This window comes from Ursus arctos, unplaced genomic scaffold (genome assembly GCF_023065955.2).
Source record: "Ursus arctos isolate Adak ecotype North America unplaced genomic scaffold, UrsArc2.0 scaffold_36, whole genome shotgun sequence".
Lineage (NCBI taxonomy): Eukaryota > Metazoa > Chordata > Mammalia > Carnivora > Ursidae > Ursus > Ursus arctos.
The window spans coordinates 21281737-22316940 of NW_026623050.1; the positions used below are offsets into that span (position 1 = coordinate 21281737).

General features: G+C 39.5%; 3 protein-coding genes, 1 long non-coding RNA gene, 1 other non-coding gene and 2 pseudogenes across 29 annotated transcripts; 3 read left to right on the forward strand and 4 right to left on the reverse strand.

Annotated features, from left to right (window-relative positions):
- Positions 1–98977: 98977 nt before the first annotated feature.
- ZNF280D (zinc finger protein 280D) lies at positions 98978–395171 on the reverse strand. Of its 13 annotated transcripts, XM_026518551.4 has the most exons (22): positions 225639–225675; positions 207405–207450; positions 207224–207285; positions 203399–203545; positions 200754–200819; positions 200515–200654; positions 192883–193000; positions 182349–182519; positions 181921–182030; positions 170242–170465; positions 166974–167131; positions 166101–166201; positions 164714–164860; positions 159004–159138; positions 156868–157175; positions 156255–156395; positions 148921–148983; positions 142831–142949; positions 142644–142680; positions 124558–124603; positions 103948–104003; positions 98978–100933 (listed from the first exon to the last, which is right to left on the reverse strand). In XM_026518551.4, the coding sequence occupies exons 3-22, from the start codon at positions 207249–207251 to the stop codon at positions 100309–100311; spliced, it is 2940 nt and encodes a 979-aa protein (XP_026374336.1). In that variant the 5' UTR covers positions 207252–207285; positions 207405–207450; positions 225639–225675; the 3' UTR covers positions 98978–100308. The 13 variants fall into 13 exon arrangements, 11 of the variants coding, with proteins under 11 accessions (XP_026374336.1, XP_057162133.1, XP_026374334.2 ...); XM_057306150.1 differs by lacking the exons at positions 207224–207285; positions 207405–207450; positions 225639–225675 and adding exons at positions 324413–324484; positions 394358–395171; XM_026518549.4 differs by lacking the exon at positions 207224–207285 and having other exon boundaries at positions 225639–225822.
- Positions 395172–395324: 153 nt separating this feature from the next.
- On the forward strand, positions 395325–770111 carry TCF12 (transcription factor 12). 8 transcript variants are annotated; one of them, XM_057306207.1, is made up of 22 exons: positions 395325–395481; positions 395651–395959; positions 402982–403063; positions 418974–419070; positions 420164–420236; positions 564666–564739; positions 595725–595827; positions 660535–660599; positions 688366–688501; positions 692629–692681; positions 723818–723923; positions 724967–725106; positions 725394–725538; positions 725853–725917; positions 734703–734781; positions 741839–741912; positions 743733–743939; positions 752088–752202; positions 753454–753616; positions 758019–758251; positions 764768–764921; positions 767758–770111. In XM_057306207.1, exons 4-21 carry the CDS (start codon positions 418996–418998, stop codon positions 764908–764910), a joined length of 2049 nt encoding a protein of 682 aa, XP_057162190.1. In that variant the 5' UTR covers positions 395325–395481; positions 395651–395959; positions 402982–403063; positions 418974–418995; the 3' UTR covers positions 764911–764921; positions 767758–770111. The 8 variants fall into 8 exon arrangements, with proteins under 8 accessions (XP_057162190.1, XP_026374345.2, XP_048075554.1 ...); XM_026518560.4 differs by lacking the exons at positions 395325–395481; positions 395651–395959; positions 402982–403063 and adding an exon at positions 417749–418012; XM_048219597.2 differs by lacking the exons at positions 395325–395481; positions 395651–395959; positions 402982–403063 and adding an exon at positions 417749–418012 and having other exon boundaries at positions 758022–758251.
- On the reverse strand, positions 463238–463640 carry LOC113269669 (proteasome maturation protein-like; annotated as a pseudogene).
- On the reverse strand, positions 546557–546662 carry LOC113269752 (U6 spliceosomal RNA). The gene has a single exon (XR_003321562.2). It is a non-coding gene; the product is annotated as a U6 spliceosomal RNA (small nuclear RNA).
- Positions 642898–656627, forward strand: LOC130542499 (uncharacterized). Its single transcript, XR_008957098.1, has 2 exons — positions 642898–643108; positions 645322–656627. It is a non-coding gene; the product is annotated as an uncharacterized LOC130542499 (long non-coding RNA).
- A 72798-nt stretch (positions 770112–842909) lies between the features above and the next one.
- Positions 842910–996680, forward strand: CGNL1 (cingulin like 1). Of its 6 annotated transcripts, XM_044390986.3 has the most exons (20): positions 842931–842996; positions 893137–893271; positions 899631–901226; positions 902009–902103; positions 903920–904025; positions 906737–906838; positions 907309–907457; positions 908826–908961; positions 917864–918076; positions 965152–965358; positions 966230–966334; positions 971607–971759; positions 972677–972847; positions 976069–976230; positions 979073–979162; positions 990680–990763; positions 991415–991539; positions 992064–992172; positions 992472–992635; positions 993606–996680. In XM_044390986.3, exons 3-20 carry the CDS (start codon positions 899646–899648, stop codon positions 993739–993741), a joined length of 3888 nt encoding a protein of 1295 aa, XP_044246921.3. In that variant the 5' UTR covers positions 842931–842996; positions 893137–893271; positions 899631–899645; the 3' UTR covers positions 993742–996680. The 6 variants fall into 6 exon arrangements, with proteins under 6 accessions (XP_044246922.3, XP_057162313.1, XP_057162314.1 ...); XM_044390987.3 differs by lacking the exon at positions 893137–893271 and having other exon boundaries at positions 842910–842996; XM_057306330.1 differs by lacking the exon at positions 893137–893271 and having other exon boundaries at positions 842910–842996; positions 993609–996680.
- On the reverse strand, positions 874049–874736 carry LOC113269671 (sperm-associated antigen 7-like; annotated as a pseudogene).
- Positions 996681–1035204: the final 38524 nt, after the last annotated feature.

Here is a 1035204-nt window from a genome sequence, read left to right on the forward strand (position 1 = left end):
ATACATTATGGGGAATCCAGACTATAGATCCTTACATCTAACCTCTCTCCCTAGAGACCGTTGGTAAACTTACTGAATTTGCTTGGTCCTTCACTTGGGATTTCTGACCACGTATCAGTGTGGGGTTCAACACATTGAGTGTTGAACACACAGGTCTCGTCATACAAGATACTGCTGGGAGGAGGACAGAATAACCACGACAAGTCAGCTCTGGCCTAAAATGTTTCCTATAAGGAAACATCAGTTGTAAAAGTAGCAAAAAAAAGAAAAGGAAGAATGAGAGAGTAAATAGAGCCAGAAGCGACAAGAGCATGTATTCTTGTGTCCTGACTTTTTTTTTTTTTTTCAAGATTTATTTATTCATTTTGAGAGAGCACGTGTGAGCAGGGGGCAGGGCACAGGGAGAGAAGTAGACTCCCCACTGAGTGACAGCCCAACTTTGCGCTTGATCTCGTGACCCTGACATCATGACCCAAGCCAAAATCAAGAGTCGGATGCTTAAGCAACTCAGCCAAAAATGCCGCTGACATTTTTTTATGCCTCTTTGGACCTCTAGTTATTTCTATAGTGATGTGCACATACCAATAGCTATCCACAGTATACCTCTCCACCATATAATTCTGTTCCTTAGGATTTTCTTCCCTTTCCTACTAGGAAATAGCCAAATCATATCCCACAAAGGATAATCCAGCCCCTTAGCCCTTTAGGATCTATAATAGTACCTGGCATCTGGTGACCTGAATTGAGCTAATATTTCTTATTGAATCTATGACACCATCAGTGGTAGGATGCCTGAGTATTTTATTCATCAGTAAAGGGGAAAAAAAAAACACTTCAATTTAACTGTGGCACATTATCTATTTTAAGACCCATCCCAATTTCAGAAAGACGAAAATGAAAAAGAAAAGTATGTCTTGGAGTCTATGAAACATGGATTTTCCCCTGTGGAAGTAGATTTTACTACATTTACCCTAAGGCACGCCATCGTGAAGCAGCACAGCTGAGAAATTGTGCGAATGCTAACTACCCCAACCAACCAAACTATTGCTATTAACCTGCCCCTCAGCAAAGCAGGATCCTGATGGTGTTCTCAAGTAATTTTTTAATCCCTGCTTGACACCAACCAGGGCAACTGCTATCCTCTGCATCACCTAGCGTCTTCTGTGACACAGACGCCAAGACCAAACTGGCTGGTCAAGGGGTTCATTTGGGGAAAGGACTTTATAGGAGAAAGGGGGAGGGAGAAGTAGAGGTGGGCATGGAGAACCTTCAGAACGGACACGGGTCTGACCCCTTTAAAAGGAGAGAGGAAAAGAGGAAGAGCCCCAAACTGCACAACTGACGACGTCTCTGCCAGGCCGGTGGGGAGTCTCCAAGCAAAGCCTTCCCGTTAGACATGTCCCTTGTGGGGCCAAAAAGTCCCAGCCCCCTCCCCGGCCATGCTCAGGCATTGGCTGGGAGCGGCTTTGGCACGAACGCGGCCAAAGACCCCAACGTGCAGCAGCTGGAGGTCGGACCATGGCTTTCCTTGGAGCAGAGCACCCCCACGACTGCTACACTGACACGTGGAGTGCCACTCTGCTCCCCACAGTTACAGCGGCTGTCGCGTGGCCTCTGGTCTTCTCCTGGGTCATCTATGTCATCGTTGCTCTGCTGACATCTTCTCTAAACAGACTCCCCGTGCCCACTCCTTCTACTTACATCTTGGAATCAGGCACATCAACCCCTAAGAGAGGACATGGCCTGCATGGTACCACCAGCATTCAGCGTCACTCCCACCGCCCAGCTGGGATCCCTAGTTTTCCACAAGTCCACACAGAGCTGCTCCTCTGTTTCCAGAGCTCCCCTATTGAGTGTGCAGAAGAGGACACTGCCCCTCCCCACTCCCTCTTGGCTGCAGAATCATTATGGAACAGTCTCCAAATTTTAAAAACTTCAAGGCTTAGAAACCTTTGCAAGGAGACATTCATGAGATGAGTTCCCAGGTATTTTATGAAACAAGACAAACCTGTGTTCAAATATTTCATGATCCGATGCAAAGAAACTCTTAGAAGCTTAAAGGATGCAATTCTGAACCTATTTAGAGGATGCATTGGCAAAGACAGACAGTATCTTTGACCTTGAACAAGTTATTTGACCTCCCTGATGTCTGTTTCTTCCTCTATAAAATGAAGAGGGTGGGCTAGATAATCCTTGAGGCCTCTTCTAGCACTAACATTCTATGAAATAAAAGTCAACTTAGAGATTAATTGGGTTTCTGAGCCTCGAGCAATTAATTACACTGTCGCTGCCCTTCAACAGACCCGTCACAGAAGAAAATTAGATTCAACTGACAGATTTTAATCTTCACCAACTCATGTTGAATTGAAGTCCAACATTATTTTTTAAGATTTGCAAATTAATGCTTTCACAAAAGGTTCAATGGCTTTCTGGGCAAGGAATCTGACCTGATAGACATTATAATACCAAAGCCATTCTTTTCCATTTGAAAAATAGTCATTGTGCTGACTTTTTTCTATATTCAGAACCTCAGCAGGCACTCTACCAGCATTTTATAAAGTGATCAAGAGTGGTTTTGTGAAATTCTTTACCAATTTCTGAAGTGCTCGAGGACATCTGTGATCAGGGACTCTAGTTGTGCCCATACCTACTTCATCTAATTCCATCATGTTTTTCTTACTTTTGTTTTCCTGCTGCATCGCCTTTACCCTGGGTCAGCACAGAATTATTAGAAAAACATCTTGGTTAACTTTCTATCCCCCCCCCCCAAAAAATATCTGTTTTGATTTCCAGTTAATAAGGAAGTATTTTACTTTATCTTCTTTTTAATGCCTATTCATTTCAACAATGCTGATATTGTCCTATTCTTTCCTTAAATGTAACAGTTCATATCTAGTTTAGATTTTAAAAATTAAATCCCATAACTTTTGGTTTATTGGGCTTTGATTTCTGAGATCTATTTTCTACTTTAGTGTCATGTCCACTTGCTTTGGTTCGATCTCCTATATAAAGGTTTAGAGAATAATATGAACACCCATGTTTCCATAAGAAAACTGATCTAAGAAAAACTGTGGAAACTATTTTTGTGCACCACCACATATTCTGGTCTCATTTCTCCCCCTTGAGCTAAGACCGTTCTGTATTTAGTAGCATTTATCATTCCCGTGCTGGTCTTTATACTTTTAATACCTCTAAAAATGGGATGTTATTCTGCACGTTTAATAAGACTGAGCCATGCTTCCTAAACTGCTTTCCATCCACACGTGAGATCACAGCATGCTCTTACGTGTATACCTACTTTGTGTTCGCCAAGCTGTTTACTTTCCTAAAATGACCTTGAATGCATGGAATTTTAAAATCCAAATATTCTTTAGTCAAATTCATCAAATATTTCCTTTATGTCTAATGTGGGGTTTTTTGGCCTCATTTAAATACTCTTATAGTAATGTGAGGTCATAAAGCTTTTCATGATCCAACTATAATTCGCCTGGGATTTATAGATTCTGTCTAATGTGAAATAGGTGTATAATTTTATCATCCTTTTGTCCGTATGAATAATCATTGTCCCAGTACCATTATCTTTCCCTTTGATCTGTAATGCACCAATTTCAGTTTTAATTACTACATGTTTATAGTAATACTCACTACCTGGTAGAGTAAGGCTTTACCTGATTTATTGTTCTTCAGATTTTTCTTGGCTATTCTTTGCCCTCCATTCTTCTATATAAATTTAGATTACCATTGCCAAATTCCATGAGAAAAAAGTATTGGGAATTTGATTGGAATTTCATCAAATCTATGGATCAATTTGGAGAAAAAACAATGTCTGCATGTAATTGGTACATCTCAGTAGCTTTTTAAAAAATGTCCTTTAATTAAGCTTTAGAATTTTGTCTATAAAGATCTTGTGCCTCTTTTATTTCCAGTTAGAGTCTTTGTTTCTATCTTAAATAATATCTCTATCCTTGAAGGTTCCAGTAGGAAACGCACCCTCACAGGTGATTCACAAAGGTGTAGGCGGGGCTTAAGCAAACTACCAGGGATTATACAGTACCTAGGGGGCAATAATGTCAGAGAATCAGTACTACTCTTAAACTTAAAGGAATGGGAAGAAGGCGATTTCCCAGAACGCAAAGACAGAAATAGCGATGGAGAGAGCCCTCTGATGCGAGCTGTGACCTTTGAGAGAGGAATACAGCCAGCCAAGAACAGCCCCACAGGGAGAGAGAGGAGGTAATACGATCCCCATCCTCATTTCCTCCTCCTTTGGATCTCCTGCTGGTGTTACCACTTACTGAACCTAAGGAGAAGTGGGAGAGCAAGGGAGCCTGTTACTACCGGACAGTATCCCGAGGTACTACCAGTGTAGAGAGAGGTGAAGAGTGAATCTGGAGGGGCAAATAGATGTCCAACACTATGTCTTTTTCACAATTTTCTGTTTATTGCTGCTATATAGAAATGAAAACTATTTCTCCATATTGACTTTATATCCACTAGTCTTGCTGAATTCCATTCTAAATTTTAAATCACTTATCTGTAGATCCTCTTGAGTTTTCCATGTTCATAAACATCTTTTTCTTTCCTAATGTCATTTTTAAAAAGATTTGAAAGAGTGCACGAGCAAGAGACAGCATGGGCGGGGGGAGGGGTAGAAGGAAAGGAAGAAGCAGGCTCCCAGCTGAGCACTGAGCCTGCCATGAGGCTTGATCCCAGAACCCCAAGGTCATGACCTGAGCTGAAGGCAGACGCTAAACCCCCTGAGCACCCAGGTACCCCTCTTTCCTTATACCGTTTAAAAAAATTTCTTCCCTGGGGCGCCTGGGTGTCTCAGTTGGCCAAGCATCTGACTTCAGCTCGGGTCATAATCTCGGGGTCCTGAGTCAAGCCCCTTGTCGGGCTCTGTGCTTGGGGAGGACTCTGCTTCTCCCTCTCTCTGTGCCTCTCCTCCCACTCAGGAGTTTGCGTGCGCTCTCTCTCTCTCAAATAAATAAAATCATAAAAAATTTTTTTCTTCCCTTATTGAACTGATTATGTCTTCTAATAAAATAATAGAACTAATGGGGGCATCCTTGACTTATATGTTTGACATCTCACCTCTAAGCATGATGTTTGCTATAAATTTTTTTTGTTTTTACTTCCATTGCAAAATCAGTATGAGAATATATAGATAACTGAATATAAGATTATATTTCTATTAACAGAGCTTATGATTATTAACACCATAGTGAGCTACAAGAATAGACATGTATAGATTTTTAATGGGATGAGATTGCAATGTATAGGCATAGTATAAAGGTTACACCCTGTAAAGTACATTTCACACTATAGGTGTTTTATTCCCCTGTTTGTGAATTTTCATCCTGAATGGAAATATAAATTCTATCAATTTATTTCTACATTCAGAGAAAAACATTTTTCCCCTCATTAATCAGTTAATTTCCCTTACAATATTTCTAATAATATTCTTACTTGGTTGTTCTGTGGAAGTGGGCATGGGTGGGCCTGTAATCTGGACAGAAAGCTTTCTAGCTCAATTAATCTTGGGCACACTGATTCAAAGCACACTGTGTTAAAGTAGAAAATACTTGATCTTATTTTTCTTATTAAAGAAATAAAAGATGAAATTAAAATCCTAAGTTTAAACAAAATGTATTGTATTTGATAATTATATAAAGTATATTAGATTTTTCTGCCAACTCTCATGCTTGATGAGTATTTCCTTGCATATTTGTAATTTTGGATTGTGAGCTCATCTTTAAAGAAACTTCATTTGTGGGAATACTGTGGGGCCTGGGTTACAGATATGTCTCCCAATAGGAGGCTTAATTTTTCTTCCAGAGACGCAGCTATGTAACTAGCTCAGAACCATTTTTTAAATGCCCATTTCTAGGCTTGATTTGGGTAAGGGATGGGGTATCTGGAACAATAGATGTGAAAAAAGAAAAAAATAGGGAGATATCATTGTGGGTAACAGTCATTTCACATTTTAAATTACCCCAGGGGCGCCTGGGTGGCACAGCGGTTAAGCGTCTACCTTCGGCTCAGGGCGTGATCCCGGCGTTCTGGGATCAAGCCCCACATCAGGCTCCTCCGCTATGAGCCTGCTTCTTCCTCTCCCGCTCCCCCTGCTTGTGTTCCCTCTCTCACTGGCTGTCTCTATCTCTGTCAAATAAATAAATAAATAAATAAAATCTTTAAAAATAAATAAATAAATTACCCCAAATAGTAAGAATAATCTAGTTAGTGTATGTGATTTTGTACAAGTATTTGTGTCTGTGCTGGCCCTTTTAGGGGTTTTTTTTTTTTTTTTTGGCCACAAATGGATGACCTGATATTTAGAGAAGGGGTGAACTAGCTGGATATCACTGGTATAACACAGTGGTTCACAGACACCAGAAACATCCCTGGAACTTTACATACGGCTGCTACATGTCAAAGATTGAAGTCGTCTTCCTACCTTACATCATATAAACCATACACAAAAATTAATCCAAGATGAATCAAAGACCTAAGAGCTAAAACTGTAAATCTCAGAAAAAAACATAGGGGAAAAAAGTTCAAGATACTGGGTTTGACAATGATTTCTTGGAAAGGACACCAAAAGCCCAGGCTACAAAAGAAAAAAAGACATAAACTGGACTACATCAAAATAAAAATGTTCTGTGCACAGGACAAAAATCAACAGAATGAAAAGGCAACTTACAGAATGGGAGAGAATATTTGCAAATCGTATACCTGATAAGGATTTAATTCCTAGAATATATAAAGAGCTCCTACAATTTAACAAAAACCGAGCATCCAATTTTAAAAATGGGCAAAGGATTCGAATGGACATTTCTCCAAAGAAATACAAAAGGCCAACAAGCACTTGAAAAAATGCTCAACATCCCTAATTGTTAGAGAAATGCAAATGAAAACCACGATGAGAAACTACCTCAAAATAACTATGATAATGACTATTTAAAAAAAATCCAAACCAGAAAAACAAGTATGGGCAAAGACGTGTAGAAATCAGAACCATTGTGCACTCTTGATGCAAAGGTGAAATGGTACAACCACTGTGGAAGAGTTTGGTGCTTTCTTACAAATTAAAAATAGAATTACTGTATGACCCAGCAATCCCCTTCTAAGTATATACCCCAAATAATCAAAAGCAAGGGCTTCAAGAGATAGCTGTACACCCAAGTTCATAGCAGTATTCATAATAGCCAAAACGTAGAACTGTCCACTGATGAATGAATGGATAAACGAAATGTGGTATATACAGAGAATGGATATTAGTCTTAAAAAAGTAATGAAACTGACAAATGCCACAACATGGATGAACCTTGAGGACATTATGCTAAGGGAAATAAACCGGTCACAAAAGGACAAACACTGTATGATTCCACTTATATAAGGCACCTAGAGTAACCAAAATCAAAAAGACAAAGTAGAACGGTGGTGGCCAGGGGCTGGGGGGAGGTGGGAGGAGTGGGGAGCTGTCGCCTAGTAGGCACAGACCTTCAATCCCGCAAGATGAAAAGAGTTCTGAAGGTGGATGGTGGTGATGGTTACATAACAGTGTGAATATAGTAATGCCACTGAACTGTACACTTAAAAATGGTTAAGATGGTCTATTTTGTTATGTTTATTTTATTCATTTTTTAAAAATGTGTAGATGAATGAGCTCCACTCACCAGATGGTCTGACTCAGGAGGGCAGGGGTGGAACCCTGGCATTTCTCTCTCATAGCATTCACAGTAAAAGCCAAAATAAAAATACGAGATTCAATAAGTAAAAGGAAGTAGGATGGAAGAAGCAATAGAGGAAGGACATGTAAATGTTAAAATACCTAACTAAGCCTTGATTATTTTCAATTTCTACTGGATGCTAATCTTTCCTGATACCTTCAGTACAACTTTTATATTTTAGAAACTATCCTCACTTGTAGTAGACAAGATACCAAAGTTTTTATCAACATAGTTATAATTTCAGAGAGGTACTAATTTTCATTTTTACTTCTCTTTTCTGACTATTCCATCTTTCCTTTTTCTATTTCAGCTTGACTTCTTTGCATTTCATTTTATTTTTTTTTAATTTTTTTAAAGATTTTATTTATTTATTTGACAGAGACAGAGAGACAGCCAGTGAGAGAGGGAACACAAGCAGGGGGAGTGGGGGAGGAAGAAGCAGGCTCCCAGCTGAGGAGCCCGATGTGGGGCTCGATCCCAGGACCCTGGGATCACACCCTGAGCTGAAGGCAGACACTTAACAACTGAGCCACCCAGGTGCCCCTGCATATTATTTTATTTTATTTTATTATTATTTTTTAAAGATTTTATTTATTTATTCGACAGAGATAGAGACAGCCAGCGAGAGAGGGAACACAAGCAGGGGGAGTGGGAGAGGAAGAAGCAGGCTCACAGCAGAAGAGCCTGATATGGGGCTCGATCCCATCACGCCTGGATCACGCCCTGAGCCGAAGGCAGACGCTTAACCGCTTAACCACCCAGGCGCCCCTATTTTATTATTTTTTTTAATAATTTTTATTTTGTTATATTAGTCACCATACATTTCATTTTAAAGAAATAATGTCTAACTCCTCAAAATCTATTAAAGCTTGATGGCTGGGGGGAAAAAATCCACAAATTGTATCATTTATTCAGGCTGAGTTTATACCGGTTACTAACTTTCTTCAAATAAGAGAAACTACGTTACTGGGAATCACATTGCCCTTGGGGGTCATTGTCTCCATTACTGACTCTAACAGTCTTTTAGCATCAGTTAACTAATGTGTCAAGTGGATGCATGATACCATGTCAGAGATAGTGGAATTTTACTAAAACACTGTAGAGATGTGGTCCCAACTCTAAGGAAACAGAGTTGAGATCATTTGGACTCATGAATGCAAAGTTGAAAAAAATACACATATTTGATAGATTTTAAAGATATTTGCCTATTAACTTTTTTAAAAAGTCATCTGCCTTTTACCTCCTCTCAGAATATTCACCTACTTTATAGCTCATTCATAGTGAGCATTCGATCAATATTTGTTGAATCAATATGGAGCACAGTCAACTAGAAAAAGCAGTATGATATATAAGAAACTCCTCTCTGGTACATACATACATATATACACACAGACACAGACACAGAATCAGTAGGCATTCTAAACACAGAAGATTTCCAAATTAAATACCTGAAATATGGAAGAGGAGCGCTAGAAACAGTCCAGAGACACATTCTTTTTGACTAATTATTAATACCTTAGTGGAGCAGAGCCTAAGTTGGCTTCCAGATCAAAATCTGAAATGCTCTTTGTGATGGGGTGTTTTTTTTGACAAATAAGGGAATTATCGTTTACCTAATTAATACGTTCTTGTGAGAAAAGCAGGTTGTTGAGTTAGTTTGGTGAGCCCATATCTTGTTTGGCTTAGCCAGGGAAGGTTTTTGTGGTGTAGGGAAGTCCAATTCCTCGACTGACATGTATCTTCTGTGATTGACAGAAAGAGCGATTCCCGGACTTTCATGGACAGCAATAACCATTCCTACCTTAACATGTATCACCTTTGCCACACTAAGTCGTCTAATACAGCTCCCAGGGACATCTAACTTGAAAGAGGGAATCTATTGCATTGGTTTCAACTCTATGTGGAAACTATTCTTCTCTATTGCTATTTATTTAATTGCACATATTTAAAGAATTCTCAGCTCAACCTGGGCTAGCTGTCCCTCTCTTTGCTCCAGAAACATCCAATTCTTAACCTCATCTTATACCTGTGAACTTATTCCTAGCAAATACTAACACCTAGTATTGACTATTTTTTACTATGCACCATCAACACTTCACATGTACTAACGTAATGCTTTTAACAACTCCAGGAGTAGGCATTATGGTCTATGTTAATTTAGAGAGGAAGAACTGGAGGACTGGAGGACATAATTTGGGATGCCTAAGATAATAAAACCTAAATGATGAAGCCAGGATTTGAGAGTCACATGCCAAGACATTGGACCATATTCCTATCTGAATGAAACATTGAACACAGCCCCCTCGGCAATGAACTGAAGCTGCAGGGAGGCGGTGAACGTGCTTCATTATCCACACGTGCTGGAGGAAGTGCAGGGAGAAGCAGAGGAGCCTAAGGACCGACTGGCACCAACTCCGAGTCCCAACCACGATGTGGGAGCTCCAGACGAGTACATCATACCTGATAGGAATCTATTATTTGCTTAATGCTTGCTCAGACCTTAGCAGAATATGCTAAGTATAACCTCCTTGCTCTTTCATGTACACGTTTTTGCAGAGAGATGAATAAGGTCAGGTGTAATTGAGTCCTATTTCAGAGCCTAATCTTGCCAGCATGAAAGACCACCATAGAAAGAGGATTCTTTTGTTTGTATCTGCTGGCCAGCCCGGAGCAATAAAGCCTACAATCATGGATCTTATTGTCTCACTTACACAATAAAAAATCTTTTTTTTTTTCCTCTCGTGTGGGCCATTTCAGTTTTATTTCCCACCTCTGAGGCACAGAACACATTAATTCTCAATTATGCTTACTCAGGACCCCAATCCACAGTCCTTACATAGACAAAACTGTAATGAGAAGCCTGAGTAATTAGTTCCTTTGACATCATCCGGGCTGAGGGATTTATTTTGTTTGTTTATTTATCTTAAGGAAAACTCCTGGGACTTGGATTGAGTGGAGTATGCAGGATTAATGAGAGTGCAATTTTACCTTTCTAATCAGCCAGACTGGCCACTGCAGATGGCTAAGAAATAATCCCAGGACCCCGGTGCATCCTCTGAATGCTCTCAAGTGTTCAATAGAATGACACCCACAAACAACGACCTTATCTACGTATAATGTGGGTTAGGAACAGAAAAGTTAAAGTATTTCAGAAGCACCGCATTAACAAGAAAAGATTTCTCTGTAGTAAAGGCAACTGAGTAGAGACTCTCATATGTAATTTATCCAACTGTCTTTCAACAGATACTAAGAATAATGTTAGCAACCAAAACGTGACATCAACATGAAAGCACTAGCTGTAATGGATTCTGTGTGGTGTCGCCCAGGCCAGTCTTCCGGTAGTGCTGTCAGCGGGCAGCACTCAGTGGTCAGGCTGGTCCAGAAATTGCCCTTGGCTGCTGAGCACCCTCTCCACTCAGGATCAGCTTGTCTGGTTGATGTGGAAATATGAAAGCCTAGTCTCTTCACTGCAAGGGGAGTCAACTGTAAACGGCCATTTCAGCTCCTCTGAAGAGCTCCCCAAAGGCTGAGCTGAGGCCTTCATGGAGACTGCACTGAGCTCAGCTTTTCCCGCTACCCTGTCCTGCCTCCTTCCTTTCCAAAAATGTTGATCCCAAGGGTACCTACTTTCTAATGCATACTCTGCATGCTAATCTCGGTCTCTGAGTTTGCTTCTCAGAGAACCCAAATTTTAACACTAGGGGAGTCAAATTCTTTGTTTCTAACATGCTAATAAAATATAAGTATAATAAGGAAATAGGTTTTTAACCAGTATTTAAAAACATATTTTTAAGGTATTTTAAAATCCCCTGGTACAGAACTGGTTTCCTGTGGCTCTAGGTGGAACTGGTTGATTTACTGTGATAGGAATATAAATCAGATGGGAGAAGAGCTTTACAGGTAGACTACCAAAATGTCAAGTCCCCCCACTCAGGAAGTTACACTGGGGATTGGGAATGGAACTGGTCGTACACAGGGGAGAGAGAAATTAGGAGGTGGCTAGTCCCGACAGAATCCAACGGAAAGTTTCTTGTTAAGGCCGATAGCCATTCAGCTTTCTACAGGACCAATTCCCTCAAAGGGCTCTGTCAAAGGCATTTCGGCATGGTGAAGAAAATTTAGTATGACAATCATCTGCCTTCCCTTTGTTCTCAGTCCCCTCAGCTCTTGGTCTGGTCTCAGAAAAATCTTCCCTCCCTAATCTTTTATTAGTCAATAGACACAGGCTGAAAGTATTTGAATTTCAGTAGAGAATTCTATGGAAGGTGAAAACCTTTCAATTCAATGAATCTAAATTGTCAGTGGGAGAGTTTCAAACACTGTTGAGTAGAGGGAGAAAGGAAGTTTGAGGGGGTGGGGGACCGTCTGCCCAAAGGCTAAGCCAAATGCTCTCCTAAAACACCTTTAATAGTCTTGAATTCATCATGCCTTGTGCTGAGAATATTCACCCACGTGACAGTAACAATCTGGTGGTATATTCTGCTTCGCTATCAGTTTGAGTTTCAACTCTGGATTTAACAATTCATTCAACAGGTCACTATTGAAAACCTACCGAGGGCCAGAGAACCAGCAGACAGACAAGCCAGCAACAAAACAGACAAGGTCCCTACTTTCTATGGGGGGGGGGGGGATGTCAGAGAAATGAACACAAATATTTCAGCTAATAAGAGAATAAAGCAAGGTGAAGACAGGGGACCATGGTGATCCTTTTCTGCCTTGAGACACTAGGTCAGTAAAAACCTTTCCGAAGAGGTAACATATGAGCAGAGGCTTGAATGGTCATCATCGAACCATGTGAAAATTTCGGTGAAGAGCATCATAGGCAAAAGCTGTGTTCCACAAACAGCAGAGATAGTACGTAGCAGGGGCGGAGCAAACGAAGGGAGAATGAGAAACGGGTAAGGGTAGCAGGAAGGGAGCGGATCGTTAAGAACTCTGGAAGCCAAACTCAAGAGTTCGAATTTTGTTTTCAATGTGATAGGAAACCACAAGATACCTTTTTAAGGATGAAGAAATAGGGTATGTTCTTAATGTTCTTAAAGAGCCCTCCAAGGGCTGTATGAGGAAAAGACTAGGGAGCAAGTCTGAAATCGGGGAACAGCTGGGAAGCCACAGCAGTAGAGCAGGCGATGATGAGAAAGGGGGTGGGAAGTGGTTGGGTCCTGAACGTATTCTAGAAATAAAACAAGCAGGACTCAGTGGTGGATTAGATGTGGGGAGGGATGGAAAGATAGGAGCCAAAGATAGCTGCCAAGTTGTCTTTGCCAGCACAACTGGACAGCTGGTACTATCGACTGAGCTGGAGGATACTGGGGAGGAATAGATTTGGAAGTGAGGACAGAAGTCAAGATTTCCATTTCCACCTGTTAAATTTGAGATGTCTGTATCCCAGTGGAGATTTTGAATAGGCAGTTATATATGTGAGTTTATAGTTCAGAGGAGAAGATGGGGCTAGAAGTATAGGTCAACATAATAAGGGTGCTCTTGAAACCCATGGACTGAGGGGTATGGCCTAGGATGGGAAGAGATTTAAGACTAAGCTCCGTGGAACACTACTTGGAACAGCGGTTTACGACACTGGAATCATTAGGAGAGCTTTAAATAAATATCGAACCTGGACCCACCCCTCAAAGATTCTAATTGATCTGGGGTGCAGCTTGAGTATCAAGAGATTTTAAAAAGCTTCCCGTGGTTCTAATGTGCAGCTAAGGCTGAGACACATTGATTTAAAAATTGAGAATAGGAGGTTAAGCCACAAAGACTAGAATAAACTGAGCCATCAGCAAGATAGGAAGAAAACCAAGTCTTGGAAGCGAAGGGAATATTCCAAGAATGAAATGGTCAGCTTTGTCAAATCCTGATGAGAAATAAAACAAGAGAGGGGAGACAAGGGCAAGAAGGGTGGAAATGACACCAACACGATGAGGTTGTGAGGATGAGGGCCTGCCCAGCATGGGTTATGCCACCATTGCAACTAGCTACTCATAAAGCCAGTCAACATTTCCTGCACAAATGCATTTAAAACATGTTGAGGGGCGCCTGGGTGGCACAGCGGTTAAGCGTCTGCCTTCGGCTCAGGGTGTGATCCCGGCATTGTGGGATCGAGCCCCACATCAGGCTCCTCCGCTATGAGCCTGCTTCTTCCTCTCCCACTCCCCCTGCCTGTGTTCCCTCTCTCTTGCTGGCTGTCTCTATCTCTGTCGAATAAATAAATAAAATCTTAAAAAAAAAAAAAAAAAAAACATGTTGAGCGCTTGTAGATGCCAGCCATCGTTAGGCAGTGGGGATATAAAGCCCAGTAAGGTACGCTTCTTGCTTTCACAGGATTTTCAATCTACTGAGAACGGTCACAAATCATTACAGCAAAATAGTAATCTTAATTCAACATCCACGTGGTCCACCTACTTTCCATTCCCCTTTCCACTAACCTGGCGTAGGCCTGGAAAATGGTAATGGTGTTCTAGCCAGTCTTCCCATGTACGGTCTCTCCTTTCCGGCCACTTTAGTTTGAAACTTGCCGCCAAACTCCTCTTCCTAAAGCACAAGTATGTTCACGTCATTTGTTGGTTGAGGAAGCATTAATTGAGCACTTACTCAGCGTAAAAAGAAAGAGAGGCTTGTCTCCTAGAACACAGGGCCAGTTTCTGGTTCAAAAATGCTGAGTGGGTAAGGTGCATTCAAAGTGACCTTAGTAGTTATCCAGTCCATGCAGGAGTCCCCGTGCAGATCTACCCAGAAACCGTAAGTGGATGGCTGGGTACAAGCACACTGTATACTTCAACACTTTCGAGGATGGAGAGGTCACTTTTTAAAAAGGAGTTCAATACATGTTCAGAAGTTAGACATTTTTCTAAATTCTTCCTCAGCGGGCTTCCTGCTTACCCGTTAGAGGGCAAGCTTCCCGGCTGGCATTCGAGGCCCGCTGTCAGAGGACTCTGAGGCTTCCCAGTCAGCTTCTGATGTTCTTCCTGCTTCCCTCCCCAAATGTGCTTTCACAACACTATACATTTCACCTGTTCAAATCCTTCGAGACCAGGTTCAAGAGCTACATTCTCCCTAAAACCACCCTGAATCCCTCAGCGGACATACTACCTCCCACACCTGAGATCCCTCAGACTTCTCTCTAGCTCCCTTATGGTTTCCCCTTTGGGTGATGGGGGCACAGGTTGTTTTTCATGCCTCACTGACATGAGGTGGGCCCATCTGGTCGGCACCTCTGTCTCCTCCACAGCGCCTGGCAGGGGAGCTTAAAGGTTTGCATAGACACTTGTGGAATGAATGATGCATAGACACTTGTGGAATGAATGATGCATAGACACTTGTGGAATGAATGATGCAGCTAAGCGAAAGAAACCAGCAAAAAAGGACAAACACCATGTGATTTCACTCACATGTGGAATTGAAGAAAGCAAACGAACGAACAAAAAAAGAGACCAAAAAATAAACTCTTAAACACAGAGAACTGATGGTTGCGAGAAGGGCGGTGGGTCGGGGGGATGCATGAAAGAGGTGAAGGGGATTAAAGGTACACTTCTCTTGACGAGCACGGACTGGAGTATAGAACCGTTCAACCACTCTACACCTGAAGCTGATACAATGTTAACTATGCAGGATTTTTTGAAAAATAAATTTAAAAAGACAATTGTGATGGGGGGGCAGGGAAAACAATACACATGAAACAGTTATCTTATAAACTGAATATAATAAAATGTCAGTCGTAAGCAACAGAACATAACACCAGAGCTCATAGAGGGAGGAGAAGCACGTGACCACCAGTCACTGTGGAGGGGCAAAAGGAAGAGAACTAGGTGAACTGGGCCTTGAATCCTCATGTAATAGAGATGATAGGTCCCAGACATTTTAGGGCTGACACGAAGGTGGAGTCAGGGACACTAGAGGGAGCCAAGGCCTAAATCTGGAGAAAGCTTCCTGACTCAATCAGCCTCGGTTCACAGGCACTAGAACATTTGCTTAGTAGACTGAGAAGAATACGCTTTATCACAGATTCAAATGCTTCCACCGACCAGTTTTTAAAATTAAAACTATTTTGTGTCTATTTTCATTTTTTACTGGTGTTAAACCTGTTTAGAGGAGATAAATACGAAGTACTTGTCTGTGCATTTTGTGTCGTTTTTTGCCAGTGATTATCTCCTGAATCTTAACTCTGAGCTTATCTAAGACATTTCACAAGCCGTAAGGGGGTCTTGAAGGTGGAAGCAGTGAAGGATTCTGTGGAACTGCGTTCCAGGACCTCCCTGCCCACTCAGACTGGCCAGAGCCGGGTTGTCCTGGGACTACTGGTTCTCAGAGCTCTGGGCTGTCACGTTGTCAGAACGGGGGTCTAGAGGTTGCGGTAAACACTCTCAAATAGCAGGCCTCTGGGACCTATTACGGCCCTGAGGTCACCCCTCTAGCCTTTGCAGCCCGTCCAAATCCACTAAAAGTCCTTAGCAAGGCGTGTTTTGAAGTACGTGGAGCTCTTGGGGCAGCGGTGTGAGCTCAGCGTGGCCACGTCAGCACAGTTCATGCTTGCCTGGAGGACGGGCAGCTGACGCCAAGGCCCCAGCCACGGGCCCTTGACGAGAGTGAGTAGTCGGAAGATAGGAGAAAGTAAATCGGGCACAGCCCTGATATGCCGCCCTACCTCAAACAGGGACATTAAACGATATGAAATCGCCCATCTACCAAAGTGTTAGAACTGGACCATATATTTTGCTAGATATAAATGTTTAGCTGTACTAACTCTTGATACTGGAACTTAAGTGAAAAGGACGGAACAGCTCCAAAGCAATAGTGAATTAGAATTGGCCACGCCTAAGGAGAAGCCGCAGGGCCAAGAACGAGGGCGCTCTGGGAAACCCGGACTTGCAGGTTCCTCTCACATGCCTACCCCTGTGCCGTCAGACAGAAGTCTAAGGAAACAGAGGTATGAAGTCCTTACCAGCCGCTGGAACGTCCAAGAGGCTCCCTTTTCATCCAGATGCCACTTTCAGAATTCCTCTTGATGTGGCTTTCACCCAGTTTCCAGTTAAGGTGAGGGCAGGAGGCTGAAGACCCAGGTCTAGAGGGAAGAATGGAGAGGAAACTGGGGGGGGGGCGGGCAGGCTTTTATGCTGAGTTAAGAAGAGAGGTGTGTTATCCAGCATCTCCGTGTTACCTCTCTCCATGCTGCTGTCCTGGCATCCTGATGATTTTTCCCCTCCCCTAAATGCAAAGGGTATAAGGAAAGAGACAAAGGAAGCAAGCACAAATGGAGGGCGCAGAACTGCTTTCTTTGACCACAGGAGATGGCCGGCAAGGGGGACTGTGTGAGCAGAAGCAGGAAAGAGGCTGAAGCTCCTACTCCCTGAATGGGGGGCGGGGTAGGGCAGAGCCGAGTTGCAGGCAGGGTGAAGGAGAGTGAGCAACAGCATCCTGACTTGGGCAAAGAACACTTCAGAGCAGGCAGGTGAGCAGTGAAGAAGCACCTGAAGGAAGACTGGGGGGATGGGCAGGGGGCTGACTGGCAGAGAGGGTTCAGAAGATTCTTGCCTATGTGCTTAGCCTCCTGCAGCTTCTCCCAGAAATAGCCTGGCCTCCCTCTGTGGGAAATGCCAAATCCCGAGGCAGACAGAGAGACGGGCAGCACTCTGCTCTGTCTCCAGGCAAACCTTTTGAACCCTCTGATAATCAGGGCCAGGCCCAAGGCAGGTGCTCAATGCACAGCACGTGTGGGCGGCGGGGAGCTGGGCCCGCAGGAATGCCTTGGTCTATCATGCTGGGGTTGGGAAAAGACAAGGTCAGAGCCCGGGGCCAGCTGCCAAAGGTTAAGGGGGACTGTGAGCTTCCCTGCCCTTGGGGGAGGAGGAAAGTGAAACTGAGAAAGGAGAGCAAAGAGACAGCCCTCTTCACGAGCAAGGGCCCAGAGAGACGCTCACATCAAGAGGCGCTCCCATTCCGGTGGATGAAAGTGTCCCCTTCAGCAAACCCTCAAGGGGCTCAGCATGGATGGAAGCCACGACAGTGGTCTCCGCTGAGTCCTGTAGGCTGGTTTTGAGTTGGATGTAAAGCTTGGTGAAGGCCAAAGTACATTCACACTTGCATACCCCTCCCCGCTCCCACCCACCAATCCCTCATCAGGTTCAGGCGCGACCCTCTCCACAAACACCCTGTAGCTCCTCAGCTGACCGTAACCTGCCTCGCATGAGATCCCTCAGGCTCATTTGTGCCTTAGTGGATTCCACGTTTGGTAATTAGGCCACACGTCCTCTTTCTCACGCGTCACTGGCAGGTGCATGAGAACTGAGCCCTTCTCTGTCTCCTCCACAGCGCCCAAGCACGGTGACTCGAAAGTTTCATGAGACACTTGCGGAGTAAATAAAGCAGCAAGTCTCTAGCCCTGTTTCCTATCCTGTAGAGGAAGGGTTCTGCAAGCTCTTGTTTTCTGATTCCCAGCTTAGATGAAGTACGAGACACCTGCTGCCTGTCTGATACTGTGTATCTCCCATTTCAAAGACACAAAGGTGATCTCGTTGTGGTCACAACATACAAGGGATAATTACATTATGAGACTGAATGTAATAAAATGCTAGATTGTAAATCACAAGAGGAGCTCCGAGGAGGGGGAGACAGACACGTGAGGTCCAGTGGGGACTCAGAGGGCTAACAGAAGAGTAGTTAGTTGAACTAAGCTCGGAGGATGGTGGCTTTGCACAGGTCAGCAGCCTGTGGATGGTGCAGCCCTTGCCCTTGAGGTCCTGCCCGTGGAGCTCTTCACCGCTGGTTTTATCACTGAGTAAACTGGAGGCAAGGCAGGAGCTACGAGCGGCCTGTGGCAGAACAGGGCACCATCTGCCTGACGTCAGGTCTTCGTGCTGATCTGCAAGCCTCCCAGGCAGAAGCTGTAGTCAGAGGAGGGTCTTGGATCTCTGCTACCCAGACCTTAGGAAAACTGGGGTGTGCCGTGGGTGGGAGGCCTCCTTGACCTCATCCCCCTTCTCACCTAACAGGGAGTGAGCTTCCCTGTAATGTTTTCCGCATAGATCTTGCCCCGACGATTCAGGATGGAAGTTTCCACCTTCTTTGGGGGCTGTCCATCCCTTTACCCTTGCCACAATAATGTGGGGTGTCTTTTACATGGTTCCAGCATCTAAGTATTGGGGAGTGACTGCAGGGCTCAGCTGGTGGCCATACGAGCTCAAATGCCCTCAGCTCAGGAATTCAAGATGCCCCTAAACCCCCTGCCTGGGGTCTGACACTTGCCTTCTTCACAGTCCAGATCATGTTTAGTTTATCAGGCAGGAAGGCCCGTCGTGGCCCCCCCAGGAGTAGCTTGTTGCTTCATCTGTCAGCATGAATCAGGGTAGGAACAGAGTTGCCTAGAGACCAGTCGCAGGCCCCAGCGTTGCTTTTACGTCTAGCTATAACAATTGCTCTGGGACAGCGTGGCCTGTGAGTCCAACAAACGCATACACTAAGCTGAGCGCACGGGCTGGCGTCGTCATGGTGGCACGCTTTATGGCTTCCCAGGGAGCGTCACTACGGCTCCCACCACTGCCACCACTTTCCCTCCCTGTGGGTATCGGTAGGTCTCTAATGCCTAGCAGAGAGTCTGGCACACAGAAGACATCCTATAAATGGTGCTACATCCTGAGGGAGACACTTGGCAGTTGAATGACACTAGCTAACGCAGCCTTAAAGGTACGGTATTGCACAATGAAAAAAATCTTCGCTATCTCATTTTACAACAGTAAATCGGAAACGCCATCTTTCAGGAAACATTGTCTCCGCTGTGAAGCCCACGTCAATGATCCTGCTTATCAAATTCTGTCGAGCCAGTGTGGAAGGAGCAGCTCTCTGTAATCTATTTACCTTAAGGACCTCAGTCACGTGCTCAGCTCACAGCCCGTTTATCAGGATGAAGGATGCTCTCTGGAGAAAGCAGACAGCAGGACAGGCCGAGCTCAGATGACAGTCTGCCCTGTGGAGATTGACTTTAATGAAGCACGGAATAAACAGGAAGATAAAGAGGGTGCAAAAATCAGTGACAAGTTCTGAGTTCCCGTCTACGTAGGAAATGAAAGGTTCTCGGTACAGCTGTCTGTGGGTTATAGACGGGGGCATCTGTTTGGTCACTAATGATCTCGTGCTATCTGGATCAGCCTCGGTGCCAGAAAAGAAAAGTTTTCTCTTAACTTACAGACCCATCTCTGTGCAATTTAAATTTACCCACAGTGTGATGGGATTTTGAACGAGTAGAAAGATGGAGATATTAAAGGGTTTGAGAAATTATTTAATGGGCAAAAATGTTAGCCTGATAAACAGGGGCTAAATATTTTTAATATTGCTTTTTTTAAAAATACAGTCCCTTCACTGTGCGGGAAGAGACCATGCTAATTCAGAGGTTTAGGACTCAGAGGTGTGCTCAGTCCGTAGGGGTGGCTCACCTTATGGAAGGGCTAAGTTCTTGGAATAAAACAAAAACTAGTCTTCCTATAAAACAGTGCCATTTCCATAGGCCTGAACGGCATTCTGACATTGTACTGTATATTGTTATAGTCCCTCATTTCCTCTATGATTGTTTTCAATAAACAAAAAGCAAAGTTTACAAAACAGCCAGAGGACACAGCCTAGAATTCACACCCATTTTTTGGAGATGATGGTTTTATTATTTAGTGGATTCAAATGGGGATCTTTTCTTATTTCATTGCCATTCCTTCTTTGAAACCGTAGATGCACTAAGGGTGGGAGCAAAAAGTATTGCTTTGAGGTAGCACATTCCTTATTCTTTGATCCAACTGTGAGAACTGGTGTGTATCCCATGTACTGAATACGTTCACTGGGCAGAAGGTAATCGTGCTGATAGCATTGCACCATTTATACCAGTAGATGGCACTGTGGTTCAAATTGAAACTCGAACCTTCCAGTTGTCCTGCAGTAACACCTACTGGGCTCTGCGAAGACACCGTCCTAGTCAGCCAGGATGTGCCCAAGTGAAAATGTGTGGCAATACAAAAGTAACTCAAAATCATGTTTGCACACTACTTTAGGGAAGTGGACGTGTAACAAGGATATAGAGTGATCAGAATGGGAGTTAGAGGGATTAGTTGAGAATTCCTTTATGGAAGAGCTTCCTTAAGCAGAGGGTTTTGAATGGAGTGGAGGGGGCAGGAGGTAGCAAGCAGCAGATACGCCAGGTAGAAATGGCCTGGAGAAGTCCGAGAAGTGGTATGAGAAATAGAAGACCGTTTCGGTCTACTGTGAGGAAGTTATCTGATGCAGGCTTAAAGTCAATAGCGAATCTTCATAAAATGGGAAGAAAACGGTGAGGCACGGGCTGGGAGGAGGTTGCTGAGAGCAAGAGAAACACTGAGCTTTGCAAAAATAAAACAGGCAAATGAAACACAGCCAAAGTTATGGATTGTATTTGATTTTCATTGTTTTGATTGTTTTGATTGCTTTGAATTTTATTTACTGTGATAAACAGCCAACTGAGCCAATATCTTTAACTTCTGATTTTATGTAAATTAAGAACTTGTGCTTATATTTTATATTATGTAATTCTGGAGATGGTAGAACTTGTACTAGCCAACTGTAAATGCTGAGTTTTCCACCTAGATGCGGCGGAAGACTGTGTGTGTCTCTAGCACTTCCCAAAAGCCATCCTTCAGACGTCAATGTTTTCTTACCTTCATAATTTCCTAACCTTCCGGCTGTCTCTTTCTGCAAAGTTGTGTGTATCATTTCTGTATTTTTGCCTGAGCTTAGGATAACGGGAAGGTCAGGGTGTAAAGAGAGAAATGTATCTGTGGTTGGAATTTAGCTTGTATTTATTTTTAGAGCATCCGAGGCAATGGAGGACTCTTAATTGGCATTGTACTTTCTAATGCAAATTCAGAGTTAAAGCAGTAAGGAGGTGTTTTAAATAATTCAGCAGAAACTGCACCAAATGAACAGTGAGTTAAAATCTCTTTAAGGTCTCAAGTATAGAAAACCATCATTAATGGGAACTATGTTGCTTAATCTACAGAAAGTGTTTTCCTTTCACTGTATGTTGCCAGGACTGTAACTAAAATAGTAATTTATTATGAGATGAGTCTTTAAAAGGCTGCACTGAGGCCCTGGGTTCTTCAACCACTGGCTGGGTCAGCACTTTGTGGTTTTAAGCAGTGATACTCCTTCGGTGAGAGAACGAGAATGAGGTTCATTAATTCTTGATGTGCTTTAAACACAGAAACACTGTACTTTTTTTTTTCCCAGATGAGGAAAACCATCCTTAAACAAATAGGCTAACTACTCTGATTGGTTAGTTCTCCTCCAGATTAATAATAATGTCTCCCTCTCGACGTAAACGAATGGACGTTCCCGACAAGCTGTCATTGGGACAGGGCTTTGTAGTTGCTGAAGAGAGAGGCTTCCATGGGGTCTCTGCCACAGTCACCATTCTGATCAATAGCACCAGTCTGCAAGAGGACTAGGTGAAGTTCAGTGTGCAGTCTGGTGGAAAGGAGTGGAGGGAATGTAGCTGTCATGCTGGGGTCATGACCTAACCCTTGTTAGCTCGCTGTTCTCTCTAGCTCAGCCCGTCGGTCTCTGTCTGGCTGAGTTTCTCAGGGTGGCCGCCATTGCACGGCTCGTGTGCTGGCCTCGGGATTTGAAGATAGTCCTTAGGCCATATTCCTTGACAATAAAGGAATTACATGATGTCTCATTTGGCTTTACACATTTGCATACTTAAATGTTTGGATACTTCCCTGCTAAGTAAATTGAGCCTGATCAGACAAGATAGTAGTGGCTGAACACCTAGAATTTTCAGTTGGATTAATTCTTTCTGACTGCGGATTACCAATAATATTTTAAATTATTATACTCTATCAATGGTATATTGTTGAATGGATGAAGCAGGTTAACAAAGCTGTATGTTACCTGTGAGGGAAAAAATTATATACACGCCACATATTTTTTTTTTCTAGATACATGTGATATGGTAATATACACACAGACACACAGACACACACAGACACACACAGACACACACACACACATCTAAAAACCAGGATGTCACTATCCCTGAATACAAATTAAGTCATTTAAACATTTAAATGGCCAAACTACAATGGCCCTGAGCCCTTTTCCTGCTTGATGATCCAGTCTTTTAAAAAGTCCACTTCCCAAAATATTTCTAAGGGCCCCAGGGGAGTTCACATACATTAAAAAAATAATAGTCTCAGGCCTGATGACTCCATTAATGTGAAACCCCCAACTACATTTCTGGTAAATCTGAGATTTACTCACACAAATCAAGAACTATGAGAAAAAGTGATTCCAACAGAATTATTTATTCCTGCCAACCACAGCAGAGAGCTTTCTTGTTTTGTTTAGGAAGCAGCAGTTTGGAGGTGATAGTAAAGTCTTCTCTCTTCTTTGTGTTTTTCCACCATCCTGGATGTCCCAAGGCAAAGCAGTTTGGTGCCCAAGTGTTGAAATTCATGAAAGGTACACACACACACACACACACACACACACACGCTCTCACTTACACGTACATACACACATTACCTTTCTCTGGGTGATAGGCCATCCACTGGGCCTAAACTGGAGACATTTTCTTTAATTTTCCTTCCACTGCGAGGAGGCATTCAGCCAAACCGCAAGCATTTTCCTCCTTCATTCTCTGCTTCCACTCTTCTTACAACTGTAAATAAAATATGTCTCTATAAGTTATCAGCATAATATAGTCATACTGGATACAGAAGGAAAAAAATTCTCGTCCCCATCACCCAATTCATGCCCAATCTTCCTTTACTGACACTCACCCAACTCTGGATTAGGAGATTTTAAGTCCATATGGCCAACTTTTGTTCAGATTTTTAAAAAATCAAATATAAAGAAGATTTAAATAACAAAACTAAAAACTCGAGTCTATCTGCCCATCATGGACCCATGATCTTTATTCAAGCCCATATGAAACATATATACCAATCAACAATGTAATAGGACACAGAGGAAGTCATAAGAAATTCTAAAGAATCAAATGATACAATATTACCTGGCTGTATGCAAAAAAATTAGTATAGAAAGAGATCAGTAACAAGAAAAAAATTTCTCAAATGTACATGTCCGGGGCACCTGGGTGGCTCAGTTGGTTAAGCGACTGCCTTCGGCTCAGGTCATGATCCTGGGGTCCTGGGATCGAGTCCCACATTGGGCTTCCCCTGCTCAGTGGTGAGCCTGCTTCTCCCTCTCCCTCTGCCTGACACTCCCCCTGCTTGTGCTCTCTCTCTGTCTGTCAAATAAATAAATGCAATCTTAAAAATAAAATAAAATAAAATAAAATGTACATGTCTGAAAACTAAAAGATGTACCCAAACCCTTTGGTTAAAAAAGAAACTTAGGGGCTCCTGGCGGCTCAGTCAGAAAAGCATGTGACTTTTGATCTTTGGGTTGTGAGTTCAAGCCCCACAGTGGGTGTAGAGATTACTTAAATAAATAAACTTAAAAAGGAAACTTAATAAAAGAGAAAAAGAGGCAAACCATAAAATAGACTCTTAACAAAAGAGAACAAACTGAGGGTCGCTGGAAGGGAGGTGGGCAGGGGGATGGGCTAAATGAGTGATGGGGATTGAGAAGGGCACTTGTTGTGATGAGCACTGGGTGTTATATGTAAGTGACGAATCACTAAATTGTACACCTGAAACTAATATTACACTATATGTTGACTAACTGGAATTTAAATAAAAACTTGAAACAAAAAAAATAAACTTAAAATTAGATGGTATTAAAAATATACCAGTTAAAATCACTACTTAGAATGAAATTTGTAGATTTAATAAGCTTATATTTTATCAGAAAACAAGAAAGACTTAAAACTAATGAGTTAAGTGCTTACCTCAGCAAGCTGGAAATGAACAACAGAGAAAGCCCAAAGAAATATGAAGGAAGGAAGTCATAAACACGAGAAATCAATAAAATACTGAACAATAGCAACCCTCCAAAATAGAGAAATTTAGCTAACACAAGACTTGAAGTTTTTTAAGATCCATAAAATAGACAAGCTTCAGGCAAGAATGATAAAGAAGAAAAAAATGAGAGAGAGAAATTGCAAATAAGCAAAATACAGAAAGAAATTAGAAATTTAAAATTACATACACGCATATATACACATACCAATGTATTTGAAAACCTAGACAAAATGAATAAATGTCTATAAAAGTATACAAATGCCAAAATTGATGCAAGATGAAATCTAAAATGTGAATAGACTAAAACCACTACTCAAATCAGAAAAATAATAAAAGAATTCACCTTTGCATAAAAAGAATAAAAATCCTCCAACCCCAGACAATTATACAAGTAAATTCTACCAAATTCTTAGAAATATATGATTCCTACCATATGCAAGTTGTTATAGAAAGTACAAAAAGTGAGACAGTTACTCAACTCACTTTATGAAGTCAGTATAACCTGGATTCCAATACAAAATACAGTAGTAGGAGAAAATTATACCCATTTCATGTGTGAAAATAGATATAAAATCCTAAAAAAAAAATAGCTAACTGAACCTATCAGTGTTTTTCTTAAAAATAATATAATAAAATAAGATTTATCCTAGGAACAAAGAATGGTTTTATAACAGAAAATCTATCATATAAATCACCATATTGATGAACTAAAAAGGAAAAAATTATACAGCTATCTCATAGAAGCCTAAAAAGAATTCGAAACAATTCAATAATTATTTACTTTATTATGTTCAGTCAGCCACTGTATAATACATCATTAGTTTTTGATGTAGTGCTCAACGATTCACCAGTTGTTTGGAACACCTAGTGCCCATCACAACACGTGCCCTCCTTAATAGCCATCTCCCGGTAACCCCATCCCCCCACCCCCTTTCCCTCTGAAACCCTCAGATTGTTTCCCAAAGTCCAGAGTCTCTCATGGTTCATCTCCCTCTCTGATTTCTCCCCCTTCAGATTTCCCTCCCTTCCCCTATGATTCTCTGTACTATTGCTTATGTTCCACATATGAGTGAAACCATATGATAATTGTCTTTCTCTGCTTGACTTATTTCACTTAGCATAATCCCCTCCAGTTTCATCCATGTCAATGCAAATGGTGGGTGTTCATCCTTTCTGATGGCTGAGTAATATTCCATTGCATATATGGACCACATCTTGTTTATCCATTCATCCATTGAAGGGCTTCTCCCCTTCCACACTTTGGCTTCTCAACAACTATTTGTGATATAAAAATATAATCTCTCAGATAACTAAGAACAGAAGGGAACTTCTGGAATGTGTTAGAGGCTCTGCATTGCCACCTACAGCAAACACCATACTTACAAGAGAAACTTTAAATGCAGCCATTGTGAGATTTAAAAAACAAGGCTAGAAAATAGTTATCGCCACTATTGTTCAGTATAATACTGGAAGTTGTGGCCAGTTGTAATAACACAGAAAAAGAAAGTAGAAGTAAAAATATTGAAAGGGAAGAGACTTTATTGTATCATTATTTGCTGCAATATGATTATGTACGTGGAAAACCTTCAGAATCAACAACCTGTCAGAACAAGAGAGCTGGTATTTTCATTACACTAACAAAGAGAAAATATAATTTGCCAATGACACAACTCACAATAACAACAACAACTATATAAAGTCTAAGAATGAAATAATGAAGCATGCGTAAGACTTCTATGGAGAAAAATCTAAAGCTTTATACCTTTAAAAGAGTATTAAAAAGAATCTCAATAAACGTAGAGATTTTTTAGGTTAATGGCTGAAATGACTTACTTGTTTTAAAATAACAGTTCTCCCCAAGTTAATCCATAAATGCAAAGGGCATTTGCCGTGTTGGAAATAAGAGATATCCTAAAGCATTGTAGTAATGTAGAAATGGGCAAAGAGAACAATGAAACAAAATAGAGTCCTCCAAAATACACTTGCTGACATATGGGTACTTGATAAATGAAAAAGGTGACATCTCATGTCAGTGGGAAGAAACGGATTCTTTACTGGATAGAGTTGGGGTAACTTTCTTGATATTTGGAGAAAAACAAATGTAGATCCCTCCCTTACACAATAAAAGTGAACTTCAGATCAACAAGTCCTAAATAGAAAAGATTAAAATTACACAGCCGGGGCGCCTGGGTGGCTCAGTCATTAAGCGTCTGCCTTTGGCTCAGGGCGTGATCCCGGGGTTCTGGGATCGAGCCCCGCATCAGGCTCCTCCGCTGGGAGCCTGCTTCTTCCTCTCCCACTCCCCTGCTTGTGTTCCCTCTCTCGCTGGCTGTCTGTCAAATAAATAAAATCTTTAAAAAAATAAAAAAAAGAAAATGTGAATAGATTCTATGGGATATTATACAGGAGTAGGAAGCTATAAATTAAATATACATAGAACCACAAGATAGATCATAAAACATAGTGTTGAATGAAAAAAAGTTACATCACAATACTCTTTGTGTGAATTAATACATACACATACAAAAGAGCACAGCATAAGTTATAAGCCCACATAAATATCTGAGGACATCTGCCAAATCCATCAGAGTGGATTGTCTTCTGTGGGGAGGAAGGAATGGGTGTGAGGATCATGGTTGAAGGGGGACAATGAAATAAAATAAAAATAAAATACAATGAAATAAACAAGGGACTGTGCAAAGACCCATGTCAAAAGCTAGGGTGATATGAACCAGAAGTGTGATTAACTCAGCCCTTGGCACCTGAGGAGCAGAGGGTCCTAAAAAGGAAGAAAGGGAGAGTGCAGAGCACTGACTTGGCCTGAGACAGATCTCCATTGCTCCATAGTTGAAAAGTGTCAGGAATTCCTCAACCTCCCATAACTTATAAAATAAAACCCAAGTTCCTTAGCTATACATTGTAATCTTTTCACCATCTGACCCCTGCCTCTTTCAACCTCATTGAACTTTTCTATCCATTTGTCCCCTAAGAAGGCACTAGACTATTCTCCTGGGTCTTTGCACCTGCTACTGCCACTGCTTGGGTGTTTTTTTCCCCACTTATCTAGTTGCAAACTCCTCCTCATTCAATATGGCCCTTCTATGAACCTTCCTTGACCTTTCTCCTCCACCTGCTCTTGCCCCTTATATACATCTATCAGGGCACTCATCACATGGCATTGCAATTACTAGTCCACATATGTCTCTCCTGGATTAAATTACAAGCTCCTTGAGGACATGACTCCGTCTTATTTTGGCACCCAGAATATGCTTAGAATATACAACCTTCCCATAACTATTGATTGAATAAGTGAGAGCATGCTCAGTCATGAGAATTTGTAGAGATTTTTAGTAAATATCCACCTTTGTGTTCAGAGAACCTCTTATCCAAGAGGTGTTGGGAAAACACCACTGTGTCGTGTTGTGGAGACTGGAGCAGCGAGAGAGGATGGACTGTGAAGTTAAAGACGTAAGGAATTCCGAGTTATGCCAATGATCCTGCCGCCGCCCCCCTCCTTTTTGAAGATTCATTCCCACCACTATAAACAGCAGCGGGCCCTGCATCAGGACCTACGCATCCTTGCATCTCCGACCTGTTGATTTCCCCTTACTGGCCCGCTGTTGGGATTCCCATCAGCCTTTTTTTCACTGATGTGACAAGGACATAAGAACTTAATACTTAGGGCAAAACCAAGAGCATGACTAAGCCGTTTGAAGAACTGTGAGGTGGATGCAAGCTGGCTTGTGCACTGGGCATGTGAAAGCTGTGGCCCCACTCGCTCCTCATCTCAGACCTCATCCAGGACATGTGGGTTCAGAGAAGTCACCATTTTGAAAGATATTCACAGATTTTCTTAAGAACCAATCCTAATGTAAGTTCCTGCAGCTGCTTTCGGAATATACCCTCGCTGAGTTCCAGCCTAGAGTTTTGATTCACTCCCTATTTTGCAGGTTTGTGGGAGATTTACTTGGACAATATTGACAAAGCTTCTGTCCAGTTCCTGGTGCACAGTGAGTACTTGGCAAGTTAGTCTGTCCCCAGCCGCTGCCCATGAAAAAATAACTAATGGGAAAAGTTATTCGAAGCCCTGAGTGCATTTTAGATTCTGATCTTTTTTTTTTTTTTTTTTTTTACATGCTCACCACCTTTCCTCAGTCTCACTACTTAATCTTCCTCAAACTTGAACTTGACATTCTAATACACATGTTTTGAGCTGGCTCATTGCTTAGATTAAGCAGGTATGACTCGAGGGACTCTGGTCTCTCAGCGCAGCTTCCAGTCCATAATGATCTCCCCAAATGTCCTGCTTTCAAGACGGATGTTCTCTCCATTAGAATCAGTCAAGTGCCAGCTACCCAAACCCTCGTTTTAGACTTTAAAGACAGTGGCTTGTGGAGCCAACATATTTACACCCATTATGAGGGCATCACATTAGCAATACTGTCTCAGGCCAGGGATCCAGAAGTACAACCTAATGAGGATTAGGGGAATAGCAGACAGGAAGGGGAGGCTGAGGAAGGCGTCTCTGGGACAAACACAGAGAGCCAGGAGAGAACACAGAGTAGTAGAGGCAATGCTGAAGGGGCGTAGGATGGTACCAGAGATGCACTATCCATTTCTCCAATTTATTTCCTGTCTTCCACGGTTCCTCCATTCTTATTATGAAATTCTTACCTGGGCAATCTTCGTGGGTATGACTTTTTCTTCTCTTTGGTCTACTTCCTCATTTTCATAGACAAAGTATCTCCCCACAGACACATTCTCACCTCTCTGTATGAGTTTTCACCATGAAACTCACCTTTCTGTCCACCTTCATTATCCCCAGTAAGCTCTCCATGTAAAGTTCAACTGCTTGGGCCAAAGGTCAGTCACACTGTGTTTACATAAGCATGGGGAATGTCAAGAACATCCGGAAACACAGGGCAGATGTCTAGGGCTACACTTTGATAGGCCCGGCAGCTGCGGCCATTTGGACTCTCATGGCAAGTAAGAAACTAAAATCCAGAAACCGATCTTCAGGCAATAACATTGAGTTTGTCCACAGAGAATAGAAATCAGCGGAGTAAGACTCAGCATTAGTGAGCTTCGTACTGAATCTAATTATTTTCTGGTGTGAATTTGTTGTGGGGCTGTAACAACTGGTGCTGGCTTTCAGATAGTTCTGAACCTATTTAATATTTGACCTCATTTTTAAAAATTTTTCAGAAAGATTTTATTTATTCGGCAGAGAGAGAGAGAGTGAGAGAGCACAAGCAGGGGGAGCAGCAGAGGGAGAGAGAGAAGCAGGCTCCCCGCGGAGCAGCTCGATCTCAGGATCCTGGGATCATGACCCGAGTAAAGGCAGACGATTAACCGGCTGAGACACCCAGGTGCCCCATATTATTTGACTTCACTTAATAATGCATTTCCCGGTGTGTATTATTAAGAATGAAGCCAAAGGAACAGGGGGCAAATTTTTCTTGTCTGTTTGTTGCGAATGGGACCAATGGAACTAACCCTTAAAACTACTGAGTCGCTTATACCAATCTGAAAAACACTGTTTTCCTGACATGAACCGCAAGGTCGAAATGTCAGTTTGGTCGGTTAAAGTGGTATGTCCTACTGGTATGTTTATTCTTTGACGACCAAGAATTATGATTTTGAAAAGTGCAAAGTCCAAATAAATAAGTAGAAAGAAAGAAAAGGCAACTACGTGTAATTCTTCTTACAAACTGCACTTGGTATCCAGTACCAACCAGCCTCCCACTGCTTTCCTCTGTCGGAGGCCCCTGGAAGGAGTGAAGAAACAGTGTAAGGCAGCAGAGACTTGGTGGTCACTGTCCAGTACAATCCCACTGTGATTCAACTTACTAAAAACCCTTTATAAGAACACAGAGTTTACAAAACGGGGTTGCGAGTCTCCACTCATTGGACTGAATTAAAAACGTCGTAGACGTCTACTGATGATAGCTTTAGCTGTCCAGTGCCTTCGGTGAGCACGCTATGTATCGGGCCCTATTGTAGGCAGCTGGATTTACCTTACAGATTGAGCCTAATTTTAGAAATAAGGAACATGAGACTCAGAAACAGTAAGAGCTAGTCCATGATTTCATAGCAACGGAGAGGCAAAGTGGAGAAGGGAATGTGGGTCTGTGGGACCCTAAAGCCTAAGTTCTTCCCTTTACTCCTCACACCACAGCTCTGTCGGAGGTACCTCCGAGCCACCAGCATGTTTCATTGGGGCCCATCTGTTGGGTAAGGTGAGTGATCAGTTCTGATTTGAATAAAGGATTAGATGATGATTTAGGAATGCTTTTCTGGTGCACCGTAGGCAGGTGCTTCATTGTGCCTCTCCTTTCTCTTGCAACAGGGTAGTATTTAGAAAAACTATTCATGGGTTTTTCTTGTTTGCTTCGTGAATCCAAGACTTTCCCCTAGTCTTGTACTTCCGGCACTTAGGAGAGTTGACTTGTGACGGTGGCTCCAAAAGACATCTATAAAGAGAGCGGAGGAGTTAATGCTCAGCTTTGGATATTCAAAATAGAATTTTGCAGGAAAAGATGTTAATCCTCAAACAAGATTATTTTCTCAAGGTAACATTTTCAAAATTCCTTTGTTTCCCCTTGAACATATCAAGAAATAAGTCTAGAAGCATCAACTCAAAGAGTTCTCCCGTGCTCCAGAGAAGATATTCCTTCCACTACAGCAGCTAGACCATAAAGCTTATTGTTCTACGATAAGAGTAAGAATATGGTAGAGAAAGAATAAAGCTCAGGAGAAAAAACTGATCCTTCTGACTCTAAGGGATAGAGAGAAGAAGAGAACAGACACAGTAGCCTACAGAGTTCTTATTTTTTCTCTTTCTTCTTGGGGCAATGCTTTAAGGGAGGGTGGCTATGGAAACACCAGCTAACCTGAGGAGCAAACACAGTGCAGGGAGGGTTACCATAGAAAGAGACTAGAGCCTTTGTTCCCATGTGCCCTAGTTCTGAGCAGGGACCTTGAGGGCTTACCTTGGAATCACTGAGGTGACCTCATGGCAGAGGCTTGGAGTGGACCTCTCAGACCTGGGTTCCAGATGAGCCAGTTGGAGTCCTGCATGGTAAGGATGCAAGGGGGAGGGTCTACATGAGTGAGAGTGAGGGGAAGCCAAGTCAGCCAAGGAACCTCTAGGCTAGAAGTCAGCAAACTATTGTCCATGGGTCAAATACAACCCAGTGACCTGTGTTATAAATAGAATAAGCACCCATTTATTTACACACTGTCTATGGCTGCTTTTGACTGAGGAGTTGGATAACTGTAACAGAGACTGTAGGGTCCACAAAGCCTCAAACATTTACTACCTGGCCCTTTATTGCAAAGTTTGCCAACATCTGTCCTAGACCTTATGAAAGGCTGAAGGGCAAGCTGCAACAAGGCCAATGAGAGATGGTGCCTTGGAGCTCAGAGGAGCCAGAGGATACCAAGGAAATCCAGGGAGCTGGACTCCTTTCCTCAGTCATGAGATCACATAGCATAAGCCCCTTCTTCCATACACGCAGAAGCTATCCTGGTAAGAAGCTGGAAAAGGGACCGAAGACTGAACTAAGAATCCAGGAGGCTGAACTTTTTACCTAGAGAGACGGAGTATTATCTACAGGGATAGCTCTATTATTTCAGTAGACTGGCCTGAATATAGTTTCTCCAACATGAAAGGGTTGAGATTCATGAGGAAGTCTGTATCAGGAAATTGCATTTCCTCTGAACATTGCAAAATGTGAGTTTTACAACCCACCTACTGATTTATAGATTATGAGCCCTGATAAAAACTTTAGAGATACTTTAAACCTCTTCTCTCTTTGTACAGATAAAGAAAGAGTGTCCCTGAAAGACCATGTTCCTGTAGTTAGGTAGAGGATGACTGAGACTGGAATCTAAGTCCCCTGATCCAGTGGTTCCAAATACCAAATTTTTAAAGGGATTATTAGTGCTCTGTCTTCCTAGTCCTGGTAGGAGAGAGCACAGTCAAACATCAAAGAAACGAAAGGAGTTTGATAAGGAAACTGTTTGCAAAGGTGTGGTCAGGGTTTAGGTATCCCACAAGGCAGAGTGCAATATGCTGGGGTTAGCAGTAGAGGGGAACTTCCCGTCCAGGGATGGAGCAACAGAGGGGGCTACTCTGAGCGAGGGTAGCTTAGGAGACAAACACCAACAAGAGTGGAGGGATGCAGCTAGCTCCAGCTAACCTAATGGGAAAAAATCCAGGAAGGTAAGTTTCCTGACTTCACTTTTTTCCTACTCTTTCCTCTTCCTGTTATTCCACTAGCTGAATCCAGAAAATTAACCTCTCAAGATAAAAAGAAGGGTGGATGTAGTATCTAGAGGAGAAAATAGAAAAATTGGTACCAAGATATGAAATAATCATATAAAACAGTGCCTGAAAGCATTCCTGGCTTGTGGTAAGTGCTCAAATATTTTTTGAATGAATGAAATGACGAATTAATTTTACTGTTGATAAAGCCACGCATGTGAACTTTTAAGTGATTCTTACCAAGTACAGCATCCAGCCAACAGATCACCTATCCAAACAGGAAGTTCTAAAGAGAGACATCTCTTCCCACAACAGAATACGGAGCTCTCCTAGCTGTAAGGGTTATCAGAGGTAGGCTTCGGGTTTGTGATTAGAATAGTTGCATATCTATTGCTGCATAACGAACCATCACAAACCCAGCAGCTTAGAACGACATGAATGCATTATCTTACAGTTCCTATGGGTTAGGAGTCCAGGCATGGGTAAGCTGAGTTCTTTGCTCAGGATCTCATTGGACTGAAATCAAGGTGTTGAAGTCAGGGTCCTGAGATCAAGCCCTGTGCTGGGGCTCCTCACTCAGCGGGAGTCTGCTTCTCTCCTTCTCCCTCTGGCCCTGCCCCTTCTCTCCTGCACATTCTCTCTGTCTCTAAAATAAATAAATCTTTTTTTTTTTAAAGAAAGTCAATTTTTTTTTAAATTGGCATGAGTGGAAGTGTTGAATCACTATATTGTACACCTGAAACTAATACTACACTGCATGTCAACTAACTTGAATTTAAATAAAAAATTAAAGAAAAATAAAAACTGCACGGAGACGCTGTGATGAAAATGGGGTTCTGATAATATAAGACAGGGATCAGCAAACTCTCTGTAAAGCGCCATGTTTTCATCTTTTGGGTCTGAAGGTGTCTGTTTCACCAGCTCAGTTCTGTCCTTGCCACGTGCAAGCAGTCATAGGCAGTACATGGTGAGACTGCATTCCAATAAAACTTTATTATAAAAACAAGCAGCAAGCTGGATTTCACCTAAGGACTGCAATTTGCCCAATCGTGACATAGGAGAAAGATATTAGGTAAGAAACGAGCAAGGTCTCCCATTCTACCTGTCTGTTCTTAAGAATCACTCCCCAAACCCTTTTCCCACCCTGCATTCTAGGACTTGAACACATCAAGAAAGTAAGGGCATCGAACATGGCATTTCACATTTGGAAGGGGTTCTGCTTCTGGGCTGTTGCAAGACTTGGTTTCTAATCCTCTGCTGATACAGGTATCTGTGAGTCTATGCAACGTGGAGCCCAGCTACTCTGCTACCTTAGGCATATCGTCTATTCAAGTGCAAGAGCCCCACAGTGCCAGAGTCTAGAAATCACAAACAAAAGTGAAGAAGTGCCTGTCACAAGATGATGAATGGCTGCCCTCTGAAGTTTTGATTTGGCTCCTAAATGACGGAACTGGACCGACCAAGAAAACTTGGTAATTTTCTCTGCTGCAGAGCAGCCACCTGGTGAATATCACCAACACTTGGCAGAGGTTGCAACAGCAGCTATAATTATAAAGAGCAGGGAGGAGACTCTAAAAATCTCTTCTGAGTGGCAAAAATTCTGAAAATCAAGATAATTACAACACTAGCTCATCCTGATTTGCTTGGCTATTTATAGATGAGGAGAAGCTGATGCACTGAGAGCTTTTTCTTTTTTCTTTCTTTCTTTCTTTTTTTTTTTTCCTCTTTTCTATTTGCATTAAATCCTGTGTGGCTACTCTCTGAAATGTGTGCATATGCTGAGTCCATGTGAGATGCCACCACTGGCACTTGTCATAAGAATTAAATCCCTCTCAAGCTTGTTTACAGCTCAGCACTTGTCATACTGCTCCCTTGAGCTTCATGGCTGGTTGGGTTCTTTTTTTCCCCAGCTCTGCAGAAGATTTAATTTCTTTTTTTGTTTATGTGTGTACTTACCCTTGCAGGTGCAGGGAAAAAAAATTGCTGTGCCCAGATGTTTTGAAGCCACAGTAGCATACATACAACTCAGATTAAATAGAAAAATTGCATAAGATAAGGCAGGCACTTCAAGTACATTATTCTATAGGGTATTTAATAAACCTATCATGTTTTCTCGACAGTAAGATTCTTGAATCTAACTTGAGGAACAGAGGAATATTTTAAGGCATCACCGGCTCAATTCATTTATAGATGACTTTACAATGAGATTTGTCATTTTTGAGTGGGACCCATTACATTTACCCCATTTTCAACTTAGGAAATATCTTCCCAGAACAGAACAGTCTGGGAATTGGGTGGGAACATCGCCTATCAAGCTGTCTCAGTTCATTACTGGATTAATTAGACCCCAGGGATCTGAGGCCAGATTTCACCTTAGTTTTGAAACACAGCAAACATAAGCCAAGCACAAACAACCCTCTTGCTGCTCGTTGAGCTCTGTACTAATATGCAAAAGCCCTGCCCAAGTTGCAGATGGATAATGCTTCTGCGGACGCTCAGTTTGGATTTTCCTTTACCCAAGGCACTGGGTTAACCTGCTTTGTACATAGCAACTGTCAAATAGCGGGAAGGAGTTCAGCTCAGGAGAGGAGATAATACTCAGAATTCTCCAGACTCCACTTCACCAGCCTCCAACAATTGTTTCCCGTGGCTGCGTGAAGGTAACGCATCACCTTTGGCAACGGGTCTTTTAAAGTATTCCCTCACAGCCAAAGCCTAGCTCACGACACTTGTCACAAAGGCCTATACAATATACCCACCCCCACTTTGTGACATCCACCCCTGGGGGCCCTGGGAGCATGTTACTGTTTTTACCTCTCCCGAGGTGTGGAAGAGTTCCCAGATGACTCGCTTAGGATGTTGGTTTAAAAGAAAACCGTTATCTCCCTTGGCTCTTGAAGCTAAAGTCCCTCAGTAGAATTAGTAAGGGCTTTAGCTAGTAGAAAAGAGTGCTGTAGGCCTGTTTCCTTGTAGGCAAGAAAGAGGTCTTGCAAAAAAAAAAAAAAAGAGAGAGAGAGAGAAAGAGAGGAGCTTTCACATTTTAAATTAAGTGCCAGTGTTGGATCCCCAGTTGGCAAAAATCGTTTATAGTCCGTTTTTGGCCCAGCATTTTGCATCTGCAAGATCAGAGCTTATTACTATCATCTCTTACTTGTGCCTCCTAACACTGCCACCAGAGACCATAAAGGCCTTAGACTAGACACATTGCAGGGCGAATGGCTCTTTCTTACTACCACAATGCAGGTTTTTGCTTGCACCAAAAGACTTATATTCCCCTGGCCATACTGATACGATGAAACACTCTCTTCATCCCAGTATCTTCTAGAACCCCGACTTGGAACATGGGGACTATGTTGGAAATCAGTATCTCCTGTAATGGGCTGCGTGTGAAGGATAGAATAGTTGGCTGCAAGAAGCATCTGCAGTTTCATAGACAATGACTGTTTGTAGGTCATTGATCGTTTCTGGAAACAAAAACCATCATACAATTTATAGTCTTGTCTATTTATGTTTTCTCTCTTTAATTTGTTCAAAGCATCCCATTCAACACCAATTATTCTTACGGCAGGAAGCCTATGGACTCATCTAGATACGGACTTTATGAATGAAATTTGTTGTGGTGGTGGCTTTGCTGGTGTAAATAATTTATTACATCTCTAGCAGGTAATGATGAAAAATATTTTATACATATGAAGCTTGTACACTGAAGCTTAAATCAAACATAGCCGCCCACCACCAGGCTATGTGTGATAGAACCACAACCACACCAACCGATGAGATGAAAGTGGTTAGATATGGCCAGCTCCTCACTCTCAGTGAAGTGTGAATCCAGGTGACAACTTCAGCAGCCCCAAAACATCTGCTCCCCTGCTCCCCCAAAATCTTCATAAGCACAGACCTAAACACACATGCATGTACTTACAAGATCCAGAAATTAATTTGTGTCAAACCCTGATTGTTTCTGCTAAGAGTCAGGTATGTTGTGTTAAGAAGTAGCAGAGGGAAGCTGCTTTGTAATGTGTTTGTCAGGTTCATTGGAGCCTGGAGCAAAGCCTCGAGGAACGGAGTCTCTGGCTGGCAGTCTCTGTTAGATCACCAGAATAAAAGAAGCTAGAAAGAAGTCTGGAGGCAGAGGGTACTCTTGGGAAGGATGGAGGGGAAGTGGAAGCGAGACAGAGAGACATTGCCTATGTACTTTTCCTGCTTCAAAACTTTGTCTTAGAAATGACTGGGCTCATATACAACAGGCAGAAGCCAAGCAAAGCTCAACTAGCGCCAGTCCCATTATCTCTCCACTCACAAGCTCAGAGGGGCTAAAGCTCTAATGCAATGCGTTTCTTCCTCTTTTCTGTATAGCTGTCCCTGTCTATCTTTCCAGCTCATCTCCTGCCACTGTAATCCTCACCTAAAGCTGGTCACCTTTCTTGAACATTTCATGCAGCTCTGTGCCTCATATCTTGGTTCAGGTTATTTGCTCTTTTTGGAAACCTCGTTGCCACCCTTCTTTTGAAAACTCCTGCCCATTTTTTAGAACCTAGTTCAGAGGTGTCCAATACTGTGACATATCTCTTAGGCAGACCAGTCAGTTCCTCCACTGTGTTTCCAATGTATATTTTACACATTTATTGCCTCCTATGGGATTGTTTGGGTGCTGCCCTCCCATCAAGATTCAACTCCCAGAGAGCAGCGATGGCGTTTGATTATCTGTGTGTCCTTAATGTTTAGTCCCTGGTAGGCACTCAGTATATGTCTAATGAATGGATAGATGGATGGATGGATGGATGGATGCATGGATGGATAGACAGATGGATGGATGGATAGATAGATAGATAGATAGGGCATTGTAATTTTTAAGGGAAGAAGAAAAGAGCATGAAGAATTAGGTGAGAAAGTTCCAAAAGAGGTGTTAATCAAAACTTCAGCCACTTTCTCACAGAGGTTCTTCCTTCACCTCTGACCATTGGGCTTTCAACACTATCATCCTTTCCAAATGAGAGCGACAACCTAGGCAAGTATTAAGGCTTAGAGAAACCATGGGGAAAGTCGTGGGATCCTGCTAATTTGAAGATGGATTTGAACTTCAGTGAGGTACCAACATTGCCAGCTTGTGTTATTTTTTACGCATTTCATAGAGCACTTACCTCTCAAAACCCGGCTGCGGCTTGATCTCACATTTTCTTCCTACTTGCTTCAACACCTGTTAACCACAACACCAAGGCTGCCAGTCCTGGCTTCGTCTTGCTCTCCGACTGTTACTACGACGTTGTAACCACAGCTCTGCAGCTGCTGCACTGACAGCCGTTCCAGGGACTGGGGCTGGCCTCTGGGCCCTGCGGTGCTTCAACAGTCACACAGGTTCTTGGTGCAAGAGATGCCTCTCTCCCTCTGGCCCTCACAGCCCTTGCTTGTCCTGCCCTTGTAAAGCCCATTGCTTCCATGTCGTTAGCTTCCCCGTGTCTCTCACTCTCACTGGACTACAAGTTCTATGAGGGAAGGACTATGTCCTCCTCATTATTGTTTCTCTCAGACTTACCAGAGCCTGGCAATGGAAGGTGAGAGTGACGAATGAACGAATGAATGAATGAATGAATGAATGAAAATGTTCTCATTCAAATTCTTTGCTGCAATCTCAATTAAGTCACTCCTCACTCCTATCAGTTATTATTTCCCCCAAAATTATACTTGTGATTTAGTGTAATTGATTGCTTTTTTCCCTTCACTCCAGAAACGGGCAATCTTTCTTGATTATCAACAGCTATGCTGTAATACAAAAATAGAAAAGAAAATCTAGACATGGTATAAACCTGCTAATGGTTTCCTCTCAGAGCTATCTTTATACATCTCTAAATCACATTTAGTAATATTTGATTTCCTCGACCTCCCAGGCCAGTTGGATATGGTGTGCCCTGCTTAGGGAGCTAAGTGTATCTAATTCCATGAGCCCCAGAGACAGAGTGACTCTGCATTTTAACAATACAACTCATAATTTTTTCATCTAAAGAACTGAATGTTTCTGCTCTTTTGGGTCTTAAGAGATAAGTGTCTCTTTGGAATCTTTGGGAAATTAGGCAATATATTGAAGTTTTATCACACCTTGTAGTAATAATGATGTCAAACAGATGATTCCTCCCGCTTGACATATCTATCACGACTCAACTAAATTCAGTCTCTGTTTCCAAGTCAGAGGGCACTTCTGGGTGTGGTGAGGTAGAAAACGAGGGCCTGGGCTTCAGAGATGACTGAAGCTGACAGCCCAGCTTGGCCATACATTTCTCTTTATGTCTGTGAAACAGGGATCATAATGTTGACTACATGGGGTTCTTGTGAAAATTAAAAGAAAATAGGGTATGCATAACACTCTTAGCCAAATTTTGTGAAGCAGAGTTTCCTCTATTATATAGTATCCTCCCCCTTCGGACATTGCAGAGTGCACTGCGGTACTCATATACAGACACAACCCCCTGTGGCAGAGGGACATGGGGCGGGGTGGGGTAGGGGGTCGGTGGTGCTTCATAGAGGTAGACAGTTGGGGCAAATGGTAAGAAGAATTTTACAATGTTTTGATATAAAGCATCCTGAGACATTTTGCCTCTTCCCTAGTGATAGTGCCTTTTTTTTTTCCAGTCCAGAAATTCCTCTTCTAGGCCTTGGTCTTTGGGATCACTGATTTTCCTACTTCACCCTCCCAATCCTCTAAATCTCAGGAGCAAGGTCTTCGCTCCTCCACCAGCCATGCTGGCAGTTATCTTTGTTACCAGTTTAGCCAGAGTCGTCCGTCGGTCCTCACAGGGAAATACTCCAGCTTTCCGGGTCCAAACTCACTTCTCTGACCTGGGGTGTTCACGCCCTGGGTGCCATTCTCATCAGTGCAGCCCAAGCAAACAACCAGCCTTCAGACACTAAGGTTTTTCTGGACAGGGTATTCCTACAACTCTGCCACTGGATCATTTTGTTTCATTCTTCTGCGGACCCTCAGGGATCCTGGAAATGCATCTTAGCTCATCACAGTCACTCCCATTCACCATTTTAATCTTCTCAGACTCATGTAGAAAATTCCTGTCCTTCACAGGGGTATAGAGAGGACCACAGTCAAAGGCACATTTACAGCTAAAGAACACTTCTGGAAGTTGTTTGTCATCTTTCTTTAAAACTAGAAGTAACACAAGTTCAGAGTGTTAAATCTACTACTTCCACCTTCAACTAACTAGTTTCCTTTCAACTAATGTCAGTTTAGGAGGAGTAAGACTTTTAAATTTAAAATGTGAATTTTTCTTCTCTCTAAAAAATTTTTTTATTATCAAAAATATAAAACAGGGGCACCTGGGTGGCTCAGTCAGTTGAGACTCCAACTCTTGGTTTCAGCTCAGGTCACGATCTCAGGGTCGTGGGATCAGGCCCCGCGTCAGACTCCCTGCTTATCGTGGAGTCTGCTTGAGATTCTCTCCTCCTTCTTCTCCCTCCCACTCTGCTCTTCCCCCCCTTGCTCATGTTCTCTCGCTTTCTCTAAAATAAATAAATAAATTAATTAACTAATTAAAAATCTTAAAAAACAATAAAAAATTAAAAATGCAAAATATATAAGTAAACAAAAAGAAAACATAAGATACTACATAATCCCATAAACCAGACTTAACCACCGCCAACTGTTTTGTTTTGTATGTCTTTCATATATATCTATTCATCTATATCTGTGCTACAAAATCTCCATACGAATTTGTTGTTAAACATCTTTAAGATACTGAAAATGTTCTGCCTTATGTTCCACTAAGTTTATCACGTGATCACCACTTGTCACGATGATTTCAAGAGATTTCTTTAAATAATGTGCTAATGTACATATAGTAGTTGCTTAATAAATATAATCTCTTATTCATAAACTAGATTGGATTGTGTGACTTCATATAATTTTGATTATGTTAAAGGTGTGACATCAATGCAATAGGTTTGGAGAAATGTAAATTCTACTCTTTGTTTTTTGTTTTTTTTACTTTTTAAAAAATTAAATTCAATTAACCAACATATAGTACATCATTAGTTTCAGATACAGAGTGCAATAATTCATCAGTTGCATATAAAACCCAGTGCTCATCACATCACGTACCCTCCTTAATGCCCATCACCCAATTATCCCATCCCCCCACCCACCTGCCTTCCAGCAACCCTCAGTTTGTTTCCTATAGTTAAGATCTCTCATGGTTTGTTTCCCTCTCTGATTTCTTTCCATCCCATTTTCCCTCCCTTCTCCTATGATCCTCTGTGCTATTTCTTACATTCCACAAGAGTCCAGAGTCAATGGCTTCCCAGGGGAATTCTACCAAACATTTAAAGAACTAATACCTGTTCTTCTGAAGCTATTAAAAAGATAGAAATGGAGCACTGGGTGTTATACGCAAACAATGAATCATGGAACACTACATCAGAAACTAATGATGTACTGTATGGTGACTAACATAACATAATTATAAAAAATTAAAAAAAAATAGAAATGGAAGGAAAACTTCCAAACTTGTTCTATGAGGGCAGCATCACCTTGATCCCAAAACGAGACAAAGAACCCACCAAAAAGGAGAATTACAGACCAATATCCCTGATGAACATGGATGCTTAAATTCTCACCAAGATAATAGCTAATTGGATCCAACAGTACATTAAAAGGATGATTCACCATGACCGAGTGGGATTCATTCCTGGGATACAAGAGTGGTTCAACATTTGCAAATCAATCAACGTGATACATCACGTTAATAAAAGAAAGGACAGGAACCATGTGATCCTCTTAATTGATGCAGAAATTCTACTATTAAGAAGCACTTAACAAAAGGTTCACTCTTTCCACTCATAGTGTTTGTTTTCATAGCATTCTCTGAACTAGTTCATATTCATCAGTGATTAACACAGCAGCAAATTGTGTTAGTTTAACTATTTCAAGCTTGAGGTTATGAATATACTCAGCCTTTTTAAAAAATAAGAAAAAGAGCTTCCCCAAGGAAGTATCTATCCCATGTCCTTTATTGTCTCTTCAAGCACCCATCCTTCTCTTGTGGTCCTTTGTACTGACAAATACTAATAAAGATGGTCCCCATGAGCTGCCTTAACTTTCTTACTAATTCCCCATAATGCTGGACACTCTGGATTCCTCCCACATTACTTTACTGACACTGGGCTCCTGTATTTATTAGGACAGAGGGTTGGCTACTATTAATCAAACTGTTCCTTTTCTATTGAGTTGTATGAGTTCTTTATTATATTGGATATTAACCTCTTATCAGGTATATGATTTGCAAATATTTTCTCCCATTCTGTGGGTTGCCTTTTCATTTTGTTGTTGGTTTCCTTTGTTGTTGGTGCAGAAGCTTTTTAGTTTGATGTAGTCCTGCTTGTTTATTTTTGCTTTTGTTGCCTTTGCTTTGGTGCCAAATCCAAAAAAATCATTGTGAAGATCGATGTCAAGGAGCTTAGGCTCTATGTTTTTTTCTAGGAGTTTTATGGTGTCACGTCTTACATTCAAGTCTTTAATCCATTTTGAATTGACTTTTGTGTGTGGTGTATATATGTTCATTTTTAGATACGTGATTTGCAAATATTTTTCCCACCCTGTGGTTTGTCTTTTCATTTTTAAATGGTGCCGTTTGAAGAGAAAAAGGTATTAATTTTGGCAAAGACCAATATACCATTTGCTTTTAAAGATTTACTTATTTATTTTAGAGAGAGAGTGAGAGCATAAGCAGGAGGGGCAGAGGGAGAGAGAAAATCTCAAGCAGATTGTGCTGAGCACAGACCCAATGCAGGGCTTGATCTCAGGACCCCAAGACCATCACCTGAGCCAAAATCAAGAGTTGGAGGCTTAACCAACTGTGCTTCCAATATACCATTTTTAAAATGAATTATGTTTTTGATGCCACTTCTAAAAAAATCTTTGTCAAACCCATAGGCACAAAAAGGTTTGCCGACCTTTTCTTCTAGAAATAGTTTTAGGTTTTACCCTTATATCTATGACCCATTTTGAGTTAATTTTTGTGTATGGTGTGAGATGAGGGTCTATATTTGTTTATTTGTTTTAACGGATATACAATTATTCCAGCTCCATTTTTTTAAAAAAGAATATTCTTCGGGGAGCCTGGGTGGCTCAGTTTGTTGAACGTCTGACTCTTGGTTTTGGCTCAGGTTGTTGTCATCTCGGGGTTGTGGGATTGAGCCCCATAAAGGGCTCAGCATGGAGTCTGCTTGAGATTCTCACCCTCTCTCTCTCTTCTCCTCCCCCCACTCACGCACTCCCTCTCTCTCTCTAAAAAAAAGTTAATAAAGAAAATCTTTTAAAAAGAATTCTTCTCCCATTGAATTGTTTTGGAAATCTTTGCCAAAAATTGACAGACTGTAAATGTGTGCATTTATTCCTGGACCTGCTGCTCTTTTACATCGATTTTGACGTCTATCTTTGTACCAACACTACACTATATTAATTTCTGAAATTTTGTAGGAAGGTTTGAGATCGTCAGTATAAACCCTCCAGTTTTGTTCTTCTTTTCAACATTTGTTTGGCTATTCTAGGTGCTTTACATTTTTATATAAATTTTAGCATCAATTTGTCAATTTCTATGTCAACAATGTTTTATAGTTTTTAGTGTATAGGCCTTGCCCTTTAATGACTTTATTCCTAATAATTTTATTCTTTTGTATGCTATGGTAAAGGGAAATATTTTCTAAATTTCATTATTGGATTGCTGTACTGATCCTGCATCTTGTGGCCTCACTTCTCAGTTCTAGTATTTTGTTTTGCTTTTGTTTAGTTTTTACTAGATTCCCTAGAGTTCTTGCATGGTGGGAGGGAAGAAGTCTCAGGGTTCTCCCTGGTAGAAAAGTCCCTCCCTATTCCAATGTCTGCCATAACAGTTCTAGTTTTATCTTTTTGATATGGTGAGGTTCAGCTTTAGAATACCATTTGAATACAAATAATCTATTTTACTCTCATTGTGCAGATGAGGAAACTGATCTCAGAATCACTGAGTAATTCGATATACAGTTTAAAATTAAATAAGATATTACAAAGGCAAAATAAGGTATGACATGGACATACAAAAGAAGTAAGTGAATCAGGAAAATTGCAGCTAGTCTTGCTCCTAATGAAACATTTTATTCCTTCATTGTAACTATTAATTCACGGTGGATACAACTCTTCGGCTTTATGCAAATTTCATAGAAAAAAATATGTAGATTTGTCATTTTTCTTATCTAAAATTGAAGCTGCATTTGAAAAGGTTAGAAGGATGCATAATTACACTGTTATTAAATGTCATATGGACTGATATTGTGCAGGTTAGGCCAAGTGGCTCTGTAACTCGAGTGTTAATTATTTGCAAACTTGCATATGGGAGGCCCCCAAGGATATTATTACTGAAGTATTGGCCTTCTCCTGACTTCACTGCTGTTAGTGTCAGCAAAGCCAGTGAATCTGTCATGTCCTTCCTGTTTATTCATAGCGTGTAGTGGTATTTTAGCAATATTCTTGCTTTTCATGGATAATTGTTTCTACTTTTGAATTTATATCTCATGTAACATTTTAATAATTCTTTTCATATGCAGAGCTCACTTAAAATGTATAATAGCCAAACTTGGTATTAACTCTTTTTGACAGAGAGAAGTTAGTGAGAACTGAATATTAACGAGCAGAGAAAGAAAGCCACCAGGACTTTCAATTATTAATAGAAGTAGGAGTTATACCCAGAGACTTTTTGACACAAGATACCAGGTAGTGAACTGTCTTATTTTAAAATGGCATGGCAAAAATACTCTGAAAAGCCCAAGTAAAATGGTGGGAACAAGAAAAGAGAATAATATATATACACATATTTCTTTGAAATATTTGAAAATGTCTGGACTTAACCTTGGTAGGAAAAACTAATCATAATCATTACACAGTAATTAGAAGCCATTGAGTTTTTGTTATTTACTTAAGTATACTTGTATATTATAGACATTTAAGTGTCTTCAGTCAGGTAAGAACAGAATAGAATAGCTACTTCCTGAAGTATAAGATAAAGGTTGCTGCATTTAAATCTACCTTTTTCGTTGTTGTTCTATCAAGGAGGTATCAGGGAGCAGCTGAAAACAAGAAATTGGGTCATTGCTATACAAGGAGACACTAGAAATTTTAATACAGCATGAATATTTTCACTTAGAAATAGCTTTACTATTTTACGATTGGGGATTTGTGTGTGATAATGCATACAACTATACCCCTCCACTGTACCTTAAAATGGAAAACTTAGCTCCAAGATCCAAAGATATTTTTATAAACACATTGCTCATGTAGAGAATCATGAATTATAAATGTAACCCATGAGGAACCTAACATAACTAACGTATTTTATTTTTTATAACTAATATATTTTGAACTGATTTCAAAAAATAATTTTACCAGTTATTTTAGAATTTAGAAGCATTTTGGTAGCATTTTGGTGGACCAGGGATTATTTAAAATCTGTTAAGGGGCGCCTGGGTAGCGCAGTCGTTAAGCATCTGCCTTTGGCTCCGGGCGTGATCCCAGCGTTATGGGATCAAGCCCGACATCGGGCTCCTCTGCTGGGAAACTGCTTCTTCCTCTCCCACTCCCCTGCTGTGTTCCCTCTCTCGCTGGCTGTCTCTCTGTCACATAAATAAATAAAATCTTTTAAAAAAAATAAAATAAAATCTGTTAAGATCATGTGCACTGATCAACTTCCCTACAGCACGAAAAAGTATACAAGATGCTTCCCTTAACTCTAAAGCTGTCTATGTTCAAAATTTATTTTATGTCAGAGGTGCTCTTCCTTTTAATAACCATTTTTAAAAAATGTTTATCTTTCAGTGCCTGCCATGGGTGAAGGTCCCTGCCAAGCATTACACATTCAAAGTAGGGCCACCGCTGTATCTATGTCATGTATCAGGGAGGGCAGAGGTCTGGGACTGGGGATCAAATCCTGGCTCTGCTCCTTATAAACATGTGAAATTGGGCACCTAATGCAATCTCCCCTAAACTTAGTTTCACAACACCAACTTTATGGGATTGTTATGAGAATTAACATGGCTGTTTATAAACAAAGACCTGGCTACCAACAGGCACTAAATAAATGGTAGATATGTAGCAACAATGTTTTGTTCATCACTATCTCAGGATCGGGGGGTAAAACTTTTGGTAGGAAAAGTGAAAAAATGATGAAAACCATCTTCTTCTCTATTTCTTGCTTGCCCTCTGCCTTCTGTATTCCTCCACTGCCTTAAGTAGGAGTAAGCCGTGAAGGAGGCTCTCCAATGTTGAGGAGAGCCGCGGCCCAGCTCCAGACCTACCTCAGTGTTGGTTCCAGGATTTCAGTGAAAAGAATAAGACAATTCATTGAGTTTACGGTCCAGGCCAGCTCACTAGGGTTGTCAAGCAGACAAAGATGGAGTCACGGGGTGCCTGGGTGGCTCAGTTGGTTTCAGCTTGGGTCATGATCTCAGGTTTGTGAAATCAAGCCCCGTGAGGGGCTCCACTCTCAGCGGGGAGTCTGCTTCTCTCCCTCTCTCTCTGCCTCTCCCTCTGCCCCTCCCCCTGCTCATGCGCTCTTTCTCTAAAATAAATAAATACATCTTTTTTAAAAAGCTGGAGTCAGAAGCTTTCCTTAGGAGTACAGATTATGCACTGGACAGCAGAGTCATTTGTGTTATATTTCTTAAGGGGTCTGGGAAAAGCCATCTCTGACAAGATGGGCTGTAGGTCAAAAACCCTTAAATTAGACAACTCTTGTACCCATTAAATTAGTAAAGGTAATTTTCAAAAGTTCCCAAAACCATGTGTGGGTGGGCCATGGGGATACCTACGCTGCTGGTGATACTGTAAGTATCAGGACAGTAAATTGAATGAGATTTAAGGGGAAAAGAATCATAAAACTAATCATATTGGCCAAGACTTCCTTATTTAAGAAAATGCATTCTTCCATAACTTTGAAGGACTAGAATTGCTAACATTATTGAGGACTGAGCTGTGGACCACCCAAGATTTACATCCTACATCTCAAGATGTGCAAGAAAAAGTGGACTATCTTTTCCTTTCCAGCTTGGACACTGATTGAACAGACTTGGGTCATATATCTTCCCACCAGCAAAACAGTCACTGCCCAGTCACTGCTCTCCTCCTCATACGTTCTCCAAAGGAAGGGGGGTGAATGTACCAGACAATAGAGGATAGGAAAATATCCTAGATAAAATAACTGTCACCACAGTCCAATATTCTAATCATGCCTATTGCTGTGATATTATTATTCCTGAAAATATATTCCAAGAAGTAAATTGAAATGGTGATGGGGGAGGGTTTCTGTAATTACTGTGCCAACATAGCATAGCTGTGTACATTTTAACAGGAAAAGAAAAACAAAACAAAACCCAACCTGGCAATGGCCCAAATGCTCAAATGCTGAGGAATGGTAAAGGTACTTCAGCATATAATAATAATAATAATAATAATAATAATAAGCAACTTACATATTTCAATTTATTAAAGATTGAGAATGTATGTACTCTGTGTAACAGTTAGTGGGAATATAAGGATGGATAAGGCACCGTCCCTTCCTGCTCTTAAGTGGTCACTGTGTGGTGTTAGTGACAATGGTAATGGGCATTTTTGAGCACTTACTAGTTAATAGGTTGTGTGTCAAGTGCTGCATTATGACATTCAATCCTCTGAACAATATGGGACTTCATCCAAGGCCTTCCAACTCCAAAACTGACCCTGTAGTAGGCGTTTAAAACAAAAATCTGTAGGATTACAGAGAGAATGGTTATTTTTTTACCTCGAGTGATAATCTGACATGCAACACGCTGCACACATTTAAAGCATACAATTTAGTATACACTGAGATGTACCGGCGAAGCCATCTAATCCCTTTTCTGTGACTACAGATTAATATGCATATCTGGAATTTTATTTTTTTGACTCAGCCTAATTATATTGAGATTCATCCATGCTGCTGCATGTATCAAAAGTTCAGTTCTTTTTTTTGCCGAGTAATAGTCCTCTGTTCGAATATACCACACCATGTTTACCCATTCAACTGTTGAGGGACATTTAAGTTGTTCCCAGTTTTAGACTATTACAAATAAGGCTGTTATGAACAGTCCTGTACAAGTCTTTGTACGGTCAGTGTTTCATTTCTCTTGGGTGAATAACTAGGAGTGGAAAGGCTGAATCATATGATAAGTGTATACTTAACTTTTTTTTTAATTTAAACTTTTTATTTTGAGATAATTGAAGATTCAAATGCAGTTGCAAAAAACAGTACAGAGAGCCTCTGTACCCCTTTTTCCTCCAATAGTAACATCTTGCATTACCAATAATATCAAAACTGGGATATTGACACTAACAAGTGAAAATACAGAATATTTCTATCACCACAAGGATTCCTCATGTTGCCCTTCTATAGCTATATCTACTTCCTCCTATGCCTCTCCACCAAGAACCAAATACTAATTAGTTCTCCATTTATAAAATTCATTTCGAGAATATTATATAAATGGGGGCACCTGGGTGTCTCAGTCAGTTGGGCATTGGCCTTCGGCTCAGGTCATGATTGATCCTAGTGTTCCAGGATCAAGCCCCGCATTGGAAATCCCTGCTTAGCAGGGGGCCTGCTTCTCCTTCCTCTGCCGCCCCCCCTGCTTGTGCTCTCTCACTCTCTCTCTCTGTCAAATAAATAAATAAATCTTTTTTTTTAAAGATTTTGTTTATTTATTTGACAGAGATAGAGACAGCTAGCAAGAGAGGGAACACAAGCAGGGGGAGGGGGAGAAGAAGAAGCAGGCTCATAGCGGAGGAGCCTGATGTGGGGCTCGATCCCATAACGCCGGGATCACGCCCTGAGCCGAAGGCAGATGCTTAACCGCTGTGCCACCCAGGCGCCCCAAAATAAATAAATCTTGAAAAAAAAAGAATATTACATAAATGGAATCACTCAGTAGGTAACCTTTTAGGGATTATCTCATTTTTATTATTAAGTTATTAAATTTTAATTCCAGAATAGTTAACACACAGTGTTATATTGGTTTCAGGTATACAACATAGTGACTCAACAATTCTATACATTACTCAGTGCTCATCATGAGTGTGCTCTTAATCCCCTTTATCTATTTCACCTGTTCCCCTACCCCCAGCCCCTCTGGTAACCATGGGTTTGCTCTCTATAGTTAAGAGTCTGTTTCTTGGTTTGTCTCTCTCTCTTTTTTCTTTTGTTCGTTTGTTTTGTTTTTCAGATTCAACATGTAAGTGAAATTGTATGATATTTCTCTTTCTCTAACTTATTTCACTTAGCATTAGACCCTCTAGATCCATCCATGTTGTTGCAAACGGCAAGATTTCATTCTCTTTTATGGCTGTGTAATATTCTAGCGTCTATATATACACCTTTTTTTTTGGTAACTAAATTTGTTTATTTTTATCATGATTTGTTCCCTCAAAGATTTTTTGTGTTTGATTTTAGTTGACACATTGTATTACATTAGTTTCGGCTGTACAGCTTAGTGATTTGACAAGTTTATACATTATACTGTGTTTATCACAAGTGTGGCAACCGTCTATCCTGTACATTGCTATTACAATATCATCTACTGTGTTTCTTCTGATGTGCCTTTTATTCCCATGACTTGTTTATTCCATAACTTGGAAGCCTATATCTCCCCTTCCCCCATTTTGCCCAAGTCCCCCACTTCTCTCCCCTCTGGCAGCCGTCAGTTTATTCCGTTTTTATAGTTCTGATTCTGCTTTTTTTTTTTTTACTTTTTATTTTTTAGATTCTACTTATAAGTGGAATCATATGGTTTTTTCTCAGTCTGACTTATTTCACTTAACCTATCACCCTCTAGGTCCACCCATGTTGTTGCAAATGGCACAGTATTATCCTTTCTTACGGCTGCATGATATTCCTGTGTGTGTGTGTGTGTGTGTGTGTGTCACATTTTCCTTATTCGTTCATCTATTGATGGACAATTAGGTTGTTTACATATCTTAGCTAATGTAAATAATGCTGCAATAGACATAGGGGAGCACATAGCCTTTCAAATTAGTGTTTTCATTTCCTTTGGGTAAATACCCAATAGTGGAATTATTGGATCATACAGTATTTCTATTTTAAATTTTTTGAGGAACCTCTGTACTGTTTTCCACAGTATTTGTACCAATTTACATTCTTACCAACAGTCTTTGATCTCTTTCATCAGCATTATATACTTTTCAGCATTTCCACCTATTTCTCTCTCTCTCTCTCTCTCTCATGATTGCAAATAGAATTCTATTTTAAATTTCAGTGGTCATGTGTTCATTTTGGGGGTATAGAAGTACGATAAGTGTTTTAATGTTTATGTTGTATCCTGAAACCTTGCCAAATTCACTTTTTTTTTTAAAGATTCTATTTATTTATTTGAGAGAGAGAGAAAGAGAGAGCACTAGCAGTGGGGAGGGGCAGGGGGGAAGGAGACAAGCAGACTCCCCGCTGAGCAGGGAGCCTGACACATGGGTCAATCCCAGGACCCTGAAATCATGACCTGAGCCAAAGGCAGATGCTTAACCAGCTGAGCCACCCAAGCACCCCTGAATTCACTTATTACCACCTGAAGTTTTTGTAGATTCTTTGGGATTTTTTCAGCAAATAGATATTTTCTCCCTTTGAGATATGTATGCTTTTTATTTCTTCTTCTTGCATTATTGCACTGGTTAGAACTTCTAGCATTATGTTAAATAAGAGTAGAGAGAATAAATATATTTGCCTTATTCTCTATTTTAGGGAGAAAGCATTCACTTTTTCATCATTAATATACATATATAGAGACCACATTTTCTTTATCTACTCATCAGTCAGTGGACACTTGGGCTATTTACATAATTTGGCTTTTGCAGATAATGCTTAGATTTTTTCAGTATTGAACCAGCCATGCATCCTTGGAATAAACCCCACTTGATTATTGTGTGTAATTCTTTTTACAGATGGCGTGATTTTCTTTATTGCTATCAAGGCTTTATCCATCTATATTCATAAGAGATGTTGATTTTTCTATACCGTCTCTGGTTTTAGTGTCAGGTAAAAATGGCTTCAGAAAATGAGTTGAGGATTGTTATCTCAGACGGGAGAAATATTTGCATAATACATATTTGGTAAAGGGCTTAAATCTAGAATATATGAAGAACTCTTAAAATTCAATAAAAAAGAAGACAAACCGCTCAATAAAAGCATGAGCAAAAGATAATTTGATAATGATGAAAAGATAATTTACCAAGGAAGAGATATGGATGGCATATAAGCATGTAAAACAATTCTCAATATCATTGGCCATTATGCAAGTGAAATTTAAAACCACAATAAAGTACTACTATAGACCCACTCAAAAGGCTAAATTAAAAAGATTGACAATACTGAGAGTTCGTGAAGATACGAGTCACTGAAATGCTCTGAATATCTGGTATGAATGAAAAAATGGTAAGCCACTCTGGAAAGAATTATGGCAGTGCCTTATAAAAGTCCCACTTCTGGATTTCTACCAATGAAAAATGAAAATATATGTCCTAGTAATAATTGTCCATGTACACTTATAAAAAGCTTATTCATAGCAGCCCAAAACTGGAATTATGAATGATTTGGAATTATGCCCAAATCATGAATGAATAGACAAAGTGGCCCATACATACAATGGAATACTATTCAGCAATAGAAAGGAAGGAACTACTGATGCATACACCAACACTCAAAAGAATTATAAAAAATGAAAGACACCATATAGAAATGGTGATGATATTTTGCAAGAGGCAAACTGTATAGGGCCAGAAAACATACTGATGATTGCCAAAGGCTGGGAATGAAGGAAAAGGATTTACTTCAAGGAGGCAGGAGAAAACTTGTGGGGATGATGAGAATGAAAATTTTGATTGTAGTGATGGTTATATAACTGTACATGTTTGTCAAACTCATCAAATTATACACCGTAAAAGAATGCATTTTACTACATGTAAATTATACCTCAATAAATCTGACAAATTATTTATGTAGCCGAATTTCGCTATAGCAGTTACAACTAATTTACATTTGCATCCCCCGGTGTTGAGAGCGTCTGTACATCTACATCATGCCAATGAGTGATAGTCGACAAATTTTTTTTATCTTTGTTAAACTTATAGATAAAAAATAGTATACCATTATTTTTTACCTGCAACTTTTAAAGTATGCATTGGATGAGCATTTGTTTTATTCTTAGCACATTTTATATGTGAAATGACTTCTCGTATCATTTCCCACATTTCTATTAGTGGTGTTTATCTTTTCCAACTGAGTTGTAAATACTCGTGGATTTTTAAGCGGCACTTCATAATTAATATTCAAATGTTCTTGTCAACATGTTCTTTTTAACTTTAATACATATAATTTTCATTGGCAATGTTACTAATTTTTATGTAGTCAAATTTACTTTTTCTTTTCTTTAATGTAATCTTGGTCTTACATCACGTATCCCTACTCCAAGATTATATATATAGTAATCTGTGTTTTCTTCTAGTACCTTATGGAGTCATTTTTATTATCAAATTTTGCTTTGGGAAGAATTTATTTAGGTGTAAGTTGTATGAGCATGACTTTTTCAACGAATCTGGTTTTTTCCCCACTAATATCACCACTGTCATATGCTAAACATATCTATTATACTCTATCTATGAATTATGTTTTTCCCATTAATCTTTCTAGTCATATGTGATATTACTTTAAGTGTTGATAATATTCACAATCTTGCCTTAAGAAATGAGTGTGCCATCTATCTATCCTCTATCTGCATGTTATCATAAGAAAGATAATAAATAATTGCTCAACTTAGTATTTTAATAAGCTCAATGCAAAGTATCAATCTTTCAACTACATTATTTAATAGCTATTACTGGGTGTTATATTTAAAATAAATCAAAATAATAACAAATTCAAAAGCAAAATGTAATAAGATACTAGGAAAATCTTAATGTTTTAGCATCAGTGAACAAACTTACAGTACTATATTTAGTTACCCTATTTAAGACTGCTAACATAATAAAATCTTTTTGTAGTTTTATGGTCTCCTCCAAGGAATGATTGGTAATTATGTTTAGTGCAGCAAACAGTGAGTTTCTGATTGCACTGCAGCTCTAGTTCATTAGGACTGAGCTAGAATGAGCTTGCACATTTTGAATTAGACTGCAGAAGGGTGCAAGTAGTCAATAAACTTTGGCACCATTTCCAGATTGGCATGTGAAAACCCAAAAGGCACCCTTTGTCCATAGTCCTGTCTTCAAATACTGGAGAATTAATAACGCTTCTGTTCAAAATGAATGTGTTAAAATTGGAAGACTGAAGAACAAATCTTTTTAAATAACAAGGTCAGTAAACTTGAATCTTCATGTGTATACAGACCCAGCAGATTGTAAGAGTAGACTGAGTTTTCCAAGGCCTTCCCAGCCTGGGTATAAATGGGGTCATGGTCACGGCAACAGTTGCAAGTCCTCATCTTTTTCGTGTCATAGTATTTTAGATGAATTCTAGGTATAAAACAGATAGCTAGATTGTATTTCAAAATCTTATTTAACAATCTTGACCAGTTTAATCCATCTCATTTATCATAACCACTCACATATTTGGATTCATTCCTACCATATTTTATTGTTTTCTACTTTCTAGGCTTTTTATTTCTTCCTCCTTATCTTTGCTTGCTTGCTTGCTTATGTATTCATGCATTCATTCATTGGGTCGAATTTTCTTTTTCTTTCTTTTTTTTTTTCAGTGTAAAAAGGTGTTTTTATTAAAGCATGGGGATAGGACCCATGGGCAGAAAGAGGTTGGACTGAGTTTTCTTTACTCACTTCCCCCCCCTTTACTGATTTGGGGGTTACTGATTGTACTTGACTGAAAACCTAAAATTAGTCAATATCTCTTTCTTCGTAAAATGTGAGGACTCTAGGGGCGCCTGGGTGGCACAGCGGTTAAGCGTCTGCCTTCGGCTCAGGGCGTGATCCCGGCGTTCTGGGATCGAGCCCCACATCGGGCTCCGGCGTTATGGGATCGAGCCCCACATCAAGCTCCTCCGCTGGGAGCCTGCTTCTTCCTCTCCCACTCCCCCTGCTTGTGTTCCCTCTCTCGCTGGCTGTCTCTATCTCTGTCAAATAAATAAATAAAATCTTTAAAAAAAAAATGTGAGGACTCTAATTACAACATGCCCTTACCATCCCGCCTCTTCCATATTGATTTGGATTGTTTTTCAGCTTCACTTTATTTTTTCCAGTTCCATAATAGTGATTCTTCATTTTCTTTTTTTATATCATCAACTATTAATTTGATTTATCTACATTGTTTTGCCCATATTATTCTTACAGTCCACATCTCACTCTGGGTTAAATTTCCTGAAGTATATATTTTTATCTTTCTTCAGGTGTCTGAGTGCAATTAATTTATCCTTGGCTTGTTTAGAAGGGATTTTATTTTTCCTTCCTCTTGAAGACAATTCACTGGGCATAGGTTTATAGACTTGGAGTCATTTTCCTTCCATATTTTGAAATTATTATTCTATCATCATATGACTGTCTATAAAACAAGTCTATGGTCAGTCAGTTGAATTTTTTTCCATTATAAATACACTGTCTTTTCTTCTTTAGTGTCCTAAAATTTTCTTTCTGTCTTTGGTATTCTGTACATTGGTGACCATGTGTCTACTTCTGCATTTCATTTGATTTATCCAGTAGGGGACTTGGTATATATTCAGTCTGAAGATTCATGTCTTTTCTTTAGTTAGAAAATGTGCAGCCATTTTCTCTTCAAATATTGATGCTCCTCTATTTTTTCCTTGTAAAATTGTTTTGAGATATATGTTAGACCTGCAAATTATACCCGTTATATCTTATAACCTCTCTTTTGTGTTTTCCATACCTCTAATGTGCATTCTGTATAATATTCAATGATCTATCTTTCAGGTCACTAATTCTCTTTTTTACTATTTAAACATTCATTGAATTTTAAATTTCACTGTCTATAATGACTATATTCATTTATTAAAAAATATGCTTCTTTTTAAATTTTGCCTCCTTTTTTCCCCCACAGTAATTTATTTATCATTGTGATTGTTATTATTTCTTTCATCTCTGACCATTTAACAAATTTATTTTGTAGACTGTTTGAGATTATTCCATTACCTCAAGTTCTTAGCCTGTCAATTCTCCAGTTTGTTATGTCTGGTGACTCTTCTTCATGCTAGATCACCTCATGTTGTTTATATATTTTTATTTCTAGCTTAACTTCAATGGGGATTTGCTTCATATGAGTGAATGAATGCATCCTGGGGGTGTAGAAGGTCTCCATGAAGCAATTTTATAGTTTTTTTTCCCTGATGTGTGCCCTCAAATTTTTTCAATAGTCATGGATAATTTTTAAATTAATGTCTTACAGCATGGGATAATATAAATTCAGATACTGTACACCACACACAGTACTGGTGGAGTGGTCTCATGGCTAGTTTTCTTAAAGGAGACCCCATCCCCGTCCCTCTGAACTTCCCAAAATCAGGCAGATGACCAGCTACTTTGTATTTTCCAAAAACTTCATGGGTGAAGTTCATCTAGTCTCCTTTTCATAGAAATAGCATCCTTGGGAAGACCCTAGCTTTATTCAGGGACTCAGTTCCAGTTCCTTATTTAGGCTCAAGGTTATATCCCAAAGTTAGCCAAATCTCTATAAAGACATTAAAACTCCCATCCCTAACTATTAGACCTGATCAGGACTTTCCCTTCTAGTGATGGTGGATAGGTACTTTAGACCAATACGCCTATTGAAGAAAACTAAAAAAGGTTAGACTAGAACAATCATATTCTTAAAAGCATCAAAAAATGTTAATTATATGAAGGAAATAAATACTGGAGCTAAATCCAGAGTAGAGAATAACAATTCAGGGATTTGCTTTTGCTCAGGGGGCATTTGCTGACTCAGAACAAGTAGCTGAGTGGACACAGAGTTGTATAGCCCAAATTGGTCTTCAAGGAAATAATTGTTGACCCAGCTGCTAAGAATGCTGTCAGCAAAAAGCCTTCAGTTACTGTCCTTTTTCAAGGATTGTCTCAGCTGTAGGGAGACACCTGACCAAGATCATGCCATTCCTAGAATGGCCCACACCCAATAACTGATTGACATGGAGGTATAAGAGTTTGCCATTTTTTTCCTACTTAGGACAACACTAATGGGCTATTTCAACTCACCTGTTATTGGGCCTGTATCATAGCCTGACTTTTCCTTCTACCCAATTTCTGCTTCCTTTACCTCCCTTTCACAGTTGTTGATCTCAAGAACACTCCCAAATAAACACCTTAAACACTAAACTCCATCTAGCTCTGTAGAATTATCAAAAACACTTTTGTTGCAGGTTGGGTTTCCTGTGAAGCGAGCTTTTCATAGTTTTCAAAAGTCAGCGTGGAAGACTTAGAGTCCAGGGCTCAACTAAAGGTCATCTGTGGCCCAGAAAAATCTCAAGTCCTAAGATTGGAATATAGTAACTTGAGATGCCTGGAGCATTCATTCAAGCACTTGACAGTAGCAACACAATTCACTTGGAAAACTCCTGCAAGTCAGTAAGGAAAAAGAACAATAACCCAGTAGAAAAATGGACAAAGACTTGGATAGTTCTCAACTCAGTAATCTTAGGAAAATGCAAACTAAAACTGTAATAGATGCCACTGATCACCCAGTAGAATGGCTAAAATTTAATACTAATAAAACCAAGACTTGTCAAGAATGTGGAGGAACAGAAACTCTCATGCACTTCTATGTGGATTACGATTGGTACAACCACTTCAGAAAATAGTCTGGTATTATCCACTATATTTTAAGATATGCATACCTCGTGATCCAGCAATTTTACTGCCACATAAGTTCCTAGTCCACAGAATTCCATGAGTGTATGAAGAGACACATGCAAGGGTGTTCTTTGCAGCCAATGAACTGCTATACATAGAATTGTTATTTATAGAAGCAAAAACCTGGAAAATATTCAAATATCCATCACCAAAAAAAAATGTAGAAATTGTGTTCCTTAGCTGTAGAATGTAAAATGCTTTTATAACACAATGAAATAATAACAGTAATGAAAAGAAACAAACTATGAATACAATTCAGATACAAAAACATGGATAAACTAATATAATGTTGAATACAGGAAGCCAGACACAAAATAATATATTTTATATGATTCAATACCTTTGAAGTACAAAACCAGGTAAAACTAAATTATAGTGCTTAGACATACATGTTTTACGTGGTCAAGTATAAAGAAAAACAAGGACATGATTACTATAATTCAGTACAGGAGACCCTAAAGGTTACACACACACACACACACACACACACACACACACACATGAATGAATTCCACAAAGTTTCAGGATACAAAATCAACACAACAAAAATCAGTTGCGTTTCTATATGCTAACTGAACATTCAAAGTGAATTAAGAATAAGTGACAATTGTTGGTGAGGATATGGAGAAAAAGGAACTCTTGTGCACTGTTGGTGCCAATGCAAACTGGTGTAGCCACTGTGGGAAACAGTATGGAGGGTCCTCAAAAAATTAAAAATAGAGTTATCATATGATCCAGTAATTCCACCAGTGGGTATTTACCCAAAGAATACCAACACACTAATTTTATTTATTTTTTATTTTTAAAGCAAGCTCCACACCCAGTGTGGAGCTCAACATGGGCTTGAATTCAAGACCTTGAGATCAAGACCTGAGCTGAGATCAAGAGTCAGACACAACAAAGTGAGCCACCCAGGTGACCCCCAAAACACTAATTTTAAAATATACATGCACTCTTATGTTTAATGCAGCATTATTTACAATAGTCAAATAATGGAAGCACCGCAAGTGTCCATCCATAGATGAATGATAAAGAAGATGTGGTATATATATATATACAATGGAATATTACACAGCATAAAAAAGAATAAAATCTTGCCATTTGCAAAAACATGGATGGATCTAGATAGAGGGTATAATGGCAAGTGAAATAAGTCAGTCAGAGAAAGACAAATACCATATGATTTCACTCGTATGTGGAATTTAGTATATGTGCTGCCGAAGCGAGCACCGTATGTGGAATTTAAGAAACAGAACAAATGAACAAAGAAAAAAAAAAGAGACAAACAAAAAAGCAGACTCTTAAATATAGAGAACAAATTGATGATTACCAGAGGGGATGTGGCAGGGGGAGGGAAGGAAATAGTGGGGATTAAGGAGATTAAGATTACACCCGTCATGATGGGCACTGAGAAATGTAGAGAATTGTTGAATCACTATATTGTACACCTGATACTAATAGCACAAAAATAAATTAAAAAAATAGAATGACCATGTGATCCAGCAATTCCACATCTGGATATATACCCAAAATAATTAAAAGCAAGATTTTGAAGAGATATCCGTACACCCAAGTTCATAAAAACATTATTCACAATAGTCAAAAGATGGAAGCAACCCAAGTGTTCGTCAATGGATGAATGGATAAGCAAAATATGGTATATACATACAATGTAATATTATTTACCTTTTAAAAAGAATGCAACTCTGACACATGGTACAACATGGATGAACCTTGAGGACATTATGCTAAGTGAAATAAGCTAGTTACAAAAAGATAAATACTACATGATTCTACTTATATGAGGTACTTAGGTAGTCAAAATCAAGAGACATAAAATGGGATTGTAGTTGCCAGGGGCTGGAGGGAAGGGAGATTATGGAGTTAATGTTTAAAGGGTATAGTTTCAATTTTGCAAGATGAAAAGAGTTCTGGAGATGAATAGTGGTGATGGTTACACAGCAAGATGAATGTGCTTAATATGAACTCTATATTGAAAGATAGCTAAGATGGTAAATTTTATGTTATGTGTATTTTACCACAATAAAAAATTGGAAATAATTCATTGGTCATAGTTTATGAGTTATTTTGTACTCACAGTTCTGTTGATCTCTATGTCTGCTCATATGCCAGTAGCACACTGTTGTGATTATGTAGCTTTGTAGTAAGTTTTGATATCAGAAAGTGTGAGTCTTCCAACTTCGTTCTTCTTTTTCAAGATTGTTTTGTCTATTTGGGGCCCTTACAATTCCATATGAATTTGAAGATTGGCTTTTCCAATTCTGCAATTAAAAAAAAAAAAGGCCATTGGAGTTTTGCTAGGGATGAATCTGTAGACCACCTCGGGCAGTACTGCCATTTAAACAATATTATGTCTTTCAATCCAGGATATCATTCCAGTTATATAGGACCTCTGTATTAGTCTCTGTTCTCCAGATAGACAACAAGTAGGTTAGGAGAGAGAATGAGAGCGAGGAAAGGAGAGAGAGAGAGTGGGAGGGAGGTAGATTTACTATAAGTAATTGGTTCATGCAATTATGGAGGCTGAGAAGTTCAAGATCTGCAGTTGGCAAGATGGAGACCTGAGGAAGCTGGTGGTATTGTTCCAATCTGAGTCTGAATGACTGAGAACCAGGAGAGCCAATGGTGTAAATTCCAGTCTGACTTCAAGTCTGAGGGAAGGAGATATCAGTGTATCAGTTCTGAGACAGGCAGAGAGGAAGATTTCTTTCTTACTCACCCTTTTCTTCTACTCCAGACCTCAATGGATTGGATGAAGCCCATATACATTGGGGATGGCAATTTGCTCTACTCAATCTACCTATCAAATGTTAATCTTGTCTAGAAACATCCTCAAAGACACAGCAGAAATAATGTTTAACCAAATAACCTAGGCACCATGACCCAGTCAAGAAGACAAATAAAATTAACCATCACAACTGGTTCTTACCTGCAGCCAAAGTTGAGAACCATTGCTCTAGATACTAGAAAGAATGAAATCTAAAGCCTGCAACTGTCCCCAGAGAGTTAACAGTCATCTTAATGGTCAGGTGCCCCTCACAATAAGTAGAATTACAAGTTAAGAAAATGGCTAAATAGGTTGTCATGGGATGCAGAAATTGGATGGAATGATATCCTAACAAAAGTTTGCTTTATGTACATCTAGAAACATATTCACTTTTTTCCATATCTCCATACAAGAGAAGCAGATTCTAAACATGTAAACAGGGATTTTGATCTCTTTTAAGCAATGAACTACTAATGCAGGTTTGTTGCATTGAACAAGAAAAATGACTTTAATTTTCCAGCATCATTTGAAAACTTGCCATTCAATTACTAAATATTTTAAAACTTTTCAGTACGTTCCCTCTTGTGTTCTTATAAACCTTTTATGAGTTGGGGAAAATTAGTGTCACATTCATGAATAAGTAAGCACAAAGGCTGCATTGGTGCAAATTCAATGATCACCACTATTTTGTTTTGTCATTTGGCAGCAAGAATAGACTTAACATCTAAACATAATCAGCACTGAATTTGTGATGTTTCATTCTACAGCTCCAAATTCTAAAATACAGAATTTGAATCTGTTTATCCTCTGCTAGCATATTTAGGCACAAAAGGCAAACTTTTGCGTGTGAAACCAGTTTCCCACTGACCAAATATGGACCCTTTCTCCATTTAGCAAAGCGTCTTTGTCACAGCAACTGGTAAAAAGTGCATGAAGAAATGAGAAAGGCCAGTGATGCAAATCAAAAGCTGATTTCTGACTTCTTTTTGGTTATAATCAAGATAAACTCAGAGCTAACCACCTCTGGGAGGACAGAAAACAACCTCAGAACAGACTTCAGCTACCTGAGTTCTGAACTCTATTTTCATATTCTGTGTGATGTTGCTAACTTTGGGAATGTTCTCAAAAAGTTCTCTTTTTATTCATTTATACAAAAGGAAATGATAATATGTATCTCAGAGGGTTGTCATAAATATTAAATGACAACCTATTTAAAAACAATAGTGCAGCTTTAGAGATATATTCAGTAGGTGCTTTTTCCCTCCATCCCTCCCTTATAGTTTTCTACCATCTTTCCTCCTCTCCAGGCAGAATGTACCTGGACTTCACTTGTTGTCTGTCTAAACCTATACTTTGGATAACACCATGTAATAATCTGAGGCTGCGGTTGACCTAAAATGGACAGAAGAAAATAATCCTTGCCAGATCCATTCATTTGATGGAAATGAAGCTGAGGAGTTCAGAGAGCCCAGATAAAGTGGAAGCTCTTGAGAATCAGAATTGTGAGCCCGCTAAGACGGCTATGGTTTGAATTGGGTTGCTGGTATATTGTATCAGCTCTAGAGGCGCTGGAAGAGAAGGAAAGAGATTTCCTTGATAAATAATTGAAGCTAATTTTCTAATACTTAAGAGGCTATATGATCCAATCAGTTAATTCCTATCTATCCTAACTGCCCAACCCCTGTAGCTGGATGAACTCATTCTCATGAATTACACGAGGATGTTCCAATTTGACTATTAGAACTATTCCATATAAAATTCTCCTGCCATCAGATTTTTCTGATTTTTTAAAAATTTTAGGGGTGCCTGGGTGGCTAAGTTTGTTAAACGTCTGCCCTCGGTTCAGGCCCTGATCCCAGAGTCCTGGGATCAAGCCCCAGCATCCCTTGGGCTTCCTGCCAAGCGAGGAGCCTGCTTCTCCCTCTACCTCTGCTGCTCCCATGCTTGTGCTCTCTCTCTGTCAAATAAATAAATAAAATCTTTAGAGGCACCTGGATGGCTCAGTCGTTAAGCGTCTGCCTTCAGCTCAGGTCATGATCCCAGCGTTCTGGGATCGAGCCCCGCATCAGGCTCCCTGCTCAGCGGGAAGCCTGCTTCTCCCTCTCCCACTCTCCCTGCTTGTGTTCCCTCTCGCTACCTCTCTCCCTGTCAGATAAATATATAAAATCTTTTAAAAAATTTAATTCAATTAATTAACATAGAATATATTATTGATTTCAGAGGTACAGGTCTGTGATTCATCAGTCTTATATAATACCCAGTGCTCATTACATCACATGCCCTCCTTAATGTCCATCACCCAGTTACCCCATCCCTCCACCCCCCCACCCCTCCAGCACCCTCAGTTTATTTCCTGTGATGAAGAGTCTCTTATGGTTTGTCTCCCTCTCTGGTTTCATCTTGTTTTACTTTTTCCTCTCTTCCCCTATGATTTAACCTATGCTTTGCACATTGTTACTTGGTATTATCATCTCTTTAAAAAAAATGAACAAAAATCTGCACAACAGTTCAAATTTAAGATTTGACCTCCCTAACTCCCAAAATTCCACTAAAATCGTAGTAGAGGGGGACAATGACAGTAAAAGTGTATGCGTTTTCCTCATCAAAACCCCTTCCTACCTCTCCAAGGGTAACTACTGTACTGACTCTTAAACGTTATGGTAAAGTACCCATAACACAATTTATTATCTCTATCATTTTTAAGTGTAGAGTTCAGTGTTATTAAGCACATTCATATTGTGTAACCAATCTCCAGAATCTCTCATCTTTATAAAACTGAAACTCTGTACCCATTAAACATTAGCTCATTATTCCCTCTCCCTTGTCCTTGGCAACCACCTTTCTATTTTTCTCTATGATTTTAACTACTCTATGAACCTCATACAAGTGGAATCATATAGTATTTATATTTTTGTAACTACCATATTTCACTTAGCATAATGTCTTCAATGTTCATCCATATGGTAGCATGTGTCAGAGTTTCACTGCTTTTTAAGGGCAAATAATATTCCATTATATGTACATACCATATTTTGCTTACCCATTCATCCATTGTTGGACACCTGGGTTGCCTTCACCTTTTGACTACTGTAAATAATGCTGCTATGAACTTGGGCATACAGATCTCTCTTCAAAACCTGGCTTTGCCAACTTTCTGTGGTGCAGGGTTGGTTTTCAATTTTCCCATCCAATACAGACCAGTTCTTTTGTACAAATCCAATAAAAATAAATCACTAGAAAAATGAAATTTAAAAAACAAAAACAAAACAAAAAAAAACCTTGCTTTTAATTATTTTGGGTATATGTCCAGATGTGGAATTGCTAGATCATGCAATAATTCTATTAATTTTTAAAGGACGCATCAAACTGTTTTCCACAGTGGCTGCACCATTTTACCTTCCCTTTAACAATGCGCAAGGGATTTTAATTTCTCCACATTCTTCCCAACATTTGTTATTTTCTGTTTATTTGATACTAGGTATCCTAAAATGTGGTATCTCATTGTGGTTTAGGGTTGCATTTATCTAATGATTAGTGATGTTAAACATCTTTTCATGTGCTTCTTGGCCATTTTTTATCTTCTTTGGAGAAATGCCTACTCAAATCTTTTGCATCTTTTTGAGTTGAGTTGTTTGTTTTTTTGTTGCTGAGTTGTGGGAGTTTTTAAAATATATTCTTGATGTTTACCCTTTACCAGATACATGATTTGCAGATATTTTCCTCCAGTCTATGTGTTGCCTTTTTACTATGTTTCTAGTGTCTTTTGAGGAACAAAATTTTAAAATTTTGAGGTAGCTCACTTTTTTGTGTTTTCTTTTGCTGCCTGTGCCTTTGAGGTCATTCACTGATTTTTGACATGTGTGCCAGGACCATTTAAAGGTAAAATAAAAGTCCCTTTAACAAATGATATTGGGACAACTTGATATTATGTGCAAAAGAATAAAGGTGTACCCCTACCTTGCACCATACACAAAAATTAATTCAAAATGGATCAACGATCTAAATGTAGGAGCCCAAATCAGAAATTCTTGGAAGAAAACATAGTAGTAAATCTTCATAACCTTGGATTTGGCAGTGGATTCTTAGATATTACACCAAAAGCACAAGCCACAAAAGAAAAAAACAGATTAAGTAGACATCATCAAAATTTTAAATTTTGTACACCAAAGGACATAATCAAAATGTGACATGATAATGTACAAGATTAGGAAGAATATTTTCGAATGATATACTTGATAAGTGACTAGTATCTATGCTATGTAAAAATTTTTACAATTCGACAGCAACAAAAAAGACCAACAACACAATTTTTAAAATTGGTAAAGGAATGGTGCACTTGGGTGGCAGAGTTGGTTAAGCATCCAACTTTTGGTTTTGGCTTAGGTCGTGTTCTCAGGGTCGTGAGATGGAGCCCCGCGTCAGGCTTCTCGCTGAATGCAGAGTCTGCTTTTGAGATTCTCTCTTTTTTTCCCCTTTGCCCCTCCTGCTTGTGCTCTCTTTCTCTAAAATAAATAAATAAATCTTTTTAAAAAAATGATAAAGGACTTGCATAGATATCTCTTCAAAGAAGATACGCAAATAGTTAAGGAGCACATGAAGAGATGCTCACTATCCTTAATCAGTAATGAAATGCAAATCAAAACTACATGCGGTACCACTTCATACCCACTAGGCTGGCAACAACAAACAATAACAACAACAAAACAAGAACTACAGAATATAACAAATCCTGGTGAGAATGTGGAGAAACTGAAAACCTTGCGCATTGCCAGTAGTAAAGTAAAATGGTGGAGCCGCTGTGGAAAATAGCTCGGTGGTTCCCCAAAAAAGTTAAAAATAAAATTACCGTGAGCCCATAATTCCATTCTTACATGTATACCCAAAAGAACTGAAAACACATACTTTAAGTACACATACACACATGTTCACAGCAGCACCATTCACAAAAGCCGAAAGGTGGAAATAACCCATCAATGGATGGATGGATAAACAAATTATGGTATGTATCTATAATGGAATATTATTCAGCAATAAAAGGGAATGAAATACTGATATATGCTACAACATGGATGAACCTCAAAAATATTATAGTAGGGGTGCTGGGCTGGCTCAGTTGGTAGAACATGCGACTCTTGATCTCAGGGTTGTGAGTTCAAGCCCCATGTTGGGTATAGAGATTACTTAAATAAACAAATAAATCTTAAAACAAACATGGTAAATTAAAGAAGCCAGATACAAAAGCTCACATATTGTATAATTCTATGTCTGTGAACTATCCAGAATAGATACATCCATAAAGATAGAATATAAATCGGTGGTTGCTGGGAGCTGGTGGGGAGGGGAGAATAGGGAGAAACTGCTTAATGGGCAAGAGGGTTTTACCTTGGAGTGATGGAATGTTTTGTAATTAGAGAAAGGTATATTCACAACATTGTGAATATACTATATGCCATTGAAATGCCACTTTAGTTATTTTTATGTGATTTTTTTTAAAAAAATCAATTTTTTAAACAATTTTTTAAAAGAAGATTATATATTCACAGAATTGCCAGGAAAGCTGGAGAAGTAGGCTTGGAAATGGACCACACACAAAAAAAAAAAAAAAAAAAGAAAGAAAAGGAGGCCAGGCAGTCAGAATTACATGACATTCACACCATAGAATCAGTTTGGAGGACAAGTACCACTCTGAGATTGAGGCTATATTCCACAGCTTGCATAGAATTTTCCTCTATTCAGTTATGGATGGTGCCATGGGCAATATTACCCCTGGAAGAAGAATGTTGTGCCATTGTCAAAATATGAATTCTTCTTTGTTCTTCCATCTTTGCTTCTCAGAGTCCTAATGGGGCACATCTGACTAGCTGAGTCTAATTCAAGTGCCCACATCCTAGCTCAAGGGGGTTCAGAAAAGTATTTGGCTTTTTCTGTTCATATAGTTAGAGGCAAGCATTACCTGATTCACTGAGCACGATATTCCTCCCCCCCCAAAATGGTTCAAGTGTTTAGTAGCTTTTTTCCTTCAAGTGGTAAATGTCTACTGCATATTTAACCTTGATTTGGAGTTCTAGGTCATGCAAGAAGAAAATATCAGGAAAGGAGAAAAATATCTCTGTTTGCAGATGACATCCCAGTGAAAAACTGGAAATGCTAGTAAAAAACTCTAAAAATTACTGAGAAAATTTGTTAAAATGGCTGGATACAAGATGAATATACAAATGCCCATAGCTTTTCTAACCCATTAGAAATGGAAATTGAGTTTTCCCATTATCATAACATCAAAAATAGTAAATGTTTAAAAAAATGATGAAAAATTCTGTACAGTAGTCCCCCCTCATCCACAGTTTTGCTTTCTGTAGTTTCAGTTGTCCAGGGTCAACTGTGGTCCTGAAGCAGATGTCCTCCTGACACATTGTCAGGAGTTGCCTGATGCTACATCTTAATGCCTAGTTATTCACTTCACTTCATCTCATCATGTAGGCATTGTATCTCACAACATCACAAGAAGGGCAACTACAATAAGATACTTTGAGAGAGAGAGAGACCACAGTCATACTTTTATTGTAACATATTGTTTAAATTTTTATAATTTATTATTAATTATTAATCTCTTACTGTGTCTAATTGATAAATTAAATTTTATCATAAGTATGTATACAAAAAAATGTTGCATAAATATAGGGTTTGGTGGTATCTGTGGTTTCAAGCATCCTGTGGGGTCTTGGAACATATACCCTGCAGGTAAGGGGGGAATACTATAATCTTATGAAAAAATACAAAGCAAAACTTTAAAAAATGAACATACCATATCTATCCAGAATTGGAAGTTAATATTATAAAAGATTCAGTCCTCCCCAAATTAATACACAACATGAATAAAATCCAGATCAGAAGGATTATTCCTGAACTAGATAAAATTGTCCATATACAAAAATTCATATGGAAAAGTTCATGCGGATGAGGAAAAATCTCTAAGAATATCCAAAATACTGTGAAAAATAATACAGAATAGCTAAAATATTGTGAAGAACAATTGCCTTCAGATATTAAACTTACTATAAACCTACTGAAATCAAAATAGATTAGCATAAGCAGTAGATAATTGGCCTAGAAGGAACAAATAGAGAGGCAGACACTAACTTATAAAGATGACTTTCTGATTTAGTTATAAAATGATAGCTTAGTTGTGTTTTTTTTATAGTTGACTACTGAACCATGCATATAGTCTGATTCTGTTTGACTAAAACAAGTATGTGTGTGTCTGTGTAGGTATCTATCTATACTCGTAGCACACACACACACACACACAAAGCCTGGGAGCATTCATGTCAAATTTCAGCAGTGATTAATTCTAGGAATTAGGATTGAAAAGGGAATAGGGACAAAGGGGAGGGAGGAGCTTTCACTTCTTATTTGACACGCTTCTGTACGGTTAGGTTGTTTGGGTTTGTTTGCTTTTGTTGACAAAGAGAACAAAGGCACAGTTTGGTAGAATCGACAACATATTGAACAACAAGCATCGAGTTACTTTCACTGTTCTCTGTTGAAATGTGCACAGTGGGCCTACTTTTTTTTTTTAATGTCTACATTCTGAATATCGCTTCTTTAATAAAGGCTTTAGCTACTCTGGGACCTCTTTGGTACGTCTGCAATATAACCTTTTCATTGGGTCCGTATGCAATTTTAGGCTCATGCATTTCAGTATCTAACAATTTCAACTAATTTCAGACAGTCCATTGGTTTTAGATTCCTTGGCATAAGCAATGTATCATATTTTTAGCCACTGTTTTGTCTGTCACGTAAGCCTTAATAATATGACATATCTTCCCTAATAGGTCACCAAATGTTTCTATTTAGACTGGTTTCAACTGCTTAGGAAAGAACATTCATTTTGGATTTCAGCTTCAACTGTTCTGAGTTAGTCAACCTATGTAAGTCTTACTTTCCTCATCTCTGAGTGATTTTAAGACCTGCACTTCTAAAAAAAAAAGATTGTGAGACGCAATGGACATAAAATATTTCCTACGTTACTTGGTACTTAGTACATTGGTTGTGAATATTATAAGGGTCTTCTGTTCCCCAATATCCGACAAAAATATTTTTCTCTGGAATTCTCCCAAACAACAATCTGTTTATTAGAACGACAAAATGAGTTAAGTGTTTTGTACAAAATAGAAATATATAGGATGAGGTAAAAACAATGTGATAGGTTCCAACAATGCGTCTTCGCACCTCTGGCTATAGCCGGCACCATTTTGTGTAGGGGAGATACAGAGATAAAGTTACTTGACCAAACTTGTAAGCTGGCATGGTAGAAACTATCGATTATGCCCAACAACACCTCTGCACTTTCTTTCTGGTAGACACAGGGCAGCTGAGCTTAAAAATTACCTTTCCTGGTTCCTGATGCTCTATGTGTGGCCACACAGTCAAGTTGTGGGCAATGGGCCAAAAGGAGTGAATGTCCCTAAAAGGGGAGTGTCTTTCCTCATCTGGTCTTTTTTTTTTTTTAATTTATTTTTTTGGACCAGTTTTAGGTTCACAGCAAAATTTAGGAGAAGGTAGAGAGATTTCCCATATACTCCTTGTTGAAGAGCTGTTTTTTTAGCATGAATAATTAGATTAGGTAAAGGAAATTTTGATGACTAATACTCTACTTCTGAGATTATTCTTTTTAGTAGTTATATACGAAAGGCATAGAATCATTTGACTGAGCCACATTAACATATATCTGTTCAATCACATTACTGAATTTGAAATAGTAACTTTACAAATTTGTATTCATAGTTTTTATTGACCTAAACTGACCACATTTAAACTGGTAATGGTTCCTATATTTACCAGATAAAGCAAAGGATGGAAAAACATTTCACTGTGAAATGTGTCATCCTCCAGGAGTTCCATCAAATGTCTTTGCCCACTAGCTACAATAAAGCTAATGCATCTACTAACATAAAATAGGGCACTGGTTTTGTTGAGGTTTATTTACTAGTCTAATGATTATTTCGGTAGAGCCAGGACTCTAAATGACAGCCACATGGATAATTGCATTGTAATGTGTTTTCTTTTCAATTTAATCAGGTTAATTTCATATCTAGCACAACTAGTGCTTTTTAAATGCTATGATTGGTATAATATGAATGAAAAACAAATAATTTGTTTGTAAAATATTTGTTCTAATATTATCTATATACTATCTATTACATATTAGTTCTAATACTATCTATATACTATCTATTGTTTTTTTCAAAGTACATTTTAGTAATATTAATAAATACCAACAAGTCATTTATTTCTCACTTGATAAATTAACTTTTATATTTGAGAATGAGTATTATAAACTTATTATACATTCTTGCTACTAGGAAAGGTAAGATTGTTAGCTCTCTTTTCTGCAAACTTTGAGCTCTGTGACTGCTAGCCATTTGAAATGGAACTTACCTAAAGGGACACTTAATGGAGCTCTTGGTTGTCATGGAATTGGCCAGTTAAATTCTGGCTTACCTTATTATTTTGGTATCTTTTGATAATTAGAAGATCTTAACTACAATGTAGTCAAATTTATCAATCTTCCATTATGGTCAGTACTTTTTAGTTTGTTTTCTGTTTCTATAGAAAACTTTCTATATCAAAGTCACGAAGTCATTCTTCTATATTATATCAAAATTTTATTTTTTGATCTTTCACACTTAGATTTCTAATCCACCTTGAATGTTTCCGTGTATGACGTGAGGAAAGGGCAAGTTCACGTTTTTTCCAGTTAGATGGGGCTTTCTTTCCCCTCTGACCTGCAATACCATCTTTGTCATAAATCAAAGATCCATTGTAGCACAGCTGTAATGTCATTGCATAATAAATACAATGATATGCCATCTAATTTAACAATAAAATATTTCACACTCCACTGCACCTTAAGAAAATATGACATTTGGGGCCCACTTTTACTTGCCTTACTTTTTTATGACATTATGGGGATGTACTGGTAATAAAAACTAAAACAAAATGTTGCACTATGGTGGTACACATGACACTTGAAACACTGCTCAGTTATAATGGCATCATTGCAGTTTAGAGTGCCACCCCACAGCAGTGTGAAGTGATGACAGAGCTACACAAGATCTCTGTTTCAACTGCAGTTGGCCCTTGAACAATGTGGTGGTTAGAAGTGCTGATTGACCACAGCTGAGAATCCACATATAACTTTTGGCTCCCGCAAGATTTAACTACCAAGAGCCTATTATTAAATGGAAAACCTTACTGATAACATAGTCAATAACACATATTTTCTATGTGTGTATATATTGTCTATGTGTATATATTATACTATATTCTCACGCAAAGTAAGCTAGAGAAAAGAAAATGTTATTAAGAAAATCATAAGGAAGAGAAAATACATTTACAGTACCGTACTGTATTTATAGATAACGTAAGTTAACACCGTCTGTTTATAAGATAAATTTTCTGTCAGTACCTACATCAATATTGTCTGATATGATATAAAGCACTGTAAGTGTTACATATATGACTAACATTTGACATAAAAAATGAAAAGATAATGTGAAAAAGAAATTTATATTTATTTATTTGATAACAAAGAAGCAGCAATATAATTGCCTAACAGTAGCCTATTGTAATCAACACTATTGCTCCATGGAATCCTAACCTATATACTAATGGATGCGTTGTTATAAAATTTTTATGGCACAGTCATATTCATAATATAGTATTGGAAACACTGTTACATTTTTTAAAAAGGAAAAAAACACTTACCTGTTTGATAGGCTGATACACAGTTTCTCCAATTATGTGAGGTATACTGTAATTCTTGAAAGCAAAGTTTTAAAACAGAAAACTAACACATTGTTAATTTTATATTAGCTATCACTCACCGTATGCCTATGTGAGGATGGGCTGTCCATTTCCATACCAGTCTCATACTCTCTGTTCTATGTGATTAACACTTGGGTGATGCTGGTAATGGTGACACAGAAATGTCTCACACAGTTCTTGTCCTGCAGTTACTAGGTTTTCATATGAAGACACATATACAACAGATAAACTCGTTCACTGTGTGGCATAATGATTAGCACTATTCATTAAGTGAGAGTGAATCATCGTGAAGGTCTTCACTAATCAAGTGGGAGTGAATCATCGTGAAGGTCTTCACCCTCATCATCTTCACACTGAGTGGGCTGAGGAGAAGAAGGAAGAAGAAGGGCTGGTCTTGCTGTCTCAGGAGTGGCAGAGGTGGAAGACAGAGAAGGTAGGAGGGGAGGGGGGAGAGGCAGGCACACTCCGTGTGACTTTATGGAAATACATCGTAATTTCTGTCTGACTTTTTTTTTTCATTTCTCTAAAAATGTTTCTATATGGTACCAATTCTTCTTCCACCATCTGCTTTAGTTTCAGTGCCTGTATCATAGAAGGGTCCATGTTGTAGAAGTCCCAAGCAGTCTTGAATAATCAGAACCCTTCTGCCAGATTGTCTAATGTCAACTTCTTTTCTGGCACTGCTTCTTCTATGTCTCGTTCCTCCTCATCTGGCACTGGTTCTGAAGCACTCCTCTCCATCAAGTCATCTTCTGTTCATTCCTCTGATGCGATGTGTATTAACTCTTGAATTTCTCCAAGATCCATATCTTGAAACTTACCTTTATTGCCATATCCACAATATCCTTCATGATTTCCTTGATTGACTCTGTCATAAATCCTGTGACGTCATGCACAACATCTGGTCAGTTTTCTCCAGCAGGAGTTTATTCTTTTAGGCTCGATGACTTTCATGGCTTTTTCTATGACAATGATGGTATCTTCAGTGGTGTGATCCTTCCAGATTTTCATGATGTTCTCTGTATTGGGGTTCTCTTCCGTAGCACTGACAATCCTTTCTGTAGAGTTCCATGTGTAATGAGCCTTAAAAGTCCTTACATCCCTTAAACTAGAGGCCAAATTAGAGACATTGTGTTTGGAGGCAAGGAGACCGCTTTGGTGCTTTCGGTGTTGAACTCTGGGTAGCCAGGGGTGTTGTTCAATATCAAAAGAACTTTAAAATGCAGTCCCTTACTGGCAAGATACTTCGTGATGTCAACGACAAAGCATCAATGGAACCAAATCAGAAGAAGGGTTCTTGCTGTTCAGGCTTTCTTGTTATACAACCAAAAGACTGGCAACTAGCATTTATCTTTTTCTTTCAAGGCTCAGGGGTTAGCAGTTTTATAGATGAGGGCAGTCCTGGTCGTAATCTGACTGCATTTGCACAGAACAGTAAAATTAGCCTATCCCTTCCTGCCATAAATCCCAGTGCTCCCTTCCCTTCCTTACTAATAAATGTTCTTTGTGGCATTTTTTTTCTCCAGCATAGGACACTTTTGTCTGCATTAAAAATCTGTTCAGGCAGATATCCTTTCTTCTCAATGACTTTCTTAATGGTGTCTGGGAACTCATCTGTTGCCTCTTGGTTGGCAGAAGCTGCTTCTCCTGTTATCTTGACATTTTTAAAGCCAGACCTCTTTCTAAAATTATCAAACCAATCTTTGCTGGCATTAAATTCTCCAGTTTTAGGTCCTTCACCTTCCTTTTGCTTTGAGTCGTCATATAAGACTTTGCTTTTCCTTAAATCACATTAGAGTCTGTAGGTATGCCTTTCTTATAGCAAGGCTGCACCAATATAGAAGCTGCATTTTCAAAATGAGATAAAAAGGTATTTCACAAAAGTGCAAGGTTTTCATGTTTGCTGACAGGGATGGCTTCACAAGTTTCCTTTTCTTCTTTACAGTGGTCCCTAACAGTGGGTGAATTCATTTTGAAATTGTGGGCAACCATGGCTGCAGCTCTCAATTTATGGTACATATCAAGCAGCTCAACTTTTCCCTGCAATGTCATGACTTTTCTCTGCTTTTTTCGAGGACTTCCAGCTCCACTAGTGGCACTTTGAATGGGTCCCATGGTGTTCTTTATTCAAGGTTTATGAGATTCCACTAAAAATGATGAAAAATAGGCAAGAACTGCAAGAGATCACTTTTTACTGTGATACACAATTTACTGGAGAGACAGACTGTTCATGCGATGATTAGCATCACACAACATTTTAAGCAGATACTCCCAATACTTGGGCTCACCCCAATAGCAACAGGAGGTGGCTGCAAATTAATACAGAGTACAGTATGCACTACAGTTAATTTTATGTGCTTATGATTTAATGTTGCATCTTTATGTTTGTTTACCTTGCTCTCCACTGTGAACGGTGCATGTATTTACTGTGTTTTCGTGCACAAAATTCAATAAATTTTTAACCTTTTGTAATAGATTAGTGTATATTTATAGTACAAAATAGTAAAAGAGACTAGCATGTATATATATTTTGTGCATGTATGACATATCTAACTTTTTTATATATGTATTTCTGGGCTATGAGGTTTGTCTGAGAGTTTTTTCAAACTGTCATAGATCTCCAAAGAAATTTCCAACATATTTAGTGAAAAAAATATGCATATAAGTACACCTGCACAGCTCAAACCCATATTGTTTGAGGATCAACTGTATTCAACTCTGCCATTGTAGCGTAAAAGCAGCCATTGACAGTATGTGAGCCAATGACTGTGGTAATGTGCCAAAAAATGTTGTCCAGGTCACTGAAATGTAAATTTCATATAATTTTCAAGTCTCACAAAACATTATCCTTTTGACTTTTCCAACCATTAAAATGTATGAAAGTCATTCTTAGAGGCTATGCAAAAACAAGCAGCAAGATAGATTTGGACATTGGACAATAGTTTTTTCTCTTCACCTAGATGGTCACCCAGAATAGTATTCATTAAAAACATGTTTTGAAGAACTGTAATCCCAGGAAATTTTTCTAAAGTATAAAAAGTCAAATAGCTTTATAAAAGCCATATATTGGACTTTGGGAAAGATGGCAGAGTAGGAGGTCCTAAGCCTGATTCATCCCACAGAGACAACTGGATAACAGCCACATCAGTGTAAATAACCTAGAAAATGACCCAAAGACTGGCAGAACAGACTCTCCACAGTGGAATGTAAAGAAGAGGCTGCATTGAAGAGAATGGGTAGGGCAGAGATGGGTTCTGGAGCTAAAGGGATGCACAGACTGTCTGCGGGGGAAGGGGGGACAATATTGGTGTGTAGAGGGAAGAGAAACAGACTCTCACACCTGGGAGCTTGAATGGAGAATATGAATCCCCATAACATTTGGCTTTGAAAACTAGAGAGGCTAAAAATTGGGAGTTCTTAAAATTAGTGGGGCTTATTAACCCTGGAACTTCAAAAATTAACAGGCTCATGGGAGAGCCTGGAGGATGAGAGGAGACTGAATTCTTGCCCTTAAAGAGACAGCAAAACAAATAGCCCCCGGAAATACAGGATAGAAGCAGCAGTTAAAAAAATACCTGGGGTATACAGAAGGGTGTTTTTGTTTTTGTTTTGTTTTGTTTTGTTTTACTAATCTTTGACCATGTGCCTGAGGGGCAGGGACCCTGCAGGAACAAAGAAGCTGGCAGGCACCATTTCCCTATCCTGCTGCCCAGCCTAGACACTTGACCACCTGCAGGTACCAGTGCAGCACTGATACTCACTACCTGACTTGCTAACAGCACGCTCCACTCACTGTTTCCTTATTGATTTTCTGTTTGGATGATCTATCCATTTATGTTAAGTGTGGCGTTAAAGCCTCCTACTATTATTGTATTACTATCAATTACTTCCTTTATATTTGTTATTAGCTGCTTTATGTTTATAACATCAATTTACAGAAAGCCATTGCATTTCTATACACTAATAATGAGTCAGCAGAGAGATTAGGAAAACAATCCCATTTACAATTGCACCAAAAATAATAAGACACCTAGAAATAAACTTCACCAAAGAAGTGAAACACCCGTACTTTGAAAGCTATGAAGCTTTGATGAAATAAACTGAAGATGACACAAAGAAATGGAAGGACATTCAGTGCTCAAGGACTGAAAGAACAAATATTGTTAAAATGTCCACACTACCGAAAGCAATCTACGGATGTAATGCAATCCCTATCAAAATACCAACAGCATTTTTCAGAGAACGAGAACAAATCTTAAAATTTGTATGTAACTGAAAAGACCCGAATAGCCAAAGCAATCTTGAAAAAGAACAAAACTGGAGGTATGGCAATTCCAGACTTCGAGATATAGCACAAAGCTGTCATAATCAAAACAGTATGGTACTGGCACAAAGAGAGACAAGTAGATCAATGGTCCAAATTGAGAGCCCAGAAATAAACCCCTAATTATATGGTCAGTTAATCTTTGACAAAGAAGGAAGACTATGCAATGAAAAAATGACAGACTCTTCAACAAATAGTGCGGGAAAACTGGACAGCTACATGCAAAAGAACGAAACTGTACACCATACACAAAAATAAACTCAGAATGGCTTAAGGACCTAAATGTAAGACCTGAAACCATAAAAATCCTAGAAGAGAGCACAGACAATAATTTCACTGACACTGGCCATAGAAACATTTTTCTAGGTATGTCTCCTGAGGCAAAAGAAACAAAAGCAAAAATTAGCTATTGGCACTACATCAAAATAATAAGTTCTGCACAGTGAAGGAAACAATCAGCAAAACTAAAAGGCAACCTATGGAATGGGGGAAGATATTTGCAAATGACATATCCTATAAAGGGTTAGTATCCAAAATATATAAAGAACTTGTACAACTCAACACCCAAAAAACAAATAATCCAATGAAAAAATGGGGAGAAGACACAGACATTTCTCCAAAGGAGACATATGGATGGACAAGAGATCCATGAAAAGATGTTCGGTGTCACTCATCATCAGGGAAATGCAAATCAAAACTACAATGAGATATCACCTGTCAGAATAGATTAACTAAAAAACACAGGAAACAACAGGTGTTGGCAAGGATGCAGAGAAAGGGGAACACTCTTGCACTGTTGGTGGCAATGCAAACTTGTGCAGCCACTCTGGAAAACAATATGGAGGTTTCTCAAAATTTAAAAATAGAACTACACTAGTAATCACACTATTGGGTATTTACCCAAAAAATACAAAAATACAAATCAAAGGGACACATGTTCTCCTATGTTCATATAAGCATTATTTACAATAGCCAAACTGGGGAAGCAGTCCAAGTGTCTATCAATAGATGAATGGATAAAGAGGTGATACACACACACACTCACTCACACACACACATGAATATTATTCAGCCATAAAAAAGAATGAAATCTTGCCATTTGTAACAACATGGATGGATCTAGAGAGTATAACACTAAGCGAGATAAGTCAGTCAGAGAAAGACAAATACCATACGATTTCACTCATATGTGGAATTTAAGAAACAAAACAAATGAACAAAGAAAAAAGAGACAAAAACAGACTCTTTACTATAGAGAAGAAGCTGATAGTTATCAGAGGGGAGGGGAGTGGGGGATGGGTGAAATACGCGAAGGGGATTGAGAGTACACTTATCATGAGCACTGAGTAATGTATAGAATTGCTGAATCACTATATGGTACATCTGAAACTAATGGAACACTGTATGTTAACTATATTGGAATTAGAATTTTAAAAAGAATTTTTAAAAAGCCATATTCTATATATCCCAGTTGTAGATTCATGCTGTGCATATTAAATATTCTGAAAACTTCTGCAATGAAGAAACTTGTCTATCTTTGCCTAATCCAGCTGTGAAGAATTTTATGTTTGGCCAAGTGCTCTTAGTTACATAACACACCTGTTTACATGCCTTAGGACCAAGATATCATATACACTTTGAGAAATGTCGGTACGGTCTACTTATTTTACAAATGAGTAAAAGGAAGTAACGAAGTGCTGAGAATTTTAAAAATGTAATAGTAACAGCCAGAACCAGTTTAAAACCCATCCCGATCTTTCAATAACTTCACATCAGTTAATCAATCATCACCTCTTCCGTAGGTCAGCCAATCAACAACAGCCTTACTCGAGTACACACGCTTCTGAAAGTAGCCAGTCAGCAAGTCTCATTTAAGTAACTATACAAAAACAAATAAAGGTTAACCAATCCATAAACACTTCTTACAAGTCTTCAAGTTTATATATAATGAAACAAATATTGAGATCAGGTTTCTGGGGAAAGGTGTAAATAAATTCATTAGTTTGAAACAATTTTCCATTAGAATCTAGTGGTTTCTACTACACTTCCAGCTGAAAATTCTGTTCAAAACCTAAGGAGTTCTAGCTGAGAGTAAACTGCATACTCTTGAAACTCGGTAGCTGTGCTATAATTTGGGTATTTTGAGGAGAGATCACATCTTCCTCACTCTGAAGGTATTTTAGGCATTTAGAGTGAAAACAAGTTCCAGAGACAGCACATTTGGCTACAAAAGTTTAATCTCAGGGCTGAATCCAGAGATTCTTGGTCTTTATCTTTTATCTATTGGCTCTTTAAATCTGAGAGGAGCTTTAAAAGCCTAGCTATTATTCTGGAAATAAAATTTTGGTTGAATAAAAATGTTCTCATCCTCTGTTCTAGGAAAGTACTCATTGTTCTCTGCCAATAGCAGCATGTAGACTCCAGAATCAAGTTTTAAACCCACCTAAATCTATCAATGACAATGTTGCATCAGTAACTATGCTTCTGAAAGCCAGAACTTTCTTCAACAACTTGATACTTGAAACATGTTCTTAGTGACTTTCTCAAGTTACAAGTTAGTTAATCATTCAGCTCTTTACTGAATACCTTTTATGTGTTATGATGCTCTAGGTCCGTAGTTCTCAGCTTTGACCACATATAAACCAACTCTAAGGATTTAAAACCATGATGCCCAGGTCCTGTTCACAGAAATTTCTTTGTCTAGTATGTAGCCTGAGTAGTGAGTTTTTTATAAAGCTAGACCAGTTTTCACCTCTAACAGTTGAAACCCAGGGCCTTAAAGAGATATTTGTACACCTATGTTCATAGCAGCATATCCGGGACAGCTAAAACATGGAATCAACTCAAGTGTACATCTACATATGAATGGATAAATAAAATGTCACATATACATGTAACTTGAATATTATTCAGCCTTAAAAAGGAATAAAATTCTTATAAATGCTACAACATGGATCAACCTTGAGGAGATTATGCTAAGTGAAATAAGCTAATTGCAAAAGATAAATAGTGTATGATGTCATTTATGAGTAGTCAAAATCAAGAGACAGAAAGTAGAATAGTGGTTACCAAGCCTAAAGGGAAAGGAGAATAAGGAGTTATTGTTTAATGTACTCGCTTCGATTTTGCAAGATAAAAAGTTCTGGAGATGGATGGCGGTGATGGTTACACAACAATATGAATGTACTGGATACCACTGAACTCTACACTTAAAGATAGTTAAGGCAGTACATTCTGTTAAGTGTATTTTACTACAATGAAAGAATTGAAAAAAATTCATTGGTCATAGATATATGGTTTACTTCTGGACTCACAATTCTATTTCCTTGATCAATATGTCCCGTTCTTATGCCAATACTACTTGTCATAATTATGTAGTATTATAGTAAGTTTTGAAATCAGAAAGTGTGAGTCCTCCAACTTTGCTTTTCTTTTTCAAGATTCTTTCAGCTATTTGGGCCCTTGCAAATCCATATGAATTTGAGGATTGGCTTTTCCAGTTCTACAAAAAAAGACCATTGGAGTCTTGCTAGGGATTGCATTGAATCTGCAGATCACCTTGGGTAGTATCGTCAATTTAACAATATTAAACTTTCTAATCCAGAAGGATAGGATGTCTTGCCATATATATTAGGTCCTCTTTAATTTCTTTCAACAATGTTTTGTAGTTTTCAGTATACAAGTCTTTCACCTTGGTTTAAGTTATTCCTAGGTATTTTACTTTTTTGGATGCTATCGTAAGTGAAATTGTTTTCTTAACTTCCTTTTTGGATTATTCATTAGTAGTGTATAGAAACACAACTAATCTCTGAGTATTGATCTTGTACCCTGCAACTTTGTTGAATTTGTTTACTAGCTCTAGTATCGAAGTTACCACCTAATCACTGGTGAGGAAATGATTATTTCTCCCTCTGGTATCCCCCAGCCTGAATTTAGGCATCCTGAAATGAGGAAATGGTCATTGGTGTGGTGAGGGATTGGTTCCAGAGAAGCCTTCTAGCTCAGGCTCAAAGAGGAAGAGAGTCCTCTGGTAGCTACAGGATTCCACAAGCATCAAAAATGTTATCATGTTGAGGAAGTTCCCTTCCATTCTTAGTTTTGAGTTTTTATCATGAAAAGGTGTTGGATTTTGTCAAATGTTTTTTCCGCATCAGTTGCAATGATCACATGGTATTTTTTCTTCATTCTCTTAGTATAATATGGCACATCGATTTATTTTCTTTTTTTTTTTTTTTTTTAAAGATTTTATTTATTTATTTGACAGAGATAGAGACAGCCAGCGAGAGAGGGAACACAAGCAGGGGGAGCGGGAGAGGAAGAAGCAGGCTCATAGCTGAAGAGCCTGATGTGGGGCTCGATCCCACAACGCCGGGATCACGCCCTGAGCCGAAGGCAGGCGCCTAACCGCTGTGCCACCCAGGCGCCCCCTATTTTCTATGTTGAACTAACCTTACCCTCCTGGAATAAATTCCATTGGTCAAAATGTTTAATCTATTAATGTACTGCTGGATTCGGCTTACTAATATTTAGTTGAGGATTTTTGCATCTACATTCATAAAGGATATTGACCTCTAGTTTTCTTGTGATGTCTTTATGTGACTTTGATATCAGGGTAACGCTCGTCTCACAGAATGAGTTACAAAGTGTTCCCTCCTCTTTTATTTTTTGGAAGAGTTTGAAAAGGATCGGTGTTAATTCTTTAAAATTCTGTGGTAGAATTTACCAGGGAAGTCACCTGGCCCTGGACCTTTCTTCGTTGAGAGGTTGTTTAATTATTGATTAAATCTCTTGTGATCGCTCTGTTTAGGTTTTCTATTTCTATTTTGTTTGTTTCTAGGAATTTCTCTATGTTATTTGGGTTATTTAATTTTTTGGTGTACAACTGTTGATAGTATTCTCTTATAATCCTTTTTATTTCTCCAAGGTCAGTAGTAATGTGCCCATTTTCGTTTCTGATGTGGTTATTTTTGTCTTCTTATAATATTTATTTTGTAAGCTGTTCTTCATCTTAAATCAGCCAGAGTAGCTTTTCTGTGATCTGTAACTAAGAAGCCTGTGTAACACAGCAGACATCCCTGACTAGCTCTTGATTTAGTGAAATTTTAAAGTTGGCTTCTACCTGAAATTTTGCTTAGATTAAAATTCTATGGGTCAGTCAGGGAAAGACAAATACTATATGATCTTACCCATATGTGAAATCTAAGAAACAAAACAAACAAGCATAAGGAAAAAAAGAGGAACGTAAACTAAGAAACAGATTCTTAACTATAGAGAACAAACTGAAGGTTACCAGAGGGGATGTGGGGGGGGGTGACATAAGTGATAGGGATTAAGGAGGGCACTTATGATAAACACTGGGTATTGTACGGAAGTGTTGAATCACTAAATTGTACACCTGAAGCTAATACTACACTGTATGCTAACTAATTGGAATTTAAATAAAAACTTCAAAAAATTGCATGGAAACTTTTAGAGAAAGTTTGGCCTGGTCTTGCAAGTGCTAACACACCAAATTTGTTTGATTTTTAAAAAATGAATAAACACTCTCCCTTGCTATTTCTGTTTTTAATTACAAAATTATAAGGATTCCAATTTGGGGGTAAGATGGAGTAAGCACACTCCATTCTGATTTTCCTATTGAATGCAGCTATAAAACCTGGACGGAGTGAGTGTAACACAGTTTGAGAACTCTAAAGAGTAGATAGAAGTAGGTAGAGTTGAGGAAAAGGACAGAATTCAAAGTATCATTTAATCAGTGGTGAGGGAACCATTTTCTCCCTCTGGTAGCCCTCAGCCTGATTTTGGCAGCCTAAAATGAGGAAATGGGCATTGGTGTGGTAAAGAGGGAGGTGTCAGAGAAGGCTTCTTGCTCAGGCTCAAAGAGCAAGATAGGGGTCCTCAGGTAGCAAACACCAAAAACTGAGGGAGGCAAACTTTCCAATCAGGGGAGTTATAGTCTCAAAGGGTGAGGGGATCCCCATTGCTTTTTAAAACTCTTTCTGACTTCCCTCCACTTAGCCCTGGACATGGGGGCAGCGATGATGAGTGTTTGGCAGAAATGAAATAAATAAAGCCCCAGCATTCTAAGTGGAGGATCAAAAGGGAGTCCCATGGAATTATTAAGTACTGAGGAGAGTAAGAGGGAGAAGCTTTTGACAAGTACCTGATAAAATTGTTAATGAACCTGGTATCACTTCCGAGGAGTGCCTATGCGGTTCTGATCATAAACAGCATACCAAAGACTGAGAACTCAAGTAAGAGAGGGGCTACCACTCAGGACGCTGGCCACTGAACAGCATATGTGGGAGACAGATTTGAATAAAACTGTGAAGGCTTTGAAAATGGAACTGACATTGAAACCACAACCCACAGATGGCTGGTTGGAACTTGCAACCTGAACCCAACCAGGTTAATTGCCTGCTAAAACAAAAATATCAACATTCCCCATATGATTTAAACAAAACACAGAGTCTCATAATACTCAAAATGTCCAGGATACAATCCAGAATACGAAGCCTATGAAGAACCAGACAGATCTGAACTTACATGAGGAAGAGACAATCAACACATACCAATGCTGATTTGACACAGATGGTTGAATTATCTGTCAAAGCACTGGAGAAGATATTATAAAATTGTTCCTGGAATAAAGACAAATAATCTTAATATGAATATGAAGATATAAAGTCATAGTAAGGAAATGGAAGATAAAACAAAAAACCGAATGAAAATTTTACAATTAAAAAATACAATATCTAGGGGCGCCTGGGTGGCACAGTCGTTAAGCGTCTGCCTTCAGCTCAGGGCGTGATCCCGGCATTACGGGATCGAGCCCCACATCAGGCTCCTCCGCTGGGAGCCTGCTTCTTCCTCTCCCACTCCCCCTGCTTGTGTTCCCTCTCTCGCTGGCTGTCTCTGTTAAATAAATAAATAAAATCTTAAAAAAAAATACAATATTTAAAAAATCTGACTGGAATGAATGGATTCAATAGCAGGATTGAGAAAGCAAAATGACTAAGTTAATCAGCAGATAGATCAACAGAAATTATTTGGTCTGAAAACAGAAAAATATTTCTTAAAAAGTACAGAACCTGTGACACAATACCAAAAGGTCTAATGTTTGTGTTATCTGAGTCCCCGACAAAAAGAGAAATCAATTACAGCTGATACCATTCACTAAGATGACTATTATTAACAAACCCTGAAATTAACATATTTTGGTGAAGATGTAGAGAGTTAAGAACCCTCCCTCATTGCTATTGGGAATGTAAAATGGTGCAACCACTGTAGAAAAGTTTGACAGTTTCACAAAATTAGGAATTACGTTATGACTCAGCAATTCTACTCTGAGGTTATATACTCAAAAGAACAGAAAACAGGATTCAAACTCACAGGACTTGTACACAAATATTCATAGCAGCATTATTCACAATGGCTAAACAGTTAAATCAAGCCAAATATCCATCAATAGATGAATGGACAAACAAAATGTAGCATATACATGCAAGGGAATATTATTCAGTCATAAACAAGAATGAAGTTCTGATACATGCTGCAATATGGATGAACCTTGAAAACATTACACTAAATGAAAAAAATGCAGATTTAAAATAATACAGACAAATATGGTATGATTCCACTTATAGAAGGTATCTAGAAATCACAAATGCACAGAGACAGAAAGTAGAAGAAAAGTTATCAGGCACTAGGTGGTGGGGGAAAGAATTATACTGAATGGATACAGAGTTTCTGTTTGGGATGATGAAAATGGTCTGGAAATAGATAGCAGTGATGGTTGTACAACATTGTGAATGTACTGAATGCCACTGAATCGTACACTTAAAATAGTACACATCCTATGCTCATCACGAGTATTGAATTACCACATGATTGCATTACCAAGTGCTGATTTACCGTATCGTACCTCTGCAACTAATATTACACCGTGTGTTTACTAGCATTAAAATGAAAACTTTTAAAAATGCTAAAACAGTACATTTTATATTGTGTGTATTTTACCACAATAAAAAAAGGGGTTCCCTCTGGCTGAAAACGTCCCAAATTTGGCAAAAGACAGAAATGTACAGATTCAAGGAGTTCAGCAAATCCCAAATAAGATAATACCAAAGAAATCCAAACCTCAACCCACCATAATCAAACTGCTGAAAACTAAAGACAAAGAAAACAATGGGAAAGCAGTCAAAGAAAACCATCTTATTATAAAGGAACAATGATTCAAATAACTGCTGATTTTTACCAGAAACCATGGAGATCCAAACGAAGCAGCACAACACTTTTTAAAATGCAGAAAGAAAAAAAAAATCTGTCTACCTAAAATTCTATATCCAGTTAAAATATTATTTAGGAATCAAGGTGAAATAAAGACATTCTCAGATAAAAGGAAGCTAAGAGAATTGTTGTCATCAGACCTACTCTAAAAAAATTACTAAAGAAAGTTCTTCCGACAAAAGGAAAATGATACCAGAAGGAAACTTGGCATATCATTAATAAAGGATGAGCAAAAGAAATGGTTAGCTTCTGAGTAAATATAATAGATCATTCTCTCTTGAGTTCTTTAAAAAAAATATTTGATGGCTGAAAGCAAAAATTATAACATTATCTAATGGAGTGTTTAATGAATATAGGTGTAATAAATATACGACAAATCAAACATGAAACAAGTAGGATGAAGGGACATATGATGGTAAGTTTTCTACATTCCACTTTAAGAGGTAAAATATTTATTCTAAGTAAAATGTGAAAGCTAAGTATGCAAACTGTGCAGCTACTTTGGAAAACAGCATCTTATCAACTTAAACATATATTTACAATGTGACCGAGCTATCCTTCTCCTAGGTATTTACTTCATAGAAACAAAAACTTATGGTTACACAAAAATTATATCTATTTATTTTAGATATTTATTTATTTATTTATAATCTTCAAACTCTATTTATAATCATCAAACCATATTTATAATCTATTTATAATCACCAAACAGGAAACAATTCATATGTCCTTTAATGGGCTAATGGATAAACAAACTTGGTTTATAAATATAATGGATTACTACTCAGCAATAAAAAGGAATCAACTATTAATATATGCAACAGCTTGTATGAATCTCATAAGCATTACACTGAGTGAAAGAAGCCAGTCTCAAAGGTTACATAAGGTAATATTCTATTTATAGGACATTCTCAAAAAGACAAAACTATAGTAACAGACACCATATCAGTGATTGCAATATAGAAAACCCGAAGAACTGAAAGGAGTAACAGGTGAATCAGAGTGAGATTTTACCTCATATTACACCCACTAAGTGATAGAACAAGTAGACAAAATCAGTAGGATATAAGAGATTTGAATTATAAAATTAAGAAAATTGACCCAGTGGACATATAGCCAATATATACCTTTTAAGTACACATGAAACATTAACCAAAATTGACACTTACTCAGCCATAAAGACAATCTCAACACACTTGGAAGTTTGAAATCAGGCAGAGTATATTCTCTGATATCCCACTACAATACAGATACCATACATACCCCATGGAATGGATAAAATTAAAGAGATTGATCATACCAGGTGTTGGTGACAATTTGGAGCAACTGGAACCCTTGTATGATGCTGACGAGAATATAAAACAAGGTAGCCCCTCTGGAAAACAGTGCAACAGTTCCCTAAACAAGTAAACCTGCATTTGCCATGTGACCTAGTAATCCCACTCCTTAGTATTTACCAAAGGTAAATTTGTCCATTTAAAGACTTGTATGCAGTGTTCATAGCGGCTTATACCAGCTAAAAACCTGCACTCGTTTTCTGTGCTGCATACCAAATTACTACAAATTTAGTGGCTTAAAATTGGTATTTTTAAAATTTAGTTTTGGATAGGCAATTCACTAATAGTTCAAAATGCCAAAGGTATACAAGGGTATGAAGTGAAAAGTCTTCATCACTCCTGTCTCTCAGGCATCTACTTCCTTTCCTTACTCATGGAATCCTTGTTTAAAGAGCTCCTAAAGAGCTGTTTTGTGCATAGAAAAGCAAATCTGTATGTGTATATGTGCGTGCACACACATGTGGTACATTTGTGCAAGTACCAAGAATGGAATGATATCCATCAGGGTTATGAACACTGGTTCCTTTGGGTGTGTGGAGCAAAGGAAAAGGAGCTAAGAAACGAAGAAAATCTATTAACATTTTTTAAAAAAGATTTTATTTATTTATTCGACAGAGATAGAGACAGCCAGCGAGAGAGGCAACACAAGCAGGGGGAGTGGGAGAGGAAGAAGCAGGCTCATAGCGGAGGAGCCTGATGTGGGGCTCGATCCCAGAACGCCGGGATCACGCCCTGAGCCGAAGGCAGACGCTTAACCGCTGTGCCACCCAGGCGCCCCTATTAACATTTTTTATACATATTTGGATCATTTAACTGGTTGATCTAATTCTAGTCAAGAGCACAGGATTTTAAGCAGTAGACTACCAATCTGATTACCTTTGGCGAATTCCTTATTCTTTATGCCTCAATTTCCTCATTTACAAATGGAGGCACTGATAGTTTCTACCTCCTAAGATCTGGAGGCAAACTATAGCAAATAATTGATATAAAGGAATTTTAGCCTAGTGGCTGGCTTATAGTGAGTGGTTAGCAAATGTTAGCTATAAAAAAATAACAACCTTAAGCTCATTTTTACAAAACAAAATGATTCAAAAGGGCTAACCATCCAAATAAAGAAGCTAGAAAGAGGACAACAAAATACACTTAAAGAAATGTGAAGGGGACACTTCAGGTCAAGAGTGTTATAAACTCACACTTTAAACTCTCTTCTTGCTCTACATATGTGGATTATAGATTCAGTTAACAACAAGAAAAAGACACACCCATGCCCAAACATAAAATGAACATTTCTCTGGGTCAGAATCAGAAGGCAATAGTGAGATGTGGCTAAAGTTACAGCCCTGCAGATTTCTGGGTCCACAAAACAACTAGAAGCCAGTGGGATTTTTTTACTCTTTTGAAGTGATGAAAGCACTCTGTATGTGGCACGGAACCATGGTCTAACTGGGCTCTGAGAAAATGGTTGTGATCACTATCTGATGTTACTGCTTATGTAAACCTGTATAACTTCATTATTAGTAGGACCAACAGAGAAAACTACACAGAGACCTGAGTAAAGCTGCATCCTGCCCAAGATACTGGACCAGCTGCAGCCTCAAGCCACTTTCAGGCAGGAGTTCCTAGCCATGGAAACCTAGTTTTGGACGAGGGTCCTGGATGACTAGAGGGAGGAAACCACAAAACTGCCAAACAGGGAAGGGTGAGCACAGAGAGAGGCGAGTGGGGGGGAAACTCCCACTGAACATGAATCTGCAGATAAAAATCCAAAACTCTTAGTTTTTTTGACTGTTTCCTTGGCTGTGCAGAAGCTTTTTATCTTGATGAAATCCCACAAGTTCATTTTATCTTTTGTTTCTCTTGCCTTTGGAGATGTGTCATGAAAAAGGTTGCTGTGGCCGATGTCGTAGAGGTTGCTGCCTATGCTCTCCTCTAGGATTTTGATGGATTCCTGTCTCACATCGAGGTCTTTCATCCATTTGGAGTTTATCTTTGTGTATGGTGTGAGAGAGTGGTGAAGTTTCATTCTTTTGCATGTAGCTGTCCAATTTTCCCAGCACCATTTATTGAAGAGACTGTCTTTTTTCCACCGGATGTTTTCTCCTGCTTTATCAAAGATTAGTTGCCCAAAGAGCCGAGGGTCCATTTCTGGGTTCTTTATATTGTGTCATTGGTCTATGTGTCTGTTTTTGTGCCAGTACCATGCTGTCTTTGTGATCACAGCTTTGTAGTACAGCTCGAAATCCGGCATTGTGATGCCCCCCAGCATTGTTTTTCCTTTTCAACAATTCCTTGGCGATTCGGGGCCTTTTCTGGTTCCACACAAATTTAAGGGCTGTTTGTTCCAGTTCTTTGAAAAATGCCATTGGTATTTTGATCGGAATAGCATTGAAAGTGTAGATTGCTCTGGGTAGCATGGACATTTTAACTATGTTAATTCTTCTGATCCATGAGCATGGAATATTTTTCCATCTTTTTGTGTCTTCCTCAATGTCTTTCAGCAGTGATTTATAGTTTCTAGAATATAGGTCCTTTACATCTCTGGTTAAGTTAATTCCAAGGTAACGTATGGTTTTTGGTGCTATTGTAAATGGGACGGATTCCCTAATTTCTCTTTCTTCAGTCTCATTATTCGCGTATAGAAATGCAACTGATTTCTGAGCATTGATTTTGTATCCTGCCACATTACTGAATTGCTCTATAACTTCTAATAGTTTGGGAGTGGATTCTTTTGATAAAAAGCTTCTGCACAGCCAAGGAAACAATCAAAAAACTATGAGGCAGCCCACGGAATGGCAGAAGATATTTGCAGGTGATACTACAGATAAAAGACTGGTATCCAAGATCTACAAAGAACTTCTCAAACTCAATATACGAGAAACAAATAAATCACAAAATGGGCAGAAGATATGAACAGACACTTTTCCAATGAAGACATACAAATGGCTAACAGACACGTGAAAAAATGTTCAAAATCATTAGCCATCAGGGAAATTCAAATCAAAACCACACTAAGATACCACCTTATGCCAGTTAGATGGCAAAAATTGACAAGGCAAGAAACAACAATTGTTGGAGAGGATGTGGAGAAAGGGGATCCCTCCTACATTGTTGGTGGGAATGCACGTTGGTACAGCCACTCCGGAAAACAGTGTGGAGGTCCCTTAAAAAGTTAAAAATTGAGCTACCCTATGGACCAGCCATTGCACTACTGGGTATTTACCCCAAAGATACAGACATAGTGAAGAGAAGGGCCATATGCACCCCAATGTTCATAGCAGCTTTGTCCACAATAGCTAAATCATGGAAGGAGCCAAGATGCCCTTCAACAGATGACTGGATTAAGAAGCTGTGGTCCATATATACAATGGAATATTACTCAGCTATCAGAAAGAACGAGTTCTCAACATTTGCTGCAACATGGACGGCACTGGAGGAGATAATGCTAAGTGAAATAAGTCAAGCAGAGAAAGACAATTATCATATGATTTCTCTCATCTATGGAACATAAGAACTAGGAAGATCAGTAGGGGAAGAAAGGGATAAAGAAAGGGGGGGTAATCAGAAGGGGGAATGAAGCATGAGAAACTACGGACTCTGGGAAACAAACTGAGGGCTTCAGAGGGGAGGGGGGTGGGGGAATGGGATAGGCTGCTGATGGGTGGTAGGGAGGGCACGTATTGCATGGTGCACTGGGTGTTATACGCAACTAATGAATCATCGAACTTTACATCAAAAACCAGGGATGTACTGTATGGTGACTAACATAATATAATAAAAAATATTTTAAAAAATTAAAAGCACAATGCCAGGAATAATGTGGAAAAAAAATTCCAAACCATCTGATGGAAATTAACATTAAGAAAGAGAAGCAAAACCGAACAAGAAATAACCAAAAAGTTGGGACAAATATTTTTAAAATCTTCTTAAATATGTCGTAATCTAGAATGAGAGAAGGAAAACTCAGGAGGAGAAACTTATTGAAGGCACGAAACCCCGAGTTTGAGCACTGAAATGGACTTCTGCTTAGAGAGTACTTGCTGAGCTGGAGGAACGTGAGTTTTACAGCCTATCCCTGGAGAAGGAAAATAAAGCCTGTGTCTAATAGGAGACTGAGATGACAAAGGTCTACTCCTTAGTGTAAGTGTGAATTAGAAATACTTGCTTACTCCCTCAGTCACTGGTACACAAAAAACTGTCTCAAACTGTGGCCTGGTGGAAGTAGGGAGGACTTGCCCTGAGAATTTGTATTTATAAGCTATATAAGAAGATTTGTATATCTATTTCAAGCAAAATAACTTTAACAAAATAACAAAAACTTAAAGCATTACTCAATTTGATAAAGAGGGTCACTATATAATAAAGCTCAATTCACCAGGAAAATAAACGGAGCTTGTATGTACATTATATAATCTTCAAGCAAAAGTTGAAAAAATTATAGCTATAAATAGATAAATCCACCATCAGAGTCAGAGAGATTTTAAAACATGCCTGTTAGTAACTGATCAAGGGGAATAAAAAATCAGTAAGGCTATAGAAAATTAGAACACAGTTAAGTAATTTGATCTCAAGTGCATACCTTTTGCCCACAGGACTTCTTTTAGTGTTTCTTATACTGCAGGTCTCCTAATGATAAATTCAGAAAAAGTCTTTGCCTTTGTTTTTGAAAAGCATTTTTGCTAGAAATATAATTCTAGATTGACAAGTTTTTTTTTTTCTTTCAGCGCTTTTAAGGAAATCTGATGTCATCCTCATCTTTGTTCCTCTGTATGTCATGTCTTTTTTATCTGGTTACTTTAAATTAAAATTTTATCTGGCTGCTTAAAATTTTCTCTTTATTACTGGTTTTGAGCAATTTTATTATGCTGCCTTTGTGGGTTTTCTTCATGTATCATGTACTTAGGATTTGTTAAGCTTCTTGGATCTGCAGTAGTATAGTTTTCATGTTTTGGAAAATATCAGGCCTTGATGTCCTGCAGCTCACTGGCTTGTTTCTATTGCTGTCTTAAAACTCTCTGAACTTTTCTTCTGCTATGTCTGATCCTCCATTAATCCCGTCAGCATAATTTTTATCCCAGATGTAGTTTTTATCTCTAACGTTCAATTTGGATTTTTAAATATCTTCTTAATTTTTTGAAGATTATTCTATTAACTGTTCTAACGTCTTGTCCTAATTCTGACATCTGTATCAGTTCCGGGTCAGTTTTGACCAGTTATTTTCCTCATCATGACCAGGTTTTCCTGCCTCTCTGTATGCCTGGTAATCTTTTATTGGATGCCAGACATTGTGAATTTTACTTTTGTGGGTACTCAGTATTTTTGTGTTCCTTTATATCTTCTTGAGTTTTGTTCTGGGATATACTACACATACATGGAAATTACTTGACCCTTTCAGGTCTTGCTTTTATGATTTGTTAGTTGGGTACAGAGCAGTGCTCAGTCTGCTAATTATTATAAGTGCTAGTTATTCTCACGCTAATGAAGCAAGACTTTCCTGAGTTTTCTACCCAATGCTCCCTGAATTTTACATTTTTAAATTCTTATAGGAATATGCACTGTTTCTAGCCCTGGTTAAAATGCCAGCACTATTCCCCCTAATCCTTTCAGATTTTTCTTTCCCTAGCCCTGGTTAGTTTCTTTACACACAACATAGTAGTCTGTGCAGCTCTCTCCTCCCTGGGATTCAGTCCTATGAGCCTTTCCGGACTTTCAGCTCTATCTCCTCAGGGAATCTCTCCATTTATGCCTCACTTTCCTTTCTCTGTGCTATGGCTTGTGAGCTCTCAAGTCACTAGACTCAGGCAACCATAGGGCTCACCTCATTTGTTTTGTCTCGTGAGTCACTATCTTTCATTCTTGATGTCACTGTCTTGAAACTATTGTTTCATGTTTTTTGTTTGTTTATTTCATGGGGGGAGGTAAATCCAAACCTTATTACTCCAAATTGGCCAGAAGTGAATGTTCTAAAACTACTTTTTAAATTATGCAATAAAATGATTCTTAAAAATCCCAAGGGGGACTAATAAACTAGTATGCAAGACGATAGTAGTAAAAGATAGGAAATGCTGAGGTAGATCGAAAAAGGTTAGGAAACTCTGACATAGGTCTTTAGGTACTGTCATGAAAAGATTTTCATAATATTTTTAGTCAGGATAGGTTAGACTTATATTTTAGTAACCACCCCAAAATGTTAATTACTAAAAGCAACAAAAATTTATTTCTCACTCATTGTTAAAGTCCATTGCAAATTGGGAGGGTGATTTTTCTGTTCATTAGTTACTCAGATGACAGAGCAACCACCATCTCAAATGTTGCCAGTAAACAGGTCAGAGGAAAGACAAGAGTCTAGACGGTCTCAAATTGGCAATTCAGTCCCTGAGTTCAGAAGTTACACATCATAATTGCTCACAGTTCGCAAGCCAGATCCAGATAGACGGCCCCACTCACCCACAAGGGAAGGGTAATCCTGCTGTGTCTGGTTCCCTAGGGAGAACCTAACTATATGGTGAAAATCCCTAAGAACTATCAAAGACCATCCTTCTGGTCAATAGTCATTCAGGGCACCCTCCTTCTTACAGCCCAAACACATTTTTTCTTCTGAGGAGAGGTAACTCAAAAGTCCCATTAAATCAATGGCAGCAAGCTCAAAATTCAGTATCTTCTGCCAGTCTCTAAGTCAGGGGATGGTATGCACTGGTCTCCTCTTGAACTATTGACCTCTGAACTAAAAAGCTACCTGTCTCCTACACATACGAGGTTGAAATAGAATTAGAAAAACTTAATATATACAATGGAATATTACTCAGCTCTCAGAAAGAACGATTTCTCAACATTTGCTGCAACATGGACGGCACTGGAGGAGATAATGCTAAGTGAAATAAGTCAAGCAGAGTAAGACAATTATCATATGATTTCTCTCATCTATGGAACATAAGAACTGGGAAGATTGGTAGGGGAAGAAAGGGATAAAGAAAGGGGGGTTAATCAGAAGGGGGAATGAAGCATGAGAGACTATGGACTCTGAGAAACAAACTGAGGGCTTCAGAGGGGAGGGGGGTGGGGGAATGGGACAGGCTGCTGATGGGTAGTAAGGAGGGCACGTATTGCATGGTGCACTGGGTGTTATATGCAACTAATGAATCATCGAACTTTACATCAGAAACCAGGGATGTACTGTATGGTGACTAACATAATATAATAAAAAAAATTAAAGAAAAAAAAGAAGTAGGAAGATTGGTAGGAGAAGAAAGGGAAGAAGAAAGGGGGGGTAACAGAAGGGGGAATGAACCACGAGAGACTATGGACTCTTGGAAACAAACTGAAGGCTTCAGAGGGGAGGGAAGTGGGGGAATGGGACAGGCTGGTGATGGGTAGTAAGGAGGGCACGTATTGCATGGTGCACTGGGTGTTATACGCAAGTAATGAATCATGGAACATTACATCAAAAACTAGAGATGTACTGTATGGTGACTAACATAATAAAAAATATTATTATAAAAAAAGAGAAAAACTTAATAAACACTTCTATTCAGAAAGGGAAAGACAGGAGATACACAAAGTCACTAACCTAAAACAATTCTCTGCTACAAAAATGCCTTGAGGGGATCCTTAATCTGCTGTTTTCCACAGCTACTGATCCCACCATCTAGGAGGTCCCTCCTTTTTTCTTTATCCTTTTGACCACATCTGAGGTGACTACTGGAAAATAGGTTCTATTTGGGGACCAAGCAACTTTTTCCATCTGCTACCTCATGTAGAAAGTTGGGGGCCCAAAGGATACAAAAATACTAATTCAAAGGGATACATGCACCCTGATGTTTATAGCAACATTATCAACAACAGCCCAGATTATACAAAGAGCCCAGATGTCATCAACTGATGAATGGATAAAGATGTGGTATATATATATATATATATATATATATATATATATATATATATATATACACACACAGTGGAATATTAGCCATCAAAAAGAATGAAATCTTGCACGTTGCCTGGGTGGCTCAGTCAGTTAAGCGCCTGCCTTCAGCTCAGGTCGTGATCCCAGAGTCCTGGGGTGGAGCCCTGGATTGAGCTCCTTGCTCAGCAGGGAGCCTGCTTCTCCCTCTGCCTGCCACTCCCCCTGCTTGTGTGCTCGCTCTCTTTCTCTGACAAATAAATACAATCTTAAAAAAAAAAAAGAGAAATCTTGCTATTTGCAATGACATGGATGGATCTAGAGTGTATAATCCTAAGCAAAATTAGTGAGTCAGACGAAGATAAATACCATATGATTTCACCCATATATGGAATTTAAGAAACAAATGAACATTAAAAAAAGTAAAAAAGGGGGTAAAAAAAAAAAAAAGAGGAACCAAGAAACAGACTCTTAATGAACACACTGGTGGTTACCAGAGGGGAGGTGGGCAGGAGGATGGGTTAAATAGGTGATGGGGATTAAGAGTTTATATGTGCTGGGGACTAGGGGGTTAAGCCACTTGTGATGAGCACCAGGTGTTATATGGAAAAGTTGGGTCACTAGATTCTACACCTGAAACTGGTATTACACTGTATGTTAACTAATTGGAATTAAAATAAAAACTTGGAAAGAAAAAAAAGGAAAATTGGCAGCCTACGGGTTCACTTTAATTCTTGAACAATTATCAACTTTTAGTCCAGGTTCCTGGTTTCTTTGACAGTATAACTGTCTCAAAATATTTGCTTCTAATTTATATAATTTCAGTTAGCAATGAGTCAATAGTCATACCCACAATTTTAAAGACATGGTCTGCCTAACTTTTCCCCAAATTTAGCTGGAGTACCTTGAGTCCATCAGGCATTGGTAGACCACTGACACTTTATTACCAATTTCCTAAGCCATTTTGCCTATCTGGACAGATTTGCAGGCATTAGTATCTCCAATTCCTGACAGATATTAATATTCAGGATATGGAAATAAGGAAGCAAAATTTCTAAGAATTCTGAGGAATCCCAAAATTATACAGAATCATCATTCTGTATTTTTCACAATACTATACTTAATATATTTTAAAATAGTTACCAGTGACCATAATACATTCTGAATCATTTTTCTGTGATAATTATGCTAAGTGTTTCATATATTTTCTGTTAAAAAGACAATAATAAATACATGGTTTATTAATATGAGCCAATGTATTGTGATAAGATTATATATTTCAATACCACGGTTTCTGCCTGACAAAGATATTTGATAACAGAAAATATTAAATGGAGGAAACATTAGCATAATGCCAAATAAAAATCATTTTAGAAATTGAAAGTACTACAAATACTTGTTAAAAGTTTATCTTAAAATGAAACTTAAAAACACACAATACGTTAACTGTCCTATCTGATAGTTTTTAATCTTTATTTTATAATAAACATTTCAGACACAGAAACTTATCTTTCACTTTTATATTGGTATTAGTTGAGTTGCTAAGAATTACCCAAAAACATCTACAAGTTGGTTTTAGGTTACATGTTGATTTATAAAAGCTTTTTTCCCTTTCTGATGGTGAAAATATTTTGTCTGCATTCCCTGATTTTGGTCTTGCCATTGAAATTGATACTGCTTTTGCTAATTTAGAGTTTAGATCAGGTTCTGATTTCATTTCAAAATGTTCCAAAAACATTTACTTCTTTTCTTAGCATCTCTAGTTAAAGTGTTTGCAAAGAACAGCAGCCTTTGACAAATAATCATACAAACGAGGAAATGCCAACAAACTTATCTGGTATATTTGAATGTTACATTTGGATGTCCCATCCCGGGTAAGAGCACCACACAGAATCACAAGTCAGAATTGCCAATTTAAGGAATTAATGTACTTCCACGTGTTATTTCTTGGAATACCACTGATGGGATTTGCATAAAGTATACTTTATATAATCCTATTAATATTTATTTTACTTACAAGAATGACTCACCATCAGTAGCAGACAGGAACAGAAACATTCATTTATAACATCGCAATAGCTACAAGTAAGATTGTGTGATCAGATCGTGACTACTTCTCTTCTATGTCTTCCTCTTCTGATTTCTGGAAATGTTGACCTTACTCTTGGACTCTTGCTTTTGGGCTTGACTTCAGTGGATTCCTTCAATCCAATAATGACTCTAAATTCATTACTAAGCTTTAATTCTTGCTTGGTTGCAATACTTTTTCCTGTTTCACCACGAGATTCAGAAAAATACATAAATTTCCCAAGAAATGCTATGGAAGACTTCCCACATAGAAACACTATTGGGGGGTAGCACCTGGGTGGCTCAGACATTAAGCGTCTGCCTTTGGCTCAGGTCATGATCCCAGGTTCCCGGGATTGAGCCCTGCATTGGGCTCCCTGCTCTGCTGGAAGCTTGCTTCTTCCTCTCCCACTCCCCTTGCTTGTGTTCCCTCTCTTGCTGTCTCTGTCAAATAAATAAATAAAATCTTAAAAAAAAAAAAAAAAGAAAGAAAGAAACACTATTGGGGGGGGGGCCTCTCCTTAACTTAATTAGTAGTTTAAACAGTATGATGGCCATGTTCTTGATTTAATTAAGCTTTGTTGCTTAAAGGCTTTCTCCTTTTATTGATTGGGGATGAGAAGTTTTGCCTCTTTCAACCCTTCAATTATCTGAATTTCTGGACTTCTCCTATTCTCTTTTGTTTCCACTGGCAATCTTACCATTTCTCATCTGGGTTCACTTCTTTCTTAAAATACCTTGTCAAATGCAATTAATATAGTAAACAAAATTGTTATTCAAACCCTTCCAATAGAGATACTACTTCACTATATTATTTTTCTTCCAAGTATCACAGGCAAATTTACCAAATCTTTCACCACGGTAGAATGTGGATCACCTCATGCGACTTAACCATCTGTCCTCTAAACCAACGCAATATAGTTTAATTAGCAATTTTGTGTCTTTTATGACAGCACTCCACTTTCAGGACAAATCTTGTATCAGATGGGATATTCCCTAACTGCATTAATTTAAAATAAAAATGTTTATTTCTTCCTTATGCTGCATGTCCATCTAAATAAACAGGGAGGCTCTGTTCACCGTCCCTCAGGAACTCTGCCTGGTGTAGCAATCATCATCACGTCAGAGAGAAAAGAAGGTTCCGAAGAAGCTCACATCAACATTTAAATGATCCAAATCAGAAGTTACTTTTCACTTACAACTCGTTGGCAGGAAATAGTCATATGACCACACACTAGAAATATTTGGTGAGTAGCACGAATGAAAATCACATTACGTTAAAAAAAAAAAATGTCGACTTTGAAGAGTCAAAGAAAAAAAATCTAGATAAATAAACTCTTAACTCAGGAGTTCATGCTGGAACAAGAGGCTTTCCATAACCATTTTGGGAAGATAATTAAAGTATCAGTATTTTTCAACATAAAAACTGAATACTCTTCAATCTAATATTGCATTTAGAATTGTTGTAATAACAAATGTAGACCAAAATTTATGAACTGAGAGCTTCCCTGTAGTGTTTATAATAGAAAAAAATAAAAGAATGGTTATAAAATTATGATATATCTATATAAAAATATAGGGCAGGTGTTGGTAAACTTTTCCTTCAAGTGCTAGATTTCAGCTTTAGGCTTGTGAACTATATGGTCTCTGTTCTGTACAACTGTGCTGTTTCAGTGCAAAAGCTACAACAGACAATATGTAAACGAATGATATGGCTGTTCTCTAATACAACTTTGTTTATAAAAGCAAGTGGCCAACTGTGGGTCAGAGTTTGCTAGCCCCTGATACAGAACGATTAAAGTCATGGTTTTAAGGCAGTGGGTGAAGACTTGATATATTTAAAAAATTAAAACTATAGTTTAAATTCTCCCAAATTCTCCACAAATGGCAAGTTTTACTTTAATATTTGGGGGGGGGGGTGTTTCATTTTTAAAAAGTGGTTGGATTGGGTGAGTAATGCAGTCAATTTTTCTGTTCTGTTTTTGGAAAAGCCAAATGACCCCAGATATACCTGGGGTATTTTCTGGAAACTAAAATCCAAGGTAACTTCTGCTATCTGCAATTATCCAGGCCATGAACATTGTAGCTATGGCTTCATTTATAGCTTAGTTCAAGAATCTTCATAATGATGAAGTGTGTCATCATTCATTACACAGTGTGTCATCAAAGAAGACTAACTTATTCTTAGTATATTCTTTTAAATAATGAAAGTGATTTAATAAAACTTTTAACAAGCAATTAAAAGTTAACTTTACCTACCTGTAAAAGTAATTTCTCAGGATACCTTCTCATCATCCCTCTATGAATGTTACATTTGTTGCTACAGATGTGTTTAATTCTTTACACAACGATCCTAGTGAAGTATCTTTAAATTTATAACTTCTGAGCTGAAAATTAAACATTGCCTTTTTTAAAATCTACTTTTAAAAATCTACTTGACTATTCATTTTGTCTACGTGGACCTGCAGATATGTCTCATTTAAAAAATACTTTAAAAATAATTGTTTCTTTCTTTTAATACTTAGAAATAGCTAAGTCAAATGATTCATGTCTTAGCTGAAGAAACAAGTCTTAATCTAGTAAAAATGAAATATTTGCAATCCTTCTTTAATGTCTACACACATACAAAAGTCCTCCTTCATTGAAGTCAGCACAGGTGAGTAGTTTTGGAATAATAACTTTGATGGAACAAAAACGATCATGTCAACCATGAAGTAACAAAAAATGACATTACAGAAGTCTACAAATATTTAATGATGTTAAAACGTCTATAATTATTATATAAAGTATATCTTTAAATTATTTGCTACTTTTCATATTGATAATATATTCACTAACTCCTCCTCCTAAGGTAAAATTCCGATTAATAAAAGAGATCACTAGGTCCTTTTCCTTAGGTTAAGGAAATTATATGCATTCCAAATGCATATAATTACTGTATGAGTAAATAAAACTATAATTAGTACCATCAATGAGAGCGTCATTTGCAAAAAGATAATTTATTTTTAAAAACAGACATTCAATATAAATGCTGGGAACTATAGAAGTGATAGAAAACGCTAATTTCAGAATCAAATCAAATTTCATTCAAATCTTAGCTTTGTTACCTTAAGCAAATAATTGCTTAGATATTTGGTTTCCTCATCTTTTTACTTATAGCTAAAACAAGATGACTTGTATCTTGTCAGTTCCTTTTTAAAATGTTTAGAATAGTTCTTAAAATATTTTATGGGATGAAAAAAATTCCCATTTCCTCCCTAAAACTTTGGAGAGACACAAAGGGGAAGAAATAACACAATTAAGATGGCATTCAGATTTTCAATGTAAATTAAAAGTGTATCCCACAAAATGAATGTAATGCTTCTTATTGTCATTGAACTACACTTAGAATCATTCATAATTTTACTGTCAGGTAACAGGGAACTATAATACACTAAGGCACCTTGGTAGGTAGTTCTTAGGCAAACGGTCACTAGAGTGCATTACTGGCTCTCACTGTCATATTAAGGCAGTCTAAGCACTCTAAAGCAGGCACAGGCAAACCACAATCCATGGGCCAAACATTCTTGTTTTGTAAATAAAGTTTTATTGGAACACAAACAGGCTATCATTTACATTGCATCTACAGCTGCTTTCAAACTACAAGGAAGAGTTGAATAATTGTGACCGCATGGCCCACAATTATTTACTATCTGGCCCTACACAGAAAAAGTTTGCTGACCACTGTCCTAAAGCACTGTTACTCAAAGGTTTGGTGTGCACACCTGAACTGTTTGTTCCTGAACGGAAATGACAAGAGATGGTGTGAGAACATAAACCAATTACGTTAACCAAGTACAATGGTTATTTCATCTACACTTTTGTTTTCATTGCCCAGCTTTCTCAATGAAGGACTTACAGTCTGGTACAGGTTCCTTTCCTCATAGTGGATAGGTATCAACAGCTCATTAATTAGCTCCTTTGCATACCACTACTCTACAGGTATGTAGCCACAGCAGAAGGAACTCCCCAAAGCTCTAAGGGATAACAGTGTCCCTTAGGGACTTATCTTGGCACAGGGGTTTTGTAGCATTAGGTGGCAGGTTTGGTAACTAATTAAATAGGATTCAGAAAATGGTCTTTACATAGACTTTCCTCTACTCTTTGCTCTTCCTAAGATTGAAATTACTCCAAAAATCTTGTCTGCTATAGATTTATGTTTCAACAAGGTGAAGTATAACAGCTAACGTCCTTCTCTCCCTATCTTTTCTTGGTGGCAGGAAAGATGAAAATATTTGACCCTCCAAAAACAACTTTTCAAGAAAGCAAGTCAATAATATATTTTGCCTATTTAGCCTCTTTAATTTGCTGAACAGATAGAAAACTATAATAGTAAATTATATTTCTCTTGAAGTAAAAGAATTTTTTAAAGTAAATCTATTCTCTGCAAACATTAACAGTATTTCCCCCTGTACTTTAAGTTTAAAATAAATCATGCAACAATTAAAGAATACAGAATGAAATCCTACCGCTAACTTTAACATGAAATTTCCTTGAACAAGTACACAATTTCTAAAGGCGCCAAAGGTAATCCAACTCAAGCAGTTTTCTGAAAAATAAAATTATTCAGGGACAGATTTTTATTGCAAATATTTACTCAAAAACTACTATATACAGCAGAATTTTAATAGCCGTTTAAAACATTTAACATTCAGTGAAACAAAATTTAAGAATTCGAAGCACATTTTAAGAAGTAAAAATGTAGCCTTTTAAATAAATTTTTTAGTACTTTAAAGCAAACTACTGTTATTCGTACTATTTATTTCTATATCTATAATTTTCTAGATGATAAAAAAACAACTGAAAAAATCAATGTAGCAGCCATTTTATGGATAAAATAGGATATGGATAAATTAGGCTAAGTATCCCAAACCAATTTCTTACATCACTGCTTTAGGTCCCATTTGAAGTTCCTATTTTACAATTAAAGAAAAAGTCACGTAAACATGGCAATGCGCCAGGACATGTGTTCAGTTTACTGCTTTACAATATCTACATTATACCATACTTTGGTTTGGCTTCCAGACCATTTTTATGGGTCTATTTCTAAAGATCATTAAAACAATATTAAAAGCATAATAGCTACAGGAGTTTCAACAATGGGTTTCTATTTTATACAACTAGCACATCAAGGATTTCTGCACAGCTTACACACTGACAAAAAGCACAAATATAAATTTATATCTTAATAATTTCACTTTCACTGAAAGTTTAATTAAGGTAAGCTTACAGCCTGGCAGGCTAACACTTGTATGGTGGTACACAGATTCAAATATTCTGTTTACATGCTTCTGACAGTCTGGAATGTTATATTAAATCCAAAATTAATTTTATGTGCATCCAAATTCTCATTAGATCAATTAATTTAGCACTCTAAGCATGCTCCATTTACCAGCATCATACTCAAAATGAAGCCTTCATTAACAATGCCTATCAGTCATTATTTTAAATCAATTACTCCCAAAAGGTATGTGGTTTCCAAATCTCTTCCTTTAAGTTAACTGAAAAGGATACATAAGTAAGAAGAACTTTTAGCTTAGGACTGACAGAAGTTTCAAAAGCTTTATTGTTATAATTAATATTCTAATAATCAATTCATACTGGCCACCAAGTTCTCCTCACAAACTGTTAAATGAGACTTTTTCATTGCAACCTCAACTTTTGCTAAAATCCTGTTATGTTTTAAAGGCTTCTTGGAAATCCGTAGAAATCATGCTATTACCGGTGAACTGATTTCTTTAGGAACTTGGGTTGAACATACAGGTAAGGTGTATATGAATGACTTCCTTCACATTTTTCTCTTTCGGAACTCTACATAACAGCACCACTGAGCTCACCTGATAGCACTGTTCCAAATGTTCTTACGGCTGGTACACTAAACTTAGACTAATAAATTTCAACTTCTTTCTTTTTCATCTGCCAGGTCTACTGTTGTCTCTGTTGTGCTAGGGCTATTTTCTCCAGGAACACTGTCAGCTGGATCGGACACTATGTCATCAGTCTTGGCTGAAGGATCACCACTACCTTTCTGAAGGATCTCTGTGGCTTCATACTCAAGCACCTCTGATGGAGTCAAAGGTTCTAAATGAACACTGCCCTGCTCACTAACGTCAGAACTAACAGATTCAGATTCATCTCTTTTTCTCAAAAACTGATCAATGCTAACATCACCAGATGTTAACCGCAAATCCTTAATATTCTTCGAAGAAAACCTAGCTTCACTGGAGTTGGAATCTTCAATCTGATCACACGAAATTATGTTTCCTGAACTTGGACACATCTTCAACTCTGCTTTCTGACAAATGTGCTCTATTTGTTTTTCCTTTTCTACTTTATCTGCATCAATATTTGAATCATGACGGAAGATATTCTTTAACCCAGTTTTCTGGTCTTCGAGACAGGTATCATTTTCCTTATTTGAAACTGTTATGCTTTCTTCACTTTTTGTTGCTAATGAGCCTTCAGATGAATTTGTATCACATCCATTTTTTTCTTCCTCTGAAGAAGCTTTATCTTGTTTACTGAAAAAATAAAGCCATTTATTATCTATTTCTTCAGAACACAATGTATTTGAATGCTATCGAAATAAAGACATGCTCTTAAAAAAAGAAAAAAAAGGTCAAGGTACATTCACCAACAAGGAAAAAAATAATCCAGGTCCCAAGTCTTTGCCATGTACAATTTAGGAGTGGCCATTTTCTTAGGCAAGAGAGTGAGAAACTCCAGAGTCAGATGTTAAAAGGAGACCTGGGGAATCTATCCAAACTGGTTTTAGTCCTGGTAATCGTGACTTTGATCTGTTCACACCGTTGCCTGTCTTCAGTTGAAATTTAAGCATTCTTACTAATTTGTATAAGTACTTTAAGTAAGAAGTGAATATATTTGGGAAAAAAGTATTTTTAAATGATTTCTATATCCTCTTAGAATGTCTTACCCTATGCAAAATCAAATAAGCATTATTTCTCTAATTTTTAATAATTTAACTTAAAAAAATAAACACATGCCTGAAAACTATATGTAAATATATAACATGCATACATACATAAATATATGTTTGTATACACAAATGTTTATGTGTATATGAGTATGTCTGTGTATTTCCTATTACCCTGGCATGTTAACAGAAACTATACAGTGAATCATAAAACATTAGAAACAGAAGACTTTTTTAAAGAGGATCTCCAGCTCCTTATCTAGATGTTACAATACTTATTTTACCAAAAATATATTTAATGCTTATAGATATCTTATTTCTTCTATTAATCCACCTGGAATTTGGACTTTCTCTGAATGAACTGACAAAAATATCAAAGCAATATTATCAAATAATATCAATATTACCAAATGGTCATTTATTATTTACTAACTAATATAAGTTAAATAAGTCTGCTATTTACTTTGTTCTGATCTGTCTTTAGACTATTCTTGGGCCAATACCACCTAGTCTTACCAATTATAAATTAACACGTACTTTATTATTTAACAGAGGAAATCACCTACTATTCACTACTTTTTCCCCTAAGTTGAATAAATTAAAAATGTAAAAGACATTTGTACAAGGATGTTCATAAAAACAGGGTGCCTGGATGGCTCAGTTGGTTAAGCAGCTGCCTTCGGCTCAGGTTATTATCCCGGGGTCCTGGGATCAAGCCCTGCATCGGGCTCCCTGTTGAGTGGGGAGCCTGCTTCTCCCTCTCCCTCTGCCTTCCACTTCTCCTGCTTGTGCTTTCTCTCTCTCTGCCAAATAAATAAATAAAATATTTAAAAAAATAGCAAATACAGAAGGGCACCTGAGTGGCTCAGTCAAACATCTGCCTTGGTCTCAAGTCATGATCCCCAGGTCCTGGGATTGAGCCCCATGTCGGGCTCCCTGCTCAGCCGGGAGTCTGCCTCTCCCTCTGCCTGCCATTCTCCCCTACCTGTGCTCGCTCTCTTGCTTGCTCTCTCTCTCAATAAATAAAATCTTTAAAAAAATAATAAATAGTGAATACAAAAAGAACCTAATATCTAACAAGAGAGCAATGATTAAATAAATTATGGTAGTGAATAGAAAAATATGACTCTTCCTTTAAACATCACTGGTTTCCAAACCAAATCCCATTAGGATTTTTTAACTAAATATTCATTATTAAGCTATAAATTAATTTGGAAAATGGCCTATCATGCATTAGTTATTAATTATTTTCGATCACAGAAAGTTTTCATTTTTCTTCATTTAGACCCTGAACATTTCTCATTTTTGTTATTGTGAATCTACTCTTTTGTCCATTATATTTTGTAATCACACGTTATTGGTACACTGTAAGATTCATATTTTTATACCAAGCTACCTTAATTAATACTTTAATTAATTTCATTCTTAGCTTATTTTCTTGGATTTTATAGGTCAATTATACCATCTGCAAACAATTACAATATTTTCCTCATTTAAATTTATATAATTTTTAAAATTATTTTTGTTCAGACCTTATTGAACTACAATTTACAGAAAATGTTAAATTATAGAGAGGCGACTAGTCTGCTTTTCTAACTCCTCCATTGAATTTTTGTTAACCACTGCTCCGGTCCCGAAATTCTAAGTAAGAAAGGGCTAGATCATTTTTCTAGTAAAGTCTAAGGGATATCTTCATAAGGCATTATTCGATAATTTTCTTTTCAGGGGCAATAGATTAATTAATCTCATTCAGTTAACAAGCACCCTACACCTTATGCTGTGTAGCTGTATATAAGATACACGGCATAAAGACAGACATGGGGAAATTACTTAATTTAAAAGACAAAATAAAATCATCTTTATCTGGAATTAAGTTCTAATTAGAATGCTAATTTCTCTTTTGCTAAGATAAGGTAAAAACAGAGAGGGAGGCAAACCATAAGAGATTTTTAACTATAGGGAAAAAACTGAGGGTTGATAGAGGAAATTCGATGGGGAGATGGCATAAACAGGTGATGGGCATTAAGGAGGGCACTTGTTATGAACAGCATTGGGTGTTATATGCAAGTGATGAATTACTAAATTCTACCCATGAAACTAATACTATGCTATACGTTAACTAACTTGAATTTAAATAAAATCTTGAAAGAAAAAAAATGTCTTGTGGTCTTTAGCGTTGATCAGAGCACTAAATTTTTAAAAGCCAATCCCTGAAGTATGAAAGTTTTAGGTTAAGGTTCACCACAGAAGTAGCTTTATAAAGCTTTTGAAAACACTTTAAAAAAAAGATTTTAAGATTACCTGTTTGCAAAAATTCTCCCCATCTTGTAACTTGTAGGATCTGGTAATTGTTTTCATTTAATAGGGGCAATTAAAATCTGTTAACATTTTATTTACTAGTAAATACTTTTAAAAATTTAACAACTATAAGATGTTTAAAGAATGTTTAAAAGATTGAAAAACTAAGGATCTGCAGTATAGTTTTATCAAATTTTTCTTTTAATTAAAACTCAAATAACAAATAAAATAAAATAATGCAGCTCAAGTATCAGCTTTTTATATACTTGAATTTCAAGAGATTCAGTTTTTCCTTATATTTACCTTTCAGAATTTGATGTTTCTGTTTCTCCGTCATCCATATTAGGTCTTGCAATTTCCTGAAATGATTAAGAATATGTTTCTTTTATATTCATGGTTAAACTTCAACCACTTTAATTATACTAAACTTTCTGGATTAAAGGAACTGAAGTGTGCAACCTAATATAGCAAAGAAATAGAAAAACAATTTATTAATCTAAAGTATGTACGATAATAATTCTCATAATTAAAAGCAGTATTTTTAAAAAATCTTAAAAAAAATACCTGTAAGAATTTCAGTGTACTAGAAGTTTCTGAATCAAGGTCATGAAACAGTTATTCAATTGTAACAATACCTGCTTTTCTTAGACTCTGTGTAAAATGTGCACTATAATTACAATTATTTGAATAGAAAACTAGTAAAACACAATGTGAATTTGAATAACAAGTTGTATCCAAAGTATTTTATATACACATATTAAATATAAACACTTATATGCAACACATCTGAAATTATGGTTTCATATTTGGAGTCATGTTAACCCTTCCACTGTCAAACCAAGTAATATGAGATGATAGACAAATTAAATATTTTGCTTACTTGAAACGTTTTATAGGGAGAAAAGTATACAGTAAAACTTCAGTAAGCCAGAGGCCAGCCTAACAGTTTGTAACAATTACCAATTATTAAGCACATATGATGCATGAGGTACTATGTTAAGAGCTTTACATCATCTCATTTAATCCTCATATTACACATTCTCAACTCCATCTTTAGAATAGGAAATACAACTATGTAGATTAAATAGAAAACGCCAGGCAATAACCACAATAAGTGGTGAAGACTCAAATCCAGGTCTAGCTCTTAACTACTACAGTGATTGACTGAGGCCTGTGACATTGATAATGGTGTATTAATCACATACATTTCTTTTTTTTTTTTACTCTCCTAAAACCCTGCTAAAATGAGGCAAAGACATAAAACATTTTCATTCATAAAGACCAAGAAAGCACCAAAGCATGCTAATTGTCAATGAGATGTCGATAAATTTTTAGATGGAAAGTGGCTGGAGAAGTAGACCTTGCAACATGGAGGAAGTTACAACTCAATATCTGAGTAGGTAAGTGCAAGGAGAAGAGAATCAACTTGCCCAGAGAACTGAAGCAATCTGGTATTTGAAGGAATTCAGTACATGACCGAGTATGTAAAAAATAAAAATGAAGCACAAGGACTGCTGAGAAATCTAAATCCTCTTTCCCTAATTCACACAACAGACACCTAACCTTTCTCCTACCACAGAGGCTAAAGATTAACTTTCTGAACTAGAGACAATTTAGACTTGTGAACACCAGGAATGGCAAAGGGAAGCCATGAATTACTGGGAGAAAACAGAAAAATTTAGTCAAAGTCCACAAACTGAATAAAGGTCTCCATAGTTCTCCCTTCCTGGCGCCCAGAATGCCAGCAGCTGGAGGAATCATTCTTTACCACCAACAGCCGGCATCTAGAAGATTCTTCTTTGGAGAAAATTATCAGCCTCGACAGACAAGGTTTCCCATAATGACCCTGAAAGCATCCTCCTCACCAAAGAATCTGTCAGCTCAGCATCGGATTTTCCTATGGTGAAGTCTAAACAATTCCCATACAGGTTGTGCAGGTTGTCCAGAGTGCTAATCCAAGAGGACTGACTAACCTTCACATTATAATCCATGGCAGCTGTTCTCCAAGTGTGTTTCACAGACACCTCGAGCCTCCAAGACACTTTCAGGAGGCAGGTGAAATTAAAACTCTTGGTACAAAAGCAGTAGTGAGTAAACATGCTGGCATCTTAACATGAATCAAGGCAGTGGCATCAAACCAAAACTATACTAGTAATCACTGTATTCTTCACTGGCAAACACCAGCAGTAAAATTCACTTTATTAAATACCGATCTTGGCGTTTGTATCTTTTGCATATTCTGTGTGATAAAAAAGGAAGTATGCATAAAGCACTGTTGTTGTGTACTGAAACACTTGGGTCTATGACTGAGTTGCAAGCTGAACTTTGACACAATTTTCTCACAGAACATCATTTTTATTTTAAAGGATGGCTGTCAAACTATGAATATTTAGACTTGGTTATTTAGGAGATATTTTCTTGAAAACTGACAAAGTGAGCCTATCACATCAAAGAAAACAACTGATAGTGCTTATTGCCAGTAATAAAATTCAAACAAGTATTAAATTTTAAGAACACTTGTATTCACCATTGATTAGATTTATGCTAATATTAATGAATGACTTGGTATTATACATAAAACATGTCAAAACTTGCAAGATCTATGTAACTCAGTGAACCAATATTTTCCAATTGACTAATCGATGTTATAAAATCATACATGAATAAAAGATCCATCAGACAGACCAATAGATTTTAATGTATCAAAGCATAAAAAGTTCAGTGATATGGAATGAGATTCTATATTGCAAAAAACCTTTAAGAAAATTGCCACTTGTCTATTTTTGATGTGGTATCAAAAAAAATTACAATTATTTGAAAAGATTATTGAAGTACTAGGTAAGGCTAGATATTCTTCATATATTTTGACCACAATAACATATCACTATCACAACAGACTGAAGCAGAAACATGAGAAACCAGTTTTCTTCTGCTTAACTAGACATTACAAAGACACACAAAAGTATAAAATGATACCAGTGTTCTAAGTTTCTTGATTTGGAAAAGTTATTTTTCAGAAAAATATGCTATTTATGTAACTATATAGTAGGTTTATTAGTTTGATTTTTAACTTACGATTTTTTTAGATTTCATATTTTTAATTTCTAATATGGTAAATCTAGTACTTTTTGAGAGTATATATATAAATGATACCCATTGAAGTTCTACAGTGGACAACCTGTATGACTATATAAGGCAGCCCTGTCCCCATTCAACAACAAGTTTTCAATGAACACTGTAGTGCTTTACTCTTTCGTGTATGGGCAGCCAAGGATCACCACACCACTGAAGGCATCCTTTATTTTTTTAGAGGTTTTATTTATTATTTCTTTGAGAGTGAGAGAAAGAGCATGAACTGGAGGGAGAGGGAGAGAGAATCTGAGGCAGACTCTGTGCTGAGTACAGAGGCTGATGCAGGGCTCGATCTTATGACCATGAGATCATGACCTGAGCTGAAACCAACAGTCAGAGGCTTAACTGATTGAGCCACCCAGGCACCCCTGAAGACATCCTTTAACATCAGAAATAACAAAATATGAATAAAGAAAGGAACTAGGAGACATCAGAGACATTGCTGGGAACAAAAGGAAAAAATATAATAAACATTTAATATCCCCAAAGAAGTATAAGATGTATTACATCCATTAAACAAGAACAAAAATTATGAAGAGAAAAATTGAAATAAAAATACTAAAGAGGCTTCAAAATTAAATACATGACAACTAAAATAAGAAATTAAGTATAGAAAATCTTTTTAAAAAGATTGAATGAAAAAGACAAGATGGAAGGCAACAAAGAAAATACCATACACTTAGAGGAGTTAATGCAGGAAATACAGTGTCACATCAATAGGAGGAGAGACAGAGAGAGAATGAACAAAGAAAAGTGAAACTTTACCAAAGAAATAATACAAGAAAACTTGCCCCAAACATATATATATCCAAATTGTAAAGGCTTATTAAATGCCTACCATGATGAACGGAAAAAGGATGATTGGTGAACATATCATCATGAAATTTCAAAACACTAGAGATAGAGATAATCATTAAAGTTGCCAGAAAGAACAAAATAACCAAAATGCAAAGCAACTGGAGCAAGAATGGCATCAGACTTATCAAAAATAACTTCAAAATTGCATGGGAAAAATGATTTCTATGTACTTCAGCCAAACTATTTTTAAGTAAATATAGTTTAAAACATGCAAGGAGTGAGAAAAGATGCACCCCTTCTGAGGGAGCTGTTAGAGAACGTGTCTCATCAAAATAGGAAGTAAACCAAGAAAAAGGGAACTCCTAGTTCAGAAAATAGGACCTCCAACACAAGAAAGTAGCAAAGGAAAATCCTGATAGAACAAAGTATGCACCAGGGTTAAAGAGCAACTAGTTTAAACTGAAGGAGATCTGAGAGGAGAGATCCAGATTCTCCAACAACATCTTTTGATGTGTGCAAACATTTGGAAAAAATACTTCCAAATATTAGACAAATAAACTGCATTTGGAAAAAATACTTCCAAATATTAGACAAATAAATCGCTGTTTTAAAAAACAGCATTAGGTGTATAGAAAACTAAACAAATGAGTCAAGATATATATTGTTTAACTCCATAAAAATAAAATAAGACATAGTAAAGGAAAATAAATCATAGTAGTACTTCCTGGCTCACCACACATAAAGGTCTCAAAAACCAATGTAATCATGCTGAAATCAGTGCTATGTCAAGCCATATTAGAACCTGAGGTAAAAGGGGGCGCCTGGGTGGCACAGCGGTTAAGCGTCTGCCTTCGGCTCAGGGCGTGATCCCGGCGTTATGGGATCGAGCCCCACGTCAGGCTCTTCTGCTATGAGCCTGCTTCTTCCTCTCCCACTCCCCCTGCTTGTGTTCCCTCTCTCACTGGCTGTCTCTGTCTCTGTCAAATAAATAAATAAAATCTTTAAAAAAAAAAAAAAAAAAAAAAAAAGAACCTGAGGTAAAAGGAAAAACACATAACCCTAGATACATTTTTGTTTCTTTTTTTTTTATTGTGGTAAAATACACATAAAATTTACCATCATAACCACTTTTCAGTGTACAGTTCAGTGGTATTAAATACATTCACATTGCTGTGTGACCATCAACAACATCCATCCCCATAACTTTTTTCATCTTGTAAAACTAAACTCTATACTTTAATTAAACAATTAACTCCACCTTCTCCTCTTCCCCACAGCCCCTGACAACCACCACTATACTCTCCATTCTTTATGATTTGACTGTACCTCATATAAGGGGAATCATACAGTATGTCTTTTCGTGACTGACTTATATCTTATTTAGTGTAATGCATTCAAGGCTTATCCACATTGTAGCATACTGTAGAATTTCCTTCCTTTTCACAGCTGAATAGTATTCCATTCATTATATGTGTATACCACATCTTGCCTATTCATTCTTCTATAGACGGATACTTGGTTTACTTCCATGTCTCAGCTATTGTGAATAATGCTGCTACGAAAATGGGTGTACGAATATCTCCTTTAGTCTCTGCTTTCAATTTTTTTGGGTATATTCAGAAGTGGAATTGCTGGATCATATGTATTTTTTCTTTTGAGGAACTGCCATACTGTTTTCCACAGTGGCTGTATCATTTTACATTCCCATCAACAGCACACAAGGGTTCTGATTTCTCTACATCCTCATCAACACTTTTCTATTGTTTTAATAGTAGCATCCTAACAGGTATGAGGTGATATTTCATAGTTTTTATTTGCATTTCTCTAATAATTAGTGTTGTTGCATATCTTTTCATCTTAGTGCTTATTTATATATCTTCCTTGGAGAAAAGTCTGTTCAAGTCCTTTACCCATTAAAAAAAAATTGTATGGTGACTAACATAATATAATAAAAAATCATTATTAATAAAAAAAAAATAAAATAAAAAATAAAAAAAAATAAAAATAAATTTTTTTTTTTTTATATCATTGAGTTTCAGGAGTTCTCTAAATATTCTGGATATTAACCCCTTATCAGATATATGATTTACAAATATTTTTTTTTTGTGGGCTACCTTTCTATTCTGCAGATAGTGTATCTGATGTACAAAATTTTAAATTGTTCATGAATTGAATTAATCTTTTATTTCCTTACCTGTGCCTTTGGTGTGATAACCAAGAAATCATTGGCAAATTCAATATCATGAAGCTTCTATCCTGTTTTCTTCTAAGAATGTTATTGTTTTCAGTCTTATGTTAAGGTCCTTGATCCAATTTGAGTTAATGTTTGTATATAGTGTTAGGTAAGGTTCCAACTTCATTCTTTTGCATGTGGATATCCAGTTTTCCCATTACCATTTATTGAAAAGACTGTCCTTTCCCCATTGGTCTTAGTCACCTTGTCAAAAATAATTTCTGCCTATATTTGAGGCTTTATTTCTGGGCTCTTTATTCTATTCCACTGGTCTATGTGTCTGTTTTTATGCTAATACTACACTGTTTTGATTTCTGTAGCTTTGCAGTAAGTTCTGAAATCAGTGTGAGTCCTCCAGTTTTGCTCTTCTTTTTCAAAATTGTTTTAGCTATTTGAGGTTCCATGAGATTCTATATAAATTTTAGGATGTGATTTTCCATTTCTATAAAAGTTTAAAAAAATGCCTTTGGGATTTCTGTACAGATTGCAGTAAATCTGTAGATTGCTTTGGGTGGTATGAACATTTTAACAATATTGTCTTCTAATCTGTGAACATAAGTTTTGTTTCCATTTATTTATGTTTTAATTTCTTTCAGTAAGGTTTTACACTCTTATTTTACAAGTCTTTCATCCCCTTGGTAATTCCTATTTCATTCTTTTTGATGCTACTGTAAAAGGAATTATTTTTATAATTTCCTTTTCAGACTGTTCCTTGTGTATACAAATGCAACTTATTTTTTGTGTGTTGAATTTGTATCCTACTACTTTGCTGAATTCATTTATTAGTTCTAAGAGGGCTTTGTTTTGGTTTTGGGGTTTTTTTTTGGTGGACTCTTCTGGGTTTCTGCATAAACAGGGTAATTTTACTTTCTTTTTTTTCCAATTTGGTTGCCTTTTGTTTCTTTTTCTTGACTAATTGCTGTTTCTGGGTAGAGTTAAATCTAGCTCTAAATGTCTGCTAAATATAGTTGGCTTATTAAGTCCTCTAGTTCCTTATTTACATTTGATTGTTCTATACATTATTTTAAGTGGGGTATTGAAGACTCCAACTGTTATTGTAGAACAGTCAATTCTTCAATTCTCTGTTTTTGCTTCATATATTTAGGTGATTTGTCATTAGTTATATAAATATTTATAATTGTTATATCTTCTTGCTGTATTGAACGTTTTATTAATATATAATGTCCTTTTTCTCTTGTAATCTTTTTTCACTTAGTCTATTTTGTCTGATATTAGTAAAAACAACCATGTTCTCTTTTGATTATTATTTGCATGGAATATCTTTTTTATCCGTTCATTTTAACTTGTGTCTTTATTTTTTTAATTTTATTTTTTAAAAAAGATTTTATTTACTTTTTTGCCAGAGAAAGAGATAGACAGCACAAGCATGGGGAAGCAGCAGGCAGAGGGAGAAGCAGCCTCCCCACTGAGCAAGGAGCCCAATGCAGGACTCAATTCCAGGACCCTGCCGAAGGCAGAATATCAACTGAGCCACCCAGGCATCCCTAACTTGTGTCTTTAGATCTCAAGTGAGTCTCCTGTTGACTGCATGCAATTGGATCCTGTGTTTTATCCATTTTGCCAACATCTGTCTTACAATTGGGAGAGTTTAATCCATTTACATTTCAATTAATTACTGATAAGGAGGAACTTATATATGTCATTGTGTTATTTTTTATATGCCTTCTAACTTTTTTTGGCACTCATTTCCTCCACTATTGACTGTGTTTGTTTAGTTGATTGTGATGAAATGTTTAAATTCTTTTTTCATTTCCTTTGTGTATGGTTACTATGGGAATTACATTTAACATTCTAAGGTTGTCACCCTCTAATTTGATTTTATACCAGTTTAAATTCAATAACATACAAAAACTCTGCTCCTTTACAGCTCCATCCCCACCCCTTTAGGCCGTTGTCACAAAATTACATCTTTATAAACTGTGTACCCAGACATGAACTAATAATTATTTTAAGTGCATTGGTTTCCTCAATTATGTAGAAAACAATATTTGGAGTTAAAAATCAAAGTTAAAGTAATGCTAGCTTTTACACTAATATTTTTACTTTTAATGAATTTAATCTCTTAATTAATGTAGAAAACAAAAAATACTTACAAAGCATTCTTATAATACTAGTTTTTATAATTGCCCATGTACTTACCTTTATTGAGATATTTATTTCTCCATATATCTCTGAGTTACTGTGTACTGTTCTTCTATTTCACCATACAGGACTCCCTTGAGCATTTCTTGCAGGGCAGATCTAGTGGTCACAAACTCTTAGGTTTTAGGTCAGAATATCTCACTTTTGAAGGATAGTTTTTTTTTGTTTGTTTAATTTTTTAAAGATTTTATTCATTTATTTGTCAGAGAGAGAGACAGAGAGAGACAGTGAGCATAAGCAGGGGAAGTGGCAGGCAGAGGGAGAAGCAGAACCCCTGCTGAGCAGGGAGCCCAATGGGGGACTTGATCCCAGGACCCTGGGATCATGACCTGAGCCAAAGGCAGACGCTTAACTGACTGAGCCCCCCAGGCATCCCTTGAAGGATAGTTTTAACAGATATAAAATTGAGTTTTTTCTTTTAGCACTTTGAATATATTGGTCCACAGCCTTTGGGCCTCGAAAGTTTCTGATGAGAATTCTGTTGATAATCTTATTGAGGTTCCCTTGCATGTGATGATTTGTTTCTCTTGCTGCTTTCAAAGTTCTTTGTCCTTTGAGAGTTTGATTATAATGTATCTTACAGTGGGTCTCTTTGATCATCTTATTTGGAATTCACTGTGCTTCTTGATGTTTACATTCATGTGTTTCATCAAATTTGGGAAGTTTTCAGTCATTATTTCTTTATGTCTTTGTCTTTGTCTCTGTCAAATATTCTCTGGGCCTCCCTTAATACATATGTTGGACTGCTTAATGCTGGGCCCCAACTGCCTTAGGCTCTGCTCACTTTTCCTCAATCTGTTTCTTCTCTGTTCCTTAGACTCAATACTTTCCATTGTCCTGTCTTCCAAGTTTGCTGATTCTTTCTTCTGTCTGCTCAGATCTGTCTTTGACTCTGCCTAATGAATTTTTCATTTTTAGTTAATGTACATTTCAGGATGTCTTTTTGGTTTCTTTTCAGGTTTTCTCTCTCTTTAATATTTCCATTTTGTTAACATACTGTTTTCTTGACTTTCCCCACATATTCCTTTTTTTCATTGGGCATCTTTAAAATAGTTGTTTTAAAGTCTTTGTCTAGTATATCTGCCATTAGGTCTTTTTCAGGACCAGTTTCTATTGAGTGTTTTCCTTTGAATGGGTCATACTTGCCTGTTTCTTTGTATATCTTGTGATTTTTTTGTTGAACACTGGACATTTGAAACTAATAATGTAGTAACTTTGGAAGTCAGATTATTCCCCTTCCCAGTGTCTGCTGTTTTTGTTATTGTTTTTGTTTCTTTTGATTGTTGTAGGCTGTCTCTGTTCCTGGGTTCAACGGGAGATGTAAACCTCAGGTCTTCTCAGGTCTATTCTGAGCTTTTCTCTGGGCAAGTACAACCACTTTCTAATTTAACTCATATATGTGATTGTTTTTGAATGTCCTAATCTTTAATGTCAGGCTCCTGAAAGGGGAAAAAGCAAAAAATTAAGGGGAATAAAAGGGCACTGTACCTTTAAATCCCCTGGAAGTCACTTCAGTTATAAAGGGAGTGGCTTACAACAATGAGGAGAGGTGTAACTTCAATGTGCCCACTTCTGTGGAATGCTATGGTGAGAAGCATCAATTAGTGACAACGGCACAGATCCTCAATATTTGGAGGCCAGTATCCTTTCTGGCCACTCTGGTCCCATAAGCTGTGTGCACGCTGTTCCAGGAACATGTGCACAGCTGCCTGCCATGTGGCTGAGGGTAGGGGATGGGCAGCTGCTACTGTGCTGAATGCTTAAATTGACCGATATTAATTGCAACATACCGCCCAAGTCTTCCCCTGGAAGTTGCAGGCATTCAACAGACTCTAGAATTCCAAAATACAGGAATATTCCATTTTATTGCACGTCACAGATACTGCATTTTATTTTACAAGTTGAAGATATATGGCAACCCTGGCACCATCCAAGCCTGGATGACAGCTTATCTGTTTACTACATAGTTTACTGAATGTTTTCAGCCCACTGTTGAGACCCACTGCTCAGTGAAAAAAAAAAAAAAAAAAAAAAAAAAAGATTCCTTTCAAAATATTACCGCTCATTGACAATGTACCCAGTCACCCAAGAGCTCTAATGGAGATGTACAATAAGATTAATGAAGTTTTCATGCCTGCTAACACAGCATCCATCCTACAGCCCTGGCCCAAAGAGTAATTCCGACTTTCAAGTCTTATTATTTAAGAAATACATTTCATATGATTATGGCTGCTTATACATAGTGATTCTTCTGATGGATCTGTGCAAAGTCAACCGAAAACCTTCTGAAAAGGATTCATCATTCTAGATGCCGTTAAGAACATCCATGATTCATGGGAAGAGTTCAAAATATCAACATGAATGGGAGTTTGGAAGAAGTTGATTTCAACCCTTATGGATGACTGAGGGGTTCAAGACTTCAGTGGAAGAAGTAACTGCAGGTGTGGTGTAAATAGCAAGAGAACTAGAATTAGAAGTAGAGCCTGAAGAAGTGACTGAATTGCTGCAATCTCATAATAAAACTAATGGTTGAGGAGTTGCTTCTTATGGATGAACAAAAAAAGTGGTTTCTTGAGATGGAATCTACTCCTGGTGAAGATGCTGTAAAGACTGTTGAAATGACAACAAAAGATTCAGAATATTACATAAAGTTCATTGATAAAGCAGTGGCAGAGTTTAAGACGACTGACTCCAATTTTGAAAAAAGTTCTATTGATCAGCCAGTAGCCATCAACATGGAGGCAAGACCCTTTACCAGGAAAATATTATTACTTGCTAAAACCTCTGATGATGGTTAACATTTCTTGGCAACAGAATAATTTTAATAAAGGTTATGTACTTTGTTCTTTTAGATACAATGTTATTGCATACTTAATAGACGATAGTATAGTGTAAACATAACTTTTATATGCTCTGGGAAACCAAAAAATTCATTTGACTTGCTTTATTGCAGTATTTGCTTTGTTGTAGTGGTCTGGAACCAAACCTGCAACACCTGTGAGGTATGCCTGTAGTTACAGCAGACAGATTCTGCCACTACAACTGTTGCCTGGGTGGGAAAATAGATTCCTGGTGCTTTCTACTCTTTCATTTTCCCAGAATCCCAGATTTTTTTTCCCCCCCAACGCATCAGTTGAAAAGTAAAAAGTAGGTGTATTGAACTAATGAAAGTAATTTAAGTTTAAACATTTCTACCAAAACCAGAATTTATTATTTCACTTTACTGGCTTTAAGGGAAGCAAACACAGCAATATTTTCAAATCTAGCTCTTTTCCTGCCTTGCTTTCAAATAAGCAAATTGTCATGTTTACCCATTTCTCTTGACCAAGTGACGATTTTAAATAATTTAAAACTAACTTCAGCTTACTGAAACATCTTTCACAGGATGTTACTGTGGCTACTATTGTTTTAATATTTTGATTAACACCTTGCTCATCAGTTTTAGAGGACCCAAATACAATTCTTAATTTAATATGACAATTTGTAAATACTGTGATAACCTATTCTACATGAAATTTCTATGAACTTAACTTGTTAGGATATTTAAGAACGAGTCAGTGGCTGCTTCTTGTAAATCAATGTCAATATAGAAAATAACTTTTTTCTGGCTTAAAAATTCAAAATCTGAATACACTTCACTTAATTTTTCACATATATATTTCAAATATGAAGTTAGTACATTTATAATCTTAAAGTCTATTCAATAAGCACTTTCCCTATAATTATCAATACTCTCACACTCCCTGATTTATGCATTTCTAATTTCTTTTATTTTGTCTAATTTTGAAATTCATGTGAATATTTACATCTCTTGCTCAAGTTTTATATTCACTGAACACATTTTTAAAATTATTTTCTTTCTTTCATGCATTTCTAATTTCTTTTATTTTGTCTAATTTTGAAATTCATGTGAATATCTACATCTCTTGCTCAAGTTTTATATTCACTGAACACATTTTAAAAATTATTTTCTTTCTTTCTTTCTTTCTTTCTTTCTTTCTTTCTTTCTTTCTCTAAGCAAAGGGACAGGCCTTTTATTAAGCACACAGCTTTATTTATGGTCATTTTTCTGATTATAGAGTTTTATTAACTTTTGCCACTTTGTTCAAAATATCATCCCATACAGATAATTTGTGTAAAAATCTAATATATTTGTACCAAGATGCTTTTGAGTTCAACATAATTTTGACATTTGATATTATATCTTTTCATATTTGATAAACATCTTTAATTTGTATGCAAAGTGTCTCAAGTGCATTTAATCTTGATGCCTATATCTCTGATTTTAATTTGTTTCTAGAATAGACAAGACTATTCCATCTGCTTGTTGAATTACCCCACTCCCAAAATAGATATCCTTTCCCTAAGACTAAAAAAGACAATCATATTTAAATTCACAGGTGAGGCATTTTTTTTATATTAAATTATTATTATGAGCTGAGCAAAGCACAAATTTGGCATAATTATTTTTTGGGAGAAATACTGGCTTGTACACTCTTGTATACATCTGCCATATCTGCCTCATTATCATACCCTGGGCAAGACAATTTTTATGTAAATATAATCTCTTTCTAACTTATTAATAATTTCATAAGCTAGATCATATCTACTCATTCTTTAAAACAAAAACAGTTCTGAGATATAATTGTCCAGTTTTTTTCTTTCATTTCAATCAAGTCAAATAAAGCTCTCCCCTTACCATATTATTCTTAATGTAAATATAACTAATAATCAGACACATTTACTCATTCATAATGGACTATATCTGGTTTACAAAGAGTAAGGAAATATATTTTGCTTCTTTTATTCTCCGTAGTATTTCAGATTTAACATGATTTGCTAATAGGATTACACATTTAAAAAAAATTTTACTAGACAAATAAAACACAGAATCCTTTTAATGATTAGTTATATGATTATAAGTTCCTATAAGTTCAAGTGAATCCAGAAACATGCCAGCATTTGGCTCCCAATAGATTCCTATGATCCTCTGAGAGATATATAATTTTTGTATAAAACACACATTTAAAATCAGTGATACATATTTTATCACACTCTGTAAAGCATCATCTATTAAACTACCAGTTTGAATATATGTTTAAAAATACTTCCAATTTTAAAAAGCATCAAGGTGAAATATGGAATTTTTGTGATCACAAATTCTTTTCAAATTTTTCCAATCTTTGAAAGCACTTTGAGTTGCAAAAATTTAATTATTTTGTTATTATTGCTAAAAAGTATGCATGGGAAACAAAAATAAGGATTCTGTGGTATAAACAAGCTAGTCACAATGAATCAACTCAACATTAGACCTTTTTTTCCCCCAAAGACTCATCTTTTGAAAATTTTCGTCCATCATGTAAAATAGATACTCTAAAATCTGCATCTTGTCCTTGGATAGGCCCATACTCTATTAAAAGCATTTTTATTATATTAGAGATAGGTGGCCACAATGAAGAATTAAATTTATTTCAAAAGACATCTTATTTTTTTGCTCATGCTTATGTTCACTAGCTTCTGAGACTTTTAACATTACATTTTCTTTATCTTTTCCTCACAATTCAGACAGAAGTCTTTAACTCTGAATTTCATAGTAATTCTATTCTAATAGTGTCAATATTAAAGACTTCTAATTTTCAGTGGCTGAAAAATTGTGTTTTTCCAGCCTAACCTGTTACAGTGCCCTATAATTCTGATCAATTTTTGCATGTGTTTTTCATCTTCTGAACAATGAGCTACTTGACTTTTTAGATGCCATATTTTAAAAAAAATTTTTTTTGGTATACATTTTCTGTATATTTATTTTTAATTAAGACATACAGTTAAACATAATAAACATTTAACAATCAAATAGGTGTACATAAATATTTGTATGAAAAATATAAAACATCAATGATTACAAACAACAGAAAATTACATACCAGAAGAATTAGATAGATGTTAAGACTGAGGAATTTATCCCAAATCAAAGAACAAGATACGGCCACGGCCAAAGATCTAAGTAAAACAGATATAAGTAGCATGCCTGATGGAGGATTTAAAGCAACAATCATTAGGATACTCACTGGGCTTGACAAAAGAATAGAAGACATCAGGGAGACCCTTACCACACAGATAAAAGAATTAAAAAAAGAATCAATTGGAGATGAGAATAAAATAAATGAGATTGGAAACAGGCTTGATGCAAGGAACAGCAGGCTAGAAGAAGCAGAGGAATGAATTAGCGACAAAGAAGACAAAATATTGGAAAATAATGAAGCTGAACAAAAGAGAGAAAGAAGAATTATGGGACATGAGAATAGACACAGGGAACTCAACGATTCCATCAAACATAATAATATTAGCATTATAGGAGTCCCAAAAGAAGGAGAGAAAAAAAAGGGGGCAGAAAACGTATTTGAGGAAATAATAGCTGAAAACTTCCCAAATCTGGGAAAGAAAACACATCCACGTCCAGGAAGCACAGAGAACTCCCATCAAAATAAAGAAAAGCAGGCCAACACCAAGACATATAGTAATTAAATTTGCAAAAACATGGTGATAAAGAAAAAAATCTTAAAAGCAGCAAGACAAAAGTCCTTAACTTACAAGGGAAGACCCACAAGGCTAGCTGGAGATTTCTCAACAGAAACTTGGCAAGACAGAAGGGAGTGACATGATATACTCGAAATGCTGAATGCAAAAAATCTGCAGCCAAGAACACTCTGTCCATCAAAGCTATCATTTAAAATAGAAAGAGAAATAAAGAGACCCCAAGACAAACAAAAACTAAAGGAGATCGTGACCACTAATCCAGCCCTGAAAAACATACTAAATGGGACTGTTTGGGCAGAAAGCAAAGACCAAAGTGACAAAGGCAACAAAGGATCAGAGAAAGTTTCCAGAAACAATGACAAAAAAACTAATCAATCCTACTTACAACTGCACCAAAAATGGTAACATACCAAGGGATAAATCTAACCAAAGAGGTAAAAAAACCTGTCTCTGAAAACTATAAAACACCAATGAAAAAAATTGAAGATGACACAAAGAAATGGAAAGACATGCCATGCTCATGGATTAGAAGAACAAATATTTTTAAAATGTCTATACTACCCAAAGCAATCTACACTTTTAATGCAATCCCTATCAAAATACTGATAGCATTTTTCAGTATTTTAATGCACTTTAATGCACGCTTTTAATGCAATCCCTATCAAAATACTGATAGCATTTTTCAGAGCTAGAACAAACAATCCTAGAATTTGTATGCAACCACAAAAGACCCCGAACAGCCAAAGCTATCTTGAAAAAAAGAAGCAAAGCTGGAGGCATCACAATTCTGGACTTCAAGTTATATTACAAAGCTGTAATTATCAAAACAGTATGGTACTGGCACAAAAACAGACTTATAGACTAGAATAGAAAACCGAGAAATGAACCCCACAACTATATGGTCAATTCATCTCCAACAAAGAAGGAAAGAATATCCACTGGAAAAAAGACAGTCTCTTCAATAAACGGTGTTGGGAAAGCTGGACAGCAAGATGCAGAAAAATGAAACTGGACCACCTTACATTATACACAAAAATAAATTCAAAATGGATGAAAGACCTAAATGTGAGATAGGAAACCATTAAAATCCTAGAGAAGAACACAGGCAGCAACCCTTTGACATTGGCCGTAGCAACTTCTTTCTAGAGATGTCTCCTGAGGCAAGGGAAACAAAAACAAAAATAAACTATTGGGACCTCATCAAAATAAAACGCTTCTGCACAGCAAAGGAAACAATCAACAAAACTAAAAGGCAACCTATAGAATGGAAGAAGATATTTGCAAATGACATATCTGATAAAGCGTTATATCCAAAATACATAAAACACTTATAAAACTCAATACTCAAAAAATGAGTAATCCAATTCAGAAAGGGGCAGAAGACATGAATAGACTTTTTTCAGAGAAGACACACAGATGGCCAGCAGAAACATGAAGATACTCAACATCACTCATCATCAGGCAAATACAAATCAAAACTACAATGAGATATTATGTATGCCTATCAGAATGGCTAAAATCAACAACACAAGAAACAACAGCCAAGGCAAGGATATGGAGAAAGGGGAATCCTCTTGCACTGTCGGTGGGAATGCAAACTGGTGCAGCCACTCTGGAGAACAGTATGGAGGTTCCTTGTTAGGTTAAAAATAGAATTACCCTACGATCCAGCAACTGCCCTACTTGGTATCTACCCAAAGAATACAAGACATTAATTCAAAGGGATACATGTACCCTGATGTTTATAGCAGCATTATCTATAGTAGCCAAGTAATGGAAACAGCCAGTGTCACTGACTGATGAATGGATAAAGAAGATCTGTTTTATATATATATGGGGGAATGAAATCTTGCCATTTACAACAACATGGATGGAGCTAGAGAGTATTATGCTAAGCAAAATAAGTCAGTCTGAGAAAGACAAATACCATATGATTTCACTCATATGTAGAGTTTAGTCAAAAAAGAAATGACCAAAGCGGGGAGAAAGAGAGAGGGAAGCAAACCAAGAAACAGATTCTTAATGAGAGAGAACAAACTGATGGTTACCAGAGTGGATGTGGGTGGAGGGATGGGTAAAGTAGGTGATGGGGATTAGAAGTGCACTTGCTGTGATGAGTACCAGGTGTTACTTGGATGTGTTCAATCACTATCTTGTACACCTGAAACTAATATTACACTGTATATTAACTAACTGGAATTTAAATTAACACTTAAGAAAAAAAAAGAAAGAAAGAAAGAAAGAAAGAAAGAAAGAAAGAAAGAAAGAAAGGCATCCGTACCTGACTCCTCTCTCTCAGTCCCTACCTATGTTATAATGAAATTCCACTAACCCTGAAATCGGAGGGGAAGATTCATGGTATATATTTAGTTAGGGAACAATAGCAATAGATTGTTGTGGTGTATAGAATACACACAGTAGCAGAACAGAAGCTATGTTAGAAGCCACTAAATCATATGGATTCCAACTATAATCTAGTATTTGAAAGGAATTAGTTTTCAAAAGAGAAAATGTAAAACTATAGAAATGAAAAAGAGTGATACCAGGAAAATATTATCTGGGCATGATAACACTGATTCTAATACAATGCATCTGAACAAAATCTTGAAGACTAACTCAAGCTATCCATCCTATCAGAGGTGTACCTAAAATAAATACCTGCATCTATTCAAAGAACTATCCACATCAGAAACACCTGGACCAAGATTGTTCTATGTGGTCTTCCATTCAATATGGCTTTCTTTAACTCTGCTTGTGGCTTGTTCAATTTTTAGTGTAAGGTTTTTTCTTTTAACAAAAACTTAAGAAATTTGGTTTTTGTATGAAAGGTAGCTTCATTTGACACAGATGAAACAGGGCAATGAAAGGAAAGTAAGAGTTTGATAATTTATTCTTGTCAAGTATGAACGTATCAGAAAACAATCAGTAGATGATGTGATGAAATTATGGATTCATAAATTTTCTTAATGTTTGTGTCTTTACATATTTGGAAAGAAGAGAGGCAAACCCTGTTGTCCTTAGGGCACAGGGACTAACTGTGACTAGGGGATGGAAGAAAAGAATCCTACTCTCAAGACCCAAAACACAGAGCCAGCTTAAGAGTGAGGCTAAACCAGAACAGAAAACATCACCCACTCCCCACCACCTACCTCCAGGATAGCAAACACCAAATAATAAGCAACAACAGTACTGCTAGAAGAAAGGCAAGAGTATATATATAGAGAAAAAGACACACCCTCTAAGGCTCAGTCTCACAGGGAGAGATAAAGCTGAGTATGAAACAAGAACACTGAGGGAAAAATCCTCCAGCAACATAACTCCCACCCTCAGCACAAAGAAATACTACAGGAATTGAACCTGGTAGTGCGTTGAGGGTAACCATAACAAGAACACCAAAACTCAGATCAACTCACTAGTAGGTGAAACCAAATCCCATAGTAATGACCCGACATAAGAAACGGTATGCCCATTTTCAGATATAAATACTATTTATCTCAGTCCTACATGTAATTTCTTGCTTTCAACCAAACATTATATAATACAAAAAAGCAAAGGGGAAAATGGACTGTCAGGAGACAAAATAATCAGGTGAATCAGACTCAGATATGACCCCATTACTGGAACTATCAGACAGAAAATTTTAAATTACTATTATTAATACATTAAATGCTTTGATGAAAAAAGGAGGACAATATGCATGACCAGAGTGGCAATTTTAGCAGAGGATCAGAAACTGTGAGAATCAATGCAAATGCTAGAAAAAAAAAAACCACATACAATCACAATGACAGGGACAAAAAAAAATATCTTTGATGGGCTCATCAGCAGACGTGACACAAATGAAAAAATGAATCAGTAAAACCGAAGATAGGTCAACAGATAGAAATTACCCAAAATAAAACACAAAAGAAGTGTGTGTGGGGTAGGGTGGAGACTAAAGCAGGGCATCTAAGAACAGGGGCTAACATCAAATGGTATAGTATTTAGGAAATTGGAATCCCAGAAGTAGAAGGTACAGGACAGCTCAGAGAACACCAATCAGGATAAATATCCCAAATAAATAAATAAATAAATAAATAAATAAATAGATAAACATATAAGTAAACATTTGAACAAAACAGATTTAGATACATCTTGCTCAAACTGATGAGAACTATAGTTAAAGATAAAATCTTCAGGGCAACAAAAAAAATTAGACACATCATATATATATATATATATATATATACATATGTGTATATGTGTATGTATATATATATATGGATGAAACAAAGATCAAAATTACAGTAAGTTATTTTGTCAGAAAATATGCAAACCGAGAGACAATAAGATGACTTCTTTAAACTGCTGAAAGAAAATAAAACTGTCAACCCAGAATTCTATACCCACCAAAAAATATCTTTCAAAAGTGAAAAATAAAGGTATTTTTAAATGAAAAAAGCATAGAAGAATTAACTACCAGTAGATCTGCAACATAAAATATATCAAAGGAAGTTGTTTAGGCAAAAGGAATGTGATACTAGACAGAAATGGAGAGCTAACAAAGAAATGAGGAGCACTGGACATGGTAAAAACAAAGTTGAATATAAAATTATTTTTTAAAGTTTTTAACTGCTCTAAAAAATAACTATCTAAAGCAAAGCCAGTAATATTGTATTCTGTCTTTATAACCTATATAAAAGTAAAATATATGACAATAGGAAAAAAGAACCCACAAACATCAGGAATGAATGAGAGAATTATCACTACAGACCCTAAGACATTAAAGATTAAGGGAATAGTACAAACAAGTCTATACAGATAAATTCAATATTAAAAACCACAAACTATCAAAACTCATGCAAGAATAATCATATAACCGGGGCACCTGGTGGCTCAGTCAGTTAAGTATTTGCCTTCGGCTGGGGTCATGATCCCAGGGTCCTGGGATTGAGCCCCGCATCAAGTCCTGTGTCAGGCTCCCTGCTCAGTGAGGAGTCTTCTTCCCCTCTGCTTCTATCCCTCCCCTTCCCCCTGCTCGTGCTCTCACTCTTGCTCTCTAAGAAATAAATAAACTCTTTTAAAAAAGAACAATCATATAACCCAAAAATCCCATATCTATTAAACTTATTTGTAGTTAAAAAACTTTCAAACAAAAGAAAACTTTCTGTGGTGTAAGAGAAAGTTGCTTGGAAGAAGATGGCTAAGTTCTGCCTAGGTTTCACTTATTCACTGTTCAAAATGGAAATGCTGTTCAAAAGATAAATGCTTAACCTGCTTCACTTCAGTATACTCAGAAAGAGATATGGAATACTTTGTAATATTAAAAAACTTACATCAAGAAAACATGTACTTGAACAAAACTATTTCTACATACATCCATTAGACTGCCCAGTAAATAACATTATAGGATAATCCGAAGTATTTTATTCAGAGTGCCTGTTTAAGACAGCTAAAACACATTTAATATATATTCAAAATATTTTTTAAAAAAGATTTATTTATTTTAGAGAGAGAGAGTGCAAATAGGGGGAGGGGCAGAGGGAGAGAATCTCAAGCAGACTCCCTGCTGAGCGAGGAGCTCTACAAGGGGCTCAATCTCATGACTCATGAGATCATGACCTGAGCAGAAACCAAGAGTCAGATGCTTAACCAGTTGAGCCACCCGGTGCCCCCGAAATATTTCTATTTTAAGTATTAGTTAAATCTTTCTGAAAGTCCCAGAAAATAAAGTCATCTGGAAAGATTAATTTTCCAATGTGTCAACTGTTTGACATTTTATTGATTTCAGGATTTTTAAATCATAAATTTATCTCCATTAACTCACTAGATGAATAACAGGCAAGTGAAACATATGATGCTTTTGTAAAAACAAAAACACCTTACAATTTTCCTTATTAGGGTTAGATATTTTTATATCTAATGACAACAAAAAACAAATTCCAAGTTTTTTCCTGATAACATGCCAATAATTGTTATTGATGTATACACAATGAACTGAAATGTTTTAAAAATTAAACCAGTAATACTGTCAAATATATAAGCCTTTAAGGTACAAGTAAAACAAAATTTACCTCGGACACAGGTTGTTGTTCCTTGATGGGAGCTTCATTTTTTAATCTTGAAAACAAAATAAGTATTGAATACTTTATTTTATAACAGAAAAACATGAAACAGTTCTTTTCTGCATGCTTAAAATAATTAAAATGTAAATTTAAACTAATGTAGATTTGTAAATGACCTTTATAAATTAGGGAAAAATAAAATGCATGAAAATAAACAGTAGATTCAATAAATGTGCTAAAGAAATTAATATAGTAGATTAATTCAGTAATACAGTATTAATACAGTAGATTCAATAAATGTGCTAAAGAAATTAATATTTCCTTCTTTTCTAAAAACAAGAGCACTTAAATTTTCTCTATGTTAAATACAATTATAAATAAAAGACATAATATATTAGTAAAACCGTTTCAAAAAAAGAATTACTCTTTAAAAAATAAAAGCAGGTTATATGCTTAATATATATAATAAGTGTAAGTATTTACTATTATAGGGCTTAAAAAGTGAAAGAAGAGAAATTTTATCTATTGTGAAATTCAATATAATGCTATTTCAATATTTATTACAATTAAGATAGCAAAATCACAGAAATATTATATCTGAAGGATATAGTCTCTTAAGAGCCTTCATAAGCACAGCTCAAATATTAACTACAATTTTTTTAAAACTTGGTTTCTAAACAGAAAAACTCATTGTAACTTATTACAAAATTAAGAAAGGCATATGCCATCTATAAAATCTTTTAAAATAATTTCATATAAAAGCTAGCTTTCCCAAAAGATTTAAGAAACTGTTAACTAAATATTATTTGTTGATATTATATATTAAACTCAATTTTAAACTATATAAATCAAGAACCTACCTGTCTGAAATGTCATTAATAGTTAAGTGATTCATTCTTTATGAAGGCTTAGAGCTCTACTTAAAGATTAATATATTTAACATAAGCAACAACTATATTGACTTAAATTTCATGTACAAAAATGAAGACGTATAGTAGGATAGAAATGTCAACTATCCTAAAAGCTACTCTCATGGTTAGTCGATGAAATATGGAGTTGGCAATTTCCTTTATCCATTCTGAGGGCACACTGAAAAAAAACAGGTCTATAAATGCTAATGCTTTACTAGATATTGATAATAATTTGTGTAAAATTACTTATCTATATTTTAGTTATTACACAAAATTGCAAACAATTTAAAATAGAGTGTGTCATTTTTTGTTCTTTTATTATATTGGTAGTATATTACAATAATTAACAACTAACTAAACAATTTTAAATGAATAAAACTTGCAGAAATATTGACAAAATGCATAAATGTCAATCATTTTGGAGGTTAAGGATTTTGTAATTCTTTTGAATGTTTAATTGTGAACAACAATATTCATAAAGATGAAATTTCATGTTAGTCTTAATGATTTATACAGGAAAATGACAGTCTTAAGAATAACATGTATAAAGTCGTATGAAAACATGAAAAATTAGTGTGAAGAAACAAAAAGTAGATATTGGATTAATGAAGTTTTGAAATGAATTTGTATACTATAACTGATTTTTATTTCTAGGCAGTTAATAATTTTAAACTCAGTTTGAAAAGCTCGTTTAAACAAACTGGTCAAACAAGTTTAAGAATATTTTATAAAAGAATTTCCCTCTTAGTTTACTGTTGAAAATATTACCAAGATCAACCTTACATTCTTACAAAGGAAACATTACCATGCTAATCATTTTCACATACGGCTGTTCTAATAGACTGATTTTATGCAACAATTAAAATGAAAGCTATTAGGCATGTGTTACTATTACTGCTGATATTTCAATTGGAGAAATTAAGTCCTCTTACCATCTCTGCAAGAGAGGTTAGTGACAGAGTTTTTTATTACTCTTCATCTTACTAAGAAACTGGTAGATGAGAACAAAATTAGTTACTGAAATAATTAGCACTAAGATCCCAATCTTATTTTCGGGCTTTAACCACACTTGTATTGTGTTTATGGAAGAGAATTATAAGAACCAGGAAATATTTAAGAAAATAAATATTAAAAAATTTCAAAAAGTATCCTATATAAAATTTCACTGAGGACAAAAATTTACTGAGTTATCAATTCATCACTAAAATGTACACTACAGTTTTGTAAATACAAAAGCATACTTGAAGGTTAACAAATTAAAACAAAAAGATAAATTTTAACACAACTACTAACACAGCATTAACACTATTGGAAAAGAAAAAAGTGTTCTTACCTGTAATTCTTATTCATTAAAGATACCTGCTGAAATAGTCATCATTTGAGATACTCAATTGCTTGGTAGAAGACAGTGAAATTTGCTAAGCTCAAAGTTCTGAGCTAAAGACCTGCTATTAGATAATTACACTTTTCACCTGTGAATGTTGCAATAATTTTTTATAGAAAAATGTAGCACAACATTTAAAACAAACACTAAAATTTCAGTGTAAAGAGAACAGAAAGACTGGTGATCAGTTTCAACATGATTACAGATCAAGACTGCAAATAAATTTTTTTTCTTCTGTGTATGAACCTGCTGAAACAGATCTTTTGATAAAGGACAATCCTTTCCCTCTAAAGTTTAAAATAAAATAAATGTCCCTTCTTGCTTTTTTTTTTTTTCCAGGTCACATAACTAATCCAAGGCTATGTGTAAAATAAATATTCTGGGTCAATTACATTAGTATGTTCTTTCGAGGTTTCATTTATATATATACATATCATGGGGTAAAGGGAAAAGCTATAAAGGGAAAATTGTTCAGATTCATTTTAGCCATATTCTTTCCTTCTAATAACATTTAAAAGCCCAAAATTTCAATGCTGATTTTTAAAATGCAATCTCCAATTTAAGAATATTTGCAAGCATACTAAAAAAGCTGAAAAGAAGTTGTAAAAGCCAGTAGGAAAGCCAATCGGTTCTTAAGATCTTCCACTTAGACATTCAAGATTAAATTTAAGATAGTAATCATCAGACTAATAAATTATAGTAAAACATCTAGTGTACAATTTCCGATCATTTGTTCTGAGAGGTGTTAAGTGATATGTGGACAGGGTCACTGAGCTAAGTATTTACTGGGTTGCTCATACATCAGGTACGTGCTAAGAGTTCTAGTCCAAAATTAAGACACAATCCCGCCTATCGAGGAGTTCGTCATCAAGGAAACATATTGAAGCAAATGCTTATGGAATTGTGAAAAATGTTTTAAAAAAAGAGAGAGACATCTATATGATGGAATGGCTGTACAAAGGACTGAGCCACTACAAAAGGGAAAGACGCAAGAAAGCAGTGAAGATACTATAGTAAACCTGGTTTTGCAGCAAAAGCAGGAGTTAGCAAAGCAGGGGAAGGAGATCCAAGGCAGAGCAGAAATAAGAATTATGAAACAAGACAACAACGGTACAAGAACTTGAGTGGTCTAATATGACTGTCATGTAGGAAACAAAGGAGAGTAGTCAAAAATGCAATTGAAGAGATAGCAAGGGCAAGTTCAAGAAAGATCTTGATTGCCAAGATATGGTGTTTATGCTAAGAATTTTATTCTAAGGCTAACACGGAAGTATGACTTTGTGAATCTAAAAGAGAAAGGGGAGTAGTAGAAGAGGATAAGCTCCACTCAGGAAGCCCAGAGGAGAAACAGTTAATGACTATCTCAAGTAAGGCAGAAGCAGTGTCAATGGAGAAGACAAAGGTTTAGGGAGATGATAAACAAGGTAAAACCAACAGAATGTAAGTACCAACTGGACAAAGAACATTCAAATAGAAATATTTACCACTCGGACCTGCTCAGTCTTATTTATCTCATCCTTAAGGAAAAATTACAACCATCACTTCTGAACAGGTAACCCCAGAGTCATCATCCAGAGCTTTACCCCTCCATTTTTATTATTACTTATTTCCATCAATCGACAATTCAATTCAGAAATATCACAGTATATTAGAATTAGACTTGAGTCCTAAGAGATTGCCCCCATCTTGTAACTGAGAAAAATCTGAGGCATAAAAATGCTAAAGTAATTAATCTATTAAGCAACAGAACCAGGATTAAAAATGATGGCTCTACTTCAAATTTCCACTGCATTGCTTCACAGCCAATTCCTTTCCTGTGAATCAGGCTCCCTTTTAATCATGCCAGGAAAAGTGAAAAAGCTTAACTGATCTCTCTGCCTCTGGATGCTTTCCACTCTCAAACATGCTGAGTATCACTGCCAAATTAATCTTACTAATAGACCAATCCATGCCATTGTTTGCCGAAAATGTCCTATTGCCCATACATCATAGACCTCTTGCTCTAAGACTGGGAAGCTAGATTCTGGTCCCAATGCTACACGTGTGTCAGTTGCTGCCTATTGTCCTGTGAAAACACATTTAAGCTCCGTCCCACCTAGTTCCTCAGCCAATCATAACAAAGCAGGAAGTACATTTGTAAAACCAAAGTACAACCAGAGAAGCAATAGAGTACAGTATGTATTAGTTTGGTCTCTGAAGACAGACTGCTATAATTTAAATTGAGGCTCTCTACCTGAAAGCTATGTGATCATGAGCCAATTACTTATCTGTACCTCAGCTGACTTAATATCCATAAATTGGGACAATAACAGCATGTATCTCATTAGTTTGTAGGAATAAATGAATGAATAAATATAAAACACTTAGAAGAAGGTCTGACACACTGCATGTGCTCAATAAATGTTAGTTATTATTATTGACATGGGTAGAGTGGGGAGTCAACCTTACTGTCCAGAATTTACTGGAGAGGGTACCACACAGGGTCTTAAAGCCTATTACCACTTAAATATCTTCCATATTTTGAGATTTTCCTGCAATACTCCCCCCCCCAACTCCCAAACACAATCCATTAGACATTAATTTAGATTGCTGGTCCACTCCTGTTAGGACCAGCCCTATTTGCTCTCATATAAAATGATCTCCCATTTCTGAACACCTAGGTATGGTCTAAAGTTAGGCAAGATAGAGTAAAAAATCATTCCAGATAGATAGAAGAACCAATTAGAGACAAGGAATCAAGAGAAACAACATATTTATGTGTGAAAATGAGAAGCAGAAAAAAGACCATTAGTGGAGGCAGAAGATTTTGATGCCAGACTAGGGCTCTATTTTGTTATTTTGTTGGCAACGTTGAATCAGCCCTGGATATTTAATATATAATATACAAGCAATTACTATCAGGACCAAAGATGAAAAAATGGTAGTAACCTTAGAAACCCAGGCAGAAGTTGGTAAGGTATGCCCTAAGTGAAGGACTACACTAAAGTTTCATTTGTCTTTCTATTTTACTGGGTCTCCTATCATTCTCTGCTTAACAGGTATCAAAGCCACAAGTCCAAACTGCCAGAAACCACCATATTTTGACACGCAGCTTCTACCTACTGTCTTGCAATTATATACCAGGGGCAAATATGTTGCATCTACTTTGAAAAGGAAAAACTATTTTAGAATTGCTCAAGATTTGGTTTGAGATATTAATGTCTGGTAGGATGAGAGAAATCTAAGGACATGATCTCCCATTATCTCCAATCCCAGTTACATTTCAAAAGTTTAGAAAAGGGAACCACAAAAGACCCTGAAGAGCCAAAGCTATCTTGAGAAAAAAGAACAAAGCTGGAGGTAATCACAACTCCAGACGGCACGATATACTACAAAGTGTAGTAACCAAAATGGTATAGTACTGGCACGAAAACAGACACATAAATCAGTGGATCAGCAAAGACAGCCTAGAAATAAACCCATGCTTATAAGGTCAATTAATCTATAACAGAGGAGACAAGAAGATACAATGGTTTGGAAAAGACAGTCTCTTCAATAAATAGTGCTGGGAAAACTGGACAGCTATATGCAAAAGAATGAAACTGGACCACTTTCTTACACCATACAGAAAAATAAATTCAAAATGGATTAAAGACCTAACTGTGAGGGAAAAATAAAATAAGATGAAAATTGAGAGGGAGGCAAACCATAAGAGATACTGAATTCAAGGAAACAAACTGAGGGTTTCATGGGGGGTGCTTAGTGGGGGGAAGGCACAACTGGGTGATGGGCATTAAGGAGGGCACTTGATGTAATGAGCACTGGGTATTAGATGCAACTGATGAATCACTAAATTCTACCTATGAAATTAAAAAAAAAAAAAAAGACCTAACTGTGAGACCCCAAACCACATAAAACCGTTAAGAGAAAACAGGCAGTAATTTCTCTGAGATTGGCTGTTGCAATATATTCCTGGATAGGTCTCCTTTGGCAAGGGTAACAAAAGTAAAAATAAACAATTGGGACTATATTAAAATAAAAAGCTTTTTATGGAAGTGACAGAAACTATCAAGACAAAAAGGCAACCTACTGAATGGGAGAAAATATTTACAAATGATATATCTGGCAAAAGGTTAATATTAAAAATATATAAATAACACAACTCAACACAAACAAAATAATCCAATTAAAAAATGGGCAGATGACCTGAATAGACAGACATTTTTCCAAAGCAGACATACAGATGGCAAACAGTCACATAAAAAGATGCTCAATATTACTCATCATGAGGGCACTGCAAACCAAAACCACAATGAGATATCCACCTTAACACCTGTCATAATGGCTAAAATCAAAAAGAGAAGAAAGAATAAGTATTGATGTGCAGAAAAAGTATTGATGTGCAGAAAAAAAGGGACCGTTGTAAACTGCTGGTGGGAATGTATATTGGTACAGCCACTGCGGAAAACAGTATGGAGGTTTCTCAAAATATTAAAAATAGAATTACCACATAATCCAGTAATTTCACTACTGGCTATTTACCCAAAGAAAAGAAAAACATTATTGGAAAAGCTATATATATCCCTATGTTCATTGGGCTTAATTTACAATAGCCAAGATATGGAAGCAAACCAAGTATTCACTAATATAGAATGGATAATGAAGTTATATATACACACACGCAAATGGCAAAATCTCATCCTTCTTTATGGCTGTGTAGTATTCTGTTGTGTGTATAGAATACTACACAGCCATGAAGAAGGATGAGATTTTGCCATTTGTAACAATATGGAAGGACCTAAAGGGTATTATGCTAAGTGAAATAAGTCAGAGAAAGACAAATACTGTATTTCACTCATATGTGGAATCTAAAAAACAAATGAATAAACAAGCAAGCAAAAAGTAGAATCAGACCTATACAGAGAACAAACTAATGGTTGCCAGAGGGGAATGGGATGGGGGATAGACAAAATGGGTGAAGGGGAGTGGGAGATCCAGGCTTCCAGTTATGGAAGGAATAAGTCATACAAATAAAAGGCACAGCATGGAGTATACAGCTAATGATATTGCAATAGTGTTGTCTGGTGACAGATGGTAGCTACACTTGTGGTGAGCACAGCATAAAATACAGGGAAGTTGAATCACCATATGTTGTACACCTGAAATTAATATAACATTATGTGTCAACTATACTCAAATTAATTTTTTTAAGTTTAGAGAAGGAAACAAGCGCCAAATAAATTCTGCATATCTCATAGATGAGATCAGTTTTCTTTTTTTCTCCTAAATCAAATACATGAAATGAAGACCCTGACCATTTTGAATACTTAAGATTCTCCAGCTTAGATTATGTCCAGAATGAATAATTCCTTCAAATAATTTCAGAGTTTCACAGAGAAATAATAGAATGACTTCTTATATATTCTTCAATGGTCATAGTATTCAATGGAAGTAAACATTTTTAAAGAGAAATAGTATTCTTTTTTTTTTTAAAGATTTTATTTATTTATTCGACAGAGATAGAGACAGCCAGCGAGAGAGGGAACACAAGCAGGGGGAGTGGGAGAGGAAGAAGCAGGCTCATAGTGGAGGAGCCTGATGTGGGGCTTGATCCCATAACGCCGGGATCACGCCCTGAGCCGAAGGCAGACGCTTAACCGCTGTGCCACCCAGGCACCCCCCCCCCTTTTTTAAAAGATTTTATTTATTTGACAGAGATAGAGACAGCCAGCGAGAGAGGGAACACAAGCAGGGGGAGTGGGAGAGGAAGACATATTTTAGATCTTCTAAACAATAGTGTAAAGATTATTATTAGAGAGAGAGTGCGTGTGTGCGCATGCAAGTAGGTGGGGGAGGGGAAACGGGCAAGGGAGAGAAGGAAGCTTAAGCAGGCTCCATGCCCTGAGACCATCACCCGAGCCGAAATCAAGAGTCAGAGCTTAACTGACAGCCACCCAGGTGTCCCAGGATTATTTTTAATTTCATTTCACAAACGAAGAAACTGAAGTAATCTGAACATAAAGTTAGTGAGAGAGAGGAGTCCTGAACTGATATTTTAACGTCAGTCAGTGTCCTTCCATTGTACTCTGCTTAGAACAAACTTGAAGGTAACTGAGAGAACTAGATCAACTTTTAAAATCACTTCAAATTGCGTCTTTTAGGACATTTGATTCAATCAATGAGACAACTGGTTAAGTAGCCCAGTTTTCCAAGTTTGAGAGTTTATGGATTTACTATGGACTCATACTTTCAAGATATGTTAGAGGGAAATATCTTTCTAACCTGAACTTTCTGTTAAGAAAATTAACCCTGTGTAGGGACAGATGGAACATACCTCAACATCATAAAGGCCATATATGAAAGACCCACAGCTAATATCATCCTCAATGGGGAAAAACTGAAAGCCTTTCCCTTACAGTCAGGAACAAGACAAGGGTGTCCACTTTCACCATTACTATTCAACATAGTACTGTAAGTCTCAGCCTCAACAATCAGACAACAAAAAGAAACAGAAGGCATCCAAACTGGCAAGGAAGAAGTCAAACTTTTACTGTTTGCAGACGACATGATACTCAATGTAGAAAATCTGAAAGACCACCAAAAAATTGCTAGAACTTGATTCAATACATGAATTCTGCAAAGTTGCAGGATATAAAATCACCGTACAAAAACGTTGCATTTCTATACACCAATAACGAAGCAGAAAAAGAAATCGATCCCATTTGTAATTGCACCAAAAACAATAAGATACCTAGGAATAAACCTATTAAAGAGGTAAAAGATCTACACTCAGAAAACTATGAAACACTCATGAAAGAAACTGAAGAGGACATAAAGAAATAGAAAAACATTCCACGCTCATGGATTGGAAAAACAAACATTGTTAAAATGTCTATACTACCCAAAGCAATCTACACTTTTAATGCAATTCCTATCAAAATACTGATAGCATTTTTCAGAGAGCTAGTACAAACAATCCTAAAATTTGTATGGGACCACAAAAGACCCTGACTAGCTAAACCAATCTTGAAAAAGAAAACCAAAGCTGGAGGCATCACAATTCCAGATTTCAAGCTACATTATAAAGAAAGCTGTAGTCATCAAGACAGTACAGTACTGGCACAAAACCAGACACATAGATCAATGGAACAGAAGAGAAAACCCAGAAATGGACCCACAACTATATGGTCAATTCATCTTCAACAAAGCAAAAAAGAATATCCAATGGAAAAAAGTTTCTTCAACAAATGGTGTTGGGAAAACTGGACAGGAACATGCAGAAGACTGAAACTGGACCACTTTGTCACACCACACACAAAAATAAATTCAAAATGGATGAAAGACCTACATGTGAGACAGGAAACCATAAAAATTCTAGAGAACACAGAGAGCAACCTCTTTGACCCTGGCTGTAGCAACTTCTTACTAGAACACTGCCAGCAAGCAAGCAAAATGAACTATTGGGACTTCACCAAAATAAAAAACTTCTGCACAGTGAAGGAAACAACAAAACTAAAAGGCAGCCTACAAAATGGGAGAAGATATTTGTAGATAACATATCTGATAAAAGGTTAGTATCCAAATTCTAAAAGGAACCTATCAAACTCAACACCCAAAAAAACAAATAATCCAGTTGAGAAACGGGCAGAAGGCATGAACAGACATTTTTCCATCACTCATCATCAGGGAAATACAAATCAAAACCAAGATGAGCTATCACCTCATACCTGTCAGAATGCCTAAAATTAACAACACAAGAAACAACAGGTGTTGGCAAGGATGCAGAGAAAGGGAACAATCTTACCCTGTTGATGGGAATGCAAGCTGGTACAGCCACTCTGGAGAACAGTATGGAGGTTCCTCAAAAAGTTAAAAATAGAACTACCCTATGACCTAGCAATTGCAGTAATAGGTATTTACCCAAAGGATACAAAAATACAGATTCGCAGGGTACATGCACCCCAATGTTTATAACAGCATTATCAATAATAGCCAGACTATGGAGAGAGACCAAATGTCTATCAGCTGATGAATGGATAAAGAAGATGGACATATATACAATGGAATATTACTCATCCATCAAAAAGAATACAATCTTGCCATTTGCAATGATGTGGCCAGAGCTAGCGTGTCTTATGCCAAGTGAATGAGTCAGTCAAAGACAAATACCATATGATCTCACTCATATGTGGAATTTAAGAAAGAAAACATGAACATGTGGGAAGGGGGGAAAGAAAAAAAGGAGACAGGGAAATAAGCCGTAAGTGACTCTTAATGACAGAGAACAAACTCAGGGGTGATGGAGGGAGACGGGTGGGGGATGGGCTCGATGGATGATGGGTATTAAAGAGGGCACTTGTGATGAGCACGGGGGGTTGTACATAAGTGATGAATCACACAGGTCTACTCCTGAAACCAATATTGTACTGTATGTTAACTAAAATTTAAATAAATTTTTTAAAAAAGAGAAAGGAAAAGAAAATTAACCTTGCAAAACCTAAAATTTTACTTCTATTCTATGTTACAATTAAATACCCAGATAGATAATATACCCTCTATCTTCCCCAGATAGAGGAAGAAAATAGAAATAAGGGTGAAACAAACAGAAAAGTACAATTCCATGATTGAATTATGATCTAACATCTGAGAAAAGAAAATTTTTAAATCACCTCAAAGGTCTACAAAAGGAACAGCCACTTTGTTACTGCTAACTGGCACAGTTCCACATTTCCACAAGCCTGCTAATATTGACTAAGTAGCTAGGAAATGAATGCCTGGTAATAATTTTAAGTTTTCTTCAAAAAGGGGATTCTGTAAGCTCAAAAGGTATGTTTTCCTCCTCAACAGAGAGACTTCTGTACTAGTTTCCAACAAGGGTGTTGTTTCACAGTCTCCAGAACAGAAGAGCCAGAACTATACTCAACTCGACATTGGAGAGGTACACCAGACGCACGCGACTGAAGCACTGCAGTGAAAAGCCATCGACCCAGCAGTCCACAGCAATGTACTGCGTGACCTGGAAACTATACCCCACAATTACAAACACCTACAGTGCAGATGGCTTGCACTAAAAGGATGAGAAGATGCCACTGATAGGCAGTTCCCAGCGTCTTCTGTCATCAGTAGTAGCAGTAATTGCAATGCCAACAGCAGTAATAGCAGTAACGGCTGGAGCAGGAACGGGAAGCGCCATTACAGTAGTAGGGACAGCAGCGGTAGCTGGGGCAGCGATGGCAACAACATGCATTTATTAAGTACTTTTCATCAGGCCAGTGCTAAATAATTCTAATAGTTAAAAAACTTCAATTATTTAAATTAATAATTTAACCAATTTAGTTTCCATACCCAATCTCTATTTCTTACAACCACCCTGCAAGGACGTATTACAGACCTTTCACCGATGAGGAAGCCGAGGCTCAACAAGCTGGTTAGACACCCAACGAGGATTAAACCCAGGACTGCCTTCTTTCAAAGCTGCACTCCTTTCACAACGCCATACTTCATGGTGGTATGGACACAGATATTTTTCAGTGTGGAGGGTTAAAAACAGTAGGTTCCTATATTTCAAGAAATGACACAGAAAAGGAGATGCACAGTAGCTTCTCCAAGTTTGCAGATGAGAGTAAACTCTTTCAGGTAGTCAAATACCAAAATGACTACAGTGAGGCTGCAGAAGGATCTCAAAATCAGAGAGGTGGACTGAAAATATGAGATGAACCATAGTGTAGTCAGTTAGTATAAGGCAGTATAATAAGGGGAAAAATACAGTGATGACTAAAATGAACCTAGGAGCATTCACAGACATTCTCGAACAGCAGAAGTTTGGTGAGCTTTAGATACCAAAACTCTAATGGTATGACTAATGTTTGCTTCAACAGTAACTCCAAAGTTACTGAGTTAGAAATAGAAAGTTAACAGAAGTTAACTTCAACAGTAACTCCAAAGTTACTGAGTTAGAAATAGAAAGTTAACAGAACTTAACTTCAACAGTAACTCCAAAGTTACTGAGTTAGAAATAGAAAGTTAACAGAACTTAACTTCAACAGTAACTCCAAAGTTACTGAGTTAGAAAAAGAAAGTTAACAGAAGTGATCTGTGAAATGGTATGGGAAGCTCAGATTGAAAACTGGAGTTATTCTAATGAAGAAGCATAAAATACAGGCAGGAATAAAATTGTGAAGAGCAGTAATGTAACAGTAGTAACAATGATAATTACGTATGTGTATGGCACTTGTGTATAGCACTTCCTATGGGTCAAATACTTTCTAAGTACTATATGCAAATACTAACTCATTTAATTCCCTCAACACTTTACCAGCAAGTAGTGCTTTTATCTGTGTTTTACAAATGAGGAACAGGCACAGACGTCTGGTAACCTACCCAAAGTCACACACACCCTAGTAAACAGCAGGGTAGGAACTCCACACTAAGCAATCAACGGTAGAGCCTGTGCTGTTCAACCACTGTCCCTGTAGCAGCCTGAGAGGGTTTAATGTAGAGCTGGGTATGAAAACTCCTAATCCTAGTAGCAAGGAAGACCTCCTGACACTAACCAAGAAGGGTAACTTTACAATGTAAGAAACTCCTTAACAGATAATAAAAGGCTGGAAAAAGTAATAGTCTCAAGAAAAGCAAATAAGTGGGTATATTGATGAACTAAGCATAAGGAGTAACAAAGAGAAGCTACAAATAAATATGAGAGATTAATCTTAAACTTCTTAGTGTGAAATCATGAAAAGTAACCATACCCTTCCAAAAAAAAAAAAAAAGAAAAACCCAAAAAACTTGCGCTATAATCAGAGGCAGAATAAGCTAATAACTGGTCTGTCCTTGTCATGTATTTCTTAGATTTTATAAACATAATAGAGGATATCATTTTATTTCTGTAATTTCTAAAAATATATGCACATTGCTAGCATCCAGTTACAAACTACCTTACAAAGATTCATAAACAGGAATGCATGTCTAGGAGTCCATCTTAGTTAACACCTTACACAACTACTTTTTATTTCCCAATTCAGAGAATCCAAAGAATGATTCCTCTAGATCAGCAAATCTACATACTTATTTGTATGGAAATTAATGTCAGAAAGTTAATAAGTATTGAAGGAAAAAAATTCCAAAGTCAAATAAATATTCTTGTTGATATTCACAGGCCACATCTAACAGGAAAAATCCTATATTAAAGAATCTATTTAATTTTAACTTGCATTTCCTAAACTTATTTGACCATGGAAACTTTTCCCCCCAGACAGTTTATGAATTATGGACACACTAGTTCCACAATTCAGAGTTTGGGAAACAAAAACCTAGTTACTTTCTTTTGTAAAAATATAAGAGAATTACTTTTATAAGAGTATATGTAGGGAGTTAAAGGTGCTGAGGAATAACGTGGACGTTTAGTTTTCGTAAGATCAAAAGTTTTTGCTACCAGAGATAAGGATATGTGGCATTCTGTACTGACCTCCTAAGAACAAATTTTTACATGTAGGTATAACCAATATTGAATAAAGAATCCCAAAACTCTACAACATGTCTGCACTCATATTTTAGAAAAAGGATAACCAAGACTCCAAGGACACCACCACTCCCCCGGTTTTCCTTTTGTATCATTGGCCACTCCTGCTTAGTTTCCTCTGCCAATACCTTTCATCTTCCTAATCCTCTATTGTCAGATTCTCCAGAGCTCAATCTGTAGACCTTACCTTTTCTCTATCTCTACTGTGTCCCTTGGTAATCTCTTACAGTCCCACGACTTTCTTTAATTTAAATTTTGTTTTGGGACAATTTTATATTCCCATGTAGTTGTAAGAAATAATATAGAGACTCCACGCACCTTTAGTCCAGTTTCCCCCAATAACACCTTACAAAATTACCGTACAAAATCATAACCAAGATATTGACAGTGATATAATATACCAATTTTATTCGCATTTCTCTGGTTTTACTTGTATTCATTCCCATGACATTTAAAAATGTTCAGTGATATTTACAGCCTAGAACACTCCCCCAACTTCACACAGTGAATGACTATGGCATCTCCATTTGGATGTGTAACAGGCATCTCAAACTAAAACATGCCCCAAGCCAAAGTTTATTCTTTCAAGTTTATTCTTCCTAGTCTTCCCCATCTCGATTAATATCAATGCCATCTTCCCATTTGCTTAGATTAATAACTATGATGTCACCCTCAACATTTTCTCTTATTTCACATTCAAACTATCAACAAATTTAAAATATATCCAAAATCAAACCTCTTATCACCCACATGGCTAGATGCCTCGCATAATCCCCTGCCATCTCCCACCAGATTTTTACAATGCCCCCAACTAATCTCCCTGATTTTGCCCTTGTTCTTCTGTAGTTTATTCTCAAGACAGGGGCTAGAGTGATAGAAGCACTCTTCTCTAAGGTGTTTTGTTGATTGTAGTTTTCACTGAGGTATACAAGACTCCATTATTCAAAATCCTCTAGTGAATGGCTTCTTACCTCAGAGTAAAAGCCAAATTCATACGTGGCCCACATTACCTCACAGGCCCCATCTCCTACCATTCTCTCTTGCTCACTCATTTGTGGCCAACCCAGTCTCCTTGCAGTTTTCCTTTGGGTCTTTACTCAGATGCCATGTCTCAGTGAGGCCTTCTCTGACCACCAAGTTGTAAATGGAAGCCTCCCAACTCCCACCCTGTACTCCTTATCCCCCTTCGCTACTTTATTTTTCCCTACAGTATTGACCACAATCTAACATACTGTATGTTTTTATTGTCTTTTCATTGTCTGTCTTTCAGCACTAAGTAAAACATGAGCTCGAGGAGGGCAGAGATTTCAGTCCATTTTTCTAGCACCTACAATGGTGCTAGGCACAAAGTATATGTTCGAGAAATCACTGAATAAATAAATGAGGCCCCAAAGCAGCAAGGTGTTGGCCAAAATGTGACAAAAATATGGCAAGAATCCTAAGTCTCTATAATTTAGGAGTCATTTTTTTAAAGAATGGCAATGGATTCAAACTAAACCAACCTCACTTTTTATTTGGCGGTAACCAAAAACACACATGCATGAAATGACAATTTCTGATCAGCTGAATAAACTTGATAGTAAGGAAGGATGAGACCCAAACTAAAACTCATCAGCACCAAATTAAAATTCAACCAACCGCCTATAATGAGCAAATTTTGTACCAACTTACTTAAGTGTTTTATTTATACCAACTTTTTAAAAAGGAAGTTATATGTGATAGAATTTTAAGAGTTTAAAATTTAAGAAAATGAACTTGATAATACTATAAGATAGAGTCCTAGGAAAGAACACAAAACTGTGCTCCTACAGTGTGATATCAAGAATGTAGCTTATCGTATTTTTTAACTTAACCAAGGTAGAACAAGGATTTATAAATGAAAAAGAAACTTCTGTTATAAATGGAAAGAAGTTGTTGCTTCTCGGCAACATTACAAAATATTTTTTTAAATTGGGTAGAAAGAGGGTGAATGACAAAATATCTAGAGATAAGGAAAGAAAGACTAGTATATCGCCAAGTCCACTTACTAAGAAACAAGCCACTTTGGGAGCTTTGGAAAATCATTCATTTATATTACTAATTAGTTGGGAAATTTAACAGTAGTGGATTCAACTTTTTTTGATTATTATTTGCAAGGAGCACATAATATGCAGTCATCTAAATTGGCTTTAAATTTCTTTCAAAGTAAAATTAAAGAAGTTCTGATTTTAGAGTAAAAAACATAATTGAGTCATACTTTCAGAGCCTGCCTGTCCTCACAGCAGGTAAGATCATAAAAGGCGTTTTGCTTGTCTTTAAGATTCAAGAAATTAGTATAGTATAGTGACCTTTCAATTGTCCTGGAGGAAAAAATGTAAGATGCATTAAGTAGATATAGCTTTCAGTTTGTAGGCCAAATAATAATAAGGCCTCCATAAAACAATTAAAGCAATTCTCCTATTTATATGATAAATCTATAGCTTTCATATAAATTCTTTATTAGTAAATAATTCCTGAGGCACTTAAACAATACAATTTTTTATTAAGAGAAATTAATAGCATCAAAACTGTTTAGTAGATCTATATTTAATGTAACTAAAATAAACAAATGTCAAATTCTTGAAATATACATATGTATGAGGATATATATATATATACATACATATATATATACATATATATATATATATAAAATATAAACAACTGCATTATTGGCCCCCATAATTTTTAATGTTACCTTTACCCAAAGAGACTACATTAATGGTTAAGTGGATATTATATATTAGATGTATAAATATGTGACTTTAAAACTTGTTTTAACGTCTGCGAGAAGAGGTTTTGCCAATTCTTTACACTTTGAAATCCACAATTATTAAGATAATATTGATCATAATAATCCCAAAGTAAGACAGAGGATATAATAATGTCAAATGATCTGAACAACAGCCAAAATAAAAAGCTATAAATAGGCAGCTATAAGGAAATCCGTAGAGAATTCCAGAGAACCTCTTGGAGTTCTTAACAAAACAAAGCAAACACTAAACAACAGTTTTAAAGAAAAGAATATAAAAATAGACATCATAAAATAGACATCAGTAAATTTGGAGAACATAAAACCAAGTTACCAAAATTAAATTTTTTTAAATTAAAAAATCTGAGAATTGGTATTCTTAAAATACTAGGAAGTTAGTACTCGGTAATATATTTTAAATGATAGAAAAATAACTGCAATTTGGAATATAATTTTAGAGACCTGTTGTTCCAAGGACATGAAAATAACCACGGTTTCCTAACAACCAGAGAGCTTTTGTATTCCTTGGACTGAATTCATGCTAGATGAAGATTAAAAGGCAGCAGCCAAAATGACTATACTTCAACTTGGATGTGGAAGCACTGATCTGATGGGGTTTTCTTGGCCACAAGATACCCACAAGCTTAAGATCAAGAGCCAAAGCCCCCAGTGGGAAGTTGTGCTCAATTTGGTGGGCCTTGAAACCACCTCTGGCTAAATCATCATCAGCCTGACGGGAGGCCAGCCATGAAGGAAGGGAGTCTCCCCAAAATCTGATTTCTTGAGACCAAAACTTAGAGCAGGTCCCACAGTCAAATTATTCACATTCCTTGAAAAGAGAGAACAGGCATCAGTTGTGTCCATCGAAGGGGGACACTGTCCAGGTGTACCCTGGACATTTTTTGAAATCTCTGGGCTGCCTCTGCATCTGAAAAATAAGAAAAATAGCACAATGACAGACAACGGATGAGGAAAAAGACAATCATCTGGCCTAAAAACTTAAGACTTATAAGAAATTAAGAAAGCAGACAAAACAGACAAAAAGACAAACAGCCATATCATTTGGAATGTATTATTCTGAAAGCAAGTACAGCAGAGAAAAACACAAATTATTTTAAGCAAAGTAAGAAATGACCATAGCAACAAAAGTTATTTTTGGAGAGAGCCAACTGGAAAAAAAAAAAACCCAAAACATATGTTAAGATATGTCAACCTGACACAAAGATAAGGTGGAATAAGAATCTAGTCCCATTTGAAGCTGAAAATTGCTGAATAATGAGAGCTAGTGTCATGAACTTGGCTGCTTAACTGCCTTTGTGTAAGAAAACATCTCAGAACTTTGAACTTAGGAAATTCCAACTTGTCTTGCACCAGGTCACGAGCTCCAAAGAGCAGGAACCTATTTCAACAAGCAGCTTTAAAAAAAAAACAAAATACTTTAATATTTTTCATTTCTTTTAATGATACATTTAAAAATGCAATAGTGCTAAAATCCATCAAAGTAAAACGCACTGAATTAAAAATTAAACTTACTCAGAAAGATGTTCAGAAGTTGGGATACAAACAGAAACTGAAATTAGAAGAAAAGTTTTATATTTAAAACAGCACATGAAATATGATGAGTGAGACTAACGATTTAGTAAAGAGCTCATATTGTGGCTGACCAAAAATACTGGAATAAATATCAAAAATCCAAAGTAATACAATTATATATACGTACCTTTCTCTATTACAACTTGACATGTATGAGTTTCATGTTGACGTAAGTGTGTGGCCATATTATCTAAGCCAGAAACATCAGCTATGAAATCACAATTAAGGCACACTAGAGTAATGCCCCTATAAAAAAAAAAAAAGCAAATAGTTTAAAAGAAAAGGTTTTTTTCTTTTATAAAATTCCATACACAAGTTCAGTGGTTATTTGTATAATTTGCTTTTTATGCCAAAACTTTCACTCTCATTTTTGTTGTAAGACTTGATATAACTGAAATGATGCTCCAGAAAATGGAATAGCCAGATTCAAATTATGTCGCCATTTATTTACAGAAAGTATTTTTGTTTTATAAACTTTTATCGCTCATGCTAAAAACTAGGTGACAGGAGACCTACAGCCCAGACTTGGCCTCACTAACAACTCGTGTCCCTTCAACAAGTCACAATTTATCTGCGCCTTTGTTCACCTGCAAAGCAAAGATATAGTATTCATTCACTCAATATATATTTAGTGAGGCTGTCTTTATACATACAGTACTATTATACTATATTGTGATGACCAAAAAATATAGTCTGTGCTCTAACAGAGCTTATAATCTAATGTTCTATTTAGGTGATGAAAAAATTAGAAGAGAAACCTTAAGGCTTTAAAAACAGATGATGTTGTAGCTGCCATCAATTGTGTATCATGTGTTAAGGGTTTTCCCATATATTTTTAGTTTAATTCTCACCACGACCATCCAAGGTTGGCATTATTCTCATTATTAAATACTGAATTAATTAAAGTAGTTAATTCACTACAGAAGTCCAAAGCTTGGTCCTTAGCATATTAACACAGTGAACTGGTCCACTTGCTGGGGCCTAATTACTTGTTCCTTAACAAAACTTCACTGAGTGCTGTAGTTCCTAAATGAAATCTGTGATGATTATAAATTTTCAAAAGTATTTGGAAACAATTCCCAAAGTCATCAATACTTTTTGTTGAAATCAGGAATAGTTTTTATACTCACTGGATCAGACTGTGTTGCGCTGGCTATTTGAAATATTTAAACACAATTGGCATATATGATGTGAGACTGGACTTCGGATTCTAATTTAAATTGTGTTTAAACTTTTAATTTTTTGTTGAAAGGTATTTAAAAATATTATTAACCCTGCAAAAATACGGAAATATTTCAGAGAATTTAGAAAACCACCATATGTTTAATTTATTATATTTACTAGATTAAGCACTTTGGATCTTATGAGTCAAGCTTCTGAAATGCTGTCTAAAAGAAAATCAAATATATTAAACGTATAAATGATATTAAGGTGTTTGAGGAACTTGAATTGTAAATGTGACTGTTTAAAAAGTTTAGTCTATTCAACTTAAATGAACTTTATCAAATATTAATTAAAAGTCCTCTTGAAAGTGATTATTAAAATGTACTAGAGTAAAATTAAAATGTACTAGATTTCTAAATGTAATATTTTTAAGTTAAACTTAAAAGCTTAACTTTAATAACTAATTATATAGTCTTCTCTATTAACAAACTGCCCTTGCAGAAACCAAAAGTAGTCTCAATGGTGAGTAGTAGCTAAATTACTATTCCACTAGTCACAGTTACTTGCACCAGGGATGGAATGCCTAACACATGCCTTTACTAAACAAGGATTTGTAAAACTGGTATGTATAATCAAATTTCTTGATCTGGAAAGATGTGGGAGACTGGGACTAGTCTGTTTAAGTCACCAATAGAGAAAGCTGGTCTGCACTAAGGAAGGAAAATGGAAGTCAAGTCCAGAGAAAATAATAAAGACAAGATCATCCTGCCTCAGCAGGTCACACTAGAGAGAAGCCATGCCAGTAACTGATGGCTTTCTGTTTCCCTTATTTGTTCTGGTTGTACCTCCTCCTCCTTGGGGGTCCATGAGATTCTTTGGAATCCTGCTTATAAGTTATTTTTGCTTAGGTGAAAAAAAAATAGATCATGTAATGTGAACATTGTTACCGTCGACTTATTAACAAAGCATAAATATAGTTTTGAAGTTCACCACATCAAAATTTTCAGATTTGCCAATATGCAAAATACAAACGAGTAACATACCTTCGACTGACTTCTCCCCTGAAGCTCTAGTCTAACATCGTGCTGGGTATCTACACCTAGACGTCACATTAGCACATCAAAACTGACCTTCATTAAACTAAAATCATGTACTTCCTCCCCAAATCAACTTCTGACTGGTCTTTCTTATGATGTTTCCTCCAATAGTAAAGCTCAAACTATAGTCATCTGTCTCTTCTTCCTTAAAATAATCAGTATGGCAAGCATATTATAATATTTATCGAGAGTACTTATACTGTGCCAGTCTAACAATTTTAGACGTATCATCTTATCTAAATATTTTAACAACTTGGGGCAACTGGGTGGCTCATTTGTTTGTCCGGCTCTTGGTTTTGGCTGGGGTCGTGGTCTCATGGGTTGTGGGATGGAGCCCTGCGTGGGGCTCTGCACTCAGCAGGGAGTCTCCTTGGGCATTTAGCCCTCTGTTCCTCCCCCCACTCGCATTCTCTCTCTCTACTAAATAATCTTTAATAAATAAATAAATAAATATTTTAATGACCCCAAAAGGTAGTTGCTATAATTTATCACCTGTTTATAAAGTTAGCTTAGTAAACTACCAAGGACACATAGCTGATAAAGGTCAGGACTAGATTTGAAACTGAGCACTTTGACTCCAGAGCCCATATTCTTAAAGATGATGTAATACTGCCTCATCATTTTAGCTTAGTCCCTAACTAAATTGCTCATAACTACCACAATAGTTCTAATCTATAGGATTCATGCATCTCTAACTCACCCTACTATTGAACCTTCCTTCCGTATCACTTGATTCTTTTTTTTATAATAATTTTTATTTTGTTATGTTAGTCACCATACAGTATATCCTTAGTTTTTGATATAATGTTCCATGATTCATTATTTGTGTATAACACCCAGTGCACCACGCAATAAGTGCCCTCCTTAATACCCATCACTGGCCTATCCCAGTCCCCTATCCCCCTCCCCTCTGAAGCCCTCAGTTTGTTTCCCAGAGTCCACAGTCTCTCATGGTTCATTCCCCCTTCTGTTTACCCGCCCCTTCATTCTTCCCTTTCTTCTCCTATTGATTCTATATAAACTATCAAAGGTCCTCTAATGCTCTCCAAATTAAGTCCAAACTCCTTAACCTTGTTTTCAACACTCAGACAATCTAGCTCTAAGCTTAAAACTATTCCTCCAAGCTTCAATCTTATTATTATCTGAACTTAAGCTCCATCAATTTACTACTAGCCATACCCTCTGTAGGCCTTGTACTTTTTCATTTCTGCACCTTTATTCACGCTATTTCTTTTAACTCAAATGCTTCTGTGCATCTTCGATCAGTATAAACAATACTCATTCTTTAAAGCCAACTATACCTAACACCTATACAGATCATTCCAAGTTACCTCTCTCCCCTTTGGAAAAAAAGACCCTATTGCACTTACTAAAGGTCCTCCTTGCTTTATTATAGTTTTATACATTCACCCCTTATCTCCCACCCAACGAACTATACATTCCCTGAAGGTTGGTTCCAAGAATTATTCGTCACTGTCATCTTCACAGGACCTGCTATATTATATACCTGACAGATGTATAATAAATAGCCAAAGAATGAATATTCCATTCTGACAAAAGAGTAATCCCCAAAATTTGTTCTACAATTTTAAGTATGCTATGTCCATTCATAGAAACTGACCATTTTTTTATTTCAGACCTATTCCAGTTAAAAGAAAAGTATTCCAGACCTTTAAAATCATATAGTTCATTTAAAAAACACATAACTGAACTTGACAACAGTAAGGTAAAAATCAAACCAAAAATCTCGTTTTTTGGAAAAAACCCTTTTTTACTTTTGTAAAAATTTTCACTAAAGGCAACATCTAACATAATCTTAAATCTATTTCCTTGAATTCAGTAAATGTTTTAAAATTTATACTAATATATTTTAAAACTAAATCAAAATTTTCTCTCCCGGTGAGCTACTGATCCCTATGAGCTGTATCACAGATGGGACCTACTGTTCATATAAGTCATTTTCAACATATACATTAACTTATTCAACAAATATTTACTGAGTGCCTACCACGTGCCAGGCACTAGTCAATGCCTGGCAGAGACACAAATCCAAACTACACATATTCTAGTGAGAGGATACAGAAATTTTTAAAAAGTACACAGCATGTTAGATGATGAAAGATGATCTGGCTAAAAATGTAGAATAAAAAGGAGATAGGAAGTGCTGGGGTGAAGCATGGGGGAGAAGATACAATGTAAAATCAAGTGGTCAAGGAAAGGCTCACTCTGATCAGAGTAGCAGCCCAAAGTAGATAAACGAATACATACAGAAATCTGGGGAACAACACTAGTCACAGAGACTAATACGTACAAAGATCCTGAAATATAACATCATCCCTTTTTCCACATTTTCCACTAACTCAAAGCACCAAAACAAGTACTGGCTGAACTTATCTCTATACATTAGCCTGGTACAGCAAAGACACTGATATTTCAAGTAGCAATGGCAATGTGGACAAAATAAAGAAGAGTTCAAAGAATTCAGAATAATATTTAAAAAATGGTACTCAGTGGATTCTGAGTTAAGCGTGTGGTACAACCAAAGTTAATTATCAATATCTTTAGAAATAGTCATCAATAGTTCTTTCTGCACAGTAAACAAGTTATACACTTCTCTTTATTTGAGAAAGGAAAAATAAGAATTATTAAGCTACCTAATAATTTCAAGAATTCTAGTGGTTTGAAAATGTACTTTAAAACTAAAAAAAAGTGTTAGTCATTTTACTAGGTATCTTAGGTATCTTTTAAATATTCAAATATTGTTGGAGAGCCTTATTTTTGTCCTCATTTTACAATATAAATGCATAAAGATATCATCTTGACACCACTTGTCACCACTGAAACAAATTTAGCAAGAGAATATAGGTTGATCATACCTCTAGTCTAAGGATATTTATAATGAATAGAACTCTCTAGCATCCAGTAGCGATCATTTACATTTCCAAATTGGGCTTCCCAACATCAGGTTTTTAAAAAATTCGAACAAACCACAATAAGATACCACACCCTTTAGAATGGATGTAATCAAAAATAGATAGGGGCGCTTGGGTGGCTGTCAGTTAAGCGTCTGCCTTCGGCTCAGGTCATGATCCCAGGGTTCTGGAATCAGGCCACGCATCCCGCTCCCTGCTCAGCAGGGAGTCTGCTTCTCTCTCTCCCTCCGCAGCTAACCTGCTCTTGCGATCTCGCTCTCTCAAATAAATAAAATCTTTAAAAAAACCAAAAAACAGATAATAACAAGTGTTGGCAAAGATGTGAAGAAACTAGAACCTTACACACTGCTTGTGGGAATGCAGTGGAGATACTTTGTAATACAAACAGTTTGGCAGGTCCTCAAAGGCTCAACATAGAGTTACCATATAACCCAGAAATTCTAATCCTTACATATATACAAACGAGAAATGAAAAGACAGGTCCAGACAAAAACTTGTATACAATGTTTATAGCAGCAATGTTCATAATGGCTTCAAAGTTAAAATAACCTTAACAGATAAACAAACTATGATAGATCTATACAATGGGATATTATTTGGCAATAAAAAATGAAGTACTGATATGCAGCAACATGGATGAATCTTGAAAATATGCTAAGTGGAAGAAGCCAGTCACAAAGGATCACATATTGTATCATTCCATTTATATGAAATGTCCACAACACATAAATCTATACAAACAAAAATTAGATTAGTGGTTGCTTAGTGATGGGAGGAGTTGGAAGGAAATGGGGATGACCGTTAATGGGTACAAGAGTTTCTTTTTGGAGTGATGACAATGTACTAAAATTAACTGTGGTGATGGCTGCACAATTCTGTAAATACACTAAAAGCTATAATTGTATAATTTAAAGATGTGAATTAAATGGTATATGAACTATATCTCAATAAAGATGTCATATATACACAATTTAAGTGACATAATTTTTTAATAGAAAGAATTTAAAAAGATCAACTAGTTACCTGAGATCTTCTGAATGCCTCTTAAAAATACAAAACCTTTTACTTGGACGGTTACTATGAAAGCTGGAGAGACAAAACAGATTTTATTAATTTTATTATACAGTAAGTCTTATTAATTTACAGCTTTATTATCAAGTTTGTACTTAAAGTTTCTAGTTTTGCATAAAAAATCATGATATAAATAGTAATGCTTGCCATCCCTGTTTAATTCAATGTTTTATCTTAAATTCCACTTTATCCTTTTATTTTCTAATGACACATATTTCTCTAAGTATGTCCTTATAAGATCAGTACCTCATCATTACATAAAAAAGAAAATACTTAATATATTTTTTTTAAAAAGTAAAGTACCTCAAACTAATTTTTTCATCTGTTAAGGAAGAGTTGAAGACACTTTTAAATCTTTGCAAATAACATGAATCATTATCAATCATCAGTTTTTTAAAAATCATTTTCTAATCTTAACATGCCTGTCAGGGGAGGGGCTGTAAAATTCAAATGATCTTTTTTTTTTTTTTTTAAAGATTTTATTTATTTATTCGACAGAGATAGAGACAGCCAGTGAGAGAGGGAACACAAGCAGGGGGAGTGGGAGAGGAAGAAGCAGGCTTCCAGCAGGGGAGCCTGATGTGGGGCTCGATCCCAGGACTACGGGATCACGCCCTGAGCCGAAGGCAGACGCTTAACGACTGAGCCACCCAGGCGCCCCTCAAATGATCTTTGAAGTAAATAGTACTTCAGCTACTTGCCACTGTTTACCATTTGTAAAATCAAACATTGAGAGTTCTTTGCAATTACTAGTAGAGGTTCTATAAAAACAAAACAAAACAAAAAAACCCCCTAAAGTAATGCTTTCCCTAAACACAAGACAGAGAACCTCTAACCAAACTTTGTAGCCAATGATAATAGCTTTCATATACCCTCTTAAATCTGGTAAAGAAAGCTTTCCTGTATTTGAAACCCAGGATTAGCTTTACCACAGTATTACTCAAAGTGGAGTCATAGACTAATAGCATCAGCATCACCTAGGAGCTTATTTAGAAATGCAAAGTCTTGTGCCCCCCACAAACCTAACTGAATTAATCTCTGGCAGTGGGCCCACCAGAACCTGTTTTAACAAGCTTCTCCAGTAATTCTTATGCAAGCTAAAGATTGGGAAGCAGTAGTCCTAGTTGGCACTGACAGACGCAAAGTAGCCAACACAACAGGTCAAGGGTCACTCTCAGATACAAGGTAACCATCACCAGTACAGTATGTATGTATGGGAAAAGAAATACTGTGACTAGCTATAATCCCCAGAAAGTGTCCTCAGAAGGCTTCAGTCATTTCTATAGTTTCCAATCTATAAAAAAAACTTATAATGCCTCTTTATTTATATTTGTTACACAAATTCCATCCTTTATTATTATTCTTGTATTATAGGAATTTTGGAAAAGTGGCTCTATAGCTCACAAATAAGAAGGAAAAAAAATTATTTTTCCTATTAGATCTGCATAAATTAACAATATAGAAATAAATCTAAGAAAAGAGAAAAAAGTTATGATTTCAAAAACAATATAGCAGGGGCGGCTGGGTGCCTCAGCCCAACGTTGGGTGTCTGCCTTCGGCTCGGGTCGTGATCCCAGGGTCCTGGGATCGAGCCCCGCATCAGGCTCCCTGCTCAGCTCTGTCAAATAAATAAATAAAATCTTAAAAAAAAAAAACAATTTAGTAAAAACATATGTTAAAATCTACATTTCAAAGATTCACCACCTGGTTATATGACTGTATATAATTATCAAAACTCATTAAGCTATTCTCTAAACATAAGTTAATTTCATTGTGTATAAATTATACCTCAAGAAGACTAGAGGGAAAAAACTCCCTTTGACCATATCTTCTTAATAATCTTAATTCAGTAATTAACAACTTTGTTTCTGATGAAACACAAAAGAAACATCAACAATATTGATAGTATGCCTACTATTTAAGACATTACACTAGAGGTTGAAGATACAAAAAGAAAGAGGGCAAGCTGTCAAGGTCCAGGGATGAGTGGGGGGAGGGGAAAAAGTAAAACAGCAGCTGGCACAGAATAAATGCCTAATAAGTGCTTTTAAATGAATGAATACACATTCATAATTAATCGTAAGATAAACGTTAATGGTGACACATACAAAGTTTTGTGGCTGCATGAAGGAAAACTGCAGGTAAATGGAACAGAAGCCAACAATCGGGAGTTCATTTCAGTTAAGAAGGTCACTCTACTGCCTTGCTCTAGGCAAAGCAAAGAGCAAGATACAGAGGGATTTTCAAAAAAATAAGCACTAAAGGGGCTGAAAAAGTGGTTAGAAGTTAAATATTGCAAGGTCTTATACTCTCCAGAATACGTGAACTTCATGACTATTAACGTTAGGAAGGCAAAGGATTTTAGGCCAAATATGACCTGACCAGACACACCTACTATAGTAACTGAAGAAAGGAAGAACTGGAGATCCTAGGAGGGGTGGGGCGGACTGTGGGTAGGGCATCAGTTATGATGCTATCACAATAATCCAACTGTTCTTCTAATGACTATTCTTTAATGCCAATAAGTCTATACAAAATAAATAATGAACTCAACCATATCTTATAAAAATTAATTCAGTGCCCTGTCTTATCCATTGTATAGGAACAAATTGTTACACCAGCTTTCTTTTTCCTTGGCAAAATTTTAAATCATCCTTCAAAGCCTACGTTAAATGTCAATTATAAAATACCTCCCCTTATTTCCTCTTTAAAGAACTCATTCTTACCTTCTCTGTCCTCTCATAGTTATTTGTTTGCTACCCTAAGTTAGGCAAATATGATCTCTCCTACTTGTGAAAATTAGAGGGAAGGACTTTATCCACAATACCTAATAATGACAACTTAGAAATGATAACAGCTATAATTACTTGAATATCTCCTAAGTAAAAATCATTTTATTAAGAACTTTAAGTACATTTTTTGTAATTATCACAATGACTTTCTTTTTGAGGAAAGGAAACTGGGAGTCAGGTTAAGTAACTTGCCCAAAGTCACACAGGTAATAAATAAGTGGTGAAGCTTGGATTCAAATCCAGATTTGTCTGATTCTTCACCACCAGCTTGCCATACTTCTTAGCAAATAGTAAACTCTGCTAGAAAAAGAGATATTAAATACTTATGTCCGTTAACTTAATTCTATTACATGTAGAGAAAAACCTTTCTTACACATCATGTTGAGGAATAATAACAATATTATATGGTAATTTGTTTCCATTTTTTTCAGGTGACTTCTGCTACTTGAAGGCTATAAGCAAATAAGGTGCAGTAATTTAAACAACCAAACCCAAATAATACTACTCTTTTTTTAAAAATCACTTAAAATTATGTGTTTAATGATGCTCTTCTTCAAAAGAGTCTTATTCCAAAAAGGCTCCAAATGCATCAAGACTTTTTAATATCCTCTTTTCAGATTTTACTTAGAGCCTCTTTTAATTACAACAAATAATGACTTGCTATTTGTAATGTGCTAGGTGACATAGCGAATACAAACAGCCCCTTCTTCTCAAGGAAATAATACAGACACAAACAAATATAATAAAAGGCAAAATAAATGAGTGGTACACAGCTCAAAGTGAGGAATGACCCCTGTGAGTGGTTGTGGTGATCAGACACTCCAAAAAAAAAAAAAAAGAAGGTAAATGGAGAGGAGGAATAGGGACATTCCAGAGACTTAACAAAGAATACGGAAACACCACTGTCAAAAATGAGTTATGCAATAAACTTTATTCTGGGGAAGAGTAGTCAGTTTATGGGGATGGGGCATATATGAGACTAGAGGGAAAGAGACCAATTGAGAGTATGGAGGTGGTATAGGATAGAGATTAAAGGTACTCATCCTCTGGAGAAAATGAAGCTTTTATACATACAGAACTCAACCTATAATATGAATCCACACTGGGCAGAGGTAATGGCGGCCATTCAATGCGAGATACCTAAGACAGTGCAGGAGGCAAGTGTACCAGTAGATAAAAGGGAAAGAGACCTACCAAATCCTAAAAGTGGCAATGGAAGCTTTCAGTTCCATAAAAGGCTAACAATGAATAGGAGTTCAGTGTGTGAAGACAATGAAGTGCAGGGCTGGGGCTTGACGGGAATTGGAAAAAGGGTATGGGGGGAGGTGGGCTAATTGGCCATGTTTTGGAATAGAATGGATCTGGAGGTTCCATAGGACTTGTGGGAAGCCTATGATAAATGGGAGAGGGAAAGGTGAAATGACCCTTGGTTTAACAAAATGAAAACATTTTCCAATTTGACCCCCTAAAAATTAAGGGCAGAATTAAAGTCCCATTCGGGCAACCATGTATTTGTCACAGAAAGAAGAGACATTCCACACAGCAGTATACTGGGGGAAAGGATGCTTGGGGCTTTGTTTAGAGGAAATGGAATACAGGTGTAGACCAGTGCAGTAGTTGGGAAGCAGAGTAGCAGAATCCTAAAAGGGAGTTTCAGAAAACCATGATGCATAGTGGCTGATCAAGAGAAGTTCACAAGCTTCAGAAACTTGGGATAGTAAACTATTTCCAGCTGGTGTTCCACCAGAAATGATGCCCTGAAAGAGTATCTGGGTGGTTGCCATGTGAATTCTGGACAGATGATAACATTTGGCTCATTTGGGTTCTTTTTAGATGCTAGCGAGTCAAAGATAAAAATACATATAAAATAATTAGAAATACAGAGTTGGATCTCAGGAAGACTAAGCATTAAAATTGGAAGATTTAAATTTGAAAGGTAAAAGTGACAGTGGTTAAGTTACCAAAAGAGGAAATGTAAAGAAGCAAGATGAGTTAAAGAAAGAAAAGGCAATGAAACAGAGGAGTAGCCAGAAAGGAAGAAAAAGGATAGTGGTAACAGATTAACAGAGACTAAAGAGAATACTTTCAAAAGTGAGTGACAACAACTTCAAATACTCTAAAGAAGTCATGGAGTAGTAAGAGTGAAAAAAAGTGAATAAATATGGTGATAAATAATCCTTAAAGGGGCAGTATTGGTTGGTAGATGGGGATGATATTCAAAAGGTAGAGAAGTGATGGGGCACCTGCGTGGCTCAGTCGTTAAGCGTCTGGCCTTCAGCTCAGGTCACCATCCCAGCGTTCTGGGATCGAGCCCTGCATGGGCTCCCTGCTCAGCAGGAAGCCTGCTTCTCCCTCTCCCACTCCCCCTGCTTGTCTTCCCTCTCTCGCTGACTCTCTGACACATAAATAAAATCTTAAAAAAAAAAACAACAACAAAAAACGTAGAGAAGTGAATCACAAATAAGCTAGTGAACACTTTTTTTTTTTTTCTTTTTTAAAAGTAGGCTCCATGCCTAGCGTGGAGCCCAACACAGGGCTGAACTCATGAGCCTGAGGCCCTAAGATTGAGACCTGAGCTAACACCAAGAATCAGACACTTAACCACCTGAGCCACCCAGGTGCCCCGTTACAAATATTCATGGTAAAAGGAAGACAAAAAATAAGGATAGTAAGCAGTAGGGACAAATTTCCCTCATCTTAAAAAAATTACCTGAAAATGTTTATAAGTAGAAGGAACCTGGGAGAGAGAAGAGATGAAGTTGCAAGCTAACTAAACAAGATTGGTAAGAACTAGAGGAGACAAGGGACAGGGTTAGCTTTGGAGAAGTGGAACATATTTGGTTTTTGAGATCAATGCCAAGAATAAAAGTAACAAGAAAAACATTTGACGTTTTAAAGATTATTTAAAAGGATGACTTCCAATTGCGTACTTAATATCAGGCCAGGTTAACAGCTAAGAAACTAAATAAAATCTCCAGAGTACTGGAAAAAGTTTAAATGAACATTTTAGATAAAACACTACATCAAAAACTAATGATGTACTATATGTTGGCTAACTGAATATAATAATAAAAAAAAACTAAAGAAGTATTAAAAAAATTTAAAAAATAAATAAAGAAGTATTTTAAAATAAAGATAGGACCCAGTGAAAGTTAAATGCCACAAAGCCAGAGTTGATTGAATCAAACAGTGTTTGAGTAGTCTAGAACTGGGCATAAATTTCAGGAGAGGAAGATGTTCCAGTCTCATGTTGAGTTTTATGCTAAGGTAAGCATGACTAAAAATGTAAAGGATTCTAGAACAATAACAAAGCAGCAATCAAAACAGATGACCCTGAGGGTGAGGTTGACTGTAAAGTTAAACAGGTGCTGCTGGACTGGAAAAAGGAGTCAAAGTCCTAAAAACTCAAAAGGAGTTACCCCTATAAGGTAACGGGAATTGGAAAGCAATGAACAGTTGGTATGGTGAGATTAAAATGGTACTGTGGTATAAGAAAGGGGGTATAATAACTTAACAGTTGATATGAAGCACTGGCACTGAAGAAGTCCAGGTACCTGAGGTCAGGTTAATAAAGGGGAAGAACGTATGAGAGAGGTGCTAAAGCCATCAAGAAAGGTGGGCAAATCCTTGAAAACAGTAGCTGATAAGTGACCAGAAAGTAACACAGAGGTCATTTTATGATTTTTAAGAAAATCACTTTTATACTTCAATTCTAACTTTAAAAAAAAAAAAAAGGAACCTCACTTTGAATAATCAACCTAACTGCTCTATATCTAAACAATTTTTGATTATTTTTTAAAAAATAAAAATCCATCCTAAGGGACGCCTCTATTAATGAGATACAAATGAAAGCAAGGCTGTGAAGGCTTTCTCTGCATAGAGCAAATATTAGGTATTCAAATAACCTAAGTTGAATGAATTAATAAAAATTAATGAATTAATTAAAAATTAATAAAAAAGAATTCCAACAGTGGCCTCTGAATAGTCTTTCATTCCACTTAATGAATGCAAGGATAGATGGTTTGATGGATGGATGGACAGACAATGGATTATAGAGAAAGAGTGAAAAACAGACCGAATGAAGTTCCTAACATCACTAAAAATCCTAGAGTCTCTCAAAGTAACTGCTTTGAAAAGAATAATATTCATGAGATTACATGTATTTGGTAAATATATTTAAAACACTTGACTTTTTATATTTGAAAATGACAATTTAAAAAATTCTATAGGAAAAAAAAATATCCATAGAGAAACCATTTCCCTAACAAACCTATCCTAATTTCTTAGTCTAACTGTTCTTACAATTTTAGTTGCAGTAATTTTATGAGTTACAATGCTGGGAAAATAGTACCAGGCATTATCCCAAAAATTCCCTATTACTAGATATTTAGCTCCTTAAAGAGAAAACTTGGCTTCTAAAAGGATAACTGTTTTAAAGCAAACTTTCTGAACTATAATTTTAATTAGTAATTACAGATGTTTAACTCATCTTACCTCATCATATGATTTACATAGGCTTTGCTACAGCTAGTGTTGTATCTGCAAAAACTACAATGGACATACGTAGGAAAGTGATTTGCAAAATCTTTTATTTCGGAACAACACTCAATGCACTTGTGAACTCCCCGACGATACCTTATGGAGATATAAAGAAAATGATAAAAATATATTTTAAAACAAAAATAATAAGGAAGGGCCTTGTTAATATTCTGTTAATTAAGGCCAAGGTGTTAAAATGAACATGTTTAAACAGAAAGTTATAATTTGAAAAATCTGTTATGGAACAACAGCTAGAATAAGTGTAAACAATCTAACATAAGTCAGTGGTTTTCATTGGCATAAAAGGGACTAAATTAAGCAATACAAACATCACAAGATGTAAGCACAACATATAATAATACGAGTATAATAAATTAATATTATAAAAAATAATAATTCAAGTGCTGTTCAACAGTTGTAAAAAAATACCTTTTTATTATTTGCTTGGCCTTTATGTCATAGTGATAGCATATAAATGTACAAGAGAGCTGTGTAATAGGGTAAATTTATATTAAAGTTTTCATACTTAAGATTAAATTAGTGTTATATATGAGGAATAAAAGATTACCTTAAGTTCCTCAATGCTGTATTGACTTTACTTTTTTTATTGCTACTAGCCAATGTGCTTTGTTTCTTTTGCATATTAGAGATTTTTGATTTATATTTAGATTTACTTCCATTAGGCTTACTTGCATTAGGTTTACTTGTATTGGATTTAGTTGGATTAGGTTTGCTTGTGTTAGATTTTGTGGGATTTTTAGCAGTTATATTTTTAGTCCTTGGAGGTGAGAGCTGAAGGGTAGAAGTGCTTGCACTAATGGAAGGTGTAGTTGAAGATCCTGACTGAAGAGGTCCAACTGAAGCTCGAATAGTAACCTACAAAAATGGAGATAATGTTTGCTTTAGAAAATTAATCATGGCATTAGTATTAAAATATCACTGTATAACAAAAAGTTAAACATCAAGTATTTGGAAAGGGCAAGTATAAACTATAATTGGATAAGTCTTCCATTTATTCTAAATGTTCATACCAATTAAATTAAATTAAATTAAACTTGATATTTATTCGCTTGTAATACTACATTTTTTGTATTGATATCAGTCATGTTAACAGTTATTAATGTATAATTAGGAGTTAATGCAAATTATATGACTATTAAAAGAGCACATTCCATAGTCATTTTTATGCTCTGATATAACTCAATTCACAAACACAGAGATCAAAATTTAAATCTCAGAGCCCAAAAAATAATTCTAGAAAGGCCTCCATTACCCCTCAAAAACTATAAAACAAACAGATCTAGAGTAAACATGACCTCCTCTTTCCAGGGGCTCATTAGGCAATTTATGTATACAAAGGTTATGGGAGAGGTTACATCAATTCATTATACTGATGGAGAGCTTAATAATATTTAGAATTTCCTTAAGGAGAACTAATATAAAGCTTATCATTTAGTGTTCAGAAATTATATGTGTTGGATGGCAATGAAAAACAACTGCCTACCATCATTCTCATTAATCATTTAACTTCACTTCTCCCATGTATTTGAGGAACAGACTATGAGGAAGTCCTATGAAATACATGTTTTGGTATCACACAAAAGCACTGGACTAGGAATCAAAAGACCTGAGGTTAAATCTCATACCATGCCTTCCTAGCCATGTGACCTTGAATAAGTAACTTATCCTCTTCTTTATCTATAATATGGGGCAATAACTGACTTGTCTTCCGCACTGGATTGCTCTATGGATTAAATAATGGAATGTATGAAAAAGCATACCAAAAGCCTTATTCTAAGGTGCTATAAAAACATTTAGTATCATTATTAATATTATTACTATTATTAATAAGGGAAAATATGAGAGAGGACTGCACTGCTTACATTAGTGTTCTGCATGTCTAGTCCCAGCATGGAATGAATGGACTGCAGGGAAGGATGCTGGATAGCTTCTCTTGCTCTAGGTCTTCAGAGCATGGCTTTATATTGTTTTAGTTAATTCAAATAACAGACATACCCACATTCAAAGGTAAGTACCCAAAGCCAAATATAAATGTTTTGGGGATTATTTCACTTTGGATTATCCATGCCTCTGTTTCCCTCCACTGGAGCAAATATTCAAGAGCTGACTGTATATAAAGAAGTCAGAGAAAACAGAGGTATATAAGGCAAAAAGGGAAAAGTAAATTACAATCATCAGTATGCAGTCAGACATGTTGTTTGCTCACTGAAAACATAATGCTATCCAGCAGCAGAACTTGCTTTCTCTGACAGTAGACTCAGTAATAACAACTTCAATAAACATCTGAGAATCTATGGTACTCAAGACACTATACCAGATGCTGAGGACACAAAGATAAAACATGAGTCCTGATCTCAAGCATCTTAGAGTTTAGCAGATAAAGCCAACTGGAATAGCTCAAACACAGCCTATATAATATTGACACAACCCACTGACCCAGGGATTAGTTAATCTAGTTGCACTTTTTACAAAGGAATATCACTTTAGCACAGCACACACCACTGACCATAAAAGAACGGTCAGAAGGTTTTTTTCTAGACATAGGAATGATAAAACCTAAAATTAAAGGCTTAATAAAAATCAGACATCATTTTTTAAAGTAGTATATTCAATAGATAAAAGAAGGCAGGAGTTAATTTCTATTATCATACGAAATGTTCAAATACAACACATTCAAACTCACTTTTGTTCCAGGAGGCAATCCTTCCAGTTGTTTAGGTTTTATAAATGTTCTATGATGTTGAGTTTTGTGATCCATTTTCTCTTTACATGTCAAAAATTGCAGTCTGCATTTTGTACAACGATGTATTCCTTTTTTCTGTTTAAAAACAGAAAAGGGAGGAAAAATAATTTCTACAACCACAAATGTGTCCTTAAACCGCTCTGATTTAATTTTAATGATACCTAAATAATTTCGAAACTACTATTTTACATCACCGATATAAATAACAGCAAAATATTATTTCATTTTTTAAAACACTCTGCATTAGTATTTGGGTTTCAAAAATGTCTATTCCTATAGAGAAACTGAACGTAAGAGTTGTACCTGTAGGTTCTAATGAAAGTTCTCTCAACAGTGGTTGAGAGCTTATCTAATTACAATTTTAAAGTATTTAGACACATGATATGGTTAAAAAGAGCTAGACTATGTTTTTATCTTAGAAAAAGGTAAATTCTTTTAAATTTTTGCTATTTCCAGTTGGTTGACAAGTTGGTAAAATAAATTCAAATATTTAACCAGACATTTCAAAGAAGGCTGTTATAGAAATGGCTGTATAAAGTAGTGCTAATACAACTTTCTGCAGTGATGAAAATGTTCTACAGCTGCACTGTCCAATATGGTAGCCACTGGCCACATATGGTTTTGAGCACCTAAAATGTGCTAAGTGCAACAGAAGAACTGATTTTTTAATTTTATTTAACTTTAATTAATTTTAAGTTCAACAGCCGCATGAACATTGAACAGTGTTGGTATGGACACATAAATCAGAACAACTACTGCCAATCTATTTACTGATTAAGATCCCTTGAGTGAGTCCCTCTTTAACCCCAATCCTGTTATTCTACAGCTGGAAAACAAGACCCAGGAAAAATCTAAACCACTCCCCCATAATCAGTTACTGGCACTGCTAGACTCCTGATCCAGTGTTCTTTCTACTACATACTATCAACTACAGTCTTATCCATATGGTCTCATTAAGAAATGATATATGTATGTAGGTGTGTGTGTATATATATATATATATATATACTTAATACATAAATACAAAAAAATGTTTTCTCGAAAGTTACAATCTGCCAGATACATCACTATTTCCATTTAAATACACTCAATCATTTATAAAATTCGAACAAGGTAATATACTGAGAAGTACCTGGCACAGTTACTACTAGCATACAGCAGGCATCTCATAAATCAAAGCTCTTAACAAAATTCAAAGCAATGTATAAACATAATGTGTTTGTATTACTATTCTAGCTGCATCTTAAGACTATTTTAGAAGTGTGGTACATTGTATTATATCGTAGATACAGGCAATTTTTAAAAATTCACTTATATGTGCTGAAGGAAGGGGCAGAAAAAGAGAAAACTTGGCCAGGAAACAGATACTAAGACAACAGGACAGAAAGAAAGTTCTCCGGAATTCGATTCCCAGAAATCTTTTATCTATAATCACTCCCCAGGTTACCTCCTCCAGTTTCATGGCTTTAAATACTATCTATCCAACTGTCTACCTGACATCACTACCTGAGCGCTAATATGCATCTCAAATCAACATGGACAGAACCGAATTCTGGATTTTCTCCCTACCTCCCTGTCCCCCCAAATCTGTTTTCTCAATCTTCCCCCTATGACAGTGTACGAAAATTCCATTCTTGCAGCTGCTTCAGACAAAAACTTGGTAACTCACTCACACACCCCATATCCAACCTATTAATAAAACCTGTCAGCTCTACCTTCAAAAACTTTCATCATCTTTCCACTCCTTATTACCTCAAACTACAGCTGCCATACTGGTCCAAACCACTTACCTGGATTCCTATCTTCTTCCTGCTATGTTCTTTCCTACCTGTGGTCTATTCTCCCAATACCTGCCAATGATCTTGAAACATGGCAGATTGTTCACACACTTAAATGCTCCGATGGTTGTCCAAAGTCCTGTTTCCGGTTTACAAGGCTCTGCATGAACTGGCCTGCACTCTACTGCTACAAGCTTATCTGCTACTTGTTTTCCTCTTATTAGTTTACTCTGCTCTAGTCACAATTGGTCTCTTTGCTGTTCTCTGAGTGCCCCATGTATACATTCACTTCAATGCCTACGGAATATTTCCTTTCCCAGATTTCCACATGGCTTATTCCTTTATATCCTTCAGACAGGCTCATACTTCACCACACTACGTACATAACAGCAACCATTCCTTCATTCCCAACACCTCCCTAGCACTCTCTATCCTCCACATTTTTCTTCAAACATAAACATGCATGTATTTATCTTTCTCTAATTCAAATTCCAGAGGGCACAAACTTTGTTTTGTTCACTACTATATAATACCCAAAATAGCCCCTGGCACATAGTAAGACACTCAATAAATATTTCTTAAATAATTGGACTGTGAGGCAGAAAGCAAGAGACTGACAGAGAGAGTGCATATGAGAAGCAAGTACAATTTAACTAGTTCAAAACATCTGCCATTCCATTCAATAAACATTTGTCCAGAGTCATGAGATAGAATATATTAATCTATTATTCTCTTAGTTGGATGCAATCCTTGCACATTTCTCCTGTGTATAAATGCATTTCAAAGTAGTAAGAGTGATAAAGAAACAGTACCTTTTTAAATAACATCATGTTCAATCAATGAAACAGTGATCTATTCCAAGGGTAGAGAAATAATGATCTGTTTTGAACTTTTTTGATATGCATACTACACTTGGGAGACTTGAGGGATTTAAGAGTAATTCTGACTATATTTAATTTCTGCCCTTAGACTTAATGTCAATGTGAAATCTGGGTCTTTGGTAAAGCAGTAAAAGCCTGGGCTCTGAAGTCAAATTTTAATTCTGCCTTTTATTAGGTAGAAGGACACTGAGCAAGTTACTTTCTCTAAAAGTTTGTTTCCTCATCTAAAAGTTAGAAATATAATAATACACATACAGTGATTGTGAATATGATAATCCTTGTAAAGCACCTGCTGCTGCCGTAAGGTAAGTGACTACATATGTTAAATGTTTAACATTTTTATTAAAGATCTAATGACCATATTTGACACATCCGAAATCACTTTCATTATTTCTTAAAAGTCATACAAACTGGATTGTTAACTCTAAAACCACCCAAGACTTAATATATCTTCTTAAAAAAAAGTTACAACCACAGTCTTTGAAGACAATAAAATGAGCCATAGAATCAACAATTCTTATTGTCTAAAACCACACTAATGATGTCATCTCAATTACAAGTTTACAGTCCTACTCAGCTATGGTGTTCTGGTCTTGGTAAATAATTATGCAAATTGTAAATATCCTGAAGGTCGCTGATGATCCTTATCAGTAGATTCCCCTTTTTACTGATTAATAGAGTCCCCTTTTGCTGACTGCCTACCTCCTAAATATTCCATATAAACAAAAGAAAATTGGCAACAATGGCAAGACAAGACATTAAACTCAGTGTATAAAAACCTTATAAATCACATAGCCCACACAGTGGGCCCACACATCTCTTTCATAATTATCATTCTTCCCATATCTACATCTCACTCTGGAGCTTAGGAAAGCTGTGGGGGAAAATTATGTTAAAAGACCTATAATGAAATAGCACTACCGTTTTACATCTCATTCTCCCATTCAAATTTAAGGCCAAAGATGAAATAGAGTACCAAGAATGGTGTTTCCAAAACTCTAGTTCTCAAAAAATGTTATTACATATTGTGCAAATAATGGGCTCAATGACCAAAAAAAGTTTGGGAACTGATAAGTACTACACCCCTTGCTTGGAGATGCACAATATTCATTAGCATATTAGAAGCTCGGAGAAGTCCTGTTTTAAAAAACAGACAAGCAAACCTGTTTGATATTGTAGATCTAGGCATTTGCCCAATTTCTTTACTAGTAACAATTTGGGGGGAAACATCTCTTAACACCTGATGGAACAGTGTTGGGGAAACCTAGAATAGAAAGATTTTGCCAGAACTTCTCAAAGATGAGTATCATCCCAGTCACAACATAGGAGATACTAAATTCACTTGGATAAAGAAGGAGCTATATACACATAGATATATAGGTAGATAAGACAGAGACACATATTATACAGCACGTATATATATGTGACACATACACAATGGAATATTAGCAATAAAAGAAAGAATGAAATCCTGCCATTTGCAGTGACATGGCTAGAACTATAGAGTATTACGTTAAATGAAATAAGTCAGAGAAAAACAAATACTGTATGATTTCACTCATATGTAGAATTTAAGGAACAAAACAAGCGAACATGGGGGGAATAAAAAAGAGAGGCAAACCAAGAAACAGACTACTAACTGTAGAGAACAAACTGATGGTTACAGGGGGGGAAGTGCCCAGGAGGATGGGTTAGATGTGTAATGGGGATAAAGAGGGGCACTTGTGATGAGCACTGAGTGTTATATCTAAGTGCTGAATCACTAAATTCTACACCGAAAATTAATATTACACTGTATGTTAAATAACTGGAATTTAAATAAAAACATAAAAAAATTCACTTGGAAATTCTACTTTTATGATCTTTCCCAGTTAACAACCACAACTTGATTTCATGATTATCAAATGACTAGAACTGAAAGCAAAGTGAACACCAATCAGCATGCCAATTTCATTAAAAATTTTTAAAAATGTAATGAGCTGATTAGGTAGGTGGCAAAATTTGATTACATGATCAGATTCAGTAAATCCAGTGACTTCTGATTTTGGCAAACAGAATGTTGTTGCTCTTTCAAGCACTTAAGAACAGAATCAGTGTTACATAAAAGTTTTCAGCCCAAACAAAGGATGGTTTAATTACTTCAGGAAAAGAACCAGTAAGCATAACATCAGAATTGAAGAGAAGGGTATTAAGCGCTAATATTGGGTCGCAAAAATTTATGTAGCACAACTAGCAGAATTCATCCACAAAACAAGTGATGACCTAAATATAGTTCTTCGGCAGAGTTCATATACCAAGCAGTAAGTGTCATTACTGTTTCCTTTATCACTGGCAGCTACAAAAGACCACTTCTGGTCAATAATAACAACATATATTCTCATCCTAAGGGAGCTAAAAAGTGGAAATAAGGTTGGAAGAAAAAAGGAAAACAAGATTATGAGTCCTCAATCTTTTCTTTTTTTTTTTTTTTTCAAGAGCAAGTGCACAAGCAGGGGGAGGGGCAGAGGGAGAGGGAGAAGCAGGCTCCCGGCTGAGCAGGGAGCCTGATGTGGGGCTCGATCCCCGGACCCTGAGATCATGACCCAAGCTGAAGGCAGATGCTTAACAACTGAGCCACCCAGGTGCCCCCTTCAATCTTTTCTTAGTTCAAGCTCACCTTTACCCTGGTAACTACCTTCAAATTCATTCCCATACCCACTCCTGGACCCCGAAATATCCAATCTTGTGGATATTCCACTCATCTTCCCTTTTTTCCTTCAATCCTAAGTTTCTTATTTTTAGCTATCTTCCAGAATTTTCACTTATAAGCCACGACATCACCAGAAAGGAAGGAAAAAAAGTGGAAGTTTTACAAGTAATTCAGCATTAATTGCAAATTAATCATGTCATTTGGAAAATCTTGCTTCCCTTGCAGAACAAATCTAACCAATGTTCTAAGTAATAATCTTTTTGCTAAAACAACATGAGCAAATAAGAACTGGTAAGTCCCACCTGATGCTTCATATAATGATGCATGTAGGGTGTTGCAATTTTGATAACTTTGAGGCAAAATGGACATAGCAAGTTCTTAGTGTTTTCATGGCATGTTCTGAAATGAGTTTCTACATCAGAAAATGATGATGATCTATAATTGCAAACCTACAAATAAAAAAGGTTTAGTTTAACTTGAAATTGTATAATGATACGCAATTACAAAGTAACAATGATAGGTCATTTGTTTAAAAGAACACCAGCTACTACTCATTCAGCTCCGATACCTACACAACCCAGAATACCGTTAATGCAAGCACCAAAAGATAATCTCTGAGACAGAAAAGTTATGTATCAAAATTTAGGGATACTTCCCAAAACATAACTAGGTTCCCTTCTTTTTATCAGATCTTTTTATTTACCACCCCCATCTTGACTTGAATTTTCATGCTTTAACACCTCTTGTCCTATAAAGTTTTTTTCTGCTACATAAAACAGCATCTTCCTTTAGATTATAAATGGCCTTCAGGCTATGGCACTGGCAATATGTTCTTATCTTCTTTTTCTTTTTTTTAAAGATTTTATTTATTTATTTGACAGAGAGAGACAGCCAGTGAGAGAGGGAACACAGGCAGTGGGAGCAGGAGAGGAAGAAGCAGGCTCCCAGTGCATGAGCCTGATGTGGGGCTCGATCCCAGGACTCTGGGATCACGCCCTGAGCCAAAGGCAGACGCTTAACAACTGAGCCACCCAGGCGCCCCTTATCTTCTTTTTCTATTTCTTCTTCAAGTTCTGAAAAAATGCTAATCCCAAAGCATTTCGTAGGGTTCTCTGTAACTAAAAGCATTTCATACTTCCCTTGTATGCCTACATTCTTCCCTGTATGGTAAAATAAGTCCCTATGCTTGTCTTTCTGCCACAGGGCTTTTCTTTGTCCCATTGGGAGTAGGCATAAAACAGCCTGTGGACCAATTTCAACTCTCTGCCGACCCCCACATACAATGCATGAGTTATGCCAAAGTTTTTTTTTTTTTATTAATGAATAGTTTACAAGAGGAATTTTAATTTTAGTAACCAATTTTATCTAAATGGTTAGGAAAATAATATATTTCATGGCTCATGAAAATTATGTGAAATTCTGATTCCAGTATCCATAAATAAAGTTTAAATAAATAAACACAGAGCCAGATCACACTCATTTACTTGTTGTCCATGGCGGCTTCTGTGCTACCGTGGCGGGGCTGATTAGTTGCAACAGACTGGATGACCCTCAAAGGTGCTTTACATCCGGTGCTTTACAGAAAAAATCTGCTGACCCCTGGCCCAGTAGGTTTAAATCTTATAATCAAAACAACAGAAAACAAACAAACCAAACAAACACTAAATACACAATAAAATATGTGTATACCTGGCAAATATATGGCATTTCCCCAGGCTTATGATTGTCCTTCATATGTTGTAAAAGAATATGCTCTGTTTCAAATGATAATTCACAGATTTTGCAAATGGCTAAAAGTGGGGAGAAAAAAAGACATTATACCATTTTAAGATACAGATATACATACACACACACACACACACACACACACAAATATTGCCATTATGTTGTATAACTGAAACCATATGTCACTTATAGCTCAATAAAAAAAAAAATGTATCCTCACCAAACAAAAACAGATATATATGTGTAAAATTCATCTTATATATCTATATCAGCAAAAATAAAAATAGTATTGGTGGGAACGGACAGCAGTTACACAGTTTTTAACTGTGTGTCTAACACAGTTCTAAGTACTTTACTTACATTAGCTCATTTAACTCCCATAACAGCATTATGAAGCAGGTATTTCTATTATCCCCATTATTCAAATATTAAGTAACTTGCCTGAGATCACACAGTTGTATTAAGAGGCAGACCTGGAATTTGAACTCAAGCTATATAGCTCCAAAATCTGTGATTTTAACTACGATTGTAGTTACTTTTCTTATTCAAGTTTAAATGCACGGCATTAATTTCATATTTGAAAACTACGATCTGAGGTTTTTAATTTAGTTCCCCACATATAATGCACAGGTTATTTACTTTAATGAATTATTTGTAAGAGGGACTTTAATTTTAATAACTAGTTTTAACAATTTAGATAAGTTAAAACTTTTCCAGTTTTGTCCCCAAATTTTCAAAGTCTTTTTCTTAGTCTTATTTTTCTAACAAGCTTCTTTCTCAGAGTTTAACATTGTCAAAATTGATAATATCCAATACTTAAGTAGAACTGTAACTTACTAGAAAATTCATGGGGTGTATGTGTGCTTTCAATGTGACACTGCAGTTGAAATGGTGTGGGAAACTGACGATAGCAGTGCTGGCAGGTGGTGTGGTTTTCCCAGCTCTCACTGCTTTGCTTCTCAAGTTCCAAATGGTGTTTCATGTGGTTCATAAACCTATAAATGATTGTCAACAGGTGCAAAAATTCAGATTTAAAAACAAAAATCTAACATATAAGTATCTGAATCTAAATCTTAAAAATATATACTATTCAAAATAAAATTTCAAAAGCTTTAAAGTCCTCTAGAAAACTCTGTATTTTAAATAATCACTTTCATTAAGTGGCTAAATAAACATCTTTGCTTTAAAAGAATTCATCAATGTAATTAATCGGAAATATCACTAATTTGCTCAAATTCTTAATCATTTCAGATTATAAAAATGTTTTTTAAAGATAAAAAAGCAGGGTTTTTTCCCCATATATGAATACTATTTACATTTTTAAATAAAATACTTCAAAGGAAGGAAACCCAACCACCAAAAGCAGCTACAGTCATGAGAGAAATGTTTTAAGGCCATGAAGATATACAATAGATTCCAGCTGTTTAAAAGACAAATTACTGGTATTTTTACTTGTGTCTTGGTTTCTAAATGCATGTAATAGCAACTTTAATGCCTACAATTACAAGAACCTTTTGTTTTATTTAATGATACTGGTTCACTGTTAGCACAGACTGTTCATTTTAACTTGCAGACTGTGCCCTTTGTAGGCAACGTCCATTTTTCAGTTTTACATTCTGCTGTTTCAGCTTCCCTAAAAGGCTTCTTATGAGCAGGAACTATGACCTTCAACAGCAAAGGGTGCAATATAAATGGGAATACCTATTTAAAAGAGCTTACTGAAGCTTTTTGCTGAATTTGAAAGTAAAGTTATAACAATTTTTAGCCTGGGTCAACTATTAACAATTATTCACTTTGAGCCCGTAAAGAAAAGAATCTTGAAAGTAAGAGATAATGTCATTAATCCGGATAGCAGTCACCATGAAGGCTATAACATTTATCTCTCTTTCACAAGTCCACAATAGTACTTCTCTTGAACAGGTTATGGCACATTTTGAAATATCTTTTTGTCCTCCCTTGGTTTTAACACCAGCTCTACAAACACCTATAGAAAATCCTAGTCTTGGCTAAATATTTATATAGAGAGAAAAGGTCATGAGCCATTAAACTTTCAGCTCACAACTTTAAGCAATTAAAGTGTATCTGTATAAAATAATCTCTTAACTAGCAAGCTTTCTCACAATTATTATATGAGCCCCATTGGGAACGCAAGCTACTTAAACCAACAGATGGAAATGAGGGAAACGTAAAAGCAAACTTCTTACAAGGATGTTCACAGAATAAAATAAATCTAACTGTTTCTGGTGACACTCAGTGTAGGAGAAAAAAAATATACCACAATATGTTGACAAGGCAGAGAGTAAAAATCTATAGCTATCAGTTTCCTACCATTCTCTACAAACATCAGTTTGTCTTCCCAGTTTTTACTGTTAGCATAAAATATTATTTAACATATATAACTTCTTTGGTTACAAAGTATTTACTATTAAAGTTACATTTCCTAAACAATCAGTATTTCAAAAAATGCTCAATTCCAGGATGTTATAAATGCTATTTGCTTTAAATTTGAAATATTCAGGTACCCTAGAAATATGTAACTACTTTTATGAAATAATAACAAAAAAAGGAATTTAATTTTCATATGTTTAATATTAAGTGGGCTAATCTCAAAGGAAAACCAAAACCTATTGCTGTAATAACTTCTAATGTATACATATTTAAGTATAACAAGGAACTAAATCAGTGAAACATATTTCTACGCTTTCACCGTATTTACTAACATGATTTTTCTGGTGTACTTTACTATTAAAATGGTAAGAATATGGAAATAGGTGATCGAGTTCTACTGTAATATTATTTCAGTGTTCTATCACAAAGTACAACATCCCTTCTGTTAAACCATGAACTACTGATGGCTGTTAAAGTTTAATTAAAGGAGATAAAGAAATGTGAGGACTCATATGAAATAACGTATGTGAAACAATTTGGAAACTATAAACCACCACCATGAACAAAGCTTTAATAACTGTTATAGGAGTATATCACAATGTATTTCTGGGTTTTTCTATATGCTTCTTTTTGGACTTAAGAACTCACAGTAAAATGAAATAAATATTGGGTCCAGAAGTAACCTATAGGTACCTAAGAATGCTATTTACAAAGTTATCAAAGGTAAACATAAAAAGGCATACATTTGTACAAACACACACATACACGTGCTCATCTAAGGGAAGTACACTGATGTCTGCAACTTACTTGGAAATGCATAAGAAAAAAATAGTTTGAAGGAAGAATGAACAGATACATGATGAAACAAGTTCAGTAAAATGTTAATGGTAGAATCAAGGTGATAAGCATACAAGTATCTGCTGTACAATTTTAAAAACTTTGCTGAATGTCTGAACATTTATAATAAAATGGTGTAAAAACAACTTTACCTAATATAAATCTCAAGCTATATAACCACTGAAAAATATCAATCAGTATGTCTTATTATTTTGTTCTTGTTAAGTACTCATTTATAGGATGACAGCTACTAATATGCCATGTAACTCAAAGATCACAAAGTAAAGTTCCTAAAATTTAAAGCATACATGTATAAAATTCAAAATTCCACTGGAAATTAAAGTTCTAATTTTTAAAGGGGTTAAATTTTAAAATCAAAGTAGACATGCTTCCTAGAACTGGTACCTCTCTAAAGAAGATCACTTTTTCTGCAAGGTAAATGTTCTAAAAATTATAAATCTGAATTAAAAGACGTGAGCATTAAATAAGATTAGTATGGAGGAGGTCAAACTGGACATACTAAAGTGGTTCTTCTTGTGAAGAAAAATAAAATTCAAATGCAGGTAAAAATGAAAATGATCTCATGAGAATTCCTAAAATAGTGATAATATAGGGGAAAAAGTCAATTTCCTCTTATTTGAAATAAAGTTTGTCCTTTCTTAAGTTATCTTAAAGAAATACAACTAAGTGGATCCAGGAGTCAACTCTAAATTACAAGAAAGAACAAAAGCTTTTTAACAGGACAACCTGCCTCTGTCCTTAGTAGAAAGTATTAAAATTTCTTATCTAGAATGGCACAGAAAAATACAAGATAAAGATAAACATTTATATCTGGAGCATTCCAGTTTTCAGACAGAAATGAAAATAAGTATTTACATACCTAATATTATTTTTAAGAATTTTCAAGCAACTGAAGCATTTAAAAGTTGTATGAGTCTTCTGTTCTTCCTGGACATCTCCTTCATGTTTTCCGTAATAAAAGTCATTAACTAACATGATCAATTTTCCTTTCTCTGAATCAACAGTCTTATTTTTATTTGCTGTACTTGAAAATTCTGTTTTAGCCAGTCCTGAAAAGTTATTTATCATGTCTGGACAACAGTACTGAAAGAGAAAAAATAGAAGTCTTATTTATCCCTTAAAAAAATTAGATATCAAAAAACAATTCTATGTTTACAACTAAAGTCAGACCATGTAAAACTGTGTTTGGTAATATGTCTGGAAAAATATTAATCTACAAGTATGTGGTACATACACTCTAAATAACAATAAACACCTATTATCTTAATAAGCAACAACAAAATTTTTTAAAAGAATAACCCTAAAACTAGGACTTGGCTATTGACCTAACAGCTTTTTTCCTTGAAATTTATCTTTTCAGATATAAATACTGAATAATAACTTAAATGTTTAACTAAACTAAAACCTATTCATTTCATATCCATGTTAAGATAGAGTATAGAAAGGAAATGTAGTTTTACATGCCATAATGTGTATGTTCAATTATTAAGTGATATATGAAATTTCATAATACCTAGTTAGAACTAAAAATTGAGCACAACTAACTTGCATTGCCCAGACGCAAGGTGGTAGAAAATGTGTGAGAAAAAAAAAAAAAGATCTTGAACAATGCTTTAAAAATTAGTAACATCTTGAAAAATTCTAGTTACACCTTGAAATCTAGAATACTTAAATATTTGAAGGGGAAATTTTGTTCCTCATGAATAAAATCAAGATGTCACATAAAGGGTTCTAATGTGGAATACTTTCATATGTGAGCTTTTTTTCTCAACAAGATATAATTAATTCATTTATTGTACATCATTTGCAGTTGTGGAATTTCTCTAAGGCAGTTTTTCTCAAAGGCCAGTCCAAAGAAGACCTGCATTAGAAAAACCAGAATTACTTGTCAAAATTCTAATTCCTGGGCCCATTTCAGACCCAAAAACCACAATGTATCTAGATACAGGGCCCAGAAATCTCTTTTTCAACAAGCTACCCGGGTAATTCTTTTATAACATACACCAGCTGATTTAAACTCTTCCTAAATGTATTATTTAGTAAATTAATAACAACATCAAAAAGTTTGAAACTCTAACAGAATTCTATTCCTTTTTTTTAAATCCAATTAGCCAAGGTATAGTACATCATTAGGTTTTTTTTGTTTTGTTTTGTTTTGTTTTTGTTTTTGTTTTTTTATTTGACAGAGACAGCCAGCGAGAGAGGGAACACAAGCAGGGGGAGTGGGAGAGGAAGAAGCAGACTCCCAGCGGAAGAGCCTGATGTGGGGCTCGATCCCAGAACGCTGGGATCACGCCCTGAACCGAAGGCAGACGCTTAACGACTGCGCCACCCAGGCGCCCCACATCATTAGTTTTTGATACAATGTCCAATGATTCATTAGTTGAATATAACACCCAGTGCTCATCATATCATGTACCCTCTTTAATTTCCATCACGCAGTTACCACCCACCTCCCTTTCCCCAACCCTCAGTTTGTTTCCTGAAGTCAAGAGGCTCATAGGGTTTGTCTCCCCCAATTTCTAAGATAACATCCATTTCCTCTCCTGTCACAATGAAATGTTAGATCATTGGTAAAATGTTCTGTATCACACGAGAAGCTGGGTCTTTGATCCAACACAGACCTATAACATTTCAATTGCATTTATTTTGTTCACTTGTCAATTCTGAAACCTTTAGGGAAAAAACACCAAGAAAAAAATCTAAAATAGATCTAAAAGAAACGGGAAAAAATACTGAATACAACGAGCCCACAAATAGTGACACAATTAGTGTTTAGAAGTTAAGGTTGCATTCATAAGCTAAATAAGGATAAATACATTAGTTCCCTAATATACATGATCTTCTGAGGTCAACCACTCAGAATAAATACAGTTGAAATGAAACCACAACAAAAAAAGAGAAATGAGAAGTTTCTAGATACTTCTTGGGACACATGTAGTACTTCAGAGTTCAACCTTAGGGAAGTCAGACTATTTCTAAGGACTATTATAAGGCTAAGTTCCTTCCAAAACATGCTGGTTTTGAATTTAAGTGGAGAAAAGGATGGTTTAGAGTAAATCCATCAGCACTATCAGAAAAATAACTCAAAATACATTGTCTTACTACAAATGATATAAACCAGTAGTATCATTTTAATAGACAAAATCCCTGACCATATCTGCAATTTTACCATAGAAGCGATCTCAAACAACAGTGGGAAACATTATAATGCACAAAAGTGATATGATATAGAATAGTGTCCCTAATTAGAAATGTGGACAATCATATATATTGAAACATTAAATCTGGTTTTCAGACTGTAGAAGTTATTGAGTCATATTTAAGACTTGACTTTTTTCTGAAATCTACAAAACCACCTAAGTAGTCTATATTAGAGTGTACTGCAAGGTTGCATTTTTCAGAAACATCTAATTTGGTACATCTATAAAAGTTAAAGTTACCTTAAATGCTCATAAATTATACATAATGGATGATCGATTGCTAACTGTTTTTTCATTTTCTTTTTTTTACATAAAAAAGCTAGGAACAGGTTTTAAAAATAAATATACAAATCTCAACGTATCTTTTTTTTTTTTAGTATAGTTGACACACAATGCTACATTACTTTTATTCACAGTATCTTTTAAACAATATTTTGGATCCCTATTAAGACAGGTGAGTGATAAACCACTGAAAACCAAGAATGGACAATCTAGTTCAGGAAATTTGGTTATTGAGAAAAAAGCAAAGAACCCCAAAGAAAATACCCAAAAGGCAGGAAAGCAACTTAAGAAAGGAGAACTAGTCTTAGACTGAAGGTTTTATAGGAGAATAGAAAAAGCTACGGATGGCACATTGAGCTAAGGTCCAAGACCAACTGGTCATCTTTTATTCAGTCCTAAAACCCTTTTGGTTCTAGCCCTTCACTGTAGCCCTGGATTATCCCTTATTTTCTTGGGGATAAGATACTAAATACTTTAATGCCATATACTGTAATTTGACAAACAGCAGATACCACCTAAATACCATTCTCATCTTCACTCCTCACAGTAGAGAGACCATGTTCTATTGCTTTGTTAGTGCCTAAAAATTTAGGTTAGATTTTCAGAACAAAGACAGTGGGATGCTATTTTTAAATAGTAAAATAGAAGTTCCCATATGATCATCCAACATAAGTCAACATTTTCCCCTTCTGCTGGGATTCATCCAAAGCCACAACAACCAAATTCAAAAAATTTTTTTTCATTGAAACTAAGAGCCAGATAAAATCCACAGACTCTACAACATATGACAGCACTACCCAAAGCAGCCAAGCTCAGACAGAAGACATATAGTTGGAAGCAGTTCAGAGAAGTCAAAAGGACCCAATAGTAAGATATCTTAGAAAGTGTCAGCAAAAATTTGCATTCTAAAGGTGAAAGACACATCCTGAAGTGTAAAGCAACATACTTTGTTTACAAAAACAGGTGCAGAAGCTGGGGCAAGAAGAAGTCCCCCAGACTTCATCTGGTACAGAGAAGCAAATTAGGCAATGCTACATATAAAATCAGACACACAAGTCAGATTTGCAGAAAGCCTTCTGCCCAGAAAGAGGTGTATAAACCAGTTAGCAGGATGTGAGATTATCCTGGCAACCTACACTTCCCAAAAGGAGCCTTGTACAAAAGAGTTAGCCCAAGAAAATCCAACTTGTTCTTCACTTTGATTGAAACTTACATCTAAACAAAAACAAGATAAAAGGAGGAAAATGTAAAATTCTGACAAAAACACCATGGAGCAATTGCAGATGAAAACAGTGACCAAAGTTTCTGCTACAAATTTAAAAAACTTAATAAGTAATTGTCTCTAGTTGTAAAAGCACAAAGCAATAAGAGGTGGCAAGACAAAAAAAGACATAAAAAAGGAGTGGCAAAATCGAGGGAAAAGGAGAGAAATCAGAGAGATAAAGACAGAAAGGAAAACAGTGGTGAACAGGCATTGGAAAATAAAATGAAGGACACAAAGGCTGATAATGAGAAAAGGAAACTTAAAAAATTTAAGTGTTAAAAGGATTAGAAAGAAAATGTCAGATATGCCAGACAAAGGACATCAAATGAACGCATATTGGACAACATTCTCCCCTCCCCCCAAAAAGACAAAACAATTATACGGAATAAATATTTCAAAATATGAATCAAGAAAGCTACACTAAAATAAAGGAAGACACAAACAAACAAGCAGAAAGAGCATGTTATATATCACAGAAGACGGACCCAACCCCAACGCCAAGTCAGTCATTATAAAACTATCAGTCTTCCAAAATAAAGAATCCTATGGACAGCCAGGCAAAAAGATTAAATCACTTATAAGGAGCAAAATAATTCAGGCTTATCCCAGATTTCTCAACAGCAATATTAAATATTGCAAAACAGAAGCACCACAAACAAGATCCTCAAAGTAGGATCCAACTTACTTTATTTTTCTTAATTTTATTTTTTTAATTTAAATTCAATTAATTAACATACAATGTGTTATTGGTTTGAGGAAAAGGTCAGTGAATCATCAGTCTGTATAATACCCAGTGCTCATTACATCACATGCCCTCCTTAATGTCCATCACCCAGTTACCCATCCCCCTACTTGCCTCCCCTCCAGTAACCCTCAGCCTGAGGGTTGAGTCTCTTATGATTTGTCTCCCTCTCTGATTTAGTCCTTACTTTTTCCTCTTTTCCCCTATGAGTCTCTGCTCTGTTTCTTAAATTCCATATATAATTGAGATCATATAATAATTGTCTTTCTCTGATTGACTTATTTCGTTTAGCATATTACCCTCTAGTTCCATCCACATCCTTGCAAATGGCAAGATTTAATTTTTTTGATGGCTGGATAGTATTTGATTTTATACACACACACACACACACACACACACACCACATCTTCTTTATTCATTCATCTGTCAATGGATATCCAGGCTCTTTCCATAGTTTGGCTATTTTGGACACTGCTGCTATAAACTTTGGGGTGCAGGTGCCCCTTCAGATCACTACATTTTTATCTTTGGGGTAAATCCCTGGTAGTGCAATTGCTAGCTCTATTTTCAACTTTTTGAGGAACCTCCATACTGTTTTCCAGAGTGGCTACACCAGCTTGCATTCCCAACAGTGTAGGAGGGTTACCCTTTCTCCACATCCTCGCCAACAACTGTTGTTTCCTGACTTGTTAATTTTTTATATTCTGACTGGTGTGAGGTGGTATCTCATTGTGGTTTTGATTTGTATTTCCCTGATGCTGAGTGATGTGGAGCACTTTTTCGTGTGTCTTTTGGCCATTTGGATGTCTTCTTTGTAGAAATGTCTGTTCATGTCTTCTGCCCATTTCTTGATTGGATTATTTGTTCTTTGGGTGTTGAGTTTGGTAAGTTATTTCTAGATTTTGAATACTATCCCTTTATCTGATATGTCATTTGCAAATATCCGCTCCCATTCTGTCAGTTGTCTTTCACTTTTATCAACTGTTTCCTTTGCTGTGCAAAAGCTTTTTATCTTGATGAAGTCCCAATATTTCATTTTTGCCTTTGTTTCCCTTGCCTTTGGAGATGTGTCTAGCAAGAAGTTGCTGTGGCCGAGGTCGAAGAGGTTGCTGTCTGTGTTCTCCTCTCAAATTTTGATAGATTCCTGTCTCACATTTGGGTCTTTCATCAAGTCTATTTTGTGTATGGTGTAAGGAAATGGTCCAGTTTCATCCTTCTGCATGTGGCTGTCCAATTTTCCTATATTATCATAATTAAAGGGTCTCTCCAACAAGAAGATCTAACAATTGTAAATATTTATGCTCCTAACATGGGAGCAGCCAATTATATAAACCAAATAATAACAAAATTAAAGAAACATGTTGATAGTAGTACAATAACAGTAGGGGACGTTAACACCCTACTCACTGCAATGGACAGATCAGAGAAGCAGAAGATCAATAAGGAAATAAGGGCTTTGAATGACACACTTTACCAGATGTACTTCATAGATATATTCAGAACACTGCATCCTAAAGCAACAGAATACACATTTTTCTCAAGTTCACATGGAACATTCTCCAGAACAGATCACATATTGGGTCATAAATCAGGTCTCAACTGGTACCAAATGATTGGGATCATTCCCTGCATATTTATAAACCACAATGCTTTGAAACTTGAACTCAATCACAAGAGGAAATTTGAAAAGAACTCAAATACATGGAGGCTAAAGAGAATCCTACTAAAGAATGAATGGGTCAACCAGGAAATTAAATAAGAATTTTAAAAATTCATGGAAACAAGTGAAAATGAAAACACAACTATTCAAAACCTTTGGGATGCAGCAAAGGTGGAACGTACATAGCAATAAGCCTTAACATAACAAACCTTTCTAAAGAAACAAGAAAGGTCTCAAATACACAACCTAACCCCACACCTAAAGGAACTACAGAAAGAATAGCAAACGAAGCCTAAACCCAGCAGGAGAAGAGAAATAATAAAGATTAGAGCAGAAATCAATGAACCAGAAACCAAAGAACCACAGAACAGATCAACAAAACTAGGAGCTGGTTTTTTGAAAGAATTAATAAGATCGATAAATCCCTAGCCAGACTTATTAAAAAGAAAAGAGAAAGGACCCAAATTAATAAAATCATGAATGAAAGAGGAGAGATCAAAACCAACACTGAAGAAATACAAACAATTATAAGAACATAAATGAGCAACTATATTACAACAAATTAGGCAATCTGGAAGAAATGGATGTAGCCCTAGAGAGACATAAACTACCAAAACTGAAACAGGAAGAAACAGAAAACATGAACAGACCCATCACCAGCAAGGAAATTGAAGCAGTAATCAAAAATCTCCCAACAAACAAGGGCACAGAGCCAGATGGCTTCCCAGGGGAATTCTACCAAACATTTAAAGAAGAACTAATACCTATTCTTCTGACACTGTTTCAAAAAATCCAAATGGAAGGAAAACTTCCAAACTCTTTTTATGAGGCCAGCATTACCTTTATCCCAAAACCAGGCAAAGAGCCCACCAAAAAGTAGAATTACATACCAATATCCCTGATGAACATGGGTGCAAAAATTCTCACCAAAATACGAGCCAATAGGATCCAACAGTACATTAAAAGGATTCACCACAACTAAGTGGGATTAATTCCTGGGCTGCAAGGGTGGTTCAGCAACCACAAATCAATCAATGTGATATATAATACATAAATAAAAGAAAGGACAAAAACCATATGATCCTCTCAATAGATGCAGAAAAAGCATTTGACAAAGTACAGCATCCTTTCTCGATTAAAACTCTTCACAGTTTAGGGATAGAGGGAACATACCTCAATATAAAAGCCATATACAAAAAGCCCGCAGTGATCATTCTCAATGGGGAAAAACTGAGAGCTTTCCCCCTAAGGTCAGGAACATGGCACTATCACCACTGTTGTTCAACATAGTACTAGAAGTCCTAGCCTCAGCAATCAGACAACAAAAAGAAATAGAAGGCATCAGAATCAGCAAAGAAGTCAAACTCTCACCCTTTACAGATGACATGATACTCTATGTGGAAAACCCAAAAGACCCCACCCCAAAATTGCTAGAACTGATACAGGAATTTAGCAAAGCGGCAGGATATAAAATCAATGCACAGAAATCAGTTGCATTTCTATACACTAACAATGAGACAGAAGAAAGAAATTAAAGAGTCGATCCCATTTACTATTGAACCAAAAACCATAAGATACCTACGAATAAATCTAACAAAAGAGGCAAAGAATCTGTATTCAGAAAACTATGAAATATTCATGAAAGAAATTGAGGAAGATACAAAGAAATTGAAAAATGTTCCATGCTCATGGACTGGAAGAACAAATATTGTTAAAATGTCTATGCTACCTAGAGCAATCTACACATTCAATGCAATGCCTATCAAAATACCATCAACTTTTGCACAGAGCTGGACCAAATAATCCTAAAATTTGTATGGAACCAGAAAAGACCCTGAATAGCCTGAGGTATGCTGAAAAAGAAAATCAAAGCAGATGGCATCATAATTCCAGACTTCAAGCTCTATTACAAAGCTGTAATCATCAAGACAGTATGGTATTGGCACAAAAACAGACACAATACAGCTTCCCTAAAAACCTAAGCTACATATATACAAAGCAATCACATAGTGAAAGACTTAGAAAAAAAAAAAAAAAAGATAATAAAAAATTGTGATAGGGGCTCCTGAGAGTCTCAGTTGGTTAAGTGTCTGCCTTCAGCTCAGGTCATGATCCCAGGGTCCTGGAATGGAGCCTGGCATCGGGCTCCCTGCTCTGCGGGGAGCCTGCTTCTCCCTCTTCCTCTGCCTGCCGCTCCCCCTGCTTGTGCTCTCTCTCTCTGTGTCAAATAAATAAATAAAATCTTTAAAAATATAAATAAATAGATAATTGTGACAGAACTAGAAGTAAATCTATCATATCAATGAATACAAATAAGTTTAACTCAAGTGCCAAAACAAGAGATTTTCCTATAGGATCCCAAAGGAAAAATCAACTCTGCTGAAACCAAGGGGCATAACATGATTCAAAAAGGTTAAAAAGAAAAGGATACACAAATAATATACTAGGCAAATAGAAACCATAAGAAACCATGGGTTGTGAGCCTAAAAGTCGTTAAACATTAAGACAAAAAGAACATTTTATAAAAATGCTAAAGGATGCCTTTGGAATACAATTATAAGAGATTCATCTATACCACAAACAACAGCAACAATCTTAAAACAGAACTGTAACACATCCAAGAAAATAGTAATGAAAGATGTAGATTGAGACACAGTGTTGCTTAATCCGTGTAAGATCAAGCAGACAACAAAATAAATAAAAATACAGATACCTAAATAATGTTAGTAATATGCTAGATCTGGTTGATAAATATCAAATTTCAAAACTTAAGAAATTATTTACCTATTTTCAAGTTTCCATGTAACATCAAAAATCTACACACTAAAAAAGGAAACACTTGTTAGAATTTGGGTTTTTACCATTAAAAGTGTGAACGCCAGTTATGTCTTTAAATAAACTGGCTACAAAATATTGAGAAATATGTCGATCTCAAAGAATTCTTTAAGGATTAAATGAAATAACGTATTTATAGCTTAGTAGTCTGGCACATAGTCTCAGATAAATAAATTGTTCTTATTGTAGGATTTTGGTTTATGTTTTAGATATTCTTTATTGAAAGAAAACATTATTTCTGTGGTATAGTCATCTACTTATCTAGAATAACAGCAAAAATTCATTTATAAAGAATCTAAAAATCACACTTTTCCAAATTAGAAATGATTGTTAATACTGAAACTTCAACTGATACATAAAATGCATAAACTAGAATGCAAAGAGTCTACAGTTTTTTAAACTTCCTTGTCCTATCCCATCACATTTCTTTATGATATAAACACACATAAGTTATCCATATTATATTCAACTTAGTTCAAAATGTGTCTTGAGATCTTTTCATATCATAATCTATTATAGAGATTCCATTCTTTTAAAAGGTTGTGTGGTGTTCTATTATATGAATATTGTATGAAATTTTGGTTGTTTCTAATATGAGTAATCCCAAACAATGCTATAATACATTTTTGAAGTAAAGCTACATTTTGGAAAATGGCTGCCAGTTTCCCTAGTACAGAAGTACATATAATAAACTAAAAATTGTATACAAAATAGAAAAGAAAGAAAAACATTTCTGTTTACCTGTATATGCAGAAAGAATATTGGGGAAAATACAAAAATCAACGAATAAAAATTATTTTCTTTGAGAGTCATTCTGGGAACCAGGTACATAAGAGACAGAATTACGATTTTTCACTTGTAAACTTTTTTTATTTTGAATAATATCACTGTATTATCTACTCAAATAATTAAAGTTAATTAAAGAATTTAGTCCTTTTTCCAAATTCAAAACAAAAAAAATCAGGTATCTTATCAAAACATTACACAGATTAAAAAAAGTGAAAGCACTAGTACAGGTTAATTCTCATATAAGAAGAAAGCACAAAGTGCAATTATCAGGGACTATACTTTTTTTTTTTTTTAAAGATTTTATTTATTTATTCGACAGAGATAGAGACAGCCAGTGAGAGAGGGAACACAAGCAGGGGGAGTGGGAGAGGAAGAAGCAGGCTCATAGCGGAGGAGCCTGATGTGGGGCTCGATCCCAAAATCCCGGGATCACGCCCTGAGCCGAAGGCAGACGCTTAACCGCTGTGCCACCCAGGCGCCCCCAGGGACTATATTCTGGGAGCTAAAAGTAGTGATAGACCCAAAACAGCTTTATATATGAATAAAGAGATTGCATTTGAAATTCTAAAAAAGTTCCCTTATTTTTTCTACTTTTTCTGTCAAATGTTGTATTATTTTAAAGATCTATTTATTTTAGAGAGAGAGAAGAGAGAGAGAGAGAAAGCGAGTATGTGTTGGGGGAGCAAGGTGGAGAAAGAGGGAGAGAGAGTCCCAACCTGACTCCGTGCTGTTCTGAGCCACAAAGGCACCCCTCCTTCCTTTCGTGCTTCATATAATCTACATGGACTTTTTTCTTCCTCTTTCCCCCTTCCTGCCATTTATACTGGGCATGCAAAGAGAATACAGGCTATCCTCAGACCACAGCAGGATACTGTAAATACATACTAAAATACTTCAAGTGAAATGTTACCTACACCTCATATTTCATTTGTACTTTGAAAATATCTTTCTTTTTTCTTTTTTTAGAGAGAGGGGGCAGAGAATGAGGGAGAGAGACTCTTAAGCAGGCTCCTCCCCCAGCGTGGAACTCAGCCCTGGCTCTACGCCAGGCTGGATCTCATGACCCTGAGATCATGACCTGAAACCAAAATCAAGAGTCAGATGCTTAACTGACTGAGCCAGCCAGGTGCCCCTGAAAATTTCTTAAAATTTAATTTCAAGAGCTTCCTATTCTAACAAAAAACCTGAATTAATTTATAACAATTACAAAAATTATATTCTGAATGGAGTTAAAATAATTATTTCATATGAAATGCTCCATCATTTGGGGCTTAAGTCTGAGTGTTGAAAATTAAATGTAAAATTCAGATTTTCATTGTGTAATGTGACATGCACATATTACCATGGGCAAAAAAATAAGATAACTAAAGAAGCTATATAAAAAATGCCTTTTTAAAAAAAAAGTTTGAAGTATACCAAATCTACTAAATAAAATATTCTGATTAATACCTTATTTTCATTTAAAATTAGAATATAAAAAGCATATATTATAATGCATATAAATTTAATCTTAAAATTTGATGATTCAGAGGAAATTTTAAAATCCTATATGAATAAAATCTTTAAAAAAAATAAATAAAAAAATAAAATCCTATATGAAAATAATCACTATGAATATAAATCTTTGCCTAAATTATACGGAAACACCACTAGGAGAAGATGTTTTACTTAAATAACTCCACAAAACATTATTTACTATAAATCAATCAGTATTTTTAGGGATTTGCAAACTTTTTTAAAATTAAATTTTGAAAAAGTTTTACCTTCATGTGATTTTTCAAAGGATCCAAAAGATTAAAATGAATGTTGCACTTTGGACAAGCTCTTGGAAAAGGTGTTCCATTTTTAGATTGATTTGATGAGGTATTTGTACCTAAAATAAATTCAAAACATATAGAATACAAAATTCACCACTTCATAACCTTAAATAACCACTAATAACAGTTTGTAAATTTACTACAACTTCTAAAACTTATGTATAAATACTATAATTTCTTTTTTTTAAGGGGGGGAGGAGCAAAGGGACAAAGAGAATCTCAAGCAGGCTCCTTGCCCAGCAGAGTCCAATGTGGCTCAGTCTCAGAGCCCTGAGATCATGACCTGAGCCAAAATTAAGAGCCAGATGCTTAACCAACTGAGACACCCAGGAGACCCTATAATTTCTTTTTTATAGGCCACATTTCACGTTTACCTTTTGATGACGTAGCCTGAGGAGATGTCACTGAAAGAGACTTAACTGAAGGAAATACAGCTGAAGAATTTAATCCAGAAATACCATCACTGGGCTTTGGCTTTTTTGGATTAACGCTGTTTACTTCAGAAGTAGAAGGACGTTTTGATAAAAACGAACTTTCATTCATACCTACAATGAATTAAATAGTGGGAAATATATTTTTAAACACTTCAGCATATTACCTATAACAAAGTAAAATTTGGAGCTAAATTAAATGTAATACAACTGAATTACCCTATCATTCAAATGACAATAAATAATGATAAAAATTGATGTGATCAAAAGTCAGGGGGTGTGCCAAATATCAATCTTGAAAAAGAATAAAACTGGAGTATCACAATCTCAGATTTCAAGATATACTACAAAGCTATCAAAAGCGTATGGTACTGGACAAAAACACACACAGATCAATGCAATACAACAGAGAGCCCAGAAAAAAGCCCACGATTATATGGTCAATTAATCTACAACAAAGGAGGCAAGAGTATAAAACAGGAAGAAGTCACTTCAACAATGATGTTGGGAAAACTGGATAGCTGCATGCGAAAGAATGAAATTGGACCACTTCCTTATACCATCCGCACAAATAAACTCAAAATGGATTAAAGACCTAAATGTGAGATCTGAACCCATAAAGTTTCTAGAGGAAAACACAGGCAGTAATCTCTTTGAAATCAGCCATAGAAACATTTTTCTAGATATGTCTCCTTTGGCAAGGTAAACAAAAGCAAAACTAAACTATTGGGACTACACCAAAATTAAAGACTTTTGCATAGCAAAGGAAACTATCAACAAAACAAAAAGGCAATCTACAGAATGGGAAAAGATATTTCGAAATGATACATCCAAGAGGGAGTTAATATCCAAGATATAAAAGTAACTTATACAACTTAACACCAAAAAAGCAATTAATGCAATTAAAAATGGGTAGAACAGACATTTCTCCAAAGACAGACAGATGGCCAACAAACACATGAAAAGATGCTCAACATCACTCGTCATCAGTGAAATGCAAATCAAAAGCACAATGAGGTACCACTCACACCTGTCAGAATGGCTAAAATGAGAAAGACAAGAAATAACAAATGTTGATGAGGATGTAGGAAAAAAGGAACCCTCATGCATTGTTGGCAGGAATGCAAGCCAGTGCAGCCACTGTGGAGAACAATATAGAGGTTCCTCAAATAATTAAAAATAGAATTACCATATGATCTAGTAATTCTACTACTGGGTATTTACTCATAGAATACAAAAACACTAAAAGATATGTTTATTGAAGCATTATTTACAATAGCCAAGATATGGAAGTGACCTAAGTGTCCACCTATAGATGAATGGATAAAGATTTTGTACATAAATAAATGGAACAAAAAAGAATGAAATCTTGCCATCTGCAGTAACATGGATAGATCTAGAGGATATAATGCTAAAGTGAAATAAGTCAGAGCAAATACCATGATTTCATTCATATGTGGAACTGAAGAAGCAAAACAAATGAACAACAACAAAAAAAAAGGACAGAAAGAAAAAAACCAAACACTTAAATACAGAGAACAAACTGGTGGTTGTCAGAGGGAAGGTGGGTAGGGGGATGGGTGAAATAGGTGAAGAGGATTAAAAATAAACTTATTGTGATAAGCATCAAGTAATGTATGGAATTGTTGAATCATTATATTGTACGCCTGAAACAAATATAACACTGTTTAATTATACTTGGATTTTTAAATTTCTTCTTTTTTTTGTAGAGAAGGGGAGGGGGGAGGAGCAGAGGGAGAGGGAGAGAGAGAATCTTAAGCAGGCTTCACACTCAGAATGGAGCCCAATGCGGGGCTTGATCTTACAACCCTGAGATTATGACCTAAGCTGAGATCATGACCTGAGCCGAAATCAAGAGTTGGACACAACCAACTGAGCCACCCAAGTGCCCCTAAACTTGAATTTTTTTAAATTAATTTAATTTGGGGGGAAGAGCACCAACATGGTGGCACAGTAGGAGGACCCTAGGCTCCTCTTGTCCCTTGAACACAACTAGATAACTATCAAATCATTCTGACTACCCAAGAAATCGACCTCAGGACTGACAGAAGAAACTCCACAACTAGAGGGAGAGAAGAGGCCACATCTACAAAGGCAGGAAGTATGGAGACACGGTTTGGGAGAGAAACGGATCAGGGGTGCTGCAGAGGGGAGCGAGCCCTGGTGGCTGAGAGAGGCACAAGGAGAACAATTCCCCAAAGCTAATGGCTGGGAAAACGAGAAGGACTGATTTTCATGAGTTTTTGCAACCAGCAGGACTTGAAGACTGGAATTTTAAAGGTCTGTGGGCTTGGCTGGGATAGACCCCTGACGGCACTGCCCTGCTCCTGGAGAGAAAGCAGGCAAATAATCCCAGGGGAAGATGGCACCATCTGAGGAATGCCTAAGGCACACAGCAGGGAGATTGTTCACTCTTCTTGGAGTATATCTGTGAGAGGTGGTGTTTGCAGAGACACCTTTCCCGGGACAAAAGAGCCAGTAGGCACTATTCCCCTCCTGCACCCCTCAGCACAGGTGCAGAGCCGCCTGCTAAGGGAAGCTCAGCTGGACACTGGCTGCCTAGCCTGCTTGTTCAAAGTCCCACAACCCTTTCCTCTGGCTCAACCGCCTTTCTCAGTCAAACGTGCATTAGTCCCAGTGCAGCAAGACCCTCCACCAGAAGACCAATGCAGGTCCCCACCCACACCACATCTCTAAAGTTTGGAGTTTTAAAAGTCAGCAGGGTTGGCTGGGATAGAGCCCAAAGTGCACTGCGATGCTCCTGGCAGGCAAGCAACCCAGAGACAGAGAGCATGAAAACACCAATCTGAAAAATGAGAACAGACGTAGGGAACTCAGTGACTCTATCAAATGTAATAACATTCGTATTATAGGAATTTCACAAGAAGGACAGAGAAAAAGGGGCAGAAAACTTATTTAAGGAAATAATAGCTGAAAACTTCTCTAATCCAGGGAAGGAAACATCAAAAGGAAGCTGGAGTAGCAAAACTTGTATCAGACAAACTAGATTTTCACCAAAGACTGTAACAAGAGATGAAGAAGGGCACAGTATCATAATAAAGGGGTCTATCCAACAAGAAGATCTAACAAATGTAAATACTTATGTTCTCAACATGGAATCACCCAAATACACAAAGCAATTAATAACAAAATTAAAGAAACTCATGGATAATAATATAATAATAGTAGGGAACTTTAACACCCCACTTACATTAATGGACAGATCAGATCATCTCACCAGATAATCAACAAAGAAAGAATGACTCTGAATGACACACTGGAACATATACGACTTAAGAGATATATTCAGAACAATCCATCCTCAAGTAACAGAATACACGTTCTTTTCAAATGCGCTAGGGACATTCTCCAAACACAAATCAGGCCTCAACAAGTACAGAAAGACTGAGATCATACCATGCATATTTTCTGATCACAACGCTATGAAACTTGAAGATAACCAGAAGAAAAAATTTGGAAAGATCACAACACATGGAGGTTAAACAAAATGCTACCAAAAGTGAGTGGGTCAACCAGGAAATCAAAGAAGAAATTAAAAAATACATGGAAACAAATGAAAATGAAAACACAGTGGTCAGAAAGCTTTGGGATGCAGCAAAAGCAGTCATAAGAGGAAAGTATATAACAATACAGGCTTACCTTAAGAAGAAAGAAAAATCTCAAATAAACAACCTAACATTACAACTAAAGAAGCTAGAAAAAGAACAAGAAATTAAGTCTACAGTCAGCAGAAGAAGGGAAAGAATAAAGATTAGAACAGAAATAAATGATATAGAAACTAAAAAAACAACAGATTAATGAAACCAGGAGCTGGCTCTTTGAAAAAAAACAGTAAAATTGATAAGTTCCTAGCCACACTTATCAAAAAAAGGACCCAAATAAGCAAAATTGCAAATGAGAGAGGAGAAATGACAAACAGCACCACAGAAATATGAATAATAATAATAATAATAATAATGAATAATAATAAGAGAAATATGAATAATAATAAGAGAATATTATGAAAAACTATATGCCAACAAATCAGACAACCTGGAAGAAGTGGATAAATTCCTAGAAATATATAAACCACCAAAATTGAAAAAAGAGAAACAGAAAACTTGAACAGACTGATAACCCAGTAAAGAACCTGAATCAGTAATCAAAAAATTCCCAACAAACAAAAGTCTAGAGCCAGATGGCTTCACAGGAGAATTCTACCAAACATTTAAAGAAGAGTTAATACCTATTCTTCTCAAACTATTCCAAAAAATAGGGGTGCCTGGGTGGCTCAGTCGTTAAGCGTCTGGCTTAGGGCATGATCCCAGAGTCCTGGGATCGAGCCCTGCATTGGGCTCCCTGCTCCACTGGGAGCCTGCTTCTTCCTCTCCCACTTCCCCTGCTTGTGTTCCCTCTCTCGCTGGCTGTCTCTCTCTCTGCCAAATAAATAAATAAAATCTTTAAAAAACAAACAAACAAATAAATAAATAAATAAATAAACTATTCCAAAAAATAGAAATGGAAGGAAAACTTCCAAATTCATTCCATGAGGAAAAAGACTCCACTACCAAAGAACTCTAAGCCAATATCCCTGATGAACATGGATGCAAAAATTCTCAATAAAATACTAGCAAATCAAATCCAACAGTATATTAAAAGAATCATACACCACGATCAAGTGTGATGCACCACATTAAAAAAAAAGAAAGGATAAGAACCATATCATCCTCTGAATAGATGCAGAAAAAGCTTTTGACAAAGTACATCTATTCATGATAAAAACTCTCAACAAAGTAGGGATAGAGAGAACATACCTCAACATCATTAAGACCAAATATGAAAAACCCACAGCTAATATCATCCTCAATGGGGAAAAACTGAAAGCCTTTCCCTTACGTTCAGGAGCAAGACAAGGATGTCCACTCTCACCACTGTTATTTAACATAGTACTGGAACTCCTAGCCACAGCAACCAGATAACAAAAAGAAACAGGAGGCATCATGGAAGAAGTCAAATTTTCACTATTTGCAGAAGACATGATACTTTGTATAGAAAACCCAAAAGACTCCACCAAAAAATTGCTAGAGCTGATACATGAATTCAGTAAAGTCGCAGGATACAAAATCAATGTACAGAAATCTGTTGCATTTCTATACACCAATAATGAAGCAGCAGAAAGAGAAATGAAGGAATGAATCCCATTTACAATTGTACCCAAAACCATAAGATACTTTAGGAATAAACCTAACCAATGAGATAAAAGATCTGTACTCTGAAAACTATAAAACACTGATGAAATTGAAGAGGACACAAAGAAATGGAAAAATGTTCCATGCTCATGGATTAGAAGAACAAATATTGTTAAGATGTTATATTACCCAAAGCAATCTATACATTTAATGCAATTCCTATCAAAAGGATTTTCAGAGCGCTAGAACAAACAATCCTAAAATTTGTATGGAACCACAAAAGACCCTGTATAGCCAAACTAATCTTGAAAAAGAGAGCCAAAGCTGGATGCATCACAATTCTGGATTTCAAGCTATAGTAAAAAGCTGTAGTCATCAAGGCAGTATGGTACTGGCACAAAAACAGATACACAGATCAATGGAACAGAATAGAAAACCCAGAAATGAACCCACAGTTATATTGTCAATTCATCTCCGACAAAGCAGGGAAGAATACCCAATAGAAAAAAGACAGTCTGGGACACCTGGGTGGCTCAGTCATTAAGCATCTGCCTTCGGCTCAGGTCATGCATGATCCCAGGGTACTGGGATCGAGCCCCACATCAGGCTCCCTGCTCAGTGAGGAGACTGCTTCTCCCTCTCCCTCTGCCTGCTGCTCCTTCTACCTGTGCTCGCTCTCTGTCAAATAATACATAAAATATTTTTTAAAAATAAAAAAAGACAGTTTCTTCAACAAATGGTGTTGGGAAAACTGGACAGCAATATCCAAAGAATGAAACTAGACCATTTTGTTACATCACACACACACACACACAAAATCAAATTGGATGAAAGACCTAAATGTGAGATAGGAAACCATCAAAATCCTAGAGGAGAACACAGGCAGTAACCTCTCTGACACTGGCCATAGCAACTTCTTTCTAGATATGTCTCCTGTGAAGGGAAACAAAAACAAACTATTGAGACTCCATCAAAATAAAAGGCTTCTGCACTGCGAAGGGAACAATCCACAAAACTAAAAGGCAATCTTCGGAATGGGAGAAGAGATTTGTAAATGACCTATCTGATAAAGGGTTAGTACCCAAAATCTATAAAGAACTTATCAAACTCACCACCCAAAAAACAAATAATCCGTTTCAAAAATGGGCAGAAGACATGAACAGACATTTCTCCAAAGACATACAAATCACCAACACACACGTGAAAAGATGCTCAACATCACTCATCATCAGGGAAATGCAAATCAAAACTACAATGAGGTATCACCTCATACCAGTCAGAATGGGTAAAATTAAGAACACAGGAAACAACAGGTGTTGGCAAGAATACAGAGAAAGGGAAACTCTCTTACACTGTTGGTGGGAATGCAAACTGGGGCAGCCACTCTAGAAAACAATATGGAGGTTCCTCAAAAAGTTAAAAATAGAACTACCATACCATCCAGCAATTGCACTAATAGGTATTTACCCAAAGGATATAAAAATACTACTTCAAAGGGATACACGCACCCCTATGTTTATAGCAGCATTATCAACAATAGCTGAATTATGGAAAGAGTCCAAATATCTAATGACTGATGAGTGGGTAAAGATGTGGTATATATATATACAATAGAATATACATAAAAAAGAATGAAATCTTGCCATTTGCAATGACAGGGATGGAGCTAGAGAGTATTATGCTAAGTGAAATAAGTCTGCCAGAGAAAGACAAATAGCACATGATTTCACTCCTATGTGGAATTTAAGAAACAAAACAAATGAACATAGGGGAGAAAAAGAAAGAGAAAGTGCGGCAAACCAAGCAACAGACTCTTAAGGAAGAGAACAAACTGATGATTACCAGAGAGGAGGTAGATAAATGGATGGGTTAGGTTATGGGGATGAAGGAGGACGCTTGTGATGAGCACCAGGTGTTGTATGTAAGTGCCGAATCACTGAATTCTACACCTGAAACCAATACTACACTGTATGTTAACTGGAACTTAAATAAAAACTTGAGGATAATAAATATTAATTTTTAAGAAATAATTTTTTAAAAGTCAGGGTATAAAAAATCATACAAACATCTATTATGGACTATATATATTCAAATAATTCATGAAATAATCTCTTTATGCAAGAAAATACTAAATATGACTTCAAATAAAGGAATATATAAACAGCAGTTAAGAAAGAAGCCAGACCAAAATACTCCAAGCAAAAAAGAAAAGAAAAAATTAAAGCAGAGAATACTCCAAACTAAGTTTCTACAAATGAATCATGTTTCGATGTTTTAAGTGCACTGGAGTTAGTTTACAAAAGAAAAATTTTATTTTATTCTAAAAATCTAGAAAAGACCCATTTTATTTATTTAAAATGTCTAATGGAACGTTAGTTCTTTTTCCACCTAACAAAGAGGTGGTCAATTCATGGCTTCAGGTTATATTATCCATTTATTCAAAGTAGAAAAGTGGAAAAACTACAAAAGTTAGAAGTACAAAGTGGAAAAAATCTTGAAGGATAATACCTCATTCACTCATATGAAAGGGCTCATAATGGAAGGAGTTAGTACAATGGTTTTCAAATTATGTTCCTGGAGCCTAATGGGCTCATTTTAGGGAATATATTGGTTATAACTGACAGAGGAACTCTTTTATGTTTTATTTATTAGACTTTAGAATAAAATTTTGTTTGCATAGGAATTTTATTCATAAAAACAGTTTTTAGTTTGAAAACCATCACCTTGAAGCTAAAGGATTTTAGTCCTATTCAGAGCATTAGCAAGAGAAATAGCGATATTTAGGCTATAACCAGGCCAGGCAAAAGTTCTTTTTGAAAACAACACACAACTACTTGGTAATAAGGATTCTAAAACTGCACACCATATTTTAATGTTCTCAACTGTACACTAAAAGTAGAAGCAGTAAACATATTAGATTAAACCAGACAGTATAAGATGAAATTCAAGCTCTGCCACTGACTAGCTATGTATTCTTGGCTTATTTAATGAACTTCTCTGAGCCTCAGTTTCCTCTTTTGTAAAATAAGTTATAATGCCTTATTTTATATAACTGTTTTAAGATCAAATAAGATAATGTATTTGAAGCACTCAACACAATATCTGACACATAGAAAGCATTCAGTAATAAATGACAACTATCATCGTTACTAAAAACATATTTTGTATCTTAACTTACTTTTATTTTTTTATTTTTAATTTTTTTAAAGATTTTATTTATTTATTTGACAGAGAGAGAGACAGCCAGCGAGAGAGGGAACACAGGCAGGGGGAGTGGGAGAGGAAGAAGCAGGCTCCCAGCAGAGCAAGGCGCCTGACATGGGGCTCGATCCCAGGACTCTGGGATCACGCCCTGAGCCGAAGACAGACACTTAACGACTGAGCCAGCCAGGTGCCCCTTAACTTACTTTTAAAAAGCACCCACACAACATCTGGCACATAGAAAGCATTCAACAATAAATGACAGCTATTATCATTACTAACGAAATATTTTAGATCTTAACTTACTTTAGAGGAAAAAATTATTCTAATAGATTCACCTGTCAGCTTTTTAATAAGGGGAACCATGCCAGAAAAATAAAGAGTATTATACTAGTTGGTTCCTCTGTTTCATCCTGTGAAATAATATAAAAATGATTTTTTTTTCCAACTTCAAGACATGTGATTATTGATGGCTCTAACATGGGTACTTGGAAAAGATTTGTGTAATCACAGTAGCATTCTTGTGAGATGCTTAGGTCACTTGAAAAGCCAATGAATGTTGGTATTTTGATTAAGCACCTGCTTATATAACAGGCTGGACAGTAGAAACAGACAGTTTTACTATAAGAACTTTTTAACATAAGAAATAAAATCACTCTGAAGAGTTTTAATTATTTATTTTTAAAGATTTATTTATTTGAGAGAGAGAACACACACGAGTAGGGGGGAGGGGCAGAGGGAGAAGGAGAAGCAGACTCCCTGCTGAGCAGGGAGCCCACCCTGAGGCTCGATCCCAGGACCCCGGGGTCACGACCTGAGCCAAGGCAGCCGCTTAACCGACTGAGCCACTCAAGCGTCCACTCAAGTGCCCCCATTTAAGAGTTTTAAATTCTGACCCTTTATCCCTGTCATCTTTCGTTTGTGTTGTTTTCTACGCTGAACAGTGCTCTCTCTCTGCCAGGAAAATCCTTTCAAAAACAAGCTCAAATCCAGTCTTCTCCAAATATTTGTGATCACTGGACAGTGGTCAGTTAATCATACTACTGAACATAAAGCACATATTATCATTCATACCAACTGCTGTCAAGTCCTTTAAAGTTCACAATGCATTTTCACATTTAGTTATCTTATTTGTGCCTCAAAAAAGCCTTGACTAAAGTAGAGTGAGAATTAAAATTTTATCTCCCAATGGCTGACTCTAGGCCTGGAGAATGAATGCATTAAATAAGAAAAATAAAATCTCCATTTTAACTATATGAGAAGACTGAAGTGTAAAAACTTAATGAAGACTACAAAAATCTTAAGAATAGGGGCGCCTGGGTGGCTCAGTCATTAAGCATCTGCCTTCGGCTCAGGGCGTGATCCCAGCATTCTGGGATCGAGCCCCACATCAGGCTCCTCTGCTGGAAGCCTGCTTCTTCCTCTCCCACTCCCCCTGCTTGTGTTCCCTCTCTCGCTGGCTGTTTCTGTCAAATTAATAAATAAAATCTTTAAAAAAAAAGAAAAAAAGAAAGACACTAATCTAATTAGGAAATCATTTGTAACCATATACTTTTTCACACTAGTAGTCATAAAAACTAATAGTTCTTTTAACAGAGTATTTAGGATATCAAAGATTTCTGTAACTTACAGAAATTATTTTAAGATTTTTCAGTCCATTTTTAGCGCCAAGTGAGAACAAATTCAAAGCTGGTTAGCTTAATTAACAGGAAAAAATAAAACATATTATTTTTAAAAATATTTTTTTTAAATTCAATTAACATATAGAGTATTATTAGTTTCAGAAGTAGAGTTCATTGATTCATCAGTCTTATGTAACACCCAGTGCTTATTACATCACATGCCCTCCTTAAGGTCCATCTTATTATTAAATAAGATTTTATTTAAAATCATCCAAGTGGAAAAAAAAAGTCACCAAGAAAGTCATTCAAGAACTATTAGCATTATTCCACTTTACAATATATGAAAAACTTAACATAAAGGCATGAACTTGAAAACAGAAAGTCAATTCCATATACGTATTCATCAAGTTTCTTCTTATAATTTTTTTAAGTGTTAAAACCAACCTGGTATAGAAAGTGTTGGTCCCCCTTGGTAATGTGATGATCCTGTATCCTGGGTCAAGTCAAACAGTAGCTCTGAAGAATTATTAGACACAACTCGTGATGAGTTCGTTATATAACCCTGTTAAAATATTTCAAAGGAAGAATATTACATTTACTCAACATAGTTACAATTACTTTGTTTCATAAGTTTTATAAAGGTAAATTTAAGTGTATGTCAATATTATAAGAATAGCCTTTCACAACTCAGTAATTAATAAGTTATAAAACACAGCGGTAATCATTACTATCTGTCAAAATCATCATCTACTAAAACTGAAAGCAAGCTTTTAACTTAACAGCTGTTTTTTTCCTTACTAGCCAATTAAAACAGGGCAAATTGTAGTCCGTTTTTTTTTTTCAAGAGAAAGGAAACATATATATCCATTTTAAATCAACAGGATTAATACACTCTAGAGGACTACTAAAAATGCAGTATTCCCATCAAAGAGCAAACAGAAAAACTTTGCAAAATCTATGGGTAAAAGGAAAAATAGGAAAGCATACTGACATTAAGTACAAATTTAAAAGCTCTGTATCTCCATAAGCCCCCCAGACAAACTATCAGGGCAAACAAATTAGGAATCAATCTGCATCAGCGTTAGAGATGAATATAGCACATGGTTTGAATTTTAGAATCATCTTTATCGGAAAAATTAATAAGGCAAGGGTCAGGAATAGAACAGGTCCTCCCCCTACTATTCCTGCTATTCCATAGAAAGCCATGCGAGATTGGGGGAATATCCCATTTCACAGGACAAATATGAAAGCTGCTTGGGTCAACAGGGTAAACCCAAATAAGAAAGCCAGGCAAACGGGTTAGATGGAAGCTATTAATAGGAATAATCTGGGACAGCTGCTCTGCTCCTGGAAGCCTTAGGCTCAAGGGAAGGTTTAGCCTTTCCATCAGGAGAAAAGATGGCCCCAGCTAGTAGGACATCTCAGGAAGAGTGAAAAGTATGAGATGAATGATAATGTGCTCAAGAATTAGGCAGTATAAATTTGTGTTAGCACAAATAAATGTTTAGTATAATTATGAAAAGTGTGATCAATTTAGGGATGTATACGCCAGTACTATTATGTATTAAATATACTGATAGACACACTCATAAAATATATTCCAATTCTATTTTTTAAAGCCCATCATTGTAGAGTAAGCTCTCAGAGTGAATTCTGGACCATTCTATATGTCATAATATACAACAAGCAAAAGTTTTAGGATTAACAATGCTTAAAAATCAAAAGGGAAAAAGTCACCTTAAGAGAAAAATGGGCAAAAGCTATAAACTGAAACACTTCAAAAGTAAAATACTTTTTTCCAACTTACTAGTCAAAGAAATGCAAATAAAGACAATGGCAATTTTTAACTACTAAATTGGCATTGTATTAAAGATAATAATATGTAATACAAAATAACTGGCTACTCCTCTTAAAAGTATTCAAGTCATGAAAGAAAAAGAATGAGTAACTACAGAAAAATGTGAGACTAAGGAGAAAAAACTAACTGCAATGTGTGATCCTGAACACGATCCTGGGAATGAAAAATGACATTAATTGAAAAACTGGTAAAATTCAATTAAGGCTTGAAGTTTACTTAATGTTAATTACCTGATTATGATACATAAAATGTTAGCATTAGAGAAACTAGGTTAGGCATATATGAGAACTCTCTGTATTATTTTTCTTCTAAGTCTAAAATCGGCTGGAAGTAAAAATTTTAAAATTAAAAAGTAATGATAACATTCACTATTGGCAAAGTAGAAGTTATATTTTGGTACAGCATTTCTGCATGAATATGCTGGCAGCAGCTGTCAAAAGCTTTATGTAAGTTTGCATCATTTGGTCCAATTATTTCACTTTAAAAATTTACAAGGAAATAAAGATGTTTAATGAGAATTATTTTTAAAAACAAAAAATTAAAATCTGTATGTCCAACAAAAAAAATGGTTGAATGATTGACTATCATGCAAACACTAACACTATGTTTTTGAGAACTATCCAATGGCATAATCCTAGTAGAATGTTCACAGAAAAAAGAGGAATACATATTTGTATACATAATATGGTCCTGATTTATATACTCTATACTATGTCTGCACAGGGGAAAAAAGCCAAAATATAGTTATGTACCCTTCTCTCTTTCTCAACTTCTCTCCAAAATAAATATTAAAGATAGAAACATAAAGGTTTTATTTGGCTTGTGCTTGTTAACTGAGGGATAAGTTTTCAAAATTTTGGTGTGCTACTAACTTTTCTACTGACATCAGTTTGTTAAGTTATGGCAACAAAATGAATGAAGGGAGTCAAAAGGTATAAACTTTTGGTTGTGGGATAAATTAGTCATGGGGATGCACCGTACATGGTGACCATAGGTAATAATACTGTATTGCATATTTAAGAGCTGCTAAGAGTGTAGATCTTAAAATTTCTCATCACAAGAAAAAAAATTCTGTAACTATATATGGTGATAGATGTTAACCAGATTATGGTGAACATTTTGCAATATAAGTAAATATCAAATCATTATGTTATGTTGTGCACCTGAAATTAGCATAATGTTGAATGTCAATTATACCTCAATAATAAATTTTTAAATTTTTAAAAAGAGATGACCTTTCTACCACTCTGCACAAATTGCAGAATAAAAAAAATACCAAATAAGTAAATAAATAGTTGTTGTTTAAACAAAAAGGAAGTTATGGAAACAGGTATAGGAGTAACTCAAACCACTTCTAGAATATGAGGCCTAACAAGGCAAATTCTGCATTTGAACCTGAAATATAAAAACCATGTAATATAAACCATTTGAACCAGGTAATATAAAAAATGCATAATGCCATCTGACCTCACTGTAACCAAGCTCAATCTTAGTTCATAATAAATATTTTCTCCAAATATTTGCACTTAAAAAATGGAAAATACTCACTTGTATTTTCCAAAATAGTTCTTTAACAGAAATATAAAGTTAATACTCTTTAACACTTTATTAGGAGACCACTCTGGTTAACTAAGCTCCAGAATTTCAGAGAGCAGGCACACACTGTTCAACAGTAACTGGTTAAAATAATTCTCCAATAGGGAGAATATAAAAATTCAGAAAGATATCAAATACAATAGACACTAGACTGGGATTCAGAAGACCAGCACATTTAACTATATACCTTGGGCAAGTCACTTCGGAGCTTCAAGTTATTCACCTTTCAAACTGAAATATAGTCACAATTGTGTTTTAAATGTACTTGTACTTCATGATACATATATGTATTAAATCAAGTAGTTGTCATAACATTACTAATAAAAACCTAATATTATACCCTATTTTATAAACAGGTAAACTAAGGTTAGGTGTGGTTATATAAGGTTCCCAATATAGTCCTGCTTGTTATCGATGGAGCTGTAATTAGAGCCCAGAGCCTGATTCCAAAGCTATACCCTTAAGCTAGATCACACTAACTTTATTTTAAGTGACAATAATATATCCCTATCTGCAAGAGGTCTGAAAGGGATGTTTAAGTATAGAGATATTCCATGAAACACACACACACATGACATAAAATGAAAAATTATAATTATAATTTATTAAAAGCAGTGGCTTCCAAAATTCAGAGTAAATTCCCTTAAACAGGAGTCTCAATTCATTCCAGAATATATCTGTCATTCTTAACTTTGCACATTAGAGTGACTTGAAGAGTTTTTTTTTTTTACAATATACCATTTCCAGGACCCACCCAAGATTGAGAAACACCAACTGAGGTGTTTTGATTTTAAAACTATATACAACTAATGAATCGTTGAACACTACATCAAAAACTAATGATGTACTATATGTTGGCTAACTGAACATAATAATAAAAAAATAAAAATAAAAATAAGAATAAATAAATAAAACTATGCCCAGAGAAATAAACATCTCAGAAACAGCTCTAGTTTCTAACTTTTATAACACCAAAGATACAAATCTTCCCTTTGTTGTTGTTGTTTTTCCTCACTGGATCCAATGTTGGAAAGATTTTTATTTATCAAACTGAATTAAAGAGTAAAGTTTTTTTTCCAGTTTTCTATCCTGCAAAAGCCACAACTTATGAAAAGTGCACCAAGTTAATTTGATTCCAACTAATAGCAAAAAACCTTTACATTTTAAGTAGCTTTCCATCTTTTGAAATATTAGGAATAACCTGCACAACCCTAGGATCCAAGATTGAGAGTCAGTGGTCTGGGTAAAATCTCTCATTTTAGGAATGAAGAAAATGAGGCTCAGAGAGGCTTCAAAAATGCTTATTAACAGGCTGAATCAGGATTCAAGTCTCTGGCTTCAATCTAAGTTTTTTAAACTACTGGTCCAGGGCTTTTAACACTATTAGTTATTTTTCAGATTTATTATCTCAAGTAGCAGCAACTCAGGGAGAGAGAAACATTTGCCTAAACATATTCTTTTATGATACGTAACAACTTCCATGTAAGTGGGAGTTGAGTTTCCTTAGCCATAGATTTAAAAATCTGTAGCCATCTCCTTTTCATTGTTACATAAGTTACAATTAAAATAACTCTTCTATGAAAAATAACCTCAAAATATCAATTTTTAGTGCTAACAGATCTGCAGATTACCTAATAGTAATATGATATGAATTACAGGAAAAATGGATTATTCCTACTAAAAATATTTGGATTCAATTCTAGTTTGAAATTGAATATTTGCAAGAAAATTTACAGGTGCTTTGGTAGACAATAAGGGAATTACCATCAAAAGAACAAACAGTTTCATTAAAATTTATTATTTCTCTAAAGCCAGTGCCAAATAGCTTACGATAAGCATGACAAAACCACTGAGTTCATTCAATTCCAACTAATAGCAAAGAATCTTTACATTTGGGGTAACTTTTTGTTTGAGTAATCTAACTCCTTGGCTTCAGGACCCCTTTACATATTTAAAAATTATGGAGGACCCAAAAGAGTTTTTATTTATTTGGGTTATATCTATTGATATTTCCCGTATTAGAAATTAAAACAGAGAAAATTTTTAAAATATTTTATTTTAAGTAACAATAATAAACCCATTACAGATTAACATAAATAACATTTTCATGAAAAGTGACTATCTTGCAAACACACAAAAAAATTAGTGAAAAGAGTAGTACTGTTTTACATGTTGAAAATCTCTTTAATGTCTAGCTTAATCAAAAGCTGTTGTAGTTTCATACCTGCTTCTGCTTTCAATCTGTTAGGACATGTTTTGTTTGAAAAATATAGAGAAAATGTAGCTTCACAAAGATATATAGTTGAAAAAGGGAGTTGTATTTTAATAGCAATTTAAGATAACTATGGATATACTTCTCTGATACTACACCAAAATTCAACAGTTGGTATTTTCTTTAAGGTTTACTATAATGAGACATCTGACTTCCTAATTACTCAACTTTTCGTACTTTGTTACATTCAAATCTATTGGTCTATCTCACACTTTGAATGGACTTTTTATGATTTTGTAACACATGCACTGCTTATTTCAAAAATACTGGTTTTGTATGATTTTGTAACACATGCACTGCTTATTTCAAAAATACTGGTTTCTTTGGATTATGCTGATCCTCCAAATATTCACTATACAATATCAAAAAAATCATATTTATTAATTGCACCACAATTAGAGAGGAAAGTCTTTAAGTACTGGGAAGCTGTCAAGATCATAGTGGCAGATACAAGTTTTCCAAAATTCTAATTTGTGCTTGAAAGCTCAATTTTACCCAAGGAATGCTATCAGTTGTTTTGCTTTAAGTGTGCACTTTGTTCAGTTTTGAGGAAATGTCTGCCAGATAACGAAGACTGAATCCCTCACTATGTGTAGCAAACAGACGCTAAAGTAACCTCCATGATCCCCACCCCCTGGTGTTCATGTTCTGCACGATTCTCTCCCTTCTAGTGTAGGCAAGACATGTGACTTGCTTCTGACAGAATACAGCAAAGGTGACAGGATATATATGATTCTGTGTATGTGACTACACTGGATAAGATCATAATGCCCTTCTGCTAAGGATTTTCTCTCTTGTGGGCTTTGAGCAAGTAAGAAGCCATGTGGGAAAGATCCACTTGGCAAAGCCAGAGACTCTCAGTCTGACAACCCTTAAGAAATTGAATGTTGCCAATTACCATGAGAACTTGGAAGAAGATACTTCTCCAGTCAAGCTTCAGATGAGACTGCAACCTCGGAGTCCACACCTTGAATGTAGCCTCCTGAGACCCTGAAGCAGAGGATCCAGCTAAGCCATGACCTGACTCCTGACCCATAGAAACTATGAGATAATAAATGTGTGTGGTTTTAAACCACTGTTTGTGGTAATATTGATACACAAAAATAAGTTATACACCATGGTTTATCAGTCATTCTTTCAAGTAAAAGTAGTCTTCTATTTTTAAAAAGTAGTTAAGCTCACAATTTTATCACACAAGTGCTTTTCCTCTAGATAACCATTAAACTTCGGACACAGAAGTGCTTTTGCATACTATCCATTTCATCACATAAAATGTTTTTAAAGGACACATATTCAAAGGTAGATATTTAACAAAATAACATGTTAATACTTCATCAAGGAAATCAAGTATGAATATATTTTATTGGGAGTGCATGGTAGGGACAAATACAAAACTACTCATACTCGGTACCACTGTCTTGATTTCGACTAAGGCACCAACAGTTTACCCAATATTATTTTTGCATCACCAATGCCATGTCAACATGGTGGAAAAGGCAAATAGTGTCTTTGTATTATTATGACAATAGTATTGACTCCCAAGCCCAAGAAATAGTCTCAGGGGAGCCCCAGGGGACTGAAGACTACACACTGAAAACTGCTGCACTAAGGTAATGGTTCCATTTTAAGTATATACTTATATATTATAACATATATATATTTATGTATGTAAATACATATAAACTATGGGTTAGTCTGGACTGAAATCCCAGATCTATCATTTTGCCAGCTGTGTGACCTTGAATGAATAATTTAACCTCTGTGAGCCTCAATTTCCTCAACTATAAAACAGGAATAATAATAATAGTGCATACTTCACAGGAACGGTTAAGAATTAAATGATTCATTTACGTAGAGCGTTTAGAACAAAGTCTTACACATAAATATCAACTCAATAAATATTAACTATTACCATTAACTATTACTATTTGTTAAGAGTTTTTAAACTAAATTATGAAGATATATTTTCAGAATAAAAAGCTACAATGTACTCTCAAAAGTTTTTCCAATTAAGAACCAAGAACAACTGACCCAATTTACAATCTTAAATAATTTGCCATTATGCAATACTCACTATGCTTTTATATATGTTTTGATAACACAACTTTCAATACTTTAACTATTTAATTTAAGCATGTCACCTGATTTAGGAATGGGCTGGATGGGTAGTTCCTGCAGTTATCACTCTGGGTACTGGCTAAGCTACCATAAAGATGGTGACATTGTCTGATGCCAATTACGTTTCTATTGGATGATTACCCATGACAATCCAGAATTTTAATTGGTATTGCTTATACTGATAAGCAATATCCAATGTATCCCTGAGCTGTGTAGTTTCAGAAACACTTACAGGTTTAGACAAAGGCTGAACAATAACAGAACTATCTGAAGATCTAGATTCAGGATGAAAATTTACTGGTGAGGCAGCCACTGGATTTGATGTTGGGTTCGTGTAGTGTTGACCTGTAGGCTTGAATGCAGCAGTAATACCTGTATTTAAAATTACACAATACATTAAATATATTTTTATATAATCAATGATGTCAAAATACTTCACTTTAAAAGTAAAATAGTAAAGTAATACTGTACCTCGACTGAGTGCACCATTCTTTATTCCCCTTGAATATGAGCTGGGGTTTACTCTATTCAAAATATCTACAAAAAATTATATTTATTTTTAAATTCATTATTTGAATAAAATATATGTTAAGAAAATAGAAATCATGAATTGAAAACAAATAGATTACTGGAAGGAGTATATAAATTATCACTGACTTAAAATACAGTTAATTTTAAACATATATACCTTTATCTACTAAGGAAACAAGATTATTAGCCTTGTTTTATAGAATAAGAACCACCTTTCTAACTGTAACTCAAAATACAAAAGTCACAAGTAAAGATTGATAAATCTGACTACATATAAGTGAAACTTTCTGCAAAGTTTCTTTTATGGCAAATAAATAGTCCACATAATTAGTAAAAATCTTCCAAAAATATATGTATATATAACCTATAATTAACATATAGATCTTTCTTTGAGTGACGATAGGGCTATACACACACTCAGGTTCCTATCACTCAAAACCAAACCCCTATCCAACCTCCATATCCCATTCACACCTTCCTTGGAAGTATCATTATGAGGGACCTCACTGGATTATCTGCAGCATTAATCTTGAGTCCTGAAAGGGAAAAACTAGCAGAGATTGCACACAAAAATAATTTAGTTTATCAGAGTACCTTATAACTTAAGGGATTTCAAATCTACCAGTATACCAGAAGTCAATCTGAGCCTAATAGAACTTTCAGGATCACTTTAAAGGTCCTGATTCTGGCATGCACATGAACTTCTCCAACTTCTAGATTATTTGCTAGTCAAACTACAATTGGGAACAGTGGGGATTTGCCAAAAATTGCTGGTTACGAAAAGGCAAAAACACAAAGAGTACTAAACCTCATAAAAATGTCCTTTTTCCCTCACAGAAAAAAAAAACAGATCCCAAAAAATAACTCTATAAAGTACAGGGTCACACAAAAGTAGGGTTGACAATGGCAACGCAGTGCTCTATACCTAAGCATTACATATGTCTTATAGAATAAAAACCTGTTCAAACAACTTGACACCATTTTCACTCAGAAATTCGATTAATTATTACTCAGTCCATCAAAGAACTATTGGCTAAAGTACTTTTTAGTGGCTCTACTGTACAAAACACAAGTTGTTACCCTCCTTTCTAGCAGTTCTATACAAACACTTAACTCATATTCCATATATTAAACTATTTCATGGCTTACACAAAAACAACAATAAATTCATTTAAATTCTGCATAACAGTTCAGAAAATAATTTTTACTGGGGTCAGTCTCCTTTTTGACAGAATTATTTTAAAACTAACATACACTCTTTTAGTCGAATACTGTTAACAGTCTTCTACTTGGTACAATTCAACTCGATCTTAACCGTTATTTTTTAAATAAGATAATCTGAATAACTATTTTATAATATGGTAATTGTCCAGTATAAAATGATCACAATGACTAGAAATAGTAATTAATTAAGAGAATATATAAGCATGTTCCAGGATCATCAACAAGCATGCCATCAGGCCTAGTTCAATTTATAATTAAAGTGACACTCTACTTAGAACCTAAGAGATTATCATCTGCCACAGGAAATGGTATTGAGAATTTAATTGGTTAAGTGACTCTCCCTCTGAAAAAACTGAATAAAAGCCATTCCAAGTTTAGAGGCAATAGAAGAAAGAACCAGGCTTTCAGAAAATTTAAAAGTAGTGTCTTACTCATACTTTTAAGCACTGCCTTGATAAGAAAACTCTATCATGCTGGTCATATTCTTTGGTAAATTCACCTGGCTTCAACAAGCAAACAAATGAACATGTACCTGCAGTGGGAAATGACCTATTTGCTCTTTCTGCCCTAGAATTTGTATGTTATTTCTCTGTACTTTTTTACATTTTTGAGTGGACATTTTAATAAGTGTCATTGGTCTTTGCTTTAACATTCTAACAACATCAAATCCAACTACTCTAACTAAAATCTAATAATCCACAAAGGTACCAAAATACTCTGCTAGAGCCAGAAAAGATGTAAGTATTAACTAACTGCTACATCATCCAAGTACAGTGGCTGTGTACAGGGCTCTTCTCTTCCACAAATATAAATGCGAGTTGGTGGAAGATGAATATGGTCAGAAGCTGCAGCCCCTGTTGGCACACAGGCTAGAGACTGCAATTATTCCCTGCCTATGTATTTTGTAGCAATGTACGGATGACGTTGTAGCTGCCTGGATGTGAGAACCCCTATCTGAGACTAAAACTTAGTATACTACGACAAATGTAGAAAAGTATCCTAACCTCTTCCAGTTCTCTAATTCTGGGTTTAAGTGGGGAATAAAAAAAAGATAAAAGGATAAACAGGTTACTTGGCTCCACTAAAAATTAAGATTTCCGATTTCAAAAGACCGCCAATGTTACCAGCTAATCTTAGTCTACTTCTTTTCCTCACATGATATTTTAACCTCTTACCCCCCTCAAGTCCTCAATCACATCCTCAGCCTGATTTTATAATTCTCACTCACCTCTCACCAAATCTTTCATCTTTAACTCCTTACAGAGGAACAAGGACATAAGTACCTTATAAGGCAGTTCACAAATTTTTCCATTAGAAACAGTATTTTATAAAAATTGGCTCCACTAAAAGCAAATGCTTACTTGAAATGGCTGGTTTTGAACTTGATATCTCTCCAACAAAGATTGGCTCATCATCATCATCATCCTCAACCTCTTTTACTTTCTTCTGCCATGGTTCTAACTCTTCTTCTTCACATTCCATAAAGAGTTCTGCCATTTTTGAATTACCTAATTTCCAAAAGGAGAGAAGCAAACCTTATTTTCAAAAAGAGAAGCAAATACATTTTTTAAAATTCACAGTATATTTAAGATCTACTTTAATAGCCCTAATAGCAATTCATGACTTGATATTTGTAGTTAGTTCATGACAGCAACAGTGAGAAACTCAGAACTCACTCTCTAAGATATAAACTAATAAATTGAGATAAACAGATAATGGTTGACAGTAGTTATTTACATGAAACAGTCAAAATGAGTTCCAGTCATATGCCTGGAATATAATCTTATCTACAAAAAGGACTGTATCTAACCATTAGCTGGGGGGAAAAGTATTCACAAAGGGGAGATAAACTAAGAATAAGAGGCAACTCATAGGAGATATACTAGAAAAACTGAACCAAATTCAGGAATTCCAGGCACAAAGCAGGGATGAGGTGCTAGACTAAAATAAGGGAACAAAGTGAGACATTCCATTCAGTGCAAATTAGACATTTCTTACCTAAAGAAACAGATCAAAGAATGTGCAGTAAATATGAACATACACCACCCTAGAAGTTCTGACCAAGCACAGAGCTCCTAGGAAGAATTTTAGTATCTCTTCAATATTAATGGACAATTAATAAGTACCAGAAATTTCGGGAAAACCTCCTGTCTTTTAGGCCAAATCAATAAAAAAGATAAAGAATCCTAAGGAAAAGAATAATGCAGAGAGCAAGAAAAATATTAAAAATATATAATCAGCATCTTTAGAGATATTAGATAAGAATGTTATAAAAATATTCAAAAAACAAAAAACAGGATTAAAAATACGATAGCCAAAAATTTTTAATTCAGTTTTTAAGAAATTCAAAGTATGCCCAGAGGTGGAACTAAGAGAAAAAGAGAAAAATACACACACACAGACAAACACACACATACACACTAAATAGAGAAGAGGACACAAGGTTGTCAGAGAAAATCAATTTCAAAGTACAACATTATCTAATAAAATTTACAGAAGGAGAATAGAGAAAAAGCAGGGAGTAGATTGTCTGAGAAATAATACAGGAAAATTTCCTAGATTGGAAAACAAATCTCTGGGTTGTTAAGGCCCCACTAGGTATACACACAGCACAATGATCAAGAAAAAAGTTGCATCAAGACACATCATCATGAAATTTCAGAACAAAAGAGATAAAGAGAATATCTCAGATCTCTGGGGTGGGAAGAACCGTTCTTATACAAAAGGTCAATAAGAGTAAGAACTATAGAACAATACTTTGGAAGACAATAAGTAATACTTCAATAATTTCTTACCAAAATTATTTTTCAATCTAGAATTCTTTACCCAAACTTTTCATCAAGTGTGAGAATAAAGAACAGCAACATCACACAAGATTTATTTCCCATGTAACCCTTCTCAGGAAGTTACTACAGAATCCATAAAAATATGAGACTTAACCAAGAACGAAGACACAGCATGCAGAAAACACGGTATTCAATACAATACAAAGTCCCAGGACAATAGTTGTTGAGCAAACCCAGAAAACGACCAGTCCAGACTAGATTGGAACAGTACTTCAGGAGGAAATGTCTCTGGGACACCAAAGAAAGATGATTAAAATGTAAACTTTTAGATTACCTGGCAAGTTTTACTGTGTAGAAAACTGAATTGAGAGGCTACTGAAAGGCGTGGGAAGATGTGCCTACAGATTTTAATACAACTTAGCTAATGCAAAAACATGAAAAGCATTAATAGCTGGATACACGAGAAAAAAAGAAAGAAAGAAAAAGCGGGAGGGTGGGAGAGAAGGGTATGTATTCTATGTATAATAGCATATTAAAAGCATATTACCATGCTCATCAGTGAACAGCATTTATTACAGTCATCATAATGAAACATCAACTATGGATTAAACCAAATATTGAGATAATAATTACATTAGGAGCTACTTGGAGGAAAGGAAGAGGTAGCTCTAAGAAAGCAAAAATTCTCATGATAGATTACTAGAAAGTGGTTAAAACTGATTATACACATAAGCACTCTTCAAGAAACTGTGGTTAAGCCATTTAAAGCCTTTTCAGATGGTCTGACTTTTAAACTATGTGCATATATTGCTTTAAGCGGAGATGGAGAAAAAAAAGAAGGTGGAAGGGAGGAGGGGAAGAGAAACAGTATCGAGGACCTAAACTAAAGTAATAACAGTGGAGATGAATATAAGTGGATATAACTATATGGGGGGTGGTCTACCAAAAAAACCCCAAAACACAAAAAACAAAAAAACCTTCCAGCGTTCTGGTTTTGACAGTATCTTTCATTTATCATTTAAGTATAGTCATTTCTACTAAGGGTAGTTTTTTATTATATTAGAGGAATGACACTCCTACTTTTGACTCAAAATTAGGACAATGTTCTACCACCTCTTAAAAGATACTATGTGAAACAATGCTTTGGGGATTGCATACAAAGGAAATACCATATCAAATTAAGAACCACTTTTCTACAAATTTTAAAATTTTTTCCTTTCTATAAAAGTATGTCACAAATTATTTCCTGTCTTAATGTTATTTAAATGCTAATAGTCCACCTATCAAAACAAAAAAGGCCTTGCCATTTTCCCAAATGTCATGAACATCATGAACTGATCCCTTCCTTTTCTAAACTATACTGTTTTATTAATTATATAGAATTGTTCAAGTCAAATGATTAAAAATATTAGAGCCCCAAGACCAAACTGAGCTCTTTGAGTGTATTTCCTTCTACATACTAGATAGGCAGTAGGCACATAGTATATAATAATTTATGGACTAGGAAACTAAGTGGTCAGGCAATGTCTAATTTTTAAAAATTAAGGAAACTCATTGTATATGGATAATAAAAGTTTCCAATCAGTTTGTGTTATGGGCTGAACTGTGTTTTTCCAACATTCATATGTTGAAGTCCTTACCATCAGTACCTCACAATATTACTATATCTGGAGACAAGGTCTTTAAAGAGGTGATGAGGTTAAAATGAAGTTACTAGGGTGGGCGCTAATTCAATATGACTGGTGTCCTTAAAAGACGAGATCAGGACATGGATACATGCTTGGAGGTAAGACCATCTAAAGACATAGGAAGCATATGGGCATCAATAAGCCAAGGAGAGAGGCCTGGTATAGATACTTCCTTCATGGCCCTCAAAACAAACCAACCCTGCCAACACTTTGACCTCATACTTCTAGCCCCCAGAACTGTGAGAAATTATGAAATAAATTTCTATTGTTTAAGCCATCTAGTCTATGGTTCTCGGTTACGGAAGCCCGAGCAAACAATACAGAAGACAGAGGTCTTCCTCATTCTTCTTAACAGGGCACTGCCATTGTCAGTACACCCAGGATAGATTGTTGAGAAAAAGAAATTTAAAGACATGTAACAGCTTTATGGTTTTTAGGAATAATTATTTTTTTGTCTATGCATAAAAGAAACATAGGTAACTATGTACACCAAACTAATAGTTATCACTGGGCTTAAAAAGAAAAAAAACTTCATTTCTACTCTACTCACTTTTTAATTTACATTATTTGTTATGTGAGCATTTGTTACTCTAACAACTTTATGTTTTTTTGTCTTTAAGAAAATGTGCCTACCTCTCCTCCTTTCTACTGAAGCAAATTTATCAGTACAAAAGCCACGTATACCAGTATCAGTTGTGGCAGCAACACTTACTTTTTGGCTGAAAAGGGTTGTCGCCCATCAAGTTGCAGAGTTGACTTTCTGTAAATTGTCACCTAAGTACTGACACATGATATCAGTCAATTTTATGAGTTACTTTAAGTAATGCCAAATACTGAAACATGAAACTTGGGGTTCAGAAATTCTTGGATCTAATTTTGATCTCAAAACTCACCAGGTGACTCCAGACAAGAGAGCAATTTAAACCTCAGTATTCCTTCCTATAAAATAAAGATACCTAGTATTAGAGTGGATGTCATTAAATTAAATGTACACATACTTAAAACTTTTTTCCTATGAAAAGCTCAATTTTTAAGTTTGATATGTCTGACATATACTTGCAACTCAATTTATATAATTGGTTCATTCTTGAATGAACCCAAATTTAGTAAATAAAATGGTGATTCTATTAAGCTATTACTACTTGAAGAAGTCTGAATTATTAGCCTACAAATAATTTTTTAAAGTATCCTTTTATAAAAATGAGTAATCATTTCATGATGTATTGTTTTAGTAAGTCTGAATTTTTAAAAACTAAGGGATACTAATCTTTAACTGTAACCTATTCACATTTCAGATACAAATGTGATTATTTCCACAAGAAAACATAACTTTAAATAAACTTTAGTTTATATTTTTCTGATTTTTTATCAGAGATCTTAAAAGGGAAAGAAAATTAATTGGACACATTTCATCACAGATTAATTCATTAAAAAATAACTACTCATTGGGGTGCCTGGATGGCTCAGTCAGAAGAGCATATGACTCTTATTCTCAGGGTTGTGGGTTCTCAGGTCGTGGGTTTAGAGATTACTAAAAAATAAATAAATAAACCTAAAAAAAACCCCAATAACTACTCATTGCCTTCTAAATGAAAGATAATGTGCTAAGTTCTAGGGAAAAAACAAAAATAAGTAAGTCATAGTCCTTGCCTTCAGAAATTTATAATCTAGTATATTTATATTTCTTTGAGACTGAAAAACTACTGCTATTAGAATAAAAGTTATCAAAAAGAAATTTTAATTCATTTATTTAAAACAAGAATTATTCTGGATTCCCACACACACAACAGCATAAATTTTATAAAATTTACAAATTTTAAAATAGCTTTTAGTTATAAAGCAAAAAAAGATAAAAACTTAGATATCTAAAATACTAAAATGCACACTAATTCAACCTTTATTATTTCTCCTTATCCTCAGGCTGACACAAGCAAATTTTCCTGCTCTTTGTTTTCCAATTTATTTGGACTGCATTAATCCACAGGAAAAATAACTATTATTTTAACTTCAGAAGTTACTGTTATAAATGTTTTAACTACTATCACAAGAGACTCTAATGAATATTTTTTTAAAGATTTATTTGAGAGAGAGAGAGAACACGAGTAGAGGGAGGTGCAGAGAGAATCCTCACGCAGACTCCCCACTGAGCACAGAGCCCCACATGAGGCTCAATCCCAGGATCCCAAGATGACGACCCCAGCCAAAATCAAAAGTTGGACACTTAACTGAGTGAGCCACCCATGCGTCTAATGAATCTTGTGTTTAACTGAATTCACCAAGTCCTGAAGTCTATTTAAATCTGGTTAACTCAATTATTTGAATAGTTGTAGCTTATCTCTAAACTAACATCAGTGTTATGAATATGTCAAGGAGATAAATACATGACAATTTTTGCTCATGTTAAGGACCTACTTGTTACCAAGAATATAGAATATTTTTCAAGAGCCACAATTACACAGCTTATGAGACTCATATGGATTTTTTTTATTTGAGTAGTTATATTGGGTTATAATAATGGTTATATTGAATACTCTATAGTTGACATATATATAGTATTTTTTGCTAAGTGATCATATAAATATTTCTTACCAAAATTCTGAAATTAGTATTCAATGTACAAATATTCAATTAATTAATGACATCTATATGAACAGATATCTACTGCCTATTATGATAGAGCTGACTTCAAGATAACCTAGTTCAAAAGCTTAAGGATCATAGTAACCTACTTAGAAACCTCAACTGATACAGTCTCAAACACACTATAAAGTTGGTAATCCTCAGATGTAATCAGAACCATAATTTCAGCCTGAAGCTGCACTGTGTAATATAGTAGCCATTAGCCACATGAGACTATTCAAGTTTAAATTAATTAAAATTGAATAAAATTTAAAATTCAGTTCCTCAGTTTTGCTAGCCACATTTCAAAGGCTTGAAGCCATATGTAGTTGGTGGCTACTGTATTGGACAGTACAGCGATGGAACATTTCTACTGGGCAACACTAGACTAAAGAATCATTGCCATATTTTGTTCTGGTTAATAAACAAACACTTTCATGGATTCCTTCAGCATCTCAGCCACTGAAGCATGCCAAAATTACCACCATAAAAACCTCTCAGGTCACCACTTCAGAATTTTGGTGGTAAGGCATGGAATTCTATGAAGGATTAAATCAGCTGCCATTGAAGTGGACTATCCAGCAAAGATATACGGTGGGGATCTCAAAGTTCCAAAACGTCTCTGATAGCTTCTACAGCTCAGACTGAGCCCCAAAATTGCCAGAAAAAGAGCACTCTATTTCAGCTACTGACTCGTTTCATGACCATGTTTAATACCTTGTTTCTACGAAGAAAAAAATGAATTCCAATTAACTGACTTATCAAAGACTTCTTAGAAAATAATTCATTCACTGTTGGAGACTGCTCATATAATAATTTCAATTCCTATCTTAGTATTTTTTTGTTTCAGCTTTTATATATCTAAAACTAAATATCTTAAATAATTTCTTCTACAAAAATTTTAAAAATCAATGGAAATGTAGGTCTAAATTTTTGTTTGAAAAATTTACTTCTATCCATTGAGAGGTACCACCTGACACAATATCACTGTGTTAAATAAAGGTTATGCATTTGATCTGGTACATAAGCACACAGTATGCCACAGGTGTGCTCTGTACTAGATATAGTTCTATTTACTTTCTGATAAAAAATTAAGCAATTCCACAAACCCCAACATAAAAAAGAGCATTAGGCTAGAAGCCAGAAGAACCAAGTCATAGCCCCAGCGCTGCTACAACTTTCAATCAAATCACCTTACAATTCTGGGTCTCAGCTCTTACGTCAAGTAATAATCTCTACAGCTTAATTTAGCTCTATACTTTACTGTATACTGTATACTTTAAACATTTATTAACAATAAGCAGTAAAACATGGTGAAGAATGAATGCCACATTCAAATTCTGAGTCTACCATTTATTATCTGGATGACCTTGGGAAAGTTAACCTCTGTGCCTTGCTTTACTATATATATGTAACTTATTTCATACAGTTATAGTGAAGATTAAATTAGATAACACAAATAAAACACATAGCTCAGTGCCTGGTACACAGAAATCATCCAATATGCACAGAAAGGGGAACCCTCCTACACTGCTGGTGGAAATGCAAACTGGTGCAGCCACTCTGGAAAACAATATAGAGGTTCCTCAAAAAGTTGAAAATAGAGCTACCCTATGACCCAGCAATTGCACTACTGGGTATTTATTCCAAAGATAGAAATGTAGTCATCCGAAGGTGCACCTGCACCCCAATGTTCACAGCAGCAATGTCCACAACAGCCCAGCTATGGAAAGAACCCAGATGTCCATCAACAGATTAATGGAAATACACACACACACACACACACACACACACACACACACAGGAATATTATGCAGCCATCAAAAAATGAAATCTTACCATTTGCAACAACATGAATGGAACTAGAGGGTATTATACTAAGCGAAATAAGTCAATCAGGGAAAGACAATTGTCATATGATCTCAATGATATGTGGAATTTGAGAAACAAGGCAGAGGATCATAGGGGAGGAGAGGGAAAAAAATGAAACAAGAAGAAACCAGAGAGGGAGACAAACCATAAGAGACTCTTAATCTCAGGAAACAAACCGAGGGCTGCTGGAGTGGAGGGGGTGGGAGGGATAGGGTGGCTGGGTGATGGACATTGGGGAGGGTGTGTGTTGTGGTGAGCACTGTGTATTGTGTAAGACTAATGAATCACAGACCTGTACCCTGAAACAAATAATACATTATATGTTAATAATTTAAAAAAATAAAATTTAAAAATAATTAATTAAAAGAAGAAATCATCCAATAAATCTTAACAATTTTTAACTCTGTGCTTAATACCACTTTCAAGAACTCTAAGAAGAGATCATAATTTTGTTACTATACTAGAATTTACAAGCTATCAGCTGAGCATTTACAAATTATTTTGTGAGATCTTCATTACAGTAATATTTCATACGATGAAATGTTAGTTTTGTAAGTATACCTTCTAGAATGTAGCTGTCAAATCTATCCTATTTTCATCTTTTTAAGAAAGAAGCATTTATAAACTAGTGAAAACAAAAAATTTTAAACCTTCATATAAACATAACACACATACCTACAATTTATCAATACTGTACACACACCTACAATTTATCAATACTGTTAAATTATATACTACTAGTCTCACAGAATAAAACAAGTATCTAATTCAAAAATACCAACATACAAAAATTAACATTTGGATAAAGTGCCTTATACTTCCATTAAAAAACCCTTTCATTTTACATGTATCACTGTATTTTAATTTTTTAAAAAATTCTTTTTAAAAATGAGTAAACAGCAAGTAAAATAAAAAAGTGAATGTGAGGAACATGGTGAATGGTTAAATTCTCCATCTCCCCATACCCCAAAAGTTAGTTATGCAATGAAATAATCTGAGAACTACATTATAAGTTAATCTTTGTTTTTTTTTTTATCATAAAAATAATGTTTTAATTGGGGGTCTGCATTCCTAACCAAGAAATTAGCAACACCAAAAACCAGATTAACATAAAAGGGGAAATACAAAACCAAAATTAATAAAACCATTTTAAATACTAAAAATTGTTATTCAAAACAAGAATAGCATATACAAATAACGTTCAACTAACTCATAAATTTTGTCTAAGATTAACAAGCTAGCTGTAAGAAACACTAAACCTTTAACACTTTTACTTATATACTTAGAAGAGTTTTTCAGTGGAATGATCTGGATGACATAGGGTCACCAAAACACCGTCATTTTTTTCCTCTCACAAATTTCACAAGAAATCAGGTATTCAAATCCTTCCACTGACTTTAAAGCTTTGGTTTATGTTCTATTTCATTTTATAAGCAATTCTTCAGTCTTAGTGACTAATGGCATACTGAAATGGAGGTCTATAATTTTAGAATTCTAATCCCAAATGAATAGAGCTTTAAGGATTCAAAGTGGGTGCTTAACTATGAGTAACAATTTAATATTTCCAACCCCGGTTCTTTGATCTCTCAAGAATTTCCAACTATCTCAAGGTGATACTAGAAAATTCATTTTAATGTTCATTATCTTAAAAACATACACAGTCTCTTGAGGACAGAGAGTCATTTTAAAAATTCCACTTTTATATCACCTTAATATCCATCACCTATTGATTCCATCATGGAAATTAACTGTAACAGGGTTAGAACAACAGAGAATGATGATGTGTACCTTCGCATATAATCACACAAATACAAACCTTAAGGCATAAGCAATAAACTCAATATAACTGAAAAAGACAACTATTTCGTAAAATTCAGATGTTTAAAATATGAAATTTTATAAAGAAATTAACTTATTAAATTTATTTACAAACATTAAGCAGATGAAACCAAATTTCAAATCAGTACTTCCCACTTTTATGCCTCTTATTTTTTAAAATGCTTTATTGTTAGAAAACTCAGTACCTATCTTTTTTAAGAATCAGTCCAGTTAATCAGTTACTGTTAAAAAACACACATTCTTGAAAAGGGGCACATTTCAACCACACAAAATGTACAATTACAAACATCTGATCACTAGCAGCTAAAATACTACAGACAAAACACTGGGGGATCATAGATACTTCAGAAGATACCTCATCAAATCTTAACCAATTTCTGAAAGATTCTAATTTTTATTTTAAGCAGAATACTGCGTTCTGGAAAATGGTCACCCCAAGAATAGGAGAAAAGGTCCCCAAAAGAGGAGAATGTTGATATACAGTATTATTTTTTAAATAAACCAAACATTTCAAATGTCATTTTAAAAAAAGATCATACGTGCAGGAATCTTAACAGTGAACAGGCAAAGAAAGAAAGAAGGGAACGGATTGGAACTCAACCTTGATTGAAGTTAATAGGAAAAAAGACAGGACAGAATAGGAATGGAAAGGAAACATTCCATGCAGAAAGAACAGCATGTGCAAAAGATCTATGGCACAGCAAATACCAGAAACTAACCACCCCCCCAAAAAAACTAGTGTGAGTGGAAAAGAAAAGCAAGGGGGTATATGGTAGGAGATAAGACAGAAGTCAAACAACACAGCACCCCAGAGATCATGTTAGGAATTTTTCCCTTAACCTAAGAGCAATGGAAAGCCAATGAGGGGATTTTCAGAAAGAACTGATAGGATCAGATTTGTGTTACAGTGTCAAAATAACAGAATTTGAGTCTAAAATCAAAGAGACAGTGGTTTTATTCTATTCTGTCCTTATCAATCCCCACTTGGCATACTGTGTATTGGCTATGACTCTTTCAGCTATAAGAGGTAACAGAAAACCCAACTCAAACTGGCTTAAGCAAAAGAGAATTCCTTGGCTCATTTACAGAACTAAATACAGGTACAATTTAAACAACGATATGTAAATCTAGTTTTTCTATCTCCATTCCTGGGTTTCACTTTCTCTGTTGTTTCGACCCTCACAAGAGGCTCCCCACTGTGAATGACTATACCAGCTCCAACTAAACACCTTCCAAGATTCAAGTCTAGGACACTAATAAGAGGACTAGCTGTGATTGCAGTTGACTGGCTTGGCTTAAGTCATATGCCCTTCCCAAATCCAATCATTACTGCTAAGGACTTAAAATAGTTTAGTCCTGTATCACATGCTCCCCCTGGTACCAGAGATAGAGATCCAACCAACCAACCAACCAACCAACCAACAACTAAACAAAACAAAACAAAACAAAACAAAACAAAACAACCAGTAAGATAAAGATTTTCCCAAAGGAAAATCAAGATATTCTGTTACCAAAGTAGGAGGGAAAATGTTGAGTAGCAAAAACAGATATCCATGAATTAGAATTACAGCTCTGTCTAGGTCAAAAGACTAAAGATATTTAACCTAGGAAACATGAGACTGTGGGGTAGAGATGGTAGAAGTAAAAGCTATTTACAGATATTTTTACGTTTGTTATGAGAAAGAAGGAGAGAGGATAACTTATTCTTTGTGGCTCAAGTGATAAAAACAATAACAATATTAGTAATAATTAGTTGTTTTGAGTAAACTAGAGAATGTCATTACTAGTATTGAGCTTCAACACAACTACTTGATTCATTATATACTATTATGCTATCATAATTACAGATCATGCAATTTATAACAACTTTCATTACCATTGGCTAACATTAATTAAATGCATACACTACTTTGTCTAATCCTCAAAAACTCTGACATAGACGCTATTATCATCCTCACTCTACAGCTGCAGAAACTGAATTATAGAGGTTAAGTACCTTGCTCAAAGTAACACAAATAAGGGTAGAGCAAGGATTCAAATCTAGACACTTAAAAGGCCAGAGATTTCAGCCATATACTACTTGCCTCCATCAGGAACAAGGGAAGCAGATTTCACCTCAACATAAGAACAAACAATTAATAGTTAAAATACCAGGAAATGAGATTAACTCAAGACGTGATACATCATCAAAGAAAAATATGAAAAATTTAAGCATTATATAATTGAAAATGGTCACTTTCAACATCTCCAAGGGCCCTTACAACCCTAACACTATAAACATATCCATCTGTTATAGGGATGTAAATTTTTACCTAGACAGAGGGACAAAGGGGATTTATTATTTCAGTTAAAAAAAAAAAAACTGTTCTAATTGAGAAAATTGAGAATGTTGAATTATGAAATGCCATTTGGTATTATGAATAAAGTCTTTTGGTAATCAACCTACCATACCCAAATATTTTCTAGAAACCTTCAAGTTCAATGTAATGAATGAAGCAACTGGGTTGTGAAGTTCAACACTGAGGATAAAATTCTTGAGTTTATTCAAAGTAAGTAAACTCCTGAAGAAAAAATAATAGTTGATAATTTTAAACAATATAAATTGCATTTTAATAAACTGGTTTGATGTGAACTCCCAATGATCAAGATCTACTTCATTGACACTGATTCAGAGTAAAATCTGAAATCTCAAATCATCATGATAACCCAACTTTTTGAAATTTTAACATTTTTGATAACACAAAATTTTTTTAATGTAGTATCAGTAAGTAGGCCTGTGCTTCAGAAGACTGCTTACATCTACAAATCAATGTAAATCAGCAGAGTCGTTAAAAGCTTCTATGTAAAAGGAACCCTTCTTCATATAAGGATATGGGGAATCTCTCTTTGCACCACCTCCATTTCATCCAAGTAAAACCCCTGCTGACCCTGATCCAGGCTGCAGTCCATTTGCTCTAGTTATCACCACCCATCTGTCAGTCAAAACTAAGCTGAGCCCAGCAGTACAGCTCCCACATTTTCTACCGCACAGTATTCTGCTAAAGGTATCCATCTGAAAATCCCAATAACCGTCCCCTTGCCAAATCAAATTACCCTTTCTTCATTCACCTTTTCCTTATCTTACATCTGTTTTATCCCCATTTCTTGAAACATCCTCCTCAAAATTTTTTTATATAACAATAGACTGGTTCTTCACCCACCTCCTATTTAACTCTATACAGATTTTCCATATTCTCTTGCTCCTTAAGTAGTATAAAATCAGGGTTTTCATAGAGTTTAGTCCTCAGTCCTACACAAATTGTTCCCTAAATGACAGATCTAATAAATTCCACAGTCTTAGCTATCAGCTCTCAATAGCAGCCTATAAAATCATCAAATATTAATCTCCAACCCTGACTCCTCAACTAAGTTCCAGCCTGTCATCTCTTAACTGCTGAAAACTGCTACCTGGATATTAACACTCACTTCAAATTCAGTATTTCCAGAACTGAACGTAACTTCTCCATAAAAATTAGCCCTACAGCATTATTCATAATAGCCAAGAAATGAAAACAAGCCAAATGTTCATCAACTGATAAATGAATAAACAAAACGGTATATCCATACAATGGAATATTATTCAGCAGTAAAAAAAAATGAAGTACTGATACATGCTAAATGGATGAACCTTGAGAACATTATGCTAAGTGAAAGAAGTCAGTCACATAGTGTATGACTCCATCAATGTCAAACGTCCAGAATAGGCAAATCCATAGAAACAGAAAGTACATTGTGGTTGCTAAGGCCTGTGCCATGGGGAAAATGGGGAGAGACTGCTTACTGAGTAATGGATTTCCTTTTGAGAAGCTGAAACGACTATTCTGAGATTAGTGTTGATGCTTGTTTAACACTGTGAGTGTACTAAATGCCACTGAATTGTACACTTCAACATAATTGAAATGGTGAACTTAATGTTACGTTAACCTCACCTCAGTTTATAAAAATTAGTTCTACCTTTGCACTTCTCTTTTTCCACCAATGAAAACTGTCATCCTTCTGATCTTGAGTCCTCAAAATTTTTTTAATAATTTTTTTCTTAAGTAGGATCCACGCCCAGTGTAGAATTCAACACGGGGCTTGAACTCACAACCCCAAGATCAATATCTCAGCCAAGATTAAGAGTCAGATGCTTAACCAATGGGTAAGCCATCAAAGTGCCCCATCTTAAAAGTTCTTTTCAGTGTTTCCCTCTTTTACTTATCATATCTAATCAATTCCCCAGTCCTATAGTCTTCCTTCAGAATATTTCCTACAACCACCCTTCATTTTCCATTCACTATGTACTTGTTCAGGCCCTTAAAACCTCACACCCGTTGTAAGATTTACTTTGTAAAACTCACTTTATACTGGCCTCACAGCATCCAGATCTGATTTCATCCATTTAACACAGAACCACCAAATTAACAATGCCCTAACATAATGTTTTCATTGTGTCACTTATCAATTCCAAACTCCTCAGTAACTCTCCACCAATCCATGCAAAGCTGTGTTATCCTAGACCCAGAAGTTTCCAGAACGCAGTGAGGTACAGAACAGGCCAAATGTTCTAGGAACTGTCACTTCCACCAGTGGTTGGTGCTGCCAGGCTGCAAGGCTACTCCTATGATATCTAACCCAAGAAAAGAACATGCAATCCTGAGATTACAAGGCTGAGGTTGGACCGAGGGAAGACCAAGGCATCATATCCTACAAAATTAATATACAGCATCTGGCACCTAGTAAATATTATAGTGAATGAAATGAACTTTTTGAGACTCAATTCCCTGTAAAGGACAGATCATGATAATACCACCCATCTCAAAGAAGCATTTGTTTTGAGGATGAAATATGATCTAAGAATATACTTTTTAATTTCTAAAACACTACAATAAAAGATTAGAAAGACATCTCTTGTGTTACAACTTCTCAAGCATAAATACCAACAATGTAGTGTCAAAAAAGTAGGGCCAATTTTCTTATTTATTTTTTTCCTATTCAGTAAAGGTAAGAGGTCTATTACTATTTTTACCCATGGGGGGGGGAACCCATTTTGTTTATTAGGGCCTTTCTATCATTAGTCAGCAATCCTGTATAAAGTCAGATAATCTTAAATGTTGAATGGAAAAAGCAAAATGGGTAAACAAAGCAGGCCGGGATTACCTACATCTAAAACACTCAGACCCCTCCCAAGCCCTTCAGGTTTTGCTTCTCAAACTTACCAAAGGTAACAATACCCACAAAATAAGGAACACACAGGGGTAGAGCCTAGAAGCAAGGAGCAAATTATTTCATAGACTAATGATCTTTGCTTTGGTTAATAGCCCTCAAATCAAAGGCATTCAAGCAGTTGTCATGCTGAAGAAATCCCAAACCTAGCAAAAAAAAAAAAAAGAAGAAGAAGAAAAGTATGAAAAAGTATGTATTTGATTAACTTCTAAGGATGAAATCTTAGAAGTCCACAAACCCCAACTTGAGAAATTTAAGACATATTAATTTACTTAAAAATAACTATAATAAAACCATTACATATTAATATAAATATTTGTGTGAAAAATATTTTCCAAAACAAAAAATTTAGAGAAGTGGCATTGTTCTACATTTTTGCAAAACCCATTTATAGCTGTCTTAATAAAGACAGCTGTATTCTCTTATCTGCTTCTACATTTAATCTGTTGCACTACATTGTTCTGCTGAAATGAGGAAAACCCAGCCTCACAAGATAGGTAGGTAGTAAAGAGAGGATCTTGTAGAACCCTCGAAAGCGCCTCAAGTCCCCAAGACCACAGTCAGAGACTGCTACACTACATAAATCAATTCAAAGCCTTTGTTTAAAAAGGAGAGCTAAATTACTATCCTGGCTATATTGGCTGGTCAAAAATTTTGTATATACCAATCCAAAGAGTAAAATAATAACTTTAAATAGGGAGTATTCACATGATGAGCACAACTCTAAGAAAAAGCATTTATCAAGCAGGGTATAAGGCACTGTTTAAAAACAAAAAGATGCAAAACATATACCTTTCCAAAAAAAAAAAAAATCACACTGTGCTCATCATGATGTACTAAACCAGAAAAGCAGAAATGTTTGCAATGAAAAATAATTGGAATAAAAAATATTTTTGGTTTAATCCAGTTCACCAAAAAGCCTAAATACTACACCCTGATCCTACAGGGTTTCAGTTAATCGTTGTATACTGCAGAGGAGCTCTGAAGGTGAAGTTGGGAAGGGAAGAAAAACCGGGTAACAACAAAAATATTTTGGAACAGAAACCTCAAGGAATAACTTTCTAAGTACTACCTGCATTCATTAGAGATGGAGTGGAAACAGCTGAAAAAACTACCTTGGTTCTAGATGAAGAGGCAAGCAGGTTTAATATGTGTTTTGGAAAGGGGTGGAACTCTGTATATCTAACCATCCAAATTAACCATTAACCTTCAATATACTACCAGAATCCATAGAAACCATTTGTTTTTGATTTTCTTTCTCGAGTAGTTCTAGTTGTAAAGATTGACATTTTATGGCTTTGTTTCCTAGAAATCTTCAAACGACATCTTATTACTTTCAAACAGAATAAAATTCATCGTATTTTACAATTACTATGTGAGCCTATAAAATCCTTTTATAAATTTAAGATACATTATGTGATTTTAGTGATTTTATTTTTCCTACCTCTTGAAATATTTTGCTAATTCTATCATCCCAGGTATTATTTCACAATTGCTAAACAAATATTCCCAACTATGCTTACAAAAAACCAAAATATTAAGAAAACATAAGAATGATTTAATTGCCTAGAAGGATAATGCAACAATGAAATAAATCATCATTATGCATTATCTTTCACTTATCTTTCAGTATTCTTATTGTTTTGCACAAAACATTGCATCAACTTTCATAAAGATAGGTAAGATTGAAGACATCATATTTGCAGTCTGCGTCGAGAAGGAAAAACTTTACTTCTACCCTTTTATGTTGCAGTACCTGAGGACCTGTGGATTAAACTAACAAAAAACAGATTAACAGGATGAAAAGCACATAATTTTTATTAATATTTATTTCCACGGGAATTCACAAAAAAGGAGTAAAGCTCAAAGAAGAGGTTAGACTCAAGGTCTTACATACCATTTTAACAAAGGAAAGGGGATTAGGGCTTTGAGACAATAAATCATGGAGAAGTAACTAGAAGATACATGGGAGAACTAATGGAAAATAAGGGTTATTCTCATTAGGTCTGTTCATGCAAACTCATGTTGGTATTAACTCTCCATCTCAAGTAGTAAGAGTCACTGTTCCTTTCCTACTACAAGGGGGAAAACATCTTCACGAAGAGATACTTATGACTGGCTTTTAGGCAGATAACAGGAGGACAGAAAACAGTTTTTGTTTGTTAATTCTAAATTGCCGTCCACTCAAAATAATCCTTAGGTCAAAATGGCATATGTTAGCGCAGCATAACCTGATCTTCTTCATCTGTCTTCAGTTTTCTCTGAATATAGTTAAGAACTCAGAACTTTTATTTTCTGCCCATTATCGAACAGAAGAAAACTGGCAGAGGTCACATTTCACAATTATTAAATAAACCTAAAAATGAATGCAAAGATAGATAGCAAGCACCTTACAGTCTAATGAAGAAATTTGGGAAATCTCAGACTGAATCTTCGGGGGAGCGTAACTTGATACACTTCATAAGTGAACAAGTGTTGAATGCAGGTATATATGATGGTGACTAGAAAGAAATAGATGACGTAGAAAATTTTTTAATTCCTTGGATTGGTTATGCTAATTGGTATCTACAAATCTAGAACTGAAAATACCTTGCAATTACGAAGCAAAGAAGATGGCCAGCCTCCCTTCAACAAAATTAAGAACCCTTAAAAGTTTCAAAAAATTCTTTAAGTATGGCATTTAATGATGCACGTGCAAAAAATCAAAATCAAAATCAAACCCAGGAATGATTAGCTAGAACTTATTAGAAGTACTTTAAATGTCAAATCAGTATTTACAAGATGGATATGAACATTTCAGGTTCACATGACAGTTGCTAAGTAGTCACATTCAGACAACGTTGCCTATTTCAGATACAGATACCTTCAAAACCTGGAAAATATATATAAAAATCTGGGCTACACGGGACAGTGAAACATCCTAAACTTGAAAGATGTAGACCTACACAGAGCTTCAGAAAAGGAGTAAGAACAGAACGAAGATTAATACAAAAATTACAAGAATGGACAAAACAATTTAAAATTTCTGTCAGAAATACAACTTGTGACAAAATTTTTATAAGTGTAGAACTGGCTTAATATTACCCAGCAAGAAATTTTCTTGATTTGCCAATATCAGGAAGAATAGGGTTGAACTTCTATGGATTTTCAAAAATGGGAAGAAAAGTCAGTTGCACATAATCTGGACTTCATACATATTTGATGATTCTTACTGTCCTAAGAAAAATGAGTTTTTCTTCTCAGCTCAATGCACTCTCAAGCATAAATGAATTCAAAATCCCTTGCAGGAGCACCTGGGTGGCTCAGCCCGTTGAGCAACCAGCTCTTGATTTCTACTCAGGTGATGAGATAAGGGTCCTGGGATCAAGCCCCATGCTCAGCAGGGAGTCTGCTTGAGGATTCTTTCTCTCCCTCTCCCTCTGCCTCTCCCCCCACTCGCAGCACTCTCTCTCTAAAAATAAATAAATAAATCTTAAAAAAAAACCTTGCATAAATTTACATGAGAGCTGTACTATAAAAAAACTACAGGAGAAGTAGATACACTCATTAAGAAGGTAAGAACTTACACTTGCAAAGGAATGACTTGAAAATGATGACCTATGATTGGTAATAGCAGAGAGAATTCTTTCAGTGTATGGGAAAAGCTTCAATTACCAAGAAGAATCTTCCTCATGCAACTAGGAAAAGAACTTGCGGGAACTAGAAAGAGAATTTGTCTAACCCTTCAACCACAACGGTTGTTTTTTGCACAGATCCTCAAAGCGGGAAGAATAAAGGAAGATGTTCTTTCTGTGCATATAAAAACTAAAAGAGCGTGCATATTCATTGTAGGGGTGGAATGCAATTAGATGCATGATAAATGTTTTTCATGTCTCAAGATATATACAAAGAGACTATGTTTAAATTCTAATTAAAAGCTCTAATGAGTTTTTTACATTGTTCCTTTATTCTTCTATAAATTATATAATGAAAATTATACAAAATAATTTAAAACGTAAAAAAAAAAGAGAAAGAAACACTTCCTTTCAAACTGGATGGTGAATAGCGGTAGCTATTTTTCCCGGTATAATGATAGTTAAAAGATTGCTGGGGCGCCTGGGTGGCTCAGTCAGCTAAGCGTCTGCCTTCTGCTCAGGTCATGATTCCAGGGTCCTGGGATAGAGCCCTCTGTTGGGCTCCCTGCTCAGCAGGGAGCCTGCTTCTCCCTCTCCTTCTCCCTGCCCCTCTGCCTACTTGTGATCCCTCTCTCTCCCTCTGTCAAATAAATAAAATCTTTAAAAGAAAGAAAAAGAAAACTGCTTTGTAGAAATGAATAAAAATTCCAAACACGCGTTTGACACAAACTACCAAGTAAATCATTATTTATATCTTTAAAATAATCTGACTGAAAAATCAGATTTTTGGACTCCTCTGAAGCAGGAAAAGATAAACTAGTCAGGATTATATATTTAATTAGTGAACATGTCATAAATAAATATATCTCACCTTTCAAAAGTTATTTTTGAAATGTAACAAAATATATTGTCAATAATCTCCAATTTCCTGTAACCTAAAACTATAGTTTACTTTCTATTTGCCAGAATTTTTATTCCACAGATACATTCCCTGTTGAATTTGTGCAGAAAAAAACCCAAAAAACAAAAAAACTTGGTATGGTTCTAAGTGTTATCTTGAATAAATAAAGCAAGTATGGGAGAAGAGCGTACAAAAATTAAATATTTCCTTTCCTTTGCCTTCCTCTCCCCTACTAAAAAAGTCAATTCTGAGTAGTAAAACACTGGACTAAAGAAACAGGACTGGATTAGACAGCTTAACTGGTATGAATGGGTTGAAGTGGGGATGCTGAGATTTGTTCTCCAACATTTAACTACCTCAGAACTTTCCTATTAATCATAGCTCACCACCGCTACAAGGGCCCTAAGCAAACTTTCAAAGGAGGCAAAGTCTCTGACATCTACTTTCTAAGCCTCCTCTCCCCTAACAACCCTAGGCCCTAGGCTCTGATGCCAACAGGTAGCAGCAACTCTAAGTTCCCTAAACTAGGTAAATTGGTCCTATCCTTCAAAACTGCTCCTTTCCTTCACCCCCAAATACCCATTTCTAGAGGACTGCTCCCAATGACCTCATTATCAGATTACTGCTAATTGGTATGAATTTGCCATTCATACTAACACTAATTCATACCAATACTAATGCCAAAATATCACTCCCTACATTACTTGCTAATTGCAAAAGAAAAAACTTATCGTGGAAAAATAGTCTGTCACCATTTTATTGGAGAGATCAAATTTAGGATTACTAATAGGATTAACAGATAAGCCTCCTTTATGTGCCTTCAGATGTTGTATAATGTGAAGTACACTGCGTGACTTAAGTATTCTTGCCAAAAATATTCAGCCTGACCAACACAAGCCTTCAGATCTAAGTTCAAGTTTACAGAAAATACAGGGGATACAAGGTACAATTTAAACCTAATGAAGAGGAAACTGTCAGTAAAATACAGAATGTGGGTTATTCTACAAGACTACTGGTAGCCTGGTCTTTTCAAAAGGTCAATGTCATCAAAAAAAAAAAAAAAAAAAAAAAAAGAGAGAGAGAGAGGGAACTACACCGAGTTAAAAGAAACTAACACAAACAAACGTAATGAATGCATGATTGGATACTGGTTCCAAAATTAATGACTAAAAAGGACATTTTCAGGACAATGGGGAAAATGTTAATACATACTACATACCTATATTAGATTGTAGAGATTATTCTTAAGTATGATTACAGTACTGTACTTATACAGAAAATTGGTCTTATTCTTAAGACATCCATATAGACACATCGACAGGACTTCGGTGTGAATTATGTTATCGGCAATGTGCTCTGAAAATGTTCACCGAAAGACTGTAAGATAGGCAGATAAAGGAAATGTGGCAAAATGGCCACACTTTTAAAACTAGGTGGTACATGTGAATGTCCAAATGGGCTATTCTTCAACTTTTTGATGTTTGCGGGGAAAAATATAATGAAAACTTCAGTAATAAAAAAGTTGAAAAGCTAAAAATAAACTCTTAAAAACAAAAATGTAAAAGGAGCAGTTGAATAGTATTTCTTAAATTTTGTAGGTGGGCCTCCTTGCTTCTCCTCAGTCACCTTATTCCCACAAAAAAAATGAAACCTAATACAGTGAATTGCACTGAATGAGGAATCAGAAGACCTAAGGTTCTAGAAATGGTTCAATCACTTCCTAGCCATGACCTCATTAAAGATGTCTCCCTGAGGCTCTCTTCCCTCATCTTCGAAACAGTTCCATAAACACAGACCAAGGCAAAAGGGGTCCTGAGGTACAAATAAGGCATATCAATAACAGATACAAATGCAAGATACAGTTATAACGGTATTTGTACTGATGTTTTTAAAACGTCAAGAGCGTACATCCCTAACAATCCTCTAAGCAAACCAGTGCCTTCAATGGCACAGCCAAGTTTCCACTTAGAAAGCGTGAGTTGTCACTAATCCCCCCCCCCCAGGCAAGACTTGTCACAAATGCTGAGGTGGCTTTTGTGCTTTAAAACTCTCCTAGGTTTCCATTTTATGTCTAATGGCACTAAAAGACGTCAAGTTCTTAAGACCCAGTCCAAATCTGAAAACAATAACGTTTAAGTTCACAGAATTTTTAAAAAACAAATCTCTGCAAACAAAGAGAACCCCTTGGACCAAGGTCTTCCCGTGCTTGCAGAAGCGGGTTCACTTTGACGTTTCTCCTCTCTAGCAGATTTCTCCTTAAAAGCCTTCAAACTTGAGCTAAGTTGGGAGGAACTCCCTCCATCTCTAGAGCAGGATAAAACCTCAGAGTGAGCTCATTCTTTCCGTCTCGTTAAGGGAAACCTGAAAGGACGGTCAGTAAATCGTGTATCCAACTCCACGTTTCTCAGGGCCGTTCTGTAGACAATAACGGGACTTCTCGGGCAGAGCTGGGAAGTCCCTTTGACAAGAACGAGGCTGTGAGCGTGGGATGACTGGTCACCTGGGCGGGGGGACAGGGACCCTTGGGCCCCGGATGCCTGAAAGTTCGGAACCCCCTTCGGTCTCGGGCTACCATGAAGAGACTCCGGGGAGCGTTGTTGTTTGGGAAGCATGGGTCCCCGCCAAACACCGGCACAAAATGTACGGCGGACCAAAGGGAGTAGTAGAGAGAAAAGCCAAACCCAGGCTGGGGCAAACAGGCACAGGCCCTGGGAGGCGACGTGGAGGAGGCAGAGGAGGTGGAGGAGGCGGAGGAGGAGACGGAGGAAGACGCGGCGGAGGCCTGCGCGGCTCCGGCCTGCCGCACCGAGCCGTCTGCCGCGTCGCGCCGGGATCCCTCCCCCGCTGGGGCCGGCGCAAGATGGCGGTCCGGCCGCCGCCGCGCAGCCGGTCCCCTCCCCCGCGCCCTGGGCGCTCTCGGCAAACCGCGCCGGCCTCGACACCCCCGGCCCAGCGCCCCCGGAGTGAGGCGGCGCAGGCCGCGCGGGAGGGCCTCTGCCTGCTGCAGCGCGGGGCGGGCGGGGGCGGGGGGCGCTTACCGTGAGCGGAGCGGATCGGCCTGACTGGGGCCCTGAGGAGGAGGAGAAAGAGGAGGAGGAAAAGGAGGAGCACGAAAAACTACACAGCGGCGACGGCGGCGGCTCCCATTGCGGAGCAGCAGCTGAGCCGTGGGAAGGGGGGTTCTCGTGGAGCCGGCGCGCTGCCTCATGGGTAGGCTCCGGGTCAGCCTCCGCGCGTCCGGGCTCCCTTTCTTCTCGCCGACGCGGGAGGCGGGCGCGGGCATGTGCGTCGCGTCGCAGGCCCTCGAAGGCCGCGGCACCCCGCCACGCGCTGGCCGCGGGCGAGGGCCAGGGTCCGGGCCTGGCGAGACTGTGGGTGGCGATCCAGAAGTCGGGGCTTGCACCGCAGCTGAAGGCGTGGGAACATGAGTTCTGGGTCCTCCCTGTGTGTAACAGCTAGTTCTCCGCAGACTTGGAAAGTAAGGTGGTCTAGGAAGAGAGGCGCCATTACAAAGAAATACCGTGCCTGAGGAGCGAAGACATAAGCCAGATGAGACATAAAGTCGGGTTCTTTTAATAATTGGCTAATTTTCCCATATTTGTTTAAAACATACCGTTTCGCTTGTGTCTCCCTTAATTCCTAACTCTGCCCTATGGATCCGTATAATAACTTAAAAAAAAAAGTTAAATGCATTTATAAGAACACTTAGCAAGATACTGCTTGCATAAATACTTGTTACACCTTATATTCTGATGTGTAAGGGGAGTTTCCTCTCCCAGTTGTCCTCACAGGATCAGTCTTGCTTCCTTAGATCCTTAACACACACACCAATCACTGCATTAACCCATCACTGAATTGAACTAATTCTTCCTATTTGAATTAGTTTCTTCTTTCTCATCCAGACAGCCTCCAGCTTTTCTATGGTGTTTAGCGTTATAGTCACTTCCTTACTGATTGCCACCCCCAGATCAATCTTACCAAGGCCATTATCCCTAGACCTGGAATAGCTACAGGTAACCATGACCTGTTCTTCCCACAACTGTGCCTGAGATAGTCTATCCAACTTTCTCTTTCTTTCTGGCCCTGAAAGTAAGCTTTACAGGAAAAGAGAACAATCAAAACAAACTGGAAATCTAGAAGTTCAAAAATCTTGCCATATTCTTAAGTCATTATAATTCAAATCAAATTCTATTGGTTTGCAAAGCATGTTATGGTAATGAAAATAAACTGAAGATTTCACTCTGCGTTCTATAGTTTGGTCCCAGGTGTAGAGAAAGAAACTTAATGCTGTTAGACCCTAGAACTAATTTAAATCGAGGGGATGATTCATGCCAACCAAACTTCCTAGAGACTGATGTACAAACCAAAATTAAAATTTATTACTTTTTTTTTTTTTTTTCATGAAAAGCATAGCTGCCCTGAAGACCAGAAAACTCCGGTTGATACATTTTCACTCAAAGGAAACATTTACATGAGAAGCCAAATTATAAAAGATTTCCAATGAGTATGAAATCAACACACATGAAGTAATTTAGATGATTTTTTTTTTGATGACTCCATCCTTAAAACTCGTTCCTTGGCTTGTAGAACATGACTCTCTTGGTTCTCCTGACTTACTGTCCACACTTTCCTATCATTTGTTAAGAGTTTCTCTTCCTCTGACTTGTCAATTTTCCGTCTCTTAACATTCTGTACCTACTCTTTAAGTATCCTCAGTACTTATTCTTCTTACGTGAGGTCATGCTCCACACTCTTCCCTGACTATAATGGGTATAGGTGTTTGACCAGCTTCCATTTCACAGCTCCATTGTGTTCACCTAATTTGGGTGGACTAACCACTACCCACCCCCAATTCCAAGATTGGCCCAGCCAGCCTAAAACTGTTAGAATTATCCTTACCTCCCTTTGAAACAGTTTTTGTTTCAGAAACCAATCAGAGTGAAGCCCAGGATTTTTGTTTGACTATGGGAAAAAGAGAAGATCTTTCTTTCTCTGGATGATATGGCATTGGCATTAGAATGTGAAAACTGAAAGAGCTACAACTTTTTTCCTACTAAGGCAAGCCAACTGATAATAAAGCTAACAGGTGGAGGAGGAATGGCTCGGTGAATCAATCATAGGGAAAGGAAGTCACTCTCTGAGAGCATCATAAGCCTCCAAATCAAACCCAATCTGAACCCTGTGCTACCTCTAGATTTCTCTGTTATATGAGTGAATAAATTCCCTTTTCTGTTTAAGCTGAAGGGGTCCAGAATAAGCCTCTGTGACATAAAAATTATTTTTAGCTGAAGGCATTTGAGTTTCTGAAATCTCTTATCTGCCTAAAAGCAGAGCCTCCCAAAAGAACTCCATTGTCATAAATCTCCTCCCAGGGAGCACCAGTGAAGATTGGCTCTTATCACCAGAGACAATGAAGAATTGTCACCACACCTAAAGAGTCATTGTCACAAAACTATATATCTCCCATCTATTCTCCTAAGGGCCCATTTATCTTTCCTAAATGTCATTTGTTTTCCCATAAGTGCACTCTCTCCCCCACCCCCTTCCAAGAAATTATTTGTTTTCAAATAAGTGCCCTCTCTCCTCCCCTGCATCTATTAAAATGGTATATAAGCCCCAAATTCTAACCACTCCTTTGAGTCACATTTCTTGGTGAACACCCTTAGCTGGTATGTGATTAAAATCTGTCTTTTTTCTTGATAACCTGTCCTTTTGTCCGTTTAATTCACGAGCCCCCAAAAAGTAAATCTAAGAGGGTAGAGAAAAGTTCTCCTTCCTGACAAAGCCAATTTGAGTTGGGTTTTCTGTTACTTACATGTTAAAACATCCTAACTGTGGTGGAGACAATGATAAATAGTCTTACTTTACGCTTGCATACCCAGGAAACCCACATTTCCTAGTTCCCTTACTTCTTTACCAGGTCATGTGACTGTATTTGGCCAGGGCAATGTAGGCAGTGATTTCCCAATCTAAGCCTGACCCTTACTTAAAACCTCCAGTGATTTATAGTTCCTTTCTGTTTTTCACATTTCAGTCAGTTGGATACGGAAAATTCTGAGGAACTAGGGGATGGCAGTAACATTAGATGGAAGGACTACAGGTCTTAATAATTACACAAGAGCACATCCCCCCCCACAGATCCTCATTGTACTGAGTAGAGCAAAACATAAACCTATACTGGGTTATGACTGAGATTTGAGAGCTGTTACTAAATCACTAACCCTGATTAATAATGGAAATAGTGGTCTACTGTAACAAAAAATCCAAAATATGCGGTATTAGTTGAGCATAGCAGTCAGGTGGGAATTAAGGAACCGTGTAGTAGGCTGGATAACCAAAGATTCATATTAGGCAGTGGCTAAATTGTTGTCTTCAATACGTTAGAAGGAAGATCAGTACAAGTACAATTTTCTAGCTCTAAGGGAAGAGTTCAGAAAACAAAAATAATAGTAGCTGTTGGTGATTTTTTTTTAAAGATTTTTTATTTATTTATTCAACAGAGATAGAGACAGCCAGCGAGAGAGGGAACACAAGCAGGGGGAGTGGGAGAGGAAGAAGCAGGCTCATAGTGGAGGAGCCTGATGTGGGGCTCGATCCCATAACGCCGGGATCACGCCCTGAGCCAAAGGCAGATGCTTAACCGCTGTGCCACCCAGGCGCCCCTGTTGGTGATTTTTTATGTGATTTGTAAAATATTACCAGAAAGAGATTAGCATGGAACAGAATTAACAAGTTTACACAAAATGAAAGAAAATAGAACCCAGCATTTGGGCGGTCTTGCAGAGTTTGAAAACACAATACTTCTACTAGATTCCAAAGAGAAAAAGGTATATTTTAAAAGGCTTTGAGCAAGGAAACCTCAGTAGGATTTGAATGACTCAGCCCTTAGGAAAAGATCAGATTACACATGTTGTTTCAGGTAGTATCTATTGTTTCAGAAAGCCTCAAAGAAGCAGCTACTATTTTTTCCCCAGCTTTACTGAGGTACAACTGACAAAATTGTATATGAAGTGTACAGGATGATTTGATATACATATCCATTGTGAAATGATTACCACAAAGGTTAATTATAACACATCCGTCCCCTCATATAGTTACAGTCACTTTGCACGTATGTGGGAGAAAACTTAAAATCTACGCTTAGCAAATTTCAAGTATACAATACAGTATTAGGCTGTACGTTCGATCCCTAGAACATACTCATCTTACAATTGAAGAAGCAGCTATTAAATTGAGAGAGAGATTTGATTAAGAAAGTAGAGAAATAAGGCAGCTTTCAGAACCATGTCCCCAGGGGGAGTATTGTTGGTGCTTCAACCATTACTCTTGGATATTTATCCACCTTTTTGGGGTGCTCCCAAAAAAGGGAGCTGCAAGCTCCACTGTGCCTTTACATCCAACAGCCAGGATCTGCAGCTCTTTTTCAGGGGACTACCCTTAGGCTATTGGCGCCACTTTGCGTGCCTTCAAGAGACTGAAAGTACCCGGGAATTTATATGCCCATAAGACCAGCTCTTAACCAAGGACTGAGAAATGCAGGAGTCTGGAAGCCCTAACTCCCTTGTCTTGGGTGAGAACAACTTTGAGGCATGACTTACATTCCAGAATTCCCCTGTAGGACCAGGCTGAAGCTACCTTCTGTAGGATTCTGTGTAACGTACCCTTGCTGGAGTGCATGTTAAGCTTACGCCAGCTCCAAAGCCACCCTTCTTAACTCATCTTTATGGATTCTGGGGCCTGGGATTCTGCAAACCAATTTTGTGCTTTGCCAGCTGCTCCCGGTTACATTCTGCCAATAGACGACCCTAGAGGGAGACTGCAAGGCTGAAGGAGGAAGAAGGGCCTTGCTCCTTCCTGTTTACTTTGCTTTATGTTTCTGTCTTTATGAATCCAGCAACTCTTTATCAGTCCCAACAGTGACAATTCATTCCCGCAGCAAAGACTGAATCTACTTTACAGTTTTCCCAACACTTGCAGAACTTGTCTTATTGTACCCCCACAGAGATATCAACACCAGCTACCATCACCCCCTTCTCATGGTCTGGGTCCCAGCTCTATACCTCTGCTCCAAGCACAGAGACTCCAGCACCAGCTGAGCACTGCCCCTTTCTCAAAGGGCCGAGTTTCAGCTCCATGGGGCCATTTCCAAGCTTCTAAGTGTCTGCTATGGACTGCATATATGTGTCCCCACCCCCTTCAACCCCCCCCCCCCCCGCCCAATCCATATGTTGAAACCCTTAGCCCCCATGTGATGGTATCTGGAGACAGAACCTTTCAGAAGTAATCTTGAGATCTCTCTCTCATTCAATCTCTCTCTCATTCTCATTCTTTCTTGCTTTCTCTCTCTCCGTCTCCCACCCCCTCCCTTCCTGCCCCCGCACCCCCTCCGCCCAATACAGCAAGAAGTCTCCTGTCTACAAGCCAGGAAGCAGGTCCTCATCAGGCACTGAATCTGCCACAACTTGATCTTGGACCTCCCAGCCTCCAGACTGTGGAAAAGAAATGTTTGTTGTTTAAGCTGCCCAGTCTATGGTATTTTTGTTACAGCAGCTCGAACTAAGACACTGTTAGGGATTCAAACCTCTGTGCCCTCAGCGCTAGAGATGGTGACTGCTTCCTGCAGTCTCCACCTCCACAATATTTACTGTTATCTTTTTGCCATTAACAATTCTTTATTTGCCAATTCTCTTTGCTAAAATAACTAGTACGCTCCCGACTCCTAACTGTATCCTAGTGATAGACTTGGCTTCCTCTTCTTCCTTGTCCTCCTTTCCCCACTCTCATACAATTTTCTTAATAAGTCATTGTTCATAAATCCTCTTTATGAGGATTTGAGAGTAGCATTTGAATCAGTAGACTGAGTAAAGAAGATTGCCTTCACCAATGTGGGTGGGCATCATACAACCTGTTGAGGGTCGAAATGGAATAAAAAAGGCAGAGGGAGATGGATTTACTCCGTGCTTGAGCTAGGATGTCCACCTTCTCCTGCCCTCAGATACCAGCACTCTTGGTTCTTGGGCCTTTGGACTCAGACCAGGACTTACACTATCAGCTCTCCTCATTCTCAGTCTTCAGATTTGTATTGGCTTTTTGGTTCTCCAGTTAGGTATAGATACAGATACAGATATATAGAAATGAAGAGGGGCGCCTGGGTGGCTCAGTTGGTTAAGTGTCTGCCTTCAGCTCAGGTCATGATCCCAGGGTCATGAGATCAAGCCCTGAATCTGGGCTCCCCACTGAGCGGGGAGCCTGCTTCTTCCTCTCCCTCTGCCGCTCCCCCTGCTTGTGCTCTCTCTCTCTCTTTCTGTCAAATAAATAAACAAATAATGTTTTAATGAAGATATGTATCTATATCTATTTAATACCTATTGGTTGTTTCTCTGGAAAACCCTGTATAGAAAATATCTCACCAAAAAAAGAATTAGAGGTTTAACACCTAACCAAGGAAACTTCTTCACCCCTGGTATAAAAGGCCTTCAAAATGACTTGTAAGCAGGATTTCTGAATTGCTATGAAGCTGTGACTGCCATGTCTTGAGTTCTGCTCCTTTCCTAACAAGAGTGTCGTTTGCAGTTAACCTCTTTCACTTCTACCATCCTTTATTGGCTATAAGTCTAGGGGGAGGAGTGGATTGTTTGTCTTTTTAGTTCATAGGTCATCAGACCAAGAAAAGTCACATCCAGATCTGATGAAGAAATCTGTGCACCATCTGGGACTTTAAGCTAGATGCAATGACTTGATGGGACTTTGGGTTATCTCTCTTGGAAAGAGGTTAGTGTGAGGGAGGAAAAGATAAATGGATATTTGGGACTAGAAGGGTGGATTAAAGATGGAGATAATCACTTAATTTCCTCCTCTGAACATTTCCCATCCCTTTTAACATTCAAGTAGCTGCATGTACTAGTTCAGGACAGTGGAATGTCATCAGAAGCGATTTATACCAATGCTACTGAAGTGTGGTTCAGAGATCAGTATTGTTCCATGATTTGTTTGTTTCTGGTCCATAACAAGGTCAGTATAGCATATGAAAAATTTTAGAAACTTTTATAGAAATTAGACATTCTCACAACATCTTTATTGTCTTTTACAAAAGTAATAGTCTGCAACAGATTGGAAAATTTTTAAAAAGTGGTCCTTTGCTACAGATAGTTTGAGAAGCTGTAGGCTAGCAACACGTCTAGCCCAGCCTCTAAAACTTCTCTATGTTCTTCCCAGACCTTTTCTGTTGTTCAGTTGGTCATGTGCAGAGGATCTACCAGAGTCCTTGAAGCCCTGGAAAATAGTGAAGGCACTGGGTAGAAGTAACCTGGGGTTTCTGAATGATTGATGGAACAGAAACACCTCCCCCAACAAACACAGCAATATTCACTCGACTATCAGGTGAAAAATAAACTTTAATAAGTTAAGTTTCTGGGATTTGGGGTTTATTTTTTTGAGTACCTAGTATTAGTTATCCAAATAAATTGTTACTGAATTCTCCTATGACATTGACTTTTATTTCTATTTTCATGATTCCTGAATTTATTTCTTCAAAGCACACCCCTCTCCAAAGCATCAGAGCCTATATATACCTCATCATACTCTTGATAATCTCATTTGGACGGTCCCACAGGACCTAAAAACTCAACATTTCTAACACTTGATCCATTATGCTCTCTTCTTTTTCTCTATTTCATTTTGTTCAGCCATATTGCCATCCCTCCAGCTGTCCAACCCTGAAACCTAGGAGTAACCTTCCGCTTCTCCTTCTCTACTGCCCATCATAACCCATCAACCCTATACCAACTTCTCAAGATTCTACCTTCTTCACAGCTTTCCAACCCTTACCCTACTCTTGACTTCCAGTTTCTCTATCTCGCTTGAGTGAGAAAATCTTCTATTGTACCCTCCCGAAATTAATTCCTTCCAACATTACAAAACACCCTTCTAAAAAGAAAATCTAAGTATGTACCATCCATGCTTTAGAAATCCATCCATTTTTTACATTGTCCTTAAGACAAAACTCATGCTCCTTAACATGGCGTGCTAGATACTATGGATCAACTCCTTTAATCTCCGTTCCACTCTCCTTCTAACTGGAGATGATAGGAAGCTAAACAAAAGACCAAAAAACAACTATATTCCCCATACAGCCTTGCCACTAGAGTTCTAGATGTATTGGGTTCTGCCAATTTGATGCACTGCACTAAATCTGAAAGATGAAAATGAGATGGAAGCCATCTTCTGTTATTGTAGCTACTACTGGCAACCAAGGTGATTCAGATGTGACTGTTAGAGGCAATTGCGGCAGGTGAGTACTAGTGTTAGTTCTATTCACCAGTCTCATGGATGTGAGAGGTAACTGAGGCACCATCAATGGGGGGCAGCAGCTTCCTGAACCCTGGATCTCAGCTAGGAAATCACAGCAGCTTCTGATTTCTATTCCTCTAGCCCTTTTGCTAATATTGCAGTTCCCTGTATTTAATACCTTTCTATCTGAAATACCTAAAGTATTTTCTATTGCCTACACCACCACCTGACCAATTGACAGGACATACAAGGCTTTTCATGCTCAAGCCCCGATTTCTCTCACCAACCTAATCTCATGATGCTCTTTCCTGCTGTCACTTCATACATATCCATCCGCATACACTGCAGTTGAGCCATGCTGAACTACCTCCGATCCTCAAATGTACCATGTTTTCCTCATTCATGTTACTCCTCTTCAACTTTCTAACTCCTATTGATTCTTTAAGATTCAACTTGAACCTTACCTCCTCTGGGAATCCTTCCCTGATATCTCTGCCCTCACCTGCCAACTTAAAATAAAAAATTTCTCATTCTTTCTTTTGCCACCTAGCATGTGAGCCTCTACCTATGTCTGAGATATTCCCCATTCTTACAGGGCAGAGGCTTCCGCCTCTAATGAAATTGAAGATGCCAGCTGCTTGCTTTCCCACTTCACCTGTAGTTAGGGAATGTGCAATGATCTAGAATCCGTCGGTCAGCCATGCCTACCCCAGATTATGAATCAGAAGCTAATGGCATGGTTTTCTTGCAAATTCTGACAATGTGTAGTAGGAGAGAAGGCACCTAAAACCAGTTTCTAGAGGCAGTAGAGCCAGTAGTTCTAGCAACAGAGTTTGGGCAGCTTGAGCTGGAGTGTCTGCACTACTGGCAGTAAGAACAATGTCTTCTACAGCCTATTTATGTGTGATTTTCAAAGTTGCTCTTGGCTGCATGGTCCCTGAGACTGGTTTTTAAGGCTTCTCAGAGCCTATATCCTAATGAATAGCTCCTTAATAGATTCCTTTTATGCTTAAATAAGCCAGAGTCTGTTTCTATGGCTTAAAACCAAGAATTTTGATTTATATAATATCTTCCCTGCTCTCTCCTATTGCACTTCTATGTGTAAGTTTGAATTATTGCTCAGCAAATATTTCCTCCTGTATAATATTCCAGATATACTTTCCTGCTCTATTGGTATTGGGTTTGATCGTGTGTTTTGCTTTGGCCAATGAGATGTCAGCACTTACAATTCAAACAGGGGCTTAAAATATGCTCATGTGGGGCGCCTGGGTGGCACAGCGGTTAAGTGTCTGCCTTCAGCTCAGGGCGTGATCCTGGCGTTCTGGGATCAAGCCCCACATCAGGCTCCTCCGCTATGAGCCTACTTCTTCCTCTCCCACTCCCCCTGCTTGTGTTCCCTCTCTCGCTGGCTGTCTCTATCTCTGTCGAATAAATAAATAAAAAATCTTTTAAAAAAATATGCTCATGTGCTTGAGCTTTCCCTCCAGTACTCCAATGATGAGAAGAGCGTGTCCCAGGGGGCTGGTGATTATTCAGCCTGGGCTGCATAGTGAGACACATGGATAGACCACATACCTCAAGTAGTCAATGGTCAAAGATAAGGGACACAGGGAGCCTCCCTGAACCCTGTCATCATTGTTGAGCTCAGAACCTGAAGCCTGGAGTCTTAGCTAGCCATCCCACAGACTATAAGCAAGAGAATAAGATTACTATTTTAAGTCAATGAATTCTTTTTTTTCTTTCTGATTTCTTATTTTTTTAATTGAGGTATAATTGACATAACATTATATTAGTTCCCTGTATACAACATAATGATTCAATACTTGTATATATTGCAGAATGATCACAATAACTGTAGTTAATGTGTTACCACACATAGTCACAAAATACTTTTTCTTTTTTTTTTATGTTTTTTTGTTATATTATGTTAGTCACCATACAGTACATCCCTGGTTTTTGATGTAAAGTTCAATGATTCATTAGTTGCGTATAACACCCAGTGCACCATGCAATACGTGCCCTCCTTAATACTTTTTCTTGTAATGAGAACTTTTAAAATTTACTCTCTTAGCAACTTTCAAGTAATGATGTAGTATTGTTAATTATAGTCACCATGCTATACATTATAACCCCATGACTTATTTATTTTATAACTGCAAGTTTGTACATTTTGACTCCCTTCACCCATTTAGCTCAAGCCCCAATCTCTGCCACCACCAATCTGTTCTCTATATCTATGAATTTGATTCTTTGCTTGTTTGTTTAGACTTCACATATCAGTGAGGTCGTGCAGTATTTGTCTTTCTTTGTGTGACTTATTTCACTCAGCATGTTGACCTCGAGGTCCATTCATGTTGTCACAAATGACAAGATTTCATTCTTTTTTATGGTTGAATTACATTCCACTACACACACACACGCACACGCACACACACACACACACACACACGCACATTTTCTTTATCCATTCATCTGACAATGTACACTTAGATTGCTTCCATATCTCAGCTCTTGTAAACAATGCTGCAGTGAACATGGGGGTACATATATCTTTTCAAGTTAGTATTTTTGGGTTTTTTTTTTTTTTTGGATAGACACCCAAATTGCTGGGTCATATGGCAATTCTATTTTTAATTTTTTTGAGATATCTCCATACTATTTTCCATGATGGCTGCACCAATTTGCATTCCTACCAACAGTGCACAAAGGTTCCCTTTTCTCCATTTTCACCAACACTTGTCTTTTTTTATAATACCCATTGTAAAGATGTGAGGTGATATCTCATTGTGGTTTTTTGTTTGCATTTCCCTGGTGATTAGTGATGTTGAACATATTTTCATATACACATTGGCCATCTGTGTGTCTTCTTTGGAAAAATGTCTATTCAGATCCTCTGCCCATTTTTTAATCAGATTGGTTTTTGGGGGTTTTTTTTGCTATTGAATTGTATGAGTTCTTCATATATTTTGGATATTAACCCTTTATCAGATATATGATTTGCAAATATTTTCTCCTGTTCTAAGTGACTACATTCTTATATAACATTGCATTTATAGCTAATACAGTATGTAATTAGTATGAATAGCTATAGCGAAGTCTGCCTGTATTGTAATTATTGTCTACTGCTCTCTACTAAACTGTAAGCTTGTTGAGAGTGGAGACTGTGTGTCTTATTAGTCTTTACATTTTCAGTGATTATCGCAAAACCTATACCAAGCCTCAGTGAATGTATGATGAATTAATAGACAAGTAAACGAATGAATGACAAACACTCCAAGAAACTGCATTTTTTTGGTCTATTGTACCATTATAAGAAACTTACAGAACACTTCTTTATTAAATGATTTTTTTCTTCAGTCAAAATTGGTAAAATTTATTGGATTAAGCTGGATTGAATTACTATATGTATTGTATGTATGTACAACCACATTTTCCTGAGATTACTCCTTTTTTCTTTTACTTGGAATTTTGGGTACTCCTCAGTGAAGTAAAAACACAGGTCCAGCTCATAATAAATACGTTCAATGAATTTCATTTCAATTTTCTTCCCATAACTCCTTAGTTACTGATTTACACACAAACTTCTACTACTTCTGTAGGTAGTTGGTTACTTCCATTATGTATAAATTCTACTAGTTTCACTTTTAAATATTAAACAAATCTTAGTTTTCAAATTTGGGCATATTTGGTAGTGTCTCACTCTTTCATGCACCAAATACCTAATTGATAGCTGAGACTTTGTGAAATGAATTTGTTAAATGAATTTGGCATTTGTTATATTAATAGTTTCCTGAGTATGTAAAATTTTCACGTAATCATTTTGACCAGGGAACATTTTGGTTGAGACTAAAATAGAAACTCGTGCATGTTTTTTATTTTGACAAACAAAATTTTTTTCTCAACCCATTCCTAAATTTCATAAAATACATCTTCTTTTTTTTTGTTTTTGTTTTATTTATTTTTTTAATAATAATTTTTATTATGTTATGTTAGTCACCATACAGTACATCCCAAGTCTTTGATGTAAAGTTCCATGATTCATTACTTGCATATAATACCCAGTGCTCCATGCAATATGTGCCCTCCTTACTACCCATCACCGGCCTATCCCAATCCCCCCCTACCTCTAAAGCCCTCAGTTTCTTTCCCAGAGTCCATAGTCTCTCATGGTTCATTCCCCCTTCTTTCTATCCCCCTTCCTTCTTCCCTTTCTTCTCCTACTGATTTTCCTACTTCTTATGTTCCATAAATGAGTGAAACCATATAATAATTGTCTTTCTCTGCTTGACTTATTTCACTTAGCATTATCTCCTCCAGTCCCGTCCATGTTGCAGCAAATGTTGTGAAATTGTTCTTTTTGGTGGCTGAGTAATATTCCATTGTATATATGGACCACAACTTCTTAATCCAGTCATCTGTTGAAGGGCGTCTCGGCTCCTTCCACAATTTGGCTATTGTGGACAATGCTGCTATGAACATTGGGGTGCATATGGCCCTTCTCTTCACTACGTCTGTATCTTTGGGGTAGATACCCAGTAGCACAATTGCTAGATCATAGGGTAGCTCAATTTTTAACTTTTTAAGGGACCTCCACACTGTTTTCCAGAGTGGCTGTACCAACTTGCATTCCCACCAACAATGTAGGAGGGATCCCCTTTCTCCACATCCTCTCCAACAATTGTTGTTTCTTGCCTTGTTGATTTTTGCCATTCTAACTGGCGTAAGGTGGCACAGCCAAGGAAACAGTCAGAAAAACTAAGAGGCAGCCCACGGAATGGGAGAACATATTTCCAAATGACACTACAGATAACAGATTAGTATCCAAGATCTACAAAGAACTTCTCAAACTCAATACACATGAAACAAATGATCAAAAAAAAAAAATGGGCAGAAGATATGAACAGACACTTTTCCAATGAAGACATACAAATGGCTAACAGACACATGAAAAAATGTTCAAAATCATTAGCCATCAGGGAAATTCAAATCAAAACCACATAAAATACATCTTCAGTTGGAGTAAAAATCTAGAATGTGATGAGGCTTAGAGATCAAGCGAGTATAAGGAATGAGGTGCAAACCACAAAAGTGAGTTTATAATTTGTCATGATCTTGAACATTTTGATGAGTCTGTAACAACTGCGTCAAAGTGGCCATGTCAAGAAACAGAATTCGGAACTATGTATATGTCCTGTTTCCGTTTCTAAGTTTAAGCTCTAAAGCACTGCTAGGGTACTAGGTCATAAATAGGCAGATATATTTCTTTAATTATTATAAGTGATAATATTTGTAAGGGATAAGCAGGTGGAACAATGTAATATAATCTCTAAATATGTTCACTGAGTACAGAGGAACAGCATTTAGTCACGAAATAAAAATATAACACATTTCATCCAAAACATTTAATGATATACATAATCATAGTTATGCATCATAATGAAACATAGTTAACAATGAATTCACAAAAGTGATAATCAGTGATTTTTTCCAGATTATTGGCATATAATTGATACATAACATTGTATAAATTTAAGATGTATACCATAACAATTTGATATATGTATATATTTAAAATGATACCACAATAAGTTTAGTTAATATCCGTTAGCTCACATAGTTACATTTTTTTTCATGTGATGAGAACTTTTTAGATGTACTCTCTTAGCAGCTTTCCAATATTCAATACAGTATTGTTATAGTCACCTTATACATTACTGTATTTTATATCCCCAAAACTTATCTTATAACTGGGTTTGTACCTTTTGAATACCTTCACCCATTTCCTGCACTCCCCAGCCTCTGTCTCTGGCAACCACCAGTCTGATTCCTCTTTATATGAGTGGGTTTTTTAGAGTCCACATATAAGTAAGACCAGGCAGTGTTTGTCTTTCTCTGTTTGACTTATTTCACTTAGCATACAGACCTCGTTTCATCCATGTTGCAGCAAATGGCAGGATTTCTTTCTTTTTTTATGGCTGAGTAATATTTCCTTGCATATATAAGGAATATATATAATATTGTACATATGTATGTATAATATTTTTTTTTCACTTACCTAACAATGGACACTTAGGTTGTTTCCATGTCTTAGCTATTGCAAATAATGCTACAATAAACACGGGGTACAGATATCTCTTCAAGACAGTGATATCATTTCATTCAGATATATACCCAGAAGTGGAATTGCTGGATCATATGGTAGTTTTATTTTTAATTTTTTTGAGAAACCTCCATATTGTTTCCCATAGTGGCTGCACCAATTTACATTCCCATAAGGGCTACTTTTCTCTACATCTTTGTCAGCCCTTATAACTTTTTTGATAATAGCCATCCTAACAGGTGTGAAAAGATATCTCACTGTGGTTTTAATTTGCATTTCCCTGATGATTAGTGATGTTCAGTGCCCTTTCATATACCTGTTGGCCATTTGAATATCTTCTTTGGAAAAATGTCTATTCAGATCCTTTCCCCATCTTTTAATTGGATTATTTGGTTTGTTTTTTGGCAGCTTTTATTTATTTATTTATTTTATTTTTTGGTTTTGGGTCTTCTGTTCATCTGTTGGTTTTGCTATTGAGTTGTAGGAGTTCCTTACATATTTTGGATATTAATCCTTTATCAGATACGTGGTTTGCAAAATTTTCTCCCATTTCACAGACTGACCTTTCATTTCGTTGATCATTCCCTTTGCTGTGCAGAAGCTTTTAAGCTTCATGTAGTTCCACTTGTTTATTTTTGCTTTTGTTGCCAATGCTTTAGATGTCATATCCAAAAAAAATCACTGCCAGGGGCGCCTGGGTAGCGCAGTCGTTAAGCGTCTGCCTTCGGCTCAGGGCGTGATCCCGGCGTTCCGGGATCGAGTCCCCCATCGGCTCCTCGGCCGGGAGCCTGCTTCTTCCTCTCCCACTCCCCTGCTGTGTTCCCTCTCTCGCTGGCTGTCTGTCACATAAATAAATAAAATCTTAAAAAAAAAAAAATCACTGCCAAGACCAATACCCAGAAGCTTTTCCCTATGTTTTATTCTAGTATTTTTATGGTTTCAGGTCTTACATTTAAGTCTTTAATCAATTTTGAGTTAACTTTTGTTAAGTGGTGTAAGTTAGGGGCCTAGTTTCATTCTTTTGCATATGAATATCCAATTTTCTCAGCACCATTTACTGAAAAGACTATCTTTGTTCCATTGAGTATTCTTGGCTCTCTTGTTAGATACTAGTTGATCATACATGAACGGGTTTATTTCTGGGCTGTGATTTCTATTCCATCGGTCTATGTGTATATTTTTATGCCATTATACCATTCAGATTACTATAGCTTTGTAATATAGTTTGAAATCAGGTAGTATGGAGCCTCCAGCTTTGTTCTTTTTTCTCATGATTGCTTTCGATATTCAGGTTTGGGGGGGTGTTTGTTTGTTTTTGTGGTTCTGAACAAATTTTAGGTTTTTTTTAATTTCTATGAAAAATGCCATTGGAATCTTTAGATACTAAAGATTGCATTGAATCTATTGATGGCTTTGGGTCGTGGACATGGGATGTGAACTTGGAATATCTTTCCATTTATTTGTGTCTTCTTCAGTTTCTTTCAACATCTTATAGTTTTCAGTGTACAGATCTTTCACTTCCTTGGTTAAATGCTAAGTATTTTATTGTATTTGACGCCATTGTAAATGTGATTGTTTTACTTCCCTTTTCAGATAATTAATTATTAATGTATAGAAATGCTACTGATTTTTGTATGTTGATTTTATATTCTGCAACTTTTACTGAATTTGTTGATTAGATCTAACAACTTTTTCACAGAATCTTTAGGACTATATATATATATATATAATTATGTCATGTGCAAACAGAGATAATTTTATTTTTTTCTTTCCAGTTAGGATGTCTTTATTTCTTTTTCTGTCCAATTGCTCTAGCTAAGACTACTAGTACTATGTTGAATAGGAGTGGTGTGGGGTGGCACCCTTGTTTTATTCCTGATCTTAAGAAAAGCCTTCAATCTTTTACCATCGAGTATGATTTGTCATTCATAGCATTTATGATGTTGAGGTACATTCCTTCTATACCCAATTTGTTGAGAGGCTGGTTTTTTTTTTAATCATGAATTGATGTTGAATTTTGTTAAATGCTTTTTCTACATCTATTGAGATGATCATATGATTTTTATTCTTCATTCTACTAATATGGTACATTAAATTTATTGATTTGCATATATGGAACCATCCTAGTATCATCCCAGGGACAAATCCCACTTGATGATGGTGTATGATCCTTTTGTTGTGCTGGCGAATTCAGTTCACTAATGTTTTGTTGAGAAGTTTTACATCTATTCATAACGGATATAACACTATAGTTTTCTTTTATTTAGTGTCCTTATCTGGTTTGGAATTAGGGTAATGCTTGACCTGTGAAATGAGTCTGACAGTGTTCACACTTCCTTACTTTTTTTTTGGAAGAGTTTGAGGATTGCCATGAATTCTTCTTTTAATGTTTGGTAAAAGCCATCAGAAAAACCATGGCTTTTTTTTTTATTGGGAGGTTTTTGATTACTGATTCAATCTTCTTACTCTTCATTGGTCTATTCAGATTTTTTTTTCTTCCTGATTCAGTTTGGTGGGTTGTATGTTTCTAGGAATTTATTTATTTCTTCTAGGTTGTCAAATTTGTTGCCATATAATCATTCACAATAATCTCTTATGATTCTTTGTATTTTGGTATCAGTTGTAATGTCTCCTCTTTCATTTACAACTTTATTTTTGGGTCCTCTTTGGTTACTCTGGCTTAAGGTTTGTCAATTTTGTTTATCTTTTCAAAGAACCAACTCTTAGTTTTGCTGTTTCTATTGTTTTCCTGTTCTCTATTTCATTTATTTCTGCTCTATTCTTAATTATTTCCTTACTTCTGCTGCTTAGGGCTTAGTATTTTCTTCTTTTTCTAGTTCCTTGAGGTGTAAAGTTAGGGTGTTTAGTTGAGATATTTCTTTATTCTTGATGTGTGTGTTTATCACTATGAACTTCTTTCCTCTTAGAATTGCTTTTACTGTTCCCCACAAGTGTGGCAATGTTGTATTTCCATTTTTGTTCATCTCAAGACATTTTTTTTTATTTCTCTTTTGATTTCTTCTTTGGTTGATTAGTTGTTCAGGACTGTGTTGCTTAATTTTCATGTATTTGTGAATTTTCCAGATATTCTTTTGTGATCGATTTCTAGTTGTATACCATTGTGGTCATAAAGGTACTTAGTATTATTTCAGTCTTCTTAAATTTGTAAGTCTCCTTTTGTGACCTAACATATGATATATCCTGGAGAATGATCTGTGTGCACTTGAGAAAAATGTATATTCTGCTGCTATTGGATGGAATATTCTGTATATGTCTGTTAGGTCCATTTAGTCTATAGTACTGTTCATATCCATGGTTTCCTTATTGATTCTCTGTCTGATCTATTCATTGTTGAGAGTAGGGTATTGAAATCCTCAACTATTTTTTAATGCCCTCTTATTTTTTTTAATTTTTATTTAAATTCAATTTAGTTAACATATAGTGTATTATTAGGTTTCAGGGGTAGAATTTAGTGATTCATCAGTTGCATGTAACACCCAGTGCTCATTACAACAAGTGCGCTCCTTAATGCCCATCACCCAATTACCCCATCCCCCCATCCACCTCCCCTCCAGCAACCCTCAGTTTATTTCCTATAGTTAAGAGTCTTTTATGATTTGCTTCCCTCTTTCTTTTTATCTTATTTTATTTTTCCTTCTCTTCCCCTACACTTCATCTGTTTTGTTTCTTAAATTCCACTATAGGTGAAATTGTATGAAATTTTTCTTTCTCTAACTGACTTATTTCGTTCAGCATACTACTCTTTAGTTCCATCCACACTGTTGCAAATGGCAAGATTTCATTCCTTTTGATGGCTGAGTAATATTCCATTATACATATATACCACACTTTCTATATCCATTTACCTGTCCATGTCCATGGACACGGTGTTTTGGCTATTGTGGACATTGCTGTTACAAACATTGGGGTGCCTGTGCCCCTTTGAATGACTATGTTTGTATCCTTTGGATAAATACCTAGTAGTGCAACTGTTGGGTTATAGGGTAGTTCTATTTTTAACTTTTTGAGGAACCTCCATACTGTTTTCCAGAGTGGCTGCACCAGTTTGCATTCCCACCAACAGTGCAAGAGGGTTCCCCTTTCTCCACATCCTCACCAATATATTGTTTCCTAAGTAGTTCATTTGAGCCATTGTGTTAGCTTCATTGTGTTTTTGATTTGTATTTCCCTGATGATAAGTGATGTTGAGCATTTTTTCATGTGTCTGTTAATCATTTGTATGTCTTCTTTGGAGAAACATCTGTTCATGTCTTCTGCCCATTTCTTAACTGGGTTTTTTTCGGGGGGGGGGTGATAAGTTCTTTATAGATTTTGGACACTAGCCCTTTATCTGATATGCCATTTGCAAATATCTTCTCTCATTCCACAGGTTGCCTTTTAGTTTTGTTGATTGTTGTGCAAAAGCTTTTTATCCTGATGAAATCCCAATAGTTCAGTTTTTGCTCTTGTTTCCCTTGCCTTTGGAGACGTGTCTAGCAAGCAATTGCTATGGACAAGGTCAAAGTGTTTGCTGCCTGTGTTGTCCTCTTGGATTTTGATGGATTTCTATCTCACATTTAGGTCTTTCATCCAATTTGAATTTATTTTTGTGTATGGAGTAAGAAAGTGGTCCAGTTTCATTCTTCTGCATGTGGCTGTCCAATTTTCCCAACACCATTTGTTGAAGAGATTGTCTTTTTTCCATTGGATATTCTTTCCTTCTTTGTCAAAGATTAGTTGGCCATAGAGTTGAGGGTCCATTTCTGGGTTCTCTATTCTGTTCCATTGATCCATGTGTCTGTTTTTGTGCCAGTACCATCCCATCTTGATGATTACAGCTTTGTAATACAGCTTGAAGTCTGGAATTGAGATGCCATCAGCTCTGGATTTCTTTTTCAACATTACTTTGGCTATTTGGGATATTTTGTGGTTCCATACAAATTTTAGAATTGTTTGTTCCAGCTCTGTGAAAAATGCTGGTGGTATTTTGGTAGGGATTGCATTGAATGTGTAGAATGCTTTGGGTAGCATAGACATTTTAACAGTATTTGTTTTTCCAATCTATGAGCATGGAATGTTTTTCCATTTCTCTGTGCTTTCCTCAATTTCTTTCTAAGGTTTCAGAGTACAGATCTTTTATCTCTTTGGTTAGGTTTATTCCTAGGTATATTATGGTTTTTGGTACAATTGTGTATGGGTTCGATTCCTTGATTTCTCTTTCTCCTGCTTCATTGTTAGTTATTAGAAATGCAACAGACTTCTGTGCATTGATTTTATATCCTGCCACTTTGCTAAATTCCTGTATCAGTGCTAGCAATTTTTTGGTGGAGTCTTTCAGGTTTTCTAAATAGAATGTCATGTCGTCTGTAAAGACTGAAAGTTTGACTTCTTCTCTGCTGACTTGGCTGCCTTTTTTTGTTTGTTTGTTTTCTAATTGCTGAGGCTAGGACCTCTTTTTTTTTTTTTTTGAAGATTTTATTTATTTATCTGACAGAGAGAGAGACAGCGAGAGAGGGAACAAAAGCAGGGGAAGTGGGAGAGGAAGAAGCAGGCTCCTAGCGGAGAAGCCTGATGTGGGGCTCGATCCCAGAACGCTGGGATCACACCCTGAGCTGAAGGCAGACGCTTAAGGACTGTGCCACCCAGGTGCCCCGAGGCTAGGACTTCTAGTACTATGCTGAACAACAGTGGTGAGAATGGACATCCCTGTTATGTTCCTGACCTTAGGGGAAAAGCTCTCAGTTTTTCCTAGTTGAGGGTGATATTCTCTGTGGGTCTTTAGTATATAGCTTTTATGATATTTAGGTATCTCAATCCTCTATCCCTACATTGTGGAGGGTTTTTATCAAGAAAAGATGTTGTATTTTGTCCAATACTTTGTCTATATCTATTGAGAGGGTCCTATGGTTCTTATCCTTTCTTTTATGAATGTGGCATATCACATTGATTGATTTGCAGATGTTGAACTACCCCTTGCAGCCCAGGAATAAATCCTACTTGGTCATGTCGAATAATCCTTTTAATGTACTCTTGGATTCTATTAGCTAGTATCTTGGTGAGAATTTTTGCATCCATGTTCATCAGGGATACTGGTCTGTAATTCTCCTTTTTAATGGGGGTCTTTGTCTGGTTTTGGGATCAAGGTAATGCTGGCCTCATGGAATGAGTTTGGAAATTTCCCTTCCATTTCTATTTTTTGGAATAGTTTCAGAAGAATACGTATTAATTCTTCTTTAAATGTTTGGTAGAATTCCCCTGGGAAGCCATCAGGCCCTGGACTCTTGTTTGTTGGGAGATTTTTGATTACTGATTCAATTTCTTGGCTGGTTATGGGTCTAATCAAGATTTCCGTTTCTTCCTGTTTCAGTTTTGGTAGTTTATATGTTTCCAGGAATTTTTCCATTTCTTCCAGATTGCCTAATTTGCTGGCATATAATTTCTCGTAATAGTCTAATTGTTTGTATTTCATTAACTCCCCAGTCACAGCAATGGACAGATCATCTAAGCAGAAGATCAACAAAGAAATGAAGACCTTGAATGACACACTGGAGCAGAGGGACTTAACAGATATATACTGAGCATTTCATCCTAAAGCAGAATACACATTCTTTTCCAGTGCACATGGAACATTCTCCAGAGTAGATCACATACTGGATCACAACTCAGGACTCAACCAGTACAAAAAGATTGAGACCGTACCATGCATATTTTCAGACCGCAATGCTATGAAACTTAAAGTCAACCATAAGAAAAAAATTCGGAAGGACCACAAATACATGGAGGTTAAAGAACATCCTACTAAAGAATGAATGGGCCAACCAGGGAATTAAAGAAGAATTTAAAAAAATAGATGGAAGCAAATGAAAATGAAAGCAACGAAGGCAGTCCTATGAGGGAAGCATAGAGCAATACCCACCTTCCTCAAGAAGTAGGAAAAGTCTCAAATACACAAACTAAACTTACACCTAAAAGAGCTGAAAACAGAACAGAAAATAAAGCCTAAATCCAGGAGGAGAAGAGAAATAATAAAGATTAGAGCAAAAATCAATGATATAGAAATTAAAAAAAAAAACAGTAGAACAGGTCAATGACAGTAGGAGCTGGTTCTTTGAAGGAATTAACTAGATTGATAAACCCCTAGCCAGATTTATCAAAAAGAAAAGAGAAAGGACCCAAATAAATAAAATCATGAATGAAAGAGGAGAGATCACAACCAACACCGAAGAAACTCAACTATTATTATACTGTTGTTTATATGCATCCAGTTCTGTTAGTATTTGCTTTATATATTTAGGTGGTCTGATAAATAGGTGCATAAATATTTATGTAATTATTATTTGAATTGTATCTATACATGCTTTGTTTCAAAAAAGAAAATATATAAAAGATACAAACAATATGGAAAATCAAATAAATTAAAAATAAGAAACTCAAAAGGGAAGAAAGGTTAGAAAAGTTTCATATCATCCTAATGCAGAAAGCAAACCAATTTCTTAGGAAAGTAAAACTATGCTTGAATTCAAACCAGAAAATAATTTCTCCATTGGATCATTATAGGCAAGATTCATGTATGGTATGCCTTAATCTGGGAGTAGATTTCAGTGTAGCCAGAGAAACGGATGAATTACAAATCTTCAATATAGTCCTCCTTAGTGTTTCTTTCATCTGAGCTTTAAAAAAGAAGAGTGAACAGCTCTGAATTTGAAATTAACCCACCTGAGAAATACCTAGAATACAGCTATTCATTGTCACTAATTAAGTACAGAGCCTTATGTTTTAATAATCAGTAGAGCTGGGGGGTAGGTTTGACATTTTCTGGTGAATATTAAAACATGCAAAAAGCTGCCTGTATAAAAGTCACTCCACCTGGTACTTGAAGTTGTGCCAAAAAAAATAAAGTACTAGGAATAAGGATGAAATTGTCTTCAGAAAGTAATTTGTGTCCCTTCTAAACTACAGAGAAATGAGTAACTGATATTATAGAGTTCCACACCATAAAGCATGGCAGCAATAATTCTGGTCTGGAAATACTAAATACCACCACCACACTTTGCCATTAAAATTTGTTGTACTAAAATATCCACAGATCATCAATATGTAAGTACCATTAATTTGTTATTATGGAATAGCCCACCTGAAACTTGCCTGCTTTTTTAATATAATATTGGTCCAAGATGGCTAGAGTTGCAATTTATCAACTATGAAAGCGGCAGTTTAAATATCTGGTAAGCATAAAGAAAGGGGGGGTAATCAGAAGGGGGAATGAAGCATGAGAGACTATGGACTCTGAGAAACAAACTGAGGGCTTCAGAGGGGAGGGGGTGGGCGAATGGGATAGACCAGTGATGGGTAATAAGGAGGGCACGTATTGCATGGTGCACTGGGTGTTATACGCAACTAATGAATCATCGAACTTTACATCAGAAACCAGGGATGTACTGTATGGTGACTAACATAATATAATAAAAAAAATTAAAATAAAAAAAATATCTGGTAAGCAGCATGTAAGTGAAGCTTCTTATTTTCATTGCACAAAGGAAGCAGTTTATTTATTAACTTTTTAAGATTTTATTTATTTACTTGGGGGGAGGGGCAGAAGGAGAGGGGGAGGGAGTGAATTTCAAGCAGACACTGGGCTGAGCACAGAGCCTGCCCCAGGGCTCAATCTCATGACCCTGATCACAACTCCAGCTAAAACCAAGAGTCGGATGTTCAACCGACTGAGCCACCCAGGCACCCCTGGAAGCAGTATTTTTAAGAAGGCTCCACACCCAGCATGGAACTTGAACTCATCACCATGAGATCAAGACCTGAGCCGAGATCAAGAGTCAGACACTGAACCAACTGAGCCATCCAGGCACCCCAAGGAAGCAGTATTTATAACATGGAATAGCCGACGTTACAAATACTTAAGAGCTATCAGGAGATGGCCAAGTCATTTGAAGTAAGATTCTTCATCATTTTTAGAACATCCTTGCTCATTATCTCTTCAAGCATTGCCTCTGTTCCATTCTCTCCTTCTTCTCCTTTTGGAACTCTGATTAAATTGATCTCCTCTCCATGTCTCAATTTTTCTTCTATATTTCATAACTTTCTTGTCTATCTGTGCTGCATTCTAGATAATTTCTTCTAAAATATTTTCTAATTTGCTCTTTAAAATCTGCTCATTTTAAAATTTTATATATTGCATTAACTTATGCACAGTAGCATTGGTTCTTTTAAAAATCTTATCAGCTTTTAGACTATTCTCAATTTGTTTTTAATTTAAGTACAGTAAGTCATTTTTTTTTTATTAGAGAAGAGGAGGGGGAGGGACAAGGGAGAGAGAATCTTAAGCAGGCTCCACTTTCAGTGCAAAGCCCAATGTGGGGTTTGATCTCATGACCCTGAGATCATGACCTGAGCTGAAATCAAGAGTTGGATGCTTAACCGACTGAGCCACCCAGGTACCCCTAGTAATTCATGTTTTAAAAATAATCTCTAATAATTCCTACATATGCTATATTTTGTTTCTGTAATTTTTCTCATGGGATGCTTTCCTTGTGTGTGTTTGTCTGTGTCTGTGTGTTTTGCTGTGCACTGCTTATTGTCCCTAAAATATGTGAAAGGATTCTCTGAGGTCTAGGATAAATGTACCTTCTTTCAGAAAGGATTTTCTTCTACCAGTTCAGGACCAAATTATCCAAATTCATGGCTTCATGTGTCCTGGACTGTTCAAATCCAGGTCTGTAATTCTTGGGAAGAGCAAGCCCACAGTCACAATCTCTCAGGGAGGAGTTTTTCTCCTTTTCTTCTTATACCTGTTTTTCTCAGTGTCAAGGCAACATTCCCTTTGGTCCTCTGGCTGTGTGGATAGGTATATTTCAGGTTTTCTTTTGCTCTGAAAGTTGACACCACTTCTGTAGAAGAGGGGTCTTCTATTACGCTCCCCACCTTGAGAAGGACTTGGGTTTCAATTTCTGATTTCTCCATGTGTTATACTGCTAAAACCAGTCTCCAAACCTGCCCAGATCAACAAGTTCCTCAGAGTAAAAGCAGCCTCAGTGTATCAGTGCTCTGCTTCTCTCTCCAGAATCTAGTGTTTTCTTAGATTTTGTCATAATTTTGGCTCTACAACGCTTTAAAAAAAACTTGCTTTTTCCAATATTTTTAGGTTCCTTTGTCAGGAAGATTGAGAGTAAAAATAGAATATATAACTTTACAAAGAAGAGATTTTCTTTTCTTCCAATGTCTGTGTCTGGTTCTGGTGTTAGAGTACTGCTGGCCTCCCAGAGTTGGGAAGTGCTCATCCCTACTCTTCAATTTTTTGGAGTGGTATTATTTTCTTCCTTAAATGTTTGGTAGAATTCCCCAGGAAAGCCATCTGGGCCTGGATTTTTCTTTGCAGGAAAGTTTTTAATTACAAATTCAATTTGTTTAATGGACATACATATATTTAGGTCATCTATCTATTTCTTCTTCGATGAACTCTGGCAGTCTCTGTCTTTCAAGTAATCCATCCATGACATCTAAATTGTCAGATTTATTGACATAAAGTTGTTCACAATATTCTTTTTAACCTTTTAACATCTGAAGAATATATGTGATTCTTCTCTCATTCCAAATACTGTTAATTTGTGTCTTCACTCTCTTTTTCTAATCAATCCAGCTAGAGATTTATTAATTCTTTTTTCATTTTGCCAAAGGACCAACTTTTCATGGATTTCTTCTATTGTTTTTCTGTTTTCTATTTTATTAATTTCTGCTCTGATCTGTTTTAGTTCCTTTCTTCTGCTTATTTTGGGCTTGATTTTCATCTCTTTTTCCAGTTCCTTATGGTGAAAGCTGAGGTCACTGAATTGAGACCTTTCTTATTTTCTAACATAGGCATTTAGTGCTATAAATTTCTAAGTATAGATATAGCTGCATCTAACAAATTTGATTTGTTGTGTTTTCATTTTCATCCATTTCATTTCAGCAAAATACTTTGCTTCAATCCAAATCTATCCTGATATCTAGAAATATCTAGGTTATCTAGAAATGTGATATTTAGTTTACAAATACTTGAGGGTTTCCTAGATATTTTTTTGTTACTGATTTATAATTTTGGGGTTTTTTTTTTACATTAATAGACTTTATTTTTACAACAATTCTAGGTTTTCAGAAAAATTGGGCGGGAAGTACAAAGTTCCCCTTTACCCATTCTCCTTCCTGCCCCACTTCACCCCAATTTCCCGCATTATTAACATCTTGCATTAATGTGGTACATTTGTGGCAATTGTCTACAATTTACATTAGGGTGCATTCTGCTTTGTACTGTTCTATGAGTTTTGACAATGCATAATGTTATGTATCCACCACTGTAGTATTATACAGAATAGCTTTATTATCCTAAAAATCCCCTGTGCTCCACCTATTTATTATTTATGTCTCCCTCCCCCAAACCCTTAGCTATGACTGATCTTTTTATTGTCTCTATAGATTTTCCTTTTCCAGAATGTCATATACTTGGAATCATAGAGTATGTAGCCTTTTCAGACTGGCCCGTTTTGCTTAGCAATATGCATGTAGGTTTGTCCATGACTTTTCATGGCTTGATAGCTCATTTCTTTTTATTGGTGAATAATATTCCATTGTCCTAGATGTACCACAGTTTGTTTACTCATTCACTTATTAAAGGACATTTGGTTGCTTCTAGCTTTTGGCAACTATGATTGAAGTTGCTATTAACATTTATGTTCAGGCTTTTGTGTGGACACATTTTGAATCATTTGGATAAACATCTAGGACACTTGATTCCCTTGTCCAAGGCCATATAGTTAAGGAATAACACAGCAAGAATTTGAACTCAAGTAACCTGATCCAGAGTCTGTACCTTTAACCACTACCTTAAATCCCTTTCAACATGTGATACAAGTCAGATGAACATAGTAAGGGAAGATTCATCGATGATGGGAGTTGAATCCAATCTTTTTTAAAAAAGATTTTATTTATTTATTTGAGAGACAGAGAGAGAGAGAGAGCATGAGCAGGATGGAGGGGAAGAGGGAAAGGGAGAGGGAAACCAGACTCCCTGATGGGGCTCGATCCCAGGACCCTGAGATCATGACCTGAGCTGAAGGCAGACGCTTAACTGACTGAGCAACCCAGGTACCCCTGAATCCAATCTTAAAAGAGGACTAAGAGTTGGATAAATAGAAGTGGGAAAAAAACTGTCAATAAAGAGTATGGTGAAATGCTGCTTGGAAAAGTATAGTGTGGGAAAGTGATGATGGTTGCACAATAATGTGAATTCTTAATGCCACTAAATTGTAAACTTAAAAATAGTCAAAATAGTACATTTTATGTCATATGTATTTTATTGCAATTTTTAAAAAGGTATAGTGTACATGTTGATTTATGGGTGTGGTAGTAAATTAATCTGACGGAAGTTAAAGTTTTGTTGAGAGAATAAAAGGCAATGAAGTTGAATAAGTTAGTTTGGAACAAGATCAGCATGAACTTTTAGCGATAGTATAAGGTTTTGGGGAAATAGACATGAAATCTGCCACTTTCAAGTTTTAAGCTATGCTTTGTGAGAAATTTATTGAAATGGGGCAAGGCTGGAGGCAAGAAAACTAACACAACTCAGTCTAGGTGTGTTCACATGTACATTATCTCATTCCCTCCAACAGCACCTTTATAAGGTGGTTATTATTGCTCCCATTCTAAGTCAAGGAAGCTAAGGTTTATTCATACCCACAATACTAGTACAGAGTAAAAGCACAGTAATTTGAAACCAGATCTCTTAACTTCAAATCTAGTGGGTTCATAGATGGCAGAAATAATGTGGACTTAGGAATTATAAAGACCTTTGTTTGAATCCTGGCTCTGTCTTATTAGCTATATGACTTTAGGAAGATCATTTAGCTGGTCTGAACCTCAATTTTCTCACTTGTGAAATTGTGATAAAAATACCTATCTCCTACGGATTAAATTCTTTGTATAGAAAGTGATTACTGAGTACGTAGCATCCAAAAAGTGCTCAATAATTGTTCATTCACTTTCTTCCTCCTTAATTTCTGATGTTTCACATTTATTTGCAGCATGTTTAGGCATAATTAAATTATTTGTTGATTGCCTAATGATATTTAAAACTTATTTGTGAATTTAGGTTTTCTTGCACTGACAAATGATAAATTTTCACACATTAGTCTCTTTCTGGATAGTAGAAAAGCACATTTTACTAATTAAAGGCATAAAATTCTAAAGAAAAATTATGAACATGGTTTGGAAACTCATGTACATATTTATTTAACACCATTTCATATCTTTGAGAAGGCTTTTGGAAACTTATTTAGAAAGCTGAAAAGTCCTTGAATACCAAGTGGTTTAACAAGAATTTTTTAATGAGTTAAGTGTAAAGGAATCAAAAACATATGAATTCTATTTTCTGTAAATAACACATGGTTTTGAAAACTGAAAATGTACTTGGAAAAAATGTTTCCTGTGCACTATTGAATTAAAGCTCTTGAAAAATAACGTCCCCCCCCCCCCCCAAACTGAGGCAAGGTCCATTTAGATTCTAGAGTACTCTCTGTCCACAATGAAAATATTGACCACAGCATATCTTACATGTTTGATTTTGTTGAGATAAAATTATTTAGGATGGTGTCCAAAGTAGGAGAAGACTTCCTGGGTATTTCCACTTTCACGGTGGGTAGAATAAATCATTTTCTTTTTGGACAAAAGAGAAAGCAGTTGTTTTCGTCAACATAAATTGTTCATAGAAGAGCAATTCTAGGACCTCAGACATGAGAACAGTGGGATGAGAGTGAATGGAGTAATGTGGTGAAATGTGAAATCACAATTTCCCAAGAAGAATAATTTATTTCATGGGAAAGGCAGGAGAACTAATCAGCTAAATTTTCACTAAGATATTAAAACCTTTCACTGACAATGCCAAGTAATATAAATGTCTTCAAATATTTTCTTTATATTGTGCCTATAATTGCCTCTCTCTTTTCTTTTCTTTTCTTTTCTTTTCTTTTCTTTTCTTTTCCTTCTTGCCTCTCTATTTTCTAAGAAGGCGATAGCTACCATATACAAAATCCAGATGAGGCAATCATATTTTTAATATTACCATTCTTTTTGAAACTATCCAATTCCTAATTCCATCTTCGGGTATTCGGAAGAGTTTCCACTCATTTGAAGTAGTTCATTGCCTTTTATAATTTGCAGTCCTCCTCTCCCCTAAGATGGCAAAACTGACTACATTTTGTTAGTTATAGAATGAAAAACATACAGATAAAGTTGCTTTAGAACAAAGCATATGTTTGTGCAGAAATGGACAAATGGACATTGATTAAAAGGACCAGAAGCACTTGCAGAAGGAAAGACATAAATGGAATAGAATTGAGAGTCCAAAGATAAGCCCTCACATTTATAGTCAACTGATGTTCAACGAGTGTGCCAAGACAATTCGGTGGGGAAGGAACGGTCTTTCCAAAAAATTATGCTGGGAGAACTAGTCATCTTAATGCAAAAGGATGAAGTTGGACTCTTACCTTATACCACATACAAAGTTTAACTCAAAATAGATCAAAGACCTAACTGGGTCAAAGACCAACTCAAATTAATCAAAGCTAAACTAAAATTCTTAGCAGAAAACATATATTTAGGCATAAATAGGCCTAAATCTGCATCACCTTATATTTAGCAATGGTTTCTTAGATGTGACACCAAAAACACAAGCAACAAAAGAGAAAAAATACAGTGGATTTCCTCAATATTAAAAACTTCTGTGCTTAGGGGCACCTGGGTGGCTCAGTTTGTTGAGTATCAGACTTTTGATTTTGGCTCAGGTTGTAATCACCAGGTCGTGGGATTGAGCCCCGTATTGGGCTCCACACTGAGCCTGCTTGTCCCTCTCTCTCTGCTCCTCCCTCTACTTGTGCTCTCTGTCTCTCTCTCTCTCTCAAATAGATAAATAAAATCTTAAAAAAAAAACAAAAAAAAACACTTCTGTGCTTAAAAGGACACCATCAAGAAAGTAAAAAGACAACACAAAGAATAAGAAAAAAAATGCAAATCACATTTCTGAGGAGGTACTTCTAACTAAAATATTCAAACAATTATTACACTCAATAATAAAAAGACAAATAACCCATCTTAAAAACTGGCAAAATATCTAAACAGACATTTCTCCAAAGAAGATATACAAATAGTCAATAAGCACATGAAAAGGTGCTCAATATTAGGGAGATGCAAACCCAAACCACAGTGAGATACCACTCCAAATTATTAGGATGGTTATAATAAAAAATAGAGATAATAGCAAGTATTAGCAAGGATGTGGATACATTGGAACCCTTATACACTACTGGTGGAAATGCAAAATGGTTTGACTTCTTTGGAAAACAATCTGGTCATTCTTCAAAAGTTTAAACACAGAGTTATCATACGGCCATACAGTTCATTGATTCCACTACTGAATTATATCCAAGAAAAATGAAAACATATACCCACACAAACACTTGTACATGAATGTTTATAGCAGCATTATTATAACCAAAAAGTGGAAACAACCCAACGGATAAATAAAATGTGGTATATCTGTACAATGAAATATTATTTGGCAATAAAAAGAAATGAAGTTCTGATGCATGCTACAAAATATTACACTAAGTGAAAGAAGCAAGTCACAAAAGAACATATATTTTATTATTTCATTTATATGAAATGTCTAGAATAGGCAAACTCATAGAAACCGAAAGAATAGTGGTTGCCTAGATGTGGGAGAGTTGAGGAAACTAAAAATATTCTAAAATTGATTGTTGATGGATGCACAATTCTATGACTATATTAAAAACTACTGAAATGTATACTTCAAGTGAGAGAATTGTGTGATATATGAATTATTTCTTAATAAGGCTGTTCCCCTCGCCTGCAAAAAAAGAACCAGAAACAACTGATAAATAGAAATGTTGGGTGATTTTCACCTTAAAATATTTTTATATAACTTAGAGCTGAACTACATATGCATTGAATTTTAGGTTAAAGAGGTGAGAGAAGAAGGATAGATGGTCTCTAAAGTTCTGATTGTAATTGTCTTTTTTCTTTTTTTGTATTTCTTTTTGTATTTCCCAATGCACTGGTTAGAATATGAAACTAATTCCAACATTAATTCCAACTGTCTTTTTGGTGTTGGAGATCCCGGGAACGGGATCTGTCAGCTTACATTCTAGAAAGAGGGCTAGAGTGGGGGTGGCAGGAGGGAATGGCCTCTTCAAAGAAATAATATTTGAACAGAGATCTAGATAACGTAAACAATCTGGAGGAAGAGAATATTAGGTGGAGGATGCAGAAATAAAAGCCCTGAATTGGGAGGAAGATTAGTATATCAGAGCAGTGGTTCTACGACTTGAGCATGCACTGGAATCAACTGGAGATCTTGTTAAAACAGATTGCTGGCTCCATGCACAGACCACCTTATTCCGAAAGCCTGGGAAAGGGCCCAAGAATTTGCATATCTAGCAAGTTCCCTAGTGATGACGATGCTGTGTTCTATGGACCACACTTTAAGAACCACTGTGAGGGGAACAGCAAAGAAACTTATGTGGCTAGAGAAATTTGAGTCATTGGGAGAATGGTATGCAAGAGTGTGCTGAAGTCAGCTTATACTAGCTCACAAGAGCCAAAACTGTGCCTCTCTCCCCAACCTTATATTCAGTGATGTTCCATTGTTAGCTCGATAGCCATGGTAGAAGTATTTATACCTCAGAAACTGGCAAGTGCAACATATTAAGGATTCCATTACGAGTGATGGGAATGAGGTCATAAAGGTAGGCAGGTGTCAGAACTTAAAGGGTCTTGTACTCCACGACAAGGAATTTGGATTTAAGTATAAGGGCAATGGGAAGCCTTTGATGAGTTGTGACCAAAGGAGAGATGTGATCTGATTTGTTTCTTAAATGGAATACCCTGGCTGCTGATAGATGTGTAGATAGGGGTTATGGATATACCCTCCAAATTCAATTTGTCCTTTACTGCAATTAGCTGCTTAACTAAAGGCTACATTTCTCAGCCTTCCTTGCAGCTGCAGTGGGTATGTACTTAAGTATATGCCAATAGAATGTGAGTAAAATGATGTGTGACATTTTTGAACGACTGGATAAAGAAGAAATCCTTACCCTGAATGTCCACCCTTTTCCCTTTCTGGAAGCCACAACCCAGACATAGCAGTGACCGAGTTTGGACTATGCCAATTATGATAATAACCAAGGAGATGGAGAAACAATGATTTAGAAGCAACCCTGGTCTCTGAATCACTGCAAGAGCAAAGCTCCCCATCAACCTATGAGAGAGAGAAAAAAAGTTTTTCTTTAAGCAATAAGCCATGGCATTGTTGGGTCTCTGTTACAGTCATCTCATCTTAGCCTAACAGCAGGAGAAGTTAGAGTAGAAGCAGGGGGAAGACTTAGGAGACTACTGTTTTGTGTTGTTTTTTTAAAGATTTTATTTATTTATTTAAGGGGGGAGAGAAAGAGAGCACCAGCAGGGGGAGGAGCAGAGGGAGGAGAGGGACAAGTAGACTCCTCACTGAGCGGAAAGCCTGACCCAGGGCTGGATCCCAGGATCCTGAGATCATAACCTGAGCCAAGGTCAGATGCTCAACATCAACCAACTGAGCCAGTCAGGCGCCCCCAGGAGACTACTGTAATAGCTAGTTAAGAGATGATGATGGCTTGAAGAAGGGTATGTGCCAGCTGGGCTATTTGCTCTCATTGCTCTCCCTTCCATTCCTCTGCTGTCTGGTCCCTGAAGAATGACTCCCTAGCAGCTAACTTCTGGCTGGCTTTAGGCACTCTCTGGAGATGGGAGGGCAGGAATGGGGTAAGACAAGTCATTTCTCTCTCTCTCTGTCTCTCAAACTCTACCTCAGGCAGCATCTTTGGCAGGGATGGAATGGCTCTGGCTTCTACCAAATGATATCACCATGGATCCAGCTTCTTCTGGGGGATCATGACCGCTTCTCCTTCTGTCCTCCCAGCCTGGACATGGCAGCAGCTTCCAGGGTTGTCTCACCATCCCATTTGGCTTCTCACTTCTCACATCACTACTATAACCAATTTCCTGCATTAAATCCCCTCTGTTTTAAACGGTTTCTCTTCTCGTGGGTGAGCCTGGACTGATACAGGGACAGGTGGTAAGTGAGTGAGAAGTGTTGGAATCAGGGCCTATTTCTAAGTAAAACATGACAGGATTGGTGAGAGATTGGATATGGGGTATGAGGGAAGGGTTTAAAGATCAAAACAGAACACTTCCCAGCAACCTCCCCACCAAACTGCTTCTCAGTCTTCCCACTCTCAGAAAAGTAACACGATCATTTACTCAGTCTCAAAACAAAAATCTAGTCCTCATCCTTTATTTTTTGGATTCTTCATTTAGTCCTTCACTCCAGCTTCTGTGGCATGTGGGGACTTATCTGGAGTTATAAGTATCCAAATACACTTTATCATACCTGATCAAAAAACTTATACTGGAAACAGAGCCTAATTCAGACATTACTGCTAATTTCAAAAATTCAAGTGAACTTCACAAAGACTATCCTTTGAGAAATAAACCAGAAACTGTATCTGGATTAGACAGCCTGGCCCCTGGACCACTGCCAGGACAGCTTTGGGGAGTGTAAGGATGTGCAGCAGCCAGGGCTTTGCTGGGTCTGTTGGGAGACCAGCGCAGGTTTAGAGAGGCTGAACACAGGAGCTAAAGCATGCTTGGAAGATGTTAGGCAAGTAAAAAGTAATCACCAGTTACAAGGGGGCTCAGAAAAGTCTCGATTTTCCCTTGATTTGAGACTACTGAGGATAAACGCAATCTCTGGGAGGGAGAAAGCCTTCTGTATTTATTAGCTGTGTTATCTAGGATAATGTTGGTAACCTCTCTAAGCTTCAGTTTGCTAATGTGTCAAAAACAGGAAAAGCATTACCTACCCTGCAAGATTGTTGTATTAAATCATGTGGTGGGCCTTAGAACGTGGCACATAGCATGTCTTCTTACTCTTTTTTCTTCTCATCCCTTCCATTTATCCCATGCAGGTACCACTGCAGACTAGATTAACTATAACTATCTGTAACTTAATATATCCTCAGTTAATGACTATTGATCTTCTACATATATGGTCCCCAGATCAAATGTATGCCATGGTTTGATTCATAATTAAGATAAAATGTTTTCTTTGCAAAATTCATTGCCAACTTGTTTGCGAAGAGACTATCTGTGGGTAATGTTGTAATAGGGTGCAAAAGTTTTGGGAAGAAAGGCAAAACATTGTTATTATTTATGTTACATGCAAGACTAGCAGTTGCAAAGTAAGGACCATGGTCTCATAAGAAGCTCCTCCCTCATGAACACCACTGTTTTGTTTTTCTGGACCTACTGGATTGTACAAAAAAGTGGTAATGTGTACTATGGACAACTCATATTTACTGGCGTCATAAGTTTTCTTAAGACACTTCATAAATTTGACTTTAAAATATTCCTTATACAAAAACTTTAATTCTCCAATTTATGAAGACATCCTAGACAAAGACCAATTGAAAAAGAAAACTCAAAATGATGAGAACAGGGTGGTTTTGTTTTATTTCTTCTATTTTCTGACATTTAAAACAATTTATAGTAATAAGAAATCATTAATTTTTCTTTTGCAAAGAAATTAAGTTCTAAAACATCAAACATGCTGCTTGTATGATTACTGGATTCTCTCTACTCAACGCTGGCCAGTTCTTTCTGTTTACAGTTAAAATGAAATGAAAATATTGAAATGAGTTACTTTCCTACATAAGTGGGTGTAATGGTTAATTTTATGTGCCATCCTGGCTAGGCCATTGTACTCAGATATTTGGTCAAACTCCAGTTTAGATGTCCTTTGAAGAGATTTTTTAGATGAGATAAACATTTAAATCAGTTGACTTGGAGTTAACACAAATCACCCTCCAAAATGTGTGTGGGTCTTACCCAACCAATTGAAGACCTTATAACAAAAAGACTGAGGCCCCCCACAGAGAACGGAATTCTGCCTCCAGAATGCTTTCTCAGACAGCTTTCAGACTCCAGCGGCAACATCTACCCTTCTCTGGGTCTCCAGCTTGCTGGCCTGCCCGGCAGAGTTCAGACTTTCCAGGCCCACAGTCATATGAGATAATTCTTTAAAATAATAATTCAATCTCTTTCCCTCTCAATTTCTCTTTCTCTCTCTCCATGTGTGTGTGTAGGTATGTGTATATACATATATATATATGCAATATATATGTATGCATGTATATATAGCAATATATGTATTATATTGTATTGTATTATATATATTATATATGTATTCACTTTCTCTGGAAAACCCAATACAGCGGGAAACACTAAACCAAGCATCAAAGTAGCAAAAAGATAATGTTTTACCAGATACAGATAATGTTCACCAGATAAAACATTTTTAAAACTTGTAACAATTCTTATTTTATTCTTAATTTGCCTTTGATATCCTATATCAAAATGCCACCACATTTTTTTCCCACAAGGACGGTTATCTCAAAAATTGGACTAATGTGAAAATCTCCTCATCTTCCTTTTGCACTTTCTAATGGCTTAGTTGAGATACACTACCATACAAATCATCCATTTAGTATATAATTCACCCATGTATATAAGGTCAATTAATTTATGACAAAGGAACCACATACAATCTCCTCAATACATGGTGTGGGGAAAACCAGACAGCAACACGCAAAAAATGAAGCTGGACTTAACACCTTACACAAATAACTCAAAATAGATTAAAGATTTAAACATAAGACCTGAAACCATAAAATTACTAAAAGAAAACATAGGCAGTAAACTCCCTGGCATTGGTCTTGGTGATGATTTTTTGGATTCGACACTAAAAGCAAAGGTAACAAAAACAAAAAAGGGGGACTGCATAAAACTAAAAATCTTCTACACAGCAAAGGAAACCACCAACAGAATGAAAAGGTAATGAGCAAATGAGAGAGGATATTTGAAATATCTGATATCCGATAAGGGGTTAATACTCAGAATATTTAAAGAATTCATACAACTCAATAGCTAAAAAATAAACAATCTGACTTAAAAATGGGCAGAGGATCTGAATAGACATTTTCCCAAAGAAGACACACAGATGACCAACAGACACATGCAAAGATGCTCAACATCACTAATCATCAGGAAAATGCAAATCAAAACCATAATGATATCTCACCTCACATCTACTAGAATGGCTCTGATCACAAAAACAAGAAATAACAAGTGTTGGTGAGGATGTGAAGGAAAGGGAAACCTCATGTAATATAAATTGGTGCAACCACTAGGGAAAATAATATGGAGGCTCCTCAAAAAATTACAAATAGAAGTACCACACGATCCAGCAATTACACTTTCGGATATTTATCCGAAAACAAACAAACAAACAAAAAACTAATTTGAAAAGATATTAGTTCATTGCAGCATTACTTATAATAGCCAAGACATGCAAACAATCTAAATGTCCATCAACTAATAAATACAATTTCTCATCTATGTACATGAATATCATTCAGCTTTTTAAAAAACCAAATCTTGCCATTTGCAATAACATGGATGGAACTTGAGGGCATTATGCTAAGTGAATAAGTGAGACGGAAGAATATAAATACTGTATGATCTCACTTACACGTGGAATCCAAAAACAAAACAAAGGGGGCCTGGATGGCACAGTCAGTTAAGTGTCTGACTCTTGGTTTTGGCTCAGGCCATGATCTCAGGGTCATAAGATTGAGCCCCGCATTCAGCTCTGCGTCCAACAGGGAGTCTGCTTATGACTCTCCCTCTCTCTCTGCCCCTCCCCCAATCTCTCTCTCAATAAAATAAAATAAATAAATCTTAAAAAAATATAAAAATAAAACAAAAGACTGAGCTCATGGATAGAGAGAATGGATTGGTGGTTGTCTGAGGCAGGGGATGGGGTAGGCAAAACGGGTAAAGGGGCTCAAAAGGTACACATTTCTAGTTATAAAATGAATAAGTCATGGGAATGTAGTGTACAGCATGGTGATTATAGTTGATAATACTGTATTACATATCTGGAAGTAACCGGGAGAGTGGATCTGAAAGTTCTCGTCACAAGAAAACAAATTTATAATTATGTATGGTGACAGATATTAACTGCCTTTATCATTTTGCAATATATACAAGTACAGAATCATTACCATGTACACCCAAAATTAATCTAATGTTATGTCGATTTATGCCTTAATAAACATTTTTATAGTATGTAATCCAATTATTTTTAGCATATTCAGAGTTGTGCAGCCATCACCACAATCAATTTTAGAACATTTTCATTGCCCCAAAAGGAAATCTCATATCCTTTAGCAGTCATTCCCATCCTGCTTCCCAGTGCTCAGCCTTAGGTAAACATTAATCCACCTTTTGTCTGTATGGATTTGCCTATTCTGACATTCTGTATAAAAGGAAGCATACTGTATGTGGTCACTTGTGACTGGTTTCTTTCACTTAGCATAATGCTTTCAAGGTTCACCCATGGTGTAGCAGGTACCAGTGCTTCATTTCTTTTTATTCCTAAAGGACATTCTGTTGTGAGACTATACCACATTTTATTTATTCATTCCACTAGTTGATAGACATTGGGCTGTTTCCATTTTTTGGATATTATCATTTGTCTTTCTCTTGACCTTAGTACCACAATGTGAAATGACAAAACGATAAGAAGAAGAAAAGTATTCAATTCTGGAAATGTTCTCTATTAGATGACTGACCAGTGAATAAATGAGTTCTCAGAACACTGTATTCAGCATGTTCATGATTCCTATTAACTAATCATTTCCAAAGTCATAACTATTAATTAAATGTCCTTCAAAATATTTTCTTATTAGAAGTATTTGTGCCTAAGTGCTTCTGTTTATGGGACAAGAAATTGAAATGACTGTCTTGGCAGTGTAACTCCAGTTGTATAAGCCAAGGGATTAAGAGTACTTTTGAGAAGGAGTAACAATGTGTTCTCTGTGGCTTTGGAAATGATGTCAATTTATATACAATGTATGGATGATTTTATTATATATAGCCTTATGAGGGTGTCAGAGAATGTCAATCAAAACAGCATTTTTATGAGGAGATAGTTTCCAATTCACAATTTTTTAAAAAATTAGAATCCATGCTGGTCTTCAATGTTCACATTTCCCCATCAACTTAATTTTTAAAATCCATTTCTAAAAACGAAATGACTAATAATTCTGACTTTGAGCAACAACTATCCATGCCAGCCTGGTATAGGAAAGCTTAAATCTAATCCTAACATCACTCTTCATATAATATAAGTGCTGTTGATGTTGCAAAATCTCAAAGTGGTACTCTTTAATTACCCTTAAACTAGCTGCTATGTTCAGTATTGCTTCACAGGATATAAAAAGAACAGTAGCTAAGCTTGCATAGAGGAGAGGTATGCTCTAGAAAGAACAATAACGTCAACTGGACTTAGTGTGGAATGCAAGGCTTAAAAATTCCATAAAGTAGAGAAGGAAAGCAGGAATTTACTTATAGTCATCTTAAAAGAGTTTGTCTTCTCACCAGGATGTGCTCATATACTAAACTTTAGGTTTGATTTGCCTATAGGTAAGTTTATATAATTTTAACTATTAATAAAATGTGAGTAACAACGTGCATTCTTTTTTTGTTTTTTTTTACTTTTTTTTTTTAAGATTTATTTATTTACTTGAGAGGGACAGAGAGAGGGGAGTAGCAGAGGGAGAGAGAGAATCCCAAGCAGACTGCCGCTGAGCATGGAGCCCAACTCAGGGCTCAGTCCCATGACTCTGAGACTATGACCTGAGCTGAAATCAAGAGGCGGTTGCCCAAATGGCTGAGCCACCCAGGCGCCCCTTAACTTGCATTCTTCTTACACAAGCCCAGCTAGATGAAATTGTTAAATGGGCAGTGTTCATATTGGTGTTCAGCCTTTATCTTGGATGTTCCTTTATTTCTATTTCCTCTATTTCCTTTCTCAGCATTCCTTCCTCTAGAAACAACTTAAAAGTGATTTACACAAAGATGTCAATGATGACTTATTTTCAAAGAAAAACAGGCATTTGAAAAGAGCCCATAGCAGCACAAAGGAATAAATTGCTGCCAATGGAATTTCACATATACATGCAGATCAGAGAGGTATATTTCATGGGCTTCCTGAATCCACACTTTTTTCCCCCCACAGTAAAGCACTCCTGCTATAGACCCTAGACATAAAAAAATGACTTGCAAAACTGCATAATGAGTGCATTTAGCTGAAGGAAGGGGAGTTCTTAAATCACAATCCCAATATCAGCCAGGAACAGCTATTTTCATTCATACTTGAAGATTGTTGGAATGATTGGGTGATAGAAAAGACACTGATGGTTCTGATCATTGAATCAGAGGACATAAAGATAATTGCATGCAACATACAAAACTGTGAATGACCCATTTCAGATCCCTTCTCTGACATATTTTTTTGTGTTCTACTTTCTTATCATAATGCTCTTGATTGCAATTGTCAGCTGGGGCTCCTTGGTTTAAATATCCACAATATTACCTGAAAGGATTCTCTAACTTGGAGGTTTACAAAAACAATAAAACAACAACAAAACAAAACAAAACACCCAAGCAAAACAATAAAACATTTATTTGAGAATGACTTATCCTAAACTACAGAAGAAGAATTAGATATAGTTTTCCAGTTTGATAATAATGGAGTAAAACTGGCCTTTCCTCCTTCTCCTCTAGGAAATCACCCAAAAGAAGAATGAGGAAGAGAAATGCAAGGCAGGTTACATATGAAGCCTTAAGCCACAGACAGATAGAAGGGCTGCCAAAAGCAGTGAAGATCAAACAGGATGTGGGAGGAAGCTGAGGGAGGACTGTGAATGCAAATCCCTCAGAGAGCTGGCAATACCCCAGAAGAAGAGCATGCCCAAGATACAGAGCTAAAATCTTCAAGTGTCCTAACAGGGACAGGGAGCGTGGGGTAGTGATGAAGCATCCATACACTAGTTTGATTCTGGAGAAGCAGAGGTAATAGAACTGAACAAGGATATGACTGATAGGCCATTTTTTAAGAAAACGTTCTGTTGGTGAGGCAGAGGATTGAAAAGACTGAATGATGTGAGTCTTAAACCTGCCTCTCTCTCTTGGCCAGGGAGAGGTAAACAGTTAAATGGACTCTCACATTTAACTAAGGGCTCTAGGGAGAATGCTGCTAGCCTTGGACATAGCTTTAGCATCTCCAACATATGATCCATTAGCAAGTAGCTTGTCAAGGAAGCCCACTTATCAATTTGAAAAACTGAAAATAAACCATCCGGGGTCTATATAAAAATATCACAAGAAAAGAGGAGAAAAGGATCAAGAATACAAATGCAGATGAACATTGATCAAAGCAGTATTTCCATGAAATGGAAGAAAATGTTTGTCGAATGTTTTGTCATGGATTTAAACAGTTAATGAAACAATTCATCAGTAAACAAGAGCCCATACATACAAGCAATGTATTTAAAAGCCTTGAAAAAGGAAGGAGAGAAAATCAATGAAACCAAAAACTGGTTCTTTGAAAAGATTAATAAAAGTATAAATCCCCTAGCCAGCCTAACTAAGAAAAAAAGAGAGTTGATAAAAATTACTATCAGAAATGAGAGAGGAAACATTGCTACATATCCCACAGACATGAAGAAGATAATAAAGGAAGACTATAAACAAGTCTATTCCCACAAATTTGATAACCTAAATGAAATGGACACATTTCTTGAAAGACACAATCTGCAAAAACTGACAAAAGTAGAAATAAATTGTCTGAACAGGCCTATATCTATTAAAGAAATTGAATCAATAATTAATAACCTTCTAAAACAGAAAGCATGAGGCCCAAGTGGGTTCACTGGTGAATTCCACCAAACGTTTAAGGAAAATATCATACCAATTTTTGAAAATCTCCTTCAGGGGATAAAAACAGAAGGAATACTTCCTGACTCATTCTATGAGGCCACCAGTACCTCAATATCAAAACCAGACACAGACATCACAAGAAAATACAGAACAATATCTCTGATGAACATAGATGTGAAAATCCTCAACAAAATATTAGCAAATAAAATCCAACATTGTATAAAAAGAATTATATACCATAACCAAGTAGGATTTTTTCCAGGTATACAAGGCTGATTCTAATTTTGAAAGCCAATTAATGTGCTCCGTCACATCAACAAGCTAAAAAAGAAAAAGCACATGATTATAACAATAGATGCAGAAAAAGCATTTGACAAAACCCAGCACCCATTTGTGATAAAAATTCAGTAAAACAAGAGTAAAGGGGAACTTCCTCAACTTGGTAAAAAAATATCTACCAAAAAACCCACAGATAACATCATATTTCATGGTGAAAAACTAGCTTTCCCACTAAAATCTGGAACAAGGCAAGCAAGTCTCCTCTCACCACTCCTTTTCAATGTTATACTGGAAGTCTTAGTTAATGCAATAAGACAAGAAAAGGAAATTAAAAGTATACAAATTGGGAAGGAAGAAATAAAACTGTCTTTGTTTGCAGGTGACTATGATTGTCTATGTAGATAATCCAAAAGAATCAACAAAAACTCCTAGAACTAGTGAAAAATTATAGTGCAGTTTTAGGATATAACATTAATATACAAAAGTCGATTGTTTTCCTATAGACCAGCAATGAATAAGTGGAATTTGAAATTAAAAACACAGTACTGTTTACATTAGTAACCCTCCAAAATGAAATACTTAGGTATAAATCTAACAAAATGTGTACAAGATCTATTTAAGGAAAACTACAAAACTCTGATAAAAAAATCAAAGAAAAAGTAAGTAAACAGAGAAATAGTACCTATTCAATATTGAGGAAAACTCAACATTGTCAAGATGTCAGTTCTTCTCAACTTGACCTATAGATTCAATGCAATCTCAATCAAAATCCCAGCAAATTATATTTTGGATATTAACAAATTGATCCTAAAATTTATATGGAGAGACCAGACTCAGAATATTGAGTCAACACAATATTGAAAGAGAAGAACAAAGAGGACTGACGCTACCAAACTTCATTACTTACTGTAAAGCTATTGGTGAAAGAATACACCAAAAAAAAAAAAAAAGGAAAATCAATAGACAGCCCGGGAGTAGACCCACATGAATATAGTCAACTGATCTTTGATTAAGGACCAGAGGCAATAAATGAAGCAAAGACCATCTTTTCAACTAATGGTGCTGAGACAGCTGGACATCCATATGCAAAGCCATGAATCTAGACTTAAAAACTAGCAAAAATGAACTCAAAATGGGTCATATATCTATATGTGAAATGGAAAACTATGAAACGTATATACAAGTAGAAGAGAGTATAGGAGAAAACCTAGATGACCTTGGGTATGACAATGACTTTAGACACAACACCAAAGGCACAATATATGAAAGAAATAATTGATAAGCTGAACTTCATTAAAATTTAAAACTTCTGCTCCTCAAAACACCATGTCGAGAGAATGAGAAAACAAGCTACAGACTAAGAGAAAAATATTTGCAAAAGACATATTTGAGAGAGAACTATTCAAAATATATAAAGGACTTAAAACTCAACAAGGAGAAAACAACCAACCTGATTTTAAAATGTGCTAAAGACCTTAACAGAGACATCACCAAAAAAGTTATACAGATGGCAAATAAGCATATGAAAAGAGGCTCCACACCTTGTCATCAGAGAATGCAAATTAAAATAACAACGAGATGCCACTGCATACCTACCAGTGGCCAAAATCCTGACCACTGACAACACCAAATGTCTGCAAGGAAGGAGAGCAACAGGAAATCTCATTAATTGCTAGTAGAAATGCAAAATGGTACCCCGACTTTGGAAGACAGTTTGGCAGTTTCTTGCAAAACTAAACGTACTTTTATCATATGATCCAGCAATCATGTTCCTTGGTATTTACTCAAACAAGTTGAAAGCTTACATCCACACAAAAACCTGCACATGGATGTTTATAGCATCTTTATTTATAATTGCCCAAACTTGAAAGCAACCAAGATGTCTTTTAGAGGGTGAATGGTTAAATATACTGTGGTACATCCAGACAATGGAATTTTATTCAGCACTAAAAGGAAATGAGCTATCAAGCCACGAAAAGACATGCAGGAAATTTAAATGCATATTACTGAGTACAAGAAACCAATCTGAGAAGGCCACACACTATATGATTCCAAGCATATAACATTCTAAAAAAGGCAAAACTGTGAAGACAATAAAAAGATCCGTGTTTGCCAAGGGTTTGGGCAGAAAGAAGATGACTGGGTGGAGCACAGGGGATTTTTAGGGCAGTGAAAATACTGTGTAAGATACCATAATGATGGATACATGTCTTTATAGATTTTTCCAAACCCACAGGATGTAAACACCAAAAGTGAACCCAAATGTAAACTGGTGATTATGATGTGTCAATGTAGATGCATCAATTGTAACAAATGCACCACTGGGGGGGGATGTTGATAATGGGGGAGGCTATGCCTGTGTGGGGGGCGGGAGTTTATGGGAAAGCTCTGTACCTTCCTCTTAACTTTGCTGTGAACCTAAAACTGATCTAAAAATGAAAAAGTCATTAACAACAAAAAAAGAGGACATTCTGACATATGCGGCAACATGGGTGAAATTTGAAAACATTATGCTAAGCAAAATAAGCCAGTCACCAAAAGACAAATATTTTTTATTCCACTTATATGAGGTATTTAGAGTAGTCGAACTCATAGGGACAGAAAATAGAATGATGGTGGCCAGGGGCTGGTGGTTGAGGTTAGGAATCAGAAGTTAGTATTTATTTATTTATTTATTATTATTATTATTTAAATATTTTCATCAGCTTTATTAAACTTTAGACAGGCTTCTTCTTTTTTTTTTTTTTTACGATTTTATTTATTTACTTGACTGAGAGAAAGAGGGAGAGAGAGTAGCAGAAGGAGAGGGAGAAGCAGATTCCCTGTTGAGCAGGGAGCCCGATGTGGCGATCCATCTCAGGACCCCGGGATCACGACCTGAGCCAAAGACAGGCGCTCAACTGACTGAGCCACCCAGAAGTTAGTATTTAATAAGTACCTAGCTGGGAAAGACAAAAAAGTTCTGGGGTTGAATGGTGCTGATGGTAGCACAACCATGTAAATGCATGTAACACCACAGAAACATTCACTTAAAAGTGGTTAAAGTGGTAAATTTTGCACTATGTATATTTTATTACAATATATATATTTTTAATTAACGGAGAGCAAAAGGCAGGGGTATAAGGCTCAGGAAGCTAGAGACTAGTAAAGGAACAAAACACTAGCCAGTAGATCTCTTGGGGGAACCGTAGTTTAAAAAATAACAGAAATAGAGCAAAAACTGGAAGTAGCCCAGGGGAGACTAGATGCTGACAAGAATGCAAAAAGGAACATAAGAGGTGAGATATGAGAAAAGCAAACAAAATAAGCAAAAATAAATAGCATTTAAAACAATTACAGGTAAAATGATACCTAGGGAAGATAGGCAAGGGAGGTCGAACATACACTTACCTGAAATCCCTATACAATGGATCAGAACAAATATCTGAAATATAATTAAAGAAAACGTTCATTTTGAAAGGGCATTTCAGGCCTTGGGAAAAACTGACACATAATGGTCAACACAGATAGATCCTTATACCATTGCTGAATTTTGAATCTTTTGGGCCATCAGGCAAAAACAATGAGTCATCTATGAAGGATGAAAAACAAAATAGGTTGACATCAGTCTTCTCTAAAACAATATGCAGTTCTAGAAAACTGGAGAAATGCCTCTAAAAGCCTTAAGGAAAGAAAGTGTGACCCAAGAAGTTTATATCATCCAAGTTGTTATTCAAAGATAAAGGCAACAAATAATTTTTAGTATTCAGGAACTCCGTGGAAATATTGGAAAAAAATATTTGCAATTCATATCACAAAGTGCCAATTTTTTTTGTCTATAAAGAATCTTATTTTTAACTATAAATATAACAGCTATATGCTAACAATTTTGAAAACTTAGACAACATGAACAACGTATTGTATATGCTTCTTGAAAACATACATACACCATATGACATGTGACTGAAGACGAAGATAAACCTTGAATAGTCCCGCAACTCTTCAATATATTGAAGCAGTTGCTAAAAATCTTCCCACAAAGGTAAGATTAGGAAATACAGGTAGTTATAGGGATGTATTTTTCTGACGGTCAGGAGAAAGGTCAAGGCTAATACCCCTCAACACGTTATCAGAGAACATGTAAAACAGAAACACAACTATAAGAATTAATAAACATTTTTAAAATAAAATTAACAACAATACCCTGAACATGCGTATCAACAAAAACTGCTGCTGTTCTCAAAGGCCCAACTGGCAAATTACCCAACCCATCACATCACATGCTGATGTGCCAGGGCTGTTCTTTGAGGCAGATTGCCTCTGTCAGACCAATCATAAACCACTGCTTCTCACTTCTGCCAGGAAGGAAGAACGCCTTCCTTCACTGCATAGAGGCAGGGGGCATTTATGGAAATAAATGAATTGCGACATAGAAAATAAGGAAATGCAGTAGAAAGGAGACATTTGTAAAGTTTGGGGGCGTTGAAAGTACTATTACCAAACATTTCTAGATTTTTTTGGTTTATGGGAAAGGGAAATTATCCCACTTTCCCCATTTCGAGTATATATTACATATATTTTCAAAGCTCATCCCTCATCTTTATTTCTAATAGGGCTCAGTTATCAGCCATCATTTCTAGGATACAGGATGAAGTTTAGCGGCTGAACTAGCTGCACAAACAAAGGGAGCTCAAGCCTCTTTCTACAAGTGACTATCTCTTCCTTTAGAAGCAGCATTACAAAAAGTAACCTCACTGAATTACTTGAACAAACTTCAAAAGGAACTTCAACCACTCGTCAGAATATAAGCCAGAAGCTCTTTTGTCCGAATCAAATATCAACCAACTAAATACATTCTCTCACATGGACAGCAACTAGATTCATTTTGGCCTCAAGTAAAGAGAATTCAATAAGAAGAAAAAAATAAATTTAAAAGACCTAAAGGTAAACCAGTAACCTTCAGTAACCCTGAAGACAAATGGGCAAAGAATGTGAAGAGTTCACATAAAAGGAAATATAAATGGATCTAAAACGTATCTGAAAAATGTTCAATCTCATAATGAGAAAGGCGAATTAAAATTAAACTGAAATATCATAGGTAACCCATCAAATTGGAAAAGATCACAAAGCTTGGTAACACTGCATTAGTGAGAGTGTGTTAGAGGAGTTTTCATACATTGCTGATAGGAACATAAATTAGCACAACCTCTGTGTACGGTAAATCAGCGACATTTATCAAAATTATAAGCATACATACTCTCAGAGCCAGTAATTCTACCTCTAGGAATTTATGCTATGGATTTCTCACATATGTACAAAATGACTTACATACAGTACAAGTCACTACAGTATTATCCGTAATGGCGAAAGATGAGAAACAACTTAAATGTCCCTCAATGTGGAGCTGGTCAAACAAATTATGATGCATCCATTCAATGGAATACTCTGCTGCTGAAGAAAAATGAGTAAACCCTATTATCGACACAGAATTAGTTCCAAGACGTAAAGTGAAAAAAGCAAATTTCAGAGTATACAGAATGTTATCATTTGTGTGAAAATTGTATGTACATTTGCTCATATATGCACTGAAGGATGTATAAGATAGTGGTAATATTCGTTGCTTTTGAGGAGGGGGAATTAGTTGACTGGACAGGAGTTAAAGAGAACTTACTACATACTCTTGTACTTGGGTAATTTTGAAATGTGAACTCATTACAAAGAAAGAAAGAAGGGAGAGAGGCAGGGAAAATGAACAAATGAATGAAGGAAGGAAGGAAATGTGTGATTCTGTTTATGTCTGTATTTCCTGGGGAAGTTGTGATTCCTCTTAGCCAGGAGTGGCTAAGGGAAGTGTCCTGGGCCGCCTCTTCTTGTACCAACCTAATGTTGGGTTATTAACCACCTTTCTTCTGAGTCGTACTTTATTTATATTCCCATGATAGTCTGAGTCAGACGAGTATCTCCTTGCGTCAGGACTTTAAAGATTTCAAGTAGTTCTCATGCTTATTCATATGCAAACACCAAAAATTAATATTTTAAACAGAAGTCTTTATAAAGCTCTAACTATACCTGATTTTTAATTCCAAGAACTTAAAGAGGTTTCCTTCTATTTGTTGTAGAGTCTGCCTGCAGATTAGGAATACTTCCCTGCTCTGGGATAAGCCGTATTTTAATTCTTTTATAACAATGAGACAAATTCAGGACTCCAAAAAACAGAAACTGGTCAAAAGTGATTAACATACCCTTTTATTTTCTGTCAAATCCAATGTCCAAACAATAATTATATTTAGCCATACTCTTTCCAGTTGTTTGCTTAAAGGGGGAAAACTTTCATTGTCCAAGCACCCCTGAGCCCTGAGTTTATGTGGCTTGTTCATGACTGGAAGGGGACTATAGAGGGGGTATCAGAAGCCTACAGGTAATCCCCACACGATATTTCCAGGTTATTGCTCTAGCAAATTGGAGGGATATCCTGACCCTGTACATTTTTAAAAGTATAATCTTTCATAAGGTAGAGATTGTAGCCTTCTAATGAAATTTACTTAAAATCTCCTGATACCCTGTTCAGCCTCCACCAATGGCCAAGTCCCATTAGATCTGTCCATGCTAAAGCCTATTTGATATTAAAACAAGAAGAAAGGTCTCTGCCTAAGTAGATTAGGGAGACAAAAATCAAGCAAGCCAGATTTCTAAACAAGGGGACTTTAAGCATGGAATTTGCATATATTATCTATTCTTCCTCCATGCAAACATGCAGCTATTGCTCAGTGAACTTTGGCCTACCATGCTTAAAAACAATGGTTATAACATTAGTATCCCCCATTCCATGGCAGCTGCCAGAGGAATTTCAGGCTCCATTGGGATTTTCACATAATTCCCTCTCAACATTCTCCAGTATCCTTTCTCTAAAATGCCACTCAGAACTCTATAAGTGGAATGGTTTCTTTTCCTCTGAGCAAGTTTCTGCTCTGTATAATCCACATCTTACCCTGTTGGTACTTTCCCCCTCTTATCTTAGCTTCTGGCGAAAAGAGTAACTTACAGGTCAAATTTAATTTGATAAAGGATTAAACACTGTAAAGAAGTAACAGAATCCATGTCATACCCTGTGTAACAATAGTAAGGGCACTCTATTCCACTTTGCTGCAGCCATAGAGGGTTTTGTGATTAAACAGTGTGAAGTGTGTTTGTGTTCCGCAATTGGGATGCCTGTTCTTTGAGTCATATTGTTTACCACTTTGATTTAGTGCCTCTGTTCATCTACGTCCATGCCTGCATTTTACTTATGAGAAAGTGTAACTTATTATTGCCTCTTGTGGGCCTCAAAAATTTCCTCAGGGGGGTGAGATAGAGTGAGTGGTGTTCCTCTTTATTTTTTTAATTTAAATTCGATTTAGCTAACATTTACTGTATTATTAGTTTCAGGGGTAGAATTTAGTGATTCATCAGTTGCATATAATACCCAGGGCTTATTACATCAAGTACCCTCCTTAATGCCCATCACCCAGTTACCCCATCCCCCCACCCACCTCGTTTTCCTGATGAACACTTGGGAAAGCTTCATTCATCGCTTTTCTGACCACTCTAAGGTACTAGAAAGATGGGTGTCCTTTTAAATACATGTGTGATCTCAGGTCAGAAATTAGAATGTTCATATTCAGAAATAATCACAATTCTTAACTGTATTTAATATGAACACCTGCTTTTCTTAAGCTAGAAAAAGTAATATTTTATTTTATTATAGTTAAAATTAGTGATTTATTTTTTTAATAATAATATTTTTTTATTATATTACGTTAGTCACCATACAGTACATCCCTGGTTTTTGATGTAAAGTTCGATGATTCATCAGTTGCGTATAACACCCAGTGCACCATGCAATACGTGCCCTTCTTACTACCCATCATATTTTAATAGCCTTTTCATAAAATTGTGGATATTCTTTGATATTATGCCAAAACTCAACACTTAATAGTTTCATAATATTAGTTACAATATGGAATTTGAAACCATATAAATTCACATTCATACTGTTACATTGTAGTCCATTCATTTATTTTAAGTCTGAATGGATCTTTTACGCACACGTTGATCAGGTGGAGAATGTTAGAGCGCTGAGTTATGTAGATTTTCAAATGTTGACATTTTTCTTTATAAAATATCAAAAACCATATCAGTTACCAATATCACATCACCTCATTAGAAAAATCTTTAAATATAGGGAAGCTGCCAAGTTCATGGTGGTGGATACATTTTCCAAACTTCTAGTTTTTGGTTGAAGGTTCAAATTTTATTATTGGCAACAAATATTTTCAGTTATTTTCCTTACAATGACAGACTCACTTCATTCATATTTAAGGAAATATCACCCAAAATGCAAGTCTAACTAATCATAGGTTGTGTGTTTATCAGTTGTTCTTTCAAGTAAAAATGATGTTTGATTAAAAAACAAAACAAAAAAACAAAAAACCCTGCTAATTCAGATCACAACTCGAAAATTGCATAAGTGCTTTTCTTCAAAACAGGACAGCATCTTGAGGTGGAGAGCTCTCCCAAGATCATGGATCAAGACCTTTATCTCCAATATGAACTTTATTCCTTTTGCCTTTTCACTACTTGCTTTTTCTCCGTTAATGGATGGGAAGACAGTGCTCCTTAACTCTGGCAACTATCACTGAATCTACTGCTAAGGCCATAGCTGCAACACTAAGGGGGTTTTAGATAACAAAATCGCTTTAGACTATTAATTGAACAAGGAGGAGTCTGTGCCATGGAAAATACCTTCTGTTATACCTGAATCAATGCCCTGGTATTGTAGCAAATACAAGAAATTAATAAGCAACTCACCTGGCTAGAAGAGATTGGTACCCCATCAGGTACATTCTTTGATTTATTTGATACTAACTGGTTTGGTAATGGGGACCCTAGCTAAGGAGTATACTTCGGTCTCTTGGTATTACCTCCTAATGGCTAGCATAGTAGTCTCCCTGGTGCAATATGTCCTCTCAAAGGTCTTAAATGTATGTTCATAGCCATCAACAGTAGTTCACATGGTCCCATTGTGCTTGGAGAAACAGACACAAGATGAACAATGACAGGAACAGCAAGACCAATTCTTCTACAATCTGACATCATAATCTATGAGTTCCACAATGAAATGAGGAACTTAACTCTGATGGTGACTGAAGGTGGCACTAATACTTTTGGTCAATCTATCACATATGAGAGGATTACCAATAGGGGAAATTGCTAAGCTAAACAAGGAGGTCATTAGACTGATATGGCTCTAATGCCATGTAGGCCTACAAAAGCAAACCAAAGTCTAAGTTTGTAAATACCTCAAGGTTACAAAATCAAAATAAAAAGGACAACCAATCATTCACAAATAGCCAACTAAGCTATATCTATAGTCGATGAATTTGCTTACTTTGCTTCCTCCTGTCTACAAAGTCTCTCCTCGAGCTCCTGACGGTAAAACGCTCCTAACCGCTTCTGGTTTGGTGCTGCCCAATTCCAATTGATTTTTGCTCAAAAAAACTCTTAAAAAAACTTTTTTAAGAATGGAAAGCCCTCAGTTATGGAATGAGTAAGTCTCAGGAATAAAAAGCAAAGCATAAGGAATATAGTCAATGGTGTTGTAATAGCAATGTAATGGGACAGATGGTAGCTATACTTGTGATGAACATAGCATAATGTATAAACCTGTCCATCACCAGGTTGTGCAACTGGAACAATGTAACACTGTGTGTCAATTATACTAAAAAAAGGGGGATCCTAAGGGGAGAAGGAGCCCCTTACTCAGGGGACAGCTGAGGAAAATGAGGCAACTATATATATCCATATTCAGAAATAATCACAATTCTTTTTTTATTTTTTTGAGCAGGGGTGGAGGAGAGGCAGAGGAAGAAGGAAAGAGTGAGTGAGAATCTTAAGCAGGCTCCATACCCAGTGCAGAACCCGACATGGGCTTGATCTCACAACCCTGAGATTATGACCTGAGCTGAAATCAAGAGTCAGATGCTTAACTGACTGAGCCACCCAGGCATTCCTGAAATAATCACAATTCTTAATTTAATTTAATGCCCATACCTACCTTTAATGCAAGGACCACTACACATATGCTTTATTAGTTTCCTGTTGCTGCTATCAGAAATTAGCACAACTTAGTGGCTTAAAACAACACAAACTTATGATCTTACAGGTGCATAGGTCAGAAGTCCAACATACGTTTCAACTGGCTAAAATCAAGGTGTTGGCAGGGCTATGTTCTTCTCTGGAGACCCTACGGAAGAATCTCTTTCCTTGCTTTTTTCAAGTTTTAGATGGTGTCTTTATCCCTTGGCATATGGCCCCTTTCTCCCATCTTCAAAACCAGTAATATCACGTCTCACTGTCCATTCTTCCTTCATCACATCTCTCTCTCTCTGACCACAGCTGGGAAAGGTTCTCTAGTTGTAAGGACTTGTGATTAGATTGGGCCCACTTTAATAATCCAGGATAGTTACTCATCTCAAGGTCTGTAGCCTAATCATATATGCAAAGTCCCTCTACCACTTATTCAAGCCAGCATCATCTCTCTCCTGTTTCTCTCCTGGATTATTGCAATAGCTTTATAGCTGGTCTCCACTGTTATACTCTCGCCCACTATAGATAACTGTCCTTGCAGCAAAATCAAAATTGTGTTCTACACATTTCAAGTTTGATATACCTGTTAAGACAATCAAGAGGATTTGAAGTTGTTATCCAATAGATAGATGAGTCTTCAATTCTGGAGCTCAGGGAAAGGTTTTGACCAGGGATATAAACTTAGGAGACATCACCATAGAGATGGTCCTTAAAATCACAGGGCTGGAACAGATAACCAAAGGAGTGAGTGTAGCTAGAGAACAGTCTGAGAAATGAGTCCTAGGCCATTTCAGCAAGGAATGAATCAGCAAAGACTACTCGTCTACCAGTGAAAATAGGAGGAAAACTAGGAGCTTGTGGCTTTTTGGAAGTCAAGTGAGGAAAATATTTTAAGAAAAATAAAGTAACCAGCTGTGTCAAATGCTGATAAAAAAGTTGAACAATATAAAGACTGCCAACGGATCTGGCAAGACGAAAGTAGTGATTTTAACAAGATCAGTTTTAGAGGATGAGTAGGTACAAAAGCCTAATTGCAGTGTGTGGTAGCCATTGAGATATATGACTCAGATCTCCTGCTACAGGGAGCATCATTGACTGAGAGCCCCAGCTGCCACCCCTGTAGATTCACCACTGGATTTGTGCTGAGACCAAGCTTTCTCCAGACTGCTCCAAACCAGTGATTGAAACTCGTGAGGTATTAGTACAGGCACACCTTTGTGGGAGGCAAGACTCCTCTCACGGGCAATTTTTTGCCTTAAGGACTTCCCATCAACATCACCAAAACATTCTTGGAATTGTGCTGCACACTGAGATTCTTCACCCTAATCCTCCCTCTTCCCTTCCTCCCCTTTCACAGGCATCTGCCCCACATAATGGCCTAATGGCTCTTCCTAAACTTCTGCTCCACACCCCCTCCTCTTATCATTAATTAGCATTTCCCCCAATAAATCTCTTACACATCTAATCCCATCTGGGTATCAACTTATCAGAGTACTCAAACTAACACAGAGTAGTTTAGATAAAGAGTAGGGAGAGACAAATATGATACGGAGGAGCAGAAAAATTACACCTGGTGGGGAAAAATAAGGTCTAGGTTTATTGTTGTTGTTGTGATATTGTGTAGATAGGAGCTATTACAAATGTTTGTATATTCATCAGAATTATCCAAATAGACAAGGAGAAACTGATGATGTAGGAAACACAGAGAGAATGGAATCCAGTGCACAGAGAGGTTAGCCAGCTCTAGCATTTTCTCCTCTGTACCATCCCATAGTCAATTTAGCTCTTCAAAGCCTGAAAGACATCTTCCAGGGTAAAAGTACTTTATAAGGGACTTTAACACACATTATTTCATTTTATTCTCATAACTATACATGAATTGGTAGACACTAGCATCATATGCATAAAAGATAAGAAAACAGGGGAGCCTGGGTGGCTCAGTCAGTTAAGCATCCAACTCTTGGTTTCAGCTCAGGTCATAATCTCAGGGTTGTGAGATTGAGCCCCATGCTGGGCTCCACAGTCTCCCTTTGTCCCTCCCCATCCCCACCACTCACGCACTTGCGTGCACGCACTCTCTCTCTCTCTCCCTGTCTCAAAATAAATAAATAAATCTTTGGGGTGCCTGGATGACTTAGACAGTTAAGCATCTGCATTCCGCTCAAGTCATGATTTCAGAATCTTGGGATTGAGCCCCACGCCAGGCTCCCTGCTCTCCCTCTCCTTCTGCCCCTCCCCACTCACGCTCTCTCTCTAATAAATAATCTTTTAAAAATAAATAAAATAAATAAATAAATAATCTTTAAAAAAAAAGATAAGAAAACTAAAATTCAAAAAGCTTAAGTGAATTTCCAAAGTTTTGATGATTAGGAAAGAACAGAATTTAGGCTTAAAATTTTGCCTTCTGGGGCACCTGGGTGGCTCAGTCGGTTAAGTGTCTGCCTTCGGCTCAGGTCATGATCCCAGGGTCCTGGGATCAAGCCCCACATCTGGCTCCCTGCTCGGCCAGGAGTCTGCTTCTCCCTCTCCCTCTGCCACTCTCTCTGCTTGTGTTCTCTCACTCTGTCTCTCTCATTCTATGTCAAATAAATAAAATCTTTAAAAAAATTTTGCTTTCTGATTTCAAGTCCAGTATTAGACTGCTGCTCCTGAGAAAACAAGAGGTTGGACAGAGGCCATAAAGAGCAGGGTGGGCAGGGGGTGATCACACCAGGGTTGAGCATCAGTGTAGGGGAGAATTGGAGCTCATATTTAGGGACCCAAGGGCTGTTTAATAGACAATCAATAGGCAAAAATGAAATAGAATGCTAGGTAGTCCATCTAACTGACATATCATTTGAAAGCTACTAGCCAGCCAATACAGTATTCAAGTGTATGGCAGCAAGACAGATACGGGGATACTTCAGATCAGAACAAGAATAGTCAAAGCTGGGAATGGTAGAAAACATTCAGGAGAATTCCTGAGCCTCTAGAGCAGTGCTTCAAGCATTATTATAGAATGCCACTCTTAGGCTGTACAGATAAAACACAGAGATACCACAGGTTCAGTTCCAGACCACCACAATAAAGTCGATACCACAATAAAGCAATCAAATGAATTTTTTCATTTTCCAGCACACATGAAACTTATGTTTACACTATACTGTAATCTATTAAGTGTGCAATAGCACTGTATCTAAAAAAACAGGTACATATCTCAACTAAAAATAATTTCTTGCTAAAAAAATGTAAACCATCATCTGAGCTTTCAGCAAGTCATAATAGTTTTGCTGGTGGAGGGTCTTGCCTTGATGTTGATGGCTGCTGACTGATCAAGGGATGGTGGCTTAAGTTGGGGTGGCTCTGGCAATTTCTTAAAATAAGACAATGAAGTTTGCACATTGATTGACTCTTCATTTCACAAATGATTTCTCCATATCATGTGATGTTATTTAATAGCATTTATCCACAGTAGGACTCCTTTCAAAATAGGAGTCAATCCTTTGAAACTCTGCCACTGCTTTATCCACAAAGTTTATATCATATTCTAAATCCTTTGTTATCATTTTAACAATCTTCACAGCATCTTCACCAAAAGTAGATTCCATCTCAAGAAACCACTTTCTTTGCTCATCCATTAGAAGCAACTCCTCATCTATTACACTTTTATCATGAGATGACAGCCATTCAGTCACATCTTTTGGCTCCACTTCCAATTTCAGTTCTCTAGCTATTTCCACCACATCTGCAGTTACTTCCTCCACTAAAGTCTTGAAACCCCTCAAAGTCATCCATGAGGGTTGGAATCAACTTCTTTCAAACTCCTGTTCATGTTGGGGGTATAGCTCAGTGTTAGAGCATATGAGTGCAAACTCCTCTTCATGTTGATATTTTGACCTCTTCCCATGAATTACAAATGTTCTTAATAGCATTTAGAATGGTGAATCCTCTGCAGAGGATATTCAATTGACTTTGCACAGATCCATCAGAGGAATCATTATCTATGACTGCTCTAGCCTTATGAAATGAATTTTTTCAATAGTAAGACTTGAAAGTCAAAACTATTCCTTGATCCGTGGCTGCAGAATGGATGTGGTGGCAAGTAGGCACGAAAACAACATTACCCTCATTGTACATTTCCATCAGAATTCTTGGGTGACCAGATGTACTGTCAGTGAGTGATAATATCTTGAAAGGAATCTTTTTTTTCCCCCCTGAGCAGTAGGTCTGAACAGCATGCTCAAATATTCAGTAAACCATGTTGTAGACAGATAGGCTGTCATCCAGGCTTTGTCATTCCATTTATAGAGCACAGGCAGAGTAGATTGAGCATGATTCTTAAGGGCCCCTAGGATTTTCATAATGGTAAATGAGCATTGGCTTCAACTGAAAGTCACCAGCTGCATTAGCCCCTAACAAGAGAGTCAGCCTGTCCTTTAAAGATTTGAAGCCAGGCATTGACTTCTTTTCTGTAGCTAAGAAAGTCCTAGATGGCATCTTCCTCCAACAGAGGACCGTTTCATCTACATTGGAACTCTATTGTTTATTATAGTCACCTTCCTTAATTATCTTAGCCAGATCTTCTGGCTTGCTGCTTCATTTTGCACTTTTATGCTGTGGAGGTGGCTTCCTTCCTTAAACCCATGAGCCCATCTCTGCTAGCTTCAGGCTTTTCTTCTGCAGCCTCCTTAACTCTCTCAGCCTTCACAGAATTGAGAAGAGGAAGGGCCTTGCTCTGGCTTAGGCTTTGGCTTAAGGGAATGTTGTGGCTGGTTTGATCTTCTATCCAGAACACTTAAACTTTCTCCCTATCAGCAATAAGGCTGTTTCACTTTCTTATCTTCATGTATTCACTGGGGTAGCACTTATAAGTTCCTTTAAAAACTTTTCCTTTCATTCATAACTTGATTAACTTTTGGTGCAAGAGGCCTGGTTTTTAGCCTATCTCCACATTTGACATAACTTCCCCACTAAGTTTATTAATTTCTAGCTTTTGATTTAAAGTGAGATATGTGCAACTCTGCCTCCCACTTGTACACTTACAGGCCATTGTAGGGTTATTCATTGGCATAATTTCAATACTGTTGTGTCTCATGAATAGGAAGGCCTGAAGAGAGGGAGAGATATGGGGGAATGGACGGCATTTCTGTGGAGCAGTCAGACCACACACATTTACTAAGTTTGCTGTCTTATATGAGTGCAGTTCATGGCACTCCAAAATAATTATAATAGTAACATTAAAGATCACCACTAGAAATATAATAATAATGAAAAAGTTTGAAATATTGCAAGAATTTCTAAAATGTGACAAAGAAACACAAAGTGAGGGGCGCCTGGGTGGCTCAGTCCTTAAGCATCTGCCTTCAGCTCAGGGTGTGATCCTGGCATTCTGGGATCAGGCATGTTAGAAGTCAAAGATAACTTTAAGGTTCCTGTGTGGGGGAGACCACATGGATGCACTCAAGAATACTAAGAAAGGATGGAATGGGGGTGGGGGTTGTTACAGAGGTAGATGACTAATTCTTCTTGATACATCATGATGTTTCGGATGGAGGAGACTCCCCTCTGGATCTAAGGGGACCTATTAGATTCATTTAATGAAGAGGTAGAACTGGTATCATTTCAAAAAAAAGAAAACTAGTGTCATTTCTCTAAGTTCTTTAGTCAGGGGAAGGATGGAAAAGAGGAGGCTTAAGTAGGGCCTTGGGATCAGGAAGGAAGAGGTCTTTTATTTTTTCTTGAATTCCTTGATCATATTGGTGAATAATACAACTTTCCTGACTTGTTAAAGGTTTAGACTGTTTAATTTTCATGGTTTTTATCCCAAATATCCTCTTTTTTGAAAAAATAATTTTTGCTTTGTCCATTGTGGGAACATTAGTAGCAATAGTTCTCACTTCACATTACACAGCCTCCTATACATAAAAAGCTAATCAATTCTACCAACCCATCTCTCCCTCTCTACCTTTATTCCCTTCTCCTCCTCTTTCCTCTCCTCCTCTCATTCTCTTCCTCTGTCTCTGTCTCTGTCTTTGACTCTGCCTCTCTCTCTCCTATAAGCGTGCTCTAGAATGTGAACCTTGGTCCTATAATTTTTTTCATAAACTCTGTTTTCCTCATGAAAGGAGGATAAGTCGTCAAGGATGTATAGTGGAAGGAGACGGTAAAGAAATTTCAAGACCTCATAAAAGACCAAAGCCACACTAATATAGGCAGGAAACAACTGGGAGGAAGTTGAACTATGCAGGTTAGAAGTCTATAGCCATGGCTGGAGTTCCACTGGTGCTCCATCCTTCAGAACCCTGGGCAGGATGTATGGGATATGACCAAGTGTGAAGAGCCAAAGTCAATGGAATATATGTGCAAATAAATCTCCTTTAGTTCAGATTTTTCACTGACCATTTAAATATTTTCTCTCTCCCAGATCTGGTCTCTGCTCCCCAAATGTAATTGAAGCCCCCCTAATCTTGAACAGGAAGAAACTTCTAGTCATATAGACAATCTCTACTTTGCTATTGCATTCATCTTAGGCTTCTTCTAGTTTAGATTTTATGCAGTTTACATCCATTGTCTTAACTGGTTCAGTACTGAATTAATTATTTTCCATTCCAACCCCTGTGCTCTGGACTAGGCTCCTTTCTAGATTATGAGCTACATAAGGGCAGAGTATTATTTCTCTCTGTGACTTGCCACATGGATGATTCTCCCCCAAAATGTTGCATGGATGAATGGATAGATAGATGAGTGGATGAAAAGATGAATTAATTACTCCCCTCTTATCCTCCATTCTCCACCTATTAATGTACCTCAAATTATCCCTTTTTTATGAAGCCATTCTTTAGTTCATCCTCCAGACATTCACTCTCACATATTTGAACCCTTAAGGATTTTGTGTCCTGAGATGTTTACCTTATTCCATCTTATATTTTTGTTTCACCATCTTGTGTTTTGTGTTTGTTTTAGTCTTCCATAGGGAGGCACTTTGTCTCATTCATCTTTACTTCCTGTTGAACCTAACACAGGGTTTATACACATTATATAATCAATAAATATTTTTGAATATAACTTAATCTAGAGTAATTTCATTTTCATACTATCCTTGCAAGATAAACAGAATTGGTATTGTCCTTATTTTACTGGTTAAAAAACTGAGATTTAGATAAGTTAATGACAATCATCCACTGGCCATGGTTGCCCAAACGGGCAAAAGAGCTGGCTAGGAGAAGAGCACAGGGGTGGGAAAGGAGAATCAGCTTTCACCAGCACCATTTCCTGACTCAGTATGCATTTAACAGATCTGCTTTTAAACAGCCTTTAAAAGGAACATGCTGGGTCATAAAAACCAAACCTTCTGCATGTACGAAGAGGATAAGGACTTTAAAGATATTTTCCTGCTTTGATCTTTCCTTCAGTAGGGCATATGTTTTATTTTCCTTTTAACCATATACATCCATCACCATACACCATCTTACCCAGATGTCTTAATGTGTCTACAATCTGTTCTTACATTTAATGTCACCATTGCTCACCTACCTAGTCAAGGGCTCCACTGCCTTATGATCACACAATTATTGTAGCTCTTCAATTGCTCTTTCCACCATATGGATCCCTCCACCTTTCAGTCAACTCTCCACAACAATGCTAGTAAATCTTTCAAAGCTACCATTGTTTACATACCTGCCAACAGCACCCTACAATATTTTTTAATGGCTGTCTTTGATTTCAGAATAAGATCAAACTCTTCATCTTGAAATTCTATCCTCTCTCAGCCTTCTCACCAACCTCATTTCCAACCTTTTCTCATACTACTCCTTAAAGGAGCCTTCTATTCAAGCTCAGATTTCCCACATATTACACATGTTCCCTCCCCTTCCAGTCATGTCATTTCTCCTACTTAAAATGTTTTCCCCTTTCTTCACCTTTTATCTAAATGCTACACTATCTTCAAAGCACAGCTCAAAGGCTATCTCCGCTCTGAAGTTTTACTATATACATCATCCTTTGGTAATCATTCTTTCCTCTGCATTCCCTTAGCACTTTCCATATGCTACTTGACTATCTTTTAAGGTACATATACTCACTGACCCCAAATAAATCTTTAACTCATCCCAAAAGGAAACTCTGTACCCATTAAACAATAACTCCCCATTCTCCTCTCCCCCCAACCACTGCTTTTTTTTTTTTAAATCTCCTCTTGTGACTATAATGTGCACTATGGTTGAGAAACTGAATTTATAGGTTAGTCCACCCATCCTCAGCTCTAGCCCCATGTTACCACTGAGACTTAGAAATCATTGTTGACTGCACTGTGCAAAAGGTGATGGCATTCTGTGGTATTCTGGTAGCAACTTTTCCTAAAATTTTCAGTGGGGCAATTTTCTGTATATGTAGCACCTTTTCGCTCAAGTTTCCAGTGTTACCCACATCTGTCTGTCTCTCATTCTTTGAGTTCATAGCAGTGAGGGACTCAAGCTCTGTTTTCCAATTCACTTTCTGGGTCTTGTCCGCTATTTCTCAGTTTGGCACCCAATCTGCTTAGGTTTGATTTTTTTTTTTTTTAATTATGGAATGACCTGGATTTGCATCTTTGTAGTGACCCTCTCCAGTACATTCCTGCCTGAAGAGGTGGATGAAGCTTTTTCTTTGTGGTAGTCATTATACATCATTCATCACTCTCAGGGTGTCAAGTGGCCAGTATGAACTTAAAGAAAGGTGTGGAGCTGAGCATGCTAGAAGGCACTATATTGCTGATAGTGGGAAAACTGATAAATCTTAAGCTTTCTATTTCAGGATAATGACCTGATCCTTATTTTTTTTAGCTACTAAAATATTTAGAATGCATGATTTTATTCAATGCTCTTCTACCACAATACGAAACTTGATGAAGATGAAGAGAAATACAGAAGGGTGAAATGACATTTAAAAATTTGAAAGTATAATGCTGGAGTTGTAAGCCTACGTTCACTTATGTTCAAATTAAGGCAACAACATATGTGAATGAAAAATAGAATAGGGAACAAAAAGGAGTGCTGAGTAAGGTGCAATTATTTACACTTTTTATCATTCACTTACTTTTTGAGCACTTGCTACCATACTAGTTACTGAGAGGGGTTCAAAAATGAAAATGCATGGTCCTACCTTCTAAGAGTTTATAATTTAGTTTGGGGAGACAAAATAAGCAGTTTACAAAGTAAAATTAAATGCAAACAAGAGTGATATGAGTAGGGTATAGTCAAAGTAGAAAGAAAAAGGAAGATTCACTCTAATTGTATAAAATCAGAAGAAACTTGGTGGTAAAAACAGAATTTGAGTGACATCTCTGATGGCAGGTAAGATTTAAATATGTCAATGTTATAGGAAGGTCTGTTCTTGGTTTAGACTAGTTTCAACAAAAGAACAGAGTTTGGTGGGGACACAGTTGCCAGGATGAAATAGCCAGAAAGAAGTGCAGATTAGGCGTTTTTCTTACTTAACTATTGGGAACCATTATTGTTTCTGTCCAGAAGAATGTCATCATTAGAGCTGTGTTTCAGGTAGATGAGTTTGAGCACAATATGTTGGTTGAATTTGAATGGGGAAGGTTATAGCCAGAGATAATACAACACTAGATTCCATTTTAAAGTCTACATCCTGGGGGCATCTGGGTAGCTCAGTGGGTTGAGCTTCTGGCTCTTGATCTCAGTTCAGGTCATGATCTCAGATTTGTGAGATGGAGCCCTGCATCCAGCTCTGCACTCACTTCATGTTCACTCTCTCTTTTTCTCTCAAATAAATAAATCTTTTAAAAAAATAAAGTTTACACCCTAATTCTTACATGAGGGGCAACTTGATAGAATGGAAAAATCATTGGACCTAAAGTCTGAAAGCATTTTCTGGCTGTGTCTCTAATTAGCTGTGACCTTGGGCATATTACTTAATATGTGTACTCTATATTTCTTTTTCTTTTAAGTGGAGTTAATACCTATCTTATAGAATTGTTTTAGTAAATGAGAGAAGCCTCAGAACACAATGTCCTGCACAAAATAAGTGCTCATTGAATGTTTGTTTCCCTCCTTTCCTGCCTAATCCAGATTATAAAGGTATTTATTTCCATGACTATACAGCTTGAGTTAGTCAACACCCACATAGTTCATTTTGGTATTTTAGATGATGCTAAACTCTGTGACGTAGAAGGCAAAATTATAACACATTTGCATTTGAAAGAACAAATTTACAATCAAGAAATTAATAGGTACTGTGGGTTCTTAAGACAGTCTGAGTTTGGAGTGCCTGGGTGGCTCAGTTGGTTAAGTGTCTGCCTTTGGTTCAGGTCATGATCCCAGGGTCCTGAGATGGAGACTTGCATTGGCTCCCTGCTCAACAGGGAGTCTGCTTCTCCCTCTCCCTCTCCCTGTTCCCCTCTCCCTTGGCCCCTCTCCCCTGCTCGTGCTCTGTCTCTTGCTTTCTCTCTCTCTCAAATAAATAAAATCTTTTTAAAAATGTCTGAGTTTATTCAACATTCATTTAGCCAATATTTATTGAGCCCTGCATGGTTATGTGACAGCGCAAGCAAGCAGATGCAAAAGCAGGAACAACTCAGTCCTGCTCTGGAGAAGTTCAAAGTCAAGTAACAGAAATACATCAACACACAGATAATTAAAAAGGTTTATTATAGGTACTCCAGGAGAAGCTTATACAAAATGTTATGGGGAATATAGAGAATACACAACTAGCTGAATTTGCAGAGTAATGGAAAGCTTTCCAAAGAAGCAAACCCTTTAGATGAGTCTTGGAGTCTTGGAGTCATCTGCTACCCAGGTAGAGGAAGAACGTACCAGGCAGAGAAAATAGTATACAAAAATATAAAAAAGGGAAAGATTGCATTTGGCAACATGTAACTAAAAATAAAAATAACAGAGATTTAAACAAAGTTGGGGTTTATTTTTCCCACATCCTAGAAAATCTATAGGTAAGTAGTTGCTGGCATTGATTTAGTGACTCAAAGATGTCAAGTTGTAGGTGTTTGAGATTCTTTTGACTTATATTCTAAAGGAAGCTGGGAAATGAAGTTTTCTTTTATTTATTTATTTTATCCTCTTTAAGTTGGGCAAAAAATTACCTCAACAAAATAAAATTCTGTTAAAAAAAAAAAGAAAGCGAAGAATATATTTGGTATAGGCAACTAACAATCTTTGCTATAGTATTTTTAGAAGATTGCAAATAGTGTAGCTGGAAGATGGAATTTCAGAGGATGATAAAGGAGGCTGGAAATCCAAGCAGAACTGAGCTAAGGCAAGATCTAGAAGTTTATTTGTGCAATGTTTTCATGGAAAAATAGATTCGAAGATCCATGATGGGATGTCAGGTAAAACTGCCTGGTTACTGTGATAGTAGTAAGAAAGGAAGGTTCTTTATTCCCAACACATTTGGCCAATTGATCAGAAACCTCCCAAGTCTTAGAAATGTAAGGGGCAGGGTTCTAGCAGGAAACATTGGTTATTTGGCTAGGCTGCACAGGACCTGTTTTTATCCCATACCTTCTTAACGATAAAAGTCACCACAGCCAATCATGTATTTTTTCCTTTTGCCCCTCTATTCCTTTCTTCTTTTTTGCCTTGAATTTACAACGAAGTGTGGCCCAGTAACTCCATTTCTTCTCCCTCTTAATGAGTTTTCCGCAAGATTCTGTATCCCTGAATGAAAGCCAAACATGGTCATTTTTAGGCTCCAGGGTTTCTGAGACTTAATTTTGTTTTTATATTTTGCAAGTTTCCATCATTTTATTGTGATTCCTCTCCCTCTCATCCTGGGGGTTTTCAAGAGCTACCTTTCTAACATGCTCCCCTTCTCCCTTTTAACTCCTTCCTTTCCTGGGCACTCATTGCCTCTTGCATAAGGAAAGGTCAAAGAAGTGTTTAGTTACCTGGAGAATCAAGAGCTTTCTAATATCTGACTAAACCCCTCCTACTACCAAATTAAAATCATATCCAAATTGTTGATATAAGTATTAACATTTTGGTGATTCTTTTTCTCATCTCAAAAGTACTATCTGTTTATTGTAAAAAACTTGAAGAAAAAAAAACAAATCAAACAAAAAAAAAAGTACGACTCATCCATAATCTCGCCATTCCAAAATTTCCACCATTAACTTTTATTTTTAAGATTTTATTTATTTGACAGAAAGAGAGCAAGAGAGCACAGGCAGGGGAGCAGCAGAGACAGAGGGAGAAGAGAAGCAGGCTCTCTGTTTTTTTGTGTTTTTTTTTTTAAAGATTTTATTTATTTATGTGACAGAGAGACAGCCAGGGAGAGAGGGAACACAGCAGGGGAGTGGGAGAGGAAGAAGCAGGCTCCCAGCGGAGGAGCCCGATGTGGGACTCGATCCCAGGCCCATGGGATCATGACTTGAGCCAAAGGCAGATGATTAACCAACTGAGCGACTCAGGTGCCCCCACCATTACCATTTTGGTGTATGTTCTTTCCTTTCAGTCTTTTTAAATAATATAACTTTATGATCATTTATGGGTTTTAAATTTTAGACATTGGAAATGTGTCCCACAATGGAAGATAAGGACTAAGAACTCATGAATTCTTCCCTCAATACATACACGTATTTCCCTTCCTCTTGGAGTTTTACAACAATTTTTACTAAAGCATTACTTAAAATAATATCAACAATGTGAATGTACTTTTTTTAAAAAAAGATTTTATTTATTTGTCAGAGAGAGAGAGAGCACACAAGCAGGGACAGGAGCCAGCAGAGGGAGAAGCAGGCTCCCGGCCAAGCAAGGAGCCTGTTGTGGAACTTGATCCCAGGGCCCTGGGATTATGACCTGACCGGAAGGCAGATGCTTAACTGACTGAGCCACCCAGGTGTCCCAGTGTGAAGGTACTTAATGCCACTAAACTGTATACTTAAAAAATGGTTAAAGTGGTACACGTTTTTCTAAAACCTCAAGCTGCAGAAAGTAAATGATATCAACATTTACAGTCATTTATTTAGTATACAAAAGTACATTTCATTTCTACCACAATTTTTATTTTTCCAAGATTCAGTAATTGCCTGTTTTCCTTCTCTATTTGCTTAGTTTTTATGGAAATGATCCCAATCTTTCAGCAGAACTATAAACCTAAATCAGGTCAGCCAAATACATTAGCTCCTTTTTTTGGGGGGGGGGATAAAATATTCATTTTGGAGTCCTCCATAATCCTGCTCCTATCTCAACAGGGAACTTTCACCTTGAACCTAGATTATTTCCATCCTGGACAGTCCTTTTGCCTCTTTCCTATCTTGGATCTCTTGTTTCCTGAACCCCAATCTTTTGATTTCTTGCTTTATTGCCTCTGATGAAGCACATACTTGAGTAACTTCCTGAAAAACTCTGTATGGAAGGTAAATGTTTTGTGCTCATGGATGACTGAAAATGTCTTTACTATAAATTATCCTCACCTGATTGGTAGTTTGGCCAGGTATAGAATTCTACGCTGCAAAAAATTTTTCCTCAGAATTTTGTAGACCTTGTTCCACCATTTTTTTAGTATCCAGGATTGTTAATGACGTATCGGCCATTCTGATCCTTAAAACTTTGTATGTGATCTGGTTGGTTTGTGTGGGTTTTTTCCCTTAAAGACTATCTCTTTATGCCTGGGGATTTGAAGTTATACAATATGCTTTGCTGTGGGTCTTTTTTCATTTGGTATCCCAGTCACTTATCCTCTTTATGCTCTTTATGTAGAACCAATAGGACCCCAAAATCTCTCTTAGACCAATCAATTTTGCTAAAGGAAAATCCTCCATTCTCTTACTTAGGGGATAAAAGCCTAACTACTAGTCTACTACATAGCTGTATACATATGTTTTTATATACACATATTTTTCACGAATGAGATCACACCACACATAATGTTTTCTAAAATTTGCTTTTCATCCAGTAATATATCTAAAACATTTTCCTATGTCTGTATGCATAGGAATACATAAGAATGTAAAAAGGATGCCTAAAATTTCATATTATATATGAGCCATAATTTACTCAGTTTCTAATTGATGGGCCTTGGGGTTTTTTTTCTACAACAATATTGCATTTATGTCTATATCTTCCTGTACTTGAGCAAGAATATCTGTACAATAAATTTCTAGAAGTGGAATGGTCGTATTAAAAGATGTGCATATTTAGGGGCGCCTGGGTGGCACAGCGGTTAAGCATCTGCCTTTGGCTCAGGGCGTGATCCCAGCGTTCTGGGTTCGAGCCCCACATCAGGCTCCTCCGCTATGAGCCTGCTTCTTCCTCTCCCACTCCCCCTGCTTGTGTTCCCTCTCTCACTGGCTGTCTCTATCTCTGTCGAATAAATAAATAAAATCTTTAAAAAAAAAAGATGTGCATATTTAAAATTTTTATCAACATTGCTAAATTACACTTCCAAGAAGGTTGTACAAATTCATGTTACCTCCAATGTTGTGTAAGAGTGCCCACTTACTTATATGCTTGAGAATTCTGGGTATTGTCAAAAATTTTCAACTTTGCCATTTTGACAAAATTTAAAAAAAATATATCTAGTTCTCTTGAAGCTTGACATCTGAGGAAGATGGTGGAGTAGAAGGATGCTGGGCTCACCTCATCCCACAGATTCAACTGCATAACACCCACATCAGTGTAAATAAACCAGAAAATGACTGGCAGAACTGACTCTCCACAGCAAAATGTAGAGAAGAGGCCACATGGAAAAGGGTAGGAAGATTGGAGATGCAGTCTGAAGCCAAATGGACCCATGGGACTGTCCAAGGACAGGCACAGAATGGGGAGAGGAGATGACCCCACACTGGGAACCCCTGGCACAGGGTACCTGCACTAGGAAGAGGAATCCCAATAACATTTGGCTTTGAAGGCTAGAGGGGCTAGCCTTCACAAGTTTTCATATCAGTGGGGCCTAACATCTGGAACTTTAAAAATCAGTGGGCTAGGCTCTAGGAGAGCAGGCAGAGCAAGAGAAAAGTGAGTTCCTGCCCTTAAAGAGACAGCACAACAAACAGCCCCATGGAGATACAGCATAAAAGCAGCAGTTTGAAAAACACCTGGGTTATATGGGAGGGAGATTTGTTTACTAATCTCAGAGTGTGTGCTGGAGGGCAAAGAACTTAGGGAGACTTCTCCAAAAACAAAAGAACTGGTGGGCACCATTTCTCTCCCCAGTTATACAGCCTAGACATATGGACACCTGCAGGAACCAATGCAGCACCAACACTGTCTACCTAGCTTGCTAACAGTGAGTCCCGACCCCATACACTTCTGCAGATCCACTGCCTCCAACCCAGCCAACTCTGGCAAGAGTTTTACCAGGAGGCTGCAGATCCCACTCCCTCAACCAACCTCTCCAGATCTTGCTTATATCATGCATGCTGCCCCCACATTTTCCTGAAGACCAGACCCCTCCCATATATCCTTGGCTGGAGCTATTCCAAAGCAGTGCCACAAGCCCAACAGTGTGTAAGCAGCCCTGACAAGGGCAAGCACCACTTCAAAGTCACTCCAGCCCCAGGGAGAGGGGAAGATAACCATATGTACTAGTCCAACTGTGGCCCCAGCAATGGGCTGAGGGTAGACATCAGGTCTGACTGCACACTTGATCACCAAAAAAAGCTTCTCAAGAGACAACACAGGGAAAGCACCCTACAGTTCAGTGCTACCACAACTCTAGTAAAAGTGTGGTCTGACTCAACTCAAGCCCAAGGTAGCTCCAAACTGGCCCATTAACAATACCAGAACCAAACCCTGCCCACAACAGGCAAAGAGAACCATTGTAAACATGACTGAAAACATGGCTCAGCCACAACAGAAGAATTCACACAACAGACATAGGAGACATCCCTGAAGTGCCAGGTTCTGGTGGACAGGGGATATTGCACTGCAGGGCACTACATGTCATAAAGCCACTACTTCCAAGAGCAAGAGACATAGCTGACTTTCCTAACACTTAGAAACAGACATATAGAGTCAAAATGAGGAGACAGACTAATATGTTCCAAAAGAAAGAACAGGACAAAATGACAGCAAGAGAGCTAAATTAAATGGAGATAAGTAATATGCCTGATGGAGTATTTAAAATAATGATAATAAAGATACTCACTGGACTTGAGAAAGAGTGGAAGACCTCAGCAAGATCCTAAACAAAGACATAGAAAACATAAAACAGGACTGATCAGAAATGAAGAACTCAATAACTGAAGTTAAAAATACACTAGAGGGAATAAATACTAGACTACAGGAAGCAGAAGAATGGATCAGTGACCTGGATGACAGAGCAATGGAAAGCAAGCTAGCTGAACAGGAGAGAGAAAAATGAATAACAAAAAATGAAAATAGATTAAGGGAATTCAGTGACACCATCAAGTATAACATTCACATTCCGGGTATCCTGGAAGGAGAAGAGAGAGAAAATGGGGTAGAAAATTTATTCAAACAAATAATAGCTAAAAAACTTCCCCTATCTGGTGAAGAAAACAGAAACCCAGATCCAGGAGGCAGAGAGCCAACAACAAAATCAACCCAGAGAGGTCCAGAGGAAGACACACAGTAATTAAAATGGCAAAAAGTAGAGGTAAAGAGAGAATTTTAAAAGCAGAAAGAAGAAGAAAAAAAAAACCCCAGTAACATACAAGGGAATCCCCAGAAAGCTGCCTGCTGTTTTTTAAGCAGAAACTCTACAGGCCAGAAGAGTTGGCATGTTATATTCAAAGTGCTGAAAGCAAAAAAGCTGCAACCCAGAATACTATATCCAGCAAGACCATTCAGAATAGAAAGAGAGATAAAGATTTTCATAGACAAATAAAAGTTAAAGGAATTCATCACCATGAACCAGACTTACAAAGAATGTTAAAGGAGACTCCATGAGTGAAAAGGAAAGATCATAAACAGGAGTAAGAAAAGTAGGAAGCACAAAGTAGTAAAATTAAATATATCTAAAAAAATCAGTCAAGGAATTCACGAAATAAAAGGATATAAAGTATGATAACAAATACCTAAAAAATGGGAGGGAAAGGAGTAAAAATTTAGCACTTTTAGAATGGGTTCAAACTTCTGTGACAATCAACTTTACATAGATAGTTACATGCAGAAGATGTTAAATATAAACCTAATGGTATCACAAATCAAAAACCAGTAATAGATATGGAAAAATAAAGAAAAAGGAATTCAAGCATATCACTAATGAAAGCCAACAATGAGAGAAGAGAGCAAAAGAAGAAAGGAACAGAGAAGAACTGCAAAACAACATAAAGCAAGTCACAAAATAGCAATACGCACATATAAGCACATACCTGTCAACAAGGTGCAATAAGCAATGTAAGCACATACCTATCAATAAGTCGCAAAATAGCAATAAGCACATATAAGCATATACCTATCAATAACTACATTGAATGTAAATGGACTAAATGCCCTAATCCAAAGACACAGGGTAACAGGATGTATAAAAGAGCAAGACCCATCTATATGCTGCCTCTTAGACTCATTTCAGACTTAAAGAAAGACATACGCGTATTGTAAGTAAAGGGATAGAAAAGCATTTATCAAGCAAATGGAAGTGAAATGAAAGCCGAGGTAGTAATACCTTTATCAGACAAAATAGACTTTAAAATAAAGACTATAACAAGAGACAAAGAATGATACTATGTAATCATAAAGGGAACCATCCAAAAAGAAGATACAATAATTATAAATAACAGAGAGCACCCAAATACATAAAGTAGCCAGTAACAAACATAAAAAGTAATTCATAGTAATACAATAATAGTAGGGGACTTTAACACCACACCTACATCAATGGATGGATCATCCAACAAAAAAATCAACAAGAAAACAGTGGCTTTGAATGACACATCAAACCAGATTGATCTAACAGATATAATCAGAACATCTATCCTAAAACAGAAGAATACACATTCTTTTCAAGTACACATGGAACATTCTCCAGAATAGATCATATGTTAGGCCACAAAACCAGTTTCCACAAATTCAAAAAGACTGAAGTCATACCACGCATCTTTTCTGACCCCAATGTTATGAAACTAGAAATCAACCAAGGAACAAGAAAAAATCTGGAAAGAACACAAATACATGGAGGTTATATAACATGCTACTAAACAATGAATGGGTCCACAAAGAAATCAAAGAGGAAATCAAAAAATTCACAGAGACAAATAAAAATGAAAACACAATGGACCAAAATCCATAAGACACAGCAAAAGGGAAGTTTATAGCAATACCGTCCTACCTCCAGAAGCAAGAAAAATCTCAAATAAACAAGCTAATCTTAAACCTAAAGGAACTAGAAAAGAAGAACAAACAAAACCCAAAAGCAGTAGAAGGAAGGAAATAATAAAAAGTAAAGCAGAAATAAATGAAATAGACACAAAAAACACAATAGAACACATCAATGACACCAGGAGCTGGTTCTTTGAAAAGATCAACAAAACTGATAAACCTTTAGCTAACCCCATCAAAAAAGAAAGGTGACTCAAACAAAATCAGAAATGAAAGAGGAGAAATAACAACCAACACCACAGAAATACAAAGAATTATAAGAGAATATTATGAAAAATTACATGCCAACAAAGTGAACAACCTAGGAGAAATGAATACACTCCTAGAAACATATAACCTCCCAAAATCAAAACAGGAATAGAAATTTTGAACAAAATGATTTCCAGCAACGATTGAATCAGTGATAAAAAAATCTCCCAACAAACAAAAGTCCAGGACAAGACGTTTCATAGGTGAATTGTACCAAACATATAAAGAAGAGTTAATACCTATTCTTCCCAGACTATTCCAAAAAATAGAGGAGAAATGAAAGCTTCCAAATTCATTCTGTGAAGCCAGTATTACCCTGACACCAAAACCAGATAAAAACTCTACAAAAAAGGAGAACTATAGGCCAATATCTCTGATGAAAATGGCTGCACAAATCCTCAACAAAATATTAGCAAACCAAATCCAACAATACATTGAAAGAATTCATCACAATCAAGTGAGATGTATTCCCAGGATGCAAGATTTATTCCCAGGATGGTTCAATATTAGCAAATCAATCAGCTTACTACAGAGCATCAATAAGGGAAAGGATATAAACCATATGATCATTTCAATAGATGCATAAAAAGCAACTGACAAAGTACAACATCCATTCATGAAAAAAACCCTCAACAAAGTAGGTTTAGAGGAAACATACCTCAACATACGAAAGGCCATATACGAAAAACACACAGCTAACATCATACTCCATGGTGAAAAACTGAGAGATTTCCCCTAAAGTCAGGAATAAGACAAGGATGTCCATTCTCACCATTTTTATTCAACAACACAGTACTGGAAGTCCAGCCACAGTAATCAGAAAAAAAAAGGGGGGGGGGATAAAAGGCATCCAAATTGGTAAGGAAAGAGTAAAGCTTTCAGTATTTGCAGATGACATGATACTATATATAGAGAACTTGAAAGACTCCACCAAAAAACCACTGAAACTGATAAATGAATTCAGTACAGTTGCAGGATACAAAATCAACATATAGAAATGCATGGATTTCTGTATGTTGATTTTGTATCAATCAAGAGAAAGATAAATAGCACATGATTTCACTCATATATGGAATTTAAGAAACAAAACAAATGAACAAAGGAAAAAAGGGAAAAACCAAAATAACAGACTTGTAACTCTAGAGAACAAACTGACGGTTACCAGTGGGGAGGTGGGTGGGGCATGGATAAAATAGGTGAGGGAGATTAAGAGTAAACTAATCATGATGAGCATTGAGTAATGTTCAGAATTGTCAAATCACTATATTATACACCTGAAACTAATACAACACTGTATGTTAAATACACTGGAATCAAAATTTTTAAAATATCTAGTTCTAATTATAAAATACATTTCTTTAATCATTATTGAGGTAGGACAACTGTTATTTTTATTAGCCATTTGCATTTATTCTAATATAAACTTTTTCTTTTAATTCATTGCATATCTAATGGGTGATTTATCTTTAGTATGTTGAATTGTCCCATTCTTCTGTACATTTAAGAAGATAGGCCCTTCCCATTATTTATCTTTTTGAGGAAAATTTTAATTTATACATTTATTTTATGGCTTGGATTTTTTTGTGATTCTTAGTAGAGCCTTCCTTACTCCGAGATAATTTTTAAAAATTCAGTTTCATCAAGTGTTTCATGATGGTTTTTATGATACGGAGGCACCATAGTATTATTACACTTGTATGCTGTTCCCCATTTTCCAAAGGCCATATCCTCCTGTTTTGTCCTGAACGCCCCAAGAAATTGAAGAACAATAGGTGAATGTCTTCTCTATAAAGACTCTTCACAAATATGTAAGCATTTTTCTTCTCTGACTTCTCTAACTTTAGCCATATTGCATTTCATTTTTTATTTCTTTTTTGCTACTCTACTCTCAAATCCTCCTTGCCATTCACATGTGCATTAAAATGCCAGTGCCCAAACTTGGCCTGATACTTAATGGTGTGACCAATTCTAAGTTTAGCAGAGGGATACTTTCCTAGCTCTTGGATGTCACAGACCTATTAATATATTTCACTATCACAGTTAGCTTTATAAAAACAGCCACACTATACTGCTGACTCATTTTCAGCTGGTGGTCCCAGGCTATCAAATTCATAAAACTAGAAAAAGTGTCCAATGTGTTAGAGGAAAGAAAAAGAGAGTCAAAAGATCCTGGAATTTGGGGACATTGGGCCAAAAGATGAAACTTATCAGAAAGAAATGAAAAGTCTTGCATTTTATGCAAAAAACAAAACAAAACAAAACCCTACCTGAGTACAGAATAAGGGTGATTTCACTTAACACCTACACACTGAAATATTTTAGTTTACTGTAAACTTAATATCATCAACAATGCGAAACAGCTGCCAATACATTTAATGCATTTTTGACAGGAAAAAAAAATAGATGCCTGACTGTTCACAGCCTCACCCCTCCCTCTTCAGCCAAGGAAAGTTTATTTTCTTGGCAGGGTCAGTTCTGTTCTAAGAGAGTGGTAGGTTGGGTAAGAGGAAAGTTTTGATGGACCTACTGGAAAAGCTGGAGAGTTGCACAAGAAAAAAGGCAGATGCTAAAGAGGAGCAGAGACGCTCAGAAAGTCAAAAGCCAATAAGCACTGGCTAGGAGAGAGAGTTGGGGAAGTTTATAAAAGAGAGAAAAGAGAAAGAAATTTGGATTCCTTGCTGTGTTATGGCAAGGGAGGCTTTTGAGATGAGGAAAGAGGTTTTAAAGGAAGTGTTGTCATGTGTTATGAATATCGTGTCACTCTGTGTGTGTTCTAAGAGACTGAAGTAAAATTTAAACATTTTTTTCCAATTATTTTTGGATGTTGGAAATGTGTGTCTTTGGATGGAACTTTGGGCTAAGCAGCTGCCACAATGTCTGAACTGCATACAGGTTACAAAATCTTATGTTGCGTTAACAGAACTGTAATATTTGACCATAATAAAGTTGGCAATCATGTCATTTTGGCAGACATCTGTATTATTATCTTGAACCCCAAATGCCAAATATTTACAAGGTATATTAGTTTGCTAGGGCTGCCATGACTAACCACAGACTGGGGTGGCTTAAACAGCAGAAATTTATTTTCTCACAATTCTGAAGGCTGGAATTCCAAGATCAGGGTGTTGACAAGGTTATTTTCCTCTGAGGCCTCTCTCCTTGGTTTATAGATGGCCATCTTCTCTCAATGTCTTCTCATGGTCTTCCCTTTATGTGTGTCTCTATGTGTGATATCTCCTCTTTTTATAAGGACACCAGTCATATTGGATTAAGGCCCACCATAATGACCTTTCAATTTAATTACCTCATTAAAGACCCTGTCTCCCAATCCAGTCAAATTCTGAGATACTGGGGGTTAGGATTTCAACAAGGTACAATAATCAGACCGCAACACAAGGCTGCTGACAAATTTAATCTTTATTTTCATTTATAAAACTCTTTGAATTTTATTGCTGGTCTTTCAGGACTCTCACACAAGTTCTTATAATTGATAAACAACCAGAATAGTCTTAACTTCTTCATTAAATTATTGTAAAGTAGTGAATTAACCTGGCCGACATTGATGCACTTTATTTCTATTTCACTTAAAAGAATTTAAAATCTGGTAGTTTAAAGATATGTGCAAAATGGTATTATATAAGATGGTCCTTTGGAGTTTATTGATACACACACACACACACACACATACATACGTACACACACACACACACATATGTATATAAAGAAAAACAATTTCCTTTTCTGCAAAATGAAACAAGTGGATCAGATAACCCATCAGGTCTCTTCTAGTTCTAAAATCCCACAATTCTGGTTCTAGGACAATAAAAATATAGTATGTTGTTAAATTTAATTTTTAAATATTGGATATGTGTTATTAATGATGGGCATACAGGAAAAGCAGAGATCAAGTTAGGAATCATGGAGGTTTTTCTTAAAATTTGGGCAATCTAAAACATCCAGGAGGAAAGTCCTTTATGTCTGATTGCTAACCTAAAGTTAGACCTTCAGAATCATAACTCATACTGATGGCAATTCAGGCTCCCAGTCTCACATTGTATAACCAGCATCTTCTTTCATAGTGGTATATGCTTCAAACCTGACCTAGGAGAATTGACTATGTACACTTATGCCCTACTACAGATTTCATATCTCTTCACAGCTACATGAAAATACACTAAATTTCCCATTTCCTTTACTTTTATTTTATAATTTGTTCCAGAAATAATAGCATTTAATTAGCATTAACTGATTATCCATGTATTTAGGCAGAGAAGAATAGATAGTAAACTTCTGCAGTACACAGATAAATATCTGAGTTTGACAGTGTTTTACACATTATATTTATTCATATTTCCCAGGCTCATGTGGAAATCTATTCATATACTTTTCCACAAGCCAGGATTACACACTAGATCTGCCAATCCCTAAAATTAGTTTTTTAAAATACCTTGTATAAGTCAGAAAATATGGCTCATCTTTTTGAAGGTTGAAGACAGGCTAATATTTTACTTTTTCTTAAAAAAAAAAGATAAGGGCCAACTGTCAGGCAAAAGTTGTGAAAATGTAGCAGTAATACTTAGAGGTTGCTTTCTGCAGTGAATTAAATTATTATACTTTGAAAGACTTTCATATACTACCCAAGGCTCATTTCTGACATCAAGTTAAAATCACTTTAGCATGAATAATTGTTAAATGAAGCATTTTCTGAGGGTAGAAAAGATCCATATTGGATTTTATCTGGTTATTACACTCAAAGAGTACCTTGTATCAAGAAAGTGGATATTGCGCCCAGCATTAACATATTCTATTTAGAAGAATGACATTGTTATTCATATGAAAATGGATGTTGGTCTAGATAAAGTTAAACACCTCCAGAGGTCTCAAACATGTGTACATGAAATTACAAAAATTAATTATAGCTCAAGCAAGGACTTGACTACTATCCTATAAAAAAAAGTGTTTGAGTTATCTACTGCTGCATAACAAACCACCCTAAAATGTAATGGCTTAAAATAAAGGCTGGCAAACTTCTCCTGTAAAGGACTAAATAGTAGATATTTTTAGACTTTGAAGGCCATACAATCTCTGTCACAACTACCCAGGTTTGCAATTTTACCTCAAAAGTAATCATAACAGTTCATAAACAAATGGGTGTGGCTATGTTCCAATAAAACTTTATTTACAAAAAGAGGCAGTGAGCCAGATTTGACCCACAGGCCATAGTTTGTTGATTTAATTAATTAATTAATTTATGCTCATAATTCTATGGGTTGGTATTATGGGAAGGGCTCTCAATGGGGAAGACTTGTCTCTGCTCTCCATGGCTGAATGGTTTGATGCCTGTGTCTGTAGGCAGTTGGCAAGTTGGCTGGGGGGCAGAATGGTTCTGAATAGTCTCACTCACATGTCTCTCAGTTGACTGAGGCTGCTGGCTGGGTGCCTTGGTTTGTCTCCACATGGCCTCTGTAGTAGGCTAGCTCAGGGTCTATTTTATGGCAGCTGGATTCCAGGGTGGCAAAAGTAGAAGCTTCAATACCTTTTTGAGGCCTCAGCTAGTCACACAATGTCAGTTCCCCATGTTGTATTGGTCAAACACCCAAGGCTGGCCCAGATTCAAGTGTGGGAAAATAGACTCCACCTCTCCTTGGGATAGGCTGCAATGAATTGTAGCCATTTAAAATTCTGGGACTAAACTCTGTCAAAACAGAGTACTATCAATTCTTAAGACTTTTATCAACAATTTTCTTGCTCTGAAAAACGTGTCAAAACTTCATGTATTGTGGTCACAGTTTTCATTCTATATCACATAGCCACAACTCAAGCAAAAAAATAAGAATTAATCAAAACTTCCATTCAAAGGGTTTTGAAATTTTTGTGAAGAGAAAGAAACTATGAAAGTAGTTTCCCATTTTTGCTGCCACCTCTGCATGGGAACACTCCTCATTACATTCATGCTGACACCTTATTCCAGGCTGCCACTGCCACCTTCTCACCTGGATGTCCTCCTCATGATGGTCAGCCTCCAACACTACCTGCCATCCCACCACAACCACGGCCTCAACTGCTCACACAGACTTTTGGATTAAATCTTGAAGAAAGGAAATAATGAGCACATTTTCTTGACTTTTTCCTATTATATGAATTAGGTCCTATTAAAACATATTTGCATAACTGTAACACAGAGCTTCAAAAACAGTTTTTGTGTGCCTAAACTGACAAATAACTAAGAATTATCCCTACAAGCACATCACCAGAAACATTGTTGTTACCTTATTGCTGACATTAGTTAATTTACATCATTTTTTTTAATCGGTTCTGATGTTTGGATGCTAAGGTGTTTAGACTTACAGATAAATTATCTGCCATTGTAAGTACCTTCATATTTCCTCTCTCCTTGTACAAGACCTCTTAGTCAATAGCTCTTTCCATGCCCACAGCTCTCCTGAAAAAGCACCCTAATTGACAGTTCAATATCACATTAATACAATCCTTATAGGAGCCAATGCTGATTAGCCAATGCTGACCCAAAGGCTATCAAGCTATGATCTGGCTAGAATAGGGTTCTGCCTATAACAGATGCCATTGGTTCCCTGCCTACGTCCTCTCCATGCTTCCTGGTCCACTTCATACTGACAGTATCCGACTATAAGCACCTGCCACTTTCTACGTAAGGGAAATGGGGCAGGTTGCAAGTACATGGAAGTCAATGTCCCTTGAATTGGCCCTCAGCAAATGACAGATAGGAGTTGAAGGACAAATATCCAACTTCTTTGCCTCCAAATTAGGATAAATCTGAGGAATATTCTATACTGTCTCCCAGAGTTCCCCCATGGGACTGAAATCCACTTGTCCATAGCAGTAACCTACTCAATAATGAATCCTTTATTGGTTTCCTTCCCTTCCTTGTCCCAATTCTGTGCTTCCAGGAACCACCTCCAAGTTAACTACCAGCTCTCAAATCCTTGCCTCTAAGTCAGCTTCTGTGGCAACCCAACCCAAAAACTACTCAAATGCCATAATAGTTATTAATAAAGACAAACAGATGTTTTTTCTCAGGTATTTAAATTAGAAGTGTATATATATATATATATATATATATATATATATATATATATATATATACATACACACACACACACACACACACATATATATGCTTTTAGTTGGATAGAAGGAAAGAGATGTGTAAACACTATCTGAACCACATAAATGGCGGAGCACTAGAGAAAAGGTACAAAAATCCCTGCATCACCCTTTGGATCCAGAACCACCCGTCACCTGTAATCTGGATTAGACTTTGGCTTATTACAGCTCCTCTTGGATTGCCATGAGATTCTATCACTCTATAACTTTATATGTTTTCTAAGAATAGTGAACACTCACTCTTATCTCCATATACCTGAGTTTATACTGAGAACCTCTGTTTCTTGAAACTAAACTACAACATTGGAGCCATCGACTTTGACTTGTATTTTGGCTCCTGTATTGCAACTAAAATAAAATCCTGCATACAGCAGGGACTCAGTTACTTTTATCTAATGAACAAATGAGAAGAGTATTTAAAAGGTAAATATGGATGGATGTCCATAGGTTCAGAACTACTTTCTAAATCTTAGCTATGAAAAGTAACAAAAATTCTTTCTCTTTCCTTTTTCCCCTGGGGCAAACACTTGAACAAATCTTCATACCTTGTAACCGGAAGGAGCAATTCTTGTTTTTGTATGCTCGGCATCTCCTTCTGCTTTCTTTTGGTACCTGCCCCCCTTCCTCCATGCTCCCCTTTCCTTTAGTCAACTACCTGTCCCTCACTTCATGAGGTTCTGTCTCTTCCTGGGTGGCTCAGTTCATTAAGCATCCTGGGATCAAGCCCCACGTGGGGCTCCCTGCTCAGGGGGAAGTTTGCTTCTCCCTCTCCCCCTGCCCCTCCACCCTGCTTGCGCTCTCTCTCTTGTGCTCTCTGTCTCTGTCTCTGTCTCTCTCTCTAATAAATAAATAAAATCTTAAAAAAAAAAAAGAAGGTATATACCCTGCAACTGGTCATTCATAATCCCCTATATTTGTGTATGACTTAAACCAAATCAAACTCACACCCCATTCCCATCAATCCCCAAGAAGGGAAGTTCATCTTCAGTAGAAGTGGTTGAAACACATAAGGAAATACAGCCTAAGGCGGGGGTAGGGGAACTGAGGGATGAAGGGAGGGTGAGAGGGAGGGAGAGATGGAGATAGAGAGAAAGATCTAGCAATATTTCTGAGTGTCCAGAGTCCTAAAGCTAGCTTCACCTTGTATTTCTCTAAGAACTAATAAATTTCCTTTTACCTTTTTAGTTAGTTTGAGATGGGCTTTTATCACTTGCAACCAAATAAAAGACTATATATATATATATAGTCTTTTATATATATATATATATATATATATATATATATATATATATATATATATACACACACACACACACACACACACAAGTTGGAAAACTAACTCTCAAACTCTGATAGAAATACATTTCAAAGTATAAATTCCTCCCCCATGAGCACTCCACCTGCACCTCAGTCCTTAGAACATGAGAGAGTATCAATAGAAGTCCATGATTCTGTGTCTCCCATTACAATGTTTGCTGAATTCCTGGGAAACTACAGCAGGGGCCATTGTGTACCAGGGGATTCTTAGAAATTAGGGTGTATCCAGTGGAAGGAGATTTTAGAAAGAAAAGAGAAGATTCTGGGTTTTTTCTAGACAGATTTTTTTTATAGAGTTGACACAGAGTGTTACCTAAGTTTCAGGTGTACAAAACAGTGATTAACAAGTTTATACACTATGCTATGCTTAGTGCAAGTATAGCTACTATCTGTCACCATACAACACAATACAACACTATCACAGTACCATTGACTATATTCCTTATGCTGTACCTTTTAGTCCTGTGACTTATTCATTTCATAACCAGAAGCCTGTATTTCCACTCCCCTTCACTCATTTTGCCCACAGCATAACACCTTCTTAGTCCATCCATGTTGTCGCAAGTGGCAAGATCTCATTCTTTTTTATGGCTGAGTAATATTCCTGTGTGTGTGTGTGTGTGTGTGTGTGTGTGTGTGTGTGTGTGTATAAGAAAAAGATTCTTGTTTAATATGTAAAGGAAAGATTATGGGAGGGATGCTAATACTTATTTCGGGAAGGGGTTAGAAAGAGTGGGAAGCTATTTTTTTCTAATAGGAGGGGGCTTAGAGAAATTTAATCAAGTATGAAAGATGATTTGTCTCAAAGCCTTTAATAAATGTATCTAAGTATCCTCAGGCCAGTTCCACTCGGCTGTCTCAAAAGGAACTACAGTTAATCTGAATCTGAGACTGTATCCCTCAGAGCTGGTCTTCTTTTAATACCACTTACCAGTGTAATGTCACCATCACTTACGCAATTTATACGTAAGCCAGAAACCTGCGGGTTATCATTAATAACTTATTTTCCTTCACTTCCTCCGTGTGCATTTAATCACCAGGTTGCATTTATTTTACCTTCCAAATGTGTCTTGAATCTCTCTTCTTATTCCCTACTTTGTTGCCACTTCCTCTGTGCAAGCTATCATCATACTAGACTACTATTCTAACCTACTAATTGGTCTTCCCTGTTTGTGCTCTTGCTCAAAAGTATACTGCATATCTGGTGATTTCTGTCCAGAAAATTTCCACCTTCCTCAGGGTAATAACACCCTAAATTTCATTTAGGAAACCACTCCTCCCTCAACTGATTTGGGATTACCTCTACCTCCACCTCCAGAGTTATGGATGCCCTAACTGGTATACTTTTCCTTAGCCACAGAGATTGTTTGAGGGAAGGGCATTTAACTCATACCTAAACCACTTAAAATACTGCATTCCCCTAGTCAAAGGAATTAGTTCAATGTGAGCATGGGATTTAAGTACATCCAGTTCAGCAGCATTGACGGGTTCTTTTGACCATGATGGTACCAGAGTGAGGAATGAGCCAGCACAAGGGTGAGAGCAGAATCAAGGGATCCCAGAGAGCCAGAGCAGAGGCATGACGACATCAACTGTCTGTGCATAAAACTGCTTGGGGGGCAGCTGGGTGGCTAGCTCAGTTGAGCGGCCCACCCTTAGTTTTGGCTCATGAGTGGTAGGATCAAGCCCTGCATTGGGCTCTGCACTCCATGGGGAATCATCTTGAGGATTCTCTCCCTCTGCCCCTTCCCCCACTCATGGGCACTCTCTCCCTCTAAGTGAATAAATAAATCTTTAAAATAAACTGTGCTTGGGTGAGGTCCGAACTCTGAATTTCATCATTATGTAAGCCAATTACTTTTTTTTTTTTTTGGCTTAAGGCAAGTTCACTGGGTTTTCCATCACTTGCTGCTGAAAGATTCTTAGCTAATATCCACCCAAGCCAATGTACCATTGCACATAGAATAAAAGCAAAAAGCTGTAATACAACTTGATGCACATTTGCATTTGCTCCCAGGGTTCAAGCCACAAAGGCCTACCTTTAACCTCTTTTCATGCCATTCCCTCTTCCTGAAACCCTCTTGGCCTCTATATACCCAATATGATGCTTTTTATCCTACTTATCCTTTAATTCTCAGCTCAATTGCCTTTCATGAGTCCTCAAACATACCAGATCCTCATTATTTACTTTCCAAGCACTATACAGGTTCAGCTCTGCTACTTATAAGCATAGAACTTTTACCTTTATTTATGAGATTCTTTCATCAACAACTGTCGCTCTCACATAACTGTAAGCTACATGTAAGAAACTCTTTTTGCGTACTAATAAATTTCCTGACGCATAGTAAGTGCTTTGTTATTTCTTTTGTTGAATAAATTAAGGAATTAATGAAGTCAACAGGAGAGGCACCTGGGTGACACAGTTGGTTAAACATCTGACTCTTGAATTTGGCTCAGGTCATGATCTCAGGGTCATGAGATGGAGCCCGGCATCGGGCTCCACACTCAGCAGGGAGTCTGCTTGAGATTCTGTCCTTGTCCCTCTCCCTCTGCCCCTCCCCCCTTTTTCTCTCAAATAAATAAATAAACGTTTAAAAAAAAAGAAGTCAACAGAAGGAACACTCTCTTAGTATAATAAATTTCAGTTAATACCACACTTTATCAAATACAACTTGAATTGCATTTGAAAAGAAGCATAAAGTTACAGCGAGCATCACTGGTTCATCTACAAAATGAAAATGGGTTAGTAAAATGTATTAAATTTTTTGAAGACATGATGGGAGAAATTTTCCTGGTTATATCCAAGCAATTTATAAAAATGAAAATTTTAAAAGCATCTTTATCAGAAACACATACTATTTTATCTAGAGGATAAATTAAATAGATGAGTTAATATCTTTGTAGGGTAAAAGGTTGAAGGATAAATTGGTTTTAATGTAACTCAACCAAAGGGGGCAGAATATGACCAATGTATTGATTTAGATGTAGATGGAATAATTTGGGAAAAACATGATTTCTGGCAAAGTTCCTCCTCTAGCTTAAAGCTGCAACAACAACAACAAAAAAAAAACTGATAAATGTTCACAATTCCATTTCAATGCTGGATCAAATCTCAACACACAGATTTTCTCTCAGCTATTGGAAAAAGAGTTTAGATGATTTTGTTATACTACAAATTGCAAAGTACTTCTTCCTGGTTAAAAGACAATTTTAGATTAATTTTAACTTTAAGAGGCCATATTTCTGCATCAGTTTTTCTTTTCTGGTGTCCTATCCTCACCCCAGAGAAATAACAGTTGTGTAAGGGAAGGTTAAGCTGACAACATTGTTGCTCTAGTGAGAGTTCAACAATATAACAAAATGTATTTTATATTTAGTGAAACAATACTTTGTTGTTGTTTTCAATAATGGTTGAATGAAAATATACCATGAGTCAATTTGGATTTTATGAGCTATGATTCCATAATTAAGAACACCTAGAAAAGTAAGATCATAATGCTTATATCTCTAAATTTGTTTTTTCTTCAACCTGAAATGCCTTCCCTTCTCATTTCTGTCTAATCCAAATTTTTGTTTTTAACTACACACTGAAGTCATATCTAAAACCTTATTATTCTAGGGTTTTTTTTTTTAATTTCTAGACTAGTTGCTTATTGTGTGGGATCAGTTGTCAACCCAATTGTCAACCCAAGGAATATACTGTGTACATATGATACAATGTATCCAAAGCCACCTAGAAAACATTTTAAAATACAACTTCCAAATGCCCCACTCCTCCCAATTCTAAGATTTTGGCTCAGTAAATCAGAGAACGTAAGGAATCTGAAAATTTAAAGAACATTCTGCTTATATCCATGTTCATAGTAGCATTATTCCCAGTAGCTAAAAGGTGGAAGCAACCCAAGTATCCATCCAAGATAAACGGATAAACAAACGTGGCATTACATACAATGGAGTATTGTTCAACCTTAAAAAGTTAGGGAATTCTAATATAGGCTACCACATGGATGAATCTGAGAACATTATGCTAAGCAAAACAAACCAGTCACAAAAGGATAAACACTGCTTGATTCCACTTGTATGAGGTACTTAGTTAAATCCATAAAGAGAGAAAGTAGAGTGGTTGTAGCCAGTTGCTGAGGAGAGAGGAGAATGGAGACTTACTGTTTAATGGGTATAGAGCTTTTACCCATGAAGATGAGAAAAGTTGTGGAGATGGATGGTGGTAATGGATGTACAACAATGTGAATGTATTTAATATCACTGAACTGTACACTTAAAATAGTTAAGATGATAAATTTTATATTATACGTATTTTTACCACAGTTTTAAAAATGGTTAAATGGTAAATTTTATGTAATGTATAGTTAACCACAATTGAAAAATAGTAATTCTCTAGATGTGGGAAACAATTCTCAGTCATTTGTGTTGGTTCTCCATTCTTCCTTATCACAATATTTTATTCATATATTTCTTTATATATTTACCGAGTATCTGCCACGTACTAGACATGATTCTAGATGCTGGAGATATAGCCATGACTCAAGCAGACAAGGTCCCTGCTCTCAAATAGCCATAATTCTGTCTATGGCATTATATTTGTAAGAATTAGGTGGTGTAGCATGACAGAGAAAACCAATTTCACAGTGGCTTTAACCCTCAAGTTGTTATTCCCTAATATAAAGTGTCTATTTGGCAGGGACCAGGTTCCTTCTAGTTTTCTTCTTTATCAACACTAGGGTATGATCGTATAGGTATGGTCCATAGTGGTTGCTGGATAGCTGGTCATTGTATCTGCATTCCTACCAGCAAGAAGGAGAAAATCAAACCCAAAGGGCATAACCCTCACATCTGCCACATTGTCAGAAAGTGACATCTCATTGACAATTACTTAGTCATAATGGCCATGCCTAGCTGCAATGCAAGCTGGGAAATGCATTCTATTCTTGGCAGCCCTGTGACTACCTAAATTTCAACGGTTGTTTCATTGAAAAAGAGGAGTATGGATACTAGAGAACTATCAGACTCTGCCACAATTACTTTCCAAGCAGATCTTGAATCCTTTGAAGGCTGAGAGGTCTCTCAGAGTAGAATTAGTAAGAAGAGAACAAGGAGCAAGGTTAAGAGAGCATTTGGGATGTTATTCACCTGAAGGTTTCACCCCTTTTACATGCCACTTCCTATTGATAAGGATTGCCTTAGAGCAAGGGTCAGCAAGTATTTTTTGTAGAGGGCCGGAGAGTAAGCATTTTAGGCTTTGCAGGCAACAGGCTCTCTCCGTTTACCACACAACTCTGTTATGATTGCATGAAAATACCCAAAGAAAATGTGTAAGTGAATGAGTGTGGCTGTTCCCAATAAAACTTTATTTACAAAAATACATGGTAGGTAGAGTTTGACCGATAGGCCATAGATTGCCAACCATTACCTCATCTCAAAATATAAGCCCTTACGAGATTTTAGTATATTACCCATATATTTTGTCACCTTCATGGGTTAGTAATCAAAACCAAATGTGTGACTCAGATCTGTCAGGAATGTGAATTTTGTTCATACCATCAGGTTAGCCACTGAAACAAGTAGAGGTAATAGTTAAGCATTAGGAGAATTTAGAATGGATAGTAAAGGAGGTGTTGTGGAGGAAGGCCAATTGTGGCAAATATTTTCTCCCATTCTTTGAGTTGCCTTTTCACTTTCTTGATAATTTCCTATGAAGCATAAAAGTTTTTAATTCTGATGAACTCCAATTTTTCCTTTTTGCTTTGGTTGCTCATGATTTTTGGTGTCATATCAAGAAACCACTGTCTGCCAATGTCACAAGTACTTATACCTATGTTTTCTTTTAAGAGTTTTGTTAAGTCTTAACTTCTACATTTAAGTCTTCGGTCTATTTTGAGTTAATTTTTGTGTATAGTATGAGGCAGGAGTACAAATTCATTCTCTTGCATATGGAACCCAGATCTCTAAGTACCATTTCTTGAAGAGACTGTTCTTAGCCCCATTGAATTGTCTTGGTGCTCTTGTTAAAAATCAGTTGTCTAAGAATATATGGGTTTATTTCTAAAATCTTAAGTCTATGTACCTATCTTTATGCCAGTCCATAGTTACTTTTACTAACCAGAATGTCTATTTTTTCCAGTATAATGAATAACATGGTCTTTTATTCATGTAATCATTTACCAAATATTTTCTAAGCGTATGTCAAGCACTATATGGTGCTTAGAGGGGAAAGAAAAACATTAGATTAGATCTAGGTAGAGATATGCTTCCTTAGATGTGTTTCCTCAAATGTAGCTCCCTGGGAATAGTTCTTTTTGATCTGCAGACCTGCGAACTAAAGAGACAAAAATCTCTCTCTCACATACATTCCCAACATACAATGATGGGACAGGCACAAAATAACTGTCATAGGTACCGCCATCCACAAAGGGGAAAATTGAAGAGAAGTCACTGGTCTGAAGCAATACGAAAATCCAGCTGGACATACACGGGCAGTTCTTTGATCAGAGGATCAGTCCTACTGTCTGGGAATGATTCACTATTGCTCTTGGCTCTACCCTCTGTATTTTTGACCTTCTGATTTTCCATGGAAAATAGTCCACATTTGCAGCTGAACAATTTTCTCAGTCTGCTCTGCCCATAGAAATTTGGAGGTCCAAAGATCTCTTCTCATTTTGTATTATCTCTATATCTTTCGGTCTAAGTTGATATAATTCTTTTAAAATATTTGTGGGTTTTTTATGAATCAATTTACAGTCCACTCCATTAAACAAAATCTATACCCAAAAGTCTCTGAGATAAGCCCTTCTCTTACTTTGGTCTTCCTAGTAAGCTCCTGAGGGATAACACCTTTAAGATTCTTAGATGTCCTTTTTAGATACACTTTTAAGATCCTTAGAGGACTTTTTGTGTGACTAAATTGTTTTTTAAGGAACAACTTCAGATCTTTCTAAGATCATGAAAATGGATTTTATATTTCTTCCCTGGGTTTAATCTTTGCTATCAAGCTTTTCCTTAATTGGCAATTTTGGAGAGCCTGGAAATGATAGCTTTATTTTCAAATTCAGTTCTTTATTTGGCTTATTTTTTTCTTCCCACATTTTACTATAAGCAAGAAGAAGCCAGGTGGCACCTCTGATATTCTTCCAGGAAATCTCCTTAGCTAGATTACCCAGCTCATTAGGTATATTTTCTATTTTCTACTTTATCACAGGTTACAGTGTTGCAAAACTTTTTGTCCCTACATAATGAGGATCCTCTTTCTCCAATTTCCAGTAAGATTTCCCTTACTTTTCTTTAAGCTTTCTCTGAGAGTCCTCTTGAAGGCCATTAGACTCCTCCACCAGTTTCTTCAAGGCCCATTCACATTTCATCGACTGCCCCAAGTCCCACATTTTCAGGGTTTTGTTACAGCAATACCCTACTCGTAGGTCCTAAAACCTCTTCCAATTGCTATGAATGCATATAAATTACCCCAAAACTTGGCCTAAAGCAATTGTTTATCATGCTCATGGATTCTGTAGGTCAGGAACTTTTGGGGAGTAATTTTTGTCTGCTTCATAATATTTATGAGATTTGAAGGTTGAGGACTGGAATCATCTGAAGTCTCACCACTTACATGTCTGGCAGTTGATATATATAAACTATTCACTAGGGACCTCATTGAATGGGCTAATTTTAGTTTTCTCATAGCATGGTGGCTGGCTTCTAATGGACAGAATCTTGAAAAAGAGATAGCTAGATGATAGCTGAATTGATTTTCATGACCTAAACCTGGAAGTCCCCCAGTGTTGCTTCTGCCTTATTCTATTAGTTAAAATACTCACAAGATCCCCTCAAGTTCAAAGACTCCACTTCTTGATAGACTAGTGGCAATTTGAGAAGAAATACGAAAAGTATATGGGACCAGAAATAATGCTGTGGCCATTTTGGAAAACAGGAGAAACTTAGAAAGGTACTCTTTCAAAAGATCTCTCACACAAGAAATCTATCTCAGGCTCTGCTTCTAGGGAGCTTGATTATATTAGTTTCAAGGGTTGCTGTAACAAAGTACCAATGAATTGGGGGACAGAAATGAGATAAATTTATTGTTTCACAGTTCTGGAGGCTAGAAATTCAAGATCAAGGTCTTGGCTCCTTCTCAGGGCTGTGAGGAAGAATGCCCATGCCTTTTCCCTAGCTTCTGGTGGTTTGCTGGCAATCTTTAGTGTTCCTTGGCTTGTAGATGCAATCACTTCAATCTCTGCCTTCATCTCCACGTGGCATTCTCCCCGTGTGCATGTCTTTGTGTCCAAATTTCCTCTTTTTATAAAGACACCAGTATTGGATTAGGGCCCACTGTAAAGACATCATCTTAGTAATTATATCTGCAATGACCCTATTTCCAAATAAGGTCACATTCTGAGGTGCTAGGGTTCAGACCTCAATATATGAATTAAACAATTAAGCCCACTGAACAATTAAACCCATAAGACTGACCTAAGACATAAGAGTATGTATGTTACCGTATTTATTATAAAGAATATCTGAAATAATGCACAGAAAGTTCCTGGTATTGATTAAATGATTAATAAATGTTAATGAACATCATTTTTTATCTTTGGATCCAGAGAGACTAGCACAGAGCCTATCACCTAGTGAGAAAATAGTAAACATCTTTGGGTTTTGTCTGTTGGGCGTTCATTCCATCTTTTTCTGGTAAGAACACCTTGAAACAATTCCCTTGACAGTCTTGGTGAGGCAATCATTCAAAATGTCCTGCCCTTCCTTGAACAAGAAGTGAGTGGTTGGATGACCCAAGAATGCCATTCAGACTCTCTCCCAAACATTAAATCTCAAGTAGGATAACAAAGGGATGGAAAATGGCTATCATCACTTATCCTAACAATACTGCCACAAAAAAAGACTGACCATTAGTTCCTGTCACTTGGACACTTAGAGCTATTGTGATTCCTGTTCTTTCCACAGCCTGGTGCTTAGTTTTTCTTTTAACTCTTTGTGCTACTCCACATTTTTTAGCACATTTCTTGTTTTTGCTTAAGATAGCTAGAGTTTCTTTTGTTTATGAGAAATTGAAATAGAAATTGATTCCTGAAAGCACCTCTTACAACTGACACTTGGAATGACAATATGAAGTTGCAAGGGTCACAGTGAGGCAGGAAACAGTGTGGATTTCCCCTTCTCTGGCTGGGAAGACGGCTAGCTTCATGAGCACATTTTATCTGGAGACTCAGGCAAGGTGTCTACCCAGGCTAGAGATTTAGGAGAGTCAGTAGAAAAATGTCATCTGGTTAGATCAGTTTGGATATTTTTTCAGCCTGGGATGAGTTACTGTAAGTAACTACTGGCTCATCAGAAAGCAGAGAGAACAGAAACTGTTAAGGAAAGCCCCTTATATCTATGGCCTATGATCAAAGAGAGTTAGTAGCCAGATAATCTTGAGCTTTGCTCATTTGGCAAAGCTGAATTCTCTTCCCCAAGATAAAGTTAGTGGAAGCAAAGTCCAGGATACTGAAAACTTTAAAGGAAATAACAAGGGACCCATGGAAAGTGCTACTAAGCACCTTTTTCTGGGTCTTCATTGCCTGATGAAATCTCCACTTAGCCCCACTTTGGAACCCAACCACTGACATACATGGGATGAGGGAGCACAGTTTGGTTCTGTCTCTTCTAACTCCAGCTACTGCTTGTTATTGCCCCCAGGAAATGTCCAAAATAGAGGCATTATAGGTAAGGGCTAGAGATAAGGGCATAGATCTAAGGCCTGTTGCTATGAGAGAGGATATTCTCTCTGTTGGATATAGATGGAAAGCCTACTAGATTTCTAAATAAATTGTGTTCCTGGAAAAATGATGAGCAACCTAAAGCAGTCTCCTATATTCCCCACAGATGAGTCCTCCCCATTGTCTTTCTCAGATGTGACCACAGTGGACACTGCACATTGTCTCCACTACCAGAAGAGAAAGGCAGAGTTAGCCACTTTGGCTATCCACAGATTTCAGTCCATCACTGAAGCAGGGAGAGTTTTTTATTCCTGGAAAGCAGGATGTGATGATGCTGTTAGACAGTGACCATCCTAAGCTGATTCTTCTTCCCTTTTCTACATGGGACTTTTATTTTTTTAATTAAGGTATACCCTGACCTCTTTGCATCATAGTAGCTTAGGTTAAATTTGTCATTTGACAAAGCTGCCAATATGCAGGAGATATTCTGGACCAACCTGAGAGTAATGAACAGCATTAGTCAGGGTTCTACAGAGAAAGACAACCAGTAGGAGATATAGAGATATATAGAAAGAGATTATTATGAGACACTGGTTTATGTGACTATGGAGGCTAAGAAATCCCATGATCTGCTGTCTGCAAACTGGAGGCCCAGAAAGCCAGTGGTATAGTTTTAGTCCAAATTCAAAGGTCTGAGAACCAGAGGAGTCAATGGTATAAGTCCCAATCCAAGTCCAAAGGCCCAAGAATCAAGAGCACTGATGTCCAAGAACAGGAGATGATGGATGTCTCAGCTCAAGCAGAGAAAGCAAATTCACTCTTCCTCTGCCTTTTTATTTTAGTCAAGCCCTCAATATATTAGCTGATGCCCCTGTGCACTGATAAGGGAGATCTTCTTTACTCAGTCTGATTCAAATGTTAATCTCTTCTAGAAACACACTCACAGACACATCTAGAAATAAAGTTTTGCCAGCTATCTGGGGATTCCTCAGCCCAGACACATAACATTAACCATCAAATGCACATTGCTGAGAGCCCCTAGAGCTGGATGCAATAACTGGCAAAGAGTCCAGGAAGGGAGTTTGGGGATGTACATGGAAGAGTTGCACTATCATGAGTGGGAACACTTACGATGTTGTATGATGACAGGAAGAGTGGGTGTTTGTGGATATTGAACTATCAGGAAGAGTACAGGGAAAACTATTGTTTTTGCCTGCCCAGCATCCCAATTTTCCTTCATAAAACATTTCTTCCCCCAGGCTTGAGCCAAACAGTTCTAAAAGGGCTGAACCTATACTTCTCAGCTCAGCTGGCATGTAACCCAGACCTGATGTGTTAATTTATTCCATCTCTCTGGCTCAACAAATGATTTAGGAAAGCTATGCAATCCTAGTCAGATCAATAGAGTCAGCCACAGATTTTGATGGAATCATTGGGAAAGAGACACACTCTCTACAAAGGGACTGCTTGGCTGATAGGTAAATTTGCAGCTCTCAGGAACCAGCATGCCACCTTTGTGGGGAGAATTGTGCTTGAGCAGAGGAAAGCAGAGTGAGAAAAAGCTAATAAAAGTCTCCTTTGCTTAGCCATTTGGAGGAGGTGTTGTGGACATTTGTCTGGAGGCCAGCACTTTATGAACACTCTCCCTTTGGTTAGGGAGTTTCCTTCCTCCCCAAGTTAAAAGTCAGAAAAGTCAGAGAGCTTCCCTTGTAGCTGGCCACAAGCATGTGATCACACCAGACAGTCTTGTGAAACCCTCTCTGAGAAGAGACTGATGTGAGGAAGAAATGCCATGTGGAATTCATTTTTTGCCAATGAGAGTGGCAGTGCTGCCACTTGGCCTTCAGAGACAACACTGGTGAGTTTCCGGTAACAGAGCTCTCAATAGCACCTGCATCAGTGCTAGGAGGGGGTGGTGGGGGCAGTGGCCCCCCAGGCTAGCTCTGATGTCTGCTTCACGTGGTGTCCTGCAGGCTGCCTCTCTAGTCCTCTTGGCAATTCTGTGACCCACCAAATACCTTTGACAAAAATATTTTTTGACTTAACCAATCAATTAAGTTTGTCACTTCCAGCTAAAAAATCTTGATAATTATATAACAATCAATAAAAATCTGTTTATAGAGGTAGATAAATGAATGACAACTGTGAGGGGTAGGCATCATTACTCCTATTGCACAGATGAAAAATAGCCCTAGTAGTATTAAGTGCATCCTGCCCAAGTTCATACAGCCAGTAAGTCCCAAAGCAGAGATTTTCATTCTAGTCTCTCTCTTTTTTTAATCTCCAAAGTTTGTCTTTTTTTAGCATGGCATTTGAAACTTCCTTTCAGAAATAATCTTGTGACGGGGACTAGATTGGCTTGCTCAGAATTCATCCCAATCTCCTTCTACTAAGCCTTCCCGTACTACAGAGGCTGGAAAGCTAAAACTGACATTTCCCATTCTTATTTGCAACTGGGAATATGACTGAGCCTCCACCAATTAAACGTACTTACATGAAAACTGAATTTAGAACTGAGTCAAGTAGGAGGGAAAGCAGGCCTTCATCCTGATGGTGCAAATCAGGTACACAAGGTTTGGGGCCAACGACTGAGGCTGCAACTTTCTGATTTCTGAATCAGCAAAAGTAGTGAGATCTTGAAGCTGGCAGGTGGCAATGGGCATCTTGATTCCCCAGGTTCCTGAATGTTGTAGAGATAGTTCTCTAGACAGGTCAGCTCTGTGGTAGCCTTCTGGAAGTCATTTCTGGAAACCCAGCCTAGAGGCTATTCCTCTAATCCTTCTAATTGTGAGCATCCAATTCCTTGCATCCAATCCTTTTCTGTTTCACTATTAGACTGGCTTCTATTATCTGTTTCTGAATCTAATGCTGTCTAAAAAAGCACATGTAGAAGTCAAGTACAACATAACCAAGCAGCACTGCAAAGAGATTCTATCTTTTCTCAGAGTCACGACTACAGGGGGAAAATACGTATTCAAGGAGAACTGATATATTGAAAAAGCTCTATGGCCTTTCCAATCTTGCCATACTTGTACCTCAAAAAACTGAGTGTATCAATCAAGATACAGGAAGGCAATAGATGTTTCATTCAAACTTGAATAAAAACCAATTTTTAAAGATATGCACAGAGCATAGAGAACCACAGGGTTATGCACTGCCCCTAGACCTGAAGTAGCAAGAGGAAAGAGTCTGTTATAGACTGAATGTTTGTGTTTCCTCAAAGTTCATAGTGTTGAAATTCTAACGCCCCATATGATGATATTAGAGGATGGGGCCTTTGGGAAGTAATACGGTCATGAGGGTGGCATCCTCATGAATGGAATTGGTGCCCTTATAAAAGAGACCCCAGAGAGCTCTCTTGCCCTTTTTCCATCGCATGAGAGTACGGCAAGAAGTCAGCTGTCTACAACCAAGGAATGGGTTCTCACCAGACACCAAACCTGTCAGCACCCTGATCTTAGACTTCCAGCCCCCAGACCTGGAAGAAATAAGATTCTGTTGTTTATAAGCCACCTAGTCTATGGCATTTTGTTATTGCAGCCCAAACAGACTAAGAGTTACATAGCAAGGATCCTTCCAGGAGCTGTGACCTTCAGTTGAGGGATGAAGCCAGTTCACAGCAACCTCACAGGCAGGGAGCAGCAAGGGGGCAACCTCACACTCTGTCCTCCTTTCACTTTCCTGCCCATTCACTGAATCCACCTGGCAGTCAGAGGACAAGAGCCTGTGTTGTAGTCCTCACAGGACAACCTTCCATGGTGGAGAACAATGGGGAATCCATCTGAGGAGCAAATGAGAGATATCCAGCGCACCAAGTAAAAAATCAGCAAAACCCAGTGCAGCAAGAGATCATGAGGACTGTGGCTCAGAGTGTTTGGCTGCTACCGAATTTTTTAATGCTCACGGGTTGAGTGCATGCATTCTTTCTAAAGATGGTCAATATAATCTGTCCTATATGATTTGAGGGTGTTTTACTCCGGTCCACACAGAGTGTCATACAGTGTGAGAAGTGGAAGCACCTTAGAGATCTCGACGAACATCTCTCATTTCATAGATGAGGAAACTCAGGCTTAGAGAAATGAAATAAATTCCTCCGAAGTCACATATCCAGGAACTTGCAGAGCCAGGGGGCACAGCCAAATCTAATGATGCCCAGTGCAGGCTTCTTCCACATTCTGCAGCTAAAATCCTTGCTGGACACAAGTTAGGCTTCTGACAAAGTGTCCGGCCGTGATGTGGCTGAAGGCTCAGTCTTGAGCATCCCTCCGCCTTGGTTTTATTTTTCTCTTCATTTTGAACATTTACCTGAAAGGCTGAATTTCAAAGACACTTTTCCTAAAAATAACTAAAAGAGATGCAGGAGGAAATTAGCATAATGTATTTTATCTATAATTTACAGTGTGTAATCTAGAAATGCACAACAAAGCAATGCTAGTAGCGCAGAGAAAATTCCCCTGGGATATTTGGTTCCATTTAAAAACACCTCAGTATGGGGGGACGTGGGAGCTGCAGCCTGTGACACACTTCCATCAGGGCAAAATGTTATTCTAGTGATTCACAGCAAGAGGCCTGACAAACACTTTGAGTCGATATAAAGGTTCTTGCCATCAGGATAAAATGAGAATTGCAGTGGGTGGTCCCATTCTAGCTTCATGTCTCCTTCTACTTCTGTCCTGGCTTAGGTGGTTGCCCTGGAAACAGTAGGGTGGCAAACAAAACCATTTGGAACAACTTTTAGGAAGCTTTATGCATGAAGGCCTAATTTTTATTTGCTGCTGTCTTTTTTCCTCTTCTTCAAGGGTGACTTTTCCAAGGCTATCATTCCCTGAGAGGGTGTGCTCTTTGGACTACCTTGGAAGTTGATTCACTCTGAAGTCTTTGGCAAGGTCCAGTTGGAGGGCTGGCCAGAGTTTGGCAGATAGCACGGGAAGGGGGCTTTATTTCTCATTATTCAGCTTTGTATCCCAACACAGATGGTCCTGATCTCCTCCTCCCCCACCTAAGAATTTTTCTAAAATGACACCCAAGTTTTTCTTGGCAGAAGTTATAATTCCTGGCAAACAGTTCACTGCAGCTCTAATTATGATGACAGCTTTAATGGAGAAGATAATCATATTAAATGGTTCTTATTCAGTTCCATGTGATGAATTAGTGATTACCATGAAATGCGTTAAGCAGCCAAAAGTCAGGGGAAGGGATGATGTACTGAGCTACAAGTTGAGGTCTGAGGGATTCCGAAACTTGCGGGAGGTAGGACAAAATGACCTTTGAAGAGGAGATGCTGATTTTAATGTCTCTTGTGGCTCATATACTGAGTAAGAAACCCCCTTTTCCTAATGTGTCTGTTAAAGAAAAAATTATTCTGACACTTGTTAAAATGGTAAAGGAGACTTTATTCAAGACTATTGCAATAGGAGCTGACTCTATTGCAATAGGAGAGAGATCAGATTCAACTCCCAATACAACAAAGACAAGTGGGCATTTATTAGCCAATGTGCAGAGTGAGGGGTCAGTGGGTAGAAAACTACTAACAGGAGACATCAAGAGCACAGGAGTTCTTTTTTAAAAGGATTCTTGTAAAAGGCTGGTCATGGACTTACACATCAATGGTGAGGGATGAGGGACTTGACCAGACATGGGGGGTGATTAGATATCAATGCTGGAGATACTCTTGCTAAACTTACTTAGCAGGATTCTTGTTAAAACTGGACTAGGTATGCCAAAGAAGGACAGGGCGAAGACTGAGGCCTGAGAATCTTTGTCAGTCCCTCCTCCTGATCGAGGAAAAGACAGACATTCTTCTTTCCTCTGAACAATTTAAGTTCATTTCTTGCTCACTCTCCTTTTGTTATTAAGGACCAGCTGAACCATCTGTTGGGACTTGGGAGTAGAGGATATTTACTGGATGGTGCAAATAATCAGACATTTAATGAGGGAAATTTCTATGAAAATAAAAAGAAAAATAAAGATTAAGGTTGAAGCAGACTATAAGCCCAGTTTCTGAGTCCAGAGGGTGGCCAGTTGAGAAGATTTCTAGATGCTGGGCTTGAAGCATCTTTAGGTGGTGAAGTGGGGGTTAGCGGTGGTGATCTGGTAGATTTCTTAGGCTGCAGTTTGAATGTCTTCAGTGATAGTATAATATCAGGGTCATGGTTATTTACACAGCAGGAGCTCCAGGCTTAAAGGCTACCCATCATCCAGCGTCAGCTTGCAGGACAACCTAGGATCCCAGGAAGGATCCAGGCAGTCAGGTTTGAGTTCTCAGAGACACCAAGGTAGGCAGGTGGGAGAAAAATTGGAAACATTCATTCGGACAGTTGTATAGCCAGATATTGGAGAAAATTAGGAGAACTGAGTGTCTGGGAGGGACTGACCAAAAGCGCGCATTGGCAGGACTCAGTCCGGTCTGCACGTATACAACAAAATCTCAAAGACAGTGACCAGGGCTAGGGGCTGATAGTCCACAAAGGTGTGCTATGGTTTTTTTATTGCAGCATAAAATTTCTCTTTACACTCACCCTTTTCTTCACCAAAGTTAACCAAAGTAAGATTATTCTTGTTTACAAAATGAATCTGGTCACATTAGATTTTGCCTATTATTTACATGAGGGCAGCAAGAATAGTAACTGACCACAGAAACCTTTGAAATTTTGCTTTGCTGGAACTTTTCATAAGGAATTTCAAATCAGACTTTTAAAAGCCTCTCAAGGCTAGGAAGCCAAGCCAAGAATTCGCCACCAGATTTTACTTGCGGGATCTAAAGATTTGGGTGAATTTCTCTGTGTTCTAGGTCCCCAAAATATCCTAAGCTTCCTGGGCCTGCCAGGAAGTGACCTTCCTTACTCTCCTACAAGGCTGGGAACCCTGTCAGCCGTACCAGCCCAGTTTTCCCAAAAGGGCTTTGTAAGCCTTAGCTCCATAAAATCAACCTTAGTTCCTTGAAACTATTTGGTCATAACTGATTCTATGCACATCAGTCTTAAATATGACATTCCACTCAAAGCCTTGGTTATATAACCAGTGTTTCCAATTATGTCCTGTTTAAAGAGGACAGATTCTTATTGAACTTCTGCAAATAATTATATCATCATGAAAATAAGAATACTCAGTAAAAGTTTCTGAATTCTGGAGGAATCAGGCAGGGAGAAAAGATAAATGTTTCATTTCTGTTTATAAAAAGTATTACCTACTCAATTGTTGTGAGTTATAGCTTAAACGAAAAGGAAAAGGAATCCCTTAAATCCAGCAGCAATCTTCCAAACAAAAACCATAATCGTCCTTCATCAGTTCATTCAGTTTTATGTAATTAATTCCTTATTCTGCTTGGTCTTGGGTTAGCAGTTTTATGAACCCATCAGCTTCTCTACCAGAGTTCTAGGCTGCTTTCTCGGTCAAATAGTATGGTCTCAAAGTAATTTAAGCAATGCCATCAGTAGCCTATGTCCCAGAGACCTGTCCTAATCCTTTCCATGGGTCTCTTTCCATTCCTTTTTGTTGAAGATGAAGCACTCCGGCCTACAGCTGATTGTAAGTGCTTTGAGAGAAGAATCAGAATAAAACAAAAACTGTCTATTAATGACAAAAGATTTTAAATGGTTAAAGATCTGAGGAGATAAAAATGATGCAATTGACAAGGGAATTTAGTTATTTCTGTGTTGTAGAACATTTAAAATGATAAATAGAATGATGACTGGTAACATTATATCAGAACATATCATGGAATATAACTAGAGAAGGTTAAAGTATCTTTTATTTGACAATAGCTTTCATGCAACTGAACATATCAAATAAACCTAATTGTTTTTTGGCATCTCTCTTTTTCAAAATAAAAGAAAAAAATCCTTTAAGATTTTGAAAGAGCCATCTGAGAAATCTCAAGGTCAGTTCAAGATCAAGATTTCATTTAGGATTTGATTCTGGGAGGACGAAATTGTCCAAAAGTTCAAAAGGTTTGAATACTTGACTAAATACGACCCCAGGTTACTGTGAACAATCCTTAGTCACCTATTTAACCAAAGTGACAATAAAAGAACTCAGAAGTAAATATAGGACAGGACAAGACTGTAAAATTTTTAGAAAGTTAGTTCTTTTAGAAATGAGAAGACTTGGGGATGCCTGGGTGGCGCAGTCAGTTAAGCATCTAATTTTGGCTCAGGTCATGATCTCAGGGTCCTGTGGGCTCCGTGCTCGGTGGGGAGCCTACTTCTACCTCTGCCTCTGTCCCTCCCCCCTTTCTCTGCTGGGGCGCACTCTCTTTCTCTCAAATAAATAAATAAAATCTAAAAAAAAAAAAATGAAGTGAGAAGACTTGGTTCTCTTAAACAGTTAAGGATATGATAAAGGTTAACATAAAGCACAGGAAATTATTTTGATAAGACACAGAATTATAGGAATTCTAGGAGAATTACTTTAAAGATAAAGAAAAATCTTTTACAATCTCTTATTAAGAGCAGACCAATAAACCAAGAAAACTGTTATTTCAACAGAGAGAAAACCAAACTCTACTTCTGCATCAGTGTACTTTTAATATTAAAACGCATTTTCAGAAGCCTTATAAATAAACCTATTCAATCAGCCAGCTTTGACCACATGAGATAAGATTCCTTTCCCAAGATTCCTCTCCTGAAAACCTTCTACAGCTTTTTATATCCATTCCGTTTTTGTCCTATATTTTCCTTTCTCCCTTTTGGACAAAATTACATTCTTATTCCCTTAACAAAACCCATCCTACATACACTGTATACTTTTCTTTATCAAAAACACATTCTACTTTTCTTGCATACTTTTCCTGCAAAGTTGTTTTCACTTCACCTTTATTGTTTCTAGTAGCTTCATTTACAAATATTGATTGTACCTTTTAATCATTAATAACCCCTTTTAACAGAAAACTACAAAGTAGACTATTGCAAACTGTCTCTTCTATACCAGCATTCTGTAACAGTCTAGCAAATTTTATAAATATACCATCTCACAATTTTTTAAAGATTTTATTTATTTATTTATTTATTTATTTATTTATTTATTTAACACAGAGAGAGAGAGAGAGAGAGAGAGAGAGAGAGAGGGAACACAAGCAGGCAGAGCAGCAGGCAGAGGGAGAGGGGGAAGCAGGCCCCCCGCTGAGCAGGGAGACTGATGTGGAGCTCGATCCCCGGATCCTGGGATCATGACCCAAGCCAAAGGCAGAAGCTCAACCGACTGAGCCACCCAGGCGCCCCCCCCCATGTCACAATTTTTTAAGTCTATGCTTCCTGATAGTACTTATAAATGTGTCAAAAAGATGTTATTAACAGACTCAAATATAGTTAGCCTCTCTCTATCACACAAAAATAAGAGGCCAAAGGCATATAAACTTGAACTTGTGCTTAGTAATCTAATGTTTAATAGTTTCTCTTAGAAATGATCCCAATATCTAATGAATGTTTAACACAGTGTATCTCTAAGGTTAGAAGTTACAAAAAAGATTTTGGAAATTGTTTTTAGGCAGATATAACACTAAACAAAGCTAGCCCCCGTCTCGTTATTTCCTTGTTAACTATTTTTACAGCACAGGCATGTTAGGCAAGTATCAAAACAAACAAACAAACAAAAAACACAAAAGCAAAGATCTAAAAATGGTTAAATACCAAATGTATACTTGTATTATACTTAATACTGGTAACTCAGAAGACAGAGCTGTTCTTATTTTTTTTATTAGATTTTATTTATTTATTCGACAGAGATAGAGACAGCCAGCGAGAGAGGGAACACAAGCAGGGGGAGTGGGAGAGGAAGAAGCAGGCTCATAGTGGAGGAGCCTGATGTGGGGCTCGATCCCAGAACGCCGGGATCACGCCCTGAGCTGAAGGCAGACGCTTAACTGCTGTGCCACCCAGGCGCCCCTCAGAGCTGTTCTTATTGAACAGTATTAAATTAGTCTTATTTACCAAAGATTTTTCCAAACCACATAAACTTAAAAAGCATTTGGGTTAGTTTCTGTATTTCTGAGAGATTTAGGAATATTTAATTTATATAGCACTTATTCATCTCTAAACCAATTTATGAAACTCTTTCACAAGATTTTATACATTTTTTGGTAATACCATCTAGAAGTAAAAAATATCACATATACACAAACATAACTTTGTAAACATACAGACAGATACAAATAGAGACCTTGTCACTTTCATCCTAAAATTGTAGCCATGAGGGATGCCTAGGTAGCTTAGTCGGTTAAGCATCTACCTTCAGCTCAGGTCATGATCCTGGAGTCCCAGGATCAAATCCCACATAAGGCTCCTTGCTCAGGAGGGAGCCTGCTTCTCCCTCTGCCTGCCGCTACCCCTGCTTGTGCTCTGTCTCTGTCTCTCTCTCTGAGAAATAAATAAATAAAATCTTCAAAAAAATAAAATAAAATTGTAGCCATGAGTCAGGTAAACATAGCAATGAAAAACTCGGTGGTTTATATAAAATAATAGGCTCTTGTTTTTGCTCCATTTTTTTATTTTTATCCCAAACTGTGTCTCTGACAGATGGAACAAGTTAAGGTTACCTGCTCAATTGACAGTTAATGCTTTTTATCAATATTTGTGGAGGAAACTTTTAAGATTTTGTTTTGCCCTGCATGTAGTTTCTTTGGGTGGTCCCTGGGTCTCTTGAGAGGCTCCAGTGGAGAATGGGAGACCTAAAGTTCAGAGTTCAAGTGACTATAAGAAATTGAGGGGCTGGAATAGGAAAGAGAAAGTCTTGCACAAGTAGACAGAGAGATGGAGGAGGTAGGGGCTTGACGGCAATCTTATCAATGGATTCAAAGGAATGGAGGATTGAAGGTGGTAAAAGGAAGAAGGAGGAATGGAAACAATGCTGAGAGAGAAATCTTAGAGGGACAAGTTTGGGGAAGTCATTGAAGTTCCAAAATAGCCTTAGTAAAATTATTCCAATAAGAAAGGAAGTAGAGGGCGAGTGCCATGGTGGTGGGACATATAGTCAACAGGGGTATGAGAAGGGGGTTTCAGTCTACTGAGAAGCTCCCTTGTTCTTCACTCATGATACCTTGCTAACAAAGAAGGCTCAGACTCTAACCCAGCCTCCACTTGCCTGGGACTCTAACAGAGCTTCTAGAGTAAAGGCGTCCAAAAGAGTCTGGCATTTGCCACTTCAAGAGTCGGGGAGTAAATTCCCACTCAGAAAGATCCAATACGACATCCATCCAGAAAGATGCTTCTTAAACAGCCACTTTTCAACCAAAGAATCCTGGGACTCTAACTGACCTCAGAGAGTATACTCAGAATCTTAAGAATAAAAATCTGCCCTTACCATGCTTCAACAGTCTGTCATCCTGAGCACTAGCTCAAGAGTTGGACTCACCAATGGATCTCCAATCAGTCAGGAGTGAAACAAAGTCTTCAGAAGCATACCTTTGGGTCCTGGAGGAGAGTTTCCAGGGGTCCAATGATGAATTTAATTCTGTCCAAGTCATGGCACCATAACTGTTAAAGAAAAGAATTATTCAGGCACTTATTAAAATGGTAAGCAAAAGGGGTGGGTGGCTCAGTCAGTTGAGCATCTGACTCTTGATCTTGGCTCAGGTCTTGATCTCAGGTCGTGAGTTCAAGCCCCACATTGGGCTCCCCCTGGGCATGGAACCTACTTAAAGAATAAAAATTAATAAATAAAATGGCAATGAAGACATTATTCAGGACAACTGCAATAAGCACTGTAGTAGGGGAGAGATTACAGCAAAGACAGCAGGGGATTTATGGCCAATATGCAGAGTGAAGGGGTCAGCAGATGGAAAATTACTAAGAGGAGATTCAAGGGTAAGGGGATCCTTACTAAACCAACTTAATAGGATTCTTGCTAAAACTGGGATAGACAGGCCAAAGACAGGATAAGGGCCAAGGTGGAGACCCATAGAGAAGAGGGCTCAGAGAAGCCGACTGGACTACAGCCAGAGTATGCCATGTCCACTACTAATACACATAAGTTTACAAAGGTAAGAATGGAAAGGAAGGAAGGGAAGAAGGAAGAAAACGTTTATAAAATTGCCTTCTTAATTTAGACTATTTTGAGTGCTACCACATATTTGTTTGTGGGTGAGAAATTTGATCTTTCGCAATAGCCAAAAGATATTTAGGGCCAAGCCTTTAAAAATAAGGAGGGGATCAAATTGAGTAACAGAGTTACAGCTATAAAGCAATGAGCTGGCGCTTCTTGTGTGTGGTTTACAAATCGGATGACCAAACTTGACCCCTTTTGCCTGCCGCTCTCCCAGTTTGAGGACTGAAATCTCCCTCAGTTCCAGGTAACCCAGGAAAGTTGATCCAAGGCTACCCAGTTTTAAAACTCAAAGTCCCACATCCTGGGAAACCCTTCAGTTCCAGGCAAACTGAGACGGTTCATCACCCTGTGTGTAAAGAGAGCTCTGAAGGTACTTCAACGAGAAGTTCTGGAAGCATTTTGAGTCATGGCACATGACAAACTAGATGTTTGGCTTTCAATATAAGGAGTGGGTTTGTTTTTTTTTTAAGATTTTATTTATTTATTTGAGAGAGTGCGTGCATGAGAGAGCGGGAGCAGAGGGGAGGAGGAGAGGGAGAGGGAGAAGCAGGCTCCCTGCTGAGTAGGGAGCCCCACGCAGGGCTCAATCCCAGGACTCTGCTTAACTGACTGAGACACCCAGGTGCCCCAGGAGTGTTTAAAAAAAAAAAAAAAGCCTCATTTGTTTAGTCACATATTATGCAGAAAAATAAATATTCACCCTGACTTCTATTTAGTTAAAAGTATGTTTACTTAGTTACTTTAATGCAAATAAAAGCCCAAACACCTCTTCACAAATGTTTGGCTGAACAAAGCTTGTTTACCAAATTAAAATACCTGTGTACAATTATGCATGTTTTCTTTTTAAATTAATATATCTCTTTATGTTTTGCTGCAAAATTCCTACTAGAAAAAAAGACATTCAAATTTGCTATTCATTCATCCATAAGCTACAGTAACTGTAGTTGCTAGGTGTGGGAACCAAAGTGCGGGTACACGTGTGTGGTCTTCCATGGGGAAGCGACCCTCTTCACCCTCAGGTCTCCAAACTCTAATATATCTGTACCTTCGCTCATTTTCCCAACGGAGGGTGTATTGTTCCTTTAGAAGGTTTTTTTCTTTTTTTTTTTTTGGTGGGGGCAGGCTAGAGATGGATAAAGAGGATGAGATGATAGCAAAATCTTGCAGAAAGCTCTGTGGTTGCTGTTCTGCTCTGATTAGTCACAAACACCTTAGGATGACATTACTTTATCTTTTCAAAATCTATCTGATAGGCTTTTTATATGTTTTCCTGTTTATGTGAGGACCTTTCTCCCTAACAAGTGGGGGCCAGGAAAGCTGGGAGGGGATGTGGTAGCTGGGACCCTGGGACTTGTCTGAGGCTCCCTGGCGCTGAAGAGAAAGAGACTGGAGAGGAAGCAACCTAGAGAGAGGCTGAATTGAAAACCACTTAATGCCAAAGTATCTAAATATGAGGACAAACTGGGAAAACAACTGAAAATGAGGAGGTTAGAAATACAGTGTACAGCAGAAATGAAAATAAATTAAGGCAGCTGCCTGACGGCAATGGATGTTTTAACCAGAACTTGCACTCTGCACTCTACTAGACTCCGTCCAGTGTGGGTGGCTAAAAAGACCTGCCTGTTCAGGGTTCTGAGTGTGGGGGATGGAATTTCCTGTGTTTGGTTCTCTAACTTGCTTCCCTTCTCATGGTCAAAGTACCAGAGCTGGCTGTGGTACTGCTGGGAATCCAGAACCCTTCGTTAAGATTCTTGGGTCTCCCCACTTGGTTGTCAGGTAAATTGATGGAGTTCTGGGTTGAGGGCAGGGTGTGAGTGAGCTAGGCTAGTGGAGCTGGTGGAAAAAGACTTCATCTCTCCTTTTACTATGAAAGAAGCAAGCAGAGACAGCTATGACAATTTCACATCATCACAGTTATTAATTTTTGCCTCTTTCCTTCATGGAGGAAGAACTGTCCTGGAGTGTAGGTCCTCATAGACTTCACCTCACTTAAGCCCTGGACCCTCTCCAACCTATTCAAAGGCTTTGTTCTTCCCATCATCTACTCTCTTTAGGATTTCCACCTTTCCTCTGTCTATTAGAAACATTCCTGTCTGCATATAGAAATGTTAGAATCTCTCCCACCTTAAAATAACTCTGTCCTCCTGTGACTCTATGCCCTTCTCCACCTACCCCCTCCTGCTGCTCAGATCCACCTATATCATCATTCCTAAAATCAGTGGTCAACGCCGAATGTCTCCACCTGCTCACTTCAGAGTTTCGTTTCCGTCTTCTCCAATCATTTTCTCCATTTTCTTCTCTACAACTCTACTGAAGCCCTTCTTCTCAGGATCACTGACAAGCTCCACCTCTCTAAATCCACTGAACCATTCCCAGTCCTTCTCTTACTGGCTCTCACAGCACTGTTTGACTCAGTAGATCACTTGGCTTCTGAGTCAACATCTGTCTCAGCCTTCCTCCTACATTCCCGCTTGGCTGCTTCTTAGTCTGCTGGTTCCCTCCGCTTATTCCCGATTTTTAAATTTGTCTAAACCTCTTCTGTTCTTTAAATACATTCACTCGCTTTGGAGGAGATTCATCCAGTCCCATGGCTTTCATTTCCTTCTCCCTGTCAATAATTCCCAGATCTCTATATTCTCCAGTACTGACATCTCCCCTGAGCTCCAGACTTAACAAACATATCATGCTGCCTACTTGACATTTCCATTAGATGTCTAATTAGAATTTCAAGTTGAACATTTTTTTAAATAGAACCAGATTTTATCTCCCAAACCTGTTTCTCCCAGTTTCCTCCACTGCAGCTACTGGCTACCATTCATCCATGCTATGGTCTGAATGTGTCCTCCCCAAAACTCATATGTCAAATCCTAACCCCCAAAACTGACGGTATTAGTGGGTGTGGCCTTTAGGAGGTGCTTAAGAACAATCATGAATGGGATTAGTGCCTTTATAAAAGAGCTCCAGAGATATCCCCAATGCCTTCCACCATGTGAGGACACAGCGAGAACATGCTGGCTTTGAACCAGTCAGAGGGCCCTCACCAGAAGGTGACAATGCCGGGGCCATGATCCAGACTCCCAGGCTTCTGAACTGTGAGCAATAAATTCTTGTTGTGTAAAGATACCAGTTCCATGTTATTTTGTTATAGAACCCTGAATGGACTAAGAAAATCCAGTTATCTCAGAATGTAAACTTAAAGCCCATTCCTAACCACTTTATTCCTCTTACACCTAGATATCACACAAATCCAATTGTGTGGGCCCCTATATGTGCCTGATGGCTAGGACTGGATGTCCTCAGAGTTCCCAGCCAGATGATTTCCAGGATTAGTGTTGTAAGTCTTCACTCATGGTTCTATACTTTCCAGGATGGGTATGAAATGGTAAACCCAAAGTGTGTGAAAAAGATGACACTGATGCGAACCGAGTCTTTCCACTTATCTTAGCCACTCTATTCTCTATGACAAGTGATCTTTGTTCTCAAGAAGGATGAGCAATTGAATTTTTCCAAAAGCCAATTTCCCAGGGAAGGAACCCCAAAGGGTGGAGGCATGAGGGTTGGGTCCTCTTGGGGTCTAATGTTTCCAGTCTGAATGGTTGGAGACATTCGTATGGGTTGGGCTGGGTCAGGTAGGCTAGTGGAAGGTTGGAGGAATTAAGCAAGTCTAATTGGAAAGCTGCATCTGCATCTGAGAATGAAAAAAAGCCTCCTTCCCTTTTGAAAGTGTCAGTTATTCTAACAGCCAAGGAAAAGAAATGTGTAATGAATTTTGTAATAAATTCCAGGAATTGCTAAATATATGTAATGAACCATGTGGGCTCTTACTGTGGGTCCATGAACACTTGAAGTGCAATGCAGATGTCTTGACTGTACAGAATACAACCCAGAAATTCCTCCATTTTCTTGAACATGTACTGTTCAGGGTTGGCCTGCAGGTGGAGCTGTAGCCCACAGAGGGACTTCATGTTCTACAGCATGGCAGGGGACTGACGGGATGTTAGATCCAGATGAGTAATTACGATATTGCCCAAGTAGATCTTGCCTCCTTGATTCCAGATGTGATTCATTCAGCACTAGAAGATGACTAAGGTACTGCACAGGCAAAATGACACCATAATCTGACAGACTGAGCCTCTCCCATTGTTCTGAAAGCTCTCGGACCAGTACACGGAAGTATCTACAACCTCCTCCAGGTCCAGGTAGGTGATAAGAGAAGAACTGCTTTCTGGATAAGCCCCAATGAACTGCCCATGTGAAGTTGCTAGTGCCTTTGACGAAAGGACATCTATCTATGAGTAAAGTGGCCAAGTCTCTCATAATGCTTGTTCCTAGGCTCAAAACAGCAGGTTAGCATCCCCATTCCACCTCCTGCCACATATTCCACCTCTGCTAAAGCTTGTGAAAAGAACTGTTGCCCATAACTGGGTTGGCAGGAAGGCAAACATATTTGAAGTAGGGTCACAAGTTCATTCATTCTGCCCTTAGATGTGCAAAGAGAATGCAGCTTCTTTATTTCCCCGTAATACATCTGCTCATCCACAGGGAACAAGGAAAAAGAATCCTAAATTTATCCCATTCAGTTGAATTTAGTTCAGTTCTATAATTCAGATAACCCCTTTATGCAAATTCTCTTTCATTTCTTTACGTAAAATGGTAAATCTTTCAAATTTTCTCTTCACCTCTTTGTGTCCTTCAAGATAACATCTGTGTGTACTAGGGTTTATAAGGGTTTAGATGACCCATAGCGGCAGAGATAGTATCATCTGGATCTTCACTGGTGAATAGTGGAGTGGTTGGATTTTCTGTTCCCTGGACTGGTGACCACTAAAGTATAGTTCTTCTGGTGTGGCTGATTTATTTTTTCCCTTTCTTTCTTTCTTTCTTTCTTTCTTTCTTTCTTTCTTTCTTAGATTTCATTTATTTATCTGTCAGAGAGAGAGAGCACAAGCAGGGGGAGCAGCAGACAGAGGGAGAAGCAGGCTCCCCACTGAGCAAGGAGCCCGATGAGGGCCTTGATTTCAAGGCCCTGGGATCATGACCTGAGCTGAAGGCAGACGTTTAACCACTGACTGAGCCACCCAGGTGTCCCTCTGGTGTGGCTTTCTGAGATGAAGTACTACCTATCTCTGAAATCTGTAGTTCTGGCCTTCTCAAAGTTCCTATTCAGCTATCTTTTTGTTTTGTCCAGAGCCCTCTGATGTACTTCTGTGCTCTCAAAACACATGGAACTTACTGGGTCACTTGTACACCAGGTCATGAGGGCCCAGGAGGGATGGCTCAAGCTCATCTGTCAACTCACCTCCCACTGCACCTACTTACTATCACTCCTTGCCAAGACTCTGACCTTTGACCTTGCTTCTGCTTTGTCTTCCTTATTTCTTCCATAATCCTTTAGAACTGGAAAGGGCAGTCTTTAGGCAATTCATTCATCCATGTACTATTTCCCTTGTAGGCTACAGAAATGAGACTCATGGTTTAGCTTCCATAGGTAGAAAGAATATCTTCTCTACACTTAAGAAAAAACACTGTGATTTGAGTTCCCCTATCTAGTTCTAGATATGCCTTAAATCTGAATTTAAAAAATCCTTTCTGGACAAAGCCTAACTTTAAGTCTTGATGTAGAGTCAGTACAAAATATAATCAAAGTCTCAAAGGTCAGAAATTACTTTGTTCTGGGGCGCCTGGGTGGCACAGCGGTTAAGAGTCTGCCTTCGGCTCAGGGCGTGATCCCGGCGTTCTGGGATCGAGCCCCACATCAGGCTCCTCCGCTGGGAGCCTGCTTCTTCCTCTCCCACTCCCCTGCTGTGTTCCCTCTCTCGCTGGCTGTCTCTCTGTCACATAAATAAATAAAATCTTAAAAAAAAAAAAAAAAGAAATTACTTTGTTCTATAACTACACTGTCCAGTATGGTAGCCAGTAGCCCCATATGACTACTTAACTTTACATTTAAAACAATTAAAATTAATTAAAATTTAGAAATTCAGGTCCTCATATTAGCCACATTTCAAGTTCTCAGTAGCCACATGTGGCTAATGGCCACCATACTGGGCAGCAAGGGTATAGATAGAACATTAACATCATTGTTAATGTAATGAAAGTTCTATTGGATGGCTATTCTAGAGCTGTACCCACCTCCCCTTCCTGAAGCACTAAGATACTTTATGGAGAAGGAAGCTTCCCATAAGTTTTGCAGGATATGGCACTACATCTAAAAATATATTTTTAAATAATTACTCCTAATAGCTGTTGCCCAGGACTCCTAAGACGCTGGGTTAGTCAATAAGTCCCACCCACTTCTCCAAGAGTCAGTGATGTTCTCTCTCTCTTCTAAGGAGAGGGGACATAGTTTGTGGAGTCTAGTGCATAATCAAAAATTTTTTATTATATTCAAAAGTTATTTTAAAATGTCAAGATAGCAGTAGCAGAGTATGAATGCAATTACTGGCTTTTCCAAGTGAGGGGTCAGTATAACTGCATAGTCTCACACCTATGAAAGCTGGCTTTGTTCAAGATAATCGTACCTAAAAAAGAAATCAAGGCAGCCCTGTGGGCTCACTGGGGAATTTGCTCACGAGTGGCAATGCCAGGGACCACAGCTGGGCCAGCGCTGACCATGCTCAGACGTTAAGTCAGACAGCTGCCCAGGGAATGCCTGGACTGGGGGGAGCCCCCTAGCTAAAAAGAAGCAACAGGAAATAAGGGCCCCAACATGTTATATTGGAAAGCCCAATGCTGGAAGGTCTTGGCATGTCAACTGCTTCCAGCTGGGTATGTTTCCAAACCAGGGCCATGTGCAGCTAGGAAGGCTGAGATTTGTCATGGCCATCATTTTAGGAGCTACTGGAGGACAGGGGAAAGGCCACACACCCAGAAACTTCAGCTTGCCTACTTGGACTGTTGATGTATGGTATCCAGGAACTTGTGCAAAGGGGAGGTCTTCCCTGCCTCAATCTGAGAGACAAGGGGATTTGAAGAAAGGCCAGAACAACAGTCACTCAGAACTTCAAAATGAATCATCAATGCCAATGAGGAAGATGGAAAAGAAATAATCTACTTGTAACTTGGTTAAGCAGAAGCTGAGGAAAACAGACAAAAACTAAAAGACCTGAGGTGGCAGGTGAGACTTGGAACCTGTAAACATTCTGTAAGATAAGTAAATTAACTCCCACAGCTTTTTAGAGTATAGCAGATTGGTACCTACATGGAAATGCTGGTTAAAATTCAATAAAAAAAATAATTTTTTAATAAATAGCTGAGCTCAAAAGGGGAAAAAAAAAGCTTTCAGAATAAAAAGAGAAAAGAAAACCATAGTGACCCTCTAATTCATTTGATGGTCTAAATAGTTCTTGTTCAGGGCTTTCTTCAGGTGTCCTTGTCTGTCATATTGCCTCCCTACCTTGGGCGAAGAAGACCTGGTCCTGAGCCCAGCCCAGGCTCTTGGCCACCCTCTCTGTTCAAGCTCAGAAGCTGAATAAAGGATCTCTCTGAGCTTCCTGAAACACAGAATCTGGGGACCCAAGTAATGTCCTCGAAGGAAGACCCTTGAAGTATGAAAAGAGTAGAAATGTCCAACCACCCAGCTTGGGAAAGCACTATGGAAACTTGTGGTTTTAATTTCTCACTGGGACTTTTTAATTTTAATCCTAAACCTGGGCAGATAGCAAAATTCCAGTAGAGAGGAAAGAGGAAAATATATTTGAAAACTAGATTAACCCAGGGGTGCCTGGGTGGCTCAGTCAGTTAAGCATCCAGTTCTTGGTTTGAGCTCAGGTCATGATCTCAGAATCATGAGATGAGCCCTGGATTGGGCTCTGCACTCAGTGTGGAGTCTGCTTGGGTTTTTCTCCCTTTACCCCTGCCCCCCTCCCTTCTCCCTCCCCCCATGCAAATGTTCTCTCTCCCTCTCTCTCAAATAAATAAATAAATGAATAAATAAAATCTTAACAACAACAACAAAAAACAAAACAAACCTAGATCAACCTAATAGAAAGTAGAGAAGAAAAAAGTCAAAATTAAAGAATGGTAAATAGAAAACAACATAATGGTAGGAAAAAGTCCAAATAGGTCAATAATCAAAGTACATATAAATATTAACATATTGAACTTGGCTACTAAAAGACAGAGATTTTCATAAGGACTTTTAAAAATTCAATCATGTACTGCTTATTAAGAGATACACGTAGGGGCGCCTGGGTGGCTCAGTCGTTAAGTGTCTGCCTTCAGCTCAGGACGTGATCCCAGAGTCCTGGGATCGAGCCCCACATCGGGCTCCTCGGCTGGGAGCCTGCTTCTTCTTCTCCCACTTCCCCTGCCTGTGTTCCCTCCCTCGCTGGCTGTCTCTCTGTCAAATAAATAAATAAAATCTTAAAAAAAAAAAAAAGAGAGAAACACCTAAAGCATGATGATGGGGAGGTCATTATGTAAATGTATAATATGGACTAAAAATTTAATAAAAATTAAACAAATATAATAATATCAATATTAATTTTTTAACTTTAAGGCAAAAGGAGGGTTATTATATAAAGATACAAGGGTAAACAGAATAAATCACATTGAAGAAATAGTCATTTGGAACCTCAGATGTGTGTGTGTGTGTGTGTGTGTGTGTGTGTAAATCAAAAATCATAGTTGTAGAAGACATAAACAACATAAGTAATCCTACACGCAAAATTCAAAATACACATAATTTCTAGCACACATGAAACATTTATAAAAATTCACTATAATATGTCAAAAAGTAAATTTCAAATGAATACTAATGATACAAAATCATATGAAACATGTTCTCTAATAACAATGAGATAAAATTAGAAATCAATATAATAGTTGCACTGTCCTATTCATGTTAGAAGCTTCAAAATAATTATTAAGTAGGGGAGAAAAATTAATGAAAATTACCAAATGCCCAGACAATGAAAACACTAGTACCAAAATGTGTGGTATGCAATTTAAGCAGTATTTAGGAGGAAATTTAGAGCTTTAAGTGCATATAATAGAAGAGAAGGAAGCATATACCTCAAAAGTTAATTAGAACAAAGAATGCAAAAGAAAAGAAAAAATAACAAAAGGAAGAGAAACAGATGAAAAGGGGGGAATCAATAAGGAATCAATAGACCCAAAGGCTAGTCCTTTCTGAAGACTAATAAAATAGGCAAACCTGGCAAAATCGATTGAAGGAAAAAGAAAAAAAGTGCGGAAAAAGGGACACGACTACAAATAGTCAGTTTTTAAAAGCCCTAGAAAATACAATGAGTATCATTACACAAATAAATTTGACAATTTAATGAAATGGACAGTTCTTTAGAGATATATAAATCACTAAAATTGACTTGAAAAAGAAATGGCAACCTTTATATTTATTTATACCCATTAAATAAATTGAATCTGTAATTTTAAAAAATTGTACCCATTAAGTATGTCTCCTCAGGCAAAAGAAACAAAAGCAAAAATTAACTATTGGGATTATTCCAAAATAAAAAGCTTTTGCACAGCAAAGAAAACCATCAACAAAACAAAAGAACAACCTACTGAATGGGAGAAGATATTTGCTAATCATATAAATGATAAGGAGTTAATATCCAAAATAGATGAAGAACTTATACAACTCAACACCAAAAAAAAACCAGTCTAATTAAAAATGGGCAGAGGACCTGAACAGACATTTCTCCAAAGACATACAGATGGCCAACAGGCAAATGAAAAGATGCTTGACATCAATCAGTATCAGGGAAATGCATATCAAAGCCGCAATGAAATACCACCTCATACCTGTCAGAATGGCCGAAATCCAAAACACAAGAAACAACAAGTATTAGTGAGGACATGGAGAAAAAGGAACGCTCCTGCACTGTTGGTGGGAATGCAAATTGGTGCAACCACTGTGAAAAAGAGTGTGGAGGTTCCTCAAGACATTAAACATAGAAATACCATATGATCCAGTAATTCTATACTGGGTATTTATCCAAAGAAAATGAAGATATTAATTCAAACAGATATATGCGTCCCTGTGTTCCTGGAAGCTTCATTTGCAATAACCAAGATATGGAAGCAAGCCAAGTATCCACTGATAGATGAATGGATAAAGAAGATGGTGTATGTATGTATATATATATATATATATTTGCATGCAATGGAATGTTACTCAGCTAAAAAGAAAAATGAAATCATGTCATTTGCAACATCATGGAAGGAATTAGAGGGTACTATGCTAAGTGAAGTAAGTCAGACAGAGAAAGACAAATACCATATGATTTCACTTATATGTGGAATATAAAAAAACAAAACAAAGGAATAAACAAACAAAAGCAGAAACAGACCCATAAATACAAAGAGAATATAACGAATACAATACAAAGAGAACAAACTGATGGTTGACAGAGGGGAGGGGGGTGAGGATGGACAAAATGAAGAAAGGGGAGTTGGAGGTACAGGCTTCCAGTTATGGGATGAATAAGTCACCAGGATGGCAGGTACAGCATACGGAATATAGTCACTGGTATTATAATAGTGTTGTATGGTAACAGACAGTAGCTACATTGAATCACTATATTGTACACCTGAAATTAATATAACAGTTTATGTCAGCTGTATGTCAATTAAAAAAAAGAAAACTGTACCCATTAAAAAGCACCATGCCAACCAAGTATTTACCCACATAGGTGAGTTTAACCAAATCTTCAAAATTTATTTCCTGTATTAGACAGACTTTTTCAGTGAAGAGACAGAAGAGATCCTTGCTTCATTTTATGAGATAAGTATACTTTTGATACCTAAACTGCACAAAGACAATATGAAAAAAGAAAATATTTAGTTATTCTCACTTTTGAACACGTGCACAAATATTTTAAAACACTACCTAACTGAATTAAATAACGCATTTATAACACACCATAACAGATAAGGTACAAAGCAAATACAGTAAGATGTTAACCATAAAACCTGGGTGGTTGATGTATGGGTGTTCACTGTGCAGGCCCACTTATCTAGTTTAAAATTTTTCATTTGAAAATCTTAGGAAAAGTAAGAAATAAAATCTTTGTACATCTGCAACCTCTACAAGCATATCATGATAGAATCCCAAGAATGACTAAAAAAATCTATCAGTGTATTTCGTCTCACTAGTACAGATGAGTAATTTATAAAAGTACAATTTATGGGGCCACCTGGGTGACTCAGTAAGTTAGGCATCTGACTCTTGGTTTCTGCTCAGGTCATGATCGCAGGCTCATGAGATCAAGCCCCCCCACAACCAGTCGGGCTCCAGGCTCAGCAGAGTCTCTTTGGTATTCTCTCCCTCTCCCTCTGCCCCTCCCCCCACTCACATTCTCTCTCCCAAATAAATATGTAAAATCTTTTTTTTTTTAAGTGCAATTTATGGAAAAAAGAAAAACTACTGGCAAACTGGGAATGGACTACAACCTCATCTTCCTGATGAAGAGTGTTGTAGGATTAGGCTTGGCTATTAGTGGCAGAAAACTCCAAACTATATAGAATTTTACTTCTCTCTCATATAAAAGACTAGTTAGGTGGCCCAGAGCCAAGTTCCTTGTATCATATTGTGTCATGTGTGATCTTTACTCCTAAGATTACTTCAAGTCCAATATATTGCTCCAACTCCAGTCATCACATCTGCATTCCAGGCTGCAGGAAGTAGAAAAGGGGAAAGTGGTATGTTTCCCCTTTAGGATACACTGAAATTTTCATATATGACTTCCACTTACAACCCCATGGCAGAAACTAAGTTATGTGCCCTCATGGAGTGGAAGGTGGCTGGGAAAAGCAGGCATTTTCTTGGCAGACATGTCTTCAGATAAAATGTAAAGATTCTGGGACGCCTGGGTACCTCAGTCAGTTAAGTGTTCAACCCTTGATTTTAGCTCAGGTCATGATCTCAGGGTTATAAGACTGAGTCTTGGAGCCTGCTTAAGGTTTTCTCTCTCCTTCTCTCTTTGCTCCTTCCCCTTCCCTCTCTCTCTAAAAAAAAAAAAAAAAAAATGAAGATTCTACTTAGGAAAAAGGAGACAACCAATTCTGGGGGAAGGGGAGCACCCAGCAGTCTCTTCCACATGTATCTATCAGAAACCTCTAGAAAACATGATACTTAGTGGTAAAACATTAGACGTGTGCTCTTTAGAGTCAGGAACAAGTCAAGAGTACCCGTTATCATAGCTTCTCTCCTTTTTTTTTTATTTAAGATTTTTATTTATTTATTTGACAGAGGGAGAGAGAAAGCAGGGGGAGGGGCAGAGGGAGAAGCAGGCTCCCCGCTGAGCAGAGAGCCCGATGTGGGCTCAATCCCAGGACCCTGGGATCATGACCTGAGCCAAAGGCAGATCCTTAACCAATTGAGCCACCCAGGTGCCCCTCCTAGCTTCTCTTAAACACCGTATAGAGTCCTAGGCAGTGTGATACTTAAAAAGAAGCAGGAGGAGGAGGAAGAGGAGGAGGAGGAGGAAGAAGGAAAGAGAATTTTTCTTATTTGCAGACCATGGGATTAGTTACATAGAAATTGCAAGAGAATTTGTAGGTAAATAATTCAAACAAATAGGAGAATTCAGCACTCTGGATAATTCAGAGTGTAAGAGAAAAAATATATATTTATATATACTTATATAAAATCTCTCATTTACAATAGGTACCTAGGCAAAAATCTAAAGAAATTTATGTAAGACCTATTCGGTAAAATTACAAAACATTACATAAAAGATGCACTGGATAAATGATAAAACACTGAAAGACTGAAAGATATAATTGTGTAAATCTATAGCTCTCCCCATGAATTTATAATAGATCTATGAATCACTTTCATTCCAATCAGAATCCCAACAAGACTTTTCATGGAATTTAACAATCCTGCCCTAAAGTTCATGTGGAAAATAAAAGAGACAAAACTAGCAAAGAAATTTTTGAAAAAGAAAACTGAAGAGTGGAGATTTGCCCTAGTAGGCTCTAAGGCCATAGTTATTTAAATAGTGTGGTATTGAGGCAAGGATATAAAAATGGGCCAAATGAGCATAATGAACAAAATAAGTCAATATTGACCTATACATATATGGAAACTTGGCATGGGACGGAGATGGCTTTATCTGTCAGCAGGGAGTGGTGACCATTAGATAAACGGTACCAAGAGAACTGGCCACAGCCAGTGCATATCTTGGGGGGAGGGGGTATTTAGATCTCTACTTCATGCCATAATAAAAATACAGTCCACACAGATTAAAAATTTTAATGTATGGGGGAAATCTTAAAAGTTAAAAAGTAAAAACAGGAGAATGTCTTCATTACATTTCTTTAGGTTTCCCAAACAAAATGCTAAAAGCACAAATGATAACTGAGAATTTGAATACATGAAAATATAAAAATTGCATTAGACAAAAGACACCATAAATGGTAAAAATGCAAGCCATAATTATAATACATATTATGGGGTATCAGTATCCAGAATATAAAATAATCCTGACTAATCAATAAAGAAAAACAAGTAATGTGGTAGAAAATTTGTCAAAAGTTTCGATAATTTATTATAGAGGGAAACTAAATCGCCAAAAAGAGTAAGAAAAGGTACTTTCAGGGGCGCCTGGGTGGCTCAGTCGTTGAGCGTCTGCCTTTGGCTCAGGGTGTGACCCCGGCATTCTGGGATCGAGCCCCACGTCAGGCTCCTATGCTGGGAGCCTGCTTCTTCCTCTCCCACTCCCCCTGCTTGTGTTCCCTCTCTCGATGGCTGTCTCTCTCTCTCTCTGTCAAATAAATAAATAAAATCTTTTTTAAAAAATAAAGAAAAAGAAAAGGTACCTTCAGAAATAAATGCAAATTAAAACCATAATGAGGTATTATTTCATCCCTATCAGCTTGGCAACATTTCGTAAGTCTGAGAAGCCCAAGTGTTGGTAAGACTGTAGCAATAAAATAAAGAAAGAAAAGAAAAGAAAAGAAAAGAAAGAAAGAAAGAAAGAAAGAAAGAAAGAAAGAAAGAAAAGAAAAGAGAGAAAGGAAGTAAGAAAGGAAGGGAGGGAGAGAGAGAGAGAGAGAAAGAAAGAAAGAAAGAAAGAAAGAGAGAAAGAAAGAAAGAAAGAAAGAAAAAGAGAAAAGGAAAGAGAAAGGAAGGAAGGAAGGAAAGAAGGAAGGAAAGGAAAGAGAAAGAGAAAGGAAGGAAGGAAGAAAAAATGAAAGAAAGAAAAAGAGAAAAAAAGAAAGAATTTTAAAACATGGTTGGTGTGAATGTGCATTGTTCAAAACCACACTGGAGAATAATGTTGCAATATCAGATGAGGTCGGTATGCACATACCCTATGCCCTAGAAATCTCCTTGTGGATATATATCCTAAAGAACGCACATACATGTCCCTGGAGAGACATGAAAGAGAATACTTATTGTAGCATTGTATTTAACAGCAAAAACTTGAAAACAAACTAACTGTTTAAAAACATGATTGTGGATAAATTGTGGTGCCAGAGTCACACAATGAAATACTAAATACGTATGTACTAAATATATAACAACCGGGCAGGAAGGATACATGCTAATTTTGGGATAGTGATTACCTTTGGGCAGAGAGCAACAGAACTGGGCAGTGGGGGCTGTGGTTGAAATGTATCTGTACTGTTAAAACAAAAAACCCTAAAGCCATTATGGCAAGATGTCAACATTAGTTAAATCTGTTAAAAACCATGAGCCTGGCCGTATGTACAGACTGCTAAGGCATACTGTTAAGGAAAAAAGTGAGCTGTGGAAGAATTTGACGAGTAGACTACCATTTGTGTAAAAGGAGGATCAGCTTGTGCTGAATATTCCTGAATGATACAAAATAAATGGACACTGATGGTCTCTAAAGGGGGAGGAGGCTGGGGACTGGGGTCAGCAGTGGGAAAGAGACCTACTTTATGTACCTTTTTCTACTCTTGGACTGCTTTTATCACTTGCATTTGTTTTCTCAAAAGTAAAATAGTAAAGCAAAAAACGTCTTTAATTAAAATTATTTCTACCCCAACAATGCATTTAGAGCCAAAATTACTGTTTTGAGGAATATTTTGCATAAAAATATAAGTGTATCCTTATGTTTGCCGTCTTCCCAAATGACTGATTTTTCCAAAGAGTTCTTGATAATGAGTTCCTTATGATCAGTCACACCGAAATATACACTCTGCCCGCCGCATCTGCCTTAACTGTGCATCTATTTATATGGTATGACGGATACTTTCCCTAATAAATCTTACCATTTCCCCTGCTAAGGAACTGAGTGCTGACTAAACGGTTGATGACACATGGGAGTTATTCCTACATTTTCCACACGCAGTAAGACAAATCGATGCAATGCCCCTAGTGCTGGTAGAAACACTAACAGCTTTGGGGCATTGTCAGAAGGGGTGGGGGGCATACAATGAATCCATAGTTACTGGACTTTCCTATGAGGGGCAGCCTGAGGCAATTTGAGAGCAAAAGCAGGATTTGGAGTTCCTAACCTCACACGTTTTATTTCTGTGAGCTAATCTACAATCAAGAGAGCTCCCACGCTGTCAGATCTAGAACTCGACTACCTCAAACAGTCAACTTCCCTCTTACATTTTGCTTTGAGTTGCTTAAGTATGAGTTTGTTTAAAGGCTGATTACCTGAGCAGAGTAGTGATTTTCAAACCTTTATCATAGGACCACTTTAGGAAACAAAACTGATCCTCACTGCCTTCTGTTTCCCCAGACTAGACCTCCAGGGTCCCGCGCCCCAGCTGGTGTAAAGTGCGAGATTCTGGTTTATACCACTTTCTGGGTATCGAAGAGGCAGGAGAGAGACTCAGGGTGATAGCGGAAAAGAGGAAAGAGGCTCATAGTCATCTCTTTTTCATGTCTTTCATTTCACAACTTCTTCCTTCCCATGCCTGCTGTTGTGCTCCCTCGCCTTGTTCCAGAGCCAAAAGACAGGTCAACTTTGCTGCTTCTGATCCAAGTTGGCAGAGGCTGGGGCAGCAGGGTGGTAACTCTGCCTGACGTACTCAAGCTACACTTGGGACATGTCCAACAGCAAAGTCACTCAGTAAACAGTTCTCTGTATTCTCTTTTCCTTGAGCTGGCTGTAATATCTAGGACCCAGTACCACCCACTCTCTAATTCGAGACAAGCCCACAGACCAGAAACTTCACGGATCACCCTATCTTAAAGCAGTCTTTTGTGAGGTACAAAAGGCCATCTACGAAATCACTGATATGCTACATTATTTCAATTCCAAGCCCTACTGATATCCTTTTCAGGGCTTGGTTTTTCCATTTTTAGGAATATTTCCTGTACATCGTTCATTCAGTACTCAAGAACCTTACTAAATGTCTATTTTGTGCCTAGGTTTCCACTGGGATTGAGTGCGGGTAAGGGAGAGGAACAGATATTACATGCAACAGTTCCTTGTTTTAAGCTTACAAAGTGACTGGAGAGAGAAAAGTCAATATGAAATAAATAAAGAATAACTCAAGACAAAATATCTTTCAATGCCAAAAGCAAGGACTATATATCAGAGACCTGGAGAGATTAGGAAATGCTTTAAGAAAGATGTTGGGCTGGAGCTGGGTTGTTAAGGAAGGGCGGAAGGTTGTGGAGGGTTTTCTAGGTGTGACATAATAGTGAAGACCACAGACGAACAGACTGTGGGACTCTCAGAGCAGTCTAATAAAGCAACTCTGACACCCGTAAACAGGTAAATAAACAAACAAAACCAAGGGGCAAAAATAGGTTCATAAGGTAAGAATTAGTTATTTTACTACATATAGACTCCTAGAGATCAAAGGGACCTCACGAATTATGTCATCCACCTTCTGCCTTCATTTTACAGATGAGAACACAGGATTAGAGAGGTGAAGTGATTTCACCAGATCAGGTAACAAATTAGTGCCAGAGCGGAAATTAAACTCCAGAGCTTCTGACTCCCAACACATCACACTCTACTTTAAACCATCAGACTATTATGCTCAGATGACTCCAGGCCAACTGGGACCAGTGACATACTAACAGTAACAATGTAAGTTTCAAAAGGGAGGATTGTAGGAGGGATAAAGCTCATTTTTTACACAGATACTTGGGATATTTCTAAATTTTTCTTTTCTTGAATTGTAGTACTTATTGCCTCATGTTTCACCTCCTTTGCTTCACATTCAAAGTCTTCCACAACATGGCCATGCTGGCCTTTCTGACCTTATTTCCCAACATTCTCCTCTCTACAGCCTCTACTCTAGCCAGATATGATCGTCCACAGTCCCCAGCTTTCACCAGGCTCATTCTCCCCTCTGGGGCATTGCTCCTGTCATTTCCCCCTTCTCTAAGAATTTGTTCCCCTTTTCAACATTGACATAAAAACCTGGGCTTCACTTAGGATCTTCAGCTACTTCGAGTCTTCTCTACACTCCTACTTAATTCAACGCAAACCAGTTCATTTCAATAAAATGTTATGAGGGACCTGCTGTGTGCCAGGAACTCTTACTAGGCACTCAGGATTCCAGACGCAGTAAGGCATGGGTGCTGCCCACTAGAAGGAGAATGCAGGCAGACGTTGAAAGCAAACCATCACCACCCAGAATCATAAAAACAAGTACAAAAGACAGAGACAGCACAATCGACAGGATTGAAAGGGAAGAGACCTCACTGAGAGAGTGATGTATGAGCTAGGTTAATGGATGAGTGGGAGTTTGTCAAGGGCAAAATTGGGGGAAAGGGAAAGAAAAGACTGGTCTATGCAGAGAAGACTACATGTGGAAATTCACAGCATTTGGTAAATTTTGTTTTGTTTTGTTTAGTAAACCAGCTTTGGATTTGGTACCAGTTTTTGGTTTGCCTTCAAAATAGTGTGCAAATAGATGAGCAAGGGGAGATAAGGTAGGAGAGCTCCTCAGGGGCTTCTCACCAGGCTACAGAGGCTGGACTGATCCTGTCAATGATAAAGAGCTACTGAAGATATTTAAGTATCAGGTGTTAGGTTGGGTGTTTCAGAGGAACGTTGGCCCTACCTTATATTCGAGTAATCGAGTAAAGCTAAATGAAGGAAAGTTCTGGAAACAGACTCTGAAGAATGGGTAAAATTTCAACAGACTGAAATGGAGGGGAAGTTATTACACCATTAGTGGAAACAGCAAAGCTGCCATTCAATCGTTATTGTATTGTTCTAAGTATGTTAATTTTTTTCGCCTGAGACATATTACCTAAATTCTTCAAGGACAGGGATTATTTTTCAAGTTTCCTTTTAATAGCTCCAAGTACCTAACACATCTCTGGATACACAGTGGGTGTTTGGTCCATTATCAATGACCTTTGGGATATGGCAAAAAAAAAGAAGAAGAAAAAGAGAGAAGAAAACCCCTCATATTTGTTCATGACAGAAGCTTGTGTTTATTCCTAAATCTGTTGCTAGGAATGAAAATTCATAAGGTTTTATAAATCCATAATTTGAAATGAAGATGGTGTGTATAATTGGAAGCTTATGGTTGTCTAATAAAGGACAGAAGATTCCAGTTAAAGCCAAAATTCCATCTCTAAGCAGCCTTTCTCACTGTGTGGGCATCCCAACTGCTAAGTTTGTTTAATAGATCAAATTAAATGGATGACTGCTTTTGAAGGGCATCTTAGGGACTTGGGACTTAGCTTTCCTTTGGTGCATGTGTCCCTAAGCTCACTACTGACAGAAGTATTCAGTTTTATTATCAGAAAACCAAACCACTCTTAGACATTGAGGAGAGTGATAATATGATATAAACACTTAGTGAAAGACTATATATACATGTTATTTATTTCTTCTTTAATAAAAAAAAGGGGGGGGCAATGGTTTCCCCAATTCTCTTTGTTTGTTCCAAATCTTATCAGGTTCTGAAAAATACCCTGTCCAAAAAAAATTATTTAGGTATAAAGTAATTTTTGCTCCATAAAAATAAATGTTTTTATGTGTTCAACTGTGCTCATATTGCATTACATATGTTATTTTTAACTCGTAAGTGGTGAGATGCTGTCATGCAGGGATGATATTCAAAACAGTTAACAATGGTACAGCATGTACACCAGTCATTGAGAAGGGACCCCTGAGCAATCTGGACGGATGCCAGCTGGTTCTCCAGACCTGCGTATACAAGCTCCATCTCAGCCCTGGCATAGTAGACTTGTAAGCTACTTTTGTCCATGTGTTTCCCTTTTGATAATAGTCACACATTTTCCATTGGAGGCCTGCCCTCCCCCATTCCAGGTGATCTTGAAGGAAATGACCATTATGGGACTTCCCTTTCCCTTGGCCACAAGGCTGGGACATATGATCCAGATTAAGCCAGTCAAAATATCCCATTCTTTCACCACAGTGATTAATTGAGAAATGGGTACATGACCCAGTTTAGGCCAAGTAGAGTCCTCCCCAGAACTTTTCCCCTGGACTTAATTGGGATGATTTCCCCTACTTTGGAAACTGCTAAACTTGAATGCATTGAACGTAAGGCAACTGGAGGCCACATTGCCTTCACAGAGGAGAAATCCTTCTGAAGAATGAAGCCAAGAAGAAATAAATGATCCTGAGAGAGGACTAGAGAGACAAGGTTCTGACAACATTATTCGAAACTCTGGAACCAGCCATGCCTACAGCCAGGTGCAATCTCCTGGACTTCCCATCAACTCAAATGTGTTCTCTTTATCTATCTTTCTTTCTCTCTCTCTCTCTCTTTTTTCCTTCTTTCTTTTCTTTTGCTTAAACTAAATTGAATTGAATTTCTTTCCCTTGCATTCAAATAAGTACTGATTAATAATTATGCCCACATAACATAACTCTATATAATTTCCATTACACAATGCTGATGAAATCTTGAACTTAATTGAAAACTCTGCTTTTTATTAGATTGTCCTAAGGCTCCAAACCAATACATTATGCAACTAGAAGTCATCATGGGTCCTTAATCAGGGGAATAACAAAATAAAGATGGTGCTTTAGAAAAGTTTGCCTGCCAGAGATGTGTGGCAACAATCAAAACAACATATGCTCATACATGCATTCGGAAATATATATATATTTCCTTAATTTTCAAAGATGCCAGGTACCATTTCTTTTTATGTTAGCATAACTGAAATGAACTGTTATTGCCCCTACCTTAAGAATGCTTAGAAATTATTAATACGCTCTGCTTTTTATTATTTGGGACACTGAATCATAGATTTAGAACATTTACTTGTCCTAAAAGCAGATATTAGGAAGTTGCTATATGCAAGTTACTGTTAGAGGCTCTAGGCACAAAAAGATGAATTAGACAATCTCTCTGCCCTCTAGGAATTCACATTCTGTGAGAGAAGCAGAAGTGTAAATAGATAAATAGTGTAACTGTTGGCAGGACTGGAACCCTTCCTTCTGCTGGAGGTCTCCTCTTCACTGGCATTATTAACTGAGAGCTGTATGCAGGGAGGAGAGTAGGTGCACAAAGGTCCGTAAGAGCAGCTCCTGAGTATTCCAGGCCAGGCAGCTCACTGAATCATGTAGCCCTGGGTTTTCTTGCATTTCACACACAACTCAGATTGCATTTATCTTTTTTTATGTAAAGAACTTCCTCACAGGAAAAATAAAGAGTTATTCCATGGTTGTTGAACGTGGTCTTAACTCTCTTTACAAGGCCAGACATGATATTTAGGAAGTCACTTTGGTTGATTTATACTGCAAACTGTAAATTAAATTTAAATTTTAAGACGTTTAATTATGAACAAAATTCTTGATAGCACAGTGAGGGGACCCACTAAATTTATATTTTCAGTCATTAACAAGACTCTGCTTATTTGGAGCCACTCCCTCCTTAAAGATGCAGAGCAGTTAGACCTTTAGAGTGGATTCTGTGGCAAGGAACTCCTCCAGGCTATCTCATTTTCCTCAATTCCTCATTGGAATTTCACAATAACTTAACACATAGCTAGAATTCACTACAAATTCCTAGGAGCTAGAAGCAAAAAGACGCTGACAACAATTTATTTTACCTTTTTTCCTTATTCTAGTTCCTGTATCTTTCTGTAAGTGTTGTTTGCTTTAGTGGAGGGTTGGAGTGTTTGAAAAGGAGAAAAAAATATAAGTCTTCATTCCTTTTCCCTTTCCATTTTAACTGGCTATTTAATTCGCCATGTAGACTTTCAAACTAAATGTAGTCTAAAAAGGCCTGGTTTTTACTTCCAAGGTAACTCTTAAAAGGGAGGAAATATTTATTGTGTTAGATTTCTTATTAGAAAGGATTTAGTGCCTGACTTCTAAATTAAATGATTTAGGAACTTAAGAGCTCTTTAGAAATTACCTAGTCCATGTTGGGAAAACTGGACAGCTACATGCAAAAGAATGAAACTGCAGTACTTTCTTACATGATACACAAAAATAAACTCCAAACGGCTGAAAGACTTAAATATGAGACCTGAAACAATGAAACTCCTGGAGGAAGACATAGGCAGTAAGTTCTCTGACATTAGTCTTAGCAATATGTTTTTGGATATGTCTCCTCAGGCAAGGGTAACAAAGCAAAAATAAACAAATGGAACTATATCACACTAAAAAGCTTTCAACAGCAAAGGAAACCATCAACCAGACAAAAAAGCAGCCTACTGAATGGGAGAAGATACTTAGAAATGATACACCCAATAATTGATATTGATACAAATCAATATCCCCCAAACCTAAATAATCTGATTAAAACATGGTCAGAGGACCTGAACAGACATTTTTGCTAAACTACTTGCTTAATTCACAGAGCTAGTAAGGGCCACAGCCAAAACTGGAACCCAGATCTCAACAAGATTGTCAACATTGTTGGAGAGTTCCCTACCCATTTCTCATAATAGCTATTACAAATCTTCACAACTGTTTTCATGAATCTTATACAACTATCTCTCCATCACTCTGGTCCCTACTTCACAGAAAACTAAAAGCTACCAAGCATGACTCCAGTTTCCACTTTTAAACTTTCTCATATGTCATCTCAAAGGAACATTATCATTACTCTTCAACGGGAAATCCTGCCATTTGTTACCTGTATCACACTGAGTCCCAACTTTTTTGAGAGCCTATTTTGTTAATTATTTCTTCTGACATATATGGGAATCCTTTCTCCACTCACTCCTTTTTAGTACATAAATATGCTCAAGGACTTGCATTTATAATGATGTTATGTCCCATTCCAGAACCATTTTTTCTTTCCTTTCATCATAACCAAGCACATTTTAAGAAACTGTTCCTACATTCTCCCCTTACTCACTCCTTCAACTTTGAACATAAGACTTTTGACACTATCACTCAACTGAAAGTGTTTGGGCAAAGACCATCTCTGCCTTTTAAGGACATTTCAATTTCCTCCTTGTGAGAACTCTCTTCTCTTTTGACCACTTTATTGCCATCTTAACACTGAGTTTGTAAGCTTTTCTCTTTCCCTTCATTCATTCCTTAATTACTAATGCTTCCTAACGTTCTGTTCTCAGCACCCTTTCTTTCTCATTTTGTACTTTCTTTGGACAAGTCCCACTTAATCCATGCCCAACTCTGACACACAAATCTGTAAAATGTAAAAAATATTTCTCTTAAGCTTTCAATGTTAACCAAAAGCAATTTTATTAAAATATTATTTACTTAAATATAAAAATAAGTATAAATTCCTTATGCTTATAGCTCTTAACAAGCTTACAACCAAATCTTTATAAAATAAATTCAAATAAAGCTAAAAATCTAAAAAACTCCTAAGATGAAATAAACATCAATTTATGTGGATGGTTATATTTTTTTTCTTTGAAACTAAATTGCCAACTCAATGTGAATATGGGGCTGGCTGCTAATAACATAGGCTCTTTTTAATTTTTTTTTTTAAGATCTTTATTTATTTATTTACTTGAGAGAGAGACAGAGACAGAGAGAATGAGAGAGAGAGAGTGACAAGCCGGGGGGAGGAGCAGAGGGAGAGGGACAAGCAGACTCCGTGCTGAACACAGAGCCTAATGCGGGGCTTGATCCCAAGACCCCGTGATCATGACCTCAGCTGAAACCAAGAGTCAGATGCTTAACTAACTGAGCCACCCAGGTGCCCTGGTTCCTTTTAATTTAAATAGAACCATGTACTGTGAGATGATTCAGTTCTCCCACCACTGTTCTCTATTCACAGTACTATGAAACCTTCATTCACATGAAGGAGCACACAATGATACCATTTCATCTTCACTTGACCTGATTGCATCATTTACATAGTAAGCCAGGCTCTGTGATACTTGGCACACACAAGATTATAAAAATAAACACAAATGCAGACATTGAAGTAAGTTGGCAATACTATTGATAAAGTGGTCATCCAGATGATCCAGATTATTCGTGAAATGAAAGCATGAATATAAGCATTACTATAAAAATCTATTTAGCAAACACATAAACCTCTGAAAATATATTTGATGGATCCCAGTGTTCCAGCACCCCCAATTTTGTAAACCCCATATCTGTATCTATAGCCCAAAACCCTCTCCTGAGCCTCTGCCCTGTATATGCAACTGCCTACTGAAAATTTCTCCACCTACATGACCTATAATCACCTCAGATACAACATGTCCAAACTGAACTTGTTATCATTCCCCACACACACACACACCTTAACCTGTATTCCCAATCTTAGTTAATGACATCATCATCTACCCAGTTACTTAAACCGAAAACTCAAACTAGTTTCCTACCTCTGCCTTACCTCCTACATTCAATTGTTACAGATACTAACTACCTTCAAATCAATGGTCATTTTTCTTTTGACCCAGAAATCCTACCCAAAAATATCCCAAGGATATAACCAAAATATTAATAAAGCAACAAAAAAGAGGAAACATGTTCACTTCACTATTATACTTAATTTAAAAAACTAATGAAGAAATTAAAAAGAAAATTGGCATGACAATTTAAGAGTAGCGGAAGAGTAAACTAAATATGGTAGGGGTTATCTTTATTCAGAAATAACATAATATTCTAGTTCTTGGCAGACTACATATCAAGTCTCTTTTTAAATGCCCAGTGCAAAACACCTTAAAAATGCTAAATTTAAAAATAAATTTTACACCCATGATTGATTTATTGATTTATCAGGAATACAAGAGAGATCCTCAGAAGCCAAAATAAAGAACAAGAAGAAGGGGATCATAAATCCAAAGAGGTATAAGAGATCTGAAGCCAGCTACTATCTTGGGTATCTGTCAATCTTTGGTGGCCTAGCATTTTAGTTTTGAAGGGCATTGAGCATGGCAAACAAGAGACAATGTAAGCCCAAGGCAGGATATTATATTGGACTTTGCATATAGCAAGGAATCCCAAAAAGCTATATCCTCAGTGAGTAACCTAGAAAACAATCTATCCCACACTCTTGGTTTTGATTCAGGTTGTGATCTCAGGGTTGTGGGACTGAGCCCTGTGTGGGGCTCCACGCTCAGCTTGGAGTCTGCTTAGGATTCTCTTTTCCTCTTCCTCTGCCCCTCCTTCCCCCACTCCCTCCCTCCCTCTCTCCCTCTCTCTCTCTCAAATAAATAAATAAATCTTTAAAAAAATAACTAATACAGCTAATAAACTAATTCAACAAGCTACAGGGTATAAGATTAATATTCAAAAATCAGTTATGTTGTTATATACCAGCAGTAAACAATCCAAAAAGGAAATTAAGGAAACTATTCCATTTACAATAGCATCCAAAAAACAAAAATAGCTCAGAATACATTTAACCTAGGAGATTAAAGACTTGTACACTGGTAAGTATAAAAAACTACTGAAAAGAAATTAAAGAGCTAAATAAATGGAAAGATACTCTGTGTTCAAGAACTGGAAAAAAATATTGTATATGGCAATACTACCCAGAGCGATCTACAGATTCATTGAAATTCCAAAGGCCTTTTTATGCAAAAACAGAAAGCCAATCCTCAAATTCATGTGGAAGTACAAGGGGCTCTGAACAGCCAAAACAATCTTGACAAAGAAGAACAAAGATGGAGGCCTCATTCTTTCTGGTTAGAAACTTACTACAAAGCTACAGTAGTCAAAGCAAGGTTGTACTGCATGAGAATAGACTGATAGAGCAACAGAATGAAATTGAGAATCCAGAAATAAACCTATATATCTGTGGCCAACTGATTTTCAACAAAAGTGTCAACACTATTCAATGGAGAAAGAACAGTTTTTTCAATGAATAATACTGGGAAAAATGGATATCTATATATAAAAGAATGAAGTTGGACTTCTGCCTCACAGCACATAGAAAAATTAACTCAAAATGAATCAAAGACCTAAATGTAAGAACTAAAACTATAAAGCTCTTAGAAAAAAACAAAGGGGTAAATCTTCATGTACTCAGACAATGGATTCTTAGATGTACCATTAAAAGTATGAGCAACAGAAGAAAAAATAGATAAACTTGACTTCATCAAAATTAAAAACTTCTGTACATCAAAGAACATTAAGTTAAAAGACAACCTCAGAATGGAAAAATATTTTCAAATTATATCTGATAAGAATAGTGTCTCAAATATATAAAGAACTCTTAAAACTCAAAAAAAAAAAGACCAAAAACCTAATTTAAAAGTGCACATAGGACTTGAACAGACGTTTCTGTTAAAAAGAATATGCAAATGGTAAACAAGCACATGAAAAAGTGCTCTACATCATTAGTCACCAGGGAAATGCAAATCAAAACCACAATGAGATACCACTTCACACCCACTAGAATAACTATAACAATAAAACAAAAACAGAAAATAACAAGTATCGATGAGGAGGAAGAGAAATTGGAATCCTTATATATTGCTAGTGGGAATGTAAAATGATGCAGCCACTGTGGAAATAGTTCAGCAGTTCCTAAAACGTTAAACATTTAATTACCATATCACCCAGCAATTCCAGTCCTATGTATAAATCCAAAAGAATTGAAAACAGGGACTCAAACAGATACTTGTATGCTGATGCCAATATTCATTACAGCATTATTCATAATAGTCAAAAGGTGGAAGCAGTCCAAATGTCCATCAGCAGATGAATGGATAAACAAAATATGGTATATATATATTACTCAGCCATAAAAATGAATGAAGTACTGATACATGCTACAATACTGTTGAACTTCAAAAATATTATGCTAAATGGAAGAAGCCAGACACAAAATGTCATATAGTGCATGATCCCTTTTTTATGAAATATCTATAATAGGTAAATTCATAGAGACAGAAAGCAGATTGGTGGTTCCAGAGCTAGAAGGAGAGAGAAATGGGGAGTGACTGCTCAATGGGTCCAGGGTTTTCTTTGGGGGTGATGAAAATGTTTTGGAATTAGATAAAGGTGGTTATACAACGTTGTGACTGTACTAAAATGCCATTGAATTGTACACTCTAAAATGGTTAATTTTATGCTATGAATTTAAAAAAGTATAAATTAATACATATTCATAGAAATAGAGAAAGCAAAATGTGACTAAATGATAACAGTTTGTGAATCTAAACAAAAGATGTATTTAAGTTTGTTGAATTATTCTTTCAAATTTTATGTAGGAGTCTCCTCTCAAAATAAAATATTAGGAAAACTTGTACAAACAATAACTTAGCTTCAAAATATAGAAAGCAAAAATTGACAAAATCACAAGGAGAAACTGGCAAACCCACCACCAAAGTGAGAGATTTTAATAAACTCTCTTAATAATTGATAGAGTAAACAGATTAAAAAATTAGTAAAGATAAAGAATACTTGAACAAGTTTGATTTAATTAACATGTAAAAAACTTACATCCAACATCTGCAAAAAGATAACCTTTTAAATACATATGAAGTATTTATGAAAATTGACCATGTATTAGGAGATAAAACAAGTCTCAACAAATTCTGATGAATCAGTATCATACAGAACACATCCTGACTACAAAGCTAGTATTCATAAACAAATAACAAAAAATACACTTTTAAAAATCTACATCAAAAAATTTCTAAACATATTTCCAAATTATTCATGGAATAAGGAAAAATACGATGAAAGAAAAAATGGAACTAAATGATATCGAAAACAGTACACATCAAAACTTGCAATACTAGAGGAAATATATAGCCATCTTAGAAAAAAGAAAAACTGAAAATTAATGACATTAGTTGAAAACATTGAAACATTATAAAAAGAGCAAGAGAATAAAGATATTCAAGGTGAGAAGATAAAATTAATGAAATAGAAAATATACATGAAAGAGCATTAATAAAGGAAAAGATTGCTTTTGAAGACACTAATAAAATTGTCAAACCTTTGGCAAGATTAAACAGAAAAAAGGGAGACACAAGTTAAAGAATTATAAATATACACATAAGTTAAAAACATAAGAATATTAAGAAAATATTTATGCCAATAAGTTTGAGCAAAGAGGACAAGTTCTTAGAAATCAGACTCGAAAAAAAAATAGAAAAAATGAAATAAAAATAGAAAACCCCAAATGATCTTACAACCAACACAGAAATGAAATATCTTGAGTATCTTAAATCTTTTCACAGACAGCACACACACACACACACACACACACACACCATACAATACATTCCACATCAGACCCAAATGGTTTTACCAGCAAGTTCTACTGCGAAGAGTTGATTTCAATTTTAATCAAACTTTTCCAGAGAATACAAAGAAAGTAAGCACTCCCCAACTGAATTATAATAATAGCATAATTTTGATGCCAAATTCAAGCAGAGGTATTATAAGAAAGAAAATTTCAGGTCAATCTCACTCATGTAGATGCAACAATCATAAATAAAGTATTAGTAATCTGGGGTACCTGGCCGGCTCAGTTGGTAGAGCATGCAATACCTGATCTCAGGGTTGTGGGTTTGAGCTCCCTGTTGGTGCAGAGATTGCTTAAAAATAAAATCTTTAAATAAATTTTAAAAAATAAAGTATTAGCAACGTAAACCTAGAATCATTTTTTTTAAGATTTTATTTATTTGAGAGAGAAAGAAAGAAAGCACAGAGGAAGAAGGAGAGGGACAAGCAGACTCCCTGCTGAGCACAGAGTCTGATGTGGGGCTCGATCCCAGGACCCCAAGTTATGACCTGAGCCAAAGGCAGATGTCTAACTGAGTGAGCCACCCAGGCACCCCTAGAACCATTTTCTTAAAATATTTTATTTATTTATTTGAGAGAGAAAGAGAGAGCAAGAGCGGGGGGTGCGGATGGGGGGCAGAGGGAGAAGCAGATTCCCGGCTGAGCAGGGAGCCTGACTCGGGGCTTCTTCCCAGGACCCTGGGATCATGACCTGAGTGAAAGGCAGACGCTTAACTGACTGAGCCATCCAGGTGCCCCTAGAATCATTTTTAAAAAGCAATTCATCACAAATAAGTCAGCTCTCCAGTCAAAACAGCCTTGATTTGTAGATGTTTGCTGATTTCCATGGTGTAAATACAATAGTCTTAGCTAATTTCAAGCTGCCAGTGTGACTTCACTGAATTCAGAATTGGGGAGAGATGCTAACAATCAGTTTTCACAAATCACTATGAGCTGGCTCCTCTATACCATTCACATGACTCACATACCATGACACTGAATACCAATGGATAAAGATAATCAGGCTGGGATAACTGGCTATGCAAATTTTCTAAATTACATTGAATCTCCACCTCATACCAAACAAAATCAATTCCAGATGGATTATGGGCTTAAATATTAAATGCAAACTTTCACATATTTAGAATTTAGGAGATCTTTCTGAACTTGAAGTCAGAAATTATTTCTGTAAGACATAAAATCACTGACAATAATGGGAAAGATTTACATTTTATTATTAAAATTATTAAATTTTGTTCATCAAAATACACAAGCAAGAGAGTAGAAAAACTCATCACTGGGTGAAGTGTGAAAATTCTCATTTGGAGAAGATTCTTGTCCCCATACAAGTACAGCTGGATACCATTGTCTTCTGCCTCCCTAGTGACTCCTCCTTATGTTTTTGTAGCTCAAGTCTCTCTGCTGGCTTTTTTCCAAAACACTCCCCTCTCTCTCTTCTTCACAGCCACGCTTATTGAAAGATTAATATACATTTACCTTCTCCACATAGTCATTTCTCAACTCACATCTTTATTCGGCATTTCCTTCTCATTTCCAATACACTGATTTCTTGGTTGACAATGACTTTCTCTAGGGTGACATGATAATGTGAAATTCCATGAACACTTTTCAGTGTTCAACTAACTGGCCACTCCTCAGAAGCATTCAATAATGTTGACTACTCACTTCTTGAAATCAGTTCCTCCCTTGGCTTCTCCAACAGTACTTATCCTTATTTCTCACTCCTTCCTCTAAATATCCTCTGCAGGTCTTCCACTCTATTTTGCTTCTTCCTACCTCCTACCAAATTTAACTAGCTTTTAAAAATATATAAGAAAGACTGTATAATCATTAATTCTAGAGCATTTCTAGAGCATTTAGGAAAATATAAAGGAAAGAATTAAAATTGCCAGTAATCCTAATACCCAAAGATAATAATTATTATTAACATTTTAATTAGTATATACTGCCAGGCTTTCTCTAGGAATATATACTTATTTTCACAAAATGGTAACTACCATACATAATGGTCCTTTTATCCTTTAGTATAATGTACATACTTTCATATTAGTATAGATTAATATTGCTACTTTAATTATCAATAGCCAATATTCATCGAGATTTTACTGAGGGTACTGTGGTAAACTCTTTACATATATTTAATCTTCACCCTACAACCTTATAAGATAGAAGCTATATTATTATCCTTATTTTACAGTTGAGAAAACTAAGGTTTTGACAATTTAAGTAAATAGTCCATGGTCTAATAGTGGCCTAGCCCTAGTAAGAGCTACCCAAGATTTGAACTCAAGCAGTTTAACTCCAGAACTGGAGCTCTTTTCACTATCTATAAAGCTTAATCAGGCAGAGTAATTTCATTTGTGCCTAACAGGATGCCCAACTAAAAGAAAATTAAACAATTAAAAAGTCTTAAATTAGATAGTTTTAAAGCAACCTCAACAATGCAAAGCTTTGGGTTGGCATTTCTATGATTCTCACAGCTTTCCCTCAGAGTCAAAAGATAGCTACATAGCTCCAAGCACCACATTCTTACATTCTCACATGAAATATCCAAAGATAAGAACGAATGGGCAGGGTTTTCTCCTCCTGTATTTTTATCAGAATAAAAACCTTTCCAAAAGCTCCAAGAAGAACAACCTCAGTGTCTCATTGACCAGAAATAGCTCATTTGTTGACCTCTAAACCAAACACATAGGGATAGGATCACCACTGTCTTCACAATTCACTCCTCAGACTACGTCCACCTTCCCTGAGCATATTACCTCAACGTCTGAAATAAAATGGCAACCCTGTTAACAAAGGAGAAGAGGAAAGTGATGACTATTACAGTGGCAACTAATATGATGCCAATAGACATTTAAAATTTTATGTATGTAACACGATTTAATTAAGAAATCCCATGTTGAAGGATATTTATGTTATTGCTAATTTTACACTATTATAAAGAAAGCTGAAATGAACAGAGGCTTTTTAATTTTTCCCTAAGAGAAATTCCTAGAATTTTTGTATCAAAGCAAATATTCTAAGGTTAAATATATATATACATATATATATACATTGCCAAATTACTCTCCAAAATATTTAAGCAAATACATGCTCTCCCCAGAAGAGTATGAGAGCACCCATTTCTTCATACTCTTAAACATGAATTAGCTTTAAATATTTGAAAATATAATTTAAAATTGTATAACTTTTTCTCTTAAAACTCAGTTTTTAAGTTACAAAAGCAAAAGGCTGCTTTCTGACAAAAATTTAACATCCAAATTTGTAAAAAGTAAACATTTTCCCCACCACGCCCCCAACTGCCACTGTTTCATTCACCATGGTAACCACTGTTAACAATTTTTTTAACTCCACAATTGCAGGGACTTTGTCTACCTTGTTCTTTGCTGGATCTCTAGTTAATGACCCAGTCCCCACTACATACATTTAATAAATGGTTATTTGGGGGGCACCTGGGTGGCTCAGTCAGTTAAGCTTCTGCCTTCGACTCAGGTCATGATCCCAGGGTCCTGGGATCAAGTCCCGCATGGAGCTCCCACCTCAGCAGGAAGCCTGCTCTCCCTCTCCCTGTGCCACTCCCCCTGCTTGTGCTCTCTCGCATGCTCTCTCTCAAAGAAATAAATTCTTTAAAAAAAAAATAAAAATAAAAAATAAATGTTTATTTTTTAAAATGCCATCATACCTGTCATTTTTTTCTGAAACCTGACATTTCCACACAACGACATATTGTAAAAGTCTTTATTCTTTGTACATATAGATCTGCTTCATTTAAAAAAAAATATGAATAGTATTCCATTGTATGGATGTAACAATTTATGAAACCCCTAATTAAATGTTCTCAATTTTTCACTATTATAAGCACCACTGAAATGACAATCCTTGGAAGTATATTTTTGTTTTACAGTGCAAATATTTCTGAGCGATAAGGTCCTATAAGAGATTCAAGGTCAAAAAATATGTGCCAGGGGCGCCTGGGTGGCGCAGTCGTTAGGCGTCTGCCTTCGGCTCAGGGCGTGATCCCGGTGTTATGGGATCGAGCCCCGCATCAGGCTCCTCGGCTGGGAGCCTGATTCTTCCTCTCCCACTCCCCCTGCTTGTGTTCCCTCTCTCGCTGGCTGTCTCTCTCTCTGTCAGATAAATAAACAAAATCTTTAAAAAAAAATATGTGCCAAATTGCTTTCCAAAAGATTGCACCAATTTATAATATCTGAATGTTTTCCTATTCTCAAGCCAGCATTTGATACCTTAAACATTTTTACCTTTTTCTACACTGAGATGGTAAAATTATATCTTATCATTTGAATTTTAGGCATAACTTCTTAGCCAGTGGTTTAACAATTTCTTACATTCATTGGCCATTTTCATCTTATCTGTAAATTGCTCCTTTAAATCCTTTACCTATTTTTCTTTTTAAAAAATATTTATTTATTGAAAGAGAGCAGGAGGAGCAGAGGGAGGGGGAGAGAGAATCTCAAGCAGACTCCTCACTGAGTGCAGAGCTAGACGTGGGGCTCGATCTCAGGACCCTGAGATTATGACCTGAGCCAAAAACAAAAATAGGATGCTTAACCAACGGCACCACCCAGGTGCCCCCTATTTTCCTATTTTTAAAATCTTTTTCTTATTTATCTGAGGGAATTGTTAATACATTATAGTTACCTTTTTCTGCTATATATTTTGAAATATTTTCTCCCCAGTTTGTTTTTTGTTCTTTAATATTATTTGTGGTATCTTTATCATATATGAATTTCAAATTCAAATCTTTTCTCGGTAGAGTATCTGCTAACTGTTGCAGCTTCGTAACATGATATTTTGCTATCTGGTATGGCAAGCCCTTCCTCAACACCTGTTTAAAAATGTCTTGCCTTTTTCCATTTACTTTTTGCAATTCACCAAATTTTCCTAAAAATTGTTCAACCTCTTTTTCAAAATTTTGTGAATGAACTACCACATCAAATTACCCAATTCAAACACTTTTGATTCTTTCCTCTCTCTCCATAGGAGTCTACCTCTTCAAAATTTCTCAAACCTTTCCTCTCTTCACTGTTCCCACAGTCATGGCTTTAGTTCAGGCCTTATTACTTCTTTTTTTTTTTTTTTAAAGATTTTATTTATTTATGTGACAGAGAGACAGCCAGCGAGAGAGGGAACAGAAGCAGGGGGAGTGGGAGAGGAAGAAGCAGGCTCCCAAGGGAGGAGCCCGATGTGGGACTCGATCCCAGAACGCCGGGATCACGCCCTGAGCCGAAGGCAGACGCCTAAGGACTGCGCCACCCAGGCGCCCCCAGGCCTTATTACTTCTGAACTGAATTTCTGTAATAACCCCCCCAGCAATCTCCCAAACTCCAGTCTTACCCTCATCCAATCCATTCTCTACAATGTGATCAGAAATACTTTTCTTCAGGGGTACCTGGCTGACTCAGTTGGTAGAGCATGTGACACTTAATCTCAGGATTGTAAGTACAAAACCCACACTGGATGTAGAGATTACTTAAAAATAAAATCCTTTGGGGTGCCTGGGTGGCGCAGTCATTAAGCGTCTGCCTTTGGCTCAGGGCGTGATCCCGGCATTCTGGGATCGAGCCCCACATCAGGCTTCTCTGCTGGGAGCCTGCTTCTTCCTCTCCCACTCCCCCTGCTTGTGTTCCCTCTCTCACTGGCTGTTTCTCATTGTCAAATAAATAAATAAAAAATCTTTAAAAAAATAAAACTAAAATGAAATCTTTATTAAAAAATACTTTTCTTAAAATAAGACTTCATTATGTGATTAGATATTTGAAATTCTTCAGAGTAAAGTTTGGACCTTTTAGTTTATCGTGGCAATGTCTACCTATTACTTTGGTCTCCTCTCCACCCACTTTCTCTATAATTTCTTGCTGATTCTCTTCCCAGTCTCTATGGATCTTCCTTTTGTCTAGAATCTTTTCATTTGCTTTTTCATATAGTCATTTCTTACTCCCCTAAAAACTCAGCTCAAGCTTCACTTTCCCTCGAAACATACATTTGTGATGCCACAGCATCTAGTGCGTATATCTGTCATAGCACCTATCAAACCATTCTGTATAAGAATGCTCATAACAGTTTTATTCATAATAACCCCAAACAACCTAAATGTCCAACAATAACAAAATTAGTTAATGTTGTTTTATTGATGCATGAGAATGCTAAATATCAATAAATAACAAACTACTGTACATGGAACAACATGGATAAATCTTACAGATAAAATATTGAGTAGAGAAAGACAGACACAAAAGAGTACATAGTGTACCATCCCACCAGCTATACTGGAAAACCTAATAAATTAAAGGCATTGGGTGAAGTACATGGAAGAATCATATCTCTGAAGTAGGGAATAATTAGTTATAAATTAAGCACTACTTCAGCTGCCCAAAGAATCTTAAAACTAAGACTAGAAAGGATCAAATTATTTCAGTTACTTAACTGTGTCCAAGGACAAAATTTAAGAATATTTATAGGAATATAAAAATATCCAGCATCTAGTCACAATAAAATTCAAAATGTCCAGACTCCAATCGAAACTTGTCAGACATGAAATACAGCAGGGGGAAAAAAAAAACCAGTCCATAACAAGGAGAAAATTCAATCAATCAAAACCAACCAGAACTGAGAGAGATGAAGGAATTAGCAGAGGAAGGCATTAAAACTCCATGCCACTTGTTCAATATTCAGTAAAGACATGGATGATATGAAAAAGACTCACTAAAACTTTTAGAGATGAAAACTATAATACATGAAATAAAAATACACTAAGTGATATTAACAGCATATTTAAAATTATAGAAGAAAAAATTAGTGAACCTGAAGTTATAGCAATGGAAACTACCTAGAACTAAGCATAAAAAGATAATTTTAGCAAGGGAAACAAAAGTAAAAATAAACCATTGGCACTTCATCAAAATAAAGAGCTTCTGGGGCGCCTGGGTGGCACAGCGGTTAAGCGTCTGCCTTCGGCTCAGGGCGTGATTCCGGCGTTACGGATCGAGCCCCACATCAGGCTCCTCTGCTATGAGCCTGCTTCTTCCTCTCCCACTCCCCCTGCTTGTGTTCCCTCTCTTGCTGGCTGTCTCTATCTCTGTCAAATAAATAAATAAAATCTTTAAAAATAAATAAATAAATAGCTTCTGCACAGCAAAGGAAACAATCAACAAAACTAAAAGGCAATCTACAGAATGGGAGATGTTTGCAAATGACAAATCTGATAAAGGGTTAGAATTCAAAATGTATAAAGAACTGATACAACTCAACACCCAAAAAACAAATAAACCAGTCAAAAAATGGGCAGAAGACATGAACAGACATTCTTCCAAAGAAGACATACAGATGGATAACTAATAGATGAAAAGTTGCTCAGCATCACTCAGCATCAGGGAAATACAAATCAAAACTACAATGAGATACCACCTCGCACCAGTCAGAATGGCTAAAATTAACAACACAGGAAACAACAGGTGTTGATAAGGATATGGAGAAAGGGGAACCCTCCTGCACTATTGGTGGGAATGCAAACTGCTGTAGCCACTCTGGAAAACAGTATGAAGTTTCCTCAAAAAGTTAGAAATAGAACTACCCCACCATCCAGCAATTGCACTAGTAGGTATTTACCCAAAGGCTACAAAAATACTGATTCAAAGGGATGCATGCACCCCAATGTTTATAGCAGCATTATCAACAATAGCCAAATTATGGAAAGAGCCCAATGTTCATCAACTGATGAATGGATAAACACAATGGAATCTTACTCAGACATAAAAAAGAATGAAATCTTGTCATTTGCAATGACAGGGATGGAGCTAGAGAGTATTAAAATAAATGAGTCAGGGAAAGACAAATACCATATGATTTCACTCATCTGTGGAATTTAAGAAACAAAACAAATGAACATGGTGGGGGAGAGGCAGAAACAGACTCTTAACTATAGGAAACAAACTGATGGTTACTGGAGGGGAGGTAGGGAGGCAGGGGAGGGTGGATGGATTAAAAAGGTGATGGGTATTAAGGAGGACACTTGTGGTGAGCACTGGGTGTTATATGTAAGTGATGAATCACTAAATTCTACACCTGAAACTAATATTGCACAATATGTTAACTAGATGGAATTTAAATAAAAACTTGGAGGAAAAAAATGTAAATTAAAAAATTTAGCAAAGCATAAGGGACCTATAGAATAATGTCAAGGGCTTAATACATGTGTAATTAGAATCCTTTTAAAAAAAAAAGAGAAGGTGACAGAAGAATATTTGAAGAAATAAAAGTCTAAAATATTTCAAAACTGATGAAAATCATAAACCCAAATATTAAAAAAGCTTAACCAATCCTAATATAAGAAACATGAGGGGTGCCTGGCTGGCTCAGTCAGAGAGCATGTGACTCTTGATCTTGGGATGGTGAGTTCTAGCCCCATGTGGAGCCTACTTTTTAAAAAATAATAAAATATTTTATTTAAATATTAAAAATAATTAGAATTAAAAATTATAGAGACTCCTGAAGCCTTAAGAAAAAAAGAAGCATGAAAAATGTTACATCAAGACACATCATAATTAAATTGCTCAAAACCAGTGAAAAGGAGAAAATATAAAAAGTAGGAGGGGATAAAAGACACATTATGTAGAAAGGAACACAGGCAAGGATAACAGCAGGTTACTTTTCAGAGACGATGCAATAGAAAAGACAGTGAAGCAACACTGTTAAAATAGTAAAAGGAAAAACTATCAACATCTAATTCTATACCTAACAAAAATATCTTTCAAAAGCAAAAGCTAAATACAGACTTTTCAAACATCCAAAAGCTGAAAACATTCCATGAGGAATGAAATGTTTTCCAATGAGCATGGAATATCTTCCAATTCCTCATGAGCACACCTAGGCTATAAAAGAAATATTAAAGGTCCTTAAGGCAGAAGAAAAATGATGCCAGATGGAAATACAGATCTATGCAAGCAATACAGAACAATGGAAACCATAACTCCTTGAATAAAAACACAAAAATTTAATCTCTAAATCCCTTTAAAAGATAATAATTTAAATAAAAATAATAACAATGTGTTGTGAGGTTTATAATATATGTAAGAGTGACAAAAGCAGTTATAGAAGGCTTTTATACTATACATGAGGTGGTATAATAACACTTGCAGGTAGATGAAAGAAGTTAAAAGGTATACTACAAACCTACAGCATTAAAAAAAAAAAGAGTTGTAACTTAAAATAACATTAAATGTAAATAATCTAAACACACCCAGTCAAAAGACAGAAATTGTCAGATTGGATAAAAAGCAAGACAATTACATGATTTCTATAAGAAATATACATATACATTTTTTAATTTGAGTATAGTTGTCACACACAATGTTACAATAGTTTCGGGTGTACAGCTTAGTGATTTGACAAGTTTATACATTATGCTATGTTCACTACAAGAACAGCAGCCATGTATTCCATTACATCACTATGATAATATCATTGACTGAATTGCTTATGTTCTGCTTTTTATTCCTGTGACTTACTCATTCCATAACTGGAGGCCTGTATCTTTCTCTCCCCTTCACCCATTTTGCCCAACCGTCCCCCCACCCTCCCCTCCTCTGGCAACCATCAGTTTGTTCTCTGTATTTAGTGTTCTGATTCTGCTTTTTGTTTATTCTTTTTTTAAAAATTCTATTTATGAGTGGAATCATATGGTATTTGTCTTTTTCAGTCAGACTTATTTCTCCTAGCATAATACCCTCTAGGTCCATCCATGTTGTCTCAAATGGCATGATCTCAACCTTTTTTTGTGGCTGTGTAATACTCCATTGTGTATATATACTGTATTTTCCTTATTCATTCGTCCACTAATAGACACTTGGGTTGCTTTCATGTCTTGGCTACTGTAAACAATGCTACAATAAGCATAGGGGTGAACACATTTTTTTGTCAGTGCTTCCATTTTCCCTGAGTAAATACTCAATAGTGGAATTACTGGATCATATAGTATTTCTATTTTTATTTTTTTGAGGAACCTCCACACTGTTTTCCACAGTGGCATCAATTTACATTCCCAATAGCACACAAGGGTTCTTTTTACTCTATATCCATGTCAACACTTTCTGTTTCTTGTTTTCCTGTTTCTTGTTTTCCTGATTTTAGTCATTCTACAGGCGTGAGGTGAGATTTCATCATGGTTTCGATTTGCATTTCCCTGATGAGTACTGATGTTGAACATCTTTTCATGTGTCTGTTGGCCATCTGTATGTCTTCTTTGGAAAAACATCTATTCAGGTCCTATGCTCATGTTTTTTCAGGTGCTCTGCTCATTTATTAATTGGATTATTTTTTGTTGTTAAGTTGTATGAGTTCTTCATATATTTTGGATTCTAACTCCTTATTGAATATATCACTTGCAAATATCTTTCAGTAGGTTGTCTTTTGTTTTGCTAATGGTTTCCTTCACTGTGCAAAGGCTTTTTATTTTGATGTAGTTGCAATAGGTTGTTTTTGCTTTTATTTCCCTTGCCTTAGGAAACATACCTAGAAAAATGTTCCTATGGCCAATATCAGAGAAATTACTGCCTTTGCTCTCTTCTAAGATTTTTATGGTTTCAGGTCTCACATTTAGGTCTCTAATCCATTTTGAGTTTATTTTTGTGTTATGATGTTAGAAAGTAGTCCAGTTTCATTCTTTTACATGTAGCTGTCCAGTTTTCCCAGCACCATTTATTGAAAAGACTTTTTCCCACTGTATATTCTTGCCTCCTTTGTCATAGATTATTTGACCATATAAATGTGGTCTTATTTCTGGGGTTTCTATCCTGTTCTATTGATGTACATGTCTATTTTTGTGCTTGTACCATACTGTTTTGATTACTACAGCTTTGTAGTATATCTTGCAATCAGGAATTATGATAGCACCAACTTTGATCTTCTTTCTCTGGATCGCTGTGGTTATTCAGGGTCTTCTGTGGTCCCACAGAAATTTTAGTATTATTTGTTCTATTTTTGTGAAAAATGTTGTTGATATTTTGATAGAAATCGCATTGAATCTGTAGATTGCTTTGGGTAGTATGGACATTTTAACAATATTAATTCTTCCAATCCATGAGCACAGAATATCTTTCCATTTGTTTGTGTCATCTTCAATATCTTTCATCAGTGTTTTACAGTTTTCAGAGTACAGGTCTTTCACCTCTTTGGTTAAGTTTATTCCTAGATATTTTATTCTTTTTGCTGCACCTGTAAATGGCGTTGTTTTTAACTTCTCTTTCTGCAATTTCATTGTTAGTGTATAGAAATGCTAGTGATTTCTGGGTATGAATTTTGTATCTTGCCATTTTACTGAATTTGTTTATTACTTCTAGCACTTTTTTGTGTGGAATATTTAGAATTTTCTATGTATAGCATCATGTTGTCTGTGAATAGTGACAATTTAACTTCTTCTTTACCAATATGGATGCCTTTTATTTCTTTTTCTTGTCTGATCGGTGTGGCTAGGACTTCTAGTAGTGTGTTGAATGAAAGAAGTGAGAGTGGACATCCTTGTCTTGTTTCTGACCTTAGAGGGAAGTTTCTCAGTTTTTCACCATTGAGAATGATGTTAGATGTGTATTTTTCATATATGGTCTTTATTATGCTGCAGTATGTTCCTTTTAACTCCATTTTGTTGAGAGTTTTTATCACAAATGTAGGCTGAAAAATATCAATTGGTTAAAACTTTTAAAATGGAAAAAATATGTCATGTTAATATTAATATCAGAAAGATTAGTGTACATTAATTACCAGCAAAGTAGATTTCAGAGCCAAGAATGCTATCAGAGACTTTAAAGGATCATTTCATAATGATAAAAGGTCAATTAATCAAGGCAATATAACAATCTAAAAATCCTTATTTGCCTAATAAGAGAGCTTTGAAATATATGAAGCAAAAAATAATAGAACTACAAGGAGAAACAGGAAATCCACAATTCTAGTAAAAGCTTTTAGTAATGCTTTCTCAATAATTAATAGCACAAGTAGGCAGTAAATTGGTAAAGATATAGATTTTACAAACACTGTCAACCAAGTTGACCTAGTGACATATATAGAACACTCCATCAACAATAGCAGAATACATATTCTTTTCAAGTACCTTTGGAATATTTTACCAAGGTACACCATATTGTTTGCCATAAAACAAGTCTCAAAAACAACATTTATATCATATAAAGTCTGTTCTCAACCACAGAAAGATTACATTAGAAATCAATAATATCAAGATCTCTGGAAAATCCTTGAATATTTAGACACCAAATAAAACACTTACAAGTAACAGATGGATTAAAGCAGTAATACAAAGAATACCAGAAATTATTTTGCACTGAACGAAAGTGAAAAGAAGCAATTAAAACTTGGTGATATTTACTGAAGCAGCACTTAATGGGAAATTTATGGCCTTAATGACTATTAGAAGAAAAATCTCAAATCAATGACTTCAGCTTTTACCTTAAGAAACTAGAAAAAAAAAAAGGGCAAAATAAACCCAAAATAAACAAAATAAAGGAAATAATAAAGATCAGAGCAGAAACCAAAGAAATAAAAAACAAAAATCATGGGACAAAATCAGTGAAACTAAAAGCTATTTGCTTTGAGAAGATTATGAAAATTGATAACTTTCTATACTGATCAGGAAAAAAGAAGACACAAATGACCAATATCAGGAAGAAGAGAGGTGACACAAATATAGATTCTACAGATGCTAAAAGGTCAATAAAGGAAGATTATAAATAACTTTGAAGCAATAAATTTGACAATTTAGATGAAATGGACAAATCCATAAAAGACACAAACTACCAAAACTCACTCAAAAAGAAGTAGATAACCTAAATATATGAATATCTATTTAAAAACTGAATTTTGGAGAGTGCCTGGGTGGCTCAGTCAGTTAAGCGTCCGACTCTCGATTTGGGCTCAGGTCATGATCTCGGGGTCATGAAATTGAGCCCTGCATTGGGTTCTGTGCTGGGCATGGAATCTGCTTGAGATTCTCTTTCTCCCTCTGCCCCTCCCTGCTTATTCTCTCTCTATCTCAAAAAAAAAAAAAAAAAAAAAAAAAAAAACACCAAAAAAAAAAAAAAAAAAAGGAACAAAAAACCTGAATTTGGGGCTAAATCCTTCCCACAAAGAAAACTCCAAATCCAGATGGGTTTACTGGTGAATTCTACCAAGCATTTAGGGAAGAAATAATTCTAATTCTACACAAATTCTTCCCAAAAAATTGATGAAGAGGAAAACTTTTCAACTCATTCTATGAATCCCACCAGACAAAGATATTATGAAAAAAAAAAACCCCACAAACCAATATCCCTCATAAACATAGATATAAAATTCTATACAAAATTGAGCCAATCAACTCCAACAATATATAGAAAGGATAAAGCATAATAGACCAAGTTCAGTTTACCCCAGGAATGCAAGATTGTTTTACAGTTGAAAATCAATTGATATAATTCACCATATTAACACAAATTTAAAAAGAAAACCATATGATCATTTCAACAGATACAATGCCTTTGGAAAACATCCAACATCCATTCTTGATTTTTAAAAAAAACTCTCAGCATGGTGCCTGGGTGACTCAGTTGCTTAAGGCTCAGACTCTTAATCTGGGCTCAGGTCATGATCTCAGGGTCCTGGGATCAAGCCCTCTGTCAGGCTTCCTGCTCAGCAGAAGCAAGAGAAATCAAGGAATAGATCCCATTTACAACTGCACCAAAAACCATAAAATACCTAGGAATAAATCTAACCAAAGAGGAAAAGGATCTGTACTCTGAAAACCATAGAACACTTATGAAAGAAATTGAGAAAGAAATGAAAAAACATTCCATGCTCATGGACTGGAAGAACAAATATTGTTAAAATGTCTATGCTACCCAACCCAATCTACACATTCAATGCAATCCCGATCAAAATACCATCAGTATTTTTCACAGAGCTGGAACAAACAATCCTAAAACTTGTGTGGAACCAGACAAGACCCTGACTAGCCAAAGTAATGATGAAAAAGAAATCCAGAGCTGGTGGCATCTCAATTCCAGACTTCAAGCTGTATTACAAAGCTGTAACCATTAAGACAGGATGGCACTGGCACAAAAAAAAGACACATAGATCAATGGAACAGATTAGAGAACCCAGAAATGGACCTTTAACTCTTCAAAAAGAGTTGTCAACCAATCTTTGACAAACAGGAAAGAATACCCAATAGAAAAAAGACAGTCTCTTCAACAAATGGTGTTGGGAAAATTGGACAGCCACATACAGAAGAATGAAACTGGACCATTTCCTTACACCATACACAAAAATAGACTCAAAACAGATGAAAGACCTAAATGTGAGACAGGAATCCATCAAAATCTAAGAGAACACAAGCGGCAACCTCCGTGACCTCAGCTGCAGCAACTTCTTGCTAGACATGTCTCCAAAAGCAAGAGAAACAAAGGAAAAAATGAACTATTGGGACTTCATCAAGATAAAAAGCTTTTGCACAGCAAAGGAAACAGTCAACAAAACCAAAGGACAACTGACAGAATGGGAGAAGATATTTGCAAATGTCTTATCCAATAAAGGGTTAGTACCCCAAATCTATAAAGAACTTATCAAACTCAACACACAAAGAACAAATAATCCAATCAAGAAATGGGCAGAAGACATAAACAGACATCTCTCCAAAGACATACAAATGGCCAACAGACACATGAAAAAGTGTTCCCCATCACTGAGCATCAGGGAAGTACAAATCAAAACCACAATGAGATACCACCTCACACCAGTCAGAATGGTTAAAATTAACAAGTCAGGAAACGACAGATAGTGGCGAGCCTGCAGAGAAAGGGGAACCCTCTTACACTGTTAGTGGGAATGCAAGCTGGTACAGCCACTCTGGAAAACAGTATGGAGGTTCTTCAAAAAGTTGAAAATAGGGGCGCCTGGGTGGCTTAGTCATTAAGCATCTGCCTTCGGCTTAGGGTGTGATCTCAGGGTTCTGGGATGGAGCCCCTCATTGGACTCCCTGCTCTGCCAGGAGCCTGCTTCTACCTCTCCCACTCCCTCTGCTTGTGTTCCCTCTCTCGCTGGCTGTCTCTCTCTCTCTGTCAAATAAATAAATAAAAATCTTAAAAAAAAAAAAGTTGAAAATAGAGCTATTCCACAACCCAGCAATTGCACTACTAGGGATTTACCCTAAAGATACAAATATAGGGATCTGAAGGGGCACCTGCACCCCAATATTTATAGCGGCAATGTCCACAATAGCCAAATTATGGAAAGAGCCCAGATGTCCATCGACAGATGAACGGATAAAGAAGATGTGGTATATATACACAATGGAATACTACCCAGCCATCAAAAAAAATTAAATCTTGCCATTTGCAAGGACGTGGATGGAACTAGAGGGTATTATGTTAAGTGAAATAAGTCAATCAGAGAAGACAATTATCATACAATTTCACTCATATGTGGAATTTAAGAAACAGAACAGGTTCATAGGGGAAGGGAGGGAAAAACAAAACAGGTTCATAGGGGAAGGGAGGGAAAAATAAAACAAGATGAAATCAGAGAGGGAGACAAACCATAAGGACTCTTAATCATAGGAAACAAACAGAGGGGTGCTAGAGGGGAGCAGGGTGGGGGGACAGGTAACTGTGTGATGGACATTGAGGGCATGAGGTGTAATGAACACTGGGTATTATATGAGACTGATGAATCACTGAACCCTACCTCTGAAAGTAATAATACTTTATATGTTAATTAATTGAATTTAAATTAAAAAAGAAGAAAAACCCTAAGGAATCCACAAAAAAAGAGCTACTAAAACTAGTAAGTGGATCTGTGAATTTAGCAAACTTGCAGGATACAAGATTAATATATAAAAATCAATTGTATTTCTATATGTCAGTAAATGAACAACTGGAAATAAAAATATTAAAATAATATTTATAATAGCACTAAAATATGAAACATTTAGGAATAAATCTGACAAAAGATATGAGAGATTTGTACACTGGCAACTCCAAAACACTGCTGTGACTAATTAAAGAAAATCCAAATAAATGAAGATTTATACTCTGTGCTTCAGAAGGTTCAATATGGTGAAGATGGCAATTCTCTCCAGTTTGAGCTACAGAGTCAATGAAACTTCAGTAGGCTCTATTTTCTTTCTTTCTTTCTTTCTTTCTTTCTTTCTTTCTTTCTTTCTTTCTGTCTTTTTTAGAATTTGGAAGGCTAATTATAAAATTTATATAGCAATGGAAAGGGCCTACAATAACCAAAACAATTTTGAAAAAGAACAAATTTGGAGAGCTAATGCTACCTGACTTCAATACATTATTTTGAGTCAATACAGTGTGGTAGTGGAGTAAAGATGACAAAGAAATATTACAACAGAACAGAATCCAGAAATAGAGCCATACATACATATGTGGATGACTGATTTTTTACAAAGGACAAAGGAAATCCAGTAGAGAAAAGATACAGTTTTCAACCAATGATGCTAGGCAGGACATGGGAGAAAACTTAGAGACATGCCTTCTCAGGGCATGTCATATTTGGCAGATTGGGCTACATAAAAATTTATAACATGGGTATGGAAAAGATAACCTTAACTAAAAGATAAAACAACAGATCTTCTGAAGAAAAGATATAATTAGGGTACAAAGGATTAAATTCCATGATCCATCAAGAGTTTCTGCAAATTAGTAAGTAAAGGACAAAGACCAGGCAATTCACAGAAAAAGAAATACGGTCAAAAGACCTAAGTTGTTCAACAGAAGCTTCTTACTTTGAGTAGTTCCATTTTTTAATTTTTGTTTTTGTTGTTTGTGCGCTGGGTGTCATATCCATAAATCATTGCCAAGATTTTTGCAAAGGAGCTTCTTTCCTTTGTTTTGTCCTAGGGGATTCTTGGTTTCTGGTCTTATAGTTAAGTCTCTAATCCATTTCAACTTAATTTTTGTCAATGGTCCAAGATAGGGGTCCAGTTTCATTCTTTTGCATGTGAATATCCAGTCTCCCCAGAACCACTTATTAAAGAGACTCTTTTCGCCATTGAGAATTCTTCACTCTCTTGTCAAATATTAGTTGACCATATATGAATGGGTTTATTTCTGGATTCTGTTCCAGTGGCCTATTGTCTGTTATCATACCAGTACCATATCATTTTTTGTTTTGTTTTGGGTTTTTTTTTGTTTTTTAGAGAGAGAGAGTGCAAATGGCGGTGGGAGTGGCGGAGGGAGAGAGAATCTTAAGTAGGCTCCACACCCAGTGTGAAGCCCAACATGGGGCTCAATCTCACAACCCTGAGGTCATGACCCTGGCCCAAATCAAGAGTCAGACACTTAACCAACTGAGCCACCCAGGCACCCCCAGTACCATATTGTTTTGATTACTATAGCTTTGTAGTATAGTTTGGTATCAGGAAGTGTGATGCCTCAAGCTTTGTTCTTCTTTCTCAAGATTGTTTTGGCTATTCAAGGTCTTTTGTGGTTCCATATGAATTTTGGAATATTATTCAGCCATAAGAAAGAAGAAAATCCTACCATTTAAAGGAACACGGGTCAAACTTGAGAGCATTATGCTAGGTGAAATAAGTCAGACAGAAAATGACAAATACTGCATGATCTCAGTTATATGTGGAGTCTTAAAAAACTAAGCTCACAGAAACAGAGAATGGATTTGTGGTTTCAAGGGGCGGGGAGGGAGAGGTAGTGGGAGCAGAGAATGGGTGAAGGTTAAGGGTACAAACTTGCAGTTATAAGATGAGTAAATTCTGAGGATGTAATATGCAGCATGATGACTACAGTTAACAATACTGATTGCATATTTGAAAGTTTCTAAGAGAGTACATTTTTAAAGTCTCAGCACAAAGCAAACTGTAACTTTATGAGGTGATAGATGTGTTAACTAATCTTACTGTGTTAATCACTTTGTAGCACATACACATATGAAATCACTATGTTGTCCATCTTAAACTTCCACAATGTTATATTGTCAATTATATCTCAATAAAGCTGGAAACAATAAATAAAAAAGAAGTTGTTTAATATCATTAATGATTAAAGAAACAAATTATTTTCTGACAGTCTTATTACTGAACCTATAAAAGGTGGACAATGGTCCCACAGGTCCAGGCCAGTTCTCCAGTGTGCTCTTGGAAGTAGGGCGTCCCTTCTCTAGGCACAGAAAGGATATCAAAACATGATAAACTTATTCTGCATACATCTATCTATAGGACCTTGAGAAGAGCATATCAGAGTTGAGCACTGGATTTCCATACTCAACTCTGGGCAATAAGAGAAGTAAACAAGATACTCCCTCAGTCCTTGCCAACTCTAATAAATCTTCTGAGATTGGCTTAAAGACTTATTTTTTCTTAACTCAAGGGAAGATAACTCATCTTTCTGGAGAGGCCACTTGGTGACAAATGCTATCCCACAGACTTTGCGTTAACTATTTCATTTCATTTCTACCACAACACTTCAAGGTTTATATAGATGAGAAAATTGAAGCTCAGAGAACTTAAGTAACAATATACTTCAATATTCATGTTCTTTCTACTGCAGTGCAAAGAATCGGTAAGTCTTTCTCTGGTCATATGCAAATCAGAATATGACAAAGTCTCTGAAGAACACCCAATTGGTTAAAATTATAATAATTGGTAGAAGTTCCACATGAACACTGAAAACAACTTTAATGTTGCATATTTCTGTGAAAGGTCCTGATATTTATGATATTGTGTGTTGCAGTTTTAAAGTAAAAAAAAAAACAAAACAAAACAAAAAAACCAACACCGGTCTTGGAGACAGACCTGATCTCAAATCTCAGTTCTGTTGTTATCCAGTGGTGTAATCCTCACCAAGAACCTGATTCTCTATGCTAAACCCTGACTTCATGGTGTTCCAATCGTATGCTATCTATAATGCCATCATATGACTTGTTTTGGAGTTAGGTGTTTCTGACAGTCTTCTTAACTGATAGATTGTGAGCTACTGGAGGACAATTACTTTGTGTCACTAACAATACCCAAAAAGTTACCTGTACATAAGAGTTTTACCATACATATTTATAAGATGAATATCTTATTATAAACAAAAACGGGAAAGCTTAGTAATACTAAGAGTTGGCAAAAAAAAAATATATATATATATGGGAAGGCAAATTTGCCATGATTAATAAAAGGAGTGCTATAAAGGATAAGACTCAAATGCTCCCCCTTCCACACTCTACTCTATACTTCCTCCACCCATACCTTTTTCCTTTGATTTTCTTTGAATGCTCTGAATTGAGAGGAAACTATTTAAGAACAGGGACCATGTTTTATTCGTCTTTGAATTCTCAGAAATAGCATAGTATAATACTCAATAGAAGACTCTTGAAGGGAACTGAATGGTAATGTTGAGAAGGAAGAGATCATTGCAGGAGAATATTCATCGCAAGAGGTAAAGTTACAGTTTTAACTTATTTTCAGTTGCAATTCCTCTACAAGTAGGGAAATTCTATATCAAAGACTGAAAAGAAGCACATCACAAAACATGGTTCAGTCCATCTGAGTCCTGTTTCAATTTTAGCACAAAATGTGTTGAACTTCAGCATTCCTGATTCACACCTTTCTAATGCAAATATATCAAACTTACAATTATTTGAGGGTGAATTATCAAATTTGTACATTAGCAAGGCTTTTTGCTTCTTCTACTCCCTCTAGCTACATAGTCCTTTGGGCGCCTTCTTTCCTTGTGCATGAATGGCAGTGGGATTAACTCATTATGAATAAAGGAAACATCTGTGATGCTTAAATGGCGGTAAGGAATGCATAGAAATCCAATACCACCTGTATGCAGCTCTATTACTGGTCATAAATTGTATTGAAAAAAAGCTGTCACAGTATTCAAAATTCAAAGGATATTTCCTGAAGTAGTTCATCAGAGAACATTTTTTCCTCATATCAACCAAAGAACTAACTAAATGAAGCATTTTATTTACGATAATAAAAAATGTTATATTGATTCAAATCACGGGCAGTGTCTACAGACACACAACGGAAAGTGGATGTCAACATCACTGAAAGATTTGGCCAGTCAGGCCTATCCCAGCTTGTCTATGCTTTTCATTTAGTGGCAGGAAATCTATCAGTCTCTATCACTTAGTGGTCAATTAATCTCAGGTTTTGGTTCTATTCAAAAACTTTGCTTTGATCCAGTTGTAATCAACTCATAAAAGTAAGAAAAAGCAATCCTGTTTATAAATTACAAGCACTTTAAAACCTGGCAAATGTAATTAAATCTTTATTTCCCTACTCGTATTTTTCTATCACTGTTAACACATAGGTATGAATATAAGCTTATATGCTCACAAACACACACAACTGCCAGTTGAATGCCAACACCTCTGGAAAGGGAAAAAGAAGACTTGTATAGGGAAACCAATGAGTAAAGCTTTAGTCTGTGTATGTCATCTGGTGAGTATCCATATTTACATAAATACGAAGAAAAAACACGAAAGGAGTTAAGGAAAAGAAAAAAAGTTAAAGTGAATGGTAGTCTTCAGAGCTACCATGCATGGCTACATGGATTGTCAACTGCACAATCTCAAGGATAGCAGTCATTCTGACTACCGAGGTGGATGGCGCCCCCTGGAGTTGTGCAACATAGTTGTCTTGGTGGGACATTCTTTTCTTTGGGATTTAAACATTTTGCTTTATAATAAGGACTAGACTGTAAGTACAGCTCCAGATCATACTTCTTAACCTCCTGGCATGCTTGGAAGTAACTTATTACTCACAAGGGGACAGAGGAAGGAAAGAAAAGTAGAAAGGACAGGAAAAAGTATCTATAGAGGTAACAAGGATAAAATAACACTAGCCAAAAATGTTTTGTACATTTGCTATGTGCCAGGTATGGGTCACAACACTTTGTATATACTAATTCTTTTAATCCCTACAACCATCATAGAAGCAGGTACTGTTATCCACATTTCACAGAGAAGTGAGGTCCAGAGATGTTAAATAACCTGCCTGAGACCACATAGCAGTAAGTGAGGTAGAAGTAGCAGAGTGAGCTGACTCCTCTGCTCTACAAAATTGTGACTCTTAGCTGAAAGTCAATTGGAGGCTCCCCTCATTTAAATCTCTATTTGCTCTTGCTAAAATAAATATTTTATGGGGAAAAGCAGTCTCTTAAGAAGACCCTATGTTAGGGGTGCCTGGATGGCTCAGTTGGTTAATGGTTAATCTGTCTGTCTTTGGCTCAGGTCAATGTCTCAGGGTCCTAGGATCCAGCCTCACACTGGGCTCCCTGCTCAGCAGGGAAGCAAGGAGGCTGCTTCTCCCTCCCCCTCTGCCCCTGTCCCTCTCCTTTTGCCCCTCTCCCCTGCTCGTGCATGCCCTCTCTCTAATAAATAAAGCTTAAAAAAAAAAAGAAGATCCTCTGTCTGCAATCATAAAATCAGATTTAAGAGTAGAGAAAAAATTAAGTTCCAAATAAAATTCTGACAAAATGATAATTCTCCAAAATAAGCCCCAAAATTGAAATATAAAATGCCAAGGGTTACATTTATATTTAGCACAAAGGCCGAAGGATAAAAATTCTTAACTGATCAGTTAGCACATTGTGGAAACTTCTGGCTTTTAGAATGAATAAATAGAAATGTTAGCAGAAGATGAGGAAACATCACAGAGGCACTGATAAAAAAAGAGAGGGGAGCAGTAAATAAACACAGCCGTCACAAGAGCCTCTAGAGCAAAAGGAAATGGGAGTCGGGGGTGAGGGCACAGTTACATAGCACAGGAGGCCTGAAATATTTCTCAAGTGAGTCATTAGCCTTTGTATATCTAATTGATTCCTTGTTTCATAACTTCTGAAAATTTGAATTTCTGTCGATCCAATTTATTACATTCACTTTGAAATGACTTCAAGAACTCTACGAAATTTAAATTTGAAAAACCAACTTAATGAAATTATGACATCAAATGTAAGAAGAAATCACAATAATTATCTCCGCAAATTATTTGTTCCAATTGTCCCATCCCCATGCTGCTATGTTAAATTATTTAAGCAACTGAAATATTTAGAGCTACAAAGGAAAAATGTAAAGGTAAAGATAAAATAGCATTTGCAAAATGACCATTAATAAAGCTCCGTCCTACAGACTGCAGGCAAACAGTCAATTTTCCAGCTTGTCAAAACGACCCACTTTCTGAGCATGTTTAGAGTGCGCAGAGGTCTTCATTTATACCAGGATGTCAGGGTTTGAAGAAGCAATAATATTTTGAAAATGATCTGTGATGTACATCGTTTTGTCAAATATCTGATCAACTGGGGAAAACGTGTCAAAGTCAAGAAATGTTACTTGGCTACACTGGGTAGGATACAGACCTGGCCACCCACTCACCAGCTGCAGGAAATGAATTTAAAGTAAGTTGGTCATCTGTCCCAGGATAAAAAACAACTGCCAAATATTTTATCCCAATTTGTCAGCCCTGCTCCATTCTAGTGAATTCCATCAATCCAAGGCCAGTCCCACTGTTTATTCTCTCCAGAACAATAAGCTTAACCAATAGGTTTATTTGTTTAAGTCATCTGGTGATTTCTTTTAAGTTTAGCCTTGTTTCTACTACCACTTGCATTTTGCTTGCATTCATGTAAGCTTCTGTGGCAGCTGCTTGAGAAGAAAAGGAAAGGTGGCTCTTGTGGAGCAGTGAGGAGAATACATTTTTAAACTTTCCTTTCTTTCTCCTAAAATTAGTACCTAGCATATGGAATATTCAGCAGGTGGCTCAGCAGGGAAAGGCTTACTGTTTTTCATACCTGCCACTGAGATGTTTGACATTCTGACTTGCTAAGAGAGTAAGATTTTTGAGGTGATTACTGTGTGTGTGTGTGTGTGTGTGTGTGTGTAGGGTGGAGCGTGGGTGTGGTGTGTAGTCATGGGCATGCTGAGGAACATCTCATGGAGTTCTCTCAGAGGAGAGAGTGCAAGACAGAAGCAACTAACAAAGTAATGCAATTGAGAAAAGCTAAATACTCGAAAAGGGAGTGCATTTGTGTGTGTTTCATACTATTGAAGTTGAATAACCAGTTCAAATCCCACTAGTGTTAGAGAGTAAGAAATTACTTTGTGGGGCCCTGGGCCTTCGGCTCAGGTCATGATTCCCAGGGGCCTGGGATGGAGCCCCATGTTGTTGTCGTCGTCATCGTCGTCGGGCTCCCTGCTCTTGCTCTCCTTGCTCACTCTCTCTGTCTCTCTCAAACAAAATCTTAAAAATAAACTGTTCTTTGGGGGGAAAAAGTCACTTTGTGACTTAAAGAATTCAGGAATTATGCTTTATAATAATACAATAACAATACTCTTTGAATCCTATTTGAAGACCCCAATTTAAAGTTCACTGCAATAACTTCCCCCATTGTCTGAAAAGCAACTATTAAATCAGCATTCCACAAACATTTATAAACATAAACAGAATGCATCATGCACTATTTTAGGCAATGGAGCTTTAAAGAAAAAAGTGGAGTTTCAAATTTAAAAGAAATTTAGGAAGTATAATAAACTAACCTTGGACATGTGCAGTGAGAGAGACAAAATAGTCTCAGATAATCCCTAGGTCTCTGGCTTGATGAATAGGTGAATGGTAGAATCATTAATGATGTCTGCTTACCTAATATCCACTCTGCCCATTTTTTAATGTAATTGACCTATACAGTATTAAAGACCGGCTAAAAACCATATGAAAACTATATTTTCCTGTCTCTACTATGTCTGATTAGACATAATGACATAAGACATAAGCAGACACCTTTGGGTGGAGTATCCAATGTGTCTAAAGTACATTGACTTAGCAGGGTGACCACATTTTTTTCTTTACCTTCCTTTTCTCTGCCTGGAATGTGATAGTTGAGGCACAAGCAGCTAGTTTGTGACCATGAGGTAACTTGAAGATAGACACTTCATGCTAAGGAGTGTAGAACAAAAAGATGGATTCCTGAAATTGGTGAGTCACCACGTTAACCCTGGGTTGCCTAATTCTAGAGTTTTATTTTGACAGAAAAATAAATGTTTATCTTGTTTAAGCTTATTTCAGGTCTCTGTTACTAGCCACTAATCCTAATTGATACCTCGGTAGAGAGAATCAAGTTCCTTGGGGCTTTTTGGTAGGTGGCAGGGTTAGGAGGAAGTTCAGTTTTGGATGTGTTGAATGTGAGGTGCTTGCTGGTGGAATGCCCAGACATCACTTGGAAACACAAGGTGGAGATATAGACTTGGGGAGTGATCCAATTTGGAGGCTAACATCTACAGCTTATCATTTCCAGCCAGCGGTTCTTTATTTTCTTCAGATCAACTATGGTAAGGACTTTCTGTTTTTCATTTTGAGCATTTATTTTCTTTTATTTTTTTTAAGATTTCATTTATTTATTTGACAGAGAGATAGAGAGAGCACAGCAGGGGGAGCAGCAGGCTTGCCTAGCAGGGAGCCCGATGCAGGGTTAGATCCCAGGCCCCGGGACCATGACCTGAGCTGAAGGCAGACACCTAACAACTGAGCCACCCAGGCGCCCCCATTTCTGAACGTTTAACTTGCATTTTATCTTGAATGCAAAAAAGGCAGTCTTCATGCAGAAGCTCAAAAATGAGCATGCAAGGGGCCCCTGGATGGCTTAATCAGTTAAGTATCTGCCCTCAGCTCGGGTCATGATCACAGGGTCCTGGGATCAAGCCCCACGTTGGGCTTCCTGCTCAGCAGGGAGCCTGCTTCTCCCTCTCCCCCTGCCCGTGCTCTCTCTCTCTCTCTCTCACTCACTCTTTCTCTCAAATAAATAAATCAAATCTTTTTAAAAACTGAGCATGCAAGGTGAAATTGTGCAGTGATTTCAATCAATGAAAAAATTATGATTGCTTCATGAACTTCAAAATTGTTGTCAAAACATTAAAATCTCTTATTATCTATACATGTACAGAGGAATGAAAAAATAAAGCTATTACTTAGTATATTGAAATTTAAGGCATTAGAAATATTGAGAATGGAAGTGTTTTATTTCTTTGTTTTAAACGCATCAAGAGTAACCTAAACACTGCTTGCCTTCTTCTCACTGTATAACCTACAATAGGGAATAAGGATCTTGTGTTTGCCCTAGTGAATTGTTATACTCTTTCCTAAGTTTGGATTAGCTTCCAACATTTTATCCTTTGAAATTTGTGTTGTGAAGTATCTCCAAAAGTTCTGTTAATGTGGAGGGGTTTTTTTTGTTTTGTTTTGTTTTGGTTTTTTGCCTGTGTTACTTCTGGGATATCTCCACCCTTTTTGTTGCAACCACTTTCCTTCTTTATGTTGATAAGTTCTCCTTCATGAAGTTCTTAGGCTGTACATCTAGAGTCTTTCAAACAGTGGCAGTGCCAACATTCCCACCGTCAGCTATTTCTTCTATAATTCTATTTATGTTCAATGTGAATTTCACTTCCAGCCGTGTTATTTTTGGGTTATCTGCTGTACTGTTGGCCGATTCCCTCTTTTGATTATCCATTTTTATAAAATGTCATGTGAATTTATCACTGGGAGACCAGATTGCAACACAACTACACACTTTTGCTGTGTGTGTATAAAATGAATAACAGATGCAGAGTGATCAATCACTGATAGACTTTGAAAGAAGGGATTCAGTTGGTCACTGATCACAATGTGCATGTGTTATTTATGTGGTGATTTGTAGACTGAAGACCCAGCAACGAAGTTTGTACTTTATGCAATTACTGAACCGAACTAAATCATGGTAACTGAAACGTGAATGGTGACGTTCAGGACTGGATTATTTAACTAAACCATGGTAACTGGAAATCATGCATGTCAGAACCATGCAAAGTGAGACCTGTGTAGAATCCAGCTGAGGGCTGCTGAGGAAATCTAGATATATCTATGCAACATTCATTCCCTTCCTTTCATACCTCTTCTTTCTCCCCACTTTTTAGCTATTTCATTTCTATTAGTATCACCTCTAGAGAGTGTTAACAGTAATTTGCAAGGCATCCTAAATTAGTCAGTTTTACTACTGATAATTTTGGTTAAATATCTGACCTAAAATGGGGGTTTTAAATTATCCTCAATCATATATTTTCTGTCCTGTTTTCATTTCCTATAACCATGGTCTGCTGAATTAACATTGCTGTAATAATGTTCTGTCATAAAGGACTTTTATTATAATAAATTCTGTGTTGTTCAACATCCTGCCAATCAGAATTATCTTTTCATTCATTCATTCGGTAAATATGTGCTAGGCACTGTACCATGTGCTTGGAATATTTTGTATCAGCAAATAAAACGGGCAATAATCCTTGCCCCTGTGTGCTTACATTTTAGTTGGTAGTTGTGAGGGGCTGGACCATGAGGCAGTAATAATGAAGTCTGCTACAGTGCTACCATGTTGTTAGGCTATGATGATATTATAAATAAGACAAATAAAGATATTCAAGTATATGTTTTTTTAAAAGGATTAGCAACTTTGGCAAGGTGATCAAAATTAATACCACTAATAAAATGATATTATGAACATCATGTACTTTCTTTTTTATTTTTTTAAAGAACTTTATTTTTTTTAGAAAGGAAAAAAGGGGGGAGGAGCCGGGGGAGAGGGAGAGAGAGAATCAAAATCAGATGTTTAACCAACTGAGCCACTCAAGTGCTCCTGACATCATGTACTTTAGATAGGATGCCCTAAAACGGGCATAATATCACTATGTGATATTCTGGTCAGATATGTGTGACTTTAATCCAATCCTGATGAAACTTCAGACAAATCCCAAATTATAGACATTCTATACAAAAGGAAGTATCCTCCAAAAATGTGAATATCATAAATGCTGAAGGTTTTTTTTTAACATCAATTTTAGGGGTGCCTGGGTGGCTCAGTCATTAAGCATCTGCCTTCATTCAGCTCAGGGCGTGATCCTGGCGTTCTGGGATCGAGCCCCACATCAGGCTCTTCCGCTGGGAGCCTGCTTCTTCCTCTCCCACTCCCCCTGCTTGTGTTCCCTCTCTCGCTGGCTGTCTCTCTCTCTGTCAAGTAAATAAATACAATCTTTTTAAAAAATAAATAAATATCAATTTTAGCATTCTTTATTGCCAGGAATTTTATACCAAAAGATCATTATTCACATTTCTGTATCTGCAGCAAATTTTGACTCTATTTACAGAATATCTTCTTGAAGCATGCATTTTGACACTGTTTTGGGGACTGTCTTCACTTGAATTACATAGCAAACAAAGCCTGAACAAATTTGAGGACTGGCACTTCGTTGGGAGATGTAATCCAGGGACAGGGAGAGTGAGGAAATAAGCAAATGAGGCCGAAGAGGGTGCATTACTAATCTGACCACAGTTTCATGAAGAGATACGGTAAGGATGTCTTTGGGAAAATCATACCTAGAAAACAAAAGCTTAATTCTGATGTTTTGCTTTATTTATTATAGTGTTTATTCAGTGGCTTTACTGAGCACCTACTCAGTACTGAGCACCTGGCTTAGTATTAGAATACCACTGAGGATTTCACCCTAAGTCACCTAATTCTCAACCGCATGGATATATCTACACCTTGTGTTGAGTTTTTCTGTTCAGAAGTCCTTTCAAGTCAAATGATTTTCTATCTCCTTTTTACTGAGAAGAGCTAAATGAGCAGTTGAGGTTCCATTTCTACATAGGAGAGGCTTAAATGGTTGGAAGTAGGTCTTAGAACTTGTACTCCATGTAAGAATGAAAACTATTTTTTTTAAGATTTTATTTATTTATTTGACAGAGAGAGAGACAGCCAGCGAGAGAGGGAACACAAGCAGGGGGAGTGGGAAAGGAAGAAGCAGGCTCCCAGAAGAGCAAGGAGCCCGGTGCGGGGCTTGATTCCAGGACCCTGGGATCATGCCCTGTGCCAAAGGCAGACACTTAACAACTGAGATACCCAGGCCCCCCTGAAAACTAATTTCTTTTTTTTTAATAATAATTTATTATTATGTTATGTTAGTCACCATACAGTACATCCTTAGTTTTTGATGTAGTGTTCCATGATTCATTATTTGCATATAACACCCAGTGCTCCATTGAAAACTAATTTCTTGACCTCTCTTGATTTAAGCCTTTATAATATTTACCTTGAAAACTACTATAGACTTATATTCAGAAGAAAGTAAAAAAAAAAAAATCATTCTAAAGCCAAATAGAAAAATGTGTGGGTATTAATATGTTTTGGGGGATACCCTGAGTCATTTCCCTCCATTGGTTAAAAAAGGGCATTTTTAAGCAAAATGGTGCCACAGTAAAAGAAATTTGTTTTTGCTATTCCTCCACTCTCCTCTTTTTCATGTTTCTTCCCTACCCCCATAGACATAAGGATCTTAAATATTCATGCTGCCCTTGCCTACCTATGGCAACCCCTGATCTTGCCTTTTCTAGACAGTGCTTCATTTTATTTATTCTTTTATAGTGCCTTTTATACTAACCTCCTGCCATCACAAAGTGCCATAGACTGGGTGGCTTAAACAATAGAAAAATATTTTCTCACAGTTCTGGAGACTAAAAGTCAAGATCAAGATGCTGTAGGGTTTGTGTCTGATGAGAGCTCTCCCCTTGAGATGCAAATGGCCACGTTCCTACTATAGACACCTATGGCCTTTCCTCAGTGAATGCATGGGTGGGGGAGGTGGGTGGAGAGCAAGTTCTCTGGTGTTTCTTCTTATAGGGACACTAATCCTATCAGAAGAGAATCCCACCCTTATGACCTCATTTAACTTTAATTACTTCCTTAGAGACCTCATCAAATACAGCCACACTCAGGGTTAGGACTTCAGCATGTGAATTTTGGGGGGATGCAAACATTCAGTTCACACCATCTCTTGTTGTAAGTCTTCTCTCAAATCTTAACTTTCCCCTAGCATAGCCTTAGAGACTTGTTTTGGCTAGGTAGCTATTGTGATGAACTAATCTGTCAACAGACTAGTTCTGCTCTTAAAGAGTGATTCACACAGGAAAGCAGATAGAGTTTTATCTGTTAGAGAGTATCAGTTTGAAAGAAGCATTTTATTAATTCATCTAACCATCAAGCGTTGCTGGCCATGCTCAGCCCTATACCCAAGCATTTGCTAGATGCTTCAGAAACGTAGGCATGTGATGCCTAGGCATCTATTTTTTCCCCATTTCTGGCATATACCATTTTGGATTTCTCATTATTAATGGTATCATTGAAGTTCAGAGAAGAAACTTCAATAACAACGAGAACAAAGATAGGCATGCCTGGGTGGCTCAGTTGGTTGAGCGTCCGGGTCTTGATACCAGATCAGGTCATGATCTCAGGATCCTGGGATGGAGTTCCGTGCTCAGCACGGAGTCTGCTTGCCTCCCTCTGCCTGCTCCTCCCTCCCTAAAATAAATAAATCTTTAAAAAAAAAAAAAAAAGAATGGGAACAAAGATATACAAATCATACTTTCTAAATTTAAGTTCTAGTTCTATATAATTTATTAATAATCCCAGAAATGAAGACAATAATAAGCCTTATACTATGGTGATTTGTGAGGAAATTGATTCACTTATTTTGAAATATACTGTGCCAGCTACTAATTTATTGCTTCTCAGCTCTAAATTCCCCCTTCATTCACTCTCTGCAAAAACTCCCCCTTAAAATGAGCACAACTAAACTTTATCAGTAGAGACCATGGGAAGGACATTGCAGAAAGAAGAGGGTTTCTCTTCCTGGTTCCTGATTGTTGCATTTTGCCTTTTCTAGTTCCTGCTGTATCATCTATCAGTGGTGCAAGTATGTGGGGAGGAACTTCTGGCTCTGCTCCAACTGTATACCCAAAGTGCACAGTCCCCCAGCAACCTTGCAGACCCCAGCCCAGGCCCAGTGACCACCTCAGGGTGGTTACTCCAGTGCGGGCACCATGCACTCTAAGCCTTGTGCTCACAACAGGGCCTCAACTCCCTCTAAGCCTGACAGCCTTGGCTCACCTGCACTAGTGAGGGAGACCAGGTAGGGCGCTCTTGCAGCAGGCAAGAGATAATGACATCTTTTAACTAGGGTTATTGAAGTAGAGATAATGAGAATGGTTGGTTCCAGATACAATTTGGAATTAGAGCCAATAAAACTTACTGATGGATTGAATGTGGGGTGTGATTTAAAGTGAGAAACTAGATATTTGTACCAAGCAATGGGATAAACAATAGAGGCATAATTTATTGAGATGGAAAAGATTCAGGGAAGTCCATTATTTGGGAAGTGGGGAAGGCAGATGGAAATCAAGTTATCTATTTTAACCATGTTTAATTTGAAATAATTATGAGACATACAAGTAAAGATACTGAGTAAGCAGTTCGATATACTAGCCTAGAACTCAGGAGAGAAAAGAAGGTTGAACATACAAATTAGAGTCATCAGCATTTAGATGGTTTACTAAGCCATGGCTCTGGATAGGATTACATGAAGTGTAGATAAAGAATAGAAAGAAGGAAAAAGAAAGGGGAATGGAACAGAGGGGAGAGGAAGAGACAGTTCTGGAATAAATACAGAGCAAGCTTAGGAGAGAGATTGAACCATCAGCTGTGGTATTAGCTTGTCATGGGTGATCCTGGTAAGAAACTTTTTAAGGGTATCAGTATAAACAAAACCAGTTTAACACTAATAACAGCTCTAGACCTCTGAGGGCTGCTTTTTTTCAAATCTTATTGATTGCACTAATATCTTCTATTCCTTCAAACCAACCATCACATTGTTACACTAAACCACTTGGAACTGTACTTTCCTTCTTTTATTTCAGCCATTGGTTTGTCAGCAAATTGGAAAGCACAGGTGGGAACTGATGACATTTGAAACATTTTTATTTTCAGGCATTTATACCATCTTTGTTACCATTTGAATTTCAGGTCTTGCTCTGACAAACTCAATTTTACCTGAACATTAAGTAAATGAAAATCAGCCTGGGAACTGTGAGAATAGATAGGGTTGGGGTCCTCATGTCTGAGATGTTCTTGGCTCGATCTGAGCTCTATCCAACATCATTTGCTCCACCTTGCTTCTTTCAACATTAAGCATATATTAATTGAACTCCTTTCCTTGCTCTAGTTTCTTCATACTATTTATCATTACCTGACATTATGTTATGTAACTTATTTCCTTATCTGCTTACTGTCTGTCGTACCCTGGCTCCCATGTAGAACAAAAACTCCACGAAGTCACAGACTTTGTTTTATTCATTCCTGTTCTATATGCTGTCCTTGGACGAGTGGCACATAATTGGTGCCCAATATTTGTTGAACAAATGAACTTACCAGAAATTAGCTTGGTTAAAACAGAAAAAAATCACGTAGTACAAAAATTAGCTTGTTTCCTCCTCGAAATTAAAAGGGATATATTATGTAATGATTGAACTATGGTAACTGGTAATGAATACACACAGTACACAAATGTTAGTACAAGTCCTGACAAAGCTGTTTAAAAGATAGTATGCACATCAGGGAGTTCACAGGTTACTCAGGCTTTTGTCATTCTCTCTGAAGCTGGACAGTGTGAAAGGGAAAGGTCTCTCCTTCTGTTTATATTTGTACCTTCAGTGTGAGAGCAGCGAAAGAGAACAAACATGGTGGGGGAACATCTGAAGGTCAGCTTTAGGGGCACCAGATTAGGAATGAGCTACACAGACATCTCACATCCATCATTCATTTATTCATTCATTCTGTATCTCTCTCTTTCTTTCTCTCTCTTTGCTATTCTCTCTTGTGTTCTGGCTCCCCTTGACCAACTAAAATACCCACCCTATCCCTAATTTGCCTTCAAAACGGTATACCTTTCTCCAGAACAGATGATCTTAACCAATATGCTAATTTTTAGAGTCTATTAAGCCTATCAACCTATTGTCGGTTTTGCATGTTGCCTTCCCCACCCCCTGCCCCAGTATTCTCTCTTTTGACTTTGTTTAATTGGCTCCAGCATAGAGACTGGCACTACATAAATGTTAGTTCCTGTTTCTCCCTCCCTTAAGACACACATAGATGAAGGGGCACCTGGACAGCTCAGTTGGTCAAGTGTCTGACTCTTGATTTTGGCTCTGGTCATGATCTCAGGGTCATGATGTCCAGCCCAGCATCAGGCTCTGTGCTGGGCATGGAGCCTGCTTGAGATTCTCTCTCTCCCTCTGACCCTCTCCTCTCTCTAAAATAAATAAATAAAATACTTTAAAAAAAGACACACATAGATTAAGCATCTTCTTCAGACCAAGTACACACCAAAAATTAAGAAGACACAATTTTACTTTCAATGAGCTGATACTCCTGCCAGGATAATAGCAGTGCTGGTGTTGATACGGATGGAGTTAATGTGGTTTTATTTATTGAGCCTTCCTTCCCTGGCTCCTGGATCAGGGAAAAGTAGAGGCTTGTTCATTTCTATCACCTTTCGTGAACATTAGCATGTTTTATAAATTTTATGATTACCTTATTATACAGTTTGTATTGACTATAGATTTTGTGTACAGATACCTTCAAGGATTGATTATGTAACTTCTTTTTCAAAAAGACTCAAAGTCTGACTATAATCCTGTCACAGTGGCCTGGTTTCAGTTTTTGGAATATTCCAAGCTTCCCCTTCAAAGCCTTGTTAATGCTCTCAGTATGAGCCTCTCTGCCTGGAATGCTCTCCTCTTGGCTCTTAGGCACAGCCAGGTTCTCCAACATGAAGCCACCATAACCATCTTACATAACAGCCAATGCTATCACTATACCTAATCATAACACTTATTTGTTTCCTTTGTGAGACTTGACATCATTTATAGTTATTTCAATGACTTGTTTTTAGGTTTACTGTCTTCTTCACGAAACTGTGAGGCAAATCTTGTCTGTCATGTTCATAGCTATACTCCCAATGCATAGCAGAGTACCTGGCATATAATAGTTGTTGAGTAAATATTTGTCAAATGACTGGTTAAGTAATGAGAAAGACAGCAAAAGAGGGGAGGAAAGATGGAGAGAAAAAGAGACCTGCACAATCCTCAATCATCTTGCTCTTCTGAACTCTTGAAGGGTCTACTGTCTGTTAATCTTCAAAACTCTTTCCTTGTATACCTCCTAAAATAATGCATTTAAGTGATACATGCCTCACATGTTTAAGTTGATATCTATAATTTTGCATCCTAAGTTTAAGTAAATGCAAACAATAAATATCCTGTATATTATAAATAGCATTTAAAATAAATCTATTACACAATATTCTTTGAAATTTATCCAATGGGACATAAAGACAATAAAGATTTAATATCCACCACTATTCATTTTTAAAAGGCACAAACATTCAGCCATACCACTCCTAGACATCAGTTGGAAAGTAGTATAGAGGTCCCCTGAAAGACATATACAAAAGTACTCATAGCAACTTTATCCACAATAAACAAAAACTGAAGAAAAAAACAACTGTTCCTCAGCAGTAGAAAGGCCAAGTAAATTATGGTACATACATATGTACATACATACATATATACACTGGGATATTATGTAGCAATGATTCTCCAACTCTTTGGTCTCAGGACCCCTTTATACTCCTAAAACTTACTGAGGACACCAATGACTTTTTAAAATCCATTTGGACAGTTCTATCAACATGTGTCATATTAAAAACTAGAACTGAGACATTTTTAAAATGTTTATTAACCTAACAACAATGACATGGATAAACCTTGAAAAAGTTATGCCAAGTGAAAGGAGCCAGACACACATACACACAAATATTGTGTGATTTCACTTATTGGAAGTACCTAGAATAGTTAAATTCATAGAAACAGAAAAGAAAATGGTGGTTGCCAAGGGCTAGGAAGAAAGGCAAACAGAGAGTTATTGTTTAATGCATAAAGAGTTACAGTTTGGGAACAGAAAATGTTCTAGAGAAGAATGGTGGTGACAACTGCATAACAATGTGAATGTACTTAAGGTCACTTACCTATACACCTAAAAATAGTTAAAATGGTAAATTTTGTTATGTATATCCTACCAAATTAAAAAATAACAATAATAAATCTATTCCATGTTAAGGTATATATTTTTATATATGAGTGTATCTTCCAAATAAAAATATTAGTAAGAAGTAGTAGCCTTATTTTTAATTATTGGCAAGTCTTTTAACAGTCAGGCTTAATAGAAGACAATTGAATTTTGATATCTGCTTCTATTTCAATCTGTCACAATGAGTTCTTTTGTTAAAGTATATGAAGAAAATCTGGCCTTACAAAAATATATAACGGAGAAGAGAAAGATTATTTTAATAATCTTCTCAGAAAATTCTGAATTGCCTTCTTTAATACTACATCAAAACTTGATAAGTGGTAATTTCTTAAAATACTGGTTCGTTAATATATGCAGATCTTCCAAATACTGACATACTTCACTGTATGTCAGAAAAAGCACATTTGTTAATATCACCACCAATCTCAACAGAAAAGTTGTAAAGTACTGGGAAGATATTAAGCCCAGGATAGTGAATATAAATTTTCCAAAATTCCACTTTTGCTCGAAAATGCAAATTTTATCAATGTCAACAAATATAGTCAGTTGTTTGCCTTGAAGTAACAGGCTCACTCCTTTTTTTTTTTTAACAAAGTATCTGCCAAACACTTGTCTGAGTAATCATAGTTTGCCCTTGTTTTTTTCAAGTAAAAATGAAGTTCTAGGAAAAAAACCAACCAGTTCAGTTCACAATTCAGTTGCACAAGTGCTTTGTTTTTTATACAATCATCATACTCCTATATGCAGCAGAAGTACTTCATGTGTATTTTCCATTTCATCATATATAATATTAAGAAGACACGTACTAGTCTCAGTAACCTATGAATGGAAGGAAGCTTCTTCAATCTAATAAAAAACTATGAAACACCTATTTCTAATATCATAACTAATGATAAAAAACTGAATGTTTTCCCTTCCAAGACTGAAAACAAGGCAAGGATATTTGCTTTCATTGCTTCTACTCAACATTGTACTCAAGAATCTAGCCAGTGCAATAAGACAAGAATTCATCTGTGAATAAAGACAGTTTTATTTCTTTCTGTTCAATCTATGCGCTTTTTATATATATGCGCTTTTTTATATATATAAATTATATATAATAACATTATTATATATAATTTATATATATATATATAATTATGAGAAATAATTACCAAAAAGCTGCTAGAATTAAAAAGTGGATTTAACAAATTCACAGGATATAATATAAAATTATATGTAATTAACAACTGGAAACTGAAATGTAAAAAATAAAATTTTCAAAAAATAGAAAATACTTAGGAATAAATCTAAGAAAATTTGTGCAAGATTTTTGTATCCTGTAAACCATGATATATTCATGAGAGAAATTTAAAAAGATATAAATAGAAATTTAAAAAGATATAAATAAACATATACCATGTTCATGGATCTAAAGATTTAATTTTTTTAAGGTGGAAATTTTCCCCAAACAAATCAAAATCCCAGTCTTTTTGTAGAAATTGACAAGCTAATTTTAAGCTTTCCATGGTAAACCCAAGCATCCAGAATAACCAAACAACTTTCGAATTCTTTTCCTCTTGAGTTCTTTAAAGTGGGTATGACGTTTAAAACAAGGGCTTAAAACAAATTGGCTGTCAACATAGATGTTATGGACATTAGAAGAATAGTAACACAACACTATAAATAATATTACGACAACAAATTCAACAACATAGATGAAAAAGACAAATTTCTTGAAATTTACCACGTGCCAAAATAGGCACAAGGAAAAGCAGAACAATAAACAAATTGAATTGTTATAAAAAACCTTCCCCCAAAGAAAACTCCAGGGTCAGACAGTTTCACTACTGAAAACACTGAAGTTACACAAATGATTTTCAGGAAAAAGTGGAGGAAAGAACACTATCCAACTCATTTTATAAGGCCAACAGTTATGGGCTGAATTGTGTCCCCTCTCTCCAAAAACTCATATGTTGAAGTCCCAACTCTTAGTACTTCAGAATATAACCACATTTGGAAATAAGGTCTTTATTATGGTGATTAAATCAAAACAATACTGTTAGAGTAGGGTCTTAATCTAATATGACTAGCGTCCCTATAAGAGGAAGAAGAGACACCATGGGCACGTGGTTGCATAGAGAAAGGCCATGTGAAGACACAGTGAGAAGACGGCCATCTACAAGCCAAGGAGAGAGGCATTAGGAGAAACCAAACATGTCAACAACTTGATCTTGAACTTCTCGCCTCAGAACTGCGAGAAAATAAATTCTGTTGGTTAAGCCCAGTCTGTGGTATTTTGTCACAGCAGCCTTAGGAAACTAACATACCAACATAAGCTGAATACCAAAACCTGACAAAGATGATATTTAAAAAATTACAGACCAATATCCTTCATGGAAAGAGAGGCAAAATCCTTAACAAAACACTAGCAAATCAAGCAGACCATACATAAAAAGAATAACACTTCAGGACTCAGTAGGATTTACCCCAGAAATGCAAGACTAGTTTAAGAATTTAAAACCAATCAATGTAATTCGCTAAAAAAGATAACCAATATGATGATTTCAATAGATACAGAAAATGCATTTGACACAATCCAACATTCGTTCCTGATAAAAACTTTAGCAAACCAGAAATAGTAGGGAACTTCCTCAAATGAATAAAGGCATCTATAAAACACCTACAGCATAATTAGCAATGAAAGACTGAATTGTTTTCCCCTACAATGGGAACAAAGCAAACATGCCATTATTACTATGTGTATTCAACATTGTACTAGAAGTCCTAGTCACTGTGAGAGGAAAAAGGAAATAAATGTCATTAAGATCGAAAAGGAAGAAGTAATATTGTCCCTATATGCAAATTACTTGAATATTAATGTAAAAATCCTAATGAGTCTAGAAAACAATTACTAGAACCCATAAGTAAATTTAACAAGGTCACAGGATACAAGGTTCATATATAAGAACCTATTTAAAGCAAGCATTAAACATATATCTTTATATACTAATAGCAAACTATTGTAAAATGCAATTCAAAAATCCACTCTGTTTACGGCAGCACAAAAAAAATAACTATGCATAAATGTAACAAAAGATCTTTATATTAGAAACTACAAAAGACAGTTGAAAGAAATTAAAGAATACCTAAATAGAGAAATATACCATGTTCATGGATTAGAGGATTCAATATTAATATAACAATGCTCCTCAAACTGTGGTATTATTAAAGTATAGATATATAGGTCAATGAAACTAAATACAAAGTCTAGAAACAGACCAATAAACATACAGTCAATTTTACAAAAGTGCCAGTGTGATTCAATGGAGAAAGTCATTTTTGCAATAAGTAGTGCTGTAGCAATTGGACACTGGACATCCATATTAAGAAAAAAAAAAAAAAGGACTATTGATCCTGAAGTCACACCATATGCATAAATTAACCTGAACTGGGTCATAGTCCTACACGTAAAACCTAAAATTATAAAACTTTTGGAAAAGAACATCAGAGAAAATATTTGTGTCCTCAAGGTAGACAAAGATATTTCAGAGGACACAAAAAGTATGGATCCAAGGGGGGAAAAATTCACGCTAAGGTGCCAGCAGTTTTAACCATCGTTGCTTCTGCATCGTGAATTAAAACATCAATGCACTGAAAAAGGCAAATAAATAAAATCCTAAATTATTATGAAAATAATGACTCATGGACCCTCCCTGAAAATTCTCAGGCAGCACCCCCCCACACAAGGATTCTCAGACCACACTTTGAGAATAGCTATTTTGCAATAATTAAAAAGAATGGACTGTGGTGTATGCAACAATGGATGCATCATACAGACATAATGTTGAACAAAAGAAGCCTGGCAGAAAAGGGAGCATACTGTATAATTCAATTTATACAACTTCCAAGAACAGGCTAAAGTACTCTATGGCATGAGAAGTCAGAATAATGGTTATCTCTGGGATAGGGGAAGGAGATTAACTAAGAAAGGTCATAGTGGGAAGGGGGATCACCTATATCTCGATTTAAGTGGTGGTCTGTGCATTTTACTGTATGGATGTTATACCTCAATAAAAATACAAAAAGAATTTTATAAACAAGTTCTTAATCTTTAACAGTTTTATATAATTTCCCCCCTTGAATTTATATTTCAATTCCACTTCCCTGCAGAACATTATTCTAATGAAACATATGTCTATATTTAAGTCTTTTGTCAAACATACTCTAGTACCTTTACACAACAAAACCACAGGCATATTCTCAAGCCAGTCAACTTCAGGGAAGAAGCCATAATGAAGCTGAGAATCTGAGAATTCTAGTTTGAGGACGATGGACCATAACATTTATTTGGTATCTCATACTTAATTGTTAAATACCTTTCATTCTATATATGGCTTATTTCACTAGAAAGTTTCTAAAAGGCAGGATGCATCTTGGATCTTCCATAGCCGAGGGCCTGACACATAGTAGGTGGCTCACTGATTCATTTTCTCATTCACTCATGCAACAAAAATTTCTTCAGCATTTTATTTATGTTTAAGGCTTGCTAGCCTCTCTGCCTATAATGCTGGGTAAGTGAAGGGCTCAATAAATTCCCATTGATAATTGATTGATAATTTTCAGCTACATTTCAGAAAGAGTATAATTCTCTTTCTCCCCCAAATTCCAAGTACGGGTGCTCTACCTGTCTTACTAACCCTGTTGTAAAAACGGGAACACCAAGACACTGAGATTAATTAACTGACTTGTTTAGGGTCATGCACTTCATCATGAGTCAAGTGAAGATTAAAACCCTTAGAGGTTCTTTTCTGGACTGAGGTGCTAAGGGAATTCATTCAAATTGACTAGAGTTCATATTTCATTTAAATGCTCTCATTTCACTTCTGCTACATCCACCTTCTCTGACTTGTATTTTAGGACCTGCAGTCTGAATTGGTTTACTTCTACTTCAGACCCTGTCAGGATAAATTAGACACTGAGGGTCCACGACACCATCTGAAGTACAAGTGCTATTAGTTGAAAATACACAAGCAGTTTTATATTTCAGTATTGTATAGCAATTCTTTGGAGAACCTATTTTCTATTAAAAATGAAAGTGGGAATAATAAACCTAGGTGAATTTTGAAAATGTTAAAAAATTTGATTTTACTATATATCCTCAGGTAAGTATAGCCAAAGGAAGGCAGAGTAATAGTAAATATTTTTATCTCCTGCCAATGCATCTACAAACCATTCTGCTGAATAAGATCTGGCAGGTTCCTGACTGTGAGCAGAGATAGGGTAACAACTCTGATGATACATAAACTGGTATCAGATACAGGCTCCATTTTTTGCTGTAATCATCCATCCATAGCCTAGCCCGCTCAGCTGACAAGACATGTTATTAATAAAATGTACTGTACCACAAGTGCATTGCCCTACATGGTGTTTATCTTGTTGGAAAGTGTAATTGTCTGAAACAATAGCCTCTGTGAAAAGATATGTTATGAGCTGTGTAAAGAGCAAAATAATTTCGACTAATAGTGGTAGTTGTTAGTGAAGAATTAAACCATAGATTATGCTGCACAGACTTAACAACTCAGCCTTGCTTTTAAGGTTCCTGTGAGATAGCCTTGAATTTCATGCCACACCTTGTGGATAAATGAAGATCCTCCACCAGAATGTAAACTCATCGAAGGCAGAGAATTCCAACTCATTTGCCAATGTCTCACTAGCACAAAGTGCAGTCCTTGAAAGAATTGACATTTAATATTAGTTAAGTAAAAAAAAAAAAAAAAAAGAATAGGGAAGAAATGGAACAAGTTTCAGGTTCAAGACAATAACAGTGTTCTACCAGGTTGTGACTCAGAAAAATAGAGTGGGATCCAAACTCCAGGAGACTGGTATTAGTGGAGAGAGAGAGGGTAAAATGGAAGCAGTCTGAAATCAAGTCGCTGAGGATACCACGTGGCACTCCCATATTGCTGAGGCAGACAGAGAAGCCCTGGGTATAGAAAAGGATGAAGCTTGTCCTTGGTCCCTACTGCTCTCCCCGCCCCAGCCCCACTGGATAGGATCCAAACAAGTTCTTGCATCTTTCAACCTGGATTCTCCTGGCACAACAAAAGGAGCTTTGGATCTCTAATTCTCACTAGTGGAATGTTGGGTGGAATAGCTGGCAGGTGACTGCACATGGCTTAGGGACCACTGTGACGGGCTAGGACAAGAGCAAGGCCTTAGAGAGGTAGGCAGATGGAGCGTCAGATCCTGAAATGGAGCCTTTCCATTGGGATAGTAAAAAAAGTATACGAAGGAAGATAGAAAAATTTAGAAGTGATGGAGGAGAGTAGATACAGAAACATTTTGAAGTAGAGGAAAGGAAGGTTGAAGGAGCCTGCTGAGACCTCAACCACAGCCACTTTTCCTTATTTTTTTCCACAGCAAAATTTTATGTTGTTTGGATTATATCCTCCCACACGCTCACAGAAAGTGATTTCTCTCTCTCTCTCTCTGTCTCTCTCTCTCCCCAGTGTGAGAGGTAAATTATGTTTGGCATCATCCTTTTTACAAACTGTTAGTTTAGGATGTGTATGTGACACAATTCTGCCCGATGGGACTCAGTTCTGCCAGAGGCCTTTAGAAAATAGGGTTATCCTTCCTTTATTGTGAGAAAGAGAAAGACAGAAAGAGGTGGGAGACAATATCCCCCTTCTTTGGGCAATGCCCTTCCTGCACCTGATGCCAAAAAAGCAGAAGCTATGGTACAGCCTTGAACGGAGATGGCAGGAGAGAGTGTCATCGGAGAATGGCAGAGCAGAAAGAAGAAATCCCCTTGGGTCCTCGACACCAACCTTGAGTTACTCAATTAACCAATATAGGAACAACTTTCCTTTGAACTTATTTGATGAGATAATAAATTCCTTCTCTTTCAAAAGCCACCACTAGTCAAGTTTTCTGTTGCTTGTATTTTGTTGATAGCTTGATCTTTTCTTGTAAAGGTGAGAGCATGTGTTTGAATGTGAAATGTGGGATTTGAAAGTTTGAAACATATTTCAGCTTTCGTCTATAGCCTCCCTCCATCTTTCTCCTCCCCCCCCCCCTTCCCCATGTCTACTGGACTCAGATGAGGGCCAGGGGTCACCAGACTGGACGCAGAAAGACTTCTCTATTTTTCAAGATTTAGTCTTTCCTAGCTACAGCCCACTGTCTTTGGCTCCTTCTTCACTAAGGACATGTTCTGTCCCAGGAAACTCCTCAGTCACTGCAGGAAACAGGTTTTTTGGGCCTTGCCCCAAGAGTTCCACAGACATACCCAGATATATCTGAACCCCAAGCCACAGCTTAGACTCAAATGGGGAGCCCCAACCACAGCATCATTCTGTACCTGTAGCTAGCGATGCTTTGTGGAACACAAGTGGAGAATGAAAATGGCCAAGACTTAGGGATGGGAGAAAGTCTGCGAATGCAGGAATTAGCATGGCTTTACTAGATTATAAATCTTACGAAGACCACTTAGCACCCAGCACAGAACTCAGTTAGTCTCAACACATGTGTATTAAATGTAATTGAAATGACCAGATTGCAGGCTGAAGGTCAAATGGCTTCCTTTTACAGAATCTTCTATCCAGAGAATGCCTTTCAACCACCACCACCACCACCACCTTCCCCCCAAAACAAAACCTTCAATGTTTTCACCTCTGTTATCTAAGTCTATTTTTTATAATACACTTTGAGACAGGCAGCAAGAATAGTTTTAACTTACCAGGAGGAAACGAAGACACAAAGAGATGATCTGACTTGGCCACGGTCCCAGAGGGCATCCGTGGCAGAGCTAGGATGGTCGCTAAGTCCCTGGGGGCTCTCAAGCCATTGTTCTGATGTCCCTGTATGTAATTGTTTTGATGGCAATTTCCCTGCTTCTCTCTCACTGGCCTGCTAATCACGCATGTCAATCACATTCAGGACGGCCATGGGCCTAAGGGTCAGCCACAGTCTCAGGAGGACGTAATTCAAAAGGAAAAACAAGACACAATAGCGCACTTTCTCCTTCAAGCATGTATGTCAGTTGTGGCCTCGTCTAAGTCTGACAGTGTGTGGAGAGAGGGTTGCATTTTTTTTTTCTTCCCGGTGGAGAAAGGATGTATCGAGTGCTCTGACCACAGCAGAAAGCCCAGTGAGAAATCCACCAGTGTAAGATCCTCTTACTAGAGAACACTCAAGGATATTGCAAGAGTTCTCCACCCACTCTCTAAAGAATCAGGAGGGGTGTCCTCTTTCTTCCTCCTCAGTGAGTCTCTGTAGCTTCACTCCATCTGTTAGGCAAGCCTGGACGGTGGAGCAGTAGTGTAAACCTTGACACAGATGCTAATTACCCTTCCCCTACGGACCACTTGGCCTTCTTTCCTCATTTCACTTTCACTTTAGAGAGCAGCATCTGGGGCCCACGAGACGGGGTTCCAGGCCTGGACCTGGAAAAGGCCCCGAGGAGAGGCGCGCGTGCGGCCGCCAGGGCGGGGTGGGAAGGGGAGCGTGCGCGGGGTGGAGGCCGTTCGCGTGAGGCGTGGATCCTGGAATGTGCGTGTGCGCGGCCCTCGAGCACCGCCCGCGCGGCGCCGATTGGCCGGGGGCGCGCGGCGGGGGAAGCCCTTGGCTAATCTCCTGCCACTCAGCCGGGTCGACGTCGGCGCCGGGGCCGCAGCGCGGCACGCGGAAGGACAAATAGTCCCCGCGGCGGCTCCGCGCGCCCCTCCACGGCTCGGCTCGCCCCGCCCGGGGCTGCCGGGGCCCGGAGGCCCGGGCGGCGGGGGAGGGGCGGCCTCTGCGGCAGCTCGACCCCCGCTCCCCTTCTTCGCGGCCTGAGGAGTGGATGGCGCTCCCTTGAGAAAAGTAATTGGATTCCCGGCTCCCTCCAGCCGGAATCGGCGGAAATCGGAGGCTGAGCCTGCAGGTTGGGGGGCGGGGGGCAGAAGAGAGGTCGGGGAGCAGCCGCTTGGGAAGGAAACTTGGTGAAAGCACCACTCTGCCCTGACGTGTTGGCGTGCTTGTTTCTGTACAGGCCGCGGTAGAAAGCTGGGTGGTAAGGAAGGATCAACGGAGATGACCCCTGGTGCCCCAACCACCTGGCACGTGACTCTTGCCCCTCCAAGTTGTCATCATTCCGAAATTCACCTGGTTGCTGATCTCCGGGAAGAGAAATAATTTGGAACGTTTGAGTCTTTCAGCCACCACCACCTCGTTTTTCTCTCAGAGCTCTACTTGGAGCTAAGATGGAGAAAGAGCCCTGCCAAATCTGGGATCGGAGATAACTCTTGTTAACCGGGTACCTCGGGAGAAAATAACATTCTCACCAGAGTCATCCAGGAAGGTATCTCAGGTCCTTGCTTTAGCAGTAGCGAACTTCCCTAAACTGTCGTTCTTTGGGGAGATGGAGCAGAAGTGGGAGCCTTAAGCAGAGTTTTTGGCTGAAATGATAGGAATGTGCTAGGAATTTAAGTGACTAACTCATCCCTCTTGAGATTGGTTTTTCGTCTTATTTACCATACTTCACTCATTCATTCATCTTCAAGCTTTTTTATGGGGGGGGGGGGTTCTATGTGCCATTCTCTGATGTACTTACCAGGGGTATATCAGTGAATAAAACAAGTCCGTGCACTCATGGAATCCGTTATAGTTCAGGCAATACATGCAAAAACAAGTAGATACACAATAAAATGTCATGTAGTGGTGAATGCCATGAGGACAAAACAGAGTAGAAGGACAAAGATACAGGTGAGAGTAGTGTGGCTTTTTAATACTTTAGGTAAATTGATATAGAAAGGCCTTTTTGATGAAGTCATGTTCAAACGGTGGTCTGAATGAAATGAGGGAGAAAGCCAGGCAAATGTATGGGGGAAGGAACTTTCCAGGCAGAGAAAAGAACAAGTATGAAGGCTCTCAGGTCAGAGTGTTTGGGGAGCTTGAATTAGCGGGAAGCAAGGAGGCCAACATGAATGCTATGCAATGAGCAGGAAAACAGAGGTGGTCTTTCTGACTTCCTTCTTCCTCTGCTCCGATCTAACCCATCAGAATAATCATTCTAAATCTTCACTTTTAGTACATCTCTTGGTGCTTCGATAGTTTCATGGCTGTATTTTCTACTCCATTAAATTTAAATTCTTTTGACTAATTGTCAAATTCTTGCCCCAATCTAGTTCCCTCTTAACCAATGAACCATTTTTCAATCTACTCCTTTAGTTTCAGTTATGTCTGTCTCTCAAGTATATTTATGTTAACTTATTCCTATGTATATTTGTTTATGGATCTACCCTCACACAACCTAGTATTGATTCAGTAAGGATGTATAGTTGAAGGTGACCTAAAATCCAACTCAAATTGGCTTAAATAGAAAAGGGAATTTATTGGCTCACGTTAACTGAACAGTTCAAGATAGTTTTGTTAGACATGGCTTGGCTGAAGAGTTCAAATTATGTCGTCAAGATTTGGATTCTCCCTGATACGTTAGCTCTTTCCTCTGCTGTTGGCTTAATTCTCAGGCTCCACAAATGAACAACCAGCAACTCTAGGCTCACACTATCCTCACTACCAGCAAAGGTCAAGAGCCTATTCCTAAACCAATCACTGTTGCCAGAGAAAGAGATGCTCAGATTGGCCTGCACCGATTGATAAGCCCATCTCAAAAATTGAGTCCACCAGTAACACATGAATGGCACAAGAAGGTGCTTTTAGGAAAATAGGAGTAGGTTATCAGAGGAAGGGTGGATATGTCCTGGGAAATGAGAACAGCAGACATACCACACATCCCTGTTCTCTTGATTCTTCTCAAACATTCTTCCCACTATATATGCCTTCAAAATGTTTATGCCTAGTCAATGCAATATTATTTACCAAAAAATATGCTCACTTCCTCCCCAAAGAGAAATGATCCAAATTCTTATGTAGTTACCGAAGATAACTCCCAAGTCCAGGACAGCAGGGTAATAAGCATGTTTCTCTATTATAAAACAGTATAGTTCCTCAAGGTCTAGTAACCTAAATCTATGAGATAAAATTAGCCACAAAAAAAAATTAGCTACAAAATACTTAATACATAATGACAGAAAAAGAAAAGAACAACTGCTATGAAAACTCATATTTGGAAAAATGACTAATGGCAAACACATAGTGGTCTTTAATTCATAGCATATATCATGCTGGACAGAAACACCAATGGCTTCCTACCATGAGAGAGGAGAAAGTTCTTTGATCAATACATCTGGCTGCCATATGTTCAACTATTGGAGATTCTCTCATCTATTGTTCCTCCGTGCCATAGCTGTAATGGACATTGGGGAGTATAATCCTTCTAGGGAACACACCTCTTTAACATTCTCTTTCCTGATACAGTGGTGATTGAAAAAAAAAAACAACCAAAAACCAAATTGCTATTGCAGAGATAATTAGCTTTTACTACCAAATAGCTCTGATCCTCTTCTGTTATGTAGAATTGTTGCTAGAAAGTAGCTGCATAGGCAGGGACTACATTTTCCAGCTTCTCCAATTAATCTTGGTAAAGTTGTATAATTAATTATCTCCTTCGGGAATATGAGTGGAAGTGATGTGAATCACTTCTTGCCAATGTGGTTAAGAAATAGATATCTTTTCTATGGTTTCTTTTTCTTCCTCTAGCTGCACTGAAAGGACTCTAAGATCCTAGAGAATAGTCATAAGAGAGCCATGAGATAGAAGGAGTTTGGGTAGCTGAATGACCTTGCAGAAGGCCACTTGCTAATCAGGAATACTGATATTGGACTTTACAAAAGTGAAAAGTAAACATCGGTAGTGTTAAGCCAATCAAACTTCTGCACAATGTGTTACAATACTTAGTGCTAAGCCTAATACTGGCCTTTATTCTCCAGACTTAGGATTTCTCCCACCATACAATTTACTTTACTCTTTTTTTTTTTTTTTAAGTAGGCTCTACACCCAATGTGGGTCTTGAACTCATTCCCTGAGACCAACAGTCCCATGCTCTACAGACTGAACCAGCCAGGTGCCACAATTTTCTTTACTTCTTACTAAGCTTCCAGTCTATTTGCACCTGGCCAATTTCATGGGGAAAAAACTCCGAAGTTAGATGTGATCTTAAGCTGCAGTCTTTGCATCTAGATTCCAACACGGGTATTTTTATCTTTCCATAATACGCCTTCATATACTCCCCACTTAGTGGCCTCCGTTTTGGTTTCTGCCTGAGAATAATTTGAAACAATACTAAAGGAAAAAAATGAAAAACAAAAAAAACGAAACAATGGCTACTAGTTTTGCAAGGGGGGACATGGGCAAAGTGGTGCTGGAGGGAGTAGAATGGGGTAATGATTACCTTCCTAAGCAGGCAGGAATTGCTTGAGAGAGGCCTGGGTGTGTTCGGACTTCTCCCAAGTGCCAATCTTTTCCATTTTTTGCCTTCATTGGCATTAAAATTCTCTTGGGGCTTTTCCAACTCTAATGGCTTCAGATTATTGAAATTTCTGTCATATTTGATTGCAGCCTTTAGCAAAAATGGGCACTTATAACAAAGCAGTATTTTTCCCTCTCAGGCTTAGATAAATCAAGTTCAATCCTAAACTTGAGTCTTTCTTATAGGGCCTAACTGAAAGCCAACATGCCAACATGTAATAGTATCTGCACTCTAGTATCTGACCTTTTAGTAACATTTTTTACATTTCATACTTGATAGGCACGTGTTTTGAATTCTAGTATACAACAGGTGCCACTTTAATGTACTACTTTGCTATTGAATTCCCAGCCCAATATAGATGAGGCCTCATCTGAATCAACTGATTCAACATTTTAAGATCTTTCACTTACTAATCCCCACTTCTGGTACCAATTTGTGAATTGTTAGAGCTATTTTAGTTGCAGGTGACAAAATAAAAAACACAAACTTAATTATACAAAAAAGAATATATTGGCTATTGGCTCACATAGCTAAGGAACTAGTGATATATTTAGCTTAAGGCATAGCTTGATCCAAGGGCTTAAGCAATGTCATTAGAATTCTATTTCGTTTCATCTCTTGGCTCTCTCTTCTGTGTTGGCTTCAATCTCAGGCTCCATATGGTGGCTCCTGGCAGCTCCAGTTCACATAATCCTTACTGTTAGCAATCTCAGTGGAAGAGTACGTGCCTTTTTCCCAGAAGTGCCAGCAATAATCTCCTTATATTCTATTGGCTTTGATTAGGACATGTGACCAGAAGAATGATTACTCATGTTGTTAAGAGTGGAGTCCAGTCTCCCTAAAAGACATTGACTGAGAGTAATAGAGGAAAATAGGGTATGGTTACAAAAGAGTGAATGTCTTTTGACAACCAAAAAATCAAATGTCTCTCATTAGATACCAATGTGAAGTGATTCCTAATTGCTTCATATGTGTTGGTTTTCTCTCCTTCACTGGACTGTAAGTCTCTCTGGAGCAGGATCATGTATTATATGTCTTAACAGTGCCAGCCCAGCAGGCAGTCCTTAGATACTGGCTGATTGATTGCCTCTTCGTGTAACACTAAAGATGGCACACCAAAGAGGGTAAAGAGAGCTCAGGAAAAGGATGATTTACAGAGATGTGGGAAGGGTTAAGGGAACCCACTAGCAGTGGCCATTTAACTGGTAACAATGAGAAGACTTAAGCCTGAAGGAGCAGGGGAAAGGAACTTTTTTTTTTTTTTTAAGATTTTATTTATTTATGTGACAGAGAGACAGCCAGCGAGAGAGGGAACACAGCAGGAGAGTGGGAGAGGAAGAAGCAGGCTCCCAGCGGAGGAGCCCAATGCAGGACTCAATCCCCGAACGCCAGGATCACGCCCTGAGCCGAAGGCAGACGCTTAACGACTGCGCTACCCAGGCGCTCCGGGAAAGGAACTTTTAAGAGCTATAGTTTAGAAGGGGATGTCTGACAAACGCTGTGACTATAAATAGAGAAATGCAGCCACTGCCAAATGTGGCCCAGGAAGGGACTGGGGAATAAACACTTGTCCTCTTTTCCCCCACTCTCCAAATTTCTGTTGGTACCTCCCATTGGCCAAACTCAACCAGAAGCTATAGGGTTTGGATGATAGATAAAGTCTGTAGAGGTCAGCCTTCAGATAGAGCAAGGCAAATAGATGAAAAATGGATCTGGACGAGCAAATGGAAAATAACCAGGACATCCTTGTTATATTCCTTAAAGCAACCCTCAATAAAAACTACTCCTGTTTTGTAAGTGTTAATCATATAGCCTGATTTCCCAAGAAAATGTAATTTTATCTTTTCCAATACACTTGTTAAATATATAACTAATGTGGCTTAATTTTTATAGCATTTCAAGACTTTAACATTCATGAATTCATAAAGCATGAAAAATCTTTTGTTAGCCTATGTAGTTAAAAAGCTATCATCATTGTACCGATATGGAACTCCTCAAGAATACAGTACCTGGTAATCCATCAGAAAGCCCTGGCACAGAACTTGTCAAACAGTGACAAATTTGATAAATGTTTGATGATTTGAAGAATGATTAAATGAATACATTAAAGCATTTAGAGCCAGACTCTAAGTGGGAAACTAGATAGGTTTTCCTTGTTAAAGTTGATGCTAACTAAATAATCTCTACCAATCCTGTTTCTTAAAGTCTGACATTGGCTTAGCTGTTGATCAACGTCTTATCTCATAGAAAACGGAACTGCAATAAATTTTCTTTGTTAACCTCTAGAAGTAAGAAGTTTTATAATTAACTGTCATGCTAATAAACTCACTATAAAGTCCATTCCAGTTAAGGGACTATTACTTATCGTAATCAAAACTGGGTTTCCTTATGGAATTGTCATTTAAGTGTAAGAAAAATAAATGTATTTGCTTCAGTATATAAACTGGCATTATAAAATATCAGTCCAAACTGTTTCTCTAACAGATTTTAGTTAAGCCAAAAATCCACACTTTGATTCTTTGGCAATCTTGTGTATATAGGCCTTGAGCAGTTTACAAAATGTTTTCATATGAATCACCATTTAGTCATACAACAAATAGTACTGAGTACCTACTGCGTGTCAGACATACTCTCTGCCCTTGTAGAACTTACAGGGTAGAGCATTGTTTCTCAGACCTTAATGAGAATGTAAATCACCTGAGGATCTTATGAAAATGCAGGTTCAAGATCATATTGCTAACTAGCTTCTGGGTGCTGCTGCTGCTGCTGCTGGTGGTCTAAGGACAACATTTTGAGTAGCAAGAACCTAATAGGCTCTTTAATTCTCACAACAACTTCATAAGAAATTATCAGTGTTTTTTTATTTTATTATCTTGAGTACTTGTACTATGTACAAAGCACTGTGCTATTAACACTTCAATAAAGATAAACAGTTCAATTGCACAAAGGCCTTTTGGAAACTCACCATATAGAAGGAAAAAACTAGTGTAACAAATAATTATGAATGTGTGATTCTATTTATATGAAATAGCCAGGAAAGGCAAATCTATAAAGACAGACGATAGGTTGGTGGTGGGAATGAGGATTAATTGTAAATCATCGTGAAGGATCTTACTGGGGTTATGAAAATGTTTTAAAAACTAGATATAGTAATGACTACACAGCTCGATAAATTTACTAAAAATCTTTGAATTGTACACACTCAAAAAGGGATGAATTTGTTAGTTGATATAAATTATACCTCAATAAAGTTGTAAAAAAACAATTATGATATAATGTGAAAAAATGCAATACTAAACATGTAGTCAACTCATTTTTTGTAACTCCGTTTAATAGCCAAGAAAATAGAGCTCACAGAGGCTGTGATTTGCTCAAAGTCACATAACTAGTTAATGACAGGGTTAGCATATAAATCTAGTTCTATTAAGCCAAGACTAGTCATTGTCCAAACCTCATCGCCAGAGGAGGCATAGAGATGATGTCAGGAAATAGATACCCTTTCACCTCAGTGGAGGTCGTACCTCTCGCAGAATTGTCTTCACCCTCAGCGGCAGAGATCATCCTGCGTGGTGCTCTAAGTGCAATCTCACACATATACTGCAGGTGATGAGCTGTGCAAGCCAGATCTCTTCTGGCAGAACCTTTGCCTTATCAGGGTTCTTAGATTCAAGCAATGAAAATCAATTCTGACTGCTTTAGTAGCAAAGAAAGTGGCCAACTCACAGAATCATTGAGGGTTGAGAACCAAGCTCAGAGCTGTGCAGCCAAGAACAATGTCCGAAATCATGCTGCAGGAACAAACACAGTGAGAAGCCTGCTATCACCGATGCTGCTAAGCATACTGGACTCTGCCCCTTTCTTCCACCACCACCGCTGCCCTGGGAACTTAATTTGGCCACAACCGCACTGTTGCAGGAGAACTGACTGCTATCCTTGTTTCCTTGTGTTTCTAGCTCTCTACTCAAGGCTCTGCAGGTGCTCCTGACTGGCCAAGGGCAGGTTATGTACCTGAATCCAGGCTGCAAAGTATGGATGGTAAAGTATTTGACAACTTCTGTCAGTTTCTAGATAGTGAGAATGGGGCTTCACTTTTCCACTTTCTTCCAAGATTCACATATCACTGAATTCTCTAAGGTAAGAGATGCTGGGCCACCAAAACAAAACAACCAAAAAAAAAAAAAAAAAGATGTCCATTATAGACTTGCACAAATCATGGTTCATGAAACAGCAGCATCAACACAAAGCAGAAAGTTGTTAGAAATGCAGAATCTCAGGTCCTATTCCAGATCTGCAGAATCAAGATCTGCTTTCTAACACATAGCTGAGGTAATCTGTATGCATATTAAAGTTTTAGAAGTGTTGCTCTACATTATATAACATATATTTCTTTTTAAACTTTTAAAGATCAGTCACCATTAGGCTCTATTCATCCACAGGGTTGCCAGATATAATGCAGGATGCCCAATTAAATCTGAATTTTAGATCAAGAACAAATCATTTTTAGAATAAATATGTTCCCATGAAATATTTGGGACATACTTATACCAAAATTATTCCTTGTATATCTGAGATTCAAATATAACTGGGTATGCTGTACTTTATTTGGCAGTCATAATCATCACAAAACTCTCTCACCACAATGAACGGAAATTAACAAAAAGAAAGGACATTAACGTAACGGCCTAATTTACACCAGTTTTCTATTTTGCCGCAGTAGACTCTAAGTATCCTGAGATCAGAACATGGAAATTCTATACAGTTTCAAACCCACTTTGAGTTCTGCTTATAAGCACTTAATGCTTGAGATCCCCAATGATATGAAGGTGAATGTCCTGAATATTAATTGTTCTGTAGGATGAGTTTATTTTTTATTTTTTTTTTAAGATTTTATTTATTTATTTGACAGAGAGAGACAGCCAGCGAGAGAGGGAACACAAGCAGGGGGAGTGGGAGCAGAAGATGCAGGCTCCCAGCGGAGCAGGGAGCCCGATGCGGGGCTCGATCCCAGGACCCTGGGATTGTGCCCTGAGCCGAAGGCAGACGCTTAACGACTGAGCCACCCAGGTGCCCTGGATGAGTTTATTTTTAAATACACCTGTGAATTGCAACTAACTTCATTTAATGAGTTTTGACCAATAGCACCTTTATCCCACAGAACCTGACCACATGAACTGAGTAAATAAAGGAAATGAGTGATGACATCACCACTGGCTTCCTTCTGGAAAATGCTATTATACTTTCATTTTCTTCAAAGGAAAGAGCTTTCAAACATTCTGTCTGGGAAAGAGGCGGATCGTATCATATATCAGTGGGATTTAGAAGCATCACATTCAAAAATTAAAGAAAACTTTCAGTATTCCAAGACGTATATCAATGCATTTGGAAGATGTTTTAAGTCACTTTAATATTTTAGCCAGTCCAAATATTCCCAATCAGCCAAATAGGGAATTGGGGGTGATTGGGATATGGTGACTTTCCTTTTATAACCTTTTGCATAGTTATCAGTGAGCCACCAATACAGTTTATCAAGAAAAATCTTCCATTTATTATACTCTCACCAAGCCTTATCTTATCCTCTTGGCTAGTGATGAAATGTCCAGGGACTGTGAGAGGGATTGCAGTTCCAAGAAGTGGAATATCCTGAGGGGCTGACGAGTGTTAGGGACTAAAATACATAGTGTCCCCCACAGAGATTTTATATTTTATTTGCTGTCACCTTTTAATTAATTGTTTGCAAGCTCCACCCTGGAGTCAAATGTCTGTAATAGGTGACTGATATACCCTGGTTTATAGGCCAGGCCATAAATGGGCCTATTGACTAGCCTTTCTTTAAACATTAAATAATAGAAAAAAACATTTGCTAATACACCATCAGTCACTCATACGTGCTGTTTCTATAAAAGAGCTAAGTACTTAATTTTTAATAGAGAACAGCTAGAAACTATGTTCCCCCCCCCCAGTCATGGACTAGTTCTAATAAATAATGGTGGGTGCGTAAGATGCAGCCATCACAAATCATCTTTTCCAGGGCTCTTCAGAGAAATGGCTGATTCTAGGACTAGAGCAGGAAATTACAAGATGATTTTGGAACACCTTGTCATACCAGAAGGTGCCACAGACTTCTGGGTCACGTCAAAAGGGATTCAGGAGCTGACTTGAAAATGCTCTCATTGGTCAAAGAAGAGACAATTTGAGTTTGAACTAGGATAACTGTAATGGAATGGATTGAAGCATATTATATATGTTTCAATCTATTAGTTCAAATTGATACTAAACAAAAAACTACTGGTAGCCTTGGAAAATGCAAAGAAATGGATTTATCATTTTGAAAACTGGTAAAGAGAATGAATCAAGCATCTTTCTCACCTCTCATATACATATTGTACCTCGGGGTAACCCAATAGTTGATAAGAGGAGGTTTCTCTTTACAGAGTGTTCCAGCTAATAATTGAAGCAGAGATGATAAAATAACATCATATTGTAATCCCTAATGAAATAATGCAATTAGGAGGTGACCATTAATGATGGCTAACGTCACAAAAAGAGAGACAAGCAGATATTACTTACCTCCTATACATATATTTATCATCGTGTATGAAATATTCTTGCCAAAAATAAAACTAGAATTTAGTCAAGCCTATATATCTAAATAATAAATTACAGAAAATACAGGTCATAAAGGAATATATTAAATGACATGATTAGAATCAGAAAATCCAGGCTATGGAAAATCTTACAGGACAAAGCCATGGTTTTGCATTAACAAATCAACTGAACGAGAAGGAGGATAAAGTCACAGATTAAAAGATTTAACACATATTAAACAATTCACTGTGTGGATCTTATTTGGATACCATTTTTTAAAAAGATTTATTTATTTGAGAAAGAGAGAGACCATGCACAGGGCAAAGAGCAGAGGGAGAGAGAATCTCAAGCAGACTCCCTGCTGAGTGCAGAGCCCCAAGGCGGGGCTTGATACCAAGCTCAGGAGATCATGACCCTGAAATCATGACCTGAGCCAAAATAAAGAGTTGGATGCTTGGGGCACCTAGGTGGCGCAGTCATTAACCGTCTGCCTTCGGCTCAGATCCCAGCTCTCTGGGATCGAGCCCCACATCAGGCTCCTCTGCTGGGAGCCTGCTTCTTCCTCTCCCACGCCCCCTGCTTGTGTTCCCTCTCTTGCTGGCTGTCTCTCTCTGACAGATAAATAAATAAAATCTTAAAAAAAAAAAAAGAGTCGGATTTTTTTTTTAAAGATTTTATTTATTTATTCGACAGAGATAGAGACAGCCAGCGAGAGAGGGAACACAAGCAGGGGGCGTGGGAGAGGAAGAAGCAGGCTCATAGTGGAAGAGCCTGATGTGGGGCTTGGTCCCATAACGCCAGGATCACGCCCTGAGCCGAAGGCAGACGCTTAACCGCTGTGCCACCCAGGCGCCCCAAAAGAGTTGGATGTTTAACCGACTAAGCCACTCAGGTGCCCCAATTTGGATCTCAATTTAAACAGATCAACTACAGTTGACCCTTTAACAACATGGGTTTGAACTGTGGGGGTCCACTTGTAAGTGGAATTTTTTCGGATAAATACTATATATGTATTTTCTCTTATAATTTTCTTACTAACATTTGCTTTCCTTTAGCTTGCATTATTATAGTGTACAGTTTATAATACCTGTAATGTACAAAATATGTGTTAATCTACTATTTATGTTATCAGTGAGGCTTCCAGTCAACAGTAAGTTCCCAGTAGTTAAGTTTTACGGGAGTCAAAAATAATAGGTGGATTTTCAACTGCGTGGGAGTTGGTGTGCCTATACACTCCACATTATTCAAGTGTCAACTGGATGATTAAAAAAAAAAACAAACATTCATGAGACAATTAGGGGAAATTTAATTTGAAATCACTATCCCAAAGAGACATCTGCATTTCCATGTTCATTGCAGCATTATTCACAGTATCCATCTACATTCAGTTACTTTCTGAATATTTTATGATATTAAAGCATTTTTATAAACACTGGAGACGTGATGATGATATTGTCATTATAGTGCAAAGAAGCACCCTATTTTTTAGATATAAACATTCTGAACTGTTTGTGGATGACCTATTTCATGTTTGCTTCAAATTAATCTGGAGGTGGGGATGCTTGAATAATTGTTGAAGCCACGTGGTAGGCTCAAGAGCACTGATTATACTCCTCCTACTACTTTTGTATGTGTTTGAAAATGTCCATCAAATAATTAGGTTTTAAAATTATGTTTAGAGTATGGTCTCAATTTTAAGTTTGTAAGATAAATGCAGAGAATTCGTTCCGTCTTGAACATACATGTCCTCCCCCACCCCCACTTTCTTACCCATTACCCGATCATCCCAATGCTTTTGAAGTTCTCTTCTTCAAGTCCTCTATGTGTACCTGTCTCCAAATCAGTTCAGTTCTGTAGACAGAGCAAAAAACAACAGGCAGAGGATGTTATTGATGAGCCAATTGCATTCTTTGTTCTATCCTGGGACCAATGCTTGTTGAGATGGTCAGGAATGGAAGACTGATCTGTAGTGAAGAGACCCCTGCTTCTCTGAGAGAAGTTAACGGATCCTTTGGGGATAAGCCTATGATTTTGATCTCATTAGCATTGTGAGCTCCATTCAAGTGTGACTGACAGTCACACAAGTCAATACAGGAGCACTTTGGGAGAGCCAAGTTAGAGAGTTTTTTCTCATAGATTAGTGCTTCTGTTCTTACAGAGCTCATCAAAAAACAAATCAGAGCACTTCTGATTCAACAAATGAATGTAATGAAGCTACATTTCTAAGAAAACTGCATTATTGGGTTAAAAGAGAAATGAAATACTAATCCACTTGTTCAAATAAAAATGTTACTGAAGGAAATGGAAGTGTATACTAGATGATTATTAATGCTTTCATTTTCACTTTCTTTAATCCTAGCTTAAATCATATCTAAAGGCTAAATGCAACTTTAAAATAAATAAAGAATATTTATATCTTTGCCAGTTTTAATCCCATCAAACACAGCTTATTAAAAAAGAAAAGTAAAATCAAGATGGAAATAGAAATTAGAAATAGAATAGAAAACAGCAGCCAAAGACCTGGGGAATAATGAACCAGTCCCATCTAGTATTTTCCTCAGGTTTCATTCCCAACTCCCAAGAAGCAAAAGATGTTTAAAATATTCAATGGCATCCTTTTATCATGCAACTGAATATAGTTTGAAAGCTTAAGGTGATATGTTTAAAGATTAGAAACAATAAAAAAATCCTGTAGGCTTATAATGCAAATGAAATGGGAAAAATTATAGTAAGATATTTTGGATTTAGAGAAGAATGTGCCAATCACCAAAATTTAACGTTTAATTGCATAAAAATGCTGGTGCAGTGAAATTAGAAATTCAACAGATGGTCCTAAAATAAAATATTTCTGCAGTATACAAGAACAATTGTTCCCCAACTCCTCTCAAATGAAAGTGCAGATAATTAAGCGCAATCTAAATCATCCAATCCAAGTCAATCAATTCATTTTATCAAATACTCGGGGGGAATGAACTCAAGACAAGGCAACTTTCACGGAAAATACAATTTCTCATTTAATTAATAAACAATTACTGAGGGATTACTGAGCTTAGAGAGAAGATACAGTTATTAATAAGAAAAGGAGGCTAGCCTTTCCCCTTGAAGAGTCCCTAGCTGAGGGAAACAGGGTATATGCACCCAAGAACATGAGAATATTGACTATGCATTCTCCTGATTTTTTCATAAATGTTAAACAGTAAATTCATCCTATTAGACTGAATTTGCCTAAGATACCAATGACTTACAAGAAAAAATTCATAAGATCTGACATGTGGTGAAAGCTGAAGTTGGTGTCAGGTCTTCCCGGACTTTTCACCAGCAATAACATTGCTTTTAGCAACCCTTTAAAAACAGTTAATTCATATATACTTTATTCCTTTCAGCATTGCGCTACCTTGCTAAGTACATTTTTTTCCAGTGGTGTTTATCTATTCAAAGTAAATACACTCTGGCAATCCATTTCATATTCATCTTTATTGTCCTGAGGCATTAAAGACCTCATAGAACCACCATTCTAAGGTGCTAGTTCTCAAACTTTGGTGTAGAACAGAATCACAGAGAAGATTTGTTAAAAATAGATTGCTAGCCCCATCCTCAAGGTTTCTAAGGGTGGAGTCTAAGAGTTTGCATTTCTAATGAACTGCCAGGTGAAACTGATGCTACTGGTCCAAGGACCACACTTTGTTGTTGTTGTTTTATTTTTTTTTTCCTCTTTTTTTTTTTTTTTTTTTTTTAAAGTCATCTCTACACCCAACATGGGGCTCAAATTCTGAGATCAAGAGTCAGGTGCTCTACCAACTGAGCCAGCCAGGTGCCTCTAGGACCACACTTTGAGAACCACTCTTCTAAGTGATATCTATCTGCTTATTCTCAGAAGTTAGAGAGCAGAGGTCACAAGAGGAGTGGAGGAAGCCAAAAAAGAATTTTCTTACTCGCATGAAAATCTCAGGCCTGGCTCTATATGTTCATATATTTTTCTTTTATTTTATTTTTATTATGTTCCGTTACCCAGCATATAGTACGTATATTTAAGGCCAATGTCTTCCTTTCTGGAGAGTTCTAATATCAGAGTGCCTTTTTAAGGCAGGTAGCTCCTAACACACATGTGCTCATAACGGCAGGATGGAGGTCAGCTTACATATTTAGAGAGATGTGCGGGCTACAATCATAGATTAATGATTAATTATTTCCAAAATAGCTGAGATAAAAAACAAAGAACAGAGACTCCTTACCATGTTATACCACATGTAATAAGTGACTCCTTACTCCAACAAAGTAAAACTTCTACACACTAAAAACTTAAGTAAGAGACGGCTGGTACATGAGCATAATAGGGAAGGAACAGCTCCTCTTAAAATAGTTGCTGAGAGTGTTATCAACTCCAAACACCAGGTTGTCTTTCCAGGTGATGAAAAATGAGGTTGTCACTGATAGTCATAAGAATCTCATAAAATCTTAACCTCTAAACGTAGATTTCTCCTGATTATCCTCATTTTCTTTCATCTCCTACTTTTCTTTCTTGAATATTTAGCATGGGTTCTTTAACACAGTGAGTTGAATAAAAGGATTAAGTATTTTAGTATAGATACCTAATTTGGAGCATTGCATTTGATAAATGATGGGGGGACGCCTGGGTGGCTTAACGTCTGCCTTCAGCTCGGGTCAGTCCTAGGAAGGAGTCCCGTGTTGGGCTCCTTGCTCAGTGGGGAGTCGGCTTCTCTTTCTGCCTGACATTCCCCCTGCTTGTGCTTGCCCTCTTTCTCTCTCTGACAAATAAATAAATAAAATATTTAAAAATAAATAAATAAATAGGGCAATTGGATAGCCAACTGGAAAAAATAAGCTGAACCCCTACCACACTCCTTACACCAGAATAAGTTCCAGTTATGTTGAAGATTTAAATAAAAATAAGTCAAACTACTAGTTCTAGAAAAAAATTATGAGTGAATTTTATTTTATTTTTTTACAGTCTCAAAAGGAGATAGACTTTCCTAAGTATGACATAAACCTCAAATGCCCATACAAGATGAAAACATTGGACTACATAAAACATTTCTAAAATTTTGCATATAAAAATAAAGACAAGGGGTGACCCTGGGTGGCTCAGTCAGTTATACATCTGCCTTTGACTCAGGTCATAATCCCAGAGTTCTGGGATCGAGCCCCGCATCAGGCTCCCTGCTCAGTGGGGAGTCTGCCTGTCCCTTTCCCTCTGCTCCTCCCATCCCCCCCAACTGTGTTCTCTGTCTCTCTCCCAAATAAAGAAATAAAATTAAAAAAAAAGACAAATTACAAGTGAAAATATTTGCTACTAGTATCACAGAAACATGGCTAGGTCTGATATTAAGATCTATACAAATCAATAAAGGAAAGACCAACACCCAAATGACAAAGTGGCAGCTGCGACCATAGCCTGTTTCCTCAAGTTGCTTACTTCTGAACCAAAATCTCAAGCGGGTACCCAGGTCACAAGTCTATATCCTGGATGCAAAAGGGTCTTGGGAATTTTTGCCTCTGACTTTTACATGTTAGGGATAAAAGGGTCATATCATTCAAACGTCCTTTAACACAGAAAGGCTGCTTAAAAGGTGAACGTTCATGACTATGACAAATGTCCACTACCATTCTTTTGCCAGTTTTATTTTAATAGTGGTCAGTAGGAAAATATGGATGCAAATTTAATTTTCATTTTCCATTTACTTGGCAATTCAGCTGCTACTTGGAAATTTGGCTTCTGTTATTCATGTACTCTTTCAGTTTTTCATAAACCGAACAAATATTTATTAAGCACATATTATGTACCTGGCAGTGTCTTCTAGATGCTTGAAATACACTAATGAACAAAACAGAAGAAAATTTCTGCCTCCATAGAACTTATGTTCTAGTGGGATGTCTTCAGTCCTTGTTGGTAATACACATCAGTTTTCCAATTTTTATTCCAAACAAAGAGAGGTTAAAGGGGGTAGAGCAGAATAAGTAGCCTGGTGTTTGTCAGCTTTTCCAAGACAGTTCTATTAGTTGGTCTAGTTTCTAGACACCTGCCTTTTCAAATACATGCAAAAATAAATTCCAAAAAAGCCATTTGCTGTTTGGGATGTTTCCCTCATTGTAGTGAATAAATGAGATTTGATCGTAAGAAATATGTATATTGAATTTAACTATATTCAAAAGAGAATATAATAAGAAGATTCTTTGCTTGCTAAAAGTTCAGAGGACACTAATATTTTCTAAATGCTTTAGAAATGCTGAGAAAACAGAGAATAAAAATTGTATGTGTATTTGCAGGGGATGCCTCTGTATGTTCTTTTTTTTTTTTTTTTTAGATTGATTGATTGATTGATTTGAGAGAGAGAGGCCAGGGGAGGGGTGGAGAGGCAGAGGGAGAGAGAATCTCATGCAGACTCCATACTGAGCGTGGAACCTATCTTGGGGCTTGATCGCCAGGACCCAGAGATCACAACATGAGTTGAAACCAAGAGTTGGACACTCAAAGGACTGCACCACCCAGGCACCCTGATTCCCCTTTGTGTTCTATTGGACCCAGTTAGTAATATCTCTTCATCCCTAACTCACATTGACTGAAATCAGAAAAAAGCAATATTTGGTTTAGCAATGATATATAAAGTTATTTTAAAGATACTCCCAGTGGGTGCCTGGCTGGCTCCGTCGGTGGAGCAAGCTACCCTTGATCTCGGGGCTGTAAATTCAAGCCCCATGTTGGGTGAAGAGATTATTTAAAAATTAAAAAAATCTTAAAAAAAAGATACTTCCAAATCATTAATTCATTTAGTAAATACTTTTTCTTCAGAATATTTGAAGGCCTTGTTCCACTGCCCTCTAGCTTCCAGTATTGTTGTTGAACAGCGGACAGAACACCATTTTGAGTGTTAGTCCTTGGTATTTGTCCTGTTTTATATTCTCTCTGGAAGCTTGAAGGTCTTCTCTTTGTCTTCTGTGTGCTCAAATTTCCTGATCACAGGCTTCGGTATAGATCTATTTTTATCCATTGTGGTAGGCTCACTGTGAAACCATTTAATTTGTTAACTCACGTTACTTCAGTTCTGAAAATTTTTCTTAGATTGTTTCATAGACGACTATCCCTATTCCCCCCTCTCAGGCACCCCCCCCCCCCCCCCCGTTTTTGGAGCCCTTATTATTTGGATTTTGAATTTCCTGAACTAGTCCTTTCTTTTTGTTCTGCATTCTAGGAAATTTTCTCAACTTTTTCTTCCAATCCTTTTATTAAGCTTATACTCTCCTATTTTCAATTCTAAATGTCTAAATGTCTAAATGTCTCACATGATAGTGGCTTCTCTTAAGTATCTGATAATCCTTGGTCATCTGCTCATATTTAAGAATAAGGCAACAACCTGCTGAGAGGCAATTCTGAGTCTACAGGTGGGGATTTGTCACTTGTAAACTTACCTTAGAGTAATTTCTTTGGGCTTATAGGTAGGGAACCTTCCACATCAGTATATTCAGGTCTTTCCTTTTGGGTTGACCAGAGTCCATACAGAAGGATCTTCCAATCTCCTCCTTGGAAGTTGTAACCCTGGCTGCCCTGAATCTGGGAGCCAAGTTGGTTAACATATCTGGGGCCTCAGCATCCAATACACAAATGTTCACTTAATTTCCTTACCCCTGAGAGACCTCCTGTTTCATCATCTGCAGAGAATAAGTTTGCAGTATTTTGCCTCAGTAGGAGAGAGGCATTTGTTTGCCTGACTGCATGGAGTTGGGAAGGAATCTGGGGATCTGATTGCTTCTTAAACAGATTGACAACCAATCCTCCTTATAGCATTACCCCCTTTCCTCACGTCACTTTAAGGGGAACCTGAAACTGTCTGGTTATGGGTCTTTGGGCGACACTTAAGTGTGTATAGGTTTGATACTGATTCACGTCATTGCCCCCTTAAGATGTAGTGTTGATGTCTACCACACCCTTTATCACTCTTCTGCTTTTCCAGTTAACAGTCTTCTCAAATTCTGTTGCCATTGTCTCCTCTTTGGCTTCCCATGGTTTTTATCCTTAAAAGTCATCTTATGACAGGACATGATTAACTTAACATGGGGGTGGAAAAGCGGGAGGAAAGATAGAAGAATCCACGATTTTTAAAAATGGGTGATTATTAAGTACATGGAAGTTCTTAACACTACTGTACTTTTTTTTTTAAATAGACTTGACACTTTCTATAATAAAAATATTTTTTAAAAATCCCTTTACTGATTTCTTAGTGTGATATCAGGAGGGAGCAAACTTCAGAACACGTGCTAAACTGTCATCTCTACCTGGAAGTACAGAACCACTCATTTTTCAATAAATATTTATTGAGCCTCCACTATGTACTATGCATTGTGCCAAGATACACACAGGAATATGGAAAAAAGATTATTTATTTTACTTGGTCTACTGTACTGAGTTTTAAAAAATTAAAATCTATGACTATCTAGGTTTGATGTTTCTGAGCGTTTGGCAGTATTTTTTTTTCCTTTTCCGATTCTGAATTTGTCTTGATTTTGGTATAAATGCACACTTCTATGAAATATGAAAGAAGGAATCCTAAAGGGGGAAAAGACATTGAATAGAAGATGGACCATTAGGGGATATCTCCTCAAGTCTGAAAATAGCATTCACACAAGCAGTTTAATGGCTTAAGTAATAAATTACATTAGCAAGGAATAGAGAACTCTTTTTACCTATGAACAGAGCGAAAAGGCAAAATCTGTAACAGGAAATCCTGCAAGGGGTTCTTGCTGGTGATAGAAGAGAATGAGGAGAGCGGACCTTTGATGACTAGTAGAATGTGGCTTATGATAGAGTGGAAAATCTTGGCCTTTAGTTCATCAGTGATGGAAGTACCATGAACTGAAGATAATACTTATAAAACTAATTGTTACATAAAATTGTTCCCTTTAGTCCCAAGAGCTTAGCTGTGGAAAAGAAAGCAAGAATTCCTAGCTGCTCTCCTGTGGAGAAGGGAGCTACAAGGGAGTCCATTACCCATCAAACTTGGTTCTAGTTGGATAATGCTAGGAGGCCACTCACTCCACCTAGATAGCAACTTGCCACTTAACTTGATTAGCTCTGTTCTCTTTCCTCCTCTTCCTTCTATGAACTTTCTAGAATACTTCCTTCTAAATCATAGGCCGAGTTCAAGTCAATCTCCCAAAGAAGCAAAGCCCATTGCCTTGATTACTTTTCTTTTTGACTGTAAAGTTTTCTCTGGGCAACGCAGGTCTCCCTCATAAAATTATGTGTGTATGTGTTTTTGAGTGTAGAGTGGGGGCTCTTAGAAAGCGGGAACTGAAACTTTGTTGACAGAATTATTGTATCTTCCCAGTGGCAGGCTAAGGTGAATGGGCATGGAAATCAAATATATCAGATTATAACATTCTTGAGGCAGGATGGGTGTGAGATTCTCTGTTCCTCACAGCATTCAGCACCAACCTATCTATTTTGCAAGGTCAGCAAAGGCACAGAAATAAGTTGTAAGTGACACAAAATTGTGGTTTTTATATGCTTTTTGTCTTCCATATATATCAGGAATATTACAGGAAATCCATTGGTAGGATTAATATTCCTGTATTAAAAATGATACATGCAAAGACGACATCACAGCATGAAAAACTGATTCATGTTATAATGTCAAATGATTGATAGATTTAATTCCAGCTTTCTTTTTTGAGTGTCTACTATGTATTCAGTCCCATGTTAGGTGCATGGTACAGACAGATGCATGATAATCCTATTGCTCAAGGAGTAAATAATCTAAGGAGCAAATAAACTATAAAACAGTATGGGCCAAAACAGATGTGAAAAACTTCACCAGTCCTTCAAAGGAGTGAAGGAGCCCTGAGGATTTGGCCAGATAGCTATTTCTTCCTCCGAATTAGTCATATGAGAAAGAGGAGAAGAAACTAGTTCTCTCCTCCCCCTTTTTTTGAAAACAGCATAAATCCTTCAGATGGAATTACATTCTCCTTTCCCCAATACTTCTCTTTGGGTTTATCACAGTGATAGAATCTTACCCCTAGAATGGGCCTTAAAAGTTCTAGTCAGACTTCCCATCTGATGTTTAGGTCTTTGCTAGCAAAAGATGGCCCTCGGGCCTGTATTACTTAGAACACACTAGATTACAAATTGCAGAAAACTCGAATCCTAGGGGCGCCTGGGTGGCACAGCGGTTAAATGCCTGCCTTCGGCTCAGGGCGTGATCCCGGCATTATGGGATGGAGCCCCACATCAGGCTCCTCCGCTATGAGCCTCCTTCTTCCTCTCCCACTCCCCCTGCTTGTGTTCCCTCTCTCGCTGGCTGTCTCTATCTCTGTCGAATAAATAAATAAAATCTTTAAAAAAAAAAAGAAAACTCGAATCCTGTTGGTTTCATCAATGAAGATAGACTTGGGTCAGAAGCCTTTTGATCAGAGCCTCAGAAACATCATCAAAGATCATCTCTCTCTGCTTTTTCCAAGCCTGCTTTATTTAACCTAGCTGGACCTTGTGCTTGGAAGATGACCAGGGGCTCCTTAATTTTTTCTTTTTTTTTCATACAACATGCTGGTGATATTCCTTCAATTTTTGTTGTTGCTATGCTCCCTGATATTTGGAGTACATGCAGAAAGAGGAGGTTGCCGCTGCAGTTGTTTTGGAATATGTGAAACAGACCAAATTGCTCCTCTTACTGTCCCAAATTGTGTCATGCCCATTGCCAACCAGTAACTGTGGCAGGGATGGGACTATGTTGCTTTATTTAGGTTGGAATTATGCTAATTTGTTTATATCGGACCCACATGCTCCAGGACGCAGCCAGGGCAGGGATATGACGGCAAAGAACAAAGGGTGTTAACCTAGATAAAGGAGAGTGGATAATGGAGAAACTACCACAGGATATGGCACAAGGTCCAGGGTGTGGCCATTGACAACGTCATGGAAACCCCCAGCCCCAAGCCTTCTCACTCTGGACAGGTTGGGTTGTAATAAAGTACAGCAACTGCATATTTGCAGCTAAGTCTACCTTCTTGTTTTCATCCAAGTCTAGGCTTCAATGACTCCTTGCCATGTTGTTGTCCTCAAGGCGTTGGCTGCTTCCTTCAATTTGTTACTTCGGATGTGTTTTCTTTCTTCAGTGTTTCTTCTGCCTGGCCCTTACTGGTCTTTACTGCACTGACTGAGCCAAAAGACTTAAACACTGGCTGCCACTGGAGAAAACCTTACTTCCATTTCCAAACTGAAAGGAATGGAAGTTTAGTTATTTTGTCCTCTTTTTACTCTGTTGGGGGCTTCTTTGGGCGAAGTTCAGAACTTGTGCCAAGATAGTGGCTGTGCGACCAAACCTCCCTGGGCCATCTCTGCAAAATGAAGGCGCTGGCTTGATCCAAGAACTCGTCTCGCTGTCCAGTTCCGTGGCCCCGAACAAGATTCCCGTGGGAAGAGGTGATTGTAGACTTGGGGGCTTGTGTGAGTGGAGTGTTTGGGTACCTAAGCCCACACTGCTTTGTATAGTTTGAGGGAGCTTTTGACCCCTTTTCTGCATTCTGTGCAGCAACGAATTGGACCAGCTGCACCAACTCCAAGCGCGGACCGAAGTGGCTCGGTCTCCCTTCCCCACGCACGCATCTTCCGCGCCCAGCGCTGCGCAGCCTCCCGGGCTGGAACGTCCGGGCCCGGCCGACCACTGCGTCCGGCGTCCAGCGCGGCTTGGTCGGGAACTGCAGCTTCCAGGGCTCCGCGGCCTCGGGCTGGGTGGCCTGGGGAGCGGATCCAGATGCGCCCGCAGCTGCGTCTCCCCCGCGTCGCTCCGCCGCCCGAGGCAGGAGCGGGACAAGCCAGAGGAGGCGCCACGGTGCCTGCTGCCCTGCTCCCGGGGGCACGGACTAGGCGCCCTCGGCAGGCGGCCCGGCCCTACTTCGCGGGGTGTCTGCGCGCGTCTCCCGCCCCTCCCCGGAGGCCCCGATTCCGTCCCGCCTCACCCCACCGCAGGCTTTGTCCACCGGCCGCGCGGCGGCCCCTCCCCGTTCCCGCCGGCTCCTCCCCACCCCCTCCGATGGCCCCACTTCCTCGGCGCAGGCGGCGGGAGCGAGCCGGGGACGAAAGGGTTAACCCGGGGCTCTTCCCGGCGCGGAGGGATCCGGAGCTGAGCCGAGCGCGGTGCTGAGGCCGCCTCAGCGAAAAAAATGTCCGCCTGAGGAGACCCACAAGTTCTATTCGGGGGGACCGCCAGCCCGCCCCGGGAGGAAGGGGCGGCCAGGCCCGAGAGCCGCCTCCCCCGCCCGGATCCGAGAGCTCGCGCGGGGCAAAGTGAGCCGAGCCGCCGGGAGGTGCAAGGGGAAGCCCGAGCCCGCTCTCCCGGCCAAAGTGAACTTTAATCGGGGTGGTTGGATGCGGAGACGGGGCGGCAGGTAATTGCGGAGAGGCGAGCGGGAGGGCTACGCCGTGGCGGGGCTGGGGGGCGCCGCCGCGTCCCTGCCGGAGCGGAGGCGTCCCCGGCCCCGCGCCCCAACTCCGCGCCCCTTTGTACAGAGGCGAGCCCGGGGTTCCCTCCAACTTGGGGAGCGGAGTGGGGGCGGAGGCGAGAGTCGCGGGCGGCCAGGCCCGCGGGCGGCGCGCTCGGCCTGCGCGCCCCGCTCGGCACTCGGCTCCGGCTCTGGGGCGCGCGGGAGAGCAGGCTGCTTCGGCCGCCGCGCCGGGCTCATTGTTCGGCAGGTCCGGGGCTGGCCGGCCGAAGGCAGGGCAGCAAAAGTGGGAGGAGGCCGAGCCGGGGGAGGAGGACGCCGGGCAAGAGCGAGACTAGTTGTCGGGGTTTGTGTTTTCTTTTTAAAAGCGCCCCTTGGACGCGCGGGGGTTGCTTTTCGACCCCCGGGGCCCGCTGGGGACGTCCGGGCGGCGGCGGCGGCAGACGCGGGCCTGCGAGTGGCGCGTTCCCTGCAACTTGTCAGTTCTATTGTTGCCGAGCCTGTGAGTCACTTCGCATCTCCCCTCGTCGCCGCTCCGCTCCCTGGACGCCCAGTCGCCCCTCACCCCGCCCCTCGAGACCCCCGCCTGGCCGGGCGCCGCGCGGAGCCCCCGGCGGCCGCGCGGGGTGGGGGCGCGGGGGAGGGGGCAGGGTTGGGCTTGGAAACTTGCGGGAGAGGCGGCGAGTTGCGGGAGCCGCCGCGACGCTCCCGGGCCGCGCGGAGGAACGCGTGGATTCACCGACCCGGCGCAGTGCTGGCCTCTCCTGCCCCCTGCCCGCGAGGCGGTGGGAACGAGTGGGGTACTGGAAGTCAGCTCACGGCTCTGGCCCCTGCCCTACGTCCCTCTTCATCTCTTCGCACACTTCGGGCCTCGGTGGTCTCTCTGAGCCTGTTTCCTCTGCTTTAGGACCCGCTAGAAGTGGCCGAAGATGAATCCCCAGCAGCAGCGCATGGCCGCTATAGGGACCGACAAGGAGCTGAGCGACCTGCTGGACTTCAGTGCGGTATGAGAGCTTTCCGCGGCATCTTGGGGTTCTGCTGAGGTTTACAAAAAAAAAAAAAAAAAAAAAAAAAAGAAAAAAAAGAAAAGAAAAAACGAAAAGGAAAGGGAGGGGGGAAAGCGACATGGAGACTAGGCAGCGTGAACTCCATCTGCTTTGAGCAGTAGTTCTCAGGGCTGGAGTCCAGCTCCCCCAAGTTGGACACCTGAACTTTGATGTAATGTCTAGACTTGCAGATTTAAAACTTTAATGCCAGAGGGGTCATTTGATTTAACCAGTTAAAAGGAGAACAATGTAACCATGAGCTTTGGTTGAGTCACTCTCTGACCCTGATGATTATTAGGAATTTTGAACTTTATATGAAAAAATAAAATTTTTTCTGCACTCCATTTCCCTCTCTAAGATGTGATAGAATTTATGATACCTGAAAGATGTCAGTTATGAGAAAGCCAGTTAAAGGCCAGGATTTCCAGCCTTTTTGGCTGAACACTTTTAAGTACATGTATATTTATATGAGTATGTATGTGTATATATATGTAGGTGTATACATAAGTACATATGTATATATTTATAAGTCTTTTACCATGGGGAATAATTGAATGACTTAAAAATAGCTGAAACCGAAGGCCTACTGACTTTATCTCTAATGGGTTGAATTCCTTGATTAACTGTTGTTAGGTGGTAGGACCAATACCTACTTTATAAAACTTGGTTATAGTGGATCCATACTCTATGTAGTAGTTTCATTGGATGTGATTCTGACTGTGTATTGAATAGTAATGCAAATGTAATGAGATTTCTGTTAGAGTCTTCTGTTAGAAGATCATGGACAAAAATTTACAATTTAAACTTAGTAATCTTAGACTTTTTCATGTAAATGACTGGGTTTTGAGAACAGAATATAACCATTATTTCTTAGTAGCGTTAGCAAATAGTATCACTCAGTGTATTTGCTTTTCTGGGTCTGAATGTGTATCTTCAATTTTATCTTAACTCCCTTCTGAAATACAGTATCTGATGACTCTCGGTGGACTTTTGTTTGTAAGGAGTCTAGAAGAATTTCAGGACTAACAGATACATTTGGGTTATTTTGTAGATGTTTTCTCCACCTGTTAATAGTGGGAAAACCAGACCAACGACACTGGGAAGCAGTCAGTTCAGTGGATCAGGTAAGATGATATCTAAAATCAGAAACTGATATTTTGTTGTTGTGATACATTTTAATAGAAAAACAAAAGTATTTTAATATCTTCATGTCATTCTCTAGAGTCCAGTTCAAATCAGAAGAAAAGCCTCAAATGAAGGCTCTTGCTTTCAGGATCCATTGATATTTCTGAGAATTTAAATATTGATGTAAAATTTTTCTGTTTTCCATGAATTTTTAAGTTGAATTTGTCTTGTTTGAGTATAAGGGATTATATCCTACCTCTATATTTAGACAAGTACCAGAAGAAAACATTCTGTGGTCCATGTGTGGGTTTTTTTTTTCCTTTATTTATGTTTATTTAAGTATGTGTATTTTTAAATTTTGCTAAAATTTCAGCCTCTTAGGATTATTTACCTTTGGGTTCTAAAAAAATTGTTGAAATAATGTTATTTAATATATGAGTATGGAAAGTGGAATTGAGTCAGTAATAATTAGTAAGACTCATTTAAAAAGATGGCCATTCCTTGGAAGTCATTAACAATTTTGAGGACAGTTATTTAAAATGTTAGAGGAATGAATGTTACAAATAAATGAATAGATTTATTTTCAGATGACATCTATTAGATGACTGAATTCTATATTCAGATGACATTTAGGATAATGTTTAGAATAAGTGAAATTAGATTCCTATTCCTGCACTGGTGCTGTGGTCTTTACTTTCTGTATATTTATAAGTACTCTGCTCCATTAACATTTATCCCTTATTTCTTAAGTGTGCATTTTTTATTTTTCTGACTTATTTAAACTTATGATTTCCAAAATAAACAGTGCAGAAGCAAGGTCCATTCCAGTGTTCAAAACATATAATTTTCAAGTTAAACTTATTCCTTAGTTTTCAAAGGTGAAAAAAAAAACAAAAAAACAAAACAAAAAACCATGGACAGCATCATCTCAAAACCAGCTGTCAAATCCCTGGGCTAAAATTTAGTAATTCCTCTTTGACCGGTGCTTTTATTTTCCCTAGTAAAATGGTAGCTGATTTCTTAAGATACTTTAAGAGCAAAACATCAGAAAGAAGGAAATGTCATAACCGATAACATGTTATACCACTTTATATTTAAAAAGTGTTTCTATTTAAAAATAGTTCACTAACTTAATTTGTTAAAATTTATTTTTCATGATAAAATGACAGCTTATGGGTAAAATATAGCATGTTTAACACCTCAGCTAAGCAAAATAAAAGCATTCTAGGTTTTAAATATGGGTTTCATATTCAGAAGGATATCATAAAATGTTAGCCAAACCCCGACTCTACTCTTCCCTCCCTCCCATTTACTGATACTTATTTGAAAATTGTCACTTTTTTGGGAGGGGAGAAAAAATTATTAGTTAATGGAGAAGGCGGCTATATTCCTTTCTTTACTACTGTTTTGCAACTAATAATTCATTTCCAGTACTTTCAAATTTAGTTTGATACATAGTAGATGCTTAGTATATTTCTTTAAATGAGTGGTGACGTTGCTCTTTTAGGCTGTTAGTTCGAGCTTGAATTGTGGAAAATATATTTAACTGATACTCATGATATCAAGAACATGAACTTCAGAAACCTATTAGAAATACTTTCTGTTTTTAGAATAAAGGCAATTATATTTTTTTCACTTTTTAAAATGTGTGATTTATGTAGTGTGTGAAACTAAAAAGTATGCGTGAACTTGGTATGTATTATAAGCATGGCATTGGAACATTTGTGGGCCTTTCTGTTGTTAGCATTAAGCAAAGAAAAAATTATTTTGTCTGTATTGCAGAAATAGTTACATGGTGTTTGATTCTTTGGAGTAGGAAATTTTTAATTTTAAAACTGTCAGATTTTTTACTTGTCCATTGAAAGTTTGAATTTAAACACATGTGTTCAGTGGGCATGGTTATATTTATCTCTGTGGTTTGTTTTAAATTCCAGGAGAAAAAAAAGCTATGACCTTTAATAATTAGTGAATGGATTTAAATTTGGGGGAAAGCATAATGGGATAAGTAATTATTTTATGTCAGAGTATATTGGTAGATGTGGCTTTTCTATAGTCAGTTTTTTGTTTTTTTTTTAAGATTTTATTTATTTATTTGACAGAGATAGAGACAGCCAGCGAGAGAGGGAACACAAGCAGGGGGAGTGGGAGAGGAAGAAGCAGGCTCATAGCGGAGGAGCCTGATATGGGGCTCGATCCCACAACCCTGGGATCCCTGCGCCGAAGGCAGATGCTTAACTGCTGTGGCACCCAGGCGCCCCTATAGTCAGTTTTTTTATCTTGAAATGTCTAGAAGAAATTTGGCTGAACACCTTTAAGTACACTTCTAAGTACAGCAGTATTATTTTATTTATATACTTTATTGACATCTGAATAATCTTCTATTCTGATTTCAAAGGATACATAATATGTCCTAATGCCTGCTTATTTGCAGCAACATAAGGAGCTAAAGAGAGCTAAAGATCTTTCTTTCTGAAGAGCTGACTTAAAGATTAGAGTTTTCTTGTATTTGGAGTAACATTGTAAGACCCCAAGCCTTTGCCTCATGAAAACTGTAGTTGTCCAGTATAATTTCCTTTCTTATGTTCTTTTGGAGGATGACTTAATTTCACATTGGACTTTTTTTGAGAAATAATAAAACAGATTTAGAATTTTTTTAGCTGAAAGCATACAATATATTTTATAGTTTAAAAAAGCATAATGTTTTTTAAAGTCTTATTCCTAAAACAAACAGGTAACTTGTATGATAGCTGACACTTATTCAGAAGTCGGAAAAGATGAGAATGTATTTCTATTACTTATTTGTCTGGAGAAATCTGTTCTAGTGCTGTTTCTTCACCAAGGTGTTAATTTTCTTGAATTATCATAAGACTGAATTTATCCCTTTCGTATGATAGAGTCTGCAGTGTTCTTACAGTGACCTTGAGAGGTGTTTCTCTGTAGGAGTTAAAAGTGAGGTACTGTGTTGCGTTAGGCCAGTCTATCAGGAGAAAACTTGTTGAAAGGATTGATAAAATGGAAGTAGTTCAGGTGTTTAAATCCACTATTCCCTTCAACTTCACAGTTTCAGTGTGTAGAACTAAATTGTGGTATTAGGTTTAATTTTTAGTAGTTTAAATGTTTACATGATATCCAAAGAATTTCCTTTGTTAGTTTTTGAATCCAAGTAGTAAGAGATATTGGAAAGGAACAGGTATATTCATTTTGTAGTCTATCTCTATATATTGAATCTATCTTTGATATCTCTAGAAAGTTGTCTTACTTAGCAAGTAAAGCTTTACTTTTTGTTATTCAAAGCAGATTTTTGTAATGTAATTTCTTCTCTCTCAAGATTTTTGGAAATAATTTTAAAAACTATTTTCCAGATTTTAATTTTTAAAAGGAATACAGTTTTTCATTATTTAGTTCCTGATCACCTTTTTGGGGGAAGTTTTCCATTTGTACAGGCTTTATGCTTTTTGAAAGTATTGATACAGAGCCAGAAAAATTAATTTTCATTAAATTTTTTTAATTAAACTTTTTGTTCAAATAACTGTAGATTCATATGCAGTTGTAGGAAACAATACAGAGATCCTGTGTACACTTTAGCAAGTTTTCCATAATAGCAGCATCTTGCAAAACTGTAGTGCAATATTAGAACCAAGTTATTGACAGTGATACAGTGAGGATAAAAAAACATTTCCATTACCACAAAGATCCCTGGTGTTTTCCTTTTATAACTGCATCCACTTCTCAAGTAATTAAAGAAAAATCCATAGTAATAATAGTAAATACCTGCTCACCCTATTAAACATGAAATAAGCTTTTCAAATTGTTGCGGCATTATTTGTAACATTTGAAAGAAATCAAGAAAGGAAACCAAAATGTTATCAGTGTGTATTTTAACTGAACTGTAATATAGGTAAGAATGGTAATTTTAAGTAGAGGGTAAACTAGGTTTGTTCTTTACACTTAAGGTATTTTAAGGTAATGAGTAAGCTGTGGTTCATAGTGTGTACCTATTAGTATTAAAATTTGTAATAAATATAATGTCTAGTAATACACACTTGTACTGTTGTTTGGATAACTGAACCATGTTGGACATTTGCTTCAGGCAAGCTGTAGTGATGAGTAAGAGTAACTGCAGAATCAGGAGACATGTAAAGAAACATGTAATATCTTAGGATAAATATGGTCTGGTGTTAAGGGGCTCATTTAAGGTTAAAGCTAAGTAGCAAAGGAGTCCTTTAGAGATAAGCTGTATATGAAAGTGTTAACTTGGAAAACAAAAATTAGAGACAAGATTATAACTGTGAGTATTGTGTGCTTTTTAGAACAGTTCCTGCAGTGTTACTTTAAGTGGTCATGGCTTATAATGGATTTGGAAAACAATTTGATTAGTTCGTTACATGTAGTGCATACCTATAAGGAATTTCATTTTTACCTGTTTTCATTAACAATTTAAATATGAATTCAACTTTCTGTCTTTTAGACTGTCCTTTAGTATATCTTTTTCTTTGAGTTTTAAAATAATTCTCTTGGAATAGGAAGATCAAGATTTCAACCTTAAACGTAAAAACAGTTGCTTTCACAGTTTTAGATTTGAAGGGGACAATTTAGAATAATCTCTTATTAAAAACAGATAGTCTTTTCTGTTCTTGAACAATTGGAAATCATGCCTGGAATGTCACTGCCTGCTTAGTGTTGTGGAAGACTAGGATATAACTCTGGCCATAAGGGAGTAAAGTAACACTATTAGAGTCTCCTGGGGGAAAAAAGGCAGCATGTGGGATACCCCCCTTTTTTTTTTTTTTTAAATCATTTAATAAGACTGCTTTTGGGTATCATTTAAATATATCTTTTTGGATGAGGATGTTGCAGTTAGAAATCTAATGCGTTTGCGTTTAGGGAATAAAATGAGAAGACAAACATTTAGATATGTCGGTTCAGAAGACTAATGAATGACTTTCTTTGTTAAATAGTTGAGCCATACGTATCTCAGATTTCGGTTAATTGCATATTTATTTAGTATCTACTTTGTGCAGTCTGCTATTCTAGTACCTATTTGGAAGGTGGGAAATGGGGAAGGACATAGACCAAAAAAAGTGGAGGCATTACATTATCTAGGTAGGACGATAAAATGTAAAATTGTGAGGCAAACTTATGTGACATAAAAAAATGTCAACAACTGCACATTAATGTAGTTTAAATTGAGTCTGTGAGAATAAGGATGTGCTGAGGAGTCAGGGAACTGGCTTAAGGAGAACTCAGAGATGTTGAATTTAGAGTTGATTTTTGAAGGAGATATGGAAAATGAATTAGAGAAGAGAACTGGGCTTCCAGTTGTGGGGTAGCGTGAAGAGAGACCCAGAAATGGGAATTTGACCTGCTGCAAAGGGCTATATACAGTTGAGGGAAAGAGAAGCTGGTTTCTGTTGATCACCACTGCACTCCTGGAGCTCATATTTACATACTATTATCTGAGCCAAACTGCGTATCTTCAAATCCAGTCATTGCCACTTATTAGCTAGGGGATCTTGAGTAAATTACTTAACCTCTCTGTGCTTCTGTTTCTTAATCTGTAAAACAGGACTAATAACAGTAGCTATCTTCACAGAGTTGTTATGAATGTTAACTGAGTTAATACAGGTAAAGCTTCCAGAACAGTCCCTCGCACCTAGTTAGCTGTGGTGGAGTGAATTGTTTGCAGTTAGACAATAGAATAAGGAAAGCATTTGTTCATCCCGGAAGCAATGTGCTAATCTAGGGATAAGCTGGTGAAGATTTGACTTGGTATTAGTATAGGGAGAAGGAAGGAAAAATACCAGAAGGAAAGGACTGACAGAATTTGAAGAACTGGATTTCTGTAGGTTAAGAGAAATGACTTAGGGTTGCAGTTGTAGCATAACTGGAGCATGGTAGTGCTGGAGGAAATAAAGATGCTGAACTGTTCTGAGCATTTTAAATTTCACACGACCTGGGACTCTTCTAGCTAATTTTGGAATTTATGAGAGAAAAGTGCTGGGAGATGAGTTAAAGATGTTGGTTTTAAAAAAAAGCAGCTCTTTTTTGTTTATAAAATTAATAGTCATCATTGAAAAGAAAGTTGGAGAACAGGAAAAACAACAAAGGAAAAAACCCATTATTTCACTGTCCAGAGAAAATTGTTATGTTTTGATGTATTTCCATTTGGTTTTGTTTTTTCCGTGAGTCCTTTGTTTGCAAAGTTGAGAGCTTAATGATGGTTTCATTTTATGTCCTCCTTTTTTATTTCACTTAATATTATGAGCATTTTCCTCATATACTTGAAGATTCTTTATAAACTTGGCTTAAAATTGTATGATATTACATGGAATGGATATAGCATAACTTAACAAATTAGTTCTCTTACTGCTTGACATTTAGGGCTTTTGTTTGTTCATTTGGATTCTGTTATAAAAAATGTGATAGTGAACACCTCTTTGTACATACCTATATTTTTATCTACACTTCGATTTCCTTTGGATAGGAGATGTAGATTTTGTTTTTTGTGCCTGCAAGTTATAATTAAAGCTAAGAGAGTGAACGAATACCCTTAGGGAAATGAACTCGGAGGAAGATAAATTATCAGGCCTAAGGATTGATGTTAATGGTGGAGTTAGATGTATAAAATTAGTGATTTTGGATAATTATTTAGTGTAAAAATACAATTTTTATTTGTATGTGAATGGAGTATAAGATGGCATTATGTACAGATTTATGTTTGTGTATAAATTGGTTGTGCGGTAACTGGAGGGAATTCCCATCATTCTTTGACCTGTGCCTGTTGAAATGGAGTGTAATCTAATTGGGAGTCTATCAGTGAGAGCTCTTGAATTCTTGACTTCTTAAGAGAGGCACTGTAGGATAGCGGGAGGAATTGGGCTCAGGAACCAAACAACTGGAATGGAATCAGTGCTTTGCAGCTTATTAGCTGGGTGGCCTTAGGCAAGTCATTTAAATGATCTGAGCGTACTTTTCTTTTTTGGGAAAAGTGGATGATACTGCCTACCTTCAGAATCTTTATGAGGATCAAATAAGATTATATATCTCCTGCCATACAGCAGCTTCAAAAATGGTAGCTGCCCGAGGTGCCTGGGTGGTCTTTCTGGTTAATGAGTGGTTAATCATCTGATTCTTGATTTTGGCTCATGTTATGATCTCAGAGTCCTGGGATTGAGCCCTGTGTGTGGCTCTGTACTGGGTGTGGAGTCTGCTTAAAATTCTCTCCCCCTCTTCCCCCGGCACCCCCTCTCTAAACAATACAAACGGTGGCTGCCATTATTGTGGCGTCCTCTGAAGTAATACTAATGATAATATTAATAATTAACAGTAATACTTAGAACCAGCTTTACAGGCAATGTTTATTGAACTATTATTATATAATAGGTGCTATGCTAGTGGTGGTGGAGGTGAGGAAATGCCCCCACAAGGGCAACATATCAAAGTTGCTTTTCAGTGCTATAATTATATATATTGTCAGAAGTCTAAGAAGAAATCAGGCAGTAGTTTTTTAAATTAAAAAAAAAAGGTTTTTTTTTTTTGCTCCTAGAAGAGTAGCTTTGCAAGGGCACCAGGTACCTAAGAACCTTACCTTTTTTTTTTCTTTTACAGTTGATTTCTTCTTAATACTATTATTTTGTAGATTAGGTGTTGTATAGTGCAGAGTGGCGGACAGAAATGTGTATAGTTTTGAAAACCCTCTTCCATGCTTAGGTATTGCACTTGGATGTAGTGTTTTCTCCATATTCTCTAACTACTTGAAATTCTTTCTGGAATGAGACGTAGACTAAATAAATAAGTAAAATAAAAATTACGTGACCTGAGAGGATAGAATAGCTGGGAGAGAGGTTGGAGAGAATGTTAAGAGTCTCTAGAGTAGAGCTTCTCCAGTTTTTTCTTAATAGCAGAGGAGAAGGAACATAAACTCCCCTGGTAGCCTGAAGCAACACATTGCAAGTGAGCAGAAGAAATCTTATCTTAAAAATTTATGTGCATTTTACTTTCTACTCCCAAACACAAACATATTTGTTGTAATATAAATATGTTTTAATTAATCATTGAGTAAAACTGAGGTTCTAGGAACACACATCATGTTAGCTGATAGCATTGCCTTCCACCTGTTTTGCTTTGTATCTTTGGGCTTAGGGGCAAAGGTGGAGTGGGATGCAGGCCTATACTATCCTTCTTTAGTGAGAAGCCCAGCCGTAGAGTATATTATTCAGCTGTTTTTATTTGTGGATCTTCTCTTGCTCCCACAGAAGTCTGTGAAAAAGGATCATTACATTAGGAGGCAAATGGTTTTAGTAGGGAGGAAATTGTTATTCCATTTGTTAGTAATGTCTTGTTAGCTTGTCTTTTGAACCCTTGTTTTCTGTATCCAGCCAGATCATCCTGTAATTTCTTAACATGCCCGTGGCTTGAGAAGAAAACGTATATTTTTATAGAGAGAGCTTTGTTTTGTTGTTGTTGTTCCATGTTTGAAATGTGCTCTGGTGTGTTCCAGGTTAAAAATGTGCTTTCATAAAGACCATGGTGAATCATCCGAGCTGCTCTAAGCTGATTGGGGGCATAAAGATCATATTTAAAGATCACACTGAAATGTAAACAGATTAGGGATTGGTTGCTAATTTTTATTGCATTGGGTAGTGACTCAGTGATGAAATTTTCAAAATAAAAACAATTTAAGAGAAGGTGCAGGATAGAAGAGATTACTTAAAAACAAAACAAAAACAAAAACAACCACTACCACACCTTACCATGTTTTTGGCTATTAAAAATGTTGGCTGAAGGTGTCATTTTGTCAGATCTGTTTTAGGTGCTAGGAAAGTGCCTGAATTTGAACTGAGGGAGTTCTTTGAAAGATTATTCCGGTTACCCAAGGGAAATCTCTTTGGAAACCTCCCTCAAAAATTGTTGGTTTATTTTCTTCCGGTGGTTTTACCAGGGAGCCATTGTGAGGCTTTGAAATGAGCAGGATCAACTCATGATTGCTCTTCTGCCACTTCATTGGTGGTTAACGTAGAGAACACAGGTTGAATTTAATATGATCACGCGGCTCCAGTCAATGAACAAATGTGCTCCTGCTCTCAGCGAGAGTTGTGAGTAGTGGTGGAGCACTGCAGGGATCCCTGCTAGGAGGGAATTACAGTCATCAGGCTTCTCAGTCCTTGAGGCATATGTTGTTTTGAGGTTGTTGAGGATAAATAAAAGGTTTGCGGTACCACGAGAGGAAAAAATGCCAGGCTTCACTTTGAACTTACGGCAGAAGCATGGTTTGGCCACAAGTTAATTTAGAGAATCTGAGTTTGTGTGGGTCCTCAAATAGCAAAAACCTGAGTTAGCAGGTCGTCTTAGGTTTTTGCTATTTGGAAGCCCTACTATATCTAGCTGACTTTGTCATCTGGTGAGAGGCCCATTGCCTGCCTACTTGTCTTTGACATGCTAAAGGTTTTAGAAACTGTTTTTCAGTGTTGGTCCCAATTTAAAGTTTAAGGGGAAAGTTGTTTCATGTTCAATTTCTTGGTGGGAACTTATAGAAACCTTGAATTGATCATGCCTTTCTAAGTAGGCAAGTAATTAGCCATTTCAACACCATACGAAATACCCTAATTGTCTCTTCTCTAAGCATCAGTTCTTTTTATTCTAGGGGATGGCATAATTAATTATTGTATGTCAAGATCATCTTACCTGGCAAAGGTCCACAATCCCTGATTTGCGATTTTGATCTAAAAAAGTCTGAATCAAAATTTTTCCTTTAAATTCAGCATACATTATTTTAGTGGCAAAATCTGATCTTATCTGAAGGGAGGCTGTTCACAGTTTGTTTTCCTAGTTGTTGTATGGTTACCGGGTGCTGGAAGTGATTTGTAGTGTATGGTATGTGCACTGTATTTCTTTCTTAAATTTGAAAAAGTGAATTTTAAAATCCACCTGTCCCCATGGATTTTTGAAAAGGTATTATAGACACACCCCCCCCTGCCCTGAGTGTGTCTCCCAGGTATTGTTTACAACTCAAAATAAAATTTTCTTTTTTTGGACTAGAAGTCTAGACTAGAGAATTTATTATTTTAAATACAGAAAACATAATGGTGGTGAACTTGTTAACATAAAGGAAATTCTTCTTGGAATTTGACTTTTCAGGCTGAGCTTTGTGTTGGAGTATTTTGGCCAGTACATTGATATAGGGAATCGATTTCTATTTTGAGGAGGGATACACTTTTTCATCTTTTAGGCCGAGGTGTGTACCAATATTTCCCTGGTCACTTTGCATGGGAGTTTTCAGGGTGCTAACAGGAGATATACTTACATATAGATATATAAACCCAAGTAAAAATAATTTTTTTTTTTAAGATTTTATTTATTTATTTGACAGAGATAGAGACAGCCAGCGAGAGAGGGAACACAAGCAGGGGGAGTGGGAGAGGAAGAAGCAGGCTCATAGTGGAGGAGCCTGATGTGGGGCTCGATCCCATAACGCTAGGATCACGCCCTGAGCCGAAGGCAGGCGCTTAACCGCTGTGCCACCCAGGCGCCCCAGTAAAAATAATTCTTTATGTATATATAAATAATCTGTAAAACTAGCACTATATGATCACTTTTAAAAGGAAGCCTCAACCCTGACCATACCCACTTTTAACTGTTGCCTGAGAGCAAATGGAGAAGAGAATCCTAGCAAGTCATCTCCATGAAGAAAAGGAGGAGCTAAGATACAGTTTTGTATGGCACAGATAACAAAACCAGTCTTTGGTAATTTTAATTAATTAATTAATTTATTTATTTATTTGAGAGAGAGTGCGCATGTGAGCAGGGGGAGGGAGGGGTAGAGGGAGAAGCACATTCTTCAGGAGCAGGGAGCCCGATGTGGGGCTTGATTCTAGGACCCTGGGATCATGACCTGAGCTAACAGACTGAGCCACCCAGGCACCCCCAGTCTTTGGTAATTTTATTCTCTTCTTTTATATTGGTTAAAAGTTTTCATAGATTGATATGTAGCATGATGTTTATTCCTACAATATACTTATTAAGGGCATCTTCATTGAAAACACATTGTGATTCTAATGGGTGTATGAAATTTTCCTCAGTAACCTGTCATTGGCTCAGTCCTATTAATAAAAACTGTGAAACTCGTTATGAAACTAGTTTGTTGGGTATGTTTTGAGGGGCATGCCAGTTGGCCATTCAGACTCTTCTGGCCTTGAAAACCTGTTCCCTATAGTATTCCTGGTGATGCTGTCTCAAGAACCATGAATACTTAAATAAGGTAAATTAAATAAATAGATTAAATAATAATTAAATAATTGAATAATTAAACCCACTTAAAATTTGTAGGGGTTTGAGATGCTCTGCTGTAGAAACACAGAACAGGTCATACAGCCAAGGTCTCCCTTGCCTTCATATTTATATAATCTCTCTTGTAGTGCCACAATGAACAGACTCTTGAGTTTGACTGTGGAAGCTTGCTAGACAAGTTGTATAGTAATAGCACTTTGCCCAGTGAATGATTGAAGGAAGGAGGAGTCTTACTGTTGAAAAAAAAAATCAGTAATGATAAAAGTATTTTGTAAATATTATACACTGTTTTCTTCATAATTCTTATAGGAAGTTGGTAACTTCATTTTGCAGAGGAAATAGAGAAATCAACAGTGATACACATTTGCCTGTGGTTTCTTATTGCCCCTCAGAAGTAGCAAACTGATGAGTTGTAGTTGCACCTGCACTGATACCAATCTACACCAGGGCAAGGTTTGTCTTGAGGAGGAATTTAATATCTCTAGAAATCTTTAAAATTTGTTGTTGTAACAGGAGGCTTTAAATGGTGTAATGTTGATATTCTCCACAAGAAAGTCCTTCAAAATTTATTTTTATTAAAAAGCAAACAATAATCAAAGCCTTTATACGATAAAACTTTCTAAAAAGTATTGGAAGATATTAAATATAAATAGCTACAACCTGAAATGTCTTTAGGAGAGTGTAATTCTTGTGTATGGTCTTATTGTACAGCTGTCATCAGACTTTGTGCCTTGGGAAGAAGATGAAATTTGATAATTGTAAGATATTGGAATATTCATAACTATTATTTAGTTGAGTCCTAGAAAAGAATGGTTGCTTCATAGTATGGAAAATTGTTTATTTTCACTTTCCCATTTTCAGAGATTTAGTGTTTGTTTAGTTATAAAGGCAAGTAAAAGCAGATGGAAAATAGTTATTCCAAGGGTAGTTTAAAAATGTTATTAAACATACAGAAGGGATTTTAATGGAAGTTGTTAAAATTTAATTTTGGGAACAGAACTTTTCAATGAATTAAAATGAAGAGACTTATGCTAATTCTTATAGTATTGAATGGTGCTGATTAGTCCATTTTGTATTTTCATTCATATAAAAGTAGACCGGACTTTCATTTGTCAAAGGGACATCTATAGATATTTGAGAGAGCACCTAGTAATACCTGGTTGTTTTTCATTGGTCTTTGTAGGATGGTTTATTTACATTTAAGGTGGTGGAGAATAGAGACACGTTGTATGTTGGAAAGAGGAGGGGTGTGGAGTCACAAAGTATTGGTTCAGTGTTGGCTTTATCATTTACTAGATCTGTGATGTTAGGGCAGTATGGTTAACTTCTCTTAGCCTGTTTATCTTCTGTGTAAAATGAGGAAAATAAAAATACTACCTTAAGGGGTTGTGATAGTGATCAAGTTAAGTAATTTTTAAGGAAATTCCTTTCTAAAATGTGGAGACTTACAGTTCTGTACAAATATTGGTTGCCTTATGTTAGGTGGCATAGCAACTCTAGAAGGGATTCTAAGCTCACAAATGTATATGGAGAGAATGACTATTCATGCAAAACTCAACATTTCTGACAATCGCTTATTGAATATTACATCAGGTGATTGAGAGGTAAGGAACTCCTTAAGGTAGTTAACGTTCAGAATTTCTAAGTTTTTCAAATGAATTCTTTCTCTTTTTGGTTAGATGGGGAATGTTAAGGCAGAAAAGTAAAATTTTCATGTATATTCTTTGGTAGAACTCTTAATTATATCCCAAACCATGGAACCCCAAAGTTACTATCCCTGAATCCTTTATTCTCAGCTTAGTTGTTTTAAATACTTGTTGAGGATCTCTTGTAGTGACAAGGTTAATCCCAGGCTTAAGTAGGTGTGACAGCTGAATGGTTCTTGGGAGTAGTCTCCTTTTGCTTTGTTTGATGAGCAGTAATCTGAACAAAATTTTAGTGTAAGAATTAACATTTTAAAGATTTAAAAGTACAGGATCTAGTGGCCTTGGTATATTCCCGAGTGAGGACAAGAGGTTGTAAGGATGAGGTTGGGAAATGCAGGTGGACCTCTCATCTGCTGTATGCCTGTGCTTGAAGCAGGAAGGGCTCAGTCTTACCCATAAATGTCAAAAGGTATCAGGGTTCCGAGCTGTCTGATGATGGCTGCTGTTTCTGGGTGTGTGATTAGGGAGGTGAGGGCTTCCCCAGGTCCTAATAGTGCTTTCCATTTAGTGTGCTTGTCTGGCTATCTAAAACACCTGGTTCACCTGTTATTGGGAAATACTGAGGCTTTTCCTGATTCTTTGTATGTATGTGTTTGTGGGATTGTGTTGCTTAGACTTTTTTACTTTATTTTAAAGAAGGAAATCAGCAAATTCAAACTTCATAGAACCCAGAGCCAGTAAGCCTATTAGGGTGGTTTTGATGGAGGTCTGTGGACTTGTGGGCTCCATAGGAGCTATTTGCTAATTATTCTTCAGGATAAGACAATGACTGGGTTTGGATTATAGCATGATTTGACAGCCACTTAACTGGCGTCAAGAAAGTTCTGAGGCCTTCTGTCTCTGCATTTTCCATTGTAAGAATTCCTAATCCTTCCTTAAAAGATCTGTATTAAATTGCAGTGATGTGAGAGTAGATGGTAGTTGAGACAGTGAAACCAGGGACCTTTGGGAATGGAGATTGAGGGTTTCTGAATATAACTTCTCAGCACCCGGGGGCCAGGTGAAATAGCTTATTTTTTTTCATAGTTAATTGATGGCTTCTGCATGCCTGCTGCCAACTCTGATCTGGTACTTCACTGCTAGACATTGTAGTGGTCTCCTTACTGGGGCTTCTTGTGTCCATTTGCTCTCTTTTCCAATCTTAGTCTGCTAAGCTGCCATAACAGAATACCACAGACTGGGTGGTTTAAACAATAGCAGTTTATTTTCTTACAGTTCTGGAGGCTGGAAGTCTGAGCCCAGCATGGTCAGGTTCTGGTACTTTTCCTGGATTGCAGATGGCTGCCTTCTTGTTGCATTCTCACATAGCCTTTCCTTAATGTGTATGGAGAGGGGCTGTAGGAGAGAAAACTCTGTGGTGTCTTTTCTTATAAGGACACATCTCATCATAGCATCTCCATTCTTATCTCCCAAAGGCCTCACCTCTAAATACCAGCTTCTGTAGATGAATTCTGAGGGGACAGAAGGCCATAACACAATCCTCATATTTTCCTCCTGTGATTCATGTCAGATTTGTTCCCTATTGGCTATGAAAACAATTAAAAGGGGGTACCTGGGGGCTCAGTCGGTTAAGCATCTGACTCTTGATTTCAGCTCAGGTCCTGATCTCAGGGTCGTGAGATCGAGCCCAGCGTTGGGCTCCGTGCTGGGCACAGAACCTGCTTAAGATTCTCTCTCTCCCTCTGTCCCCTCCCCAAAATAAATAAAATCTTAAAAACAAACAAACAAAAAACCAAAAGTCTCCCCTTGGCATTTAAGTTCTTTAATAATCTGATAGGAACTTGCCTTAGTTTTATAGTCACTACTTCCCAGTCTGAATTGTGTGGTTCAGTTACACTGGTCTCCTATCTGACCTCTTGCCTTTAGTTATTCTTTTCTCCCAAACTGGCATACCTTCTTGCCATTCTTGTGCTGTTTGAACCTCCTTTCCTTTATGAAATCTTTTCCAGCCATTTCTAGGCACAATTGTGTAAAAGTGTGGCTTCTAGATATTTTAAAGACGTTTGGGTAAAGGATTTCTTTTTTTGCTCCTGAAGGCAAAGCTAGGGTCAGTATGGCAGTTAGGTCCGGTCAGTTTTGAGTCCAACCAGTTATTGTAGCTGGACAGCCTCTTGAGTCTAACCCTATAGTTTAAAGGAAGACTGAAGCCTACTTCTGTTGAATACTGAACATAGGATTTCTGTTTGTAGGAGTTGAACTAGGTGTTCCAAGTTCTTTTTTGCCTTAAATTCTTTAGAATACTGTCCTTTTTAAAAAAATTACATGTATCTCATGGGGCGCCTGGGTAGCGCAGTTGTTAAGCGTCTGCCTTCGGCTCAGGGCGTGATCCCAGCGTTCTGGGATCGAGCCCCACATCAGGCTCCTCCGCTGGGAGCCTGCTTCTCCCTTTCCCACTCCCTCTGCTTGTGTTCCCTCTCTCGCTGGCTGTCTCTCTGTCAAATAAATAAAATCTTAAAAAAAAAATTACATGTATCTCAGCCAAGTTATAAACTCCCTGAAAGCAAAGATAGTGTTTTATGTTTGTATTTCTGCAAAGTACCTTGCTTTGAGGTGAGTAAACACCTGGTGATTGACTGTTTTTAAGATTTGGAGATGTGTGATAGGTTGGTGGAAAGAAAGATTAAATTCCCTAAGTTAACTTTCCTGGATTAAATTTCCTTTATTGCATTTTTCTTTTCTAGCATCAGCTGCATGGTGAGGTTTTTAAGGAAACACTGAACTTGTATGGGTTAGCTGAGTGGAGACCTGGGGTGTTTACTTGTTAGAATGTTTCACCTGTTCTCTTATTTCTTCTGAAAAGATCTTATCCCATCCAGGACTCCACATTTAATTATCAAGGATGAGCGTCTTTTACTAAATGTTTCCTGTTTTGTTTTAAGATTTATTTATTTATTTTAGAGGGAGAGAGAGCATGAGCAGGAGTGGGAGAGGGAAACAGAATCTCAAGCAGACTCCATGCCTAGTGTGGAGCCAGACACAGGGCTCAATTTCATGATCCCAAGATCACTACCTGAGCCAAAACCAAGAGTTGGATGCTTAATCGACTGCTCCACCCAGGAGCCCCTAAATGTTTCTAAATCATCTTCATTGGAGATTTTTGGGCTAAAGCTGCTTTTGTCTACTCCGGAAAATACAGCATCTTCATATTTTGAAGTTAGCTTGCAGATCTAGACATGGTATCTTGGGCAGTTGTATCTTTTATCTTTTTTTTTTTTTTAACTAGGAATTGAGTTGATCACTCTGAGGTAATTTGGAACTAAAATGTTACCCTTGTGTGTGGAATTTGGAAAAAGCTCGTTTTGAGGGAAACATCAATTGAAGGTTAAGAATTTTTGTGAGGAGAGATCTAGGGCTCAATCAAGCTGGAGATGTGATCTTTGTGATAAAGATAGTAAAAATTCTCATCTCAGTAATCTACCTCAGAACAGAATTTCTCCATTATAAGCTTCTCACTTACTTAAAGCCACTTTATCTGATTTGTTGCCTGCTAGAATACTCTTTTACATGACTCAGGTCTCTTATAGCTTACCTCTGAAATATGTAGAATATGTTTTCTTGTGTAGTCTGACAGAGTGGTTTTTTACTTTGAACAGTAATTTTCATTGCTTGTGAAACTCACAGATTTCTGAGATGCCACCTTTACAGACTAGACTTATGGTTGATTTTTCTCTCAAAGTGCCCATTTGCTCCCTGTGAAAGGAGCAGGTTTGCATTTATTCAGTGAATCTAAGATGAGATAATTGGTATTTTTATGATTTGAATAGAGGCTTTGTATTTTTGAATTTTGTGAAACAAAGCGGTGTTTGTAAACACATTTCAAAAATATAAATGACACTTTTTGGTAAAGATGTTCACTGAATAGCAAGAAAGTTCAGAAAAGAGCTTTTGTTAACATTCAGTAATAATCTGACTGTTTTCATTGACTTTCTCATTGATTAAAGAGTACCTGATTTTTAGAACTTTTTGTGTTGAAAGTAATCTTTATACTGGTTTGTGGTAGGAGAATTTTATCTTGGTATCCAGTACTCCTGGGAGTTTGGAATTTTCAACTGTTGTCTAGGTTTAGAAGAATGTTTGATAAACAGTATATTTCAATGTAAAAATAGTCCTGGGAGACTCTAGGAAAGCATTTGTTTAGTGCTCTGATGTAAGATGAACAAGTTGCTCTGGTATTGGACCCATAACATAGAAATATTTTAGTATGGCTCCACTGGTTTAAGTATAAATATGGATTTCAGGCAAAATCCAAAGTGAGTCTTCAGATTTTGTAAAACAAAGTGGTTGATTTTATATTCCCCTCCAATTCCTTCGTCTTTTAAAGACTTCTGTTGGCTTTTATAAATGAAGTTGTGTGGTCAGGTATGGACGTATTGTTTCCAGAAGTATATTATGTCTATATATAGTGGTTTTCATGTGGGAAGAAAGTGTTGAATAAAATAATTTTGAGAGCCTATATGTAAGTGACTGAAAATTTTTCTTTCTAAACTACTTTTGAAAAATTGTAAAAATATAAGCCTTAGCTAAATGAACCTAAACAGCATAGAAAGGTACACAGTGAAAAACAAAAATTCTAGTCATTCTTTCCTGTTTCCCATTTCCACTCCCTTGACAAAGATTAATTCTGTTGAGTTTCTTCTCAAAGTTTTTCATGCATATGCAAGCGATGTAATAGCTTTTGTTTTACACAGGGAACAACAGTTCTGCAACTTAATCTTTTTACTTAAGAGAGGGAGGGTAGGGGATCATTATGTAAAGGTCTTTTTGAGTCCACGTAGATTTTACTAGGACATTTGATTCCCTAAAATCTGTATAATGATTTGACCTGTTACAAAAAGTAACAATCATATAGTACATATGGCTTAGTGAAGCTAAAATACCCCAAAGCATTAGCATTTATTGGCAGTCAAAGATTTCAGTTTTACCTACTTAATAATTGTTCTCCCCTTTAGAAAACAAACACACAAATGAGTTTTATTGTAATGGAAAGCATTTGGGAAGAAATTCGTTCTTTATGTATAGGCACTGTGCACAGGATACACTTTTACATGAGTTATTTAACGATCTTCATAATAATAACTGAGGCAGATTCAGTTTTACTCCTATTTTTGCAAATGAGGAAACAGGCTTCACGCCATTGTAACACATCTACTAAGGGGCAGAATCAGGTTTCAAAGCTGATCATGCAATTCTGTGGCAGTAGCTAGTTATTTAGATTGTTAAAATAAAATCTAGTCTCATGGATAGTTGACTAATATCCTATCAAATATCACAGTTATTTAATATAAAAATTGGTGAAGTCATCGTTATAATGTGTTTAATGGAGGGATTGGCTTTTTCCTGATCCCAAATTCAGCAGTAATTAGCATCACTTGGGGAGCTTTTAACAAATACCTATTTCTGGATCACTGACCCTAGATCTTCAGGTTGCATAGATCTGGAGTAGAGCCTAGGAATCGGAATTTTTAACAAGCTACTGCTTCTTAAGCAACCAACCTGGCTTCACTGAAGTATGTCTTTATTTAAAATTTATGAGTATGAGGTTTTAGTTCTTACTAAATTTTTTTCTGAAGATAATGAAGCATTACTTTATAGAAACAGACGTGTAAAACTTAAAGTTCATTTAGTGATGTGTTGGAAACAAAGCTTTACTTGTTGAGCTATATTATATTGTGCTGTAAGGTGGTTTTTCGTAGGGCCACACTATAACTGAAGGTTGTCTTGTCTCTTGCAGAGGTGAACTGTGGAAACATTTTGTGAATACATCTCTAAAATGCATAGACTGGAAATAAAAATGAAGTGATTTGAGGCTCAAGATCCTCTAGAAATGGGTTTATCAGTATCATTTTTAGTTGAGAGCAGTATAATACTTATCCAAAGAAATAATTGTGCATTAGATCTCTTGCCTTATGATTGCTTTAAATGTTGAAGTTATATTACCATGCTTCTAAGGAAAGAGAATTAAAAAATAAATCACTTGGTGGCTTTTTGGTTTGGTTTCTTGGTTTGCCTCTCCTTTTTTTCCTTTTACTCATTTGTTTTGTATCTTAAATTCCACATATGAGTGAACTCACATGGTATTTGTCTTTCTCTGACATATTTTACTTAGCATAATACTCTGTAGCTCCATCCACGTCATTGCAAATGGCAAGATTTCACTCTTTTTGATGGCTGAGTAATATTCCTGTGTGTGTGTGTGTGTGTGTGTGTGTGTGTGTGTATGTGTGTGTGTATGTGTACCGTATCTTTAGCCATCCATCAGTCGATGGACACTTGGACTGTTTCCATAAGTTGGCTATTGTTTGTTTGTTTGTGTTTTTTTTTAAGATTTTATTTATTTGTTTGACACAGAGAGAGAGAGTACAAGCAGCGGAGCAGCAGTGGGAGGGGGAGAAGCAGGCTCCCCGCCTGAGCAGGGAACCTGATGCGGGGCTCGATCCCAGAACCCCGGGATTAGACCCAGGCCGAAGGCAGACACTGACTGAGATGCCCAGGCACCCCCCCATAAGTTGGCTGTTGTTGATAATGCTGCTATAAACGCTGGGGTACATATATCCCTTTGAATTAGTATTTTTGTATTCTTTGGGTAAATACTTAATTGGTGCAATTGCTGGATTGTAGGTTAGTTCTCTTTTTTAACTTTTTAAGGAATCTTTATACTGTTTGTGTGAGGGGCCATACCAGTTTATATTTCCACCAACAGTACAAGAGGGTTCCTCTTTCTCTACATCCTCTGCAGCACCTGTTGTCTCTTGTGTTGTTGATTTTAGCCATTCTGACAAGTGTGAGGTGATATCTCATGGTAGTTTTGATTTGCATGATGAATGATGTTGAGCATCTTTTCATGTGTTTGTTGCCTATCTGTATTGTCTTCTTTGGAAAAGTGTCTATTCATGTCTTCTGCACATTTTTAAATTGGATTATTCATTTTTGGGGTGTTGAGTTTTATAAGTTCTTTATAGATTTTGGATACTCTTTATCAGATTCGCCATTTGCCAAGAATCTTCTCCCCTTCAGTAAGTTGCCTTTTAGTTTTATTGATTGTTTCCTTCACTGTGCAGAAGCTTTTTCTTTGATGAAGTTCCAGTAGTTTATTTTTGCTTTTGTTTCCCTTGCCTCAGGAGACATATCTGGACAGAAGGTGCTATAGTCAGTGTCAAAGTGGTTAGTCTGTGTTCTCTTCCAGGATTTTTAGTTTTTGAATTTATTTTTGTGTATGGTGTTAAGAAAGTGGTCCAGTTTAATTCTTTTGCACGTGGCTGTCCACTTTTCTCAACACAATTTGTTGAAGAGATTGTTTTTTTTTCCATTGCATATTCTTTCCTGCCTTGTTGAAGATTATTTGATCATATAGTTGTGGGTTCATTTCTGGGTTTTCTGTTCTGTTCCATTGATCTATGTGTCTGTTTTTGTGCCAGTACCGTACTGTTTTGATCAGTGCAGCTTTGTAATATAAATTGTTGCTGGTATATAGAGATGAAAATAATATTTATATGTTAACTTTATGTCCCGTGACCTTGCTAAATTAAATAGACTTATTAGGTATAATAGCTTGTTAAAAATGGATATCTTAGGATTTATTATGTGTATAATCACATTGTAAATTAAGACAGGTACATATTTTTCATTCTTATCTGTATATCTTTTATTTCTTTTACTGATTTAGGATACTGGCAATTATAGTAAATATATAATGTTAAATAGAAGTGGTGAGAGTGGATATCTTTGTCTTGTTCTCAGTTTTAGGGGAAAAGCATTCAGTTTTTCACCAGTAAGTGTGATACAAGGTACAGGTTTTCTGAAGATGCCTTTTACCAGGTTGAGGAGATACCCTTCTCATCCCAGTTTGCTGAATGTTTTTTATTTTTTTTTAAGATTTTATTTATTTATTTGACAGGATAGAGACAGCCAGCGAGAGAGGGAACACAAGCAGGGGGAGTGGGAGAGGAAGAAGCAGGCTCATAGCGGAGGAGCCTGATGTGGGGCTCGATCCCATAACGCCGGGATCACGCCCTGAGCCGAAGGCAGACGCTTAACTGCTGTGCCACCCAGGGGCCCCTGAATGTTTTTTAAATCAGGAATGGATTGAAATTTTGTCAAAAGCTTTTTTTCTAAATCCATTGAGATCATGAGATGGATTTCTTCCTTTGTTCTATTCATATAGTGAATAACCTTGATTTTTGAATGGTAAACCAGCTTTGTGTTCCTGGAATAAATTCCATTTGGTCGTGATATATTATTTTTATATTACTGAATTTGATAGTACATTGTCAGGGGTTTTTGTATCTGTATTCATGATGGATATTTATCTATAGTTTTCTTCTTTTTTTCTTTTTTTGTGTTATCTTTGTTTTGGTTTTGGCATCAGTGTCATGTTTGCCTCATTAAATGAATTGGAAAGTGTTCCTTTGCCCCTCTAGTATTTTCTGAGAGTTTTGTGTAGAAGTGGTTTTATGTCTTCCTTAAGTACATAACAGAATTCACCATTGAGGCCTTCTAGGCCTAGTATTTTCTTTGTAAGAAGGTTATAAATTATGAATTCAGTTTCTTTAGTAGTTAAGGCGATTTAGGTTTTCTGTTTTTTCTTGAATCAGTTTTTGTAATTTTTGTCTTTCAAGGAATTTGTCCAGTTCATTTGTTATTGAGTTTATTGCTCTAAGAATTATTCATAATACTCCATTATCCTTTTATTTATTTATTTATATTTATTTATATATTTTTAAAAGATTTTATTTATTTATTAGAGAGATAGAACGAAGAGGGAGGAGAGGCAGAGGGGGAAAGAGGGAGAAGTAGACTCCCAGCTGAGCAGGGAACCCAATGCGGGGCTCGATCCCAGGATCCTGGGATCATGACCCTATTAGCCAAAGGCAGACTCTTAACTGACTGATCCACCCGGACACTCCTCCATTATCCTTTTTATTGTGTATAGCATATGTACTCATATTTTATCTTTACCTCTTGATATTGGTAGTTGTGGCTTTCCTTTTTTTATTTCTGATCAGTCTTAAGAGAGAGTTCATATTTATCCATATATATTTTTGATTTCTATCATTCTTCATTCCTTTGTGTATATCCACGTTTCCATCTTGTCTCATTTTCCTTTCACCTGCAGAATTTCCTTTAAATTTCTTACAGTATAGGACTCTGGGAAGTGAATTCTTTTTATTTTTGCTGATTTGAAAAGTTACCTTGCCTTTACTTTTGAGGGATATTTTTGCTGGGTATGGAATTCTGGTTTGACTTTTTTCTTTTGACAATTTAAAGATATCTCTCCATTGTATTTTTGCTCTCATTTTCATGACAAGTCTGGAATAAGTCTTAATTTCAGTTCCTTTTTATGTGATATGTTTTTCTGTCTTGCTGCTTTTAAGACTTGTTCTCAGTAATTTGATTATGAGGTTTTTAATGAGTGTATATATGTGTATGTTTGTTTGATATGTATGTTTATGCTGTTTCATCAAATTTGAAAACATTTTGGCCATTATATCTTCAAATATTTTTCCATTTAGGACACCAGTTACACCTGTGTTAGCTTTCTTGATACATCACATATTACTGAGGTTATATAAAATTTGTTTCAGTTTTCTTTCTTTTTATAGTTCAGTTTTAACAGTTTCTATTGTGTCTTAAGTCTACTGATCTCTTCTTTTGTAGTATCTAATCTGTGGTTCATCCTATCCATTAAATTTTCATTCCAGATACTGTTATTTTGGTCTTGCATCTCTTTCTTCATGATGTTTCTGTTTTTATTCTGTTTTCCATTCTTTGTTAATATCATTACCTTTTTATTCTAGGCCTATTTCTATTGACAATTTTTTTTTCCAGGTTATGGGTCACATTTTCCTGCCTCCACATGTGTCTGTTACAAAGTCATAACCCTTCTGAGATTTTTACTAAATTCCTTGAATTTTCAATGTTTATGCTCTACTCTGACTACTTCCAACTTAAAACATCTCCTAATCCTGTTTGAGTTCTGGGAATTGTTCAACTTAACAACTCTTGGGGGTAATTTTTTGCCTGCCTTTGTGGAGTTTTACCATATGCTTGTGTGATTTCCTGTTAGTAACATACTCGGGGGACTCCATGCAGATTTCTTTGCATAGCTCCTTGCTGTGGATCTCTGCCCCACAAATTCTAGCTGTCCTTGTCTTCCAGAACTCTAATATCTGTCCCCTCAACCTGTTGATATCCTCTGGTTTGCTTGAGATCACCTCCCTGCATGGTGATACACAAATTACATCTAGGTAGGAAACTAGGATGGTGGTAGAGTTCATGTAGTTTGTTTCCCTTTTCGCAGGGTTCATAGTCTTACTCTATTTGTTTTCCATTGTCTGAAAGCAGTCATTTGACATATTTTCTAGTTTTCTACTTTTTGTGGTGGGAGGTTAAATTCAGTTCCAATTACTGCATTATGGCTGAAATTAGAAATTCCCCTCCTTTTTAGGAAGGTAGTGTGGCTAACAGAAAACGTGTAACAGAGTGGAGTCATTGTTCTTGAATGAGGGTAGTGTTCCTGAAGGTAGGACAACCACATATGTCTGGTTAGGTGTTACACTGCGTTGTGAGTGATGACCCTGGAGTCGTGTGGTGCACAGCTTAAATGACAGCTTTGCGTGGAGCAGAGCTGGGTGAGGATAGAAGTGAGAACATGCAGATGTGGAATTGACAGGACCTCTTCTTTAATTAGTTAGTATTGTGGAGTGGAGTGGGCCATCCGAGGTGATGTCACAGTTTTTATATTTTGTGATTTATTATTACTATGGTGGCGAATAAGTCCTGTTCACAAGTATTTCTTTAAGTTTATAAGATTGTGCATGTGAAAATGTTTTCCAAGTGAAAAAATAGTATATAACTTGAAATATTGTTTATTGCTAAAGTCCATCCTCTGGATCTCTACAGAAAAGCCTGTATAATGTTGCCCTGGTGTCATAGTGACCTGAAAAAGTTACTGTAACTCCAAAACATCAGAATTTATATCCAGGGAGAAGTTTTTTTCTCTCTTTGAAGAATTCAGGCTAGCTAATGAGAGTTTTTTGGGTTCAGGGCAATCTGTATAAGACAGCTTTTTAAAAAAATCCCTTGACTCCAGAAGAGACTGTTCAGACAAACTGAGGTTAATACCAGTGGAGCAGTAAACACCAGTGACATTTTATATAGGTTGAGGAAGATAAGACGTTGTTTTCAGTGGCGCAGTCACCTAAGAATGAAGCTGAGGATGAAGTTTATGATGGAATCAGCTTAAAGTTTATAGCCAAACTACAGAAATAACAGCAGTCTTCAAGCCTCTATAGAATATCAACATGTTCTATTATTCTGAGTGTTAGATCCAGTCACTTGCCTATGTATTCTACTTGTACTTATTTTCCTGTATCATGAGAGGGAAGAGAATGTTTATACATTTCCTTGGTAAGGGCAAGAAGAGTCCCATTCTCTTCCCCAGAGCAATTATAATCTATAAGAAATGGACAAGACTCAAATATAGATTACCTTTAAACTGACTGATTTTCTCTGCTGATTTCTCTTGATTCCAGCCAGATTTTGTTGGTGACTGTGTATTATTTTATTTATTTTTAAAGATTTTATTTATTTTTTTTTGTCAGAGAGAGAGCGAGCATGAGTGCGCACAAGCAGGGGGAGTGACAGGCAGAGGGAGAAGCAGGCTCCCCATTAAGCAAGGAGCCAGATGTGAGACTCAATCCCAGGATTCTGGGATCATGACCTGAGCCGAAGGCAGACACTTAACTGACTAAGCCACCCAGGCATTCCTCATTGAGTTATTTTAGATGTCTTAATTTTTTAGGTGTTCTGGGCTATTTATGTCATTGACTGTTGCATTACTCTGTATCCTAAACATAATTTGTGTAATTCTGTTTGTTAATATAATATGAATATTTACTAATATACGGTTTTGTTATCTTCATAATTTTTAAAAAGTACATACCAAAAAGTATCATAATCCACTCTTCCAGTTATTTCATTAGAATGTGAATGAACAGAATGTCCTTTGTTTTATTCATTTTATTCTATAATTTATTCCAAGTACATAGGACATTGTTATATATTAGTGATTCAGTAATTTTATTGATGAAAAATTATAGTTGTAAAACCAGTCTGTAAAAAAAAAGTCTTGAAACTCGGGTCATATGAATTAAAAGCATTTTCTTTAGGCAAGGGTGATTTAACAGTTTCCTTATCACATGTACATATCTAATGTCATGGTGTTTCTTGGTACAGAAAACAATGTAAAAAGACTAGTTCACAAAAATTTCATGAAAGACTTGAACTATATGCTTTAACATTTATTCAACATATACTTTGTGTCAGGCTCTGTGCTTGTGTCTAGGATATAAAGGTGACTTGGTGTGCTCTTCATCTTGGAAGAGCTTCTGACTTGTTGGAGAAGACAGTTGTGAACAGATAAGTAACAGTACAACCCAGAAAGTGGTTTAAGAACATTGAAGTGTCATGGACCTATAGACACTAAACAGCTACTTCTGTCCAGAGAGTTGGTGCCTCATTTGTTAGTATGCTTGGTGAAGGCACAGTGAGTGGGGGAAAACCGGAAAAGGCTCTAGATGTGCTTTTGTAAGTAAAGTCTGAGCCATTCAGTACAGTAGCCACCAGCATCACCAGAGTAGTTAAATTTCTGGAAGTTATTTACAATAAATAGTCCATATTTACTTATTTTTAAAAAAAAGATTTATTTATTTGAGAGAGAGAGAGGAAGAGCGAGCATGAGTGGGGGGAGGAGCAGAGTGGAATCAGACTCCTTGCTGAGTGGAATCCCCAGGCGGGGCTCCTCCTGCGGGAGATCATGACCTGAGCAGAAACCAAGAGTGAATGTTTAACTGACTGAGCCACCCAGGTGCCCCTCTGTTACTGATTTATAGGTTAATTCCACAGTGGTCAGAGAACATACCTTGTATGAATTGAATTTTTTTAAATGTATTGAGTCTTGTTTTATGGCCTGGATATGGTTTGTCTTGCAGATGTTCTGCGAACTTGAAAATAATGCATCTTCTGCTCTGGTTTGATGGAGTGATTCTTTAAGTTATCAGTTAGGTCATTTTGGTTTATAGTGTTGTTCAGGTCTTTTATATCCTTTCAGATTTTCTGTCTAGTTGACTTGTCAGATGTTGAGAGGGGGGATTGAAATCTCTGACTAGAATTGTGTATTTTTTATTTATCTTGTGGTTATATAAGTTTATTTTCACATATTTTGAAGCTCTGTTATTAAATGCATTAATTAGGATTGCTATGTCCTCTTGATGAATCGACTGTTTTATCATTATAGAATGGCCTCCTTTATCCCTGGTAATACTCTTTGCTTATAAATCTACTTTGTATGATATTTTGATGTGTTAGCGTTGTATACCTTTTCTTTGTTTTTTACTTTTTTTTTTTATTTTAAAGATTTTTATTTATTTGATAGAGATAGAGACAGCCAGCGAGAGAGGGAACACAGGGGGAGTGGGAGAGGAAGAAGCAGGCTCCCAGCGGAGGAGCCCGATGTGGGGCTCGATCCCGGAATGCCGGGATCACGCCCTGAGCCAAAGGCAGAAGCTTAACGACTGCGCCACCCAGGCGCCCCAGTGTTTTTTACTTTTAACTGTTTTATTTGAAGTGCATTTATGGTAAGCAGCATATAGTTGGGTTTTACCTTTCTATCCAGTCTGAAACCTTTGGTTTTAAATTGGAACATTTAATGTGGTTGTTGATATAGTTCGACTTAAATCCATCATCTTGCTATTTGTTTTGTTTATCTTGTGTTCTGTGTTGCCTTTTTCCTCTTTTTCTTTTTAAAAAATCTATTATTTTTATGATTCTGTTTTGCATTTTTATTACCTTAGTATGTATAATTTTTGTTATTTTAGTGGTTACTTTAGAATTTATGGTACACGTTTTCAACTTAGCTCAGTGTACCATAAGTGTTATTATGTCTTTTCACATGTAGTATAAGCACTTTACCGTAATGTAAATCCATTTCTCTCCTTCCAGCTTTTGTGTTACTGTCACTGTACAGAGAACCGATGGTTATCAGAGGGGAGGTGGGTTCTCTATCATCAAGAGTCTGTTTCTTGATTTGTCCCTGTTTCTCTCTTTTCTTCCCCCTTCGCTCATTTGCTTTGTTCAAGTTTCGCATATGATTAAGATCACGGTGTTTGTCCTTCTCTGACTTATCTTGCTTACCATTGTACTCTGTAGTTCCATTCATGTTGTTGCAAATGGTAAGATTTAATTTTTTATGGCTGAATAATATTCCCTTTTGTATATATATGTGTCACATCTTTATCCATTCTTCAGTCAATAGACACTTTATAGCTGAATAATATTCCATTGCATATATATATTTATCACATCTTTATCCATTCATCAGTCGATAGTCAGTGTCTTGGCTATTGTAAGTAATGCTGCTATAAACGTAGGGGTGCACATATCCCTTCAAAATAGTGTTTTTTAAAAATTATTTGGGTAAATATGCAGTAGTGTGATTGCTGTGTTGTAGGGTAGTCTTGTTTTTTTTGTTTTTTTTGAGGAACCACCATACTGTTTTCCACAGTGGCTGCACCAGTTTGCATTCCCCCCAAGAGTACACAAGTGTTCCTTTTTCTCCACATCTTTGCCAACACCTATGGTTTCTTGTGCTGTTGATTTTGGCTATTCTGACGTGTGAGGTTATGTCTCATTGTAGTTTTGATTTGCATTTCCCTGATGTTAAGTGATAATGAGCATTTTTGCATGTGTCTGTTGGCCGTCTGTATGTCTTCTTTGGAGAAATGTCTGTTCATGTCTTCTGCTCATTTTTTTAATTGGATTATTTGTTTTTTGGGTGTTGAGTTTTATAAGTTCTTTATATATTTTGGATCTAACCTTTTTTCAGATATGTCATTTGCAAGTGTCCTTTCCCCTTCTGTAGGTTGCCTTTTAGTTTCGTTGATTGCTTGTTTCCGTGCCGTGCAGAAACGTTTTATTTTGATGTAATCTCAGTGTTTTATTTTTGCTTTTGTTTCCCTACCTCAGGAGACCTATCTAGTAAAAAGTTGCTAATGGCCAATGTCAGAGAAGTTATTGTGTGTTCTCTTCTAGGATTTTTATGGTTTCAGGTCTCACATTTAGGTCTTTCATCCATTTTGAGTTTATTTTTGTGTATGGTGTAAGAAAGTGGTCCAATTTCATTTTTTTACGTGTGGCTGGCCAGTTTTCCCAACACCTTTTGTTGAAGAGGGTCATTTTCCCATTGTATATTCTTTCCTGCTTTGATGACCGTATAGTTGTGGGTTCATTTCTGAGTTTCCTCTTCTGTTCCATTGATCTATATGTCTGTTTTTGTACCAGTACCATACTGTTTTGATTACCACAGCTTTGTATTTACAACTTGAAGTCCAGAATTGTGACGCCTCTAGCTTTGCTTTTCTTTTTCAGAATTGCTTTGGCTATTTGGGTCTTTTGTGGTTCCATGAAGATGTTAGAGTGGTTTGTTTTAGTTCTGTGAAAAATGCTGTTGGTGTTTTTATAGGGATTTCATTACATCTTAGATTGCTTTGGGTTAATATAGACATTTTAACAATATTTGTTCTTCCAATTCATGAGCATGGAATGTCTTTCCATCTCCTTGTGTCCTCTTCAGTTTCTTTCTTCAATATTTTGTAGTTTTCAGAGTACAGGTCTTTCACCTCTTTGGTTAGGTTTATTTCTAGGTATGGTATTATTTTGAGTGCAATGGTAAATGGGATTGATTTCACTTTCTGCGGCTTCACTGTTGGTATGTAGAAATGCAGCAGTTTTCTGTGCATTGATTTTGCTTGCTGCAACCTTATTGAATTTGTGTTTTCAGTTCTTTGGTGGAGTCTTTTGGGTTTTCTATATAGAGTATCATGTCATCTGCAAATAGTGGGAGTTTGACTTCTTCCTTACTGATTTGGATGCCATTTATTTATTTATTTATTTAATTTATTGTCTGATTGCTGTGGTTTAGAGTTCTAGTACTATGTTGAATAAAAGTTGTGAGAGAGGACATCGTTGTCTTCTTCCTGACCTTAGGGGAAGAGCACTCAGTTTTTCCCCATTAAGGATGATGTTAGCTATGCGTTTTTCATATATGTCCTTTATCATGTTGAAGGTATGTTCCCTCTAAACCTACTTGGTTGAGAGTTTTTATCATGAATGGATGTTGTACTTTGTCAAATGCTTCTTCTGCATCTACTGAAATGATCATACGGTTCTTATCCTTTCTCATAGATCATGTTGATTGATTTTTGAACACCAAACTACCCTTACAACCCAGGAGTAAATCTCACTTGATCTTTGTGAATGATCCTTTTAATGTGTTGCTGAATTTGGCTTGCTAATATTTTGTTGAGGATTTTTGTGCTTATGTTCATCAGGGATATTGGCCTGTTCCCTTTTTTTTAGTGGTGTCTTTATCTGGTTTTGGTTTTATGGTAATGCTGTCCTCATAGAATGGATTTGAAGTTTTCCTTCTATTTTTTGTAAAATTTTGAGAAGAGCAGGTATTCATTCCTTTTTTAAATATTTAGTAGAATTTCCCTGTGAAGCCTGGACTTCTGTTCTGGGGAGTGGTTAGGTCATTTACATTCAAAGTAATTACTGGTAAGTATGTATTTATTGTCATTTTATTAATTGTTTTGTGGTTGTTTCTGAAGATTTTCTCTGATCCTTTCTTGTTGTTCTCTCATGGTTTGCTGATTTTCTTTAGTGACATATTTGGATTTCTTTCTCTGTGTTCTTTTCATATTTATTAATGGTTTTTGGTATATGGTTATAATTGGGTTTCTATATAATCTGTTCTGCATATAGCAGTCTATATTAAGTTGATGGTCATTTAATTTTGAAGTCATTCTTTTCTCCTCCCCATGTTTTAGGTATATGTTGTTATAGTTTACATCCTTTTATTTTGTGAGTTCCTTGACTAATTTTTTACAGAAATATTCATTTTTACTGCTTTTATGTTTCCTAACTTTTACTGTCGTTGTTGGTCTGTCCTTTCCACTCAGAGTCCCCTTTAATATTTCTTGCAAGACTGTTTCAGTGGTCATGAACTTTTTTAGTTTTTGTCTGGGAAATTCTTTAGATCTCCTTCTATTCTAAATGATAGCCTTGCTGGATAGATTATTCTTAGCTGCTGATTTGTCCCATTCACCACTTTGACTATATCATGCATGCCACTCTGTTCTGGCTTAGAAAGTTTCTGTTGAAAAATCCCCTTGTAGCTTTATGGGTTTTCCCTTGTAAGTTACTGTCTTCTTTTGTTTTGCTGCTTTGAATTTTTTTTTAACTATATTTTGCTAGTTCAATTATTGTATGTCTTGGTGTGAATCTGCTTTTGTTGATTTTGAGTTCTCTGCACCTCCTGGTTGTGGATATCTGATTCCTTCTCCAGATTAGGAAAGTTCTCAGCTATTATTTCTTTAAATAAATTTTCTGTCCCCTTTTATTTCTCTTCTTCTGGGAATCCTATAGTATCGGTGTTAATGTGTTTGATCGAGTCACTGAGTCCCCTAAGTCTGTTCTCGTTTTATAAAATTCTTTTTTCTCTCTTTTGTTCAGCTTCATTACGTTCCATTGCTCTTCTAGGTTTTCAGTTCATTTCTCTGCTTCTTCCATCCTGCTGTTCATTCCATCAGGTGTGTTTCTCATTTATTGAGCCCTTAATCTCTACTATCTTATTCTTTATCCCTGTATTAAAGATCTTACTTATGTCTTCTCCTCTTTTCTCAAGTCCAGTGAGTATCCTTATAATCATTACTTTAAATTCTCTATCAGGTATGTTACTTATATCTGTTTTGCTTAGGTCTCTGGCTGTGGCCTTGTTTTCTTTTATTTGGGATAAATTTCTATTTCTTCTCTTTTTGTCTAAGTTTCTGTGTCTGTTTCTGTGTGTTAGGAGAGTCATCTGTCTTCTGTTCTTGAAGGTAATGGCCTTATGAAGAAGAGGTCCCATAGTGCCCTGCTGCTAGTGTCCCCTGTTCCCTAGGGCCTGGCACTTCCGGGAGTATCTCCATTGTGTGCTGTGTGTGTTCTGCTGTTTTGTCCTGGCCACTTTATCATTAAGGTCAGTCAGTGACCTTTTTTAGGCAGTGTTTGGTCCCCTGGCCTGAATGTGGCGTGTTCTAATTACATGTGTTCTGGTCTGCTTGTGAAATGAGACCTGTCACCACTGTCAGCAGAACCAAAGCTTTAAAAATCCTGTATTGGGAGACATGGTGTGAGCAGGGGTTTGGGCCACTCTTCTTGGGGAGGGAGCCTGCTGTGCTGGGACTAAGGCAGTTGTAACTGTGAAGGGCATTTCCACTGATATGCAGGTGGGTAGGGCTTGATGTATGCAAGTTAGGTAGAGAGTTTTGGTGCTGTGCTGGTTCTTGCAGGTTGCTTCTTGCTTATGCTGAGGGGTGGGAGACAGAAAATGACATGAGCTAGTTCCTTTGTTCCTTGAGGGGGTCTCTTTGTGAACTCTGTCTCTCTGGAATGTGCTCTGAGATGAGCAAATGATCTCCCCACTGTGTGCCCCAGGCTCTCTTCAAATCACCGTTTCCGTTTCCGTATGTCTGTGGATTGTTTGCCTGCCCTCTCTCTAAGAGCAGCTCAAGGCTCTCCTGGCTCTCTCAGAGCCAAGCACACTGACCTTTAAAACGCCAGACATTGAGCTCTGCTGGTTTCAAAAACTTACAAAATTTGGCCTGTTTTGCTTTCCAAGCCAACTGCTATGGGATTTGGTTTTCCCTGTGTGCTCCCCTGTGTGCTGCTAGTTTGTCTCTTGCCCTTCTTGGTGACTGCTGCTCCCTCCCCACCGCAGCAGCCATGATCTCTTTCTCTTCTAAAATGTATTTACATACTTCCTACTTCCTCTGATGTGGCCTCTTCTCTACCTTTTGTTGTAGAGTTTGTTCTCCTAGTCGTCAGGTCAGTTTCTGGGGTATTTATGATTTTGATAGTTATCTAGTTGTATTCAGGGAACCAGGTGACTGTAGGGGTCCTCCTCCTCTACCACTGTCTTCCAACCTTCTCATACATTGTTATTTACATATCTAGAAACTGATTTGTATTTTTTTAATATCTTCCATGTCTTTAATACTTTTGAACATATGAAATAGTTTATAATAACTAACTTAATATTCTGATTTGTTAATTGTTTACATCTGTGTCAGTTGTGGTTGGATTTAATTGATTTTATTTCTACCCCTCTGTATGGTTTGTACTTTTCTGCCTCTTTGTATGGCTAGTAATTTTTTATTAGTTTCTAGATATTGTGAATTTTACTTCGCATAGTGTTGTATATTTCTGTATTACTAAAAATGTTGTTGAACTTTGTTTTAGTTTGTAGTTAAATTACTTTGAAGCAGCTTGGTCCGTCCTTTCTGGTCTTGCTTGCTAAGATTTGTTAGATAGCTGCAGAGCAGTGCTTAGTCTAGGGCTGATTATTCCTTACTACTGAAGGAACTTATTTTTGTGTGTTCTACCAACACCCCAGGATTCATGAAGTTTTCCATTCTTGCTGCTAGGAGCTGACACTGTTACTGGCCTGGCACTGTTACCTTTGATTTTGGGGGGTTATTTTTTTCTCAGGCTTCCGGTAGTTTCCTTACATATATGTGTTGATTAGTACTCCAGGAGAACTGTCTGTAGGAATTTGCTTGCTCTCAGTCCTGCACTTTGATTCTCTGTCCTGTTCACTCTGTGAGGTCCATGTCCATATTTCAACTCAGTGAGTTCATCATTCTCCATCTTCATTCCCCTTCTCTGTACCTCAGCCTGGAAACTTCCTCAAGTCAGTAAATTTGGTCATTTGTAGGGCTTATATAATTTGTATCTTGCCTCCTGGAGATTAATGTTCTTTGTTGCCTGTTGTCCAGTGTCTTGAAAAAGCACTGACATTTATTTTCTTCATTTTATGCTTTTTTTCGGGCAAGAATGTAAATCCAGTCCCTTTAACTCCATGTTATCTGTCTTTACTGGAAACAGAAGTTCTGCTTATTTATATTTAAGTTAGTGTTTTAAAATTTTTAATTATAGTTGACATATACTATTATATATTTGAAGTGTACAATATAATGATTCAGCAGTTATATATAGTACTAAATGCTCACCATAGCAAGTATAGTTACAGTGTCACCATGCAAATTTATTACAGTATTACTGTCTATATTCCCTATGTTGTAATTTTTAATCCCCATCACTTATTTATTTTATAACTGAAAGTTTGTACCTTTTGGTTCCTTTTCACCTATTTTGCCTAACCCTTCTCATTTCTCTGGCAACCACAAGTTTGTTCTCTGTAATTATGAGTCTGTTTCTGATTATTATTTATTTGTTTTGTTTTTTTTAGATTCCACATGAAAGTGAAATCATATGATATTTGTCTTTCTCTGACTTATTTTACTTAGCATAATTCTCTCTAGGTCACCCATCCAGGTTGTCATAAATGACAAGATTTCATTCTTTTTTATGGCTGGATAATATTCCATTGTGCACATGTATCACATCTTCTTTCCTTCTATCACATCCAGTCATGTATCAATGGACACAGGTTGCTTCCATATTGTGGCTATTGTTAATAATGCTGCAGTGAATATAGGAGTGCATGTATTTTTTTGAATTAGTGTTTTTGTTTTCTTCGAATATCCAGAAGTGGAATTACTGGGTTGTATGGTACTTCTATTTTTAATTTTTTGAGGAATCCTCACACTGTTTTCCACAGTGGCTGCATCAATCTACAGTCCCACTAATAGTGCACTAATGTTCCCTTTTTCCACATCTTTGCTGACAGTTGTTATTTCTTGTCTTTTTGATATAATTGTTCTGATTAATGTGAGGTGATGTGTCATTGTGGTTTTGTTTTGCATTTCCCTGATAATTAATGATGTCAAACACCTTTTCATCAGTCTGTTGGCCATGTCTTCTTTGGCAAAATGTCAGTTTAGGTCCTCTGCCCATTATTTAATTGGATTATTTATTTTTCTGGTATTGTATGAGTTCTTTGTATACTTTAATTAACCCCTTATAGATGTACATTTGTGAATATCTTCTCACATTCAGTAGATTATCTTTTTGTTTTGTTGTTGGTTTCTGTTGCTGTGCAAAAGCTTTTTAGTGTGGTGTAGTCCCAGTTGTTTAGTTTTGGTTTTTTTCCCCTTGTCTAGGGAGACATGCAGAAAAATATTACTAAAGCCAATGTCCAAGAGTTATTGCCTATATTTGCTTTTAGGTGTTTTATGAAAACTTTATGTTTTCAGATCTTAAATTTAGGTCTTTAATCTGTTTTGAATTTATTTTTGTGTGTGATATAAGAAAGTGGTTCAATTTCATTCTTTTGTGTGTAGCTGTCCAGATTTCCCAGCACCTTTATTGATGAAACTGTCTTTTCCCCCATTACATATTTTTGCTTTAAATTATTTTTAAGAAAGAAAATTCATTTCCACAGTTGCAGTGGCCACATTCTAAGTATATTAGGCCATGTATTGTTGTATGTAGTGTGCTCATACATATATTAAAAGCTCACATAAAAACTGCAGTTAGCTTTTTTTTTTTTTAACATAAACATTATTGAGTTTATGTTTAAGTTTATCTAACTTTTATTTTATTTATTTATTTGAGAGAGAGTGAGCAAGCAAGAGAGAGAACACAAAGGGGGAGGGAAAGGCTGAGGGAGAGGGAGAAGCAGACTCCCTGTTGAGTGGGGCTTGATTCTCATCCTGGGATTCCAGGATCATGACCTGTGTGGAAGGCAGGTGCTTAACCAACTGAGCCACCCAGGCGTCCCAGATTCCAGTTTTTATAGGAGAAGAACCTTCCACACATAGGAGACCATTTTCTTCTAAGAGTCTAATCCATTGTAAATTGAAGAATTGGAGACCGTTTAATCAGTCTTTTAAGTTTCTTGTTTTGACTTGGCTGTTCAGTCTACTTAATTGTTGAGAAAAAAATTTACATTCAGATATCATATGTCTACATTATTGAAATGGTAATGTGTGTTCTTTATCACTTAATAAAATTGTTTTTAAAAAGGGCTTATTTTGGTGATGGTGCAAGCAAATACTGAATTAGATGAAGTTCACAGGCCATCTGTTTCATTTAATTTTGGTCTTAAAAATAAATAGTGGAAACCTTGTTCGTTTTTTTGAAATGACAGTTAATCTGAATTATCAGAGTAAATAGTGCTGTAAGGTACAGAATCTCTTTTATCAATGAAATCACTATCTCTGAGTTGTAAAGCTAGGAAATATATTTGTTAAATATGTAATTTATTTGTATTCTGACTTATCCCCAAAAGAATTTGAGTTGGACATATTCCCTTGTTGTAGAAAAGAAAGATTAAATTAAAATTTACTAGCTACTCATGTGGATTTTTAAAATAGGGATTTTTATTAATAACTGGATTGTGGAATTTGGTTTGACTCATTTTTACAATAAAATTCTATTTTTAAGTAATTTCAGAAGTCTTACAAATGCATAGAGCAAAATTTAGGTTTCCAGAGATTTGATTCGATATTTGAGGTATTTTGGTAGTTGTATCCAAAATTACTTTTGTTAACCCAAAACTGTTTTATTGTGTCTTATCCTAATTATTTGAGATTTAAACTATCCTTTAAGATTATATAAAACCATTAGTTAAGTAAGCAAGTACCTGTTCTGTGTTAACTGTTTCAAGGATAAGAAAGATATATTGAATATGGTTAGTATAGTTCCATATATTTAAGAAGAGAGACTTTTATACTATACTAGTAATTCTAATACAAATATAAACCTTTTGGTATTCTTGTAGACATGTTAGAAAAAATACTGTGAAAAAACTTAATGAATAAATGGGTTAACCCATCTGTCTTTTCCCCCTTGTGTATCTAACCTTATTATTAAAATAAAAACCACCAGAGTTAAGACTCTAGTTATATTTGTATGAGCAGTCTCAAGATCTTATAGTATAATGTCTAGCACAGTGTAGTCAAATACATAGTATTACGCATGTATTATTAATATTTGGGGGAATGAATGCCCGAAAACTGTTCCTCTTGAGACTTTGTATTAGTAATGGTTAACTTAGACTTTCCATCATTTTCAAATTGCAGGCCATTACCTGTTAGTGAGTTGAGAAAACATTTTAGTGGATCTCACACATCATGATAAATGCAACAGAACACAAGCTGTGAGAATGCATCTCATGTACTTATAGGATTGTGTTTATAAAGTTTTAGTTTGTTACATAAACATACATTTACATATACTAGGTGGTGATATAAAATATATTTAACAGCGGATTGTAGTAAAAAATACTACAGCAACAGCAAAACAACAACAACAACAACAAGCCAACAACAACAAAACCCAACACACACACACACACACACACCCCCCAAAAAAACCTTTGAAAGCCATGATCTAGTAGTTAATTTTAGCTGCCAGTTTCTCTTTACTATTTTGTAAGGTGTGAAAATGATTGGATTTGCACATCTGAGGTGCGATGGGTTTGGTCTTTGTTAATGCTGCTTTGCAAAATGCTTGACACTATGGCTTAAACTTCATTCCAGATTCTTGTGGGATAAAAGGTCTGTTATAACCGTTTTTGTTCTAGGTAGACTTTAATTTTTCAGGTAACTGACCTTTAACACGTTAGACATCTTCCTTTATAGAAAGAGGGTAGCTTCATTAGCATTGGAGGCAATTGACATTTCTACCCATATCAAGGAAAAGATTCCAGAAACATGAAGAGAGAAAGTAGAATGTAATTTTGTAAAACCAAAATCAAAAACACAGTATCACAGAGGAGAAAGTTCTTCCAGTTAATGATGTAACCTACCTGCACCTCAGTTTGCAAAGAAAAAGGAGATTTTTGTTACTTGATTTCTCAGGTTATTTTCTGATAGAAAATTTGGAACTTTGTAGACATCTTTACCTCTCTTTCAGCTCTAGAATTCCATCAATTATTTGAAATGATATTATGGACAACTTGACTTTCAGGAATTCAGAACCCCTAATGAATTGGAAATGAACTGCATTCATTAATATGTGTGTATTTAAATAATTTTCCATGAGCCTGTCTGGTCTCTTAGACAAAGTTTACAAAGAAGAATTAAATGCTCGTAGTCTGCATATTGGAAAAAAAAATCTTATAACTTTCCTTAAAGTGAATGTTTCTTTGAAGCAGATTTAATTTGTATCGATGTGTCAAGGCCAGTGTTTTTCACTCCCTGTAGAATTATTTTTTGATATTGTAATGAAAATCGATTGCAAAAGATAAATTCAGCTTTTAAATACTCTTTTTTTTTTTTTTAAAGATTTTATTTATTTATTCGACAGAGATAGAGACAGCCAGCGAGAGAGGGAACACAAGCAGGGGAGCAGGGGGAGTGGGAGAGGAAGAAGCAGGCTCATAGCGGAGGAGCCTGATGTGGGGCTCGATCCCATAACGCTAGGATCACGCCCTGAGCCGAAGGCAGACGCTTAACCGCTGTGCCACCCAGGTGCCCCCAGCATTTAAATACTCTTTACTCTGACTTTTATTTTCTAGGGACACAAATAGTTCTTAAAATTGGGGTTATTTTCAGAATCTTAGCAGGTCATTGACTTCATCACACTTTTTTAGTGCTTGATTTTTGGATTTTATTGTTACGGTATTTGCTGTTAACCCGAGAGCTACTTGAGCATAGAAAGCATGGCTTACTCTGTTTGGGAATGTGGGGCGGTAGAAGTTGAGTATAGATGAAAAAGTAATTCCTTTAGGTCAGAAGTATTTTACATCTGGAAACATATACTTGAACTCTGGCTGTGATTTTTCACATGTGCCATTTATTAGCAAATATATTCTTTATGAAATTTTGGCAGAGTATACTTTACAGTGTCTACCTTTCAGAGCCTCTACTCTTTCTTCCTAAGGAAAGCTTTAATTCTAGGCAGAATTTAGTTTTGTTTGTTTAAATAAGGTGTTAAATCTTCACTCAGGGTAGGGGACATTCTTAACCGAGGGATCACATCTGTATTTTTATTTATATATTTTTTAGGAAAGTGTTTTGAGATATATGAAAAGGGAGAAATCTTTGATCAAATTTGAGTTGGACTCAGGATTTTATTTAATTGGCTTTCATACTTTAGGACATCTGCTTTATAATATGAAAGGACGTTCCCACCCACAATATTCTGTCCTCCTCCTTAGATGCAGCTATTTATTTTGAAGTAACTGGTTCTCCATGAATTGGCAGATACTGTTGATACCTTGTATTACAGCAAGTAAAAATTGTTATGACTGTGACACAGGATATTCCCTATGCCTTGAAGAGGAAATAGGCTGAGTTTGAACATTGTTCATGTATGTATCATAGGGTGCTGCTAAACTTGGTTCCCTGAGAACATGAGATTGCCATAGCAACAAAGGCTCTTTCAAGGCAGAAATCTTGGCAGAGCGGTCAGGTCTTTTGAAGTGCTGGGTGTGTTGATAGGAAAGGATCCAGTCAGCAGTAAGCATACAACTGTAGGCCAGCACAAGGAAAATAAGCATTTAGTTTTTAGCTTTAACTTGAAAGCAAATATATTTTGAGTTTCCCCCTATGCTAATCTTAGCTCCAAACAAATATTTATATGAGGTTTTCTTTTCACATGTATGCTGTTTCAAGAACATAAGTTTCCAAGCATGTGCTGTGTGATGTTTTAGCTGGCCTGAGATTGTCTCAATTTTTGGAAAAACCAGTGTGGTGTAATGCATTCTAATATTAATGCGTTTTGGTATTAAAAACAGAGTAGATAAAAATCATTAAAAATTACTCAGTTCAGAATTTGGTCTTTTTAAAAACTACTAAAAAGCAAAAGTAAATCTTCAAACTCCATGATTTGCCTACTGTTCTCAAGATCCTTATTTAACCTAACCAACTTTCTCTCTTTTCTACACCCTGCATCTCAGCCTTCATCATGGTTTTGCTCTTGTGGCTGTTCTTGCAGCTTCTTGTTTCTGTGTTTCTGTGTTGCGTGCTAGACTTATTTTCTTAATAAGCTTTTTGTTGCTAGGAATTGCGTCCTGCACTCTTGTGCCTTTTAAGAAAAGACCCGACACATGGTTAGGACCTAGTATAAACTAGTTTATTGAAATAATGTTGATCAAAAAATCATATTCAAATAATAGACCATTTAGCCTTTTAATCGGTTGTGTATGTAGTCACTGTAGATAGTGTACTATCTTGAGGATACTGTGTTATTTTTAATGCTTGATTCCAGGGTGGATAATCATTTGTATAGATTTTTTCCTGACCATGCTTCTTCATCTACACTGATGAACCCAGAAATGATTTGGATGACTATTTTCTCAATTCTCCCAAGAATGATATATAACTGGTATCATTTTAGATGCCTAGGAGGGAAGTTAATTCAGTACATACAGTGAATGACTTAGGGTACGAGGGCTTAATTCTTATGTGGAATCACATTTGGAAATGGGATGTATATGTCATTTCTATATTATATTCAGTTACCTCATCTGTGGATGACTTGTTTGAATTTTTCCATATGGTACTTTTACTGTTCTCTTCTATTATGTCTTTTTCCGAGAAATAAAAGCTGATAAAACTTTTAAGGAAAGCTGTTCCAGGGACCAAGTAGAAGTTTTGCCGTTTTGATTTATTAGAAGCTATTGAAATGATAACTCTGTTTTAAGCATGGCTACTGTCTGCAAATGCAAAATACAGTTCCTACTTTTTAGACTAGTTGAAAAGGGAAAACGTTTGGTATTAAAGAAACTTGAAAAAAATTTTCTCCCTCTAATCTAAGAATGAAGAGGAAGATAAAATCTAGCTGCTGAATCAGATATTTAAGATTATTTTCTCCCATCTGAAAAAGAATCCATTGGTTATTTGCATGCATTTTATACCAAGAAATGTTGAACTTCGTCCCTTATTTTTAAAAGTAATTATTCATTAAAGAAGGATCTAAAGTACATAATTAAGTTCAAAATTCACATTTAGCTTTTTGCTTTTGTTTACTGAGCAGGCTTAGGGGAAATGCCCAGGGCCTTAGCGGGGGTCCTAAGGTCTTTTGGGGCAGATAAAACTTTAGGGATATTCCCTATTCACAGGATAGTTATTATTCCCTTAATACAAGTGGAGTAAAGAAGCTCTTGGAATTAGCTGATAGAGAAAATGATTTGACAGTTGAGGATTTACATATCATTTGTCACTATTTGTGATAGTATAAGTTATATTCAGTTGAATTTTCTTGAAGAAGCAGCACTTTGTTTTAGTCATTTTTGAATAAAATCTTTATAAAATGTATTATGAGTTTTATTGTTTCTTAAAGCTTACCGGATATCTAGCTTTATCAGGGTTATAGTCATGAATATTTCTTGTACTTCACTCTAATACAGGGATATTTATTATGATGAAGGTTGATAGGATTGTTTGGTTGTGTGGGAATCTTTTTCTGATTTCTGTGTATGTATATATGTGACATTTTAATTTTTTATTTCCTATTACCTATAGTAATTTCTTAGCTTGTCCGTTTTTAGCAGGACCGAGCAATTTTTGGCTTTTACTATGCTGTATAGTCTGTTTGGTTCTATAATCTAACCTGCTAAAAACTGATTAGGATTAATGAGATAGGTAAGTTGGAAAGTCTCTTGTTAAAATCAAGAGACTCAGTTGGTATATTGAAAATAAGCCAGGGAATGATTTTCACCTCTCTTGTGAGGAAGAGTGCATGAGCTTTATTTAAGCTTTTTTTCTAGCTTGTTTCTCTGTTTATCCCTGGGTATAGTTGATTGCAGTCACTTGATATGTGGCTATGAGATATATAGACTGTTGTGATTTCTGCTTCAAGTGGCTTTGATATTAAAAGCAATTTAGTAAACTTTTTTTCTTTCATATAGTAGCAAAATTTGAAAAAACAAAGTAAATGATTTATGTATATTAAATGTATCTGAATATGAACTCAACCAATTGAATTAAAGCTGTATCAAGTACTTAGTGAATAACAAATGTTTTTGGCATAAAACGGATTAAGTTGATTTGAATTTATAACTATTGATAGTGATTACTTCATTAAACTCTAATATGCCCTAAGGAACATTCTTTTGAATACCTTCTAGCCTTTTCTGGTGTGAAAAGGCCTTTTTGTAAATGTAAAGGAAAATAAAGAATATTTAAATCATCCCTTTCAGTTATTGAGAGTAGAGATTCAGTTGCCAGGTTAAATACTTGTCAGGGACATTCTTTGGTACTGGATGAAGCATAGTCTACTAATATGGGTTCTTGCAGTTCCTGGAACTTGTGGCTACTGTATGAACCTTTTTAAAACTCCGCTTTCCTTTCATTCTTCTGTTTGTCAATCTGTCTAGTTCACGGAGTGAGGAGGATAGAGCTGTGTCTGCCAAGGCCCAGATGTGCCTCTTTCCCCGCTGTGGCATTCTTAGCTTTTTGCTGAGTTTTATGTATAAGGGAATAGGCCAAGTTCATGGGAGAGGAAGTAGGGAACCAACTGATAGGACTTGTTCTGGGTTCAAAAAAAGTTCATAAAGGGAGAGAGGATGTTCATTACCTAGGATGGGTGGGGAGGGGCACTACTGCAGGTTTTTCAGTTCAGCCTCACTGCAGTGAGAGAAGGAGATCCAGTATCAGGGCACATACTGTATCCATTGGAGCTCTTATCTGAGGAACTTAAACACAGTAACTATAGTGGAATTGCTTTAAAAAAAAAAAAGTGAGTGTTGTTTTCATATTAAGCTAGTTAAGTGGAAGAATTTCTCTTTTAGCTAGATAAAAAAAATAGCAATTTTTTGAGCTACTCAGAATGAGTAGCTTAAATTACTTAAGTAATGTAGTTACTTTAATGAGAATATAATTCTGATCCCTATTGGGGCACCTGGCTGGTTCAGTTGGTAGAACATACGACTCTTGATCTCAGGGTCATGAGTTCGAGCCCCATATTGGGTGTAGAGATGACATAAATAAATGAATAAATTTAAAAAAATAATAATTTTGATTCTATTTTTTTGCCTTGTGTTTAATTAGAAATAATTGAAAAAGCTGGCTTCCATTATTTTCTTTTAGATCTGTTCATTATATTACTTTTAGAACACGAACCAAGAGAAGTCAGATTGCTTTTCATTCAATTTGAAACAAATAGGAGCCATTTGGAAGTGCAACAGCATGGCTTTGACTTTTACTCTGACTGAATTGAAAAGCCATTGGAGGGGATGACATCTCATTTAATGTTATAAGAGGATCACCCTGGTCATTGTGTAGAGAATAGGGTAGAAAGCACAGACGTGTTAGGAGGCTAAGAACATGTGGTTAAATTTGAAATATACTGAAGGTAGAAGTGATGCAACAGAAAGAATAGTGTTACTCTTAATTGAGAATGGAGAAGGCTAAAGGAGTAGGTTCATTTTTTTTTTTTAATCAACATATGCTGGTTGCTTTAATTTTTCACTTTAAAGACGAGACCTAAATCAAAACCTTTGAACTTACATTTTTCAATCTGAAAGAGTCAAAGTATACCTACAGTTCTAAAATAGCATCAATAAAGTCCAGTATTATTCTTATGAGTATTAATGGGCTGTACTGAAACAGGTGTAAAATATAAATCTCTTACTTTGCACTTAATTTGAAGTGTTGCCACTGAAATCAGTTACAGATGTTTATTCTCAAAGATGCTACAATGAAGGTTGGAGACTCAAATGCTGATAATAATTGTTCAAAATTAAATTTATGGAATACCCAGATAATAGGTTTAAGTGGAACCTGTAGACAGTTCTGAAATATTTAGTAGCATCAATTTTTTAAAGACATAGAAGGCTATTGTTTTATATAATTGGGCGTGTTAAAATCATGTCTCTTTCGTGCTTTCAGTTGTCACATGGTCATTAAGCAAAGACCCAAATAATTTCAAATGACCACAGATACTATTTAGGCAAAAATTCTCACGTGTCAGTACTTTTAATGTTGTGTACATCAAATTATACTGAAAAGATGACTATAAACAACATGCAACCCCTCTATTTTCATGAAGAGCACACCAGATTACAGTAAACCGAGTTTATGTTCCACCATCGAGTATAGTTCTCCCATTAGTTCACTTTGTGATAGGTCAAGAATATCTTCAAATCCAATAGTCCCATCATTACCCTTCAAAATACCCAATGAAAGGTTTAATCTTGGAAGAAATGGCAGATGCTGAACCTGCTGCACTGCCTTGAATTTTGTTTGTAATTTTAGTGGAGCAAACAGACCATGGGTGTTTCTCAGTGTGGAAAAATTCATTTTATCTTGGTTGAGCTGAAATTTTTTTCTGATAATTCAAGAAGATGCTTGGGTGAAAGTTCATTTTTCACACAAGGAAAACCTTTTCAAAGAAGATCATGGTTCAAAGTTCAGTGATTGGAATAGTGTCCGTTAACTGAGATCTAAGTCCTCTGGCATTCATGTTCACCTTGCTCTGTGAGTAGCCCAGCTCATTTTTTTAGAAAAAGGATTGGGAATCCACTTTTAGACATGTTAAATACCTATTAGACATCCAGTTGGAGATACTAGTAGGTAATGTCTTTAAAGTGCATTTTGCTCTTGTGGGAAAGATAGAAAAGAGGCTGTGGGTGTGTGACGATGGGGAGAGGTAAGTGGGTCAGAAGTAGTTTTTAATCTTTTATCTCTTTTGAGAGTTAATATAACATGTTTATAGGATCATGGAAGTGAGTTAGTAGAGAGAAAAAGAACTGATGTTACTGGAGGAAGAGGAAGAATTGGTTGAGCTGAGAGGAGGATAGATCAAATGCACAGGTGGAGGGAATAGGCTTGACTAAGAACAAGGGCAGCTCATGATAGCAGGAGAGAAAGTGAAATGCATTAAATTATCAGTATGATTCATATTTTAGAAATATAGAAGTGTATATACTGTTACAGTCTTCACTACCATCTCTCTACATGACTTTTATTACATCTAATAATAAACCTGTTAATAACATAAAATTTGTATTGAAAGGTGTGGAGGAGCTATAAAACGTTACTACTTAAAATTAAGAAAACTTGAAATATATTTAATTACCTTATTTTGGCCTTCATACAAAGTCAGTGTCTGTCTCTGTGGTTATTAATTGATGGACAAAAATTTTAAGGTAATATTTGTAAATCACATCCTTAGTTTGCTTACGTAACTAGTGTAAATAATCATTGTCAATTTTATGTGATTAGACCAGTTAATTTTAGCGTGGCCACTTAATGGTGACTGACTATAGATGTGGTATAAGCTTCTTTTTAAGTTAGATATACAATGGAAGAAATCTTAAACTACAACTAGTCTGTCTCATTTTGCAAGTTAGATTTTTGTTTAATATCATGCAGACAGAACAGTGTAATAGAACAGGAAAAATGAGATAGAGACATGCGAAGATGTGATAATTTGGCACATGATAAATCTGGCACCTCAGAGCACAGTGATAAAATGGGCTTTTTAAGTAACGGTTAACCACTTGGAAAAAAGGTAAAATTAAATTCATACTTTGTATCGTACAGAAAAATAAACTGCAAATGGATCAGAGATCTCAATGTAAAGAGTGAAACTCTACAAATATGAACAGAAAACATGGATGATTCTTCTGTAATCGGAGTATAGGGAAAGGTTTTTTCTATGACTCAAATCTAGATGCAACAACAGGAAAGGCTCATAAATTTGACTCTGTAAAAATATAAAGTAAGACTTTTGTATGGCAAAAACAAGAACACCCACTAATAACAAAGTCAATAGAAGATACAAACTGTAAGAAAATATTTGCATTATCTATCACAGATAAAGGACTAATATGCCTCCTGTATGAAGAACGTTTAAAAATAGAGGGTGAAAAGACCAAATTGAAAGAGATGCAATAAACAAAAGAAATGGACAGTTTTCACAAAAAGCTATAAAATGTTTCCTTTTTTGAAAAGATACTCACTTTCACTTACAATAAGAGAAGTCCAAGTTAAAATTTACACCAAGATGCCACTTTTCACTTGAGATTGGTAGAAATTTTAAAGTACAACCACATATATTCCGTTAACTGTGAGAAAAGAGGTATTTTCATACTTTGTTGATGGCAGTGCATACTAGTATTTTGATATGATTGTACCCCAGTTTGGTGCAGGACAGCTCAAGAAGTGACTTCTTCCAGAGCAACAGGGCAAGGTAAGAGAAGTGTTTATTATTATCTGAGGCACTTTGGGGCATACATTTGACCACTTCAGTCAGTCCCTTCTTCTCCCCACAAATTCCTGAGATCAGAAAGAGGTGGGAATTCCCACCCTTACTTCCCGTTTTGGGCCTACCTTAAACCTTTATGGTCTCTCCTACCAAGACTGGCTTGTGAGAGGCTAAAGGCGTCTGTTTGTTAAGGAATACAAACAACGCTTTCCCAAGACAGCAGGACTACAGCAACCTGTTTTTGATTACAGGAAACTGAATATTCACTGACTCTGTCTTATTATATTTCTTTGGTAGCAAGTCATAGTCTCTCTTTCAAGGTTAATGTATTCGTCAGGCATGTGAGAGCAAAGGTCAGGTGATTGGAAAGACCAAAATTATTCAACAATTAAATAAAATTGTCCTCCTTAACTGTGGTTTTGCTTTAAGCATGCATTATATGTATGTGTGAAGAGAAATGTTTTGGGGACGTTTAATCTGTGGAATATATCAAAAAGCATATGTACTTAGAATGAATAGAAACTATTATATTCTCTATGATACAGACTTTCTGCATTAATTCACAACCATTATATCCTGCACTCTTTTGTGTATGCATTGCTGATTAATATTTCTATCAGTCATGCCACAAGGAAAGTTAACTAATCTGAGCCCAACAGTGCCCTGATTATATGTCATCACATTCAGAATTCTTTTGTTTGTGCTTCTTATTAGAGCTGCAATAGAAGGTGATGTGGCAATTTATAATAATACAAATCAAGTTAAGAGATGAAGTATGTTATTGGTGGCAATGTAAAATGGTGCAAACTGCTTTGGAAAACAGCTTGGCAGTTCCTCAAAAGGTTAATCAGAGAGTTACCATATGACTTAGCAATTCCACTCCTAAGTATATACCCATGAGAGCTGGGAACATGTCCACTCAAAAACTTGTACAAAAGTTATTTATAGCAGTATTATTTATAATAGCCAAAAAATAAGCCAGAGGTCTGTCACCTGATCAACGTATAAGGCGTTGTATATCCATACAATGGAGTATTATTTGGCGATATAAAAAAAATATATACTGATACATGCTAGATGTACTTTGAAATAGATAAACTTTGAAAATATGCTAAGTGAAAGAAACTGTGACAAAAGTTCACATTATTATATGATTCCTTTATATGAAATGTCCAGAATAGGCAAATCTCTAAAGATAGAAAATAGATTAGTGGTTACCGAGGCCTGGGGCTGGGCAGATAATGGGCAGTTGATTGGAGGGGAAAAGGAAAGGGCCTGTGAATGGATTGAATTTCTTAGAGGTACTGTGTGATGAAAATGTTCTAAAATTTGATAGTGGTTATTTGATGGTTGCACAGCTGTGAATATATTAACTATTGAATTGTACACTTTAAATATGTGAATTGTGTGGTATGTGAATTATTTGAAGTTGTTATAAAAGAAGTGAGTTACCTTTGTGTAGGGACTAATAGTAAGTTTTTTTCCCCATCACTAAAATGTCTGTGACCCATTCCTGTGCCTAGCTCGTGAGAATGTAAATTGATATAACACAAGAGAAGGAAAAAGAAAAGAGAGAAGGAACTTTATCTAACAAAACTACATTTGCATTTACTTTTTCTTTTAAGATTTTATTTGTTTATTTGAGAGAGAGACAGAGAGAGAGAGAGAGAGAGAGCCTGAGCAGGTGAGAGGGGCAGAGGGAGGGGAGAGAAGCAGGCTCCTTGCTGAGCAGGGAGCCTGAGGCAGGGCTGGATCCCAGGACCCTGGGATCAGGACCTGAGCCAAAGGCAGCCGCTTACCCAACTGAGCCACCCAGGTGGCCCTGCATTTACTTTTTGACCCAGCAATTGCACTTCTGGCAGTTTACCCTGAAGATCCAGCAATACAAGTATACATATGGACAAGATTATTCATTGCAGCATTATTTGTAATTGCAAAATACTGGAAACAACCTACATGTCAATACAGAAAAAAGTGATTAAACTGTAGTGCATCCACACACCATACAGGTAGGTATAGTAAAGGGTGAGGCAAACTCTGTGAATTGATAAGGAGTGATTTCTAGGATTGTATGTTTAAGTACACAAGCAAAGTACAAAAGAGCAACCATACTATATATATATATATGAATTTATTTCATACTTTTTTTTTAAAGATTTTATTTATTTGACAGAGAGAGACAGGCAGCAAGAGAGGGAACACAAGCAGGGGGAGTGGGAGAGGAAGAAGCAGGCTCCTAGCGGAGGAGCCTGATGTGGGGCTCAATCCCAGAACGCCAGGATCACGCCCTGAGCCAAAGGCAGATGCTTAATGACTGCGCCACCCAGGCGCCCCGATTTCATACATTTCTATACCAACTTCCCTTGCACAGATTTTCCTGGATGATACTTAGTCAGTAAATTTATCATTGACTAAACTTGCTAGGTAAGATATTATGAGATTATTTAGATGCTATTTTTGTTTTTGTAGTTGAGCCATTTACAGAATATATTTATTAAATATAAATTTTGCTAAAATATTAGACTTCCGGCTGTTTAGTTGTAAATAGTAGTGACCTCCTTAAAATATATTTAGTTTAATTTTGTAAAGGTTCTTTCAAATTTTCTTTTAAGAAAAATGTTTGCAATATTGATAAAATGTTAGTAAAGGACCTCCTGTAGCAAACATTTTTAGCTTTCATGCAAGTGGAAAACATGTCCATAGCTATCTTTTGTGATTAATAGATTAAATTCATTTTGACATTTGGATTTATGTACCAGCGTCTAGCTTGTGGCCATGATCTAATAATAATTAGAATATGGTAATGGGTCATTTAAAATAGTAGTAATAAATACACTTTTATCTGTAGTTGACAAAATATAGTCTAAAGCAAGGATTAAAGATGGATTGGAATTTGCTAGTAAACCCTACTTTTAAAATTATATTAAAAATATATAATTATATATATGGTTATAATCACGCAACCATACTTTGCATATAATCATACTACTATACTGTGAGGAAAAAAAAGTGTGAGCTGTAGGTATTTTAATGATTGTCAATAAATGATGCAATAATTGAATTTTGGTGATTTCAAGTTACTAGAATCCATCCTAAAAAATTTTGAATTACCTAATAAAATCTGCTTTTCTCTACGATCTGTGTGAAAATGTTAGAATATGTAGTAACAAAAAACAGGCTTTTTGTTTTCTGCTACTTGATATGAGGCAATTCTAAGCATTTATGGCAGTTAACTGACAAATAGCTAATTGCAGATAACAATTTTAATAAAAGTTTAGAATTCAGTTTTTAAAGAATTTTTTTTGGCATCTACATTAAGGTCTCTACACATTAATTTCTCATTAAAAGTAATCAGAGATACTTGGAAAAAATGGCCAATCTTCTATTTGAGGCAGGAAATTTTCAAAATAAGCCTGAAACATCTCGACTTACGAGATAATAAGGAAGCTTCAAAGACTACGGAGTCTTGTCAAAAAGACTCAGGGTCCAATTTGAAGAGCTTTCTACTGGCTAAAAAGGGGACAATTTGAGCTTTAATAAGGATAATATCTACAGTAGATTAAGACATAACATGTATATTTAAGTACATGAGTTCATAATAACTCCTAAAAAATGACTGGTCGTACTGGTGGGGGATGCCAATAAACCAATCATTATTTTTTAAAGTGGAAAGATTTGAATGTTTATCTTGTCATTTCTCTAAAATCAGTACCATTGGGCAACTAAATAGTAGATGAAAAGTTTCTTAAAAAACTATTCTAGCTAACATACGAGAAAGGAATTATAAAATTAAAGTATCGCCATTTTTGTAGGCCCTAAATAATTAAGGAATATAATTGAACATTGTGGATACTCACACCAGGGAAAGACAGCCAGGACATTTGCCTCCTGATAGAAGACAAAATACTACCCAGGGAGTAGTCTTGCTCACCACCCCCAGAAAAAAATAATTGAACTTCAGTCTGAGAAAACATCTAAATTCAACTACTAACTTATAGAAAAAACAGCAGAGGAAGATGTTAAATAATAGCAAGTAGATATAATAGAAAAATCTAGACTGTAGTAAACGTCATAGAACAACTTACCAGTTTCTTTCCTCTCCCCCATAAAAATCTCAAAGAGAAAACGTGAAGGGGGAAACCTTTTAAAATTTAAAATAATTAAAATGACATAAAATTAAAAATTCAATTTCTCATTTGCACTAGCCACATTTCAGGTGCTCAACAGCCACATGTGGCCAGTGGCTACCATATTGGACACTGCAGATATATAACATTTATGTTATTGCAAAAAGTTCCGTTGGATAGGTAAATTAGTTTCATGGGCTTCCACAGCAAATTATCACAAACTGGGTGGCATAAAATAACAAATTTATTCCCTGACAGTTCTGGAGGCCAGAAGTTCAAAATCAAGGTGTTGGCAGTGCCACACTCCCTTTGAAGGCTCTAGGGGAGTATACTTCTGCCTCTTCTAGCTTCTTTTGGCACCCTAATGTTTCTTGGTTTGTGGCAACATACCTCTAGTCTCTGCCTCCACGTTTGCGTAGCCTTTTCCCCTATGTCTCAGTGTCTCAGATTTCTCTCTCCTTTTTCTTATAAGGACCCTAGACTTTGGATTTAGGGCCCATTCTAAATCCAGCATGGTCTTATCTTGAGATTTTTAACTACATCTGCAAAGACCCTATTTCCAAATAAGGTCACATTCACAGGTATCAGATGTTAAGTCTTGGACATAATTTTTTGGGGAGAAATAATTTTAATGCACTACAGTTGTGCTACTAAAAATTAAAAGGGTTGAAGAGACATATCAAGCAGACACAATGCCTGGACTTTATTTGGATCCTGATGTGAACAAACAGATGATTATATATTTGAATGCTGGATATTTATATTAAAAAGTTTTTGTTAACTCTTTCATGTAACAATGATACTGTGATTATGTTTAAAGAAAGAGCCTTTATCTTTTAGAGGTACAGCAGTATTTACAGTTGAGATGAAATGTTATATTGGAGGGTCTTCAAAATAATACAGAAATGAGGAAAGTGGGGAGGTATATAGATCAGGGGCTATAAACCACACCCTACTGAGCTTGCAGCCTGTTTAGTAAATAAAGTTTTATGGGAACATAGCCACACTTATTCATTTACATACAGTCTATGGCTGCTTTTGGGATACAGAGGCAGAATTGAGTGATTGGAACAGAGACCCATGGGCCTACAAAATCCTGAAATATTTACTGTGTGGCATTTTATGGAAAGTTTGTTGACCCCTGGTACAGATGAAACAAGGTAGGACACAAATTGATAATACTTAAAACTTTTTTATATATGTTTGAAATTTTCCATATTTTAAAATTTCTGAAAAAATAATTTTGGCTATAGGTCTGATTTTAGAGTAGGAAAGAACTAAGCCTAAAAAAGAAAAACTCAGGGTGCCTGAGTGGCTCAGTTGTTAAGCATCTGCCATCAGCTCAGGTCATGATCCCAGGGTCCTGGGATTGAGTCCCACATCGGGCTCCCAGCTCATCAGGGAGTCTGTCTCCTTCTGCCTTTCCCCCCTGCTCATGATCTCCTTCTCTCTCTCTCTCTCTCTTTCTCTCTCTCAAATAAATAAATAAAATCTTAAAAAACAACAACAACAACAAAACTCAAAGGAAAAATACGAAAAGATTTTATTTTATAAAAAAATTCTGTCATCTGTAATATTCTGTCCAAGTCTGAAATGAATACGGTAAGACGTTAACATCTGGGTGGTGGCTACATGAATTTTATATTATTTTGTATTTATATGCTAGAATATTTTTAATTAAAAAAAGCCTAACTATGTATAAATCTAAGTTAAAAAGGCAAAGTACACATTTGGGAAAGTATTTGATGTGTATAACAGTGGGTTTGAGAGCCTTAATACATACAGAGCCTTTAAAAAGTTGTCAAGGAAAAAAAAAATCTCCCTGTTGAGAAATAAAGGAGACATAGGTGGTATTTGCAGAAGAAAGGCAACTGGCCAAGGTGCATATGGGAAGTATGGTTTAAAAGAGAGAGAGACCATAATAAGAAAATGGCTAATTAAAAATATTGGACACTCTTAGAATAAAAACTTTATATATGTAGAGAGAGAGGATTGGCGAGGAGGAGGGAGGGAGACTGAGAGAAAGTAAACTAAAAGTATACATATATAGTTAAGATGGTAACTGTTGTTTTCTGTGAGTGTTTTGGCCAATTAAGTTATTTTGAATGTAATATTTTAGAGTAAGCTGAAGTTTGTAAAATTCAACAAATAGAAAAAGGATAATCGATTTTTGGTAATTGAGTTTATTGGGTTATTAACTGTTAGAAATTTGTTTGTACATGTGTTTAACATCTTGTCTATACTGATTGTTGAGATACTTCTCTAGAGGTTCTTAAACTTTGGCACACATCAGAATCACCTAGAGGGCTTGTTAAAACAAATACTGCTTGACCCCATCCCCAGAGTTTTTGATTCGGTGGATTTGGGTTGGGGCAGAGGATTTGTTTTTCTAACAAGTTCCCCTGTGATCTGATGCTGCTGGTTGAGGAAACCTACTTTGATAACCACTGCTCTAAAATTAAAAAGAGAACAGAAAAGATATATTTATGTGTAGCAACTAAGATCTGTCTTTGGTGCACAAGGAGGTTTTTCTCAGTTTATGAGCAGTTAAATGTATGAAAAAACATTCATTTGTTTTATAGAGAATCATTTGGAACATTTAGCCTTCTGTTTGTAACTTACACAGCTGTGATACATATAGGTGGTGATTTCATTGGTTTAGGTCTAGCTTTTCTAAATAAAACCGGTTCTGTTGTAGTGGTAGTTTATCAAATAGCAGAGTTATTTAGATGGATGAGAGTGAACTTCAAAGTAAGTGGAAATAGTGAAAAGAGCAAGTGGTGTAAAGAAAAAGTGTGATTCTCCTCATATAAAACTAAGCAGGCAAAACAAAACAATACATTGTTAGGGAAACATAGTTTTGGTAAAATTATTTTCAAATAGCAAGGGAATGATAAAGCTTAATTCAGTGTTGTGGTTACCTCCTAGGGGATAATATACATATAAATATTCTTTTTTAAGAGTATTAAGACTAATAAAATACTAAAGTAAAATGCTCTATTTCCTTCATAGGAAAAAAAATCTGAATAAGAATAAAACTCCTTGGCAATTCGGGGCCTTTTCTGGTTCCACACAAATTTAAGGGCTGTTTGTTCCAGTTCTTTGAAAAATGTCATTGGTATTTTGATCGGGATAGCATTGAAAGTGTAGATTGCTCTGAGTAGCATGGACATTTTAACTATGTTAATTCTTCCGATCCATGAGCGTGGAATATTTTCCCATTTTTTTGTGTCTTCTTCAATGTCTTTCAAGAGTGATTTGTAGTTTCTAGAATATAGATCCTTTACATCTCTGGTTAATTCCAAGATAACGTATGATTTTTGGTGCTGTTGTAAATGGGATAGATTCCCTAATTTCTCTTTCTTCGGTCTCATTGTGTATAGAAATGCAATTGATTTCTGAGCATTGATTTTGTATCCCGCCACATTACTGAATTGCTCTGTAACTTCTAGTAGTTTGGGGGTGGATTCTTTTGGGTTTCCACATAGAGTATCATGTCATCTGCGAAGAGAGACAGTTCTCAACATTTGCTGCAACATGGACGGCACTGGAGGAGATAATGCTAAGTGAAATAAGTCAAGCAGAGAATGACAATTATCATATGGTTTCACTCATCTATGGAACCTAAGAAGTAGGAAGATCGGTGGGAGAAGAAAGGGATAAAGAAAGGGGGGTAATCAGAAGGGGGAATGAAGCATGAGAGACTATGGACTCTGAGAAACAAACTGAGTGCTTCAGAGGGGAGGGGGGTGGGGGAATGGGATAGGCTGGTGATGGGTAGTAAGGAGGGCACGTATTGCATGGTGCACTGGGTGTTATATACAACTAATGAATCTCGATCGAACTTCACATCAAAAACCAAGGATGTACTGTATGGTGACTAACATAATATAATAAGAAATATTATTATAAAAAATAAAGTTGATATGAAGAAAAAAAAAAGAATAAAACTCCTTCAGGCTCTTTAGTTGGGCCTGCTGAATAGCCTCGGCCAGCACTGTGTGTGATAGAATTTCTGCAGTGATGAGATTTTTTTAAAAATCTGGGCTGTCGAATATGGCTAGTAAACATTTGAAATATACTAGTTCAACTGAGGAACTGAATTTTGAATTTTAATTATTTAAAATTTATATATAAACAGGCACATGTGCCTAGTATCTACTGTATTGGACAGTATAACTCTAGGCACTTTAGAAGATGGGTTTTCCCTTGAGTTCTTAATCTAGTAATAATTCTCTTATGGAATATTTGGTTTTGGTTTGCTGAATTTCCCTTATTAGGTCACTGATTTTTGACTGTTATCTTGTGTTTCCTGACTCCCTACTTCTGCCTGTTGTGTTCAGTAGTGGCAGTTTGATTTACTTACTCAACATTTCATATCCCTAAAATGAGTCTTCAGGATCAGAAGCTACTGTACTATAAAGATTATTGAAAGCATAGTAGTACTTACTCATAATAATAATTGAAATTCTTACAGAATCACTTTTTTTGTATGTCAGTTTTATTACTTTGACTTTCTGTTGACTTTATTTAAAATCTCTCTCTATTGACTTTTTGAGCCCCCGAGCAAAATTCTTTTTAATTAATTTAGTTAGTATGTTGAATCATTAAGTATTACTTATTGTGAACCATGCATTCCTGAGAAATGGGGAATGATAGAGGAGATAGACTCTGACTTAGGATGTGAGTATACTTGGAAGTATTTTTAAAAAGCAGAATGTACCTGAAAGAAACACATCGATTGTCACATAAAATAGCTGGAGGAATGAGAATAAGAAAATATATGACTGGGAAGGGACCAACCAAAAATGTTTATATATTTCTACTTTGTTATTTTGTCACTTGATAGTAATGGAGATTATACATCAAAATTCTTAGCACTGTTCCTATTACTGTGTAAATGTTTTGAATTTTTAATTTGCACAATATTATATTTCAAAAAGGACTTATAGAAAGAACTTAAAAAAAAAAGACAACCCAATTGAACAAAAAGACAAAGGATCAAAGGAAACACTCCATCAAAGAAGATACATGAACGGCCGACAACACTTGTAAATATGCTCAATGTCATTAACATTGTTATCAGAGGAATGCAAGTTAAAACCACAATGGGATAACATTGCACATTGATTAGAATGGCTAAATTAAAAACAACAACAACAGCAAATGATAATTCCAAGTGTTCCCGAGGATGTGGAGCAATTGGAACTCTTACGTGTTCCAAGCATAAATGAAAAATGACACAGCCATCCTGGAAATCAGCTTGGCATTTTCTTAAAAGTCAACATACACTTACCATATGACTCAACATTCCCACTCCCTGGAATTTTTCCAAGAGAAATGAAACATGTCTACACAATTTTTTGTTGTTCGTAGTGGACTTATTCGTAATAATACCAAATGGGAAACAACCTAAGTATTTATCAACTGGTGAATAACTTTTTTTTTTTAATTTTTGAGCCTTTATTTTTTTTTTAAAGATTTTATTTATTTATTTGACAGAGATAGAGACAGCCAGCGAAAGAGTGAACACAAGCAGGGGGAGTGGGAGAGGAAGAAGCAGGCTCCTACCAGAGGAGCCTGATGTGGGGCTCGATCCCAGGACTCTGGGATCACGCCCTGAGCCGAAGGCAGACGCTTAACGACTGCGCCACCCAGGCGCCCCTGGTGAATAACTTTCTAAAAATTGTGTCACAACATATACACCACATCCATGTAAATGAAAATTACTCAGCAACACAAAGGAATGAAGTATTGATACATGCTTACATAATTGAACCTCAAAACCATCAAGCCAAGGGAAAAAAGGTACTACATATGGTATGAGTTCATCTACATGAAACTTCTCTAACTTAATGGCTCTCATATCCTTTCTGCTACTTACGCGATGGTTATTGACTTTACCTATTTAATTTTAACACACTATAATACTAGGTTGATAGCTTATCATAGTGCTAGGTATTTCCAGATGTCTGATACTTGTCATATAGTGCTTAGAAGATCATTTTTAGATTTTTAGAATTACCTGCATACAGATAGATGCTAATTGAAACCTTGAGAGTTTTTTGTTGTTTCTGGAGAATGAAAATAGCCGTGGCAGTATAAAATGGTTATAGTAAAGACTTACATGTTTGCCAAAAAAAAAAAAAAAAAAAAAAAAGGACCACTTAGGCTTCTTCAAGTACTTGAATACAAATGTCTTACAGGCACTGAAAAGTAGGAGGAATAGGGTCTGTTTTGTCTGTCTTTAGGGACCCATGGTGCCTCTTAAATTCACGTTCCCAGGTGGATGTGTCCTTTTTGATCCTGTTCCTTTTACAGACCAGCTTCCTTTACTTCTTTATCGCTTTGCCCAAATTTACAAGGCCTCCAGCTTAAGCATTATCTTTGTGTCTGACTCTTGAGTCTAATTTACAGGAGAGCATTTGGTGATTAGTAAGCCAGTGGATTAGCTAGTCTTGGATTGGCCACCCATGTCTCATCCATTTGGTTGGGGTTAGGGACATGAGGAAATATAGATTCATTTATATCCACGGTCTTTGATAATCTACTTGAGTGCAAATTCAAGTTATCCCTAGGGTTTTCTTTACAAATATTTAACAAAACATTTAAATTAATATTTTCTTAGAAATAGAATCATGTGAATGAGGTGCAGTGCTCAGTCATTTGCATTCCTTACCTTATAATAATGTAACTATAATTGATCAAAATAGAAAGTTTTAATTATAAGAATCAAGTCTTAAAATTTACATTATCACATGTTTCAGTTTTGGGAAATGCCTAATATTGCTTAGTGCAAAATGTTTTTATTATTATTGTTTTTTGGTACATTGATTTTTTTAAAAATAATTTTATTTTGTTTTATTAGTCACCATACAGTACATCCCCAGTTTTTGAGGCAATGTTCCGTGATTCATTATTTGTGTATTTAACACCCAGTGCACCATGCAATATGTGCCCTCCTTAATACCCATCACTGGCCTATCCCAATCCCCCACCTCCCTCCCCTCTGAAGCCCTCAGTTTGTTTCCCAGAGTCCACGGTCTCTCATGGTTCATTCCCCCTTCTGTTTACCCCCCTTCATTCTTCCCTTCCTTCTCCTACCTATCTTCCTATTTCTTATGTTCCATAAATGAGTGAAACCATATGATAATTGTCTTTCTCTGCTTGACTATTTCACTTAGCATAATCTCCTCCTGTCCCGTCCATGTTGCTGCAAATGTTGGGTAATCGTTCTTTCTGATGGCTGAGTAATATTCCATTGTAAATATGGACCACAACTTCTTAATCCAGTCATCTGTTGAAGGGCATCTTGGTTCCTTCCACAATTTAGCTATTGTGGACAATGCTGCTATGAACATGGGGGTGCATATGGCCCTTCTCTTCACTATGTCTGTATCTTTGGGGTAAATACCCAGTAGTGCAATTGGTGGATAGGGTAGCTCAATTTTTAACTTTTTAAGGGACCTCCACACTGTTTTCCAAAGTGGCTGTACCAACTTGCATTCCCACCAACAGTGTGAGGGGGTTCCCCTTTCTTCACGTCCTCTCCAACATTTGTTGTTTCCTGCCTGGTACATTGTTTGATTACAGTTGACATACAATGTTACTGTTAGTTTCAGGTGTATATTAGTTCCAGTGATTTGACAAGTCTGTATACATTGTGCTGTGCTCACCCATAAGTGTAGGTATAATCAGTCACCATACAATGCTATTACAATACCACTGACTGTATTCCTTATGCTGTACCATTTATCCCTGTGACTTATTCGTTCCAAAACTGGAAGCCTGGATCTCCTGTTCCCCTTCGTTCACTTGCCCATTCCTCCAACACCCTCCCCTCTGGCAACCTCTTCTCTGTATTTATGGGTCTGCTTTTTGCTTTGTTTTGCTTGTTTATTCACTTGTTTTGTTTATGTTAGATTCCACATGTAAGTGAAATTGTAATGATATTTGTCTCTCCCTGTCTGGCTTACTTCACTTAGCATAATATACTCTAGGTCCATCCATGTTATTGCAAATGGCAAGAGCTCATTGCTTTTTTTTTTATGGCCAAGTAATATTCCCGTGTGTGTGTGTGTGTGTGTGTGTGTGTGTGTGTGTGTATGTATAAGAAATATACCACATCCTCTTTGTCCATTCATCTGTCGATAGACACTTAGGTTGCTTCCATATCCTGGCAATTGTAAAGCTGCAATGAACATAGGAGTACATATATCTTTTCAAATTAGTGTTTATTTCCTTTGCATAAATACCCCAAAGTGGAATTAGTACATCATATTGTATTTCTATTTTTAATTTTTTGAGGGACATCCATACTGATTTCCATAGTGGCTGCACCAATTTACATTCTCGCTGATAGTGCATGAGGGTTCCTTTTATTCTGCATCTTCACCAACAATTATTATTTCTTGTCTTTTTGATTCCAGCCATTTGGACAGGTGTTAAGGTGATATGTCATTGTGGTTTTGATTTGCATTTCCCTGATGGTTAGTGATGTTGAACTTCTTTTCATGTGTCTCTTGGCCATCTGTATATCTTCTTTGGAAAAAATATTTATTCAGGTCCTCTGCCTATTTTTAACCAAATTATTTGGGTTTTTTGGTGTGGAGTTGTATAAGTTCTTTATTTATTTTGGGTATTAAAAAGCTTTTTGTTTTGGTGTAGTCCCAGCAGTTTATTTTTGTGTTTGTTTCCCTTGCCGGAGGAGACCTATCTAGGAATACATTGCAGTGGCCCTTGTCAAAGACATTATTGCCTATGTTTTCTTCTAGGATTATTGTCTATGTTTTCTTCTAAGAGTTTTATGTTTTAATGATTATTTAAGAAAACCAATTCCTGAAAGATTTGACAGTTTTGGCACATAATATCTATTTGGATTCTACTACTTCTTATTTTTTTTGTAATTGGGAAAGTGCTGATAGATTGTGTCACACTAGATCTTAGGATGCAGGTGTCTGTCTACAAACTGCTTAAAGATAGAAATATGAATAGATTGTACCTAAAAACATACAAAGTATGAACTTGAAGCTTATATTTCTGACAATCCCATTGGTGATTTTGCAGTTATGGAATTTGATTTTGTGGGAAAAACGGGTTTGGGCAACTAAAATTGCAAACAAACACAAGTCATTATATAGTTTTATGGGTTTTAACCCAAAATAATAAAACTCTAGACAAGTAATTTATGAAAATTGTACACATTTCTAATTAGTTGAGCATCGTTCAGTTAGTTTCTGTTTATTTTATTTATTCATTTATTGTTTACTTTTTTCTGGTTACTAAAAACATTTCAGGACTCCCTCCCCAAAGTTTCAGTGAAGTGGTCATATTCATTTTTGCCTCAGGCCAATTGAACGGTGTATGTCTTTTCCTTCATTCAGCTGCTTACTACCTTTCTGATTTAATGACTCAGAAGTAACTGATGCCAACTCTTGTCCCATTATGGACCCAGAGACAGATTTGCATGTGTGAGCAAGGAAGAGAGTTTGGAAGATCTTCACTTACTCAGTGATTATTTCTGATCCTTTACTGTGCTTTTCAAAACTCAAGGTGGGAGCATAGCTGAGTTCTCTGACTTAGATCAGAATATCCTGTCCAAATCTAAATTCCCTTCCATATCAGACATAAGAGTTATATTTCTAAGGCCTGGTTTTAATATTCTTTCCCCTAAGCCTGAATTTCAAAAACCTCAGCACCTGTTTGGTTATCTACTTTGTTTCATACGTACTTTTTAAACAATCTTTAGGTACCTCATTTTCTAAGTATGCGTTACTTAAATAACTGAATCTGAATCTCTTTGCTGAGATAAAGCAATCAAGTGAATCTGCATGTATACAATTATTTAATTGCCCTTTAGTGCGTAAGGAGAGAATATGATTTGGAAAGAATGTATATTTACATGAAAAATATTAATATATTGAGGTTTTATAAAAAGGGATCTTGATTTTTCAAGTTATAAAAACAGCATTACAAGAAGAAAAGGAAGCCCATCCAACCTAATCTTACCAAATTAAGCAGTTTACTTATTATTTATTGAAAATCAGCTTTTAGTTGTTTTCTTAAGAAATACACATTTATCTTCATACCCATGATTTAAATGAATTACCTAGTTATATTGCTTAGTAATGGGCCAAATTGCCCTTATTTACTCTGGTTATTGACCCCCCAACCATCCTTAAAAATACACTATCATTTTAGAAAATGGGGGATAAAAAGGGCACCTGTGCTAATAGCAGCTATGATGGGAGGTTGCCTATCTACCAGAAATTCTTGGGATTTCATAGCCCTTCCACCAAAGCCTAATTTTGGAAATATTTATTGAGCACCCTTCATTTGTATTTGAGTATTCAGTAGTTTAGGCTGGCTTCAAGTTAGAGCCCTGACTGTTGTGGATGAAGTTAGTCTTAGTGCAGGGTGTGAAGAGCAGAGTGATAAGGAATATAGAATGTGTTGTAGGGAAGGAAGGTAAGATACAAGTTAACCTCCAGATGGGCAGAGTTCAGAAAATACTGATTTCAGTTAACATTTTGGAAATGTCCCTCTTCTAATCCCCCTGAATGTTAACTGGGAAACTGTTGGCTTGGAAAAAATATCTTTTTTTTTTTTTTTTCAGGAGAAAAGTGTGGACATTATACAACTTAATGATTTTCTAAAAAATATGCATGGCCTTTAGCACATTTTTATCCATTTTATCCTTACTTAGCAAGTAAGAAGGCCAAAAATGATTGTCTCCTTCCAGATCTATTTACTTTGTTCCACCATCCATTCACCTGGGTCTCTTAAAGGTTCACTCCCACCCTATAAATTCTCAGTGTTGATTTAAAAATTAAAAAGAAAGTAAAAGGCAGGGGTTCGATTTAAGGACAGATGGGAATAGAGGAGCTGATAGGAAGGAAAGCTGTAAAATCCAGGTCAAGAGTATTAATCCAGTGTTTACATAGTAAATGAGTGATTTCTTTATGGGGTTAGTAAATTTTCTATGATGGAGATTTCTGAACAGAAAGTTCTGGAATTATTTGAAAAGTGGCAACATAAGTTAAATAAGTATTAAGCTTTTCAAGGAGACAATTTTGAAGAACAGCATAGTTTTGGTATAGGTGTTGACGTGCTTATTTAGAAAAGAATTAGTCTTACTACAGATCATATTAATGGTTTAAAATAGCGGGTGAGTGGAACAGCTGTTGGATGCAATTCATGATTCCATGATGAAGTACAGAACTCTTGGTCTAGTTTTCAGGATCAAGCTGAGTTTTCTGTGCCTTTGATTTCAGCCACCTTTTAAGTCAAACACTTTGGGACTTGTTGAGGTTTCAGAAATAACAACGTAGGGAAATCAGAGATGACTCGTTTAATAAAAATAAAAGTTGGCTCATGCATTTTAAAGTCAGGTATTACACATTCTGTAGCATCTGAAACAAAATTGAAGCTTATAGTGTTTATGAGATGGCAGCTTAAAAGAACAGACTTCAGTGCTTCTGAGGTAATAATTATATAGTAACATTCTGGCTTGCTGGAAAACGAAAAGGAAAACTAGCTGAGTAGACCCAGGTCAGTTTCATTTACATGTAAGATATTCCTTCCATAGATAGATCATAGCATAAATTGAGTGGAAATGGACACTGGCTATATTTTCAGAAGCTTATGGTTATAGTATTGTGTAAACCATGTAATCCTTTTTTGAAGGTACTTTTTTTTTTTAACCTGTTAAGCAGTAGACCCTAGTTTCTTTATCATTAAGAATTTTCAGAGGATAGCAAAGACAAAACAAATCAAGACTTCAAGTGTAGCCAGCTATAGTCAGGGCTATTGTATAAATAATTAGTTGAAATAAACTGTTCAAGAAGCTAAAAGCTTAATTTTTTTTTTCTTTAAAGAGTGGACTTGGGTTGGAGCCATCAATAGAATGGAAAGATTAGAATGAAATTCTCGTAATGCACACCAAGAGTAAAAGTCTAATCATTAGGAAGCTTCCACATTCACAGAATGTCTTATTTCTTTAATAGTTTCACCATGGATTTTGTTCATTATTTTAAATCTTTTATCCTTTTCCTTTTCTTTTAAATTCTGTCTTATAATATTTAAAAAATTGTTATTAAAATTAATGAGAATTTTCTCTATTAAAATCACTTTATAGACAGTTTCTAGGAATATTTTGATTTCTGGAAGCAAAGTATACATATAATATAATCAAAAGTTTTTAGTAAATGAATTCATTCCCTTCCTTATAGGGAAATATCCTTAGTTTTATATTTTTCAGACTTATAGTACTGTGTATTATTTCACACATATTCTTAGCAAGTGTTTACCTCAACCTATTCCTTTTTTAAAAATACACAGGTGTATTCATGGATTACTACCCGATATTCCAAACGTATTTACCTTTATAATTACACATTTATCCTTCATTCATAAAAAGAATAGTTCCTTTTATTGCTGAATCTCACCAAGTATACTTTTCCCTGCCAAATGTTTTTGAAGTGATCATTTATTAGAATAGTCTAAGTACATTTTTAATTCCAGTTATATTCCTTTACTCCTTCAGTAAATATTTTGGGATGTCTTCTGTTTGTGCCTTTCTACAGATTTTATTTATTTATTAGAGATTGCAAGCTGGGGGGAGGTGTAGAGGGACAAGCAGACGCCTCACTCAGCAGGGAACCTCATGTGGGACTTGATCCCAGGACCCTAGGATAATGACCTGAGCCAAAGGTAGATGCTTAACTGACTGAGCCACCCAGGGGCCCCATGAATCTTTTTATCTTACATTTTTCTTTGGTTTTTCAAGGTGGTATGAGAATTGTGTGTGTGTGTGTGTGTGTGTGTGTGTGTGTATTCTTCTGTACCTTTGCTCATGCTGTGTCCTCTGTTCATAATGCCTTTCTCTGACACCTTGGGCTTAGCAGTTTCTCAATACCCACATCCTACTCCACATTCCTGTGACAGCCAGATCAGTTGTCATCTCATCTGTGAACATAACCTCCAATTTCAGTCTTTTTTTTTTTTTTTCTGTAAGATTTTGTTCATCCTGCTGGTCATCTTTGGTTATTTTATTCATGCGACTCTCCTCTCTCACATTTGTGCTCTTCTTGAGGATAGATATTATTTATATATGTATTTGGGGTGCCTAGCATAGTACTGGCCATAAAGTAGATAAGTGTTTAATAAATTATTGAATTACCTAAATTCTTAATACTCAGAGCTAGAGTTTGTTTTTGACATTTGTGGAAGATCAGTCTATCACATGGTCATCACTTTTATGGATTTATCTATGTTGAGAGTTTGTCTTCATCTTTCTGTATTTTCAGTAATTAGGCCCAATGGTAATTCATCTAACAACATGAACTTATATAAGTCATTTGGTAAGACCCTAAACTCATCAGAGTTTGCTGAAATAATAAGCTTCAGATTTTTTTTACAGGAAGTTTACTGTGTGTGTGTGTATATATACACACACACACACGTATATATAAAACCAGTTCTAAATTTAGATGTAATTTATTAAATCATTTATTAAATAAATACTTATTGCATTTCTACTAAGCTCCAGGCACTCATGTAGACTTCGGAGATACAGTGGTGAGCAGGATGTATATAAGTCAATGGAGCCGATTAAAAAGTAAAAAGAATAAAGAAAATAAAGCATGATTATGCTGAGTAATTAAAAATTTTATGCTTCTTGGTTGATATCACTAGATTTAATTTAATTTAGATAATCACATTTTATATGTCAAATGTATTTAAAAGCTATGAACAAGGTTTAGAATCCTTGTGCTTTAAAAAATAAAGGTAAATTCAAAATTTCTATTGATTTTTATGGTGATTATATCTAATGCAGATGTAATTATAGATTTCCATAAAATCAATAATTAGCCTATTGAATTTCAGGAGCTGGTTTGCCTTGCAGTGACATAATATCTTCTTTATTTACTTTTGTGAATGAAATAGCCAAGTCATTCAATTTCAGACAAATTTGCAAAATTAACTTCAGTGAACATTAAAACACATTATTGCTTTAAATTTTACTACATTTTAAAGAAAGAAAACCCTATATTTACATCTTAATTATATAGAGCATACTTTAATGTTTCAAGGAAGAAGAATGCATTCTATATAGAAAACAGACGAAATGGAATCTTCTTGACTAGTGATTTAAGTTGATGTAATTCAAAACAAAATCTTATCTGAGAGATAAACAGTATCATTTAATCCCAAAGTAACTGTATCTACTTGCTGTAGATATGCCTTCTGAATTATCTTTGGGGTAGGTATTAGATATGTTGTAGGGTTAGATAGTTTGGGATTAAAATAGGTAACAGTTCTACAAAGGAGGTAAATACAGTGACTATAGAATGACTATAGAGTATGAAAGTCAAATGACATATTTGAAAACAGAGTCAAAATAAAACGTTTTTTTTTTTTTTTAAGTTTTTATTTATTTATTTGACAGAGAGACAGCCAGCGAGAGAGGGAACACAGGTAGGGGGAGTGGGAGAGGAAGAAGCAGGCTCCCAGTGGAGGAGCCCGATGTGGGGCTCGATCCTAGGACTCTGGGATCACGCCCTGAGCCAAAGGCAGATGCTTAACGACTAAGCCACCCAGGCGCCCCAAAACATTGTTATTAATGCAAAGTTGTTATTATTAGAAATAATAGTAACATTAAAAATATGGGAAATTCTCAGGATTCCTGGCTTGAATATTTTCTATGAACTTTAAAATGTATTCAACCCTCTTCTGTTACTTCTGTCTCTCCTAGACACCCTTTGGCTGCTATTGCAGACTGTAGTCCAAGGTAATCCTTCCTTGGCAAAAGGTAGATTAATAAGCATTAAAGAGAGGGGTTAAAAACATGAACCTTATTTTGGCTCCCTACCTTCTTCTCTTCTTTCCTTTGAAATTTATGGAAGATTGCAATTAATGAAAACTGTAGCGGGAAGCAGATGATGATATAAATTGTGGTTTTTTAATGTAAAAGTATTTCTTGGGGTGCCTGGCTGGCTCAGTCAGGTAAGTGTTCAGCTCTTGGGTTCGGCTCAGGTCATGATCTCAAGGTCTTGAGATCGAGCCCTGCGTGGGCTCTGCACTCAGTACAGAGTCTGCTTGAGACTATCTCCCTCTGCCTCTCCCCCTGCTGTCATGTGCACATGTGCTCTCTTGCAAATAAATAAATGAATGAACAAATAAATAAAATCTTAAAAAAGAAAAATAAAGGTATTACTCCACAGTTGCTTAGCCGCAAACCTTAAAATTGGATTTGCTTTAGAATCCAGGATTTCTTGAATTTTAAAAACTGAATTAGCAGTGTATTACTGTATATTAATGTAACATCCCCCAGAGGGATCTATGGTAAAAACCTTATAATCAAATATATCAGTATTTCTGAACTGAGGCATATTGACGCACATTGAGTAGAATAAATGAGGGCTATACCTATCCTCATTTCAGGTTTTACCACTAAATAAGTTATGTAAAACTGTGATTTTCAGGAATTTTTGGATTTTAGGATTTTTGAATAAGGGATTTGAACCCCTCTGTCTTTGTTTTAATATTCCCAAGGATCTGTAAACCTATTTATGTGAAGAAAGATATACTGTTCTTCTGTTTTGATCTTGATGAATCGTATGTGTGTCTGGTTGAGATGATATTTATGTATAGAAATAAATATGTAGTAGGCATACATGTACGTATACATATATACGGATTCAGGGAAGCATGTGCGTATTGTGTGTGTGTGTGTGTGAGAGAGTGAGGGAAAATGTGTGTGTGCAGGTGGATGATAGGGACAGGGAGTGGTGAACTGGGTCCATTTAGCTATGTTTCATCCTTGTGCTTCTCAGGTTTGGTTACTAACGTGGTATAAAATTAAACCTTAATTGTAGTTTCATAGCTTTGTTAGCACTTAAGCTTATCATTGACAAAGTCTGTTGACATAGATAAAACCTGGAAATTCTGTGTAAAGTTATAATCAGAACATTCTGTGTGCCATACAAGATTATAGTTAAGATAGAATTGGCTCAAATTACTATTTTACTAATCCTCAAGGAGTATGAAATGTTTTTCGTTTTTAAAAAAAGATTTATTTATTTATTTATTTTAGAGAGAGAGAGCATGAGCAGGAGGGGCAGTGGGAGAGGGAGAGAGAATCTCAGACAGACTCCCTGTTGAGCCCAGAGCCTGATTTGGGGCTTAATCCCAGGACCCCGAGATCATGACCTGAGATGAATCCAAGAGTTGATGCTCAGCCAACTGCACCACCCAGGCACCCCTGTATGAAGTGTTTGTGGTGGTGTATAGGCACCCAAAGAAGCCATTTCACTTTGCCTATTTAATAATTAGTACATGGACTGTGGCTCAAGACAGGAAGTGACAAATATCTGAACCAGTTGGAATAGTAATAGGAATTTAGGTAAGCAGAAACTAATGATCCATGTTGGAAATAGGCCAGGGCTTTGGGGATTAACACCCTCCCATTATGAAAAGTCCCATGAGATCTCAGGCGACCTCAAGAGGCTTGCACTTTTGTTTGTAAGAACCTTTGTAAGATTGTTCTTAAGACACTGTGAAAAATATTCAGGCTTTCATATTGTAAATACCAGTAAAGGTGGTAGAAATTACCGTTCTTTCCACTTAGTTGTATAAACTAAATATCAGATGAAATGAAGTCTTGGATTGGAGTATTGTTTTTTCTTTTGCTGTATTCACAATCTTCAGTATTTTTTTTCCTCCAGATTTCTGTTTGAATTCTGGTTGGTTAACATATAGTGTAATATTGATTTCAGGAACAGTCTTCATTATTGCTTGAATTTAAGGTCCCAGATCTTTACAGACATTACTGTATGAGAAGCTACACTTTCATACCCTTCTAGTGCTTCTGTGATGCTTTTCTCCAAACTCTGTGTTCTTTGCTGACAGCAGCAATTGTATGTACTTTGTGAGGTCAACAAATGCTGATTCCTGCAAGAAGAAAGCCCTTAGGAAGTGAGCTTAGACATTGTGAAGAGGAAGCACTAAGAATGAGGCAATTGAATGAGGAGTATTGCAAACGACTATTTGAAAGTGTGAGTCAGAAGGCAAATTAATATTACTTCCCTTGGGTCTACCAATCTTCATATGTATATTATGATTTATTTTTTTTTCTTACCTGGTGAGTTTATCCATATATGTAGATGGTAGCAAGTTGGCATTATCAAATTCCCTTCTTTTCTGTACTAAAAAGCTAAATTAGTATGCTTGTAACTGTAGTTCTTATTTTCATAAAAAATATACAAATGAACTTAAGCCATGTAATTTAAGGTTATAAAATAGATGGCATTTAGTGAAGGAAAGCTTGTCCTTAGAGTATATCTTTATTTACCCCATGATGCCTACTTAATAAGATCTATTTTTTATAATTCCTTTTAAGATACAAAGTTTAGGAATTCTATAACCTGTTTAATTCTGAACAGTTATTTTTCCTTTTTAAATGAGGAGCTCAGCAACTAAAAAGTTATTTCCTGCAGTTTTTCTGAAATGATAGAATTTAGAAGCTGTATGTGGTAAAACCAATAGGACCAACTATGAGCCTGAGGGAATTTCAGTTACGAGGTTTTTATTTTTTATGAATTTAAACTGTGTGTTTTACAGAGTGGGCAGAAAGGGAAGAGGAACATTCTGAAATTATAACCAACAATTTTCAATCTTTTGTCAGCTTTTTGTGATGCTATAGATGACTACAATTTGAAACTTGAAATCTGAAAGATTTGTGTTTTGAATGTTTCACATACTGTTGGGTTTTTCCACATGGCTTACCATAGCATGAGCACAAGATCATATTTATTATATAGGACTGGAAAACCAGTGACCTGTGTTCTAAAAAGATGAAAGTGTGGTTTTATTCAACATTATAAATAAATTGCCTTATATTACTGCTTACATTTCAGTTTTCTGGTGTGCATATTATCAATTGACTAACTGAATATTTTGACAGAATCAGAGGAAAAAATTGGGCTTATGTTGCCCAATAAAATTTAAATGCTACTTTTTAAAATAAAACTTTACCCATATAGACTGTTATGTATGATCTGTGTTTCCATGAGGAAATGTTGATTAAGTAGTTTCCATTTTGGTATTACAGTATGTCCTGTTGTAAGTTGCTGACTGTGAAAAAATCTTTAAAGTCAAAAAAGCAGCTCAGCTTAAACCCCTGGTATTTATTATGGCAGATACCAGAAATAGAAATCTACCAGCAGTTTTATAATCTATTGAATTCCTGTATATCTTTTGAAGTAAATTAGTTTTAAAAGTTTTTAAAAGAGGCTGTTGACTGTAGAACTAAGTGAGTTACTTTGTATATCCTTATACACAAAGGGTCTTTATTACTTAATTTATTAAATACATGTCTACAGTTGTTTTTTTTTTTAAAGGAAGCCCTAGCCTAGAGTAAGTAACGAAATTGTCTCTGTTTAGTGTATCTGTTAGAGATGTTGGTGACCTATAAAATACATTAATTAAATATAATTTTGACAAGAAACAAAAGGTCTTTAAAATCTTAAGTAACTTGTTTTTGGATTTTTTGAGGATATTTGACTATCTTTGATAAAAGAAAAAAGAATTTGGATTTGTAATATTAGTCTACCTAAGTAAGATAAATTTTTGAGGATAAGGCCAATTTGAGTTTTGGTGTCTACTTGCAGAGTGCAGTAATTCAATAGTACGTGATATTAAGTCTTTGCCCTTAAATTATTACTGATAGAGGCTGTGGAATTTGGTTTGTTTTTTTTCTGAATAAAAAGTTTCTCTCCCAGTGCTTACTTCTGTCATCCAGAAGAAAGGAGGAAAACTTTTGTAACTGCTACTTCATATGAAGTTAGGACTCTAGTCAATGTAAAGTGGCTGTGGAATCTTTATTACATTGCAGTTTTGGCACATGGCATGATCAATACTTTTTACTTTAAAAAAGTTGATATTTTTACATTTTAATGAGATTAAATTAACAGTATACTATAAAGGGAACAAATATTTTGTGGCACTCGAAAAGCTGTTATTTGTAGCCTGATAGGTTGTATTCTAATTTAAATTTGTGCTTAGGGAGAATTAAATTTGCACTTTAACATCTTCAGAAGTAAGACTTACGTGCATTTTCAAGATAAACCCAGGAAATAAACCATAAAGCAAAGAATGGCTTTTGTTTCAGAACACAGTTAGAGATGTGACTTTTAAAATGCCTTCTATCCATTCCAAATAAATAGAGTTACATTAGTTGTAATGATATATGATGTATCATCTGTATTAGTATAATGTCTTATGTTTACAAAGTTAATAATGTGCTTCAAAATAACAGCTGAAACATATAAGCAATAATTATTGAACAAGAAAATTAAAATACTATTTATGAAAACAGCCAAAATTGTTTCATTGTACTTCAGTGTTAATAGAATACCTGTCTGATTTTTAAACAGTAACATATTATTTATATCAGGAAAAAAATTTTGTTTGAACTGTCTAGTGACTTAAGAACTTGTACTGTCTAGTATGACTTCAAATGTTAATGCTGTATTTATAAAGAGTATGTGGAATGTATGTAGAATATATTTAGTGTTTTAGCCAAAGTTTTTTTAAACCATGTTTTGGAAGAAACACCGAACCTGACATGAATATAGTAGCCAGTTAATACCTTGAATTGAACTTTATATTAAGTGTTTTATAATGTGCCCAAACATTAATTCCAAAGCAATGACTTTTGAGAGTCCAAATCAACAATTCTGACTTCTGATAATCAAAACAGAGGGCCTTGTCTTTTTTATGTATGGTGAAGGATGTAAAGATACAATTTTAAATTTGTGAGTTTGATTTATAGACAGTGGTAAATACCAAAGTGTTACTGAACCTACATGTAAGTAACCATATAACTACAATTCAAGTCACTATGATCTTTTAAAAAGTGTACTGTAGGATTTTAAAAGTGCACTATAATCTTTTAAAACTATTTCCTGATTGTGGCAGTGATATGCTTACTTAAGATTTGGAAAGTACAGAAAAAATAAAGGTGAAAATAACATTTACCGGGCTATGTTAACTATACACTGACATTTTGGTGTTGATTTCCTTCCTGACCTTTTTCATATGTGTGTGTGTGTGTGTGTGTGTATATATATATATATATATATATATATATATAAAATATATATTATGCATGTTTATACCAATATTTAATTGGGATCATACTACTTCTTTAATGGTATTCAATTTTAACATAAAAAATATCCATTCTTTATAGTCATATTTGCATCCTATAGCTAGAATTTATGGGGGAACATAGTTTTTGCTTTAGAGAAGAAGTCAGCAAACTTTTTCCAAAAGGGCCAAATAGTAAAATATTTTAGGCTTTGCAGGGCAAGAGGCAAAATTTATGGTATAATAGTTTCTCATAACTATTTAAAAATGTGAAAGCCATTTTTAACTTGAGTGACTTAAAAAAAAACCAAAGAACAGAACTGGCTGGATTTGGCTCATCCTTTATAGTTTGCAGCCTCTGCTTCAGAAGATTATTTGCTTATATTTTATTTATGTATGTATGTATATGTGTGTGTGTGTGTAAATCTTTCTTTAACAGTTTTTCCTACCTTATAGGCAGTGAATGAGCCTGGGTGTTAAAAACCCAAGGACCCAGATTGTAATTCCAGTGTTACTGCTGCAGGAATCAGTTTGCTGGCTCCTAGAAGGAAGGCTGACCTTGACTTGGTAAAATATGGTACTTACTGTCTCGCTGGTAGAACTGACTTGAGCTTAGAAGTGAACATAATTCATCCTTGCAGGAAACAGGAAACTATTGTACTTGGGCTTGATGCTAGGAGATGAGGATACTATGTAGGAGGTATAGACCTACCTAAAAGTGTTATTTAGCTTTAAAATGTCAAGGCCACTCTCCCAAATCCAGCTTTCCTTGGCCTGTATTCTCTTTTTTAGCATCCATTTTTCTAAGTTCAAAGATAGAACTAAATAATAAAAACTTTATTATTCTATATGTATGTAAAGGTGGAAGAGATAGAAAAAACAAAGTAGTTAAAAATAAGTGTCAAAAAACATTTCATCTTGTCTTTGGATAAAAATTGTATTTTGCAATGTATCCAGCAGGGGAAAACTGCTGCTGCTTTGGTATTGCAGTAATACTGTTTATTGTTAGTTTGTGTGTGTGTGTGTGTGTGTGTGTGTGTGTGTGTGTGTGTATCAGTTTATGTACAAAGCTTTTCCAGTTAACTCTTGTCTGTTTGTTGTACTTTATGATGTCTTCAGTGAAAGAAAATGTTTGGAGCAGAACAGGTGTAAAATAACATTTCATGCTTTTGTTTCAAGCTGTATCCCTAATGATGTAATACAAAACCAAAGTGTTGTGTCTCCTTTTTTTGGGACAGATTTATAAACTTCTAGACTTGTAGTTATTAGGCAGTTAGATACTGAAACTTTATTCAAACAAAGCTCCATCTTAAAATGGTTTTCCGTTGCGGTGCTTGTATTTCACAGGAACATTTAGAGGGACACAGTGCTTGTATTTTCTTTTGCCTTTTTAATCATTTTATAAATATTGGAACCACACATTTGAGTTGGTAAATTCTAGATTGCATTTCATAGCTTGTGTTTCCTGAAACACTGAATATACTTATTTTAATAAGGAAGGGGTGATAATTAGTTTCGAACATGGGCAGTTTTGCTGTTATGTATACTGCGCTATATGTCTATTAGCCTGCAGCCTGGTTCCTGCAGGACTTGGAGCAAAGGTAGTTTTGGTGGGTCAATGTGTTGTTCTTGGAATACGTTTTGGAATACTGTTGAACTTTTAAAAGTTTCTTAACAACTTTGACCAGAAGACCTAAATTAAAATTTTCACTATGTTGTACACCTAAAACTAATAGAACATTGTATGTCAACTATACTTCAGGAACAATGAAAAATATTAAAAAGCCTTTGTAAAAAATCTCCACATCACTCTTCAGATTTGTTAAGTAAATTGTCAGGTGTTTGTTTTAATTTCCCAGGCCCCTTATTATGGGACTAGGTCGTGGAATGAAAGATGATATTCTCGACCTACCATCTTAGTCACTAAGTTGTTTTTCCATTAATGGTAAAGGACTTGCACTGATCTAGTCATCCATTCTTCTCCTATTTCTTTGCCTTTTTTCCCCTTCCCTCATTGATCTTCTCTTCCCACCCAATGACTAGATAAAATGGTTGACCAGATCTACAAACATAGGAAAAAGCTGAATATTGGTTGAATTTGTATGGAAGAGGATGAAGCTTGTAACCTTATTTTGTCTTCCATGTAATTCTAATTGCTGCCTTATAATGTGTTAACTTATTTAATTTGGACTTTTAATTGGTTAACAATAAAAGATGGACCTATTTAAATAAAGTTTGGGGGAAATAAGATCTCATCAGTATGCATTATGAAAAATGTCTTTTTTAGTCAGTTGTGTGTAATGACTTACCTACTGCTTAAATGATGATAGCCTAAAGATTTAAAAGACATTTGGGGTTAATAATTTTTCATGGCATAGAATTTAATACTTTTTAAAGAAATGAAAATCAGTACAAATTTTTGTGTACCTTAATTCCTTTGAAATGCTTTTGTTAGGACCACGAAGTTCAATCCATATAAATAAATAAATAAAATAAATATTTTTTATTTTAGTGTCCTTTTAAATGTATCTTTGTTAACTAATACACTGTACAAGAGTTAACAGTCTTCTAATATCCAGAGTACAGAAACAGTATTTTTAGATTATTACAGAGACAAACACCATTTTTTTGTGATTCATTAGAGTTTCTTAAAAATTGATCTTGAACTTTAAGCCTTAAGTCCAAGCCCCTTTAAACATTAAGTTTTATTGCCATACTTTTCTGCTTTTGATCTTTTTTTGTTGTTGTTGTTTTAAAGATTTGTTTATTTATTTTAGAGGGGGGTGTGGCAGAGATAGACTCCTGAAGCAGACTCCCTGCTGAGCATGGAGCCCAGTGCAGGGCTTGATCCCAGGACTCTGAGTTCACCATCCTAACTGAAATCAAGAGTTGGCCACTTAACTGACTGATCTACCCAGTTGCCCCTTTTATGTTTTTGTTTTTGGTTTTAAAGGAAATTTTAAAACTTCAAATTTTCTGTCATTTAGCAGTCAAGAGTTTGGAAGAGTTTAAGGGCCAGTCTTTTGAAAGAAAATTTGTCCTTAATGATTTTAGTTTGAGTCTGATATGAAAAGTATTTAACATTTCTTTGAATGATGATTCTTAACTAATTAACCTGTAAAATGAACCACTCACATAGATACCCTGTGATGTGGCCGTCATGTCATTGTGATTTTCATAGAGTGGGGAAGGAGATTCCTTCTTTTTTAGTTTTTAAAATATTTTATGTTGAAAAATTCTCCCCAAAATAGGAAAGAATACAGGAGGGTATAAAGTTGGATGAACTGCATTACTTAGGTTTAATTACAAATGCCATATTGTATTTATTTGTATTTGTAATTTGTTTTTGTATTGTTACATTTTTTTGTATTTGTATTTTATATTATTTTTCATACCATATTGTATTATAATTTTATAATTATAGTTCAGTAGATTTAATAATAGCATTTCAGACATATTTTTCTTATTAAAATTTTTTTCTTTTAGCTTTATTGATATGTAATTGACATACAGTATTGTGCAAGTTTAAGGTATAAGGCATAATGACTTGACTTAGTTAAGATTACTGTAGTAAGTTTAGTTAATATAAATGATCTCCTGTAGATACAAAAGACGAAAAAGGAAAAACAGTATTTTTTTGTTTGTGATGAGAGCTTTCAGGATTTCCTCTTTCAGCAACTTTCACATATCCCATACAGCAGTGTTAACTATATCATCATGTTGTACATTACATTCCCTAGTACTTATTTATCTTGTAACTGGAAGTCTGTTCTTTTTGACTGCCTTGATCCCATTTCCCCTTTTCCCACCCCCCCCGCTTCTGATAACCACAATCCGATCTCTTTTTCTATGAGTTTTTGTTTGTTTTTTATATTCCGCATGTAAGTGAGGTAATATAGTATTTATCATTTTCTGTCTGACTTATTTCACTTAATAGAAGCTCCATTTATGTTATTGCAAATGGCAGGGTTTCCTTTTTATGGCCGAATAGTATTCCATTGTGTATATATTTACCACATTATCTTTATCTGTTCATCTGTTGATAGACACTTATGTTGTTTCCTTGTCTTGGCTATTGTAAATAGCTTCAGTGAACATGATGGTGCAGATATTTCACCACAGCTATTTTGTTCCTTTGGAAATATGCCCAGGAGTGAAATTGCTATGTAATACAATAGGTCTGTTTTTAATTTTCTGAGGAACCTCCATACTGTTTTCCGTAGTGGCTGTACCAAATTACAGTCTCATCAGCAGTGCACAAGGGTTTCCTTTTCTCCACATCCTCACCAGCATTTATCTCATCTTTTTGATGATAATTATTCCAGCAGGCATGAGGTGATAGCTCACTGTGGTTTTGATTTGTATTTCCCTAATAGTGATGTTGAGCATCTTTCATATTGGCCATCTGAATATCTTCTTTGGAAAAATGTCCATTGAAGGCCTTTGTCCAGTTTTTAATTGGATTATTTATTTTTGTGCTGTTGAGTTGTGTGAGTTCTTTATATATTTTGGATATTAACCCCTTATCAGATATATTGTTTGCAAATATTTTATATGGAATCATATAAAGTTTAAGATTGTTTTTTTCTACTTTTGTAAAAAAATGCCATTGGAATCTTCATAAGAATTACACTGACTCTGTAGATGGCTTTGGGTAGAGTGGACATTTTAACAATATTCTTCCAATCCGTGAACTTAGGCTGTCTTTCCATTTATTTGTGTCTTAAGTACAATCTTTATTTTCTGATAGTTCATATAACATTTTGAGGACCTTGCAGCAGTAGTCTGTGGCTATTAAAGTTCTTTAGCCAAAACATGATCAGGTTTTCTTTGTAGTGTAATGGCTGTCTTTCCGTGAATTAGTTATTATGTGAATTAGGGGTTTTTTGGTAGATGGAAAGAGAACTCATAAGACTATTTTCTTTTTCTTTTTAATTTTTTTAGAGAGGAAGGAGGGGAGGGGAGAGGCAGATCAAGAATCTTAAGCAAGGGGCGCCTGGGTGGCACAGCGGTTAAGTGTCTGCCTTCGGCTCAGGGCGTGATCCCGGCGTTATGGGATCGAGCCCCACATCAGGCTCCTCTGCTGTGAGCCTGCTTCTTCCTCTCCCACTCCCCCTGCTTGTGTTCCCTCTCTCGCTGGCTGTCTCTATCTCTGTCGAATAAATAAATAAAATCTTTAAAAAAAAAAAAAAAGAATCTTAAGCAGGCTCTCCATGGCCAGCACAGATCCTGACACGGGGCTTGATCTCACAACCCTGAGATCATGACCTGAGCCAAAATCAAGAGTCAGATGCTTAACTGACTGAGCCATCCAGGCACCCCAAGACTGTTTTCTTTTTTTTAGATTACTGGTATCTTCTGATAAGGATATTTGAGAAGTCTTTATGTCAGTGAGAATTGAGTAAGAATAGAAATTAGAGGATAGTTTCATTTTCAGCTATGTAGATAAGCATATACACTTTCTTCCACTAAATGCATCTATAAAACCTGGACAAAACAGATGGAACAGCTATTTGAGGACTCTGAAGAATAAATAAAAACAAGTGGATTGGGAAGGAAGACTAGAATTCAAAGTAGTACCAAACTGACTATGAGTTCACCATTTCATTCCTTTCATTATCACTGAGGCTGAACTTAACACAGTCTGAAGGCTACAGGTTGGCACTTAGCTATAGACAAAGAGAGCTCCAAAAGAAGGCCACTGTTTCTGGTTCCAGAAGTGGGAAAGTTAACTCTGAATGCTCAGTGTGAATATGGAAATTCTGTCTTTTGTCTTTTCTCTGTTTTCTCATGTCATGGACCCAAGTATGCCTGTAGAAATGTCAGCAGAGGCTGCAGCAGTAGCCTGCAGTGAAAACAGTGAGGGATGGGAATCCTCCTCTTCAGCTGACAATTCTTCATTACTTTTTGTTTCCTCTTTCTGTCTTTCCAGTGCCTGGCCCCAGAGCAGGTACAATAACAGAAGTATGTGACCAAGCAGGTTACCTAAAGCCCCAGCATTCTCTCTGAAGAAATGAGAAGGGATGCCCCAGGGAATTGGAAAGTACTGCGATCATGTAGAGGGAGAAGCTTGGGAAGACAATACCATAAAGTTGTTTATGAATTTCTGGACTCATCTCTGACCTGTGCATACATACTACCACTCAAGTCCTAGACTGCTCATTGGATGATACAAAGTGGGACAAATTCAAATAGCACATCAGAGGCTTTGAAAATTGAGCTGATATTGGAACCATGGCCATAACAGCCATTTTAGAACTTGTGGTGTGAGTCTAACCATGTCAATCAGCTGTTAAAACAAAAATACTTACATTATCCACAGGATTTAAACAAGAACCAAAGTTTCGTATTTAAAATATTCAGATAATAATCCAAGGTTATCTAACATATAAAGAACCAGGAAAATTTCACTTACATGGGAAGAGATGATATATATACCATCATGATATGGGTATTGGAATTACATGATAGAGACATTATAGTAGCTATTATACAGATGTTCCAGTGAGCAATTGTGAATGCTCTTGAAATAAATGGAAGTAGTGGAAAATCTCAGCAGGGAGAGATGTGAAATTGTTAGAACTGAAAAACACAGTAGGTGAAAAAAACCACTGGAAGACTCAATAGCAGAGAGGAAAGAAATTTTTAAAAATTGAACAGAGCCTTAGGGTATTTTGAGAAAATAACAAAGTGCTAGGCATTTTAAGACATTTTGAGAAGGAATGTGGTGCTAAAAAATATTTGAAGAAATAATGGCCTTAAAGTATCACAAATTTAGGTAAAGATGTAAACATACAGATTTAAAGAACCCAAAACAGGATAAACCCAAAGAAATCCGTACCCAGACAGGTCATAATAAATCAGAAACTAAAAGCAAGAAAAAAATCTTGAAAGCACCCAGAGAAAAATGATATATTACTTCTAGAGGAATAGTGATTTGAACGATTGAGGAATTCTTGTCAGAAGTCATGATGTGGAGGTGAGAAGAGGCAGGCAAAACACACTTCAAGTGTTGAAAGAAAAGAACTGTCCATAACCAGCAAAAATATTTTTCAGGGATCATTCAGATGAAGGGAAACTTAAGACAGAAGGGAAAATGATACCAGAAGGAAACTCAGACATCAGGAATGAAAGAAGAGCAACAGAAATAGTTCATATCTGTGTAAATATCAGATTGATGAGTTCTTTAAAATATATTTGATACTTTAAAGTAAAAATTGTAACATTGATGTTTTCAGCGGATGTGGTATATATGATATCTGTGGTCCACTTGAAGTGATAAAATATTGATTCTAAGTAGGCTCTGAAATGTTAAATATGTATTTTGTTATTTTCCTAGAGCCACTACTTACACAGCAAGGAGATATGTTAGAACCACAATGATTAAATTAAAATGGAATATTAAAAAAATAGCCCAAAAGAAGGCAGAAAAGGGAACAAGCAGAAAACAAGTAATAAAATGGTAGATGTAAATTCTTACAAATAATTTCATTTAAATTGCTAATGCTCTAAACAAAAGACTGTCAGTGCATAAAATATGTTGTCATTGTATGATATTAGAAACTTAGTTCAAGTGTAATAATATTGGTAGGTTAAAAGTGAAAGGATGAGAAAAGATACACTGTGCAAACACCAGTCAAAACTGTAGTTGCTTTAGTACTAACAAAGCAGACTTCAGAGCAAAGATAATTATCTAGGATAAAGAGGAGCATTATACATTGATGTGAGGATTAATTTACCAGTCCTGAATGTGTGCATATTTAACAACAGAACTTAAAAATACATGAAGCAGAATCTGACAGAACTTAAGGGAGAAATAGAGAACTTAATAGTTACAGTTGAGGACTTCAGCTCTTTCTTAGGAATAGATAAATTAGCAGATAGATATCATCAAGGGTACAGAATGCCTGATAACACTATCCACCAACCAGAGCTAATTGGTATTTATAGTATACTTTGCTCAAAAACAACAACAAAATATACATTCTTTTCAAATACACATGGAACATTGCCAATATAGAACATATCTTGGTCATGACACAAGTCTTAATAAATTTAAAAGAATTGAACTGAAAGTGTGTTCTTTAGACCGTAATGGAAATGAACTAGAAATCAATAACAGAGAGATAAAAGAAAAATCTCCAAGCTCTTGGAAATTAAATAGGAGACTTCTAAATAATCTGTTGGGTAAAAGAGGAAGCCTTAGGGGAATTTAAAAAGATCTTTTGAACTGAACAAAGATGAAAATATAATATGTCAAAATTTATGCAGCTCAGGCAGTGTTCACAAGACTTACTGTAGTCAATGCTTATATTAGAAAAAAAAGAAAGCCCTCAAGTCAATAATCTATGTTTCTATCTAAAGAAACTAGAAAAAGGAACATAAAATAAATCCCAAATAAGAAATCAACAAAATTCAAAGTGGAAATACAGTAGTGAAAATCAGTACAGCCAAAAGTTGATGGGTTTTTTTTTTTTTGCAAAGATTAATAAAATTGATATTTTCTAGCAAAATTGACAAAAAGAAAAGAAGACTTGTAGGACTAGTATCAGCAATGAAAGAGAGAATATCATTACAGACTTCACAGGAATCCAAAGGACAGTAGGAGGATTAAGAACAACTCTGTGGAGGTAAACTTGACAAATTAGGTGACATGGGCCAATTCCTTGAAGGGAGTAATTCCTTAGCAAACTAAACTCACCGAAGAAGAAAAGGATTAGTGTGAATAGTCTTAAAACTATTAATAGAAACTGAATTCATAGTTGAAAATTCTAAAAAATAAATATTCAGACCCAGATGGTTTTACTGGTGAATTCTACCAAATACTTAAAGAAGAAATAATATAACATTCTTTCTCTACTATTTCTTCCAAAAAATAGAAGAGGAGAGAACACTTTCCAACTCTCTTTATGAAGCCAAAATTAACCTAATATCAAAACTAGACAATGACAGTAAATAATAAAGAAAGAAGAAAGAAGAAAAGAAGAAAACTATGACCAGTATACCTTATGAACAAAGTTACAGAAATCTTCAATAAAAGATTAGCAAATTAAATTTTATTATCCACAATAAAGAATAAATACACATTGACCAAAAACCCTACCAGTAAGTCTACAGCTAACATTATATGTTATCATGAGGGACTAAAAACAAGGCATGGTTGTCTCCTCTTACTTCTCCTATTCAGTATTTTACTGGAAGTCCTGGTTATTATTCATGTGGCAACAAAAGGAAGTACAAGGCATACAGATTAGAAAGGAAGAAATAAAACTGTCTCTATTTACAGACATGATTGTTTATGTAGAAAATCCCAAAGAAATGTTCAGAGACCTAGAATAAATGATTTTTAGCAAGGTCACTGGGTACGAGATCAACACACACAGACACACACACACAGTTGTATTTCTGTAGACTGGCAGTGTACAATGGGAAAATGACGTAATGAATACAATCTACATTAGCTCCAAAGGATGTAATACTTTTGTATAAATATAATATATACGTGTACCTGATCTGTATGCTGTGACGACTAACAGTGATGAAGGAAATCACAGAAGACCTAAGTAAATATAGAGGCATACTGTGTTCGTGCACTGGTAAACTCAGGATAGCAAAAATGTCAATCCTCCCAATTTGGTTTATAAATCTAACACAATGCCAGTGAAAACTCAAGCAGTGTATCTTGTAGATACAGGTAATCTGACTTTAAAATCTAGATGAAAATGTAAAGGAACTAGAATAACTAAATTTTGAAAAAGAACACTAAAGTTAGAAGAATTACACTTCTCGATTTTGAGTTACTATGAATCTACAGTAAAGCAGACAGCGCTGTATTCGTGAAGACATGACATAGATCAATGGACCATAATAGAGTGCTGAGGAACAATCACACATATATGGCAAAAGTGTAAAAGAGATTCAGTGGATAAAGGATAGTCTTATCAACAAATGATTTTTAAAAGATCATACTTCTTAAGGTGAAAAAAAAACCCTCCAGTGTTGCAGTAATTAGACATTTATTTGCAAAAAAAACCCCATTTTAAATTTCCATCTTCTATAAAAATTAACTCAAAACCAGTCATACACCTAAATGTAAAATGTAAACTATTAAACTTTTAGAAGAAAACGGGAGAAAACCTTCCCGATCTGGAGTTAGGCAGAGTTCTTAGACATGACTTAAAAAACAGGATTCATAAAAGAAGTTGATAAATTGAACTTCATTAAAATAAAAATTTTGCTTTACAAAAGACAATGTTGAGAAACAAAAAGACATGCTACAGATTAGGCAATAGTAGTTGCAAATAAGTATCTCCCAAAAGACTTCTATTCAGAAATATGTAAGTCTCAAAACTCAACACTAAGAAAACTTAACAACCCAATTTAAAAGTGGGTGTAAGGTTGGGGCGCCTGGGTGGCTCAGTCATTAAGTGTCTGCCTTCGGCTCAGGGCGTGATCCCAGGGTCCTGGGATCAAGCTCCGCATCGGGCTTCCTGTTCCGCTGGGAGCCTGCTTCTTCCTCTCCCACTCTCCCTGCTTGTGTTCCCTCTCTCGCAGGCTCTCTGTCAAATAAATAATTAAAATCTAAAAAAAAAAAAAAAAAAAAAAGGCAGGTGTAAGGTTGAGCAGACATACCACTAAAGAGGATAAAAGGTTGGCAGATACACGTCTGGAAAGACGTTCAACATCATTAGCCATTAGGGAAATGCAAGTTAAAACCATGTTGAAATAAATACCTCTACATAGTAGCTGTTCAAACAGCCAAAATTAAAAAATCTTCTGATAGTATACCAAGTACTATTGAGGAGGGAGATCAGTGGAGCTTCTTAACAGATTGTTGGTGTGGATGCAAAATGGCATAACCACTTTGGAAAAGAGTTTGACAGTTTCTTATAATAATGAGTTAACCATACACTTAACCTATGACCCAACAATTCCACTTCTTGATATTTACCCTAGAGAAATGAAAATTTATGTTTACACAAAAACCTCTGTCTAAATATTTATAGAAGCTATATTCATAGTTGGAAAGGATTGAAGGTAACCCTAGCGGTCCTTCAATAGGTAAAGAGTTACACAAAATGCCGGCAAACCATACAGTGATATAATATTCAGGAGTTAAAATGAAAAACTGCTTATACATGCAACAAATTGAATGAATCTCAAACGCAGTTTACAAACAAAGGAAACCACTCTAAAGATTCAAATTGTATGATTCCATTTACACAACATTCTGAAAAGACACAACTATAGTGGTAGAAAACATACCAGTTCTGCCACAGTTAGCTTTAGGGGGAACCTGTGGCTACAAAGGCATGAGGGAGTGTTTTTGTGTAAGGTAACTGTTCTCTATCATGGTTTGATGTTGACTCCAAGAACATGTGTTACCATTCATAGACCTGCACACAAAAATTTTAAAATTAATTTTATTCTGACAATTTGCCAAATATAATTTTAAGAAGAACGAAAAATAGAAGTTAGGGAAAATGGGTAGGAGAGGTGGTGATAGAGACCAAAATTACACCAAAATTCAGGAATTTGTTTCTGGCTGAAAATAAAGCACTGGTTTCAGTGGTCATATTTTCTACATAACATGTGAAAGCCAAGTACAAGTTATTATTTCTAAAATTATATTTTAAAATGTTTCTTTTCACAATTGTCTGCTAAACTTGCTCATTTTGTTTTTAATTTGGAATATGCATTCAACCTTAGTAAAATTTGAGAGAAAACATGTTCAGTATATGTAAAATCTACCAGTTTTCAAATTGACCTTTTCGAAATTATTTCACGTCTTGAAATGTTTTAAGTGTATATAATAAGCAATGATAACACACTTCTAAATAAAACAGAGTTAAAGAAGAAACCTCAAAAGTAATTAAAAGATATTTTGAACTAAATGAAAAGAAAAATACAACTTAGCAAAATTTGTGGCACGCAGGGAAAACAGTGCTTAGATAAGATTTATAGCATTGTATGTGTATTTTAGAAGAAAGATATAAAATCAGTAATGTAAACTTTACCTTAGGAAACTAGAAAAAGAAGAACAGATTAAATCCAAAGTAAGCAGAAGAAAAAATAGAAAAATTTGATCAGAAATCTATGAAATTGAAAATAGGAACTCAATAGAGAAAATCAGTGAAGCCAAAAGTTGGTTCTTCAGATAGATAAGAGATGATGAAGCTGATGGTTTTCCAGTGCCACTTTTCACAGTCTGGTTTTAATTATCTATATCGCTTTATTAATGATTTTTAGTTCTGTGCATTAAGCCTAATTATTCTTTCCACTGAGGTATCATCTGTGTAATATTTACTTCGACCAGGGCTTGGCTTCTGTTTCTTCGTTTTAGTCTTTCATGGCTGAAATTCTGCCTTAGTACTTTATTTTGCAGGTGTGCATTTAATATGCCTCTGTAGCCATACTTTTTCTAGTCATAAATTTTACATTTCCTGTAGTTCTTTTAATCCTCTTATTTATATTTCAACGTCCAGGAATCCCACAAAATTGTTTTGATTTTTATAGGTTTCACGGTGTTGAAAATCAGCTTGCAGTATTGCAGTAAGCCTTTCAGAAAAAAGGGTTATTCTCTTACATAACCATATCACCCTTTTCATGACAAAGAAAATTAACTGCAATTCCTCTAACGCTGTTCCTATTTACACTTAACAAATTGTCCCCCAAAATGTCTTTCTTGGGTTTAAAAAAATAGCCTTTGCATTTGATTGCTACGTATTTTCAGTTTCTTTTAATTTAAAAATTTCCCTTACAGCTGACTTTTTAAAGAAAGCGGAACAGCTGTATAGTGGAATGTCTCACACTCTGCATTTGTCTAATTTTTCCTGAAGTATCATTAAATGTGTTCCACTATCTCCCATTTTTTTCCTAAAACAAACATTTTTTGTCAGTAAAACTTTATAGTTGATGGTCTAATGTATAACATCAGGAGGTGCATTATATTGAATATTTGTTTTTATTTTAACCTGTTCCCATAGTTTGTTCTGTGGGTTGTTTTTCTTGTAAGAGTTCAAGGGAAAAGATAGAAGGGAAGCATTGCCACTGTCCTTAGAAATTCATAGGAGTAAAAGAACGTGTCCAGGTATGGAAGATATAATAACAACCCTAGCATAACTGGATTGAGGAGAATATGAAACTATTTCTAGAAAAAGAGGGACTAATGAGTTTTGGTTTTGGAGTATGGGTATGTTGAGGTTGGAGAGCACATCTTTCTAGTTCTTCTATAGGGTTTTCTTTGTCCACATAAAGAAGTCAGTCCTCAAACACAAGGTGACCTGCACTGTTGCTCCAAAAGAGAAAAGCTGGAAGCTCTTGCTATACAGTCAGAGACATGGTGGTGATAGTGGGGTTGGGGGTGGGGGAAGTTGAGGAATGGGAAGAGGGTATTCAACATGCTCCAGGGGAAACAAACACTTCTTTTACTTTACACTCTCCAGAAAACTGAGTACACAAAGAGGAATAACCAAATATGCCTTCAAAGAAATAGCATTCTCATTTTCCTCCCTAGGTGAGCACAAGTAAAGTCATATTCAGTCACAATTAATGTTAGGATTACCTAACATATCACGTCTATTAAAACAAATATAATTCACCTAACACATGTATTTCGTATTCATAAACCTGAGATTTCTTTCTGCCTTGACATCCACCAGTGTTGATTGCCTACAATTAATTGATTCCTTCATGTATTTTTTGACACAGCACAGAGTATTCAACTAGCAAAATAGTTACCCATCAAGCATGTCATTTCTAGAGTCCTACACAGATATATCCCAATCTGAAAAGAAAACTGATTTGAGAGAATGTCCTAAAAGCTTTTCTTTTGACTGACAAGCTGTCAATCTAAAGGGAAACTCAATTTCCACTCAGTACATCTCTATAAAAGCTTCAAGTTTAAACAGATAAAACAAGCATAGTCTGTGGATCGTCTCATGCTGCACTACTCATGCATAACACTTAACAGTTTGTGGGTAATGAATGATTCAGATTAATCCTTTATCATGTTCACACCTGGAATACCAGCAGATAATATGAATTCTGCATGGAAGAATAGAGGATCAGTTCTAAAGTCAGTGAATTGGATTTACAAGTGAGCTGAGACTTCACCAGTTGAAACTACTGCGATTCTTCCAGGGTGTATCACTACTTAGTTAATAGTATACTTAGAAAAATTTATTCTTCTAGAAGAGGATCATGATTATTTCCTAAGGGCTTTTATATTAGAAATTTAACAAACATTTATTCATTTCTGGAAACTTTCAGATCCCAGCTTTCCATGCGTTGAGGTAATGTAAAGGTGGTGTGGTGTATGGTAATGGATAACTATAGTCAGTTTTCATTTGAGATAGTTATGTTCTGTAAAGTCACCAAAGATGCTAAGTTAATGAATAATGAACCATTGCTCCTAGTAGAAATATAGAATTAGGTTCCTGCAAGCCTCTGGTCATAGTACTTTTGTTAATTAATCAGCACATAAACTTTTTTTTTTATTGTAATTTTTTTTATTGGAAAACAAATCTACAACTTGGAATGGATTTGAGGCAAATTGTGCCATAAGCAGATTTTCTTTAAGTGGCTAAACAAAGTTTAAAAAGCAAGTTAACAATAAAAGAAAATGTTTCTGGTACAGGACCGGCAGTACAAAAAAAGTAGTGTACCAGTTCTGGATAATAACATTGGTTTTGCAGTAGTGCAGCTTCTAAGTACATACTGTTGACTGTCCATAGTCCACGCAGAGTTACAGCTGCACACTTCAACAACAACGTGCTGACAGTTCCTAAAGAAAACTACTTAAAAAAAGGCATTACCCAGATGTTCCCTCATTTGACCAACTCCATCTAAGTTTAGATGTGCAGAAGAGCTTAGATATATCCAGAATAAGCCACATGCAACATGTTACTTGATCAATTTTCTTAAATAAGGTTTCAGGACAGTCACAGTAAGGTGAGGGAGGAAAACATGGAGGAATGAAGTCCTAATTACTATACATGCATATTTTTTGACAGCAGGGGGGGAACCTTTTACGGATAAGTTACAAACAAAAGGCAAATAAACAATTTTGTACAAGAAATTTAACACATTCTGTACAATGTCTTCACTTTGCTGTCATCGTTTGTACAAACTCTTCATAGTTTACTTGACCATCACCATCAATACATTTCTGTTTAACGACTTAATGTATCCTGTTGATACATTAACATTGAACTCATGATCAGCAATACTATAGCTCATACCTGAAAGTAAGCATATTTTCTCCGTATGACACGTCACAACCTTCTTGTGCTTTAGGAACACTAGAAAGCACTTAAAATGGCTTGGGAGCCATTTTGAACAGTGAAATCACCAAACAAAAGGGACAAAAAAACCAGTAAACATGACACTAAGTAGTCGGCAGGAAGGATGCTTTTTTACAGTCTGAGGGCTAAAACAAGAAGGCCTTGTTTGACCTCAGCTGGGAACATGCACACCAGGTATTCTCAATTTTTGCGACTCTGCATGTGTCCGCGAGTAACTGAAAGCCCAACCAGTAAATGAATAAATTTTAGTCAGTAGGCAAATTTGTATGTACAGAACCTGCGAATACTGAGGTTGAACAGAATGTAGTGACCCTCGGGTACCTGTGCAGACTGAGAGAGGGAGCTGAATGTTGTTATTTCTCTTCTGTGCGTTTAGCTGTCTCTTTACTTGGTCTCACAAGCAAACTTAGAATCGAGTGGAACTTTTCCCTTTTTTAAAAGCTTGTTGGATCTGGCTCCTCATGTGGTAAGGCATCAGTCTCCCTTCATTTTGAGGCGTATATGGGCCGTTGACCTTTCGTGAGGAATAGAGCTTTTGTTGTCAGTGATAAAATTTCTAAAGGATTGATTCTCACTCCCAGGGTACAATAAACTAAAATTCTGACTTTATGTGAAAAATTACATAGTTTTTTCCATCCTCTCTTCATAGTATTGATAATTAAAGATTCAACTAAAACACGGAACTTAACATTTATTCGTATTTTGTGTGGCTCTTTTATTCTTTTTTTTTTAAATTGTGAGTTTATACTCAGTTCTCTAACTTTTCAGGGAAATTTAGAAATTCATTCTGATTTTTAAAGTATTAGCTCTACCATATGTCTCTTATATGGAACTGTATTTCTTCTGTTCATTAAAAAAGGTTTGTGCTTAATACTTTGTGCCTAGAAGATAGATTCCAGCCAAATAATATAAATATCTCTTTATTATTCTTTAGGAAATTCATCTTTCTAAGGATTTATGATAAGTGTATTATCCTTAGAAAAGCATTTGACACTTCTCAATATTTCTAGGTGTTACTTAAATAAAAATAAGTATAAATACAACAAAACTCATGGTGAAATATTTGGAGAACACTTGATTAAAAAAAGTTAGACTTTCTTAGTATAGGACTTTTTAATACTCACATACGTTTTCATCTCCCAGAGGAACTCAAGTATTGTATATACTATATAAACACACTGCATATGTTTCCCAAATTTATGCGAAAATTGAATTCTTTTTGAGAGGTAGCTTGGTGGGTCAGTGGTTTATGGAACAGACTTGGGGAAATGCTGGCTTTGACAGCCTCCCTACAACTTCCTCCCATGGATCTCGTTTCTGCTCTTGTGGCAAAATGAGGTGAATTTATTTCCTCTTCTATATACTAGCCCTTTGAGTATTTTAAAGAAGCTAAGTATCACTCTTACGGTTTTCGTTTTCCAGGTAAAATGTCCTCTGCCCTTTTAAGGATTCTTATGATAATCTTATTGCTAGACTTTTTACCAAACCTTTGATATTTAATTAGACATATTAGTATCACCTTTATTGGACTGTAAGATTATGACAAGTTTGTTTCTTTGTGTATCTGGTTTTATTTACCTTTGCATGCAGTATCTGTTTTACTTGATTGTTCCTCCTACCTACCCTCTCCCTGTTTCCCCCATGCCCACCCCAACTCCTTGACAATAAGTGAAAGCCAGGAAAGATGAGAAGTCTAAAACATGGACCCAAATAGAGAACATTGATAACATGGATTTCATTTGCTGGTGGGGTAATGGGAGACAGTGTAGTTGGTAAACTCTGAGATTTAAATGCAAGATGTATAACTTAACTTTTAGTAAAAAAAAAAAAAAAAAAAAAGAAAGAAAGAAAAGAAAAAGAAAATTCTTCAGCAAATTCTTTATGAAAGTAAAATTTTAAAGCAAGTCCACCTTAACACTGACATGACAAAAGAGAAGGAGGGAGAGACACAGGAGAATCAGTTAGCTTTCATTTGCAGAAGAGTTTTTTTTAACTCATAGTTGGTCAAAGATGATCTTATTTGTGAGGAAGGTTTTTTTCTATTTTTAAAGCAAAAGTAAGGAAAATAGTTATTGCCTGATTTGCTGATTATCTAAAAACAGCCCCAGAGCAAGGGCGCTCCACCTGGATACTAGGGTGTATGGATAGAGCTGTTCTAGAAAAAGTTTGGAGACCCTCTTAATTTTGGAGGATGGTTATCAAGCATTCTTCTGGATGAGTCCTCAGATGTTCTTGATTCCTTAAAACAATTTCTGGCAGTTCATGTGGACTCATTTTTATTTAGTCATAATGTTGTAGATCTAAGAACTGGTCAGGAAGAGCCATGAGCTGGTGTTTTTTAAAAGTTTTGGGATTCAGGAAAATTCCTAGGATCCTTCTTTAGTCAGGTAAGGGGAGATGGCCTTTGAGTTTTTGCTGGCTTTCTACTGGACTTACCTTGACACCAGCATATAGACACTATATAAAATGCTTAATAAAAGTTTGTTCACCATAGTCATTTTATGTTTTTATAATGATTAAATATTAAACAAACCAACTGTGTTTTACCAAAGAATGCTCTCCCTTTCTCCTATCATCTGCATTCCCTATTGCTTGTGTTGGCAAAAACTAATTTTCAGTTCAGGTATTTACAGAGTGTAAAGACTTTCTATCAATTTTTAAGGAATTTTATGATTTCAAGGACTTCCTAAGAGAAGAAATTACTTTTTTTTTTTTTTAAAGATTTTATTATTTATTCGACAGGATAGAGACAGCCAGCGAGAGAGGGAACACAAGCAGGGGGAGTGGGAGAGGAAGAAGCAGGCTCATAGCGGAGGAGCCTGATGTGGGGCTTGATCCCATAATGCCAGGATCACGCCCTGAGCCGAAGGCAGACGCTTAACCGCTGTACCACCCAGGCGCCCCAAGAAATTACATTTTGAGAGCCAGCTATGAAAGTAGACCTAGGTTTTACTAAACCTAGGAAGTGGTTTTCCTACATTTCTTCATGTAATTAATTTGTATTCTAACTTTGCTTCTTGTAATGAGATTTGTATGAAATGATACTTTTACTAATATGACTACATCATTTCTAAACGTTTGCTTTTTGCTGTTACAGTTCAGCAAAGTATTTTCTTCCTCTTAAGGGATCTTAACAGGCAGAATATCTTTCTGAATTTTGATTTGTTTGGAGAAAATAGAATATTTAAATGGGAAATTTGTGTTATGATTACAAACTAAAATATGAAAATCACATAAAACATAAGACCATGTTAATAACCTAATGTTTAACATACTAAATTAACATGTTCAGTGACTTGTTACTTTGGTTTAGAAGGAAAGAAGCATTATCTCAGCCTGAAAAATGGTACTAATAGGTGTAAACACTGAGCTCTTTAACATGTTCAAAACTTTCAGTGTACTAATTTTTTTTTTTTAAGGAAAATATTTTGGTTCAGTTAGGACTATCAGAGAAATAGTAGTGATGGTATTTTCTTTTTACAGTGTTGTTTCTCCAACTATTAGAATATGAGTGAAAACTATTAAAGGCTTGTGTGCTCTACAAATATAAGTATTGCTCTTGGGATTTATTGTAGATTCCATGGGAAACCTGAGATAGAGCTTAGCTTATAGGATGTTCATTGAATGTTCTTGGGATCAATATCTGAAAAGGAAAGAAAGGAAGCAGGATTGGGCAGATGATAGAGTTGAATTGTGATTCAGGCCCAGAGACATTCTTGACCTACTCTACTATGAATTTGGTTGATAGATTGTCCCTTCAGAGATATTCTGAGTTTGGGCTATGATTGCCAGGCCTTCATAGCTTTGCATGGATATCATTGGATGGGGGCTGCCTAGGAAGGGGCATAACCTTGGGCAAAACTGCTCTCTATAGCTCAGACACTCAGAGCAGCTGAGGCAGTGAGTCCTTTATTAAGAGGGTTTAGGTGGCACACCATCGTATTCTCTGTAGGAAAATTTTGTTGAATCTGGTGTCATTTCTTTTTTTGCTTATTTTTCTTTATGGTTACATTTGTGACTCTGTGATAAGTTATATCATTTTTCTTTCTCCTTCTCTGAGCAAGGGCAAGAGGCTTGGCTTACTTTAACTACCTTAAAGAATTACTGAGAACCTCTAAGAATAAATCCTTTTTAAATTTAGGATTAAAGATTATTTATTAAAAATTTTTTATTGAAGTATAGCTGACACACAATGTTACATTAGTTTCAGGTGTATAGTGTAGTGATTCAGCAACTCTGTATGTTATGCTATGTTCACCGTTAGTGTTGCCACCATACAACACTATTATAATAACATTGACTATATTTCCTATGTTGTTCCTTTCATCCTTCCCAAGTGGCATTCATTCTATAACTGGAAGCCTGTATCTCTCACTCCCCTTCACCTATTTTGCCCACCCCCACTAACTCCTGTTAACTGCCAGTTTGTGTTCTGTATTTATGGGTCCATTTCTGTTTTTGGTTTGTTGTTTTTAGATTCCACATATAAGTGAAATCATACTGTATTTGTCTTTGATTTATTTCACTTAGCATAATCCCTCTAGGTCCATCCATGTTGTTGCACATGGCAAGATTGCATCTTTTTTATGGCTGGCTAATATATATCACCACATCTTCTTTATCCAGTCATCTTTTGATTAACACTTGTGTTGTTTACACATCTTGGCTCTTGTAAATAATGCTACAGTCAACATAAGAGTGCACATATCTTTTTGAATTAGTGCTTTTGTTTTCTTTGGGTAAATACTCCCTAGTAAAGGCATAGAACGGTATGTTATTTCTAATTTTTTGAGGAACCTCTGTATTGTTTTCCATAGTGGTTGCACCAGTGTACATTCCTATCAACAGTGCACGAGGGTTCCCTTTTCTAAGAATAAATGTTTAAAAAATGCTTTGAGATCATTCTCTATAAGATGCTGCAGATTTGTTTCTTTGTGAAACGGTATAAAATTATGAATAAAAAGAAAGATAGTGTGTTTTTCTCTTTTGTATTTCCATGTACAAGATCTTCTCCCCAGTTATCTTGAAGCATTTAATCTGCATAGTGTGAGGTAGGGATGGGGTGTATTAAAAAGGCAGAGAGAATTTAAAAAAAAAAAACACCTGGCTTTTGATTTTAATTTATTCAGTGAGTATACTTTAAGTGCCTACTGTGTACCAGGCACTGTCATAGACTTTGGGGATAATAGAACTTTGCGGCAAGAAAATGGGCTTTAACAACTAGGCATTTTCAGCAAGATGAAGCATTTCTAAAGTCCTGAGTTTTATCAAGAGCCATGCCTAAGTAATGAAATTATAGGGTTTCAATGAAGTATAGAGAAAATACCATAATATAGAGAAATTCTTTAGACTTTTTTTTTTTTAAATCTGAAGACATTCTTTGTACATTTTCAAGTTGACATCTAAACTTTTTAATTATAAGTTTGGTAATTGCAAAGGATCTAACTTGGGTGTTTGGTATTGACATTTAAAAATAAAGTGGTTATATTGTTCTTTTGAAAATGCCTTAGCAAGTTGATATCATCTCTTGAAAAATGGTAAGTGTCAGATGCTGGTGTTGGGCACAAAGTGAAAGTACTCTTATGTTTCTAGTGCAGTATACCAGGCAAGGACTCCTTCCAGAAATTGACCCTGTTGTCTTGCAGTGATAGAGGCCAGTGTTGTCGTACCAGTCTGATCAGCCAATTCTGACTGTACCATTGTGGCCCTTGAAACTAATCTGTGTCATGTGTTCAGCTTCTCAGACTGTGTGCATCTTAACAATGATGTACCTTTATTCCCCAAAGCCACTCAACAATTGGCTGAAAGTCAAGGTATTCAGTGGAGCTTTCACATGGCCAGTCATCTATGGGCATCCAGTATTGTTTAGTGTTGAAACTGTCTAAAAGTTGACTCAAAAAATTTCTGACCTTCCCTCACTTCCTCCTGGTTCACACAGTTTATTAAGTGGTTTGGTCATTGAATGGAGGTGTCCCCAGAAAGGCATCATCTCCTTTTGGCTGCTTTCTGGATAATGATCAGGATAAAAGGTGTAAGGAGTTATATAGACCCATCTTGAAAATCACTGCGTATCATAGGTCTTTTTTAAAAAATAACCTAAAAGTAGCCGCAGGGCAGCCTGGTTGGTACACACTTTAGGTGGCAACCTACCTTAAAAAATGGTCTTAGGGGATTCAAAATTAATTCTCATTCAGCCACCTAGATCTTTTGTTGTATTCTAGAATCCTAGGTTATAAGAATAATGACCATTTGTTCAAATATACTGATCAGCAAGTCTCCCTACGATGGCTCATGGGGACCAAAATAGGGGGGTGTGTAATGGTTCTCTGGAATTTTTATTTTAAAAAAGGCCTTGTTTCTTTTGCGTTTGACTTTTCCAGATGAAGGGTCTGGGTCTGGGGAGGAAATTATTAGATAAGGATTGAATTTATGGCTACTGGAATGGGACACACCAGTTTTCTCTGGGTCCTAGGTAGGGAATATCTTAAGCCGTGGGAAGTAGGGGTTGAGGGGAGATCATTAATGATCTTTGTCTTTCAGAATCGCCCCCAGAGCCTTCCTCAGGAATGAAAACTTCCTGGTGCAGCTCTCCCAAACTCCTACAAGTGCCTTACATTTAACTGAGTGCTGGGTATGCTGTCCACCTCCAGATAGCTCTGACCATGATTTGTCATTCCTCTTAAGTTTATTGAGAAGTCTATTGGAAGCAGCAGGGGATGACCCTAACTTCTCTACCTCCCACACAAAACACCTGTCAACACCTCCACATGCCTTCCCTGCACCCATTCCAGTAGCCATTGTTCAGTCATTTCATGAAGTGGCCAAATGCCAGCTGGCTGATGTTTGGACAAACAGAATAGTTTGGCTTGACTTTTCTTAGGCAGTCTTTTCAGAAAATAAGAACTAAATTCAACTGTTCAAACTAAACTGGGAATCTTAAACCACACCAGCCTGTTAAAAGGCCACATTTGATCCACTGTTAGCTTGTGATTTAGGTCCTATTTGTGGATCTCCAACAATTGTAAGCAGCACTCTTCCAAAGGCACTTTAAGCACTCCTGGTATTGTACTTCTTGTATGAAAGCCAGGTATCAACTTGCCTCCTTACCAAAAACACAGTGACTTGTACTATAAGGCGAGTTGTAGTTAATGAAACATTATGTAGTTTTCACATTATTGTAGAGATTTCTCCAAAATAAGGCTAATCTTGATTACTTGGGGGAACTTCTTGGAGGGATGACTAATTCATTATTTACATGTACTCTGCAGGCAGTTATCCCTGGGATGGAATCATCCAGTTAGCATAAGTATTATGAAATTTGTCCCTGACTTTAGCTGAAGTGATCAATAAAACCACCATGTTTCTAGAAGGTATTTAAGTCAGCCTCAAGTTATTGGCCAGGGTTGTTATGGATGATAGAATTGCCTTAGAATTCCTCGTGGGCCAGGCAGATTCTAATTGCTAATACATGTTCCTGTACCTGGATTAGTGCTTCTGCCTAAGTGGAAAGGTCAATTCAGACACATAAGGAGAAAGCCACTTGGATTTCTAAGGTAGACTGATGGTTTATGGGATTTATTCAACTGATTTGGCCTGGGACCCTGGAGGACATGGTGGATTCAGTACTCTAGGGTGGCCTCATGTTGTTGCTTTGGAGTCCTGTTTATAGTAGTAGCCTTTGTTACTTGATGGGTAAGACAAATTAAATAGATTTGGTCCTCCGTTTGTCAGATTAATCAGCTTGGTCAACAGAGTGTAATGCTTTGGAAAAACCTGCTAGGAGTCCATGACAGTGTAGAAACAAGGGATACATGGTACTGGAGGTAATTTTCCATGAGCCTCGTATATTTCGACATGTTTTGCAAGCAGAGGCACTGACTGTCTTTGTTTTGGACTATCCTTTCAAGGATGCTTATATAGTAAACAGTCTTGGAAAGTACACACAGTGTCTTTTTCTAGAGCAAAGGTCAGATATGTTTTATTCAGTATAATAGAGATAATGTCTCTCTAGACAAAGGTCAGCTATGCTCACTGCGCACTATAAAAGATTTGGGTTCCCTAAACTCAGATTTTGTCTTCTGTAAACCCACTGTGCACATATCCATTTGGACTCATTCATGTTGCTGCCACGGGATGTGGGGGTAAGGAGAACTGATGTAAATACACTGCTGCTCATGCTGCTTGCTATGATATGACTAATAAGTAGCTTATCTCTGACTCAGGAGTCTCATGTCTCCTGCCTTCATCTACAAAACTATTGGGTTTACCTTGTTAGCTTAGAGGTAAGGCCAATCTCAGACCCTTCCTAGTTCTTGATACTGAGATAATGGGTGCTGTCTCTGGAGTGTCCATTTGGGGGCCCCATATCTCTATTTAAAAAATGATCCATTTGAGTAGTAATAAAAATGTCAGATGTGTATAACTTTCTGCCTGGTGCTGCCATTTAAAGGTATATTACCTGTAGTAAGGACACAAAGTACTGCCCTAGCTCTTGGGGCCAAATCTGGCTCACTGCTTGTTTGTTTTTTTTTTTTTTTTTTGTAAATAAAGTTTTATTGTAATACAGTCCCTGCCATCTATATTTATATTGTCTGTCTATGACCACTTTTGCACTACAAGGCAAAGTTGGGTGGTTGAGAGACCATATAGATCACGAAGTAAAAAACGATTACCTGTCCTTTTAAGAAAAACTTTTAGAGCCCTGCTCTAGCACTCTAGCCCAACATTATTTCCTTTAAATATGCTTGCAAAAGTGTGTCAAGATAGATGTACAGAGATGTTCAAAGCAGGATTGTTGATAATAATAAAAAATAAGAAAACTGGAAACAACTTCAGGAATTGTGAGGTCTAGATTCATTGCCTGAAGATTGTACTTGTTCTGCAGATTTTCATTATCATCCCCTGGACTGAACCGTGCCCAGTGCGTCTGAGACACCACATTATGTACTTGGACCTAAGTATACATGAAACACTGTTTCCTTCTTCACCCAGGATAAGGGGTTGTCAGTAAATACCATCTGGGAGAGAAGGCAAGGGACACGAAATTAATTTGGCAAGCCTCTGTAAACTCCAGGGAGTGTAAGGATGACCTAGTAAGCGGCTGGAAGTATTGCCTTTAAGTTTTGCATTTTAGTCCAAAGATATCTGAAAGCCAGTCAAAAGGTAGTCGTGGGGAAAACAAAGTAAAACACAACAAAAACCAAACAAAACAGAAGAGACTGAATTACAATAGCAACAGCAAAAGTATTGCTTTTGATATTGATGAGCCACACTTAATTTCTGATCCTTTCAGTTAAGGAGGACCCTCTGTGTGCCCAAGTTTGAGGGTAGAAGCCTGGAATGAGGTGGAAGGCCTCTGCTGACATTTAGGAGAGAATTAAATTTACTTTACAGTTGACCCTTGAACAGCATGGATTGGAACTGTACAGGCCCACTTATATGAGGATTTTTTTCAGTAAATACAGTATAGTACTGTAAATATATTTTCTCTTATGATTTTCTTAATATTTTTTTCCTCCAGCTTACATTATTATAAGAATACAGTATATAAATACATAAAACATGTGAAATATGTGTTAATCAACTATTCACGTTATTGGTGAGGCTTCCAATAAAAATACTCTTAGTAGTTAAGTTTTGGGGGAGTCAAAAGTTAAACGCAAAGTTTTGACTGCTCTGGGTGTTGTCTTCTGTCCCTTTGCTACTCAAGGATCTCAAGGGTCGACTGTATTTTAATTAGCCGTTAGTAAGGAAATCAATACCAAACTGTTAGGGATTTTAGTAGCCCGGTAAGAAGGGGAGGAGTTAGCCTGGTAGCAACTTGTGTTTTAGAAATCCATCTAAGGAGAAGGAAGGCCAACTTCTATTATTGTGGTTGCCAGCACTGGCCAAAATGGCAAGTTTTTAGTGGGCAATATTAAAGATGTTTCAGATGTATTTTGCTCACTGCCTTTATTTATAAATGTAGTGACCATGTGTTTTGTACAACAAATCAGTACCATTTAATTCCTTTCATTAGAGATTATTTGTATTCACAAAGTCTTAAAAATTTATAACAATTCAGTCACATTTCGTTGTACTTATGACATCTGTATGGAGGGGGAAAGGGTAGGGTAGATGAGGTAGGGATTGTCCAGGAAAATCTAGGACATGTATTCTGTTTATGTAGCCAAGTGTTACAAATTGTAGTCAAGAGATAAGCGGTGAACCTTTGGATAATTGGGGTAGGAGCAGAGGCAAATATATTGAGTGCATCTTGAGGTCCTCTTCCAGAGAATTCTTTACATTGTAAACCTTGTCTTTATATTTCTTCAAGTGTGGACTTGGGGAAGTAATACCTTACATGGCAAAGTTTGACACATATTGGTAGGGAAGTCTTTTTTAAAAGGTGCTTTTTTTTTTTTCCCTTTGAAAAAAAATGTAAAAGTAGTGAGGGGGGGACCTATTATTATTTAACTTGCTGCCTAATTTCCATAAATTTTGCCTCGAACATTAAGTTTGCAAATGTTCAAGAAATCTTAAGTAGACAATCAACACAGAGAACCATTATGACCTAACCAAAGCTAAATAGCTGGGTAGCTGAATAAGATCACTTGGGAAATGTGCTCAATTAAATAAATAGATTAAGTGGCTTATTTTTCTATATGGGCAGTTAGGAAAGCATGTTATTTCAGGTGGCAGACATGGAAGGATTTTGAGACTGTGTGTAGGTGGAACAATGCTAAGCTCTCTTCTAGTTAATAATCAGGGAAGACTTCATGGAAGAAGGATGAGTAAGTGTGGATAAGAAGCAGAGGGTGGGTAAAGGCTATCCTTGTGAAGAGCTTCAAAATCAACAGGAGCAATCTATCAGTTTTGAAATTAAGGATACTCGTTAAGTTTTGTATATGACATGAGGTGGATGGAGGAGGTAGGACACATAGCACCTTTAATTTTTTTAGACTTCATGTATGTTATACTAATTTCACATTTCCTTCTTTTACCATATGTTCTCTCTTTAATCTCTGTTAATTAGATTATTGTTTTTGCTTCTTTTGTGTCCCACGTAGAATAAAATTATAGACTCATGCTAAAATAATTTCGTTTTTTTTAAAGAAAATTAAAGATCTCAAAAATGGAAGGCTTAGCATTTTTGTTAGCTGTTGGGCAGAATGTGAGTAAATAGAGGACTTGGGACTAGAGCTGAGGCAGAACCTTTGAAGTGCTCCTAGATTTGAAGGCCACACTGAGGCTAGAGTGTCATAGTGAAATTAGAAGACAGGGTTAAGCTCCCGAGTATAGTTGATTACAGGAGTGGTGGATCAGAAAACTGGCATTAACAGTGGCTTTAGTGTATAGGTTGGGTCAGGATTCTGAGCCACCATGAAGAGACAGTTTGGGAATGCTGTTCACAATAAGATCTATCCCTCAGAATCTGTAACAGGAAAACGTGTTTATATAGGATAGGAACCAGGGTGTAAGTCTTGTTCTTTACAAAGAAGTGACTTTTTTGGTCTTTATATATGACTTTACTGCAGTGATTAAAACCTAGCAGATATGAACTTACTTAGTGTGCTGTATTTATTTTTCAGGATTGGCCTATAATGGTAAGAAGTGTAATTCTGAATAGTTATAATCCATCCTTCCTTCCTTCCTTCCTTGCTTCCTTCTCTTAGACCCTGGTGATTATATTTCTTAGATGGATCCTATCTTGTCAGGCCATGGGATTAGTAAAAGGAAATAGTAATACACTGATTTTGTGGGATTTCTGAACTGAAAGGAGAACAAGTTGCTATTTCTGAATCTCACAGGTGAGAATGGAATAATCTGCAGAGTACCGCATGGTTTTTCTTGTCTTATAGGATATTGAGGCTTTTCCTTTTTCTGTTGATGTTTAGAGTCATTAAATGTCATGTTTATGCTGTTGGGGAAGTTTTAAAATTTGTTTTTGTTGCCCATACTGAAACATTAGCCAGGATAATGGGAAATAATCCCCAATAACATTCCCAGTTTTTACCTCAAGTAGGTTATTGAGTTAAGATTGACTTGTGTCATAAAAATTCTGTTTCGATATGGTACTTGGTTCCATTCAGTGCTGGCCTCGTATATTTATTGAGCACTTGGTTTGTGCCAGATACTTCTCTAGGCAATTTATACCTAGTATTTCATTTAATCCTCATGGGAAATTTAGAAGGATAATGGTATCCCCATTTTAAACGTGAGGATATTGAAGCTCTCCTTACCAATCAAATTAATCAATTCTCTCTCCATTTCCCCTGGAAAATACATTGACTGATGATGATGGGTCCATTGGTCATTTATGTCTATCAGTTATATGCTAGCATGCTACTATGCTTCCGCTCTAATTATATGGGTTGTAGCCCAAGAGTTAATTGTACTTGTTCCCAGACCTGTTAATAATTATTCATTTAAAATTAAATCTATGAATTCCTAACAAATGTTTTTTTTTATGAAAGCTGAGTTGAATGTTTGGAAAGATGCAATGATAAGGAGCTAAAACACTTGCTATTGAATTAGACATAATGAGACTGTTAATAAATTGTAGGAAAAACAAATGTGGAAGATTCTGAATTTATTCCTTTGCAAATGCATTAGTTTTTGCTGTATTTTAAAGAAACAAGCTGAGGGGCGCCTGGGTGGCTCAGTCCGTTAAGAGTTTGCCTTTAGCTCAGGTCATGATCTCAGGGTCCTGGGATTGAGCCCCATGTTGGGCTCCCTGCTCAGTGGGGAGTCTGCTTCTCCCTCTCCAGCTGCACCCCCGTCACCACTCATGCTGTCTTTGGCCTTCTCTGTCTCTCAGATAGTCTTTTTAAAAAGGGAAATAAGCTGAATACTGTGGAGAAGTCATTATGAGTATGATTTATGCGAGAAGGGCAATTTTGAACACTAATCAGAGGACCCATACTCAGAAAAGGGGTCCTGATCCTGAGCTTGGAACCAAGTGAAAATTAAAACATAAGAGAGTTGCATATGAAGATTAAAACATTAGTGTTATTAATGATACAATGATTAGAGTTCATAGCTTTAGAGCTGCTGCTGCAAAATGGGCTTGCTGACACTACAAAGAAAATGCCCAGAATTCCTGCCTTATAACGTTCCAAGACTTGATTGGAAGAATAATGCCAATCACTAGTGTTGTCAGCTCTTTATGATATTAGCTCCACATGTTCAAGAAATGTGCACACTAGTCAGGAGGTTTATTCTTCTTTGGGTTAAGGCAGGTAAGGGAGGGGAGGGAGTTCTTCCAGATAGAAGTCTGAGGCTAGGTAAAGGTGATTCCTACATCAAAATACTGGGTATGTTTTATGTTTAAATATTTAAGGTAATGCTTGGCTCGTTCATTATATCTTCACCTTAATCTACTTTTGAAATTATGATCCTGTATTATATAGCTAAGAAGGAAGAGAACCTACATCAAGCTTAGTGTTTTCTGATCTATAAGACTTTGCACCTTTCACCAAATCACACTTGTTGAGGTTTCTTTTGGGCAGTCTCCTCCTTCTTCCTAAGCTCTCTGTCTCTGTACCAGTTTCCTGAATTTCCCCTTGATACTTTGACTATAGAGCCTATTTGTTTCATTCAGGAGAATAATCCTCAAATGGAGAAATTTGTATCAAACAACATAATAGAATATAACTATAGTTCATAGTAAGAGAAGAGAAAGAGAAAATTATCACCTAGGAGCCTTAAATATGTGAAATAACATCTGGTCCCCAGATCCAGACAATTATGTTGAGAAGAATTTGTGGCTATCTCCTCATGCAGTGTATTTGTTTACGAAAGTAGTACATGCACGTTGCCTTTTTAAAAAAGCTATTACTGTAAAAGATATGTGTGTCAGCAATGTGAAGGAGCAAGAAATAAGTAAATGAAACCTCTTCATGAATATGAAAGATAAATGAAACCTTAAACTTCATTAATAGAAATGTATCTGAATCATAGATGCTAATGGTTCCACTGTTCTCTTAGATGGGATGATGAATTCATTTTCCTACTTTATATGAGGGTCATTCATCAGTTATAGTGTCAAGAAGGGCATGTTTAAGGATGTGAGCTACTGAAAATAGTGACATAGGAGTAATAATAAATAGGAAGAAAAGACTAAAAGCATATGGGACTAATAATCTCCAGGTTTTTTAATACTGTCATGTAAAAGAGGATACAGACTTCACTGGTGTTCCTTTAGAACAGTGGGAGGAAAACATTTTGTAAAGGACCAGATAAATATTTTGGGTTTTGTGTGCAACAATTTAACTCTGCCATTGTAACATGAAAGGAGCCACCGACAATATGTGGGGAACAAATGGGCATGACTGTATTCCAACAAAACTTAATTTGTAAAAATAGACAATAGGTTGGATTTATCCACAGGCCAACTCCTGCTATGAAAGGGCACAATTTTCATCTCTCAGAACTTTTGAAGATAATTTTCTAAGAGATTTCAGTAGTGAGAAAGACTGCCTGAGTCGTCTGGGCACACCTGCACTAATTTATTAAAACCATCAGCCTCACATGCTGTTGGTAGGACTCTTGCACTAAATAGAAGGGAAGACTAGATGACTTCTAAGACTTCTGCCAATTTTTCCCTGCCACTTTTCCATGGTCTGACAAAAGTTCTTTGATTTAGTTGTTTGAATACTTACGCCGTGATGGATAAAGATTAAACTCAGAAAATAGGTCTTTATTAAACTTTGCTTTACATGAGTTTGCTTAATTTTATCGAATTCAGTACTGTAGTCTGTTTTATATATGTATTTTATTGCATGTAGTAAAATACAATATGTATTTTGTATATTCAGCTATATATTTTATATATACTGTATATACATGTGTGTATATTTATATACAGTAAAATACATATTTTTAAATTTTTAAATTGAGTATAGTTGACTGATTTGTTTCAGGTGTATAGCATAGTGATTTGACAATTACATACACATTATGAAATGCTCAACACAGTAAGTGTAATTACCATCTGTCACCCTGCAAAATTAACACAATATTATTGACTGTATTCCATATGTTGTACTTTTCATCCCTGTAACTTGTTTATTTTGTAACTGTAAGTTTGTACCATTTACGTATGTATGTACTGATTGATTTTCCAATATAGTTAACATACAGTATTATATTAGTTTCAGGTGTACAATATAGTGGTTCAGTAATTCTGTATATTACTCAGTGTTCATCATGATAAATGTAGGAAATTTGTACCTCTTAATCCCCTTCACCTATTTCACCTATCCTACCACTCCCTTCCCCTCTGGCAACCACCAGTTCTCTGTATTTATTTGTCTGCTTCTGTTTTTTTGTTATTTATTCATTTTTGTTTTTGTTTTTAGACTCCACATGTAAGTGAAATTATACGATGCTTCCTTTCTCTGTCCAACTTATTTCACTTAGCTCGATACCCTCTAGATCCATCCATGTTGTTGTGAATGGTAAGATTTCATTATTTTTTATGGCTGAGTAATACTCCATTATGTACATATACCACATCTTCTTTGTCATGTCTGTTGATGGACACCTACATTGCTTCCATATCTTGGCTTGTAAATAATAATGCAGTATATATAGGGGTGCACATATCTTTCCTGATCAGTGTTTTTGTTTTCTTTGGGTAAATATACAGAAGTGGAATTACTGGATTGTATGATATTTCTATTTTTAGTATTTTAAGGAACCTCTGTACTGTTTTCCATAGTGTTTGCTCCAAATTACATTCCCACCAGCTGTGCACAATTGTTCCCTTTTTTCCCCGTGATTGCCAATACTTGTTACTTCTTGTCTTTTTGAATCTAACCATTCTGACAGGTATGAGGTGATAGCTCATTGTGGTTTTGATTTGCATTTCCCTGATGATGAGTGATGTTGAGCATCTTTTGATGTGTCTGTTGGCCATCTGTCTATCTTTGGAAAAAAAGTCTGTTTACTTCTTCTGCCCATTTTCTGAATATATATATATATATATATATTTATATATATTGCTGAGTGATATAAGTTCTTTATATATTTTCCATATTAACCCCTTATTGATATATCATTTTATCATTTGCAAATATGTTCTCCCTTTCAGCAACTTGCTTTTCATTTTGTTGATAGTCTTCACTATGCACAAGCTTTTTATAGTTTCATGCAGTCCCAGTTATTTATTTTTGCTTTTTTTCCTCTTTGCCTGTTTGATATTGAGACATATCCAGAAAAATATTGCCAAGGCTGATGTCCAAGGTTTTACTGCCTGTGGTTTTTTTTTAAAGCAGTTTTATGGTTTTAGGTCTTATATTTAGGTCTTTAATCACTTTTGAGTTTATTTTTGTATATGTTGTAAGAAAGTGGTCCAGTTTCATTCTTTTGCATGGAGCTATCCAGTTTTTTCAACACCATTTATTGAAGAGACTGTCTTTTCCCCATTGTATATTCTTTCCGTCTTTGTTGTAGATTAATTGACCATATAAGTGTGGGTTAATTTCTAGGCAGTCTATTTATAATGTTCTTTTGATCTAAGTCTGTTTTTGTGCCAGTACCATACTGTTTTGATTACTATAGCTTTGTAGTATAGTTTGAAATCTGGTATTGTGATACCCTCAGCTTTGTTCCTCTTTCTCAAGTTTGCTTTGGCTGTTTGGGGTCTTTTGTGCTTCCATACAAATTTTAGGATTTTTTGTTGTTGTTGTTCTAGTTTTGTGAAAAATGCTATTGATATTTTGATAGGGATTGCATTAAATCCATAGATTGCTTTGAGTAGTATGGATTTTTTAACAATATTAATTCTTCCAACCCATGATCATGGTATATCTTGCAATTTATTTGTGCACTCTTCAGTTTCTTTCATTAATGTCTTAACAGTTTTCAAAGTACAGGTCTTTTACTCCTTGGTTAAATTTATTCCTAGTTACTCTGTTCTTTTTTTCTTTTTTTCAGAGGGAGGGGTGGGGGAGGGGCAGAGGGCGAGGGAAAGAGAGAATCCAGGCTGCATGTGGTGCTCGATCTCACAATCCTGAGATCATTACCTGAGTTGTGTCGGACCCTTAACCGGTTGAGCCAACCAGGTGTCCCACTTTATTCTTTTTGATGCAACTGTAAAGGGGATTGTTTTAATTTTTCTTTTTTGTTATTAGTGTATAGAAACACAACCTGAATATTGATTTTTGTATCCTGTAATTTTATTGAATCCATTTATTGGTAAATACATACATTTAAAGTATGTATTTCAGTAGTTTTGAGATTAAGTATGTATTTCAGTAGTTTTGAGATTTATTTTGCCAGATGTATAGAACATGTCCATCATTCCAGAAAGTTGCCTTATTATAGTGGTTTGCAATCAATTTCCTTAACACCTGTCCCTTATTTGGTACCTGTCACTGTAGATTAGATTATATCTGTTGCTAAAGATTAGTTTTAGTCTGTTCTAGAAATAACTAATAATGGAATCATATAAACTCTTGTATCTGGCTTCTTTGACTTAAAACAATGTTTTCTTGGTTTCTGTTTTTGTTTTTCCTGGGTGAAATTGCCCTTTACTTTCTATTTCACATCTTTGAGGAGTTTGGTTTTATATTTTGATGCAGTCACAAAAGGTGGGACAATGAGAATTTATTCAGAATATTATGATTTGTGCAGTTTTAAAATGTGTTTAAATTTTACATATTTAGGTTTTTTTTTTTTAATTTAAATTCAAGTTAGTTAACATATAGTGTGGTATTGGTTTCAGGTACAGAATTTAGTGATTGATCTCTTCAATATAACAGCCAGTGTTCATCCCAACAAGTGCCCTCCTTAATGCCCATCACCCATTTAGCCCAGCCCCTCACCTACCTCCTCTCCAGCAAACCTCAGTTTGTTCTCTTAACTATAGGGTTTCTTCTGGTTTGCCTCCCTGTTTTTATCTTACTTTATTTTTCCTTCCCTTTCCCTATGTTCATCTGTTTTGTTTCTTAAATTCCACATATGAGTGAAGTCTTATGGTATTTGTCTTTCTCTGAGTGACTTATTTCTTTTAGCGTAATACACTCCAGTTCTATCCATGTTGTTGTAAATGGCAGGATTTCATTCTTTTTGATGGCTGGGTAATATTCCATTGTGCATATACACCACATCTTCTTTATCCATTCATCAGTCAGTGGATATTTGGGCTCTTTCCATAATTTGGCTATTGTTGATAGTGCTGCTATAAACATTGGGGTGCATGTGCCCCTTTGAATCAGCACTTTTGTATCCTTTGGATAAATACCTAGTAGTGCAATTGCTGAGTCATAGAGTAGTTTTATTTTTAAGTTTTTGGGGAACCTCCATACTGTTTTCCAGAGGGGCTGCAGCAGTTTGCATTCCCACCAACAGTGCAAAAGGGTTTCCCTTTCTCCATATCCTTGCTAACATGTGTTGTTTTCGGAATTGTTAATTTTAGCCATTCTGACAAGTGTGAGGTGGTATCTCATTGTGGTTTTGATTTGTATTTCCCTGATGATGAGTGATGTTGAACATTTTTTCATGTGTCTGTTGGCCATAAAATAATGTTTTTGACATTCATCCAGGTTGTTGCATCCATCAGAAATTAGTTGTTTTTTATTGCTTGGTAATAGTTTTCCATATATTAGTGTTTATCCATTAATCTGTTGATAAATGTTCAGATTGTTTACAGTGTTTTGGCTATTATGAGTAAAGCTGTTGTGAAATTAGTATATAGCTTTTTATGGACATCTTAAAAAAAAGATTTTATTTTTAAGTAATCTCTATAGCCAGTGTGGGGCTCAAACCCACAACCCTGAGATCAAGAGTCGCATGCTCCACCCTTCGAGCCATCCAGGTGCCCCTGGATATTTTGTTTTTGTTATTCTTGAATAAATACCTAGTAGTAAAGTTTCTGGGTCATATTATAAGTATATACTTTATATTCTATGAAACTGGAAAGCTGCTTTTCAAAGTGGTTGTACTATTTTACACTTCTACAAGCAATGCGTGATTGTTCTCGTTGCTCAGCATCCTCTAACACTTGATATTGTCAGTCTTCTTAAGGTAGCCATTCATTTGAGTATGTGGTAGCATCTCATTTTAGCTTATATTTCCCTGATGATTGATGATTTTAACCATCTTTTCATGTGCTTATTGTCCATTCATGTATCTTCTTGGTCAGTTTTGGATATAAGATCTTTGTCAGGTATATGTATTATGAATATTTTCTCCTAGTTTTTGTTTTTTCGTTTTCTTAAGTCCTCTGAAGAGCATGAGGTTTTAATTTTGATGAAACCATATTAAGTTTTTTGTGTAATGAAAGCTTTGTTCTGTCTAAAAGAATCTTTGTCTACTCCAAAATTGCAAGGATTTTTTTCCCCTGTGTTTTCTTCAGAACTTTTACAGTTTTAGATTTCATTTTTAGGTCTCTGAGCCATTTCGGATTTTTGTGTAAAATGTATAATAGGAGTTGGAAGTTCTTTTTTATCTTCTGTAAGATACTCAGTTGTTTTAACACCATTTATTTGAGACTGTCCTTTCATTGTTGAGTTTCTGTATAGGGTCTTAGTTGAAAATTATTTGACCACACATGTTTGGTTCCATTTTTGGCCTCTGTTCTCTGTCATTGATCAATATATTTCATTGATGTCTACCTCATAGTGTCTTCATTACTGTTGGTTTAGACTAAATCATAAGATTAGGACTATAAGTCAGTCCAACTTTGTTTCTCTTTTTAAAAATTATTTAGCCTATTCTGGGCCTTTGTATTTCCATATGCATTTATTTCAAATAAGCTTGCTAGAATTTTGATTTGAATTTCATCGGTTCTGTGTTTGCTTTATTTTTATATTATTATTTTTGCTACTCTGCAATCCTGGTTGTTTGAGAAAAAATGTATTTTGTAACATTCTTTGTGAGTTGTTCAGTAGGGCTGTTTTTAAATTTTATTTTAAAAATTAATGTGTAATTGACTTTTTTTTTTTTTTAAGAGAGAGACAGAGTGTGTGCACCTGCACACACGTGCAAGTGGGGGGTGGCGAGGGGGCAAAAAGAGAGGGAGAAAGAGAATCTTGAGCAGGCTCCATGCCTAGCATGGTGCCCACTGCAGCCTGTATCTCATGACTTTGAGATCACGACCTGAGCTAAAATCAAGAGTTGGGCTCTTAACTGACTGCACCATCCAGGAACCCCTAAAATTGACTTCTTTTTGGTATATAAGTCCATGAATTTTAACACAAGTATAGATTCGTGTAAGTCAAGATTCAAAATAACTTTATTACCCCAAAAAACTAGCTCATGCTATTTTCCCCCCTTTCCCTTCATCTTAATCCCTTGGAACCACTAATCTGTTATTACTATGGCTTTATGTTTTTGAGAGTATTTATATAAATATAGTAATATAGTATATAACATTTTGAGACTGGCTTCTTTCACTAAGCGTATTACCTTTGAGGTACAGCTATGTTGTTGAATGTATTGGTAGTTGGTCCCTTTTTCTTGATGAGTGGTATTACATTAAGTGGATGTACCACAGTTGTTCTTGTTGTTTTTACCCTTGTTAAAGGACATTTGTGGTGTTTTACGGTTTTTGGAGAGTATGATTAGAATGGCTATGAACATTTTTGTATCAGTTTTTTGGTAAATATACATTTGCATTTCTATAGGGTAAATATTCAGGAGTGGGACTTCGAGGTCATATGGTTATTGTTTGTAGTTTGCCTATTAATAAATATTTTTTTTCTTATTTTGGCAGTAATTAGAGCAAATTTAGAAAGTGTGGACAGGAAGAAAAAATGGGAAAAATATTGCCCATTGTTTCTCTGCTGAAACCCAATACTGTAAACATTTCAATATGTTTCCTTTTGTGCTTCCTCTACCCCTTCAACTCTCATCTCTACTTCCCCACCTCCTCCCCATCTTTTCTCTCCTCTTCCTCTTCCTTATCTTCTTACTTTTTCTTCCATCCATCTCTTCTTCTTCTTTCTCCTCTTCCTCCTATTTTTACCTAGCGGTAGTCATATTGAAAATACAGCTTACCATCCATTTTATTTTTCTTAATTGCATTATTTACATGTAAGACTCAACTACGCATTAATTTTCTAACTAGCATATAGCACAGTATTTAGCATGTATATAACCGTAATACATATTTGTATGGTGGGCTTTTAGGCAATTAGACTGGCTAGTGTTAGATATTTTGGATCGATCAACCTTTCTTATCAAATCCGGGGCAACTACGGACTCCATCCATTTGTCTGATCTTGGATATGTTGTGGTTGATGCCAGCCACTTGCCTTGTCACTTTTACTGAATTGAGCCTTAAGGCAGCTACTACATATTTGCCATTGTTTAATGTGTTTCTGGAGCAAATACACTTTTCATGTAAATAGAGTGATACTCTTATTTATATTCATGAAGCAAACAACGTGGAAATGTTTTTATGAAGTTTTGGAAACCGGATGCTGCTAGTTCCTTATTTATGTATTCTTACCTTTAAGTGTTGTGGGCTGCTCCTGTTATCAGAATGTTGGCTCTTGTCAGGTGATTGCTAAGGCCCTCCCTGATGCGGCCTTGTGAAATTCAGATATGCCCTTCTTTATATTTGGCTGAAGCGCCAGTCATTGATGTTTGTCACCTTTGCAGCGAGGAGCTCTGCTAAAAAGATTGCTAGCTTGAGGTTTGGGGGATTAAATCAATCTTCTGGTCTTTCTGACCTCATTTCTCACCACAGTTGGTTATTAGAAATTAGGCTAATAGACCCAAAACTCAGAATTTAGAAATCAGGAAATATAGGGTTCTTTTACTTATTTAAAAATGGTGGTATCCTCTGGTTCTAGATAATATGGGATAAACACACACTGCTCTTTCTTTACAACTGAATGTAATTGTAAAACCTGGACAGAATATATGGTAAATAGCAACAAGCAGATTGGAGAAAAACAAGTTTTCAAAATACCACCAAACCTCCAGGATCCTCTTACCTAACCTCAGCGCAGCCAGAAACCTGGACTTGAGCACAGTGATATAGATAGAATGGGATCCAGAAGCCCTCTAGTTTTGGCTTGACAAGTGAGAAAGGGTGAAAAGCTCAGAGAGTCGGGGTCACCTCCTGTTTTTTTTTTCTTTCCTTTCTCTATATTTTGTCACACTCAGTTTCAAGTAGTCGTATGTTAATGAATGCCTTTGCAAGAGGTGTCTACAGGAGCCAAAACTCTATGGGAGGGGAACCTTACTTAGTGTGTGTTTGCTGCAGCTGTAGTTCAGGAAGGCAGAGGCAAACTCCTTTGCTTTCTGTAGTCCATTCTCCCAGTGTTTGGCATCAGACAGGCATGGTTATAGATGTAGACTGTTCCTGGCTGGTGGTCTCCAGGAAATTGGAAAGTGCCAGGGAGAGAAGAAGAGTAAAGAACTTGGGAAGGAGACTCATGAAGTTGTGTACAAACACTTGGGCTCCCTGTCGAATCTTTGCAAATGCAAAGATCTGATCCTAATAAGCGTTTCAAAGACAGAAAATTTTGATACAGGTTAAAACTCCACCCAGGTTGCAGACTGACCACTGGGTGGCATACCCATAGGAGAAATCCAAATAGAAAGACTTCGAAAACTAGACTGATAATGGAACCACAACCAACAAAAAGTATATTGGAACTTGTGGCTTGAACCTACCTAATCAGGTCAACTGCCTGTAAAAACAAAAACATCAATATACTTCATAAGATTTAAGAAGATCCTGACTTTCATAGTGTATTATTCATGTATTATTCAAACTGTCAGGGATATGATCCAAAATTACTCAATATGCAACGAACCACAAATATCTCAAAGCATGTTGATAAAGGTATTATAATATAGATATAAACTTTAAACCATTTATTATAAAAACACATGAATAAGCCATTGCAAATACCTCTGTGATAAGTGTTAAGCTAAAAGTATCAGCAAAGAACTAAAGGCATAAAGAGGAACCAAACAAAAATTTGAAACTGAAAAAATGTGATAATCATAGTAAAAAAAAAGTCACTGAATGGAGTCAATATGATAACGGAATGGAGATGAAAGAGGAGTCACTGAACTTGGTTGGTCAGTAGAAACTTTTCAGTCTGAACCATGAAGAGAAAAATGATAGGAAAAAGAATTATCAGAGAACTGTGGGCCAGTAACATAAGGGCTAACATTTGTGTCATTAGAATACCAGAAGGAGAGGAGAAACAGTGCGATGCAGGAAAAAAATGTTTGAGGAAGACTGGCTGAAAACTATAATTGTGTTAAAATTCATAGAACTGTACACCAAAGGGGGGGGATCAGTTTTACTGTATGAGAATTTAAAAAATACAGTAAAATTTGGAAGGAGGTGGTATAATATTGTGGTGGTAACATGGAGTGTTTATTCAGCAGTGGTAAATCCTGGACTCCTTTGACTTCAGGCATTACTGGTTTCATGGCTGGTTATGGGGAATGTTTTAGTCTTTTCCCTTTTTCCACCTTATTACCTGAAGTGAATTAATAATTTGGTGTGAACATTAATGGTAAGATATTTAGTTTCTTTTTCTTCTTTTTAGAGCTACTTTCGGCATATATGATAGTTTGGCTTCTTATATTCTTAAAAGTTTCCTACTAACTGCAAGGAACTGAAAGGACATGAACAGGCCTGAGAAGGAAAGAAGGTTCTTACTTTTTATTTTTTTAACTTAGAGTATTTTATGGAATGTTAGTAAAAATTGGCAGCTTTGCTTATTTAATTCTAAAAATGTGCCATTAACTAAATACTTGTACTTTCACAGCTCTGCAGACATTTGCACAGGTTCAAAAGGAAAGTAAACACTAGAGTATCTATTAGAAAAAAGAAATGGAAGTGGTTCAGAAGTGGATGCCATGAATTGAAACTTTAGAATTCATGTAAATGCTATTTGCTCTCTAAAAGAATGCTTAACTAAATCTGTTCATTCTGCAGAGTTATTTAGTGATATGGTGGTTATGAAATTCAGGCATAAATCATACATATTTCAGTTTAAGTTTATTAGCGGGCTACTTTGCATTATTGATCACCATGTTAGTTTGGTAGTTCCTATTTTTAATTGAATACAATTAGCAGTTCTTTAAGCAAATAGCTACCCTTTTGGGGGGAATGCTTGGGTTACCTAGGTAATATGTATTGAAATTGTTCAAATTTTCAGATTTTCGTGAGTCTCCAAGACTGTTTTTTGCTGTTGATTAGACTATGAATGGAAGAATCTTTACTTTTCTACTCTTCCTAGCTATCAGATGGCTAGTGGACTTGAACTGTGAGGTACTGAAACTCAAGCTGATTAAGTTGATTGACGGGTTATCCTTATTTATTACCTTCTGTCTTCTTTTATGTTTTGTCACTACAGTTAACCATTTCTAGGTGGACAAGAAGAAGTTTTGGAACTCAGCTCAATAAAATGTTTCCACTTCTAAAAGGGATTGTAATGTTGGAGAGGCAGCAGTGAAATAGATCATTATTGTGGTTTTAAGGTCATTTATGGATATTATATGTTCATCTTTGTTTATGGGTATGAATATGTTTATAAATTATGACAACTAATTTAACATAAAGAGGAAATTTTAAGATAAGAATATATATGTATCTCTGTACATATACATATATATGGATTTATAAGGAAGTGTAAGTGGTTAACAAAGCATTTTCTCACGTATGTATATTTTTCACCTCCTACAACAGTATAGTGAATTTAGTAGTACTAATGTCACTATTTTATATATGAGGGACAAGACTTAGAGAATTTAAATGGCTTTCCCAAAACCATACAGTTGATAAACAGTAAAATTATGACTTGAATACTGAACTAGGACATTGACTCCCAGCTCAACATTATTTCCATTTCACAGTACTGCCTTTTAGAAAACAGTGAGAATCTAAGTTACTATTTGAAAAGGGGATGTTGTCATTTAAAATTCCTCTTGCTGTGATTTCTGTTGTACCCTAGGTATTGTGTGGGTACCATAGGAGAAACCATATTAACACATAAAATATTTCCATCATCGTGTAAGTTTCCAGACCTTTGCACATATGTTAGGAAATAATGATAATACTAGCATTTACTGAGTGCTTTCTACATGTACTTAATGTGAATTATTTTATTTTGTTCTTATAGCCCCCCCCCATGAGATAGGTACAGTTTTTTTCCTTACCTGCCAAATAAACAGAGTCTTTATTATTTAAGTAATTTGTATAAGGTTATGTATGCACAGTAATTAATTGGGGATTTGATTTCAAACTCTTAAAATGATAGCGTTGGGGCGCCTGGATGGCTCAGTTGGTTGAGCATCCGCCTTTGGCTCTGATTATAGTCCTGGGTCCTGGGATCAAGCCCCATATTGGGGGCGGGAAGTGGGGGGGGGGTTCCTGCTCAGCGGGGAGTCTGCTTCTCCCTACTCCCCTCCCCCCTGCTCGTGATATCTCGCTCTCTCTCAAATAATGAATAAAATCTTAAATAAAAATAAAATGAAATGATAGTGTTTCCTGAAAGAGTATTTTTTTCAAATAATAATATGAAAAGTGTTTGCATTCAGGTCATATTATGTACAAGGTGCTTTGGATGGACTCTGAAGCGTATCTTAGATACATTAAAATTTTCTTAATTTTCTAATTTGTTTTTATGTTTATATTTGTTTTCTGGGGGAAAAAAAAAGACAATGAAGATCCTGACCTCACAGGATTGGAAAACTTCTAATTGGAATCACATGGGATTTTATGATGTTATTAGAAAAATGTGTCAAGATCAGATTGTGAGAAGCCTTGACTGACAAATTGAGTAGTTTGGGGCTTTGAGGGACTCTCAACATATTTTGAAGCAGTATTTGCGAGGTCCTCACTAAGTATGGCATGGAGTGGATTAAATAGAATACCAGTTGAGGGTAATGAAGGCATTTTGATGTAGATAAAGGGCTGGATTAGGGAGGTAACAGGAATGGAATAAGAGAGTTGTAAAGGAGCTATTTTAAAGGGCAGGTTGACTGTATTTTGTAATTTGCCATTTACCTAGTCCTTGCATTTACCTGGGAGTGGAATTGCTGAGTAATGATAATTCCATGTTTAATATTTTGAGGAACTGTGAGATTATTTTCCCAAGTGGCTAACACCTTTTACGATACCACCACCCACATATGAGGGTTCCAATTTCTCCAAATCCTGGCCCACAATTGTGATTATCTGTCTTTTTGATTATGGCCATTCTAGTGAGTATGAAATGGTATCTCATTTTGGTTTAGATTTGCATTTCCCTAATAGTTAATAATGTTGTTGAGCATCTTTTCATGGGCTTATTGGTTGTCTGTGCATCTTTGGAGAACTGTCTGTTTAGATCCTTTGCCCATTTTATAATTTTTTTATTGAGTTATCATAGTTTTTTATGTATTCTAGATACAAGTCCCTTATCAGATATATGATTCTTTTTCATTTCTCATTTTCATGGTGTCCAATTTACCTACTTTTCCTTTTATTGTTTTTGTTCCTTCTTGGCGTCAGATGTCAGAGAGACTTTTAAATGGAGCAGAGGAAAGAAAGAAGCAAACCCTGTACCACTTTTCCATCTGTGGAAGAATTTTTTTAGGCTTTCCTTATAGTAGGTCATAGGATTTGGGCAGCTGCAAATAACTCACATATCGGGATCATGTGGTTAGTTTAATTAAGAGGGGGGTCAGCTAATTAAGGGGAGAGGTCAGTTGTTTTTCCCTGGACAAAGAAGTAAAAATTTATGTGATCATTTTCTTAAATTGTGAGGTGATAGTAAAGTAATAAAGCCAGAACAGTTTAGAAAATTGCTTCCTTTGTAGATTTTAAAGAATAGTACAAGCTACCTGACCATAAGGTGAGTGCGAGGGTAGTAGAAGGGTCAAAGGATCCAGTGTGGAAATGGGGGAGAGGAGAGATAGATAAAGAGGCCGCCCAGGCTGTCATTTTTTTAAGATCATGTTGGGTCTTGATAGCAATTCTTGCAAAGATTGTTTAATATGTTAGGTACGTGTGTTCTATTTCTTTGTTTTTCTGATGCTGCAAGAAGTACCCCTGATTTTAATGGGCAAATTAAAAGGTAGATGCCATTGTAGTACTGATTTCCATTTTTCTCCTCATTTTTATGAATATGTAGTTGATCTCTTCTTCCCCCTCTCTCTCACAAACGTGTGCACACATAATTTAAATAGACAAGGCAGAAAGTCAGTATTCCTTATTCAGGAAGGACTTCATAGTGTTAAACGTGTGTAGTATTGAACCAAATCATATGGCATATCACAGTCAACAGTATAATAAGATATAAGCCATGTTTATATCCTTTTTTTTTTTAAAGTAATCTCTACACCCAGTGTGGGGTTTGAACTCACAACTCCAAGATCAAGAGTCACATGCTCTACCATCCGAGCCAGCCAAGTGCCCCTGATATAAGCCATGTTTAAAACAGCTTGGTGGATTTCTAGAGGAAAGGAGTATTCTGTTACAAAATGGTAGCTTTTAAAATGGACTAATGTTAAGCATTTGAGCAAAATAAAATTAATGAAAAATTTACATTTTAATTTTCCTGGAAAGGGATCACTAACCATTAACTCACAATGTCTGATTAGGAAACTGGGTTAGGGAAAGGTGTCAGTAATAGAAAAGTGTCTGAGTATTATTTTGCTCTATTCACAGATTGAATTTTAGGGATCTACTGTTTCAGATTTCTAGAGCTGAATCACCTATATGAAAATCTACTCTCATGTTTGTCTTCTTGCCAAAACGTCCTTCCCTTAACTAGGAAAGGAGAATTAAAATATACATTGTATAGAAATAAAAAAGACAAACTGTGGAGTTTATCTAAAATATTTTTGTTCTTTTAAAAATGTATTTTTGCTCTTTTAAAAATGTATTTTTGTTCTTTTAAAAATGTATTTTTGCACCTTTAACCAGAAACTTCTACTTTAGTAACAGAGGAAAGGAAGATTAGAAAGATCCATAGTTTTCTTTAGCGAGTAGTTGTATCATAAGTATATTAAGGACGAAGAGGTAAAGCCTGGAATCATTTGAAAGTACAGTGGTTCCCTGGGCACGTGCAGGTGTGTATATATCTTGTGTTCTACGGTTGATTCAGAGTTAGGACATTGAAAAGGTGACTTAGCCTTTCTGGCGTGTTTTTTGTTGTTGTTTTGTTTTTTTTTTTTTGTTTTTTTTGTTTTTTTCCCCCATGTGTGAACAAAAGAAGAAAAGATACTCCAAATTCTATGATTTCTCTGGTGGGGTACCTTAATTATCAAATGTTTGCCTCCCCTCATGCTTTGGTGCTCCTGACACACATATAACCAGGTTCACTGTTCAGGCCAGACTAGTTGGCATGCTTTTATGTTCATTCTGGATCTTTAATCCACAACAATTTAAAGTTTTCTAGTACTTTTTTACTTTTTATTTTAATTAAGATGTCTCAAAGTACATTGTAGACTGTCTTCACCTCTATTATATTAGGGTTGAGTGGGCCCATTCATGTTCACCTCTCTGGGTATTGATGATTTAATTGAGAATTCGTTAATGACGAATATCATGTAAACAGACCTTGGGTTGTTTTTTTCTTACATATTTGCCCATATTGAAACTCATGTTTTACTTTATCCGATTTAGGAGGAGGCCCTATGAAATATTCCAGCAGTAGTCTTAGCATTTTGTTAGCCAGAGTTACTTCATTGTTATTTGTATGCCCAGCCGTTTAAGTTGGTTTTCCTGTCCAGGTTATTTATCTTTTCTCATCATTGTAGAATCCATTTATACTTCTCCCTCTATTTCAACAAGTGTTTTTCCTCTCCTTGGTTTTGTTGTCTGTCAAACATTTAACCAGGACAAAAAAAATACCCTTAATTCCATCATAACATAACATAGGCTTTTGTTTTTATTGTTGCTTTGAACAGTCCATATCAAAGAATCTTTTTAAAAGTCTTTAAAAGGAGTAAATAGTACAGCATTATTTACAATAGCCAGACTATGGAAGCAGCCCAAGTGTCCAGGGATAGATTAATGGATAAAGAAGATGTGGGGTGTGTGTGTGTGTGTGTATACACACACACAATACAATATTACTCAGCCATGAAAAAGAATGATATCTTTAAAAAAATGATATCTTGCCATTTACAACAACAAGGATAGAGCTGAAGAGTATAATGCTAAGTGAAATAAATCAGAGAAAGACAAATACCATATGATCTCACTCGTGGAATTTAAGAAACAAAACAAATGAGCAAAAAAGGAAAAGAGGGAGAGAGAAACCAAGAAATAGAGTCTTAACTGTAGAGAATAAACTGGTAATACCAGAAGAAAGGTGGGTGAGGGGAAAGGGGAAGATAGGGAGTGGAGATTAAAGAGCACACTTACCATGCTGAGGAAGAAAAAAAGAATAAGAATAAAGAATAAAGAAATAACGTTAGTCCAAGAGTTTTTCTTTTCTTTTCGTTTTTTTTTTTTTTAAAGATTTTATTTATTTATTTGTCAGAGACAGAGACAGGCAGAGGGAGAAGCAGGCTCCCTGCTGAGCAAGGAGCCCGATGCGGGACTCCATACCAGGACCCTGGGACCATGACCTGAGCCGAAGGCAGACACTTAACCGACTGAGCCACCCAGGCATCCCCAAGAGTTAACTTTTGACATTATGCTTATCCCCTCAGGGAAATCTAAGAGATTAGTTTTGTGTCTTTCTCCCTCCTACCCTTCCTCATCCCACCTCAATAAATTTTGTTTACTTGCTCTGTCTAGGTTATGCTTGCTTATTGAATCGGTGAACCTTTTTGCTCCAGACCAGCTTTGTAAGAATCATGAACCAATTTATCTGTATAGTTCAGGCTTTCTTTTGGACCTTCTTAAGGACAAGTAGAGTTACTAATCTGCTTGCCCTCTGACACAGTAGCTACTAATCACTAAGTAGTCACAGTTCTTTGAGATTATGAAAAGTCATGGTTTAGTTGTCATCCAAACCTAGTAATTTCTTTCTATTTCTTTATTACTTTTTAATCTAATATCTTTAACTTCTGCTTTAAAAATTACTTATATCTTTCTCGATCAACTTCTCCAATAAAGAAACATGGAATATATGAATATCTGTTCTCACTTTATCCCCAGAATAAAAACTATTATTATTAAAATACTTTTTAAAAGTTAGTTGCATTATGATTCCCAGACTCCTTTCAGGGGTATTATTTTCTTATAAGATGCTCTCTTTTCGCCATGAAAACATGATTGTATCAGTTCTTATTTATTATCTGTCCATCATAGAATAAATTTTTAATGCAAACAAGTAGCAAAAATTTCTGAACTATTAATTTCTTGTTCAGTCTAGATTCCTGATTTTGTTTATAACATGGACTGCATATTTGATCGTAGAGCCTAATTTGACATGATGCATGACAGCCTTTTATATTTTAAATTAATGATATTTGGTAACAAGTTAATTGATTTTTTTTTCCCCATTTGTCTTCACCAGTGGATTCAGTATCCAAAGAGCGCTCTTTGGCAAGTGCATAACCTGACCGAAATGTCAGGGAACAGATGGAAAGGAGTTCTGTAGGAACTGGCTGAATAGTAGGAGTTTGACTTTCTGAAAAATAGCTTTACTGGCTTTCCTCTCCTCTAGAAGTGATATGAATAAGAGCTCAACCTTCAAATGAAGGAACAGCTGTTTTTAGGCTGGTATTCAGTAGGAGATAAAAGCCCTTTCAAATAAAGTCTTAACCCTATGATTGATTTATTTTTGAAGGGCTGTGAGTTCTCAGAACATCAAGAATATCTCATGATCAGATGTAAATACAGAAAACATAGTTTATAGCTGATAAGAGTCTTTTGAATTTTCCTAATGATTTTGCTGCCTTGATTAGGATGAAAAGTTGCATTTAGGGTAATTAACTTGCTCATGATATGAATATGAAGGCAATTGAGTATACTCATGATTATATAAATGTGTGTTATAAAAGTTATTACAGTCAAATTCTCTGCTTATGTGCAGGTAGGATATCCATACATATTTTTAAGTTTCATCATAAAGTGCTGAAGATAAAATTCATAATGTTTCATAACTCCTTTTTAAATTATTGATTAAACTATGGGCATTTTGGCAGCCAAACAAATTTAGTGCTGATTGCTGGGGTCATCTCTGATTACTCAGCTTTTAATACATTAAAATTGGGTGTGATCTTCACAGTGAATTTTTTATGTATACTGTTGAACCAAACAGTTCTTTCTCTTATTTGCTTTAAATCTTCAGGTGGAGAAATCAGGTGCTGTATTTCTGTGTTTTTTTCTTTTGGGTTCACATAAGCATAATTTGCAAGACTTTCCCAAGGTAGGAATTAATTGTGATGATGGAAACTGAAATGTTGTTTCATGCTAATTTTATAATGTGTATATACTGAGGAAGTTAGACAAAGGAACTAAGTTAAACAAAGATCTAGAGCTACTGCCAAACCTAAAAACAACAATGGCACAAAGGAGAGAACAGAATGCAGGGTCCAAAGCCAACAAAATCCAAATGTAAATTTGCTAGTTGACAGGCATCACATGTAAATGGGCTTATTTTGGCAACTGTTGGAGTTAAAATACAAAAGACATCACTTATACAAAAGCAAAAGTAATCGAGGTTTTTTTTTTTTGGTAATTTTTAAAGAAAATGGTCTTTCGAAATTTATAGTAGCCATTTAGTTTGTATGAAGAATGCTGCCTTTCACTTTTGTTAAAATCCAGTTATTGTTTACTTAATTCCATTACTAGTGTACTGTCTTTCTTCATATTCATGAAAGTTATTTTGGGTGACATAAGAAGATGTGGCCATTATATCAAAAGTTTACTGAATATATATATATTTTTAAAGTCTTGAATTGGGCCCATAGTTAGGATCCTTTCTTGCTACGTTTGCAGTATATTTTATATTGTGAATATAATTGCCATTTTCCAGCCCTCGCCTGTGTGGCATTTAGTTGATGTAATTACAAAAATGCCTTTTACCTTATTTTGTGGCAGGGAATAAAATAAAATGAATCACTAGCTAGTTAACGGGTCTGACTCAGTTGTAGCTCATCAGATGGCCACGTACGAAGGGAAACAAAAGTGGGAAGATTTCTTGAAAGATAAAATTAAGGAATGAAAAAGATCATTCTTATAGAAATAAAAAGACATAAGAAATGGGTATCACTTTTCTTTATGTTCAAAAAACAATGATTCCTCCTCCCCATTAGGTGGTGTTATTTACATAGGAAAATTTTTCCTTTTGAGTTATTAGGTGTTCTTTTTTCTTTTAATGTAAAAAAGGACATTAACATTAGATATACTCTGAGCAAATTTTAAGTGTACAATACAGTATTGTTAACTGTATGCACACTGTTGCACAGCAGATCTCTAGAACTTTTTCATCTTGCATGATTTAAACTATACCCACTGAACAACTCCCCATTTCCCCTAGCCATTGGTAACCATTATTCTACTTCCTGTATCCATGAATTTGGCTACTTTATATATATCATATAAATGGAATCATGCAGTATTTGTCTTTCTGTGAATGGCTTATTTCACTTAGCAAAAGTTCATCTCTGTAACATATAAAAGAAATTTCTTCTTTTTTTAAGACTTAATGGTATTCCGTTGTATGACTTTACCTTATTTTCTTCATCTATCAATGGATATTTATGTTGTTTATCTCTTGGCTATAGTGAATAGTGCTGCAATGAACACAAGAGTGTAAATATCTCTTCAAGATCCTGTCTTCAGTTCTTTTGGATAAGTTAGTCGAAGTAGGATTGCTAGATCATAGGGTAGTTCTATTTTTAATTTTTTGCGAAATCTTCATATCGTTTTCCCTAGTGGCTTTACCATTTTACCTTCCCACCAACAGTGTACAAGGTTCCAGTTTCTCCAGATCCTCACTTATACTTAATTACTGTTTTTTATTTGTTCATTTTCTGTAATGGCCATCCTAACAGTTGTGAGTTATTACCTAATTGTGGTTTTGATTTGCATTTCCTTGATTATTAATGATGTTGAGAATCTTTTCATGTACCCTCTGGCTATCTGTATGTGTTCTTTGGAGAAATTTGGTGTTATCCATTTAATGAACTATTTAAGTCAGTAAAATATCAGTGAAGTAAAAGATACTGAATTTCTTGAAGTTTTTGTAATTGCATTTAAATTGTATGTAATTGAGAAAAATTTAAATGTATAAATATTTAGATGATAACGTATATTAGACTGGAAGTAGTTCAGTATTTGCCCAGTGATTGCTTTTGGTTTAGCTTAAAATTTTTCAAAAAACTTATTTTTAAATTATATAAACTCATTTAAAACTTTTCAAATAGTACAAACTAATTTCAGAGAAGTTGAAAAGCAGTAAAAAAGGAAGACAATAAGAATCCAACTTTTCAAGTGAAACTATTAGTCCTTCTTGTATTTCCTTCCAGTTTTTTCCCCCTCAGGCATTATAGTTACCATGGTTAATATGCAGTTTGTATCTTGATTTTTTTTTTATTTTAAACTATGATGGAAAGAAAATTTTTATTAAAAGAAGCTCAACAGGTAAAAGAAAAAGTAGAACCATTTTGTATGTTCAGATTGGACATTTTCAAATTGGAAACAAAGAAAAAGCTTTTAAGTTAAATGGGAGAAGTAAAAAAGCAGAGACGAAAGGTGGTGCCAAAATACTTAAGAGGAGAAAGTGGGAGGTGGTGATTGAATTATTGCATGTGTATCATCATAGAAACGTAAACATGAGTCAGAACACGTTATATTAAATCTATACAATCATGAGCCACATGACTACTGGGTTTTAAATTTGTTAAGAATTTATCAGATTTGTTTTTAAAGTTTTTTTTATTTATTTGAGAGAGCGCAGAAACAAGCATGAGTGGGGGTGGGAGGAGGGCCAGAGGGAGAGAGAGAAGCAGACTCCTTGCTGAGTAGAGAGCCAACATGGGGCTCAATCCCAGGACCCAGAGATCATGACCTGAGCCAAAGGCAGATGCTTAACCAACTGAGCCACCCAGGCACCCCAAGAATTTATCAGATTTTAAAAAAATAAATTGTGGTTTAACACTTCTAAATTTTCATTAGTTACAGTTGACCCTTGAACAACATAGGTTTCAATTGTTCAGTCCACTTATATGTGGATCTTTTTCAATAAATACAACACAGTACTGTAAATGTATTTTACGATTTTCTCAATAACATTTTCTTTTCTCTACCTTACTTTATTTTAAGAATAAAGCGTATAATATAACATACAAAATATGTGTTAATCGACTGTGTTATCAGCAAGCCTACTTCTGTTAACAATAAGCTATTAGTTCAGTTTTTGGGGAATCAAAAGTTATACATGGATTTTTGACAAATAGGTAATTGGTGCCCCTATTTTCCCCACCCCCTCCATGTCATTCAAGGGTCAATGGTATTTTTATTCTAATGAACTGCTTGTTCCATTAGAGAAAGTCTTCAGGGCATATATTCTTTTGTTAAATGAATCATCATGCTCAGAAAGATTTCTAGATTTATGACTGATTTACCTTACTAATTTTTCTTCTTTTCCAGCTATTCTAATATTTTATCAGTCTTGCTTTTACACATTTTTTTTTTTCTGGTCAGAATTAAGAATGCATCTTAACTTCACTGTGTTAGAATTAAAGTTTTTCATTCACATGTGACTTTCAAGTTAGTTTCTAACAGGACTATTTTTAGGGCAGCATCTTCTGCCTGGAAATAATGCAGTATTTTCAAAGGTTCATAGATTTGTTATGTTTTTGATACAAATATATGTCTTGAGGTCAGTGAATATAAAATAAAATGTAAAGAAGCACATAAGGGAAAAACTTCATCTGTTTATTGACTTTAACTTTATTATTTGTGGTACTGATGCCTACCACACGTAAAATGTAAAAAGCAAACAAGAAAAACTTGGTGGTGGTGGAGTGAATGACTAAGTATGATTCCTCACTCATAGTAGTTATTCAGTAGATGTTTATTGAATAGAAATTGTTAAATTGGAGAAACAGATCTAATTAGTGACATAATGATATTTTCTGTCATGCGTTACCTTAATCTTTTTAAACAATCCACTGAAACATTGCAGGGAAAGGGTTTTGTGAAGTTAGTTAATTGTAAACACTTAGAAACTACTACGTGCAAGATGCTCTCCAGGCATTTTATATGCTGTCTCATTTAGTAGGCAGAGCCAGTGTTACCTGATTTTTTTGTAAATGAGAAAACTGAAGCAGAGAAAAAGATGTGACTTTCAAGTCATATAACTTAAACTATGTTTGGCCTAATGCCTCAAATCCTTTGTTCACCCCTGTAATATGAAGATACTATTTCTTTTTTATTTTCTTTGTATTTTCATAAAAGCAGGAAGAACCAGCGTTGATTTGGCATAAACTTAAATGTCTTTGCAGTCTGAGTATCTTTACAGTAGGCTCCAGATACGCTTATGGTTCAGCTTTGATAGATGACATCATTTACTATAGTCATTTATGTTGAGGAGGTTTTTTTTTGTTTTTTGTTTTTTTAAGATTTTATTTATTTATTTGATAGAGAGGCGGTGAGAGAGGGAACACAAGCAGGGGGAGTGGGAGAGAGAGAAGCAGGCTTCCCGCTGAGCAGGGGGCCTGATTCCGGGCTCGATCCCAGGACCCTGGGATCATGACCTGAGCCGAAGGCAGACACTTAACAACTGAGCCACCCAGGCGCCCCATATGTTGAGGAGTTTTAAACACAGAAGATTGTTGCTTCAGCAGGTTATCAATATTCCAGTCAGAGAGGAACTGTTGGTTAAGAAGCAATATCATAAATGGGAAATCCAACTTAGGTTCAGCCACTTCTTTTTTTCTCCCAATTTTTCTCCCAATTTTTCTCAGTGGTAAGACTGCCAAATAAGTTCTCTCACAATGAGAATGAAAAGACCTTTTCTGAAGTTTCAGACAGCTTACATTTATTGAGCATTTCCTATGTGACAGATGCTGTTTAAGTGCCTCGTAGGTATCATTTCATTCTCATCCTTAGTCTGTGCGTTATGTACTGTTACTAACTTCCAGTTTTTGAGAATGACATAGTCTTTTTTTTTTTTTAAAGATTTTATTTATTTATTCGACAGAGAGAGAGACAGCCAGCGAGAGAGGGAACACAAGCAGGGGGAGTGGGAGAGGAAGAAGCAGGCTCATAGCAGAAGAGCCTGATGTGGGGCTCGATCCCATAACGCCGGGATCACGCCCTGAGCCGAAGGCAGACGCTCAACCGCTGTGCCACCCAGGCGCCCCAAGAATGAAATAGTCTTAATAGAGTTGTCGTATGCCTAGTAAATGGAAAAGTTAGGTCCAGTGGCCTGTAAACCATATTTTCCTGATACGGCTTTTTGGTAGTCAGAGTTTACTATATGTATTGTGTCCTTAGTTAAGCTGAAAAGACAAAGTGAGAGACTAATGAGAGAAATTAGGTATGGAAGGAAATCAGCTAGATCCATTTTTTTTTTTTTTGGCACTCTTAAACTTCTGGAATAAATAAATGTTTAGAATATGTCAAGTTTTCTTCACGCTGTCAATAAATATCTTTCTCTTGAATGTACAGTTCAGTGAGCTTGATAAATGTATACACACCCATATATCCAAGGGAGGAATTGAGAGGTTTTTCTGGGACAGCAGGAGATCTAGAACTCAGTCTGATCAAAGGTAGGAATGCAGTTTTGAAGAAAGCCAGGGCAAGCTGCGCCAGGGGTTTGAATATTGAAAAGTGATGGGAGGATATTGTGTATGGATATAGAGTTGGATAAGTCAATACAGTTCAAGCCTTTCTACTTTGAGACTGACAGGTTGGGTATACCACTTAGGATTGAGTGTGTGTTCACTTGATGAACTAACTGATGGAAGACACAGATCTGTTTTTAATTACTTTGAAATCAAAGTATGGTGATTTTTTTCTTTCTCTTCTCTCCTAAAGCAGCTCTGAACAGTTTATAAACTCCTCATACTTGCCCATCTTTTCTTCTCTCTTGTAAATGACATAATTGAGGAGATCAAGAATCCAAGCCTAGTTCCTTGCTCTTGGGGCAGAAATCTATTTAAACTATGTACTTCATCTTTACAAATTCTTTGGATTGAAGGTTTTAAGGGTTTTAACAGGAGGATGATGACTAACTCACCCAGAGGCCATAGGACAAAGTCAGAATGGGGTTCCTGCTTTAGGAAATACTACCAACTGAAAGTATTTTGTCAGCATTTTATCACTGACCACTTTTTCCAGAGGGTTTTATATATTTGAAAGGTATTCTAAATGATATTTAGAAAACATTTTAAATGATACTGAGGCAAACAGGTTATTTTATCACAGATGTTTATAAAATAAAATTGTGAGATTCTAACCTGTATTTCAAGGTTAGCAAAGAAGTGGGTCTATAAACAGTTGCATTAGGTTAGACTCTCTTGTACTTATATCTTGATTACCATCTTATTTTCAAAAAGACTAACAAGGTAATGATTTCATATGCTTAAACCTATTTTGAAATAATTATCAATTGAGTAATTTAATGGAGTGCTTAATATAAGAAATTGTAATGGAGGTAGATGACCACAAATCGATTGGGTTATGGAGATTTTCACATTGAGCAGCAATTGAAGATCAACTTTTAGGAGTGAGTAGTATGTTATTGCAGTAGCACAAAAGTATTACAAAAGTATACTTAATTTCCTCCCCTTCTGTTCTGTGTGGATCATGAAGGAAAACAAATATTTCTGAAAATTTTATTTAAAAAACTTCAGCTTCAGTTGAGAAATACCTTCCTCTTAAATATTGAGTGTAAAACGCATATTTTTAAAACATGAATTTTTCTATCTTAGACTTGCCTTAAATTTTCAAAAATAACTTTGCATTTACCTTCTCACCCTTTAATTTTAGGTTATTTCCTGGGTGTAATTGGATGGACTTACCAACTTTAAGCCACCATTCATACTCTTTCAGTAAAATTGTAACCATGGTGAAAGACCAAATCTTCTTTCCTATTTTGAAAAAGGCAGGCATTTACTGTGTCGTTTATGTAGTTTTTCAGTATATTATTTTGGTTTGTACTAACTTTTCACTTATTTATGTACTGTTTCTCCCCTGGGAAATTACAAATTTTTAGTTATATGTACACAGAACCATGTGTGCTCATAATGTGATAAAAGTCACTTTTAATCTGATACTGATTTAAAATAGTATTTTGCGCTTCACAGTGTAAATAACCTTCTTGGATTAATTCTTCAGAAACTTCTGAAAGAATTTATCATCTAACAGTCTTTCCTTAGGCTCTTTGTATAGTCCTTCAAAGCATATTTATTTTAAATATATGATAGCACTGTGATGTTTGCATTGGTAATGATTGATAATTTTATTTCGTATTGCCAGTCCCAAAATTGGGAGAAATGGATATTTATTGTAGGAATAGATAATATTTGAAAGGTAATGGAAAGAGAGAGCTTGGGTTTGCAATTTTTTTTTTTAAATGACAAAACTCTTTCAGGTGTTTGCCCTCCCTTGCTTCAACAAAGACTATCAGATCACCATGCTGCTGGACGCCTAGGTGGCTCAGTTGGTTAAGTGTCTGCCTTTGGCTCAGGTCATGATCCTGGAGTCCCAGGATAGAGTCCCTCATCAGGCTCCCTGTTCAGCAGGAGTCTACTTTTCCTTCTGCTCTTCACCCCACTCTCTCTCAAATAAATAAATAAAATCTTTTTAAAAAAATCACCATGCCACTTTGTATCAAATCACCATGTCATTCTGGCCACATGGGTATGGACTTCTATTTGAACTTCAAGTAAATACCTCTAAATGTCAGCATCTTTTTCTTTCTTATGGTCTCTAATACTGGGGGCCAATTGCTATGGATACCCACTAAGGTTTTAAAAGCTGTAGTTTGACTATGGTACTGTTCCTTGTTTTTAAAATTTAATCTTCTGTCTCTCTTCATTCCAAGTTGTACTTTGTTAGTATTTAAGTATGGGGTTTTTTGGGGGGAGGGGGCAGTCACCCAGAATAAAAGTATAACATTTTTAAAGCACGTAGAGGGAGGACCTCTCTTGGGGTATAATTTACATACAGTGAAATAAATGGATTTTTTGGGGGGAGGGGCAGAGGGAGAGGGAGAGATAATCTTTTTTTTTTTTTTAAGATTTATTTTATTTATTTTTTAGAGAGAGAGAAAGAGAGAGGGTGTGAGCCAGTAAAGGGGCAGAGGGAGAGGGAGAAAGAGAATCCCAAGCAGACTCCCCCACTGAGCACGGAGCTCGACTTTGACCCAGTCCCAGGACCCCGAGATTATGACCTGAGCCAAAATCAAGAGTCGGAATCCCAACTGACTGAACCACCCAGGTGCCCCAGGAGAGAGAGAATCTTAAGCAGGCTCCATGCCCAGTGTGGAGCCGGGTACAGGGTTCAATCTCACAACCCTGAGATCATGACGTGAGCCGAAATCTAGAGTCCAATGCTTAACCAACTGAGCCACCCAGGTGCCCCAAATGGATCTTAAATGTACAGTTCAGTGAGCTTGATAAATGTATACACACCCGTATAATTAATACTTCAATCAAGATAAAAACATTTCTCTCATGCCATGTTATGAATCCAGTGACATGCTTCCAGAATTGAACGTTAATTTTCCAAGCTGCTGGGAATGTTGGTGGACAACTCTCACCAGAGAGTTTAAGAGTTGCCTTCTGCTGCAGGGAACTATCTTGATCTTGTCACACCTACTTTCTGGGGGCTGCATGTATCCGATGACTGGTCAATGCAGTGGTAGGGTAGGGGGAGAGGTATAAAGATCTTGGTCCACTTGCTGCAATTTAGGACAGTTTCTAAGGCCTATCCCAGTTTGAGAACTCCCCATGTGATGGTCTAAGGCATTTGTTGCTGTTGTATCACAATTCAGCTGCTTCTTGTACCCACTGTGCTTCCTTCACCTCATCATAGGCATTGAACATAAAAGGACTTCTTGAATACAGGTAGTCCCTCTAAAGAGTCTGTTTCCTGGGAAACCTAACCTGTAGCACCTCAGAAAGTTCTCTCATGGCCCCTTCCAAACAACCCCCTACTTAAAAAACAATGATCATTCTTGTTTTATTACCTTAGATTGGTTTTGCCACTTCTAGAATATTATGTAAATGGAATCATATAGTATGTTCTCTTTTGTGTCTGGCTTCTTTGCTAAAAAGATTCATCCAAGTTGTGTATAGCACTTCGTTCTTATTGCTGAATTGCAGTGTTCCATTGTGTTAATAAAACATCATTTATTTATCCATTTAGGTGTCTGCAGTCATTAGAAATGTTTTTAAGTGTTTGGCTATTGTGAATAAGGCTGTTAGAAACAGTCTTGGGTAATTCAGTTTGCGAACATAAACATTTTTATTTCTCCTGGGTAAATATAAGAGTGGAATCTCTCAGTCATATATAGAAATATGTTTAACTTTCTAAAAAATTGCTGAAGGGTTTTTCAAAGTGATTTCACTATTTTATACTCCCACTAGCCATGTATGAGTTCTAGTTGCTCTATGTTCTTTCCAATACTTGAATTCTTACTGCTATGTTATATTTAGTTTTATCATGTTGTTTAATTTTTTTGTGCCTTGGTTCTTCCTTTCTCACTTCTTTTTGGTTAATCAAATATTTTTTGTATTCTATTTTTATTTCTTTAATGACTTTTTTAGCTGTACCTCTTTTAATTATTTTTAAGGGTTGCTCTAGGGATTTAAGTATACGCTCATTACAGTCTACATGCACTTTATGTTTTACTATATCAATACAAAATTAAGAATTTTGAATTATTTCATTTACCCTTTTTATTCTTTGTTGTAAAAGTATTTTCAAGTTTTCAAAACAACTTCATAGTTTCTGCTTTCAGTAATCCTGTGCACTTTAAAGAAAATCAAGGAAAAATGGTCGTTTATCCTTACATAACTGCTACTTCTGTTCTTTACTTCTTGTGGATCCAAATTTTATCTGGTGTCATTTTTCTTCAGCATGAAAACTTTAGTATTTCTTGTACTTCAAATCTCTAGGCAGTTATTCTGAGATGACTTTTTTTTTCTCTTAGAACTTTAATGATGTCATTTTATTGTCTCTTGCCTCCATTGTTTTTGATGAGTGGTCAGCCTTTATTTATATCAATTTCCCCTTATGTAATTTGTCTTTCTTCCCTCTGGTTGAATTTAAAATTTCTTTCTTTGTGTTTGCATTCAGCCATCTAATGATTGTGTGTATTGTTGACGTTTGCTTTGTATTTTTCCTGCTTAGAGATTATTGAGGTCATTGGAATCTGCATGCAGTCAGTGATGTTTTTCACACATTTGGGAAGATTTTTGCAGTTTTTCCCCCAGATGTATATTCTGCATCATTTTCTCATCTACTTCTCATATTCTGATTACATTTATTTTAGACTATTTATTATTGTTTAACAAGTAGCTAAGGAGCTATTTGTTTTTTCCAATATTTTTTCTACTTTATATTGAATAATTTTTTATTGATTTCTATTCCTTTTCACTTACAATTTCTTCTTCTATTTACAGTTCATTGTTTGGCTCATTCAGTGAATTTTTATTTCATTTAATACAATTTTAAATTCTAGAATTTCCATTTACTTTCCTTTTTTTTTTTTTTTTTTTAAATATGGAATGCTTCACAAATTTGCCTGTCATCCTTGTGCAGGGGTCATGCTAATCTTCTCGGTATCATTCCAGTTTTAGTATACGTGTGCCAAAATGAGCATTAGAATTTCCATTTTCAAATACATTTCCATTTTCTCTGCTGAGAGTGTCTCATCTGTCCATTCATTTTGACCATCTTTTTCTTAAAGTCTTTGAATATATAATAGCTGCTTTAAAATCTTTTCCTCCTTATTCCAACATCTGTGATCTCAACATATAGTGTGTTTTTCATGAGTTCTAAGTCATATTTTTATTTCTCCACACCTGTATTAATTTTTTATTTTGTATTAGAAAATGTGCAAGATGTGCTGTAGTGGTTTTGGTTTCTCTTCTGCAGAGTTTTGGTTTTTGCTCTGGTAAGTAGTTACATTATTGGTCAATTATCTTGATGCTTGGTTTTATGCTTTGTTAAAGCAGGTTTGTAGAAAGCCCAAATTATTTACCAAGCATCCCTGATTACTTCCCTCTGTGGTATTAGTATTGAAATCTATGGTCAGTTATTTTAGCTTTGTAGATATTACTTCCAGTTTGGTTTCTTATATTGCCCCTTATGTTTATGTTGTTAGGTCAGCCAAAGATTTGAGGGGAGTTTAAATGTAAATTTTTGGACCTTCCCCAACTGTGGCTTTATCCTTTCTATGATTCCCCTCCTTACTTTCCAGCCACACTGGTGCTCCCAAATTCTGTTTTCTTTAACAAAGAAGATAGTAGCTTTCTGCTTGTTCAACCACAATATGCCATGCTATGGAGTGTCTTCCTTTCCAGTTTCTGCCTACTTGTGGTCACCCTTCCTTGCCTTTAAATAGTTTTAAAAAATTCTGCCCATAGTTTATAATTGTTATTTTCAATTGAATACCTTAGAAAAATGGTCACTAGAACATTTTGTTGTTCAATAAACTTTTTTCACCCCATAAATATTCCTTGTACTACTTCCTAATCAACTGTACTGTAGAATCAACCACTGTCTTTATTTTTATCACTGTGATTTTGTTTGTTCTGTTTTAGATCAACATATAAGTGGAATCTTTTGTGTCTGATTTCTTTTACTAAGCATAAGGTTACTGAGATTTATGCATGTTGTTGTGTGTACCCCCAGTCCTTGTCTTTGTATTGCCAAACAGGATTGCTTTGAATGAATAAACTTTTATTCTTTCCTTCTTCCTTCCTTTCCTTCCTTTTTTCCCCCTCCCTCCCTCTCTTTCTCTCTCTCTGTCGTTCTTTCTAAATGATTTTTATTTATTTATTTGAGAGAGAGAGGTAGAGAGCATAAGCCGGGGGTAGGGAGACAGAGAAGCAGACTCCCGGCTGAGCAGGGAGCCCCACATGGGGCTCATTCAGTCTCAGGACCCTGAGATCATGACCTGAGCTGAAGGCAGATGCTTAAACGGACTGAGCCACACAGGTGCCCCTATTCTTTTTTTTAAATTGATGGTCATCTGAATTGTTTCCAGTTTTAGCTATTATGAGTGCTGTCGTTAATATTAATGTAAAAGTTTCCTTGTGACTATGTTTTTTCTCACTGTATCTTGGGCAAATACATAGGGATAGATTGTTGTATCATAGGGTATGTATATTTTTATCTTTTAAGAAACTGCCAGGGGGCGCCTGGGTGGCACAGCGGTTAAGCATCTGCCTTCGGCTCAGGGCGTGATCCCGGCGTTACGGGATCGAGCCCCACATCAGGCTCCTCCGCTATGAGCCTGCTTCTTCCTCTCCCACTCCCCCTGCTTGTGTTCCCTCTCTCGCTGGCTGTCTCTATCTCTGTCAAATAAATAAATAAAATCTTAAAAAAAAAAAAAAAGAAAAGAAAAAAGAAACTGCCAGTTTTCTAAAATGTATCATTTTACATACCCACAGGCAGTATGTAAGATTTGGTATACAGATCTTATTTTTATGTCAAGATTATATTCTGTTATTTAATGGAAGTCATTGTTAGTGTATATTTTTAATTGCTGACAAGTACTTTTGATAAACACTCCTCTATTTTTAAACTAAAAATATTCCGAGATAAGGATTTCAAGAGTGATATGATTTATTTACATAGGCAGTGACTTAAGTTTTCCAGCTAGTTGTAATCACCCCAAAGGTGGATGCTGTGGTAGGTTTTTGATCTAATTACTCATCTTTATAAGTTGTAGATATTTTTAAATGACTTAAATTCAGTTTTTTTATGGGTTAGACATTATGAGAGTTCAAAATTTAGAAATCTGTACGTGGCACTAATTTTTGCTTATATGGTCCTACAATAAATATAGCTGATTGTGAACAAGAGAGTTTTAGTTCATTCCGTTAGAGCACTGTGCTAATAATGCCAGGGTCTCAGCTAAGTGTCTTCTTAATGTGGTTTCTTTTGTGTTTTGGTCATCAGTTGTGTCCTTTATGAAGGCTACTTTGCAAAATCGTATTGTTAAGTGAGATTGGGGAGAATCAATATAAGTGGATAAGTAAAAAGCTGTACCTGCCACTAGAAAATCTGCCCTTATATTAATTTCCGGTGTTATTTAGTGTATAAGAGCCTTTTTTTTTTAATTGAGCTTGTTCTATGTATTCACCGTAGGTGATACAGAATAAGAACTGAATGTGCTCTTAAATTAATTGGAGGCTGCTTGTTAAATGGTGTTCACTTAAGAACAATTATAACTTCTGTGCTGTGTGACATAGATTTTTAAGTTCAGTAAAAGTATTGAAGAGGACTGGGTAAAGATTAATGAGGTTGGGCAAGTTGTACAGCAGAGGTGGAATTGAAAGTGAGCGTTAAACCAATAAGACTTAATTAAGTATAGAGGAGGTAGAAGTGCTAGAGGAATAACAAGAGCAATGAAATGTTCATAAGTGATAGGTACTATGTATTGTAGATATGCCTCATGGTTACAGTTGAGAGTTTGGTAAGACACTGAATGACAGGTGCTTGAGGGTGGGGTTATTGTGTCTTGAGCATCTGTGTATCACCAGTGCCTAGAATCCTCCCTAAACCATCGGTGTGTATGCCATAATAAGAAATTAGTAAGTTTTTTGACTCCTAGGGTTAGAAGGGAAGAAGCCATTGTAACTGGGTTTTCAAAGGTTTTGAGCATAGGAGGGACAAAACCCAGCACAATTGACAGTAAACATTTGTAGAACAGATGATTAAATATTCCATTTCAAGTTGAAGAATTTGGGATTCATTTTCTTGGTAGTGGGGCTCTGGAACTGTTTACTTTTTAAATCCGGGGGTAATGTGTTTTATAGGCTTGTTTTAGGAAGATTACATGGACAGGATATTAGAAGCTAGTGAAATGTTATATAATAGTGTTTTAGGAAGATTCAGAGAGACTCTAGGAAAAAAAAAGTCTAAGTAGAATATCCTGAAATCCCAGAATAAAAAGGAACAGAAAGGCTGCTTCAGGAGACCTTCGTAAGGATAGGGATAGGGAGGGAGAAGAGAAGGGAGAATCAAAGATGATGCCAGTTTACAAGTCCAGTTGACCTGCACTATTATAGTACTACCTTCAATATTAGAAATATTAATAATTAGGGTCCAAAGGCATCTGAGGAAGAGATGAAGGACATACAGAGGATTTGGTATTAAGATATATGATAGGTTTTAGGTAATGGCAGGAAAACCAAATGAAAGTTTCCAGCAAGAGTTTGATGATTTAAGACCCAAAATACAGAACTAAGATTAAGGCTGGGAATGTACATTGGAAACCTCATTTGGAGGAGACAGTCAAAATCATAAAACTGAATTAGTTGTCCAAAGGGTAGAACATAAAATGAGAAGAACATGGGATGCAGAACAGGTATTTTTAATTTTCACATGGAAGAGGAAGTGATTCTATGCAGAAATAGAGGCCCAAAGGTTAATGTCAGCAAATCCCAGAGAGGCATCGTGGTTAACAGGATTAAATGCCATAGAGTAGAGGTAGGCAAAATATGATCCATTGTCTGTCACCTGTTTTTTGTAGATAAAGCTTTATTGGAACAAACCACTGTTCATTTGTTTATATTTTATTTATGGCTGCTTTTGTACTACATAATAGGGTTGAATGGTTGTTAAGGAGAGTGTATGGTCTGCAAAGCCTAAAATAATTACTGTATGGCCATTCACAGGAGAAGTTTGCTGACCTCTGATACAGAGATGTAAGAAACAAAGACCAAGAGAGGGCCTTTGTATTTTATTTTAGGATAACCTTTGATGATTTGAAAAAGTTCCGTTTTATTTTATAAACAAACATTTACTTGAGAGTCTTCTGTTTGCCTGGCGTTTGGATTTGCTGCTGTGGTCTTGGAAGAGGCTAGGCAGTAGCAAGAGATTTATTAATGAGTGAGTAAATAAATTGTAAGGAGTGCAGGTGGTCAATGTAAATTTTTGTTTTGTGAGTCTAGAAGAAATGAGTCATAGTTTAAAGAATATATGAGGAAGAGATTTTTAAGTATAGGGAAAATATGAAGGAAAAATTTTTATGGAGTTCTTCTGAGAGGCAGAGTGTGTCGCCATTGCAGGAATTAATGGTCTAAGACTTGAACGCAGGGAGTACACAGGCCTCATTACAGGAAATGAATAGAATTGTTTGTGGAATTAAGTTAAGAATAGTAATTGCTCACACAGCTGTTTTTAAATAGCAAATTGTGTTAGGTAATCAGCAAAAATCCACTAAAATGTACTTGGTAGTTATGCAGAAGCTGCTTTATTGGTACTGACTTATGATCCTAATGGGTACTATAAAAACAAACAAACAAAAAACCTGTCTATGCAGTTTTCACATTGGTATGCTGCTGTATGTTTTTTTGTTTAATGTACAAGTACAGTTGTAATGTTTTCATCTTCCTTTCCCCACCACCAAACCCAAATATAATCGTCTTGTTCAAAAAGAGCAGCACCATGAACTTTATGAGCACGCAGAGCAATGAGGTGTGTTCTCATTGAAAGGAGTAGTATCTGTTTGATTGCTTCTCTGTTTGTCTTCCTCCCTAGACAAAAATGGAATGTTTCATTCTGTGGTGGGATTTGGGAAAGTAATTTTTTTCTGTTTTTCTCTGTATTTTGTTGGACTGTACTTTGGTTCTTTCTTTTAGATATGACTGTTTCTTAAGCCTCCCTTTTAATTTATTTGTTAGCTTTCTGGCGACGCCTTTGCTTGTTTGTGTGTGTGTTTGTTTGTTGTGGTAGCTTCTCTAAGGATGTTTAATACACATCATTAACTTCTCACAGTCTATTTAGAGTTAATATTGGTACCAGTTCACATAAAATGCAGAAATCTTGTGACCTTACAAGTCTGTTTACTGCTGCCTTGCTTTATGTTGTATTTTTCATTTGTATTACTTCTAAGTATATTTTAACTCCTACGAGAGAATGTTGTGCAGGCACATTTTAGAGAGATTGTGGGTTTATTTCCATCCAGCACAATAAAGTGAATGTTATAATAAATTGAGTCAAATGATTTGCTTTTCCAGTGCATCTAAAAGTTATATTTACACTATATTGTAGTCTGTTAAGTGTGCAACAGCAGTATGTCTAAAAAAACAATGCACACACCTTAATTTAAAAATACTTTACTGCTAAAAAATGCTAACCATCATCAGAGCTTTCAGCAAGTTGTCATCTTTTTGCTGGTAGAGGTTCTTGCTTTGATCTTAATGGCTGCAGACTGATCAGGGTGATGGTTGTTGAAGGTTGGGGCAGTTTCTTATAATGACAGTTTGCTGCATATAATGAAGTTTGCTGCATCAATTGCCTCCTCCTTTCACAAATGATTTCTTTGTAGCATCCGCTGCTGTTTGATAGCACTTTACCCACAGTATAACTTTAAAAATTGGAGCCAGTCTTTTCAGACCCACTGTTGTTTTATCAACTAACTTTTTTTTAATGTTCTAAATCCTTTGTTGTCATTTCAGCAATCTTCACAGCAACTTCACTGGGAGTAGATTCCATCAAGAAACCAGTTTCTTTGCTCTTCCATAAGAAGTAGCTCCCCATCCATTAAAATTTTATCATGAGATTGCAGCAATTCGGTCACATCTTCAGAATACTCTTCTAATTTTGGTTCTCTTGCTATTTCCGCATCTGCAGTTACCTCCTCCATTGAAGTCTTGAACTGCTCAAAGTCATTCATGAGTGTTAGAATCAGCTTCTTCCAAATTCCTGTTCATGTAGCTGTTTTGACCTCTTCCCATGAATCACACATGTTCTTAAAGACATCTAGAATGGTGAATCCTTTCCAGAAGGTTTTCAGTTGACTTTGCACAGATCCATCAGAGGAATTGCTATCTATGGCAGGTCTAGCCTTATGAAATTATATTTTTTCAATAATAAGACTTGAAAGTCAAAATTACTCCTTGATTAAAATTACTCCTGCAGAATGGATGTGGTAGTGAGCAGGCATGAAAACATTACTCTTATTGTACATTTCCATCAGGGCTGTTGGATGACCAGGTGCACCATCAATGAGTGGTAATGTTTTGAAAGGAATCCTTTTTTTTCTGAGCAGCATGCTCAAATATTCAATAAACCATGTTGTAGACAGATAGGTTGTCATCCAGGCTTTGTCATTCCATTTATAGAGCACAGGCAGAGTATATTTAGCATAATTCTTAAGGGCCCCTAGGATTTTCATAATGGTAAATGAGCATTGGCTTCAACTGAAAGTGACCAGCTGCATTAGCCCCTAACATAAGAGTCAGCCTGTCCTATGAAGCTTTGAAGCCAGGCATTGACTTCTGCTCTCCATCTATGAAAGTCCTAGATGGCATCTTTTTCTAAAATAAAGCTGTTTCATCTACATTGAAAATCCGTTGTTTGTTATAGATACCTTTCTTTTTTTTTTCTTTTAAGCCAAAAGAGCCTTTTTTTTTTTTAAAGAGTTTATTTATTTATTTGAAAGAGCATCAGCAGGATGGAGGGGCAGAGGGAGAGGGAGAAGCAAGCAGGCTCCCCGCTGAGCAGGGAGCCTGACTCAGGACTCGATCCCAGGACCCTGGGATCATGATCGGAGCAGAAGGCAGGTGCTTAACTAATTGAGCCTTTTAATTAAAAGTTACCAAACATTTTGTTGTTCAGAAATAGAAACATTAATTCACCTCTAAGACAAAGTGTTCTCTATGGCAACAAAAACACACATTCTGTGTATCCACTGTCCTCTTGCATTGTTTCTAAAAATTTTTTTAAATTTAAATTCAATTAATTAACATTCAATTAATACTTATGTTAATGTCTTCAGAGGTGGAGGTCAGTGATCCATCAGTCTCATATAATACCCAGTGCTATAGCCACTTTTCTTAATGATGCTAGCTGGGTCTTCTGGTTCCTGTTGCAGCTTCTGCATCAATACTTGCTGCTTCACCTTGCACTTTTATGTTGTGGGGATGGCTTCCTTAAACCTTATGAACCAATCTCTGCTAGCTTCAAACTTCTGCAGCCACCTCATCTTTCTCAGCCCTCGTAGACTTGAAGAGAGTTTAAGGCCTTGCTTTAGATTAGGCTTTGGCCTAAGGGAATATTGCGACTGCTTTGGTCTTCTATCCAGACCACTAAATCTTTATATCAGCAATAAGGGTGTTTTGCTTTCTCATCAGCCATGTATTCACTGGAATAGTACTTGTAATTTCCTTCCAGAACTTTTCCTTTGTATTCAGAATTTGGCTAATTGTTTGGCAAGGAGGCCTAGCTTTGGACCTGTCGTAGATTTTGACATGCCTTCCTCACTGAGCTTATTCATTTCTAGCTTTTGATTTAAAGTGAGATATGTGCGACTCTTCTTTCACTTGAACACTTACAGGCCATTTTAGGGTTATTAGTTGGCCTAATTTCAATACCGTTGTGTCTCAGGGAACAGGGAAGCCTGAGGAGCTGGATAATGACGAGAGTGAGAGAATTGGGGAGTGGTAGGTTGGTGGAGCACTTGGAATACACAAAACATCTATTAAGTGCAGCGACTCCCCAAAACAAAGTTAAAATAGTAACATCAAATCAGTGATCACAGATCATCATATAAATAATAATGATAGTGAACAAGTTTGACATATTGCGAGAATTACCAAAATATGACATAGAAACGTGAAGTGAGCAAATGCTGTTTGAAAAATGGTACAATTGGCTTCTTCAATGCAGGGTTGCAATAAACCTTCAGTTTGTAATAAATAAAATATCTGTGAAGCACCATAGTATGCCTGTAATTTTTTATATAAATGTTTTAACAATGTTAAAAGGAAAACATAGTTTTTTATATTTACTATTTCTGATGCTCTTGTTTCCTTCCTCAGTTTCCAAGTTTCTCTCTGATAGCATTTGCTTCAACTTGAAGAACTTCTTTTAGTATTTATTGTACTGCAGTTTCTCTTCTTTTTTTTGAAAATGGATTTCACTTCCATTCTTGAGGGATATTTGTATTTTGACTGATACCCCTCCACTGCCCTTACTTTATTTATTTTATTTTATTTTATTTTAAAAAAGATTTTATTTGTCTGAGAGAGAGGGAGAGAAAATATGAATGGGGCAGAGGGAGAGGGAGAAGCAGACTCGCCGCTGAGCAGGGAGCCCATCGTGGGGCTCCATCCCAGGACCCCAGGATCATGACCTGAGCCGAAGGCAGATGCTTAACCAACTGAGCCACCTGGGCTCTCCTCTACTCCTCTTACTTTAAAGATATGTTTCCACATGTATTGACATCCGTAGTTTCTGGAAACGAGTCTGCAGTAATTTGAATTGTAGTTTCTCTGTATGTAATATGTCTCCTTCACCGCTTTCAATTTTTTCTCTGTATTTTTGGTTGTCAGAAGTTTGTTATGTGTCTAGGTGTGGGGTTTTTCACATTTATCCTGTTTAGGCTCACTGAGTGTCTGTAGTTGGTTAGTTTATGTCTCTTACCCCATTTGTGGAATTTTTGGCCATTATTTCTTTAACATTTTTTTCCTGTTCTCTTTGTTCTATCATTATGCCTATGTTAGACTTTTTAATATCTTCCCTGTTTATTTTTCTTTTGATTTTTTTTCTCTTTTTATCAAATTGAATTATTTCTGTTGAGCTGTCATCAAATTTAAATTTACTCCTCTGTCATCACCATTCTTCCTTTAAACCCATCCTGGAAATTTTTTTTTAAGATTTTAGATATTTTAATTTTTTTTTTTTAAAGATTTTATTTATTTATTTGACAGACAGAGAGACAGCCAGCAAGAGGGGGAACACAGGCAGGGGTAGTAGGAGAGGAAGAAGCAGGCTCCCAGCGGAGGAGCCCGATGTGGGGCTCGATCCCAGGACTCTGGGATCACGCCCTGAGCCGAAGGCAGACACTTAACGACTGAGCCACCCAGGCGCCCCTAGATATTTTAATTTTTATTTCTAAGGCTTACAGCTCTTATCTTTTGTTTTCTTTTCCCTGTTAGATTTTTAGTCTTTTCCTTTATTATGAGCATATGTCCTTTACCTCATTAAGCATAGTTATAGTATCTGCTGTAATGTCCTTGTCTGAAAATCTCAATATCTGGGCCATCTGAGGTTGGTCTCCCTTGATTATCTTTTCCTTTGAGATTGGGTTACATTCCATTATCAAGGAATTGGGGGTTGTATTATGGGTATCTGTGACTGTTATTTGTGTGGAAATTTTGTTTTCTTTCATGTTCCTCCAAACAGTTTGGATTTCTTTGTTCTACTGAGCCATTAATTGGATTTCTACTTAAAGTACAAACTCTCTGTTGCCTGAGGTTGGCACCTGCTCAAATCTCAATTTGATTTTTTTAACCTCAGCTACATACTGTCTTGGCCTGCCCTGTGAATATGTGCTTCAGGGCTCTGCCAAGACTGGCGCAGAGATAAACCAAAAATTTGGAACTCTTTTTTTCTACATCTCTTCTTTTTGGGATTCTGTCATTACTTTGTGATGACTGTGGGTGTCCTGGCTCTGTCCTCTTTGTCTTCAAGCTAGAAAGACAGTTAGTTATTGGAACTTCAGTTCCTGCATGCTCTGGCTACTGCTTATGTGCGGGATAAAGCTTTAAGAATGGGAATCTCACCTATTCTGATCCCTAAAAACTATTAAAAAGAGAAAGTCACTCATTCTAGTCATTTCTTCCAAGTTTATGTTATCATCTAAAATCAGCCTGGCTTTGTTCACTCTCCAGAGCCTCTAAGTAGTTGTTTTATATTTGTATTTTCCCCAGAATTTATAGACGCTATCTGTGGTAACTTACTGCATTGTTTCGGAAGCTGAGCTTACTAGGTCACTTTTGAGGTTTCCTGCAATGTCTTTGCCTTCTGCTTTCAAAAATAATACTTTATTTAAAAAATAAGTATTATTTTACTAATGCTTGATCTACTTAGATTGCTAGACATAACTCTTCTATTTTGGATCTCTTCTTTTTAACTTATCCGTAGTTACTGAATTCTTATGACAGTTATATGAATGCCCTAATTTTTATGTTCTTAATCATTCAGTAAACATTTGAATGCAGAATACCACACTTATGCTAGATACCAGAACAACATAGAGATGAACAAGGTATGCTCCCTACTATACAGTTTTATTGGTAGAAGGTAAATGAAAACAACCAACAGTGTTTAAGACAGAGTAAGCACAAATAAACTTCTCAAGAAGTGTGATTAATTTAGACTTAGTTGATGGAGAACATTTCTCAGAGAAGGGGGCATTTGATCTTAGGCTGAATCAAAACTAGAAATTTAATAGGTTGGGGGTTAGATGAAAGTGAATATTCTGGGGCTGGGGAACAATAGGGGTAGAATATGAATTTGGTATGTTTGGGGAGTGATTAATACCCTGATGAGGTTGGGGGCACTGAGTTTTTGAAGGGATGTGATAAGTCCCGAAGCTGAAAGGGTAGATGAAGGCCGCCTTGAAGAATGCCGCCCTCAGGAGCGTGAGTGTTATTCCTGAAGCAGCAGAGGGTCACATTTGTGGAGTGAATGGATGTGATCCAACTTGTGTTTATGGCAAGATAAGTGTGCTCTCAGTGTTAACTGTGGATTGAAATGGGAACATAAAAGATGAACAAGCAATACACAGTACCTGAACCAGGGCACTGTATATGTGAAGAGAACAAGTGTGATAGTTAGTTGGAATATTGATGAGGTAGAAATTAATGTGAGGAGTGACTGGTTAAGGAAATATGAAAGAAGGGTGTGAATCAAGAGATTCATTACATTTCTAACCACATTTGTAAATATCCCAACATCATGCTGAGGATATGAATCTTTTTGGGACATTTTTTATTTAAAATTCCTTTTATAGCAGTGTGCTATAGGCTGTACGATAATGAGTACAAAGTGATTTTTCTTAGAACATATGATGAGGTCATTTCACAGTTAACAGTATTTAAGATCTGTGTTGTTTAGCTACCAAGCCTAAAGTTTCTTTAAAAGTTTTAAAGTTAATAATTTTTGCTCTTTGGGAATAGTTGTCTAGCTTATAGAGTCATTTGCAATCTCACTGCTTCTCACAGAATTTTCCAAAAAGCATAGTTATTTAGAATATTGGTTTTGATTATTGTTTAAAAAAGGAATGATAAGCTAACAAATAGGGAACCAGTTTCAGCCTCGCTTTTATTAAACTGGTTTTAATTCCATTTTATGCATTCAATCTTCCATAAGTATTTGTTAGTACCTACTTGTGACACGCACTCTTCTAGGTACCAAATATTTAACAGTGAACAAAATAGACTGTGCCCTTATTTTCATGGATTTTTCAATCTGTTGGAGAAAGGCAGATAATAAACATCCCCCTGTAAGATGACATTTGAACAGAGACCTGAAGGAAGTTAAGGGAAAGACCTTTCAGATATCTGGGTGGGGAATATTTTTTGAAGAGGAAAGAGCAAACGGAAAGGCCCCAAGAAGGGGGCCTATTTGGTGTATTTGAGCAAAAGCAGGGGCCATGTTGTTGAAATAGATTGATCCAACAGAAGGAATAGTAGGAGAGAGGTGGCAGGCAGAACCTGTAAAACATTGTAGACCAATTTAATCCTGAATGAGATGGGAAGCCTATGGTAGATTTTGAGCATAGCATTGACATGATTGTTTTTAAAAGGTCAGTCTAGTTGCTCTGTAAAGAATACAGACTGTAGAAGGGCTAGAAGAAGGGGGACACTTTAGGAGGCTCTTACATTAATATAGGTCAGAGATGATGGTTGATGGCTTGGACTAAGATGATCATGTTAAAAATAGTGAGTCACAGGTTTTTGGAAATGTGTAAAAGTCAATCTAATGGGATTGTAGCATTGACAGACTTTTTGCTGAGACACATCCAGAGTCTGAGAGAGGCAGTCAAGCCTGTTTTTAAGAGTTGACTGTCTTTAGGGCCTCTATGGAGTAAAACAACTGACAATGTTGTTTAGATACAGGGCTTTTGTATGTATATTAGAGAGAGAGGTACAGGTATCCCCTGCTATCCAAAAGTTCACTTTATGCCTCTTTGCTTTTACCAAAAACCTACATTTGTACCCGCTTTTGGTAACTGAAAGAAACCAGAAGAGGATTTTTGCTTTTACCAATGGTAATTGCTTCTTTGTGTTTTGCCATTTCAGATTACAAGTTTTTTCATAGGACATTTCATAGGAATACTCTACTTTCAGATAGCAAGGGAAACAAGATACGGAGTCACCAGATAGCTCCCAGTGTAGTACAACATACCTGCTTGCCCTCTGGAATTTAGTTTCAATCCCTGGCCATTAGGCAGTATCTATTTTTTGTAAAAAGGTAGACTTGCCATTTTCTTTGGATCCTCTACTCTGTTTAAATTATTGGAATGTCCTTTTAATTGTATCTTTACATGGTATTTATATAGAGTGATGTGGCTAATAACATAGCAAAATAACTGTGAAAGTTATTTTCAAAATTAGTCATTTTCTTGGAATTAGCCATGTGTTTACTATTGTATTTTGGCACTAGAATATCCCTACTGGTAAATTTTTGTTCTTAATAATACCAAATAGAAATTGGATTGAATTTTAAAAAGTGACCTTTGATTCCTTTTACTCTTTTTACTGTTATTTTCTTACATACGTTTAAAAAGAATTAGATTGTTTTATTTGACTGTTCATTGTACAGTATCTCAATTTTTTATGTTTAAAAAAACCTCTCTAATCACTGTTACATACTTCATATGAGTCACCATGTCTTAACTTCTCTTACATTCACTTAGGATTTTAATATTATCATAGCTTTTCTGTTTTATTTGTTTTCATTAATGTTTAGCATAACAGAAGGTTTGCTGTTATATTCTAATTGATCCCATTTCACAATGAATTTCTGGAAAAACACATTGGTAGATTTATTTCACAAGTATATAAAATCATAGGGTTTACTTGTGTATTATTTCACAATTGACTGTAGCCTTGGAGTGTTATCTAAACAAATATCATTACTCCACAAATAAAATTGAGTAAAGAAACTATTGAAGAGACACATTCATAGCTTTGGTTATCTGACAGCCATCTCTAATCCAATTTCTTTCATCAAATCATTTATTGAATCACCTTATAGCAGATGGCAATCCTGCAAAGTATATTGTCTTTCCCTTATTTATAACAGTGTTAGGATTTGATATTTGTGAAGTACATTTTACTTGCTAGGATAAAAAACTTGATTTCAGTGCTCCTAAAGGGGTGTGTGTGTGTGTGTGTGTGTGTGTGTATGGAGAGAGAGAGAGAGAGAGAGAGAGAGAGAGAGAGAGAGACAATTCCCTGTGCTCTTCCTTCCAACTTTATGTATGTCCCTTCTTCATAAGGATAGATACCAGGCATAGTGGTTGTAGTGTCTTGTTTTTCTTACCAGCTTTACTGCAGGGATATCCTAACCACTCTTAACTCCATTCTTTGTGTTGTCCCCCTTCTTCCTTTTATTCCTTCTCTGCTCAGTAGACTCCCCACTACTGTCTGAAATACCTTCTCAATTCCAGACCTGTTTGTCACTTTTGTCTTAGCCTCAGGTGACAGAGTCATTGGTAACAGTGGTAAGTAGGAAAAGATGGAACTGGTCAGCAGCTTTTCTCCTCATTCAACCCTTTTACCTCCAGGCAGGGCTTCCCTGAGCCTCAGCAAACCATGAGTAATGCTTTGTGTACATGAACTCTGTACTATTTTGGGCCCATGTGGGAGAAAAAAAAAAAAAAAACACAAGTGTTTAGGGTATAGAAAAATCATTCCCCCCCCCACCAAAGTCTGTGTCCAGTTTTTGCTAGTGGTTAATAACCTAGAGGACTCTGTAGGACTCTGTACTAAGAGAATAAAAGATGAGGTAGGACAGAAATTGAGAGATAGTTTCATGGTTAACTCAAGAGAACACTTCTGGTCAAAAACTAAAGATGGTAGCTGCAGAGAGGAAGCAGGTAGACTAATATTTCAGCTCTTCATATTTTCTATGAAGAGAATACTGCCATATGTTAAACTTTACTAAGAAGTTTGCTTGCTTCTCCAAGAATTTTGCTGATACCTCAAAAATTCAGTTTTAACTCTTATTCCTTCTCCAGAGTCCTAGCCTCTTAAGGATCTGCCTGTGTATGTAGTGACTTACGATTCGTTTTTAGTTACTTTTCCTATTAAATGAGACGGTAGCGAATTGTATCATTGAATTTACAAACTGTTGTTTTTTGTTTTTTGTTTTGATGTAAGGTAAAAAATTTAATGTTAGTTCTTTACTGGAAAATATTAAAAATAGTATGTATACCTTTTGAAATTGGGCCTATGGAATCAAAGTATATACTGCACTGTATTTAGTTGGTTCCATATAAAAAAGCAGGTACTTTAAGAGAATCTGGTTCCATATAAAAAAGCAGGTACTTTAAGAGAATCTGTATATAAAATATTAAAAAAAGAAAAGGGTCATTTAAGTCTCTATATTAAATTATTGATTAACCCTTTTAATCTTGTTGAATAGAAATAGAACAATTTATTAGAAAATTAAACAAGACTCAAAGTGTTTCTACCACTCAGTGATTGTTAAATTTTCTCTTACATCTACCATTTTAATCTATCAGTCGAGGAACTAGCTTCTCTAAAAATTGTTGACATTGGAATTCATAGACTAGAAATGGGAAGGAAAGAAAATACATGACAGTGATGGTACAGATGTATCTTAATAGAAATGTTTTCTCCCCAATCACTATATTGCAACTATATTGTATTGTTGATAATAATTCTTTAGATTTTGATCAATTTGTATAAATTTTGATCAGTTTGTACAGTGCTGTATTAAGTTTATTTTCTTTGCGTGATTTGTTTTTTCTACTTACCTTGGCCTTACGGCTGAAGCTTTGGAAAGTTTATTATTCCTGTCATGTTGCTGTTTGTACAGCCATTGTCTTCAGCAGAAAGGAGTCATTGATGCTGAAAGATGACTCTTGCCTTTGTCAGTGCCAGCCACGACCTTCTCAGAGTATGAATATGTTAACAATAAAACTATAGAGCTCTGAGTTTCAAACCTAGCCAGATCCTTGTTACTCTCTAGCATCCTTTGAAGCCCCCTGCCATGTCCAGTGTCACTGATATGTCATGCTCTTTAGCTGTTGGCTTAATTAATTATCATCTCATTTAATTCATTAAATCTTTGCTCTTTTATGCTGTGGGAGTGATTAATGTCACTTGATGAAAATTGAGTATGTGTTTTCACAGAATTTCACATATCTTTTAAAAATCTTGTCTGTGATGTTTTCTGTGGCAGACACTTATCTTTTTTGTATTCTGTTACAGATGTATGTAAATAACACATAGACCTCATATTTGTTTCTCATTTGATATGACAGTTCACAGTCATAAAACAAACTATGGTCTGATTCTTTTCGTTAAGATAATAACATCAAAATATGTTTATATTCTGTGTTCTGAACTTTCATTGAAAGTGTGATTTCCTTCCTCCCCCCAGTCCCACCACCCTACTTTTTGTCTCCGTGGATTTGACAATCCAGGCACCTGATATAAATGGAATTGTACAGTATTTGTCCTTTTTGTGACTGGTCTATTTCACTTAATATAACGTCTTCAGGAGCATCCAGTTGTAGCATGTGTAAGAATTTCCTTCATTTTTAAGGCTGAATAAATTGCATTTTATGTATATGTCACATTTTATGGATCCATTCATCTGGCAATGGATACTTGAGTTCCTCCCACCTTTGGTTGTTGTAAATAATGCAATAGGATAGGGGTATACGAATATTTGAGACTCTGCCTTCAGTAGTCAATTTAAGTTTGTATTTTATTTTGGCTATGTAGTATACACACATCTTAACTTGTATAGAAAAATAGTTGCAAATGGAAAGTATGATTTAAAAAATAAAACTTTTCATAAAATTATTTGCAGTTTCATAAGTAGTTTTTTATTACTGGATTTTGTGGGTTAATAAATAGCCTTTTCTTAGGTTGGGCCTCATAGGAATTCTGGCTGCCCTTCTATGGTGTTGATTACAAAGAAGGTGCTTGGAATATAGCCCACAGGTAACTAGTAGTACTAGTTAGTTACCATCTCTACCAGGAGAGATGGTAACAAAGTATATTTTTAGTGATATTTCCCAAACTTGTAGTCTTTCCTAAATCTAGAATTTTAGTAAGAATTATCCAAGCATGAACAAAACATTGTATTTTTATTCATGGTCTCTCTGTGTTTCCAAAGCTTATGGTTCACTTGAAATTGTGCCTAGAGAGTTTTCTGTAGTAGGTACCCATCTTTTTTACTACAGTGTTTTTAAAAACTTTTAAAAATATACATTAATCCCTTAATATAGAAAGTACAGGTTCATAAAAAGAATAAATTAAGGTCCTACCAGCTGACGTAGTGATTAGTAGATTCTACTTTGGAAACTGACTCCTCTTTTCCTGTTTGTTACCTATCCCTTCAGTTGGCAGTTCTGTCCTTGTGAAAGAGGCTTGAGAATTGTGGCTAGTTACTGGAGAATTTGTGGTATGTAAGTCACTACAGACCACATTCTCATCTAAATCACAGAGGACTTCAAGGAATGTTTTAATTTTTTTTTTTTTTTTTTAAGAAAAAGAGGTTCTAAACTTAGCAGAATGTTGTCTTTGTAACATCTAGAGTTTTCTTATGAAAGAATGAAAAAAAGTCAACTATTTGTGTTTCATCATAGAAAACTTGGAAAGGGTTGGGAAAGCATACCCTGTTAGGGATCAAGAATAAAAAAGACTGGTCCTCAAAACAGAAAAGGGAGAGATATCTGGATTGAGAGGTCTACAGCTCTTTCAACTTTTTCTAGGCACTGACTGGAAGGTGAAAATAATGGAGCCAAAGCTTCAGAAGGTACATTAAGGAGCACAATAAAATGCTTTTCTCACTTTGAGTTATCCTTTGTAATTTTCATAAGAGTAGATCTCATTTAGAATCAGATTTTAGAGGAGATTTTTACCAGGATGAGTTGTCACATCATTTTTATTAGTTTTAATGTAACTAAGATTGATTTGATATGATCTGGTATAGTTTGATTTACTTTGGTATCTTCAGTTAAGAATATCTAGTCAATGTTATATTAGAAACCAATTTTATTAACTTGAACAGTTGTCCAAGTTGCTTCATTCTCTTTTTTTTTAGAGATGGGGAGGGACCAAGGGAGGGGGAGAATCTTAAGCAGGCTCCACACCCAGTGCAGAGCCCAATGTGGGGCCTGACCTCACAACCCTGAGATCATGACCTGAGCCAAAATCAAGAGTCAGACGCTTAACCGACTGAGCCATCCAGGCTCCCTAACTTGCTTCATTTTCTAAGGCTTATCCATAAGAACTAAATTCTTCATATTTTCATGTAGACAATATGGAACTCTAGAAAGTTGGGGGTTTCATTTACTCTTAGAAGTAGCAGTGGTTGGGGACAGAAATGAGGAGACCTAGATTATGCCATATTTTAAAATCTCCAAAGATGTTTTGGTTCTGAAATTCTGCATTGTATAAAGAGTGTTGTATGGAGCAGTGATGAAGACTTTCTGAGGTAACTTATTTTCTTCAGATTTCTGAGATAAGAATTGATAAGTTCCATACAAATGTGAATACTACTTGCTGAATTGTACTCTCTGCTCTACTGTATGAAAACAAACCCATCATAGTAGCCTTTTGGATTTATATATTTCAATTTCTTCTCTCCTTAGGTATGGATGAACGAGGAGGTACGACATCTTGGGGAACAAGTGGTCAACCAAGCCCTTCTTATGACTCATCTAGAGTAAGTTTGTTAATCAACCCTTGATTAAAACTATAAAGTAATTTGGCAGAATAAGTAAGGTTTTTCATATATGAGCTCTGATTCTTAAGAGAAATAAAGATTAACATATTTACATGGGAATATGTAGTACCTTCATGGTAGATTTAATTTTTTTTTAATATTTTAATTTACTTTCATACTTTGGGAGTTTATTTTATCCCTTACAATGAACGAAATGTTCTTGGTGTTATTTCTACATCTGGATTACCTGCAATACTCTTTACTGAAGTTGGAAGGGATTGGAATGCCTCACTAAGTATTCGCTCCATACATAGCCGTTTTTCTTTGTGTATTGTTTTCTTCATGTATTACCTTTGAAAGATGGTACTGACGTTCCAAATATCAGTTTCTAGTCTTCCCTCTTCCATTCTTGTTCCAGTAGTCATCAGCTGTTTATATCAGGGACTCTCTATAGCCCTGTCTCTTGGAAGCATATCAAAACAGACATAACAGATGACATTTCTTGGTTGGCAGTTGACAGAAAATAGGACCAAGCTAATGTTTTACACTTGGAAAGGTCAGAAGGTTAGAGCCTTTTTTTAGCAATAAACAAACAAACAAAAAAATCCCCCAAAACTTTAAAATAATGTGACTGAAAGATTAAAAATTAGACCAAAGAATTGTCAGTAAAATTAAACTCTGTTCCCAGACTCCACAGTAAATTGGTGAGGTTAAGGGATAACTTTTAAAAAATATTAGACTTTGCATGAATGATGAATTATTTACTTCTCTTAGAATTAACCAGTAGAAGATGGACAAGCATAAAATTTATGGATACTTAATCCTAGAAGCAAACTGGCGTTAGTGGAAGGAAGCAATATGTGAGATTGGAGTTCGTAGTCTCCATATGGGTTATGCTGTTTTGCATTGAAAAATGCTGAATTAAGATATGTGGTTTGTTATTATATTTGGCTGTAGCCTATGTTTAATTTATTTTAAATACTTTGGGAAGAAATAGAATAGTCATGTAGAATCCAAAACGATAATATAGAGAAACAACTAAACATGGTTTTTAGTGTTTTCCTTTTGGGACTCTGCTGAGAAAGCTGGGTTGTAGTGTAAAGAGCACTGTCTTGGGCACTGTAAGACTTGGATTTACTATCAATTCTGTGGTGAAATCTTGGACACCTTATTTTATCTTGGGGATAGTTAAACTGGTTGATATCCAAATTTCCTTCCTTTAAAAGTTTTTGATTCTTTAAATAATACTGTGAATAGGAAAGGTAGGTTTCCTGTTTTGATTGTGAAGTTATGAATTTTATATAGTGGAGAACAAAATACAATTTATCAATATTGGATTATTTTCTTTCAAAGTCTTGAGTTACTGTGTGATAACATATTATTTCTTAAAATGCATTAAATGATGCCTTTATACCTTATGTTTACTTTCCTTTCAAACTTCATTTTTTTTTTTTTTACTTGAGTGCTAAATAGGATTCTAGGAGAAGAGAACATAATAGTATATCCAAACATTTACATATTTCGTGATTGTGAAATTAAGTTTGCCTCTAGAGATGGACTTCAAAGCAAATCTTCCTTTTCTTTTTTGCTATTTGATCTATAGGTCAATATGAAATGCTGTTTTTTACTCTTAATTTTTTTGAGTGTATATTGTGTCCAGTGAAAAGTTAAATTGATTTTATAGTAGACTAGTTTTCTGTTTAAAAACCCAGATTAATCCTTAGATATTCCCAGTCTACCATACAACTCTCTCTCTCTCTCTCTCTCTCTATATATATATATATATATTTTTTTTTTTTTTTCCTTACCCGGCTACTGAGAAATCAGAGTGGTGATTTAATGCTACCCTTTGTTTTTATTCTCACTGAAATCCACCCTTCCACTCACTTTGCTTCTTCTGTCCTAGTCATGATTTTGAACCTAAAATGGTTATCTAGGTAAGAAGTTATGTTTTATTTATAACTTCGACAATTTAATTCCCTGAACTCTTCTCACCAGGGAAAGACATTTATGGTTAACTTTGACGCTGCCCTCAACACTGCTTTATAGGAAGTTTATCAGCTTTTTGAGTTATTCATTAAATATCATCTACAAAGTTGACCATTTTTTTCATAATCATAAGTATAGATGGATATAATTTTGTTAATAAGGATCTCGGTTTACCAAAGTATTTATTCTACTGAGTATCATAGCATGTTGAGTTTTTTAAATTCAGGAGTAAATACTGATAATTGGCTATAAACCAGTTTTGACACAGTTTGTAAAATTATTAACAAGTCAGTGTAAACTTAAATTGCAGGTACTTTTGTAGAAATTATGTCAGTGAAATTTATTTAGACTTTACCAGTATGAATAATACATTTCCATCACAGCAAGTTGTATCATTTAAAAAATAATTTGGTTTTACATTCCTGATGGAAAATTTTTTTATTTTACTTTTTGTAAAGTTTGAAAATACTTAATAGGCCACAATAGTATATAAACCCGCGGAACGAGTAGTTTGGTGGAGTTACAAAGCATATGCTTTTAGTTTAGTTGGAGTCAACTGAGTTGCTGTTTTCCTCCACTAAGACCTTATATAAGAGAGAGAAAATCATTTTTGGCATTACTGTAAAATCTTATTTGGCACATGAACTCTATTAATACTACTCTATTAATGTCTTATAACTATGCATTTTACTGTATAAGATTGGCTGTACCAAATCATGTAGGTTGAACTGAGTATCTATTTAACGGCTTTTTAAGGGGGAATTTTTGCTTTGTATACTTTTTGCCCAGTAGGTGCCGACTTTAACCCCAACAAAGGTAGCATTCTGCTCTAGTAACCTTGATATGTAAGTGAGCTCTACCAGAGTTGAATGGTTAAGAGGCCATGAACTTCTCATCAATGTAATCAGTCCTATACGTGTTCTCTCTGAAGTAGGAAAAGACACTCCAGCAGAGCTCCTTTCTGCCTGTTTTTCTGAAATCCACAAGAAAAGTAGCCTTACAGTGTGTACAGGTGATTCGTTGAGTTTCTGGTTATCAGAACTATCCATAGCACATCATTTAAGAAAGAATTGTTCTTAGGTAGACACAGAAATAAATGCTGTACCTAATAATGGTTATAAGAGAAATAGTGGTTATAGGTAGACATGGTCAGCATTCTTAATGAAATGTGGAGATGAGACAGCATGTTTTGAGACACTCATAAGGGAGTAAGAGCATTTGTGGCATGTACCTCAAACCTCTCCACCTTTGTTAGAGTCCTGGTTTCTGCACTGTTGACATACTGCCTACCTGTGCAGAACAACAGACACAAACGACCAGAAAAAAGCATCATCCTGATGTGAATAACACTTTTATTTTCAGAAATATGTGAAAAGTGGTGTTTGAGGTTAAAGCACCGGAGATTGAAAAGAGAGATTAAGATCTCAGGTAGTTTAGGCGTGAGCAAGAGGTATAGTTAATGAGTTTGTTCCCTCTTTCCCTTAGTTTTTATCCTTTCCTGCAAACAAATGTTTTCTGTATTTGACATTGCACCAGGCATAAAGGGCAGAGAGTACCATGGTTTTTGTTATTTACCATCGCATTAATGATTTATTCCAGTTCCAAATTTTTTTTACCTCCTCTTTAGAAGGCAGTGGTCAAGAGCACGGACTCTGGAGCTAGAGTGCCTGGGCATGAATCCCATCTCTGCCACTTACTACCTGTATGATTCTGGACAAGTTACTTAAATCCACCGTACCTCAGTTTACTCATCTGTGAAATGGGGATAATTATTTTATAAGGTTGTCGTGAGGATTATGTGCATGTAAATCTGTGGTTAAGAGATAAATCTATGTAAAGTGCTTAGATCAGTGTCTGATACATAGAGCTGTGTAAGTGTTGGCTTTAATCCTGTGTATATCGGAATTTATTAACTAGATCTATATGTAACAATTAACCAAATTTAAATGAATGAATATATTTGCAGATGTGCTACATCCTATGTGTAATGAATAAGAATTATTTGCTGATTCTGTCATGCTTAATATACTTCCTTTAGATTTGTAAAAGACATAGATAAAATCTATTTCCTTTCTCCTTCGGTTATCTCTTTCTTTCTTGGGAATGCAGAAGTCCTGTGATAAACTTAGATGTAAAAGTTTTACTCTGTCTAAGTACAAGGCTTTTTACCAAATGGATGCTCTGTACATGCTTGCTGAATATAATCAAATCGGGGAGGAATTGTTAGATTTACTAGATTAATTGTGTTTGGAGTTGGAGAAGAATCAAAGTTGATTTATGGTGAAGTTCAAAGTCGATGGTGGTGGTATTCGTGGTAATAGGCCTTCTTTCTCCTATGCTTAACAAATTACTGTCCTGGTTGATGATACTACTTAGTGAAGCATTTTATTTAAGATCACCAACTCTGGAGGATTGTGCTTTGTGACCTTGGACAAGTTACTCAACCTCTTTGTGCCTCAGATTTTTCATCTCTAAAATTATGATAATTTTACACATACTTTGTAGGGTTTGAGTAAAGATGAAATGTAATAATAGCTATGAAGTATTTCATTTCATTTATTGATACAATAAATGAAAGCTGCTATTACTATTATTACCATCATTATTATTATTATTATCTCCAAACATCTAATATTTCATCTTTCATTTTCATGGTCATATTTCGTGATGTACAGATTCCATTCTGAAATGTTGTGTGATCATTTTAGTTCATGGAAATTCCAAGGGGCCACATCATCTTGGTTTTCCTGCCCTCTTAGCTCTGCAACCCAACCTAGGCCAAGCTCAAAGTACTGAAGTACCATTGGGGTTTGCATCCTGGAGTTATGACAGGGCTCACAGGAAAGGGGAGAAGTCTCGTTGATGCTCTTTCCCTAAGGTACAGAATTTTTCATTCCTCAGTTCGAAAAGTAAGAGAGATCAGTGATAGGTAAACCACTAATAGAAATTATATTTATAGGCACCAGCAGTAACCAGCAGTGACCAGCAGTTGGCATTTTAATTGTGAGCATTTTTCAGGTTATATATAATCTATTGTAGTTATTTTTGGGGAAAGAAGCAACATTCAATTACATGAGTTTGCTAATTTTTTTTTTTATTGCTAAATTTCTACCATGGTTTTCCCTTCTCTGTGTATATGGTTTGCAGAGTGAAAAAGTCATGTCCATGTTGCTCTTCCTTTCCTCCACATTTTGCAGTATCGTACAATTTCAAAACTAGAAAGTGTGCTAGCTGTCTATGTCCAATCCTTTTATTGTATAGATGGGGAAACTAAGAGAGTTTGAGATTTAGCCAGGTTGAGATAGGTGCTGTTGGTACAAAATATACATAAGATTTGACTAGACAGTTTGTCTAGTTAATGACAGACTTTGGGCCTAGAACTCAGATATTCCAAATTCTATACAGTTACTTCTTAACTCCCTTACCTTAGTATTTCCCAAGTCAAAGAAGAAATGTCTTAAATTTTTTGCCATATACTGAAGGAATGGGAGAAGAGAAAACTGACGAGAAAAGAGGATCTGCAATTGATATTTCAAAAGAGGACATGGTACATGATAAGATAATAATAAAAAAAAGTTTGCTAGCCTGCATAGTGCATCGTGAGGCAAAGATGCATAGAATTTAAGAACTTGAACGTTGAAATCAAGTTGTGTGGGTTCTATTTCTGGCACTTCTACTTCCTAGCTGTATGACTTTGGGCAAATTATTTCTCTTTGCCTCAATTTTTTTTTTCCTTTTCCTTTTTTCATTTATAGAAGGGAGGTGGGTACTAATAATAACTACCTTAGTAAAGTTCCGGACTCAGGCCTATTAGTGGAGAAGGGGAAAACCAGTTATGTGGTGATGAGTTGGCTTTAAAATAGTAGGTTTAGAGGCTGTATATGACTCAGCACAGAATAATTTCAGACTTTTAATCAAGAAATAAATAGTAGGTATGTTTTGAGGTCTTTCATTTTAATACATACTCTGACTTTCTGCTACCTGTTGCAGTGAAGTAGCAGAATGAGGACTCATTTTATTAAAAAGCCCCAGCAGTGGTCATTTCTCAGGCCGTTTGTCAAGAATACACACGGATGGCAGCCTGATAGACCAAGTCAGGTAGAAAATGAATATGAGAGTACAAAGATTCGGGGAGTTGCTCTAGCCTTCTAAGACTCATACTCAAAGCCATAGATTGGGTACTTCCTTTGGATAAGGGAAACAAGAATAAGTAAAAATTCAACTAGAATAGACATAAAGCTTTCCAATTCTATGGAAACTAAACTGAGTCCATTTCGTTATCTGGATGAATTTAATGTTACCTCTCTAGCTGCTCCTAGACCATTTCTGCCTGATATAGCTAAAGTGATCTTTAATTTTGCTTAGTGTTCTCTCCCTTCTTAACAGGTATTCAGTATCTTTTCATTCATGTGGATGAGCTTGGCAAACAGCCACTCTGTAGTTTGGTGGATAACAAGCTGGAGATGAGGTAATAGAGCCTCATCTATGTGCTCTCTGTACGTAATACACTGAGGTCCTTCTGACCCCAGGAAGTGTTATACTGGCCAGAGTTTGGGGAGAGCCTGATGTGTAGTTCATTTACATTTGACAGTAGAGGCCTTGGGAATATCTAGGGGTAGAGAGAACCTGTAGTTTTCTTCTCCCAGCATAGCACAGTGGCATGAGAGCCACCTTAGTAAATAAGGATGATAATGTCTTTTTGTTTTTAAGGAGCTTGTGCTTACTCTGGTTCCCCAGTTTTAAGAGGCTGAGATTTATAGGGGCACTCAGTTTCTACATCATTAAAAGTGAACAGAGTATATCTTAGAGTTCAAGAAATATGGTTAGAAATGCAAGTCATATTTACCTAAGAGTTAAATAAATTATAGAACTTTAACTCTTAAGGCGGCAATGAACGAACTATAATTATTAGGCAGCAAATGGTTAATTATCAAATTAATTTCATTGGTTACCATGGGATTATAGGAGATGGAGAGATTACTTTCAGTGATCAGGAAAGAGTGAAGAGGAAGTGTTTGAGTAGACTATTACAGGACAGACAGTATTTGTATGAATAAGATTAAAAGGAAGACAACTTTCTGGAAATGTGGAATGGTGGGACACAAGTACAGAGACCTCAAAATCACAAAATTCAGTCAAGAGTTAATGATCTTGCTATATAGGTAAACAGTGCGATAAGGCAGGCAACCCTTCTGTTCAAGAAATGCAGTCTATCCTTTGGTGAGTAGAGAGCCACTTAGAAATAAATTTTTATTCAGGGAATGACACACAGGATTTTATAAATATCAATATATTGTGGTATGAGGGATGGATCCAAAGCGAAAGAGTGACAAGAAATAGGATAATCTTTAAGATATTAGTACATAGGCCTACTTGCGATGAAATAAGACTTACATTAGGATGATAGGATCAAGATCAGGAAATAATGGAAAGAGGGGCGTTGTCTCAAAGGAAAAAAAATCTGGCACATTTGGCAACTGAGGAAGATATAAAATCGTATATATTCACTCCCCCCCGCAGAATGATGACTCCTGAATTAAACTCCATGTGTTTTATTCAGGCTTTGACAAGGTAGCTGCAGTTGCGTAATGCAACTACCAAATTGTTTGATAGTTTCCCTTATAAGTGGGAAAATCTAGTTGTGTGAATAAAAAAATAAATTTTTACTCATTGCCCTCCATTGATAGCATTGATGGGTAATAAAGATTATGTTACTTTCTCTTCTTTAGAGTAGACAATTTTTCTAGATTGTTTGTTGTTTGCTATTGTTTTTATTTTCAAGGGGAAAATGGTGCAGGTTTTATAGCTACTACAAGTTCAAATGCAATAATTAGAAAGGACACACAAATTTTGAAATAGTATTTTATGCCTCTTGATCTCAGGTACAAAACACGAGATGAAGCAGTTAAATAGCAAAGCAAGACAGGAGGGACAGAGAATTAAAGTAAGTGTTTTCTATATATTGCATCTATGTTCCCATTAATCTCTGTTTTGTTATGTAACTGCTCCTTCTGAATGTTCTGAATGTGAAGAAAAACTATGGGTGAGAAAAGGTGTATTTTAAAGTTTAGGTTTAAATAAACCCATGAGGGAAAATGTTGTTTGTTACTCTTCTTTGTATTCAAAACAGCCCCTGCCTATAACTTGTAATCTTAGTTCTTGGATACGGAAAAAATTGGGTTAGGATGATGTAAGCTCCTTTAAATCTTTTGCTACCGGATATTTAAAATGAAAGAAATCACACAGCTATCAGGTTGTCTACTTTTCCATTTTAAGCTAGGCAGCCCTTCTCTTTTTTTCAGGTTAGCCATTCTTCCAGGAACAGTGTCCGTTCAGATACTGTCATATAGCTTTTGGAACCAGCCTTTATGTCAGTTTTCACCTCACTGTGAGTTTCACCTAACTTTGCACGCCTATCATATAGCATCTTTATCAGGACTGATCTTTACAGTTCTCTTTTTTAAATCTTCTTATTGTTTTGCCTTTAAATTAACAAGTGAAAGTCAAAACATATTACTCTCTGAATATCTCTTATGTCCCTTTTTGTAATTGTTGAGGTCTTATTTCTGGCAACTTTTTTATTATTTTCTATAGATTTACATATATCTTATCCATAAGAACAGAATGGAGGGTAGATTTGGGCTGAATACCTTTCTAGGTCCACTTAGCCTATTTTTGTTAATAGCAATAATCATAACTAGCATTTGTTATAATATTTAAAACCTTTCACATGTTCCCTTTTTAAGCTTCACACCAGCTTATCAAGAAGCCATTTTTAAAATCCTGTCCATTTTAGAAGTGAGGAAATTGAGGTTCAGAGAAGGTGGATAACTTAACAGATATTAAACATCCAAGCCAGTAGCCAGGCAGTATGACTCTAAATTACTCTCCTCTTCTGTCATATCACTTGCCAAAGTATAAAAGAGACCCCAAAACAGTTGTTATTCCTCCTTGTCCAGGACTTTAAAGACAGATACTCTAGAAGTTGTAAGATGATGGTACTCTCATTATTTCTTATAAAAATGTTATTTGCATTTTATACTTAAAAAAATATAAGCCACAGAATCAATTAGATAAGTTTACTTCCTGGTTTCACCACTGTATTTGGCCTTGGAAAAGATAAGATACTTAATTTCTGAGCCTCAGATTTCTCATCTGCAAAGAGATTTATCTCATAACAAGTGTGTGAGAATTAATACAGGAAATTTTATGAAGCACAGTATCTGGAATTTAAGTAGTCTGTAAGTGTTCCTTCTCTTACATCCAGTCTCATGAAAAATTATAGACCCACGCTGATACAAACTGCATAGGAATTTTACAAGTCTCAGATGCTCCTTAGAGAGGCCGCTGTTTTGAATTCCTGGAGTATGTCCTGAACAAGATGAGGACGTGTTGCAGTTTTTAAATGACCAACAGGAGGTTCTGCAGGTCAAGGAAAGTAAATTGTTCACAAAATTGAAACTATTGCCAGAGTTTATTATATTCTAGATCTTGGGATTTAGAGATTATTGGGGAAAAAATGGGCAACCCAGATTTTTATGAATATAGATTCTTACTAATCTACATTCTTACAGCAGGTTGTGTACCCTTCAGTTCCTTAAATTTGTTTGAAAGGATATCTACTCCACAGGGTAGTTATGAGACCCAAATGAGGTTATGTATGTCAGAGGCTTAGCATGAACAATTAATTTTAGTTCCTTTTGTGATGTACTTTTGACATATATTCTAACGTTTTTTATTTTGAAAATAACAAGCTTGGAGTGTTTTTCCTTCAGTGTTTTGAACTGATACTTAATCCTTTGTGCTATCAAATGAAATAACTACTTTAATGTGGTTTTATATCACAATGTGCTACTTTTTGCATGGAGCAGACCCTCTTCTTGGTGTTTAATATTAAATTATTTAGTGATTAGCAAGAAAGTGTCAACTGTCCTATAAGCAAGTATCTTCTCATATTGGTGATACCATTACATCTCATTGCGTTTATAGTTTTCTGAGTTGTTGCTCTCTAAATATTATTCTTGATTTTCCACTAACCTTACCTTACTCTCTTTGGAATTCTGTAGTCTTCTCTTGGGCTTATACTCTTTGTAGGCTGTTGACATGGAATCCTTTTTTCTCTCAGTTCTTTCATTCATGGGGCATTTATTGAGATTCCATAATTTTCTGGTCTCTGGAATAGTTAAGCAAAACAAAATGATCAGTCCATACTATCTGGGCAAAAGGAGTGCTCATTCTCATAGGAAAAGCAGATTATTATACTACATATCAATAAAAGTTATGATAATGATGGCCCAGGGAGAGTAGAAGCACAGAAATTGAAGCAATACTTGGTTATGAAACCTCTAGGGTACATCAGTTTAAAATGGTAATCTGTCTTATAATACAAAGAACAAAGGACTTAAGCCCGGAGACTTCTCCCATTAGACAAGCAAACTTGAAATGTTACTTACTCTGGCCATTAATTCATAACATGTAAAACAAAAATTTTAACCAAGATCATGAGGTTTTTCAAACCGTGCTTAATAGGATATTAATAAATAATGTATAAATACAGAGCTCCATAGTCCAATATATTTATGTTATTACTGAGTTAAACAAAATTAGATGTCTTTCTTAGATTTCTTAGTTTTTAATAAAATATTACAAGTTATAATGCCTTAAGAGAGGAATAGAATATACTTCTCACAGTTCTTTCCCCACCATGGAATCCTTCTGCATTACTTTATGAATTGAGTTTGACTGCTAGTAATAGTCTCAAGAAATAGTTCATTAGATGACATACATTTAATCATTAATTTAGATCTGTGATCCATTGTGAGTTCATTTTTGTATAAGGTGTGAAGTAAGGGTTGAAATTGATTGTGTGTGTGTGTGTGTGTGTTTCATAAAGCTTTCCAGTTTTGTTACCATTTGTTGAAAAAATTATCTTCCCCATTCTCTGTTAAAAATCAATTGACCATGTATGTGAGGGTCAGTTTCTGAATTCTGTTTTGTTCTACTGATTTTTCGGTCTTTACACCAGTACCACAGCATCTTGATTACTGTACCTTTAAAATAAATCTTCAGAAGCGCTAGTTGGTTCAGTCAGTTGGGCGGCTGACTCTTGGTTTCAGCTCAGGTCATGATCTTGGGGTTTTGGGATCAAGTCCAGTGTCAGACTCCGCTCTCAGCGGTGGGGAGCGAGGGGTGAGTTCCTGCTTGGGCTTCTCTCTCCCTCTGTCTCTGCCCCCCCCCCCAAGTGAATGAATAAATCTTAAAAAAAATAAATCTTCCTACCAGGTAGTATAAGTCCTCCAACCTTGTTATTATGTTCAAAATTGTTTTGCAAATTCTAGACACTTTGCATATAAATTGAAAAATTTTAAACCAGCATATCAGTTTTTTAAAGATTTTATTTATTTGAGAAAGAGAGAGAGCATGAGCGGGAGTGGGGGGTGGGGCAGAAGGAGAGAGACAAACATACTTGCTGCTGAGTGTAGAGCCCTATGCGGGGCTCATCCCAGGACCCCGAGATCATGACCTGAGCTGAATTTAGACGCTCAACCGACTGAGCCACCGAGGTGCCCCCAGTTTTACAGTTCTGAGATTTTGGTTGGGATTGTGTTGAATTTATAGATCGTTTTAAGGGGAATTGATAACAACATATAGAGTCTTCTGATCCACGGATATGGTATATCTCTCTATTTAGTTCTGCTTTAACTTCCTTTAGTAATGTTTTGTTGTTTTCAGAGAACACATCTTACACATCTTTTACTGGTTTATCTCTTTCATAATTTTTTATGCCAGTATAAATTTTTTATTTCAATTTCTGGGTGTTCATGTCTTATATAAGACTGTAATACATTTTTGTATGTGGATCTTATATCCTACACCTTGCTAAACTCACTAGTTGTGGTTGCTTTTTTGTACATGCTGGAGGGTTTTCTATTTGGATAGTATGTCATCCATGAATAATGAGAGTAACCTTTTCTTTTCCAATCTGGATTTTTTTTCGTCTTATTGAATTGGTTATGGTACCTTGTACAGTGTTGAATAATAGTAATTAGAATGGTTAGCTTTGTCTTGTCCTTGATGTTGGGAAAACAGTGTTTTACCATTAAGCATGATGTTAGTTGTAAGTTTCATTGATGTGATGTATTAGATTGAAGACATTCTCTTCTATTCCTAATTTATTGAGAGTATTTATCAAAAATGGATTTTGGATTTTATGAAATGTTTTTTCCACACTTACTGAAATGATCATATAATTTTTTAGTCTGTTACTCTAGGAATTATATTGATTACTGTTTTAAATTTTAAACCAACTTTGCATTCCTGAGATAAGTAGCACTGGGTTATTATATATTGTCCTTTTTATATATTATTGAATTCAATTTGTTAAAATGTTAAGAATTTTTATATTTGAGTAATACTGATCTGTAGGAATTTTTTTTTTTTTTTGTACTGTGTCAGAATTTGGTATCATGCTAATATGGGCTTCAGAGAATGACTTGAGAGGTATTACTCTTTACCTTCTTGAGAAATATGTGTAGAATTGGTATTATTTCCTCCTTAAATGTTTGGTAGAATTTATCAGTTAAGATATATGGGCCTGGAATTTCTTCTGGGGATGACTTTTAATTACAGTTTCAATTTTGTGAATAAAGAGCTATTCAAGTTACTTATTTTTTCTCGAGTGAGCTTTATTAGTTTGTGTATTTTAAGAAATATGTCCATTTGTCCATTTCATCTAAGTTGAATTATTAGCATAAAGTTGTTCATAATATTTCTTTGTTATCTTTTAAATACTTGCATTAGTTATCTTTTGATGTATCAACAAAGTACCACAAATTTAGTGTCTTAAAATAATACACATTTATTGTCTCTCAGTTTCTATTCATGAGGACTTGGGTGTAGGTTAGCTTGGTCCTCTGCTTCGGGGTCTCTTACAAGGTTGTAATCAAGATATTGGTCAGAACCAGAGTCCCATCTGAAAGACCTTTTGGAGAATGATCTGCTTCTAAGTTCATATGTGTTTGTCAGGATTCAGTTCTTTCATTTGTTGAACCGAAGGCCATAGTTCCCTGTGGCTATTGGCTGAAAATTTCCTTCTTTGGTATCTTGCCGTCCAGGCCTTTCCATCGTGGCAGCTTACTTCATCAAAGACAGCAAGGGAGGAGGTCTGCTAGCAAGATAGAAGACACAATATTATGGAGCCTAATCACATAAATGACATCATATCACTTTGGCATATTCTTTTGGTTAGAAGCAAATTACTAGGCCAGCTCACACTACAGAGGAATGGTTTATATAGGGGTATGAATACCAGAGATCACTGAGGGCCATCTTAGAGTGTACCTGGCACAATATTTGTAGAATCCGTAGTTATAGTCCCTACCTCATTCCTGATGTTATTAGTGAATCGTTTCCTTTTTTTTTCAATATGACTAGAGGCGTATCATTTTACTGATATTCTCAAAGAACTAGTTTTTAGTTTCATTGGTTTTCTCTGTTGTTTTTCTGTTCTCAGTATGTTTGACTTCTATAACTCTTATTTTGAATTTAATTTGTTCTTTGTTTTCTGGTTTCTTTTTTTTTTTTTTAAGATTTTATTTATTTGAGAGAGCAAGAACGAGAGAGAGAGAGAGCACCAGCTGGGGGGTGGGGTAGAGGGAGAGGGAGAAGCAGATTCTCTGCTGAGCAGGGAGCCCGATGCAGGACTCCATTCCAGGATGCTTAGAGCATGACCTGAGCCCAAAGTGGACACTTAACTGACTGAGCCACCCAGTGCCCCTGTTTTCTAGTCTTCTTCCTTTCTTTCTTTTTCTTTCTTTCTTTCTTTCTTTCTTTCTTTCTTTCTTTCTTTCTTTCTTTTCTTTCTTTCTAAGATTTTATTTTTTCATTTGAAAGAGAGAGACAGAGAGAGCACACAAGGAGGGAGGGAGAGGGAAAAGCAGACTCCCTGTTGAGCCAGCCAGGAGCCCAGTGTGGGGCTTCATCCCAGGACATGGAGATCATGACCTTAGCCAAAGGCAGACGCTTAACTGTCTGAGCCACCCAGGCACCCTGTTTTCTAGTTTCTTAAGGTGTAATTGAGGTCATTGATTTGAGACCTTGTATCTTTTATAACAGGCATTTTAGTGCTACAAATTTTCCTCTGACCGTGGTGTTACCTGCATCCTACAATTTTTGCTACGTTGAATTTTCCTTCAGTTCAAAATACTTTATAATTTTCCTATTGATTTCTTCCTTGAATACTTACTTAGAAGTGTATTGTTTTATTTTGAAATATTTGGGGATTCTCTAGTGATATTTTTATTATTAATATTTAATTAAATTCCATTATGGTCAAGAAACATGCTTTAGTCCTTTGCATAGGTCCATATTTCTAGTTGGTGTTATTTGTCTTGTGATTAAAGAACTTCTTTTAACACTCTCATTGTGCAGGTCTGGTGCTGATGAGGTTTTTCATCTTCTATGTGTCTGAAATATTCTTTATTTTTTTGCTGGTATAGAGATCTAGGTGGAGATACCTCCTCCCTCTTCCCTAGTCCCCCTCAGCAATCCTAGGATTCACTTTGTTTGTTTCCCCTCTCTTAGGGATCAGTATCCTGCACTGTCCCTGTCTGATATCTCAAAACTGCTGATTAGTTTTTTGATTGTTTCAAGTGTGAGGGTTAATCTGGTCTCTGTTACTCTATCCTGTCAGAAAGTGCTAATGGAAATGGAGTTTTTAGCTAGCCTGATCTGATAAGGACCATGGATTTGCTTTGAAAGTGGAAACCCTAGGAGCAGCGTGTATGAATGAATGGAGAAACGAAGCCTGCACAGTCAGCTTTTTCTGCACAAGGCTGAAAGTACTGCAGAAATCCTTGGAATTTGATACCCTTTTTGCTATTGTGTAACTGCTTTCCTTACTATCAACTGTCCCCAAGTAATTGTCTACTGATATTTTATAATCAGAAGACAAAAATCTGTTCTTTAATTTAGTAAGATTAAATAACTGCCACCAACTGGCTGTGTGATGGTAGGCATGCCCCTTTACTTCCCTGAATCTTTTTTCCTTTCTGTTGAAATGAGGCCTGTTTTAAATAAATAGTTTTCAACCAGGTTTTCCAGATTCTGACAGTAGTGGTAATCAGTTCATAATTTATTTTAAAATATACTAAATAGTCTATTCCAGCAATTTACGGAGTATGTTTCAGGGACCTCTCTGTGTCTCTGAGACCCTTTTAGAGTGTTTGCTAGGTTAAAACTATTTTCATACTACTAAAACATTCTTTGCCATTTCAGTCTTGTTCTTTCCTGAGTGTACTCTGGAGTTTGCAAATGTTATATGGTATATGATAATGTTTTTGCTCTGAGTTCTTGTGTTTTTAATTTCTCAGGTTTACTTTCTGATGTGGTAAATATCACTGGATATGTTCCACATAAACAAAAGCTCCTTGGGGTTCTCAATATTTTTTAAGACAAAATATTTTTTAAGACAAAATATTTTTGTACAACAGGTCCCAAGACCAAAGGGATTCTGAGACCTTGAAAATGGCTTGCCTAGTGGAAATTATTCTCTATTTAAGTGTACACTCTATTGTCAGATTTCTTGGTGCTGGCAATGAAAAAACCAGTGACTAACATTAAGTCATCTGCTGTCACAGTTCCCAAGTTTAAATCAGTTCTCTACCATTCTCTGACTTTGACAAAGTTAAATTCTCTAAGACAAAATTTCCGCAGTCTCAAGATGGGGAAAATGCAGTATCTATAGATAGTGGCGCGTGGAAGGCACTCAATAAAATTTAACTGTGATAATTATGATGCCACCAGAGGTGTCTGCATGTTGACACTTTTGTTTTCTAATTATCAGCATGTTTCATTATGCTTTAGGGCATTTTTAGCAAATCTTAATGCTATTTCTTCTGCCTGCCTGAGAGTACTCGTTCTGCTTTGATGTTCTTATTTGAAGTTGTGCTGATATATTGCCATCTTCCAAACTATTCTTACTGAACTCGGGAAGTTTAATTTGGAAGTTGGCACATTGGCTTGGGCATCATATAAAATTTCACTGGTTATGGATCTTGCCCATTAGACTAATAGAGAGTCTAAGAATACTGATCAAACCTTTGGCATCTGTAATGTGACACACCTCAGGCTCAGACCTCATGCAAAAGTTACTCAGTTTATTAAAATATTTTTAGGTATTGTTTCTTTTTTCTAAACTGTGAGCTCCTTGAAGTCAAAAATCGTTCTATTCATTCTTGTATCCAAGCACCTAGCATAGTGCCTGATCAATTATTGGCAGTAATACTGATGGATACATATGCATTGTCACACTTCCATAGACACGGTTTAATCTCTTTAATTTTATGCGTAACTAGATTAAAATGATATGAAAGACAGGTAAAAGGGATAGGTTAGAGGGAAGAGGAGAATGAGAAGGAAGTCAGGAGCAGGAAAGACAAAAAAAGATCCCTCTCACAGAAGTGTCCATAAACATACTTGAATGCATCTAGGTTACAGATTGATAGTATACATTGAAAACATAAGAACTCAAAGTAGAGAGCAGAAAAAAAAGAGAAAAATCAATTTCAGTTATTGCTCTAAATGAAGTTGTCACATTTGATCAAGTAGATGATAATTCAGTTTGTGCCACTATTAGTCTTAATATTTAAGTGGCGCATCTCCCAGTCTCTCTTAGGAGGTATATTAAAAGAGCCTGGTAATACTGTGCACCACTGTTGATTATCAAAGGGATTCTGATCTCTTGTTTTTTTTTTAAGTATCTTAAAATTTTGTATTGTGTGCAAATGCATTTAAGCTTATATTTCTGTAAGTATCTGAAAATACAGTAAAATAGTATCAGCTTGGATTGCATATCTGTCTTACTATTTTTACTTTTAATTATGTGTATTGGCCAGAAGTATTCTAATAAAGTAATGCCACTTAAACTTACCTTGACAATTTTATTTAATTGGAAAAATAGAATACACACACACACCCACACACACCAGAGTGGAGTTTTCCTCTGATAATGGATCAGATAGCTATTTGTGTGGTTGTTTACTAGATAAAGTTGCTGGTTTGTGTTTTAATATCATATTGTATGAAGAATACTATCTTTGTACAATCAAAAAGCCATGGAGTAAGGTGCTTCACCTGAGAAGCATTCAAAAACCCACATTAACAGAACAATAGATTGTATTCCTCATGCTTACTCCAGGGTGCATGGTTTTTTAATTGAGTAGAAGAAGGGTGGAACTATTTTTATTACATTAATTTTATTCTTGAATTCACTTAATTTGGTTATTTAAATACACGTATGATATGAGTAAACTGAGATATCTGGACACATGAATAGCTACAAGAGTCCGGCTTTTAGTGATTTTAAAAAGTTGGTTTGTCCATATGGAAATCCAGAATGTGTTCCTCAAACTGGTAAATGAGTACTCCCCCAGGGGTCACTGCTCAGCAGTATGTTAGGGTTGCTCAGAGGCCTTCCTGGTTAGGCAACTGATGGAGAAGGAGATAGCTTCACATACTGATAAGCTGCCAAACATGCAAAAATGAGTGATGGATCTTTTGTCATAAAAGGGTCATGAAAATGTGTTTAGAGTTTAATTCCTTTGATGTTCTTAACAATAAAGGCTAACCTAGAAAAGTTGGTTTAAATACATCTTTGAAATATTAACATATTGATGCGAATCAGTGATTCTTAAGCTGCAGATGTGATTATTTACAAATATAATTTTTAAAAGTACTCTCTTAAACTAAAAAATGAGAAGCTTTCTAAAAAATATTTTAAATGCTTTGTCAAATTTAAAAATTCTGAAAATTAAAAATGAGGAATTCTACAAAATCCAAGAAAAACTTGAACTCTTTCACTGACCTACTCATTTAATGAAGAAGCAAAGAGGACCATGTTTAATTTTCAGAAGTCCATTTGTCATTAAAAAGTCATCTCTAAAAGTTAAGGGTTTTGTATCAGATTTATTCACACAGAGTAATTGAACCTACCTCTCTTATCTGATGGTGATGCTTTTCTGTTTTTTAAAGGAAGTCCTAAAAAAAAGGAAAAAAGGAAGTGCTAACTTTTTAGCTGCTGAGAACTCTCCAAGAGAAACTATATATCAGGAATCGGGGGCACTGTCTTCCTTTCTTTCTTTGTTCTTTCTTTGTTGGAGTATCTATATGGCACTTGTGGTCCTTTAGCTAGGTGACTACCAGGGCGAGGAACTGAAGAAGGGATAATGGGTCTTTCTCTTACAAGTCCTTTTGCATTCATTTGCTGTGTCTGGGTAGCTTCAGTGCTGCAAAAACAAGTCACCAATTTCCGAAGGAGGATTAGGTGCCTCTTCTAACTCTGTTTCTCTGGGTAGGCCTCAGATTGAAGTTGGATTTAAGGCTCTGAACCTAAAGATTCTTATCCCTGAAGGAACTTTTTTTTTTTTTTTTTCTGTTTTCAGTGTCATTCAGATGCTCCCTTTAGTTTATTGGAATAGTTACATAGCCTTTCTTTAGACTCCGCCCCCTCATTTCATTGTAATGAATATTATAATTGCCATGTCATTATCATAAACTCCATCTTACTTGGGCGCTCAACTACTAGTGCTAATGGTATATGATTTTGCTTCTCCTTGGGGCCTCTGTTTACATTCTCTGCAGGAACTATCTCAGCATCACAGAAGGTTGCTGCAGTTTATTCTGACCTTGGGTGAGGGGAATATTCTGCAGGAGGAATGAATGAATGTACTTGGTACCTACTTACCATAGGAAATTTTTCCATTTCCCATTTTGTTTGCTTTTTTCCCCCTCAGAATCCCCAGGTTCAAAAAGTTCTCAAAAACTCTTATGACTACCTCCACTATTTAAAATACCTCTTGCCAAATTGGGTGGTTTAAAAAAATTTTTCTGATTGTTTTGTTGTTGCATTTTCCTGGCTTAATTCCTTTTCACCTGTGAATTACCATTTCAACAATATACTCTTCATTTTGTGTCTCTAGCCTGTCATTGAGGCATTAATTCACTATAATTCTAGGGAGGAAGAGTTATTACTAGAGAGGCAGCATTGCATGGTGGGCTCTGGAATTAGATTGCTTGGGTTCAGACTCATCCTGCTACTTACTGTTGGATATCATGTAAGTTATGTAAATTCTCTGTACTCATTTTTTTATCTCTGTAATGGGAATAACAGTTCATGGGGTTGTGAGGATTCATGATGTTGTAAGGATCAAGTGAGTAGAGCCCTAAACTCATATTCTTGCAAACGGTATCAAATGTATGCCAATGCTATTATTGTTGGTACAGAAAACCTTAAATTATATAGATTGAGTGAAGACTTCATGTGCATTCCTAGAAGGAATCCCTGATCTTTCATCTATGGCTTATTTACTTTTACCTTCAGGGAACTAAATCCAGGCCATGGATTTACCAGCTATATGAGCCAGTTATCAAAGGAACATTCGCTTACTATTATACTTTTAATTTGGGCTTACCCTTAAAGATGAGTGGCTTTATTCATAGAAGCAGGAAGAGGCAGTGTAAATGGCTGGATCATGGTCACTATCACCGTGGCTGACGAGAATCCAAAAGTATTGTCCTGTGGATATTACCAGGATACACATTACTGTTTTAATCATAAACTGTGAGCTTTATGCCTATGGGGTCAGGATCTAACAATCAGCATCAGTCAACACTGTTGCCACGTGGCTATAACGGCCTGTGTAACACTGAGCATCAAGACCAGATACTGGCAACAAACTAAAAAATATTATTGTATTTCTGTCAAATTTTGCTTGATAAACGCCTGGAGTAGTGGATGCAGTTTTATTTATAGAACATTAATGTAAACTAAGGAGCCTAGAGAAGATTAACTCATTTAAGAAATGTGGTCTTGAATATTTATTACAGCAAAGGACTGCCTTTTAACCCAGGTCAGACTATTTTAGATAAGAAAAAACTACATAAGCATTACATGAACTGATAAGGAAATGTACTCGTGATTGCTTTGCTTTTTACCACCTGGAAAGTGCATCACAAGTTACATAAAACTTGTAAGTGGACTTTGGAAGCTTTCTTTCATAAGTTGGGACTGTCTGTATAGCTCAGAAATTTTGACTCAATCTGAAATGCGAGACTTTTTTCTTAAATGATAGTATATTTCTGTCCTACGGAACAGTTTTGCAATGTCTGGTAACTTTGAAGGTGTGCATACTCTATAATCTAGGAATTCCACTCCTAGAAAAATTTCACAGAAATTCTCATGTACATGCAAGGAGGCATATTACTGAAGTGTTTATAGCAGCCTTATTTGTAATCGGGAAAAATGGGAAGCAAGCGAAACGTCATCGAAACGGGAATGGATAGATAAATTGTGGTATGTTTATAAATAGAATTTTATATAGTAGTGACATGTATATCCCAGTGCTATACTTTTTCAACATGTGTCAGTCTTACATATTGAATGTTAAGTGAGTAAAGAGAAAAGGATACTATTTAGATAACATTTTAAAACATGAAGAGTGGTACTATATATTAGGGAGTGTGCATATGTAATGGAAGTATTAAGTAATGCATGAAACCAATAAAAAGACAAATTTAGGATATTGTTTACTTCAGAGGGGAATTTGAGAGAATTCCATAGGGGTTTAAGCTATATGGGCAATGTTTTATTTGTTGACTGGTGGATATGTAGCAATTTATTACATACATTTTTGTATGTGTAAACTAGTTTAGCAACATTTAAAAATTGGGAAAAATGTCAAAATGTTATTGATTTTGCATTTCAGTTGAGGTAAAATGGGAATTTTTTCCCCCTACTCAGCTGATGCTATTTCTGTACAATTACCAGTTTTCTACAATGGAAGTATGGTACTTTAATCATGTTAGAGGAAAAACTGAAAACTATTTTTTTTGAAAACAGTAAATGGTTTTTGTAGAAATTTTAGAAAATATAGACAAGTAAAATTTAAAACTCTTAATATTTATAATTTCTAGTCTTTTTCTTATAAATTCTATAGAGGTTAAATATTATTATTCTACATACTAATTGATTTTTGCTTTTATTTTTCTCACCTAATATAAAATAAACATCATTCAACAAAATTTAACATATGGAAGTGATGTTTTTAAAATTATTTAAAAATATGTTATTAAAAAAAGAAAAAAAAAGAAAACTTATTGTACTGAATGCAGGAACATTGTTTTACTCATTTGTAGGTATCCTTTCTTCTTGCAATTAGTTATCGCTTCTTTTTTTTTTTTAAAGATTTTATTTATTTGACAGAGAGAGCTAGAGAGGGAACACAAGCAGGGGGAGTGGGACAGGAGAAGCAGGCTCCCCACAGAGCAGGGATCCCGATGCAGGGCTCAATCCCAAGACTGTGGAATCGTGACCCCAAGACCCTGGAATCATGACCTGAGCCGAAAGCAGACACTTAATCGTCTGAGCCACCCAGGCGCCCTTAGTTATCGCTTCTTAATGCAAGGACTATTGTAACGATATTATTTGCTCCTAGGTTTGATTTATTTAAATTGATCTCACAGATAGCAAATATTTAAAATTTTTATTTTTATTTTTATTTTTATTTTTTTAAAGATTATTTATTTATTTATTCGACAGGATAGAGACAGCCAGCGAGAGAGGGAACACAAGCAGGGGGAGTGGGAGAGGAAGAAGCAGGCTCATAGTGGAGGAGCCTGATGTGGGGCTTGATCTCATAACGCCGGGATCACGCCCTGAGCCGAAGGCAGATGCTTAACTGCTATGCCACTCAGGCGCCCCGCAAATATTTAAAATTTTTTTAAAAATTTTATTTATTTATTTGAGATAAAGAGATATCATGAGCTAGGGGAGGGGTAGAGAGAGAAGCAGGCTCCCCACCTAGCAGAGAGGGGGAGAGAGAGAGTGAGTGAGAGAGAAGAGTACAAGCAGGGGGAGGGGCAGAGGGAGAGTGAGAAGCAGACTTCCTGCTGAGCAGGGAGGCTGATGGGGCTAGATTCCCCCTCCCCCATTTTTGCTTTCTGTTGCCTTTGTTTTTGGTGTCAAACCCCCAAAAAATCATCACCAAGAATGATGTCAAGGAGGCTACCTGTTTATGTTTTCTCCTGAGAGTTTTGTGGTTTTAGGTCTTAGGTTCTTTAATCTATTTTGAGTTAATTTTGTAATCTTTTTTCTCTCTTGCTTTTTTTTCCCCCTAGAGAGATCATGAGTGGATGGGGAGGGGCAGAAGGAAGGGAAGAGAGAAATTCTTAAGCAGGCTCCATGCTGAGCTCGGAGCCTAACATGGGGCTCAGTCCCAGGACCCTGAGATCATGACCTGAGCCGATATCAAGAGTCAGACACTTAACCGCCTGAGCCACCCAGGTGCCCCAATTTTGTAATCTTTTAATAAACCTTTTATAGGGGCGCCCGGGTGTCTCAGTCGGTTAAGCCTCTGCCTTTGACTCAGGTCATGATCCCAGGGTTCTGGGATGGAGCCCCACATCAGGCTACCTGCTCAGCGGGGAGTCTGCTACTCCTTCTGCCCCTCCCCCTGTTCATCCTTGCGCTCTGGCTCTGAAATAAATAAATAAAATCTTTTAAAAAGAAACCTTGTATAGGTGTAAACTCAGGATGTTAATTTAGGAATAAACTAAATTAACAGGTGTCTTAAAAATTTTATATATGTTGCACTATATTTTATCGTATAATTTTTTAAGGTAGAGAATTTTCTAATTGAGTTTACTTTTCATTGTTTTTCAAATTTTTCCCCTAAATGGAGCATCTGTTTCTGAATTGGAAGGAAGTTAGACTCTGTAAGTTTTGCCAGTTAGTGAGAAGCAGCCAAAATCTCTAAGCATTAGAAACCATCAACAGAATAGTATGCTTCTTGTCTGAAGTTACTGTCTGTAGTTTTAGGGAAAACCACATAGTAGGTGGAGCTAAAACTTAAAAAAAAAAAATTGAGTGACACCTCCTCCATGTAAGTGTTACTATATTCTTACAAACATCAGTCCTTCTGGTGCTGCTTATTTATAATCTCACAAACTAACGTAACAGCATTATTCTTAATTTACATTTTGCCCTTGAATTTTATATAGAAAATAGTTATAGTATAGATGGGTTAATAGTTTTTAATAAACTATTTTACATCCTTTTGTACTTGTAGTACAAAGATGTTCTTCACTTTTTATGTTTCTTGTGTTAATGGATTTATGATTTTGATGTAGCCATTGCTGGAAAAATTAACTTTCAAAATCTGTAAGGAGGATGGTAATTGAGAATTTAGAATTGAAAAACCTAGAAGATGGAGACCTACGATATGGAAAAAATTTGCCAGAATTAAGTCTCTTAAAAGCACCAAAAAGAGATGTGCTCATCTTTCTTGAACTTAATATCAAGGAATTTAACAAGAACTTTAGGAACAAGACTTCCTTTATATAACATACGATACTGGTACAGAATAGAGGGAAGCTTCTTACTAGAAGCCGATGATTCAGAGTTTGAGTCCATTTGTTTTGTCATCTTCGTTACTCTAAAGTTCAGTTTTTTCATATGTAAAATGAGAATCTTGGCTATACTTGCCTCATAGCATTAGTTTTAGTATCTCCTGTGAATTGATTATGAGGTATATGGCATTCTTAATAACTTCAGCGCTGCCAGGGCTTCCAGATCTTTAGCAAGACACTCAGCTTAACTAGCGTTTCCTCATCTGTATGGTAGGTAAAATGAGTGTGAACTGTATGGTCTGTTAGGGCTCTAAAATCCTACATAAAACATCTGGATTCAGTAATATATTTTTACTTTTCCCATTTCAATATACTTTTTCCTGTGATGCCTAGAGATGTTTTGATTTCTCCACACAGAGAATGAACTTTGAACAGGTAAAATGTAGAAACCTTTCTGCTTGTAAACTTTCAAACATGACAAAGCTGTAGGCTAGAGCAGGCGAGCATCAACTCTGCTTCTAAGGGGTGACATTAGCAGTTCATTGGATACATTTGTGAACATGAATGGGCTCAACTTAGAACTGAACCTGTGTGTACTTGTGTACTTTTTTTAGGTGATCCTCCGGGATCTCACATTCAAAAGTGATTTATGTCCTTGTACTAAGCAGTATTTCATGTATCCATCATATTTTTGGAGGATCCTTTTCACCTCTAAAAAATTTTGATTCTCCCTCCCCTCTCACCCACACAATTCAAGATTTACTGTTCAGTCTGGTGTTACAGTAATTGTATGAAACCACTTCTGGAGGGGTGCCTTGCTGGCTTAGTAGGAAGAGCATATGACTCTTGATTGCAGGGTCATGAGTTTGAGCCCCACTTTGGGAGTAGAGAATACTAAAAGAATTAAAAAAAAAACATGTTACTTGGAGAGGTTATTCATCCTCAAGAAACACTTAAACACATGGAGCGCCTGGGTGGCTCAGTCAGTTAAGCATCCAACTCTTGATTTCAGCTCAGTTCATGATCTCAGGATTATGAGCTCAAGCCCCGTGTCAGGCTCTGTGCTGGACATGGGGCCTGCTTAGGATTCTCTCTCTCCCTCTGCCCCTCACCCTCATGCTGTCCTCTCTCTTGCGCTCTTGCTCTTAAAAAAATAGAAAAAAGAAAAACTTAAACACTTAATACATGCAAAATTCTGTGCTGGTCTCTTTTGGAATCATAAAGAGGAATAAAACATTTTTCCCTTTAGGAATTTATCAATCTGGATGACAAAATCTTTCTGTCAAGAAAATTATTCTGTATTAGCATCTGACCTGTTAAAGGATAACAGAACCTTAACTTATTGAATATGAAGTAGCTTTTTCATATGTGCCTAATTAACAGTGTTTGTTTTTCATTCATTAAATTAATGAATTTTATTAGTTAATACTGTGTACCCATTAATGTGCTTGTCACTAGTGATAGAGTAACATAATACAGACACAGTCCCTGCTTTCAGATAACAGACTACTGTGGTCATGTCAACTCACTTCTCTTTTTCATAGGTATATTTTAACTAAGAGAGACAGTCACATTCAAGGATTTGCTTAAAAAGTATAGCAGTCTTTATCTAGACATTTATTTTGGTAATTTATCATAGGGGTAAATAAAGAAATACAATAAGGTCACTTTTTTTCTTTTAAACTTCATTTGTTATTTCTACATGTTTTTATTTCCATTTTACTTCTCTTTGACATGTGACCGCCTATATGTATCCAGGTCTTGTCCAAAGCTTTCTGATGGCTTATGGGTTTTGGCTGATTCTACTGGCTTTGACCATGCAGAGCTAGATGATTTCAACACCTGGTGTGAAATCTTGTGGCTCTTTGAATACCAAAAGTCTGTGGTCTCTTGTTCAATTCAGTTAAATAAACTGGTACTTTATCAGCCTTCTTTCTGCTACTTACTGGGTGTTCTATAGAAAAGCTGATTTAACCTTTATAATATCTAAACCCCTGCAGCATTATAAAGATTTAGCAGCTGAAATCTCCCATCCATCATTTATTGAGCAACTGCTGTGTACGCGCCAGCCATTGTTCTGAGGATGCAATTGTGAAAAAAACAGACACAGTCCCTGCCTTCTCAACATTTGTTCGACATAATGACTTCTAAGTGAGATGATAAAAATAATGACCAGCTTTTTGTGTGCTTACTATGTGCCAGGCACTTTTCCGTTTCCTACAGTATGTGAACTCATTTACTCCTTACAACAACCTGTGAGATGAAGGTAGTATTTATTATTATTCCAATTTCATAGATAATGAAACTGAGGTAAGAAAGATTACTTTGCCCCAAGTCACACTGCTAATATGTGTGGATGGAAAGATGGAATTCACATCTGCCAGTCTGGCTCCAAAAATTCCACATTTATCCACTACACGGTACTGTGCAATTATAACAGATAATTATGGTATAATTTAAATGGATAATTAAATAGGTAATTTCAATAAGTGTGAGTGGTGATATAGCGGAAATTCTTGCCATTGTGGGAGCCTGGAATGAATTCACCCAGTTTGGTCTTACTAGGGCCTGGGAAAGAGGGGAAGCTTTTTTGAGAAAGTAAATCTTTATTGAAATACTTTTCCTGCCCCACCCTTTTTAACTATTGAAAAGAATTGGAAAGAATATTTTAAACCAGGAATCTGTTCTCAACATGGGGAAGTACTCTGATGATTACTTATTGGTTGGATAAAATAAATTTTTAAATGAACTATTTAAAAAATTAACCAGTGGTAAAAGTTCTTATATTTTTGAGGAGACAAACCAGAATAGAGTGTTATTATGTAAATAAATAATACTAGGTGCTTTTGTTTTGTTGTTTGCGGTAGAAGAAAGTATTTGACTTACGTGCAGTTTGAATTAGTTTAAAAATGTTAGCAGATTTGATTGATTACTTCAGGTCTGTTGTCACGAGAGCAGGGATTAACATTTCTGAATTCTGTACCATGAAATGAACATACAAAAAAGTATTAAATGCATTTTTATAGAACATATGTCACAATATAAAGTTTTTGCAAAGTGTTATGCATTCAGATGAAGCTGTTTAGGATTTGCAAATTAAATTGTAAGTTAGACAGATTTTTAAGTATGATGTTGAACAGTTTTGTAATCTGTGTATCAGCTGATTTTGTCAGTTATTGATATTTTGAGTGCTTTCCATTTTTTAAAAGATTTATCATTTTTGAGAGAGAGAGCGTGCACACGAGCGCAGTGTCGGGGGACAGAGGGAAAGGGGAGAGAGATTCTCAAGCAGACTCCCCGCTGAGCACGGAGCCCAAGGCAGGGCTCAATCCATGACCTGAGCTGAAATCAAGAATTGGACACTTAACCAATTGAGCCACCCAGGTGCCCCCTCCATTTTTATCATAAAACAGGAACAGTGATTTTTTTAGGGTGCATTTGGAAATATTTTTGACCAAAAATATTATGACTAGGGGTGCCTGGGTGGCTCAGTCGTTAAGTGTCTACCTTCGGCTCAGGTCATGATCCCAGGGTCCTGGGATCGAGCCCCAACATGGGCTCCCTGCTCGGCAGGAAGCCTGCTTCTCCCTCTCCCACTCCCCCTGCTTGTGTTCCCTCTCTCGCTGTCTCTCTCTGTCAAATAAATAAATAAAATCTTAAAAATATATGTGTGTGTGTGTGTGTGTGTGTATATATATATGTACATATATATTGCTATATGATAGATGATTTCTGGTAATACTGCATATCCTTCATAATGTAGTATTTATCATCGCTCAGGTACAAAAGTCTCATTTTTATTAATGGTTATTTTCATAGTAAGTCCATTTTACAGAATTTAAGATCTGAATTAGGAGCCGCAGGGGATCAGGTTTGACCATTTTTATTAGCATAGTAATGCTCTATCAATTTAAAATATGTACCGTGATCGTTCTGTGTTTAATCTTACTGGTTTATTTCCTTTTCATTCCAAAATTGAATATAGCATTCATTTATCAGTACCATTGACTGATTTCCTTGGGCTCCATCTTAGCAATTGCTGGCTTTGTTTTTGTTCCTTTCTTTTACTCTTAACTCCTCCCTCAGGCCAGTCGCCTTCCCCTTATTTTCTCCACTCTTTAATATTTTGTCTGGCCCCTGTAAGATTCTGCTTTCTTCCCAACTGTTCTGCTGTCCCCATACTGTATTATGTTATGGCATTCTTCTCTTTTGCCGTTTCTACTTATGAGCATCCATCCTCATTGCCTAACTCTACGTGGTACTCAGAGAGTCTTCTGTTTAAACCCCAGGTCAACTAACTTCTTTCATTAAAGCTCTATTTGACATCTGTTGTCTACTTAAAACTATATAGAGGGATATATACCTACATACATAAAAAATATTTTGTTACCCTAATTGCTTTAGATTTTTTTGGTTAACTGTGGGATTTCTTCCTAATTATTCTTACCTGAAACTTCTGGCGTTTTAATGTGGTTCTGATTTAGGGAGTGATGGTACCTGGCTATCACCTTCCTAGCCTTGAATTTTTCCTCTGTACATGTGAAAGAGATCTTTATTTCCAGATTGTCTTGGTTCTTGCTACTGGAAGTGTGGTCTGTGGACCAGTAGCATCACATCACCTTTGTGTTAGAAATGCAGAATCTCAGGCCCCACTCTAGACCCTATGTTTCTTAACCTGTATTGTAACATGATCGCTAGTCAGTTGCTATGAATATTGAAGTTTGCCAAGCACTGTTCTAGGTATCACCCAGCTAGTCGACACATTACCATGCTGACAGAGAACTGTGTAGTTTTCTAGAACTGATCTTAAACATGTGACCTATAGGGATCTTATTTAAATGTTTGTAAATTACTTCGTAACTTTTCATCATGGTTCACAAAAAGTTCTGTTCTGGTGGATATCACTACTACTATGCAGAAGCAATGACAAGAATAATCTCGAAACAGTCGCCAGTTCGTCTTTCAAGTGAGTATTTCATGTGTATTAGATCCAAAACTATGACAGTCATTTATAAGCCCATTTTCTTTGTTCTGTCCTCCAGCATCAGTTTGCATCTGTGGATGAAGAACTATCTCTTTTTTGCCTCTTGGGCTGTGACTTTTCAAGAAAATTGTATGCATTAAGATGAACCTTTGAGGGGCACCTGGGTGGCTCAGTTGGTTAAGCATCTGCCTTCAGCTCAGGTCATGATCTCGGGGTCCTGGGATTGAGCCTCACATTTTTGTTCCATGCTCAGCGGGGAGTCTGCTTCTCTCTCCGCCTCTTCCCCCGCTCGTTCTCTCTCTCTCTCAAATAAATAAGATAATCTTTAAAAAAAAAAAAAAGATGAACCTTTGAGGTGTAGGGAAACATATTCAAATTTCTAAATTTTTGGTCTTAAAAAAAGCCTTACTGAAATTTTATATGTTGGTTAATCGTATGTGTATACAATTTATGAATAGATAGGTATTGATGGCCCATATTCAAATCTTCTTGTACGTGATGAAAAAACTTTATATACTACTTCTCTGTAGTGCAGTATGACGATCCCAGATTTTCTGAGTAGACTGGAAAATAATCTTGTAGTACATTCTGTACTGTGTCCTCTAGTATATGGATGTACATGGATAAGCGACAGTACTTATTTTTGTATGTAATTTCTGTGTTCTCTGAGCACATATTAATGGGGGCTTAGAGATACATATGTTCTATGTTAAGCTGTATTACATGGAATCTATGAAGTTAATATACTGTGTGTGTGTAATCATTTGGTGATACCGTAAAACTTAGATCTATTTGTAGACTTCTGCTTTAGGATATAGTTAAAAAAAACTTGAATGTGTTTATTTTTATGATCAGGAAAGAAAAAAAGTTATTTTTTTGGGACTTCAAGAATGAAGAGTTCTGAGAGCACACAAAATTAATCTTTTATTCTTTTGCATTTAAATGAACTGTGAACAATGTGGCTCATCCGCGAACACATTTCTGTTGGTGTTTTTCTGGAGTAATATCGTGTAATGATGTTAAACAGTATTTCAGTGAATGTTTGGTAGGTTTTAATGCCTTGTTTGGACTTATATACCTAAAAGTGGCAGTGGGAGGAAGTGGCAGAAAAATACCCAGATGTCTGTGAGATAGTGGTATGTCACTTAGCACCTCAAGAGTGTTTAGTTTTAAATAACAAAAGTAAACTCCAAGAAGTGACCTTAGCTAGGAGCCATTCTGTTTTGTACATAGCTTCTGCTACATGTGGCTGTGACCAACAAGACTTTGGTTGTGGTTACCAGAGGACACCCTCGTGGTCATAACCAAGTTGTAAATGTCACCAAGATTCTTCCTGAATGTCTATCACATGTGTATCAGTAATGCTAAAGTATATAAAAATGAAACAAAGATTCATTTGGGAGTTAGCACTCCCAGAAGATTAGTTTTAAAACAGAACAGCAGAAGGAGTTGTGACATGCATCCATAAGCAGTTGTAATGATTTGACAGTTATTTAGCCCTCAGTTCCTATCCCTGTGGTTGAACTGACAGCATGCCTGCAAAGATAGTGAGGCCTGTTTCAGCCCCATTAATGTCTTCTTAAGTGTTAGCCTGCGGTCTGGGTAATGATAAATGTTCAGTGATTGATGATTTTATAGTCCCAGGGGATTCTGGGTGATTTCTGGTTTCTGTGAGCTAAGGCAGTTTGAGCCTCTAGGAAGTTTTTCTCATCTTTACTAAAATCATTTTAAGTTAGCAAAAGTGTAGGAATTACCTGAGGTTTAATTAACCAGTCAGTATTCAAAGCCTTGTTTAAAAACAATATGATTCTGTACTTACTATAAGAGTCTGAGAACCATAACTAAGTTTTTAATCCACAGAGCTTTTGTAACATTTATTTGTAAACTTTAGTATCTTTTTTCCTCCTCTGTTTAAAAAAAAAACAAAAACACAACATATTTTAAGTTGTGAAGAGAAATTTAATAACAGCAATTGTGAAATAATAACATTAGCTTTATTGTGTTCATGGTGTGTGCAGTTTCATTTTTAAGACTCAAGAATTTAAATCAGCTATTTTTAATAAATGTTTTCCTTTTTACATGGTTCAGTTTCTCTAGGAGTCAGTCTTGTTATACTAGTATTAAAGATAGTATAAACAGATCTTTTTTGTTAAAAATCTGTTTGCCATTTAGGAAAAGATTAATTTCTAGTATATTGATTGTGAATTATTTTTAGTTATTTTTAATAAAACTTGTAATTACCTAACTCTTAATGGGGAGGGTTTGGAGACAGAGAAAGGAGGGTAGAGATAAACATTTTCCTAATTTATTACAACTTAAAAGTATATTTTCTTTGTTTATCTTTTTTTAAAAAATGATCTTGTAGAACTTTGTTTTTGGATGTAACGAGTTCATAGGGCTAATTTTCTTTAAGATCATTAAGGAACTACTTTAAAGCCTTAAAAGAAATAAAAGGAGCACTTCTGTTTAGCCGTTCAAGTAATGAACAAGGAACTTGGTTAGGAATGACCATTTATAAGTCTGTATATTAATTAGATGAGTGTCATTATGCTCAATTAGCAGGACTGCCGAATAATCTCTTTAATACTCTGGTCTTTTTTTTCCCCCTAGGGTTTTACAGACAGCCCTCATTACAGTGATCACTTGAATGACAGTCGATTAGGGGCCCATGAAGGCTTGTCCCCAACACCTTTCATGAACTCAAATCTGATGGGTAAGTTGGTAATTCTCTGTAAGTAGTCTTTACAAAGCCTCTTTGGTCAGAGATGTTTTTTAGCTCCTTGTCCAGGAAATACACGTAAGTATCTAGAAGAAAGTTCCTGTGTTTCTGGGGGCCTTCAGACTTTCCTTGTTCAGCTCAGTTTGAGGAGCAAGCATCAGAAATATCCCTGGTATCAAAAAAGGGAAATAGCAACGTTTTTAAATTTGGCAGTGTTTTTGTGACATCAGGCATTTCATGTTTTCTGCTTTCTGGGCAAAGAAGCATTTTGAGACATTTGTAATTTACTATTTGTCTTAACAGTCAAATATATATGTGGCAATTAAAAATACAACAAAGTGGTGATTTTAAGCAGATTTTACTTACGTTGGACAATATTTCTTTTGGCACTATTTGATTAAAACTTAATAGTATATTTAGATGTTGGCAGCGTTTATTTTAAGCACTTGGGTTCATATTGGGGATTTTGAAGTTGTGTTCTGCATTAATAAAGTTGTACTTTGAAGGATATTACTGACCACCTAAACCTGATTATTATATTTTGGCAAAACCTTTAGGTTAGGTTTTCTTTTTATTTCCCCCTTCTCCCTGCAAAACACTTATCACTCTCTCCCTCCCCATTTTCTTTCTCATGTGGAAGTTTATAGCTGTTCAATCTGAAGTGATAAGCCCAAGCTTTCCCCCTGCCTAGTTTGGATGTCATTCTTTTTTTTTTTTTTAAAGCAATAATTTTACCTTTTTGCAGAACCTGATTAAAAAGAACCTGTGTTTTATAACATTATTTTTCCTTCTTGCTTGTGCTGGGCCTGAGCACATTAGAAAGCTTTGTTTAATCTGTTTTACTTGTTGTCAGTGGCGTCATGTAAATATGGAAGTTTGTGTAATTGACATTGATTTCATTACTTTATTTCTTAAGGACGTGACCTATATTGTGATCTTGGAGTTGTCCTTTTAAGACACAGCCATACTAATCTAAGTGGATTACCCAAATCCAAAATCCTGGTGGTCTGCAATTTCTTTATAAATGGTTTTGCTTTGCACTCTTGTTTAATTCCCTTATCCTCTATAAAGTGTTGAGGAGACTGCCTGATAATTCTAGTGTGGATTTTGCCTAAAGCAGTTAACACTTTAAAGCCAGAATCATTGAGTATGACATAAGAGTAAAAAAATCTAATGAGCAATAAAACTTGTGTTTAAAATGACAATTTGTTTTAACGTAAATGCAAATGAAAATAGTATCGTACCAGGTAAAAATCGGAATTAAATTGAGAACAAAATAATTATCCTTGCACTTAGCTGGGGAAAACTTTCTAATTTATCTTTTTAATTTTTTGCTGAACTTACTATCAAAGTAAAATAGATGTGACACTCCAAATAATTTCTTTCTATGTATATCTTTTCCCCAAGTAGCATTTAATTTATTGTAAATATGGTAGAGCAAGTTCTAGTCAGTGTTTTTATAATTTCAGATTGAACTAAGCTTTCTTAATTGAGGCTATACTTCTTAGACGTGAAAAATCAGAAATTGCCCTTTTTTTATATTTATGTGTTTACATTTATTCTTAGCTCACAGATATGATTCTTAAGCCCAGTAGAATTGCATCATTAGGATAGCTTTGAACCAAGGTGACTGTTAAAATTGTGGGGTAAGTGTGGGAATTAAATGAATTCGAAGAAGTATGCATGTCAGTCACTTGCTCCAAGCATCTGTTGATTAAAAATATGTCTGTAATTCAGTTTGAGGTAACATTTTATTAGTTGGAGCAATTATGAGAATGTGCTTGTTGGTTTCTTCAGTTTACAGATAATTGTTAGAATACTTTTAATAGTCATACTTACCCTGTGTATAAAATCAGCATTAAAATAAGTCTTGAAATATTATAAAAACTCAAATTTATAAAGAGATTGATCTCTTCACAATATAAGTGAAAAAATCTGCATTCACCTGAACTACACTGTACAGTTAACCAGGTGCAACTATACATTTTCATTGTAAGTCTTAACTATCAAATCTTAAAAATGTTAATTTACCTATTAGGAAGGGGAAAATAACCCCGAAAAGATTAGACAGATCTGTTCAGTAGAATTTCACTGGTCATTGGCAATACCTAATTTACTGTATTTTTTTCCCTTTTATTTTCAATAAAAATGATGAAACAAGGTATCTAACAGTCTAGTGTAAGCAATCTGCATGACAATACCTTGCTTTTGGAAATGAGTATCTCCTAAATTGCAGAGTAGTTCCGTATAGCAACAGGCAATCCCACTTGATGTGAGCTGAAGGAATTGAACTGATATCCAAATATGTGGGTTTATAGCACTTGGTAGAGTTACAGTGGATAGATTACTTTTCTAGGCATTTGGTAATTTAAGTGAATCTCAGACTAAAAACCTATGTTGTTAAAGCATGACTGAGATGTGCATAGCAGTATTAGAAGCATTTGGAACTGTGTAGAAACCTAATCATCCTAACAGGTAACACTTCAGAGTGATGCCATGAATGATGAATGCTCAGAAACAGTTAAAGCTAATAGGAAAACAGTAACATATTTCAACATTGCTGTCAACATATAAAAATACCATTGGGGGGGTAGAATCATATGCTAGAGGATGTTGTTATTCTTTGTATTATGTTCAACCATAAGCACATTTGCCTGAAGAAATAGTGGATTATAAAGTGCTACTGTCTTTCATGATGGAGCTCTCAAACACTTTAATGATTTTGCACATTGCAAAAATGAGAAATTTTGTCTAACAAGGGTTGATAATGATTCAATAATGAGCATTTCGCCACAGAAGCATGCATTTCTATATTCATTTAGAGATTTTGAAGTGTTTTATACAGGAAGTAAAGCTATTATTGTTGGATCAGTTAGTGTTTCTTTTTAATGAATTCCAGAATTATCCCATTGATTTGTCAGTATGGAAAAAAGGGCTTCTCTTATGTTTCAAGTGAAATAAATACATCCTTTTGGCACATCACTAAGTAATTAGCATCAAACAGTTCTATACTCTATTACAGGAAAGCTGCAGAGCTTTGACGATTGCAGTGAATTGCAGTAGTATCACCAAATTGTCTTACCTATTTCTAGTCTCTTTCAGCTTTAGTCCATTTCTCTACCCTTGGTTCTCTCATTAATTTCAGTAAGATTTGCTTTCCTTTACCTGTTGTTGATTAAATTTTTGATGATGGTAGGACTAGTTTATTAATTAGATATAGAAATGAATTATTTCATAGAATTGCCTACCTGCAATTCCCAAGTGATTGTGGAATGAACTCCTTTTATCTTTCTACCTCTCCATTTTTATCAGAGCTTTACTTATTTTAGGCTAAATGTGTGTGTGTGTGTGTGTGTGTGTGTGTGTGTGTGTGTAATCAATGGGAATTTTAAGATGAGATATACCTTCAATTATGTTCTTTTCTGAGACTTATTCTGCCTCTAGAGATGTTCTATCCTTTAAAGAATGAGAGAAACATGTGATGGTATAGGAAAAAAAGTTAATGAACTAACTTTCATTAGGGTTAAGAGTTAGGAGATGTGGGATTTATTCTAGGTCCTTAAAATTACCTTTTTGATAGGTTACTGCTGGGTAGTCTCAAAGGGCTTCTGCAGGTCTAGAATTTTATAATTCTGCAGTCTCATGTACCTAATATCTTTTATCTAGTCCTGAAAAAGACTGCAACTAGAATTATAACTGCTGGTTTGTAAATGATAAAACTCAGGCATAGGAAAATTAAGTGGTTTTTCCTGAGATCACAGAGCCAGTAAATGGCAAAATTGAATGTAGAATCCATGTCTCCTGACTCCCACATAGTCTTTCCATTAGGCATATAAGGCATTTGTTCTTTCTATATAATGCTCCCAGGTTTTAATGGTCATCATTTTCCTCAATTCTAATTATGGAGACCCTGGTCTTGAGAAACGACAATGAAAAAATGGTTCCATAGGGACATAACTTTGGGACACATTGTAAATCATGTGCCCCTTCTTAGATATTCAGATTATACTTTGGGATATTAAAGGCTGTGGAAAAAGGGGGAGGAAAAGCTTATTTAACTTTATTCAGCTCATCACATCCCACATTCTCATGACACACAGAAGCCTTTTTGTAAAAAGAATCATTAGCCTTTGAGGAACTGCTTTTCCATGAAGCACACACTAGAAAATGCTTCTCGTTGTTTTAAAGGGAAAAATAAGAGAGAATACATGAAAGTTCTCTGAAATGTAAAATAGCAACAATGTTAATGAAATTGCTATATATATTTTTATAACTTATTTTAGACATCTTAGCTAATATTGCAGGTTGGGTTCAGTTCAAGTACATTATTAAATCTCTTTTTAAAGTATTTAAATTATAAACAAACCACTGTCCTTCCTTTGATGTCTGTTTGCTCAGCCCTACCCTTCTTTACCTCAGAGTTTAAGGGGCCTCCTCTAATGTTTTATTTTTATTTCATTAAGTAGGTTTCTGAGAGCTTGTCTGGGAATTTAAACCCAAGTACACTTTTTTCCTATGTATTTGCTCTTTCAAACAACCAGTTTCGAAGTAAAACTCTTTTGTATACTTGATCCTGCCTGCAGTATAATTTCTGATTAATCTAGAATTCTCCTAGAGTCACAAAAAATGTAGAATCACCATTTTCAGAGTATCAAAGCACAATAGAACTCTGCCCTCAAAAGATTCCTAACTTTGATGTACATGAAATTCCTTCACTAGATGAGATAATGAAAATGATTATAATTTTGCTTAGGGGAAGCAATATAGCTTAGTATCTGGTTTGACAGTATTTCGTAAGATGAGGCCTTCATACTTTCTCCAGTGTTTTATTTTTTTTTCCCCAGTGTTTTATTAACCTCCCATCTCAAGAAAGGATATGGGTTCTATATTCATTAATCTTCATACTCTGATTTTTGGCTGCTTACAAACACAGAATGTTGGCACTGAGAGAAACTTGAGTAAAAGAGACCTAGTTACCATTGAAGAAACCAAAGCCAAGAAAAATGAAATGAGTAGTTAATCAGGAAACATGGACCCAACCCTCCTGATTCTAATTTAGCTCTAGCCCCTTTCTACTACACTGCTTCTTTTTCTTTTTTACCTCTCCTGTGCAACCGTTTGTCCATTTGCTCCATTTTCCACATTATAGCTCTTGTATCTTTTTCTTTCTCATGCTACTGCTTAGACCCTCATTAACCACCCTGAATTGTTGAATACCTTCCTCCTTCTCCTTCATGTACCCATTCATGCCTTTTTTCTGTCCTTTAATGGGTGAAAATACTGTATGGCAGAATATAAAATTAAGATTCAGTCTGTCTTTACAGACTTTAGTGTTTCAGTGTGGTAAGAGAAGTAATTTCAATAATTATTGCATATGGTAGAATGTGAGTGATACAAAGAAGTTCTTACAGAAATTCAGAAGAGATTAAAATAAGGTACAACCAGAAGTGATCAGGAAAAGTTTTACTATGGAGTAGCATAATCCAGTCTATTAGTCAGGACTCTTTCTCTTACAAATGACAGAAATGAACTTAAACTGTGTTTGATAAAAAGTGGCATTGAGTCGCATATTGCAGACAGCTAGAAGTAGATTGATTTTAGGTGTGGCAGATCCAGGGGTTCAAACAATGTCATCAGGTCTCCTTCTTTCCCCTTAGAAGTATTTGTTGAGGGAATGAGATAAATCTGAAGAGGCAAATTGGGCCAAGAGGAAATTTGAGAAGTGGAAAAGGGGAGGGGGTACAGAGTTTACTACTGTCTCTTCCTCTTTACTTCTAGTTCCCATACTCCAGTCTTTCCAAATTGTTGTAAATTGTCCCTTCTCCCATATTATAGAATACCTTATTCCTTAGTGGTTTGGAATGTTTTCTTTCAGTGTAATTATGTATTTTTTAAATAATACTCTGTTCCTAGCAACATTGCCTCTTTCCATGTCCCTACTTTGCCTTCATAACCTAAAAAGCAGCTTCTTTTCCGTAGTTAAAATGACCTGATAGCCATTCTTTGTGAAACCGTTCCTATGAGCCAGAGATTAGCTAATGTGTTTTGTTTTGTTTTATTTTTTCCTATCCAGTCTGGGAAAGACCAAGCTAGTACTAATGCCTCACTTTGAAAGGGGCTCCAGCATTTCAGGGGTACTCCTGCGTAGACTCAGGATCCTTTTGTCTAAGCATAATTAATCCTGGAATGAATTACTTAGAAGAATTACTTAGAATTACTTAAAAGACATGCCAAGATTTCAGAAGATAGAGGGAAAAATGTTTGGGGCTTTATTTTGAAACTTAAAACTAATATTAAGAAAACAGACAGTAATTTATATAATCCCCTAGGTCTTAAGTGAACAGAGTGAATTAATTACTGAGTTTTTTTGGTATATTTTTTTCTTAGAAAATTGTTTGGTAATACAGAAATGTATTTGAAATTACATTTGAACCTTCTTCATTTTCTCTTTAGTTATTAACAGACTCTAACTCAGTTTAGGTTCTAATCTGTCTGGCTTTTGTGTTGAATTAAATGGTTCTTTCATATCATTTTTAAGGACTTCGTGCAATTTTGTGTCTCTTGCAGGATACTCAACTTTTGATGGATTTCTTTTGTATTTGCTTTGTATATTGGGATATTTAACAAGAGACTGACCAACAGCCTCATTAACTCTGGCCTGAGGTAGCCACACTGTCTGTGAGGGCTATTTCACTGGGATTACTTTTTCTCAGTTTTCTGGTTATTAGTGAATATTTCATGAAGTTGCAGTATTGCAAACTGGTAACTCTAAGGACTCCTATAAAGAGGACCTTTACTTTTATTAGTTTACCCCCAGTCCATTTGCTCATCATCACTTGTGTATGTTTTGTGATCAACAGTAATCCTTTCTGCTCTGCACAGTTTTCTTGTAGGTCAGTGGCATACATCTGATAAATGGTTCTTCCTTGAATCTTCCCATTGTTTGTGTCTAATTCTAGCCAAGTGAACGCGGCCCGTAGTGGGATGCATCACAGAAAGTGTGGCTACTTGGTTACTAGAGAACAAAAGAATGGTTTTTTAAGAGGAACTTTTGTAAAGTTTACAGTTTTCCTAGATTTGGATACTCTGAGAACCTCACCATGGCACATAGTTGAGAATTTGGGACACTCTTTTATTTAAGAGAAGTCCTAGAGCAGCATTATCAGATCTTACCTTCTATGTGGTATTATTTCAGATTTCATTGCTTATGGTTATAATGATGCCTTTATCATATACTATTGGTTTTTTGAGTGTTTTGTTAAATACTTAAATACTAAAATTCTCATAGAATGGATCTTAGAGGTCATCTAACTCGGTGGTTCTCAGTAAAGAGTGTTGAGAAATATATGGTTATCATAAAGACTAGAAGTAGGAGCAGGTGCAGCTGGTGCTCCCCCTACCCTTTCAAAATGAAGAGTTAGTACTAGCTTGGTTAGTGTCACAGTGTTTATGCAAGTTTTAATTAGCCACCAGATGAAAGTGAATTTTTTTAAAATTTGAAAGCTTATCCTTAATTGCTTTGGTTTATATTGTAGAAATATTATTGTTTGAAGGTATTCAGATCCTTCAGTTATATAGGTTTTGTACTGAGTTGCTGTTATTTAATAAGCCTTATGTTTTCTGTGAAGCCCCTCAAAAGATTGTTGCTTGAGTGTCAGTCTACCATTTTTATAATCTTCTTCACATCTGTTTCTTTTTCTTCTTAAAAAATTCAGCCTTTGCTTTTTATTTTAAAGATTTTATTTAGTTATTTGAGAGAGAGAGAGCGAGAGAGAGAACGTGTGCGAGGAGTGGGGAGGGAAAGGGACAAGCCGACTCGCCAAGGGACCCATCGCAGAACCCTCACATGGAGCTCAATTTCAGGACCCTGCGATCATGACCCGAGTCAAAATCAAGAGTCTGACGTCCAACCAGCTGAGCCACCCAGGCACCCCCAGCCTTTGCTTTTTATAGCTCATGTTTTCTGTGGTGTTCATGTTGGATTTGTTTTATTTTTGTTATTTGGGATTTTAGATTTTTATGAACAGAACTTGCCACTCTACCTATATTTTAAGGCTTTCTGATATATATACATATATGTATATATGTGTGTGTGTGTGTGTGTGTGTGTGTGTGGCATACACACACACACACACACACCTGGCTGAGTTTTAATTCTTTTTGAGTTGTTGGGTTTTTTGTTGTTGTTGTTGTTTTGTTTTGTTTTTTGGTTTTTGGTTTTGTTTTTTTGTTTTTTTTTTTTTTGTCTATTGCCATATGCATGTTGTGGTGAAATATGTAACAGGCATCCTTATATTACATACTTGTTTTTCACTTTGAGAGTATCTCTGGAGGATTGTCATACTCCTAAGATGGTACAAAATTTCTAGGGAGTCACAATTAAATGGGAGTAGAGCACAAGGCTGCTTTACTGCAAATTAAATTAATTAGTTTATAGTCATAAATTATATTAATTTCTGTTACATACTTTTCTACACTGACCCCTGAGATCAGGGATCAAAAAACCTTTTTGCAGAAAGCCGAATAGTAAATAGTTTAGGGTTTGCAGCCCAAGGGGCAAAATCAGTGATATTATGTAGGTACTTATATAACCATTTAAAAATGTAAAAAAACTATTCTTGGCTCATGGGCTATAAAAAGAACAGTTGGTAGCCTGGATTTGCTCTACAGGCTGTAATGTGCTAATCTTGTTCTAGATAATGTAACAAAAATACTTTAAACAGTAGCAACACTGTCAGTTTTTGAAGAGGTAACAAATGATATATATGTATGTATGTGAAATTCTATGGAACATAACAGGGGTGTGTGTGTGTGTGTGTGTGTGTGTGTGTGTTGACTATCCAGACAAAGAGATTGGTGGTTTTGGTAGAGGTGAATTATTTCTAAAATTTCTAGGGCTTTATTGCCTCTATACAGAATGGTAAGTTACTCACTAGATTAGTTGTTTTTTTCTTGTTTTTGTCTCTTCAGATAATGATATTGATAATTGACTTTTTAGGCAAATGTCAGATTTCCTTCATCTGAAAGCTTGGTGTTCCCTTTGTTTTGTATAATCTGATTTTTTTAAAAACTGCTCCTTAAAATAGCAGTATAAATTGTAGCTGTAGTAAATTGAACTAGCACATTAGTAATGAGAGGAAAAGATGAAACTTAGGTAACCCAGTAGAGATGTGGCAGGGGGATGGCCCTTAAGAGAGAGAAATCTGCAGAGAATAGCTGTGGAGAAGAGTCTATAGAAACAATCTGTGATGAGGATAGTGTGATAGTGGCATAATCATCAGAAAAGTGCGTTTTTGCTTTAGTGAGAGTCTGTACTCTCAATCCGGGACTCTCCCCAAGGGGTGTGTACAGTGAAAAAATTGTAACGTGTTCTAGATTTGTATCTGAACAGTTTTTGTAAGGTAAATGTAAATTATGGATTTTTTTTTTACAGTTCATGTAATTTTCATGTAAAGTACCGAATGGTTTGTGTTTGAGAAGTTTTGTGATTTGATATGCTATTCATCTTCAGTTTCCAGGCTCGCTTCTGTCTGACAGATTTAAGAGAAAATGTAGTGCTATATTTGCTATATGATGATTTTTGTAAATTTTTGGTCAGGTTTACATACAATGAAATATGCTCCCACCAAAGAATTCTCATCGTTTTTTATTTTCCTTTCATATAGGCTAAGGATCACGGGAAACTGTGCCGTCACTTGGTGACAACGTTCAGTGCAGAGAGCGTTCTTACTCTAGGTGTGCGTGTGCAGGTGCGTGCACACATGCACATCTGTATGTTTAGACATGATAAGAACATAGTAAGTGTAGGCTTTTGTTTTATGTCATCGTACAGTAAGGTTTCAATGAGGTATCTTTTTAAAAATGTAAGTATTATCTTGAGGGTTTTTTATTTTATTTTTTTTTTAAGATTTTATTTATTCATTTGAGAGAGAGAGGGGGAGAGCACAGAGGGAGAATAAGAGGGAGAAGCAGACTCCTTACTGAGCAAAGAGCCTGATGTAGGGCTTGATCCCAGGACCCTGAGGTCATGACCTGAGTGAAGGCAGTGGCTTAACCACTGAGCCACCCAGGTGTCCCTCTTAGGGTTTTTTAAAAAAATATTTTTTTAACTTTATTTTTTTTTTTAAAGCAATCTCTGCATCCAACATGGGGCTCGAACCCAGGACCCTGAGATCAAGAGCCTCACACTCTTCTGGCTTAGCCAGCCAGGCACCTCTATCTTTAGGTGTTTTACCAAGATATTAGAAAACATCTTCAGGTACTAGCATAGTAGCAGATGTCTGCTTATAACTTACTTTTTCCCCAGAGATACAGAAGGGATATATGTATATATCCATTCATAATTTTTATGTTGTGTGTACTCTCTGTATCTCTTTATATCTTTCATATAATCTGTCCCTGATTCCTTTGGTCAGCTTGCTAGCTACACTGAGCAGTTTTAGGACATTGCAGCTCATCTGAACTTCCAGCTGTTTTCTTTACACAATGTGCTTTTACCTTTCCAGTTTACCATGATACACTTGGGAGGGAAAACAGTGTCCCAACACATTTATGAAGGTGAATTTACATACCCATTAAAAAAAATACATTGTGTCTCTACTTAACTCTACCAGTAAGGAATTTAACCTAAGGAAGTAACTGAAAACTTAATTAGGAATGTAAAATGGTATAGCCGTTATAGAAAACATTTTGTCAGTTTGTTGTAAAATTAAATATGCAATTACCATGTAACTCAGCAATTGTACTCTTGAACATTTATCCCAGAGAAATGAAAATCTACATGAATGTTAATAGCACCTTGTTTAGTAATAGCCAGAACTTGGAAAGAATCCAAATGTCCTTCAGTGGGTGAATAGTTAAATAAACTGTGATATGCTCTACCATGGAATATTATTCGGTGATAAAAAGGAGTAAATTATTAAACGGTGCAAAAATTAAATTGATCTTGAGTGAATTAGGCTGAGTGAAAAAAAGCCACTTTCAAAAGATAACATACTGTATGAGTCCATCTGTATACTACTCTTGAAATGGTAAAATTAAAGAATCAAGAACAGATAGTTGGTTACCAGGAGTTAAGGAGACAGTTAAATGTGGTTATAAAAGATAAACAGGAGAGATCCTTACATGCTGATGGAACTGTTCTGTATCACGATTTGTGATGGTGATACAGAAAGCTACACCCGTGATAAAACTGTATACAACTAAACATACACATGTGCATGCACACAACCAAAAAAAAAAAACCTGGGGAAATCTGAGTAAGGTAAGTGGATCATGTCAATGTCGATATCCCAGGTGTGATATGGCAAGATGGGGAAATACATAAATGGTACACAGAATTTCTCCAGTATTTCTTACAACTTCATGTAAATCTACAGTTATCTCAGAAGAAAAGTTTAACTAAAACTACGTATACAAATAGATAACTGAATAGATAAATAAATAAATTGAAGGAAATCTTAAAAATGGAGAAGTGTGTAGGTTAGGGATTACAGGAAGGAAGAGAAGGGCCAGAGTGTGCAGGTTATTTTTCTAGAAACATTTCTAATGGAAATCCGTACCAAAATAGTCACCCTTGGAGCCTATTAAAACACTGAAAATCCATGTATTTCTAAAGGAAGAATGTCTCTTGAACTTTTAGTTTTAGGAAACCGTACCACTCTAATGGTGATATTAGCAAGTGAGAAGAATCTTTTTGTCAACATTCGTCCTTTGCTTTGTGAGCACAGCACTTTCGTATCTTTAGGTAATAGAGAGTGGGTGGGAAACATCAAAGGCCAAAAAGCTGTATATGTGTTCTTGAGGACATCAACAACTTGAAAGCATCTAAAGACCAAAATAATCTACATTTCAGAATTGAGTATTTACGTTGAAAAGTATTGGCAAGAGGGCAGCATGTAACACTTGGTGGCTGGGGTGAGGGAAAGAGTAAGCATGTCAGAGAAAAATATCGGAAGGTCCCGAAGTTAATTCTTTAGTGGTTAAACTTCACCTGGGGCTGATCCTTGTCACCTTTTCTCCCCCAGAGATGTGACAGCAAATTTTGGCTGGGCCTATCCTCACTTTTACTTGAGTGAGAAACGAGTTATGAGGATCAGGTTGACTGCCATTTATAATCTCAATTAGATGTGAAAAATTCCTTCCCCTCACTTAAAATGCTAATCCTACTTAGGAAAACCTTTTGCAGTTTTCAGATTTTCACTAGTCACAGGAAGCTGCTTCCACAGGAAGAGTTCTAGAGTCTCAGTGAGGCTATTCTGGTGGTGCTTGGGGTCAGGTATTTTAGGCCAACAACTCCTTAGTGGAAATTCTGGCTTGGAGTCTTTTGAGGTAATTGGATAGAGAAAAGAGGAGGGTTCTTAGCCATGGAGTTGAGAAAAAAAAAAAACATCATTAGGCTAATTTTTAACTTCCCCTAGCATTTTTGAAGTTTCTACCTAATTTGTCAAAATTTCCTAAACTTTTTAAAAAATCCTGCTTTTAAATATGGGTGCAAAGAGCTAATAATAAATAATGCTTCTGTGTTGTCAAAAATTTTGTCATTTGTGAAAAACAAAGACTGTAATTATGGATCTTTTAAAATCATAACTGGTGCATTATAAATTTAAGGTTTTTAGAAATATTTTTTAAATGATTAGCTTTAGAAATGTGGATGAGTCCTTAGGGACAGATTTTTTTGTATATGTGAAAGCTGAAGTAAAAACAAACCACCCCTTACTTAAAAAGAGGTTTAAGATGAAGTGGCTAAATCTCAAATTTCCCTTTTTGCTTCAGTGTGTCAGTTAATCTGGCTGTAGGGTATATTTATCAACTGTGAAGCCCACTGATGCATGCAAAGCTGAGCCGAGTACAATTTTCCCCAGTGGGTCTTCTTTCTTTGGACATTTGTAGCTATGCTTCAGTGTATGGGGTCAGCTGGGGAAGGCTAGAAGGGCTAAGATGTCAGCTATTATAAAAGTACTAAGATCCTGTCTTAGGAGGGGAATGGGGTATCTGATCCTCTAAAATATATCTATTTCTTATTTCCTGTGAAGCAGTTAGTTGGAAGCATGCTCAATAATGATAATTATTAATATCATAAATAGGACAATCTGCTAAGTTCTGTCGTATTTAATGAATAATTCTGTAATTCTTTGTACTTGGCTTATGCTTTTCTCAGGTGCATAAGTGTTTGTTTAGATTCTGTATCAAAAATGAGAATCTCAAAAAGAATGTCATGCACTTAGATTGGAGACAAATTTAAGAATATTAGAATTTTTATTTCTCTTACCTTAACATAAAGTATTTTAACTTATGTTTAGTTAATTTGAACCTGTGGCCTAGGTTAACTATTAACTAATTAAACTAGTTCAGGTTATTTATTTTAACCTATTGTCAAAAGTAGTGTTTTAGGTTTTTTTTTTTTTTTTTCTAGATGAACGCTGAATACCATTGTATATCACAAATGAATAGAAATGTCAAAGGCAGCTTACTTGGCTTTCTGCCTTTCTTCATAAAAACTGCTAGTTTAAGGTCATGAGATTTATTTAATGTCATTAAAGATTCTTATTTAAATAATTTACACATTACCGTAAATCACAGTTGTACTTATGTCAACCATAAGGAGTTCCTATTCAATGCAAATACATCTAGGGTATCTAGGAAACATTAATTTATGAAAGGGCAAAATTAAAGAGGTTAGAATGGCCATCAAGCTGTATATAATGGACGAAGTCATATTTTAAATCAAGATCCAAATGGTCCTGAAAGTTCTAATGAGAAAATACGTAGATCATTCAGTGTTGTAGGAAACCAGACTGCGGAAATTTGGAAAAAGTAAAAATGACTCCTGAATTACCCAGCAAGTTGTAAAGACGTAGCTTTCTCAACATGCATACTCATGTTAACATAACAATGTATAATATATCTGATTAGTGTCATAATGGATTGCCTTGAAAGATAATGGTTCTAGGGGTCAGTAAAGCACACAGTAGGAAAGAATTAATTAACGTGGTCAGTCTGGATTCCAAAAAAACAAGACTTTGTGTTCATCTAACTATTAAGATTTTATTTTGAAGGATTGTTTTAAAGCATTTTATATCCCAAGAAACTGGAATCATCTTTCCAAAGTGCCCATTACTTAATTTCTCTAGGACCAGGCTCTTAGTAATTTGATTGAAAATTAGTTTTTAATTGGGGAAAGTGAGACTCTTGTGTATAGGAAAGAAAAGAATCCAAGAGTTAGTAATGTAGCCTGCTGCCTTCTGTCCAGTTCCACAAAACCCTTTAAGAGATTCCGTCTGTCTTTATAGGCTGTTTGGGCTGGACCTAGATAGAATCGATGTGTTGGCTGTTGAAAGCTAAAAATAGACTTGGTTCATCTCATACAAATGAGGAAGCTGAGATGTTAAGATTGAGGTACTTGGAAGCCTCACTTTCAGAATATTCCCAACATTTATTGAGTAGTTAAGGGCAAGGGAAAAAAAGAGTCGATGTGATAATAGGAGATTCAAATTGCAGTGTGTGGATACAGGGCTAAAATTGTGAACAGAAATGTAGAATTTGAGTGAGTGAAGAACACATTTACATCCTGTCCCAGGTGCAGAGTGCTTGGTGTTAGTCTCATGAATGGGATTTTGAGGTGAAGGCATAGTGGAATGTCCTCCCTTTTCTGACTTGCTCTAATCCCATTCTAGTATTTGGGGTTTTGTTTTTAGCTTTATAAAGATGAAGCTCGCCTGTGGCCGAACTGGCTAGGGCTAAACTGACTTGCTTCTGGTTGGCTTTTTGGAACGTCCTGTTATTTCACCCTGGACATAAACGTGGAGTAGCTGAATCCCAGTGAGTTTCGGGCCAAACTCAATGGAAACATAGTGCCAACTGCCTTTCTTAGGGATTTGTTGCAGGCATAAAAAAAAAGAAATATTGGATTCACTGGGGGTAGTGGCGTGCTTATACTTCCCTGAGACCTAAGAGAGGGAGATAATTTAGATTGAGGCCCTTGGAATGCACTTACTGAGGGAAGACGACACAGAGACAACTGATCAGCAGACCTTGGTAAGATTTCATAGTTTGCCTGTGTGGCGTAGAGGAATCTGGAGAAGGTGGAAATGAAGAGTTGTACTGGAAATTTTTCAGTCCAGAGACATGAATCTTCTGGCAGCTGTGGTCTCTAGCTTCCTAGGTTTGAGGTTTGAATAGGAAGCCTCAGGGCTGCGAATAACCTTCATGCCAAACTAGCCCTGTGGCCTGACTGTACTTGAGTTTCCAGGTGATCTGACTTTCCAGTGATCTGACATCACAGTGCAAAGGAGCCAGGCCTCAGGTAGCTTCTTCAGGGATAGGCCCTGGGTTAACCCTGTGCCTGAAGGTGGATGAATTCTTTGGCAGATAAGTTGAAGCAAAGAACACTAGCACTTGGAATGCCCTAAGATATCTGCTGTTTGTGCCTGTGCTTGGCCAAGCTGCAACCTGATCTCGACAGCTGTTCCCTTACAGAGGAGCTGCACTAGAGTAGCCTAGATTGCTGTATGCTGGGAGGATAGCAGTTGAGATTCCGTCCTTTCAGTAAGGCCTGGATAGCCCTGATTTTCTGTGGAAAACCAGTGGACAGGCAGTTCATTTTTGTGGAATTGTTCTGGCATAGCACAAATTCTAATCGTTTTTTTCTGTAAGAGTTTTAATACACCACCCATCTCTTCATATTTTATTTAGTGCCTGCTATATGTTAAACACTGTGTTTGAGAACGTAGCAAATACCAAGATGAAAAAGACTGTCTTCAGAAGAACTATTAAGGACTCAGACTTTGTGCATAATAAGCTTGTAACATATATAAAAATAGAATATTGTGTAGACGTTAAGTTCCAGATTAAGCTATAGTAACACAGTGCATTTGATCTAAGGTGGGAAAAGAAAAATAAAATGTAAGCTCATTTAACTTAAACATGATTTTCAGTTTGAATGCTTTTTAAGTTTTCTGTTATGAATTTTACTTTTTCATGACAAGAAGCTATCCTCTCTACATCATTGTCCATTGTGCCCTGTCTATAGGGGAAAGTTTAGGTTCCTTATCATGGCACTTAAGAATCTTCATTTTCTGGCTCTCACTTCATTGTTTTCATCTCCATCTCTATCAAGTACTCTTTACTCCAGGCATATCCCAGCAACTCCTAATTTCTAGGACTGTCATTCACTTTGCCATTTTTGCCTTGTTTAACGCCATTGACTTTCTTCTTATCTATCGAGAATCAGTTCATACGTGACCTCTCTGACTTCAGATAGAGGCAGTCTCTGCCTCTTTTATACTTCCTAATACTTTGTGCAACTCACTGAGTTTTTTTAAATCATGTTTGATCATAGAGAGTTGTGTACACCTCTTTCTCTTCTGAGTTCTAAATTCCTTGAACATTTATTATTTATATTTGTATCAGTATCTTTTATTATATGCCTGAAACATAGTAGTGGTTCTTACTAGTAAATAGTAAAGGTGACATTTCTTTTTTTTTTTTTAAGGTGACATTTCTTGAGTGGCTTTCCCTTACTTTTCAAGAAAGGAGTACTGTAGTTGAGAGTCTTGTCTGCTAGAAGATACAGAACAACCTTTGAAAAGTAAATTTAGTGGTGAACCTTGCTATGGTCCCAACCTTGAAATACTCAGAGTCTTGGGCTTTGGTAATGACCTTCTCAATAGGGACAGGAGACTATAATGAATGGGCTTAAATTTTGAGAACCATATTTAAGCCTAATAACTGAATTTATTTTTGTGATCCCTTTTTGAAAGCATGTTTATCTCAGTAATGTAAGTATTAACTTTTTGCTCTTTGACATATGAATGTATTGCATGATCTTTTATTTATTACTCCATTAGGAGCTTGGTACTTGAGGGGAACTGGTTATGACTAGCAGTCATCCCAAGGTGCTTTTCAGCCAGTGAAAAAATTATAGGCTGTTTAACCTACTGTAATGTTTACATGAGTAATTATGATTTTAAGTGGAGGTCATGGTGGGGTGATGGGGTAGAAAGACTTAGCTTTTGTAAGCATTTTTAGGATATATGAATTTCTCACAAAATTTTTTTCTAGTTTGACAAAATCTCAGTGTTGATCCTTCTCACTCTTCTTCCCAAAGAGACAATGTTCTTGGTTTCATAATATAGTTGGTTGATTTTTAAATTGTTTTATGTCTCTTGGAACCTTTATGCCTTGTGCTAGTAAGTATATACTGAATTGAATAAATGATTGAGTAAAAGCTGTTCCTTGTTAAACTCAGAACTAAAATGAGGGCTCTCTTAATGCAAAGAGGAACAGAAATTGCAGATTAACCTGGAACGTCTTCATTGTGCTCTGTATGTATTGCATGGCAGTTAAAAAAAATTATCAGACAGAGTTAAATGTCTGATTGAGCTTTGGTTTAGGCTGAGAATACTTTGAACTTTCAGATTTATTTCTGTGGTTTTAGAAGTAAAGATTCTTTTGGAAACCATTTACTTCATAGTGTGGGTAATGGTTTTCCACCCTTTTTTCCCCGCCCTTTTTAAATTGGAAAAATTGAAGAAAGTCAGAGGTTCAAAGTTCTGCTAAAAATTACAGTTTGGTCCCTATTGATCTTCACCAACTTTAATGCATTTCATCCAGATATTTAAGAAATGAACTACATAAGCAAATAAATTAAACAGAGGTGTGTTTTCTTCCAGATGTTAGCATCTGATCAAGGTAAATTAAAAATTCTATGATTTCTAAGGTTTTAACATCAAAATATATGGTTTTATAATTATTGTGAAGTTGGCAGTGACATTGGCAGCTTATAAGCATCTGGCTGTCTTTATCTACACGCTACCATGGAATCTATTTTGAAAATATTCAGAACCTGGTGGATATGTGGATTGTACTGGAAGAAGCTGTGACTCATACAGACCTAAAAGAAGCAGGTCTGTAGGCAAATGCTTAGGAAAGGCTTGTCTGTCTTGTTTTGTCTGAATTTTGATTTTGTGTCTCATTGCCTTATATTTTACCAGTGATTGGTTTGGGTTAATAAGCATAATCTGTCAGAATGTTAATATGTTGTTAAATCTTAGTCCAGTTGGATTGCTTTGTTCCTAGGAGAGAAGTTTGAATTGAGGGAGGAGGGAATTCATTTACTTGGAAGTGTGATAGACCGTGAATGACAGATCACCGCAGGATCTATAGTAAAGAGTTATGCACCCAGGGTACCAGGTGAGCAGAGCTAGATGATGGGAGAGGATTAGACAGTGAGAGGTAAGAAGATACACTCCTCCCACCTATACCCAGAAAAGAAGGGGAAAATGCCATTTTCCTTCTCACTTCTGTCTAGTTGCCAGGCTGTCATTTACATAGGACCTTATGATGTTGGGTTCTATTCTAATTGTTTCTATAACATTGTCTCATTTAATCCTCAAGAAAACTTGTGAGGTGTAGGTATCCTTATGCTCATTTTACAGATGAAGAAACTGAAGCACACCAAGGTTAAGTATTTTATTAATGCTGTTAGTAGTGATAGAGAAATACTGGTCTTCTTGACTCCAAAGCTTATGCTTTTTAACTGCCACACTATACTAACCCTGGATTCCACATATGAACCTTTTCTCATGTACAAATAAATTCCAGGTTCCTAATATGACTGACTTACAAATAAGATTGTGGGACTCAGTGATTCACAAGTTATGTATTATTTTTTTTTTAACTCTGGTAGATATTGTTGCATAATATTTTCTAAGTGTGGATTTTCTTTTAGTAATTATTTATTTACATGATATATGAGAGGTGTATGATCTCATCCTCTGAGAGGCTACACTTTAGTTAAATTGCCATTCTCATTTCATTTAGACTGCTGCATTATTTTATTTTTCCTGCACAGTTCAATCGCTGGGAGACAGGTATTTTGTTTAGTTGTGATCAAGTTATTGAGACGAAAACTAGGGGTAGAATGATGAAGTAATTTAGTAAGAACTTTTATTGACTTCCTTTCCCAGGTGTTAGTTGATTTGAGTACTGAGTTTCCGAATTTCATCATTCTTTGGCATCAGTGTCAAACTGCTAACCATGCAGGTTTATTCTTTTTAATAGCAGTTTTGCTTTTGAAGAAAAATAGAACTAAAGTAGAAAAGAAAGTTCTTTATGTTGAGACTCAACTGTCAGCATATTTAAAATCCAATAGAATAAAAGAGGTAGAAAAAAAGCGTATCAGTTGCTTCTTTATTATAAAAATCAGGTCTTAAGTTAGATATTAACTTTGATAGAAAATGGTCTATCATATTTCTATAATTTTAATATCTGTCTTGAATGAGCAGAAGAGGTGTACTTCATTACTACAAGTATAAAAGCTGCTTTCCTGAAGCTTGACTGATGTCAGACTACCTTGGTTTAAATTCTGGCTCTGGTTTCTTTAGTTTTCTTATTTATAGGTAAGGATAGTAATGATACTTAAGTTATAGGATTGGTTTGAGAATTAAGGAACATACTCACTGCAAAGAGCGTAACATAGTTCCTGGCACGTTGATAGTACTCAGTAAACATTCTCTGTTATTGATGAATTAAAATTTGTGGTAACATTTTTCTTAATTTTGGATGAAGATCATTTTATCTCAGTTAGAATCCTGCAACTCTTAATATGAGAACTCTTGTTAAAACAATTTATAATTTCAGAAGTGGTTTTATGGATCCCAAAAGGCGTAGGGAAGCTTGCAGATATTTTTAAAACTTGTTTTTATTTTGTGAAGAGATCACAATCAACTAAATAATCTGTCCAATGGAAAAATAACAGGGAAGGCATGTTAAACTTGTGTTGTTGATAGTTTTATTATTTTTGTCTTTTTCTATCAATTCTTGCAATGTAGAAGGCTTGTCTTACGTTCAGTACAGTGATCAATTTAGTTGGTTCTGCAGTATTTAGGATGAGGCTGCTAGGCCAGGATGTATTTGGCAGTCTGAGGAAGGCAAGCTTCAGTGTTGATTCTAACTCCGCCTCCTCTCCATTGTGTTCTTTCTAAGTACAGACACAGCTTGGTCCCCTGGCAGTGACATATAGCAGACGTCAATAACAACCTTTGTAAATGTTAAATAAAAGAGCAAATTGAAGGGCAGTGATTCATTAGGAAAGAATTTTGTCTGAGCAAATTAACTCTTATTTCTGTTAACCCATGTTAAAGAATCACTGACTGTCTCTTGTGTCTTTGGATGCAATTGAACTAGAAACTACACAGATGAAGGGCCTCTCTTCACTTTAATGGGTGTTTTGGATTTAGGATACGTGCTGTTCATTTGAAATATCTTTTTCTCTTTTTTAATTATACTTTGACATCTGGCCAATTTGATCAGCATCAGACAGTGATGTTAACCTTAATTTGCAGAGCAGTTGTCAAAAACCTTCTAAACTTCGTATCTTCATTATTGATTTTTCAGTCACTAGTTGCATTGTGCATGTGTCTGTTACTTCCTCTGACCCACCTGTCTGGATCAGTTCACTAGGCGTTCTTCTTCTGCAGCCTTCAGACAGACAACCAAGCAGCTAGATTTTTGTCTAATGTGTTTTCCATTTCCTTTCCAATTTTTCTTCTCTTGCTTAACTAGTGCAAAAGCAGCCTGTATGTCTTTAAAGTTGTTACCTTCAAAAAATTCATTTTAAATGCTTCTTTAGGAGTGCCTGGGTGGCTCATTTGGTTAAGCATCTGCCTTTGGCTCAGGTCATGATCCTGGGGTCCTGGGATCAAGCCCCAAATCAGGCTCCCTGCTCTGCGGGGGGCCTGCTTCTCCCTTTCCCTCTGCCTGCCGCTCCCCCTGCTTGTGCTCGCTTGCATGCTCGCGCTCTCTCTCTCTCTCTGTCAAATAAATAAATAAAATCTTCGGAAAAAAATAAATGCTTCTTTAGCCAAAATTTGAATTTGCATATCTTTGTATATATACACTACTTATTGAAAATATTTTATCCTCTTCTTGAAGTACACTTAAAAGGAAATTCTTTAGATTTTTAAAACTAACAAATTTTCTTTTTTAAAGGATATGTGACCATTACCTATCACTTTTTCAGAATAACTCTTTTGTTCTATCATGTGCTATGATGGATTAATCATGAATTTGCAGTTAATGAAGGGCTATTTCATGCATACCTTTGCAGATTTTTTTAGTATCTTCTCTGCATACTAGACACTGCAAAGTATATTATTTTTGAGACTCTGCAGTCCAATAATTTTAAACCAGCTAATATAAGTTCCTTGTTTGTGTTATTTGGACACCAAATCAAGAAATAGATTTTCTTTTCTTTTTCCCACTTTATCCAGCAGCCCTCACTCCATCTGGAAACTTTATACTTTGGATTTTGGAACATTGTAACTCATAAATGAATGGGCAGTGTTATCACAGTGTGTTTGACTTAGCAGGCATTTAATAAATCCTTACCATGTGCTCTCTTAGCAGGACTAAAAGAAATTAATCTCTCTCTTCTTCTTGGTAGTAGTTTGTATCTCTTGAAAAATAAAGTCAGTGATTTGTTTACATTGCTACGTTAAACATTTCTTGACCACCAGCCTTGCTTCTGTTTCAGAACTCCAGCGAAGGGCACCTGGGTAGCTCAGTCGTTAAGTGTCTGCCTTTGGCTCAGGGCGTGATCCCAGCGTCCTGGGATCGAGCCCCGTGTCAGGCTCCCTGTTCTGCTGGGAGCCTGCTTCTTCCTCTCCCACTCCCCCTGCTTGTATTCCCTCTCTTCGCTGGCTGTCTCTCTGTCAAATAAATAAAATCTTTAAAAAAAAAAAAAAGAACCCTAGTGAAATCCAGAGCATTAAAATATCTCGTCCTTAATTCCATCTACTTTTTGCCTGGGCCTTAGGTTCTAATAATACCATTTACCTGCCTATAGTCATCTGGTTAGTTTGAACTGTTTCCTGTTTGCATGCTTTTTCTCACAGTATTTCCTCTAACTGAAATGCCCCTCACACCTCTCTTTGGTTAATTCTACCACTTCATGTCAAAATTTAATTTCATTTCTACCATCTGCTAGGTACTGTGTTAGCTACTTAGATATACATGACCGAGCCTCCTAGAATTTTCAACTCATACTGTAGCTTTTCCAAGAAGCCTTGCCCAAAGTCCAATTTTGGACTTAGTCTCCTTTTCTTTGTGTCTATAGCATCCTGTACCTATTACATTGAAATATGCTATTTGTGTGCACTTGCTTCAGACCAGAAGTTTCTTGAGGATGGGATATCTTGATGCACCCCACCCCCAGGCCCTGTGCAGTACCCAATATACATCAGATGCTCAGTACTTTGTCAAGTTATTTTTAAACTGTAGATAAAGTATATGATCCCTGCCATTAATGAGTTCTCATGACTTATACTCTCTATGTGTTTCAGCTTGTGTTATGATTACTTGCTTGAATATCTTGTCTCCCACAAAGCTTAGCCGTCGTCTTGAAGAATACAGTGCTAACACATTTATGTCAATGTGTCCCACCATGCCTTATGCCTACGCTTAGAAGCTGTGAGAATGTTGCTTTTCTTAAAAATGTTTTTGCTAAATACTACTTCTGTGGGAGCTACCTTGAATGAGCAGATAGTGTCCGTGGAAATTAGGTAACTTCTTTAATGATAGCCTGGGAGACGTTGGTTGTTAAGTGGGCTCAGAAAATGCCTGTTGTCTCTGCTCTGCAAATGAGCTGATACTGAAAGGTAGTCTGGAGCAGGAGCTTTATGGATGTCAGTTTTTGAAACTGGAAGAAGTAGAATTCTTTAAAGTGTGGTCTGGAGTGGACATGAGCTCCAGAAGCTGTTTATAAATGATAACAATTTACTAGTGAGATTGTGTAACTGACAGAGAAACTGAGGTCCCTCTGCTAGTGTAGGACAAGGACGAAGCATGACTTCACTGATGGGTAGAGCTACTTTGTCACTACTTATAGAATAAATACATTTCTGATAACTAAGTAAATATGAATTTACTTCTTTCCAAAATTAGCACAATTCTGTGATCTTACCAGGTTGATTTGAGTAATAGGTTCTCCTTAAAAAAAATAATATTCATGAATACACCTCCACTGTTCCTGGAGTATTTGGGAGGGACTCTTTGGAGTTTTGTGAATTTGTTCATAACTAATTACGTTGTTAGCAGTATATTTTTATTATGATTAATGAACACATTATGTTTGTAGGTAAGATCAGAGTGAAATAGAGATTTTTATTCATATATATTTAGCCAGCATTTACTAATCGTCTGCTATAGGCTATACTGCCTAAAAGGTTTTCACTTTTCTGCTTCTCATTTCCCTGTTTCCTTCTACAGAATACCTGCCCATGCTTCATAGTCTCATTCAAATATCATTTCTTTTAAAAAGCCTTACTTACTTGATTTTTCCCTCATTTTTATCTTTCCTATAGCACTTTTAAGGAAATGTGAAATTTGCCTTACATTATAACTTCCAGTCTCCTTCGTCAGACCTCAAGCATTCTAAGGAGAGGAGGGACATGTTTGGTTTTCTGAGGCACCCTTAGGGTTAGGAGCACCATCGCAGAACTTTGATTCTATTTGTGTCAAAACCAAAAATCGGGAAAAAAGAAAGAATGTACTTCTCCTAGTACTGGTTATGTATCAATAAGTATAATTTTTTCAGCACATAGCTATAGGCCAGATATTGTGAGAAGTGTTTATGTTAATCATTTCGTGCATTTCCTACAACAGTGTTGTTTTATGAGTAAAGGAACAAACTTGAGAAATCAACTAGCAAACTTGCCTCAACAGCTATTAAGTTATGAATCTGGAGGTAGAACTCCATTGTCTCTGGCTCCAAAGTCCATACTTTTAAACACAGCACTGTCCTGCTGCTGTAGTTTCTCAGCTTCACATAGAACCATCCTAAGAACCAATTTCCCCTATCATTTTTTTCCTGTTTTTATTTTCATTAGGACCTTTGGATTACTTCATTTAAATAAAATTAAATTTGGAGTCTAGTTTTCAGGCAAGTGTACAGTCAGTAGACCTCTTTTAACTGATCATAAACTAAGTCTTATGAATACAAGGTTCATAAATTTGAGGATGTGTTCATTAGCTATAGGAAAAAACTAGAGATTTTAAAGAGATTCAGTCACAAAATAGTTATTTAGAAGAATTTCAGGTAAAGAACAACAGTAGTTTTGTTATATTGTGTAAATTAAGCAGGACAAACTGACTTAAAAATAGCTGTTTAAAATGATTTAATGGAAAGGAATCATAAGTTATAGTGGAGATGAGGTTGAGTGAATGAGAAAAATCAAACACTTAAACTAAACACTAAAATAGCAACAGATTAAAACAAAAAAGACAGATGTCATTCACAACTACGAAAGATAAAATTATTACTAAAACCTGCCTTTGTGCATTTCTTTTTTTTTTTTTTTAAGATTTTTTTTATTTATTCGACAGAGATAGAGACAGCCAGCGAGAGAGGGAACACAAGCAGCGGGAGTGGGAGAGGAAGAAGCAGGCTCATAGTGGAGGAGCCTGATGTGGGGCTTGATCCCATAACGCCGGGATCACGCCCTGAGCTGAAGGCAGACGCTTAACCGCTGTGCCACACAGGCGCCCCATATGTGCATTTCTTTCTTGTTAAATTGAAACTTTAGATCTTTGCTGTGTCCAAAATTTTTTTTATTTACATGGCTTTGGCAACATGAATGAAATGAATGAACATGAATGAAAGTCTGAGGCTTTTGCAACAAAGTACATAATTAGTATAATTTTTTTTTTAACAAAATGAGCTTTATTTTGAAGCTGAAACCACTGCTAAAGACTGTTAAAGACTTTTTAATTTCTTGAAATTATTTCTTTGGGTTACTGTTACAGAGTTAAATAACTTTGAATACCATAACTTTGAATTCCTTTTCAATGCTTTTTCAGTCTTTCTCTTTTTTTCTCATTAGGTAGATAATCTCCTTTTGCTGCTAACCTATCTCTACCACCTTTCTAATTCTTGTGTGTTTTCCTTTCAAAGGAAGAGAAGCAGACCTCATGCTCGGGGTCTAGGACAGGAAGGGATTCTGTTTTTGGCAAGTGCTACTGATTTTCCACTATGTTCTATTGCAGATTTTCACATACTTCAGTTTCCATGTTTCTGCTTCTACTTTGTTCCACAAAAATGTATCATTTTCTTTTTCAAAGACTTGATTTAGGGGGGAAAAAAAGATGTGAAGAAACAGTATAGCTATGGCAGATAATGCTGAAGGTCATCTGAGACTGGCTGGGGACTTTGGGAACCAGTGCACTTGGGTGTTTTTTATTGCGTTGCTGTTCTACCTGGAATTCAGGGCCGTCTGTCAAACTTCCTCTTAGCTAGCTTGATTGGTGCCTCTTTATGTAGCAGAGCAGACTGATTTCATGAGTTTTCCCAGACTTCCCAGGTGTTGCAGGTGACAGCTGCATTTCCTCCACAAAAATGAAGAAAACACAGGTGGCCATGTCCCAGAAGTCCCTTGTGCTGGCCTCCCACTGCTAATATCATGTCTGTGCACTGGCATTTCACCAGAGACAATGAGTTGAGCCTCACACTATTCATTTTTTCTTAGATTGGCCACATCCTAGTTATATTTCTTTTTTTCCCCCCTTATGGCTAAGCAGTGCCTCAGCAGAAGAAATCACCAACTGGATGGGAAAATCGAATGGGGTAATGATGCAGATCCCACAAGGGACAGTTAAGTGAGCTTGCGTGCCCAGGTTCAGCCACCATTCTGAGATCTGGCAGTATTGCCTGGCCCAGTCTCTATGGAAAATTATTTGGGGCCTCTGTATGCATGGTAACCTGAGGATACTAGGTATGATTTGAAGGCTGACGTGTAACTGGCCCTGCTTTTCTTTCTCCCTTGAAAGAGCCTAAAATAAAACAGAAGCTAAAGTCTTTTTATAGTATTTTTAAATTTTTATTATAGTAGATCCAGCTGATAAGCCTGAGTAAAATCATATAGCTACTACTATAATTGGTAATATGATGTACTCAGTTAGCTTAAGACAAGCCACAAATGGAGTGATTCATATTTTACCATTACCCTGGGCAAACATATAGTTAGAATGAGCAGTGGTACTCATGAAATAAGTAAGTAGAAAATTACTATGCATTTGTCTTTAAACCCTAAAACACCAGACTAACAAACAGTAAATTTCTGAGCAGCTGTGGTTCTACAACTAGTTAAGTAAAGCTAGTTTACTTTATTACTTTCAAACTCAGCTAATTTGTAGGAAACAGTAAGTTCTCCCTATAGATTGATGAATTTAATACTTGTGATGTTTTTGGTAAGTGTAGAATGCACTATACTTTAAAAAATAATTTTGTGTTTGTTTTTTATCTAGTGTTAAATTGTTTTATAACCTTTTAAGTAAAAGGTATATGTCTTTGTAGCATGGTGGTAAATAGAAACTATCCTTAGCTTGTTTTCTTCACATACAGAAAACTAGAATGGAGAAAAGATATGAAGCCCACTAATAATTCCAGTTAATACAATGTTTTATAACTGTCAGGTTTATCACACATTTTGTGTATAAAGAATCTGATGTTTTGAGGTACTTGGGTGGCTAAGTTGGTCAAGCGGCCGACTCTGGATTTCAGCTCTGGTCATGATCCTTAGGATGGTGGGATGGAGTCCCGTGTTGGGCTCTGTGCTCAGCACAGAGTCTGCTTGTCCCTCTCTCTTTACTCCTCCCACTGCTTGCCCCCTCTCTCTAAAATACATACATACATACTTTTTAAAAAAATAATCTCATGTTTTAAATTAGAGATCTTAATGATCTACTATAATTTATCTTTAGTGCAGTGCTTTTTCCAAAGATGACTACTTGTGGTATCATCTTTATATTCTTATTAGCAAAAATTTAGTTGAGCTTTCCATTCTGTTTATCTGTAAAACCAAAATATACTGAAATGTTTTTTTCAAATTTTATAATCACCACTCCCCTTCCCTTCCATATAATATACTGTGTTTCACTCCTGTTGGACAATCATTGCTCATGTATATTGCTATAAGAAACAAAACCCAAAACTGTTCCCTCCCCTTAATCTACATACTGGGAAAACCTCAGTTGCTTCAAGTTAAATCTGTTTCTCGGATAATGTTAGTCCTTGGCTGCTTGGTCAAATCTCATCTTTCTTTTTTAATGTGCCCTAAACCAGACTGCATCTGCCCAGTTTTGCTTTATTATCTGATCATCTAGTCCCGACAGTAGGTCCAAAGGTCACAGTGGGGATCTCTGTGCTATCTATTTTTAATGTTTAATGAAAATGTTCTGTGATAAGGCAGCGCAGGATAACTATAGACCATCAAGATTCTTTGTAACTGGCTATAATTTTATCAGTCCAATGTAGCAGTCTATTTTGTGTGTTAGCAGGGGGTAACGCTGGGTGAAGAGTCGGGGTCTTTATTCATGAAAACAAATCAACACAATTAATTTATTCTTATTCTTCCCTCTATTCTTCTTTCATCTCTTTTCATTCATGCATTCTGTAAACATTTATGAAACACCTATGTACAAGAAGTTCTGCTAAACTTGGAGGAGACAAAGATGGTTAAGAATATTTTCAATGTTAATAGTTTTTTGGTCATCCACAGGTCACACAGGTAAAAGCAGGCTGTATTGGGGAGAGTTGTTTTTATCATATAAATTCTGTCACCATTTGTGTAGAGAATTGTTGGACCCCTTAGGCTTAGGGCTCTTTAAGGTTAAAGGGTATCTTTCCAGTGCTTTCCACACAAAGCAGAAACTCTTACTGAGTTTGAGAAGTATTTGTGAAATGTGGAATAAATGAATATGAGAATATAGTAATCATAGTAAAATTATTTGCCAAGTAATTGAGTGGTCACTTATAGTGAAGGTATAACAATAGATATAGAGAACTCTTCCTATAGTTAGTGGTACCCCATGGGGAGAGGTCTTCCTATCTATTCTTCACTATCACCTGGGGTGATAAATTAATTGGCATATGAAGACCTGCCTGTTACATTGGTGGTTTTTTTTTTTTTTTTTTTTAGATTATTTATTTATTTATTTGACAGAGATAGACAGCCAGTGAGAGAGGGAACACAAGCAGGGGGAGTGGGAGAGGAAGAAGCAGGCTCGCAGCGGAGGAGCCTGATGTGGGGCTTAATCCCATAACGTCGGGATCACGCCCTGAGCCGAAGGCAGACGCTTAACGACTGTGCCACCCAGGCGCCCTGTTATATTGTTTTAATCAACGTTACCAGTTTCCAGGAGAGCCATCTGATAGCATGTGACACAAATTTTTTGCTTGTTTTGAGATTTAAAAAGTAAGTGCTTTCCTGAACATCAGAATATCTATCCAATTCTGAAATTAGAGCAATTTAAATTAGAGTTTACCAAATTCATTTGAACAGTAGTATTTATTTTTAAAAAGGAATTGATGTTCATGGCTAATTGTTCCTGAGATGATTGCTAACACAGATTTAGGAGGAATTCTTTGGGATTGTGTGTAACTAAATTGGTTGTGTTCAGTGTATTTTCTTTCTTAAATGTTAGTTCCAGTATAGGTAACATACAGTGTTAAATTAGTTTCAGGTGTACAGTGTATTACTCAATGCTCATCAAGATCAGTGTACTTTTAATCCTCTTCACCTAGGTCAGCTTTAGATATGGGCTAGGTAGTAAGTCCATTTTTTTTTCACACTAATGATAGATACGTACTAGTTTTCCTAGCTGTACTGTATACCTATAAACATGTAGTTCTACTCCTTTTTTGCTGATCAGATGACAAGAATTGGGTAGCTTTATTAAGGTATTAGGTTAGAATCAAAATCATATCTAACTTCTTTGTTCCTCCATTTGACAAAGGGAAAAGGAGGTCACATTTCATTAAGAAACCTTCAGTGTGTCCACAGGCACCATGCAGAGTGCGTTCATTTAACATTCATAACCCTGTAGGAGTGGCTTTGTTGTTATTCTTGAATTTTGAAACTCAGTATTTTTTGATAACAGCTTTGATGACATAGAATTCACATACCATAAAATTCACCCTTTTAAAGTATACAATTCCGGTTTTTTAGTATATTCCCAGAGTTGTGCAGCTATCACCACTATCTAATTCCATGAAGAAACCTTGTACCTATTAGAAGTCAGTCCTCATTGCCCCTATTACCCACACCCTTGAAACCACTAATCTAGTTTCTATCGTTATGGATTTGCCTCTTCTGGACATTGCATATAAACAGAATCATACAATATGTGGTCTTTTGAGACAGGACTTTTTCACCTAGCATAGTATTTTCAAGGTTCACCCATGTTGCAGCATGTATCCATAATACTTCATTTCTTCTTTTGCTGAATATTCCATTTTGTGAAGGTACTACGTTTCGCTTATCCATTCATCAAGTGATTGAGATTTGTTTCTACTTTTTGGCCATCATGAGTAATGTTGTTACGAACATTGGCATACAGTGTTTGTGTGGACATGTTTCCAATTGTCTAGGAACTGCCAGACTGCTTTCTAAGGTAGCTGTGCACCATTTTACAATCCTACGAGCAATTCACATCGTTGCCAACATTTGTCTTTTTTATTTTAGCCATCGTAGTGGGTGTGAAAACCTCATTGAGGTTTTGACTTTGATTTCCCTAATGAATAATGATATTAAGCATCATTTTATGTGCTTTTTGACTAGTTGTATATCTTTTTTGGAGAAGTGTCTCTTTGAGACTTGGTACTTTAATCTCTGAAGTAATTCTGGCTCTGCTGTATCCTTGAGGATGATTTAATGGAAGATAGCACAGGACCTAACACTTAAAAGGTATTTATTAAATGTTTGTTTCTTCTTTTCTACTTACTTCTAATCTTACAGATGAAGAAATTAAGGTTTAGAGAAAGAGAAAAAGAGAGTACGTGCAAATAATTCACCAGAGTTCATTTGGCATTTGTTGGCCAATGCTGGATTCAAATCCAAATCTTTGTGATTCCTATTAGATTCAACACTGTATTTTTTCCAACAGTTCCTCCTTACCCCTGTTGGAAACCTGCCTCCACTGTGAAATGACTACCATGAGTAGGTCAACTTAATTACATGGTATTGTCTTTTACATCTTCACTATAAGAGCAAATGTAGCTAATTTTTAAAAAACTTTTCAAGGAATTTAATTTAATCGACTCTCTCTTTGAATCAATTTTAAATGTACTGTACCCTTGTAAATATAAGGCTCTCTTAAACTTTCACCTCTCTAGGATAAAATGTCTCTTAATAGATAAAAGGCTTGGGGTGCCTGGGTGGCTCAGTCAGTTAGGGGTCTGACTTTTGGTTTTGACTCAGGTCATCATCTCAGGTCTGTGAGATTGGGCTCTGTGCTCGGTGGGGAGTCTGCTTGAGATTCTCTCCTTTCCCCTCTGCCCCTCCCCCCAAAATAAATTAATTTTAAAAATCTTAAAAAAAAAAAACAGATGAAAGGCTCACTTTTGGAGTGACTATACATGACCACCAAATGATATTTCAACTAAAATAGTTGAGAAACTCTGGTTTCCAGATCATGGTATTATCTTTAACCATTCTGTTTTTAAATGTGGTTCATAGTGAACCGGACAGCTGACACTTCATTGACCATTTTTGGTTTTTGTGGATTCTAGAGAAACAACATCTGTCAATTGTGTATAGATTAACCAAAAAAAATTTTTTTTAAATGTTGCACAGCTAACTCTAGAGAAAGCAAAGGGAGAGCCCTTTCTAGACAAAAGCAGAAACCTCTACTCTTTTGGTAGGTTTTCCTAATTCATGTTCTCTAGGATGTATTATCAAGGGGCCAGGTGACGAGTACATTGACCAACACCTGCAATTAACTGTTGGATACCGTAAGAGAAACCGCAATTTTCTTGTGAAGTATTATTTTTTTAAACAACAGAGTTGGGATCAGTACTGTTTATGAACTGAAACTAGAGCATTAAAGAGATTGCTCCTAATTTTGGTACCTTCAAGTTAATGTTTTTATTAATATTAAATAATACCAAAAATTGATTACTTGCTGTGTGTTGGACATGTTGCTAAGCACTATATGCATTAGCTCAATTAATCTTCACAACTCCTGAGGTATCGGTATTGCTTGTATTATTATTCATCTTTTTCAGATCAAGAAATTGAGGTTTAGAGGGTTGAGATAACTAGTCCAAAAGTCACAAACAAAATTAGTAAGTTGTGGAATTGGCATTTAAGCCAAATACTGTCTGACCCCAGAGCTCTCCTAACCTTTCTCTACATTGTGTTTATTTTTTTTTTCAAGATTTTACTTATTTATTTGACAGAGAGAGAGACAACGAGAGAGGGAACACAAACAGGGGGAGTGGGAGAGGGAGAAGCAGGCTCCCCGAGGAGCTGGGAGCCGATCCCAGGACCCTGGGATCATGACCTGAGCCGAAGGTGGACGCTTAACAGCTGAGCCAACCAGATGCCCCTTTACTTTGTCTTTAAAGACCATTTTGTTTTCATGGTGGTTAAAAAAGTGAAAGTAGTTTTTTACTTCACTTTTCAAAGCATTATTGTCAGGCATGTTTTTAATAATATATTTCCTATGTCTTTGAGGTAAAAGGTACAAACATAGGTACTTTCACTTAGAATTGAACTTGGAATCAAGAGAGAAAATGTGTTCTGGTGGTCACCTAAGATATGCCTGATGGTAACAGCTTTGGATGCTGTTCATTCCCTCCCTCTGATATGCTGAGGCCAGTTATCACTCTTACCTTCATGTTTTTCTTTTTCTATAAAATAGGTGGTTTAAGCCACATCATCTTCAGATTCAACAGCGCTACTGCTAGGAAACCTTGGACTCTGTGTGAGTCGCTTCAGAAAACTTCAGCTCAATGATTGTTTGGAAGGGTTTTATGTTCCTTTTTAGTTGTTTTATTGTTTAGGGGAGGGAGTGGTAGTATGATATAATTTTGGTATTGTTATTCTGTTTGGGGAACAAGCAAACTTCAACTCACATACTGACTTTTTTAAAGCATACCTCATAAACCAAAGGGATAGTTGTCTTTTGTATCTTCACAGGAGGGACCTCATATCATCCATTTGAATGACTGCTTGCTCGTTATAACAATAAGCACATTTTATTATGCTTCCCTGTAGATTTTTGGAACTGGCATACCTGATCTCTATTCTTCCTTACATGGTACTCTGAAAACTACTAGACAGAGCCTTTAAAGATGTCAGGCCACAAGGGGAGATCATAAATTAGGAGAAACTTCAAGGTTTTCTCTAGTCCAGTCACCCTACAAATTAATAAATTGAAGTCATCAGCATATCTGATCTGATGAGGGCTGAACAGCTAATTAGTAAGGACCTGGGCTAGAATCATAGTAGTCTGACTTGAATCTTGTATCCTCTTGCAGTCTAACGTATTTTCATTTGGAAAGAAATTAGGCATGCTTTTGAAGTAAGTGATATGTAGTAAACCACCAGTAAGATTATCTTACCAGTTGTCTCTTTGTGGAATAATAATAATATCTTTTTTTGACTAATCACTAGATTTCTTTCCTAAGGGGACCTCTATTATAGCAGGTATATTTTCATAGAAGGTATACATCATTCTTTTAGGCTACAGAAGATATAATCACTATGAGGTTCATGTGGGCAAAGCATGATATTTATATCTATAAATAAGTAAACACCTGCATATCCAGAATCCAAATCTGAAATGTAATTAGATTTGCTATATGTTGTCTTTGTGAGAGTCAAAATATAAGAATATAGCATCAAAAATTAATCACCCAAGCCAACTTTTAATATTGTCAGAGGGTCAGTTTAGACTCTGCTGCGTGTCTTGGACTGTTCTCTACATGAACCCTGGCTCTGATGATTGATGTCCCTAATGGGATTTAAGGACCTGTAAGGTCCCAAACTGCCCTCTGAATTATCAAAGAAATCTGCTGTTTAAAAACAGATGTATGCCTGGCCTTGTTCTACCAAAGATTTGAGTTGACAGGTTTGCTTTTTTTAGGATGAGGCATATTTTTCCTGGTTGTTCTATTTAAATTAGGTCATCTCTATAGGATTTGTAGTGAATCAGTTATCCAGGATAACTCCTTGTACAGCCTCTCTGAAAAGGAGCCAACAGGAGCTCTGTGAATGCTACCTAACAGAATTATAGCAGTGTTTGCTGGAAATTGTTCTGTGTGTCATCTCCTGTAGTTATGCACTGTACAGAGTCACCCCTCAAGCACTGAAAAAATGTGAGGAAAACAAAGCCAAAGAATATACATTTAAGTTTTTTTTTTTCATGGTCACTTAATTTTTATTTGCAGTTCAGTTTTAGTTAGGTTATTTTAGAAAAATGTAAAGCCTTTTTGTCCCTCATACATGATTATCAACTTCTCTTTTTATTTTCATCCTCCTTTGTCCTTTATCTCTTCAAGCATACTATTGTTTAACAGTTGCTTTGTATAAGATACGAGCCTTGCATGCCAACTTTGATGTGGCAGAATGAATCATGTAGCCATTGATCTCAGCCTGAACAGAACAGCCATCTTCAAATAGGAAGTTTCTAGCTTCAGGTTGTTTCAGCCCTGCATGCCTTGCCTAGCCTGCCATGTAAAGTCAGTTGCTTCACTCCAAACAGCACTGTATTAATATGCACAACATGACCATTTTCAGTAGAAGGTTATTAGAATGCTAGTTTGTATCCTCTAGTGAATGAAATGATGTGTGATTATGAAGTCATCAGGCATGGACCAGTAAGACTCCAGAGAGCCTGCCCCCTCTGAGGTCCTCGGGGTGCCATTGATTGGTGGCCATGTGTTTGTGCCCGATAGACTGTGAAATGGTGTGTTGCTACACGGCTGTGTTGCACCTGCGCCCCACCGAGGTGATTGATTGGTTTGGTCATGTGGAATGTTCCCATCTGGTCTGCAGTAATGTGGTTTTTTTTTTTTTTTTTTTTTCATCTGTGAATAGCAAGTACTGGCTGGATAGTTACAGCAAACAGTTTCAGAGGCTAAATAATCCTTTTCCTCTAAGAACAAATTGAGATTTGAAGGAGTTTGCTTTTGCTTGCCTTGTTCTTGTGAAGGTGGTCATTCTCCAGGAGGTTCCTACCCCTTCTCTCTAGGATGTTATACTCCTTTCTCTTTTGACCTGTTTTCACCTCACCCTCCTTATGCTAGATTAAAATGCATTTTATATCTTTCTAATTTGTGCAAGTCTAAAGCAAAATCTCTTTTTTGCTGTTTGTTGTTCTGACATGCCACTTGAGATGGTTTGCAATTTTTTAAAAGATGGTTTCTATGATCATAATTGGATTATCAAAGTACTGATGTATTTTAAGCCTTCATTTAACCTCACAAAAGTAGTGGTTTATTTATTGAAAACTACTGATGTTGCAGTTTAAATGTCAAGAAATTATTTATTAGGTTCTTTTTAAAAAAGATTCTATAGTTATATTGGGCGGTCTTGTTTGATATTTCTTAATCTTAGTCCTTTTTCATAATTGATCTATTCATTCCACCTAATGACTAATTACATATCAGAGCACATCATCAGCCACATTCATCATAGTAGAATGTAATAATCAATGACATTTCAACAAAGGAAAAAATAAATATGCAAATAAGGCCTCATTAACATTTGCATGAGTTGTTTGAATAATCACGTTGCTGACAAGGCTGTAATTAACAGAAATTGATGCTGAGTTCAGTATTTGATAGTGTGTTTTCTCAGCGTTTTATTGTTGTCACTGCGGGGGCTGAAATGAAGTTCTGCTCTACTTGTACCTTGACTAGAGTTTGATGTGCTGGGCTGTGCCAGGTACCAAAGGCTTCTGGGAGCCCTCGATTCGTCTGTGACCTACACTTAATGCATATAAAGACACTTTATTTAAATTGCCTTATTTTTTAATGAAGCACTGTTAGATTTTAGCAATTAAGAGACAACTGTAGAAAGAAAACAAACATGAAAATTTAAATCATTCCTTATTTTGCCAGAACTGCTTTAAATGAATCAGATACTGTAAGACTTTTGAGATTTAGGTTTGTTCATACCATGGAAAATTGATGTCATTAAATTTTGTTTTGTTTTGTTTTTATTAAATATGGCCCAGTGGATCACTGTCAAGAGGTTGGAGCTTACTGTAATTGAAAATCACTTGCTTAGGAAAAAAATCTAATTATAAAATGTACAGTTTTTTTTTTAATAACTCTGCTCCCCCACATTCCTCCTCCTTTTCCTGTACTGTTTCCTGTTTTTGTCATGGATATTAACTGAAATGCACTAAACACAATAAAGCTGTTTATGTCAGTTTTTTGGATGACTGCAAGTGCTGATTATAACAAGTTTAAGGAATTTCCTTTGTTGAATGTGTACCCGTGCCATATGGCTCAACATGGAACATTAACTTGACAGGGATAATGGATTGTGGTATATGGAGACAATTTTGCCTGCAGCTTTACTATAACTCATTCTGGTTGGGGATCACAGGTTTATAGTATGGGATGCAGCAAACATCCAGATGGATTTACTTTACATAAAAGAGTTGCATTTCTTTTTATTTCCTCTCTGTAATTGGAAAAAGAACATTTTTTAAAAGAAGCAAAATATAAAGAAGTAAACAAAGAAGGAAAGATTGTTCAGAAAAATGAATTCTGTGCAGTCTCTGTAAAATGCTGTGGAAACTATTTTTGTATATATAGCACATTACTTTAAAATCATGGTTTACATAAGTTTATATTATTTGTTCTTTTTAGAGGAATGTCTAAAATGAATTTTCCTTTCTTAGGATTGGAAAATTATCTATATCAGCTTTATCGTATCCCAGTGTCTCAGGTTTGAAGACCTGAAGGAGCAAGCAGTGTCATCTCAACTAATTTTAGTAATGTAGCTCTCCCTGAGATGAATTGGATTTGTAAGATTTAGGATAGAAAAAAAAAAACATTTTTTAAATGAATCCTGTTTTTTAACTGAAATATAATGCATACAGTAGAGGATAAGATTTGTAGTTTTGTTAAAATAGTAATAAAATTGCTAACTGCAGGCTCCTTGGCTTTGTATGTGTTCTTGTGATACTTACTCTAATCTATCTGGTAAGAATAAGAAAACCAAAAGATACTTTGGCAAAATGAGCAGCGTAACCAAAGGTTAGTTATCTATAGAATGTTTAAATGCATTGTTGTTACGAACTGATGTCTATTTTAACTTAAAGGGGAAAAAATTTTAGAACGTTTTTTCTCGAAATAGTCTTGTCCTAAGAAACTGGTTTGCCTGACTGTTTTCAGTTTCTTTTGAAATCATTTAGATCTTTTTTTAAAATTTAGTCTTCACTCTATTAAAAAGCTTAAAATGTTTAGGTAAAAATGTGAAATTATGTCATTAATTAAATTATGTGAAGTTCTACATTTTTCTGTATAAATCAAATCATTGATCTGTGGTTTTGAGTTAGAATCTCTTTGATACATTAGCTAATGTGCCCTCCCTGAGCATAGGGGGTAAAGAAATGTGTTTCTTGCACCTATTAAACTCTAGCCTTCAAACTACTGACATCTTTAAAAGTATACTTTGAGCATTTGAGACACATACAGAAGTCAGAGACTGAGCTTTTTAACCATCTTTGCTCTCAGAAAACACTAGAAGTTGGAAGAGAGTTAGGCTGGGAGGCAATGAAGAATACCGTACTGTTGTTTTGGTTTTGTTTTTGTTTTTTTGCTTGCTTGCTTGCTTGCGTGCTTGCTCTGGCGAAACATTTTCTCTTTTATGATGTCACTGGTCTATAAGAACCGTAAGGATTTGGACATAGAACAGTAATATCCTCATGGCATAATTAAGTCACATCTTTTAACAGATCAATAAGTATTTCTTATCTCTGCATTCCAAACTATAAAAAATGATTATCAGTTTCTAGTGTATTATCTTCCACTGTTACATACATAGAGAAGAAATATGTCAACTTTCCCTTAAAAAATAGTAAAAAATTCGGAGACATAAAAATAATTTATTGTAGATTTATAGTAAGCTTAGTTTTTATAAATAATGTGATACTTAGCATATGCTTATAAATCAAACACATTTTTCTAATAGTAAAAAATGCTGGGGCACCTGGGGTGGCTCAGTTGGTTGGGCATCTGACTCTTGATTTCTGCTCAGGTCATGATCTCATGAATTGTGGGATCAGCCCCACGTGTGGCTCCCAGGTGGACGGGGAGTCTGCTTCTCTCCCTTCCCTCTGCCCCTCCACATGCTCTCTCTCTCTCTCAAATAAATAAAAAGATCTTTTATAAATTTTGTAGTTTACTACAGATATGTGAATGGATAATGAAACAATGTTCTTTTTTCCACTTTGTTAAAAGTTTGACACTTAGATATGAAAGGCTTTCATTATATTATTTTGCAAAATCTGTAATCAAAGAAAAGGTTTTTTTACAGTTGCAAATCTAAGTTGTGTGTCTTAAAATGCTGTTTCTAAAATTATTAATATTATATGCTTATATATTATATACATATATATAATATATATCATATATATGCTTCTATATAATACAGTAGTACTGCAGCTACTATCTAGATTTAACTTAGAGAATGCAATAATTTTGCAAAAGTTTTTTGTTTATTTTTATATTGACAGAGTTACGGTTCTGAAGTACCTTGCTTTTCTCCAGTGCCACTTACTGTTTATCATGAAGAAGATTTGATTTAAAGATTACCACCACCAACTCTACTTTTTCTTCTCTTTTCAGCAGCCTATCCTTGGTAGTTCTCTCCTTGGTAGCACTTCATCAAAGAGAACAGAGACAGAAAAGAAAAGGAGTTCCAATTTTTCTGTTTTCTTTTTACTTGTTACCATCACTGAATGGCTAAGTATTTCATAAGATTGGACTTTAATGCTTATGTCTAAACATTTCAGCGCTATCAGGGTGGTTGTTTTACATGCTTTTTCTTTTTTAACACTGTTTCTCTGCAATCAGAACTGGTTCTGAGCTCTTAAATCAGATTTTGGAAGAGTCTTAAGCTTGGAATGGGCCTTAACTTAAGGCCTCTTTCATTTACAATATTTATTAGCCAGTCCCGGCTTTCAAAATTCTTTGGGAAGTCTGCTGCCTCCAGTGGAAGTTCAGGCAACTACATCTGCTACCCCAGACAACAAGACCAGCATAAGCAACCATTAGCTACTTCATATCTACACCATACTAAAATAGTAAAACTTTTTGGAAGTTATTCAGGTGTTCTAGAAATTAGTTCTAAGAAAAGGCAGCTGTTTAAGAAATGACTTAACATCAAAGGAATTCCTCAGGATTTGGATAGGAAAGTAGGCAAAAAGAAATGGGATTAAAAGAGGTCTTAAATGCATTTATGGGGGTTAAAAGATAAAAAGAAAAGAACCAAGAATTATTACTATGTGTAAACAAATTATAAGCCATGAACTCAGGTTTTTTAGATTCATATTATTAGTCGATATATTAGATTACTAAGACTTCTGCCATTGTTAAATGATCAAAATTTTAGATTTAGAATATTGTAACTATTTTTTAAATTGAGACATTTTAAGTAAATGAATTTATGTTTATATTAACTAGTAGCTGAAGTTGTTTATCCCTATGTCAGCTGAGAACTTAAATTCATGTCTAGGCTTTTTACAGAATTCCAGTTGTAAAAAGGATCTTTAGAGTTCCTCTGGCTAAGATCATGTTTAGGCTGCCCAAATACATGAAAATTAGTCTGTGACTCTCTCAGTCTTTCTTTTTATCCTCCCCCACCCCCAGTAGCTACCCTCACTGACAGTGTCCTTTTCTTTTGCTTTGTTTCTCTTCCCTTTGATATTTAATTCCCTTTTGCTCTCAAATTTCTTATTCATATGTACCACAAAGAATGATGATTTTTGATAACTTGCTTTATGGCTATTAATTAATTACATACACTCAGTTTCAAAAGCCAAGGCCTAATGTCATATCATATGAATATTTTTTAACATCTTAATAAATATAACTAGATTTCACCTGCCTATTTATACTTGTCCCCTACAGAGTTTAAGGGTATTAGTGGTAATTCTGATAATCAGGGTCAGAAGATAGATTCTCAAATCTAGGAACACTTTAATGACTCTTAGCACTTTTCCCTGGAAAAGTTAATAGTATCACTCATGACATAGTGCTTTGCCTTATGTATCATAGCTAAAGCGCTGGAGAAATTTTCCATGTACCTAGCTGTCATCTTTATTTGCAATCATTAAGAAAAACTTCTATGTTTACATCTTTAAATTAAAACAAGAGGCGCCTGGGTGGCTCAGTCAGTTAAGCATCTGCCTTCTTGCTCAGGTCATGATCCCCCGGGTCCTGGGATCAAGCCCCAGGTAGGGCTCTCTGCTCAGCAGGGAGCTTGTATCTCCCTCTTCCTCTGCCCCTCCCTCTGCCCTCTCTCTCTCTCTCTCAAATAAATAAATAAAATCTTAAGAAAGAAAGAAAGGAAATTCAGACACATGCTACAACATAGATGAACTCTGAGGACATTACGCTATGTATAAGATAGTTACAAAAAGACAAATACTGTATAATTCCACTTATATGAGGTACCTTGTGTGGTAAAATTCATAGAGACAGAAGATAAAATGGTAGTTGCTAGAAGCTGGGGGGAGGGAAGAATGGAGAATTATTTAATGGTTATAAAATTTTAGTTTTGCAAGATGAAAAGAATTCTGGAGATTGGTTGTACAATGGTGTAAATATACTTAACACTACTGACTTGTACACTTAAAATGGTTAAGATGGTAAATACTATGTTGTATGTATTTTACCACAACTTAAAACACAGTTTATTATTGCAACAGGGATAAAACATATAAATGTACATTCAGTCCCCAGTCTTTTGAAGTAGAGACAAGGCCTGCCATTAGTGGATGGGGCAGTTTGATTGGGTTTTAGATTGCCTTTTTTTGCTTAAACCACACCTATCGTTTACCGTCTGAAAATCACAGATTGTGAATTACAAGTATAGGTTAAGCAGGAAAAATTATTTACAAAGTTATAGGAAAACTTACATTTTTTGGAGCATTTGTATACATTCCTTTAGACTTTTATGACACCCCACTTCAATCTTTTATAGTTATCTAGCTACCACATAATTAGATGATGAGTTAGACCAACTTAACACATTCAGTGTAGTTTTGTAGAAATGACTACCTTTCTTTGCATTCATATTTCCTCAGTTTGTAGATTTCATTTAGTTACATAATCACAACAAAACGTACAATTGGTGTAAAACACATTTGGGGTGAATAGAGCTAGCTCTTGGTAAGCATATAACTGAATTGGTGAGAGTAGAAATATTGAGGGTATTAAGAGAACAGCCTCTCAGCCATGAACATTCAGTATGTTTTAGAGACCAGTCATGTTTTCTAGAGGGAATGGAAGGGCATTGGTTTAATCTAGAGAGTTAATTTATCTAGTATATTTCTAATATTTTTCGTTTGCATACTTTTTCATAGGTGAGAACATAGTTAAATGAATCTTGATTTCAAAGTACTTACTATAAATATAAGTTTGAAGGACTGTAGGGTAATTTGTCATGTAGTATATCATGTGTATAATTTTCCCCACTCCTCACCTATTATCAGCTATTTAAACTGTTTATAAACAATTCCATATGGAACATCTTTTATGTGTAAAGTTTGTTCTAACTTGGCTATGTCCTTAGAATAGATTTCTAATAATTAAGAAGTTGCCCAGTCAAAAGGTATGAGTTTTTTGGATGCTTCTCTGATGCAAATAAAACTATTCATTATTTTCTCCCTAAAACCAGGTATTGGGGACAACCCAGTGCTCCATATACGCATTGAGACCTAAGTAGATATGTGTTGAATACACACAACGCTGCTTTCCACTACATCTTAGTTTTTCATGTTTTTTTAAAATAGACACATCCACTCACACACTCTTGTTCATTTCCTCTTTTATAATTGCTTTGGATGGTCTCGTTTGTTTATGCAGTGGTATTTGCTTCTGTCAGTCCCTCTGTGTTCCCGTTCTTTCCAACTTTTACCTTCTGTTTTATGAAATGTTACATAACAGTTCTTGTCTACCCAGCTCTCTCTTTTCTAACTCCTTTTTTGAAATTGAGTTCATCAGCAGTGCTAGGTGCTAAGAAAATAACAGTGAACAGAACTCTCTGGCCCCACCTCCATGGAACTTAAATTCTCAGGTTAAATATATTGTGCCGTGTGTTTGTCTTATTTCACCAACTAGGTTGTACGTAAATATGTTAGGCCCATAAAAGGTATTCATCAAATTGACCATTGTAGATGGACTTAAAGAGAAGATTGTGCCAAGGTTTATGGATACTGATGTAAGGATATTCTTCCACTGATATCACATGCCTGGGTTATGGATTACAGCATTGGAAGGGACCTTAAAAGGTTCATAATCCAACAGCCCATTACTATTTTAATATTTATAGATCGTGCTAAATGCCAGGCATTGTGCTAAGGACTAGGGAAATGGAACAAGATTGATAAAGTCTCTGTATTGATAGAGCTAATGCCTAATAATAAAGCCTGCCATAACTTAGGGTTTGTTGATTACAAAGTACTATGTAATTATAGTAGAAAACATGTATTAAGCATTTCTTTATGACAGACATAAGCTAAACCTTTAGTGTATATCAGTGCATTAAGTTCACACTATAATTCTATGCAACAGACACAACCGTTTTTGTTTTACACATGAGAAAAATGGGCACAGGATTGACAATTTACATTGCAAACCCAGATCTATATGATTCCACAACCTGTGCTTTTAACCAGTATATCCTGACTTCTGACTCCAAGTCCAGTGCTCTCCCTTTTACTTTTTTTGGCTGCCTTTACATCTCCATTGTCAAGGTGTTGTCCAACGTGTGCTTTAAATATATTCACTAATGTAATACTTATTTTCTTCCTAAGGTAGCTCTCTAATCCTTGGATATCTCTGTTAGAAAGATATGTTTTATGGTATATTTAAAAAACAAAATCTCTCTCTCTAGAATTGTCCTATTTTGGCCCCAGATATGTTCTTGGGATCATACCAAACTACATTAGCCCTTCAGATATTTAAATCAAGTTATCACCTTTTCTCCTCCAGAAATTTTTCTCTACTCATATCCCATTATTTCAAATGTCTTTACTGTTTCAGTAAAATAAGCAAAGAAAACTTGAAGGAATCCCATATTGGATGGGAATTGGAGGTATTTGTGTGAACTCATAGTTTTTAAGATATATAGTGATGATTCTGATGCTTGTATTGTAGTTAATTGCACAATACACAATAGGACATACTAAAGTATTGAGGGATGGCAGGGCATCATGTCTGCAAAATGTTCCTTTTACTGTACTTGTACCTTTTTGGTAAGCTTTGGGCTTTTTTTTTCCTCCTGAATTTAAAAGAAAACAGCAAAAGGTTAGCTTGGAACCTGAACGTGGAGATCTTGGAATGTCAGGATTGAAAAATGGATTTTGTGTTCCATGCATTGGGAAACTTTAATCACTCTTGAACAATAGAATGTAATGATGAAAGTGCTCTTGGAATATGAGTTTATCATCAGTCTGTGAATAGATGGGGGCAAAGAGAGACAGAGGCGGGAATGTCATTTGGGAGATAATACCTTGGGTGTTCATCCATAGGAGCTTGAACTGAGAGTGGCGGTGGTTGAGGGTGGAGATAAAGTGATGGGTGTGAGGCACATCCTAGGTTTATCTTTTGGAATTTTTTCACTCTTAAAGTGAGAGAGACAGGAAGTAGATGATAGTATAAAAAGTCTCAAATTCTGGACCAGAATAGTCAATCTTTTTTTTTAAGATTTTATTTATTTATTTGACAGAGATAGAGACAGCCAGCGAGAGAGGGAACACAAGCAGGGGGAGTGGGAGAGGAAGAAGCAGGCTCATAGCGGAGGAGCCTGATGTGGGGCTCGATCCCAGAACGCCGGGATCACGCCCTGAGCCGAAAGCAGACGCTTAACGACTGTGCCACCCAGGCGCCCCAGAATAGTCAGTATTCTTGAACTTATTTGAAAATAATTTGTTGAGACATTACTGCTTTAACATAATGCTTATTCTGTAAATAATAGCACCACTAACTACATAAATTACTGAGAGTTTTTATACTTTTTATGCTTTGCTCTCCTATATTTGTGTTCGCAGGGACTGTTTTGTAGTGATAGTTGGGTAAATAACCTAGCTTCTTCATGCACATGTTAAGTTCTTTACATCCATGAATTCTTTTAAAGATCAAAGTTTGTAAGGAATGTATTATGTACATTTAAAAGATATCTTCCTCCTACATCAAATATAATACAAATTTATTGTAGAAAATCAAAATATAAGTGAGCTAAAAGAAAACATTTCAGTACTATTGCCAAAGATAAATCACTTTTTACTCCTTAGCATTCAAAAATATGGAAACTAAAAATCAAAGATTGATTAACTTGATCCAACATCCTAGCACTAAGTAGTGAAGCACGAATTGGAACCCAAGTCTGTTTGATTCTAAATCCACTATTTGTTCCAATTTGGTTATTTGCCTCAATTGTGTAAGTAAGTATTTGCTAGGTATCTGTGACTGGCTAGGAGGGCATGGTTTTTTATCGACACAGCAAAATGTTATGTATTCTAAAAGCTAGTATGCCAGTCATTTGGAACTTGTCATCTTTTCCCATAAATAGTGTTAGAAGTAATGGGGTAGGTAGGTATTCAAACTGGTCTATAAGAAAGTGATACGTAATGTAGCTGAACTTGCATCCAGAAAGAGGATTGTTGTATAGGCCACGAGCAAAAGGAGTACCTCAAAGAAAGTGCTTTTCCTTTTTTTTTTTTAAATGGGTCAGGCATAAATATATACCAATTTCCTCAGTATAATGTATCTTTGGAATCTTCCCACCTTCATGTCTGCAAAGCCCCTCTCCTTTCAGAGTCCTTTACTCCCAAGTTTCCATAAGCCCTGTGCTACTATGCTGCTTTAGTCTTCAGCTGTAAAGTTCTTCCCTAAAGCGCCCTGTCCAGAGTTATCTCTTTTCTCCAGTGGTTTACTAGATCTTCAACATACTGACTTCAGTTACTATTAGAAGCAAAAGAGTCTAAGGGTGCCAGGCTGGCTCAGTCCGTTAAGGGTCTGCCTTTGGCTCAGGTCATGATCCCAGGGTCATGGGATCAAGTCCCTTGTTAGCCTCCTTGCTTAGTTGGGGGGGGGGGGGAGGGCTGCTGCTTCCTCTCCCCCCGCTCGTGCTCTCTCTCTCACTGTTTTTCTCTATCTCAAATAAATGAATAAAATCTTAAAAAAAAGTGTAATTTAACTCATTCATATTAGTGAACAGTAGTAGCATGGTCCAGTATAAAGAACCTAGGATTTGGAATCAGGACTTGTATCTTAGCAGTCTGCTTAACTAGTTATGTGACCTTGGGTAATTTAGTTGACCTCAGTGATTTCGAGTCACCCCATTTATAAAATGGGAGTAGTAACACTAGCTTATCAGGGCTGTGGTGTCAAAGGAGATAATGTATAGTAAATGTAGGTTGTAGTATATTAAAAATGTATGTACTAGGCATCATTGATAAATGATGGTTTTAAAATTCTCATAACTACTTGCATTTTGAAAAGTTTGTTTCTTGATCACACAAATTAAACTCATAATTGGCAGAGTTCTAGTTGTTACTTTAAAAAAAACAAATCATTACAAAGAGTGGGAAAACAGAGTTGCATTAAGAGTCACTTAGGTAAGCAGGCCAACCTCGCTTGGGTTATATACTCAGAGTTGCCTTCCTAAAGTTGTTTCTGATTCTCTTCCTCCCTTTAATCCACCTGGTCTCTAGTCAGTCAGCCTCTCCTTCCCCAGCCGCTTCCTCTCCCTTCCCCTCCCCCACCTGCCACAGTAGTTAGGGATAGGGCAAGGACTTTGGAGTGATGTCGCTCAGGCTTTAATGATCATAAGAATCATCTGGGGATCTTGCTATACTGCAAATTCTAATTCAGATCATCTGGGATGAGACCTGAGATTCTGATTTTTTGCCAACTTAATAACACTCAAGCCTTTAGTGTGAGCATTATGTTTTGAGTGGAGTTAAAACATGGATGATATTTTTCTGTATGTTTCATTTCTAAAAGTATGTGTAACTTAGAGAATGGCTCAATTTGTCATTATAGATACCTTTTAAAATTTCATATTAATTTCCTCCATTTAGTACAGACTGTTTGCTATCTGAATAAAGCTTAGAACTCACTTGTTATTCCAAGGTGATAATGAAGATAATCAATACTACTCTAAAGTGGTTACAGATGAGAACTACTACCAGAGGAAAATGTAATTGATGGTGGTGAGTTGTATGTCTTTTTTTTTCATTTTTAAAACTTTGCCAACCTCTCTTAATAATAGTAAGTTAAATATGAAATTTAAAATAAAAATTTTAAAATAAAAATAACTACTGAATTTGCCTATTACATATTTCCCCATATTACAGATTACACGTTAAAGTCACTGATATTGAATAGCCAATGTATTTTTATATTTTAATAAATTAGGATTTTTGTCTTAGGAGAACTGCTAGTTATCAAGTCTTGTTTATTTCAATCATACAAAAAAAATCAAATCCATACTATAGAACTTTAAAGAAATTAATATTGGATTCAGTCAAGGCAGAAATACCAAGACACAAGGGGGCACTGTTTTACCATAATCTGATTGAATTTAACAGCTTTTTGTTTACTATGAAATGTCCCAAAATTCTGTGTTCTTTGTAGTTATCATGAAAATTTAAACACTATATGTTTCTCTAAAGCTGTAATACTTAAACCAACTAAGCTTTCCCAGTTCACAAATCAGATGTGCTCTTAGCAAAATTCAGGAACTTTTCATCATATTTGGCATGAGTTTGGGAAGACTGGATGATTTGAAGATTAGAGATTGTGTAACACATTTAGTTGTTAGTGTTTCGGTCTGTGGTAAGGGGGAAGTCACTGTAAAAACAATTCAGTTGCTTTGGAGAAATATAGTGCCTCTGTTCTGCAGAAAAGAGTTGGGATAAAGATTGAACTGTTAAAAGCTGCAGCTGCATTTGCCATCAAATACCAAGTTGGTGCTGATGAATGTTTTGTTTTTATTGTCATGGAAACTTGGAGCCAGAGAATGGATATTCTATTCATCTGGGAAAATAGTAGTTCCTTGCATAAAACATAAGGACCTTCCAAAGCAGTTCCTAAAATAGATATATACTGAATATAATTCAAAAAAGTTGAGGAAGTAAACGTGGAATAAATGCAGTCATTTCTGGATCACTTCTATTCTCAGTACTAAGAATATAACTGTATATTCAGTTATTAAGCTATTTGCCGCTAGAAAGTTGAATTCTACTGAGCATGGTATTTGTTTAACATCAATATTATAGTTACCCAACCCTTAAGGAGCTGTCTTTGTACTTCTTCCTTGATCTTAAGATATTTACTAGGAACTCTAAATTTATATCCTATTAAACAATTGCTTTTGATCCCTGAATTTTTATTTTCATCCATGCTACTTATCTGTTATAATCTTCCATTCCAAACACTTCAAGGCATTCTTTATTGGGGGTAGGGGGGACTTTACCCAAAATAAACTCTTACTGAAACACAGAGATGATTGTATGGTCTGGAGGAAAAAAAAGGAAAATATAAAAATTTTTAAAACATGAAGATTTAAGTAAATCCTTACATATATTTTATAAAGTCATTAATGGAAAGAGATATTTCAGGAATAAAAAATACAGAGGAATTTTGGTTCAGTTATAGCAAATGTGGTATAGCAAAATACAAATATCGAAATGATAGTAAAATACAAAGTGGCAATACAAAGTAAGGTAGAATTTCTAAAGTTTATAAAGAAAAGGGAAGAATTGTGAGTTATGATGGTTTTACTAAAGTTTACCCAGCTAAGTTATATCTTGAAGGGAAACAAGACAAGTTTTTATGATTTCATAAAAGATGAGAGAGAAGACAGGGTTAGAGTGGACCATTTTAGATAGGATAGTTAGAGAAGGGTTCTCTGAGGAAGTAGCATTTGAGCAGAGACCTGAATGCTCTGACATAAGAACTTTTCAGCCTTTAGTGGGATTAAACTTGGAATGTTTAAAAGAAATAATAAAATTACAAGTTTATGAAAGTTGAAGAAAACAACAGTGTTCTTTTTTTTTTTTTTTAAGATTTTATTTATTTATTTGACAGAGATAGAGACAGCCAACGAGTGAGGGAACACAAGCAGGGGGAGTGGGAGAGGAAGAAGCAGGCTTCCAGCGGAGGAGCCCGATGTGGGGCTCGATCCCAGAACACCAGGATCACGCCTTGAGCCGAAGGCAGATGCTTAACGACTGAGCCACCCAGGTGCCCCACAACAGTGTTCTGATAGACTTTTAAAGCAACCAATTAACTAGAACATGACTAGTTTTCTCACATGGGACAGGTCCAGGATTAGAGTCTAAATCAAAGTTTAGGTTGCCAGGATATAGGAATCTCTAAGAGGAAGAATAAGATTGTTTCAAAATAAAGATTGTAAGTGTGAGTTTTACTGTTACTGTTTTTTGGACTATTTTAGTGAAATTATTGTTTTTTTTTAAAATATACTCTGATGTAGGCAAGAAGTAATTCAGAAAAAAATGTGTCAAAAATACTGTAAATGTGATTTAGTTTATAGAGAAAATACTCTTAAGCAATGACCTCTAAAATACAGTTTAGTAACAGCAATTTTCACAAATACTTTTAATGTTATATGGTATCTAGAGATAAATTATATATGAATGTGTCTGTGTGTTTATCATGTCATATACAACAGGACCAGGAATTGAAGACTTGTACAATAAAAATACCTGATATTAAATTTAGAGAACTAGTCAAGATGCCAAAAGAAAGTAGAGGCGAAACTGCAAACTGGACATTGTATTGTATTCCATAACTGCAGTGATGAGAAAGAACTGGAAAATTGCCAGCTTTTTAACCTTTTAGAAATAACAGTGTGTGTAGTTAGTGTAGGAGATCATATTCCTAGAGCGGCTTGTTCCAGATTTGAATATGTCCACAAACTTAGTGGAATTCACAGTATTTTAGAAATAAAACATCAGAGGTTACAAATAAGAAACCTCCTTACAATGTCATGAAAACAAAAATGTTTAACAAAGTTTTTAGCTTTTCCAAGATTCTGTCTGACCCAGTGTCTGTTATGGTAAAGTTTAGCTGAGCACGATATATTTAATGTAGGAGACTCCAATATGTAAAGAGAATAACAAATTTGGAATCTGTTTTGTTACTTATCTTCTACCATATGCATTCTTCCCAGCAGTTTAATAATAGGAAAATCTGTTTATTTATTGGAGTCAAGTTTTGCTGTGTTCTAGCTTTTTGATCTATAAAGATGGGTTTGCTAGAGAAAGACTTAGAAGAACACTTTTTTCTTTCCTTCTTTGTGGGGTGGAGCTGGTGGAAGAATTTCCAAAGGTGTGAAAAGTTGAGGAATTTTCATAGCAGTCCTGATTAAACCATTAGTTCTCAGGTATTGGACAATAGGTGGTGCATAAAAGAAGGAAAATAAACGAGGTGAATCCCACAATTCTCCAGCTTGCTGCTGGGCCAGAGCAATGGGGAATGGAAATCAACAGAATCCAATAGTGTTACTGGGTTGAGGAGATAAAGAACAGAATTCAGAGAAGCCATGGTGGGGTCAGCTTTTTTTTGTCTTTTTGCAAGACAAAAAGGAGGGAATGTAGAGAAAGAGCTCAAGATCTGTAGAGGAGTTCACTTCAAGTCCTTGGCTAAATACTGATCTGTATATGCTTGAGAGAAAACTTAATTTGAGATGGGGAATCACTTGAAAGGAAAACGCTGAACAATTCCTGAAACTCACACAAAGCTAGGAATAGTTCTTTTTCCAGCCAAAGTGGAAAAGATCTCATAATAAATGGCATTGTGTAGGGTCCTCAGAAGGGTATTGTGTTGGTGAGGCTACTTTAGCTCTGGGCTGAAAGCTGTTCTGGACCTGCCTTAACAAAGCTTAAAGACAACCCTGGAAGAGGATCAGACTTGATTCCAAGTAACTTAACTGCTTACCAGAACAAAGTCCAACATTCTTTAAAGGAATGCAACAAAATCTAGTACCCCAAAAATGTGAACTTCATGTCAAATTATTAAACATGAAAAGAAGCAGGAAACTATATTCTGTAACCGAGAGTAGAAACAATAGAGCAGGAAATTACAGAGACGATGGAATTAGCCAACAAGGGTATTAAAATGGTCATTATAAATATACTCCATAGCTCAGAAATGTAGAGGAAAACATGAATATGGAAATTGGAATTACTAGAGATGAAAAATACAATACCTGAAATGAAAAATACACTGGATGGGATTAACAGAAGATTATTCACCATAGAAGAAAAGATGAGTGAATTTGCAGACATGGAAACAAACTATCCCAAATGAAGATCACAGGACATCTAGCTTCTACTTAGAGTGTGGAAAGCTGCAAAAAATGCCATTTCCACACTTAATGATGAGAAAAAAAGAAAAAGTCTGAAAGCTGCAAAATTCTTTTTTGAATCCATCAGAGAATTGAAATTGCAAGGCAATCATGTGACCTGAATTCCAAGGAGAAGTGAGCCATATGAACTGTATTACCTATGGCAGACCATGGGAGAATAAGGTGTCATACCAGTCACAACGCAAGCAGGTAAGAAGAATCACTTAAAATTTTAAAGTTAAACAGAAGGCCAGTTGTGGATTAGCAACATATCAGTTTGAAAGAGCTAGGGGAAGCTAACAAAAGAATAGTTCAAAAGGGATTCCACACTCACCTCAAACTTTTCCCCTTAAACCTGGACTGGGTATTCAACAGGATTTGGGGGTAGAGCAGGAGACTAGAAAGAATTCCTGTTGATGTTGCAGGCATGCAGTTGCTGATGAGCTATCACTGTGGGAACGCCAGTAATGCATGCCAACATCCCTGGACCCTAGGTACTGAAAGACCTAAGCTTCTTTAGGAGAGGCAGCAGAGCCTCTTGCCCAAAGGACACAAGCCAGATCACATTGATTATGGGAGGAGAGGAAACTCATCTTAGACTTAAGATCTTAACATTGATAACAAGTACAGGTCTCCTGCCAGTCAGGGGTGAAAACTCCATCTAGATGTAGAGTTGAGTCATCTAGATGTAGAGTTGAGTTTCACCCTTATAGGGAAGAAGGGATAGGAAAGTGACAGCAGTCTACCACTGGGGGAGAGGCAAAGGCATGGGGAGATATCCACTCTGGGGCACAAGTTTATAGGGTCTGTTGAAAGCTGAGGGTGAAATGCTAACACTAATAAAAGTCCTACTGCACCCCAACCATATGCTAAGCACTAGGCAAAAGCAGCCAATCATTAAGGGGAGTTGAAGCCTCTGGTCACCTGTGACCATAGCAACAACAATGACACTCAATTAGACTCCTGATTAGTTTGACTCATTTTTTCCACACCAAAGGCCTCATGCAAGAGGAGGCATGGTCATTTCCAGGCCTAAACAGTCTCTTCTCTTCTACACACAGTTGTCTTCCATTCAATCAAAATTATGAGATTTGTATGTACGCGAGGGGAAAAAAGGTCAAGAGGCAAAATAATCAACAGAACAAGACTGAAAGGTGACTCACATTGAAACTATCAGACAAGGATTTTAAAGTAACTCTGATGAACACATTAAAGGATCCAGTGGAAAAGATGGGCAAAATGCACAAGTAGATGGGGGAATTTTTAGCAGATAAATATAAGTAATAAGTTTAATTGAAATGCTAGAATTAAAAGACCTATTAGAGATTAAGAATTCCTTAGAGGGGCGCCTGGGTGGCACAGCGGTTAAGCATCTGCCTTCGGCTCAGGGCGTGATCCCGGCGTTATGGGATCGAGCCCCACATCAGGCTCTTCCACTATGAGCCTGCTTCTTCCTCTCCCACTCCCCCTGCTTGTGTTCCCTCTCTCGCTGGCTGTCTCTATCTCTGTCAAATAAATAAATAAAATCTTTAAAAAAAAAAAAAAAGAATTCCTTAGGGATCATCAGTAGACAACACAGTTGCAGAAGAAATCAGTAAATTTGAATGTAGGTCACTATAAACCAACTGAAACACAAGTAGTGGTAAAAGACAGAGTTATGGGACAATGTCATACAGTCTAATATATGTGTGCTTAAAGTCTCAGATGTAGAGGGAAAGAGAAAAATTAATAGATCCAAGATTTTAATAATAAAATATACACACATGACATATATTTTCAAAGTGCTGAAAACCAACAATAAAGAGAAAATCTTACATACAGATAGCAATAAAAATAAAATAGATATCTCCTTAAAAACTTTGCAGGGGACACCTGGGTGGCTCAGTCAGTTAAGTATCTGCCTTTGGCTCAGGTCATGATCCCGGGGTCCTGGAATTGATCCCTGAGTCAGGATCCCTGCTCATCAGGGAGTCTGCTTCTCCCTCTCCCTGGGCCCTCCTCTGCCCCCGCTCATGCTTGCGCTCTCACTCTCTCTCTTTCTCTGAAATAATTAAATAAAATCTTAAAAAAATAAAATAAAAAGTTTGCAAGCAAAGAGACACCTGGCTGGCTCAGTCAGAAGAACATATGACTCTTCATCTTGGGTGCCATGAGTTCAAGCTCCGTGTTGGGCGTAAAGATTACTTAAAAACAACAACAACAACAACAAACTGTCAACCCAGAATTTCATATTCATTGAAAATGGGGTTTTTGTTTTAATGCGGGCAAAGTAAAGACTTTTTCAGATACACAGAAAGCTGAGAGAACATCCCCAGCAGACTTGAGGTATAGTAACTATTAAATAGAGTTCTTTAGGCAGAGGGAATGTAACACTAGCAGTACTCAGCAGATTGTTTCTGTAAAGGCTCAGAAGCTTTGTAGATCAGATCATCTCTGTCACAACTACTCAACTCCACCATAATAGCCCCAAAGCAGCCATAGACAATATATAAACAAGTGGGTGTGGTTGTGTTTCAGTAAAACTTTATTTACAAAAACAGGAAACAGACCAGCTTTGGTTCATGGGTCATAGTATGCGATGCCAACTGCTCATCTATAAAAAGAAATGAGAGCTTCAGATATGTAAAAATGAAAGTATAAAAGACACATCATCTTTTTTTTTAAGATTTTCATTTTTTTGAGAGAACACGCAGGAGAGAGAGCACAAGCGGGGGTGGGGGCAGAGGGAGAAGGAGAAGCATACTCCCTGCTGAGCAGGAAGCCCCAAGTGGGCTCCATTCCAGGACCCTGAGATCATGGCCTAAGCCGAAGGCAGACGCTTAACCAACTGAGCCACCCAGGTGCCACATGTTTCCTCATTTTTAATCACACTATAAAATAATTAAATTTATAAGAAAAAATAGTAACACCATACGTGGGGTACATAAATATATAAAAGTAAAATGTGTGACAACATTAACCCAAAGGATGGAGGGAGGATATTTGAAGTATACTGTTGAAAGATTCCTACGCTATTGCATAATTACTTAAAGGTAGATCCTGTTAATTAAAGATAAATTTTGTAAATTGAGGGCAAACACTAATAAATAAAAGTCGGTAGGAGAGACTAAATGGAATACTCAATCCAAAAGCAGCCTGAAAAAGGAATAAAGAACAGATGAGACAAATAGAAAACATCTCACAGATGGTAGATCCAACCATATCAATAAGTGCATTAAATGTAAATAGTCAAAATGAAGCACACAGAGTAACAAGAGACTGAAAAAAATAGCTTGTTACCTTTATTCTCTATTTTCCAGTGGTGGTGTACTTACAGATTCTTCCCCAGATGAAAACATTATTTTTTTAAATTTTTTTAAAGATATTATTTTTAGGGGAGCCTGGGTGGCTCAGTCAGTTAAGCATCTGCCTTTGACTCAGGTCATGATCCCGGGGACCTGACATCAAGCTCTCTGTTCAACAAGAGTCTGCTTCTCCCTCCCTACCCCCCAGCTAATGCTTGTGCTTTCTGTCTCTCTCTCTCTCTCTCAAATAAATAAATAAAAATCTTTTTTAAAAAAAGATTTTATTTTTAAGTACTCTCTACACACAATGTGGGGCTCAAGCTCACAACCCTGAGATCAAGAGTCATGCACTCCACTGACTAAGCCTGCCAGGCACCCCCATAGATGAAAACATTTAAATAGTGAACATCACAACATCTATTTATACGCTGCCAACACTGTATAACAGCTCCTTTTTATCTAATAAAGATGGTCTGCTCCTACTTCCCCCCATGAGCTTTAGACAACAACCAAGCTATATTGAACCCAGTGGCTTAGAACCATCAGACCCAAAGTAGCCTGTGGGGAAAAAAGGAACAAGCAGGTTAAGGATTCACCCAAGCCCATCTATTCTGTTCCCTCTCTATTACAGAATCTGTAATTCTGTTAAAATTCATTTTAGATTGTCTTCTATACCTTCATTTTTCTTCAGATCCCTTACCTACCTTTTCCAGGTCATGCATGCTTTCTTTGGTAAATCTTTCTTTCTCTTTATTTGAATTACAAACATTTGAATTGTGAACAGAAACTTGTTTGTGGCTAAGTTGTACAAGTAGTGCTAGAGATAGACCCACTCATTAATGCTAAGGGAAGAGTGAGGCGCTCGACCTTTAATGAAATTCAATGAAATGAAAAGCGTAAAGAATTCTAAAACCTTTGCGAGTATCCAAAAGTTTCTTTAAATTATTTCTCTGGAATCTACTTTCTTTTTTCCTCTATTTAAGCCTTTTCACCAAACACTGATATTTGAGATACATATATATATGGATTTTCTGGTCAATATATTTCATTTAAAGGGCACCTGGGTGGCTCAGTCAGTTAAGCATCTACCTTTGGCTCAGGTCATGATCTCTGGGTCCTGGGATAGAGCCCTATATCGGGCTCCCTGCTCAGCTGGGAGTCTGCTTCTCCCTCCCTCTGCCCCTGCTCCCTCCTCATTCTCTCTCTCAAATAAATAAATTAAAAGCTTTAAATATATATATACATATATATATATATTTCATTTAAAAGTAATAACCAATATCTAATAACTAATAAGTAATAACTAATATCTAATTAGGCTTTGTGTTTTTCATTTTTTCTAAGCATTTTATATGTCAGTACATTTTATCCTCACAAAAAACGAGTGAGATGAAACTTACCATCCCATTCCACAGTTGAGGTAACTAAGGGACAGTGAGGTCAGGTAATAATCTTAGTAAGAAGCAGAGTGAGGATTTAAACCCAGTTTGTCTACATCCAGATTCTCTGCTCATAAACACTTCCCCATGCCTCCTCCCTAATTTTATTATTACAGATATTTTTCTGTTCCTCTTATTCTTTAGTTTCTTCATTCCTCCCTTCCACAAATATTTTACACAGATATACTGTGATTTAAATTGATTTGTATAGCCATATATAATGAGTTGATATGTAAAAAAATTATTTTGAGTTACGACTGACTCACAAATGAATTTTGGATTATAACCCATTGAGCACCAAGGCTAGCCTTTACGTGTTCTTCAAATTGCAAAGGTAGGATGGCAGTAAACTGCATGCGGTACTGGAGGCCACACAATGAGAACTGAGTGTCTCATATTTTACCCCCAGAGTACCTATTACGTAGCAAGAATCTTATTTAAATCTTAGAAGACAGTGGGGATTTAAGACTCTCTTTTGGACGTTCTCCATCTGTTTCAACAAAATAGAATAGTCTCCTTTCAGTTGCTGTATATCTGTATATTTTCTGTGGTGTACAAAGTATACTTAGCTTTCTGCATTATATAGGTGGAGGGTGTTGAGCCCCAGTGAGAAATTTTATTATCATTTAGAGTATTTCTTAATATGAATAGAATGAAGTCCTGGTTACTAAGTATACTGACTTTAATTTGCCCTATTCAACATACCATATTAAATATCCCCAAATGTATTAAACAAATGTATGATGAAATGCTTATACACTTCATTTTTATAACTGCACATCATTATTCCAAAAGTTCCTATATATATTAAAGTTTATTTTAGTTAGTTAACATGCAGTTAGTTGACATACAGTGTAATGTTAGTTTCTGATGTACAGTATAGTGATTCAGAACTTGCATACATCACCTGGTGCCCATCACAATAAGTGCAGTTCTTTAACCTCATCACCTGTTTAACCCATTTCCCCACCCAACTCCCTTCTGGTAACCATCAGTTTGTTCTCTATAGTTAAGAGTCTGTCTTGGTTTGCCTCTCTTTTTTTTCCCCCTTTGATCATTTGGTTTATTTCTTAAATGCCGCATGTGAGTGAAATCATATGGTATTTGTCTTTCTCTGACTAACTTATTTCACTTAGCATAGTAAACTCTAGCTCCATCCACATTGTTGGAAAATGGTGAGATTTTCATTTCTTTTTGATGGCTGAGTAATATTACATTGTACCATATATACCATATCTTTATCCATTCATTAGTCAGTGGACATCTGGGCCATTTCCATAATTTGGCAATTGTAGATAATGCTGTTATAAACATTGGGGTACATGTATCCCTTTGAATTAGTATTTTTGTGTTCTTTTGGGTAAATACCTAGTAATTCAATTCTGGATTATAGAATAGCTCTATTTTTAACTTTTTGAGGAACCTCCATACTATTTTCCAGAGTGACTGCACCAGTTTGCATTCCCACCAACAGTGCAAGGTTCCCCTTTCTCCATATCCTTGCCAACACATGTTGTTTTTGTGTTGTTGATTTTAGCCATTCTGCAAAAGTCTTTATATTTTTTAGCTGTTTGTGTTCTTCCTCTTACTATTGGTGGTGCCCAGATTTACATTCTGTCAGAAGCGGGGTGCTTAATTAATAGCAAAAATAGATGGGGATGTCAGTTTCATGGGCTATTAAGACAGAAAGAGACCACCCAATCCAAATTTGCTCTACCCCATCCCATTCTCCAGGTGAAGAAACTGAGGCCTGGGGAGGTTTAACAACTTACCTGTTTCGCATAGCTACTTCATAGCAAAGACAGAAATAGACCATTCTGACAGTTCATTCCCATGCTTGTTCCCTTTCACTGCCTCGTTTCTATCCTGATAGTTGGTGAATGGTAGCAGTTCCATTGATTAGTTCCTTTCTTTCTATTCCAGTTCTTGCTGTCAAGGGAAACTAGCTAATTAACAATCATTTATTATCCACTCTTTTGGAGCACAGTTTTCTTACACTGTCTCTGCCTCTATGTGGCTGTCTGCCATAGATAGAGGCTTAGAGTAGAATCTGTCCCTGGCATGCAAACAAAACAAGTCTAGAATCCCAGACCAGTGTTCCCTGAACAAGTGGCATCTGCCTTCTGGTCCCCAAGTGCAATCAAAAACAGACTCAGACATTGACCTTGCCTAGTAAGGTCATGATTTAAATTAAACAGCCAAAATAAAAAAGTTACGAGAAAAATCACAGGAATTAACAATAATGAGCTTAATGTGCTCTTTATCATTGTGTGATGCAAGAAATTTCTGGGTGAAGCATCTATACAAGGATTTGGTGGAAACAGTATGCCAGAAGGAAGTGTGTGTGATTACCGAGACAATTTGAAAATATGCTCACCCCCTTCCCCCAGCCAAATTATTTGTCGATATGACTTTTACCTGATTTTCTTTTTTCTTTATTTTGGGCAACGGGAATAAACTAAGATTAAGGTGTTGAAGATTGACTCAGTTTATTTTAGTCCCTAGAAAGTTATAAAACATCAACTGAATAATTTCAAGTCCTTTTTTAAGAGTGGGATAAACATTAAGATACAAAAGTTAGTTGATTATTTTTAGAGACTATGCATTCACCATATTTTATCCTGAAATGCAGCCAAAGTTGAAGAGATAATTCCTAGTTCTATAATCTTTTGGTTTGCTAAAAAATGAAATGTCTTTGTTTCTGAGTTCTAAACAACATGTGGTTAGGGAAGTATGGAGACATTAAATGAGAAAACACTTAAATTCTGAACCTAAGGAAAAGCAGCAATGCAATATGGATGTAAATATGTGTTCAGGGACAATTTAGAAAATGCAGTTATTAGCTAAAATGTCTCAGAAAAGCAGAGTTTAGATTTTGAGCTACCTGTAATGAATACCTTGTTATATATTCTATATGTAGCAAAATTGAGCCATGAAATGGTCCAGAAAGTTTTGTTAAGTGACTGAAATTGATCAAAATCTTATTCTACTTTGTTCATTCATAACTAATTTCTACCTGCCTACCCACCACACCCCCTCATATTGAATTCTGCATTTTAATGTTCATCCTGGGCATTCTGATGGCTGAACGGCAAAGGAACTGTTTTGTGTAAACCTTCTCATCTTTGTGTGTTTATATTTAATGTGTGAATCTGATTTTAGGGAGGGAATGAAGAGCATGAGGAAAAATAGCTGGCTGGATTGGTGAATGTTTGCAACCTGGACTACTTCATCTCAGGTTATAGTCTCAAGAAGTCATTTCTAAAGCCTGTTCAAATTACCCAGGTCTGACTGTGTGCTCTTGTCAAGGATAATGAGATACTTTATAGCAATTCTGCAGGAATTATTGATTAGGAAGCTGCTTGCCGTTCTGATGCCTGTGACAGGAAGTTGGTGCAGGGTTTGGATGGAATAAGTGATGAGATAAAGGCAGGGTTAGAAAAGTGATTACGACTGGGAACTTGCTAATCACTGACCTCTATAGGGATCCTCTGGTTTATCACTAATCTCACGCACATTTGGCACTTTCCTGTGCTGCTGCCTCATCATTCATAGCTGTGTGAGTAATTTGGCATGGAGTGAACAAGAGGAGGGCATAGAGAGTCCAGCAGCTGTGCTTGTTGGCACTAGATATTTAAATATCTTCAATGTAGCCAGCAGCGTGCTTGGCACAAACGTTAGCCAATAATACTTATACAAATTGTTGTGAAGAAAATAGGCAGGCATTTATGTTAAAATCCTCTCTCTCTCTTCTTTCCTTTAAAAAATATCTGTTAGTTTAAGATCCTTTCTAGATTTTTTGTGTGTAAGTTTGAGCAGATTGCTACAAAAATGAAGTCAGTAATACTAATAGTTAGTATTGGCCTAGGTTCTTTCAGACAAGAATTTCCAAGTACTTTATAAGCATTAATTAAACTGTGCAGGCCTGTGTGAGGTACATGCTACTGAGTTGATTTTCCTAAAAGAGTGAATGGGGGCATTGATGTTAAGTGACTTGTAACTTGCCTAGTTCACTCAGTGGAGAGAAGCAAGAGCCAAGAGATGAATCCAGTAATCAGAATCCTAGGTCTCTGCTCTGCCACATACCAAATGGCATTGCAGATTTCCCCACTTTGTAGGATAGTGTGTTTTCATGTTCTCCAAGTAGTTAGTGTGATTGAAATTGTATGAAACTTGTGGTATTCATCCACATAAAAAAGAGGAAAAGATTCTCCATGAGCAAAGACATTAGGTAAATAATGATTTTTCAAAGATACCTAAGGGGGAGGAAGACCGTCTGCTCATAAAACTGTGATCTTATTTAGGTTTGTGCCCAAATGTTTAGATTGGCCTATGGAGGGATTTCATATTGTTCCTCTGAAAACTAAATCTGGAAAAGTTCTCATGATTCGTATGTATTAGAATATGTCAGTTTGAAACATAGTAATGTTGATCTAGGTAACTTTTTTGAAACATCTAAGGATTCTTTTTCTAGGTTAAGTCTTTAAGAAAAACCAGTCTAATGCTTCACTTAAAATATAACACGTGGGATTTTTTATGTAATAGAAGATGAATTTTAATTTATGAATGCAGTTCTGTATGCCTTACAAAAATGAACATTGAAACAATACTGGCTTTCAGACAAATAGGGAAACCATTTGTTCTAATTTGTGCTGTTACTCATGAAGTCAATGATTATTTCTTGAGTAGTACCTATTCATTAAAATTACTAAACTTGAGTTAGTTGTATATTTTCAGGTATTCACTAGACCACTGCAGAAATAAATACTGAGCCATCTGAATCCTCCATAATGTCTTTGAGTCTGTCCATTTCCTCATGAAAACATTATTTTGAGTTGGTGGAAAAGAGCACATACAGCCAGGAGAGTATTATGGGGCATGTTTCTACAGCCAGTAGCTTGAGATCTACAGGAGATCATGCAGTTTTACTGTCATATCTTGCACCTGTTATCAGCTTCCTTCAATCATTCCTTGGTATTAACAGGATTTCTAGTAGGAAGAAGAATACAAGTGGCAGTGGTACCAGCAATGTAAGTAAAGCATCTCTCACAGTGCCTTACACATAATAGCTAGTCAGCAAATGCTCATTCCTGTCACCTTCCCCACAGCAGTCTCAAGACTTTGAGAGTGAAGGAGAGTGGAAGAGTTCTAGACTGCTGTGCACTATAAGGAGGCTTAACAAAGCAGCCTGGGAGTCCTCAAGCCAAAGTTGGTCAACATAGGAATGCCATGTGTCTTGGGAAGAAGTGTGCTTTAGTTTCCCCGAAGTACTCTATCCAAGCGTGTTGGATGCGAGTGGGCCTCAGTGCAGAGGCAATCATTTTAGAGCATAACAGCTGGAGGCCTCGGTCACTTATATTCCCTGAAGTAGGAGTTTTGCAAGGTACATTTTCATGGCTCAGCAATTAAATATGTTAAATTGTTTTAAAGATATACACAAAAACAAATCCCTGCATTGGCCCAAGCCTCTCAGGATGCTGTTGTGCCCCCTCTGATCTTGTCCAACTTGTTCATTTTATAGATTAGGAAACTGAGACCCAGAAAAACAAGATCAGAATAGATACTTTTCTAAAAGTCACTTGAAGTAAGAAATACATCAACATGTGCCCTTTTCGAGAACTGAAAAGAATAACAGTTACTTGTGAGTAAAACCAGCATAACTGACCATGTTCTATAACTAGAACCAGTCTTTGGAATAGTTGGGTTTTGCTGCCAATCATTTTTGGGATAATTTGTCATCCATCTCTCTCTTTAGCAGGAATAGATAGTGTCATATCATTTGATTGGTAGAGGCTGCTTGGAGGGCTAAGTAGAGAAAAATTCCTATACCGTATTTGGGTTCCACCAATGATCTGAATATGGGAACTATGTCCGAAACCTCCACTGGAAAATAGTGCAGTATAGTATGCTGTTAAGAATTTGGGATCAGATAGCCCTGCATTCTGATTCTTTTGGCTACTTATTAATTCTGTGACCTTGGGCAAATTATTTCTCCTTGTTATTGAAATGGGGACTTAATAGTACCTACCTCAGTGAGTTGGAAGAATTTTAAAGCCACCATTAGCTTTCATCTGGATTATTTTAGTGGTGTTCTAATTCATTTGGATTATTTCAGTAGTCTAGTAGTCTTCTAATTGGTCTACTTGTTTTTGCACTTGTTCTCCTATAGTTTATTCCTCACAAGCAGCCATGATGATACTTTTTAGATGTAAATAATACTGAAGTCAATTGGGTATCTCTTAAAAACAGGTACCGTGACACCCCTCTCAACCTACCCAAAAACCAAATTCAGTAAATGTAAAGGCAAACAGTAAAGCTTTCAGAAGGAAACATGGAAAAATAGATTTGTAACCATGGAATTGGCAGAGATTTTTTTAAACAGTACACACAACAAAAAAATGGACAAATTAGCCAATATTAAAATGAAGAATTTCTGTTTATCAAAAGACCATTAAGAGAGTGAAAAGGCGGGGCGCCTGGGTGGCACAGCGGTTAAGCGTCTGCCTTCGGCTCAGGGCGTGATCCCGGCGTTATGGGATCGAGCCCCACATCAGGCTCCTCCGCTATGAGCCTGCTTCTTCCTCTCCCACTCCCCCTGCTTGTGTTCCCTCTCTCACTGGCTGTCTCTATTTCTGTCAAATAAATAAATAAAATCTTAAAAAAAAAAAAAAGAGTGAAAAGGCAACCTACAGAAAATATTTACATAGAGACAATAAAAGGTCTTATATGAAAAATATGTAAAGAACTCCAACAAATCAACAAGTAAATGACAATCCAAGAGTAAAAAAGTGGACAAAATACTTGAATGGCCATTTCATTGTAAAATACCCAACTGTCCGATAAACGTGAACTCACTGTGATTTACTAGTAGGAACTTGGTTGCCAAAATGTTTGTTAAGTCTCCCACTGCATTAATAAATAAATCCACAACAAAAGAGCTAATTGTTCCACAAATCTCCTTACTAATAAGAATACCAGGAATATCATAATTTTCTGCACAGATTTTATGTTACTCTTGGAAATTCTGTTTTCTGAGTGTTCTTTCTCATAACAAGGTAAAAGAATGCATCTCTTTGCTTTTATCCTTTGTTCCTAAATCTCTTCACTAGGACCGGACAGTGTAATCTTGATTCCATCTTAGCATGATAGTTCTGCAAGTATTAGAAAAGTATAGAGACTGCACTTCTCCCAGATCTTCTCCTCTCTAGGCTAACATCTTGATTCTTTTAGCTGATCTGGTTTCTAGGGCCCTTACCATTTGAGGGAAGTTAGATACCTGTTCATTTACTAACAGTTACTCGACTGTGTTCATTTGACATATATTAAAATGATCTATGTCTGGCATTCATATATAATAGTTAGCAGAAAACCATAGTACAGTAGCCAAAGTTGTTGTGTGTCAGACACATGAGATAAAATAGACTTAGAGATCCATTTTAATTCATGAAAATAGTTCTTATAGAAAGTAATTTTGAAAGAATTAAAGATGAATGTCTTCTAAATCTCAGACTGAGTATGCATTATTATATTTAAGGAGTAACCAAATTTCTAAGTTCCTCAGAAATAACTAGTTCCTAATAAATGAAAGGTGAATGAGAATATATTTACATTTCAAAATCTCATTTGAATAGGTTAAGTATCATTTTAAAAACAAGCTATCAACTTTCCATTTCAGAAGAAACTTCTACTCTAATGTTTTTAGCTTATGTTAAATTAGTTTTCTTCGTTTTCTCTGTTTGAATATCCTTGTGAAAGGAAGAAGTTTAGGAATTTTAATAGGCACAGGAAAGTAGGTTTAAAAACTTACGTTTTCTCAAATAACAAGTAACCTCCACACAGATAATTAAAATTATATTTGAAAGCTGTACTTTATTAAAAACAGAGCTAATATTGATCACTTACTTTGTTCCCTTTTCTGCCTCAACAATTGAAAGAAAAAAAAAGTTTCTTACTCTGGTACAGTTTGAGTGAAAATAAAACGGACCATAACTTGTTATTTAACTTTAAGTCTTCATTACTTGTTTAATGTTTCAGGAAGAGGAATTTGCAAGGTAGAAAGGGCCTATTGAGTATTTCAACCAATAATAAGTTGATGGTATGTTGTGATGAAAGACAAATATAGTCTTTTTTTAACTCCATGGTGTTTGTTTAAAATGTTAATATAGTCTCCCAGTTCTGTCCTGCCAAGTATATGGGACATGATTTGTTTTTAAAGGTGGTATTTTCTTAAAATTGAAGACACGTTAGGGGTGCCTGGGTGGCTCAGTCGGGTAAGTGTCAACTCTTGGTCTCAGCTCAAGTCTTGATCTCAGAGTCATGAGTTCAAACCCGTGCTGGGCTCCTATTTAAAAAAAAAAAAAAAGATATGTACTGAGAATGATTTTTAATATTTCATAAACTTGTTTATTTGATTAATAAAGTAATACCTTCAGACCATAAATGTGTGCTGTTATTTATTTTCCCTCAGTAATTTGTCTGCCAGTCATTCTGATTTGGCATTTCCCTTCAGTCTCTTGGTTCAGCAGGATTTCTGATCCATTTTGATATGAGGCACAGGAATTGTGTGTATGTGTGTGTGTGTGTGTGTGTGTGTGTGTGTGTGTCACAATTGCAAAAGTACAATCTTTTCGTGGTTTTGTGAGGTTGGATTCCAAGAGTAGAAGAGTCGAGTCCAAAATCCCCATAGATCATCTTGACTCTTATAAGCAGTCTTACTTGTAAATGATATATCCTGTGAGAGTTACAGTTTTTTTTTCCTTTTTATTCCATATGTATATGTTGCAAATTAAAGCTCTTTATGTAGAACCTACTGCTTTATGGTGAGACTGCGAGGCAAATAGACCACATTAATTAACCTTTTCTCATAAATCTGCATTTTTATGTGTTGGCATTACTTCACCTGAAATATGTGCTTCAACACTAATAGCCAGTAAGTGCTTTTTAAGACATGTGCTATAACGTCCTAATGGGCTCCGAAATTATACCCCAAGTTATTACAGTATCTTCTAATAGCTAGCTTTGTTATTACAAGGATTATTTTGTATATCTAAGAAGTCAGTACGTGCCAAATTTGGAGTAACAAGATTTTACATCAGTTGGCCACTGTGGCACGTAGATGTCAATGAAAATAATCAAATATTAGTGCCTATGTCTCCCGAGTCTTTTTAAATTTTACGCACTGTATCAGTAAATAATTTTGAGCATCCCATCTGTGTGTGGAGTTTTAAAAATTAAACTATACATTTTTATATAATCACAAGCTAATACCTCAATGTATAATGAAAATTATGGGGAAGTTCATATAGCCTCAATAATTTTACGTATTTTGGATAACTGGTGAGATTTAATTATATCGTTACTGTTTTTACCTTGGAATGGAGAAAATTAGCTCTGCCATTGTCATTGTTTATCTGTGTCTCCATCTTTGATAATAACATCAAACTGATGTTCACAGAAATCTTTTTGAGCAACATGTCTGTGAGAGACTGTTTAGTTAAAACCTATATAATATTCGTAAATTTACTCTACTGAACAATATGTTGAAAAGCAGATAAGTAAGAACTGCTGTCAGTTACAGCACGGTGGCACATCTCCTCTCGTCTAGAACTGGCCCATACCATTTCTGACGTTTAACCATCCAACTTTGGAACTGCAGATATAATCCCAAAAGGAATTCTTACACATTTCTGGGACTATAAATTGACAGGATGACTTCAGAGAATAGTAAGGCAATACATAGAAAGTTGAAAGTGTGCATCCTTTAATCCAGCAGTTCCACTTTCTGTGTCTGTCTTAGAGGAAGTCTTACGTGTATGTATAACACACATGCGAGGATACGTGTTTCACCATTCTTCCTGATAACAAAAAACACTAGAAATAGTCTCTTTCTCAGTAGGAGAATAGATCCATTGTGGTTTTATTTGTATAATGGGACATTTTATAGCAGTAAAAATGAATGAACTAGGTGTCTCTTATCAACATGTATCTCAAAGCATAATTTTGCAATGGAAGTGCACATTTCAAAAGGGGTAGATACTATATAATCCCATCTGTTTAAATGTATTGAACACAAACAGTAATGTATTTTGTTTACATAAATATATGTTAAAAGTTTCAAAATCTACATGGAAATCATGTATACTAACCTTTTGCTAATGGTTATCATGAGGTCTGGGGTGACAATTGAACTGTATCTACACTTTTAATTTCTGAGAGAGAGAGAAGAGGAGAAGGAGAAATAGTCTGAAGCAAATGTGGGAAAACATTATTCTACCTGCTGAGTAGATTGTACTGTTGGCTATATAGATGTCTATTCTTTCCCATTCTTTTGAATATTTTTTCAGTGTTTCACAACAGAAAGTATTTAATAAAATACATGCTAATATGTGAAAGTCAGAATTTGTTAAACTGACTAGAATGATAGTTGTTTAAATTTTATTTATTGGATTTTATCTTCTTGTTTCTGATTTGTTCTCTGTACTTCCAAATCACAGTATAATTACTGTGAATGGTCTAGAAGTTAAATCAGTTGTCAATAAATGAGGATTTTTGTATATAGTTATTTTTTTTGTTTTATAGGAAAAACGTCAGAGAGAGGCTCATTTTCCCTGTACAGCAGAGACACCGGATTACCAGGCTGTCAAGTAAGTTTAATAAATACAAAAGTGAGATCATTTTTAACACATAAATAAAGGCTTTGATAGAGAAAGTAGAAATTGATCCAATTTCACCATTATTTGTGCCTTTAATTTGTGACTAAATGTGGTAAGATTTTAGTAATCAAACATATTTTCTTCTCCCTCTGCTTAAAATGGTTTCTCTTCCCTAATTCACCAGGCTTGTCTTTCTCTATCATCAAAGATTTTCATAACTTACCTCCATTTTAACTGGAAGCAAAGTAACAATTATCTTCCTATCCCTTTCCAAAATTCTTATATCATTTCTGAAAATGATTTTTGCAGATATCCTCATAAAAAAGAACAGAGCTGCTGATATATTACATGAAGAACATACGATTGCTCTGTGTAGCTTTACTGTCCTGTAATGTTAAACTTGCTAATGTTCTAAGTATTTTCATTTCAGTCCTTACACTCTAACCAATTCCTTAGGCTTCCAAAAGTCTCTTTGACTTGGAAACATTGTTTCAATTCTTCCATATTCCTTAGCATGTTGTATTTTTACTAAAGGCCATCTTCTCTGCCTTCTCCCTCGTATCTTTAGAGAGAATCCTGAACACTCAGTTTACCTATAGATTCCCATCAGAATCAAGCCAAAAAGAATAGAAAGGCAGAATGTATGGCATTTGTTTTCTGCCGTCTGCATGCCTTTCATGAGGTCCACCCTAATTTTAGACATGGGCATTTGAGCCAATTTTAATTCTCATTTCTAACAGTACGACTCCATTTAATGTATATCCTGTAATTGTGCCATTCAAAGTCAGAAGACTTAGGTTCAAATCCCATCTTTACAAGTTACTGACCGATGGTCCTAAGACAAGTCATTTAACCTTCAATCCCATCTCTGCACCGATTTCCTCTTTTGAAAAATAGAATTAGCACTTTTGCTTCCACTACTTTATAGGTCTCTGAAAGTTAAATTCCATGTACTTATGAAAGCATTTTACAAAATAAATCCACATTTAAAATTTTTTTTCCATTCATATAATCTACAAAACAAAAGCTATTTTGTTTTGGGGGGGTTGTATTATTTATTCAAGTCATTATATTCGCAGTCTCGTCAGAAAAGGTCATTATTGTTGTTCCATGAAATGTCCCTTATCGAATCGCTTGGAGTTCTCACTTGGCTTCGGGAAATGAGGCTTAGCACAAATCCTTGGCACAACCCCATCAGAGGCTGGTAACGCATAACTCCAGTGATTCTTTCCTCCTTTATTCTCACCATCCTCTCTACATAGATTGGGAAGTGCGTGTGCATGAATGAAGCACACATGTAAGAGCACACATGGATAAATGCTGGAGCAGAGGATGAGTTGAAACAGTGCCCAGTAGTGGTATTATAATAGGGTAACTTGCAATGATTTTCTTTGTTATGTTAAATCATCCTTGCATTCTTGAGATAAACTTCACAGAAGTTATTTTGAATCCTTAATATTATTTTTAAGAGACCAAAAGGTTTGAGAGCCACTGGTCTAATGTTAACACTATTGCTAAACTTGAGGGAAAAATGATTGTAAGCTCTTAGAAACTACAGCTGCATCTAATGTATCAGTTAATGCTTATATTAATGAGTTTCCACGTACATTTTTTACACTCCCTTGGCAAAGGTATTGCTATTTAGTTAGGATCAGTGGTAAGCTCTATTTATATAATTCTCAGGTTTTGAAAAGACAAATCTTAACAGTTTTTCCAAAGATTAATATGTGTTTATACCAGATTTAATTCCTTTCTTCTCATGATTTTTGTTTTTTTAATTATATAACTATATAACATATAATTATATAATTAAGTATAATTAACATACAGTGTTATATTAGTTTGAGGTGTACAATACCAGATTTAATTTTCATATCAGAAAACATTTATTTTAAACCTAGACACATAGCACTGTAATAACAGTTGCTGCCATTTACTGAGAATTGAGCCAGGCATTGAATTAAACATGATTACATTTAATCCTATTAACAACACCCATTTTTCAGATTGGAAAATGGATGCTTTCCAGAGGTAGTAAGTAATTTGCTCAAGGGCACGCATCTAGCAAGTGGTGAACCTTCTAAACATAGGGTTGATGCTTTTAACTACGATGTAACTATACTGCAGCGTAACAGTCTCAGGTTCCTAGTCTACACCCTTACTACCCTTTCATTTTAATTTGTTTGGTCTAGGCGGGACCTGGGAATTTATATTTTCAACAAGTGCCCTGGGTGATGCTAATTCACGTGGACTAGGGATTATGCTTTGAGAAACTCAGTTCTTCTCTATATGCCAAATGTAAGCATCTACAGAGTATAAAAAAGGAAGAAACTATAAGATCACTATTTAACAATTGTTTTATAACATTTTGGAGAGATCTGGCAGGCCTGCGGAAAAGAGAAACAACATTACCAGGATGTATGAAATGCAAAATAACAATATTGCTATATACAAGAAATGTAAAGGTATTCAAGTGAGGGAAAGATTTATTTGTAAAGAATTCACAGAACTAATGCATGAGCCCCAAAGAGGAAGCCAAAAATTCAGCACATAGGAGAGATTTAACTGCAGCAAAGACAAATGGCATCAGTGAAAATAGGAGGGCTCTTAAAACAAGTAAAAGAATTCCTGTCTGTGAAAGGAACAATGGCGTTGCTATTTATTATTGTTAGTTAGCTCTCGCTATGCTGCAGTTGCTAGACAAAATTATAATGGATGGCACCAGCGGATTTGAGGCCTAAATAGTAAGCTCAGGATATTCAAGAGTTAAAAAAGATGTATCACTCCTATTCAAAGAAAAACCTGTATTCCAAACAGTATTTGTTATCAGGGGTCAGAGAAGACAATACACTAAAACAACAAATTGGCTCCCATTTTGTCTTACATATTCACAAGTGACATAAAAATCTTAACCACGCAATGATAATAGAAGGAAATGTAAACAGTGACTGCAAAATTATATCCAAACACCACTTTGAAACCATTTTTCTTCAACATAATTCCCAAAGGAACATTAACTCTCCTATTAATGTACATAAAATGCTGCTGACATTCTACAAAATTCAGTCTAATTTAATAATGCCTGATGGACCTTGCTTCATGTTAAGATGATGTAATAATATGTTGCTAAATGAGTCTCCTCATATTACTTTCATGGCAATCCCATAACTGATGAGCCATTAAAAGGAAGCTGGTGTAGCGGTATTACTGGAAACACTGATAGATCATTCTGCAATTGAATTTTTTTAATTGATTCAACACAGAACATAGAAGCCAACATCTTTATTAACCATAAGTATAATACTTCACTGTGGTATGAAAAATCCTTTTATCATTACAACAGTTTTTCCCTGATACCTGTTAAGCAAGTATGTGTTCAAGTAGTTCTTGTAAGTTTTTCTCCAAGTGTTCAAACCCAGAAGAGGCAGGGTCTTGGTTTTTTTCAAAGAGATTTAAGTTTCATCAGCTTTCAGATATTATATGCTTTGGAAAATGACAAATAACTTTAAACTCAGGTAGCACTTAGTTATTTGGAAATTTACCCATACCATTTGCTTCTTAGCCATCCTCTTTTCCCATTATAGCCAGTCTCACTATATACAGACATTTGATAATGATAAAATTATAAGAGTCAATACGTCAGGAAGATACAACAATGATAAATGATACATAGTGATAATAACTTTAGGTATATAACCTGAGCTTTAAAATAGATGAAGCAAATATTGATAGAATTAAAGAGAGAAGTAAATACAAAATTATAGTTAAATGTTTAATATCTCTCTTAGCAACTGACAAAATAACTAGACAAAAAACAGTTCAGTATCAACTGCCTTGACCTCATTGATATTTATAAAATGCCGTTCTCAACAAATGAAGAATATACATTCATTTTGAGGGTATATATTCTGTTCAACAGGATTGAGTCATGTGCTAATCCATAAAACTAGTGTCAGTAAATTGAAAAGGTTTGAAATCATATAGCATATTGTCTGACCAGAAGAGAATTAAATTAGAAGTTAGTAAGATACTTAGGAAAAAAAACAACTATTTGAAAAGTTAATGACCCATGTGTAAACAATCTGTTGTTTTAAAAAATTAGAAGGGAATTTAGAAACTATTTCTAACTGAATTATAATGAAATATGATATAACAAAATTTGTTGGTGCAGCTGAAACAGTGCCTAGAAGAAAAGGTATAGCTGTAAATGCTTGTATTCAAAAAAAAGACCCGAAGTATACAACCTGAGGTTCTGCCCTAAGAAGCTAGAAAATGAAGCACTAAATAAATAGAAGGGGGCAAATAATACAAATAAGAGCAGAAATCAATGTAATACTACAAAATTAATAGAAAATCCAACAAAACCAGAATTTATTTTAAAAGATCCATAAAATTAATAACTCCTAGCTAGACTGATTAAGACAAAGTGAGAGAGGGAAGAAGAGGAAAGAACACAATTTACCAATATCTAGAATAGAAGGGAGTACCATTAAAACCATATATACATGAAAAAGGTAATAAAGAAATACTGTGAATAACTTAACTCAGTAAATTTGACAACTTAGGTGAAATAAATTTCTTGAGAAATACTTACAAAAAGGGACAAGATAAACAGAAAGTCTGAATAGCTGTGCATTAGTAAAAATAATTCATTTCAAAAACCCACAAAGAGTGATGAGCACCAGGTGGTATACGGAATTGTTGAATCACTATATTGTACACCTGAAATTAATATAACACTGTGTGTTAACTATGCTGGAATTAAAGTAAAATAAAATAAAGGTGGGGGAATAAAAGTTGTTTGTGAGAGAAAACCTACAAAGAAAGCTTGAGGGTCATGGTTTCATTGGTGAATTCTTTCAAATGCTCAGGGGGAAAAATACAAATCTCATGCAAACTATTTTAGAAAATAGAGAAGTGGGAAACACTTTACAGCTCATTTTACGAGGTAAGCAGTAAAACAGCACATGTAAGTTTGGTTGAACATTTGAAAATCAGTCAGTTTAGTTCTACGCATTAACAGAAGTAAGGAGAAATACAGTAGATCTCCATAGTTGTAGAAAAGGTATTCAACAAAAATGATATACTGATGATAAAACCTCACAACAAACTAATCATAGAAAGAACTTCCTCAGTTTGATAAAAGACATACATGAAAGATCTATAACTAACATCATATTTAATGGTGAAAGACTAAATGCCCCCTCCCCCTCAGTCTTAGGAACCAGGTAAGAATTTCCATTCTTATCACTTGAATTTTATGTACTGGTGTAATAAGGCAAGAAAAAAAAAAAAAAGACAATTTGGAAGGGGATAAATTAAGCTGAATTTGTAGATGACATGTTTGTGCACATGGGAAATCCAAATGAATCGTCATGAAAACTTTTAGAACTAATAAACCTTTAGCTTTGTCACAGGATATAAAATCAATCTAAAAATTAATTATATTTCTACACACCAGCAATGAACAATTAGAAAATGAAATTAACAAAAAAGTACTATTTATAGTTACCTAAAAGAGCATAAAATACTGAGGGATACACTTAACAAAAGATGGTAAGACTTGAACAATGAAAACTGTAAAATATTGCTGGGAGAAATCAAAGAGGAGCTAAATAAATAGATATGCCATGTTCATGAATTGGAAGACTCTGTATCATTTAGATATCAGTTCCATTAGGCCATAGATTTAATGTAGTCCCAATCAGAATTCTAACATTCTTTTTTTTAGACATTTACAAGATTATTTCTTCCAGCTAACTAACAGGTACATGAAAAGATGCTCAACACCACTCATCATCAGGGAAATACAAATCAAAACCATGATGAGATACCACCTCACACCTGTCAGAATGGCTAAAATTAACGACATAAACAACAGCTGTTGGCAAGGATGCAGAGAAAGGGGAACCCTCTTACACTGTTGGTGGGAATGCAAACTAGTGCAGCCACTCTGGAGAACAGTATGAAGATTCCTCAAAAAGTTAAAAATAGAACTACCCTGTGATCCAGCAGTTGCACTTCTAGGTATTTACCCAAAGGATACAAAAACACAGATTCCAAGGAGTACACATCCTGATGTTTATAGCAGCATCAGCAACAGTAGCTAAACTATGGAGAGAGCCCAAATGTGCATTGACTGATGGGTGGATAAAGAAGATATGGTGTATATATAATACAATGGAGTATTACTCAGCCATCAAAAAGAATGAAATCTTGCCATTTGCAACAACGTGGATGGAGCTAGAGTGTATTATGCTAAGTGAAATAAGTTAGAGAAAGACAAATACCATGTGATTTCACTCATATGTGGAATTCAAGAAAGAAAACATGAACATAGGGGAAGGGGAGTAAAAATGAGAGGGGAAACAAACCAAGAGACTCTGAATGATAGAGAACAAACTGAGGAGTGATGGAGGGAGGGGGAGGGAGGTGGGGGATCGGTATTAAGGAGGGCACTTGTTATGAAGAGCACTGGGTGTTACATGTAAGTGATGAACCACTGAATTATACTCCTGAAACCAATATTGCACTGTGTGTTAACTAAAATTTAAATAAAAATTTGGGGAAAAAATGAAAATAAAAGTTCATTGGGAAAGGCATAGGATTAAGAAGTGCTAAAACAATCCAAAAAGAAAGGAGAAAGGACTATACCTGATTTCAAGACTTACTATAAAGCAATACTAATCAAGACGATATAGTATAAAGATTGACAGACCATTAACAGAATAGAGTCCAGAAAGGGACCCACACCTATACGCTAAATAATGTTTGATAACAGCACTCTAGCAACTCAGTGAGAAAAAAACATCTTTTTAACATATGGTGCCGGAACTACTGAACTATCAGTATGAAAAGAAAAAAAAGAACTTAAACCGTTACCTTATACCATACACAAATTTGAGATAGATCATGGAGTTAAATATAAAAGCTAAAGTAATAAAGCTGCTGGGGAAAAAATAGATGAATGTCTTTGCCACTTACAGGTAAACAAAAATTTCGTAGGGAACACATAAAAGCATCAAACATGAAAGAAACACTGATGAATTGAACTTAAAGGGGTGCCTGAGTGGCTCAATCGGTTAAGTGTCTGCTTTCAGCTCAGGTCATGATCCCAGATTCCCTCTCTCTCTCAAATAAATAAACAAAATCTTTTTTTAAAAAATTAAAAATTTGTGATTATCAAGAAAATGAAAAGAAAAGCCACAGATTGGGAGAAGGTATTTGCAACTCATATATCTGACAAATAAAATGATCCCTGACAACTCAATGATAAAAAACAAGCAACCCAGTTTGTTTTAAATAGGCAAAACGTGGCACCGGGGTGGCTCAGTAAGTTAAGCATCTGACTCTTGATTTTAGCTCAGCTCTTAATCTCAGGGTCATGAGTTCAGCCACTACAACATGGAGCCTACTTAAAAAATAAGTAAATGAATAGGCAAAACACTTGAATAGACACTTCACATAAGATAACACAAATGGGGAGCACCTGGGTGGCTCAGTCAGGTAAGCATCTGACTCTTGGTTTTGTCTCAGGTCATGATCTCACTGTTGTGGGATCGTGCCCCCCTTTGCGTTCTGTGCTCAGCAGAGAGTCTGCTTCAGATTCTCTCTCCCACTCTCTCTCTCTCTCTTGCTCTTGCTCTCAAAAATAAACAAAATCTTTTTAAAAAAGAAAAATACAAATGGGCAATCAGCACATTAAAAGTTCCACATTATTAGCTGTTAGGCACATGAAAATTAAAACCAGAGTGACATATCAGTATACAGCTACCCAGAATAGCTGAAATTAAAAAGATGATATATTGTTAGCGGTACTGTAAAATGGTATAATGACTTTAGAAAGCTGGCGGTTTCTTATAAAGTTAAACATGTATCTGCCCCAAGACTCAGCAGTTTACTCCCAGATATTTATCCAAGTGAAAACATTGTTCACAAAAAAGCTTTCTCCTCAAAAATGTTTATAACAGTTTTACTCACTTTAGCCTAAAACTGGAAACCCAGATGTTCATCAAGAGGATAATGGATAAATGAACTGTATCATGTTCATACACTGTGTCATTCAGCAATAAAATGGAATGATCTAATGAGCTCAGTAATGTTATGCTAAAAACAGGTCAAATCTCAAAAATACTGTATGGCTCCTTTTGTATGAACGTCTGTAATAGGCAAAACTATCCTGTGTTGATAAAAATCAAATCAGTGGTTGCCAATAGGAGGGTTCTTCTATATAGGGACCCCTGTTGCTGAAGTAATAGAAATGTCTGTCTTGATATGCATTCATCAAAACTGATTGAGTAGTTCACTTAAGATCTGAACATTTTATTGTATGTAAATAACAGTTTTTAAAAAATGAAAAGTGAAGAGCAGTGCTAGAGAATGTATTCTACCTGACTCTAACACTCTTGGTGTACAGCTCTGGCAATTAAGCAGCATAGTACTGGCCTGACTGAGAAATACGACACTGGAACAGAATATAGCCCAGAAGTACACCCATGCTTTATTTGGTTGATTTGATTTTTAGCGGTTTGCCAAAGTAGTCCAGTGGAGAAAGGAAAGGGTGTTTTGTTTTTAAGAGATGCAATAATAAATGGATATTCATATGGACAGATATAAATGTCAGTCCTCTCACACTAAACAGAAAAATTATTCAAGATGGATCCTAGACCTAAATGTAAAAGCTACAATTACAAAGCTTTAAGAAGAAAACATAGGAGAATATCTCCTCAATTTGGGGGTAAGTAAGCAAAGCTTTCTTACACTGAATACAAAAAGATAAAAACCGCAAAAGAAAAAAATGATAAATTAGACTTAATCAAAATTAAAGACTTATAAAAAGGCCTAGGCTTAAAAAAAAAAAAAATGAATTGACAGCCACATCCGGTAGTCAATACTTGCAAAACCTATCTGACAAAGAACCGATATCTAGGATATGTAAAGAAGGAACTACAAGTCTATAGTAAAGTTACCCAGCGCTTCTGTGGGTTTTCTCTTCATGGCAGGAAGTTTAAGTGCAGTGGACGAACAAATTTCCAGTCCCTTCTAGACTTGCAATTCCGTGGTAATTTCAAGAACAGAATCATTTTTAGTTGGTAACAGGACTATAAGTTGCTTCATAAAAGATTCTTGTGGTATAGCTACTTCTCTTTTTCTTTCTCTTGCCTCCCCCTCCTTCCCATAAGGCTGCTGTCCTAAGGAGGACAATTTTCCTTAGCCACTGAGAACAAATAGTTCTAGAGTTTAACTGTGTTGCTTGATGAGGTGATTTCTGACAGTATACTTAGAGACACCTTTAAAGGGTGAGGCCTGTGGAATAATTTACCCAGGCTAAGATATCCACAAGAATATGAGAAAGTCTTACTGCCCGTAGGGGAGAAAAGTTTTCCTCAGCCCTCTTAAGGTTCCTAGCTGGGTTTGAAAAGCAAACTGACAAAGACAGATTAACAGGAGAAAAGCATGCAGATTTACTTAATATAAGTTTTATTACAGTCTTCATAAAGAAATGAAGACTGAGGGGCGCTTGGGTGGCGCAGTCGTTAAGCGTCTGCCTTCAGCTCAGGGCGTGATCCTAGCGTTAACGAGATCGAGCCCCACATCAGGCTCCTCCGCTATGAGCCTGCTTCTTCCTCTCCCACTCCCCCTGATTGTGTTCCCTCTCTCGCTGGCTGTCTCTATCTCTGTTAAATAAATAAATAAAATCTTAAAAAAAAAAATGAAGGCTGAAAGACACAGACTTATGTACATTTATGCTAGGATTGATGAAGAGTGGATAGTCATGGAAGAATATGAACAGATTAAGGAGTATGAGGTAGTTGTAGTAAACTAGGGGAAATTTAATAAGGCCTATTTCTTAAGATTCTTCTTGACATCCGTTTGTCTTTGGAAATAGGATGTTCCTTTCCTCCTGGCATAGGGAGGTCCTCTCACATGAGGATGCTATGGCCTATTGTAGGGAAGAAGGGCCTGGGAGGGAGCAGTTAGAATGACCTTCCTGCTCCTGGCAGTTTCTCAAACTCCTCATCTTAAACTATTCAATGTGTCAAGGTACCATGTTTGGAAGTGGTGTATCTTGAACCCTATCATTGCTTTTACTCATAAAATTAAGTTGTTAAGACAGAATTTTTAATGTGTTTTAAAGTATTAGTAACCCTGATTGTTTCATCTCTAGATTTCTTTTGGTTTTGAGGTAGTTTTTTAATAAATTTCTATACATTTAAAATAAATTTCTTAAGTATTTGAGGTGATTTACTTTATTTCAAAACTACTTTAATCAAATAACGGGAGTTTTGCACAGATTTCATAAGACTAATTACAGATCCATATTCTACAACATAATGTGTTCATTGCATTTTAACATTTCATTGGCTAGATTTTAGTATTTTTACTGTTCTTTATTTTATTTTTAATAGAAATCCCTTTTTATCTAAAAATTATTATGCCCTTAATAACTACTACATTCCCAATTTAAAAAAATCTATTGTAACTTCCATTTTAAAAGCAAACCAAATTCACTTACAATTTAAATGCTTCATCTTTTCTCTCCTGCTTCTTGGTGAAAATGTCAAGGAAAGAGCTTCACACACTATAGGACTTGATTAAAAGATAAGGAATCAACAAGAATTTGCTTGTCTTACCATGTATAAGAATCTTGACCAGGCAACAGGATATAAAAGTTTTAGCATCAGTCCTCAAGAAGCTTATGTTCTGGATGGGGGAGACTAGCTCTGTACACACAGAAAATTATTTAAGATGATAAGATAACTTGTAGTAAATCTCAAGAAAGTGGCACAGATGTGAGTTAGAACTCAGAAGAGAGTGAAATTAATGTGATTTTGATACAGAGAAGATATTGCAAAGGAAGTATACAACTCTAAAATCTTGGAGAATGGGCAAAATTTGAACAAGTAGAGAGGAAGACATCTTAGGGAAAGAGAACATATGACTAATATAAATAGAAGTAATAATATTCAACACATCTTGTAGCTGCTTCCTTAGTTTTCTCCCACCGAAAGTATAAGTTTTGTAAGGGCAGGGTCAATGGCTGTTTGTTGTATTTTCATCACCAACTTTGTGCCTAACAAATAGAAGGTATCAATGAATACCTTTTGAATAAATGTATTTCGAATGAATAAGTGAATGTGTATTCTAGGAATAGTAGCATTTTAGTTTGGCTTGAATGAAATACTTGTTTTGAGGAATGGTGTGAGGTGTTTGAATTGTAAGGATGTTGCTTTGAATGCCTGACCAAAGAGTTTCTGTTTTATCCTGTGAGGGTTTCAGATTGGACACATGGCAGGATAAAAAATACAGGTGTTTCTTAGAAAAGGTAATTCTGGTTCCAGATATACAAGAGAATTTACAAACTGGACACAAGGAAACTATTTGAGATGGCCTGATTGCTCTAGAACATGAGCATGAACAGTGGGATAGAAGGTGGTTTAGACAGATCTTAGTTACCCTATAACAACAGCACATCGCACATGTTAAAAGATAAATTTGTTAAAATACGTTAAGTCCTGACTCTCCTACAGGTAAAAAGTAAATAGATTTTACCTCATCAGTGAAGAAATTTGTTAAGGTGTCAGAACCAGTTCTAAAGAGAATCCAAAAACAGACACAGTCATAGATCAAAATTATGGAAATTACTAAAAAAGAAACAAACCAACAAAAACAGAAAAAGACTCATAAATACAGAGAACAAACTCTTGGTTGCCAGAGGTGGGGGGTGAATGAAATAGGTGAGGGGGAATTAAGACATGCAAACTTCCGGTTACAAGATAGATGTCATGGAGATAAAGAGCACGGCGTAGGGAGTACTTCCAGTCAGTAATATTGTAATAACGTTACCTGGTAACAAATGGAAACAACAGTTATTGTGGTGAATGAGCATTGAGTAATATATACATAAACTGTTAAATCGCTATATTGTATACCTGCAACTAAAACATATGTCAACTATAATTCAGTAGCAAACATTTAAAAATAAATTTTAAAAATTATGGAAATTAATGTTCCGATGTAGATCAAACTTTTTTTTCTCCTTTGGAGCAGAGTGGTAGAGGTACTGAGAGTGGAAAACTGTTCATTCCCTCACTGAGAAGAATGTTTTTGCAGGTCTCTAGATAAGAATTATTTTACATTGTTATCGGTTACCTACAATTTATAGAGTTGTAAAATAGCTCCCATAAAATGAGAATCAGATAACCTAGAACGTTGTGTTCTAGATTAGGGGTCAGCGAACTACGGCTATCAGCCAGATATTCCCACTCCCTTTTTTTTTTTTTTTTTTTTTGGTAAATGGGTTTTGTTAGTACATAGCCATTCTCATTCATTTACATATCAACTATGGCTTCTTTCTTGCTACAAAGGTGGAGTGCATAGTTACAGAACTGACCCTACTCCAGATAATGTGTAATTTTCCATCAAAACACAAGTTTTTCCTACACAGGTATGTGTTTCTGATAATTAAGAGAATTAAGGGGCTTTCATATGTAGCCAATGCTATATTGACCTGCTATTTCTCCAAGAGGTTTAATTAAAGTTAGTTGTTTTAAAGAACAATTTGGATATTTCTTCATAACAGCAAGCCTAATAGAAAGGACCTTAGTCTTAGGCTGAATTATTAGAAACATACTATTTAGAATAAGGAAGTTATACTGTATACCATTCTGAGCATATGCATTTCAAAACAGGCTTAGGTAAACTAAAACTGATTTGGAGAAAAACTTGCAAATAAGGTAATTTGCAACTCTAACATGGGATTGAAGGATTGAGGGCTGTCTGCTCTTAAGACTTTCATGAGAAGCATCTTCAAATATTTGAAGCATAATTTGGCTTGTTCTGTAACTTTTAAGGTTAAAACTTTGGATGACGGGTAGGAGTTAGTGATCCTGATTTTAACTCAATGTAAGAAGGAATGTTCTCATAGTATAGAGGATGGAATACTCAACTTTGATGGATAGTGACTTTCTTCTCCCTGGATGTATTCAAGCATAAGGTAGACATTCACTTTACTGAGATTTTTATAACAGAAGGATTAGGGCATATGTTGTTTGTTTGAAATAAAATACCTGAAAATATTCTTTGAATTCTGCGAGCTCTCTAGGGACAAGTAAAAGGCTTTGCAAGAGGTGTTGATGATTCACCTCAGGTTAGAGACCAGAAACTATTGACTTAGCCTATATAGTTTTATATATGTTTTAATTTTTATTCCAGTAGTACTCAGCAGACCAAATGTAGAAGCATAGATAGCAAATGTTTGACTGGATAGGTTAATGATGATAGTGATAATACAAATATACCTCGGAGGTACTGCAGGTTCAGCTCCAGATCACTGCAATAAACCAAATATCACAATGAAGTGAGTCAGGTGAATTTTTTGCTTTCCCAGTGCATATAAAGTTATGTTTACACTATAATGTAGTCTGTTAAAGTATGCAGTAGCGTTATGTCTAAAAGAACAATGTAGATATCTTAATTAAAATACTTTATTGCAAGAGCACCTGTGTGGCTCAGTTGGTTAAACATCTGACTCTTGATTTTGGCTCTGGTCATGATCTCATGATCATCAGATGGAGCCCCATGTCGGGCTCTGCACTTTGTGGGGAGTCGGCTTGAGATTCTCTCTCTCCTCTCCCCCTGACAACCCCCTACTCTTTCTCATGCATGTGCTGCCTCTCTCATGCACACACTCGCACTCTCTCTCTCTCTCTCTAAAAATAAATAAATCTTTAAAAAAAACAAAACAAACCAAAACTTTATTGCCAGGCACCTGGGTGGTATGGTCAATTGAGCATCGGACTCTTGGTTTCAGCTCAGGTTGTGATCTTGGGGTCGTGGGATTGAGCCCCACGTGGAGCTCTGCACTCAGCATGGAGTCTGCTTGAGACTCTTTCTCCCTCTCCCTCTGCCCCCCGCAAAGTAAATAAAAAATTTTTTTAAAGATTTTATTTATTTATTTGACAGAGAGAGACAGCTAGCGAGAGAGGGAACACAAGCAGGGGGAGTGGGAGAGGAAGAAGCAGGCTCATAGCGGAGGAGCCTGATGTGGGACTCAATCCCATAACGCCGGGATCATGCCCTGAGCCAAAGGCAGATGCTTAACCACTGTGCCACCCAGGCGCCCCAAATAAAATTTTTTAATCATTAAAAACAATAAAAAATACGGGTGCCTAGGTGGCTCAGTCGTCTAAGCATCTGCTTTCAGCTTGGGTCATGATCTCAGGGTCCTGGGATCGAGCCATGCATCCGGCTCTCTGCTCAGTGAGGAGTCTGCTTCTCCCTGTCACTCTCCCTCTGTGCTCTCTCTCTCTCTCTCTCTCTCTCTCTCAAAAAATAAATGAAAAATTTTTAAAAAATAAAAATAAAATAAAAATACTTTATAGCTTAAAATGCTAGCTGCCATCTGAGCTTTCAAGTGAGTCGTCATATTTTTGCTCTTGGAGGGTCTTGCCTCACTGTTGATGGCTGCTCACTGATCAGGGTGGTGGTTGCTGAAGTTGGGGTGGCTGTAGCAGTTTCTTAAAATAAGACAACAATGAAGTTTGCCTCATCGATGTCCTCTTCCTTTCACAAACAGTTTCTCTGTAGCACAAAATCCTGTTTGATAACATTTTATCTACAGTAGACCTTTCAAAATTGGAATCAATCCTCTCAACTATGTTTACTATAAGATCTAAATCCTTTGTTGCCATGTCAGCAATCTTCATAGTGTCTTCACCAGAAGTAGATTCCATCTTACGAAACCACTTTCTTTGCTCATCCATAAGAAGCAGCTCCTCATCTGTTCAAGTTTTATAATAAGATTGCAGCAGTTCAGTTGCATCTTCAGGCTCTGATTCCACTTCTCTTGCCGTTTCTACAACATCTGCAGTTAATTCCTCCACTGAAGTCTTGAACACCTCCAAGTCATCCATTAGGGTTGGACTCAACTTCTTCCAAATTCCTGTTCATGTTGATAATTTGACATCTTCCTGTGAATCACAAGTGTTCTTAACAGCATGTAGGATGGTGAATCCTTTCCAGAAGGTTTTCAAGTTGACTTTGCACAGATCCATCAGAGGAATTTCTGTCTAAGGCAGCTCTAGCCTTATGATGTGTATTTCTTTAATAATAAGACTTGAAATCAAAATTACTCTTTGATCCATGGCTGCAGAATAGATGTTTTGTGAGCAGGCACGAAAACAACAGTAATCTCATTGTACATCTGCATCAGAGCTCTTGAGTGACCAGGTTCACTGTTGATGAGCAATAATATTTTGACAGGATTCTTTTTTTTCTAAGCAACAGGTCTCAACAGTGGGCTCAAAGTATTCAGTAAACCATGTAAACTATGTAAACAGATATGCTGTCATCCAGGCTTTATTGTTGTATTTATAGAGCAGAAGCAGAGTATATTTAGCATAATTCTTAAGGGCCCAAGGATTTTCATAATGGCAAATGAGGATTGGCTTCAACTGAAAGTCACCAGCTGCATTAGCCCCTAAAAAGAGAGTCAGCCTGTCCTATGAAGCTTTGAAGTCAGGCATTGACATCTCTTCTTCAGCTATGAAAGTCCTAGATGGCATCATCTTCTAATAGGAGGCTGTTTCATTTACACTGAAAATCGGTTGTTTAGTGCAGCCCCCTTCATTACTTATCTATAATAGCCAAATCTCCTGGATAACTTGCTGCAGCTTCTCCATCAGCACTTGCTTCACTTTGCACTTTTATGTTACAGAGATGGCTTCTTTCCCTAACCTTTATGAACCAACTTCTCTAACTGAATACTTTTCTTCTGCAGCTTCCTCTACTCTCTAAGCCTTCATAGACTTGGGGAGAGTTAGGGCCTTGTTCTGGATTAGGCATTCCCTTAAGGGACTGTTGTAGTTCGCAGTAGTTTGATCTTCTATCCAGACCATTAAAACTTTCTCCCTATCAGCATTAAGGCTCTTGGGCTTTCTTACCATTCATATGTTCACTGGAATAGCACTTTAATTTCCTTCAAGAACCTTTCCTTTGTATTCATGGGCTTTGCTAACTGTTTGGTGCAAGTGGATTAGCTTTCTTCCTGTCTCCACATTTGACATGCCCTCCTCCCTAAGCTTAATCATTTCTAGCTTTTGATTTGAAGAGAGAGACCTGTGATTCTTCCTTTCACCTGAACTTTTAGAGGCCATTGTTGGATTATTAAATGACCTAATTTGAATATTGTTGTGTCTCAAGGAATAAGGAGGCTCAAGGAGAGGGAGAGAGATGGGAACGACTGGTCCGTGGAGCAGTTAGAACACACACAGCATTTACCAAATAAATTTGCCATCTTCCTGGGCATACTTCGTGGGGCCCCAAAGCAATTACAATAGTAACGTCAAAGATCACTGCTCACCGATCACCACAACAAATATTGTAGTAGTAAAGAAGTTTGAAATATCGCGAGAATTACCAAAATGTGACACAGAGACACAAAGTTAGCAAATGCTATTGCAAAAATGGTGCCTATGGACTTGCTTGGCAAAAGCTTACCACAAACCTGCAATTTGTAGAACGTGCAGTATCTGCAAAGTGCAATAAAACAAGGTACGCCTAAACATAAGGGCTATCATATATCATATGTTTATGAGTGCTAGGCATTGTGCCAAGCACCTTACAGACATTTCATGTGGTCCTTGCATATGACAGAAGTGTTGTTGCTGCTGCTGCTGTTGGTGTAACTGTTTTTCCATTTGACAACTGAGGAACCTGAAGCCTCAGAGATTATGTAGTTTATCCAATGTTTCATAGCTGGTAAATGGCTAAGGATAGAGGAATCGAAGTAGTGGTGAGATAATGGTTAAAGTAATAGACTTTGTGGGCTAGTTTTCAAAGGAAGGAAGTGAAGCCATGATTAAACTTTGGGACTGGGGAAAAGAAGTCAAGATACTGAATATCTTGAGACAAAAGAACAAGTACAATAAGTAATAAAGGAGCAATGGGTGTTGCAAGAATAGGTCATGTCAGAGTTGAATATTGGACTTAAAAATTGGCAGGAGTCAAGTGGTTTCCAGTATTTACTGCATCCTTTTGGCAATAGATTAGTTGATGGTGATGGGAGAATTTTTGGGAGTCAAGAATGTGAAAAAGACATAAAAGTGGCTATGGATCAGTGTTGAAGCTTTCTAAGAGATGATTCACTCATGAAGTAGCCTGTGAAGGGGCTGTGCTTACTGGTATTCAGTGGGTATTCAGAAAACCTTAGAATCTGAATTCTGTGATTTAGGAAGGAATATATAACCGGGGTAATAAGCCATCAGCTACCTGCAGAGTGAGCTTCTGAGTTTGGAACATAGGTAAAATAAATTGTTTTGTGGAAGGAAAATCTCATCTTAAAGTATCAGGTAGTAGGCAAGTATAATTTCCTGTTTCTGTTAAAAAGCCAGAGAAAGATGATGCAGAGGTTACTTGGCAGGGAAAAAACTTTTGGTAGTACTCAGTGCTGTTTGGGAACATTGTTTAAAAGTCAGATGATTCTTCTGGAAACTTATTTTAGGAGAAAAGAGTGTATTAAATAATGGCTGGAGATTAGACACCACCTCAGGAAAAAAATGACAGAAGAGGTGACCACAGACTGGACATTACATGACTGACTGTAAGATATTGTTGTCAATTATGGGGCCATACCAAGAACTGAGAGATAGCAGAATAAATGAAGCAAACAGTAGAATGCTGGCAGTTATTAAAGCTGGGTGAAAGGTGGGTGTCTGGGTGGCTCAGTTGGTTAAGTGTCTGCCTTCAGCTCAAGTCATAATTCCAGCATCCTGGGATTGAGCCATCCGCCTCCCTGCTCAGGGAGGAGTCTGCTCCTCCCCCCTTGAGCTCTCGCTTATTCTTTCTCGCTCTCTCTCACTAGCTCTTTCTCTCTCAAAGAAATAAAATCTTTAAAAAAAAAAAAAAAAGCTGTGTGAAAGGTATAGGAAGGTTCATTATACTGGGGTTTTTTTTTCTATTTTTGTTTATACTTGAAAATTCCCAAAATAAAAAGCTTAACTTTTAGAAGATGTTCCAGTACAGAATGTTTCAGTTCAAAAAGTATTGCATACCTAACTGTATGCCTACTGCTGTACTGTGTTTTATGTTCGTCTTAATTGTTTTCTTCAAATGCGAGGGATTGGGAAGAGGTGGTAGTCATTTACAAGATTTGAAAGCTAGCATTAAAGGGAAAAGGAGTGGCTTCTAAGTATCAGAACTCTGCTGAAAATCTTAGGACTACATAATACCTTTTCCACAAAAGCAAAAGAGAAATGACATTTCTTTATCTCCTGTTCTTCTAATGTTGGTTAGCACCTTACATAGCAGGATTCTTTTTATTCGCAAAAGAAAGGGTTTAAAGGCACACTGGTAACTTAGCAGGAAGGCTTTCAGAGGACTGTATTTAACAAGGAAGTTTCTAACTTCACACATTCAGAAAAACTGCTCACTTAGGAAGAAGATGGACTTAGAGTATGCTTACTTACTAACCTCAGGAAAAGTTTGCTTTTCATTTTGAAAGTAGGGACTCTCTTAAGGAAAACCTATAAAAACCTAAAAGAAAGTCATTCTCATTGCATATTTGCAATTATTTAAATGCTGGATATATTAAAATGGTTTTTAATGGTTTTCATCATAGTTTTTCTATTTATACCCGAAAAGTCTTACTTTATTGATCTATACCCCATACCTTCCTACTCGATATCTTTTCATTGGCTGATGCGGGACTTGAGAGAAAATTTAAGAGAAAAATTAGTGAAAATGAAATATTAAGATGGTAAAATTTCCCTCTGCTACGGCTAATTAAAGAAGATTGGGAAATTTAAACTGCTAAGATTACCGTGTTTTACTAATTTAATAGTAGGTAGGTAGTTTCTTAAAGGTTAGGCTGATTGCGCTGGCAGCATGCATTTGATGGATGACTGTCATTATCTTCTCAAACCTGCCTGACACTTAAGTATAGAAAATGATAATTAAATTTTCAAGAGACCATGTTGAGATTATAAGATTTGGGGCTTGTAAAAGAACAAGCCTAATAGTTGGGTAGTGATAGTTGGTGTGTTTTTATTGACCTGGGGGAAGGAATGGAAACATCTCAGGTTTTCTTTTACTTTGTTTCCCCGTTCAGTCCCCCTCCCCCTCAATTAATGTATTGTCCAAAGTGTTGGTAATGACTTGGAACTATTCAGGTTGCACAAAGCATTTAATGAAATCTTGCCTTAGACAAAACACTAGAGAGGATCATAATTAATGTCTCATTTTCTGCCAGTTGCTATTGATTACTCATTCAAGATCCCTTTGTTCTCAGAATGATAACAACTGTAGTTTGCATCACTATCTAATGAGATTCTCAGGATAGAATTCTTTAACAACATGCTGATAATTGCTAACATATCCCTGGAATTTCAATGTAAGTGAATTTGCATCATAATACAATTATTTCACAAATATCAGTGTTTTACAAATTCAAAATTTGTTACAGTCTGTTTTTTAATTATTTGTAAAAAATTAACAGAAGACTGATACAGTATGAAAACCCTGCATTTGTATTTTGCCGAAGTTCCCTTTATCCTCTGAGTTTTTTGATTGTGAGAGGCTTCTTTGTCACTCTCCAGTTTCCCTGTCATAATCTCTGAAACTTGAAGTGGATTTATAGCTAAACTGTACTGTGATGTTTCTCAAGTAAAAAAACCAGTTACAAATATGGCAATACGATACTAATTTTGCTCTTAGAACAATTTTGTTTCTTCATCCACCAGGGACAAAAGAAACACGATACAGTATAAAGAACTCAGAAATTTAAACATTTTATGTTCTCTATTTTATCATGATTGTGTTTTGTACTTTTTTACCTCTTTAATTAGTACATTCCCCTTTCAAAAAGACAAATCTAGGAACAGCTGCTTGCCTTTATATATTAAAACTGTGCACCGTTTCAGGGCTATAATATAGGCATGAAATTAAAGAATTGTATAGAAAGTACACAGCAAAGGTTCCATAAGTCCATGTTAAATATTTTAAATTTTTTGTGATGTGTAACTATAACATTAGATACTATGCGTCTTATTTTTCTAGAAAACAAATCACTGATGAGTTAGTGCTTCAAAGTTCTCATCATAAAATGATACTAACAATTTTTGACATAGGGTTAATTAGGTCCTTATTTAATCGGAAGTTATGAATGGATATCAGAGTATATTTAGTACTGTGTTTGGGCCAAGCCATTTAATGGTAGAAAGCAGTTCTGAGGAAGCACGTTATGTTTATCAAGATTTCAAACACTTTTTATTTTAAGGGTAAAGAATATCCAAATTACTGCATTGTGGTTTTGAATCTTCTGGGCTACTGAGCCCCGCCATTCTTAAATACGATATTCTTCTGCATTTCCTATTAAATCGCATATAGAGTACCTTCCAAGATACTTAAGAAGTTACATCAGTAAATTATGTTGGCCACGCTCACTACTTTATTCCTCTCAGCTTTTTAGTCAGTATCACTACGAAGACTTACACTGAAAGTCTTTTCAAGTTCACATTTTAGAGTCAGGGTTTTTCAAGCACTTGAAGAGGGAGACAGAACTGTGAAAAAAAAAATATATTACATAGGCTACTAAAATTCCATACGAAATGGGGATTTTTTTCTTTTTATTTACAGGCCAAAGTTTTGTCATATTTAATTTAAAATGTGAAACTTAAAATAAATATAAAAAATGAAATGAAACTTACTGTAGTTTTTATTATAATAATCTAGGCTATATTAGTGTTCCAGGGATGAACCTTCATTGATTATTCTTCAGTAATTAGATATATTTTTCACAGTTGAGGTTCTAGATGACTATTAAAAAGATCTTTTCTAAGCGTGTGTTAAGAAATTTAGCAGTCTGTCATTTCAGAAAACTAATTCTGCCTTGAATGAGACAGCTCGGCAGAATAAAACTGCTTTGCCCAGTTCTGTACCTCTGGGATTGTGTATTCTTTTTGCCTGAGATACCTCCAGGACAAGATCAGTGGTAATCAATAATGCTTCTCATTTGTTTTTAAGCAGGCAGGAAAATCAATAATATGAGCTGATACGTAATTTTATTTTAGGGGGAAAATTAGAGTAGTTTATTATTTGTGCTTTAGTGTTCCCAAAATGTTTGAAGAATCAAATAAAAGAAAAATACATAATTTTATTAGTGGTAGAATATCAAAATGTTAGGCTTCATATAGTTTAGCCCTTGATTTTTTTTTTAGTCATTTTCCATAGTTTCATGTGGTATTATTTCCTAGATTATCAAATCCTTATGGAGAAAACGTCTTAAACTTCTTTTGTACTTCTTATAGTACTGAACAATTCATTTTAATTAATAGGATAAAATATCACCTTGTGTTCTTAAAAAGAAACCATTTCTCCTACATTTACTTTGCCTAATCATGTAAATCATGATACAGACTGAACAGGGAGACGTGGTTATTTCTGTGATTAGGACAGCTGAGTGAAGAACATCTATGGGGGTTTTGGTGTTAATATTCACTGTGGAACAAGAATACAGAATGTTTCCTAACCATATCTCCGTATCTATCTATAGTAAGGAGAAAGGTTTATCAGCACTAAAATTGATAACAAGTAAAGTTTTCTCTTAAAAACATTTGTTCTTTCCCTTCCTTTATTTCATGCGTATGTACAAAATCTACCAGTATGCGTTCTATAGATAATAGTTTTCGGGTTGTAATCCACAAAGTCATTTACAGGTCACTTCTATTTTTTCAAGTTAACAGTCTTATAAGTGGTAATTAGGTTCCTGGAGTATTGCCGAAGTCTTCTTTGTATTGAAGAAGGAGCCTCTTAAACAGACCTAGATTCAAATTAGGGTTCTACTACTTGTTATCGGTATGACATATAATTTATAATAATATTACAGTAAATATTAACTGAGATGATACATTTGTAAGTATGCTAGTCAATCCTTGATATTTATTCTGATTTTCTCCAACTTTTTATTTTGAAAAATTACAAACCCACAGAAAAGTTACAAGAATAATACAGTGAATGTCCATGTGCTCTTAATGAAGTTACATCAATAGTTCACCACATTTATGCATACGCATTCCTCTTCTTTCGCTCAGTATGTGTATATATTTGTATGCTGTATGTGAGTTTATCACACAAACACACACTGCTGAATCATTTTCAGAATAAGTTGGCAGTTTTCTGTTTATTCTTGATCTCTATTGATATAGTTTGAATCTGTCACGCTCCTCTTTGGATTTAGCTTCTAATTGTCAACCCTCTCTCTAGGGGCCTGTCCATTCTCTTTCTCATTTCCAACATCCTTTCTTACCATAACCATTGGGAGTTGTAACTCGGCCAGCTTGAATTCAGGGCAGACAAGGTCTCCTGACTTAGGATAGAGTTTGTGCCCAGGAAACAGTACATAAAATGTCTTTCACCTCATTTTCATTCTTTTGTGTTCCTTACAATGTGGTAATCTGTGGGGAAAGAAAAAATGAAATTGAGTTTTTTTATTTTCACTAGGGCCTAAAACTATGCTACTCAGTTTTACTTAACCCTTACTTACTTCTCCTAGCAACCCTGTGAGCAAATTAGTAATATGCCCATAATACAAAAGGAACCTAATGCATTAATGTTAGATAATTTGCCCAAGATCATACAGCAGGTTTTGAACTCAGGGTAGCTAATTCCAAAGCCCGTGCTGTTTCTAGGACATCAAAGTTTTTGTAGACATTCTGCCTACTTTTAGGAATATAAGAAATGTATTTTCCTGGTCACGATTGAGATTATTTTATGCCTCTCTGAGTCTTTATTATAACTGTATTTAACTTCTTTGAAGAAGTAATTCACTGGCTACATTTTACTCATCTAAAAGTTTCTCTGTCTTTATCTTACAACTTAGACTTCTTCACCATTCTCCAAACTTAGTCCTTTGTCCTTCCACCAAAGCATTATACATGGGGTCAATAAACATCTTCCAAAAAGGACCAGACAGTAAATATTTTAAGCTTCGCTAACCATACATTCTCCATTGGAACTACTCACCTCTTCCCACTGTAGCATGAAAACAGCCATAGCCAATACATAAATGAATGGGTGAGACTGTGTTCCAATAAAAGTATTTTCAAAAACAGGCCCAATTTGACCTGCAGGCCTTTGTTAATTGACCCCTAGTGTAAATCATCATCTTATTTGCCCGCGAGAATTTATGTGCCAGGGAAATGTAAGGAGCACTGTTAAGAGACCTATGAATGCCCATCTCCTGTCAGGTATTTGTTAATATGTGTAAAATGTCCAGTTTCTTTTGTGCCTTCTACATGAAAATATACATGATATAATAAATACAGCAGGTGCCTCAAAGCATGCCATCCTGAAAGTAAGTTTTACACTGAGAAGGGAACATCTTAGTAAAAGACTAGTGATGTTTAGAGGAAAATTTCAAGGTACATGACCCCTGCCCTCAAACAGGGTGGTAATAATATGTACCATCTAGCATACTGTGAACCATATTCTGATTGCTATTTTAGGTATGTTGAATGTGCCTAGCATGGCAAAATAAAAAGAAAGACAAAACAGGTGTGACAATGGAAATTTCAGTGTAATGTGTGGAAGACTTGATGATTCCTGGGTCGTACTACTCACCCAAGTAACATAATCAGGAGAGTCATTGCTAATGGTCTTTATAGAAATAGAAATAATACATGTATTATGTATATTTTCTCAATTTCAGCATTTCTTCTGGAGATTATTATCTTAAGGGAAACTGTTTCTCCTTTATGTCTGATAAGCACACCTTCCTTTTCCAATCTTTTGAGGATCATATCTGTTGGAATTTGTGCAATAAACAATAATTATATCGATATTATGTAGTCTTTTCATGTACACATAAATATTGTCTGGTGCTTGAAATCTTCTTTTCCTCACTTTTCTCCTTTATAAAGGAAGATACCAACTCTGTTCAAAGAGGAATGTGCCTCTTGATGAGTCTGAAAAAATTTTCTTAATTTTAAGCATTTCTGAAAGGTGTAATGATCTTTGGTTTAGTACATTGATTACTTCATGTTTGCTACAGCATTATTGAATAGGCTTTAAAAAAAAAAAAAAAACCTGAAAAAGCAAATGAAAATGAAAAGACAGGATAGCAAAACATTAGATGCAGTGAAAGCAGTGATCAGAGGAAATTTTATAGTTGTAAATGCCTACATTAGAAAGGATCTCAAATCAGTTAACCTAACTTTATACCATAAGAACCTAAAAAAAGAAGAGCAAAGTCAACTGAAAGCCAGCAGAAGAAAGGAAATAATAAAAATTAGAGCAGAAATTTTTAAAAATAGAGAATAAAAAAACAACAGAATCAACAAAATTAAAAGTTGGGTCGTTGAAAAGATCAGAAATTGTCAAACCTTTAGTTAGATGAACTAAGAAAAAAAGATTCAAATCACTAAAATCAGAAACGAAAATAGGGAGTATTACTACCAACCTTACAAAAATAAAAAGGATTATAAAGGAATGCTATGAATGATTGTATGCTAACAAATTAGACAACCCAGATGAAATGGACAAAGTCCTGGAAATATATACCTCTGAAAACTGACTCAAGAAGAGATAGAAAATCTAAACAGAGCTAAAATAAGAGATTGAATCAGTAATAAAAATTCTTTCAAAATAGAAAAGCCTGGGACCAAGTGACTTCACTAAGGAATTCTGCCAGTTAACACCAGTCCTTCTTAAACACTCATGCTATGAGGCCAGCATTACCCTGATACAAGCCAGACAGAGATATCCCAGGGAAAAGGAAACTACAGGTCTATATCTTTTTGTATATTAATGTAAAAATCCTTCACAAAATAGTAGCAAGCTAAATCCAGCAGCATAGTAAAAGGAATATATTCCATGACCCAAGTAGGTTTTATCTCAAGAATGGAAGAATAGTTCAGCATTTGAGATCAGTGATCGTTGTGATTTATTAATAGATTCGAAGGGGAGAAAATCATTTGATCATCTCAATCAGTGCAGAAAAAAGCACCCTTTATGATAAAAACACTTAACGAATTAGGACTAGGAGGGAACTTTCTCTACTTGATAAAGGTCATTTATGAACAACCTGTAGCTGGTATCGTGCTCAATGGTAAAAGCATGAAAGCCTTTCCCACTAAGATTGCGAGCAAGATGGGACATCTGGCTGTCTCAGTCAGTAGAATGTGTGACTCTTGTTCTCAGAGTTGTGACTTTGAGCCCCATGTTGGGTGTAGAGCTTATTTTAAAAAAAAAGAAGAAGAAGATTGAGAACAAGACAAGGACTCTAGGGACGCCTGAGTGGCTCAGTTGGTTAGGCGTCTGCCTTTAGCTCGGGTCATGACCTGAGGACCCTGGGATCAAATCCCACATCGGACTCCTTGCTGTTTCTCTTTCTGCATACCACTCCCCCTGCTTATGCTCTCTCTCCTCTTGCTCACAAATAAATAAAATCTTTAAAAAAAAAAAAAAGACAAGGATATTCTACTTTCACCACTTATATTGAATATTTTTCTAGAAGTTCTATTTTTAGAGAGAGAGAAAGAGCAGAAGTGGTGGGAGGAGGACGGAGAGAATCTTAACTGGGCTCCAGTCCCAGCTCAGAGCATGACATGGGGCTCGATCTCACAACCCTGAGATCATGACCTAAGCTGAAATCAAGAGTCAGACGTTTAACCAGCTGAGCCAACCCAAGTGTCCTGAATGTTTTACTTGAAGTTCTAACAGAGCAATTAGGCAAGAAAAAGAAATAAAGGCATCTAAATTGGAATGAAAGAAGTAAAACTTCCCCTATTTGCAGATGGTGTGATCTTACATATACAGAATTCACAATAAAACAATAAAATACACAATAAAATTTCAGCTAAGGGCACCTGGATTGCCCAGTCAGTAATAATGGGATAATATAATAATACTAATAATATTTAATATTTAATTTATTAATTAATAGTAAATTATTAATTAAATATTATTATTATTATATAATATAATAATGGGATATTATTCAGCCCTAACAAGGAACGAAGTACTGATACAAACTACAACGAGGATGCACTTCAAAAAACATGTGACGTGAAAGAAGGTCACATATGGTTCCAAATTATGTGAAATATTCAGAACAGTGAATTCATAGAGATCGGAGATCAGTTGTTACAAAGGCCAGAGGAGGGGAAGAATGGAAGTAATTGTTTAATGGCTATAGGGTTTCCTTTGGAGGTGATAAACATGTTCTATAACTAGATGGTGATGGTCATAGAACATTGTGAATGCACCAGATGTCACTGATTGGAAACTTTGAAATGGTTAATTGTATGCTATGTGAATTCCAGCTCAATTTTTTAAAGCTGAAACAAAACAAAAATTACTTAAAATCATTAAATATATGATAAACCGAAAGAGAGTTTTTCTTGCTTATTAGAATGGAGGCAGGAACTGGGCTACTATGACCACTAGTACAAAGTTCTGCTGACTTTTTTCTGACCAGAGCTGAGGTTTATTTCTCAGTACCTCTATGATAATCAGTGGCTAAGAGGACAACTACTAAGAGTATGGTGATGGCAGGTATTAAATATGGGGTAGGAGGATAGTCTATGTGTCAGAGGGATCACAGCTCTTATCACATGAGAGCATCCTCTCAACTGTATGCAGCACCCTTCCCAGTTGAGGTCTTTTTCCCTCAGCTACCAGAAAGGTTGGAACCAAATTCTGCCAAATTGACTTCATTTGCTTTATGTTAGGGTCACTGGTTTAGTAGGTCAGGGCTGCTGAATCTTTGGATTTCAGCGAAGCACTTGACAAAGTCTCATGTCACTGTAGCATAGCATAGGGATCTCATCAGCCTTGTCATCCTGATGTCGTCTTTTTTTTTTTAAAATCCCATTTTTTATGCCCCAGTACTAGAAAAACTAGCAAATCCATTGGTTGACAGACTCAGAATCTTAAAAAGGCAGAAATGAATGATTATAGGTAAAATGTAAAAAGATGAATTTTATCAGGTAAATGTTAACTGTTGTACTTGGGACCAAAAAACACAACTGAACAAGAAAACCGTTGGAGGGGACAGGATTTAATAGCAAGATATGCAGTAAAAAGTAACAGCATGTGATCACTCCTAACCTTTTAATATGAGCTAGCACAAATGGGTTGTTTAAATGCAGCATTGAAAATGACTCTGCACTAATAAGGCCACATCTGGGGCATTGTCATCCATTCCATTTTGTAAGACACTTTGACAAACTGAAAATAAATCCAGAGGTCTTATGTCAGAGATGGTGAGGATTACATTCAAACCCAGGCCATGAGACACAGTTGAAGGAAACAGGAATGACTAGTCTTGACAATATTGGCAGTCTTCAAACAATGAAAGCTATCCTAAAAGAAAAAAGAAAAGAAAAAAGAATAGAATTGACTTCCTTGTATGGTCATGAAAGCATTCAAGCAAAGACTTGGTGGCCATTTTTCAAAAATATTCTTGATGATTAAAGGGTAGAACCACATAGTACTAAAGTGTCTTTCAACCTTAAGATTGTATAGATCTGAGTCATTACTAGAAAGCAGGCAACATGAGGATAGGGAAAAAGAAAATACAGGTTTAAACCAATGGTCTAGTAGAACTCAAATATTTATCAGATGCATCTAAATTTAAGGCATTGTCGAAGGTACCAGCATCCTCTGAATAACCATCTGAATAACTTAGAAGTGATGATATTTTCACATTTTGGTTGGTATCAGTGGGAGGATAACTTGTTTCCTTGGCTTTGTTTTATAGTCTAGTCTCCTGAGACAAGATCTAGGGCTTGGAAGCCCAGCACAGCTGTCTTCTTCAGGAAAACCTGGAACACCATATTACTCATTTTCTGCCACAAGTTCCAGGAGAAGACCACTCCATGACTCTGCAGCACTTGGTAAGTGTGTTGTACAGCAAATCCTATCTTACAAATGTTTTCCTCTCTCTTTTTTTTTTTAACCTCAGAGTCTTCTGGCTGCACTTTTATTTAATAGAAATTTGGTTTCTTAGGTATGATGTTGATATTAGGGCTTATTTGCATAAAATAATGTATCTATTAGATATTTAATAAACAATTTAATATTCTTGTTACATCATCATAAGAGGACCTAACAGTGAAAAATGGGACTAGTTTTTCCTATTATAATGAAAATGTCGTGGGCTAATATTAACACCTTATTTTTGACTAAGATTGATATAATGCTGAACAGTTTACGATGTGGTTTTATATATACTTTGTCATCTCGTTGGCCCAATAGCCCTGCTGGTCTGTGGATGTAATACTAGATTTAACATAAAATGAGGCTCAAGAGGACACATTCATATAGTTAGTAGATGGTTTACCCCAGATAAAATTTAAGATTTTCTGACTCCACATCCAATGCTCTTTGCATTTTAAGTTTTCTACTCGTTTTTTAAAAAATTGAGGTAAAATCAATCATATTAAAATGTATGATTCAGGGGCGCCTGGCTGGCTCAGTCGTTGAGCTTCTGCCTTCGGCTCAGGGCGTGATCCTGGCATTCTGGGATCGAGCCCCATATCGGGATCCTCCACTGGGAGCCTGCTTCTTCCTCTCCCACTCCCCCTGCTTGTGTTCCCTCTCTTGCTGCCTGTCTCTCTCTGTCAAATAAATAAATAAAATCTTGAAAAATAAATAAATAAAATGTATGATTCAGTGATATTTAGTACATTCACAGTGCTGTGCAGCCATCATCTCTGTCTTGTTCTAAAGCATCACCTCAAAAGGAAACTCAGTACTTTTTAAGTTTGGAACCCTCATTTCCTTTAGTTTCCTTCTTTTATGCCTTATTCATACCCTAACCAGGCCAATCTGTTTTGTTTTGCCGCTTACAGCAAGCCTCAGGTATATTTTGGCACCTTATCCAAGCAGTATTTAAATGTGAGAATTTTTGGTGATTCCTTCATAGGAATCTTCCTTTACACAAAAAAATTGAAGTTGTACAGGATGTTTCAACCAAGGATTGACCAGCTTCTGAAATAAATATAGCCCACTAAAAGAAAGTATGTCATAGTTGGTTATTCCCCCAAATATTTGTTGACTGCCTCCAATTTATATATCTACCTTCTGTCAAACTTAGATTTTTGTGAAAGAGGCCACGTCCCTGGGTCTAGAGTATGCCTGAGTCTGTAAAAGGGCAGTGATGGTCTTGTTTGCCATAGAGAGCTCTGACTAGATGTGCCCACCTCTCAGCATTATGGGTGACTTAGTATGTGTAATAAAGTAAGGGCAGATGATTTAGACAGTATAATGTTTGTTATTAAAGAAATGATAAATTGTAAAGCATCTTTTCTCCATCTTCATTTTTGTTTCCCACCAAATGAGTTAGGGTAGGAATATTCGTTTGAGTCTAGGTGTGTCAGTGTCACTAGAGAAGTACCTTGTTAGTACGCTATGGGAGCACATACTATGTCAAAAAGCACTGATAAAGACCAATATAATATGACTAAAGGTTCAGGGAGAAAATGAGCTATTGATTCACTAGGAATTGGGGTGGAGGTATAAAAACTCAAGTTTTCCAGAAATTAAAACTTATATCTTCATTTTCATTTTAATTATGCTAGTGATACTGTTGTCTCCTCCATGCCAAGTATATATCTTTACAAAAATTCTGTGAGGTTGTAATACTGACCTCATGTTACAGATAAGGAATCAAGACCCAGGAAGCTAAGCAACTTAGCCAAGGCTTGGTACCCAGGGAAGCCCACTTATTTCCTGTATGAATACCACTTAGTGGAGTATTATTCCATTCTTCATTGTTATTTCTCACTCAGTCACTCTTTCTTGGCATTGCAGTTATTCATAAAATCTCAGATTTGAAAGGACTTCAGAGATCATCTATACCCACCTGAAGCTACTTAGATGCTTTATGATATCAGCATTCTGCAAAACAGCATCTAGATATCTAATTTACAATATTTTGCCACAGAATTTAATATAAACATAGTAATAATGGCTAAAATTTATTGTCACTCTCTGTGAGGCACTGCCCTGAACATCTTTCATATATTATCTTTACCACAATAACTCAAAGAGGTGTTATCCCCTTTTTACATCTTAGGTAACTGAAGTTCAAAGAGGTTAAAAGTAACTTGCCCAAGTTCACACAGCTGCTATCATTTGTTGCTGCTGAAATTAGGAGCTGAAATTTGAATCCAGCCAGCTTACTCTCTTAACTGTTAGACTTTGCCAGCCCTCAAAACTGAACTATGAATCCCAAATTCATGTCTTTAAATACAACATTATGTATGTAATTGTGTAGTGGCAGCCAATGATGAGATAAAAATATAAAACATTTCAGGGTACCTGGGTGGCTCAGTCGGTTAAATGTCTGACTTTTTATTTTGGCTCAGGTCACGATCTCAGGGTTGTGAGATCAAGTCCTGTGTCGAGCTCCATGCTGGGCATGGAGCCTGCTTAAGATTCCCTCTCCCTCTGCCCCTCCCCCCTCCTCTCTAATTAAAAATGTAAAAAAAAAGAAACATTTCTATTACATAGGAGGTATAAACTGTCCTAAACTAAAATAGAATATCTTCTGCTAGTAATTAATCCAAAATAGATTGATGAGCTCCAAACTGATAGGAGCAGTTCAGTTGACTGTCTTGGTATACAGTGTGGCTTTTGTTCAAAGGTACTGTATTTATTAGTTATGAAGAGTTGGGTTCTATCACAAAGAACAAAAAATTTGCTTCTAAATTTTATAGAGTGTGCCGGATGTTGTTTATCTTTGGCACTTTTGTTTTTAAGGGAATAGAGGCTGCCTCTTGGTATAGGGACTTAGATGGTAATGAATGCTTTTTCCCCTTTTTTATTGTATAAAATTTTTCCACATGCTACTTCTAAAGTTGCTTTTTTAGCTTTGCAGCCTCCTAGAATATAAATTGTTAAGATGCCCAGCCCTAATTTTAAAAATGAATTTAATTCTTTCTTAAATAATTATGTGTCTTATTGTGTCATATAATTTATGACCCAGGAAAATATGCTAGTTTAATTCTCATTTTTACAGTTTACAAAATAGTATACTTTACATCAGCCTTCTTAATAAGCGAACCCCTCTGAAAAATACTGAATTTCATCCATTATTTGTGTAAGATTAGGAAGCTGCACTTACCATCTTTTTTTTCTTTTACACTAAATAAGATAGACAAGTTTTTAAATTTTAAGTTTTACAGATAAGTAAAATTAAAATACCAAGTGAGGTTGATTAGGTATCTATGAAAATACTCATGTTCTCATTTATGTCAGTAAATGATTTATGTGTTATAAAGAAATATGCTTTCTCTAGTTATTTTTGAAATAATATAAACATCCACAGATAAATCACACAATAATTAATGCTGAATTTAGTTTTAACCATGCATTGTATACAGTAAATGTTCTTACAGAATACTAGATGACATTGTTTATGACAGTGCCTGTATTTAATAGTTTATGTAACATTTCTCTGACATGATTACAAGCATAATTTTTCATTTGAAGTAAATTTTACTTCAAATTTTTAACATAGTAAGTTGTAGCACAGCATTAGCTTTCAGTCTATTTAATATGCTTTTAAACCTAACTCTTCATGTGATTCGGACACTAAATTTGCATCTCTGTTAAGCAGTTGTATTATTAAAGTGACCTGTTGCACCAAATGCCCTCTGCAAATGAAAGTGTGATATAAAGTGCCTGGTATGAAGCCTGGCAGGTAATGGGTTTTTAAGAAATGTTAATTCCCTTCACACATGCTTATTGGTTTGTTATTTTCTTTCCTGTTTTACTTTGTTTGCTTTCATCTTCCTAAACTTAATACGATATGTATTGCAGAATATATCTCTTCATTAGGAGAACTGTTTTGCCCAGGAACCAGTTAGAAAGAACGAAGCCCCCATCCTTATAGGCCCTTGCTTATTCCTAAGTACTGGTAAACAAGGCACTAGAAGGAAAAATTCTTTCCTGTTCACTTGAAGTCTGACCTTTTTTAATATAAATGCTAATGAAATATATTGTTTTCCATATGCAGATCCTTTGCAAGCAAAGAAAGTCAGAAAGGTGCCTCCTGGTTTGCCTTCTTCAGTAAGTACCCATTTTTTTGACTTTGTGGTAAACAAACCGATTTCAAGTATTGCGTATTTGCTGGCTGTAAGGATATATTCGATTGGTGTCAGCAGGCACACTTCACATAGTAACTGTTCACTGTTTAATGGAATCATTGATTGAGATAAATCCACATTTAATGTTAGGTTTTCAGATTTCTCTGCAGTAATTTGTAGCTTACTCATATGCTGTTACTCCGTGTCCCTGTCATTTGAATTCCCCTCTTGGGAAGAGGACTAGGCCGGTAGCTGTCAAAGATGATCTCCTGTACAGGTCTTTTGATGTTTAATTAGTCATTATGTTGCTGAACAGGAGGACAGACAGAGATTAATAGCTGAGAATCTTAGAAATTTACATTTGTAATAATCCCAGTGGAGCTAAAGACATTAAGATTCGGAGGACATGTTCGGCTCAGCTTGCCTCAGTAGGACTGAAGTTATTAATATGCATAAATCACCGAGTCAGATGTTCATTGTGAAGCCCTTGTGGATTTTAAAGCCTTCATTAAGCCTTTCCTAACTTCAGCCTAGCATCAGGAAAGCTTTCAAGCAACTAGTTTGTTGATCCCCCTTTGCTCAAAAAAATGTATCCTTTGAGAATAAAGAGCTTTCATGAAGGAGTTTGGAAAGGTTTGGTGAACAGTCATTAATGGCCATGATAATCTAATGCTGTAGGGGTGTTTGTGCTATTAAATATACTTTATTCTTTTAAAGAGTAAAAGTATTTGTAAATGAACCTACATCATAAATCCACCTACATTTTAAAAATCTCTGGTGTGAGAAGGGAAGGTTTTTTTTTTCTCCTTTCCCTTTGCTTAGAACAAACGGGGAGTGGGGCTTTTGGATTGAGGCCCCAAGCCTTGTAGGGTACATCTCTTTGTTGTGTAAATGGATGTTGGGCTTTTATTTGGCAGTACTTAACACATGGGCGCAGGTGCTGCTGGATGAGTCACAGCTCATCGAAGTATACACTGAATGGAATATCCGGCTTGGCAAGTAGTAATCTAGAAGGAGCAGCATGGATCTGAGCTTTTTATTTTTTATTAAGGCTGAAGTAGAGATATCATCTTTTTGGTTGTTTGCCTTCCTTCTTTCCTGTGTTCTTCCCCTGCCTTCTCTTCCGTGTGATACATGAAAACTCAAATTTGAAATCCTCTTTGAAACTCAGTTCCAGATGGATCTGAGTTTTATGCAGCCTAGGGCAGCTGTGCTCTGAACCTGCAGCCTACCTGGAAGGTTGGATTGCAGCTGCAGGCATTCTTAAAAGCTTTTGCTTGCATAAGCACTTGGGCCCACTAGAGGCTGAATAGCTGCTTGATAAACAAAATGAACACAATGCCTCAAATCATTATTCCCGAAGACAGGAATTTTTTTTTCAACAACAGCTAAAAATAGTTGGGCAATTTACATTTTAACAGTTGTGTGCTGTGCAGGGGTAGATGGTTCAACAGTATAACAGATGATTTCTGCTAGATTAACAGAAATCATATTTGAAACTGACAGAACTGCTAAAACATGTAACGGTGCAATTTTCTTGTAATTTATTGCCATAATTCTATGAAGGTAATAAAAGTTAAATTGCATATTAATATTTAGCAGAACTACACAGGTGAAAAAAAAAATCAGATTTGTAAATGAAAAATTCATCCTATTTCTCTTAGCCTCCTGACATTGATTTTAAGAAACAACCTACTTTCAGTGTTTCGTAGTTTTTTCATGTTGAAAACAAAAGGGTAAAATAGAACAGCCTGGAAAGAGTATACACATAAGAGGTAACCAGTATTCCCTCCAGTCCTAATCAGAACAGCATTCACTACTTGGAGGTAGTTCTCTCTACTGTCTAATGCGTCAGGACAAGCCACAGAGAAGGGGAGGGCCACCAAATTCTGAACTTTGATTTCTTTGAGAACCATTATATTGTGTTACTAACTACCTTACTCAGGATTTATTAGGTATTTGTACAGAACAGAATAGAATTCAGTGTCTTCAATTCTATATTTAACACCCGTATCAAACATACACTACTTAGAAACCATGCTGAAAATAGTATTTAGACATATTGAATGTTATTAAGGATATATGAAGAATAAATGCATTTTAATTAATTGAAAGTATATTTTAGATTAAATGCTATGTTGAAATCAGGTTTTTAAAGAGAATTTTTTTAAAACTTTAAAAATGATACTTTGATAAATATTACCAAAATAATAAACTTCTGAGAATATTTATGGATACAGTATTTACCTTTTCAGTATCTAAAGCAAATGGGAATTTAAAGTTACGGTTATCTCTTGAAATGCTGTTACTGAAATATATGCAATGTATAGACCTTTAACAATATGAATTGTGAAAAGGTATAAAAATGAAAATGGACTGTGTATACTTTATTTCATGACCATTTGAATATCATACTTCCCAAACAAAACTAGAAACTTGGCAGTAACATCTCAGATTTCACGGTTTGCTGCTTATCCAAAATATCTTTAATCATCTGTAAAATACATGTTGCCTTTGCTAAAGAAACAGTAGAAGAACTAGGTTAATACTGTACTACTCATACTGCTACAGAAAACAGTAGGCAGTTACTTAACATGCAAAGCATTGATAATCTATTTAGTTGACCACAGAGCATTGGTTAGAGGCCTTCTCTTTTTGTAAGTTATGATATAAATTTGGATATCATAAGCATAGAAATTTAGGTATCTGCACAACAACTGAATGGTAATTCCTGCATGTGGACAAAGGCCCAGTAAGGGTGTGTTGGCATCATTAAAGCACTATGGTCAGGAAGGTTAAGAGAATGATCTGCTCAAATCTGCTGGCTCAGTTAATGATTGACTGTACGACGCTGGACTTGTCAGTTAGCCCTTAGGAAGCTGAAGTGGGAAATCTGAATTTCCTTTCGGGCCTAAAAATGCTAAGTACTTACAGTTTTAAAACGGATGTGCCCAGTGTATAACCAAAAAGCATAGTGAGCATAGTTTTCTTCCTACTGATAAAAAAAAGTGTCCTTAAGCACATTACATTTTCCACTTGCTTTTCTAGATAGTTTGAAATACTGATCAGGGTAGACTGGTAGCAACAACATTAGAATGACGCTTAGACATTGAAAATTCTACCATATACACACACTATCAGTACATTCAAGGAACTTACCATCTAGTATGAGAAACAAGCATTCAGTGAATTAATTATATTGCAGTGAGGCAAGTAAAGGTGTATACCAAGCACTCCGGAAACATAGGGTAGGTAGAACTAACCCTACCTTGGAAAGTACTAATGGCCTTGGGAATTGACATTTGAACTATGTCCAGAAAGATGAGGAACAGTTCTTCTGTTAGCAAAGAGGGAGGATGAACCCAACAGGTAGAAGGCATAAACGTGAAACAATAAACACATGGTCAGGACACATCCAGAAGTACAGCATTACTGGGTTCTATACAAATATAACTTTTGTACTTTTCCTATAACAGACTCACTTTCCCACTCCAGGGGAGGATTGGGGAACATATAAAATCAGTCCAGATATGAAAAGGTATAAACTGTCACAGCAGTCTACCCTGGATATAGTCCTAAAGTATCCTGGCCAATAAATAAAAGGCGGCATTTGTAATTGTTAAGGTTTATCTGGGAGAATTTCAGAAGGCATGGTACTTTGACTTTGTGAGGTGTTTTCCTCCTTTTTTAGGGTTCCTGAGCTTCCTCTCCCCTTCTCAAACCACTAACTTTAGTCCTTGTTCTTCTCTATACATCGGTGGTTTTTCATCCGTATCAGATTTGTACTAGGATACGATGTTTAAGGAAAATTTTGAAGCACTGGTTAGGGGTTAGGGGCAGTTGTGGTTTTTTCCTAGTAATTAAGAAAGAAAGAAAGAAAGAAAGAAAGAAAGAAAGAAAGAAAGAAAGAAAGAAAGAAAGGAGGGAGGGAGGGAGGGAGGGAGGGAGAGAGAGAGAGAGAAAGGAAAAGAAAAGAAAAGAGAAGAAAAGGAAAGAAAGAAAGAAACATTTGTACTGTGTTTGTTAGCATCCTTTACAGCCTCAGTGCCACTGTCCTGGGGCAGTGTAGGTCTTACATGTGTGAGGATCTATATTCACCATTATCTGTACTATCTTAATCTTTAACTTTGTAACACACCTTTTTAAGATAACACCCTCTTCTTACAAATAAGGAAATTGAGACTCAGAGATACTAAGATCATACATACAGCCAAGATTACAACCTAATTTAGTATCAAAGACCATTTTCTGTTTGTTTTGAATGTTAAAGCATATTACATATCTTGGTTTACTCATAAAACATCCTGTTTAGTATATTAAATTTAAGCCATAGTTTATTCTGTCAATTATGGTTTTGTTGATCAAATTTATTTTTAATTAGCTTTGTTCTTTTAAGAACCTATCACCATCTGAAAGGATGATGCAGAAAAGCACAGACTTTCCAGTCCAGCAGATAATGGGTTTTATCTGACCTCAGCTGTGTTTTATTTTAAAACCTTGGAGAACTTGCTTTTAAGTTTTCTGAACACCAAGGAGAAAATAATGCCTGTCTCAAATGTTAGTGTGCAGGTATCCTGTGCTCAACATGTGCCCAGCATATAATAGACACTCAATAAAGGTTCTTTATTTTTTCTAGTTCCTACCACTGTAGCCTGAAATTTAAAGAACTTCAGCATTTCATTTTTTACCAAATGTTGCTGAAAAGCAAGCAAAAGTTTGAAAACATAAGGAGGAATAAATGTTAGACGGAAAGAAAAAAGTACTATGTTACCTAGACTTGCATATGTAATGTCTGTGCTTGGCACGAGTAGTAAATTGTAGCTGCTCTTATTTTTAGAAGGCATTCATTTTCAGGAAAAACCTGTAGGAGAGAAAATTTGTTGAATCAAATTCTGCCTAGAATTCATACTACTTATTTTTGTTTTCTAAACTATCAGGAGTCTGTGCTTTTTTCTCCCTTGTATTTTTATCATTGGTTTAACATCTTTATGTTCCTCTGAAGCATTTCTTAGATGGAAAGAAGTTTCTCTGCTCTTTATTCTTTATCTCCTAATTTGTTGTTAGTATTTTCAGACATAGATTCTTTTTAAAATATGCTGCAGAAGATGCAGAGTTCTGAGATAAGAAAGAAGCAAGACACTTTCAAAATTTTTATCACCAGAAAGTAAATACATAGACAAATTCCAGAATGCCTTTTTTAGACCCAAATTCTTCCTCAAGTTTTGTTCTTGTTCAGTAGTAGCACTTGAAAACATCTTATGAACATCAGATTTTAACATCTTCTTGAATGTGGCATGTATTCTTTATTCATTTTGAATGTAACTGGCTTGTAGTCCCAGACATAGGCTGATGACACAGTGTTTGTCTTAATCAAATGGCACCCTGTACTTTGTCCTTTGTTTTTGAGTGTGTATATATTTTCCCCACAAAAGCTATTACAGTTTATCACATAATTTCTTTGCTTTGTAGTTAAACTCTCAGAGTGTATTTTACCAGCTCAGGCATCAAGAAGGAATTTGTTTTGCTAACTCTTTACCCCTGTATGGAACTTGGCTTTTCTGAGGTGAATCAAAGCAGCCTAGAATCCACCTTTTCTTGCTCTGCTGCAGATAGGAGTTCCATATCTTTCGTTTGGTAATTGGCTATAGTTTAGAAAGTGATGCCTTCTTTCTCCCCAAATTTTTATGGGATTTTATATTGTTAGGAATGGCTTTTTTAAAAATTAGTGTGGATTTTGACTTGCACAACAACTATTTAAAAGATTACTGGCAATCTAAGCCATTAAGAAAAAGGTAAAGGGTTAGAACTATAGAGAGACTGTTATCTCGTTTATCCACGAAAATAGCAAGCAAGATGAGCAACAAGAACACTCAAAGGGAGTGTCGTATGCAAGTCACTCGGAAGCTAACAGAGTGATTGTAGACAATTTATCTGAGGCCTTTAAGACTAGGAGGAATCCTCGTGCTTCTGGAATAAACAGTAGTTATGGCACCAGCTTCAGCTGAGCTTTATGAGTGAACCCTCCATTTCTTGAACATGAGTTGGAATAGGTATTAGCTTAGCTCCTTTGGCCGACAAGCATAGAGGGCACAGAACAACTGTAGGTACTTGAGAGTTTCTTATTTCCGGCAGTTAGATAAGCTGTCTCTATTTGAAGGCCACTGTGATATAACATTTCCGAAGTGGCCGATTCTTTCTCTGACTTTATAGTTCAGACTGGCAGAAAAATCTTAGTATGTAAAGAGAATGGTTCTATAATCCATTCCAAACTTATATTCAGTTTAGCCATTGAATGAAAGATTTTCTTCATACATTAATAAGAAATAGCTTCTGTTTATGCTGACAGTAGCCACTGTTCTGAACAGTGTCAGAATTGTATCAGTGTAGATAATAGGCTTTTAATCCATAGTTCTAAGATGTTCATTTTTGTGATGAGCCAGTAATGTCTTTGATCTTATTTTAAGTCAAAAAGTAGAAGGATAAGTAACCAGCGAGTGAGTCCTATGTATCCAGTTGTTTGTACTGATGTGGTTGTACAACCACAGCAATATTTATTATTTTCTGACCTCTCTTATTTTTAAAAAAAGAAAGAACATCTGAATTTCAGAGCTGGCTTTTAAGGTTTCTTGAACTCTTCAGTTGCTGGTATTTCCGATCTTAAGACTTCACAAACCAGATGTAGGATAAGACCCAATGTGTCTTTGTGTGTGCAACTTGTATAGTTTCTAAAGTATACGTGGTAGTTGAATTTTGTGAATGCTTTTAGAGGTTAAGCCCACTGTCAAGGTGTTCAGCGTCAATAGAACCATGAAAACGTTTTTTTGTTGTCGTTTTAATCTAATACAATTGAGGATTATTTTTGCAACTATAGGAAAGAAGGAATAAATTGAGAAATTCCAAATTTTATCACTAGGGATGTTTGGGGCTCTGGGTTTCATTCTAAGTTAGGGAAGGCAGTTACATCCTAAGTAATTTGCTGACATGAAATTTGCCATCTCTGATATTCCCTTTGTTTAACCAGTAGTGATTTCACTTTGAAAAGTCATTTATTGTATTTGCATAGTACCTAATTTCAAGGACTGCAGTGTATGAGATATAGATAAATTCCTAGTTAGACTTCTAAGCATTTTAAAACAGTGTTAGTCCAAAGATAGTTTCTAATTTCTCCACTGTGTTTTATTTACTGAATAAATTTTAAACAAATTTTAATGTGTTGACCAAAGTGTTTGTCTTTTATCATCTGTAATTATTTTATTTTAAGATTTTTATTTATTTGAGAGTGGGGGGAGGAAGAGCAGAGGGAGAGGGACAAGCTAAGTGCAGAGCCCGATACAGGGCTCAGTCTGATGACCCTGAGATCATGACCTGAGCCAAAATCAAGAGTCTGATGCTTAACTGACTGAGCCACCCACATGCACCCATCTGTAATTATTTTAATACATAACTCAACATACCTATAATATGCCAATATTTTATTAGTGTTCAAAAATAATTTGGTTCTCGAAATTATGTTTCTAGAAATTTGCTAGAACCTGCTTACCTTTTTGTTAATAGCCTTTATTTCTACTCTACCTCAGTAATGTACTTGACTACGAGTCAGCAAACTTTTTGTGTAAAGGATTATGTATTAAATATGTTCGGCTTTGTGGGCCAGATGGTCTCTGTAACAACTATTCAACTCTGCTACCAGAGCATGAAAGAAGCCACAAATGATACATAAGTGAATGGACGTGGCTGTGTTCCAATAAAACTTTATTTGTAAAATCAAGTGGTAGGCCAGATTTAGCCCACAGCCATAATTTGCCAACCCCTGCATTAGACTTAACACAAGTTGTATGCTTAAAGTAGATGCATTTTTATTCCCACAGTGTAGTTCCTGTGAAAAATAGACCCAAAGAGAAACAAAATTAAATAAAATTAAACATTTTTTAGGCCTATTCTCTGGTTATTTATGGGCTTTTTAGATTCATTACCTGATGATATTCATAGTCCCTTCTTCATTTCCTTACCTGATGATATTCATTAGTCCCTTCTTCATTTCCTTAAGGCTCTGGGCACTGGGCTAGAGTTTATTGTATTGACAGAAACTTTCCAGAACTGTTATTTACCTTACTGTGACTGATAGTGGAAAAGCCTCAATGTATGAAATAGGTGGTACAGTGTCAATATTATTTTTCTAGATTTAAATGTCATATTACGTAATAATCAGGAGTGTTTATTACATCAAAAGCCTATGAATATATATATTAGAAAATGATTATTTAAAACAGGTTTAAAGTACTTAAATAATTTGATTTTGATATAAACTATAATTTTTTACTTAAACTTAGATATGTGGGTGCCCAATCATCCTCTTTTATCCTTGTCCAGTTTTCTCATAGAACCCAAAGCTAAAAGGTTGTTCCTAACAGCAAGAGAAGGAATTCCAACCCAAATTGATTGTGAAACAGATTCTGTTGAAACAAGAACACTCTCTAAACATAAATGCTTCATATGAAACAAGAGAATCTTCCATCCCATGACTAGAAAAATCATTTTTCAGTGTTAATCTTTATAAATTTAAGTGAATATTTATGGCTTATTTAGTTCCCCTTTTAGCTTTATGATGGCTAGTATTAAATAATAAATAAGTAATAAAACTCTTATCAAGTTTTCTGACTTATGCTTCATAATTTTTTAAATTATTTAACTTGATATTATTTGAAATCAAGTTATTTTTTCCAACATCACCAAAGGTATTTGTTTATTTTATTTAAAGATTTTATTTATTTATTTGACAGAGAGACAGCCAGCGAGAGAGGAAACAGGCAGGGGGAGGGGGAGAGGAAGAAGCAGGCTCCCAGTGGAGGAGCCTGATGTGGGGCTCGATCCCAGGACTCTGGGATCACGCCCTGAGCCAAAGGCAGACGCTGAACGACTGAGCCACCCAGGCGCCCCTATTTGTTTATTTTAAAACCCAGTAATTTGAATAAGCATTAGAAACGCTTTGATACTAGAGTGGGCTCCATTTACTAGATCTCCCATGACTGGAATATGAATCCATTCTATTAAAGTAAGTAAATTTATATTAAGTGCTTATTATGAGTGAAGAATTATTTTAGGCTTTATGGATTTAAGTATGAATAAAGCATGGACCCTTGTACCCTGTCTTCACGATGCTTATAGTCAAAACATGACTTAGACCTTTGGTAAAAAGTAATTTTGCAATTTTTTTTCTATTGAGTAGTTGTTGCCCTCTGGGCATATCCAGGAAATGCTTTTTGAATTAAATTAAAAGGAAAAAAATAAATACTGTAAAGCCATTATTTTATGTTATCTATAATAGGGAACATCATCTGTTAATGACTTCCTGCTCCAAGCTGTACTTTTCAACTTCCTCCTACTCCAGCTATTCAAATCATCAAAAATATGTTAACTTCTTTCCTTTGTATAAGAAGCTGAGTTATTTGTCCTACTTTTTCTCCTCATTTATGCAGTTAATTCCTGGTTATATACAATAGTAGGAGTAAATTTGTTTAAAAAAAAAAAGTAAATTACAGGTTATTCAGCCATTACTCTACAGTGCGCTGGGATTGACCTAATTGACAATATAGGGTCATGAGCCTCATGTGACAGAGGAGTATGGAAAACCAGAATACAGGAAACCTGTTCCTAAAGGGAAAAAAAGTTATGGTTTCACTGACATAAAAGTGAAACAGTGGTTATCTTCCCATATTTAATTCCTCATACTAAAATTTTCAGAAATTAGACCATTTGTCATCACCTGTTGCTATCATCATTGTCCAGGCCCACCTTTCTTTCTTTCCTGAATTATGGCAACATCTTCCCAACTAGTCTTCAGTTTTCCTTCAGTCATTTTTTTTTTTTTAACACAGGAAGATTCTTTTAAAATCTAAATCAGATGATATTCTCCTGTTCAAAATCATCCAATAGCATTTCTTACCACTATAAAACCAAAGTCCTTAAGATGGCTTTCAGGACCCTTCTGATCTACCCCCGCAGATATCATATTCCACTAATTTACCCATCTACCCAAACACTAGCCCTTTTTTACTGCTCCTTAAAGATACCAAGCTGCCTTGGAACCTTTGCATTTACTCTTTTCTCTGCCAGAGCACACCTCACTTAGTATCCATGTAGTTAGTTTCCTCACCTACTTTTCTCTTTGATCATATATCACTTTATTGCTGGGGACCTTTCCTGACCAACCTATATAAAATGGCAACAGGTCTCCATCACCCCCTCTTTTCTAACCTGCTGTATTTTTCTAACACCTGTTACCCTCTGATATACGAGGATTTGTTCATCTGTCTCAACCAGGAGAAACTTGATAAGGCAGGAGTTTTATTTATGTTGTTTCTTGCTTTATAGCACCTAGGTGCATAATAGATGCTCAGTGAATAATTGTTGAATAAGTGAACAAACTCAAATGATTCGCAGTATAGTCATGGCTCTTTCATCCTGGACCATGCTTAGCTGAGTTGTCTCAGAAGGCAGAAGCAACATACTTGGTAATCTGAAATTAAAATATCCTTCAAGATGAACTAGGTATATTTTATCCACTCTATTATAAGTGTTTAACATGCTTAAACCTTGTAAAAAGCTTTTCAGGAGGAAAAGAAAATCTACACAATTTTTTATCAGTAAAGTGGAAGTCTTTTCAGTGGCACAGATCATTGAAATTCTTTCCATGTATATAGACGTAATCTTTCCTTCTGTTAGATACGTTAGAGTTAGGAAGATCTGCATTTGGTTTTCCATGTAAGGTCTCAGCTTTTGACAGTTGTGTTCTTAAATTCAAATGACCTTTATTCCAATTTTAACAGCAATAATAGTTTGAACCTTTATATTTATATATTTATATATATATATATATATATATGTCTTTATATTATATATAGTATATCAATTATTTCAATCTGAAATAACCAGTGTTAGGGTAAACAAGTGTTCTCAAGATCTCACACCTGTAAAGGTACTATGGTATTGCTACCTGCTTTTCACTCTTTACTTTCCTATTGCACCTAGTAAACTTTCCAGCCTACATGTTTATTACAGAATATACCTTTGTTTATAATCCACATAACAATCTCTTTTATTGATCTACTAAATTCTCCAGCCAAAAAGCACAAAGAAGCAACTCACAGGCCCAGAATTCTTTATTACAGAATAGAGCAAGAGCCGCAACCTACTTAATTACCACAGGCTCCCCATTGACTCTTTAACTTTTTGTTGCTTACTAAAATCATAACAAAACCATCTTTGTAGAGGCCTGCATGTTTATTTGAAGGACATGGCCAAAAATCTTTTATTTTCCAGATGAGGCTACGTGAAACACAAATTGTCTGGCATGTAGATCAAATTGTACATTACTGAGAAATCAAAATTGTGGGGCTCCTGGCTGGCTCAGTGGGTGAAGCATATGCTCTTCATCTTAGGGTTGTAAGTTCCAGCCCCATGTTGGGTGTAGAGATAACTTAAAAATACAATCTTAAAAAAAAAGAAAAAAATCAAAATTGATATTGAGCTAATTAAACAATGACAAAGTTAGATAAGAGCAGTCACCTATTGGCAAGATGTTAATCCTTCTCATTTTTTTTTTTTTTTTGCATTTTGTTTTATATACTGCATAGCTATTTAAAAAGATGTTAGTTTTATCTTTTTTTAAAGATTTATTCATTTGTTTTAGAGAGCACAAGTGGGGAGGGGCTGAGGGAGGGAGTATCTCAAGTAGACTCCACACTGAGCATGGGGCCTGATGTGGGGCTCGATCTCACAACCCTGAGATCACAACCTGAGCCAAAACCAAGAGTTGGACGCTTAAATGACTGCACCACTCAGGTGCCCCAAAAGATGTTAGTTTTAAATGAAAATATTATAGGTAATAGAAATATATAACTAACCCCTTATAAAGATACTTCATTTGCTAGCATAAATGTTATTAGAATATAATAGCATTTAGATTCAGCTTGGGACTAAGAAGTTGTAATTATGTTTTTGGATTCCCTTTTGGATCAACCTTTCATTTCATGTAAGGCTCTTAAGCTTTTAATTATGCCACTCACAGACACAATTATAGAAATACAATTTAAGGTTGGTGTGGACTATGGGTCTCATCTATGCCAGTGAGTCACAGCCCTGGGTCTTCAAAAATACTAATACAAGAAGATGTAAAATATTTGTATAGTTTACTGAAATAAAATTATCCATGGTCTGTAAAACATCACATTTCTTTCACTAGAATGATTTCAGCTCAGCATGGCAAAGTTTCATTTCCCTTTTAATCAGAAGTTCTGAATGAAAGTTATATGGCTTTGTTGTTTTTTTAACAGGGAAAAATATTTGTTATAATTTAATTAAAAAATTGAGAGACAGAAATATTTCAAAATAGGAATTCAGTGTTTTTGGGTGGAGTAGATAATAAAAGGTTTTATTGGTGGTGAAATGGCTAGGAAATCTTTGGCCCAATTTAATGCCTGCACTTTGCAGAAATGGAAACTTATACTCCGAGAAATGGAGTGTCCTACCCTTAGCTCCCATACCTTCTAAGAGACAGAGTTAAAACCTGGATCCCTATCTCCTGACTCCTAGTCCAGTGCTCTTTTTCATTATATTGTATGACTCCACAGTGTCTGGAACCTAAGCAGCCTGTCTCACATTACAGAGTACTAATGAGTGGTCAGGAGAATACTTCTGCCATATTATATGTACTTGTAATATAGATACTGTTGACCTTAATAATAAAAGTTATGTTACCAGCAAAAATGAGTTTATTTGGGAATAACAGAGAATTGCAATTCAGGACAAACAAATTATGGCAAAACCATAGGTAAGTCCAACAAAGGAGAGGAATATTATTTTAGGGAGAAAAAGAAAGTTGGGGAGGTTGTTTTGAAGCAAAGGCCCTCAGAGACAAGCAAGAGTTCCGGGTGAAGATGTTTCTCATTGATGAGCTGCGGAAGTAGTCAGTTTCTTGTAGGAAATGCAATGTAAATCTTTCCCTGTTGAGCCCTGTAATTGATGATTTTTTCCAGTTGAGGATTCTTCTGTTAGGGGTCTATAATTGACAAACTTTCTTGTAATTGACATTGACTGGTATGGCTCCCCTTCCACCTCCCCTCACTTTACTGAGGTTTCCTTTTAATAGTTTTCACAGTTCATAGAACAAGTAAGTTAACAGGTTTCTTCTTTCAAAGTTTTGTTGCTGTTTCCCAGTCTGTCTGATAAAGGACACTTGTTGAGGTGGCATTATTGCCTTTCCCAGTGAAGTTTTGTTTTGTTTTGCTTTGTCCAGTGCTGAACTGACACCATCTCTTATTTCCTCCCCAGTTTATTATATCCTTCTCAGATGTGTTTTCAAAATGAAGTATTATTTGACTTTTGTTGAGAATGGTCACCAGAATTTAATAGTAAGAAACCATTCTTTTTAGGATAGTTTTTTCCATAAATTCAGGATCTGGGTAACTACTTCTGATGACTGTGTGATTACCTGATTACAGATATGAGGCGGGATGATTTGGTACTCTAAATAATTAATTCATTATAGGTACGAAGTATTTAAGAAATACTTGATTATAAATATGAGGCAGGATGATTTGGTAGCCTCTAAATATTTAATTAATTATAGATATGAAGTATTTAAAAATTACTACCACGAACAAGAATTTTTACTAAAACACAAAACATAGATTGGGGCCAGAAATAGTTTAATGTATAAGTCACTTAGAGCTTTAGATTGCAGATCCTTAAAATGGCTGTGGGCTAAAATGCAGGTGTTACTTTTGGTCTCTTTAAAAATAAGACGTAGTATCTTGTTGCTCTTCCATTTCTCAAAAATTGAAAGGATCTAGTGCTTTCCAACTCAGAAGAAAAAAACTGCAGAAGAAACAAACAAAATTGTGTGGCACTTTCTCTAAGTGAGAGCTAACTTAACCTAAGACCAAATTGTTTACCTTTTACAGATGACTTTAAGTAATAGCTTAGTTTGCTTACAGTTTTGTTTTTGGGTTGCCTAATAAGTCAATAGTGAAAAACTTTGTCTTGAAAGCTCTTCAGAAGTGCTGGTTTATTGAGGAATTTAGAAACCTGGGTGTCCTCCTCACCATTTTTTTTTACATGCACACACACCATTAGGCAGTCCTGTGATTATAGAGCCATCTGCAGGAAAATTATCAAGTTGCAACGTAGTTAATGATTCTCTTACCATGTTATTTCAAGTGGCAAATGAGAAGTGACAAACTGCAATTCATGTAGGGAAAGAAGTGGACAACCAAGAGATGTAGGAATTACTAGGGAGGGGGAGGGACCCCTCCTTTAATTTTTCAAAGAAAACTGCTTTGTCATAGTGAGTTTGTGATCAAAAGAAACATGCAATTTGCTTCAGGTTTTACATATTCTTAGTAATTACAGTTCTATCTCATCTGAAGGGTGTCTAATGATAGCCTTTGAGAGGCTTTGTATGATCTGTCAGCTCTTTCCGTATTGATATCAGGAGGATGCTATTTATTTACCCCAAAAAGATTTATTTGCTTTCTCCTCCAGACTTATGGTTGTTTTTACACATCCTCATTATACTCATATGGTTGTCAAAAGAGGAACTAAACAAGTGTTCTTTTGCCCTGTAAATGCAGTTTATATAGCTCATTCTTACCACTGGCTGGACAGATAGTTTTTTTCTGTTTTGTTAATCATTAAGCATCTGTAAAACTCAAGTTAGACTTGAGATTTTTGTAAAGAAGCAGTAAGAAATCTGATGTTCTGTTTTGGAGACAGGTAATACTATTTGTGAACTTCGGCGTTGTTTTTACTCTGCTCTGAGTACATGTTTACATGGGTGTCGATGCTCCTCATATCCAACCAATACCGAAGTAAACTGTACCAGTATTCGGACCAATCCATAATATTATCCACTGTAAGTCTGGTTATTATCTGGTTTGGCTAAGATTTAGGTAAAATTAAGGCATAATTGGAACAGTTTTTCAGAGTATCATCTGAGTAAAAAACACAAAATAAAGTCTTTGATTGTTAAGATTTTCATAGAGTGGAAAGACAGTATTTGGAAGCCCCTTACTGATTGAATGGTATCAGCAAAATTAGTGACATTGTTGTATTAGAAGATGCCTTATATGATTTCACATCAATAGCATTATTATCTTTAAGTAATATGCATTGAATGTTAATCGGTTGGTTTGAGAGAGGTGAGGTTTTTTTGAGATTATTTAAGAGAGAGTATGAGCTGGGGGGAGGAACAGAGGGAGAGGGAGAAGCAGGCTACCCGCTGAGCAGGGAGCCTGATGTGGGGCTCGATCCCGGATCAGGACCAGAGACAAATGCAGATGCTTAACCAGCTAGCTAAGCCACGGAGGCACCCCAAGAGAGAGATGCATTATTTTGCTAGAGTTTTATATTCTTGTTTTCTCTTTGCAAAAGTAAATTTTCTAAATTGTGAGGGTTTTAGAAAAAGACCAGAAGCAACTTCCTGAACACTTAGAAATGACTTTAGTAACAAAGCAGCATGTACTAGAAAAATCTACAATACATTGTTCACATAGAAAACCTGGTATTGTATCTGATTTAGTTAGCCAGGCTAACTAAAATACCGCACATTTAGGAGACCACATTCATTCACAGGTCATCTCTCTAAAAGCTAAAGAAGGAGGAGGAGGCATTGGGGAAGGATCTTTTGCTTTGAATCTGCCCACTTGTAGATTTCTATCACTTATTATCCCTCTTAAACCTATCCTCACCCCCACCTCCCTTGCATCCAATAATTTATTAGTTATTTACTGAGTTTCATGCTTAGGAAAACGCAGAGCTCATTTGTGGAATTACTCACATGTGAACTTTGTTTGGCTTTATTTATCACTCTGAAAGTCTTATTTTCCAGGAATTGATTCACTTAGAAATAATGTTGAAACTTTTCATGAGGAATCTTCTAACGGGTTTTAGATTTACTTTTCTAGCCAGATCTTCTGGCCTTTTGGGACACCAGAATGTTGCCTCCTTGTTTTAGAAAAATGTACAATAAAATTAACTGTTAACTGACCTTTATTAACTAATTAGTTCAAGATGTGTAATTCAGTTCAATTAAAATTTTCTTTTGAAAACTTTTTAGAATTTTAGGTCACTCTTAAAACATTCTTGCTTAAGAATAGTTTATAAAGCAGGTATGAGAGTTATAGTGATCCAAATAGGGAGAAAGAAGAGCGAACAAAATAGATTAAAATAAAATATTGCATAAGTAATTCCATGAAATTTTACATAGGTCTTCAAGGAAGATATGTCTGTTTCCCACCCAACAGAAAAATGAGAAGGAAAAAGGAAATTTTACATGGGGGCTTGGAATTTAAACAGAAGCTGCCAGAAAGTCCGTATCTAGTAGACTTTTCGAAAACATCTTTTCCTAAATCTTCAGTAAAGAAGTAAAATTGCTTAGACAAAGTACATTATAGCTTTGTCTTATCTAGTTTAGGTCTGTGCTTGATCAAGGCTGTTGGAATGACAATAAACATCACATCCTGAACCATTGAAGGAAGGGGAACTGTATTTGAAAATCGGTGAAATGCAATAATCCTCAAACCAGAATCATCAGTTTGTTAATAAAAGATGTATGGCTCCAAGTCATATTTTTTTCAGGGTTTTGTGACATTTTCATTAATCATGTAGCCCATGCGTACAGTAATGCCCATTTTGTTATAAAACTTGGTGATTGTTTAGATTATTAGACAAGGTAGCGTGAATATTAAGTCAGATCACATCATCTTAGAATGACACATAAGTGCTTACATAGAATCGTTGGTGGAAACAATTCACGATAAAAAGTGCAGGACAGTTCAGAGCTCCTGTGCAGACTGCACGTCTGTCTGAAATCAGGTTTAAAAAGTGGCCCTGTCTCCAGCTGACTCGTTTTGTCAGACTGAGTCACAGGATTAACCCTTGACATGTTCCTTTAAAAAAAAAAAAAAGGCAAAGATTAAACAACTGCATTCACTAGAGCAGCACTTGATCCATCTATATGCCTTTTTTTTCCTGTAATATGATTCTTCTTCAGAAAAAAAAGTGTGCTGCAGCTGTTGCATAGATTAAATTAGAATTTTTTCAAAAAATATTTTTGAGGAAGAGAAAAAAGACTTATCATAAAAGATCATTTGTAACTGTGATAAAATGACAGTCTGTGTCAACCAGTTGTAGTTTTTTCAGGGTAAGGCCGACTTCAAAAAAATATTTGGGGGTAACAAAAGGCCTTGCGGTAGCACAAGTAGACTATGGGAACATTTTATTTAGATTACCACCCTTCTCTTGATGATTTACTGTGTTTGAAAAATCAGTTTAATGTCATATATATGTAGCCCTCTCTAAGTTTCTGCTTCCACCTTCGCTTCAGGCAGTCGTGTATACCAGCTGAATGTGTTGTGTACCAGGGAAGAGGAAGGTGTCTTAAATACACATGTATGGATTTTTGTATCTCTGTTTTTGAAAGCAGGAATGAAAAAGAGAAGCAAAAGCTTTTAATTACTCAACTCTGTTTAGAAACTATTAGGTTTCACATTCAGGTTTCAGCTTTAATAGCAAATTTCTCCAGTTGCTTAATAAACTACTTTAGAACAGTAAAAGATGATAGTGTCTGACTTTACTCTGAACTTTTTAAAAATATGTGTTTATTCCTTTCAGAGTATCATATAGTTGTCTCTAAAATAAAGAACCAATAATGAAATACTACAAGTTTCACTGTGCTCGAACAGCCAAGATTGTATAGTTGGGTTTACATGATAGTGTTTGTTTTATCAGACGAAGTAGCACTGTTCTCTGGCAAGCCTGGGAGAAATGAGCCTTAACCACTGTCAGTGGGTTTTGTTGTTGTTGTTACCAATATATAAAAGTTGTCTCAAGTTGGGGCAATGATTATAGGAAGAAAACGTTCAAGTATTATCAGTGTTTTGTGGCTTCTCTCTTTTCCCCATTCCTCCTCAATTTCTATTCAAAAGTAATTTTTTAAATTTTTAGTCATTAAGAGAAAAAGGAAATTTTATTTTAGATGATCCATTTCCCTTTTTTTTTTTTTAAGAGTAGCTGTTCTGTCAGAGAACGACTATCTATGAAAGAGTAAAATTTACTTGAATGGTTTTAAGGCTTGGCATTGTTAATTGTAAATCAAAGCTCTTTACACAGTTCTCTAAGGATTGAAATGGGTCTTTGTGGTCTCTCAGGAGGGAGGAAGTTACAGACCACTCTGCAGACTGGCATTTTAATAGTCTGCTGTACAGTGATGTTCTTTTGCAGCTGCTGCTTAGTCTTTTCTGTATCTGGAGAATGTGGGGAGGTTTTATTGTTATTCCGAGACCGTCAGCTTTTAAACATTGCGAAGTTAGCTGGCCTTATTGTCTGATTTGGTTTTATTACTATAATTTGATCAGTATGTTTCATAAGAATGGGTTGGGGTTTTTGTTTATTTTTTGCCCTCTTATTGAATGTTTCTGGAGTATTTTTTAGAAGAGCTTTGCTTCGTGAAAGGTGCCTTTAAAAAAAGGTGATGTGCCCCGTTTTGCATCTTGTTAGCTCTCCTCTGATTGGCACAGTTTTGTTAGAACCTACAAGGCACAGGGAGAGGGAGAGTAATACAAAGAGGTTTTGATGGGGAGAAAGGAGAGAAATGTTTCTATTTTGTTTCTCTGGGTTAGAATGCAGACAAATGCAAAAGACAAATTGAAAATTTTTTAAATAACAAAATAATACGTGGGAAAAATATGTATTTGCAGACAGTGTCTAAAACCTTTTGACTTGTAAGCATAATAAAATGTTTAAGTCTGTGAGACATTTACTCCTGTATCTTATTTTTCCTTTTTGAGAAATTTGAGCATTAACATAAAAATATGAATATAAAAAGTATTCTTTAAGAACAATAATGAACTTGAAGGAAAGACTTCTCAGAAACCTTTTTTGGTTTATCAGCTATAGTGCACATTTTGTCTGTTATACACACCAGCCTTTCATACTTTTATATAAGGGAAAACAAAACTACTACTATTTATAAGAGAAAATAAAACTACTACTATTTAACTACTGAATTGCTTTTACATATTAGTTGGTCTAGAAGAGTGTAGTCCATTATAAACTTTTAATTTGTGCTGTGAATGAGAAATTTAAGGAGATTTATAACTGAAAATCTGTATTATTAAATAGGTCTGTTTTTAAAAACATTTATTTTCAAGATAATTTTTTTAAGTTTTTGTACTGAACTTTTCATGAAATGTGCTCCTTTCAACATTTTTTTCCAATATGATTTTTATAACTTTAAAAAAAAAATCATGATTTGTACTAGCTAGTTAAGAAGTACTTACGTGACGGGTCCGCTTTCTCCAGGAAGTGATTTTGTACAAGGCTTAACTGTCTAGATCCTTCTTGTTACACATGATTCAGTGTTTCCAATTCCTGATAGCTTGATCATGTGTTTATCAGGGTTGGAAGCAACTTTAGACCAGGCCAGATGGTGATGTTGCTAGAGGTGTAGCAAGCTGGGCTTCCCTGCCACCTGTACTCTAATTTAATTAAAACTAAAAACAGATTAAGAGAGGTCAGTTTGCCTTTCTTAGAGAGAGAGAGAGAGAGAGATATCATATATATGACAAAATTAACAATTTCTTGGGATATTTATCTCTAAGACACTGTGTATCTCTTTTCATTATTTAGCATTCCTAAGTGGCTTGTATTTTTTTAAATACCCAAACTTTGTCTTATTGGTATCCTCCACCAATGCAAGGACTTGATAGAAATTGAAAGAGGTTACTTACAGCATAAACCCTCCCTCTCTGCTCTGTGAGTTGGTTCAGTCCTATTTTGCATAAGTTCCTTTTGAGTAGATCCATGTGTGGATGCATAGTGCTGAAGACTTAACTCTGTTTGGCTGTGTGGATGTATGTCTTGGAGAGAAGCTGTGTGCATTAGCTGCAAACTAATATTTTCAAAATCAACATGTATTGTGCTTATCCTGTCCCTGGAATGGGCAGCAATTCTTTGATGTATTACTACAATGGGAAAACGGTAAGTCTTTTTCTTTGTTCATATAGCTTCTAACTGGCTTGTTTAATGGAAAACAGTGTAGATTAATTGCTTTTTACTAAAACCTGTGAGGTTTTATCATTTTCTGCAATACATTTAAACTATGTATTTCTTTGTAAGTAGCGTCAGTAAAGTTGCCTTTGACACTGTTACTCAATAGTTGTTGGCTTTCATTTTTAAAAAAGGATAGAAAATAAACCTGAATTTGTGAGTTACTATTTTTAATGCCTGATGTCTTTACTAGCAATGAGCTTGAAAGTACATATTTTTCAATGTTTTTTTATATTGTAAACATATAATCTATATATAAAACACATACACTCACAGAGAGAGAGGATTGTTTGATGCTTTGTAGATAGAAGGAAAAGATGAAAGTCATCTTGGATATTCATAAAAATAACAAGTATGAAGCTCTGGGAATGATTAGGGAAGCAGTCAGCTAGTGAGGGCCGTATTTCCTGTTTGGAGTTTCAGGTCCAGAGCCTGACTTTACTGGGATACCATCTGTTTCCAATCAAACCAGAATTTTGACCCTGTACAGATTCATAAAATAAATCACTGTTTTTCAAAGAATGCATTTAAACATTTTCCAAAGAATGTATTTCTGGTCAATTTATAGCACATGGTTAGGTGTTTTAAAATAATACCTTTCTGTGTTGCTAAGCAAGACTTTTCTATTCTTTAATTACTTAGTATTATTTAGAATGTTTCTACAAAAGTATCTTTAAGTCAGAGGGTTTTGTATATTCTAAAAGTGAATTTCACTGGAAGATTAAGAGTTATCCTTATAAGATAATTGATAAATATAGTGAAAGTGTTATACTAGTGAGTAACAATCTTGCATTTATGTCAGAAATTCAGTATTTTCCTCCTCAATCTTTACAAAAAAAAAATTTTCCCTCAGGTGTATTATTAAATACATTCATGACTTTAGTGATTTTTTTTGGTCGGGAGTCGAGGCATTTTTTAATGTTAATGTTGGTAGTTATAAAGAAAATATAATCACATTTTCCTAAAATAGGTGTAAAATCAGATATGTTTGTTCCTTCCCTTTTCACCAGTTGAAAATGTTTTCAAGTAGCATATGGTTCTAACCAGGGTACATGAGAACTAATGAAAGCACTTTTTCATTCTCTGACTGCTTTGGGAAGGCCTCTTTGGACTATGTTAGCATTTGGTTGTTAACTTTTGGGTAAGCTTTCTTAATAGATGATAATCAAGCCAAAAATATCCTAAACGCATTAAAAAGTATGTGTTCACACTACCCATATAAGCAGCACTTTGGGGAATGTGAGAGGTAGATTTAGATGGGGAATATAAGTGAGATTACTGATCTCTGTATAGCTTCCTTGCTGTCTTTAAAATGTGAAGATACTTTTATGTCCAATTCTGAGTAAAATAGTCATTTTGAAGATTGTGTGTGTGTCAGTTCAGTAAAATTAATTATACAAGACCTCTGAAGCAGAGAGACTGTAACTCAAATTGAGTTTAGATTTTATTCTTTCAAGAGCACAGATCACTCTATTACAACATTTCTCTTTGTTCTGCATTGGGTTGGGGGCAGGGGACAGCTTTGATGGTATTAAGTATTTCCAGACTTACGGTAGATGACATAGCTGGTATGATAGAGAAGTGTAGCCTGAAAATTGATAGCCTGTGCCTGATATAGGTCAAAGGTGACTTTTATGTTCTTGAAAAATGCATAAAGAGCTGATATATTGCTTAGTCCTCTGTATCATAAGGCCCTCGTCTTAGTGTATTTTCTTATATGTATTTTATTTTTACTGCCTCTGGTTTTTTTTTTGTTTTTGTTTTTGTTTTTTTTTACTATTTTATAACTCTTCAATAAGAAAATGATGGAGTATGTAATTACATTATCCAAAGACTATGTGAATGCCTCATTTTACTGTATATATTGGGGAACATCTACCCATCAATGCATCACGGTAAAACCTGGCACTTTAACTTAAAATTTCCAGGATCTAAGTGAAATATACTTCCTTACTTCAGCTATGGAATTTTTATATAATCCTCATAGTGAACAGGTTTAATTTAAGCTCACTCTTTAATCCTATCTTACATTTTATTTTAGATGATAGGGCAGATTAATAGTTTGAAATGCTAACAAGTTCCCATTGATTTCATTTTTAAGATCCCATTGTGGGTATTAGGGAGGAAGAATTCCTAAGTGGTACTGGTTTTAAAATGCTTCCTTTTTTTTTTTTTTCCTGGTTTTTATTTTTAAATTTTCAAGTTGGTTTCGTGTATTTAAGGATGGTCGAGGTACTTTAACAATAAGACTGAATAGTTTCTAGCAAAAAACAGATTAATAAGAGAAAAGGCTTTCCATATTTTATTAAGATTTTATGATCGTATTATATTATAGGAAATATAACAGGCTTGGACATCTATATGCAGAAAAGAAAAGCCAAGATGTTAACCCTATTTTCCCCACTATTCAAAAAGAGAGGGGGTGAATGATCTGTATCATATGTAGCCTTTGTGTAGTTGTATTCTGTAACTACTGTAAATATTAATATGTGTTTATCATAAATAGGAAACTGAAAGCCATTTTGAATATCAGTTTTTTGAGATTTAAAAAATAGCAAGGAATAATGGGTTTCTGAGCTTCCTTATGTATAAAGAACTTGGCCTGCATTCAGTTTTCTCATTGATATGACTAAATTGTGTCCTTTATGCAGAAAGGTAGAAAGTCTTAGAGGTAAAGGAAGTAAAGTTTTGGGAGGAGAGGATTCCTGTTTTCTTCACCTTGAGGATTCTGGAGTTTCGGCCTTCCTCTGATCTGATCAGCCTCCATTTTCTAGGCCTTGAACTGAAGATGCTACAGAGTGTTCCAGGTATAAAAATTGCAGCAAGTACAGACATGATGCTCTTTTAATTGTATGAGGGGATTATTTTAATCTTATCAGAGACAACACAGAAATCCAAGTTTTGAAACTCAGGCTTAGAAATACATTTTTAATATTGAGCTTCTCTGGATGGAATCTGGGAGAGAAGAGACAGAAACTAACATGATTATAAGGGCTACTCTGTGTCAGGAGCTATACTGAGGGCTTTATGTTGACCCCATTTAACTCTCACAACCACTCAGTCATTTAGTTGTTATTGTCATTCTTTTATAAATAAGGAAAATGAGGTTCAAGAAAGTTAAGTAACTTGCTCAAGCCCCACCCAGTTAGTAAGTGCTGAGGTCAGAATTGAACCCAGATCTCTCTCCCAAAAGCAGGTTTTCCCAAGGGCAAGTTAACTAGCCTCCATAGCAAAGGGCCAGACTTCATTTATCCTTACTACAATTTGTATCAAAATATACTACACTGGAAAGAAAATGTAACTGCGGAAAACATGATGCCATTCTTATAAATACTTAATGTATTTTGCATATATGATGAGACTAACAGTTTTATGAATGCAAATTGATTTGGTCACTCAAGCAGATTTTTATTGTTTGTTTAAGATGAAGAGCTTTAAACTAGATTTGTTTAAAAACTCAGGAAATCAGACTAGCATGGTCTCCTCTTCTAATAGAACTCACAGTACTGAAAATTGGTTTAGCCATGGTTTTGGCACCTGCCTGCCCACGTAGTTTGTATTTTCATAAGAATTAGAGTAGGAAGTAGCTAAAATTTCATTGTGAATACTTCTAAACCTTATGTTGCAAATAAACATTATTTGTTAATATAAAAGCACAGAAACCAACGTGAAAGTATATAGAGCTAAATTTTGGTTCCATTGGGGATTTATCACTAATTAACGCGAGAGAGGAAAGTACAAGTGAATTAATTCAAATTTCCAACTTGTCTGTGGGCCCAGTAGAGTTAAACCTAACATTTGTATGATGAGGAAAACATGAATTAATTTAAGAATTCTGTGAAGATGCAATGCCAAAGACAAAGAATGACAAGGACTTTAACTTAAATCTACTTTGATTTTTCTCCCCTTTACCGAAACTGAGACTATATTCTAGATATAAATCCAAGGATTTTTTTTTTCCCCTTAATTTGTGGGCTCAAATACCAGTGAGTTTAAAAACTACAGCCGTTGCCAGGAGAGTATGTCGTCACTGGTCAGCTTTATTAATGTTTTAGAAAGAAATTTATATCCCTTTCCATTAGTTCATGAATTTGTTGAAGAAAGAGATCAGGTTCTGTATTGTTGGATCTAAATTTCTTTAAAATGTGGGGAGCTAAGGAGTGCCATTCGTTGATTTGTTCTAGCATACAAGTTTCAAGCCCAGCCCCTTAAAAATTCCGTAGTTTATCTCTCAGGAAAAACTGTAGTCATTATGACAATGATAGCAGTTACAATAAAGAGCTGGTGAAAAATGCCCAGTGATCTTAAGATTAATAAAAATGTGCTTGACTTCCTGAGACATTTTTCTCACAATTGAAAACCAGTAACATCCAACTGTGCTTGTTAGACAGCAAAACTAATAATTGATTTTAAGCTCCTTTTTACTGAAAATGGGAATTTTGTTAGAGAGGAAATTTTATTTCATTTCACCCCTGAACGTGTCTCTGGGAATTTTTGGGAAAAGACATTGATCCTTTTATTTATGAAACTGTTGAAAATAAAAACATGTATTTTTATCCCCTAAACATGTCTCTGGGAGTTCTTGGGAAAAGACATTGATACTTTTATTTATGAAACTGTTGAAAATAGAAACATGTATTTTTATCCCTTTTACAGAAATTCCAGTTGTGTTTTTAGCAGACTAATTAGGTAAAAAGAATCCTCGACAGAGATGGTTTGTATGTCCTTGAGTTAGTCCTTGTACTTCAGACATTTTGCGTTATGATGCCTTTGGTTTTGGTTCTTATGGTATTTGGTACTGAAACTATTTTCATTCTCAGGCTTGGAATTACCACAAAAACTCCAGTAATAGATTGGACTTTCTGGCAAAATGGCAAAACTTCTATTTTTATGTAATAATAAAATACTGAAAGCATTGAAATACTTATCAAATCTTTTGTCTAAGTATTCTTAGATACTAGAAAATTCTTAAACAGCGGTTTCATAGATTTATTTAGAATTTTTAATGTCTTTCTTTGGGGTTATAGTTCTTTTAATTAATTTTGATTAGAGAAGGAACAAAGAAATTGGACGACCTAAATTTCAGAAACTTTAAAATGTTGTCATTTAGGTTAAAGATGCTTTGTATTTGAGTTTATACATTAGATCAGTATTCGCAGAGAATAATAGATCCAAGATAATCAGAAAAATCAATAGGAAATTGTTTTTAGGAAATTTCTTGAACTTCCTCTAACACCTACCTAGCACCCTTATCTGAATCAGTATAATTCTTTTTTTTTTTAAGTTTTTATTTATTTATTTGACACAGAGAGACAGCCAGCGAGAGAGGGAACACAAGCAGAGGGAGTGGGAGAGGAAGAACAGGCTTCCAGCAGAGGAGCCTGATGTGGGGCTTGATCTCAGAATGCCGGGATCACGCCCTGAGCCGAAGGCAGACGCTTAACAACTGCACCACCCAGGCGCCCCTGAATCAGTATAATTCTTAAAGCCAATTTTTTCCTCTTTTTTTAACAGCCTCTTTTTACTAAATTCAGGGGCCCCAAAATTTAGAAATAGAAACTGTTGTTTGTATTATTGTGTGAGGAACTTAGGTTAATCAGCAATAACTAAAAAATAAAATAGTAATTACCTAGTTTTTCTTAATTTTTAAGTGTTGACCCTTAAACATGCATATCTTAAAAATTGTTGGCCCAGAAGTTTAATTACGGTTCTTAAAGATAGGATTTGACTTAGGTTGTGATTTTCTTTTTTTCCAGTGACCCAGACTCTTTTTCCCAGGCTTTTAGGTACTCAGGTATATCTTGTGAAATTTTTATTGTTTAATACGAAGTATAGTTATATAAAAATCAGGTAAATTAAGTGGATGTTTCTGACTATATTACTACACTTTTATTTTGAAATTATGATGGTAGAGTAAATTAGCCAAATGTTTTGTTTTGTTATTTTGGTAAGTTGATAAAGACTGTGCTAAATGATTTTTCTTATTATTTTAAACTTTTCACATATTGGAGGTCCATATTAGCATGTATTAAAGTGTTTAATGGTACTTATTGGGATTTAAAGAAAACTGCTATTCAAATCATCTTGACAATAGAGCTAATAGAAGCCTAAACATAATGAAATCTTGATAGTAATTACTATGTTAGAGCATGTTCAGAAAAATGGATAAGCTCCTCCATCTTTCTTTTTTCCAAGTCAGGTGAAAATGTTCCTAAATTGTTTGAAAACGACCGATTTTGGTTTTCATAAGCCTTGGACCTTATGAGACTCCAAAAATATTTCTTTGAAAATGATTTATGCAATTCCAAACTGAGTAAGGAAAAATGATCTAAACCTGTGGTGTTCAGTATAGTAACCGCTAGTCACATATGACTTCATTAAAGTTAACGATTCAGTTCCTCAGCGTACATTCATACTTCAAGTGTTCAGTAGTCACATGTAACCAGTGGCGACTATACTGTACAGCACAGACGTGGAACATACTCAGCATCACAGAAACCTCGATTGGATAGTGCTCATCTAAAGCATTTCTCTCATTCTCTGTGGAAGGGTATCTTAATTAAGATTTATAGCTATTCTCACATACTAAGGAAAATTCCCAACTCATCTCCTCATCATTTGGGACATTTAAAAATATCAGCCACCACACAGGCTATGGATCTATTTTTAAAGGCATGGGGAGTGACATCGTCTTTTAACCCATCACTGGATGTGACAAGATTTAAAAAAACAAAAGGAAAGAGGAAAACCTGTCTTTTTAGCAAAAGCTACTACTTCTTTGCATCTTTTCTCAATAACTACCAGAAAATCATTATGGCTCCCTGCCTGACAGGGATGTTTCCAGTATTAATCACAGGAAAGATGCATTGAAATCAAGAACACAGTGCACAGCTCCAGCCTTTCGAGCTAAACAGAGGGAAAGATCTGCCCTGAATTTGGAGTTATCCATATGACTAAACTGAATCATCCAAGCAAATAAAAAGGAATGTTTTTGTTAACTTGACTCCAGTTGGTTGAATGAGCTAAAACATCCCAAGGATAATTGTGTAAGCGCTGTAAAGAGTAATTATAAATATTCATCCCTGAAGTGCTCTGTCACACTTAAAAAGTAAGTTTGGGTAGGATGAGATGAAGACGTCAAAGATTTTGATGTGGATTTGTTCTGTTCAGCTAGACTTAACAGGGTGGTATCTTAGATTTTCAGTTAATATTCATTCAGGTTGGAATAAGTGTTTTAGTTCTCTTCACCAGACACTCAAAATTTCTCTCATCACCATTCCTAGAGGATAAAATGTAAGTGCTTCGGAAAGAAGAAAGTCCCATGATAACAATTGTGAGCCTGACATTCCAAAATGGAAGTTAGAATTCTAAAGAAAAGTTCTAAATATCTACCACATTTTAATGCAATATCTTAAATTACTTAGTTGTACCTTTTCCTAAGATTTTATTTTTTTAAGTAATCTGTAGACCCAACATGGGGCTCGAACTCATGACCCCAAGACCAAGAGTCACATGTTCTACTGACTGAGCCAGCGAGGCGCCCCTCTATTTCTCTTTTAAATAATTTGATTCCTGGTAGATTTTAATCATCTTAAAGCATATATATTCCTTTCTCTTAATTTTAAGATTGTTTGTTGTGATACAAAATCATACTTCAGATGTAAACGTATGATTAGATCATTAGCTAGGAAAAAAAAAAGCTGGCATCTATGTGCAGGTGATCAGATGACATAAGCAGTCTGGTTTTAATTTGTGGCCAGTACTGATTGTAACTAAAAGAGACTTGCTCTTTTTGTGGAATTGGCTGACTATTTCCCTACATCTGGAGTTAATAAAGCCTTTGAGACCACATCAGTTGCGCTTTGCCGCAAGAACTCTTTGATCTGAAAAATTGAGACTGGCACAACTGCTGCTTCATAACATTGCATCTATGTTTTTGCAAGCTATGGTTAAGATACCAAAAGTAAAGTTATTTGGCCAGTGTTAGAAATGCCGTTAGATGGGCCTCTTTGAGAACCACGTTTTTCAAAACATTTTTATTAAGATTAAAAACTTTAAGCTTATGTTAGTAAATAAATGACAAACTTTTAATAGCTTAAGGTTTTCACTATTTTCATTTGTAAGATCTATCTTTTAGAAGTCCATTTATTCTTTTTCAAAGTTTGTTTATAAAGGCTAACATTAAAAGCAACTTTACCTCTAAAATGAGCCTGTTTTTTCCGTACAGCTTAAAATTTTTATATACGAATAGGCCAGCCTCTTTTGCTTTGTGTGGTTTATCTTGGTTTTCTTGTTTTCCATGACAGCAATCATTAACCATTATCTGATCAGCATATTCTCCTTTATTTAACTGTGATTTGTAAATCAGTACAGTCAGGTTTATCCTTTATTTGCTTTTATAATTGCAAACATTTAGAATTTTTTCAAGTGTAAGTATATCATGTATGGAATACAGTGAATTGAATGGGAATAAGGATAAATATAAATTGACAAATTATACATTTAAATTGACAAATTATGTAGATTTTTGTGTGTGTGAGATGACACATCAGAACTGGAGTTTTTTTCCAAAAGTTGGAGGCTTACATACTCTTTCAATCTGTAACCTGGATAGAATTAGAGAATTTTGTATTTCATACTTTGAGATCAGTGATGGTGTATATAGTAAATAAGCACTTGTGACAAGAAGCATATGTTCTAATTTTGTCTTCTAAATTTTATCTCATTTGTATTTTCTTGCTGGGTCTTTGGATTTACTTTATTCTTCATTGTAGTTTCAGCCTAGTTTGGAAAAAATCTTTGTATAAAGGGGACAGAGGACATCTAGCTGTGGCTAAGTTTAGATGCTGAAAATCGATTAAAAGAAAAGAGTGCAAAATTCCTTTCCTGAATACTTTTACTGCCCATCAGCCTATATAATACATCCCAGATACATTTGTATATACCCAATTATTTCACTCTATGTATTTAATATGCATAATGGAAAGAAAACACATTTTATCTGCCATATTCCTTTATCTAGGGTCTTTCTAGGTAATTCTCAGGAATCCATCTTGTCTCAAACTTCTCAGGTACCACAGGTGTGTGATTTTTCCCTCTGGGATGTGGGAGGAAACTAACCTAAATGCCAGTCCATTGAAAAGAAACACCTGTGCTAGTATGAAACCGACTAGCAAGAAGAGTAAAAATAGACTTTTTAATCTTTTATTTAGCATGAATTGTATTTATAGGTAGGATTATGTAGACAAAAACTGTAAAAAATAGCATGCAAGAACTGAACAAGGGCAATATTTTGTAGAATAACGGCTCCTACAAGAATGACAGAAAGATGATAGAGATACTGTTAGCTAATACTTAGTGCTTACTGTGCTAAGCATTGTATATGTATTATCTCATCTGACTTTCCCATCAACCCCCTGATGCAAGTACTGTTAGCACCATCTTACCAATGAGGAAATTGAGTCTTGGAAGCTGAGGTAATTTGTCAAGAGTCTTTATAGTTAGTTAATGCCTCAGAGGAAGAATAAATGAATATAAATGATAGTTTATGTAAATAAAATTTTGGCTCGCATTTTAATCTCAACTTTTTTATTAGTGCATAGACACGCTCAGGATAAGATACCAGACTACGTGGAAGGATAGAAAGTAAATGTCTTCCTTCCCAATTCTAAGTCCAGAGGTATAACCACTAAGTTTCTTATGTGTAATTCCAGAAATTTTCTATGCTTATGCCAAAAATATGTGTATGATTTTTTACACATGCTCCCATAATTTTAATAAGGTAGCTACTTTCTTCCACTTGAGTGAACACTTAGGATTTTTATTTTGGAGTGACATTTAATGAATGTACCCTTATCTAACTAAACAAAAGAAATATATTTCCTGCACTGTTCACAATAGGACACCTTTGCATTCTTCCTGACTCTTGGTTTACTTTTGCTTTTACAGAGCTACATCACCTTCACTGTTGTTTGTTTGTTTTCCTTCTTATTTTAGTAATCATCATGAGAATGGTTTTATCATGTTTTGATTATTAAGGTTATTTAGCTGCCCATTTAGTTTTGCAGAGAAATGGCAATGTTGGCCATTTGCCAATTCAAAATGTTCATAGTTTGCTTATCTGAAGCAAAGGTTTACCAAAGGAAATTAATACTGTTCTGACAAATTGAGATTTTTTTTTTTTTTAAGATTTTATTTATTTTATTCTAGAGAGGGAGAGAACACGTGTTCGCATGAGTAGGGGAGGGACAGAGGAAGAAGGAGAGAGAGAATCTCAAGCAAACTCTGCGCTGAGTGCAGATTCTCGCTCTGGCCTTGGTCCCATGATCCTGAGATCATGACCTGAGTGAAACCGGCAGTCAGACCCTCAACTGACTGAGCCACCCAGGCACCCCTAAATAAGATTTTTCTTAAAGCTGTACCAGACTTAAAAGTTTACTTGAAATCAAAAACCTTTAGCAGAATTTGGTTTTAATTTTGCGAACCCTACTAAGTTAAGCAAGTTTCTGAAAACTTGCAATGTGCCTTTTATGGTTATCCTTTAATAATAACAAAGTATAGTAACCTTTAACTCATTTTGATTTTGATAAATCTTGTAACAGTGAAAAAATGAATTTTATGAACCCAAAATTTATTTCATGCTGTGTTCAAAAGACACTTGTTTCCACCACCACATTTTGAATCATGAGCCTATATGGATTTGTGTTTTGTAAGCAAAGTCAACATTTATGACTTTATTCAACCACCTGGTGTAATTGTCACACAAAGATGCATTATGGGGATATTTGCAGTAGTATTTTTCTCTAGTAATCAGCTAAAAACATATATGCAGATAGTAACCAAGTTAGATTATTATATATGTGGATTTAGTCAGTTTCTTTGAATTTGTGGCAGCCCTTTATACATGTTAGCTAGGCCTTTTTAGGCCCTTTATGAAATGTAACACTCATTTTACATAAGTGATATATATGATCGTCATTTACGTTTTAATTAAATTTCCTGTTTAATTTTAAGGTATATGCACCATCCCCAAATTCAGATGATTTCAACCGTGAATCTCCTAGTTATCCATCTCCCAAGCCACCAACCAGTATGTTTGCTAGCACTTTCTTTATGCAAGGTAAGTACTGCCAACTAGTTATCAGTCCTACAGCAGTTATCTATCGTATATTAGCTAATATTGTGAGGAAAAAGATTACCTACACAGGAATTCAGAAGTTATTTATCTAGGTATTTTTGGCCAAAATAAATTAAATTTAGGTTTAAAATTTCTAATACTATTTATTGCTGATTGCAGTATGATTGGACTATCCAGCAAACCATTGGAGTATCCCATCTAGTATTGATCAAACTTATAAAGGACTTCAATTGAGAAAAATGAGTAGAGCTGCTCTTTCTCATTTTAGAATTTAAACAAATGAAAGATATTAACAACTCTAGTTTCCTATTTAAATTACAGACTCCTATCACCCCTAGAATGGTCAATATAAATAGTGAATATCAAAGAACAGAATAAGACTTGTTAAGAGAGAAAAAGTGTTGCATTTCCTTTAATTCATGTCTAGCAAATCATTTTTATTTGGTCTCCTGTGGTTTTGGACTATGGGAAGCATATACTGTGGGAGCAATAAATCACTACATAAATGCTTCCTTGACTTTACACTGGTGAGTAAAGTCATTGCTAACACATTTCATTTGAAGGCTGACTATAATATAGTCATTATCAATTACTTTGGTTTACTATTAGAGAAACTTCTTTATTCCACAGTTTCAGAATGTTTGATATAATGTACATTGCTTGTTACAAAGAATTTTTTGTATGTTTGTGGTTATACCATTTAACCAAAATTAAATCCAACCTGTCCCCAAATTTGAGATTTTTATTATCCTCTTTGATATGAATTTAAATTTTCCAATTTTCCAAAATTGGTTCAATTTTATAACAACCTACCTACTATAGTTTGGATTACTTTTTTTCCCCTCTAACTATAAAGCTTTATTCCCTCTTTTTAAATAGTAATTGAGGAAAGAAAACTAGATAGAAGACTGGGCTGGAAAGGGGAGGGGAAAAGTATCTGGAGGGTATCCTTTTGAATTTTTATAGCATCATCAAAATAAAAAATTTTAGCTAAGGAAAATTTTATATTTCTCTTTTCGTCTTAGATGGGACCCACAATTCTTCTGACCTTTGGAGTTCATCAAATGGGATGAGCCAGCCTGGTTTTGGTGGAATTCTGGGGACCTCCACTTCCCACATGTCTCAGTCCAGTAGTTACGGCAGCCTTCATTCACATGACCGCTTGGTAGGCTGTAACACATGACTAGGGTGCGGCAACACTTTGTCCTCACTTGTATTTCTCTTTGGATTACAAGTGTGAGGTTTGATTCTGCCAAAACTTCTGACATTTGAAATACTTCTAGGCTCACTGCATTTAGCATGCCTTTTTAAAAAGTAAATGACAATAGTAATGCCCTTCAGCTGCTAACTTGCAATGTTCTTTTTGACCTGTTATAGTAGTTGTCCAGTTATATGTGCCTATTATTCAGAAAATGTATTTAATAGCTCATGTCTCTTTCCCCCTTTCTCTAGAGCTATCCTCCACACTCAGTTTCACCAACAGACATAAACACGAGTCTCCCACCAATGTCTAGCTTCCATCGTGGCAGTACCAGCAGTTCGCCTTATGTTGCTGCCTCACACACTCCTCCCATCAATGGATCAGATAGCATTCTAGGTGAGCTTTTTTGGGTTGGCAAAACTCCCTAAAACCTACTTTGGGGATTTTCAATGAACCCCACATCTTTCAATATATTTTTTAGTATTGGCTTTTAAAATGACAGAAAGGAAGAAAAACGGTCTAATTTTCATTAATGTAGAAACTGGTACCGAACCCAACTTTAACTTAGCTTATTAAGTGTAACACATACACAATTGCTGCAATGGGTGAGATAATGGTAGAGAACTCCCTTGAAATCATGGCAGAATGCTTAAAAAAAAGCATACCTGCCTGCTAAAATTCTTGATTTGTTTTCTACCTGAAATATTCAGGAACCAGAGGGACTGCTGCTGGAAGCTCACAGACAGGTGATGCACTTGGAAAGGCTTTGGCATCTGTGAGTATTGATTTTACCTATATAGCTGAATGAATTTTACACTGCTGAACGCAGTGATTCTGTTTTGTGGACAGTACATGTCATAGTTAAAGGGTGTAGTTACAAAACAATCAACTTCTCATATCTCCATTAGAACTATTCTCGGTGTGTATTGATTCTTGCTGCCCTTAAAATAACTCAGAACACCTTTCCACCCCATTCCCACAGGACCTGGCCTTCTAACTTCAATTTCAATATGTCTTCTATGTAATGGAACAGACGTAGATAGAAAGAAGAGAAATTTGGGGATTTTTAGATCTAAAGCAAAAATTACTGAGATTAATTGTTAAATTTATTTATTAGCTTTAAATACATACTTAGTTATTAGCTTTAAATACATTAGTTATTATTAAATATTAAATATTATTAAATACATTAGTTATTAGCTTTAAATACATACTTAGCCCATTTAAGTACGTCAAATGGAACCAAGAAAGTCAACTCAGTTATTCTTCTGGTCCAAAGAAGAAAGTGCCTTCATAAGAAATTTTTCTAAGGCAGAAAGTATTTTACATATTTTTTAAAAGGAAAAAATAATCATCTGTAACTGATACATTCAAGAAATAGGAGAGTCTTCCCCCAAAAAAAGCCAGTTTCATTGAAGAACTCATGCTAACATGAGTAAAACTGATTTGAAGGAATCCCATAGTATTTTCTTGAGCAGCTAATTTAGATCACATTTGGATGTTAATGACAAAGCTATGATTGTTTTAGTAGCTGATCCTTAAAACATTAAAACTGAAATCCCTTCTCTCAGAATTCTTTTGGGAGAGCATTTACCAGTAATTCACAAAGACTCCAAATCTAATTGTTTAAAAGAGGTACTTCTTGCTTTGTATTTTCTGAATTTTCTCCTTAGGCTTTTCCTTTCTTTTCTTTTTTTCCCCCTTGAATGGTATGCCTCTCAGAATTCCCACAGAGTTGTAGTACATTTTCTATAAAGTGCAGTTAACTCTATCAGACACATTTACTGCTATTCCTGGGGAAGGCAGACCACTTAGTGTGTGAGCAGAGGAAGCAGCCATTGAACATTTAAGGAGATAAACCTCTTTGTATATAGTTTCTGTACATAAACCTCTCTCTGCGTCCCAGTACAAGTTCCTTGAGAAATAAAGCCAAGGCAAGCTCATCTACCACATAGTGGAGTACCCCACAAAAAAGTAGAGCTCAGTAAATGTTTGTTGAATTCAGCCTCACATTATATGATAAAAATAGTGAAGATAAGAACAAAGCCCACAAAAATATCAGTTGTAATTTGAATGTTTACTAGGTACCGGGTATTATACTAAGCATTTACGTGCTTTGTTTCATTTAATCCTAAAGAAAACCATGTGAGGTTGGCATTATTATCCTCACATTACAGATGAGGAACTAAAGTTTAAAAGGTTAAGTAACTTCAGCTCAGAAAGATTAAGTAGTTTGTCCTAGGGATCACCAAGCTCGGAAGGGTAAAGCCCGTATATATTAGGTAAGAACCTGGATCCAACTATCTTCACTACTATTTCTCCAGAAAGAGAAATGCTACAGTGACTGTGGTTTTACACGGTGTTGATGAGGATTAAAGGAAGTGGTCCTATCTTTTCTGGGCTTATTCCCATCTAATGAAGACTACCTGCTTAGAAGTAAAATTATTCTATAGTATTAAATCTGGGTGCCTCCCAGGAATTTGATTGGCTTGCCGTATTTTCTGTTGATTCTGAAAGAATCCAGTAGCAGATATTTCGCATGTAGGAGGACAAATAACGTTGAACTTTCAATTCTAGTCAACTTTAAAAAATACAAACTGCATTTTGGAGGCTTTTTTCTCAAAGCTCTTTTATTTTATGCAAGGAAAACTTCTGTAAAGGAACCTTGTCAGGTAGGCAGGCAAGAATTTGTGATGTTCTCAGTGGTTGTCCTTCAAGCTCCCTTTCAGTTACCCTTCTTGTAGTTGACTATTTTCCCGTATTATGACCAGCATACTCGCCAAACTAGTTGGCATTAGGGGGGGGGGGAATCCAAATTCTCCATGAGTGGAAGCCAGGGAAGAATGTTTAATCTAGTTAGTGGGTGGGCTTTGGTTGTCATGGAAACTCAGCTCTGTCATCCTATGTTGTTACTAGGCAGGAGCAGCCAGGTCATTCCATAAATCATTTCTGTCATAGCTGATGGTGATGCATTCCATCTGCTCCATCACTGCATGCCATAGTCTGCACACTTGAAATCCCTTCCTTCAACCCATCTGCTGCCCCCTCCCCACCAGACACCTCCCCAAAACACATTCTTTCTCTAACTTCCGTTACAGACTCACATTCACTTTAGTGCTCACAGAATGTACTGAAAAACAAAAACATTACATGGGGAGTAGGAAGGATTAGAAGACATGAGGAGAAGGAATTTTCTGAGGATTACATTTGAGAATCTAACATGCATATCAGAATTTTACATTAGGTATTACAGATCTTTGGAAATGGTGACCATGGGTATTTTGAAATTTTAAGTTCTTTAGAATATGACATTTTTAATATAGCATCTAGTTTTAGATGGAGAAAACACTATGCTGTTGTCATTAGAAATTATTTCTAGCTCCCCAGTCGTCTGATACATGTCTCAGGAGGTCTTTCATGTGTGAAACATCACAGGGTACAACCTTTGTTCTTTAGTTTAGGTATTAAAGAGCACACAGAATACTGTGATTAAACATGTAAGGCCAGATAATACATTTGCAAAGGTTCCTTTATTTTAGGTTTAAGCCGGGATAATTGTGGTCTTAATCTCAGGATAGCTAGAAAGAGAATTGTACATGAAAGTATTTACACAAAGTTCCCAAAGCCCTGTGGATTATGCATTAGTTTAGATAATAAACTAGGGTAGATAGAAGGAAAGGAAAATCTGGGTATTCGTGCCATTTCTAATGTGTTTCCCTGAACATTTGCCAGACAATAACCCTTTAAGATTGTGCCCATGGAGAGTTATATAGAGGAAGAAACATCTGGTTTATTTCAGTGCCTAATACCATATCAAAACACTTGGTCTTTAATTTAGAGGAGATCAAACAAGAGGACTGTTTAACTTTGTTGATTATATCAGACTTCTTTGTGATAATTTATGTTTTGATTTCTACCTCTGAGCAAAGGAGAGAAAGGGAGGGAGGGAGAGAGAGAGAGAGAGAGAGAGAGTGTGTGTGTGTGTGTGTATTTTAATCTGGATAGTTAAATGGTCAGTAGTCTCTAACAAAAGAAAAGAAAATTCAGGGAAGTTGACGTTTAAAAGTAATTCATGAAATAAGTTTCTTTGTTCCTTAGACTCAATAACATTAGCATAATAAAGATTAACTGAAATGTGCACTGTAGTGTTTAAAAAATTGGGCTCACAGTTCCAAGGTTGGGCTTGGGAGCCCTTCATTGTTTCTTTTTTGTCTGAGGCCCTTTTCATTAGCTTCTGGCTTATTGGCACCCTGCTGATTGGAATGGACCATGACTGATAGGAGGAGGAGCCTCATTTGTTGCAGTAAAATGAGGCATATTACCGTTTAAGCCTGGCAGAAGGTATTGGGAGTTATTCATCATTGGTCATTTAACAGTATGAGGACCATGGACTGCATGCAGAATGAGTTCTTACTTTGTTTATGCTTTACATTCTAAATCACTCCCATCCCCATTTTTTAAGTGACTGACTTTTTTCTTTTCTTTTTTTCTTTCAAACATCAGTGTAGGAGTTCTTTAAGGTCAGAAAGTACAAGAAGTAATGAAATCCTGATTTAGAATGCTTTTTGTCAAATGGTCTAATTATAGAATATCTTAAAGTAACAATAATTTCTGTAGAATAAGTTTAATGTGTATGTGGTTTGGTGATAGAGTAAACACACAGAGGTGAAGTTTAATGAAATGATCTGTGATCTAAAAGGCTGTATTACCCTGTGTTCTTAATGTTGCGTTGCTCCTCCTCTCCCCACATACCCGTTCTATTTTTAAAGATTGTATTTGTCAGAAAGAGAGAGAGCACACAAGCAGGGGGAGCGCCAGGCAAAGGGAGAAGCAGGCTCCCCACTGAGCAAGGAGCCTGATGTGGGGCTCCATCCCAGGACCCTGGGATCGTGACCTGAGCCGAAGGCAGATGCTTAACTGACTGAGCCACCCAGGAGTCCCCCACATACCCATTCTTTTTATGAAGTAGAAGGGACAATAAAAAGTCCTGTAATTTGCCAGGCTATCTGTCAGTTCAGGAAAGGTATTAATAACAATTCTGTCTGTCATCACTTTAATTTAGGGCAAAGGAGAACTAGACAATGTGATGGGTGAGTGGAGAAAATGCCTTTTATTATACAAATGGAGAAGCTGTTTTTGAAAAAAATACCAAAATTATATATTTTTATACTTGATACATTTTATATTTGATATGTGTTTTTACAGTGATTTTTTTAAAGCCCTCATTTGATTGTCTTGATAGTCTATTTTATACCCTCAAAAGCGCATGCGTGCCTAACAGTGTGGTATGGACAGCTTAATACATCAACACTAATTCTCAGAAATATTCGTGGAGCAACGCCATATCATTGCTCTCAAACTAATACCGTAACACTGATTTGTAAATGAATTCACCTTTATAACAAGATCTTTTAACCCCCGTTGGTATTTCTGTTAGTGAACCCCATTACATAAATACTAAGAAATACTGCCACTTACTGAGTCTTGCTTTTTATCAAAAAGTAGCTATAGCAGATTTCAAGTATAGTTTAGTTACTCCAGTTTTTTTTTTTTTAAATATTCAGCACCTACTTGTGTAAGACAGTGATAGGTAAGGATGGATTCAATGTAGAACATTACAAGTTCTCTGCCTTCAAAGAGCTTAAAATCAAGGAGAGATGATATGACAGGTATACAGAAAATGATCATGTGGAGCATACTGTGAAGTAAAAAACCCAAGAAAAGTACAGTTATAAAGGAGGTGAAGATGAGTGTAAATGGGGAGGTGACATTTGAGCTGGGCTATCATGTGTTGTAGAATTCCATCAGGGAGAAATTAAGAAATAGGCATTTTGAAAGGACAGGCTATCTTCAGAAAATGAAAAAAATATATCTTTTGTTTGGATTATAGGGTACATAATATTTATAAGTAGGTTATAAGGTAGAAAGATATTTTTGTGACCAGATTATGGAAGACATCAAATGTCATTCTGTTCTATTTAGTAGACAACAGGAAGTGTACTGCATGGGATTTGACTGTTTAAAACTGGTTAGGGACAATAGCTCAGGCAATTATATATGGGGCAGAAGGAGCAGGGAGTAAGTAGAAACATAAAGACTTAAATGATCCATCCATAAGTTCTAGTAAAGGTTTAAAGTAGTGTCACAGCAGTGAGAAAGATGTGTTCCTATCCCAGAAACAGAATCACAGGTATTGGAGTCTGTGGTGGGAAGGGTGGAGAGGGGAAGTAGGAGGGGAGAGAGAGAGTGGATTTGGTGACCATGAGAATGCTGGTGCTGAAGTTAGAGGAAACAGAGGAGTGGAGATGGGAAGGGTAGGAAGCTTGGCACAGTGGTGTAAAATTTGGCTTGGCATATTGAGCTTGAAGTGAAAGAGTATGTCCAGATGGAGAAGTCCAGCAACCAGTAAGTATGAGCATAGAAATGTCAACTTAGTCATTCACAGAGATGTCATGGTTGATACTTTCAGAAATGATATTTCCAAGGGGTAAAACACAAGTAGATAGAAAAGAAAACCGACACTAGAGCTCTGAGGGAAACCTGCATTAAACCAGAATCGTGAAAGAGAAACGGAGCCTAAGTGTTACATCCAGTGATTCGAAAGAAATACTCAAATAGTAGCTTCTCGCAAGGATAGTAATCATTCATTCCTTCAACAAGTATATATTTACGAGTGTTGTAGAATCTGAAGTGACCGCAAATCCTGTATAATTCAGATTTTGTCTGAATAAGACCAAGTCCTAGCTTGTCTGGAGCATACATTTTATTGGGGGAAAAGGTAAGAGACAGATAATAAAACAAGTAAACAAGTTTAGACAGTTAAGGAGCAATGTAAACACTATGAAGAAACACAGCAAAACCAGGCAGGTGTGACAGAAGGGCAGTGCTGTTTCTCCAGTGCTTTGACGCTGTTGATCTTGACAGCGAGTTGGTGTACTTGATGATAAAGTTTTGCATGAACCTGAAACTTTCCTCACTGCTCATCCACCCACCCTCAATGTTACCAACTTTTCCGTCCCTTACCAATTTTATAGTTAAGAAATATTTCATAAAAATTTAGCATCAGTTATTCCTAAAAATGTGGCCTTTAGCTAATTTTCACATGTGCATCCTGATTTTTTACAAGGTAACAACTTTAAGACCAACAGTATTGATCTTAATACAACATACTACCCTCCCTGTTACTAAGTCCTTCCATAACGTCTTTCGAAGTCTCGATAGTTTTGCTTTCCCAAAATGGCTTTTTAACTTGAATATAGAACTTCTAGATCTGGCTGTTCAGAGAGAGTTGGTGATTAAAGGCATTTACAATTAGAATTTAGTAACATTATACAAATTGGTGTATTCGAGGTAGGTATATCCATTTGTAGTCAAAGGAAAATAGGCTTTCTGGCTGCTTGCAATTCAATTAGTGCTTTCTTCTTTTGAAAAAATAAAACCTGTTGTGTTTAATGATTATGACTTGTGGAATTTTGTTTTTCATGAGCCTGTCCCAATATCTGGCTTTTTCAGCATATTAGGCTGTCTTTAAAACCAATGCTGAGACCCTCTTGTTTGCCATAATTTGGGCCTCTTTAAATTCATTGGAGCTCTAAGCTTATTCAGAGCAAGGGTATTTCTATTGGATGACTCCTTTCACCCACAAATAGTTTTCCTTTTTAAAATGTTTCACCACAGTTCATCCACATAAGTTGATTTGTCCTCCCTAAGTGCTGAGATGTGAAGATGGTTTATTATGCTCATTATAGACTAGAAATAGAATTTCCTAGAGAAAACTTCCTGGGGACTCTTAGTACTTAGATTAAAAAGACTTTTAAAATACTTAATGGCTGATTAGGTAAACTTGTCACTGTTCTCTGTCACTATTTTTTTTTCAGCAATTTGAAATAAATACAAAATATTGCAACAAAACTTTTAGTCAAAATACCAAAATTTATGCATCCAGATGTTATACTCTTTAAAGTGGATCCCCTTAGGAGCGCCCGGGTGGCTCAGTGGGTTAAGCATCCAACTCTTGATTTTAGTTCAGGTCATGATCTCAAGGTGGTGAGATCAAGCCCACGTCGACCCCACATGGGGGTTTGTGCTGGGCATGGAGCCTGCTTAAGATTCTCTCCCTCTGCCCTTCTCCACCCCCAGTTCGTGCATGTGCTTTCTCTCAATGAATGAATAAAGTGGACCTCTTAGGAGGTGAAATCCACAAATCATTTTGGGAACATTTTCTGAAGGACTTGGCAGGGTTTCTTCCACTTTGCTCAAGGGTAACAAAATACCCTTTGGGAGCAAGTTCAGTTTTATATGATACATCATTTGGAGCTATATTTGGTAAAAATGTAGTTGATCAAACTGAGAACTTTTTAAATGAGAAATAAAGAATAACTATTTTAAAAAATTATTTTCTTTGGCGTTTAAAACTTTTTAAAGACTTGTTGTCAAAGATAAGTTTCCTGAGATAATTATTTTTAATGGGTATCACTTATTTGGATGATGCATTTAAGAAAAATTGTTGTTGTTGTTGTTGTTAAGATTTTATTTATTTATTTGACATGGAGAGAGAGCACACAGCAGAGGGAGAGGGAGAAGAAGGCTCTCCACTGAGCAGGGAGCCTGATGTGGGGCTTGATCCCAGGACCCTGGGATCATAACCTGAGCCGAAGGCCAGACGCTTAACCAACTGAGCACCCAGGCGCCCCAAGAAAAATTGTTTATTAGATGTGTTAACTGTAGGGGCACCTGGGTGGCTCAGTCGGTTAAGCAACTGCCTTCGGCTCGGGTCATGATCCTGGAGTCCTGGGATCAAGTTCCACATCGGGCTCCCTTCAGTAGGGAGTCTACTTCTCCCTCTGACCCTCCCCCCTCTTATGCTCTCTCTCATTCTGTCTCTCAAATAAATAAATAAAATCTTAAAAAAAAAAAAAAAGAATTTAGGTCTGTTAACTCTATAGTAACTTCTCTTTTTGTTCTAACAGAAACCTAAATAATTTTCCACTGGGATAATTAAGAAATAGATATGATCTATTTTTTTCCTCTCATTATTAGAATACATAAAATACTTTTTTTTTAAGTAGTCTCTGTGTCCAACGTGGGGCTCAAACTCATGAGAGTCACATGCTCTACCGATTGAGCCAGCTAGGAGCCTCTAGAATATAAATGACACTTTTCTATCCTAGGGTTTTTTTCGTTTGTTTGTGTGTGTTTTTTTTTTTTTTTTGTCAATGTCCTTTTTTTTTTTTTAATATTTATTTGACAGAGAGAGAGCATGCACTAGTATGCGGGAGAGGGAGAAATAGGCTCCCAGGGCTCGGTCCCAGGACCATGGGATCATGACCTGAGCCGAAGGCAGACGCTTAACTGACTGAACCACTCAAGCGCCCCTTAATCCTAGTTTTCAAACTATATATAGCCTTCATGTAATACAATAGTCCTAAATTGATGAAACCTGTTTTTCACTCTGAGTTTTAGGGGTGGCAGCTTAGGTTATAAAAATAACTCCATGCAAATGGATTTCTGTTTTTGTTGTTGTCACATATTGATACATGTATATTTTGTTTTCTGGTTAGATTTATTCTCCTGACCATACCAGCAGTAGTTTTCCATCAAATCCATCAACACCAGTTGGATCACCCTCACCTCTCACAGGTAGGCTTCTGTTTTATCTGTTGACTTAAAAACATTTATGGGACTGCTCTGAAATATTTGAACTTTGTTTATTTTCCAATAAAATCTAGTAAAAATTCATGAAAAAGTATCTGAATTTTGAGAAAACATGTAAACAGAGCCTTCCTCTTGTTCTAGTTGAAGATTGAAATATTTGCTACTTTTGAATTATTCTTTTCAGATTCTTAATTTGGTATAATTTCTAAGAACAGTTATAACAGGATAAAAATAAGGCTAGACAATTGGGATGAAAGCAAAATAGAGAAGGAGATAAATCAAAATTTTTGGTAAGGTAACATAGAAAGTAAACAGAATACCCTATTTAGAAGTTACATGTAACTTCTTTCTTTCTTGTTCTCTGCCTTTTCCATGTACCATGTGTAAGACTCAGAAATGAATAAGTTTATACTAGTTTGTCTTTATTTTTAGGTCCACTAAGTTATTATTTCATATATATAAATTCTTGGGAATAATGTAGCTTTTTGCTAAGGAAAAGAAGTCTCTGTGAACGTGGATGAATATTGTTAGTAGAGTTAGATAAGCGTTTCAGATTATTTTTTCCTGTTTTTTTCTGCATTTGCTATAACAAGTTCCAGTTACTGTCCTACAGTATAAATTTGTTGAGGTACAGTTTTTGTTATTGTAAATAGGAATTTTTAGATATTAGGAATAAATAAAATTATAGGAAAATGCTTACTGTTTATTAAGCAGTCATTTTAAAACTTGAATTATATTTTTCTGAGCATTGTTTGAGAAAAAAACATACTGAAGAAGAAATATATTAATTCTGAGGAAAAGACATTAGGCAACTGGGTAAAAATTGCCTTATTCCTCCAGAATTGATTCTTTTTCTGGATCAGGTCATTAATTAAGTCCATGCGGCTTTGCTGTTGTTAAACCTTTTTGCATTGTTGAAGGTTTCTGGTCTATCAGAGCCCTGGCTATCACCTGTGCTTTGTGTCTTAGCTTTGTGACTCTGCTGAGAAGCATTCCAGTGTGGAGATGATGAACTGCTGGCAGCTGCTCTCGGCTCTTAGTGGGTTCTGCCACTGTCTCAGACACCATGGCTTCAGCTGTCTAGTAAAAGTTGAACAGCTGTTCCCCACATAGACCCGACTATGAAAGACCCATTGACTTAAAGTTGTTATTTAACAGAGAGCTGAAATTACAGGAAGAATGATGTAACTTTAACCCTACTCACCCTTCTGGCACAGTTTTACTGAAATTATCAGTGTCCTTTTTGCCACAGCCTGTTTCCCTTTCTCATCAGAGATGAGAATATCTGTTCTTACTATGTGTTCCCACCTCCTCGCCTCCTCTGCCCAGTGAGCTGTAAAAGTGTCCTTTGGTTTTTATTAATAACTGAGTGGGAAGTCGGGGAGCAGAGGAGTTCAGCATTTATGAGGAGGCATGACTAAAATGGAGAATCAGAAACTTAGACATTTTTCAAAAAATAATGTTCCAAAGTAAAATGTCACATTTCCTCCTCCATCTTTGTTTGATGTTTAATAGGTGATATCCTTTTTCCCCCCTTTAATTCAGCTGATTAATGAAAATCTATGGTCTGTTGAAGTGTGTAATGAAGGTATTAATAGGTTCTTTTTCAATTCTGCAGTCATAATCGAAGAAAAATTCTTTCCTTCTTTCATATATTTCTACTGAGACAGCACATCAAAGACTGATTTTATGCAAGTGCATCTCTCCCATCTCCTGTATCTAGTATTTCCATCCTGTCACCACACACATACATATACACACACCCTAAATTGGCAGAAATGTAAAGGGAGAAGGAAAAAGGAAAGCGCAATGTGATAAATTACTCACAGCGAAGGAAAAATGAAAAAGATGGAGCAAACCAGAGCTTCTATTATAATATGTGGAAATAACTTGGTACCTTGTATTGCAGTGGCCTGTTATGTAGAGTAAAAAATTTTACCCCACTGTGTGCTCTCTACGCTTGTCCTGTTCTCTGTGCCTGAGCATCAGTCAGACTGGCCCAGGCTGTTGAGGATAGAGACACAGGGGAAGAGCCACATAGGTGTCTCCTAAGGCAACCATCATTCTTGTTTAAGTTGCACTTATTTTCCTTAGGAACTTCTCCGGCCAAGAACATGTATTTCTACCTAGAGTGTGCTTATGAGGAACTTCTGGGATGGTGATACTGCATCAGTCAGGATGCTTTAGGCTGAAAGGAGGAGAAGCTCTTGTCTTGATTGGCTTTAATTAAATAACAAGGGGAGTGGTTACCTTGTACAACAAGAGGCGGATAGCAGGGCAAGTTCCTGGACCCTGGTATGTCAGAGCTCCTGCTCTGTTACTTTGCAGTTCTTCTCAGGCTGATGGCAAGGTACCACATGTGGACAGTCCACAGTTCAAGGTACCATGTGTGGACAGTCCACAGTTCAAGGTACCATGTGTGGACAAAACAGTGTTCGGTAGAAGAAAAAGGACCATCTTTTCCTTGTATTTTAAGAATCTTTTTCAGGGGGCGCCTGGGTGGCACAGCGGTTGGGCGTCTGCCTTCGGCTCAGGGCGTGATCCCGCAGTTATGGGATCAAGCCCCACATCAGGCTCCTCCAGTATGAGCCTGCTTCTTCCTCTCCCACTCCCCCTGCTTGTGTTCCCTCTCTCGCTGGCTGTCTCTATCTCTGTCGAATAAATAAATAAAATCTTTAAAAAAAAAAAAAAAGAATCTTTTTCAGAAGCTTCTTCAACAGATTGGCCCTCATGAGTCCTTGGCCAGCATTGGGCCCCTAACACACCTGCTCACAACAGAGATGGGACTACCATGTTTATCTTATTCATTAGGATTTACCCCAAAAGCTAAGGATAGAGTTACTCTTTTCTGGTTCACACCAAGAAAGGATAGATACCCCACCCCCCTTCTGAACAAAATCAAGGCTCTGGCAGCAAAGTAGAAGAGACAACTATGTCTATTACAGTTGCCATTTGGGAAAGGACAAGTATTTAAAAGGGTGTGTTTACTAAGGGAACTTGGAAAGCAGACAAGCAAAACCATGTTTTGCCTTTCTTTACCTTTTTCTGGAATATAAAGGTTTAATAATTGCTTAGTAGCAATACCAAGAACATTTACAATAGAAATAGGAAGAGAAGAGAAGGAAGAAAGGATTCCTTAGTTTGGGCTAGTTTAATCAATGAGATATTTATTTTTATCATCCATCAGTGTGCTGGTGTTAGGCATTTATCTGACTTCAGCAGGTTTTCAGTTTAGCTGAGAAAATAAAAGATAAACATGCATAAAAATACAGCCATCAGATACATTCTAAGCTAGAGTGGTCAGCATAAACTTCATGAAGAGTGCAGGACTTTAAAAGGAGGAGAAAGAGTCTGGGTCTAAATGGGAGAGTGTAACAAAGATCCAGATCCAAGAAAGCACATGACTTCTTCATCGAGAGTCATGGGGATGACTGACTATGAACTCTTCACATACGGAAGTGTGAAACACTAAGATGCAAAGGTTGGCTGGAGCCAGATTATGGAAAGCAGAGCATTCAGTGCTACATTAAGGATTATCCAACCTTTTCCAAGTAAGAGGGATCTCATGAAAGTTTGAGTTTAAAGTGAGATTACAAAGGGAAGCAGCTAACAAAATAAGAAAATGTGTGATAAATGGTCCTAAGAATTTCTTTGACCCATTCCATGTGTTGGTATCTAGTCTCTAAATTTATTAACCAGTTAACTTTAAGTTCCACTCAGAGAGCAGATCAGAAACACTAGGTGGATTTTGGATTTAGTGATCAAAGAAAGCCTGTCCACATTTTCTAGCCAAATAATTCAGTTCTCCTATTCTCATCAGCTAGCTAGCTTGTTTTTTAGAAATGGTCACTACATTTTAATAGCAGGTAAGTTTATTTATAATCCTTCTTGAATAAGAACTAGCTCTTTGGGATGATCCTTAAAAGGCCCAGGTAATTATAGAAATTGTTAACTACAAAAACAGTTGAAAGCTTGTGCTTATCTAACAGAAGGAAAGGATAAGCCCCAAGTCAGTAGATATTTCTACACCAGATATCAGGTGACAGGGAAGGAAGGCAGGAAATACCCTGTTCTCTTCCATATTTGTGTAATAATGCTCTAGTTGATGATAACAAGCTAGAGAGAGAGATACCAACATCAGCTAGAGGATTGACTTCTACCAAACTAACTCTATCTATCCAGTTATCCCGTTTGTGACTAATAGCATGAATCTTCGAAAGGACTAACTGGGGTTCAAGGAACTCTGTCCATGAACTGTAACTTGGCATTTCTATGACGTTCAAACAGGTATCAGTGATTTAAGCATGTTAGTATTCTGTTTTAACCAAGTACATCACACTGGGGCAGCCCAATTTATAATAAAAACAAAACAGATTTGAGTGTGTGTGTATTTTTGCAGTTTAGTGAATTACATTTTGGATATAGACCTTAGCGTGGTTTCTTCATATCACTATCAAAAAATAATAAGTGTAGGTGTTTTCTTACCTAAGTAACTCATTGCACATCTCATTCCTCAGTACTAAACTAGTTGAAGAATCACAAAAATTGCCTGTTTTGCCAAGCAGATGCATGCTAACAATCCTGAGGTGTTTTATAAAACTTGTATTAATAACCCATACAGATTAAATAATTTGATGATTAGGGTCCTGTTACAGGCTGATCACCCAAAGGGAAATGGGAAAGATGGAGCAAAATGTCTGAAAATAAAATACTGTAAACATTAAAAGAAACTACTTTCAAAATAATTTGGGGTCTTTTTCAAAATGGATTATGATTAACCTCTTATTCACATAAAATTCTTAATTTTCCATCAGTGCTTGGAACGCACTAATGCACTAAAATCAGTGGTAGAGTGTGGGCTGAACAGAAATGCTGTTTATATGAGTTCTTCATATAGTCAGTTACTGGGTTTCTCTGGTTGCTGAATTCTACTTGTTATATGAACTAGTTGACAAACTTCTGTTTCAATGTGCAATTTTAGATTGTCCATAATTTGTGTAGTTGAATTAGGATTAATTTTGTATGTCTAGCAGGAAACCTTTAATGGTCCTCAAAATATTGTGATTTGCTTACAAGTAAAAAAAATTGTTAGCTGATGAAGTATATTAACATGTTTTTTCTTACAATATTAGTGTCTAAATTTTTTCTATGTAGTCACAACAGTATGCATTTAATTGTGAAATACAGTCAGGTTAAGAGTCTATCCAACTTTTCAACTTGCAAAATATGTATGATTGATGGGAATACAAGTACTAGGTTATTCGACTGAAGTGAACTATAATAGTTACTATATACCGTAAGTTGTCAGTGTTTCCTAAATGTAGCAAATAATCTGCAACACCAGGCTTGGCGGAACTCGGTTAAAACTTCATTTATCGGTAAATGAAACAAATTAAACCTTCGAGTTCTCCAACTTCGGATTTCTAATATAACTCAGGTTGTCACTGAAGCTTTTATTAAGGACAATAATATCAATTTAATTGAGTGGTTTTCATTATTTTCTCTACATAATTTATTTCCAAATGCACAATCACGAAATACGATTTTTGATCAGTTGTGTTGTCTTTTTTTTTAAGCTATCTGGCATGACCGTTTAAACACTGCATTCCCCGCAACACGTGGATGAATTAACCCTTTCATTTTTTTATAGTTTTTTCCTTTTTATTTTTTCTACTCTGACCTTCTTTTTTCTCTTTTATGTTATTATATTGCTACTTTTCTGAAGTTGAAGAGTAAACAACGTTTAACAATTCTCGTAATGATCTTTTCCAGATTAAATAATGTGTTTTGGTGTAAATTATACTGGGAAAATGTTTAATAGATAATCCTAAATGTATTTGCAGGCATTTGAAATTGGTGCATTTGTGTATAACTTAATGACACAAGTTAATAAGACACTTTAGAAAGCAATTTGGCTTTGTGAATTAAGGTTCATAAACATATTTATACCTTTTAATTCAGAAATGCTGTTTATCCTTGGGGTGCCTAGGTGGCTCAGTCAGTTAAGCATCTGACTCTTGATTTCAGCTCAGTTCTTGATCTCAGGGTCATGAGTTCAAGCCCCATGTTGGGCTCCAGTTTAAAAAAAAAAAGAAAGAAAGAAATGCTGTTTATCCTCAAGATGTGTTCCCAAAAAGATAATAACAATATTTACCATTCACAATATGGTAATATTTAGATATTATTTGTGATAGCAAACTGAAAGCAACCAAAACATCCAACAGTGAGGTAATAATGGTGGCTAAGTAAATTATGATCTAGAGAACCAGGTGAATATTAACATAGTCATTAATAGCATTATCATAAGGACCATGTAAAGCCATGAGCGAGGAACAGAATTTTAAATTACATATATTTTAAGTACATTTTCTTAAGATAATGTGTGCTTATGGACAAAATGTGAAGAATATGCAAACATAGAAGTAGTTTTGGGGTTTTGTTTGTTTGTTTTTGGTTTTGTTTGGTTTTTTGAAGTATAGTTGACACACAGTGTTACAACAGCATGGTGACTCAACCACTCTATATGCTGTGCTGTGTTGTGCTCACAAGTTTCGCTACCATCTGTCACCATACAGCACTATTACGATACCACTGACTACATTCTCTGTGCTGTGCCTGCATCCCCCTGATTTATTCATTCCATAACTGGAAGCCTGCAATTCCCACTCCTTCACCCACTTTTTCCTTCCCCCCACCTCTCCTCCCTCTGCCAACCACCAGTTCTCTGTATTCATGTCTCTGTTTCTGCTTTTTTTGTTACAGGATAACAGAGGTATTAATAATAACTAATACAAATTTTGAAAAAGAAGTTATTTTTTAAGTATAGTTTTTTCCCAACTCCCTACACTGTTGTATTAATAGTGAAAAAGTATTTTTTTAACGTGTTGCTCTTATAAGTAGCCAATACTACGCTGAAGGCTGAACAAAAATGCTTATTACGTAAGTTTATGTACAGCTACAGAATATCGTTACCCTTTCTTTCGGAACATTATCAAGATCATTGAGTTAACCAAGGTATGTGTGTGCCTTTGTGTTTTAACAGGTACCAGTCAGTGGCCCAGACCTGGAGGGCAAGCTCCTTCATCCCCAAGCTATGAAAACTCACTCCACTCCCTGGTAAGAGCCTCTTAGGAATATACAGGTCACTTTTATCTGATAGTGCGGAGTACATTTTTTCAGTAAATCTTGAGTAACAGTGAAAAAACAGTAGGATAGCATTACACACGAATTCTTTGCTAACAAATGGCCTGATGTAGTTTAACAATATGAGATACACTGGGTGTGCCTTTTGCCATCTGTTCTTTGGGTCCTCAGGCTTCTGGTCTAGGGACAGCTGGTGTTAAAATAGAGTTATGGGATTTTTGCTTGATAAATCTAGAGTTTAATTCTTCTGTACTTTTATGTGTACATGTAAGAGGAAACAAACAAAAAGGCACAGAGACCAAGTAAAAGGAAAAAAATTAGTCCAACAGTGGAAAACGATGTATTTTACTCTTTCTCATGTGACTATTCTGTATATGGTTTATTACATTTCCATTAAAAGTTTAAAATGTAATTATCAATTATATTTTTCATGAAAATGTTATTTCCCATGTTTTCTTTTTTTAAAAAAAGGTATTGTGTTAATTGTAAAAGCAAAAATGTTATTTAACAAAACGAATAAGGCAGCAGAATAAAGGAGCCTGTCTAGGTATCGAGCGCGAAGAATTTGTGGTAGAATGTTAACTGCTGTTGCTTTTCAATGCTTAGCACAGAATTACAAAGTATTATAAAAACAAAATAAGGATGACTTGATGGAATGCTAAGTCATGCTATCATTCAATAATTCCAGGTTGCAAATAGAAAAGTTCTTTTTCTGTGACTAACAGAACAATTGAAAGGAAAGTCTTCTTCTCTCATATTTTGCAAGCAAATATAAGCAGTGTGTGCTGTTCAGATGCTAACCTTATAACTTTGCTGTTAGATCCCAGCCTTCTCATACCTTAATACAAGTAGACCTTGCAGATCTCCGCGTTAACTTTACTAACATGTTATGCTGACATGCACATCAGCTATTTCCTCATCTCTTTTGGAGTTAATCTTAACCTGTGCTTTGCCTCCTGTTCTGTCTTGACTTTGCCAGAAAAATCGAGTTGAGCAGCAACTTCACGAGCATTTGCAAGATGCAATGTCCTTCTTAAAGGATGTCTGTGAGGTACTATTTCTTTTAGATGGTGCCTTTTTTGTGTTTCAATTAATTATACTTCCTATTATCCATTTAAAATCTACAGACTCCAAAGTCTTTTAAAATCAAACAATGACCATTTTCGTTTTTGTACAGTATGTAAGAATAGACTTTTGTTCTTTTATGTTATTGAGAATGATTCCTTTTAAAAGAGCTCTACTGGCATGTGCTTTTGATTTTTAAAATTCTAATATGTTTGTGTATGGGGCATGTGTGTATCCACAGACAATATCATTTCCTCAGTTTTGTGAAAGAGCATATTTGGATGTATTCACCATTTCAGATAGGTATGCTTTATTCACTTAAAAAAAATTACAGCTTAAACTTGACGGATTTGAGGACACTTCCCTAAATTGCCCACATTTCACAGATCATTATGAAAGTCCAGGTTATCTTTTTTTATCACCTGTAATTATCAGACACAGCAGAATAGCCTTCACCTTTTGTAGGAAGCTAAAAGAAATGGCCTCATGGTAGATCGGTAAATAGAGTTTTATGAAGAGTGATTTGTTTCTGAAGCTTTGTTAATTTTGCATAGTCAACAAATATCCTTTCTTTGATTCTTGATTGTAGTGCAGGTAGTTGCTTTTGAAGCTACTTGATAGTACATTTTACTTGCTGACTTCCATATATCCCAAAGTAGAAAACATAGCAGTTTAATAATTTAACAGATACCAGCAGTAACCTCCATGTCTTTTTTCAATCCCGACAGCAATCTCGAATGGAGGATCGCTTAGACAGACTGGATGATGCTATCCATGTGCTGCGGAACCATGCTGTGGGACCGTCCACCAGTTTGCCTGCTGGTCACAGTGATATACACAGTTTATTGGGACCATCCCATAATGCACCAATTGGAAATCTCAATTCAAACTATGGTGGATCAAGCCTTGTTACAAGCAGTCGATCTGCTTCAATGGTAAAATAGTGCTCATTTCTTTTGTAATAACCACTAAAACCTATAGTCCTCAATGTTTTTCATGAAATCTTCGGAAGTGAGGGTCCTTCTTTTTTAAAAATACTTTTTGGACAGGGTCATTGGCTGAGCATTGGCCCTTAAAGTCCTGATACGATCATGTGCAAAGAGCTTTAACTTTCAACAAGATCATTTTAGTTTAAACTTCGATTTTTTTTTTCCAGATGTGTGGCCAGAACAGTTTTTCCTTGAAATAGTGTGTAGGAAGTCTGAAGAGCAAAAACAGTAAAGCAAGACTGAATTTCAAGGGGTCTGGTCTAGAAAGCCTGTTTAGTATAATTCAGAACCGACCTTTAAAAGCAGAAGGAATGTGAAATTATTTGTACCAGTCCAAATTTAAGCTTTATTACCAAATAAAGAAAAAATGGGTAGTTTTTAAGAATAGCTGTAATTTAAGTGACAATAAAAGGAAACAATGTTCAATTAATTTCTGAAGAGAATAAAATAATTTAATCCATCTTTTCAAAAACATAATTCTTTAGAGAGAAAAAAGTAAAATTTTTCAGCAAATCAAAAGTTCTGTTGTATGTCCTATGTTATTTTTTGTCCAGATTGTCTCTTAAAGGAATGAAGCTCTTTTTGAACCTGCAATTTAACTGGTGACATGTGTTCGAATGTTTATAGCATTGTTTTTAGGATTTATTGCATACTATGAAATATTCTCCTATGAAACAGATTTCTAGCTGTGAGCCATGTGATCAAGGGTAAAATTCACCTATCATCGAAATAATTAGGTGCCCCAAATGCCGAAGGCTTGTGTTCTATAAAATAGGATTGGTTCCAGATTTTCACATTCACATGTCAGACAGCCATTTATATTCATTTTGGAGCAGCTGAAGTAAACATAAAACACGGCTGCCTAGTTTCCTGAGTACAGTGTTTTTGTCAACATAGGTGACATTAGATGCCTGCATATCTTAACCAGTTTTGGGGTTTGTTTTTTTTTTTTTCAGAGTCAGAAGATCTTGAAATTCAGGCTCCTTCTAAATTTTTGTTGCTTTCAGTAAGCTAATAAAGTGTGAAAACATTTAAAATTATGAAAGTTATAGAAATATAAGGGGTTATTATCACTGTTAGTAGTAATATTAAAATATCAGTAGTGTAATAAGATAGCATTTGTTGCAAATATAAATGTAGAATGTCAAATAATTATTGTTTTGTTGAAATAACTGCTTATGCTTATTAGGAAGAATGACTTGAAAATCAATCTATTTGCATCCCAGGTTTGTCTGAACTGCAACATTTGAAGTTATTTCTTCACCTCTTAATCTTTTTTTAATTCTTCCCTGTTAATAGCTCACTGCTCCTATACAATATTTGATAGAGCTGTGGCTCCTCCCAATTAAATGTAGAGTTTATATAAAAATGGAACTTCTGTCTTCGGAAGGTTGTTTTTATGAACTTTGCATATGAGTTGGAAAGAGACTTTTCAAAATCCAGTCCTACAAAGCCATGTAGAAATCTGGTGTATTTTAGGACTTGGGGAGGGAAAAATTGTTTCATTAGATATTGCCCTGAAGCCTTTAATTAAAAAAGTAGCTTCCATTATATCCTCTAGGAATATGCTGCTTACTTCAGAGCATCAACAAAAAGGCTGCCAGAAGTATTCTTTTAAAAGGGAAAAAAAAAGAAAAGTAGTCTAGAAAAAAGTCTTCTCAACGGGAGGTGCGTCTGGCTTAGTCTGAGCGGCAGCAGCAGTGCTACAGCAGCTAAGCCCGCGCTGTTGCTCGGCGTGCCCGCCGCGGTCCTCTCTCCAGTTCTTACAGCCTTCTTGGAGGACATCGAGCTGGCGAAAGTCTGCCAGACGGCACCTGCTGTATCCACCCCATCCAGACACAGTCGGTAGTGGAGGTGGAGCCACAGATGTTTCTGACAGGCTTACCCTCAAAATATGAAACTTACTAACTGACAAAAATAATCTGAAACTGTCAGGTGAGTCACTGTTCATCTCTCATCCTTCTGAAATGAACAGTTTAGCTGTGAGTCCTCACTTCTCAATTTCAGCAAAAAGATCGAAGGATTGAATGAAATGAAGCTCATAGTCAGCTAGTGACTCTCCCAGCTAAGTCTTAGGCATCCCCCTGAGGAAGATTCTTATCCTGCTGGCTCTTATGACATCTGAGGAGCCAGGAGCCCCTGCTTACACGCCCAGTACCCACCTATAGGAAATCAACTCTTTTCATATTATTGGAAGGTGTATAATTTGGGGGGGGGGAGGCATATTATTATAGCTCTTGCCAGCCAGCTTCAGAATTAATCTCCTTTTATTATTCCCTCTGGCCCCTCTGTATTCTAACAGATGTTGACTAAGAAATGACACAATTTTACATTCTGGAATCACTTTTCCTTTTTGGTCCGGTTTGACTTTCTGGTAGTTTTTATACTTTTCCTTTTTATTAACATAAATTAGTATTTGTTTTAAAGGTGTCTAAAAACGGAGGTTACATGGCCAAAATTACGAAGTAACTACAGAAATACCAGTTTATCAACAATTTTGTATCATCATCTAGAATTTGTAAGGTCAGCTTCTCTCTAAAATATGTAATTTTCATCATTCCATTTATTTTCTGGAGAGAATAGAATTAATTCTAATAAACAAATACCATTTCAGGAATTCCAGAGAACATTCAAATAAAATTTTTGTTCTCATGGGCATTTACTGTAGGTCACCATCCTAATTGCAGGTTTTAAATATGATATTGCTTTCTCTCCTAGCATTTAGAAGAAAGATCAGCATACTTCTGTAAAAGGCCAGATAAGTGAATATTTTCAGCTTTGAAGGCTGTATGATCTCTGTCACAACTACTTAACTCTAACATTGTAACATGAAAGCAGCCATAGAGATTATGAAAACAAGTGGGTGTGGCTGTGTTCCAATAAAACTTCATTTATGGAAAAAAAAAAAAAGAGCTCCTTAATACCAGGACCAGATTTGACCAACAGGCCACACCTTGCCAGTTTTTGAATTAGAACATAAATTAGCTTCCCAGTGCAGGTAACGAGCGTTAGCAAGTTTGGTTTTTTTTCTTTTTCCTGGAGCCTTGTAACTGTTTGCTTATTTTTTTAATGATTAGTTTGGGAGTTTTGTTGAAGTAGATGGAGTATTTGATTGAGGTAAGCCAGAATACACTTAGAGTAGAAGAATAAGAGTTGACGTCAAGATAAAAGTGGTAAAGACAGCTCAGCTCGCAGCTGCAGTGCTATCAAGATTACTTGTGGTGTAAGGCTACTTAGACAGATTTAATCAAAATGGTGTCCCTTGGTTAGGGAAATAACTTTGTTGCTGATAAACTTTCTTTACGTTGTTTTCAGTTATAAGAAGATTATGTCAGTAAAAGTCATCCATAGCTGATAGTATTGATTTGTGGAAGATCCATCTTCTTGTCTTGTAGATAAAATAATAGGTATTTTTTTTATTATTCCAGAGAAAGATTTTTGTATTTCACACCAAGGAGATAAGATTACCAATTGCCAAAAGCCTATGTTAATAGGAGCCACAATCAAAAGACTTAATTTTGACTGTTACTTTTAACTGAACTTGACCAGCCTCAAAGTTTAGAATTAAATGGCGTTTCAAACACAGAAAGCTTTTAACATTATTTCAGCTATCTAATACAAAAATTAAATTTTTAGAAAGATCACTATGTCAGAAAAAGAAACTAAAAAATTGATAATTCCTGCTTTTTAAAATATAATTAGTATAGCCAGCCTGGTGTAGTTAATATTTGCTCTTATTTTTGAATGTGGTTAACATTTTCATTTACTTAATTTCATATTCCCTTTCAATATTTTTGATGATTTCTCCATATTTGCTGAATGCAAATATAAAACTTAAGACTTTTTTGTCAGATACTCTTACTAGGATTTGACTGGTAATACTGTTTAAATTTTAAAGCACAAAATCAGGGTTTTTAGAACTATTAAAATGTCAGCATTGGACTTCAGTTTTTCTCCCACTTATTTAGTGTAAGAATAAACTCTTGGAATAAACTGTTGACAGAAAAAAATACCGGTATTAAGTAGAAAACTGAAAAGGACTAGAATTGTTAATTTTATTGGGGCATTATGAAGAGGTCTCAACAGTATGAAGTTATTGTATGCCATATCTGTTTATGGCTGTGTAATATCTAGACTAATGAGGCCCAGTGAGATAGCTCATGGTACCACTTTTATCTTTAACAGAAAGTACTCTTTCCTCTAACAGTGATTTCACCTTCATACTAAGTTATATTAGAAGTTTTTTGTATTAATGGAAGCTTGATGCAAATCTTAAAAAGTTCCTTATTTAATGATATAAAATTTTATCCATGAGGTCTTTTGATTTCTTTATTATAAGTACTGAGGAAATTTAATCCAACCATTTCTTTTAAATTTTTTTTAATTGTTCAGTTACAATTTTAATTGTTACCAAGCTGTGGTTGGAGATGTCTGGTGTTCTTGTATGAAGTAGAATAAATAATGTTAAATTGTAGGATTTAAAGTTTCTTATATAATGATTTAAAAATATAAATTATGCCATTTTCTAAATCCTAAAGCAGTTAGAGAATAGTTCTAAAAGACATAAGATGAAGTTATTAAAGACTAACAGGCAAATAAAGTAATATTTATTCAAAATTAGTACTCTTGTCACATAGTCAATTTGAAATTCTTTTAACCTTACATTTAGACAGTATTTAATTTAGTAGTATAGGTTCGTATGCCATAGAAATTGTGTGTCTAGGTTTCAAAAAAATTGAAGGAGTTTATTTTTAACTCTATTTTACTTTTTCTAACCAATTTTTTTCCTGAATGGGCAATTTAATTTTTTTCATTGAAAAAACTACATTATAGTGGTTTTAAAGAGATTTGATACCATTTTTTAAATTCAGAATTGTGTCAAATGGCAACTTTTTAAAGTTTGAAAACTATATAGGTTATATATTTATGGTGATATCATTAAAAAGGCACCACATTCTACCAAGTTTCTAGCTTAAAAACCCCTCTTTAGGTAAAACGAAATACATACAGAACATAAAGATCCTTTAATCAGTCTGTAGATTAATACTGATTAATTTAAATCATTAGTATTCAGTGAACAGTACAAATGAAACAAATTATTAGAATAGAATTCAGAATCAGAGAGGAATTCATACTGAGTACTTTTCAGTCTGCTCCTTAATTCACAAGACCTCTTATTCATCAACTAATTAGATTTAGCATTTTTCTATTGTGGGTGCTAAAGCAATTGGCCAAATTAAATGAAAACAGGTCCCTTGTTGGGTGCTCCCACAAAAGTAAGGCCATACACAGATTGTGAAGATTCAGAATGCAGGATGATGTCATTTAATGAGATGGGCCTTTTATTCTGAAATAGAGCTCTTCATAATAATTGAAATTTAGAGCATAGCAGGCCTAGGGGTTTGCCTTCCCCTGCTTACTCCCCCAGTAGCAGCAGCCTGTCAGCTGTATGCTAACGAGAGGAACAATTAAACATAGGGTCCTATCTGGCTGGCCCAGTCTCTGAGCTCAGACAAAGAACTGTTTATACACCTGTTGTGTCTGTGGACAGAGCCATTTGAATGGGTAGCTGCAGATTAAAAGGAGGACATGGGAACCAATGTGAGCAAGGGTTAAATAGAACTTTAAGAACTGTGAAAGTCAAATTCTCCAGAAAATATATGAGGACCATTTGCAGGGGGAATCAAGTTACCAAAAAAAAAGTTCCTGCTAACTTCATTAACATGAAAAACTCCAGACTTCCAGCTTTCTGCTAGTCTGAAGCCATTTTTTAGGGGTTTAATTTTTTTTTTTCTTTTTGGGAGCCAAAAAAATACTTACTTTGTAGTATTCCAAAGAGATGAAAATAATTTGCTGGCGTTTATATCCCAAAACAAATTGATCAACGGTCTGATTTTCCTTCAGGTCAAGGCAAAATCCCTAAGACTTACATAGATAATGATCTTTTGTCTGCCAGTCCTTTCATCAGAAAGGAAATGATGGAACAATTTTATTAGTTGAGATTCAGAAAATCAAAGAATTGTTTTTACTAATAAAATAAAAAGAAGTAAGAATTCAGAAGATGCATCATCACTTATCCCTTGGATGGAAATTCAGTCTGTGGCTGTTTGACGGTATTGTCTTACAGAGCTGTAAAATGAGTTGTACACATACAGTATAGAGTAAATATACATATGTTTAAAAGTTTAAGTTTTAAAAGGCTGTTTTCTTTTAAGTTACTTGGTATGATAGCTCAAAATACTAGGTAAGAACAATTTAGCACATATTACCAAAGATCACGGGAGCTTTTAAGTTCACATTATAAACACAGACACAGAAATCTTAGCTTTTACTTTGTCCTGCAGTGATTTCTTCAGCCAGTCAAAATTGTTCTCATGCTATTTATCTTTAGAATAGGCTTAGGCTCCTAAAGTCCCAAAGATTTTGCAGCTACATATATTGTATTTATACTGTACTTACTTTTATAAGTGGGATTTTTGAACTGACCTCTCCTTAGATCATTAAGTAGTTCATAGCAAGCAAAGAAAGCAACTAATCCTCAGCAATGACTAATCCTCAAATAAATTTAAAAGTAGATAGGGAATACATTAAATGGGTTTTTAAAAACTACATTAAAGGGGTGCCTGGATGGATCAGTCAGTTAAGTGTCTGATTCTTGATTTTGGCTTAGGTTGTGAGAGATGGAGCCCCACCTCAGGCTCTGCGCTGGGCGTGGAGTCTGCTTAAGATTGTCTCTCTCTCTCTCCCTCCCTCTGCTCCCCGCTCCTGCGCCACCCTCCCTCAGAAAAATTAAAAAAGAAAAACTACATTAAAGATAGGAATAAGGGTGGAGAACAGACATTTCTTAAAAAGTGTGGTGAAAGACCTGATGTGTTCTAATCAAGTCCAGTACCAAATGGCCTTGTTGCTGAAACTTTGCTTTGGTGCCTTTTGTTTAGCTCACAGGAAACCAATGGATAAACTTGCATAGGGGTATTTATACCTCTTAGGGTAAAATCCATATAAAGTCATGCAAGATAAAAGCTATATTAATTACTCAAGAGAGATTCAAAGCAGAAGAGTTTGCTGGGATTGAAGAATTTGTTGAAAAACAGTGATTCTTATATGTAACTCCAAGCAATAAACCTCTTTAATTAGGGGCGCCTGGGGGGCACAGCGGTTAAGCGTCTGCCTTCGGCTCAGGGCGTGATCCCGGCGTTATGGGATCGAGCCCCACATCAGGCTCCTCCGCTATGAGCCTGCTTCTTCCTCTCCCACTCCCCCTGCTTGTGTTCCCTCTCTCGCTGGCTATCTCTGTTAAATAAATAAATAAAATCTTTAAAAATAAATAAATAAACCTCTTTAATTAAAGGCTTAATCTTGTAGTCAACACATGTGCTACCGTTCTAATAAAAAGCTTCATTTGTAACCAGTTGTTCTAAAAATACTACTGCAGCTAAAATATTTGGTGGTGTTTGCATGCCTTGCCTTCTAATTTTAGGCTAATTGTGATTTATGTAAGTTTGATTGAAACAGAATAAAAATATATATCATTTTTGTCGCCTGGCAATGCAGAACTTTTGTTTTAAGTTAATTCCATTTTGTATCGGTTTTGCTGCTCTTTTTAAATTTTTGAGGGAGGCAGAGGAAGAAGAAAAAACAAGACACTGTATATGTGTGTGTGAGGAAAGGGTATACCAAAGTATAGATAAATACTATTATTACTTGGAGTGTAGCAATATTTTGTTAAATGCAAATTCATACATATGGAATATGCATATGGAATAGATTTTCAGATTGATTGATGTAGGATTATTAATAGATACTATAATGTGTAGTGCTTTATCTCTCTTAGCTCATTTGCTTCACACAACAACCTTCTGTTGGATATAAAATTTGAAAGTTGGAATTTTTTTTTATATATTTTGATTCAAAAGCAGTGGTACCATCAAGCCTTTTGAAATCCAGAAATCAGAAATAGCATCCCAAAAAAGTTGTTAAATTCAAATGAGTGATGGATGTCATTTTTTCTATTAAACCCATTAAAAGAATTTAACAATTTTTGCCCCTGAACTGTCTTGACTTTTTTCTTTTCTTTTCATTTTTTAATTTTAGGTTGGAACTCATCGAGAAGACTCTGTCAGTCTCAATGGCAATCATTCAGTCCTGTCTAGTACAGTCACTGCTTCAAGCACAGACTTGAACCACAAAACACAAGAAAATTTTAGAGGTAACTATATTGTTGGTTTTCAGCAGTAATGATGCATACAGAGATATCACTTGGAACACTGTCATCTTTCTTACAAGCAGACTGACATCTATGAGTCGAAAGCCATCTTTGGTGAGGCAATTCCAAACACTAGTGCTACTGAATATAGAGGGTAGATATTTAGGGTTCCAGTTGCCCCATTTGGCTGGGCCAATTGTAGATACTTATTAATGGATAGAACCACATGCAAACTGTTCAGTATTTACTGGCCATCTTACCTGCTCCTGCTTCTGTCATGTCTCTTTCCTAATCACTTCCCCTCATGACTGAGCCCTCATGGTCCCTAGAGGCAGTGAGGAATTTTTCTGAGTATGTTGAGAGCTCAAAATGATAGTAGCTTTTATTTAGAAGATTATAATTTAATTTGAGAGAGAGACAATTCTGATAAAAACAAACTGATAAATGTTATAATAGAGCTTATAAGTACTAATATATAACTAATATTAAGACCATCAAAGTAAGGTTTTCCCAGTTATATTTAACCATGCAACCCATTTTATTGTGTTTATCTGGGAAAATGTTAAAGCTTATTTCCTTTACCTTACCAGCATCTTAGAAGTCAGTTTCTAAACTGCTTCAAATTTCTTATACTTGTTCGGTTGTTAAGTAGTGCCTGAAAGTAAGCATTAGAGTGACCATCAAGGTGAGACTTCTTCTTTTATTTTTTTTTTAAGATTTAAAAAAAGGGGGGGGCGGCACCTGGGTGGCACAGCGGTTAAGCGTCTGCTTTCGGCTCAGGGCGTGATCCTGGCATTATGGGATCGAGCCCCACATCAGGCTCCTCCGCTATGAGCCTGCTTCTTCCTCTCCCACTCCCCCTGCTTGTGTTCCCTCTCTCACTGGCTGTCTCTATCTCTGTCAAATAAATAAAATCTTAAAAAAAAAAGATTTATTAATTTATTTGATGGGGGGTTGCTGAGGGAGGGGGAGAGAGAGAATCTCAAGCAGACTCCCCGCTGAATGTGGAGTCTGACGCTTAACCCACTGAGCCACCCAGGCACCCCAGACTACTTATTTTAAATACAGATGCTTTAAATATAATTTTCTCCAAGGTTTGTGGATCTGTTCTTTCCAGCTCTAAATAGTATATTATTCTACATCTTCAGATTTCCATCATAGTCTTGTAACAAGTAAAAACATTCACCATCTAGAAGGCCTTTTACTGTCTTAGTTCTAATTCTGGACATTTATGTTTCTTTGTCTCTTTGTTAGGTGGCTTGCAAAGTCAGTCTGGAACTGTTGTTCCAGCAGAAATCAAGACTGAAAACAAAGAAAAAGATGAAAACCTTCATGAACCTCCTTCATCAGATGACATGAAATCAGATGATGAATCCTCCCAAAAAGATATCAAGGTTTCATCTAGAGGCAGAACAAGGTATTTGTTAGCATCCAGTATTACATTTCACTCACGTGCCATGGGTGAAAATACTTGGAAAATTGAAGGCTGTCATGCATTTATTAACTGTCAGCTATGTTCTAGACTGTGTTAGGACTTCATATGTTACCTCATTTAGTGCTCATGGCATCCCTAAAAGGGGAGGCATATGACGCTGACTCCAAAATTATGTATTCCATTATACCATAGTATTTTAGGGCCTACATATAAAAAAGAATTATATCTCTCCCTTCAGTTAGAGCACAAAATAATTAAATTGTACATTTGGAGACATTTAGATACATTCCACCAATAAATACTTGATTATATTATTTTAACACTATGTTTATGATAAAAATCTATTGTATCATTTAAACCAGGGGTCAGCAAACTATGGCCCATGGGCCAAATCTAGCCTATAGCCTATTTTTATAAATAAAGTTTTATTGAAACACTGCCATATCCCATTCATTTGCATATGGTCTATGGCTGCTTTCCTAATGCAGTGGCAGATTTGGGTAGTTACAGCAGGGACCAGATGGCCCACAAAGCTGAAAATATTTACTATCTGGCCCTTTACAGAAGAAGTTTCCCAACTCTTGATTTAAACAATAATTTGAGAAGAGTATGGAAAAGGAAGTACTCCAGGTGGACTGATGTTGTTGGGGAGGGTTCTCTAGAAATCAGACTTGACCTTGCTTTTCAGTATGGATATTGACACACAGAACATTAGTTTCAAATGATTTCCAGATTCTTCACTCAGATTTTTCTTCTAGTTCTACATTAAATTTAGATGGTTTGGTATATTTTTGGCATGTCCTATTTGTTGGCATCAATAATATGTATATATCACATATAGGTATTTAAAACATTGTTCTTTGTATTAAATTAGGGTGCAAAGGAGACCACAATGAGTATAGTAGATATAGCTAAAAAAATTAAATTGAAAATTAATTTAAAAATTAAATCTTAAGGTTCTAATACTATCTTTTTTTTTTTTTTTTTTTTTTTTTTAAGATTTTATTTGTTTATCTGAGAAGAGAGCGAGAGCGAGCCTGATCTGGGGGGAGGAGGTAGGAGGAACAGACTCCGGGCTGAGCAGGGAGCCCAGGACTCTGGGATCATGACCTGAGCTGAAGGCAGATGTTTAACTGACTGAGTCACCCAGGTGTCCCTTAATACTGTCATTTTAATATGCGTTGTACTCAGTTGTGGAGGGGCATGAAGAAGTAAAAATTGGGTCAGGAAATCCAGAGACTACTCCTTTGAGGCATCTTAATTCTTTAATACTTTTATTATTCAAATAGAATGTTAAGAGAAATAATTTGTATCTTTCCTTCTTATCATCTTTTCATCTTAAAGGTCAGAGTTTAGCAAACTTTCCATGTAAAGGGTAGACAGTATCTATTTTAGGTTTTGTGGGCCATTGTGTCTCTGTAGCAACTACTCAACTCTGCCATTGTAATAAAAGCAGCCAAAGACAATACATTAACAAGTGAGCGTGGCTCTTTGAATAAAATTTTATGTAAGAAAACAGGGAGCCAGCTCATAGGCCATAGTTTGCTGAACCCTGTTATATAGGTCATGAGAAATTGAGAAGGCAGTATAACAGTTTACTAATAACAGTAATGCTTAGTAATTAATGATAGCTAATAGGTTAATAATGTGTTCTTTAGATAAATAAAGTTAACCTGGAGTTGAGTTATGGCTCCATTGCATACTTGCCAAGTGACCCTGGACAAGTTATTAAAACTCTCTGAGCTTTAAGGGTTTTTTTCTCTAAAAAGAGACTTTCTATTATAGGATTCTTATGGAAATAAACTGAAAATGATGCATATAAAGCCCTTTGCACACTCTTTTGCATGCAGTAAATACCCAGTAAGGTACTATAGTTACTGTTATCACAATGATAATTTTAGTATGTGGTGTAGCCTTGCTTCTGTGGAACACTTACCTGGGTCCTTGTCATTACACTGCCACTAATTAACTGTGTGATCCTAGGATAGTCACAGATTTCTCTAGATCTGGCAGTAGTTCTCAGCCCTAATGCACAAAATCCTGAAACATTTTAGAAATACTGGTTGTCTTGGCCCCAACCCAAGCTCACTAAGTCAGCATCTCTGGTAGTGGGACTGTTAAAACCTGTGTTTTTCAAGTGCCCCTGAAGATTCTGATGGGTGGACACATTTGGAAACCTTTGGGCTAGATGATCTGTGAAGTTTCTTTGAAGTGAAAGAGCTAGTGATTCTATTATAAAAGAGTATTTGTATGTAATTCTTGACAATTAGCTAGTAAAAATCTCTTGTGTACTTAATCTTTATTACGGTACTCAGGTTTATTGGAGAAAACATCTATTCTTTGTGCATATTATTACAGGATTCTGAGAGGCTCCTCTCAGTCATTTATTTCTGAAATATAAATAGAATTTTCTAAAAGTTATTCCAGATCATCTCCCTCAAATGTTTTTGTTTTTCTGATCACTTAATCTGTTTTCATTACAGAAATTTGGAAAATACAGAAAAGAACCCAAAAAATCACAAGAAACTGAACTATCAATTTTTTAAGGAATAGATATCCCATAACTATAGTTTAAATTGGAATTTAACTGGATATAAGTTTTACAATATCTTTTTTCATGTAACAGTATATTTTTAATATTTTCATTTGTCCCTGAGTTTTCTCAAATGTTTTTTCCTTTGTTTTTTGCCAGCTTTATTGAGGTTTAATTCACATACATATATAATAAAATACACCAAATTTTAAGTGTACAGTTTTTGTCCTTTGGCAAATGTATATGGTCTTATAATCACCACAACATTAATAATATAGAATATTTCTACCAAAAAGTTTCCTTATGCCCCTTGGTAATCGGTACCCTTCTTCCATCCCCTGGCAGCCATTCATCTGCTTTCCATTACTAGAGCTTTGTCTTTTCTAGAGCTTCATGTAAATCATACAGTATGTAGTCTCGTGTCTGGCATCTTTTACTTATTAGCACAATCTGCAGCTTAATTTTTAGAAACTACATAGTAGACAGTTGTCTGGATGTACTGTGATTTATTTAACCTGTGTCCTGTTATTGGACTCCCAATTAGTTGCTAAAGTAAATAATTCTGTGATCAACTTTTTTACAATAAATTCCTATGTACATCTCTAATTATATCCTTAGGATAAATTTCTAAAGTTGGAATTGCTGATCAAGATGTAATGAACATTTTAAGGCTTCGGGTTCATTTTGCCAATTTGTCCTTGAAAAAACTTGTTCCATTTGATTCATGGTTTTTTTTTAAGATTTTATTTATTTATTAGAGGGTGAGAGCATGCACACGAGAAAGAGAGAGAGCAGAGGAGGAGGGAGAAGCAGACTCCTCACTGAGCAGGGAGCCCAACACAGGGCTCAATCCCAGGACCCCAAGACCATGACTGAGCCAAGGGCAGACACCCAACAGACTGAGCCACCCAGGCGCCCCATGACTCATGTTTTAGAATCATTGCCACTGACAGTATTTCTCTCTGAAACAAAAAGTAGTCATTTTCTGAGATATTTCTCTCATTCTGTGTCGTAAGCTTTTCTTCCTCCTTCTCACTAGGTAAGAAAAAAAACAAAAACAAAAACAAAAGCATTTGAGGGAGATGATTTGGAATATATTTAGGAGCACAGGTTAGGCAAATTATAATACATTAGTGTAGTAGGACAGTGCTTCTCAGACCTTAATGTACATATGAACCAGCCAGGGATCTTGTTAAAGTGTAGCTTCCAATTCAGTAGGCTTGCAGTAGCACTTGAGTCTGTGTTCTTAACAAGCTCCCAGTAATGCTGATGGTGCTGATCACTTTCTGAGTATCAAGGCACTAGAATATTATGTAGTCATTCAAATTACGTTTATAAAGAGTTGCCCTAGTATGGAGAAGTGTTTATGCTGAACGTGCAATGGAAAATGCGTTTTAAAATGTATGCGGTCAGGTTCCTGGCTGGCTCAGTTGGTTGAGTGTCTGAATCTTAATTTCAGCTCAGGTCGTGATCTCAGGGTTGTGAGATCAAGCCCTGCATCAAGCTCCACGTTCAGCGTAGAGTCTGCTTGGGATTCTCTCTCTCCCTCTCTCTCTGCCTCTCTCCCCACTTATACATGTGTTCACTCTCTAAATAAGTAAGTAAATAAATAAATTGAAATTTTTTGAAAATGTATGTGGTGTAATTTCAAGTATATGTATATATATATATGTGTGTGTATATATGTGCATTAAAGAAAGACTGGAAAGATATATGTAATCATGTTAAGTATGACTGTTTCTACTGTTTGGTAAAATTTAAAGGTAATTTTCATCTCCATCGTATAATATACAATGAGTATATCTTATTTTATAGGGATCTAATAGACATTGTCGTTACTTTGTTTTCTAGCAGTACTAATGAAGATGAGGATTTGAACCCAGAACAGAAGATAGAAAGGGAGAAAGAAAGGCGGATGGCTAACAATGCCAGAGAACGTTTACGTGTGCGGGATATTAACGAAGCATTCAAAGAGCTTGGTCGGATGTGTCAGCTCCATTTAAAGAGTGAAAAACCCCAAACAAAACTCCTTATTCTTCATCAGGCCGTGGCAGTCATCCTTAGTCTAGAACAGCAAGTAAGAGGTAAGTAGGTTCAGCAAAAATACGTAACTATTCTGCCTTAGATGGGCAGACATTTCTTTTTCCACTTGCTCTTCTGCTTGGGAAGTTGTTTGTTAAGTTCAACTAGTACTTCTGCCACTGCCTCATCTGGATCAAGTTTTCTCTGTAGTTCTCTCACCTCTAGCTTTTAGTATTCATCAGTATCTATAGGCTTGGTGCTTCCCACAAACCAGTAGAGCACAGTCCTTTGAAATGTTGCAGAGAATAGCCAGCCTCTGCCTGCTGCTCAGCATTAGTGTTTTATGCCCCTTTGTTCTTGTTCTTGTTACGTCTGGTCTCCCACACTGTTGAATTTACCTGCCCAGACCTGTTTTCCTCCCTGCTCCTTCCTGTCTTCCCCATTCTCTGTACTGAACTTCTCGCCTGCTTTACCCTGGGCCATCTATTAAAATGGCCCTGCTGATTAATTGGATGCCCGATCATGGCCCCTCCTGGCTTTACTTCATATGGATGTTCTTTATACCCAGGTTAAGATGGTCTTAGGACTTATTTGTTGATCCCTGATCGGGAATGCCATGAACTTCTTGGCCTAATATGCACTGACATGCTTGTGTGTTTCCCAGGGCAAAAGTATGGTTTATTACAGGCTTATCCACCGCTGACTCAGACAAGGGCCCCAACTGTTTTATCTTTCAAGAAATTTGATGGAATCTTGAAGAAGCTTTGAAACTTCATTTTTTGAACAAGTATTTATTGCACACCTCCTGTCTCAATTACCTATATGCTAGGCCCCATCTTACCAATTAATACAAGCTTCCTGCCTTTGAAAGTTTTTACCATTGAGCTTGATTTTTTTCATATACCTCTTTGTCTTCTTATCCAAAGTTACGAATGTTTTATCGTAAGTCTTTTGCAAAGAATTATAGATGTGCCTTTGGGTTCCAAACCCTACCTCTAGCTTCTCTTCATTAAGAACAACTCTTTCTTATTTACTGGATGTTCATATGGGATTTTATTTAGAGAAAGTTGGAAAAGAAAAAACATGAGTGGGACAGACACTTACCAACTATAACCATGGACCCTCAGCATTGGTCACAGAAAGAACACTCTATCTAAGGAAACCAGAGTTGAGAGAACTTGAATACACTTGCAGGAAAACTTAACCGTAGTAATTAATTGAACCATCCACTTCCCTCCAATGTATTTAATAAGAATGATGAATAGATTATTGCATGCATAACCAATATACCATTAAAACCAGATACTTGCTCCTATTAAAGCGCTTGTTAATGTTAAGGGTAAATGTTAATGAAACCTGATTTTCAAGAATGTATAGACTCCCTGGGGATGCTCATAAAGACAGTCCGATTGTCGCCCGTTCATCTGTGGCAGAATCAGTGGTTCCTTGAGCCTTCAGTATTTGCTGTCACTTTATCAGAGTTTTTTTTTTTCAATGTGTCTGACACCTTTTAACTCACTCTGAAGGCAGTGAGGCATCTGTGTTTAGTGGTCCCAGTACATTCATCCTTCTTCAGACCCAAGATATTTTCTACCCTGACTCTACCCAGTCATTTGCTGTCAAGACTCTTGTCACCACCTGGACTGTCTGGACAGCAGTGGTGTCAGAACTTATTCCTGTGTAGCTTTCCTTCCCACTGTTTATTAGAGCTAGAATACAGAGTCATTTGTTTTAAAAACATTTCGTTTAAGATCAGAGGTACTCTCTGATCTAAGTCATCAAAATGAGAAATACCTCTGTGTTTGAAAAAAGTTGTAAAGTCCACCATGCCTGGGTGGGTCTTATTCATTCACTTGTAAGATTTGACTTTGTAGTGGTTCCATGTAAGTAGCCAGGCAGAAGAGCTGAGTCTGAGAGAAGATGTAACAACTAAGTACATCCAACTGCCTATAACTTTCTGGTCACTGTTAATGGGTGCTGACTTTTCTATGCAGTGCTGGAAAGCTCTGTATAAGGAGCCATTGACTGATTAGAATTTAAAATACACTGACTGTAACTTCAGTTGGGGGCTGCTTTCGTATTCATAAAAGCCTACCTTCCTCCCATCCTCAGACTCTGGGCTTCAAAGCCCAGAGCTTTTATTTTATGTCTTTAATGTAAAAGCCTTGGAATTCATGCAAGATCCTTCTTGAAAGGCACTCTGATGGCTATCTGTCAAAGAGGATTTAGAGCCCTTCATGCAGCCCACATACCTCTGCCTTGCTTTGGCAGCACCTTTAGAGTTTATTATGGCCATTGTCTTCTCTGGGCATTATCTCCAGCAGTTTTGCGTTATTTGAGTAATCTGTTTACTTCTGAGAGCCTCTTCATCCCTACAACGGTTCTACCCAGCAGTCCCTGGGCCCAGCAACTTCTGTAAAGAGGTACATTATGTTTACATGACTACTATGGGCATTCTTGGCACTCTTTTTCCTCACCTTCTGGTTTGGGACAGTGCTTCAAGACTACAGTCTGGCTAGCCACAACCTGTCATCCCTGGGCAAGTGGCTATATCAGGAGGGCAACCCGCAGTGTATTCTGGAGAAGAACTGGAGGAGTGGCTCCCCTTCCGAGCTTCAGATTTTACCAGAGCACTTTTTGTGCCTTGGTGCTTTGCATACCAAATTCTACTTGATCCCTGCCATTTCCAATTTAAGCCTTTCTATTATGACAATTATAATATCAACATTACAATTTTACTAATCCTCAATAGATTTTTACATATTACTTTCAAGTTTCTACTCTCATCTTTATTAACGATTAGATTAGTGATCAGACATTTACGCCTCAGATTTTCACGGGTCTGCTCAATCAGCTTACTTCCCTTCCAATAATAATTTAGGGACAATAGAACTATTAGGATTTTAGTTTCCTGGTCTCTTAGTAAGTTTGAAGATAAATGAGCTAGGACAGTGCTTCCCAAATCTGGCTGGTCCCAGAATCACCTGAGGCTTTTCCTTTTCCCAAATTTCCAGACCCTGCCCTTAGGAGATTTTAAGTTAGTTGCAGTGATATGGTAATACATGGTAGTCTTAATGTATTCATTGATAATACTCCTTGCTAAATCTTCACTGAAATGAATAAAAATAGTATTAATCCACAAGGACAGATGGGAGAAAAGATTGTAGCATCCAAATGAGAGAGCAAAATATGTATGTAAGATGAAAAGTAGACAGAGTAATTGACTTATTTAGACAGAAGAAATTAAGTGGAGCAGGGAAGAATACCAACAAGAAGCAGATCATTTTGTCCCACAAAGCTCCTAACCCCTGAAAGGCCTTATTCTTTCAAGGTGCTAATATTGGAGAAGGCATTACCTGAGAACAAGAAGATTAACTGAAGATCTGTCTGCTATGAAAAAGTTGGATCCCTTAAAGTCAAAATATCATCAGACTTCTAGAGAAGTAGCGCTGGATTCCAGGAAATAGTAGAGCAATGCCTTCAAAATTCTGAGGAAAAAGTCATTTTTACCCAAACCATTAATCAAAGGGTGAAGATAGAATAAAGATATTTTGCATATGCAAAGACTTGAAATTTTTACCTCCTATGTACATACTCTCAGAAAGCTTTTGGAACACATGCTTTAGCCAAATAAGGACATAAGACAAAGGCATGTGATCCAAGAAACAAAGACTCTAACACAAGATAGCATCAAAAGGAAATCTCATGACAAGATCTAATAGGCCTAGAAAATCAATGTGCCTACACATTGAAAATAGAAGATGGTGGGGTACCTGAGTAGCTCAGTCAGTTAAACATCTCAGGTTGTGATCAGCTCAGGTTGTGATCTCAGGATCCTGGGATCAAGCCCCACATCAAGCTCCCCACTGAATGGGGAGTCTGCTTCTTCCTCTTCCCCTCCCCTACTCTTGCTCTCTCCGTCTCTCTCTAAAATAAATAAAATCTGTAGATCTATAGAAGTTGGTTAGCTGCAGAAGAAAGGTTTCCAGGGAAAGAAAATGGAATTGATAGATGAAATAATGGTATGTTTGAGATTTTAGGGGAAAAAATGTTGATAGGCATTTGTTAGATCTATTGGAGCATGGGTCATGGGAACAAAATTAGCATTACTAACAAATGAAAAGCAAGGCAGCTATTAACTACAGGAAAAACAGATAGTCATATGAGCAAGGAAACAATGTAAAATTCTTGACTTGCAAGTATGTCCACATAGTTATTATAACAAATATTTATCCAGTCATAATAATGTAAGAAGTGACTATGCAGTTAGCCAAAACTTGAGCTTTTGATACATTGAGAAGATGGTATTTTAAGAGAGCCAAGTCCTCAATTACATACCCAAAGTCAGTAGTAGAATTACTGTAATTGGAATGTGGGAAAGACAATCACTTCTCATGCCCTGCAGGTAATGTCTGCTTACCTGTACATCAGGCCTTCTGGCTACTTAATACATTTGCCATGGGCTGCTCGCATACACCAGAAGGTATTAAAAGACAACACTAGCATTTGCCTTTTTTGGATCAAAGCTCACTTCACATTTTCTAGAGCTTATTCTCTTTGTTTTTACAGCTCTGAGTGTTCTTTGACCATAGAAATGTCACAAGATCTAGCCTAATTTGAGTTTTTGGTTCTGGTCCTTTCTAGCTATTCTGATCATGCCTGCTAAATCCTTGTGTGATACAGGGTCATAGTTAGCTAAGAGCAATGTTTTATTATGAGATAAATGTGAACCTGTTTCAATTGGAAAACTTTCACATCTCACTTTCTCCTCTTTGGATTTAACATGTTAATTTATGCCCTCTTTTCAATCTCTCCAGTTGTTATATGAGACTGCTCCCTGCACAGCAAAGGGACATGACACCTAATAAAAGACAAAACTCTAATTATTAGTTAGAGGTGCACATTTACATGTTAAGAAAACAGTTCCTGATATTTTTACATATGATGAACATGCCTTTTTATTTTACTACTTATCCTAATAAATAAGTGTGTACCCTTCTTTCTTCATTGATCTTCCTCATAGTTGAAGAGGCTTTATGTCTTTTCCTAAATGCAGGGGCTGAGAAAATAAGACTCTAAAATGAAATTTTATCATTGTGCATGATAGAATCGGTCAATAGAATCAGCTAAGTTTATCATAATAAAGTCTTTTGTCTACTTTTTTAAAATTCAGAAGTGACTATAAATGTGTATTGTAAATGCATGTTCAAATACATTTTACTTGGCTTAGAGAAATTACATAAAATTACATAAAAAACAGAAGAGTCCGGCTGTGTTGCATTCAGCTGACCATTTCCAGAAAATCTAACAAAATTCACAACTTCTACAAAATATGGTTTTTGTTATAGACTGACTTTTTTTCAGATTTTTTCTTTAAAGATTTTTTTTTTAAGTAGTCCCCACACCCAGCAGGGGGCTTGAACTTACGACCCCAAGATCAAGAATCTATACTCCACCACCTGAACCAGCCAGGTGTCCCAAGATTTTATTTTTAAGTAATCTCCACACACAGTGTGGGCTCGAACCCACAACCCTGAGATCAAGAGTCCCATGTTCCACTGACTGAGCCAGCCAGGCATCCCTTCATTACAGACTAATTTTAAGTGATCCTTTTATATTACATTCATTAGGACATTTTAAATCAGTTTATAAAAATACATATAACAAGTTTTCACTTATACTTTATGATATTATCAGAAACAAAAAACTAACCAGAAGCTGTCATGGGTTGGATATCTTGTGCTTAAAACTCATTTAAGGAAAAGATACCATGAAAAGTCGTTCCCAAGTGGATTTTGATCCAGTGGATCTCCAATCCAATGGATTTTCTTTCCCTTTATTTCACATGGGAAGACCCCCTACTCTTGAAAATGCCCACTTCAAAAATTCCATCCAGTTGTCTCTGCTATCTTATATTCAAAGAAGTAGAGAAGGTTTTTACCACCCTTTTAATCACCTCTAGTGGTAGAAAAAACCATTCAGTCATCTCGTTCTACATATAAAAGTAGAAAAGCAAGATGATGTGCCAGCTACCTCTCTCCCTTGAGGAGTTGGCACATTTTTTATAGAGGAATGGCTGAGGGTATCTCTTTTATCATTTTCTAGGCTGATAAAATTCCAGATAAAGCACAGATGTCTCTCTCCAGGTACATAAGAGAATGTCAGCATTCATATCAATCCAATGTACCATATCTTAGCAGGACACTGAGGGGGTTTGGTAGCCTAACGACAGCACTTGCCAAAATGTTGGAGTAAAGGAGTAAAAGAACTGCCTTTACCTTTAGATGCTGACGTCGATCAAATCAAACCCTAGAAGACTAAATCAGAAGCAGAATAAGAAGAAAACCCCAAATACGAAAAAACATAAGCCTAGAGGCTCATTTAATCTGAGGGTTTAGATGAGCAGAGCACATCATTGTTGCCTCTGTATGATGTTTTTCAGTGTGGGATTGAAATTGCAGAGAGTGGTAATCCCCATAGAAAGAAAACATAAGAGCAATTTGTTCAGTTTAAGACCTTCGAGTCCCTAATTCATAACTTACGACTATAACGATAAAAATTATTTTTCCCTGTTTCAGAGAGGAACCTTAACCCCAAAGCAGCCTGCCTTAAGAGAAGGGAAGAAGAAAAAGTTTCTGCCGTATCGGCAGAGCCGCCAACCACACTGCCAGGAACCCATCCTGGGCTTAGTGAAACTACCAACCCTATGGGTCATATGTAAACATCAGCCAGGTAAGTATGGGTATGAAAAGCAAGTGCAAGGAAATTACCTGATTCATCTTAAACTAAGTTAGAACATTTGAACAGAATTCTCTGGCACACTGGTCACGCTAAAGGTCACATGTAACTTGAAATCCCAACAGTTTACCTTTCTGTTGTATAACCGTACTTAGAGAGCCAGTGTCCTTTAATATCAAATTACTATTCAAGGTGTGATAGTATCCTGTAATTGACAAAGAATTTGGGGTTCTCCTGCTCTGGGTCATCATGTACATGCTGTCACATGAATACTGCTCTGATCCGAGAAGAAAACAGTGCAGTGACTAATCTGTCAGATAACTCCTGCTGCCGCTCGCGGTCCTCATTCCTCTACTCGGAAATACTTGTCTGTGTCACCAGCCAGTTTTCTCTTAACCATCTACTTCTTCTTGTCATGAAATCTTTATGCACAAGAGAGTTTTTACGGCTTGCTTCCATTTGGATGAACAGTGCAAGTTTGTAATATGCATCTTCTCTTGTAAGCATGTAAGCATATCAGTTTTACCTTCTGGAATCTACTAAGGAATGTAAAGGTATTACACCTGATAGAACCACAGTGCCCTTCTCTCTGGAATTTTACATGTTGAAAAACTGTTCTTTTTATCTTTCCCTTCGTGAATTTAAACACAGTTCACTTCCTTGTGATTTTTTGTTTAACAGTGTGACAAGGGTAATACGAGGCTGTTCCCCAAGTAGTTAACATGAATCATCTTTTTCCCTAAATATATACATTTAGATGATCTGTACCAACCTAAGTTGTAGTTATTTAGGTGGCAGAAATGAATATAGAACGCAATTAAACATTTTAACTAGCAGCATGGATTAGGAATACACCTGGGAACTTCATTCTTATCATCTGCCTGCATCAGTGTGTAGTTCTTTTCCCAATTTCATCAGCACATTAAAAGCAGTCAATAAAGGTGAATGAATGGGAGGTGTGGAGCACAAAAAAATATCAAGTGCAATTTAATTTGGTCGGCTTTGTAGCTATCTCATCTGAGCCCAAAGTCTGGAATTTGATAGAGTATTTTGTAAACCACAAACATAACTCACCTTTTCCTGAAGAATTTGGTTCCTACCACCTCTGTATATATCCTCCCTAAGATCAAACTAGACCAAAACTGAAGAATCATTTGGGGACAAAAGGAAGAAGAGTTAATATGATTATTTAAGTGTCAGTTATACTTGTAACACTAGCACACTGGAGAAAACTAACCCACCTCCCCCACAAAAAAAATATCCAGCAACCTAACAGATTGTGCATGTCAAAGAGACTTCAGGCAAGAGGTAGTTAACTTAAAGATCCTCTAAAACTCAAGCCATTGTTTCATACTTTGTGGAAAATATAGAATATCATTAAAAGACAAATATTTTTGTTCAAAAATAGACTTTAAAGTTTTAAAATAAAAACATGCCATTGTTTTTCAATGTTTCTAAATTGGCAACTCATTTTAAAGAAGAGTGATGAGAGGTCATTTTTATGCTCAGGTCCCATGTAGCCACTGGGCTATGAAAAGATCACTTGACATTGAATTGTTATTGTTATATTTATCACAGAGCCTCTGTCTCTCTCTACTTGTACCCATTTCCTCTTACTCTCTTCCTGTCTCTCTCCCTACCTTACATCTCTCCCTTTCCCCCGTTCTTTTACTGCTTCTGTACCTAATACAGCTTTCATGTCTCTATCCATATCTCGAGAATGAGGAAATTCCCCAACTTAAGTTAAATTTAAACCTGGGCATTCTCACCTATCAAAGAGATAAAGAATCCTTAAAAAAAAAAAAAAAAAAAAAAGCTTCAGGGTTATAAGAAATGTAGCAAATTTACTTTGTTCCATAAAAGTTTATAGGTTAGTGTTATTAACATATGTTTTATTGGTTGCTAATTTCATAAAGGTGGTTGTCTGGTTTTATCTTATAACCTTCAGTTCTTTATAGAACCAAATAACAGATTAAAAGCTAGCAAAAGACTGGGCAACAGGAAAATGACTGCTAGAACCAAAATGGCTGATAAATGACCACAGAATGACTGACTGTAAAAGCACATAAATTGCCGCCATGTGATATAAGGCCAGGTAGCTTTAAATATCTCAGTTACCCATTTCTAAGAGCATAACTCTATTATAAAACAAAACTGCGGTTATTGTTTAATGAAGTGAAAGGTACGATTTTTTTGTAACAAAATTACTTTCATCAAAAATGGCTAAAATGGAAATTTTCAATGTTTACTACTATGTATATTGAGACTGTAAGTGTATAAAATTTGTACTAATACCAGTAAAGTTTAATCATTCATTCATTGAACAAACATTTATTGAAGACCTTCTGTGGACCAGGAATAGGGACCGTTGTGAAAATAAATACCAAATGGTCCTACCTTCAGAAACTTTCAGTTTAGAGAAGACGTAAGACAATATGGTAGACTGGATGTATCAGTAAGTGTATACTTTACCATTGCCTCTCCACTGAAAAATGGATGAGTGGAACCTCAGAGCTTAGATACCGGCAACTTGAATGTTGCCGAAGTAAAAGTTTGCGTAATTGCCCCAGCTGTCATATAATCCAGTATCTTGTGATTTCTGTAATCACATGATCTCCTTTAAAAATCTTACCACACCATTTCAATTACACCTTAAAAGAAATTCTAAAGCTCTTTATTAAAGAGTCATTTAGCAGACTGCTAATTTAGTATAAACCTGAGTATAAATGAGGAATATCAATATCAACCTGTTTTTTTCTGGGGAGGTATTTATTTTTAATGATGATGTCCTAATTGGTTCTGTTCTTTCCCTTGGCTCTCCCTGCCACAGTTCCAGAGTTATCAGTAGGCTAGATAGAAGGTGACCTCTCCTCATAAGGACTTGGACAACTCAGATTATCTGAAGACACAAACCTGTTAGGAGGGAGAAGAAAAAACAAAACACTTGAAGCAAGAAACTCAAATGTAATCCTACGATCAAAGCAACTGGTCAACACTTCCATCAGAAGTGAAGATAGGAAGCTCGTCAGATACAACGTCAGCCCATGAAGTGTTTGCAACATACCATTTTGTTGCAAGCAGTGTGTCGCTTCTGCACAATCAGAGACTGTCTCGATCTCTCCACTCTTCGTGGAAGTTGCCTTGTGCCTAAACTGAATTGACAAATGCATTGTAACTACAAATTTTATTTATTGTTATGGAACTGTAAGGTCTACATATAAAGGGAAAAAGTTAATGTGGAAAGCTGACCTAAACTCAGCTGATGCCAGCATTCGTTAAAGCTGTTCACGTGCAGAACAAAGCAGTGACAACCATTGGCCCTTAGCATTCCCGGCATACCTATTAGTGTCTTAAAAAGGAAGGGAAAAGTCTTTTGTTCGCCCTCTCCTATCCTTTGCCATATGAATAGTGTTTTCCATGAAATAGGAAAATATTACTTGGTATAGCATTTCTCGCGCTCTCAGTTTTTCATTCATTTTTATTTTCTCTTTGTGGGTGTTATATTTGGTCTCTGAATCTGAATAGTTTATGGTCACAATCCCGAAGCCTCATGTAGCCCTATGTGCTTTGCGTATTTACCTTACAAAGATAAACAGAGACCATCTGTGACCATAGCCTAGCTAAGATTTTAAAGGGGAAGTTTTGTCCCCTAGATTTTCCCCAAAATAAACATTGCTTTATTTCTAATAATAACCAAGACTTTTCAGGCTTCTAGATTTCATAGTAAAACTTGTAATAGCAAGAGTGTAAATTACAAGGGAAGAATCTACTTAGAAATTGCTTTGTTTTCCAAGCAGTAAGTACTACATACAGTACTTGTAAAGTGTTAGCTGTAAAGTAAGCAAGCACAAAATGGATTTAAAATACAAAGACGATTTTCAGGCTGTGATTCTGGTGACCGTAACAAAACCCAGTAGTCACCAAGGCAGGTAGTGTGATAAATGAACACACCACTCTGAGGCTAATTACTTAATGGAATACAAGAGCAATGTCACCCGTGTTTGCTTATCCTCACCTTTATTTCTCTGTCACTTGGATGGCTGGCCAGTGGGGAGGAATTCAGTGGGTGATTGCATCAACCGCAGACCACCTGCCCCGTCCCAGGAAGATGAGCCAGACCAGCCGTAAAGCAGTGCTTGCCAGTCCGTCTTAGCACAGACACTAAGGCACCCCTCCGTTTCTAATCCTTCAGAGTTGTTTTTTAAGATACCATAATCACTTTGAACTTCCATGAAATCTGTCTTCCACCACAACAGCCCTGGGAGAGAAAAACATGCTAAACAAGGTTGTCTTGGCTTAATAATTCCTTATGGCCAATATCAACAAAGGCAGTCAGCACACAGAAGAAAGGACCCAAATCACTCTGTAACTTAAAGATTTCTGTTAATTTGAAAGAACAAAAACAATTAAGACAGGACTTCAGATCCTCCAATCAGGATGATTCCTAACAAATCCGTCTTTTGTGAACTTAGTGGACTTTTTGGTTACTTTAATTTGCATAGATTCTCCAATTACATCAGACTCTATCTGTGGCCTTGTTCTTCATTTCAGTGTTAATCAGCTAAACAGAAGTTGTTGCTTATGATGTGTGAGTGAACATACGCCACTGCCTGGCCTTTTTTTCTTCAGAGCTTGTTGTCTTTTTCGCTATATTAGACTTTGCAGTATGCCCAGAAGCTTTCCTTCATAAAATAGAAAGAAAAAACATTTGGCTTATTTTTCACTGTAGCTAGTCTTTTATACAATAATCTTGTAAGAAAATTTCTTGAATTCTAAATATTACTCTTTCTAGATTTTTGAAATCGAAAAGTTTTCAGTAAAAAGTTTCTTACTTTATTTTATTATATTAGGTAGTAAAAATGTAGGGTTATTTACCATAACCTGTTCATTAATATCAGAAATTTACAATAGCATTTTAAGACCACAGTAGGATTCTAGCATACCGTGTAGTACCTATGGAGTATTGTAAGAGCTCATTGTCCGAGATGAATTGCTTCTCATCTTGTTCTCCAGTTTCCATTGTTGGTTTATTGCAGATTTGTATCCTGTGTCAAATTCAAGGTCTTATTGATAAACCTTTTCAACCAGCAGCAAGAAGTTCAAAATTTTTTTCTGTCACTGTAACAGAAAACACAATATGTATATAACATTTATGTAGCAATAAATGTGCCATCTTTTTTTTAACATAGTAAACTAGTGAGTTTTTTTACATTCCTCTCTTAAAGAATAATGCATCTTGTTCTTTTCTCCATCTCATTCCTCCCACACTGCTTTTCTTCTTTTCCTCCAGCTTTATCGAGATATAATTGACATTATAACATTGTGTAAGTTTGAGGTGGACAATAGTATGATTTGAGATCTGTATATATTGCAAAATGACTACCATAGTAGGGTTAGTTAACACGCCTAGCACCTCACATAATTGGTTTGTATGTGTGGTGAGAATTTTTAAGGCTGACAATGCTTTTCATAATCTGCGTTATCTACGTTATCTGGGAAGCCCGTCAGGACAGAATCAGGCTTGTGGAACTCAGTTGGTAATCGACTTTGTAGTTGCCCTGGCTTGTGTATTTCTCCCCTCGCCCTCTCTACGGATGGCGGCCTTTTAGCCTTTTTCTGGAGGTTGACCAAGCAGTGATTAGTAGTTAAAATCTACTCTCTTACAGATCGAGAGAAAAGCAAAGATAGAAAAACACTCAAACGTGGCTTTTCTAATTAATTTTTCGAAATACTTCACATTTTATATCCCTTTTCTTAGAAAAAGCCTATGTCATAAGTAGGGACTGGTATTATTTACTGTTTTCAAATAAAAAAAATTCTGCTTTCATATAGGTTTTCACACACAATGCCACCCATCCATCACCACCAAAATATGCAAGGAGACTGTCCATGAGGGTTTCATGCCAAGCAGGAACCCGAGACAAACCAGACAGACATTTTTGGACAAACGTTCTGGCGGGCCTGTGTGTAAGATACCCATGGTTGTGATCACACCCTTTTGGCGTCCTGGCCACATGCTTCTCTTGGTTAGTTGTGATGAAGTCCGCTGTTCACACCGGAGGCTCTACAGATCATTTTACTAATTGTGGGATATGGTGAAAGCAATTAAACATTGTACTTTGATTTCTCTTTATACAAAACAGGAAACTAAATCAAAAGCTCTAAGAAGAAAATACAGAATGTTAGAGCTGAAATGACATCTAGAGACCATCTCATCAACTGCCTCATTAATAGATTATAAAAACTGAGGCCCAGAGAGGTTGTATGTCTCCAAGAGCACATGGTTAGTAACAGATCAAGACATTTAAAACTAAGACAAAATCTCCCTGCCTTTATTTTTCTGTCTTTATCGATGTCTTAGGCCAATTTTATTCAGTGGCTTTGTTTTTGTTTCCTCTACCCCATTTTTTCTCTTTTGTTTTTCCTCTCCTCTGGTTCATATATTTTTTTCTTCTATGGAAACTCAAAATTTAAATCACGTCGTGTGTACATGTGTGTACTATTTGCCTGCGTCAAGATTAAAGACTATTAATAGCTTTGGCATCAAACAGTCCTCAGTTCAAATCCAGGCTTATCTAATTAGGTCCATCTCCTCACCTGAAAAATGGAGATAGGAATTAGAATTGTGTTAAGCATTGAGTGAAACAATGTATGGAAAGCTCTTACCATGGTTCCTGTCACATAAGTACTCAATAAATGATAAATATTTTTTAAATAAATTGTAGCTTTCCTTAAAACCAGCTCCCAGGATGGTTCCTCCTTAACCATCCTGTGAGAGGTAGTGGTGGTCTGATCAACCCCAAGAGATGTTGACCCATCTTTGCAGTGGTCTACATTCTTTCGGGGCAATCCAAAGAAACATTTATTTTCAGCACTCTCCTATGGCTATGTTTCATGAGGACTATTTTTTAAGCCTTCACCTTTCAAAAGAGTGAGCCGGTCGGCTCTGGCCGGTCACACCGTGTGGGCTGGCGGCTGTGTCAGTTTGGGTCCTCAGGAAGCAGGTGCCAACATGGCGTTAGAGGGATTTGTTGGCCGTAGTACCGGGAGTGGGAAAGGAAAGGAATCGGGAGTGGTCAGGGAACGGCCTTGCCACGATGCAGGTCTGACACCTGTGAAAGAAGGGGAGAAGGAAAAAGGATTAGGCAGGAAGAGCCTCAGGCTGCCTCGAAAGTCCCGAGCGGTCTGATGGGGGTCCACGAAGGCTGCTCATTGAGGGTCTTGTGTTGGGCAGAAATGGTAAGGTAGTAATGTCCCTGTTGTGGCCAGTCATTTCCTGGGAGTCACGTGGGACGACAGACCTCAGGAACAGAGGTGCTGCCCTGGAAGCTGACAGCAAACTCCCCAACAGCTTCTCCCTTGAGGGGAGATGGAGATGACCCGCCACGGCTTCCACAGCACCTCATCGCCACTTCCCCTGTTCCCCGGCAGGGGCCCTGGGGACCCTACGAGATTTGTTTTGCTTTCTCCCATTGCCCTGGCCTTCAACAGCCCCTTTTTTCTTCAAGCCTGAGTCTTTTCTCCTCGACGGTTGGTTCTTGATGGGCCGAGGTGCACCCGAGTGTCGGGACCAGGCTGTGGCGGGGCCTCTGGTCAGCAAGCAGGAGGGACCCGAAATATGCCCCAGCCATGTGCCGTGATGGTTTTTCTCCATCTTCGGAGTGCTCCCACTGACCACCCTTGCAGCTCAGAGAAATTGGGTGGTGGTTCAAAGCAGCACAGTAATGCTCCAGCCTCCCCGCGTCGGGCCTCGGGCGTTCGAAAGCCCTGCCCCGTGGGGCCACCTCACACTCCAAAGGTGCAGGCTGGAGGGTGCTCTTCCCGGACACCTGCATCCTGTCAGACTGGGCCACCGCACCTACTCATTCCAGGCTCCCCCCAGGCCGGTGCACCGCATCCTCATTAAAGCCTGTGCTGAAAGGGGCAGGGTTGTTTTGCAGACTCTCGGCAGTGAGTTATTGATCAACGCTGATAGCGTGGGGAGCTTGAGCTCACCCCGGGCCGGCAGAGATTAATTAGCTTGATTCCCAAGCATAATTCCTAATTAGGCATAGGAAGAAAAGAAAGCAAACACAAAGGAACCATTCTTTCCCAAGAACCACCGACCTTCTTTCTGTCCAAGGGTGGAGGGAGAGGGGCAGGAAACCGAGGAAGAAGCAGGTAAACAGGTCCTAGCACCCGAGAGCTTCCTGCCTCGTCCAAGCCTGGGGCAACCAGCTCCTGAGCACGAACCAGGCCGAGGAGGGGCTGCCTTCCTGCAAGCATCTCCTATGAAAATATAATTTTTTTGCTTTGCTCCCTGCCTAATGATGCGCGGGAAGGCACAGTCAGGCAGGAGGCTTTGAAGTACCCGCTCCAGGCTTGCTCATCCGCTGGGGACTGAGGATGCCGGCAGAGGAGAGCTCAGCTCCATTGGGCTGGGGGAGAAGGGTTGGATGGGGAGGGGGTCATCACCCTGAGACCGGAGTAAAGAACGAAAGAACCATTCCCTGCAGCTGGGAAGCAGGAGACCTCTTGCTCTATTACTGGCATTTTCTAGAACTTTCCAGCCAGGACTGACAGCCCAAATGGCTCTTCGCTGGTAGTGGGGAGGGCAGTGTGAGGTAGGAGGGACCTACGACTTAGCAGCCCTGAGACCTGGCTAAACAACCTTTCGGAGCTTCAGTTTCCTCTTCTGTAGGATGGGGATAAATAATAATCACACTAGCTCATGGGATTATGAGAATTAACAGGAAATCAGAGGTGCGTGGCACACAGGAAGTGCTTCCAGACCCCCCCTCATGAAAGCAACCCGGGGGAGCAGCAAATCAAAAAATGAGGACTTGCACACCTATTCTTTCCCCACTGGCACACTTTTAATAGGCCCAATGGTGCACCAGGCACATGCTGCCCCTGCCATTGCTGAGATCACAGCGGGAAGACAGACAAACGGGGGTTGCAGACAGTGCGGCCAGGGAAAGATAGTAGAGTCAGTACAGAGAGACAAGGCCCCCGGCCAGGGGTGACTACCAGGGTGGGGACGCAAAGAAGCCATGCCACAACCTGAGTTTGAGCAGGACAGGAGGAGAGGGTTCAAGGGCGAGCTGGTGATGAGCTCGGGAGGGTTAGCAGCAGAGCGGAAATGGAGAGGATGCCCTGCCCTCTCCACCCCCGCAACCACCCCACGTCCACACCAAAATGTGGCCTCCATCAACCCCTCTAAGTCTCGCTACTCAACGTGTGACTTTTGTTTTCTGGATCCTGATTCAAACCGACCAACTACAGGAGTACAGCTCTGAGACACTTGGGGAAATCTGAACGCAGGCTGGACACGATGCTATTAAGAAAATGAATTGTTTATATTTTTAGAAGTGATATTGTGGTTGTTTTTCTAAAAGTCCTTGCCTGTTAGAAATACATGGTGATGTGTTTGCAGAGGAAAGGATGTGGTGCCTGGAATTAGCCCCAGTGTGACCCAGTGCTGGGGAGAAGGGGGGGTAGAGGGAGGAGGTTTGGATGAAACAAGGCTGGCTTGAGTTGACAGTTGTTATGTGGCGTTTCATTTTGCTCTGCTCTTTAGTGAAGTTTGAAATTTTTCATAATAAAAAGTTGAAAGAAAGGAGAAAGGCTGGAAGGCAGGAAGGGAGTGAAGGAAAGAAGGGAAAAGACTTTGCTCAAGCGCCCTTCTGACAGCTTCCCTGATCCCCGCATTGGCACAGGGAGAGCAGGCTGTTTTCGGCGCAGCCAGAGCAACGAGGCTCATGGGGAAACAGGAGAGACATCCAGGGAGCAGCCCCAAGCTAGGAAGCCCGGCCTACGTCACGGAGAGACAGCAGGACAGGGCGACACGGGGAGCACAGCTCAGGTGGGGCCCGTGGCCTTGGGTAGTGAAGGGTCATGGGACCAGGAGGGAGGGGTTGGAAGGAAGGGGATTAATAGCTGCAGAGGAAGAAGCAATGTGAGCCGACTTCCCGACCTCGGGAAGGGTGGCAGGCCCTGGAGATGGCGTGGAGGAGAGGGTGATCCAGGGTTAGAGTGGGTTTTTTGAAGGAGAAGGAGGGCCTATTGTACCTCCAGGTACCAACCAGGTGGAATCTGGAGGGACATAGGCCACTCAAGGAAGTGTCTGTTCCCCCGCCAGCCAGCAGATGGCCCTGGCCTAGCTGACGGACCTGCCACCACCAAGGGCAAAGCTTCTCCCACAAGCCTTCCTCACAAAGAGAAAGAATGTGTGTGTGTGTGTGTGTGTGTGTGTGTGTGTGTGTGTGTGGCGGGGGTGGGGGTGACATGTCCAGATTTGCCTAGGGAGGCTGGTAACGGAGAGTAAAGCATCTACCAACCAGTTTGGGGAAAAGTGGATTTTGCAATAACCTGGATGATGCTAAGTGCTTGAGGGGCCTGGGAAGAGCGAATGTTTAATATTTGGGAAAGAGGCTGTCTAAACAAAGTAATTAGGAGGCTCCTTTGTAGTGATATGAAAGAGATGAATTGGGTTTATCCGACATCAAAGGACAGGAGATACAATGGGGAATGAGGCTCATGGCGGCGTGGGCAGGGCTGGAGTGGGGACCAGCGGCCCCTGGCGTGGGGGAGGAGGGTTCCCAATGGTGTGTGTTTTGAGGATCGCTTTGAAGCCCCCCCATAAAACCATCTCCCACTCATTTCATCCTCTTCCTAAAACCTAGCTCTCAGATTAAGATTTAACCTCACCAGGCCATCTTTTTAAAAGCACCATTTACCACCAACCAGGAGAAACGAAGGAGCCTGCCCTCCACGGCTGGGAAGGGAGCGCTCACAACCGCTCCCAGCTTGAGAAGCTGAGAAGAGGACGTCGCCCCAAATGGGTGGTGCAGCCACAGAAGCTGGGGCCGCGCAGTTCCAAAGAAGGGGGTGAGAATCCCACCGTCGCCTCCACCATGGGGTGACGCCGGCCCAGTGACTTAGCCTCTCTAAGCATAAACTGCCTTGCTTGTGGAATGGAAATGACAGTCCCTAAATCACAGGGGTGTGGTGTAGGGGGAGAGGGCAGTTGGAGAAGAGGAAGCAGAGAGCTGATTACAGGCTGCACTGTGCATTCGAGGCCCTCCGGGGCCGGGGGGGGGGGGGGTCCCACGGCTGGCCCCCCGCCCACACTGCCAGCCCAGGCTGGCCTGCTGGAGCACAGGGTGACTTCTGAGGTTCACTTGACCCCGAAATTCACTGATGCATCACAATCTCACATTCTTGAAGTGTTTATGGGTGAAATGATGTATCTGGGATTTGTTTTTTAAATATTCCTGGGGAAAAAAAAGTACAGAGTAGATAAAACAAGCATGTCAGAATATTGATAATCGTTGGAACTGGATGAATATACATAAAGATTTGGTCCTGTATTCGCCCCTACATTCTGTATGGTTGACACCGTTCGTAATAAAAAGTTAAAGTCACGAAAACAGATTTCAGTCCCCTGTAGCTCCATTCCCAGCTGGGGGAGCGAGGCCGAGCTGACGGGGCTCCCTGCGCTTCCCTCCCTCCTGAAGTGGCCGGTGCCACGCTGGGTGCTTTGAGAACGGAAGACGGTCACAGCAGAGACCAGCAGGCAAGGCTAAGAGGGGAATGAGAAATCACAAGGCGGCCCGGCAAGCACTGTCCGCCCCCCAGGCTGGGGACCCAAGGCTCCGGGACCTGAGGAGGGAGCAGTTAACTCAGGAGAGAGGGTGACAGGGAGGACCACGGCGACAATCCGACTAAGGGCATCAGGCCAGAACCACTGGCTGGGGGGCCGGGGCCCTGCAGGCCTCACGTGGTTGGGGGCTTTAGAGCAAAAGCCGACGCACTGTACCACGCAAGAGTCGTAGGGTGGCTGAATGGAGCTGAATTCGATTTGAAGCCGTTTGGAGTCTCCCGAGACGGGACTTAGACGTCTGTTGAACCAGCAGGATGTTGTTATAAGTTGGCTCCAGCCACCGACTCAAGTCTTCGTGGAAATAAATCAGGTTTCCCAGACAAGCCACAATCCCATGTCCATTCCCTCATTCATTCAATTACTCAGTTACAGGACATTTCTCATGTCGCCCAATTCTGTGGGTCAGGAATTCTGGCAGGGCTCTGCTGGGTGGCTCTTCTGCTCCATGGGGCGCTGGCTGGGGTCACCCCACCTTCCAGGAGCTCAAGGCCTAGTTGGGGAGGCAGGTAGGTTAACGCAAAGTTATGATGCAATGTGATTACTACACTTCAAATCTTCAATCTTCGGGGGGCCTGGGTGGCTTGGTCAGTTAGGCATCTGACTCTTGGTTTCGGCTCAGGTCATGTTCTCAGGGTCGTGACATCGAGCCCTGTGTTCCGCTCCACACTCAGCACAGAGTCTGCTTGAAATTCTCTCTCCCTCTCCCTCTGCCCCCCCTTGCTTGTGTGCTCTCCCTCTCTCTCTCTCTGCATATATATCAAATAAATAAATAAAATGATGGTCCCCCCAAAATCTCCAATCTTCATGAGTATGAGTCCTTCCTCGTAGATGAAAGGGTTCTTGGCTAAATAATATTACTGTGTGAGCCAGCCAAGCACACACAGTCTAGAAAACATACAGTTTAGTACTTTACTCCTAGTTCAAGATCTACCTTCCAAAACACAGGCTGCACAGGGCAGGACGAGGTGTGCGTGTTGAGGCGAGCCCTGTACCCTATTCCGCGCACCGTCCACCCCAGCTCCCCGGTGCCTGGAGTCCTGTGGACTCAGCCTGCAGGGCTGCTCAAGGGCTCATCTACTAGGATGCCCCTTCTCCTTCCTGGTTCTCTTTTCTCTAACTTCTCTTCCTCCCCTGGGTCCTACTTCTTCTACTTGCCGGACTGGGGTTTCGTCAGTGTTTCAGCATCATTCTGGATGGACAGAGGGGAGGGGGCCATCAGATCCTGTGTGGACATCACCTGCACGCTCAAAGACTCGACACTGTGTCACTAAATGCCCCTTTGCCCTGGCTTGGGGGTGTGCACAGACCTGGGAAAGGGTACGTATTTGCGGATGGGGGGAGGAGACTTCTGGGAGTGGGTGCTGGGGTGTGAGCCCTGCCCCTCCGCTGGCTATAAACAGTGGGGCAGCAGTGATAGCCCCCGCTGAATGAGCAAGAGCCCGTGGGCCAACCGTCCCCTCCTAGCTGCTCAGGGAGGCCCAGCGGAGATGGCAAGGAAGACGAAGTCCTTTCAGGAAATAGGAGACTCAGGCAACAAGAAACCCCAGTTTAAAAGTGAACTCGCATCTCTTATGATCTGTGTGTCAGGAATTCTTACCCTGCCCTGTTTCGCCACCCCTGAGCGGGGAGGGTTCCAGGGCCCAGCAGAGACGCCCAAGCCTTCCCTTAGTGCCCCCCAGCATGGCCACGTCAGGAGCAGCAGAGTGACATGCGACCAGATGACCTTTCATGGGGGGACCCTCCACGCCCTGTCCCAGCCTCCTCTCTGTTGCCAGCACCGCGATCCCACGTGTCAGGGAGGGAGAAATCCTCCTTCCCACACTCTCCTTTGTGTTCCTTTGGGCAGCAATGAGGACGAACCACTCAGCCGTCTTGGAGTTGAGCCGTCCTGCTTCAGCTCGGACTGTCCCCCGCCCCACCGTATCCTGTCTTCGGCCCCCCTACCTCATGGTCTTCTGACCTCCTCTTCAATCCTTCCCGTGCCCAACCCCGATGAGCCCCCCCGAAACCTGAGTGGATGCTGGCTTCGACCTTGCTCCTGCTAAAAACAGAAATCACTCTTCTTAGTTGGCTTAGAAAAGGAGGTCAGTTAAGATGTGGGTATGGATTGGGGCCCTGGGTGGCACAGTGGTTAAGCGTCTGCCTTCGGCTCAGGGCGTGATCCCTGCGTTGTGGGATCGAGCCCCACATCAGGCTCCTCCGCTATGAGCCTGCTTCTTCCTCTCCCACCCCCCCTGCTTGTGTTCCCTCTCTCGCTGGCTGTCTCTGTCTCTGTCGAATAAATAAATAAAATCTTAAAAAAAAAAAAAAGATGTGGGTATGGACTGAGGTCATACAGTTGTCTCAATCATTCAGTAGAGAATTTAGTTATTTAGACTAAATATATTAGACTATTTACACTAACTAAATAAATTAAATTCTTTTTTCAACATTTTAAATGAGTCTCAATTTCATCCAGTGACCGAAAGGCCTGTGGAAAGCAAGATGGGGGGTCTCTGAACTTCAAGGTCTTCCCACATCCCCACCTGTGCCTGACGGCCCCTCGCCCAGACGCCCAGACGGCACACAGGAGGCGCGGCGGGCCGGGGGGCGGGGGGGACCCCGTGGCTGTCCGTTCCCTGGGGAAAGGGATGTGCTTCTGGCCCACACAGGGCTCTGGGGAAGACAAGTGCTCCTCCTCTGAGGGCAAGCCAAGTGAGATGAGGTGAGGACGCTCAGCGATGGAGAGGGGACGGCCCGGGGAGGGGGGCGTTTCATTTACCTTTACTGGGGGGAGTTACCCAGAAATATACTCTACCCGTGGAGGGTCTCCATTCCAAGCCTCCTGCGAAGAGACCCAATCCTGCCTTGGACTGGACCTGCCCTCCAGCCAGCACGTGACTATTCCTCCCCACGGGTCTGAGAACAAATGCGAAACTTCCAACAACCCCGTTGGTTTAAACAGGAGGTGGGTCACTGCTTTTAAATAAAGTGTCCTCTAGAAGGCCTCACACACAGGACGACCCAGCCAGGGGCTGGAAGCGACACGGAGGGCTCCCGGGGAATCCTTCCCTTACTGGCCTTTGACAAGAGGGGCTGCTGGGGGTGCTGCTGGCTGGAGCGATATCCAGAATGGGATCACCTGTTTCCAAGGAACTGAAAGTTCTGGAGGAAAATACGTCCTTATCTGCGTCTTTGCCTGGGACGGCGTCCCGATACCTCTTCTGGGTGGGAAACAGGATGATCCCTTACTCACTAGAAAACAAGAGACGGAAGTTGTACCATCCTAAGCACACTTCTGGCTATGGTTGTGAGAGTGTGTGTGTGAGAGACACACGGAGGAAGCATGTGTGGGAGTGTGTTGTGTGTGCGTGAGAGAGAGAGAGCCTAGAAACAAACGAGCCTTTGAGTCTGGATGCGAGGACATTTACTGCATCCCTTGAAGAATGTACCATCCACAAGAGGGGAGGATGCCCACAAACAGGGGATGACTTGTTTGGGGGATAATTTATCTAAGAGCGTCTAGAACCCAGCACTCAATCAACAGCAGGTAACATTCTTTGAAGACACCAAGGGTGGTCTCTAAGACCAAAGACTTTAGGGAGTCAGGGGTCTGGATTTGAATCCCGACTTGGCTTGGGACCTCGGGCTTAATCTTTTTTCTGTTTGACTTTTTCTTTTCAGTAATTTCAGATTTACAGGAGAGTTGCAAATATAGTACAGAAAGTTCCCTTGTATCCTTCATCCTGCTTTGTCTAATGTTAATAAATCACATAACCACGTAAGCATGGCACATTTATTAAAACTAAGAAATTAACAGTGGGACGTTACTAGTAACGACACAGCAAACTGTATTCAGACTCTAGCATTTTTTCCACTTAGGTCCTTTTTCTGTTCCATGATCCAAAAACCGTGATCATGGGTTGCCTTTTACTATGTGTCCAGTCTATGACCATTTCTCAATCTTTCCTAGATTTGAATTTTTCTGGTGTTTTCTCCTGATGAGACTGGGGTTATGGATTTGGAGGACGAATACCAGGGAGGCCAAGTCCCTCATCACATCATGTGAGGGGTTACCCACCATCAACACGGCCTCCCTGGTGATGTGACCTTGACCACTTGGTGAGAGCGGCGTCTGCCCGGAGTCTCCCCTGCAAAGTTGCCATTTCCCTTTCCACATTCTATGACTTCGAAGCCAGTCTCTAAATCCAGTCCACCTTCGAGGACAGGAGGATTCAGCCACACCTCTTAGAGGGAAGAGTTTTCACATTTATGTCTGGAATTCTTCTGTAGGAAGATTTGTCCCTTTTCCCTCGTTCTACTCAATCCTTTCAAACCTCAGCTTCTCATCTGTGAAGTGAGGGTAACAGCTGGCCTCAGCCAAGAGGGTTGCTGGAAGGTTTACACGTATGTGTGGAAAGCACTGAGCACCAGCAAAGGCTAAATCTGATGGTCAGGAATGATCGAAACACGCATCAAACCACCTGCAGGGGTCACCTCTAGGTCCACCATGCAGCTGTTGGTGTTGGGCTCCACCAGACCCAGGGAGCGAAGGCCCTGAGAGGGGGCCCTCTGGGGCCAGGCTGGTGTTAGCCTGGTTTCCGTCCTCCTGTGAACCCGGCAGAAGAGAAGGGAGGTCGGGAGGCAGAATGCCAAAAGCCCATGGGAGGCATAGCCTTGCAGGCAGAGAGGGAGGCAGGCAGGTCGAGAGAGCCAAGGAGGAGCCCAGCTGAGATGTGGTGTGTGGATTGATTTGGGGGATGAGGAAAAGGTGGTGGGAATCAAACACCTGAGGTGAGCTTTCTTCATTCTCTGAATGGCTCAATGAATCTAAACAAAGAACGCTAGACTGGGAGGCCAGTCATATGGGTCTTGCCTTCCAGATTTTTCGGCCAACTTGCTGTGTGACCCTGAGCAAATTACTTAACTTGTCTGGGCTTCATATTCCACCTGTGTAAATTGTGAGAAAGTTGAGGAGAGACGAGGACTAAGCCTCGGCCTTAGAGCTCACGTGAGGCCCTGATCCCCACTTCTCCCTCTGCCACCCCATTTTTCCTACCCAGCCTACTTCCCTACCGTGCTTTCGAGGCAAGTGCGGCCATCTGGGAGCTTATGAAAGAACCGGGCCACTGTTGGCAGGTTTTTCAGAGTTACAGTACTTGCTCTGCTGTCTCTGCCCTCAGCTTCCGACACACACTCCCTGCGCTTCCTGCACCGGCCCCCGACTGTTCCCCCTGACTGTTCCCTCCTGCTGTGTCCCCCCACCCACTGCTGCCAGGGCCACATGGACCCCCGGGGCTGGGGGTGGCCCCTCTGAACGGTGGATCTTATCCTTTTTCCTCCTTGTTTATGGCATCTTTTAAAAAATTATTCATTTATTTATTTATTTGACAGAGAAAGAGCGCACAAGCAGGGGGAGTGGCAGGCAGAGGGAGACGCAGGCTCCCCGGAGCAGGGAGCCCAATGTGGGGCCTGATGGGGGACTCCATCCCGGGACCCTGGGATCATGACCTGAGCCGAAGGCAGACACTTAACTGACTGAGCCCCCCAGGCGCCCCTTCTTGTTCATGTTTTGACAAAGACAAGCCACCGGGAAGGCCGCTGGGATCCATAGCCTTCAGAAGGGAGGGTTAGCTTAGGCTTTCCCCCCAACCATTCCTGACCCTGGCGTGTGCGTTCCTGGCCTGATGTCGAGCTGTCTGTGCCCTCCAGGGAGGAAGCCAGGAGTCTGGGGACAGAGATCACAGGATGGGAAAGGGCTTTTCAGAGGTGGCGTTGGGGTGAGGGGGATAATGAGTTATTTTTAACATTTGATTTATTTTTTAAACTGGCCTTCTCCTGCCTACGAGGGCTTTCTAGACCGATGCTGCCTCCGTTGGCTGCTGCCTCAGCATCATGGTATAGCCCAGTGTCCGAGCCCTCTGGCTTTCTCCTCCACCCCCAGTTTTCCTGGAGCCCCTGCCCTCTCCGTCCCGGGCCACCCAAGCCCGAGGTTCACACCCCTGGCCCAGCCACTTCTAACTTCCAGCGCTGGGGCGCCCCCTGCTGCTCGGAACTGGTGTGACCGTTGGGCAGAGGGTTCCGTCTGGGGGCTGGTTGAGTTTACAGTCATGTGCACACGAACTTAGTGGCAATCAATCAAAAACAACCTCTCCGTGGTCCACAGGCCAGAACCGTGCTGGGTGGTGGGGAAGACACAGAATAAGTCTCTGCTGGGTTACAGCCAGGGGGAGTAGCAACACCGCATCCCGTGCGCCTGCCCACCCCCTGCCCCAAGCTCCACATCCATCCACCCCCCACACACCTGACCCACCTTTCAGCCAGCCCCCAGGCTCTGGGCCAGCCGGCCTCTCAAGGGAGGCTCGACGCCCCCAGGGGAGAAGGGCGAGCGAGCGGCATCAAGGTGCTTCCCTGCAGACCACACTAGGCTCCCCTTCCCCTTCTTGCTTGCTCTGGGGACCAGGCGTGGTCAGAGTCCTGGTCTCGTCCCCTCGTGCCTCATTTATTGCCTGGGTTCTGCCAACAATCAAGCCTGTTTTTCCATCTTCCGACCCTTGTGCCCAGTCTATCCCCTCTGAGCTCCGAGGGTCCTCACACCAAGAGCAGAGCCCATTCACCCATGAGGCTGAGTAGGCTCAGTGCCGGGGCCCAGTACACTGGAGGGGCCCACAGGATGTTTTAATGTATTTTAAAATCAGAAGGAAGAAATAAGCGTTTAGGCTTAAGACAATATTTGGATATACAATATTAGCACATTCATCTTTATACCAACACAGTTGTAAAATACAACTCTGAATATTATTTTGATGTAGAAAAGGGCCTATGAAGGCAAAAGTGCTCAGGGCCCCCCAAAGTCCTAACGCACCCCTGGACATGGCTGTCCACCTGGGCAGCCATCTGAGGGCCCACAGGGCTACGGTGCTGGCGAAGGCCAGATTCCTTGAACGTGGCTGTGATAGGATTCTCTCTGGAGAGCCTCATGCGGAGCCTTTTTTAATTTTCTCTCTTAATAAAAATGTGGAATGTTTACATTGCCAGAGAACAAACAGAACCTTGGCTTGCGTTTCACATCTTAGGAAATGGTTCTCATGTACTTTTGGCTATTCCTTCCTGTTCCTGGTAGTTATAGGTTCAAAGCCTTTGGAATGGAGGGACAGTCTATCAGGACGCTGGTGGGTGGGGTGAGCAGGCAAGCCCCTCCAGCGCTCCCTCCCTCAGTTGACCTATCTGGAATCCTGGCTCTGCCTTCCAGCTGGTCTTCCTCCAGACCCCAGACCTGCCCCCAGGCAGTCTCCTAGTCCAACCCTCAGAGGCTTATCTTCTTTCTACAGGCCGCCCTCCTCAGTGTCCTCAGCCCTGGCTGTCTCAGGGTTCTAGAAGCTTCTTCCCTATCCACTTTGCTACCTCCCCCACTGCGTTAGTCTGTTTGGGCTGCCATAACGAAGTGCCCCAGGATGGGTGGCTAAACAACAGAAATTTATGCTCCTACAAATTCGGAGGCGAGAAGTCCAAAATCAATGTGCTGGTGGGTTTGTTGCTTCTGAAGCATCTTTCCCTGGCTTGTCACCGGCCCAATTCTCCTCTCTATCTTCACACGGCCACCTCTCTGCATATGCGTGTCCCTATCTCCTCTTCTTGGAAGGACGGCAGTCATTGAATTAGGGCCCACCCCAGTGACCTAATTTTAGCATAATGACCTCTTCAAAGGCACTACCCCCAAATAGAGTCACATTCTCTGGTACTGGGCACGGGGGGAGGGGGGGTTGGGGGGGATTAGACCTTCAACATACGAATTAGGGGGGATGACACAATTCAGCCCATAACACCGACCATCTCCACACACAGAAATGGTTGTCAGAAGTACAGAATCTGAGCTCGTGAAGGGTGACAGTATGAGAAGTGACAGGGTAACAGGCAGGGCAGACATCTTTGGGGACCACAGGATAGGATGATGGAAACCATGGCTCTTAACAGGCTAAGCGCTGCTGAGGTGTGACCAGCATGGAGGCCAGGAGAGGGGACACTTGCCTGGGGGAGAAGGACGTTCTCCTCAGATAGGTCCACTCGGCCAGCCCTTGAGAAGACTGCCTCTTGACGCTTGTGAAATAATTATTATTAATGGGAAGGACTTAGTGCTCCTTGATCTGAATTGATGGATAGTCTTTTTACTCCGGTGTAAAAATTACAATAGAAAGCCGCAGCCCCCCCCCCCCCCCCGACCTACCCACTCCCCGGTGCCTCAACCCAGACATCACTTGCCTTTCCAACCCAAAGGTCAGATCCTTGTTCCAGTAATTATTCAACTGCGAAAACTCCAAATTGATGAATTGAATTTATGAAGAATCTCCTAGAAGACTACTGTCATAGAGGGAACTTTTACAAGCCTAGTCTGTGCTTACCCAGTGCTTGGGTGGAACGTTTCTGAAAAGATGCTGACTTCCAAGGGGCCTCCCGCTCTGCCACCCCACGCCCACCCCCCCGGGGGGGTTTTGTCCCCCTCCTCTAGCTGATGCTTACTCAGAGTCAAGTGCTTCAAAAAGCCGGAAGAGGAGTAAAGTGGGGGAAGATTAATGTTTTCCAAAAAGAATTATTCCCAGTATTCCAAAGCCAAATGCAAACTAAACATACATTTATATTTGAAGATAAAATACTGTCTGGCATTTTCCAAGTTGGCACTCCTCTCCATTACTACACTTCCAGATCTCTGCTCCGAGCCCATCAATTCTGCTAGGAAAATCCGAAAGCGCCAGGGGATCACTTCTTCTTCTTTTTTTTTTTTTTTTTTTTTTAAGATTTTATTTATTTATTTGACGGAGAGAGAGTCAGCCAGCAAGAGAGGGAACACAAGCAGGGGGAGTGGGAGAGGGAGAAGCAGGCGCCCAGCGGAGGAGCCTGATGTGGGGCTCGATCCTGCGACTCCGGGATCACGCCTGCGACTCCGGGATCACGCCTGCGACTCCGCGATCACGCCCTGAGCCGAAGGCAGACGCTTAACGACTGCGCCACCCAGGCGCCCCCGGAGGGTCGCTTCTTAACCCTACCCCTTCTGGCTGGGAGCCTTTCTGGCCCTCCCCTAACCCCGCCCGCATCGGCCCCCCGCCCCCCGGGGAAGCCGAGGGAGCCGAGGGAGGGGGCGCTCCCGCCGCTGTGTCCTCTCCTTCGACGCAAACGTCCCCGCGGAGCTCTGCACACGCTGCGTGGCTTTCGGAGGGACACTAAGTCCCGAACTGGCTGCCGCTCGGCCCGGAGTCGCAGGTGCAGAGCAGCCCCGGCCCCGAGCCGCCCTGCACGCGGTTTAAACCCACAGGGAGCCGGGCCCCTCGCGGCCCTGCCCTGCTCCCGCCATGCAGCGCGTCCGCTCGGCCGCCCCGTCGTCTTCCAGGCCGCGCGTGAGCGGCCGGAAGCCCCCCTGCGAACTCCGGTAAGAGGGTCTCCAGCCGTCGCGCATCTGCGCCTCAGCGCCCCCCGCGCGCAGCGCGCCCCGGGTTCTCCACACCGACCCCACAGTCGGGCAAATTCGGACGCAGAAAGTTGCACGAGCACACGCTCACGTTTCCCACGTCATTCTGCACACCTCGGGTGGTCGGGGGCTCCCCGGAAATGCCGCCAGGTGCCCTCGGGAGCCTCCAGCGGTGCGTGGGCCCGGCCGCAGGCCTCTCAGCGGAGCCCGGGGGGCGTGTGTGGACGAGGAGACCCTGCAGGGGCTGCCGCGCACCAGCATAGCCTCGGCGAGGCGCTGCCCCCAGGCCGCCTCTCTGCAGAGGGGAGACCCCAGCCCCCAAACCAGCGCTGCGCCCCCTTCCAGGCCCCGGCGAGCGTCCCACTGTGTTCCGTGGGGCTAGAAGACTCCCTTCCCAGTCCCTGTCTTGTCCTCCCGCCCTGACCCTGGAGCCTGTACTTGGGCTCTGTGCCCCGCAAAGACCCTTGTGAAAATCGTCAGGGGCAGGGGATGGGGCGTCTGGGTGGCTCAGTGGGTTAAGCGTCTGCCTTCAGCTCAGGTCCTGATCTCAGGGTCCTGGGATCGAGCCCTGCTCCCCGCTCAGCGGGGAGCCTGCTTCTCCCTCTCACTTTCCGTTCCCCCTGCTCGTGCTTGCTCTCTCGTGCTCTCTCTCAGATAAATAAATAAAACCTTAAAAAAAAAAAAAAGGGAAAAAAATTTTCACCTGGAAGAGACTTAGTTCCTGGGGCAGGCAGGGAACGGGCCCCACGCTCTTCTTCCCCTGGCCATTTCTTCTGTCTCTGTTCTCAGGCACCTCCACCCACAACGCGCTTCTTACCGCTTCCTTCCTTCCTCACCCAGGACAGCCAATGGTACTGAGTCCTGGAGGCTGCCGGCCCACAGACACACCGATGGAGCTCTGCCTGGAGCCCAGGCTTACCCTCCACCGGGCTCCCTTCACCTGCAGTTCCGTCTGGAGACCCTTCCACTCTGGTGGGCCCGATGCCCCAGGGCTACCCCCTGGCACCTGGCGGTAAGTTGACACCATCCTGGGTTCTTCATGGTTTTGTAGCAGAAGTAGGGCAGGAATCACTGCCCCCCAAAATGCCCTCCATGAAACCAGTATGCACACCCTTGCAATGTCAGTGAATCATGAAATCTTGAAATAGGAGGAACTTTGAAGTTGCCAGCTCAACTGTGACCCAGCACCCTCCACCAAGGCCCACCCTGCCTCTGCTGGCTTGTGGCCAAACAAGGGAGACACTGCTTGCAGTGTGGCCCAGCTTCCCCTCAGATCATCAAAGAACGAGCAATACTAACAGTAATGAAGCATTATGGAGCCCCGCGATGGGCCTGGCCCAGTGACAGGCACTCAGGGATACGACAAGGGTGTTGCCAATGCCTTGTGGAGTAAGTCAGAGTCTGCCCCTTCATGGTGTGGACATGTGTGACACCAGGAAGAAGAGCTCCTGAAAAGGTCCCCTCTCTGTGCCTCAGTTTCTCCACTCATAAACTGGGATGGTAAAAGTACCTATTGCGTTTAAGAGTTAAATGAATATATATCTTAAATATTTCACATATTGCTTAAAACTACCTGGTACCTAGTTAGTGCTATGTAAGTGTTACTGTGTTAGTCTGTGAGTCAGGGTCCAATCTGGAGAGAAAACCCCACAGTAGTTGCAACAGGGAAGGTTTAACATAAAGACTTACCAACTGCGACAGAGGATTGGGGTAACACTAAGGAGCATCGGAAGAGCAGATGACAGGAACAGGCACAAAGAGCAGATGACAGGAACAGGCACAAAGCTGCAGGCCCCAGGGAAGGGCCCCCACACCAGACCTTGTAGTAGGGGGCGCAGCCGGGCCCACGGGGTGCCAGAGAAGTCACCGTGGTGTCACAGCAGTGGAACTTGCTGGAAATGTGCCCTCTGGGAGGCTGGGGAGAGCTGTGCAGGAAGGTGTCAGCCAAGAGGGCATGGGTTTGCTGATGGTTCTGGGTGCTGTTGGCCGCCATGCGCCACAGGAGGCCTGCAGTGGGTGCGCCGCCCGGGCTGTGGAAGGGGAAGCTGGACCCCACGAAGCCACTGAGGCTGGACTCAGGAGCCTGCGCCTGAGCGCCCAGAGCCAGACCCTTCCCTCCTCAGTGTGTCTCCAGTGGCCTCTCCTCACAGGGCTTTGGTGCCAGCGGCTGGGGTGGGGGGGAAATATGTACAGGGCCCATAGTTAACTTCATAGAGTAGGTGGAAGCGGTAAACTTGAATCTGAGAGGCAGGAAGTCAACGACGGGCACAGTGGGCTATTATTACTTTTATTATTTGCAGTGTTTTGTTTACATAAGCTCTTTAGGAAGTCGGGGGTCAGAAAGAGAAATCCTGGAAGAACTCTGGGCTTCACCATGCTGTCTTCAGGGGGTCACAGGGCATGCACAGTGGACTGTGCCAGTCAGGGGTTCTAGGGGAACCCAGCACTGCCGGGTAGGGAGGCTTTGATGCCCCAGAGACGGAGGTGAGTGTTTGAATAGGGCAACAGGAAGGCCCAGCCAAGCCTCGGGGCTATGGATGTTTCCCAAGGCCTAATTGATGAGTTTGGGGGCTGCAAAAGAGGCAAGGACCTGCAGGGGTTTGCCGAGGCAGACCTGGCACCCGGACTCACCTTTGGGGTCAGTTCCCTGTTTTGCCAGAGGCATCAAAGAACCGGACTGGAGAAGAAAGTGTGGCAGGCACCCCATTAACCAAACCAGCAGAGGGGCCCCGGAAGGCTGGAAGATGGTGGTGACTCTACTGCTCTATTTGGGGGGCACAGAAAGGGGTTTGGTTCACATTTCCATGTATCCTGTGGCCACCAAAAGGACCTCAGAAGTCATGCCCTCCTCAAACAGACTAAGGTCCTTAGGAACCGTGCCCAGAACTTTCCTGGGATCTGAACCAGATCTCAGTGCTCCACTCCGCTGCACAGTGTGGTCCGCAGACTGACATCAGCAACACCTGGGAGCTTGTGAGAAATGCAGAATCTCGGGCCCCGCTCCACAGAGTGACTCAGAGCTCAGATCTTCTAACCCCTGAGTGATCTGTGTACATCAGGGTTCCAGAAGGCCCGCTCAGGTCCGGCCATATCACTTCCCAGTGCAAAATGCACGTGAGGGGCCCCTTGTTAAAAGATGAACAACTTCAAAACAGTAGAAGACTTCTGTTTTTGTTTTTACTGAGGTACAAAATACACAACATAAAATGTGCTATTTTAACCCTTTGGGGTGGGCGGTTCAGCGGCATTGACTACGTTCTTACTGTACAACCACTGTCGTCCATCTCCAGAACTTTTCTATCTTCCCAAACTGAAACTCCATGTCCCTCCCTCCCCACCCCCCCACCCCCGCCGGGCCCCTGGCAACCACCACTCTATTCCCTGTGTCTGTGAACGTGACCATTCTTGGTACTTCATGTCCACGGAAGCAAGCTGCATTTGTCCTTTTGTGTCTGGCTTATCCCACCGGGCAGAATGTCTTCAAGGTTCCTGCCATGTGACAGCAGAATGCTGAGCCACGTGTGGGGCCCTTCTGGGCACAGGGCTCGGTGGCTGCACAGGTCATATGCCCTGACGCTACTTACAGCAGTGAAAGAGGCTATGTTTATACAAGTCACCAAGGTAACTACTCAGTGTTTCCCCAAATCAGAGGCTCTCTGATTGTGTGTGTGTGTGTGTGTGTGTGTGTGTGTGTGTGTTTAAGCATTTTTCAAAGCCAAGGATGAGAACCTGGAGAACATTTTCCTAATTAGAGCTCTGCGGCAACAGGGAAGGCATTTTCAAGGTGTGAAAATGTCAGCTCGGCCTGGAGTTTTCAGGAGGGACCCCAAAGGGAAGAAGAAAGAGGCCATCTCCAAGTCACAGGTCGGGGGAGCGCACCCGCGGCTCCCCGCTTCCCCGCCCCCCCACTGAGAGTCAGGTCCGAGCCCCCAGAGGGATGGTGTCAGGAAGGCAAGGAGCTTGTTGGTGTTCACCTCCTCTTGGCAGGCACTATAGCGTGTCCTTGACAAGGAGCTGGACACAGTATCGGTGTGCTGTGACCGCCACGGGTGACGTCACGAAGTATGACCCTCCGGAAATGTGGCCACGGGCACCGAGTCTTAAGATTGCATTCCACTGACAAAACTGGCCCAACTCCGCGCCTAAAATAGCATCATGTATAGGATTTCATGTCACTTTCAAAATCATCAACGTATTACTATTTTCTATAACTGGTGTGGCGTTTTACCAACTACTGTCTCACTCAAGCGGCGGAAACCTCACTGATCTACTAAAACGAAATCTGAACTTATATCTTTTGAACGAAACAGCTTTATTGCTTCGAGTGCGTGGAGAAGCTTAGGGGAGATAAATTTCAGGCAGGAAAACTCCTTCGGGGTTTTTAATGAAGACGCGAAAATGGTTTATCATTAGCTTATCAGTTACTATATTGAAATGGAAGGTTTTTATGGTTCTGGAAAAGCCTGTTTATTCTCCACCGCAGTGACATGTGGTTTACACCATCATTTGCTCAGCTGTCTCTGCCCTCCTAACTTCCACTAAAGTAAACGTCAACCCCGATTCTGCAAAATATCACACATTTCAAATTGCCGCCTTTAAGTAAATTCTTGATACGTTATCCGGCTTTATCCCAGGCTCTTAAAATGCTTTTTAAAGAAACCTGCTTGGACCTGTGGCAAGAGGCGACTCTGACGTGTCTTTCTGAAGATAAGTTGCAGAAATGTTGAGGTTGTGACTTCATTCCTTGCCTGAGTTCCCAGGATCCCCACCTCCCATCTCTACCTCGTTTATGGGCAGTCGTCCCCTCTGCGCCCAGCCCGGGGCTGGAAGGGGAGGCTGCTCCGGAAGCCTCGGCCGCCCTGCGTAATTATAGCACAAACACAGCCCGTCCAGTGCCCACTGCCCAGCACGTGACTCCGCTTGGCACAAGAGGACATTGGCCGAGTGTGCGGCCCCGTCTGAGTCACAGGCAAGCGGGAAAAACAGGGCCTTGTTTTCCTCATACATTTCCAAGGCTGCATTCCAACTTGACCATGGCCACAGAAGCACAGAACCCCACAGCTTCTTGGCAATTAAACGGTTTTCACACTTCTATTTTTGAAAGCCTTGGAAACAAGTAACCTGGGGGATCAGGGCAGTTGGGTGAATGTCTTTCCAAAGTTCTCCCTGCCAGAGGCCCCGTCCTGGCAGGAGTCCCAGAGCAACTGTGAAACCGAAATGTCACGACAGAGCCCTCTCTGCAAACCTGCTCCTCAGGTGATAAAAACGGAAACACCGGAGGCACCCCGGACCCTCACAGTCTGTTCTACACGATGACGCAGAGAACCTTCTGGCCTCGGGGCCCCGAGTGGGCCAGATTATCGTCCCACCGCTTTGTGTGGGTACGTAAAGTTTTCATAACTGAGACTCTACTGCAGTGGGTCCCTGGCAAACCGACGGGGTTCAGAGATGGAGGTCAGCACCCAGGAGTTTGCTGGGGGAGCTGGGGAGGGGAGGGGTCCGCACCTGGGAAGGGAAGGGCAGAGGTGGGAGGGGGCAGGTGTGGGCAGATGGTGGGCTGGGGTGCAGTCTCAGCAAACGTTCTGCCATCTGAGGCTGGGTGGCCCCAGAGGGGCGAAGGGGGTTGGGCCTTATATGCAACCCCCACCCCTTCCTCCTCCTCCCCAGTAAGTCAGGCATTGGGTGTGGCCACCGGGGAGGGGGTGTGACTGCCGATGAGGTGGGCGGGGGGACTGACCACCTAGGCCCCTCTGTGGGCAGCACCTCAGCGGTGGGGGGAGAGTAAGTCCCTCCTTCCCTCCCGCGGTGGGACTGCAACACAGCATCCGCGACAGTGGTCTGTCTTTTTCATCTGCCAACTAAAAAAAAACCAAAAAGAGGTGAAATTCACATAACATAAAATCATAAAATGAACCATTTTAAAGTGGCCAATTCGGTGGCATTTAGGACATTCACAATGTTGTGTGACTACCACCTGTGTCAAGTTTCAAAATATGTTCATCGCCCCAGGGGCAAACCCCTCCCCTGAAGCAGTCATCCCCGCACCCCCGTGCCCCACCCTGGGGCAAACAGCCTCTTTGGGGCTCCACACATTCCCCTCTTGTGGGCCTGGCATAGACAGGGGATCATCTAATGTGTGACCGTTCGTGTCAGGCCTATTTCCCGCAGCCTAGGATGCGCCGGGTGCCCGCGGAAGCGGACGTCAGCCCTCCCGCCGTGTAGCAGCTGGATGGTCCCCCGTGGTGGAGACACACCGGGTTTCGTTTGTGCACTCGTGCCCTGATGCACATTTGAACTGTAGTGTGTCATCTGTTTAAGAAGGAGCTTAGGATCAGTGTGGACGTTCTTGGTCCCGGAAGATAGGACCTCACCTCGTTTGGAAGCAGGAAAAGCCCTCCAGGCTCCTGTGGGGGGGGGGGGACAGTCCATGGATGAGGCTCTTGCTCACTGGAAAATCCAGTGCCTGCCAGCCTCCCGGGGCCTGACCGTGGCACTTCAAGCTTGTCCCTTGCCCTCCTGCCACCAGGTGCATGGCCTTGGCCCGGCCGTGCCTGGCTCAGGCCCCACTAAGCCATTTCTGGGGGTGCTGTCTGTGGCCACTCCTCTCCGCTCCAGGGAACCAGCCTGGGAGGTGGGACATCTTGCCACCTTGGCCCAGGAGCATGTATGCCTCCCTGTGTTGCCCATAGGGAGCCTTTGCCCTCTAAGCCTCAGAGCCGTGCTCCTTGCGGGCAGACAGGATGCGCTGGCTGCACCCACATCCTCCTGGGCTCAGCCTGCTGGTGACTCTCCCCATGGCCCTTCGGCCCATCTCCGTCCCCACCTGAGGGCAGAGGAGGTGGTGCGTCTGTGACTCCCCGGTGCCTGGGCCGGGGGGGATGCTGGCTCTGCAGCTACGTCCCTGGCCCCTTGGCTGGCTCCTCGAGATTGCCTGCCCAGCCCACGCCCACCCATTTCTGCTCACTTTCCTTGCGCTGCAGGCTCTGTCCCCTTGTTCTCAGGTACCCCTAGGGGCCCCCGCACGTAGCATGGAGGTGGTCCAAAAATGTTTGTGGACTGCAGAACCTCTTTCTTGGAAATTTCAACTCCCTACCAAAATGCTTCTCTAGAAAACCCTTTATGAGAGGGCCCCTTGCCATTTCTGGTTTTGGTTTTATGTACGTAGTCTGTGAGCCTCACAGCAATCCCACAGGAGGCCATTATGATCTCTGATCCATGGATGAGGAAGTTCAGGACTGAGCCCACCTGGGAGGGAAGTGGCAGGGCTCCTGGAGGCCTGGAGGCCCAGCCCTGCCTCTCGGCTCTGCGCGGCCTCTGCCTGTCAAGTCGGGTCTGCCTCTGGGCTGGGCATGGGGCTCATCACTGGGGTTCCTCAGGCACTGTGGGGGCAGAGGTGGGGGGAGGGCTTTCAGATGACTGTCAGTGGAGTGAGGAGGCCGGCTACCACCAGGGCGACAGAGCTGTGCTCAGCCTAAGGGAAGAACCCCGTTTCTGTGGAATTTGGAGTAACATGTATATAAACACTATTTATATCATAACCCAGGGCAGACTTCACCCAAAGGACATTCACCAGGTGAAAAACTTACCGTTAAACCTCAATCCAGAAGATAAAGGCGGCAGGCGGCAGGCGGCAGCAGGGAGGTGGGGGGGGGGCAGACACCACCCTCCCATCCTGACACTGATGACATCCTCCCTGAGGGGTCTGTTCCTCTCCCGTGGGTGTCCAGGAGGTGCCCCATGAACAAATGCTCAGGAGGGGATGCTGGAGAATGCGGAGGACGGCGGGCGGTGATCTTAGGGCTTGAAACAGAGGCATAGATGAATCTTTTGCACAATTGTTTTCCTCAAAATATGGATGGGGAGTGAGGGTGCTTTGTTTTTCTTTCTCTTTAGAGTGGTGAGCTGTGAACTGTGTATGCCCTGAGGAAAAGACTCCAACAACCAAGCACTTGGAGCCAAGCCCCCCTGCTCTGTACTGATGATGGTGCCCCGCTCCGGCCTCCTCTGTGGCCATTGCTGAGAAGGGCCAGGCTCTGCTAACTGAAGCGCTGGGAGTCCCAGCAGGAAACAGGCAGCATAGTTGTTGGGGTTTCCCACCCCCCAAGGTTGGTTGTGCTTCCCTTCCCCTCCCCAGGTGGGCATCTGGCTGTGGGTGAGGAGAGAGGAATCTGCTGGCACTCACCGGGGTGACCCCTCGTGCTGTGATTGGGAAGCCTGGAGGATGGTGGGAGTCAGGGCTGGAAGGCCCACGTCCCAGACAGCCTGCGTTCCTAATGGGTAACTTTAAAGCACGGGGTTTGACCATGCCAGGGTGAGGAGAAGAGAGGTTCTGGAGTCCTAGATGGTGGTGAGTAGGGCAGGCCTGAACAGGACACTGAGATGGATGGTTGTAGACGTGACAAGTGGTTTAAGGCCCTGAACCAAAAGAAAGAGAGAGAGAGAAAAACATCCTGGGGCCTAGGAGGCAGGAAAGGGCTCCTGATGGTGGACAAGCGCCACGGTATCCAGCCGGGTGAGGCTCCACCTGCCACACCCCATTTCTTTTGCCTCTCTGTGCCTTGGGGGTCCCGAGTCAGCCTGGGACGTGGGGAGGTGTCGACAGTCGTCCAGTCAGGAGGTGAACCCCAGCTTGCCCACTTGCCTGGCAGGGGCCCCACGGAAGTCCCTGCAGCTATAAATAGGGGCTTGTCCAAATTCATTCCAGCAGAGGCTCCTGTGGGGGGAGCGGGACAAGAGGAGCAGCCATGGGGTGTGTGAGGAAGAGAAAGACTGCTCTCCTGAGAGCTGGAAGCTTCCTGGCAGTTACTGCCACGTGGGAGCTTGCGCGCACCCACGTACACACACACGCACACACAGGTCTGCACCACTTCACTTCTGGGACCAGCAGACCCCTCCATTCCTGCTCCCCTGGAAGAAGGGCGCCCAGCCCAGTGTCTTCCCTGTGAAATGAGTGCTAGAGGCCCAGACTGACCTGAAGTGGTTTTTCTAATTCTTTTCCCATTCTGGCAAGGAGGGAAGGAGATGCTTCTCGACTCAAGGGAAAAAAGGGAGGAAGAAATGGAGGGATGAGAAAGGAAGGAGTTCTTCCCAGAGCAGCTCAGGGAAAAGGCCTGAGCTGCAGCCAAGGCCCAACCACTGCCTGAGGAGACCAGATGGCGTGGGCTCTCCTGCCTGCAAACCTCCCGAACGGCCAGCCCTCCTCCTCTGTGCTTCCCACGCATTTCTTCAGAAGGCGCATGCATCTGGCTCCAACGCCGCTATCCCTGGTTATCGTTTCCTTTTAGATGTTCCTTTTAGCTTCTACCTCGGCTGAACTGTGAAGATTAAGCCAATTTCTTTGTCTCTCAGACTTACGTAAACGGGAGGCCTCAGATCCCAGGAAGATGCAGAGCTCGCACTGTACTTCCTCCGTAAGCCTCCAAGGACAGAAAATGGTTGCTATGGGGATTCCTTCATTTGTAGAGTAATAGTTTTCAGAAAAAAAAGAATGATTCACAAGTTCTTTCAGGACGAACAGAGTCCGTCCTTGGGGACGACATGATGTAATAGTGTTTAAGAGAGGAACGATGACTGGCTTTGGTTTATGCATGTTTCCTCTTCTTCTTCAATCCCTGCATGCGTGCAGCCCACCAGCAGCTTCCTCAGAGCCTTGTTCTGCACACAGAATTCTAGTTGATGCCTGACACCTCCCTTTGTCTCTTCGCGAATCTGAGGGCAGGTGTTAAAAATGTTAGAAATGCCCAGCTAGGCTCACCAGGGCATTACTGTTAGAGTCTTCATGGCCACTTCTGGGCCTACCCAGCTGGATGAAGTTTTTAGCCCGAGGGTGCCACAGGGCCTTTGCACATTCATATATATTATGATTGGCTGGGAAGGGGGCTTTCCCTAGATTGACTCTCTCAAAGCATGGGGTTCACAGTGCAGACCAGAAACTGAGGTCCACAGAGAGGATGGACTGACTCAAGTCCTAGTGTATGTAAAGTCCAGAGTTAGGCCCAGAAGCGAGGCTTTCTAAACATCCATGGCCAGCAGAGCAGGAGCCAAGAAGACTACTTTTATGAACAAACCTCTTTCCTAATGGCAAAGAAAAGGAGGTTGGCTGCTTGGAGCAACAAAAAGAAGTAGTGAGGGGTTAAAATAAAATTGAAATCTGATTGAAACAATCCTTTTCTTTTGGAGAGAGCACAGCACTGGGAGTCAGCTATTGACCTTGGGGAAGTCACCCTCCCTCTCCGGGCCACAACTTTCCCACCTGCCAATTGAAGGGGCAGGACTAGAATGAGTTCGGATCCTTCCAGCAAAGACCAGCTTAAATGCTGCACCAGTGCAGGAAATGTTAGTGAAGCCTTCTCCATGCTAAAATTAGCATTCAAGGATTCCTGGTGGTCCCCAGTATCAAGCCCAAACTCCTTGCCTGCAGCTCAAGGCTTTATGTGATCTGCTCACAACTCATCTTTCCAGTCTTATCTCCCACATGCTACTTCCTGTAGATCATTTATTGTTCTGTCCACCCACCCTCCACACCTGTTAATACCCTCTACTTGCAAAGCACACCTCCCCCCACCCCAGGACCCTGGGCTGAACACATCCAGTTAGTCTTTTAGCTCTCAGTTAAAATGCCACCTCCTTCAGGAAGTCTTCCTGGAATCCTGAGTTTGGGGCCATGATCTTTCCAATCCCATATCCACCATCATTGCCTTCACCTGAACATGTTATAATTATCTGGTCACTGAGTTCAACAGATATTCCCGAGTGATGAGCAAGTGCTATGACAATGACAAATTCAGACACACTTCTGCCCTCACGGGGGAGTAGGGAGGGAGGCGTTAATCAAATGATCGTGTTCATAAATGTGTATGTAATTGCAAACAGAGAAGTGTGGAGGAGGGAGAGGGTTCCCTGAGAGCTCATCTGATATCTGGGAAGGAGAGGGTGGGCAGAAAGGGAGGTGTTCCTAGGGGGGGAAGAACATGTGCAGAGGCCAGGGAAGGCCAGGGTAAGAGGACCCGTGCCGGATCAGGGGGCCAGGGGGAAGTGAGCTGCTGGGTGGTGGGTGGGCAGAAGGCAGCCCTTGGAGGATGACTTGATCAAAGAAGCTATCTGGGGAGCTTCTGCGGGGTTCTGAGAGGGAGTGACAGATCAGATTTACATTTAGAACAGTTGTCTTGGCTGCTGTGCGAAGAATGGCCTAGAGTGGTGGGTTGCAGCTCCAGAGGTGTCGGAAGTGCGAAGTGTGAGAAGGACCCAAACTCTGCTTTACTGCCAGACACCCCCATTCGGTCGGGCTGGAGGGAGGCGAAAGTAAAGAGGGCCCAGCAGGAGACCCTGTGGTGGTGCAGCTAGGAGGTGAGAGCATCTTAGACCGGAATGGAGGGACTCAGAAGGACGTGGGAGATGTTTTGGAGATAAAAGTGACCAGGTTTGGCAATTAATTCCACGTGGATGAAGGAGAAGGACGTGTCGGGTTACCCTCCAAGTTTCTGGCTTATGCAAGTATACAGCGGGTGGCATGCCCTCAGACAAGGGAGCATGGGAGCCATGTGCTGTTGGGGGCAGGAAGCAGATCCCAGCACACAGGCCAGGGAGACCCCGCCGCATCTCCGCGCCTACCTGGGGCAGGGGAGACCTTGCTTTCTTGGGCCCCTCATCAGCCCCTCACAGCTCTCAGCAGCAGAGGCCAAGGTGGGGGTGAGCGGGGCTTGGTGGGTGGCCAGCGTCCCTCACTGCGCGCCTGGAATGGAGATGGGAGGGAGGTCCAGAGGTGGGGAGCACACAGGCTGGCTGAGACCAGCCGCTTGCCCAGGGCAGCCCAGCACCTGGCAAATTTGCAAAATTTCTGAAGCACAGAGTAAAGAGCCTTATGCGATCCCCAGGCCACAGGCTGGGGTCAGCAGGACTCCTCCCTGCCCTCAGGTCAATTGAGGGGGGGCGCCTCGGCAGGAACAGGTGGCACCTTCCCTTGCCTGAGACCCTTGAGCAGGCAATCCACTGGCTGGGACCCCCTCCACCCGCCACAGGGATTTCAGAGCCGTCAGAAAACCTGTCTAGCCACTTAAGGCAGGAGAAGACCAAGTTGGGGGAATTGGGTCCTAGGCCAGTTTTGGGTGGGGGGGGGGGTGACAAATTTTGTGACCTTTGATGGGTCACGTATCTCACCAGCTCTGGGAGAGAGAGAAGCCAGAAGAACCAGAGCTGCCCTCTCCAGAGGCTCAGAGCTCTCAGTTCAGTGGGACCCTGGGGAAAGAGCAGGCAGCACCACCCACTGTGTCCTGGAGGAAGAGGAGGGAAAGGAAGGAGAGAGGAGAAGGGGGAGGGGAGGAAGGGAAGGGGAGAGGGGAACCTGCAGCGGAGGGGAAGCAAGGTGCAGGAGGGAGAAGGAGTAGGGGGTGGAAGGGCCAGAGCAGGAAGAGGGGAAGGGACTGAGGGAGAAGGAGGAGGACACTGGCCTGCTGCTTGGACCAGAGCCCTGCCCCACGTCCCTCTGTCCCCATCTGCAGGCAGGAGCGCCCGCACTGTGTGACTGTAGCGCAGTTACTTTAACTAAACTCCAAGGTTCAACTTCAAAGTCACTTTTATTTTTCATGTTACCCCTCCGTGAGAGCCTGTAATGGCAGCAGGTACTTTTTTGTACTTGTTTGAAGATGCTTCCTTCACAACGTCTTCTCTTACCAACGCCCCTCCGCCCGGGCCCTTTACCTATGCTTATAACTCCAGGTAGGGGCGGCCGAAAACGTGTGCTTTTCTCCTTGTGTGTTCAGACAGAACGACCTGTAAAGGTGTCGCTCCTTTTAAGTCACTGTGTGTTGTACAAAAATGGGATTATACCAAATACAGTCCTTGGCCGCTGATCAATAAATGCGCCGTGAAAATCCCTCCGCACGGGCTGCTGTGGAGCTTCGTCTTTTTAATGGTGTGGAATGTTCCATGGTATGGACTTCCCAGAGCTCCTACATGGCTAAGAGATTTTTCCCCAGTGGCAAAGTAGAACTAGATTTTTTCTTTCTTTCCCTTTCTTTCTTTCTCTTTCTTTCTTTCTTTCTTTCTTTCTTTCTTTCTTTCAAGATTTTATTTATTTCTGTGACAGAGAGACGGCCAGCGAGAGAGGGAACACAAGCAGGGGGAGTGGGAGAGGAAGAAGCAGGCTCATAGTGGAAGAGCCTGATGTGGGGCTTGATCCCGGAACGCCGGGATCACGCCCTGAGCCGAAGGCAGACGCTTAACGACTGCGCTACCCAGGCGCCCCTAGATTTTCTTTTTTTAAATGCTCGAGACTTTAGTGAATTCCTTTTTTTTTTTTTTAGAAATTTATTTTTTTTTAAGATTTTATTTATTTGACAGAGATAGAGACAGCCAGCGAGAGAGGGAACACAAGCAGGGGGAGTGGGAGAGGAAGAAGCAGGCTCATAGCAGAGGAACCTGATGTGGGGCTCGATCCCAGAACACCGGGATCACACCCTGAGCCGAAGGCAGACGCTTAATCGCTGTGCCACCCAGGCGCCCCTAGTGAATTCTTTTTATCTGGCGAAGAACTGAACTACCCGGACGGTTCGAGAGCCAAGAACAGCGGCCCTGTGTGAGTTTGTTGGTAAAGACAGAGAAACGGCTCTGCCCCCAAGGAGTTTGCTCTCCTGCCATTAGGCAGCCCTCCCAACACAGCCCTATCAGGAGGGCTGAACCGTGTGCATGCAGGATAGAGGCCTGACTGACCCCCCGAGGGGGCACAGCCCTGGGGGAGATCACGTTGAAGGGGAAACACTGATGTCGGAAATGATCCGATTTGCCCTGTGGCCAGGACATGAAGCCAAGGCAGGGTTGTGTGTGTGTGTGTGTGTGTGTGTGTGTGTGTGTGTGTGTGTGAATAGGCACCATGCCCAACGTGGGACTTGAGCTCACGACCCTGCGGTCAAGAGTCACCTGCTCTACAGACTAAGCCAGCCCAGTAGGAAGCAGCGGGGTTACTCTAAGGATGGGTGAGCGGCCGCCTCCTTCCCGCTGACTTTGCCCCAGGAACTTCAGCGGCCCTGGCTTATTTCTGGCCTGTCATTCCCCTCCGTGAGGCTTGTGCCACTCGTCTCTTGATTTTCTAACTGCAGAAGGGATGAAAGTCTGAGATTTCAATCAAAAGCTTAAGAAAATAATAATCCCTGGTTGCCCTAATTCTTTCCTGAAAATACCTCACACTGACAGAAATTGTCTTTAAGCCCCTTTTCTCTTCTTTCGTGCTTTAAATTTCCTCCTTAATTAAAAAGAATTGTAGTAAACAGTAAGGATGTGGGTTCCCCAGTGCTTATTTATTTGAACAGATCTTGTTTCTTTTTTCCTTATCTTAAGCAGTGACTTGATAACTCTATAACTCTCTATTCTGCTGTCTTAAAATGCCATTGTCTCTGTCACCAAGGTAACATAATAATGAACTTTATAATCAGCCCATTTCTATTCCCACAGAACAGAAGCTCTGTCAATAACACGCAGAAGGCACAGAGCCCCTAAATTCAACTGCCCTAAATTGACTGCGTGTCCCTAGCAGAAATTTTAGAATGGTCTCCTCAGAATGTTTCAATTTCTCTCAACCCTATGACATTTGATGACAACATTAGCTGAAAATTAATGATGAATGCATGTGTGCATTCCAAAGTACCCGGTTGAATTCACTGTGTAAAAAAAGGAAAAGAAAAAAAGAAAAAAAAAAAAAAAGCAGCCAAATGGATACATCATTGAAAGACCAACAACTGTTGATGGACAGAATTTTCCCCATTCCTTAAGGCGATCAAGGGCAGTACCCAGTCTGAGAATGCCTCGGAGACGTGCCATCCGATGACTTGGACCTTCGAGCTCAGGGGATTGTGATAGAATTAAGTCTGACTCAACAAATGAGGTCACTGAGAAGAAGCACTGGCGTTAAATTTCCCGTTAATGCCAGGGTCAGTTTGCTAAACAGTCATCTGCTTGTGGTTCCAGAAGACCTCTGGGTAAATACCAGACTGCCTGGGCTGAAGATAGCCTGCACATGAAGTCACCACATCTTGGTCAGTGCAACTTTGGGTGACTATCGTGGAGTACCCCAGCAGGTGCTTCCCGAGGCAGGAGGCCATTTTAGTCTGGAAAGCCCTTGAAATCTGTGGAAGGTGACTTCTTATGTTAAGTCTAGAAATGGGAGGGCGGGAGGGGGAGACACCATGCAGTTGGTGCCAGGAGACTCGAATTCTAGTTCTGCCACAGAGGTTAACTGAGCCATTCAAGTCACCGGATGGCCCATCTTAGAGGTGTTTCTAGATTAGCCACTGTGCTGTATCAAACGGGTAGGAAAGTAAGGAATTCTGTGGATCACCAGTTGTCAGGCATCAAGGATGCCTTTTCCCTATTTCCCGGAGCCACACTTTCCTTATCTGTCAGCTGGACGCACTAATTGCTAACTTCCCCAGCCTCCCTCCCAGGACAGTTAACCCACGGAAGAGGAGAGTATGCATATGAAATTGCCCTACAAAATAGAATGCAGGCAGGGGGGAATCATTGCTAGATTCTCTCTGATGAAGCTTTTCAATCATTTCCACCTGCAGTTTTAGGGATTCGCTAAACATGGCCTTGCTGTGGAGCCTGTGCTAGTTCAAAGGTCACAACTCCGGTGGTCGGTGGTCTTTCCTCTGGCAGGACCCTTGGGGCTCAGCTTGGCTGGCCTTCCCGGTGGTTCCTTGGCTTGAGGCCTCACGCCCTCTGCCGGTGACACCCGGGAAGCAGGGGCCACAGAGGAGCCTCTCGGAGTCTCAGCTGTGTCTTCTCACAGACTCACTGGCTGGGCAACCACTCTCCTTAAACCAAGTCAGGTGTCCTGGATCCCCGGAAGCAGCAGAGCGTAGGGGCAGCCTGCGGGGCGCTGGGCCAGACACATCGCTTGTTAATTATCCGTGGGCCTTGCCGAGCCCTGGTTTTCTCATCTGTAAAATGGAGATAGTAAATATACTTTACTGGGTATCTAAGAGGACGAAATAAGAGAGGCATATCGTAGGAGCTGAATGTAGGGTTTTTTCCCTTTTGCCTTCCTCCCCTGCTCCCCGCGCTGCGGCCTGCGAGGCACTGTCTCCTCTCCTGTTTCTGTGCTTTTTTCTCTCTTCGCCAAGGAGGTCTGGAACGCAAACTCGGCCACAGGTCCGTGCGTCCTCCTGGAAGAGCCCTCAGAAGGCTGCATGCTGCCCTTCCATAGTGGCCCTTTCTGCCTTGTTCCAGATTCTCCGCATTCGGAGTTGTGTGGGGGAAACGTCTGGATGGGTCATTTAATTTTCCATGTTGTAGCTGATGTGTCACAAAGCCACTTCCAATCCTGGCCTTTGTGCTGCTGGTGAGCCCAGCGGAGGCTCTGTGTGAATCCCTAAAGCTGCTGGGGCGGCCCCAGAGGCAGGAAGAGGGACTCTGCCCAGCGCCTGAAGTGAGGAGTCAAGGAGGATCTTAGTGAGTGGGGGTTTCACTGAAGGCTGCTGACACACTTCTCATAAAGTCCCTACTTCCTGCCGTCCTCATGGGGGACACCGACGGCTGGAAATCAAATTAGGCTGGGCTTTCCCAAGTCACTGGAGCTAATGCCTTTCTATCCAGGTCGTGGGGGGTCACAGGCCCTGCCAGCCACGCACCAAGGCACACCTGCCCCCATCTCCGTTCTGCGGGGGGGAGGGGGGGAGTGTCACGCTGGAAGGGCTGGCATGATTGGCATTCAGCACCCCACCCCACCCCCTCCACCCTGCAGCCTCCACACCTCTGCCCCTCCACACCTCTGCCCCTCCACTGTCTCCTCATCTCTTTCTTGATTTTTATCTGTCCCTGGGGCTGCTGGTGTTCCTGTCATCATAAACTCATGATTCTCTGTGGAACACCCTTCCTTGAGAATGTGCCTCAGAAAATAGATGGCACGGCAGTAGGGAATGCTGGACCCTCCGTCTCCCTCTTGGGGATTCTCGATTCACATTATCTATTAAGAGCTCTGAAAAATCCCATAACCAGTGGTTTCATTTTGCTTGGCTAGTTTTTTCCAAAACTCTTTTGGTCACGAACCCTTACCTGGGAGTTCCCAAGGAACACCTGTGAACTGGGTTTGGTGAATCACACTTTGCGAAAAGCTGCCATGAACAATGTATTATTTGAAGGAACACTGTGAAGTCAAATTCACTAATGAGGAATCTGGCATCAAAGGCCGATAGAAAAATGCATGTGCTTTGCTCTGAAGAAAATATGGCATTTGTGTAGATGAGAGGTTCCCACCCTATTCACCACGAGAGATCCTTTTGAGTTCTTTCCTCAAGGGATTCCATGTTTTGAAAGCTTTTATCTACCCAACAAACTACACTTATTGAATAATAATTTGTTTCTTTGAGTTTAATTCATCAAAGACGTATAACTGCCAATTAGTGCTTCTGATCCGTCAAGATAACCACAGTTACCACACTGAGTTGATATGACTCTAGCCAAAAGCAAATAAACTTAATGTTTTATTTAGTCTGGGAACCTCACTGAGGTAAATGTATGATTTCCTTTGGGCTTTTTGAAATCTTGAAAATAGCTTGCAGACCCCCCTCGCTGCCTTCACAGAGTGCAGGGTGGGCGGGAAGCAGGGCTGTGTGTGGAAACGCAAAGAGGACGCACAGGGCTGGAGGAAGTCAGGCAGGTGGTGGTTAGTGAGTGTCCCACAGACAGTGTGGACAGTGAGGGGCTAAGTGGCTACAGCCCCTGGGAAGCCCGAAGGGCCGTGGATTAGGGGGAGCAGATCCTGGTGAGCAGAGGAGGACGAACATGGAGCTCTCCAATAGGGGTGAGACCCTGGACAATGACAGCCGCGCCCGGGCACCTTCGCACTCATGTACCCAGAAAAGGGCTGGGGGAGTGCACAGGGGAGGGAAGCTGCTGGGCGCCTCTCCCCCACCTCCCCGATAGAGTTGCCATTATGAGCTACCGGGAGGTGAGTGAACTCAACTCCACGGCTGTCTTGGCTATTGATGGAGCTTTTGAGGGCCCCCTCAGTACCGGCCTTCTAGGTTGGGGCTGGCTCACCCCAACTCTGAAGGAAGAATTTCTGCCCAAGATGCTCCCTGGCTTAGCAGACGGCGTTCCCGTTCCTGTGGGAAAGTGGGGGCTGTCGGGCAGCTGTGCCTCAGACGGCAGGTGACCACGGGCTCCTTAATGGAGACTTCCTGGTGCGTTTGAAATGGGATTTAGTGTCCTGTCACCAGACTTTGCAGAAGAGCTGTTGGGGACGCTGTGGGTGCTGCCGGTGGCCGTATTACCCGAAGTGAGAGAGGGGCTCCTCCAGGAGAGAAAAGTGCTCAGACTGTGTCCTTTAAGCCCTAATCAGCCATCATGGGCTGGGTCCCCAGCCCTTCCTGGCCCCATGGAGCCTAGCCCTGCTTAGCAATGGCCTTGAACTTAAACATCCCGCCTTGCTTCATGTTTCTTTTCCCTCATTAGACAGGACCCAGCATTTTCCCAGAAGATACAATCTGTGTCTGGCAGAAGCCTGCTTGCAAAAATAAATCTTTCCCTGAACATTCTCCAGGCCCATTTTAGAAACAAATCTGGGTGATGCCTCTTACCCATTTCCAAAGACAAACAAGCAATGCCTGAGGCCTCTCTCTGCCGCATACATGTGCTGAGCATGGAGGAAGGGGACCCGCCCCTCAGAAGAACGCCCCTCTCAGCAGAGAGGGTGAGCAGCTCTCCAGACTGTCCCCTGCCACGAGGGGACTGCTGCTCAGTCTGGTGACGCAGGTGGGATGCCCAGGCCCCGGTGCAGGGCAGCCACGTGGGGCGGGCCCTTCCCTTTCACTGTATACACGTTCTCCCGACAGGTGGGAGCCATCCTGCAGCTTCTGGAAGCACTGACAGTTGCAGAGGCTACAACCTTCCCCACGTCCTTTCAATCACTCATTCCTTCACTCAATAAGTATTTCTGTGGCGCACCTGTCCTAAGTCAGTAGAGGCACCGTGCTGGGGGCTGGGGAGACAGCCGAGAACCGGCGCCCACGTGGCCTGGCACATACCGGGCGCTGCGCTCACGCGGCCGTGTTGGAATGAGCGAGCAGCACGGCGGTCACCCTGCAGGGCTAAGGCTGGCGGGGTTCTGTCGCGTTATTATCGCCTTTGGGTTTCGCAGAAGCCCTGTGAGCTGGGAAGGAAGGAAGGGAGGGAGGGAGGGAGGAAAGGAAGCTTCTCTGCCCCTGGGTGGTGTCCTCCGCTTTCACATGCGCTGTCCACTTAAACTTCCCAACTCTGCTCTGCGGTGGGAAGGTGTCTCCGTCCTCACGTGCGCAGAAAAGAAAGCCAAGGCCCAGAGCAAGTGGCAGAGGAGGGATTGACACAAGGTGGGTCCGATTCCAGAGCCCCAGTCTCTCGTACAGGCACACTCACACGGGCACTCCTCCACGCACACGCACGCACATGTGAGCCGTGGGCCCCTGCTCCAGACCTACCAGCGATTGACCCACATGCTGACAATTCACTGTCCTTCATCAGTAGATACGTCGTGAGCCCCTGCTCCGCTCTCCGCGGCTCTGCTCGGAGCCTGGCGCCCAGCACAGGAGAGGCCAGGCCCCGCAGGAGTGCGCTGTCCCAGACGGGGGCCACGGGCCACGTGTGGCTACCGAGCACCAGGGATGCGGTTGAATCCCGACTGATACACACGTGAGTGTAAAATACACACTGAATTCCCACCACTTAGTGAGTAAAAAAAGGGTGTAAAATACACTGTCCTTCCTAGTGATCACATGTTGAATTTATGTATCTTTTGGGTTATTGAGTTGAAGAAAAAAATGTTAACATGATACTTCCTGTTTCTTATGGCTCAGCCCATTAAGCATCTGCCTTCAGCTCAGGTCATGATCTCAGGGTCCTGGGATCGAGTCCCACATGGGGCTCCCTGCTCAGCGGGAAGCCTGCTTCTCCCTCTGCCTGCCTCTCCCCCTGCTTGTGCTCTCTCTCTCTCTCTCTGGCAAATAAGTAAATTAAATCTTTAAGAAAAAAAGTGAACAAATGCAGAAGAGGGATAATTGCAAGTAGGGAGAAGGGGTTGGGAGGAAGTAGTGCAGAGCAGGGCGCTGAGTGGGGGTGGGGGTGGGCATTGGGGGGGGGTGTCTCAGGGGGCAGTAGCATGGGGGGCTGGCAGGCCTGCCTGACCGAAGGAATGCAGCTCCCACAGTGGGGAGGTGCCAGGGCCTGTGTCTGAAGGAAGGAAGGAGCCTATGTCTACAGATCCAGGGAGCCATACACACTTCCCCGAAAGAGCATGAGTCCTGGAACTGCAAGGACCCTCAAGATCACCACCTCTCTTTCTGGGTTTCAGAGGGTTGGTGTTTGCCAAGGCCCTGATGTGAGACTGATGGCTCTCCTGTGCCCAGCCCCTGGGGGTGGAGGGGATTACTACACAAAAGGTTGTCAGAGTGCCCATGACTATCCAGCCAGTTCTAAGCTCTGCGGAAGAAATGGGGATGAAATAAACCCAGAGGCTCATCAACAGGAGTGGAGGGGCCAGTGACAAAGGGAAAGAAACAAATGTATATATCAGGTGTGATCGGTTAAAAGAAAAATCAAGAGGGAGTACGGGTAGGTAGGAGCTCTGTGAGAACGTGACATTTCAGGAGGGAGTCCTGAAGTTACTGACAGGGTGAACATTCCAGAGAGCTGGAAGAGCATGTGCAAATGTCCTGAGGTAGGAGTATACCTCTTGAGTTCAAAGACCGCTTCAAGCCAGCATGTTGGGCAGAGTGACCAAAGGAAAGGTCAGGGAACCTTGGAGTGAGGGCGTGGACCTGGATGGATCCAGAGTCACATAGGTGTTCTCCCTAAATGGCTCTCATGGTCATCATGACTAGTGTTCAAAGAGAACACAGGCTTCCCCGAAAGATGGCAATTGCCGCCATTCACAGGATCTTCCAAGATGAGGAGGTGCCTCTGACCTCAAGGCTCAGTGCACAAGAAATGGGACAGCCTGTGGCTGGGCAGGCACACAGCGTCTTAGGCTCAGCGGTTTATCTGTAAGAGACACCTGCCAAGAGGCATTTGGACTGCGTGGTCTCTGGGGGTGGAAGTTTGTGGCTATTCGAGGGCGGGAGGCCCAGGTGAGCACAGGGCTCAGATGTTTCCTACAGTTGGGGAGCCAGAGCGTCTTGCTCGAGCTCTGCTTTGTCGTCCTCCCCCACCTGCCCCCAGCCCTGGGCTAATCATGAGCCTTCCCTACTCAAGAACCCACAGTGGCTCCCCGCTGCCTGCTGTCTCCTTCTTCAGCTGACCCTTTGCCACATGATCACTCATGCCGCTCGGGTCTCTTTGCCCAAAAAATCCTTGCTAAGACTGCTAGAGGAAATTACTTATTTTTTGCCAAAAGGGAAAGCCATATTTTAATGAATTTTTTCCCCCAAGAAAATGATCCTTCTGCCCTTGTCTGAAACACAAAGCCAGCACTATATTGGCTTTCACGTCATTCTAAGAGTCCCTCAGACTGAGGTGGGCTCAGAGAGCCGCTGAAGCCCCTCTGGACAGCCACATTCGCCAACCTTGGCCTAGACTCACCAGCCATGATGGGAGGCCGGCTGTCAAGTGTGCATGGCAGGTGCCTTCAGGGAGCCCTGGCTCCCAGCCCATCTATGCTCAGCCTACGTTTGTTGAGGGCCTACTGTGCGGCCTGACGTCGTGAATGTGGCCCCTGTAGGGGGTCCTTATTCCAAATCCACTTCCGTGACAGAAAGTCCATCACCATTTTCGAAATGAAGACTGGTAGAAACAGAAAACCAGTCTTGTGACTCTGATAACCAGAGTACACCTAGCTTATGAAAACCTTCCCATAATCAGTCACGTCTCGAAAGGCCTGTCCTGTGGTCTCCGGAGGGGATCCAGTGTGCAGATCCTTCCGTTTGCTCTGTATCAGGAGGATGGGCATCATTACACAGCAGTTTGCAAATGAGACTCAGAAAGGTGAGCTGACTTTACTAAAATCACGTGGAGGCAGAGTGGAACCTCTACGCCTGAGTCTAGACGCAGTCCCCAATCCGGCTGTTCAGGGAATCACCGGGGGGATCTTTTGCAATTACCAACCCCTCAGGGGCCACCCGCAGAGAATCTGACTCAATTGATAGGGCCTGTAGGAGAAGGTAATCTCCCTCGGTGATTCTGACTGGCTGCAGGAGCTGAGAACCACCAGTCTAGGGCCTGTAGCACGAGCACACTGGCCTGGGGACGGAGGAACCATCTCGGCTCTGCCACTGACTTGCTGTGTGATTTGGGGCAAATTCCATAACCTTGCTGTTCTTCAGTTTCTTCATTTGCCGAAGAGGAGATCTCTTTCAGGGTCTCTTTCGCACACGGGGTCTGTGAGTCACGTGGTAATGGGAAGATGCTTGGGAAGCCCACAAGACAGAATACTGTGAGAAAGGGCTTTGGCCCCTGCCCCCCACCCCCATCAGACCAAAGGGAGGGAGAAGAAGGTCCTACACAGGAAGCCCTTCCACACTGTAGTCCCAGGGGGGCTCTTCCTGGGTGGGTGGTCAAGTGTTCCTTGGCAAGGGGAGGGCATCTCAGAGGAGGGGCAGGGGTGACCAGCCCCATGGGCCAGCACGGCCCTAAGTGGCTGAGGCCACTGGAACTGCAGGGCTAGCCCTGGGCTTATGGTGGCTCCAGAGCAAGGAGAGAGGCCACCGGGACCTGTGGGTTCAGCAGCTCCCCTCAAGGAGGGAGATTTCCCTGAGGGAGGGCCCACAGACAGAGGCCTGGCCTGACCAAGGTGCCTGGGGGGAGGGGGTCTTCTCCATAATGTGATTCTCAGAGCTTTGCTTTGTTCCCAGTTCCCGAGTGTGAAAAACATGTTACAGAACAAACAGAATTATGCTTATGTTTCCCACATTACGAAAGTGATTTCACATTCTTTGCTGGTTTTTCGGTGTTTCTGAGATAGAGTTTATTTTTCTTTGGAAACATTTTGGGGCTCACTGGGACATTACTGTAAGATGATGGGGGGCTGTGGGAGGCCATTGCCCCTCCCCATGCTAGGTTTATTATTACGTGGAGGGACTCAGACAGCTCGAGACCGGGGGTGGAGAGGGGTGGGGGTTCTGAGAATAGAAGGGCAGGGGGACAGACCTGAGCCACCGAGAACTCACCGAAGCCCCCCTCCGGCGTGGCCAGCAGCTGTGGCCTGCGCAGGCCATCGCCACAGGTCCCTGTGCTCAGTAGGGACACGTGTCGCTGTGCCTTTCTAACTGGAGCCCCATGGAAGCAGCTTCCCTGTGGAGTGACAGGCAGGGGCTGAGCCACCAAGGGTAGCCCCAGCTTGCCCCCTCTGACTCTGGGTGGTTTTCTCCTCGGCGTCTGCTCCGCAGCCGGCCCAGAGGCTGCAGGTTGACTGGCCACGTTCCCGCTGAAAATGTGGGCTCTGGAGCCCGATTTCTTGGTGTGATAAAGCACATCCTGCCTCAGGAAGCGGGTCATAAAATTTCTTTTCCGAGCCCTTTTCTGTGTGTGCGGGGCCTCTGTCTCCATCATTTATATAATGAGCCGGGGATGGCCAGGAGAGGGGCTGGCAGTCACCGAGCAGTGTGGCAGGGCCCCCGAGTGCTCCCGGCGGCTCCCCAGGCTTCTGTGTCTGTGGTGGGCTGTGGTTTTACTGGGCAGACTCAGGCCAGAAGTCGGCTTTCCTTTAGTTTTCTAGCTCCCTCTGCCAGGCTTGGAAGGAAATCTCATCTGCTCATGTGCTGTGTTTGGGGAGTTTTTCTGCTCCCTGGGGTCCTAGGAACCTGACAAGTGGTGCTCTGGGCCTCGAGACACCATGGACAGTGCTGAGAGATTAGCTCTTTGTCGCCTTGGTCTCTGGAGACAGTGGCACCCTTAGTCCAGACTCAGCCCCCCCCCCCCCGCCCCAGGGCATTCGTGCCCCATCTCCTGAGCTCCCCCAACCCTGACTCCTCCCCGTTTGCTGGGACCACCACCACTCCTGTCCCCATCTCTCCTGGCACTGTTGACTCCCCCTCTTCAATTCAAGTTACCAGTCTCAGTGTCTTCCCCTCTTGAGACCACCCAGCTTCTCCCTCTCCCCCCTCCCCAGGGGTAAAGCAGAAGAGTTCTTTACTTGTGGAGCTGGTAAGTGGAGAGCTCAGCCCCTCAGAGCTCTCTTATTACCATTAGAAAGGTGCTAATGGTAATCCAGAGCAAAAGCATTATTAGCCAAATGACACTTCCATGGCCCCCCCAAGAAACACAAGAGAACAAACAAAACCCCAAAGACCAGTTTTTCTTGCTTTACTAAATAGCTCACCTTGTTACATTAGCCTTATTTTACAGACAAAGAAACCAAGGCTTAGAGAGGTTGTGTGGGCTGCCACTTGGCCCTTCTAGGTTCATAACCCTCCAGGGAGCTTTCCTGGTTTAATCTGAAACTGCCCCCACCCCCCATGGGGAGGGCAGGGAGAGACAAGAAGGAGGCAGGCCACTCCACGCTGCGCTGCGAGGTGGCAATTTGTTTTTTAAAGATTTTATTTATTTGAGAGAGGGCACCTGGGGGGCTCAGTCGTTAAGCGTCTGCCTTCAGCTCAGGGCGTGATCCTGGATCTGTGGGATCGAGCCCCGCATCGGGCTCTTCTGCTATGAGCCTGCTTCTTCCTCTCCCACTCCCCTGCTGTGTTCCCTCTCTTGCTGGCTGTCTTTCTCTCTGTCAAATAAATAAATAAAATCTTTTTTAAAAAATAAAAATAAAAAAAATAAAGATTTTATTTATTTGAGAGAGAGAGGGAGAGAGAGAGGGCACACGCGTGTGTGCACGAGCCTGAGCATAGGTGGAGGGGCAGAGGGAGAAGCAGTCTCCCCGCAGAGCAGGGAGTCCAACAGGGGCCTCAACCACAGGATCCCAGGATCATGACCTGAGCTGAAGGCAGAGACTTAACCGACTGAGCCACCCAGGCGCCCGCGTAGGTGGCGATTTTAAGAATAGCATTTGAGGCTTGTCTTGGATGACAGCAAATTGAGCAGATCCCCGCACCTGCCCTCCCAACCTCAAGAGTTTATGAAAAAGCCCTAATTGGGCTCAGTCGCATATACCGTGAGGTGTTTTCAACACCACATCACCATCTCAAGGCGATGGGAGCAGGAAAGGTAAGAGGAGCCCAGGTTTCAAGGACTGGGGAGGGGGTGCGGAGCCTCTGAGTGCCCAGCTCCAGCTCAGGGGTCAGTTGGCAGTCACAACTTTTGGATGATGTTCCCCAACAGCCCTGGGTTGAAGTTTACCAAGACGCTGGCCCCATTGTTTACCCGTTGGATCGGACTAGTGTCAGGCCCGGTGGAGGGTGCTGCCTGGCACTGTGGTCACGGAGCTGTTACCCACCTGCTGAGACGTGGCCTCTATCAGAGCCTCGGCCACTGCCAGCGAACAGGCAGGATGTGACCAAACGAGTAGTACATTCCACCACGGAAGGTAGAACTGGCTGAGCCCTCCTTCAGAGGAGGCATGGCCATGGCTCAGGATTCCACAAGGTGCATGCTTGATTCCGAGCACCCGTCCTGTCCCTGGCACCGGGCTCACGGTCATGTGTGTATTATCTCGTGTCGCCTTCACAAGAATCCTATGCTTCTTTTCACTCTCCAGACAAGGAGATGGGTGCCAAGTGCGCTAACTTTCCCACATCGTATACCTAGTAGGTTGCCAAGCTGGGATTTGAACCTGAACCTATATTTTTTTAAGTAGTCTCCACACCCAGCATGGAACCCAACGTGGGGCTTGAACTCACGACCCTGAGAATAAGACCTGAGCTGAGATCGAGAGTCAGACACTTAACCCACTGAGCCACCCAGGCGCCCCTGAACCTCCTATTTTTAACTCCTGTGTTCTTTCCATCATATATCAGCGGGTATAGCTGAGCAATTTCATTTTTTAGACAGACAAAAGCAAGAGGGGGGAATGTCCATATTCACTCCTTTCATTTGTGGTGACACACTGGCAGACAAAAGACAACAGGAAAAGCCATCAGAAATTTCAGTCTCTCGGGAATTTAGGGATGTACTGGGAGCTACTACAGTGGTTACTCTACAAATGACCAGCAGGTGGCACCATTGCACAACAGCCGCACACCCAATTGGTTGAAATCCGAACAGGATGGGAAACTACAGCCCAGGGGAGGGGCCAGATTTCCAAAAGTCACCAAAGATCTGGTAAGTCTAGCAAGGCTGTGTCCACGCCCGTCCATTGCTCATGTTCCCCCCATGACAAGAGCTGCTGTCTGCATAAGAAATTCACTTAATCAGCTCATGTCCATTTACTAATTCATCTATTTAGCAAAGATACCCTTTGTACTTAGCAACTATTTAAAAATATTTTGACCTTGTTAGATCTTTTAATAGAATCTGGTCTGTCTCTGAAGACGCTGTGCTTCCTTGTCTGGAGGTACAGGGAGCAGGATGAATTCTTTAATGAAGTCTCCGCCTTGGCCTGAGTGGGTAGTAGAGACAGATGATTGGTCTGGGTTGAAAGTGAAGAGGTCAGAGGTCATGCAGGAGCACTGGTGGGGTTTGACCAGGCACTTGGGGGCCAAGCAGGCAGCTTTGCACAATCTACCCTTTGCCTCTGTATGGGGTTGGGAACCTGGGGAGCTTTGGAGTTGGAGAGAGGGGAAGGGAGAGAAGTGGAGAATGAACACTTCTCACACTGTTGATAGACATAGAGTCCTCTCCATTGCTAACTTGGTTCTTGGATTTGAAGTTCCTAGGAAGGGTGCGGAACCAAGAGCCCAGGGAAGTCGCTGGGCTGGCTCCACTGTGGCCACAAGGGTGACTGTCACATACTCTGCCAATGTGGGGAATGTCCCCCCAGGAGAAGTAAGGAGTCAAAATGGAGGCCCCAGGCACTGAAATGTGAAGAGATGGGTCTTTCTTGATGGAGGGAAATAACGGGCAGCCAGAGTCCTGAGTGGGTGATGGCCACATGGGGAACACATAACTCCCAGGATTACCTTCAAAGAGCAGGTGAAGGAGCAGGTAGAGTCACTCGTCTTAACGACCTCCAAAGCACCTGCTTCCCATAACCCAGAGCAAGTTGGAAATAGGGCAAGGGGTCAGGAAAGGAGCTGTGGAAGGGGGCTTTCTGTGATCCAGACACGAACTGTATGGCAGTGTGGGCAGCTTGTGGCCCAAGGGAAGGAGATCCAGAGGCCAGATGGGGAGCAGCTTCCTCCTGAGGGGCAAGGCAGGACTTCGGGCCACACCTCAGAGTGCTCATGGCGGAGCTTTGACTGGTTGGGAGGGAACCGCCTCCGTGAGGGAGAGCCCAAAGCTCTCCAACAGTGCTCTTCACCTTTTATTTTCTCTGAAACTCTAGCCTGGTCTTTAGACAATGAATAGCCAGGAATGTAGAATTTGCTGGAAGGAATGTAGAGTGCCAGAGAGAGATTCTAAGCTGTGTGGGGGGAAAAAAGCATGAAGTGCTGTGACAAACTTTGTGAATTACAGCTTAAAAGATATCATTAAAAAAATTTTTTTTTATTTTATTTACTTTAGAGAGAGAGAAAACATGAGTGGAGGGAGGGGCAAAGGGAGAGAATCTCAAGCAGACTGTGGAGCCCAATGCAGGGTTTGATCTCGCAACCCTGAGGTCATGACCTGAGCCGAGATCAAGAGTTGGATGCTTAACTGATCGAGCCACCCAGGCACCCCTTAATCGACACCTTTTTAAAAACTAACTTATTATCTTAAGATGACAGGTATCCAAGTATTTTTATAACTACTGCACAAAATCTGTAAATAATGAACAAGGAGTATTTTTAAATGTCATATAAAATAATTACTAGGATTTATTTAAATATAGTTATAAAGGAAGTTCATAGAAGATTTTGTATTCAGGTTTCATTGCTGTGCAACCTCGGAAAAACTTTCCTTCTGTACAACCTCTCGTGGAAAAATAAAATTCCGTAAGTCGTTCTGTAAGAGAATATAAAAGCAGGTTCTCAACAAATAAGACCAATAAACATGGCATAATCTCTATACACTGTAGGAATACTTATTTTTTATTTCATAATTTGGATTTAAGGGGGTTCGAATATTTTTAGGTGTTTTGCATATCACCAACACCTCGAAGGTCCTTCAAATGATTAAATCTAAATTCTAGTCTGTGTATGGATAATGCCAGTTCCCAAGTGTTGTGGGCTGAATTGTGCCCCCCCCCAATTCATATGGTGAAGTTGTGACCCCAGGACTTCAGAATATGATTATATTTGAAGACAGGTTCTTTGAAGAGGTAATTAAATTAAAATGAGGTCGCTAGGGTAGACCGCCATCCAGTATGACTGGTGTCCGTATAAGATGAGGGAATTTGGGGGCGCCTGGGTGGCACAGTGGTTAAGCGTCTGCCTTCGGCTCAGGGCGTGATCCCGGCGTTCTGGGATCGAGCCCCATGTCAGGCTCCTCCGCTAGGAGCCTGCTTCTTCCTCTCCCACTCCCCCTGCTTGTGTTCCCTCTCTCACTGGCTGTCTCTGTCTCTGTCAAATAAATAAATAAAATCTTTAAAAAAAAAAAAAAGATGAGGGAATTTGGACGCAGATACATACGTAGAGGGAAGACCACGTGAAGACACAGAGAAGACAGCCATGTCCAAAGAGAGGGGCCTCAGAAGAAACCAACACCACCAACGTCTTGATCACTAGCTTGTAGCTTCCAGAACTGTGAGAAGGTAAGTTTCTGGTGTTTAAGGCACCCACTCTGTGGTCCTTTGTTACAACAGCCCCCGTGGATGAAGACACAGACAAACAGGGACAAGACAATAAGGATAAAGGAAGCTAAGATAGCTTCTTTCCCTGATAAATCCCTTTTTCTAGAATGATTTGTACCTGTCTTCTTAAAGGAGCTATTTGCACCAAAAGAGAGTAATGGATTTTCAAATTCCACACATGTTCATTTGCTTCTTTGCGACTGTATCTACAGACTCATGGCCGTGCTAACCAGAGCTGTGCCCAGGCACGGGCTCCCGTGTGCGAGGGTAAGCGAGCAGACGTGCCTGGCCCCTGTGCCACGGCCGAGCCCCCACGTGGGCAGCAGGAGCTGGCACGGGTGGTCCTGGCGACTTGGGCAGGGTCAGCCGATGGCGAGGTGACTTCCAAGGCCCGGAGGCCGGCCACAGTAAGTTCAGCGAGGATGCTGAGCAGGGGTTGCTTGGCGGACCCCCGTGGGCAGGCCACGCAGGAGCGCCTGGTCCCTGTGGGGGTCTCCCACCCAGAACCGGACTGGGGGCCCGATGAGCTGACTCAGGTGGCGTCCTGGGCCCGTGCTCTATTTGGGTGACTACAGCTAACTACTGTTTTAAAAATAAACAGTCGGTGGACTGAATAGTGCTTTTTCAAAAATTGGTTTTGTATGGATGGGCTAGATTCCCCTAACACATAAAGGCAATTTTCTCTGGAAAAAACCCTGGAAACTATAGCTCTAGGTCTACGAGGTTGCCAGGCCAAGGAACAAAGTGAATTGCTTTAGAGCTCTGCTGCTTGGCTGCCAGCGTTCTCCTGGCATTGCTGCATACGGGTACCTGAACTTTTTCTACTATAAAACCTTATTAATTCGAAATTCAAAGAACAAAAAGGAAAGTTCTCCAGCCCCTGATGGACTTTGGATTTACCAGCTTTGGCTTATCTCAGCATTTTTATTAAATAGTAATAAAAGGCCACACGTTGGTTGGGGACTAGCAGTGGCTCTGAAATAGTCGCTATTTTTAATTAACCAACATGGAAATGGTGAGGTCTTACTGCAGTTTGGTATGATTTAATTAACTCTGTGTTGCGCCTTAAACCTCTCTCCCCCAGTCCAGAAAGTTCTAAGCAAACTGCTTGGATTTGGCATTTCTCGGGACAGTGGGGCCTCTGGGGAGACCTGCCCTGCTTGGCCTCTCTGGGCAGCAGTGGACACCCCACTCTTGTTCAGCAGCTTTGGGGTCACCCGTTTTTCTGTTTTGTTTTGTTTTTGCTTGCCGTCACCGCCGACTCAACATGTCTGTAAGCGTCCTGCCACCTTCGTCCCTGACTGACTGCGACCCCTGCTCCGCATCCTCCACCAGCCTCCCAGGCTCAGATCTGCCCTTAAAAAGCCTACTTTTCTCCTCAGACCTTCCCCAACCCTCCTCCATCTTCCTTCTCAGAGCCTCTCCACGTCTGTGGCCACCCCTGCACGGTCCAGGCCCTCCAGCCTGCACCGTGGGCTCCCTGCTCCCCTTCTTAGCGTGCTCAACCCATTCCTGTTTCAACTGACCCTGTCCTTCTCCTCACAAGCCCTCGCAGCTCCTATCAGGGCTTGTCCTTTATCCTCAGAGCTCAGGGAATTGGGGAGGGGCCTTGGGGGAAGGGGTGGGGGCGGAGGGGAGGCCCCTTCCTGGGCGAGCCACTTCATTGGCACCTCTGCTTTGGCCAGAGTGGCCCTGCTGTCCCCTGAGTCATGCTTGAAGCTTCTGAGTAGTAGTTGATGTGGCAACAAAAGGGTTCCGTGGCTACACGTAAGTTCGAAACTACCGATCTGTACACTAGGATCCAAGTTCTTCGGCTTCATAGTCACGACCCAGAACAGTGCAACGGGGGCCACCTCTCTGATTTTCTCCACTTGTCCCTCTCTCCAAAGCCACTCACTCATCGGGCCCTGAGATCATCTGGTTTCCTGCCTTTGCGTCTGGACTCGAAAGGCCCCTCTTCTCTGTTTTTCTAGTTCACTGGGGTTGAAGGCCTGTCGCAGACCCCACCCCTCTGATGTGGCTGTGTCCTCCCTGAGTGCTCCCACTGGAAGATTCTCTCTCATTCCACAGGCCCCCGCTCCCCTTCCCGGCCACAGCTTTCTGACCAGGGAACCCTTCCCAGGTGTGGAATGAAGAAAGGAGACCCTTCCAGACAGGGGCAGGGGGTGGGGGGGCTACTCCTGACAGCTTCCTGGTTCCTGTTCCTGCTGGGCGGTCTTGCAGCAAACCTTCCCCCTGCTCAGTGAAGCCCATTGCAGGGGCCTCCGGTCCTGCCAACAGGAGAGCTGGTCCACATCTCCCTGGCTGGACTTTGGGCGCCTCGAGGACAGAGATTGTGTCTCATTGAGTGTTTATCGCGTGCAGCACACAGCACAGGCCCATGGCAGGTGTGCTGGGGGGCGCCCGCAGGACCAGCCTGCCTGCCCCGAACATAGAGCGGGTCTGAGCTTTCCCGCCGACTGAGCCCAGCCCAAGCCTGGTAGGGACTGACGGGCACCTCACACCCAGGAGGAGGGCTGTCCTCACCAAGATGACAATAGTGAGTGTCGGGCAAGGATGTGGGGAATGGGGGACCCCACACTGCAGGGGTAGGTAAGATACAGCAGCCTCTGCGCAAGACAGGCTGGCGGGTCCTCTAAAGGGTTAAACAGAGTTGCTGTATGATCCAGCAATTCCCCTCCTTTTTGTCCCTTCAGAATTTGTTTATTGACATAACTGAGTTGCTTGTCCCATACAGTTTCCCTCAGTCTGAGCTACATCGGGTGGCGTCGTGTCATGTGGTTCTCTGCCTCTGTGTTGCCTGGAGTCTGTGCAGGGACTACAGGCTTCATCGGATTCCCGTTCCCTCTTTCTTTGGCAAGGCTCCCTCGGAAGCGGTGGAGCGTCCGTCCACCTGCTGGTTTGGAACGTCGGTTGTCCGTCTTTGTTGCCTTATCAGCCATTGCCGCTGCTCCTTCGTTCATTAGGGCTGCCTGTATTTTTTTAAAAGATTTATTTAATTATTTGAGAGAGAGAGCGAGCGAGCACGAGTGGGGGGAAGGCAGAGGGAGAGGGAGAAGCAGGCTCTCCGCTGAGCAAGGAGCCCGAGGTGGGGCTCGGGACTCGATCCCAGGACCCTGAGAGCATGACCTGAGTGGAGGGCAGAGGCTTAACTGACTGAGCCACCCAGGTGCCCCCTGCCTGTATTTTTTTTTAACTGAGATATAATTCCCATACTATAAAATTCACTATTTTTTTTTTTTTTTACAGATTTTATTTATTTGTCAGAGAGGGAGAAAGAGAGAGGGAGAGAGAGCACAAGCAGGGGGAGCGGCAGGCAGAGAGAGAAGCAGACTCCCTGCTGAGCAAGGAGCCCGATGTGGGACTTGATCCCAGGACCCTGGGATCATGACCTGAGCTGAAAGCGGATGCTTAACTGACTGAGCCACCCAGGTGTCCCATAAAATTCACTATTTTTAAGTGTACAACTCAGTGGGGTTTCTTTTTAGTCGATTTACAAGTTTGTGCAACCATCATCTCGGTCTCATTCTGGGACAAGTTCATCACCCACAAAAGAAACCCTGCTCCCATTAGCAGTCCGTCTCCCTTCTCCCCCTACAGTCCCCAGGCCCAGGCAACCCCTCCTCCACTTTCTGTCTCTCTGGATTTTCCTCTTCTGGACATTGCATATCAATGGAATCATTTGTGGTCTTCTGTAACTGGCTTATTCATTTAGCATAGGTTTAAAACTTTGTCCGTGTAGCTTATATCAATACGTTACTCCTTTTTACTCCCAAGCAATGAACCATTGTATGGACAGACCTCATTTTGTTTCTCTCTCCACCAGTTGATGGACATTTGGGTTGTTTCCACTTTCTGGCTTTTATGAATAACGGTGCCATGCATATTTATGTAAAAGTTTTGCTGTAAACATGTTTTTCTTTCTCTTGGGGGCATATTTAGCAGAAGCTTTGTGGTTTGATGTCATCTGCTGATTGGTTTTTGCCTTTATTGCTTGTGATGTTGGTGTCGCATCCAAAAAAAAAAAATCATTGGCGAGACCAACGTCAAGGTGCTTCTTCCCTGTTTTCTTTTAGGAGTTTTATGGCTTCAGATCTTACATTTAAGCTTTACTCCGTTTTGAGTTAGTTTTTGTGAGTGGTGTAAGAGAGGGGTTCAATTTCATTCTTCTGCGTGTAGTTATCCAGTCTCCTTACACCATTTATTTAAGGAGACTATCCTTTCCCCCACTGAGGATTCTTGGCTCCCTTGTCAAATATTAGGTGACTATATATATAGAGAGAGAGAGATGAAAGTTTATTTCTGGGCTCTCGACTCTGCCTCCATCGATCCTTCTGTCTGTTTTTGTGCCAGTACCATACTGTTTTGTTTACTCTAGCTTTATAATATAGTTTGAAACCAGGAAGTGCAATGACTCCAGCTTTGTTCTTCTTTTTCAGGACTGCTTTGGCTATTTGGAGTCTTCTGTGCTTCCATGCAAAGTTTAGGATTTTTTTTTCTGTTTCTGTGAAAAATGCCATTAGAATTTTGATAGGGATTGCATTGAATCTTTTCAAATTTAAGATAGCCTTTTTTTGGTTGTGTTTTTGGAAAAAGAGTCCTTACGTTTTAGAATTACTGAAATATTTACATTGGGGGGGGGGGAAGCTATGATGCCTGGGATTTATTTCCAAATAATCAGGAGAGAGGGAAAGAGGTGGCAATATAGATGAAAGGAGATTGGCCAGAAGTAGACAATTGTGGAAGCTGGGGGACAGGCATGGGGAGAGAGGGGGTCATTATGTTCCTACTTTTGGGTGTTTGAAATTGTCCATCTTCCCGTGTTTGTTTATTTTTAGAGTAACTAAGAAAGGAGACATTAAAAGAGAGATGTCGCAGGCAAAGCAGTTGTTGAGGTGGCTGTCAGGCTTGCAGTGCCTCAGCTGTGGATGGGACCCCCGACGGTCTCGCTCCCGCCCGTCTGCTGGCTGCTGCCGCCCTGGGGCATCTCCACGGGCCTCCCTCCCTCCTGTCCTGTGAGCACTTCCCAGGAGGGAGTGATCTCAGTAGCCGTGGCCGCCCGAGCCTGGCTTCACCAGCGTTTCCACGGGGAAAGTTGGCTTCTGTGGACCAAGATAGGAAGAGCGGCTGATCCCGTGTGGCCGGGCTGTCGCGGAGCAGTGATTGGAAGCTCTGGCCCTCCCGTCACCAGAGCACTTGAGAAAGCAAAGAGCTGTGGTGGGACAATCGGGGTGGAGAAACGGAGGCTGAGAGCTCACTGCAGGGTAGGAAAGGGAGAGGCGATTTCTGGATCAGAGGTTGGGGAAAATCCTGACCAAAGGAGTGAACCAAACGAGAGCAACAGATAAATGAGGCAAAGCTTCTTTGAATGCGGAGCTTAATGAAAGCTAAGAGGCCCTGAAGGGAGGAGGTGTGCTTCTCTTTTGCTCAAAGATGAGCCACCTTGGAAATGGCTGGTGGCCCGAGAAAAGATCATTTGTAGGCCTGGCTGTTTAAGAACAGGGAACACATTTCCCATGGGGGCCACGTTACATGCAGTGTGAGGTTCCCAGGTTCCCCCTTAAAAGTTGATCTATCCAGTTTAAATGTTGAGCATTTGCACCTGAAGTCGCTAAGACCATTCTAAAGATTCGGCAAGATAGACAACACTGGAGTTACACTTCCGCCAGCAAGATGGGTGCCTGCAGCCTTGGGGGGTTTTGAGGGGGATTCAGGGGAGGGAAGGAGCCCTTCCTGATAGCAGTGAGGGAGGCAGTGAGATTAGAGGTAGGCTTGGAGTGGTAAATACATGCCAGGGGCAGGAGCAACCCCTCTGTCCTCCTTCCTCATCTTTGTGAAGGAAAATTCTCAAGTGTGCTTTGAAGCAATTGCCAAATTAGCGTTGAAGGAGCCCCGTGAGTTAGGAGGGACTGTTAGGAGCCAGGCCAGACCCACCAGAGACAGACATAAATGTGCTGAGGCTGTGATGTGCTGAGCTGGTAACCATCCTCCAGTCTTCGGGAGGCCTCCAGGTGACCATCCCCGTCCCATATCCCCTCAGACTCCAGCCCCGTGGCTCCCTGACTTCTTGCTTCCACGTTTGTCAAAACTGCAAGGTCAAATGGGCTCTTATCTTTGTTTTTAGTTTTGGTGTTCCAAACACAGCTTTCCTCACGCGATCTTTTCCACCACGCCTGTAGCTTCTTCCTGAAACCAGCATCCAGAATGCAAATACCAGATCCATTCGGTAGATCCCCGATGGCTTCCTTATTTCAGGAAACATTGAATTAATTATTTCCACTCAGGAAAGCACTGTGTTGGAACCCATTCCTGCTTCGAGTCCCCAAGTGAACACCAGGAAGAAGCAAATGAAACGCAGTCTTAGCGCGTGTAGATCAAAGAAGGAAAGGAACTCATTTTCCCTAGAATGAAACTTTGATAATTAAAAAAGTAAAGAAGATGGATTTCCTTGGCTCCCTCCTGTCCACTCCAACAGCCATGCACTCGTTTCCCATTTGCCTCTTAGCCATGAACTGTCCTATATCAGTTATCTCTTGCACAATAATGCTGTGTAACAAAACGTCCCCAATTTTAGCAGCTTAAAACAACAACCATCTATTGTTGCTAGTACGTCTAAGGGTTGGATGGGTGGTTCTGGTGATTTGGGTCAGGCTTGGCTGAACTCACCTGGGCTTACTCTGGCCGGCTGGTTGGTTCCAGACCTGGAACTAGTGGATTTAGCATGGCGTCAAGTAGTCTGAGTTGGCTCTGTTCCACAGATTAGCCCATGGTTGTTCTCTTTTCCTCCATCAGGCTGGTCCGGGTTTGTCTTCATGACGGAGCCAGAGGTCCTACGCAAAGAGCAGACACATTGAAGGCCTCCTGAGGCCTGGACTCTAAATGGCACATTACTACTTCTGTTGGCCGAAGCAAGTCACAGGGCTAGCTCTGATTCAAGGGGAGGGGAAACATACTCCACCTCTTACTGGGAGGATTGCAAAGTCCTGAAGCCACGGGGTGGGTACGGGGAGGCCAGTCATTGTGGCCGTGAGCACCATCAATCTATCAGAAATGCCAATGTGATTTTTCTTTTAATTGTGGACTTAGTCTAATTTCACATAGTAGTGAAACTCATTCAGATTCGACTTCCAGATTCCTAATTCCTAGGGAACTGGGAAAGCAGAACATGAAAACCTTCTATAATCCTTCATGTGATAGACATTTCCAGAGCATCAGCTCTGCAAGGTCCCTTGCTCAGTAGGACCTGGGGAAATAGAGGAAAATGACAACACTTTGACCTTGAAGTGCTCAGCTCAGCAGGAAAACGGGGCTGTGAACAGTGAGAGCAGGTGAGAGGTGGCCACTCAGTTCTTGTGGGAATCCCCGGGGGAGTTATATTTGGAGTTGAGAGGTGAGTTAAGAGTTTTCCAGAAAGAGAAGGAAGGCAGTTTATTCCAGAAGCCTCAGGGTGAAAAGACGGGGAATGTGAGCTGTTTGCAGGGAACGGCAGGTCCCACTCCGTGAAGGGACCCGTCTGCCCTTCAGTATGCAGACGTGAAGGGTATGCGAAGCCACCGGAGGGTGTAAGCTGCACTCACCTGCCCTTTGGAAGGATCTCTGGGGCAGCAGGGAGGTGGGGGAACAGCTGAGAGAGTATTTCCACTTTAAATCTATCCTTTCAGGCTTAAGTTTCTACGACTGTCCACCTGAAATGGGGAGATTCTCCAGAGCAGTTTGCTTGCTTAGAATTCTGCTGGCCAGTTTGTGATGGGGGCAGGGCCAGGAGATTTGTCCTTCTCTGCTCTTGACCGACTTCATAACAGGTTAGCTTTTAAACTTCTAGTTCATTCCAGACATTACGCCTCTGGCCCTGAGAGAGAACTTGGCCTCCCTGATCCTGCATAACATTTCCACTTTCTGGGAAACACACCCTGTGCGTGATTAGGTGAGGGAGGTAGACACAGATCCCTTCTGTCTCAGGCCTCCCTTCTACCGTCCCTTGTTGACGCACAAAGGTTCCAGCCTGTGACAAGCCCCAGGCGCAGTTTTCTCCTTCTGACACCTTGTTCAGCCCTCCTGAGCTTTCTGATTCCAGCCCTTCTCTTGCTGACTAGGCTGTCACAGTCTCATGGGAAGTGGGGCAGGCAGATTAAATGGTCCCCCAAAGATATCCACACCCTGACCCCTGGAACCTGTGAATGTGTTGTTACATGGCAAAGGGGAACTAAGGTTCCTAATTAGCTGACCTGAAGACAGGGAAATTATCCTGGATTATCAGGTGCAGCTCAATGCAATCACCAGGGTCCTTAAAAGTGGAAGAGGGGGACAGAAGAGCCGGGCAGAGGGAAGCAGTGTGAGAAGATCTCAGCCTGACATTGCTGGCTTGCAAGACGGAGGAAGAGGGCCATGAGCCAAGAATGTGGGCGGCCTCTAGAAGCTGAAAAAGGCAAGGAAACAGATTCTCCCCTGGAACTTCCAGAAAGGACCACAGCCCTGCCAACCCTCTGATTTTGGCCCAATGAGACCCACATCGAACTTGTGAACCACAGAACTATAAAAGAATAAGTTTGTGTTATTTTAAGCCGCCAATGTGTGGTGGTTTGTTACAGCACAACAGGAAACCAGTACGGATGTGTGAGTTGACAGTGGCCTCCTTGGCGACAGGGTGTCTGCTATGACCCCCGTCACCTATGTCATATGCTCAGGGCTCAAGAAGTGCTTTGAGAATGGACAGAACTAACTGAGATGAAGGAGCTGACATCTGGTCTCTCCAGGCCCCATCTGGCTGTGTGACCATGGGTGAGTCCCCTTACGTTCCAGTGACTCCATTCCATGTCTCTTAAGTAAGGATGTCAGGCCTCATGCCCTCCAATGTTTGGGTGACTTTGGAGTTGACTCATGGCTCATGTCCCTTAACTTCCTTCTCTTCCAACAGCCCCTACTGGGTGAGTCTCTCTCCCAACCGGTCACACCCATAAAGTCTAATACCACCAATCTCAAATGCCAAGGTCATTAATTAGTCAGCACCTGAAGTCTTCATCATCTCTGTTCTCATCACCCTCTCTGGGGCCCCCTTGTTTTTCATGGGTCCCCTGCCCACGGGTTTGATGTGGAAGTCATGGTAGATAGACATTGCTGCCAAGACCCACCTCATCCTCCAAAGTATGGCACAGCCCCCGGCCCTTTGTCAGTGATGGGGTGTGTGGCAAGGACTCCTACATCACGATTTTGCTTAGGGTCAGAGCTAGGACATCCCCCTGGCCCATGATGATACTTTTAGCAGAGCTTTGAATTTGAATCTTGCATTTCCTCCAAGCAGTGTGCGGTGTGTGGCTTCTGGGTCCAGGTTCTCTGTACAGTGTTAGGGGACAACTGCTGAATCCATGGGAAGAAAATAAAGCTCTGTGTTCTTACCTACTAAGAACTATGTCACATTATAGGAAGATATTCATGGCACCATCTGTTTGCCTAATCCTTTGACCTTTGTTTTCAGAGAGGAAAGATCTAAGTGCAGATTCGACTTGGAGGGATGTTTTTTTCATCTAGTAAAGAACTGAACCGAATGACCGCGTGTGCTGTGTGACCTCGCACGGTCTACGTTGTTTTAAGGTTTTGTCTTAAAGCAGGAGTTTTCTATTCTTTCTTTTTTTTTTTTAAGATTTTATTTATTTATTTGACACAGAGAGAGAGACAGCCGGAGAGACAGGGAACACAAGCAGGGGGAGTGGGAGAGGAAGAAGCAGGCTCCCAGCGGAGGAGCCTGATGTGGGGCTCGATCCCATAACACCAGGATCACGCCCTGAGCCGAAGGCAGATGCTTAACGACTGAGCCACCCAGGTGCCCCAGGAGTTTTCTATTCTGACCACCCATTAGAATCACTCAGAGTGTTTAAAACCCAAGGTTGGACCCCAGAGCCATCGAAACATTGGGTTAAAATCATTTGGTTTAGAAAGTGACTCTACTTTTCCAGTGGCTTCTGACGTGTAGTCAGGGCTGAGAACCACTGCCCTGGATGACAGTAATTCCTCTTGTGCTTTGCCTTGTTATTTACAAAGTCAAGTGTACTTGATGGTGACTGTAAAGAGCCAAACCGTCCCTGGGCCCTTGACTGTTTTACTAGAAGATGTTTTGTCCTAACTGACCCTGTCTTAGTACCAAATAACACTTTCAGGAAGTCCTGGGATCTCAGCCCTGGGCCTTCCGGCCAGCTCAGCACCCAAAATCCTCCAGAAGTGCACAGGTGAGACACTTACAGACTCCCTCAGGAGTCTCTCTCCAGGAGCCCAAAGGGACAAACCCAGCACCTGCAGTGACCGCTCGGGCTCTGGTCCAGGAAAGCTGCTCTCTCCACAAAGGTGCTTCTCCAGCCCATCGCCCCACTCTCTCCCTGACTCCTCATATGTCACTCATACCTTCTCAGCCCTGGTGCATTTGTGAGGTGTAATCCCCACCTGCCTTCTTCCTGGGTCCCCACTTGCCCCATGGACCAAACCTTTGGAGCATACCCTTGGCCCAGCCCCTGACGCTGCCCTTAAACAAACTGGATGCCCTTCATCCACTCAGCAAGGGGAACTGGTACCTGCAGAAGGGGCTGTAAGGCCCATTGTGCTGGAGGCAGCACCCCGGGACTGGGTTATATGGAGCCCTGACGATCCCAGGCACCTAAGCCTCCTCTGGACCAGCATTGACCACATGGGGTCAGGCTCTCGGGAGCAAGGGCTTCTGGGTCACACCTAGAACACGGGAACATGCCGCGACTCATGTCGGTTCGGCCAACAAATGCAACTCAGTTGAAGTGACTGTCAATGACCTCAAAAGCTCCTGGAGACAGGCATTGGGACAGCAGCCTAGGGTTGAAGGGAAAAGAGGCAGGAATCTGGTCTCTGGTGCTGACCCCTGGGCAGGGAGGGGACCCCAGCAGGCACTGTGGCACCCAGTGGGGTTCCGCCCCCTAGAGCTCCCCCTCGCCCTTGCAACATTCTCTCAGCCTGCAGGCTCCATGTGGCTTCCCGGCGTCAAGCAGAGACGTTAGCCTCAGCTGGTGTGTCCCCTTCTGAGAGCAGGTCTGACTCCCCTCACCCTCTTGGGGCTGCCACGGTTGAGAAGGAGTCCAGTCACACAGCACATCTTTTTCCAGAGTGAAACCCCCTTGGCTGATTGCTCACACCCGAAGGAAGAAACGTTCCACTTTCAAAGAAGAGTGAAACATCCCTCCTTCCAAAAAGCTGCGATCAGCCAGCTGCTAACTAGGTGGTACTTCATAGTCACGGACACCAGTTCCCATAGCAACCTCGGGGAACGCTCACAGCCTGCCCCGATGCAAACTGCTTTAGCAAGGGGTTTTGAGAGAATCACATATTTTTAAAACAAGTTTTAAACATAGTTTTTATGTAGATGTCAAGGGGTACCTCAACGGAGGCACTTTGATGAGAAAGTTGCATAACTACTCTGATGTGACTGACTCCGAATGGCTGGGAGTGGAAGGACACTGGCGTAAAGACAGCCACACTGCATCCCACGATGCAGGGGGACATCCTAGGCTTAGCATCGTATTTGAAAACCTTGGACAGACTTCCATGCACAGTGCTGTTTTGGTGATCTTGCCAAGAATCACAGAAGCCGTAGATATGTGATGTCGACATTGGTAGGAGCCCCCCAACAGCCTGATTTGCATAGAAAACCCACATCTTAGCTCCTCTATTTTGCCACCTCAGGGCCTTCTGATGAGGAAAAAAAAATCCTTTCTCCTCTTTCTTGGGCACTGCAGGGGATGAGTCAGTTTCTCCCCCGGTGCTCTTCTGGGAGGACAGGATGTCTGGCCCACTAGAGTGGGTTCTCCAGGTACAAGGCTTCTTGAAAAAGTGGGCTGGGATTTCCCTCGAAAAAGGGAAAATACAAAATAAGCCAGGAGCAGCTTGTGTTGCCAAAAAGTAAGGAAGTCCTTGAAACAGGATGGGGACATGTGAGGAGATCACAGGAGCCAACTTGAAAGGGCTCTCAATACCAAATCTGGGGAATTTGAGCAACAAAATAAATAACTATGACAGTGGATCATGACCCATACAGTAAAATGAATATATTTGCTAACTGAAAGAAGCCAGATCCCCAAAGCTAGCCCCCCCCAAGCTATTACATGAATCCACTCATATGACATTCTTGAAAAGGCAAAACTATAGAGATGGAAAGCAGATCAGTGGTTGCCAGAAGTGGGTGTGGGGGGTGGGTGGGGAGGGGCTAATTACAAAGGGACAGCATGAGGAATTTTTTTGGGGGGGATGCAACTGTTTGTTTCATGACTATGGTGATGGATATGGCTCTATACGTTTGTCAAATCCCATAGGACTACAAAGCATATAGAGTGAATTTTACTGTATATAAATTTTTTTAAAAATTAAGCAGGATGTGTATTCCCCAAACAGAACACAGATTGTTACAAATGAATCCAATACAGATGAATAATATAACCACACTGAAAGGTGGGGGTAGAAAAGAACTAGCCCCAAAACCTTTAGGAAATAGGGTTTTGGCTAGATACTGTAACGCTGAAGACGAAGAGATTATACATCAATACTGTACTCCCAGTAAATTTCTCACAGGAATATGAGTTAGCAAGTCTGAAACGACCTTATGTAGAGACTAGGGTTGAACAAATAAGTAAATATATTGTGGATGTTGAGAGCCAATTTTCTCACTGTCAGAGAAGTTACAAGTAAGAGAAGGGGGAGGCTCGAATGAACCCTGGAGTGTTGGGTTGGAATCTGAGACATCAGTATGAATGTATGAAGACAAGGAAGACTGAGGAACCACCATAGAGCAGAAAAGGCTAAGGAAACACAGCTCAGTGCAGTGGGGCATCCTGAAGATTCCTGGAGAAGAAAAAGGACATTAGATGATTAGATAGACAAATGGTGGGCATTTAATAAAACCTGTAGATTATATAGTAGTGTTGTATCTGTGTCAATTTCCTGGTTTTTGTAATTGTATCATGGGCCATGTAAGATGTTAATGTTTGGGAGATTTTTTTTAAAAAGCTTTTGTTTATTTATTAGAGAGAGAGAGAGAGAGAGAGAGAATGAGCTGGTGGAGGAAGGGCAGAAGGAGAGGGAGAAGCTGACTCCTCACTGAGCAGGGAGCCCAACACGGGGCTCCATCCCAGGACCCTGAGATCATGACCTGAGCAGAAGGCAGATGCTAAACTGACTGAGCCACCCAGGTGCCCCTAACATTTGGGAGATTTGAGTGAAGGATTATGGCAATATCTTTTTGTCCCCCAGGTTTACTGAGATGTAATTGGTGTATAACATTGTGTAAGTGTAAGGTGTTACAACGTGACGATCTGATACACTTCTCTGTTACAAAATGAGCACCACAATAGGGTCAGGTAACATCGCCACTATGTCACATAATTACCTTTTTTTTTTTTTTTTTTTGGAGTGAGACATTTAAGATTTACTTTGAGCAACTTTTAAGTATACAGTTCAATATAGTGATCTATAATCACAACGCTCTGTGTTAGATCCCCAGAACTTATTCCTCTTCTAACTGGAAATTTGTACCCTTTATCCAATAGCTCCCCATTTCCCCCATTCTCCAGCCCCAAGCAACCACTGTTCTCCTCTGTTTCTATTAGCTCAGGTTTTTTAGATTCCACATTTATGTGAGATCTTGCTGTATTTCTCTGACTTATTTCACTTACCATAATGTCCTCAAGTTCCGTCCATACTTTCACAAGTGGCAGGATTTCCTTCTTTCTCGTGGCTGATAGTATTCCACTGTGTGCGTGTATCTCACATCTTCTTTATCCATTCATCTATCAATGGACACTCAGAGTGTTTCCAGATCTTGGCTAGCATAAGTAATGCTGCAGTGAATGTCTGAGTGCGGATGTTTTGTCGAGATCCTGATTTCGTCTGCTTTGGATATAAATCTAGAAGTGGGATTGCCAGATCATATGGGAGGCTTTTGCCTTTCCACATTAACTTTATTTTATTTTTTTTAAAAGATTTTATTTATTTATTCGACAGAGATAGAGACAGCCAGCGAGAGAGGGAACACAAGCAGGGGGAGTGGGAGAGGAAGAAGTAGGCTCCTAGTGGAGGAGCCTGATGTGGGGCTCGATCCCATAACGCCGGGATCACGCCCTGAGCCGAAGGCAGATGCTTAACCGCTGTGCCACCCAGGCGCCCCTATTATTTTCCTTTCTTATAATATCTTTATCTTGTTTTGGTATTAGAGTATGCTGGCCTCATAGAATGAGTCAGAAAGTAAACTCTCTGCTTCTTTTTTCTGGGCTCTAATTTTAAAAATTACTCTTATCATTGGAATAGTCAATATTTATGTAGATTTCCAACATGTTTTTACTGTTGCTTTGCTCAGTATTTCTTTGCTTACTATTTCATCTGTCATCCATTTCTTCATTAAATGTACACATTTCTCTTAGCAAGCATCTGTATGAAGTAAAATCACGTAGTCTCTATGTACATATGAAAATGTCTTTATTTCATCTTTGCTTTTTTTTTTTCTTGAGAGAGAGAGAGAGAGAGCATGAGTGCAAGTGGACAGAGGGGTAGAGGGAGAAAGAATCATAAGCAGGATCCATGCTCAGTGTGAAGCCTGACATAGGGCTTGATCCCATGACCCTGAGATCATGACCTGAGCTGAAATCAAGTCAGAAGCTTGACCAACGGAGCCACCCATGCACTCCTTCACCTCTGCTCCTGAATAATTAGCCTGAGTATAGAATTCTCATTTACAAATTTGCTGTGATTTTCCCTCAGCCCAGTCATGATTATTACTCCACTATTTTTTGGTATCTATTATTGCTGCAAAAAAGTCCATTGTCTATCTGAGTAGTCTTTTCTTTCTAGTACCTTTTAATATTTTCCCCTTATCCCCTATGTTCTCAATTAATGGGAACTTTAAACCTGAGGACTCATGTCTTTCATCCATTTTTGGATATTCTTAGGCATTTCATTCTTGCATATCACTTATTTACCCTGTTGTTCATTTCTGGAACTCCTTTTTTTCAAGATTTATTTATTTATTTATTTGAGAGCAAGAGAGTGAGAGCACAAGTTGGGGGCGGGCAGAGGGAGAGCAAATCTCAGGCAGACTCCTTGCTGAGTGTGGAGCCTGACATGGGGCTCAATCTCAGGACATGAAATGAGCTGAAATTAAGAGTTGGATGGTTAACTGACTGAACCGCCCAGGCACCCCCATTTCTAGAACTCTGATCTGGAATTGGAGATCTCACCTTTTTTTTCCATTTCTTTCCATCTCTACCTCTTTAGGCTGAGTCCTGGGTAATTGCCTCAGTTGTATTTTATAATTCATTTACTGTAGTTTTTAGCTGTATCCAAACTGATGTTTATCCCTCTGTTTAAATTTTTAGTTAAGTGACAATTTTTCTTTCTCAGTATTTTTTTTTAGTGCTTTTCAATATCTGCCTGTTTTTGTTTCACAGTTTTGTCTTCTTGATTTACTAATACCATCCCTTAATTTCCCTCTGAGGATTTTAAGAATATATATTCTTATTATATATGTTCTCTCACGGTGTTATCTACATTTCTGCCAGCATGAATTCTCTCATTTGTTGAACCCAGTCCAGTGTTCATAGCACTGGATTGACTCATGTGTTTTGACGTTTTGTCTGAGGGCTCTTCTTTCAAGTGAGTTTTCTTCTTCACTGTTGGGTGGTTTCTTGGTTGCACATTCTTAAAATTTGATCTTAGGGTCGTGGTCTAATGTTTCTTCTCTGGGCAGAGATTAAATTCTGGATATTAGGTGTGAGTCAGTTTTCAGTCATGCCAATGCCCCTGTGTCATTCTCCTGCTGGGGGCAAGAGGTATATTTTTGGTTCTAAATCTAATCAAGTTATTTTAGTCCCTATTCTTTTCATTTCATTTCAATTCATTCATTCATTCATTCATTCATTCATTCATTCATTCATTCATTCATTTTTAGTCCCTATTCTTGAGCAGAAAGCATGATTTCCAGCCTTGGCTTCATACCCAGGGCTCTCAGGTTAGTCTGCTCCCACCCTGAGGAAGGTGAATATGGCTCCCATTCTCAAGCAGGCATGGGAGCCTGTGCCCCCAGCTCATACTTGACCTTAGCTCTCTGTGAGTTCCTAGTGGCAGCCCTTATAGCTAAAGATTTTCATTGTATGTGGAGACCTTCATCTTTCATTTACTTCTCTATTTGTAGTAGAATAGAGTGGTTTCAGTCTGTGCCATCTTGACTTGGAATGTCGGAGTTATTTCTATTATGAAAAAATACGCATTCCAAGATAAACATTATGCGTTAAAGAGCTGACTCGATAGACATGCGATACATCACAATGACTAAGCACATAGTCTTTGAAGCCAGATAGATCTGGGTTTGAATCCTAGCTCTGCTACTTGCTAGTTGTGCACTCTTGAGCGAATTATGTGATCTCTATGTACCACTTTCCTCCTTGCACAATGGACTTAACAACATTGTCCGGGCTATCGTGAGGACTGAGGGAGACAATGCATTTACAACCTTGTATAGCCTGGCATATGGAAATTCCTCTCTCCCTTCTTCCCAGGTCCTCACCTATTGAAACGGATGTCAGAATCAGGCAGAGGAGATTGGATGGGCATTTCTATTGCTGGTGGAATTGTTGGAGAACAATAGGAATATTAGGTAATGGATATCTTTCCAAAAAATGATGCCTCTTATCATCATGAATCCCATTTCCAACAGACTGTGTTACAATATCCAGGTGAATATAAAGAATTTATTACCACATGCATCCTAATAGTGCTTTGTTGATGCCCCTCCAAGAGCTCATTTGCATAAGAAACATTTTCAAAATATGTTGGTATCTTTTGGACATTTCCTAAGAGGAGTCTGTTGTTTGTGTGGATCTTTTCTCGGCCTGTGGGTACCTTGCACGGGAGGGAGCAGGTCTGAGACTGGGAGAAAGCACGGCTAGGTGGGCTTGAATAAGACGCTAAATGTTAAAAGTGATGTTGTGATTTTTTTTCCTTATCATAAGCTAATTAGCATGTGATTATGATATTTCATAAAGACCCAGACTCAAATTTCCTCCATTTATTAGATGCTTTCCTTAGTCCACAACATCTTAGACATGTACTGATTCTCATGTTTTATATTTTCATCAGCCAGACACAAGTATCCAGAAAACTCTTCTTAAGATAAATGTAAATCATCTCCTCTCTTCCTTTTGTTGTATGTAAGTATGCACTATACGCACACAAGCAAAACCGCAACCACAATGTTTTTGTATTTTTTCCCCTATAATCTGGACTCAGGGGCTCATTATTATTATTATTATTATTGTTATTTAAATTGTAAAATCTACAAACATAAAAATCCCCATGTACACCATTTTAAGTGTGCAGTTCAGTGGTATTAAGTACGTCACACTGCTGTGAAACTATCACCACCCATCTCCAGAAAATTGTCACCAAAACGCAATGTTTTTTTTGTTTTTGTTTTTTTTTAAAGATTTTATTTATTTATTTGACAGAGAGAGAGACAGCCAGCGAGAGAGGGAACACAAGCAGGGGGAGTGGGAGAGGAAGAAGCAGGCTCCCAGTGGAGGAGCCTGATGCGGGGCTCGATCCCATAACGCCGGGATCATGCCCTGAGCCGAAGGCAGACGCTTAACGACTGCACTACCCAGGCGCCCTCAAAATGCAATGTTTTAAAAAACTGTCAATTTTATTAAGTACCTCTCGTTCAAACAAAACAGCTAAAGAAAGAAATAGAGACTGAACGACATGGTCTCTCAGCTGCTGCTTTGCAGAAGCGGGGAAGTATCCCGCTTTGAAAAATCTCTTTCCACTTTATCATTCCTTGCAAATCCTTGCAAATTCCTTGCTTTATGAAAACAAAATTTAAAATAGAAAACAAATACTTTGTTCCTGCTGGTTTATAACAACCAGAGTTTATAACAAGGCAACCATTTAATAGCCCTCCAAGCTCATTAAAACTTCATTCTTCCTGTTGTGCTCTATCTTTTGGACAGGTATATAATTGAGATAGATGGTGTGTGGGATCCTAAGAGCTCCCTTATCGGAGAATGTTCTGGCCAAATTCACTTTGCTATATTATATTATTGTTTTTTTCTGTTTTTATGTCCCTTACTATCACACTTCTTAGTTGTCTCCATAAGATCAAATGTAGGTATTTTCTTTCCTAAAATGTTTTCAACCTTTGTTATACCCATTAAGGAAGTTTTAATTCTGAGATGTCTGAATTTTACCACTGATTGGATAGATCTTTTTCTGGTATTAAGAGTAAGTTTTAAGGCAGTGAAACATGAATTGAACTACGTTTGTGGTAGTTATCCTTCAGTTCTTCTGTATTTTCTAAAAATTTTGTAATCCTGTGAAGATATGCCAGGCCGTCTTCTTAGAGCATGGTATCCAGAATTCCATCCTCCTTCTTGGAGCTTAAGAATGTTCTAGACTGTTATAAGGTAGGAACTGAGCATCCAGGATCAGGAGGAGGGGACTATGCAAAATCTCTGGCATGAGTGGGCATCCCCGTCCTGGGTGGTCACCTGGCAAAGGGCTGACTGTGGAGTAAGGGAAGCCTTGTCCAGGGCGCGGCAGCTGGCATAGCCTGGGAGCCAGCATGGCAGCTCCCAAAGCGCTCCTCAATTCCCTTGCAGTGGCCTTTAGATCTATTTTTTTCTCATTTCTGTTTCAACGGTTTCTTCATATCCACTCCCCACCCCCTGCCCTCAGTTAGTCTCTTCTCCTCTAATCTAGACTAATATTTTCTATTCCTCCAGAGCAAACCCCACAGCTATGCCTCACATTTCCCAAACTTTTAGCCTAGGCCTAGAGACCTCCAAGTTCAAACGCCTTTGAAAACTGTCACTCTGAATTCCTTTCTTGTCTGCCTCCTACCCTATCACATCTCACCCTCAAGGCAACAGCCAAACAACAGGGGCTTGAAAAGAGGAGGGACATCTACAGGGAGCAGAAAGGAAAGGGATTTTTTTCACTGATATTTCAAAAACACTGTCCCACGTAGAGAAGGAGGTTTTGTCTGATAGAAATAAAATAGTCAGGCTCTCTACTAGGGATAGTGATCTGCAAACTAGCAGTCCCTCTGTGGCCTCAAAGGATAGTCTCTTAAAATTTTTTTTGAAAAAAACAGAATAAGAGAATTTGCTATGGAGAAACTTAAGGTCCTTACAAGGAAAATATTATTAGAACTCCTAAAAATGCCAAAAATAGAGTGCCTAGGCCCACCTCTAGAGACTTGGATTTGATTGCCCCTGGGGTGGAGCTCCAAAGAAAGCTAATTTTTATTTGTTTTATTTTTTTTTAAAAGATTTTATTTATTTATTCGACAGAGATAGAGACAGCCAGCGAGAGAGGGAACACAAGCAGGGGGAGTGGGAGAGGAAGAAGCAGGCTCATAGCAGAAGAGCCTGATGTGGGGCTCGATCCCATCATGCCGGGATCACACCCTGAGCCGAAGGCAAATACTTAACCGCTGTGCCACCCAGGCGCCCCCAAACAAAGCTAATTTTTAAAGTTCCCACATAGTCAGTGTAGGGCGGAAACCCTCTGTATATAAACAGGGCCGACTCATTCATTAGACACAGCAGGCACACTGCCCAGGCCCACAATACTTTCAGAAATCCACAAAAATATTTAATTTCCTTTAAAATTAGAGGGGAAAAATGAACATTTAGGTGGAAGAACAGGTTTTACTATATAATATTAACATACTTTTCTTTATACCACTGTATTTGTAAAATATAATTTTTTAAAAAGATTTTATTTATTTATTTGACAGAGAGAGAGCATAAGTAGGAGGAGTGGCAGCAGAGGGAGAGGGAGAAACAGGCTCCCCTGGGAGCAGGGAGTCTGATGTGGAGCTCGATCCCAGGACTCTGGGATCATGACCTGAGCCGAAGGCAAACGCTTAACTGACTGAGCCACCCAGGTGCCCCATTGTAAAGTATAATTTTTCATATTTTCTTAGAAGAAGGGACCCACTATGCCAAAGTGCCCAGGTACCACAGAGGACCTCATAGCCCTATAGTAAAGGAACCAGTGTAAGGGTACGTCTTTGAGTGTCCCAAAATATAATTATCCTGTTTGCATTAAAATACATCAGCAGTGTTTAGACCTGACACTGTCAATAGTGATGCCTAAATTTCCTTTATCATGTCCTGTCCACTACAGATGGTTCATGGTGGTCTTTAACCCACTTCAGTGAGCCAGATGTAAATTTGCTTTTCTGCCAATGATAGCCTGAGAGGCATTTTTGAGTGTCTAGTTTTTTATCCAAACATTTAATGCCATGTTCGATTTGGAGCCACCGACCAGGTCCCGGTAGTTTCAGAGACAGAGTGGATTGGAGGCCTCAGAGAAAAAGAGGATTTGGCCCTAAGTGAGAGGCCCAGGGTAACCCTTGTCCCCACCAGTGTAGGGGCTTTCTACCCTGGCTGTGCTGTGCTGGTCCCTGATGCCCAGCTCAGCTCTTGCCTGGCCTCTCCTGTGGACAGAGCTTTTTTTTTTTTTTTAAGATTTTATTTATTTATTTGACAGAGAGACACAGTGAGAGAGGGAACACAAGAAGGGGGAGTGGGAGAGGGAGAAGCAGGCTTCCCTTGGAGCAGGGAGCCTGATGTGGGGCTCATTCCAGGACCTGATCCCAGGACCCTGGGATTAGGGCCTGAGCCAAAGGCAGACATTTAACGACTGAGCCCCCCGGGTGCCCCTGGGCAGAGCTTCTTAAGGCTGCCCTTAAACCTCTGCTGCCCCTTTTCCTTCTTTCTAAGCCCGCGTCCAAAGCTTAAAAGTCATCTTCATTGTGTTGGCACAAATTTTGGAAGTCATGTGGTGAGGGAAAGCCCTATGGACATCAATCTCCGTGTCCTTGTATTTCATGGAAGGGTCTCAGGGCTGGGATGGACTGAGGTATCAGGCATGGAGGGACAGCTCCACGCTGGGTTCTGCGGGCATGCGGTCCCCCATGAGCCCTGAGTGTGAGACTAAAGCACACGACGGGGCAGTGGGGGAATGGAGTAAGAGTGCCCAGCACCTGGGTGGCTCAGTCAGTTAAGCAACTGTTTTCAGCTCAGGTCACAAAACCCAGGGTCATGCATGGGGCTCTCTGCTCAGCAGACAGTCTGCTTCTCCCTCTGCCCCTCCCCACCGCTCATGCTTGCACTGGCTCTCTCTGAAATAAATAAATACAATCTTTAATCAATCAATCAGTCAAGTACACGGGGGAAAACTGCTCCAAACCTGTCATCTGGAAACTTCCCCTGGCCGCCCAGGCACCGAGGGCCCCTTGGCTTTGTGCAGGGCACTGCAGAGGCAAAGACTGACCCTGTTCTGAACCAAGGGATGGAAGGCTTGGGATGAACCTTCCTCGATGCCTTCCAGTGTGATGGCCTGTGATTCTCCAGCAAAACTCTGGTTCTGACAGACCCAGGAGCCGGCCCTGGAGATGGTGCCTTCACTTATGCATGAAGCAGCTGGTCTTGGGCAAGTTGTGTGGCTTTTTTGAGCCTCAACTCCCTCATCTGTAAAATGGGAATAAGAACATCTATGTCACCAGGTGGTTCTGACATTTAAATGTGAAACGTGGAGTTCCTCAGACTGCCCCAGAAATCCAAGTTCCCGCTACAATCACTGACCCTTGACCACAGGACTGTAGACAGAGGGAATCACCAGCCTGTGGCCTTCAGCTTGCTCTTCAGTAGACCAGCTCACAAGCCCTATGCTAACTGCTCACACCAAAGTTCTAGAAAAATAAATCGTATCTGCTTTTGCAAGATAAACTAAATTTTAGTTTTCATTATTTCAGGACTAGCTGCCAGTTTATCCCTTGATACTTTTTCTTTAGACATAGCCAGAAGAATGCATTGTGGAAGGAGAACTCCATTGTTTGAGAGCTTTGCCAATCCTAAATGAACAAAAACACAGTATTTAAAAACAGCTCGTCTGGTGATTCAGGTGCCATCTGTTGCCCAGTTGGTCTGAGAATGTGGCCCTCAAGACGCTTAGATGATCTTTGATCAAGTAATCCAACCCCCTACAAAGGATTCATTAATTTGCTACAGAGAAAATGTGGCCCACAGAGTCAAAATTTAAAAAAAACAATTTTTTTTCCCTAAGTTTTGTTTTGAATCTTGGAATTTGAGCGATCCTGACTTTGGCCAAAATGTGGTGGAAAGGCGAGGCTTTTATACCCTAGAGTTGTTTCGACACAGCCAGGGACACTCTGGGGATAATATTTAACAAATGCATCGTCACTGAATTCATATCAGTGGTGTTGGAATGACCGAGGAGACAGGGATTGTGAACTTGTCCTGTTTCTGATAGTCCCTCCCTCGGCTGACCAGCTGAGCTCTGCCTTTCCTACTCCAGACAGGCATGACAAGCTTCTAGAAAGTTCAGCCCTGCTTGGGGCCAACAGAGTCACCAAATGCACCTAAAATACTTTTGACTATGCTGGATCCCTCTAATGTTGCTATTTAGTCTCTCCATTTTATTTTTCTTTAATTTTTTTTTTTTTATTGTGCACATCGAAATACTTGTGGGAAAAATTTGTGGTCCCCTTAGAGGAAATCCTGGAAGGGCAGTGTGGAATCAACTCAACCATATTTCTTTTTTTTTCTTCTCCTCTTTTGGCATTTTCACCTATATGATAGGGATGTCCTACCTTTAAAGTGAACAAAAAATAAAGTGACTGTTGCTTTATCTTCCTGTGTCCCACAAAATAAGAATGTGTTACTGGCACACACAGCTTCATTACCTTCCTCCACACTATACACAAACACATTTGTTTTTCCAAAGACTGTTTAGGATCTTTAAATAGTCATTAGACTCCACCTCTTCCCTGTGGGGTTCATGAATGTCACCTCCCTTCAGAGACCCTGGGATCCAGGCCACAGGGATATTAAATTACTAGGCCAAGGCCATGGGGCAAGTTTGTTAGAATCAGATGGGCTGGGCTATTCCCTGGTCTGGCCACAAAATGATGAACTCAGAACCTGTCTTCAGTGGCATTTCCTGATGGCTATGGCTGTGCACAGGGACTAGCATGTGCTTGTTTATTCATTCATCAAACATTTACTGGAACACCTGCTACGTGCTAGTGGCTGGAGACTCAGTGAGGGATCTGGCCCTCTCCCTGCAGTTAAGGAGCTGGCCATTTTTGGGGGGGGGGCTGAGTTATAAGTAAACAGGTGCTGTGATAAAACTCTGCAAGGCAAAATGGGCGGACAGAGGAGGAAGGACCTGAGCTAAACTTTTAAAGGTAAAGAGCCAGAGGGAAGGGCATTCTAGGTAAAGGAGCCTTGAGAGCAGGCCCAGAGTGTATGAGTGAGGTGGGCAGGGGCATGGCCCCCTTGTCGAGTTCTCTGGCAGTCTGGGCCAGAGTGTGCGTGGCTTTCCACACCTTGCCAAGGGGTTAAATTTTTCCCCAGTAGGCCGAAGGAAGACCTAGCAAGTTCACAGGCCCACGGGTCTCTAGAACTTCAAACAGAAACGTAACTGTTTGGTATATTAAGTATCTTCCTCTAGCACCTACGAGAGTGAACACTTGGACAAGCGAATAGTTTGAGGCAGATATTCTTAGCCTCTTGTGGAAAGGGTGGATGGTCTAGAAATGAGATAGGGCACCCAAGGAATAGCCTCCCCTCTGCTCTGGCTCAGAGCCAGGCCTTGCTGGAGAGGGCACAGCTGGGTCTCACTGGATGGCAGAGAAGTCACTATGGTGCCAGGCTGGTGGAACTCGCTAGATGTCTGACCTCTAGGGTTCAAGGGGAGTCACTCCACCGTGAAACAGCCTGGGGGTGACGCAGTGGGGGGATAGTACCAAGAGAAGCTGCCGGCTGCCATAGCTGCAGGAGGCAGGTCCAGAGGCCCCACATGCACTGTGAGAGCTGTCGCTGCTGGGACAGTTCGGTGCAAACCCAGTGTCACTAAGGGCTGTCGGCCCACCTGGAGCAAGCACTTTTGCCCCAGGGAGCTGGGGTGCGGAGTGTAGTCCCCAGCGGCAGTCCTTGCTGGACCTCTGGGAAAATATTCCAGCTTCCTCCCAACCCCCTGACCTCCAGGCTGTGAATTCTGGGGGAGGGGGGAAGCATTGGGCAGCTTCTCCAGAGGCCCCATTACACCCTAATGGTGGCAGCCTCCTTCCCTGCTCCCTCACTCCACTTCCGGGGATCCCTTCTGGAATAAACACCAGACACATACCCTGTCTCAGCCTCCACTGCCAGGGCAACCCAGACTAAGGCGACTCTTCCAAAAGCTCCAGCCAGAAGTCCTCTTTCCTGGTCCCCCTTCCGCCCCCACTTTCTTCTCAAGCAGAGCTTCTCCACTTCAACCATAAACCACTTTACTTTGTTCGGCTTTACTCATTTCCTTCTGCTTCCTGACTTGCATGTCTGAGCTCACCTTCTACCAATGTCCTTCCGCGCTCCCTTTCTAACCCACATTCCCTACATCCTCACGGTGGGGGCCACAGGAAGCGAACCGTCCATGATGCAGCGTCCCTCCTGTGGCCCCTCCTGTGTTCTGAATCACTACTCCTATGTTATTTACACCCCAGCATTTCTCTGAATATTTCTGCATCGTGTTTTCCATGAACACAAAATTTGGTGGAGAAAAGAGGTGATGTCTCTTTACTCTTCCTCCTGAAAACTTCACTTCTGGCAAGTTGCTGCAATTGACAAAACAAAAACAAAAACAAAACCCCTACACCAAAAAAAAAAAACAACAAAAAACCCTCTTTCTACAGGCTCATTAGCCACAGTCAAGGGAGAAAGACTTAGGTTGAATAAAAATAAAGGAAAGATGTTTTTCAAAATTGAAGCTTTGCTTGGGGAGAAATGTTTGCTTTTGGTTAGGGCTGAGGGGGCTTGAGCATGCAACCTGATAACAGTGCATCAAAAGCGATTGTTCTGATAAACTAATCTCTACCCAGTCTCTCTCCTCGCCCTCAAAGGCTCCCCTTATTTTTGGTATTGGCAACATATTTGCCTCGAAGTGGGGGGGGGGGCAAGTGCTGATTAATGCTTTTTATTTTTATTATTATTATTTTTTTAAGATTTTTAAAATTTATTTGAGAGAGCAAGCACATGCACGGGGCTGCCTCCGAGTAGGGGGAGGGGGAGGTGCCGAGGGGGAGGGAGAAGCGGACTCCCCACTGAGCACAGAGCCCGAAGTGGGGTCTTGATCCCAGGACCCTGAGACCAGGACACGAGCCAAAGTCAGACGCTTAGCTGACTGAGCCACCCAGGCGCCCCTGATTAATGCTTTTGAGACACTTAACAAATATTTACTGAGCACATACTTTCTAGAGCTCCTTGTGTGCCAATCTAGGGAAGAAGTAAGATTAATGACATTGGGCACCAGGCTCTTCTTCATGAAGCACTCACTCACTGGTAGCCATCAAAGACTTCCCTGGTCTGCCTGACTCTTGCGTCCCTGGCCTGCTGCCCTCAGCCCCCTCTGCCCTAAGTGAGGGCACTGCACTCTTCTCTCCTGGCACCCAGTCTGGCCTTTACTCTCCTTCACCCTGCACCTGGAAGCTGCTCACATCTGGCCCTCCATCTCCCACCCCCACTCCCTGCCGCCTGCGGGGTATATCCACTAGAAAGCTCCATCATTATCTCAGAGCCACTGAGCCTTCGACAGCTCTCATAAAAAATCATCCTTATTTCTGAGCTCCAAGCCACAGGCCAAGGTTTGTATTGGCTTTGTCTTTACCTTTTCCAATCCCTCCCTGCACACACCTGGTTCCTAAGTCCTGTGGCTTCTTTTTGGAAATTTCTTTCTTCCCTCTCCTGCCCTGTGGCAAACCCTACTCATTGCTATGCTGGTTCCTAGGCTACAGGTTTCTGCCATTCCTGGTCTCCAGGGCCTTCTAAATGCCTTCCCTCCTTAGGATGCAAGTTCTCTTCTAACCATGTTGCAGTGTCCCAGTATTGTTTGGTTAATTTGAGCCCCCTCACTGCAGTATTTGATGCCTTCTCAAAGGCATCTGTCTGGCCCCATACCCCTTTCTAGTATGCCCACAACATAATGATTCAATATTTGTTTTTTTAATGATTCGATATTTGTATTGTGAGAGGATCACCACTGTTAAGTCTAGTTAACATCCAGTTACAGGGGCGCCTGGGTGGCTCAGTCGGTTGGGCGTCTGCCTTCGGCTCAGGTCATGGTTCCAGGGTCCTGGGATTGAACCCGCATCTGACTCCCTGCTCAGCGGGGAGCCTGCTTCTCCCTCTCCCACTCCCCCTGCTTGTGCACTCTCTCTCTCTGTGTCAAATAAATAAAATCTTTAAAAAACAAAAACCAAATCCCATCCAGTTACAAAGATTTGTGAGTGTGTGTGTGATGAGAACTTTTAAGATTTACTCTTTTAGCAACTCTCAAATATGCAGTACAGTATTATCTATAGTCACCATGCTGTACCTTACACCCCCAAGACTTAGTTATATAATAGCTGGATGTTTATACCTTTTGACTCCTTTCAACCATTTTGCCACCCCCCACCTCCCACCCCCCATCTCTGGCAACCATCAATCTGTTCTCTATGTCCATGAGCTCCTCTTTTTTTTTTTTTTTAGATTCCACATGTAAGTGAGATCATATGGTAGTGTCTTTCTCTGACTTAGCATAAAACCCTCAAGGTCCATCCACGTTATTGCAAATGGCAAGATTTCCATCTTTTCTTTATGGTTAAAATAAAATTTGTATATATATCATTTATTCATATACACATTTGTGTATGTTATATAGACATCACTTTATCCATTCATCCACTGAGGGACACTTAGGTTGCTTTCATATCTTGGCTGTTATATATAACACTTTAATGAACATGGGGTTGCAGATATCTTTGAGTTAGTGTTTTCATTTTCTTCAGATAAATACTCAGAAGTGAAATTGCTGGATGATACGGTAGTTCTATTTATAATTTTTTGAAGAATGCCATACTGTTTTTTGTAATGGTTGCAGTAATTAACGTTCCCCACAATGCACAAGGGCTCCCTTTTGTCTACGTCCATACTAACAGGTATTTCTTATCTTTTCAAGAATAGCCATTCTAACAGGTGTGAGGTGATAGCTCATTGTGGTTTTGATTTGCATTTCCCTGATGTCCTTTGCATAGTGATGTTTACATCTTTTCATGTATCTGTTCATCTGTATGTCTTCCTTGGAAAAATGTCTATTCAGATCTTCTGCTCATTTTTAAATCAATTTATCTGGGTTTTTTTTGTTATTGAGTTGTAGGAGTTCTTTATATTTTTTTGGGATATTAATCCCTTATCAGATATATAATTGGCAAATATTTTCTTCCATTCACTATTACTTTTTAAAGCCTTTTTATATTGTTATCTGAGATTATTGAATTTTCAAGTGTCTACTCCATTCAGTGTGTCCGCAACCATTGATTTACTAAGTACAGGTTGCGAGACATTTCCACATTTTCTCAGGCAACCTTCACAACTTGGTGGGGTAGATATCACCTGTTCCTCATTTCATACTTGGTCTCAAGCTCTCCCAGCTGGTCAGGGCGTCCTGCAGTTTCGCCTGGAATGGGCCTAAACTAGATGCCAGAAATCTGGTTTGCAATCCCAGTCCTACTACCATCAGCTGTGCGACGTGGGGCACCTCCCACTCCCCTGCCTCCCTAGCGGGAACAGACTTTTGTTATTGTTAGACTGTAAGTGGCACCTATCATCTGACACCCCTCCACCAGTGTCTAGACACAGTAGGTACTCAATAAATATTTGTTGAGTTGATTGCGGTGGAAGAAAAATTACACTTTAAGTTTCTGGCCATTTGGGGTTAAAAGGGTTGCAGGAGGGGTAAAGCGAAAACTGGGCTCAGCGGCCGCGGGGGAAAAAGGCAGGGGTGGGGCGGGGGGCTGCAAAACCGGGAACTTGGAAAGTTGGAGGCTCACAGGAGATAGACACCCAGCGATGGCGGAGGGGCGGTGGGAGGACGTTCCGATCCGGGGCAGGGTGAGGACAAAGCGTCAAGGGAGAGAGCGTGAGGCGTGAGGTGCGGTGGGAAGAGGTGCCGGCGCGGGGCGGCGGGGTGCCGGGCGGCGGCGGGGGAGCGAGGGGGCGCCTGTCCCGCGGCCGCCCCGGCTGCTCGGCCCCCGCGCGGCCCCCTGCCCCTCCTCCCCGGAGGGCGGGGCGGGGCGGGCTCGCAAGGCCTCCTGGCGGCGCCGCGGCCCCTGCACTCGGGCCGGGCTCTGCTGGCTGCGGCGGGAGCGGGACCTGGGCGGCGGCGGCGGCGGCGGCAGTGAGTGAGGCGGGAGCGGGCGGGGGGTCGCGGTGACTCCGAGGCGGCGGCGGGACAGGAGGGGCTGGGGCTCCGCCAGGTGCGCGGGGGCGCGTCCGCCCTGCGGGCTCGGGACCGTGCCGCGCCCGCCGCGGTGCCGGGGCTGGAAGGTGCGCTCGCGGCTCCCGCCCGGCGCCCTGCCCAACAGATGGTGCGGACTCCGGGGGAGAGCGGCGTCGGGGCTGGGGGTGGGCCTCCAGGACCTGCCTCCCTGCAGACAGGGATCGGCAGCCTTCGCGCCCTGCCTCGACCCCCAGGTTCCTGTGACAACTGCGAGGGAGCCGAGGTCCCGAACGGAGCACCTCAGCCCCCGTCCCACCTAGTTTTACTTAATTTCTCGGCGTGCTGGTCCAGACCGTCCCTTGCAGAGAAAGGGCTTGTGGCCGCGGCTCTCTCCCGGGCCCTCCCGTCCAGGCAGGTCTTGCCTGAAAGCCCCCGCCTCTCTTAGAGCACGTAGCCTTGCTTTCCAAGGGACTTTTCCAAGTTGCATCACTCCTTGGCCTCTAGACAGGTGCTTGGCTATCATGTTGGAGTTACACCGGATTTTTAAAAGCTTTGTGTATTTACTATGCGGGGACCCCTTTACCCCAAGGAATCAGTGCCCTTCCAACACTGTTCAAAACACATTGGGAATGCTTTTGGGGCATTGGTTCTCAAACTTGGCCGCACGTCTAGAGGGTTTTTTTTTTTTTTTTTTTAAAAAAATACTGATGCATAGGTCCCACCTCTAGAGATCCCCATTCAGTGGGTCGGGGGGCGTGGGCAGCCTGGACAATGGAATTAAGAAGCCAGGTGATTCTAAGGTGCAGCCACATTAGAGAACCTCCCCTTCACCGCTCGCTCCCACAGCCGCTTTTTGTGCTGGGGAAGATCCGTGCTGAAGACTCGTCTGGGGGCCCTCTGGACTGCCTGCTGTAGGCCACCTCTCCACCTGGAGAGCCTGTTGGTTGGTGCTTTCCAACCTTCGACTGCAGATGGTGCCTTTTTCTGGAGTATGCTTTGTTTCTGCCTTTCTGTTTACAGTAAATCGTGCCTGGGCACTTTCTGTCAAGGAGGTGGGAGTGTAGGAATTAAAATCCCCAAGTCCTTGCAGGATCAAGCTTATAATACAGGGTTGTCCCGTTCAGGCAAAACCAAAGTGATAATGTGACTCGTCCTATTTGGAAAAGATTTCAGATTAAAAGGAGGAAAAATACTTTAGGAATCCATTAACTTTTGGAGACCCTCTGCCACAGATAATGATTTTGCCTACGTATGAGGATTTGTCCCTCCAGAAAGCAAGCCAACAAGATCCTTAAGGTTTTGTGGCCGATTTTGTGTTAATGTGCGTGCGTTTGTGACGTAAGCTTATTCCTGTTGTGTGATAAAGCCCAACAGATATAACACAGTGTACATTTCTTGTTGGTAGAGTAATATCTGAATTAGGAATTGGCGCCTTACAGTAGCAATGCACAGCTGAGGTGAGTCCTTAGCCACGTTGCCGAAGATCTTAGAAATGATAGGGAAATAGGACTAAGGAAACTGAGCATGGGTATCAATATCGACTGAATTTGATCATATGTATTTTATTAAGAAAATGTGTTTTCGGTGTCCATGCTATTGTGACAATCTGCTTGAATCTTGGTTAATTTTCTGTCGTATCCAAGTATGATGTTTGTATTAGATTCCCACCCGGATGTTGCTACCTGGCCACAAACCAGTGGCTTTTATTTATTTTTTTAGGTACTGACTGGCACTCTATTTTGCATTTTTCTTAGGAATGGGGTGACTTTTAAGAGAATGCTTTCCAGAGGCAGAGAAACGTCTGAGTTCATTTCTAGCCCCTAACATGAGTCAAAAGAACCATTCATTTTGGAAAATAAAAAATCGTGTAGTTCTGCCAGTTGGATTTTCTTTTTCCCACCTTCTGCCACCGTACCCTGCTCCTATCACTGTGTTCAATTGCTGGAAGTGGGGCCACAGTGGGAGCGGTCTTAATTGTCTTGGCTTGAGAATGGAGGTTATGTGGAGTGCATGGTCTCACAGGGTGGCCCCTGACCTGAATCCTCAACCTTTGGGGAACAAGACCATATGGAAAGTGTTTTCCTACTATTGATTTTTTTTTTTTTTTTCCTCCTTGGACCAGGCCAACACAATGAAGCCTGCCTTACTGTGGTATTGCGCGGTATTGCGTGGCTTGTAATCTTTCTAATCTTGTTGCCATTTTGGGGGAAAATGTTTGTTTGAGGATGCTATTGAATTCTGGGTGTCTGAAAAGTTGCACTTGAACTTTGGTTTCACTGTGGTTACACTGTGAATATCATAGTGCATTCTGGCCAAAAAAAAAAAAAAAGGAAAAGTGCATGTACTGTGGCTCTAAACAGATTTTATTGAACCATTTCTCACTTGGGGGTTGCAGCTCTGATATTCTAAAGTGACCGGAAGTGAAGAAAAAGAGAGGAAAGTTAGCAAGGGGCTTCTTCATTTAGAGAAAGGGTATACAACACTGAGAAGAGTGATTTTGATTTGTGTTATGAGTGGACTGCCCTATTGATTTCCTCTTTTTTTCTTTAAGTAGGGGACAGTTAACTTGCTTGTGCAGTTGGGGTGCGGGGTGGCTAAAGAAATGTAATGGCTTCCTTAACTGCCTTTCCCCCTGAAACCCATTTATCTAAGGATGCCATCGACCTTTAAAAAAAACCAATAACCGATTTTGTGCTTTTCCTTTCTTTCCCCTCTCTGATCTGGGCAGTGCAATGGCTGAGAGGTTGGCATCAACAGAGAAAAACAAAGTTCAAGGGAACTGAAAATTGGGTAATTTTCCCTGAATGACCAAGTGCTTGCTTTATTTTGTCACATGACATTGCCGTTATCAAGAAACAAGTTATGGCATGAAGACTCTGAAAATGGGAAAGAAACAGAAAAAAGGGATGGGACAGGAATATCACCACGGTTGACTGGCTTTCACATAGGGGAAGCTTATGGGAGTTTGCAGTCCAGTGCCCCGGTTCCAGCCCGCCTTTACCTTCCTCCGTCACGCCCTGTCCTCTGTCAGTCCCCCGAGCCAATACCCCTGGGAGACACAGGGCCTTTTCTTAAATTCACACCAAGTTTTTGTTTGTCCCTTGTTTGCCCCTATTACCGGCAAAGCTCCGCATTCCCTTGTTGAGTTCTTGGAGAACGAGGTACAGCCCCTGCCTTAGGGAGCTTGAAGTCTGGTGGAGATGAAAACCGTGGGTTACAGTGAGCTGGGAGCTCTTACAATCACAGGGAGCACAAAGAACTGCGAGGGGCCGCCAGGTAGCACCTGGCTAGGCTCACCTGGATAAATGCCTTCTCAGTGCATGGGTACAGTAGGCTCAAGGGAAACTTTGCTTGGGTTTAAATTAGAAGTTACTCAGTTTGACATCAAGGTGTTGTTGTAAGTAGGCTCCCAACTCAGGGCTTGAACTCACAACCCTAAGACCAAGACCTGAGCTGAGATCAAGAGTCAGACCCTTAACTGACTGAGCCACCCGGGCGCCCCTGGACATCAAGTTTTGAAATGACCGAGGGCAGTACTTTCTGACAGAGAGGGGAGATCATGCAGAGAGGACGTGGGGAGTGAGGAAAGGAGGCCAGATTCTGGCAGGGGCATTTGGTTGGAGGTGCGCTTAACCAAGCAGTGCAGGGTATTCCCTGGGGTTGGGAATTTGGTAGAGAACGGGCTGGATCCATTTGGGGCATGTTGGTAACTGGCAAAGTAAGCTACTGTTAGCGGCGGCTGCCTCTGCCTGGGGCGGGCAGGAGAGAACAGGGTGCCCCCCCCCCCCCCCCCGTCAAGACGCAGCTGGTGTGCTTTTAGAGCAAGTGGTTTGCTTCCTGTCTGCAACTCCAGCCTGCCTGCGACGTTCATTCTTTATCATTCTGTTGTCACTTTAGCTCACATTTCCTTGGACAGACTGAAAACTGGACTTCACACTGTTTTTCCCTCCGGAAGGTGGTTTCCAAACAGCTGACCCATTGGACTAATAACCCCAGGGTTATAAGAGGAGTTACCCTTTGTTGACCTCCTTCCAAGCACCGGCTCCTGTGCTCAGCACCTGTCTTCCATAGCTCCAGATCTGTACCTACTGGAGACAAGGTGGCAGTGACTTCACCTTACAGATGAGGAAGCTGAGGCCCAGCGAGGGGCTGGCTCCTGGGGTAGCTCACGGCACTTCGAGGACGTAGCAGAGTTGAGGTTTGAGAGCCTTCGGTGTTTTCTCCTGCTCCGTGTACTTCACAGAGCTGATTGAGAAAGTGTGTTTTCTGTGCCCTATTTTTCTAATATTCAGTCCTCTTAGGTTTGGATTGATTTATCATTTTCCTTTACCAGGCGATAGGTTTTGCTTTTTAATGGCGAGGGTAGATTAGGCTGTTCAGAAAGACTGAATGGATCCCACATCCTAAGTGAGAGAGAGACAGATCCCCACATTTCTGCAAGCCCTGCAAACTTCTGAGTGTCTGTAGATAATTGGCTGTTGGGTAAGAAATTAAAAGCAAAATTCAGTGTTGAACATTCTGGAGCAAAATAAAGCTGTGCACATTCAATTCTTATTTATGTGGTACTTTTGACAAAAACAAGCCTTTGCTGCATAGCAATTACCTCAAGCTCCTAAAATTACAGGTAGTAAGGGCTTTCGAGGCCCTTTGGGGCTATAATTAGTAAAGATGAGTTTAAAACAGGGTTAGTGAGTGTGTGCTCATTAGTGCAGTGGGTTGTAGCTCAGTATTTCAAGCTGAGCACAGTCAGCTCCGGGAAACATTGGCAGGGGACTCAGTATAGGGTCATCACGGAGTTAGTCTGTTTGGGATGAGAGCACGGGGCATTTGTCATGAACATGGATAATTTTGGCCAGCCTGGCTGGCAGCCTCTTTGTTAATAGGGACAAGTTCATTCCCTGCCACCCAATCACAGGCGTTTCTGCTTGCCCTAGGTAGAGTATACGGTGGTTCAGGTTGTTACTATGTAGTGTGGTTTTTAAAATTTTTTTTTATTTTTTACGAAATATAAAGCCCCTTTATTATTAACAGTCTTTCACTGTTGCTTATCTTGCCTTAATCACAGAGGACTGAGACAAGGTGACCAAGATTTTCTGGTTTGGGCTTTAGTAATTCTCTTGGTTTTTACCACTGACTTCCTCTGGCTCTCTAACCTTGCACTTTATTGCATTTGAAACAGGCCTTTTGCTTCCCCTTGCAAATCTATAGTCCATACCAGGGAGAGGACCTGCTGTGGCCAGGACTCCTCTCAGGAATCCTGTGACCTCAGTATTTTTAGTCCCATTTTCCAGGTGAGGAAACTGGTGAGGGCCGGAGTCCGGGACTAAGTAGGAGTTTGGGGATTTCAGATTCTAAGCAGCTGGCCTCGTTGGACTTCGTTTGCAAGGAAAGAGAAGGGTCCAGTTATCAAAGCCGTGAAGAGGTTCCAGTATATCCTATAAATTAATATATACCCTTGAACTTCACTGTGGCTGTCTTGGTCACTTAAAAAAAAAAAAAGATTTTTGCTTAGGAGATTTTTGTCCTCCTTCTTAAAAACAGTGACTTACTCAGAATTACACAGCAGCAGCTGAAACGTTGATTAGCCGCTCTCTTTGCCCTAATCTAATATCAAAAACCCGGGAAGTTTACTGAGCGTGTGATTACAGCGGAAGCTTTAGGAGCTGGGGAGGCACGGAGAGAGAAAGAATGGAGGGAGAGAGAGGAGTAGTTTGCAAAGAGACTGCAGGGTAGATTTTACCAAATTTAAGATTTCTTCCAGTTGTGAATTTCTGGTTTGGGGCTTGAGCCCCTTTGTCCCAGCTGTAGGCAGACTGGCTCAGCCTTGCTGCCCTGGGCCACCTGTCCATTTTTTCTTGGGGGAGGGGGATGGTGAGCATGTAGGAGGAGGTGAGGAGGGGGAAATTGGGGGGCGGGTGGTTAAAGCCACTGGTTGCCTGGTGTCTGGCCTGCTCCGGACTGGACAGGACTGGGCCCCCGCAGTGAGTCTTAACTTCTTGGGTGTGACGCGGCTGGGTGGTGTACCAAAGGGGGGGGTCCTCTTTGGATTTCCCCAGAGATTGCCCAGGAGCAGTAATTCTCATAATTCTAGCAAATCCTCCCAGAGCACTTACTTCCAGCTCTGAGAGGCTTTTCATGTAGCGACTCTAGGGCACAGGTACTGCCGTAAACCCGTTTTACAGGTGAGGGAAACAAGGCCATGAGACATTGGGTAAGTCGTCCAGGTTGTGCGGCTGCTGAGTGGTGGGACCCGGCGTTCAGACTCGTCTGGCCCTGAGCTGTGCTCTTGTGGCCTCCTAAGCCCCAGAGCTCCGGTGGCTGCACTGGTTCTTCATTTCTTTGACCAAAAAAGTCCTGCTTGTGTATGCCTTTATCTCACAATTAGAATACCGTCGGTGCCCTTGGTGTCCGTGTTCCACTCCCCACAAGCCCGTAAGCAGACCTATAAAGAGGAGGGATCTCGCCACTGACCCGCTGTCCTTGCATCTAGCAGAAAAGAGGTGCCTGGGGAAGTCTCATGGAAGGAGGGATGGAAGTCAGCCGGCCTTTGGAAACTTGATGTCCCTGTAGTTCTTCTCTGTCTAGCAGCTTTGGGGTGATTTCTAAGCAGAAGAGAAACAAGAGGGGGTATGGGAGAGTGTTTCATAAAAGTAATCAGAATTCCTGAAAAAAAGCACATTTAAAAAATGTTATTTCGGGTTCCCATGGCCATGCTCTCATGTTTGTGCGTGAAGCAGTTAGCAATCGCAGGGCACACCTACCCCGCCCCTCCAGCTCGCAGGGGGCTTTGTGAGGAAGGAGGCCTCAATGACTTTCAGACATTGTTGGGACTGCTCTTATCGGCAGAGCCAGCAGAGCGTATTTTCTTTGGGGCTGAGCACCAAATACCAGGAGGCTTCAGGCCCACCAACTGTTTTTTTTTTTTTTTAAAGATTTTATTTATTTATTTGACAGAGATAGAGACAGCCAGTGAGAGAGGGAACACAAGCAGGGGGAGTGGGAGAGGAAGAAGCAGGCTCCCAGCGGAGGAGCCTGATGTGGGGCTCGATCCCATAACGCTGGGATCACGCCCTGAGCCGAAGGCAGATGCCTAACCGTTGTGCCACCCAGGCGCCCCCCACCAACTGTTTTGCTAGGGCCACAAACGTAGAAAGTGGTTCTGTCCCTTGTGTTCTCATTCCGCCACCACAGCACAGGGGGCTGGGCGAGCGTCTGCTCTTTGCTAGGAGTGTGGTGGTCTGGGCAGCTTCCGCTTCCACCCAGGTTTTCCTCACCTGTGAAATGGGGGTAGAGTGCCTGCCTCAAGAGTCGTTGAGGCCACATCTCTTTGACATGAGAGACCGGCTCTCAGATGGGGCCCCTCTGGGGACATGTGGTGATCTCTGGAGACATTCTTGGTTGTCACGATGGGGGTGGTGGAGGCTCCTGGCATCTGGTGGAGAGAGTCCAGGGATGCTGCTAAAGACCCCACGGGGCCCAGGACAGCCCCCACAACAAAGAATCATTTGGCCCCAAATGTCAGCCATGCCAGGCTGAGAGCCCTGGGAAGTGGGAGCTCTAACAGTGCTGGTGGCTGGTTTTCACATTTCTTACCAAAGGGAGCCAGGCCAGGGACCGAGAGGGAGGAGGACATGGAAATTAACCTTTTATCCATGCTTCTGGGCTTCCCCACAGGTTGCCGTTGACGTGTGGGAAGAGCTCCTTTCCTCTCCAAGCGCTTAACTTCATTTGTAATTGCTTGCATCTATTTACATATAAATAATACATATGCATTTACATATAAATAACTTATATGCTAAAACCCTTCACCTCTCTGGGTAGTTAAAACCCGGTCTCCAGAAGCCAGGCTCCTGCACCTGTGTGTGGCTTAAGGTCAGCTACAGACCTTGTGAGGCTTGCTTTTCTTTTCCATAAAAGAGGACAGGTATCCCTCCTATCTTACCTTGTTCCAGGACGAAAGGAAACAAAAGGAAATAATTTTCACATGTGTCCGTGTGAGACCAGCGCTACCCGTGTGAAGGTATGGTGCGGTTCCTGAGGCCTGCCTTTTGGTCGTGTTTTTCAGAGAACCCGTTTCATAAGTGGCCACTCAGGAAATGGCACTAAAAAGGATTCAGGCTCAGTAGCCAAAGAAAGCCGTGTTGCTGGCGAGGTGCTAAACTGGCCAGAAAACATTCCTGCAGCAGACCATGTGATTCAGAGGCAGTGCGCCCCGGAGGCTGAGAGGATGCGTGTGGGTGTGAACTCGCCCGTCACCCTACCTCTAGGTTCACCCCTTTGGCTTTTCCCTTATTTGCTCTGTGACCCTGGGCCAACTCCTTGACCTTCCTTACACCCCAGTTTCATCACCTGTGAAGTGAGGCTGGTGATAACACCACCACCACGCACCTGGGCACAGGTGTAGGGAAGTGATGTGTCCTTGAGAAGTGTCCTTGAGTGTGTGGTGTGCATGGGAAGCTTAGCTCGATAAATGCGTTATTAGTAAAATAGCATTATTTATTATTTTGGCCCATAGCGTGTGTAATTTTACTCAGCTGAGGAAGGGATGGCTCTTGGGTTAGGAGCTGAAGAAGGTTTTCTCTGGAGTTTTAACATTTCAGTGTACTACAAGACACATAACATGAGATTGGCCATTTTAACCAGTTTGAGCAATTTAGATTTTAAGTGGCGCTAAGTCCGTGCCCGGCGTTGTGTAACCATCACCACTATCTAATTCAGAACGTTTCATCCGCCCAGAGGGAAACCCTGTCCCCACGAGCAGTCACTTCAGGTTCCTCCCCCCAGCAGGCCCTGCACCCCCTGCTTTCCTCTCCGGCTCTGCAGGAGTCGCCTGTCCTGGACATTTTCTATACTCCGTGGCCTTTGTGGCTGGCATCTTGCAGTTCGCATCATGTTTTCCAGGCGTCTGCACGCATCCCAGCCAGTGCCCACACTCATGCCTCTTTACCTGGCCTTTCCTGACATCAGCCCACGCCTCATTTTCATTGGCCTGTTCCCCACCCCACCCCCCCAGTCCTGTCTGGTTTGCAGGCATTTAAATGTCTTTTTTCCTTTCTTCCTTTTGGCCCTTGCTGGCCCGCCTTCTTTTTTTCCACTGTGCCCACCCAGTGATTCTACCAGCCCTTGAAATGAATATTGGAATGAAGCCCTCAGCCGGGTTCCTGGTGCTGCCGGGGAGTGAGTCTTATCAGGGATTTTGTTTCTGTTGCAGACTTAGCAGCAGGAGTGCACGCTGGGGCTTGAGTGTGCTTCATTTCCCCAGGACAGTGTGGCAGGTTTTAAAAACAAATGTCTGGAAAACACCTACCAGGCCCCTTTCATGCCTCTGTTTAAAAGCTTCCCACAATGAGAAGTGGCCCTCAATTAAGTTGGTTAATAAAAACCTCCCCCTGTTTTAAAGCATTCTTGGGAAGTGTTTACATTGAACGCCACTGTGGGTTTCTAAATGAGAAGCTGTGGAGTGACTGATCCTTAACCTGTGACTTTAATAATATCCTTTGCCTTAGATTTCCAGGTGGAGGCCTGGGCCAGATTTGTAGCTTGTCATTGATCCAGACAGTCCTAACTCTCTCCCCGTCCCTCCCCCTTCAGCCAGACCTAAAGCAGCTTGGAGATGCAAACTGCGTCCCTGGAGAGGGACAGGGCTGAAAGGGGGTGCTGTGTTCCCCACAACCCCTGTTCTGACCTTAGTAACAGGATGGAGGGCTTCAGTAACAAGAGATTAAAGCATTTAGGAGAGCAGCTCAGGGCTTCTGAGGTTCTGGGTCCTTCAGGAGAGGCCTGAGCTTTCCACCAGGATTTGGAGCTTTCTCGGGCTAAGGAGGCCCTGGGCCCTTAAGGCTGAGGACGCTCTGCTTTTTGCTCTGATTCTGGAGAGATGAGTAGGGCCCACCAAGAGGACGCAGGATGTTGGCTGCTTTGGGGGACTTACGGAGTTTCTTTCTTTGGAAACTTTAGAATTTATCACAGAGAAGCATCTAGAGAAATAATCTATGTCCTGAAATAAAGGGCCCTCTAGGATGCCTTCCCTTTGCGCTGCTCTTCTGGGGATCCAAATTATGGTGGCTGAGGACAGGAGGGTGGAGAATGCAGAGTCACTGGCATAGGTTGGGATTTAGCAGGAGGCAGCAGGGCCTGGTGGTTACCAGCCTGGACTCTGGCCCTGGACTGCTTGGTCCAAATGCTGGCTTCATTACGTGGGTTACTATGTCTAAGGTGCTTGGAGCAATGTCTGGATGGGGAGGTTCATATACATTGTATGCACTCACTTTTATGAAGTCCCAGTTAGAATTGTGGAAATGCTTCTTGTTTTCAAAGTTAATTCACCTCTGTACCCAGCAGGCCTGTGCAATCCATAGGAGAGAGTAATACCCCGAGACCCTTCACAAGCATGACATGCAGATGGAGACATCACGCTTGATGAGTCTGTGAAAGTTCTTTGAGAGAGAAAACAAATGTGGGAAGAAGGGCAAACCCATGGATACAGTTTTAGATTTCCAGAAGACCTTTGAGAAGACTTCATGCCCAAGCCCATCGAATGTATGAATCTCCCACAATTCTCTGTGTGGAGGAGAGTTTAAGAAGGAATATGGCCGAAACCCATCTTCTGTTTGTCCTTAGAAGAAGAGAAAGGGGAATGGTGAAATCTTCACATTTCAGATGAAATGAAATCTTTTAAGAAGTAAAGTGCAGAGACGTTGGAGTTAAACTATAAGGAGTTGTGTGGTTTTCTTTTCTTTCTTTCTTTTTTTCTTTCTTTCTTTCTTTCTTTCTTTCTTTCTTTCTTTCAATTTTTGGATGCTGTGTGGATATGTCAACTACACTTTTATTTTTATTTTATTATTTTTTTAAGGGTTTTATTTATTTGAGAGAGAGGTGATGAGTGCACAAGCAGTGGGGAGGGGCAGAGGGAGAGGGAGAAGCAGACTCCCTGTTCAGCCGGGAGCCTGATGCGGGCTTCCATCCCAGGACCCCGAGATCATGGCCTGAGCCGAAGGCAGACGCTTAACCAACTGAGCCACCCAGGCGCCTCTCAACTCCACTTTTAAATCATTCATTTGTCCTCAGTGGCTACACCTCGGCAGCCAAGGGTTGGGACTAGGAATTGTGTGTGCCGTTCCACACGCTCTGGATGATGGGTGCTCAGTAAGTATGTGTTGAATGAATAATAAAAATAGAACCAAGGAGTTCATTAAAAAATAACTCAAATTCTGTCTTTTATTTTTTATTTATTTATTTTTTTAAAGATTTTATTTATTTATTTATTTATTTGACAGAGAGAGAGACAGCCAGCGAGAGAGGGAACACAAGCAGGGGGAGTGGGAGAGGAAGAAGCAGGCTTATAGAGGAGGAGCCTGACGTGGGGCTCGAACCCGGAACGCCGGGATCACGCCCTGAGCCGAAGGCAGACGCTTTAACCGCTGTGCCACCCAGGCGCCCCCAAATTCTGTCTTTTAAAAAATAACTTCTCCTTTCTGTATTTTAATTAAATAGTATATTTGTAGAAGGAAGTAGATTCCTCCATCAATTTAATGCACAGATGCTGAATTTCATCCCTTCTGTGATTTAACCCAGGACAGTAAGCGAATGAATGAAATGAGTAGAAGCTTTGTTGACACAGAACCCTCTACTCCAATAGGATTAGGAACCTTGGAGCTTTGCTGGACTAAAAAGACACTGGCAGGAATTAGTCGCCTTTGTATTTTTTGTTTTTCTCAGCTCCCTGTGGTTTACATGTGTAGAAGTGCCTTATATGTTTGATGAATGAAGTAAGATCGCCTTAGAATGAGCACAAGTGGTTTATTATTTCATGTCTAGTATGTACCAGGCAAACTTGCAATTGTCTTTGCTCTTACAGTGCTTACATTAACTTCGGCTGCAGAACAGTGCTGGGTAACAAACAACCCCAGATCGCCATGCCTTACAACCACAAACACTGATTTTCCCACTTGGCCGTCTGTTGATTGGGTGTAGTTAGGTTGACCTAGGCTGGCCTTGGCTGGGCCAGGCTTCCATTTGGCCTCGGCTCTCTTCCACGTTTGCTGACTCTGGGGCCCAGGCTGAAGGGGCGGCAGTTACCTACTCAGCGTTCATCTTGCGGTGGATCACTGTAGCGTGTCAAGTGGAAATGCATGATGACTCTTAAGACTTTGGCTCATAACTGCCAGACGTTCTGCCAGCATTCCATTGGGCAACAAGCACATGCCAAATCCAGTATCAGTCGGGTGGGGAAGCATGCTTGGTCCATTGTAGTGGGAGGGACTGCAACATCACGTGGTGGACAAGTTACCCCGTTATGGTGGAGCGAGGCGCAGGAGAACCTGGAAAACTAGCCTTTTGGGAGCTTGCTGAACCTAGGCCAGCTGGGTGAAGAATCAAAGATGTTTTGTCCAGGTACCAGCCTGGGCCTTGGTAGTTCCCGTAAATTAGCCTGACGCGCACTGACTCCCGGCTGGCTGGGCATCATTTCATATTCATTCACTGTGCTGGTGCTCCTGGGAGTTCTGTGGGAGGGGCAGAAATGATGGGCTGGGCTCCTCCTGGTCGGCACTCATGACTTGATCGGCTCCCACTGCGATGGCAGGAGAGTGACAGGTGGAGCAAAGAGGACAAAGGGCCAAAGTATCCGGGGAGGCCGAGAGCTTGGCTTACCTCTCACAAGGTCCCTTCTCAACATAGGTCCATGGGCGTGGGCCTAAATCCCCCTTTACCAGTCAGTGACACTCAGGGCCTTCGTGCATGCTGTCCCATCTTTGTAAGGACCCTGGGCCTTCGTTTCCAGAGTCCTCCTTTTCTACCTGAAGAAACAGGCCTCAGGAGGGGTTAGGTGACTTCTCTTTAGCCAAGTGGCTCATAGGTGGCAGATCCAAACTAGGTCATCTTAGTTCCCAGTCTAGGGATTGTCCTTCCCCATGCCGGTGACTGTCTCAGCCCAGGCAGAGATCCGTGCCTGGCTTTACGGCATTACGGCATATCCTGGCCCTGTGATGGCAGTGTCTGCTTTCCTGAAGGAGTCAGCTCGACCTTGTGCCTCGGTGCAATGCCTTGGGAGGAGCAGAATGACATTTTGGCCAAGAGTAGTCGGCCTTTGTGTTACCTCTTTGCAGGGTGTCCTTTTTCAATGAAGAACTGTCAGACTTTTCTAGAGGAAAAAGATGGCCATTAAGTGAAAACACACTGAGAATAGATGGGGATGAAGGAGGTGAGGAGACAAGACACTCCTACGTGCCCTGGGTAGGGTTATAAAGCCAGTGGACTTCTCTTGGAGAGCGGTTTGGCAGTGGGGATCCTTTCACCAAATAAAACTCAATTAAAAGTGGTTTAAACGGTAAAGACATTTATCATCTCATGGAAACCAGAAGTCCAAAGGTAGGGCGATTTGGGCGTTAATTAATGGAAGACCCAGGTGCATGTCCTCTTTTCTCTTTGCAGCCTCAGTGTTTGTCCTCAAGCGTGTCTGTCCTAGGGTCCTGTTGTGGCTGCCACTGCTCCAGCCTGTATCCTCATATACAGTGATGTCCAGAGGTAGGAAAAGAGGAAAACAGAGGAAACCTTTGCTAGGAACCCCCTGCCCCCTTGGCAAAACTGGGTCAGATGCCCACCCCAAACTGATGACTTGCATGGGAGAGGGGGCTCCCATGGCTTGCTTAGACCCATCTGTGGGTTGGATAGAGGCCCAGTCTTCCCTGAAGCACGTGGGTACTGGGAGGAGAGGGGTTGAAATGGGGGCTTTGCTGGCCAGGGGGAAAGGGGTAGTTGTAGGTAGCCAGTGGTGTCGGCCACAGCATTAGCTTTCAAAATTAAGAATGTATGCGTTCTGACTTAACCCTTCTACAGTTAGGAATTTATCTTATGGATATACCTGCACGAGTGTGTTGGCAAACATACAAAGATATTCATTGCAGCATTACAAGAGCAAAACACTGGAAATAACCTAAGAATCTAACAGTAGTGGACTGGTTAAATAAATTAAGGTATAAGTGCATTATGGAATTGAGCAAATCTGTAAGTACTGTTGAAGAAAAATTCACAAAATATACTATTATTTTTCTTTTTAACAAAGGTGCATTGGTATGTATCCTGAGATCGCGCTTTTGTTTAAAAAAATCTTAATTCTTGATTGCAAAGAGAAATTTCTGTAAAAAGATAAATAAAAATAAACATGTTTATTTCTGGACTATGAAATTGGTGGTATGGTTGGGGAGGAAAGTTTCTTTTTCATTTCATGCCCTTCTTGACTGAGTTTTATAAAAATCATTGTATGTATTACCTTTATAATAAAAAAGAAAATGGGGGCGCCTGGGTGGCACAGCGGTTAAGCGTCTGCCTTCGGCTCAGGGCGTGATCCCGGTGTTATGGGATCGAGCCCCACATCAGGCTCCTCCACTATGAGCCTGCTTCTTCTTCTCCCACTCCCCCTGCTTGTGTTCCCTCTCTCGCTGGCTGTTTCTATCTCTGTCAAATAAATAAATAAAATCTTTAAAAAAAAAAAAAAAGAAAAGAAAATGGTAGGTCTTAGTGTGTGCAGGAGCTTAAGGAGAGGAAACCAGGGTCCTAACATGGGCATTATGAGGGGACAGGAGTGCCATTTGGCTGTGTGTGACTGGCCTGAAGGGAAGTTGGGAAAGGAAGAAAGTCCAGGAGTGAAATAGGGTCATTAAAAAAAAAAATCTCCCTTGGTATCCTGCACGTTGCCTTACACGTAGTAGAATCAAACATACATTGGAAGAATGAGTGAGTATTTAGATCAAGACCTAAAGCAGCTTTACGAGGTGCCAAAACCCAACTTAGCAGCTCAAGTCAGCAAGAAAGTTGATTCTGCTGGAAATTTATTTTGCAAATAAAATATGGCTTCTGTTTCCTCCTATTTCCTTGTGCTCCCAGAATCTAATTCATTGCTAAAAAATCAATCCGAGTATGCAACTTTCTATGCGTCATCCATCTCACACTGAAGCCTACTGTGCCAAGTTCTGAGTAAGGTCTTTACGACTAAGGGCAGGGCAAAGACAGGGACCACCATCATGTGTTAACTGTGTTTATAGTTGTGGCTTCAATGGAGAGGTATCTGGATGGCCTAAATTGAGCAATTATTTCTTTTTTAAGCAAAATAAAGATCTTTGATACTCCCAACTAACACATCAGAAAATTAATTATGTCATTCTGATACTAGGAAGAAACCAGATACTATAGTGAGATAGGGATTTTCTATTTGACTGGCTGGTGTTAGTAGAGAAGTGTGAATGAGCTTATTGGTGAAATGAAAGAATTATATGTAGTAGTATTTTCAAATAGAATTCTCTGCCTTGTGGAAAAGCAAAGGCATATGATTATTGAAAAGTCTTTATACTGAAGAGGGCAGGGCAGAGGGGCAGTAGGGTGCTGTCATCATGTTGTGCCGATATTCTTCCTAATTCCTTTTGCTTGAGGGCTCTCTCCGAATTTGATTCTTGTAAATCAAAGAAAGAATGTTGTAACTGACATTTCCATTAAGCTGCTTTTAACTTTCTTACCCTTGGGTTTTAGCATTTAGTTCTCTGTAATGGCCACCGGATGCCTACTTTACTCAGACAATAAAGATGCCGTTGAACTGTGGTAAGATCATTTCCTTTGGAATAAAATGAAAAGCTTTCTGTACTCACAATTGGAGGAAAATGTAAAATTTTAGTAGGCCTTTTCTGCTAAGATTGAAGAGAGCCCATGTTTGAACACCATCAGCTTTGCGGCTCAAATGTGCCTTGGAAATTTCCAGCATGCTTTTGAAATAAAAGAAGCAAGTATACCTTTTCAGTGTGTATTTTTGTAATGGATCCTTAGAAATATTTGGAAGAAGAGTAATATTTCACATCTTTGTTGGGATCATTTTGGTATCAAAAGATCCTGTGGTCGTTGGTACTTTATGTTCTGGAGTGGACCTGATTTAAATTACTTAGAGAGAGAGAGAGAGGAAAGAAGGAAGGAAGGAGGTAGAACAGAGGGAAGAATGGTGTGGGGGGGAGGGGGGGAAGAGAGTTTGTGTGCATGTGTGTATACCTATAGACCCAAATGTTTGTGCTTACTTCATGTTAGTATCTATCCGCCTCTGGTTTTCAGACAGTCTATCCTATATCTGCAAATTTTATGATTAAATTTGATATTTTTATGTATTTTTTTAAGTAATCTCTATACCCATCGTGGGGCTCAGACTCATGGCCTGGTGATCAAGAGTCATGTGCTCTACCATTGGGGCGCCTGGGTGGTACAGCGGTTAAGCATCTGCCTTCAGCTCAGGGCGTGATCCCGGCGTTATGGGATCGAGCCCCACATCAGGCTCCTCCACTATGAGCCTGCTTCTTCCTCTCCCACTCCCCCTGCTTGTGTTCCCTCTCTCGCTGGCTGTCTCTATCTCTGTCAAATAAATAAATAAAATCTTTAAAAAAAAAAAAAAGAGTCATGTGCTCTACCAGCCCGGCACCCCTAAATTTGATAATTTTAGATGAAATCTGCATCTGCATCAGAAAATATAAAAATTAATGATAGAACCCATCCGTGGCGCTTGATCATGCTTGGCACTGTTTTCAGCACTTCGTGCCTATGAATTCACTTAGTCCTTATAATAACCCTATTATTATCCCATTTTTGGAGTTGAGGAAACGGGCACAGAGATTAAGTAAGTCGCCCAGGGTGATGCAGTTCGTAAATAGTGGGGCAAGGTCCAAAACCAGACCGTCTGTCTTTCCTCAGTTGAAAGCAAATGCAAAAATTAATTGAAGCAAAAATTCGTGAGATTTGCGTCCTTCCTAAATCTATCAGTTGATCTTGTAAATTGGAGACTTTTCTACTGGTGTTGATAGTGTTTCATCTAACTACAATAATCTCATGTACTCTGAGTCCCTGGCTTCATGATCAACATTTTAAGTTATGTTACACAGTAAGCATATACTTTATAAATTATTTTAGTTGTGTTTCTGACATACATTAAAGGACAGTAAATTTAGCTAGTCAACATGAAAAGCTTTACAGAGAAGTTCCTTGTCTCCTCTTTCCTTAGGGAAGAAAAATGAGCTCTCTCAGTTCCCAAGTGACTCCTCAATTTAAAATGAATTATTCCACTGGAAGAAAATATTCTTTCTCCTGCAAAAAGCAGCTACTGCTTTCAGAAAAGAAGCTGCAGTCATTTTTCTCTTCAATGGTCTGGATTTAGTCCTGACGTGTGACTCCTGCCAGTTTCCTTTCTTTGAAACCTTAGCATCAGCGTAACTAGTGATTCACCCTTCTTGAAATAAATGCCGTGGCCAGTGTTCTACGCAGACAACTTCTGAGTGCCTGGGTCCCCGCCTGCGCTTCTGGCCTTGAGTTATGCTGGAGAAGAGGCTCCCAAGGCGGGAGATGGTGTTGCAAGCTAAGAGCAGTGCCTGGCACCCTAGAGGTCCTAGAGACCTCAGGAGCTGGTCGCCCTGCTATGGCTGTTGGGTAGCGGGCCCTCTCTGCGTGCTGGGTGCTATGGTAAACACTGCGTGCATTGCCTGCTTCCATTCCCATCACATTCCCCCCAGGCAGGTGCTGTGTTTGTGTCTGTCCCCACTTACGGATGTAGACTGGCAGCTTAGGTGAAGAGTTCGCCTGGGGCCACATGGCTGGTAAGCGGTTAGAGCTATGGTGCAAACCCGGTTGGTTTAGTTTTTTAAGGTAGAAAAGTACAGCAGTCATAAGTGTACAGTGTTTAACAGAAGATTTCACTTCCTCCCAGGCATCGTTCCGCAACAGAGATAACCACCGTTCCGTTTCTATCACTGTAGGTAAAATTTTTTTTTCACCGTAGGTAAATTTTGACCGTTCTTGAACTTGATAAAAATGGAATCATATTCATATAGCGTGTGCTCTTTTGTGTCTGGCTTTTTTCATCCAACATTATGTTGACATTCATCCAAGGATTTGCACTAGCAGTCATTTCTTCTTTCTCGTTGCTAAATATATTTCTATGTTTCTCATTGTATATTTCGTTTTATGACTGTACCTCAATAGTTGATTTATCTACTCTACTGTGGATGGACTTTTGGGTTGTTTGTATTTCTTGGCTGTTATTAAAAGTCTTGTTCACTATATGTATGTTCTTTCTTTCTTTCTTTCTTTCTTTTTTCTTTTCTTTTCTTTTCTTTTCTTTTTTCTTTTCTTTTCTTTTTTCTTTTCTTTCCTCTCCTCTCCTCTCCTCTCCTCTCCTCTCCTCTCCTCTCCTCTCCTCTCCTTTCCTTTTCTTTCAAGTAATCTCTACGTCCAACATGGGGCTTGAACTCAAGACCTGGTGATCGAGTCGCATGCTGTACTGACTGAGCCAGCCAGGTGCCTATGTATGTAGGTTCTTTGGTCATATATCTAGGAGCGGAATTGCTGGGTCTTCATATCTGTGGAGCTGTGGTTGATACCGGGAAATGGTTTTCCAGAGTGGCTTTAGCAGTTTCCATTCCCCCCAGCAGTGTGTGAGTTTCAGTGCACCCAGTATCCATGCTTGAGGTCGTGTGTTATCTCCATTTTCGTCCTCCAGTGAGTGTGTCGTGGGACTGTGTTGTATCAAATTTGGTTTTAGACCAATAGATGCTTATTGTAAAACAGGTGGAAAATCACAGAAAAGTATAAGATGAAAATTAAAAACTTACCAGTTCTACCGTCAAGATACACGGGTGTTAATATTTGGGTTTATTTTCTCTTCTTTCCACTGCCTATGTGTATGCACATGTATGCTGAATACAGAACTGGAGCTGTTTCAGGCAAGCCAGAGACTGTTAAAGGGGATATTTGGGGTGCCTGTATAATGAAATAAGAAAGCAATGAGTGGAACGCTCAGAAATAGAGTCCTAATGATATAAGTATACATCCTATTGCCATTTTCCTACTTTATTTGGAGGAAGAAGGAAAAAGGAAAGGAAGGCAGCATTTATTATGCACCTGCCATGCCCCGGGCACTGTGGTGCTGGGAAGTGCTGTACACATCCAGAGTGGATTTGTGTGCTATGAGAAAGGGTAACCTGCACGGCAGCCATCTACCATACAACACGTTTGAAAAATAAGTCTTATTTAACACCTAGTCGCAGAGCGTGTTGGAAAACTGGGCTCATGTCCCAGTGTAAAAGGAGTTTAATGAAACTGGCAGGTTGTTTGCTGTCGCAAAGGTACACATACTTCTATTGTTTTAACCCACTGGAACACAGACACACACAGAACAACACTTTGAATGGAGAATACTTCATTATTTGGTGCACAGGCTTCATATTTTAACAATTGTCCTGTTTCCTTCAAATGCATGAAATCCAACTCTTTGTTGTTTTTCAATATTGAATCTAATCTCAAAATCCCAATTAAAGTCTATATCTGAATAATTTGCATTATTGGCTGAAATTTTCATTGGTTCGAAGAGTGGAACCTTGTTCTTTGAAGCCATGCTTCATCTCCTGAAGACCCAGGACTAATTTTTGTTGCCAAAAAAAATGCATGGGGGGGGGCGGTGGGTAAAGTAGAAAAAAAAATACAGGAAACATACAGTCTTATAATCCTGAATGTACTTTAGATCTTCATGGCAATCAGTAGAGATCTCCTGGTTTTCTCTAAGAGCAGAGGGTATCGAGTCTTTCTACTGAAGCTTGCTGGCCTACAGTAAAGTTCTCTCGTGTGAGTATAAGTTAATTTTGCATGTGTAGGGAAATAACTTTAAAGAATGATAAATAGTTTTCATAAACTTGTCAAATCACTGAGTTGTACACCTGAAACTAATGTAACATTGTGTGTCAACTATACTCAAATTAAAAAAAATTTTTTTTAAAGAATAGTGTTTATTTACTCTAATGGTCTTTAAAGATAAAACCTGGAATTCATTAAACTTTATTCGGAAAATACAACCTAAATAAAAATAATAGCTTAGTTATAGGACATGTTGGACAATTAGATGTTTCATATTAGTTCATTTTCCTGATTTCTGAAGTGTATTTGTTTAAGGGGTGACTAGCTTTTTTTTTTTTTTAAAGATTTTATTTATCTTTTTAACAGATAGTGCCAGAGAGCACAAGTTGGAAGAAGGGGAGGAATGGGAGAGGAAGAAGCAGGCTCCCCGCTGAGCAGGGAGCCCGATGTGGGACTCGATCCCAGGACCCTGGGATCATGACCTGAGCCAAAGACAGCCGCTTAACCAACTGAGCCACCCAGGTGCCCCAATATTTAGCTTTTTGATGGAATTTTCAGTAGGGACACATTTCCCTGAATTACTAAAACCTAGACACTAATTAAATTTACCATTTTCATTCTTATTAGTCTTATTTATCACGTGGAGATGTCTTTTTTACACTTTATTTTTTTTACTGAAGTATAGTTAACATACAATGTTACATTAGTTTCAAGCGTACAACATAGTGATTCAGTAATTCTGTACGTTCCACGAAAAGTAGAGTCACCATCTGTCACCGTACGTTATTACTGTACTATTGGCTATATTCCCTAGGCTGTACTTTTCATCTCCATGACTTATTTTATGAATAACTGGAAGTTCGTATTTCTTCATCACCTTTATCTAATGTCATCCACCTCCCCCCTCCACCTCTCCTCTGCAACCACCAGTTCCCTGCATTTAAGATTCTGGTTTTTTGTTTGTTGGTTTTGTTTTTTAGATTCTACCTATGAGTGATATTATATGCTGTTTGTCTTTCTAACTTATTTCACTTAGCATTATACCCTCTAGATCCATCCATGTTGTCACAGATGGCAAGAGCCCCTCCTTCTTTATGGCTGAGTAATATTCCATTATCGATCTATCTATCTATCTATCTATCTATCTATCTATCTATCTATCTATCTGTATATACACACACACACACGTGCACCCCACCTCTTCTTTATCCTTCCATCTACCAATAGACAGGCTTCTTTCATGTGGACATATCTTCGGAGGCTCTAGGTGCGTAAGTCTCCCTGTTCCTACACTAAATAGCTGTGGAAATTGGTGTGCTTCTAATTCATATGACTGCCTTTTGTGGCCCTTCTGTCATCATCTGTAACTAATACTTTGTTGGCTTGCATAGCAGCTCACACTTCTGTCATTGCTTCTCTTTGGCTTTGGCCTAGGGATTGTGATTTCCAACTCTGCAGGGCTGTGCGTAAGAAGAAAAGACGGAAGCTGACGGTGAACTGTGTTATATGTTGGGTGCTGGGTCTGACACTGTGTGTTGCCTGAAAAGGAAATGGTGACTTCCCAGCATCACTGTTCTGCACTCTCAAAGCCCATTTCTGCTTCTATTTATTTTTTGATTGTTATAATAATAATAACTTGTTTGTCACCAAAATGGAAGCACTACAGAAATGTGTAATTTAAATGGAAAATGCCCTATTTTATCACCTCTAGGCATAACTACTCTTTAGGAATTTGGTAAACTTTTTTTAGATTTTTATGTAACTTCATAAACATATATTATTTTATAGAAACAAGCCTACTTTATAACTATATACATTATTCTGATAGTTTTTAAAAACAATGTATCTTGATACTTTCCATAGCTGGGTATATAAATTTTTTTTTTTCTGAGTTTTAAGTTTAAATTTTTTGCGGGGTAGGGGCTGGGTGTGGAGCCCAATGCGGGGCTCAAACTCATGACCAGAGATCAAGACCTGAGCTGAGATCAAGAGTTGGATCCTTAACCAACTGAGCCAACCAGGTGCCCCTAAATTTTTTTAAATAGCTTTCTGTATTCTGCAATGTGGATATATAAAAATTTAGCCAACTTCCAAATAATGGACATTTGAGTTATTATAAATACTTTGTGTGCCAGTATTTATACGTTTAGGATTGTGTTTGTATAATTCCTCTGCCAGAAGTAGAATTGCTGGATCGGATGATGTACGCATTGAACATTTGGTATTACCTGCCAGAAATGTACCAGTTTGCACTTGTTTTTCTTCCATGTTCATCAAAGGCTGTTTCTGCATGTTTCCTGGTGTTTTCAAAGCGCAAATTGTGAGTCAGAAGTGTCAGAGGAGGTATTTTTGAGTTTGTTTTTAGTCAAAAAGGGAGACCTTGATTTCTTGGATGTAGAGGCAAGAAAGAGGAGAAATGGATGCCTCTCGGTCGAGAAGAGAGGCAGCCAGAGCCAGGAAAAGGAGGAGGGAAGGCTGGAAGAAAGAGCAGACACCAGGGGAACCTGGTCTTCCATCAGAAGCAAATCCCTCCTGTGCCCCTTCCAGTCTCTGGGTCTCTGCGTGTGGCTCTTTCTAGCCTGGCCTGAGGGTCTTCCTAAATCCCCGCCTCCCTTCGCTCCGTTTCAGGTTATCCACATACCCTGAAATGGATAAGCTCTGGGGAACAAGGCCTCCCTATTTCCATGAGGACATCAATCCTGGTCTTAATTGTTTTGGTAGAAACTAGCCCCTGTAGATATAAGATATAGTAAGGCTCACGGAATTGCTGGGCAGGAGGGAACCAGCCTGTGGAAATGGTCTGGGACCACAGGGAGCTGGGTAGGTAGGGCCACAGGCACGCTCTGAGTAGGACCTGCTGCCTGGGCCACGCCACACTGGGGACACAGGCCCACCTCATGGGGGCAGAGATGAGACTTTGGCCTTTTCGTTCCTACCAGCTGGTGGGGGACTCTGCCTCACTTCAGCTCTCCGGCGTATGTGGGGAGTTCTCCAACACAGGAAGGGATCGTGTTCAGATGCTGACTGAAGTATTGATCATTTCCAGCCTCTGTCCTCCATCCCTGGGTAATCCCTCGAGCCTCTTTCCCCTGGGTCTCTGAGATCTCAAAGGAGAGGGATGGTCATGCAGATACATGGACACATCCGTGCACACACATTTATCTGCATATCTGTTTTTATTTTATTTATTTATTTTAAAATATTTTATTTATTTGACAGAGAGAGAGAGCACACGCGCCAGAGAGTACAAGTGGAAGGAATGGCAGAGGCAGAGGGAGAAGCAGGCTCCCCACTAAGCAGGGAGCCTGATGTGGGGCTCGATCCCAGGACCCTGGGATCATGACCTGAGCCGAAGGCAGATGCTTAACTGACTGAGCCACCCAGGCGCCCCCGCATAACCGTTTTTAAATCACTCCGAATGCTCCCCGTAAGGATGGCATGCAGGGCAGCACGTGGTTCTGCAGGTGTTGGGTCTGCCCGCAGGGGTAGGGATTCCAGCAGATGGTTGTTTGTGCCACGTTTGCTGGTGGCCGGGTAAGGATGATTTAGATGGAAATTGGGTTTAGCTTGGACCCTAAGACCCTTCAGCCAGAAGACCTGGGTAGGCTGACTAGACGGTTGGATTATTTGTGTCCAGGGTTCTGGAGGCCCAAATTCACATTCCTCAGAGCGGCAACTCGAGGTTCAAGAGGACTGGATTATTATGAGTAAAGAGACTGAGATTCTAGGCTTGGTTCCGCCTGACCACCGAGAGGGACCCGGGACAAGTCACACGACTGTTTTAAATTGTCTTATGTTTTATTATTTTATTTATTTTTTTCATGTTTTCAGTGAGGGTTTGGATGAAGTCATTGTTTTTGAATCGGACTCCCCATCAGAATTACTTGGCTTGCGTGTGTGGGTGTGCAGGCGTGCAGAATGTTAGGCCTCAACTCTAACCCATCCCTCAGAATTTCTGCAAGGGGTCTCGGGGACTTGTTAAAAAGGCTTCCAAGTGACTCTGATGGTGCCACAGTTCTAGAATGCTGAGGAAATTTCCTTATCAGTTTTAATGGCTCATAAAATATGTTCAATCCAAAGGTGGGTGGTTCTGGAAACTTGGTTTTATTAAGCATCTTCAACTTCATAAAGATTTTAGTCATCCCTGAAGGGTAGTGTCATTTGAGCCTTCATCCCTTTTTTCTATCAGCTCTTCTCTGAACATACGAGAACGCCAAATTGTCTCACCTTCAGATTTTCTTTTTATGCATTCTGTGGCAAAGACTGCTAACTTGATATCAGTATCTCCTCTCCTTCTTCTTTGGTAACCAAAAAACCTGAAATGTTTTTAGGGTGTCATAATGTGCCAAGCTAGAAGATTCTGTTTCCCAGCCTCCCTTTCACCTGGCTATGGGCCAGGGACTTAACGCTTTAGTAATTGAAAGGTGAAGTGTTATGTGTGGGGCTTATGGGAAGGTTCCAGAGACTGACTTGTATAGACAATGCATCCTTTTGCTTTTTTTCTGTCTTCCTACCTGCTGCTTGGAACATGGACACAATGGCTGAAGTCCAGCAGCCATCTTGGATCACGAGCCCACCGTGGAGATGGAAGCCGTGCTCTAAGCACGTGGATCCCTAATGACCATGTGCCATGATGCCACGGTACCACCCCTGGACTGCTTACCTCCACACTTCTTTCTTACTGGTTAAGCCAAAATTATGTTGGGTTTTCAGTGATAAGCAGCTGAACCTACCCTGACCGACCCTCCTGCTGTGTGGAGGCCTCCACACCTGTAGGTGACTTGCACGCGGTCGGTTCTCCTGAAGTATTTAGCAAGTTCAGTGCGCAGTGGCACTGAAGGCTCCAGGGCTCTGACCTCTGCCTCTCCTGCTGCAGATAAATTACTCATAGGGACCTTTTGTTTGCTCTGTCCCAACCACCAGGAAGGGGGTTCCCACTCTTCTGTGTGGGGATTTAGTGCCATAGCCTCAAATATTTTGACAGGTCTGTGGATAGTCGGTCTTTGAAATTCCAGCTGCATGCATGATTTCAAATGAAAATCCAAGGACCGGGCACTTTTCTGGATCTGATGAAATTGGAGGTGGTTTTCAGATGATGTCAGAAAGGCCACCATGGAATCTGTTGCTATCGTCTGGAGGCTGTACTTTCCACGGTGCCCGCCAGGAACATGATGTTGGGGGACTCTTTGGAAGGTGACTGACTGTTCAGGAACCCTGACTGCCAGCTACTGACAAGGGGGTCTGCCTTCTCAGTGGCAACCTCAGAGGTGGTCTTGGCCAGACTAGCTCGCCCCTGACTCATGCCGAGCTTCCTCGGCCAGGCTGACACGCCCCTCTTCAGAGCCGGGGACAACATGCTGGTTTCCTGGAAGCATTTAGGCCAAGACTCTGCTGTGAAGAAAATGATATTGTTTTTGCAAGTATGGACTAATGGGAATGTGTTTAAAACTCTTCCTTAACAGTAAAGCTCCTTTCAAAGAAATATGGGGTTCAAAACAACAACAACAACAACAACAAAAACAACAAACCTAGAACAAAGAGCAAAAGCTGAGAGATGAATGAACTCTTCACAGATACCAAGGAGTTTCTTTCAAAATGGGTTTCATTGACTGCATTGATTTCGGTGGCCGACCCCATTGTTGGCCCCCTGAGAGCAGGGGTAGAGTCGGACCACGCCCATTTGTGGGAAAAAGTGAATGCCATGGCAAACCCCAGCGGTTCGAGAGTGTTTGCTTCTCCTGGAAATAATTATAGAAACACGCAATCCCTGAAAGGCAACATCTGGCTGGCTGGAGGCAAGCTGGCAAATACTCAGTCTAAATAGACCGAGGTGCCGTTGCGCAGAAGGGAAAGAAACACCCTGAGAACGCGGCCATGGGGGTTAGTGCCTATGTCTAGAGAGATCCCCCTCTCTGTCCCAGGGTTCACATTTTCTCTACAGCCGTGGGTTACCCCTGCCCTTCTAGAAGACAGATGCACAGCCCAGAGCCCAGTCACCTACCGTCTCCCCTTCCGAAGCCTCTCTGGAGGAGAGGGGGCCTCCTCCATCTCTGGTTGGCACCCAGAGCTGAGATGTGTTTGCTGCCCAGGAGCGCCCTGGGCCAGTGCTCTGCGGTCAACCTTGACTTCTCATCTGCTTCCAGTGCAGTCTGAGGTGTTGGTTTAGACTGTTCAACACGTCTCTTCCCACTCAGTGCTTTCTTGAGGTGCCATTTCGTCGTCCTCACCAGCCAGGCCCAGAAGAACCTGCGAGCTCTGCAGCGTTCCTCCCTGCTCAGTTGGGAGGGGCCCAGCTTTGGAGCTCTTGAAACTCCAGGGCTAATCCCCTTCTTTCCTTTTCAATTTCGCATCAACCAGCTGGTGACAGAAGCCGAACACCATCTTCGTGGATTTATGAACACGAAGGGTTTTTCAGTTTTAATAGCAGGTGCGATATTTTCAAGTAAAGAATGCAGTTCTAATATATCCGATGAACCCGTCTGGGGTTTTCAGAGACCAAGTTTCTATGAGAGCTATGACTGTGGTGTTTTGAAGGGCTTGTTGGGAAATCTGGGCCCTTATAACAGGCTTTTGCAGATGGTGCATTTTCACACGGAAATGCTTCCAGTGACTGTTTTGTTCAGACATTCTGCTGTTGTTACCTCTTGGCTGTGGTTTTGCGGAGCCTGAGGCAGTGGTCTTAGAAGCCTGGGCTTGACTTCACTCTGGTCTCTTCAGCTTTCAAACACCCAAGGAAGGCTTGGAGAAGACCAAATTTCTTTCAAGTCAAGAGGTCGTTGACTAAATCCCTGGAGGAATTCAGGAGGGGCAACCTGCTTTTGAATAAATAGTCCTTAGCATAACATGGATGAAGTCCTGTTAATCACATTGAGAGGGGACTCAAGGAGTGTTTGTCTGGGTTTGAGGGGTTGCAGGAGCTGAGAGTCCTCGGAGCCCCGAGACCCCTAACTTCCACCTCTACCTGCTTGCCTTGTGATCTGACGCAAGAAATCACTTGACTTTTATGAGCCTCAGTTTCCCTACCTCCCTGTCTTTTTCTGCACGTCAGTAGAGTCAGGTGGCGTTAGTGCTTTCCAGACTGTAGAGTGCTGTACGGGTATTAGTTATCAAGTCGGTGGCTCTGCTTTTTGCTTCGCCCATCCCATGACCTTCGGCGTCAGTGTTCACATCCACATCACTGCTTCCACCGTCTCTGGGGTGGACCCTGTTTCTCCTACCCAAGCTGGTGTGTCACACCTTCCTGTGTCACTGACTTTGGGCGGCTCTTTGGCCCTGCTTCTGATTTGGGAGATGTGACCTTGCTCTTCCTGCTCCCAGGAGGCAGCTTTCTCTGCCTAAAATCTTCCTGTTTGGACTCTGTTACAGGTTCCCTGTTTTCTGCATCATTTTCTGCTCTGTCATATATGGTCTTCAGCTCTTTTCTGTAAAAGGGTGGGTGGTGAGTCAGTAAGTGGGGCCCCCTGAGAAGGTGGCTTATTGACCTGACTTTTTTGGTGCTTCCTTCGCATTCCCCTCCCCCAGCCTAGATGCTGCCCCCTTCCCCAGGGTTTTGGGAAGACCTGAAGGCTCTTAGAAGGCGTTGGCCTTATTTAACCCTGTGGGGTTGCATTTTACATTTAATACGAATGCTTTTTGTTCATTCAGTACAGATATTTACCAACTGCGATATTTACAGCTATGTGCCAGACCCCACATTAACCCTAAAGATACGGTGGTAGCCTTAACAAAGGAGAGCAAAGCAAAGCTCTTACTCTCGGCAGCTTGTATTCACGTGGGGAGATCTGCTGAAGGAGGAGCCAATAAACACACAAATGAAGGCTTATCAGTGGGCGATAAGAGCTCAGAAGGACAATTTGGTGAGATAAGGTGGGTTGTGAGGATGGTGGGGGATGGGGGGAACCCTCCTTTATGGGGATGGTCTTTTCTATGAGATGGTCAACAAGAAGTTGAGGCCGGAAGGAAAGTCTGGGGCATGGCTCTCTGGGGAAAGAGCATTGGGAAAAGGAGCCAGGAGCCAGGCACATTATGGTCCTAAAGTGTGTTCTGGGAACAGCAAGGGGCGTGGGGGAGGAGAGAGTGTTCTAAGAGGTGGTGGGTTGGGGGTGCAGAGCAAGCTGGATTTTGCAGGTCGTCTTCAGGCTTCTATTGTGATGGCAGTGGGAAGCCATGGAAGGGTTTCGAGAAGGAGGGAGGTGGATAGTCTGAAACTCTGTGGAATTACAAAAGGCCCAGGACTTCCTGGGGACTTGTTCTGCAGCCATTGCCAAGTGGCTGTGGCTTAGTGACACGGAAGAGCAGGGCCAGCCACAGAGGCAGGGCCTTGAAGGTGGGAACAACAAGCCTGGAGCGAGAACCTCAGGAAACCAGGCGACTGCTGGTTTTAAAAATGGGTTTTAAAATGTCAACTAGCACATGAGACCATGGTAGAAAAGTCACATGGAGGTGCTGCTAAGCCCAGAAAATTATGACGAGGCATGCTGAACTAATGGTCAGTTGTGGGTAGTGCTGTGCCCCGAGTACATTCTGAAGCAGGTGTGTTCTCTTGCATTCATTATTTATCGAAAGGTTGACTACTTCCCAAATAGTAACTCATTGCTTATGTACTAACTGATACTAGAACTTATGGTCGTATTCCTGGTTGGTCCCCAGGCCATGTGGAAGGCTGGGCCATCTGTCTTTCTGACGGGAGTTCCCTAGTATCTGATAGGGGTAGAATTGGTAGCTGTTGCATCATTTGACTACTGATGGCAGACCCCTGTCATTTGCCCCTGCTCTTTGGAGGGGGGCTGCCAAAATGGCTTCCTGCATACACGAGGAGTTTCAAGACATTTGGCAGCAAGAGCTAAGGTTTAGCATTTACGGAAGGTCTTGACTCACTTGCTGTAACTTAACCCGATGCCCGGGTTTATTTTTTTCTTGGTTTTTAGCAAATATGAGGGGGGGGGGGAAGATTTCTCATCTGCTTTATTTTCTGAGTTGCTTTTAGTCTTACCACCCACAAACATCTTCAAGGAAATCATTGTGAAAAGTAGGCCTGGTGTGAATGAGGTTTTTTATCACAAAGCTCATTAGAATAACGTGTAGCCTTTTTGCCACTGAAAACATTGGTCCCCTTTTGATGATATTTAAATTTTTAAGTTCAAAAAAGGGGTTCTGACAGTTTGTTCCATGTCTGGAAGTATTATTATTCTGTTTAGTTTCTTCAAAAGGCGTGGAGCCGAGAGGGTGGGGTGGACGTCCGGTGGCCTGGTTAAATAGATGTGTGCTGCCGAAATCTTACAGCAGGTGGGCTACTCAGAAAGAAAAGAGTTCGTTCCAAGAAGTTGTTTCCCCGAAGCAACCGAGGACAGAACACACCTTATTATATGTTTATTTTGGTAAAGGGAGAGCAGAGTTGGGTTTCCCCGGGCCCCAAATGTCAGGGATGATGAACTCATACATTCATAAGCGAACTAGTTTCCTTCGACGAGACCTTTGTCTTGGGGGCCTCACTCAGAGGTAAATCATTTTTCTCAAATGGGGACTGTCCAGTTGTTCCCTTTGGGCTCGCAGAACTGATTCTTCAGAAATGAGGCTTTCAAGCCCCAAAGCAAGTTTGGGCAGTCTTCCCAGGGCAAAACTTCTGGAGACCAGGCGCCTTACCACCAGTCTGCGCAGGACCTTCCTATAAGCTCCTTCCTCCTGAGGGGTGTACTCTTGAAATTGTTGTTTGACCTCCACCTCCCTGTCATTGTGTGCATTCCCTGAGGGCCATTAGGAGTTAAACACTGTAGAGATTCAGGGCCAGACCTGCCCTCCAGGAGCCTGCAGTCTAAAGTGGGGAGGTAGAGAAGTCAGAGGGCAATTGCAGTGAGTGGGCCTAGGCAGCACTGGGACACGTGTGGGGAAGGGTGGAGAGGGGACAAAAGGCAGGAAACTTGGTCAGAAGAGTCAGGGAAGGTGAGGCCTGAGAGGAATAGGGGTTGCCAGGCAAGCTCATGGAAGCCAAGGAACATGGTGCCTTTGGAGATCCTCAGTCCTGCAGGAGGCATCTCAGCTGGCCTGAGATTGTCAGGGACTTGGTCTTGTACACCATGCTAAGGAGTGCAAAAAAATACCAGGGAGTATTTTTATCCTGAGTGGAAAGGAAGAAACCATTGAATACTTTTTAAGCTGAAGTACAAACGAGTGGACAAATTTGAAAAGGTCACGCTTGAAAAGATCAGGGTCATGTGGAGAATGGGTTTGAGGAAAACAAGACTGGTGGCTAAAAGAGAATTTAGGAAACCGTTGCTGACATACAGGTGACACAGTGCAAATGAGGACGCCAGCACGGAACAGGGAAGAACAGCAGAGATGTTCTAGGAGGTGGGCTCAGCAAGAAGGAATCACTCAGTGGTGTGGAACCTAAGGAAGAGGAAGAATCTAGGATGCTTCTGGGTTGCTGGGGGGCCAGGGGGATTGACATTAATGCCATGTCCTGTGCTTAGTCAGGAATTTTAAGAAAGGATCAAATGGTCCCAGGACCATTGCACTATTAGACAATTAGAAGCTACCACGAGAAGAGTAGGCATGGCTCTAAGTTGTGTCTAACCAGGGAGCTGTTTTTCTTGTGAGAAAAATGTAGAGAAGTCCCAATAAGATGTTGTTTGTTTGAGAAACAAAACTAGGAGAGAATTAGGAACAGGAAGTTCCCTACAGAGCATCTTTACTGTATGCTGCCTTGCATAAAGGTATTGCCCTTTACCACCTTGACAGGTGGTAATAATTCCTTCCATTCTCAAAGATTAAAGGCACAAGCTATCAGCCCAGGTTTTAGCTCAGAAGATTTGGGGTTCTGAGCAGCAAGAGCTCACTACTTCAAGGAAGTGGAGTCATGCCCTAGTGGTGGGCTCCCCTGTGTGCAGTGTGAGGACTGCAGGCCTAAGAGGTGACATGGTCTAGTAAAGTGGACAAACAGGAACTTGGAATGGGGTGGGCCAGATGTTCTCAGAATCCAGGCTCTGTCATCTGTTAGCTTATAACCTTGTCCAAGTTACTGAAGCTCCTTGTCCTTCAGTTTTCCCATGTTTTGGAGTGGGGGGAGATTGTCAAACAGTGTTTATTGAATGTAAAGTAATCCCAGCCCCACGGGGAAGAAAATTCCAAGGAGAAAGAATAATACATGTTAAATACCCACCTGTGCATTCACACGTGCGCACACGCACAAGCATGCATGCCATGTACATATCTAAGCTCCAACAGTGACAAATCAAACACCTGCCTCCCCCAGCCTGAGTGACAGCTATTAGGCAGTGGTGCAGAGGTGGGACTCCAGGATGGCTTCTAATAGCAGTAGCCTTGTCCCTCCCTGGCCCCTGACCTGTCCGAGGGAGCTAGGGTGCCTAGGAGGTAGGTGGCAACTCTTCCCCACTCTGCCACAGACATTTCTTGACCCGGATCTCATTCATGGCCTCTTCAATGGAGCGTGGATCCCTCTTGTTGGCCATGGGCACACAGCTGTAGGTCTGGTTGGCCTGTAGCATATGGGCCACATCCTTGGCTGCACCCTTGCCAATGAGGTGGCTATACTTGTCCTTGTAGTTGCTAGCAGGGCTCACCACCATGGGCCCCTGCTGGGCTGCCTCCTCCTCCTGCCTCTGGGCCAGCTCCTTCAGCTTCTGTTTCTCCTCCACCTTCTGCAGGTCCCACTCCTCCCCACAACGGTAGGAATCCAGCTCTTCATCTGAGGGTGCAAACTTGTTTTTGAATATCATGACATCGTGACACTCATCATCTTTCCCAAAGGAGAAGGATGTCAGGCCAGCCACTTCCACCATATTGTGTAGAATGTTTCTCTCTATTGTTCATCAGCTGAAACTTCTTGATCTGCCCCCTGTCTTGGATGAAATCTGACACCTCTTTCTCCGTCTTTTTGTTTGTTGTTTTTCTTGCTCCTGTAACATCAGGAGCCAACATCACCACCATCATTCAGGTGGTGGTCTACTCTCAGGCCTTGCACCGAGACTCCTGGTCACCAAGGCTGGGTGGCTTCTCCATGGAGCTCAGGATGGTGTCCAGTAGGTCCGCCATCTTGGGAGTCCAGTTTTCCCATTTGACAAGAATGTTGGGAAGGTTAAATGTGAACCTAGGTAGAGTGCCCTATATAGTGCCTGACCCATAGTAGGCGCTAGAATAGTAGGATATTGTTGATTTTTCCCTGTTGATGTGGGACATGTCTATACCACCACTGGACAGGAACCCTGGCTTTCTGCTTATGACCTATACGGTACTTGGTCCTTTGGGCAGGTAGCCATCTCTCTTCTACTCCCTGCAGTTGCTGTGGTCAATAGATGGAGGAGGATGGGGGCCTTCTCATCACGTCCTCTCTCTCATCTGTCTGCATAGTGCCAGTGTGTGTGTGTGTGTGTGTGTGTGTGTGTGTGTGTGTGTGTGTGTGTGTATGCGTGGTGCACCTTGAGGTGGAGGGCTGGAATATGAGAAGGCTCAATAATAATGATTGAAAGAGAGAGGAAAAATTAAATACAATCTAAATATATCTGTTACTATATTATTTGTTAATGACCTGCAAAAAGTCTTGTTAACTAGATAGAAGCTAGCAAAACTGCTTTTTCAAAATATTAAACCTCTGCACCCTAATTTTATCATGGCTTATGAGAGTGCCCTTCAATTCATGTATTAAACATGATGCATTTTTTAAAAGATTTTATTTATACTTGACAGTGACAGACAGCACAAGCAGGGGGAGCAGCAGCGGGAGAGGGAGAAGCAGGCTCCCCACTGAGCAGGGAGCTCAAGACGGGCGCTGTATTCCAGGGTCCCGGAATCATGACCTGAGCCAAATGCAGACGCTTAACTGACTGAGCCACCCAGGCGCCCCTAAACATGATGCGTCTTTGTGGCTTTAGTTTCTTCTCTCCTTTGCTGGAAAGATAAAGTGCGATCCTCTTCTTACCAAGAGTGAAGTTTATCATGTTTGTATCTTTTCGGATTCAGTGGAGAAAATCAGATTTACTTGAAAATGATGTGATGAGACATCTGTAGTTTTTGTATTTTGATACAAGAGTCTGAAAATAAGCTAGAACAGCTTAGAGAACACACATGAGCACTGTACCACAAAGACCATGTTACAAAAAAAAAAAAAGCCCCACTTTTGAAGGACTTTACTAATATGCATGTCAAATTTATACCATATTGGATGGTGCCACTGGCAATGTTTTTCTCCATGTCAGAATATTCCAGAAGTGTGCCATTAGCAGGGGCGTCATCTGTAGATACAGATTTTTCTGATAGGAGCGGGTTTCCGAGTCATCTTCCAAGTCATCTTCTAGAGACATCTTGAGCTGTCTGCCGTCTGCCTGTGCCCTGTGGCCTTGCTCACTGCCGGCTGGCCATTCGTTCACGTGCTCCTTGTTAAACCAGCTGTGCTCTCTGTGGTTTGGAAAGCTGAGACCACGTCTGCTGTCCTTGTCCTCAGGGAGCGTACAGCTGGGCTTCTCCGGCGTCCCTGCCATGTCTTGCGCACCTCTCACTCCTGGTCTTCCTTCCCTTCTTTGATGTGGGTGATTTCTTCGGCCTTTGACTCAGCTTTTTTTTTTTTTATTGCATTATTATTTTATTTTATTATTTTTTTCTTAATTTAAATTCAATTAGCCAACATATGGTACATCGTTAATTTTTGTTGGAGTGTTCATTGACTCATCAGTTGCGTGTAACACCCAGTGCTCATCACATCACGTGCCCTCCTTAACGCCCGTCACCCAGTTGCCCCATCCCTTGACTCCGCTTCTGTATGGAGTGTCTCAGTATGTTGCATACTTCCCTGAGAGGCGTCTCGTGCTGCTGCCCTGCGTCTTCCCTAGCACGGCAAGAACAGACGCAAGAACGAGGCGTGCCCAGTGCTTCTTGGAGAAGTCCATCGAGGCTCCTATTTTTACTGTGTTCACTGTCAATTTCCCCTTAATGTTCACAGCCTCATAATGTGATGTCCCCAGGTTTCCTCCGACTGCCTTCGTCTACCAAGAGGTCAGCCAGCTGATGATGAGGGTTTGGGGATCAGCCTGATGTCAAGGATGTGCCTGGAGTAATTCTCCTTCACTTCCAGTCCGGGCTGGAGTCCCTTGGTGGTGGATGTGTCGGGTGGGCCAGAACACCCCCACCCCAGCTGCAGGCAGGGCAGCTTCCCTGCAGCCAAGGGACTTTCATTTTCAAGTCAGGGCACAGGTAAAAGTGCAGGATAAGACCTGGAGAAAACGTTGCTCTTTGGTTATTCTGTTATCCTCTTCCATCCTAAAAAGAGTGTTCCCGGCTGTACTTACCTCCCGCGCTTCCTCTTTTTGGTGCGACCATTTTGCTGTTTTCTCTGTATGTTTAAGTGGATGGTTGTGACTGAGTCCATATGAGATGAGACCATGGACTCTCAGATTTGGAAGTCCCTTTTTGAGGGGCTGACACTGGAGTTCCTTCTCAAACCCGCCTGTGAATGAATGGGCAGCCCCACCCTGTTTGCCTTCCTCCACCGATGGGGAACTCACTGCCTCCCAGAACGGTCCATTCTATCTTTAGGCATCTCTCACTGTTAAAAAAAACTTTTCCTGTCTTAGATTGAGTTGGAATTTGGGTCCCTGGCGCATGTAGTCATTATTCCTTGTTCTAACCTTTGGAACCATGCAGAGCAAGTTTAATCCCTTTTCACATGGCAGCCCTTCTGGTATTTATGCTGGATGACAGTTTATCCTGTTCTCAGCCCTGTTCTCCTCCTCTGTACCCAGTGCCTGTTCTTAGCTTCTCAGTCCTGACCTCATCCTGGCCATGCCAACCAGACTCTTGCTGATCAGCCCCAAGCAGAGGGGGCTCCGTAACTCACTGGGGAGGGGGACCTGACAGCACTGATCAGCAGCATTCATTTGGCTAATGTGATTGCTCTGCTCTTTTGTCCTTGGGACTCTGTGAATGTTCCCCTGAGGCTGTGTGCTTGGGTGTGAAGACACACTTCTGAGATTGTTGGGGGTAGTTCTTGATTTCAGAGGAGTCTGCAGTCTGGTTAACTGGCCTGCCCTGCTGAATCTGGCTGAATAATTCCCAGAGATCATTGTGCTCATTGACAATCATCTATTGCACAGTGGACCTGTTGTCAGCTATGATCCCCTGACTCCTTTTTTTTTTAAAAAAAACAAGATTTGCTTCTGTGCCTTACCCACCCTGGAGTCAAGCAGTTGGTTTCTTCGGGGCCTTTGATCTCCCTGTTGAGCTTCCTTGTGATAGGCCTGACCCATCTCCAGTCTGCTGGTCTGTTGGCTCCTTAACTCTCAGCACATCGCCTGTGTTCCCTGGGACTGTGGTGCTAGCGGTTGGGGGCACAAGCTTGAGGGTCTAAATCCCATGTCTACCACCTACTGGGTGTATGGTTTGGGACAAGGGCATAGTGAAGAATCTTCTGGGGCAACTGGCAGAACAGAGTGGTATCTTAGGGAACCCAAGGGCAGGAGGGAGCAGCCTCAGGAAATCAGAACTGGGGAAGCCGAGAAAAGATCTCATCTCATTCCTGCTGCTTTCTGAATGTTTGATTTTTTTTTTTCTTTTCTTTCCTGGGGGCTGATTTTCCCTGTCCACTTATGTGGCAGGCAGAATAATGCCTCCCTCCTAAGATAGCCACATTTTAATTCTGGAACCTGTGACTATGTCACCTTACATGGCAAAGGGGATGTGATTAAAATAAGGACCTTGAGATGGGGAGTTTCTCTTGCATTATCTGGTGGGCTCAGTGGCATCGCAGGTTCTCATGAGGGAGGCAGGAGAGGAGGAGTCGGAGGACGGACGTGACGCAGGAAGCAGAGTCAGAAGAGCCTACCCTGCTGGCTTCGAAGATGGAGGAAGGGACCAAAGAGCTAAGCCGTGCAGCCAGCTTCTAGAAGCTGGGAAAGGCTAGGGCATGGATTTTCCCCTAAAGCCTCCAGAAAGAATGCAGCACTGATGACACCTAGATTTTAGCCTAGTAAGATGTCTGACATCCATTTAGGGTAAAAATAAATGTGTGTTGTTCTAACCCACTCAACTGCAATGCCTTCTTGCCTTAAAGTCTTCCCATGCCACCCACCCTCTTGCAGTAATGAGCTCCCCACCTGCCCCTTGTGCCCACGTTAGAGGCAGTGTGGGTTGTTCCTGCCTTCCCACCTCCTTCATCGTTGTCTGCCTCAGAGCCCAGCATGGACACTCCATAGGGTGAGTTCGTGGTAAGTGTCCGTGCAACCAAAGACCGCAAGAGAAACCTGGAGGGGTCTTTCGGAAATCCAGCTGCTTGATCATAGGTCTTGGCCTCCCAGCTTACAGCCCTGTCAGAAAAGGAGTAAGGCCAGGTGCTCATGATTTTCTCCCACTGAGCCCTGGGTGGGCCTCGAGATGGCCACTTCTTCCCTAAGTGTTCTTTCACCAAACTTGGAGTCTGCTCGAGAGCCTCTTAGTGGTGAATCCACCTGCTTTGTGAGACTGAATGATTGCCACATTTTCATAGTCTTCAAATATCAGAGGTTTGTTAAAAAAAAAACAAAACAAAACAACAAACCACAGAAATGTGGTTTTGATGGCTTCTTTTCTTTAATGTACTATAGTTGAAAAAGTGCTTGCATACTGAGGATCTCATTTAATCCCCAACCTGTTTCCAGTTTGTTAAGTATGGGAGTGACAACATCCAAACTCTCCACGTGTTGGGGTGGAAACCCATCACCCCTTTCCACAGTAGTGACTCACCCAATCTCTCTCATGGGGGTGGGAGATGTTTCTATTTCCAGGGCTGCTGGAACCATGGCTCACCACCTCTTTAAAGTTGTTGAGAATTTTCTTTTTCCCCTTAGAATTCCAGACAGTCCTTTGCATTCTGCTTCCCCTTTTCCCTAAGTCAGCATCCCCTTGTACCTAGCCCTCCCTCCCTTCCCTGATCTTAACATGGCCTCCGTGCCGTCTTGTCCTGCAGTTGTCGGATGCCATCTTCCCTCTGGTTGGAATTGGAGATTTTTGGGAAGGCCTTCCTGATCTGTGCTTGCTCTCCCAGGCGCCTGCTGTCTGTGTGTTCTGGGACCCTATCCCATGCCTGGGCTCACAGAGTTGCTCAACTGCTGGCCCCCAGGTGCTATCCGGACAGCCACATCCTCGACTTTCTTTCTCCTCATAACCCTCTGCAGAGAGCCCCCAAGCCACAAGCCAGATGAGTTCTGAAAGTTTATTTTGCGGTTCGTTGATTGTTTGGCGTTAGAATGCATTGTCCTGGGGACTTACTGTCCCAAATAGTGCTTAGATTCCAGGCTCCAATCCGCATTTGTTGTACCTGTTCTCTGGTCAAATTCTGGAGTCACGAAGGAAGAGGGCTTTGGAGTGAGACTGGCCTTGGTGACTTCTGGCTCTGCCACAGCAATCTGGGGGACCTTGGGCAAATGATTCAACCCCTGTGAGCCTCAGTTGCGTCACCTGCAAATGGCGATAAGTAATAAGCTGTACCTGGCAGGGTTGCTGACAAATGTATCGGAAGTGCTTAGCATAGTACTTGGTACTTGGTAGATGTTCGGTGAGGGATCGGTATTATTTATTACTGTACTATTAAGCATGTATCGGGTTTGTTTAAAAGCACCAGACAGGGGCGCCTGGGTGGCGCAGTCATTAAGCGTCTGCCTTCGGCTCAGGGCGTGATCCCGGAGTCCTGGGATCAAGCCCCACATCGGGCTCCTCTGCTGGGAGCCTGCTTCTTCCGCTCCCACTCCCCCTGCCTGTGTTCCCTCTCTCGCTGGCTGTATCTTTCTCTGTCAAATAAATAAATAAATCTTTAAAAAATAAAAAATAAAAGCACCAGACACCTAATTGCTATTTATATGGCCATTTCTATGGGTAAACTAATTCCAAGTTCAAACTGTGTACTGGGCACTCAGAATTGAAATGTACTTTTTTCCTTCTGGAGGTCTCAGATTGCTGTGGGGGAAGGAGTCTCTGTTCGTTCCTTCCTTCCTTCCTTCCTTCCTTCCTTCCTTCCTTCCTTCCTTCCTTCCTTCCTTCCGTCAATTCACAAATGCACTGTCAGGCATGCTGTGGGGAACTGGGGTAAAATGGTGAACAAAACCCAATATAGTCCCTGTGCTCATAGATCTTCCAGTCTGATAGAGAAGACAGACATTAATTTAAAATAAAAAATACAGCTGCTGTGGAGGAAGCTGGGAGAGGGTCTAGGGAGATGTTGCCTGGGTGTCTGGTGGGCCTTGGGGTTGGATCTATGTCACTGTGTGACAGACACGGTCTTCGACTGGGTGGCTTAGGGATTTGACAGCACTGGGTCCAGATCAAAGTAGAGCGTTGATCGCCTGGGCCCCAGCAGGTGACAGTCCAAGGTGTCTGAGATCTCAGGGACGCTGTCAGAGGCACAAGGTTTATAGGACAGGAGCAGCTGTGAAGAGCACGGCTGGGGAGGCAAGGAGACTCAGGGCAGCTGAGTCCTCAGGTGGTGCTTATTAAGGAATGCTTTAAATGGGACTTTAACTTGGCCACTCCTTCTTTCAGCCCAAATGAGAGCCTGGTCCTCATTTCCTGTCACTGTGGCTTCCTGTGGCCAAGCAAGTTTAATTAATATCTTATTCCATAAAATTGCTTCCCTCTTAGGTCTCATTTTTCACTACTTCTTTCTTGCCCTCAATCCCTAGTTCTCTGTTTTCTCCTGTTCGGTTCCTCCTGTTCTGTGACCGACTCAGCTCTTCTGTTTTTCATCCAGTTAACGTTTCTCTCTAGGCAAAGCGTGCTCTTTGGCTCTGAGATGGAGGAGGAAGGAGGCTGAGTTCTGTCGTCCATAAGCAACACGGGTGAATAGGTTTCGTTTGATGCCCCGTTTAAACTCTGCCCCCAGCCGTGTTCTCTGGGGAAGGTATAGCTTCAGTGTTTGCCCAGCTCTCCACGTGCTCGTTCTCCCTTCCACAATGCAGTGTGCGAGTTTTTTAGTCATTTAGCTCTCCTCGTGGTCTTGTGGGGAACTGTCCCCAGCTCGGAGAGCGTATTCACATCCCCACCCTGTGCAGCCTTTCAGCCCGAGAACGTGCTGGGTTTCTCTCCATGTCCCTATGATGGAATGCTCTGTGTTCACTGGGTCCTGGAAAATTACTTACCCTGTTTTTTTCTGGGAGAGGTACCGTCCAGGAGTAGAGCTTTGAGACCTCCCCAGGGTGGTATGCCTGGTGCCCTGTTGAAGGACATGTCTGTGCTCTATACCACCCAACAGGCCACAGGTGGAAGATGTGTCGGAAATTACAAGTGTTGGCTCTGCAGTGACCACAGGACCACAGCAGTGGGTTTGACTGCCTGGTGGTTTCTTTTTTAATGTTACTTAAAAAAACCAAAAAACCCGAAACCAATAAACAAACCAACAGCAACTTTTTATTTTAGAATGATTTTAGATTTATAACGAAATTGTGATGATAGTGTAGAGAGTTTCTGTAGACCACCCACCCAGTTTTCTCTACTGGTTGACATCATACATTCGGTTTGTCACAATTAAGAAACAAATATTGATAAATTACTACTAGTTTCTTTAGATTTGCTCAGTTTTTACCTAATGTCCTTTTCCTGTTCTGGGATCCCATCTAGGATACCACATTACATGTAATTGTCATGCCTCCTTAGGCTCCGCAGGGCTGAGAGTTTCTGGGGCTACTTTTGTTTCTGATGACGCTGACAGTTTTGAGGAGGACTGGTCAGGTATTTTCTAGGATGCCCCTCTATTGCCATTTGTCTTACGCTTTTCTCATGATTACACCGGGGGTCGGGGTTTGGGGAGGAAGATGATGGAGGTCAAGTGCCGTTTTCCTCACAGTGCATACTATCAATATGACTTATCACAACTGATGTTGACCTTGAAGTAGGGACCTGACTGAGGGCGTGTTGTCAGGTGTCTCCACTGCAAAGTTCTTCTTTTTCTCTTACTTCCATCCTGTCCTCTCTGGAAGGCAGTCACTGTGTGCAGCCTACCCTCAGGGGTGAGGAGTTATGTTCTCCCTCCTTTAAGGCAGATTATCTCAGTCAGTTAGAATTCTTCTGCGTGGGAGATTTGTCCCTCTCGCTTCATTTACGCCGTTATTTGATCATTTTCTGATATTAGCAGGTACTTGTAGATACTTATTTTCACATTTTGGGTTTTGTTACTTCTTTATCTGTTGCTCAAAGTGTTCCAGCTTTGGCCATTGGAAACTCCATATCTCTTACATATATATCCATTATTATAGGCATTGTGGGTTTTTTTTTTTTTTTAAGACTTTCCTTACTTTCTGGCGCTATGAGATGCTCCAGGCCCTCTTGTATGTTTCCTGCCCCAGTCCTGGAAGTGGCCATTTCTTCAAGGAGCCCTGGTTCCTTTTACGAGAGAATTTATTGGTATTATAAACCAAGATCTGGGTGCCAGGTGTGTTCATTGCTACTGCAATATTGTTGCTCCTAAGCCCTCTTGGCGGACAGAACAAGGAAAAACATGTATATACTGTATTTATAAATCTGTAACTATCTGTACCGATACTAAGCTAAACATGAGTTCACACTGATGTCTTCAAGGGGAATCCGCTATCACAAGATCATTCTAGCCTTTTCCCCTTGCAGATATATAGCCTCCCACTCCTAGCAGTGAGAAACAAGGCTCCCACCATCTGCCTTCCATTTACTTAGCCGTTTGTCTAGTCCCAGTTTACACATACAGTGGTTTCAGCATCGCTAACCCATCCCTCTTGGGAAGCAACTTTATCAACTACCCTGAAATTGCTGCGTAGAATTCCTTTGGCTTTTGGGCTCCACTCGTTTCTAGAGCTACTTGGATCATTTCCTTTTCTCCCCACCCCCTTCTGTGAAGTTGTTTCCTACGTTTGGGATACGGATAGATTCCTACAGTCTCACGGCTCTTTAGGAGAGAGAAATGGGGAGATGGAGATGCAGCCGTCAGGGAACAGAATTAAAAAACCTGGGGATATTTAAGTATAGCTACCAAATGTGTGGTGGTTCCTTGCCACGGGGTGACAGGATTCTCATAATCTTTTCTCCCTCTGCTTCCTTTTGTCCCTACCCATTTGCCATGAACTAAATGTTTGTGTTTGCCCCAAATGCAGATGGAGGAGTCCCAGTCCTGGATGTGATGGTATTTGGAGATGGAGCCTTTGGGAAGTAATTAGGATTAGATTAGGTTAGATCATAAGGGTGGGGCCCTCTGGATGGGATTGGTGGTTTTGGAAGAAGAGGAAGAGAGAGAGAGAGATCTCTCTCCCCACACAGGCACTGAGGAAGGGCCGTGTGCTGACCCAGTGAGAAGTCTGCCATCTACAAGCCAGAAAGAGAGCTCGTATCAGGAACTGAATGGGTCAGCACCTTGATCTTGGACTCCCAGCCTCCAGAACTGTGAGAAATAAATTCCTGTTGTTTCATCCACTGAGCCTGCGGTGTTTTGTGGTGAGCGGACTAATGCACCACTCTCTCTAGAAGGAGGATACGCACCCCTGCACTGTTGAGGGGCCCTTTCTTTAACCAAATCACCGATTCCCTTTCTACCTCTAAACAACAAAGGACCTCTCTTTCCTCCAGGGATCTGGGGTCAGCGATGGGTCTAGGTACATTTACCTATGAAAGCTCCAGGGTAAAGCTGCTATTGGAATTGTCTGATGCTATGATGGGACACTTTCAGCAAAAATAGGCATTAGGATCAAGGGACTGCTGCTCAGTGGAAAGATTATAATCACTTAGTTGGAGGAACGCATAACCCCATTCCCCAAATATACCGAGCCTATGAGCGAGCAGGAGGGCCTGGTTTTAGAAGCAGGAAGCACACAGAGAAGGGTCGGAGGGCAGGCTCCCCGGTGGCTCTGAGCTGGACTGGAGCCCCAGCTCTTCACTGTGGTCAGCCAGACAGCATCAAGTGCTCCTGTCCTGCCCGATCGTGAACTTGGAAGTGCTTGGTGAGCCATAACATTGCAACGTGGATGTGAGGGATTGGGAAAAGTTCCACGTTAAAGACCAAGGCTTCCTTGAGGCAGATTTTTCTTTGGGATGCTGCTGTGAGCTCTCTGTGTTTCTACTTTTATTGTTAAGTGTTTTTAGCTTTTTTTTTTTTTTTTTAAGATTTTATTTATTTATTCGACAGAGATAGAGACAGCCAGCGAGAGAGGGAACACAAGCAGGGGGAGTGGGAGAGGAAGAAGCAGGCTCCCAGCGTTGGAGCCTGATGTGGGGCTCGATCCCAGAACGCCGGGATCACACCCTGAGCCGAAGGCAGACGCTTAACCGCTGTGCCACCCAGGCGCCCCAAGTGTTTTTAGCTTCTTTAGACAGATCGTCATGTCTTTGCCCCCCAGCTGTCTGCTCATGCTGTAGAAGCAGAGAAATCATAGGAGCTGTCACTGGCATAGGAAGCAGAAACAAGCTCCAGAGAAATGTGTGACCCTCAACTCTTATAGATGGGCAATTTAAAAAAGAGAAAAAAAAAAGAAAAACAAAAAAACCCTCTTAACTGCCAGGGAGGGGCTTCCTTTTCATTGTTTCCCTTCTGTGTTTCTTCCTTTTTCCTCTTCGTTTTTTCTCTTTCCTTTGTAGTGATCTTTTTCATGTCCAGGATTCAAAAAAAGTTATTTACTTTTATTGCCTGTTTCATTTCACAACTTGGCACCTGTGTTGATAGGAATGTCTGATTCCTGCCACCCTCGGGACAGGCAAAGCGTACAGGGTGAATTTGCCAGGGCTTCACACCGTGATTTCTACCACTATGACTCAGAAGAGGCTCCAACTGTGGAGAGCCAGCCAGGAAAACAAATTACACTTTGGGTTTTCATACAAAACCTTTCTAAATTGAGCCCCTAGGAGAAAAATGGGACCTTTAAGTACGTTCCCGTTTCGCGGTGTTTTTCTATACGGTCATCACCCACCCGAATTCAAGAGTGTGTGTTCATGTTCAGCATTAGGCTAACGTCCAGAGGTTAGTTCGGGACATTACAGTTCAGAGTAGGTCAGTGTTTAGTATACAAGCATTTACAGGAGCACTTGGTGCATAGTATGCGTGTTTAAGAGTTAATTACATTATTGTCCTTATTGTGAACGAAAGAAGGGCTCTGGTGCGGCGTGTTGTGGGGCAACGAGACAGAGATGAGGGACTAACGTCAGTACTGGGTTTAGGCAGAGGAAAGTAAACTGGAATTGCCGCTCTTGTGTTACTGGCGTGGGAGAAGTGATAATGGGGCGGGACTGGATCCCAGAGCAGTGGTTTGGGTCTAAGCACTGGGAACTACGGAGCTTGGAAGTGGTTCGTCTAACGTAAGTCAGGGGTACGTTGCATGTCTTTTCCCCTTTCTTTCTCTGAAAGCCTTTTTCCCTTTAGAAAATGTGATTCTAGCAGGTTCTCTGCTTGGGCTAGGCCTGCGAGAGCATGGGCATGGGTAGGTCAAGGGGTTTTGGAGAGGAGAGGGAAAAGGAGTGACATCTTTCCCTTTGGATTCTTTTAGGTTGGATTTGTTTCCGTCTTTTCTGGCATGCCCAGGGTAAAAAGGTATTTCCATGTGCTTCTGCCGTTGGTCTAAATGAAATGCAGACCCTACTTCTTCAGCTGCTCTTGGCACAGCCTTGGAGGTTCAGCTGCAACCAGGACGATAGGCAACTGCCAGAGGGAGGGGGAGAGAAGTAATAGTCCATAAAATTAGGGAAGGTCTGGCTCAGAATTTTTTGAGCAGGAATACCAGGTTTTGTGTTTCATTGGCACCCCCCAGGCTGCACACACGTTCTGGGGATTGGGAACAAATGCCCCACAGATCTCCTCCTGGGGTGGAAGATGAGTAGGCTGGGCAAGGGAGGCATCTAAGTTTGCCACGACTGCCTGTATGTTCTGTGCTTTCGTTTCTATGATAACTGACATTCCTCTAAAGAGTTGTCTTTACTCTGTTCTCTTGCTAGCCTGCTCTGGTCCAGGTTTCTTTGCCTTCCTAGTCGGCGACAGAGCGCTTGTCAAGGTCACTCTTGATCTCCATGCTGCTCAGTAGAACTAGCATCGCTTCCTAGTCTTGATCGGCTTATTAGCAGCTTTTGGCTTATCGGGCCCTCCTTCCTTTTTGAAACCCCAGCCTCCACACTGCCTGCTTTTCTCCACCCCTTGGCTCTCCCTGCTCAGGTTATCTTTGTTCCTTCTCTTCTCACTCCTCAGTGTTGCGGTAGTGGGGCCTCGGCCCTCCTTGGATCTCCTTAAATGCAGATAGTGATTCGCTGGGTCTGGGTGGGGCTCCCAGGGGGCGCTGTGACTGGTCCAGGAGCACACTGTGCAGCAAGGCCCCGGGGCTCTGTCCTCAGCCTCTCCATCCTCATCCGGCCCCTGGCTTTCAAGAACCTTTGACTCCTATCGGTGACTAACCACCTGACTTGGGATAAGACCCAGAGCCCTTTTGGATTCCTGCACGCCACCACAATTTGGCTGCTGCCCACTGCTCGGCCATCCCCGGTCCCTCCCCTGCTCGCCTCTCAATTTGTTCTGGCGAAGTTGGCTTTCTTGCTGATTCTCCCAACTCGAATAGTACATCCCTTTCTTGGGCACGCTAAACTTGCTGTTCTGTGTACCTGGTGTTCACATGGCTTGCCAAGATCTCCTCCTAGCCTCCCTGTCAGCCCTTCCCCTCTCAGAGAGGCCTTCCTTGACCATTGTAGCTCAGACGGGTCTTCACCACCACGTTGCTCGCTCCTTGCCCGGCTTCGTTTCCTTCACAGCACCTGTCACTATTTGAGTTACTTGTTTATTCTCTCTCTCCCCACTAACACGTAAGTTCTGTGGGAACAGAACCTTGTCCGTGGAACTGCTATGGAAGGGGGCCTAGTCCAGAGAGAGGCTGTCTGTGAGAACTTGAGTGACTAAACGGAACATTCATGTCAGCATATCCTCAGTGACTGGGTGACCCCTGGATAACGACACTCAGTTCCAGTGGCTACGTTTACAACGGCTGGGTTTCAGGTATTATTACCATATTTTAATTATCATGACCTATTGGAAAGAAACTGAGATACAATGGGCGCGTAAATGAGAAGACACCGTCTTCTCACAGCATGGGAAGACCCAGTAGTTTTATGGCAGATGGCATGGACGAAGGTTTCACAATCGTTTGAATAAAGAAAGGGCATGGAGAGCTGCACAAGTTGACGTGTGCTCGGTGAAACCTGGAGGACCTGCGCTGTAGGGGTCAGTGTCTTGCTTACGTGATGTATGGTGATTCAGTTTCAGCAAAACGAACATTACCCTGTGTGTTGTGAGTTTGAATTGTATCGACTTCATTTTTTTTTAAAGATTTTATTTATTTGACAGAGAGAGAGACAGCCACCAAGAACAGGAACACAAGCAGGGGGAGTGGGAGAGGAAGAAGCCGGCTCCCAGTGGAACAGGGTGCCCGATGCGGGGCTTGATCCCAGGACCCTGGGATCATGACCTGAGCCGAAGGCAGACGCTTAATGACTGAGCCCCCCAGGCGCCCCGAATTGTATTGGCTTCTTAAACATATTTTGCTTAATGTGCAGATTTGTTTGGGTTGTATGGTATCCTAAGAACTATAATAGTTTTATATTCCTATATTAGGTTAACACCAAGGGTCTTTGAGAGCTTTTTCTTTAAAGATATCTGTACTGATAGAGGCTCATGAAAGACTTAAATAGGGACACCTAGGAATAGGTTTTAACATCTCAAACTGCTTGTGAAAAGCTGTTTTTAACACAATAAAGATAGTGTGGCTCTAAGTGGGCTCTTTCAGCATGCTTTCAAAAGAGTGAAATTTAAAAATACCCATATTCCTATGAATACCAAAGAATATACTGACAAACCCCCAAAAGGATAAAGTAGGTAATACTTTTGTTTATTCACATCATTGAACCTTCTGTTTCTGCTTACTGCTTCAATTTCTAATTATTGAAAAGCATCCTGAATTGTGAAACTTCTCCTGAGGCATCTGCATAAAGTAACGATATTTCTGCGTTAAAGAAAGACAGCAGAATCGTTGGCCTTTCCCCCTCCGTGCCAGGGCTGGGGACACGAAGGTGTGCAGGTAGGAGCTCCCAGTCCTGACTTTTGCCCCAGCTGCTTCTGGTCCCTGGAGACTGGAGAGGAGGGGATCCTGCCCTTGGGAAATGAGACCCAAGAGGAGACAGATTCTTGCTTTGAAAGGAGCTGTGAGTGGTACGTCCACACACATTTCATTTGAATATATGTGTTTGTTAATATCCTGTTCATTTCTGTCTTCGTCCCTTTGGGCTGAAAATACCAGAGGCTGGGGTGTTTATAAACCACACAAGTGCATTTCTCACTGTTTTGCAAGTCCACGATCAAGGCGGCAGCATGTGGCGTTCTGGTGAGGACCCCTTTCCTGGTTCATTGCTGGCGCCTTCTTCCTGCGTCCTCACAAGGTGGAAGGGGCTGGGGGACTCTCTGGGGTCTCTTTTAAAAGAACACTCATCCCACTGATGAGGGCTCCACCCTCAGTGACCTGAGCACTTCCCAGAGGCCCCACCTCCAAATACCATCATCTTTGGTGGTTAGGAATTCAACATGAATTTGGGAAAGGGCGGAGACACAAACATTGAGACCACAGCAACTCCAAATATAATTTGAGGCTCTCATGCTAACAGGCTCAGCCATGTGGAGCTGTGCAGCCGGGGACACTGGGGCAGAAGGCGTGGAGCAGAAGGTGGAGGTGAGGTGGGAGGGCTTCAGGAAGGGAGAAGAGCAGAAAGGACTTCAGAAATGCTCAGATTATCTAAAAGAACTTTCCGTTCTCCAGTTACCTGAGTAACCGGCGAGAGCAAGATGCAGCACGTTGGGCGTGACTTCGGGCCCTGGGATAGTCCCCCTTCCCCTGCCGCCCACCCAGAGTTTATCGGTGCCATCAAACACGGGGGGGGGGGGGGGGTGATAACTGAATGAATAACAGACAACCTGCATTTACACATGTGGGAATCTGCTAGGTTTCTACTTTAGGTTTATTTTAATTTTATATTTTAAGATCTTTGGGTGGCTCCCCAGTGTTACCTTATGTTTGTTCTTAGCAGTCACGCTGTGTGGGACCCAGTAAGCTTCTGGGGGCAAACCCAGGTGCCTGTCATTTGTAGCCTCGTCTTTCTGGGTCCTGTGCCAACAACCCAGGGCTGCATTTACGGCGCTTGGCTGGTTTGTGAATTTGATGGCTGCAGGGAGGTGGGAAGGCCGCATGCCATGGACCCTTCCTGGGTGGTGCTGGATGTTGCAGTCATTTGGCGAGGTTTGCTCAGGATGCCGACTCCCGCCATCTTTTCCCAGAGGAGGACAAAGACAGACAGATTTCCCTGGTTCATCTCACTTTGAGCGACCAAGAAGAGATACTTTGCAGAAGGCGTAACATTTATTCCAGGGGAGGGTGTTTACCTTTGGAATTCACTTTGCAGACGTCGTGTTTGAGGAGGTTCTGGAGATCAGGCTTGTTACGGCCGGCATTGCTGGCATTCCAGTGTGCCTGAAGAGATGCTTGATAACCCAGGGCCTACCTTCTACTTTTGAAGTGTGCACATCTTATAAACATGGCTGCTGGGGGTGGCGAGAAAACAGTGACACAGGGGCGCCTGGGCGGCTCTGTCGGTTAAGCATCTGCCTTCAGCTCCGGTCATGATCTCGGGGTCCTGGGATCGAGCCCTGCATCACAGGCTGCCTGCTCAGCGGGGAGCCTGCTTCTCCTTCTCCCTCTTCCTCTGCGCCGCGCCCCCCCCCGCGCACCCCTCCCTGCTCATGCGCACACGCTCTCTCAAATGAATAAATAAAATCTTTAAATTAAAAAAAAAAACAGTGACACATATAACGGCTGAAGGTAGGAGCATACGTGAAGGGTGGGCATAGGAGATATGTTATGGGAAACCTTGGCTTTTACAAAATAGTTCAAATTTTAAAAAGTTACGTGCATCGTGCGTACTTTATTAATTAGTTCATTCATTTCTTTGTTTGGTGCCTGCTATGTGCAAGACCCTGTCCTGAGTGCCGGAGGAAGGCCTCGTTGGGGAGTAACACTGCTCCTGACATCTGACAGTCCAGAGATCGGCTTGCTGGGTCCCAGTGCGGTGGGACGTCGGGGTGCATTTTCCACAGCCGTCTAGCAACCACGCCAACGTGGTTGTATCAGATGCTGTGGGAGGCAGAAAAATGAAAACGTGGTCCCCGTGCAAGAAAGAGCTCAGCTCTTTGGGACAGACGGTCTGGGCCTAAATCCATCGTTGCCCTGAGCCAGGTGTGAGGTTGGGGGAAATCACTGGCCCATGAAGTGTCGACACATCTCTAAAAGGGAGAGAATAGGGGCTGCGGGGCTCTGAGCAGACAAGATGGTACAAAGAAAGCCTCCCACACTTGCCAGGGTACGGTGCAGCCACAATGTGCATTTGAAAAACCTAAAATGCAGGTGTTGGGACAAAACTGATCAACAGAAGAGCCACTGCCGGAGAGCCTGTGTGCAGCCGTGTAAAGCAGACTGTGCTGAAATCCAGAACAGTCCTGCGGGAGTAGCCGAGCCTGAAGAAGGAGCAGGGTTTACGTAGCTGAAAGGAGATCGTTTTTTTCCCGGAGGAAGAAAATGTTGGAAGTCGAGGTTGTAATAACAGGGTGAGGATAGAAGCTTCTCTGCTGGGTCCCCGCGCATGTTCCCTTCCTCTTGGTGGCCTGGGAGATGTTTTAATGGTGATAACGTGAACGTGAGCACAAATTTCGCACAGGGTTTGAGGAGCGTCCTGGGGTTTAGAGGTGCCTACGATGTAGTTAGTGACAAGGCTGGAGAAATTTCTCGGGAAATATAAGAAGACGCCCCTAGGTTTTAGGAGGTTAATTTCTTGACTTCAGTGTAGGTACTTTTAGGTAAGTATCACGTGTCAAGAATGGCAAATAGGTTTTATGTCTACACGGATTGTCAGTGACTACAGGGGTGCAGTGTTGAGGAGGATTTTGAGGCTGGATTTTGGCTTATAGAAAAAAGGCAGTATAGATGACTTTGTGTTTATGTGTGTGGGGCTTACACTCCATATAGGAAACTACAGGACAAATGTCATGGATCTCTGGTTAAAGTCTTTGTGCCTGGCAACCTAACGACATTCGTTTTATTCTTGCGGCAATTATTTATTGAATTTCCACTATGGACACAGCACTGCACTTTAGATTCTCAGCTGTTGTCTGGGTTCTTAATTAGTTAGTAAATTATTTCAGGATGTTGGTGGTTAATGCTGTTTGGTTAACCAGTGGGGTTTTTAGCCTCTGCGTTGTATTTAAAAACACTTTATGATCACAGCTTTCTTTTTTCTTTAAATTTTAATTTAAACTTTTTATTTAATTTATTTTTTTTGGACAAGGAGTGGGGGGAGGGGCAGAGGGCGAGAGAGAGAGAATCTTGGCGTGGAGCCCAACACGGGGCTCCATCTCACAACCTGAGATCATGACCTGAGCTGAAATCAAGAGTCAGATGCTTAACCAATTGAGCCACCCAGGTGCCCCAAGAAGTTAGCTTTCTTGGGGCCATAAGCGCCATATTACATTTTTCGTCATTTATTATTTTCTGTTATTTCCTTTAGCCTACAATGTATGATTTAATATTCTCAGTTACCCTATGCAGTCATCATAAGTAATCCGACTTTAGAGATGGGGAAACACTCAGAGATGTTAAGGAACCTGTCTGGAGACAGGATTTGACTTCAGTCAAATGTCAGACACGTTCCCCACCCCTGCACCTGGGGCTGGGCTCCATTACTTGTCCTCACAATTGCACACTTCCAACTCTTAGCCCTGCGTCGGTGGGAGAACTTTTTAGAAATCGTTTCTGGGTCAAGGGGTGAAAGAGGATGAATAACATATCTTCAACATTGTTCGGACATGAATTCCGTATTTTTTTTCAGAGACCATGTAGAAAATAAAATGTCAGTCACTGAATTTTAGAATTGAAGTTGGGAATAAAGAACTCTAGAAATATATTGGCAATACACACGCGAACCAGGTTAAAGAAGAGGAGTGGGGTCAAAATGGCCAAAAGTGGAACGGAAGCGGATGTCGTGGGACCATCCATGGGGGCGGGAGGGGGCAGACCTCCAGAGGAGACGTGGGGGTCCCTGCAAAGCCAGCTTGGCGCCCGTGCTCCAGTCTGAGTGCAGTCAGATTGCTTTGCCCTAGTGACCCCTGATCCTTAGACTCCTGCTTGACTCTCCAACGCATCTATCCTCGGTATAAAAGGAGCCTTTCTACAGGCTTTTCCCTCCACCCCTCTCTTTTTCCACTTTAGTTTTGTATGAGGTGGGTGGACTTAGGGAAGCTGCAGCACTCAGTGTGAAAAATTTAATTTTTCCCCCCAAATGGAAAACTTTTGGTTGTCATTCTCATCTTATTCAAACCATACTGAGCTATGTAGGTTAGCCAGCAACTCTGCTGTCATTTTTCAAACCTCAGAGTTTATTTTTGAAATTGTTTTCCCAGGGAGTTCCAAAGGCTTGACTGTGTGAAGACATTTCCTTTGAAATCTTAAAAGTTTGTTCAGTTTCCTGTGTTTGTACCACAGAACTGATAGGTACACAGGAAGGAAGAAAAGAGAGAATGTAAAGCTTCGTTTAGGTAAGGCTGCTTCTTCCTGTCATGTTTGGGAATATGCACGTTTAAAAACCAGTATGCCTTTTGCTAATCTTAGGCTTTTCACACTCTGATTTTTCACTTTTATCCAGTTGAAGTTCTACGGATCTTCCCCCTAAAATTCAGTCTTCCCACCTGTCCTCCAAGCAAGGCTTAGGAGTGAACATTTTGTCCACTCTTTAGAAGTGTTCGCTTGTGTGTCATCAGACTGGCAGTAGCTTCCCTCTGAGCGGACAGCCACGAATCCCAGTCAGGGGAGATGACCTTTTGGTTTGGGGCTCACTTCCGAGTTTCTAGAATAAAGCTCAGGGCTGCTCTGAGGATGCTCAATGGCTCCCTACATCTGCCATAGTTGCTTTTTTAAATGATATGATAAAACAGGGATTACTCATTCCAAGCAAACATACACAGAATCCCTTTCCCATGCCAGGTGCCATGCTGGGTGGTTGGGCAAGCCATGGCGGAGACGTTTCCGAGTGCCTGACTCTGTTTCCATGGTAGCTGGCAGGACCTTCGGAGTGGCTGCTGAATAGGCTTCCAGGTCTTGGGGGTGCCACGGGGATTTAGAGCAATGAGGTGGGGATGTGTGGCCCGGCATTGCGACTAATCTCTGCACTCAGCTGGTAACATGTGATGTCCCAGAGAGAGGAACTGTTTCTGTCGGGCATATGTTCATAGTTCCTCCAAGTGCTAAGCTCTTTGTTCTTACTCAGAAACACACTCATTGATCTCGCTAACTAAAGCAATTATCATCATTTAGTGGTCTTTTCCAAAAGCATTATTTCCACTCCAAAACACCACTTTTATTTGCCAAGTGCCACAATGTTACATCCTGGCAATTGGTCTGCATTTATTGCCAAATTATGTAAGTCCTTTGGTTGGGCTTAGTCCCCAACCGAGCAAGTGTGTTCTGTGCAGCACATTAGGATTGTGGCGTGGCCTGGTGTCTGAAAATGAACAGCTGTCCTTAAATTCATTCATTAATTCAGTGTTTACACTGTGATTGGGAAGGAAATCCACATTTGTTTAAAACACCCGTGCCCAGCTGAGAAATGTCATTCTGCGAAAATATTGGATTGAGGTTTGTTGTCAAGGAAATGTAAATTGTGGACATTTCATGAAATTCAAATATGCGGATTAATTTGCTAACAGGGAGCTAAGATTATAATAAACCGAGGTGGCCTTATTCAAAGATTGAAATGTAATTAGTGTTGACTGTAGTAGCAGCAGCTGATGAAAAGGGCTGTAAAACCCTAGAAAGGAATTTTATTAATAAATAGTAGGAGAAATATTTTCATAGAAAACTCAGAGTCAGCGCAGAAGAGATTATTGGTGAGTAAAATGTGACCCCATTTAGCAAATATCATAAACAAAGCACTGCAGGGAACACAGTTGTTTGTTCAGAAACTCTTCTGTTAAGAAAGGCTTTGTTAGAAACCTTAATGAATGCAAATACTTCGAGGTTCCGAATAACACAAGCCAGTGCTGCTCGCACACAGGATTGGGACACACCTGGGCATTCTGGTCTTGGCCTCTGCGCATTGCTTCCTCAGTCCAAGACAGGCTGGCTGGTCTTGTTCGAGTATTGAAATATTTAGTAAGTATTATTACCCTTGTCAACCTAGATCAGTTTAAAAGCAGGGGTTTATTACCCTTTCAAAATCCCACTGAAAAGATTGTAAAGGCACAAAAGCGTTTCAAGCTACAAAGACAAAGCATGGCAGACTTCATGGAGGAGAGCTTGCTCACAAGTGGAAGAGAGACCGTTGTATTGGTGGTGCTGGAGAAATGGGGCGACTTCCCTGCAGAGCCTCTGGGAGGCTCAGAGATGGAAGGCGTCGGTTGCCGTGGGAGGCGGGGATGAGGGCTGAAACCTAGGGAATTATGTGAGAGCCTTGAGCTCCTAGCCCTCCAGGGCCCTCTCTGCACCCTGGATATCTGGACACCCATCAGCCTCTACTCCCCTCCCCACCCCAATCAGCAGACTGGAAGTCTGTTCCCTGGAGAAATTGAACTGGAGTAATCTTGGAAGGAGGTATGGATGGCTGAAAACAGGGGGATTGAATGGGAGCTGGGACCTCCATGCTCTTCCCCTGCCCTGTTCCATAATGCAGCAGCCAGGCTTGTGCAGCCCCAGCAATGGATTGGAAGAGTCTTTCCTTGAGAAATCAAACCACTCCAGAAAAAAATGCCCCAGATACTGAAATGTGTGTGTCCCTCATTGGAAATCTGGGTACACCCCCATTCCTTGAAGCTTGCCAGCGAATAACTGCTCTGCACTCTTACAGAGGCTCCGCTTTTAGTACTTTACTGTGAAATAACATCGGGCAGCCAAGGGTCTGAGTCCTCTTAGGAAAGGCTTCAACAGGAAAGAAAGGACCAAAACAAACCAGCAAAGAGAAACCTTACAGAAGATGGAGATACTGCAGAAAGCAGAAAAAAAAACATACTTGCTTTTGAATAAAGTTATAGTTAGTATCTTGAGAGAGAGAAGCTATTTCATGTCTAAAATGAGAATAGCGTTTATGAAACAGGACCAATTAAAGAACAAGAAGGAGGTAGTGGGGCTTACAAATGAAATACTTGAATTTTAAAAGAAGTTGAGGATGTAGCTGTCAAAAAGTAAAACGAACAGGACAGAGTTGAAAAGTAGGTGAGGAAAAAAAAAATCCAAAAAATTGAAACTCAGTCTAAAAGGTGCAACATTACTAATATCTTAGATGCAAAAACCAAAACCAAAATGAAATGGTTCTCTGAACATTATCACAGAAATAATACCAGAACACTTCATAGAATTAACGACCTGAATTTCCAAATTGAGGAAGTATATTAAGTGCCCATGTTTTATAAAACCCTCACTCAGATACATCATGGTGAAATTTCAGCCATAATAGGGACAAAGAAAAGGTCCTAAAAACTGTCAGAGAGAAGTGCACAGGGCAACAAAAGGAAAGGATATCCTAATAGAAGAATTCTTGGAGGCATCCCTGGAAGCTACAGGATAATGGAGTAATACTTTAAAAAATAGGAGGGAAAATTATTTCTACCCTGGGTTCGAAATCCAGCTAGACTATCAATAAAAAGTAAGCATAGAATAAAGACATTTTTCAAAACACAAGGACTCAAAAAGTTTACTCCCTCGGACCTCTTATAAAGCTACCAGAAGTGTGCTGCCTCAGACCAATTGAGTGAACTAAGAAAGAGGAAGATCTGAAACTTAGGAAACAATATGGTGCGGAAGGAAGAGAACAGCCAGACCCTAATATGAGGTGGGAGGACGGAAGGCACTAGGGGAAAAGACCACCACATATCTGATATTTTGATTATTCCGAAATTAGTCCTGGTAAGCATCTAACATGTGATATAACCAACAAAAGGATTTAAGGATAGGTAGGTGTGTCGAAAAGAAGACAAGTGAGAATCAGATTTTAACCCTAAACAAGTTAAAAGTTTTGCAAGGAAAGATGACTATAGTCTACAGGTTGGCTCTTTAATGAATAAATATTTATATAGTCATAATAATATATATCAAAGTAATATATAAAAATATATAATCATAATAATATAAATATAAATGGTATTATTGAGAAGCTAGCAGAATGGGAAACTTGCATGTACGGAGTGTCATCTCCCATAGTAAAACTGGTAAGTTAGGCAGTTGCAGCGAGGCGTATTACTGGGCAACATGGAGTGAGTACTGGTGAAAGAGCTAAAATTTGCAATTGGTTTCCTCTGGGGAATGTGATCGGGATGGGGGAGGAAGCTGAAGCGTCCAGGTTTTCCTTATATCTTGTTTTATTTTGATTAAAAATGAAATTATCTAATGCTGTTAGGATGACTGAAAATGAAAGGCATCACGAAATCTTTGGGGGGGTAGTGAGTTACTAATGGATTTGCAGATGAGTTACTTCTCTAAGTTGTTCCTCTTTGTAAAATTGGGAGTGCTGATGTCTACCATGTCTTACATCTAGAAGAATAATCACTAAGTAGAAGTGCCAGCACTATGCTAGTAGGAGACAGACGTGTCCAGGAAGTCCAAGACAAATTGGAAAGACAAAATAAGTCAGAATGTACTACGGTTGAATAAATAATTGGTAAGGTTGTATGCATGTATTTTGAATTCCATGCCTTAAAAAAGACACTACAGCCACTACCCATTAAATGTTGACAAAAATTATCCATATGTTTGTCCACAAAGGAAACCTAATACATTTAAAAAGGAAGGAATAATAGAAACTTAATTTTTTGACTACAGTACATGTAGAAATTCATAATAGACAGAAGTAAGGACCGTTCAAGCCAAAACGACACAACAGCAAACATACTGGATATGAAAAAACTCTCAAAAACAACTCATGGGTCAAAGAAGAAATCAAATCCACAGACTGAAACTATTTAGGAAATAATGCTAGAAACGTTACTGTGATAGAAATTATTGGCTGCCTTCCCAGCATCAACAGGACATTGATTTTGTTGAGGGTGTCAATGACCAGCTAAACATCTCTGTTTCTCAGTCTGTCCTTGTACATGGGGGTGGCCATATGATTAAGTCCTCACCAATGAGATATCTATAAAATAATGGTGCGTGGGACTTCCAGGAAAGCTCCTTAAAAAGGTTGACTCAGCTGACCTAATAAATCTTTGGCATATGTGATGCTGAGTTAGCCATTTTGTAATCCTACGGTGTTTAATACTTGCTAAGAGTAGATGAGTGGAGAGATAAAGAGGTATTCCTTGAAAATATCCTGCCACCCATTCCGGCCTTGGACTTCTTGCCTCTGGGGAAAAAAAAGATTCCTAACTCTCAAATTGCTCTTTTGGGTGTCTTTATTAGTAGGAACCAACACGGTTCCTAACTGACAGAGTCCGATATCACAACTCATGGGATGTAATTAAAGAACAAGAATGACATAAATGAAGCATGCAAGTCAAGAAATTGGAAACCGAACAGCAAAATAAAGGAAAGCAGAAGGAAATAACAAAGATCAAACTAGACCTCAATAAGAAAATTAAAAACGAGAAATGATTGAGAAATCTTGACAGCTACTTCTTTAGGGGAACAATTCTTTAAAAATATATACAGATAGATACACATTTTACTTGCACGATCAAGAGTTAGATGAAGAAAGCACAAATAAATGCAACTGGATACTGAGAAATTATAAAGGAGATGAAATGATTTGTACTTTGTAAAACGCCGTGCAAATAAACTTAAGAATGTGGATCAGATAGATGATTTTCTTGGAAAATGTGCTACTAGACTGACTGCAGAATAGAAAGAAAACTGAAAAAGGCCCCTTGCAGTAAAAGAAATGAGACAGCTGTTATGTGTGACCAGTTGTTACTGCTCTTCCTGGGGCCTCTTTGCTGTTGGAGGCCTCTGGAGGGGTCAAGTGAATTTCTGGTGGGAGGCCTCGGAGTGTGGGGTGGGCTGGGCGTCCTGCCTGGTGATCTGTGTGCGGTCTTTGACAACGGTGGCCACACCCCAGAAAGGTGATGGCACTGATTCTTGCCATTAGGACACATCCCATAATAAGGGGCCCCAAGTCTTCAGTTTTTTATAACATTTTTCTCATCAGTGTGTTACTGGAACATTTTAAGTAAGAAAAAATGATGAAAAATGATTTTTTTCATGATTTTTTAAATTTAAATTCAATTAACATATAATGTATTATTGGTTTCAGGGGTACAGGTCTGTGATTCATCAGTCTTATATAATACCCAGTGCTCATTACAACACATACCGATAAAAAAATTATTTTTATCATTTACTCTCATTGTCAGTCTCACGAAGTAAAAACAATGTTCTGAACATTATATCCAAATAAATAGAAAGATTTCAAAGCAAGATTGTGCATAAAAAAGGTTGAAAGTGCTATTCCAACAGGAAGATCAGTAGTACAGGAGAGAAGAGAAAGTGGTGAACATCAGAATGCCTTCGGTCTTAATCGTTTCACGGAAAAGTACCTTGTTCTCAAATGCTAGTAACTGGAACATCCTATCGGTTAAAAATAAATAGCATGAGGTGTGAGGAAACCAGCTAAGGAAAAAAACAAAGCAACCAGAACGGCCTGTCACCTAGAAACAGAATAAGGAGGTTATGCCAACAGTGTCAGGTTATTATGCCCGTCTTCCCCCCCAAAGGCCAGGGTTCAAGCCCAGTGCTGACAACTCCATGGTCACGGAGGGCATCCGGACAGACCTGTTCGGATAAGCATTTGGTTCTGAAGTGTCCTTGCTGGTTAAAGTGTTCCGTTTTCTTTGAACTTTCCCCTCATCATCTTCATTTAAACAGATGTAATTCTAACCTAATGTCCTCTTTTTACCCCATCTTTCCCTGGCAGCGGGAACAGTGAACCATGGAGCTGTATTTTGGTGAATATCAACATGTGCAGCAAGAATATGGCGTCCATCTGAGACTCGCAAGTGATGATAGCAAAAAATCAAGGAATTCCCAACACTCTAAGGCAGGCTCCTATGGTGTCAGTATCCGGGTGCAGGGAATTGATGGCCACCCCTACATAGTCCTGAATAACACAGAGCGGTGTCTGGCAGGCACATCTTTTCCTGAAAATGGGCCACCATTTCCATCTCCAATGATAAACAGCCGGCCCCCGCATTCCAACAATGGGTCTGTGCTGGAGGGGAGCAGCGCAGAATTGCAGCTCCCAGAAAATCCTTATGCCCAACCCAGCCCAGTAAGAAACCTGAAACAATCCTCTCTCTTTGAGGGCAAGAATGGGGTTCTAGAATGCAAAGAGGGGCCAGTGAAGTCATCCCACATGTTGAACTTTCAGAGACATCCAGAGCTTTTGCAGCCCTATGACCCTGAAAAGAATGACTTGAACTTGCAAAATCACCAGCCTCCTGAGAGTAATTGGCTAAAGACTTTAACAGAAGAAGGTTCCAACAATAAGAAGGCTTGGAATTGCTTCCCCAAACCTAGTAGTTCCCAGCCTACCAGCCCTCCTTTGGAAGATGCGGGCAAATCCAGCGTGACGGCCATTCGTTTGTGCAGCTCCGTGGTCATCGATGACCCCAAGAAGCAGACCTCAGTGTGTGTAAATGTTCAGAGCTGCACCAAGGAGGGGCTGGGGGAGGAGGCCCTCTCCCCTAGTGGGAGGTCCCTAACGGCCCCCAGCCCCCACACTCATCCCGAAACCAAGAAAGCCAGGCCGGACGTGCTTCCGTTCCGGCGACAGGATTCAGCGGGACCTGTCCTGGATGGAGCGCGGTCCCGGAGGTCCTCTTCCTCATCGGCAACTCCCACTTCGGCCAACTCTTTGTACAGATTTTTACTTGATGATCAGGAATGTGCCATCCACGCTGACAACGTGAATCGTCATGAAAACAGACGGTATATCCCCTTCTTGCCAGGAACCGGGCGGGATATTGACACAGGATCAATTCCTGGTGTGGATCAGTTGATTGAAAAGTTTGACCAAAAACCCGGTCTCCAGAGGAGAGGAAGGTCTGGGAAGCGAAACAGAATCAATCTGGAAGACAGGAAGCGGTCCAGAAGTGTGGATAGCGCCTTCCCTTTTGGTCTCCAGGGGAACACCGAGTACCTAAACGAATTTAGCCGGAACCTGGGCAAGTCCAGTGAACACCTCCTGCGCCCGTCGCAGGTGTGCCCTCAGAGGTCACCCGCTCAGGAGCACCGTGGGAGACAGAGCGTGGGCCGGGCCTTCGCGAAGCTGCAGGGGGCCCACCTCAGGCCTCCCCAGCAGAGCAAAGATGGGAAAGTTCCAGAAAACAGAGGTGGTCGGGAGAGTGCAAACACGCATGCATCTTCCCTCCCGGCACAGAATAAGAAGGAGGAGGAAATCAAAACAGCCACCGCGACGCTGATGTTACAGAATCGGGCGCTAGCCACTTCGCCCGACTCTGGTGCCAAGAAGATCTCTGTGAAGACATTTGCTTCCGCCTCCAACACTCAGGTAATGCTAGTGGGCCTTTCTTTCCTTCTTTTGTTTCTTCTGCAGCTCAGTGCTGCGGGAGGCTACAGGACGCAGGCCCTCTGACTTGAATCACTAATTGCGTATCCGATTCGCTTCAGTTTTCCCCTACGGAATTTCCAACCTGCTGCCAATCGTATGGTTTTCCAAGTTCATTCAGGTACGACTGGAATCCCATTGTGTCCTGTCTGTCAGGTGACTTGTCAGACACCACAGGCTTGATTTTTTTTGTTTGTGTACGTGTGACTTCTGAAGGTGTGCAGAATTTGTTTCCACACAGAGGTTCAGTGCTTAGGTTTGGGTAGATAGAGTGATTTCTCTCATGAAATTGAGTGACAGCGTTAATATCTGGCCTGAGAAATTAGGTTAATTTTAATTTGGGTGAATCCCTAAGGGACGGAATTTATTTAAGTGGTATATTTAGTGTGTTGGTAGTACCAATAAAAAATAACGATAGTCGTAAAAATGATAATAAGGTTGGTAAGTGTCAGGCACTATTTGTTGTAGATTCCAGGGTTGCGCCAACCCTAGGAAGATAGGTATTATTAGTCTCCATTTACAGGTGAGAAAACTGAGGAGAGACAAAGTTAAGTAACTTGCCCAAGGTTATGGAGCTGCTAAGTGGTAGAGCCAGTTGTAATGAGGATCCTTACCTGAGGAATTGTTTTTGGAAAGAGGAATGTGCTTGGAAGCTTCTGCTTCATGGTTTTGCCTTCTTCCTGGAAACTCCATCCTGTGGTCTAATAACAGGCTTTGTGTTCCAGGCCACACCGGATCTGTTGAAAGGCCAGCAAGAGCTCACTCAACAAACCAATGAGGAGACGGCCAAGCAGATACTTTACAATTACCTCAAAGAAGGGTTAGTGACTTTCCTTCAAGGAGCCAAGTCTTGTCCTTTCTGGTGGGGTCTTAATTTCCTTTTCTGAGACCTTGTGTTTTGCCCTCCCTTCCTGCCCCGTGTGAATTATTTGAGGCTTAGGAGTCAATGGCTGGAGTTTGCATAACAGTATTGGAGTCTTGGGTGGTGGGTATGAAGAGCAGGGGGAAAATGAATTTATATATATAATTTATTATTTTTTTGAGTAATCTCTACATCCAATGTGGGACTTGAACTCACAGCCTCAAGATCAAGAGTCGCAGGCTCTTCCGACAGAGCCAGCCAGGGGCCCCCATTTTACAAATGACTCCTTATTGTTTAAAAAGAAGTTCAAAGATGGGAAGAATGTCTACTCTTCACTTTTGACTGAGTCTGCCACCTTGAATTCTTCATGTATACAGTAGTAATCAATCGTCCCTTATTAGCAGTTATAAATAAAATCACCTTTTCCCCCTCCCTGGAGTTGACATTGGCCAGGAGCCTACGATTCCATGATTGTTAAAGCATGTATGAGTCATTTGAAAGCACTGCTTTTCACATACTTATCTTGGAGGTTGAGTTTGAGTAATCTGGTTTTCAGTCCTTGCTTAGATATTAGGTCAGGAATTTGCAGTTTCTGTTTCCATTGTCTCATCAGATAGAATTAAAAAGGAAAAAAAAAAAACTTTACAACCTGACGTGACTGCAAGTCACTTGGCAAGTACTCGTTGGTATCAAAACACTTCATATTTTTGCATCGTACCTTACAATTACAGACCTGACAAAAGAGGTTCAGAATATAAGAGAGGGGCTCTTTTTGGCATGGGGGTGGGGGTGGGGAGTAACTGAAGAGATTCTTCTAGCTAAGAGCTAGCTGTTGGTGTCTCTCTGTAAGGGTTTTACCATGTTTCGATTCAGGGAGAAGAACTTTTGATTTTTAGAATTCTCTAAATTCTTTTATATTTTTTTGCTCATGATTTATTGAGAGACTGCTGAGACAGACTTCAGAGGAGGTGACGATTTGAGAAAACTTACTTAAAATGTTTTCCTAATTGCCAGGTGACAGAAGGTGTGGTCGAAGTTAATAAAACTCTATCTGGGGGCTCCTGGGCGGGCCAGTCGTGTAAGCATCTGACTTCGGCTCAGGTCGTGATCTTGGGGTCCTGGGATCGAGCCCTGCTTCGGGCTCCCTGCTCAGTGGGGAGTCTGCTTCTCCCTCTCCTTCTGTGCTCTCTCTCGCTCCCTTGCTCGTAAATAAATGAAATCTTTAAAAAACCGACAAACAGAAAAACTCTATCCGATCGTTACCTGTGGAAGTGTAGACAGGGCTGTGGTGTTGACAGTCTCCACTTGGGTGAGTTATTTTTTTAAACACAGGCTGAAAACCAGTTAAAGTCACTGTAGATCATTCTTAGTGTTAGATTTACAAGTTAAGTGTGTGGCTGTGGGTTGTGTGTGAGAGAGACACACACAGAACAAATTCCTTGCTGGAACGAATAGAAGTCATTTGAGCCAAACAACAAATTACTAAATTTTCACTGTATGTTTTCTCCAGGCTTAGAATGTGGGTACATCTCTTTCACATGCTCGGAAATGGGAACCCTCATCCCAAATTGAGTGTTAACACAGAACAATTTATTTGAAGAGAAAAACACCATCCACCCTGTTCTCACACTGGCTTTGTCCGGAGCCTTAATTAATTCATACCTCTTGCAGTTATCTTCTTAAATGGCTCTGTTGTTTATATGTCATGGCACCTCAAGTATCCTGAGACCCATGGCTGTACCCCTCATGGTTTTTTCCGCTGCCTCTTTTCCAGAAGCACCGATAACGATGATGCGACGAAACGGAAAGTCAACCTGGTCTTTGAGAAAATCCAGACTTTAAAGTCTCGAGCAGCAGGGAGCACACAAGGAAATAACCAAGTAAATGGGAGTTCTGTATTCTGTAGAGGGCCTTTAACTTGGAATGTGGCAAACAAATTGCTGTTTCTTCAGCCTGTACGTTTGGTTATTGCAGTGAGTGGGAAGTTACCTGAGTAGGGAGCAGGACCTTAAACAGAAGATCATGTTGTAAACATGGTTGTGCACCTGCCTTTTTTCCAGAAAGGTTTTAAGAGATTTTATTTTAAAAAGATATAACTATAACAAGATGAAATAAAAAGGTGATGAAATTTAGAAAGAGAAAATAAGAATAGGAAGAACCAATTGAAACCATGGATGGAGAACCCTAACATATCCAAGGTGTCGAAGGAAGGTGAGTGTGAACTGGACCCAAGCTCTAGCGCTTCAGAGAATAAGGAGTGCAGCCTGGTGAAGCCAACCAGCATGGGTGGAAGAAAAAGGAACGAGTGGTGTGGGGCCAAATTCTTTTTTTAAAAAACTGCCTGTTTCGTTTATTGTACTGAATTCCGGTTGGGACGGGGAGACTTTTTTGGTTGTTAAAGGAGTCGTCCCATGTCTGATGAACATCTGCTACAAGCCAGACACACCCCGTGCCCTAGAAGGAAGCAACGTTGAGAGGGATGACTATAAGCTTGTTCCTCAGTCCTGCACCGCCTTGACTTGGGACCCACTTCTTGTCTGTGTGTCTTCTCGCTGCCCCCCACCCCCGGCCCCGCCCGGGGAACTCCACATGGAAAGGAAAGAGTACACCAGGGACAGTTCACGGGAAGTTTGTCTACAGCTTCTTCGTAACTTTGGAAACATACGTATACAGGGTGTTCTTAGGCGTCAGCTCCCTCTTTTTTCTCCTGTTCAGCCCTCAGCTAACCCATCGCTGCTGCTATGGCGTCCGACAGAGTGATTACGTACACACGCGTGCACTATTCCCATGGGGGAATCTTTATACCCCTGGCTTATAGGCAGGCTTCAGGGGCTCCATATAGTTCTTAAAATTGGTTTAGGGGTTTTGTGCCAAAACTCTGAGATCCAAGTTATCACTGTGACTCTTGCTTTTCACTCACCTACATATTTTTAGGGTGAACACATCCTTTGGCCTTGATGTTAAGATTGTCATTGTGGGTCACAGACTCTGGGTATCCAGACCAAACTGGGGAAGTTAGGTTAAGCCCTCTGGGATCCGGGACACTAACAGTGTCTCAAAAGAGTAAAGAAGGCTCTGGGAGAAGACGGGAAGGCAGGTTGTTCTAGGTAGAGGGAGCAGCATGAACAAATACAAAGAGGCTCGTGTTGCTATGTTTAGGGGACTGGAGGTAATTTAGCGTAGCTGGAGCAGAGAGCCAGGGTGTGGGGAGGAAGTGCCAGATAGAAGGGACCTTGGAAATCACAGAAGTTTCCATTTTTGGCTGACGGTGATGGGCCATCATCGATGGGCTTTGAGCGGGAACGAATAGCGTGGTGTTTGTAGAAATTAATTCTTTTTGTAGCTTTTGGAGAGAGGTAAGATAAGAGGAAGGGAGACCAGTTAAGCTGCTGCCGAGTCAAGCCAGAGATGATGAGAAGATGAACCACAGCTTTTAGACTCCTGGCTAAGATCACAGCACCATGACTGCTTAATTGCCCAGACTTTTCTACTCCTGTCTCTGCCTGTTATTTTCTGAATCTGATTATCTGTGGGCAAAGGCTTTGGAGTTTTATCTTTTTGGTGTCCGTTGAGTGATTTCCTGAAAGGGAAGGAAAGACCATACTGGAAACAGCAGAGTAGATAGAGTTTTTCATTTGGGTGAGAACAATGTACAATTTCCCTCATTGGGTTGGATTTAGATGTCCATAATGGTTTGTTCTCCTTTTGCCTAAGAAAATAGGAAATCCTGTGTTTTGTTGATGGTTGAGTTCGGTTAACTTCACAGGAGTAGGTGAGGAAGTACCTCATTCCAAGTTCATCACACACAACTCACAGCTGGATTCAGGCGCGTGAGGGCCAAGACATGGCTTTTTCTAGCTTTGATTCCTGCTTTTATCCCTTTTCCTCCCCTTTTGTGGTGTTCTAACCATGTCGCTGTAGGATTTTAGCCAAATCCTTTTGAGAACATCATCCTGTTATTATATCCATGGAAGAAAAAAATGAGAGCATTAATATTCATACTCAGATCAGAGTCTGTTTTCTGACTCTCTCATCAGACCCCTCTTTGTTATACCTCCCTTCATTATGGAAATGCAGCATCTAAAAGAAGAAAGCCAATTCAGCCAACATACATTTTTTTACTGTTTGTATAGGCATATGCCGAGAGCAAGAAAACCTCAGGTTCTGGAATAACAATTCCCAATGCAATGGAAGTTCTGTAATAGATGGATTGTACGAAGGGCCTTGGGAACACAGAAGCATAGGCTTTGGTATAACCTTAGGCAGTGGAGGAGTCTTCAACAAATATTTATTTTTTATCTTTTTACATTGTTTTCTTGGGGTATGACTTATGTACAGTAAATTGCACGATTCTTAACTTAGTTCATTGAATTTTGAATATAGGTGTGTGTCCACGCGCACACCACCCCGATCAAGGTACAGAGCACTCCGATCACCCCCAGAAGTTTTCCCCCTTGCCCCTTTCTCTAGAGGGATTTACATTTGAATTGGGCCTTAAGATTTTGATGTTACTGCTCGGATTACATTTTGGGAGAAAGAAAATAAAGCATCTCGAACATGCACATTAGGGTATCTCTGCAATTAATTACAGGCTTCTAACTCTTCGTCTGAAGTCAGAGATCTGTTGGAACAGAAAAACAAGTTGACCACAGAAGTGGCTGAACTGCAGAGACAGCTTCAGCTAGAAGTCAAGGTATCTGATTTTTCCTTTTATGTTATTTTTAAAATTTCTGTCTTGCCAAGAATATTTTAAGCAAATCTGGTTGCCCAAGTGAAGTGAAAGCCAGTTTTTTTCTCCCCCCAAAAGAAACATTCCTCTCATCACTGAGTGAATTCCTGTATCTTTGGCTCCTGCTGTCTGAAGAACTTTTATTTTTAATTTTTTTAAAGTAACCGAAACCCATAGACACCGTTTGCTTAGACAGGATAAAGCACTGTTGGATTCAGGCAGGAAGCTAAATGCATATAAAATACCCGAACTGAGTAATAGAAATAGCAGACTGAAGTTTAGCTGTATTTCTTTTAGAAGTATTACAACTCATTCAATATCTCCCGGGCCTACTTATGTAGCTCGATTAAGTTGTTTAATAAATGAGGTAGTCTTCTGTGGGACTGCATTAACGTTCAGTGGAGGTACTTGAAAATCACATGTATTCATCTTAGAATCAGCAGAACATGAAAGAAGAGAGGGAGAGAATGAGAGCAAGCTTGGAAGAGCTCCAGGGCCAGCATGACAGTAAAGTGGAAGAGAATTCCGTGCTGCAACAGCGCCTGGAAGAGAGCGAAGGGGAGCTCCGGAAGAACCTGGAGGAGTGAGTTCTGGCCCAAGAGCCGGGTTCTTGCATCCGATGTAGCCAGAACCCTTTTGTCTGTTTAATACTATTTAACCTTCCAGATATTTAGAGGGGCTGCCGACCCTTCCTTTTCTCCCTCTTATCCTTGTAAAATTGTGAAACTGGTGACACACGCAGACTGGTAAGCAGAAAGGTTAATAATTTAAAAATTCGTTGTATACCTTAAAGGATGCCTTGTAAAGTTGCAGCCCTGAGAGCGGCTCCTAGAGCCAATAAGGAAGAAGCAGGGAGTACTGAGTGGGGATATCTATAGACAGAGATTCCAAGGAGCCTGGGTCTAGCCTCCAAAAGGCACCTGTCCTATGACTTCTGTAATCTCCCAGCTTGTGAATTCTATCCTGAATGCTGCTGAGCAGTGCCTATGCTGCTGTTGAGTCTGCAGACAGGGCAAGTCAAAGCCAAGATGGCCCTGCCATTGCGTCATATTAAAATCTGTGACAAAAGGGTCTGAAACCAAAGTCTGCAAATGTACAGTGCCATGAAGCTCTGTGGACGTGGTGGAGGTCTTAAGTGAAGGTTTAAACAGGAGTGAAATCTAGAAGGAAATTCAAGAAAAATATAATAAAATCATTTGATTGCCTTTGCAATTTTGACGATGGAGTTTTTGCTTTTAAAACATTCCTAGAGGTTAGTTTTAGAAAAATTGCTGAGAAAAAAACACAAAATTTAGCGTGTAGTAAAGACTTTACAAAATCCAGAGGTAAAATAGTTGTGAGTTTGGTTTAGAGCAGAGGTTGGCATACTTTTTCTGTCAGGTAGTAAATAGTTTATGGTTTATGGGCCATATGGTCTTTATTGGACCCATTCAGTCTGCCATTGTGTTGTGCAAATGACCACGTGTAATACATAAATAAACGAGCATGACTATATTCCGATAAAACTTTATTTACAAAAATTGGCCGTGGGCCAGATTGGCCAAGTAGGCCATAATTTGCTGACTCTCCTGGGGCTGGGCGTGGGGTGGGGAGTAGGGAATGGGGTCGTTTTAGTGAAAGCATTATCAAAGAGGTTCTGCCTTTTTGGGGTCAATTTCTTTCTTCTCATCTAAATTCGAGTACCCTACAGTCTCCTTTTGGGGAGGAACTGTCACTGTATAACCTACCCCTTACATTGGTTTGAGTTCTCACTTGCCTTCTTGTTGGGCAAATTCGACTGCAGACTCGAGTTCTTACCAGCGCCTCTTCTGGTTTGTGCTTCCTTGTTCAGTGTAGAACAGAGACTGGGAGGCTCCTCGGGGCTTCAGATGACTGTGCTTGATCATCTGAAGGTCTGGAATCAAAAGCAAGGCTTAGCACAGTCCCTCTGATGGGCTTCCTCCCCTGCCAGACTGTTCCAGGTGAAAATGGAACGGGAACAGCACCAGACTGAGATCAGGGATCTTCAGGACCAGCTCTCAGAAATGCATGATGAATTGGACAGCGCTAAACGATCTGAGGACAGGGAAAAGGGAGCTCTGATTGAGGTAAGGCCTGGGGGTGGGGGGGGGGGGAGATGGGATCAGGTGCTAAGAGAGGTCCTCCTCTGCCTGGAGAGGTTGGGATGGGTGGGGGAGTGGGGGGGGTCTGCTTACTATGAGCCCTATTCCGTTATGTGCATTTTCTCCACTGTGCCTATGGCTAGGGTCCATAAAAGCATCATATATAATAGTTTTTAAACTTTGTCTTAGGAAAAATATCAACCATACAGATAATTAGAAAGAGTAATTCATTAACTCCCATAGAGCCCTAACCCAAATCCAATGGTTGTCAACACTTTGTCATGCTTACCCCATGTCTTCATGTCTATTCATTTATCCTATTATTTTTTCATCTGTCCATCTATTCATCTTTGCTGAACAATTTCAAAATAAATGATGGATAATACCATACTTCACTCCTAAATTCTTTGGCATGCATCTTTAAAAAATTAGGGAATTTTGTTATAACCACAATACTCTTATCATACTTCAAACAATAATTCCTATAATATAACAATAATTCTAATACCTGGTCCTTATCTAAAATTTGCCAGTTGTCCCTCAAGTATATTTTACAGTTGTTCCCTCCACCCCCAAGCCGGGATCCAGTTAAGAATCCCATATTGCTTTCATTGTTTTCTTTCTCTGAGTTCATTTATCTTAGTATAGATTTGCCACCAATTTCCTATTCCCTGCTCTCTTTCTTCCAGCCCACTGATTTTCCAAAGAGACCAGACCAATGGCCCACATTCTGGATTTGTCTGATTGTTTCCTTATGTCCATTAACTTGTTCCACTGTCTCCTGCATTTCCAGTAAATTTGAAGTTAGATCTAAACACTAATAGATTCAGGTTAAACTTTGGGCAAAAACACTTCGTAAGTAGTGCTGGTTGTGGGAAAGCATTTTAAAGATGCTCATGCCCATACAGAAATTCAAACAGTTTTTGTTTAAGGCCCACACGAGAGTGTAAGCTCCAGGAGGCGGGCTTGGTGATGGTTGGCTTAGGGTTTTATCCTCAGCAGCTGTGCCAGTGCCTGCGACCTATAGCACTTGGCAAATATTGGGTGGATGGTTGGATGGATGCCTTATGAATGAATGAAGGAATGAGTGAGTGAGTGAATGAATGAATGCATTTGCTATGTACACAGGCTGCCCGTCTAGCTTCTGCCTATATCAGTATATTCCTTATTGACTATTGAGTTCGTATCATTCCACGTATCAGTGAATGAAGTTGACTCTTTTCTCTGCTTAGCATTTGTTCATTATTGTGTGGTTTCCCAAAGACAGTCATTATCTCTTCCCTGAATTTGACTGCCATCCTGTTAAGGTGGTAGATACACACATAGGTTGTGGACATCTGCATTTTTTTTTTTTTTTGCTGGAAATGGGTATAATTGAAGATCAGAAATAGAACTTTTACCTCTGTGCCCATTTAGATGTTTTGATATTGGCTATCATTATCATAACCTGTATTTTTGGCATAGTTTTGAAGCTTGTTTCCTTATAAGCTTCAGTTTGTAGGAAGAGCCGACAAATAAATGATACACAATTTAGAACAATGCAAAAAAAAAAAGAAGAAGAAACCATAAAAAAATAAAACAGTAAAGGTACCATGTCGGCATTTACTTCTCATTTTCTGCAGCTTTCCCGTCGGGGCCTGGGTCTCTTTTTTGTTCCTGTCTTGGAGTTCATGTTTCTGGCTGCCTCAAAGTCTCGGCTGTCTAGGGTTTTCTCACCCTCTTCCTTGTTTCATTTCAGAGTAATTCCCAGGAGGGATTTTAGTTCTTGCTCTTTAGAACTTAGAGTCTCTTCCCCATGACTTGGTGATGGCAGAGAGCAGAGCACTGGTGGCCACGAAGTTACAGATGTTCTCACAGATTTGTTCACCGTATGGGCAGAGGGGAATTGTTTCTCTTCTCCCACATGAGCGTCTCCGTGTCTCCACGTAGACCTTTTCTCCTGAGAAAACCTTGGGCCTGTTCCTTAGCACCTGTTTCTCCTTTTATCCAATGACCTTTATCTTAAAACCCACTACACTCGTGGTATTATGTTGCTTCTCATGGCTCCGCCTTCGTCTCCGGGCTGAGTTACAAAGACAAGGTACATTAGAATGGGGCTTTGAAAATGGTGTAATTGTCGCTGAAATATTAAAACATCATAACATGGGGGCACCTGGGTGGCTCAGTCAGTGAAGCATCCAACTCTTGGTTTCAGCTCCGGTCATGAGCTCAGGGTTGTGAGATCGAGCCCTGCGTTGGGCTCTGTGCTGAGCTTGGAGCTGGCTTAGGATTCCCTCTCTCCCTCCCCCCTGGCCCTCCTCCCCTGCCGGCATGCTCTCTTTCTCTGTCTCAAAAATAATAATAATAAATAAAATACAATAAATTTTTTTAAAATTATAAAATGGAATTTTAAAATGGAGGGGTGGTGGAAACATTTTCCTAAAATCTTAATGACTAGTTTTATTTCTACATTTTCTATTTTTACATCTGCATTTATCTCTTAATTGCCTCCCTATCCATTGATAGCTTCCATCTACCCTTCTGTAATTTAGGGACAATTATAGTGTCCCTACAGCTTTGATACCTGCTTTTAAAAGTTCATTTGTTAGGGGCCATCTGGGCGGTATAGTCTGTTGAGCGTCTGACTCTTGGTTTTGGCTCAGGTCGTGATCTTGGGGTCCGCAGTCATTGCAGAGTTTTCTCGGGATTCTCCCTCCCTCTCCCTCTGCCCCTTCCTTGCACGTGTGTGCTTTTGCTCTCTTAAATAAATAAATAAACCTTTTAAAAAGAGTTCATTTGTCAGAAAAGTGTTTCTGACACTTTCCTTATTTTTCTTTTAAAGATTTTATTTATTTATGTGACAGATAGCCAGCGCGAGAGAGAACACAGCAGGGGAGTGGGAGGGGAAGAAGCAGGCTCCCAGCAGAGGAGCCCGATGTGGGGCTCGATCCCGGAACGCCGGGATCACGCCCTGAGCCAAAGGCAGAGGCTTAACAACTGCGGTACCCAGGCGTCCCTCTGACACTTTCCTTATTATAGTCTATAGTCTTCATTATCATTTTTTGGGGAGATAAACCATAATAAATTTCATCATCCTTCTATATTGTTTCTCTCTCTTTTTTTTTTCAATCATGTAAAAATGGGTTGAATGTTTTTCACATGTATCCTTTTACTTCTTTAGAAAAATTTCCTCTGATAACTTCCCAGGAATGATGTCACTGAACACTTCATGGCTTTCAATAAAAATGTAGCTTCACAAACAAATTTAAACAGAAGACTTCGCCATATCCTGTGAGTCTTGTGTGGACACTTTATTGATTCTAAAAGGGGAAGGTGTTATCTTTGCTGTTGGGAAGTCTTTTAAGTTGCTGGGTTTTCTCACTAACTGAAACCTCTAATTGTTAGTTGTCCTTTCACCTGAAATCCTGTTTCCTTACAGGTACATTTTAGCACATTTGACCTTGCTCTAGTTTATATCTGTCCCTTTCTTCTGCTAGCCGGTTAGTTCAAGACAGTGTCGGCTTTGCTTCTTCCCCCATTTCATGCCTCACACAGGGCCGAACAACAGAGCAGATGAGTAAATACATTTCAGTATTTATTTTAGAACTGTCACCATTTAAGAAAAGGGAATAATTCTGAATTGAGCCGCATGCTTCTTTGCCTTTCCAAGCACAATGCACTGCGCATATATTAATGAATATAATTTAATTAATTAAATAGTTTATTAACTTATAGTGGTAACTAGGATAAGGATGTGAGCCTCAGTTTTGGCGATGTGTTTTCAGGCTGGTAATGAGAGACACAGAAAAGGAAACAGAGCACATCTGCTCTTAAAATAGCTGATATTGCTGGCTCTCCGTATTTGCCTCTTTCCTGTAAGGGGAGGAATGTCATCTCTTGCTGGCTTCCTGCTGGATGAGTTAGGGCCGTTAGCTTCTCTGTGTCGGAGTGGGTTTCTCTGGAGGTTCATCCTCCCTGTTTCAATCAGGTTCCTTTGACTTGTCAGCAATAGTTAAAACATGACCTACGGTTTCTGTGCCACTAAGAAAATAGACCCTATCTCCTTGTCACATTCAGTTTATTCTTCATATCTTAATAAGAAGTGGCCTGGGGGAGTCTGATAACAGATTATAGTTATGGCCAAGTTTTCCCGGCATTTGGCTTAGAACAGGCTCTTAAACACAATGAACATTAAACACTTCTGCTTTTGAGTGTTCGAAAAAGGTTGAAGGCTTTTCATCTTGGGAGGCTTGCCAAATGCACAAGATTTTTCATGAAATCTCTTTTAATATTTTGCATTTTGTTAAATAACATTGGACACCAATACAAAATCGGTAAAGTAACAGTAAGAGAGAATAAAGTTAAAAAAAAAAAAAAAGAAGAAAGAGAGAAAGAGTAAAAAATACCATTCTCCTAGGCTAAACCATCTAACTGACCAAAAATAAGATGACTTTGTTATTCTGTTAAACAGTTGATGGTTCTGAACTTTTTTTTTTAAAACTCAAGTTACAGAAATGATTACAAAATAAGTTTTCAACCACTTCTTTGTCCATAAATGCAAATTTTCCCTCCATTCTGGGGGTAACGGGTGAATATGAGCCCTTGCTTTAAGTGCCATGATAGTGCAGTTTCTAATTACCAGCCATCGTCTTTGATGGGAGCCTGCCGTGCTGACGGATGGGCCTCACTGCAGCAGGGGCTGGTACTGGTTTATCCCTGGCATTTGCCAAGATGCAAGTATTTAAACTACTCTGGTATTGAAATTGTATTGATCTGAGGATAGATAGACTGTGCTCAGAAATGAGGTCTCTAACAGTAAAGTACTGGTGGGATATGACTGCACATTTTACAAATGTTAACTAAAAAATATGTTTTTCATCAGCTGTGATGTGCTTTCTAGGCCATTCTTCTGGGGGAAAAATTACCTAATTCCCTATCAGCTACAGTTTTGACATAAAACCTTTTATGTATCCTTTCAGTGAGTGTGGACCACAGATAGAGACCCCGTAAGTTCTGGGAAACATGTACACAGAAGAGATCAGCATTTTTCTCAGTTTGGCTTAGACTACCTGGGAATAAGTGGTGTGTGAAAAGAGGCTTTCTCTGGGCAAGTGAGTTGCTGCCTTGAATATTCTGGTGTGTGGGTCTCCATGCACCTGCTGTTAGGACAGCCCCTTGCTGCTGCTAATAACAGCCAGGTCCCCGAGTGTACTTTCTTTTCCTTTCAGCTTTCCTTCTTTCCATTCATGTTCTGGACATGTCTCTTTTCTTGGCAGAGGTGGGCCCTCCTTATAGGCACTTCCAGCCAAACACAGTGTTCTGTTGCGTTTGCACGGAAGAGACTGAGCACGGTGTAGTTGTTTGCCCCTAAGCTCCTCTTGAGTGTGTAGGCTTGTGGTCAGGCCTGCAGAGGCCGTATGATAAAGAGAAGGGGCAGTGGTCTCCGGTCTGTGTCCCAGACTCCCGCGTACAAGCTGTGTGATCCTAGGCATGGTAGTGTCTCAGAGCTCCAGGTTTTGTTTTGTTTGTTTTGTTTTGTTTTTTTCATTTAGGAATGAGAATATTGTTACTCTCCTCGAATATTCATCTCCTACGCTTTTTGGAAATACTTAGCACCGTTCTTTGTACATACTGCGTACCAAGCACAGTCAAATCTGTAGCCCCTCCCTGCCCACATACACGCATACAAGCTCTCCAGGTTCTTATCTCCTGGATGCTTTCGTATCTGCAGCTAGCCTGGGTGCACGGAGGCTTCGAAAGTGCTGATTCCGACTGGCCAGAGCCCCCCTTTGTTTTCTCTGATTGGTGTCTCCAGAGAGACATGTGCATCTCCGATGGGTATTTACTTATGTTTTGAAATTTCTATATTTTCTCTCCTTTCTTTGGCTTGAGATGATTGGCAGTAAGGCTACTGAGGTGACAAAGTAAAGTTTTTGAACTCTCTCCTGCCTTTTGGTCTCTACCCTGGACAACTTCCAAGAGCTGTGAAGTGATACGGTGCGGTGTCATCTGATTGGATCCGTACAACACGGGCCACCTAGGCGACAGCCGCAGCCACAGATAACAGCACGTCGGTGTCAAACGGACCATAAAAACCTAGGTTCTTGACGTGCATTCATTGGTGGCACTTCACAAAAGGCGACACAAAGCATAGATATATCCTGGAAAAGATAAGCGTGGGAAGAGGAACTGCCTTATCATCAAAACAACTGAGAAATGTGTGAGAGTAAGAGCAGGAAACGGGGCTTAGAATCACAGGGACTCTCACAAAGAGGCTGGCAGAAGGCCCTGGAAGACCTGCAGGGGTAGCCAGGGGCAACAGTGTTGGGAGGGTCTGTGGTCCTCCCGATGGAGGGGCCAGCAGCGTTGGCACCGGGATGTCCCCCTTTGGCAAATCCCAGGATGGGCTCTCTTTTCCTATGATTTGCTCATGTGTTCTGTGCTTGGTGCTTCGGAAGAACCCGAATTGCTGTAGTTACCTGGATGAATCTCTTGGCACTTCCTCTGAACTTACCAGTGCCTGCTAGCGAGATTCTGGACGGGCGAAGTCTGGGTCTCCGCAGTGCAGCTCTACCCCGGGACTGCAGAGGTTCCCCTGGTTCAACGGATGTGCATGTCCCAGAGAAAAGGAAAGAGATTCCATTGCCAGTTACGTTTTCATCCCCTCATGAGTGACAGACTTCTTGAATGGAAAGTAGTTTCTCATCTCTGAGGCCTCAGCTCCCCAGGTGGCTGCCATTCCTCTGATTTCGCGGGAGCTCTAAGAGCATGCATGTGTATTTACCCAGAAGCCACCAGTGAAAAAAAGAGACTAGTTTAGAATTCTGACATCAGCAGACTTCTGCTATACTGCACATGTTAATTCATTTATATTCAGAACAGACACATTCCCAATATCATTGATCCATGCACCAGAAATATGACCAGATCGATACCCTTCTAGCAGGGGAGAAAAGAAAATAGTCTATATGGACTGCAAGGTGAAAGAATTAAGTGCTCGGAGATGTACAGCTAAAGTGAGATGGGTGTCAGGAGGGGGATTCAAGGAAGACTTCTTGGAGGAGGTCCTGCTGAATCTGCATCTTCAGAGATTTTCTGAGAGGAAGAGAGGCAGGACTGAGAGGGAAGAAGGGCACTTGAGACAGAGGATGCATGTGGATAATGTCAGAGGGGCCCCAGGTGAGCGACTGGATGCAGGGAGCAGCTGGGTGGCAGGAGAGCCTAAACCAGGGAGGTGAGGGAAAGGGTCTAAGATGTTACACACCTTTTGAGTTGTGAAGGACAAGGGCAGGAGAGGTCAAGGATGCCTCCAAGCTCCCAAGCAGGTGTTGCCATTTATAAGAATAATGAACAAAGGAGGAGGAAAGGAGGGAATATGATGAATTCACCGAAAAATATAAACCTGAATCTGAGGCCCGTGGGACATCCAGATGGATGTGTCTGGCAGGTCACTGGAAGTGCAGGTCTGAACTCAGAGAAGAGTCAGAGGTAAAGGTTTGGGAGTTACTTGCTTAGAATTAATAGTTGGAGGGGGAAAAAGTAGATGAGCTTGCCAAAAAAGAATAAAGAATGCAAAGTTGCATTCTTGGGGATCATCTTAGCTTTGGGGAAGAGGGAGATAAAAGCCAGAAAAGATTGTCGTAGAAAAAGCAGCCTGAGGGAAGAAAACAGGCATGTCCTGCCTTTGAACTGCGAGGCCAAAGAGAATTTTAAGGAGACAGGTGGGGAGGATCAAAGAACAGTCGAGAAAAGTGAGGACTGGGAAGAAGCCTGGATGTGGTGATTAAGAGGTCACTATGACCTTGGAGGGGACAGTCTTGGTGCAATATCGCAAAGCCACATTGCAAGAGATTAAGGAGTGAATAGGTGGTCAAATCGGGGTTGTTATAACTGAGAGGTCAAGAAGCGCAGTGAGCAGAAATTATACTTTCAGGAAGATTCGTGGAAAAGCTTGTTTTGCTTTGTTGCCTTTGACCCAGTGGATTCTTATGCCCTGAGGAAAAGGACACAGATCCGAGGAAACAGAAGAGAACAGAATGACAGAAGAAGGATCACTGATGGAGGGAAGGCTTGGAGCAGGCTGGCGAGGGGCCGCCGGCCGTGTGTGAGGCGGCTGCGGGTGGGAGACGGCCGGTGTGTGGAGGGGAGACAGGGTGGAGAGGGAGCCCAGGCAGCCATGTCCAAGTCCCCCCGACGTGAAGTGCGGGCGTCCGGGGCTTGAGGAGAACTCAGTGGGTCTGGGACAATGATGGTGAAGTAAAAGGAACGCTGAGCTTTTGGCAGGACACACTTGGGTTTAGGTAATGCGATTTGTGGTGGAACTTGTTGCCCCAGTTTTGTGCCTTTCCTCTGGAGCTCTTGGCAGTTAAGGAGGCGAAGATGTGCGGGTGGTGCTGCTCAGAGGGGCGGGTGGGACAGGAGCAGAAGGGGCGGAGTCAGCCCCAGTCCCAGGACCGGGTTGTGGGTTTGACCTCGCGCGGCCGGTCCCAGGGCTGGTGTGACCTAAGTGAGGCCAGCCAGTCGGCATGTCCCCTAGGAAGCAACGGCGCACAAAAGACCATTGCAAGGGCGGCAGGCCGTTCATTGCACAGAGAGGAAGGAGGTGGAAAAAGCAGACATGCCCCTTCAAAGTGATGAAAATGAAATCCGTTTCCCTTTTTCTCCCTCAAATTCAGTCTAACTCATAAAAGCTGAGACAGACAAATCAAGGGGAATGATGGCCTCAGAGGAATGAAAAGAAAGAAAGAGGGGGAGAGGTCTAAACTGGCGGGTCGTGTGGGGAGGAGAGAGTCGGAGGACAGCTCGGGAGTATGGCCATCGGTCTGGGCGGCCCAACCAGAGAGGCCATGCAGGGCGGCTCAGCGCAGACGTTTAGCCTCACCTCCCCCTTCCTGCTTCCTCTCTCTAGGAACTCTTACAGGCAAAACAGGATCTTCAGGATCTGCTCATCGCCAAAGAGGAGCAGGAAGACCTCTTGAGGAAGCGGGAGCGTGAACTCACTGCCCTGAAGGGAGCGCTGAAGGAAGAGGTGTCCAGCCACGACCTGGAGATGGACAAGCTGAAGGAGCAGTACGATGCCGAGCTGCAGGCCCTGAGGGAGAGTGTGGAAGAAGCCACCAAGGCGAGTCACGTGCCATGTCTGGCCAGACCCTGGGGCGCGTGGGCCTGGGCGTGAGAGTCGGGCTTGGGGACAGACGAAGGGGCAAGGGCACCTCGCCCACACCCGTGCCAGTTGTTTTTCTGATGAAAGGTGAAGCTCGGTTTCCTCAGATCATGGAAATAGAGCTCGTTCACAAATGCTGAGTTTGGCATTTTGAGTCTGAATTTAAAAATTGTTAAGGACATGGGTAATGCTTTCATTCGAGGTGAGATTTGGAGGCCCACGAATGAGCCTCTTGCGGAGCAGAAAGCTGGGCGCCTCCAGGTGCGCCTAAGGGTCGGAGGCCGAGGGCATCGTGTGGCTTTGCTAACGGGGCAGGGTGGCAGACCGGACCCAGATTTCTGGAATCCTTCACCCCTGCCCCTGACTTAGCTTGTTCCTTTGGACGCGTGAAGCCTTCCGTTGGACAGTTCAGGTTCTTTCTCAACAGAGTTCCACGAGGGTTAATTGGCTGAATTGTCCAAACCCTGGCAAGAGAATTTTTCTCTTAATTGAATTCTTGGCTCCTACAAATAGATTGCAAAATTATGACGAGGTCTTTTGGTGCAGGCCTCATCTTGGCCATTGAAGAAGAGAAAAGCAATGTTTTGAAGGGGAAAATGCTCTGAAATATCATGCCGTCTTTAGGGAATGAGAGGAATTAACAGAGCATAGAGTTTTTAGAGTCTCTGCAATGCACAGGTTAAAGATGATGAGGAAAGAACTCTTCATGTGGTTGTTTTATTCTGTGATGATTACAGCGACAGCTCCGAGGGAATAGGCCCCCTCTCTCCCCTAAGCTCCATAGTGATTCACTGATTTTCAATTATGGCATGGTAATTGCAAATGACAAGAAGTGAAAGATGGTTTTGTTTGATACAACAATAAAAAGTCTGGGAAATCGTCTGTTTTGGGTTGTTATAACTGAGACAGTTTTTAAAGCTCTTCTTGTTGATTTGCCTTAGTTGTTTTTTTTTTTTTTTTTTTTTTTTTTGAGATTTGGTTTAGTTTGAGGGAGAAAATGGAAACCGATTTAATTTTCATTGCTTGGAGAGGGTGTGTCTATTTTTTCCATCTTATTTTCTTTCTGTGCTGCAGCCTGATGTCCTTGTTCTAGGCCTCTCTGTGCTGTTGTTTCGTGGGGGACATGCCAGTAGGCTACTGAGTAAGATGGTTCTCCTTTGAACCCACTATGTGTTCACCACCTTCAGACCTTCCGTCAAAGCTCGAGCTAACATGGGTGATTCATTGAAGGGTATTTGAGGATGGCGTTTTGGGCATGTTTATAGTGATTTGAATATGACAGTTAAGCTTGTGCCACACCTGGGATGCAAGATCTTTTCTTAGAAGCTTCTAGGTCCTCTCATAGACACTGTACATGGGGAAGGGAAACATGGTAAGTGAGTGGAATCGAGATAATCTGTTGAGACCTAGTCTGTTACCTTTTGACCCTTTCAACGGTCAGTATTCTATGTTAATTTACAGCATTTTCATTATGCCAGTTCAAGAGAAATAACTTCATTGACCCGTACTGGTCTGTGAAAGAAATAACAGGTGAGTTCACCAAGACATATATCATGGGCAGAGGACATAGGGTTTCTGAGCACCTGGAGACTAACACAAAGGGGTTCACCTTAGCGTCCAAAGGGGTGCATGCCAACAAGCTTCTTTGCCACAGGTCATATTCTGCAGTGCTATCGGCATCTTTCCCTGAAAGGACCAATCTAATCATGTCAGCCTCTGCTTAAAGGCTGTCTTGGCTCCTCATTGCTCCAGACAAAAGTTCAAAATTGTTAGCATGGTAGGTAATAGAAGTCCTTTCTCTGCCTAACCGTGTCTCCAGAAAACTCCATATTCTTTTAATCTTTTCACCCCTGTGCACAGATGGACTGACTTCCTTCTACTTTTCTGCCTGACCACCGTCTTCTCATCCCTCAAGACCCTCCCCAAATGTGCCTCTCCCCTGTGAGGGTGACTGGGTGCCTCCACTCCTCTTGGTGGGGTTAGGGGCACCCTTCTGTAGGGTTTCTGTTGCTCCCTGGTTATTCCTCTACTGTAGTTTGTATCATACCGTGTTGTGATTCATCATATCTATCTACTTCATTGGACTCTGAGCTTCTTAATAAGCACAGGGACCATTTTTACCCCCACCCCCTTTGTTTTCCCTAGAGTGCAAGTGGCAAACTCAAGTACCTCAGGGCCCAGACAGGGACATCAATGAGTGGACCTCTGGGTGTGTTGTTGCGGGTGACAGTAGGGCATGGTGGAGACTGGGGCAAACTAGAAATTGTGCCCTTTGCTGTAGGGTCAGTTGCTTTCTGCTGCAGTTGAAAGTCTCAGTGAAGGAATCCTGGGCCCATGTTGCAATCTCTCAGTTGTTTTTTTTTTTTTTTTAAAGAAGCCAGATATCTGGATGTTGATTTTGAGGTCTCCTGGCTTTTAAAATAGCAAGAAAAGAATGATAGAGACCAAACTCAACCCACCTGCACTTTACAGCATGTGATCTTCGTCTCTTGAGTTTAACACAGTGTCTGTTATGCAGTTACGTCTGTGTCATGTCTGATGAATGACAAATTCCCCTCTTCACTGGGTTTTCAGTCCCTGTGGCATGGTTCCTGTTGGATTTTCTTCGACGATGATGTGGAAGGTCTTCTGAGAAACCCGACTATGACTCTGAATTTCTGTACCTTGCTTTTGTGTTTCCCTGCAGCTTCTTTTTCTTTCTTTCTTCTTTTTTATTTTTTTAAGGGAGCTAAGACCTCTGGGTCTTTTTTTTTGTTTTTTTAGATTTTTATTAATTTTTTGACAGAGAGAGAGAGATAGCGAGAGAGGGAACATAAGCAGGGGGAGTGGGAGAGGGAAAAGCAGGCTTTCCCCTGAGCAGGGAGCCCGATGTGGGGCTCGATCCTGGGACCCTGGGATCATGACCTGAGCCAAAGGCAGACGCTTAACAACTGAGCCCCCCAGGCGCCCCTCCCTGCAGTTTCTTAAAGAACATCCCGATTGTGTCTTTGCACCTGTTAGCTTTTGCTTCTGAAGGTGATTGCCGAACAAATGTGACAGAATCATATCTAATGGAAAACATTATGTCAGTTTAGTGGACAGATGCTGCCTTTTTGTTAAATGATTTACATGCGGTATTCTAGAATAGCATTTCAAGGTTATTCACTGCACTACTTAGAGGAGAGTGAGTTAAATATAACTTTTTGAATTTGGTAAAGTGTCTCTTAAATGTGCGTGCGCGCTAGCGTTCAGCCTTTTCCTGCCCCAGGGGAAGGGCTCCCCCATCCCTGGGACTAAAAACTGACATTTCCTTGAGGAACTGTGTTGCAGTAAAAAGTTTATTTCCTTGGTAAGTCTCAGGAGGCAGCCCAACTGCCTGGCATCAGGTTTTCTAATTTTCGCCCCTGCCCCGGGGTCCAAAACCCCGAAAGCGCTATCTTATCGTTGTCCAGTAACAGAGATTTCATCCTGGCCTGAGCCTGAGCACTGAAAGTTTTAAATTACTAGAACATTAGGTGAAAACTGTCAATGTTACGTTTTACAGGTATTCCAAATAGATACTCTGTAAGAGCGGTTTCTGTAGACCGCAGCTGCTACACCTGTTTAAGAACAGGTTGACTGCTTCCCAGACGAGAATTCATGAGTGCCGTGGTTTGGGGGAATTTCCTCATGCAGCAGAATGGAGCGGACCTTTCCCTCCAAGCCGTGGTGGTTTGGGTCACTGGGTGAGCCACTTGAGTTCCCTTCCCATAGAGAACTGGGTCTTCATTCTGTTGGAAAAGGGGATTCTATCTATCAAACATTCTTTCAAAGGACCCTTGAGGACTTTGACACCGTATTTCATAACATACTTTTTTGTGTTATGTCCTCTTAGACTCATTCTAGCTCTGAAAAGGAAATGTCCTCTCTCTCCTTGAGTTTGTGGCTGTGGCTGGGGTCCAAGTGGAGAAACAGACAATCAGTGGGGGTGTGAGTGACCGCTGTCTCGGAGAAAAACGAAGCCCGTCCACAGCGTTAGCTTCCGTTTCTCATCTGCAACTCCTTGTGCAAAAGAGAAGGGCAAATGGTTTAGTGTTTTCAGGTTTCCCAGAAAGTGGGCTCAGTTCAAATTTCCAGCTTCTCCAAGAAGGTTCCTTCTTGGTAAGGTTGCTTCTTGGACCTTACCATTTCCAGGGACCTGTGAATGCTGGAAATTTTGTTCTAGGTTTTATCTCCCCTGTCATACTCAGAACTGTCATCATTTTCCACTTGGCATCCCTTGGGTGCTTGGCATTTACTGGGCGGTCAGTAAATGGTCATGGATTACAGGAATAAATAGACGAAACAGGAGATGCCCTGTGAGTCCTGACGGTCCTGAGACATTAGACTGTTTTGGGGTCTCATTGATGAATTAAAATGGTTTCTTCTGAAAATGACCAAATCTTGTCTGTTGAGAATAGTATCATGTTAGTGTTGAGTCTAAAAGACGCAAGCACTTTGAGGATGTTAAAGGAGCCGCTTTTATTTTTGTATTATGTGATACGTCTTCTGGGCCATGAGGCTGTTTTATGGCCGCAACGTATAACAGTTAAGTGACATCTCTTACCTGAGTGGATGAGGGGGAAGTGGAGGGAGGATGTAGATGTGTGAGAGACTCTTGCCATCCTTCACTTCTCCATTTGTTTCATTTGTAAATATAGCATTTACAGATTTACTTACTGAACTGTTACCAAGTACAAGGTATTGTGAAGGTTATAAAGATAAATCAGATAAATGTACCTTCCAGAAGATTGAAGGGGAGAGAAGTAACACTCAAGCTGACTACAGAGTGGGAAGAGTAAATGCCCCAGACATCAAGTGCTGTAGGGGGTGGCTTGTGCTCGGGAGGGGAGTGTGTAGGGGAACATGAGTGGCGTTTGAGCCTGGAGGCTGAGCTTATCTGAGGTACTGAGTCCGGCATATTCAGCACCTTGTAGATGGGGAAAACGAGACGTGAGTCTGGGCTGGAGCCTTGTGGAACAATACAAGTTAAGGTGGTTACAGCTTAAAAGAGACTTTTGAGAGGCAGAGTCCCAGATCCAACACGTGGACCATGTTTGGATCCCAATTCAAACAAACCAACTGTAAAAAAAAAAATATATATATATATACACACACACACACACACACACACACACACACACACATATACACACACATACATATATATACTTGAATATATATATATATACTTGAAATCATTGGGGACATTTAAACACTGTCTCTGTATTTAAGGATATTAAAAAATGAAGTAAGCAAAAGTTTTAGGGGTGACAATAGTGTTATTTTTAAGAGTCCTTCATTTTTCAAAGACACTTACTGAAGTATTTATAGGTGAGATGGTTGGCTACCTGGAATTTGCTTTAAAATAATCCACTTGGTTGGGGCGCCTGGGTGGCTCAGTCGTTAAGCGTCTGCCTTCAGCTCAGGGCGTGATCCCGGGTTCTGGGATCGAGCCCCGCATCAGGCTCTTTCTCTGGGAGCCTGCTTCTTCCTCTCCCACTCCCCCTGCTTGTGTTCCCTCTCTCGCTGGCTGTCTCTCTCTCTGTGTTGAATGAATAAATAAAATCTTTAAAAAATAAAATAAAATAAAATAAAATAAAATAATCCACTTGGGGAAGAAAGTGTGTGGGTGCGTGGATGAAACAAGATTCGCCGTGTGTTGATAAGTATTAAAGCTGCATGATAGATAAGTACGAATTATACTATGTGCTCTACTTTTGCTAATGTTTAGAATTTTTCATAATAACACATTGTTTTTTTTTAAAGAACACAAAAAGACTTAAGATAGAAAAGGTGAGTGGAGAGGGATGTGAGGACTCATTGGATATCATAATGCCATGACACATGAATGGTTTTTAATTGGTGAGGGAACACTTACTTGGTGTTTGTTCTAGGGACCTAAAAGGGACATGCTTTCCTAGCAGTGACCTGCGGGTTGGGAAGGTTAGCAGGTGGAAAAGTGGTTAGAAGTAAGGCATGAGGAGGATGGAGCTGCAGGTTTGGGGGATGGTGGCCAGGAGAGGCAGGACTGGCAGGAGAGACCCCACGGGGGTGACATGATTGGGGTGAGGGAGAAAGAAGAGACAGAGCTAAGCCCAGGTGTTCCCTCCGGTGCCGAGGCCTTGCTGGGGGCGGGAAGGTTCCAGGTGGGGCCTCTGGGAGAAGCAGTTGGCGAGAGGCAGGGTAGCCCTGTTGGGTGGGGACCACTCCTGGTGGACTGGGATGGCTTAGGGTAGGAGAGGAGGAGGACACAAGCACAGAGATGTGAAGACAAGCAGCCAGGTCCAGTCCAGGTCCAAGCAGCAGGCGGAAGAGCGTTGCATTTGGCTTAACGAATAATATATTTGAGAAACTTCTAGAAGCAACCTGTTTTTGCGTTACATATTTATATACAGGTCCCTGTGCTTTCATTTTGTTTTGCTCTGTAGAGTGTAAATTCTTTCTAACATTACGTCCATGTTTTAAATTCTGTAACACTTGCATAAATTTTATTCAAACTCAGTGGTGTTGCAACTATTTCTCGCCTCCAAAGCTGCCCTCAAATTATGGCTTTGTGTTTGCATTTCACCAAACAACCTGGAAATGTCGCTCAGTCTTACGAAAATGAAGAAGTGCTTCAGTGCTCCTTTCCCACGTCACTTCTAGATTTTCCTTCCCTCTTTCCTTACAACCCGTGAACCGTTTCTTTAACAGCAAAAGGTCAGCAGAGGGTCAGATGGCAAAACCACTGCTAATCTCAGGATGAATGGAATTGTCTCCCTTAAAGATAGGGCTGGTTCAGGGGAAAATCTCATTTCTGTTCTCTCCATGGGAGCTAGCGTAGTGAGGGAACCTGTAAAAAGTCAGTATTTCCTCAGCTTGCTACCTTCAGATAATCCGCTTACTCTGCATGACTGCTCTTGAGAACGGGGGAAGTGGCAGGGTTGCACGTGCCCAGGTAAAGGGTAAGAACTCACATGTGCCCACGGTGGCCTAGAACTTTCCATCGGCAAAAGTAAAAGGGGGGAGATTGAAGGTTAAACAAGGTCCCCTTTCATTTTTCCTCTCTCTAGTTTTTCTTTCCTCCAGAAATGACTCGTTTAGTGATTGCATTGCTCTTTTACATGCTGTATTGACCAAAAAGTAGCTAAATTGGAGGCATGGTGTGGTGTCCTAGGATGTTTGTTTGGGACCCACCGTGTCCCCTTCCCGCTGTGATTCTGATCCCAAGTGCAGGGGTCCTGATAAGCCTCTCAGAGAGCCTTGGTGAACAGGACATCTCTGCGTTTCACTCCTGGTGCTTTAACCGAGCTGCCAAATTCGCTTGCTGTGGTTCGTGGAAGACAGAGTAAGAGTCCCAGAGACAGCCACTGCTTTCTCATCAAATGTCTGAGCGTGTTTTACTGGTGTCAGTCACTGAGGGCTTGGGGCGGGGGGGGGGGGGGCGCACCATGGTCTCTAGCTTTGAAGATCTTTTACAGGCTTGTAGGAAGAAAGACACGCAGATAAGAGGAAGATGAAGTTTTGGTGCTGTGGTTGAGGCACAAGCAGGGTGGGAGAGCAGGAAAGGCTTACTGGTTTGGATGGCAAAATTCAGGACAAAACAGCACGCACATCTATTCCGTACCTGGACCCTCTGTCTTCTACGTACCAAATACTGAAGAATTAGAGATGAAAAAATAACCTCCCTTTCGCAGGATCTCTCCAAGAGTTTCTGGACACTAGCACCCCTTGAACCTGCTGTCTTTGTACTCAACTCCTTTTAGTAAACTCACAGTTAACAATTAGAAATCCTGGACATTTAAATAAATGCAAGACAAAGAAATGTAAGACAAAGAAAGACAAAGAAAGAAGGTTCACTTGGGAGAGGAGCTAAAATAGATTTCATTTATTTAAGGAGTCAATTAGAGGCATTTACAGTTAAGATTTCCAGAGGGTAGGAGCTCATAAAATAAAATAGTTACCAGAAGGACCTCTGATGCCCGGTTGGGACCGTAACAGTAAAGGCCTCTCCTTTCGGGAATCGCGAGTGGGTTTGGCTGCTGCTGTTCTGTGGAAAGCATCACAGCGCAGGAGGAAGAATCGATGGCGGACTGCATTTGGACGATTCCTCACACAGGGATAGATAGGACATTGGCCAGGCTTTAGTGCTGGTACCTCGAACCTTCCTGAGCGTGGTAAAGTAGGAGGACATTTTCCTGCAACCCCAGTGGGAGGGGTGGTGTGAGCAGGGCTTTCAGGACGCCCAGAGCACTCAGATGACCCAGAAAATCACAGTGAATTCACATGCAGTGTGAAGAGAAAGTGTTGAAACTTAATTGGGTGGGGAAGGAAGTAAAAAAAAATCTTGTCCTGGCCTCAGGAAGAGTGACACCACAGCCTGGTCTCTAAGTCCTGCTGTCCCTGTCTTGCCTGCCACAGGCTTTGAGTGGGTTGGGAGGAAGGAGGAGAGCTCCTGTACTGAGGAATGACCAGACGACAAGGCTTAAGGAATTCAGGAGATTTGACGTTAGCATCAGTTCCTAACCTTGGGAATGGGTTGTTGATACAGCCACCCAGGCGTCCCTCCAGTTGCATTTTTAATGGGGTTCTTACCTGCCCCTCTCTCTGCTGAAGGGCAGAAAGGGAAGGAAATAGGATTGTGAAGGGCCCCATATTTTTTGGTGAGGTTTTGCTCTCTGCCGAGTGCTGGTTGCCTGGATTTATAAACTGTGTCCGTGAGCAACTGGATGAGGGAGGATAGGGAGCTCGGATGAAGGGAGGTGTTTGCTATATGGGTGGTGAGGTTTGTAGGAGGAAAGTTCTCCTTTGTTTCTTGTCTGCTAAGGTGGTTATAATGTCTCAGTGCCGGAAATGCCATCACGCAGTTATTGAAGTAGTGAGAATAACCGAGTGGTGTGCTTGCCTAGCTCTCCAAATGGAAGGAATGTTTTGAGCTCTCTGAAGCCATGGACGCGACCCAGAGTTCAGGTATGTGAGTAAGACAGGAGCGGTAGCCACTCGCTGAGGGCTGGTAACCAGACGCGTGTCCGGGCGTGAATATGGGCAGCCCACAGAACTGGGCAGTGTCATGAGAGGGGCTCTTTTCAATAGCAGGGACCATCGCAGCCACTAGAATATTGCAAATAGTTAAATCCTTAACATCTGAAAGGAAAAATACTTCAGTTTTATTACCAGAAATCCTACTTAATCTGTGTTATACTTTCCCTGATCCCCTAGACTCTCTCTGACCCTCTAAACTCTGCCTGATGAATATTTTTCTAAAGACTTGCCAAGATCATTAAGTAGATTTCTACTTGGTGGAAAAATCTGGCACTATTATTTGATCACGTTAAGCAGAAAATGGAACATGTCATAAGCTTTAAGTCCATTAGATAAGGAGCAGTGTGGAAACAGAAGTATGTACAACGTCAAAACAAATGCGGATATATAAGGCATTTGTGGTAGCCAGCCTCTGAGATGGCCCCCAGTGATCTGGGCTTCCTGGTACTCTCGCCCCTTTGTAGTCCCCTCCCCTGTTGAATAGGGTGACCAGTAGGAAATGGTAGAGTGTGACTTCCAAGGCTAGGTCATAAAAGACACCGTAGCTTCTTCCTGGCTTCCTCCTGAATTGGTTGTTCTGGGGAAGCCAGCTGCCATGTTGTGAGGGCCCACAGGCAGCCTGTGGGAAGTCCCTTGTGAGGGACTGGGGCCTCCTGTCCACAGCCATGTGAGCATGCCATCTTGTAACTGGATCCTTTGGCTTACTCAAGCCTTCAGAGGACTGCAGTCTTGGCTGGCATCTTGACTACAATTTCATCAGAGAACCTGAGCCAGAACTACCCCACTAAGTCACTTCTAGATTCCTTACCTTCAGGAACTCTGTGAGATAATAATGGTTAGTGTTATTTTGGGCTGCTGAGGTTGGGGACAGTTTGGCACGTAGTAATAGATACCTAATACCAGGGTTTGGCCAAGCTGTCTCTTCTATGTCGCTTTTCCTCATAGCCACTGACTCCAGCAGAAATACAGCATCCTGCCACACTGCTGGTCTAGTTCTTGCTCTGCTGAACTATTCCCTTCTCCTCATCTTGAAGGAGGGACCATCTTATCCTTTACATCTCTGATACTTTGCGGAACACTCACTAAGTAGCCTCCGTGTGAGTGAATCAGAATGTACAACGGCAACACAGAATACCAGTTTAAGGAGAGGTCAGGGTTCTAAATCTGGCTCTGCTATGGACTTCTAGAAGTTTCCTGGTCCTCGTTTTTATTTCCTTTATTGTAAATGGATACCGTTTGTATTAATAAAAACAAGCCCCAAATGACTGCATATGCATATAGACATATCTCAGGAAAGATACAAATGATAAATGGTGATTGCCTTTGGGGACAAGTGGGCAGATGGGGTGAGAGGAAATCTCTTTAAAAATCATGTATAAAACCCTTCATACCATTTGGATTTATCCGATGTACAATGAAATGGGGGTACCAATCTGTGCCTCCACTAGGTGGGCCAAGAGGAACCTCCGAGTTTAGTGAGGAATGTTTACTTTTTGTCCCTGGGGTCTCCGTCTCTGCCTTGTCCTTCACCTTCCGTCTGCTGCCCGGGCCTATGGCTTCTGTGCCCGCGGCTCATCTCCTGTCCCATGGCCGCTGCCCTAGTTCAGCCTCGTTATCGTCAGCCTGGATGCTTTCAACAATGCTCTTCCTGTTTCTCCTCCTGACTTGGCCTCTCCCCACCAGTCCCTCCTGCTGCAGGTGGGTTACCCTGAAGCTCCCCACCCCCCTGGCTTCCCTCCGGGTACAGAGTCCTGCACAAGCTGCCTCTTGCCTGCGTTTTCAGCCCTGGTCCTCACTGTTTTCTATGATGAACCCCGCGCCAGTCACACTAAAGAATCCCCGTTCCCTCCTCAAAAATATGTGTTTCCCATGAGAGACTATGGACTATGAGAAACAAACTGAGGGCTTCAGAGGGGAGGGGGGTGGGGGAATGGGATAGACTGGTGATGGGTAGTAAGGAGGGCACATATTGCATGGTGCACTGGGTGTTATACACAACTAATGAATCATCGAGCCTTACATCGGAAACCGGGGATGTACTGTATGGTGACTAACATAATATAATAAAAAATCATTAAAATTAAAAAAATATATATGTGTTTCCTTCCCCCTCCCCCATGCTTGCTGCCTCTGGGCCTTTGCTTCTCCGTCCCCTCCAGTCTGGCCGGCGTGGTGCAGTAGACAGAGTAGAGGCATGGGCCTGGTCTCCACCGCTTACTGGTAGGGAGACCCTTTTTTTTGGGTACCATATATTATTTTGTAGAGTAACATTGCACATTACAATTTTTTTTTTTTAAATTCAATTTCTGTGCACCAATCTCCAAAATACCCTCAATTTTTCTCCTCCTCCCATCCTTGTAACGCCTTACCTCTTTGGGAGGTAGTCTGTGTTGGTGGTTCTTAGCTGGGCATGATTCTGCCCACTTGCCCTGGGGGACGTTTGACAGTGTCTGGAGACATTTTTGATTGTCACAACTAGGACGAAGCTCCTGGCATCTAGGGGGTGGAGGCCGAGGGTGCTGCTGAACGTGCTCCGGTGCTCAGGACAGCTGCTCCCCCAACAGGCATTACTGCTGAGAAGCTGGAATCTGTGCCCACTTGTACACGTGTGTGTCACGCACGTGCGTGTGCATTCTTTTTACACAGATGACTGCTGTGTGACCTTAAGCATAGCTGGTGAGCGGTGACTGCATCCTTTGGCAAACCACATCTCTGATCCCCCGAATCCTCCTCTCTGTGTTGGGAAAATAGTCCTAACAGAGCCCGTCTCCCAGAGTGGTGCATATTCCGGCCTCAGTCTGTCCCTTCCGCTTTGCTTTCGCGTGTCCTCCTCCTGGACTCCCCCTGTGTCCCCTTGGCAACCCCCTGTCATCCTTCCTCTGTCTCTGTTATGTTAGCTGTCTGTCTCCAATGTCCTTCCCACCCCGGGGCCCCCATCTCTGCCAGTTAGAACCTGCCGTCCCTTAGGGCTGAGCTCATGTGCCCTCTTCCTGTCGTCTAGTAGCTGCTGCCCTTTCTCCTCGAGAACCCCCGAGCCTTTGCCCCTCCGGGAGCATTTATTGTTTTGCTTTGCCAATAGCTGTGTATTCACTCAGCTCCTACCTCCGGCATGTAAAGCAGAGATACGAAGGGGATGACTTTGTTCCGCGTAGGCGGGCCAGGAAAAGGGAATTCGGCGAGAGGGAATGAGGCGTGCGTGGGGTCTGGGGAGCAGTGAGAGATAGTGAGGTGACTTACGGGTGGGAAAGGACGTTCCAGACAGAGGGAGCTCCGTAAGCTGGAGCATGGGACACTTCGGGGTGTTGTCTTCTGAGACTTTTAGGGATAGCCATTTTCCCTGTTCGTTTCGCTATCCTCCATAGTCTTACCCCAGGCAGCTGATAGATTTGTTTGTGTGTTCCTGTCCTTACTTATTCAACAAAATACTTTTGAGTGCCTTCTATATTTGACATAATGGATTGAGGCATTTTGTCAGTGGCAGGCGGATTGCAGTAGAAAGCCATCAGAGCAGTAGGTGTCCCCTGCAGTGATTAGATGGGGCTTAGTGAGTTCTGAGCTACAGATTAAGTCAGTGTTCGTGGTGACCACACGTTCGGATCCTGGAAATGTGTGTAAGCACGAATCAGAGGCAGATGTAATGGAAAACTCCTCCTGCCCCGTGATCACTAGGGAGCAGAACTTGTCTCAGCCAGCATTGCTAGGCTGGTTTCATGAGAGACAAAATAAAGGGCAAGACGTTCGTTCCACAGGGTGATTGCAGCAGTTTTCACAGTAAAGAATCTTAAAGTAATGTTGTTTTGTCAGTGTTGAGTAGGAGTTGGGTGGAGAAGGGACAGGGGAGAGGTTGGTTCCTTTCCTAGGAAATTCCAAAGGCGCACATAGGCCTTATCCTTGGGGACTTAAGAGACGAAGGGGAAAATATGGCCAAGTGCACATATTTCTCCTTTTAACACTTCTCTCCTCGTTTTCTTTCTTTTTGTCAAAAAAATTTTGTTAAATTTCTGCACATGTTTCTCAAGTGTGTGGTCCAGAGAGAAAGCATACTGGCTGCGTCTGGATTTGGGGAAACTCTGAGTCCACTTATGGTTAGAAAAAAGGCCTGGATATGCTTCAGAGACTTTTTGGAACAAGACTGGGGATAAAGTCAAGCAAATAAATGGCAGAGCCCAGAAGAGGTGGCATCGAGAAGGATCTGAAAGTATTTGGGCAGATGTGGCATAGGAGCTGTGAAAACTTTGCCTGTTCCACCCTGGATTGTCCAAGAGCCTAAAGATGTCTGTCCTGCACCAGGAAAAGTTTGGCCAGATCACCAGGCAGGGAAGCCTCCGATGCCTGTGAATTTAGTTGGAAAGCACGGAGCTCTTCATGGCTTTGGAGCAAGAGCCAAGGCATTAGGAAAGGGCGATCAGAGATGTGGTTTGCCAAAGGAAAGCCAAGGCATCTGGAAAACAGGCACTGGGGGTGTCCTACCCAGCCCGTATGGGGAAGTCTTTTGAGCCAGTTGGGTTTATAAATATGACTGTGAACTTGAGTCCAGCACATGCCAAGCCCAAAGGAGCAGTACACCGTTAGAATCCCGCACACTCTGTGGTCTGCGGGGTCCTCTCTGCCTGGCCAGGTATTTTTCTTCTATGTCTCTCAGCCCCTGACCTTGTGTGAGGAGAAGATTCCCACTGCTTCTTTGGGGCTTGGTTTCTTGAGACTCCAGGCTGCCAGGCGCCGAGCTCGCCTGCATTGGTTTCCTTCTCCCCATCCTGTTACGACCAGTTTCCCTTACAGGCCCAGCTCGCTGCCCTACCTCGTATCTGTCTCAGTGACCCTTCCAGGCAGAAGCAGAAGCGTGTGCTGTGTACCGTGAACTTCCCGCTGCTGAACTGGGGGGAAAACGTGGCTGGCAGGTGGTGAACTCTCTGGCTGGTTCGGGCCCTGTGGAGAACCAGGGTTAATAATTTACTGTACCTCTCTGCAGCCACCAATGTTGACCTTGACAAAACTCTGGTGCAAATGAGTCAGAGCCTGGCCTGGCATTGAGCTAACAGGATAGTATGACCCAGAAATAACTTCATGTTGAGAGGTTAATCCTGCCTCGGCGTTTACAGTGGTCGTTCATCTGCATGGGTCCTGTTTGTATCCAGCAGGGGACACCTGTTTGCTCACCATATTCATGGCGTCCATGAGATGAAGATGTCAGCCCAGGTCAGGGGGTCTGGCTTTACGTGGAGCCACTGCTCGTGGTAGAGAACAAGAGCCACATTGAGGGCTTGGTGGGTAAGGCAGGTGGAGAGGCTCCCCACCAACCCACCCCACACAGCCTTCATTTTAAATTCATAGCCCCTTTTCTTGAGCAGGTCTGAATGTTTTACCTCCGGTGAAGGTTATGCTGAGTAAACTTCCTAATGTCAAGTCAACAGCACTGCTGCTTCTAAGAGCCACTTTATTTGGGGGTGGGGGAGCTCTCACTGTAGAATTGGCTCTCTCCCCTCCCTGAAATGAAAGCAACCTCAGAGCAATAAAGAAAGCTGGATTAGAAGCTCTAGTTAACTCTTGGATAAGCCTAGGCTGCTAGCAAACACGTGGTCACCCAAAGGGAGACTCCCTTGTTGGGGAGTTGTCCACGTGACTAGGTGTTAGGCGCGCTGTGGGATTGCGCTCTTGCTCTCTGAAGTGGGAATGCGGTTATTTCCTTGTCAAGAGCTGCAGAATGCTGTAGATGGCCAGGGGCCCTTCTCCTTGTCCTAGACCTCTAGAAAGGCGCCATGACTTGGTTCAAGATGGTTCCAGCACGTAGTTTTTGGCTCCTGGTCATTACTTTTTCTAGTACACTGGCCAGCACTCTTATGCAGCCAACAAATAGCGTACTCTGTAAATACACATGTGCTTTGGGGGACGGCAACTGGGCCAAGATGGGAACGTGTGGAGGATGGGACTGAAAAACACAGCAAGCCAGAAAAAAGGAGAGGACGAAGAGAAAGGATAGGAGCTAGAAGGGAGAGGACTGGGCACTGGGCCCGGTGCCCAGCTACAGAGAAAATCAGCATTAGAGACAGACAAGAGGGACAGTTGTTAGTGGGAAGCGTGATGGGCGTGGTGAGGTGCAGTGGAGGCTGGCGGGATGAAGGATGGCAGGGGAACGGTGAGAAGGGTGGAGGTGCTGTGAGTAGGAAGTGAGGGGCTGGGAACATCCGGAGGTGAGAGACAGAGGAGTGAGGTGTTTGAGCCTACAGTCTAGAGGGTAAAGGGAGGAAAGCTAGCTCTGACAGACCCAAGCAGGGCTGCGGAAGATAGAGCGCAAACGAGCTCTGTGTCATACCAGGCAGGATTTCTCCCCCCCCCCCACCCCGGGGTATCAGCCCACAGTGACCCTAGATACAGAGCAGCCGATGTTGGTTTCATCACAATGTTAAAAACATGTGGTTACTAAATAAAGGACTTTTAAAATAAAATGTGAGGTGTGAGAAACTAGAAGAGGATAAATGGACCTTTTGTCACCCAAGACGGATAATCTCTGCCTCCTGATTGTGGGACTCTCTGTCGATAGCATTGAGCATAGGTGTGAAAATATACATTGGATTTCCGGTTTAAAAGAGTTCCAAGTGGCGTTTGTGTGTCTGACGAAAATAGGACCACAGTGCAATAAGTTGTAGCTGTCTCTTTGAGCAGGAGTTTGCAGAGATACCCCTGGAAAGATGTCAAAAGAAGAATTTAAATGATTCAGGACCCATCCTTGAAAATGATAAGTGAAATATTCATTTATTAAAAATTTATACTCCAGCTGAGAATTTATACAGCCTTTTAAAGAGGACATGGACGCCTTCTTGGTTCCCAGCGGTCCGTCTGTGAGCTTGAAGCGTTACTCGGTGGGTCTAGGACCTTGTTCCCACCAGCTGGCTTGGGGCTATCCCCCTTCCTCATGAAACCAACTTTCTTTGATACATCATCGGAGATTTTCTCTTTCCTCCAAATCATTCCTTGATGAACAATGCTGTAACAGCTTCCGCTTTGTATCTAGACATTATCAGATCAACCGATAGACTCTTATTAGTTCTAAACTTTTTTTGTGGGGGTGGATTCCTTGGGATTTTCTATATTGACAACCACATCATCTGCTAATAGGGATAGTTTTATTTCTTCCTTTTCGATCTGTATGCTTTTTACTTCTTTCTCCTGCCTTACTATGCTGGCGAGAACTTCCAGTACTCTGCTGAGTAAGAGTGGCGAGGGTGGGTGTCTTTGCCTTATTCCTGATCTTAGGGGAAAAGCCTTCAGTCTTGTACCATTAAATCCAATGTTAGTTATAAGGCTTTTGTAGGTGTCTTTATCAAGTTTAGGATGTTTCCCTCTGGTCAGAGTTTTCTGGGAGTTTTTATTTTTGTTTGTTTTTATGAATGGGCGTTGAATTGTGTCAAATGCTTTTTCTGCGTCACTGATCTGATCGTGTGATTTTTCTGCTGATTTGCAAACATTAAACCAGTCTTGCATCCCTGAAATGAACTCCACTTGGTCTTAGTGTTTAATTCTTTTTATATATTGCAGAATTCTATTTGCTAATATTTTGTTTAGGGATTTTGTGTCTATACTTGGAAGGGATATTGGTCTCTAGTTATGGGGTTCTTTGTGTGTGTTGTTCGGACACCATCTTTTTTTTTTTTTTAAAAGATTTATTTATTTATTTGACAGAGAGAGAGACAGCCAGCGAGAGAGGGAACACAAGCAGGGGGAGTGGGAGAGGAAGAAGCAGGCTCCCAGCGGGGGAGCCTGATACGGGGCTCCATCCCAGAATGCCGGGTTCACGCCCTGAGCCGAAGGCAGACACTTAACGACTGCACCACCCAGCGCCCCTGTTCTGATACCATCTTTGTCTGGTGTTGGTTTCAGGGTGATATTGACCTCATCAAATGAATTAAGAGTGTTTCTTTCTCTTCTGTTTCCTGGAAGACATCGTGTAGAATTCATGTTTAGTCTTCTTTAAACACTTGGTAGAATTCTCCAGTGAAACCATCTAGGCCTAGAGATTTCATTTTGAAAATTTTTAAATTATGAATTCAGTTTTCTTACTAGGTATGAGACAGGTAATAAATGATCTGTTTCATCTTGGGTAATCTGTGGTAGTTAATGCTTTTTGAAGAACTGGCTCATTTCTTCTAAGTTATCAAATCCACGTGTATAGAGTGGTTTGCAGTATTCCTGTATTATCCTTTTGATGCTTGCAAGGTCTGTGGCAATACCATTTCATTCTTTTTTTTTTAAAGATTTTATTTATTTATTTGACAGAGATAGAGACAGCCAGCGAGAGAGGGAACACAAGCAGGGGGAGTGGGAGAGGAAGAAGCAGGCTCATAGCGGAGGAGCCTGATGTGGGGCTCGATCCCACAACGCCGGGATCACGCCCTGAGCCGAAGGCAGGCGCTTAACCGCTGTGCCACCCAGGCGCCCCAACCATTTCATTCTTGAGATTGGTAATTTGTATTTTATCTTTTTTTTCATTTTTGCCAGAGGCTTGTCACTCTTACTGACCTTTGGAAAAAATCAGCTTTTTGTTTCATTTACTTTTTTTCTGTTGTTCTTATGTTTGATGTTTCATTGATTTCTGCTTTTATCTTTATTATTTCCTTCCTTCTGTTTGCTTTGAGTTTATAATACTCTTCCCTTTCTAGGTTCTTGAGGTGGCAGCTTAGATCACTAAATTCAGACTTTTCCTCCTTGAATTCCCCCCTCAGCACTGATTTACCTGTGTTCCATAAATATTGATATGTTGTGTTTTAACTTTCATTCAGGTGAATGTATTCTTTCTTCTTTTCTTTCAGGCTTTTTCGACCCTTACATTATTTAGAAGTGGGTTTTTAACTTCTAAGTGTTTGGGTATTTTCCTGTTTTATTGATTCCAGTGGGATTCCATTGTGGTCAGAGAACACACTTGCATGATTTCTGTTCTTTTAAATTTGTTGAGATTTGTTTTATGGCCCAGGTTATTTATCGTGGTATATATTCCATGAGTTCTTGAAAAGAATGTATATTTTACTAGAAAAGGACTTTAAAGATTACTTATTTATTTATTCAAGAGAGAGAGAGTGAGCAAGCGAGGGAGCATGAGTGGGGGTGGGCAGAAGGAAAGCTCCCCACTGAGTAGGGAGCCTGACTTGGGACTTGGTCCCAGGACCCCGGGATCATGACCTGAGCCAAAGGCAGATGCTTAACAGACTGAGCCACCCAGGCGCCCCAGAAAAGAACTTTAAAATAGTGAATACAGATGAATCTCAGGAGTAAAAATAAATGATTTCTTTTTCTTGGGCAGTAGAAATATTGTTTCTAGTTGGACAAGCCATTTAACCGCTCACAGCCTTAGTTATATCATCAGCAGAATGAGGATGCATCCTTTTTAGTGGTTTACAAACCCATCTATATTTGCATGTTAAAATTCAGTGGTAGAGGATTATGTAAAGTATCATAGTTCCCATTTTTCCCGTTCAGATCGTAATTTTATGGACTTTTTCTGTTTTATAGTTACTTTAGTAAAAGAAATGATAGAAAAGGCTTGCTTTAATATAATTTGAATAGGGGCGCCTGGGTGGCTCAGTCGTTAAGCTTCTGCCTTTGGCTCAGGGTGTGATCCCAGAGTCCTGGGATCGAGCCCCGCATCAGGCTCCTCTGCTGGGAGCCTGCTTCTTCCTCTCCCACTCCCCTTGCTTGTGCTCCCTCCCTCACTGGCTGTCTTTGTCTCTGTCAAATAAGTAAATAAAATTTTTTAAAAAATAAAAGTAAAAATAAAAAATAAAATAATTTGAATAATGCATAAGAGTATAAGATAGGAAAAAATAAATATATGTTTCAGATCATACTTTTGACAATGCCTATTTTCCTCTCACAATATATTTGGAGTGTCTTTAGGTGAACAAGTGTAGAATGTCCGCATTTTCTTTACCGGCAGCAGCCCAGCCCCCTGGACAATGATTTGATAGGGGTTTAGCCACCTGAGACCTCTTCTGGCGCCCCAGGCTCACTGAGCTCTAGCCTAGCATTCTCCTTCTAGAGAAATCAAAGAGCCTGCCAAGGTACGTCAGCAAACCAGGCCAGAGTCAGGAGAGCCAGAATTTGAGTTTATGAGCAGCTGAGTCAGGGGACTGGAATCAGAAGTGAGGGTGAGTCCGGAGCAGGGCCCAGGCTACTTAGACAAGCTGAGGTGATGACCTTGTTGGATCAGCTGCCTTCCTGATTCTCCAGGACAGGGTTGGGTTCAATTGTGCTGAAGTCTGAAACTTTATCTCCCACAGGGCTTGGCTACCAGATGTAGCCAAAAAATTTGGCCCAGGTCAAGCTTCCCTACCTCTCCTGTATTAAGTTACCTGTCAGAAAAATGTAAACCAAACTTTAGGGTCCCGTGACTCTGTTTTTCACTGTGAAAATGGGAATGGTCTCATTGCAAGGGTCAGGGAGAAGGTGGGGAGGGAAGAAAGAAGGAGGTGAATAACTAACAGTGAGTAAGAGAGAAACCCAGGGTTGGAAAGCAGGACAGACACTGGATGCTTCTGGAAGAAGTAAACTGTTATTATCATGAAGTATGCTAGCTTCTACCTCTCTGGTAAGTCTACCTAATCCTCCTCTGCCTCACTTCTACCATCTGAGTCCTTCAGCTGGAGTCCCTGCCCACAGCCATGGTTTGATTGAATAGGTGAGAACAGACTGTCAAGAGTGACCTTCAGATATTTATACCAAGTGACCAGATGAGTATTGGAGGCATTGAAAATCCAGAGGAGTCCAGGTCTTGGCAGAGTGGTGATTGGGTGAGGACTTCCATTTTATTTATATTGAGTATGACTGTGTTGAGTTTGAAGGGCCTGTGGGACACCCAAGGAAAGGTCTTTGGCACAGAGAAGCTAGCTGGGGCTACCAATTCTCGTTGTCTCCAATGGGCACTTGAAATAGTTAAATGATCCTGAGGAAGAGGCTGTTTGAATTCTGCCCTAGTTTTATGTTCCCACTGAGAGGACTTGTTCTAGAACTTCTTACTGATGTCACAGCAGTTGTAGGCCTGGCCTTGCCTGCCATTCTTGAAGTACTGTGGAGATAATTCACTTCTTTGGCACTGTTTTTCCCAGCCCAGTTCAACTGTTTCATGCTGCAAGCCAAGATTTTAGCAGAGGAAGCTTTTTAGTGGACAGACTTAAAGGGCTTTGTACCAGCACAACCACACTAAACTCTAATCACACATCACGTAGAAAAGACTAAGATCAGATACTCTAGATTGTGTGCATGTATTTTGGGAAAGTGGGGTTGAGTTTGCAAATTCACATTTATTATGAAGATCTGAACCACCGCTCCTTGGGGGATGAGTTTTTCCAAGATGGTAAGTGAGTTCCAAAGAACAACTTTTACTTTCTCTTCTTGGGTTTATTGAACCTTCTTAGTTTACTTTCCCTTGAGTCAACATTACTTATTTTCAGGTATGCAGAGCCCCCAAAAAAAGTTATTAAAGAGGAAGGCTGGTTTACTTTTGTTTTTATGGGCAAGAGTCATGCTTAGTGGGAATATTTGGCATACTGGCTTAGAATACATTTTTTATACTAATGTTTTTAGGAATTTTAAGGGGTTGGTGTTCTCTGATAATTGGTAATAATATAAGAGTCATTGGGTGTTACCAAATAAATCCGTATACTTGGATTTTTCTTTTTGTTCACAATAATTTATATTTTTAAGAGAGTCCATGGTTGGGGCATCTGGGTGGCTCAGTTGGTTAAGCAACTGCTTTTGGCTCACGTCATGATTTTGGGGTCCTGGGACTGAGCCCTGCGTCAGGCTCCCTGCTCAGTGGGGAGTCTGCTTCTCCCCCTCCCAGCTCATGCTCTCTCCTCTCAAATAAATTAATAAAATCTTAAAAAAATAGAAGAAGAAGGGGCGCCTGGGTGGCACAGCGGTTAAGCGTCTGCCTTCGGCTCAGGGCGTGATCCTGGCGATCTGGGATCGAGTCCCACATCAGGCTCCTCTGCTAGGAGCCTGCTTCTTCCTCTCCCACTCCCCCTGCTTGTGTTCCCTCTCTCGCTGGCTGTCTCTCTCTCTCTGTCAAATGAATAAATAAAATCTTAAAAAAAAAAAAAAAGAAGAAGAAGACGATGATGAAGACCACCACCACCCAAGGTTGAGGCAGCTATATATATGGGACTGGGTGTTAAGAACTGTGTTTAGTTGCTAGCTTTGTAGGTAGTGCGTTATTGAGAATCTTGCCCATACTGGCTTCTTCACTTCTTATAATGTGCAGCTCTAGAATTAGAGGTCATGTTTTCAGTCCAAATGAACTAGAGTTAGGTCCAAGTTCAGGTGCCACCAGGTATGAAAATAAAAGCCTTAAGATAACCTTTCTTGAAAAGAGTCTACAGCATTCTACAGTTTCTGCATATACTTACGGAGTATATGAAGTGTACAAGTTTTGGTAGTGACAGAATTTTTCATTTGTTTAGGGTATATATCTACGAGTAGAATCTTTGGGTCATATGGTAGCTCTATGTTTTATTGTTTGAAGAATTGCCAGCTTGATCTTCAAAGTGGTTGTGCCATTTTACATTCCCACCAGCAATGTGCGAGGGTTTCAGTTTCCTCATGTTCTCCCCAGCACTTATTGTTGTTTATCTTTCAGATTATAGCCAACGTAGTGGTGTGAAATGGCATTTCATTGTGGTTTTGATTTGCATTTCCCTGATGACTAATAACATTAAGCATCTTTTCATGTGCTGATTGACCATTTGTATGTCTTCTTTGGAGAACTGTCGAGGTCCTTTGCACATTTTTGAATTGGATTTTTTTTTATTATTATCGAGTCGTAATAGTTCTTCATATATTTCAGATGCCAGTCTTTTTCCCACATAGGTAATTTGCAACATTTTTCTCTCATTCTTTGGATTGTCTTTTCACTTTCTTGATGCTGTCCTTTGAAGCACAAACATTTTTAATTTTCGTCATGCCTAGTTACTGTATTTTTTTGTTGTTGCTTGTGTCATATCTAAGAAGCCATTACCTAAACCAACGCCATGATGACTTACTCTGCTAAGAGTTATGTCGTTTTAGTTTTATAGTTTTTACAGTTTTAGCTCTTATATTTAAGTCTGTGATCCATTTGGAGTTAATTTTTGAGGATGGTGTGGGGTTAAGGTCCAACATCGTTGTTTTTTGCATGTAGATGTCAGGTGTCCCCTCACCATTTGCTGAGGAGGCTATTTTTACCCTAATGAATGATCTTAGCCCTGTCTGCCCCAGTTAAGGCGTGCTTCCCGGGCTCCTTACCACCTAAGTTGTTCCCCAGACTTCAGGTTTGATAGTGAGGACTGGACATTAGGAAATTAGAGCATTTCCCCCAAAAGAGACTGTTCAAACCAGAAGGGACCGAGGCAGCACTAACTGCTAAGTTCAAGTTGTGGTTACTGCTGTCCCAAATGGGTGAGGGATTGCCAGGAAAGTTCAACTGGTTGTAGAAAATAAAGAGTGCCATCTTCCCTGACTATCTGAAGGTTCCATTTTTGACCTTCACATCATGGCTTCCTTCCACAGAGGACAGTGTGGAAAGAGGGAAAAAGAGTAACTTTGTGTGTGTGTGTGTGTGTCAGTGGAGAAATGTGACAAACACTAGTGAGTAAGGTCAACATCCACAGTGATGATCTCATTGATAGTGATGAGAATGCATGTACCTCTGTGGTCTTCCTCCCCCAAACCCATAACGCTAGTCTAGTTATACAAAAAGCATCAGACAAATTCCAGTTGAAGGACATTCTGCAAAATATCTGACCTGTACTCTTCAAACCTGGACAGTCTTCAAAAAGCAAGGGAAGTCTTAGGAACCATCCCCACCAAGAGGACCTAAGGAGACAGGATGACCAAATGTGTGGTGTCCTAGGTGGAATCCTGGAACAGAAAAGGGGCATTAAGTAAACACTAAGGAAAACTAAATGAAGTATAGGCTTTTGTTAATAGAAGCGTATTGATATTGGTTCATTAATTGTGACAAATGTACCGTACTAATGTAAGATGCAATCATAGAGGAAATGGAGTGTGGGGTGTATGGGAACTTTATATAAGCTAAGCAATCTTTCTGTGATCTAAAACTGTTCCGAAAAATAGATTTAATTTGACAAAGTAAACCTACCTGGTGACATCTTCTAACACCCAGTTCAGCACCTGTTCCTCGAGCTCATCTTGAACCATTTCCTTCCAATGGCACGGCTTTCTCTGTTGCACGCCTCGTGCACCTCTGTCAGATCCTCGCATGTTGCACTGTGGTCAGCGTACTCTTGTCTGCCACACTAGACTGTGCACTCCTCGTTCATCTTTATGCACCGCCTCCGGCACACAGCAGGCCCTCTCTGGTTTGTTACTGATGGAATGAAGCATTGAGTGTCCGAACAAATACTTCATGAATCTACTGTGTGCGTGACCATTTGCTATAATTATGGTCCTTGTAACCGGAGGCGCCCACATTGTGGCTCAGAGGTAGAACAGGAATGGATACTGACGCCATGAAGTAGTGGGAGAAATGCCTGGTCTGGCTCCTGTCGAGCCCAGCGTAAGGTTCACAGTGAAATGCTGTCAGTGAAAGTGCTCTCAAAGAAGAGGCTCATCCCGAGTGGGGTTCACATGGTGCTGGTGGCACCACCTCCCCCCTCCCCACCGCACCAGCCTCCTGCCTAGGGATTTCTTGTTAAGAGGCTTTATTTCTTCATTTAAGCCTTTCACTCTTTGACATCTATAGGTAGGAGGACTAATCTGGAGGAGCCCACTTTATTTATCAACTGAAGACTTCGATTTCTCAGACCGATGAGGGCAGAATGAAGGAGATCTGGCAGGCAGGAAGATAGGCACCCTTTCATGGTGGGCTTAAAGGCACTGACCCTCTTCGTGGTCCCAGAATATGAAGTAGGTCTAATCTGATTTACTTCCTCAGAGGCATCACACACATTTCAGAATAACACTCGCAATTTTACCAAATAGCACAGTGCAGATATTAAGGGCAGCCAGGCTCTCATTCGGAAGGGCAATTTCCCCGAGCAATAAGTTTGCAACTTTGTTTATATCCTGATATTTTTTTATAGGATGAATCTGACAGTACTCAAGAAAGCATGTACGATAAATAAAAAATTATGGGAAATAGAAATTCAAATAGAGTTAATCCTAGGGGTAGTGGGGACAAAGTAGAGCCCAAGCATGTCATCCAAAGGTCCTGGAGGCGAATTAGAAAGGTTGTCCTGAGATTCCTGGTGGTCAGAGTGAAAAAAGAAACATGATCAACCTCGTGATGTTTGCTGTCCATAAGGAGGGGAGGGGAACACTTCCTCAGGGGGAAGTAAAGCTTCTTTTGACATAGAATTTTGAAAATTGGGGCGCCTGGGTGGCACAGCGGTTAAGCATCTGCCTTCAGCTCAGGGCGTGATCCTGGCGTTCCGGAATCGAGCCCCACATCAGGCTCCTCCACTATGAGCCTGCTTCTTCCTCTCCCATTCCCCCTGCTTGTGTTTCCTCTCTCGCTGGCTGTCTCTATCTCTGTCAAATAAATAAATAAAATCTTTAAAAAAAAAAAAGGAATTTTGAAAATTATACCCACATTTCTTTCCTAGCCTGGAGGTATGTGGACTCTCTGAGCAGAGAGGACAGATGCTAAGATTCAGACATGCCTGCTGTCGCTTGTACTTGCTTTAGGCTGACATATGACTGAGAGAAATAAGTCATTGCCCTGGAGCCTTGAGTAGCCCTTTGGGTATGGGCATTGTATTTCCAGATTTTACTTGACATTGGGAATTATGGTAACACAGCTGTCCTTCTGCACTGGTGGGAAAAGGGGACTAGTCAAGCAGGCAAATGTGGGTATGAGTATTTGTGATTCTGAGGTCTGGCTTAATATCAGGAATAAACAAGACAAGAAAAGGAAATATATTAGACCAGAACTAATGCTTTTAATAATGACTTCATGATTTCAAATTTGTAGTGACGTTAATGGCAGTAAAGGTCAATCGCGTTGATCCTCTTGTCCTTCTTTGGAAAATATTAAACGTTTGAGTAAGAGCTGAAGAAAGAGGTAATCCCCGAAAGTCATCAAAAGCTCACTGAAGTCATGTGCTTTTCCTTTTAACAGGGTTACTAGGCAAGGAGATTGGGGTTACAGAGAGATTTGGAAGGGGTTGCCTAGTGATAGATGACAGGATTCTTGGCCGTGTTCTGCGAACTTGTTTTCCATGAGCTGAAGAGCCGGAACAGGCAGAGAGAGCCCAACTACTAGATGATGGACTCAAGAGTCAAGATGATCTCAACAAGCAGAAACAAGGGATTAAAAAATCAACTTGATTAAATTGAAAAGAGATAAAATGACATCTCTTGTCTCTTTTTCCTTCATTTTTAGGGATTAAGTATAGAATAGAGAATCGCAGGCTCAGAGGCCCGTTGGATGGCCAGAAGCTCCACTCCAACCCTGATGTTGGGTGTCCACAGACACCCTCATGTGCACTAAGTCAGCATGCTAGCAAACTTCAGCACCCTCCAAAGTACCATTTACTGGATGCAGTGACATTGCAAATTTTAAAATTCTGTTCTTTCCATCTGCTGTGGTTATAACAGGCATTTAGTAATTTTCCCCATTCGGGGGTATTCAGCAAATGGCAGATATCTGTTGAGCTCTAGTTGTTGATAGGACACTGGTCCAGGCACTGTGGCTGAGGAGATAAGGAGACGTGGTCCCCATCTCCGGGAAACCCAGATTTCTCTCCTCAATCTTGCGGGTGAGGCATGCAGTCATGGGCCGCTGTTGGACTCCCCCAGTACTCAGAAGAGTAAGATATGCAGTAATCACTCAGAGATATAAGCAGCACTGATTGGGGATACCAACCTGAAAATCACTTAAGTCTTGCAACTCAGGGAAGGCTCCAGAGACCATCATTTTTATATGCCTGTGCTCTTGCCATTTAAAAATTTTACGTTTATAGGCTCATCTAGTGACTTATTGTTTTAAAGGCGTAGCCGTCATATGAATATTTGTAACTGGATAGTGTGCAAGTGAGAAGGATCTGTGTTCCATACTGGAGGCCAAAAAGCTTTATTTATGATGGAAATACAAAGAATTCTCTTTCTTCTCTCCTCATTTCTAGGTTCCTGCTGTGGTTGTGTTGAAATCCAGGGTGTGACAGAGCTCTCCTCGGCCACCGTCCTGTCTTTTGGTCCTCTTTTCCCCTCTGCACCCAGATTCAGCATTGAACACCCCTCACTCGTGAGCAGCTTATAATAAACTACTCATATACGATTAGGCCATTAAAAATAGAAATACAAAATTAAGAAGCATTAGGAAGGATGGGTTTTATTTTGGGAAAGACCCCAATCCCATGAACTTTCTGTTCTTTCTGTTTGGGGCTAAATGGTCCTGATTCTTTATTTTAGACTAATTGCAAACTGGTGTGTATTATATTTTCCATCCCCGAACAACTGGATTATGTGTTTCTCTGTTCATTCCTGAACCCCAGCCACTTGTGATGGTGCACAGCCTTCAGCCGGTATCCCATCCAACAGATTTTGGCCAAGGGTGTTCCCTGGAAACTTGAGCGTCTAGGCATGAGCTCACACACTGGCACCTTTGCCATCCCTCTGAATATCTCCATATGCTTCTTGCCGATTATTGATTGCAAAGCCAGAAGGTAGCTCCTCTTCTCTGGATGCAATAGCTTTCTCTTTGCTCTTTTCTTAGGGATTTATCATCCATTTGCTGTGTGACAGGAGCTGTGAAGATGGTTGTCATCACCTCGAAACTCTTCGAGGACAGAGTGTTATTTTTCTTTACATCCTTCCAGGAGCTTCTCAGGTTAGAGGATCAGCGTGGTGATACCCCGTGGGTCATGAAACCACGGACCTTTCCTGTAGCTTCTCGAGGAGGTTTTTCCTGCGAAGCCCCTGAACTAGCTTGCACGTGTAACCCAGGATCCGGTTGTCAGCAGCTCATTTGCATTATATCATTAATATTCTCCTTGCTTTGTCAGTCAGCTCATTAACCACTAGGCTTGCCTTTTGTCGTCTCATTACCGGCTTCCTCGTGGATTGTAGAACGCAGGGACTCTGAAACCTCTGCCAGTTCTCATACCTTGAGGATGTTTTGACCTGTCTTAATAGAAGGCCTCCCTTCCAGGTCAAGAATTCCCCGTGCCAATTACCTCCTGCTTTCTTTAAAACCAAACTTATTGTAAACCTGAATTTCTGGTTTTGTACCTTGATGACTCTCAGAAACAGCTTTATTTTGCCCTTTTGACCTAGAAGCACCACCAAGGAGAGAAGAAAAGGATTATGGTGAACATCAGCCTTCGGAACCGTCAGTCTGTCTGGGAGAATCCAAAAGTGTAGCCACCCTCCAGTTCTCAGGTTCTGCATGTTACCGCATCGATGAACGGTTTTGGGGGAGGTGCTTATAAACACCAAGAAAGAGAGTTAAGCTAGGGTACATTGTCTTGGGAAGTGTTTAATGTCACTTGGAGGACTACCAGCATTATTTTTCCTGGTACAGACTGAATTTAGTTTAAAGTCTTAAGGTCTCGATTCTGTTGCAGCTTTGGTTAATGCCATGTAAAGGGTGAGGGAGTTCGGAAGGCATCTATTTTCCTAGGAAAGCATAACTTTGGAAGCATATAAAGTAACAAATTGACAAGAAAAATGAAAGCATATTTCTGGAAGGCCAAGAATGTCTTAGCAATCCAGATAAGTGTTGCTTGTAAAAGCAAAACTAATAACCAGGAATGACCATGGAGGGGAGCCTCATGAGCTCTGGGGAGCGGAGATAAGATAAATGGGTGAAAGACAAGAGGAGGAAATGTGTGTTTTTAGGGAAAATATGCACAGGGTTGAGCTAACGTGCAATTGCATGTGCTCACAAAGGCAACAAATACATTAAAAAAGAGAGACAAAACCCAAATCGCCTATTTTTCTTCTTTGTAGGGTCTTAAAACCAAAATGTGACTATTTCCAAGAAAATGGTTCTAATTATCAACGGAATTGTTCACTGAACCGATCGAGAGTTGTCCTCGCCCCGATGTTTGGGTTTAATACAGTCTTCCACTCCCTGACAAGTCCCTTTTGTAGAGGAATTACCAAGGTGCTTAAGAAAGAGGTTGGTGGCCCCGGGCCTGTAGTCAGGTAGACCTGATTTGAGCCCTGGCTGGGTATGATTCGGGGCATGTCACTTAACTAGTCTGTGCCCCAGTTTTCCCATCTGTCGAATGGGTTCAATAACAGAGCTGCAGAGCTGTGGTGAGGGTGACATTGGATTGTTGGCAGCACGGTCCTCGGCACCCTGGGGATGTGACAGAAGGACGCCTGGAGGCCAGGGAGGAGAGGAGAGCCGAGGCCTGGCGAGGACTGTCCTGCAGGCGAGCTGGCTGCGCTTTCTGTGCGAGCAGCACCCCGCCATCACAACAGAGCAGCAGATCCCTGGGCTCACATGCTTTCGGTTGGGTCCGCCAAGGGTGGCAGTGGAAATAGAAGGTCAGGGAGTGGTATTTCCAGCTGCTGCAGGTCCCTGTGGGTGCCTGGCACAGCTGGTGACTTCAAACAAAGGGCGCCGGTGGCCACATCAGCCCCACAGGAAGGCCCGTCTCGGGCAAGAGGGCCTCTTTGTTTGCTCCTGTGTGCACCTCAGCTGCCCTGGCAGGCGGAACTAGCTGTTTGTTTTCGTGGAACAAAGAACAGGCCTGGTTAGATTGGGGGCTGGGGAGTGGAGGGGCGGGAGTGGTTCCTTACGAGATTCCTCTCGGGTCAACTGTAGGAGAAGCGCCTGGCGTGTGTCTCCCTGTTGCAGACAGGGAGTAGACTCAAGACACGTACACACAGGCTTAACTTGGAAACAGCCAAGTCAAAGCCCACAGAAAAGGGTCACGCGTGACCTGAACCCTCTTCATCTAGGCTGCTTATTCGGCAGCAATAAGAATGTTATCGAGGACAGTGGCCAGCCACAGAGTGGGATTAAGGAGAGGCCTGCAGTTTCCTGAAATGGGGCGGTTCCACAGGAGCGGAGGGGTTAGGACGGGCTAGGCACAGGGGCAGGCCCCGCAGAGTCTGCGCACCGTGGCTTTCATCTCAGGGCCACGGTGAGCTGGCCCACCTACGCACGTGGGGGCGGGCGGCCCTGAGGCTCCCCTGATGGGATCTAGCCCTGCCGATCTACAGGGAGAGGCTTTCCTTTCCCTCGAGGATTGTGGCCGTAGAGCAGAATCAAGCAGAAAGCAGCCAGCCGTTGCCTTGGCACGCACAGCCGTTCCCGTCCCTCCTCTTGCTTTACCCACTCCCCCAGGTAGAGTGAAGGCTCCCTTGCCTCCTCTCCCATAGCACTTGGCTTATGTCTCCATTATGGCATATACTGTATTGTACTTTCTTTTTCACATCATTTGCTTATACTTCAGATTGATTGGTTCAGTGTGTGTGTGTGTGTGTGTGTGTGTGTGTGTAATTTTCAGTATTTACTTTGGGCCAGACACTGCTATTAAGGCTTGTGAGCAAAAGTGGATATGTACTCCTTGCCCTTAGAAAGCATACGACCCAGTGGGAGAGATATATAAGGATAAAAAATCATATTAGTAAATGAAAATTGCAACTGTGTGACAAGTGACAGGGCTCATGGAGGGGAGGGGCTAGGATTTGACCTAGGCTAGAGGTTCAGAGACCATTTCCTTGAGGAGATGACAATTGGGCTGAGCAAGAGCTAATGCTGTGGGAAGGCATAGTCATCTAGGCAGAAGTGCAAAGGCCCTGGGGTAGGAGGAAACATGGTTTAAAAAGGCCACTGGAAGGATGGGGTGAGTGAGGAGGAGTGTGAGGTGTTATAGGACTAGGAAGGTAGGTAGACCAGGGAAGCCCTGTGGATCAAGTTAAGAAGGTTTGCTGTTTAAAAGCATGGGAAAGCCACGGAAACATTTAAGCAGAGGATTCAAAATACTCTCTCCTGCCCCCATGTGTGGGGAATAGATTGGAGAGGGCAAAAGAGGGGCTGTGGGCAGACCAGCCAGGAGGTTTCTGCTGTTGTCCAGGAAGGAAATGGTGGCAGCCTGGACTGGCATGGTGGCAGCGGGAGTGAAAAGCAGAGGATGTAGCAGAGACAAATTTAGGAACTCCTGAGATAAAAGTTTTAAATGGCTTTTCTTATTATAGCACTTCTCAGAGCCTTTAATATGTGGGCTAAATGTGGGTTATGGCTATCCAAGAAGGGACTCAACCATAAAGATTGCTCAGATTATATGCCCACAAAACTCTTTTTTTCCCCCCAAAGAATCTTCCACAATAGTTTAATTTATAGAATACTTTGGGGGAAATGCTGCATTGCATAGATCTCTTTTGGAGGGTACTTTGCACAGAGGGCTCTGCATACCATACAGAGATGTGTCATTAGGAACGAATCTGAGACACGGTGTAGAGAGTGGGGTCTGACACAGGGTTCGAAGACTTGGGCAAAGTCAGATTGAATAGGTAGGCTGAGATCCGTTGAGAAAGGTTTCGGAGGTCAGGCTCGGAGTTTACATTCAGTTTATTCTATGTCGGGAGTCACTGTGGATGCTGAGCTGACCTGTGTCGTGGTGGAAGTGTCCTCTTGGCAAGCCCATCTGGAAGACATACTGTAAATGAGTGGAGTGGGGACATGTGTGTTAGAATCAGGTGTCCTAGTTCTCCAGATGTGAGGAGGGAGAGCCTGGCCTTGGGGGGATGGGGGGAGGTGGGAAAATGCATCTGTCAGTCTCAGAAGGAAATGGAAGGATGTGTTTCTTTGCACCCTTTCTTCTTGGTGACAGTCGTCTTGGTGGCAGGAGGCTGAAAGAGAGTCTCTTCTGTGTTTTTCTGAGGCCACATAGGCACAGGACTGTCTTGGAGTGCTTGGGTGCCCAGGCAGTGCCGGAGGGAACGTGTATGTTCACCTTGTCCCCGTCAAGGGCAGGAGGGGTACTACCAAGGCTAATAGATAATGCTGAGTCCACCAAGTTCCCGCCATGGCGGAAATTCCACCGTGTGACTTTAGACACATCACTTCACCTCTCCAGGTCCTGGTCTGCTCATTTGGAAAATGAATAGCTAGAAGATGTCAGGCGCTTCCTAAGCTAAAATTTTAGCCATCTCAAGGAACTGAAAATTCATTTTTTTCTTTAAAAAAATTTTAATATCCCAGTATAGTTAACATACAGAGTTATATTAGTTTCAGATATAAAATACAGTGATTCAACACCATACAACACCTGTGCTCATCATGGCAGGTGCCCTCCTTCATCCCCATCACCTGTTTCCCCCCTCCCCCCACCACCTGCAGACCACCTCCCCTCTGGTAACCATCAGTTTGTTCTCCATAGTTAAGAGTTTGGGTTTTGGGTTTGTCTCTTTTTGTTTGTTTTGTTTCTTAAATTCCACGTGTGGGTGGAACCATTTTTTTTGTTTTGTTTTTTTTGTTTTGTTTGTCTTTGACTTAGTTCACTTAGCATTATACCTGTTCAGTCCGTTTAAAATTCAGTAATTAGGATAATCATGTATCTGGTTAAGCAAGATGATGTGTCTCTCAGAACTTACAGTTTTGTGAAAAAATTCGGACTGAGAATGGGGCCTTTGTAAAAACTGTGAGGAGTATCCAATTCACACATTCTTTTGAAATTCAGGCATCTCCCCCCCCCCCCCCCCCAGGCAGAGATGCGGTGAATGAGGCAGGCTTGAGTCAGGACAGAGCTCTTAGTGATGCGAAGGTTAACAGCACCCCAATGAAGGAATCTGCTAATTGGGGGCCTCAGTTTAGGAAGGAAAGGTGCTAAAATTTTATTTTTAAGCACGGTGTTTGGCAGTGAAAGGATTTTCTCATGGCAACGTTGTTATAAATCGGGGTCAGGTTCTCAGGTCAGATCACAAAAGCCGGTGAGCTCACGACAGTGGAGGTAGTGGTGTACGTCAATGATAAAAAAGCAATATCAAATCAGCGTGCACTGCGGCGGCGTGCGGGTTGGTGACTGTCATTGGATACAAACATACGGAGACACTGAAAAGCAGAGAGAGCCGAGTGATTCACTGAACTTGAATTTGAGTGCAGTGTGTGCCAGGCTCCGGGCTGGGCCCACAGGGAGATGGAGGCCTTGCCCGCCAAGGGCTCACAGTTGAGTTTTCAGTCTGTTGGGCTCTCAGATCAGGTCGCCTGGGATTATATCCTGGCTCTACTGCTTACTGGTCTTGAAACCATAAGCAGGTGACTTGACCTCTTAGTGTCCCATTTCCTTGCTCATAAGCAAAGGATTTGACAGCCTCTCGCTCAGGAGGGGCGTGGTAACGTAGGAGTTAAGCGAGATGCCTCTGGAATGGCACCGCGCCCGCATAGGGTGAGCGCTCAGCAGATGCTCTTATGCCCGTCTGGCCCAGGGCCTTGGCCTGCGGGATGCAACCAGCAGCTCACTTGGGGCCAGTAGGGAATTGAGCCTCTGGTCCAGTTCCCCAGGCCAAGCCCTGGAATGGCATGGGGTGGAGACTGTTGGCCATAAAGAGAGAGAAGTGTGGGAGGGAAAGGAGGCTAAGGGAAAAAGAGTCTTCTTCCCCCCAGAAAACTTACAAGCAAAGAGAACGGTGTTGGGGTGACAGGGTGAGCTTCGGGGCTATCTGAGAAATATTGGGGAGCTCAAGGAGGTGGTGGAGGTGCTCTGGTGGCGGGGGAAGCAGAAAGGGGCTAGGAGCCAAAGAAGGGATGGGAGCAGGAGTGCAGCTCCGGCAGTGACATCCCCTACTGTCACCGTTGGTCCCTGCAGTGTTGCTCACAGGGGGTCTTGTGGGCAGGGTCTCATGGGTGTCTGTATGTTTCCAGGTGGCTGAAGCTCTCTTTGGCTTGTGGACTTGAACAAGCACCGTTTCTTTCATCTTTGGCCTCCATGCAGACCCGTATCTGGGAGGAATCTGGCTGTTTTATTTCCTTGGAAGCCTTTGTCTTGCGAGCCTGGGGTAGCTGGGAATCAGGGGGATGGCAGGCCAGACTCATCAGGGAGCATTGTTTGGGTTTGGGGCCCCACACTTGAAAGAGTACTTGATACCGCGCCCCAGTGGGTGAGGTTGGACCTGTGAACGTTTAGCCTGAAGAAGAAAGGGCAGGAGAGGATGGTGTGAGGCAGGTATGGGGGCTTCAAGTGTTGGAACAGCTGTCACTTGGAGGAAGGACTCTATCCTTCTTGCTTGGTCCCAGTGACGTTGTAGGAACACAGATATCATCAGCCCAGCATGAAGATGTTTCCATGGCTGAGAGCTGTCAGAAAACGGAAGGGCCTGATTTGATAGGCAGTGTGTTTCCAAGCCCTGGAAGCAGACACTGATGGCTGCTTATCTGCCAGAAATACAGGGGGGCCGAGAGACTGGGATGTATTGGAAATTCAGATTGGGCTTTGAACCAGAGAAATTGGGTGTCTCAAATAGTGCTGACATTGTACCACTTTCTGAGTCAGATATGAATGAATGAATAATATCCAGGTCTGTTTTAACTTATCTGGAGAAATGGAAACTTTGGTGGGCCAGAGAGAGGAAATACTCTTTATCTGCCCTGCAGGCGCCGTATTCTTAATCACAGAGACGGACATGGTCTTGGAGGCCATGAGACCGCCGTGCTCACGACCCTCTCTTCAGGCTGTGATTGCTTATATTTCAAGTGTGAACATGTTTAACTCATTTGTGGCACTTTAAACCCTTTAAGAATGGCACTGTGCCCCCTACAACTTGTATAGTTATCCAGTGTAGACCATCAGTCGTGCGTGCTGAAATCCTTAAATGGATTCCCTCGCCCCCGGACATTTGATGCTGTGGAACGGAGGAGGTTCAGAGAGGTGGTGCCTTGTCTCAGGTTGAACAGCAGGCGAGGGGCTGCCCTGGGACCAGGCTGCTGACTCCATCCTGCCTCCCGCGTTCCTTCCACAGGGCTCACTCTCCAAGCTTTGTGAGCATTTGGGATAGCGTTTCATTAAGTCACTGTCCACGGACACACACCTCAGGACCTTCTTGGTGTTTGGCCACGGCTCTGGGGACAAATGGCGGATTTTCCTGGCTGTGAGGTCAGTTATCCTTGGACCCTCGCTTGAGCGCTGTAACTGTTAACGCTCGAGCTGAGAGGGCCCGCCAGGCTCGCTCTCTGAATCCTCAGTGGTGGATCAGTAGGATCCCCCCTTCCCTGCCCGGGGGGGCCAGGTCTTTGTGGAGAATATTCAAGGGGGCTTCTCAGATTCACGGGTCACCTGAGCTGGTGGGGGAATCTCAGGGGTAGGTTGGCGCGTGGGTCCCCAAGTTCGGAGTCCCTAACAGAAGCAGTGCTTGTGGTCCAGTAAATGGCAACCAGTGAGTTGGCTAGGGCTGGGGGAGGAGGCTTCTGATCGAACGGGGCCTGGAGAGCAATCGGGAGTCCAGGGCAGAAGGCCGGTCAAGGACTGGGCCCTCCATGCGCCTGGGGATGCAGCCTCCCTGGCCCTCGGTGCACGAGAGCGCCCTCAGGACAGGCTGGAGGAAGGGGGGGTATTCTCACTTTCTGAATGGCTGCCACCGTGGCTCCTGCAGACACACTCACACCAAGCCCTTGCGGCCACCCTGAGAGTGGGCACAGCACTAACCCCCCATTTCCAGAGCGGGGCACAGAGGCTGCAGGTCCACAGCTGGTAAGTGGTCAGAGTAGGGCAAAGATGATGGTGTGCAGGTCACTACATTTTCTGCGGTTTCTTTAGTGCATACTGCATGCCTGGCCACATGCTACGTACTTCACATTCATTACCTTTAATCCCCATCATGACCTTGTGTGCTGGGTAATATCATTGCCATTTCAAGGTCGAAGACATTGCAACTCGGTTCAGCGGTGATGGACTGGCTCAGAGGCCCATGGCTAGTAGGTGGCAGGGTTCAGATTTGAACCCAAGTCTGCCTGACTCCGGGAGCCCATGCTTTTTCCTTGCGACGGCCCCATGAGCTCTTTGGGATGAAGCTTGGGCTACACTCAGAGTTCTGTTCTCGGGGGACTGGAGGGGGATGGGCTGCACCTGTAAGTAGTAGAGCTTTCCATGACGTGATAGGCTAGGTTATGTCGCAATAACCACATCTCAGTGGCTTAACTAAGAAAAGACTGTTTTCTTGCTCACATTACATTCCTCATGGGGGTCATGGCAGGGTGTGGGGGGAGGTTGCTTCGCTCGTCAGAGTTCCAGGGGGACCCAGGCCCATGATTGCTGCCGCAGCGGGAGGGCGTTATATGGATCAGTAAGTGGCTCTTAGAGCTTAGACCTGGCCAGCTCTCCTGACAGGAAAGGTGACATTTTGTTCTCTCTTTAGTCTGGGACCGAGTGAGAGTCGTGCCAGCAGCCAGGGTTCAGAAACAATTGGTCTAAGGGGAAGGAGGCCAGAAACCTGCCCCGCCTCCTTCAAGCCTCCGTCTCGAAGGAAATCTGTGGTTTATGTTCTATAACTTCTGGGTGGTACATACTCATTCTTTCCTGGACGCTGCTATTTATACAATGACTAGTGTTTTGACACTTGGCACCATTATTTTTCATTTTCCCTGATCCGTGCAGCGAACGGATCCATAACACCACCCACCCCTGCTTTTAAGATCTTAAACCAAACTGTGATTCAGAGAAATGGTTCCTGGAGCCAAACCTCCGAGTGGGCAGGTGACTCTACCTGGATTAAGGCATTCCTCTTTTTGGCCCTGCTCCCTCTGCGTGGCAGAGCTGGCTGCTGACCCCAGCAGGCTGGCCTGCAGGGAGGGGCCCAGGGACCCTGCGTGGGCTTTACAGGAGTTCAGTCTGCTCAGCTCTGTCCCAGGAAACAGCCAGCATCTTTGAAGGAGGAAATAAATAAAGGTCTTCCTTGTCGTGTGTCTTAATCCAGGCTATTGTGGGAACCAGCCTCAAAGCTTGGGGAGAGTTTTGGTCCAGCCAGTCCTGCTTTTCTTTCTCCTTCTGCTCCTGTTGGCTTCAGCCCTGCAGCTGTGGAAGTGGGGGACAAGGGGAAAGGGGACACTTCCCTGCACGGAAATTTGGTCTAGCCTGGGGGTGCAAAGAGGCACTGATGGGAATGGTCATCGGATTGAGAGTTCTTGGTCTAAGAATTTTTATTTAAAATTTTTAAATGGCCTGATTTCTACAACTTCGGGTTAACCCTTTCCGTACATACAGAACTACGGTAGCAAAATGGGAAAGTTGAAGGCTCAGCTTTCACAGTAACAGGATTTCTGGGAAGGGAAAAGTCTAGAACCATGAACTCAATTAGGACCTGTTGGCTTCTAGGTTGAGCCTTTGGTTTATCTTGGAGGGGTCCCCATAACTCCCCTGTAGGCAATGCCCCGGAGAACCTGCTTGTTTATCTTCTCTCTTCAAAAATCCTGTTCAACCTGTTGGGCATGTGTGTGCTGACAGCGAGCTGGTTTTAACCATTTGTAAAGCTGTCTGGCCTATGGGTGACAGAGTAACCGGGTGTCCAACCCCTGCTTTTCTCCTGCCCCTACCCCCCAGTGTTTTCCTGGTGGCACAGAACTCAAGATCCTGGCATTGTTTGGGTGGAGTCCCGGCGGCCAGCCGGCGGCTCCTTGAAGGACCAGCCGCAGTGCGGGAGGGTGTTGGGTTCTATAAACAAGAACAGCTACACGCCGGTTACAAGATCAGCTGAGACAGCGGCCCTCAGGGTGAGGGAAGCGGCGTCTTAGAAATATAACGTGAGGCTCCTTTTATCTCCTGGAAACTGAGAGGACCCAGGGACACTGGGGACATTTTTGTAAGAACTTTTTAAGGAGTGGTATAAAACAAGAATAAAGGCAAAAGCATAATTCAAAGTCTATAGCCTTGGGCGCCTGGGTGGCTCATCGGTTAAGCATCTGCCTTCAGCTCAGGTCATGATCCTGGGGTCCCGGGATTGAGCCTGACATCGGGCTCCCTGCTGTGCAGGCAGCCTGCTTCTCCCTCTGCCACTCACCCCGCTCATGCTCTCTCTCTCTCTCTCTCAAATAAATAAATAAAACCTTAAAAAAATTAAAAAATAAAATAAAAGCCTGTAGCCTAAGGCTGTTTTAGAGAAGCCTCTGAAACTGCTTCGTGATGTAATTGCATATTCCTTCCCCCCCGACCCCCTTGAATCAGGGTGAGTGTGTGGACATAGCCGAACCCCCCAGTTGCCGGGTGTGGATCTTGCTTTTTCTTTCTCCGGCTGGCTGAAGCTGCTGCTCTACTTGGAAGAACCTAGAAGCAGGTAGGAGAGATCAGAGACAGGGGTTCGGAGTTAGATAGGACTCCTGGTCGTGTGACTGGGCTGCCTGACCTTAAAATGCAGCTGTCATCGACCGAGCTCTTACGGTGAGCCCAGAGCATTGCTCTGTGCTTGGCGTAATATCCCGCTTCGTGGTTAAAACAACGGGAAAACCGAGGCTTAGAGATGAGCAAGGGGGCTGGGTCAGGTCAGCTGATGCCAAGGCCGGAACCCTTTTTCATTTGTTTTTATTAAGGTATCATTCACCATCATCACATAAAATTCACCATTTTCACTGTTTTAGAATGTACAGTTCATGGTGTTTATGTATTTATAAGGTTGGGCCTCTGTCACTACTTTCCAAGTCCAGAGCATGTCCATCACCCCCAAATAAAGCAAGCTTCTTCCATCATCCAAATTCCCCCCCTTCCCCGGTCCCGTGGCAACCACTAGTCTACTCTCTTTCTCTGTGGATTTGCCTGTTCTGGACATTTCATATCAGTGGGATCATACCATACGTCAAAGCCTGAGCCCTTGAGCATGTAGCATTTGGGGAAAAGCACCTGACCGATGTAGGGGCAGAGTATTTTTATCATAGGTGTTTTTATCCCCATCTTGGATATCTCTCTAGGTTTGTTGTGTGGCTTAAATGAGAACCTATGTCGAATGCATACTGTGAGTAAATGTGAGTTATTTTATTAGCATAACTTTTGTCTGGGACCTGTGTCTGAGTAACAGGCCACTCTGAGAGCGTATCTTGCAGGTTTCTTAACTATGTAAAGGGAATTATATTGACTTACTTCACAAGGATATTGTGAAGAAAACCAGGGATATTTTTAACCTCTGTAATCATAGAGTTACGTAGAGAAAACTGGGTAATTGAATCTGTTGAAAAGGGAGTATCTTTCAGGTGGTTTGGTAAGCAGGCAAACTACCAGCAGGGCAGGGAGAAAAACAGGATGTAAGCAACATCTTCTTTAAGCATAATACATTTAAACTCGGTGAGTTAAGGCAATTTAGTGACCCTTTTGTTCTGCTTGGTGGCCAGAAGTTGCCCATCTTTGGATACGGGTCCTCATTTCCAGAAACCAGCATGGGGACACCGGTAAAAAGATCTGAGATGAGCTGACAGCATTTGAAAAAATGAAATTTTTAAGCATGATGTTAAAAGAGTAAAACCTCTGGAATTCTTTAATTCCACGATTGCCTGATATTGCCCCAGTTTCTTCAAGTTCTTTCTAGAATCCCAGACTGTGAGAGCTGGCAGGGACACTGAAATGAGACTGGTTCATGGCCAGAGGAGCCAGCTGCAGGCCGACAAAGTTAAAGGACTGGCCTGAAGTCCTCACAGTGAATTATTAGCCGAGTCTGGTCCAGAATCCACAGCTTCTAACCACTGTGCTTGGTGGTGGAATCGACTCTTCCCTGAAGATATCTGGGGTTTGGGTAACGAGCACCGTCCACTTCTTCGCTAATCCCTTTGCCACATCGATTCCCGTCTCACTTGTGTGCTGCTCTCTTGCCAAAACACAAACCAACAAAGCTGACCGAGAAGTCATATAACCGATTCCGATCTGAACTGCTAATATGTTGGGAAGGAATGCTGTTGGCATTTGGGAGATGTAGGGAGAGAATTTTTGGAGATTCTGATGTAGCTTTTAGAGTAAGGGGTTCAAGAGATGATGTTTCTCAACGGCCCAACCCCACTCTGACCAAAAATGGTAAGCAGGCAGAGTCAGAAAGGAAGAAGGGAAACCCCATCACTTTACATGAGTGCAGGGATCTCAGCTTTTTCAAGCTTCTGTATCTCTTATCTTTTTTTGTTTTAATTTTCTGACCTATTCAGAGCTAATGTTCCCTATTGCACTTCTTTAATGGTGTGAACAGAGCTCAGGGGGATCAAAGGTTTGCATAGGTTCCAGCGTGGGCTGGCTGCAAAGCCTGTGGTCACGTCCGAGCCACCTGACCCCTCACACTGGACACTGGAGTCAGACTAGGAAGCATAAAGCACTTGAACAGTTGGGTCTAAGCTGTGAGCCTGCTCGGGAAGGTCCTGAGGTCACAACAGCCTCTCCTCTGTCTTGACCTCACCACTCAGGGTGAGACCCGCAGGCCAGCATGTTTGCCATCCCCTGGGAGCTTGTTAGAAATGCAGAGTCCCAGGCTTCCTGGGTCAGGGTGAGCATTTAACGAGACCCCCCAGGTGAGTCGTGGGCTCGGTCAAGTGTGAGAAGTCCTGTCTTGGAGGCTTTATGCCAGTGAAATTCATAATGAGAGAAAGAGCTGAAGTGAGCAGTTTATGACGACAATGTATGCAGTTTCTATTCCTAAGTAGTTTACTGTTGCTGGTTCAGGGGGAAGCCAAGGACATCATACAGGGGACCTGGTTCTCTACACAGAGTGAGAAGGGGACTCGCTAATTGTGACCCAGGTCCTCCTTGTGGAGGTGAAAGTGGCCGTCCACAGCTGTGCTGGGGAAAAGGCAGGAACCTCGCAGCAGATGGCCTGCCCCAGGGGCCACTCTGGGTAGCCGTCAGCTGAGATCCTGCAGCCTCCACACACAGGAGTGTGGGGGCGGCCAGTGACGTGGAACCGACCCACCAACATTCCAGTGCCTGGACTCCCGGCCTCCACGCCTCAGCTGTTTTCACTCATTCAGCAAAACAGGGAGACAGAAAGGAAACAAAAGTTGCCTGTGGCGGAGGCCTTGTTAATTAGTAAAGCCCGACATGGCCCCGTGTTGGGTCTGCTCTAGCCGAGCCAGGAGCGAACCGTCCGAGGTGTCTGTGCTCCTGCAAGGAAAGTGCATCAGCACCTTTGGATCAGAAAAAACCAGGCAGGTGTGGTTTTCTTTCTGCCGCTGTTTGGGAATTTTGTGCTCGTCATGGATAAAAGCTTCCTCTGGCTCCAGGGGACAGTGTGAGCATTTCTAAATGTGGGCATTAACTCATGACGATGGACCAACTTACAAGCGAGTCATTATTTGCAAGGAATGGTGGTACCTGGCAAAGACTGGAATTTTGCTTTTTGTGTGTGTGTGTGTGTGATACAATTGTATATCCTCTCCTCCCCTCTTAAATAGTAATTGGAGCATATGGTTAAAAGTCAACTATTTTGGAAGGAGTGGAAATTCAGCACATTGAAACATGCTGTTTGTCTATTTTGGAAAATTTTCCTTAGTTGCCATCGGTTTAGCAGACCATCCTTGACTGGGAAATGAGGCTAAATTTTTAATGAATTAGCCAACCAAGAAACCTGATCTGCCCTTGGAATGAGAGAGAGGTCATCTAATTTGTGCAGTGCAGTTGTCCTGGAAAGACCATTAGAAGATCTCAGGTCTCTCTTTGGAGAAGTGTAGGCTTGACATTCAGCGGCCCAAAATGTGCAGGTGGCGGTCTGAAGCCAAGTTTGAGGATTTAGAACCACAGTAAGTGAACTGTGCCAGGGCCTGCCCTTGGGAAACATATGCGGGATCCTTTGGCTTGGGAATCCTGTCAATGGTGAGGACTCTTGCCGAGATATTGACAACAGGGTGCCAGGGAGGTAACTTCATCCACCTTTTCCAAGTGAGGGAAGTAAGGCTCTGTGAGGCCGAAAGACGCTTTCCTGCGAAAGACGCTAGAAACAGGCACAGCCTGGATTTGAGTCTGATCTGGCCGACTGACCGGAGAGTTCTCTGCTCCTTCCTGAGAATTCTGCTCTTGAGATGATTTACGTCTGCATTACGCGGGTTGAGATAGGCGTGCACGTCCTGGGTACTGGGTAGCTGAGGAAGAGAGCGCTTGGCACAGCTGCCCTCTTCCAGAACACCAAGGGCACCGTATCTAAGCATAAAAAGAGACATGGAGTAGAATGAAAAATATCATGGCGTCGAATGCAGAATGTGTATGTGCAATTTTGTTGGAAAAACCCAAACCTTGAAAGGCAGTTCTCCGCAGCCCCTGGGATGTCTCTCATCAGCCCACGCTGGACTTCTCTGCGTTCGGGTTGCTGGGTGGAAATTTTGGAGACACGCTCACATAAGTGCAAGCACTGGGCCATCTGGGCCTTTTCCACTCTCCCAGCTATATGTGGTGAAAAGGAATTTCTTCGCTATGTAAACCCACGTGGGAGAGCTCGTTGGCGCTGTGCTGTTTGTACAGCTGCTCCTGGGGCTCGGGCTCTGCTGTCTTTCATGGCCCAGGAGAATCTGTGAATGTGCTGGGAAAGGGTTCCTAGAGGCTGGAGGAGGTGAGAGCTGGGCTGGGGAGGTGGTTGTCCTCCAAGTGCCTGTGGGCACTGATAGTCTCTTGAAGAAAACGTATATTTATTTTTTTAAAAAATGTAATACCTCTTGAATTTCCATAGTTCAAGAGTTACAAGAAGGTTTGCAATGGGATACATCCCTCTCCTCCTTTCCATGACCCTGCTTCCCTTCCTCACAGCCAGCCAGTGTGGCCGCTTCTCGTGTAGCCAGGTGATGACCTATTTATCTCCCATTGCCTTCCTTTATACAGACCTCCCTTCTGTGTGTGCCATTCTCTCCCTTGCGTTTTCTTCACTTTCTTGTTCCTTTATTTTTTCAGCCGCACAGTTTGTCACGGAACTGACGTAACTTGTTTAACAAACGCCCCCTCAGTTATAATGCTCAGTTCATCATCTTGTTTACACGGCGTTTTGCACACATGTACGATGAGTGCGAGTAGAGAAGGTGTGGGGTCACAGGCGATGTATATTAGAATTGCCCCCCAGGACCTCATACCAGTTTCCAGCTCCACCATGTCCCCTCCCTCAGCAGTGGCGGGTTGGGGGGAGGGAGCCTGTGACCTTACGCCACCCACCACCTCTGACCGTAGCCGCCTGAAAGGTGAAGAAATTATCTCAGTGCCGTTTTAAGGGATGGTCCGGTCTGGACAAACAACAGAACATAGCACATCTACTACTTTTGCCCTTGTGGCAATGACTGCAAGGTGCTTCCAACCTTTTGGAGTGGCAGAGGAATTAGAGTTGGTTTTTGCTGACACTGTGTGACCGCCGGCAGGAACGAGTAGTAGTTAAAATACGAAGAAGTAAATCCATACAATTCTTTTAAAAGTAGATAGGACATTGGTGATGTGATACAGTAAATGAATCTTTAGAGCCCGTGCCCTCCTTAGTTTTACTGACGCTGTAACAGCCTCTGCAGTCTTGTTATGACAGGCAGGACTGAAGATCAAAGGATCACAGAAGCGCAGTTCCAGCAACTCGAGCGAGGTCAGCAGTACGGTCTCCAGTGACCTCCGAGTCGGTCTTTACCAGCTCTGGTCCCAGTAGAGTTCTGCTGCCCTTCACCACATTCCTGAGATACAAGCGTAAGCATTTGGAAAAGATGATGCTTAGGTCAAGGTTCAGAGTTGGAAGGGGGGCTTTGGGAGGTCCTCGAGACCAGTTTTGTTTTCTTCGCCGGGAAGTCACGTAGGACTTTCCTTGAACTAAAGGGATGTGCTGGGATTCAGGTATGGTTACAGGAAAAGGAAGTTTGTCCTATGGCCTTAATATAAAATAGGGGCGTGTGTGTGTGCGTGCAGGTATGGGGAGGGGTTCTGCAAAGATGTGCCAACAAAGGGTTAAGGTAAATATGTTTATAAACATAATGTGGTCTACCACCCTATGAAGACGCAGAGGAAAAACCTCGTATGGCTTTACAGATGGTCACAACAGGACTCAGCGTCTCCCCCCGTGCGAGCTCCCCGGAGTCGCACCCCGCCTGTGTTACTGAAAGCGAGCGCTGGAGCAGAGCCCGGCCAGCCCTAAGCCCAGCCAGTCACTTGCCTGGCCAATCTGCCCGCCATGTAAACCCTCAGGACTCAGCTGTGCCTCCACAGCTTGCAAACGGAGAGTGTACCAGGTCCTCGACCGCGACACACCGTACGACGTCCTTTATCTAGCGTGCCAGGGGGCCACTTGGGCCGAATTCAGGTTAAACCAGGTCTGGTTTTCAGTGGCCCTGTTCTTCCTGAGATTTCTGGGTGAACAGAAGAGCAGTGACCCACGTGTGTGCTCTTCACTTCACCAGACCATGTCGGTGTATTTCTCTAGCCTGCTCTTCCTCTCGCTGGCGCCTTGGCCGACCTCAGACCACTGAGGTCAGTGCCTCGCCTCTCCCCTCCGCCCCAACTCTGCGTCCCGGTTTCCTTTGTCTTCTGTTGGCTGTGCTGAGACATAATTTGTGCAACATAGAGTTCACCTGTTTAAAGTGCACAATCCCTTTGGGGCGCCTGGCTGGCACAGCGGTTAAGCGCCTGCCTTCGGCTCAGGGCGTGATCCCGGCGTTATGGGATCGAGCCCCACATCAGGCTCCTCCGCTATGAGCCTGCTTCTTCCTCTCCCACTCCCCCTGCTTGTGTTCCCTCTCTCGCTGGCTGTCTCTATCTCTGTCAAATAAATAAATAAAATCTTAAAAAAAAAAAAAAAATAAAGTGCACAATCCCGTGTTTTTAGTGTGATCCTAGAGTTGCATGGCCATCACCCCTGTCAGTTTTAGACTGTTTTCATCCCCCTCAGCCCCACGCGACCCCTGAGCTACTTTCTGTCTCTATAGGTTTGCCTAGTCTGGACATTTCATGTAAATGGCAACATGTGGGCTTTCGTGACTGGCTTCTTTCACTTAGCATGACGTCTTCAGGATTCATCCATGTCGTAACACGGGTCAGGACCTCGTTCCGTTTTAGAGCCAAATAACCCATTGCGTGGATATACCACGTTTTGTTTGCCCAGTCAACCATCGATGGATAGTTGGGCTGTTTCCACTCCTTGACTATCAGGAGTAATGCTGCTGTGATGTTTTGTGCAAGCTTTTGTGTGGCCATATGTTTTCATTTCCCTTAGATATACACTGAAGAGTGGAATGGCTGGGTCACGTAAGTCTGTTTAACGTTGTGAGGAACTGCCAAACTGTTTTCCAAAGTGAGGGCACCATCTGGCATTCGTACCAGCAGTGCGTAAGGGTTCCAAGATCTCTACAGCTTCCTCAACCATGGCTATTATCTTCCTGATTATAGCCTCCTAGTGAGCCCAAACTGGTTTTGATTTGCATTTCGTTACGGTTTTGATTTGCGGTTCCCTGATAACCAATGATGTTGAGCACCTTTTCATGTGCTTGTAGGACTTTTGTAGACCTTCTTTGGAAAGGGATCTGCTCAGATCCTTTGGTCCCCCCCCTCCTTTTTTTTCTGAGAGAGAGCAAGAGCACATGAGAATGGTGGCAGCAGAGAGAGAGACTCTTAAGTAGGCTCCATGCCCAGCACAGAGCCCCACACAGGGCTTGATTTCATGACCTGAGTCAAAATCAAGAGTCTGACGATTAACTGACTGAGCCACCCAGGCACCCCTCTTTGCCCATTTTCTAATTGGGTTTTCTTATTATTATTGAAGAATTTTTTGTATATTCTAGATATGGGTCCTTTATCAGATATAGGATTTATAACCATTTTCTCTCATTCTGTAGATAGTCTTTTCATTTTTTGATGGTATCATTGGCAGCCCCAAAGTGTTTAACTTTGATGAAGTCTAGTTTACCTATTTTCATTATTGCTGCTTATGGATTTGGGATTGCATCTAAGACTTTGCCTAACCCAAGGTCACAAATATTTACTCCTATGTTTTCTTTTAAGAATTTTATTTTATTTTATTTATTTAGATTTTATTTATTTATTTGACAGAGAGAGGCAGCGAGAAAGGGAACAGAATCAGGGGGAGTGGGAGAGGAAGAAGCAGGCTCCCAGCGGAGGAGCCTAATGTGGGGCTCGATCCCAGAACGCTGGGATCACGCCCTGAGCCGAAGGCAGACGCTTAACGACTGCGCCACCCAGGCGCCCCAAGAATTTTATAGTTTTAAATCTTACATTTAGGTCTGTGATCCATTTTGAGTTAGTTTTTAATGTATGGTATAAGGAAAGGGGCTGATTTCATCTTTTTGCCTATGAATATCCAGTTGTCCCAGCACCTTTTGTTGAAGACTCTTCTTTGCCCATCAAATTTTCTTGGTGCCCTTGTTGAAAATCAATCAACTGTAAATATTGGGTTTGTTTGGGGGCTCTCAGTTCTATCCCATTGAATTGTATGCTATCCTCACACCAGTGCCACACTATCGTATGACTATAGCTTTGTGGTCTCATTTTTTAATGGGAAAGTTAGGGCAGAAATGGGCTGTTCTAGACTTTTCTTTTTTGTTCCCTGGTCTGACCAGTTATTGGATTCTTTGGATCCTTCCTCAGGCTTTCAAACACAGTTTATTTCTCCCTTTTTTAAAAAATTTAATTTATTTATTTGATAGACAGCAAGAGAGGGAACACAAGCAGGGGGAGTGGCAGGCAGAGGGAGAGGGAGAAGCAGGCTCCCCGCTGAGCAGGGAGTCTGATGTGGGGCTCGATCCCAGAACCCCGATCCCAGGATGCCGGGATCAGGACCCGAGCCGAAGGCAGACACTTAATGACTGAGCCACCCAGGCACCCCAACCACACTTTATTTCTCCTTGTCCATCTTGCTGATTTTGGTAGGAGAGGATACCCAAGTGGTCCTGAGGAGTCCTAGTGGTTGGGCACTTTAGTTTTCTTCTTAGCGATGCCAGCTAACCACGTTCTGACCCAGTAGCTTGGCTGTGATGGGTGTTCCCAGATGTATAGAATTAAACATTTGGGTTTGGAAAAGCTACTCTGGTTTCTGAAACTCTCTCATTGGTTAAGTTCAGGATAATACAGCTTATTGTACTGTTAAAAGATTTAAAGATCTTTCTGTAAGGCTATGCAAGCGAATAAGCAATTACAGCTGATAGTTCTCCTGGGGGCCGTGACATACCTTTCGAAGCCAGAGCCGGCCCACCCTGGGCCTTCCCCTCCTTGCTGGCATCTGCAGGCTGCTCCGTGAGCATCCGATTGCTGACATGGGCATCTTTGTAGTAGTGGAGAAATGGAAGGCGAGAGATCTTCTGGGAGAAGTGGAATTCTGGACAAGGCCACTTATCATCACTTCATGTTGCTGAGCCAAAAAAAAAAAAAAAAAAAAAGAGCCCATGCGACATCTGGAATTAACAATAACCACAGTGTAATTGTCGCCATGCCTTTCTGTTAGGAATTCTGTGCAGCACCGAGCTCATTCTCTGAAGATGGTGCCCAAGCTTATACTAGGAGCTCTGTCATAGTTTAAGTGAATTTTAATTTCCATTTTGTATTGGACATTAAAAAAATCTGTAAACAGAAACTGTCCTTCATCCAAAACTTCCATTAAGGGGCCCCGCACGGAGCAAGGGGTCAGGGATGTGAACTCGGCAGAAGGCAGCGCTTACAAGAACAGGTTTTGGGGTCCATCTGCCCAAATGCACTTCCTCCTAAGTGACCTTGGACAAGTTCCTTATCTACCCATGTCTCCGTTTCTTTGTCTTTTAAACAGTGGTAAGGATAGTACCCACCTCCCAGAGTCCTTAAAAGCTTGAAATCTCATGTCAAAGACTTAATAGAGGCAAGGGGTGACAACAATTTTCTGTAAAGAGCCAGGGAGTGAATATTCTAGGCTTTGCAGCGCCGGGGGCCTTCCCTTGCAGGCATCTGCCCCTCCCCACGCCGCTGTTGTAGTGTGGGAGCTGCCCCAAGACAGTGTGCTCACTAGCGCACGTGGCGATACTCCAGTAACACTCTATTTTTAATAACAGGTGGCTGGACTTGGCCTCTGGGCCATAGCATGTCGATCCCTGGCTTCGCACGGTACCTGGCACATCGCAGGTTTTTAATAAATGCTCGAAGCTGGGGACGGCCCCTTGACAGCGGCTCCCATGTGCACCCGCTCCGTGTTTTTCACAGAATGTCGAGGTCCTGGCCAGTCGGAGCAACACGTCAGAGCAGAGCCAGCTGGGGGCTGAACTGCGTGTGAAGGCTCTGCAGGAGGAGAAGGAGAAGCTGCGGGAGAGCATCGAAGAGCTGGAGCAGAGCGTCGCTCGGCTGCAGAGGCAGATTGCTGACATGAAAGGCGATGAGGCCAAAGCAAAGGAAATGCTCAAAAAGTGCGAGGTAAGGCTCGCTGGGCCCCCGGCCCAGTTCTGGCAGCTGTGGATCTTTCTTTTTTCCTGCGTCTGTGGTTGTGGAAGCGGAAGGGGATTTGCTCTCATAATTTAGTAGGCGAGGTGGAGGCAATGGTGACCGTATCCTCTCAGCAAGCCCTTTCTGTTGTTCCTCTGATGGCATCGAGGGGAGATGAGCTTGTAAGGAAGGTGGGAACGGGGCCGATGAAGTCAGGGTGGGAAACACAGGTGTCCCGGCTCACCCAGACGTCAGGCACCCTCAACTTTTTCACCCTGGGCAGAGGCTTCTAAATGCCTGAAGAGGCCATCTTAATACCACCATCAGACCCATTCTCACGCATGGCAATTTTTTTCTTCTTTAACACATAGTCAACGGATTTTGAAGCCACACCTGTTTTAACCTATTCTCTGATTTGCTAGATCCCTAGAAGCTTGTTAGCAAGAGACATGCACATGGGGAGCAGTGAGAGCTTGCAGTGACAGTAGAAGAGGGGACGAAAGCAATGTAAAGGGAGATGTGTTCCAACAGGGGTTCCCCAAATGCTCATTTATCAAAATCACCTGGAAGCCTTTCCCAAAACTCCGTGTGCCTGAGTCCACTCCATACCTGCTCTTTCCGAAGCTGCAGAGGTGGGGCTGGATAGGTATTTTCAGTCCTGCCGGGTGACTCACATGCTCACATGGCTAAACAGGGAACCGCAGACAGGCACACATGTCTAAGAGCTTACCTGTCGTGTGCCACCTCGGGCCCATCGTTGGCTGTGTCCTTGGATGTCTCCCGCGTTCCTTTCATGCCACCGAGCCTGCTCTCTCGGCACAACACGCATCTGTGTGCCCTCTGACCCCGTGTGTCATTGTAGAGAGAAAGCCGGCAATTAGAAGAGGCCCTTGTGCAGGCAAGAAAGGGAGAAAGAGAAGCCACATCAGTGAGAAGGAGCCTGGAGAGTGAGCTGGAAGACGTGCAGGTAAACACAGAGCTGTTGTCTTTATTCCTCAGAAAAGAAGTCTGAGAAGCCAAAATGGAGAGACGTGGACAGATCGCCACTGGTCCTCTCCTTCCAGGGAGTTCCTCCCATAGTCAGAACCACACTGGGCTTCAGACTTTCCATGTAGACCAGTGGTTCTTAACTGGGGGACATCTGGCGATGCGTGGTGACGTTTTTGGTTGTCTCAGCGGGGGACATGCTCCTGGCCTGTAGCGGGCAGAGGCCAGGGTTGCTGCTGGCCATGCTGCAAAGCACAGGCTAGCCCCTGCCGTGATCGATGAATTATCCGGCCCAAGTGGCCGTGGTGCCGAGGCGGAGAAATCCTGGTGCAGACATTAAAGAGCTTGACAGCTCTCCAAAGATAAAATATGAATTGTGTGAGAAGGCTGGCAGGATCGGTCCCCAAGGCAGCGCGCAGTCCGTGCTCTGGCAGAAGCCAATTTCCTTCCTCCTCTGGGCAAATACCCTCCGCAGAGAGCAGTCCTTCAGGACGGCTATTAAAAGCAGGAGGAAGTTGGGGCTTTTTTTGAAATTAGATAGCTATCTGTATTCGAAATCAGTAGATTCTTAGAAAATTAGGTTTTCCCATTTGAAGGTTAGAAAGATTGTAGGAAGTACCATCTTAAAAAAAAAAAAAAAAAAAAAAGTTTGCGCCAAAGTTCTAAAATGAGCTTGCACAGCGACCTCAGTGGAATCCAGGTGTGTCCTTCCTTCTCCCGCTCTGGGTTTTAAAGAACCCGCACCAGCCGTTCCTCGGGCCGTTTCTGACGAGGCCAAAGCCGGTGAATTCGAGCAGTTGTCGCAGAGGAGATAGTGAACGTTTTCCAGGAGGTGGGGAAGGGGCATTTGAGAAGTGTTAGGGGCCGACAAAGCAGTCAGGGGTCGGATTTGTAAATCTGCCTCATGCTTAATTGCAGCTTTCCTTCCAGCGGACAGCTTCCCCTCCTGGGGCCAGAGAGGAGCCTGCCTGTGCTAGGACTCGCTCAGGTCAGCCAGGGCTCAGGGGCGGTCGCCCCCAGAGCCGCGCTCAGGGCCTTCTCTCCAGCTTTGGACAAAGACCTTGTTTTTGCAGACAGTAAAGCCCTCTTCGCCTGAGTTCAGTGACTGTCCTCACTTAGGACTTCTTTCCCTCTGTCTCCCCTCCTTCCCCCCCCTCCTTGTTACAAGCTCTGGTCTGGTTAGTCTGGTGTGGACGGCAGGCTCACCGTGCTGCCGTGGAAGCCTCTCGTGCTGACCACGCCCGGCCGCCGAGGCGCAGGGCTGACTGTGAGAGCTAGCTGGGGACGGGAAGAGAGGGAAAGCATTTCTGCTCTACAGGGACAGAAGTCTGCACCTTCGCGTCCCGTCCATACTGAGTGCTGGGCGCAGCTATTACAGGCTGTGGGTCTTAATCATCTTTAGGTCCAACCAGAACGTTTCACACAGAAGGAAGTAGTTTACCCCCTGTGGCTCTGCAGCTCAGGGTTCCTTCCGCAGAGAGAACAGGCGGTGGCCTCGAGGCCTAAAGATCTTAATGTAATCCCCACCCACCCCCACCTCCGGATTGCTAGCCTCGCCTTGGAAATTACCCCCGTCTGGTTACTGTTGTTGAGGCCTGTTTGCCCTGCGGTGCCGGGCTGGTGCAAAGGCCTGGTGCGGCCTGTGGCCCTGCGAACCTCGGCAGCGCTCTCAGACAGACACTGAAGAAGGCCCAGCAACCTCACGGTGGTGCTCTCAGGTAGCGGGTCTCAGCAGGACCATGCACAGTGCACCATGGCTCTCAAATGCTGGGTGTCGCTCAGATCGGGAACCAGGGAGCTAGTTCGATAACTTCCTGCATGCCTCTCTTCCCAAGGCTGGCAATCGAAAGCGAGCTTAACCCTCCGAGGAGGAGGAAAAGAGTAACTTGTTCTTGTGTTTTTCCCCCCTCAAGGCATTTTATATTTCAAAGTCTTTGTGACTTTAGTAATCTATGGCATCTTCATGCATGATAAATGTATTTCTTCACACAGTAGCCGAAGGCCACGTGAACTTAGGTCTGATTTATTAGGACTCAGTCAGAAAGTGGCAGCGGGTTATAAAGATGTCATTGTTGGTTTGCTCGACCCCTGCGGCTCCGGTTAGGATTGTGCTGCTGTGTGGATCGGCTGGAACAGCCTTCAGGCGGAGATGTGTAGGGTTCCCCTGAGAAATGGCTTCTGCAGATGGGGGAAGTGAAGAAACCCTTTCTGGAGAAGCCACCGTTCTCTCCTCCGGGGAGGGACAACGTGTAAGTTCTGTAAGCCTTCACCTCCCACCCTGTGTTCCGTGTCTCGAAACGACAGAGGCAGAGAGCCCCAGAGCTTCCCCGTGGCAGCCCCCATTACTGTGGCAGTGCTGCCTGGGACCGACGTGGTCTTGTGTCTCCGCAGAGGCTGTGTGAGGAGAGCACAGACTCGTTCATAAGCTGCTCTCACATGACATAACGTGGGTATTTGGAAAACACTCGAGAGAAGTGTTCTCAAGAGTTCAGATTTGTAAATGCTTCATTGCAACTTTCGTTTCAGCGGACAGCTTCCCCTGCTCGGGGGCAGAGAGGAGCCTGCCTGTGCTAGGACTCACTCAGGTCAGCTAGGCTCAAGGGCGGTCGCCCCCAGCTTCCATCTGATCAAGCGTCTCATTCCTGGAAGCCCGTGGGTGCGCCTGCCACTTGGTTATCGTTAATAGGCACTAACAGGGCCTCAGTCATACAGTGAAAGGCTCCGTGTCTTGACAGGCAGTGGTCTTCAAGCGCAAGGGTACTCACTATACATTCCGTAACTGTGCTTTGCATTCTCCGGACTGATCATGTTTTCCCCGATTTCTGCCCCAGTATTTTGGTCAGTGGGCTTCTATGGCTGGTCTTGGAAATAGAATCACTGTAGCAACAGCATTTCCCTCTTGACTCCCAGCTGCAAAATGGGGAGTTTGCTGCTTTTCATGTGAATTTGGAACGTGTTTCTAGGCAGTGGTATTGGAATACGTTTCCGGAGGAACCGAGAAGGCAGAACATTGCTCTAAACAGCATCTCTAAACTCTATGTTAGAATTTTCTGGGTAACTTTTAAATCTAAATTTGTGGGCCCCAGGCTAAGGAAAATTGTGATTCCATCACAAGGGGCTAGAATCTGCATTTAAAGTAAGGAATACCCCATCCTTACTTGGTCTGTAGTGTATGAAGTGTTTAGAAACACTTTTGGGGATAGGTATTAATTTCCAGCCACTGAGTTTTTATCACATGCCTCATCGTGAATCTGGGCTATGAGACATACCCAGATGGAAAATCTGTTCCTTGCCTTGACAGATCTTACTGCCTTGCAATAGAGGTAAGCTACAAGAAACATTTTTAAAATAATTTAGCAACACTGTTCTTCCAGGCAAACCTGTGAGTGTCGGGGTGGGGTGTGCGGGGTTTCGGCGGGGCCCCAGGCCCAGAGTGGATGAGTCTGGTGTCTCCAGTGGCACGGGAGCCCAGGGCCAGGCAGGGAGCCCTGCCTGAACCAAGGGGGGAACAGACATGCACACACCATATGGAGGTTGACTGGAGCCAAGGCTGGCTTGTCTGCTGGCCTGGAGCCTCTGGGATTGGGATCCAGGAGGAAGGAAAGAGAGGCTGGGGGTTCTGTAGGGGCACGAGCTAGATCCTACAGGAAGCCATTCTTGTCCCTCTGTATTTGCTGTTTTTCGGGAATTTACATTTTGAGATACGATATTGAGAGTGTTCTCCTGCACGTGAAACCAGACCTCACTTGCCTTCCGCGCTGCACGCTCCCCTTTGTCCCCAACACCACTAAACCAACCACAAACACAAATCCCGGGAGGTGACCCTGTTTCTGGTATGTGCCCAGCTAGACTGTGGTGGGACACACTCCTGCTAATTGCCTCCACACTGAACTTCTGATTACCTTCCTCTTACCGCCTTCTTTTCTCCCAACAGCTTTTGTTGACCTTGGTTTCCCACAGCAATTAACTTCAGCAGCCCAGCTGTGTTGGCGGGTTCTGTGAGTGCCGTCGGCCTGGGAGAGTGGAGGGGCCAGAAGGCCTCCATGGGTGGCTTTTTGGCCCTAGGTCACAGGATTGGCCAGCAGCGTGGCTGGCTACGCTTTGCAAACCAGGAGTGCCCGAAGTGACTTGGGAGTGTTTTCAAGATGCCTGAGTTGGTACATGTGACAGCAGCTTGTAGACTCCTAAGCACTGGACAGATAGAAACCATTGTCCTTATAACAGCGTCTGCGGGGACACAAGACAAAAGTCCTAAGCAGTTCCTGTAGCAATTCACATTCAGCCCTCAGTACCTGAGACCATTTCTAGATGATCCAGCCCACGTCTGGGTCACGCTGCCCCTTTCTGAGCTCTGCCCCTTCTTGGTATCTTTATGCCAGTGGCCACAGCACTCAGCCATTTAAAGAAGCCACCATAATCTTTCTAAGATACTTTAGGATTTTGTTTTAGAATTGCATGTTTTCACATAAAGAACGTCAGGCTATGTGACTGGGTGAGGTGAGAGCTTCAGGGGAACCCAGGGAAAATAGCACGCTCAAGATAGTTTCATTTTATGGTAAGTACTAGGGTTTGGTGCTGAATTACTAAATAACACTCATTTGCACTTTTCTAACTAGCGTCTTTTCCATTTCACACCTTCTACTCATCAAGTTTATCCACCTGTGGATTGCCAAATTCCTTTTTTTCTATGTATGAGTCCAACCCACAGTTCTGTTGATTACAACTCCTCCCCAGGTGGACTTTTGACCTATGGGTCAATGTTCTCTTTCCTCATAGATTCATTTTTAGCTATTTTAACTGTAAGAAGCATCTGCAGAGCAGAGGACATTCTGGAACACGAGGTGTAATGCTTTATAGCACAGGCTGTAAATTGCCACATCGGTTCAGGTTTGTCTGATGTCTATCTTTACCTCGATTTTCAAGCATGAACATGAAAATTTCATGTTTTCAGACCCTGCCCTTAATCACTGCCCAGAGCCGCCTTGGCCATTTTCTGCATTTCTGTAATAAATCCTTTGCCCCTTCATTCTCATGTGTGTTTTTGGCTGAGTCAGCTTTGCATTTGGGTCCCTGAATTTCAGAACCAACAATGTGCTTGTGTCTTGTGATGGCTGGTTTTGATCCTTTTCCTTATCACTGACGTGGCAGGTCAGATTGCTCTGTGGTGTGGCTGCAGCATTCCCTCTGCCCCCCGTTCCTGCGGCTGACCTGGTAAGAGGGTGACCGCACTGTCCCTTCCCTGCCGTCTGCAGAGAAATCTGAGTCGGGCCACCCAGGAGCAGAAGCAGTTGTCTGAGAAGCTCAAAGATGAGACAGAGCAGAAGGAGCAGTTAAGGAGACTGAAGAACGAGATGGAGAATGAGCGATGGCACCTGGACAAGACCATCGAGAAACTGCAGAAGGAGGTGAGGGACGGGGGAGCAAAAGGTGTGGGCGGGACACCTGGACGGGGGCCCAGCACCCTCTGAGGGCCTGATGAGAGCTGAGGAAGCCTGCACTTATGTCTAAGCATGCATGTGTCAGAGTCCCAGATCCCCTGAAGCAGCTCTTTGGACTTGCTGAGAATCCCAGTTAAAGGGAAACTGGTCTAGAAAACGCCAGTACCCTCTGGATTCTGGGCCCAGCTCCTTTCCACAATCTCCCGAGGAAACCTGGCACGTAAGGGCAGACTTAACAAATGTCACCTGAATCAGAACCTCTGCATTCATGGGTAGCGTCTGCATTTGCACCCGTCTTTCTTGTCCAGGAACGGGAAAGGCGGTTTCAAAGTCCACTAGTTGCTACTCCTCTTCTCTGCTCATCTTTGCCCTGAAACACCCAGAAGGGGAGAGGCACAAGGCTGACGGGCTCCCACATCCTAGGAGCCCACTGGGGCACCTGCCATCTTCTGCTACGTACTACGTACCAGTCACTGTACGAGCTATTTTGTAACTGGAATTCTAGCGCTTACGTATTAATTCTGACAACACCCCTCTGTAAGGTAGATAGGATGAGTCCAGTACCTCCGAAGAGGACCGCACAGACGCCCAGTGAGGCTTAAGTGCATGGCCCAGTTACGTAGCTGGTAAGTGGCAAAGCAAGGGCGTGACCAGGTCTATGTATCTAGCCGCCAAGGGGTGCTTGCTCGCTCCTCCTTGCTGCTTCCAAGTTCGAGGTGACTAAGCCTGGGCGGCCCATGACCAGGTGCTTCGCAAAGCCTTTGGGGAGGTTATGGAAGAAAGAGGAGGGGACGTGCTCTGTGTTTTGATGGGACCCAAACCTAGCTCTCGGGCCCTAGCTGGAACGTCACAGGGTGGGCTCACGTCCGTGTCACTCCTTGCAGATGGCTGACATTGTCGAGGTGTCCCGCATATCGACCCTGGAGCTCCAGAACCAGCTGGATGAGTACAAGGAGAAAAATCGCAGGGAGCTTGCAGAAATGCAGAGGCAGTTGAAGGAGAAAACCCTAGAGGCGGAAAAGTCACGTCTGACTACCATGAAACTGCAGGATGAGGTAATGCCTGGCCCGTCGGTCGGTTCCTGGTTTAGCCCTACCCCCACCCCCCACGCCTGTGCAAAGTATCCTGTGAGACTGCTTCGCAGCTCTTCTAGGAGAGACTCAGGGTACGGTGTGCGTCAGAAGACAGCATTTGGGCTTGATTCTTCCGTGTTAACCTTAGGATGGTCCCATGGCGCAAATGGCGTTCTAAGACGCAAAGTCCCAGGGCCTCTGGGGTGAAATTGATACAACTTCAAAGCGACCATTTTCTCGGTTAATCCAAGAGTTTCTGCCTAAAATGTTTTGCTGCCATTTAGGGAGCACCACTGGTATACCCAGCTGTGTCCTAATGATTCGTGCGTGTTAGTGTTTTACTTTGACCCTAGAACGTGGATTATAGTAAACAATTGCTTTTTGACATTCATTTATAAAATGTTGACTTTTATTAGAACAGGTGTGGTGGACTCAAGCTTCAGAACAATGACAATGGAGACAAAAAGAAATCTTCAGGAATTTATGAGTACTGAAATTATTAAAACATATTTTTAGTTTTATATTTAGGAATAGTAGAGCAAAGTAACTCAAACACTAGCTCCCTTCAGTCTTGACTTGTAAAGAGCTGAGAAAAATAAAGGCATGTTTTTGATTATTTTAATGGAAAGCTGAAGGCTCTAAAACACAAGTACAGTGTATGCTGATTTCTCGTTTTGCCTCTTGCCGGCTGGATGACCTTGATCAACTTACCCCAATTTTCTGAGCATCTGTTTTTATCTCTTTAAAATACACCAAATAATGATGATTTAATAATGAAACGAGATAACGCATGAGGCTAGAGAGCCGAGGGTTTGTATATCCTGGACACCAATATTAAGGTTTTTTTTTAGAGTCCAAGGCCTGGTTTTCTTCATAAGCAGTGCCAAGAGCGTCAGGATTCCACAGGAAAACAAGTTTTTCTTTAAAAAACAAACTTAATATCTTTGATGATCAAAGAAATGTCGCCCATGAGTCAGTGCTGGAACTGTGTGAAAGAACAATGGGTATTTATTACAGACTTATAGAACATTTCTGAAAGGATCCTGATAACAGGTCCCCTCTGCTGCAGGAACAGAAGATGCAGGGTCCCAATAACTGAAATTAGCATAGTGACATCACAGTTCTCTCTGGCATTTAAAGAAAGTCATTTGCATTTCTACGGCAAATGGGAGGGGAGATTCGGGTATTTGCCAGACCGCCAACAAACACATGGTGTGCTGCTTTGATTTCAGAAAAATCTCAGTGTCACGATGACTCCCGCAAAGTGCTTCCTGTTGCTTTCTGTGTAATGGTTATTATTTGCTAGAATCTTTGGATCGGAAGGAACTTCAGAGATCCTCTAGTTCGATGAGGAAACTGAGACCCAGAGAGATTAGTTAAGGCCAGAAGGAGACCAGGATCATTTATAAAAGGGCAGTCATTCAAAAAAAAATCCCTTACGATGAAAACAAAGATGGCCCTTCCTAGGATTTTTCTCAGTGGTGCAGCCCTGTGAGACAGAGTTTCCATCTGAATGGCAGAAACGGACACCTCATGATTCTGGAAGGAAAGTGCTGGCAGATACCGCCCTGCGTCAAGCTATGGAAGTCAGTGGAGTTGTTGAAAACAAAAGTGAATTGACAAGCCAGGGTCACCCTGGATCCTTGAAAAACTCAAGCTCACCTCTGTTCACGGCTCCCAACCCCGTGTTTTGGTTGAGCTGAGAGAAAGCTGTCCATTAACATAGAAGGGGCAGGGGTCTATCCTCAGGGGCAAAGCACGGCCTTCTTTGCTTTAAAAGAAGTAAACATTTGATGTGTTTTGCCTTCAGTGTGGAGCCAGGGAGATTCTGAGGAAGGTTATATCCAGAGAATGAAGACTCGGGGGTCGCTGTTGCTTTATTGTGTGAACCCCGCTTTGCGAAGGGCAGTTCTGAGTACTTAAAGGGAGCACTAGTGTGGATCGTAGCGCTTGTGATCCCAGACACCATCCGTGTTCTCTGGGGCACGGCCTCATTGAGTACTGTTTTTGACAGAGCCCTTGCAAGATGTTAGGAGGGTCTCAGTTACCACCACACCAGACGAAGGTCTTTATCTGGAGAAGTCTTCTTCAAGGCTGTGCTGTTCTCATAGAAAGGTCAGGGGTTCCTGTCAGCCTCCATGAGAGGAACCCATTTCCTAAAGTCTTCCCACCGGGCTCCTGAAACTAGCCTAACCGCACAAGACTATCTTTGAGGCTTCCCCAACTTCTCTGTGAAAATAACCCCAAAGGATGCTATTCTCGAATGGAGTTCGCCACTCACTGTCACATACTCTCTGAAGGAGCTAAACCCCTGGTGTTGTTAGTTATTCCCACGGCTGTGCCTTCACTCGATATCCTGTACCAGCTCCAAGAGGGAAGGAAGTTGGAAACGAAACAGATAGTCTTGGTCTTCACTGAATCAATCCACACACATGTTTGAGGAACACCTACGGTGTCCTGAGGTGGCTGGTCCCCTCTGGGAGATTCCAGAGAAGCAGAGAACAGGGACAACAACCCCTTGTGTATCCTCTTTGTTGCACTTTCTTCAAAGCTGTTAGTTCAGTGCCACCTGGTGGATGAAAAAAACACTGTAAATTATGACAACTGCTGGACGATTTTGTTCTAGAGAGCAGACGGTTTCACCTAATATGCATGTTTATATTATTAGATTTTGTGCTTCCGGGTTGTTCTGGGGTCATTAATTTCATTTTTATTTCCCCCTCATTTTGACCCTCCATGGAGATGATGCTGGTGCAGGTGGGTAATAAATTGCACTGTGGGAAGCACTTTACCTCGTTTGGTGGCTTTCGAGTGTGTTTGGCCATGACCCGTATAGTAGGAACTACATATCCCATCACAACCCAGTAATATATACGTCATACAAATGTAGGAGTGTCTAGTCCAAAGGTTTCACAAAACAACATCTGCTCGTACTCTGATATTTTCTGTTCTATTAAATTTCAAAATGCTGGCCGACATCTACTGAATTGAATTTATAACCCCGTGGGTTGCTACCTGTAGCTACGAAGCTGCTTCTTTTTATAGGAGAGGAAACGGAGGCCCAGAAGGAGCTGGAACTGGCTCAGGGTCTTCTGGTCTGCAGTATGTGGGCATCCCCGTGATCATCTTTGGGGTCAGCCTCTGCGCTGTCTGTCCAGATGGTCTCCTGAGGCACCCAGGTAACCGCCCGCTCCTCCCTCTAGATGCGCCTGATGGAGGAGGAGTTACGAGACTACCAGAGAGCTCAGGATGAAGCGCTTACAAAAAGGCAGCTTCTGGAGCAGACGCTGAAGGACCTGGAGTACGAGCTGGAGGCCAAGAGTCACCTCAAAGACGACCGAAGCCGACTCGTCAAGCAGATGGAGGTCTGTAGGCCGTGCGAGTGTGAGCTGGGGCCCGTGCAGGGCGAGCACGGGACACAGAAGTGACCTTTCTTAGGTGTGCACACCTAAGCCTTTGGGATGCCTTCAGTTTTTATTCTCTGGAACAGCCAGATATTAGTAAAGGCATTTCTTGATTTGAGGAAGAAGCTGGTAGTTTGTAGACTCTTAGGACAAAAGGAATGATGGAAACGGTTTAGCACAGTGCCCTCATTGTCTTGACGAGGAAGCAAAACAGAGCCCCACAGAGGCCAGGTGATTTTACATATGGGCACGTAGACAGTGCATTTTCTGTTGGTTGCTTTGGGACATGCTCCTTCTGCAGAGGAGACAAGACGGCTGCAAATCTAGAGAGGGGCTGAGCTGTGCCTTGGACCCACACCACCTAACTCCTGGGGACACCCAGGCCTCATTTGTCACATGACACGCTCCATTCCTGTCTCCTGACTCTGGCCCTTTTTTTCCTGAAAGATGATCCAGCTTTGCCAAAGCTCACAGCAAACTGTGGCTCAATTTATTTTTGGATACACCATATATCCATAGTCTAAGACAGTATGTCAGAACGTGCTTGCTGGGGTCACCAGCTGGGGGTGACCTGTTCCCAGGATGAAAACACAGCATGGTAGAAAAATGTAAATCAGGTAATACAATCGAAACATGCACAAGCTACTGAGCAGAACAGGAGGAATCTTAACATCAGTCCACCTGAGCTTATAAAAAAGAATAATCCTCAAGAACAAAACCAGCCCTAAATCAGAACACCCCCCAAACACACACACACCCCCATCCCAGTGGAATTTGGAGAGGGAGAGAATCAGCCCTAGACCTATGGGAGAAGTTAAAATTGTCAAGGTTTTGAAAAAAGACAGTGCTCGAGGACAGGGAGAGATGGTTTGAATTTAAAATCAATGGAATTTCTGATTCAGTTTTGCAAATAAATAAAAATAACTTTTAAAACCTCCAGGGGACTTAGTAGCAATTGCCATCTAGGGAGGGATGTTTCAACATTAAAGATTTTATTAGATGGGCCCCTTTAGAATAACCTGGTTGCAGTTTTATTGTTCTTTTGTAGGACTGCTGTGTATTTTGCTATTGTCCTGCTTCTGACCTCATTAGAGGGGGTCATTTTAAGGCAAGCTAAGGTCAACCCAGTTAACTAGGAAGTGATTTTTCAAGGACCAAACAATCTGGTTCAAAGCGAGCTAAAGCCGTGTCAGGCAGCGGCGTGAGAACCTTTGGTGTACTGACCCCTGACCTGGGCCCCTGAATGCTCCCGGTGGGTTCTGAATAGTACAGATTTTAGACAGGAAGAGAGAGAGCCCTGTGAGGAGGTGCTTTTCGCTAAACATTGGGTTGTTATCTTCTTCTAGAACATTCTAGAACATTTCCTTTTGCCAGCTCAAAGTCTGGAAGCAGTGACATGGCTGGGCTTCACTTGCCCCTGAGCACTCTTTTAGGTATTTCTCCATTAATGACTGAATGAATAGCTCTCAAGGCCCTACCACTGAGCAGCTCGCTGGACGAGTGTTTCCTCCGCTCAGAGGCAGCCGGCCGGACTATCCTGCTGTGACGAATATCTTGCCTGTTCCTTCACTAGCACTTAACAAATTAATTCTCAGGACTCGAGAGCTCTCTCAACAACAGGCATTTTCTGTAAACTCAGGGACTCAGGTGGCTGTTTTATGGAAACGCAGCACTTGTGGACCCTCGGTGATTTCTGCCAAGAGCGGAACTGGCCTCGGAGACCTCGGGGACCACTGAACATAGGAGGGTCGGTGCAGAACCGGGCGCTCGGTTCCAAGTTGGTCTTTGAGCCTCTCAGCTCACGGGAGAGAGCTTTTGGGGTTCCCTGTAGATTTCGTTCACCAGCGGGGAAGGCATTCACAGACATGTACTCGTTCACATGAGGAAGTCCGTAGCTTGTCAGCCCACTCTGACAATTTCAGGGACAGTGTTTACCTACAGATGCTGCAGACTCAGGTTTCAAATCTCATGATGCCTTTTGGTTTTTAGCGAGTGTGGTGCTGAGTTAACCCAGATTTCTGACACACTGGCTAGTGACAGGAGAAACTTGTGCACAGACCTCACAAGCCCCTATTTCTAGGTAGGGTGGTTGGTGTTAGAAGCCTCTTTTTTCATACACACAGCTACTTTGACATGCTTTTCTCCGAGCACTCAATGGTGTCAAATGAGGAGCCAGCAAGGAAGACAGAAATGACAATTCTTCTGTAATGACTGGGCCACCGCTGTCTCTGTGTTCCTCGGGTGCAGATTTGGGACTGACTGCATAATGCATGAAGTGTATGAGGTGCCCTAGAAAAACAGGTGGGGGCAATAGTACGTCGTGGCCTTTACTCCTGCAAGGCTCTTGGAAACTCTGAGCAGGAGGGAGGGAAAGCGTTGTCCAAAGCTTGGAGTTTTTAGAGAAATGTGTCTTGGAGGATATCTGAGCTCCCACATTGTCTTTTAACAGGTAACTTAGGGACCTTAGGCTTAGGTAGGTCTTTGTAAAGTTACTGATTCATAAGGGGGAAAAAGATATGAAGGAAACAGGCTAAAATATCCTTAGGGCTTATGTTAGGGTTTAGGGTCATATTTTTTCTCCTTTCATGTATTTTTAAAATGCGCAATTACATCTTACATTATGAAAGCAACACAACACGGTTTTTCAGGCAATATGAGAAGGACATGCATCATTTCCCCAAACTCTAGTGATACTCAGCTCTGACCTGCCTTCGAGGTTTGCCTTCCCCAGAGCCGTCCTTGCACTCCACTTGGGTCAGTGCGAGTTCAACAGGGCTGTGTTTGTGTCTTCCTTCTTTCTTAGGACAAGGTGTCTCAGCTGGAGATGGAACTGGAAGAAGAAAGAAATAACTCGGATTTGCTGTCTGAGAGGATCACTCGGAGCAGGGAACAGGTATTGTCTGTAGTTGAATGATGAATGGATCATCCTTCATGGAAAAGGAAATGTGAGAGGTGAAACCCAAGGATTCGGCTAAAGGACGGAAGAAAAGTTCTTGCATTATAGAAATGATGGAGGGCTGGGTAGTGCTCACCATACTAAGCCATGAAGAGGGAGGTGTAATATGTAACATAAAGCATGCAAAGTGCTAGTTTCCAGAGTGGTTATGGGTAACAGTCCATCAGCCATAATAGGCAAAGCGCTTTTAGAGCAGAGTCCTAAGAATCCTGAGTCCAACAAGCAACTGTGTGAAATTGGGTAGCTGGTACTGTGGTAGTGCCACGGAAAGTGGCGGGCATGGTGCAGACTTTTCCTTTAAGAACTTTACAAGCCAAAGAGCAATACAGACACCTATGAGGCATTGACGGTGCAGTAACAGCCTCTTCCAAGTGAATGTTTCCTGCAGTTTTCAAAGTGAGGAATTCCACTTACCCTTGATCTGTACGGCAACACTAGGAGGCAGCCAAGGGCAGTGCTGGTTGTCCTCACACTGTAGATAATAGAACTGATTTCCCAAATGACACTCATGTAATCCGAAGGTTTTGGAATGTTGCTTCCATTTTTTAATTAAAAAAAAGTTGAGAGCGGCTGAGTTCTGTCCTGGGGATAGGGAGTCCGGTCACTGGAAAGCAGTGGTCCCTTTAACTGGCTGCCTCGCCCAAACCAGTTGACAGATCACATGTGGAAACATTATGGGACAGGATTCAGAATACGCAGTGGCAGTTTTGAAAAGAACCTATATTCACTGATCTCAGCCTTTCATTTCCATGATACCTGTAGATACCTGTAGAAAGCTCTGAAGGGATGTACTTTCAATGACAACTTAGTTGCACGCGGGGCTTCTGAAAAATGGTACCAGAGAAACCATACATAGACTTTAGAAAGCGCTTCACCTCTTGATTTGCTTTGGGCACTTTCTTAAATAAACAATGCAAACAAAACCTAAAAGCCTTGGATGATGCTGAGTACAAATGAGGAAATTTTATCTGCATAAAGGATTAAAATTAAAAATCTGAAATGCAAGTTAATTTGGGCAAAATCTTCTTTATCCAAACAAGCTCTTTCCTTTGGTTAGTCTTCCACTTTGGCGCGTGCGCCCCCTTTCCCCCACCTCAGGACAACCAAGCACTGGCGATTCTGTAATGCTTGGGGACAATGCCATTCCAAGATGGTAGCCTCTCTTCAAAGTTGAAGGGGAATCACTGGCTTCTTTTCCATCAGCCATTGTTTCCCTACTGACAGGTTCTTTCCAAACAAGTAAGACAGTCATGCTGTTTTGCTTCTGAGAGTGCAGAAATTCCAGTCCGGGGCTCCCTCCTCTCTTCCCTGAGCTCAGGTTCAGTTCCTTCTGCACGTTCCAGTGCTGTGCTCGTAGCGTCCCGCTCAAGGCAGGGGCAGCCCAGCCAGCCGGAGCTGCAGAAGCTTAGGGAAAGACGTCCATGAAACCGTCAAGTCCGGATGGATTGCCCAACCTTGACACTTGAGCCCTTGTACATTGGTACTAAAGTCTGCATTTTGTTAGGTTCTTTCCTTGGTATAAAAGCTGCTTGGTGATGCGTTTCTGCCCGTGTGGCCGAGCCCCTACAGTGCCATGGGGGATTTCAGGATCTGCTAAGCATTCGTGATAACAGAAGTAGCCGTGAATTTGTTTTGCTAATACTGCTCGGGACTTAGGCAGGGAGGAACGGGGGCGAAGTGTATCATCCTGTCGATAACCAGGCAGGCAGAACAGACTCCCCGGCCCCATGTTTTACACCAAAACCAAAACACAGACACACCGAAACAGAAAGTAGTTGCCTCCCTTGGCTCAGCTGATGGCCCAACCTGAAGAAAACTGATCACTCGATCCCTCCTTTCACCTGAGCACATGAGGCCTAGAACTGCTCTCCGAGATATGGCCAAGGTTGAAGATACTTTGAGCCAGAACTTGAAGTAAGCCCAGGGAGGAGGTTAAGGGAATGAACTTGGTCTATTGGAAAGAGCATGGATTTTCGAGTCCCAGGCCTGACACCTGAGCCAGGCCCATGGAGTTCCAGGAAGGTCCCAGGCTCTCTGAGCACAGTCTCTAATGTCTGGGAAAGTACGACTCTTCTCAAATTCCAGCACCGAGCTGCTCTGACAAGTGTCTGAGTCCCTCTTAGGGACTTAGCCTGTTTGCCCTGTTCATTCGGTTTTCTCCTTCTATTTCCTTTCTTGTCCTTGCCCTCCCTGAGGTGGTGGGTTGGGGGGTGAAGCCTGGTGTCCGTCATAGTGGAGGAACAGAGTGTCGTGTTCACCTTGACACAGGAATTGCTAAAACGACAATAAAACAAAACTCCTGAGGGGAGGTTTCTCTTCTGGCCTTTGCCGCCTCAGGATTTGTATGAGAAAGGGTAGCGTAGAGAACTGGGTTGACCAAATACCTGCCTCACAGGACAGCATTTAATTCTTTTTTTTTTTTTTAGATTTTATTTATTTATTTGACAGAGAGAGAGAGACAGCCAGCGAGAGAGGGAACACAAGCAGGGGGAGTGGGAGAGGAAGAAGCAGGCTCCCAGTGGAGCAGGGAGCCTGATGTGGGGCTCCATCCCAGGACCCTGGGATCACAACCTGAGCCGAAGGCAGACGCCTAACGACTGAGCCACCCAGGCGCCCCAGCATTTAATTCTTATTCAATGCTGAGGTCAAGCTGAGACTTCTTTTTTGCCTCTAATTTCAATCCACTTAGGTTAACCTTTAGGGCCGTGTGCCGGCTGCCTTCCTTCCAGAATCAAAGAAAGGGGAAACTTCCAAACCTAAGGCCCCTTCTTCTCTCCTGCCTCAAACACTGACCTGTGATGCCTCTGTAACAGGGACATACCCTGAGGAACAGGAAATGGCTCCTGTCTGGTATCAGCCCCTGACGTTCAGCAAACGGCTTCCAGGCACTGAAACGGGAAGGCGTGGGGAGTTAGACTTTTTGGCTCTTGCTCTCTTTAAATTGAAAAGAAAAAAGGCTACAGCTCTTACTTAAACTCTGCATTCTTATAAGCACCTCTTCTGAATTTTACTTTCCCCAAACATCTCTCATTTTTTCCCTAGTCTTAGTGGCCAGGCTTAGGTGGAAAAGCTAGGGGGAAAAAAAGGTTTTCCAGCAATATGAGCAAATGGCCAGCCCTTTTCACAGACTCTTAGATCTGGCAAGGACCTCCGAGTTCCTCTCCCCAGATTTCTTGTGCAGTGCACAAGAGATCTGAGGCCCAACTCCCCCCCCCCCGCCGCCCCCCACCGCCGATCTGTCCGGCTCACACAGGTAGTCAGTTGCAGAGCTGGCCTTAGATCTCCTGACCCCCCAACCAAGGTTCTCTCGACTGGAGCTCGTAAGCTGTGATGGATACCTACTGTGTGCACAGATAGCATTGTGGTGAGGCTGCAGAAATAATCCAAAGCGGTCCCTGTCCTTGAGTGCTCTGTTTGAAGAGATGGAGGATGCCCCCCAAAATGGATAATTAATAAGAAAAAGCAACAGATACTCAATGCCAAGTGCAGGATTCAGGCAGCTCACGAAGGAAAGGCCATCATAGCAAGGGTGACGGTGGGTGTTCCTAGAGGAAGGTGAACCTGGAGCTAGTTTTGAAGAAAGGGTTAGATTTAGACAAACCAAGGTGTGGGAAGGGAATCCTAGACAGAATGGATAGTGTGAATTAGGGTATTTACAGTGTTTGGGGGGACAATGAACAGACTACTGTGACTTGATCAGGTTTCTGGTTTCCATAAGGGAATAATAGGAGATAAGTTTGGAGAGGCAGGTTGAAGGTGTTGAATGGACCCTATCCTGAAGGCAGTGGGGAGCCATTGAAGGCTGTGGAGCAGACAGTGAAGCATACACAGTATTTTTGGAAGATGAATGTGGTGGGGTTGGGAGTAAGGACAGCAGAACTGGAGACCAGGAGGAAGCTCAACGGGGCTGTTGCCGGGGACAGAGAATAGAAAAGACAGTTATGCAATCAAACACCCTATTCTTTGTATGTTTTTTTCCCCCTTCTTGTGCATACATTTGACACTCAGTAAATGCTGGGCACATCATTTGTGAGTTCCCAGCCGTTCTTTTCCGCACATGCTCAGGATGTAATTTTTCAGACTGATGAGTTCAGGAAATCCTAATATAAATTTTTTTCAAACTTTTTGGATGCTTGAATTTTATCTCCTCATCTGGCTAACATAAAGGAGAAGGGATAAATTTAGACTTGATAAAATCATGTCTTATTCTGTGAAACAGAGGTGAGGAGTATTTGTTTTCTCACCCAATTATGGTTTCACCTGATGCAGGAAGTTTTCTGACTTGTTAACTGAAGGAAAATTGATTTAAATAGTGGGTATTTCACTGGCTTTGGTCTCTTTAAATCCAGAGAAATCCTTTTTTCTCTCCTTCCTCCAAAACCTTGTCTCCATTTACACTTGCTGTCTTTACTGAGGATTTGCTAAGTGCTGGGAGCCATGTCCCCTGCTGTGCAGGCTTGTGTCATTGTTTTCAGGTTTGTAAGCGACCACCTAGGGTCCCGAAGCTTGGAGGCGGAGCCAGAACTTGACTCCAGAGCCTACTGCCTCCCACCTGTCCCCATCATTCCAGCATCAGACTTAAGACTGGTAAAGACCTCCCCAAATACATTTGGGGCCTCTATTCCCGGGTTAAAAATAAGGCCATGGTGTTAATACGGATAAAGATTTATGATCTTCTCTCGACTGTCCAGTGAGTCCAGGATTTACATAGTAAAAGAGAGGCTCGGCGTTGGTGTGTTTTACTCGCGTCCTGCAGGCTGATGTTCTCGTTCACTGGGCACTGGTGTGTTGTTGCCTGTGGTTGAGTACGAACAGTTAACAGTTGGGCTGGGCCTCAATGGAGAGGGGTCTTCTTGGCCGTGGAAGCTGAGATCACCCAGCCCAGGGGAAAGATGATTCTTCGGATGTAGGCAGCTGGCAGACAAGAGGAAAAATACCAGCTCCAAAGCTTTGGGTGGCTTTATGGTCTTTCCAGGGGCTGAGTAAGGCTTCCCTGTTGCCTTGGCAACTACAGAATAAATCCCAGTGGATAAACTTGTGGACCTCTGCATTCGTTTTTGGAACTGCTCCCAGGTGGCTGGCTCACATCTGCTCCCAGTCCACACCAGGGTGATGCATCCAGCAGGATACGGTACTGGGAAATAAGGCTCCTTTGCAGTCCGTGACTGAAAAATCAAAATGGGGTGTCTTGTCTTTTCTTTTAATTGAAATGATCCAGTCTCTGAACTGGCTATGATTGTAGGGGCGGCTTAAAAGCCAATGTGTAAGGGCGCCTGGGTGGCTCGGTCCTTAAGCGTCTGCCTTCAGCTCAGGTCATAATCCCAGGGTCCTGGGATCGAGCTGCATCGGGCTCCCTGCTCGGCGGGAAGCCTGCTTCTCCCTCTCCCACTCCCCCTGCTGGTGTTCCCTCTCTCGCTGTGTCTCTCTCTGTCCAATAAATAAATAAAATCTAAAAAAATCAAAACAAAACAAAAAACAAACCAATGTGTATAGTTGGTTAATTACAGTTTTCCTCTCTTATGATTGAGGATCTTCCTGGTATTTTTGATACCAGCCAGGAGTGTAGGTCCCAAGGCCCCCTACCACCCAATGGTAAACACAGGTGATGGGGTGAAATATTGTTATTAGTGATCATAAATATCTTTGGCTTCTCATTAACCCGGAAGGCAGCTGCTTCTAATCCTGAGAGCTGGCTGAGGTCATGGGTGCCTCTGACATAAACCCACTGGAATCTGATACTGTTATTTCCGATCAAAATGCTCGAGGTTTAGCATTCCGTCAATCCAGCTGTGATAAACTGTTGCCTTCAGCTCCCGTTCTGGTTTTAATTTGACTGGAAAGTTTTTGTTCGGTCTATTTAGTATAGTTGAAGGGTAAACAGCATGTAAAGCACTAAGCTTATATAAAGAAATGCTTTCCCAGCCTCAGATTTCCTTCTCTGGTCCCCAGGAGGAAGCTGGCCAAGCCAGAGGCTCTTCCCTCCTCTCGCTTCCCCCCCTCCTCCCCTCCCCTCCCCTCCCCTCCCCTCCCCTCCCCTCTCCTGCCGGTGTGGGCTCAGGATAGGAAGGATCTGGTCTGGAATTTTCTCAGGTCATTGGGCCGGCCCTCGGGATCACTGTATTGAGCCGAGCTAAAACTCTTCCGGTTTACGGTAAAAGCCAGCGTTGGGAGCATCGTCTGTCACTTCACATGATTTTCCTTGCATGAGGCTCTGTGCAGTGGATTTATTTTGGAGTTTTCTGTCAGGCTGTCGTTTTTGGAGCATTGAAGGAAGCCTCTCACGCTTGCTAAAACGCCTGGTTTGCGAAAGAGTCGGGAAGAATGGACGGCCCAGTCACAGTAACTGTTCAGTGTTATGGTTGCACATTTGTTCCTTCCTGTTCTTCGCTCTGATTTATTTTGCAATTCTATTTTAATAGCCATCTTTCGAGGGGATGTAGGGGAGTATAAATAATGACTTTTGGTTTGGTTTGGTTTGGTTTTGGGGGGGGGTTGGAGCATCACTATTTGCCTGGGGCTCTCCAGGGAGATTTCTTTTTTTTTAAACAATGAGGGGTTTTTTTGGGGTTTTTTTTTGTTTGTTTTTTAAGATTTTATGTATTTGACAGAGAGAGAGAGAGCACAAGCAGTGGGAGTGGCAGGCAGAGGGAGAGGAAACCAAGGAGCCCGATGCAGGACTCCTGAGCAAGGAGCCCGATGTAGGACTCGATCCCAGGACCCTGAGATCATGACCTGAGCTGAAGGCAGATGCTTAACCGACTGAGCCCCCCAGACATCCCTCCAGGGAGGTCTTGAACCTGAGGAGACCTCTGGGATGCTGCCCCCCTGAGTCCTCCTCTGCGCTGGGAGGCCCCGTTCCTAGCAGGACCCAGATTTTCCAATCAGTGGCACCAAGGAAGTAAGACGTGGGCCACTGGCTGCCTGCTTTGAGTCACAGGGATTTTCCTGAACTTCCAGTCTGGGCCCAGCGCTGCACGGCCCCTTGGTGGTCCTTGAATTCCTCCCCAGAGCTTGTCTGCCCCACTCCACTCCACTGTGGAAATCCCCTCCAGAACGCTGTCTCCTTGTACAATTTGCCCTTCATTGGGAGACCTGGGTCTTCCACGTTTGCCGAGAGGGAGTAAAGGAGTGAATGATTTTCAGCCAGAAAGCCTGGGTTAGAATTCCAAAGCTGCTTCCAACATTCCTGAACCTCCCACTTGGGAAATGGGGTGATAGCATCTGCCTCAGAGGGTGGCAGGAGGACTGATGGGCCCAGACATCCCCAGGACACTCGCAGTCGCCCCAGGTATGTCACCAGGAGCTTTTGATTCTTGATGTTTCCCTCCTCGGTCCTCAGGCCTGGAGCACAGCTGCAGAAACCACCACCCAGCCCCCTAAAAGCAGATGCTGTATACAGCTCCAGCCACACCCTTGCCTCCACTCTGCTGGCCTCTTATTGTCTTTTGGTATTTTTCAGCCTAATGCCTCACAGCAACTAAATTTCTAAATTTCTTTCTCTCTCTACAAGCTCACTGTTCTTCCTGTCCCCCACCTTTGGAGAAATAATTTCCTTTCACTCCCTACCGTCCCTCCCTCCCTCCCATGCCTCTGAGCTACAGGAGCCTGCCTCCCCTAAGTCCTGCATTATGCTCTCTCTCTCAGAGGCTCAGAAAGTTCTCTCCCACTCCATGCTGCTCCCAGCACTGGGTCTGCAGCCTGTTTCTCCCCATACATGGTCAGTCTCCTTGTCCAACTCCCTTCTCGTTAACTGTCCAGCGTCTGTAACTTCCCCTTCTCCATGATGCTCACCCCCACCTGTTAACAGGTGCCTCTATTACAACCCTCTTTGGGGCCATCTCCTCACCGCTGGAGTTCTAGGAGAGGCGGTTACCCACCTCTTCGCGCCTGGCACCTCCCCAGTTTCTGGGCTAGGCTTCCCCTCTCTGCTGAGCCCTCCAGAGCCGACTTCTTCTCCAGCTCAGGTGCTTTTCCCCAGTTTCCCTTCTGCCTGACCTTCCTCAGTCCTCACCCTTCTTGGCTTATGGGACAGGGCAGTGTCCTGGTTTCGTCCCAGTCTCCCCTAATGGGAGATCGGCGGGGGCGGGAGGGGTGCTCCCCAGGGCACAGCTCTGTGGCCTCTTCATTCTTCATACAGTTGTCCTGGGGAGCTCATCAAGCCCGTGGCTTCAGCTGGTGCCACTTGGTCTCTGCGCCTGTCTGCAGCCTCTCCTGGACTCTAGGGGTTGATGGGGCTGGTACAGGACCCACCTCCTCCGGGGGCTGAGGACCAAATGAACAGCATTGTAAAAATGCTCAAGACTTCCCTTAGTAAGTGCAATCCAAACTCGCTCTTGTCACCGTGTAATAATAGCTGTGGAACTGCTCCCTGTCCCCTCTCTCTTAACCTGCCTGTCCCCTGCCCCTGCATGTCTAGTCCAGTCCATTCAGTTCCTTCAGCACCCCGTCCTCTTGCTTACCTCCGACTCTGACTCACCGGAGGCCCTGGTCTGGGAAGCTGTGTTCCCTCTCCCGCCGCTTTCTCTACCCGGCCTGAGCCTGGCCTCTCAGGTGGGTCACAGCTGAGGGGCCCTTTCCCTGGCCCTCTATGCTTGTGCTGTGACCACTGCCATGTGCCACACGTACGGGACTTATTTGTTTGTCCCCCATGAGGCTACAATGAGAGCAGGTCCTATGCTGGTCTTTGTCAGTGTCCTAGGGCTGATAACGTCGTCGGAACGAAGGAACGCACCCATCCTGTCATTCCAAGACCAGCTGTGCCCTAGCACGCAAGTACGTGCATGTCCTTTCCAGGGACACCCCTCGGTGTCTGGAGAGATGGGGCGGCTACTCTAGCTGGAGGATGGGGGCAGGGGCAGGTAACTGCCGCTGGCTTCCTCAAGGGAAGAGCCACACAGCACCTACCAGAATGTGCTTTCACCGTGTGATCGGCCACCTCGAAGGGCCTTCGCAGGCTGTCTCATTCAAGCGCCTCGAGTTAGAAACAAGTCTGCATCCCAGAGGTGAGGTGGCTGAGGTCACGCACAAGTGAACTCCGAGCCAGAGGAGAAGCCAGACCACTGCCCGGCTATGTCATGACTTCCCATCCCAGTGACAGTTTAACCGTATTCTCGGTGAAGGCCTGGCCTCTGCCCCTGGGGCGTGAACAGCACACTCTCCCCCGCGAGGCACATGGCAGTCCCGTGGCCCAGCGTGCTGACGTCCTCCACGCTCCGTGTGGTGCCTCGGCCGGTTTAGAGGCTACGCTTGGAGCGGGGCTGTGAGCCTGCATTCCTTAGCTGTGGACTTAGGACTCACATGGCAGGTACAGGAATATTCCAGCACCTTTGTAACAGGTGATTCTCGAGGGCTCTGGGGCCAGGCAGGGTAGGAGCCAGGCCTCAGGTGGAATTCTGCGTGCTCTGCCCTTAGTGCTGACCCTTAGCATTGCTGGCATTTTTCCCCTGCTGCGTACAAGGTGCCCTAAGGAGATTGCCTTCTTCCCATGTCTTGGTTTTTACATGACTGCTGTATTTGAACCCTACATCCGTGTCAAGCCTTTGCACCAAGTTGGTCCAGAGAGCCAGGGCAGGCGGCGTAGTGGACTGTGAGTAGGCTTGGTCTGGGTTCTAGTCCTGCTGTCTCTGGTCACATGTATCAATCACCACCCCAGGCGTCAGTGTCCCCTGCTATAGAATTCTGAATCCCCCTGACTTACAAGCCTGCTGGTCAGAAATGCAAAAATGTGAGCGTTTTTTGTTTTGGCCACCCAGGTACTCCCTTACCTGTGGGCAGAGTCCCAGCCTCCTCCGGGTCCAGACCCTGCCCATCACCAGCCTCCTTCCTCAGCACTCCCTGTCACCCACTCTGGGCCACACCACACTGCTTGTCCTTCTGTGCCTGCACCATGGCAGGGACAGTGGGAGATGGGAGCAGATGCAAGCCTGGCCCAGCAGGGTCATGTTTCCTCTTATTTTCTTATTATCTGCACCACCCCCCTTCCAGGCAGAGGGTGGGGGAGGGGTGGGCTTTTCCCTTACTCAGGTGCTTGTGCAGGTGGTGAAAATGCAGGTGGAGATGAGGCCGGTGAGACTGTTACAGGTGCACCCCAGGCATCCAGGGACACTCGTGGGTGCACCTCTTACCCAGGCTGAACCCCCACCCTATGAAGGAAGGGGTGGTGTTATTTTATTGGTTCACCCCGTCGGTTCTCCCGGCTTCTTCGGGCTGCCCTCTGCTGGAGAGTCCTGGGAACAGGGTCTGGGGCTCCTGTCACAGCTGCTGAAAGCCCGCTGGGGATTGGGGAACAGAGGCAGGCCATGGGATTTCTTTCCGGGTACTGCTCTGCTAGACTCATTTCCTATTAACATAGACAAGATCCTCAGTAACGTTTAGCCTTCGCCAGGTCACCTGGAGCTACCCAGTGTTCTTGCTGACTTGTTTCTGGCACACGAAGGGAGAAATCTAGCAGTGTCCGAGATAGGCTAAGTGTAGAAGGCTTTTCCAAAGTTTGAACTTGTCACCGGCTGTCAGGAGCTCAGAGGAGCGCTAGCTTCCCCGCTCTTACTGGTTCTGTAGCTCTGGGGCATGTCAGATCACTGACTCTTCCCCGTTGGCCTGGACGCTCAGTGTTAGCATCGGAAGCTCTGTGCCCTGACAACATCCTCCGAGCTGGCCGGGCTGGCCGGGATGGTTGGCCACCACGCAAGGTCACGAGCTTCTCCAGCCGCAGTGCCCTCCGCAGAGACGGGATTACCTACTTCCTGGGGTTGTTGTGGGGACGTAACAGTGCCTGTGGAGTGCTAAGAAGGTGAATACATTTTCTGGAGCTGCTGTAACAAAGTGCCACCAATGGGGTGGCCTCGAACAACGGAAATGAACTCAGTGTCAGCAGAGCCATGCTCCCCTTGGACCTGTGGGAGAATTCTCTGTTGCTTCTTCCGGGCTTCTGGCAGCTTTCTGGCTCTTTGGCATTCCCTGATGATAGATGCCTCCCTCCAACCCTCTGACCTCACGTGGCGGCGTTCTCTCTGTGTCTCTCTTCACGTGGCTGTCTTTCCTGGGTGCATGTCTGTCCCTGCATTCCAAATTTCTCCTTTTTAATAAGGCCACCAGTCATATTGGATTAGGGCCCACCCTAACGACCTCATTTGAGCTTGTCTGTAAAAACCCTATTTCCAAGTAAGGTCATATCTTAGGTACTAGGGGTCAGGACTTCAGTGTATCTTTTTGGGGGGCCACCATTCAGCCCATAACAGCAGGGTTTGCTACGACCATTCCTGTCGTTTGTATTGTTGTCTTTGCAATCATCACGAAACCAAGCGTGTCTAAGAAACGGCTCCTGCCCGCAAGAGGAGACGACATGATGAAGAGAAGCTGGCGTGGTGGTTGGAATTCGGTACCCGCGGACCATGTCAGCGCGAAGGACACAGAGACCGCCCCTCTAACTGCCGGGCTTTGTTCTCCTTGGTGCAGCTGGAGCAGATGCGGAGTGAGCTTCTGCAGGAGAGAGCTGTCAAGCAGGACTTGGAGTGTGACAAGATTTCCCTCGAGAGGCAGGTGAGGCTGGGCTTGGATTAGACCCCCTCAGCGGGGTCTCCTTTGCATGGCACCCCAAGAACTCTGGGGCCTAACTCACCTGAGGGTGGAGGTGTTCTGAAGGCCTTTTCCAGAGCGGTTTTCCCAATAACATTAAATCTGCTTGGAGGTTGAGCAGCTGGGGTAGGAAGAATTGTGGGTGGCGTCTTTTAGATCCTAAGAGGGCTAAATTCTGATGTAAAGGGAATGAAAAAGAGACATGAGTTGCCATCAGACTTATTGGAATGCTATTCATGTAAATTCTTCACTGAATATCATATATGATGTTGGCGAAGGAGCCTGTTTCTCCTGCCATCCCCACCTCCCCCATAGGTTTATACAAACACAAGGCCACGCCTGTTTGCCTGACATCCAGGAGTCCTATGACGGCCAAAGATTTCACTTGGGGTCCTGAGGGAATGTGGTAGACTCTCTTCTCTTAGCCTGCCCGGAGCTGAGTGCAAGCCCTTTCCCTGGAGGCATGCCTGCTTCCCCCGGTCCCCCGGGGCCATGCATCCTGTGTGGAGGACAGGGTCATTGCAGTTGCTGACCATGAGCTGGCCCCACCCCGTCCTCTACCCTGTGCAGAGAGCGTGGCAGACATCCCCTCACAGCATCCCTGTCTGATTCTAGAACAAGGACTTAAAGAGCCGGATTATCCACCTGGAAGGCTCTTACAGGTCCAGCAAAGAGGGGCTGGTGGTGCAGATGGAGGCCAGGATCGCTGAGCTGGAGGACCGTCTGGAGAGCGAGGAGAGGTGAGCCCGGCCAGCAGTGGTGGTCACACTACAGAGCGAGTTCCCATTGTGTCTCTTCCTGTCCTCATGAGCCTTCCTGTGAGGAAGGTAGAGCAAGAACAATAGACGAGAAAGGCAAGAGCCACGCCAATAAGGACTGGGGAAGGTAGCCGGGCTGAACTATGGCCGGCGGACTATCGTGCAGGACCCCCACGCCTGAGCCCACAGCGTCCGCACTGGGCCGGCTGCTCCTTTCCACCCTCGGTAAGCCCGGCCGCCTCATCAGCTACTGAGTTTGAGCTGGCTCAGAGGCAGAGGGCTCACTCTGCCCCGGGGGCCAGAGGTACTGGAGCAGAGGGCCAGTGCTGTCTCAGACGAGCAGGACCCCCACGGTGGGTGGAAGGCACTTGGGGTCAGAGGGCCGCACTCCTTTCCAGCAGATTCTCTGCAACTAGCTCCGAGATCACAGCCCTTTCCTCCACAGCCAGGGCCTTCCGTGGGGCTGCATGAGAGGCTCCTCGGTTCTGTTCCCCCTGCCCTTCCAGGGACCGGGCCAGCCTGCAGCTCAGCAACCGCCGGCTGGAGCGGAAGGTGAAGGAGCTGGTGATGCAAGTGGACGACGAGCACCTGTCGCTGACTGATCAGAAGGACCAGGTGAGGACCCTCGTTCTCAGGTGGGATTTTCCGCCCCAGGCGGGGGGGATGGAGTCGTAGACACCGAGCCCTGTCTTCCCCTGTCCCCGGTACGTCGTAGAGCAACGGGGCCTTCCTTGCCTACCTCGGCAGGGGTTCGGCCACCTCAGCCCCTGAGCTGAGGCCGCTTGCTCCCTTTGCCGCCTCTTGGTCGCCTGGGGGGATGGCGGCTAGACCGCTGGCTCCTCTCTGCTGGGCTCTTCTCCCTCGCCGCTGGGCAGGGCGACCAGCCCCTCAGCCTGCCCTCTCTCCCCATGCAGCTGAGCTTGCGCTTGAAAGCCATGAAGCGACAAGTGGAGGAGGCGGAGGAGGAGATCGACAGACTAGAAAGTTCTAAAAAGAAGCTGCAGAGGGAGCTGGAGGAGCAGATGGATGTGAACGAGCAGCTGCAGGGACAGCTCAACGCCATGAAGAAGGACCTCAGGTGGGCGAGGGTGGCGGCCCCGCGGGGACTCTGATCCCCCTGACATCCGAGGGGAGCCCGACGCTCTCAGGGCAGTCTCGCTGCTGGTGTCTGATGCCAGTTCCTTGTCGTCGCCTCTCGGGGTTATCCCATCCGCGAGTCGAGAGCGGCCACGTCCACTTTGGTCACCCCACGAGCTCAGTAGGATCTCACGTGTGTCATCCCAACCCTCTGCTGTCAGACGGGCAGATTTCATCGCTCTTGTCTGTAAGGGGAAACTGAGGCTCAGAGCAGGAGGCCTCATAAAGACTAGCCGATCTTGGGCCTGGTCTCAGGAGAGAGCTGCCTCTAAAGCTCCCCTGCCATGATCGGAAGGGGCCTGGGGTGTGGGGGTCACTTTCCCTGCCCCAGGGTCACTGGGGTGCAGGGTGAGATTAGGCTCACCCACAGAGCTGAGCCTCTCTCGGAGGCTGGCGACTATGCTGGCAGCTTAGGTGGCTCTCTTGTAAATGGACAGAAGACGCCAGCCCGTTGAGAATCCTCTGAATAGGGCCCGTCAGGAGCCTGGTCCCGGGGCTGGCATTAGGGTGCACCATTTAAGGGGGCACCAAAACTCTCAGTAATCAAGATAGAGAATTAATGTGATATTATAAAAACTAAATGCAAACAACCCACGGTAAAGAAGATATCAGCGTTTTTAATCAAGACGGGATCAATAACAGCACCCTGACGAGATACACCGTAGCTTGAGGCGGAAGGAAAGATCAGGACCACTGAACTTGTCCCAGCCCTGCCCAGCCCTCCCTGGCGACACCAGCCGCCCACGGGCGGTTTGCCCCCTGTTGCCGTAGGAACTGTCGGTGCAGACCGGGTCATGGGCTTCTGTGCTCGCCAGTGGGGTGGAGAGACAGGAACCCCAGACCCTTCCTTCACCCCTGATCAGAGACACGCTGCAGCCCAGGGCCGGGACACATGCCCCCTGTTGTTTCAGCAGGCTTAAGAAGCTGCCGAGCAAGGTGCTGGACGACACGGACGATGACGACCTCAGTACGGACGGAGGGAGCCTCCACGAGGCGCCGCTGAGTTACACCTTCCCCAAGGACAGCACCGCCACCAGCCAGATCTGAGGCCCCTTCCAGGGCTGCGGCGGCGGCCTGTCGTCATACCGCAGGGCCCAGCAGCCCGCCGCCCGCAGCAGGGAGCAGGAGAAGCAGCGTCCATGCGGGCGGAGACCCGAGACCCGTGAGCAGGCCGATTCCCCCCGGTTGCATTCCTCCTGGGGTCTCCGAGTGGGGGCGCCCCTCTCCTAGCTCGGACAGGCAGCAGTTTAAATGTTGTCGCCCGAGGCATAGGAGCCGCCACTCACTGTGAGCCTGGAGGATCTGATTGGGCAGGAGGAGGCCCCGATTCTGCACCGCTGTCTGCTGCTCCGCTTTTCAGGGGCGCTCCTGCCCCCTCCTCCCTCCCCGGCCAAGGAAAAGGGTCCAAAATGACAGTTATTTCATAGCCATTGTGCGGGGGAGGAGACGATGTATAGACTGTACATATTTGAATCTGGGTCCTCCTGGGCTGCGGCTGTTCCACTGTGGAATCTTACAGAAGCTCCGTAGGGCGGCTTGTTTGTAAACTCCACTCATCTGTCTTACTATTTTTTTAAAACATGGAGCTACTAGGTTTTAAGTGTTAAGACACAGAGATGAGAGAGAGGGTAGGGTACAAGCTACTTCGGACATCAGAGTTGGATAAAAGGAACCGTGGTGATAGGGGACAATTAATCCCGAGAAGAGAAACGCAAGTGGTCTTGGTGAACAACTTAGGGAGGGAGAGAAAGTCAGAAGGTCACGGGTGTCTGTGGCCCTGCTTAGTCGTTTTATCTAGAATGTTGATGTAATTCTGAACCGTGGTGACACCAATTCCCAGTCACCAACTGCAATTTCTTTTCCGCAGTTGGGGTGGGGAGACTCAGAAGTAAGGTTTTTGACAAATGACGTGGTTTCTGGAGGGGTGGGGTCCTCCTGTCATTTCTTATTGGTCCTTTCCTCCCTCCTCCCACGTCAGGCCTCCAAGTAGCCTCCTCTGGCCGGTGGTTGCTGGGTGGGGAGTGGGAGGGTGTGAGGAAGAGTGGGCGGTGTCCAGGAAGGTCATGGGGAGAGGGAGGAGAGGAGGTGAGCAGGCGCGTGTGGGTGTGGGGAGGAAGGAAGAGAGGGAAGTTCGCGAAAGCGGGGGCATGTATAGACGAGGGGCAGATGGAGCCAGATCTTGAGTTTATGTCAGGAAAGCAAGGGGGGGAAAGCCCGACGGGAGGTGTGTCTGTGGAGACTGGAAGGCTCCTCCTTGCTTCCTGGGGACAGAGGGACGTGTGCCGGCACCAGGCACCAAGTAACCGGGATTGGGTGAGGTCTGTGGCGAGGCCACGTTGCTGGGGCAGCATTACAGGGAGCGTGGAATGGGGCACTTGCAGTCTTACAGTATCCCTCCTGGCCTTCCTGGTGTCACCTCCCGCTGTGACCGGTCCCGGGTATGCTCGGAGGCCAAGTCCAGTCACAGCTGGGCCCCCACAGGTCAGGGCCAGGGTGTAGACGAGGCAGCTCAGTAGGGAGAGAACCACGTAGGACGTGTGTATACACAGGTCGTGTTCAGTTGGGTCGGCAGTGTCCCCAGGTGTCCCAAGAGATGGGAAACCCATGGACCTGAGAACTCCATGACAGTTACCATGAGGAACAGGGAGCTTCAGTGCCCTAGCAACCCCACGTCAGAGCCCACTAACAGGATTCAGAGGGATCAGCCTGCTTTAAGTGTGGGTGTCATCACCCCCCCCCCCAGCAGGTGAGGCCACTGGGGCCAGGACAGCCAAGCCCTGCTCCACCGCTGCTGGCTTGGGGTGCTTCTTGCGTCTGCTTACTCATGTGAGGTGAGGAGAGAGTCCTCCTTTTTGCCATTCATTCATTGAGCCAATATTTAGTGGGCGTCCCCCATGTGTCAGACACAGTCCTTGGCACTGGGAAAACAGCAGCGAATAAAACAGACCCAAATCCCCTCCTGCGGTGCAGGACAATAGTCGTACCAACGGACACAGAGGCCGAGCCCTTCCATACCCAGCCCTGGAGCCCCTCTGTCCTTTTGGGGACACAACAAGCCTGACTCACTGGAATTCCCAGGGGGTTCTCCGACCCTCAATATATTCCTGATTTCCCTGCTGCTTCCACTATCATTAGCTATTTGCCAAGAAGTCTGCCTAAAAATTCCTCCACCCACTCATAACTACATGGGAGAGGAGAAGGTCAGAGGTGCAAGAACTTTGGGGTGGGGTGGGGTGAGTATCTATCTTGGGTTTGTGAGAAAGTCACTGTTTCTGGCCGGTTCCTCATGGTTGCCATGAGGCTGGCTGCAAAAAGCCAAAGAGCCCATGGAAAGAGAACAGAGACCCCTGTTCAAAAGGGTTGCATCCTTAAACGGTAAAAGATGGGCCATTTGTAAATGTTAACAAAGGCATCGTGGTACGTGGGCGTGGCGTTGGCGGCAAGCTGTGCGGTAGTGCCGTGGGAAAAACGTCAGACTGGGCCTTGAGAGATGTTTTCAAGTCCTCACTCTTCTTGCCCCAGTGACCTTGACAGGGGTGACCTTGATTGGGCGTGGGCTCTCAGAGCCCAAGATGGTCTGGAATAAATGAGGACCGCAAGGCAGGGTCCTTTCCAGCTCTGACATGCTATCATTCTTCGATTTTATTATATACTCATTTTTTTCCTGTTTATTGCTTTAAGAACTAACCCCACTCAAGAATATTTTCTTTAGCTAGCTTGAAAAGGAAATATTTTATTTAATGAACCGATATGTGGCCAGATGCAATGCCGAGGAGACAATCATCATATATCTTTATAATTTTTTTTTCCTGCTTCGGAGTCTCCTTTGACAAAGGCAAGAGGCTCTTCTGCTGCGCTCTGGCTTTGGGGATGTTCGATTGCTTCCGTTTGTCGTGGGGAAGAGACGTTTGCAGACAGCTACCTCCATGTACTTGAACTGGATAAAGCCGGATTGCTTTTCAATAAACGGTGTCACCCGACAGGAATCTTGACTCTGCCATTATTTCGACTCCCTTGTTTTCGCCAGAGCTTGGCTCTGTGTCTCCCAAGAAACATCCAAGGTCATGGCTGGAGGCTGCTTGAGGAAGTGGAACGTGGTGGCATTTCATGCCCGGAACCGGTTTCTGAAATTAGAAGGGCGGGCGCGGGTCCGGGGTAAACACTGGGAGAATTAATATGCCTGCAGACGGTGATGTTCTGAGAAATGCAGCCTGCCCCTTTGCAGAAAAAGGCAACATGGGAAGTGTGTTCATAACTGAGGATAAACAGACACGCCCTGTTTATTCCTTGTTCCTAAATTAAAATGGGTTCTCGTACCATCTGAGTTTACACATGATCTCTTGATCGATAGCAGGCTGACAGCGGGTACTAGGGTCCCCATTCTGCGGGAAAGGGCTCCTTCTCCACAAAAGGGACCTAAACAGCTTGTTCTTTGTCCTCAGATACATTCTCCACCCTGTCCTCTGGAGGCCGATCCCCATAGGCCCTGGGCTCCCTCCATGACCCATGGCTGCTCTGTTGGGGGTCAGCCAGTGGGAGCAGGTAAGGGTTGGATATTTCTCCGTTATCATTCCCTGCTTCGTGCAACATTTTTGGCTGTGGCTCCTGTGGGGGGAAGGGGTTCCCTCATGACTCCAGCTCCCACAGGACTTGGGTGACCCGACCGCCCCCTTGTGCCTCTGGTCCTAAAGGTGGTCCTGGCTTCCTGGTCCTCTGGGTCCCTCAGCAGCCCTGGCGGGTTCCCACAACACTGCCTACCCTCCAGTGCAGCTTTTCACCAAACTCTGGGCCCCTGCAAGGGGGTGCTGTTTCCTGTCCAGAGCTCTCCCCAGTGCCCCCTCGATGCCCCCGGTGATGTAAACGTCCGCCCATGCAGCTGTGCCGCAGCCCTGGGCTCCTCTTTTTTTTTTTTTTAAAGATTTTATTTATTTATTCGACAGAGATAGAGACTGCCAGCGAGAGAGGGAACACAAGCAGGGGGAGTGGGAGAGGAAGACGCAGGCTCATAGCGGAGGAGCCTGATGTGGGGCTCGATCCCAGATCGCCGGGACCACGCCCTAAGCCGAAGGCAGACGCCTAACCGCTGTGCCACCCAGGCACCCCTCCTCTTATTCTGACTAGAGGGAGCAGCTCAGATATAAACGAGATTTTCTAATTTTAATAAGCCCTCAAAAGGTTTTGCGTAAACGCTCTTTGCTTTTTTCTTCAAGGTCAGGTTTATTGAGGTATCATTTTATCCTTCGTAGTACAAGGTGCCCTTTTTGGTATTACCTGCTTTCGAAACTATATTCAGGCCCCTTTCCTTGGTGCCCCCACTAGGAGACCTAAGGGGAGCCTAGAGCCACAGGGAAAAGTCCTTCCAGGCCTGTGGCACCCTCCTCCACATTCTTGACATTCCTTCCTTGAATTTGTTGATAGCAGCAGTGATCCTGTCTTTGTTGGTAGACAGTCATTAACCAGAAAGTGTTCTAAGTTTTCACATGACAAGGGGAAATGACCTGGCAGCCAGTTCCCGTCAGGGGCTGAACAACCCCACAGGCAGGTGGGGTGCCAGGCTTTGCAGGGGAATCCGCATGCCTGACCCTGCTCTCAGACCTGTCAAATACCGGGCACTGAAAACCATCGCGGGCATTCACGCCTGTCTCCGTGAGCAAAGCGAGATTTGACTGTGTGCCCCACGCCAGGTTTATCAAGGCTGGAAAAAATGTGCCAGCGCGCTTCCAAAAGCCATTCAACAGTACTACCTATTGTGTGGGGGATGCTTGCAAGTTTCCCACCCCGCGGAATCCCACATGGTCTCGCGACAGATTGTCGATGACTCCTTGGGGATAGGGAGAGGATTCCAGAGGTTTTCTGGGTAAACAGAATTAAACGATTTCATGAGAAAGGCAGAAACTTGGGCAGGGAAGGAATCTGAGGCTTGGAGAAGCTGGGTGTTTTGCCGTAAGTCACATCTGGAGTGGGGAACCCCCCTGGGAGTAGAACCCTGCCACCTTGGGCCAGGTGCTGTAGCAGATACAAAGTTTAAGCCACAGTCTGGCACCTCTAGGAGCTTACAGTGTAATTATCAAAATGGTGATTATGAAACTAAGTGGAAATTAGATGTAAGTATTAAGTCCTTCATATGTTTATGACATACCAAATTTGTCTATTTTTTCCCATTTATAGTCCCTGAACTTCTCCAGGGCATGTGGTTGGTGGTGGAGGTGCCAGGACCAGAGTCTGGTTCTGGGGCTCACACTCCGCCCCCGGGAAGCTCTGCTGCTCTTCCCCCACACTCACCCCCTGGAGGACGGAGGTCTTTCATTCGATCCTCTATTAGGGACCCCTCAGGCCTCCTGAGCTTTCCACCTTCAGACCCCTCTCAGGTGTGAGTTTCTAGGCAGCTCAACCACCTGTTGCCTGCCTCCCACTCTGAGAACTGCTCTCAGAGGCAGGTGGAAGTCAAATTAGCCTTGAAAGCCACAGAGCTCCTGGGCAAGGCGAGTCGCAGAATTTTCACTGCTCATCTAACCCAGCTGTCGCCGGTGCTGCTTACTGCTGTGTGCTGGATCTCGTGTTTTACCTTCGACAACCTCTGGGTGCTGTGCTCACCCTTCCTGTCTGGGTGCAGTCTGGGGTGGGACGGCTGCTGTAAGCGGGCGCTAGGCCTCGCACTGTCTCGTTGCACGGAAGGTGGTCTTTCAGAAACATCAGCAAGTCCTGGAGTTTGGGTGGTTCCCAGGGAACGTTCATCTTCCCAAACCCAGACTACTCTCTGGTGAGATCCTTCTAGAACAGTGTATCACAATAATCTTCATTGCGTAGTGTTCCTTTCGTGTTAGTTTTACATTCAGAACTGCACTTGCGATCCGAAATCAGATTGTTCTCAACAGAACCCTCTCCACTGAGGTCACTAAGAAAACCCCTCACCCTAGAATCGCTCATCGAAGAATGCCAGGTGGTTGGGCTGGAGTCTGAAACCGCTGGGCTTGATAGTGGGCTGCCTTCCTGGAGGTGACAATGTAGTCTCTGTGAGCCTGGGAGGAGTGGCCCAGAAGGAGCTCTGGATCCTTGCAAGTGGGTGGTGGCCAACTGGTGTCTGGGGAACGGGGGAGTCTGCTGATCACAGCCAGCTTTAGGACTGAGAGCCTTGTGCAGAAGCTCATCTTGAAGAAAAGGGGGCCTTCCGCCCCAGTCATTCCCAGCAGGAGTAGGGCTGCAGCTGGGGAACTCAGACTCCCGGCTCCTTAACTCCATGTATGAGCTGGAGGGGGGTCGTGTGTGAGGTCAGGGGAGCTGACAGGCACCTGCCTGCCCGTCCACACAACGACAGAGGGCGTCCCTTCAGAACACCACACAGGAACTCTACAAAGTCTAAGTAATTTTGCCCTGTGGGTGATTCTTTGGTTTTTGTTTAAATTCCAGTATAGTTAGGGGCACCTGGCTGGCTCAGTCGGAAGAGCAGGCGACTCTCGATCTCTGGCTCGTGAGCACGAGCCCCACTTTGGGCGTAGAGAGTCCTCAAATAAGCAAGTAAACATAAACAAAATTCTTACGGAGAAAAAGGATAGCATTACCTCCAGTACAGTAAACATGCAGTGTTTCAGGTGCACAGTGTAGTGATTCCACGGTGCTATACGTTACCACGTGCCACGCTGAGTGTGCTCTTCATCCCCTTCCCCTGTTTCACCCACCCCACCAACGGCCTCCCCTCGCAACCGTCAGTTTGCTCTCTAGAGGTTAAGAGTCTGTTTTTGGTTTGTCTCCTTTTTTCTTTGTTCATTTCTTTTGTTTCTTAAATTCCACGTGTGAGTGAAATTACATGGTATGTGTCTTTCCCTGAGTGACTTATTTCACTTAGTGTTATACTCTCTCGATTCATCCATGCTGTTGCAAATGGCAAGATTTCATTCTTTTTTATGGCTGAATAATATTGCCTTCTCTTTCTATATAGCACATCTTTATCGATTCACATATGGATGGACACTCGAGCTGTTTCCATTATTTGGCTATTATAAATAATGCTGCAATAAACATAGGGGTGCGTGTATCTTTGAATTGGTGTTTTCATATTCTTTGAAAAAATACCCCGTAGTGGCATTATTGGATCATATGGTAATTCCATTTTTAATTCTGGGGGAGCCGCCATACTGTCTTCTACAATGACCGTACCAGTCTGCGTTCCCACCAACTGTGCGCTAGGGTTCCTTTTTCTCAACATCCTTGCCAACACTTATTTCTTGTGTTTTTTATTTTAGCCATTCTGACAGGTATAAGATGATATCTCACTGTCGTTTTGATTTGTATTTCCCTGATGATGAGTGATGCTGAGCATCTTTTCATGTGTCTGTTGTCCATCTGGATGTCTTCTCTGGAGAAATGTCAGTTCACATCTTCTGCCCATTTTTAATTGGATTATTTTGGGGTTTTTCGGTGTTGTGTAAGTTCTTTATATACGTTGAATACTAACCCTTTGTCAGATATGTCATTTGCAAATATCTTCTCTCATTCAGCAGATTGTCTTTTAGTTTTGTTGATTGTTTCCTTAGCTGTGCAGAAGCTTTTTATTTTGATGTAGTCCCAGTAGTTTTTGTTTCGTTTCCCTTGCCTCGGGAAACAAATCTAGAAAAATGTTGCTGTGGCTGATGTCGGTGAAATTACTCTCTGGGCTCTCTTCTAGGATTTTTATGGTTTCAGACCTCACATTTAGGTCTTTAATCTATTTCGGGTTTATTTTTGTGTATGGTGAAAGAAAGCAGTCTACTTTCATTCTTTTGCATGTAGCTGTCCAGTTTTCCCAACACCATTTGTTGAACAGACTGTCTTTTCCCCATTGCATATTCTTGCCTCCTTTGTCAAAGGTTCATTGACCATCTCTATTCTGTTCCATTGATCGATGTGTCTATTTTTGTGCCAGTGCCATACTGTTTTGATTACTATGGCTTTGTAATATAACTTAAAGTCTGGAACTGTGATACCTCCAGTTTTGTTTTTCTTCTTCAAGATTGCTTTGGCTATTGGGGTTCTTTTGTGGTTCCATACACATTTTAGGATTCTTTGTTCTAGTTCTGTGAAAAATACTGTTGGTGGTTTTTTGTTGTTTTTATTTTAAGTAGGTTCCAACATGGGGCTCAAACTCATGACCCTGAGATCAAGACCTGAGCTGAAATCAGGAGTTGGACACTCAACTGACTGAGACACCCAGGCTATTGGTATTTTGATAGGGACTGCATTAAATCTGTAGCTTGCTTTGGGTAGTATGGACATTTTAACAATATTTGTTCTTCTAATCCATGAGCATGGAACATCTTTCCATTTGTTTGTCTTCAATTTCTTTCATCAGTGTTTCTAGAGTATAAGTCTTTTACTTGGTTAAGTTTATTTTTAGGTATTGTATTATTTTTGGTGCAAATAAATGGGACTGTATTCTTAATTTCTCTTTCTGCTATTCCATTATTAGTGCATAAAAAAGCAGCAGGTTTCTGTATGTTGATTTTGTATCCTGTGACTTCAGTGAATTCATGTATCAGTTCTAGTAGTGTTTTGGTGGAATCTTTAGGGTTTTCTATATAGCGTATGTCATCTGCAAATAGTGAAAGTTTTACTTCTTCCTCACCAATATGGGTGTCTCTTATGTCTCTTTTTTTTCTCCTGATTGCCATGGCTGGGACTTCCAGGACTGTGTTGAATTAAAGTGGTGAGTGTGGGCATCCTAATCTTAGGGGAAAAGTTCTAAGTTTTTCACCATTGAATATGATGTTAGCTGTGGGTTTTTCATATATGGCCTTTATTATGCAGAAGTATGTTCCCTCTAACCCTACTTTGTTGAGGATTTTTATCATGAATGGATGTTGTACTCTGTCAAATGTTTTCTTTTCTTTTTTTTTTTTTTTTTTAAGATTTTATTTATTTATTTGACGGAGAGAGAGACAGCCAGCGAGAGAGGGAACACAGCAGGGGGAGTGGGAGAGGAAGAAGCAGGCTCCCAGCGGAGGAGCCTGATGTGGGGCTCGATCCCAGGACCCTGGGATCACGCCCTGAGCCGAAGGCAGACGCTTAATGACCGAGCCACCCAGGCGCCCCTCTGTCAAATGTTTTCTGCATCTACTGAAATGATCATATGGCTTGTATCGTCTCTCTCATTGATGTGACATATCACGTTAATTGATTTGCGAATATCGAATCACTCTCGCGTCCCAGGAATACACCCACTTGGTCGTGGTGAATGATTTTTTTTCTTTAATGTATGGGAATGATTCTTTGTGAGCATTTAAAATCCCTTAATAGGGCGGAAGCTGCAATTGGGCAGTCATTCATGGGCCAGGAATCCTTGCGCTTTATCTGGTTTAATTTGTTTAATTTCACATGCTAGGGGACATGTGCAGAAAGAGAGAGAATTTGTCCAAAGTCACCAGCCAGTAAATAGCAGAGCTGGGAGAAAGTCCCTGGTCTGCTGCTCTTACAAGCCAGAGCTTCCCCGTACCTTGGCCATTCTCCCTTGCTGCCCCCCCCCCCCCGAAATAGTCACCACTTACTTCCCTAGACTCCCCTAGCTGGGGCCATTAGGCCCAAAGTCTGGGTGGTTTGTCTGAGGTCACAGCCCCCCAACCTCTGGACTGCAAGTCTGTGCTTGGAGCATAAGGCCTGCCAGCTCCTTTCTGCACGCCCCCATCCCGCCAGCTGCAGGCTGCCAGCTTGGCCAACCTCGGGGCCCTCTGGTCCTTTCAGGACAGGCTTGTTTTCCAGGAAAGGGCTTGGAGATTTTAGATAAACCAGGTGTCTCCGGTTAAAAGCCCTTTGGCCTTCGAAAAGGCCAGACTGATAAACCTGTGGTCTGGCTCCTTGGTTTGCTGAGTTCCATCTCTGGGCCTGGGGCTGCCTGGCCTTTCACCGGGTGCCAGGGGTTCCCCGTAGTTCCCAGCCTATCAATGGTCATGAAATCGGGGCCCTTTGGAGATCGGCACAGGGCTCCCTGCAGAGCTAGGCAAGGGAAACTGGATCTGTCAAACGTAACAGGCACCCTCGGGCTCCTGGCTCCTCCAGGAGATAGTCCTGCCGCTGTCCGTCTCCCTGGGGGGATTCTCGTGGCATTTAGATGATGAAGGACTGGAAAACAGAACTGGCTTCCACTCAGCCTGCCTGCCGTCTCCTCATCTGACCAGCTATGATCCAAGGCCTCGACTCTCCCAAGCAGCGCCCGCTCCCAGTCCACACACGGCTTCCTAAACCAGCTTCTGCAATGAAAAACAGTGTCTACTGCCTCCTCCCCTTCAAGGCCATTTTTTTCTTTCGTTTGTGTGTTTCATTGCTGCTGGATTCTAAAATCAGGTACAGAGTGCTTGCGGGCTCACTGAAAGTGGGCGGCCTTCCCAGGCCCCATGGAGAGGTTAGTTGTGCCCATGAGAAGCCAGGCTCGTTCAGCCCTGTCATGGTCAGAGGCCTGCAGCCCGTGGGGGTGGGGGTGGCTTGGTGAGGAGTGCCAGTGTGTGTCTAGAGCTTGCCCCCCAGCTGTTAGGAGGCCAGCGGTGGACTTAGTCCCTGTGACTTTGCCACCAACATCAGCACCAAAGTCATTTAGGGAGCACCAAACATGAGGAAGACAGAAATGCACAAGGTTAACACGGCGATGAATCTCCGAGAATTTCCAGTTGAGGAGTTTGGGTGTGTTTTGTTTTGTTTGAAGGAGTTTGTGCTCCCACTGCCAAGAATTAACGGTGGCTAACATTGGGTCATATCTGCGTCCCACATATAAATAAAATGTTTTGGATAAAGTTGAGCTCCCCCTTTGTCCCTCACTCCCTGCTCTTTCCTTTTCTCCCTCCAAAGGCAACCACTATTGAGAGAATCAGCCAGTCGTATCAGCGTCCAGGATCAGTGGAGCAAGGGGGCAACTGGAGGTGAGAGCCTTAGGGGGAGACGGCAGCTGCCCTGGGGAGTGGGGAGCTCCCCATCCCCCCCACCAAGGGTCATACTTGACTAATGGCAGGGTGGCTAAGCTGCTTTCTAATGGTGAACCCAGACATGGCTAGCGCCCTGGTTTGGCTGAATTGGGATGTCCACTTTTGGGATGTTGCCCCACAAATATTCCTTCTCCTTCCCTACGCCTCTGTGTCTCAAATATGGTGGACAGATATTAAAGAATATGGATGTGAAGGAACACCCAGTGATTTGCCTGTTTGGGAAGAGGCATTTTCAGCTTGCTGTGGTGCCCACGAGCCTGGTTCTAGGCTCACAGAGACCAAGGCCTCACTGGCTAGCTGTCCTAGGGAACAATGAGTGGTGCCATCCTCTGTCCTCCCTGGACACAGCCAGCCTTGCCTGGAATCGCCATTGTTTCTTGGCTGCTGCCTCGAAGGGCCCTGGTGCTTGCAACCTTTCTTGGATGGTCAGACAGGTGAGGAGGGCGCCGTGCACATCACTCAGGGCTGGCTGGGGCCGACTGCCATGTTTCTTTTGCTGTGTTCCGTGTGGACCCTCGATGATCAGAATGTCAGCTTCATTTGGTTGACTTCCCTTTTAACTGCGACACAGTAGCTGGAATCCTTCCATCCCAGGAATATGGCCATGGAGGCAAGCATTATGGTGTTTGTTCTTCCTTCAGCAGGCATTTTCCAGCCTGAAGTTTCTGGAAATAGGATCACCCCTCAACTTGCCAAGAGACCTCCTGTGTGCTCCCGCTTGGCAGGGAGAGGGACTGAAAGACCTCATTTCTTTCTTTATGTGTTTATTTTTCCATATAAAATAAGACAACTGTATTACCAAAAATTGGAGAACAACCCCACCAGCCTGATGCCACCATCATGAGCGTTTTAGCACATTTCTTTCTAGTCTTTTTTTCCTTATGCAATTTCTTTGAGCAAAACCACAACCGCAGTGTTTATGTGATTTTATATGTGGGGTGTGGTCACTTAACATTAGAATAAAGCCTCTTTCCCAATACTGGATAATCTTTATCACTTTTTAAAATGCTGCAAAACAGGGGCACCTGGGTGGCACAGCGGTTAAGTGTCTGCCTTCGGCTCAGGGCGTGATCCCGGTGTTATGGGATCGAGCCCCACATCAGGCTCCTCCGCTGGGAGCCTGCTTCTTCCTCTCCCACTCCCCCTGCTTGTGTTCCCTCTCTCGCTGGCTGTCTCTATCTCTGTCGAATAAATAAATAAAATCTTTAAAAAAATAAAAAAATAAAAAATAAAATGTTGCAAAACAAGCCATTGAGTGAGTTACCATCGCCATATTATTGGGTGTCTAGGATTCTAAATTTTGCTTTCCTACCATTAATATTTTTGTATCTGTAGTTTTTTTTCCATATTTCAAATTATTTGCTTTGGTAGATGGTCAGAAGTGGAATTACTGGGGTGTCAGGTGAAAAACGATTCTTTAAGTCTCTATAAATGTCGCCAAATTGCTTTTCAGAAGGGTTTAGCAGTTTGCATAGACACCAGTAATATACAAAGGCGATAGTTCCCCCACGTGCCCTGCCCCTCAGCTTTGCTAATTTTCCTCTCTTCCTGAAGAATAGGGTAACCTCTTTCATCAGGTTAATCTCCTTTTGTATTGTCGGTGGCGTTTATTTCACAAGATGTTCTTTTGAGGTCTATTGTTGTTCTTTTAATTTTTCTCTGTTAGGGTTAGTGTGTTTTTTAAGCAGCATGGACTAGAAAATGCAAATCACATAACAGAGTAAAACAGTAAAAAAATGAGTCCTCCACCCTTGACCCCAGTTTCTCCAATGTCTACCGGAAAGCACCCACTCTTTCTAGTTTCTTTTATTTCTTCCAAGCCAATGTCTTGATTTTCATCCAGGCCCCAGAATTTGTAAGCAACCCACTCGGCACATTCATAGGAAAGTAAATGAAAGCAACTTGAGGGGATCTAAAAGATGGTGAGGTGGCTGTGGGCCCTGGGACTCCCCCTCCCCCCACCCCCAGGCTGCCTCCTCCCCCACCTTCCCCACAGCAAAGGAAACCTGCCTTTGGACCCTCAAGGCTACATTCAGGACTAGAGCTCGTGACCCGGTGAGGTGATCTGGAAGGAAGGCTGACCACGAGGGTTTTTTTTTCCCACGGTGACTTTAGTGTCAAATACATGAGGGGGCTTCACCACAAGAGGCCAATATCTGTCTGAAGAGGCCTAAGCCTTCAGAAGGGATCCAGGCACCCAAATCCCTGTGCCAGGACATGCCTAGGGCTCTGGGCTCAAGCCATGGGCCATGGCCATGTCAGTCCCAGGCTTCTTCGTGGACTGTCCTTTCCCACCTGCCCACTCAGGCGTCACATCTCTTGGTCCCTCTTTTGGCCACTATCTTCTGTTTCTCACACATTCTCATGGGGTGGGGGGGTCCTGGATTCCTTACTCTCTGATTTCCCGCTGGCTTTTAGATTCTCTTTCAGTGACACCCTTTGTCCCAGTTCCAGTGTCAGACCCCGTGGGTTTCTCTCCTTTAGCAGGTCCATATGGTCAAAATCTAAAATATAGGGACATTTATTGGGAAAGGCAGTGAGGACGGGGACCACTGGGGCAAGTGGCCTGGGAGGAGAGAAATTACAGGGTCAACCCCATTTTCCTGAGATCCCAATAGGAGATTTGGACCAAAGGCTCAGGGTCTGTGGGAGGTAGCATTCCTAACCAGGTATAAATGGTGGCTGCAGGTGTGAAGTTTTCCAAAGGCTCCTGCGTTCTCTGGTGGCTCCTTAAGGGGCCAAGAGACTGATGGGATGGAAGGTTTCACAGGGCTGGCTACCTGTAGTGAGTCCTGGTGCAACCGCTGCCATGGCCAGCAGGGGGAGCTGTGGTCACTTCTGGCCTCTATGGTGGCTTAGTGGGCCCTGCACATCCAGAGCCCAACCCATCAGTGGTGTAGTCCCAGAGAGGACTTTGAACGATACCAACCAACGTTTGTCTTCCCAGCCTAGCCCCGGTCATCTGGGGCTCCTAAGTTACAACTATGTTGCAATGTTTGCATCCCACTGATTTTATTTCTAATATTTGTCGTGAGCTGCTATTTCATGGGACCAAAGTTATTCATTTACACCTTTCAGACGGCATTTGCTGTGCACCTACTCTGCTCTGGCCTGTGTTGAGATAAGTAGGACTTGGTCCCTAGACTCAAAGGGATAAGAAATGACCACTAAGAAATAAAAAACGAGGGGCAGAGTCTGAAGCTCTGAGAGAGAGCTACAGGGGAAGTGTGATGTGGTTCATGAGGGGAAAGATCACTGTTGGCTGGGGCAGTTGGGGAAGGCTTTGTGGAAGAAATTTTAATCTTTGGCCGAAAGAACAGAGTGAGCGCATGGATGCAGCTTGGATTCAGAGAATCAGCCAGTTGTGTTAGAGTCTAGGATAAATGAAGTGGAGGAATGATTGGAGGTGAGGCTGGAAAATGGGTTTGGGACCGTATTTTTGGAAGATTTAAAAAAAATTTTATTTAAATTCTAGTTAGTTAACATATAGTGCAATGTTTGTTTCTGGAGTAGAATTCAGTGATTCGTCACATACATACAATCCCCAGTGCTCATCATAACAAGTGCCTTCCTTACTACCCATCTAGCCCATCCCCCACCCACCTTCCTCCATCAACCCTCAGTTTGTTTTCTACCATCAAGAGTCTCTTGTGGTTTTTTCCCTCTCTGTTTTCTTTCTCCCTCCCATATGTTCATCTGTTTTATTTCTTAAATTCCACATATGAGCAAAATCATATAGCATTTGTCTTTCTCTTATTTTGCTTGGTATAATACGCTCCAGCTCCATCCCCAACATTGCAAGTGGTAAGATTTCATTCTTGATGGCCGAGTAATATTCCATTGCATATATACACACCACATCTTCTTTATCCATTCATCAGTCAGTGGACATTTGGTCCCTCTCCATACTCTGGCTATTGTGGATGATACTGCTATAAACGTCAGGGTGGGTGTACCCCTTGAATCTGTATTTTTGTATCCTTTGAGTAAATACCTAGTAGTGCAATTTCTGGGTCATACAGTAGTTCTATTTTTAACTTTTTGAGGAACCTCCATACCATTTGCCAGAGTGGCTGCACCAGTTTGCATTCCCCCCAACAGTGTAAGAGGGTTCCTCTTTCTCCATATCCTCGCCAACATCTGTTGTTTCTTGTGTTGTTCATTTTAGCCTTTCCGACAGGTGAAAGGTAGTGTCTTATCTCAGTTTTGATTTGTATTTCCCTGATGATGAGTGACGTTGAGCGTCTTTTCACGTGTCTGTCGGCCATCTGGATGTCTTCTTTGGAAAAGTGTCTGTTCATGTCTTCTGCCCATTTCTTGACTGGATTATTTGTTTTTTTGGGTGTTGAGTTTGATAAGTTCTTTATAGATTTTAGATACTAACCCTTTATCAGATATGTCATTTGCAAATATTTTCTCCCATTCCGTAGGCTACCTTTTAGTTTTGTTGATTGTTTCCTACACTGTGAGGAAGCTTTTTATCTTGATGAAGTCCCATTAATTTTTTTCTTTGTTTCCCTTGCCTCCAGCGATGTGTCTCGTAAGAAGTGCTACTACTGAGGTCAGAGAGATCGCTGCCTGTGTTCTCCTCTAGGATTTTGATGGTTTCCTGTTTCACATTTAGATCTTTCATCCATTTTGAATTTGTTTTTGGATTTATTTTGTGTAAGAAAGCAGTCCGGTTTCATTCTTCTGCATATCACTGCCCAGTTTTCCCAACACCATTTGTTGAGACTGTCTTCTTTCCACTGGATATTCTTTCTTGCTTTGTCAAAGATTAGTTGACCATTTCTGGGTTTTCTATTCTATTCTATTGGTCTGTGTTTTTGTGCCAGTACCATACTGTCTTTATGACTACAGTTTCATCAGATAGCTTGAAATCTGGAATCGTGATGCCTCCAGCTTTACTTTTCTTTTTCAAAATTGCTTTGGCTATTCAGGGTTGTTTGTGGTTCCATACAAATCTTAGGACTGTTTGTTCTAGTTCTGTGAAAAATCCTGGTGGTATTTTGATAGGGATTACATTAAATATATAGATTGCTTTGTGTTATGTAGACATTTTAACAATGTTGGTTTTTCCAATCCATGAGCATGAAATGTTTTTCCATTTCTTTGTGTCCTCTTCAATTTCTTTCATAAGTGATCTATAGTTTTCAGAGTACAGATCTTTTACCTCTTTGATTAGATTTATTCCTAGGTATCGTATCGTTTCTGGTGTGTTGCAAATGGGATCGATTCCTTGGTGTCTTATTCTGCTGCCTCATTATTGGTGTATAGAAATGCAACAGATTTCTGTACGTTGATTTAAAATCCTGGGACTTTGCTTAATTCATATATTAGTTCTAGAAATTTTTCAGTGGAGTCTTCTGGGTTTTCTACATAGAGTATCATGTTGTCAGCAAATAGTGAAAATTTGACTTCTTCCTTGCCAGTTTGGATGCCTTTTATTTCTTTTTGTTGTCTGATTGCCGAGGTGAAGACTACCAGTACTATGTTACATAATAATGGTGAGAGTGGACATCCTTGTCTTGTTCCTGACCTTAGGGGAAAAGCTCTCAGTTTTTCCCCATTGCGGGTGAATAGTAGCTGTGGGTCTTTCATATATGGCCTTTATGATGCTGAGGTATGTTCCACCTATCCCTGCTTCATTGATGGAAGACTCCCAGAAACAGGGAAGCGGTGATGTTTATAAGCAAGAGATTCTGGATTTAAAAAAAACAGAGTGTTGAGTTTTATGCCTTCTTGCCTTTTTTGAGAAGGAGACGAATAATTTTTTTAAGTGGCTGCTAACACTTAATATGATCCTTGATTATCAATAAGGAGAATTAGCTTCTCCCAACTGAGAATTCTCTAATTATCCATTTTAAACATCCCAGGGTGCAAATCACTATTTAGTTTAAATCAGTGCTTTTTGAACTTGAGTGTGCATCGCAATAGCCTGGAGGGCTTGTTAAAACTTTGACTGCTGGCCTCACTCCCAGAGTTTCCAGAGTTTCCAGAACAGCCAAGAATTTGATACACCCTGAGAACCTCATAATTACGTTTCCTACCTGACCTTTCTCAGTATATACACTGGGTGGCAGCAGAGAGCACCGCATTCACCACACTGGCTGAACCTAGCGTCCTCGGACAGAGGCTGCAGGGGCTTTCTTTCTTACCTTTCTTTTTTTTAAGGTTTTATTTATTTTTTTGACAAAGACAGAGAGAGAGGCAACACAAGCAAGGGGAGTGGGAGAGGGAGAAGCAGTCTTTCCGCCAAGCAGGGAGCCGGAAGCGGGGCTCGATCCCAGGACCCTGAGATCATGACCTGAGCTGAAGGCAAACCGCTTAGCCAACTGAGCGACCCAGGCGCCCCAAATCTAAAAGTTTCTAAGTTAATTTGTGAATCATTGAGAAAGAATCTACCCTGTTCTGGTCAAAAGGTGACAAATGGAGTTAATTAATCAACAAAGGACGGAGAGTCAAACATGCCTTCTGCTAATGACGATTTTCCCTGTTAAAGCGTTTGTCTAATTCTTTATAGTTATTCTGCTTATGATATTTAATCTTTTTTGTTATATGCTTGAGATCAATGTTTTTACTCTAGTTTACCTAATATCAGTAACATTTTCTAATATTTTAAAGCATTATTCTGATGTTTTAGAACATCCTGGACATCTTTTAAAATCACCGTATTATTCTATGATGTATAGAAAATACACTTTACCTAATTTTTATAGGCAATATTTTCTTTGGTATTTGGGAGTGTTTCTTGGAATAGTATCCCAAAATTGGAATGCTTATGTCAAATGCTCTTTTTTATCCAGGTGGAATATTTAATAAATATTAAAACTTAAATATAAATATAAAAATAAATATAAAACTTAAGTTTTTTCGCTTATTCAAATAATGTATACTCATTGCTAATACATACAGAGAGATTAACAGTTATATGAATATGAAGGAGAAGGAGAGGAGGAGGGGAGCAGGTTTCACTATCTAGAAAGAACTCTTAATATTTTCGTGTATATTTGTCTAGAATTTTTTTCTCTCTGCGTGTTTATTTTATAAAATTTGGAATCATACCGTTTGTGTTATTACATAACCTACTTTTCAAATTACCATGAATTTTTCCGTGTATAAAATCTATTTCCTCAGCACAGTTTTAACAGCTGCACAGTGTTCCATGGAATATAATCATAGCTGACACTCCTTTTGTCCTTACTATATGCTAGGAGGTTACATACATGAGCTCATTCAGATCCTCAGGATAAGCCTACGAGATAGGTACCATTATTCTCTCCATTTTAGCAAAAAAGAAAAATTCAGGCATAGAAAGATTAAGTAACTTGCCTAATTATAATGTACATCAACCAAGAGTCTTTCGTACGATGTTGAAGTCATTTTTTGTTTGTTTGCTGTCATAAGTAATGTTGCTCTTAATTCATGAAACACGTATTTATTGAGCTCCCACATATGCTGGGTATTTTGCTGGAAGCTGTGTATACAGAAGTAAAATTGTCAGCAGAAGGTAAAATTGGTTGAGGAAGAGACCCATCTGAAAGGCTCCTGGCATCAGACAGTGTTTTCCGTTCTGTTTCCTCCCATGGCCAGGGGAAGTCTGCGCCTGGATAGCAGTGTCAGGCTGCGTGTGCTTCTGTCTCTTCCAACAGCGTCCCTATTTCCCAGCTCCTCTTCCTGGCCCGCACACCTGCCAGGGCGGGGCCCCGCGGAGTTGGCCTTCTACCTTCCTGAAACAGGCAACCAAAGCCAAAGGTGTGTCCCGGGGTGGCGGTGGGGGAGCTTGTCCCACACCTCTGATTCTGTTGTTTTGTCTTTGTGGTGTTTTCACAGATAATGAAAGTGTCTAGACATGTTCACCGTCAGTTATTAAAGAAAAATGCACTGGCTGCTCCACAATGGAATAGCTTCCCACCTGGGTGACTCCACTGTGCTCGGTCCCCACGCTTTCTTGTAGGCTATCTGCTGACGTATATCTGGTGTATTTGGAGGGAGGCTAAGACTTTTCTGGGCATCAGAAAGGAAAAAGTGGGCATTCTGGGGGCATTTATTTTATAATAATTTGGGCATTTATTTTAATAAGTTTTATTTACTTATTTAATAATTTTATTTACATACCATACAATTCACCCGTGTAAAGTATACAATTCATTGTTTTTTTTTTAATATTTAATTTATTTATTTGACAGAGAGAGAGCCAGAGAGAACACAAGTGAGGGGGAAGGCAGAGGGAGAGGGAGAAGCAGGCTCTCCGCTGAGCAGGGAGCCTGATGCGGGGCTCGATCCCAGGACCCTGGGATCATGACCTGAGCTGAAGGCAGATGCTTAATCGACTGAGCAACCCAGGCGCCCCAGTTCATCAGTTTTTAGTACACTCACTGTTGTGCAACTATCAATACTATTTAATTTCAGAACATTTTCATCACCCCCAAAAGAAACCCCACATCCATTACCAGTCACCCCCCATCCCCCCGGCCCCGCCCCAAACTCCCACCCCATCCTCCTGGCCCTGGCAACCACTCATGAACTCCTGGTCTCTATGGATTTGCCTGTTCTGGACATTTTGCATACATGAGATCATGGAGCATAGAAGCTTTCGTGTCTGACTTAAACTTAGCCCGGTGTTTTCGAGGGCCCACCCGTGTGTCATGTGCTGCTCCTTCATTCTTTGTTACGGCTGATGAGATTCCATTGTGTGAATAGACCACATTCTGTTTGTCCGGTTATCTGTTGATGGACATCTGAGCTGTTTCCACTGTTTGACTATCATGAATAATGCTCCTAGGAACCTGAGGGCACAAGTTCTTATTTGAACATATGCTCTCAGTTCTCTTTATACACCTAGGAGTGGAATTGCTGGGTCATAAGGTAACTCTCTGCTTGACCTTTTGAGGATCTGCCAAGCTGTTGTCCAAAGTGCCTGCTTAATTGTATGATTACACCAGCCTTGTAGGAGGATTCCATGATTTTTCATTGCAGCTACCATGACAGTCTCTAAGAGCTGGGCAGTCATAGGCCAACTGGCCCAATGGCTCCCCAGTTCACAGCCCCACAGTGCCGAGGACGTTCTCAATCAGCTGTGATCCCCTTATCTTTCTGCAAGACAAGCGGACAGGTATATTGGGTCTTCATGTCTCATGTTTGCATATGTTGTTTAGACAGTCGTTCCTAGTGACTCATGGTTTTCCTACTGATACCTGACTTCAGCGTGGAGGCTCTGTCACACTTTTACCTAGAATCCCATGCTTAGGACCAAAAACCACACTCTCTTTGTACGGTTCTTTGCAGTTTACAAAGCACCGCACTCCTCCCCTTTCCTTTGCGACCTTGTGCTCTGCTTTTAAAGGTGTCGGCCTTATGAGAGCAAAGTAATCCCTGCTAAGGTGTGTTCAGGCAATGAGGTGTTGGCCTTTCATGAGGGAACTCGCTGCGTCCCAGTATTTGCCTAGCGTGAACACGTCTGTGATGTGTCTGTAGTTATAGACCCACAGCCGAGTAGACTAGTTTTTGAGGCCCTCTCAAATCTGGCCCTAGGGGATCCCTCTCTCTGCACAGGCCATAATCTCGGCACTGTTGTAGGAACACAGTGCCATGTTCAAGCCACAAGATTTTTCTAGATCTTTGATCTTATACAAAAATCATTTATGAAAAAGCTAAGATGGGTGGCAGGATTTCAAGGGATTTTTCTTTTTACTTCTTTTCATTTTCCTAAACATTGAAGATGTCATCACTGAAGATGTTCAAAAGAAGCAAAAGAGTGGTCCAAAGCCCGGAATCCAGAAACCTCCAGGATTTAGAGTTCTTCTCCAACAGCAGCTCTTGGTCACGAGTATTCCTTCCTGCCTGCCCCTTTGCCAGTTCTCTGTGCCTGGGAGAACATTCCTCACAACCATGGCTTCTTTAAAAAGACACCCTTTGCCAAAGACTCTTGTCAAATGTTTTTTCATCATCTGTAAATTACATACAACTGCTTTCCCCCAACATTAGCGTCAGTGTATGTGCTGATTTCCTCTGAAAATGGTCATTCCTCAGAGAAGCTATGTTCCTCTCTGTCTGTCTCACCAAAGTTTAGTATTCCCAAGCATTCTTTGCATGAGCTTTTTATTATATCAACTCGCCCTGGGGAAAAAGATACCAGATTCTGTAGATAAACCCCCTTTAAAACCCAGCTCCTAGGGGTGATGTGTGTTTCCCAAGCCTGAGCAGTCCAGAATCCTAGTGAGAAGGCCCTGTGGCCAATCCAAGGGCTGGATATTCCTTGTTTAAATTCAGATTTATTTTCTAGCTCTAATGCAAATACGATTTGCAGTACTACCCTACACCTCTTACTGGTATAGCCTATCTGTACATTTCCAGTCGTTCGGAGATAGTTCTAATATTCCAATAAGCTACCCCCCTGGAAATAAAGCAATTCAAATTCCCAGCAACAGTGAGCTGTCCTATTTCCATAGCCCTGTGTCCCTGTGATACTTACGCATCAGAGACACACCGATTCTTCGTGATTTCAGAGCCATCTCACTCGGTTCCTGCTTCTAGACAGGACGGTCTAGAGTAACCATCACATTCTGTCTGCCCATTGTAGTCTTCGGATTGCATGGGTGTGGGAAATGACACTTCAGCAAATGCTGACTTCCAGTGCCCCATTTGTAGGAATTTAGGAAGTTGTATTTGAGCATGAGCTGCATATTTCTTCGCCGCATCGCAGGCCATCGTCTCAGAGTGGATCTGGTAACTGCAAACAGGAACCGTGATGCGTTGAGTACATATTACACGCCTCACAGTTACTATTACAGTGCTTTACAAATGGTACCTCGTTTGATTCCTCGAATAGCCCTGGGAGGTATGTATTATTGGCAGTGCTTTCCAGAGAAGGGAGAAGAGGCCTCGGGACACGAAGTAACTCACCGAGATGTCAGATTTCTGGTGAAGTGGCAGGTTGGACTCACTCACTTATCACCCAACTAAAATAGCGCTCAGCTCCTTTAAGGCCATAAAACAACAACAGTAAAAGAGAAGAGGACAGTAAGCAACAGCAATAAAATCGGGGAAACTGAAAAGAGATGGACAAGTGTCACTTTGATAGACCAGAGAATGGTGGAACCCAGGGCAGAATGTGGATAGAGAGTGAGGGGAGCTTGAAGTGTGCTGTATCCTCTGAAAATGGGAGGCGGGTGGGACTACAAGTAGCATTTGTGCATGATGCAGTCCTAGATCCTTTCCCCAACCTCGCAGAAGAGTAGACATTGGTCTCCTGAGCTGCGGGCTTTGGGCAGTAGCATGGCTGAGGACGGGGCATTGTGCGACCCTGGGGACCAAATGGTAGTTGGTACCCTGACCAGTGAGACCACTGACCACTCCCCTACCCAGCTCCAGGAGCACTGGCAGCCAGCTTGCTGTCTGCCAGACGGGAGCCTGGAGGATTCCTTCCTGGCGAAGATGGCTGGCTCAGGGCATAGAACGTAATGCTGAGGACTGGACGTCCCCCAGGGAAAGTGGTCAGTCATGGACGCTGGTGAAGCCCACGGTGCGTGGGTCTGTCTGCACCCAGACGGCTGCCATCCGGTACTCAGTACTCAACATTCAAAAAGGAGTCATCAGGCATTTGAGAGAAATCACTAATATCAAAGAGACAAAAACAAAGAAAGAACTAAGAGGAACTTGGGAATTAACAGGCAGTTTAGGCGGAGGAAGGGAACGGCCAACATAGCATCGGCAAGGTCTTGTGATTGATCCCCGGGGGCTTTATACTCAAGCACAGGAGACTGTCATAAGAGAACAGAGAACAGAAATAGCCTTTGGAACTTCAAAGTTGGAGAGTAGAAGGAAAAATTAAGTAAAACAGAAAGCAAAGCTAAGGAAATCATTCAGAACGTAGAATAGTAACATAAATGAGATGGAAAATAAGAGAGAAAACATAATAAAATTACGAGATCTGTCCAGGTGGCCTAATATTCAAATAGCAGGAGTTCCGTAGAGGTAGAGAATATGGAAGGAAGAAGAGTATCAAAGACACAATTCTAGAAATGTCCCCATATCTGAAGGACATGGATGTATACATGGAGAAGGTCCACAGAGCACCAAGCACAATGCATGAAAATAGATCCACAACAAAGAATGTAATCACGACACTTCAAACCATTGGGGGTGAAGAGGAGACCCTAAAAGCTTCTTCTGGGAGAAAGAAGGGGCTCTCAGGAGTCAGCATGGCATCAGACTTCCCCCCACAAAAAAAACAACACTAAATGCTAGAAAATCATGGAGCAAGTCTTCAAATCCTGAGAAGGATGATTTCTCTGTACCAGAATTCTGCTGACACCCAAATCATCAATCAAGGCAGTTTCAAAACCGCAAAGTCTTGAAACCTTCAATTCCTCGGTATCTTTAGGTGTATTCCTCCCAAATGAGGGCATTCTCCAAAAAAGAGGAAGACACAAGAAAAAGCCGTGTGATCCATCCCAGGAGATACATTCTAAGAATCCCCAGGATGGAAAGGGACACCCCGGGGCGGGGGGGCTGTGGCTGGCCTGGAGGGCAACCAGTCCCGGCTGGAGCAGGAGAGTTTGGAGGGCTCTGCCAGGACGTGGGGCTGGGTCTGTCTCCAGAAAAAGATGCCGAAGGACCCAATGTGTTTTGTTGTACTGAGAGATTGCTACTTTTGCAGGAAAGTTAGCGATGAGTTAGGAATAAGTATATAGTAGTTATGTAAATGAAGAAAAAGCAATAATTGTTAAGTCCAGGAAAATGAAAGTATTTTGTAAGACAGAAAATATTACTATATAGTGCACTTCATGGCCTAAGAATCACACGGCACTGAAGGTTGATTTAACCAGAATTATGACGTATTTCTATCTGGAGAATGGAAGAGTGGAGGTGGGCAGGGAGATTTAAGAGAGCAAAACCTCAGCTTCCATGTGGGAAGTCGATAGATTAGAACTAAAACCCAAATAAAATCTAGGTATAGCCATATAAATGAGTTGTATGAATATATAGAGAGAAATACCGTGGAAGAAATAGCTGAAAGAGTTCAAAGTGGTTGTGTCTAGAAAGTGGGAATCAGGAGGTAGAGAACGGAGCAGGAGAAGGCTCATTTCTGTATAAAGCTGGGAGAACCTTTGGACTTTCAAAATCATAAAATGTGAAACTTTGATTTCTTTTCAATAAAGCCAATAGCTAGTAGTTGCAGAATCAGTATTTGAACTCGATTCGCTCTGAAGTCAAACCTCTGTTATCTCAATTTTGTCTCTCAAAATAAATGCTAATAGTTACTTGCCCTAAGACTTGGATTTTCTTTCGAGTCTGGTTCATGCAATTCACCCAACAATCTTCAGATAACACAAGCCTACGGTCTGTGCTTGTTTCGCGGCCCACCTGGCATCACTAGGCTCTCACAAAACACCATCTGGGCCTTACATCTAGTCCCCCATCTCTACGAAGTCTGCATCCCTCTTTAAGGCTGTTTCTGTCCTGCCTACAGACATGAGCATCGCAGTAAGATGGGTGTGCAGAAAAGAATTGGAATTGCATGACCCCCCAGGAAACCCGGGGTCTGAAGGAGGGGCCTCGCTGCTCAAATACCCATGGCTTTCCGGGAAAAGACGCCATTCCTGCCTCACCTTGGCCGGGGAGGTCCTGCTGGAGCCAAGTCTGGCCCAGAATTTAATGGGATGAGATCTCACCTTGTACTCGAAAGGACTGGCTAACAGATGCTTCTTGTCCCTGCCCTTCCCTTTCTTGGTCCTGTCCCTCCTGCCCTCGGTGAATGTGTATGGAAGCACCTAGTACTCACTGGGCACAGGGAGGGAGGTGGGCGGGGAGAAATCGGAGAAGATGGGAGTAAAACAGGAATGCTGTCCTCATCATCAAAGAGCTCACAACCAAGTGAGGGTGTTGGGCGTGCGGCCAGCTTCCCAAGTAGAGCGACGCAGAAGGCAGCTAAGAGCTAAGCTCGGACCCGTGAGGGGTGTGGCAATGCAGAGCAAGGAGCATCCGACACCAGCCGGGGATCCGGGGACGCTTGGAGGGCAGCGTGGGGCTTGCAGGAGACACAAGGCTCCGGGTGGACAGGACACAGGCCCGCAGAGGCCTCAAGTCAGCGCAGAGGAGAGAGAGCACGGAGCCCAGCGTGTCCCACAGACCATCCAGAGGGGGCTCCAGCTCTCTGCCCTTCAGCTTCCTGGCCTGTGGCTTCTAGCAGCCCAGCCAGCAAGGGTGGTGGTCTCAGCGGCTCAGAAGCTCTAACTGGCAACTGTAAATCTTTCTGGTTAAGGGAAACGTTGAAAACGAATTACTCATGAAGGTTTGATCGGATAGTCAAAGTCTTTCCAGATGTGCTGTTCTTAGAGGATATTCCTGAAAGCTGCCCTTGGTGATGGCGGGTCTGGGGGCCACTGGCAGAGGGGACTGGATCCTTCAGGGTCCTGGGCCTCGCATGTTTGGTCTCCACATTTGGCTGGTAAGTGACAGAGTTCCCCTCAACTTTCCCCCAGGGATATGTCCTTGGTATGTACACCCCTCGAAAATTTATAGAATTTCAAGATTTGGAAAACTTCAGTCATTTCACCATCTGGGATGGTGAGCAGCCTGTCATCACCGTCCAGGCCCCACGACCAGTCCCCACGCTCTCTGCTCAGCCTCACGGACTCCGCGCCTGGGAATGTGGCAAGCTTTACGCTATGCCGTCTCCAAGAGCTAAGTCAGAGCTGTAACCACAACTTCCTAAGTTTATGCTGCAGCCCTGCACGCCACTGTCGCACTCACAGCACCGGTTCTAATCCCTTGTGGAGACCACAGGCACCTGGGCCCTCCCAGTGCGCTGCCGTCCCACTGTCCTTGACCTCCACCGGCGCCTCCGGCCCTCACCCTGCGGGAAGGCCGCCTCCACCAGAGTTAAGGGCATGTGCTCAGGGGCCGGCTGCCTGGGCCCCGTCCCCCCGCCTTCCCTGCTGCGGCCTGCGAGAACGTAGGCAGGTTACTTCCTCTTTCTGGAATGCAATTTCCTTATCTGTAAACTGGGCTTTATGAGAGCACCTACCTCACAGGGAAGGACGGGATGAATAATTATGTATGTGTGTACGTACCTGTAATGAGATAATGTGGGTAAAGCTTTCTATGGCGCCTGGGTCGTAGATGCTGTCCGCAAGTGCTAGCTCTCCTTAGTCGTTGCTGTCTTTCTGCCTGCCTTCTTCCCCCAGCCGTTGCGGCTGCTCAGAGAAAGCTGGAGAATCGGACTGCTTGTCTCTGTTGCAGTCACCATACTCCTACACCGGACCTGCCCACGGCCCGGCCCTCGGTGTGTGTGTGTGTGTGTGTGTGTGTGTGTGTGTGTGTGCGTACACGTGCGTGTGTGTAAATATTTTATCCATAAATATGTGGTCAGTGTGTCTTTTTTTAAAGATTTTATTTCTTTATTTGAGAGAGAGCGAGAGAGAGCACAAGCAGGGGGAGGGGCAGAGGGAGAGAGAGAAGCAGACTCCCTGCTGAGCAGGGAGCCCGATGCAGGGCTTGATCCCAGGACCCTGGGATCCCGACCCGAGCCAAAGGCAGATGCTTAACTGACTGAGGCACCCAGGCGCCCTGATGTGTCTTTTCTTGGTAACGGTTTTATTAAAATGTATTTCACATGCCATACAGTTCACTCATTTAAAGTGTACAACTCAGCGGATTTCAGTATATTCAGAGTTTTTCAACCACAACCACAACCAACTTTAGAACATTTTCATGACTCTCAGAACAAAGCCCATACCTTTTGCGGTCTATCTCCATTTTTCCCCAAGCCCCTCCAGCCCCAGGCCACCACTAATCTGCTTTTTTTCTCTTTAGATCTGCCTATTCCAGACATTTCACGTAAATGGGACCATGAAATATGTGGTCTTTCGTGACTGTTCTGTTTCACTTAGCGTAATATTTTCAAGGTTCACCCATGGTGTAGCATGGATTAGCACGTCGTTCCTGTTTATGGCCAAACAGTATTTCATCGTATGTCTCTTGGGTTCTGCACTCAGCTCTGATGTAGGGGGACAATTTCCCCCACACCAACAAGCAATGCTCTGACACGAGCCAGGTATCCTACAGCTCAACTCCGTTCTGACAGTGTTTACCTGGAGACAACATCAGATCCCACAGATTAAGGGTTTAGTCTGAAAGAGGACTTTAACTACTTCCATTTTGACCTCAGTCTGTACTTTCTAATTGATTAAGTTTTTTCCAGCTTATCTCAACTCAGACAAAAAAACTCTGTGGGCAAAGCATCCCTGTGAGGGGACCTGAAACCATCCCCTTGAGCAATAAGGAGTGCTCTGAGCCAGCCTGCGATGGACCCCAAGACAATTATCGACCTGACCTTCTCTGCCCACCTGCAAGTACCCACTGACATTTAACCTTTGTCCCCATTTTCTTTTTTTTTATTTATTTATTTATTTATTTATTTATTTATTAAGAATTTATTTATTTATTTGTCAGAGAGAGCAGGGATAGGGGCAGAGGCAGAGGGAAAAGCAGACTCCCCACTGAGCAAGGAGCCTGACTCAGGGGCTGGATCCCAGGACCTGGAGGTCAAGACTTGAGCTTAAGGCAGGTGCTTAACCTACTGAGCCACCCAGGCGCCCCTGTATTTCTTATTATAAGTCACAATATCGCGGTATGAATATAATACATGTTGTGTATTCGTTTATCAGCTGATGGACATTTGGGTGGTTTCTCCTTTTTGGCTATTATGAATAATGCTGCTATGAGCATTTGTACCTAAATTCGTGAGTGGCCACGTGTTTTCATTTCTATTGGGTGGAGTGGAAACGCTGGGTCCAAGATTAAGTCTAACCCTTTGAGGACCTGCCAAACCCTTTGCCAAAGTGGCTGAGCCATTTTACATTCCCACCAGCGCTGCAGGAGGGTTCCCGCTTCTCCGTGTCCTTGCCAACCCTTGGTATCCGTCGTCTGTTTCATTATAGCCGTTCCAGTGTATTCGAAGTGGTATCTTGTTACGGTTTTGATGTGCATTTCCCCGATGGCTAATGATGTCCAACCTCCCGGCCATCGTTTTAGCCATCATTTGCTTATTAACTCCTGGATTCCCACGATGGAACTCTAGACATGTTCCAAACCTCCTGGGGTCCCAGTTCCTGTCATCTCCAGAGATCCCATCTCTTCTGCTGTTGTGAAACCTCTCCATGCACTCATTCATTCTTTGACAAATAGCTATCGCGCCTCTTTTGTGTGGCATGGGCTGGTCGCTAGGGATACGTGACTCTACGCCCTGCGCTTTGCCTTCAGCCCCCATTTGTTCCTAGTCGCTCTGTGCCCCTTGCAGGCGGCTGGCAACATGGCACCATGAGACACCTCTGCTTAAAATGTTTCAGTGGCTCTGCAGTGCCTTTGGGACAAAATTTAGTGGCAAACTTCATGGCCACACAAGGGTCTGTGTACGACCACCCTCCCGGCTGTTCTCCCTGCCATACGCACTTCGCTACCATCTTAGGCTGCAAAAGAATAATTCTTTCATGCAGCCCAGCCCTTGTGCTCCACAGCCCACCTCTCTTCTGAGAGCTTCTCCAGGGCTGGGGGTGATTCCTGCACGTCCTCGCCTTTCCTACAGCCCTAAGACAATCCTCAACACATTGAAAGGACCGGGTGCCATACAGCCCACGCGGTACATTTACTGTTCAATTCGTAGATGAATGGAGGCGAAATATGTGAACACAGATACACCATTCTGCCAAGCAGACAGATTTACTTTGGGTTTTAGTTGGCTGAAGGTGGCCTGTATTCTGATCCTCGTTTCACACGGTCCAGCCAGTGATATGCCAGGCCACCTGAACTTACGAGGCTTTCTTTTACTTTTTTTTTTTTTTTTATGATTTTATTTATTTATTTGAGAGTGTGAGAGAGAGGCACAAGAAGGGTGGAGGGGCCGAGGAAGAGGGAGGACAGGTTCCCCACTGAGCAGGGAGCCCGATGTGGGGCTCCATCCCAGGACCCTGAGATCATGACCTGAGCCAAAGGCAGATGCTTAACTGACTGAGCCACCCAGGCGTCCCTTGAGGCTTTCTTTTATTCAAGTGTTTGTAACGGATAGTGATGCCTAAGGGGTCTTAAGGGTTAAGAACCCAAGTTCAGATTTGTTTGTACGCCGTGGGGTTTTCAGCAAAATGAAATAGAATGATAGCACCTAAAACCCCTATAATCTGAATGTAAGCACGTTGAACAGAGCCAGCTGGGGTGGCTGTGCACACGTGTGGAAGGAACACTGGAGGGTTGCAAGTGTCCAGTCACGCTGTACTTTCCCCTTTCGTCCTCATCTAGGCGGGACAAAGGTCTCTCTCCACCCAAGATGGGGGGGAAATGTTTTCCTCCTGGATGGTTTTGTTGAGGGAGGGGATGGTGAGGACGGAAGTGGGCTTCTCGTGGAGTATCCGGCTGGGCCCGGCCCCGTGGGAGACAGGATGCAGGCGAGCCGGTCCCCCCAGCCCCCTCGCATCAGGCTGTTTCCTATTTTCAGAGGTATATGTGGCGGCCGCTGTGATGCAACAGTCATAAATGCATTGTCCTCAAATCTAAACTGGGGCGGGAGGAAACGCCTGGAATTTATGATATGTCTGTCTTCTTATTCGCTGAGACTGTTGTTTGGGGGAGATAAAAAAACACGGTGGAGATGACTGACAGTCTCAACTTGCCCCTAGCTCTTCCCCTCTGCTTCCCTCCTTTCCTTTCAAGGTCCTCCCAGTCGTCCACGGCTCCCTGGGGTTGCCCTTGACTCTCCCCAGGGGACTGATCAATAGGTGGGGGCAAAGGCCCCCCAGCCTTGTCTCAGTGGGCACGGCTCTGAAGGGCCATCGCAGCTCTAGGGCGCCCCAGGGGACCAGCCAGAGCCTCTGGTGTGCCTGCCCCACAAGGCCGCCCCTCCTCTTGTCTGCCCTGCTTCCCCCACTTCAGGACAGGTAGGTCCCTTCAGGGCACCTCTGAAACCGCCCTGCACACATGCCTGCCTCAGAGTGTGGGTCCCCGGGAGCCCAAGACATGTGGAGGCACGGAGGGGTAAAGGTACAGAACGTGTTCCAGAACTCTGAGACACAAACTGAGGGTTTCAGAGGGGAGAGGGGTGGGGGAAGGGGATAGGCCGGTGATGGGTAGTAAGGAGGGCACGTATTGCATGGTGCCCTGGGTGTTATACGCAACTAATGAATCATCAAACTTTACATCGGAAACCGGGGATGTACTGTATGGTGACTAACATAATACAATTAAAAAATATTATAAAAAATAAAAATTAAAAAAAACAAACAAACGTGTTCCAGAAAGTCAAAGTAGTCCCAGGCTGGCAGGCTGGCGGATACGGGGCTGCAGGACACACTGCGCGGGCAGCTCCTCCAGCAGTTGGAACTGAAAGTCCAGAGAAGGACCTGTGCCTGGTTTTCTGCAGAACCTAGCCTGCAGGGCCGCCCCCCGGGCCTCAGGGGCCTCGCCTATTATAAGGATAAACTGCTTATGACTTAGAGAAAATGGCCGTTTGTAACCTGAGTAAATAACAACCCGGAAACGTTGGGGAATCGTTCTGTTTATCAAGGCTTTGGAATGTCAAAGCTACAAAGCAGCCCGAGAGCACACCCCGTCCAAAGGCCCTCAGTTACCACGTGGAGGTGTGAAGCCCCCGAGAGGAAACATGACTTCAGGTCAACACGGGTGGTGTCAGAGCCGCCACGGGAAGCCAGTGCATCAGTCCGCCCACCACTCCTCGGGTCAGTCTATACCTCATAGCCAGTGAGAACCTGGACATCAGCCCTTTGTCCCCAACTTCGTACTGTGACAGTGACTTGTCCAAAGGAGTGCAAAATGCCCTTGGAGAAGACTGCCCTCCAGCTTCCCCCAAGGCCATGGTCAGGACAAATATGGAAGCCAAGAAACCAGAACTGGGGGGACCTCTACCTACGTGCTTTTCTTTAGAAGGGACCTCACGTGCTATAGTCACTACATTTATATTCCTTACTCTCATTCAAGCCTCACAAAGACTCTAAGAGGTGGTAGGGTGACCTCCCATTTCACAGGTGAGAAGACTGAAGTGTTTAGTGCCAGCTCTGGCTATGGGATAGTGGCTTCTCTTCACCACACTCCTCAGGTTGGACCCCTCTTCTGGGGGAAAGGGTTATCAGGAAGCTGACCTTTAGCAGGGGCACGTGTCATGACCAATAATTATACTCAGCTGCAGCAGCTCAACCTCTGATAAATGGACGACTCCAGACTCGCCAGTGTGGGAAACAGCGGTGCTCAGTTTTGGGTGTCCTTTCTAGAACTGAGGCTTGGTCTCTTGATCGGCCTCTTTGAGCTGGACAATACTTAACCCACACAACCAGGTTCTTGTGAACTTCTCTTCTCAGACTAGGCACAGTCCCCAGCTGTCTGTTCTGCTAGCTTCCTAGGAGCCAATATATTACTTATTCCGTGGATGGGGAGGGTTCTGTGGTTGGTAAAGTTGGAGAAACACTGCATAGCTATACATCTTTGGAAGATGTTCCATCTACTTTAAGGCAGTAAGTCGTATTTTAAATTTGCCTACTTGTTTTACTTAGAGTTTTCTAATTTTTTTGACTATGGATACTTTTTTTTTTTTTTTAATGGGACACCTTTTAACCTTCTTGGAGGGCCTTTCCTCACCTTTCTGATCCAAATTTCTCTCATCTGCCCTGGTTCTTACAACAGGGCTTTCTGTCTCGGTCACTCTTTTGGAGTCACTGTTTTGTGTCTTCCCTGTGTCCCCTCTACATGCCAGTGTCTGGCCTTGCTCTTGGGGTTTTGCTGCCTGCTTCCAGTCTTGGTTCGCCTGGGACTGATGGAGTTTCCTAGGACAAGGGACTTCCAGTGCCAAAGCCGAGAGAGTCCAAGGCAAACCAGGACATGTTGGTCATCTATGCCGAGCCTTGCTCCATGCCTGCAGCTCCCTGGTGGCCGTCCTGGTGCCTCCCTGGCCACTCCAGGGATTCTTGTTGCTGGTTTCAACCTACCTGGTAGAACGGGCAGCTGTTTAACCTTCAACTCCCTGCTCCTGGCCTGGGGCCATGACTGCAGGTTGCTCGCTGTCTGTGAGCTAAACTCAACGTCCTCAGCCCCCTGCAGCAGGGCAGACTTGAAGTTCCCTTGCTGCCCCTGTGAGCGGAGCCCGTTCCGGTCCCATCCCATCCATCTCAAGTGGACTCAAGGAACCCCACCCCCTGCTGCCAGCTCTGACAGGCACAAGGGGGGCTAAGCGGCTCTCACTGATGTGACCTTGGCTGAGAGGGAGCTGATGGGACACGGGCTGCCCCGACATGTTTGTGTGGAGGCAGAGAGAGAGCCAGTGTGCCCAGAGAGCAGAAGCTGCAGCCTCCCAGACCCTTCCCCACGTCTGTCCTGTCACCACCGTTAAGCAGGGCTTGGAGGATTGGCACCTGGGCCTGGTGGCTGTGTCTGTGTCTGGGCCGCACAGATGTCTGCTCATGAAGGCCTAGTCTCTCACGTCAAAGGCCCGCTCACAGTTGAGGAGGGTGATGGAGATGTGGGGAGGAATGAGCTCAGTCAAGTGCACAACTGATGGAGTGATCAATCGGCCCCTCGTTTTTGCTGCTGTGGATACCTTTCCTTGCCCCCCTGACTTTCCTAAGCCTTTCTACTTCGTCGCCTCATGGCTCTGCGTGTAGGTTCAGATCACGAGTTCCTTTTGTTCTCTAAAGCTCTGACATTGAGAGATCCGTGACATTTGTTCCCGAAGGGGAGGGCTTGAGCTGACATGCTGCAGGGCAGGAGGCCGACACAGCCAGATCAGAGGGAGCTTTGGACCAGAAGTAGATGTTTCTCCAGATCCAGGGAGGACTGGAGTCCGACACCACTCCCATCCAGAGGTGCTGGGACCTCGCATGGACTGTGGACCGTGGAAAGACCTCGCGCTCATTCAAGAACGCTATACTGGGTGCCTACGTGGTACCAGGCGCTGTTGCAGACTCTGGGTTGGAGGAATGAACAAAACAGACTAAAACCCGTGCCCTTATAGACCCTGGATCTTAGTTAGGGGGTCAGACATAAACCAAAGGCACAGGACTCGGGGCTTTGTCTGAGGGGCTGTGAAGCCATGGCAAGGGTCTGCCCAGAGGACTGTGGGTTTACAAGGACCACGGCGGCCTCTGGGGTGCAGGGGCAGAAGCAGAAAGGCCAGCTAGGAGGCTATATTTCAAGGATCCACGGGAGAGGTGATGGTGTTGTAAAAGGCTTCAGATGTTGGACCTGTTTTGAAGGTAAAGCTAGATAGATAAAAGGTAAGGTATGAGGTTAAAGGGAGAAGTCAAGGGTGACTCCAGGATTGTGGAATGAGTCTCCAGCAGCTGAACTGTGGAAGGCTATGGCAGGAATGGTTTTTTGGTGGGGAGGGGATCTGGACAACGATAGCTGGGTCCGCGCGTCTCCCATTCTAGGCAGGGCCACACTAGCCCATATGGCCGTGTGTGGATTAGAAATGGCATCCTTTCCTCTAGTGGGCACAGCCCCACGCGGGGGGCACAGCTTACCGAGAGGAACGTTAGCTCATCCAACCCGAAGCCCTGCCGCTGTGAACAACCTTCACAACCACATACAAAGGCCCTGCCTCACGGGACTATGGGCATAAGAGAAAGACCCCCCTGCAGGCAGGATGGGGCCAGATGTGTACTGGGAGTGGAGCCAACTGAATTTAGAGAATTGTTCATGTCCCCATGTCATGTTCTATAGTAAACTTGATACTTGTCTCAGCAGCCGTAGTGGAAGCCTGCTTGCACGGATTCATTAGAGGTATAAAGGCAGAAAAATAATGTTAGTGAGTATTGTTGGTCTTCTTAGGATTGAAAACTAACGAATGCCGTTTTGTTTTGAAGTTCTAGGATCCTCTTTCATAACACGCTAAGAGCAGGTCAGTTCTCCATATTAACGCTTCTTATTAGAGCAAACCAAATATAGGGAAATTACAGCATATATTCTTTTCTAAATGTCTTACATCAGCACTGGGATGGAACATTCCATATCCTCGCTTTGAAGAATTTGTTCCAAATCTAAGGAGTGTTCCATTCTCTTTCACACTCATCATTACTCCAAAAATGACCAGGCGATTCCTGCTTTTCTTTAGAAGGGACCTCACGTGCTATAGTCACAAAGACTCTAAGCGGTGGTAGGTGATCTCCCATTTCACAGGTGAGAAGACTGAGGTTTGGAAAGTAGAAATGACTTGCCCAGGACCTCCCAGCTAATACATGGCAGAGCCTGAATGTAAACTCAGGCTCGTTTTGCTCCAAAGCCTGTGTTTTCTATTAAATAGTGTTCCTCAGACTGACTTCTCTGATGTAAACCCTAGTATCCCACAGTCCCAGGGCCACAGATGTCTAGGATTTGAAGGGAATACATACATCTTCTCTGTGCCTCTTTTCCCCAGGATACCTGGGCTCCTTCTAGTCATCTTTAATGAGATGTATCCATCAGGAGTCCCAGACCCTGGTCCTAGCACCAATGCTGGGAAAAGTTTGGAAAGCTTATTAGAATATGCATTTCCGGTTGTCATCCCAGAAAGGTATTATTAGAAAGTCCCCACGTAGCTTCAGTGCAGAGTGGGCCTGAGGACGGTTCATGGAGCCCCACGCCCATGATGGGGAATGTGCCGCCTACCTCTGGAGTGGGCCTTATCCATCGCCCCCCTCCCCCCGTTCTGCCCTGTATTCTCTCTCCTCAGCTAGCTCTGGCCCTTGGAATATCCCTTAGATTACATTGAACCCCAACTCCCTGTTGCTTTTACCTACTGGGCCCCATTCTACAATTGGGTCACACAGAACACATCAACTGCTCTGTCGCAGGGACAGAATTCAAGGCACCTAACATGTCTCCGGGTCTTTCCTTCTCTACAGGCAACATTCCCAGTTTTGGAGCCTGCATCTCCCATGATTCGATACCAAGTTCATAGACCATCAGTGTCATGTTCTTCTGAAATCCTTTGGGTGGTCCACGTTCTTTAAATTGTGGCACCCAGAAACAAAGGCCACGCTCCAGGTGTGGTGGGGCTCGCGCCACCCAGCAGGGCCTCTTGCCTCTCTGGTCCAGACCCTGCCTTCCTGTGAATGCACCGGATGTTCTGGGTCATGGAAAGGTTGGCTTCTGTGGAGTTATTGGTCAAACTGAGTTCCACAGATATCTTTAGTGAGTGACGCTGCCGAGTGGGGGTCCAGTACCGCTACAGGTGCCATTGTTGGCTTTGGGCCCGAGGTGAGGACCATAGATTTATTCCTATCACATTCCCTCTTGTCAGATTCTCCAGCCTCTTGGTTGTTTGGACCCTGCCTGTTCCCTCAGTAGATTGAATGTTCCTTTCTCTGAACCTTTCAGACTGTCTGTGTTCACACTGGTTCATACCAGACTCCCCAGGCCCCACAGTGGTTTGTGGTTACTGCTGTACCGGAGATCGTTACTCTGAGCCGTGCCATATTCCATGCCCATTGGTGTCTGTACGTACACCCAGATTGTATAGCAACACGACACATGGATGTCGTGGACGCAGCTGGTGCCCACCTCAGTCTCCTTGGCCCTCTTTTGCCAGCTCCGCGTGTCTCTTTCCCAGCTGTCTAACATGTGCTTTGATGCCAATAGTTTGTACCTGTGACCTTCAGAGGATTTCCTGTGGACATGGAGGTTCTTGCCCCTACAGAGCCCACGGTGCTTGGGAGTCACATACCTCCCCTCCCCTCCCGTCCCACACCAGGGGATGACTGGCCCGTGTAGGAGTATGAACGCCCTTTTGTCTTAGAGCACAAATGCCTCTGAGGTGCTCTTTATACTCCATAGCTGTCTGTGGAATCAGGCTGGTTCTGGAACTTTCCCTAAAATGGTGCCCTTGCTTGCTTCTTCCTCTTCCTGTGTCTCCATTCCTTCCTGGTCTCCCCTCAGAGTACCTCCTCAGTAATTGTATGGATCCTTGGCTCAGAGTCTGTTTCTGGGAGGAGATGGTGGTCATGGCATAAATAGATGGATCCGATATTCTGGCTGAATGCACATTGATAAACATCTCAAGGCTTGTTTATTTATTTACTAATTTTTAAAAAGATTTTATTTATTTATTTGACAGAGAGACAGCCAGTGAGAGAGGGAACACAAGCAGGGGGAGTGGGAGAGGAAGAAGCAGGCTCCCAGCAGAGGAGCCCGATGTGGGGCTCGATTCCAGAACTCTGGGATCACGCCCTGAGCCAAAGGCAGACACTTAACGACTGAGCCACCCAGGCGCCGCAAGGCTTTTTTATTTTTTAAAAAGCAAAAAAAATCACTTCCCATTTTATTTTATTTTATTTTATTTTATTTTATTTTATTTTAAAGATTTTATTTATTTATTCGACAGAGATAGAGACAGCCAGCGAGAGAGGGAACACAAGCAGGGGGAGTGGGAGAGGAAGAAGCAGGCTCATAGCGGAGGAGCCTGATGTGGGGGCTCGATCCCAGAACGCCGGGATCACTCCCTGAGCTGAAGGCAGACGCTTAACTGCTGTGCCACCCAGGTGCCCTGTGCCACCCAGGAGCCCCACACTTCCCATTTTAAATGAGCTATTTCATTTTTGGTATAGATGCAAATCCAGCTATTACTCATATTTTGATCAGCCCAAATGGGATTTACTGAGAAGTCACCAATCCCGAAGCTTTCGGGCAAATCTAAATTACTCACGGAAGGAAGCGCTTGGTTACAAAAGGGGATGTTCCTCGTGCCCTCTACTCTGGAAGCCCCCTAATTCCTTTAACATTTCTCATCGGACTTACTCCTTTCCTTCTGTGAAGATTTTTTTTTGACGTTGGGTGGAGCCTGCTTCCTCTTAAAGACAGTCACCAGGATGTCTTCCTGAAAAAATACACACATAAGATTTCCACCTTTGCACCTGCAACTTTTCTACTACAAGCCCATTTAGCTCTTTGGAAAAGTCAGAAGGCCACCTGTTTTTAGATTTGCCCTCTGGTGTTTAATGCAACGCCCCAGGGCCTGAGAAAGGAACCACCTGTCCTTTACTGATGACCCTTCCCTCAGGATCTGTACAAGGTTGGCTGACTTCTCAGTAGGGTGACCTACGGTTCACAAAAGTCCTCCAGCTTGTGCTTGGTCACTCAGTTCTGTTGATGGTCTGTTGGTTGAGTTCCTCCCCTCCTTTCCTTTCCTGGCCCTAGTACAGAGCCTCTTTGTCTCGCATCCATCCCATTTCAGCAGACGCCAAAACACTGGCTCTGCAGTCTCTGCCTTCCATCCAGAGCCTGGTCTCTGCTGCCTGAGCACATCACTACCCTGCTCACAAACCTTTTATAGCTCCCTATCACCTCTAGACTGATTCTCAACCTTATTCGAGGCCCGTGGCAACCTGGCCTCTACTGGCCAGTCCCTTCCGCTCTGAAGTTGAAGCTAAACTGGCTGACGTGTGTTTCCCAGACTCTCTGACCCCATGGTTTCCTCTGACCTCTAAGCCCTGAATGCCTTGACCTTTCCTTCTCATCCTTCAGGCCCAGGCCCGGGCTGCCTTCCTGGGGAAGCCTTTTTGCTCTCTGCCGCCACAGCAGCTTGGCCCCCCTCTCCTCTGCCCACCACAGTGCTTCGGACCTGCTTCGCGTCTGCTCCCACCCCAGTATCGGAGGTAAGCTGGCAAGTGTCAGGACTCTGGAGCCACGTTGCGTGGACCGAAGCTTACTTAGCCCCACCCCTTACTAGCACTGGCACCCTGGACAAGTCACATCAGCTCCCTGTGCTGTGATTTCCTCCTCTGCAAAATAGGAGACAGAATGGCACCTTCCTCACTGAGATGCCAGAAGGTAAATGAGTCGATGTATCTGACAACTTTTGAATGCGGTGTGTGCCATCGAAGTGGTGGATATCATTTTACTTTACTAATACCCGTCTCTCTTCCCAAATTGATTGTAAACTCCTAGAAAACGGAGCGGTCTTCTTCATGTCTGTGTCCCCAGCCCCTGACGCACAGTAGGCACCTGCTCCCTATTCGTTCAATGACTGGCTTTATTATTACTCTGCCAGTGGTTCCTCTGTTCACGGGTTAACTGGTGAGTGCAGGATTATTTTCAATGAGCTTGTGTTCCCCAGAGGGGGCCAGCAGCACCTTCCAGCCCCGTGTCTAGACAGGTTTATAAATGGGGTGTGTCTGGGTGGCTTGGCCAGGGTGTTGGGATCCTCTCAGTCTGCTTATCTCTGGAGCCTGCTCTCTTCTTCTCCGACGCCCCGTGAATATAGGGTGTTTCCTGTTCTACTTCATCCAAGAGGACTCTATAATTCAACACCCTTGTCCTTGGGTTGGAAATGTGTCCGTCTTTTATTGCGAAAGTTTACTCTCTGTTTAGCACTCAGAACAGGACTGGGACGGCTGAATGGCAGAGGGAGAAAAGGGAAGCTCAGAGACGTAAGAGTGAAGAGGGCACAAAGTATCAGGAAGCCTGGCTTTGCTTGGGCTCACCTACACTGTGTCCTTGTCCAGCAATTCAATTTCTCATTATCTCGGCCAAGAAATAACAACAGTCTCTGCGGCTCAGGGCTTTGCTGGAGAAATGGGTCCTCTCATAAGCCCCTCAACTACAGATGCCAATAGGGAGTTTCGGGAGGGTTGAGCGGAGAGCAACAAGGACAATTCTGAAAGCAGAGGCTGGGAAGGTAGGAGAGAATTCTAGAAGTAGGGTGAAAGAAGGAAGTTCAGTTCAGTGATTGATTTCAAGAGAACAGAGTGTCTATACAGATATCTGGAATTTTCAGCAGGGAAACTCAGGACAGCTCTTAGGAATACGTGACTACTACTGTGATGGGCAGGATGGCCACTAAAGCAGTCCTGTCATAGCTCCTGTTCCCTTCAGCAGGAACAGCTGTGGTCCTCGGTCACCGAAGCTCATGGTGGGGCTGGAGTAGACCAAAGCAATGTTGAGAGGGAATCAGGTGACCTTCCACCCCAGAACCCTACCCCTGTCCCTCTCCCATCTGCCCATCCAACCCTTCAGTTCTGTAGGCTGTGGAGGACATCTGGCTGGAGCAGAAGTGCTCACCTTTGATTCCCCTTTTGAAAGGAGTCCATCTTTCCATCTTCTCCTCCCAGAACAGTTCATGGAAACTTGTGACTATGACTTCGTTTTTGACTTCTTCCTTCCACTTTAGATCCACTTTCCATATATTTCTCAGTCCCAAATTGCCTTTCCACTCCCTGTCCTTCTCCTTTCCCACATCCTGGGGGCTCCCCACTCTCCTCTCTGTTGCAGTTGGCCTGTCGGGAGGGGCTGTGGCACCTGTCCAATCGCAGCCCTTAGTGCCAGCCAGTGTGGGGAACTTTCCCAGCTGGGATAATCCTGGGGCTCTGACTGCTTCAGCTGGCCAACTGCTTGGAGACCTTAGCCCGCCCTAGAAGCTGGCTTGGCAAGGGTCTTGGTTTCTGTTTTGCTTGCCCTTGAGTGAGTTGCAGTATTGCTCTCTAACATCATTTCTTCATCCGTTCAACATTTAACGTGCACTTGCAACATGCCGGTTACTGTTCTAGGCAGAGAGGTAAACACGATCCAGTCACAACAAAGAGCTCACAAGCTGCTGTGCAGTCTGCTGCTTTTGTAATAAACTGTAATACAGCGTGAAAAGTATTGTATTAACGATATGAAAAAGACTTGGGTGGACGGAGGGAAAATTAATCCGTGGACCTCACCTCCTCTCAGATGCTGACTCCATCTTGGGTGGTCACTTGCGTGGTTGCCATAATATAAATAAACATCGATGATGCCAGGCTATTTGACTCTGTCTGAATGGCAGCCCATTTCCTTTCTCCTCAGGGCAACATAACAAAACAACAATAATCATTAGCTTCTTTCTACTGAGATAAACCTGCAGCTATTTCTAACCCATGTTGGCTTGCCACGTCCACATTTTGACCACTATCACTATTCATTGAAAGGCAGACCCAGCTTTTAGTTTTTCAAAACCCTCTGAAAAAGAGTGGGCTGCATGGAAGTAGGATATGACGAGACCCCTTGTGAAGGGTGGGGGGATGGGAGGGGGGTACAAAGGCAGTCGTACACCTGAAGGTAGGACACTGCAGGTCTAGTTCCTGTCTATTCACCAATTAACCTAATGTCCCTGTGTCTCATTTGCAAAATGGGGACAATAACAGTATCCACCTTTTGGGGTCCTGGTGAGAACTGGAGGAGAAAATCCATACAAAGCATGTAGAACGCAGGCACAGCGGTGGCGGTGGTGATGACGACAGGCGGGGTGACTTTGGGACAGTCACTTAGAACCTCTGGCCTGTTTCCTCATCTACAGAATGACTGAGACCCACAGGAGCCTTCGGAATTCTGCGCGGCCACAATTTTTGAGCATCTTTCATGTTGCTGCCACACTGGGGATTCAGAGAAGAGCAAGGCTGGCCCTCACCCTCCAGAAGCTCACCACTGGGGAAGGGGACCCACACACGACTGTAACGGAATACAAGAGCTGCTGGGTTCATGAGTGTGAGTGCTCGGGCCAAGAGGGTCCTGGAGAGCTTGATGGGGAGGCGGGTTGGATGGGCTTTGAAGCGTGAGTAGAGAGAGATTGTCTTTCCCTGCTGAAAGACACTTCATATTCAGGAGAAGAGCCAAACCCTTTAGCTAAGTACACCGGGCTCTTCAAGGTCAGGCTCGCCGCCCTTCAGCGGCTTCTCTACGTGTCCCACCGGCGCCCCTCGCGCTGCGATAGTTTCAGTACCTAAAAAGCACACCACTTCTGATTACCCCCCCTTTCTTTATCCCTTTCTTCCTGAGAGACTATGGACTATGAGAAACAAACTGAGGGCTACAGAGGGGAGGGGGGTGGGGGAATGGGATAGACCGGTGATGGGTAGTAAGGAGGGCACGTATTGCATGGTGCACTGGGTGTTATACACAACTAATGAATCATCGAGCCTTACATCGAAAACCGGGGATGTACTGTATGGTGACTAACATAATATAATAAAAAATCATTATTAAAAAAAAATAAAAAAAAATAAAAAGCACACCACGCCTTCTCTTGCCTTGTGCCCATCTTCGCACAGGCCGGTTCTTTGAGTCTGTAAGTCGCCCCTCCCTCTGCTGGGGGAGGGGAACAGCAGAGCGGACAAGCAAGGCGCTGGGGACAGACGGTGGGGTCCAGCCCAGCTTTGCCCCTGCCAGCTGGTGGGGCTTCTGCTGTGTTACTCAATCTCTGGGTGGGTCAGTGTCCTCATCCGCGAAATGGGGACACAGGATAATCACAGTGCCAGCCTCAAAGGGTGGTTGCGGGGACTCAGTGAGGTAATACATGCGAAGTGCTTGCCAGCTGGGCCCACGGTAATCACCGAATAAGTAGGAGCAGTTGTGATAAACGCTGTACGCCTGCCCGGCTCCCGCTTGTGTTTCAGGTGCTCGCTTCGTCATCTCCTCCCCTCGAGGCTTTTCCGGCACGGGCTAGCTCCTAGGGCTCTGTCGTGTGCTCCCGGTTGGTATCTCCTCTTCTACCAAAGCACCGACACCTGTCACCTCTAGGTATCCCGACCAGATTGCAAACATCACGAGGACAGCGCCAGTAGATTGCGTTGGC

What these genes read in the sequence shown, in the direction of transcription:
- ZNF280D (XM_026518551.4), bottom strand. Translation starts at nt 207,251, where the DNA reads ATGGGCGACAACCCTTTTCAGCCAAAAA. An exon ending in TACACCCCATGAATTTTCTA is followed by an intron (nt 166,202 to 166,973) that starts GTAAGTTACAGT and finishes CCCCACTTTTAG; the next exon opens with CCATTTGCAAAATCTGTGAA. An exon ending in AGGCATTCAGAAGATCTCAG is followed by an intron (nt 142,950 to 148,920) that starts GTAACTAGTTGA and finishes TTTTTTTTATAG; the next exon opens with GGGCATTACTCTAGTGTGCC.
- TCF12 (XM_057306207.1), top strand. Translation starts at nt 418,996, where the DNA reads ATGAATCCCCAGCAGCAGCGCATGGCCGCTATAGGGACCGACAAGGAG. An exon ending in CATGAACTCAAATCTGATGG is followed by an intron (nt 595,828 to 660,534) that starts GTAAGTTGGTAA and finishes TTTGTTTTATAG; the next exon opens with GAAAAACGTCAGAGAGAGGC. An exon ending in TTGGAAAGGCTTTGGCATCT is followed by an intron (nt 725,918 to 734,702) that starts GTGAGTATTGAT and finishes TTTTCTGGTTAG; the next exon opens with ATTTATTCTCCTGACCATAC.
- CGNL1 (XM_044390987.3), top strand. Translation starts at nt 899,646, where the DNA reads ATGGAGCTGTATTTTGGTGAATATCAACATGTGCAGCAAGAATATGGC. An exon ending in GTGAGCTGGAAGACGTGCAG is followed by an intron (nt 966,335 to 971,606) that starts GTAAACACAGAG and finishes TGCCGTCTGCAG; the next exon opens with AGAAATCTGAGTCGGGCCAC. An exon ending in GCCATGAAGAAGGACCTCAG is followed by an intron (nt 992,636 to 993,605) that starts GTGGGCGAGGGT and finishes CTGTTGTTTCAG; the next exon opens with CAGGCTTAAGAAGCTGCCGA.